Here is a 1,133,828-nt window from a genome sequence, read left to right as displayed (position 1 = left end):
TTTAAAAAAAGAGGAGGGGGGCCGCCTGGGTGGCTCAGTCTGTTGGGTGTCCCATTCTTGGTTTGGGCTCAGGTCATGATCTCACGGTTCCTGAGTTCCAGCCTCCCGTCAGGCTCTGTGCTGACAGCGTAGAGCCTGCTTGGGATTCTCTGTCTCGCTCCCTCTCTGCCCCTCCCCTGCTCTATTTCTCTCTCTCTAAAATAAATGAATAAACTTAAAACAAAAACAGATAGTCCGGGGGTGCCTGGGTGGCTAAGCCGGTTAAGCATCTGAAATTGATTTCAGTTCAGGTCACGATCTCAAGGTTCATGAGTTCAAGCCCTGCGTCAGGCTCTGCACTGAGCACGGAGACTGCTTGGGATTCACTCTCTCTCCCTCTTTCTCTGGCCCTCCCTTGCTTGCGCTCACTCTTTCTCTCTCTCTCTCTCTCTCTCTCTCTCTCTCTCTCTCTCTCTCTCAAAATAAATAAAATAAACATTTAAAAAGTTAAAAAAAAAAAAAAAAGAAAAAGAAAAAAGACCAGATGGTCTAATTCTGGAGCACTGGGCTGGAAGTGGCACTCCTCTGTTTCCCAACTTCTGTCCACACTTCCCAGGAGCGGCTCCAGCCTGTGCGCTCTGAATCTCAGGGCTTCCTGCGTTGTCCCTTCACTCCTCCTTCCCCACTTATTTCTGGAGCTCCTGATCTTTGCCATCTCCCGGCTAGGTACCAGGGGCACAGAGAAGACCCCGGCATGGATTTGCACTCAAGAAGGCAGGATGTTTTTACCCGGAGTCACGTGCTCGAATGCTTCAGGCACAGGCAGGAAAGTTCAATGGACTGAAGCAGGTGGATGAAAGGTAATAGGGAAGGGTGGGGATTATGGCGATTTGGAGAGCTTCCTTTGACTGAAGGGTAAGGTGGGTGTTTGAATGCTGAGCTAGATCTGGATTTCTTATTCTTGCATTTTTTTTCTTTGCCACAGAAACTCCATTCCAAAATGGAAACCCCAGGTAATGCTGGAGGTACATATCCCACCTCCCACACTCCAAACATATACTATGCAAGATATAGGAAGTTTGCTTTTATTTTGAAGATTTTTTAGATTTTTTTAATGTTTATTTTTGAGAAAGCATGAGCAGGGAAGGGGCAGAGAGAGACGGAGACAGAGAATCCAAAGCAGGCTCTGCCCTATCAGCACAAAGCCCAGTGTGGGGCTCGAACTCACGAACTATGAGATCATGACCTGAGCTGATGTCAGACACTCACCCGACTGAGCCACGCAGGCACCCCTAAATATTTTATTTTTAAGTAATCTCTACATCCGACATGGGGCTCAAACTTACAACTCCGTAATCAAGAGCTGCGTCCTCTACTGACTAAGCCAGCCAGGCACCCCTCTTCTTTTTTTTTTTAATTAAAAAAAATTATTTATTAAAAAAATTTAATGTTTATTCATTTTTTAAGAGACAGAGAGAGACAAAGCACAAGCAGGGGAGGGGCAGAGAGAGGGAGACACAGAATCTGAAGCTGGCTCCAGGTTCTGAGCTATCAGCACAGAGCCTAACGTGGGGCTCAAACTCATGAACTACGAAATCATGACCTGAGCTGAAGTTGGCCACTTAACCAACTGAACCACCCAGGCGCCCCTAAAAAAATTTTTTTAGATGTTTATTTTTGAGAAAGACAGAGTGTGAGCTGGGTGGGTCAGAGAGAGAGGGTGAGACACAGAATCCGAAGCAGGCTCCAGGCTCTGAGCTGTCAGCACAGAGCCTGACTTGGGGCTCGAACTAATGAACCATGAGATCATGACCTGAGCCAAAGTCAGATCCTCAAGTGACTGAACCACCAAGGCACGCCTTCTTCTTCTTTTTAAAATAGATATCTGAGCTCAACAGCAACACAACCTTCCTGGTGCTAGAAATAAAGAAGGAAATCAAAGCCACAATGCTGAGAGGTGGCTGAAGTCTAGCACTCCACGGGGACACCGAGATCCCTAGGATTGGGGTTTTCATACCCACATGGGGACAGAGGTCAAGCTGAGGCCCCAGGGACAGCAGAGAAAGGAAACTGAGTGTCTTGCCCAAAACCAGGAGCTGAGAAAGGGCTGGGCACAGAAGACAGAAAAAAAATCCACCCACGGGCCCTGGGATGCAGAATGGAAGCAAGTCACCCAACAGACAGCGGAGGGAAAAAGTCACTGCTGGCCCCCAGGCAGTGGGGCCCAGGAAGCTCAGGAGAAACATGAAGAAGTCAAAGAGACCTTGACATCACCACGGGAAAATTCAACCCATTATACAGATAATGGTAACCACACCATGCCCCCTCCCTAATGCTATTAGACAGTCAGGGAAACTGAGGGTCCCTGGACTTAAGTAAGTTACCTAAGGTCAGTTAGCAGGAAGTATTTAATTTCTCCATGACTCAGGCTTCCCAGGTGTAAACAGAATAATTTTAGCGTCCCTCCCTCAAAGGATTGTTGTAAGGATAAAATGAGATGCTATTTGTAAAGCACTTATTAGCACAATGCATGGCACAGAATAATAGTGTTAACACACAGAAAGTAAGTTGTAAAGGTTCAGAGATAAAGAAGGAAGACGGTCTCGAAATAACAGGGCATTGCGAAGAAAAAAAATGGGTACATTAAGCGAAATTCTGGCAATAAAGTGTGTAAGGACTGAAAACTCTAGTCAGTCTTCTATAGCACATTGAACCTTCTGGATCAGGAGAGGGACTGGGTCTCCAGTCTGGCACGGGGCTCCTCTGTCTCCCTCTCTGTCCCTCCCCCACTTGTGTGCCCGTGTGTGTGCGCACTGGTGCACACGCTCTCTCAAAAATAAATAAACGTTAAAAAAAAATACTTTTAAAGATTAAATAGTTAACTGGTGTTGGAACGTAGGAGATGCTCAGTAAATTTTTTTTTTATGTTTATTTATTTTTGAGAGAGAGAGCGTGCGTGCGATCAGGGGAGGGTCAGAGAGAGAGGGAGACAGGATCTGAAGTAGGCTCCAACTGTCAGCTCAGAGCCCAGTGCGGGGCTCGAACGCAGGAACCATGAGATCGTGACCTGAGCCGAAGTTGACGCTTAACCAACTGAGCCACCCGGGCACCCCAGGAGATGCTCAGTACATGTCAGCGATGACTGCCAACTCCTGGATGGCTTTCTCTTCACTGGGCACCCCCAGCTGCTGAATGAATGGTGGCTAAGCAACTGGATGAAGAGAGTGGCAGGCAAGTGAGGGCAACAGATGCAGGCCAAATCACAGGAGGGAAAAGGCCCCTTCATACCCAGGATGCAGCTCTCCGTCCTCTGCTGGATTCGAGAGGGGAGTACACACATCGTCACCTTCCCTCCCCCTCCCATACAAGGGCATTTACGTCATAGGATTAGAAGAAGTCACTGAATTTATTTGGAGTAAGTAAAGGGAGCCAAAGTTTCATTGGTACACACACACACACACACACACACACACACACACACACACACACGTGCGCTCACACACACAGATATACACATCCGAGTCAACGCTGCTCCAGAAGTCGACACTGTCTGCTTGGGGTCCCAGATTTCAGAATCCAGTATGGATCTCGGGGGCCTAAGGAAGCCCAGGCTACGTAGAAGAAATGGTGACGAGGAGGTTCCAGGAGCCCTTCCCCTGAACCCCAGGCCTCGGGAAACCTTTCCCCTCTCCCTCCCCGAGAACCACATCCACCCCTACTCCTCCCTCACTTTCTCCCCCTTCCTTAGAGGGCATTTCCCAGCTCACCTGGAAGGAATCACCTAGTGTTCCAGGTGCCCATGCGGCCCCCTCCTCCCCATGCTGGTTCTGGCCCATTGGGATTGTCCATGTTCTCATAAGAGTCTGCATCTGATTAGGACCGGGAGGAGTAAGGTACAGGTGGAGACAGAGTAGACTGGGAGGGGGTAAGTCTCAGAGGACAGCAGGGACAGCAGGAGAAGCACCCACCTTCCTCATGATTAGGACCCGGCTGGGCCCGAAGGGAGCGGAGCTGGGGGGCTGCATACAGGATCCCTCTCATATCCTCGTAGGACTGGGACCCTGCGTGGGCAGGAGAGTTGGGAGGCCTAGCGCCATGCTGGGGGCTTGGGGAAGGGAAGTGCGGCCTGACATACAGAGGGAATCTGAGAGGCAGAGGAAGGTGGAAGGCTTGATCCGTGGGTACTAGGAAGGAGTGATTACGGTCAGGTATGGATTAGATTATAATCCATGTCAAGAACCCAACCGGAAGAAGTCAAAGTCAGAGTCACAGTCACGAGGAGGTTGTAGAGACAACTGGGGTCAAAGCTGCCGTTTGCGCTGGGGCTGCAGTGAGGTGGAGGTCAAAATCCAGGCTGGAATCGACTGGGATCAGAGCTGATGTTCACAGTTGGGGATGGGGTAAATACTGGGATCAGGATTGGGGTGGAGGTTAAGGTTAGGAGTCCATCTAAGACCAGGATTAGGCCTGGGGTCGGAGTCAAGGTCAAGGTTGAGTGTGGAGTCAGCGCTGAGGCCAAGTCAACCCCATCTGGGCAAGGCAGGAGGGTCCCTAGCCATTTCTCACCAAGAGAGGTTGCCTCCCTGCTGGGATCCCAGGCAGACCCATGGGGGCTCAGGAAGTCTAGAGAAGGAAGAAGGAAGTTATTCCTGCTGGCCTCCAGGTCACCCCCCCACACACCCACACCCACATCACCCTGACCATCCTCACACATACCTGCTGTCCTGGCGACTGGCTCAGCCAGCTCTTCATCCTCATTCTCATAAGACTCGGCTGCTGCAGGAAAAAAAGAGAACTCCAGAGACCACTCCTGCCCTGTAGGGGCGCCACAGCCCTCTGGGTCCTCCCAAGTCGCTGAGGCCCCGCAAGGACCCCAACTGACCGCTGGAGAAGGAGTCTTCATCCCCGGGGCCCAAGGCGTCGTCCTCAGGGTTCTCATAGCCGCTGCCATCTGGTGGAGAAGGAAGGGGGTCCAGCGAGGGCCCAGAGCCCGCCGCTGAGGAGGTGGGGCAGCCGCGGAGAGCGCAGTCTTACCCTGGGAGAGTTGGTCCTGCCCGAGGTTGGAGTCATTCTCGTAGAACTCGGAGCCCTCCTCACTGTCCGGCTCCTCATAGGCTTCCCCTTCCTCTTCTTCTGGGCCTGGGGTTTGGGGACACAAGTGGGAACCGAGTCACAGCCCCCGCCCCCCCCCCCTCCAGGCCCCAGTCCACTCTTCCTGACACAGACCGCTCCCACACGCTCCACGTGGGGACCCCTGCCCAGCCCCGCAATCACCTGCTGGTGGCGGGCTCCGGGGCCCCGCGGCTCCGACCTCCTGTACGTCGCTGCGCGGGTTTCCGTACGACTGGACGGCGGCCCCCAGGCCTGCAGCCCACCTTAGGGCGCGTCCTGGCGGGAGGAACGTTGTAACGGGGCGGGAGAAAAGAGATGGGGGCGGTCAAGGCTAAGGGTCTGCGAGGCTGGGCAAAGGAGAGGAAGCTGCGGGCTCGGCGGGGCACTGGAGGCTGTGCCAGCTGGGGGCGTGGCCTACGTCTCCCGGGAGGTGCGGCTCTCGGAACTGGACCTCGGGGCCCGCGCCCTGGGGGCGGGGCTATTAGCCCTGGGGTACCGCCACGGCGCTAGGGGCGGGGCTCCAATCTGGGCGGGACCCCGAGCCCGGGGGCGGGCTTTTTCCTGAAGGCGGCGCTCGGAGCTCGGGAAGGCCGGGCCCTCAGGGGATTGGAGTGACCGGGGAAAATGGGTGGGGTTCTAGCTTGGAGTCAGAGAGTGGGCGGTGCCTCCTACCCGTCCCAGAGGTGGGCGTGGGAAGGGAGAGCACGTTCCCGTACTGATTCTGGGACCCGCTTCCCGGGGAAGGCGTCACTTTGAAGAACCTGGCGAAGGAAGAGGAGTTGCACAGTGAGGCCAGGCCCTTGGAAGATAAGATGTAGCCACTTGTGTTTAGCTCCTGTGTTCTGGCACAGCCTATTGAGGGGTTTGGGATCACTCCAAGGAGGTCTTCACAGAGGAGGTAGCTTTGGAGCTGGGCTTTGAAGCTTGGGCAGTATTTCAGCGGTAGAGAAGGGGGAAAGACATGCTGAGCAGAGGAAACAGTAAGTGCAAAGCATAAAGCAAAAGTGCAGGAATGGGAGACTGCGGGTGCGCTCGCATCGTTACCTTCTGGTGGGATCGGTCATTCGCTTTCTTTTCTTCCTGAGGATCAGGGCTGGTGGGAGTTAAGAGGAGTGATCAGAGGAGGCAGGGTGAAGTTTGGCGGGGCACCGGGGAGGCCACTTGGGTCCATGGAGGGGATGGGACTTCAAAATCCAAGGGGCCCGGTAACTTTGGAGGGCGGTTAGAGGAGTTGGGGACAGGACTGGAGGCCTGTGGGGAAGGTATGCGAGGGGAGAAAGATGGTTGGTTGTCAGACTGGCCAGTGTTGGCTGTCCTGAAGAAGATGGGGTGGGTTAGGCAGATGGGCTGGGGGGACATGACTCACCTCTTCGAAGATGAACAAAGCTCACCAGGGAACCCAGGCAGATGATCAGATAAAGTAATGGCACAACGGGGACTTTCCAGCCACCAGCCTCCAGCAGCCAGTGTCTTACTGATAGGGAGAAGCAGGTATGAGATGAGGGCCCCAGGCTGGCATCCTGCCTCCCAGCCTCGGGACCTCAAAGGACCGTAAATCTTGGGAACATGAGCAAGACACAGGTCCTCAAAATCACAAGCTACAAGGAGAGCTCTTCTCCCTCCCTCTGAGGTCACAGACTGTGCCCCAGAGCCTGACATGGGGCCTGGGGCAGTATCTATTGAACAAACCATGACTATAGTTAGACTCTATGTTAGGATTAAGGGGAGCATGTTAAGGACAGTCATTTTCAAAGTGAAGGACAGAGTCAAGTTCACAGGGTCAGAGGTGGGAAGCCACAGTGTGATGGGAGTGAAAGTTGAGGCTGAGTTTGAGAACTGTGGTTGGGGTACCACAGGAGGATTGTATTAAGGGGGACAGAATGGGCAGAGCACTTGTGACCGGGTTGATGGATGGGTGAGGAAAAGGAAAGATACCCAGGTTCCTGGCTTTGGCCTGTGGGCAGGTAGTAGTGCCCTTCACTTACACAGGGACACCCAAAAGACTACACTCCAGGAAGATGTGGGGTTTGGCTTTGTGTCTTTTGAGCCTGCAGTGTCTATGGAACATCGAATGGCAGTTCCAGGAAATGGCTGGGTGTGAGGTGTATGGAGCCCGGAATCGAGTCACTAAGGCACAGTGGCCTAAGGACCCATGGGAGGAGAGGAGGGCAAACAGGAAGAATGGGTAGACCAGGACGAGAGGATGCTGACAGTGTAAGAAGAGGCCTCAGAGCTCCAGCGGTGAGGATTGGGGAGGAAGGAGGACCCTGTCAAAGCTTGTGGGAAGGAGCAACCAGTAGGAGGAGACGACCCAGAAAAGTCGTGACTTGGAAACAAGGGAGGACGGGAGATGGAATCAGTGTTCAGTATGGAAGCTGGGGTTTGGGATCAGTCTGGCACTAGCTCTCAGGTTGGGGCGCCAAGGTCGACTGGCTTCCAGTTCTTCCCAGTAGCCCCACACGGGTGCCCCACAATTGGGAGAAACTCTACCTGACTGGGCAGTGACCTTCAGCTGCATCTCGATGGTCATGTTGCCATGGTAACAATGATAGGTGCCAGCGTCTTGAGCGGTGGCCTGGGGCAGCAACAGAACAGCCCCTCCCCTGAGGGTGTCTAGGACCCACATCTCTCTGACCGGGGCATCCTCCCTCAGGTTTAAGTGCAGCAATGAGATGTTATGCTTCTTGGGGCGCACGAGGGTCCAGGAGATGGGGCCTCTGGCCACGGAGGCAGGGGGCACCTCACAGGGCAGCCAGAATGTGGAGCCAGGGGCCACGGTGAGGTCTGGGGCAGGGAGAGCCAAGGCTAGGAAAGTGTAATCCTTGGGGTCTCCTCCCTGCACACCCTCCGGTTCCCAATCGCCATCCCGCCTCCCTGGCACCCCCGCTTCCTGGCATCTCCCCAGCACCTTACCTTGGTTGAGGCTCTGGTTCAGACTGCCCCTGGGCGAGGCACATTCAGGGTCTGTCTCCCAGATCTCAGGGTGGCCTTTGGCCCACACGTACAGCTGGGAGCTTGTGGGGTAACCAGAAGAGGGCTTGGGGCCCTCTGAGGACCTGTTCCCCAGGCCACAGCCTGGGTCATTTAGGTATGAAGCATTCCAGCGGAACAGCTCCCCTGGGAAAAGACCCAGAACCAGATACAGACACATCCAGGAGAGGAAGAGAGACAGAGAGGGACAAAGACCCAGAGAGAGCCAGAGAGCGAAATGGAATTCAGAGGCAGACAAGAGTGAAAGACATCTGGAACAGCTCAGGGTGGAAGTCACGAAGCCACAGGAGTTTTTAGGAGCCACCTAAAACTAGCTGCGTGCCTGTCCCGCAGACCCTCCGACCCCTCCCTGCAAATCTGTCTTCACTGCCGGACCATCCTCCATCCGTGGGGCCTCCCTCTTCTCATCCACCCCTCCCTGCCCTAGCCCAGACCTCACCGCTGCCCTCCACGCTGACTGTCCAGCCAGACTGCCAGGCCTGCTCAGAAGGGGGCCCCAGCTGGCACACGTAGAAGCCCCCCATCTGGTCAGAGACGTTGAAGATGAGGAGCTGGAGGCCCAGGGGCCCCTTCTGGATGCCCAGGCCTTGTGAACCTGGGTCCAGCTCTGACTGAGCCCCCTGAAACCAGGCCTGCTGCTCAGGGGGACCATCTGAGGGACCTTTGAGGCATGGCAGCTCAGCTTTGCCTCCCTCTGAGGAGAGAGAGAGAGAGAGAGAGAGTGGGGAACTCTTAGCCCCCTTCGTTCCTCACACTGGGTGATAACCCAGCAACCCCACAAGCTGGAAGTGGATGAGCCCAGAGTCCTTCCGACCCCTCTCTGAGTTTTACAGATAATAAAATGAAGGCCCAGAGAGGATAGTTACTTGGTCAAGGGCACCCTGGCAGGCCCAAGTTTCCAGCCCCAACTCCTTCCATCTGTACCCTTTGGACGTACCTTTAGCCTCCACCAGCAGTGTTTTCTGGGGCCTGACTCCCTCAGGGGTCAGGAAGAGGAGGAAGAAGAGGAGAAGAGGAGGTGGCATGGCGGCCAGACTCCCCGGGGCACCCAGCTTGGCCGCGCGGTGGATGCTGGGGGCAGGTGGGGGCCTGGGGGGCACTGAACCATGAGTGTCTGTGGGGGCGGGCAGGCGGGCAGGCAGTTCCCCCCCCCCCCCCGGGGAGGAAGGGGTGGTCACGCCTCCAGTCCCCTTCCCTTGGCACCCCTCCGGACCCACAAAACCTGTCTCTACCCTGACACACTTTTATTTTCATCCCGACACCTCGCACCATGTGAAATGAGCTTATTTGTGTATCCCTTTCTGTTCCTCCCACTAGAGTATAAGCCCTCAAGGCAGAGACTTGGTCCTGCTCACCACTGAATGCGCAGTGCCCTGGGACAGTCTTGGCACATCGCCGGCACCCAATAAATATTTGTTGAATTAAGCGGCTCGTTTTAGGGGCTCCCTCCTTCTCCCCCTCCCTCCTTCAACCTCAGGCTCTAAACCATTTCCCTTCACACGCATACCCCATTCATTCGTTCAGCCAACACGCCTTGGGCCTCCTTCCCACTCTGTACAGCTGGCCCGTCACACGTACTCTGGGATCTGGCAGACTTGACTTTGAATCCTCCCCGTCTCCCACTTGGCTAAGTTCCTTCACTCATCTAAGCCTTAGTTTCTTTCTCCGTAAACTGGGGACAGTGATAGCACGATGAAAATCTTGTTTGTGAAGAGGCAACAGGACAGCATGCGTGCCGCATTTTTCGCCTGGCGCATAGTAGGCCCTCAGTTAGTGAGAGTCAGCATCAGCCAGCGGCCAAGGGCGGGTGCCAGGTTGCTACTGCAGCTCCCGCACAGCGGTCCTGAGAGATGACTGGTGATCAGTGCCCCTTTGCTTCCTGGGGAAGAACAGGGAAGCCCCTGCCTGCTTCGGCTATGGAAGGAACCCATTTAGAAATGGGGAAATTGAGGCCCCCAAAGGGCAGGGTGTTGCCTGAGATCACACAGGGAGTCCTAGAACTCGGGAATCCTAACTCTTAATAAATCTGTTCTTCTGCCCCCACTCCCACCCCGTCTCTCTCCTCCTTTCCTCTTCCTCCAGCTATCTGTCTCTCTGTATACGTGGCTGTGTCTCCACTTTCACTCTGCAGTCACTCAGGGAAAGGGGCCAGGGACCCAGGAGACCTGCTTTCTCAGTTGCCAGTTCCCAGGCTCGTCTCGCTGGGCGGCAGCTTCCTGTTTGCTTCAGGCGAACCCCAGGGGACCCTCCAGCTGGTAGGGCCCCACTTCCCTTTGGTCGGGTTGGGGTGGCCAGGAGGGGGAAGAGTGGGGCATTGGGGAATCGAGAGGGTGAGAAGGCTCCGTGTTCGCTAGCTCCCCACTAGCTCTCCAGCTGCCTCCCCTGCACTTTCCCGCTTAGGACACCATAGGGACGGGCCGGCTCAGTTGGGTAAACATCTGACTCTTGATTTCAGCTCAGGCTGTGATCTCACGGTTCATGGGTTCGAGCCTCGCGTCTGACTCTGCACTGACAGTGCAGAGCCTGCTTTGGGATCCTCTCTCTGCCCCTCCCCTGCGCTCTCTGTCTCCCCAAATAAATAAACATATATAAAAAAAGAACACTGTAGTGGTATTTCCTCTACCTAAAATAAACACTCCACACCAAAATAAACACTCCACACTATGGCCTCCAAAGTCTGAGTGAGGCTGCACCTGCCTCCATTTCCCATCTCACCCCTCTACTACTCTGTCCCTCGCTCCAAACAAAGTCTTTGCACCTGCTGCTTTCCTTCCTGATCGCTCCTCAGCTTTTCACTTCACTGGCTCCTTTTTATCCCTCAGGCCTCAGATCAAATGTTATTTCCTCAAGGAGGCCTTCCCTGACCCTCCAGGTACCTTTGATTTCACACCCCTGTTTTATTTGTTTTCCCAGCGTTTGCCCCAATTCCCAAATACGCTTGTTTATTTGTTAATCTCTCAACTACTTCCTGCCCCAGACTGTTCACTCTTCAACAACAGGAATCTTTACTGGCTTGTTCCCTGGCATCTAGTAGGTGCTCATTAAGTATCTGTTGCATAAAAATGTGAAAATTAATGAAGGGAAACCAGGCCAGAAGGGGGAGCACTCCCGCCATAACGTTCTACCTCAATTGTCGGAAGCGTTGTCAATTACAGACCCAAGGGAAGAACCCTCCACAGGAGAGAATCATCCTCACAGGCCCTAACAGGAAAAGATGTACATTACATCTCCTACAAGAGATCGACCATCCCTGCAACTCAGCCAAAGAGAAACCATTATCATCCTGAATTCTTGCTTTTCTCCAACGAATTTTCATTCAATACAACCCCTCCCAACTTTTTTTTTTTTTTTTAACACTTATTTATTTTTTGAGACAGAGAGCGTGAGCAGGAGAGGGGCAGAGACAGAGAGAGAGTCACAGATTCTGAAGAAGGCTCCAGGCTCGGAGTTGTCGGCACAGGGCCTGACGCGGGGCTCTCGTGAACCGTGAGATCATGACCTGAGCTGGAGTCCGAGTCCGACACTTAACCAACTGAGCCACCCAGGCGCCCAGTTGGGATTCTCCCAACTTCTTCTTCTCCATAAAATAACATCCCTCTCCTGTATTTGCTGGGCTAGCATATAGTTTTTGCTGTCCCTTGCTTATCCTGAATTGCAATTGTCTGCTATTCCCAAGTAAACCGTTTTTTGCTGCTAAGACAAAAACAACAAAAGGAAATTAGGAAGAGTAAAAGAAAACTTTCTCTTCACTTCTCTCTCATGCACTCAGTCACCAGGGCTAGTCCGTTTTCATCCTAAGTATTTCTAGAATCAACTTCCTCCTCTTTGGGGGCTCTTCCCTTCCCAACCAGAACCAATTCAATAGCCTCCTTTGTGAGCTGCCTTCTATCTTTTGCTCTTTACCTACACTCTACACAGAAAGAACTTCCTTGGTATTAGTCATGTGCTCCTCCTGCTCAATACCCTTCAAAGGCTCCCAGGGCCTCAGGATAAAATCCAAGCCTGACAGTTGACTGGAGCCTTATTTATAGTCCCCATTTCATTTCCTTCCCAAGATACTCTGCCACACACAGAGGGAATTTGAGGGAAGTAAACTGCTTGGGATATATAAGCAGGAGTTAACCTGGCCTGATTTTTTTTTTAATACTCTTTTTTTTTTTTTAAGTTTACTCATTTTTGAGAGAGAGAGAGAGAGAGAGAGAGAGAGAGAGAGAGAGAGAAACCCCAACGGGAGCTCAGCACAGAGCCCAATGCAGAGCTCGAACTCATGAACCACGAGATCATGACCTGAGCCGGAAACCAAGAGTCGGACGCTTAACCAACTGAGCCACCTAGGTGCCCCCAGATTTTTTTTTTTTTTAAGTTTGTTTGTCTATTTAGTAATCTCTACATCCAACTTGGGACTCAAACTCATGACCCTGAGATCAAGAGTCTCACACTCCTCCCACTGAGCCAGCCAAGAGCCCCTAACCTGGCCAGATTTGCATTTTCTAAAACTCCCCCTGGCTGCAGGGTGGAGGGGAGATGAGACAGAAGCCAGAGAGATCAGTAAGGAAAGTGTTCATTCATTTGTTTATTCACCAAATGTTTACTATGTGTGTTTTTTGTTTGTTTGTTTGTTTGTTTTCTAAATCAGGTACTGTGCCAGGTGCTGGAGAAATAGCAAGGGACTAGACAAAGTTCCCAACCTCATGGAGCTTTGATTCAAGTTTTGGGGACCTGGAAGGGTAAAGGGGGACAGGTAATAAACAAGTTAATCAATAAACAATTTCAGATGGTAAGAAATCATCTAATGGCAGACAGGTGATAGAGGGACCTACTTGAGACAGGATGGTGAGGGAAGGCCTCACTGAGGAGGTGTCTTCTGAGGTGAGGAACAGCTTGGTGTGTTCAAATAAGATGTTTAGTTTCATTAGAAACTGTCATATTCCTGGGGCACCTGGGTGGCTCAGTTGGTTGAGCGTCCCACTCAATTTCAACTCAGGTCATGATCTCGAGGTTCGTGGGACTGAGCTGAACATCTGGCTCTGCACTGAAGTGTGAAGCCTGGTTGGGATTCTCTCTCTCTCCCTCTCTCTCTCTCTCTCTCTCTCTCTGTCCCTCCCCCACTCTCTCTCAAAGTAAATAAAGAAAGAAAACTGTCACACTTTTTTTTTTAAGTTTGTTTAATCTCTACACCCAACATGGGGCTTGAGCTTGGGACCCCAAGATCAAGAGTCACATGCTCTTCCAACTGAGCCAGTCAGGCACCCCAGAAACCATCACACTCTTTTCCAGAGAGGCTATACCTTTGCATTTCCCATCAGGAATGTAAGAGAACTACAGTTTTTCCGTATATGTACCTGCATTTGGTATTATCACTCTTTTTAAATTTAATAAATTAAGCCATCCTGGGAGGCGTGTAGTGATTATCTCCTTGTGGTTTTAATTTGCATTTCCCTAATGGCTAACGAAGTTGAACGTCTTTTCATGCATGGATTTCCCATCTCTGACCTCAGTGAAATGTCTATTCCTGTCCTTTGCCCATTTTCAAATCGTAATTTGCTAGAAGATTTTAAACAGGGATGACATATCGGTTTTGCAAAGATCACTCTAATTGCTTTGAGAATTAACTGAAGGAGCCAAAAGGCGACACAGGGGAACAGTTAGGAGGCATTGTGGAAGTGCGGGAGATAGGTGGTGGGGCTGAAGAAAAAAGGGAGACCTTCTGGAATATTGTCCTTTGGAGGTAGAGCTTCCAGGACTTGGAGGCTCCTGGAATGTACTCCACAGCGGGAGAAACGGGTTTGGGAGAACGGGAATCAGGATACTGCACTTGTTCGAGCTGCCGGTCACCCGTCACCGTCTAAGGGAAGATGTCAGGTCGCCGGTGGCCAAGTTCATAGATAAAGAGACCTTGATTTAGGCCAGTGGCCCAGGGAGGAGAGGGATTTGCGAGGCACTGGCAGGGGGAAGGGGGATTAGAAGGGGGATTAATGGCTGGGTATCAAGGTGGGGGTGGGGACGTGGAAGGTTCTGACTTCTCCAACGGATAAGGGGACCCCGGCGCCCAGAAAAGTTAAGCTGACCCAGCCCTGCCGCGGAGGTACAGGCAGGGGGTACATTACAATTCGCTGCAACGTAAGCCAGGCATCGGCAGCAGGGGACCAGGGGCCCATCTAGGGGCTGGCTGAGGGACTCGGGAGACACCGCGAGAGCTTCGCCTTCTTTAGGCTGAGGCCGGCGGGCGTCTCCGAGGAGGTGTAACTTGAGCAGAGTTTCCAAGGTCACGCGGAAAAGCCAGAATACCTTTGATGAAAGAACTTCGGGGTTTGAAGGACAAGCGCCCTTCTGGAACATCGCTGCCCAGGAAAGAAGGCGGGGAGGGGCGGGGCCTGGGGCCGCGGCCGGGCTCCGGCTCGGAAATCTTCGGCCCCGGCTCGGCAATCAACCTCCAGCTGCGGCCTGGGCCTGGAGCCCGGGGCCGATCCGGAAACAGCCGAGCGGATCCGGAAACAGCCGAGGGGACCCGGAAGGGGTGAGCGCCGTCACCAGGGAGTGCTGGAACCCGCCGTTTGCGCGGAGGCGATGGCGGCAGCTGCGCCGGCGGTCGCGGGCGAGGATGGCCGGCGACGGCAACAGGGGGCCGGTACGTGAGGGCGCGTCCATGCACGCGAGGGGCGACGGAACCGGAGGCGGGGCCGAGCTCGGAGCCGGGGGACGGGGTGGTGAGGGGAGCCTGGAGAAAGGGGCGGGGCCACGCCGCCGGGAGAGAGAGGGGGCGGGGCCTGCGGCCACCGGAGGAGGGGGCGTGGTCTGGCGGGGCAGTGGCAGGTGAAAGGTGGGTTTCGGGGAGGGGAGGGGCGGGGCCGTTGGAAGGGAGGGGTCTAGCCTGGAAAAAGGGGGGGGGTGGGCGGGGCTCCAAGCAGCACGTGGCACGACGAGGTGAGAAGGAGGCGGAGGAAGAGGCGGGGTCGGGAGCGGGGCGGGGCCAGGCGAAGGTGCGAGGATCGCGGCTGCGGTACTTGGTGGCAGGACTTGCAGATTTCGTAGTCTGGGGTATGGGGAACGTGGGAGTGATGGGAAAAGAAGTTGACCCCTGTCCTCCACAGCGCCGGACCCCCATTCCCAGGAGGGCGCGAAGGTTGAGGCCGAGTCAGAGGAGCTTGGCCGGCTTCGGGCGGAGCTGGCAGGTGCCCTGGCGGAAATGGAGACCATGAAGGCTGTGGCGGAGGTGAGCGAGAGCACGAAGGCGGAGGCTGTGGCTGCAGTGCAGCGGCAGTGCCAAGAGGAGGTGGCTTCTCTGCAGGCCATCCTGAAAGGTGAGGCAGGGACTCTTCCCAGACTCCCTGGCGGCCCCCTAAGAGGGAAATGCATGACAAGAAAGGGGTAGATAAGCTGTGGGTAGGTTAGCACGGCTGCCGAGCACAGGACAGGCCTAAGGGCCCAGAGGAAGGGGTCCCCCTTTCTGATTTGGATAGAGGTCCTGCTTGTGCTAGAAGCAGTTCTGTGACTTCACTAACTTTAGCTCCGAGCCTCTGCCTGTACCCTTGCCTGGTGTCATTTCTTGTCCCTCACGATGACTGATCAACCCTGAGGATGAGCAACTTTTCAGTTCCTGGAACCGGCCTCATGTAAGCCCCTGGGCTTCAGACTCCGCTCTGGGCCCAGTCTCTGTGAGTCTAACCCTCCGGTTTCCTTCCTTCCTCAAGCACCCCTACATTTGCACTGTCTCACACATGTTCAGACTTCCCTCCCTCCCTCCCATTCTCTGTACTTGAGATGCACCAGCTCACCGGGCCCCAGATCTTCCAGCCTCTGTTCTTTTTTTTTTTTTTTTTTAATTTTTGTTTAACATTTATTTATTTATTTATTTATTTATTTTTTTCCCTGTTTTTTAAAGCTTTTTTTTTTCAACGTTTATTTTATTTTTTGGGACAGAGAGAGACAGAGCATGAACGGGGGAGGGACAGAGAGAGAGGGAGACACAGAATCGGAAACAGGCTCCAGGCTCTGAGCCATCAGCCCAGAGCCTGATGCGGGGCTCGAACTCACGGATCGTGAGATCGTGACCTGGCTGAAGTCGGATGCTTAACCACTGCGCCACCCAGGCGCCCCAAACATTTATTTATTTTTGAGAGAGTGAGACAGAGCATGAGTGGGGGAGGGTCAGAGAGAGGGAGACACAGAATCTGAAACAGGCTCCAGGCTCTGAGCTGTCAGCACAGAGCGGCACGCGGGGCTCGAACTCACGGACCGCGAGATCATGACCCGAGCGGGAGTTGGATGCTTACCCGGCTGAGCCACCCAGGTGCACCCTTGCCAACCTCTGTTCTTATTTCCCCCTTGTCCTCTAGTCTGAGTCCAGAGTCTCTGAAATAGTCTCCAGCCCTGTCCCACCCCTCTGCTTCTGTGGCCTCTGCTGGAGTGAAGCTCTTGACAGCTCCCCTGGATGGTGCCCTGGCCTTCTCACAGGTCCGACTCTATAGTCTGGCCTTGACATTGGCTTCCAGAGTAAACTTCCTAAAATTCCCATCTCACCGAGTCATTTCCTTTTCTAACAACCACTGCTGGCTCCAGACTTCTCTGGGGCCGTACTTCCTGCATTTCAGGCGTCCACATAGCACCTGTGTGCCATGGCTGTCTCATACAACCTACTGTCATCTACTTAGTATTCGTTCTTTAGATAGACCGTTTTTGTAAAAACTTGCATACATTTATTTAAGTTTGCTTATTTTTTTGAGAGAGAGAGGGAGCCAGAGCAGGGGAAGGACAGAGAGAAAGAGAGGGAGAGAGAGGATCGCAAGCAGGTTCTACACTGACAGCAACGGGTCGTGAATTCACGAAACATGAGATCATGACCTGAGCTGAAATCAGGAGTCAGATGCTTAACTGATTGAGCCACCCAGGCGCCATGCGTACGTTTATTTTAAAAGAAACTTCCATGATACCTGGATGGGTGCCTGGGTGGCTCAGTTGGTTAAGCGTCCGACTTGAGCTCAGGTCATGATCTCATGCATGGTTCGTGAGTTTGAGCCCCATGTCAGGCTCTCTGCTGACAGCTCAGAGCCTGGAGCCTTTGTGTCCCCCTTTTTTTGTACTCTCTCTCTCTCTCTCTCGAAATGTAAACATCAAAAATTTTTTTAAAGAATAATAAAAGAAACTTCCACGGTACCTGGTTGACTCCGTTGGTAGAACATGTGACTTTTTTTTTTTTTTTTTTTGAAGTTCATTTATTTCTTTTGGGAGAGACAGAGAGCGAGTTGGGGAGGGGCAGAGAGGGAAGGAGACAGAGAATCCCAAGCAGGCTCCGTGCTTTCAGCACAGAGCCCAATGCAGGGCCCGATCTGATTGCAGGAACTGTGAGCTCATGACCTGAGCCCATACCAAGAATCAGACGCTTAACCACTTGAGTCATCCAGGTGCCCTAGAACATGTGACTCTTGGTCTCAGGGTTGTTTGAACCCCACGTTGGGTATAGGATTACTAAAATAAATACGTTTAAAAAAAATAAGTAAGTAAAAAATAAAAGAGGGGTGCCTGGGTGGCTCAGTCAGTTGGTGTCCAACTTTGGCTCAGGTCATAATCTCGTGGTTTGTGAGTTCCAGCCCCGTGTCGGGCTCTGTGCTGACAGCTCAGAGCCTGGAGCCTGCTTCGGATTCTGTGTCTCCCTTTCTCTCTCTGCCCCTCCCCAACTCATGCTCTGTCTCTCTCTCTCTCTCTCTCCCAAATATAAACATTAAAAACAATAAAAAATAAAACTTCCTGTCTGTATAAAAGAAACCAAGGGTGTCCTAAATATGATAATACAGGTTTCCCCCACTATATAAGAGTAGAGCATTCCAATGACAATTTTCTAAGCCAAAATAGCATGTAAAGTGAAGAAACAATTACCATTAATTGACGTGGAAAATTGTTCGAGTGGTCCCAGACCCAAAAAATAGCCCCTCTTAGGCTTTTCTGATCCTGTAGGAGACATTTGGCTAATGAATGCCCAAAATAAATGGAGATAAAAGCACGGATGACCATAGACACAGTTCGAAGCTTTGATGCCCCCAGAGGCTGAGTGTAGTGCCCTGGGAGCTTGCTGGGGCCACTCTTGCTGTTCCGGATATGTGCTGCCTGTGCCACGGATCCCTGTAAAACAAACACTACACGCTGTTTTCACTTTTTGTCTGTTTTATTTGTTTATTTATTTTTTGTAAAAGTGAAAATCTTTGATTTCTCCTGGTAAAAGCAGGTAGTAATGTAGGATTATTGTAAAAACAAAGTGGTATAATGTGAACTTTTGAAAAGTGGGGCACACCTGTAGTTGTCACGGTCACGATCATCATCCTAGTTAACGTTTATTGAGCACTTACTGTGGGCCAGGCTCTGAGTTAAGTACTTTTTTTTTTTTTTTTTAAGTTTATTTTTTTTTGTCGGAGAGGGGCAGAGAGAGAGAATCCCAAGCAGGCTCCGTGCTGTCAGCACAGAGCCCGATGCGGGGCCCGAACTCACAAACCGTGAGATCGTGGCCTGAGCCGAAGTCGGACGCTTAACTGACAGAGCCACCCAGACGCCCCTCACATAAAAGGTTTTTAAAAAGCCTTTTTAGGGGCGCCTGGGTGGCGCAGTCGGTTAAGCGTCCGACTTCAGCCAGGTCACGATCTCGCGGTCCGTGAGTTCGAGCCCCGCGTCAGGCTCCGGGCTGATGGCTCGGAGCCTGGAGCCTGTTTCCGATTCTGTGTCTCCCTCTCTCTCTGCCCCTCCCCCGTTCATGCTATGTCTCTCTCTGTCCCAAAAATAAAATAAAAAACGTTGAAAAAAAAAAAAAAGGCTTTTTAAAAAACGCTTAAAAAAAAAAACAATTAAAAAGTGGCCCCGTTCCACCCACCATCACCTCTACCTCCCACTGACCTGTAGGATAAGTCCGAACCCCTTGGTAGGGCGTGCACGGTCTCAAGAGCCATCCCCTGCCACCCTGGGGCCTTCACCCCAGCTCTTGTGACATGCCCACCGTGCCCCCGATACACCATCTACTTTCCCACCTCTGAGCCTCTGCTTGCACCGGTGCTGTGCTAATGTGTCCTTCTTTCCGCCACCTGCTGGTGTCCTCTCGTGGCCAGGCAGGCGGAGTGAAGAGCTCCGTGCTCTAGGATCCACAAACCCCGGAGTGGTCTTCTTGGGGATGTTCTCCCGCTGCTTTGTCACTATTTCCGCAGCTTCCTTCCCCGTCGGAACGTGGGCTTCTGGCGTCTGGGTTTGTGATCGATTCATTTCTCTAGTTCCAGAGCCCCACGCGGAGTCTGGTCCAGAGTAAGAACATACTACTGTCGTTGGAGGTTGATCGTTATTGGTACATATTAACAGGAGTAGATATCGTCTCTTCAGCATTTGTTATGCACCGGGAGGAGGGCTGAACACCTTCCAGGTGTCATTTCATTTGATAACCCAGCGGGGTAATCGTAGTGCCCCCACTTTGCGGCAGAGGACCCCGGCGCAGAGGCTCATGACCCGGGGCCGTGTGTCCACAGAGCCCACAGTCTCCATCGCTCCGGTGAATTGCCTCGCAGAGAGCGGCAGTGGTAGAGCAGCCCCTCCTCACCCCCAGGGAGGGCCAGCGCGCTGACCCTCCCTCTCCGCTGCCCTTCCTGCCCCTCCAGACTCCATCAGCAGCTATGAAGCCCAGATCACTTCTCTGAAGCAGCAGCAGCAGCAGGACTGTGAGGAGAAGGAGCGGGAGCTGGGGCGCCTGAAGCAGCTGCTGTCCCGGGCTCACCCCCTGGACTCCTTGGAGAAGCAGATGGAAAAGGTTGGGGTGACCTCCCCCGGCCCCGGGATATAGAAAGATGTTGAGGCAGTCAAGGTGACCACGGGGCACAGGGATTGTCGGGCAGATCGTTGGGAGCAGGGCACCCAGTCATAATTCTGGGTGTGGCATGTACTGGCTCCATACTTGGCAAGGTCCTGGCCCTGCCACTTTCTGGAGGGCTGGCCAGGTTTGTTTACTTCCAAAATGAAGGAGATCGTGTAGGCGGAAGGGAGCTGACACTTCAGGACAGCTTTCATACACAAGGCACTGTGATAACTGCGGGCCAGACCCCGTCTTTCCCCTGAAAGAGAGGTCCGTTAGACCCATTTCACAGATGAGTAAGGTGAGGTTTGAAGGAGTTCAGTGGGTCTCCCCAGGTTGTGCGCATAAAAAAAGCAGAGTGGGAATTTCAAAACCTAGGCAGTCTGGTTCTAAAATGTTTGTCTAGGCGGTCTGGTTTTTGTTCTTAATCTCTATGGCGCATCGCCCCCCCCCCCCCCCCCCATTACTACTGGTGTCATTAACAGGGGGTGGGAGCTGATTTGCTGATCTTTCAAAGCAAATTCGCATCGTTCCCTCATTTCATGCACGAGGAAACTGAGGCTCGGGAAGTGTAGTAACCGGCCTGGGTAGAAAGACAAAATCAAAATGGGAGTCCAAGAAAGGAGGCTTGTGACGCACGGCTTGCAGGCAGAGGCTGCTGCTCGTGCTCGAGTGTTGCTGGGGAGCAGTTACACAGGGCGGTGAGGGAGAGGGCTCTGCAGGGTGGAGGCCTGGTGCGGCGAGCAGAAGCACAGGGGGCCTAGAGACGTGGCAGTTCAGCCCCGGCCCGCCTCCTGCGTCCTGCCGTCGTCCACCCAACGCATGGCATCCGCACAGCGTATACTCCCGGGCTTCAGATGGGACCGAAGTGTTTTGTCTGGGCCACGCGGGCCTCCCCGGCCTGTTGCAACTGTTCCCGCAAGGGATTTGGAGGGTTAAGCTGAGCTTGCTTGAGACAGGATTTTGAGTGATTCAAGAGGCAGAAATGGCATGGATTGGAAGAGGATGGGTAACCGGCAGATTTCAGTCTTGGACAGCTGGGTAGGTGACCTAAAGCCCAGAGGAGGAGAAATGTTGTCGTGAGTGGTTCAGATTTGGCTGTACTTGGATAGAGGAGCCTGTGTGACATTCAGGGATGGCCAGAGACCATTGCCTTGGCTGTGCAGGTTCAGCAGGATCCCAAACCTGAAAGCAGACCAAAAAGAAATTGCTAGCAATGCGGGGGTGATGGGACTAAAGGACGTACAAGTTAGGATGAAATTTGAAAACCCAAACCAACAGTGGCTTAAATAAGATAGAAATGTATTTTCCTTACAGTCCACAGGTAGACATTCTAGGACTGATGCCAGGTCAACAAGTCACTAGGAACCCAGATTCCTTTTAGGTTACTGTCTTGCCGTAGGTAGCTTATTGCCTCATGGCCCAAGATGCCTGCTGGAGTGCCAGCCATTATGTCTAACCGCCGAGGAGGAGGGGGAGGAGTAAAGAAAAGCCCACCCTCTCCCTTTAAGGAGTTGCCCTGGAAGTTTGCATTCACATCTCCTTTGCTGGAACTTGGTCGAGTGGCCATGCTTAGTTACAGGGAAGGTGAGAAATGTGGATGGTGTTGTAGGATTTAGGGCACGCGCCCAACTATAAATGCAAGCTTCTGTGATAAAAGAAACAACTGAAAATGGATGTCGGGGAAGGAAAGAATGAGCGAGTGGGTACCAGGAAGATAGTCGCGACTTTGGCTTCTTTACCTGCCGTGTGACCTGGGCAAGTCGCATAAGCTCCCGGAGCCTCTGTGTTTTTATCTTTAAAATGGGGAGGCCCGGCACCCTCTTGGGAGGATTAGAAGGGCTGACGAGCTTGGAGAGAAGGCTCAGAACAGACCCTAGGGGTCCAGTAGTCGGGAGGGGGACGGCTGCTGCCCAACCTCCCTTCCTCCAGGCCCACGAGGACTCGGAGAAGCTTCGGGAGATCGTGCTGCCCATGGAGCAGGAGATTGAGGAGCTGAAGGCGAAACTGCTCAGGGCAGAGGAGCTCATTCAAGAGATCCAGGTGAGGGGGCGGCCGGGGGGTTGCTGCGGGAAGAGGGGGCGCCGCAGGACCCCGGCCCCCCAGCCTCTTCCCTGCCCCTTCCCCTAGAGACGGCCCCGGCCTCCCCCTTCCTTACACGGCTCCACGGAGTTGCTGCCCCTGTCCCGGGACCCATCGCCCCCGCTGGAGCCTCTCGAGGAGCTGAGTGGAGACGGGGGTGCGGCGGCCGAAGCCTTCGCCCACAACTGTGACGATAGCGCTTCCATCTCTTCCTTCTCCCTCGGTGGCGGGGCCGGCAGCACGTCCCTGCCCCGCAGCCGCCAGGGCCTGAGCCCCGAGCAGGAAGAGACCGCCTCTCTGGTGTCCACGGGCACCCTGGTCCCCGAGGGCATCTACCTGCCCCCTCCTGGTTACCAGCTCGTCCCGGACAACCAGTGGGAGCAGCTGCAAATGGAGGTGAGTGGAGGGGGCGGAGCGGCCTGCCCACGCGCTCGCATCCACCTCCCCCTTCCCCGGATGCTCCCCGGGCACCCCCTGTGTCCACCCCTGGAGCTCGAACTGGGGCTCGGGCAACAGAGGCAGGGTGGCCGGTTGAGAGATGCCCGCCCCCCCCCCCCACTCCCCCCCCACCCCCCCACCCCACCGAGATGTAGAAGGCAGGCCCAAGGGGCATGGTGAGGAGGGCAGGCCTCCGCTCGGAGGCTGAGACCGAGGCCGGCATCCGTGGCAGGGCCGGCAGCTGCAGAAGGACCTGGAGAGCATCAGCCGAGAGCGGGACGAGCTGCAGGAGGGTCTGAGACGGAGCAACGAGGACTGCGCCAAGCAGGTGGGCCCCGCTCTGCCGCGGCCCCAGCAGGGCCCCCGGCGGCGGCCTCACCCTCACCTCCTTCCACCCACAGATGCAAGTGCTCCTGGCCCAGGTCCAGAACTCAGAGCAGCTGCTGCGGACCCTGCAGGGGACTGTGAGCCAGGCCCAGGAGCGGGTTCAGCTGCAGATGGTGAGGGCTGGGGGCTGGGCACGAGGGAGAGGAGTGTGACGGGGATTGGCCGAGAGGGGCACGTGGAAAGGTCAAGACACCTGTCCTGCCCCGCCCCCCCCGGCGGCTCAGGCTGTGCCCTGGAGTTGGTGTCGGTCGGGCGCGCGAAGGGTTTCCAGGGCACCGGGCGCTGCGGTCAGAGCAAGGGTTCTGCGTTCGCACGGGGCCCCCCACGCACCAGCTCGGTGATCCTGAGCTGACCCCACAAGCTTGGAGCCTCTGCCTCGGCTCCTTGAAATCGAGATGGTGGGACCTGGCGTGCACAGTCGTGCGGCTTAAAAGCAAGGCTTGCTGCAGAACCGGATACTCCCCGAGCCCAGCCGGGAAACGTACATGATTCTCCCGGGCCAGGTGTAGACAGGAAGGCGCGCTGTGGCCGAGCCGAGAGGACCGCAAAGGGCGCCGCTGCCCCTCGGCTCTGTGACCGGAGCCACATGGGAATGCGGGCTCGGTGCTGCCAGGTTTTCTGATTTGTCAAGAGAAGCCAGAAGCCTGGGTATTTGCGTGCTGTCTCCTGACTTTTAAAGTTGACAACTAATTAAAAAAAATTTTTTTAACGTTTATTTTTGAGAGAGAGAGCGCGCGCGCGCGTGTGCATGCGCAAGTGGGGGAGGGGCAGAGATACAGGGAGACACAGAGTCCGAAGCAGGCTCCAGGCTCCAAGCTGTCAGCACAGAGCTTGACAGGGGGCTCGAACCCATGAGCCGCAAGATCATGACCCGAGCTGAAGTCAGACACTTAGCCAACTGAGCCACCCAGGCGCCCCTAAAGTTGGCACCTAATTGAAGCTTAAAAACAACCAAAAAAAAGTACGGACCAAATAAAACACTCGAGGTGGCCTGCCACTTGTGACCTCCAAGCCACCGAGGCAGGCGTATAAAGGGGATGCCTGGGTGGCTCGGTCGGTTGAGCATCTGACTCCTGATTTCGGCTCTGGTCGTGATCTCACGGTTTGTGAGTTCGAGCCCCACATCGGGCTCTGTGCTGATGGTGCGGAGCCTGCTAGGGATTCTGTCTGCCTGTCTCTCTGTCTCTCTCTGCCCCTTCCCATTCACGCTCTCTCAAAAAAAAAAAAAAATTAAAAGAAGAGTGTATAAGAAGCTTGGGCGCCAAAGGCACTTAATAAAGGGGTGCTTCTTCGTTTCTCAGCAGCGGAGGGTGTCAGGAGGGGGGGTCAGGGTTTGGCCTCACGGGGCTCTGGCGACACCCTGTCCCCCTCATCCCCCTCCTACTGACTATGCATCCCCAGGCAGAGCTGGCCACATCACACAAGTGCCTGAGCCACGAGGTAAAGCGGCTGACTGAGGAAAACCAAGGACTCCGGGCCGAGCAGCCGCTGTCTTCAGCCCCCCGGGGCCTGGAGCAGGATGAGGGTCACGAGGAGTCACTGCCCAGCTTGGTGCCGGTAAGGGGAGTGTGGGTGCTGACAGCCCGGGGGGCCACCCTGCTGGCCCTTATCGTCCACGCATAGCAGAGCATTGGCCTGGGACCATACCCCCTTCCCAGCCTCGGTGTAAAGAGAAGATGAGTTTGCAGAGTGCTCGACGTGAAGGAGGCAGTGATTTGACTGTTGTTGTTGTTGTTGTTGTTTAATTTTTTAATGTTTATTTTTGAGAGAGAGAGACAGAGCGAGAGTGGGGGAGGGCAGAGAGAGAGGGAGACACAGAACCTGAAGCAGGCTCCAGGCTCCGAGCCGTCAGCACGGAGCCCGATGTGGGGCTCAGACTCACGAACTGTGAGATCACGACCTGAGCTGAAGTTGGACGCCCAACCGGCTGAGGCACCCAGGCGCCCCTGGTTTGTTATTTTGAAGTGAGAGCCACAAAACTGAATTCATCGTCATCTTGGTTTATTACCAAGCTGTGTTCGTTGACTGTGTTCGCCAAGTTGTGCGTGGCTCTGTGGACCGAGTTCATTAGGAACCTGAAGGTCACCCGGAACCCTTGCCCACCCTGAGAGCTACGGCCTCTGTCTCCTTCCGTGCGCCCCCGTAAGCCCCTGCGTTCTGTTTCTGCCGTCCTGACCTTTGATTGAACTGAGGGTAATCCTACAACTGGGTGTCCCCATGGGACTGTGGGGGACTCTCATTGTCTCTGAGATCCTGGCGGATCCCCTGTCGTTCTCTTGCTCTCTTTTGGTATCATTTTTGTTGTTCTACATGCGCGTCTGTCCAAATAGCGCAGCGCTAACTTTTGTCTTCCGAGCATTACAAAACGGTGTCCCGCTCTGGGCAATGTTCGGGAACTTTCTTCCCTCAGCGCCGTGCCGGCCGGTCCCTCCAGCCCTGGCGGTGTGGTCGCTGTAACGTGTTCACCGCCGCTGTAACGTGTTCACCGCCGGCTCTGCCCGTCCACCCTCCTTGGGAGCGGCCACGGGGGTCCTTTCCCCTTTTCAGTTCCCTCCCTCCGTTCCTTTGTCCCCTTCCCCGCCCCGCCCCCCATCGGGCTGCTGGCAGGTGACCGGCCTCCCTTGCAGGAGCTGCAGCAGCTGGTGCACCACACGAGGCAGGAGGCGCGGGCCCAGCAGCAGGCCCGGGAGCACGAGGCTGAGCGCCTCCGGATTGAGATCGTGACGCTCCGGGAGGCGCTGGAGGAGGAGACTGCGGCCAGGGCCAGCCTGGAGGGGCAGCTGAGGGTGCAGCGGGAGGAGACAGGTGAGGGCGGAGGAGGGGAGCCGCCCCGGCCTCGCCCCCCGGGGAGGCTGACCTCCCCGCAGGGGAGCACCCGGGCACCAGCTGGGGAGAGAGAGGAGACCACGTAAGAACAAGCCTTGACCTCTCTTTTTTCCTTTCCATGCAGAGGTGATGGAGGGTGAGTATGGGCTGGAGCCTGACCCGGGCTGGGGGGGGGGGGGGGGCGCGGGGGGGGGGCAGGGCAGGGAGGGTGCGGGCCTGACGTCCGGCCCCTGCCTGACTTCCCAGCCTCCCTGTGCAGCCTGAGGACGGAGATGGAGCGGATCCAGCAGGAACAGAGCAAGGTGAGGCTGGACTCCGGGGCCGGACTCTGTGACGGCGGGAGGGGCGGCAGCGTGGAGACCCCCACCGGCCTCTCCCGCCCTTTCTGTCGCCTTTAGGCCGGGTGGCAGGAAGGCCCCGAGGTAGCCACCGGGCTCCGGCCTCACAGAAGAGGTCAGGGTCAGGGACGGTGTGGAAGGGGCACCCCTGGCCAGACATCTTGTTTCCTTGGCCGCACGCCGTCCCATCTGGTGCCAGCCCCGGCTCTGCGTCCTGTCCCCCCCAGGCCCAGCTCACAGACCTCCTCTCAGAACAGAGGGCCAAGGTGCTGCGGCTGCAGGCTGAGCTGGAGACCAGTGAACAGGTGCAGAGGGATTTTGTACGACTGTCCCAGGCCCTGCAGGTACAGTGTGTCCCCTTCCCATCAGGCTGGCATGATCCGGGTGGCTTGTTCTAGATCCTGCGAGGACAGCCTTCCAATTAGGGGAGTTCCCTTCCTCTTCCCGAGGCCGGCGTCCTCCTCTCCTCTGAGTTATTGCTCAAAAGAAATTGAAGGCCGTGTGCGTCTGTCTTTGGACACGTGGAGTCCTTGGCCCAGAGCCTGGCATGCCACGTGTGGCATATTGTGTCAGCCCCACCTGCCCAGCCCGCGCTGCATCAGGCCACTCTGTCAGGACCCATTTCTTCCCCTGGACCCACTTTCACTGTGGGTTGGGAAGATGGGGCGCCTGGGTGTACCGGTCCCGGGCCCTCGTCCCTTGGAGGGCTGGCAGGTGGGGCGGGGGCTGCGTTTCCCCGCCAAGCACCCTTCTCCTGCCTCGCCGGACCCCACAGGTGCGCCTAGAACGGATCCGCCAGGCCGAGAGTCTGGAGCAAGTGCGCAGCATCATGGATGAGGCGCCCCTCAGGGACATCAGGGACATCAAGGACACCTGAGGGGCTAGCACCCACCCACCCCGGGGGAGACTGCCTTTCCCCACTCCTGAACCAAGAGGCCTGGGCTGTGGGGTCTCGGGATAGTGTCTTCATCCTCTCCAAGCCTAGGGTTGAGGTGCCGGGGCCGCCGCTTCCCTGTCTCTCTAGCGCCTCCTCCCAGGGGTGGCTGGCCTCCTGCCCCCAAGGATGACACCCGGGTGGAGTCCCAGCCCCCTCCGGGAACCAAAGGTGCAGGCTTAGCCCTGCGGCCTCCCGGCTGCCATGCTGCCTCCTGGGTCCTGGTCCTCCTGCCGCCGTCTCCTGAGCCAGAGTAATAGCCACATCGCTTCCCCGACGCACAGCCGAGCTGTGAGCGGCAGCTGGGGGCCTCTGGCGCGTGGCCACGGGTCCCTCCACCCGCGCACCCCGGGACGGGCAGCTGCTCTCTGGACCGCATGACACTAAGATGCTCGTCCCCAGGGGCCCAACCCAGGCCCCAAGATGTGCACAGAGGCAAGGCCAGACTTTTCTGTCATTTATTTTCAATAAATAAGCAGCTCAGCTCAGTCCGTCGCCTTGTCCCTGCGAGCCCCGTGGGGTTGGGGAGGGGAGGTTTTCCAAGAGCAGGAGGGAGGGAAGGTGGGTTGTTGAGGGGGTTGGAGAAGTGAAAGGGACCATGGTGTTTATAAACAGAAAAACGTTGGGGGTGGGGGGACGGGGAGGGCAGGTGGGAGTCTGTGCCACAGCTCTGCCTGAAGATGCGTCACTATCAGGGCGGGGAAGAAGGGGCAAAAAGGACTGATTACTTCCTTCTTTCATCTTCTGGATCTGGAAGGAGAAAGGGAAGGATGAGGCAGGGGGTGGGAGAGGAGGGGAAAAGTCCCTCCCGGGCTCTGTGTCCCCCGGCCCCTGGCACACTCACCTGGAGGGTCTCCCCAGCCCCCTGGACTCACCTGTGTCCCAGAGCCCACTCCTCCCCAGCACTGTAGCCCGGGCAGACAGCTCAGCGCCCAGCGCAGCGCAGCGCAGCCCGGCACGCACCGTGCTGCCCGAGGCGGGGTGCCGCCGACCTCACAGCGAGGGCAGCAGCCCGCCCGGCCCCGGAAGCGTGGCAGCGGCAGTGGCAGCAGGGGCTCCAGGTGGAGCAGCGAGCGCAAGTGACCTCAGGCGCCACCGAGGGGGAGAGGGGGACGCGCGGGGGGCACAGCAGCTAGGGGCGAGGGCGAGAGGGGGGCGATACCTGTGACACGGTTCAAAGAGATGGAGGAGGGGGAAACGGGTTATCCTATGGCCAGAGAGGACAGAGAGACGGTTACGGAGGGCGGGGGCGGGCGCGGAGGGCCAAGAGGGCTAAGGGGGCTGCGGGTGCCTGCACAGGTGCAGGGGAGTCGGGGCCCGGGGAAGGGGCCAGAGAGCACCCAGCTGAGAAGGAGGGGGGGGGGGCAGGCGCCTTTGCAGCCCAGAGGGAGGGGCCGTGTGGGGCCAGGGGCGAACAGGGTGCCGAGGCGGGGGGCGTGGCTTACCCTCTAGGTAGTTCCGAGCAATGAACTTGAGGAGCTCATCGAGCAGGATGACTGGAAATGAGATCTTGAGGACCATGAGCCACTGGGTGCAGTCCAGAGCCCGGAGCTTGAAGATCATCTGGAGGGGGCGGGGGAGGGGCAGGCGGGAGTGGTGAGGACCAGCGCTGCCCTCGGGAGGGAGGGGACAGCCCAGAGCCCCGGGAGGAACCACCCAGGCCTGACGCCCTCCTCCGTCAGTGCCCCAGCCTACGAAGGCTCCCTGAGGGGCAGAGCAAGGCCCCTGGCGGAGGAGGCTCACCGGCAGAGGGTCGACATAGAGGATGAGGAAGTGCAGGGACATGGACAGGCAGATGGAGCCCAGCAGCCAGATGTTCACCCAGGGCGGCATCCGCAGAAGGGACTGGTTCTCAGACAGGCTGTGAGGCGGAGGCCGGGTGGAGGCAGAGGGGGGCAGCAGAAGAAAGCAGTGGTGAGTGGAGAGAGGACAGGGAGGACACGGTGGCCTGTGGGAGGTGGCAGGGGTGGGTGGGCAGGCCCCACCTGTTGAGAGCGTTGCACATTTCAATGGTAACCAGCACAGACAAGGCCATGGTCATGGGCTGGGGGGCCTCAAAGACCTCGCAGTCCAGGCCCTCAAAGTCGGGGTTTTCCTCGTTGCACTGCATGAAGTGAGTCTGCAGGGGGAGGATTGAGGAGCTGGGATCCCACAGAAGCCTCCACGCCACCCTCTTGCTCCTCACCCTCCTCCCGCCTCTGTCCTCCCTACCAGCTGGCTGTAAGTGACATGAGGCCCGTCATCTGCATACAGGAACCACCAGGCAGCCGCTCCCACAGTGGCCGCACCCACGTAGCCTGTGATAGAGATGGGAGAGGGGAGGCGTCAGGAGGGCTCCGGGCCATGAACAGCTGGTTGAGGAAGAGGGCCCCTCGGGTTGGCTGCATCAGGGAGCAGGTGTCCCGGAGGGTTGGGAAGGATTGTGGGGTCCCGTCCTGCTCACCCCCGATTGCCATGTAGCGGAAGAAGAGCCAGCCACTGATGAGGGGCTCCTTGGGGCTCCGGGGAGGCCGGTCCATGATGTCCAGGTCTGGTGGGTTGAAGCCCAGGGCTGTGGCCGGGAGCCCATCAGTCACCAAGTTCACCCACAGCAGCTGCACAGGGATCAGGGCCTCAGGCAGTCCTAAGGCGGCGGTCAGGAAGATGCTGCCAGAAGGAGGGGGTCACACGTCCATCCTGCCTCCGGACCTGGGGTCGCCCCCCACCCCCACCCGGCCCTGAGTTCCTCCGCGGTGCCCTCCCTGGCCGCTCACCAGACCACCTCGCCCACGTTGGAGGAGATGAGGTAGCGGATGAACTGCTTCATGTTGTTGTAGATGGCGCGGCCCTCCTCCACCGCAGCCACGATGGTGGAGAAGTTGTCGTCGGCCAGCACCATCTCAGAAGCGGTCTTGGCCACGGCGGTGCCGGATCCCATGGCGATGCCGATCTCGGCCTTCTTCAGGGCAGGGGCATCGTTGACACCATCACCCGTCTGAGGGGAGAAAGTGAAGGTGGGACGCGAAGCCTGGCACACACCCCCTCCTCCGGGGTTGACCCTCCCCTGTGCATCTGGCCAGGGCCCCCGCTTAGTCCCCCGGGGCCCCCAGCTCTCGAGACCATCATCTCAGGGGACTCTGTGCAGACTGCTCCTCGCCCATGCACGTGGGCCCCGCCGCGCAGCCCTGCCGTCCCCTCACCATGGCCGTGATCTCATCGTAGGACTGCAGATACTCCACGATCTTCGACTTATGGGAGGGCTCCACACGGGCGAAGCAGCAGGCGCGACGGCAGGCCTCCCGCTGCTCCGCCAGGGGCAGGTCGTCAAACTCCCGGCCGGTGTAGGCTCGGTCGGCCACCTCCTCGTTCTCCCCAAAGATGCCGATTCGTCGGCAGATGGCAATGGCTGTGCCCTTGTTGTCCCCGGTGATCATGATGACTCGGATTCCGGCATCCCGGCACAGCTGAATAGAGCCCGTGACCTCCTTGCGGGGTGGGTCCAGCATGCCCACCACGCCGACAAATGTCAGGTCCGTCTGGGGAGACAGCAGAGAGCGACGGGGTTGGGGCAGGACTCGGAAAATGAGCCGGGGAGGAAGCTCAGGGGGAAATGGGGAGAAAGCTGACCCTGGGCCCGGTGTGTAAATCCCAGGGGCGCCTCAGAAGCCCAGGGGCAAGAGATCCTCCCTGTTCACACGTGCGCCTGCAGGCCTGACGCCACCAAGCCCGTCGTCGCTGGCAGACCGCGTGCATTTCAGGGCAAGAACTCGAGCTGAGAGGACAGTGGCTTCTGCCCTCAGGAGGGCCACTCACTCAGTCTACAGCTCTGAGCAAATCCACGCTACCTGCCGGGCCAAGGGGTCCCGTCTGGAAAACGAAGGGAGTGGACTTTGGCGCTGTTGAGAGAGCCAGTCCACTGCAAGATAAGGCGCTTGCGCCAGAATTCAGGTCTATGCCCTGCTTCTCGAATCAGGAATACCTCACTCTGGAAACACATCGGCAGAACCGAGAATGCCCGGTGACCGAGTGGCTCTGTTCTGGCTGCAAGCGCCACGCCTCACTTCACACGGGTCCATGATCACAAGCAAAGTAGTACTGGACTAGGGGATTCCTAAGGTTCTTTCAGATTCTAGGTCCTGTCCTGCGATTCTAGGGCCCGTGCGAAGTAGGAGAGGACCGGGGCGGTGCAGGGGTGAGGCGGATGACTCTGGGGTGACGGGAGGCTTCGTCTGCTCACCTCGTACTCCATGAACCTGGCAGAGTCATCCAGGATCATCTCCTCTCGCTTCGGGGGGGTGTCCCGGGTGGCCAGGGCCAGGCAGCGCAGGGTATCCCGGCCGGTGCCCCACTCCTTGATCACGGACAGGATCTTGTCCTTCACCGGCCCTGTAATCGGCACGCGGGTGGTGCCAACTCGCACGTAGTTACAGCGGTCGATGACCCCCTCAGGGGCACCCTAGGAGACCAGAATGGCTCTCAGAGACTACTGTCTTTCTTCCAGGGCACAGTGACAGGGGGCAGGGATAGGAGAGGGCCTCGGGATTCGGAAGAAGAGGAGGACCGAGGCACATTCTGATTTCTGACCTTGACAAACATCTTGTTGCCCACGGCAGCCCGGGATTTGGCCGGGGAGCAATAGACAGACATGGACTTCCGGTCTCGGGAGAACTCCAGGGTAAATTCCTTCTTCATTAGCTGGCGGATCACCTGGGAGAGAGGAGACAGACAGGAAGAGGCCAGACGTGAGGCTGGTGGAATCAGAACGATGATGTTGTGCCTGGAGGGCAGAGTCCCAGACCCCTTAAGACACAGTCAAAAAGGATCCGGAGGTCAGAGCAGCTCCCAGGCTGTCTCAGACTGAAGCTCAGTCTGGTACCTACGGCACAAACGGAGAGAATTCCAAGGCTGCTGGGGCCACCTTCTTACAGCATCCAGTTTAAAGCCCAGCAGAAACAGGAGGGCACAATATGGCACGATCTGGTAGAACTTTCCGTGCTGATGGGAATGTTCTGTAATCTGACCCGTCCAACATGGCACAGTTGAGCACGGTTATTGGGCATGGAAAATGTGGCTAGTGCAGGGGAAGAACTGGGTTTTTACTTTTATTTAATCTTAACCAATTCAAATGGAAATGACTACACGTGGGCTCCTAGAGACGTGTCATCGGACAACGCAGACCCAGTAGCCTGGCACGCTGTCATAAGCACTCCACGAAATCAGTGAGAGCTTTTTTTCACCAGATGCATCATAGACACTTCAGAGTAAACCAGGAATGACAGTAACAATAAATAAGAGAGAAGCTGATGCTTATACTAAAGCAGCAATGAGCATTTCACAAATACAAAAAAACAGGAAAAAAGAATGAGTGAGGGGCGCCTGGGTGGCTCGGTCGGTTAAATGTCTGACTTTGGCTCAGGTTCGATCTCACCGGTCGTGAGTTTGAGCCCCTGCGTCAGGCTCTCTGCTGTCAGTGCAGAGCGCACTTCAGATGCTCTGTCTCCTCTCTCTCTGCCCCTCCCCCGCTTGCGCACACATGCAAAAATAAATAAACATTTTAAAAATATTTCTTTCAAGGGGTGCCTGGGTGGCTCTTTCAGTTGGGCGTCCGACTTCGGCTCAGGTCATGATCTCACAGTCCGTGGGTTCGAGCCCTGCGTCGGGCTCTGGGCTGACAGCTCGGAGCCTGGAGCCTGCTTCAGATTCTGTGTCTCCTTCTCTCTCTGCCCCTCCCCTGCTCATGTTCTCTGTCTCTGTCTCTCTCTCTCTGTCTCTCAAAAATAAACGTTTAAATTAAAAAAAAAATATTTCTCTCAAAAATAATTTTTCTCTCTCAAAAATAAACATTTAAAAAAAAAAAGGAATGAGCGATGCTGAAAACATAACATAGAAGAGGAACTTGATATACACATTAAGTAAATATTAATCCATAGAATGGAGTTTGTTCATCTGGACAAGGGGAAGCACCGCGATGGAGGGCTTGTGCTTTGTGTGCCCAGCTCTGTCCCTTCCACCTAGGGACACGCAGGAGGAAGTGCCATCCAGGGACGCTGCAGTTGGCGGTGGAAAGTCCAGGGGCAGGAGGTTCCACCCAGAGCCAGCCTGGCCCAGGAAAGCTGTGGAGAGGCCATCTGCTTGTGCTGACTGGGGTCCCGGCCTGGGGCACAAGGCCCTGCCGGGCCGGACCGGGGGCCTCTGTGTCCTGAGGTTCCCTGGATCCTGGCCTGTGCGAGCCGGGGGAAGGAGGGCCCCACGGGAGGCAGCGCCCAGACTCACTGAGTTGCAGGCGTTGGCCCGCTCCACTTTTGAGAGGCTCCTCACGTCTGTGCTGAACACATTCATCTTCTCCACCAGGGTGGTGAGCGCCGTCTCTGTTGCCTCACCCACCTTCTCGTAAACACCTTTGGCCTGAGAGGACAGAGGAGGAAGAGCAAGTAGGTGCCCTGCGCTCCCGGCCCCTCGCTCCCACCTCTCGTGCCCGCCGTCCCCCTTCCACCCAGGCCAGGCCAGGACTCGGGACAAGGCAGGCCCTTCCCCTGTGGCCTGCTGAGGAGGCCTGAGTCAGTGGGAAGGGGGTGGAGGGGCTGCCTCAGGCGTGGAGAGGTTACCTCGTTGAAGTCCAAGGAGGAGTCATTGCAGAGGGCACAAATGGTGGCCAACTCCACCAGCCCATCATACTGCCCTGAGCGGACTGGCTTATCATTCTTCAAGCTGGCAGTGGGGCGGGGAGGAAGGAAGGAAAAGAGACAGGGAGAGAAGAACAGGGACTGAGATGCAGAGAGAACGTGGGGAAAGCGGCGAGGGACAGTCAGGGACACGGCGACTGACATGGAGGTCAGGTGGGAGAGAGAACAAGGTTGGGGCAGAGGAGGAGACGAGAAGAAGGACGAAACTAGAGGCAGGGCCCCAGGGAGAGAAGTGGAGGGTGTGTGTCTGGGGGGTGGCGAGAAGCTAAGGGGAGAGCTTTGGGGGGACTTACACCTCTCCTTCTGGAGCGTAAGTGGAACCAGTGATGGAGAACTCGTTCAGGACACAGATGTTTCCGTCCACCTTGTCGATAATAAACATCTACAGGGAGAAGGGCAGGCGCACAGAGGTCTAACTGTCACCATCCCCGAAGGCCAGTGCCCTGTCCCATGCTCACAGACTAATGGGAGACTCCTGGCTGCTTGCCTCCCCTCTCCTGGTACTCCCTTGCCACCATTCTCCGGGTTCAGCGTTAGTGGCCCCAAGATAAGTCATTGGTTTCTGCAGGCCACCACTGGAGGCTCCTTCAGATCAGTTAATAAAAAGCAACCTGCACGGTAAAAGGTGCTTGCGGCCAGATCTTCCAGTTTTGCAGGAAGAGCCAGAAAGTCAGGTTATTTTCCTGTGCCATCTCCAGACTTTCAAATGAGGGCAATCAATTCATTTTTAGGGAACAGGACAGGAGCCCAGTTGCAGAAGCCTGCGGTCTGGCTTTGAAGCCTGGGCTCTGGAAGGTCCCAGAGAGGAGCAAGCCTGCTCTGAGCTATAGCCAGTGGGGAAAGGATGGGGCTAAAGACGAGTTCCGAGATAAAGCGGTTCTGTGGTCAAGTTAAGTTTGCAAAACTCTGGGTTAAAGAAAGCGGAATCCACCCTCTTGACGGTCAGCGTTCTCCAAGGCTTTCAAGTGCCAGCAAGCACGTGGGTGTCCCCAAAGGAGCTAAGGGTACAGCTGTCCTCGCCTGACCGCACGGCCCTCGATTCTCAGAACAATTTATTCTTCCTGGATATGCCAGCCCCCGGAACTCTGCTTAGAGCCAGGGTTCTCTGCCTGGGGTCCATGAATGAGACCCCCAACCCCAACCCTCTGCCAAGAGGTCTGTGAACTTTGATGGCAAAAAAACCCACAAAAAACAAAAAACAAAAAACCTCTCTTATTTTCTGACATTGAGCATTTCCTTCCAATTATGAATGCAGGCAATGGACCACATCAGTATTAGCAACAGCCGTGCCTTTGCCACCAGTGTGATCACAGATACTTTCCTATCACGCTGCATTGCTGCAGAACCCTCACAAAAGCATCTCTGCTCATCGCGGCTTCCTGCTACTCAATGCGTTAGTTCCAAAGCCTGTGTGTGACCAAATCACAAATTTGTTTTTAAAATGTTTTGGTAACTGTATTGCAATCACCGGTTTCCCTGTAACCCGATGCATTTTTTTAAACAGAATCCTATGTATTTTCTTTTCTACATTTCAACTGTTGTCCATACTGCCAAAGAGTCTGAGGTACAGAAAAAAGTAAGAGCCCGGGGAGCCTGGGTGGCTCAATCGATAAAGCGTCAGATTCTTGGTTTCGGCTCAGGTCATGATCTCGTGGTTCGTGAACACTGACAGTGCAGAGACTGCTTGGGATTCTCTTTCTTTCCCTCTATCCCCCCACCACCGCCCCTCCCCTGCTCATGCTCTCTCTCTCTCTTTCTCAAAAGTAAATAAAGAAAAAAGAAAGAAAGGAAAAGAAAAGAAGAGAAAAGAAAAAGAAAAGGTTAAGAGCCCTGGTTTAGGAAATGCTGTTCAAGATTCGTGTGGCCATGGAGGACCATTCTAGCAGGTGGGGTGAGCAGAGGGGTCTCTCTCAGCCTTTTTCGCAGCTGGCCGATCACACTCTACCTGCCCTCTGAGCATTTGTTTCCCCGGCCAGAATGAGAAGCTGCCAGTGAGGAAGGGGTAACCCCATCTTTGAAGGGATCATTTCATCCCAAAGGCAGTCTTCGGAGAGGGAGCTGCCCCCCCTTCCCTGACCTTGCAGACAGACATCTGGTTGGTGGTGAGGGTGCCCGTCTTGTCGGAACAGATGACGGAGGTGCAGCCCAGAGTCTCCACGGAGGGCAGGCTCCTCACGATTGCATTTTTCTTTGCCATCCGCCGGGTGCCCAAGGCCAGGCAGGTGGTGATGACCGCAGGAAGGCCTGTGGGGAGGAAGAGGAAGGAGTGAGGACTCAGTGACAGGGGAGAGAGGGAGACCTTGTGTGGTAGGCTGAATAATAGCTCCCAAGGCAATCAGGTCCCGATCCCTGGAACCTGTAAACGTTACCCTACTTGGAAAAGGGGTCTTTGCAGATTAGATTAGCTGATGGGAGGAGAGAGAGAGCTCACCATACCTTCTGGGATTGCGGCCACAGCCAGGGCCACGGCAATCTTAAAGTAGTAGATGGCACCCCGCAACCAGGAGCCGCCGTGGACGGGATCGTTGAAATGGCCGATGTTGATGAGCCAGACGGCCACACAGATGAGGGAGATGACCTTGGAGAGCTGCTCCCCAAACTCATCCAGCTTCTGCTGCAGAGGCGTTTTGTCCTGTTCCGTGGCAGCCATCTGGTCACGGATCTTTCCAATCTCGGTGCTCACACCAGTAGTGGCCACGATGCCTAAGGCCTTGCCAGCTGCGATGTTGGTACCCTGAGAGGGTGAATGAGAGGCGAGGAATCAGGCGAGAGGCGACCCTCACGCCGCATCCTCCCAACTGCGGGCCTCATCTCTTCTCATGCCGCCATGTCCCTCCCACACCGGGGCCTCTGGCTTGAGCACACGACAGCTGGCCCTGCATGGCTCACCGAGAAAAGCATGTTCTTCTTATCCTGGTTGACAGCTCGGGGGTCAGGAACAGGGTCTGTGTGCTTGATGACAGATACGGACTCGCCTGTGGAGAAGGAGCCAAGGGGTTTTCAGATGACATCATGTCCTTCTCCCATCCTTCCCGCCCCTAACTCCCGCCCTGCTTGGCAGGACAGGGCCTGGTAAGGACCGAGCAGCAGTTCTGGGGGAAGTCTGAACTCTGGAAAAAGTGATGGGAAATCCATCACACTTAGAGTAAAAGTTGACCTGAGTCCCAGCTTAACCACTTACAAGCTGCATAGACTGGGATCTCTTAACCTCTGTTCCTCTGTAAAATGGAGGCAATATATATATAGACTTCGGAACAGGGTCTTGGCGAACATCGAACGAGCTGACGTATGTGTAGGTGCACAGTCAACGACAGAGCACGTTCTTGGGAAGGAGACGTCCCTACCGTGCCTCCCTCACCCCACTGGGCAGGGGCTCAGGGAGCTGCCCCGGGCCGGCCCATCCTTGCCTCTTTGGCCCACAGGGAAAGCTCACTGGCTCTTCACCCTCTCTCTCCCAGTGGAGAAACAGAAGCAGCTGTGGTTTTAACCATCCAGACCCTCCATCGTGTCCTAGAATCTATGGTTCCTCACTTGGGGGCTTTTGAGGGAACGGGAGAGTTCTCTGGGTGTCTGAATGCCCATGAGGAAGGACGGGGTCAATGACCATCTGGAGAGTGGACCATCAGCATAAACATCCCGCCCTCTCCCATGACCCCTTGTTTCAGGCTTTCGACAGTGAACAAAGCTGAGCTACTCTGAGTGGGTCGTGTTGCTGGGTGTTCTCTGTCATCCACCTGGAATTTCCTCCCTGTGTGTCCCCTCAGCTCCCCGCCTCATCAAATCCTCCCCCCCACCCCCCTGCATGAAGCATCCTCCCACCCAGGCCCCCGGACCCGTCAGGATGGACTGGTCAACCCGGAGGGTGGTGGATTTGATGGACAGGATCCGGATATCTGCAGGCACTTTGTCGCCCACTGTGGGAAGAGTAGACAAAAGTGAAGTCAGTTGAGGAAGGACTTTTCTTCCTTCCCAAGAAAAGCCCAATCTTTGTCTGACTACCTTACCTCGTCCTTCAGGTCGCCAGGGCTGGGTGCCCACCCTGGGCTTGTGTCAGGCCCTTGGTGTGGGTTGCTGAAGCCCTAGCAAGCACCCCCCCCCTCAACATTCATTCCAATTGCCCCCTTGTCGCTTTTCTCCCCCTGGGGCTGTGAGCCCGTGAGTGGGCCCTGGGCACTGCCTGGCACATAGCACGTGCTGGATAACGTGCACCGAGTGGCCAAAAGGAAAATTAGGAATGGTCCAGTTGTGTAACGGGACAGCAAAACAGAGAGGGAAACAAGAGGGAGAAAAGTGAGGAGAGAAGGGCAAGAAAAGAACTGAAGAAAACGGTAAATTTGAGGGACGCGCATCCGGGGGAGAGAATGCCATGGAATCATGGGGCAGGGGAACAACAAGAAACGGGAGAAAACATGGAAATTGAGAAAATCAGTGTCAAGCAGGACAAAAGCTGGAGCAAGGGGGAAGGGGGAGAAGGGAAGAAGCAGGAGGAGAGGGAGGAGCCGCAGGGGCAGAGGGTGCAGGTCCAGCAGGGCCTGGCGGAGGCCGCACGACCGCACGCACGTTAGAAACCCGCCAGGCCCTGGTCTGAGCACCTGAGGGAAGGCAGGAAGCCTCGGTGAGTGAGCTGGGGAGATGATGGGAGAGCAGGGGAGGTCTGCAGGAAACAAGGAATAGGGGGTGGGCTGGGGAAAGCCGAGCAAGCGTGGGGGCAGGCCACGGGAGATCCACGGGGGTGGGTCAGTACGGGAAACCACCTTGTGGGTGGGCTGACAAGGCGGGTAACGCCCCCCTGGACTTCAGGGCCTCTGGGGAGGCTAATCACCCCCCAGAGGCTCTGCTAATCCCGCCTGGTCCCACAGAGGGTACTGGGGACAGGGTTCGCGGGGCCGTTTCCCTTTCCCTGTTTCTAGGGTCCCTCCTCCTATGCCGGAGGAAGCTGACGGAGGAGGGAGGAGGTGGCCACGGAGTTGGGCGGGACACCCTGTCACCCAAGCCCCAGCGATATTTATAGATGTTCATGGCGCTGACTCCAAACTGTCACCGTGGCAGGGCGGCCCTGTAATGGCGCAGCGGGGTCTTCAGCCCGCCCTCCCTCCCTCTCCCCAGGTTGCCCATGGTGGCAACTTGGGAGTCTTGTGGAAGGAAGGAGGCCTAGATCCATCCCCCTATGCCAGGGCCCTAGAGATGTGGGAAGGCCTGTGCGGGGCCAATATAAAAACCGCTGAAGGGGGCAGAATCCCAGTAATCTTAGCCACCCGGCCCCCACCCCTCCCTGGTCAGGCATTAAGTGTCCCTCACCGGAGAGGCGGGGCCCCTCCTTGAGCTCCCTCCTCCCAGGTCCCGTGCTCCCTGCTGGGCCCTGAGTTTCCCTTACATGGTTGGGGGCTTGAGCCTTCGGCCCCCCTCCTCCCTTCTACCCTCACTCCTTCCCCTTCAAGAGGCCTCAAGGGCACTGAGAGGTCAAGATTTAAAGCTGACCAAGCTTGGGGGTGGGTGGAAGGAGCGGGAAGCCAGGCTTCGGGAGGGGGGGTGGAGACGGAGCCATTGGCAGGGACTAGGTTCCACCTGTTGCTTGCAAGTGCTGGGTGAGAGGAGGGGGAGCAAGGGGTCCGCCTGGAGCGTCAGGGACAGGACTGGCTGTTCCTGCTGAGACTCTGACGGGGAGGGGTGCTGTGGCCACAGTGCCCTGGGGTGACCTCCTGAGGAGTCTGGGAAGGAGAGGCAAAGGTTCCACCATCCTGGCTACCTCCCGGACACCAGGATCAGGGGCCCCCACCCTCAACATACACATCCTCCCTGTCTTGAACTCAAGGCCTCCCTTCCTGGACCACTCACTCCCATCACTCACCAGCCACCTCCACAATGTCCCCGGGGACAATGTCCCGAGCCTTGATCCTCTGTACTGTCTTGCGGTCAGCCCGGTAGACTTTCCCCATCTCGGGTTCATATTCCTTCAGAGCCTCAATGGCATTCTCTGCATTACGCTCCTGGAGGGACAGGGTGGAGGAGAGGAGGGTCATCAGAGGGAGGAAGGTTGTAGAAGGGGAGGGGACTGGCCGGGGAGGATTAGGGGCAGGGGCCAGAGTCCTCGGAGAAACAGGGACAGGACAGAGGAAGAGCAGGTTATGCAGTCCTGACTTCTGACACAGGGGAGTAAGACACACCTACCACGTGAAGGTAGTAGGTGTGTGGGTCGAGGAAACTGTCACTTATGGCTGAAAACAGGTAAGGATGTTCAGAGGAGAGAAGAAAAGAGAATCAAAGAAAATCTGAAAGCAAGGGGCAGGAAAAGTAGAGGGTGGTAAGAAGGAAAATCAAACTACATTTATTGAGCTGCTACTATATGCCAGGCACGGGGCTGGCTACTTCACACTCATCCTGGTACATTTCACCACAACTCTGAGGGGTAGGATTGTTAACCCCACTTTATGGATGAGGGAACTGAGGCTGAGAGAGGTGAAGGAACTTGCCTGGGTTATCCAGCCGGCAAGTGACAGTGGGAACACCAGTCTCCCCCCGCCCCCCCTTTCCCACACTCCATCCCCTTTCCAAACCTGGCATTAGGAACAGAGAACAAGGCAAGCCCAGAGGAAGTGACGGAGGAGGAGGAGACTGGGAGGGAGGATGGCTTCACGTTTAGTGTCAGGATGTGAGGACTGAGGCGGGGTCACTGCTAACCTGCCAAACCCCCACGATGGCATTGGCGATGAGGATCAAGAGGATGACAAAGGGTTCAACAAAGGCAGTGATGGTCTCTTCACCTTCCTCGAACCAGGCCAGCACCTGGGAGCAGGGGAAGGGAGAATAACAGGTGATATAGCCCCCTGAACACATAAAGAAAGGCAGTGAGGCTGCGAAAGTGTGCAGGAGGCAACAGGGCTGGGCATCACGCGGGTACCGCAGCCCCCCATCAGTCTGAGGTCCTACGCGCTCCAAAGTGCAGACTCACAGGGGCACAGCCACAGCTGTTATGCAGCGGGAATGTGCAGGTGTAGACGTGTACAGCTCAGGGTTTAACTGGGAATGCGTTCGGATTTCCCTGGCCGAGCTGTTGGCCTGGAAACAAAGCTCGGAGGACACCCAGACCGGCGACCCCCCACAACCACATCCATCCCATGGGAGACAAAACTCCACAGGGAAAACCCTGTGGTCCTCGCGGACGCTGCCCCCCCCCCCCGCCCCCCCCTCCCGCCAGCCCTCCCCAACAGCCCAAGGCAGGGAAGCTCCAATTTCATGAGGGAGCAGGAGGGGGGATAGTGTTACGGGGCCTCCTGTACACACCCCACCCCAGCTGTTGCCACTACCGGGCAACAGCTACAGGCAAATGTCAAGGAGCAAATCTGAGAAGGGAGAAGGGAGGCCCTGCCAGCTAGTACTCAGGGGCCTCCAGGGCCTCCATGACGGAGAGCAGGGGACAGGGAGACATCTTGGCCCCCAGTCTTGTCTTCCAGCAGGACTAAGATGTTAAGGAAGAAACTCTAAAACATGGGCTGCTGGAGTGCTCGGTGTCGAGGGGGGCTCCTGGGCCAGACAGGTGTTGGTCCTGCCGCTAGGAGGGGCCCGGCGAGGGCGAGTAAGGTCAGGCCAGCGGGGTGAAGGGGGGAGGGGGGACCCCAGGAGTCCCAGTCTGGACAGCGGCCGGCAGCGAAGCCGGGAGACAGGTAAGGGGTCCGGCTGGGCCTTCTGGCACATCTGGGGGCACCCTCACACCAGCAGCTCTTTCCCGCCTCTGGGAGGGAGTCTTTGCCCTGACCAATCGGCGCCGAGAGGGCGGGGCAGGGGGGCCAGGAGGCACGGGGATTGGTGGAGCGGCTGTGCGCCCCGGGGCATGCCGGGAGCGGCGGTGGCCTGAGCGCAGCCGTGTCTGAGCCCAGAGCCGGGGAGCCCAGCGTTTGAGGGGGGTAACCCGAGCCCTCGAAGCCCTTGAAGCTGCGGGGGTGGCTTAGCTTCAGTGTTTTGGCCGAGAACACCCTTAAAGCTTAAAATAAAACCTGCCTGTGGGGTGTGGGGAGGACCGAGGCGTATGCGCATCAGCACGCCCCCCTCCCCATACCCTCCTCGGCTCTGGTTTGGGGAACAGGATGCCGAGGGCTTGGACCAGAGGGGCCGGAGCCCCCACCCTCCGCCCCCCGCCGCCCCGTGGATGCTCCAGATCCCCGACCCACACCCCGGCCGGCCCCAGATGCCCTCCCACACTTACGAAGGAAATGCAGGCGGCCAGGAGAAGGATCCGCACCAGGAGGTCTTCAAACTGCTCTATCACCAACTCCCACAGGGACTTCCCTGGGAGAAGAGGCAGGGGAGGGGGCCCCCACGGTTAAGGTCTGGTGGATGAATGGCTGGGACTCCGGGTGCAGGCTGGGATCCAGGGGCTGAGAGTGGCCTGATTTCCACAGCCTAAGCAGGAAGGTTCTGGGGGTGATGGGCAAGCCGCTTGGTACTGAGAGAAGGACTGAGGGAGCTCGCCAGGAGTCCAGAAACAGGCTCCCCAAAGTTGTGGTTAGTTGTTCAAGGGCTGGAGGCCTCACAGAGAAAGTACCTGGAAACTCCTGCCCCCAGCCAGCCTTTAACCTTTGGGGAGGGTATTTGCCCCAGGAGTCAGTCGGGAGAAGGTGGGGAGAAGGGGGTGGGGGGTGTGGGGAGGAGTGTCATTAAGAGAGTCCAGAGATTCCAGTAACTTACCTTCCTCAGCAGGGAGCTCTACCCAGGGAAAAAGAAGAAAAGGACACATTCATTTGGGGCTCAGTCTAATGCCCACCCCCCCCCCCCCAGGATTCTGTGGCTAAGGTAAGAGAATCAGGTCACCAAAAGGGCATCTGAGGTTCACCAAGGTCATCCCAGAAAACCTCCCAAAACTCTGAGCCTCAGGGACCCTGTTTTGTCAGTATCATCTTAACCCCTGCAGTCACCAGACCATGGCCAACCTCTTCCCTGAGGTACTCGGGAGGGAGACACTCCAGTGTGTCTAAGTGTGTGAGTGTGCGTCTATGTCTGTGTCATGGGGGAGCAAGAGGGCGTTACCAGCCTTTCATCTAAGAGACACTTACCATTGGGGCCGTATTTCTCTAGGTGCCGCTTCACTTGGTCCGGCGTCAGGCCTGTAGTCTCGCTCACCCCAAAATAGGCCAGACATTCTTCTGTGGTCTTGGAGTGTGCAGCCTCCATTGTGCTCCCTTCCTGGGGGCCAGGGGGCGGTGTGCTCCTTCTGGGGAGTTCTCACGCGTTGGGGGTCTTCCTCAGTGCGTCCAACTGCCTGTTTGTCTGGGTTTCTTGTTTTTTCTCTCCTGCCCCCCCCCAGGATTTTCTTCCCTCCACGAAGCTCTGACCCCCGTCCCACTTGCAGCAGCCGGCCACCCCCCCAGCCCCCAGCTGGTCCTTATGAGGGAGTAGGGGGGGCCAGGCTCCCCCCGCCCAGATCAGGGATTGGCTGGCTAAGACTCCAGCAGGAGGGGTCAGAAGAGAGATATTTCTGCTGACAGAGGGGGAACAGTGGGGCTGCAGCCTGAGATGTCACTCATGAGGGAAGCTAAGGTGGCCCCAGCCCCAGGGAAGGGGGGGCAGGGAAAGACTTCACTTTCTGTCTTCTGCTGACCCCTCCCCCAATTGCCTGGACTTCCTCGGTTGTACGGAACTTCCTGTTCCAAACTCATGCCCCCAGTTCTTCCCCACTTCTACCCTCAGGCCTCCACCCTTCTCTTTCCCCGACCCCCATCCCGTTCCACCCACTCTCAACCTGTTTCTATTGTGACAGTCTCCTTCTTCCTCACCCAGTTTGCAGATACTCCAACCTGCAGGGGACTGGAGAGGGGGACAACATCCTTTTGGGGGCCAGAGGAAATGGTTCTAGAGGGACAAGGGGAAGTAGGGAGGGGAGAGGGTCAAGGGGACAGGGCAGAAGATGGTAACCCTACCCTCGGGAGGGGTTGCTGCAGCCATCAACAAGGGATTTAGTGTCCAAGCCCTGGTGAGCAAAGCCAGGACTGCCTGTCTCTCCCCCAAACTACCCCCCCCCCATTGCTCTAACTCAGCCTCTGGGAATGTAGCCTTCGGGGGCCCCCCCATCCCTGATAGGGAATCCCCCCCCCAAGAAAATGGGATACCCAGACAGCCAGGTAATCCAAGAGGCTACAGAATGTGCTGATGGCAGAGGGAGAGGGATAAATGTTTCAGGCTGGGGGCGGGAGTCACCCCCAGTCATGGAATGAGGGTCACCTCATCCCCCACTGTATTCTTTAATTCAAGGGTCTCACGTGGAAGACCCCAGATGATGTGTGGTCTGCACTCCCCCCGACCCTGAAGTATCTCCTCCAGGGGAGAGAGGGTCAGAGCTGCTCAGGTGCCGGGCACGTCCCACAGGAAGAGGCATGAGGGAGGAAGGGGTGTCAAGGGAAGGGGGCTGGGAAGCTGGATAGGGTAGAGGTCCCGGACGGAAGGAATGGGGAGGGGGCAGCTCGATGGGGACAGGTCTAGGGGAAATAAGGACAGAACAGAGCTGGGGAAACAGAGACAGGGCTGCCCGGGTCAGAGGGAAGTCTGAGGAGCAATGGGGAAAAGGGACAGCAGGGAGCTGGCATGCGGCAGCCAGGTGGGTGGGGGCCCAGGGCTGGGTGCAAAGCCACAAGTTGTTGCTGAGCGGCTGGCCTTGGTGTCAGCTTCCTCGTAGAAGCAGCTGCTCTGAGCCCCCCACCCCCACCCCTGCTCCGGGATGGGGGCGTCTTTTGGTTGCTACCAGGGCAGCTGCTGGAGGAGCAGAGGGTAGCCTGGGCTGTGGGCAGGGGAGGAAAGGAGGGCGGAGAGAGGAGAGAGGTTCAGTGAGAGTAGCAGTGGAAGGTCAGGGAAGGGAAGAAGGAGCCTCAAGTCCTTCCTGCGTCTAGGCCTCCAGCTTCCTAAGATGGACAGTCAGCAGTCCGGGCCACTGAAAGGGTTCTCCAGGCTGCTTCCCTCCCTGGCACTCAAGTTCCTAAGCAGACAATGACAGAGGAGACGGCGAGCAAAGGAAAGGGAATCCTCACTTTGGGGGAGCGGGCTGGCCAGCAGGGGTGGGTGGCACTTAAGGATTTAGCCCCCCATACTTATCCTTCTCTCTGCCTGGACTTGGGGGGGAGGGGAGCCTTCTGGGTGAGTTGAGGACACGGTGCTCCTTCTGTCCCCCTTTTCATGGTTCTAACAAACCCCTCCCTTAAGCTGTGACCTGGGGATGGGGGCTCAGACAGTGGGGTCACATCCACAGGCACCTCCATCTGGCCCAGCACCCACCTTCTTAGGCCAGAATCAGGCTCAGCATCTGCCAAGCCTTTTGGTGCTCTCTGGCTTCTCCCCGCCACCACCTGGAGAAGTGACAGGGGCACAGTCTTAAAGGAGCAGGAATGCCCAAACATGGAGAAGGGGGGGAAGACTGGAGGGATCGCAGCTTCGAGGGAGTTGAGAGCAGGAGGCCGAAGGGAGGAAGGCTTTACAGGACACTGCTGCCAGCCGGGCCCTTTAAGGTGACTCCTACCTCCCCCAACTTCCCAGAGGGAAAGCTGAAGCCAGAGAGGGAGAGCCACACGACAAGAGCTGCAAAAGGCTGGCCATCAGGGAGCCTGGGGGTGCGGACCGGGAAGGCACTGGTTCTCTTGGATCCCTCCCGCTGGGGTCTCCAAGCCCACGGTTGTGGGTGTGCCTCCCCTCCTATGAGGGCTGAAGCTAATGGGAGAGGCCTGGTTCTGAAGGACAGGGACACAGAGCCTGGCCACTCCCTGACCGGTCCCAAACTTCAGCTCAACCATCCTTACAGCAAGGCTAGAGGGAAACAGTCTCTGAGGCTCTTCCAGCCAAGACATGCAGGTCCTGGAGTGCGGGGTGCTCCTTGTCCCCCTCCCCCACCCACTTCAGAAGGCAGGTTCCTGACGCTGGCGGGGGTTTAGGGGGAGGGGGAGCCTCACAGCACCAGTTGCTGCTAGATTAGGAGGGGATCATGTCCTGCTTACCCTGGGGCGCCACAGCCTTCACTCACCACCTCACCTTCCAGAATACAGCACCGAGATGTCCATACCATCCCCTCCTTTGCAAGGTCAAGTCTATCCCCAGTCTCCTGAGGCCAAGGTGTGGGGGAGCCCCAGGGATTAGACAAAACTGGGAGAGCCAGCAGGCTTCCCCCAGCTAGCCCCCAGCCTGGGTGGCCTGTGAGCCCAGCTGTCTCCTGTCCATCTCCCAACAGGACGCAAGGCCCAGAATAGCAAGGTCACAAGCATGGGTAGGGCCTCCTGGAGGTGGGAAACGGTGGCTGAGGGGCGTGAGAACGTAGGCTCCCTGCTTCCCCGGGGAAGGAAGGTGAGAGGCAGCGCTGGGTGGAGGTGGGGAGGGGAGAGGGCGAAGCACGACAGGTGGGATTCTTCGGAACCCGGCCCCTCCTTGTGGACACCCACTACCCGCAGGGCTGGGAAACCCGTGGCTGCAATTCAGCTCAGAGAGCAGAGCCTGGGTTTAATGGGGGCGCTGCAAGGAGTGAAAGGGGTTGCAAACTCCTGCCCACGGGGCTGGGAAGGCCACGTGAGTGAAGTGGGCCAGTAGGGATGGAGCAGATGTGGAAAGAGAGCGGAGGAGCACGTGAGGGTGGATCTTCTGATTTTCTGGAGGAGCCAGTCATCTGAACTTGTAGGTGAAATCCCAATGGAAACACTATCCAGGCCAAGCAAATCATATCAGCAGCTCCAACCCAAACGAAACTTCCCATTTTCCAGGTGAGGATACTGAGGCCTGGAGAGGCTAACACCTGGCCTAGGCCAAACAGCAAAGGAGAGGAAAAGCTAGGAGTGAAAGCCAGTGCTCTCTGTCATCTACCCCCCAGCTTCCCAGCCTGGCCCCGAGAAGGGGAGCAGCCAGCCTGCCCTGGGCCCCTCCGCAGCCAGACTCTGTGGCTGCCACATTCAACCTCTGCCAACACGGCCACTATGCCCCAACCCCGCCCCCACGATCTCCCTCTGCCTGCTTTCTCCCTACGGTGGAAAGCCTTAACTGAAGAACTTAGAGCAAGAAGGGTCCTTGGAGGTTGCCGATCCTGCTGTTCACTGTCCGGTCCCGTTAAGAGAACTTGGCCGCAAACCCCGAGAAGCACTATTGGGCTCTGCACTTACCGCTCAACAAACAGGACCGCCCACGGGGGAGCAATGGGCCGAAAGCACAGGGCTAGAGGGCAACAGGGACTTGACCTGACGCAGCCTTCTGGCCTCTCAGCTCTGGAGCGGGCAACGCCGAGTGGGCTGCTTTCCTGCCCCACCTGCCCCAACCCCCGCTGCAAACAGTGGCCACAGCCATCACGACGGAACTGAGATAAACCCTTTTATTTATTTATGCTTCTCCATTTTGTTTAAAACAACAACAACAACCACCTTAATATAACGGACAGCCCTTCCCCCTCACCCTTCCTCGGGCTGGGGGGGTGGTTAATGGGGAAAAGGCCCCCAGGGGTGGGGCTGACCATAAGAGCCCCTCAGGGAGGTAATGGAGCCCAAATCCCCTGCCCAGGGGATGGGGCGCCTGTAGTGTACGAACCGGGGAGTTAACAGGGCTCTCGAACCTCTTCTTGTACCAACATATATGCCCTTGGCCGTCAAGGGTCAGGAAGCACGTGGGGAGGGGATTCCTACCGCTCCTCTACATCCCTGCCCAGCCCCAATCTCATGAACTAAGGGCTGGGGAGCAAGAAGAGCGGAGAAAGAGCGGGGTAGGGTGTCTCACACGAAGGAGTACTGGTTATTAATGGCTCTGGGATGGCCCCCTTCTTCTCCATCGCCCCCTAGTGGTAACTGCTGCAGCTGCACCATTGGGGTGGCCCCGGGGTCCCCACCAGATCCAGCGCCTCCCGGGGCCTCCGTGCCTGGTGCTACGGCCTCTTCCAATTCAACCACGGGGACCAGCTCAACCACGGGGACCAGCTCTTCCTGGACCCCTCCACTGCCCGCTTTCTCTTTCTCTTGCCTCTCTTTGGCTGCTGCGGCTGCTGCTGCCGCCACTTCTGGCGCCCCCGACGCCTCTTCTGCCCCAGGATGTGGGGGATCTGTCCATGAAGGGGGTTCAGGGGGCTGGGGTGGGTCATGGGAGGTGTTCGGTTCTGGATAGGAATGGTAAGAAGACAGACTGTGGAGGGGAGGCCAGCTCTTGCGGCGGCCTCCCCTGCACTCATCCCCCCAGAAGCCACGTGCTATCTCCCCCACATCCCGTCTCCTGAGCAACCCCCCCGTCCATGGAAGATGGATCATGGGCGGCGGTGAGAGGAGGACCACACTTACACACAGTCACTCGCTCCGAAGGGCATGAGGGTGGAGGAGGCATCGGGGTAGCATCGATCTCCCTCGCACACCCCTGCATGGCTCCCGGCCTGCTCCCGGCCTGGGGGAGGGGGAGGGGCAACGTGGGGACAGATGGGACGTTGGGGTGGGGAAAAGGAGAGATCAGACAGGGACGTCAGACATCGAGGGAGGAGGGGGGGGGGGATCAGACCGAGCATCCCCCAGGAGGGCAGGCCCAAGGTGAGATTGTGACAAAGGGCAAAGACAAGGCTGGAGAGGACCGATCCAAGAGACACACAGATGATGGAACAGAGGGGTCTGATGGAATGGGGATGCACCGGCCCAGCTTCTGCTTCCTCCCGGCTCCAGTGAGGAACCTCTGCCTCCCTACGTCCTCAGTGTCCTGCTTCCCCTCCGAAAGCCCAACACCCAGGAGCCTGCTCTGCCCTACTCTCCCTAACGAAGCCTCTCCTCCTCACAGCCCCCCGCCCCGTCTTGCTGGCACACACACCTCCTCGCTTCTTGGGTGCACGGGCACCTCCTCCCCTGCAGACCTGCTCTGCTCACCCTGCTGTCGCTGGGAGGACACGACATAGCTGACAAGAACAACGTCACTGGAGCCTCCAGACTCCAGAGGGATGGGGTGCACTCGGAAATGCTCGAGCATATCGAAAATGGACTGGAACCACAAGTGCTGGACCCGGCACTGACCCTCCTCGTTCAGCGACAGGCGCAGGTGCTGAGGGCAGGATGAGCAGAGTGAAGCGGGAGCCCCTCTCCCCTGCACGGCCACGTTCCCCCGCTCCACCCGCGGGCTCACTGCGTGCCGCACGGCCTCTTCCTCACTCACCTTGGCCTTGCCCTGGAAGTTGAAAGTGAGGACGTATTCACCCCGTCTCGTCTCACTCTGACGTACCAGGAAGACGCCATGGGAGCCGGTGCCTCCGGCCAGCACTAGCTGGGCGGCCTTGAGTCGAGAGAGCATCCCGTGGAACCAAGGATACCCTGAGAGGGGCTGGTCCCCTTCACCTCCCTCTGACTCCCCCTGGAACAGGAATGATCCTTCAGGAAGGAGAGAGGGAGGGAAACCGGGGTGTCAGGGAAGCCTCCCCCATCCTGGGAGAAGAAAAGCCTAGCTTTCCCCTCACACGTCACCTCCCTCCCCCGGGTCAGATCCTTCAGGATCCCGAGAGGAGAGTCTCCCGAGGGCGGGCAACGGGGCCTGGACGCAGACACACACTCTCACCTCTGGTACCTGTGGCCGTCTCCGGAGTGTCCAGGGGTGGGTAGGGAGCTGAGAGGGGATGGGCTGTGCCCGCTGGGGGTCCCTCTTCGATGGGGATACGGGGGGGCAACTCTGGGGGAAGCAGTTCCATGGAGTCAAAATGGGAGGCGGCGATGGAGGCGGAGCTGGGGGAGATGGACGCCGAGGGGCGGTCTGAGAGGCCCCCATAAGCCCCTGGAAAACAAGGGAGGAGGGCCAGGTTGAGAAGCCGAGAAACTACTCTTTGACAGGACTGGTCGGCCACCAGCCAGCCTGTCCTGCGCGCACCGGCACGGTCGGCCGGCCGGAATGCCGGGTCCTTCTGTCGGCGGTGGCCGCTGCTGTTCTCCCCCTCCGGCTGCCGACTCCTGCCTCAGGCCCTGCTGAGGGACCACAGACGGACGTCCGGGCCTGGAGTCCAACGCACCTCTAGTTTCTCTGAATCGACAGCTGAAATGACAGCGACTGTCGCGGAGGTGGGCGTCGCGAAGAATCCCTCGGATATTTTCGCATCACATAGGGTCCTTTTCCGGCCTTCAGGACCAACTCTCCAACCCTCAGAGACATCAGAGATCCTCCTACCGACCTGCCCAACCTAGGCGACCTGACCTTCACGTTAACTCGTGTCCCTGTGCCCTCCATGCTAGCCTGAGCATCCTGTCCGATTTGCCCAGGGCTCCCCCGCCCCCATTGCAGGGCTGTGCTCTCGCCCTCTGCCTCCTCCTCCAAGCCCTGTTCTTTCCTCTCACCTCCTCTGTGTAGTATCCTGTCTATCCCACCTTCCGCGACTCTCCGCTTCCTCTGAGCTCCCGGGAAGCTCTCTGCCTGTGCTGCTCAGAAACACTAAGCACTAAGTACAGGCTCTCCGTGTTAGCGTCCTGCTTTCCAGAGGGAGCGAGAGCCCGTCAACTCAACTAGACCGGGAGCCCACGGAAGGCAAGAAGCTCGTCTCAGGCATCTCCGGGCTCCCCTATCCTGCCCCAGAGCCTCGCACAAGGTCAGGGAGGTAGCAGGGCATTGCTGAATGTCTGCTGGTGGCAGGCCTGAGCCTACGGCAATGGCGTACGTTGTCAGCGCTCAGAAGACAGGTGTAGTGGTGCAGGAAGCGGACCAGCGTGGCCCCCGTCTTTGTCAGTGACTCTCAGGTGACCTCAGAAAAGCCATTTCCCCTCCCTGGTCTTAGCTGCCTGAGGGGTCTGGAAACGAGGAGACTGGACCTAATGATTCGTAAGGTCCATCCTAGCTCCAACATTCTGTAATCCATTTGTTTCCTCAGTGATCACAGCCAGGCACCATGAACCCTAGACCCAGAACAGAGGAGCAGGAGAGAGAGTATAATGGAGTCTACAAAGGTGAACTGGGCCAGGCAGATGCATGTCTTTGGGCGTGCCTGTGTGTGGGTAGGGCCTGTGCATCTTTAGTCAGGCCAAGAAGGACAGAGTCGAGAGAAGATCTCGTGCCGTTGACGCGTGTACAGAAATGCACAGTAAGAACAAAACAAAGATGTGTACAAAGTGTTCCGGGAGCTCGGAGAAGGGAACCACTATGTCCAGCCAGAGTGGACATCTGCACAAGGCTCACGGAAAAGGAGAAAAGGCCGGACACGGAAGGCTGGACGGGAGTTCGCCTGGGGTTCGTGCGAGGCGGCGATGGCGACGGTTCTAAGTGGCAAACTGCGGTGTGGCACGTACGGGGACAAGGGACGGGCAGTCGGTGGGTGACAAGAGGCGGCTGAGGGGTGGGACTGGGGTGCGCGGTAGAGTCGGGAGGGAGGGCCTGGGCCTGGCACGGTGGGGTTCTGAAGTTCACAGCGCTCTAAGGCTCCGCCCTTACCCTGCGACAGGCGGTCATTGCTCTCGCTGGGTCCCAGCAGCAGATCCTGGCTGGGCAGGCTCTCTGAGTGATTGAGGCAGGGCAGCTCCAGGCTGTCTGTGTTCTCCCTCGTAAGGAATGAGGTCCCAGGGGCCAGGGGGAGGGTCATGGGGCGGGGACTGGTAGCGGGGCAGGGTCTGCAGAGACAGGGAAAATGGTGTTGTGAGGCAACTCACCAGTGACAGCCCCAAGGCTGCTCCCCACCCCCACCGGGTCCCCTCAGTGACAGCAGTCAGGCTCCTCACTCACCCCGGGCTCAGGCATTCTTGGATGTCAGACACCCAGGCCTTCACATGTAGAGCATCAACTGTCTCCAGGATGTACTCGGAAGGGCCTTCCACCTATGGGGACAAGAGGAGGCCCACGGGCCACTTCCAGGTCCGGAGGCCCTTAGCCACCCCTGCTGACAACAAGAACACCCTCCCCCGCTTTCCTCCTCCCGGAGGGGCTACTGCCCCACAGACACACTCTCGAGGCCCTGGGCAACATACTGGCACCTCCTGTCACCAAGTCCCTCGTTTCAGTGTGCTGTCCTAGCTTTCTCCCCAGAAAAAGCGCTCCCCGAGGGGGCAGGAGCCCAGAGCCCCTACCTTAACCACAAACGTGTTCTCCCGGTCAGGCATCTCCAGGGCTGTGGTTGTCCGCACGTCCGTGATGGTAGAGCAGGGAATGCTGAGTAGAGGCCGAGACGCCTAAGTTGGGAAAGAAAGCAAGAGCCAAACTGTGCAGGGACCCCCTTTCACTTCCCTCCAGAGACCCATCTTTCCTCCCAAGCCCTAAGGGAGTCAGACAAAGGACCACAGCACTACTTTTGCGGTCCTGCCCACAGCTGCTACCCCAGAGTCAGGAGCTTTAGAAACCAAAGCGAGCAGGGCTACGTGTGTGGGCTGTCCCACTCCGGTGGCTCGATCGCCCCGCTCCCGGTGGTTCCCCACCCTCCTCGGGGCCTCACCTTGGGCGGTACAAAGAACTCCAGACGGCTTCCTCCTCCTCCTCCTCCTTCACTTCGAAGCAGTAAGCGACACTTCTGCCACTGAGGCTGCCCTCCTCCCCCTGAGGTAGGCCCAGCTGCCCCTCCTCCCCGGCCCACTCCGGCTGGGTCCGGGGCTGCCTCTTCAGCCCCCATGAAACTCAGCAGCTCTTCCCTCTGCACCATCCCTGCTCCATCCTTCAAGGCCCCCCCGCCCCGACTGAGTCTCAGCCTCTCAAATCGGTGAGTCCATCTGTCCCCGGGGGATGTTCCATCACTAACCAGTCCCCTGCCAATGGTCCCAGCCCCGCCAGAGGAGTTGGAGTTGCTGTTTCCACCCAGGACCGGGGGGCCCGATGAGGTCTCGAGGGGCCCAGCTGGGGAGGGTGGGTCAACGGTCCCCCGCCACTGCAGGATGCCACGGACTGAACCGCGGACCGAGCGACCCACGGAGCGGAGAGAGAAGCGTTTCTTTAGCTTCGGCTTCGAGGAGGTCGTAGAAGAGGAAGAGACTGAGGAAGGGAGGGGGCCGGCCAGGTCCTCAGATGATCGAGAAGGGCCCAGCACAGCCAGGGGCCCGCCCACCCTGCAGCTCTCAAGGGACAGGTCGTGTGGCGGGATCTCCACACCGGGACTCAGGGGAGCCAGGATGGGTGGTGAGAGGGAGCCGGAGGCCCGGGCCACCTCAGCTTCAAAATGCTGCAGGAAGAGCTCAGCAAAACGGCGGGAGAAGGCAGCCTCAGCCCCGGGCCCTGCATACTGGGGGTGGGAGGCCAGGTAGAGGCGAAAACGGCGGGCAAAATCCAGGGCGGCAGCCCGGGCGTGGGACTCACAGAACTCCCGCCAACTCGGGGGAGGGGGTGGTGGCAAAGGGGGAGGGGAGGGGGAGGCCCCGTCCTCCGGGGAAGGGGCACCATTCATGATGGTCCCCAGGAGGTGGAGAGGGGGAGCCTGTGGGGAGGGGCAGCAAAGAGGGAAGCGGCCAGAAGACACGGGGTGAGCGACAGCAGCTGCAGAAGGAAGAGAGGCACATACACCGAGTCACTGCTGAGGTGGGACTGGGGGCAGAGCCCCACCCCGAGCGGACTCCCCACTCTGGTCTGGACTCCTCGGAAAGCGGTGGGGAACACACCACACCGCCTCCCTTCCCTTTCCCAGAGCCTCACACCCCACACACCCCATTCAGCTGGCTCCCCGGGGGGAGGGAGGTGCACCTGCCCCGCTGCCTTCCCAACCCACTCCCCCTGGCTCTGGTTCCAGGAGCGACACGCGGCCGCAAAGCACCTGCCTCTAAAAAGGAGTCTTTACCACTCACACCACCTCCCTTCTCCAAAACAGGTCCTTCGAGGTTTATCACATGCTTCCCATGTGTTCTTACCTTTCCCTGCAACAGGCTTTAATAACCTTGATAATAGGTGAGGAAACCGAAGCTCAGAGAAGTCTCAGAACTCCAAGTCTACGGTTTTGCCCACTGCATAGTCCTCGTCCCCAGGGACTGGCTGGACCAGCCTGTCACAGCCCCTCCCTGCCCCAGCTCTCAGGGAGCTAGGTCTGCAGCGCTTAGAGACCCTGCCTCGCGCGTCCTGAGGTCCAGCTCTGGGGAGGCAGTCTGCTCAGTCAAGAGGCGGAATGGATGATGGACTGAAACCAGAACTGTCCTGAAAGCGGACCCCAGGGCCCAGCACCCCAGCACGGTGTGACAGAGGCTTGGAATGGCCACAGCCCCGTTCTTTGTGCCTTCAGCCTGGGGCCCAGAAGCAGCAGCACCAGGCAGCACCAGGCGGGGGGAAGACCGTGGGTTGGGTCAGGGCAAGTCTTTCTTGGCCACAAAGTAAATAAAGCACAACAGGGAGCTGGGGCCCTAGGGTTTCTCACTTCCTCTTCTTTCACTGGGGAGGGTGCCCTAAAGGCTGGTGAGCCTGGTGGTTAAGGCTGTGGGACGTGGAGTTGGACCTGGGATGAAATCCTAGCTTGGCCACCTATTAGCTGCGTGATCTTGAACAGATCCTATGTCCTCTCGGAACTGCGGGCGTGTATCTATAAAACAGAGCTCATGATCCCTAACTCCTAGACTCGCGGGGAGAATCAATGGGAACCTGTCAGGGCTTGGCAGAAAGCAAGCACACCATAAATGCCTGCCCCGTTATTACTATCTTTACGGGTTCCAATTTTTCCAAGAGAGAAATCAGAGAAAGGAAGAGGCTTCCCAAGCTCTTACAACTAGCAAGTGGCAGAGCTGGGCCTGGCATTTAGAACCCATGGCTCTTTGTTAGTGTTCCTCCCCCATATTACGTTGGACGATGACTGGCACCAGGGCTGCGGGGAGGACAGCTCAGGAAAGTCTCCCCAAACCTCAGACTCCAGCTCAGACCCACAACCAGCGACCCCTCCCCTTCCTCCTTGGCCTAGATCCTACACATTCAGATGGCTCCAACCACAGGGACAATTCCAAACCAACGAGAAGCCAGGAGACGCAAGAGTCATGGAGCACAGGGGAACCGAGCCAAGAGGTGCAGACGCAGCAGGGAGAGCGATCTCCAGGCAGTGGCCACCTCGGCTCACACGGGCCCGCCCAACCCTCTGCACCACTGGCAGACCCGGCCCCCTTCAGGCCCGCTGGCCCTGCGGCTCCTGAGCTGGTGACTCAGTTTCTCTTCTGCCAAGCAAGCCTCAGACACATTCCCCCGGTGCACCTGCCTCTGGGCTCAGTTCTGAAATTTCCCGAAGGGCGGGTGGTGGAGGGTGCAGGCTCCGCTCCCGGCTCGGACCCTCTGGGCCCGGTGGTCAGTGCACTCCGACCCGACCCTACTCCCTGGACACCCTCGACCCGCCCATTCCCCGGGGCCGCAGCCGCCTCGGGACCAGCCCCGTCTGCTGCACTCTCCGGGGCCGAGCGCCCCTCCTGCCTCTGCCCCCACCCCCCACGCCCGCCCCCACCCAGGGCTCCTCTCAGGCGCCGGGGCCGGGTCGCGGCGAGGGAAGAGGTACTTGAAGAGGGGGGGTTCCGGTTCCGGTCCCACCTGCATCTCGGTCCCCGCGGTTAGCTCCGGCGGCGGCGGCAGCTCCCGCTCCCTGCCCCTCCCCCCGCACTCCGCGACTAGCTCCCAGGCCGCTTCTGCGCAGGCGCCGGGACCCCTTTTCCCGTCACCGAAGGAAGCGACCATAGAGAAGAGCTGCGAGAGGGAAGGGCGCCTGTACGCTCAGTACGCCACCTTCCTAGTCCGTGCAAACCCATCGAGTGCTGAGAGGGGGGTGACCCTCGGACGGCTGAGGGGCTTCTCCGCTTGCTCCTAAAAGGGACCCCGAAAGCAATCATGGGCAGGGGGTGGATGCCACCAGGCGGCCTCTCGAAGGAAAGTCGGGACAAAGGAAGAGGCGTCAACCATGAGAAGCCACCTTAGGGGATAGAGTCTCGAGGCCCTGGTGCAGGCTAGAGAAGCCACCGGGTACCGGAAACCAGCGAGATGAGGAGGCCCTTTCCAAGGCCCGCCGCAGCCTAGAGCGTCTGGCCCTGCGGCTGCGGGGTTCGCAGACACCGCCCCCGCGGAGCCCGGCGAGGGAAGACGCGGGTGACCTTGGTTGAGGCCCCGAGAAGAGGCGGAGCCTGAACTTACGACCTTGGCTTCCCGGAGGAAAGAGACTGGAGGTCTAGGAGGCTCCATCTGAGACGAGAAGTAAAGATGAAGGGCAGAAATAAAGACATCACTTTGGACGTGCTTGTGGGACGTCGCGGGGGGCAGGTGGACATACAGTGGACATACAGTCTGGAGCGCAGGAGAGACGTAAAGACCAGACACAGAAATGGAGAATCGTTAAGGTATAGAGAGGCGTTGAAATCATAAGCACAATGAGATCAGTCATCTCAGGTCTCTCGCTGGCCCAGCTCCAACTGGCCTAACTAAGCAAGAGGGGAATCTTGGCTGAAGCGATTGAAAAGAGCGGCTCTAGCTTCTTCAGGGACAGTTGAATAAAAGAGCCAAAAGATAGGAGAAACCTGTGGTTCTTCTCTAGGCTCTTCTTTCCCCATGCACTTGGCCTCACTCGCAGGCCGGCCTATCTCAGTGGCAAAATGGCTTTCTTTGGCTCCAAACTTAAGTCCTAATAGCTTAGCAACTCAAGTAGAAGCAGCGTGCTTCTTTTCTGAGATTTGCAATCAAATTTCCAGAACTGACCTTAGCTGATTGCCTTGGATCAAATACTCATCCCGGAACACAAGAGACTGGAGATGGATAAATCCCCTGACTCACACAAGAATGTTTATTCAAGGCTGAGGCTGCCAGATGGAGTTGGAAAAATTCGTTGTAGAAGGCAAGTTCCTGCCTAGCCAGCTGTACTCCCCCAGCTCTGCCTCTGCTCTAACCAAGCTGACATCAGCCCGCAGGTGGTCTTGGCTAAGGTCTCCATTGCTGTCTTTGTCCATGCGTCTTCCCAGTTCGGAGGAAGATGTCAATTCCTCCCTCCTCCCTGAAACCCTTACACACACTTCCTCTGTAGTTTCCAGTGTCTCTGTAGTCTCTGAGGTTTCTCCCCGCCGTTTCTAGGAGAGAGGCACAGTTGAGGAATGCAGAAAGGCAAGGGTCTAGTGATGATGAGTTAGGTTTGGAAATGTGTCTCAGTTGTCCGATAAAACTTTCTGCAACGACAGATGTTCTGTATCGACACCATCCAGTGTGGAAGCCACTAGCCGTGTGTAGCTATTGAGCACTTGAAATGTGGCCGGTGTGATGAGGGAATGGAATTGAAGTTTTAATTAATTACAGTAGCCATATGTAGGTAATGACGACTGTATTAGTGCAGGAGCGGTCAAGGACAACTAGGCGGAGCTGTCCAGCAGAGATAGAGCTACAGTGAGCTGCATAAAGCAGTTTGGTGGCGATCAGAAGTGGGTAGTGGTTGAAGCCACGGACATCAGTGAGAGTGTCCAGGCAATATCGGTAGAGAGAATAGGGCCCCGGACCTAATTCTGGAAAACAAGCCGCACGCACTTAACAGGTAGGCAGCGACACGGGAGTAGAAAGCGCCGAGATGATGTCTTAGGTCACGTTTCCCAGAAGCACACCTTGAGAGGAGGATTTGTGTGCACGTGATTTAGTCAAAAAGTGCTACCAGAAGAAACCAGTAAGAGTGGGAGAAGCGGGAGAGGGCAGGAAAGGAAACCAAGCAAACGTGTGACCTCAGGCAGAGAGTAGTTCAACTTGATCCTGCAGGGGAGCTCTGGATGAAAGTTATGCCTCAGATTTGTCCAGAAACAAGGGACATATACCCACGTTCCTCAGCTTTTGACAAAGGGATACTCCTGGAGACATCAGTTTATCAAGGCGAAGCCCCCAGTGGCCTGAGGGCATTCCTCCAAAAAAGAAAAAAAGCTGGGCATTCTTACTCTCGGAAGAGAAACCACACAACAAAGTTGGGGGGGGGGCAGTTGGGCAGACACATCACAGGCAAACGATTAAAAAGGAATCCATGGTCCTGACATGGTCTCCTACAGAAAACATTGACGACTAATGATGTGTGGCCGTGAACAAACGGTCACGAAAGAATTCTTGAGATGTTTTTGTTTTTTTTTTTTAATTTTTTTAACGTTTATTTATTTTGGGGACAGAGAGAGACAGAGCATGAACGGGGGAGGGGCAGAGAGAGAGGGAGACACAGAATCGGAAGCAGGCTCCAGGCTCTGAGCCATCAGCCCAGAGCCCGACGCGGGGCTTGAACTCACGAACCGCGAGATCGTGACCTGAGCCGAAGTCGGACACTCAACCGACTGCGCCACCCAGGCGCCCCTCTTGAGATGTTTTTGACGCAAAGAGGTGCTTTTATTATAGCACGGGGACAAGACCCATGGGCAGAAAGATCTGCACTTTTGCTGTATGACAGTGGTGTTTATATGCTTAGTGTTCAAGGGGGAGGGCGTGTGCAGGGAGTATTATTAGATCACAAATGTTTTCTTCGAATTTCTACTCGTAAAACCACTTTCGCAAGATTTCCCTGGTGCTTATCATTCGGTTCAATATTAACTATCGGTGAGATGTGCTGACAGTCACGAGACCCTTTAAGACTATAGCAGCCAGCACGTATTTGATCCTTGTCAGAACTCTGCAGGCTTTAGGTTAGTCTTCTAGGCTGAAGGTGAATATTTTTCTGCTTCTATCCCTCGGCAACTTAGCGACTGCTCAGCAACTTCGGTGAGAGTGATTTTAGGGAAGTGGGAGAAGCAGGAGCCAAGTGGTGGTGGATGGAGGAATGAAGGTGAAGGTGAAGAAACAGGAGGAATGAGGAGTGAGGTTTGGGGGACGGTAGAACAGTAGGATCCAGGACCCACGTTAAGCCAAAGTATTCATATAAAAGGGAGAAGCACTTCTTCCCCGGGAACAGAGGATGTGATGCTCAGGATGCCTTTAGCTACCAGTAACAGAGCACCACCGCCCCCCCCCCCCCAACTCAAGGTCTCAGCACGAAAAGAGGAGGAGCTTACTGGTTCACAGAATTGAAAAGTCAGAGGTGGGATGACTTCGGGCATGGCTGAAGCCAGAGGCTCAAATAAACGTCCATTTGAACTTGGTCTCAGTCTCCTAGCTCTGTTTTTCTCTGGACTGTCTTAATCCTTAGGCAGATGGTCCCCTCATGGGTGGCCAGATGGCTACCAGCAGCTCCAAGCGCACTTTCTACTAGCTTAACAATCGTCCTGGGGAAAGATCATAGCTTTCCCAATAGTTCCAGTAAACGCAACAGGGTTGAGCCCCATCGGCTCAGCTTGGGTCACCCAACGACTGTCTGCCGTATAGTGAAGAATTTGGTTTTTGTCCCAGCTTCCCGGCACAGAGCTTTTTTTTTAATTTCTAAAAAATTTGTTTGTTTGTTTGTTTGTTTGTTTATGAGAGAGACAGAGAGAAGGAGAGAGAGAGAGGCAGGGAGAGAAGGAGACAGAATCCCAAGCAGGCTCCACAGAGCCCGACGCGGGGCTTGGACTCCTGAACCACAAGATCATAACCTGAGCCCACATCAAGAGCTCAACCGACTGAGCCACCCAGGCACCCCCTGGCACAGAGTTTTTGCTAATGAGGTAACTGATGGCAAGCCCCTAGATAGCTTCAGGCACTAAGCTGGTCACCAGAAAGACTAACTTTGTGATTAGAGGCTTGGGATTTTTAAAAGTTCGTTTATTTATGTAAATAACCTCTACACCCAACGTGGAGCTCAAATTCACTCCCCCTCCCCCAGACCAAGAGTCACATGCTTTTCTGACTGAGCCAGCCAGGCTCCCAAGAGGTTTGGGATTTTGAGGCAGCTGGACCCCTGCCTTCCCTGGAGATTGAGTTCAGTCACATGGCGAGGACTTCATCAATCACTTCTAAGAAATGAAATGAAAAACTCTGGGCACTGAAACTCAATGGGGCTTCCTGGTTGGTGACCACATTGATGTGCCGGGAGGGTGGCATGCCCTGGTTCCATGGAGGGCACGCAAGCGCTGCCTGTGGACCCTCCCAGACCTCACCTCACTCTACGTGACCTTTTCATCTGGCTGTTGCTAATTTGTATTCTTTACTATAAAACTGTGATCGTAAGTGTCGTGTTTTCCTGCATTCTGTGAGTTGTTCTAGCAAATCATCACACCTGAGGGGGGGGGGGGGTCATGGGAAACTCCCGCATCTGGAGCAGGTTGGTCAGAAGTGAAGACGGATGGGACTCCCCTTGCAGCTGGCGTCTCAAACGGGGACATTCTTGTGGAGGAGGGAGCCCTTACTTAGCTTGTGGGGTATGAATTAACTTTGGGTTAGTTAGTTCAGAGTTAGTGCCAGAACTGAACTTCAGCACACTAGTTCGGGTGGAAACAAAAATACTAACCCTGAACCAACATTTGTGATCACAAGGGTAGATGATGCTGATTGGTAAAGCGCTGGATCACGGACCCGTCGTCTGAAACTGGGATGGGCTGAGCACTTCGGAGTGTGGCTCTTCAAAGGAAAGCTAGGGTCTCTGTCAGAAGGGGAAGTGGTCGGGGCGCCTGGGTGGCGCAGTCGGTTAAGCGTCCGACTTCAGCCAGGTCACGATCTCGCGGTCCGTGAGTTCGAGCCCCGCGTCAGGCTCTGGGCTGATGGCTCGGAGCCTGGAGCCTGTTTCCGATTCTGTGTCTCCCTCTCTCTCTGACCCTCCCCCGTTCATGCTCTGTCTCTCTCTGTCCCAAAAATAAATAAAAAACGTTGAAAAAAAAATTAAGAAGGGGAAGTGGTTGCTTGAGGGATTCTTCTGGAGGTCATCTTGACCCTAGCGCCCCCCTGGCGTCAAGAGATGGGGATTTCTCCTATTTTGCCCTCTTTTCTGGGACGTCAACTTCAGCTTTGGTGCTTTGGTCAGGACCTCCTGCCCCTCCACATCATACTGTGCTCAACCAGGGTATTTTGACAACACAAAGTACTCTCGCTTCGCTTAGGCTCTGCCTCTGAACCCACAGGCACCATTCCCCTCGCTTCCGCCAGTCTTTCTCCTTCTAGTTTCACGCTTCAAGGGGTGGCCTCCTGGAGGAAGCCACGCACAGCCAACCCAGCTAGGCCGCCTCTGAAGCGCCTTCTACTCAGTAGCTTTTGTGTGACATTCACAAAGCATTTGCAACCGGAATGTCTCCAGTGGCATCTGAGTGACAGGGGTGTGATCGGAATTCGGTGTCTGGAAGGAAATCCAGGGCCAGGAGCGGGGTGGGTAGTGACCGGAAGCAGAGAGGAGGCTGGTGCTGACCTGGCGAGGGCAGTACAGTGGGGTCAGAACCAAGGAGAACGTCCAAAGACATCGCTGAGGAGGCACTTCCAGGCTGGCCGGTGGGGAAGACTGAAGAAGGCCCTTGAGCTTCCAAGAGGTCTGTTGAATGGCACTAGGACAAAGTTCTAGGTCCTGGTGCCCCATCTGTCACTGAGTTGCTGGCTACCCTAGTACTTATTTCAGTGACATCAGACCCCACCCTCCCTTTAGAGGTTACAGCTGTAAGAAATCTTAGAGATCATAAAATTTAACTTCATCACTCCATCCCCATTTTATAGATAATAAAGCAAGAGCTTCAAAAGTTGCAGTGGCTCACCTTTATCTTTAGCGTGAACGTGAATTCATAACTTGCTTGCCACTGAAAACATCAGGACCCTTAATAAGCCCAATGCAAATGCTCAACTGAAATAATTCAACACATAATTCCTTCAACCAATGGTTCTTCACCTGCGTGTCAGGCACTCTTCTTGGGGTAAAAAAGGAGCTCTTACTGTCATGACCTGGTGAGATGGAAAACAACATCAACCCCACAAACCAACCAACAGGCAAGCTGAGAAAATAATTTCAGATATTTAGGGGCTATGAAGAAAACCAAACAGGACCACTGATGTAGAGGGGAGCTGGGGGCTACTTTAGATAGAAAAGGTGACAGTTGGGGCGCCTGAGTGGCTCAGTCGGTTAAGCGTCCGACTTCAGCTCAGGTCACGATCTCGCGGTCCGTGAGTTCGAGCCCCACGTCGGGCTCTGGGCTGACGGCTCTGGGCCCGGAGGCTGCTTCCGATTCCGTGTCTCCCTCTCTCTCTGCCCCTCCCCCATTCATGCTTTGTCTCTCTCTGTCTCAAAAATAAATAAACGTTAAAAAAAATTTAAAAAATAAAGAAAAGGTGACAGTTGAGGGGGACCTTAATGGCGGAAGGAATAGCCTGGAGGGGAAAGCTACAGGGAAGGACGCTGCCGGAAGAGGAAACAACCACTGCAAAGAGCCTGAGGTAGAAACAATCATGGGAGGTCTGTGGAACAGAAGAATGGCCAGTGTGGCCAGGAGAGAGGGTGAGGGAAATCACAGGAGACAGGCTCCAAGAGATGGGCCACAGGGAGGAGTTTGGATTATTAATTTTATGACAGCTTTATTGATATATAATCCACCCACCATACAATTTGGCCATTTAAACTACGGGTTGGGATTTTGTTCTAAGTGTTGTAAGGAGTCATGGAGGGGGGGTTAATTTCTGATCCACATTTTATTTATTTAAACTTTATACATTTCAAAGGGAATCTTTATTTTTATTTATTTTTTAAAGTAAACTCTATACCGTGTGGGCCTCGATCTCATGACCGTGAGATGAAATCAAGTCACGTGCTCTACTGACTGAGGCAGCCACGTGCTCCTTCCGATCCACATTTTTATTATCTTTTTTAAATGTTGATTTCTTTTGAGAGGGAGAGAAAGGGTGCGAGCAGGGAAAGTGCGGAGGGAGAGAGAGAATCCGAAGCAGGCTCTGTGCTGTCAGCACAGAGCCTGACCCAGGGCTCGAGCTCACGAACTGGGAGATCGTGGAGCTGAAACCAAGAGTCGGGACGCTTAACCGACTGAGCCACCCGGGCACCCCCCGATCTACATTTTAAAGCCTGGTCTGACTGCTGTGTGGAGGGTGGATTGGCCAGATATCGAGGGGAACGGGAGCCGGGAGGCCCATTGTAGAGGCCAGTGAGCTAACCTAGGTGACAGATGATTCTGGACCGAACCACAGTGTCAACAGTGGAGACAGACAGAAGTGGTCACCTTCAAGGTATGTTTTGGAAAGATGGCCAGCAGGACTGGGTAACGGGTTAGATGTTGGGGCTGAGGGGAAGGAAGAAAAGTGGTGCTGTGCGTATTCAGATGTGTAAGCACACAGCCTGGGGAGAGCGGAGGGTCGTGTTTTGGACACGTTACGTTTGTAGCACCACGTGGTGGCACCCTTGGAAGAAGCCTCATCCATGGTTCAAGTGCAGTCATTCAGAGGCCTACAGTGGCCAGGCAGAGGATACAGAGATCAAGGAAGCCCAGTCCTGGCCCTACTCAGGCCACTCAGTCTCAGAGAGGGGAAACCAAGAATTAGGTCTCAGGGTATTAAATGCTGTGAGACAGTTTATCTGTTAGGATGTATTTGAATGTAGACAACGGACGACTCCGACACAGTCTGACTTAAATAATAAGGACGTTAGTCACCACACCTCAAGGAGTCATCTAAAACCCTCTGCCTTTTGCCCTCTTCTGGATTTTGGCTTCATCACTGACCGGAAATAAGAAGGGCAGAGTAGTGCCAGGCTTCACATCCAGACCCAGCAACACCCAGAGTCAGATGGCGGTCCCTCTCTTCGGTGTCTCAAGAGTGAGGGGCCCTTGGGGCGCCTGGGTGGCTCAGTCGGTTGAGCGCCCAACTTTGGCTCAGGTCATGATCTTATGGTTCACGGTTTCGAGCCCTGCGTCGGGCTCTGTGTGATAGCTCAGAGCCTGGAGCCTGCTTCGGATTCTTGGTCCCCCTCTCTTTCTGCCCCTGCCACACTCATAGTGTCTCTCAAAAATAAAAATAAGCATTAAAAAATAAAAAGAGGGACCCTTCCCTGGAAGCCCCCCCAAAGGAGATTCCTCTTACCAAACACTGGCCCCAAAGAAGTCACCCCCTAAACAACCCCCCCCCCCCCGGCAAGGACAATAGGACCACCAGAAGTAGGCTAGACGTGTCAGGATTTATTCCTGGAACTCGGGGAAGGGCCACCTTCAACAAAATCAGGGCCCTGCCTGGAGGAAGACGGAAAAATGCTGTTAAGCAGGAGCTCCAATGCATAGATTGCTAGGGGGGGGGCCCTGAAGGCCATTTGATTTCAAGGGTGCCTTTTTAGAGTTCAACATTCTGCACAAAGAATGCAGTTTCTCTCTTTAACTATAATCATACAAAAGCCACGTCAGAAAGAGAAAGAACTTTCTCTACGCAAATTCACAGCCTCCTGAAGTCCTGATTGTTTTCCACTTCCTTTGTCGCCGTCCCCGCCGCCCCCTCCTCCCGATGCTGTTTTTCTATGGCAGCCAGCCTTCCACCTTCATTCGGCACCACTCACGAGCACGTTCCCGGGTGGCTGGCTCCCCTCACCTCTGCCAGTCTGAGCCCACTCTATTCCCACTTCAGCCGGTGGCTATACCAGACTCCTGCTCCCATGTCCCCGTACTGGACAGCTGTGTTCACTCTGCTCTTCAGCTCGTTCACGAGCACGGCTGGACACCTGGGGAAATTGCGTGCTCGCGCTCCTGCTCTCCATCAGAGTCGGGCGGCATCTCTCAGACTCCTCTGATACAAGAACACTCACCTATGGCGATCTAGGCTTCTCTGGCCAGACACCTTCAAGTGGGGCTTTGAATCTGCCGGACTTTGGGGGCAGGAGGGTTGGGAAGTCGGACGGGTCACTTTCTTGAGGCAGAGGTGGCTTTGGTGCCATGAGCAGGAGGGGTCGCAGATGAGTCTCAGTCCTGGCGTTTAGAGTTTGGTGGCAGTGGCAGCAATAGCAGCTGCCTTACCAGGTTCCGTAAGTTCCGTAAGGGAGCTGTTGCTCTGGCCTGTCCCACGATTCTGTGAGCTGCCCCCAACCCTTAAACACATCCTCCTTCTGTGCAAACCAGCCAACGTAGACTCTGCTCTCTGTAAATCAAGACTCCTAACTATTGCAGAGGATGCTGCAGTCAACAGCGGGACAAAAAGTTTTCTCCCTCTGGACTCTTCCGAGCGTGGCGTTTCTCAAATTTCAGTCATTCGTGCACCGCATTCGCCCAACTCTGCCACATATTTATGCCACCATATTACTTACCAACACTGGCTTTTAAGTTGACTCATTTCTTAAGCGCAGTATTTGCTACCTTTTTTTCAAACTAACACATGTTCAAATAAACTAAGATAGAAAGGATTCGTTCAAATACCACCCCCCCCCCCCCCAGTCTCATATTCCCATAGTGGCCAATAGTGTCTTAAGAGACGTTCCTAGGAGAGGAGTGAATGAAATACAGGATAAAGACAAAGAAGCTCTTTTAATTACGGCCCCAGGCCTTCCTAAGTGGAGCTGATGGGTTGGAGGGCCAGGACAGATGTCTTAGCAAGTTCTTCATTTTATTTGAAAAGTATATTGGCAGCTAAAGGACAGTACAGTGGTTAAGTGCATACTTTTCTTGGAGTTTAGCGGTATTGGGTTCCTAAATCACCCTGAGGCTCAAGTTTTCTCACCTGTGAAACGGGGGAAAGGATGGCTTCAACCACGAGCGGTAACACTGGGAATGCTGAATGTGAGCCAATATAAAGCATTTGCACAACGCCTGATCCACACAAAGCTCTAGTTGAGTTTCCCAAACTCCTTTGAGCTTGGGAAGCTGTGTGTTATAAATAGAGTTTCCCCGTCTGTGCTCAGAGACCCTCTTGAATCATAATCTTTCAGGGAGGATTTAGGAAATCTATTTGAAACAACACCCATCAACCGAGCCTTAGGATCTGATGAGTTTCGGAAACATCAGTCAGGGTTAAGCAGCTGCTGTTATCATTGCAAGGTGATGAGATGATAGATGTGAAAGCTAAAGGTCAATTGCTAGCCTTGCACTCAACTCAGTCAACAGAAATTCACTGGGCACTCACTGGGTGCCCCGCCCTGTGTCAGGTGCCAGGGATACCGCAGGAACGTGACAGGCTACCCTTACAGGCACCTGAGGCCGGTTCCTCAATCTTGGTATCATTAGTAAAACTGGACGAGTGGGTGGGGCGAAAATCAAGGGAATTAGCTCCGGGCCTGCTGAGGGGCTTCAGGGGTGGACGGCAGAGCTGTCCCCGCCAGCTGTGTGACCCAGGCGGGCAGGGATTTGAGGGTCAAGGACTGTGGGACCTGGAGGCCCCTGGACCCTATTTCCTGCTTCCTGTCCAGCTCATTTTCTCAGAGCCAGATGTCAGAATCTCCCCATGAAGTAGATCCTACTGTTCCCATTTTACAGATAAGAAAACAAAGACTCAGCGGAGAGATGTGTCACACTTGCGCCCCACCTGCGAAAGTCTCCCAGGCCCGCCTCTCTTCGCCTGGCCGCAGGGCCTGGTCCTACCTCCGGCGGTGGGGGCTCAAGGGCCGCCAGATCTCTCGCCAGACCCCCGCAGTGGGTCGGACTCCAGGGGGTTTTGAGCCAGGCCGTTCCCGAGCAGGCCGCGCCGGGGCCGCCTCCGCCTCCCGGAGGCCGGCACCCTCGCTCCAGACCCGGCCTAGCCCTACGGGACTCCCACGACCAGCGCAAACACAGCACGCCCCACCCGGAACTACAACTCCCGTGAGCCTGCGGGGCTCTGGTGCGCGACCGGACGCTCCACGTCGGTCCCCGGCGCCGCCAAAGACACCTGCGTTGCCCCGTCAGTCCGCGAGGTTCGAGGTCCGCGAGCCTTGTGGAAACCGTCTCCCTCCCTCCCCGCCCGCGAAACACCAGCACCTTCCGGGCGTCGCCTTTGGTCCCACGCCCGGAAGTCGTAAAGGTGGCCATAAAAACTGGAGGCTAGAGGGACCGAGGCATGCCTTCCCTGTCTTCACTTCCGCCGGAAGTGACCTCCGGTCTCCCGTGCCCTTTCCTTTCTGCACGCGCGGGCGCCCTGGACCGGGTACTCCGGGCGCGAGTACGAGCACCATGGCGGCCACCACCCTGCTGCGCGCGACGCCCCTCTTGAGCGGTGAGGGGGCGGGGAAGGCGATGGCGGCCCGGGACGCTTGGGGCGTCGTCCGGAGTGGCCGGGCTCGGACCCGCGCTCTGATTCCAAGCTTCTTCCCCGGCAGGTCTCGGCACCGGCCCGACCCCGCTGTTGCAGGGTCTGTTGCGGCCGCTGAAGGCCCCGGCACTGCCCCGCTTGTGCCGCGGCCTGGCCGTGGAGGCCAAGAAGACCTACGTGCGCGACAAGCCCCATGTGAACGTGGGCACCATCGGCCATGTGGACCACGGCAAGACCACACTGACCGCGGCCATCACGAAAAGTAAGCGGGGTTGGTTGGGGACGTCCGGCAACGCCCTCTCTGCTGGCGGGACCCGGAGCCGGGGAGGTGCTGCTGGAGGTGGCGTGGCCCCAGGGGCCAGAACTTGGGCGAGCGGTGGGCGGGAAGATGCAGGAAACACATTTCCCCTGCACACAAAAGTGTTTGCGATGCAGAAGTTGGGGAGCCCGAGTGGCTTCTTTCTAGCCGTGGCCGGTGCTCTGTAAGCAGAGGCTTTTACCCTAGAGAATTCGCAGGGCTGGACCTTGAGGCCCTTTAACGTTTCTTTCTGACCCCAGTTACCTCTGCTCAGGAGCTGAGGGAGGGGGTCAAGGAAGCGTTATTCCCCCAGACCATCCTTTGTGTAGGTGGAGAGATTCAGGGGTGTGGCTTGAGCCTTGCCTCTACTCCTGGAACTTTACCTGAGAGGTTTATTCTCTTCCTTCCCCTTAGTTTTAGCCGAGGGAGGTGGAGCCAAGTTTAAGAAATATGAAGAGATTGATAATGCCCCTGAAGAGCGAGCCCGTGGAATCACAATCAATGCAGCTCACGTGGAGTATAGCACTGCCGCCCGCCACTATGCCCACACCGACTGCCCAGGTCACGCAGATTATGTAAAGGTGAGAGAGTTGCTGGGTGTGGGGCCAGGGGCTGTCTCCTGCCAGGAAAAACGTTGGACTGGTGGGGGAGGTTGGGATATTCAAGGTGTGTGGGTTGAGGTCACGGATACCTGGGCACGGCCACTCCAAGGTGGGTGGTAAGGAGATGGCAGAGAAAGGTGGGCCTCAGTTCCTAACCGCTGTGCTTGGCTAGATGGACGTGGAGCTGAGGAGGTCCTTGAACTAGGCTGTTTCCTCTCGTACCCAGAATATGATCACGGGCACCGCCCCCCTCGACGGCTGCATCCTGGTGGTGGCGGCCAACGACGGCCCTATGCCCCAGACCCGAGAGCATTTATTGCTGGCCAGACAGGTACTCAGAGCCTGGGGAGGGGTGGAGAGAGGAAGAGTGGGGAGTTGGTCCATTCAGGACACCATGTCTCTGTTTCCCGTCCACAGATTGGAGTAGAGCACGTTGTGGTGTTTATAAACAAAGCAGATGCCGTCCAGGACTCGGAGATGGTGGAGCTGGTTGAGCTGGAGATCCGGGAGCTGCTCACTGAGTTTGGCTACAAAGGGGAGGAGACCCCGGTCATCGTAGGCTCTGCCCTCTGTGCCCTTGAGGTGAAGGCGGGCTCAGGCAGGGGCTGCTGGTGGCAAAGGATGGGGCTGGAGGGGCATCCGGAGCTCTGCTGGGAGTCGGGGGAGTGTCTCTTAGTAAGAGAAGCAGAATGAAAATTCGAGTCCTGTCACCTCCCCCACATAGCAACGTGACCCTGAGCTAGGCCTGAAGTCTGTGCAGAAGCTGCTGGATGCTGTGGACACTTACATCCCAGTGCCCACCCGGGACCTAGAGAAGCCTTTCCTGCTGCCTGTAGAGTCCGTTTACTCTATTCCTGGTGAGGACCGTGTGTTCACTTGCACTCTTCTCTGGTGGTAGCCTGGCCCCGGGTCCCTGAGGTCGTGTTCTGTTTCTTCCCAGGCCGGGGCACGGTGGTGACAGGCACACTAGAGCGTGGCATTCTGAAGAAGGGAGACGAGTGTGAGTTCCTGGGACATAGCAAGAACATTCGGACCGTGGTGACAGGTACAGGAAAGATGCCTTGGGACCCCAGGGGCTGGCTCCACGATTTCCCCTTGTAGCTCCTTGGTGTCTTCCCTCCGTCCTTGATCCTCCTCCCTGGTCTCTTCTGCTCCTTCCTAGGCATTGAGATGTTCCACAAGAGCCTGGAGAGAGCAGAGGCAGGCGACAACCTTGGGGCCCTGGTCCGAGGCTTGAAGCGGGAGGACCTGAGGCGTGGCTTGGTCATGGCCAAGCCAGGGACCATCCAACCCCACCAGAAGGTGGAGGCACAGGTGAGGGCTCCAGGGGATGGGGGGCATCACTGAGCCAAACTGTCCTCTGCAAAGAGGCAGGTTTCCAGCCAAGCACAGCTTCACCCTTGCTGCTCTCTCTTCCAGGTTTACATCCTCAGCAAGGAGGAGGGTGGCCGCCACAAGCCTTTTGTGTCTCACTTTATGCCTGTCATGTTCTCTCTGACTTGGGACATGGCCTGTCGTGTCATCTTGCCACCAGGGAAGGTATAGTGCGTATAGGGAACGTGAAAGAGTGGCAGAGACACTCTTCATACCACCTCTACCTCACTCGTGGTGCCAAAGATACGACAACACGGGTGACTTTTCCTTGACTGGTGTAGGTGAAGCTAGTGATAGATGGGTCTGACCCAGTGGGTTTAGGAGAAGTCAGTCTTCATCTAGTATTGCCTGGGTGAACTTAGCCATGCTAGCATTTACCCACAGAAAGATCTCCCAGAAAAGCATTCTCCCTTGAAGAATTATACTGTGCATAACAGCTCAGAGAAGTCTTGTGACTAAGAAACCTGCATGGCTTAGTTTCCTTTCAACATTGGACCTTAGGAACACTGGTCACAAGTCCTTTGGTCTTCAAATATGTTTACCTCTGCTGGTGGCTGGAGTGAAGCTGTCCCCAGAAAGGATCTCCCTGCTGCCATTTCCTGTAACTTTTAACCTTGGTAGGCAGCAGTTGGGGGAAAGGTGCCCCGAGGGCCATGCCTGAACCCTGTCTCTGCCCTGTCCAGGAGCTTGCCATGCCCGGGGAGGACCTGAAGCTCAGCCTAATCTTGCGGCAGCCCATGATCTTAGAAAAAGGCCAACGTTTCACCCTGCGAGATGGCAACCGGACCATTGGCACTGGCCTCGTCACGGAGACGTCGGCCCTGACTGAGGAAGACAAGAACATCAAATGGAGTTGAGTCTGGACTCTGCTTAGGCTCTCTTGAGTTTGAGGCTGCACTGGCCAGCGTTCTCTCCTGCTTCGATGCCCCCTTCCCAGGGCACGGGCTGCTGCCTAGCAGTGCAGCTAGACAGACACTTCTCCTGGTCAGGAGGGGCCCACAGCCTGCCAGGTGAGGTAGGTCAATAAACTGTTCTGTGAATAGGGAGCTTGTGTCTCTCGTGTCCTTGGTCTAAGTTGGAGAGGATGGAGGAGTATAAACGGGGAGCCTGGGACACATGAGCTTGTGTGCTGCCCTTCAGTTCACCTCTGTGGTACCGTTTTGGAAAAGCTTTGCGTTTTCAAGTGGTCCGAACCGCTGGGACATAAGGAGAGGAGGAAAGCTGGTCTAGCAGATTGGGTAGGATCGTCTAGCAAAGTGCCATGGCAGGATACTGCTGGCTGTCCTGGGGGAGACGCAGCATGGGTTCGGCTGAGGTGCCAGACACACGTCCCGTGCCCGGGGAGTAGTTACTAGGCTGTTAATGTCTACCTGCCCTCATCTAAGCGCTAAGATACCAGAGGCTGCAGCTCACCTCCAGGACCAACACCCAGCACCTAAGGAGGTCCCTGAACTAGCCTGTGTGCTTGATAGGTTATCCCCACTATATATTACCAATTCCAAACACAGGACAATCTTCAATTGGAGATTTCATTTTATAACTTTAAGTTTAGAGCATGTACCGAGATTTAAAATTGAGAGGACTTTTTACCAGATAAATGGAGAGTAAAATGCTTGAAAACTTGAAATGACTGACCAGGATGCTGACCCCAAACAAAAAAGGTTAGCTTCCAACAGGGATTAACGGGCACCCCTTTTAGCCTCACTTCCTGACAAATGAGCCTGTTCCGCACTGACCAGCCTTCCAGAGTGGGGAGGTTCTTAGGCCCAACCTAAGAGCTGTTTTGAGAGTCACCATCCAACCTGTGATTTCACAGCACGGAAGTGGGCTCAAGAAAAGGACAGCAACAAAAAGCACTTCACGAGAAAGTCCTGTCCAAAGATAGGGCAGGTTTGCTTTAGTCAGTGAGCAAGGCTGAAAGGTTTCCTGGGATTCCTGGTGGGACGAAGCAAACTTCTTTTCCCTGAGGAGGACCACCCAGCACCCACAGCAATTCCATCTCAGTACTTCGGAGACTGGTCTCCATCTGCACCGGAGACATTCTGAGCTCATCTGGCTTTCTGCTGCTGCCTCTTCCATCAGTGCCCCACCCCCAACCACAGTTGCCATCCCTTAAGAGAGTTCTTCCACTGGGGACCCCCACCCCTGCACATCTGTTTTCTATTTACCTCTATATACCCACATCATGCCCCCCAACTACCAGGTTTCCAACCCTCACACCCTGGATCTGTAGCCTGGTTATGTAATCCTTTTCCTGCCCTGCTCCTCAGCTCACCTTCTCTGGCTTTAGTCCCATCTGAAACACCCTTGCCTACCTGCGAGTACTAGTGCCACCTCCCTGATGCTCTAAGGAGGAAATGATTTTCAATGAAAACGGGTGCCTGGGTGGCTCAGTCAGTTGAGCATTGGGACTCGGGATTTCAGCTCAGACCACGGTCTCATGGTTCAGGAGACTGAACCCCGTGCTGATGGCGTGGAGCCTGAGATTCCCCCCACCGCCACACACCTTCTAACCTTTTAGAAATGTGAACTTAAAAACTATATACAAACTTGAAACCTCAAGACAAGGCCAACATCAACATGAGATAACAGTCCCCAGGCGGCTGGGTCATGTGTGGTAGTGAGAGGCAGAAGGACCAGCACCCACAGACTGTACTGCTATGCTGTCCCCACCCACTGCTGGGAGCCACCTCATGACACCTAAGACTTGACAGCTGCTATCTTACTCTTTTTTCCAGAGGAAACCATAGGCAGGTTAAGTTAGTTTAAAATTTTATTTTTTTTAATTTTTTTTTTTTAATATTTTTATGTAATAAAAAGTAAAAGTCCTTGTCCAACCATCCTTGTAGGGCATCTGTCTGTCTGTCTGTCTCTCACGCCGGTCACTCAAGTTAATGGGGAAGAAAGAAACAGGGGGGCCCAAGTCTGAGGTTATAAATAATAGAAAATAAAAGATCTTCCGTCTCCAGTGGGGGATAGATGAGAGGATGGGAGGGCAAGATGGGGTGGGGATGGGCAGGGGCAGAGCAGGAACCCCCCACCCCCGCTGGACCCTGGCCCTGCCCACTTTGAGCCCCCCCCCTCCTTCAAGGTGCTTGGCAGGAATTCCCCAGCTCCCCCGGGGGTAAAGGGGGGTTTGGGGGGCTGGGACTGGTCCGAGCTGCTGGGGGAAGAGACATAGATCACTCTTCCCTCCACTCATGGAGGTCTCAGGTCGCGGCCAGGACAATCTTCAGTTCCCCGGGGGGTGGAAGGGGAGCTGCTGGGAGGGATGAGATTGAACTGGTTGGAGGGGAAAGAGAAGAGAGCAGGAGCATTAGAACCCAAGCAGCTGTCCCTTCATCCAATGCCGTCCAGTGTGGGGTGTGGGGGGAGTGTGTGGGTAGGAGCGGCCTCCTCAAGGTGTCTCATGGGGCTGTCAGAAGCACAGATCAATCGCTGTTTCCCAGTGAGCCAGAGCCCTTACTCGTGTGCCCAGCTCAGCCCCCCACACCCCAGCCTGGCCCTGTCTGCTGCGCTGACCTTACCTCGGCTAAGTCAGGAGACAGTCGGGGTCACTGAGAGCTGGGGAGGCAGTGGGGAGGGGGGCTGCTGGATCACAACTGAGCGAGGACGGAGGGAAGCAAAGGACAGAGCCAGGAGCAAGCCCCTGGCGGCGGCGACTGTGGCTTCTGCCCACCCTACATACTTCACAGACAGGTGCAGGTCGGCGGGCGCCCTGTGGGACAGCCCTGCCTCCAAGACCCCTCACTCCCCTCCCAGAACCCGTGCATCCTGCCCCACCTGCAGCCCATCAGCTCTTCCATGCCAAATTCCCCCAGCTAACGAGAACTCACGAATCCTGTCATCGGCTCCTCCTGGAAATCCAGGCGCCTGGCCAGGCTGCTCACCTTGGGGGTGTCCGATGTAGGGGTAGGGTGAGGGTGTGGAAGCTGAGAGTGCAGGCACCCCACTCTGGGGCACCGCGCCTTGGGGGGGGCCCCCATGGCTCTGGGGTGGGTGCAGCAGCATCACCTGGGGCGGGTGGGGAGCCCCAGGGTGAGGGGGCGGGGCTGCTGTGATTCCAGTTTGGACATGGGCCTGCAGAAAACAACAACAAAAAATCCCAGCTGGGAGCACCCCAGAAGCTACACACAGGCTCCGAGAAGCCTGGTGTTCAGACCACTGAGGAAAGGGGCAGCAGGATAGCCCCAGGACCCGGGTCCTGATGGCAAAACAGACCCATAGAAAGCAAGTCCCTTGGGCTCTTACCTGGGTAACATGGGCCATGTTGGTGAAGCCGTGGGGCAGCTGCTGGTGGGCATGGATGGCATACACAGCGGCTGGCTGGGGGAAGCTGCTCTGAGGGGACTGGGCAGAAGGTCCCGGTGGCAGAGAAGGCGGCGTGCCTGTCAGGGCCCCTGGGTGGTACAGATTCTGCTGTGGCTGTCCACTGCCCAGGTGTGGGGCCTGCCCCGCCTGGTGCTGTTAGGGGGAGGGGAAGGGTGAGTGCCACCCCACTCCTCGGGTACCAGGCCTACCCCCCACCGACTCCCGACCCTGCCCGAAGGGAATGAGCCCCCGGCTCCATCCCCCTCCTCCAGCCCCAACCACTCGGATCCCCCATGGCAGGCACCTGGACGGGACTGGGGGCCGCATGCTGGGACTGCGGCTGGCTCCCAGTAGGCGTGGTGGCCGGCTGCGGCTGGTGGGCATGGAGCTGCGTAGCATGGTGTGGATAGGACTGGTGAACGGTGGCTACAGCAGGAAAGAGGGAAGGGATCAGCGCCAAGCACACCGGAGAGGGCTAAGGAGCAGTCTTCGGGAAGGGCACAGAACTCACCATACAGGGCTTGGGGGGTGGGCTGCTCTGCAGAAGGGTACTGAGGAGTGGAGGACGACACAATGGCCTGGGGATGGCTCCCCGACGTCAGCATGCGTGGGTTGCTCTGAAGCATGGGGGCGAACACCGGCTGGAAGGACAAGAGAGGAGCGGTGGGCATGTCGCGCTGCCCGATAACCCGTACACGGCACGACTCCGGCTTTGCCGCAACCACCTTGTTTAACGTTCACAAGGGTGCAAGCAAGGAGACGCTGTTTGACCTGTGCTTTAGAGAGTACCAGTGCTTTCCTACGGGTCCTACCGGAGCCAGGACCAAAACCCAAGTGACCCTCAGCTCTGTACTCCCGTCTCCCTCCCGTGCCTCAGTTACCTGCGAGGGGTAGTGGGCCATGGGCTGCATCATGGCAGGCTGGCCCGGGAACTGCTGCGGGGTGTAGGGGATGTAGGAAGAGTACGGTGTGGCAGCCACAAGAGGGGGGCCGGCGGCGGCGGCGGCGGCCTGCATCATCGGAGGGGCTGAGGCTGGCTGGTGTTGGTCTGAGCGCTGCGGGGGCAGGGAGCCTGGGGAAAGGGAGAGAACGCCAAGCTTAAGTTCCATCTGCCAGGAGGCAACGAGGCAGCACCACCCCCCGGCCGTCGGAGCAGCCCTGCCAACTCTGCTCACCTTTTGCTCCCCGGTACTTGCCCTGCTGTCCAGGCACGGAATTGGATACAGGATATGGATACATCTGAGGTGCCTACGAACAAGGATACAAATGAGGCTGAACAGCTTGCTCACAGATGCCCAGAACAGGCCTGACCTGGTCCTCACCAGCCCAGCCAAACCTCTTAGCCTAGACTCACTCGGTCTCTCCTCTTACCTGAACAGCTGGTCCCATGTGGATCTGAGGTATGTAGGAAATGTACTGGGGGCTATAGAGCCCACTCTGGCCTGCTGTGAGCACCGGGATGGAAGGAGTTGAGTGAGTCCGGGGCCCCGGAGAAGTCGGGGTACTGGTGGATTTATTCTGTAGTAAGAGACAACAGAGGATGCGTGCATTTTGGTCTCTGTATGCTCCTCCTGGGCTTATAACAGCAACAGAGCGCTGCACGCCAGATACACTCTACCCTTCATCTCGCTTAAGCCTCACGCTGAACCCCGAGACGAGTATTCTCAAATTACAGGTGAGGAAACAAAAGCCAAAAAGTTAAATGGCTTGTCATTCAAGCCAAAATCAGGGATCTGAATGAAACCTATGTTCAGAACTAGCCCAACACACATACTCCCGGAGCTAAACCCTAAATAAAAACCTGCCACACATATCGTGACCCCTCGCCCCCAACCCTGACACGTTTGCCCTAGAGCAGCCCAACTTTCACGACCTCTCTCCCCATGCTCTCTCCCCCCACTCCCAAGCCTCCCTCAGAGAAACCAGTCCACCTTCGCCCATTCCATCTCACCACAGACAACAGAGGCTTTGTGGGATTAAATTCCTTGGCATTGGGGTTCAGCGTGGACTTCTTCACTTGTCTGTGAGAGAAAAACAGAGTCAATCTTCACAGTTTGCTCATCTCCCCCGACACCTGCCCGGCTCCCCATCCTACTCACTCGGCAACAGGGCCCTCATCCTTGTCGTCTCCCTTGATGAGGCCCACCGGGGGGCTGCCAGTCTGGCTTGGGCAAGGTGGCGGGGGCTGCTCTGGCCCCTCGGTGGCTCCTGCTGGCGGCAGGGGTGCTTTGTCCTCCTTATCCGATACGGACTCCGTCTTGGAGGAGACTGGCGACCCCACTGGCTCTGAAGTCAACAGACCATCAACCTCCTTCTCTTTCCCTTTGGCCTCCTCCTTTAAGATCCGGGGAGGAAAAGGATCCAGGCTGGTCTCAGGGGAGCTACTGGACTGCAGCTGGAAGGAGAAAAGCACACATACAGTGCCCAGACGGCTGGTCCAGACCCCAGGCGTGGCTTCCTTCCTTCCTTCCTCCTTGCTTGGTCTCATCTCTTCTATTCCACCTAGTCCTGTGCCTCTTCTATAAGCTCCCTCACCCTCCCTCCATCCTTACACCCTGGCTTACTCCCATACTCCTCTCACCTTAAACTGGGCCCCAAACTTTCTCAATTCTTCCAGTTGAAAGCGTTTCTGTTCATTCTGAAGGCCAGGGACTATGAAAAACAGTGAAAAAGGAAAAAATACGCGTTTCTTTTTTCAAGGTGGCTACCATGCCAGTAGCCCAAAGGACGAAGAAAACAAGAAAAAAAAAAAGACTTGAGAGTTCTATAGAACAAATTAGGATCACATGACTGACAAGCTACTGTTTCCCAAACCCCAACAAAACTCTTGGTACTAACTGAGGTGCTCTCCTAATTAAAAGGACACTCAGACCTCAGCGGGGGGTGGGGGGTTGGGGTGGAAATCCTCACCTTTCCCAGCTATCCGGGACAGCTCCTGGGATTCCAGAGTTCTCCCAGGTTCCTTGGCTGGAAGTTCTTTTACTGAGCAAGAAGAGACACATGCCTGAAGGTCCTTCTGTCCAGAACCACACTTCACATTGTCCACAAGCCCTCAACCATGTGGCTCTTACCATCTGTGGGGGCCAATGAGATCTTTGGAGAAGCTGGGGAAATGGAGCCTACTCCAGGATCCACAACTGATGATGTCACAGGGATGGAAGCTGAAGAGGTTGGTACTGCTGAGCCAATGGGGGGCTCAGGACAGGAAGCCGAGATTGGGGCAGGGGCAGCCGACTTGGGAGAACGTGGGGGATACATCCGGCCCACTGGAAGAAAAGGGAAAGCTGTACGATGGTTACTGCTGGTCAGTGCACAATGGGCATAGGGAACCTACTAGAAACACCAAATCAAGTTTATCTGTTTTTTTTTTTTTAATTATTTGTAATGTTTGTTTATTTTTGGAGAGACAGAGCCTGAGCAGGGGAGGGGCAGTGAGAGAGTGAGAGAGTGAGAGAGTGAGAGAGTGAGAGAGTGAGAGAGAGAGAGAGAGAGGCAGGCAGAGGCAGGCGCAGAACTGGATCCGGACTCTGAGCTGTCAGCCCAGAGCTGGATGAGGGGCTTGAACTCAAGAGCTAGGAGATCATGACCTGAGGTGATATCAGATGCTTAACCGACTGAGCCACCCAGGCGCCCCCCACCCCTTTTCCTTTAATATGCAAGGTCAAACCTAAATTCCTAGAAGAGCAAGGCAGGTAACCTAATCAGGTAAAACAGATTCCTGGGCACCATAAAAGATTAGAATGTTTTACAGGAGCAGACTCACTTTGCAGAACTTTCTGTATTTCCAAAGAAGTTGAAAATTTTCTATTTCTCCTGTCTTAAAATGCTGACAACTGGGACACCTGGGTGGCTCAGTCAGTTAAGCGGCCAGACTCTTGATTTTGGCTCAGGTCATGATCTCATGGTTTGTGAGACTTGGGCCCCTGAATTTGGCTCCATGCTGACAGCTCAGAGTCTGCTTGGGATATTTCTCTCTCTCTTTTCTCCCCTCCCCTGACCATGCTCTCTCTCATATTAATCATTTTAAAAAATAAGTAAAATGTTAACTTAAAAGTTTGTTACTGTTGTTTAGAGTAAGCTCTATGCCCAATGTGGGGCTTGAACTCACAACCCTGAGATCAAGAGTCACATGCTCCTCTGAGCCAACCAGTCACCCTGACAGCTAATTTAAACAAAAGACATCTGACAACCAAATACAAACCGTGGATTGCTACATTGGTATTTCTACGGGAGGGAAACAAATTTCTTTTCTAAAAAGCATAAACTCAAAACCCCCAAAACATCTATTTCATCTGGGAACGGTCTCCCAACCCAGCTTTCCAACGACTGACATTTACATCCCCCACAAATTTTTATTTCTTCATATAACACTGCTGAAATTTTACCTGCAGGAGGAGGTGGAACAGAAGCTTCTCCAGAGGGCCTACTGCTGGGTGAAGACAGAGTCTTGGCACCACCTCTCAGAGGCCGCTGTGCCTTAGGGGACATGCGGGAAGGGCCTATTTTTTTTTTTTTTTTTTTAAGATGGGGAAAAAAGAGGCAGAGTATCTGCTATTACATTATCACCAACGCATCACCCTTCCAACCCACCTATCCTTTCAATTCTCCTTCCCACTTCCTTCCTATCGGCTTCCCTACCACCGCCCCCTGCTCCCAAAAGCCCGCTTAACTCACCTCCATTGATACCACGTGTCTCAGAACCTGGGCTGGGGCTGCTATTGTCAAGATGGTGAGGGCCACGAGGTGGCAAAGAGCTAAGGCCAGGGCGGCCACCCCGGGAACTACTGCATCGAACTCCTCCCCGGGGACCTTCCCGAACTCGTTGGGGTAGAGGGATATACTTTCCCTCCCTAGGGGAGAGAGTTCAAGCAAGGTCGATTAGTCATAAAGCCCACACATTTTGGAAAAATGAAGTTTTCCCTCCCAAAACACATGTGTACCTGTATACACACACATACCCTGCCTGGCTCCGGCTTTTTGCACTGCCCCACCTGAAAATCTGTTCTAGTTAAATGTTCTGTGGCTATAAGGCTTGTGATCTTATGATGTGCCAATCCCTGACCTGACCAACCTGGCCAAAGCTCCACATTCTACCGTCCTGACCTATGAGAAAAATAGTATCACGTTATAGTTCAAGGTACAGCTTTTACAGGTTACTGGACATCATGTACACTCTGATTTCATTTGCATGAAGGGAAGAATAAGACCTACAAATGGATTAACCTGCAGAGCAAAAAAAGGGAATCAAACTCATTTTTTCCTCCCTAAACCCACAAGCTTTAATCTTTGTTACCTTGAACAAATTACTTATCTACTCTAGGCCTCACTCTTACACCTGAAAATTGGGAAAAACTACGTACTAACCTGTATCTTACACGGCTGTGAAGCTTAGAAAGGAGTGTACAAAGCTCTTGGCCCCAGCCCTAGCCCTAGCCCTAGCCCGTACAGAGCCCCAAACAGACCAGGCTGCCCCCAGCAATCACCTGGATGCCAAGCTGGGGCTCTCCCGCCCTGAACCCTGCCGTTGGACTGCACTGTGCTTCTCTTCCTCAGTGCGCCCATCATCGTTCTCCATTGCGATCCGCAGGCGGTACTGGGGGCTTGATTCAATCTCTCGAGCCAATTGGGCCGCACGCAGCTCCCGCTGACGAAACTCTTCCGAGTTGTCCTTCTCCAAGGGCACCCTAAGAGGACCACCACAGATCACCACCACCCCAGTGCCAGGGGACAAGAGAGAAAAAAGGAAAAACATTTCTATCAGTCCTATCACCAGTTCAGACGTGTGGATGTTTAATCCCTTCAACAACTCAACATATTTAATGGGCATCTACTAGGTCCCAGGCACAGCAACAAGGCCTATCTCTGAACCTGAGGAGTATTTACACGCATATATCAGTATGTTTTAAGTTCTAGAAGAAAAGCATGGATAAACAGACAAAAAAGCAGTTAATTCTACCAACGAGATGACCTGGTATTTTGAGGGGACAATATACAAGACAGATTAGGAGTGGGGAGAGGACATCCTAGATACCCAGAAAAGAATGAACAAATGCCACGACCCTAGGCCTCAAACTGCATCATCTAGGAAGTACCAAGACACTCACGTGTAAGAAGAAAGACTGCTATCATAGGTGGTCTTCACACCATAGTTCTCCTCGTTGAACTTGAACATTTCATTGGGGTCCCATCCGTTGGACTAAGGTGGGAAGGAAGGAGAATGTTTTAAAACCCAACAAGGAAAGCCAACAATGACCTGTCATTCTCCTCCACCAGGCTGAAAAAACAAAGATCTGACCAAACCAGGTGTGGAAAATAGAAACAAAGCTGGCAGGAATATCAACTAGTACTAGCAATTGTAGGACAAACTGCTAACAACTAGTAAAACCAAGGTCTTACAGGACCTAACAAATCCCTTACCAGGTTAATGTCCCAGAAAATTTTAGCGTACGTGCATGGGGACACATGTTCTAAAGTTCAGCAAGGCACTATTTTTTTTTTTTTGAAAGATAGAGAGAGACAAAACCCGAACAGGGGAGGGACGAAGAGAAAAGGGGAGACACAAAATCTGAAGCAGGCTCCAGGCTCTATCAGCACAGAGCCTTATGTGGGGCTTGAATGCATGAACTGTGAGATTATGATCTGAACCGAAGTCAGACGCTTAACTGACTGAGCCACCCAAGTGCCCCTGTAAGGCACTATTTCTAATAACAAAATAACGAGTCAAAACACCAACCAGTGAAGAAAAAAAAAAATACGTTCTGTTGTATATATATCCATGTATACTTATACAAACAGAATAAGACAAAATCACTAAAAGCATTGAGTAGATCATGAAATAACTCAAACATGAAATAATTCAGAAACAACAGAAAGGGAAGAAAATTCTTGTATGGATTAACTATAGCATCATAATGCCTTAACTCATGAGGAATTTTAAATGATTCATAGTAGTGCTTGTTTTTGGAAGGGACATGGGTCCACACGGTCCTCGATCTTGTCTATACTTTGTTAATTAGAAAAAAAAAAAAAAACACCTTCAAGCAAACGTTAATAGTTGTCAATCGCAGATGTTGGGAGAACAGGTATTTTTGTTTTATTTTCTGTACCTTTCCATTTGGAATCGGACTGCCAACAACAGGCAACAGTAAAAGATTTTTCTCCCCTTCCCCAGAAGCAACTCTTGGTTCTACGACATCACAGTCAACAACCCACACTCAGACAGGAGAGTGACCCAGCTCTCGGGTTCTCAGAGAAGGGGACCGTACCATGTCAGACTCGAGGTCATAGTCATCACTGTTGCTGTCACCCCCTTCCCAGCGCTGAAGCACCTTCTCTTTGTGCTCCCCATTCACTTTTGAGTTCATGGCAATGGCTGAATCCGTAAACTTGTCTGTGGGGGCAGAGTTGAAGATCAGGAGTCAAGAGATACTTCATAGCCTTCTTCCAACACCCCCTGCCCCCAATGAGTAGTTCAGGAGCAAAGAAAAGTTTGCGTGTGTCAGAGGTGGGTGAGGGTGGATGCAGCATAACAAGCCACATCTTAACTGTTCAAAAGAAGCAAGGAGTTAAAAGCAAAGCAAGGAAAACGTGAAGAACTACACCACAGGCCGGAATTCATCCCACTGTATCTTAGGTATCGAGATACAGTTTCGAAAAGAAAAATCTGGCCATCCTCCTCCAAAAAAAGACGTTTGTAAAGGGGGAAGAAGCAGAACAAGTCCTTACGTAACTGCTCTATGCCCTCTACTCAAAGAGTGGGTCTGGCATAAAAACTCGACACGATACCTTTAGTAGCATAATTGAAGTCAACATTTCGGAAGTGGACAAGCATGACATCACTTGGCTTAAACACCATGGTATCCACAATGTCTTCCCGACAAGGGCCACCTGCTGGCTCAGATGCTTTCCGGTGTACAGCATCCACGGCTAGTTCAAACTATAAAAATCCCATTTCCCAACAGTAAAGGGTCAATATCAAGAAATGCGATGGTCAAAATAGGACTATTTTTCTCCTACCCTTTCTAACCTTTTTCCAACACCACAGTCACACAAACAGTCTTCTGAACATTAGCCACAGGACTAAGTATTTTAACACTAAAGTACCCAGCCCTCAAATTTTCAATCCACATTTTTTTAGTGCTTCCAGCACTACTCTGGTACAGGCCTAGAAAAATGAGTAGCGCACACCACAAGCCTGTCCAACACCACTCAACTCACATCTTCAGTGAGTCTATTTCATTCTCCTTACACGCCCCTGCAAAAATAAGCTAATTTGAGTCCACTAACCTTTGAGCTCAGAGTCTTGAAGATACCTTCATACGTGGTACCATTCTTCACCTTCACATCACAAGTGGAGCCCTGGAACAGAGGAATAAGAAGAGTGTCTCCAGCAAACTGGCATACTACATCCCTCAACCAACCTAGGGGCTAGGTACCCACTTACCACAACAGCTGTAAGAAAATGCAGCATTCTGGAATTGCTGTAAACACCCTCGAACACCTGTCAGTAACACAGAAGAAATAGACGCTTGACACCTCCCCTTCCTTCTGAATATCCACACTCCCCTCACTTCATTTCGTATTCTGAGCCCAACTATTTGTGCACCTAATCTGTCCCATATGCCCACATGTACCTCTGTACTTTGGGGTGTGTGTGTGAGGAGGCACTCACCGGTGACTGTGGGGGGCCCTTTCCTGTGCTTTGTCCCCTATGAGAGGAAACAAAAAACTAGTTAAAAATGTTTAATCCCTCTTATACGATTTATTTCGAAGAACGTGGTATCCTACAATCACATACCCTGTGAACATGCCTATTTAGACTACAAACCAATTAACAAGATTTTCAAACTCTCACCTTACAGAGGAAGAAAGGCACAGACAGTAAAAGCCAGTAAACACATTTCCTCCAAATGCCACTAAAACAGACCTCAATCAGCAATGGTTGTCAATTCAACACAACCTTCTCACCTCCAAGGGGCCAGGACTACAGGCTTCCCCCCAAAATGCTACATTAATCGTTAACCAATAATCCACCCCAAACATAAAGGTGAAAGCAGATTCAGAACTACCCAGTTTACGCACGTTACCTCTCAAAACAGAAAAGACAATCATTTTCACCAGCCTTACGCCCCAAACTCTGGGAGGAGGGTACTCCTTTTAGGACCCACCCTCCTCTCGACCTCTTTTACTCATTCAATATTACCCACTCTGGGAGGGGTCACTGATCGCCCGGTAACCCTGCTCTTCGCTGGCTGATGTAACCGGCGGTTGAGGAGGGCGAAGAGGGGGCCGTTGGCGGGGCTGGGGGACAGCGCAGCCGCAAAAGCCATCCACCGGGAGGCCTCGCCCGGCCTGCGCCTGCGCATTAAAGCCCACGGGCTTCCAAAATCCCCCCTCCGCGGCCAGAACCCACTGCGCCTGCGTGTACCGCCACTCTCAAGTCCATTAACCCACACGCAGAAGAAGCCGAGTGGGGTGCCCACCACTCATCCACGAACACCAGGCGAACCCCGCCACGCACACTCCCACACCCTGCCCTGTAGGTTACCCGCGGCTCACGAATGCCCGGGTCATAAGACAGAGCATCCGCACGCACGTACGGGAAGAGCGCGCGCGCGCTGGAGGTTCCCTGCCCGCAGTCCTCCCAGTTGTCCCTCCTTCCGTTCCCCCGCCCACCCCGCTCCCCTCCTACTGGCCAGACCGGGAAGGAGGTGGTAGCAACCCGTTCCCAAGTCCCTCCCTCCCCATTGGCCAAACTGTGGGCCGCGCGCCCCCCTCCATTGGCTACGGCCGGGGACCCCTTCCCGCAGCTGACTCCCCATTGGCTGAAGCCGGGGACCGCGAGACCCTTCGTGGTAATGGAGCCGGGGACCCCGATCACCTCTTCACCCCCCCAACTCCTCGTTCTGACGGCGCTGGCGGGATGCGCCCCGCCTGCCCTTAAGGCCCGAGCCCTGACTAGGCTCTGAGAGCTGAGCACGGCCCTTAAATGTCCCGGTGGCCGCCCGGGGACCCCTTCCCTCTGACCTGTTAGGACCTGAGGGGGCCCACCCCCAGCCTCACGGGAATTCCTCACCTTCCCCGGGCGCCCCTCAAAGGTGGCCAGGCTAGGTACCCGCCACGCGCGGTGTCTCGGGTGCCGGCCGCTGGGCCGGAGCCGAGCGGCCGCCGCCGCCCCGCAGCTTAGCCTCCAGCGCCCGGAAACCCACCCCTCCTCACCTGGCGCTGCCGATAGCCGCTGCCCCTGGCCTTTCCTGATGTTGCTGCGGCGGCGGCGGCTGCGGCGCCAAAATGCCCTCGGCTCCCCGGCGGAGCCCGCTCCCGGCGGCTGCTGCAGGCCCCAAGCAGGGAGTAGCGGCTGCGGGAGGCCCTGGGGGAGCCGAGGTGGAGGCCAGGGGCCCCGGGAGGCCGCCGTTGGGAGGGCTGGTGCCCCCGGGAGGCCGGCGGGCCACGGCCTGTTGCGTGGGGGGCGGCTGCTGGGGCTGGGAGGTCTGTTGTGGCGGCTGAGGCTTCAACATGATGGCAGCGTCCGGAAGGGGAATTAGGGGGAAGGGAGGGAGAGAGGAGGCTGGGGCTAGGCCCCCGCCGGAGAGCGCGGGAAGCGAAGGGGATTGGGAAGCTGGGGACCCGCCGTTGGCGGGCGGGGGGAGCCCCGCGGTGTCGGGGGTGGACAGAGACGACCGCGGCTCGAGGAAGCGCCGCGAGGCGGAAGGGGAGGGGGGTCCCGCGGGCCGGAGGAAAGCGAGAGGGCGCGAGCCGGCCTGGCGCGCGTGCGCGTCGCCGGGGAAAGAGGAGGAGCGCGCGGGCGGGAGCTCCCGAAGGGGGAGGGGCGGGCAGGAGGGAACGGCGGCGCGAGAGGTCCGCGCGCGCCGGGGCGGTTGGCTCCGGGCGGGAGAGGAGAGAAAAAGGCGAATCTCGCACCCCTAGCCTTTGGAGTGGGGAAGGAGCAGCGCGGGCGCTCACGCGCGCCAAAGATTTAGAATCCCTAGGTCCCAAACAGCCCTAGGGGTTGATGCCCGCTGTCGCTTCACAATGAGCGTGTGAAGCGCTGGGGGAGGAGCCGAAGTAGCCGAGAGGAAGGAAGAGCCGGCCGCCCCGCCCACGCCGGTGGCGTAGCGTCAGGATGCCTCCGCATTTGTGTGAAATGTCACGACGTAGCGTGCAGTTCTTCCGCCATTTGGGTGCTCGTGGGCGGAGTCTAAGTGCAAAGAAATCCCGGGTATAGACTAGCGACTGCCCCTCTTCGGGGGGTGGTGGTGGGCTTCTTGAGCTATTCTTGACCTTGTCTGCTTTAAATAAAAGACTGATAGACACTCAGCATGTTGTAGATAAATGTATGCTAAATCCTGAAGTATTTTAAACTTAAGTGATTTAAAACCTAAATGGGTTCTCCGTGCCCTAGAATGAACTCTTAAACTGTAGTGACGGAGAGACTGTTTGAAGGTCAAAGTACTTAGGGTCTAATTCAAAATTCTTGATACTCACCTCTGCGATGAAGCCAGGCTTCATCCATTCAAAATCAGTTGGGCATTAGGACATTAGGCTGGATGCACTGGATACAACTGTAATTTGACCGCTTCGTGTCTTCAAGGAGTTTAAGCTAGTTGTAGACCCGGACAATTAGATGAGATCTATCAGGTGAAGCGTATGAGCACAGATAGGAGTTACACTGAATCCAGCGTTGGGTGATGAATTGCTAGGCAAGGGGAATAGGGTGTGATGAGATAAAACGTCAACGTGGCAGGAATATAAAATTAAAGAAGTTTAAAAAAAATGAGACCTGGGACTAGATTTTAAAGAGACTTGGACATTATGCTCAAAGTAGTGGGGAGCCTTTCACAGAAAAGGAAGAGACCAGATTTACATTTTTAGAGGAGTACTCTGCAATGTGGAGAATGGAGTAGAGCAGCGATGAGTCTGGTCTTAATCCCAGTGAGACTTTCAGTATCTCAATCTTCCTTCGCTCCAGGCATTAGCATTGGAAGCCTTCCCAAACCCTCTACCACAAACAGGCACAATATCTAGCTAAAAGTCACCCTTCCTTTTTGGGAAGTATGCTTTCACCCGTGTCTCACTCCAGGCATCGAGTGTGTTAGGCTCCCCTCCTATGTGCTTGCCAGGCAAATTGCTCCACATCATTCTAAGACCTCCTTTAATTCTGTCTTGCTTGTGTCCGCTCCCTAAGAGTTGGGATCCTACTCTTACTGTACCCGCAGTGCCTCGCACAATACAGGTAGTCAATTGAATACTTACGAAAGAAATGGATCCGAGTGGTAGCTTAAAGACTATGTCTCCTGGATGCCGAAATAATACAGATCTGGCGTTTTCCTGGTATTACTGGCACCACTGGGTGCCCTGCCACCTCTCCAGCCTCTTTATGGGCACTTCCGTCTCCTCCACCTGCATCAAATTCTAAGTTTTAGCCTCATGAAACTCCCATTTTCACGACACACCTTGCTCTTTTCCAACGCTTCCTTTACTTGTGCTGTTTCTTCACCTACCGTCTCGTTCGTCAAGCTCAGGTGTCCATTCTTTTGAACAGCCTGTTACCGACTCACTCCTTCAGGCTCTCAGAGTACTGGGATGGTTTTGCTTATACGGACCCCGAGGTTATAAAGGGCAGGGACTATATATTTATTCATTTCCCTATCTTTTATGTCTAGCTCAGTGGCTGGCACACAGTCACTCAAATTATTTGGTAAATGAATGGAACGTTGTCTTACTATATGCAATTTAGAAATTATATCACTGTGATTTGATATGGAATGGTTTCCAGGAAGAAAGCAAAGCTTATAGTCTGTGCTACCTCTTGTTCACAGAAGGGAAAATAAAGAAACAAATGTATCTGCAAATTTTTGCAAAGGAAAGCACAAAAAGTATAACCCCCAAACTAATAAAATCGGTTACCTAATGAGGGTTCCTGGGTTGTTGTTTATGTTCTTGTTGAAGGAAACAACAGAGGGCGCCTGGGTGGCTCAGTCGGTTAAGCTTCCGACGTTGGCTTAAGTCGCTATCTGGTGGTTTGTGAGTTCAAGACCCATGTTGGGCTCCATGCTGATAGCTCAGAGCCCAGAGCCTGGTTCAGATTCCGTGTCTCCCTCTCTCTCTGCCCCTCCACCGCTCACACTCTGTCTCTCTCCCTCAAAAATAAATAAGCATTAAAAATTTTTTTTTAAAGGGGCGCCTGGGTGGCGCAGTCGGTTAAGCGTCCGACTTCAGCCAGGTCACGATCTCGCGGTCCGTGAGTTCGAGCCCCGCGTCGGGCTCTGGGCTGATGGCTCGGAGCCTGGAGCCTGTTTCCGATTCTGTGTCTCCCTCTCTCTCTGCCCCTCCCCCGTTCATGCTCTGTCTCTCTCTGTCCCAAAAATAAATAAAAAACGTTGAAAAAAAATTTTTTTTAATTTTTTTTTTTTTTTAAAGGAAAACAACAGAGCTCTGGAGAGAGGAAGACACTTCTTTGAGTTTACCTTTTCATATAACTTGGACTTTTCAAATCATGTTTAATAGTCAACACTTTGTTTTTTTAAAACTTTTCTTTCTTAAGTTTACGTTGAGAGAGAGAGAGAGAGGCAGAAGAAAGCATGAGCAGAGGACAGGCAGAGAAAGAGAATCCTAAGCAGGCTCCACGCTCAGTATGGAGCCTGACGAGGGGCTCCAGCATGAGTTCATGACCTGAGCCAAAATCAAGAGTTGGATGCTTAACCGGCTGAGCCACCCAGGTGCCCCAATTTTTTTTTTTTTTTTAATATAAGCTCTATGCCCAACGTGGGGCTTGAACTCACAACCCCGAGATCAAAAGTCTCATACTTCATCGACCGAGCCGGCCAGGCACCCCTAATGGTCGACCTCTTCAAAAAGTTAAATCAACAGAGATGGACGGTAGCTAAAATCAGAATATAGACATAAATAAATGATCCCAACTCTATTTTAGATGAGTGAAAGTGACCCACTGAAAGAGGAAAAATTGAACGAATTCAAGTAACTTTCAGGCACTCTCTGCCTACAGAAAAAAGAACTACAAACCTTAAGTTCTTCTTAGGAGGTTTGCTATAGTGGTAGTGGCATAGCAATTCTGAAATTACCTTGGGTATGGGGATTGAACATGCAAGTAAACAGACATTGCTGAGAAGGAGGATTATCATGCGGAAGTAGGGAAAAGCAAATATGGAAGGAAATAAGTGAGCAAAACTTTAGTGGGGCTGGATCAGAACAGGAAATATCAGTATAAGATTTATGGGGAAAAAATAGATGATAGATTGACTGATTTACACATACCTAGTTCCCAGATCTTGGCTTCTAAATATTCCACAGAAAGATCCCAGGTCCCAGGGCCCTTTGAAGCTTCCTTCCTGATTCCAGCTTGGGGAGGAGCAAGGAAGATACCAAGGGAGTTTGGAATATTTTGTTGTGCCAGGAAGTAAGTACTAAAAAAAGTATTAGGGCATTAAAGGGACATAGGAACCATCGTGAAGAGGCCAAACCTGACACAGTTTGAGGATCCACAATATAGAAGTATAGTAATAGGTTATAACCCGTTGAATAAAAGAGGAATCCATACATCCATACTGTTAATAGGTATAAATATACATGCATACACACAAAAAAAGAAACATACAGAAGAAATAGCAAGACTGTATTCTTCAAAACTGTTCCATGGCATGAAAGACAAAGAAAGGTTGAGGAACTGTTCCAGGTTAAAGAAGGCTAAAATGACTACCAATAAATGAACTAGAGGGGCGCCTGGGTGACTCAGTCGGTTGAGTGTCCCACTTCGGCTCAGGTCATGATCTCGTGGTCTGTGAGTTCAAGCCCTGCGTCGGGCTCTGTGCTGCCAGCTCAGAGCCTGGAACCTGCTTTGGATTCTCTGTCTCCCTCTCTCTCTGCCCCTCCCCACTCATGCGCGCGCGCTCTCTCGCTCTCTCTCTCTGTCAAAAATAAATAAACATTAAAAAAAAAAAAGTGAACTAGATCCTGGCCTAGATCCAGGAAGAAAAAAAAAAAACTGCTATAAAAGACATGGAGAAAAATGGACAAATTTGTAATATAGACTGTATAATACATCCAGGATAATTTCCTGAATGTGATAACTATTGTAGATGTGTACAAGTATATTCTTAGTAAATATGCACTTAAGTATTCTACGGGGTAAAGGAATATGATATATCCAACCTGCTTTCAACTGGTTCAAATTATGTGTATGTATTTTCTTTATGTTCACACAGAAAAAATGATGAAGCAACTATGGCACAATGTTAACTAGTGGATCTGGATAAGCTTTATTTTTCTTTTTTGTTTATTTTAAGATTTTATGTTTAAGTAATCTCTACACCCAATGTGAGGCTCAAACTCACAACCCCAAGATCAAGAGTTGCATGTTCTGACTGAGCCAGCCAGGGGCCCCATTCCGGGTAAACTTCATACCGAAGTTCGTTGTAGTAGCCTTTCAACTTCCTTGTAAGTTTGAAATTATGTTCAAAATAAAGAATTTACATATCAATAAATATCATTTTAACACCTAAAGTTAGGGAAAGGAGTGAGTAAACCACGTAATTATATCTACTAAACATCCACAAACTCATTGATGAATTAAGCGAGGAGTTTTTAGTTCTCAGGAATACCCTTAGGCACTACACCAGTGTTCACGGCATTTTATCCGCGTGTATCTGAGAAGTAGCCCCAGTCCGAGGCTCAAATGATACTAGGACTCCATTCGTACAAAACAGTGAGGGCATATTCCTCGCTTAAGACATGTCAGAGAGTGGCTGGGGCAACGAGATGAGATGTTCCTTATGATGAAAATTCGACTCTACCTCCCCAACACACATCCTACAAGGACACTTTTTCCCCATAAGTGCCAAAATGTTTTTCAAGGGGCGCCTGGGTGGCGCAGTCGGTTAAGCGTCCGACTTCAGCCAGGTCACGATCTCGCGGTCCGTGAGTTCGAGCCCCGCGTCGGGCTCTGGGCTGATGGCTCGGAGCCTGGAGCCTGTTTCCGATTCTGTGTCTCCCTCTCTCTCTGTCCCTCCCCCGTTCATGCTCTGTCTCTCTCTGTCCCAAAAATAAATAAACGTTGAAAAAAAAAAAATTTAAGAAAACAAAATGTTTTTCAAGAAGAGGCCGCATCTGGTAGCAGAAACAATACAGGCCTAACAGGCCCAGAAGAGAATTCTAGCTCTGCCTTTGTCTTTTACTAAGTCTACCGACCACAGCAAGTGATTGGACCTCTGAGGCCGCAGTCTCTGTCTAAAAGGAGAGGTCAGGGGCACCTGGGTGGCGCAGTCGGTTGGGCGTCCGACTTCAGCCAGGTCACGATCTCGCGGTCCGTGAGTTCGAGCCCCGCGTCAGGCTCTGGGCTGATGGCTCAGAGCCTGGAGCCTGTTTCCGATTCTGTGTCTCCCTCTCTCTCTGCCCCTCCCCCATTCATGCTATGTCTCTCTCTGTCCCAAAAATAAATAAAAAACGTTGAAAAAAAAAAAAATTTAAAAGGAGAGGTCAGAATAGACGAAGGGTACCAAATTCAAATGCCTACATGAGAAAGCTGGTAATAAAAAAGAGTGAAGCAAGGAGGCACCGTGACAAACTGGACAGCATGCGCTCTCTCTAAAAGGGGTCCCTGAGTGGCTCAGTCAGTTAGGCCTTTGACTTTGGCTCAGTCATGATCTCACGGTTCATGAGTTTGAGCCCTGCACTGGGCTCCCTGCTGATAGCACAGAGCCTGCTTTAGATCTTCTGTCCTCCTCTTTCTGTGCCCCTCCCCAGGTTATTCATGTGCATGTGAGCTCTCTCTCTCTCTCAAAAAGAAACATGTTAAATAAAGAAATAATGAATGAATGAATGAATGAATAAAAGAGATACCTGCTTCTCAGTTCCAATCAACTTCTGCCTGTAGGGTTGTGTTCTAGGATTGCCAGAGATCTTGACATGGAACGTTCTCCAGAATAGATCACATGCTAGGCCACAAAACAAGTCTTAACGAATCAAAAAGATCAAAGTCATACCATGCATATTTTCTGACCACAACACTATGAAACTAGAAGTCAACCACAAGAAAAAAAGGTCTGGAAAGAGCACAAATCCGTGGAGTTTAAATAACATGTTACTAAGCAGTGAATGGGTCAACCAAGAAATCAAAGAATAAATAAAAAAATTACATGGAAACAAATGAAAATGAAAACATAATGGTCCAAAAATCTTTTGGATGTAGCAAAAGTGATTCTAAGAGGGAAGTTTATGGCAATACAGTCCTACTTCAAGAAGCAAGAACAATCTCAAATAAACAACCTAACCTTACACCTAAAGGAGAAGGAGGAGGAGGAGGAGGAGGAAGAGGAGGAGGAGGAGGAGGAGGAGGAAGAAGAAGAAGAAGAAGAAGAAGAAGAAGAAGAAGAAGAAGAAGAAGAAGAAGAAGAAGGAGGAGGATGACAATGACAACAACAACAAAACCCAAAACCAGCAGAAGGAAGAAAATAATAAAGATCAGAGCAGAAATAAATGATATAAAAACAAACAAAAACACCCACAATAGAACAGATCAATGAAGCCAGGAGCTGTTCTTTGACAAGATCAACAAAATTGATAACCCCCTAGCCAGACTTATCAGACAGAGAAAAAGAGAAAGAGAGAGAGGACTCAAACAAACAAAATCACAAATGAAAGAAGAAAAATAACCAACACCACAATTTCTCAGAAATACAATTATAAGAGAATATTATGAAAAATTATATGCCAACACATTGACCAACCTAGAAGAAATAGATGAATTCCTGGAAACATAAATTACCAAAACTGGAGCAGGAATAAATGGAAAATTTGAGCAGACTGATTACCAGCAATGAAGTTGAATCAGTAATCAAAAAACTCCCAACAAACAAAACCCCAGGACTAGATGGCTTCACAGGCTAATCCCACCAACCATTTAAAGAAGACTTAATGCCTATGCTTCACAAACTATTCCAAAAAATAGAAGAGGAAGAAAAACTTCCAAATTCATTCTATGAGGCCAGTATTAGCCTGATACCAAACCCAAATAAAGACACCACGAAAAAAGAGAACTGCAATGTCAATATCTCTGATGAACATGGATGCAAAAATCCTCAAGAAAATACTAGCAAACCAAATCCAACAGCACATTAAAAAAACTATATGCCATGATCAAGTACATTTATTCCCAGGATGCAAGGTGGTTCAGTACTCACAAATCAATCAACATGATACATCACATCAATAAGAGAAAGGATACAAACAATATGATCATTTCAATAAATGCAGAAAAAGCGCTGGACAAAGTACAACATCCATTCATGATAAAAACCCTTAACAAGGTAGGTCTAGAGGGAATGTACCTAACATAATAAAGGCCATATATGAAAAACCCACAGTGAACAGAGTTTTTCTCCTAAGGTCAAGAACAAGACAAGGATGTCCACTCTCACCCTTTTTATTCAGCGTAGTACTTTAGTAGTCTCAGCCATGGCAATCAGACAGCAAAAAGAAATAAAGGACATCCAAACTGAAGTAAAACTTTCACTATTTGCAGATGACATGATACTATATATAGAAAAGGCTCCACCAAAAAACCACTAGAACTGATCAATTCATTCAGTAAAGTCACAGGGAACAAAATACATGTACAGAAATCTGTGGCATTTCTATACACTAATAATGAAGCAGTAGAAGGAGACATTAAGAAAACAATCCCATTTACAATTGCACCAATAATTAAAAAAAAAATAGCAGGAATAAACTTACCCAAAGAGGTGAAAGGCCTGCACTCTGAAAACTATAAAACACTGATGAAAGAATTTGAAGATGACACAGAGAAATGGAAAGATAGCCCATGCTCATGGATTGAAAGAACAAACATTGTTAAAATGTCTATATTACCCAAAGCCATCTACAGATTTAATGAACTCCCTATGAAAACACCAACAGCATTTTTCACAGAACTAGAACAGACAATCCTAACATTTGTATGGAACCGCAAAAGACCCCAAACAGCTCAAGGAATCTTGAACAAGAGAAACAAAACTGGAGGGATCACAATTCCAGACTTTGAGTTATATCACAAATCTGTAGTAATCAAATCTGTATGGTATTGGCACCACAATAGGCACATAGGTCAATGGAACAGAATAGAAAACCCAGAAATAAACCCACAGTTATAAGATCAATTGATATTTGACAAAGCAAGAAGGAATGTCCAGTGGGAAAAAGATAGTTCTTCAACAAATGGTGTTGGGAAAACTGTACAACATGCAGAAGAATGAAACTGGACCGCTTTCACCACACACAAAAATAAACTCAAAATGAATTAAAGATGTAAATGTGAGACCTGGAACTATAAAAATCCTAGAAGAGAGCACAGGCAGTAATTTCTCTGACATTGGCCATAGCAACATTTTTCTAGATGTTTCTTCAGGCAAGGGAAATAAAAGCAAAAATGAACTGTTGGGACTTCCTCAAAATAAAAAGCTTCTTCACAGCAAAGGAAACAATCAACAAAACTATAAGGTGAAAAAGCAAAAACAAAAAACTCCTAACAGGCAATCTACTGAATGGAAGAAGATATTTGCCAATAACATATCCAATAAAGGGTTAGTATGCAAAATATATAAAGAACTGATAGAACTCAACAGCCCCCAAACAAATAACCCAATTAGAAAATGGGCAGGAGACATGAACAGACATTTCTCCAAAGAAAATATCCAGATGGCCAACAGACACATGAAAAGTTGCTCAACATGACTTATCATCAAGGATACGCAAATCAAAACCACAATGACATTATCACCTCACACCTGTCAGAATGGCTAAAATCAAAACCACAAGAAACAACAAATGTTGGTGAGGATGTTGAGAAAAAGGAACCCTCCTGTACTATTGATTGGAATACAAACTGGTACAGCCACTGTGGAAAATATTAAGGAACCTCCTCAAAAAGTTAAACATAGAGCTACTCTATGATCCAGTAATCGCGCTACAAGGTGTTTACGCAGAAAATACGAAACACCAATTCAAAGGAATATGTGCACCCCTACATTTATTGCAGCATTATTTACATCAGCCAAATTATGGAAGCAGGCCAAGTGTCCATTGATAGACGAAGGGATAAAGAAGATGTGGTACACACACACACACACACACACACACACACACACAGGAATATTATTCAGCCATAAAAGAATGAAATCTTGCCATTGCAACAACATGGACACAACTAGAGAGTATAATGCTAAGTGAAATACGACAGAGAAAGATAAATACCATATAGTTTCACTCATATGTGGAATTTAAGAACCAAAACAAATGAATAGAGGGAAAAAGAGAGAGACAGAGACAAACCGAGTAACAGACCCTTAACTATAGAGAACAAACTGATGGTTACCAGAAGGGAGAGGGGTGGCGGGATGGGTGATGGGGATTAAGGAGTGCACTTGTGGTGATGCGCACAGCTTGATGTATGAAACTGTTAAATCACTCTATGGTACACCTGAAACTAACATAACACTGTATGTTAACTGTACTGGAATTAAAATTAAAAAATGAAAAAAAAATACCTCACAAAGATAAAAGAAAAGTATACTCTCAGGAACTTGGAAATAACCACAGGTTGGGACCGTGGATCAGCTGATCCCCTTGTGAGTTGGACTTGAGCTAAGAATCCATCTATTACCTGACCACCTTCAACCCCTACCTTGATTGGTGGGCCATAGCACCATTGGATCCCCCAAGGAATTAGCATCAATTCAGAGCCAGTATCTAGTAATTCTCAAAAGGTCTGGGTATTTTCTTTCCCCTAATACACAGTTACTCCAACAAACCTCCACAGTTCCTTTCTCAAGGAGATTTAATCTCCCTTTTAATCAAGGTGCTCTGAGTCTATGCTGACTTAGGTCTAGAAACTGGGAGAGAGACTGGCTTCCCAATGTAGTGACTCAAGTTAGATTTCTTGGCTACCAGAGCAAGATTTTTTTTTTTCTGTTACACAGATCAAACAACTTTTTAGTAGGCTGCTCATCCTTTGGTTCTTAAGAACATGGTGACCAATCAGCCACTGCCAAAGATTGCTGTGGGCCAAAGTCTTCTGATTACTGGCATGTCCCTGCTGCCCTTTACAGCAGATGTACCCATCATATCTTTGGTGGAAATATACTGTCTATAGCCTCTGCCACTTCAGGTTCCTGTCCTCACCGAAATCAGGGAGCCCACGTGATAAACCCATTGCGTGGTGAATCCTCTATGGAATACCTGGCTTACACAAACACAGAGCAACAACAGAGATTTTTCAGTGATGCAGGCACTTTCCTCACCAGTGTATTTCTCAATGCCTTAGTGAAGGAAATATCTTCTAGGAATTCTCGTGGAATGCGGTTAGGAGGGAGGTATGTTGATTGCACATGATAAGTCTACTCCGATACTCCTATCTCGCGAAGCCTTTGGATTCTTTATTTCACATTATGAAGGGAGCTCGGGCATCCCAACTCCATCACGGTAGGCCAGTGCTGAGTTTAAATTTCAGTCAGCTTACCAAGTAAACTGTTGAGTCGACACATCTCCAGACTCTCTAGTAAGTGCACCCACATCAAAGAATTTGACCCAACCTAGTGCTCTGTTTTCCTCAACTTGGCCTAATATCCTTAGGATCCCCTTCCATACATATGCTCCAGGTGTTTGCTGATATGTCTTGGTCAAGTCTTGTCCTTTTACTGTGTAAGTTATTTCCTCCTAAGCTATAGTGTGCACCTAAATCCTCTGGACTCACTGAAATCTGACCCTTATTTTGGGTCTAATGGCATCAAGAAGGGGTTGTGATGGTTTAAAAAAATTGTTTTTTTAAGTTTAGTTAAAAAAAAAAAACTAAACTTATTTTGAGAGACACAGAGACAGCACAAGATGGGAGAGGGAGAGAGAGAGAGAATCCCAGCAGGCTCCATGCTGCCAGTGCACAGCCTGACGTGGGGCTCGAACCCATGAAACCATGAGATCATGACCTGAGCCGAAGTCGGAGGCCCAACCGACTGAGCCACCCAGGCGCCCCGGGAAATAATCTTTGATAACATTTTTTTTTTACATTTCTATGATTTTTTTAAATTTTATTTTTTAAAATTTACATCCAAATTAGCCTAGAGTGCAACAATGATTTCAGGAGTAGACTCCTTAGTGCCCCTTCCCCATTTAGCCCATCCCCCCCTCCCACACCCCCTCCAGTAACCCTCTGTTTGTTCTCCATATTTAAGAGTCTCTTATGTTTTGCCCCCCTCCCTGTTTTTATGTTATTTTTGCTTCCCTCCCCTTGTGTTCATCTGTTCTGTCTTAAAGTCCTTATATGAGTGAAGTCATATGATATTTGTCTTTCTCTGACTGACTAATTTCGCTCAGCATAATGCCCTCCAGTTCCATCCACGTAGTTGCAAATGATGTGACTGTTTTAAGGAGGATGAACATCTTCTTCCAAGGAATCTGTCCCAGGTGAGGTTATCATGGAGTTTTCAATAATCTCCCCAGATATTGGAAGGCAAGATACTTCTACTGGCAAGCACTCAGAAAACTGTTTTCAGTTTCATCATGGTTCAATAAGACGTTCCTATTCCAGGTTTCAGGATCCCATTTTTTAAATTTTTTTATTTTTACTAAAATTTTTTAAAATGTTTGTTTATTTTTGACAGAGAGACAGAGCATAAGCAGGGGAGGGGAAGAGAGAGGGAGACACGGATCCGAAGCAGGCTCCAGGTTCTGAGCTGTCAGCACAGAGGCCAACGTGGGGCTTGAACCTACGAACCGTGAGATCATGACCTGAGCAGAAGTCAGATGTTTAACCGACTGAGCCACCCAGGTACCCTAGGATCACATTCTTTCACAATCAGTGCCCAGAAGTTCACATAAGAAACTTGTGAGACTGGGAATTTAACTGTTATTGTAATTCATTAACTCACAGAATTCATTTTTTTAAAATTTTTAAATGTTTGTTTATTTATTTATTTTTGAGAGGGAGAGAGGGAGAGAGAGAAAAAAAAAAAAACCGAGCACACAGATGGGGGAGGGGCAGAGAGAGAGACACACAGGCAGAATCCAAAGCAGGCTCCAGGCTCTGAGCTGTCAGCACAGAGCCTGACGCGGGGCTCAAACCCACGAACTGCAAGATCATGACCTGAGCCGAAGTCGGATGCTCAACCAACTGAGCCACCCAGCCACCCCACAGAATTCATTTTTAAAACCAGCTTGATTAAGCCATAAGTAAAATACAACATATTGAACACATACCAAGTGAAAATTTTGATATATTTTGACATATTCATATACCTGTGAGACCATCAGCACAGCAGAAATAGTGAACACATTCATTACTCCAAAAGTTTCCTTGTGACCCTTTGTAATCTCTCCCACCTGCCCCTCTCCACAACCCCCCATCCCCAAGAAACCACTGATCTGCTTTCTGTCACTACAGATTATTTGAGTTTTCTAGAATGGGAGTCGGCAAACATTTTCTGTAAAGGGCCAATGGTAAATATTTTAGATGTGGACAACAGGCAAAAATGAAGATATTATATAGGTACTTGTATAGCAAGAGAGAAAAAAATTTTATTTGTGAGATTAAAAGAATAATAATTGAGTCCAATTTTTGTAATACAAATCTACTAATGAAAAGAAGTTTCTATAACATTTTATTTAATTGATGTTCAGACTTAGTGTTCCCTCTCATCAAAATCTATCACAAACATTTATCTGTTAAATCTGATTTGTAACACAATGTTTAAAAATGTCTTCCACACTGGGGCCCCTGGGTGGCTCTGTTGGTTAAACGTCTGACTCTTGATCTTGGCTCAGGTCTTGATCTCAGGGTTGTGAGTTCAAGCCCTGGACTGGGCCCCATGCTGGACGTGGAGATTAGGTGTTGCCAAATACAGATGTCAATTCATAATTATATGATTTTACCTCATCATATTCATCATTTGAAAAACAATTATAGAATCCTATTAGAGTGTTCATCTGCTATTTGCTGTTTAGCATTTCACCACACTGGAGTTTGATCACTTCCAACTGAAGGTCAAGTGGAATTGCCTCAATCACACAAGTGGGTTTTGAAATATGGAAACTTGCTTTGTACTTGTTTTGGAGTCCTAAAAATGCTGCTGGAATTGTAGTTTGAGTTTGGAAAATAAAGCTACTACAAATGTATGTGGGCATGGAGATCTTTTTTACTTTTTACTTTTTACATCATGTGTATAAAGCAGCTTGACGTTAGTTGTAATTCAAACAATATTATCAAAATTACTTCACAGCAATATAAGTTATGTATATAGGTGCCATTTTGCCTTATAATTTTAGGTCGAATTCATTCAGAAACCTTGTCAAGTCTGCAACAAAAGCTAGTTACTAAGGCCATTCCGTGTTTGACAGTAATGGCTGGGAGTGGGTCTTCTCATTCAGAAACATTTCAATCTAAACCTTGAGTTCAGGGGCGCCTGGGGTGGCTAAGTCAGTTAAGCACCAGATTTCGGCTCAGGTCATGATCTCACAGTTCGTGGGTTTGAACCCTGTGTTGAAGTCTGTGAACTCCAGAACCTGGAGCCTGCTTGAGAGTCTGTGTCTCCCTCTCTCTCTGCCCCTCCCTGACTCGCACTCTGTCTCTCTGTCTCAAAAATAAACATTACAAAAAAGTTTTTTTAAACCCTGAGCTCAAAACACCCCAGTAGAACTTTGGTTCTGCTAAGACATCAAATTGCTATGTGGTAGGGTAAGTCAGAACATTCAGCTTCTATTTCTAACAAAAATTTATAATGGTTAAGTCCACAAGAACAAATGAAATTCATATAATACATTCAAATAATTTCTGCAAAGTATCTACTGATGAATAATATAATTAATAATTACAGGCTTTAGGGGCGCCTGGGTGGCGCAGTCGGTTAAGCGTCCGACTTCAGCCAGGTCACGATCTCGCGGTCCGTGAGTTCGAGCCCCGCGTCAGGCTCTGGGCTGATGGCTCGGAGCCTGGAGCCTGTTTCCAATTCTGTGTGTCTCCCTCTCTCTCTGCCCCTTCCCCGTTCATGCTCTGTCTCTCTCTGTCCCAAAAATAAATAAAAAACGTTGAAAAAAAAAATTTAAAAAAATAATTACAGGCTTTAAACACCCTTCATTATCACAAGGTTTGTAAATTTGTTTGACGAAGACCTTTTCAACTCCACGTGTCTTTTTATCAGCATTGGTGGTAACACATCTTAGCAGGTTCCACTTCAGTTTGTAATGAATTAGCGTTTCCTCAATTTCTTCAAAAACATTTTTGCCTGTTATTCCACCCAGATTATTCATAGAAGCTAATTCTTGAATCAGTTCCAACTCACCACTGATTCCTCAACTAAACAACACCAACTAAGTAGGATTGGTAACATCTACTAAGTCATTAAACGTTTGGAAGAACCACTTGAAATCATTTGTCTTGTTGTTTTTTTTTTTAATTTTTAATGTTTATTTATTTTTGAGAGAGAGAGGCAGAGCCTGAGTGGGGGAGGGGCAGAGAGAGAGGAAGACACAGAATCCAAAGCAGTCTCCAGGCTCTGAGCTGTCGGCACACAGCCCGATGTGGGACTCGAACTCATGGACCTGAGCCGAAGTCAGACACTTAACCGACCAAGCCACCCAGGAGCCCCTGTCTTGTTTTTTAATTGTTATTATGTTGCCTTCGATTTTCTGACTCTTTAAGCAACTTTTCTCACTTAATGGCTAATAGTCTCAAAACAAGTTTATTTTCTCTGGCTATTTTTCTTTGGCTATTTTTGTCATCAAATATGATTTAATGAATAAACTACTTGGAAACTGTGGTTGTAGTCTTTCTTCTGTATTTTTTATTTTTGTGGTGAAATTCTGCTACTTTAAGTTTTCTTTTGTCCCCCCTAACTATTGCTTCTCTGTGAGTTAGGAATATTACGAGTATGATGAGTACCCGATCTGAGAAGTCAATGTGCATTGTTCTTTTGGTTTGTTTTTTTGTTTTTTGTTTTTGTTTTGTTTTTGAGAGAGCGAGTGAGAGAGAGGAAGCACACATTTGCATGTAAGCAGGGGAAGAGCAGAGAGAGGGAATCTGAAGCAGGCTCCAAGCCCAGTGTGGAGCCCAAGGGAACGTGGGGCTCTATCTCATGACCGTCAGATCCTTGACGAAGCTGAAATCGACAGTCAGCCATTTAACCGCCTGAGCCATCCCGGCATCCCAAGGTCAATGTGAATTGTGTTCTGGCACCCCTGCAGAGTCACTAAACCATGAATACAATGCTTTGCCACCTAATTCAGGAATAAAATAATCTATACTTGAGTGCCACCTTTTTTCTTATTTTGACTTGAACTGGTAATTTTTTGAAGAAAAATCACAGTATGGCACTGGAAACCCTTGTCACATTAAACTGTGCCACTGTGACTTGCAGCACCTCTAGGAGCAGCTGGAAGTGACAAGAGTGCCAGAACACTCTAGTCTCTTTCCCAATTATTTAATTAAACTATTGTAGCTCAACAGCAGCAATAGACAATAAATAAACTAATGGGTGTGTGTGTGTGTGTGTGTGTGTGTATTCTTATAAACTTGATAGACCCTGAAATTTGAATTTCATATGATTTTCACATGTCATTCTTATTTTGCTTTTTTCCAACCAGTTAAAACTGCACAAATCATTCTTGGTTCACAACCATACAAAAACAGGCAGGAAGCTAGATTTGGCTTACAGTCCGTAGTTTGCCAACCCCTGATCTAAACACTAATGAATCGGGGCACCTGGGTGGCTCAGTCGGCTGAGCGTCCGACTTCGGCTCAGATCACAATCTCACAGTTCGTGGGTTCGAGCCCCCGTGTCGGGCTCTGCGCTGACAGCTCGGAGCCTGGAGCCTGCTTCCGATTCTGTGTCTCCCTCTCTCTCTGCCCCTCCCCTGCTTGCTCTCTGGCTCTCAAAAAGAAATTAACATTAAGAAAAAATAAGCAGTAACGAATCACAAATGTATATCTCAAGCCATTCCCCCCCCCAAAATTTCATCATGAAAAATTCCAAAAATACAAAATGACCGAAAGGAATTTATAGCGAACATCTGAATACCCACAAACAAGGTTCTATCATTAACATTTTACTATACTTGTGTTAGTATAAGACCCTAGTATAAGATACATACCTAAAATCAGAATGGCTGGGTCACACGGGATGTGTATGTTCACTTTGTAAGAAACTGCCAGACCGTATCTACTCACAGTTCCAGTTGTTCCACATTCTTGTTGATGCTTGATATGATCAGCCTTTAAATTTTAGTTATTCGAGGGGCGCCTGGGTGGCTCACTCGGTTACGTGTCCGACTTCACCTCAAGTCATGATCCTGCTGGTCCCCAGTTTGAGCCCCGCGTCGGGCTCTATGCTGACAGCTCAGAGCCTGGAGCCTGCTTCAGATTCTGTGTGTGTCTCTCTCTCTCTGCCCCTCCCCTGCTTGTGCTCTGTTCTCTCTGTCTCAAAAATAAATAAAACATTAAAAATTTTTTTTAATAAAATAAATTTGGGGTGCCTGGGTGGCTCAGTCAGCTAAGCGTCCAACTTTGGTGTAGGTCATGGTCTCGTGGTCCGTGAGTTCGAGCCCCGCGTTGGGCTCTGTGCTGACAGCTCAGAGCCTGGCGCCCGCTTTGGATTCCGTGTCTCCCTCTCTCTCTGCCCCTCCCCCGCTAGCCTCTGTCTTTCTCTCTTTCATAAAAATAAACATTAAAAAAATTTTTTTTAAGAATGTCTTTTGAAGAGTATACATTTTTTATTTTGATGAAGTCCAATTTATAATTTTTTTCTTTCATGGATTGTCCTTTTGATGTTGAATCTAAGAAGTCTTTGCCTTAATTGAAAGTCACAAGGATTTTTTTCCTGTTTTTTTTTTTTCCTTGGAAGTTTTATAGTTTTAGATTTTACATTAAGGTCTATGATTTTGAGTTAGTTTTTATCTTATTATGTTTAAAATTTTTTTTAACGTTTATTTATTTATTTATTTATTTATTTATTTATTTATTTAATTTTTTTTAAACGTTTTTTATTTATTTTTGGGACAGAGAGAGACAGAGCATGAACGGGGGAGGGGCAGAGAGAGAGAGGGAGACACAGAATCGGAAACAGGCTCCAGGCTCTGAGCTGTCAGCACAGAGCCTGATGTGGGGCTCGAACTCACAGACTGCGAGATCACGACCTGGCTGAAGTCGGACGCTTAACCGACTGCGCCACCCAGGCGCCCCTAACGTTTATTTATTTTTGAGAGAGACAGAGACAGAATGCAAGTGAGTTAGGGGCAGAGAGGGAGGCACAGAATCGGAAGCAGGCTCCAGGCTCTGAGCTGTCAGCACAGAGCCCGACGCGGGGCTCGAACTCACGAGCCGTGAGATCATGACCCCACCCGAAGTCGGATGCTCAACCGACTGAACCACCCAGGTGCCCCTTATCTTTTTTTTTTTTTTTTAATGTTTATTTATTCTTGAGAGAGAAACGGAGTGTGAGCAGGGGAGGGACAGAGATAGATGGAGACACGGAAGCCGAATTGAGGTACTTTTTGTATATGGAATGAGATATGGATCAAAGTATTGGGGGGGGATATGGATAAATAATTAATCTAGCACCACTTGTTGAAAAGATACCCTTTCTCCATTGTATTACTTTAGTGCCTTTGTCAAAAGTCAGTTGTCCATATATGTGCGTGTTTATGTCTGCATTTCCTACGCTGTTTCACTGATCAATTGGTCTGTCTTTACGAGACTACACTGGTTTTGATTACTGTAGCTTTTTTATTACTGGTTTTGAGATTGTTATAGTGGTAGCCCTCTACTTTGTTCTTTTTTCAGAGTTGTTTTGACTATTCTCTAGGTCCTTTGCGTTGCCATATACATTTTAGAAATAGCTTGTTAATTTCTACCCCCCCCCCCCGCCCCCCCCCCGCCCCCCCCCCCCCGCCAAAAAAAGTCTGTTGGGATTTAGTTTGAGATTGCATAGACCAGTTCCAGAAGAATTGTTGTCTTAACAATATTGAGTCTCTCTTTGTCGAGATGGTTTATCTGTCATTTCTCTCAGACATACTTTGTAGTTTTCAGTGTTACACGCCTTTCGCATCTTTTGTTAAGTGTAGCCCTAAGCATTTCATTTTTGGTACTTTTGAAAATGTTTTTTTAAAAATGTCAACAGCTTGTTGCTACAATATAGACGTACAAGACGTACAAGCCACCTGGGTGGCTTGGTTGGTTAAGCATCCGACGTCGGCTCAGGTCACGATCTCATGGTTTGCGAGTTCGAGCCCCACATCAGGCTCTGTGCTGACAGCTCGGAGCCTGGAGCCTGCTTCGGATTCTGTGTCTCCCTCTCTCTGCCCTCCCTCCCTTGCTCACGCTCTCTCTCTCTCTCTCAAAAATAAATAAACATTAAAAATTAAAAAAAAAACAAATACCACAGATTTTTGTACGTTGGTCTTGTAGTCTACAACCTTGCTACACTCACTTATTGGTTCTTGTAGCACTTTATGCAGATTTCATTGGTCTCTATACATAGATGATTGGGTCCTCTATGAAAAAAAGAATTTAATTTCTTTCTGAGAGGGTAACTCTGGTCCTTGCTACTTCATCTTCGTTGGAAGCAGAAATCCTCCAGGCAATTTTTTTTTTTTTAACATTTTTTATTTATTTTTGGGACAGAGAGAGACAGAGCATGAACGGGGGAGGGGCAGAGAGAGAGGGAGACACAGAATCGGAAACAGGCTCCAGGCTCCGAGCCATCGGCCCAGAGCCCGACGCGGGGCTCGAACTCACGGACCGCGAGATCGTGACCTGGCTGAAGTCGACGCTTAACCGACTGCGCCACCCAGGCGCCCCATTTTTTATGGAGTACTATGTTCACTCATTAGAATGAAGGACAAATTATTGTTATTCAGATTTGGGTATTGGCAGGCTTTATTTTATTTTATTTTATTTTATTTTATTTTATTTTATTTTAATTCCAGTATAGTTAACATACAACATTATATTAGTTTCAGGTGCAAAATGTAGTGATTCAGCAGTTCTATATGTTACTCAGTGCTTATCACAGTAAGTGTGCTCTTAAGCCCATTTGCTTATTTCCTTCAAGCCCCAATCCACCTCCACTCTGGTAACCACCAGGTTGTTTTCTATTTTTTTTTTTTTTTTAATTTTTTTTTTCAACGTTTTTTATTTATTTTTGGGACAGAGAGAGACAGAGCATGAATGGGGGAGGGGCAGAGAGAGAGGGAGACACAGAATCGGAAACAGGCTCCAGGCTCCGAGCCGTCAGCCCAGAGCCCGACGCGGGGCTCGAACTCACGGACCGCGAGATCGTGACCTGGCTGAAGTCGGACGCTTAACCGACTGCGCCACCCAGGCGCCCCATTGTTTTCTATTTTTAAGAGTCTGCTTTTTGGTTGTCTCTTTTTTTTCTTCGTTCATTTGTTTTGTTTCTTAAATTCCACATATGAGTGAAATGATATGGTATTTATCTTTCTCTGACTGACTTATTTCACTTAGCATTATACTCTCTAGATCCATCCATGTTGTTACAAAAGATTTCGTTCTTTTTCTTCTTTTTTTTTTTTTTAAGATTTCATTCTTTTTTATGGCTGAGTAATATTCCATAACACACACACACACGCACACACACACACACACACACACACACACAGGGTCTTCTTTATCCATTCATCTATTGATGGACACTTGGCTTGCTTCCATAATTTGGCTATTGTAAATAATGCTGCAATAAACATAGGGGTGCACATATCTTTTCAAATTAGTGTTTTTGTATTCTTTGGGTAAATGGCCAGTAGTGCAATTACTGGATCATAGGGTCATTTCATTTTTTAATTTTTTGAGGAAGGTCCTTAATGTTTTCCACAGTGGTTGCAACAGTTCGTATTCCCAGCCAATAGTGCAGGAGGGTTCCCTTCCCCCCCCCCCCCACATCCTTGACAACATTTGTTGTTTCTTGCGTTTTTCATTTTAGCTAGTCTGACAGGTGTGAAGTGATATCTCATTGTGGTTTTAATTTGCATTTCCCTGATGATGAGTGATGGTGAGCATCTTTTCATGTGTCTGGTGGTCATCAGGATGTCTTTGGAGAAATGTCTGTTCGTGTCTTCTGCCCATTTCTTAACTGGATTATTTGTTTCTGGGGTGTTGAGTTCTACAGTTGTTATATATTTTGGATGTTAATCCCTTATCGGAGATATCACTGCAAATATCTTCTCCTACTCGGTAGGTTGTCTTTTAGTTTTGTTGATTGTTTCCTTTGCTGTGCAGAAGCTTTTTATTTTAATGAAGTCCCAACAGTTTATTTTGCTTTTATTTCCCTTGCCTGAGGAGACACGTTTAAAAAAATGTTGCTATGGCCGATGTCAGACAAATTATTGCCTGTGCTCTCTTCTAGGATTTTTATGGTTTCAGGTCTCACATTTATGTCTTCAATCCATTTTGAGTTTATTTTTCTGCATGCTGTAAGAAAGTGGTCCAGTTTTATTCTTTTGCATGTAGCTGTTCAGTTTTCCCAACACCACTAATTGAAGAGAACATCTCATTGCGCATTCTTGCCTCTTTGGCCATAGATTTATTGATCATGTAATCATGAGTTTATTTCTGGACTCTATCCTGTTTCATTGATCTATGTGTCTATTTTTTGCGCCAGTACCATGCTGTTTTGATTACTACAGCTTTGTAGGGTGTCTCAAAATCTGGGATTGGGAAACCTCCAGATTTGTTCTTTTTCAAGATTGTTTTTGCTATTCGGGGTATTTTGTGGTTCCATACATATTTTAGGATTTGTTCTAGTTCTGTGAAAAATGCTGTTGGCAATGCGTTGCATTAAATCTGTAGATTGATTTGGGTAGTATGGACATTTTAACAATATCTTTTCTTCCAATCACTGAGCAAGGAATATCTTCCCATTTGTTTGTATTATCTTCAATTTGTTTCATCAGTGTTTCAGAGTTTTCAGAATACAGGTATTTCACTTCCTTGTTTATCCCTAGGTATCTTATTATTTTTGGTGCAATTGTGAGTGGGATTGTTTTATTAATCTCTCTTTCTGGTACTTCATCATTAGTGTATAGAGATGTAACAGGTTTCTGTATATTGATTTTGTATCCTGTGTTACTGAGTTCACTGATCAGTTTTAGTAGTTTTTTAGTGGAGATTTTAGTGTTTTTTATATATAGTATTATGTCATCTCTAGGAGACGTTTTACAAAAATGAATTAAGTAAGCCTGTCACACCAAGAGAAAAAACTGACAATGTTTGTTGCCAGTGATAAAATTCTACCTTTTAAATGAAAATATATAATTTTTGAAAACTTATGCCTGTAATCAAGATCCTGACAGCTTCTCAATACATTAAGATTTTTTTCCCAATGAGATTGGTGGTAAAGATAGACCACTGGAATTTCATATAACAGAGTAGGATATATTCATTGATATGATTTCACATTCCACATTTTTAATGAATCTTAAAACAATTCAACTCTGTCAACTTTTGGTGTAGTATCAAAAAAGTATATCCAGGGGCGCCTGGGTGGCGCAGTCGGTTAGGCGTCCGACTTCAGCCAGGTCACGATCTCGCGGTCCGTGGGTTCGAGCCCCGCGTCAGGCTCTGGGCTGATGGCTCGGAGCCTGGAGCCTGTTTCCGATTCTGTGTCTCCCTCTCTCTCTGCCCCTCCCCCGTTCATGCTCTGTCTCTCTCTGTCCCAAAAATAAAAAAAAAAAAAAAAAAAAAAAAAAAAGTATATCCATAATTATCTGAAAAATAGTCTTCCTTTTTCCAGCTATATATTTGCATGAGGTTGGATTTCCTTTGTATATTTCAACCAAAACAATGCATCAAGCCATACTGAATGCAGAAGCAGTTATGAGAAGCCAACTTTCTTCCAGTCAGGTCAGACATGAAAGAGATTTACAAAAATGTAGAACAAGCTTTCCTTCTCTGTAAATTTGGGTTTTTCTTTTGGAAAACATTGTCTTTTCATTTAAGACCACGGTATTTATGTTAACGTAGTTTGTTATTGGCATTTTTAAATGAGAGACTAACATTTAAATCTTCATTTTAATCTCCAGCGGGATGAACATCATGGCTACATGATAAACTACATAACCTGAAGTTTGTTCGGGTTCCTTAATAAGAGTATAAAGGTATCCTTGGAGCACTTGGCTGGCTCAGTCAGTAGAGCATCCAAGTCTTGATTTCAGGGTCATGAGTTCAAGCCCCGTGTTGAGCAATATATATATATATATATATATATATATATATATATATATATATTTGTCCTGACACACACAAAAATTTGAGAACCACTGCTACAAGGAAAGCGTCTGGTGAGCATTAAGTGTTCAATGAGTGGTGTATTCTCTATACATTTGGCAATAAAGCAAAGGAAGGAAATGATGGAAGCTAGAGCTGGCAGCAGAACTGAAAGGATACTTGACAGTTTACAAACTTGACCGCTCATGTTTACAGACCACCGGAGAATGAGAAATTGTAAGTAAAGAAGTTATCTTGCAAACATCTCACCCAGACCGTCTTCTGTCTCCCTCCTTTCCATGTTCTTTATCTTCTGTGACCCCTTCGTTGGCCTTTTCATATCTTCTTTGACCTCTTCTGCCATCTCACTGAACTGCTTTCCACTTTCTCTGAACTTTAACCATAGTATCTGCTGCAGGGATGTCCTATGGCTGGGTGGACCACGTGACAGGTAAAAAGTCAGGCCCTTGATCTTAGGGCTGTAGAATCAGCTTAGAGCGGCTCCAGGTCAAAGGTGCTTTCCAGGTCTGTGTGGGGAATCCAGTGCTGATCACCCTTGGCTGTTCCTTCCTACGCCACAGCCACCAGGCCTGAAGGCCCACTACTGCATAGAAATCTTCCAAGTGTCAGAGAAGAGTGGTATTCTCCCTTGAAGATACCTGGATTGGGAGCAGAGAGATGGTGGGGGTGGTGGGGAGATGGGGGGACAGCCAGAGGAATGTGAAAAAGGAAGATGGATTATTATTACAAACATTCTCATCCATTTGTCTGGAATACCTTTCATCTCAGATGCAGACAACTCAGGAAGAGATAGGGTTATGTGGAAGTTGAGGGCAATGAAGAGAAAGACCTAAAAGCTTACTGCATTCTGAGTATCAATATGGAAGTGTTGCCTTGAAAATAGAACCTGGGAGACGCCTCATTACTACTGTTCTCCTCCTTGTCCAGAAATTAGGCCATGATGTGTAGGCCATATGGGACATGACAGTGTATCTGGAGTAACCAGACCAATGATGTTCCTTCTACTGAAGGGACACGTATGCAGCACAGAGAGGCCCCCAAGGACTCACGAATGTAGCTTTGTAAGCTACAAAGCTGAATGGGAAGCTACAAAGCTGAATGGGAAGGAGGAATAATGAGTCAGGAGAAAGAAGGAAAAAGAGACAGGTTGAAGAGGTGTGAAGAGCGAGAAAGGCTGAAAAATGAAAAGTAGAGAGTAAGAGATAGGGAGAAGAGACAGAATTGTGAAGAAGAGGGAGAAGGAGCCAGCACCAGTTACAATCAGTTCGGTATTCCGATTTCAAACCCTTCAGAGTAAAGAGAATATGCTATGAACAACCGCATGCCAACACGTGGGATAAGCTAGATGACATGGACAAATTCTTAGGAACATACAGTCTACCAAAAATGAAGGAAGAGCAAATCTGAATGGACCTGTAGACAATGAGTTTGAATCAGTAAGCAAAAACCTCCCAGCAAAGAAAAGCCCTTGGCCAGATGGCCTCGGTGGTGAATTCTGCAAAACATTTATAGAAGAACTAACACCAACCCTTCTCAAGCTCACCTACTTGTCCTGGCTAGAAACTAGAGTTTTAATGGAAGGGGTAAAAGGAGATATCCGTGTTTTATCCAGGAGTTTACGGTTAATTTTCTGGGATTTTCTATGTAGACAATCATGTCATCTGCAACCAAGATAGTTTGTTTCCTCCTTACCAATCTGTGCACCTTTCTTGTCTTATCTTTACGGCACTAGCAGTAAGAATGTTGAATACTAGTGGTGAGAAGGGACATCCTTGCCTTATTCCAAGTCTTAAAAAGGAAATCACCTACTTTATCACCATTGAGTATGATGTTAGTTATAGATTTTGTTCTCCTGTATCCCTGATCTGCTGAGAATTTTTTTTAAATCATGCGTAGGTGTTGGATTTTGTGGAATGCTTTTCCTGTAGCTATTGATAGAATCTTGTGATTTCTTCTTTATCTTGTTGATGTGATGGATTACATTAATTAATTTTTGAATGTTGACTCTGGCTTGAATCTCTGGAATAAATCCTCCTTGGTCATTATGTGTAAATTCTTTGTAAACACTGATGGATTCAATGTGCTAATATTTGGATGAGGATATCTGCATCCATGTTCAGGGAGATATTAACCTATAGTTTTCCTTTCTTGTATTGTCTTTATCTGGTTGTGGTATTAGGATCTCCCTAGAGTTTGCATATACAGTTGCAACTAATCTAGGTTCATTTTAAAAAAATGTTTATTTATTTTTGAGAGACAGAAAGAGCGCAAGTGGAGGAGGGGCAGAGAAGAGAGAATCCCAAGCAGGCTCTAAGCTGTCAGCACAGAGCCAGATGAGGGGCTCGAACCCATGAACTGTGGGATCATGACCTGAGCTGAAGTCAGACGCTTAACTGGCTGAGCCATCCAGGCGCCCCATTGGCTCATTTTTAAATATGTTCCTTCATGGACAGTCAAATATCTTACAGTATTCCTCCCTTCCATCCCTTGTAACATTCAATTTCTGTAGCTGTCATCATCCAACACCTGATTGCTATTACCATTTAGAGCAAAAAGTTACTTGTTAGATAAATTAAGAATAAGAAATATAAAGGTTTTATTTTACCTTCATGCATTGTTTCTCTAACACTCTTTTTTTTAAATGTAGATCTGAGTTTCTGACCTATATCATTTCCTTTTCTTTAAAACACTTCTTTTAACCTTTCTTGCAAACAGGTCTACTGGTTACAAAATTGTCTCAGTTTTTGTTTGAGGAAAATCTTTGTTTCCCCCTCATTTTTGAAGGATAATTTTACGGGATATAGAATTGTAGAGGTTTTCTTGTTTCTTTTGGTGCTTTAAATATTTTACTCCCCTCTCTTCTTGCTTACATGTTTGTGAAAAAAAAATGTCTGATGTAATATTTATTCTCGTTCCTCTACATGCAAGGTGTTTTATTTCCTCTGGCTTTCTGCAAGATTTTCTCTTTGTCTTTAGTTTTCTGCAGTTTGAATATGATATGTCTAGGTGTAGAATTTTTTTTTTTTTTTTTTTTTTTTTCAACGTTTTTTATTTTTATTTTTGGGACAGAGAGAGACAGAGCATGAACGGGGGAGGGGCAGAGAGAGAGGGAGACACAGAATCGGAAACAGGCTCCAGGCTCCGAGCCATCGGCCCAGAGCCTGACGCGGGGCTCGAACTCACGGACCGCGAGATCGTGACCTGGCTGAAGTCGGACACTTAACCGACTGCGCCACCCAGGCGCCCCAAGGTGTAGAATTTTTGATACTTATCCTGGTGGTTGTTCTCTGAGCTTCCTGGATCTGTGGTTTGGTGTTTCATTAATTTTGGAAACTTCTCAGCCATTAATCAAATATTTCTTCTGTTCCTTTCTTTCTTCTCCTTCCGGTATTCCCATTATATGTATGTTACACCTTTTGGGATTGTCCCAGAGTTCTTGGATAGCCTATTTCTTTCTTTCTTTTTCCATTATTTTTTATGTTCACATTTGTTTGGGAGACTTCTACTAACATATTGCTAAGCTCACTGATCCTTTCCTCAGTTGTGTCCCGTTTACCAATGAGTCCATCAAAGACATTCTTCATTGCTGTTTAGTATTTTTGCTTTCTAGTATTTTCTCTTGATTCTTCCTTAGAGTTTTAATCTTTCTGCTTATGTTACTGATCTTGAATGTTGTCTACCTTTCCCATTAGAGCTCCTAGCGTATTATAGTTATTTTAAAAACCTGGTCTAGGGGCACCTGGGTGGCTCAGTCAGTTAAGCTTCTGACTTCAGCTCAGGTCATGATCTCACCGTTCATGAGTTCGAGCCCCGCGTCTGGCTCTCTGCTTACAGCTCCGACCCTGGAGCCTGCTTCGGATTCTGTGTCTCCCTCTCTCTCTGCTCCTCCCTCACTTGCACTCTTTCTCTCTTTCTCAAAAATAAATAAACATTAAAAATTTTTAAAAAATAAATAAAATTTATTCAAGAATTTTAAATAATGTTTATTTATTTTGGGGAGAGAGAGAGAGAGAGAGAGAGAGAGAGAGATACAGTGCTCGAGCGGGGGAAGAGCAGAGAGGGAGACACAGAATCCAAAGCAGGCTCCAGGCTCTGAGTTGTCAGCACAGAGCCTGACGTGGGGCTCAAACCCACAAACTGCGAGATCATGACCTGAGCTGAAGTCAGACGGTTAACCCACTGAGCCCCCCAGGCTCCCTGAAACTCCTTCTTTGATAGAGTCTAGCCCATACAGTTCTTTCAACTATAATCCTCTGTTACTGTATGGGAGTCTTCTTGATGTGGTGGCAAGGAATGGGGGGGAGGGGAAAGCAATCTATAATCCTGTGATTTGTAAATATCACAGTATTTTAGTGGATCTGTGCCCCTGGAATGTGATATTTACAAATGCTTCTCAGCTTTTTCCCCTTCTTGAATGAGACAGCATGGCTAGAGAGGGCTGGGGGTGGATGTGCCCCTTCCCCATACAGGTCAGGCTCTGATAAAGTAGCTTCCCTTGAGGACAGATAGAGAACAGAATGCCCTGGAACTAAATAGTTACTTTGTCCCCTCCACGAGGATATTTTTCTCCAATCTTCATTATGAGAAGGTGGTGGGCTCCTGGAGGTAAAAGTCAATAGTGTGAGGGTCCCCTAAGACTGAGTCCCTGGGAGTTTTTAACTCTCCAACTAGCCCCTCTTCATCCTCTACAGGCTCACAGATTGCAGTGTGTTTTCCTACCGGTTCCTGGTTCCAATTCCTTCTGCACCTGGTAAACTGGGATTCTCTGTATTGCCTGTCTTTTCAGTTTTCAGACTGTTGCTTTGCCTTGTGACTTCCATTCTCTGATGCATCTAAAAATGGTTCTTCGTTTTCAGTTTGTTCAACTTTTTTTTTTTTTTTTTTTTTTTTTTTAGAGTGAGAGAGAGCCCAAGTGAGTGACAGGCAGAGAGAGAGAATCCCAAGAGGGAGGGAGGGAGGGAGGGAGGGAGAGAGATAGAGAGAGAGAGAGAGAGAGAGAGAGAAGTGGGGCTCACCCAAAACGGGGCTTGTGTCTTACCCGAAGCTGGACTCGAACTCACGAACCGTGAGATCATGACTTCAGCCGAAGTCAGATGCTTAACGACTGAGCCACCCAGGTGCCCTGTTCAGCTTTTTTTGTTGTTGTTGTTGTGAGATTGAAATGATAATTCCAAGCTTTTTACATGTTGGAGTAGAATATAATCCTTTTTAAGTGCTGCTGGATTCTGTTTGCTAATATTTTTTGAGGATTTTTGCATCTATATCAATAAGGATATTGGTGTGTAGTTTTCTTGTGATTGTCTATGTCTAGTTTTGGTATCAGGGTAATACTGGTCTCAGCATAAGTGAGAAAGTGTACTTCCCTTTTTAAACCATCTTAATCGTTTTTAATCGGTGTGCAGTTGGGGCACCTGGGTGGCTCAGTCGGTTAAGCGTCCGACTTTGGCTCAGGTCATGATCTCACGGTTGGTGGGTTTGAGTCCCGCATCGGGCTCTGTGCTGACAGCTCAGAGCCTGGAGCCTGTTTCAGATTCTGTGTCTCTCTCTCTCCCTGCCCCTCCCCCACTCGCGCTCTGTTTCCCTCTGTTTCAAAAATAAATAAACATTAAGAAAAATTAATCGGTGTGCAACTATCACCACCACCCTCTCTAGAACTCTTTTCATGCTGCAAAACTGAAACTCTGTACCCATTAAGCAATCAGTTCCCATTCTCCCCTTCCCTCCAGTCCCTGGCCACCACCTGTCTCTATGAATTTGAACATTCTAGTACCTAATATAAGTGGAATCATATAGTGTATGTCTTTTTATGACTGCCTTATTTCACTTACTATAATAACCTCAAGGTTCAATTCATGTTGTAGCATCTGTCAGAATTTGCTTCCTTCTTCTGGCTGGATAATATTTCATTGAATATACAATATACATTGCTTATCTACTCATGCACCTCTAGGCACCTGGGTTGTTTACATTTTGCCTAATGTGAATAATGCTGCTATGAACATGGATGTACAAAGATCTCGTTGACAGCCTGCATTTCTGGGGGCATATACCTAGAAATGGAATTGCTAGATCATACAGTAACTATGTCTAATTTTCTAAGGAACTGCCATACTGTTGTCCACAGTGGTGGAACCATGGTACATTCCCACTAGCAATGCCTGAGTGTTCCAATTTCTCCACATCCTTTCCAACACATTATTTTCTGGTTTTGTTTTATTTTTTACTATGTTTAAATGAGTTTTTTCTTTCTTTTTTAAAAAAAGTGTTTATTTATTTATTGAGAGAGAGAGAGAGAGAGAGAGAGAGAGAGAGAGAGAACAGGGGTGGGGGGCAGAGAGAAAGGGAGAGAGAGAATCCCAAGCAGCCTCTGTACTGTCAGTGCAGAACCCAACGCGGGGCTCATTCTCACCAACCGTGAGATCATGGCCTGAGCGAAAACCAAAAGTTGGATGCTCCACCAGACTGAGCCACCCAGGCACCCCGAGGAAATTGTTTTCTTAATTTCTTTTCTGAATTGTTCATTGTTAGTGTCTAGAGACACAACTGATTTTTTTTTAATTAAAAATTTTAAATGTTTATTTATTTTTGAAGGAGAGAGAGGTAGAGTGTGAGCGGGGGTGGGGCAGAGAGAGAGGGAGACACAGAATCCAAAGCAGGCTCCAGGCTCTAAGCTTTCAGGACAGAGCCTGACGTGGGACTTGAACTCACACGCTGTGAGATCATGACCTGAGCCAAAGTCAGACGCTTAACAGACTGAGCCACTCAGGCGCCCTGAGACACAACTGATTTTTGTGTGTTGAGTTTATATCCTCCAACTTTGCTGAATTGGTTTATTATCTGCGTTTATTAGCTTAAACTTGTGTGTGTGTGTGTGTGTGTGTGTGTGTGTGTGTGTGATCTTTAGGGTTTTCCACATATAAGATCATGTCATCTGCAAATACAGATAATTTTACTTCTTCAGTTTAGATACCTTTATTTTTCTTGACTAATTGCTCTGGCTAGAATTTTTTTTTTAATGTTTATTTATTTTTGAGAGAGAAAGAGAAACAGAGCATGAGCTCTGTTCTCAACTGATGCACAGAAAGCATCTGACAAAATTCAACACTCTTTCACGATAAAAATACTTCCGAAACTAGAAATAAAAGGAAACTACTTTAATATAATAAAAGCCATATATGAAAAACCCACAGAGAACAACACAGTCAAGGGTGAAAGATGGAAAGCTTTTCTTCGACAGTCAGGGATAAAGCAAGGATGCCTGCTTATGCCACTTCTAATCAACATGATATTGAAAATTCTAGGGGCGTCTGGGTGGCTCAGTTGGTTGGGTGTCCGACTTTGGCTCAGGTCATGATCTCGCAGTTCAGAGTTTGAGCTCTGCATCAGGTTCCGTGCTGCCAGCTCAGAGCCTGAAGCCTGCTCCAGATTCTGTGTCTCCCTCTCTCTCTGCCCCTCCCCCACTCATGCTCTGTCTCTCTCTCTAAAAAGTAAATATTAAAAAATTTTTTTAAATCTATTTTTAATTTGTGGCATAATGTTGGTCTATTCTGGAGAATGTGCCACGTGCACTTGAGAAGAATGTGTACTCTGTTTTGTGGAGTAGAATGTTCTGTACATATTTGCTAGATGTAGGTGGATTATTGTGTTGTTCAAGTCCTCTGTGTTCTTACGTATCTTTTGTCTGGTTGTTCTACCCATTACTGAGAGTGGAATATTTAAGTATCCAACTCTTGTGGAATTGTCTATTTTCCCCTTCAATTCTGTCAGTTTTTACTTTACATATTTTGATGGCCTATCAGGTGTGTAAATGTTTATACTTATTACATTTTTTCTGTATTAGCCCTTTTATTAATATATAATATCGCTCTTTGTCTCTTGTGTTCTTTTAAAATTTAAAGACTATTTAATCTGGTATTTGTCAAGTTTTCATCCATTATTTCTTCAAATAATCTCTGTGCCTCTTTCCCTGGTCTGCTTACGAGACTCTGACAACACATATGTTGGTCTGCTTGATCATGACTGACCCACAGAACCCTGAAACCCTGTTCACTTCAATCTTTTTTCTTTCTGTCCCTCAGACTGCACAATTTCAAGTGTCCTGTCTTCAAGTTTGATGATTATGTTTCTGTCTGTTCAAATCTATGCTTGAATCCCTCTAGCGAATTTTTCATTTTAGGTATGTAATTTTCAGCTCCAGAATTTCTTTTTAGTTTCATTTTAAACCTATCTTTTTATTGACATTTACATTTTGTTCGTACCTTTTTTTTTTTTTTATTTTAACTTTTCCATGTCTTTGATTCTCTGAGCATCTTTAAGACAGCTGTTTTAAAGTCTTTGTCTAGTAGGTCTTCTATCTGGTCTTTCTCAGGGACAGTTTCTATTGGTTTCTTTTCCCCTATGAATGGGCCATACTTTTGTTACTTTTTTTTAAACGTTTGTTTGTTTGTTTTTTAATGCTTATTTATTTTTGAGAGAGGGTGACAGAGAGACAGAGCGCGAGTGGTGGAGGGGCAGAAAGAGAGAGGAGACACAGAATTCGAAGCAGGCTCCAGGCTCCAAGCTGTCAACTACAAATCAGACTCTTCTTTCCTAGAGTTTGCTATTTTTGCTTTTTGCATCCCATAGGCTGCTCTGTGCTGAAGATTAGACTGAATTGTAAACCTAGGGTCTCTTCAGGTCTTTTCTGAATCTACACCTTTCTCTGGGCATGTGTGATGACTCTCTAATTTCCCTGTATTTATGGTTGGTTTTGGATATCCTAGTCTTTAATGTCTGGCTCCCAAAAGAAGAAGAAGACAAAAATAAAAGGGAAGAAAGGGTACCTTTGCTTTAAAAGGTACCCCTAGAACTCACTTCAGCCAGAGGGAGAGGGACTGGCAACAGTGATTGTGTGTGTGTGTGTGTGTGCGTGTGTGTGTACACGCATCAAAGGCTGCCTGCCTCTGGGTGTGCACCTCTATGATCAGAAGCAGCAATCAGTGACGAGAACACAGATACCCCTTTATCTGAAGGACAGGACTGCCCAACCTGGCTTCTACAAGCTGCATGTGAGTTGTTCCAAGAACATGTGCACCATTGCCTGCAACAGGATTGGGGGTTGGGCAGCTGCTATCAAGGTAGGAGCTGAAATGGATTGAAATTAAATACTACCCAACACATCCCCCTGGAATTGCAAGCCTTCAATAGACTCCAGTTCTAAAATAATCACATCAGACAGACTCTGCCAGTACAATAGCTGTCTAGTGGGAGACGGATTCCTGGTGTTTGCTATTCTGTTGTCTTCCTCCCTCTTTCAATTTTTGAAGAGCATGTGAAGGATTCATGTTAATTCTTTATTTTTTTTTAAATGTTTATTTATTTTTGAGACAGAGAGAGACAGAACATGAGCAGGGAAGGGGCAGAGAGAGAGGGAGACACAGAATCTGAAGCAGGCTCCAGGCTCTGAGCTGTCAGCACAGAGCCCGATTGTAGGGTTCAAACCTGTCAACTGCGAGATCATGACCTGAGCCGAAGTCAGACACCCAACCGACTGGGCCACCCAGGCGCCCCTCATGTTAATTCTTTAAATGTTTGGTAGAATTCATAATGAAGTCATGTGGCCTGGGATTTTCCTTGTGTTAAGTTTTTAAAAATTACTAATTCAATGTCTTTACTTGTTATAGATCTATTCAGATTTTATATTTCTCCTTGACTTAGCTTCAGTAGTTTCTGTTCTAGGAATTTGTTCCTTTCATCCAGGTTACCTAATTTGTTGGTATATAGCTGTTTATAGTAGTCCCTTATAATCTTTTTATTTCTGTTCTTCTGGTAGTGATGTCTCTTCTTTTGTACTTGCTTTATAATTTGAGCCCTCTCTTTTTTTTCTTGGTCAATCCATCTAAAGGTTTGTCAACTTTGTGGATTTTTCAAAGGATCGACGTTCAGTTTCACTCATTTTCTCTATTCTTGGTTTCATTTACTTCTGCTCTTGTCTTTCTTATTTTCTTCCTCTGCTTGCCTTCGGTCTATTTTTCTTTTTTAAATTTTTTTTTTTTCAACATTTTTAATTTATTTTTGGGACAGAGAGAGACAGAGCATGAACGGGGGAGGGGCACAGAGAGAGGGAGACACAGAATCGGAAACAGGCTCCAGGCTCCGAGCCATCAGCCCAGAGCCTGACGCGGGGCTCGAACTCACGGACCGCGAGATCGTGACCTGGCTGAAGTCGGACGCTTAACCGACTGCGCCACCCAGGCGCCCCCGGTCTATTTTTCTAGTTCTTTAAGGTAGAAGTTTAGCTTATAGATGCAAGATCTTTCTTCTCTTTTAAAAATATAGATGTTTACCACTATAAATTTCCCTCTAAAGCCTGAGTAAGATGATTTCCCTAAGTTTTGGCGTGTTGTATTTTTGTTTTCATTACTTTCCAATTTTCTTTGTGATTTTAAATTTGACCCATTGATAGTTTTAGGAGTGTGTTGTTTAATTTCTACATACTTGTGAATTTCTCAAAATTCCTTCTGTTCTTCATCTCTGATCTAATTCCATTATGGTTGGAGAACATACTTTGTGTGATTTCAATCTTCTTAAATTTATTGAGATTTGTTTCATGGCTTACTCTATGTTCTTACATGGAGAATGATCTAAGAGTACTTAAGAAGGTTTATTCTGCTATTGTTGGATGGAGTGTTCTACAAATGCTTAGGTTCAGTTGGTTTATAGTGTTGTTCAAGTCCTCTATCTCCATGTTAATCTTCTGCCTAGTTATCACATACGTTGTTGAAAGTAGGGTACTGAAGTCTTCAACTATTACTGTTGAGCTTCCCGTATCTCTCTTCAGTTCTATTAATTTTTGTTTCATGTATTTGAGGGCTCTAACATTAGGTGCTTGTATGTTTTTTAACTGTTAGGTCTTCCTAATGGATGACCCTCTTATCATTATAAAAACACCCTTGTCTGCAGTAACAATTTTCCTTTTTTTTTTTTTTGAATTTTTAATGTTTATTTGTTCTTGAGAGAGAGAGAGAGAGAGAGAGAGAGACAGAGTGTGAGTGGGGGAGGGGCAGAAAGAGAGGGAGACACAGAATCCGAAGCAGGCTCCAGGCTCTGAACTGTCAATACAGAGCCTGACATGGGGCTCGAACTCATGAACTGTGAGATCATGACCTAAGCCACAGTCGGATGCTTAAACGACTGAGGCACCCAGTCGCCTCGCAATTTTTTTCTTAAAGTGTATTTTGCCTGATGTTAGTACAGTCACTCCAGCTTTGTTCTGCATTGCATATCTTCTTTTACTTTCAACCTGTTTGTGTCTTTGAAGCTAAGTAGATCTCTCAAAACCAGGATACAGTTGGATCATCAGTATGTTTTCATTTTATTATTTATTTGATTTTACTTTTTAATATATTTTGACTTATTTTCTTCCTTCCCTCCTTCCTTTTCTTTCTTTCACACACACACACACACACACACACACACACACACACACACACACATTCATTTACATCCAAGTTAGCATATAGTGCAATAATGACTTCAGCAGTAGATTCCAGTGATTCATCCCCTATGGATAACACCCAGTGCTCATCCCAACAAGTGTCTTCCTTAATGCCCCTTACCCATTTAGCCCATCTCCCCACCCACAGCCCCTCCAGCAACTCACAGTTTGTTCTCTGTAAAAGTCTCTTATGTTTTGTCCCCCTCCTTGTTTTTATATTATTTCTGCTTCCCTTCCCTTATGTTCATCTTTTTTGTATCTTAAAGTCCTCATATGAGTGAAGTCATATGATATTTGTCTTTCTCTGACTGACTAATTTTGCTTAGCATAATACCCTCTAGTTCCATCCATGTAGTTGCAAATGGCAAGATTTCATTCTTTTTGATTGCCGAGTAATACTCCGTTGTATATATATACCACATCTTCTTTATCCATTCATCCATCAATGGACATTTGGGCTCTTTCCATACTTTGGCTACTGTCGATCGTGCTGCTATAAACATGGGGGTGCATGTGCCCCTTCGAAACAGCACACCTGTATCCCGTGGATAAATGCCTAGTAGTGCCATTGCTGGGTCATAGGGTAATTCTAGTTTTAATTTTTTGAGGAACCTCCATACTGTTTCCCAGAGTGGCTGCACCAGCTTGCATTCCCACCAACAATGCAAAAGAGATCCTCTTTCTCCACATCCTTGCCAACATCTGTTGTTGCCTGAGTTGTTATTGTTAGCCATTCTGACAGGTGTGAGGTGGTATCTCATTGTGGTTTTGGTTTGTATTTCCCTGATGATGAGTGATGTTGAGCATTTTTTCATGTGTCTATTAGCCATCTGGATGTCTCTGGAAAAGTGTCTATTCATGTCTTTTGCCCATTTCTTCAATAGATTGTTTCTTGGGTGTTGAGTTTCATAAATTCTTTATAGATTTTGGATACTAACCCTTTATCTGACATGTCATTTGCAAATATCTTCTCCCATTCTGTTGGTTGTCTTTTAGTTTTGCCTATTGTTTCCTTCACTGTGCAGAAGCTTTTTATCTTGATGAGGTCCCAATAGTTCATTTTTGCTTTTGTTTCCCTTGCCTCTGGAGACACTTTGAATGAGAAGATGCTGAAGCCAAAGTCAAAGAGGTTTTTGCCTGCTTCTCCTCTAGGATTTTGGTGGCTCCCTGTCTTACATTTAGGTCTTTCATCCATTTTGAGTTTATTTTTGTGTATGGTGTAAGAAAGTGGTCCAGGTTCATTTTTCTGCATGTCGCTGTTCAGTTTTCCCAGCACCATTTGCTGAAGAGACTGTCTTCATTCCACTGGATATTCTCTCCTGCTTGGTCAAAGATTAGTTGGCCATACATTTGTGGGTCCATTTCTGGGTTCTCTATTCTGTTCCATTGACCTGAGTGTCTGTTTTTTTTTGCCTTCTTTCTTCCTCTTTTTTTCTTTTCTTTTTCTTTTTCTTTCGTAGGCTCCATGCCCAATGTGGGGCTTGAACTAATGGCCCTGAGATCAAGAGTCGCACACTCTACTGGCTGGCCTGGCTAGGCACCCCCACCAGTATGTTTTTAAAGCTTCTCAGGGGATTCTGTTTTTAGAGTGTGGAGAATGTGAGGCTTTGCTGGTGGGGAAGACTGAGAAGGGCTGTGAGGGCAGAATGGATTGGTTAAAGCAGAAGCTGCTGTCATATGGACTTTTGCTGCTTTTAGAAGAGTGGGCCTTGGACTCTGTGAGAGAATACTACCTCCTGGAAAAATAAAGATGGCCTGCAGGATGAAAACAGAAACTAGCTCAAGAATTTTTGAAAGGCAGCAAAATATGCCCTTTTATGCCCTCAAACTTGAGGGGAATTGGCGCCTGCTGGTTGGATCTGAAGGCATCCAGAGTCCCAAAGAGGGGATCATCTGCATTGTCCTGGAAGTCCCTTTCTCACATCTTTTGACTGCAGGTATGTTCTCTAGAGCACAGAGGTGGCCCTGCTTCCTCTGGTCTCTTGAGCATAAAGTCCTTGTTCATATGTGTCCAGAGGGCCCAGATCAGGGACTAACACAGAGACAGTGCACAGTCCATATTTAAATGAATTGCATTCACTGAATTTCTCCCCAGTGCCTTCCTTCCACAAAGACCTACATGAAAGCCTCAATAAATTGTGGCTGAATGCTTAATTGATAGTAACTACATGATGGGAGCAGAATTCACAAACCAAGAGCCCCAGAACCAAACTAGCCAACGAATGTTTTGTTTGTCCTACAAAATTTATTCATCAGCAAAATGCTTTATAAAAATCCAACATATTGCGCTCAGAAGATGTCACAATAAAATCTAGATTTCTGCTTCCCTTGAAAAAACCAGCTCTCGCAACACCAGATCTATGTTGAGGGGCTGACTCCTGAGACAGGGCATACACTCTCCAGTTTGTCACATTCTCCGTCAACACATCAGTTGCCCTTTCTCATTTATCTTGTTCTGTTGCATTACTTCCTCATGAATGGTCCCAGTGGGCACTGAGTTGTGATCCCTAGACCAGGACAAACGAATGTCTCTCCCCTGACTCCACTAAGACACTGATTGGGAAGTGAAACACCAATCCCAAAGGTGGTTACCTCAGGTCTCAAGGAAACAAGGTTTCTTATATGTGACTCAGAGCAGAAATTCCAGTAGCCAGGTCAGAACTCTCCCTAGAAAGATCCAGTGACTCCTCTCTAGAGGTCAACAAAACTCATGTGTGTACCTCTTGCTGATCCACGCCACCTGCTGGCCTGGGGACCTGGAGTACGGGGGCTCAGCAGACCTGGAAGGAGGGGTTCTATCTCTCCCTCAAAGGGAGTGTAGTTCAGATGCCACACACTCCAGAAAACCTTCCTTGGTCAAATGTCTCTCATTACCCAGGCCACACTTTCATAGGTTCATCAAAAACTCAGACCTTGCCATGACATGATAATGAAGTGCAGAGGCCAGTCCTGGGTCTCAGCCCATCTGGCTCCCTCTCTAGGTCCCTGGGGAACCCTGGGCAAGTCACGTGACCTTCTTGAGCCTTGGTTTCCCCTTTAAAAAATGGCTTTTGGGGTGCCTGAGTGGCTCAGTGGGTTGAGCATCTGACTTTGGCTCAGGTCATGATCTCGTGGTTCATGAGTTCAAGCCCCCATTGGGCTCGTTGCTGTCAGCGCAGAGCCTGTTTCAGATCCTCTGTCCCCCTCTCTCTTGGCCCCTGCCCCATTCACTCTCTCTCTCAACAATAAACATTAAAAAAATGGGTTTCGGTGAGGATAAAAAGAGATAATGCTAAAAATTAGATAATATAAGGTGGAAACAGCCCAAATGTTTATCAGTGAATAAATGGATACATGAGTTCTGGAATATTTGTAATAAATGGAATATTATTCAGCCACAAAAAGGAATGCAGTTCTGGCACACGCTATGTGGATGAACCTCCAAAATATGTGAAGCAAAAGAAGCCAGTCACAAAGGGATATGAAGGATCCGGAAGAGATAAATCCATAAAGACAGAATAAGGACAGACTGAAGGGTTGGGGGGGGGGCGGGTAGGAAATATGGTGAGAAACTGCTTAACGGATAAGGGACTTTACTTTGGGGCGATGGCAGCATTTTAAAACTAGATACAGATTCACATTGTGAATATACTAAATGCCACTGAATTCCTTGCTTTAAGTGGCTATTTGATGTTTTTCATCTCAATTTCTTGTAAAGTAAAAAAAAAAAAAAAAAAAAAAGATCAGTTTAATGGAACATTTTGAACACGAAGTTTTTGTTCCTGTATGTTGAAAAGTATTCTCTTCATCTGAGAGATGAGGAAAGTGAGATCTGAGAAGGGCAGGTTGGTTCCCGCCTCTGCGACAAGGTCTTTGCCTTCTCCCCGCTTACTTAGGCTGTGAACCCGTGGCACAGAGCCACCTGGTCACTGTTGGGTTACACTGCACCTCTGGCTGAGACTTTGCACCTGTAGGGGCTCTACAAGCGTTTATGAATGTGAATGGCCGGTTGCAATAGCCGTGTAATTGCCTCCTTCCCATGAGGGCCTCTATCTCAGCACTGGATGCTTCTGAAGGTGTGAAATACCACTGTCCCTGCCGACGCTTCACTATGCCTTAGACTGGACTCACGCAAGGCATGCCATCTCATTTATATTACACAGCGATCCCAATAGATAGGTATGATTCTTGTACAGATGGAGAAGCTGAGGCTTAAGAGGGGAAGTGATTTGGGGTGCCTGGATGGCTCAGTCGGTTGAGTTTCGGCTCAGGTCATGGATCTTACGGTTCATGGGATCAAGCCCCACACTGGGCTCTGCGCTGACAGTACAGAGCCTGCTTGAGATTCTCTCTCTCCCTCTCTCTCTGCCCCTCCCCTGCTCTTTCTCTTTCTCAAAATAAACTTAAAAAAAAAAGAAAAAAAAAGAGGGAAAGTGACTTGCCCAAGGGCAGTAGCTTATAAGGGAAGGAGTTGGAATTTGAACCCCGATGACTTAAGTCCTGTCCCTTGGCTACTATGCCCTCTTACCTACCCAAACAGAGGATGAGTTAGAATTTTAAAAAATAGGGGGGGGGGCACCTGGGTGGCTCAGTTGGTTGAGCGTCTGACCTTGGCTCAGGTCATGATCTCGTGGTTTGTGAGTTTGAGCCCCACATCTGGCTCACTGCTGTCAGTGCAGAGCCCAATTCCGATCCTGTCCCCGTCTCTGCCCCTCCCCCACTCGCTTGTGCTCTCTCAAGAAAAAGTTCATATTATGTCCACGAAGAACAAAACACTAAAGCAATACAAAGTGAACACACACACACACACACACACACACACACACACTCTATATTCTATATATATGGAAAGAGAATTATTCCAATTTGGTAATAAACTAATACACACACCAGAAAAAAGACACCAAAATGTTAACGGTGCTTATAACCTCTGGGTAGTAGAATATGCATGCAAGTTACAAGCGATTTGTCTCCATACTTTCTAGTATTTTCCATGTTTCCTACAATAAGCAAGAGTGACTTGAAGGTCAGGGGAAAAAATGTCTTCCACTCAACTATCACTCAGGATGCATGTATAGGTTAGTGGGGGGGGGGGGGGTCTTCCATACCTGCAGACTGCATGCCCTTCCTAAACACCCTCCATACCTCTGGCAGCCCCAGAGCCTGGACTGAACTCCAGCAGGGGCGTGACATTTGTCCTCCAAACTCTTAGCTTTTAACTGGCCACAGCCTTTCCCCTCTGCCTGACCTAGTCTTTGGAGCAAAGGTTTGGACTTCCTGTTCCAAATATGGTGGCCATTTTTTCTCAGGCTCCAGAATTCGTTTTTGAGGCTAAGATGTGGCAAGGCCAGGCCTAGGAAACTTCATCATGTTTGTTTTCTGGGGGTTGGCAACCCACGTTCAGGAATTGTGGCAGTGTCCAGGAGAGGCATCCAGAACGGGCAACATGAAGAGGGCTTCTTGGGACTGAGTTTCTTTCCTACACTAAAGGGGAGAGGTCACGGAGAGAACACTGGTGGGAGTCAGGGAGGCAAAATACCTCGGGAAAATCACTTTCTCTTGCTGTGTTTTCGTGTCCTCATCTGGCAGATGTGGGAAGACGACCACAACATCCTGAAAGTCCCTTCAATTTCTAACATCATGTTTCTTTTGCATTAGCTGTGTGACCTCAAGCAGTTAAAACTTCCTGATGTTCATGACAACGTAGCATAACATTTCGTACTTAAATGGCTTTTTATAAACCGTGCTATCACAGCTCTTGTTAATTTTTTTTAATATTTATTTCTGAGAGGTTGGGGAGGGGCAGAGAGAAGGAAACAGAATCCTAAGCAGGCTCCACAACGTCAGCGCAAAGTGCAACCTGGGGCTCGAACCCACGAACCGCGAGATCATGACCTGAGCCCAAGTCCAATACTCAACCGACTGAGCCACCCTGGTGCTCTGTTATCATAGTTCTTGTTGAATCTTACAGTGTGCCGGTGATGTTGCCGTGGTACTGAAGAAACCGGAGGTCAGACAGGTTGGGAGAAATCTGCCCCAGATCACACGTGCAGAAGTGGTAGAAGGGGAACCCAAGCCAGGATCTGGCCCTGCCACACCTCTGCCCTTCCCATCCACAGGGTTGTCACAAGTCCAGGAAAGGCAAACAAGGCATGGAGAGTATTACACATGGGTGTCTTCAATGTTTTAAATGTCTTGAGACCCCTGTCCATAGGGGAGCTGTATGTTTCGCTTTGTAAGAGAGTGTCAGACCGCGTTCCAGACTGGCTACGCCATTTTACATTCCTGCCAACAACGTATGAGACTTCCAGTTCCTCCGCATCCTTTCCAGCACTTAGGATATCAATGTGATTTCAGACGTTCTATAGGTGTGTAGTGTGGCATCTTGTGGCTTTAATTTTTCATTTCCCTAAAACTAACGATGCCGAGTCTCCTCCTAATGTGCTTATTGGCAATTAACATAGTATCTTCTTTGGTGAAGTGTCTGTTCAAATCTTTTTTTTTTTTTTTTTTAATTTTTTTTTTTTCAACGTTTTTTATTTTTTTTTATTTTTGGGACAGAGAGAGACAGAGCATGAACGGGGGAGGGGCAGAGAGAGAGAGAGAGACACAGAATCGGAAACAGGCTCCAGGCTCCGAGCCATCAGCCCAGAGCCTGACGCGGGGCTCGAACTCACGGACCGGACCGCGAGATCGTGACCTGGCTGAAGTCGGATGCTTAACCGACTGCGCCACCCAGGCGCCCCTCTGTTCAAATCTTTTACCCATCTTTTTCTTTCTATATAATTTATTTTTAAAAATTTACATCCAAGTTAGTTAGCATCTAGTGCAACAATGATTTCAGGAGCAGATTCCTTAATGCCCCTTCCCCATTTAGCCCATCCCCCCTCCCACACCCCCTCCAGCAATCCCGTTTGTTCTCTGTATTTAAGAGTCTCTTATGTTTTGTCCCTCTGTTTTTATATTACTTTTGCTTCCCTACGCATTTATTTTTAAGTAGGCTTCACGAACAGCGCGGAGTCCAACACAGTGCTTGAACTCACGACCCTGAGATAAAGACCTGAACCAAGATTGCGGCGCCTAGGTGGCTCAGTCAGTTGAGCGTCCGACTTCAGCTTGGGTCATGATCTCACAGCTCGTGGGTTCGAGCCCCGCTATCAGGCTCTGTGCCAACAGCTCAGACCCTGGAGCCTGCTTTGGATTCTGTGTCTCCCTCTCTGCCCCTCCCCTGCCCACGCTCTTCTCCCTCAAAAACAAATAAAGATTAAAAAAAAAAAAAAAAAAAGACCTGAACTGAGATCAAGAGTTGGATGTTTGACTGAGGTACCCAGGCACCCCTCTCTTTTATCCATTTTAAAATTGGGCTGTTTTCTTATACAGTTTTTAAACTTCTCTATATATCCTGGATACAAGTCTTTTTTTAGACACGTGATTTGCAAATGTCTCCCAGTCTGTAGCTTGTCTTCTCATTCTCTCTTAACGGTGACTTTTAAAGAACAGAATCTCAATTTTGATCAGATCCAATTTACTTTTTTCGCTCTTTTATGAATTATGCTTTTGGTATTATATCTAATAAATATTTGCTTAATTAACTCATGGCCACAAAGATTTCCTTCAGGATTCTCTTCTAATAGTTTTATTTTTAAAAATTTTGTTTTTTAAAATATTTATTTTGGGGAGAGCACAAGCGGGGGAGGGGCCGAAAGGAGGGGACAGAGGACCTGAAGTGGGCTCTGTGCTGACAGGCTGACAGCAGCAGGTCTGATGTGGGCTCAAATTCACGAACTGTGAGATCATGACCTGAACTGAAGTTGGCTGCTCAATCAACTGAGCCATCCACGTGCCCCTCTTCCATAGTTTTATAAGTTTTTTTTTTTATAGTTAGGTCTCTGATCAGTTTCTATTTTACTGTGGTATAATACACATAAGATGAAATTTACCATTAAAAAATACTTTTTTTAAAGTTCACAGCAAAATTGTGCAGAAAAAAGGGATATCCCACATATTCCCCTTGCTCCCACTTATGTACGGCCTCCCTCATTATCAATGTCTCCCACCAGAATGGTGTATTTGTTATATCTGATGAACCTACATTGATACATCATCACCCGAGGTCCACAATTTACACTGGGGTTCACTCTAGTTATACATTCTATGGGTTTGGACAAAAACTTAATGGCATATATCCATTATAGTATCATGTAGTAATTTCACTGCCCTAAAAATACCTTTGTGCACCACCTGTGCATCCCTCCTCCCTAATCCTCTGCCCCTTACAGAGACATTGATTTTTTTACTGTCTCCATAGTTTTGCCTTTTACAAAATGTCAAACAGTTGGGATCAAACAACATGCAGCCTTTTCAGACTGGCCTCTTCCACTTAGGAAAATGCATTTAAGTTTCCTCCAGGTCTTTTCTTAATTTTATTTTAGAGAAAGAGGGAGAAAAAGTGGGGGAGAGGGGGAAGAGAGAGACAGACGGGGGGGGGGGGAGGGAGAGAGAGAGAGACAGAGAACCCTAATCAGGCTTCACGCCCAGCGCAGAACCCAACAAGGGGCTTGATCCCACGACTCTGGAGTCATGACCTGAGCCAAAGAAATTAAGAGTCAGACACTCAATGGACTGAGCCACCCAGGGCACCCCTCCTCCATGTCTTTCCATGGCTTGGTGATTTTAGCACTGAATACTACTCCAGGGTCTGGATATACCAGTCTATTTATCCACCCACCTTACAAAGGACATGGTGGTTTCCAAGTTTTGGCAGTTACAAATAAAGTTACTATAAACATCCAAGTGCAAGTTTTTGTGTAGATGTAAATTTCCAACTCTTTCGGGTAAATACCAAGGAGTATGACTGCTGGCTGGCATGGTAAGAGTACGTTTAGTTTTGTGAGAAACCGCCCAAGTGTCTCTCAAAGTGGTTGTACTATTTTGCATTCCCACCATCAATGAGTAAGATTTCCTGTTGGTCTACACCCTTGCCAGCATTTGGTGGTGTCTGTTCCGTGTTTTGGTAATTCAAATCGGTGCATAGTGGTAATTTTTAACCAGTTTTACATACACAACTCAGTGGTATTTAAGTACGCCCACAATGTTGCAGAACCATTACAATCTACTTCCCAAACTTCTTTACCTAAAACTGAAACTGTGTAACCACAAGAAATGACTTTCCATTTCCCTGTGCCCCAGCCTCTGGTAATCTCCATTCCACTTTCCGCCTCTGTGAACTTGCCCATTCTAGATGCCTCATAGAAGTAGAATCATTCAATGTATACGCTCCTTTGTCTGGCTCATTTACCATGTTCTATCCATGTTGTAGAATGTATCAGAACCTTATTCCTTTTTAAGGCGGACCAGTATTGCATTTCATGTATACATCAGTTTGTCTATCCATTTCTCTGCTGATGGACACTTGGGTTGCTTCCATCTTTTGGCTCTTGTGAACAAGGCTGCAATGAACACTGGTGTACAGGTATCAGCTTAAGTCCCTGTTTTCTTTTTATTATTGAAGTGTAGTTGACATACAATGCTATGTTAGTTTCAGATGTATAACACAGCGATTCCACAACTCAACACAGTTATGCTGTGCTCACACGCGTAGCTACATCTGTCACCATACAACACTCTTACGATACCACTGACTACATTCTCCACGTGGTGGTACCTTCTGTCTCTGTGTTTAAGTTCCTGTTTTCAGTTCTTCTGGGTATGTAACAAATGGAACCGATGGGTAACATGCTAATTCTGTTTAGCTTTTGGAGGAACCACCAAGTTATCCACAGCAGCCACACCATTTTACACTCCTACCAGCAAATGTACAAGGATTTCAATCTCCCCACATCCTCATCAACATTTATTTTCTATTTCATAATAGCCATGCTAATGGGTGTTAAGTAGTATCTCATTGTGGTTTCGATGTGCACTACCTTAATGGTTAATGTTTCATGTGCCTGTTGGTCATTTGGGTATCTTTGGGAAAATGTCTTCAAGTTCCTTTGACCATTCTAAAATCAAGTTTTGTTGTTGGGTTTTAGTTCTTCATAAGTTCTAGGTATTAACTCTTTATCAAGCAGAATTTGCAAATATCTTCTCTCACTTTGTGGACTGCCTTTCATCCTGATAGTGTCCGATGATGCATGAACAATCTGTACTCCGTAATTTGGCTGAATGTCTTAGTAGCTCTCGTATGGAGTCTTTGGGTTTTTCTATATACAGGATCATGTCTGTGAATAGAGATTTTATTTCTTTCTGCCTTTCAAGACTGGATGCCTTTTATTTCTTTTTCTTGTCCAACTACTTTGGCTCAAACTTTTAGTACTATGTTGAAAGAGAACTTCCTTGTCTTTTTCCTGATCTTGGGCGGGGGGGTACTTTGTTTTTCATCACTAAGCACGTTAGCCGTCAGGTTTTCACAAATGCCCTTATCAATATCAAGGAAGTTCCTTTTGTTCCTACTTTTCCAGTATTTTATCATGAGAGGGCACCTGGTTTTGTCAAATGCCTTTTCTGCATCAAGTGAGCTGACGAATTTTTCCTTTGTTCTATTAATGTGGTATATTACACGTTTTTTAAAACTTAATGTTTATTTTTGAGAGCGTGCGCGCGCGCGCTCACACGAGTGGGGGAGGGGCAGAAAGCAGGAGACAGAATCCTAAGCAGGCCCAGGCTCTGAGTTGTCAGCACAGAGCCTGATGCGGGGCCTCAAACCCACGAACCGTGAGATCATAACCTGAGCCGAAGTTGTACGCTCAATAGACTGAGCCACCCAGGCCCCTCTACACAGATTTCCTGATGTTGAATCACCCTTCTTGCATTTCTGCAATAAATGCATTTGGTCATGGTGCAGAATCCTTGTAATAAGCTGTTGGATTTCATTTGCTTGTATTTTATTGATGATATATGAAGATCTACCTTTTTGTTCACTGAAAGTTTGTTTCATGCAATAATGTTACAGTAGGTGCTTTACCGGTTCTGTTATCGGTTGGCATCTGTCAATAGCCTTTTCCCTTGAAAACTGGCCATATGATGAATAATTCTAGATTGTATCCAGAACATTTTTTTTTTTTTAATTTTTTTTTCAATGTTTTTTATTTATTTTTGGGACAGAGAGAGACAGAGCATGAACGGGGGAGGGGCAGAGAGAGAGGGAGACACAGAATCGGAAGCAGGCTCCAGGCTCCGAGCCATCGGCCCAGAGCCTGACGCGGGGCTCGAACCCACGGACCGCGAGATCGTGACCTGGCTGAAGTCGGACGCTTAACCGACTGCGCCACCCAGGCGCCCCCAGAACATTTTTTATTATGTTGTGAGACTAGATTCTGTTAAAATCTCATGAATTTTTAGCAGGCAATTTAATCTCAGTCAGAAAGGCAGGGTTCTTTGGAAGTTTTAACTGCTGGTGCCACTACTACAGATGACAGGGGCACCCTTAGGCCAAAACAGGAAGAGAAAAATACAATGGGGGTGCCTGGGTGGCTCAGTCGGTTAAGCATCTTACTTTGGCTCAGGTCATGATCTCGCGATTTTTGAGTTTGAGCCCTGCATCAGGTTCTGTGCTGACAGCTCAGAGCCTGGAGCCTCCTTCGAATTCTGTGTCTCCCTCTCTCTCTGCCTCTCACACTCTCTCTCTCTCTCAAAAATGAATAAACGTTAAAAAAAAAAAAAAGAAAATGAGACCACTGTCCCCTTTTCCTGGTTCCTCTACCTCAGAAGTTTTAGCTACCAGAGCCAAACTGCCACAGCCTTGCAACTTTTATTTGCGCTTGTGGGAAGGCCAGAGGAAGGAAAAAAGAAAAGAAATGGGATTTTGTTATGTTTCCTAGTCACAGGTTGCCTTTTCCTGGTTCTGTGGCCACAGCTAAGATGGGTCCCTTTGGGGTTTTTGTAGCCTGACCTCAGAGGCAAAAGCCACGAAAAAGGGAAAACACCAGGAAATTCACCTCTGTATGCGCTACTTAAGTTTTGACTCCCCTCCCCGATCTGCCTGCTTTTACCTTTTAGAGTCCTTAAGTAACTCTTTTTGTATTTTTTCCCCATTTTTAGTTGTAATCAGTGGGAGATTGGGTCTAGCGGGTTTAGCTCTTGACTAGCATCAGAAGCTGGGAAGCAACTTTGGAGAACTCAGGAGCCTGTGCTTTCACACAATTTCACAAGTCTATACTGCTGTTTTCCATCTAACTTTGCTCAAACTGATGTTGGGGGGGGGGGGGAACAGTGGAGAATGCGTGAATTTCATCTCACTTTTACCACGACAGCGATCTCCAGCTCCATGTGCTTAAGTTCATATACAAAGTTAGTTTGGTGAATCTATTAAACTGGGTTTAATATTCAAAAATGGCTTTTTACTTTATCCAGATTTGAACATGTTTTTGAGATGATTTTTTCAAGTCTAACACAGAAATTTTCTATCCTCTAAATCTGTTCAAACTCCTTGGAAGTTAGTTTTGAAAACTCCTGAATCTGATCTTGTTTTCCTAAAAGACTATTGTTAATGGCGTGATTTGTACAATTAAGTGACCTTGAGAGATCAATTTTGTGAACTTTTGAATCTGAGCTCATTTATACAGTAATTACTGGACTTCAGATATTAATTACTGGTCAAACTCCTGTTGGGAAGTTACTTCAGAGTCTGTTTTCCAAACACTATCTTTTTTCAATTAAATTTATTTAAAGATGGCTGGGAAGATACTTTCAAGATTTTGTGCCTCTGAGGCTTTTTTTTTTTTTTTTTTTTTTTACAAAAACTGCTATATTTCATCTGAAGTGCTCAAATTCATTTAGGTTTCTTTTGAAAATTATTTATAGGGGCGCCTGGGTGGCTCAGTTGGTTGGGCGTCTGACTTCAGTTCAGGTCACGATCTCATGGTCCGTGAGTTCGAGCCCCACATCGGGCTCTGGGCTGATGGCTCAGAGCCTGGAGCTTGCTTCCGATTTTGTGTCTCCCTCTCTCTCTGCCCCTCCCCTGTTCATGCTGTGTCTCTGTCTCAAAAATAAATAAAACGTTAAAAAAAAAAAAAAAAAAAAGAAAGAAAATTATTTATAAATCTTGGAGGCCTGGGTGGCTCAGTTGGCTGAGCATCTGACTTGGGTTCAGGTCATGATCTCATGGTTTGTGGGTTCAAGCCCCACATTGGGCTCTGTGCTGACACCTCAGAGCCTGGAGCCTGCTTCAGATTCTGTGTCTCCATCTCTCTGCCCCTCCCCCACTCACGATCCCATGATCTCTCTCTCTCTCTCTCAAAAATAAACATTGAAAATAAATTTTTTTGGAAATTCTTTGTAAATATGAACTGTTCTGCTTATAAAAAGCTACTGTTTCAGGTATTTTTAAAAAACACTTTGAAAATTTTCTTTTGAGAAAAACTTGTGGATTTGAGTTTTTCACAAAAACTGAAGGGTGTGCTTTGGGAGAGATCATTTCTTTTTCTTCTCTCCAAATGCCAGAGCTGAGGTAAAACAATGCCCAACGTTTTATAGGCCTCAGTCAGTAATGCTCTGTCATACAATTCCAGGGGGCACCAATCACTTGGTATCTAGGGCAGTGATTGGGGCAAACGTAGTCTGTGGATTCTTTTTGTACAACCAGCCAAGGATGGATTTTAAATTCTAAAGAGTTGCTAAAAAGCAGCAAGGCTGTATGTGACAGGTCATATGTGGCTTGCAAAGCTTAAATCATCAAGCCCTGGATAGAAAAGGCTTTGACAACAATGTTTGATGGTTACCACTCATAGACTAGAAGATGAAAGGTACCCCTTGGAACCAAGCATGTAATGAATGGCTCCACCTTTTGCTAAGGAATGCTAAAGCGGCCACATTCAGCACAAGGCAGCATAGCCCAGAGATGCATAGGCTCTTCAGCCTTTCCGTTGCCTCTCCTCCCTGGTTCCACCTCTGGGGCCACTCCTCTCTCTGGCTTCCCCTTCATCTATCACTCCTATCCTGAGAGTTCAGTCTTTAGCCCTACCCTCTATGCTGCGCATTCCAGAAACATAATTAGCACTAAGTACAATGGTTAAAAGCCAGGCTCACGCAATCAGGTTACCTTGTTGTGCATCTGTTTCCCTCACTTCCTAGTTATGGGATCTCACTTAACCTGTTTTGGCCCTCAGTTTCCCCTTCTATAAAATGGAAATGATAACAGAATTATTCTAAAAGGACTAAACGAAATGAGGCATGTAAAACACCAGCACAGAAGCAGTCAATAATGTTGTCTCTGACAAATGTTACCCACGGCCCACACTTCTGATAAGCATTTACAAAGCACTCACTTCCATACCTCTTCTTCTCCTTCTGCAATAGACTAATAATTATCCCCCAGTGTCCACTTTCTTCTTTTAGTAATAGAACCCCTCTCCCCAAGTAAGTAATAGAACCCTCCCAGGTTGGAATGAGCCCACAACCATTCAGCCATAGGGATTTTAGTTTTCCGCACAGGGACAGAGTAAGAGTATGAGACTTAAGTTCTAGCCAAAGGATGAGTGCAATATCCAGGCCCACTACTTCGTCTTCCCCCCTCTGCTGGTTTGAACAAAGATGGGGGGCTGGCGTTGCAATATGACAGTGGGACCCTGGGTCCCTAGATAATCTTGTGGAACACAGCTGCTTAACCCCAAGCCTGGACCACTCACCTACCTCTGTGCATGGGAAGTAAACTACTCTGTTTGAATCACTGTTTTGGAATCCCTTTGTTATAGCAGCTTAGCTCACAGTCTAATTAATATGCAATCCAACCTCTTAATATCCAACTGCTTTATGTTCCAAATGCGTCTCAAACTCAACATTTTAACATCTAACCACATTCAGTCCACTTTACATACCCTGCTGTTTGTATACCCCTGAACACAAAGAATTCCCTAAGTACTTCTTGTTAATGGCCTTTTTAGATCTATTTATTCCCAGCCAGGAGGACCTTTCATTCCTGACCCCTACAACTCCCACTCTCATCTCCTATCCTATGCACGCTTATGCCAACCACACTGTTCCTGTGCTCCTCCCAATTCTTTGCACTTGCTCGTTCTCCTTTCCCTCTAACAGTGCTTCTCAAATGTGGGGGTGGAGCACTAAACAGAATTTTCAGATTTCCTGTGGACCGATACTTTTGAAAACCCAATACAAACAAATTAGAAAAACGATCACCTGTTTAGATGTCACAGAGGTGGCATGTTTCTCAGTGCGGACTCTTAATTACGATCCCTGTCTCATCGCAGACAGGTTAACTGTGGACCCACACTGGTCCCAAGACCATACTTCACATGGGTCTACACTAACTCTCCCTTTTCCCTGCCTGGGGAACCACCACCCAACCCCCACCAAGGTCCAACCATCACGACATCCTATTCGGCACACCCACTGCCTTTCATACCCTGTTAGAACTTATCACATGGGGCACCTGGGTGGCTTCGTTGGTTAAGCCTGACTTCGGCTCAGGTCATGGTCTCGCGGTTCGTGGGTTCAAGCCCCGCGTTGGGCTCTGTGCTGACAGCTCAGAGCCTGGAGCCTGCTTCCGATTCTGTGTCTCCCTCTCTCTGCCCCTCCCGCTCGTGCTCTGTCTCTCTCGCTCTCAAAAATAAACAAACGTTAAAAAAAAAAGCAACTTCTCACACGTTATTACAACTTTCTGTCGAACGTCAAAGAGCAGCAAGCTCTGAAGTCAGCGACATGCACAAGTCACCTCTGCGTCCTGAGCCTCGTGCCTATCATGTGGCGGAAGGCGCAGAAATACAATTAGCAAATGAACATGTCCGACCCACCTCTGTGGCGACATGCAGACAACAGGAACCGTAACAACTCAAAACAGAACTTTAATAAGTCAGAGTGTGGTTGAGGACTTCGGGGTTGAATGGGTGAGGCCACAGGAACAGAGGAAGTGATCAGTAGGCTGTCTGAGACTGCTGCTGGCGGTAGCCACCCCGGCGCATGTAGCCCTCGTTTTTGCGGTAGCCGTCCTTCTGGTCTGCAGGACGGGGGAGGAGGTGAATGACGGTGAAGAGGCAGGAAGGGGGCCAGCACCCTGGGAGAGCAGAGAAACAGAACCACTTACCTCGGAAATAGCCACCGTAGGTCCCCTGCTTGTGGTCAAACACCCGCTCATTATTTTCCACCAGGCTGCCCAGCTTCTCAGCCAGCTGCAGAGCCAGGTTCTGTTGGGCGGTGGGCTCGGTGCGATGCATCACCACGGTCTGCGTCGGCTGGTCCAGGGAGGCCTGATGGGAGGGAGAGAGAGAACGGACACGACACAGGTCTCCAAGCTGACTGGAGATCTCCACTGGAACTCCCCATGACTCCACCTGCCTGCCCATTTATCACCCTGGCCCTTACCATCAACTCCTCGTTAATGATCATCTTGCTGATGATGGAGTGCACGGTGGGCAGGTCCAGTTCAAACATGTCAGACAGGGTCTCCATGCTGTGGAGAAGCAACGCAGGAAGCAGGGAGCAATTAGGAGCTTTGCCTACGAAGCTGGGCCCCCTGTACCTCCTCGGGGCCCATCCTACCTGATGGAGTCATAGACACTGCTGTAGGTGAAGAGGTAGGTCCGCAGTGACTCTTCCTGGATCTTCCTGTGGGGAGAAGGGAGAAAGGGGTAACATCTCCACTGAAGGAGACCGACCAGTCTTGTCTTCCCCACCCACCATGGCCTTCCTTTCCGCTGACCTAACCAGCATGGTTCGGACTTTGTCAGCCTCAGGGAAAAGGTCCCACACTTTGCCATTCATCTTTTCATTGATGATGAAACTGTGGCAGGTCTTCCAGTCGCCCATCTTCATAGCTTTGGAGGCAGCCACCACATGTTCCCTCATTGACTCAGGGGGACCTGAAAGGTTGGGAATGAGGCAGGGCTTAGGGAAGCTTGGCAACATAGCTCCCACCTTGGGCACTATTCAAGGAGGAACACTGGACAAGAGAGCAAACAACCAGACTGGGACTCTCCCAGCTCCCCATTAAATAGCCATGTGATTGCAGAAATCACTTAACATCAGAATACGTTTATTTGGACTAAATCAGTTTATGACACGCATCGCGACTGGTGAGCGCCTTGAAAATGTTGGCAAATTGTTGCGCCTATCCTCATGTACGTCTTCCCAGGGAAAGGTCCCCAGCTTTCATCAGGTTCTTAGCAGGTTTCTTGACCTAAAACAATTTCTAATATCTCAGCTGGAAAAACAGTTACCAAACTTCATTCCTTCTTATACTACCTTCATGATTTTGAACAGATCTGTATATCACGCTGTTCAGCTAATTTTTCCTTAAAGACAAGCCAGGAAGAGAAAACGTGGCTAACAAGAGTCACAGGAATTCCGAGTTGACAGGCAAGTGCAAAAACTCTTAAGACTGGAAATGGATGGCAGGTATAAAGAAACACGAACATGGCAGAACCTGGAACAGGCAGCAAGCTCAAAGGTATAACAGATCAGCCCCAAAGAGAAATGTATGAATAAGGCTAAGAGAACACACTTCTGGTCAGCTTCTACTCTGTGACTTTTAAAAGAGGCAAAGTTAGGGGCGCCTGGGTGGCTCAGTCGGTTAAGCGTCCGACTTCGGCTCAGGTCACGATCTCGCGGTCCCTGAGTTCGACCCCCGAGTCGGGCTCTGGGCTGATGGCCCAGAGCCTGGAGCCTGCTTCCGATTCTGTGTCTCCCTCTCTGTCTGCTCCTCCCCCATTCATGCTCTGTCTCTCTCTGTCTCAAAAATAAATAAACGTTAAAAAAAAAAAAAAAAATTTAAAAGAGGCAAAGTTAGAGGTTCAAAGGAGTATTTCTCTACATAAAACGAACAGTAGTGCAGAACAGAGATAGAAACTGCCTTTTGGTTTTCGACAGTAATAGAGAGGCAGGGACTGTAGTGAACCAGAGAGCCGTAAGTGATGCTGGAAACAGACTTTCACTATAAATTTTCCAATTAAAAGAAAACAAAGTTTCACTACACAAGGCAGACAAAATTTGTAAAAGGGGCACCAGCAGTTAACACAACCAGTAGAGGACAGAACTGAGGGGATGTGGCTGTGGACAGTAAGCTTGGTCCCTCACCAAGTCCTTCAGGCACCAACCCCACCAGAAGGGCACCATTCCTTTCCCAGTGAAATCACATCCCATTCAACCCCTGGACTGATCGATCAGACCTTCAAGTGATCAAAGGAGCCAATGTTAGATTTTCAAATGCCAAAGGTCTAGTTGGGTTGGTAGAAAATAATGTGCACAAAAGGAAAGATGAGAAAAAAAGAAAGATTAGAGAGACACATATCAGCTGTGTTAACCTTGGGTTAACTTGGTTAACCAACCAAGACTTGGGTTAAATCACTTAACCCCCATGCCTCAGGAAACAAGAAGTTAATAATGGTACCCATATCACACGGTTATTACTAACGACAATTAAATGTATTATTTATAAAACAGTATCGTTATTTGGAAAACACTTAAAACAGTGCCAGGCAGAAAAAAGGTACTATGTAAGTTTGTGTTAAATAAAAAGTATCATTGGAGTCAGGTCATGAAGAGTTTAACTTAGTTAAGGAGGCTGGACTTCATTCCATAGACAATGAAGAACTCTGGAAGGTACTGGGGGTGTATAACATCATAAATTTGGTAGGTAGATAATGCTGAGGGGGTGCTTGGGTGGCTCAGATGGTTAAGAGACCAACTCTTGACCTCAGCTCAGGTCTTGATCTGAGGGTCATGAATTCAAGCCCCACACTGGCTCCACGCTGGGCGTGGAGCCTACTTAAAAAAAAAAAAAAAAAAAAAAAAAAAAAGATAATGCTGGGAAACATCGACTGAAGAGAAGAATGACAGGAAGGAAGGAGCTTAATCTGTAAGCTAAGACACCATATCCCACAGCAAGAGACTGCAGAGACTATTGAGTAAAAGGAACACTTCTAGGTTACACGTGGAGAGATCATTCCATCAGACAGAATCATCTCGGGTGAAAGTTATTCCCTTTAGCTTCTCGTAATCCTCTGAATAAAGGGGAAGCGAGGGCCCAATGAGGGGAGTCTGCGGCACCGCAGAGCCCCACACTCACCCAGCAAGGGCTGCCGCTCGCCCACGCGCAGCTGGTGATGGAACTGCTTGCTGATCATGCGCCGGCGAGCATCACTCTCGTGGGCAGCCATGTAAGGGATCTCCAGGAGCATGGCAGACACCAGATACACGCACTCCAGCAGCTCCAGGTTGATGTGCAGGTGGAAGGGCACCTGCCGGCGCCGCTCCACCTTCTCCTGCTCCTGGTTGCGCTCCTGCAGGCTGCGCAGCAGCAGACCCTGGCCCAGAAGCTCCTTGGCCCGGCCGCTTGACTGAATGTCCAGCAGGGCGTTGTGAGCGTCCTTGGTCAGGCCTTGGCGGAAAGCACATATGCCCAGCTGCACCATGGTGCGGTTGTACAGGATCTGGGGACAAAGGGCGATGCACTCAGAAGTGACAACCATGAGGCAAGCTGTTCATCTGCTCCAGAAATCTACACTGAGCGCCCACTGGTGCCGGGCACCGGGCTGCGGGCCGGGACAGGGAGCAAAACACGCGAGTCGCTATCCTTCCACGGAGCTTACATTCTAGGGATAAGGGTATGGAGGACAAAATAACCACAGCATGCAGACAGTGACTCATGCCAAGGAGAAAAATTAAACAGAAGAGAGAGTTAAGAAGGGAGTCTGGGTGGTGGCGGTGGTGGTAGGAACTCACAATTTTTCCATAGGATAACCAGGGAAGGCCTCATTTTGAAGGTAAAGTTTAAATAGAAACCTGATAGAAAAAGTCATGCAGATATGTGGGAGAAGAGTATTCTAGAAAAAAAGGAAAAGTCAATGCAAAGGCTTTATGGAAGAACTGTGCCAGGTGCACTCAAGGAACAAGGAGTGTGATTCAGCCCGAGCCAGTAAAGACGTGAGCATAAATTGGGAGAGGCAAGCACACGGCCCTGGAAGCCACGTTAAGGATGTTGAGATGGGAAACCATGGGAAGGTTCTGAGAAAACAGGTGGTATAATCTGACTTAACGAGGTTAACCCTGGCTGCTGTAGGGAAGGGAAGTAAGAGCAGAAACAGACACCAGGAAGATGACAGTGGCTCAGGCCAGAGGGGAGCGATGGAAGTAATGAGTGGTCAGGTATGGACTCTGAACAGGAACGGCTGGGGAATGAGATGTGGCACATGAGAGAAAAATAAGAATTAACGACTCCGAGGCTTCTGGCCTAGGCAACTGAAAGTATGGACTTGCCACTAATTAAGACGGGAAGATTTCAGGTGGTGCAGATTTTTGGGGGTGGGGGCAGATAAACTCTTTATTATAACAACAGAAGTATACAGGTCAGTATCAGTCATGAACACAGATGCAAAGAGCCTGAAAAAATATTAGCAAACAAAATGCAGCAATAGATGAAAGACATAATATATCATGATCAACGGGGATGTATCTCTGGAATGAAAAGCTGATACAAAAATCTAAAACCATGGTTACTCACCCTATGAACACAATAAAGGAGAAATCATTGCATCATTTCAGCAGATGCAGAAAAAGCTCTGGACAAAATTCAACATCTATTTAGGACAAAAATTCGTGGTCAGCTAGAATCAGAAAAGAACTTCCTCAATCTGAGAAAATGTACCTACAAAAATGCTACTGCTAACATCACACTCAGTGGTAAAATGCCGACTGCTCCCCTAAGGCTGGGGGGCAAGACAAGGTGCCTGCTCTCAGTACTTCTACTCAGCACTAAGTACTGGAAATTTGAGTTACCACAACATGGCAAGAAATAAAAAAGGAAAGTCCTAAAGACTGACATAGTAATAAAACTGTCTACGTGTACATGACGTGAGTGCTTTAGCAGAAAATCTTAAGGATTATCTATTGAATGCTAAACCAAATAAGTGAATTTGGCCCAACAGATGCATTCAAGGCCAAAATACAAAAATGAATCGTTTTTTTATACACAAGTAGTTAATTAGCAATTAGAAACTGAGATAAAAAACAAGTCCATTTACACAGCATTGAAACTCATAACATTCAGGAATAATTTCTTAGGAGATGTGTAATGCATCTACAGTGAAATCCACAGAACACTGCAGAAACAAATAAAACAAAAAGATAAAGTGTTTAGATCCAAAGGTTCAATGTTGTTAAGATGTCAGTCCTCTCAAAATTCATTTACAGATTCCATAAAATTCCAACAGGCATTTTTGTGGAAATTGACAAGAGAATTTGAAGATTTATGTGGAAATGCAAAGGTCACAGAATACTCAAAGCATCTTAAAAAAGAACAAAGTGCTGGGGCGCCTGGGTGGCGCAGTCGGTTAAGCGTCCGACTTCAGCCAGGTCACGATCTCGCGGTCCGTGAGTTCGAGCCCCGCGTCAGGCTCTGGGCCGATGGGCCGATGGCTCGGAGCCTGGAGCCTGTTTCCGATTCTGTGTCTCCCTCTCTCTCTGCCCCTCCCTCGTTCATGCTCTGTCTCTCTCTGTCCCAAAAATAAATAAAAAATGTTGAAAAAAAAAAATTTAAAAAAAAAAAAAAAAAAAGAACAAAGTGGGAAGACTCCTACTACCTGACTTGGGAGACTTACTCTACGGGCAGAGGAATCAAGACAGTGTGGGACTGGCCTAAGGACAGAGATGAATGAAGGAAACAAAACAAAAATATACTAACTTCATACCATATATCAAAATCATAGATCTAAACGTGAAAGCCAAGACTTTTAAGAACTTAAAAAAAAAAAAAAAAGTATCTCCATGAACTGCAAAGATTTCATTAGATAGGATCCCGAAAGTAATAAGCACTAAAAAAACCCTGATAAATTAGACTACACCACAAGACATGGTGTTAAAAATGAACAGGCAGAACACAGACAGGAACAAAATATTTGGAAAACATTTATATGACAAAGGACTGGTATCCAATAATAAAATAATGGAACAATCCAATCTTCAAAATGGAGGACAGGGGAGAGGTGACTAGACATTTCACGAAAGAAGAGACATAAAGAGGGGCACCAGGGTGGCTCAGTCGGTTAAGCGTCCGACTTTGGCTCAGGTCATGATCTCATGGTTTGAATTGACTCCTGCTTCGGGTTCTGTGCTGTCAGAGCAGAGCCTACTTTGGATCCTCTGTCTCCCTCTCTCTCTGTCCCCAACCCCTTCTTGCGTGCGCGCGTGCACACTCTCTCTCAAACATAAACAAAAGTTTTAAAAAAAAAAAAAGAGACAAAGAATCAATAAACGTGAAAAAGTACTCAACTTCAGGTTATGAGGGAGATACAAATCAGTGCCATAATGAGATACTACCACATAACGACCAACGTGGCTTATATTAAGACTGAAAATTGGGGCGCCTGGGTGGCTCAGTCGGTTGAGCGTCCGACTTCGGCTCAGGTCACGATCTCGCGGTTCGTGAGTTCGAGCCCCGCTTCGGGCTCTGGGCTGATGGCTCAGAGCCTGGAGCCTGCTTCCGATTCTGTGTCTCCCTCTCTCTCTGCCCCTCCCCCGTTCATGATCTGTCTCTCTCTGTCCCAAAAATAAATAAACGTTAAAAAAAAAAAAAAAAAATTAAAAAAAAAAAAAAGACTGAAAATGCCAAATATCGACAAGGACTATAACATCCACACATTATGGCAGGAGTGTAAAGTGGCGTCGGCACTTTTGGGTTTCTTATGACTGGACACACACCTAAACTAGCACACAGCAGTTCTACTCTCAACCATTTACCCAGGAGAAAACATACAACCACACAAAGGCTTATAAACGCTCATGACAGCTTCTTTATAACAGCCCCATGCTGGAAACAGACGAGGCATCTACCAAGAAGAAAACACATCAAGAACTTGCGATAAATTCATACACTGGAATAAAAGAGAACAAATGGAAGCGCTGTTTAAAAACGGCCACTGCTCGGGTTCACCATGGATTCACCACGTCAATACTGCTTCACTGTTTCAAATACACACTTACAGATCTGCACCTAGATGACACTGCACTCCTTTGTGAAAATGTCCCCCACTACTGCCACACGCGTAGAGGTCCTAACACATCACCCTGCATCCGGGTCCCGTCTTTCCTTAGTTTAACAACTTGCTACCGTTCTCCTCCTATTAAAATAAGAGCTCTCCTAATGCTCTGAACTAGACACGCAGTAGGGATGAAAAATGTTAGCTGAACCCAAAGCTCCATCCCAGAGGACTCCAGTGGTGTCAGAACAGGAAACAATACGCTAATGTGCAGGGGGATCAGAGAACGCTGGTATCCGGGAAGGACCAAGCGCCCGCTCACGCCTGCACCGGCCAGAGAGGGGACTAACCCGGCCGAGCCATTCTGCCTCCAGACAGGGGCCTGGTCTGGTCTTCCCTTTGCCACCGGGGCCGGAGCGCCTCTTTCCCATCCTACCTGTACTGGCGGGTCCGCGTGCTGAATGTTGTCCTGCAGGTGGCTCATGAGCATGAGATCGCGGGCCTGGTACCAGCGGGAGTGCAGAGCGTGGTGGTAGATGTGGCAGAGGATGGCGCACGTGCGGATACGGTCGGTGCGGTCCTTGGCATAGATGTACTTGCACAGCCTCTCCATCAGCACAGCGGAGTCCTCGCCCTCGTTTTCTGCCTGGTCTTGCTCAGACTGGGGGGAGGGGTGGGATGTCGTGGAAAGAAAAGTACCGTAGAGACAACGGCTCAGGCCTCCGCGATCAAAGGTGAGACGCCGCCAGCCTCCGTCTAGTCCCTCCAAGTCTCCCTCCCTGCTCCACCCCAGAGAATTCCCAGGGAACAGATGTGCCACGAAGTCCTGACAGGCACTTCCCTCCCGCTCTGACTTGGCCGCTGAGACTCACCTTCGAGGAGCCCTCAGGGGGGGTAAGCTGCCGCTGATGGGCCTTGTAGTCAAACTTGTAGTAGGTGTGGAGGATGCGCCTCAGATAGATGCGACAGATCTCCTCAGTGGTGCCCTTCTCCTCCAGGTAGCGCTGCACGCGCTCAATGATGGCACACACCTGCGCCTCATCCTTCAGGTGCTCCACGTACTCTGGAAAGGAGGGCGTCCCTCATCTCAGCCAGGCACCCGCCTCTCCTCATCGCGTGTCCCCGACCAACCCAGTTAGCTCTATGTGGTTTCTGCGCCCATCAGCAAAGTCCCCTCACGGTGCCCTGAAAACACCATCCCCTCCCTGGACACACCGAAGTCGCTTTCCATTCCCGTCGGGTGTGCTCTTCCGACGAACCTCTCCCCATGCCAACGGCCCCTGCTTTCTGTCGCCTTCTCCAGCCATGATCTAGAACTGTCTCATTTATTTACTTACTTACTGAAATGGCTTTCTCCTTTCTCCAGCACCAAAACGTAAGCTCCATGCGCCTGAAAGGCCTCTGGCTGACTCGTTCATCACTACACGCCTGACCCAGGGGACAGGTGGGCACACTCCAATTTCACGGAGTAAGCGTCCTGTATTTCCCCCAACCCAAATGCCTCTGGATCCAAGCTAAGCAAAGTGGACTGAGGCCAGACCTCAAGGATTTTCAAAGTGTAGTCCCCAGACAGCAGCATCACCTGGGAACATGTAAGAAATGCAAAATTTGGAGCCCCTTCCCCAGATCTACTGAATCAGAAGCGATGGGGGTGGGGCCTAGCATCTTCCCAGGTCGTGTGTGTGAATGCTGGGCTAAGTAAGGGCTGGCTCCCCAGACACTCTGCTAATATAATGCTTTCTTTCATTCCCTGCACCTTTCCTCTGACTGATGCCCACGCTTGCCCAGGCTCACCTTGGGAGTGAGGATCAGTATTTTGCATTATTTTGGTAAATTCTTCATCCATTCGTTCCACCAGGGTTAGGATACAGCCACGGACACGCAGTGGCTGAAAAGGAAGGTAGGGGAGGAGCAAATAAATTAGCCCAGATCTCAGTGCCAGACTTCAACCCTCCTGTCTCCACTGAGCCTTCCCAAGGAAAAAACATACACCTCCAATTAGCCTCCAATTTCTCTCTTTACCTGGTCAACATTGTGCAGGTTCTCACTCTCTTCCAGAATGTTCTCTCCAACAAAGATGTTGGGGTTTGCAAACAGGATGTCCATGAGCTCATTGATGCAGTCTAGGCACTTCTGCCACATCTCAGGCTGCAAGAGATCAGATGGCAGTCAGAGGTGTGAAGGTGGAAGAAACGGAGGCCTCCCAAGAACTCCTTCACCAGGAATCCACAGGGCCTTCAACTACCAAGACTGCTTCCACAGCCCTCGAGTTTTAAGACACTAGGCACCCCACACCCCCAACCCACCAGCTCAGTTCTGGGATGGTTCTTCATTGCCCTCACCTTCATGTACGTGGCCAGGTTTGGGTTGTAGTCATAAAGAGAGGCGATGATATTGAACTTGATCTTGACTATGACACCCTCTCCCAGGTTGTTTTCAGATGCAATCTGAACGAGCAGCTGTAGCAGCTCAATCTGGGCTGCACTGGAGGGGAGCACAGGTGGGTGAGGCATCGGAGACAAATCAAAACCCTCCTCCTGTCACGCAATGTGCCCTCTGCCAACAAGCAAGGCAGTGTCATTCCCACTAACCCCCTAGCCTCACCACCCGCGTCCTTGCTTCTCCTTTATAAATTCCAAACAGAAGCAGCAATAACACTAACAATCTGCCATCCTCTTTAGGCACCAAATAACTAGAGAGCATCATTTCCGTTTTACAGATGAGCAAACAATCCCAAAAGGTTAAGTGATTGGTTTAAGATCAAAGAGAGAGTCAATAGCAGAAAATGGACCGGTAAGTTCCACGTATACCATTCCTTCAACTATAGCCACATATAGATCTTCCCAAAACAGCACTATTTCCCCACTAATCTCTACCTGTGTCTTAAAGAAAAAGAGCATTCCCAGTCCAGGCCCGTGAATCTTACCGATCAGTTCCCTTTTTGCCTCGTGCCTGTAGGATCTCATTCAGTTTCTTGATGACAACAGCATGGGTGATCTCAGTTCCCTTGGCAAACATTTTTGGTTTCTCCTAGGCAACACATGTCCCATCATTCTTGCCCTAACTTTTCTCCCAAGCCCTGAGTGGGGCAGGGAGACAGCTGTATGCTCTACCAAACCATTTCCCAATTCATCTTGATACTACTGTCCTCACCTTAACAAGGGGCACACCCCCCCGGACCCTTTCCCACTCTCCGCCGTCATTGTCCTCCTCCTCCTCATCCAGGCGCTTAGATTTCCTATCGTGCTTCTTCTTGGCTTTGTCCTCTCGTTTCTTCTCGGCCGCCTTCTTGTCCTCCTCGGTGGTAGGGGCCCTGCCAGGAGACATGGGACAAGGTGAAAGACCAGTCCCAGTCCACCTCTGAGGCTGCTTCTTCCCATGAACTTCCCCTTTCCCTCCATCCAGCCCTGGGTTCAAGTTACAATCTGTGAGAATGAGCTTGAGTCAACCATAACCATAACCAAAGCAAGGACTATCAAGCTTGTGAACTTGACAGGCTACTTACCAAGGTCTGTCACCATATCACACCCACTAAGAAACTCTTATGGCGGAAACAGTGTGGCCTGGTCTAATGAGGTAGAGGGGCCCACCCAGCCGCGGGAGACACAAAAGCAGCCTGCCATGTTGTCCCATAGCTAACCTCTCAGGTTTTCCAGAAAAACCTATATTGATGTGTTGCTCTATCCAGACTGATCTTTTCACCAGCCAACAACTAATCAGTTTGAACTTAGTGTAAATAAACTGCTGTTCCTAGACTGTCTGCTCCCTGCTTATGACAATTAACCTAAGTTCTGAATTTAAAAAACAATAGCGTAAGACAACAAAATTCTCCCACAAAAGTGAAAAAGATCAGTGGCTACCCCAAAGTGGTCTTAAGCCACTTGGTGTCTGAAACCATCTCCAGGCTTTAATACTTATCTAATGAAATACAAACCCCAAATCAGAGAGAAGTTATCACAAACTTTACATAGATACTAACAAAAAAATCTTTCCAGTTTCAAAAGACAAATTATCAACAGAGAGGGCACACAAGCAGGGGAGAGGAGCAGAAGGAGAGAGAGAATCTTAAGCAGGCTCCACGCCAATACGGGGCTTGATCCTACAACCCTAGGATCGTGACCTGCGCTGAAATTAACAGTCGGATTTTCAACCAACTGAGCCATCCAGGCACCCCATCAACTGCCATTTAGACATCTAAAAATAAATTTTGGGGCACCTGGGTGGCTTAGTCGATTGAGTGTCCAACTTCGGCTCAGATCATGATCTCGAGGTTCGTGAGTTTCATCTCTGTATCAGGCTTGCTGGTGTCAGTGCAGAGCCTGCTAGGGATCCTCTGTCCCCCTCTCTCTGCCCCTCCCCCACTTTCCCTCTCTCAAAAATAAACATTAAAAAAATTAATAAAAAATAAAAATAAATTTCATTTGAATTGTTTAAAAGGTCTGAATATATTTTAGAAATAGTTTATACACTTGCCAGCTGGATTAAACTTTTCCCCTTGCCAAAGGACGTACGCCAGAACTCTTTTAACAACAGCTTGTTCGTTTTCTCTCCATACTACTGCCATACCAATGATAAAAACTCACTTTATAGGTAAAATCCTTTGCAAACATGCAAAGTATGCTCATTAAACTGAAATCTCTTGGTCATATCAACTCTAAAGCTCTGAGAAGATCAAAAAACCTAATGCTATTTAAAAACCAATGCATCGGGGCGCCTGGGTGGCGCAGTCGGTTAAGCGTCCGACTTCAGCCAGGTCACGATCTCGCGGTCCGTGAGTTCGAGCCCCGCGTCAGGCTCTGGGCTGATGGCTCGGAGCCTGGAGCCTGTTTCCGATTCTGTGTGTCCCTCTCTCTCTGCCCCTCCCCCATTCATGCTCTGTCTCTCTCTGTACCAAAAATAAATAAAAAGCGTTGAAAAAAAAAAAAAAATAAAAAAAAAAAAAAATAAAAATAAAAACCAATGCAGCTTAAACTTCAAAAGACCTTCATCTTTCTCACCCTAAAGTTTTACTCCTAACCCTGAGGGTGTTGGGATTTATACTTCAAAAACACAACTCTTACCCTATGAAAAAAAAAATTTCTTTTTTAAGATTTTATTTTTAAGTAATCTCTATACCCAACATGGGGCTCAAACTCACAACCCTGAGGTCAACAGTGGCACACTCCGATTGAGCCAACCAGGCAGCCCTTCTCACCCTACGAAATTCTAACTGAAAGACTAAAACTTGGCTTGACCTCTCTACTATGACAGATAACACTTTGGTATATTCACATGTTGTTAGAAATTACCAGAAAACTAATGCTTATGCTCTCAGTTATACATCCAACAGAGACAAGATGCTGCTGCAAAAGAGCGTCACCAAATACACTTCTACTTAAACACACAGACAAGAGACTAAAGATGTGTTTGTTTTAATGTTTATTATTTTTGAGAGAGAGAGACAGGATCTGAAGCAGACTCTGTCCTGAGAGCAGAAAGCCTGATGCGGGGCTTGAACTCACAAACCACGAGATCATGACCTGAGCCAAAGGTGGACACTTAACTGACTGAGCCACCCAGGTGCCCCAAGACTAAAGATATGTTAATCTTTTTTGCCTTTTTTCTCCGCTGCTAACCTTTTCGACAATTAAGTATTATCTAAATTTCAAAAAAATCTTGATAGCTCACTGTTGGAAGGCCATCAAAAGGATAAGACTGCCAGTTAACCCTTGAGCTGGACACAGGCAACAGGAGGCTCCTTACCCTCTCCCCTGTCCTTGCAACGTACATTCTGCCCACCATTCCCACTTTGGGGGCCGTTTCCAGAATGCAACCTTGTGAGTGATGTGTTAAGACCATCTGGACTGTATACGTGACACTATCACGTTAAGACCTCTATCTATACTTTTATGATTCAGGTAGGCAGGTGCTGTGATAACACTAGTCTTGTAGCCTCCCAAGATAAGTCTTGTATTTCAGTCCCTTTGCTTATTAAACCTGCCACATACCAACCTGGAATCATCTGCCTCTTTCCTTGGTCTTTCCCTGTCCTCCATGTACAGAGACTGGTTTCAGATTTCACCCTCAGAACTCCCAAGGTTGTTGTGAACCAATACATCTAACATGGCAGGTAGTCAATAAATATTTGTGGAATGAATAGAAAAAAAAAGTGTAACTTGGCAATTTATCAGAAGGGATTTAAGACATTAGATTTCATTAGTTTGTACTTAAGAATTCCTACCCCAATTATAAATTCAGAAACATTACTGTATAATCTGTCATTTACCTCTAACGTGGCCCATACAGCAAATTAAATACACATTTTAGCCCCAACCTCATATTAATTTCCTTAGCTAAGAACTGATTAACCCTAAATAAATACCATAATAAAGTCAAGACTATAATAAAAACGTGCAATAACATCTTATTGTACTTGGACAAATACCCTGAAAAATAAATCAATTAAGAGAAAAGTGAGGGCATCTGGTTGGCTCAGTTGGTTAAGCACCCAACTTTGGCTCAGGTCATGATCTCACAGTTCGTGGGTTTGAGTCCCACATCAGGCTCTGTGCTGACAGCTCAGAGCCTGGAGCCTGCTTTGGATTCTGTGTCTCTGTCTGTGATTCTCTCTCTGCCCCTCCCCCACTCGTGCTCTGTCTCTCTCTCAAAAATAATGAAAAAAAAGGAAAGAAAGAAAGAAAGAAAGAAAAGAAAAGAAAAGAAAAGAAAAGAAAAGAAAAGAAAGAAAGAAAGAAAGAAAGAAAGAAAGAAAGAAAGAAAGAAAGAAAGAAAGAAAAAAGCCACTTGTGGGGCGCCTGGGTGATTCAGTCAGTTCAGTGTCCAACTCTTGATTTTAGCTCAGGTCATGATCCCAGGATTGAGCGATCGAGTCCCGTATCCGGCCCCATGCTAAGCATGGAGCCTGCTTGGGATTCATTCTTTCTCTCTCTCTCTCCACCCCCTCCCCGTCTCACGTGCTCTCAGAAAATAAATAATAGAAAAAGAAAAGAAGCCACATGAGGTAAAAAGAAAAAAAAAGAAAAAAGCTATTTGATTTTAAAAGTTCACTATACTGGGGGACACCTGGATGGCTCAGTTGGTTAAGCATCTGACTCTTGGTATCAGCTCACGTCATGACCTTGTGATCGTAAGATCAAGCCCCGCATGGGGCTCCACACTAAGTGTGGAGTCTGCTTGGGATTCTCTCTCTCCACCTGCCCCACTCACACATGAAAGAGTGCACATGCTCTCTTAAAATAAATATTAAAAAGAAAAAGTTCACTAAACTGGGGTGCCTGGGTAGCTCAGTCCATTAAGCGTCATTTTGGCTCAGGTCATGATCTCATGATTCATGGGTTTGAGCCCCACGTCAGGCTTGGTGCTGAAAGTGCAGAGTCTGCTTGAATTCTCTCTCTCTCCGTGCCCCCCCCCCCCCCCGCCCCGGCTCTCTCAAACTTAAAAAAAAATTCAGAGCTGCTTCTTTATAAAACACAGACTCTTGTGTTTCTTATAATATCTTTGATTGTCCTCATATTTTCTGCCCAAAGCCACTACCTAATATCCAGGTGCCTTAATGTTGCTAGACATTAAGAGACGACATCTCATGAAAAAGAGACAAACTCTTGAGATTAAATCCATTCCTTTATATGCTTGTTTTAATCAGAGAAACGAAAGCTGACGGGCAACTGGGTGGCTCAGTCGGTTAAGCGTCCAACTCCTGATTTCGGCTCAGGTGAGATCTCTCAGTTGTGACACAGAGCCCCGAGTGAGCTGGAGCACTGAGCATGAAGCCTGCTCTCCCTTTCTCTCTGTCCCTCCCCCTCTCTCACGCACTCATGCTCTTTCTCTCAAAATAAATAAACTTAAGACACTGAAAAAAAAAAAAAAAAGCTGAGAAATTCTGAGGAAAAGGGTATATAGACTGGCTTACTATGGAGATGGTGAAAAAGGATCCTGCAAACATTATGGAAAAACTATCATGCTTCTAGAAAACCCATTAACAACTAACACTAATGCTGGTTGGGTTAGTTAATGAGAAAATACAGGCAATCACAATTTACTGTCCCATATCATCTGTGGTTTTTGTCTTTCTCCTTGTTCCTTTTTATTATTTAAATCTTTTTCTTTTTCTTGGTTGGAAGTCAATCTTAAAATCTGGTCTTGTGTGGGGTGCCTGGGTGGCCCAGCTGGTTGAGCGTCCGACTTTGGCTTAGGTCACGATCTCAGTTTGTGGGTTTGAGCCCTGCGTCGGGCTCTGTGCTGACAGCTCAGAGCCTGGAGCCTGCTTTGGATTCTGTGTCTCCCTCTCACTCTGCCCCTCCTATGCTTGTGCTCTCTCTCTCTCTCTCAAAAATAAAAATAAACATTAAAAAAGGAAAAAAAAACTTTTTTAATTGGTCTTGTGATACAAGTAAAACAGTGTCTCTGGATTATTCTTTGACATTATGAAGTCAAACTCAATGTCAAAGACCTCTGAGGATTCTATGGTTAACCCGACCTCTGTCAACTGGAATTTTAACTAAATCTAATTTTAGGTGTTTTTTGGGCTAGGTACACAAAATAAAATTTCATGTTTAAAAAAATATGTATCGGGGCGCCTGGGTGGCTCAGTCGGTTAAGCAGCCGACTTCGGCTCAGGTCATGATCTCGTGGTCCGTGAGTTCGAGCCCCGCATAGGGCTCTGTGCTGACAGCTCAGAGCCTGGAGCGTGTTTCAGATTCTGTGTCTCCCTCTCTCTGACCCTCCCCCGTTCATGCTTTGTCTCTCTCTGTCTCAAAAATAAATAAACGTTAAAAAAAAAAAATTAAAAAAATATGTATCAAGGGTAATTTCCAAAAGGATAGGATGTAACTCCCAAGCCAGTAGAGAAACAAACTGAGAAAAAAAAAGACAATCTAGAAATGGGTTAAAAAGTAGGAAAAAAGTGAAAAGTAAAAGAATGAATTTAATCTCAAAATAATTATTCTGAGTGAAAGAAGCCAAATCCCTCCCAATCAAGTAACATACTGTGATTCCATTTATGTAAAAGTCTAGAAAACGCAAACTTTTCTAGGGATAGAAAGCAAATCAGTGGTTGCCAGGGAAAGGGAGGGGGGCTGGTTGCCAGAAAGATGACGGCATGATTGGGGGTTTTGGAATGTTCAGCCCCACCACGACCACTAAGATGGGAAGAAGGACTGGAGAGACTGACATCAATGACTTAATCCATCATGCTAAGGTAATGAAACCTCCCTGGTTGGTGAATGTATCAAGGTATCAGGAACGAGGGGCACCCAGAGGGAACGGGAGCTCTGTGCCTGCTCTCCCATACTCTGCCCTACGCATGTCTTCCAACCGGCTGTTCCTGAGTTGTCCCCTCTAAAATAAATGCGCAATAGCAGGTAAAGTGCTTTCCCAAGTTCTTTGGGCTGTTCTAGCAAATTCTCAACTGAGGAGGGGGTTGTGGAAACTCCGAATTTACAGCTGGTTGGTCAGAAGTCCAGGAGCCAAACTTGGACTTGCCACTGGTGTCCGAGATGGGGGCAGTCTTGTGGGGTCTGCAGTTAACTCCGGGTAGTTTCAGAACCGAACTGCATATTGAACACCACGCTGGTGTCCGGACAGTTGGAGAAAGTGGAAGGTGTGAAGAAAAAAAAACAACCCACACGTATGGTGTCAGAAGTGTTGTGCGTAAACGCATATCAGATACGCATGCTCACTGGACTTGACCGGTCAAGGGGAGCACAGAATAAAAAATGCTTCCCAGACTAGCCTGTGCCTGGTCCTCTATAGTGTCAGGGAACTCACTACCTCCTAAAGCAACACAACCCTAACTTCTGAAAGCAGAGCAAATCCCAAGAACAGCAACAGTTCCTATAGGAAAGCAACACTGTTACCAGTGAGCTCCACACTGGACCCCTGCCAGGTGCACAGGGGCAGCTCTTCACCTTGACCTCAGAGGAAGAAACAGAGCCTATGGAGGTTCAGTGACGTAGCAAAGTTGACAGCTACCACAGGACTAAGGGCTGGAACCAGAATCCAAACCAGACTCCTTCCCCATTCCAAGACGGTCCCGGCCAAGTTCAGGAAGACTTGCTGTGGTCTCTATTTTACACGCTACGACGTTCTCAGGGAGAGGGGTCAGAGCGGCAGTGCCGTGTGCTGGCCCCGGGCTCAGCCACTTCCCTATGTCATCGTTCTTAGCTACCCTTGGAGGCAGGGTCAAGTAACCCTCATTTTAGATGACAGAACCCGGAAAGGTTAAGGAGCTTGTCCAGTATCGCACGCATGGCTGGTTGGGGCCAGAAAGAGATTCACATTCAGTCCACACGCGGGGAGTCATGTCCTGGTTAAAACGTTTGCCTCCGGGGCTTCCAAATCCCATCCTCAATCTCATGAGACACATTAGCTTTGTGCCCTTAGCCACCCAACATACTCGACCCCAAGGTCCCCCCGCTGGCCTGAACAACCCGCAAGGATTCCGTGGAAAAAGCAACAGCCTTCAAGACGACGCCAGGCTTTCCCACCCTCCCCACTGTCGCCTGAAGCACCACTACTTTTCTTACTTCTTAAGGAATCTTGAGGCCAGCACGGTCTGTTTTCCTTCCTCCTCTTCTGAGTCTGAATCAGAAGACGTGGAACCCGTGTCCCAATCTTCATCATCCTCTGAATCTTCCGAGTCCTCATCTTCATCCTTACAGAAACAAGAGAATCGGCAGGAAGAAGATGAGGAGGCCGACTGGCCAACCGGCTCTGCCAGCTAACACACGTTCCAGACTCTCTCAGGAGCAGGACACGAGTGGTGATTTGTGAATCGGCATATTAGGAGCTGGACTGGACCGCTAAGGCCCAGAGCGAAGGGCTGGCTTGCTCCAGGGACACACAGCTCCCCAGGGGCAGAGCTGGGCCCCGAATCTATTCTGTTCTCTCTGTCCCAGGTCGCTCAGCGCTCTAATCCAAGGGGAAGCCTGTTCCCAAACCGGACTCTACTAACCCCACCCCTCCCAGCCCTAGGGTTCTGGGAGTCTTCTCCCCAACAACGCAAGAACGGTCCACAGGAGGCAAATCACCCTTCGCAGTCTCACCCTGGCTCTTACCTCCATTTTTTTGAGGAACTTGCGACCGTCTCCAGAAGGGGCTTCTGGTTTCTTCTTCAGGAAAGCTGCAGCGCTGACTCCATCCTCCTCCTCATCCTCATCCGAAGAGGCTGGTGGCAGAGGAGCGAGGAGAGAGCCAGATGGTCAAGAGCAAAGCTGAAGGCAGCGAAGAAGCCAGGCCGAGGGAAGCCCCAGCTCTGGGCCTCTAACCGCCTGCAGTAAGGGCGTCCCCTCTCACCTTCTGAATCCTCCTCATTCTTCTCAGCATCTTCATCTGCAGACTGTTCGGGGTTCTTGACAAAGGGAAACGAGAGAATAATTCACGAGGCCCGCCAAGCACCACCCCGGCCTACCCCCTCACCCCAGACAGTCGTGACCTGATTCCTTCTCTAGTCACATCTTCCGTTTGCAAACGCTTTTGTCTCACTCGTGGAGTCACCGTCCCCACAGGGCAGAAGGTCTGCCTCCAGCATCCCTACCTGCTTATAATTTGTAATATGGGACTCAAAATCTCGGTTGTATTTTCGGATCTTCTGACGCAGGGTGCTCAGGGCCTTGGCGTTGTTCTTGTTCATCTTCTTTTTCCCTTCCTTATCTTCCCACAGCTGAAGGAAAGAAGAGGGCAGAAAGGGGGAAGAGGGGGCTGTGACTGAGTGGTATCTTCTTAAACTCCAGGCTTCAGCACACCACTATGAGTTTTGCTATGTGTACACCGTCTGTACTACTTACCAACCATATTTGTTATTTTTTTAAAACAGATCCTTTGTGTATTACCACCAAAAGAAGAGAAGCCACAGATAAACAACATAAAAACAAATACGATTAAGATGCTTGGCCGAAAAAGGTCCCTCTCCTCGCTTCATCCCCCCGTTTCATATGTTCTAGGAAGTACCGTCCACATAGCAAACAACCAAGAGGCGACAGGATCCCTGGAAGTGGGTTAGGCGCAGGTCCTAGGACCACGATCCCCTCTGGATCCACCCTTACCCACAGGAATCACACCTCATTAAGATAGTCCTCCAGGTCAGCCAGGATGCGGATGTAGAACCGGGGGACACCTTCCTTGTCCACGATGCTCTTAGCCTTCCCATATGCTTTCCCCAGGAGCTCAAACTCTTCCAGGCACTTGGTAACATCCCGGATCTTCATGGCATTACGGATGGTTCGGATGAGGTTGGTCAGCTCCTCAAACCTAGATTGGGAGCCCAAAATCACACTGGACATGCCCACCGACACCAGAAAAGCCACCACTGCTGCAGAGACTCCCCAGCACCTGGCCTCCCCCTGGCCTCACCTTTTGTCCTTGGCACTTCGGACAACTCTCTTGGTATCTTCTTCATCCTCACTGAGCAACAACGGCCTGTTTGAAACAACAGAGATCACTAACTTCCCTTCCTGGCTCCAGTCTTTTCAAGTGATCTCTAGTGCCCTTCTCGGACGGGACAGAAAAAATGGAAATATTCAAGCCATCATTCCACACTCATCCTTGAGTCTTCCTCTTCAAAACTTCATCATCTATAACCCCGTTATTGAAGCCTGCTTCAAGAATGCCCTTTTGTCACTGTTGCACCTACAAAAATGACCATCCCCATCCTCTCAAAAATAAAGGTGCTTATTCGCAGCGTCAGAAAACTTATTACATGAAGACACAACTAACTAAGCACGCACACACACACACACACACACACAAAAGGTACCACAACTAGAATGAAAGGAAATGGCATTAAGAAGGTGGTATTTGAATTAGATCACAGAAAGCAATGTTTCCCAGAGTGTGAGAGGCCAACGGCAAGGTTAAAGTCCTAATGGCTTTAACATCTCCATTACTAGCGCTTTTCTTTAATAAGACCACAGACAGCATTCAGCTGGCAACACACTTCCATTCTTTTCCTTCCATTTTATTAATCTTTCCAATTATTTTCTATGTTAGAAGTCATATTGGTTTTCCGATTGCGGCAATAATATAAGATTGCATACAGGTAGGTACACATGGGTACGTATGTGTGTTTTCTAACCGCACAGGGATATAAAAATCGTGAAGGTGGGGCGCCTGGGTGGCTCAGTCGGTTGCGCGGCCGACTTCGGCTCAGGTCAGGATCTCGCGGTCCGTGAGTTCGAGCCCCGCGTCGGGCTCTGTGCTGACAGCTCAGAGCCTGGAGCCTGTTTCAGATTCTGCGTCGCCCTCTCACTGACCCTCCCCTGTTCATGCTCTGTCTCTCTCTGTCTCAAAAATAAATAAAACGTTAAAAAAAATAAAAAATAAAAAATAAAAAAATATAAAAATCGTGAAGGTGACACATGTGGGAAGGAAGTTGGAGAAACAACGTTCCACTGATGCAAAGAATTTTAATTCGCAGAGATAGGGAAAGGGTATTTAAGAGATCACCCCCCCCCCCGAAAAAAAAGGAAAATAATAGATGTTTAAACAGATGTTTGTGAACCAGCCCACAACGCCAGGTGGCTGGGCTTCAGAGCCACATCAAGCAGCTCTGAAATACCAAACGAGCATTCTGGATTTCTTTTTGCGAGCAGCGTTTTTTAGCGGTCGGAATAACCACGACTTTTGTTGGAGTCCCATGCCGAGCAGAGGAGAGGTGGCACGGAAGCTGTGGACATATAAGCCAGTTAGGAAGCCGATGCAACAGACCCAGCCAGTGGGAAACCTCTGGCTCTATCCTTTGTACCCGGCGGGTGGTACACAATTCACAGCACCCCGAAGCATGAAGGCTGTCCCGCCAACACTACTGCTCTGGTTCCTCGAACTCTCGAGAACTCGCTCTCGCTCTCGCCCCCACCTCCCCTCCCCACCTCTCCCACATACGCGGCCGCGCGGAGCCTGCCGAACGCCGCACGCCCCGACTGGTCACCCCCGCGCAGTCCCCCCCACTCACTGTTTGCCGTAGTTGCCCCCGACGGGTTTGGTGACGAGCTCCTCCCCTGACAGGGAGGACTCGGACTCGCTGTCCGAACCGGTGGTGAAAAACCGCGACATGGCGACGGGCTGAGAGGCCGAGGCGGGCGCAGCGGGACCTGTGGGGAAAGCCGGAGTCACAGGCCACAAGAAAGGACTGGGGTCCTCACCTCTCGACCCCCACCTCTCACTGTCCCCGCAAGTACCCCGACCCGCGACCCCTCCCCAAAGAACAAGGCCCAAGAAAAACACACCGTCGCAACTCGGGAGTCACACCGCGTAGCCGGCACAGCGGAAACGGAAAGAGAGGGAAGGCGGGACGCTACGGAACTTCCGGGAGACGCTGCTGAACTACACCGGCGACTACAATTCCCAGTGGTCTTCGCGCCACTCAGGGGCGGAGACCGGCCTGACGTCACCTTGGCAGGCAAGGCGGTTCCTCAAGAGTCTCACAGCGTACTGCGCGATGTCGTCACGTTTTGTTACTCAGGTACATCCTCAGCCACCTCCTGCGGAATCAGAATTTGAGGGCCGGGAGTTTACTTTTTTAAAGTGCCCACGTAATACTGATGAGCTACTAGGTTTTGGAGCTAGGCTTAGAGCAAACTTCGAATCAGACTTTGGATTCAAATCCTAGCTCCACCGTTTTGTGTGAATTTAGGCAAATTTCCTGATCTCTCTGTGTTTCATTCTCCCCAAACTGTAAAATGACAATGATAGCACCTACTTCATGGGGTTGCATGAGAGTTAAATGGCTTCGTATATGTGAAGCATTTAGGACAGTGCCTTGTACAAAATAAGCATGTAATAATTAGCTAGTATTCACTCATTATAACACAAATACGTATTTATCAAGCATTTATCATGAGCCAGCAGTGTTCTAGGCACTGGATACAGCAGTGAACAAGACAGAAATGGTCCCTAACTTCCCAAGGAACTCAGTCTAGTGGAGTGGCATAAATTAACAAGTAAACATAATTTCAGATAGTAGTAAGCACCATAAAGATATTAAAGTAGCTGGTTAGGTGGGAAAGTTGTTTTGGATAGGAAGGTCAGGGCCTCTTTGAAGAGGTGATGTTTGAGTTGAGATCCAAATGACAAAAAGAAGGAAGCCACGCAGAAGGTCTTTCAGGGAAAGAGCATTTCTAACTCTTCTTCTAGGAAAGAGAAACAGCAAGTGCAAACGTCCTGAGGCCAGGTTCTGGGAGTAAAGGGAATGCCAGTGTGCTATCAGCAAAGTGATCAGGCATTAATAGTTTAGATGTAGACAATACCAGATCATTCAGGTCCTTCTAGTCCTGTGGATTTAAATCCGGGTGGATTGAAGAAACCATCAGCAGGGGTTTTACCACCACAGGGACTGTCTTACATTTTTAAAGGTAGTTTCATTCATTCAGTATTTGCTGCATGTCTGGGCCCGTGTTTAGCATTGAAAGCACAATGCTCCTCTGAAAAAAGTGGGAATTAGCAGCAGACTGAAGGGAAAGAAGGAGGCCACTTTGGGTAGGGAAAAGAGTATGAAAATCCCAGAAACAGGAAAGCTCGGGGACATTCAGCGACTGGTATACTGGGATTAGAATGTGGCAGGGCCTCTCTGCACATCTTGGCCAGTCATCTCTGTTCTTCCCATCTCCCTCTCTCTGTCTGTCTCTCTCTCTCTCTTCCTCTCTCCTTCCCTCTCTCCCCACAGGTCCATTTGATTCCGACATCAACTTCATCACCTCCCAGAACAGAAAAAGAATGCATTGAAATTGCCAAGGGAGGGGCGCCTGGGTGGCGCAGTCGGTTAAGCGTCCGACTTCAGCCAGGTCACGATCTCGCGGTCGGTGAGTTCGAGCCCCGCGTCAGGCTCTGGGCTGATGGCTCAGAGCCTGGAGCCTGTTTCCGATTCTGTGTCTCCCTCTCTCTCTGCCCCTCCCCCGTTCATGCTCTGTCTCTGTCTGTCCCAAAAATAAATAAAAAACGTTGAAAAAAAAAATTAAAAAAAAAAAAAAAAGAAATTGCCAAGGGAGCCCAAGGTAAAGGGTGAAGGAGGTTGGGTGAGATAAAGATCAATGTCAGTGAGGATGAAGAAATGCAAATTAACACTAAAGGAAACCTACTGATTTTAGCGTGGCTTCCTGTTACTCCCCAGACCCTGATAATTTGCAAAAAAATCATCTCATACTGAATTTTTTTTAAACCAGTCTTTTACTAAGTGATTATGAAAAATTTCAATTTAACAGGAAAGGGTTTTTTTAGTAAACTTTTTTTTTTTTTTCAACTTTTTTTTTTTTTTTTTTTTTTTTTATTTTTGGGACAGAGAGAGACAGAGCATGAGCGGGGGAGGGGCAGAGAGAGAGGGAGACGCAGAATCGGAAACAGGCTCCAGGCTCCGAGCCATCGGCCCAGAGCCCGACGCGGGGCTCGAACTCACGGACCGCGAGATCGTGACCTGGCTGAAGTCGGACGCTTAACCGACTGCGCCACCCAGGCGCCCCAGTAAACTTTTTTTTGAAGTGTAACATAGGTTCAGATGAGTGACAGATACAGCTTGATGAATTTTCGTAGTGAGCAGACTTACAGAGCCAGCACTCACATCAAAACCAGAACATGACCAGAGCCCCCCCACCCCACCTCTAAATTCTGTTCTTCCATTCGCCTCCAGTTACTACCCAGCAGGGTAGTAGATTTTATTAAATTTTATTAATAAAATTTATTTTTTTATTTTTTATTTTTGAATTAAAAAATTTTTTTTTAATGTTTTTGTTTAATTTTGAGACAGAGGAAGACAGAGCATGAGCAGGGGAGGGGCAGAGAGAGAGGGAGACACAGAATCTGAAGCAGGCTCCAGGCTCTGAGCTGTCAGCGCAGAGCCCAACGCAGGGCTCGAACCCACGGACTGCAAGATCATGACCTGAACCGAAGTCGGACGCTTAACCCACTGAGCCACCCAGGCGCCCCAATAAAATTTATTTTATTAATTTATTTTATTGAATTTATTTATTCACCATTTATTTTATTATTTATTATTAATAAATTACTAATATGATCCATTATTTATTAATCATTTATTTTATGAAATTTTATTTTTTATTATAAAATATTTCAAACATAGAGACAAGAATAAAGAGTACTCTAGTGAACATCTATGGACCCACAACCCATCCAGGGTTGTCACAACTTAATATGCCACATTGGATGCAGCTTTTGTTATTTTTTTTTTTAAATAAAAACACACTCAGGAACTCCTAGGTAAATAGAGGTCTTAATGAACAAGATTCACATCCACAAATATCTTTAAGGCGCTTAGTGTGTGTCAAACCCTTTCACATGGACGGTCTTTCTCTTAATAATATGTGTGCATGATTACAGAATGTAATCACGTTAATTAATTCACACAACGTAAATGATACAGGGGCGCCTGGGTGGCTCGGTCGGTTAAGCATCCGACTCTGATCTCAGCCCAGGTCTTGATCTCATGGTTGGTTGTGAGTTCAAGCCCCATGTTGGAGTCGGTGCAGATATATGTGTGTATGGGTATGTATATGGGTTATATCAATAAGGACGTGTAGATAGCGAGGTTTCTGATAGATCTTATCAATATAATCCTTATAATATGCATACACACATATATCTGTATCTTTTTATGTACCAATATTTATACAGAGAGGTATATCAATAGAGAGGTGGAAGCGATATATCCCCTCCTTTTTTCTTACACAAATCATTAGCACATTTTTGTGCTTTTCTGTTTCATTATTCATATATTTTGCAGCTCTTTGTAAAATTTTTTCCATGTTACTGGAGAGTGTGATGCTAAGTGAAATGAGCCATGCAGAGAAAGACAGATACCGTATGTGTTCACTCTTATGTGGATCCTGAGAAACTTAACAGAAACCCATGGGGGAGGGGAAGGAAGAAAAAAAAAAAAAAAAAAAGAGGTTAGAGTGGGAGAGAGCCAAAGCATAAGAGACTGTTAAAAACTGAGAACAAACTGAGGGTTGAGGGGGGGTGGGAGGGAGGGGAGGGGGGGTGATGGGTATTGAGGAGGGCACCTTTTGGGATGAGCACTGGGTGTTGTATGGAAACCAATTTGACAATAAATTTCATATATTAAAAAAATTTAAAAAAAATAAAAATAAATGAATAAAAATTTTTCCGTGTTTATTTATTTTTGAGAGAGAGAGAGAGAGACAGAGGGCGAGTAGGGGAGGGGCAGAGAGAGAGGGAGACACAGAATCTGAAGTAGGCTCCAGGCTCTGAGGTGTCAGCACGGAGCCCGACGCGGGGCTCGAACTCACAGACTGTGAGATCATGACCTGAGCGGAAGTCGGACGCTCAACCGACTGAACCACCCAGGTGCCCCCACAACAACCCTCTAGAGAAGAGGGTGGTGTCGCCTAGGCAGGAGGCCAAGTGACTTGCCCAAGGGCACACGGCTAGCCCGTATTCCAACCCAAATATTCCTTCACGGCCTTCAGAACTGTTGAGAGCTTCTCTGTTTTAGAGCAAGATCCTAACAATTTGTGAGTTAAAAAAACAAACAAACAAACAAACAAACAAAACTTGGCCTTCTCAATAGGATGGGTGGGAATGAGGTCAGCAGAGTAAAGAAAAGCTGAGAATTTCTTCCTTTAAGGGCACAGCGAGGCCTCGTAACTGGAGCCAGGCGTAACATGGGCGTTTTTAACAGGTGAATTTTGTCAATGCCTAGATTTTGATGGGCTCCTTGATGGTGGCAGAACAGGAAGCACACCCTGGCAGAGCTTTGATCAGTCTGGTGCGCACAGTTCATGTGGGTGTCACACACCCCTCGGCACATTGCTTCTCCCTGAAGGCCTGTAATAATGCGACCCGCAAGCCGAAAGGTGTTAGTCATCACTGGCATTTGAACAGCAATTTCAAACGCACAAAGGCATTTGAAACTCGTGACAAACTTGTAGGTAGGCAGGAAAAGCAGTCACTACTAACCTCATTCTACAGATGAGAAAACCAAGACTCTGGAAATGCAGGTGATGGCTCAGCTAGTGACGGATCCTCTAATTCGGAGGCCACAGAAGACTCTTCTGGATACATCGTTTTACTTTGTAATGTTGAGCAAAGCGGGATACATTATTTTCTTTTTAATTTTATTTTTTCAAATTTACATCCAAGTTAGTTAGCATCTAGTGCAGCAATGATTTCAGGAGTAGATTCCTTAATGCCCCCTACCCATTTAGCCCATCCCCCCCATCCCACAACCCCTCCAGGAACCCTCAGTTTGTTCCCCATATTTGTGAGTCTCTTCTGTTTTATCCTCCTCCCTGTTTTTATATGATTTTTGCTTCCCTTCCCTTATGTTCATCTGTTCTGTGTCTTAAAGTCCTCATATGAGTGGAATCATATGGTATTTGTCTTTCTCTGACTAGCTAATTTCACTTAGCATAATACCCTTTAGTTCCATTCCACATAGTTGCAAATGGCAAGATTTCATTCTTTTGGATTGCCGAGAAATACTCCATTGTATATATATATACCACATCTTCTTCATCCATTCATCCATCAACAGACATTTGGGCTCTTTCCATACTTGGGCTATTATTGATAGTGCTGCTATAAACATGGGGGTGCATGTGTCCCTTTGAAACAGCACACCTGTATCCCTTGGATAAATGCCTAGTAGTGCAATTGCTGAGTGGTGGGGTAGTTCTATTTAATTTTTTGAGGAGCCTCCATACTGTTTTCCAGAGTGGCTGCACCACTTTGCATTCCCACCAGCAATGCAAAAGAGATCCTCTGTCTCCGCATCCTCGCCAACATCTGTTGTTGCCTGAGTTGTTAATGTTAGCCATTCTGACAGATGTGAGGTGGTATCTCATTGTGGTTTTGATTTGTGTTCCCCTGATGATGAGTGATGGTGAGCATTTTTTCACGTGTCGGTTGGTCATCTGGATGTCTTCTCTGGAGAAGTGTCTATTCATGTCTTTTGCCCATTTCTTCACCGGATTATTTGTTTTTGGGTGTTGAGTTTGATAAGTTCTTTATAGATTTTGGATACTAACCCTTTTTCTGATACGTCATTTGCAAATATCGTCTCCCATTCTGTCGGTTGCCTTTTAGTTTTGCTGATTGTTCCCTTTGCTGTGCAGAAGCTTTTTATTTTGATGAGGTCCCAGTAGTTCATTTTTGCTTTTGTTTCCTTTGCCTCCGGAGACGTGTTGAGTGAGAAGTTGCTGTGGCCAACGTCAAAGAGGTTTTTGCCTGCTTTCTCCTCGAGGATTTGGATGGCTTCCTGTCTTACATTTAGGTCTTTCATCTGTTTTGAGTTTATTTTTGTGTCTGGTGTAAGAAAGGGGTCCAGGTTCATTCTTCCGCATGTCGCCATCCAGTTTTCCCAGCACCGCTTGCTGAAGAGACTGTCTTTATTCCATTGGATGTTCTTTCCTGCTTTGTCAAGATTAGTTGGCCATACATTTGTGGGTCCATTTCTGGGTTCTCTATACTGTTCCATTGAACTGAGTGTCCGTTCTTGTGCCTGTACCATACTGTCTTGATGATTACAGCTTTGTAATACAGCTTGAAGGCCGGGATTGTGATGCCTCCTGCTTTGGTTTTCTTTTTCAAGATTGCTTTGGCTATTCAGGGTCTTTTCTAGTTCCTTACAAATTTTAGGATTGTTTTTTCTGGATCTGTGAAGAATGCTGGTGATATTTTGATGGCAATTGCATTGAATCTGTAGATTGCTTTGGGTAGTATTGACATTTTAACAATTTTTATTCTTCCTATCCAGGAGCTTGGAACCTTTTTCCATTTTTTTGTGTCTTCTTCAACTTCTTTCTATATCTTTTAGTGTATAGATTTTTCACCTCTTTTGTTAGATTTATTCCTAGGTATTTTATGGTGTTTGGTGCAATTGTAAATGGGATCGATTCCTTGATTTCTCTTTCTGTTGCTTCATTGTTGGTAAAGTGAGATACATTATAATTGTAAGAGGGGAGCAGACTGAGAGGAGACAGGACTGAGCATGGCGGTGGGGGGGGGGGAGGGTTGCCTTAAGACTGCTCTCTGGGACTGAATCCTAGGTACCACGCTCTCTCTCACTCCCTCCAGCCGTGGAGGCCTCAGTTCTGGTGGATCCGGTGCCCCATTTTTAAAACAAATATCTTAAAAAAATTTTTTTTGGTAATGTTTTATTTATTTTTGAGAGAGAGAGATAGACACGGAGCACACATGGGGGAGGGTCAGAAAGAGAGGGAGGGAGACACAGAATCTGAAGCAGGCTCTAGGCTCTGAGCTGTCAGCACAGAACCCTACGTGGGCTTGAATCCACAGACAGTTAAGACCGTGACCTGGGCTGAAGTCAGACACTTAGCCGACTGACCCATCCAGGCGCCCCTTAAAACAATTATCTTGAGACACTTTATGAAATTCATAGACACTATAACCTTCTGACACATACAATTTTTTTTTTTTTACTTTGTGTGTGTTTTATTTTCCCAAATAGCTCCTGAACTCCTTGAAGACAGGAATAATATCTTTTTCAAAAAAATTTTTTTAAATGTTTATTTATTACTGAGAGACAGAGAGACACAGAGCGTGAGCAGGGAAGGGGTAGAGAGAGGGGGAGACACAGAATCGGAAGCAGGCTCCAGGCTCTGAGCTGTCAGCACAGAACCTGACACGGGGCTCGAACTCACAAACCGCGAGATCATGACCTGAGTCGAAGTTGGACGCTTAACTGACTGAGGCACCTGGGCGTCCCTTTTTTTCTTTTTTTTTTTTTTTTAATTGAGACAGAGGGCTCAAGTGAGCAAGGGCGGAGAGAGACTCCCACAAGGGGCAGGGGACAGACAGAAAGACAGAGAGAGAGGGAAGAGTGGCGCACCCAAAGCGGGGCTCACGTTCACCAGAAGCAGGGCTCGTGCTTACCCAATGCGAGACTTGATGTGAGACTCCCTGCGAGACTCAAACTCACAAACGGCGAGATCATGACCCGAGCCAAAGTCAGATACTTAACTGACTGAGCCACCCAGGCACCCAGGGCTATAGTATCTTTAATACATTTTAGTATCTCTTTCAATGCATTTCTTTTTTCTTGTTTCTCATTTTTAAAAATATTTATTTACTTTTGAGAGAGAGAGAGAGAGAGCGTGTGCACAAGTCAGGGAGGGGCAGAGAGAGAGGGAGACACGGAACCCAAAGCAGGCTCTAGGCTCCAAGCTGTCAGCACAGAGCCCGATGCAGGGCCCGAACCCATGAACCATGAGATCATGATCTGAGCCAAAGTCGGATGCTTAGCCCACTGAGTCACCCAGGTGCTCCTCCCTCAATGCATTTCATGTAGTATGTGTTCAATAACGTGTCCTTCTTACGATTACTATTGAAAGGCAAGGCAACATACATACAAGTTGTTAGTTTCACTTCTACCATCATGTTAGTTTTTCCTGTCCTTGAGCCTCATACACATAGAATTATAATGTATGTCCTTTTTTGTGTCTGGCCTCTTTCAGAAGTGAGTGAATCTGTGAGATTCATCCATGTTGTTACATACTGGTCGTTGCTCTCCAATTGTGTAACTAGGCCATAACGTATTAATTCTCCTGTTGGTTTGGGTTGTTCCCACTCTGGGGCTATTACGAGCAAAGCTTTTATCAACATTTTTACACAACTCTTTTTGTGGACATTAATACGTACCTTCTTTGGTGAGATAGCCCATAGCTGAACCATAGAGTAAATGTATATTCAGCTTGAGTAAATACTGCTATACTTGAACTGTATTTATAAAGGAGAAAAAGACAAATAAACTCTATTTGAAATATGTGCTTAAGGGGTACCTGGGTGGCTCAGTTGGCCCAGGTCATGATCTCTCCGTTCGTGGGTTTGAGGCCCGCGTCAGGCTCTGTGCTGACAGCTCAGAGCCTGGAGCCTGCTTCGGATTCTGTGTCCCCCTCTCTCTCATCCATGCTCTGTCTCTCTCTTTCTCAAAATAAATAAACATTTAAAAAAGTTTACATATGTACTTAAGGGGTGCCCGGGTGGTTCGGTCAGTAAAGCGTCCAATCTCTGATTTTGGCTCAGGTCATGATCTCGTGGTTCATGGGTTCAAGCCCCAAAAGAGCTCTGTACTGACAGCTTGGAGCCTGCTTGGGATTCTCTGTCTCCCTGTTTCTCTGTCCCTCCCCCGCTCACACACCCCTTCTCTTTCTCTCTCTCATTCAAAAATAAATAAATAAACATTAAAAGAAAAGGAAAGAAGTACTTAAATATGCAAATGTTAAGGTGTGATTTTCCTAGAAGATATAAGGGAAGAGTCAGAGATTTACATCTACTTGCAATGACATAGTTTGGATTTATGAGAAGACAATTATAATATGAACAAACGTTGAACTTGTTTCTTTATATTTGATAATTTGAAAGAGGTATGTGTATATATACTCAGCCTTTTGACATATATTTAGAATCACAGTGAACGAGGCAGCTACGGTGCAGCCTTATAGGTTTTACTATAAGGGATGCCTTCAGTGAGGGGTATTTTCCAAATATAGTGAGCAGCTCTTGGGAGAGATCCAAAGAAAACAAAACACAGTCTTCCTGCAATGTAAATAATGGTTGAATTCCTGGAAAATTTGGCGCAGATTAACAGCAAGCAAGATATATCTTAAAAAAATTTTTTTAATGTTTATTTATCTTTGACAGAGAGAGACAGAGAGAGACAGAGAGACAGAGAGAGAGCATGAGCGGGGGAGGGACGCTGAGAGAGAGAGAGACACAGAATCGGAAGCAGGCTCCAGGCTCCAAGCTGTCAGCACAGAGCCCAACGCAGGGCTTGAACTCATGGACAGTGAGATCGTGACCTGAGCCGAAGTCAGATGCTCAACTGACTGAGCCACCCAGGCGCCCCATCAAGCAAGATATATCTTGAGTTTACATGTAAAATGAAGTTAGATTTTTGGCATGTATTGTTAGATGTCTAGTAGGGACACTGACAGGCCACTTGGGTATAAGAAAATTATTCTTCATGCAGGACAATATTACACATAGCAGGATGGCTTGGCCCTCACCCTGTAAAGGCCCTGCCTTCACTCACAGTGAGATTCAAAACCCCCACAAACTTCCAAAATGACGATAGGGGGCAGTATCACCCCATTGAGAACCACTGTCCAAGCAAGACCTCTTTTGTCCAATATGGTCAACAATAGCCATCTGTGGTTTGTTATATATTAAATGAAATTAGAAGTCCAGTTTTTCAGTCATACTAGCTACATTTCAAGTGCTTAAAAACACACGTAGCAAAAACTTCCCACAGAGAAAAGCCCAGATCCATATGGTTTCACTGGTTAATTCTGCAACTACTTAAAGAATTAATAGTAGTTCTTCACAAACTCTTCCAAAAAATAGAAAAAAGAATACTTCCCAACTCATTAAATGAGGTCAGCATCACCCTGATACCAAAAACTAGAAAAAAAATGACATAAGAAAATTACAGACTAATATCTCTTATAAATAGAGACACAAAATCCTCAACAAAACACTAGAAAATCTAATATACAAACTGTGACCGAGCGAGATTTATTAGGAATACGAAGTTGTGAGGGGGGTGCCTGGGTGGCTCAGTCAGTTAAACATCTGACTCTTGATTTTGGCTCAGGTCACGATCTCACAATTCTTAGGTTCAAGTCCCTCATCGGGCTCTGCGCTGAAAGTATGGAGCATGCTTGTGACTCTGTCTCTCTCTGCTCCTCCCCTACTCACTCTCTTTCTCTTTCTCAAAATAAATAAATACACATTAAAGAAAAAATGAATCAATGTAATACACCATATCAATAAAAGACAAAAACCACACGATCATCTCAATAGATGTGAAAAAAAGAGCATTTGACAAGATGCAAAACATCTTCATGATAGAAACACTTTGCAAAGTAGGAACAGAAGGGAACTTCCTCAATATGATATATAGGACATCTACAAAAAATCCACAGCTAACATCATACTTAATGATGAAAGATTGAAAGCTTTCCCCCTAAAATCAGGAATAAGACAAGGAAGTCTACTCTTACCACTTCTCTTCCACGTTGTACTAGAGGTTCTAGCCAGGGCAATTAGGCAAAAAATTACATAAAGGACCGATTAGATAGGTTTGCAGACCTCGTATATAGAAAATCCTAAGCGATTCACCAAAAACTGTTGGAAGTAATATTGAGTTCAGCAAGGTTGGAGGGTAAAAGAGCAAAAGACAAAAAGCAATTGTATTTTTATACGTTTGTAGAGGCCAATCCCAAAAGGAAACTAGGAAAACAATTTCACTCACAAAAGCACCGAGAAAGAAGAAAATACTTAGAAATAAATTTAACAAAAGAAGTGCAAAATGTATACTTTGAAATTAGAAAGCATTGTTGAAAGAAAATAAAGTTCTAAGTAAGAGGAAATGCATCCCATGTTCATGGATCCAAAGAGTTAATATTGTTAAGTTGGCAATACTTCCCAAACTGATCAACAGGTTCAGTGCAATCCCTATCAAAATCGCAAGTTGGTTTCTATGCAGAGATTCATAAAACGTTTTTGAAAAAGAAGAACAACGTTAGGGGATTCACACCTCCCTATTTCAAAAACTCTCTACAAAACCACAGTAATCAAGACAGTGTTGTAATAGCATAAGAATAAGCATGTAGATCGATAGAATTGAATTGAGAGTCCAGAAATAAATCCCCAAATTTACAGTCAACTGATTTATAACAACTGATTTTCCAAAACAAATCAATAGGGAATCTTTTTTTTCTTTAAAAACATTTTTTTAAATGTTTACTTATTTTTGAGACAGGGAGAGATAGGGCGTGAGTGGGGGAGGAGCAAAGAGAGAAGGGAGACACAGAATCCGAAGCAGGCTCCAGGCTCTGAGCTGTCAGCACAGAGCCCGACATGGAGCTCGAACCCACAAACTGTGAGATCATGACCTGAACCTAAGTCAGACGCTTAACGGACTGAGCCACCCATGTGCCCTGGGAATCTTTTCAATAAATGGCGTTGGGACACCTGGATATCCACATGCAAAAGGATGAGGTTGGGCCCTGTGTTAGGGGTCCCCAAGACCATCCTCAAGTTCAATGATTCACTGGGAAGACTCATAGGACTCAGCATATAGTCATACTCACGGCTGAAAGAAAACAAGCCAAAAATCAGCAAAGGGAAAAGAAAGACACATGGAATGAAGTCCAGGGCAACCAGATACAAGATTCCAAGAGTCTTGTCCTGGTGAAAACACATATTTAATTCTCCCAACAATGAATTGTGACAACACCTATGAAATGTTGCCAACTAGGGAAATTCCAAACTTCTAGAAGGAAATCGGGTGTTCAGCAGAACCCATAGTGTTTGTACAAGCCTTTTAAGAAGTGTGTGCCCCTGGTAGCAATTAATGATGGGAATCCTCCTGAAACCTAAGTTCTCAAACTCCAACCACAGGCCAACCTTGCAAGCAGCCTTTTTACAAGGTTAGTCATTTGGGCCTGCTACGTTAACTCTTTTCTGGGCATACCCTTACCTCACATGACATGCAAATAAGAACTCAAAATGGACGAAAGACTTAAATGTAAGAGCCAAAACGATACAACTTTTAAAAAGAAATAGGGAGGGGCGCCTGGATGGCTCAGTCAGTTAAGCATCTGACTCTTGATTTGGCTCAGGTCATGATCTCACGGTTTGTGAGTTCAAGCCCCAAGTTGAGCTCCACACTGACAGTGCAGAGCCTGTTTGGGATTCTATCTCTCTCTCTCTCTCTCTCTCTCTCTCTCTCTCCTTCTGACCCTCCCCCCTCCATCTCAAAAATAAATAAACTTAAAAAAACAAACAAACACAGGGATAATTCTTCTTGACTGTAGCTTTGGCAATGCTTTCTTAACTATTTCACCAAAAGTCCAAGCAGCCAAAGGAAAAATAGATAAATTTGGCTTCATCAAAATTCAAAAGTGTTGTGCACCAAAGACATCATCAAAAAGGTAAAAAAAAGGAACACACGGAGGAGGAGAAAACATTTGAAAATCCTGCCTCTGATAAAGAATTTGTATCTAAGATACATAAAGAACTTAAAAAAAATTGTTTTAACGTTTATTTATTTTTTGAGACAGAGAGAGACAGAGCATGAACGGGGGAGGGTCAGGGAGAGGGAGACACAGAATCCGAAACAGGCTCCAGGCTCTGAGGCGTCAGCACAGGGCCCGACGTGGGGCTCGAACTCACGGACAGCGAGATCATGACCCGAGCCGAAGTCGGCCGCTTAACCGACTGAGCCACCCAGGCGCCCCAATACCTAAAGAACTTTTACAACTCAAACATTTTTTTAAATGGGCAAAGGACTTTTTTTCTCCAAAGAACATATACAAATGACCAATAAGTACATTAAAAGACGCTCAAAATCCTTAGCCATCAGGGAAATGCACATCAAAACCTCAGTGAGATACCATTTCACACCCACTAGGAGGCTATAATAAAGAACAAAAAAACAAACAAAACAGGAAAAGAGTAAATATTGGTGAAGATGTGGAGAATCAGAACCCTCACGCGTTACTGGTGGAACGTAAAATGGTATAGTCACTTTGGGTAACAGGCTGGCAGTTCCGTCATGAATTAAACAGAGTTACCAAGCGACCTACAGTGTTGTAGTCCCTGTTACTCAAGAGAAATGAAAACATATGTGTGCTCAAAAACTTGACCCAATGGGGCACCTGGGTGGCTCAGTCGTTTGGGCGTCTGACCTCGGCTCAGGTCATGATCTCGCGGTCTGTGAGTTCGAGCCCCGCGTCGGGCTCTGTGCTGACAGCTCAGAGCCTGGAGCCTGCTTCCGATTCTGTGTCTCCCACTCTCTCTCTCTCTCTTTCAAAAATAAACACACACACACACACACACACACACACAAACTTGACACAAATGCTTAGAGCAGCATTGTTCATAGTAGCAAAAAATTAAAATTAAAAAAAGGAAACGCGCTGGATTTCCATCAATGGACATGTGGATAAACAAAGCATTGTATGTCCACACAATGAAATAATATTATTCGGCCATAAAAAGGAATAAGATACTGATCCATGTTACAACATGGGTGACCCTTAAGAATATTACGCTAAGCGAAAGAAGCCAGTCACCGGGGCCACATGTTATATGATTCCATTCACACAAAATGCCCAGAATAGGGAAATCTATAGAGACAGGAAGTAGACTGGAAGTTTCTTAGGGCTGGTGGGGGTAGGGTGGGGATGGAAGGGTAGGGAGTGACAGCTACAGAGTACAGGATTCCTTTATGGGGTGATAAAGGTGTTCTAGAGTTGACTGTAATACGGGGCATACTTATCTTTGATTATACAGAAAACCGATTACAGTATACGGTTACGTGAAGCAATGTATATCTCAGTAAAGCTGTTAGAAACGTTTAGATAATCCAGATTGGATACGTTTGCACTCACTTAGCAAATGATCAAAAATGATTATACCCAGTGCTGAGGAGGGTGCTGTGAAGCACACACACTTGACAGGTGCACTAAACTGGTGAAACAAAACACCTTTCAGAAAATTATGTGGTTACGTATCAGCCCTCAAAGAACGCGCATCCTTCAAGTTTCACTTTTGAGAATCTACCCCAGAGCAATACTGTTATATACAGAAAAATCTAATGTAAAAGGGTTATGTTTAATAATAATAATAATAACAATAAATGGATACGAGACAAATGGCCAGCATTAATAGAACGATTAAATAAGCTGTAAAGGGCCACAGTGATGGAATACTATGTACCCGTCAAAATGAAACATATTTTTCTATCTAAAAAGTTCCTGGCCTTTCGAAGGACAAACTCATAAATTTGTGGAACCGAAAAGGAGGCTGAGGGAAGTCCTATTAAAAAAAAAAAATGTTTTAAAGGGGCACCTGGATGGCTCAGTGGGTTAAGCGTCTGACTTCACCTCAGGTCATGATCTCATGGTGAGTTCGAGCCCTGCATCAGGCTGTCTGCTGTTGGCACAAAGCCTCCCTTCAGATGCCCTGTTCCCCTCCCTCTGGGCCCCTCCCCTGCTCTCTCTCTCTCTCTCTCAAATAAACTTAAAAAAAAAAAAAAAGTGTGGTCCCAAGAACAACAGCATCAGCATTACCTACACGTAGGATAGAAATGCATATTCTTGGTCCCCACCCCACACTTCCTCAATCAGAGCCCTGGGGGTGGGCCCAGCAATCCGTATTTCAGTAGCCCTTTGGAGCACACTAAAGTGTGAGAACCACTGGCATAACGCAGTGTAACAGGAGAGGCAGGATTCCAACTGTAGCAGGATCAAAGCTAACACGTACTGAGTGCTGACTCTGCCTTCCCACGAGGTCATGTCGTTTCCACAACCATATTACGAGGGGTTGGAACTTCGGTTATTCCCATTGGACAAATCAGTAAACGGAAGTGCAGGATGAAGGTAATTGCCCGAGATCGTGAGTTATCGAATAGTAGAGCTGGGGCCCGCAGACCGGGCTTCTCTGCCTGCAAAGCCCACGCTATTAACCATCATGCTCACGTTTCGCTGAGCGTGGGCCCCAAACATCACAAGTAGTGATGGGATGGTCTCAGAGCGTACTTGGATGTTCACTTTGAACTCCGAGAGTTATGTACCGGTAGGTCTTCCTCGACTGAGGACGGGGTTCTGTTGTGATGAACCCATTAAGTTGAAACTATTTTAATTTGAAAATGCATGTGATACACCCAACCTACTGAACATCATGGCTTAGCCGAGCCTACCTGAAATGTGTTCAGAACACTTAGCCCAGCCTGCAGTGGGGCAAAGTCATCGAACGCAACATCTATTTTACAATAGAGTGTGGAATACCTCATGTGATTGATTGAATACCGTACTGAAAGTGACAAAATGGTTGTACGGGAACACAAGGGTTGTAGGTGAGTCTGTCGTTGACCCCGGCGATCGCGTGGCTGACTGGGAGCTGCGGATCGCCGCCACTGCCCCGCGTCACGAGAGGATAGCACCACGTATCGCCAGCCCGGGAAAAGATCAAAATTCCAAATTCCAGGGGCGCCTGGGTGGCGCAGTCGGTTAAGCGTCCGACTTCAGCCAGGTCACGATCTCGCGGTCCGTGAGTTCGAGCCCCGCGTCAGGCTCTGGGCTGATGGCTCGGAGCCTGGAGCCTGTTTCCGATTCTGTGTCTCCCTCTCTCTCTGCCCCTCCCCCGTTCATGCTCTGTCTCTCTCTGTCCCAAAAATAAATAAAAAAAAAATAAGTAAACATTAAAAAAAAGATATGATTTATGCATTTTAGTGTATAAAAATTATACCTAAAAAAAGGACTGTACAAAAATACTAGATTCTAGCTAATGCACATGCTGGAGCGTTTAATGTTTATTTATTTATTTTGAGTGAGAGAGAGAGAGAGCAGGGGAGGGGCAGAGAAAGAGGGAGAGAGAAGATCCCAAGCAGCCTCCATGCTGTCAGCATGGAGCCCGACATGGGGGCTGATCCCACAAACTGTGAGATTAGACCTGAGCCAAAATCAAGGGTTAGATGCTTAACTGACAGAGCCACCCAGGTGCACCTGCATGCTGATGTGTTTAGAGGGAAGTGTATTGGGGGCGCCTGGCTGGCTCAGTCCGCAAAGAATGCAACTCTCGATCTCAGGGTTGTGGGTTCGAACGCCACGTCGGCTATAGAGATCACTTTAAAATAAAATCTTGGGACGCCTGGATGGCTCAGTTGGTTAAATGTTCGACTCTTGATTTTGGCTCTGGTCATGATCTCCCGGTTCATGAGATTGAACCCTGTGTCAGGCCCTGTGCTGGTGGAGCCTGCTTGGGAGTCTCTCTCTCCCTCTCTCTCTCTGCCCTTCCCCCACTCTTCCTCTCTCTTTCTTAAAATAAATAAACTTTAAAAAATAAAATAAAATCTTAGAAACATAGGAGAAATATATGAAAGTCAGCCTCCTACTTTGAAATATGTCACAAAAATAAGATAGGCTGATTTGCATGGAGTGTTACATATGGGATAAAGTAATTCTAGCAAAAGGTTTACTGTGGAACCATGCTTACATGAATACGAATTCTCTCAACCTCCCTGTAGGCTTGAAAACTTACATGTTGGGGGGAAATGTATATATATATGGCCCCATACAGTGAATGAATGAATGAATGAATAAGGCCTCAAAGATGAAGTAGAAATCTGCTGAAATGCTTTCTTTATGCTCTCCTGCCTACATTCCAAAGTGGGTTTGTATTACTTCTGTAATAAAAGAAACATTTTTTTTCAACCAGAAAAAAATGGCACAGGAATCAATTGACAAAATAGGCATTTATTCCAAGGACATAATGCCGTGAAGAAACCCCCCAAGGCCAGCCTGGGAGTGGGAGAAAACGGCTCCCCCCCAGCTCAAGGGGGAACGGAACCTCGGTGCTTCTCTGCACCCCAGCCGTGCAGGGAAGCCTGGGGCGGAGCTCTGGGAACGAGCTCTGGGCTGTGGGCCCGCGGCCTGACTTGCCCGCCTGTCAGCGCAGGCCCAGATTAGTGTGACCAGTGCTCCAAGAAGCCAGAGTGTCAAGACAGATGACAAAGGAAGTCGTGCAGAGGCAGGGCCAGGAGCCCTGACAGGGAGATGCCCAAGGTGTCGGAGATACAGGCGGCCGCCATGGCAAATTCCCGGTGCTCATCACTCGTCTGGAGAGGGCAGAAAGCAGGGGTGAGGCTTCAGTCCTAGACACCCCTGCCCTGGCCTTCCCCAGCGAGGCTACCCACAACCCTCAGCCAGCTGGTGCTGACCTCCAGCGCAATGTTGTGGAAGGTGTTCACATAGGCAGCACCGCCCAGGAGTCCCTCATACAGAATGATCAGGAAGACGAGGTAGATGCTGGGCAGGAAGCTCAACCACACGTCCACCAGCAGGAAGGCCAGGTTGAAGCACTATGGATGCAGGAGGAGGGGAGGGCTGAGCCTGGGACCGGCGGCGGGCAGGGAGGCTGCGATCCCATCCAGTGGCCCCCGGTTCTGAGAGATGCTGAGAGGGCTGACGGGCCTGGATCACATCCCAGCACCCAGCTGGCCTACCAGACCCTGAGATCCGGGGTAAGCCTGCTCCCTGTCCCGTCCCAGCACCCGAGACCTCGTAGGTCTCTCCCCACTTCACCTTTGGTTCTGTCACGCCTGCTGCCTGGAGCGCTATTCCACCTTCCCCTCACTTGGGATCTCCTAGCCACCACTGTTCATGGCTCAGCTTGGATCAGGACCCCTCCCACCCCAGTGCCCTCCTCCCAAGGGCACGCTCCCCCCCCCCCCCCCCCTCCATTCTACCAGACTGAGGCTACACATGCACCAGCAGTTCTCAACCGGGTGCGATTTTGCCACCCAGGGGACATTGGGCAACATGTAAAGATGTTCTTGGCTGTCACGAGTGGGGACGGAGTAGGCAGAGGCCCAGCCCCCTGCAGGGCACGAACGGCCCCACGACAGAGGATGGTCCAGCCCCAAACGTCAACAGTGCCGAGGTTGAGAAACTCTGGCTAAAGTGTTCTCAGTTCTCTTACGAAGCTTCTCCGACCCCACCCAAGGAGGTAGGTCCCTCCTGTGTGCTCCAGTCCTTCAGAGGATCCCCAGTGCCCCAGGTCTGAGCACACAAGGTTGCCTCCCCAGTGGGTAGGCCACCGTGGCAGCTCACAAGGTTGATGTACATACACCTGGGGGTGTGGTGACCCACATAGACCTTGCCCTCAGAGGTTCTCATTCATGAAGTCTGAGGTAAGCTCAGAGACCTGCATGGAAAAGAACACACCCAGTAGGGGCGCCTGGGTGGCTCCGTCGGTTGAGCGTCCGACTTCAGCTCAGGTCATGATCTCACAGTTCATGGGTTCGAGCCCTACATCGGGCTCTGTGCTGACCGCTCAGAGCCCGGAGCCTGCTTCAGATTCTGTGTCTCCCTCTCTCTCTGCCCCTCCCCTGCTCACTGGCATGTGCACACTCGCTCTCTCTCAAAATAAGTAAATAAATAAACTTAAAAAAAAAAAAAAAAAAAAAAAAAAAGGACAGCTAAAATCGCAAGCCACCCATTTCAGTGGCATCTACTGAGTTCAGAATTGTTGACGCAGTGCTTTGGCACTTTGGGGGTACATAGCCCTGGGTTCGCAGTACTGCTCAGACCAACAGAGAAGCTGGAGGCCATTCACATGGCGTCGTCATAACCCGGAAGTGCAAAATCTTCACTTGCCCTATATCTCGTTATCCGAGGCGTGAGCTCAGCTTATTAAAAAGGACTTTCCTGTACTAACCAAAGATGTATTTTGAGAGTTACCTTCAGGGGCTGTAGACACATGACCTTGAAAATGAGTTACCTCCAGGAGCTGTAGACACATGACCTTGAAACAGCGAAGGCTGGTTATGTGAAGCTACTTGGGTTAGACCGTTGGGAGTGGATGGTGTTTGTGCACTTAACGCTGTAATACTTTTGCTGTGGGAAGTCAAAATTTGCTCGCCAGCCTTGAGGTCAATAGCCTGTTGACTATGACATCACCGATTCTATCACAATGAACCATCCAGAATAAAAGAATGGTACATTTTTCTTTATCCTTAGAAACGTTATTTGAAACCCTGTGTCTCTGCACGAGGCTTGTGGAAATAACCACTAAGTGAGTGCTTCTAATGGGTTAAAACAGAATACAAAATCTCATTTTCTTCTTCTTCTTCTCACCTCTATTTCCTACGACTGCCCTGACAAGTAGGTGTTGGCCACACCCGATTTATAGAGGAGGCACTCTAGGCTCAGGCTGGTGTAGAGACCGGCCCTAAGTCACCCAGCTACAGAGTACACAAGCTGGGATTTGCACCCAGGTTTGCCAGGCTGCTGAGGCCACGCGTTTTACGCAGAGCCGGAGCCCTGCTGGCCTTCTGTCCCCCGGGCCCAGAACCTGAGGGTGAGCAATAAATAATTCCTGCTGAGGGAGGGAAGCCTGGGGTCTGGGAAGCCGGGAGCTACGGTGGGAACAGAGGGAGGGCTGGGCTCGGTACCTGCAGCAGGGCCAGGACCCACGTGAAGCGGATTCGACAGCAGCGGAGAGAAGAGCGGGACACAAAGACGCCGGCCTGGTAGAGCATCTGGTACCTTCGGTGGAGGCAGGGAGTAGGAGGAAGCCCTTCCGGGTGCCGCCCCCAGCCCCCTGCCCGTCCTGCCGCCACACCCTCGCCCTTCTTACCAGCGGTACTGCTGAGCGTGAGTCAGGGACGTGTTCCGGAAGAACAGGAGCTCAAACTGCAGCAGAGAGCAGACAGGGCAGACAGTCAGAGACACGTGGGGCCCCGCCTCCGTTGCTACTCTCCCCCCCCCCCCCCCCCCAGCAGCCCTCACTCACAAGCCCCTGATTGATGAAATACTCCGCAAAGTAGACCAGGACCAAGGGGACGATGTACCACAGCAGGCCCTGGAAGGGTCAGAAGCTGTAAGTGGCAGGCTGGCAGGCGGGCACTGGCCACGGGGGACCCGCCACCATCCATACCTTGAACACGGTCCACCTTTCCTGAAGGGAGAGGTTCGAGCTGGAGTCTGCAGGGGAACAGGGAGAGAAGGGCAGGTGAGGCTGGCACGTTGACTCGGCAGAGGGTGCTGGTGTGCAAGAAACCAAGCACGCTCACGCTCACTGAGCGCGCTTAAATGCCACCGGACTGGGACTGTACAATTCAAAATGGTCAAATTGAGAGGCGCCTGGGGGGGGCTCAGTTGGTGAAGCATCTGACTTCCGGCTCAGGTCATGATCTAATGGCTTGCGAGTTCGAGCCCCGCGTCGGGCTCTGCGCGGACAGCTCGGAGCCTGGAGCCTGCTTCCGATTCTGTGTCTCTTCCTCTCTCTGTCCCTCCCCTGCTCGTGCTCTGTCTCCCTCTCCCCCTCTCAAAAATAAACATAAAAAAATGGTGAAATCGGTAAACTTCACGTTAGCTCTGTTTTACCACTGCTTAGAAAGAAAGAAAGAAAGAAAGAAAGAGAAGGAAAGAAGCCGGTGAGACGTCTTCACAGCTCATGTATACAGCTCAAAGGCTACACACTCCATCCCAGCCAAGCTGGCCCCTCCTTTCCGTTTCTTGAACATCCAAGCTCATTCCCACCACAGGGTTTTAGAATTTGCTGCTCCCTCTGCCTGCAACCTGTTCACCCCGACATCCATAAGGCTGACACCTGGTCATTGAAATTTCAGCCCAAGGACACTGCCTCAAAAAGGCCTTCCGAACCACCTTCTCTACGCAGGACCCTTCTCTGTTTCCCCCCCAGTTCCCAGCAGCAAAACCGCTTTACGTCCGGCCAGCACTTACCAATGCTTGAAAACAACACGTTTCCGATTCAGCTGCTTCTTCACGAATCTCCCCCCTTTCCTATGTCAGTCACCTGGTACCCCCAGCAAGTGCTCAATGAGAGCACTTCTTGAATAGATGAACGCAAATGATTCTTACCGTAACCAGCACATCCATTCCCCCCCCTTCCTGACCGGGTCCACCGTAGACAGCAAAGGCTAAAACCCAGTGAGAGAGACAGTGACGGCTCTGCATCTCTTACCTGACTTCGCCTCGGGGGCCTCGCTGTTTATCAGGGGCTGCCGGGCTGATGTCTCTGCCTCTTCCTCCCCTCCAGGGTCCTGGGGCTCGGGAGATGTGAGCAAAAAGAAATAGCTAGGAGAGGGTGGGATGAAGGTAAGACCAGAGAGGCCGCTCCCTCCCAGGGCACCACCCCCTCCACCCATCATTGCCACAGCCCCCCATCCCGTGCCAGAGATGATCGCTCTAGCTACCGTGTGTTACACATTCATTCAACTTTTCAAATTTCCGTCACTTCTAATATGCCATATCTACACTCCTCCTATATATAATTTTTTTTTTTTTTTGCTTGTTATTTTCCTTTAAATTGATTCCCTTTTTCTACGTGGCCTTGTTCTAAGCATTAATATGTGGATAACAGATTGGATTGGCTAGTTTAAATTTTTTTCCTAATACACTCAAAATTAATCAAGTAAGGGTCCCCCCCACCCCGCCCCCCGCAAATCATCTTGGGATCCACACTGTATCAGAGGCTTCACACACATCACCTCATGAAGACACAAGGAGAACTACCGCCATTTAAGATATGGGGAAACTGGGGCGCATGGATGACTCAGTTGGTTAAGCATCTGACTTGGGCTCACATCATGATCTCACGGCTCGTGAGTTCGAGCCCCGCCTCGGGCTCTGTGCTGACAGCTCGGAGCCTGGAGCCTGCTTCCGATTCTGTGTCTCCCTCTTTCTCTGCCCCTCCCCTCCTTGCGCTCTGTCTCTCTCTCTGTCTCTCTCTCAAAAAACAAGTAAACATTTAAAAAATTTTAAAAAAAATGATACAGGGAAACTGAGGGCCGGAGAGGTGAAACACCTTGCCCCACACTACATCGCTAGCAAGTGGCGGCTCCAGAACTCAAACCAGGCCCATCAGAGTCCAGAATCCACATCCCCTCTTTACAAGGCAGCCAGGATGGGAAGACTGGGAGCAGGGTCTAGTTCTCTCCCCTGACCCATCACCCTCCCAGCCCAGGCAGCCTACCTGGCCAGCAGCAGGGCGGGGATACCCAGCATGGACAGCAGGGTGTGCTGGGGGGAGAGGCCAGCCTGGGTGAGGCCCAGGTAGGACAACGCTCCCAGCAGCCCTGCTCCCCCGGTTCCTGAGGACCACCAGGAGATCACGGCCCTGAGAGGAACACAAGGGTTGAGGAAGGACCAAAGCCAGCACCGGGAGGTCCTCTCCCCGACTCCCTGCTCTGCCTGCTTACCTGGGGTAGAAGGCGGTGAGCGAGAGGAAGGTGACCTCCCCCAGACCTGACGAGATGCTAGCCAAGACCACACCTGGGGGGGGGGGAGTGGGGGACAAGCATGGCAGTGACCACACCCAGCCTCCCTGATATCTCCGGTCCCCTGAGGTGTCTGGCCAGGGCCTCCTCTGCATCAGCTCAGCGGAGCTAAAAACAGATCCCTTGGGCAGGCGGGCTTCAGACTTGGAGTAGAACCAACCCGCTCCCCCCGCACATCCGCTCACAGGGAATGGTACCTCCATCTGCCCAGTTATCAACTCCGGAGCAAGAACTCATCTCTGATGCCTTGGCCGTCATGGAGTCTTGGTGACTGCTCGTCTTGAGCTCCCGGTGTTCCATCCGTTCCCTCCTATCTCCCCACCCCCCAACCCCTCCAAAATGACCCCATCCCCCCTCTCCTGCCTGTGACAGTCCTGGCAGGCTTCTGAGAGTTACACAAACAATCCCTTTTCTCGGGGAAGCTGGGGAGACTACCCCACAATGCTCAGTTTCGGTTCCTCTGGGTTCCCCACCTGACACAAAACCTCACACTCACCACACAGGCTGGTCCCCACTGAATGAGAAAAGGCAACCAGGATGAAGCTTCCCGCAGAACAAATCCCGCTGACGAGCACCCGGGGGCTGAGGGGGAGAGGTATAGCGAGAGAAGAAGAGGGTCAGCTTCCGCCCGCAACTCCCCAGCCCTCCTGGCCTCCCCACTCTCAGATCCCACCTGCCCTTCCTCCCACCACCCCCACCCGGACCTGTAGGGCAACAGATGAAGACCAAGAGGGGCCAGCAATTTGATGACGAGGGTGGGGAGGATGTCGGCCAGGAGCACCGCCTGGAACGGGAGAACACATTGAGACCCCAGATGGTCCCAGGCACAAACCTCCCAACCAAGTGGCCAAGGAAAGACACACACCAGCCGGGTCGACCCACTACAAACACAGGCCCTGAAGTCAGACAGCTCTGGGTTCGAGTCCCAGCTCTGTTGCTCCTTAGCTAGGAGTCAACAAGACATTCACACTCTCCGAGTTTCAGTTTCCTCGTCTGGAAAATGGGGGATGGTTATAGCGCCTAGCTCGAAGCACTGCTGTGTGCATTAAATGAGCCAATGTAGGCCACACACAGAAAAGGCTCAGTAAATGGTCTTGATTATTATAATCACGACAGTTGCAGCTGGGTGCTTGGGGTGGGGGTGCGGGGCAGGAGGAGACCAGATGGGTACTCACAGCCGTGGAGACAGAGTTGCAGTCAAATCGAGATGAACTATTGCGGGTGGTGGGCGCTGGGTCTGGGTCTACCTGATAAAAGAGAAGAGTCTTTTACCCAGGGAGGCAAGAGGAGAGACCAAAAGGGCCCGACTCCATTCCCAGCTCAGCCCTAACTTGAAGGACGGCTTTGGCTCCGTGCTGTACTCTTGGGACCTGGCTTTTTCTATGTGCACAACAGGCAGGGTGAGGTGGCCGTGGAAACCTTAAACTAAGGACCCGAAGGCCAAAGATGGCCCTGTAAATGGGCTCTACTTGGGTAACACATTCAGGAGCTTTCATTTTTAAAGATTTCCGTTTCCAGAAAAGCTGATCTTGGACCGAATTCCCTGTGGGGCCTGTAAGGAGGTGGCTGCTGGCCTTTGGCGTGCATCCCCTCGCTCATCATAGACAAGAGGGTCTCAACGGGAGGTGATTATAGCCCCCAGGGAACATTTGGCGATGTCTGGGGACATTCTTGTCTCAACTGGAGAACTGGGGGGGCGGGGGGGGGGGATGCTACTGGTATCTAATGGGTAGAGGCCAGGGATGTTGCTAAACACCCTACAATGCACAGAAAGCCCCACAACAGAGAATTCTCCAGCCTAAAATGTTCAGTGCTGGGGTTAAAAAAACCCTACCAGGGCCCCACCCAGCCAAAATTTGAGTTTGGACACCTGGCACCAGTTGATTCTTAAAAACCCTTCTCACTCTTGAGGTCTGGGAGATTGGGAACTTTAGTCCTCTTGCCCCAACCCTTGGCTACCCCATTCCCTGAGTTTTTCAAAGAGGCCCCTGCCCTAGGTTGAGTTCTTTATCTTCCCATAATGACTAAATATGGTGGCGGTGATAGAGAGGGTCACTTACACGGCTTTGGTTCCCGGATGCCCTCTGGTGGCTAAGGATGTCATGGGCGGCGCTGAGCATCACCACATAGGAAAAGTTGTTGCAAAGGCCCAGGAGCCTGGAGTGAGCATTATAGACCTTTTGTTTCTTCAGTTTTATTGAGATATAACTGACACAGAAGAACACATCCCAGCCTCCTTCCAGGCTTACAATCTACCCACAGTCCTAGCACCAAATCTCCCCTTCTTGTGGCCTTCAGTCAGCTCCCTTGTTTTTCTCTGTCACTAGCCCCCCCCCCCCCCCCCCCCCCCCCGCCATCTCCATTCAATGTTAGGGCTAGAAATAACAGGCTTTGGGAGGCAGACTTGGGTCCACATCTTATCTCTCCCAGGAAGAGAAGGAAGTCGTCCTTGATGCCTGTCTCCTCCAAGCTTCCACCATGATTCAGTTCCTGGGACTATTCTCATCCACTGATCCACAGTCTCTGACGTGCTGGGACAGTAGAAAGATCCCGGAGCTTGAAGCTCGGAAGGATCACGTTCAGATCCCAAGCCTGCTGCTTCCTACTTGAGTGGCCTTGGTCTCCTCATGGGTAAATGAGGATACAAGTTTCTCTTCTCACTGCCTCACAGGGGGCTGCAGGGATGAAAGCAAGATAATACCAAAGTCCTTTATGACCCATGAAGAATCTTTTTTGCTTAGTCTCATTTCCCAGAGCCACACTCAGTGATGGGAAAGGAACTGGGCCAAGAGCCAGAGAGTTCACGTGCTCCTTCCACAAGCCTACAAAGTGGTACTACTGTTCTCATCTTGCTGCTGTGAAACCGAGGTTCAGAGAGGTTACGAGACTCTTCCAGAGTCACGTGGGAAGTCACTTCCAACCCAGTGTGCCACCCAAGCCCTCCATGGTCAGGTTAGTGCTAGAAGCATTTCCCAGAGCTCAATATTTGAATGATTCCAGGAGGTAGGTGGATGATCTTTTAAAAAGCAGGCATGTGCTTTTTAAAACATGCATTGGGAGCAATACTGGCTTTCCGTCTAGAATAGTGATTTAAAGTTTTCTTTAAAGAAACACATGCATTTACAAATCTAAAGCCTGACTTGCTTGAAGTAAAACACGAAGTAGTCCTACAGGTGAAATGAGGCTCTGGCCAAAATAAGAAGGTGGTAAGTAAATGAATAAAGTCTGGGAACTTTACCCGCAGCCTTGGGCAAACCAACTGGCTCAGTAAATATTTGTGAATTCAGCTCCTTTTTCAGAGCTCAATTTTTTCCTCCTCAGCTCTTTCTTCCTGTTGCTTCCCCTCTTCCCACCGCATTTTTACTTCTGCTGAACTCTTCGGGCCACTCACCAGAAACCCATCGCGTTCTTCCAAAGGGCTCCCTGACGGTCTAACAGACGGGGCCGAGGTTCGGGGGCGGTCTCCTCCCCTGGGAAGGCGAGAAGAAGCGAGCATGACCTCCACCCCACTCGCAGGTGCACGAAGGCCCCACGGGGCTCCTCCCGGGGCCGAGCCAGCGCCCGAGGCCCGAGTCTGGTGGGGACAGAGGCTGTCACTCTCAGGAGGGCGCGTAGAAATACGCACCCTCGGAATCCAAAAGGCGCCGCCGCGAGCCCGCACAGCCTCCCATGGCATCAAGTTCAGATCCCGCGAAGGGTTCAAAGTCAGCGAGAGTCCAGGCTTGGCTCTGACCCGGCGGATGAGGGTCTGCGACAGATGAGAAGGATCAACGCCCCACTGCCGGTCCCGGCTCCGGCTTCTCCGCCGCACTCGCGCCCGGCGACCCACCACGTTACCCCGGGCTCCATCTCGCGCCCTCGCACACCCCACCACGTCCCACCCGTGGGACTCCGCCCCCGCCCCCTTTAAAGCAGGGGGCTCTGCGGTCTGTACCTTTAAGAGCAGCTGCAAGTTCGGCCCCGAGGTACCGCAGGTGGGCGGCTCACGTGACAACACCAGCGGGTCCCTCATCACGTGCTTTTGGAGGTCACCACAACTTCCGGGTCCTCTCTCTGTCTTCGCTTTAGGCCTTCCCAGCCTCGGGGCGGGGGACAGAGAGAGGCCGGGAGAACCCTGGAACCGCTGGTTTAAAACTAGAGCGGGTAGGATCAGCAAAGAAGAGCCACGACATTAGACTAGCGGGGCGCAAGGTCTTGACCGTATCCTGCCAGCACTAGGCATGGCAGCAAGCGGCTTCAGCTCCTCTAGCGACCTTCAATTGCCAGAAATAAATATGGCCACCGGGTTACTCCCTTCTCTGTTTCTGGCTGGGAACAAAGACAGCCAGTTTCGGAGCATCCTTATTTTTATCTGTTGCCCTTAGATTGCTTCGGAACTGAAAATAAAGATAACACTCATCAAAGAGGATTTCTACCTATTGGCAATATCCAAAGCATTAAAGAGATCCCTTTCCCCAAATTATCCTAGAACTGAAGATTATCACAGAAATAGTCCCGCCTCCCCCCTCGCTTTACAGATGAGAAAACAAAAAAGGAAAATTGCTGGTGAAGACGCAAAGTGAGACCTAAACGTGACCTTAGAGACCTTTTTAGCCATAGGAAATAGAGCACCAGAGGCAGGTGTGTTTGGCTGAGCAGGCTGCTGGCAGAATTCCTGCCTGCATCGAGGATACTTAGACCTGACGAGTAATAAGGTCCAAGATTCTGATTCTGTGATCTCATCTAGTCCCTTTAATTGGAAATTTAGAAGATGGGGATTAGGGGAAGAGGTGTAGATCAAAGTCATTTCACATAGTCCCAAATAAGGAGTGATTATTCTCTTACCTTTCTCTAGGTAGTTAAGCAGCATCTGAATTTTCTTCACGGAGTCCTTCCCCTGCTAATCCCTTCTATGGGCTTCCACCAGCTGGTGCCCACCTCTACCAGCTCTTTCTCACCACCAAGTCCTCAGACTGCTGTTTGAAATGTGGCCCCCTTGGGCTGCTTCCCAGGTCACTCAACCAATGAAATATGGTGTCCTACTACGCTTGCGGTGCCCTAGAAACTCAGCAACATGTCATACATGGCCTCTGCCTTCAAGGAACTCACAAGAGGTTGAGAGGTAGACACAAATAACCACAACACGAAGCTTAGCCAAGTTTTGTTTTGCAAGAATGACTACAGATGAGGGAATGGACATTGGAGCCACCAGCCCGGCCCCTTCTTCCCCTTAGGGAAGCATTAATGACCCTGAAATGAGAAGCCAGAGCTCTTACCAACCCCTCTTCACTCCTACTCCTTGTCCCTAGGCAAAACAGGAACCACAAACCCCAGCTTCCTCTCACAGAGTGGCTGTGGCTTGTGGGGGAGACGGAAATGGCTGAGGTGTGAATACAAGACCTGAGTCATTTAAGCTGCAGTTGCCATGGCCCCCTCCCCCCTCCCCAATTCTGAGGTCTCCTGCTCCTACGTTTTTCTTTATGGCCTCCCTTCCCTTGCCCTTCGATTCCAACTATGCACCTGAGTCCCCCCAGGTGATGCACACCCATTTCCCAGCCAGGACTGGAAGCTGCTGTGGGCACCGCAGAGGGTGGGCAGGGCCTGGGGAGGGGATGCGTCAGGCAGACTTAGGGGAAGAGGAAGTGTCCTGGGCCCCGGGGAAGACTGGCTTGTCTCAGTGGGTGGGGACGGTCATTTGTCGGCTTTCTGGACACACAGAGACAGACAGGATGGATTTCCTCCGGCTCCATCTCCCTGGGCTGCATCAGGCCTTGAGGGGGGCATTGGTGAGAGGGGCAAGGAGATGCCAGAGACTTTCGCCCTGCTCCCTGGGGCCCCCCCTTCCCTCCACCCTTTGAGACTCTCCTCAAGACTTGAGATTCCTTTCCCAGGATCAGGTAGCATCCTAGCCTGATTGTTTCTGGATTTCAATACCCCACCTCCACAGATACATCCCTACCCCTAATCTAGCCCTTTCCTTTTCCTTCTGCAGATACAGTTCTCTTTCTCCTCCCAGATCCCAGAACCCCTCTTCTGTATCTGAGTTCTTCTGGGGCAGGGTCCCATCCTAAACAGTCCTAAGAAGGCTGGATCTCCCCTTAATGCCTTTGTCCCCCTGCCCCTTCTCTTCCAGGATTCCCTCAGCACCTTTGTCTCCTACCTTATGGGCGATGAGGTCCCCACTGTAGAGAGGAGGGAGGCAAGGGCAGCTGAGGAACTGGGGGAGGTGGCTGCAGGAAGGCCAGAGGAGACTGAAGAGAAGGGAGCCCAGGAGGCCCTTGAGGGCCTTGGAGGCAGCCAAAGCAAGGAGGGTGGAGGGCTGAGAGAGCCTAGAGAGGCTGGAAGGTACCAGGAGGGAGGTTCAGCTACAAAACAGACCTGGGATTGGGAAGAAGGCAGCTCCCATGGGTCTCAAGCAAACAGGCAGCTCACTGGGGCCTGGGAAGCAGCCAAGACTGCCAGGTGCCAGGAGCCCAGTGCCCACTTAGAGGCCAAAAAGACGTCTGAGGCAGGGTCTAAGGCTGGTCGAGACAACGGCAGCCAAACCCAAGAGAGTCGAGGGCCCAATGAGCAGGAAGTGAACAGAGAGGAGACACGGAGAACCTGGGAACAGGAGGAGGAGGCGGAAGAGATCAGGGAAGGGAAACCAGGGGTGGCCGGAAAGGCGGAGTCAGAATGGACCTGGCAGAGGGAGCCCGAGGGGAAGGTAGCAGGGGACAGCAGGGAGTCATTAGAGCAGGTGTTCAAGGAGGCAGTTGCAGAGGAGATCCAGGCGCCTAGAGCCAAAGAGGCTGGGAAGGAAGGAGAGGTGATGGTGGTCCTAAGGGGTAGCCAAAGCACAAGGGTAGAGAAAACACGGGAGTCAGGGACAGAATCTGAGGCTGGGACAACCTCAGGCAGGGAGGAAGAGGCCAGGACAGCCTCAGGCAGGGAGGAGGCAGAGACAACCTCAGGTGGAGAGGAGGAGGCCAGGACAACCTCAGGCAGGGAGGAGGAGGCCGAGACAACCTCAGGCAGGGAGGAGGAGGCCGGGACAACCTCAGGCAGGGAGGAGGAGGCCGGGACAACCTCAGGCAGGGAGGAGGAGGCCGGGACAACCTCAGGGGGAGAGGAGGAGGCCAGGACAACCTCAGGCAGGGAGGAGGAGGCCGGGACAACCTCAGGCAGGGAGGAGGAGGCCGGGACAACCTCAGGGGGAGAGGAGGAGGCCGGGACAACCTCAGACAGGGAGGAGGAGGAGGCAGAGACAACCTCAGGCAGGGAGGAGGAGGCTGGGACAACCTCAGGTAGGGAGGAGGAGGCCGGGACAACCTCAGGGGGAGAGGAGAAGGCTGGGACAGCTTCAGGCAGGGAGGAAGAGGCTGGGACAATCTCAGGGGGAGAGGAGGAGGCCGGGACAACCTCAGACAGGGAGGAGGAGGAGGCAGAGACAACCTCAGGCAGGGAGGAGGAGGCTGGGACAACCTCAGGTAGGGAGGAGGAGGCCGGGACAACATCAGGGGAAGAGGAGGAGGCCGGGACAACCTCAGACAGGGAGGAGGAGGAGGCAGAGACAACCTCAGGCAGGGAGGAGGAGGCCGGGACAACCTCAGGGGGAGAGGAGGAGGCCGGGACAACCTCAGACAGGGAGGAGGAGGAGGCAGAGACAACCTCAGGCAGGGAGGAGGAGGCTGGGACAACCTCAGGTAGGGAGGAGGAGGCCGGGACAACCTCAGGGGGAGAGGAGGAGGCTGGGACAGCCTCAGGCAGGGAGGAAGAGGCTGGGACAACCTCAGGGGGAGAGGAGGAGGCCGGGACAACCTCAGACAGGGAGGAGGAGGAGGCAGAGACAACCTCAGGCAGGGAGGAGGAGGCTGGGACAACCTCAGGTAGGGAGGAGGAGGCCGGGACAACATCAGGGGGAGAGGGGGAGGCCGGGACAACCTCAGACAGGGAGGAGGAGGAGGCAGAGACAACCTCAAGCAGGGAGGAGGAGGCTGGGACAACCTCAGGGGGAAAGGAGGAGGTTGGGACAGCCTCAGCCAGGGAGGAAGAGGCTGGGACAACCTCAGGGGGAGAGGAGGAGGCCGGGACAACCTCAGACAGGGAGGAGGAGGAGGCAGAGACAACCTCAGGCAGGGAGGAGGAGGCCGGGACAACCTCAGGTAGGGAGGAGGAGGCCAGGACAGCCTCAGGCAGGGAGGAAGAGGCTGGGACAACCTCAGGGGGAGAGGAGGAAGCCGGGACAACCTCAGGCAGGGAGGAGGAGGCCGGGACAACCTCAGGTGGGGAGGAGGAGGCCGGGATAACTTTAGGTAGGGCAGAGGCCGGGACAACCTCAGTTGGGAAGGAAGGTAACCTCTCGGGAGCCAGGGAGCCAGAATATGGGGAAGCAGTCTCTGGAGAAAGGATCTCAGAGGGCACTGGGAGGACTTGGGCAATAGAGGAGGCCACCAGGGAAGACCAGGAGGAGGAGGTGGATGAGAAGAGAAAGGCTGAGATGAGCGTTTCCCCCAAACAGAGCCAGGCTCTAGGAACTGAGGGCGTGGAGGAAGCAGTGAAGGACCAGCCGGCAGGGAGGGAGTCTGCAGGAGGCCAGGGGTCAGAGGGGGAGGGAGAGGGGTTTAAGGTCCAGGCAGATCGGGATGGGGAAGAGGCCGAGGGGAGGCAAGCCTTGGTGAACAGGACTGTTGCCTTTGGTCTGGAGGAGGTGGTGCAGGCAGAGAAGGCCAAAGAGGAGGGAGAGAGTTGCTGGATCGCTGAGGCTGAGTTGCCCAAGAACAAAGTGGCAAACGAGGCTGAAGGCGATGCTGGCTTGGAGGCAACCCCGGAAGCCAGGCTTGAGAAGGAGTGCAGGGGGGAGAAGAGCGAGGGGGAGGCTCAGACAGGTGGAGAAGGGCTGGCGTTGGAGGGCAGTGGCCTTGAGCACGAGGTCACCGAAGGCCAGGACCCTGAGCTGATGGCCGCCCCCCAGACCCCAACAGAGCAGCCTGAGGAAGGACTGGGGGAAGAGGAAGAGCCCCGGGGCATTCCAGCCCTGAACAAAGAGGAGACAGAAAGGAGCCCAGAGGAATACCCCAGAAACCTGGGGTATGGAAAGCCTGGTGCCTCTGGGACTGAAGCCCAGAGGAGGGACTTGGAGGGAGGGGATTCCCACAAAGAAAAAGCAGATGCTGAAGAGGGGGAGGAGGAGGCTGTAGGAAGCCAGGCATCAGAGGAGGCCGAGGAGGCCGAGGAGGCCGAGGGAGGCCAAGAGTCTGCGCTCCCAGATGTCCTGGAGGCAGGTGGGGAGTGGAAGAAAGCTGAGGAAGCAGGGTGTGGAGCAGAGGAGGGAGAGGCCCGCGGAGCACAGAGCCAGGAGCCGGGTGGAAGGTTCAGCGCAGGGGCAGGGGCAGGTCGGGCACTGGGGAAGTCAGATGCCCGAGACACCGAGGATGAGGAGGCAGAGGCCACGGTGCCCTGCAGGGCAGACACGACATCCAGCGGAGTTTGGGGGCTGGAGGAGGCGGCTCTGAGCCTCCAGGACAGTGAGGACACAGGGGTCAGTTCTTCGGCTGCTGAGATAGCGGGGGACAAGGCCGATGGGAGGGCTGCTGCACCTGGGAGAGGGCCCAAAAGAGAGGCTGGGGAAGCTTGGGAATCAGAAGGGAGGCAGGAGGCTGGGGGAGGAAAGGAGCTAGTGGAGGCTGCGTGGGAAAAAACCCAAGGGGGGCCAGAGTTTGGCCTGGAGGGCTCAGCAGACATGGAGATAAATAGCAGAGGGGGCCCAGAAGAGGCTTTTGAGGCCGGAGACGGTGAGCCCAGGGGAGAGTGCGCAGAGGTCAGGGAATCTGCAGCGGCAGAGGGAGGCTGTGGGATGGACGGCTTTACCTGGGGTTCCCAGGTGGCGAGGGCAGAGGGCGCCACGGCCACGGTAGAGGCCGAGGGGCTCCCAGGAGGGCAGACGCCGCCGCGGGAACAGGAGGCTGCGGGATGGCAGTTAAAGGAGCAGGGGCAAGGCGGTGAGGGGCAGCGTGGGGACCTCCACCCTGAGAAAGAGGCACAGAGGCCCCTTGACGTGGAGGGTGTTGAGGTGACTGAAGACCAGAGGGCGGAGGCCGAGGAGATTGTTCCAGAAGGCCCGGAGGACATCCAGGGCCAGGAGGACCAGTCAACATACCAGGAGCCTGGGCCACGTGGAGAGACGGCAGCAAGTACCGGAGGGGATGCTCACGGCAGCTGGAGTGAGGTGAGGGCTCCAGCCAGGGTCTGGGGCTGGACAGAGCAGAATATCGAAGCCAGCCCCTTGGTACTCGGTGCCCCTGTCCCTGCAGGCCCTGCTTCCTGGGTCTCGCCTGGACGTCTCTGTCTCGAGGAGCCGTGTACTCCTGTCTCGAAGCTCCTCCCAGCGTCGCTCCCGGCCCTCTTTCCGACGGACCCCGGCCCCTGAGCGGCAGGAGGAGCCTCCGAGCCCCCCCCCTGAGGAAGAGCCATCAGCCCCCGAGCAGAGACTTCTCCGGCCAGAGGAACCCCCGGAGGCAAGCCCCCCAAGGCCTGAAGGGACCCCACCGCCAGCCAGGAGAAGGCCCCTGGGACACGGGTAAGCAGAGGGCGACGTGGCTGGGCCGGGGTGGGGAGGAGGCCGTGGACACGTGGAGACCAGCTCCCACAGCCCGTCTCCACCTGCAGGTTTGGCCTTGCCCACCCCGGCATGATGCAGGAACTGCAGGCCCGACTGGGCCGGCCCAAACCCCAGTGAGCGCCCCGAGCCCCTGGGAGCCGGGCCCTGAATGAGCATCAGAAGGATCCACCAAATCCTGCTTGGCCTATCTCCCTCCGCCACTTTGGACACACCCTTTTCCACCCTCTGGGCCTTGGTTTCTTGGTGTGTCAAGCTCGGAGCAGACAGAGGCAGACATCCTCGAGAAGCGTGAACTGGAGGAGTCTGACTGCAATGTGGCTGATGCACACCCCGCCCCCCCGACCCCTGGCCCTCTGGGAGCGCGCCCCTCATGGCCCGTCCTGATCACGCCTCCGGCGCATCTCTGCTGTCTGCAGGACCGAGGGGACGGGACAGTTCTCCTCGCGGCCTTCCCTCCCCGACCTCTCCGGTCCCCACCCAGGCCTCCAGAGGGCAGTGCAGTGGGAACCCAAAGCTCGGCGGGGTGGGCGCTAGCCCGGAGGAGAGGGGTCAGGAGGCCCTCTGGACCTCCATCTGCAATCAGAGGTTGATGGGACAGATCAGTGGCCTTGAGCTTTGAAAAACTCACGGCTCTGCAGGTTACTGTGGCAACCACCAGCCCAGCAAGCCAGTCTGGGGGAAGGTGGGCCAGGAGCCCCCGAAATTTAGGAGCAGAGAGGGGTCCAGGGCGGCCAGAGACTACAGACCCCCCCCCCCAGACCCTTTTGTCCTTTGGCATCAGGCACCCCTTCTGGGAAAAGAAGCCGAGGCTGAGAGAGGATGACAGTGCTTTATTCGGCACCCCGCACGGTGGCCTAGCTCGGGGACAACTAGCCGGCTCTGAAACAATAAATAAACCATCACTTTCCTAAACAATAAATAAATATCCAAGAAATAAATATCCGGCAGGGCCTGGAGGGGCCTTAAGTTATTGGGTGGGGGTTGGGGTGGGAGGCCGGTGGAGTCCTGCCCTGTTCGAGGCAGACGAGCTGGAGGCTGTCCCGTTGGCCCGAACTGAATGAAGGGTGAAGGGAAGGGGCTGAGCGGTCACCCCATCAGGGCCGGGAGCCGAACGAGGACCCCGAGGCCGGGGCTGGGTTTCCAGCTTGGGAGAGTAAGAGCAAGTCCCTTACGGCCCGAGCTAAGACGAGCTCTAAGGAGTGCAGCAGCTGGTAGGTATGGAGGAGCTGGGGCCAGGACGGCTGCCCTGACACCCGTGAGAGGCCACTCGGAGCCCCTGGGAGCGGCTCCTTCCTCTCCTTGTCATCTTCCTCCTCGGGGAGGTTGAGTCCCGCAGCCAGCACCTGTGAGGAGAGGCCCACGGGTCAGACAGTGGCCAAGCGGAGACCCCGAGCAAACCCTTGTTCCTTTAGGTGCCCAGTGGCAACAGAATGACATCAGATGCCACGAGGTCATGATTTCCCCGGACAGCCCCTACTCTAGACCTTCCGTTATGTCATCATCTCACGTGTCCTGCCTGATTTTTTGATTCGAGAAAATGGAAGTCACCGAGCCGGATGCCGCGCCCGGGGCGGGCACACGATCCCAGGATTGCCCTGGGCGTGTGGGATGCCCGAAGTTCTCCTCTCGAGGGTCATTTGGGGGTCCGGAGTGGGCAGCAAGGTGGGACAGCCAGTTTTCACGCTGCTTACATTTTATTAAGGATAAAACGCCTGTTTCCCTTGGAGACATTCGGGAGGATCTGGTGACGTTAGGGGCTAAGGGAGAAGGGACCGAGCTTTGCTGTGGGGCCTGCTAATGCCAGCAGCTGTTCCGGGTGCTTCAGAGCTGTTTGGATCAAGACATCAAGAGGAGGCAGAGATTCGGGGTGGGGCAGAGCCAGGGCCTACACACACACACACACACACACACACACACACACTCAGAGGACCTACAGCATCTCCTTCCAAACTTACCCAACCTGCGGGCAGGGAGTGTTTGAAAAAGGGGGCCCGTGAGGCTCAATGTTATGTGTTGGTCTCTGGGAGTTCGGGAGGGGGGTGAACACTCTACCTGGAAGTGGAGATGCTGCTGCAAATCCCGGAGGTCCAACCTCATGGTCCATAGCTCTATCTTCTCTGAGCTCGTCCAGCCCCCCTGGCTTCCCAGGCTTCCCAACAGGGCATGGAAGGGGCGAAGTGTCATGAAGAGGAAGCAGAGTCGTTCTGGGTCCTGCAGGAGGGAAGGGAGGGGGTCAGGAAAGGCTTGCAGGCTGAGGATCAAACCTAAGCCCATCTCCGCTGTCCTATCACTCTCTCTCCACAACCCCACTCTATCCTCTTCCCTACCATCCCCTTTCATGTTCCTTTCCTTTTTTTCTTTTTTAATTTTAACGTTTATTTATTTTTGAGACAGAGAGAGACAGAGCATGAACAGGGGAGGGGCAGAGAGGGAGACGCAGAATCTGAAACAGGCTCCAGGCTCTGCGCGGTCAGCACAGAGCCCGACGCGGGGCTCGAACTCACGGACCGCGAGATCGTGACCTGGCTGAAGTCGGACGCTTAACCGACCGAGCCACCCAGGCACCCCTCCTTTTTTTTTTTAGGTTTATTTTGAGGGGGGGGGGTAGGGAGGGACAGAGAGAGAGAGGGAGAGAGAACCCTAAGCAGACTCTGTGCTAACAGCAGACTGGGGGCTCGATCTCAGGAACCGTGAGGTCGTGACCTGAGCCGAGATTAGGAGTTGGACGCTTAACCGGCTGAGCCACCCAGGCACCCCCCTCCGTTTCACGTCCATGGCTTCACTTGTTTTTATCCTGTCTCCAACCTCCTTCCCACACTAATCCCACGCCATCCCTCCTCCGTATGTGCAGCCTCGTTCTGACACGACTTCTTTATTCCAGCTGGATCTTTATATCCGGTGACGTGCCAAGCCTCATCCGGATCCAATTCCTCCATTCATCCCCAAATCCATTTTCCATTCAATCCCCTGACTTCATCGCCATATACCCGGCCCAGCCTTGCTGCCAGCTCTCCTGCCCCACCCCACGGGCCCCCAACTCACAGAGAGGCTGTGCCAGGCCCGGAAGGTCAGGGAGACATTGGGGAGCTGATCTCCCAGGGGCAGGAGGTCCAGGCTCACTCCTGGCAGGTGAGATTCAGCCTGTGGGGCAAGATCTGTTAGTGGGGGGGCCAGAGGGATTGGGGATTCGCCCGTCCCCAAAGCCAGCTGCATCAGAGAGAGACTCACAAAGCGGTGGGCCTGGGTCCGAACCTCGGAGAACAGCTTCCTGGCGAGGTGCAGGCTGACCTTGAACTCCCTCCGCAGCTCCTGCAGGCTCAGGGGGGGCCTCCCTGGCGGCCTCGGGAATCCCCAAACACCAGCACGAGCCAGGAGGAAGGAGAGCAACAAGAGGCTGAGCCCTGGAGAGAGGGGGGAGATGGTGGGCCAGGTTGGGGGAAAGCTCGAGAAGAACTCAACATGCCCCTTCTGAGCCTGTGCTGTAGGCAAAGCCTGTGTGCCATTTTGCTGACCCCGCAAGGCTACTAATAACATGGAAGCTATCGAGGACACCATATGGCATCTCTGTCTGAACGAAAGGAAGGTACCCCTTCTCCGAGGCGGACACGGCCTTGCACAGAAGGCCCACATTCGCAAGCAGATCTCAGGCTCCATCTCGGCCCCTCACTAACTCCCTTGGCTAAGTGTCTTTTTCGGTGAACCAACCGCTCAACGGTATGTGGCAGCCTGGGGGCTATTATCCGTGCATTTTGCAGATGAGGAAAATGCGAGGCTGACTAGCCCAGGGTGGCGTGGCGAGAGGGGGAGGGGACCAGGACTGGATTCCAGATCTGCCCAAATGCAGATCCTGCGTGCTTCCCCCGCAGGGAACTCAGACGAGGTAGCCACCTCCCCTGGAGTGGGCACTCTGTTCTGCCGAAGATTCCTGGGGCTTAGCCAGGCGGCTCTGATGGCCTGAACTGGAGCCCCAGGGGTGGGCGGGCAGTGCTGGAGACTCTACCTCGGAGAGTCAGAAGGACAGATTGGTCCAGCCACCACCGAGGCCGATGGGTCACTCTGCAGTGTCAGAAGAAGAGGGGGTGCCAGGGGGAGGAAGGGGGCCTGGGATGGGAGGCATAACCTCTGTTTCTCGTCCAGGTCCTTCCCTGGATGAGATGAGTCGCCTCTTATCTCTGTGCCTCAGGTTCCCATCCGTAAAATGGGGTAGTCAGGCCAGCTGGTTTCTGAAAGTATTTCCGGCCTATGTTTCCTGGACAGAAGAGAGAGGGGCCCTAGGGTGGGGGGTCTGGGAAGAGGCCAGGGTTCGGTGGTTTCTCCATCAGGGAGAGGAAATCTAGCAATCACTGGAGTTACACAATTCTCCTCGAAACACAAACCAAAACTAAGCTGTAAGTCTGTCTGTTCCCGCTCACCCTCCTCTCCATGCTTCTCCCTTGTCCATTCTTGATGGGCTCTGCTTCCCGAAATGTCCTGTACGTAAAGGTGAAGGAGAGCTTCTGGGTCCTTCACCGGCCAATGTACTTCTAGAGGCGGTGGGTGGTCCCTGGGACCCCTAGCATCCAGGCTCCCCGGTTTAGGGACCACATCCCAGGGACTTCAGGCAGAGTGGGGTTCTTCTCAGCTCTGTGTTGAGGGAAAGTGAGTACCCCAGGCTCTGGTGGATATTGCCACCCCAAATCGAGCTGGGCCACTTCCTAGGGCTTCCTGTCTGAGCTCTGGGACCCCAGACCCTTCCCTTGGCTTCTCCCTACGCTCTGCACTCAATCCCAGCTCCTTGGCTCTGGCTCTCTACCCGTTCTCCAGCCCTTGGTCCCTACTATGGCCCTACTATCTGCTCTTCCTTCTGTGTCTCTGTGTCCTTGAGTCGCCCACTGTGGATTGGACCTCCTTCCAAGCTACAGACCCTTGACCCAGTTAGGCCGCCGCCGCCTTGCCCCCGCCCCACACTCCAGCCCACTCCTCCTGCCCTTCTTCCTCTCCCAGCCCCGGTTCTCAGCCAAACTGTCCTGTCCCCGCTCAGTCGCTCCAGCCAAACTCCTGATCCTGGCCCTGGTCAAACTGGCTGCCCGCCTCTCCCCATCCGGGCCGGTCAAGGCTTCCCATCCGCTGCCCAGCCCTGATCAAACCATCACCCTCATTCACTCCAGCCTCATTCCTATCCTCCGGTCGACTGTATCCTGTATCCTCAGTCTTGACCCAGTAGCTGTCCCTCGGCCCCCGGCCCCCATCCACACCAGTCAAGCCCTCCCACCCCCTGCCCAGTCTCAGCCAAGCTTGCCACCCCCTCCACCCCCGGCCCTGGCCTCAAACTCACGCCAGCCAAGGTCGCCTGCCATCTGGCCCATGACGGGGCCCAGCCTGTGTGGCCAGCCATCTCCCGGGCAGGGGTCTTATACTGGGGGCTGCGCCGGTTTCACTTTCCGTCCTGCTTGTACTTTCGGCTTTGCGCTCAGTCTTCCCTCCTCACCGCCCCTTGCTGAAATGGGGAAATGTCATTTCCCTTCCCAGAGGGGGCGGGAGGTGCAGCGGGGGGGGGGGGGTGAGGGGGTGGCGGGAAGCTAGGGTTTCGGTCAATCCAAGCTCCGGACCCCCCGCTGAGCTCCTAGGACATGTCCTCCCCTCGCATCCCCGCTCCCGGGTAAGTCACTGCTCTAGGGGCTGGTGATGGGTCCTGGACCCTCAACCCCTCCTGTTCCTCTGCTCCGTCATCATGCTATGCCATCACCAGCTCACTGTCTGGCAAAAGATGGACGGCCAGGTGAGGGGATTGCCCATCGCAGAGGACTTGGGGTTTCGAGTCATCCTACTCTTTTCTGGTTTCCCGGATGGCTGAGTGAGGGAGTGCGAAGGAAGCGGGGAAGTCGCTGGGGGGCGCTGGGAGGAGGGCTTTGTGTGGAGCACTGGGGCCCCAGCCCGGGCAGGGGCAGGGCAGGTGAGAATGGGCCGAGGGCTCTGTCTTTGGCCAGAGTAAGACCTGGGATTAGATCCCAGTCTGTAACCATGATCAGGACTTGGTCTACTAGGGCCGGACTTGGTCTAGAACTTTGTCTAGGGCCAACATCCTAGCTCTGTCTGTGTTTGGGGTCAGAGCCGTCAATGACCCGGAGGCTCTGCTTGGGACCCATCGGGGTTGAGCTTAGACCTCAGTCCAGATTGGGCCCAGAGCTCAGGCTGTGGCCGAGCTTCTGACAGAGCCTGTGACTCAGGTCAGGGCTCAGGCCTGGGCTGGGATAAGAGCCCCCTCGATGACCAGGGTCAGGGCTCACCAGGTTGGGGTTGTGTGAGGTCAGGATGGGGCTCAGCCAGGTCCCAGAATAACCCTGCCCTGTGTGTTTCTGCTCTGTGGACGGCTGTCAGGGCTGGGCTGCCTCAACGACAGGTCTCCCTTCCAGCACGGTTCCACCCTTCACCCCACCCTGGATTTTCCATCTTCAGGGCCACGATGGGGGTTTCTTGGTCTTCCCCGAGGCCCACTTTCCTTTTGGGATCCGTGGGGTTTCCCTGCTGGGTCCCTGCAGTGAGACAGAAACCATGGGGGCTTTCCCTTCCTGTAGTCTGCCTCCTCGGCTCTACACAGGCCCTGCCCCTCGGGGCCGCCTGGAACCAACTGCCAGGGAAGTACCAGTACACTTTGGGGAGCAATCCCAGAGGGCTGCTTGGAGGAGAAGGAAAAGGAAGAGCGGCTGGCACCTGCCTAGCCCAGACGGGTTTCGCTTGCCGCGTCCCCCAGTGGTGACAGCTCATTCTCCCACATCCCACACAGCTGAGGCTCCCCACTGTGGGGGGTCCCAAACATCCTGAGACTGATCGTGAGGACAGGCGCAGGCCCTGGTCGGTCTTCCTCCCATCCCCAAGTCCTGCGGCCACTCTGGAGGCATGCCACCCCACTCACCCTCTGATGCAACCACTCCCCACCCTTTGCCGGTACCCAGAACTGCCATACCTCCTGAACCTCGAACCCCATCACCCACTCTCTCACCACAACCTCCTGATCCTCCCGACCTTCTCTGATGGTTCGTCAAGACCTCCTGTCTCTTGTCGTGTCTCTGCCCTTCTCGATCTGGCTGCAGCTGACTCCCACAGCCTCATTCCTGGCCCCTGCCCTATTTCTGCTCTGGCAACTGGAGCTTCACGCTTGGACGTGATGAACCACCTCAGACTTGCTTGCCTTTGCACACGCTCCTCTCTTTGCCTAGAATGCCCCACTGCCTTCTCTGGAGTTCCCTCTCCTCAACCTTTTCTGAACCTACCCCTTGTCACGGGCTTCCTCCCCTGAATAGCTCATTCCTTCCTGCCATAAATCCTGTCTCCAACAGACGTTTCATTTTTATTTCTCTTGCTTATTCTATCCTCGCTCATACCACTCCAGCCATCCCGGCTCCCTCATTGCCAGGCATGCATGCTCCTGCCTCAGGGCCTTTGCGCTTGCTGTCCCTTCTGCCTGGAAGGTTCTTCTTCCAGATATCTGCAAAGCCCACTCTCTTCTTTCGATCCCCGCTCAAACGTCACCTTCTCAGATGGAGTCCTCACTGACTACCCTATTAAAATATGCAGCCCGGTCCCTGGCACTTTCTCTTTTCTTTGTTCTAGAAAGAAATGGTGCAATTTCCAACTGTAACTGTGGACCTATCCATTTTCCCTTTGAGATGCATCGATTTCTCTCAACTGCTTTGAAACGCTGTTATTTAGGCAGATACACCCCTAGGACTGTGATGCCTTTTTGAAGAGCTGACCCTTTTACCAGAATGCAATGTCTCTCTTTCTCCCTGATAATATTCCCTCTTTTTCCCTGAAGCTTACTTTTTTTTTTTTTTAATTAATTCAACCGGTCCTGCTCTTTTTGATTGGCGTTTACATAGCTTATCTTTTTTTTTTTTTGAACATACTCATTTTTAATCTATTTTTATTTGCAGTGGGTTTCGTTAAAACAAAATTTTAGATTAATATTTTCGTCAGTTTGTGTGGTATTTATCAGTGTCCGCCCGAAGCAAATAAACGTTCTATTGCTGACCGAAGGGATCTGTGTCCTATTCTGAATGTGAGGTCCGTTCTTAGCCCTGTGACCTCAGCGCCTTCATGAGTTCAAGATCATTAGTTTATAGTTTGTCCTACTTTGTTCCTGGTTATAAAGGGCAAGTGGTGCTTTTTCCAGATTTTATACCTTTAAAAAATACACATTATTTGTGTGGCCTTGTTTTTTCTAGCTGGGTATTTTAGTACCATGTTAATTAGATGTGACAGTGAACGTCTTTATTTTTGTCTTCATTTCAGAGAGTAAACTTTATTTATTTATACTCTTTAAAAACTGTTTAATGTTTTTATTTATTTTTCAGAGAGAGAGAGAGAGAGTGACAGAGTATGAGCGGGGGAGGGGTAGAGAGAAAAGGAGACACAAGAATCCGAAGCAGGCTCCAGGCTCTGAGCTGTCAGCACAGAGCACGATGTGGGGCTCAAATTCACAAGCTGCGAGATCATGACCCGAGCTGAAGTCGGATACTTAACCGACTTAGTCACCCAGGCATCCCTACTTATAGCTTTTTAATTTTTATTTTTGAGAGAGAGAGAGAGAGAGAGAGAGAGAGAAGAGTGCGAATAGGGGAGGGGCAGAGAGAGAGGGAGACACAGAATCTGAAGCAGGCTCCAGGCTCCAAGTTGTCAGCAAGGAGTCCAACGTGGGGCTCGAACCCACGAACCGGGAGATCATGACCCAAGCTGATGTTGGACGCTCAACTGACTGAGCCACCCAGGCGCCCCTCAGAGAGTAAACTTCAAATTGTTCATTATTATTTTTTTCTTATTTTTTTATAGATTCCCTTCATTAGATTCCAGAAATCCCATATAATCATAGTTTGAAGACGTTATCTTTAATAACTGTTCACTTTAATTATTTGCCTGTGTCTCTTACATACACTTTCTATCCCTTTCCCTGCATTATATTTCTCCATAACATTTAAAAATATCTAACATTTTTGACCTCGTGGGTGACTCATTCGGTTAAGTGTCCGACACTTCTTTCGGCTCAGGTCACAATCTCACGGCTTCATGGGTTCGAGCCCCACAGCAGGCTCTGCGCTGGCAGTATGGGGCCTGCTTGGGATATTCTCTCTCTCTCTCTCTCTGCCCCTCCCCACTTGTGCTGTCTCTGTCTCTGTCTCTCTCTCAAAAAAGAGAAAACACCCTTAAAAAATATTTAACATTTTCTCTCTCTCTTTTTTGTCTCTATGCACTAGAGCGCGAGCTCCCCAAGGGTGGGAATGTTTGCCAGTTATGTGCACTGATATATCCCCCGTAGCCAACAATAGCAGCTTCTTAGCAAACCAGCAAACAAATCTGTCTTTTATTACAGTGCCTAATGCAGGTTCTACTCACGGCTGGCGCTCTGTAAGTTGCCCTCCTAGAGCGGGAGGTCTGGGACCCACTGCCGAGCCCTGAGCTCTTGCTGTCAGCCTTCCCCGACTCTGCCAAGGCTCCAGACAGGTACTGAAGGATGGAAATGGGGTTTTCTGGGCTGCTGGCCACGGCCCTGGGCTGATGATCTTGGCAGAACCTTGCCAAGAAACCAGAGGGCCGATGAGGAGAGGTGCGGGGTGGTGGCGGGGCATGGGGTGGGGGGGCAGCCTCTGTCTATATCCTTGGAGGATGGGCCTGAGCCTGTCTCTGTCTACCTGGGCCTCAGTTGCCACGAGTGGATCTTGGCTGGTGAGCTGAGGCTTGGGCTGGGAGCAGCAGGAAATCAAAGGGATGTGGTGAAGGCTGAGAACTGCTGGAAAGGAAACCAAGATCCCGGAGATCTATGGACTCCAGTGTGTAGCTGACACTTCTGGTGACCTCAGGTGAGTCACTGGCCAGCTCCGGAAATCAGGTTCCTCATTGAGAAGCAGTAGCAGTTTTCAAATGCTGCCCCTATTATTACGTAGGGAAATTAAAACCTAGATGATTTAAAAGAGAGAGAAAAGAGCCATCTGCCACATTTCTGATCATTTCCCAAGTACCCCGTTAGAGCTCTGACCCCACGGGACACTCCATGGGGTTGCATGGGAATCCTGCGCCCAGGAAGTAGAAGTTAGAAGCTTCAGATGTGACATCAGGATGGAATCAGGGAGGGGAAGTCTCAATTCAGAGTCAACACAGCAGATCAGTGACAGGACGAAGCCTGGAACTCAAGTCCCTTGTTTTCAGCTCGGGCTGGTGAGGGGAATCCCTGGGCCCTCTGATGTCAACTCCGAGACTTGGAACTAACCCCTCGGTTAAATCAAGCTGGGCTTCGCTGGAGGCAGGAAGGCTGGGGGGAGGTGGGGCCAGTCTGGAGCTGGGGCCACACCTTGGAGTCTCCCGAACACAGGTGGTGAGACCCTGAGCCCAGGCACAGCGCCCACCCCTTCCCCCCTGAGCGTGGAGGTGGAACATCCTAGAGCCCCAGCCCCCATCACCTGACTTCTCTCCTGTTGTACACATGCACCCCACACCACACCCAGGGTCAGTCATTCTTTCCGCAGCATGCCCTCGCCACGCCCCTTCCCACCGACCCTGGGGGCTGCCTCTAAATGGGGTGTCTCCTATGCGACTCCCGACCTGGGGCAGGGGAGTCTGGCAAGGGGAAAGGGCTTCTCTCCCTCGATCCCATCTCTTTTTTCCCTGTAAGAGAGAAAAAAGTCCTCAAGGCCATGGCAGACACCTAGGGAGGGCTGAGACAAAGGGGTGGGGGTGGGGGACGCACTAGCGATGAGATATTTATCGCGGGGTGTTCTGTGTAGGTGAAGCAGGAATGCAGGGGCGGGAAGACTGAGCCACGCAGGGTGTGGGGAGAAGGTGGGACACCAGCTCTGTGGAGTGCCAGGAAGGAAGAGTTTGAAACCCAGGAGGCAGGGCTGTCGAGGAAAAATCACCGGCCTGGGGGTAAAAAGTCCCGGTTCAAGTCCCGGCCCTGCTTGCCCTTCCCCCCTCAAGTGTACCCTCTTGAAAGAGAGAGGCCCAAACACTCTTGGCTTCAGTTTCTCCATTTGTAAGATGAGGCTTGCGATCCCAGGCCTGCCCACCTCCCAGCTCAGACATGGAGGTGAACTTGGGAGACATAGGGGGTCACGGGTCAGGGCCCCACTTGGGAGTCAGTCCTACGCTGCTTTCACAGCCCCTATACTTCCTTTGGTCAAGTACGACCTTTGGCGAGGCCTGAAATCCCCTGTTCTTGGCTCATCTACTAGGTGGGGAGGCTACTTATTCGCCGGATGGGACTGCGGTGACGATTACGCACATAAATGGCTGCCACTGAGTAGCTGTGTGATCTTAGGCAAATTACTTAACCTCTCTGTGCCTGCTTTGCCAGCTATAACATGAGGCAAATAATACAAACTCCTAAGACTGTTTAGATGATTCAATGAGCTATTATTTACCAAGAGGTTGGAACAGGGCCTGGCATGTGGTAAAACAACAGGTATAAGGAAAGAAATGTTAGTTGTCATTAATAAATACAAGGCATGGTTGCCCTCCACGGACGAAAAAAGGTGGAAGGAGAGTGGGAAGAAGAGGGTAAGGAACAGAAAAGGCTGCAGTCACATCTTATGAATTAGGGACGGTTGGGGCTGTGAGTGGTGAGGGCACAGGCAGAGGGGACCTAGTGACCCAGAAACATGCGTCAGGGCAGAATTCGGGCCAGAAACAGAAATCGCCGGGAGCCAGCCAATTGGGCCCTGGGCCAGGGTGTGGAGAGCCTCAAATATGAGAGCCAGTGGGTGGGACTCACCTCTGGCGGTGAGTCCCAGTGGTGGGACTGACCTGGAATGGAGACAGACCCTGGGCTGAGCCCCCGGATGGGTCACGCCAGGTGTCTGAGGGAGGGGCGCAGGCCCGAGCACACACCAGGCCTCCGGCGGCCCTAAGCTCAGAGGCTGACACCGGGCCCTACGCCACAGCCAGAGCTCTCACCCCGCAGCCTCTGCGGGGTCTCAGCCACCCGTGGCTGCCGTGTCCCTCACTCGTCTGGCCCACTGCATGTGAAACCCCCAGGTGGCTCCCCCGGAATGGTACACACCCACTGCTTATAGTTTTATGTCTTATCTGATTCATACAAAAGAATATATATAACATATATGCTTCTGCCCACCCGCTTTTCTTGCTGCTGCCTCAGTTTTGCTCCTGGCCTTACGGGTCCCGTGGCTTCTCATTCCACTCAGTGAAAGCAAAACCCTCTGAATGGCTTACAAAGCCCTGGTGATCCTTCCCACTGACCTCCTTTATTCCCTCCCACACCTTCTGGCTGCCCCACAAACACTCCAGGCGCACTCCTACCTCAGGGCCTTTGTACCTGCTATTCCCTCTGTGTAGAACACCTTCCTCAGCTCTTCAAATAACCGGCTCCTTGTACCTCCATCTGGTGTTTCATCTTTTCATGAATGCCTTTTTCCCTCTATGGCTTGAGGACTGTCGCCTCCGGTTCCCACCTACACTAAGACCCCTAAGATCTAGATGTTAGTCTCTTAGCTTTTCAATTTTTCTGCACATTCTGGGCCCTTCCCAAGGCCCCTAAGGTCTTCCCCAGACCTCCTCCAGACCCACCTCCTCAGACATGAGTCCTGCTGCCAATATTGATGTGAACAACTTCCACTCTTTCCATGATTCTGCCCTTGGGTAGGAGAGGGGAAGACAGAATTAGGGATTGAGTACTGAGGTGTGGCAACCATGGTTCCTGCCCCCAGAGGCGGCCACCTAGCTGAGAAGACTGGATACACGTGGGAGACCGGATGCAAAGCAGGGCAGTTTGTAACTTACCGGTCTGCAGCTGTGACTAAACAGGCAGGATGTGAACTTGAACCTGCTGTTGGCTGCCGTGAGGGAAGACCCTGCCTCAGTCTGGAACTGACTTTGGAAAGTAGAGCTGAGAGCCAGAGAGGGAGACAAGGATCTCACAAGTTACTTCGAGCTCCTGGATCCAGCTCTTCCTGAAGCGATTACTTTGAAAAGTTTAGTTTCGTGAGTGAATCTCTAAAAAAAGAAAAAAATTTTTTAATGTTTATTTATTTTTGAGAGAGAGTGTGAGTGGGGGAGGAGGAGGGGCAGAAAGAGAGGAGACACGGAATCCGAAGCAGGCTCCAGGCTCTGAGCTGTCACACAGAGCCTGATGTGGGGCTTGAACCCACGAACCGCGAGATCATGAGCTGAGCCGAAGTTGGACATTTAACCGACTGAGGCACCCAGGCGCCCCTCTTCTTTTCGGCTTAAGCTATTTGGAGCTGTTTCCCCTCCCCTGCTTTGAGCCACCTTCACAATGGATTTCCAATGTCAAAAATCACAGACCAGATTTTTGTTAAATGATAAAGGCAAATACATCGTGTAGTAGAAAGAGCCCTCTGGGGGCGCCTGGGTGGCGCAGTCGGTTAAGCGGCCGACTTCAGCCAGGTCACGATCTCGCGTCTGTGAGTTCGAGCCCCGCGTCGGGCTCTGTGCTGACAGCTCGGAGCCTGGAGCCTGTTTCCAATTCTGTGTCTCCCTCTCTCTCTGCCCCTCCCCCGTTCATGCTCTGTGTCTCTCCGTCCCAAAAATAAATAAAAAAAAAAAACATTGAAAAAATGAAAAAAAAAAAAAAAAAAAAAAAAAAAAAAAAAAAAAGAAAGAGCCCTCTGTTAGAAGCCAGTGGAGAGAGCGTTTCAGATAGAAAGGACAACGTGAAAACAGAGTAGATGCTTGGTCAATATTTACCAAGCGCCAACTCGGTATGTCCAGGCATTATTCTAGATATTTGAGTTCAGCAGTGAATGGGGCCAATGGAACGTTCTGCCTTCACGGAACTTATACTGAATGGAATAAAGTTAAAATTATATTATAATTATAAAATTATACAAATTAAAGTGATATAAAATGTAATCAAATGCTTCTATGTGCCCAGGCACTTTTCAACTACTGGCTCATGGAATCCCTATGCTGGAGGTATTATTATTTATATTCATTATATGAAGAGGAAACTGAGGCCCAGAGGGGTTAAGGCTTTGTGCCCAAGGTTACCCAGCTAGTAAGCGGCAGCTCTGGGACTTGAACCCTGGACCTCTGGTCTTCTTAGCCATTTATACTATACTGCCTAGCAGAGCGGTTAGCATTTTGAACCTTCTCTATACATCAGACATCGCTCTAATGGCTTTACACGCCCAAACTCGTATATTTCTCAAAACAATCCAGTTTACGGATGAGGAAACCAAGGTTGATAACACAACAGTAGCAGGACCGAAATTTGAATCAAAACAGAACAGTTTGAGAGGCCACATCCTTCCCCCCCCCCCTTATGGAAGTCTAATTGACAAATAAAATTATAAGCTAAAGTGTACGAGGTGCTGATCTGATATGTGTAAATACCATGAATGTGTTTCTCCCTTGGCGTTAATGAACAATCCGTCACCTCGTATCCCAACCCCCCCCCTTTTTTTGGTGAGAACATTTAAGTTATAGTCTCTTAGCACATTTCAATTCCACTACAGCCGTGGCAGTTCATGCTCCTGATCACTGGCACCAACGGCCTCTAATTGCGGAGGGCACAGAAAGGAAGAGGGGCCAGAAAACAGAAACCCTGCTCAGGAGCAAAAGATAGCAAGAGGCCTACCCCTGTGGCCTCCTCTCCAAATGGTGCCATGGTTCGAACTTTTTTTTTTTTTTTAAGTTTATTTATTTACTTTTGAGAGAGAGCGCGAGCACAGGTGCAAGTGGGGAAGGGGCAGAGAGAGAGCGTGGGGTGGGGCGGGGAGAGAGAGAGAGAGAGAGAGAATTCCAAGCAGGCTTTGCACGGTCAGTGTGGAACCCGACGCGGGGCTCGAACTCACAAACCATGAGATTGTGGCCTGAGCCAAAGCCGGACGCTTAAGCCACTGAGCCACCTAGGTGCCCCAGGGTTCAATCTTGACAAAGAGATGATCCCTCCTGCATTCACTGAAAGTCCCAGGAGCCCTACTGGCCCGGCCCCCCCACCCTAGGGTCCTCTCCGTGTTCCCTTGCACCGAGGATCTTGCCAGGGTGACTGTGATGAGCAGCCAGAAGAATGCAGGAAACAGTGACACTGAAAGAGGGCAGAAGAGAGGGGCAAATAAGAGAGGGTGGGACCCAGGGAGTCTCCCAGCCACCCTCCACCCCCCCCCCCCCCCCCCGGGCTCCACACATCCCACCAGGAATCTCATGGCCATTCCCCCAAAGTCCAGAACCTCTCACCTGTCCGGGAGTAGGAATATGCACTCCAAGCTTTCTGTAAATACCAGGAAACCCTCAGGAGCAGAGGGGTGGGGGGTGTCTCCCAAGGGAGACAGGGCCCTTGCTGCCAGAGGGGAAGCTGGAGTAGAGGTCAGAGGTCACAGCTATGTCAGGCCCCGCCCCTTCCACCTCCCGGACCCCCATCCTGGCTCACACTCTCCTCTGCAGGTGATAGACCAGCCCTGCTCCCAGGACCCTCTCGCAGAGATTGCTGGTCAGGACCTCGTGCTCTCACCGCTGTCCTTGCTGGTCTGAGCCCCAGAATCCAACTGACCGTCCGGTCCCAGAGGAAGAGAGCAGGGCAGGCCCAGACAACTCCTATAGAAGCAGCAGATATACTGACTCCAACACCGTTCTCATTCAAGGGGGAGCAGACGTCAACACAGCCCTAAAATAGGCCAGACTGCAGCAGGAGGTACAGAGGAGCATGGGGTTCGGGGTGAGGAGAGGGTGGTTCTCGTGAGAAACAGAGGAAGCTTCCTGCAGGTGAGAATCTCTGACCCAGACCTAGCGAATCGTGTTCCTTTTCAGCCTCGGTTTCTGCATCTGCAAAATGGGGGTGAGGACTATATTTGCCCGGTGAGGTTGTGGGGTGCATCACCTCTGTCGGGCGATCAGACGGGGGAAAACTCTGGAAGGCAACACTGATTGTTGGGAATTAGTAGGATTCTGACAGGACGGGGCGGGAGGAGAAACGTCCCCAGTAAAAAGAGCGCTGTGAAGCGAGACTAGTCCTGACATACTCGTCCGAGAATGTTTATTGCGCGCCTTCTTGACCAGCCCTGAAGAAGAACTTAGCCCGAGGGGCGGGTGGTTGGGGTCTGAACACCACATGCAAGAATATGGACTGTGTCAAATGGGCAGTGGGGAAGCATGTTAAGGAGGATGGTGACGGAGAGGGCGTCCCCAGAACACCTTTAGGAGACTCCCCAGGGCAGTGCACCTGCTCCATGGAGGGCCCAAAGCACCAGGCTTAGGGGAGGAGGGGTCAGCGAAAGCAGAAGAGAGGACACTTAGGTCACCCAGCCCAGGCCCTGCCTTCTGCCTCTGGTCACTGAGCCCCTGCCCTTAGTGCCTCGGGCTTCTTGGCTGCCAGCGGTCACCTCCCCTAACCCCAGACAATAAATTAATAAGCAAAATGCATAGTATGTTAGATGGGTACTATGTGCTCTTTTAATAAAGAGGAATTTCAGCACAAATGACTCCCTAACTTCCTTCTGGTCTTCACTTAAAGGCCCTCACGTCTCAGTGAGGCTTTCCGTAACCAAGGCGTGTTTTATTTTTTTTAATGTTTATTTATTTTTGACGGAGAGCGAGAGAGAGACAGAGAGACAGAGCATGAGTGGGGAGGGGCAGAAAGAGAGGAAGACACAGAATCCGAAAGCAGGCTCCGGGCTCTGAGCTGTCAACATAGAGCCTGACCCAGGGCTCAAACTCACGGACCACGAGATCATGGCCTGAGCCGAAGTGGGACGCGCAACTTACTGAGCCACCCAGGTGTCCCCCCGCAACTGAGGCGTTTTAAATTGCACACACCCTTGGGGCGCCTGGGTGGCTCAGTCGGTTGGGCGGCCGACTTCGGCTCAGGTCATGATCTCGCGGTCCGTGAGTTCGAGCCCCGCGTCGGGCTCTGTGCTGACAGCTCAGAGCCTGGAGCCTGTTTCAGATTCTGTGTCTCCCTCTCTCTGACCCTCCCCCATTCATGCTCTGTCTCTCTCTGTCTCAAAAATAAATAAAAGTTAAAAAAAAATTTTAAAAAAAATAAAAATAAAAATAAATAAATAAATTGCACACACCCTGCTGAAATTCTTTTGTTTGTTCACTTTTATTATTTGTCCCCACTGGAATGTGAGCTCCATGAGAAGAGAACTGGTTTACTGTTGTACTCTTAGCTTCTAGAATATTCCCTGTCTCCATAAATATGTGTCGAAGGAATAAATGATTATTTCCTCAAACAGTAAAACACACACACACACACACACACACACTCCAACAAAACTTCTCCAAACCAGTTCTCCAGAAAAGAGAGAACAGGATAAGGCTGCACAGAGCTGGTGTAAGCATTCCGTGAAATGATTACAAATGAACTTCAATTTTATAACTCAAATGTAAGGCAAAAGTTAGAGGGAGGATGTGTTCAGTCAGGAGGACTGAACCCAAGGGGATGGTGCTCATCTTCTGATTCCACAGCATTCACTGCTTTTGTAATCAGAAAAGCAAAGTATAGGGATGCCTGGGTGGCTCAGTCGGTCGAGTGTTGGATTTCGGCTCAGGTCATGGTCTCGCAGTTCGTGGGTTCGAGCCCCGCGTCGGGCTTTGTGCTGACAGCTCAGAGCCTGGAGCCTGCTTCAGATCCTGTGTCTCCCTCTCTCTCTCTGCCCCTCCCCCACTCATGCTCTGTCTCACTCTGTCAAAAATAAATAAACATTAAAAAAATTATAAAAAAGAGAAAAAAAAAGTGTACCTTCTTTTACACAGAAAAGGAAGTGCTTCTAGTTGTCAGAGACCTGGGCGTTGTGTCTGGCCCCTGGGGAAAGGTACCCCTGTGTGGGGCAGACTGCTTGCACAGGGACTCTGGGGATGGGTTGTTCTTCCTTCTTTGCTTTCTCCAGCCTGGCACTCCCTGAAGGCCACAGAGCTCTCTGGAAAGCTTGGACGTGGGAATCAGCACACAGAGTCTACTCCCAGCTCAGCCTGTGACCGCCAGTGAACCCATAACCCAGGCCTTTGCCCTCCCACAGGACTTTGGCATTTGCCAAAGTGTGATAATAATAATTACCATGCGGGGCACCTGGGTGGCTCCGTTGGTTGGGCGTCCAACTCTTGGTTTCGGCTCAGGTCATGATCTCATGTTTGTGAGTTTGAGCCCCGCATCCGGCTCTGTGCAGACAGTGTGGAGCCTGCTTGGGATTCTGTCTCCTTCTCTCTCTGCCCCTCCCCCCCTCACGCTCTCTCTCTCAAAAATAAACAAATAAACCTTAAAAAATATATATATTTAAAAAAATAATAATTGCTGTGGTCGAATAATATTTTTATGCTTTATTATTGAAGTCAAGTTGGTGTAGAACATGTAAGTTTCAGGTGTAACGCGATAATTCGACGTTGGTATGCACTACAGAGTGATCGCCCACCAGTGATCACTGGTTACCATCCATCGCCGTGCAATTTTTGTACACAAACCAAGGTGGAGTTTCCCCACATCTCCTTTGATGCTCATCCCATTCCTGGTAAGTCAGTGAGGGCCGTGTGGCTTTCATTGCTACGGCGAAGGGATGTCAGTACGGTTTCATTTTTAGTTCAACAGCCGTGGGGGACTGAAGGCACAGAGGATCGCAGCGACCCGAATAGCAAGGTGGATGGGGTGGGGGTGGGGCCAACTTTAAGGTACTCCCCAAGTCAGGGAAGAAGGGAAGCCATTGGAAAAGGAAAGGAGGAGAAGTTAGAACTGGCGTGTCCCCACGGAGTCCAGGCCACGCTCGTTTTGAACAGTATGGAGAGATCTGAGGACGGAAGGGACTGTGCCCCTTTTCCAGTGGAGGACAGGCCCCAGATGTATCCCTGCCCCCAGGTGTTGGGAGGTGGCCCGGAGCACACAAAGAGCAGGGCTGTGAGGGTTGATCGTAAACAACAAATGGAAAGGACAAGGGGGCGCCTGGTGGCTCAGTCAGTTAAGCATCTGACTCTTGATTTTAGCTAAGGTCATGATCTCATGGTTCATGAGTTTGAGCCCCTCATGGGGCTCTGTGCTGACAGCGTGGAGCCTGCTTGGGATTATCTCTCTCTGCCTCTGCCCTGCTTGTGCTCGCTCTCTCACAAAATAAATAAATAAACGTTAAGATAAAAAAAGAAAAGAAAGGACAGGAAGGGCAGTGGCAGGGACACTGTGGCAGATGGCAATGTATCAAGGGGATGTTGAGGCCTCGAGCATTCCACGCCCCTTCCCAGCTCTGCTCCTGATCAATCCTGGAGAAAGGAGAGAAAGGAGGGCAAACTGACCCCATCAGACACCTGCTGCCAGCAGAAAAGGAGCAGTGTGTATCAACTTAAACAATAGATTGCATTTCTTGCACGCCGGAACTCTGTTTCCGGGTCACTGTTTTAATCAAGCACTTACATGCTGCTTACTATGCACTTTGCAACACTTCCTTGCTTAATTGCAGCAAGGACCCCGTGTTTAATGTTACTGGAATTCCTGTTTTACACGTGGGGAAACTGAGACTAGAAAGGTCAGGTAAGCGGCCCAAGGTCACACAGAGGATGAGGGAGCAGGGACTTGAACCCAGAGAGTCTGGATCCAGAGCCCATTGTGTCTGCTTCTCTGCCGTTTCCTTAAGGTCTTGTTCTGGGTCAGGTGCCCTGCTAAGTGCTTGAGAGACTCCATTTCCTCCTCAAAACCATTCCGGGGGGTGGGTGTACTTTTCATCTCCTGTCTACAGATGTGGAAATTAAGGTGCAGGATAAACTGGGGCGCTGGGGAGGCTCGGTCGGATGAGCGTCTGACTTCGGCTCAGGTCATGATCTCACGATTTGTGAGTTCGAGCCCCACTTGCAGACGGGATCTGGACTTGGGCCCGGGGGACCCTGAGGCTGTTCCAGTCACTATTGCCGTGTAACAAACCATCCCCAAACGTCAGGCTGTGAAATGACCGTTTGGTCACGCGCTGCGTCCGTGGGTGGGGAATTAGAGATGGCTTGTCTCTGGCGCCCCAATATGTTGTTGGGCCTCATCCGGGAAGACTCAGATGCCAGAGGTGACACGGCGGCTGGGGCTGGAAATCGTCAGCGGGTTCCCTTCGCTCACACGTCTGGAGCCGGAGGATGGCTTTCAGCTGGGACTTCCGCGGGGCTGAAGACCAGAATGACATCAGCACGTGGCCTTTCCATGTCGTGTCTCCACATGTGTCGCTTCGGACTTTCTTGCAGCAGGGTGACTGCGCTCCAAGAACCCCAGAGAGCAAAGTTCCCCCCACGTTCAAAAGGAGCACAGTCCCGTGTCTCCCCTTCGATAGGAGGGTGGCAAGGCCCCACGGTAAGGAGGGCGTGTGGCTTGGGAGCGCTTGCAGTGACGACCCTATTTGTTAAGTGCAGTGTGAGACAAAAGCCCCGTGCACCTGACGCCTTCACGCTTCACTGCACGTTAGACTCACTCTCCCAACTCCCAATGCCCGGCCTCCACCTCGGACCAACGAAATCAGACTCTCTGGGAGGGGAAGCCAGGCAGCCGCGTCTTTAATGCACCTGCGACCGGGTGATTACAAGGCGGCCTTCTCCCATGTATGCAGAGCACCTGGAGGAGTGTCTGGCTCCGAAACAACCCGTGTTTCTCCGAGTGTGAACGCCCGTGACCCTTAGCACACAAGGCCATCCGAGGTGTGCGCAGGTGGACTGAAAGAAGTGATATTGGGTGTCTTTCTACGATCTTCGAGTTATGACAAGTGATTGTGGTTTTCCAGTTTGGGTGGTGATGTAGTCTCCTTTTAAAGTGCGTTTGAGTGGAAAAGGTAAGGAGGTAATTTGAAAAATTCTAGGCAAACAATGGTACAGCCTAAATGCACGTAGGGCAGAAATCAAGAAAGTGCTGTGTGAAAGATGAGGCGGGGAAAAGCCTCAGGCAGACCATCAATGATGGTGGCCATGACTCTTCCTAGTACTGGCATTACCTTTAAGGAGTGCCAGTTAAAGTCAACTTTGGGTGCTTTTGAAATTGGAAAAAATACACAGCCCTGAGAGCTGAGTGGGCAGAAGAGGACTAGGTGTTGGTGAAGCAAACCCCGCAGTGAGTTTCCAGATTCTCGGCAAGGAGCTGGGAATCCTTAGAATTGTGGCAACTTGGTGGGGAAACTTCCGCAAGCTCCCAAGGGGAAATAGAAGTCAGTCATCCCTCTGTCCTCAGGAGGACCCCTAGAAACTAAGGAGACAGACATTACATGCAACTAGGGGACCAAAAAAAGCGGGGGGGGGGCGGTAAAAAGTAGGTGGAACAGCAGAGGGGTGTTCTGGACGGGTAGAGTCAAGAACAGGTTCTTGTCCTGACTGCGTCCCCAGTCTTCGTATGAGTTTTAGCCCCTGCCCCATCAGGCCTTGATTTTCCCTTCCGCGAAGGGCAGAGTGGGGCTCTAACATCCAGGATCCTTTCGGATCCAAACATTCAGTAATTCCAAGAATTATCTGGTTCCCGGAACAGCCACGTAAAGGCCTCCCAGGCAGAGTTTGTGCCAAGGTAGGGCGAGGCCAGGGAGGGCCAATCACAGGCCAGGAGTGAGGGTAACATATGGGGCCTCCTGGCAAAGTGTCAAAGGACCCAGAAGACAGGGAGTGGCCACGTTCACAGCGCTTTGCAGCCTTTGTTTTCTCCTTTGAAGTAGACCTTTTGACAGGAAAAGAAACAGGCTCAAAAGGAGTAGTAATTAACCAGAAATGAACTAACATCTAGGATTCCACATTGTCGTACGTTTTATCCTCAGGCATATAGTAAAAAGGGAAACACCCGGGCTTCAAAAATTAGACGGACCTAAGTTCAAAATCCCAGCTCCTCCAAGTTGTGGCTGTGTGACTTTGGGCGAATTACTTAACTTCTCTTAACCTCGGTTTTCTGGTCTGTAAAATAGGATCAAATAACATTATGCCTATTGGATTAGTGTAAGGGTTAAATGGAACAGCGCCTGTAAAACACCTGTCACAGAGAAGTAGCCCAATTACATGGGGGCTGTTGCCATGATTTTCTAAAGCTGACACACCAGATCTGTGCTGGGCTGAGGCCTTCCTCTGTTCATATTCTTAGGTCCCTAACTAAGAACAATTGCCTCCAAGTTGTGCAGCCTAGGGCTTATATGGAAGGGCAGGAGAAAAAGAAAAATGCTTTGCCCAGGACCAGACCTAGGGCTTTTCTCCCCCGCCCCTTGTGCTGAGTCTGCCGGTGGAAAATGTTTCTTGCCAGTTTTTTCCCCAGTATTCACACCCCCGCCTTCCCCAAGTTTTGGCGAACACGTGGCTAAGCACCTGAATACTCTGTCTCCCAACCTCTCCGGTAGTTGGACGTGGCCATGCGATTAAATTCTGGCCAGATGTAACGTATTCTACTTTTAGGTCATGGTCTTCAAAATGAATTGGTGTGGCTTCCCCCACTCCCTTTCCACGGGTTGAGATGCAGATCTGATTGGTGGCAGACACCGAAGCAGTGAGTGTGGACCCCAAGGTGGAAGCCATGTTTGGAGCGTGGCGGAACAATGAGTTCAAAGTAGCTGGAATCCCTGACGTGGTCAAGTTGTCATTTTAGCCCAAGAGTACTGACTGTTGGAGCTGCTACGTGACAGAGAGAGAACTTTCTATCCCGTTTTGAGACTTCAGTACAGCAGCCCCCGAGTAACCTGGGGCAAGTCCCTTCATGTTCTAAATCTCGGTGTTCTCCGTTTTGCAGACGGCACCATAAAGAACAGTCACTTCAAAAGGTGGTTTTATATGAAAATGACATGATCAGTAAGATTGTTTATTCTGAAAAGGGAGAGGAGCTGGGGAGGGTCTGGGGAGGGGGCTTCTTTCACAGGCAGCATGACAAGGAAACAGGACATTTCTGTGCATTTCCTAAGAGACCACAGAGGCACATTTGCCAAAACCTCTGCGCACCAAAATAAAACAAAAGCAGCCAGGCTGGCCTCTACCCGTCCCTACCAAACCGGGGACGCCCTCTCCCAGACACATATAACCAAAGACAAAAAACGTTCTTGTTGGTTCATGCAGAGGCAGACATATGCAGGCAGGGACAAGAAACAAACAAAACCACACAGAGGGAGGAGGGACAAAATTCCACACACAAGCTGCAACTGTTGAATTTTGTTTATTGTCCTTGCCACCCTTAAGGGGTTCCAGTTTCTTTGGTGTCTTTCCTTCAGGGTGGGGGGTACCTTTTGTGACGCTGCCTCTCCATTCCCTTCGTCTTGCTCCCCACCCCTAGCTTGTCCTTTTTCTGGGGCTTGGTGGCCCCTCAGAGCCTAGTCAGGTAGAGTAAGTCCTGGGGTGGAGTGGGAGGGCAGGCAGGCCTGGATCCCTCCCCCAGGTGCCAATTCTCCGCAGTCCTGTCTCCATCGCTGTGTGGTATCCGTGCTGTAGCCTTATCTGGGGCAAGGAAAGAGAGTGACAGTTCTAATTCTGGGTTCTAACTCTTCCTCTCCCGGTCACTTGCTATGGGTCTCCAGAGAAGGACCCTACCCTCTCTGGGCCTCTGTTACCCTCTCCGTAAACCAAATTTCCCTCCAATTGCAAAGGTTCTGTGTTTCCCCTTTTGCTCTGGCCACCAGGAAACTCAGAGTCCGACGTGTGTCTCATTTTATTCTATGTTGAGACAATCGTTCTTTTTTTTTCTTTTTTAATTTTTTAATGTTTATTTTTGAGAGAGGGAGAGAGACAGAGTGTGAGCAGGGGAGGGGCAGAGAGAGAAGGAGACACAGAACCCGAAGCAGGCTCCAGGTTCTGAGCTGTCAGCATGGAGCCCGACGAGGGGCTTGGACTCGTGAACTGCGAGACTGTGACCTGAGCTGAAGTCAGGCACCCAACTGACTGAGCCACCCAGGCACCCCGAGACGACAGTTCTTGGAACCTTGCTCCCCACCTGACCACACACATTCGAGCATGTCCTTTGGAGGCAGAGGGACTTCTATCCCTGACTCTTTACCTCCAGCTCTGCCTCAAGACCGTGCCCCTCGCTTTTTCCGCTCCGTGTTCTGAAGCTTGGTCACCAGCTTCCTCTCGTGGCCACCGGGGCTGGGGCGGTTGGTGTTGGCGGCAGCTTCTCTCTTGCTGCGACCTTTCCGACCTCCTGCTCCTGGGAACCAGGCAAGAGGCCGAGGTGAGGTGGATAGAGGCCTGATACATCCAAGGAGAGGCAGGGGGTTGGGAGTGCGGGGTGGAAAGAGCATGGGTTGGAGGAAGCAGACTGGAGAGTGGTCACCACATAGCTTTGGGGCACTTGTAACCCCTGTCTCCCCATCTGTGGAATGAGGGGCCCCCATGATCTGTTGTTGCTCCCAAATTCTAGGGGCGTGTGAGGTCCCAGGGCTGAGCAGGACAGCACTAAGGGGAAGAAGGGTTGGAAGGGGTGACTGGAGGGGTCAAGGGAACAGGTTAGAGAAGGGTGGGGGGTGGGGAGGAGTCCAAGGAGGAATCCTAGTCGGGGGTTGGGGGTAGAAGGTAAGGGACCAGGAAGGTGACTGGGCCAGACCTTACCCAGGTAAGAAGGAGCCAGGTTATAGAGGTCATACTCATCCAGGCTGAGGTCTTCGTCCTCCGGACCTGGGGGCTGCTGGGCCGGGCTGGCTGCTTGCGGGAAGGTGGCCATCACACCCGACTTTCCCTTGCTGTCTCCCTGCCGTCTCCCAACGCTTTGTTTGTGTCTGGTTTCCTGACACGTCCCTGTTCACGGGCCCCAACTTATAAGGCCACGTGTCCTCCCCAGGCCCTGTCTGATGCAATCTGGCCCTTTCCCAGAACCCGACCCAGTAAACAGCAATCACGAGAGGGGAAAAGAGTCGGTCCTGTGAGTCCCAGCCCCTTCCCCTCGCCTCCTCCCTCTCACTGGGGCTCGCCCAGCTGGGTATTTTTCCACAGAGGAGATCCCCGCCCCTCAGGGAGGAGGAGGAAAGAGGCAGAGTCTGAGCATAAACAATCCTTGGGATCGTGGCCAGTGGGGATCGGAGGGCCTCACCTGGCCGACTCCTTCCTGTCCGTCTCCTGCCCCCTGCCACACAGCTGACCCCATCCCAATTCTGCCTTAGACGCAGGACCCTGGTGGCAGGTTATGAAGAACACTCCATGAAATAGGTCAGCTGTTCTCACCCCGAACACACCCAACACCCCTTTTTGATAAGAAACATCTGGAAAGCCCCCTTCATATCCCGAGCTGGGAAGGGGGTGGGGTGTGTGTGTGGTGATGGAGTGGGTCCCTAGGTAGTTTCCCTCACCCAACAGGGAGGGTTAAAAGTGCAGATTCTGGAGCCAGCTGCCCTGGGTTCAAACCTCTGGTCCACTACTTCCTGGGTGACTCCAGACAAGTCACTTAACCTCTCTGTGCCTCGGTTTTCTCCTCTGTACAAATGAAGATGATAATAATTGCATTGACTTCACAGGGTTGGTGAGAGAATCGAATGAGACACCTCAGGGAAGGACACTTGCGACAGTGCCTGGCACGCTCCTACGGTCTTAGCTTCCCTATGAGTTATTCGCACAATTTCCAAACAACTCAATGATGCCGTCACGTAATGGGAAGGCGACGTGAAAGGAAACCCACTTATGCTGCAATAATGTCTTTCAAACCATGGAAATGCTGAGGGAGAAGACATTACGGAGTAAACAGGCATTTGGGCCTACTTAATATGAATGAAAGGAAGGGATTCAGATAAGAAATGCGTGAAGATGGAATGTTCCACACTTGCCTGAAGGGATCTGCCCGTGTGGGTTGAGCTGACCCAGAGAGGGCCACACCCGGGGTGGCCCACTCACACTTTCCCTGGGGTTTATGTGCCAAATCCCAGGGCCGGGGCTGAGGACCTTCTCGGGCTTAGCCAGGTGTTTAAATTCTCTGCTCACTTGCCCACCTTACTGTGAGCCCATTCAAACACCGTTCCCTCTCAGTGCTGCCTAAATTTTACCTCCCCCGAAACCCTGTAATAACCCAGTCTCGTTCTGCGTTTAACACGAAGAGGCACTTCTGCTCCCGTTTCTCCCTAGCCTGAGCCAGAATTAACTTTAGTTTTTGTTTTTCAGGTTTGGTTGATATGTGAATTCCTGGGGGCACCTGGGTGGCGCAGTCGGTTGGGCGTCCGACTTCAGCCAGGTCACGATCTCGCGGTCCGTGGGTTCGAGCCCCGCGTCGGGCTCTGGGTTGATGGCTCGGAGCCTGGAGCCTGTTTCCGATTCTGTGTCTCCCTCTCTCTCTGCCCCTCCCCTGTTCATGCTCTGTCTCTCTCTGTCCCAAAAATAAATAAATGTTGAAAAAAAAAATTAAAAAAAAAAAAATGATATGTGAATTCCTGAACATCCAGGAAATGAAAGTGAGGTCACCTGAATCAAACAGAGCTTGGGACAATCACAGACGGACCGAGGGCAGACCGCCCCACAATGTGCCGCTTCAGCATATTGGCTATTTTATTTTATTTTATTTTATTTTTTCAGTGTTTATTGTTGAGAGAGAGAGGGGCGGAGAGGCAGAGAGAAAGGGAGAGAGAGAATCCCAAGCAGGCCCACACGGTCAGTGCAGAGCCCGATGCGGGGCTCGAACCCACGAACGGTGAGCTCGTGACCTGAGCTGAAACCAAGAGTCAAATGCGTAACCAACGGAGCCACCCAGGCACCCCTAGCATATTGGTTATTTTATTTTATTTTATTTATTTATTTTTTTAAATACTTATTTATTTTTGAGACAGAGAGAGACAGAGCATGAACAGGGGAGGGCCAGAGAGAGAGGGAGACACAGAATCTGAAACAGGCTCCAGGCTCTGAGCTGTCAGCAGAGAGCCCGACGCGGGGCTCGAACTCACGGACCGTGAGATCATGACCTGAGCCGAAGTCGGACGCTTAACCGACTGAGCCACCCAAGCGCCCCATATTGGTTATTTTAAATAAAAGTTACTTCAGAGACAACCTGTGGTGAGAAGGGCAGACCCTCCTCAGTCGCCGAGAGCAGGAAATAAATCTCCCAGGTGAAAGTTAAGGAGGTAAAGAGACACCCTGATCACCAGACATAGGAAATTTAGAGCGAAGATGTCCGTGATTTATTTTTTTATTTTTTTTCGTCCGTGATTTTTTTACTCATTTCCTATCCCAGCCCAAAATCTGTTTAGAATTGCTTACAAATTAAAGCTCCCCAAATTAAGTTCTCTTTCTCCTTTCAATTCCTCATGGATTTATTGTCTCTTCGTCGAAAAGGATAAAAACTGCCTGCTTTGGTCATTTTTGTTAGGTCTCAATTTCATGACGGGGGGGCCCCCACACGCGCATAATAAAACTTCGCTTTTTCCTGTTGTTTATCTGTCTCGTGTCCATTCAATTCTTAGTCCAGCTGGAAGCTTCTGAAGGACAGGGGAAGAATTTTTCCTTCCCACGAATACTAACAGACCAGATGATCAGGCGCGGAGGAAAATAACCTTAAACCAAGATGCCACACCCAGGCAAATTAAGGTGGAGACAATGAGGAAATACGCGGTTCCTACAAGGCAGTGGACTTCATCACTGCATGTGATAGAGTACGTTCTAGCCTCACGTCCTCGTAAAGGAGCGTTTTAGCTTCATGAATGTCTAGCAGGACAAACGTCTGCACCCTGTCGTGGTCACTACCAAGAACACCCCCCCACCCTCCAAATTCCCGAGCTGCCCAGGCCCCTGTACGAGCTGCGAGATCCTGGGCTCCCTTCTGACTTTCCATCGGCTCAGCTGCACGGGGAAGATGGTGACAGAACCACTAGGTGCGACAGGCCTTTGTCCTGAGCCGGCACAGTGTAGACCGCTATTTCCTCCGATCTTTGGAGAAGGGAAATTGAAGCTCCGAGAGCAACTTGCTCAAGGTCACACGGCTGGTGAGTGGTGAAGTATTCCTCCCGAGGTCTACCTGACCCCAGTTCCAGCCTGGTTCTAGATCAGCACGGCTGGCCAAACACTGGCGAGCTTTGGGCGGCCGTGCCTAGGGAAGCACCTGTCAGGGATTCCTTCCTTCCGCCCTCCCTGTCCCTCCTCCCTTCCCCTTGAATGATTAGGACTTGCTTTGGACCAGGCTGGGTGCTAAGGATTCCCCATTTTTACCCCATGACCCTCATTTTATTATACTTTCCCCATAGAGATCACTGATGGAAATATCCTTTTTTCTTTGTTTCCTTCTACGTGATATGTCCCCACTCGAATGCAATCCTGGTTTGGTTCAGTTAGTGGCTAAAGGAGTAGGCTCTGCTTGGGTCCAAAGCTTGGTTCTTGCACCTGTTAGTTTTGTGCCCTGAGATAAGTTATTTAGCCTCTCTGTGTCTCAGTTTCCTCATCTGTAAGATGAGATTAACGATGATACCTACCTGGTGGGATTGTTGGAAGGATTAAAAGGCCAATTCATGTCAAGGTGCAGAACAATGCCCAGAACAGAGTACGTGGTCAATACATGTGAGCTGTTATTATTATCATCATTCACGAAGGCAGGAATCACCTCTATCTTGTTGTATCCCTGGTCCCTGGAACACAGTCAGTGCTCAATAAATGATCAGTTGAATCCGCAAAGCTCTTTTAAGACCGGTGGGTTTTTCAGCTTCTTGGTGCTGTGCTCTGGGGGAACTGAGAGCCCCAACCCTAGTCCCACAGAAGACTGTGAAGACAGTGTGACCGTTCTCCGTGGAGCCAGGGAGGAACGTTTCCTGGCCTCGATCCTGCAGGTGCTATTAGAAGAAAGCCCAGATCCCAGGGGAGCGGGGCAGACAGAGGGAGGGTGGCCAAGAGAGAAGGGACTTTTGGGAACCCATGGCATGGACCTGTAGGGCCCAGAAGGTGACTCAGTGGGAAAAGTTGAAGTGTGTTTTCCCATTCTCTAGTCTCCAGGTAAATACGTGTAATCGGCCAAGAGGAAGTTTATTTTCTTTTTATGTATGACTGTACCTTCGTGACATTCCAGGAGATGGCCAGGCATACCTATTACAACCCAGTGTGATCGGCACGTAACCCGGAGTAAACCCCGGGGGCGCTGGGGAGCTCTCAGGAAGGTACCCAACCCAACGGGGGTGAGGAGGGTGGGGGACAGTTGGGAGAGGATCACAGCAGGTTTCCTAGAGGCAGTGAACCCTGAACAAAAATGACCGAGAAAGAGGGGTGCCTGGGTGGCTCGGTCAGTTAAGCATCCAACTCTTGATTTCGGCTCAGGTCATTCATGCTCTCACGGTTCGTGGGATCGAGCCCAGCATCGGGCTCTGCCCTGACACTGTGGACCGTGCTTGGGATTTCCTCTCTCCCTCTCTCTCTCTGCCCCTCCTCCATTCATACTCTCTCTCTCTCTCAAAATTAAAAAAAAAGAAAAAATGAGAAAGACACCAAAACACATCCAACTCCACGAGTTACACTGGCCAAGTCAGGCAAGCGTGGACAGCCCAAAGGATGTGCAGGTGTTTTTGGCTCAAAGGATCTGGAGATTCCCAGGCTGAAGGCAGGTTACGTAATCAAGCTGGGCTGGTGGCATCCCTGGGTACCAAAGAGACGAAGAAACCTGAATGTGGTGAAATAAAATGGGTCTGCCTGACTTTATAGCAGCAGGTCCAGAGACACCCCCCAAACCCGGCAGCTGACTTGCAATTATTCTTGGCTGCGCACTACCATCACCTTGAAGACCAGTGGGTGCGTTCTCTCCATGGGCAGTTTGGCAACGCTGTTCGGAATGTTAAATATGCCGTGATAGTGTAGTTCTGCTTACAGAGTCTCCTGAGGAAATGCTCCTGCGGAAATGGCCTTGTTTATAATAGTGAAAAGCTGGAAACAAGCTAAGCATACAACAGAAGGTGACCGAGCAGCATTCTTTGGTGAAATACTCCATAGCCTTTAAAAACAATAAGCTACGGGGGCGCCTGGGTGGCTCAGGCGGTTGGGCATCCGACTTCGGCTCAGGTCACGACCTCACGGTTTGTGAGTCCGAGCCCCGCGTCGGGCTCTGTGCTGACGGCTGGGAGCCTGGAGCCTGCTTCCGATTCTTTGTCTCCCCCCTCTCTCTGCCCCTCCCCTGCTCATGCTCTGTCTCTCTCTCTCTCTCTCTCAATAATGAATAAACGTTAAAAAAACAACAACAATAAGTTATGTCTCTGGCTCTGATGAGAAAGTCGTCATGAATGAGAAAAACAAGTTGCAGAACATTATGTGTACTATAATCCTAACTTTTACATCACGTTGTTTAATTTTTTATGGATTTACTTATTTATTTTTCCAAATATTTCTTTTTTTATTTAATTTATTTTTTTAAAATTTACGTCCAAGTTAGCATATAGTGTAACAATGATTTCAGGAGTAGATTCCTTAGTGCCCCTTCCCCATTTAGCCCATCCTCCCTCCCACAACCCCTCCAGTAACACTCTGTTCTCCGTATTTAAGAGTCTTTTATGTTTTGTCCCCCTTCTTGTTTTTATATGATTTTTGCTTCCCTTCCCTTGTGTTCATCTGTTCTGTGTCTTAAAGTCTTCATATGAGGGAAGTCATACAATATTTGTCTTTCTCTGACTGACTAATTTCACTTAGCATCATACTCTCCAGTTCCATCCACGTAGTTGCAAATGGCAAGATTTCATTCTTTTTGATTGCCGAGCAATACTCCATTGTATATATAGATACCACATCTTCTTCATCCATTCATCCATCGATGGACATTTGGGCTCTTTCCATACTTTGGCTATTGTTGAGAGTGCTGCTATAAACATCGGGGCGCAGGTGTTTTTATTTATTTTTAAGAGAGAAAGACAGAGAGCCTGAGCGGGGGAGGGGCAGAGAGAGGGAGACAGAATCTGAAGCAGGCTCCAGGCTCTGAGCTGTCAGCACAGAACCTGACATGGGGCTCAAACTCTTGAACCGCAAGATCATGGCCTGAGCTGAAGTTAGACACCTAACCGACTGAGCCACCCAGACGCCCCTTACGTTACAGTTTTTGAAATAATATAAGTAACTGTGTGTAATACATTGTTTTCAGCATAAAATAGGTATCACACTTTTCTCTGGTAAATAAGGAAGATGGATGGTCAGTTAAAACAATCATGAATGAGTCTAGAGTGATAAATTCTATTCCTGGAACACTCCCTAGAAATCAGTGAACCCAACCCCTTTACCAGAGGAGGAAGGAAGGACAAGACAGGCTAGCATTCACCATTCTACAAACGTCTAGGGCACCAATCATACACCAGGCACTTGCTTGGTGCTGGGATATAGAAGTGAACAGAACACGGTACCCGTATCCAAAGGGGCTCATAGGCTGGTGGATGATACTGTCCAATAAGCAGGATGTTACCACCCAGCGTAATAAGTAATGTGACAAAAGCACCTTCAGGCTGCACCATGCACCTAACCCAGGCCTGTGAGCAACTCCCAGAAAAACTCACGTGTGAACTAACCTAGGAAGTCAGAGAGACCAGGTCAGTTTCCCAGGAAGGCCAAAGTGAAGGGAAGCACAGTGCATTTAGTTAGCCAAAGGAACTAGAGCACAAGGGAATTCTAGTCCTGGATTTATTAGACGAGAGTCTCCTGTCTCACAGTTCAGTGCTCTTTTTTATTCTTGTCTTTTTAAAAATTTTTTTAAATTTTTATTTATTTTTGAGACACAGAGGGACAGAGCACGAGCAGGGGAGGGGCAGAGAGAGGGGGAGACACAGAATCTGAAGCAGGCTCCAGGCTCCGAGCTGTCAGCACGGAGCCCGACGCGGGGTTGGAACTCACGGAGTGTGAGATATATGATCTGAGCTGAAGTTGGATGCTCAACCAACTGAGCCACCCAGGTGCCCCTTAAAATGTCTCTTTAGAGGAATAGTACAGACTTCTAGTTACGCCAAAATTTCTATGTGAATTGGGTCATGCCATAGAACTCTTAAATCTGGAAGGGATTTTTTTTTAATGCAACCAAATATTTATTAGTTATTTTTTTTATTTTTTAAATGTTTATTTATTTTTGAGAGAGAGAGAGAGAGAGAGAGAGAGAGAGAGCAAGTGGGGGAGGGGCAGAGAGAGAGAGAGAGAGAGAGAGAGAGAGAGACAGAATCTGAAGCAGGCTCCAGGCTCTGAACTGTCAGCACAGAGCCTGATGCGGGCCTTGAACCCATGAACCATGGGATCATGACCTGAGCTGAAGTCGGACACTCAACCGAGTGGCTCAGTTGAGCCACCCAGGTGCCCCAAATCCGGAAGGGACTTTAAAAGGGATCGCTTTGGTAGGAGGGGCCAATGTCAGCATTCTGACACTAAAGGGGTCGTTGTCTGTAAACTGACCCAAATCACCTACTTTTTATTATCACCGTCAATCTTCAACAATGTCAATAGTACAATACGCCCCCCTGCCACAGCCAACACCTTAGCCCTTCGTATGCCGGGGCACCTAGTATGCACCTACACACACGTAAAAAACAGGACCAAGTGGATTTCAGAACTAGCCGAAGTATCCATATTAGCTATCTATTCATCTCATGTTACCATATGTTCTCCATTCTGTTTCATTTTGTAAACATAGCTTGAGTAGTCAAAATTACAGACATACGAAGAACTCACAACTACGTTTATCTTCGTAAGATGACGATATTTACCTCCAGCGAAGAGCCCTGTCTCTTCAAGTCTCAAATCCATTTCCCACCAAGGCCGTGGCGTCTGATGTCCAGTGCTGTCACTTCTGCGTTCGCGGGCTTACCTGCTCTGCTGGGTACTCTGGCACCTTCTTGGTGGGGTAGACACACAGAGGTCTTTAATGTCCAGCTGGATGTCAAAACACTGGGCGGACAGTATCACCTTGTAATTCCTGGTGAAGGTTTCCTGGATAGGATAGCCATCCTTGACTGTATAAATTCCAATCCAGGTGTCATGTGGTCTAGCTGACTTTCTGTCTGACCGCTCCTGGATGGTAATGTGCTCTGGGGATCCCCTGTAGAAGCCCTGGTCTTTAAAGGTGGCATCCAGCCTGAGGAATGTCAAGAGAATCCTGGGGGTCCATCAGGGAGATCTTTGAGCATTTGCTTGTTGGCTCATTCAATCTGATACATCATTCCATACTTACAGAGGAAAATCTATTCAAATACGATTTTCAAATAGTGAAGATCATAGCCTTGCAGTTTGAGTGGGTGGTGGTAGGGGGTGGGGAATGTCTGTAGAGCCCAGTACTCTTCAGGGGCAGAATCTGGCCCCCCTCCCACCAGCCCTCCTCCCCAGCCCTGCTCTCAGCTGCCCCAGGTTACAGAAGTTCCCGTGCTTTGAGGAGTGGCTTCCCCCCACCCCAGAGAAAGAGAGCCCCAAGCCAATCTTATTTTTGTAAGCAAAATTATTGTAGTTACTGAACAAAGAAAGGGGGAGAGGCTAGGGGATGGGAAGTCATCACACTCTTCGGGAGTGGTCATGCCCTAGACAGGGATCATGGAGAATTTGTACTTTTTCCATTCCAGATTCTAGATCTCTGCAATGTTTGACCTTCTACCGCGTATACCCATTTTTAATTTAATTTAATTTAATTTTACTTTATGTTTTATTTTATTTTTTATTTTATTTTATTTCTTTTTTTAAAATTTATATCCAAGTTAGTTAGCATATAGTGCAATAATGATTTCAGGAGTAGAATCCCCTGATTCATCCCCTACATATAACCCCCAGTGCTCATCCCATCAAGTGTCCTCCTTAATGCTCCTCACCCATTTAGCCCACCTCCCAGCCATAAGAGTCTCTTATGTTTTGCCCCCGCTCCCTGTGTTTATATTATTTTTGCTTCCCTTCCCTTATGTTCATCTGTTTTGTATCTTAAATTCCACATATGAGCGAAGTCATATGATATTTGTCTTTTTCTGACTAATTTTGCTTAGCATAATGCCCTCTAGTTCCATCCATGTTGTTGCAAGATTTCACTGGCAAGATTTCATTCTTTTTGATTGCTGAGTAATACTCCATACAATGTACACCTATTTTAGGAGCGGCAGTGGGGTAGGGGAGGAGATAAAGGCAATTTTTAAGAGTTAATGTATTGTATCCCCTTCCCCCCTTGGGTTCCATACACACTATGCCACCTTCTGGTCATGCTACGGCTTCTTTTGTATGTGTTGGGGAGGAAAAGCAGTAAGTGTAAAGAGTTAGAATTTGCCCCACCTGCCTGCCACGGGAGGTCAGATCCAAAGGAAGAGCCTGTAACCAAACCCAGTGAGAATTCATTCACCTGATGCACAGCAAGCCAGTAAAAACTGACACCGAGCTTTTGCAGTGAAGGAAGATAGGGTATTTATTGGTGTGGTGCCGTCCAGAAGAACGAGGAGCTAATGCTCAAAAGTCCCAAATGCCCCGATGGCTTACAAGTGAGGGTTTTTCAGGGCAGAATTTGGGCCAGGGATCTTCTGAGAAGGTAGATGCTGTTGATTAGAAGTCCATGAGGGCATGTTAACAGTTGTTCCTTAGTTGGTTCTGGTGTTGCTCTGTCCGGTCCCAGGGAGGTCAAAAGTTCGTTCCACCTTTTGAGGGACTTGGAATCTGAAAAATATCTTTGTTCTGTATGTCATAGATTTCGTGAGCGGCATCTGGTGCTTATGTGTTCAGGACAGTGCTGGTTAGCTGCCTGTATGTGCTCGGACTACTTGTAGGTGCATACAAGTAGTTGGGCTGTATTCCTTCACGTTCCTTTGAATAGTAAGCAAGCATTTCTATCTCTTGGGCCTGGATTTGTATGTTGTTCCCTGGTCAGTCCGGCCATGCCTGGGGATCATACGACCTCTAGTTAGTGTGGGATCCAAGCCTTTTCTGTTTTGTTCAAGCAGGTTATGGGTAGGCATGAATAGGGACAAGGTGAGGGATGGGTAGCCGGCTTTCCATAGAAGGTTCCGGAAGCCCCCCATGCACAGAGTCAGTTCTGAGCAGGAAGAAAGCAAAGAGGAGGGAGAGTGTGAGCACCGTCCTCAGCAGTGGAACTCTGTGAAGAAAGGGATTTGTAAAGGGATTGTTAGGAAGTCATGGTAACGTAACTCCCTCCGCATGACCTAAAGAGACCTTCCGTCAAGATCCCTGTGACTTCTCAAGGCTTTTTGGCAAAGATTTCAGATGTGATGCTCTGACGCAAAGGGACTCAAAGACCAGAAGGGCTCAGTTTTCTTTGCCACACTGTGCCTTTCTCACAGGAACGAAGGGTGCTGTCCAGGCAAAGTGAGTGCTCTGGTCAGCACCATATTTCTAAATCAGTGGGTTCTGGTTTGTACATCAGTCCCTTTTGAGCTGCATCGGTGTGAGTCTACCCTGAGAGGTTGCTCACAAAATGGAATTTCTGGTCCTGCAGAGCTGAGGACCAAATTCTCTAGCAGTCACCCCACCAAGACTCCGGCCCCTCGATGGCCCTCCCCAAAGCAGAGATAAGACCTCCATTTTCTCTTTCATCTAACAAATGTTTTTGTTATCTGCCAGGCACAAGGCTGTGTGCTAAAGATACGGTGATGAACATAAACAGGTATGAGCCCCGCCTTCATGGGGCTTATAATCTAAGGAGTGAGAGGTAGGACAGACATAAATCAAATTATGCCACAAACAACTGTACGATTGTGTTATTGTGTTATGGTCACAATTACAGGAGGTCTACTACATGGGGCTCTCGAGGGATCGTGACAGAGGGATTTGGCCCAGTCAGGGAGATCTGAAGTTGAGTAGGAGATTTGGAGGCAAATAGGGCAGGGAAATATGCTCCAGAGGAGGGAGGAGGGACGTGGCAGGTATGAAAGACCTAAAGAAGAGGAGACGCTGAAGGAGAGAGCGAGGTGGAGAGGGTTGGGAGAGAAGGTGATGGGGCGGGAGACCCAGGTGCCAGTTCACGCACACCTTTGTGTTTTGAGAAGAGTGCTCTGGCCAGAATGTGCGAGGGCAGACAACTTAAGGGGCTATTACCAGTCTCATTGGGCAGTTATACTTCCCAGAAAAATCCTCACATTGGCCGCTAGAGGACAGGCATGAGGCTGGTTGTCTGCCGTAGCCAGTAGTTGGAGGCGATTTAAACGTCCATCACCACAGGTCCAGATAACTACAATGTGGATGTCCATTGAGAAAGATTGCACAGTTTTTCTAAGTAACAGGCACATACAACAACAAGGACAAATCTTAAAAGTACAGGGTGGAGTGGAAGAAATAAGAAACTGAGGTTTATAGCACAATACCATTTAAGCAAATTAAAAATACATGCACCCTAAGCAACACGCGTGTTTTGTAAAGACACACACACGCTGGGGAAGGGAGGAGGAGTGGAGAAGAGATAAAGGTCATAAACAGAGAAAACAAGAGAGAGGGTGTACTGAGCCCAATGATTGTAGTCTGTCATAAAGCGAGTAATGAGTAACCCAACCTCCACATCTGGGAATAAACAAATGAAAAGCTCTTGCAGTTGTTGAACGAGGAGTAGAGACCCCTCAGACGAGGGTGCAAGCAGTGAAGACAAGTGTATGGAGTATGTTTTATGAATGAAACATACAAAACATATTAACAGCACCTGGTACATAGTAAGTCCCCAACAATGTGAACTGTTATTATTTATTATTTAACCAATCTACATGGAATTTCTTGGTCAGCACTAGGAAATTTACTGATAGATCCCTTCTATTCCCCTCAGGAGGGGTGACCTTGCCCAAAACAATGTATTCTTTGCTAATAATATCCTTTTTTTCTACTCCCTCTCCACTTCAAAAACTTTTCCTTTTCTTCAGCTCGGTGGGTGGGATGCTGCCCAATTCACGAACCGTTTCAATAAAGCCAATTTGACCTTCTAAGTTACTCAGTTGAATTTCTGTCGTTTGACAGTAGTAGTATAGGAGATTAAAGATAAATTCAAACAAACAAACAAACAAACAAACGTGAGCTCCAAATCTCTTCTGAGGAGCCACTAAGGTCAGTATTTGACATTCAGGAGAAACAGCTCTTGAGACCTCCACAAACGCAAAATTTGTGATATCCTTGCCAGCATTAGCTTCATAAAATGCAGGATATAGGGCTGAGTCTGGATAGATGGTCATGCCATCATCATTGAGACAGAGATCACAAAATCAAACAGAAGCTTGATGGGGGCGGGGGGGCGGAAATGATGCATTAATTTGGGGCTGGAACAGTTTGTGTTGAAGTCTGCGATCCTTCTAAGTGCACACGAAAATATTGAGGGCCTACCATGCGCCTTCATAGGTACTAGGAATGTGCTAGGTACTGGGAACACATAGGTGAACAAAACAGATGATCCTAACCTTATTGGGCTGGCAAGTGTATCAAATAATCAAACGACATAAAATGTACTTTTTTTTTTTTTTTTAATTTTTTTTTCAACGTTTTTTATTTATTTTTGGGACAGAGAGAGACAGAGCATGAACGGGGGAGGGGCAGAGAGAGAGGGAGACACAGAATCGGAAACAGGCTCCAGGCTCCGAGCTGTCAGCACAGAGCCCGACGCGGGGCTCGAACTCACGGACCGCGAGATCGTGACCTGGCTGAAGTCGGCCGCTTAACCGACTGCGCCACCCAGGCGCCCCCATAAAATGTACTTCTAAACTTTGGCAGGGGTTATGTAAGAAGTTATAAGATACTGGTATGTAAACTAATATAGTTAAACATTTACTCACGTCCTTAATAGGTTCCTGAGAAGACTCCCTGAAAGGGCAATTTCTGGGTCTAAGGATCTGTTTGTTTTAATTTATTCAAACTTTTTAAAATAGAATTTATCTTTTGGAGCAACCTGTGGTTTCACACACACAAAATTTTTTTTTTATTATGTTATAGAGGCTTTGGGGAATGAGAGGCTACTGAAAACAGACAAAGGCCTTAGTTTGTTAAAATAAGGTCCAGCGGCTGACTCCGGACTAGGGTAACAAAGTAAAAACTACATTTCCCAAGGAGCAGCGCGGCACGTCACACAGGAAGGACGGCGCATGCGTGAAGGGGTTCGCGCTGCGACTAGCTCATAAAAGGAAAACAGCGTGTGTGGCTCTCGACGTGCCGCGAATCTTCGAACGTAAGCGCGTTATGGTCCTAAGGCTTTGAAAAGCATTCGAGGGACGCGCCCGCTCCTGCCGTCGTAATTTCCAGCGCGACGTGCTTACTCCGTTCGTGGCTTGGCAGGTGGGGCTGGGTCGCGGTCTGGGGCCCCCGGGAAATGGCGGGAGCGGAGGGTTAGGGTCCCCGGTGCGTCCCTACTCCCGGGCCTTGCCGAGGCGGCTCTCGAGGGGCGGTGCGCACGCGTCCTGGGCGGGGAGAGGCGGGGCTGGAGGAGGGAGGGCCGGCGGTGTTTGAGTTTGCGCGTGCGCTCGCCGGAAGCTGGCGCGCGCGGTGCGGGGCGCTGAGGCAGCAGAGGCGGGGTACTCAGCCCAGGTGTGGGAAGACAGCAGCCGAGGATGCGCCCCCCTTAAGGAGATGACTTCATTCGCCCTCCAGAGACTTCCAGTTGCCTCCTCATCTGTCTGCGCCCGTTTACAGCCTAGGGCTTCAGTCTGTAGCTGACATCTCACCTCCAGGTCTCTCGAGAACCCACTCCAGTCTAGGCCCCCACCATTCCACTGAAATAGCACTTTGTCAAAGCCACCAATGATCGCCACGTCGCCAAATTCAGTTTTAACTTCGTTCGCACTCCCGTAGCAATTTTTGATGCAGTTCATCGTTGCCCCTTCTTGAAGCACGTTCTTCATTTGATTTGTGCAATAGCCACGTCTTTAGCCTCAGCTCTCTGGCTTCTCCTCTGCTGATTTCTTGTTCCTCTTCCTTATCTTTAATGATTACACCGCCCCCAGGCCTCATCCTGAATCTCTTCTCCGTGGTCACTTCCTAGGAGCTATCAATTTCAAGTCTTTAAATATAAATACTGTGTGTTGTGCTCGCAAGTTTCTTTTTTTTTTTTTTTTTAACATTTTTTATTTATTTTTGGGACAGAGAGAGACAGAGCATGAATGGGGGAGGGGCAGAGAGAGAGGGAGACACAGAATCGGAAACAGGCTCCAGGCTCCGAGCCATCAGCCCAGAGCCTGACGCGGGGCTCGAACTCACGGACCGCGAGATCGTGACCTGGCTGAAGTCGGATGCTTAACCGACTGCGCCACCCAGGCGCCCCTGTGCTCGCAAATTTCTATCTGCAGCCCAGTGCTCTACCTTGAACTCCAGATTCTTACATTCACCTCTCAAATGATATCTCTTATCAAATCAGCATCTCAAACATGTACAAAACTGACATTTTAAGTTTTACCCTTCTCGTACCTTAACCTGTCTTCCCATTCTTCCAGTTGCTCATGCCAAACACTTGAGTTATTCTTGGTGTATTTTGTCCCCCTCCCCTTTCCTTCTCCAGTATATTATCATGTATTTGCCCTTGAGGCCTTGAAGTTTCACTGTTGGGTGTCTAATAGATATTCTCTTTGGCACTTTGTCCTTTTTGCCTGAGAATTTGTGTTTTCAGTTCTTCGACATCCCTGTCATTGTTTATTCAAATTTATCTGTGTATCTACTCTGTCCTCTATGTCCCTTTTATTAAAAAAAAAAATTTTTTTTAATGTTTATGTATTTATTTTGAGAGAGTGCACATGTGCATGCAAGCCAGGGAGGGACAGAGAGAAAGAATCCCAAGCATGGAGCCCGACAGGATTCAATCCCACGAACCATGAGATCATGACCCGAACCAATATCAAGAGTTGTTCCTTAACCAACTGAGCCTCCCAGGCGCCCCATCTCTATGTCCCTTTTAACTTTCACCTACAAATAAGTATATGGGACTATTTTTTTAATGTCTGTGTTCCTTTCTGGACTGTAAGTTTTGTACAGCAAGGCAGGGAGTCTTTGCCTCATTCACTGCTGTATGTTCCTCATGCCTGGCACAGCAGTATTTAACAAATTATTGAATGAATTAATTTATAGAGGAAAAGTACCTCTTCTCCGTAAGTGGGAGTAGATTGTCTTTCTTAGAGTATGTTTATAGGAACTATTTTTTTTTTTTTTTTCTGGGATTGGAGAGAAGGTATTGACTAACCCAGCGTCAGAATTGGTGCATGCTTCTAAGCTGAAAGACTGTTTTAAGAGATTTCCAGGATTCAGCTCCCATAATCTATTTTGAAGACTTAGTAGGTGCCAGGCCCTGTGCTAGTTGCTGGGAATATAGAGACGAATACGCCTGCTTCTCTGTCTTCTGAGAGTTTGTGGTCTGCAGGAGAGACAAGTTAATGCAAGTGTCTCGTGCGTGTGTGACAGGTGCAAGAACAGAAATTTGTGTACTGTGCTTTGGAAATTTTGATTGCCCTTGGCATCAGGGCACCTGAGCAGGGCCTGGGACAGCCAGATCCCCCTGCCATTCTCTTCTGGCTGCAAGCAGCTTTGTTCTTTTACACGAGGACACAAATAACATCATAAATACTACGTTCTGTGTATGCTGTGGTATGAGAAATGTTGGCAAGTACTGCCGTGAAAGTATTAACTTGGCTGCCATTTGATTTGCACCTGAAAGACAATTTGAGACCCACGGAGAGGTAGGGAAAGGATTAAAGGACCTGAAGCATGAAAGCCTGTGCTTGCTTGGGATGGGGACACTGGAATTGCTTACTGCAGTTGCTGTATGGTATTGCTGTTTGAGAGGGGCTGGCTGTCCAGGATCTGAAGTGGTGCCTTGAAAGTGTTTTGTCGGGGCACCTGGCTGGCTCAGTTGGTGGAGTGTGTGACTCTTGATCTCGGGGTCGTGAGTTCGGGCCCCACGTTGGGTGTAGAGATTGCTTAAATAAACTTTTTAAAAAATCTTAAAAAAAGAAGTGTTTTGTAAACCACAGTGTGTGTTTTATAAATACCTGGCCCAGCCACGAGGCACCCTGTTCTCAGTGGGTAGGTCCATTAGAATTCATAGTTTTAGTGACCCAGCTTTCCGGACCTGGAAACAGGGGCATGTAGTAAGTCAGTCTTTTAAACCTCATTTCTAAATTTGTGTACAAAGAGTCTTACAAATGTTTTAAAAATGAATCTTCTATAGGATCCTATATCATTTGCATTGGAAAAAATACCCAGTATACATCACTTCAGGATTTGTGGTCACTCTATCTGTGGAGGGGAAGCTAGTTTGTTGAACATTATACCAATAGGTTTGGGATGTTGATCATGAGCCTTAAGGCTTAGGTCATAGAGTCAGACAGATCTGGATTTGAATCCCACCTCTTCCACTTATTACTTGTGTGACTTCAGTAAAGTCACTGATTTCTCCAAGACTCCTGTTTCCACAGTGTTAAATGAAGAGCACTTCCTCTGCAGGACCGTTAGAAGAGTTAGATGGAGTCATCTACATAAAAGTGCTTAGCTCATAGTAGGTATTCAGTAAGGAATAGCTGTCAGTGTTTGTCGTAGATTCTAAATCTAAAGTTCTCTCTTGGCCAGCAAGAGAGCAGACGCAGGATTAAAAGCAAGAGATGGCTAATGTCCGCGAAAAGACAAGACCCCGAATAAGGGTCCTTGCTCCGTATTTATTAAGATCAGAAGGCTTACAAACGTGATGGGCATGCACAAAGAGACAATGAATCTGTGAACATTAACTCATGGGCATGAGGGAAAGGGGGTTTTGAAGATACACGGTGTTTGAGGTTTGGGTCAATCCTGGCGCCAGGCAGATGGGCAGATGGTTGTTAATGGCAGACAGGAGGCGCAGTGTCTGTTTATCGTAGCTAGCCTAGGGGATAAGGCAGATAGGGGAAATGACCTCAGGGTTAACAAGGCACCTTTTCTTTTGCTAATCAGCTCTGCTCTGGGCTGCTTCACCCACAGCAACAGAGGTCTATAGCCCTATTTACCTGTTTACTTAACTTGGTCCTTCCCTCCTGTGAAAGCAGCTTTACTGCTAAATTGGGGGGCACTTTTGCCCTGAATACCTAATCTTGCTTACTTCATATACCTTTGTGTTGGGGGCCTTTGCCCCCCTCTCTATTCTGGGGGCCTTTGCCCCCTACCACGTCTATTCTGGGGGCCTTTGCCCCTCTCCTACTCTATTCTGGGGGCCTAATCTTGTCTACTCAAGCTTGGGTAAGAGCATCCTATGGTTTTGTAATTCTTTATGCCTTGTTAACCCACTGGTGCAAGCCCAGGAAATTTCTTTTTTTATTTTTATTTTTTATTTATTTATTTATTTAAAAAAAATTTTTTTTTCAACGTTTTTATTTATTTTTGGGACAGAGAGAGACAGAGCATGAACAGGGGAGGGGCAGAGAGAGAGGGAGACACAGAATCGGAAACAGGCTCCAGGCTCCGAGCCATCAGCCCAGAGCCTGATGCGGGGCTTGAACTCACGGACCGCGAGATCGTGACCTGGCTGAAGTCGGACGCTTAATCGACTGCGCCACCCAGGCGCCCCATGCCCAGGGAATTTCTAAACTTATTTCTCACAATTGTTACCTTTATTTTTATCAGATGCCACTACGAATCACCATCCTATTGGTGACTCTTTCAGTGCAATCTTAATAACAGTTGATTGACAGCTTCTAGTAGACGAAATGGTCTTACTTCATGATCTCTTTTGCTAATGAATAAGCCGAAGTCCTTACAAAGTTTGAAATTGGGAGGGAGAGCATAGATTTTAGAGTTTGCAGTTTTGTAACTACCTGTTATTTCCTGAGTTACCGAGCATAATTTAACCACTCTGAACTTCAGATTCCCCAGCTATAGAGAGGGTGTGCTTAGGCGATTGTTAGGTTTCAATGAGAATGATGTATGTAAGCTTTGGTCTAGAAGCATGGTAGGTACTAGGGGAAAGAAATCCGCATCTCCTTAATTTTTTCAAACCAATTGATGAATGTAGATTGTTGTTGAGCGTGGCTACATTGAGAGTATGGGATCTGAGTGTAGGGTCTTAGATGCCTGCCTTCCCTTTGATTCAGAACAAAGCTCTGTCTTAAGCCCTGTGGGATTGATGTTAGAGTGGTTTAAGTATAGAATGTTTGGATTTGTTGGTATGGGGCCTTGGCTTCTAGACAAGGTGCTAGAGAACAGGTTTAGACTGAGTGGTTAGCGGTTAACGCGTTCTTTGTCCCTATAATTACCTATTAGGCTTCTCAGTTGCAGATAACAAAAAGCTAACCCAAACTAGTCCAAGGAGAAAAGTAGTATCCATTAGACTCTAACTGAAAAGTCCTGGGTATACCAGCCTCAGGCACAGTTATATCCCGAAACCTAAGTTATGTCACCAGGAATTTTTTTTTTTTTCTTTTAATGTCTTTCAGCTCCACTTTTCTCCATGTTGACTTCTGTCTCAGACGGGCAAAAGCCTCCATCAGTTCCAGGCTTCCCTGCTACTCTGTTAACAACCAACTGAAAGAAGGTATCTCTTTTCAGATAGCTTCCAGCAAAAGATCTTTTTTTCCCCTAATTTCTGTCTAATTTTAATTAAAACAATTTTTAAAAATTTTTTCAAACATTTATTTTTTTGAGAGACAGAGCACTAGGGGGGCAGGGGCAGAGAGAGAGAGAGAGAGAGAGAGTCACAGATTCCGAAGCAGGCTCCAGGCTCCAGGCTCCAAGCTGTCAGGACAGAGCCCAACATGGGGCTCGAACCTATGAACCGTGAGATCATGACCTGAGCCGAAGTTGGATGCTTAACCGACTGAGTCACTCAGGCGCGCCCCAGCAAAACCTCTTAAATTGATTTGGGCCAGACTTAGGTCACATTCCTCTTCCTGAGCTAGTCATGGCGGTCAGAAAGAGTGGAATACTCTTGTGGGCCCAGGTCATATACCCATCTTGGAGCCAAGGTGAAGGACATTTTCTCGAAGGAGAAATTGGGAGTACTGTTACCAAAATGGAGAGAAAAGGTGATGGGCATACACTGAGAGGTTGCTTCCAGTAATGATGGAGGAGCTCAGATCAGGCCAACCCTCTCACAGACAATGACTTGTACAAATTAAAACAAAACAAAAACCCACTAACTGGAGTCAGTGGAGCAGGAGTTGACCCCCAGAAGGGAGTGGCACTGATGAGGTGTTCTCAATGTCTTGTTATGTGATACTCATCTTGAAAAGATAGCCACGCAGAGGGAGTTCCAGTTTTTTTTAATGTTTGTTTATTTTTGAGAGAGAGAGAGAGAGACAGACAGAGTGCAAGCAGGGGAGGGGCAGAGGGAGAGGGAGACACAGAATACGAAGCAGGCTCCAGGCTCTGAGCTGTCAGCACAGAGCCTGATGCGGGGCTCGAATTCGTGAACTGCGAGATCATGACCTGAGCTGAAGTCGGATGCTCAACCGACTGAGCCCCCCAGGTGTCCCCCAGATTCTTGATATAAAAGTCATTTTACCTAAATGTCCCACCCACCGATGAATGGAAAAACAAAATCCATACCAGTGGAGTATTATTCAGCCATACAAGGAATGAAATACACATGTGTGGCAGGAATGAACCTTGAAAATATTACGCTAAGTGAAAGAAGCCAGTCCCCAAAGGCCACATAGTGTGTGATTTTGTTTCTATGAAGCATCTAGAACAGCTAGATCTGTAAAGTCAGAAAGAATAAACAGTTGCCAGTGGCTACGGGGAGTGAACTGCTGATGGGTACGGGTTTTTGGGGTGTACAGGCTTTGGGGGTCCTGAAAACGATTCTGAAAGTAGGTCGCGGTGATGGTGGCACAACCTTTTGAATATACTAAAAGGCCGCTGAATTGAACGTGTAAAGGAAGCCATATAAGCACATGGGAAGGTGCTCAGCATCAGTGGTCACCAGAGAAGTCTAAATTAAACCCACGATGGAAAACCACTTCACACTAGCTAGAATGGCTAAATTTTCTTAAATAAAATGAAAACAACAACACTGTATGTCATCGGGCATGTGGAGCAACTAAAGCTTCCATGTGTTGTTGGTGGGAAGCCGGTACACCTTCTCAGGAACAGGGTCTGGTCTGGCGGTTTCCTGTAAAATTAAGTATCCACTTCAGACCTAAGCACTTAAGAGAAATGAACATATGTCCGAAAAAAGACTCACGTGTGACTGCTCGTGGCAGTTTTATTCACAGTGGCCCCGAACTGGGAATCACCCAGGTGCCACCAAAGCGAGGACTGGTTAAAGAAACAGGTTTTTTCGTACAGGAGAATGCTGCTGGGCAGTGGAAAGAAACGGACTCCTGATACACATCCCACCACCGATGAATCTCAAAAACATGTTGAGAGAATCCGGACCCTAAAGATGGTGGATGGCATGATTACATTTCAGTGAAATTCTGGAACAGGTGTAACTAATCGATAGTGAAAAATGTCAGAATGGTGGTTCCCTCTGGGTAGAAATAGAAGGTGTGGCTTTTTTTTTTTTTTTTTTTTTAAGAACATGAGCAGGATAGAGGAACAGAGGGAGAGAGAGAGAATCTTAAGCAGGCTCTGCGCTCAGCATGGGTCTGACCTGGGGCTTGATCGTATGACCCTGGGATCATGACCTGAGCCCACATCAAGAGCGAGATATTCAACAACTGAGCCACCCAGGCGCCGCGGAAGTTGTGGCTTCTAAACCGGTTGGAAGAAGAGAGTGCTAGGAGCCAAAAAGTGTATAGTGTTGGGCCTTGCCTCAGAATTCAGAAGAATGCCTGAAACCTTGCAGGGATTGCCTGGCCTCCCAGGGTTAAGAACAGTGATAGATCAGCTGGGGCCTTTGGACTCTGATAACAGGCAGCTTGGGCTCAAAGCCATGTCCTCCCAGCTGGGAGCTCTGGCCTTTCAGCCAAGTTCCAGTGCCCGGTGCTTGGTTCCCACAGGCTCTGGTGTTGCAGATGTTTTCTGGGGAAGTCCAAGTTCACAACCGACTAGATCCAGTTAGTGGGAGTTTGTTGTAAAATCATAAAATGAGGTGGTTCTCCCAAGCAAGGCGCCACCCAGCAGGCAGAGCTCACACAGGAGAGCACTCCTCCATGGTGTGGTCTCTGTGCGGGCCATCCGCTCAGAGCCGCTCCCCTCAGGCTCGGGATGCATCAGTGTTTTCTTTTGCTTGTGCCTTTGACTGCTTTGCTTGACTTAGCATAGTCCCTGTTTTTTCCTGGCAGTTCCCTGAGCCACATCTGCGGACAGAGAGGGGGAAACTCATGTCCACTAAGAGTGTGTGTTGTCCCAGGCACTGCCTGGACCTTACTTGTGTTGTTAATCCTCCGGTGGGTGCTCTGGTCTTTATGGAGACTCAGGAAGGTTAAGGAGCGCCCACAGGGTGAGTAAAAGGCCTCATGAGAACTTATGTTCCCTGTTCTGTCCCCTTTCCCCTCCTTGGAATGCTCCTAAAATATGCATGGCCGTCCATTTCTCTGATGACTTGTTGGTGGCGTATTTCATTTCTTTTTGTGACTTGATGCGTTTGGGCATGTGGGAATGCTGTTTGCCTCTTCCTGTGTTTACCAGAATAGTTTCTGATAAACAGCTGCCAAGCCCTCCTATGTTCTAGGCTTTGTTTCGGGTGCCAAGGCACAGAGATGACTAACACTCAGTTCTTGTACTTAAGGGGCTAGAAATCCTAGAAGTGGGCTCCTACGCAAATAGAAAACAGTTTTACAAGAGCAAGTGCACTCTGATTGCAGTTATATTGCATGTACAGGGAGTGGCACACAAAATGAAAATCATTTAGGTTGCTGAGGTTTACTTTAATAATTCTTTAATAATTCTTATACTATTTTTTTGTCTGCTAAATTAGGAAAAAATGGAAAGAGAGGTGTGGCCAGAGTGCTCTGGGGCCCAGGGGCGTTCCTCACTGCTGAGTGGTTAAGGAGTGCCCCAAAGAAGAGAGGGCATTTGAGCAGGAAGAACATGCTGGCATTTGTCTGTTAGGTTTGGGGGGAAGGGGCATCCGGGTAGTGGAAAAGCTTGGTGGTCCACTTGCAGAGGTGACTGGTTCCAGAGAAAGCAGTCGTTTGTTGTATAATCGAGAGATGAACTTTTCCCGGGCGGGGCACTACCCAGCGGACAAGGCGACCCTCCGGAATGCTGTTCTCCATCTCAGCACTTCACAGTGTTTCACACTGGATAGAAATGAGGGGAGGTGAAAGCATTTTAAAAACTACCAGTCACCATTCATACGTGAGGGGATCCCGATGATTGGTATAGGGGCTGAGTGTCGGAGGCCAAAGGTCTCCAAAAACGGGGCCCACCCCCCACTGCTGCTTGCTGGTTGCAAGATTAGGCCCTGACTGCTTTGCTCTTTGACCTCCTTCTTCCCCTCCAGACCACGTGGGTCAGCTTTCAAATTTCAGTGTGCTGAAAGTTTCAAGCTCCATCGTGTGTGTGTGTGTGTGTGTGTGTGTGTGTGTGTGTGTGTGTCTGTGTGTCTGTCTCTGCATCTTCCATTTGCAAAAGGTTTTCTGAGATACATGCTTTTTTTTCCTGTGTATGCATAGGATACCTCTGGAGAAATACCCAAGAAACAGTAGGGGTTACTTCTAGGGGTGGGAGATTTCATTGTACTTCTGGAATCATTTGAATTTTTTTTTATTATGTGCATATGTTAAAGGTTTGTTTTTTGTTTTTTTTTCCTTAAGAGGAACAGGCTTTTGTGTCCAGCCACAGTGAGGCACAGCAATGGGTGATATTGTGATAATGTGATGAGAGCCCCAACTAAGACAGTGACAGGTGGGGTGGAAGGGAGGGGCCGGGTTTGGGAGAAATTTCTGAGGCAAAATCCCTAGGAATGGAATGGGGTGGATCAGGGAGATGTGGGGTTGCAGATGGCCAAGAAAGAGGAGTGGATGTCTCTGAGATGTGAGGCCTGGGAGGCTGGCTGGGCAACGATGGGTGCCATCAAACCACATCTGGAAGGCAGAGCAGAGCAGGAAGTGTGAGTTGTGTGAGGGGCGTCTCGGGCCCTCAGCTGGCAGCTCAAAATCTGAGCTGGGAACCTTGGCGAGGGGTCAGGGTTGATGGAGGAATCTGGAAGTTTCAGAATATGGGGCCTTACAGCAGATGAGCTACGCAGGGAGCTTAGAGACTGAGAGGGGGGTCCTGGAGTAGCCGTCCTGTGGGTCGGAGGAGGGGGCAGCAGAAGGACCGCACAGGGTGGTTGGAGAAATAGGAAGGACCGCAGGCCTGGAAACTCAGCCAAGCTTCGAGAAGCAGCATGTGGTCAGGTGTTCAGGGCAGCAGAAAGGTCCAGGAGCTAACAGGAGATCACTGGGGACCGGGCGGGGGGGAGGGGCGGGGGGAGCCATGCTGTGTCGGGCTGAGGTGTGAATGGGAATAGAAAATGAGGACAGTCGTACGTGTGGAGCCCTGTGCTAGGTATCGACGATCTAGTGATCCCCACCCTCAAGAGAGGAGACAAAAACACACAAAGAGAATTTGAATATGATTTGATAGGCACTATGGTAGAGAGATGCACAGGATAATTCGAGGCCACAGACAAAGGTAACAAGTCAGCCTAGTAGACAGGTTTCTGACCGTGGCTGATGAAGGGAGATGGTATATGAGCCAGATCCTAGAGAGTAAGTAGTTAAATTGGGCCGAGGATTAGGGATGTCCTGCTTGCAGGAAGCACATCCCAGATGGAGGGAACAGCATGGGGATAAGAAATGTGACATGGTGTGTGGTCAAAAGCAGGAGTGTGAAGTGTCTGGAGTATGAAGTGTGAGGCAGGCAGGGTAACGAGAGGAGATAGGAATGGGGGGCCAGGGATGGAGGCCTCTTCCGTCGAGTCTGTGTTGTGGGTAAGGACTTGACGTACCCTGGAGGCACGGGTTGAAAGCGTTTGGCAGGGGAACATGGCCACGCTTGTCTTTCAGATGGGTGGTGCCGCAGCCGTGTCGAGGGTGGATTTGATGGAGAGGAAAATGCAGAAGGGTGTGCTGTGTAAGTTACCGGGAGGCCATTGGTGTGGTGGGAAACAGTGACTGAAGGCTAAGAAGGGGGCAGTGAGTCAACAGGAGCGGTGACCGATTCGACAGGGGATTGAGGGAGAAGGTGGTTTGAAAACAGCTGTTTTCAGCACAGGCAGCTGAGTGGCTTCTGGACACGCCGGCAGGGAAGGAGCGAGCTAGCACACAGGAGTTTTAGGGGTGGAGTGGGTGGAGTGGGTAGGGAGGGATGAGTTGGGTTTTGGACATACAGGTTTTTTGGTGTTTTTTTTTTAAGTTTTATTGAGCTATAATTCACCTACCATACAATTCACCTAAAGTGCACGATTCATTGTTGGTTTGTTGTTGTTGTTTCACTGATTTGTACAGCCATCACCAGTATTTTAGAATGGTTCCTGGACAAATTGATTTAAAATCTTTTTGAAATCGTAGAAAATTTCTAGTGTATAGGAGAGACTCATACAAGGAATGTCTGTGTCGGGCATAGGGATTTGGGGTCTTCTGTGGTAGGGCTGTCCAGCTGGCATGAAAATAAGGTTCTGAATCTTGGGGAAGCTGTGGGGGCTGGAGGTAGATTTGGGAGTTGGTGCCATGTGGCTCATCGTTGATAATACGAGGGAAGAAGCCTTTGCTTAACAACAAAGTTTGGGAGAGTTGATGTGGGAAGTTCACAGTGGACCTTACTGCGGGGGCGGGGGGTGGGGAGAGGGTCAGGGCAGGAGAGAGGTGGTGTGTCAAGTAGAATTATTATCAAGTTCTTGCCAAGTCCTTGACACAACTTACCAGTGGTGGTTATTGATGTGAGGGGATTGCTGATGAAAGCAGAGGTGTTTGTTCTTGCCTGAGGAGCTCCCGGTCTGGTTGGGGAAGAAAAGCCAGTTTATAAAGGGAGGTTGGAAAGTCTAGATAGGAAGAGTCCAACAGGGGACACGTTTGGCTTATTTAGGGACAGTCAGGCAAGACCAGTCTTGAGCTGATCCTTGCAAGTGTAAGCTTTGGAGGAAGGGCATGCCCTTCAGCCTCTGTGGAGGGGAGGGGTGGTGGAAGGGACCTCCATGTCGAGTGTTTGTAGATGGGACGGGCTGGAAGGAATGTTCGCAAATGATGAGGGCTGCCGCTGGGTGTATCTCAGGGCCGGATCCCGTCCCTCAACTGCCTGTGTCTTCTTCAGATGCAGCCCTGTTCTTTGGCCCTTGGTCTTGTTCTCAGCATGCTTCTAGAAGCCCCTCAGCCAGCGTACTCCCATTTCCCCACCCGAAGCCCCCCTCCTCCATCCACACTGCCGTCCCCTCAGGCCTCCACCCTCTCTGGTGCCACAGCTCTGGCAGGAGGTAGTTGTGTACATGTGCTTCTCCTGCATGGTGGCTCCTGTCTCTCCCATTGCCCATTTCCTGAGGTCCTCAGTAAAGTCCTGACTGAGACCACTCCCGAGTCCTTTCTTGTAACATCTGGGGGCAGGTGGATGGGGGTGGCGGCCGGGGCGGGGTGGGGTGGGGGGAGACCTGGAAGTGTATACGGCGGCGGCCAGGCTCGAGCCCTGAGGAGCGCCAGCATTTGCAGGACAGGCCGGCGAGAGGCCGGTGCAGGAGAGGAGTGGAGGCTGACCACGCAGGAGGGAGGCCCTGACGCCAGGGGAGGAGGCGGCAGGCACCTGTGTCCAGCGGATGCAGGCAGGGGAAGGATCTGATTCTTTGGCCTGTGCGGTTCCTGGTTCTCCCGAGAGCATCATTGCTGGGCTGGGGACGACAGAAGCTAGACTCAAGTGGGTTGCGAAGTCAAATGGGGGCGAGGACTAGAAGCACAGGCTTGGACCACATCTGAAGTTTTGCCGTGAAGAGACGAGGTGGGGAGCTGGAGGGGAGTGTGGGGTTTGGAAGCTCTTACATATTTTAATTTTTAAGATGGGCTCTCCTAAAGTATGCTCGTGTGCCATACGGCATAGGAAAGGGGCGTCAGCCGGCCCGAGAGGAGATGGGATTCAGAGCACAGATGACGGGTTGCTCTTCACTAAGCGCAGAGGTGACCGGTGCTGCTGCACTTAGCTTGTCCTGTTCATGGTGGGAACAGGGTCTCTGGCTTCTCTTCTGACCAGAGTGGGAACTTGGGACTTCAGCTAGGGGGGCTCAGACCCGGGCCTGAGGGCAGCAGCAAAAACATTGAAGGAGAGAGAAAGGTTGAAATGTCAGACAGACTTGCCGGGAATGACACCGATTTACGGGACAGCATTGTGGGCACGCCTGCCGCCGGTGTTTGTGGTGGCACAGCGTAAAGTCAGATGCACCCGCCCAGTTGTGGGGCTCGCCCCAATTTTACCGTGCACCGGTGTGGGCAGGTCCACGGCAGGTGGCTCCACCCAGGGTTCCTGCTTTACTTAGCGGGAGAGAACAACTCTTTTCCACGCGAATCCATCCTCCTTGGGATCTTTCCACTGAGCTCTCCTTCCGTCCACACCTTCACCTTTGTTGTAGCTCACTGGGGTGGGGGGGGGGGTCTTTCTCCTTCCTCTTTTCTCAGCAGATCAGTTCCTTCATGCTGATCATTCTCAAGTTTGTACGCTTCTAATCTCTCAACTCTCTAAACTTGAGATCCATTATTTCATGCGATTCTAGCTAATGCAGCTGGACTGTTTTTTTTAAGGGACATGTTCTTCCCTGTATTAAAATGTATTATGTAAAGCTGTGGTGGCAAAAAATAGTGTTGCATGTGGGAAAACGTGTCTTGTGTCCCAAGCAATCAGGAAAAATAGATAAATTGGACTGTATAGACATTTAAAAATGTATTTCAAAGACAAAAATAAAGACAACCCAATAAAAATGGGTAAAGGGCAGTTCTCCAGAGCAGACACACAAATGGGTAATAAATAGGTGAAAACACATTCAGCATCATTAGCCATGGGGGAAATGCAAATCAAAACCGCTAGTTAACTTTTCAAGCCCACTAGGAGGGCTGTGATCAGAAAGACAGTTACACGCACTGCTGCAGATGTAGGGATATCGGAACCCTGGTGCTTTGCTGCTGGGAATGTAAAATGGTGCGCCCACTTTGGAAACCGTCTGGCAGCTCCTCAAAAGGTTAAACCTAGAGTTACCATACAACCCAGCAGTTCCACTCCTGGGTATAGACCGAGAAAATGGAAACACGTCCACAGAAAAGCTTGTCCATGAGTGTTCATAGCAGTGTTATTCTCATTAGCCAAAAGTGAACACAACCCAAATGTCTATCAGTTGCTGGATTAATATACAAAGTGTGGTGTATGCAAGCAGAGGAATATTATTCCACAATGAGAATAAATGAAGTGCACAATAGGGAAATCTATAGAGGGGCACCTGGATGGTTCAGTCGGTTGAGTGTCCGACTTCAGCTCAGGTTGTGATTTTGCTGTCCGTGAGTTTAAGCCCCGCGTCAGACTCTGTGCTGACAGCTCAGAGCCTGGAGCCTGTTTCAGATTCTGTGTCTCCCTCTCTCTCTGCCCCTCCCCCACTCATGCTCTGTCTCTCTGTCTCTCTCTCTCTCTCTGTCAAAAATAAATATTTTAAAAAAATTTTAAAAAAATCTATAGAAACAGAAATAGATTAGTGTTTACCTGAGGCTGGTGGCTGGCGTGGGGAGGTATATCTATCTAAAATTAACAACTCAGTGAATTTCAGTATATTCAGAGTTGTGCAGCTGTCACCACAATCAATTTTAGAACGTGGTCATCCCCTGGCTAAAAAGCCCCGTACTCATTGAACAGTCCCTTTCCCCCTAACCACACTCCCGCCCCGCCCCCCCCGCCGCCATTTTCTGTGGATTTACCTAGATGATATTTCATCTAAATGGAATCGTACAGTAGGTAATGCAGTCTGTCGTGTGTGGCTTCTTTTACTTAGCATAAGGTTTTCAAGGTTCACCTGTGTTGTAGTATGTGTCATACTTCGTTCCTTTTATTGTTGAATCATATCTGCCTTTGTGTGAACAATACCACTTTCCTCCATTCATAGGATTTCTCCACATCCTCACCAACACTTGTTATGTCTCTTTTTAATGTGAAATGATACCTCCTTGTGGTTTTGACTTGTATTTTCTTGATGGCTAGTGATATTGAGTATCTTTTCATGTACTTTTTGGCCATTTATATATCTTCTTTGGAGAACTGTCTATTCAAATCTTTTTTAAGTTTATTTATTGGGAGAGAGAGAACAAGTGGGGAGGGGCAGAGAGAGAGGGGGACATAGGGTCCAAAGCAGGCTCCGTGCCAATAGTGGAGAGCCTGATGCGGAGCTCGAACTCATGAACTATGAGATCATGACCTGAGCTGAAGTCAGATGCTTAACTGACTGAGCCACCCAAGTGCCCCAGATCATTTTTGTATATGGTCTGAGGAAGGGGTCAAAATTCATTCTTTTACATATGGATACCTAGTTGTCCCAGTACTGTTTGTCAAAAAGACTATTCTAGTTGTCTTGGCACCCTGGTTGGAAATTAATTGACTGTAGGTATGAGGGTTTATTTCTGGTCTCTCAATTCTGTGTCATTGATCGATAGGTCTATCCTTATGCCCGTACTGCACCGCCTTGATTGCTATAGCTTTGTGTAGTGCATTTTGTAATTGGGAAAACATCTTTATATTTGAGATTGTTTTGTCTATTCTCGATCCCTTGAGTTACCAACTGGATTTTAGGATGAGCTCGTTAATTTCTGCAAAGAAGCCAGCTGGGATTGCATTGAAAATGATGAGGGACAGAAGCAGGAAGATGTTTACCCTTATCCAGGAAGCTGACCTAAAGCCTGCATAGTTTTGATAAAGATCAAATACATGCTGGTTACTACATTCTGTAAGGGTCTCGCGACTGCCTCTATATCTCCAATAGTTAATATCGAACTGAATGACAAAGGAATCTTGCAAAAGTAGTTTTACGAGTAGACATTCAAAGAAATTCGAAGAAATTTTGGTAATCTGATATTCCCAGCATGCCTCCTTCCCTTTGATTACTGAGTATATATAACCACCAGCCTCAAACAGCAAAAGTACAGCACCTTCTGCCCATGGGTCGGGTTCCCATGCTACTTAAATACACTTAGTAAGTTGCACTGTCAGTGGCTCAAGAATTCTTTCTTTACTGTTGGCCTCAACCCCCACATAATTTTTGGTAGCCTGTACGGGGACAGTGATGAAAGAAATTCAGGAGCTTCAGTGCGGCTTGGTAAGTCTTCTTTACCCCCAGTATTTGTTTCTTACTTGTTCTTTTTCGGAGATGTCCTGAATAGTATGACTCTCCAGAATGTGCCTTGCCCAAGTGCTCAGGAGAGAACCTGTGCCTGTGGCTACACTACAGGGAGGGACAAACTTCTGCCCCCCAGCTGGACACTGGTACCTTGGCTGTAACAGCGTTGGTCAGAAATCAAGCTCTCCCTGTTTTACTGGTTTATTTTATTTTATTTTTTTAGTGTTTGTTTATTTTTGGGACCGAGAGAGACAGAGTGTGAGCAGGGGAGGGGCAGAGAGAGAGAGAGAGAGAGAGAGAGAGAGAGACAGAATCCGAAGTAGCCTCAGGCTCTGAACTGTCTGCACACAGCCTGACGCAGGGCTCAAACTCAGGAGCCATGAGATCATGACCTGAGCCGAAGTCAGACACTTAACTGACAGAGCCACCCGGGAGCTCCTATTTTGCTGTTTTTTATAATGTTTGTATTCTTCTTGGGCATGGGATGGCCATACATGTCATTAGGGTGGCTGCCAACCTTAAGACCCCCTAAATAGCCCAGTGTGATCCCTCGATGAGCATAAAATTCAAGATACATCTTCCTGTGTGCTTCCCAAAAGGGACAGGTGGGAGCTGTTCCCATTTGGGGCACTCACCCAACAGGGGACCCCTCCCTTGGGACTGGTTCACGGCTGAAACTCATGAGAAAGTTGCCCGGGTTAGGTAGGAGTTCCACACTGCCGTCTTTTCATGTCTCTCATTTGACCTTCCCCATCGACTGTTTGGTGTTCTTGGTCCTGCTCTCAGGGTAAAGGTACTTCTACCTTAGATATCTTGTGCGTAATTTGATATGAAATGGCTGCCCCTTCTAAACAAAGGCCAGGACCTCCACCCCATCCATTACTACTAGATCCAGAGGCTTACGAAGGGTATCATTATTGGTCACCAAGCCTACCGACTCCCCCAAAATGGAAAGAGGCAGCCTCAACGGTTGCGGCATTTCAGTCCATCTCCCCGCACCTACCGCAGGTTAGGGTGCAATAGGGGAAGCGGAGGGAGGCCCACATCCCTCCTCAAGTAGTACAGGGGTGTCAGAGCAGTCAGGGGAGGGTGCCTCCTGCCGCCCTGAACCCCAGGAAGCTTCAGCAGTGTTCCTGACAGGATGCCATTCAGAAGCCGAGAGAGATTTTGGTCAAGGACTCTTAGTTAATGTAACGATGGATGGGATCAGCTTCTTCAGTCCCAGAGGATTCCCCGTCTCCTAACACAATGGAGTTAATTTGGATTTAAAGAAAAAGTGCCGAACCCTACTCCCCACCCCAAAGAATAAATACTGCCCCCTAGTTAACACTGCCAATAAAAGATAGAAACCCAAGTGCCAGGGCGTGCAACTCACTCTGTCGAGCTTGCCTGCTCTCACATCTCGAGAGTGTCTTTTTCACTTTAATAACCTTTCCCTCCCCACTTCTTTTACTCATCTGCTGTGCTGCATGTCTCTCCTGAGCTCCTTCCTGAGACAAGACCAAGAACCTTCAGCATCCGCTTTGGGTCTGGCTGGGTCAAGGCTCCAGGGATCGGGGTCTCCCCAGTTCACACGGCAACACCTTCGGCAGCCACGAAGGGACAGGGTAACAGCAGGTCGAGTGACCGTCTTCATCGGTGAGCTTCTCACCTTCCTTGTGCTGGACAGTTGCTTAGTCACTCTTTGTTCTGCTCTCTCTTTCTGATCTCCCTGAGGAAAGGCCTCAAAAGGAAACAAAAAATTCCAGTATGCCAGATTATATCTCAGTACAGGGGAGACTTCTCCTGTCTCTCCCAAGGACACCCATGTTGATTGAAAGGAAGGATGGGCAGGGGTTCCCTCTTGGGGGGCAGGCTAGGCCAAAGAGGGCAGCAGGTTGGGGATGCCCACCTGCATCAGGGATGATAGTGTGATGGTTCCAGGGAGATGTCCCAGGGCCCAGACTCTCCAAGGTGGTGCTCTTGGGGTTCAGCAGGGACGCCTCTAGCCCAGGAGACTGTCAACTTTCTTTCCTCTAAATCCTTGATCCCATCCCACCCCTCCTTGAGATACATCTTGAGAAACTACAACCAGTTTGACCCTGGCACCTTGTATGCTTCCTTCCCACGTCGGCTTCTTTGTAACATTGTCGGCCTCAGTATAAACTAAAGGATGGGGAAGTCTGACCAGAAAAATAGACCGAAATCCCATATGGTCAGGCTTTTACGGATCTGTACCCAAACCCTGATCTGTCCGTGCTCTTTTAGGGGGCCTCAGAACACCCACCTCCTCCACTCCTCAGTGCACCATCAGCTCACCTGCCTTAGGCCTTGTTCTTCTGTTAATCCGCCACAAGCCTGTGTTCTGTCCTGTGTGCCCACCCACCTTGTCTCTTTTGTAAACAGGTTGCTGCCAGGATCCTGTACAGCCCCCCCTCTTTTTCCTGAGTTACTCGTCTCCTCTTTGCTGCTGCTTTGGTGTGTCAGATCTGAAATCTGTCTTGAGAGACCTGGATGAATGTTGCCTGATCCTTGTATGTGGAGGCGTCTCCCTCCTTCGTCTCCAGGTTAATGGCTGTGATAAACGGAGCCAATTGTCTGTTACAGGTCTTCCTCAGGATGGGGACTTTAAGGAATATTCCCAAGCAGCTTTTGAAACTCCTTTTGTCTCAAGGGGGTTCCCTGTATTGTCTGGCCAGACTGGACTGCCTTTTTTCACATTTTGTTGGGGGAAAGAAAATGTTCATCTGTTCTCCTGTCTGGTGACCAGGAGTCTCTTTCTTCTGTTTGGGCTTTTATTGCCTCCAGCCTTGCAGGCAGCACCTCGCCTCTTCTGCCTCCTCCTCCCTCTCCTCCTGTTTCAGCACCACCCTCCACCCTAGGCAAGGCTTACCTAACAGGCTCCTGCACCTTCCTCAGTGCCTGTGGCACCAGTGGTTTCTGGTCCTACTCTCAGTGTCACGGAGCGGAGAGCACTCCAAGCTGTTGGGCCACCTCCTTATGAGGTTCAAACTGAAACACCTCCCAGGTCGGCAAGAAGGGGCCTAACGGTTCCCTTGGACTTAAACCACCCCTCAGATTTCCCCACAGGTACCCCAAGCAACATGGACAGTGCAGAGCAGATTGATTGACTTTTAGTGGGCACAGGTGCAACATATTTTAAAAAATTTTTTTTTTTTCAACATTTTTTAATTTATTTTTGGGAGAGACAGAGACAGAGCATGAACGGGGGAGGGGCAGAGAGAGAGGGAGACACAGAATCGGAAACAGGCTCCAGGCTCCGAGCCATCAGCCCAGAGCCTGACGCGGGGCTCGAACTCACGGACCGCGAGATCGTGACCTGGCTGAAGTCGGACGCTTAACCGACTGCGCCACCCAGGCGCCCCACAGGTGCAACATATTTTGATTGAAAGTCAATTTAAGTTTGTTTATTGTTTTTAAGTGTATTTATTTTGAGAGAGAGAGGATCCCAAGCAGGCTCTGTGCTGTCAGCACAGAGCCTGAGGTGGGGCTCGATCTCATGAACTGTCTCATAAAGCTTTCGTGGGTAATGGTTACGAACAAGTAGGTAGGTTGAATAAATGAAAAGGTTTCTAGGTAAAACTTTTAATGGCTTTCAAGATCTTTTGTAACATGAATTTTTTTTATGTTTATTTATTTTTGAGAGAGAGAGTACACATGCAAGCAGGGGAGGGGCAGAGAGAGAGGGAGTCAGAGAATCCAAAGCAGGTTCCAGGCTCTAAGCTGTCAGCCCCAGTGTGGGGCTCAAACTCATAAACCATGAGATCCTGACCTGAGCCAAAGTTGGATGCTTAACCGGTTGAGCCACCCAGGTGCCCCAGTAACCTGAAAGTTTTAAAGTTTTGCTAAGTTAAATGATAAATTGGATTGAATTCATTGGATATCCATAACCTTTCTAAATAAGGTAAAATACCTAAAGCATTGTTTTCTGAACATAGGTTTGTGTTTTTGGCTTCTTATTGTGGAGAAACTGACAGGGTTGCTTTCCTCATCATTTCCATCAGCCTTAATTATGTTTAATAGAATTTTAACTTAGAAACCTTAGTTTCCAGTGAACATGAAGTAGTAACCAATTGTGAACTGTCTGCTACACCAGAATTCTTTAGATTGGCAAATTTATGAATATAGTTCATAATTTCTAAAAACATGTTTTCCCATAGCACAATCTTTCAACAAAGCATGCTTAACAAGAGACTCAACTCTGTATGTAGGAAAGTGGGAAATGTGTTAGGAAGATACAAGAAGTGAGAATACATTTTGTTGAGAGGAAAAACAAAGTAATTTTGTCCTAAAATGAGACTGTTTATTTAGAGAGAGAAGGCTTAGGACAAAGCCTGAGTGAAAAAGAAAGTTGTAGAAGGTTTGTCAAGGCAAATCTTTGAAAAGAACTTTGTATGTAATCATGACTAAGATTGAAATGATCTCTTATTGTCAGCTTGGTTAGTTAAATATGGAGTTTTATAGTGATCTATGATCCTGTTTAGGCATGTACCGTGAAACTTCCCAAGATTCAAACTCTAGATAAAGTCTTTTTGACTGATTAGGCTGGTTTATTTGGTATGGTAAGCTACTTGGGAAGTTGTATCACAGAGATGATGATAAAGGTTATGTTGTTTGGGTAAATGCTGTAACTGTTCTAGAAATTATATGAAATTCCTGTAGTTTTAGTATGTTCTGGTACAAGGTCATCATTTGACATTCTGAGCTTCAACATACCTTTTGGAGGACACGATGAACCACTATGAACAGCCACTAACAGGGTTCTCTCCTATTCCTCTCCACCCCAGGCACCCCGTGTGCAATGGCCCTGGTGTCTGCTGATTCCCGCATTGCAGAACTTCTCACGGAGCTCCATCAGCTGATCAAACAAACCCAGGTAAAAAGCTGTAGCCCTTGGCTCCTGGAGGGCAGCATGTGAGTGGCAGGGGTGGGGGGTGGGGGGTGGGGAGGGTTGTGTTCAGAGAGATTGGACGTGCAGGAGCCCAGGTGATGTGAAGAATGCGTTTTAAGAACGAGAATGTGGGGGTATAACTACCCTTCCTGCTGGATTTTCTACCAGGGGCAGGATTTTGTGATTCTTTCTGTTTAATAACGGCTATATTGAGATCTAGTTCACTGGTTCCAAGTGTCCGATTCCAGTGGTTTTGGTGTATTCACAGAGTTGTGCAACCATCACCACGATCAATTTCAGAACGTTGACATCATCTGACCAAAATGCCCTGTATCCATTATGGCCATTCCTCTTTTCCCTCCACCCTCTTATCTCAGCTGAACACAGATACTCTTACTGGGCAGGATACTCCAGGAGTGCAGGCGGAGGTTCTCTCCCAGGAGCTGGTCAAGGGCCAAAACTTTTTTGGAATATGCAGGATCTGAAAACACAGGCCTGTTGAGTTCAACTTTTCCGGCACAGCCCGCCGTCCCCAGCCCTTGGCCTAGGCTCCCTTAGAGTGAAATGATATTGGAGCATCTACATTTAATACAGCATTTCTACATCAGCTATAGCAGCAGTGTCAACATGAGTATGCCTAACATTTGGAGGAGCCGGTGTGGGGTCGGGATAGACTTCAAGAAACAGCCTGTCCTATTGAGCCATTACATACATTTTCATACTTTTATACTAATTTGGTTACCCATTTCGCCCTTTCATCCACTCCTGTTTGTGCCTTATAATACGTTTGTGTTGAACTGTTCCTTTGGGCACTGGTACCAGAATTATCGTATGACTTCTTTACGTAAGGCAGTTGAGTTTTACTGGTGATACCAGGGTGGTACACTGTTGAACTATGGTCATGGTAGAATTCAGTTTCATTATAGAACAAGTTAGTAAGAATTATGGACTTATTTCTTATGCCTTCCCACCGGAATTGGCCTTGCCCACTTACTAGATCTCGTACTTAACTAGATAATGCCCTGGACAATAAAAGTATACTTTACAATATTTGCTTTATTACGGTTGGCCACGATTCAGTTATTTCTGGGTTCTGGTGACAAAGCCAGTCACCCTGTTGCAGCTCACAGGCTTGAAAAGAGACTGGTTTTCATTGTGTGCCCTTGTACACCGGGGCTCACCTCCTCCCTATGGGAAGGACCTAAGCGATACTCAAAGTAACAGCCCTACCTCTGCCAGCTGTACCTCAGGATGTCTTATTTTGATCTGTTCTTGGATCAAGGTAGTCGTGGTGCATCAATATAAATTATAAAAGCCCTGTACAGGTGCCCTAGAAGGGCCACCACAGGTTTAGAAACGCGTGCTTCCCCTAGGTGTGTCCTTGAAGCTCAGTGGCTAGAATGGAGGGCCATTGCCCCCTGGCTGCCGCAGCCCCCGTCTAGATTAAAATAGCCAAGAGGCCCTGAGGGGCAGGATGGCAAACCTTTCCCAACAACACATGGGTCCGTGAATTATCCAGCACTATCTGTTGGATTGACCTGGCCCAAGACACTAACTCCTCCTCATCTTTCCAGGTGGACACACACTCCTTGTCTTCCTCCTACCAGAGAACTCACCTTAGTCTGTTCGTTTTACTAATCAGTCTTCCTCTGAATGCCACTTCTCCTTAAAAGTGTATTCAATTGTCCCATGAGGTGCACACTAGCACCCGTCTCCCCTAAAACCCTTTCTGTCTGTGGGCCAGTGTACTTTGTCCAGCACGCATTTTGTTGCCATTGTTGTCTACTGGCCTGGGTGCAGTGAGGAGACCTATTTCATACTCCAAAATGCTGGGTCCCCTATACTGGATGTATGGTGGCCACACGTAGATGTATTTTAGCCTGAATGTATCAAATGGCCTCTCCAAACCTTCCTCACCTCAGGGCGAGAAGGTTCCCAGGGGAATTTGGACCCACCATGTGATGCCTGCTGCTTTAATCCTATCAGAAAGCCATTTTTTTTCCACTTAAAAAGATATCTTTTCATTCACAAAAATAAGGGTGGTGTGTGTTTGTGCACGGCATATTGGATGTGCCGCTGCTATACTTTGGTCCATTATAATCAGGGTCCTCTCCAAGCATTTGGTCATCCAGGTTTATAGTTACACAGGGACCCATCTCCTGGGAGCCATGCACTACAGAGTCATGTGGCCCAGAAGGGAGCGGTTCCCGGAAATTCCTTCCCAAATGAAGTCTTTTGTAGTGGGATGTAACCTGAAAAGTAAGGGTCAGGAGATGCCGGTATAAATATTTCTGGGGCTTCTGGCCTGGGATGCGGGGTGCCACAGCAGGATAAAGGGCCGCCCTCATGCCTGTTGACCTCACCCTTGCAGGAAGAGCGTTCACGGAGCGAACACAACTTAGTGAACATCCAGAAGACCCATGAGCGGATGCAGACAGAGAACAAGAGTAAGTAGCTGGGCTCACAAGAGAAAGGGGTATGGGCCGAGACAGGGAACCTGACTGTTACTGGTGTCGGACAGGATTTGGACAGGATTTTTGCATGTACCTACACAACCTGAAATGAACCGCTCCTTAGCCAGAGGGACAGTTTTCCCTTAGGCTGTGTGATATATGGTGACCCAGGAAACAGATAGCAGATGACCTAGCACTAAGGAGCCTTAAAATCCCCCACTTCTAGGGACTGGGACGTCAGTGAAATGAGGCTGCATCCAGGGGAACCCCTTTGGGCACACAAGCATCCCCAGTAGGCTGGTGTTTTCTAGAGAGAGCTTCCCTCCCGTGCACTGCACATGCCCCAGCGGCCCTCATGCTCAGCCTCCTGGGTTGGTACTTTCCAACCCTGAGCAGCTTCGAGAGTTGTTGTCTGTCTTCCTCTGTGCTGACACGTATTTTCTGTCATGCGATGGCAGAGATTAGAAAGTCCTCTCCTGACATGTAATGATGTGGTCTGTACCATATGAAAATGTGAACTCGTCGAACATGGGCATCTGCCTCAGAGAGCACTTCTGACCCAATAAAGCTCGCACCCTGGCCCGTGGCCTCTGTAAGCCTCCGGAAGTCTGATTTGGGTGTACTGGAAGCAGGGCCACATGACCACCAGCTGCCCCTTGCCCACGCCTCTTTCTCTGTTCACTTGGCAGTCTCTCCCTATTACCGGACAAAGCTGCGTGGGCTCTATACAACCGCCAAGGCCGATGCGGAGGCGGAGTGCAAGTGAGTACTGTCCCACCGCCCTGCCCTCATCTCCCCTTCCCCGCCCGTGCGCTGGGCTCCAGAAGCCTACAAAACACAGCCCCAGCCGCCTTTCCTGCCACGGATAAGCAGATTCCCACTCCCCAGGCTGTCCCTGGGGGCCTGCCTTCCCTAGCAGGGGAAGAACCCACTTTTGGACCTCTCTTTCCGATAGCCCTGCTGTTTTGTAGATGGCAGTGAGGTGGGGACCAGACCCCAGCACTGCCATTTACCAGCCGCAGTGACCTTTTGAGCAGGCCCTCCCATCGAGACTCAGTTGCTCCATCATTACAATGGGGATAATAACCATCTACAGAATTGTCAGCATATGAGACGGTTGTATATATAGTGCCTAAAACCAGTGTTTTTCAAACTTCTGATCATTACCTGTGGTAGGAAATACATTCTCTGTTGTGGCTTAATAATAATAATATTAAAGACATAATCATCATGTTAATAATATTAATAAACTCCTTTTGGCCTTACTGTGCCAGGCATTATTCCAAGTACTTTATGTATTTATCTCAATGCTCAGAGCCACCATTTTACAGATGAGGAAACTAAGACACAAGGGGTTCCATAATCTGCTAAAAGACATACAACTAGTAAGTGGGGGAGCCCAACGTTAGACCCAAAGTCCATATTCTTGGATACCATGCTAGAATGGTTTAATGATTGTCTTTTCACATTTATTTTATATGCACATATATCATAGAATTGGAACAAGAAATAGTTTGTACTGTTACTATGTCTGTGTGTGTGTGTGTGTGTGTGTGTGTGTGCGTGCGCGTGTGTGTTTTGTTTTGTTTTGTTTAAGTAATCTCTACACCCACTGTGTGGGGCTCAAACTCATGACCCAGAGATCGAGAGTTGCATGCTGTTACGGCTGAGCCAGCCAGGTATCCTCTGTTCTGTTTTTTTTAAATGCTGGTTGTTACCCAGGAAATTAATTTCACAACTCACTAATGAGTTATGGGCTCCGTTTAAATACTGGCCTGCACATGTGGTGATGGCCAGCACCCTAAACATTTCTAGTGATTCCAGATCTTCCTCTCCTCCCGTCAGGCTCTTCATGAGCACACCCTGCCTTGTGCTCATGGTCCCAGATTTTCGTCGCCTGCTGTCATCTTTGTTTTACAAACCTTTGCTGGCACCTGTGTCTGGTGCTGGCCATCCCCATGTAGAGACACGAGGATAGCGAAGACCCTGCCTTCAAGGGCAAACGGTCCGGAAAGGAGAGGCACCCTAAGAAAAGAGTTACAGGACAGTGTGGTTGATGGGCCAGCAGAGGTGGGCTCACTGTGCCTGCAGGCCCGGGATGGCCGCGGGGAGGAGGAGAGACTTGAAGTAGGGGTCAGCAGGTGGACACGGCAGAGGGGACAGTGTGTGGAGGCTGTGGAAGAGTGCCCGCTGGGCATGCGCACTGGGGGACTGAGAACCAGTCCTGTGTGGCTGGGAAGGGCAAGGCAGCATGTGGAGGGCTTCCAGGAACTGGGTTTTATCCTGGAGGCCACAGGGAGCCAGTAAGGATGTAAAAGGAGAGAAACCTCTGGCTGCTGTGTGGACAGTAGACTGGGTGAGATTCAGAGCCAGTGAGGAGATCAGGCAAGAAGGTGGTGATGGGATTGAGCCAAGACAGTGGCTGTGGGGATGGAGAAGCAAGGTGGGGTTCAAGGGCAGATTCTGAAATAAAATTGGGGGAATCGGGCGCCTGGGTGGCTCAGTCGGTTGGGCGTCCGACTTCAACTCAGGTCATGATCTCACGGTTTCTGGGTTCAAGTCCTGCGTCGGGCTCTGTGCTGACAGCTCACAGCCTGGAGCCTGCTTCGGATTCTGTGTCTCCCTCTCTCTCTGCCCCTCCCCTGCTCATGCTCTGTCTCTCTATGTCTCAAAAATAAATAAAAACATTTTTAAAAAATTTAAAAAAATAAAATTGGAATCATTTGGGACAGGGGAAGGTGAAGATCCCAGGGTTTTTTAGCTTAGAGGCACCAGCTGGGCTCCCTGTGCTGGTCTGGGGAGAACAAAGGGTGGGGCTGACTTAGGCAGGGGGAGGCACAGGCCGGGGGGAGGCACAGAGCGTTCTGACCGCCAGCCGGCCTTCCAGCCCACCCTTCCCCACCGCCTCTTCTCCCTGATGTGCAAGTTTGTCATCTGGCCATAGTCGGGCCCTTTCCCGCTCACCTGCACTGGAGTTGGGCTGGCATGAGTTAGAGGGACACGCACATTAGAGAGTAAAAGGCAAATGGCCCTTCCAAGCTTAACTGCTGGGAAAGTGACTGCTTCAGAAACCAGTCTGGTGTGGGCTCCTCTCTCCCATTGACCCACCGGGAGTTAAACACTTAGAAGCTTATTTCCTAATTTCAGGGCCCAGCCTCTTACAGTTCTGCCACTTTACTTTTCAGACTGTCAAAAGTTCGTACATTTATTCACTAGACTCTGAGTCCTTGTCAGCACCGGGTGCCGTGCTGGGCCCGGGAGCACATGAGGGGGCGAAGTGCCACCCTGCCTGCGGGAGGCTCCGAGTCTGGGAGTCTGGGTGGGGAACACATGTCACGGTGTGTTCCCGCGACACTCTCCTCCACCCATACATCTCCAAGCAGATTAATTAAAGCCCTCAGGAAACTGAAGAGGCGCCAAGAGCCAGCGTCAGGAGTTAGTCCCATGACACGCCGCTAGCTGACTCCTTGACACGCTGCTGCACTTTCCTCCACACGCTCTTATGCTCTTTCCTGCCCCCCCAGCTGGGTTTCATCCTCCTGCTTGCAGAAAATGGAAAAGTGCCTGTGTCTTCATTTAACAATTTCTTTTTTTTTTTTTTTTTTAAAGGGCTTGAGGTTGCACACTGGCTGCAGGGGTCAGAGGGCAACAAGATCAAAGATTTCACTTTCCAGAAACAGGCAGCCATTCCAGGCAGGAGCAAATCATTTTCTAGCCTTAGTGCAAAAGGCCTTCCGCAAGAGTGGGAGGGACGGGGTCCTCAGTGATACTTTGGCCACAGACAGTGGCTTCCAACCACCCCGAGTTCCGGCTGGGGAAGATGGTTTTTGCCCTGGCTCGGCTGGCGCAGGCAGAGGTGTAGGTTAGCTTCCCAAGGGCCTGAACGACTCCCAGGCTAACACGGCAGGTCCCCAGAGGAGAGAATGATTTGTGGTCTGAGGACGGTCCTTCCGCACCAGGTGCGGGGCCCTGGACAGCTGACCGTTGGCTGCGGGCGCTTGCGGCGTAGATGTTGTTCCAGGCTGCAGACCAGAGGTGGCGCTCTAGTCTTGACCTGTTCCATAGGAAGGAGGTCTCGTCCACTTTTTTCCAGGGTTATGGCCGTTTTCCATTGTGTAGTTAGTAAGTCTCTTATGGGAGGTCATCGAGATTATGTAAATATTCCAGGTCAAGCTGTCTCTCAGCTTTGGCATCTGTTTATGGTTCTTGTTCACAACAATTGGGATTCTTTTTCTTAAAGCGCCCCAGGGGATTCTGATGTGGTTGAGACCCACTCCATTAATGTCTCACAGAGTACAGCTTAGGACATACTGCATAGAGCTGTGTTCTTCAGACAGGCCCAGCAGCAGTGGTCAGACTCCCAGGTTCCCTTTGGCCTCCTGGCTTTTACTCCCCTCCTGTCCTGGTGCCTGACTGCCCTGTGTCCCAGTGCTCCCGGCCTGCAGTGGCCCTGGCTGAGCCCTCCCTGTGTCCTGTGCCTGCCGTGCTGAACTGTGATGCTGCAGGCATATCAGGTGACATGTCCACCCCTCCCTGCTTTGGACTGCCCCACTCCATCTGCCTGACAAGCTCCACGAGAGCCTGGGACCCAGCAGGACACAGCTGCGAGGCTGTATCGTGCTGTGTTCTTATTTGTCTCCCTCCTGCTAAATGAAGGCCTTCAGAACTACAGGGGCATTTACTAAAGGTTTACTAGAGGAATAGCTATGGGAGAGGAGAATAAATGACCCAAAATGGAGTCTGTGCTGCTTAGTCCTATTGAAATACTTTTGGGGGAAGAGTCCTCAAGATCTAGGATAAAGAAATCTTCCTCCAGCGAGAATTGTGTTCAGTCTGCTGGATTGCCTGGGCCCCAACCACTCTGGAACCCTGTAAGGTAACTCCAGAGGCTTACTGGGGCTGTGGCCTTTCGGAGACAGATTCCTTCTACCCATACCCCTGCTCTGAGCTGAGAGGACTCCCCACAATCCTCTGGAGTGTCTCCTTTTACACGTCCCAGCGTGGGCAGACCCCGAGCCTTAACTTCCACCCTGCGAATCTCCAGACTGTTCAAAGCAGCCAGACCTGTAGCATGCTTTCTTCAGGCTTTGTCAGATGCAGTTCTCTCTGCTTTGCTTGCCTCTCTGCGAGTCTCTTGGATTCTTTGGCCTGCTTCCTCTCACTACCTTATCGGTTCTTTTATGCTTTTAAAATTAAAAAAACACGGGTGCCTGGCTGGCTCAGTCAGTGGAACACGTGACTCTTGATCTTGGGATTGGAGGTTTGACCCCCGACCCACGTTGGGTGTAGAGATTACTTAAAATTAAAATAAATAAACAAACCAAACCAAAGAAATAGGGGTGCCTGGGTGGCTTAGTCGGTTAAGCGTCCGACTTTGGCTCAGGTCCATGATCTCACAGTTCATGAGTTCGAGCCCTGCGTGGCGCTCTGTGCTGACAGCTCGGAGCCTGGAGCCTGCTTGTGATTCTGTGTCTCCCTGTCTCTCTGCCCCTCCCCCACTCACATTCTGTCTCCTTTCCTCTCCTCCCTCTCTCTCTGTCAAAAATAAACATTAAGAAATAAATAAGCACTTAGGGTTTATAGTTTTTGGCAGTAGGGCTGATCTGAGTTACCCAGCTTGCTGTAAGCAGAGACGGAAGTCTGTGCTTTGTGCTTCATCCTGACGCCTTCTCTCCCTTCTCCCCACCCTCAGTATCCTCCGGAAAGCTCTAGATAAGATAGCAGAAATCAAGTCTCTGTTGGAGGAAAGGCGGATCGGTGAGTCGGAGATGCGTCTTGACCAGGCTGAGTGAGGCTTCTGAGAGCAGCAGCCACGGCTCCCTGCAGCCTCAGCCCTGTGTGCTCGTTCCGTGGACTTCCGATGGGGGGAGCGCAGCTGCACAGCCTGGGTCTGGGAGGGAATGGAGACGCTCTCCTGCTCAGAGGCAGGGGCTCCCCAGCGTCCCTGTGCAGACCTGGAAGGTTTCATCCCCCCACCCGTGCTCGTCTCCCTTCCTCTTGTGCCTGGGCAGGTGCCTCCTTCCCGCTACCTCCACTCGCACTTCTTTCTGTCGTAAACCCTGGCTGCTCTGTGAGGGCCGTCCTAGGATGGAGTTTACACAGGTGCTGGCTTCCAGATCCCTTCAGGCCGCCCCGGCTCTCCCACCTCTCTTACCGTAACGTTCAGTGAGCCCACAGCGGGCAGTCACCTCCCCCGTCAAACGTGTCACGCCGCCAGCGGGGTCCGTGTGAGGTTGACTGGGTGTGTGGTGCCATGCCTGAGGAGGTCAAGGGTCTGACTAAGGAACCTAAAGTTCTTTTACCTTTATGTGGAATAACAGCACATTCTAATAGTAGAAAAGCACACCTAATTGTAACACACAGCTCTGTGAAATTTTCACTGACCGAACATCTGATGTGACCAGCATCTCAGAAGCCCCCCTTTTTGCCCTCTTTCGTCCTTCACACCAAGGGACCCCCCTGACCCGACATCTCACCGGTCCATGAGAGTAGTCCGCAAGTGTTTCTCCGCGGGCATCTGGCGGAAGGGGCCGGGATCCCATCTGGGCCCTTGCTGCTAACTCGGGAGCTGGGGTTCCAGGCCGAACGCCACTGGCAGCTCAGTGCATGGGTGGGCCTGGGGGAGGCGCCCTGTCCCCGGTGCCTCAGGGGCTCGCTTCCTTCCCACAGCGGCCAAGATTGCGGGCCTGTACAATGACTCGGAGCCCCCTCGGAAGACCATGCGCAGGGGGGTGCTGATGACCCTGCTGCAGCAGTCGGCCATGACCCTGCCCCTGTGGATCGGGAAGCCTGGTGACAAGTGAGGGCAGGCCCGGGGTGGAGGGAGCTGATAAGTGGGAGGGGCTGGACCTAACACCTCGTCCCACCCTCAGGCCCCCGCCCCTCTGTGGGGCCATTCCAGCCTCTGGCGACTACGTGGCCAAACCTGGAGACAAGGTGGCCGCCCGGGTAAAGGCTGTGGATGGGGACGAGCAGTGGATCCTGGCCGAGGTGGTCAGCTACAGCCATGCCACCAACAAGTGAGTCACACCCACGCCTCCGTCTGCGCTCCCATTACACCTGCGCGGCTGCCCCTCCCCCACGTGCAGGATGGGAGAAGGGCTTCCCTCCGGGTGCCTGTGGGGACGGGGACGGTGTGTGGAGCAGGCTTCTTGGGCCCCTTCCCTGCTCCGCTCGTGGCTCCCCGACTTGGCACACCTCCCTGCATCCACCGTTTTCCTTTTGTTCGCCAGGTATGAGGTAGATGACATCGACGAAGAAGGCAAAGAGTGAGTGTGCTGGTCAGGGCGGGACCATGGAAGCTGCTGGGAAGGAGCCCCCGCCTGGCCGCGGGTTGACCTAAGCCCCCCTTCCCCCAGGAGACATACCCTGAGCCGGCGGCGCATCATCCCACTGCCCCAGTGGAAGGCCAACCCCGAGACGGACCCTGAAGCCTTATTTCAGAAGGAGCAGCTCGTACTGGCCCTGTATCCCCAGACCACCTGCTTCTACCGTGCCCTGATCCACACGCCCCCACAACGGGTAAGCAGCCCCCACGGGAGAGACCGCACAGGACACGACGACTGGGCTGACCCCATGGGTCATGGGGTCACCGTCCACCTCCCTCCCCTCCTGACCACCTCCTCCAGCCTCTCTGAGCTAGGAGGGTCCCGTGCGTTGCCCTGTCTCCTGCTCACACTGCCCTGCAGCTGCCCTCCGGCCCTGCCCCCTACGGCAGTACCAGCCAACCCCTCTCCCACCTTCAGAGTCCCAGCAGGCCCTGAGTGGAATGTGACCCACGAGTCCCCTAGTCTCACCTCACCTGCGCATTTCGACAGGCAGCCCTGAGATGGGAAGGCCCGTGCCAGGGCCCTTTCTCCGTCCCCGGCTGCGCTCCCTCATGCTGGTCACCCTTCACCTCATGGTGGGGGAAAGGCCCTTCTCCCCTCTTCCTCCAGGATTCCTGCCTGCTGCCCTCTGGGTTTTTCTTGATCCCCTTAACAGAGGGTCCTCAAAAGGCACCAGATCCTCTATGTAGGATCTCCCCATATAGACAGTAAGTCTCCCTCCTGCTTGCTCTTTGTTGCTGAGGAAAGAACTCCGTCCTAGCAGGGATTAGGTTCAAACATCTAGACTTTTTGAGCGAGGTTGGGGACAGGAGAGGCTGGGAGCCCCAGAGGTTCTGCTCATTCTCGGCACAGGGCCTCGTCTGGGGGTCTCTGACCAGCCCCTCCTGTCTGCCCCCTACTGCAGCCCCAGGATGACTATTCAGTCCTGTTTGAAGACACCTCCTATGCGGATGGTTACTCCCCTCCCCTCAATGTGGCCCAGAGGTACGTGGTGGCTTGTAAGGAGCCCAAGAAAAAGTGAAGTGGGCTGGCAGACTCCAAATCTCCTGCCGTCCTCACAGGGGAGTGCAACAGAAGATTTTGTGATCAAATAAATATTGTTCCCCTTTGCCCATGTCTCCTTGGCTTTGCTTTTCCAGGCCCTTCTCCCCCTCCTCCTGACAGGACAAGTTGGGGAATTGGAGGCCGCGGAGGAGATGGCCGCATCTGGTCCCAGCAGGCATTTAGTTTCAGTTGAGGTTTGCTCTTTGAGAGTCAGGGTGTTAACACAAACGGAATTTTATTCTCGACCCCAGGGTCAGGCCGGGTCACAGCAGTGGGGCCGCGGGCGTGCCTCGGGGAGCACCACTCACAGGTGCGTGCGGAAGCGGAGGCTGCAGCCCGCCATCTTCTCCGCATAGTGGGCGTCAAAGCGCTCGTTCTGGGCCACGGTGAAGGTGGTCTTCCAGTCCCCCGCAACGCCTGTGGGCACGAGGAAGAAGGGCAGCATGGCTGTGCGTCCTGGCGGCAGAGACGGCCCCGGGTGGCACGGGCAGCTCTCGCTCTGCTTCCACGCTTGCCTCCCTGCCCGGCCAGCCGCCCGGGCGCTCACCTTTCCTCATGAAGGCCGAAACGCTGTGATCCATGATGTCAGGGGGTATGGTGGTGTAGTTAGCCATGGGGTTCTTCTTCATCTCCTTGAAAGAAGTTTGCTGGGTGATGAGATCCACGGTCTCCTCTGGCAGGGTGCGCCCCACAAACTCCAGGATCCTCTGAATTTCCCTTTTAGGGTTCTGGAGCAGCAGAGGGGCTCTTCAGTAGAGGTTGGGATCGCTCATTGAGCAAACAAAAGGGGGCCTCCCAACCCCTTGGGGGACCTGGCCGCTTCCGCTTCCGGCCCTCCCAGCCCCAGCTCCTTGGGCCTGCCTTCCCTGGAGGCACATTAACTGCCGCCGCCCTGTGACCCTGTAACAAGCTCTGCCTGGGTCCCAACGGGTGAGGGCAGGGACAGTCGTCTCTCAGAACTCTGGCCCCAGGGAGAACAGCAGCAGTAAATGGCCAGTGGATGGCGAGGCGTCGCTCCGGTCTGAGACGAGCCATACAGTGTTGCCCCCCCGGGTGGCACCGCAGCTCCATGTCCCGGGCGGGAAGGCGGGCTGGGGGGGGGTCCCGAGGACTGACGTGGGGGCTGCCATGGGGAAGGTGGCTGAGAGGGCCTCGGCAGGTCCCCGTGGGCTTCTTGGCTCTCTGGAGAGAAGTGGCAGTGGGTGACCTCACCTCTTTCATGTCCTCATAGAAGAGGTAGAGAACAGGGTGGGTATGACTCAGCTCCCACCACTCCCGCACGTGCTGATACCAGGACCCGTAGGACACTGGGGAAAGGGCAGGGGCAGGGACACAGAGCTGGCATTAGTTTTGACTGACCGCTGCTCAGCTCCACCCCACTCCTTCCTCCAGATTGAGCCCCACCTTCTCCGGCCATGAACTTCTCCAGGAAGCTGTCCCAGGTGTCAGGGTCAGGGTGCACCTTGGCCATGCGGTAGAAGTGGTAATAGGAGACAGCCACATCCTTTGCGTTGCGGGCAACATAGACCACCTGGAGGGGCAGACGACCCCCCCCCCCCCCACACACACACCCACGCATCATCACCACACAGTGAGCCAGGCACTGGATGTTCCACCTTTCACAGCATCCCTGCGAGGGAAGTTATCCCTGGTCTGACCAGAGGGGAAACTGGCTTAGAGGCTGACTTGTGTCCCTGGAACCCTATTTGATGCTAGTCTAATCCCCTCAGTGCCGCCATACCCAGATTTGGAACCAGGCGTGCCCCACTGGCACCAGTCCCCTCCTCTGCGGGCCTGGGGAGGCCTGCAGAGAAGACTGCCTTTCACAGCTCTGCACAGAGGAGGCTCACTTTCACCTACTTCTACCACAGGATGGGGCAGACAGCCTCCCCCCTTAAGACGAGCCCTTCCTCTCAGGACCAAAACTGGCATGGCTTCCTCTGCCACTCACCTTGACCTTCTGATCCAGCAGGGTCTGAGGGAGCAGGGCCAGGGGCAAGTGCGTCTTGATGATTCGTGGGGCCGGTGTGTCTTTCAGAACCTCCATACCTGTGCCGTGGGCAGGGAAAGGTCTGCCGAGCTAGAGCCCAGTCCTGCCTCCTCCCTCCGTTCCACGTGGCCCTAGAGCCCTACTGCACACCTGTGGGAATCCCTGGAGCCTTGAACTCAAGGAAGGGTACCCGGATAAAGACGGGGGCCCTGCGACACTTCTCCAGATCGCCACCTTGGTAGATCATGTCCAGGATCTCGCTCACCCAGGTGGTGCCTGGAGAGCAGGGAAAGAGGAGGCGGACAGGGCTGCAGGTGGCCCCCTGCTGGCCCAACGCGGGACTTGTGGCCCAGGAGAGGGGTGGGTGGCCCTCATCACTTACCGGATTTGGGGTAGGTGCTGATAAGCAGGTCATCGGGCTGGGCCTGGAAGTTCTGCAGTGGCCCCAGTGCCTCGGCAAAGTACTTGATGAGAGGGATCCCCTTCACGTACTGCAGTGGCGGGCGTGAGGTGTCCGGGACCAGCTCCATGCCGCTGCGTCAGGGGCCAGAGTGCAGCCTACTTCCCTTAACATCACAACATGCCATCTACTGAAACCTTTGCTTTAAGATAAGGGACTGAAGGCTGGGTGACTTGCCCCCACTCACAAGGCTAGCGAGCGGCGGGGGCTGGGGTCCAAAGCCACACGTAACCTGCAGAGGGTCACAACGCCGGCTGCACCTTCACCTCAAGGGCCTGAAAAATCCCAGAGCTTGGGGCCACACCCCAATCCAGTTAAATCACTCTGGGGGCCCAATCCCAGTTTTTGGGAAGCTCTCCAGATTCCAGTGTGCACTTGAGAAAACTACTCTAGAGGCTGCCTGTCCTAAGTCCCCGCCTGTTTTCTTTTTCATACTACTTCCTGCTTCAGCCCCTGGCCTACTGCACTGGCCTCCTCGCCCTGTCGTCCCCTGGAGCTCCTTGGGCCCCTCACATGTGGAAACATCCCAAAGGCCAGCCTGTGACCCCACTTGTCCAACCACACCCCATCTTGGCTCGGAGATAAACACAGCCAGCTGAGCAACTGAGCTTCCTTTAGGGGCTAAAGTCTGAGATGTAGATGAGCAAAAGAGAGGAGTCACGGAAGGGGGTTTCGGACCGGGTTGCAGTTGGCAGACTGCTTTCCCGAGGGAAAGCACAAGGATGCCATGCTATCAGAGGCAGCAGCAGAGAGAGAGGATCTGGAGAGAGAGGAGCTAGCGACGCCAAGTGAGGGAAGTCTGGCCAGCCCAGCCCACCCCAGCACTCACCACACCTCTCTGGATCTTGGCCTTGTGGTTCCTTTGTGCTGTGGCTTACTGGCTGCAGTTGTGGGGAGTACAGACCTGCTTTCTGAGCTGAAGCGTTTCTAAGTCCAAAGTGGGAGGTCTCTGGAGCCAGCACTGGGATCTGGCCGTCCTCCAGGAAGGAAAGGGTGGAGTTTAGAGTGGGAGGGCCCCCCTGTGCTCCCCTCCTCAGCACCTTAGCCAGAGCCAAGCTTAGACTGACCTGAAAATCCAAGATATGGGTTTAGCATGCAGGAAATAAGAGTGAATCTAGACAACAGAGCCCAATAAGCTTTCATTTTTGTCTTTTGAGGGTTTTTTGAGCTGTAATCCTGGCTCCTGACCTGCCTTCCAAACTCCACCCCTGCAGGGCGGGCCAACCAACAGCTTTTTCTAATGGATCCAGCCAGTTGAGAGGGGGCAGGGTGGAGAGGAAAAATGGGACACTCCCGTGAGCAGGGTCACTCACCTTCCTGGCTGGCTCCAGGCCAGTCTTTGAGATGCCAAAGGTTCAGGCTGGGGGTGGCACACAGGCCCCCAGCAGCCCAGGGATTCTAAAAACTGTTACTCTTGACCTCTGACAGCAAGGCCAGTACAGAGCAATGTGGGTGGGCAGCATGACAGAGTCTGGGGTGGAGCAGAAAAGGGAGGAAGAATGCCGAGTCTAATAACCCTGGGAGTGAGTCCGGCTTCATGATTCCCAAGGGATTTCATGGAGATTCATTCATGGTTGGTAAAAGAACCATGGCCCCCAGAAGGTGCTTTTCTCTCACTGGGTCTGAAGGGGCTCTGCAGACAGAGACAAGAAGGAGTTGGGGCTTAGAGAGCCACGGGGCCCCATGGGGGTAGAGTATCCCCCCGCCCCCCCGCCTCCACCGCACTCTTGGCCTCTGTCCTTCCTATTTGTATTAAAGTCCAGAGTCAAGCTGGGCACTGGATTTGGATGGGCTCTGAGTCAAGAGTGTGTCCCCCAAGCAAAGCACTGTGTGATGTCAGAAGCGTGCTAGGGACAGCTGAGGCACCCGGGCCTCCAGAAAGAGGAGAGGCTCATCCACACAGGCCAGCAGCCTCTCCCTGCCTCTGCTCTTCTCTTCAGGCCCCAGTGACTGGTAGGGCCTCTGCCTCCAGCCCCCAGCAAACACCAGGAAGTTCCGTTAACTCAAGACTCTTTATTGTGCTCAAGTAAAAACCGCCCAGACCCACAGGAGTGGCACAAACAAGCAGTGGGCGGAGGATCAGGTCTCCAGCATGTCTGTCCAGTGTTCCTGTGGAAACAAGAGGACCGGTCAAAGGCAGCCTGGGGGGGTGGGGCGGGGGAGGGGGAGGCTGGGGCCAAAGCCACCTCTCACCTCTTCTAATTCCAAGTTCTCTTCTTCCTCCTCGGTGCCCATCTGGCACAGCCAGATCAGGTCTCCCCACAGCAGTGAGTTCTTACAGCTACCAAGGGGTGCAGTTGGTAGGAGACACAGTCAGGATCACAAGCCTCTTCCAGGCTAGGTCCTGAGTGCCAAGATGAGGACTCGGCTGCCCTGGGCCTGGACTTGGACAACCGACACCATCTTCCCAAAGGTAGGCCAGGCTGGGGCAGGGGTGCTGGACTCACCCAGGGCATTGACCCTCTAGGGGCAGAAGCTGCCCTGGCTCCTTCTCCAGGAACTCCTCTGCAAGGCAGATCACGTGGGCCCTGAGGCAGCAGCCAGGGTGGGGGCAGCACAGGGGGCCCTCTTCATCCTGTCAGAGGTGGTAGGCAGGTAAGAGAGAAAAGCGGGAGGAATGAAGTAGCTAAACACTCAGAATTTCTACGGACCAGATACTGTTCCAGGGGCTTTGCATTAAACAATCCTGTGAGGCACATACTACTGCTATTTGCATTTTATAGGTGAAACTGAAGCACGGAGAGGTTACAGCACTTGCCCACAGAGACCAAGCTAATCAATTTCCTCTCAGCATGAGCAGTGATTATATATTTTTTAAATTTTTTTAACGTTTATTTATTATTGAGAGACAGACACAGAGCATGAGCAGGGGAGGGGCCGACAGATGGAGAGACACAGAATCCGAAGCAGGCTCCAGGCTCCGAGCTGTCAGCACAGAGCCCAACGCCGGGCTGGAACTCACAAACCGCGAGATCATGACCTGAGCTGAAGTCGGACGCCTGACCGACTGAGCCACCCGGCCGCCCCATGGGCAATGATTATATACACAGCACGGCCACTGCAGCCAGGCCTATAGTTCTTCCAGCTAACCGACCTCAGGCAGGTCACTTAATCTCTGAATGCAGGTACTCAATTTACATTTCCCGAGAGCTCTGAAGAAGTCAGGCCCATCCTTTCAGTTAATCTGTTAAATATGTATTGTCTGTTTTCCCGACCCTTTTCTACAGCAGTCAACAAGACCTGGCCTTGTATGGGCGGTGGGAGAAACTGACAAGATGAATAAAACACCTAGCATGTTAAACAATAAGTGTTTAGGTTTAAAAAAAAAAAAAAAAAGGCAAGGAAGTGTACAAGAAAGAATTGCAGTTTTAGATGGAGAGCCGAGGAAGACTTCATGGAGAAGGGGAAGGTGGCACTTTATAAAGACCGAAAGTCTAGGGAAGAGCCTTACAGTCAAAGGGGAAAGGCACAGGCCCTGAGCAGAAGGGTACTGACTCAGGAATGGCAGCAAGTAGGCTCATCCCCATTTGAGAAACGGCAAAAGGTGTCAGTGGGCTGCCCGGTCCCTCAATAAACAGCTGGATCCCAAGTCGTCTGAACCCTGAAGGCCAGGTGGAGCCGCTCACCTGGAAGGAGCGCGCGCACAGGGCGCAGCAGGCCTCGGCATCTTGGTCAGGCTCGGACTCCAGGTCAGCTAAGGGTCCGGCGCGGCGCTTCGGGGCCGCGGCGCGGGGCGGCGGAGGCCCAAAGGTCAGCGGCATGTGCGACGGTGGCGGTGGGCAGAGGTCACACCGGAAGTCGGCGCGCAGCCAGCGCACGGTGAGCGGGAGGCGCACCCAAGGCGGCACGCGCAGCATGTGCGCCAGCACGCGTAGGTGGAAAGCGAAGGCGGCCTCGCTGCGCAGGCGCGGGCCCACGTGAGCCAGGCGGCGTGAGGCTTGCGGGTGCTGCCAGGCCCACTCGAACTGCGGGCGGAGAGTAGGGGCTTCAGGGACGCCCCAGGAAGGGGGCCGGCAGGGGAAGGCCCGAAGCCCCAGCCCATTCTCCCACCGTCCCCGTCTCCTTTCTTACCCGAAGGGCGGCCACGGCGGAAGGGAAGCCGTGCACGATAAGCACCATCGCCCTGGGGAAAAGAACGAGGGCGAGGCCTGTGAGCCCCCCGCCTCACCCCGCGTCAAGCTGAACCCCTGGCCATGATTCACCCCAAGTCCTACCTGAGAGTGAAGTCCTCATGCCAGGCTTCAAGCCTAGTCCACGAGGCCCCGCCCCCTTCGCGAAGGTGCATCCTCTCACACCTGCCAACCTCAGGCCCCGCCTCCATCACAGGCCCCGCCTCCTGCCCTCCCCCTGTCCTCTCCCTTGCAGACTCTCTCTGGTACAACCCCAGCCTTGTTCATCAGCCGCTGTCACCGGACCAACCCTAGATCCTCAGTCCCCTTCTCACTCAATCCCTGCCTCTTAGTCCCACAGCCGAGTTTCACAGGGCTCCGCCTCCCCACCGTGCTCCTCCACCCCTGGTGCCATTGCACCAGGAACTCGCATCCCGGCCCTGCTCTCAGCCACCGCACCGGCTCCGCCCACTGTCACAGACTTGGCCCCGCCCCTCTCGGCAGGCCTCTCCCCCTCAGAGCCCCGCCTCTCCCTGGAAGCCCTGCTCCAGACAGCAATCCACTCCCTCTTACCAGGGCCCGCGCCCGCTGGTCCGCCAGGCCCCTCCTTTCTTGCGGCCCCCGTTGTGCTGCTGGACCCTACGAGTAGGGTTGACGGTGAACCCCACGTAGACGCGACCCCGGTGCCGAGGGTTCAGGCAGTAGAGCAGATAGACGCCGAAGAAGCGCCCGGGCCTCGCCGCGTCCCCCTCAGGGCCCATCGGCACTTGTGCGTTGATTGCTGTGGCCTATGACCTTAGGGAGGACTGAGTTGCCAGGGCCGCAAGATGCTTGTCTCGGAAAAAGCGTTTGGAGGCGATCCCGAGATACCCTAGAGGCCACGGCAATGCAGATTCGCGCACCCTCTCCTGACTGACTGGAGCTAGGGTGTCCAAACCGGCCCACGGGACCCGGGCTGCTGTGCAGGCAGCGGGCACTTACTACCGCCCGATTCGGTCCTTGGGCTGACTCTGATTGGCTGCTTGATGGTAAGCGCGGAAACCTAGGACTGTTGGAAAGCTGGACTTGCGTGAGGGCGGAAGTGCCGGGTTTACAAACGCCTTAGTAAGGGCAGAAGTCGAGACTCTGACGGAAGTGGCGTCGGTACGGGCGGAAGAGGTGTGGCTGCGGTGGGAGCTGGGATTCCGTCACCGCTGGGCTGCCGCCCCTTCTGGGCTGCCGCAATGGAACTCAGCGCCGAGTACCTCCGGGAGAAGCTGCAGCGGGACCTTGAGGCAGAGCACGTGGTGAGTTGAGCGGTCTAGATTCGCCCAACGAGGGGGAAAGGGCCTGAGGGGCGGGTTTCATACTCCCCACACCGTTGTTCCCCATAGGAAGTAGAGGACACGACTCCCAACCGTTGCGCGTCCAGCTTCCGAGTCCTGGTGGTGTCGGCCAAGTTCGAGGGGAAGCCGCTGCTTCAAAGACACCGGTGAGGCCCCGGGAGCCCCTCACTCAGCGCGACCCCAGCGCCGGGACCACAACCCAGGCCACTCCCCTCAACCTAACTCCCTACCCCCACCAGTGCGGCCCCGCACGGTGACCACGACCCCAAGGATGCCGCCTTCGTGGCCCCTGGATTGAGACTTAGGCCCTCTTCCTCTTTGGTCCGCACGTCCTGGGGACACAACCTGGGTGACACCTCCAGTCTCCCTGATCACCCTACATTCTGGAATCGCAACTCAGGCCTCCACCTACCGTTTCCTAACCCCATCTTTCCCCCAGGCTGGTGAACACGTGCCTAGCAGAAGAGCTTCTGCACATCCATGCCTTTGAGCAGAAAACTCTGACCCCAGAGCAGTGGACCCGTGAGCAGCAGAAATAAAGAGACCTAGGCCTGCACAGCCATTAAATTATGAATCAGGGCCAGCTTCTGTGTCAGCGTGTTGTGGGGGGGAGGGTGGGAAGGGTGCTGAGCTTTAATCTAGAGCCTGGTTTCTCCCTGCTCCACCCCACCCCCACTCTCCATTGTCTTACTTTGGACAAGTCTTTCACACATCCACAAGGCCTTAAGTGTTGAATCAGATAAAAACAAACAACAAAAACAAAACTGAGCCTCAATGAACTCACACGCTATCGTTTCTTCCCAACAGAGGCTACTGGTATTGCCTTTTGGCTTCAGCTAACACCCAATTACTTTACAAGGGTTAATATGTCCTAAAATCTACTGCCTCCACTGTAAGTACTCATTGACTAGTGGGCAAGGCATTTATGAAAAAGGAACCAACATTCACAAGAGGGTGAGTTAAGCAGGAGAAGTCAATCAGAAAGTTCCCATGGTACAATGTCTCCTATCTGACTTAAGCAAACAAAAAACCCAGTTAATACAGAATATAGTAACAGGATGTCATGGGCCTGAATAATGCTAAAGTTCTTTTGGAAAAAATAAAACACTTAAGCACATGTAGTCTGAATATTTTCTCCCAGTCTGTCTTGCCTGTTCATTTTCTCAGTGCATCCATTTTTCCTTTGTAATTAGTGCTTGTTTTTTTTTGTTCTGTATCCAAAACATTTGCCTACCTCAAGGTTGTCCACATATGCTCTCATGGTTTCATCTAAAAGATTTATGGTTCTAGCTGTTATATTTCGGTTTATGATCCATCCCAAATTCATGTGTACAGAACGAGGTAGGGGCTAAGGTCCATTTTGTTTCCACTTGAATATCCACTTTACCCAGAACTATTCGTTAAAAAGACGTCCCTTTCGCCCACTGAATTGGCTTGACAATCTAGGTGACGATCAACCAACAGTCCTTGTGTTTGGTCTATTTCTTGGACTCTTTATTCTGTGTCACTGATCTATCTCTATGCCAAAGACTTTGATTGCTGTGGCTTTACTGCAAGTCTTCAAATGAAGCAGTATTAAGCAGTTTAAGTGCTTCAACTCTGCTCTTCGTTTGAAGACTTTTTTGCTATTCAAGACCCTTCACGTTTCCATATACATTTTCGAAACGATCTGTTAATTTCTTCTAAAAAAAAAAAAAAAGATGGCTAGGATTTTGACGGTGATTGCACTGATTCCACGGATCAAGTCAGGGAGAACAGGAATCTCGACACATCAAATGTTCCAATGCATGAACAAAGCGTATCTCCCATTTATTTCAGTCTTCTTGAATTCCTCTCAACAGTGTTTTACGGTTTTCTGTGTAAAGGTGTTTTGCGTCTTTCATTATATTTATTCCTCCCCACTTTAGGTTTTTGGATGCTATTGTCAATGTTTCCAATTTGAATGTTCCTACCCATGTATGTATACGTACAATGTATCTATCTGACAAAGAATTGCTATCCAGAATATATAATAAACTCCAATGAGTCAAAACCAAAAACCATTAACAACAAAAATGGGCAAAAGACTTGAACAGACAGTTCACGAAAGATGTAGGAATGTCCAATAAGCACACCAAAAGATGCCTAAGATCGCTAGTCACCAGGGAAATGCAATTTAAAACCATACTGAGATGCTCTTTCACCCTCACTGACAATACAGGATGTTAACAAGGATGTTGAGCCACTGGAGTTTCAATATATTGCTGGTGGGAAGTGGAAAGCGATAAACGACTTTGGAAATTAGTCTAGCAGTTAAATATATACCCACCCTGTGACTAAGCAATTCTATTCCTAGACATTTATTTGAGAGAAATTGAAGACCTGTATGAGAATGTCCCTTGTAGCCTATTCACAATGACCAACAACTTCGATACAACTCAAATGTCCTATCATTGGAGAACACACGAACAAATCATTGTGTATTCATACATGTATAGGAACAGACTACACTGACAAAGACTCTTTCCTTGACCAAACTCTAGCCAGGTTCCTCGAGCCCTCTTCTCGACTAGGCTTCAACCTTGACTTACTGTATAGAGACTCGAACGAACACTAATGTAGACTTTAACAGCTCAAGGCTCCACCCCTAGGATGATTCCGGTACCCCTTAGTGCCTGCCCGAGAAAACTCAAGGCTGCCAAAAGCATCCATTGTTTCTTCTAGCCAACACTGAAAGATCAGGTCCCTGTCTCCCAGTGAGCAAACCCAGGTGGTTTCACATGAACCAATACCTTTCCTGGCTTTTGTAATTTTTTACTTCTGATTTCATTCACCACCAACTTTCCTCCCTCATTCTCTCTTTAAAATCTCCTCTGTACAGGGGCGCCTGGGTGGCGCAGTCGGTTAAGCGTCCGACTTCAGCCAGGTCACGATCTCGCGGTCCGTGAGTTCGAGCCCCGCGTCAGGCTCTAGGCTGATGGCTCGGAGCCTGGAGCCTGTTTCCAATTCTGTGTCTCCCTCTCTCTCTGCCCCTCCCCCGTTCATGCTCTGTCTCTCTCTGTCCCAAAAATAAATTAAAAAAAAAAAAAAAAAAAAAAAAAACGTTGAAAAAAAAAAAATAAAATCTCCTCTGTACAAACTGAAGTTGAGTTTCATTCACTCTGGACTCTTTTCCTTATTGGAATAGTTAATTACTGATTAAACTCTGTCCTCACCACGTGAACTAGTATCTAGCTTTATCTTTAAAAAAAATTTTTTTTAATGTTTATTTATTTTGAGAGACTGTGTGTGTGCGTGGATGCACACTCAGAGGAGGAGCAGGGGGTGGGGAAGACAGAGACAGAGAGAGAGAGAGAGAGAGAGAGAGAGAGAGAGAGAGAATCCTAAGCAGGCTCTACACTGTCAATGCAGAGCCAGACATGGGGCTCAATCCCACAAACCGTGAGATCATGCCCTGAGCCGGAATCAAGAGACAGATGGTCAAGTGACCAAGCCACCCAGGCGCCCCTGGCATTATCTTTGATAACGCAAACAACATGGGTGAATCTCAAGGAACACAGTTGAGTGAAAGAAAACAAAAGAACACATACTGTATGACTCCATTTCCATGACATTCGAAAACAGGCAGATCTAATCTACCACAGATTTCGAAACCAGAAAATGACTGGTGAGGGTAAGGAGACTAATTAGAAACATATAACAAGGGAAGTTTCTAGAGTTTCAGATATATTTTATATCTTGTTTGGACGGTGGTACACAGATGTACCGTTGACTCTTGAACAACACAGGGGTTGGGGTGTCAACCTCCTGGGCAATCAAAACTTTGAATATAACTTTCGATTCCCCAAAAACTTAACTACAAATTGACTACTGTTGACCAGAAGTCTTAACAGTTGATTAACATGTATTCCGTACGTTAGATTTATTATATATTGTATTCTTTCAATAAAGTAGGCTAAAGAAAATATGGCTCAGTTGGTTAAGGGTCTGACTTTAGCTCAGGGCACGATCTCATAGTTCATGGATTCGAGCCCTGCACCGGGCATTCTGTGGTCAGTGCGGAACCCACTTTGGACCTCTTTCTCCCTGTCTCTGCCTCTCCCTTGCTCGTGCATGCTCTCTCTCTCTCTCTCTCTCTCTCTCTCTCAAAAATCAATAAGCACTAAAAAAAAGAGAAAATATTAAGAAAATCATAAAGAAAATACGTTTAGAGTACTGTACTGCATTTATCGAAGAAGCCACATATAAGTGCAGTTCAAACCCATGTTGTTCAAGAGTCAACCATATACACTTGTTAAGGCTCATCAAACTGAACACTAAAGACCTGAGCATTCTATTTTATAAATCATCACCCTCTCACCCCTGCTCTCCCACCTCCATTTTCTTCCTTCCCCTCTCCCTCTGTCTCTTAAGAATACCTGGGGAAATTCTGAAGAACAAGAAAGATGAGCGATATAGCTGACCCTCCCAGTTGCCCATTCAATATCCACTTACCCCTTCCTCCTTACCCCCATTTTGTTTGAGGTATCAATCTGCCCCGTGAGAAATTCTCCCCTCCCACACTTTCTTGCAGCTAGGGGTGAGGTCACCTGCCCAATTCTGGCCAATGAGAAGTATGTAGAAGTCTACAGGGTGGGACTCCCTGAAAAACTATTGCTTTCACAGACTCCAACACACGCTTTGGTTAGTATCGCTTTCTTTTCTTTCTTCCTGGAGTGCAGCTGCTCAAATGAACTAAGGAGATTGTGCTAGTCCCTGATACGACCCTGTTTTACCCCAAGCTAGAGGAGCTCTTGGCAAGTCACGACTAACACTTCGCAAGTCAAAATGTTTAGGCATCGAAATGAAAAAAGCAATTCCGACTGGAAGTCAAGAATGATCTACGCATTGCTGCGCTAAAGTATACGTAAGAATTTAGTATGGAAGTGATATTTCAAATCAATGGAGGATACAGACCATCAACGGACAGTGTAGGAACAAAAACTGCTAACTTATAACATACAAAATTATAAAGATAGATGAATGCTCTAAGCAATAGAAGCCAAAACCGTAAAAGTGCTAAAAGAAAAGGCAGTGATTGAAAACGGTCTCATAAAACGTTACCCAAAAGCCCCAAGCCATAAAGTTAGACTGTCAGAGTTGGCACCATAAAGATTCAGAATTTCTGCATCATGAAATGTATGGTACAAACTAAACTTAAAGACAAGCAACAGTTTGAGAGAAAATAATGGAACACATACGTAGGCAAAGGACTACTACCATACATATGACAAGTTCTTACAGACCAATAAAAACATAAATGAAACAAAAAACCAAAAACCCAGTTAGGAAAATGATAAGGAGAAAGGCGTCATGTAAAAAAATATCAGAGATAGTGAAGAACTAAAAATGCTCAGTCTTAGGACGCCAGGGTGGCTCGGGCGGTTGAACGTCTGGCTTCGGCTCAGGTCATGATCTCACAGTTTGTGAGTTCGAGCCCCGCGTCAGGCTCTGTGCTAATAGCACAGGGCCTGCTTCGGATCCTCTCTCTCCCTCTCTCTGCCCCTTTCCCATTTGCGCTCTCTCTCTCTCTCTCTCTCTCTCAAAAATAAACATAATTTTTTAAATAAAAATAGTCTTACTAGTGAGTAAAATAAAAAAAGTTTTTTAAATAAAATAAAAATTTTTAAGAGGTATTATCCACCTGCCATGGGGCGCCTGGGTGGCGCAGTCGGTTAAGCGTCCGACTTCAGCCAGGTCACGATCTCGCGGTCCGTGAGTTCGAGCCCCGCGTCAGGCTCTGGGCTGATGGTTCAGAGCCTGGAGCCTGTTTCCGCTTCTGTGCCTCCCTCTCTCTCTGCCCCTCCCCCGTTCATGCTCTGTCTCTCTCTGTCCCAAAAATAAATAAAAAACGTTGAAAAAAAAAATTTAAAAAAAAAATAAAAAAAAAAAAAGAGGTATTATCCACCTGCCAGCTGACAAACAATTTAAGAGACTGAGAATATTCTGTGTTCAGCATCTCTTTTACCATGAGAACAGAAACGGACACAACCTCTTTCGAGGACCACTTTGCAAAGGCTTCTCCCCTGAAATCCATCTCACTGGAAAACTGAAACGCACATGCAAAGATGTTTATCGCAAACCCATTTTAATAGCAAAATCATAGCTACCCAAATAATGAACAGAAGAACAGTCACATAAACTAAAACCACATTGTGGAATACTGTTCAGCCATTAGGACAACAACAAAAAAAGGAGACAAAAAATTATATGTACGGTATATTCAAATTAGACTAATGAGTTGGGGAAGAGTATTCACTTTGGCCCTTTAACAAATTAACCATTAAGGGGCACCTGGCTGGCTCAAAGAGTATGTGATTCTTGATCTCAGGGTTGTGAGTTTGAGCTCCACGTTGGGTGTAGAGACTACCTAAAAAAAAATCTTGGGGGTGGAGGGGGGAATCTGGGTGGCTCAGTCAGTTAGGCATCTGACTCTTGATATCAGCTCAGGTCATGATCTCACATTTTGTGAGATCAAGCTCCACATCAGGCTCTGCACTGACAGAGTGGAGCCTGCTTGGGATTCTTTCTTTCTCTCTCTCTCTCTCTCTCTCTCTCTCTCTCTCTCTGCCACCCTCCTCAACCCCGCGTGCACACACTCGCTCGCTCGCTCGCGTGCGCTCTCTCTCAAAATAAATAAGCATTAAAAAATAACAAAAAATAAATAAATAAAATCTTAGGGGCACATGAGTGGCTCCGTTGGTTAAGCGCTTGGCTCTTGATTTTGGCTCAGGTCACGATCTCATGGTTTGTGGGACCGAGCCCCACACTGGGCTCCACGTAGATGGCATGGAGCCTCTCTCACCCTCTCTCTGCTCCTCCACCTTCCCCCTCAAAAATAACTAAACAAAACATCAATACTAAGAATGTTTAAAAAATTGAAAAAATCTTAAAAACATAATCATTAAAAACAATTAGTATTCTAGATTTGAAACCATTGTTTTTCATAGATGTTTTCCAAAATTTAATTTGTTGCTTTTTTGAAAAAATGAGGAGGGTTGCAGAAAATCCACGATTTACGGGACCTTCGTGATGGGCAAGTTGGGCAGCTAATTTATCCTCGCCAGAATATTCTAATTCTAAAGTGACACATCTTCTCTGAGGATGGAAAGCAGCAGCCCCCACCTTCAAATATTCAGATCAATCTCTCAAGCACTGCTCTCTGGGCACGGCTGCAAAGATGCAATCCGTGTGCTGGAAAGGCCTAAGCCCTTGGGAAAATGCCGCCTCTCCAGGGAGGTGATCCTGTGACCCACCTGCACCTCAAGGGGGACATTTTTGGATTCGGTGGAAATCAGATTGACTTCTGTAATTTTTACAACAGGATTTCAGTCTTACAGCCCCTGGCCTGGCTTCTAAAACAGACAGACCGCTCAAATCCAGTGAAACAGAACAGCAGAATGTGGAGACCTCATCAGGAAGCGCAACCCTGAGCATCGGCATTCAGTTCCCCGTCACTTGGCCGCCTGAGAAATGGGTCTAGCAGGCACGTGGCTAAGGCAGACACGGTCATTCCCCACACCTTTCTTCTCGCGGGGGGAGACAAACGTTCAACACTACGCCTGCCTACGCCGCAGCTGCACTGACCACCGCCAAGGACACGCACAGAGAACACGGAAGGGGCTGGGCCTGGTCTGCAGGTGTCAGGGGCCTCCTGGCGGGAGCCACATCTGACATGAGCCAGAGGGCTTGGCTTCTTCTTTCACTCACTGGCCTCACCCACATCCAATCTGTCAACACATCCCATCACCTCCTCCTTCAAAACGTACCCAGAATCTGGTCGATTCTCAGCCCTTCCAGTGCAACCATCCTGACCCAAGACATCAGCGCCTCTGTCTTGGAATATTCCATCAGCCTGTTAACTGATCTCCCCGCTTCCGTCCTTGCTCCCTACAGGCTGCTCTCAACAGAGAAGCCAGAGTGATCCCATTAAAACCCAAGTCAGGTCACCTCGTTCTTCGGTTCAAAATTCTCCATTGGACACCACCACAAGTCCCTAAGACCCCTTCAGCCCACCTCCTTCTCCCTCAGGCTGGCCTGGTCCTTCCTGGAACAAGTCAGGCCTGCTCCCTCCATGGGGCTTCCTACCCTCCGTGCTCTCTGCCTGGGACACTGTTTCCAGAGACATCCACAGGGCTCCCTCCCTCACCTCCTACAAGCCTGTCCCCACCATTGTCCTTCTCAGGGGGCCATCTCAGGGGAAACTCTAAGCTCTACTCAGAGATACCAGCCTAGAGGGGCATCTAAAGGACAGAAGAAAAAAAAAACAAACAAACAAACCCTCAGGTCCTAAGGAAAAACACCCTGAGAACATAGCAGAAATAACTGACCAAGCAAGGTGGAAAGCAGAGATCATGGTCGAGAGGGGCTGCGCTGCTCACGCATAAGGTGGTGCGGCACCAGGGCGGAAACGCAGGGTGCCGCCGCGGCGATGGTGACAGACATGGATGAGAAGAGGTGATCGCTACAGACGAGGCATTCCAGAAAATGAGTGCCCTGTGCATAGCCTGGGTCCTCCACACGCTCAGTGAAGCCGACTGGGCTGATGGCAAAAAGGTCGAGACAGACAGGAGGACTGTGGGCCAGGCAGCCAAGACGTCCACGAATCAGGTGAATAACCAGGAGAAAACAGTAATGAGGAGGATGAGAGGATGCTCTGCCTGGGGACCATGGATCTCAAGGAAACGGGGGGTTGGGGGGGGGGTCAGAGAACAAGGACACAAATCTTGCACCCCCGATCCTGAAATCTCATACCCCGGGGTATGAGAAAACAGAGGCACCATCTGAGAGGACTTCAAAAAAGGATATCCCTGGGGAAGGACCAGGGTCAAAGCAAAGAGAGGGAAGAGATGGCTAAGGAGAGGCTGAGGAAGGAGACGAGGCTGGCGATTAAGGAGTGGGAATTTCCCAGGACACAGGCAGGGTCTGGGGAGAGGGGGTCAGGGGTAAACAACAGAGGGAACTGCCTTGGGAGGGCAGCACAGGACGGAGAAGACAAGGAGAGGGGAGATGGGTAGTGGCGAGAGTTAGCGATCACAGTAAGTGCTGGAAAAATACCTGCGGAATCCCACGGAATTTTTAAGCATAAGCCCAGAATGTCCGCTCAGAAGAGTTCTCGCTGTAGGACCGCAGGACTGAGAGCACAGGCCCATGCTGATGGTCACGGCACTGACGATGACGACTGGGACAGTGCTGATAATAACCACCAGTCTTCGACACCTGCCGTGTGCCAGGCACTGTGGGGAGCGCGCCACATTTAATCCTGCCGACAGCCGTCTGACACCGTTCACGTCACTACTATCCCCGGGAGGGCTCTGAAAGGAAGGAGGGAACAACCTGCAAGAGAAGTAACAGAACCGCACGAGTCCTGGGAAGCTAACTGGCTCCTGTGTTAAATTAGGGCTTTTATGGCCGTAACCTAAGGCGGGGGGAACCAGCCTGATCCACAGGTATGACCTATTCAGTAACTTCAACCAAACAGTGTTCGGAATGGAGGGAAATCAAAACCAGTAGTAACAATTTATTGAAGGCTTCACGCTGTGCCAGATCCTGTGCTAACTGCCTCGTGTCTGTGATCTCATTGAATCCTTACATCCCGAAGGTGGGTTACCATTGTTATCCCCCCACTTCAAAACTCAGACGACAGACAGCCCACGGTTCATGCAAGGAATCCCTATTTAATAACGTGATCTTTTGACAAGATTGAAGGGTTTAACACATTACGGTGAAGATATCACAGAACTTGAAGGAGAGAGACCTACAACGTGTCTTAAAACACTAACTTACGGATTCTCACAATCTTTTTGCATGTTTTTTTCAGATGAGGGAAAGGCCAGTGCAAAAGAAGCTTCAATGAAATGCGCCCAGATGGCAAACACGCCCAGTCTTTACAGCCCAGGACCTATCCCAGCAGATTCTGATTCCGTGAGTCTAGAGTAGGACGTGAGCATCTGTGGTTTCTTCCTTCCTTCCTTTCTTTTTTTTTTTTTAACATTTATTTATTTTTTGAGAGAAAGAGACACAGCATGAGCAGGAGAGGGGCAGAAAGAGAGAGAGACGCAGCATCAGCAGCAGAGCCCGATCAAAAAACTTGATGCAGAATGGTTTAGTGGCAGAGCTAGGATCAGCTTGACAGAGCCCGGCCCCAAGGTCCATGTTTTAAATCACTATGCTTAGTGTCCAAGAACCTACAAAAAGTGCGAGCCTTAACCCAAAACCTTGGCATTCCCCACCTCCATTCCCTAGTGGCCCCAGCTTCAAGGGCATTCTATCCATTCCTTTAACAGTTCGCACTCCCCTGCTCTGCCCCAACACCCTCCTATATCCCCGTTTTGCATTCAGCCTTGTGATCTCAGCTTCAACATTATTGCCTCAATGACAAACTCGAATGGCATGCCGTATTTCTCAGCACTCAACACAAAACCGTCATTATGTATTTCACAGGGAATTATTTGCTTCCTGTCTTTTCCAAGGAGATGGTGCTGCCCTCAGACGCCACGTCAGTCCTTTCATCATGTGTTCCCCAAAACTGAATACCCACCAACCATTCAAAAAAGAAGGCTTTGGCACAACGGATACGCTCAATAATTTCTGTGGAACGAATGAATAAAGTACACTCGAGCCTCGTGCTTCCAGGTGTGTGATACATGTCTGTGCTCACGATACTGCCCTCACTACACCCCCAAGTATGTAGACCCCTGTGGCATACTTGCTCAGGCCTTGGAGGAGGAGGAGGAGGAGGAGGAGGAGGAGAAAGAGGAGGAGCCGCCGCCGCCGCCGCTGTCGCCGCCGCCGCCGCCGCCGCCTCGGCTGGAAGCGAGGTACCTCCTCCAGGCCGGCCCCCGCGTGGGCGAGGGCGATGTTCTGGCCCGGGAGGGGGAGGAGGAGGTGCAGTCGCCGTCGCTGCCGCCGCCGCCGCCGTCGCCGCCGCCAACGCTGTCTCCGCCGGCAAGCGATGTATCTGCGCCAGGCCGTCCCCCGACCTCCCCGGCCCGAGCCCCGCGGGCTGCTGCTGCCGCCGCCATGAAGAACCGCTTCAACCGCGGCCGCCCGGCGGAGAGGGAGGGGCTCCGGCCCCGGAGCAGCAGCCATCGCCGCCACTGCTGCCGCTTCGGCCCGGAAGCGATGTAGTCCCGCCAAGCTGTCCCCTGAGCTGCACAGCCCGAGACCCGCGAGCCGCAGCTAGCGCGGCCGCTGTGAAGAGGCAGTTAAACCGCAGGAAACAGCTGGTCAACCAGACCGTGGGCAGGTGAGTGAGCCGTGCCGGGCGGGAGCGCGCGGGCCGGAGACCTGGGGTCGGGAATGGGCGCGGGCCGGGGCGGGCGGGCTGCCCCGCGGGGCCCCGCGCTCCGGCCCGGCCGCCCGCCCGCTCCGCGCCGGGTCCCCTGCGGGCCAGGGACGAGGGCTGTGCCACACCGCGGCTTGGCGCCCGGCTCGGGCCGCCGCCCGAGCCCCCCGGGAACAGCGGGCAGGGCCGGCCTCCCGGGACGCCCCCCGCGCGGGTCCCCGCCGCCCATTGTCCCGGTCCCGCTGAGCATCGTCCTCTGGGGTCTGGACCCAAGCTTTCCCGGGGCCTCCCCCCCTCTCCCGGGGCTTTGCCTTGAGCGAAAATTTAGGTAACCGGTGTGCCTGAGGCGGGGTGGGCGCGGTGCTCTGGGGGGCGGCATTCTCAGCCTTTCCGGGTCGCCCGGCCATTGCCGACCGGCCTTCCACCTCCAAGTGCCTGAGGGCAGTCAATAAGTAAGGGGCGATCAGAGCCCATCGGAGCCGCTTAGGGAGACTCAGGACTCCCTTGGAGGGACTTTGGAGGGTGTGCCGTCTCCAAACCGTGGCCCCTGTGGACCGGACTGCTCAAGTTCTTGACCTGTAGACATTTGGAACCGGGAGGAATGAATTGTGGAAAGGCCTTGGGCAAATGGAAAAACAAAAAGAGGAGGGGCTCTCAAAACAGCTTTTCTCACTTTGGATTGGGGAGCAAATCCTTCTCCAGATTTCTCTTGTATCGCTTTAATGCTTGACAGGAAACGATCGACTATGAAATGACAGAAGAGACCGGACTTTGTAGTGGTTTTGAGAGCCTCTGGAGGTTGATCATCGTGTGCTGTGTTAACTGGGGTAAATCTTTCAAGGTCTTTCAGGGCAGTGAGTTGTCCTATCCCCACTGACTGTTTATTCCGAGAAGGGGTATGAAAGTGTGACTTTTTCATCGCTTTTTCTTCTTGTTTTCAACAGTTGAGTAAAAGGGGTCGTTTGGTTTGGCCAAAGCACGTAGGGACACTTTTCTGTGTGTGTCTGAAAATACTTTTACTTCCCCTTGACCTTTCTATATTTGCTTTTTACAGTTTCGTCCCCCCCCCAACTTTTTGCTTAGTTTTGTTCAATTTCGTTGCTACCCCCACCCTGTTATCTTCGTGTGCACTTATCCTGTTTCCAGAGTGGATCCCTGTCCCTACAGCCTAGCAGTGCCTACTTTTCTGTCCTTTGTAGGAAAATGATAGAAATAACGAGTGCCAAGGGGAAGGCAGATGGAATAGTCGTGGGGCCCAAAGCTTCAAGCAGGCATCTGTGAATGAGTTACAAAATCACTCCTTACGAGTTTTGTGTCTCCCCACCATCCCCGCCACCTTGGCGTTCTCAGTAACATGCATTGTGAAATCAGTATTTAGTGACTATCAACACACATCTGTCACATTGTCGTTCTGGCCAGTTTGTACATCTTATGAGGAAAGGGGTGTTTGTTCTTTTTGCACAAAGTTCTGAGACTTTTCAAGCTATCAAGCCACTCAGGGTCTCTTTGGCTCTGGCTTCCTCTGTGGCAGGTTCTCCCTTCACGCTGCCGAATTACAGCCATGTGTGCCTCCTTTCGGTTGCCAGAGGCCACCGAACCTTCTTCCCTGTTAGCCTCTACCTGGAAGTCTCCAAAGCTCCTTTCACCTCACCTGCCCTAGACCCGCCTCCTACTCATTCTTTCGGTGTCCAGGCAAAGGTCACTGCCTCTAAAAGACCTTCTGTGATGCTCCAACGTGGATTGGGAGTCCCTCTCCTGGCCACTTACTTACGTCCGCAGAACACCTGTTTTTCTATAATGCAAGGCCTGTTTACTTGTTAGTATTCTCCATTAGACTGAACGCCTTGAGAGTCCTTGCCGTCTTTCTGTTTCATTGGCCAGCTCTGCTGTGGCTCCTGTCATAGGGTCGATTCTCCAGAAACATTTGTCAATCTAGCACACATCTAGATCGTACCAGATCGCTCCGGTGGTGTGAGCCCAAGAATGGGAAAATGAAAGCTGGATAGAGTAAATGGTGATTCGTGCTAGCAGTGTAATTCTGGCCCTGACCTTTGACTATGTTTGAAAATCTTTATTGCCAGATGCCAGTGGAAGCAGCAGCTGTTACAGAGCTGTTAGGGGTGTGGCAATTTCTGCTCCCAAAGCCAAAACTGTTTCCTGGGGAAGCTTTGGCTTTACTCCTGTTGATTCCCTGGATAAGTTTGTATTTTTTCTATGTCAAGAATTACGAAGGAGTCGGGAGGAAAAATGGAGGCAAGAGAGAGCCTAGAATTGTAATTGTGTGTTATTGGCGTAGGCATCAGGATTGGGATTTGGGGGATATTTGGGTCAAGAGGAAAGCTAGAAAGCAGAGAAGTTACCTCCCCCCCGTCCCCCCGCCCCCCGCCGCAGCCAGGAGTGATATTCTGTGTGTGAGTAGCTCGTCCGTTGTGTCTATTACGGATGCATAGAGTTCTGAGTGGTGTCCTGCGAGGAAGTATTCTCTTCCCGACAATGAGGACCTCGTGAGTCACCCCACAGTGAGGTTCTGTGGGATGGACCTGTGGGAGAATTCGTAATGGCTAGAAGAAGTGAGTTCTCATGATGCAGTTTGTGGACAATGGGTGCATGAGTCTGTTTCGAGGGATGGTTTGTGTATCACAGGCGCAAGGATGATGCAGTGGTCTCTTGAGTGGGGCACCCAAAGAAGAGAATTAGGATGCTTGATTCATCCTTTCAAGAGACCCTTCTTGAGCCCAAATTATGTGCCATTGTGGAAAGTAGAAAAGAATCCAAGTGAATACAAACGCGGCTTCTGCCCTGAAGGGGCTCCACAGACTTGTGGAAGAGATAGGCAAGCAAAAATGCTTATACACCATGAGGTAAGTCCTTATAGAAGGATGGCTGACACACTAAGGGAAACTCTACTCTTACTGGAAGGAGAGAGGTAACACAACACAACAAAACAAACAAACAAAAAAAAAAAAAACAGGAGAAAATATGACCAGAGCCTTTCCCCTCTATCTTTCAACACTTCTTTCAAACTTCTGTTGTATTGAGTCGGTCCCTTTTTTTTTTTTATTAAAAAAATTTTTTTTTCTACATATTTATTTTTGAGAGAAAGGGTAGACAGAACATGAACGGGGTAGAGGCAGAGAGAGAGGGAAACATAGAATCCGAAGCAGGCTCCTGGCTCCGAGCTGTCAGCACAGAGCCTGACGCGGGCCTCAAACCCACGAACCGAGAGATCGTGACCGGAGCCGACGTCTGACACTTGACCCAGTGAGCCACCCAGGTGCCCTGTAGGTAGGTCTCTTTTGATTGTCAGTGAACCCACCTCGAGGGGCGCCTGGGTGGCTCAGTTGGCTGAATATCCTGCTCTTGATTTCAGCTCAGGTCATGATCTCACAGTTCCTGGGATGAAGCCCCGCCCACGTGAAGCTCTGTGCCAGTGGTGCGGAGCCTGCTTGGGATTTTCTCTCTCTGCCCCTTCCCCGCTCTCTGTCTCGATGACGAAAAAAGAAAAAAACACACAAAACCAAACCGACTGGAATTGTTATGAGCCAAGCTGCGAATTTGATTGGCTCCTATGTGAGGAAAAGAGTCCAAAAGCAATATAGTTGCAGCCAGGGCTGGATGCAGGGGTTCCACTCTTTAGGGAAGCTGTGTCACAAGGAGGAATCGCCCCCCACCCCACCCCTCCACCCCCCGGCTTCCAACATCTTCAGTTCAAGTCCCAGAGGGACAAAGAATACCTTTCACTGTGGCCAGAGCCCCAGGATTGACTGTGAAGGTATCTGATGGGGTCAGTGGCCTTTCCCTGGGCATGGAAATGGAGTCAGCCCCACCCCAGCCACAGGGGCCTAGAATGGGAGAGTGCCGAGCCCCCTCCCCCCCGCAAGGTAACCCAGCAGGAGGCAGGAAGTGTGGTCTTTTCTAGTCCTGCTAAAAGGAAAGAAAGAGCTTTTTGGAAATCCGTGACACAGAGAACCCAGTAGCTGCGGATGGCCGTTGGCGTGGAGGGTGTGGAGGAAGGGGTGCACCGAGGTGAGGAACCTGAGCGTTTGGTCGTGAGGTGGATGAGTCCGCGAGGACAGGAATCTGGGGGCCTCATAGCAGACTTGACTACGTGGGTGTGGCTCTGGGAGGGAGTGTCTCTTTGGGTGTGGGTTTCTGCCAAGATGGAAGCTCTCCCTGGAGGCCTGAATGTTCTCCTGGATAGTAGCCTTTAGGTAGGTCAGGGTTGCAAACTCCAAGCCTCAGGGGGCCAGGCTATAGACCAGCTTAGGTCATGATCTCATGGTTCTTGAGTTCGAGCCCTGCGTTGGGCTCTGCACAGACAATGCTAAGCCTGCTTGGGATTCTCTCTCTCTGCATTCCCCCCACTCACGCACTCTCACTCTCAAAATAAATTAATAAACCTAACCCCCCACCAAAAAAAAATTGCATTTACAACGGCATCAAAAAATAAAATGCTAATTACATTTAACTAAAATAGAGATTCAAAACTTGTACGCTAAAAGTATAAAACATTATTGAAAGAAATTAAACAAGATTTAAATAAACAGACTCGTGGATTGGGAGACAATGTTGTTAAGATGGCAGCACTTCTCCAGCTGATCTACAGATTCAGTGAAATCTTTATCAAAACCACAGCTGGCTTCTTTGCAAAACTGACAAGCTGATGCTAAAATTCATATGGGAATTTATGGAACCCAAAATAGCCAAAGCAGATCTTTAAAGAGAAGGACAAAGTTGGAGAACTCACCCTTCCTGACTTAAAAACTTATTAGAAAGCTACAGTAATCGAGATAGTGTGGTATTAGTGTAAGGAAAGCCATATTGATTAATGGATAGAATTGAAAATCTAGAAATGTACCATCGTATTTATAGGCAATTGATTTTCTTTTTTTTTTTTTTTTTTTTTTTTTTTTTTTTTTTAAATTTTTTTTTTTTTCAACGTTTATTTTTTTATTTTTTGGGACAGAGAGAGACAGAGCATGAACGGGGGAGGGACAGAGAGAGAGGGAGACACAGAATCGGAAACAGGCTCCAGGCTCTGAGCCATCAGCCCAGAGCCTGACGCGGGGCTCGAACTCACAGACCGTGAGATCGTGACCTGGCTGAAGTCGGACGCTTAACCGACTGCGCCACCCAGGCGCCCCAGGCAATTGATTTTCAACAAAGGCATCGAGACAACCCAATGGGAGAAAGAACAGTCTTCTCAACAGTGTGGGGACAGCTGGATATTGCATGCAAAAGAATGAAGTTGAACTTCTACCTCACACCCTATGTAAAAATTAACTCAAAATGGATCAAAGACCTAAATGTTAAGTGCTAAAACTATTAAATTCTTAGAAGAAAACATAGATGTCCATCTTTGTGGCCTTGACACCAAAAACACAGCAGAAGGAAAAAAGCAGGTAATTGACATTATCACAATTTAAAAATGTTGTGCTTTGGGGTGCCTGGCTGGCTCAGTCAGTTAAGCATTTCTTGATTTCGGTTCAGGTCATGATCCCACAGTTCGTGAGATCAAGCCCCACGTCAGGCTCTATGCTGACGGCATGGAGCCTGCTTGGGATTCTCTCCCTCTGTCTCTGCTCCTGCCCCCACTCATGCACTCTCTCTCTCTCTCTCTCTCTCTCTCTCTCTCTCTCTCAAAATAAGTAAACATTAAACAATGTTTGTGCTTTAAAGGACATAGTTGAAAAGTGAAAACACAACCCATAGAACGGGAGATAATTTTTGGAAATCATATTTCTGACAAGAAACTTGTCCTAATATAGATACAGAACTCTTACAACTCAAAAACGCAAAAACAAATAACTCAATTTAAGAATGGGCAAAAGGGATGCCTGGGTGGCTCAGTCAGTTAAACGTCCAACTTTGGCTCAGGTCGTGATTTCAGTTTGTGGGCTCAAACCCCACATCTGTCTCTGTGCTAACAGCTCAAAGCCTGGACCCTCCTTTAGCTTCTGTGTCTCTCTCTATCTCTGCCCCTCCCTCCCTCTCTCTCTCTCTCCTCTCTCTCTCTCTCTCTCTCTGACTCTCTCAAAAATAAATAAAAGATTTTTTTAAAAATTTAAAAAGTGGGCAAACAACTCAGTCTAAGAAGATACACCCATGGCCAATAAACATGTGAAAAGATGTCAACATTGTTAGTCATCAGGGAAATGCAAATCCAACCCTCAACAGGATACCACTTTACGCTTACTAGAATGGCTAAAATAAAAAAGACAGATGATAACAAGCATTGGAGAGGATAGGAGAAATAGGAATGTGATACGCTGTTGGTAGAAATGTAAAAGGGTGCAGCCACTTTGGAAAACAGCCTGGAAGTTCCTCAAAAAGTTAAACATCCAGTAATTTCACTCACAAGTATGTACCCCCAAAGAATCAAAAACACGTGCTCAAACAAAAACTTGTACGTGAATATTTGTAGCAGCATTATTCATCATATAAAAAAGGGAAAAAATGCAACGTCCGGTGAATGGATGAAGAGATGTGGTATACTCACATAATGGAATAACTGGGAGTAAAAGAAATGGAGTACCGACGTGTGCTACAACATGGAGGAACTGTGAGAACACGCTGAGTGGAAGAAGCTCATCTTGAAAGACCACCTAATATATGTATCATTCCATTTATATGAAACGTCCAGAATAGGTAAATCCCTGGAAACAGAAAATAGATTAGTGGTTGCCTAGGGCTGTGGGCAGAAGTGGGATGGAGGAGGGCCAGGAGGGGTTGGGGGAGGTTGGGATGAAATAAGGAGTACTCCTAAGAGGATATAGAGTTTCTTGTTGGAGTGATGAAAATATCCTAAAATAGATTGTGGTGATAGTTGCTCAACTCTGCAAATATACTAAAAACTATGTACATTTTAAGTTGGTACATTACATGGTATGTGAGTTATAGTTGCAATAAAGCTGTTGTAAAAATAACAGTGGTGAATCACTGATACCAGTGAAAATTAGAGTTGGCTAAGTAATTGTTAGTGTGGTTGTTGCACCTGTAATCATTGAGAAAAATACGTTTTGGGAAAAAACAGATTCTTTGTGCAACGATTATCAACATTTTGACAACCTTACTTTGTCTCCTAGCATATATTTGAACACCTTTGGTAATCTGGGACCATATAAATTCTTTTACATATTTAGAATACCTATTTAGCATTCTTTTCAGCTGTCCACAGATGAGTAGGAAAAACGCACTCTTCTTGTGACTTTCTCCTTTACTCTCACACAACTACCACACTCACAACACTTCTAACACCAGATGTGTTGTGTTCCCCTCCCGCCCCCTGGTACCAAGCAATTCTCCATGATACTAGCTGGGTATCTTACAATTCAATTCAATTCTGACCCTAACAGGAGTAGCACAGAACCCATAGGTTAAGGGCCCAGTCCCACGAGACTGCCCCCCACTTCAGATGCCATTTACAAGTGGTAGGTCCTCAGATTACCCACAATTTCTGTTGACCTGGTTGCTAGTCAGAGGTTCCCATGACCACCACCACCCCCATTTTGAATTCAGTTACTTGCTAGAACAGCTCATAGGACTAAGAGCAACACTTATTTACATTTACAGAGATCATGTGTGATAGAGCATACAGATGACTATCCAGATGAAGAGATACAAAGGGCAAGTTCTGGGAGGGTTCACCAACCCTGTTCACCAACATGGAAGTTCTCCAAACCCTGTGCTATTGGATTTTTATGGAGACTTCATCACGTTGGCATGAACAACTATTGACTCGTTTTCATCCCTCTTTCCTCTGTGGAGAACGGTCGGGGGGGCGAGGCACAGAGAGAGGTGGTAGGGCTGAAAATCCCAAGCTTCTAATCACAGTCTTTCTAGTAACCAGCCCCCATGCAGGGGCCACCCATTAGCCCATCCAGAGTTCTCATTAGAACAAAAGGCACTGCTATCACCCAGGAAGTTCTGGGGAATTTAGGAACTGTGTCAGGGACTGGGATCAAATATCAAATATTGGAACAAAAGAAGCTCTTAGTGCTCCGATCAGTTAGGAAATCACAAGGCTTTTGGAAGTTTTGTGCAGGAACTGGGGGCAGAGACCAATGAACATATTTTCTATAATTTCATAACAATACTTCTAATGGATTATTACTCACTGAAGGTGGGAATTGTCTTGTTTACATGCTGAATTCTTTTATGACTCAGAAATGTTTTCAGATGCAAGTAACAAGAAACCCAACCACAGTGGTGTATACAAACACGAGGCTACTTTTTTCTTCATATGAGAAATCTGTGAGTAGGCAGCTGCTGACATTGGTTCAGATGCTCAACAATGTCAAGGCAAATGTTTCTGGCCTTCTCTTGGCCTTTCTCAACATTAGCACTCAAGACAGGAAGAAGGAGGAAGAAGACCAGGCAGCACCAACATCAGAAAAACAGAAGCTTAAAAAAGAAAAAAGAAAAAAAAAAAGAAGCTTTCCTAGGAACCTCACCAACTTCCACTTACATCTGGGTCACATGGCCTCCTCTGGCTGGAAAGTGGATGATAAAAGGAGGGTCAGGGATGAGAAGGGGAGGCAGGACATCAACTGACAACATCTGCTAGGATTCCAAAGTCTATGACAAATGTTGGTATATAGTAGGAGGTGTCTCCACAGTCCTTCATAAGTATCTGTTGAATGCATATGATGGAATGTTTATTCACAGATACTCAGTCCTCCTCCCTTGGGAGGTTGAGACATCCATGCTGTGTGGAACCTTGGCATCTAAACTTCCTTCAGCCAATGAAATGAACACAGAAGTGGCTTTAAGAGCCAGGTTCTCTTTCCTTTGCCCCTGTGATCATGGAAGCAGGTGTCAAAGTGGAGCCTGTATCCGCTCCAGTCCTCAAATGGACATGATGAGAAGAACACCCAGCTTACCCATGTTAGTGAAGGCACTGAGAATATTTAGTTGTTATTGCAGCCTAACCTAACCCATCCTGACTGATAACAATGTACGTACCCAGGCAAAGAAATCCACAACCAATCCCCAAATTCAAATTTTACAAACTATATTTCCTGATCACATTAATAGCAAGACTGTGCCTAAATGAAGATAAATGATAGCCACCTGGAAGTGAAACAAAATAAAAAATAGCTCCTCTGTCAAAGTGGAAATCAATACTGAAAAGACAGACTAGACATTTGAGATGATGAGACCACTGTATAAAAATACATACGGGGATGGGACTAAAGTCATTCTTAGTAAAAATTCATGATCTAAAGCTGATACTGCTAACATAAATCTGCTTAAACGTTGGAAGATTGAGAATAATTGGATGAAGAATTCAAAATAAGCTAGAAAATGAACAGCAAAATAAAAAGTGGAAGACATTAATAAAGATAAGAGCCTACATTAATCACAAAGCAAAAAGTCTGTGGAATTGATTAATCGAATCAAGGACCAGAACTCTGGAAGGATAAATCAAGTAGACAAGTCTCTGGGAAATAGGATTCCCCTCAAAGCAGGTAGAAAGAGATAGATACTCAATGTAAGGCATGAGAAACAGACAATATAAATTGGTACCATATTTCTGGTGGTCAGATTGACACAACTGTCAAAATGTAAAATGTGCGTACCTTGAAAATTTGATGGATAGATAAGTGTTAGGTTGAACTGACTGAGGTTCTCAAATGTTGAAGTCTCATGGAAAAATACTACTTTTTTGTAAGAAGGTTGAAACCCCAGACTTGGCGAACAGGGGATAAATGGAACTCCCCTCTCCAAAAGCCTTTGGAGAGGGATGTGTCTCAGTCATTGACCTTGGCCCCATGATTCTATGAATCAGTCCTATACAAAGGACATGGTCCTAGGTAGCCAACTTCCCCTCTTCTCCTTCTGGAAAATTTTCCTGGGTTCTTCTGGGCTCTAACAGCCCAAACCATCCCCAGGCTCCCAGAGCATCCCCAGACTCAAGGGGTGTTCACAATGATGCCTTCTCTACTCACTGAACTGTCTTTATCTGATGCCTCCAGGGAAGCTCCTTGAGTCAACTTGTCCCTTCTCATGCTGTGAAGCGGGGCCTTTTTGAACTCAGGTTCACATCCCCTCCTCCTCCTCCTCCTCCTCCATCATGTTGCCCTAGGCTTAAATCAGCACTTTTGGCTGGAAGGCTGGGGCTCATTCTGAGCTCTGGATCTCCCTCTGCCTTTAGCATCGCCATCTCCCATTGGAACATTCCTTTATGCCCAGAATCCTAGAATGCAAAGTGCAGATACATCCAGGCTTCTGGCCTAGAGTAGACTCTGGCCATTGGGATTCATGGCCAGAAATGAATGCCTATTCATTCATTTATGCATGTTTACATTTATTTATGTACTCTAGTCACTCAAAAAAATATGTATTTGCACACCTAATTAGTGCTGGACATTTTTCTAGGCACTGACGACTCAGCAGTGAAAACAACAGAGGAAAATCCTTGCCCTCCTAGAGCTAATATCCCAGTAAGGTGGATCAGCAGTAACCAAATAAGTAGGTGAACTAAAGTGTATGTCAGTAGTAAAGTCTATGGAGAAAAATAAGACAGAGAGGGAGGCTAGGGAGTATGTAAGGGGTAGAGGCCCCATTGAATGATGACATTTGGATAAAGGCCTGAGGGAGTGAACCCCGCAGGTTTCCAGGACAGTTCTGTTCCAGTAGAGGGGATGGCAAGTGAAAAGCCCTAAAGAGGAAGCATATGAAGAATATCTGAGGTGGGAGGTCCGTAGTGCTGGAGCTGAATAAGCAAAGGGTGAACGCTAAGAGGCGAGGTTAGAGGGAACAGTGGGGTGGAGGCTGTGGTCAGAACCCTGGCTTTCTTCTAAGTGAGCTGGGAGCCACTGGAGGGTCCTCAGATGGAGAGGGACATGAAAGACCTCTTGCTGCTGTGCTGGAAGCAGACTGTAGTGAAGCTGGGATAGACAGACACAGGTCAGTCAAGAGGCTTCTGTAATGATCTGGTGACAGGGGAGGGTGGTGTGCACCCGGGTGATGGCACGGAGGTGACACCATAGGCAGGGAGAAGGGGGTGTGTGAAGAAAGGGAACTGGAGCGGCTCCAACACCAGCCTTTAGCACCCAGAGCCCGCACCCCCTCCAGGAATCCCCACAGGGTGTCATGGTCTCTGGTAACTCCTCTTCACTCGCCTTCTTCCTCTCTGAGGACCTGCGTGTGATCGTGTCCAAAAGCTTGTTGCCCAGAACTCTGTGATTCTCCCTCCCGAGGGCTCTGTTCCTCGCTGTTGGATGAAAAATGAATAGGACGAGAACACCAAGTGAGCATGGGCTCATCTGAATTCTGCCTCAGCCCCCTTGCTCTCTTCAGTGACAGGAAAAACAACACCATGCAGGCTGCTCAGTGAAAAAACAATATTGAATTAGGGCTGAGAGAGTTAGACAAGTAAACAATGAAATGTTCTATTATGATCGGTCTTTAGCCATTTAAGCTTCAGTTCAAGAAGGAATCATGATAAAGGTCTAATAGAAATGAAAATATAAGGAGGGTAGTTTTGGGTTACGTTTCAACCATTGCCTCAGCCTTGCAGCTCCAAAGTCGGTCTGACCGTGGCCGAGAAAGGCTCCCAGCCACAAGGGGACTTACACAGACAGGAAGGAGGTGGAAGGCAGGCATGTCTACCAACTGGCTGGGGTGGAAGCAGGAACCTTTCAGCTAAGAAGGTTTCATCCTGCACAACAGGAGCTTTTTCATTTTATTTTTAATGTCTGAGAAGCAACATGAGAATTCTGCCTGGGAGGCAGGAGCGGCAGCTTACAAGAAGCTTCTGGATGTCTTGTGAGATGCTGGATTGTAGAATAAATACGTCTAATAAAATCCCCCTGGTTACCCAGCTTTGAGGATTTGGAAATACCAGTGGACTGTTTCTTGAAGGAATTGCTTCACTGAAACTGGAAAAATACCTGCTCAGGACACCACAATCACAGCAGAGGACTTTGGAGTAAAGACACTATTCATCACTGAGGTCTGAGTCTTTGCAGCCGAGACACCGGCACATCCTTCCGGGGATAGAGAGAGGCAAGCCGAGGTCACCTCTTCCTTGGATCGTCTCGATGTCTCGTTCCTCTCAAGGAGTTCCCGTCTCTTCTCCAGAATGTCCAGAATCCCAGGGGAGTTCCAGAGTATAGGGTGCTCCAGAGCCCAGGTTGCCCATTCGAGGAGTCCTGCACTGGGCAGAAATGACCAGCCCCTAGGACTGCCATACTTCTCAGTCTTGGCCAAGGACCAACCCACAAAAAGGGTTACCTTGGTTCAAATCTAAGTACCTGGAAGGAGCTGCCGGATGGACGCTGTCAGTTATTCCTATTCTTGCCACGGCAGTTTGCTTCTTTGGAAGGGGAACTCGAGTGCTGTGTCTCTGGGTCTTCCACAAGCCCCCAGATCAAGCAGTCAATGTGAGAGAAGAGGCCAGGGAGGAAGAATTGCTTACCCTGGAGTAGGACCTTGGCCTGCCTCTAAAATGGGCCACACGGTTTAGATTTGGGACACAAGCCTTTCAGTACAAAGTGTGATTTTGCCTACAGTATTCTTTCTCTTGAGCACCCATGGTGACATTTAGCAGATGAATGAGAAGCCAGAGGCCCTGGCTTCTGGCCAAACTCAACGTGGCTACTACACTTGAGGTGAATCAAATTCATCCCCCCCCCCCCCATCGGCAAACTTCTGGTTATAGTTTGGCTTCCCGTGTGGCTTTCTCTACCGTAAAGACGGTGCTGGCCGTTGGGCTTGAATGAACGATTGTATTTCTCATTGTAAATGAATGCTTTGAAATTACACCTTCCATACCGGCCTTTACTTCAGTAAGTCCACCTCAGAAATGGGTCCGATGTCAGGGTCTGGACAATATTTCAGCCCAATAAACTGAGAACTGTATTGTGAACAGAAAAAGCAAATGCCACCCTAGAAGGCTTTTTGGAACTTAATAAGGCCACCTTCCTTAGACATTCCCCTAACTTGTCAAGCTCTTCTTTGGACCTCCTGTATTACAAATGTTTGAGAAGGTTCTTTGGGTGGATGACAGTCAACAAATCCTGTAAAGTGTAAAAGGCCCCATCATTCATCAACATCTGTGTTACCATGAGGTCAGCGCAGTGAGTCCAGGGTACAGGTGGGTACACTGGGGGTAGAGAACAAGAAAACCCTGGAAGGAGCACAGGTTAGCATGAAAATTATTTCTGTGCTGAGGTCCAAGACAGTTGTCATGTGTGGAAAGCCCCATCAGAAACATTGTGACCATGAATTTTTTGCACACGTGCAATAACCAGAAGAGCTGTTGATGATGAAGATTAACCAAAAGAGCATCCTCAAGTGCAGCAAAAGCTATGATTCACCAGATATTTGGGACAACAGACCAAGTTGCAGATAGATTTGTTTTATCTTGGAAAAGGGGAGATGTAAAGAATTTGATAGCATTTCTAAAATTTATTTTTTTTTCATTTCAACATTTTATTTGTTTGTTTGTTTGTTTGTTTGTTTATTTATTTGAGAGACAGATCGTGAGTAGAGGATAGGCAGAGAGAGAGGGAGACACAGAATCCAAAGCAGGCTTCAGGCTCTGGGCTGTCAGCACAGAGCCTGATGTGGGGCTCAAACCCATCAACATTGAGATCATGACCTGAGCCGAAGTCAGACGCTCAGCTGACAGCCACCCATGTGTCCTGATAGCATTTTGTTTTAATGAGGAGCGTTCCTTTGAAAATCCTATTTCTAGCTTCTCTTCGAATCTAGGGCTTGAGCAGCATCTGTCTTCTTTAAATGGGGCCTAGGGCTTCATTCACAGGGGGCCACCCGGCCAGCTGCCCTTGTTGATATCCCCAGTCTGGCTGGTTCCTTCTGCATTTATAACTCTCTGTTTTACAGAGAACAGAGCAGCAGGACTTCCCAGAGGACAGAAGTGGGTGTCTTCCTGTGTCTTCCCCGGGTCCTCACAGCCTAGGATAGATCACAGGTACTGACTTGTGGATGGCCAACCGGGAGCCTCAGGTCAGCGGGGTCCTTACACCCTTAGGGGGAGCAGAGCAGTGCTGGCAGTGCCATGACCCAAGCCAGGGGCCACACAAGGCCACACAGGAGGTGGCACCTTCCTGAGGAGTGGAGTGACCCCACCAGCTTTGCAGAATGTTCCATCATCTTGCTAGGCATGAAGAGGCTGGCCGCTGGTATGTGTGGCTCTGAGGCGGGGGAATGGATGAAGGTGCATGTGGGGTCGGCGTGTGGAGGCCCTTTCCCTCGGTGGTGTCGGGCGAGTGGTGTGCGTGCCGAGGGAGAGGGGCTTTGTATCTGCTGGCATCAGAGCAAGTACCTACATGGCGTCTGTGTGGCTGTGACAGATGAGGAGCCTGTGTCTTGAACAGAGGGCATGAAATGTGTGGACAGCATCTGAATAAATGTGCCTCATTGTTCTCATCACACAGCTCTTTGATCAGCATGTTATTTGTTTAATGGATAGCAGTCCTCCCTCCTCCAGGATAATTCATTCGGGTTCAACATTGAGAACAGAACTCCACCATCCGTCCTCACCTCACAGGGTGTTTGAGACTGATCTCCTGGTCCCGGTTTGCCTGTCTGGTTAGTTGGTTAGCTAGCTAGCTGAGCGGTCATACTTTTAAGTATCCTGAGTGGGTTTCCTGTCTTTTCTGAGCCCCATCTTTGGCTTGTTGTGCGAAGTCACCAAATCCCTGTTCTCTGTGTCAGCTCATTGCTGCAGAATTCTTTCTTCCCTTCTTTCTTCTTTTCGATTTTAATGAGTCTAAGTTATTTCAGAATATATTAGATTATTCTCTCCCTTGTGTTGGATACTGGAGGGGATGCAAGTAAACCGAACATTTATCAGTCCTCTCTTCTCTTAATTGAACGGGGGCTGACTGCTGCGAGGCTTGGTGTTCTGCCCAAAGATGTCCCTGGACATCCACAGCTGGGCTTCTGTCAGCTCTGTAAGCAACAAGGACAGGCCAGGGCGAAGGTGCTTCAGCATTTAGAGCTGGAGCCTCGGCGCGGGAACAAAGCCTGTTTGAGGCACCCCGTTTGAAGCCCTACTGAATCCATGACGGCCGAGTCCTACCTTCACTGGCAACCATCGGCCTCGTCCAGCGATTCACAGGGAGCTCATGCCAGCATTTAGGCAGCTTCCTATTTTGCAAATGATTCGTGATTCACAATGGACAGAAGATTGCTCTTCAGATGACCTGTCAGGGTGAGCCTGATTCGGGGATGGGATCCATAGGAACCTGTCCTCCATGTTCTGAGGGGTAGTAGAGATCTGAGGGGCCACAGTGGTGCAGGGGTGGTCCAGCTCAGGCTTGCTGCCAGCTTATATAATGCCTTTGAGTGGATTTGCAAGATGTGCCCCCTCTGGGTACATGGACACAACCCCATGGCCACACAGCTTGGCAATGGGAGGGCTCCTTCTCGGAGGAAAATGTGTCCCTTTCCCCTGGCACGTTCAGCCCTGAACCAGGGAATGTGCTTTGGTAAGGAAAGCGTAGACTGTATTTAAGGCCCCACTTGACCCCTGGTGCTTTGGGGGTGCTTTAGTGCGGAGCCCTGAAGCAGATGCCCCTCCTTCTCTGGTGGCGACTGGGCGAGCCTTTCCAGTGCTGGTTCTTTCCACCTCGAGAGTGTTAAAGACAAGACAGCATACCCAGAATGGAGTCGCTTATGCTAAGTCCCACTGCGCCAAACTAAGGCTTACCGTGATTACAGTTTTGGCTCTCCCAGGAAGGGAACCTTAAACCCTTGAATAGCCTGATCATCATGAGTCAGGTAATCTGCGTGATAAGCCCCTTCCATCCCCTAAAGGAAAGTAACCTTGCAATAAGCAACCCACCTTTTTTTTGACTTCCTTCTTCCCGCTCCCTCCTGCCTAGAGACCTGAGCTCTTTTTCGGACGCTCAACCGACTGAGCCACCCAGGTGCCCCATAAGGAGCCACTGTTTTCAGTTTGGTGAATACCTCTGCAGTCATTAAAAGACAGTCTTTTCGAACATTAAAACTATTTTTATTGAACTTAAACCAAAACTATAAATATATTGCATTTCGCAGAAGGCCATTTTGTGATAAGGTACACACACATAGTGACTTGGTTTCTTTCAAGTAGTGTCTCCTCTCTGGCTTAAGAATCCTGTATTGCTTTGAAAGGTCTTTTGCCAGGTCAGTCCTCTTCCCAGGTGACAGTATTAATGGTGTGGTACGTGGGTAAAGTGTCAGTCACAGCATTTAGAAGATGATGCCCACACCCATCCGTTTCCGGTCCAGGTGGACCGATTCTAGTGAATATCGAATTCTAGTGAATCGAATTCTAGTGAATTCGATTCTAGTGAATCTTTTCATCTTACAGCTACATGAGATATGCTTCTTTGGCAACAATTCTATCTGGCATTTTGTGATACTCTCTGTTCAGATTACTGTTTTCCCTAGTTCTCCTGGAAGGCAGCTAATACTTGTTCTCTTTCCAAAGCATACCTTGCAACTGCTGCTGAAGGTTTGCCACATTCTGGTTGTAGGAAGCCACAGATGTCCTGCTGGGGCGGTCCTCTGTCTCCAAATCTTTTTGCCGGATAATCTGAGTGAGTTTACCGGTCTCATCTTTGGATGGGTGATCGATCGATCTGTTCAGTTAATCAGATGTTCTTTTCAGTGAGGAGTTTATTCTCCAATTCTTTTTTTTTTTATGTTTTTTTTTTTTAATTTTTAATCTCCAATTCTTGTCCTTTTGTTCCTTTTACTTAATCTTTCAGTTTCAGCTTTAGATGAATCATGCTTTTCACTTCCGTGTTTCTACAGGAAGATGCTGAATCGTTGTTACTTGAAAAACGTCAGAATGTGTTGTAGGAATGTGCTGGGTTTTTGAAGGATCAGGGTTTTCATTTCCTCTATCGTGTCCTGCAAAATCTTAATCTCCTCATCTTTCGCTGAAAGGAGCTGGGCGTGTTTAACGTTCATTTGCTCATGCTGGCGCGTGAGATCATCTGTCTTCCGTTTCTGGTCTTGTAAAGCACGAAGCCATTGCAGCTTACCCTGGCGTTGATCCTCAATGATCTTTTGTTGTTGTTTGATTTCGTCTTCCAGACGAACTCTTTCTGCATTCAGCTCATACACCTCGCATTCCAGTTCCATGATACGGTCTTGCGTTTGCGGGTCGGCCACAGGTACAGTTTGGCCGTCTTCTCGCAGACACTCCAGTTCGTCTTGCAGAAATGCATTCTCTTCTCTCGTGGATGCAAGACGAACGTCTTGCTCCTCCACGGTTTGCTGTAAAATTTCGTTTTCTCTTAAGACTTGGACGTACTTCTCTAATAGCTCCTGGAGCTCTGGCCTTCTTTCAAGTTTTTCGATACAGATTTCTTTGTCTTGAATAAGTCGTGTCAATCGCTTATGCTCCTCCAGAGCAGAGGAGAGCATTTCCTTAGTTTCTCTATGGTCGGCATCCATCTGCTCAACACTCTTTTTGAGTTGTAGTATTTCATCGTCTTTCTCTTGACTGCGTTGAATTAAACACTCCTGCTCTAACTGGGAGGACGACTTAGACAAGTTATACGTGTCGGTCAGTTCTTGAATAGCTTGCTCATACCTGGCTGTTTTCTCCAACAGCTTCTTTTCAGCCCGGCACAATTTTACTATTAACTGTCCTTTTTCTATTTTCAAGGCCCGCGTAATAGACTTTTTTTCCAGAGAATTCTTACGGTTACAGACAGTAGTTTCTTCCAGCCGACGTCTTACGTCTTCAAGCTCCAAAACCAGCTTTCCATTTTCCACCGTGAGGTTGCAAGCAGCTTTCTTTAAATTGCCATTCAGCTCTTCCATTTCTGAAAGGCTTTGCTGCAACTTTCTAACCGTCGTCTCCCTCCCCTTAAGTGAGTCATCTCCAACAGTATTGTCAGAGTCTTGATTAAGAGACGGTGCTGGCTCCTTCTCAGCGCTAGCAGATTCCTCCTCCTCTTGTTTCATGTGTTCCTTGAGTTCAGCGTTCTCCTTCGGGATGTTTAAATTACGTATTTGCGACGGATCTGACCGACGCAAATCATTAACGGCCGATTGACTCTGAGGTGATTCTTCGTTTTGCGCATCTAACTCTTTAGCTGTGTCCGTTTGCTCCTCTTCAAATGGACAAGCTCTCTTTTCGTCACTGAGATCGTGTTCCACTTTGCCGTTGATGCCGTTGCCTTCATTTTGTTGTTCTGATCGCTGGCCTCTCCTCAAAACCCTGGGCCGTGTAGTTTGTTTCTGTCCATCGAACTCCCCCAGCTCTGCTGTTGGGAGTTCCTTCTCGGTCCTACCCTGAGTGGATTTTTGTCCGTCGGCCTCCAAGTCACATCTGAAATGCTCTACTTCTGAATCCAAATTCACACCTCCTGGAGCCGTACCTTCAATCACTTCCTGCTCATGGCTCACTTTCCAAAGTGACAGTTGAAGCGCTTCCCGTCCTTGACCTGATGAGTTTTCTTGTTCTAAAACGTAGACTCGCCCTTCAAGTTTCAGATCGTCTCCAATGAGATTGTCACCCTGGGTTAAGCTACACCGTGGCGTCATCTCCTTTTCCGCATCGGACAGCACTTGCCGCGGTCCAGACGCTTCTTCCACTGCTGTACTCTCGGAAAGAACTCTTTCCTTTTCCGTCACTGTATCACTTGGCCTCAACGCGGAAGGCTGCGATTCACGTTCTTCAGTCCTCTCTTTCTTTTCCTCATTGACCCGGTCCCATTCTCTCCTTAAAGCGTCTCTCTCACTTTCTACCGAAGATAATTGGTTATTGATGTATCTTACGGTGTCCTCAAGTTCTTCAATTTTCCTGGTAGACTCCACTTTTTCAGTCTGTAGCACTTGAATGGTGTTTTGCATATCCTCAATGACAGACTCCTCAGCTGCTCTGAGTCCAGAGTCGTCCTTCTCTAACAGATTTTCCAGTTCTTTGATTCTTTTTTCATAGCCTTTTGCCTTTTGATGGTACCTGCGACGTATTTCTGCCAGTGTCTGTTGATAGACGTTCTGCAGTACTGCCTTTTCAAGTTGATGGTCATCCATTGCCTCATTTCGATTCTGTTCAAGTTCCCTGATGGTAACCTGCAGTTTGTAGATTTCATTTTGCTCGTGGCTATTCGCTCCCGGTGCTGAAGTCTGGGAAAAATGCTTCCAGTGGCTAACTTCAGCCTCCAGTCTTAAAACTTCATTTGACAGTCTGCTTATTTCTTGTTGTGACCAAATGAGGTCAGCGAAGTCCAGGTCATTCCCCGGGGAAGCTGAAGCAAAGTAGTTGATACCGTAACCCAAGGAAGGGGACGCTGTGGTTGATCGAAGGGCTGATTGGAGCTTCAGCAACTGGTTCTTGAGCCCTATCTGTCTCACTTTAAGAAGTTTCATTTCTACCTCTTTCTGTTGTAGCTCGTATCGGTAGCTAAGAGTCTGCCGCTTTATTTGAAGCTCCGAGGCTTCATACTTCTCTTCCAGGTGACTACAAAGACGTTTAAGTCTCTGATTCTCCCATCTTAAGGTTTCCCGACTCCCTTCACTCTCTTTTCGGTCAGAGTCAGGCCCTTCTCCCACCTTTTCGGTTCCCTCCATCCGCACATCTTTGATGACCTCAGAGATGCGGTCAGTGAAGGAAGCCACACCGCCACCCACTTGCTCTAGGGAATGGCCCAGGCCACCAAACGAAAAGGACATCGCCGCGGGTCACAGAACTGACCTGGTCCGCTCGGCAAAAAGCGTCCAGCGCAGTCAGACAGTCCCGCTAAGTGTCTCCAAAGGGAGGGCTGCGGGAGGCTACTGATCAAATCACAATCAGGCGTTTCTAGGCAACGCCACACCTCACACGGGGCTGCTAGGGTCCGCGCGACCCCTGCCCATGACCTCCCACCCCTTACCCTCCCCCCACTGCCCCGCGGCCATCCCTGGCGGTCCCCAGGTGCCTGTGAGCACCTGCGGCGGAAAATGCGACCGGCCCTGGACTTTCCGGGAAGTCCAATCAAAGCGCACAGGGCTCTGCAGCTTGTGGTTTCCAGGTAACAATTTCTTGTAATTGACATGAAATGTACACAGTGACAGCACCCATCCACCCGGGAGCGTAGAAACAGGTCTACACCCGCGCATGGCCACAGTCCTAACGGGGGCATCCGGAAGCTCCCGGGTACCCCAAACCCTCCCGTCTTCCTCTCCCACCATCGCCCCCCCCCCCCCACTACCTCCCCGCCCCGTGCCCGGGTGTGGCTGTTCCCGGCCTCCAGGACCGCGGGGTCACGCCACTGGCGCCTGCTGCCCCCTCCCACCAAGGCGGCGCCTGAACGCGGGGCTCCGCTCGCTGGGCGGGGCAGCCCAGGTTGGGGGGGGCGGCGGGGGACAGGCCGCGCGCCGCGCCCGAGCCTGGCGATCATCTGCCATCCCGGCCCCGCGCGGCCCCAGGCGGGAGGCGCCCCTGGAAGTGACGCGGCGAGGGCGGGGCTCCGGCCCGGGAGCAGCAGCCGCGCAGCCACCGCTCAGCCGCCGCAGTAGCAGCCGCAGGAAACGCCGCCGCCGCGCCGCAGTAACCGCAGCAGCAGCCAGGCGGCGAGGGCGGAGCTCCGGCCGGGGAGCAGCCGCCGCCGCGGCCGCCGCTCAGCCGCCGCAGTAGCAGTCGCAGGAAGCGCCGCCGCCGCCGCCTCAGTAGCCGCAGCAGCAGCCAGGCGGCGAGGGCGGAGCCCCGGCCCGGGAGCAGCCGCCGCCGCCGCCGCCGCTCAGCCGCCGCAGTAGCAGCCGCAGGAAGCGCCGCCGCCGCCGCCTCAGTGGCCGCAGCAGCAGCCAGGCGGCGAGGGCGGAGCTCCGGCCCGGGAGCAGCCGCCGCCGCCGCCGCGGCCGCCGCTCAGCCGCCGCAGTAGCAGCCGCAGGAAGCGCCGCCGCCACGCCGCAGTAACCGCAGCAGCAGCCAGGCGGCGAGGGCGGAGCTCCGGCCGGGTTGCAGCCGCCGCCGCGGCCGCCGCTCAGCCGCCGCAGTAGCAGCCGCAGGAAGCGTCGCCGCCGCCGCCTCAGTAGCCGCAGCAGCAGCCAGGCGGCGAGGGCGGAGCTCCGGCCCGGGAGCAGCCGCCGCCGCCGCCGCAGTAGCAGCCGCAGGAAGCGCCGCCGCCGCCGCCTCAGTAGCCGCAGCAGCAGCCAGGCGGCGAGGGCGGAGCTCCGGCCCGGGAGCAGCCGCCGCCGCCGCCGCCGCTCAGCCGCCGCAGTAGCAGCCGCAGGAAGCGCCGCCGCCGCCGCCTCAGTAGCCGCAGCAGCAGCCAGGCGGCGAGGGCGGAGCTCCGGCCCGGGAGCAGCCGCCGCCGCCGCCGCGGCCGCCGCTCAGCCGCCGCAGTAGCAGCCGCAGGAAGCGCCGCCGCCACGCCGCAGTAACCGCAGCAGCAGCCAGGCGGCGAGGGCGGAGCTCCGGCCGGGTTGCAGCCGCCGCCGCGGCCGCCGCTCAGCCGCCGCAGTAGCAGCCGCAGGAAGCGTCGCCGCCGCCGCCTCAGTAGCCGCAGCAGCAGCCAGGCGGCGAGGGCGGAGCTCCGGCCCGGGAGCAGCCGCCGCCGCCGCCGCAGTAGCAGCCGCAGGAAGCGCCGCCGCCGCCGCCTCAGTAGCCGCAGCAGCAGCCAGGCGGCGAGGGCGGAGCTCCGGCCCGGGAGCAGCCGCCGCCGCCGCCGCCGCTCAGCCGCCGCAGTAGCAGCCGCAGGAAGCGCCGCCGCCGCCGCCTCAGTAGCCGCAGCAGCAGCCAGGCGGCGAGGGCGGAGCTCCGGCCCGGGAGCAGCCGCCGCCGCCGCCGCGGCCGCCGCTCAGCCGCCGCAGTAGCGGCCGCAGGAAGCGCCGCCGCCGCCGCCTCAGTAGCCGCAGCAGCAGCCAGGCGGCGAGGGCGGAGCTCCGGCCCGGGAGCAGCCGCCGCCGCCGCCGCCGCTCAGCCGCCGCAGTAGCAGCCGCAGGAGGCTCAGCCGCCGGAGGCGCAGCCGCCGCTGCCACAGTAGCCGCACCAACAGCAGCCGCAGCGGCAGCAGCAGGTGCAGCGGGCGCAGCCCCCGCCGCCGCAGCAGCCGCAGGGGCAGCCGCAGCAGCAGACGAAGCCGGCGCAGCCGCCGCCGCTGCCAGAGGATCAGCCGCAGCAGGCGCAGCAGCGGCAGCAGCCGCTGCCGGCGGCGCCGCCGCCGCCGCCGCCGCCGCCTCCGCCTCCGCCTCCGCCTCGGCCTCGGCCTGGAAGCGATGTAGCCGCACCAGGCCCGAGCCCCGCGGGCCGCCGCTGCCCTTGAACCACATGAAGCAGCTCGCCAAGCAGACCGTGGGCAGGTGAGTGAGCCGTGCCGGGCCGGCCGAGAGCGCGCGGGCCGGGGACCGGGGGTCGGTGTAGGGGCCCCGCGCTCCGGCCCGGCCACCCTGCCGCCCGCTCTGCGCCGGGTCCGCTGCGGGCCAGGGAGGAGGGCTGGGCCACGCAGCGGCCAGGCACCCAGCTCGGAGCCACCGTCCGAGCGCCCGGGAACAGCGGGGCGGGCCGGCCTCCCGGGACGCCCCCCGCGCGGGTCCCCGCCGCCCATTGCCCCGCCCCGCTGAGCATCGTCCTCTGGGGTCTGGACCCAAGCTTTCCCCAGGCCTCCCCCCCACCCCGCCCCCTGCCCAGGCTCTGAGCTGTCAGCAAAGGGCCTGACGCGGGGCTCGAACTCACGGACCGCGAGACCATGACCCGAGCCAAAGTCGGACGCTTAACCAACGGAGCCACCCAGGCGCCCCTTTTTCAGATTTTAGAAAAGTAAAAATATACATATGCTGTTACTGTATAATCCATGGTGTGCGTCAGCAGCCCTTCGTTGAATATGTTAATATTTCTAGAGTGAAAATATAAAGGTACTTCATGCTAAATGGAACACTTAAAGATTGTAAATGGTTTCATATTAGTTCAGGTCAAGTTTTGTTAGCAAATAAGTTGCCAAAACACCTTGTTTTTTAGATTTCAAAATGATGGATAAGGGCTTATGGAGCTGGTTTACTGAGTAGTAATGCTCCTATTGAGAGAGTCTGAGATGGTTTTTTGTTTTTTGTTTTGTTGTTTTGCCTTTTACTCTACGTAATACCCCCTTACTCCAAAAAGTTAGAAACCACAATGATGTTCTGTAACTAGGGGTCACAGACTCAAGTGCCAGGCAGGTAAAATTAATAAGCGAAGGGAAGGTAGATGTAAGGCAGTAGAGAGAGGCGAGGAATAGCAAAACTAGCTCATTGCACGGGCTTGCTTGCTCTTGGCAAGTCTAGCTACCTGTGGACATGGGGAATGTGGGTGCAGGAACACCCATCTTCCCACTTTTAAGGATACTCCAGAACGCTGATTTTTTTGTGAAGTTTATCGATACTTAAGTATCAGCAGTGAAAAAGGAAAAGAAAAGAAACCGCTGGACGTAGGCCAGAGAAAATATATCTGCAAGCTTTATCTGGCCTTGGGCTGCCTGCTCTGACCTCCGGGTGCGAGACTGATTCTTACTGAACGAAAAGTTGGACCGTGGTGTTTTGGTAGTGAACGCTTTCTTGAGATGGGGATGGGACGTTTGCTTTATCATCGTTCGTTGTGCTTTACGTATATGTCACATAATTTTGCAGTCAGATGCTCTATCCCTGAGCTATACCCCCTAGTATATAATTTTGGAGCGTAAAATATTTCAAAAGAAAAAAACACTGGAGCACTCCCTTATTTTCTAGCCAGTGGGAAGTTTTCGTTCTCTTCTGTGAATTTGAAAGTTTAATGTTTATTTATTTTGGAAAAGGGAATGAGAACCCCAAGTGAAAATAGGGCCCTCTTTTTTAAAAAGTTTGAGTTAAGGGGGGTTAGATTATAATGTCCCTGCCTTTCCAGGGCCACAGTGATCTGAAGTGCCGTTGCATGTGCGCCCCCGTATTTGGACTGGGAGGTGTGCCTCATCTTCTGTCCTCTCAGACCGTATCCCTGGTCCTATCCCCATACCTACCGCCACACGGCTGATGACTTTCAACTTGATGTCTTTTTTTTTTAAGTTTATTTATTTATTTTGAGAGAGAGAGCGAGAGCGAGAGAGAGAGAGACAGAGGGAGCACACACAAGCAGGGAAGGGGCAGAGAGAGAGGAAAAGAGAATCCCAAGCAGGCTCCACGCTGTGAGGGTGGAGCCTGACGCGAGGCTCAAACTCACAAACCGGGAGATCGTGACCTGAGCCGAGATCAAGAGTCTCGGCTTAAGATCAAGATGCTTGATCAAGACTGACCCCCCCTCTGGGTGCTCCTTAATTTTATGTCTCTAGTCCTGGCATCTCTTCATCTCCAGATTGATCTTTGCCTTGAACTTCTCTATTGAAATGTCCTGCTGGAATTCAGCTCATGAACTGCATCCTCAAATTGGCCTTCTTTCCCTGTATTCCTTAGGCCGTGGGTCAGCAACCTCTGGCCTGTAGGCCAAATCCTGCCCACTGCCTGTTTTGTGAAAAAGGGTTATTGGATCACAGCCACGCACTGCAGCAGTACAGTCAAGCAGATCTCACGGTGACCGTATGGCCCACGGAGCCCATGCTATTTACCGCCTGGCCCTTTGCAGGAAGAGTTTGTGGACACCCGCCCTGGCGCACTGAATGCCGGAAACCACATCTCCTCTGTCACCTGCGATCCCCCTCTTTCTCCTCCATCTTCTTTATATCCAGGCTCTCCCTGCCATCTGGCAGCTCTGCCTCTGGACCATCTCTGACTTGGTCTCTGCCTCTCGGTGGCCTTAGTTAGTTCAAGCTTGCGGGGTTTTTTCTTTCTTCTTTTTTTTTTTTTTTAATGAAATGTACTGTCAAATTGGTTTCCATACAACACCCAGTGTTCATCCCAACAGGTGCTCTCCTCAAGGCCCATCACCCGCTTTCCTCTCCCCCCCCCACCCCCCATCAACTCTCAGTTTGTTCTCCGTATTTAAGAGTCTCTTACGGTTTGAACTGTTTTTTGTTTTTTTTTTTTAACCTGGACTCACAATTGTCTTCCAACCGGCTTAGCTAGCTTGAGCTGGATTTTATCCATACGTGGGACGTCTGGGCCTCCACTTTGGTCCGACATGGCCAATCGAAATTTTAATGGTCATAGCTATTCCTCTCTAAATTATTTTCTTCTGATGACATCATGACGTTCGGAGGACATTTTATGTCATCCTAGTATTGCTAAATTGTCTGTGAAACGATAGTGCTGTCATTGAGTTACGGTGCGGCAGATAATTTATACTGGATCGTATGTCACCGTGCGTGATATGATGAATGTCGTGTTTCACCGTTAGGCTGGTAACATTAGATGCTGTCTTGTAAAAAATCTACCTATTTTAATTTTTTCTGTTAAGGTTGAAATGAATGTGTCCCATATTTGTATTTCTTGATGAGTTTTCTGTATGTGTTATTTGGTCATTTAATTGCCAGTTGTCAATTTCGTTTTTTAATCGCCAGTTTCGGTTCAACACCTGTCTGCTGAGAACCTGTCAAATGCTGGGGTGAAAAAGATAACGGATTCCTAGGAATTTGAGTGGGGAGAGAGACCTACAAGCAGATAATTTGAATACAGCCGGTTGTACTTACTCTAGCAGGCCTTAGGAAGTATGAATGCCACATCTTGATTTATTTATACATGACAAGGTAAACAAGTTCACGTTCTTATCCTCAGGTACATTACGTAATGAGTGCAGGGACAGAATCTTGAGGGAACGCATTCACGACTAGGTACAGGTTTGATACAAGATTCAGAAAATAAAGCGGATTCTGTTGAAAATCCGACCGACCCTGTGGTTTATAGAAGAAACTGCTTTTGAATAGGAGGAGCCTCTTTGTAGCCAGTGACACGAAAGCAATATTAAGTTCATCTCAGCTCTCCAGGTTTCAAGACTCGTTTCTGAAGTCTTGCTATTCCCTGTGAATTACAGCTTATTCATTCCTTGCCTAGACTCCTTCCTTTTGATTGGTCCCAGCATGGTTCTCTCTGTCCTTTCTCACAGTTCTTTTTTTTAAGTGTCTTCCTTATCAGAGATACTTCGGCCTGGTTGTCCACTTGATCTCTCCATTCATGTTTCATTAGCAGTTTTTCTATCATTTCTGAATGGGTTCGTTAAATTTCTGCCTCCTAAAGCGTTTATAGTAGAAATGGTAGACTGAGTGACCAGGTACTCAAATGAAAATAAATGTTCAGAACTGCACAGAAATTCTTCCAAGCAGTGACCAGCTCCCTGTCAGTGTGAACATTTAGAAGTCTACCAGCTTGGTACCTGCCACATGGTCGCTGGATACTTTGATGCATAGACAGGACTGGCCACTTGAACCCATGCCCGTCTGTACCTTGGGGAAATACACGAAAGTACTTCTACTTCACTAGGTACGGTGGGTGCAGGATAGATGTAGCGTGGGCGCTGGCATGGGGTCGCTGAGACGTGCCCAGGGGTCCGTGAAGCCTTCTCGGACATGGGACACCTGAATAATCTTGAGAACAGGAAGGTAGGGGTGATGGGTGGTAGAGAATTCCCAGGGAGAAGAAAAATTCTCGGGGGAAACCTAACCTAATCTTGTCCTTTAACTTCATGTTTTGTTTGTTTGCTTTAAATTGGAAAAAGGCAACGCTATCTGATTGCTAGCAGTGGAAAAAGTCTGTCCAGCTCTTATTTTCCAATGAGGTAGTGAACTAACGGCTGTTTGTAGATCCATATGTTCTTAAGTCCAGAGCAATTGTGGTGTTTAAATTCACAAGTCTCTGGATGCATTTCCATCCAATAGATAGAGTAAGTTGGTTCTTAAAAGCTTTGAAGCTCTGAAATCAGGGGACTTAGGTGGCTCATAGTTAAGTAACCAGCTCTTGATTTCGGCTCAGGTCATGATCCCACGGTTCATGGGTTCGAGCCCCATCCCGTGTCAGGCTCTGCGCTGATAGCTTGAAGCCTGCTTAGGATTCATTCTCTCTCTCTCTCTCTCTCTCTCTCTCTCTCTCTCTCTTCTCTCTCTCTCTTCTCTCTTCTCTCAAAATAAATCAACATTAATAAACAAGGTTTAAAACCAGTGTACCCTTATTTTCTTTGCTTAATAATAACTGACAGCCATCTTTCCCCAAAATAGACAATTTTTAATTTTTTCTGCTAAGGTTGAAATGAATGTGCCCCATATGTGTCTGTGAACATCTGTGGAGGCATCATTTCTCACAGTGAAGCTTCTCATGTCCTTAATTTGCATCATGCTTGTTCATCTCCCCTTAGAACCTTTTCACTACTCTCATGGCTTTTACCTTCTTGGACACGCTAGGATGTGTAACGTTCCTCAGACAACCCCAAGATGGCAGGACTAAAACACACGAACACCTGTGGCCGTGGACGTCGACTCTTAGAGACGGGCAGTATCGATCGGCCTTTGTGCTCATCGGTGGAGGACCATTGTTCGAAAAGCTTCCGGGCCAGTTTTGGGGGATCGTGGTTTGAGGACCACTGCAGTAGAATTGGGGGAGCCCATCTGTGCAGAAGGTTGAGGAAGCCAAGCTGGTGATTGAGGAGGTGTCCTGTGGTGGCAGGTGAGCCAGGACTGTGGAGGAAGGGGAAGGGACACGAGTGAAAGTCGAGTCAGGAAGCAGGAAGCGATGGCAGCAGCCTAAGGGAGAGGTGATGGCCCCCAGAGCAGGACAATGGCATGGGACTGACGTGAGAAACTAGTTAGCACCATGGCTTTAGGGGCGAAGAAGGGAGGGGTTGGCGTGATTCGGGTTATGTCTGGATGTTATTTACTGAAGTCGGTGACGCAGTGATTATTCGCTTTTCCATTCGTTTCAGATGCTTCTCTTTTTTGAACCATAGAATTCTCACACCTGCCTCGACTTTCTGTTGACTTTGTTTTCATCGACACGTGGCTTCGGGTGGGTGTGTTTGTGCGCACCGACACCACACTGTGCTAATAATAACTGTGGGTGTGTAATGTGTTCTCAATCTGGCAGAGCTGGGCTCCTTTGGCTTTCCTTTTACAGTTGCTGTCTCCCATTTCTGTGTAGAAGTGAATTTTGGTATCGTTTCTAGTTCCTAGAAAAATGCTATGATTGTGATTGGTCGAGAGCACATTAATCCATATATTTAGTGGGTCCCTGCTATGGGGTGGGTCCTGAGAACCCAAAAATAAGTAAATCCCAGGCATTGATGGCCTGGCATATCTGTGAACTAAACTTTGGGGAGGATTGATGTCCTTTCCCATGAGCCTGGCACATCTCTTTCTACACACAAAGGTTTTCTGTGCTTCCTGAGGGCTTTGTTGTCATTGGAAGAGTGCCTGATTAGTTCAGTTGGCAAACGTGAGTGATGTTAATGTCTGTCTATATCTTTATGTACTAAATAAAGATGTGCTAAATTAGTCACAGCTGATCATTTTTGTTACTTCTTTGGATTTCTACCTATGTATTGTCTATGTTTTTATTTCTCCTTTTCCTTTTCTTTCAGCAATTTCTTTTTCATCCCTCATGTAATTGGTTAGACTCGAAAATAATGTGTAGCTGTATAATTGTTTCTAGCAATATTGTCTAAAGGGCGTGTGATTTCACCCTAATTAGGCGTTCCAGAAATGTGGTAAGGTGAAGTCGTGTTTAAGTGCGAATGTCCTAATCTGAGTGGTTCTCAGTGGAAATCTACAAGCATTTTCCCTCTGCTTTTGGAGCCACACACCTTGTAGTGTGTCTGATGTTTGAGCCTTTGTTCCAAGGCTCAGTCATAAGGTTGGCAGGCGTGTGGCTTAAAGGCAGAATACTGAATCGAGGTAGCCTAACCGTATGGAGAAAACAATCACAGTGCACTTGGACTGAGGAAGGAACTGGAAGAGAAATTTGAAATGGAGCCTATGTGGCAATAGGTTTTTATTTGTTCGTTAGTTTTAATTTTTAAAAGGTTTTTATTTTTGAGAGAGAGAGAGAGAGAGAAAATGTGAGCAGGGGAGGGGCAGAGAGAGAGGGAGACACAGAATCCGAAGCAGGCTCCGGGCTCTGAGCTGTCAGCACAGAGCCCAACACGGGGCTCAAACCTACACATCGCGAGATCGTGACAGGAGCTGACGTCGGATGCTTAATTGACTGAGCCACCCCGGCGCCCCAGCAATATATGTTAACATAACTTCTAAAGAAGTGATCAGCAGGTCACAGGGCAGTGGACTTAACTGCAGCCTTTGACTCTTAGAACAGTCTTTAGGAATAGAAACCTTGCTCCCTGTAGATGTTACAGGGAGGTTCTGACGGCCTCTCCCCCCCCCCCCCCAAAAATCATCCACACACACAAATTGGCAGAGAATTTCGCGGACTCCACAGACCTCTTCAAGCCCGTGGCCAAGAACCCCGGGCTAGCTCCTGGAGAGATGTGTAGTCACGGCTCCCACGCTAGAAACACATCTGTGGAGAAGCGCCGTTTACAGGTGTCTACCTCCCATGTAGGTGGGTGGTGTTCCGCTGTTCTCCAGAACACACACTTGACGTCTGTGAGAGCCTTGCCCAGAAAAGCTGAGATGGGCAGCTATCTCATCTCTCCATGATGAGATCTGGCGATCCCATGAAATTCCTTTCCCTGAATAATCGGCTTCTTCTGATAGTCCGTTCCATAATGTTTTCAAAGCTTTTAGGTGAGGGCTTAAGAAAACGAAGACTCCTGTGGGGCAGCTGGAGTCTAGTAAAGAGTAACTGGACTTGAGTCCGTGTGGTCCCCCAGCTCTCTGTCTGACCTTGGCCGCGCGAGCCTCCCGGCTGCGCTCCCACGCTGGTGAGACGGGGCTCCTGCTACCACCTGGGAACCGGCCCTGGGAGATTTAAGAAGGCGCCATGAGGTAAGGAGGCGTCAGAAGACAGGGAGGAAACAGTACGAAACAACAGGTTAGCACTGGAAAAAGCAGGCGGGTTAGATTTTACCTCACCATTAGGGGCCAAAGTCGATTCCAAACGGATGAAGAGTTTCAAGTGAAAACCCAGAACCACAGAATGGAGGAAAAGATGGAAAGTTCTTCATGCTCTGGCATAAAAGTACAGAGAATGAACAATAAAAGATAACCACGCAAATAAAACCACCATTGTGAACTTAAGCACACAAGAATTAAACTTCTGTCTGCCTATCTCATAATTAAAATTATGGCCAATGACTAGTTGGAAACAGGAGCAGCCACCACGGAGCATTAATATCTTTAATGTATAAAGCTGTGTTATCGATCAGTTGAAAGATCTCGCAGTTCAGATTGTGAGATTGAGCCCTGCATCAGATTCTGTGCACTGATCTCGAGGAGCCTGCTTGGGATTCTCCCTCTCTCTCTGCCCCTCCCCTATTCACACTCTCCCTGGCTCTCTCAAAATAAATAAGTCAACTTAAAAAAAAATCACATCTCCGTAAAAACCAAGTTTCTGTGGCTGATACACTCTTTGAATGGGCACCGTGGCCAGTATTCTGAGTAATTGCTAGACTTTCCCTGGGTAAAAATTCTACTGGCACATTCTCTGGTAAAGATGAACACTCCCAAACAGTTCAGCATAGAAAGGGCTGAGCCTCGGACCAGACACAGTGATGAGAAAGACCGAGTCATTTGGAGCACATATTGGGGGAGGTAGGGACCATGGTGGTTCCCTAAAATTAAGGTGGGGATAGCATAGACCAATGGGGGTATCTTTGTGTGAAGGAGCCACCCCAATTTGTATGTTACATTCCAGACTCATGATTCGTCACGAAAAGTAATCTTCCCAGATAGCCTGTATTTAATATTATTAAAACCTCCATACTACCCAAAGCTGTCTACAGATTCAGTACAGTTCCTATCAAAATTCTAATGGCATTCTTCACAAAAAAAAGAAAAACAATTGTAAAATCCACATGGAACCACAAACGACTGAAACAGCAAAAGCAATCCTGAGCTAGAAGAACAAGGCTGGAGGCGTCACACTTCCCGATTTCAAACTCCTTGATCCTTGAACGACGTGGGTTTGAATTGCATGGGTCCACTTATATGCAGATTTTGTACAGTACTATACTGTAGATGTACTTTCTCTTCCATACAATTTGCTTAGTAACATTTTCTTTCTAGGGGTGCCTGGCTGGCTCAGTCGGTTAAGCGTCCAACTTCGACTCAGGTCATGGTCTCGCAGTTCGTGAGTTCGAACCCTGCATTGGGCTCTGTGCTAACAGCTCAGAGTCTGAAGCCTGGTTTGGATTCTGTCTCCCTCTGTCTGTCCCTCACCTGCACACACACACACACACACACACACACACTCTCTCTCTCTCTCTCTCTCTCTCTCTCTCTCTCTCTCTCTCTCAAAAGTAAACATTAAAAAATTTTAAAAAGTAATTACATTTTCTAACTTTCTTTATTGTAAGAAGACATTAAATAATGCACGTAACATATAATACATGTTAGCCAACTATTTATGTTCTCAGTGATGTTTCTGGTCACCAGTAGCTACTAGTAGTTAAATTTTCAGGGAGTTAAAAGTTACGTGCCAATTTTTCACTGCACAGGGTCAACACCCCTAACTCCTATGTTGGTCAAGGGTCGGCTGTATATTACAAAGCAGTAGTCATCAAAATAGGATGGTATTGGCATAAAAAAGATACATGAATGGAACAGACTAGAAAGCCCAGAAATAAACCTGATTAAGAAGAGATTTTGGATCTCTTTCTAAAATTAATTTTATCAATGTAATATGTGGCTGAGTGTCCATAAAGGCAGGAAACACAGTGTCAACTTATCTTCAAGCTGTATGTTAACATTTTCGCATAATATGTTCCACATAGATTTCAGTCTCCAGATACCTTTCTAGGTAAAGTACCTCTCTCTAAATTGAAAGCAAAGGGTCTGGTCGGTAAAATGAAAACAAGGATAAGAAATACATTGATTTGCTTTGTAATCAAATGACTTGATTACAGGGTGTCAAATGACTCGACTGAGATCGCCGTTTGAACCAGAAGTCCCACTATGGCACCTCGATTGCCATCATTCTGGGTATTACGTACAGCAACAGTGCTGCCCCTTTGGACTGCAGAGGACTCCTCGGAAAGTACCGTGATCTGGCAACTGAGGCTCGAGCAACTCAGGATGTTCCTCTGCCGGTTGACGGCCGCCAGGTCGGCTTTCTGGAAAGGTCTACATAGTTAATGATAATTGGAAAGCATGAGTGGGAAAAAGCTGTGAAAATACTTTGTTTCTTTTTAAAGTAAAGATGAGATGCCTGAAGGAAGGAGTACTCAGTTGTTACTATTTGTGTGTGTAGTATTGAATCACGTTCCTGGACTTGTGACAAACTTGTTTCAGTAAGGCTGTGCAGCTCAGAAATGATCATTTTAGGAACTGAAGGTTCGGCTTCTCTACAGCGGTCTTTTTTTATTTTTTTTTTTTAATTTATTTTAAGTAGGCTCCATGCCCAATGCGGGGCTCAAACTCATGACCCCCAGATCTAGAGTTGCACATTCTACCGACTGAGCCAGCGAGGCGCCTCTAGAGCAGTCTTTTCTGCAAGGGTGGCCTGTGGGTCTCGGCCATGGAATTCTGGGAGGAAAGGGCCTCTTAAAGAAGCAGGATCTTGTTCCAGACCTGCTTTTGAACAGAGGTGAGGCCTGGAAACTGGCATTTTAAATCAGCACACTCCCCACCCTCAGTGATTCTGTACACGCCCAGGTCTGGGAGCCACTGGTCTTGAGGCTTTGTTCTTGTTTGGGGTTGCTATTCTTTGCAGACTTTTGTTTGCTGGTTTTTTTTCTTTGGTTTTGCTCAAGGAGCCCTCTGATGTCAACATCGGTGGAATTTCTACCCATGTTATCATTCATTTCTGCCTGTTTTGTTTATTTTTTATTTTTTTATATTAGAGAGCGAGAGCGTGCATACACACGCGGGGAACGGGGGGAGACAGGGGCCGAGGGAGACGGAGAGAACCCCAAGCAGGCGCCACCCTCCACACGGAGCCCGACGTGGGGTTTGATCCCACGACCCTGGATCATGACCTGAGCTGAAGTCACGAGTTGAACGCTCGACCGACCGAGCCACCCAGCCGTCCGTCCCTAGCTGTTTTGTTTTAAACTCTGGGATAGTCATTATTACATTTCACGAGTTCCTTTGCATTTCTGGATTTCTGACTCTGAGCTTTTCATTTTTTCCCACAGAGCTGAGAAAACAGAAGTCCTCAGTGAAGATCTGTTACAGGTAACAAAATAAAATCTTCTTAAAGTGCTTTGCTTAAAGAGGAAAACAAAACAAAGCCTCATCGGCGAGAACTGAAGCAGATCTGTGTACGTACGTCTGTATGTATGATCTGAGACACGATGAGACTGATCGGCATGGTCCCGAGCAGGAAAGAAAAGCAGTTGGGTTGCACGGTGATAACAAGGGGATCTGGAACTTCGGTGTCATGTTGTGAAGTTCAAATGGGGCTGTCCTGCTTTCAAGTGCCAGGTGTCGGGGTGGGGTGGGGGAGGCGCTGGCTGGCCTGGCCGGTCCACCGGCACTGCAGCCTGGTCACGGCTCCCGGGCAGGCTGCGGGCCTGTCGCTCGCTATGACGGTGTCCTTGATGGGACAGGCCCTGCCGGCAACAGCCTAGAGTTTCCACTTCTTGCCTCTCATGCTATCATCCTCCACTTCTGGGCTGAGTTGGCTCCTGAAGGACTTAGAGTCTCAGTGACGGTGACCAGACCTGTCAGAACCACCCTGAGGCCCTGAGGTGGCCTGTGATCAGCCTGGACTTCTCTGCCCTGCAGGAGGAATATTTTCTGCAGGGGCTTGGCCGGGCCCACTGCACTTCGTCTCTCACAGGCTTCCCTAACTTTGGGGCTGGGGGTTTCTTCCAGAAGGCCTGGGACCCTTTGTACACATCCCTTCACTCGGCCTCAACCCCTTTCCGTCTCCGCCCACCCCAGAGCATGCCGGGAAAGACAGAACCCTTCTGCACTGAGGTTTCTCTTAAGCCTCCTTGCTTGTGTCCTTGCTTTTCACCTGAGCCCCTGAAGACCAGCAATCTGCTCCCGGGTGACTTTCTGTCTCTTCCCACAGAGAGGAGCCGGCATAGCTTAGAAAACTGGTGCCATGCCAGCCCATGTCAGAATATCCTTCTAAATTATGACAGCCACCTGCAGGTAGAAGATTCTAAGAGCCCGTTTTTGTTGTTGTTGTTGTTGTTGTTGTTGTTGTTTTTTAAGGACCAGAAGTTTTTATTACGAGTAGGAGGGTTTGTTTTTTTTAAGAATTATTAGATAATCATATTCTTTTTTTTCCATTTTTCTTTTTAATGTTTATTTTATTTTTGAGAGAGAGAGAGAGAGAGAGAGAGAGAGAGAGAGAGAGAGAGAATGTGAGCAGGGCAGGGGCAGAGAGAGAGGGAGACACAGAATCTGAAGCAGGCTCCAGGCTCTGAGCTGTCAGCACACAGCCCAATATGGGGCTTGAACTCCTGAACCGTGAATTCATGAGCTGAGCCAAAATTGGACACTTAACCGACTGAGCCACCCAGGAGCCCTGACAATCTTATTCTTAGTAATATTTCCTCATTGGCTTTTATCGTATATTTCAGCTTCACTTTCAGACTTTCAGAAATGTTGCTTGGGCTCGATAACCTTTAACTAGACTAGGTTTCACATCAGTGTTCTCTCTCCCACATCCCACGTTAGTAATAAATATGCACAATCTCCTTGAACCCTTGAAGCCCCAAACCTTGCAGGCAGTTTGAGGACTGCAGAATTCCCACAGGAGGCAGGTGGCAACTGTCTGCTCCTGTCCCTTTCGTAGAACATCCACGGGGGCCTCAAGAGTTTGCCAGTTTCAAGGAACTCCTTGTTTCATCATGAAGATGCTTACCCGCCTCCCGCCCCCCCACAATCCCCTCTCTGTCAGCACAGAGCCTGACGCAGGGCTCAAACTCACGGACCGCAAGATGGTGACCTGAGCGGAAGTCAGATGCTTAACTGACAGAGCCACCCAGGCGCCCTCGTTTTTTGTTTTTTGTTTTGTTTTTTTTTTTCTTAAGTAGGCCCCACACCCAATGTGGGGCTTGAACTCACGACCCCTGAGATCAAGAGTCAGTTGCATGCTCTACCGACTGAGCCAGCCAGGTGCCCCCCCCACCCCGCATTTATTTTTTTCAACGTTTTTTTTATTTTTATTTTTTTTTTATTTTTGGGACAGAGAGAGACAGAGCATGAACGGGGGAGGGGCAGAGAGAGAGGGAGACACAGAATCGGAAACAGGCTCCAGGCTCCGAGCTGTCAGCACAGAGCCCGACGCGGGGCTCGAACTCACAGACCGCGAGATCGTGACCTGGCTGAAGTCGGCCGCTTAACCGACTGCGCCACCCAGGCGCCCCCCACCCCGCATTTAAAATGTACACCCTTCCACTCAGCAGTTCTGCCTTTAAGAGTTTACCCTATATGTACAAAGATGTACGTTCCAGAATATTGACTGCAGCCTCACAGCTGCATCACAGCTGTAACCGAGGAGAGCTGGGTTCAAGAGGTTATGGCGCACTCACACAACTGGAGGATATGCAGCTATCTGAAAGAATGCGATGGGTCTGTGTGCACCGACCTGGCACAGTCTCTAAGGCTCACCGTGGAATTCGAAAAGCAAACTGTAGAGTAAATAACGTGCAGAGTACGCTACTATCTACGTCAAGAGCAAGTGGGGGACATACGTGCTTCCACACGCGTAGCTCACTTCTGGAAGAACGGGCAAGGGCACTTGCGTCTTGAGAGAAGGTGGTAGACTCGTGGTGAGGGGAGCAGGATGGAAGGGTTGGTCTTCGTACTCTACACTGCCTTCTTCTGTTTTGTTTTATCATGTGCTTGTATGATTTTTTTCAAAAGAGCATTTAAATATAAGCTTTACAACATATACACAAAGAGGCGCCTGGGTGGCTCGGTCGGTTAAGCGTCCGGCTCTTGATTTTGGCTCAGGTCACGACCTCACGGTTCATGGGTTCAAGGCCCTCACCTCGGACTCTGCACTGACATCATAGACCCGGCTCGGGATTCTCTCTCTCCCTCTCTCGCTGCCCCTTCCCCACTCGCGCTCTGCTCTCTCTCTTAAAATAAAAATAAGTTCAGAGAAAAAATCTGCAAAACACAGGGACTGTGCAGAATTGCCACCGCACAGGGTGCTCTGGGAGTGCGACAGGTGTGACCGCTCGTTTTGACCAAAATAACCTGCTTTGGCACAAACCCTATCTCCGTTAGTGGCTAATGAGTTCCTCTCAAGGTGCTGTGGTTTAGCCTGTATTAGCAGATTAACATGGTTCAAAGTATATCTAGTGAGGGTTGGAGGTTTGAGGTTTGTTTTGTGTTTGTGTTTACATTAAAGACAGTTATGCCTTTAATCAATCAGAATTGTTCGCCGTGAAACTAACTCTCGCCAATCCGCACCTGCTCGCTTCAGCTTGAGGCAGTCTGCTGTACGCTTCCATCACGTCGACGGCTGACGCAGTTTCCCACCCATTCGACAGGAGCCGTTCTTTCTAGAATGTGCAGCGGAGAGAAAAGGCAAGGTACGAGGCACTGTTGCACAACTCCAAGGCACTCTTGGAGCACATGAGAACTTGTCTCAGATGACTCCTTTTTCAAAAGCCCGTCCCAGCCCCCATCTTTCTTCTTTTTCTTTTCCAATTTCCTACACCGAACATGCATTGTTATCATGGGAGAGAAGTCACTAATGTATATTTAAAGAGAAATAAAGCCAGGAACTTCTCCGTGAGCAAGAGTGTTTGAATGCGTTCGAGGCGTAATGTGACATATCCCACCTATTTAATAGGGGCAGGGGTGGGTGGTGTCTCCTCAGCAAAAAAAAAGAGAAAACCAAACAACCTAAAAAACAATAAATAAAAGATATTTAAAGTCTCTATTACAGATTCTAAGAAACGTAAGCGACGTATCAAGTGCAAAGTTTGGACCATGTTTGGATCCTGTTTCAAACACACCACCTATAGAATTTTTTTCTGTTTTTTTTTTTTAAACAACTGGGGAAATCCAAACACGGACTGTGGAGTAGGTGCTATGGAGGAGTTTCGGCTGCTGTGTGAGGTACAATGATGATGTTACCATTATCCCGGGGTGGGGGAAGAAAATGCTTACTGGTAGGAGATTCACATGGAAGTATTTATGGGGGTAATGCTATACTCTCTGGATGTGCCTTAAAATATTCCAGTGACAACACCGACAAAAAATGGGGATAAATAAAACAATATTGAAAGATGTGAGTCACCAAAGTTGGCTGATGGGACATGGGTTTTCGTCCTACTGTTCCCTCTACGTTCATGTTGTTTGCAAATATGCATACTGAAAACTTGGGCTAATAGGGTATGGGAAATGTGAATGTGTTTTTTCCAAACCAAGATGGCGGCCCAGGTCTTGGACTTCTTTAGCGTGACGAACCAGCGGCCCACGTGGAACCCCAGCTGCCTGTTCAGGTGGGCACGCGACAGGGCTTCTCACATTCTCTGATCGGAGAAGGGAGTGTGCCCTTCCCTGGGGGGTTAAGGGTACCAAAGGATGTCCCCGCCCTGCTCTCCGACCTGTGACTCTCACGGCTTGCAGGTCTCCACTCCCGCCAGGTCACACTGTCTCCTCCGCAGGTTTTCGATCACGGTCTGTCCGAACCGGTCGGTCGTCCATGTTCACCTGGGAAGGGAAAGAGGAGGCTGGGCAATGCCAGAAGGGCTTCTCGAATACGCAAAATCAGACAACAGTATTCTGTTTCTGAGCCGTCAAGGCTGATGTTTGCTAATACCCAGTGCAGTCAACGGAGTCGGGGGCGGGCACGGCACGCGGGGCTGACGAGAGCGTCGTCTGCTGCCGCCCCCTGCGGGGCAACCGGGCGGTGTGCGCTCGGCCTGGGAGCCGGTCAGACCACTGAGCGGCTGCTCCACAGGTAGACTCCCACGTGCACGCCAGGTGCAAGAGGGTTTACTCCACAGCATGATGTGTAACGGGACCTATGACGGAAAGGACTCACATGCCCATCCGCTGGGGTTAAAGCAGTTGTGGCATGGTCGTTTAATGAAATATTACATTGCCATGAAAACAGCAAGAGGACATCCAAGTAGATGTAGGTACAGACGTAGACACACATACAGACACAGATACAGATGTGGAATGATTCTCAGATAACAGACTCTCGAAAAGTACAGTACAGAGGGCTGTGCATAACATGCTCCTGTCTGCCCTTAAGAAAAAAAAAAATCTCTAGCTACATTTATATATGCGCAGAATAATTCTGGAATCTGGCAGTGTTGCTTCCCAGGTTGGAGGACTCACTAAGGTCCGGGGTAGAAGAGAGACTTACCTTTCCCTGCATACCCTTTTGTACTATTTGATTTTTTTTTTGAAGTTTTGCATGTGCTGTTACTTATCTAATGAGAAACCATTTAAAACCCCCTTCTTACGATGTTTATTCATTTTTGAGAGAGACAGAGCATGAACGAGGGGAGGGGCAGAGAGAGAGGGAACCCCAGAATCCGAAGCAGGCTCCAGGCTCCGAGCTGTGAGCCCAGAGCTCGACGTGGGGCTCGAGCTCATGAGCCGTGAGATCATGACCTGAGCCAAAACCAGATGCTTAGCTGACTGAGCCACCCATGTGCCCCCCATTTACCACTTCAAAAAAACCATTAACGTATCTATATGCACAAATGTCACAAAACATACATAATACACCGCGCACTATTGTTACTTTGTCCCAAAACGTCAACAGTTTACTATACGAAATGATTCCCAGAGCTCCTGTGACAACGGTGGCAGGCAAGAAGCAGCATCACTCTCTGTCGGTGGACGTGTGAGGCTTACGTGGCATGAATGGTCACACTGGGTGCCTGTGAGCACGTGCTCCGTCGTCTTCCTGCCTGGGTCTGAATCCTGGCCTGAAACTTACCGGCCGTGAGGCCGTGCGGCCGTGGGCAGCAAGCTGTCCAATCCCTCTGTGCTTGGGTCCCCTCACCGGCCACACCCGCCACACCCTGGTTACGTGACAAGTAGGTTAATACAGGTCACACTCACGGAAGGTGCCTGCTATATAGCAAGCAACTTCTACAAGTTCTCTACCCTTATTCTACCAGTACTGAAATTTGCATCACTCAGGGCACCTCGGTCGGTAAGCGACCGACTCTTGATTTTTGGCTCAGGTCATGATCTCACAGTTTGTGGGTTTGAGCCCCGCACTGGGCTCTGTGCTCACAGCATGGAACCTGCTTGGGATTCTGTCTGTCTCTCTACCCCTCCCCTGCTCGCTCGCTCTCTAAAAAATAAACAAATATTTAAAAAACAGGTTTTTTCATCATTCATGTGGTTTTTGTCATTTTAAAATACTGAGTAGGAAATCATGGAAGGCATGTGAGCAGTTAGTACACCTGAGGAGGCTGATGGTTTGCATTTGTTAGGAAATTGCAGAATTCAGTGAAAACGGACACATCCCCAGGCTTGCTCCCAAGTGACTGGGTCCATGGTCAAGATTCACTTCATCCACCATTGCTATATGATGTTGAATAAGAGAACGCACGAATGAAACGAGGCGAACAGAGCAGGGTGAACACCCACAATGTGTGAAAACAAAGCAGAATTCAGGGGCACCTACGTGGCCCAGTCGGTTAAGCGGCCGACTTCGGCTCAGGTCACGATCTCACAGTTCGTGAGTTTGAGCCCCGTGTCGGGGTCTGTGCTGACGGTTCAGAGCCTGGAGCCTGTTTCAGATCCTGTGTCTCCCTCTCTCTCTATCCCTGCCGTGCTCGCGCTCTCTCTCTCTCTCTCTCTCTCTCTCTCAAAAATAAACAAACGCTAAAAAAATAAGATAAATTTAAAAAAGAAAGCAAGCAGAATTCATTTTCCCCAGTCCTGATATCCTGCAAGCAAAGACAGATTCCCAAGACTTACAGAAGCCAGATGAGGCCAGCTACCATTATATCCACTCACCAGGACTGAAGACTGAGTGTGAGGAATGCCCCCAGTTACACAGAGGGAAGGAAGAAAACTCAACCGAGAACCACCTCTACGGGAATGTGGCCTGGGGCATGAAGGGGTGAGAAAGTCAACCAAGGTCTAGCCTTAGATCTGTCCATAATTACGTGACACGGGGCAAAGCGTTTACTGCTGTCATCCGTAATGGAATTTAAAAATAAAATGAGATGAAAAAAATAAAATCAATAAAGTTAAAATGAACTAAGCAATAAAATTAGCCGCCATGTATTCAGTCACGTGCCCCCCGCTACACATCATCTCATGAACTCCCATAATAGCCCAGAGAAGTTCTCCCTTTATAAACAAAGCCCTGGCGGGGGCACCGGGATGGTTCAGTTACTTGAGCGTCCATCCAACCCTTATTTCGGCTCAAGTCACGATCTCACAGTTCGTGGGATCAAGCCCCGCGTCAGGCTCCAGGCTGCCAGCACAGAGCCTGCTTGGGATTCTCTCCACCCACCCCCACCCCCACCCCCACCCCCACCCCCACCCTGCTCCTTCCCTGCTCATGCTCTCTCTCAAAATAAGTAGAGAACTTTAAAAACAAATCAAAATCAAAAACAAGGACCTGGGGCTCAGAAAGATCCAAATAACAGCTAATAACCTGCTCAGCAGCCGGGCAATCCTGAACATGCTCTCGTACAAATTAACTCACTTACTCCTCACTACACCCTATTAACGTCGGGACTGTTATTATTCTCATTTTCCTGATAAAGAGACAGCACGGAGAGGTTATGAAACTTGTCCCGGTCACACAGCTAGGCAATCTACCTCCAGAGCATGGACTCCCAACCACCCTACCATTCTGCCTAAGGGCACCCGGCCAATCATAAGAGCCAGGGCCAGGACTCGGACCCACGCTGAATAATTCCAAAGCTCTAAAACAGAACCCTTCCCACCACATCAGAAGAGAAAAACAGGCAACCAGCGGGCCAAACTCGGGGACGTTACAAATTAGGAATTTTACATTAAAATTCTACACTGTCGCTTCTCCTGGAAAATTGGGGGTTCTCAACTCCAGGCTCCCATGTCCACATGGGAACAACGAGGTGGCACTGAGCAGGGGTGAACTGTGGTTCACCAGAGTCCCCAGCACTCCTGTCTGCCTTACACCTGGCCAACTTCCTCCACTGCATCACCTGCCTGCCTCGGAAGGAATCAGGGTTCGCTACCCTGACACCCATATGTTAGCCAAAATTCCTTCCATCGCGGTCTATGACTCTATAATTAATACAACGGTAAAATGTGAACTTTACAAAGTTTTTGTAAAGGCCAAGAGAGAAGTTCCAAAAACCCTGGCTGCGAGTTTGCAGGAAGTTAAGAAATCAGGAAGGCTGGGAATTGCTAGAATCGATTTAAAACGGCGATGTGTGTGTGGCCAGAGGCGGAAGGAAAAGAGTGAGTGGAAATTTATACTGGGGTTGCTCAGAGAGGGTTAGCCCCCACGCGAACGCATACAGCACGCAAAGGTCTTGAGCTTCCTTTTACCTGTTGGTAGTTTATGAACATAGCTGTCTCAACGCCGTTAGCTGCCCACTTGAGAAGGTTGGCCGACTGCTCCGGAGTCATGTACACCAGCACGCGTTCCGTTATCAGCAGTGCTGGCAATCTTCAGAGAAGAAAAAAGGCACATAAGTATGTATTCATCAAATCGGGACTCTAACGGCAACCACGGATAGTGCTGGCACGGCAGGAAAACCCTGGGGTGCACACCGCAGGAAGAGGAGAAGCCCCGGATAGCACGTCAACTATCAGGGCGGTAAGAGGTGGAGAGCCCCGTCGTGACCCAAAGTTTCAGACCGTAACAACGCGAGCACTGAGCAAGGTTTTGTCTGGCTTGCTACAAATTCTCCCCCGGCATGCCCGCACAGGGTGACAAGGTGGCCCTGCAGACCCCTTGCTCCGAGGCAGTCTCGTTCCCTTCCCCTGGAATCTGGGTTAGGCCTGTAACTCGCTGTGGCCAATACAACAGTAGCAAACACGACGCAAGCGCAAGCTGAAAATCACTTGCACGTTGGCCCTTGCCCTCTTGCTCGGAAGTCTGAACCCGTGTGGCAATGAACCCAAGCTGGCTTGCTATCGGAGGGGAGGCCCTGTGCGTGAGAATGAGGCATCCACATAGGAGGGAACCCCAGGGGATCTCAGCTACAGCAGTGAACCCCAGGGGACCTCAGCTGCAGCTGGCTCCAGTGGAAGAACCACCCAGCTAAGCCCAGTCCAAGTGGTCCACTCACACAATCCTGAGCAACTTGTGAACTGCTCTGAATTGTGAGTTGTTCGAGACCGCTGAGGCTGCAGAGATTTTGGTACACATCAAAAGCTGACTGATAAAATGCAGAAATACTGCTATCCCTTTAACAGAATCTAATTCTTCTTACACAAACTTTTATCATCAAGAATTAAAAACACGGTGGGGCGCCTGGGTGGCGCAGTCGGTTAAGCGTCCGACTTCAGCCAGGTCACGATCTCGCGGTCCGTGAGTTCGAGCCCCGCGTCAGGCTCTGGGCTGATGGCTCGGAGCCTGGAGCCTGTTTCCGATTCTGTGTCTCCCTCTCTCTCTGCCCCTCCCCCGTTTATGCTCTGTCTCTCTCTGTCCCAAAAATAAATAAAAAATGTAAAAAAAAAAAAAAAAAAAAAGAATTTAAAACACGGAACAGTCTTCAACAAATGACACATTAGCATGCGGTCTGAGTTACCAGACCCGAAGTAACGAACAAATTACGAAACAGGAAAAGCACTAAACTCCTACAGAAATCTCTAAACGCTTTACAGTTGGAAGGGAACACAGGCAGCCCTAAATTGTGTGAGCTCTGCTGATTTATTCCTGCTCCTTCTGACTCCTTTACTGGATCCTCCTCCTTCTCTGCCCCTTTACGCTGCTGTTCCTCATGGCTGGTTGCTATTTTTCTCACAAAGCAAGTAGGTTACTTTTGCCTATTTTTATTGGCAGGGAATTTCAAAACAAGTAAATTGTCTGAACTGAAAATACCCAAGCAATTTGCTGAAAAGAACATCGTGTACGTTAGTGTCAGAATGTAACCCATGCAGTTAGACTCAGTGCCTGGACTCATGATCGCTAGAGAGAAAGGCTACCCACAAGTGCTGCTGGCTTTGACCCGACAGTCCCGACTATCCACTGTTACTGTTCATCAGGATTTCCTTTTTTTTTTTTTCTTTTTTTGACAAGGAAATGTTGTATAACTCAAGTGACTTAAAAATATACATCCAGGGGTGCCTGGGTGGCTCAGTCGGTTAAGCATCCAACTTCAGCTCAAGTCATAATCTCACAGTCCATGGCTTCGAGCCCCACATCGGGCTCTGCTCACCGCTCAGAGCCTGGGGCCTGCTTCGGATTCGGTGTCTCCCTTTCTCTCCGCTCCTCCCCGGCTCGTGCTCACACTCTCTCTCAAAAATAAATAAACACTAAAAGAAATTAAAAATATATATCCAGGTGCGCCTGGGTACCTCGGTCAGTTGAGCATCTGACTCTTGATTTCGGCTCAGGTCATGATCCCAGGGTTATGGGATTGAGCCCTGTGTTGCGCTCCATGCTGAGCATGCAGCCTGCTTGGGATCTTATCTCTCTCTCTCGTTTCCTCTACCCCTCTCCCTGACTTGCACAAGCTCTCTTTCTCTCTCTCCAAAATAAAAATGTATGTATGTGTATACAAATACACACACACATATGTATGCATATATCTACAAATGCTCTCTGGACCCAACTGGGTCATGGTACAAAGAATGAGAGAACTAAATCCAGAGGATAGACAATGAAGTCCAAGTTGCAGATGAAGTTGAAAATCAGAAAGAAAAACATTAAAAGGAAGTTTAAAGTAAGCAATTTTTTTTTAACCTAAGTCTAAACCCCCAGATTATATCAATAGGAACGATTAGAAAAAGTGAGTGGAAAAAAAAGTTTCAAAACCTCAATAGGTTGGTAATTAGAGAAAAACAGTTCCAAAAACGTTTTTATTTATTTAAAATTTTTTTTAAATGTTTGTTTATTTTTGAGAGACAGAGCACAAGCCGGGGAGGGGCAGAGAGAAAGGGAGACACAGGATCTGAAGCAGGCTCCAGGCCTCCAGGCTCCAAGCTGTCAGCACAGAGCCTGATGCAGGGCTCGAACCCATGAACCATGAGATCATGAACTGAGCTGAAGTCGGATGCTTAACCGACTGAGCTACCCAGGTGCCCCTCCAAAAACCTTTTTAATGCAAAAGGCACTGACTATTACATATGGTATTACCACATGGGGGGAAGCCAGGTGGAGAAGGCTACGTGGGAATTTCCTGTAAAGGTTTGCAACTTTTTTTTACAAATTTGAATTATTTGGAAGTGAAAAGTTAAACACATTTACAGTGTATTTTTTAGAGGCAGTCTTCGCCAATGTTAAAAACAGGATTAATACTTTTCAGAAGAGAAGTCTAAGCGAAGCAAAAACAGCCCACGGAGGAAAACACAGAGCACAAATGAACCCCAGAGAATTATGAATGTAATTCTAATACTTGTGATAGCTGCTGTTCCTTATCCATTTTGTAGATCTCCAGGAGTGAGGCAAACTTGCCTATCAAGAGCTCCCCTGATTAATTTTTTTTAAGTGTATTTACTTATTTTGAGAGAGACAGAGGGCAAGCAGGGGAGGAGCAGACAGAGAGGGAGGGAGAATCCCAAGCAGGCTGTGTCAGCACAGAGCCCAATGTGGGGCTCAATCTCATGAACCAGGAGATCACGACCTGAGCCGAATTCAGAAGTTGGATGCTTAACCAACTGAGCCACGCAGGCATCCCAAGAGCTCTCCTGATTTGTAAGTGATTATTTCCCTGGCCATGTAGCACATTTGCCCAAATGGTGTGTTTCTACGTTCGCAGCGGGTTGCTGCTGGTTACCACTGCAACTGTAATAATCTACAGATTATAGCTTCTGCGCCAATTTCCGTTCAACTGCTTTCACACGCGTACTTAATATAATCTCCAAGCTCTCCGCGCAAAGCCTGACATGGGGCTCGATCTCCCCAACCGTGAGATCATGACCTGAGCGGAAATCAAGAGTTGGACGCTTAACCAACTGAGCCACCCAGGTGCCCTGCAGTTATAGGTTTCTATACATATAATTACCTTCTCTCAAACTTTATGGTATCAGGCATCAGTATGTTATAAAAGCAACACACGTGATTCTGATGTGAAAACAGGAGAAACATTGCTTCTCAAAGACTTAGAAAACCTCCCTCATAGCAATGAAATGATAAACATCTCAGAATTAAAAACGGAACACGGGTATCATGCTGCACTTTCACCTGACCTTATTTCGTATTCACATGAAATCACAAACGCGTAAGAGGTTAAAACAAGATCTCACTGTGGATTCACGTCACATTTCTCTAGCTTCTCTTCGAGTTCAGGTGAGTCTCGGAGATCTGCTCCGATAATGGCATAGCTCTTTGAATCCAACAGGTGTCCACCTGGAAAGCCAAGAAGAGATTATCATTTCAGCAGAAATTCATCCAGAGGAGATCATTTCAATGGATTTCTTTTCAAAATTCAATTATTTTTTCTCCATTACAGAAATACATGTCCCACTGCAAAAAGGAAAAAAAAAATCAGGAAGGAGGAGGGTGGAATGAACGAAAATCACATCTTCCAACTATTAATGTTTTGGTATAGAACATTCCAGTCTTTCTTCTATACATACAACATAAACCCATACACACAACATAAGCACATTTTCTGTCACACAAATACGTACACACACATCACACAGGAAAAAGAAAGGAGGGCCAATTCTTCTTTTGAAAACTGCTTCTCCTACTTAACAGTAATATCAATGACATCATCGTCTGTAATGATTTCCTAGCATTCCATCAGTGGATAAAACAACTTACTCAGCCAAGCCCTCACGATTAGGCCTGTGGTATCTCCAAACTTTCTCCATCTGAGGCACTGCGATGAGTATCTTTGTTTAGACCTCATGAAGCACCCGTCCAGTTAAGTAGGTCTCTAGGAGTAGAATTAGGAGGTCAAGGGGTAAAATATTTAAGTATTGGTACCGATCGGCTGGCCACTCTCTAAATGTCGTGCCAATTTGTGAGATACTATGTTTAAAAGAAAATAGCTTCTAAAGTATTTACAAATACAATGATAACGTTTGCTTGAAAATACTCCCACAGAGATCGGACAGCATGGTTTCTATAGTGGTTCTCGAGCTTTGGCAGTCATCAGAATCACCTGGCGGGCTTGTTAAAAGAGACTGATGGCTTCAACCCCCCGAGTTTCTGATGTAGCAGATCTTCCAGAAGTAGACATTTTGCCAAATTCTTTCAAAAGCTAGACATCTGTATTTCCAACCAATGCTCCACAGTGGTGATGTCACTAGTCCAGGACTACACTTCTAGAACCACTGGTACAGATGAAATTGGCCACAGTTAAAAGTTCAGTGATGGGTACATGGAGGTTCATTTACTTACTTATTTTGAGAGATGGCGGGGGGGGGAGGGAGAGCGGGGGAAGGGTGGAGAAAGGGGGAGAGAAAGAATCCCAAGCAGGCTCTGTGCTAATAACACAGAGTCCAGTGCAGGGCTCAAACTCATGAACTGTGAGATCCTGACCTGAGCCCAAATCACGACTTGGCCATTTGACTGACTGAGCCACCCAGACGTCCCCCTTGATTCACTCATCCGGACTGACTTTTCATTGTGTGCCCATTTGTATACTTTTAAGTTTCACCTCGTGCATATTTCAGCTTTAAGAAATGATCAATTTCAAGATGCGTATTTTTTCTCAGTTTCACATTTCTGAAATGAGGATGCATCGGTCAATAACGTTTCGGTTTAACTTATCAGCACCTTTTCTTTCCTGGCGGTAAATAGATAGTGTGATTCTTGCAATCACAGCCTCAAAGGTTTAATGAAATAGGGCAATTTTTCAATGAAAATGTGTCAGTGTTATCATCGCCTATCACTTTTCTCAAATTTTCACTCACATTTGTATTTTCATTAATTTTTATTTCAACTGTCCCTCTCCCAGAATGATGGCAAGATCAAAAACTATCAAGGACAGGACTAGAAAATTTGCCCACACAAGACACAAACCCAGAGTTAAAAACCAAGTGAAAGGCTAAGAAAGAAATCTGCCAATCAACAGTTGACGAGGGATTTATATCAAAGAACATTGCTTTATGTTGTAAAGGATTCCTATAAATTGAAAAGGAAATGAAACAATGCAACTGGAAAATATATGAGCAGAGGAAAGTTACAAGAAATCCCACAGGCCAACAGAAGGAAGGAAGGGTACTCCGTTTCACTAGCACGTTCAAAGTTATAAAAAATTTAAAACAAAGTTACAGAAACATCTTTAATTCACAGATTTGGCAGACTGGCAGGAATTTTTTAAAATGGTAGTAGCCAGTGTTAGCGAGGGTGTAGGGAAAGGGAACCCGCATCTACTCTGGTGAAAATACAAATTCGTCGAAAGGGTCTTGAAGCACGGCTTGGCAGTAGCTATTAGAATTCATAAGGTACAATTTTTTGAACTGGCAATTCCTGCGAATATGCACATATAACTAGGCTTTCTACAAAACTGTTTAATAGGAAACCATAAAGAAGGCGGCAATCTAAAGGACCATCAGTAGCGAATACGTTAAGTAAAATGGGATTTCCATGCAGAGGAGTACTACGAAGTCACCAGAAATAACGAGGTAGATCTAATCTGGCAACATGAAGACAGCCGTGATTCCCTAGGATGCACAAAGAACAAGTTTCAAAACAGTACGTGTAAATTATTCGCTTTACTAAAATTATACATATAACTGTATTTATTTATTTATACAAGTATAGATTCACTCTTTCAACAAATACATGTTGGTCTACATCATATATATTTATTTATTCAATATATGCATAGATTCCTTCACCAAAAATTTACTGAACCTTTTGCGGGCCGGGCACGGGATTCTATTTACATGTGTATTTTCTTACGCGTGATATTTACCTGCCTCTAGGTACACTGTCCATCCACAGGAGAAAACACCCTGCACAGTGGTTATCGTGGTGGGGGGAGAGATCACGCAGGGTCTTTACTTTCTACTTCACATGCTTCTACACTGATGGGTCGAAGGCAATGCAAAGTGCTAACTAACCCTTTCATTACAGCTAATCCTTCTGACGCAAATATTAACCAAATATACAGAAAAGTATGACGGCTACGATGTAGAGAAAGCAGATGTGCCAGCCAATGGCAAAGCCTGAGGAGGTTGTACTTAAAATTTGTACGAGGGAAACAAAGGATGGAGGAGATATTAGTTTCTGTGGGAGTCTGTTCACTAGGAGCGTGACGAGGGCACTGTGCTGGTGTAGAGGCCTGTCTAGTTGCCTGACGTTTCCTGTGTTATCTGTGCCCACCATCTAAGGCCATCCTCTCTGAGCATGTTTTCTGACCTGAATTATTAATAAGCCCCTTGAACTTCTCTGTCAGACACACACTGAACACAATGGAACATTCTGGAAGAGTGTTTGTGACCTTAGTTTTAAAGGCTTAGAAGGGAGGAAAGAGTTGTTGGAAACACTCATACTGAAAACTTACGGGGAAAAACTGAGCCCCGGGGCCAAGGACCTAACGTAACAGGTGAAGCGGGTCAGGTACGAGACAACAGTGGTGGGGACGTGCATTCCCTCTCAACGAAGCAGCCATGTAGGAGTCAGGGTCTGAGGCTGCCGGACTGGATTTTTCCAAGGAAAGATTTTCGGGAAAAAGCTCCTATATTTGAAATGTTTGCAACTCACTGAAATGTTTTTCAAAAGATTTCAGATTGGGACCTATGGACATCTAAGAGGGGCCATACAAACAATTGTTTCAAGTTCCTTCACAGTAGATGTGATGCAGAAGTATACACTCTATGACGTCATGTGCACACACGCACAGACTCAGACGCGCACGCTCACACACACACACACACACACACACCATCTTTAAAAAGAAAGGGGAAGAAAAGCAGAGAGGTAGCCCATACTGTATTACTTAGTTGCCAATTTGCAGTGTGTCCTCTGAATGTCATTCTATAATGGGTTGTAATAAGAAAGGCTTGTATCTATGGGAAGATGGGAAAGAGAGAGAAATGAGTCAAGTAGCTTAGTTACTGAAAAAACGCAAACACCCACTACCGAAATGGCCAGTAGGTACCGCTACTGCTCAAAGCAAGGGCGACTCCAGAGGGCCTGCTGCTTAATCACGTCTGACCCTAGGCACACACATGAAAAATTCAGTGGATCAGCTCTCAGAGTAGGTCAGTGAGCGTTACTCTCCGAATCTGACGTCAAGTCACAAACTGATCATGAAACACTCAAGACGTAGAAACCGCCAAAGATAGGCTGGCGATATGTTTCCAAATGTTCCAGTGTTTTCCAAGCTGTCTCTCGTTTCCTGCTTCTGCTCACTCAATTAAAAATTTTAACCATTGTTAATCACAGACAACTAAACAAACCAATTCCTACTCAGACCTGACGTCCAGTAACGTTTAGGTGATGACTCTGCTCTCCTCCAGAATGTGCAAAAAATTAGACATCCGAGAGCCGATTTCAGTATCGCAACCACCATACACACATCTTTCACCCCAGAAACCTCCTCTAGGCTTAAGTGAGAGCCCACCTGCTCTTATTTGACTCGGTGTCCTAACAAGCTAGGTCGTATTCTGTGGCTGCACAGCGTCAGATGCCATAGCGCATCTCAAATGCACGCTACGTGGGGCGCCTGGGTGGTCCGTCGGTTGAGCATCCAACTTTGTTCGGCTCAGGTCATGATCTCGCACACAGCTCGTGAGTTTGAGCCCTGCGTTGAGCTCTGTGCTGACGGCTCAGAGCCTGGAGCTTGCTTCGGATTCTGTGTCTCCCTGTCTCTGTGCCCCTCCCCAGCTTGCACTCTGTCTCCCTCTCTCAAAAATAAATAATTATTTTAAAAAATTATTTTTAGATAAAATGCACCTTCCGTGTAATATAATCTTGTATTTGGAAAAGGGCAAAACTTGTTTCCATAGGATAAGTTAGAAAAAAAAAAACTTAAACTATTTCTAGCTTGTGGGAATTACACATCTTTAAAGGACAAGGTGAAAGTTTTAATGGTTACTAAAAATTTTTTTAAATGTAAGACTTAAGATTTTGTTTAAATGACTAGTTTAAAAAGAAGGGGAAGAAGTATATGTTAAAAACCACTGAGAAAATCTGACCTTGGGCTTGAGGTCAGGGTTTAAATTTCAGCTCTACCCCTTTGTCAACAGGTAACCTTATGGAAATTAGCTTAACTTCTTTGAGCTTTGGTTTCCTCAACTGCTAATAAAAGCATGTCATTCCTGAGTCGGCTCTGAGGACTCAACGAGATCATCTGAGTGAAGCATTTCACATGGTGCTACAAAAGCTCTCAGCAAAGATTCACAAACTCGCCATCTGTAACTGCAGAATTCTTAAAACATGGACTCAGGGTGGCCCCCATACTATCTCATATATAGTAAATGGCCAATTTGGCCTCCCATTATTCATTCAAACGCTATTTACTACACATCTGCTCTGAGCCAGGCCCCTTTCTATGCTCTGGAGATACAGAAGTAGCCGGAGCACACATGAAAATTCAGATTATTGGAGCGCCTGGTTGGCTCAGTCGGTTAAGTGTCCAACTTTGGCTCAGGTCATGATCTCACGGTTCATGAGTTCAAGGCCCACATCAGACTCTGTGCTGACAGCTCGGAGCCTGGGCCCTGCTTTGGACTCTGTCTCTCTCTCTCTCTCTCTCTCTCTGTGCCTCTCCCCCACTCATACTCTGTCTCCCTCTCTCTCTCTCAAAAATAAATAAAACATTAAAACACTTTTTTAAATTTCAGATTAAAATTAAACCACTATAGGTCATTTCTATTACGTGTTCAGAGAAATTACGTTAACGGACAGAAGAGTTGCAAGGGAGGGGACATTTCATTTTGAAGACAGTTTGGAATGGGGATCTTGGGGCCAGAAGGAAGGCGGGAAGGGGGTAAAAGGGAAGAGTCCCCTAAAATGAGGTCTCTGGCGTTCAGACTGGCCGCCTCCTGAACGCTGCCCCTGAATCCTGCCGGGCTCTCTCCTGTGGTCAAAGCCATACTCACTTGATGCTGTGCAGCTTTCTCGTGACTCTCATGGGAAAGTCCACTTCAAAATATTTACTTGGGAGAAGATCTTCATCCTGAGGAAAAACACGCAGTAAGCTCTAGAATTATGTATTCACTCCTACATTTACTGACCACCTTCACGTACCGAGCGAGTACTAGGCCCCGAAGAGCATCAGGGCACTTAAGGGTTTGACATCCAGGAACGATATGGGCAGAGATGTATTTTCCACATTACTGTGGTCTCCACGTGGGGAATGGATGGAGGACGGGCGTCAGGGGTTCACAGCTGTCCAGGGAAGAAGTCACGGGGAGCCTGAACTGGGGGAGCAGTGCCTGGGATGGAGGTGGGGGTATGTGGAGGCGCTGGGGGAGTAGGACCTGATAGGATTTTCCAAAAAGCAGATCGAGATGAATCAGAGAGGGTCAGGACACCAATGCTGACCAGCATTTGAGGGATAAAATGGAATAAAACAGCAAAAATCCCGAAGCATCGCACACAGTGGGGGTGAGTACTGTTTTGTGACACGTTTACTTTTTTCTGTGAGGGGAGGATACAGCGGGTGGTAAAGGGCAGGTGCTCTGGAGCAGGGGACGGGGGTTCGAATCCCAGCTCCACCGCCTGTCTGCCGCGAGGCCCCAAAGTCACTCCATTCCCTGGGCCAAGTTTCCCTCCTCTGCGAAGCAGAGACAGGGACAGCACCTCACGGGGTTGTGAGGAGTAATGAGGAAATGAGTACACACAAGGGACACTCAGAACGGGGCCTGCCTTAGTAAGTGCCACGTGTGTGCCTTTATCATTGACTGTCATGGGGACGGGGCGCCGAGGTGGCTCCGTCGGTTAAGTGTCTGACATTGGCTCAGGTCATGATCTCACGACTCGTGAGTTTGAGCCCCACGTGGGGGCCAGGGCCCGCTTTGGATCTTCTGTCCCCTTCTCTCTCTGCCCTTCCCCCACCGGTTCTCTCTCTCAAGTTAAATAAATAAACTTAAAAACCTTATTGACATGGGTACTTAGAATTAGGTCTTGGCCTGGGGTGTACATTTATCTTTACTGAGGGCTGCAGTAAAAGAGCGTGGCAGACGCGCGCGCGCGCACACACACACACACACACACACGACCCTGCTCCCCCTTCTGCATCCCCGGCCTGGTCTCCCCTTGGCCCCCTGGCCATCCTAGCACATTCTCTGTCACGTCCAATCAATCCCTCAGCCCCGGTGCGTATTCACGAACGCATTCTCTCCTCCTCAGCTCGCCAACTGCACACACTGTAAGGACACCGCTGTCTGGACTCTCAGCGACACCCTGCGTGTTGCCTGCAGCAGCTCCCGATGCCCCTGAGGCTTGGGGAAAGAAACAAGGCGCTCCACAACCTGGTGACTTGCCCGGCGCCTCCCCAAAGCGCTCTTCTAACGCCTCCGTATCCACCTGTACTTACATTCCACAAGTACAGAGCCGCTTCCTTAAAGTGGAAAAAAAGACCAAGAAAAAGACACTTGTTGGTGCCCAGAACCCGGTGGTGGGCCTCACAGGTGTGGGCCGGGATTAAGGAAGAGCTGGGGTGAGGATGACACCCCTCTTTCTGACTTGAGCAACTGCGCAGAACACCATTTACGTGCACAGTAACGAGCGATGGACAGCAGGGACCGAGAGGGAGCCGGCCCCCCACGACAGCATGACGGGCGGGGGGGCAGCAATCACAAGCAAGCATTTTCCAGTAGGAGGTGACCCTAAGGGCAAGTGTCAGAACTGGGAGAGCCAGCTACCCCTCAGCCCTTGGAAAATCTCAGGGGATCTGGTCTGGGGGACAAAGGGGGAGGGAGGAAGGGGGAGACAGGAAGACAGAGACAAAGACAGTCTCCTGACCCATCAGAAGAGACACGCTCACCGATCTCACCCGTTCTCTCTCGGTGCTGCCGCGCTCCCCTGCCCGTGTGTAGGGCAGGGCCGGGTAAAAAGCTGTCCGAAGATATTTGGAGGAAACGTTTAGAGCATACCAGAAGATGACTTTTGCTAGGAAATTCCAGAACACCCTCTAAGGATTTCGCTCACACGATATGAAGTTAAGGACACGCTAAAATTCCAGAAGGCCTGGAGAACAAAAGCAAATGCAGGACAGCATACGATCCTATGGCTCGTCTAGGACTTCTGACTTTCTAAAGAGCTTTCCCACTCATCAGCTACTTGCCCTCTTAAGAATGCCGATTAAGGGGTCACCATGGAGGGAAAGCTTCCAAAAGGCACACCTGGAGCTTTTAAGGAACAGACATCTTCTTTCTTGCCTTTGGGAAAGGGGCAACAAATGGCTGTGGGACATGACGCTTCAACTTTTATTCTGGGATTCCCTGAGCCCTTCCGACACTCCACTCCACTCGCCAGTAGCTCCACGTCACAGGAGGCACGGAAGGCAACCGGGACCGTGCATAGCTACCGCAGGGCAGCCGGGGACAACCGTGAGGAAGAGTATCCCGTAGGCTCAAAGGAGATCCAACGTGGCCGACCGCTGCACAGGCTGCCATATTGAGACTGACCCCCTGCGTCCTTGATCCTCTGGCCGTGTGGAAATAGGATTCAAGAGACACCAAGAAGCTGAGGTCCCTTAAAGGGTTTCACTCACCCTTTATTCTTTGTCTGGGGTTGTACTGGCTTTCCTGCACCCTACTCTCACCCGCTGCTTGAAGGTGGGAGCCTTCAACTGTCCCTTCGACTGGTCTTGGGGCCTGACGTCATACAGAACGAGCTCACACACCAGCGGCAGCAGAAAGCCTGTGACCCACAGCCAAGCCTCTGCTGGTGCAGCCAGGGGACCCTCCCAGGTGGAAGGTGCACCAGACAACAAGACTAGCCGACGAGATCTCCCCTCCTCTTTTACAGAAGCACATAGAGCTCAAAAACAGGGCTCAGCGAACTTGCTGTAAACAGCCAGTACTCTAGCCTTTGCAGGCCAGACGGTCTCTGCTGTGACTTCTCCACTCTGCTGCCGTAGGGCTAAAGCAGCCATAGGGAAGATGGAAGGAACTGGGAGTTGGCTGTGTTGCAGTAAAACTTTATTTACCGACATAGGTGGCAGCCTAAATTTGGCCCGTTCAGCTCCTGCTCCAGAGAGCAAACAAGCATCATTTTTCTAAAAAGAAACTTAGGTTTTTTAAAACCCTTTAGACCGATGTCATTATCAAAACGAAAAAACTCCACCAAATTTTTCAGACCCTGCACTATTCTCCTTCCTCACTGCTGACAGATAACCTTTTCCTCGGAAGGGGCACATGAGCTTCAGTGTACCTTGCTCAGAAATAAAAATCTCAGATTTAGTAATGATTAACCCACCTACACGGCGGGGGGAGAGACCAAACCACGGGACCACGTTGAAAAGGGTGTCAAGCCCAAAGGAGGAGTTTCTCCCGTGGCTTCTGTTCACACTGCACACATTCTGCCACTGCATTCTCTTCCAGTTCCTTCCACCACACCGTGGTCTCTGAGGCCCAGAGGCACCGCCGACCTATAGCAAAGAGCCCCCCACCCCCACCCCCCGAGCAGCCACAGGGCTCTCTGGAGAGAACAAGGAGGGAATCTGGACGTGGACGAACTGCAGTCCGTTGTTTGTTCCATGCTCCAGCGCCACTGGCTGTCCGACCTGGGGACGCCACAAGCTCTCGGAGCCCGCCTTGCCCCGTCTGGGTAACCCGCCCCCCACCTGCAGAGCTCTCATGTTCATTCCTGAGGTCATGGATGTGCACGCCCTTCAGAAACGTTAGCTATCTTATCCTGAATGAAGAATGCAGAGGCAACCGGTTAATACTAAGGCTGTGCTGAGGCCACTGATTTCTCGCCTCAGTGAGAGAGAGGCTGGGGGCACCGATGACCAAAGACCTCATCGGGTGAGCTGATGAGGGACAAAATACACACTCAGGTCGCATTAGGCCCACACACTCTAGTGTATCTTGGTGTACTTCTGCAAGAATCTGGGGAAATGCACGTACCCATGACTGCCACATGACCGACCTGACAGAAGAACCAGAGAGATCTGTACAAACCTACAAAAAAGAAAATGCAGTCAGTGAGATCGTTGTAGAGAAAAGGTTTGGTGCTACAAGTCCAGCCCGGAATCAAAGGCCAGGCCCGTGGTCCTGATTCTGCCACTAACTGGACCCATTTCCTCTTCTGTGAGTGAGTGTAATTATACCTGCTCTTGAACCCTAACGAAGGAGGTGAGGGACCAACTCAGAGAATGGAGGGGCACCTGGATGGCTCAGGCAGTTGGGCTCGCACTCTTGATTTCGGCTTGGGTCACGGTCTCGTGCTCCGTGGGATAGGCCCCGCATCTAAGCCCCACTTAGGATTCTCTCTCTCTCTCTCTCTCTCTCAAAATGAATCACTAAACTTAAAAGGGCTTTGTGTCATGTTACCATCACCCAGCCTTGCAAATCTCCAAGCTATACTGAAGACACCGTCACGACGACAGTAAAGTCTTTTGTTGTCGTCAAAACGGCAAATGCATGGGCCCCTGGTCTCAGCTACTCCACTGGCAGGGCTCTCGCACACACGCAGAGAATGTATACAAGCATTTGGATCAAAAGCCCTGTTTGTGACAGCAGGAGCTAAGAAGCAAGGCACATATCTAGGGCCCTGGTGACATCACGTACGTGGCTGACAGTGGTTGCACAGCAGGTGCAAACGGATGGGGACAGGGACGCGAGACAGGCAGTCACCGCATTCCTTTTGAATATATTTCTAACATTTAAAAAAATGTTTGGGGCGCCTGGGTGGCGCAGTCGGTTGAGCGTCCGACTTCAGCCAGGTCACGATCTCGCGGTCTGTGAGTTCGAGCCCCGCGTCAGGCTCTGGGCTGATGGCTCGGAGCCTGGAGCCTGTTTCCGATTCTGTGTCTCCCTCTCTCTCTGCCCCTCACCCGTTCATGCTCAGTCTCTCTCTGTCCCAAAAATAAATAAAAAACGTTGAAAAAAAAATTAAAAAAAAATGTTTATTTACTTATTTTGCGAGAGAGATGGGGGAAGGGCAGAGAGAGAGGGAGAGTGCGAGAGTGACAGAATCCCAAGCAGCCTCTGTCCCGTCAGCACAGAGCCCAATGCGGGTCTGAACCCACAAACAGAGATCATGACCTGAACCGCAATCAAGGGTCGGGTGCTCAACCGACAGAGTCGCCAAGGCGCCCCTGACATTTCTGAACCCGCTGGGAACCTTCACAAAATTAAACAATTGGGGAAACAAGGGGGCGGTATTTTTTAATTTACCTTTAGTCTCCAGAAGGTGGTATCCATCCCAGCCCCAAGATTTAGAATCTCACAGGGACATTCTGTCTTCCCTAGAAATGCCTTTATAAGCTGACGGACGCCATGGACGTGAGCAAAATATCCTGAGAGAGAGACAGAGACGAGCCATGACTCAGTGATGATGGAAATAAGCCTTGCAAAGTTCACACCAGGAGGACAAAACACAACCCTTCTGCCCTTCTTCAGGGGTAGCGGTTTAGGTTATCCATAGACCTTATGGGAGAAGTAAGGACTTTAAAATTCTCTTCCTTTTTTTTTTTTTAAAGCCATTTGAACCAACATAAGCACAATCTATCTAATGGTTGGATCAACTACCTTAAGGAAAACGCAACACCCCCTAATTCTACATATGAAAGAAAAATATTTTACATCAAAACATGGGATCTAAATGTCCCTCTTAGAAATGTGTCTTTTCGTGGCTAAGTGAGAGCTACTCAGAATTCGGCTGAAACTCAAAATTGGGAGACCCGCTGGAAAGTATTCTGGGGTCAGGAAATGGGGCAGACCAATGTCAAAGCAAAGACAGCCATGTTTCTTAGCGTGCTCCCTTCATCTCCATCCTGTGCGGGGTAGAGCCTGGATGTTTGTAAAACACCACAGGCGGGGTTGGGCGGGGGGCGGTGCACAGGCAAACGGTGCCTAATAAACTGACTTGTTAAGCTCTGGCGTGGGAAGCTGGAACAGAGGAGACAAGAAATAAAAGAGGGTCAAAGGAAGATAAAATTGATCTGGGTTCTAAAGCCCTTCTGCTTACAGTATTACTATTTTAAGAACAAAATTTGAGTGGCATTTATAGACACTCACTGCAATTTGACATAGGGATTTCATGTCTATGGATTCTACTAGTAAATAATTTGAGCTTGTCTTTTTACATGTCTCTTTTGGGTCACCTGGGTGGCCCAGTCGGTTGGGCGTCTGACTTCGGATCAGGTCATGATCTCAGAGTCTGTGAGTTCGAGCCCCCCGTCGGGCTCTGTGCTGACAGCTCAGAGCCTGAAGCCTGTTTCAGATTCTGTCTCCCTCTCTCTCTGACCCTCCCCTGTTCATGCTGTGTCTCTCTCTCTGTCTCAAATATAAATAAACGTTACATGTCTCTTCCATTTTACTTTTTTATTAAATCCTTTTTACCGTGGGTTACAGAGTATCATCTACAATGGACTGGACATTGGAAAAATTTTAAAAATGCTTCCCACACGCTGTTTGGGAAGCACTCTCCTACTGTGGGGCCCTAGTCTAGCGATGCCAACCCAGGGAGAGGAAGAAGGAAGGCCGGAGGGCTGACCTGCTGCCCAGGGCCCCCAGCACCCAGGGCACCATGGTGGGGCCCTGCCTCTGCAGCGTCTGTTAGGAAAGTGTCCTCAAGAGCGCGGGAGGGAGGCTTAAGGCCTCTTAGCCAGGCCTCGTCCAATCTTACTGATGCCTGGTTTCACCCTCAGCTCAAAGTAAGTACCATGTCCTTATTCTCAGGAAGCACCACTTTAAAATTTCTTTGCATTTCTTATTGAAACTACCCATAGGATCCATCTTTAGGGCCAAGATGCCCTGCACCCACAGCAACTATCGTCATTTGGCCAATTTCTCAATCTGGCTGAGACTAAGTCACCCTCCTGTCTCAAATCCTTTCACTGCCTTGATAGAAATGACTTGTACAGCCTGACTTTAACAAGGCCAAAAAAAGTCATTCCTTCCATGAACAGACAGTTCACAGTAAAAGATATATAAATGGCTCTTAAACATATAAAATGATCTTGGGGCACCTGGGTGGCTCAGTTGGCTAAGCAAGTGTCCGACTCCTGATTTCAGCTCAGGTCATGATCTCACGGTTCAAGGGTTTGAGCCCCACATCGGGCTCTGTGCTGACAGCATGGAGCCTGCTTGGGATTCTCTCTCTCATTCTCTCATTCTCTCTCCCTCTCTCCCTCTGCCCCTCCCTGCTTGCAAGCAAGTGAACTCTCTCAAAATAAACATTTAAAAAATATATTAAAAAAATAATCCTAATGATCTTCAACTTCACCCAAAAATAAGAGGAATCTAAAATAAAATTACTGTAAGATACCATTTTTCATGTATCAGATTCACAAAGATGAAAAGTTTCATAATACACTGTGTTGGTGAGGATGTTGGGAAATAAGCACTTTCATATACTACCGGAGAGAAGGAACACTGCAACTCTCATGTTAAGAATGAATCCCTATGTTACACTGCTGGCCTTGAAATGGAGAAGGGGCCATCTTCCATGGAATGTAGGTGGTTTCCAGAAGGTAGACAAGAAAAGGAAATAGACTCTCCCCTATGGTCTCCAAAAGAAACGGCCCTGATGACACTTTGATGTTAGCCTAGTAAGACCCATGTTTGACTTCTGACCTTCAGAACTGTAAGATAATAAATTTGTATTGTTTAAAAAAAAAAACGAATGAATCCCTAAAACCCCAGGCCTCTCAGCTGATGAGGGAATAGTGAGGAGGGAGGGGGTCACTTGCCTCTGTTAATTTCGGGGGCCTTCCTCTCCTTAGACAGTCTTACAAAATGCTGGGTATAAGGGTCATGCGAGTAGCCAATGTTTACTGCAAACCTGGAAGGGATAAAAAGGAGGCAGGTGAGTAGACGTCAGTAGATTCAGGCTCTCAGGAACCAGGTCAAGGAGGAAAACCATCTACTTCACAAGGCCAACACACTCCCATTTAGCACTCCGTTACAAATGTAAACAGACTCAGCCATCCGCCGAGTGCTCACTTCCACTCCTCTCACCCTTCCCACGGCGGCCATGTGTCACCTCTCTTTATTCTGACTGCTAATTCCTTTCCCAGGACCTGGAGAGCATATAACCTCACCTCATACCTCACCCAGAAGACGTGCAACCGTTTATTCACTCGGCAAACTCACTGGCCAGAACTATTCAGACAACCCTACTCAACCAGAAGTTCTGGGTCCACAGGAAAGATCTAGAATTGTTTTGTAAAACTCGATAATGACTTCCTAAGTATTTCCCCCAGCTCTGTCATTTCACGTCCCTTAGGGAGTAAAAGGAAAAACCAGGAACAAATAAACAGAACAGCTACAACCTAGAAAATGCCGTTGTAGCTTACCCTCTCTGGCATGCACTACAACCTGGAAAATGCTACAGTAACCTAACCTCTCCCCAGGCCACACGACAGGGAATCAAAGTTCTAGTGTTCTAAGCCAGGGATCTGAAACCCCAATGACCACTTAAGGTCTTCTGGCAACCATGAGTGGAACCAGCCTTCGGACAAGGACATGTAATGGAAGAAACCTGGATCCTTAAGGCCGAGCCACTGTGGGCCTGCACCCCGCTCTACCTCTCAACAGACATTTTGAGAGTTTCTAAATGTCTTTATCGCTTAAACCAAACGGAGTCAGGCTTCTGTTACCTGCTACACCCTGAAGCATCCTAAGTGATATCCTGAGTATATGAGCTCATTTCCGTGTGATGAACAAGCTGAGGGGGAAGGGATGAGTGACTGTTACCCAGCTAGAGTCTGAGCTCCCAGAGGCAGATATGAGATCTTCTCCTTACGTCCACTGACAAGGCTTACCGCTGCCTTGACTGTGGTCGCTGCTAATCCTGTACAAACCTATCCCCCCCAGTCTCTCTCATGTCCACGTTCACACATCCGCACGCGCGCGCACACACACACACACACACACACACACACACAAGGAAGCACATACTTTTGGCTTCTCGAGGCAGCAAGTCAGCACGGAAATGCACAAAGTACTCATTAAGGGACACGATTTGCTACGGGCCCAGACTGTCCAAGTTTTACAAGGGTGAACAGGCTCAGCTGTCTAAAACGGTGCTTTTCAAACGATGAATCATGACCCATCCGTATAATAAAATCAGTGTAGTAGTTTGCAAGTCTCCATCTGTGAAAATGCAGTCGAATAGAGTGAAATAGACAATATCAGTATGCATTCCACACTGTAAGAGTTAAGATGGTTTTGTGAAGCTTTGGTTGAAGTGGGTGTCTGGGGTAAAATGCAATGAAAGGTCTGTTCTCCGAACACACAAAATAGACTCTTAAACACAGAGAACAAGGTGGTGGTTGCCAGAGGGGGCGGGGGGATGGACAAAATAGGCAAAGAGGGCTTAAGAGGTACAAACTTCCAGTCATATGAGTAACGCACAAAGATGAAAAGTGGAATATAGGGAATCCAGTCAATAATACTGTTAAAACAGTACGGTGACAGATGTGACGACACCTAACGGTGGTGAGTCCTGAGTAATATGTAGATTTGTCAAATCACTATGTTGCACGCCTGAAATTAATGTAACATTGTATGTCAACTATACTTGGATAAGTAAAAGAAGAGAGAAGAGGGTGTTCTCCCTGTTGGCAGATTTGAGGAGCACCGGCCTCAAAGCAATCACCTGGTGCCATCTAGTGGTAAAGGCCGTGTCTGCAGTCCAAGAACCACAGACTAATGATGCGAACATCAAACATGGACGTAAGGGTTGGAGGGGGCCTTGGAACTGACCTGGTCAACCCTGACATCCGATGCCAGAATCCTTCAACAACACCAAGCCACTGCCTGACTACGCACCACAAAGAAGGCAGTCACTCCAATGCCCAGCAGCCCTACCTGCTGAAAAGCTGATCGAGTTGCCCCCCTCCACAAGCTCTGCGTTGGACTTACTACCGCCCTCCTCTGGATGACAAGGAGCAGTTTCCCCTCCTCTCAACCGTATCCTCCGTCAAGTTAATACTATTGATTCCATCAAGCCATCTTTGGTGAGTGTCTGCTAAGTGCCAACCATTGGGGATACAGTAGTGAACCAGCCACAAAGATAAGGAAGGGCTTGTGACAGATGAAGGACAACAGCATGGAGGACGGATGGACCTACGTTAGAGAATGTGAGAGGGAAAGCCTCTCTGAAAAGGGAATGGGCTGAGTTGGGTGCTTACAGAACTGGAGAAAGCTGTGCAAAAGGCGTTCTAGACAGGAGGAAGAGCAGACAGAAATGCTCTGGACAGGAACCGCCTTGGAATGTTCCAGGAACAGAAAGTCGGTAGGGAGGCTGGGGAACAGCGGAGAATCAAGGAGAAACTAGAGAGGCGGGTGGTGGGAGCCAGGGAGAGACCTCTGCAGCCACGTGCAGCGGCCCCAAACCACGGCGAGGTGCACAAACGTAACAGGTGGGGACAGAACACAAACGTATCCGGTCACGAGTCCTTACGACTCCCACTTTCTAATGTTTCCAACATGCGTCTCCCTCTGGTCTCCAGATCTAGAAGACTGCCAGTGGTTTCTGGGAGGAAAAGGATGTCACTGATCTGCCCTTCAGAGTGGCTAACATGAGAAGATTTACAGAGCACTGCTAAGAAGAGTACGGGTCAAAGAACTAGCGAGCACTGCTGATGGGGAGTTCCAAAGGGAGATGGGCAACCTGTTTCAGAGCTTAGAATTCTGTCACCCCTGGGAGCCCAGCTGAACATGGTGGATCCACACAAGGAAACACTAACCGGTCATCTCAGATATGAACTAGAAGGATCAGACATGCCAAGACGTTCGAGACACCGTGAAGGGAAAAATGTTAGGCCAAAAACCGATGTAGCCAATGTGCCCGTGAACACGTGTATGTGCGTATGTGCGTATCTACAGACAAGTACTAGGGAACTGGCGATTTCTGGGGTGTGTGTGTGTGTGTGTGTGTGTTTTAATTTATCTCTATGTTTTAAACTTTTTCTCCATGAACTATATGCCATATTTCATCTAAGACATTATCAATTATAAGACTGAAACAAGAAAGAAGAAACACTGGCAGTTAGTTAATGTTTTTCTTATTGCTTACAATTTTAATTTTGTGCTTGTTGGAAAAAGCCCGTTTGTTTGTTTAATTAGTTTTCAAGTAGGCTCTGTGTGCAACGTGGGCCTGAACTCACAACCACATCCAGAGTTGCATGCTCTGTTGACTGAGCCGCCAGATGCTCCTGCAAAAGCCCTTTTGTGCTTATTTAAACGGATTAAAAGGAAATGGATGAATGCAGTAAGAGGGTTAAGTCTTCCCTTCTGGGGTATCTGTGAGTTTCCACACAATATTGACCTTCGGGCCGCCAAGGGCATTGGCAAGGCTGCATCCCCAAGAGATCACCATCATCCTCTCCAAGATTTCCTTCCACGCTGCCGACCCTCCAGGTGCAGGTCTTGTTACTGAGCCTTTCTTGATCTCATCAGGAGGTATCCATGGATGGTTCTCCAACAGCATCAGGATTTGTGCTCCTTCTGCAAATGGCCCTTAAAAGGCACGTGGACAGAAGCACCCAAGAGCTGACGGTGTAGTCATCCGGCCCTGCCGCAAGCAACAATGACCACATCCACTTGCACAGGTAATGACAACTCTAACACGACTTGGCAGTGACTGCAGGACACATCGAGAATAAATCACAGCTGATGGCAAAGACGTAAGAACGTGTGTCACAGCATGGATCAAATACAGTATTGCCTTCACCACATGAGCAACAGTGAGCTTAGATATCATAAGCAAAGTAAAAGGCAAATATTAAGCGATGAAAAGTACCTGTGACATCACATAGTAACATCCTTAAAACATAAAGAACTTACGAATCAGTAAGGAAAAAAATCCTAATATCCCAGAAGAAAGGCCAAAAATGGGCAGATCACCAAAGAGCCAAGTGATCACTGAATATACAAAATAAAGAAACCAAAAAATGCAAAATGAAAGCAGAAACAGCAAGCAGTAAATCTGCTATCAAATCAGCAACAAAACCGTTTAATAGAACCTGGCTTTGGTGAGGATGAGAAAGAGGGCACCTGAGCCGCCAGAACTGTAAACTGTCACTGCCATGCCACGAGGCACTTCGGCTGCTGGTACTCAAAGCTGAAGAGTAATATTTACGCGATGCCCAAACAATCCCACTTCTAGGATTTTACCCTAAGGAAATAGTCAAGAATGAACACAAAAAGGTTTCGGTAAGAACACTGAACCTGGGGTTACGGTGTCAGGTGAACAAAGCAAGCTACAAAATTCTATGTACAGAATGTTCCCAATTCTGTTAGATGAATGCGTACATTCACGTACACGTCAATATACATACATGTACAGTACACATATCAAGACTTCCCAGAGTAGGCACCAAAAGGTGAACAGTGGTCGCCTCTACGCTGACGCTGTGCACCTAGCGCTGCTGTCTGTCTGTCCCCACCACAGTCCTCTGTTGCCCAAACCCAGAAAATATCCCCTCTCTTTGTGTATCCTGACTTTGTTTAAAACCCAAAGAATCAAAAATCTCTGATTTGGGAAGACCTATTTCGCAGTCTTCGGTCAATCCCTATTGCTTTTGAAATTTTCATGACATTCACATACCACCTGTTCAGTGTAACATTTCTCTAAATCAACTCGCTTTTTTTTAGTACTCGGGTCTGACGTGCTACCTGGGATTTTCTTCTAACACACGCTAGAATAAATACCTAACTATTAAAATTTCAAACAAACATCTGTGTGCCACCTAAAGTCATTTCACATTCCTTCCGTGGGAAACCCTGATCTGGGCCGACCGCCTACTCACTCGAGAGCATTTACTGACTCTGCCCTATAGGCATGAGTACCACCTGCAACAGGAAAGGGGTGACATGCTCACCGCCAGGGATTTCTTCACCTGAAGGAAAGGGCAGGGGCCCTCCGCGCTCTCCCAGCCAGTGAGGATCGAGGCCAGGTTCATTTTACTTCTATCAACACTCCTGAGAGCTGACTACAATGCCAGGCATCATTCCAAATGCTTGACCGATAGGAACGGAACGACTACAACCCTCATAATGACCCCCCGTGGAAGGCACTGCTTTACACACTGAGGTGAAGGTCGGTCCCTCAAGCTGCAGAACCCTGTAGAAAATTTCATTCTAGGGGTGCCTGGGTGGCTCAGTCGGTTAAGTGGCCGACTTCGGCTCAGGTCATGATCTCACGGTCTGTGAGTTCGAGCCCCGCGTCGGGCTCTGTGGTGACAGCTCAGAGCCTGGAGCCTGTTTCAGATTCTGTGCCTCCTTCTCTCTCTGACCCTCCCCTGTTCATGCTCCGTCTCTGTCTCAAAAATAAATAAACATTAAAACAATTAAAAAAAAAAAAAGAAAATTTCATTCTATTGCTTTTCGACCTATTTACCCACCTGGATTTGGATCCCTCCCCCGACACTTCAGTTGCTTAAATGATATCTGTGTCTGTGTGTATACGTGTGTGTTTACGTGGTCGTGTGTGTGTATATATGTACACACACACATATATATGTACATTAAACATATATGTGTAACGTATGCACGCATACACATACATACAACGTACTTAAATGCAATTGCAAAAATCAATCCGATACGCTTAGCATCAATTTTTAAGTTTGAAATTTGAACTACATACTGCATACTAGCCTAAGATACTGCTCTACCTCTTATTGTTAATTTTATTGTTCTTTTTTTTAGTCTCATTTTTTTTTGTTTCTATTTCTTGGTAGTTTTATTCTTGGTTATACATGGAAGGCAGGAAGCAAAGTCTTAAGGGCAACAGACTTTGTACCTAAACAGACTTTCAGTTTGTTTCCTTTCTCGTGAGCTCTGTTGCTTTCTTAAGTAGATCCGCAAGGCCTTAAGTGTTGAATCACCTAAAACAAAACAAAACAAAACTGAGCCTCAATGAACTCACATGCTATCGTTTCTTCCCAACAGAGGCTACTGGTATTGCCTTTTGGCTTCAGCTAACACCCAATTACTTTACAAGGGTTAATATGTCCTAAAATCTACTGCCTCCACTGTAAGTACTCATTGACTAGTGGGCAAGGCATTTATGAAAAAGGAACCAACATTCACAAGAGGGTGAGTTAAGCAGGAGAAGTCAATCAGAAAGTTCCCATGGTACAATGTCTCCTATCTGACTTAAGCAAACAAAAAACCCAGTTAATACAGAATATAGTAACAGGATGTCATGGGCCTGAATAATGCTAAAGTTCTTTTGGAAAAAATAAAACACTTAAGCACATGTAGTCTGAATATTTTCTCCCAGTCTGTCTTGCCTGTTCATTTTCTCAGTGCATCCATTTTTCCTTTGTAATTAGTGCTTTTTTTTTGTTGTTGTTCTGTATCCAAAACATTTGCCTACCTCAAGGTTGTCCACATATGCTCTCATGGTTTCATCTAAAAGATTTATGGTTCTAGCTGTTATATTTCGGTTTATGATCCATCCCAAATTCATGTGTACAGAACGAGGTAGGGGCTAAGGTCCATTTTGTTTCCACTTGAATATCCACTTTACCCAGAACTATTCGTTAAAAAGACGTCCCTTTCGCCCACTGAATTGGCTTGACAATCTAGGTGACGATCAACCAACAGTCCTTGTGTTTGGTCTATTTCTTGGACTCTTTATTCTGTGTCACTGATCTATCTCTATGCCAAAGACTTTGATTGCTGTGGCTTTACTGCAAGTCTTCAAATGAAGCAGTATTAAGCAGTTTAAGTGCTTCAACTCTGCTCTTCGTTTGAAGACTTTTTTGCTATTCTAGACCCTTCACGTTTCCATATACATTTTCGAAACGATCTGTTAATTTCTTCTAAAAAAAAAAAAAGATGGCTAGGATTTTGACGGTGATTGCACTGATTCCACGGATCAAGTCAGGGAGAACAGGAATCTCGACACATCAAATGTTCCAATGCATGAACAAAGCGTATCTCCCATTTATTTCAGTCTTCTTGAATTCCTCTCAACAGTGTTTTACGGTTTTCTGTGTAAAGGTGTTTTGCGTCTTTCATTATATTTATTCCTCCCCACTTTAGGTTTTTGGATGCTATTGTCAATGTTTCCAATTTGAATGTTCCTACCCATGTATGTATACGTACAATGTATCTATCTGACAAAGAATTGCTATCCAGAATATATAATAAACTCCAATGAGTCAAAACCAAAAACCATTAACAACAAAAATGGGCAAAAGACTTGAACAGACAGTTCACGAAAGATGTAGGAATGTCCAATAAGCACACCAAAAGATGCCTAAGATCGCTAGTCACCAGGGAAATGCAATTTAAAACCATACTGAGATGCTCTTTCACCCTCACTGACAATACAGGATGTTAACAAGGATGTTGAGCCACTGGAGTTTCAATATATTGCTGGTGGGAAGTGGAAAGCGATAAACGACTTTGGAAATTAGTCTAGCAGTTAAATATATACCCACCCTGTGACTAAGCAATTCTATTCCTAGACATTTATTTGAGAGAAATTGAAGACCTGTATGAGAATGTCCCTTGTAGCCTATTCACAATGACCAACAACTTCGATACAACTCAAATGTCCTATCATTGGAGAACACACGAACAAATCATTGTGTATTCATACATGTATAGGAACAGACTACACTGACAAAGACTCTTTCCTTGACCAAACTCTAGCCAGGTTCCTCGAGCCCTCTTCTCGACTAGGCTTCAACCTTGACTTACTGTATAGAGACTCGAACGAACACTAATGTAGACTTTAACAGCTCAAGGCTCCACCCCTAGGATGATTCCGGTACCCCTTAGTGCCTGCCCGAGAAAACTCAAGGCTGCCAAAAGCATCCATTGTTTCTTCTAGCCAACACTGAAAGATCAGGTCCCTGTCTCCCAGTGAGCAAACCCAGGTGGTTTCACATGAACCAATACCTTTCCTGGCTTTTGTAATTTTTTACTTCTGATTTCATTCACCACCAACTTTCCTCCCTCATTCTCTCTTTAAAATCTCCTCTGTACAAACTGAAGTTGAGTTTCATTCACTCTGGACTCTTTTCCTTATTGGAATAGTTAATTACTGATTAAACTCTGTCCTCACCACGTGAACTAGTATCTAGCTTTATCTTTAAAAAAAATTTTTTTTAATGTTTATTTATTTTGAGAGACTGTGTGTGTGCGTGGATGCACACTCAGAGGAGGAGCAGGGGGTGGGGAAGACAGAGACAGAGAGAGAGAGAGAGAGAGAGAGAGAGAGAGAGAGAGAGAATCCTAAGCAGGCTCTACACTGTCAATGCAGAGCCAGACATGGGGCTCAATCCCACAAACCGTGAGATCATGCCCTGAGCCGGAATCAAGAGACAGATGGTCAAGTGACCAAGCCACCCAGGCGCCCCTGGCATTATCTTTGATAACGCAAACAACATGGGTGAATCTCAAGGAACACAGTTGAGTGAAAGAAAACAAAAGAACACATACTGTATGACTCCATTTCCATGACATTCGAAAACAGGCAGATCTAATCTACCACAGATTTCGAAACCAGAAAATGACTGGTGAGGGTAAGGAGACTAATTAGAAACATATAACAAGGGAAGTTTCTAGAGTTTCAGATATATTTTATATCTTGTTTGGACGGTGGTACACAGATGTACCGTTGACTCTTGAACAACACAGGGGTTGGGGTGTCAACCTCCTGGGCAATCAAAACTTTGAATATAACTTTCGATTCCCCAAAAACTTAACTACAAATTGACTACTGTTGACCAGAAGTCTTAACAGTTGATTAACATGTATTCCGTACGTTAGATTTATTATATATTGTATTCTTTCAATAAAGTAGGCTAAAGAAAATATGGCTCAGTTGGTTAAGGGTCTGACTTTAGCTCAGGGCACGATCTCATAGTTCATGGATTCGAGCCCTGCACCGGGCATTCTGTGGTCAGTGCGGAACCCACTTTGGACCTCTTTCTCCCTGTCTCTGCCTCTCCCTTGCTCGTGCATGCTCTCTCTCTCTCTCTCTCTCTCTCTCAAAAATCAATAAGCACTAAAAAAAAGAGAAAATATTAAGAAAATCATAAAGAAAATACGTTTAGAGTACTGTACTGCATTTATCGAAGAAGCCACATATAAGTGCAGTTCAAACCCATGTTGTTCAAGAGTCAACCATATACACTTGTTAAGGCTCATCAAACTGAACACTAAAGACCTGAGCATTCTATTTTATAAATCATCACCCTCTCACCCCTGCTCTCCCACCTCCATTTTCTTCCTTCCCCTCTCCCTCTGTCTCTTAAGAATACCTGGGGAAATTCTGAAGAACAAGAAAGATGAGCGATATAGCTGACCCTCCCAGTTGCCCATTCAATATCCACTTACCCCTTCCTCCTTACCCCCATTTTGTTTGAGGTATCAATCTGCCCCGTGAGAAATTCTCCCCTCCCACACTTTCTTGCAGCTAGGGGTGAGGTCACCTGCCCAATTCTGGCCAATGAGAAGTATGTAGAAGTCTACAGGGTGGGACTCCCTGAAAAACTATTGCTTTCACAGACTCCAACACACGCTTTGGTTAGTATCGCTTTCTTTTCTTTCTTCCTGGAGTGCAGCTGCTCAAATGAACTAAGGAGATTGTGCTAGTCCCTGATACGACCCTGTTTTACCCCAAGCTAGAGGAGCTCTTGGCAAGTCACGACTAACACTTCGCAAGTCAAAATGTTTAGGCATCGAAATGAAAAAAGCAATTCCGACTGGAAGTCAAGAATGATCTACGCATTGCTGCGCTAAAGTATACGTAAGAATTTAGTATGGAAGTGATATTTCAAATCAATGGAGGATACAGACCATCAACGGACAGTGTAGGAACAAAAACTGCTAACTTATAACATACAAAATTATAAAGATAGATGAATGCTCTAAGCAATAGAAGCCAAAACCGTAAAAGTGCTAAAAGAAAAGGCAGTGATTGAAAACGGTCTCATAAAACGTTACCCAAAAGCCCCAAGCCATAAAGTTAGACTGTCAGAGTTGGCACCATAAAGATTCAGAATTTCTGCATCATGAAATGTATGGTACAAGCTAAACTTAAAGACAAGCAACAGTTTGAGAGAAAATAATGGAACACATACGTAGGCAAAGGACTACTACCATACATATGACAAGTTCTTACAGACCAATAAAAACATAAATGAAACAAAAAACCAAAAACCCAGTTAGGAAAATGATAAGGAGAAAGGCGTCATGTAAAAAAATATCAGAGATAGTGAAGAACTAAAAATGCTCAGTCTTAGGACGCCAGGGTGGCTCGGGCGGTTGAACGTCTGGCTTCGGCTCAGGTCATGATCTCACAGTTTGTGAGTTCGAGCCCCGCGTCAGGCTCTGTGCTAATAGCACAGGGCCTGCTTCGGATCCTCTCTCTCCCTCTCTCTGCCCATTTCCCATTTGCGCTCTCTCTCTCTCTCTCTCTCTCTCTCTCTCAAAAATAAACATAATTTTTTTAAATAAAAATAGTCTTACTAGTGAGTAAAATAAAAAAGTTTTTTAAATAAAATAAAAATTTTTAAGAGGTATTATCCACCTGCCAGCTGACAAACAATTTAAGAGACTGAGAATATTCTGTGTTCAGCATCTCTTTTACCATGAGAACAGAAACGGACACAACCTCTTTCGAGGACCACTTTGCAAAGGCTTCTCCCCTGAAATCCATCTCACTGGAAAACTGAAACGCACATGCAAAGATGTTTATCGCAACCCCATTTTAATAGCAAAATCATAGCTACCCAAATAATGAACAGAAGAACAGTCACATAAACTAAAACCACATTGTGGAATACTGTTCAGCCATTAGGACAACAACAAAAAAAGGAGACAAAAAATTATATGTACGGTATATTCAAATTAGACTAATGAGTTGGGGAAGAGTATTCACTTTGGCCCTTTAACAAATTAACCATTAAGGGGCACCTGGCTGGCTCAAAGAGTATGTGATTCTTGATCTCAGGGTTGTGAGTTTGAGCTCCACGTTGGGTGTAGAGACTACCTAAAAAAAAAATCTTGGGGGTGGAGGGGGGAATCTGGGTGGCTCAGTCAGTTAGGCATCTGACTCTTGATATCAGCTCAGGTCATGATCTCACATTTTGTGAGATCAAGCTCCACATCAGGCTCTGCACTGACAGAGTGGAGCCTGCTTGGGATTCTTTCTTTCCTTCTCTCTCTCTCTCTCTCTCTCTCTGCCACCCTCCTCAACCCCGCGTGCACACACTCGCTCGCTCGCTCGCGTGCGCTCTCTCTCAAAATAAATAAGCATTAAAAAATAACAAAAAATAAATAAATAAAATCTTAGGGGCACATGAGTGGCTCCGTTGGTTAAGCGCTTGGCTCTTGATTTTGGCTCAGGTCACGATCTCATGGTTTGTGGGACCGAGCCCCACACTGGGCTCCACGTAGATGGCATGGAGCCTCTCTCATCCTCTCTCTGCTCCTCCACCTTCCCCCTCAAAAATAAATAAACAAAACATCAATAATAAGAATGTTTAAAAAATTGAAAAAATCTTAAAAACTTAATCATTAAAAACAATTAGTATTCTAGATTTGAAACCATTGTTTTTCATAGATGTTTTCCAAAATTTAATTTGTTGCTTTTTTGAAAAAATGAGGAGGGTTGCAGAAAATCCACGATTTACGGGACCTTCGTGATGGGCAAGTTGGGCAGCTAATTTATCCTCGCCAGAATATTCTAATTCTAAAGTGACACATCTTCTCTGAGGATGGAAAGCAGCAGCCCCCACCTTCAAATATTCAGATCAATCTCTCAAGCACTGCTCTCTGGGCACGGCTGCAAAGATGCAATCCGTGTGCTGGAAAGGCCTAAGCCCTTGGGAAAATGCCGCCTCTCCAGGGAGGTGATCCTGTGACCCACCTGAACCTCAAGGGGGACATTTTTGGATTCGGTGGAAATCAGATTGACTTCTGTAATTTTTACAACAGGATTTCAGTCTTACAGCCCCTGGCCTGGCTTCTAAAACAGACAGACCACTCAAATCCAGTGAAACAGAACAGCAGAATGTGGAGACCTCATCAGGAAGCGCAACCCTGAGCATCGGCATTCAGTTCCCCGTCACTTGGCCGCCTGAGAAATGGGTCTAGCAGGCACGTGGCTAAGGCAGACACGGTCATTCCCCACACCTTTCTTCTCGCGGGGGGAGACAAACGTTCAACACTACGCCTGCCTACGCCGCAGCTGCACTGACCACCGCCAAGGACACGCACAGAGAACACGGAAGGGGCTGGGCCTGGTCTGCAGGTGTCAGGGGCCTCCTGGCGGGAGCCACATCTGACATGAGCCAGAGGGCTTGGCTTCTTCTTTCACTCACTGGCCTCACCCACATCCAATCTGTCAACACATCCCATCACCTCCTCCTTCAAAACGTACCCAGAATCTGGTCGATTCTCAGCCCTTCCAGTGCAACCATCCTGACCCAAGACATCAGCGCCTCTGTCTTGGAATATTCCATCAGCCTATTAACTGATCTCCCCGCTTCCGTCCTTGCTCCCTACAGGCTGCTCTCAACAGAGAAGCCAGAGTGATCCCATTAAAACCCAAGTCAGGTCACCTCGTTCTTCGGTTCAAAATTCTCCATTGGACACCACCACAAGTCCCTAAGACCCCTTCAGCCCACCTCCTTCTCCCTCAGGCTGGCCTGGTCCTTCCTGGAACAAGTCAGGCCTGCTCCCTCCATGGGGCTTCCTACCCTCTGTGCTCTCTGCCTGGGACACCGTTTCCAGAGACATCCACAGGGCTCCCTCCCTCACCTCCGACAAGCCTGTCCCCACCATTGTCCTTCTCAGGGGGCCATCTCAGGGGAAACTCTAAGCTCTACTCAGAGATACCAGCCTAGAGGGGCATCGAAAGCACAGAAGAAGAAAAAAAAAAAACCCTCAGGTCCTAAGGAAAAACACCCTGAGAACATAGCAGAAATAACTGACCAAGCAAGGTGGAAAGCAGAGATCAGGGTCGAGAGGGGCCGCGCTGCTCACGCATAAGGTGGTGCGGCACCAGGGCGGAAACGCAGGGTGCCGCCGCGGCGATGGTGACAGACATGGATGAGAAGAGGTGATCGCTACAGACGAGGCATTCCAGAAAATGAGTGCCCTGTGCATAGACTGGGTCCTCCACACGCTCAGTGAAGCCGACTGGGCTGATGGCAAAAAGGTCGAGACAGACAGGAGGACTGTGGGCCAGGCAGCCAAGACGTCCACGAATCAGGTGAATAACCAGGAGAAAACAGTAATGAGGAGGATGAGAGGATGCTCTGCCTGGGGACCATGGATCTCAAGGAAACGGGGGGTTGGGGGGGGTCAGAGAACAAGGACACAAATCTTGCACCCCCGATCCTGAAATCTCATACCCCGGGGTATGAGAAAACAGAGGCACCATCTGAGAGGACTTCAAAAAAGGATATCCCTGGGGAAGGACCAGGGTCAAAGCAAAGAGAGGGAAGAGATGGCTAAGGAGAGGCTGAGGAAGGAGACGAGGCTGGCGATTAAGGAGTGGGAATTTCCCAGGACACAGGCAGGGTCTGGGGAGAGGGGGTCAGGGGTAAACAACAGAGGGAACTGCCTTGGGAGGGCAGCACAGGACGGAGAAGACAAGGAGAGGGGAGATGGGTAGTGGCGAGAGTTAGCGATCACAGTAAGTGCTGGAAAAATACCTGCGGAATCCCACGGAATTTTTAAGCATAAGCCCAGAATGTCCGCTCAGAAGAGTTCTCGCTGTAGGACCGCAGGACTGAGAGCACAGGCCCATGCTGATGGTCACGGCACTGACGATGACGACTGGGACAGTGCTGATAATAACCACCAGTCTTCGACACCTGCCGTGTGCCAGGCACTGTGGGGAGCGCGCCACATTTAATCCTGCCGACAGCCGTCTGACACCGTTCACGTCACTACTATCCCCGGGAGGGCTCTGAAAGGAAGGAGGGAACAACCTGCAAGAGAAGTAACAGAACCGCACGAGTCCTGGGAAGCTAACTGGCTCCTGTGTTAAATTAGGGCTTTTATGGCCGTAACCTAAGGCGGGGGGAACCAGCCTGATCCACAGGTATGACCTATTCAGTAACTTCAACCAAACAGTGTTCGGAATGGAGGGAAATCAAAACCAGTAGTAACAATTTATTGAAGGCTTCACGCTGTGCCAGATCCTGTGCTAACTGCCTCGTGTCTGTGATCTCATTGAATCCTTACATCCCGAAGGTGGGTTACCATTGTTATCCCCCCACTTCAAAACTCAGACGACAGACAGCCCACGGTTCATGCAAGGAATCCCTATTTAATAACGTGATCTTTTGACAAGATTGAAGGGTTTAACACATTACGGTGAAGATATCACAGAACTTGAAGGAGAGAGACCTACAACGTGTCTTAAAACACTAACTTACGGATTCTCACAATCTTTTTGCATGTTTTTTTCAGATGAGGGAAAGGCCAGTGCAAAAGAAGCTTCAATGAAATGCGCCCAGATGGCAAACACGCCCAGTCTTTACAGCCCAGGACCTATCCCAGCAGATTCTGATTCCGTGAGTCTAGAGTAGGACGTGAGCATCTGTGGTTTCTTCCTTCCTTCCTTTCTTTTTTTTTTTTTTTTAACATTTATTTATTTTTTGAGAGAAAGAGACACAGCATGAGCAGGAGAGGGGCAGAAAGAGAGAGAGACGCAGCATCAGCAGCAGAGCCCGATCAAAAAACTTGATGCAGAATGGTTTAGTGGCAGAGCTAGGATCAGCTTGACAGAGCCCGGCCCCAAGGTCCATGTTTTAAATCACTATGCTTAGTGTCCAAGAACCTACAAAAAGTGCGAGCCTTAACCCAAAACCTTGGCATTCCCCACCTCCATTCCCTAGTGGCCCCAGCTTCAAGGGCATTCTATCCATTCCTTTAACAGTTCGCACTCCCCTGCTCTGCCCCAACACCCTCCTATATCCCCGTTTTGCATTCAGCCTTGTGATCTCAGCTTCAACATTATTGCCTCAATGACAAACTCGAATGGCATGCCGTATTTCTCAGCACTCAACACAAAACCGTCATTATGTATTTCACAGGGAATTATTTGCTTCCTGTCTTTTCCGAGGAGATGGTGCTGCCCTCAGACGCCACGTCAGTCCTTTCATCATGTGTTCCCAAAAACTGAATACCCACCAACCATTCAAAAAAGAAGGCTTTGGCACAACGGATACGCTCAATAATTTCTGTGGAACGAATGAATAAAGTACACTCGAGCCTCGTGCTTCCAGGTGTGTGATACATGTCTGTGCTCACGATACTGCCCTCACTACACCCCCAAGTATGTAGACCCCTGTGGCATACTTGCTCAGGCCTGGGAGGAGGAGGAGGAGGAGAAGGAGGAGGAGGAGGAGGCGGAGGAGGAGGCGGAGGAGGAGGCGGAGGAGGAGGCGGAGGAGGCGGCGGAGGACGAAGAGGAGGAGCCGCCGCCGCCTCAGCCAGAAGCGACGTACCTCCGCCAGGCCGTCCCCGCGTCTGCGAGGGCGATGTTGTGGCCCGGGAGGGGGAGGAGGAGGAGCCACCGCTGCCGCCGACGCCGACGCCGACGCAGACACCGCCGCCTCAGACGCCGCTCAGCCACCGAAGCAGCCGCCGCCGCACCCGCCGCTCAGCCGCCGCAGCCGCCGCAGTAGCAGCCGCAGCCGGTGCGGCCGCCGCCGCCGCTCAGCCGCCGCAGCTGCCGCAGTAGCAGCCGCAGCCGGCGCAGCAGCCGCAGCCGCCGCAGCCGCCGCAGTAGCAGCCGCAGCCGGCACAGCAGCCGCCGCAGCAGCAGCCGCAGCAGCAGCCGCAGGCGCAGCAGCAAGCCGCCGCCGCCGCCGCTGCCGCTCAGCCGCCGCAGTAGCAGCCGCCGCAGTAGCAGCCGCAGCCGCTCAGCCGCCGCAGCCGCCGCAGTAGCAGCCGCAGCCGGCACAGCCGCCGCCGCAGCAGCAGCCGCAGGCGTAGCAGCAAGCCGCGGCCGCCGCCGCTGCCGCCGCTGCCGCCTCGGCCCGGAAGCGAAGTAGCCGCGCAAGGCCCGAGCCCCGCGGGCCGCCGCTGCCGCTGCCCTTGAACCGCGTGAAGCAGCTCGCCAAGCAGACCGTGGGCAGGTGAGTGAGCCGTGCCGGGCCGGCCGGGAGCGCGCGGGCCGGGGAACGGGGGTCGGGGTCGTGGCTGGGGCCGAGGCGGGCCCGCTGCCCCGCGGGGCCCCGCGCTCAGGCCCGGCCGCCCGCCGGGTCCGCTGCGGGCCAGGGACGAGGGCTGCGCCACGCAGCGGCCTGTCGCCCAGCTCAGGGCCGCCGCCTGAGCCCCCGGGAACGGTGGGGCGGGCCGGCCTCCCGGGACGCCCCCCGCGCGGGTCCCCGCCGCCCATTGTCCCGGCCCCGCTGAGCATCGTCCTCTGGGGTCTGGACCCAAGCTTTCCCCGGGCCTCCCCCCGTCTCCCGGGGCTTTGCCTTAGGCGAAAACTCGGCTAACCGGTGTGCCCGAGGCCGGGCGGGCGCGGTGCTCTGGGGGGCGGCATTCTCAGCCTTTCCGGGTCGCCCGGCCGCTGCCCACCGACCGTCCACCTCCAAGTGCCTGAGGGCAGTCAATAAGTAAGGGGCGATCAGAGCCCATCGGAGCCGCTTAGTGAGACTCAGGACTCCCTTGGAGGCACTTTGGAGGGTGTGCCGTCTCCCAACCGTGGCCCCTGTGGTTGCTCAAGTTCTTGACCTGTAGACATTTGGAACCGGGAGGAAAGAATTGTGGAAAGGCCTTGGGCAAATGGAAAAACAAAAAGAGGAGGGGCTCTCAAAACAGCTTTTCTCACTTTGGATTGGGGAGCAAATCCTTCTCCAGGTTTCTCTGGTATCGCTTTAATGCTTGACAGGAAACGATCGATTATGAAATGACAGAAGAGACCGGACTTTGTAGTGGTTTTGAGAGCCTCTGGAGGTTGATCATCGTGTGCTGTGTTCTCTGGGGTAAATCTTTCAAGGTCTTTCAGGGCAGTGAGCTGTCCTGTCCCCGCTGACTGTTTATTCTGAGAAGGGGTATGAAAGTGTGACTTTTACATCGCTTTTTCTTCGTCTTTGTTTTCAAGAGTTGAGTAAAAGGGGGCGTTTGGTTTGGCCACAGCACGTGGGGACGCTTCTTTTCTGTGTGTGTCTGAAAATACTTTTACTTCCCCTGGAGCTTTCTGTATTTGCCTTTTACACTTTCGTTCCCCCCCCCCCCCCGCCAAGGTTTTGCTTAGTTTTGTTCAATTTCGTTGCTACCCCCACCCTATTATCTCCGTGTGCACTTATCCTGTTTCCAGAGTGGATCCCTGTCCCTAGAGCCTAGCAGTGCCTACGTTTCTGTCATTTGTAGGAAAATGATAGAAATAATGAGTGCCAAGAGGAAGGCAGACGGAATAGTCGTGTGGCCCAAAGCTTCAACCAGGCATCTGTGAATGAGTTACAAGATAACTCCTTAGGAGTTTTCTCCGTCCCCCCCCACCCCCACCCCCTTAGCATTCTCAGTAACATGCATTGTGAAATCAGTATTTAGTGACGCTGAAGAGACATGTGTCACATTGTCGTTCTGGTCAGTTTGTACATCTCATGAGGAAAGGGGTGTTTGCTCTGTTTGCACAAAGTTCTGAGACTTTTCAAGCTATCAAGCCACTCAGGGTCTCTTTGGCTCCGGCTTCCTCTGTGGCAGCTTCTCTCTTCACGCTGCCGAATTACAGCCATGTGTGCCTCCTTTCGGTTGCCAGAGGCCGCCGAACCTTCTTCCCTGTTAGCCTCTACCTGGAAGTCTCCAAAGCTCCATTCACCTCACCTGCCCTAGACCTGCCTCCTACTCATTCTTTCGGTGTCCAGGCAAAGGTCACTGCCTCTAAAAGACCTTCTGTGATGCTCCAACGTGGATTGGGAGTCCCTGTCCTGGCCACTTACGTACGTCCGCATAGCACCTGTTTTTCTATAATGCAAGGCCTGTTTACTTGTTGGTATTCTCCATTAGACTGAACGCCTTGAGAGTCCTTGCCGTCTTTCTGTTTCATTGGCCAGCTCTGCTGTGGCTCCTGTCATAAGGTCGATTCTCCAGAAACATTTGTCAGTCTAGCACACATCTAGATCGTACCAGATCGCTCCGGTGGTGTGAGCCCAAGAATGGGAAAATGAAAGCTGGATAGAGTAAATGGTGATTCGTGCTAGCAGTGTAATTCTGGCCCTGACCTTTGACTCTGTTTGAAAATCTTTCTTGCTAGATGCCAGTGGAAGCAGCAGCTGTTACAGAGCTATTAGGGGTGTGGCCATTTCTGCTCCCAAAGCCAAAACTGTTTCCTGGGGAAGCTTTGGCTTTACTGCTGCTGACTCCCTCGATAAGTTTGTATTTTTTCCACGTCAAGAATGACGAAGGACTAGGGAGGAAAAAGGGAGGTGAGAGAGAGCCTAGAATTGTAATTGTGTGTTATTGGCGTAGGCATCGGGATTGGGATTTGGGGGGTATTGGGGTCCAGAGGAAAGCTAGAAAGCAGAGAAGTTACCTTCCCCCCCCCCCGCCGCAGCCAAGAGTGATATTCTGTGTGTGAGTGGCTCGCCCATTGTGTCTGTTACGGATGCACAGAGTTCTGAATGGTGTCTTGCGAGGAAATATTCTCTTCCGAACAATGAGGACCTCGTGAGTCACCCCACCGTGAGGTTCTGTGGGATGGACATGTGGGAGAATTCGTAATGGGTAGAAGAAGTGAGTTCTCATGATGCAGTTTGTGGACAATGGGTGCATGAGTCTGTTTCGGAAGATGGTTTGTGTATCACAGGCGCGAGGACGATGCAGTGGTCTCTTGAGTGGGGTATCCCAAAGAAGAGAATTACGATGGTTGATTCATGCGTTCAAGAGACCCTTATCGAGCCCAAATTATGTGCCGTTGTGGAAAGTAGAAAAGAATCCAAGTGAATACAAACGCAGCTTCTGCCCTGAAGGGGCTCCACAGACTTGTGGAAGAGGTAGGCAAGCAAAAATGATTATACACCGTGAGGTAAGTCCTCCTTACATAGGGATGGCGAACACACTAAGGGAAACTCTACTCTTACTGGAAGGAGAGAGGTAACACAACACAACAAAACAAAAAAAAAGAAACGGGAGAAAATTTGACCAGAGCCTTTCCCCTCCATCTTTCAACACTCTTTCAAACTTCTGCTGTATTGAGTAGGTCCCCTTTTTTTTTTTTTTTTTTTTTTTTTAATATTTATTTTTGAGAGAAAGGGTAGACAGAACATGAGCGGGGGAGAGGCAGAGAGAGAGGGAAACACAGAATCCGAAGCAGGCTCCAGGCTCCGATATGTCAGCACAGAGCCTGACGCGGGCCTCAAACCCACGAACCGAGAGATCCTGACCTGAGCCGAAGTCAGACACCTAACCCAGTGAGCCACCCAGGTGCCCCGTAGGTCTCTTTTGATTGTCAGTAAACCCACCTCGAGGGGCGCCTGGGTGGCTCAGTTGGCTGAATATCCTGCTCTTGATTTCAGCTCAGGTCATGATCTCACAGTTCCTGGGATGAAGCCCCGCCCACGTCAAGCTCTGTGCCAGTGGTGCGGAGCCTGCTTGGGATTTTCTCTCTCTGCCCCTTCCCCGCTCTCTGTCTCGATGACGAAAAAAGAAAAAAACACACAAAACCAAACCGACTGGAATTGTTATGAGCCAAGCTGCGAATTTGATTGGCTCCTATGTGAGGAAAAGAGTCCAAAAGCAATATAGTTGCAGCCAGGGCTGGATGCAGGGGTTCCACTCTTTAGGTAAGCTGTGTCACAAGGAGGAATCGCCCCCCACCCCACCCCTCCACCCCCCGGCTTCCAACATCTTCAGTTCAAGTCCCAGAGGGGCAAAGAATACCTTTCACTGTGGCCAGAGCCCCAGGATTGACTGTGAAGGTATCTGATGGGGTCAGTGGCCTTTCCCTGGGCATGGAAATGGAGTCAGCCCCACCCCAGCCACAGGGGCCTAGAATGGGAGAGTGCCGAGCCCCCTCCCCCCCGCAAGGTAACCCAGCAGGAGGCAGGAAGTGTGGTCTTTTCTAGTCCTGCTAAAAGGAAAGAAAGAGCTTCTTGGAAATCCGGGACGCAGAGAATCCAGTAGCTGCGGATGGCCGTTGGCGTGGAGGGTGTGGAGGAAGGGGTGCACCGAGGTGAGGAACCTGAGCGTTTGGTCGTGAGGTCGATGAGTCCGGGAGGACAGGAATCTGGGGGCCTCATAGCAGAGTCGAGTACGCGGGTGAGGCTCTGGAAGGGAGTGTCTCTTTGGATGTGGGATTCTGCCGAGATCGAAGCTCTCCCTGGAGGCCTGAATGTTCTCCTAGATAGTAGCCTTTACGTAAGTCAGGGTTGCACACTCCAAGCCTCAGGGGGCCGGGCTACTAAGAATGAATAAATAAAATAAGAGCGACCTAGACCAGGTGAGGGCCGTGGGGGACCCGACGGTGCCTGTCTCACCAAAGGGCCGCGTGAGAATCTGGGCCCGCCGTCGGGCCCGACCTTTGGAGTTGTTGAGAAAGGCCCAACTCCTTCTGGATTTTCATGAAGATTAGGTGGCATTTAATGCCAATTGAAAACAACCACCAGGACCCTGAGCGGGACTAAACAAAATACATCTGTGGCCACAGTTGGTCTGTGGGTCCCCAGCGGGCAGTTGCTTGTGTAAAAGGTTGGGGAGGTGGAGATTCCTGTGGTGACTTTTTTCTCCTTTTCCTCCTGCACCCCACCCTCCGATGACTACCTTCCGAGTTCTTGGGTTTGTCGACGAGCTCGTCCTTTCCTTTACAGAAACGTTTCAGAGATCCGAGAGTAGCAATCATCACTACTTGTCTCCTGGTTTGGTTTACCAAGCGCTGTACCGAACCACCTGGCCTGGTCTCACCTGCTGGCGCTTGTTATCATTTCTGGTTTAGAGAGAAGAAAAATGACCTGCCGTTGTCTGCCCGGCCAGCGAGTGGCCGAGGCAGGACTTGGGGCCAGGGTGTGACTCCGGACCCCGTGTGTTTCCGACTGTAGACACTGGGCCGGCTGCCCGCCAGGGAAGGGTTCGTGTGGATGAAATGTCTTTGGTGCTTGCTGACTTGCTGGGCTAGATGCTTTTGAGTCAAGTCTCTCACTGCCTTCTCCACAGCAACTCCCAGAGGTGATGTGCTTTATTCCTGGTTTCATGATGAGGAAGCGAGGCCTCAGAGAGGTCATCGGGCTAGTTAAGAAGAGCGCTGCCGTTCATCAGAAACCGGGGTTCTGCTTCCAAAGCAGATAGGAGTCCTTCCTTCACGCAGGCAACTCTTTGTTTCAGAGACCCCGTGTTAGAATTCTGTGTGACGACGCTTCCACAAAATCCTGGAAGCTAGGGGTTGGATGTTGCTCTCGTCCGGGGGCTCCTGCCAGGGATGGCCCCCGGGGGGACATTTGGCAATGGCCGGAGACAAACGTTTTTGTGTTTTGTCGTGACTTGGCTCGGGCGTGGGGTGCTCCTGGCATCTGGCGACACAGGCCGGGGATGCTGCTGACCAGCCTACACCGCCCAGGACAGCCTCGCCGCACAGAATTCTCTGGTCCCAAATGTCAAGAGTGGTGAGGTTGGTTGGGAAAGCCTGGTGGAGTCCTTTGAGATTCTGGACACGTGAATCGTGACAACCAAAGGTCCGTGACGTTTGCCTGCAGGGTGAAGGTGCGTTCCGTTTGGTCTGTTTCTTACGTGTGGAAGCATTTCTGACCATCGTTGGCCCGTACTGAACACTCGGGAGTTTTCACGTGGAAACCTGGGCTTCCTGCTGCTTCTCCAATGTTGCAAGACCTAGCGAAGCCTGGCATCGCGCCCTCGCGCAAGGACACGTCGTGGTAGCTGTAGCTGCAGCCGCGTAGGTGCTGTCCCGTCCGGGTGGGGCATCGACCGTCCAGTGTGCCCGGGTCCCTACCTGGCTTGTCCTGCTGTGGTACGTTCCTTGCGGACCCCTCCCTGCTCACGGATCTCTCAAGGACCTTCTCCAGGAGCAGCGGAGTCTCTGCCTCGCGAGGTAGCCCGTTGCGTTAGGGGCAACGCGAGTCAAAGGCATCTCTGCCCGTGAGTCCCAGGGGAGTCCTCCGGTGCCACGACGCCTGCGTCTCTCTACCGCGAGACGGCCCTTTCTGTATTCGGCGTCGCAAACCGCACACCGTGTCCTCGCTCTCTCAGCGGTAACATTCTCCACCCCTCACCTATTCTACACCCTGACTTCCTCCGCCTTTTCCAGGGGAGGTGGCTGTGCTTGGTTCGCTTCGGTCTGGGTGGATCCCGTCCAGCCTCTGCATAGAGCAGAGGAGGAAAGGAATGTGTTCTCCCCGCGACTTCTGAATCCGAGCTTCCGTGGCCTGGTCATCCACTTTACCTCCTGTGAAATCAAACAGGGTTGTTTATAGGTGCGTGAAGAAAGCCCACGGTTCACTGAACCAGAATGAACCCTAAACAGATGTGGTCACGTGTGGCCTTATGGCGTTGGTTTTACACGTGAAGGCAGCATGGTATTCTAAGAGGAAATGATGTCTGTGGTCGTGGTTCCCAGTGTGTCCACGGCAGCCCCCTGCCCCTGAGATTGGACACGGGTGTATGGGATAGGGTCCCAGAGTCAGTACGCACACCACGCAGTCTTGTCGGACTGGCGATGTCTGGCCTTTATCATTCTGTTTCTGTGTCTCAAGTGTAGGCAGATGCCCTCGTAATCAATCCAAGTATAGATCCACGTACAAATATCATTACGCTCCTACCTGCCGTGTGTGTCTATTTGCTTCAACGTGGATGTGAAAAGTACAGCAGGCCCACGGTCCTTTTTCCAAAACCCTAGGGGCCAGATGCGTTTTGGAATTCAGACGTTTTCAGGTTTTATTTCATTTTTTTTTTAATTTCTTTTTTTTTTTCTTTTTCTTTTTTTTTTACGTTTATTGGTTTTTGAGACAGAGAGAGACTGAGCATGAACGGGGGAGGGTCAGAGAGAGGGAGACACACAACCCGAAACAGGCTCCAGGCTCTGAGCCGTCAGCACAGGGCCCGTCGCCGGGCTCGAACTCAAGGACCGCGAGCGAGATCGTGACCCGAGCCGAAGTGGGACGCTCAACCGACCGAGCCAGCCAGGTGCCCCATAAGTAGCCACTGTTTTCAGTTATATTTCTATCCGTAGAAACCCTGCTACCCTTAAAACACCTGGGATCCCAACAAATTTAAAGACGGTAAATATTTTGCTCTTTCTTCTAGATTTGGCTGATAGGTTCTGTTCAGCGCCGGTTTCAATGTCCTCTCAGCCACCTTTCCCTTGACCTTTGAAGGGGACATGTTTTACCTTGTTATGCACAGGGCACCCAAACCCTTCTGCTATCACATGTCATCTTTGCAGGCAGGCAGGATCTTCACTTACCGGGAGCACAGGTATGACCTCGCATGTCTGACATCCTACCGTGAGGACATTTGTCGGACACGTTTGTTGAGGACATACGAGTCTCAAATCTTTGCGTATGTTGGGGGTTCTGGAGGCAACATATTCCTTGTTGATAAATTTTACGTCAGCCCATTTATGCTGTGACTTGTAAATCAGACCACATGGAGTGGGCCTCCACCCAAACAAAGCGGTTGGGGAATACTCTCCTCCCATGTAGACAAATATATGGATATGTCTTCCTTTGGCCACAGCCTCCAAACCCACCAGTGTCTACCCTGGTCAGAAGTAACCACTGTTTTGGGGTGCCTTGGTGGCTCGGTCAAGTGTAAGCGTCTGACTTTGGCTCAGGTTGTGGTCTCGTGCCTTGCGAACTTGTGGCTCGTGACCTCTCAGCTCTTGAGTTCAAGCCCCCCCTCTGTCAGCGCAGAACCTGCTTCAGGTCCTCTTTCTCCCTCTCTCTCATTCACTCTCTCTCTCTCTCTGCCCCTCCCCCATTTTCACTCTCAAACAAGAAAAATAAACATCAAAAAATTGTTGCAAACAAGAGAAGTAGCCAGTTTTTTTTTAATTAAAAAAAAATTTTTTTTAACGTGTATTCATTTTTGCGAGACAGAGACAGAGCATGGGCGGGGAAGGGGCAGAGAGAGAGAGGGAGACACAGGATCTGAAGCAGGCTCCAGGCTTCCAGCTGTCTGCACGGAACCGGACGCGGGGCTCAAACTCACAAACTGCCAGATCATGACCTGAGCCGAAGTTGGACGCTCAACCGACGGAGCCACCCAGGCGCCCCTAAATGTTTTTTTATGTTTATTCATTTTTGAAAGACAGAGAGCACAAGCAGGGGTGGGGCGGAGAGAGAGGGGGACACAGAATCCGAAGCAGGCTCCAAGCTCCGAGCCGGCAGCACAGAGCCCAGCGCGCAGCTACAAGTCAGGAACCGCGAGATCACGAACCGCCGCCCCCTCCCACCGGTGCGCGGCCTAGCCGGGGCCGGGAGTCGGGATCCGCGGTGGCGCCGGGACGCGGGGCTCCGCGAGCTCGGCGGAGCGGGCGGGGAGGGGGGCGGAGGGGTCTCGGGCGGCGGGGAGCCAGGCCGCGCGCCGCGCCCGAGCCAGGCGCTCCTCTACCAGCCCGGCCCCGCGCGGCCCCCCCCCCCCCCCCCCCCGGCGGGCTGAGCCGCTGGAAGTGACGCGCGGTGAGGGCGGGGCTCCGGCCCGGGAGCAGACGCCGCCGCCGCCGCCGCAGACACCGCCGCCTCAGACGCCGCTCAGCCGCCGAAGCAGCCGCCGCCGCCGCACCCGCCGCCGAAACAGCCGCCGCAGCCGCCGCAGTACGACCCGCAGCCGGCGCGGCCGCCGCCGCCGCTCAGCCGCCGCAGCCGCCGCAGTAGCAGCCGCAGCCGGCGCAGTAGCAGCCGCAGCAGGCGCGGCCGCCGCCGCCGCCGCCTCTCAGCCGCCGCAGCCGCCGCAGTAGCAGCCGCAGCCGGCGCAGCAGCCGCAGCAGCCGCAGCCGCCGCAGTAGCAGCCGCAACAGGCGCGGCCGCCGCCGCTCAGCCGCCGCAGCCGCCGCAGTAGCAGCCGCAGCCGGCGCAGCCGCCGCAGCCGCCGCAGTGGCAGCCGCAGCCGGCGTGGCCGCCGCCGCCGCTGCCGCTCAGCCGCCGCAGTAGCAGCCGCCGCAGTAGCAGCCGCAGCCGCTCAGCCGCCGCAGCCGCCGCAGTAGCAGCCGCAGCCGGCACAGCCGCCGCCGCAGCAGCAGCCGCAGGCGTAGCAGCAAGCCGCGGCCGCCGCCGCTGCCGCCGCTGCCGCCTCGGCCCGGAAGCGAAGTAGCCGCGCAAGGCCCGAGCCCCGCGGGCCGCCGCTGCCGCTGCCCTTGAACCGCGTGAAGCAGCTCGCCAAGCAGACCGTGGGCAGGTGAGTGAGCCGTGCCGGGCCGGCCGGGAGCGCGCGGGCCGGGGAACGGGGGTCGGGGTCGTGGCTGGGGCCGAGGCGGGCCCGCTGCCCCGCGGGGCCCCGCGCTCAGGCCCGGCCGCCCGCCGGGTCCGCTGCGGGCCACGGACGAGGGCTGCGCCACGCAGCGGCCTGTCGCCCAGCTCAGGGCCGCCGCCTGAGCCCCCGGGAACGGTGGGGCGGGCCGGCCTCCCGGGACGCCCCACGCGCGGGTCCCCGCCGCCCATTGTCCCGGCCCCGCTGAGCATCGTCCTCTGGGGTCTGGACCCAAGCTTTCCCCGGGCCTCCCCCCGTCTCCCGGGGCTTTGCCTTGGGCGAAAACTCGGCTAACCGGTGTGCCCGAGGCCGGGCGGGCGCGGTGCTCTGGGGGGCGGCATTCTCAGCCTTTCTGGGTCGCCCGGCCGCTGCCCACCGACCGTCCACCTCCAAGTGCCTGAGGGCAGTCAATAAGTAAGGGGCGATCAGAGCCCATCGGAGCCGCTTAGTGAGACTCAGGACTCCCTTGGAGGCACTTTGGAGGGTGTGCCGTCTCCCAACCGTGGCCCCTGTGGTTGCTCAAGTTCTTGACCTGTAGACATTTGGAACCGGGAGGAAAGAATTGTGGAAAGGCCTTGGGCAAATGGAAAAACAAAAAGAGGAGGGGCTCTCAAAACAGCTTTTCTCACTTTGGATTGGGGAGCAAATCCTTCTCCAGGTTTCTCTGGTATCGCTTTAATGCTTGACAGGAAACGATCGATTATGAAATGACAGAAGAGACCGGACTTTGTAGTGGTTTTGAGAGCCTCTGGAGGTTGATCATCGTGTGCTGTGTTCTCTGGGGTAAATCTTTCAAGGTCTTTCAGGGCAGTGAGCTGTCCTGTCCCCGCTGACTGTTTATTCTGAGAAGGGGTATGAAAGTGTGACTTTTACATCGCTTTTTCTTCGTCTTTGTTTTCAAGAGTTGAGTAAAAGGGGGCGTTTGGTTTGGCCACAGCACGTGGGGACGCTTCTTTTCTGTGTGTGTCTGAAAATACTTTTACTTCCCCTGGAGCTTTCTGTATTTGCCTTTTACACTTTCGTTCCCCCCCCCCGCCAAGGTTCTGCTTAGTTTTGTTCAATTTCGTTGCTACCCCCACCCTATTATCTCCGTGTGCACTTATCCTGTTTCCAGAGTGGATCCCTGTCCCTAGAGCCTAGCAGTGCCTACGTTTCTGTCATTTGTAGGAAAATGATAGAAATAATGAGTGCCAAGAGGAAGGCAGACGGAATAGTCGTGTGGCCCAAAGCTTCAACCAGGCATCTGTGAATGAGTTACAAGATAACTCCTTAGGAGTTTTCTCCGCCCCCCCCACCCCCACCCCCTTAGCATTCTCAGTAACATGCATTGTGAAATCAGTATTTAGTGACTCTGAAGAGACATGTGTCACATTGTCGTTCTGGTCAGTTTGTACATCTCATGAGGAAAGGGGTGTTTGCTCTGTTTGCACAAAGTTCTGAGACTTTTCAAGCTATCGAGCCACTCAGGGTCTCTTTGGCTCCGGCTTCCTCTGTGGCAGCTTCTCTCTTCACGCTGCCGAATTACAGCCACGTGTGCCTCCTTTCGGTTGCCAGAGGCCGCCGAACCTTCTTCCCTGTTAGCCTCTACCTGGAAGTCTCCAAAGCTCCATTCACCTTACCTGCCCTAGACCTGCCTCCTACTCATTCTTTCGGTGTCCAGGCAAAGGTCACTGCCTCTAAAAGACCTTCTGTGATGCTCCAACGTGGATTGGGAGTCCCTGTCCTGGCCACTTACGTACGTCCGCATAGCACCTGTTTTTCTATAATGCAAGGCCTGTTTACTTGTTGGTATTCTCCATTAGACTGAACGCCTTGAGAGTCCTTGCCGTCTTTCTGTTTCATTGGCCAGCTCTGCTGTGGCTCCTGTCATAAGGTCGATTCTCCAGAAACATTTGTCAGTCTAGCACACATCTAGATCGTACCAGATCGCTCCGGTGGTGTGAGCCCAAGAATGGGAAAATGAAAGCTGGATAGAGTAAATGGTGATTCGTGCTAGCAGTGTAATTCTGGCCCTGACCTTTGACTCTGTTTGAAAATCTTTCTTGCTAGATGCCAGTGGAAGCAGCAGCTGTTACAGAGCTATTAGGGGTGTGGCCATTTCTGCTCCCAAAGCCAAAACTGTTTCCTGGGGAAGCTTTGGCTTTACTGCTGCTGACTCCCTCGATAAGTTTGTATTTTTTCCATGTCAAGAATGACGAAGGACTAGGGAGGAAAAAGGGAGGTGAGAGAGAGCCTAGAATTGTAATTGTGTGTTATTGGCGTAGGCATCGGGATTGGGATTTGGGGGGTATTGGGGTCCAGAGGAAAGCTAGAAAGCAGAGAAGTTACCTTCCCCCCCCCCCGCCGCAGCCAAGAGTGATATTCTGTGTGTGAGTGGCTCGCCCATTGTGTCTGTTACGGATGCACAGAGTTCTGAATGGTGTCTTGCGAGGAAATATTCTCTTCCGAACAATGAGGACCTCGTGAGTCACCCCACCGTGAGGTTCTGTGGGATGGACATGTGGGAGAATTCGTAATGGGTAGAAGAAGTGAGTTCTCATGATGCAGTTTGTGGACAATGGGTGCATGAGTCTGTTTCGGAAGATGGTTTGTGTATCACAGGCGCGAGGACGATGCAGTGGTCTCTTGAGTGGGGTATCCCAAAGAAGAGAATTACGATGGTTGATTCATGCGTTCAAGAGACCCTTATCGAGCCCAAATTATGTGCCGTTGAGGAAAGTAGAAAAGAATCCAAGTGAATACAAACGCAGCTTCTGCCCTGAAGGGGCTCCACAGACTTGTGGAAGAGGTAGGCAAGCAAAAATGATTATACACCGTGAGGTAAGTCCTCCTTACAGAGGGATGGCGAACACACTAAGGGAAACTCTACTCTTACTGGAAGGAGAGAGGTAACACAACACAACAAAACAAAAAAAAGAAACGGGAGAAAATTTGACCAGAGCCTTTCCCCTCCATCTTTCAACACTCTTTCAAACTTCTGCTGTATTGAGTAGGTCCCCTTTTTTTTTTTTTTTTTTTTTTAAATATTTATTTTTGAGAGAAAGGGTAGACAGAACATGAGCGGGGGAGAGGCAGAGAGAGAGGGAAACACAGAATCCGAAGCAGGCTCCAGGCTCCGATATGTCAACACAGAGCCTGACGCGGGCCTCAAACCCACGAACCGAGAGATCCTGACCTGAGCCGAAGTCAGACACCTAACCCAGTGAGCCACCCAGGTGCCCCGTAGGTCTCTTTTGATTGTCAGTAAACCCACCTCGAGGGGCGCCTGGGTGGCTCAGTTGGCTGAATATCCTGCTCTTGATTTCAGCTCAGGTCATGATCTCACAGTTCCTGGGATGAAGCCCCGCCCACGTCAAGCTCTGTGCCAGTGGTGCGGAGCCTGCTTGGGATTTTCTGTCTCTGCCCCTTCCCCGCTCTCTGTCTCGATGACGAAAAAAGAAAAAAACACACAAAACCAAACCGACTGGAATTGTTATGAGCCAAGCTGCGAATTTGATTGGCTCCTATGTGAGGAAAAGAGTCCAAAAGCAATATAGTTGCAGCCAGGGCTGGATGCAGGGGTTCCACTCTTTAGGTAAGCTGTGTCACAAGGAGGAATCGCCCCCCACCCCACCCCTCCACCCCCCGGCTTCCAACATCTTCAGTTCAAGTCCCAGAGGGACAAAGAATACCTTTCACTGTGGCCAGAGCCCCAGGATTGACTGTGAAGGTATCTGATGGGGTCAGTGGCCTTTCCCTGGGCATGGAAATGGAGTCAGCCCCACCCCAGCCACAGGGGCCTAGAATGGGAGAGTGCCGAGCCCCCTCCCCCCCGCAAGGTAACCCAGCAGGAGGCAGGAAGTGTGGTCTTTTCTAGTCCTGCTAAAAGGAAAGAAAGAGCTTCTTGGAAATCCGGGACGCAGAGAATCCAGTAGCTGCGGATGGCCGTTGGCGTGGAGGGTGTGGAGGAAGGGGTGCACCGAGGTGAGGAACCTGAGCGTTTGGTCGTGAGGTCGATGAGTCCGGGAGGACAGGAATCTGGGGGCCTCATAGCAGAGTCGAGTACGCGGGTGAGGCTCTGGAAGGGAGTGTCTCTTTGGATGTGGGATTCTGCCGAGATCGAAGCTCTCCCTGGAGGCCTGAATGTTCTCCTAGATAGTAGCTTTTACGTAAGTCAGGGTTGCACACTCCAAGCCTCAGGGGGCCGGGCTAATAAGAATAAATAAAATAAGAGCGACCTAGACCAGGTGAGGGCCGTGGGGGACCCGACGGTGCCTGTCTTACCAAAGGGCCGCGTGAGAATCTGGGCCCGCCGTCGGGCCCGACCTTTGGAGTTGTTGAGAAAGGCCCAACTCCTTCTGGATTTTCATGAAGATTAGGTGGCATTTAATGCCAATTGAAAACAACCACCAGGACCCTGAGCGGGACTAAACAAAATACATCTGTGGCCACAGTTGGTCTGTGGGTCCCCAGCGGGCAGTTGCTTGTGTAAAAGGTTGGGGAGGTGGAGATTCCTGTGGTGACTTTTTTCTCCTTTTCCTCCTGCACCCCACCCTCCGATGACTACCTTCCGAGTTCTTGGGTTTGTCGACGAGCTCGTCCTTTCCTTTACAGAAACGTTTCAGAGATCCGAGAGTAGCAATCATCACTACTTGTCTCCTGGTTTGGTTTACCAAGCGCTGTACCGAACCACCTGGCCTGGTCTCACCTGCTGGCGCTTGTTATCATTTCTGGTTTAGAGAGAAGAAAAATGACCTGCCGTTGTCTGCCCGGCCAGCGAGTGGCCGAGGCAGGACTTGGGGCCAGGGTGTGACTCCGGACCCCGTGTGTTTCCGACTGTAGACACTGGGCCGGCTGCCCGCCAGGGAAGGGTTCGTGTGGATGAAATGTCTTTGGTGCTTGCTGACTTGCTGGGCTAGATGCTTTTGAGTCAAGTCTCTCACGGCCTTCTCCACAGCAACTCCCAGAGGTGATGTGCTTTATTCCTGGTTTCATGATGAGGAAGCGAGGCCTCAGAGAGGTCATCGGGCTAGTTAAGAAGAGCGCTGCCGTTCATCAGAAACCGGGGTTCTGCTTCCAAAGCAGATAGGAGTCCTTCCTTCACGCAGGCAACTCTTTGTTTCAGAGACCCCGTGTTAGAATTCTGTGTGACGACGCTTCCACAAAATCCTGGAAGCTAGGGGTTGGATGCTGCTCTCGTCCGGGGGCTCCTGCCAGGGATGGCCCCCGGGGGGACATTTGGCAATGGCCGGAGACAAACGTTTTTGTGTTTTGTCGTGACTTGGCTCGGGCGTGGGGTGCTCCTGGCATCTGGCGACACAGGCCGGGGATGCTGCTGACCAGCCTACACCGCCCAGGACAGCCTCGCCGCACAGAATTCTCTGGTCCCAAATGTCAAGAGTGGTGAGGTTGGTTGGGAAAGCCTGGTGGAGTCCTTTGAGATTCTGGACACGTGAATCGTGACAACCAAAGGTCCGTGACGTTTGCCTGCAGGGTGAAGGTGCGTTCCGTTTGGTCTCTTTCTTACGTGTGGAAGCATTTCTGACCATCGTTGGCCCGTACTGAACACTCGGGGGTTTTCACGTGGAAACCTGGGCTTCCTGCTGCTTCTCCAATGTTGCAAGACCTAGCGAAGCCTGGCATCGCGCCCTCGCGCAAGGACACGTCGTCATAGCTGTAGCTGCAGCCGCGTAGGTGCTGTCCCGTCCGGGTGGGGCATCGACCGTCCAGTGTGCCCGGGTCCCTACCTGGCTTGTCCTGCTGTGGTACGTTCCTTGCGGACCCCTCCCTGCTCACGGATCTCTCAAGGACCTTCTCCAGGAGCAGCGGAGTCTCTGCCTCGCGAGGTAGCCCGTTGCGTTAGGGGCAACGCGAGTCAAAGGCATCTCTGCCCGTGAGTCCCAGGGGAGTCCTCCGGTGCCACGACGCCTGCGTCTCTCTTCCGCGAGACGGCCCTTTCTGTATTCGGCGTCGCAAACCGCACACCGTGTCCTCGCTCTCTCAGCGGTAACATTCTCCACCCCTCACCTATTCTACACCCTGACTTCCTCCGCCTTTTCCAGGGGAGGTGGCTGTGCTTGGTTCGCTTCGGTCTGGGTGGATCCCGTCCAGCCTCTGCATAGAGCAGAGGAGGAAAGGAATGTGTTCTCCCCGCGACTTCTGAATCCGAGCTTCCGTGGCCTGGTCATCCACTTTACCTCCTGTGAAATCAAGCAGGGTTGTTTATAGGTGCGTGAAGAAAGCCCACGGTTCACTGAACCAGAATGAACCCTAAACAGATGTGGTCACGTGTGGCCTTATGGCGTTGGTTTTACACGTGAAGGCAGCATGGTATTCTAAGAGGAAATGATGTCTGTGGTCGTGGTTCCCAGTGTGTCCACGGCAGCCCCCTGCCCCTGAGATTGGACACGGGTGTATGGGATAGGGTCCCAGAGTCAGTACGCACACCACGCAGTCTTGTCGGACTGGCGATGTCTGGCCTTTATCATTCTGTTTCTGTGTCTCAAGTGTAGGCAGATGCCCTCGTAATCAATCCAAGTATAGATCCACGTACAAATATCATTACGCTCCTACCTGCCGTGTGTGTCTATTTGCTTCAACGTGGATGTGAAAAGTACAGCAGGCCCACGGTCCTTTTTCCAAAACCCTAGGGGCCAGATGCGTTTTGGAATTCAGACGTTTTCAGGTTTTATTTCATTTTTTGTTAATTTCTTTTTTTTTTCTTTTTCTTTTTTTTTTACGTTCATTGGTTTTTGAGACAGAGAGAGACTGAGCATGAACGGGGGAGGGTCAGAGAGAGGGAGACACACAACCCGAAACAGGCTCCAGGCTCTGAGCCGTCAGCACAGGGCCCGTCGCCGGGCTCGAACTCAAGGACCGCGAGCGAGATCGTGACCCGAGCCGAAGTGGGACGCTCAACCGACCGAGCCAGCCAGGTGCCCCATAAGTAGCCACTGTTTTCAGTTATATTTCTATCCGTAGAAACCCTGCTACCCTTAAAACACCTGGGATCCCAACAAATTTAAAGACGGTAAATATTTTGCTCTTTCTTCTAGATTTGGCTGATAGGTTCTGTTCAGCGCCGGTTTCAATGTCCTCTCAGCCACCTTTCCCTTGACCTTGAAGGGGACATGTTTTACCTTGTTATGCACAGGGCACCCAAACCCTTCTGCTATCACATGTCATCTTTGCAGGCAGGCAGGGTCTTCACTTACCGGGAGCACAGGTATGACCTCGCATGTCTGACATCCTACCGTGAGGACATTTGTCGGACACGTTTGTTGAGGACATACGAGTCTCAAATCTTTGCGTATGTTGGGGGTTCTGGAGGCAACATATTCCTTGTTGATAAATTTTACGTCAGCCCATTTATGCTGTGACTTGTAAATCAGACCACATGGAGTGGGCCTCCACCCAAACAAAGCGGTTGGGGAATACTCTCCTCCCATGTAGACAAATATATGGATATGTCTTCCTTTGGCCACAGCCTCCAAACCCACCAGTGTCTACCCTGGTCAGAAGTAACCACTGTTTTGGGGTGCCTTGGTGGCTCGGTCAAGTGTAAGCGTCTGACTTTGGCTCAGGTTGTGGTCTCGTGCCTTGCGAACTTGTGGCTCGTGACCTCTCAGCTCTTGAGTTCAAGCCCCCCCTCTGTCAGCGCAGAACCTGCTTCAGGTCCTCTTTCTCCCTCTCTCTCATTCACTCTCTCTCTCTCTCTGCCCCTCCCCCATTTTCACTCTCAAACAAGAAAAATAAACATCAAAAAATTGTTGCAAACAAGAGAAGTAGCCAGTTTTTTTTTAATTAAAAAAAAATTTTTTTTTAACGTGTATTCATTTTTGCGAGACAGAGACAGAGCATGGGCGGGGAAGGGGCAGAGAGAGAGAGGGAGACACAGGATCTGAAGCAGGCTCCAGGCTTCCAGCTGTCTGCACGGAACCGGACGCGGGGCTCAAACTCACAAACTGCCAGATCATGACCTGAGCCGAAGTTGGACGCTCAACCGACGGAGCCACCCAGGCGCCCCTAAATGTTTTTTTATGTTTATTCATTTTTGAAAGACAGAGAGCACAAGCAGGGGTGGGGCGGAGAGAGAGGGGGACACAGAATCCGAAGCAGGCTCCAAGCTCCGAGCCGGCAGCACAGAGCCCAGCGCGCAGCTACAAGTCAGGAACCGCGAGATCACGAACCGCCGCCCCCTCCCACCGGTGCGCGGCCTAGCCGGGGCCGGGAGTCGGGATCCGCGGTGGCGCCGGGACGCGGGGCTCCGCGAGCTCGGCGGAGCGGGCGGGGAGGGGGGCGGAGGGGTCTCGGGCGGCGGGGAGCCAGGCCGCGCGCCGCGCCCGAGCCAGGCGCTCCTCTACCAGCCCGGCCCCGCGCGGCCCCCCCCCCCCCCCCCCCCGGCGGGCTGAGCCGCTGGAAGTGACGCGCGGTGAGGGCGGGGCTCCGGCCCGGGAGCAGACGCCGCCGCCGCCGCCGCAGACACCGCCGCCTCAGACGCCGCTCCGCCGCCGAAGCAGCCGCCGCCGCCGCACCCGCCGCCGAAACAGCCGCCGCAGCCGCCGCAGTACGACCCGCAGCCGGCGCGGCCGCCGCCGCTCAGCCGCCGCAGCCGCCGCAGTAGCAGCCGCAGCCGGCGCAGTAGCAGCCGCAGCAGGCGCGGCCGCCGCCGCCGCCGCCTCTCAGCCGCCGCAGCCGCCGCAGTAGCAGCCGCAGCCGGCGCAGCCGGCGCAGCAGCCGCAGCCGCCGCAGTAGCAGCCGCAACAGGCGCGGCCGCCGCCGCTCAGCCGCCGCAGCCGCCGCAGTAGCAGCCGCAGCCGGCGCAGCCGCCGCAGCCGCCGCAGTGGCAGCCGCAGCCGGCGTGGCCGCCGCCGCCGCTGCCGCTCAGCCGCCGCAGTAGCAGCCGCCGCAGTAGCAGCCGCAGCCGCTCAGCCGCCGCAGCCGCCGCAGTAGCAGCCGCAGCCGGCACAGCCGCCGCCGCAGCAGCAGCCGCAGGCGTAGCAGCAAGCCGCGGCCGCCGCCGCTGCCGCCGCTGCCGCCTCGGCCCGGAAGCGAAGTAGCCGCGCAAGGCCCGAGCCCCGCGGGCCGCCGCTGCCGCTGCCCTTGAACCGCGTGAAGCAGCTCGCCAAGCAGACCGTGGGCAGGTGAGTGAGCCGTGCCGGGCCGGCCGGGAGCGCGCGGGCCGGGGAACGGGGGTCGGGGTCGTGGCTGGGGCCGAGGCGGGCCCGCTGCCCCGCGGGGCCCCGCGCTCAGGCCCGGCCGCCCGCCGGGTCCGCTGCGGGCCAGGGACGAGGGCTGCGCCACGCAGCGGCCTGTCGCCCAGCTCAGGGCCGCCGCCTGAGCCCCCGGGAACGGTGGGGCGGGCCGGCCTCCCGGGACGCCCCCCGCGCGGGTCCCCGCCACCCATTGTCCCGGCCCCGCTGAGCATCGTCCTCTGGGGTCTGGACCCAAGCTTTCCCCGGGCCTCCCCCCGTCTCCCGGGGCTTTGCCTTGGGCGAAAACTCGGCTAACCGGTGTGCCCGAGGCCGGGCGGGCGCGGTGCTCTGGGGGGCGGCATTCTCAGCCTTTCTGGGTCGCCCGGCCGCTGCCCACCGACCGTCCACCTCCAAGTGCCTGAGGGCAGTCAATAAGTAAGGGGCGATCAGAGCCCATCGGAGCCGCTTAGTGAGACTCAGGACTCCCTTGGAGGCACTTTGGAGGGTGTGCCGTCTCCCAACCGTGGCCCCTGTGGTTGCTCAAGTTCTTGACCTGTAGACATTTGGAACCGGGAGGAAAGAATTGTGGAAAGGCCTTGGGCAAATGGAAAAACAAAAAGAGGAGGGGCTCTCAAAACAGCTTTTCTCACTTTGGATTGGGGAGCAAATCCTTCTCCAGGTTTCTCTGGTATCGCTTTAATGCTTGACAGGAAACGATCGATTATGAAATGACAGAAGAGACCGGACTTTGTAGTGGTTTTGAGAGCCTCTGGAGGTTGATCATCGTGTGCTGTGTTCTCTGGGGTAAATCTTTCAAGGTCTTTCAGGGCAGTGAGCTGTCCTGTCCCCGCTGACTGTTTATTCTGAGAAGGGGTATGAAAGTGTGACTTTTACATCGCTTTTTCTTCGTCTTTGTTTTCAACAGTTGAGTAAAAGGGGGCGTTTGGTTTGGCCACAGCACGTGGGGACGCTTCTTTTCTGTGTGTGTCTGAAAATACTTTTACTTCCCCTGGAGCTTTCTGTATTTGCCTTTTACACTTTCGTTCCCCCCCCCCCCCCCCGCCAAGGTTTTGCTTAGTTTTGTTCAATTTCGTTGCTACCCCCACCCTATTATCTCCGTGTGCACTTATCCTGTTTCCAGAGTGGATCCCTGTCCCTAGAGCCTAGCAGTGCCTACGTTTCTGTCATTTGTAGGAAAATGATAGAAATAATGAGTGCCAAGAGGAAGGCAGACGGAATAGTCGTGTGGCCCAAAGCTTCAACCAGGCATCTGTGAATGAGTTACAAGATAACTCCTTAGGAGTTTTCTCCGCCCCCCCCACCCCCACCCCCTTAGCATTCTCAGTAACATGCATTGTGAAATCAGTATTTAGTGACTCTGAAGAGACATGTGTCACATTGTCGTTCTGGTCAGTTTGTACATCTCATGAGGAAAGGGGTGTTTGCTCTGTTTGCACAAAGTTCTGAGACTTTTCAAGCTATCAAGCCACTCAGGGTCTCTTTGGCTCCGGCTTCCTCTGTGGCAGCTTCTCTCTTCACGCTGCCGAATTACAGCCATGTGTGCCTCCTTTCGGTTGCCAGAGGCCGCCGAACCTTCTTCCCTGTTAGCCTCTACCTGGAAGTCTCCAAAGCTCCATTCACCTCACCTGCCCTAGACCTGCCTCCTACTCATTCTTTAGGTGTCCAGGCAAAGGTCACTGCCTCTAAAAGACCTTCTGTGATGCTCCAACGTGGATTGGGAGTCCCTGTCCTGGCCACTTACGTACGTCCGCATAGCACCTGTTTTTCTATAATGCAAGGCCTGTTTACTTGTTGGTATTCTCCATTAGACTGAACGCCTTGAGAGTCCTTGCCGTCTTTCTGTTTCATTGGCCAGCTCTGCTGTGGCTCCTGTCATAAGGTCGATTCTCCAGAAACATTTGTCAGTCTGGCACACATCTAGATCGTACCAGATCGCTCCGGTGGTGTGAGCCCAAGAATGGGAAAATGAAAGCTGGATAGAGTAAATGGTGATTCGTGCTAGCAGTGTAATTCTGGCCCTGACCTTTGACTCTGTTTGAAAATCTTTCTTGCTAGATGCCAGTGGAAGCAGCAGCTGTTACAGAGCTGTTAGGGGTGTGGCCATTTCTGCTCCCAAAGCCAAAACTGTTTCCTGGGGAAGCTTTGGCTTTACTGCTGCTGACTCCCTCGATAAGTTTGTATTTTTTCCACGTCAAGAATGACGAAGGACTAGGGAGGAAAAAGGGAGGTGAGAGAGTGCCTAGGATTGTAATTGTGTGTTATTGGCGTAGGCATCGGGATTGGGATTTGGGGGGTATTGGGGTCCAGAGGAAAGCTAGAAAGCAGAGAAGTTACCTTCCCCCCCCCGCCCCCCCGCCGCAGCCAAGAGTGATATTCTGTGTGTGAGTGGCTCGCCCATTGTGTCTGTTACGGATGCACAGAGTTCTGAATGGTGTCTTGCGAGGAAATATTCTCTTCCGAACAATGAGGACCTCGTGAGTCACCCCACCGTGAGGTTCTGTGGGATGGACATGTGGGAGAATTCGTAATGGGTAGAAGAAGTGAGTTCTCATGATGCAGTTTGTGGACAATGGGTGCATGAGTCTGTTTCGGAAGATGGTTTGTGTATCACAGGCGCGAGGACGATGCAGTGGTCTCTTGAGTGGGGTATCCCAAAGAAGAGAATTACGATGGTTGATTCATGCGTTCAAGAGACCCTTATTGAGCCCAAATTATGTGCCATTGTGGAAAGTAGAAAAGAATCCAAGTGAATACAAACGCAGCTTCTGCCCTGAAGGGGCTCCACAGACTTGTGGAAGAGGTAGGCAAGCAAAAATGATTATACACCGTGAGGTAAGTCCTCCTTACAGAGGGATGGCGAACACACTAAGGGAAACTCTACTCTTACTGGAAGGAGAGAGGTAACACAACACAACAAAACAAAAAAAAGAAACGGGAGAAAATTTGACCAGAGCCTTTCCCCTCCATCTTTCAACACTCTTTCAAACTTCTGCTGTATTGAGTAGGTCCCCTTTTTTTTTTTTTTTTTTTTTTAATATTTATTTTTGAGAGAAAGGGTAGACAGAACATGAGCGGGGGAGAGGCAGAGAGAGAGGGAAACACAGAATCCGAAGCAGGCTCCAGGCTCCGATATGTCAGCACAGAGCCTGACGCGGGCCTCAAACCCACGAACCGAGAGATCCTGACCTGAGCCGAAGTCAGACACCTAACCCAGTGAGCCACCCAGGTGCCCCGTAGGTCTCTTTTGATTGTCAGTAAACCCACCTCGAGGGGCGCCTGGGTGGCTCAGTTGGCTGAATATCCTGCTCTTGATTTCAGCTCAGGTCATGATCTCACAGTTCCTGGGATGAAGCCCCGCCCACGTCAAGCTCTGTGCCAGTGGTGCGGAGCCTGCTTGGGATTTTCTGTCTCTGCCCCTTCCCCGCTCTCTGTCTCGATGACGAAAAAAGAAAAAAACACACAAAACCAAACCGACTGGAATTGTTATGAGCCAAGCTGCGAATTTGATTGGCTCCTATGTGAGGAAAAGAGTCCAAAAGCAATATAGTTGCAGCCAGGGCTGGATGCAGGGGTTCCACTCTTTAGGTAAGCTGTGTCACAAGGAGGAATCGCCCCCCACCCCACCCCTCCACCCCCCGGCTTCCAACATCTTCAGTTCAAGTCCCAGAGGGACAAAGAATACCTTTCACTGTGGCCAGAGCCCCAGGATTGACTGTGAAGGTATCTGATGGGGTCAGTGGCCTTTCCCTGGGCATGGAAATGGAGTCAGCCCCACCCCAGCCACAGGGGCCTAGAATGGGAGAGTGCCGAGCCCCCTCCCCCCCGCAAGGTAACCCAGCAGGAGGCAGGAAGTGTGGTCTTTTCTAGTCCTGCTAAAAGGAAAGAAAGAGCTTCTTGGAAATCCGGGAAGCAGAGAATCCAGTAGCTGCGGATGGCCGTTGGCGTGGAGGGTGTGGAGGAAGGGGTGCACCGAGGTGAGGAACCTGAGCGTTTGGTCGTGAGGTCGATGAGTCCGGGAGGACAGGAATCTGGGGGCCTCATAGCAGAGTCGAGTACGCGGGTGAGGCTCTGGAAGGGAGTGTCTCTTTGGATGTGGGATTCTGCCGAGATCGAAGCTCTCCCTGGAGGCCTGAATGTTCTCCTAGATAGTAGCCTTTAGGTAAGTCAGGGTTGCACACTCCAAGCCTCAGGGGGCCGGGCTAATAAGAATGAATAAAGAAAATAAGAGCGACCTAGACCAGGTGAGGGCCGTGGGGGACCCGACGGTGCCTGTCTCACCAAAGGGCCGCGTGAGAATCTGGGCCCGCCGTCGGGCCCGACCTTTGGAGTTGTTGAGAAAGGCCCAACTCCTTCTGGATTTTCATGAAGATTAGGTGGCATTTAATGCCAATTGAAAACAACCACCAGGACCCTGAGCGGGACTAAACAAAATACATCTGTGGCCACAGTTGGTCTGTGGGTCCCCAGCGGGCAGTTGCTTGTGTAAAAGGTTGGGGAGGTGGAGATTCCTGTGGTGACTTTTTTCTCCTTTTCCTCCTGCACCCCACCCTCCGATGACTACCTTCCGAGTTCTTGGGTTTGTCGACGAGCTCGTCCTTTCCTTTACAGAAACGTTTCAGAGATCCGAGAGTAGCAATCATCACTACTTGTCTCCTGGTTTGGTTTACCAAGCGCTGTACCGAACCACCTGGCCTGGTCTCACCTGCTGGCGCTTGTTATCATTTCTGGTTTAGAGAGAAGAAAAATGACCTGCCGTTGTCTGCCCGGCCAGCGAGTGGCCGAGGCAGGACTTGGGGCCAGGGTGTGACTCCGGACCCCGTGTGTTTCCGACTGTAGACACTGGGCCGGCTGCCCGCCAGGGAAGGGTTCGTGTGGATGAAATGTCTTTGGTGCTTGCTGACTTGCTGGGCTAGATGCTTTTGAGTCAAGTCTCTCACTGCCTTCTCCACAGCAACTCCCAGAGGTGATGTGCTTTATTCCTGGTTTCATGATGAGGAAGCGAGGCCTCAGAGAGGTCATCGGGCTAGTTAAGAAGAGCGCTGCCGTTCATCAGAAACCGGGGTTCTGCTTCCAAAGCAGATAGGAGTCCTTCCTTCACGCAGGCAACTCTTTGTTTCAGAGACCCCGTGTTAGAATTCTGTGTGACGACGCTTCCACAAAATCCTGGAAGCTAGGGGTTGGATGTTGCTCTCGTCCGGGGGCTCCTGCCAGGGATGGCCCCCGGGGGGACATTTGGCAATGGCCGGAGACAAACGTTTTTGTGTTTTGTCGTGACTTGGCTCGGGCGTGGGGTGCTCCTGGCATCTGGCGACACAGGCCGGGGATGCTGCTGACCAGCCTACACCGCCCAGGACAGCCTCGCCGCACAGAATTCTCTGGTCCCAAATGTCAAGAGTGGTGAGGTTGGTTGGGAAAGCCTGGTGGAGTCCTTTGAGATTCTGGACACGTGAATCGTGACAACCAAAGGTCCGTGACGTTTGCCTGCAGGGTGAAGGTGCGTTCCGTTTGGTCTCTTTCTTACGTGTGGAAGCATTTCTGACCATCGTTGGCCCGTACTGAACACTCGGGGGTTTTCACGTGGAAACCTGGGCTTCCTGCTGCTTCTCCAATGTTGCAAGACCTAGCGAAGCCTGGCATCGCGCCCTCGCGCAAGGACACGTCGTCGTAGCTGTAGCTGCAGCCGCGTAGGTGCTGTCCCGTCCGGGTGGGGCATCGACCGTCCAGTGTGCCCGGGTCCCTACCTGGCTTGTCCTGCTGTGGTACGTTCCTTGCGGACCCCTCCCTGCTCACGGATCTCTCAAGGACCTTCTCCAGGAGCAGCGGAGTCTCTGCCTCGCGAGGTAGCCCGTTGCGTTAGGGGCAACGCGAGTCAAAGGCATCTCTGCCCGTGAGTCCCAGGGGAGTCCTCCGGTGCCACGACGCCTGCGTCTCTCTTCCGCGAGACGGCCCTTTCTGTATTCGGCGTCGCAAACCGCACACCGTGTCCTCGCTCTCTCAGCGGTAACATTCTCCACCCCTCACCTATTCTACACCCTGACTTCCTCCGCCTTTTCCAGGGGAGGTGGCTGTGCTTGGTTCGCTTCGGTCTGGGTGGATCCCGTCCAGCCTCTGCATAGAGCAGAGGAGGAAAGGAATGTGTTCTCCCCGCGACTTCTGAATCCGAGCTTCCGTGGCCTGGTCATCCACTTTACCTCCTGTGAAATCAAACAGGGTTGTTTATAGGTGCGTGAAGAAAGCCCACGGTTCACTGAACCAGAATGAACCCTAAACAGATGTGGTCACGTGTGGCCTTATGGCGTTGGTTTTACACGTGAAGGCAGCATGGTATTCTAAGAGGAAATGATGTCTGTGGTCGTGGTTCCCAGTGTGTCCACGGCAGCCCCCTGCCCCTGAGATTGGACACGGGTGTATGGGATAGGGTCCCAGAGTCAGTACGCACACCACGCAGTCTTGTCGGACTGGCGATGTCTGGCCTTTATCATTCTGTTTCTGTGTCTCAAGTGTAGGCAGATGCCCTCGTAATCAATCCAAGTATAGATCCACGTACAAATATCATTACGCTCCTACCTGCCGTGTGTGTCTATTTGCTTCAACGTGGATGTGAAAAGTACAGCAGGCCCACGGTCCTTTTTCCAAAACCCTAGGGGCCAGATGCGTTTTGGAATTCAGACGTTTTCAGGTTTTATTTCATTTTTTTTTAATTTCTTTTTTTTTTCTTTTTCTTTTGTTTTACGTTTATTGGTTTTTGAGACAGAGAGAGACTGAGCATGAACGGGGGAGGGTCAGAGAGAGGGAGACACACAACCCGAAACAGGCTCCAGGCTCTGAGCCGTCAGCACAGGGCCCGTCGCCGGGCTCGAACTCAAGGACCGCGAGCGAGATCGTGACCCGAGCCGAAGTGGGACGCTCAACCGACCGAGCCAGCCAGGTGCCCCATAAGTAGCCACTGTTTTCAGTTATATTTCTATCCGTAGAAACCCTGCTACCCTTAAAACACCTGGGATCCCAACAAATTTAAAGACGGTAAATATTTTGCTCTTTCTTCTAGATTTGGCTGATAGGTTCTGTTCAGCGCCGGTTTCAATGTCCTCTCAGCCACCTTTCCCTTGACCTTGAAGGGGACATGTTTTACCTTGTTATGCACAGGGCACCCAAACCCTTCTGCTATCACATGTCATCTTTGCAGGCAGGCAGGGTCTTCACTTACCGGGAGCACAGGTATGACCTCGCATGTCTGACATCCTACCGTGAGGACATTTGTCGGACACGTTTGTTGAGGACATACGAGTCTCAAATCTTTGCGTATGTTGGGGGTTCTGGAGGCAACATATTCCTTGTTGATAAATTTTACGTCAGCCCATTTATGCTGTGACTTGTAAATCAGACCACATGGAGTGGGCCTCCACCCAAACAAAGCGGTTGGGGAATACTCTCCTCCCATGTAGACAAATATATGTATATGTCTTCCTTTGGCCACAGCCTCCAAACCCACCAGTGTCTACCCTGGTCAGAAGTAACCACTGTTTTGGGGTGCCTTGGTGGCTCGGTCAAGTGTAAGCGTCTGACTTTGGCTCAGGTTGTGGTCTCGTGCCTTGCGAACTTGTGGCTCGTGACCTCTCAGCTCTTGAGTTCAAGCCCCCCCTCTGTCAGCGCAGAACCTGCTTCAGGTCCTCTTTCTCCCTCTCTCTCATTCACTCTCTCTCTCTCTCTGCCCCTCCCCCATTTTCACTCTCAAACAAGAAAAATAAACATCAAAAAATTGTTGCAAACAAGAGAAGTAGCCAGTTTTTTTTTAATTAAAAAAAAATTTTTTTTAACGTGTATTCATTTTTGCGAGACAGAGACAGAGCATGGGCGGGGAAGGGGCAGAGAGAGAGAGGGAGACACAGGATCTGAAGCAGGCTCCAGGCTTCCAGCTGTCTGCACGGAACCGGACGCGGGGCTCAAACTCACAAACTGCCAGATCATGACCTGAGCCGAAGTTGGACGCTCAACCGACGGAGCCACCCAGGCGCCCCTAAATGTTTTTTTATGTTTATTCATTTTTGAAAGACAGAGAGCACAAGCAGGGGTGGGGCGGAGAGAGAGGGGGACACAGAATCCGAAGCAGGCTCCAAGCTCCGAGCCGGCAGCACAGAGCCCAGCGCGCAGCTACAAGTCAGGAACCGCGAGATCACGAACCGCCGCCCCCTCCCACCGGTGCGCGGCCTAGCCGGGGCCGGGAGTCGGGATCCGCGGTGGCGCCGGGACGCGGGGCTCCGCGAGCTCGGCGGAGCGGGCGTGGAGGGGGGCGGAGGGGTCTCGGGCGGCGGGGAGCCAGGCCGCGCGCCGCGCCCGAGCCAGGCGCTCCTCTACCAGCCCGGCCCCGCGCGGCGCCCCACCCCCCCCCGGCGGGCTGAGCCGCTGGAAGTGACGCGCGGTGAGGGCGGGGCTCCGGCCCGGGAGCAGACGCCGCCGCCGCCGCCGCAGACACCGCCGCCTCAGACGCCGCTCAGCCGCCGAAGCAGCCGACGCCGCCGCACCCGCCGCCGAAACAGCCGCCGCAGCCGCCGCAGTACGACCCGCAGCCGGCGCGGCCGCCGCCGCCGCTCAGCCGCCGCAGCCGCCGCAGTAGCAGCCGCAGCCGGCGCAGTAGCAGCCGCAGCAGGCGCGGCCGCCGCCGCCGCCGCCTCTCAGCCGCCGCAGTAGCAGCCGCAGCCGGCGCAGCAGCCGCAGCCGCCGCAGTAGCAGCCGCAACAGGCGCGGCCGCCGCCGCTCAGCCGCCGCAGCCGCCGCAGTAGCAGCCGCAGCCGGCGTGGCCGCCGCCGCCGCTGCCGCTCAGCCGCCGCAGTAGCAGCCGCCGCAGTAGCAGCCGCAGCCGCTCAGCCGCCGCAGCCGCCGCAGTAGCAGCCGCAGCCGGCACAGCCGCCGCCGCAGCAGCAGCCGCAGGCGTAGCAGCAAGCCGCGGCCGCCGCCGCTGCCGCCGCTGCCGCCTCGGCCCGGAAGCGAAGTAGCCGCGTAAGGCCCGAGCCCCGCGGGCCGCCGCTGCCGCTGCCCTTGAACCGCGTGAAGCAGCTCGCCAAGCAGACCGTGGGCAGGTGAGTGAGCCGTGCCGGGCCGGCCGGGAGCACGCGGGCCGGGGAACGGGGGTCGGGGTCGTGGCTGGGGCCGAGGCGGGCCCGCTGCCCCGCGGGGCCCCGCGCTCAGGCCCGGCCACCCGCCGCGTCCGCTGCGGGCCAGGGACGAGGGCTGCGCCACGCAGCGGCCTGTCGCCCAGCTCAGGGCCGCCGCCTGAGCCCCCGGGAACGGTGGGGCGGGCCGGCCTCCCGGGACGCCCCACGCGCGGGTCCCCGCCGCCCATTGTCCCGGCCCCGCTGAGCATCGTCCTCTGGGGTCTGGACCCAAGCTGTCCCCGGGCCTCCCCCCGTCTCCCGGGGCTTTGCCTTGGGCGAAAACTCGGCTAACCGGTGTGCCCGAGGCCGGGCGGGCGCGGTGCTCTGGGGGGCGGCATTCTCAGCCTTTCTGGGTCGCCCGGCCGCTGCCCACCGACCGTCCACCTCCAAGTGCCTGAGGGCAGTCAATAAGTAAGGGGCGATCAGAGCCCATCGGAGCCGCTTAGTGAGACTCAGGACTCCCTTGGAGGCACTTTGGAGGGTGTGCCGTCTCCCAACCGTGGCCCCTGTGGTTGCTCAAGTTCTTGACCTGTAGACATTTGGAACCGGGAGGAAAGAATTGTGGAAAGGCCTTGGGCAAATGGAAAAACAAAAAGAGGAGGGGCTCTCAAAACAGCTTTTCTCACTTTGGATTGGGGAGCAAATCTGTCTCCAGGTTTCTCTGGTATCGCTTTAATGCTTGACAGGAAACGATCGATTATGAAATGACAGAAGAGACCGGACTTTGTAGTGGTTTTGAGAGCCTCTGGAGGTTGATCATCGTGTGCTGTGTTCTCTGGGGTAAATCTTTCAAGGTCTTTCAGGGCAGTGAGCTGTCCTGTCCCCGCTGACTGTTTATTTTGAGAAGGGGTATGAAAGTGTGACTTTTACATCGCTTTTTCTTCGTCTTTGTTTTCAACAGTTGAGTAAAAGGGGGCGTTTGGTTTGGCCACAGCACGTGGGGACGCTTCTTTTCTGTGTGTGTCTGAAAATACTTTTACTTCCCCTGGAGCTTTCTGTATTTGCCTTTTACACTTTCGTTCCCCCCCCCCCCCCGCCAAGGTTTTGCTTAGTTTTGTTCAATTTCGTTGCTACCCCCACCCTATTATCTCCGTGTGCACTTATCCTGTTTCCAGAGTGGATCCCTGTCCCTAGAGCCTAGCAGTGCCTACGTTTCTGTCATTTGTAGGAAAATGATAGAAATAATGAGTGCCAAGAGGAAGGCAGACGGAATAGTCGTGTGGCCCAAAGCTTCAACCAGGCATCTGTGAATGAGTTACAAGATAACTCCTTAGGAGTTTTCTCCGTCCCCCCCCACCCCCACCCCCTTAGCATTCTCAGTAACATGCATTGTGAAATCAGTATTTAGTGACTCTGAAGAGACATGTGTCACATTGTCGTTCTGGTCAGTTTGTACATCTCATGAGGAAAGGGGTGTTTGCTCTGTTTGCACAAAGTTCTGAGACTTTTCAAGCTATCGAGCCACTCAGGGTCTCTTTGGCTCCGGCTTCCTCTGTGGCAGCTTCTCTCTTCACGCTGCCGAATTACAGCCATGTGTGCCTCCTTTCGGTTGCCAGAGGCCGCCGAACCTTCTTCCCTGTTAGCCTCTACCTGGAAGTCTCCAAAGCTCCATTCACCTCACCTGCCCTAGACCTGCCTCCTACTCATTCTTTCGGTGTCCAGGCAAAGGTCACTGCCTCTAAAAGACCTTCTGTGATGCTCCAACGTGGATTGGGAGTCCCTGTCCTGGCCACTTACGTACGTCCGCATAGCACCTGTTTTTCTATAATGCAAGGCCTGTTTACTTGTTGGTATTCTCCATTAGACTGAACGCCTTGAGAGTCCTTGCCGTCTTTCTGTTTCATTGGCCAGCTCTGCTGTGGCTCCTGTCATAAGGTCGATTCTCCAGAAACATTTGTCAGTCTAGCACACATCTAGATCGTACCAGATCGCTCCGGTGGTGTGAGCCCAAGAATGGGAAAATGAAAGCTGGATAGAGTAAATGGTGATTCGTGCTAGCAGTGTAATTCTGGCCCTGACCTTTGACTCTGTTTGAAAATCTTTCTTGCTAAATGCCAGTGGAAGCAGCAGCTGTTACAGAGCTATTAGGGGTGTGGCCATTTCTGCTCCCAAAGCCAAAACTGTTTCCTGGGGAAGCTTTGGCTTTACTGCTGCTGACTCCCTCGATAAGTTTGTATTTTTTCCACGTCAAGAATGACGAAGGACTAGGGAGGAAAAAGGGAGGTGAGAGAGAGCCTAGAATTGTAATTGTGTGTTATTGGCGTAGGCATCGGGATTGGGATTTGGGGGGTATTGGGGTCCAGAGGAAAGCTAGAAAGCAGAGAAGTTACCTTCCCCCCCCCCCCCGCCGCAGCCAAGAGTGATATTCTGTGTGTGAGTGGCTCGCCCATTGTGTCTGTTACGGATGCACAGAGTTCTGAATGGTGTCTTGCGAGGAAATATTCTCTTCCGAACAATGAGGACCTCGTGAGTCACCCCACCGTGAGGTTCTGTGGGATGGACATGTGGGAGAATTCGTAATGGGTAGAAGAAGTGAGTTCTCATGATGCAGTTTGTGGACAATGGGTGCATGAGTCTGTTTCGGAAGATGGTTTGTGTATCACAGGCGCGAGGACGATGCAGTGGTCTCTTGAGTGGGGTATCCCAAAGAAGAGAATTACGATGGTTGATTCATGCGTTCAAGAGACCCTTATCGAGCCCAAATTATGTGCCGTTGTGGAAAGTAGAAAAGAATCCAAGTGAATACAAACGCAGCTTCTGCCCTGAAGGGGCTCCACAGACTTGTGGAAGAGGTAGGCAAGCAAAAATGATTATACACCGTGAGGTAAGTCCTCCTTACAGAGGGATGGCGAACACACTAAGGGAAACTCTACTCTTACTGGAAGGAGAGAGGTAACACAACACAACAAAACAAAAAAAAAGAAACGGGAGAAAATTTGACCAGAGCCTTTCCCCTCCATCTTTCAACACTCTTTCAAACTTCTGCTGTATTGAGTAGGTCCCTTTTTTTTTTTTTTTTTTTTTTTTAATATTTATTTTTGAGAGAAAGGGTAGACAGAACATGAGCGGGGGAGAGGCAGAGAGAGAGGGAAACACAGAATCCGAAGCAGGCTCCAGGCTCCGATATGTCAGCACAGAGCCTGACGCGGGCCTCAAACCCACGAACCGAGAGATCCTGACCTGAGCCGAAGTCAGACACCTAACCCAGTGAGCCACCCAGGTGCCCCGTAGGTCTCTTTTGATTGTCAGTAAACCCACCTCGAGGGGCGCCTGGGTGGCTCAGTTGGCTGAATATCCTGCTCTTGATTTCAGCTCAGGTCATGATCTCACAGTTCCTGGGATGAAGCCCCGCCCACGTCAAGCTCTGTGCCAGTGGTGCGGAGCCTGCTTGGGATTTTCTGTCTCTGCCCCTTCCCCGCTCTCTGTCTCGATGACGAAAAAAGAAAAAAACACACAAAACCAAACCGACTGGAATTGTTATGAGCCAAGCTGCGAATTTGATTGGCTCCTATGTGAGGAAAAGAGTCCAAAAGCAATATAGTTGCAGCCAGGGCTGGATGCAGGGGTCCCACTCTTTAGGCAAGCTGTGTCACAAGGAGGAATCGCCCCCCACCCCACCCCTCCACCCCCCGGCTTCCAACATCTTCAGTTCAAGTCCCAGAGGGACAAAGAATACCTTTCACTGTGGCCAGAGCCCCAGGATTGACTGTGAAGGTATCTGATGGGGTCAGTGGCCTTTCCCTGGGCATGGAAATGGAGTCAGCCCCACCCCAGCCACAGGGGCCTAGAATGGGAGAGTGCCGAGCCCCCTCCCCCCCGCAAGGTAACCCAGCAGGAAGCAGGAAGTGTGGTCTTTTCTAGTCCTGCTAAAAGGAAAGAAAGAGCTTCTTGGAAATCCGGGACGCAGAGAATCCAGTAGCTGCGGATGGCCGTTGGCGTGGAGGGTGTGGAGGAAGGGGTGCACCGAGGTGAGGAACCTGAGCGTTTGGTCGTGAGGTCGATGAGTCCGGGAGGACAGGAATCTGGGGGCCTCATAGCAGAGTCGAGTACGCGGGTGAGGCTCTGGAAGGGAGTGTCTCTTTGGATGTGGGATTCTGCCGAGATCGAAGCTCTCCCTGGAGGCCTGAATGTTCTCCTAGATAGTAGCCTTTACGTAAGTCAGGGTTGCACACTCCAAGCCTCAGGGGGCCGGGCTAATAAGAATGAATAAAGAAAATAAGAGCGACCTAGACCAGGTGAGGGCCGTGGGGGACCCGACGGTGCCTGTCTCACCAAAGGGCCGCGTGAGAATCTGGGCCCGCCGTCGGGCCCGACCTTTGGAGTTGTTGAGAAAGGCCCAACTCCTTCTGGATTTTCATGAAGATTAGGTGGCATTTAATGCCAATTGAAAACAACCACCAGGACCCTGAGCGGGACTAAACAAAATACATCTGTGGCCACAGTTGGTCTGTGGGTCCCCAGCGGGCAGTTGCTTGTGTAAAAGGTTGGGGAGGTGGAGATTCCTGTGGTGACTTTTTTCTCCTTTTCCTCCTGCACCCCACCCTCCGATGACTACCTTCCGAGTTCTTGGGTTTGTCGACGAGCTCGTCCTTTCCTTTACAGAAACGTTTCAGAGATCCGAGAGTAGCAATCATCACTACTTGTCTCCTGGTTTGGTTTACCAAGCGCTGTACCGAACCACCTGGCCTGGTCTCACCTGCTGGCGCTTGTTATCATTTCTGGTTTAGAGAGAAGAAAAATGACCTGCCGTTGTCTGCCCGGCCAGCGAGTGGCCGAGGCAGGACTTGGGGCCAGGGTGTGACTCCGGACCCCGTGTGTTTCCGACTGTAGACACTGGGCCGGCTGCCCGCCAGGGAAGGGTTCGTGTGGATGAAATGTCTTTGGTGCTTGCTGACTTGCTGGGCTAGATGCTTTTGAGTCAAGTCTCTCACGGCCTTCTCCACAGCAACTCCCAGAGGTGATGTGCTTTATTCCTGGTTTCATGATGAGGAAGCGAGGCCTCAGAGAGGTCATCGGGCTAGTTAAGAAGAGCGCTGCCGTTCATCAGAAACCGGGGTTCTGCTTCCAAAGCAGATAGGAGTCCTTCCTTCACGCAGGCAACTCTTTGTTTCAGAGACCCCGTGTTAGAATGCTGTGTGACGACGCTTCCACAAAATCCTGGAAGCTAGGGGTTGGATGTTGCTCTCGTCCGGGGGCTCCTGCCAGGGATGGCCCCCGGGGGGACATTTGGCAATGGCCGGAGACAAACGTTTTTGTGTTTTGTCGTGACTTGGCTCGGGCGTGGGGTGCTCCTGGCATCTGGCGACACAGGCCGGGGATGCTGCTGACCAGCCTACACCGCCCAGGACAGCCTCGCCGCACAGAATTCTCTGGTCCCAAATGTCAAGAGTGGTGAGGTTGGTTGGGAAAGCCTGGTGGAGTCCTGTGAGATTCTGGACACGTGAATCGTGACAACCAAAGGTCCGTGACGTTTGCCTGCAGGGTGAAGGTGCGTTCCGTTTGGTCTCTTTCTTACGTGTGGAAGCATTTCTGACCATCGTTGGCCCGTACTGAACACTCGGGGGTTTTCACGTGGAAACCTGGGCTTCCTGCTGCTTCTCCAATGTTGCAAGACCTAGCGAAGCCTGGCATCGCGCCCTCGCGAAAGGACACGTCGTCGTAGCTGTAGCTGCAGCCGCGTAGGTGCTGTCCCGTCCGGGTGGGGCATCGACCGTCCAGTGTGCCCGGGTCCCTACCTGGCTTGTCCTGCTGTGGTACGTTCCTTGCGGACCCCTCCCTGCTCACGGATCTCTCAAGGACCTTCTCCAGGAGCAGCGGAGTCTCTGCCTCGCGAGGAAGCCCGTTGCGTTAGGGGCAATGCGAGTCAAAGGCATCTCTGCCCGTGAGTCCCAGGGGAGTCCTCCGGTGCCACGACGCCTGCGTCTCTCTACCGCGAGACGGCCCTTTCTGTATTCGGCGTCGCAAACCGCACACCGTGTCCTCGCTCTCTCAGCGGTAACATTCTCCACCCCTCACCTATTCTACACCCTGACTTCCTCCGCCTTTTCCAGGGGAGGTGGCTGTGCTTGGTTCGCTTCGGTCTGGGTGGATCCCGTCCAGCCTCTGCATAGAGCAGAGGAGGAAAGGAATGTGTTCTCCCCGCGACTTCTGAATCCGAGCTTCCGTGGCCTGGTCATCCACTTTACCTCCTGTGAAATCAAGCAGGGTTGTTTATAGGTGCGTGAAGAAAGCCCACGGTTCACTGAACCAGAATGAACCCTAAACAGATGTGGTCACGTGTGGCCTTATGGCGTTGGTTTTACACGTGAAGGCAGCATGGTATTCTAAGAGGAAATGATGTCTGTGGTCGTGGTTCCCAGTGTGTCCACGGCAGCCCCCTGCCCCTGAGATTGGACACGGGTGTATGGGATAGGGTCCCAGAGTCAGTACGCACACCACGCAGTCTTGTCGGACTGGCGATGTCTGGCCTTTATCATTCTGTTTCTGTGTCTCAAGTGTAGGCAGATGCCCTCGTAATCAATCCAAGTATAGATCCACGTACAAATATCATTACGCTCCTACCTGCCGTGTGTGTCTATTTGCTTCAACGTGGATGTGAAAAGTACAGCAGGCCCACGGTCCTTTTTCCAAAACCCTAGGGGCCAGATGCGTTTTGGAATTCAGACGTTTTCAGGTTTTATTTCATTTTTTTTTAATTTCTTTTTTTTTTCTTTTTCTTTTTTTTTTACGTTTATTGGTTATTGAGACAGAGAGAGACTGAGCATGAACGGGGGAGGGTCAGAGAGAGGGAGACACACAACCCGAAACAGGCTCCAGGCTCTGAGCCGTCAGCACAGGGCCCGTCGCCGGGCTCGAACTCAAGGACCGCGAGCGAGATCGTGACCCGAGCCGAAGTGGGACGCTCAACCGACCGAGCCAGCCAGGTGCCCCATAAGTAGCCACTGTTTTCAGTTATATTTCTATCCGTAGAAACCCTGCTACCCTTAAAACACCTGGGATCCCAACAAATTTAAAGACGGTAAATATTTTGCTCTTTCTTCTAGATTTGGCTGATAGGTTCTGTTCAGCGCCGGTTTCAATGTCCTCTCAGCCACCTTTCCCTTGACCTTGAAGGGGACATGTTTTACCTTGTTATGCACAGGGCACCCAAACCCTTCTGCTATCACATGTCATCTTTGCAGGCAGGCAGGGTCTTCACTTACCGGGAGCACAGGTATGACCTCGCATGTCTGACATCCTACCGTGAGGACATTTGTCGGACACGTTTGTTGAGGACATACGAGTCTCAAATCTTTGCGTATGTTGGGGGTTCTGGAGGCAACATATTCCTTGTTGATAAATTTTACGTCAGCCCATTTATGCTGTGACTTGTAAATCAGACCACATGGAGTGGGCCTCCACCCAAACAAAGCGGTTGGGGAATACTCTCCTCCCATGTAGACAAATATATGGATATGTCTTCCTTTGGCCACAGCCTCCAAACCCACCAGTGTCTACCCTGGTCAGAAGTAACCACTGTTTTGGGGTGCCTTGGTGGCTCGGTCAAGTGTAAGCGTCTGACTTTGGCTCAGGTTGTGGTCTCGTGCCTTGCGATCTTGTGGCTCGTGACCTCTCAGCTCTTGAGTTCAAGCCCCCCCTCTGTCAGCGCAGAACCTGCTTCAGGTCCTCTTTCTCCCTCTCTCTCATTCACTCTCTCTCTCTCTCTGCCCCTCCCCCATTTTCACTCTCAAACAAGAAAAATAAACATCAAAAAATTGTTGCAAACAAGAGAAGTAGCCAGTTTTTTTTTAATTAAAAAAAAATTTTTTTTTAACGTGTATTCATTTTTGCGAGACAGAGACAGAGCATGGGCGGGGAAGGGGCAGAGAGAGAGAGGGAGACACAGGATCTGAAGCAGGCTCCAGGCTTCCAGCTGTCTGCACGGAACCGGACGCGGGGCTCAAACTCACAAACTGCCAGATCATGACCTGAGCCGAAGTTGGACGCTCAACCGACGGAGCCACCCAGGCGCCCCTAAATGTTTTTTTATGTTTATTCATTTTTGAAAGACAGAGAGCACAAGCAGGGGTGGGGCGGAGAGAGAGGGGGACACAGAATCCGAAGCAGGCTCCAAGCTCCGAGCCGGCAGCACAGAGCCCAGCGCGCAGCTACAAGTCAGGAACCGCGAGATCACGAACCGCCGCCCCCTCCCACCGGTGCGCGGCCTAGCCGGGGCCGGGAGTCGGGATCCGCGGTGGCGCCGGGACGCGGGGCTCCGCGAGCTCGGCGGAGCGGGCGTGGAGGGGGGCGGAGGGGTCTCGGGCGGCGGGGAGCCAGGCCGCGCGCCGCGCCCGAGCCAGGCGCTCCTCTACCAGCTCGGCCCCGCGCGGGCCCCCCCCCCCCCCCCCCCCGTCGGGCTGAGCCGCTGGAAGTGACGCGCGGTGAGGGCGGGGCTCCGGCCCGGGAGCAGACGCCGCCGCCGCCGCCGCAGACACCGCCGCCTCAGATGCCGCTCAGCCGCCGAGGCAGCCGCCGCCGCCGCACCCGCCGCCGCCGCAGACACCGCCGCCTCAGCTGCCGCTCAGCCGCCGAGGCAGCCGCCGCCGCCGCACCCGCCGCCGAAGCAGCCGCCGCCGCACCCGCCGCTCAGCCGCCGCAGCCGCCGCAGTACCACCCGCAGAAGGCGCGGCCGCCGCCGCCGCTGCCGCTCAACCGCCGCAGCCGCCGCAGTAGCAGCCGCAGCCGGCGTGGCCGCCGCCGCTGCCGTTCAACCGCCGCAGCCGCCGCAGTAGCAGCCGCAGCCGCCGCAGTAGCAGCCGCAGCCGGCACAGCCGCCGCCGCAGCAGCAGTCGCAGGCGCAGCAGCAAGCCGCCGCCGCCGCCGTTGCCGCCGCTGCCGCCACTGCCGCCTCGGCCCGGAAGCGAAGTAGCCGCGCAAGGCCCGAGCCCCGCGGGCCGCCGCTGCCGCTGCCCTTGAACCGCGTGAAGCAGCTCGCCAAGCAGACCGTGGGCAGGTGAGTGAGCCGTGCCGGGCCGGCCGGGAGCGCGCGGGCCGGGGACCAGGGGTCGGGGTCGTGGCTGGGGCCGAGGCGGGTCCGCTGCCCCGCGGGGCCCCGCGCTCAGGCCCGGCCGCCCGCCGGGTCCGCTGCGGGCCAGGGACGAGGGCTGCGCCACGCAGCGGCCTGTCGCCCAGCTCAGGGCCGCCGCCCGAGCCCCCGGGAACGGCGGGGCGGGCCGGCCTCCCGGGACGCCCCCCGCGCGGGTCCCCGCCGCCCATTGTCCCGGCCCCGCTGAGCATCATCCTCTGGGGTCTGGACCCAAGCTTTCCCCGGGCATCCCCACGTCTCCCGGGGCTTTGCCTTGGGCGAAAACTTGGCTAACCGGTGTGCCCGAGGCCGGGTGGGCGCGGTGCTCTGGGGGGCGGCATTCTCAGCCTTTCCGGGTCGCCCGGCCGCTGCCCACCGACCGTCCACCTCCAAGTGCCTGAGGGCAGTCAATAAGTAAGGGGCGATCAGAGCCCATCGGAGCCGCTTAGTGAGACTCAGGACTCCCTTGGAGGCACTTTGGAGGGTGTGCCGTCTCCCAACCGTGGCCCCTGTGGACCGGACTGCTCAAGTTCTTGACCTGTAGACATTTGGAACCGGGAGGAAAGAATTGTGGAAAGGCCTTGGGCAAGTGGAAAAACAAAAAGAGGAGGGGCTCTCAAAACAGCTTTTCTCACTTTGGATTGGGGAGCAAATCCTTCTCCAGGTTTCTCTGGTATCGCTTTAATGCTTGACAGGAAACGATCGATTATGAAATGACAGAAGAGACCGGACTTTGTAGTGGTTTTGAGAGCCTCTGGAGGTTGATCATCGTGTGCTGTGTTCTCTGGGGTAAATCTTTCAAGGTCTTTCAGGGCAGTGAGCTGTCCTGTCCCCGCTGACTGTTTATTCTGAGAAGGGGTATGAAAGTGTGACTTTTACATCGCTTTTTCTTCGTCTTTGTTTTCAACAGTTGAGTAAAAGGGGGCGTTTGGTTTGGCCACAGCACGTGGGGACGCTTCTTTTCTGTGTGTGTCTGAAAATACTTTTACTTCCCCTGGAGCTTTCTGTATTTGCCTTTTACACTTTCGTTCCCCCCCCCCGCCAAGGTTTTGCTTAGTTTTGTTCAATTTCGTTGCTACCCCCACCCTATTATCTCCGTGTGCACTTATCCTATTCCCAGAGTGGATCCCTGTCCCTAGAGCCTAGCAGTGCCTACGTTTCTGTCATTTGTAGGAAAATGATAGAAATAATGAGTGCCAAGAGGAAGGCAGACGGAATAGTCGTGTGGCCCAAAGCTTCAACCAGGCATCTGTGAATGAGTTACAAGATAACTCCTTAGGAGTTTTCTCCGCCCCCCCCACCCCCACCCCCTTAGCATTCTCAGTAACATGCATTGTGAAATCAGTATTTAGTGACTCTGAAGAGACATGTGTCACATTGTCGTTCTGGTCAGTTTGTACATCTCATGAGGAAAGGGGTGTTTGCTCTGTTTGCACAAAGTTCTGAGACTTTTCAAGCTATCGAGCCACTCAGGGTCTCTTTGGCTCCGGCTTCCTCTGTGGCAGCTTCTCTCTTCACGCTGCCGAATTACAGCCATGTGTGCCTCCTTTCGGTTGCCAGAGGCCGCCGAACCTTCTTCCCTGTTAGCCTCTACCTGGAAGTCTCCAAAGCTCCTTTCACCTCACCTGCCCTAGACCTGCCTCCTACTCATTCTTTCGGTGTCCAGGCAAAGGTCACTGCCTCTAAAAGACCTTCTGTGATGCTCCAACGTGGATTGGGAGTCCCTGTCCTGGCCACTTACGTACGTCCGCATAGCACCTGTTTTTCTATAATGCAAGGCCTGTTTACTTGTTGGTATTCTCCATTAGACTGAACGCCTTGAGAGTCCTTGCCGTCTTTCTGTTTCATTGGCCAGCTCTGCTGTGGCTCCTGTCATAAGGTCGATTCTCCAGAAACATTTGTCAGTCTAGCACACATCTAGATCGTACCAGATCGCTCCGGTGGTGTGAGGCCATGAATGGGAAAATGAAAGCTGGATAGAGTAAATGGTGATTCGTGCTAGCAGTGTAATTCTGGCCCTGACCTTTGACTATGTTTGAAAATCTTTATTGCCAGAAGCCAGTGGAGGCAGCAGCTGTTACAGAGCTGTTAGGGGTGTGGCCATTTCTGTTCCCAAAGCCAAAACTGTTTCCTGGGGAAGCTTTGGCTTTACTCCTGTTGATTCCCTGGATAAGTTTGTATTTTTTCTATGTGAAGAATTACGAAGGAGTCGGGAGGAAAAATTGAGGCAAGAGAGAGCCTAGAATTGTAATTGTGTGTTATTGGCGTAGGCATCAGGATTGAGATTTGGGGGATATTTGGGTCAAGAGGAAAGCTAGAAAGCAGAGAAGTTACCTCCCCCCCCGTCCCCCCGCCCCCCTCCGCAGCCAGGAGTGATATTCTGTGTGTGAGTAGCTCGTCCGTTGTGTCTATTACAGATGCATAGAGTTCTGAGTGGTGTCCTGCGAGGAAGTATTCTCTTCCCGACAATGAGGACCTCGTGAGTCACCCCACAGTGAGGTTCTGTGGGATGGACATGTGGGAGAATTCGTAATGGCTAGAAGAAGTGAGTTCTCATGATGCAGTTTGTGGACAATGGGTGCATGAGTCTGTTTCGGGGGATGGTTTGTGTATCACAGGCGCAAGGATGATGCAGTGGTCTCTTGAGTGGGGCACCCAAAGAAGAGAATTAGGATGCTTGATTCATCCGTTCAAGAGACCCTTCTTGAGCCCAAATTATGTGCCATTGTGGAAAGTAGAAAAGAATCCAAGTGAATACAAACGCGGCTTCTGCCCTGAAGGGGCTCCACAGACTTGTGGAAGAGATAGGCAAGCAAAAATGCTTATACACCATGAGGTAAGTCCTTATAGAAGGATGGCTGACACACTAAGGGAAACTCTACTCTTACTGGAAGGAGAGAGGTAACACAACACAACAAAACAAACAAACAAAAAAAAAAAACAGGAGAAAATATGACCAGAGCCTTTCCCCTCTATCTTTCAACACTTCTTTCAAACTTCTGTTGTATTGAGTCGGTCCCTTTTTTTTTTTTATTAAAAAAATTTTTTTTCTACATATTTATTTTTGAGAGAAAGGGTAGACAGAACATGAACGGGGTAGAGGCAGAGAGAGAGGGAAACATAGAATCCGAAGCAGGCTCCTGGCTCCGAGCTGTCAGCACAGAGCCTGACGCGGGCCTCAAACCCACGAACCGAGAGATCGTGACCGGAGCCGAAGTCTGACACTTGACCCAGTGAGCCACCCAGGTGCCCTGTAGGTAGGTCTCTTTTGATTGTCAGTGAACCCAACTCGAGGGGCGCCTGGGTGGCTCACTTGGCTGAGTATCCGTCTCTTGATTTCAGCTCAGGTCATGATCTCACAGTTCCTGGGATCAAGCTCTGTGCCAGTGGTGTGGAGCCTGCTTGGGATCTTCTCTGTCTCTGCCCCTTCCCCGCTCTCTGTCTCAATGATGAAAAACAAAAAAACACACAAAACCAAACCGACTGGAATTGTTATAAGCCAAGCTGCGAATTTGATTGGCTCCTATGTGAGGAAAAGAGTCCAAAAGCAATATAGTTGCAGCCAGGGCTGGATGCAGGGGTTCCACTCTTTAGGTAAGCTGTGTCACAAGGAGGAATCGCCCCCCACCCCACCCCTCCACCCCCCGGCTTCCAACGTCTTCAGTTCAAGTCCCAGAGGGACAAAGAATACCTTTCACTGTGGCCAGAGCCCCAGGATTGACTGTGAAGGTATCTGATGGGGTCAGTGGCCTTTCCCTGGACATGGAAATGGAGTCAGCCCCACCCAAGACACAGGGGCCTAGAATGGGAGAGTGCCGAGCCCCCTCCCCCGCAAGATAACTGGGGTGTTCTTTCCAGCAGGAGGCAGGAAGTGTGGTCTTTTCTAGTCCTGCTAAAAGGAAAGAAAGAGCTTTTTGGAAATCCGTGACACAGAGAACCCAGTAGCTGCGGATGGCCGTTGGCGTGGAGGGTGTGGAGGAAGGGGTGCACCGAGGTGAGGAACCTGAGCGTTTGGTCGTGAGGTGGATGAGTCCGGGAGGACAGGAATCTGGGGGCCTCATAGCAGACTTGACTACGTGGGTGTGGCTCTGGGAGGGAGTGTCTCTTTGGGTGTGGGTTTCTGCCAAGATGGAAGCTCTCCCTGGAGGCCTGAATGTTCTCCTGGATAGTAGCCTTTAGGTAGGTCAGGGTTGCAAACTCCAAGCCTCAGGGGGCCAGGCTATAGACCAGCTTAGGTCATGATCTCATGGTTCTTGAGTTCGAGCCCTGCGTTGGGCTCTGCACAGACAATGCTAAGCCTGCTTGGGATTCTCTCTCTCTGCATTCCCCCCACTCACGCACTCTCACTCTCAAAATAAATTAATAAACCTAACCCCCCACCAAAAAAAAATTGCATTTACAACGGCATCAAAAAATAAAATGCTAATTACATTTAACTAAAATAGAGATTCAAAACTTGTACGCTAAAAGTATAAAACATTATTGAAAGAAATTAAACAAGATTTAAATAAACAGACTCGTGGATTGGGAGACAATGTTGTTAAGATGGCAGCACTTCTCCAGCTGATCTACAGATTCAGTGAAATCTTTATCAAAACCACAGCTGGCTTCTTTGCAAAACTGACAAGCTGATGCTAAAATTCATATGGGAATTTATGGAACCCAAAATAGCCAAAGCAGATCTTTAAAGAGAAGGACAAAGTTGGAGAACTCACCCTTCCTGACTTAAAAACTTATTAGAAAGCTACAGTAATCGAGATAGTGTGGTATTAGTGTAAGGAAAGCCATATTGATTAATGGATAGAATTGAAAATCTAGAAATGTACCATCGTATTTATAGGCAATTGATTTTCAACAAAGGCATCGAGACAACCCAATGGGAGAAAGAACAGTCTTCTCAACAGTGTGGGGACAGCTGGATATTGCATGCAAAAGAATGAAGTTGAACTTCTACCTCACACCCTATGTAAAAATTAACTCAAAATGGATCAAAGACCTAAATGTTAAGTGCTAAAACTATTAAATTCTTAGAAGAAAACATAGATGTCCATCTTTGTGGCCTTGACACCAAAAACACAGCAGAAGGAAAAAAGCAGGTAATTGACATTATCACAATTTAAAAATGTTGTGCTTTGGGGTGCCTGGCTGGCTCAGTCAGTTAAGCATTTCTTGATTTCGGTTCAGGTCATGATCCCACAGTTCGTGAGATCAAGCCCCACGTCAGGCTCTATGCTGACGGCATGGAGCCTGCTTGGGATTCTCTCCCTCTGTCTCTGCTCCTGCCCCCACTCATGCACTCTCTCTCTCTCTCTCTCTCTCTCTCTCTCTCTCTCAAAATAAGTAAACATTAAACAATGTTTGTGCTTTAAAGGACATAGTTGAAAAGTGAAAACACAACCCATAGAACGGGAGATAATTTTTGGAAATCATATTTCTGACAAGAAACTTGTCCTAATATAGATACAGAACTCTTACAACTCAAAAACGCAAAAACAAATAACTCAATTTAAGAATGGGCAAAAGGGATGCCTGGGTGGCTCAGTCAGTTAAACGTCCAACTTTGGCTCAGGTCGTGATTTCAGTTTGTGGGCTCAAACCCCACATCTGTCTCTGTGCTAACAGCTCAAAGCCTGGACCCTCCTTTAGCTTCTGTGTCTCTCTCTATCTCTGCCCCTCCCTCCCTCTCTCTCTCTCTCCTCTCTCTCTCTCTCTCTCTCTCTGACTCTCTCAAAAATAAATAAAAGATTTTTTTAAAAATTTAAAAAGTGGGCAAACAACTCAGTCTAAGAAGATACACCCATGGCCAATAAACATGTGAAAAGATGTCAACATTGTTAGTCATCAGGGAAATGCAAATCCAACCCTCAACAGGATACCACTTTACGCTTACTAGAATGGCTAAAATAAAAAAGACAGATGATAACAAGCATTGGAGAGGATAGGAGAAATAGGAATGTGATACGCTGTTGGTAGAAATGTAAAAGGGTGCAGCCACTTTGGAAAACAGCCTGGAAGTTCCTCAAAAAGTTAAACATCCAGTAATTTCACTCACAAGTATGTACCCCCAAAGAATCAAAAACACGTGCTCAAACAAAAACTTGTACGTGAATATTTGTAGCAGCATTATTCATCATATAAAAAAGGGAAAAAATGCAACGTCCGGTGAATGGATGAAGAGATGTGGTATACTCACATAATGGAATAACTGGGAGTAAAAGAAATGGAGTACCGACGTGTGCTACAACATGGAGGAACTGTGAGAACACGCTGAGTGGAAGAAGCTCATCTTGAAAGACCACCTAATATATGTATCATTCCATTTATATGAAACGTCCAGAATAGGTAAATCCCTGGAAACAGAAAATAGATTAGTGGTTGCCTAGGGCTGTGGGCAGAAGTGGGATGGAGGAGGGCCAGGAGGGGTTGGGGGAGGTTGGGATGAAATAAGGAGTACTCCTAAGAGGATATAGAGTTTCTTGTTGGAGTGATGAAAATATCCTAAAATAGATTGTGGTGATAGTTGCTCAACTCTGCAAATATACTAAAAACTATGTACATTTTAAGTTGGTACATTACATGGTATGTGAGTTATAGTTGCAATAAAGCTGTTGTAAAAATAACAGTGGTGAATCACTGATACCAGTGAAAATTAGAGTTGGCTAAGTAATTGTTAGTGTGGTTGTTGCACCTGTAATCATTGAGAAAAATACGTTTTGGGAAAAAACAGATTCTTTGTGCAACGATTATCAACATTTTGACAACCTTACTTTGTCTCCTAGCATATATTTGAACACCTTTGGTAATCTGGGACCATATAAATTCTTTTACATATTTAGAATACCTATTTAGCATTCTTTTCAGCTGTCCACAGATGAGTAGGAAAAACGCACTCTTCTTGTGACTTTCTCCTTTACTCTCACACAACTACCACACTCACAACACTTCTAACACCAGATGTGTTGTGTTCCCCTCCCGCCCCCTGGTACCAAGCAATTCTCCATGATACTAGCTGGGTATCTTACAATTCAATTCAATTCTGACCCTAACAGGAGTAGCACAGAACCCATAGGTTAAGGGCCCAGTCCCACGAGACTGCCCCCCACTTCAGATGCCATTTACAAGTGGTAGGTCCTCAGATTACCCACAATTTCTGTTGACCTGGTTGCTAGTCAGAGGTTCCCATGACCACCACCACCCCCATTTTGAATTCAGTTACTTGCTAGAACAGCTCATAGGACTAAGAGCAACACTTATTTACATTTACAGAGATCATGTGTGATAGAGCATACAGATGACTATCCAGATGAAGAGATACAAAGGGCAAGTTCTGGGAGGGTTCACCAACCCTGTTCACCAACATGGAAGTTCTCCAAACCCTGTGCTATTGGATTTTTATGGAGACTTCATCACGTTGGCATGAACAACTATTGACTCGTTTTCATCCCTCTTTCCTCTGTGGAGAATGGTCGGGGGGGCGAGGCACAGAGAGAGGTGGTAGGGCTGAAAATCCCAAGCTTCTAATCACAGTCTTTCTAGTAACCAGCCCCCATGCAGGGGCCACCCATTAGCCCATCCAGAGTTCTCATTAGAACAAAAGGCACTGCTATCACCCAGGAAGTTCTGGGGAATTTAGGAACTGTGTCAGGGACTGGGATCAAATATCAAATATTGGAACAAAAGAAGCTCTTAGTGCTCCGATCAGTTAGGAAATCACAAGGCTTTTGGAAGTTTTGTGCAGGAACTGGGGGCAGAGACCAATGAACATATTTTCTATAATTTCATAACAATACTTCTAATGGATTATTACTCACTGAAGGTGGGAATTGTCTTGTTTACATGCTGAATTCTTTTATGACTCAGAAATGTTTTCAGATGCAAGTAACAAGAAACCCAACCACAGTGGTGTATACAAACACGAGGCTACTTTTTTCTTCATATGAGAAATCTGTGAGTAGGCAGCTGCTGACATTGGTTCAGATGCTCAACAATGTCAAGGCAAATGTTTCTGGCCTTCTCTTGGCCTTTCTCAACATTAGCACTCAAGACAGGAAGAAGGAGGAAGAAGACCAGGCAGCACCAACATCAGAAAAACAGAAGCTTAAAAAAGAAAAAAGAAAAAAAAAAGAAGCTTTCCTAGGAACCTCACCAACTTCCACTTACATCTGGGTCACATGGCCTCCTCTGGCTGGAAAGTGGATGATAAAAGGAGGGTCAGGGATGAGAAGGGGAGGCAGGACATCAACTGACAACATCTGCTAGGATTCCAAAGTCTATGACAAATGTTGGTATATAGTAGGAGGTGTCTCCACAGTCCTTCATAAGTATCTGTTGAATGCATATGATGGAATGTTTATTCACAGATACTCAGTCCTCCTCCCTTGGGAGGTTGAGACATCCATGCTGTGTGGAACCTTGGCATCTAAACTTCCTTCAGCCAATGAAACGAACACAGAAGTGGCTTTAAGAGCCAGGTTCTCTTTCCTTTGCCCCTGTGATCATGGAAGCAGGTGTCAAAGTGGAGCCTGTATCCGCTCCAGTCCTTAAATGGACATGATGAGAAGAACACCCAGCTTACCCATGTTAGTGAAGGCACTGAGAATATTTAGTTGTTATTGCAGCCTAACCTAACCCATCCTGACTGATAACAATGTACGTACCCAGGCAAAGAAATCCACAACCAATCCCCAAATTCAAATTTTACAAACTATATTTCCTGATCACATTAATAGCAAGACTGTGCCTAAATGAAGATAAATGATAGCCACCTGGAAGTGAAACAAAATAAAAAATAGCTCCTCTGTCAAAGTGGAAATCAATACTGAAAAGACAGACTAGACATTTGAGATGATGAGACCACTGTATAAAAATACATACGGGGATGGGACTAAAGTCATTCTTAGTAAAAATTCATGATCTAAAGCTGATACTGCTAACATAAATCTGCTTAAACGTTGGAAGATTGAGAATAATTGGATGAAGAATTCAAAATAAGCTAGAAAATGAACAGCAAAATAAAAAGTGGAAGACATTAATAAAGATAAGAGCCTACATTAATCACAAAGCAAAAAGTCTGTGGAATTGATTAATCGAATCAAGGACCAGAACTCTGGAAGGATAAATCAAGTAGACAAGTCTCTGGGAAATAGGATTCCCCTCAAAGCAGGTAGAAAGAGATAGATACTCAATGTAAGGCATGAGAAACAGACAATATAAATTGGTACCATATTTCTGGTGGTCAGATTGACACAACTGTCAAAATGTAAAATGTGCGTACCTTGAAAATTTGATGGATGGATAAGTGTTAGGTTGAACTGACTGAGGTTCTCAAATGTTGAAGTCTCATGGAAAAATACTACTTTTTTGTAAGAAGGTTGAAACCCCAGACTTGGCGAACAGGGGATAAATGGAACTCCCCTCTCCAAAAGCCTTTGGAGAGGGATGTGTCTCAGTCATTGACCTTGGCCCCATGATTCTATGAATCAGTCCTATACAAAGGACATGGTCCTAGGTAGCCAACTTCCCCTCTTCTCCTTCTGGAAAATTTTCCTGGGTTCTTCTGGGCTCTAACAGCCCAAACCATCCCCAGGCTCCCAGAGCATCCCCAGACTCAAGGGGTGTTCACAATGATGCCTTCTCTACTCACTGAACTGTCTTTATCTGATGCCTCCAGGGAAGCTCCTTGAGTCAACTTGTCCCTTCTCATGCTGTGAAGCGGGGCCTTTTTGAACTCAGGTTCACATCCCCTCCTCCTCCTCCTCCTCCTCCATCATGTTGCCCTAGGCTTAAATCAGCACTTTTGGCTGGAAGGCTGGGGCTCATTCTGAGCTCTGGGTCTCCCTCTGCCTTTAGCATCGCCATCTCCCATTGGAACATTCCTTTATGCCCAGAATCCTAGAATGCAAAGTGCAGATACATCCAGGCTTCTGGCCTAGAGTAGACTCTGGCCATTGGGATTCATGGCCAGAAATGAATGCCTATTCATTCATTTATGCATGTTTACATTTATTTATGTACTCTAGTCACTCAAAAAAATATGTATTTGCACACCTAATTAGTGCTGGACATTTTTCTAGGCACTGACGACTCAGCAGTGAAAACAACAGAGGAAAATCCTTGCCCTCCTAGAGCTAATATCCCAGTAAGGTGGATCAGCAGTAACCAAATAAGTAGGTGAACTAAAGTGTATGTCAGTAGTAAAGTCTATGGAGAAAAATAAGACAGAGAGGGAGGCTAGGGAGTATGTAAGGGGTAGAGGCCCCATTGAATGATGACATTTGGATAAAGGCCTGAGGGAGTGAACCCCGCAGGTTTCCAGGACAGTTCTGTTCCAGTAGAGGGGATGGCAAGTGAAAAGCCCTAAAGAGGAAGCATATGAAGAATATCTGAGGTGGGAGGTCCGTAGTGCTGGAGCTGAATAAGCAAAGGGTGAACGCTAAGAGGCGAGGTTAGAGGGAACAGTGGGGTGGAGGCTGTGGTCAGAACCCTGGCTTTCTTCTAAGTGAGCTGGGAGCCACTGGAGGGTCCTCAGATGGAGAGGGACATGAAAGACCTCTTGCTGCTGTGCTGGAAGCAGACTGTAGTGAAGCTGGGATAGACAGACACAGGTCAGTCAAGAGGCTTCTGTAATGATCTGGTGACAGGGGAGGGTGGTGTGCACCCGGGTGATGGCACGGAGGTGACACCATAGGCAGGGAGAAGGGGGTGTGTGAAGAAAGGGAACTGGAGCGGCTCCAACACCAGCCTTTAGCACCCAGAGCCCGCACCCCCTCCAGGAATCCCCACAGGGTGTCATGGTCTCTGGTAACTCCTCTTCACTCGCCTTCTTCCTCTCTGAGGACCTGCGTGTGATCGTGTCCAAAAGCTTGTTGCCCAGAACTCTGTGATTCTCCCTCCCGAGGGCTCTGTTCCTCGCTGTTGGATGAAAAATGAATAGGACGAGAACACCAAGTGAGCATGGGCTCATCTGAATTCTGCCTCAGCCCCCTTGCTCTCTTCAGTGACAGGAAAAACAACACCATGCAGGCTACTCAGTGAAAAAACAATATTGAATTAGGGCTGAGAGAGTTAGACAAGTAAACAATGAAATGTTCTATTATGATCGGTCTTTAGCCATTTAAGCTTCAGTTCAAGAAGGAATCATGATAAAGGTCTAATAGAAATGAAAATATAAGGAGGGTAGTTTTGGGTTACGTTTCAACCATTGCCTCAGCCTTGCAGCTCCAAAGTCGGTCTGACCGTGGCCGAGAAAGGCTCCCAGCCACAAGGGGACTTACACAGACAGGAAGGAGGTGGAAGGCAGGCATGTCTACCAACTGGCTGGGGTGGAAGCAGGAACCTTTCAGCTAAGAAGGTTTCATCCTGCACAACAGGAGCTTTTTCATTTTATTTTTAATGTCTGAGAAGCAACATGAGAATTCTGCCTGGGAGGCAGGAGCGGCAGCTTACAAGAAGCTTCTGGATGTCTTGTGAGATGCTGGATTGTAGAATAAATACGTCTAATAAAATCCCCCTGGTTACCCAGCTTTGAGGATTTGGAAATACCAGTGGACTGTTTCTTGAAGGAATTGCTTCACTGAAACTGGAAAAATACCTGCTCAGGACACCACAATCACAGCAGAGGACTTTGGAGTAAAGACACTATTCATCACTGAGGTCTGAGTCTTTGCAGCCGAGACACCGGCACATCCTTCCGGGGATAGAGAGAGGCAAGCCGAGGTCACCTCTTCCTTGGATCGTCTCGATGTCTCGTTCCTCTCAAGGAGTTCCCGTCTCTTCTCCAGAATGTCCAGAATCCCAGGGGAGTTCCAGAGTATAGGGTGCTCCAGAGCCCAGGTTGCCCATTCGAGGAGTCCTGCACTGGGCAGAAATGACCAGCCCCTAGGACTGCCATACTTCTCAGTCTTGGCCAAGGACCAACCCACAAAAAGGGTTACCTTGGTTCAAATCTAAGTACCTGGAAGGAGCTGCCGGATGGACGCTGTCAGTTATTCCTATTCTTGCCACGGCAGTTTGCTTCTTTGGAAGGGGAACTCGAGTGCTGTGTCTCTGGGTCTTCCACAAGCCCCCAGATCAAGCAGTCAATGTGAGAGAAGAGGCCAGGGAGGAAGAATTGCTTACCCTGGAGTAGGACCTTGGCCTGCCTCTAAAATGGGCCACACGGTTTAGATTTGGGACACAAGCCTTTCAGTACAAAGTGTGATTTTGCCTACAGTATTCTTTCTCTTGAGCACCCATGGTGACATTTAGCAGATGAATGAGAAGCCAGAGGCCCTGGCTTCTGGCCAAACTCAACGTGGCTACTACACTTGAGGTGAATCAAATTCATCCCCCCCCCCCCCCATCGGCAAACTTCTGGTTATAGTTTGGCTTCCCGTGTGGCTTTCTCTACCGTAAAGACGGTGCTGGCCGTTGGGCTTGAATGAACGATTGTATTTCTCATTGTAAATGAATGCTTTGAAATTACACCTTCCATACCGGCCTTTACTTCAGTAAGTCCACCTCAGAAATGGGTCCGATGTCAGGGTCTGGACAATATTTCAGCCCAATAAACTGAGAACTGTATTGTGAACAGAAAAAGCAAATGCCACCCTAGAAGGCTTTTTGGAACTTAATAAGGCCACCTTCCTTAGACATTCCCCTAACTTGTCAAGCTCTTCTTTGGACCTCCTGTATTACAAATGTTTGAGAAGGTTCTTTGGGTGGATGACAGTCAACAAATCCTGTAAAGTGTAAAAGGCCCCATCATTCATCAACATCTGTGTTACCATGAGGTCAGCGCAGTGAGTCCAGGGTACAGGTGGGTACACTGGGGGTAGAGAACAAGAAAACCCTGGAAGGAGCACAGGTTAGCATGAAAATTATTTCTGTGCTGAGGTCCAAGACAGTTGTCATGTGTGGAAAGCCCCATCAGAAACATTGTGACCATGAATTTTTTGCACACGTGCAATAACCAGAAGAGCTGTTGATGATGAAGATTAACCAAAAGAGCATCCTCAAGTGCAGCAAAAGCTATGATTCACCAGATATTTGGGACAACAGACCAAGTTGCAGATAGATTTGTTTTATCTTGGAAAAGGGGAGATGTAAAGAATTTGATAGCATTTCTAAAATTTATTTTTTTTTCATTTCAACATTTTATTTGTTTGTTTGTTTGTTTGTTTATTTATTTGAGAGACAGATCGTGAGTAGAGGATAGGCAGAGAGAGAGGGAGACACAGAATCCAAAGCAGGCTTCAGGCTCTGGGCTGTCAGCACAGAGCCTGATGTGGGGCTCAAACCCATCAACATTGAGATCATGACCTGAGCCGAAGTCAGACGCTCAGCTGACAGCCACCCATGTGTCCTGATAGCATTTTGTTTTAATGAGGAGCGTTCCTTTGAAAATCCTATTTCTAGCTTCTCTTCGAATCTAGGGCTTGAGCAGCATCTGTCTTCTTTAAATGGGGCCTAGGGCTTCATTCACAGGGGGCCACCCGGCCAGCTGCCCTTGTTGATATCCCCAGTCTGGCTGGTTCCTTCTGCATTTATAACTCTCTGTTTTACAGAGAACAGAGCAGCAGGACTTCCCAGAGGACAGAAGTGGGTGTCTTCCTGTGTCTTCCCCGGGTCCTCACAGCCTAGGATAGATCACAGGTACTGACTTGTGGATGGCCAACCGGGAGCCTCAGGTCAGCGGGGTCCTTACACCCTTAGGGGGAGCAGAGCAGTGCTGGCAGTGCCATGACCCAAGCCAGGGGCCACACAAGGCCACACAGGAGGTGGCACCTTCCTGAGGAGTGGAGTGACCCCACCAGCTTTGCAGAATGTTCCATCATCTTGCTAGGCATGAAGAGGCTGGCCGCTGGTATGTGTGGCTCTGAGGCGGGGGAATGGATGAAGGTGCATGTGGGGTCGGCGTGTGGAGGCCCTTTCCCTCGGTGGTGTCGGGCGAGTGGTGTGCGTGCCGAGGGAGAGGGGCTTTGTATCTGCTGGCATCAGAGCAAGTACCTACATGGCGTCTGTGTGGCTGTGACAGATGAGGAGCCTGTGTCTTGAACAGAGGGCATGAAATGTGTGGACAGCATCTGAATAAATGTGCCTCATTGTTCTCATCACACAGCTCTTTAAAATTTTTTTTTTTTTCAACGTTTTTTATTTAGTTTTTGGGACAGAGAGAGACAGAGCATGAACGGGGGAGGGGCAGAGAGAGAGGGAGACACAGAATCGGAAACAGGCTCCAGGCTCCGAGCCATCAGCCCAGAGCCCGACGCGGGGCTCGAACTCACGGACCGCGAGATCGTGACCTGGCTGAAGTCGGACGCTTAACCGACTGCGCCACCCAGGCGCCCCTCTCATCACACAGCTCTTTGATCAGCATGTTATTTGTTTAATGGATAGCAGTCCTCCCTCCTCCAGGATAATTCATTCGGGTTCAACATTGAGAACAGAACTCCACCATCCGTCCTCACCTCACAGGGTGTTTGAGACTGATCTCCTGGTCCCGGTTTGCCTGTCTGGTTAGTTGGTTAGCTAGCTAGCTGAGCGGTCATACTTTTAAGTATCCTGAGTGGGTTTCCTGTCTTTTCTGAGCCCCATCTTTGGCTTGTTGTGCGAAGTCACCAAATCCCTGTTCTCTGTGTCAGCTCATTGCTGCAGAATTCTTTCTTCCCTTCTTTCTTCTTTTCGATTTTAATGAGTCTAAGTTATTTCAGAATATATTAGATTATTCTCTCCCTTGTGTTGGATACTGGAGGGGATGCAAGTAAACCGAACATTTATCAGTCCTCTCTTCTCTTAATTGAACGGGGGCTGACTGCTGCGAGGCTTGGTGTTCTGCCCAAAGATGTCCCTGGACATCCACAGCTGGGCTTCTGTCAGCTCTGTAAGCAACAAGGACAGGCCAGGGCGAAGGTGCTTCAGCATTTAGAGCTGGAGCCTCGGCGCGGGAACAAAGCCTGTTTGAGGCACCCCGTTTGAAGCCCTACTGAATCCATGACGGCCGAGTCCTACCTTCACTGGCAACCATCGGCCTCGTCCAGCGATTCACAGGGAGCTCATGCCAGCATTTAGGCAGCTTCCTATTTTGCAAATGATTCGTGATTCACAATGGACAGAAGATTGCTCTTCAGATGACCTGTCAGGGTGAGCCTGATTCGGGGATGGGATCCATAGGAACCTGTCCTCCATGTTCTGAGGGGTAGTAGAGATCTGAGGGGCCACAGTGGTGCAGGGGTGGTCCAGCTCAGGCTTGCTGCCAGCTTATATAATGCCTTTGAGTGGATTTGCAAGATGTGCCCCCTCTGGGTACATGGACACAACCCCATGGCCACACAGCTTGGCAATGGGAGGGCTCCTTCTCGGAGGAAAATGTGTCCCTTTCCCCTGGCACGTTCAGCCCTGAACCAGGGAATGTGCTTTGGTAAGGAAAGCGTAGACTGTATTTAAGGCCCCACTTGACCCCTGGTGCTTTGGGGGTGCTTTAGTGCGGAGCCCTGAAGCAGATGCCCCTCCTTCTCTGGTGGCGACTGGGCGAGCCTTTCCAGTGCTGGTTCTTTCCACCTCGAGAGTGTTAAAGACAAGACAGCATACCCAGAATGGAGTCGCTTATGCTAAGTCCCACTGCGCCAAACTAAGGCTTACCGTGATTACAGTTTTGGCTCTCCCAGGAAGGGAACCTTAAACCCTTGAATAGCCTGATCATCATGAGTCAGGTAATCTGCGTGATAAGCCCCTTCCATCCCCTAAAGGAAAGTAACCTTGCAATAAGCAACCCACCTTTTTTTTGACTTCCTTCTTCCCGCTCCCTCCTGCCTAGAGACCTGAGCTCTTTTTCGGACGCTCAACCGACTGAGCCACCCAGGTGCCCCATAAGGAGCCACTGTTTTCAGTTTGGTGAATACCTCTGCAGTCATTAAAAGACAGTCTTTTCGAACATTAAAACTATTTTTATTGAACTTAAACCAAAACTATAAATATATTGCATTTCGCAGAAGGCCATTTTGTGATAAGGTACACACACATAGTGACTTGGTTTCTTTCAAGTAGTGTCTCCTCTCTGGCTTAAGAATCCTGTATTGCTTTGAAAGGTCTTTTGCCAGGTCAGTCCTCTTCCCAGGTGACAGTATTAATGGTGTGGTACGTGGGTAAAGCGTCAGTCACAGCATTTAGAAGATGATGCCCACACCCATCCGTTTCCGGTCCAGGTGGACCGATTCTAGTGAATATCGAATTCTAGTGAATCGAATTCTAGTGAATTCGATTCTAGTGAATCTTTTCATCTTACAGCTACATGAGATATGCTTCTTTGGCAACAATTCTATCTGGCATTTTGTGATACTCTCTGTTCAGATTGCTGTTTTCCCTAGTTCTCCTGGAAGGCAGCTAATACTTGTTCTCTTTCCAAAGCATACCTTGCAACTGCTGCTGAAGGTTTGCCACATTCTGGTTGTAGGAAGCCACAGATGTCCTGCTGGGGCGGTCCTCTGTCTCCAAATCTTTTTGCCGGATAATCTGAGTGAGTTTACCGGTCTCATCTTTGGATGGGTGATCGATCGATCTGTTCAGTTAATCAGATGTTCTTTTCAGTGAGGAGTTTATTCTCCAATTCTTTTTTTTTTATGGTTATTTTTTTAAATTTTTAATCTCCAATTCTTGTCCTTTTGTTCCTTTTACTTAATCTTTCAGTTTCAGCTTTAGATGAATCATGCTTTTCACTTCCGTGTTTCTACAGGAAGATGCTGAATCGTTGTTACTTGAAAAACGTCAGAATGTGTTGTAGGAATGTGCTGGGTTTTTGAAGGATCTGGGTTTTCATTTCCTCTATCGTGTCCTGCAAAATCTTAATCTCCTCATCTTTCGCTGAAAGGAGCTGGGCGTGTTTAACGTTCATTTGCTCATGCTGGCGCGTGAGATCATCTGTCTTCCGTTTCTGGTCTTGTAAAGCACGAAGCCATTGCAGCTTACCCTGGCGTTGATCCTCAATGATCTTTTGTTGTTGTTTGATTTCGTCTTCCAGACGAACTCTTTCTGCATTCAGCTCATACACCTCGCATTCCAGTTCCATGATACGGTCTTGCGTTTGCGGGTCGGCCACAGGTACAGTTTGGCCGTCTTCTCGCAGACACTCCAGTTCGTCTTGCAGAAATGCATTCTCTTCTCTCGTGGATGCAAGACGAACGTCTTGCTCCTCCACGGTTTGCTGTAAAATTTCGTTTTCTCTTAAGACTTGGACGTACTTCTCTAATAGCTCCTGGAGCTCTGGCCTTCTTTCAAGTTTTTCGATACAGATTTCTTTGTCTTGAATAAGTCGTGTCAATCGCTTATGCTCCTCCAGAGCAGAGGAGAGCATTTCCTTAGTTTCTCTATGGTCGGCATCCATCTGCTCAACACTCTTTTTGAGTTGTAGTATTTCATCGTCTTTCTCTTGACTGCGTTGAATTAAACACTCCTGCTCTAACTGGGAGGACGACTTAGACAAGTTATACGTGTCGGTCAGTTCTTGAATAGCTTGCTCATACCTGGCTGTTTTCTCCAACAGCTTCTTTTCAGCCCGGCACAATTTTACTATTAACTGTCCTTTTTCTATTTTCAAGGCCCGCGTAATAGACTTTTTTTCCAGAGAATTCTTACGGTTACAGACAGTAGTTTCTTCCAGCCGACGTCTTACGTCTTCAAGCTCCAAAACCAGCTTTCCATTTTCCACCGTGAGGTTGCAAGCAGCTTTCTTTAAATTGCCATTCAGCTCTTCCATTTCTGAAAGGCTTTGCTGCAACTTTCTAACCGTCGTCTCCCTCCCCTTAAGTGAGTCATCTCCAACAGTATTGTCAGAGTCTTGATTAAGAGACGGTGCTGGCTCCTTCTCAGCGCTAGCAGATTCCTCCTCCTCTTGTTTCATGTGTTCCTTGAGTTCAGCGTTCTCCTTCGGGATGTTTAAATTACGTATTTGCGACGGATCTGACCGACGCAAATCATTAACGGCCGATTGACTCTGAGGTGATTCTTCGTTTTGCGCATCTAACTCTTTAGCTGTGTCCGTTTGCTCCTCTTCAAATGGACAAGCTCTCTTTTCGTCACTGAGATCGTGTTCCACTTTGCCGTTGATGCCGTTGCCTTCATTTTGTTGTTCTGATCGCTGGCCTCTCCTCAAAACCCTGGGCCGTGTAGTTTGTTTCTGTCCATCGAACTCCCCCAGCTCTGCTGTTGGGAGTTCCTTCTCGGTCCTACCCTGAGTGGATTTTTGTCCGTCGGCCTCCAAGTCACATCTGAAATGCTCTACTTCTGAATCCAAATTCACACCTCCTGGAGCCGTACCTTCAATCACTTCCTGCTCATGGCTCACTTTCCAAAGTGCCAGTTGAAGCGCTTCCCGTCCTTGACCTGATGAGTTTTCTTGTTCTAAAACGTAGACTCGCCCTTCAAGTTTCAGATCGTCTCCAATGAGATTGTCACCCTGGGTTAAGCTACACCGTGGCGTCATCTCCTTTTCCGCATCGGACAGCACTTGCCGCGGTCCAGACGCTTCTTCCACTGCTGTACTCTCGGAAAGAACTCTTTCCTTTTCCGTCACTGTATCACTTGGCCTCAACGCGGAAGGCTGCGATTCACGTTCTTCAGTCCTCTCTTTCTTTTCCTCATTGACCCGGTCCCATTCTCTCCTTAAAGCGTCTCTCTCACTTTCTACCGAAGATAATTGGTTATTGATGTATCTTACGGTGTCCTCAAGTTCTTCAATTTTCCTGGTAGACTCCACTTTTTCAGTCTGTAGCACTTGAATGGTGTTTTGCATATCCTCAATGACAGACTCCTCAGCTGCTCTGAGTCCAGAGTCGTCCTTCTCTAACAGATTTTCCAGTTCTTTGATTCTTTTTTCATAGCCTTTTGCCTTTTGATGGTACCTGCGACGTATTTCTGCCAGTGTCTGTTGATAGACGTTCTGCAGTACTGCCTTTTCAAGTTGATGGTCATCCATTGCCTCATTTCGATTCTGTTCAAGTTCCCTGATGGTAACCTGCAGTTTGTAGATTTCATTTTGCTCGTGGCTATTCGCTCCCGGTGCTGAAGTCTGGGAAAAATGCTTCCAGTGGCTAACTTCAGCCTCCAGTCTTAAAACTTCATTTGACAGTCTGCTTATTTCTTGTTGTGACCAAATGAGGTCAGCAAAGTCCAGGTCATCCCCCGGGGAAGCTGAAGCAAAGTAGTTGATACCGTAACCCAAGGAAGGGGACGCTGTGGTTGATCGAAGGGCTGATTGGAGCTTCAGCAACTGGTTCTTGAGCCCTATCTGTCTCACTTTAAGAAGTTTCATTTCTACCTCTTTCTGTTGTAGCTCGTATCGGTAGCTAAGAGTCTGCCGCTTTATTTGAAGCTCCGAGGCTTCATACTTCTCTTCCAGGTGACTACAAAGACGTTTAAGTCTCTGATTCTCCCATCTTAAGGTTTCCCGACTCCCTTCACTCTCTTTTCGGTCAGAGTCAGGCCCTTCTCCCACCTTTTCGGTTCCCTCCATCCGCACATCTTTGATGACCTCAGAGATGCGGTCAGTGAAGGAAGCCACACCGCCACCCACTTGCTCTAGGGAATGGCCCAGGCCACCAAACGAAAAGGACATCGCCGCGGGTCACAGAACTGACCTGGTCCGCTCGGCAAAAAGCGTCCAGCGCAGTCAGACAGTCCCGCTAAGTGTCTCCAAAGGGAGGGCTGCGGGAGGCTACTGATCAAATCACAATCAGGCGTTTCTAGGCAACGCCACACCTCACGCGGGGCTGCTAGGGTCCGCGCGACCCCTGCCCATGACCTCCCACCCCTTACCCTCCCCCCACTGCCCCGCGGCCATCCCTGGCGGTCCCCAGGTGCCTGTGAGCACCTGCGGCGGAAAATGCGACCGGCCCTGGACTTTCCGGGAAGTCCAATCAAAGCGCACAGGGCTCTGCAGCTTGTGGTTTCCAGGTAACAATTTCTTGTAATTGACATGAAATGTACACAGTGACAGCACCCATCCACCCGGGAGCGTAGAAACAGGTCTACACCCGCGCATGGCCACAGTCCTAACGGGGGCATCCGGAAGCTCCCGGGTACCCCAAACCCTCCCGTCTTCCTCTCCCACCATCGCCCCCCCCCCCCCACTACCTCCCCGCCCCGTGCCCGGGTGTGGCTGTTCCCGGCCTCCAGGACCGCGGGGTCACGCCACTGGCGCCTGCTGCCCCCTCCCACCAAGGCGGCGCCTGAACGCGGGGCTCCGCTCGCTGGGCGGGGCAGCCCAGGTTGGGGGGGCGGCGGGGGACAGGCCGCGCGCCGCGCCCGAGCCTGGCGATCATCTGCCATCCCGGCCCCGCGCGGCCCCAGGCGGGAGGCGCCCCTGGAAGTGACGCGGCGAGGGCGGGGCTCCGGCCCGGGAGCAGCAGCCGCGCAGCCACCGCTCAGCCGCCGCAGTAGCAGCCGCAGGAAACGCCGCCGCCGCGCCGCAGTAACCGCAGCAGCAGCCAGGCGGCGAGGGCGGAGCTCCGGCCGGGGAGCAGCCGCCACCGCGGCCGCCGCCGCGGCCGCCGCTCAGCCGCCGCAGTAGCAGTCGCAGGAAGCGCCGCCGCCGCCGCCTCAGTAGCTGCAGCGGCAGCCAGGCGGCGAGGGCGGAGCCCCGGCCCGGGAGCAGCCGCCGCCGCCGCCGCCGCTCAGCCGCCGCAGTAGCAGCCGCAGGAAGCGCCGCCGCCGCCGCCGCAGCAGCAGCCAGGCGGCGAGGGCGGAGCTCCGGCCCGGGAGCAGCCGCCGCCGCCGCCGCGGCCGCCGCTCAGCCGCCGCAGTAGCAGCCGCAGGAAGCGCCGCCGCCACGCCGCAGTAACCGCAGCAGCAGCCAGGCGGCGAGGGCGGAGCTCCGGCCGGGTTGCAGCCGCCGCCGCGGCCGCCGCTCAGCTGCCGCAGTAGCAGCCGCAGGAAGCGTCGCCGCCGCCGCCTCAGTAGCCGCAGCAGCAGCCAGGCGGCGAGGGCGGAGCTCCGGCCCGGGAGCAGCCGCCGCCGCCGCCGCGGCCGCCGCTCAGCCGCCGCAGTAGCAGCCGCAGGAAGCGCCGCCGCCGCCGCCTCAGTAGCCGCAGCAGCAGCCAGGCGGCGAGGGCGGAGCTCCGGCCCGGGAGCAGCCGCCGCCGCCGCCGCCGCTCAGCCGCCGCAGTAGCAGCCGCAGGAAGCGCCGCCGCCGCCGCCTCAGTAGCCGCAGCAGCAGCCAGGCGGCGAGGGCGGAGCTCCGGCCCGGGAGCAGCCGCCGCCGCCGCCGCGGCCGCCGCTCAGCCGCCGCAGTAGCAGCCGCAGGAAGCGTCGCCGCCGCCGCCTCAGTAGCCGCAGCAGCAGCCAGGCGGCGAGGGCGGAGCTCCGGCCCGGGAGCAGCCGCCGCCGCCGCCGCGGCCGCCGCTCAGCCGCCGCAGTAGCGGCCGCAGGAAGCGCCGCCGCCGCCGCCTCAGTAGCCGCAGCAGCAGCCAGGCGGCGAGGGCGGAGCTCCGGCCCGGGAGCAGCCGCCGCCGCGGCCGCCGCTCAGCCGCCGCAGTAGCAGCCGCAGGAAGCGCCGCCGCCGCCGCCTCAGTAGCCGCAGCAGCAGCCAGGCGGCGAGGGCGGAGCTCCGGCCCGGGAGCAGCCGCCGCCGCCGCCGCGGCCGCCGCTCAGCCGCCGCAGTAGCAGCCGCAGGAAGCGCCGCCGCCACGCCGCAGTAACCGCAGCAGCAGCCAGGCGGCGAGGGCGGAGCTCCGGCCCGGGAGCAGCCGCCGCCGCCGCCGCCGCCGCCGCGGCCGCCGCTCAGCCGCCGCAGTAGCGGCCGCAGGAAGCGCCGCCGCCGCCGCCTCAGTAGCCGCAGCAGCAGCCAGGCGGCGAGGGCGGAGCTCCGGCCCGGGAGCAGCCGCCGCCGCCGCCGCCGCTCAGCCGCCGCAGTAGCAGCCGCAGGAGGCTCAGCCGCCGGAGGCGCAGCCGCCGCTGCCACAGTAGCCGCCCCAACAGCAGCCGCAGCGGCAGCAGCAGGTGCAGCGGGCGCAGCCCCCGCCGCCGCAGCAGCCGCAGGGGCAGCCGCAGCAGCAGACGAAGCCCGCGCAGCCGGCGCAGCCGCCGCCGCTGCCAGAGGATCAGCCGCAGCAGGCGCAGCAGCGGCAGCAGCCGCTGCCGGCGCCACCGCCGCCGCCGCCGTCGCCGTCGCCGCCGCCGCCTCCTCCTCCTCCTCCGCCTCCGCCTCCGCCTCCGCCTCGGCCTCGGCCTGGAAGCGATGTAGCCGCACCAGGCCCGAGCCCCGCGGGCCGCCGCTGCCGCTGCCCTTGAACCACATGAAGCAGCTCGCCAAGCAGACCGTGGGCAGGTGAGTGAGCCGTGCCGGGCCGGCCGAGAGCGCGCGGGCCGGGGACCGGGGGTCGGTGTAGGGGCCCCGCGCTCCGGCCCGGCCACCCTGCCGCCCGCTCTGCGCCGGGTCCGCTGCGGGCCAGGGAGGAGGGCTGGGCCACGCAGCGGCCAGGCACCCAGCTCGGAGCCACCGTCCGAGCGCCCGGGAACAGCGGGGCGGGCCGGCCTCCCGGGACGCCCCCCGCGCGGGTCCCCGCCGCCCATTGCCCCGCCCCGCTGAGCATCGTCCTCTGGGGTCTGGACCCAAGCTTTCCCCAGGCCTCCCCCCCACCCCGCCCCCTGCCCAGGCTCTGAGCTGTCAGCAAAGGGCCTGACGCGGGGCTCGAACTCACGGACCGCGAGACCATGACCCGAGCCAAAGTCGGACGCTTAACCAACGGAGCCACCCAGGCGCCCCTTTTTCAGATTTTAGAAAAGTAAAAATATACATATGCTGTTACTGTATAATCCATGGTGTGCGTCAGCAGCCCTTCGTTGAATATGTTAATATTTCTAGAGTGAAAATATAAAGGTACTTCATGCTAAATGGAACACTTAAAGATTGTAAATGGTTTCATATTAGTTCAGGTCAAGTTTTGTTAGCAAATAAGTTGCCAAAACACCTTGTTTTTTAGATTTCAAAATGATGGATAAGGGCTTATGGAGCTGGTTTACTGAGTAGTAATGCTCCTATTGAGAGAGTCTGAGATGGTTTTTTGTTTTTTGTTTTGTTGTTTTGCCTTTTACTCTACGTAATGCCCCCTTACTCCAAAAAGTTAGAAACCACAATGATGTTCTGTAACTAGGGGTCACAGACTCAAGTGCCAGGCAGGTAAAATTAATAAGCGAAGGGAAGGTAGATGTAAGGCAGTAGAGAGAGGCGAGGAATAGCAAAACTAGCTCATTGCACGGGCTTGCTTGCTCTTGGCAAGTCTAGCTACCTGTGGACATGGGGAATGTGGGTGCAGGAACACCCATCTTCCCACTTTTAAGGATACTCCAGAACGCTGATTTTTTTGTGAAGTTTATCGATACTTAAGTATCAGCAGTGAAAAAGGAAAAGAAAAGAAACCGCTGGACGTAGGCCAGAGAAAATATATCTGCAAGCTTTATCTGGCCTTGGGCTGCCTGCTCTGACCTCCGGGTGCGAGACTGATTCTTACCGAACGAAAAGTTGGACCGTGGTGTTTTGGTAGTGAACGCTTTCTTGAGATGGGGATGGGACGTTTGCTTTATCATCGTTCGTTGTGCTTTACGTATATGTCACATAATTTTGCAGTCAGATGCTCTATCCCTGAGCTATACCCCCTAGTATATAATTTTGGAGCGTAAAATATTTCAAAAGAAAAAAACACTGGAGCACTCCCTTATTTTCTAGCCAGTGGGAAGTTTTCGTTCTCTTCTGTGAATTTGAAAGTTTAATGTTTATTTATTTTGGAAAAGGGAATGAGAACCCCAAGTGAAAATAGGGCCCTCTTCTTTAAAAAGTTTGAGTTAAGGGGGGTTAGATTATAATGTCCCTGCCTTTCCAGGGCCACAGTGATCTGAAGTGCCGTTGCATGTGCGCCCCCGTATTTGGACTGGGAGGTGTGCCTCATCTTCTGTCCTCTCAGACCGTATCCCTGGTCCTATCCCCATACCTACCGCCACACGGCTGATGACTTTCAACTTGATGTCTTTTTTTTTTAAGTTTATTTATTTATTTTGAGAGAGAGAGCGAGAGCGAGAGAGAGAGAGACAGAGGGAGCACACACAAGCAGGGAAGGGGCAGAGAGAGAGGAAAAGAGAATCCCAAGCAGGCTCCACGCTGTGAGGGTGGAGCCTGACGCGAGGCTCAAACTCACAAACCGGGAGATCGTGACCTGAGCCGAGATCAAGAGTCTCGGCTTAAGATCAAGATGCTTGATCAAGACTGACCCCCCCTCTGGGTGCTCCTTAATTTTATGTCTCTAGTCCTGGCATCTCTTCATCTCCAGATTGATCTTTGCCTTGAACTTCTCTATTGAAATGTCCTGCTGGAATTCAGCTCATGAACTGCATCCTCAAATTGGCCTTCTTTGCCTGTATTCCTTAGGCCGTGGGTCAGCAACCTCTGGCCTGTAGGCCAAATCCTGCCCACTGCCTGTTTTGTGAAAAAGGGTTATTGGATCACAGCCACGCACTGCAGCAGTACAGTCAAGCAGATCTCACGGTGACCGTATGGCCCACGGAGCCCATGCTATTTACCGCCTGGCCCTTTGCAGGAAGAGTCTGTGGACACCCGCCCTGGCGCACTGAATGCCGGAAACCACATCTCCTCTGTCACCTGCGATCCCCCTCTTTCTCCTCCATCTTCTTTATATCCAGGCTCTCCCTGCCATCTGGCAGCTCTGCCTCTGGACCATCTCTGACTTGGTCTCTGCCTCTCGGTGGCCTTAGTTAGTTCAAGCTTGCGGGGTTTTTTCTTTCTTCTTTTTTTTTTTTTTTTAATGAAATGTACTGTCAAATTGGTTTCCATACAACACCCAGTGTTCATCCCAACAGGTGCTCTCCTCAAGGCCCATCACCCGCTTTCCTCTCCCCCCCCCACCCCCCATCAACTCTCAGTTTGTTCTCCGTATTTAAGAGTCTCTTACGGTTTGAACTGTTTTTTGTTTTTTTTTTTTAACCTGGACTCACAATTGTCTTCCAACCGGCTTAGCTAGCTTGAGCTGGATTTTATCCATACGTGGGACGTCTGGGCCTCCACTTTGGTCCGACATGGCCAATCGAAATTTTAATGGTCATAGCTATTCCTCTCTAAATTATTTTCTTCTGATGACATCATGACGTTCGGAGGACATTTTATGTCATCCTAGTATTGCTAAATTGTCTGTGAAACGATAGTGCTGTCATTGAGTTACGGTGCGGCAGATAATTTACACTGGATCGTATGTCACCGTGCGTGATATGATGAATGTCGTGTTTCACCGTTAGGCTGGTAACATTAGATGCTGTCTTGTAAAAAATCTACCTATTTTAATTTTTTCTGTTAAGGTTGAAATGAATGTGTCCCATATTTGTATTTCTTGATGAGTTTTCTGTATGTGTTATTTGGTCATTTAATTGCCAGTTGTCAATTTCGTTTTTTAATCGCCAGTTTCGGTTCAACACCTGTCTGCTGAGAACCTGTCAAATGCTGGGGTGAAAAAGATAACGGATTCCTAGGAATTTGAGTGGGGAGAGAGACCTACAAGCAGATAATTTGAATACAGCCGGTTGTACTTACTCTAGCAGGCCTTAGGAAGTATGAATGCCACATCTTGATTTATTTATACATGACAAGGTAAACAAGTTCACGTTCTTATCCTCAGGTACATTACGTAATGAGTGCAGGGACAGAATCTTGAGGGAACGCATTCACGACTAGGTACAGGTTTGATACAAGATTCAGAAAATAAAGCGGATTCTGTTGAAAATCCGACCGACCCTGTGGTTTATAGAAGAAACTGCTTTTGAATAGGAGGAGCCTCTTTGTAGCCAGTGACACGAAAGCAATATTAAGTTCATCTCAGCTCTCCAGGTTTCAAGACTCGTTTCTGAAGTCTTGCTATTCCCTGTGAATTACAGCTTATTCATTCCTTGCCTAGACTCCTTCCTTTTGATTGGTCCCAGCATGGTTCTCTCTGTCCTTTCTCACAGTTCTTTTTTTTAAGTGTCTTCCTTATCAGAGATACTTCGGCCTGGTTGTCCACTTGATCTCTCCATTCATGTTTCATTAGCAGTTTTTCTATCATTTCTGAATGGGTTCGTTAAATTTCTGCCTCCTAAAGCGTTTATAGTAGAAATGGTAGACTGAGTGACCAGGTACTCAAATGAAAATAAATGTTCAGAACTGCACAGAAATTCTTCCAAGCAGTGACCAGCTCCCTGTCAGTGTGAACATTTAGAAGTCTACCAGCTTGGTACCTGCCACATGGTCGCTGGATACTTTGATGCATAGACAGGACTGGCCACTTGAACCCATGCCCGTCTGTACCTTGGGGAAATACACGAAAGTACTTCTACTTCACTAGGTACGGTGGGTGCAGGATAGATGTAGCGTGGGCGCTGGCATGGGGTCGCTGAGACGTGCCCAGGGGTCCGTGAAGCCTTCTCGGACATGGGACACCTGAATAATCTTGAGAACAGGAAGGTAGGGGTGATGGGTGGTAGAGAATTCCCAGGGAGAAGAAAAATTCTCGGGGGAAACCTAACCTAATCTTGTCCTTTAACTTCATGTTTTGTTTGTTTGCTTTAAATTGGAAAAAGGCAACGCTATCTGATTGCTAGCAGTGGAAAAAGTCTGTCCAGCTCTTATTTTCCAATGAGGTAGTGAACTAACGGCTGTTTGTAGATCCATATGTTCTTAAGTCCAGAGCAATTGTGGTGTTTAAATTCACAAGCCTCTGGATGCATTTCCATCCAATAGATAGAGTAAGTTGGTTCTTAAAAGCTTTGAAGCTCTGAAATCAGGGGACTTAGATGGCTCATAGTTAAGTAACCAGCTCTTGATTTCGGCTCAGGTCATGATCCCACGGTTCATGGGTTCGAGCCCCATCCCGTGTCAGGCTCTGCGCTGATAGCTTGAAGCCTGCTTAGGATTCATTCTCATTCTCTCTCTCTCTCTCTCTCTCTCTCTCTCTCTCTCTCTCTCTCTCTTCTCTCTCTCTCTTCTCTCTTCTCTCAAAATAAATCAACATTAATAAACAAGGTTTAAAACCAGTGTACCCTTATTTTCTTTGCTTAATAATAACTGACAGCCATCTTTCCCCAAAATAGACAATTTTTAATTTTTTCTGCTAAGGTTGAAATGAATGTGCCCCATATGTGTCTGTGAACATCTGTGGAGGCATCATTTCTCACAGTGAAGCTTCTCATGTCCTTAATTTGCATCATGCTTGTTCATCTCCCCTTAGAACCTTTTCACTACTCTCATGGCTTTTACCTTCTTGGACACGCTAGGATGTGTAACGTTCCTCAGACAACCCCAAGATGGCAGGACTAAAACACACGAACACCTGTGGCCGTGGACGTCGACTCTTAGAGACGGGCAGTATCGATCGGCCTTTGTGCTCATCGGTGGAGGACCATTGTTCGAAAAGCTTCCGGGCCAGTTTTGGGGGATCGTGGTTTGAGGACCACTGCAGTAGAATTGGGGGAGCCCATCTGTGCAGAAGGTTGAGGAAGCCAAGCTGGTGATTGAGGAGGTGTCCTGTGGTGGCAGGTGAGCCAGGACTGTGGAGGAAGGGGAAGGGACACGAGTGAAAGTCGAGTCAGGAAGCAGGAAGCGATGGCAGCAGCCTAAGGGAGAGGTGATGGCCCCCAGAGCAGGACAATGGCATGGGACTGACGTGAGAAACTAGTTAGCACCATGGCTTTAGGGGCGAAGAAGGGAGGGGTTGGCGTGATTCGGGTTATGTCTGGATGTTATTTACTGAAGTCGGTGATGCAGTGATTATTCGCTTTTCCATTCGTTTCAGATGCTTCTCTTTTTTGAACCATAGAATTCTCACACCTGCCTCGACTTTCTGTTGACTTTGTTTTCATCGACACGTGGCTTCGGGTGGGTGTGTTTGTGCGCACCGACACCACACTGTGCTAATAATAACTGTGGGTGTGTAATGTGTTCTCAATCTGGCAGAGCTGGGCTCCTTTGGCTTTCCTTTTACAGTTGCTGTCTCCCATTTCTGTGTAGAAGTGAATTTTGGTATCGTTTCTAGTTCCTAGAAAAATGCTATGATTGTGATTGGTCGAGAGCACATTAATCCATATATTTAGTGGGTCCCTGCTATGGGGTGGGTCCTGAGAACCCAAAAATAAGTAAATCCCAGGCATTGATGGCCTGGCATATCTGTAAACTAAACTTTGGGGAGGATTGATGTCCTTTCCCATGAGCCTGGCACATCTCTTTCTACACACAAAGGTTTTCTGTGCTTCCTGAGGGCTTTGTTGTCATTGGAAGAGTGCCTGATTAGTTCAGTTGGCAAACGTGAGTGATGTTAATGTCTGTCTATATCTTTATGTACTAAATAAAGATGTGCTAAATTAGTCACAGCTGATCATTTTTGTTACTTCTTTGGATTTCTACGTATGTATTGTCTATGTTTTTATTTCTCCTTTTCCTTTTCTTTCAGCAATTTCTTTTTCATCCCTCATGTAATTGGTTAGACTCGAAAATAATGTGTAGCTGTATAATTGTTTCTAGCAATATTGTCTAAAGGGCGTGTGATTTCACCCTAATTAGGCGTTCCAGAAATGTGGTAAGGTGAAGTCGTGTTTAAGTGCGAATGTCCTAATCTGAGTGGTTCTCAGTGGAAATCTACAAGCATTTTCCCTCTGCTTTTGGAGCCACACACCTTGTAGTGTGTCTGATGTTTGAGCCTTTGTTCCAAGGCTCAGTCATAAGGATGGCAGGCGTGTGGCTTAAAGGCAGAATACTGAATCGAGGTAGCCTAACCGTATGGAGAAAACAATCACAGTGCACTTGGACTGAGGAAGGAACTGGAAGAGAAATTTGAAATGGAGCCTATGTGGCAATAGGTTTTTATTTGTTCGTTAGTTTTAATTTTTAAAAGGTTTTTATTTTTGAGAGAGAGAGAGAGAGAGAAAATGTGAGCAGGGGAGGGGCAGAGAGAGAGGGAGACACAGAATCCGAAGCAGGCTCCGGGCTCTGAGCTGTCAGCACAGAGCCCAACACGGGGCTCAAACCTACACATCGCGAGATCGTGACAGGAGCTGACGTCGGATGCTTAATTGACTGAGCCACCCCGGCGCCCCAGCAATATATGTTAACATAACTTCTAAAGAAGTGATCAGCAGGTCACAGGGCAGTGGACTTAACTGCAGCCTTTGACTCTTAGAACAGTGTTTAGGAATAGAAACCTTGCTCCCTGTAGATGTTACAGGGAGGTTCTGACGGCCTCTCCCCCCCCCCCCCAAAAATCATCCACACACACAAATTGGCAGAGAATTTCGCGGACTCCACAGACCTCTTCAAGCCCGTGGCCAAGAACCCCGGGCTAGCTCCTGGAGAGATGTGTAGTCACGGCTCCCACGCTAGAAACACATCTGTGGAGAAGCGCCGTTTACAGGTGTCTACCTCCCGTGTAGGTGGGTGGTGTTCCGCTGTTCTCCAGAACACACACTTGACGTCTGTGAGAGCCTTGCCCAGAAAAGCTGAGATGGGCAGCTGTCTCATCTCTCCATGATGAGATCTGGCGATCCCATGAAATTCCTTTCCCTGAATAATCGGCTTCTTCTGATAGTCCGTTCCATAATGTTTTCAAAGCTTTTAGGTGAGGGCTTAAGAAAACGAAGACTCCTGTGGGGCAGCTGGAGTCTAGTAAAGAGTAACTGGACTTGAGTCCGTGTGGTCCCCCAGCTCTCTGTCTGACCTTGGCCGCGCGAGCCTCCCGGCTGCGCTCCCACGCTGGTGAGACGGGCTCCTGCTACCACCTGGGAACCGGCCCTGGGAGATTTAAGAAGGCGCCATGAGGTAAGGAGGCGTCAGAAGACAGGGAGGAAACAGTACGAAACAACAGGTTAGCACTGGAAAAAGCAGGCGGGTTAGATTTTACCTCACCATTAGGGGCCAAAGTCGATTCCAAACGGATGAAGAGTTTCAAGTGAAAACCCAGAACCACAGAATGGAGGAAAAGATGGAAAGTTCTTCATGCTCTGGCATAAAAGTACAGAGAATGAACAATAAAAGATAACCACGCAAATAAAACCACCATTGTGAACTTAAGCACACAAGAATTAAACTTCTGTCTGCCTATCTCATAATTAAAATTATGGCCAATGACTAGTTGGAAACAGGAGCAGCCACCACGGAGCATTAATATCTTTAATGTATAAAGCTGTGTTATCGATCAGTTGAAAGATCTCGCAGTTCAGATTGTGAGATTGAGCCCTGCATCAGATTCTGTGCACTGATCTCGAGGAGCCTGCTTGGGATTCTCCCTCTCTCTCTGCCCCTCCCCTATTCACACTCTCCCTGGCTCTCTCAAAATAAATAAGTAAACTTAAAAAAAAATCACATCTCCGTAAAAACCAAGTTTCTGTGGCTGATACACTCTTTGAATGGGCACCGTGGCCAGTATTCTGAGTAATTGCTAGACTTTCCCTGGGTAAAAATTCTACTGGCACATTCTCTGGTAAAGATGAACACTCCCAAACAGTTCAGCATAGAAAGGGCTGAGCCTCGGACCAGACACAGTGATGAGAAAGACCGAGTCATTTGGAGCACATATTGGGGGAGGTAGGGACCATGGTGGTTCCCTAAAATTAAGGTGGGGATAGCATAGACCAATGGGGGTATCTTTGTGTGAAGGAGCCACCCCAATTTGTATGTTACATTCCAGACTCATGATTCGTCACGAAAAGTAATCTTCCCAGATAGCCTGTATTTAATATTATTAAAACCTCCATACTACCCAAAGCTGTCTACAGATTCAGTACAGTTCCTATCAAAATTCTAATGGCATTCTTCACAAAAAAAAGAAAAACAATTGTAAAATCCACATGGAACCACAAACGACTGAAACAGCAAAAGCAATCCTGAGCTAGAAGAACAAGGCTGGAGGCGTCACACTTCCCGATTTCAAACTCCTTGATCCTTGAACGACGTGGGTTTGAATTGCATGGGTCCACTTATATGCAGATTTTGTACAGTACTATACTGTAGATGTACTTTCTCTTCCATACAATTTGCTTAGTAACATTTTCTTTCTAGGGGTGCCTGGCTGGCTCAGTCGGTTAAGCGTCCAACTTCGACTCAGGTCATGGTCTCGCAGTTCGTGAGTTCGAACCCTGCATTGGGCTCTGTGCTAACAGCTCAGAGTCTGAAGCCTGGTTTGGATTCTGTCTCCCTCTGTCTGTCCCTCACCTGCACACACACACACACACACACACACACACTCTCTCTCTCTCTCTCTCTCTCTCTCTCTCTCTCTCTCTCTCAAAAGTAAATATTAAAAAATTTTAAAAAGTAATTACATTTTCTAACTTTCTTTATTGTAAGAAGACATTAAATAATGCACGTAACATATAATACATGTTAGCCAACTATTTATGTTCTCAGTGATGTTTCTGGTCACCAGTAGCTACTAGTAGTTAAATTTTCAGGGAGTTAAAAGTTACGTGCCAATTTTTCACTGCACAGGGTCAACACCCCTAACTCCTATGTTGGTCAAGGGTCGGCTGTATATTACAAAGCAGTAGTCATCAAAATAGGATGGTATTGGCATAAAAAAGATACATGAATGGAACAGACTAGAAAGCCCAGAAATAAACCTGATTAAGAAGAGATTTTGGATCTCTTTCTAAAATTAATTTTATCAATGTAATATGTGGCTGAGTGTCCATAAAGGCAGGAAACACAGTGTCAACTTATCTTCAAGCTGTATGTTAACATTTTCGCATAATATGTTCCACATAGATTTCAGTCTCCAGATACCTTTCTAGGTAAAGTACCTCTCTCTAAATTGAAAGCAAAGGGTCTGGTCGGTAAAATGAAAACAAGGATAAGAAATACATTGATTTGCTTTGTAATCAAATGACTTGATTACAGGGTGTCAAATGACTCGACTGAGATCGCCGTTTGAACCAGAAGTCCCACTATGGCACCTCGATTGCCATCATTCTGGGTATTACGTACAGCAACAGTGCTGCCCCTTTGGACTGCAGAGGACTCCTCGGAAAGTACCGTGATCTGGCAACTGAGGCTCGAGCAACTCAGGATGTTCCTCTGCCGGTTGACGGCCGCCAGGTCGGCTTTCTGGAAAGGTCTACATAGTTAATGATAATTGGAAAGCATGAGTGGGAAAAAGCTGTGAAAATACTTTGTTTCTTTTTAAAGTAAAGATGAGATGCCTGAAGGAAGGAGTACTCAGTTGTTACTATTTGTGTGTGTAGTATTGAATCACGTTCCTGGACTTGTGACAAACTTGTTTCAGTAAGGCTGTGCAGCTCAGAAATGATCATTTTAGGAACTGAAGGTTCGGCTTCTCTACAGCGGTCTTTTTTTATTTTTTTTTTTTAATTTATTTTAAGTAGGCTCCATGCCCAATGCGGGGCTCAAACTCATGACCCCCAGATCTAGAGTTGCACATTCTACCGACTGAGCCAGCGAGGCGCCTCTAGAGCAGTCTTTTCTGCAAGGGTGGCCTGTGGGTCTCGGCCATGGAATTCTGGGAGGAAAGGGCCTCTTAAAGAAGCAGGATCTTGTTCCAGACCTGCTTTTGAACAGAGGTGAGGCCTGGAAACTGGCATTTTAAATCAGCACACTCCCCACCCTCAGTGATTCTGTACACGCCCAGGTCTGGGAGCCACTGGTCTTGAGGCTTTGTTCTTGTTTGGGGTTGCTATTCTTTGCAGACTTTTGTTTGCTGGTTTTTTTTCTTTGGTTTTGCTCAAGGAGCCCTCTGATGTCAACATCGGTGGAATTTCTACCCATGTTATCATTCATTTCTGCCTGTTTTGTTTATTTTTTATTTTTTTATATTAGAGAGCGAGAGCGTGCATACACACGCGGGGAACGGGGGGAGACAGGGGCCGAGGGAGACGGAGAGAACCCCAAGCAGGCGCCACCCTCCACACGGAGCCCGACGTGGGGTTTGATCCCACGACCCTGGATCATGACCTGAGCTGAAGTCACGAGTTGAACGCTCGACCGACCGAGCCACCCAGCCGTCCGTCCCTAGCTGTTTTGTTTTAAACTCTGGGATAGTCATTATTACATTTCACGAGTTCCTTTGCATTTCTGGATTTCTGACTCTGAGCTTTTCATTTTTTCCCACAGAGCTGAGAAAACAGAAGTCCTCAGTGAAGATCTGTTACAGGTAACAAAATAAAATCTTCTTAAAGTGCTTTGCTTAAAGAGGAAAACAAAACAAAGCCTCATCGGCGAGAACTGAAGCAGATCTGTGTACGTACGTCTGTATGTATGATCTGAGACACGATGAGACTGATCGGCATGGTCCCGAGCAGGAAAGAAAAGCAGTTGGGTTGCACGGTGATAACAAGGGGATCTGGAACTTCGGTGTCATGTTGTGAAGTTCAAATGGGGCTGTCCTGCTTTCAAGTGCCAGGTGTCGGGGTGGGGTGGGGGAGGCGCTGGCTGGCCTGGCCAGTCCACCGGCACTGCAGCCTGGTCACGGCTCCCGGGCAGGCTGCGGGCCTGTCGCTCGCTATGACGGTGTCCTTGATGGGACAGGCCCTGCCGGCAACAGCCTAGAGTTTCCACTTCTTGCCTCTCATGCTATCATCCTCCACTTCTGGGCTGAGTTGGCTCCTGAAGGACTTAGAGTCTCAGTGACGGTGACCAGACCTGTCAGAACCACCCTGAGGCCCTGAGGTGGCCTGTGATCAGCCTGGACTTCTCTGCCCTGCAGGAGGAATATTTTCTGCAGGGGCTTGGCCGGGCCCACTGCACTTCGTCTCTCACAGGCTTCCCTAACTTTGGGGCTGGGGGTTTCTTCCAGAAGGCCTGGGACCCTTTGTACACATCCCTTCACTCGGCCTCAACCCCTTTCCGTCTCCGCCCACCCCAGAGCATGCCGGGAAAGACAGAACCCTTCTGCACTGAGGTTTCTCTTAAGCCTCCTTGCTTGTGTCCTTGCTTTTCACCTGAGCCCCTGAAGACCAGCAATCTGCTCCCGGGTGACTTTCTGTCTCTTCCCACAGAGAGGAGCCGGCATAGCTTAGAAAACTGGTGCCATGCCAGCCCATGTCAGAATATCCTTCTAAATTATGACAGCCACCTGCAGGTAGAAGATTCTAAAAGCCCGTTTTTGTTGTTGTTGTTGTTGTTGTTGTTGTTGTTGTTTTTTAAGGACCAGAAGTTTTTATTACGAGTAGGAGGGTTTGTTTTTTTTAAGAATTATTAGATAATCATATTCTTTTTTTTCCATTTTTCTTTTTAATGTTTATTTTATTTTTAGTATATGTGCTGCCGAAGCGAGCACAATGTTTATTTTATTTTTGAGAGAGAGAGAGAGAGAGAGAGAGAGAGAGAGAATGTGAGCAGGGCAGGGGCAGAGAGAGAGGGAGACACAGAATCTGAAGCAGGCTCCAGGCTCTGAGCTGTCAGCACACAGCCCAATATGGGGCTTGAACTCCTGAACCGTGAATTCATGAGCTGAGCCAAAATTGGACACTTAACCGACTGAGCCACCCAGGAGCCCTGACAATCTTATTCTTAGTAATATTTCCTCATTGGCTTTTATCGTATATTTCAGCTTCACTTTCAGACTTTCAGAAATGTTGCTTGGGCTCGATAACCTTTAACTAGACTAGGTTTCACATCAGTGTTCTCTCTCCCACATCCCACGTTAGTAATAAATATGCACAATCTCCTTGAACCCTTGAAGCCCCAAACCTTGCAGGCAGTTTGAGGACTGCAGAATTCCCACAGGAGGCAGGTGGCAACTGTCTGCTCCTGTCCCTTTCGTAGAACATCCACGGGGGCCTCAAGAGTTTGCCAGTTTCAAGGAACTCCTTGTTTCATCATGAAGATGCTTACCTGCCTCCCGCCCCCCCACAATCCCCTCTCTGTCAGCACAGAGCCTGACGCAGGGCTCAAACTCACGGACCGCAAGATGGTGACCTGAGCGGAAGTCAGATGCTTAACTGACAGAGCCACCCAGGCGCCCTCGTTTTTTGTTTTTTGTTTTGTTTTTTTTTTTCTTAAGTAGGCCCCACACCCAATGTGGGGCTTGAACTCACGACCCCTGAGATCAAGAGTCAGTTGCATGCTCTACCGACTGAGCCAGCCAGGTGCCCCCCCCACCCCACATTTATTTTTTTCAACGTTTTTTTTATTTTTATTTTTTTTTTATTTTTGGGACAGAGAGAGACAGAGCATGAACGGGGGAGGGGCAGAGAGAGAGGGAGACACAGAATCGGAAACAGGCTCCAGGCTCCGAGCTGTCAGCACAGAGCCCGACGCGGGGCTCGAACTCACAGACCGCGAGATCGTGACCTGGCTGAAGTCGGCCGCTTAACCGACTGCGCCACCCAGGCGCCCCCCACCCCGCATTTAAAATGTACACCCTTCCACTCAGCAGTTCTGCCTTTAAGAGTTTACCCTATATGTACAAAGATGTACGTTCCAGAATATTGACTGCAGCCTCACAGCTGCATCACAGCTGTAACCGAGGAGAGCTGGGTTCAAGAGGTTATGGCGCACTCACACAACTGGAGGATATGCAGCTATCTGAAAGAATGCGATGGGTCTGTGTGCACCGACCTGGCACAGTCTCTAAGGCTCACCGTGGAATTCGAAAAGCAAACTGTAGAGTAAATAACGTGCAGAGTACGCTACTATCTACGTCAAGAGCAAGTGGGGGACATACGTGCTTCCACACGCGTAGCTCACTTCTGGAAGAACGGGCAAGGGCACTTGCGTCTTGAGAGAAGGTGGTAGACTCGTGGTGAGGGGAGCAGGATGGAAGGGTTGGTCTTCGTACTCTACACTGCCTTCTTCTGTTTTGTTTTATCATGTGCTTGTATGATTTTTTTCAAAAGAGCATTTAAATATAAGCTTTACAACATATACACAAAGAGGCGCCTGGGTGGCTCGGTCGGTTAAGCGTCCGGCTCTTGATTTTGGCTCAGGTCACGACCTCACGGTTCATGGGTTCAAGGCCCTCACCTCGGACTCTGCACTGACATCATAGACCCGGCTCGGGATTCTCTCTCTCCCTCTCTCGCTGCCCCTTCCCCACTCGCGCTCTGCTCTCTCTCTTAAAATAAAAATAAGTTCAGAGAAAAAATCTGCAAAACACAGGGACTGTGCAGAATTGCCACCGCACAGGGTGCTCTGGGAGTGCGACAGGTGTGACCGCTCGTTTTGACCAAAATAACCTGCTTTGGCACAAACCCTATCTCCGTTAGTGGCTAATGAGTTCCTCTCAAGGTGCTGTGGTTTAGCCTGTATTAGCAGATTAACATGGTTCAAAGTATATCTAGTGAGGGTTGGAGGTTTGAGGTTTGTTTTGTGTTTGTGTTTACATTAAAGACAGTTATGCCTTTAATCAATCAGAATTGTTCGCCGTGAAACTAACTCTCGCCAATCCGCACCTGCTCGCTTCAGCTTGAGGCAGTCTGCTGTACGGTTCCATCACGTCGACGGCTGACGCAGTTTCCCACCCATTCGACAGGAGCCGTTCTTTCTAGAATGTGCAGCGGAGAGAAAAGGCAAGGTACGAGGCACTGTTGCACAACTCCAAGGCACTCTTGGAGCACATGAGAACTTGTCTCAGATGACTCCTTTTTCAAAAGCCCGTCCCAGCCCCCATCTTTCTTCTTTTTCTTTTCCAATTTCCTACACCGAACATGCATTGTTATCATGGGAGAGAAGTCACTAATGTATATTTAAAGAGAAATAAAGCCAGGAACTTCTCCGTGAGCAAGAGTGTTTGAATGCGTTCGAGGCGTAATGTGACATATCCCACCTATTTAATAGGGGCAGGGGTGGGTGGTGTCTCCTCAGCAAAAAAAAAGAGAAAACCAAACAACCTAAAAAACAATAAATAAAAGATATTTAAAGTCTCTATTACAGATTCTAAGAAACGTAAGCGACGTATCAAGTGCAAAGTTTGGACCATGTTTGGATCCTGTTTCAAACACACCACCTATAGAATTTTTTTCTGTTTTTTTTTTTTAAACAACTGGGGAAATCCAAACACGGACTGTGGAGTAGGTGCTATGGAGGAGTTTCGGCTGCTGTGTGAGGTACAATGATGATGTTACCATTATCCCGGGGTGGGGGAAGAAAATGCTTACTGGTAGGAGATTCACATGGAAGTATTTATGGGGGTAATGCTATACTCTCTGGATGTGCCTTAAAATATTCCAGTGACAACACCGACAAAAAATGGGGATAAATAAAACAATATTGAAAGATGTGAGTCACCAAAGTTGGCTGATGGGACATGGGTTTTCGTCCTACTGTTCCCTCTACGTTCATGTTGTTTGCAAATATGCATACTGAAAACTTGGGCTAATAGGGTATGGGAAATGTGAATGTGTTTTTTCCAAACCAAGATGGCGGCCCAGGTCTTGGACTTCTTTAGCGTGACGAACCAGCGGCCCACGTGGAACCCCAGCTGCCTGTTCAGGTGGGCACGCGACAGGGCTTCTCACATTCTCTGATCGGAGAAGGGAGTGTGCCCTTCCCTGGGGGGTTAAGGGTACCAAAGGATGTCCCCGCCCTGCTCTCCGACCTGTGACTCTCACGGCTTGCAGGTCTCCACTCCCGCCAGGTCACACTGTCTCCTCCGCAGGTTTTCGATCACGGTCTGTCCGAACCGGTCGGTCGTCCATGTTCACCTGGGAAGGGAAAGAGGAGGCTGGGCAATGCCAGAAGGGCTTCTCGAATACGCAAAATCAGACAACAGTATTCTGTTTCTGAGCCGTCAAGGCTGATGTTTGCTAATACCCAGTGCAGTCAACGGAGTCGGGGGCGGGCACGGCACGCGGGGCTGACGAGAGCGTCGTCTGCTGCCGCCCCCTGCGGGGCAACCGGGCGGTGTGCGCTCGGCCTGGGAGCCGGTCAGACCACTGAGCGGCTGCTCCACAGGTAGACTCCCACGTGCACGCCAGGTGCAAGAGGGTTTACTCCACAGCATGATGTGTAACGGGACCTATGACGGAAAGGACTCACATGCCCATCCGCTGGGGTTAAAGCAGTTGTGGCATGGTCGTTTAATGAAATATTACATTGCCATGAAAACAGCAAGAGGACATCCAAGTAGATGTAGGTACAGACGTAGACACACATACAGACACAGATACAGATGTGGAATGATTCTCAGATAACAGACTCTCGAAAAGTACAGTACAGAGGGCTGTGCATAACATGCTCCTGTCTGCCCTTAAGAAAAAAAAAAATCTCTAGCTACATTTATATATGCGCAGAATAATTCTGGAATCTGGCAGTGTTGCTTCCCAGGTTGGAGGACTCACTAAGGTCCGGGGTAGAAGAGAGACTTACCTTTCCCTGCATACCCTTTTGTACTATTTGATTTTTTTTTTTGAAGTTTTGCATGTGCTGTTACTTATCTAATGAGAAACCATTTAAAACCCCCTTCTTACGATGTTTATTCATTTTTGAGAGAGACAGAGCATGAACGAGGGGAGGGGCAGAGAGAGAGGGAACCCCAGAATCCGAAGCAGGCTCCAGGCTCCGAGCTGTGAGCCCAGAGCTCGACGTGGGGCTCGAGCTCATGAGCCGTGAGATCATGACCTGAGCCAAAACCAGATGCTTAGCTGACTGAGCCACCCATGTGCCCCCCATTTACCACTTCAAAAAAACCATTAACGTATCTATATGCACAAATGTCACAAAACATACATAATACACCGCGCACTATTGTTACTTTGTCCCAAAACGTCAACAGTTTACTATACGAAATGATTCCCAGAGCTCCTGTGACAACGGTGGCAGGCAAGAAGCAGCATCACTCTCTGTCGGTGGACGTGTGAGGCTTACGTGGCATGAATGGTCACACTGGGTGCCTGTGAGCACGTGCTCCGTCGTCTTCCTGCCTGGGTCTGAATCCTGGCCTGAAACTTACCAGCCGTGAGGCCGTGCGGCCGTGGGCAGCAAGCTGTCCAATCCCTCTGTGCTTGGGTCCCCTCACCGGCCACACCCGCCACACCCTGGTTACTGTGACAAGTAGGTTAATACAGGTCACACTCACGGAAGGTGCCTGCTATATAGCAAGCAACTTCTACAAGTTCGCTACCCTTATTCTACCAGTACTGAAATTTGCATCACTCAGGGCACCTCGGTCGGTAAGCGACCGACTCTTGATTTTTGGCTCAGGTCATGATCTCACAGTTTGTGGGTTTGAGCCCCGCACTGGGCTCTGTGCTCACAGCATGGAACCTGCTTGGGATTCTGTCTGTCTCTCTACCCCTCCCCTGCTCGCTCGCTCTCTAAAAAATAAACAAATATTTAAAAAACAGGTTTTTTCATCATTCATGTGGTTTTTGTCATTTTAAAATACTGAGTAGGAAATCATGGAAGGCATGTGAGCAGTTAGTACACCTGAGGAGGCTGATGGTTTGCATTTGTTAGGAAATTGCAGAATTCAGTGAAAACGGACACATCCCCAGGCTTGCTCCCAAGTGACTGGGTCCATGGTCAAGATTCACTTCATCCACCATTGCTATATGATGTTGAATAAGAGAACGCACGAATGAAACGAGGCGAACAGAGCAGGGTGAACACCCACAATGTGTGAAAACAAAGCAGAATTCAGGGGCACCTACGTGGCCCAGTCGGTTAAGCGGCCGACTTTGGCTCAGGTCACGATCTCACAGTTCGTGAGTTTGAGCCCCGTGTCGGGGTCTGTGCTGACGGTTCAGAGCCTGGAGCCTGTTTCAGATCCTGTGTCTCCCTCTCTCTCTATCCCTGCCGTGCTCGCGCTCTCTCTCTCTCTCTCTCTCTCTCTCTCAAAAATAAACAAACGCTAAAAAAATAAGATAAATTTAAAAAAGAAAGCAAGCAGAATTCATTTTCCCCAGTCCTGATATCCTGCAAGCAAAGACAGATTCCCAAGACTTACAGAAGCCAGATGAGGCCAGCTACCATTATATCCACTCACCAGGACTGAAGACTGAGTGTGAGGAATGCCCCCAGTTACACAGAGGGAAGGAAGAAAACTCAACCGAGAACCACCTCTACGGGAATGTGGCCTGGGGCATGAAGGGGTGAGAAAGTCAACCAAGGTCTAGCCTTAGATCTGTCCATAATTACGTGACACGGGGCAAAGCGTTTACTGCTGTCATCCGTAATGGAATTTAAAAATAAAATGAGATGAAAAAAATAAAATCAATAAAGTTAAAATGAACTAAGCAATAAAATTAGCCGCCATGTATTCAGTCACGTGCCCCCCGCTACACATCATCTCATGAACTCCCATAATAGCCCAGAGAAGTTCTCCCTTTATAAACAAAGCCCTGGCGGGGGCACCGGGATGGTTCAGTTACTTGAGCGTCCATCCAACCCTTATTTCGGCTCAAGTCACGATCTCACAGTTCGTGGGATCAAGCCCCGCGTCAGGCTCCAGGCTGCCAGCACAGTGCCTGCTTGGGATTCTCTCCACCCACCCCCACCCCCACCCCCACCCCCACCCTGCTCCTTCCCTGCTCATGCTCTCTCTCAAAATAAGTAGAGAACTTTAAAAACAAATCAAAATCAAAAACAAGGACCTGGGGCTCAGAAAGATCCAAATAACAGCTAATAACCTGCTCAGCAGCCGGGCAATCCTGAACATGCTCTCGTACAAATTAACTCGCTTACTCCTCACTACACCCTATTAACGTCGGGACTGTTATTATTATTATTGTCATTTTCCTGATAAAGAGACAGCACGGAGAGGTTATGAAACTTGTCCCGGTCACACAGCTAGGCAATCTACCTCCAGAGCATGGACTCCCAACCACCCTACCATTCTGCCTAAGGGCACCCGGCCAATCATAAGAGCCAGGGCCAGGACTCGGACCCACGCTGAATAATTCCAAAGCTCTAAAACAGAACCCTTCCCACCACATCAGAAGAGAAAAACAGGCAACCAGCGGGCCAAACTCGGGGACGTTACAAATTAGGAATTTTACATTAAAATTCTACACTGTCGCTTCTCCTGGAAAATTGGGGGTTCTCAACTCCAGGCTCCCATGTCCACATGGGAACAACGAGGTGGCACTGAGCAGGGGTGAACTGTGGTTCACCAGAGTCCCCAGCACTCCTGTCTGCCTTACACCTGGCCAACTTCCTCCACTGCATCACCTGCCTGCCTCGGAAGGAATCAGGGTTCGCTACCCTGACACCCATATGTTAGCCAAAATTCCTTCCATCGCGGTCTATGACTCTATAATTAATACAACGGTAAAATGTGAACTTTACAAAGTTTTTGTAAAGGCCAAGAGAGAAGTTCCAAAAACCCTGGCTGCGAGTTTGCAGGAAGTTAAGAAATCAGGAACGCTGGGAATTGCTAGAATCGATTTAAAACGGCGATGTGTGTGTGGCCAGAGGCGGAAGGAAAAGAGTGAGTGGAAATTTATACTGGGGTTGCTCAGAGAGGGTTAGCCCCCACGCGAACGCATACAGCACGCAAAGGTCTTGAGCTTCCTTTTACCTGTTGGTAGTTTATGAACATAGCTGTCTCAACGCCGTTAGCTGCCCACTTGAGAAGGTTGGCCGACTGCTCCGGAGTCATGTACACCAGCACGCGTTCCGTTATCAGCAGTGCTGGCAATCTTCAGAGAAGAAAAAAGGCACATAAGTATGTATTCATCAAATCGGGACTCTAACGGCAGTCACGGAGATAGTGCTGGCAGGGCAGGAAAACCCTGGGGTGCACACCGCAGGAAGAGGAGAAGCCCCGGATAGCACGTCAACTATCAGGGCGGTAAGAGGTGGAGAGCCCCGTCGTGACCCAAAGTTTCAGACCGTAACAACGCGAGCACTGAGCAAGGTTTTGTCTGGCTTGCTACAAATTCTCCCCCGGCATGCCCGCACAGGGTGACAAGGTGGCCCTGCAGACCCCTTGCTCCGAGGCAGTCTAGTTCCCTTCCCCTGGAATCTGGGTTAGGCCTGTAACTCGCTGTGGCCAATACAACAGTAGCAAACACGACGCAAGCGCAAGCTGAAAATCACTTGCACGTTGGCCCTTGCCCTCTTGCTCGGAAGTCTGAACCCGTGTGGCAATGAACCCAAGCTGGCTTGCTATCGGAGGGGAGGCCCTGTGCGTGAGAATGAGGCATCCACATAGGAGGGAACCCCAGGGGATCTCAGCTACAGGAGTGAACCCCAGGGGACCTCAGCTGCAGCTGGCTCCAGTGGAAGAACCACCCAGCTAAGCCCAGTCCAAGTGGTCCACTCACACAATCCTGAGCAACTTGTGAACTGCTCTGAATTGTGAGTTGTTCGAGACCGCTGAGGCTGCAGAGATTTTGGTACACATCAAAAGCTGACTGATAAAATGCAGAAATACTGCTATCCCTTTAACAGAATCTAATTCTTCTTACACAAACTTTTATCATCAAGAATTAAAAACACGAACAGTCTTCAACAAATGACACATTAGCATGCGGTCTGAGTTACCAGACCCGAAGTAACGAACAAATTACGAAACAGGAAAAGCAATAAACTCCTACAGAAATCTCTAAACGCTTTACAGTTGGAAGGGAACACAGGCAGCCCCAAATTGTGTGAGCTCTGCTCATTTATTCCTGCTCCTTCTGACTCCTTTACTGGATCCTCCTCCTCCTCTGCCCCTTTACGCTGCTGTTCCTCATGGCTGGTTGCTATTTTTCTCACAAAGCAAGTAGGTTACTTTTGCCTATTTTTATTGGCAGGGAATTTCAAAACAAGTAAATTGTCTGAACTGAAAATACCCAAGCAATTTGCTGAAAAGAACATCGTGTACGTTAGTGTCAGAATGTAACCCATGCAGTTAGACTCAGTGCCTGGACTCATGATCGCTAGAGAGAAAGGCTACCCACAAGTGCTGCTGGCTTTGACCCGACAGTCCCGACTATCCACTGTTACTGTTCATCAGGATTTCCTTTTTTTTCTTTTTTTGACAAGGAAATGTTGTATAACTCAAGTGACTTAAAAATATACATCCAGGGGTGCCTGGGTGGCTCAGTCGGTTAAGCATCCAACTTCAGCTCAAGTCATAATCTCACAGTCCATGGCTTCGAGCCCCACATCGGGCTCTGCTCACCGCTCAGAGCCTGCGGCCTGCTTCGGATTCGGTGTCTCCCTTTCTCTCCGCTCCTCCCCGGCTCGTGCTCACACTCTCTCTCAAAAATAAATAAACACTAAAAGAAATTAAAAATATATATCCAGGTGCGCCTGGGTACCTCGGTCAGTTGAGCATCTGACTCTTGATTTCGGCTCAGGTCATGATTCCAGGGTTATGGGATTGAGCCCTGTGTTGCGCTCCATGCTGAGCATGCAGCCTGCTTGGGATCTTATCTCTCTCTCTCGTTTCCTCTACCCCTCTCCCTGACTTGCACATGCTCTCTTTCTCTCTCTCCAAAATAAAAACGTATGTATGTGTATACAAATACACACACACATATGTATGCATATATCTACAAATGCTCTCTGGACCCAACTGGGTCATGGTACAAAGAATGAGAGAACTAAATCCAGAGGATAGACAATGAAGTCCAAGTTGCAGATGAAGTTGAAAATCAGAAAGAAAAACATTAAAAGGAAGTTTAAAGTAAGCAATTTTTTTTTAACCTAAGTCTAAACCCCCAGATTATATCAATAGGAACGATTAGAAAAAGTGAGTGGAAAAAAAAGTTTCAAAACCTCAATAGGTTGGTAATTAGAGAAAAACAGTTCCAAAAACGTTTTTATTTATTTAAAATTTTTTTTAAATGTTTGTTTATTTTTGAGAGACAGAGCACAAGCCGGGGAGGGGCAGAGAGAAAGGGAGACACAGGATCTGAAGCAGGCTCCAGGCCTCCAGGCTCCAAGCTGTCAGCACAGAGCCTGATGCAGGGCTCGAACCCATGAACCATGAGATCATGAACTGAGCTGAAGTCGGATGCTTAACCGACTGAGCTACCCAGGTGCCCCTCCAAAAACCTTTTTAATGCAAAAGGCACTGACTATTACATACGGTGTTACCACATGGGGGGAAGCCAGGTGGAGAAGGCTACGTGGGAATTTCCTGTAAAGGTTTGCAACTTTTTTTTACAAATTTGAATTATTTGGAAGTGAAAAGTTAAACACGTTTACAGTGTATTTTTAAGAGGCAGTCTTCGCCAATGTTAAAAACAGGATTAATACTTTTCAGAAGAGAAGTCTAAGCGAAGCAAAAACAGCCCACGGAGGAAAACACAGAGCACAAATGAACCCCAGAGAATTATGAATGTAATTCTAATACTTGTGATAGCTGCTGTTCCTTATCCATTTTGTAGATCTCCAGGAGTGAGGCAAACTTGCCTATCAAGAGCTCCCCTGATTAATTTTTTTTAAGTGTATTTACTTATTTTGAGAGAGACAGAGGGCAAGCAGGGGAGGAGCAGACAGAGAGGGAGGGAGAATCCCAAGCAGGCTGTGTCAGCACAGAGCCCAATGTGGGGCTCAATCTCATGAACCAGGAGATCACGACCTGAGCCGAATTCAGAAGTTGGATGCTTAACCAACTGAGCCACGCAGGCATCCCAAGAGCTCTCCTGATTTGTAAGTGATTATTTCCCTGGCCATGTAGCACATTTGCCCAAATGGTGTGTTTCTACGTTCGCAGCGGGTTGCTGCTGGTTACCACTGCAACTGTAATAATCTACAGATTATAGCTTCTGCGCCAATTTCCGTTCAACTGCTTTCACACGCGTACTTAATATAATCTCCAAGCTCTCCGCGCAAAGCCTGACATGGGGCTCGATCTCCCCAACCGTGAGATCATGACCTGAGCGGAAATCAAGAGTTGGACGCTTAACCAACTGAGCCACCCAGGTGCCCTGCAGTTATAGGTTTCTATACATATAATTACCTTCTCTCAAACTTTATGGTATCAGGCATCAGTATGTTATAAAAGCAACACACGTGATTCTGATGTGAAAACAGGAGAAACATTGCTTCTCAAAGACTTAGAAAACCTCCCTCATAGCAATGAAATGATAAACATCTCAGAATTAAAAACGGAACACGGGTATCATGCTGCACTTTCACCTGACCTTATTTCGTATTCACATGAAATCACAAACGCGTAAGAGGTTAAAACAAGATCTCACTGTGGATTCACGTCACATTTCTCTAGCTTCTCTTCGAGTTCAGGTGAGTCTCGGAGATCTGCTCCGATAATGGCATAGCTCTTTGAATCCAACAGGTGTCCACCTGGAAAGCCAAGAAGAGATTATCATTTCAGCAGAAATTCATCCAGAGGAGATCATTTCAATGGATTTCTTTTCAAAATTCAATTATTATTTTTTCTCCATTACAGAAATACATGTCCCACTGCAAAAAGGAAAAAAAAAAAATCAGGAAGGAGGAGGGTGGAATGAACGAAAATCACATCTTCCCACTATTAATGTTTTGGTATAGAACATTCCAGTCTTTCTTCTATACATACAACATAAACCCATACACACAACATAAGCACATTTTCTGTCACACAAATACGTACACACACATCACACAGGAAAAAGAAAGGAGGGCCAATTCTTCTTTTGAAAACTGCTTCTCCTACTTAACAGTAATATCAATGACATCATCGTCTGTAATGATTTCCTAGCATTCCATCAGTGGATAAAACAACTTACTCAGCCAAGCCCTCACGATTAGGCCTGTGGTATCTCCAGATTTTCTCCATCTGAGGCACTGCGATGAGCATCTTTGTTTAGACCTCATGAAGCACCCGTCCAGTTAAGTAGGTCTCTAGGAGTAGAATTAGGAGGTCAAAGGGTAAAATATTTAAGTATTGGTACCGATCGGCTGGCCACTCTCTAAATGTCGTGCCAATTTGTGAGATACTATGTTTAAAAGAAAATAGCTTCTAAAGTATTTACAAATACAATGATAACATTTGCTTGAAAATACTCCCACAGAGATCGGACAGCATGGTTTCTATAGTGGTTCTCGAGCTTTGGCAGTCATCGGAATCACCTGGCGGGCTTGTTAAAAGAGACTGATGGCTTCAACCCCCCGAGTTTCTGATGTAGCAGATCTTCCAGAAGTAGACATTTTGCCAAATTCTTTCAAAAGCTAGACATCTGTATTTCCAACCAATGCTCCACAGTGGTGATGTCACTAGTCCAGGACTACACTTCTAGAACCACTGGTACAGATGAAATTGGCCACAGTTAAAAGTTCAGTGATGGGTACATGGAGGTTCATTTACTTACTTATTTTGAGAGATGGCGGGGGGGGGGGGAGGGAGAGCGGGGGAAGGGTGGAGAAAGGGGGAGAGAAAGAATCCCAAGCAGGCTCTGTGCTAATAACACAGAGTCCAGTGCAGGGCTCAAACTCATGAACTGTGAGATCCTGACCTGAGCCCAAATCACGACTTGGCCATTTGACTGACTGAGCCACCCAGACGTCCCCCTTGATTCACTCATCCGGACTGACTTTTCATTGTGTGCCCATTTGTATACTTTTAAGTTTCACCTCGTGCATATTTCAGCTTTAAGAAATGATCAATTTCAAGATGCGTATTTTTTCTCAGTTTCACATTTCTGAAATGAGGATGCATCGGTCAATAACGTTTCGGTTTAACTTATCAGCACCTTTTCTTTCCTGGCGGTAAATAGATAGTGTGATTCTTGCAATCACAGCCTCAAAGGTTTAATGAAATAGGGCAATTTTTCAATGAAAATGTGTCAGTGTTATCATCGCCTATCACTTTTCTCAAATTTTCACTCACATTTGTATTTTCATTAATTTTTATTTCAACTGTCCCTCTCCCAGAATGATGGCAAGATCAAAAACTATCAAGGACAGGACTAGAAAATTTGCCCACACAAGACACAAACCCAGAGTTAAAAACCAAGTGAAAGGCTAAGAAAGAAATCTGCCAATCAACAGTTGACGAGGGATTTATATCAAAGAACATTGCTTTATGTTGTAAAGGATTCCTATAAATTGAAAAGGAAATGAAACAATGCAACTGGAAAATATATGAGCAGAGGAAAGTTACAAGAAATCCCACAGGCCAACAGAAGGAAGGAAGGGTACTCCGTTTCACTAGCACGTTCAAAGTTATAAAAAATTTAAAACAAAGTTACAGAAAAATCTTTAATTCACAGATTTGGCAGACTGGCAGGAATTTTTTAAAATGGTAGTAGCCAGTGTTAGCGAGGGTGTAGGGAAAGGGAACCCGCATCTACTCTGGTGAAAATACAAATTCGTCGAAAGGGTCTTGAAGCACGGCTTGGCAGTAGCTATTAGAATTCATAAGGTACAATTTTTTGAACTGGCAATTCCTGCGAATATGCACATATAACTAGGCTTTCTACAAAACTGTTTAATAGGAAACCATAAAGAAGGCGGCAATCTAAAGGACCATCAGTAGCGAATACGTTAAGTAAAATGGGATTTCCATGCAGAGGAGTATTACGAAGTCACCAGAAATAACGAGGTAGATCTAATCTGGCAACATGAAGACAGCCGTGATTCCCTAGGATGCACAAAGAACAAGTTTCAAAACAGTACGTGTAAATTATTCGCTTTACTAAAATTATACATATAACTGTATTTATTTATTTCTACAAGTATAGATTCACTCTTTCAACAAATACATGTTGGTCTACATCATATATATTTATTTATTCAATATATGCATAGATTCCTTCACCAAAAATTTACTGAACCTTTTGCAGGCCGGGCACGGGATTCTATTTACATGTGTATTTTCTTTTTTTTTTTTTTAATTTTTTTTGTTTTTTCAACGTTTTTTATTTATTTTTGGGACAGAGAGAGACAGAGCATGAACGGGGAAGGGGCAGAGAGAGAGGGAGACACAGAATCGGAAACAGGCTCCAGGCTCTGAGCCATCAGCCCAGAGCCTGACGCGGGGCTCGAACTCACGGACCGCGAGATCGTGACCTGGCTGAAGTCGGACGCTTAACCGACTGCGCCACCCAGGTGCCCCTACATGTGTATTTTCTTACGCGTGATATTTACCTGCCTCTAGGTACACTGTCCATCCACAGGAGAAAACACCCTGCACAGTGGTTATCGTGGTGGGGGGAGAGATCACGCAGGGTCTTTACTTTCTACTTCACATGCTTCTACACTGATGGGTCGAAGGCAATGCAAAGTGCTAACTAACCCTTTCATTACAGCTAATCCTTCTGACGCAAATATTAACCAAATATACAGAAAAGTATGACGGCTACGATGTAGAGAAAGCAGATGTGCCAGCCAATGGCAAAGCCTGAGGAGGTTGTACTTAAAATTTGTACGAGGGAAACAAAGGATGGAGGAGATATTAGTTTCTGTGGGAGTCTGTTCACTAGGAGCGTGACGAGGGCACTGTGCTGGTGTAGAGGCCTGTCTAGTTGCCTGACGTTTCCTGTGTTATCTGTGCCCACCATCTAAGGCCATCCTCTCTGAGCATGTTTTCTGACCTGAATTATTAATAAGCCCCTTGAACTTCTCTGTCAGACACACACTGAACACAATGGAACATTCTGGAAGAGTGTTTGTGACCTTAGTTTTAAAGGCTTAGAAGGGAGGAAAGAGTTGTTGGAAACACTCATACTGAAAACTTACGGGGAAAAACTGAGCCCCGGGGCCAAGGACCTAACGTAACAGGTGAAGCGGGTCAGGTACGAGACAACAGTGGTGGGGACGTGCATTCCCTCTCAACGAAGCAGCCATGTAGGAGTCAGGGTCTGAGGCTGCCGGAGTGGATTTTTCCAAGGAAAGATTTTCGGGAAAAAGCTCCTATATTTGAAATGTTTGCAACTCACTGAAATGTTTTTCAAAAGATTTCAGATTGGGACCTATGGACATCTAAGAGGGGCCATACAAACAATTGTTTCAAGTTCCTTCACAGTAGATGTGATGCAGAAGTATACACTCTATGACGTCATGTGCACACACGCACAGACTCAGACGCGCACGGTCACACACACACACACACACACACACCATCTTCAAAAAGAAAGGGGAAGAAAAGCAGAGAGGTAGCCCATACTGTATTACTTAGTTGCCAATTTGCAGTGTGTCCTCTGAATGTCATTCTATAATGGGTTGTAATAAGAAAGGCTTGTATCTATGGGAAGATGGGAAAGAGAGAGAAATGAGTCAAGTAGCTTAGTTACTGAAAAAACGCAAACACCCACTACCGAAATGGCCAGTAGGTACCGCTACTGCTCAAAGCAAGGGCGACTCCAGAGGGCCTGCTGCTTAATCACGTCTGACCCTAGGCACACACATGAAAAATTCAGTGGATCAGCTCTCAGAGTAGGTCAGTGAGCGTTACTCTCCGAATCTGACGTCAAGTCACAAACTGATCATGAAACACTCAAGACGTAGAAACCGCCAAAGATAGGCTAGCGATATGTTTCCAAATGTTCCAGTGTTTTCCAAGCTGTCTCTCGTTTCCTGCTTCTGCTCACTCAATTAAAAATTTTAACCATTGTTAATCACAGACAACTAAACAAACCGATTCCTACTCAGACCTGACGTCCAGTAACGTTTAGGTGATGACTCTGCTCTCCTCCAGAATGTGCAAAAAATTAGACATCCGAGAGCCGATTTCAGTATCGCAACCACCATACACACATCTTTCACCCCAGAAACCTCCTCTAGGCTTAAGTGAGAGCCCACCTGCTCTTATTTGACTCGGTGTCCTAACAAGCTAGGTCGTATTCTGTGGCTGCACAGCGTCAGATGCCATAGCGCATCTCAAATGCACGCTACCTGGGGCGCCTGGGTGGTCCGTCGGTTGAGCATCCAACTTCGTTCGGCTCAGGTCATGATCTCGCACACAGCTCGTGAGTTTGAGCCCTGCGTTGAGCTCTGTGCTGACGGCTCAGATCCTGGAGCTTGCTTCGCATTCTGTGTCTCCCTGTCTCTGTGCCCCTCCCCAGCTTGCACTCTGTCTCCCTCTCTCAAAAATAAATAATTATTAAAAAAAATTATTTTTAGATAAAATGCACCTTCCGTGTAATATAATCTTGTATTTGGAAAAGGGCAAAACTTGTTTCCATAGGATAAGTTAGAAAAAAAAAACACTTAAACTATTTCTAGCTTGTGGGAATTACACATCTTTAAAGGACAAGGTGAAAGTTTTAATGGTTACTAAAAATTTTTTTAAATGTAAGACAAGATTTTGTTTAAATGACTAGTTTAAAAAGAAGGGGAAGAAGTATATGTTAAAAACCACTGAGAAAATCTGACCTTGGGCTTGAGGTCAGGGTTTAAATTTCAGCTCTACCCCTTTGTCAACAGGTAACCTTATGGAAATTAGCTTAACTTCTTTGAGCTTTGGTTTCCTCAACTGCTAATAAAAGCATGTCATTCCTGAGTCGGCTCTGAGGACTCAACGAGATCATCTGAGTGAAGCATTTCACATGGTGCTACAAAAGCTCTCAGCAAAGATTCACAAACTCGCCATCTGTAACTGCAGAATTCTTAAAACATGGACTCAGGGTGGCCCCCATACTATCTCATATATAGTAAATGGCCAATTTGGCCTCCCATTATTCATTCAAACGCTATTTACTACACATCTGCTCTGAGCCAGGCCCCTTTCTATGCTCTGGAGATACAGAAGTAGCCGGAGCACACATGAAAATTCAGATTATTGGAGCGCCTGGTTGGCTCAGTCGGTTAAGTGTCCAACTTTGGCTCAGGTCATGATCTCACGGTTCATGAGTTCAAGGCCCACATCAGACTCTGTGCTGACAGCTCGGAGCCTGGGCCCTGCTTTGGACTCTGTCTCTGTCTCTGTCTCTCTCTCTCTCTCTCTCTCTGTGCCTCTCCCCCACTCATACTCTGTCTCCCTCTCTCTCTCTCTCAAAAATAAATAAAACATTAAAACACTTTTTTAAATTTCAGATTAAAATTAAACCACTATAGGTCATTTCTATTACGTGTTCAGAGAAATTACGTTAACGGACAGAAGAGTTGCAAGGGAGGGGACATTTCATTTTGAAGACAGTTTGGAATGGGGATCTTGGGGCCAGAAGGAAGGCGGGAAGGGGGTAAAAGGGAAGAGTCCCCTAAAATGAGGTCTCTGGCGTTCAGACCAGCCGCCTCCTGAACGCTGCCCCTGAATCCTGCCGGGCTCTCTCCTGTGGTCAAAGCCATACTCACTTGATGCTGTGCAGCTTTCTCGTGACTCTCATGGGAAAGTCCACTTCAAAATATTTACTTGGGAGAAGATCTTCATCCTGAGGAAAAACACGCAGTAAGCTCTAGAATTATGTATTCACTCCTACATTTACTGACCACCTTCACGTACCGAGCGAGTACTAGGCCCCGAAGAGCATCAGGGCACTTAAGGGTTTGACATCCAGGAACGATATGGGCAGAGATGTATTTTCCACATTACTGTGGTCTCCACGTGGGGAATGGATGGAGGACGGGCGTCAGGGGTTCACAGCTGTCCAGGGAAGAAGTCACGGGGAGCCTGAACTGGGGGAGCAGTGCCTGGGATGGAGGTGGGGGTATGTGGAGGCGCTGGGGGAGTAGGACCTGACAGGATTTTCCAAAAAGCAGATCGAGATGAATCAGAGAGGGTCAGGACACCAATGCTGACCAGCATTTGAGGGATAAAATGGAATAAAACAGCAAAAATCCCGAAGCATCGCACACAGTGGGGGTGAGTACTGTTTTGTGACACGTTTACTTTTTTCTGTGAGGGGAGGATACAGCGGGTGGTAAAGGGCAGGTGCTCTGGAGCAGGGGACGGGGGTTCGAATGCCAGCTCCACCGCCTGTCTGCCGCGAGGCCCCAAAGTCACTCCACTCCCTGGGCCAAGTTTCCCTCCTCTGCGAAGCAGAGACAGGGACAGCACCTCACGGGGTTGTGAGGAGTAATGAGGAAATGAGTACACACAAGGGACACTCAGAACGGGGCCTGCCTTAGTAAGTGCCACGTGTGTGCCTTTATCATTGACTGTCATGGGGACGGGGCGCCGAGGTGGCTCCGTCGGTTAAGTGTCTGACATTGGCTCAGGTCATGATCTCACGACTCGTGAGTTTGAGCCCCACGTGGGGGCCAGGGCCCGCTTTGGATCTTCTGTCCCCTTCTCTCTCTGCCCTTCCCCCACCGGTTCTCTCTCTCAAGTTAAATAAATAAACTTAAAAACCTTATTGACATGGGTACTTAGAATTAGGTCTTGGCCTGGGGTGTACATTTATCTTTACTGAGGGCTGCAGTAAAAGAGCGTGGCAGACGCGCGCGCGCGCACACACACACACACACACGACCCTGAGCCCCCTTCTGCATCCCTGGCCTGGTCTCCCCTTGGCCCCCTGGCCATCCTAGCACATTCTCTGTCACGTCCAATCAATCCCTCAGCCCCGGTGCGTATTCACGAACGCATTCTCTCCTCCTCAGCTCGCCAACTGCACACACTGTAAGGACACCGCTGTCTGGACTCTCAGCGACACCCTGCGTGTTGCCTGCAGCAGCTCCCGATGCCCCTGAGGCTTGGGGAAAGAAACAAGGCGCTCCACAACCTGGTGACCTGCCCGGCGCCCCCCCAAAGCGCTCTTCTAACGCCTCCGTATCCACCTGTACTTACATTCCACAAGTACAGAGCCGCTTCCTTAAAGTGGAAAAAAAGACCAAGAAAAAGACACTTGTTGGTGCCCAGAACCCGGTGGTGGGCCTCACAGGTGTGGGCCGGGATTAAGGAAGAGCTGGGGTGAGGATGACACCCCTCTTTCTGACTTGAGCAACTGCGCAGAACACCATTTACGTGCACAGTAACGAGCGATGGACAGCAGGGACCGAGAGGGAGCCGGCCCCCCACGACAGCATGACGGGCGGGGGGGCAGCAATCACAAGCAAGCATTTTCCAGTAGGAGGTGACCCTAAGGGCAAGTGTCAGAACTGGGAGAGCCAGCTACCCCTCAGCCCTTGGAAAATCTCAGGGGATCTGGTCTGGGGGACAAAGGGGGAGGGAGGAAGGGGGAGACAGGAAGACAGAGACAAAGACAGTCTCCTGACCCATCAGAAGAGACACGCTCACCGATCTCACCCGTTCTCTCTCGGTGCTGCCGCGCTCCCCTGCCCGTGTGTAGGGCAGGGCCGGGTAAAAAGCTGTCCGAAGATATTTGGAGGAAACGTTTAGAGCATACCAGAAGATGACTTTTGCTAGGAAATTCCAGAACACCCTCTAAGGATTTTGCTCACACGATATGAAGTTAAGGACACGCTAAAATTCCAGAAGGCCTGGGGAACAAAAGCAAATGCAGGACAGCATACGATCCTATGGCTCGTCTAGGACTTCTGACTTTCTAAAGAGCTTTCCCACTCATCAGCTACTTGCCCTCTTAAGAATGCTGATTAAGGGGTCACCATGGAGGGAAAGCTTCCAAAAGGCACACCTGGAGCTTTTAAGGAACAGACATCTTCTTTCTTGCCTTTGGGAAAGGGGCAACAAATGGCTGTGGGACATGACGCTTCAACTTTTATTCTGGGATTCCCTGAGCCCTTCCGACACTCCACTCCACTCGCCAGTAGCTCCACGTCACAGGAGGCACGGAAGGCAACCGGGACCGTGCATAGCTACCGCAGGGCAGCCGGGGACAACCGTGAGGAAGAGTATCCCGTAGGCTCAAAGGAGATCCAACGTGGCCGACCGCTGCACAGGCTGCCATATTGAGACTGACCCCCTGCGTCCTTGATCCTCTGGCCGTGTGGAAATAGGATTCAAGAGACACCAAGAAGCTGAGGTCCCTTAAAGGGTTTCACTCACCCTTTATTCTTTGTCTGGGGTTGTACTGGCTTTCCTGCACCCTACTCTCACCCGCTGCTTGAAGGTGGGAGCCTTCAACTGTCCCTTCGACTGGTCTTGGGGCCTGACGTCATACAGAACGAGCTCACACACCAGCGGCAGCAGAAAGCCTGTGACCCACAGCCAAGCCTCTGCTGGTGCAGCCAGGGGACCCTCCCAGGTGGAAGGTGCACCAGACAACAAGACTAGCCGACGAGACCTCCCCTCCTCTTTTACAGAAGCACATAGAGCTCAAAAACAGGGCTCAGCGAACTTGCTGTAAACAGCCAGTACTCTAGCCTTTGCAGGCCAGACGGTCTCTGCTGTGACTTCTCCACTCCGCTGCCGTAGGGCTAAAGCAGCCATAGGGAAGATGGAAGGAACTGGGAGTTGGCTGTGTTGCAGTAAAACTTTATTTACCAACATAGGTGGCAGCCTAAATTTGGCCCGTTCAGCTCCTGCACCAGAGAGCAAACAAGCATCATTTTTCTAAAAAGAAACTTAGGTTTTTGAAAACCCTTTAGACCGATGTCATTATCAAAACGAAAAAACTCCACCAAATTTCTCAGACCCTGCACTATTCTCCTTCCTCACTGCTGACAGATAACCTTTTCCTCGGAAGGGGCACATGAGCTTCAGTGTACCTTGCTCAGAAATAAAAATCTCAGATTTAGTAATGATTAACCCACCTACACGGCGGGGGGAGAGACCAAACCACGGGACCACGTTGAAAAGGGTGTCAAGCCCAAAGGAGGAGTTTCTCCCGTGGCTTCTGTTCACACTGCACACATTCTGCCACTGCATTCTCTTCCAGTTCCTTCCACCACACCGTGGTCTCTGAGGCCCAGAGGCACCGCCGACCTATAGCAAAGAGCCCCCCACCCCCACCCCCCGAGCAGCCGCAGGGCTCTCTGGAGAGAACAAGGAGGGAATCTGGACGTGGACGAACTGCAGTCCGTTGTTTGTTCCATGCTCCAGCGCCACTGGCTGTCCGACCTGGGGACGCCACAAGCTCTCGGAGCCCGCCTTGCCCCGTCTGGGTAACCCGCCCCCCACCTGCAGAGCTCTCATGTTCATTCCTGAGGTCATGGATGTGCACGCCCTTCAGAAACGTTAGCTATCTTATCCTGAATGAAGAATGCAGAGGCAATCGGTTAATACTAAGGCTGTGCTGAGGCCACTGATTTCTCGCCTCAGTGAGAGAGAGGCTGGGGGCACCGATGACCAAAGACCTCATCGGGTGAGCTGATGAGGGACAAAATACACACTCAGGTCGCATTAGGCCCACACACTCTAGTGTATCTTGGTGTACTTCTGCAAGAATCTGGGGAAATGCACGTACCCATGACTGCCACATGACCGACCTGACAGAAGAACCAGAGAGATCTGTACAAACCTACAAAAAAGAAAATGCAGTCAGTGAGATCGTTGTAGAGAAAAGGTTTGGTGCTACAAGTCCAGCCCGGAATCAAAGGCCAGGCCCGTGGTCCTGATTCTGCCACTAACTGGACCCATTTCCTCTTCTGTGAGTGAGTGTAATTATACCTGCTCTTGAACCCTAACGAAGGAGGTGAGGGACCAACTCAGAGAATGGAGGGGCACCTGGATGGCTCAGGCAGTTGGGCTCGCACTCTTGATTTCGGCTTGGGTCACGGTCTCGTGCTCCGTGGGATAGGCCCCGCATCTAAGCCCCACTTAGGATTCTGTCTCTCTCTCTCTCTCTCTCTCTCTCTCTCTCTCTCTCTCTCTCTCAAAAGGAATCACTAAACTTAAAAGGGCTTTGTGTCATGTTACCATCACCCAGCCTTGCAAATCTCCAAGCTATACTGAAGACACCGTCACGACGACAGTAAAGTCTTTTGTTGTCGTCAAAACGGCAAATGCATGGGCCCCTGGTCTCAGCTACTCCACTGGCAGGGCTCTCGCACACACGCAGAGAATGTATACAAGCATTTGGATCAAAAGCCCTGTTTGTGACAGCAGGAGCTAAGAAGCAAGGCACATATCTAGGGCCCTGGTGACATCACGTACGTGGCTGACAGTGGTTGCACAGCAGGTGCAAACGGATGGGGACAGGGACGCGAGACAGGCAGTCACCGCATTCCTTTTGAATATATTTCTAACATTTAAAAAAATGTTTGGGGCGCCTGGGTGGCGCAGTCGGTTGAGCGTCCGACTTCAGCCAGGTCACGATCTCGCGGTCTGTGAGTTCGAGCCCCGCGTCAGGCTCTGGGCTGATGGCTCGGAGCCTGGAGCCTGTTTCCGATTCTGTGTCTCCCTCTCTCTCTGCCCCTCACCCGTTCATGCTCAGTCTCTCTCTGTCCCAAAAATAAATAAAAAACGTTGAAAAAAAAATTAAAAAAAAATGTTTATTTACTTATTTTGCGAGAGAGATGGGGGAAGGGCAGAGAGAGAGGGAGAGTGCGAGAGTGACAGAATCCCAAGCAGCCTCTGTCCCGTCAGCACAGAGCCCAATGCGGGTCTGAACCCACAAACAGAGATCATGACCTGAACCGCAATCAAGGGTCGGGTGCTCAACCGACAGAGTCGCCAAGGCGCCCCTGACATTTCTGAACCCGCTGGGAACCTTCACAAAATTAAACAATTGGGGAAACAAGGGGGCGGTATTTTTTAATTTACCTTTAGTCTCCAGAAGGTGGTATCCATCCCAGCCCCAAGATTTAGAATCTCACAGGGACATTCTGTCTTCCCTAGAAATGCCTTTATAAGCTGACGGACGCCATGGACGTGAGCAAAATATCCTGAGAGAGAGACAGAGACGAGCCATGACTCAGTGATGATGGAAATAAGCCTTGCAAAGTTCACACCAGGAGGACAAAACACAACCCTTCTGCCCTTCTTCAGGGGTAGCGGTTTAGGTTATCCATAGACCTTATGGGAGAAGTAAGGACTTTAAAATTCTCTTCCTTTTTTTTTTTTTTAAAGCCATTTGAACCAACATAAGCACAATCTATCTAATGGTTGGGTCAACTACCTTAAGGAAAACGCAACACCCCCTAATTCTACATATGAAAGAAAAATATTTTACATCAAAACATGGGATCTAAATGTCCCTCTTAGAAATGTGTCTTTTCGTGGCTAAGTGAGAGCTACTCAGAATTCGGCTGAAACTCAAAATTGGGAGACCCGCTGGAAAGTATTCTGGGGTCAGGAAATGGGGCAGACCAATGTCAAAGCAAAGACAGCCATGTTTCTTAGCGTGCTCCCTTCATCTCCATCCTGTGCGGGGTAGAGCCTGGATGTTTGTAAAACACCACAGGCGGGGTTGGGCGGGGGGCGGTGCACAGGCAAACGGTGCCTAATAAACTGACTTGTTAAGCTCTGGCGTGGGAAGCTGGAACAGAGGAGACAAGAAATAAAAGAGGGTCAAAGGAAGATAAAATTGATCTGGGTTCTAAAGCCCTTCTGCTTACAGTATTACTATTTTAAGAACAAAATTTGAGTGGCATTTATAGACACTCACTGCAATTTGACATAGGGATTTCATGTCTATGGATTCTACTAGTAAATAATTTGAGCTTGTCTTTTTACATGTCTCTTTTGGGTCGCCTGGGTGGCCCAGTCGGTTGGGCGTCTGACTTCGGATCAGGTCATGATCTCAGAGTCTGTGAGTTCGAGCCCCCCGTCGGGCTCTGTGCTGACAGCTCAGAGCCTGAAGCCTGTTTCAGATTCTGTCTCCCTCTCTCTCTGACCCTCCCCTGTTCATGCTGTGTCTCTCTCTCTGTCTCAAATATAAATAAACGTTACATGTCTCTTCCATTTTACTTTTCTAGTAAATCCTTTTTACCGTGGGTTGCAGAGTATCATCCACAATGGACTGGACATTGGAAAAATTTTAAAAATGCTTCCCACACGCTGTTTGGGAAGCACTCTCCTACTGTGGGGCCCTAGTCTAGCGATGCCAACCCAGGGAGAGGAAGAAGGAAGGCCGGAGGGCTGACCTGCTGCCCAGGGCCCCCAGCACCCAGGGCACCATGGTGGGGCCCTGCCTCTGCAGCGTCTGTTAGGAAAGTGTCCTCAAGAGCGCGGGAGGGAGGCTTAAGGCCTCTTAGCCAGGCCTCGTCCAATCTTACTGATGCCTGGTTTCACCCTCAGCTCAAAGTAAGTACCATGTCCTTATTCTCAGGAAGCACCACTTTAAAATTTCTTTGCATTTCTTATTGAAACTACCCATAGGATCCATCTTTAGGGCCAAGATGCCCTGCACCCACAGCAACTATCGTCATTTGGCCAATTTCTCAATCTGGCTGAGACTAAGTCACCCTCCTGTCTCAAATCCTTTCACTGCCTTGATAGAAATGACTTGTACAGCCTGACTTTAACAAGGCCAAAAAAAGTCATTCCTTCCATGAACAGACAGTTCACAGTAAAAGATATATAAATGGCTCTTAAACATATAAAATGATCTTGGGGCACCTGGGTGGCTCAGTTGGCTAAGCAAGTGTCCGACTCCTGATTTCAGCTCAGGTCATGATCTCACGGTTCAAGGGTTTGAGCCCCACATCGGGCTCTGTGCTGACAGCATGGAGCCTGCTTGGGATTCTCTCTCTCATTCTCTCATTCTCTCTCCCTCTCTCCCTCTGCCCCTCCCTGCTTGCAAGCAAGTGAACTCTCTCAAAATAAACATTTAAAAAATATATTAAAAAAATAATCCTAATGATCTTCAACTTCACCCAAAAATAAGAGGAATCTAAAATAAATTACTGTAAGATACCATTTTTCATGGATCAGATTCACAAAGATGAAAAGTTTCATAATACACTGTGTTGGTGAGGATGTTGGGAAATAAGCACTTTCATATACTACCGGAGAGAAGGAACACTGCAACTCTCATGTTAAGAATGAATCCCTATGTTACACTGCTGGCCTTGAAATGGAGAAGGGGCCATCTTCCATGGAATGTAGGTGGTTTCCAGAAGGTAGACAAGAAAAGGAAATAGACTCTCCCCTATGGTCTCCAAAAGAAACGGCCCTGATGACACTTTGATGTTAGCCTAGTAAGACCCATGTTTGACTTCTGACCTTCAGAACTGTAAGATAATAAATTTGTATTGTTTAAAAAAAAAAACGAATGAATCCCTAAAACCCCAGGCCTCTCAGCTGATGAGGGAATAGTGAGGAGGGAGGGGGTCACTTGCCTCTGTTAATTTCGGGGGCCTTCCTCTCCTTAGACAGTCTTACAAAATGCTGGGTATAAGGGTCATGCGAGTAGCCAATGTTTACTGCAAACCTGGAAGGGATAAAAAGGAGGCAGGTGAGTAGACGTCAGTAGATTCAGGCTCTCAGGAACCAGGTCAAGGAGGAAAACCATCTACTTCACAAGGCCAACACACTCCCATTTAGCACTCCGTTACAAATGTAAACAGACTCAGCCATCCGCCGAGTGCTCACTTCCACTCCTCTCACCCTTCCCACGGCGGCCATGTGTCACCTCTCTTTATTCTGACTGCTAATTCCTTTCCCAGGACCTGGAGAGCATATAACCTCACCTCATACCTCACCCAGAAGACGTGCAACCGTTCATTCACTCGGCAAACTCACTGGCCAGAACTATTCAGACAACCCTACTCAACCAGAAGTTCTGGGTCCACAGGAAAGATCTAGAATTGTTTTGTAAAACTCGATAATGACTTCCTAAGTATTTCCCCCAGCTCTGTCATTTCACGTCCCTTAGGGAGTAAAAGGAAAAACCAGGAACAAATAAACAGAACAGCTACAACCTAGAAAATGCCGTTGTAGCTTACCCTCTCTGGCATGCACTACAACCTGGAAAATGCTACAGTAACCTAACCTCTCCCCAGGCCACACGACAGGGAATCAAAGTTCTAGTGTTCTAAGCCAGGGATCTGAAACCCCAATGACCACTTAAGGTCTCCTGGCAACCATGAGTGGAACCAGCCTTCGGACAAGGACATGTAATGGAAGAAACCTGGATCCTTAAGGCCGAGCCACTGTGGGCCTGCACCCCGCTCTACCTCTCAACAGACATTTTGAGAGTTTCTAAATGTCTTTATCGCTTAAACCAAACGGAGTCAGGCTTCTGTTACCTGCTACACCCTGAAGCATCCTAAGTGATATCCTGAGTATATGAGCTCATTTCCGTGTGATGAACAAGCTGAGGGGGAAGGGATGAGTGACTGTTACCCAGCTAGAGTCTGAGCTCCCAGAGGCAGATATGAGATCTCCTTACGTCCACTGACAAGGCTTACCGCTGCCTTGACTGTGGTCGCTGCTAATCCTGTACAAACCTATCCCCCCCAGTCTCTCTCATGTCCACGTTCACACATCCGCACGCGCGCACACACACACACACACACACACACACACACAAGGAAGCACATACTTTTGGCTTCTCGAGGCAGCAAGTCAGCACGGAAATGCACAAAGTACTCATTAAGGGACACGATTTGCTACGGGCCCAGACTGTCCAAGTTTTACAAGGGTGAACAGGCTCAGCTGTCTAAAACGGTGCTTTTCAAACGATGAATCATGACCCATCCGTATAATAAAATCAGTGTAGTAGTTTGCAAGTCTCCACCTGTGAAAATGCAGTCGAATAGAGTGAAATAGACAATATCAGTATGCATTCCACACTGTAAGAGTTAAGATGGTTTTGTGAAGCTTTGGTTGAAGTGGGTGTCTGGGGTAAAATGCAATGAAAGGTCTGTTCTCCGAACACACAAAATAGACTCTTAAACACAGAGAACAAGGTGGTGGTTGCCAGAGGGGGCGGGGGGATGGACAAAATAGGCAAAGAGGGCTTAAGAGGTACAAACTTCCAGTCATATGAGTAACGCACAAAGATGAAAAGTGGAATATAGGGAATCCAGTCAATAATACTGTTAAAACAGTACGGTGACAGATGTGACGACACCTAACGGTGGTGAGTCCTGAGTAATATGTAGATTTGTCAAATCACTATGTTGCACGCCTGAAATTAATGTAACATTGTATGTCAACTATACTTGGATAAGTAAAAGAAGAGAGAAGAGGGTGTTCTCCCTGTTGGCAGATTTGAGGAGCACCGGCCTCAAAGCAATCACCTGGTGCCATCTAGTGGTAAAGGCCGTGTCTGCAGTCCAAGAACCACAGACTAATGATGCGAACATCAAACATGGACGTAAGGGTTGGAGGGGGCCTTGGAACTGACCTGGTCAACCCTGACATCCGATGCCAGAATCCTTCAACAACACCAAGCCACTGCCTGACTACGCACCACAAAGAAGGCAGTCACTCCAATGCCCAGCAGCCCTACCTGCTGAAAAGCTGATCGAGTTGCCCCCCTCCACAAGCTCTGCGTTGGACTTACTACCGCCCTCCTCTGGATGACAAGGAGCAGTTTCCCCTCCTCTCAACCGTATCCTCCGTCAAGTTAATACTATTGATTCCATCAAGCCATCTTTGGTGAGTGTCTGCTAAGTGCCAACCATTGGGGATACAGTAGTGAACCAGCCACAAAGATAAGGAAGGGCTTGTGACAGATGAAGGACAACAGCATGGAGGACGGATGGACCTACGTTAGAGAATGTGAGAGGGAAAGCCTCTCTGAAAAGGGAATGGGCTGAGTTGGGTGCTTACAGAACTGGAGAAAGCTGTGCAAAAGGCGTTCTAGACAGGAGGAAGAGCAGACAGAAATGCTCTGGACAGGAACCGCCTTGGAATGTTCCAGGAACAGAAAGTCGGTAGGGAGGCTGGGGAACAGCGGAGAATCAAGGAGAAACTAGAGAGGCGGGTGGTGGGAGCCAGGGAGAGACCTCTGCAGCCACGTGCAGCGGCCCCAAACCACGGCGAGGTGCACAAACGTAACAGGTGGGGACAGAACACAAACGTATCCGGTCACGAGTCCTTACGACTCCCACTTTCTAATGTTTCCAACATGCGTCTCCCTCTGGTCTCCAGATCTAGAAGACTGCCAGTGGTTTCTGGGAGGAAAAGGATGTCACTGATCTGCCCTTCAGAGTGGCTAACATGAGAAGATTTACAGAGCACTGCTAAGAAGAGTACGGGTCAAAGAACTAGCGAGCACTGCTGATGGGGAGTTCCAAAGGGAGATGGGCAACCTGTTTCAGAGCTTAGAATTCTGTCACCCCTGGGAGCCCAGCTGAACATGGTGGATCCACACAAGGAAACACTAACCGGTCATCTCAGATATGAACTAGAAGGATCAGACATGCCAAGACGTTCGAGACACCGTGAAGGGAAAAATGTTAGGCCAAAAACCGATGTAGCCAATGTGCCCGTGAACACGTGTATGTGCCTATGTGCGTATCTACAGACAAGTACTAGGGAACTGGCGATTTCTGGGGGTGTGTGTGTGTGTGTGTGTGTGTTTTAATTTATCTCTATGTTTTAAACTTTTTCTCCATGAACTATATGCCATATTTCATCTAAGACATTATCAATTATAAGACTGAAACAAGAAAGAAGAAACACTGGCAGTTAGTTAATGTTTTTCTTATTGCTTACAATTTTAATTTTGTGCTTGTTGGAAAAAGCCCGTTTGTTTGTTTAATTAGTTTTCAAGTAGGCTCTGTGTGCAACGTGGGCCTGAACTCACAACCACATCCAGAGTTGCATGCTCTGTTGACTGAGCCGCCAGATGCTCCTGCAAAAGCCCTTTTGTGCTTATTTAAACGGATTAAAAGGAAATGGATGAATGCAGTAAGAGGGTTAAGTCTTCCCTTCTGGGGTATCTGTGAGTTTCCACACAATATTGACCTTCGGGCCGCCAAGGGCATTGGCAAGGCTGCATCCCCAAGAGATCACCATCATCCTCTCCAAGATTTCCTTCCACGCTGCCGACCCTCCAGGTGCAGGTCTTGTTACTGAGCCTTTCTTGATCTCATCAGGAGGTATCCATGGATGGTTCTCCAACAGCATCAGGATTTGTGCTCCTTCTGCAAATGGCCCTTAAAAGGCACGTGGACAGAAGCACCCAAGAGCTGACGGTGTAGTCATCCGGCCCTGCCGCAAGCAACAATGACCACATCCACTTGCACAGGTAATGACAACTCTAACACGACTTGGCAGTGACTGCAGGACACATCGAGAATAAATCACAGCTGATGGCAAAGACGTAAGAACGTGTGTCACAGCATGGATCAAATACAGTATTGCCTTCACCACATGAGCAACAGTGAGCTTAGATATCATAAGCAAAGTAAAAGGCAAATATTAAGCGATGAAAAGTACCTGTGACATCACATAGTAACATCCTGAAAACATAAAGAACTTACGAATCAGTAAGGAAAAAAATCCTAATATCCCAGAAGAAAGGCCAAAAATGGGCAGATCACCAAAGAGCCAAGTGATCACTGAATATACAAAATAAAGAAACCAAAAAATGCAAAATGAAAGCAGAAACAGCAAGCAGTAAATCTGCTATCAAATCAGCAACAAAACCGTTTAATAGAACCTGGCTTTGGTGAGGATGAGAAAGAGGGCACCTGAGCCGCCAGAACTGTAAACTGTCACTGCCATGCCACGAGGCACTTCGGCTGCTGGTACTCAAAGCTGAAGAGTAATATTTACGCGATGCCCAAACAATCCCACTTCTAGGATTTTACCCTAAGGAAATAGTCAAGAATGAACACAAAAAGGTTTCGGTAAGAACACTGAACCTGGGGTTACGGTGTCAGGTGAACAAAGCAAGCTACAAAATTCTATGTACAGAATGTTCCCAATTCTGTTAGATGAATGCGTACATTCACGTACACGTCAATATACATACATGTACAGTACACATATCAAGACTTCCCAGAGTAGGCACCAAAAGGTGAACAGTGGTCGCCTCTACACTGACGCTGTGCACCTAGCGCTGCTGTCTGTCTGTCCCCACCACAGTCCTCTGTTGCCCAAACCCAGAAAATATCCCCTCTCTTTGTGTATCCTGACTTTGTTTAAAACCCAAAGAATCAAAAATCTCTGATTTGGGAAGACCTATTTCGCAGTCTTCGGTCAATCCCTATTGCTTTTGAAATTTTCATGACATTCACATACCACCTGTTCAGTGTAACATTTCTCTAAATCAACTCGCTTTTTTTTAGTACTCGGGTCTGACGTGCTACCTGGGGTTTTCTTCTAACACACGCTAGAATAAATACCTAACTATTAAAATTTCAAACAAACATCTGTGTGCCACCTAAAGTCATTTCACATTCCTTCCGTGGGAAACCCTGATCTGGGCCGACCGCCTACTCACTCGAGAGCATTTACTGACTCTGCCCTATAGGCATGAGTACCACCTGCAACAGGAAAGGGGTGACATGCTCACCGCCAGGGATTTCTTCACCTGAAGGAAAGGGCAGGGGCCCTCCGCGCTCTCCCAGCCAGTGAGGATCGAGGCCAGGTTCATTTTACTTCTATCAACACTCCTGAGAGCTGACTACAATGCCAGGCATCATTCCAAATGCTTGACCGATAGGAACGGAACGACTACAACCCTCATAATGACCCCCCGTGGAAGGCACAGCTTTACACACTGAGGTGAAGGTCGGTCCCTCAAGCTGCAGAACCCTGTAGAAAATTTCATTCTAGGGGTGCCTGGGTGGCTCAGTCGGTTAAGTGGCCGACTTCGGCTCAGGTCATGATCTCACGGTCTGTGAGTTCGAGCCCCGCGTCGGGCTCTGTGCTGACAGCTCAGAGCCTGGAGCCTGTTTCAGATTCTGTGCCTCCTTCTCTCTCTGACCCTCCCCTGTTCATGCTCCGTCTCTGTCTCAAAAATAAATAAACATTAAAACAATTAAAAAAAAAAAAAGAAAATTTCATTCTATTGCTTTTCGACCTATTTACCCACCTGGATTTGGATCCCTCCCCCGACACTTCAGTTGCTTAAATGATATCTGTGTCTGTGTGTATACGTGTGCGTTTACGTGGTCGTGTGTGTGTATATATGTACACGCACACATATATATGTACATTAAACATATATATGTAACGTATGCACGCATACACATACATACAACGTACTTAAATGCAATTGCAAAAATCAATCCGATACCCTTAGCATCAATTTTTAAGTTTGAAATTTGAACTACATACTGCATACTAGCCTAAGATACTGCTCTACCTCTTATTGTTAATTTTATTGTTCTTTTTTTTAGTCTCATTTTTTTTTTTGTTTCTATTTCTTGGTAGTTTTATTCTTGGTTATACATGGAAGGCAGGAAGCAAAGTCTTAAGGGCAACAGACTTTGTACCTAAACAGACTTTCAGTTTGTTTCCTTTCTCGTGAGCTCTGTTGCTTTCTTAAGTAGATCCGCAAGGCCTTAAGTGTTGAATCACCTAAAACAAAACAAAACAAAACTGAGCCTCAATGAACTCACATGCTATCGTTTCTTCCCAACAGAGGCTACTGGTATTGCCTTTTGGCTTCAGCTAACACCCAATTACTTTACAAGGGTTAATATGTCCTAAAATCTACTGCCTCCACTGTAAGTACTCATTGACTAGTGGGCAAGGCATTTATGAAAAAGGAACCAACATTCACAAGAGGGTGAGTTAAGCAGGAGAAGTCAATCAGAAAGTTCCCATGGTACAATGTCTCCTATCTGACTTAAGCAAACAAAAAACCCAGTTAATACAGAATATAGTAACAGGATGTCATGGGCCTGAATAATGCTAAAGTTCTTTTGGAAAAAATAAAACACTTAAGCACATGTAGTCTGAATATTTTCTCCCAGTCTGTCTTGCCTGTTCATTTTCTCAGTGCATCCATTTTTCCTTTGTAATTAGTGCTTTTTTTTTTTTGTTCTGTATCCAAAACATTTGCCTACCTCAAGGTTGTCCACATATGCTCTCATGGTTTCATCTAAAAGATTTATGGTTCTAGCTGTTATATTTCGGTTTATGATCCATCCCAAATTCATGTGTACAGAACGAGGTAGGGGCTAAGGTCCATTTTGTTTCCACTTGAATATCCACTTTACCCAGAACTATTCGTTAAAAAGACGTCCCTTTCGCCCACTGAATTGGCTTGACAATCTAGGTGACGATCAACCAACAGTCCTTGTGTTTGGTCTATTTCTTGGACTCTTTATTCTGTGTCACTGATCTATCTCTATGCCAAAGACTTTGATTGCTGTGGCTTTACTGCAAGTCTTCAAATGAAGCAGTATTAAGCAGTTTAAGTGCTTCAACTCTGCTCTTCGTTTGAAGACTTTTTTGCTATTCAAGACCCTTCACGTTTCCATATACATTTTCGAAACGATCTGTTAATTTCTTCTAAAAAAAAAAAAAGATGGCTAGGATTTTGACGGTGATTGCACTGATTCCACGGATCAAGTCAGGGAGAACAGGAATCTCGACACATCAAATGTTCCAATGCATGAACAAAGCGTATCTCCCATTTATTTCAGTCTTCTTGAATTCCTCTCAACAGTATTTTACGGTTTTCTGTGTAAAGGTGTTTTGCGTCTTTCATTATATTTATTCCTCCCCACTTTAGGTTTTTGGATGCTATTGTCAATGTTTCCAATTTGAATGTTCCTACCCATGTATTTATACGTACAATGTATCTATCTGACAAAGAATTGCTATCCAGAATATATAATAAACTCCAATGAGTCAAAACCAAAAACCATTAACAACAAAAATGGGCAAAAGACTTGAACAGACAGTTCACGAAAGATGTAGGAATGTCCAATAAGCACACCAAAAGATGCCTAAGATCGCTAGTCACCAGGGAAATGCAATTTAAAACCATACTGAGATGCTCTTTCACCCTCACTGACAATACAGGATGTTAACAAGGATGTTGAGCCACTGGAGTTTCAATATATTGCTGGTGGGAAGTGGAAAGCGATAAACGACTTTGGAAATTAGTCTAGCAGTTAAATATATACCCACCCTGTGACTAAGCAATTCTATTCCTAGACATTTATTTGAGAGAAATTGAAGACCTGTATGAGAATGTCCCTTGTAGCCTATTCACAATGACCAACAACTTCGATACAACTCAAATGTCCTATCATTGGAGAACACACGAACAAATCATGGTGTATTCATACATGTATAGGAACAGACTACACTGACAAAGACTCTTTCCTTGACCAAACTCTAGCCAGGTTCCTCGAGCCCTCTTCTCGACTAGGCTTCAACCTTGACTTACTGTATAGAGACTCGAACGAACACTAATGTAGACTTTAACAGCTCAAGGCTCCACCCCTAGGATGATTCCGGTACCCCTTAGTGCCTGCCCGAGAAAACTCAAGGCTGCCAAAAGCATCCATTGTTTCTTCTAGCCAACACTGAAAGATCAGGTCCCTGTCTCCCAGTGAGCAAACCCAGGTGGTTTCACATGAACCAATACCTTTCCTGGCTTTTGTAATTTTTTACTTCTGATTTCATTCACCACCAACTTTCCTCCCTCATTCTCTCTTTAAAATCTCCTCTGTACAAACTGAAGTTGAGTTTCATTCACTCTGGACTCTTTTCCTTATTGGAATAGTTAATTACTGATTAAACTCTGTCCTCACCACGTGAACTAGTATCTAGCTTTATCTTTAAAAAAAATTTTTTTTAATGTTTATTTATTTTGAGAGACTGTGTGTGTGCGTGGATGCACACTCAGAGGAGGAGCAGGGGGTGGGGAAGACAGAGACAGAGAGAGAGAGAGAGAGAGAGAGAGAGAGAATCCTAAGCAGGCTCTACACTGTCAATGCAGAGCCAGACATGGGGCTCAATCCCACAAACCGTGAGATCATGCCCTGAGCCGGAATCAAGAGACAGATGGTCAAGTGACCAAGCCACCCAGGCGCCCCTGGCATTATCTTTGATAACGCAAACAACATGGGTGAATCTCAAGGAACACAGTTGAGTGAAAGAAAACAAAAGAACACATACTGTATGACTCCATTTCCATGACATTCGAAAACAGGCAGATCTAATCTACCACAGATTTCGAAACCAGAAAATGACTGGTGAGGGTAAGGAGACTAATTAGAAACATATAACAAGGGAAGTTTCTAGAGTTTCAGATATATTTTATATCTTGTTTGGACGGTGGTACACAGATGTACCGTTGACTCTTGAACAACACAGGGGTTGGGGTGTCAACCTCCTGGGCAATCAAAACTTTGAATATAACTTTCGATTCCCCAAAAACTGAACTACAAATTGACTACTGTTGACCAGAAGTCTTAACAGTTGATTAACATGTATTCCGTACGTTAGATTTATTATATATTGTATTCTTTCAATAAAGTAGGCTAAAGAAAATATGGCTCAGTTGGTTAAGGGTCTGACTTTAGCTCAGGGCACGATCTCATAGTTCATGGATTCGAGCCCTGCACCGGGCATTCTGTGGTCAGTGCGGAACCCACTTTGGACCTCTTTCTCCCTGTCTCTGCCTCTCCCTTGCTCGTGCATGCTCTCTCTCTCTCTCTCTCTCTCTCTCTCTCTCTCTCAAAAATCAATAAGCACTAAAAAAAAGAGAAAATATTAAGAAAATCATAAAGAAAATACGTTTAGAGTACTGTACTGCATTTATCGAAGAAGCCACATATAAGTGCAGTTCAAACCCATGTTGTTCAAGAGTCAACCATATACACTTGTTAAGGCTCATCAAACTGAACACTAAAGACCTGAGCATTCTATTTTATAAATCATCACCCTCTCACCCCTGCTCTCCCACCTCCATTTTCTTCCTTCCCCTCTCCCTCTGTCTCTTAAGAATACCTGGGGAAATTCTGAAGAACAAGAAAGATGAGCGATATAGCTGACCCTCCCAGTTGCCCATTCAATATCCACTTACCCCTTCCTCCTTACCCCCATTTTGTTTGAGGTATCAATCTGCCCCGTGAGAAATTCTCCCCTCCCACACTTTCTTGCAGCTAGGGGTGAGGTCACCTGCCCAATTCTGGCCAATGAGAAGTATGTAGAAGTCTACAGGGTGGGACTCCCTGAAAAACTATTGCTTTCACAGACTCCAACACACGCTTTGGTTAGTATCGCTTTCTTTTCTTTCTTCCTGGAGTGCAGCTGCTCAAATGAACTAAGGAGATTGTGCTAGTCCCTGATACGACCCTGTTTTACCCCAAGCTAGAGGAGCTCTTGGCAAGTCACGACTAACACTTCGCAAGTCAAAATGTTTAGGCATCGAAATGAAAAAAGCAATTCCGACTGGAAGTCAAGAATGATCTACGCATTGCTGCGCTAAAGTATACGTAAGAATTTAGTATGGAAGTGATATTTCAAATCAATGGAGGATACAGACCATCAACGGACAGTGTAGGAACAAAAACTGCTAACTTATAACATACAAAATTATAAAGATAGATGAATGCTCTAAGCAATAGAAGCCAAAACCGTAAAAGTGCTAAAAGAAAAGGCAGTGATTGAAAACGGTCTCATAAAACGTTACCCAAAAGCCCCAAGCCATAAAGTTAGACTGTCAGAGTTGGCACCATAAAGATTCAGAATTTCTGCATCATGAAATGTATGGTACAAACTAAACTTAAAGACAAGCAACAGTTTGAGAGAAAATAATGGAACACATACGTAGGCAAAGGACTACTACCATACATATGACAAGTTCTTACAGACCAATAAAAACATAAATGAAACAAAAAACCAAAAACCCAGTTAGGAAAATGATAAGGAGAAAGGCGTCATGTAAAAAAATATCAGAGATAGTGAAGAACTAAAAATGCTCAGTCTTAGGACGCCAGGGTGGCTCGGGCGGTTGAACGTCTGGCTTCGGCTCAGGTCATGATCTCACAGTTTGTGAGTTCGAGCCCCGCGTCAGGCTCTGTGCTAATAGCACAGGGCCTGCTTCGGATCCTCTCTCTCCCTCTCTCTGCCCATTTCCCATTTGCGCTCTCTCTCTCTCTCTCTCTCTCTCTCTCTCAAAAATAAACATAATTTTTTTAAATAAAAATAGTCTTACTAGTGAGTAAAATAAAAAAGTTTTTTAAATAAAATAAAAATTTTTAAGAGGTATTATCCACCTGCCAGCTGACAAACAGTTTAAGAGACTGAGAATATTCTGTGTTCAGCATCTCTTTTACCATGAGAACAGAAACGGACACAACCTCTTTCGAGGACCACTTTGCAAAGGCTTCTCCCCTGAAATCCATCTCACTGGAAAACTGAAACGCACATGCAAAGATGTTTATCGCAACCCCATTTTAATAGCAAAATCATAGCTACCCAAATAATGAACAGAAGAACAGTCACATAAACTAAAACCACATTGTGGAATACTGTTCAGCCATTAGGACAACAACAAAAAAAGGAGACAAAAAATTATATGTACGGTATATTCAAATTAGACTAATGAGTTGGGGAAGAGTATTCACTTTGGCCCTTTAACAAATTAACCATTAAGGGGCACCTGGCTGGCTCAAAGAGTATGTGATTCTTGATCTCAGGGTTGTGAGTTTGAGCTCCACGTTGGGTGTAGAGACTACCTAAAAAAAAAATCTTGGGGGTGGAGGGGGGAATCTGGGTGGCTCAGTCAGTTAGGCATCTGACTCTTGATATCAGCTCAGGTCATGATCTCACATTTTGTGAGATCAAGCTCCACATCAGGCTCTGCACTGACAGAGTGGAGCCTGCTTGGGATTCTTTCTTTCCTTCTCTCTCTCTCTCTCTCTCTCTCTGCCACCCTCCTCAACCCCGCGTGCACACACTCGCTCGCTCGCTCGCGTGCGCTCTCTCTCAAAATAAATAAGCATTAAAAAATAACAAAAAATAAATAAATAAAATCTTAGGGGCACATGAGTGGCTCCGTTGGTTAAGCGCTTGGCTCTTGATTTTGGCTCAGGTCACGATCTCATGGTTTGTGGGACCGAGCCCCACACTGGGCTCCACGTAGATGGCATGGAGCCTCTCTCATCCTCTCTCTGCTCCTCCACCTTCCCCCTCAAAAATAAATAAACAAAACATCAATAATAAGAATGTTTAAAAAATTGAAAAAATCTTAAAAACTTAATCATTAAAAACAATTAGTATTCTAGATTTGAAACCATTGTTTTTCATAGATGTTTTCCAAAATTTAATTTGTTGCTTTTTTGAAAAAATGAGGAGGGTTGCAGAAAATCCACGATTTACGGGACCTTCGTGATGGGCAAGTTGGGCAGCTAATTTATCCTCGCCAGAATATTCTAATTCTAAAGTGACACATCTTCTCTGAGGATGGAAAGCAGCAGCCCCCACCTTCAAATATTCAGATCAATCTCTCAAGCACTGCTCTCTGGGCACGGCTGCAAAGATGCAATCCGTGTGCTGGAAAGGCCTAAGCCCTTGGGAAAATGCCGCCTCTCCAGGGAGGTGATCCTGTGACCCACCTGAACCTCAAGGGGGACATTTTTGGATTCGGTGGAAATCAGATTGACTTCTGTAATTTTTACAACAGGATTTCAGTCTTACAGCCCCTGGCCTGGCTTCTAAAACAGACAGACCACTCAAATCCAGTGAAACAGAACAGCAGAATGTGGAGACCTCATCAGGAAGCGCAACCCTGAGCATCGGCATTCAGTTCCCCGTCACTTGGCCGCCTGAGAAATGGGTCTAGCAGGCACGTGGCTAAGGCAGACACGGTCATTCCCCACACCTTTCTTCTCGCGGGGGGAGACAAACGTTCAACACTACGCCTGCCTACGCCGCAGCTGCACTGACCACCGCCAAGGACACGCACAGAGAACACGGAAGGGGCTGGGCCTGGTCTGCAGGTGTCAGGGGCCTCCTGGCGGGAGCCACATCTGACATGAGCCAGAGGGCTTGGCTTCTTCTTTCACTCACTGGCCTCACCCACATCCAATCTGTCAACACATCCCATCACCTCCTCCTTCAAAACGTACCCAGAATCTGGTCGATTCTCAGCCCTTCCAGTGCAACCATCCTGACCCAAGACATCAGCGCCTCTGTCTTGGAATATTCCATCAGCCTATTAACTGATCTCCCCGCTTCCGTCCTTGCTCCCTACAGGCTGCTCTCAACAGAGAAGCCAGAGTGATCCCATTAAAACCCAAGTCAGGTCACCTCGTTCTTCGGTTCAAAATTCTCCATTGGACACCACCACAAGTCCCTAAGACCCCTTCAGCCCACCTCCTTCTCCCTCAGGCTGGCCTGGTCCTTCCTGGAACAAGTCAGGCCTGCTCCCTCCATGGGGCTTCCTACCCTCTGTGCTCTCTGCCTGGGACACCGTTTCCAGAGACATCCACAGGGCTCCCTCCCTCACCTCCGACAAGCCTGTCCCCACCATTGTCCTTCTCAGGGGGCCATCTCAGGGGAAACTCTAAGCTCTACTCAGAGATACCAGCCTAGAGGGGCATCGAAAGCACAGAAGAAGAAAAAAAAAAAACCCTCAGGTCCTAAGGAAAAACACCCTGAGAACATAGCAGAAATAACTGACCAAGCAAGGTGGAAAGCAGAGATCAGGGTCGAGAGGGGCCGCGCTGCTCACGCATAAGGTGGTGCGGCACCAGGGCGGAAACGCAGGGTGCCGCCGCGGCGATGGTGACAGACATGGATGAGAAGAGGTGATCGCTACAGACGAGGCATTCCAGAAAATGAGTGCCCTGTGCATAGACTGGGTCCTCCACACGCTCAGTGAAGCCGACTGGGCTGATGGCAAAAAGGTCGAGACAGACAGGAGGACTGTGGGCCAGGCAGCCAAGACGTCCACGAATCAGGTGAATAACCAGGAGAAAACAGTAATGAGGAGGATGAGAGGATGCTCTGCCTGGGGACCATGGATCTCAAGGAAACGGGGGGTTGGGGGGGGTCAGAGAACAAGGACACAAATCTTGCACCCCCGATCCTGAAATCTCATACCCCGGGGTATGAGAAAACAGAGGCACCATCTGAGAGGACTTCAAAAAAGGATATCCCTGGGGAAGGACCAGGGTCAAAGCAAAGAGAGGGAAGAGATGGCTAAGGAGAGGCTGAGGAAGGAGACGAGGCTGGCGATTAAGGAGTGGGAATTTCCCAGGACACAGGCAGGGTCTGGGGAGAGGGGGTCAGGGGTAAACAACAGAGGGAACTGCCTTGGGAGGGCAGCACAGGACGGAGAAGACAAGGAGAGGGGAGATGGGTAGTGGCGAGAGTTAGCGATCACAGTAAGTGCTGGAAAAATACCTGCGGAATCCCACGGAATTTTTAAGCATAAGCCCAGAATGTCCGCTCAGAAGAGTTCTCGCTGTAGGACCGCAGGACTGAGAGCACAGGCCCATGCTGATGGTCACGGCACTGACGATGACGACTGGGACAGTGCTGATAATAACCACCAGTCTTCGACACCTGCCGTGTGCCAGGCACTGTGGGGAGCGCGCCACATTTAATCCTGCCGACAGCCGTCTGACACCGTTCACGTCACTACTATCCCCGGGAGGGCTCTGAAAGGAAGGAGGGAACAACCTGCAAGAGAAGTAACAGAACCGCACGAGTCCTGGGAAGCTAACTGGCTCCTGTGTTAAATTAGGGCTTTTATGGCCGTAACCTAAGGCGGGGGGAACCAGCCTGATCCACAGGTATGACCTATTCAGTAACTTCAACCAAACAGTGTTCGGAATGGAGGGAAATCAAAACCAGTAGTAACAATTTATTGAAGGCTTCACGCTGTGCCAGATCCTGTGCTAACTGCCTCGTGTCTGTGATCTCATTGAATCCTTACATCCCGAAGGTGGGTTACCATTGTTATCCCCCCACTTCAAAACTCAGACGACAGACAGCCCACGGTTCATGCAAGGAATCCCTATTTAATAACGTGATCTTTTGACAAGATTGAAGGGTTTAACACATTACGGTGAAGATATCACAGAACTTGAAGGAGAGAGGCCTACAACGTGTCTTAAAACACTAACTTACGGATTCTCACAATCTTTTTGCATGTTTTTTTCAGATGAGGGAAAGGCCAGTGCAAAAGAAGCTTCAATGAAATGCGCCCAGATGGCAAACACGCCCAGTCTTTACAGCCCAGGACCTATCCCAGCAGATTCTGATTCCGTGAGTCTAGAGTAGGACGTGAGCATCTGTGGTTTCTTCCTTCCTTCCTTTCTTTTTTTTTTTTTTTAACATTTATTTATTTTTTGAGAGAAAGAGACACAGCATGAGCAGGAGAGGGGCAGAAAGAGAGAGAGACGCAGCATCAGCAGCAGAGCCCGATCAAAAAACTTGATGCAGAATGGTTTAGTGGCAGAGCTAGGATCAGCTTGACAGAGCCCGGCCCCAAGGTCCATGTTTTAAATCACTATGCTTAGTGTCCAAGAACCTACAAAAAGTGCGAGCCTTAACCCAAAACCTTGGCATTCCCCACCTCCATTCCCTAGTGGCCCCAGCTTCAAGGGCATTCTATCCATTCCTTTAACAGTTCGCACTCCCCTGCTCTGCCCCAACACCCTCCTATATCCCCGTTTTGCATTCAGCCTTGTGATCTCAGCTTCAACATTATTGCCTCAATGACAAACTCGAATGGCATGCCGTATTTCTCAGCACTCAACACAAAACCGTCATTATGTATTTCACAGGGAATTATTTGCTTCCTGTCTTTTCCGAGGAGATGGTGCTGCCCTCAGACGCCACGTCAGTCCTTTCATCATGTGTTCCCCAAAACTGAATACCCACCAACCATTCAAAAAAGAAGGCTTTGGCACAACGGATACGCTCAATAATTTCTGTGGAACGAATGAATAAAGTACACTCGAGCCTCGTGCTTCCAGGTGTGTGATACATGTCTGTGCTCACGATACTGCCCTCACTACACTCCCAAGTATGTAGACCCCTGTGGCATACTTGCTCAGGCCTGGGAGGAGGAGGAGGAGGAGAAGGAGGAGGAGGAGGAGGCGGAGGAGGAGGCGGAGGAGGAGGCGGAGGAGGCGGCGGAGGACGAAGAGGAGGAGCCGCCGCCGCCTCAGCCAGAAGCGACGTACCTCCGCCAGGCCGTCCCCGCGTCTGCGAGGGCGATGTTGTGGCCCGGGAGGGGGAGGAGGAGGAGCCACCGCTGCCGCCGACGCCGACGCCGACGCAGACACCGCCGCCTCAGACGCCGCTCAGCCGCCGAAGCAGCCGCCGCCGCACCCGCCGCTCAGCCGCCGCAGCCGCCGCAGTACCACCCGCAGCCGGCGCGGCCGCCGCCGCCGCTCAGCCGCCGCAGCTGCCGCAGTAGCAGCCGCAGCCGGCGCAGCAGCCGCAGCCGCCGCAGCCGCCGCAGTAGCAGCCGCAGCCGGCACAGCAGCCGCCGCAGCAGCAGCCGCAGCAGCAGCCGCAGGCGCAGCAGCAAGCCGCCGCCGCCGCCGCTGCCGCCTCGGCCCAGAAGCGAAGTAGCCGCGCAAGGCCCGAGCCCCGCGGGCCGCCGCTGCCGCTGCCCTTGAACCGCGTGAAGCAGCTCGCCAAGCAGACCGTGGGCAGGTGAGTGAGCCGTGCCGGGCCGGCCGGGAGCACGCGGGCCGGGGACCGGGCGTCGGGGTCGTGGCTGGGGCCGAGGCGGGCCCGCTGCCCCGCGGGGCCCCGCGCTCAGGCCCGGCCGCCCGCCGGGTCCGCTGCGGGCCAGGGACGAGGGCTGCGCCACGCAGCGGCCTGTCGCCCAGCTCAGGGCCGCCGCCCGAGCCCCCGGGAACGGCGGGGCGGGCCGGCCTCCCGGGACGCCCCCCGCGCGGGTCCCCGCCGCCCATTGTCCCGGCCCCGCTGAGCATCGTCCTCTGGGGTCTGGACCCAAGCTTTCCCCGGGCCTCCCCCCGTCTCCCGGGGCTTTGCCTTGGGCGAAAACTCGGCTAACCAGTGTGCCCGAGGCCAGGCGGGCGCGGTGCTCTGGGGGGCGGCATTCTCAGCCTTTCTGGGTCGCCCGGCCGCTGCCCACCGACCGTCCATCTCCAAGTGCCTGAGGGCAGTCAATAAGTAAGGGGCGATCAGAGCCCATCGGAGCCGCTTAGTGAGACTCAGGACTCCCTTGGAGGCACTTTGGGGGGTGTGCCGTCTCCCAACCGTGGCCCCTGTGGTTGCTCAAGTTCTTGACCTGTAGACATTTGGAACCGGGAGGAAAGAATTGTGGAAAGGCCTTGGGCAAGTGGAAAAACAAAAAGAGGAGGGGCTCTCAAAACAGCTTTTCTCACTTTGGATTGGGGAGCAAATCCTTCTCCAGGTTTCTCTGGTATCGCTTTAATGCTTGACAGGAAACGATCGATTATGAAATGACAGAAGAGACCGGACTTTGTAGTGGTTTTGAGAGCCTCTGGAGGTTGATCATCGTGTGCTGTGTTCTCTGGGGTAAATCTTTCAAGGTCTTTCAAGGCAGTGAGCTGTCCTGTCCCCGCTGACTGTTTATTCTGAGAAGGGGTATGAAAGTGTGACTTTTACATCGCTTTTTCTTCGTCTTTGTTTTCAACAGTTGAGTAAAAGGGGGCGTTTGGTTTGGCCACAGCACGTGGGGACGCTTCTTTTCTGTGTGTGTCTGAAAATACTTTTACTTCCCCTGGAGCTTTCTGTATTTGCCTTTTACACTTTCGTTCCCCCCCCCCCCCGCCAAGGTTTTGCTTAGTTTTGTTCAATTTCGTTGCTACCCCCACCCTATTATCTCCGTGTGCACTTATCCTGTTTCCAGAGTGGATCCCTGTCCCTAGAGCCTAGCAGTGCCTACGTTTCTGTCATTTGTAGGAAAATGATAGAAATAATGAGTGCCAAGAGGAAGGCAGACGGAATAGTCGTGTGGCCCAAAGCTTCAACCAGGCATCTGTGAATGAGTTACAAGATAACTCCTTAGGAGTTTTCTCCGTCCCCCCCCACCCCCACCCCCTTAGCATTCTCAGTAACATGCATTGTGAAATCAGTATTTAGTGACGCTGAAGAGACATGTGTCACATTGTCGTTCTGGTCAGTTTGTACATCTCATGAGGAAAGGGGTGTTTGCTCTGTTTGCACAAAGTTCTGAGACTTTTCAAGCTATCGAGCCACTCAGGGTCTCTTTGGCTCCGGCTTCCTCTGTGGCAGCTTCTCTCTTCACGCTGCCGAATTACAGCCATGTGTGCCTCCTTTCGGTTGCCAGAGGCCGCCGAACCTTCTTCCCTGTTAGCCTCTACCTGGAAGTCTCCAAAGCTCCATTCACCTCACCTGCCCTAGACCTGCCTCCTACTCATTCTTTCGGTGTCCAGGCAAAGGTCACTGCCTCTAAAAGACCTTCTGTGATGCTCCAACGTGGATTGGGAGTCCCTGTCCTGGCCACTTACGTACGTCCGCATAGCACCTGTTTTTCTATAATGCAAGGCCTGTTTACTTGTTGGTATTCTCCATTAGACTGAACGCCTTGAGAGTCCTTGCCGTCTTTCTGTTTCATTGGCCAGCTCTGCTGTGGCTCCTGTCATAAGGTCGATTCTCCAGAAACATTTGTCAGTCTAGCACACATCTAGATCGTACCAGATCGCTCCGGTGGTGTGAGCCCAAGAATGGGAAAATGAAAGCTGGATAGAGTAAATGGTGATTCGTGCTAGCAGTGTAATTCTGGCCCTGACCTTTGACTCTGTTTGAAAATCTTTCTTGCTAGATGCCAGTGGAAGCAGCAGCTGTTACAGAGCTGTTAGGGGTGTGGCCATTTCTGCTCCCAAAGCCAAAACTGTTTCCTGGGGAAGCTTTGGCTTTACTGCTGCTGACTCCCTCGATAAGTTTGTATTTTTTCCACGTCAAGAATGACGAAGGACTAGGGAGGAAAAAGGGAGGTGAGAGAGAGCCTAGAATTGTAATTGTGTGTTATTGGCGTAGGCATCGGGATTGGGATTTGGGGGGTATTGGGGTCCAGAGGAAAGCTAGAAAGCAGAGAAGTTACCTTCCCCCCCCCCCCCCGCCGCAGCCAAGAGTGATATTCTGTGTGTGAGTGGCTCGCCCATTGTGTCTGTTACGGATGCACAGAGTTCTGAATGGTGTCTTGCGAGGAAATATTCTCTTCCGAACAATGAGGACCTCGTGAGTCACCCCACCGTGAGGTTCTGTGGGATGGACATGTGGGAGAATTCGTAATGGGTAGAAGAAGTGAGTTCTCATGATGCAGTTTGTGGACAATGGGTGCATGAGTCTGTTTCGGAAGATGGTTTGTGTATCACAGGCGCGAGGACGATGCAGTGGTCTCTTGAGTGGGGTATCCCAAAGAAGAGAATTACGATGGTTGATTCATGCGTTCAAGAGACCCTTATCGAGCCCAAATTATGTGCCGTTGTGGAAAGTAGAAAAGAATCCAAGTGAATACAAACGCAGCTTCTGCCCTGAAGGGGCTCCACAGACTTGTGGAAGAGGTAGGCAAGCAAAAATGATTATACACCGTGAGGTAAGTCCTCCTTACAGAGGGATGGCGAACACACTAAGGGAAACTCTACTCTTACTGGAAGGAGAGAGGTAACACAACACAACAAAACAAAAAAAAAGAAACGGGAGAAAATTTGACCAGAGCCTTTCCCCTCCATCTTTCAACACTCTTTCAAACTTCTGCTGTATTGAGTAGGTCCCTTTTTTTTTTTTTTTTTTTTTTTTAATATTTATTTTTGAGAGAAAGGGTAGACAGAACATGAGCGGGGGAGAGGCAGAGAGAGAGGGAAACACAGAATCCGAAGCAGGCTCCAGGCTCCGATATGTCAGCACAGAGCCTGACGCGGGCCTCAAACCCACGAACCGAGAGATCCTGACCTGAGCCGAAGTCAGACACCTAACCCAGTGAGCCACCCAGGTGCCCCGTAGGTCTCTTTTGATTGTCAGTAAACCCACCTCGAGGGGCGCCTGGGTGGCTCAGTTGGCTGAATATCCTGCTCTTGATTTCAGCTCAGGTCATGATCTCACAGTTCCTGGGATGAAGCCCCGCCCATGTCAAGCTCTGTGCCAGTGGTGCGGAGCCTGCTTGGGATTTTCTGTCTCTGCCCCTTCCCCGCTCTCTGTCTCGATGACGAAAAAAGAAAAAAAGACACAAAACCAAACCGACTGGAATTGTTATGAGCCAAGCTGCGAATTTGATTGGCTCCTATGTGAGGAAAAGAGTCCAAAAGCAATATAGTTGCAGCCAGGGCTGGATGCAGGGGTTCCACTCTTTAGGTAAGCTGTGTCACAAGGAGGAATCGCCCCCCACCCCACCCCTCCACCCCCCGGCTTCCAACATCTTCAGTTCAAGTCCCAGAGGGACAAAGAATACCTTTCACTGTGGCCAGAGCCCCAGGATTGACTGTGAAGGTATCTGATGGGGTCAGTGGCCTTTCCCTGGGCATGGAAATGGAGTCAGCCCCACCCCAGCCACAGGGGCCTAGAATGGGAGAGTGCCGAGCCCCCTCCCCCCCGCAAGGTAACCCAGCAGGAGGCAGGAAGTGTGGTCTTTTCTAGTCCTGCTAAAAGGAAAGAAAGAGCTTCTTGGAAATCCGGGACGCAGAGAATCCAGTAGCTGCGGATGGCCGTTGGCGTGGAGGGTGTGGAGGAAGGGGTGCACCGAGGTGAGGAACCTGAGCGTTTGGTCGTGAGGTCGATGAGTCCGGGAGGACAGGAATCTGGGGGCCTCATAGCAGAGTCGAGTACGCGGGTGAGGCTCTGGAAGGGAGTGTCTCTTTGGATGTGGGATTCTGCCGAGATCGAAGCTCTCCCTGGAGGCCTGAATGTTCTCCTAGATAGTAGCTTTTACGTAAGTCAGGGTTGCACACTCCAAGCCTCAGGGGGCCGGGCTAATAAGAATAAAGAAAATAAGAGCGACCTAGACCAGGTGAGGGCCGTGGGGGACCCGACGGTGCCTGTCTCACCAAAGGGCCGCGTGAGAATCTGGGCCCGCCGTCGGGCCCAACCTTTGGAGTTGTTGAGAAAGGCCCAACTCCTTCTGGATTTTCATGAAGATTAGGTGGCATTTAATGCCAATTGAAAACAACCACCAGGACCCTGAGCGGGACTAAACAAAATACATCTGTGGCCACAGTTGGTCTGTGGGTCCCCAGCGGGCAGTTGCTTGTGTAAAAGGTTGGGGAGGTGGAGATTCCTGTGGTGACTTTTTTCTCCTTTTCCTCCTGCACCCCACCCTCCGATGACTACCTTCCGAGTTCTTGGGTTTGTCGACGAGCTCGTCCTTTCCTTTACAGAAACGTTTCAGAGATCCGAGAGTAGCAATCATCACTACTTGTCTCCTGGTTTGGTTTACCAAGCGCTGTACCGAACCACCTGGCCTGGTCTCACCTGCTGGCGCTTGTTATCATTTCTGGTTTAGAGAGAAGAAAAATGACCTGCCGTTGTCTGCCCGGCCAGCGAGTGGCCGAGGCAGGACTTGGGGCCAGGGTGTGACTCCGGACCCCGTGTGTTTCCGACTGTAGACACTGGGCCGGCTGCCCGCCAGGGAAGGGTTCGTGTGGATGAAATGTCTTTGGTGCTTGCTGACTTGCTGGGCTAGATGCTTTTGAGTCAAGTCTCTCACGGCCTTCTCCACAGCAACTCCCAGAGGTGATGTGCTTTATTCCTGGTTTCATGATGAGGAAGCGAGGCCTCAGAGAGGTCATCGGGCTAGTTAAGAAGAGCGCTGCCGTTCATCAGAAACCGGGGTTCTGCTTCCAAAGCAGATAGGAGTCCTTCCTTCACGCAGGCAACTCTTTGTTTCAGAGACCCCGTGTTAGAATGCTGTGTGACGACGCTTCCACAAAATCCTGGAAGCTAGGGGTTGGATGTTGCTCTCGTCCGGGGGCTCCTGCCAGGGATGGCCCCCGGGGGGACATTTGGCAATGGCCGGAGACAAACGTTTTTGTGTTTTGTCGTGACTTGGCTCGGGCGTGGAGTGCTCCTGGCATCTGGCGACACAGGCCGGGGATGCTGCTGACCAGCCTACACCGCCCAGGACAGCCTCGCCGCACAGAATTCTCTGGTCCCAAATGTCAAGAGTGGTGAGGTTGGTTGGGAAAGCCTGGTGGAGTCCTGTGAGATTCTGGACACGTGAATCGTGACAACCAAAGGTCCGTGACGTTTGCCTGCAGGGTGAAGGTGCGTTCCGTTTGGTCTCTTTCTTACGTGTGGAAGCATTTCTGACCATCGTTGGCCCGTACTGAACACTCGGGGGTTTTCACGTGGAAACCTGGGCTTCCTGCTGCTTCTCCAATGTTGCAAGACCTAGCGAAGCCTGGCATCGCGCCCTCGCGCAAGGACACGTCGTCGTAGCTGTAGCTGCAGCCGCGTAGGTGCTGTCCCGTCCGGGTGGGGCATCGACCGTCCAGTGTGCCCGGGTCCCTACCTGGCTTGTCCTGCTGTGGTACGTTCCTTGCGGACCCCTCCCTGCTCACGGATCTCTCAAGGACCTTCTCCAGGAGCAGCGGAGTCTCTGCCTCGCGAGGTAGCCCGTTGCGTTAGGGGCAACGCGAGTCAAAGGCATCTCTGCCCGTGAGTCCCAGGGGAGTCCTCCGGTGCCACGACGCCTGCGTCTCTCTACCGCGAGACGGCCCTTTCTGTATTCGGCGTCGCAAACCACACACCGTGTCCTCGCTCTCTCAGCGGTAACATTCTCCACCCCTCACCTATTCTACACCCTGACTTCCTCCGCCTTTTCCAGGGGAGGTGGCTGTGCTTGGTTCGCTTCGGTCTGGGTGGATCCCGTCCAGCCTCTGCATAGAGCAGAGGAGGAAAGGAATGTGTTCTCCCCGCGACTTCTGAATCCGAGCTTCCGTGGCCTGGTCATCCACTTTACCTCCTGTGAAATCAAGCAGGGTTGTTTATAGGTGCGTGAAGAAAGCCCACGGTTCACTGAACCAGAATGAACCCTAAACAGATGTGGTCACGTGTGGCCTTATGGCGTTGGTTTTACACGTGAAGGCAGCATGGTATTCTAAGAGGAAATGATGTCTGTGGTCGTGGTTCCCAGTGTGTCCACGGCAGCCCCCTGCCCCTGAGATTGGACACGGGTGTATGGGATAGGGTCCCAGAGTCAGTACGCACACCACGCAGTCTTGTCGGACTGGCGATGTCTGGCCTTTATCATTCTGTTTCTGTGTCTCAAGTGTAGGCAGATGCCCTCGTAATCAATCCAAGTATAGATCCACGTACAAATATCATTACGCTCCTACCTGCCGTGTGTGTCTATTTGCTTCAACGTGGATGTGAAAAGTACAGCAGGCCCACGGTCCTTTTTCCAAAACCCTAGGGGCCAGATGCGTTTTGGAATTCAGACGTTTTCAGGTTTTATTTCATTTTTTTTTAATTTCTTTTTTTTTTCTTTTTCTTTTTTTTTTACGTTTATTGGTTTTTGAGACAGAGAGAGACTGAGCATGAACGGGGGAGGGTCAGAGAGAGGGAGACACACAACCCGAAACAGGCTCCAGGCTCTGAGCCGTCAGCACAGGGCCCGTCGCCGGGCTCGAACTCAAGGACCGCGAGCGAGATCGTGACCCGAGCCGAAGTGGGACGCTCAACCGACCGAGCCAGCCAGGTGCCCCATAAGTAGCCACTGTTTTCAGTTATATTTCTATCCGTAGAAACCCTGCTACCCTTAAAACACCTGGGATCCCAACAAATTTAAAGACGGTAAATATTTTGCTCTTTCTTCTAGATTTGGCTGATAGGTTCTGTTCAGCGCCGGTTTCAATGTCCTCTCAGCCACCTTTCCCTTGACCTTGAAGGGGACATGTTTTACCTTGTTATGCACAGGGCACCCAAACCCTTCTGCTATCACATGTCATCTTTGCAGGCAGGCAGGGTCTTCACTTACCGGGAGCACAGGTATGACCTCGCATGTCTGACATCCTACCGTGAGGACATTTGTCGGACACGTTTGTTGAGGACATACGAGTCTCAAATCTTTGCGTATGTTGGGGGTTCTGGAGGCAACATATTCCTTGTTGATAAATTTTACGTCAGCCCATTTATGCTGTGACTTGTAAATCAGACCACATGGAGTGGGCCTCCACCCAAACAAAGCGGTTGGGGAATACTCTCCTCCCATGTAGACAAATATATGGATATGTCTTCCTTTGGCCACAGCCTCCAAACCCACCAGTGTCTACCTACCCTGGTCAGAAGTAACCACTGTTTTGGGGTGCCTTGGTGGCTCGGTCAAGTGTAAGCGTCTGACTTTGGCTCAGGTTGTGGTCTCGTGCCTTGCGATCTTGTGGCTCGTGACCTCTCAGCTCTTGAGTTCAAGCCCCCCCTCTGTCAGCGCAGAACCTGCTTCAGGTCCTCTTTCTCCCTCTCTCTCATTCACTCTCTCTCTCTCTCTGCCCCTCCCCCATTTTCACTCTCAAACAAGAAAAATAAACATCAAAAAATTGTTGCAAACAAGAGAAGTAGCCAGTTTTTTTTTTAATTAAAAAAAAAATTTTTTTTAACGTGTATTCATTTTTGCGAGACAGAGACAGAGCATGGGCGGGGAAGGGGCAGAGAGAGAGAGGGAGACACAGGATCTGAAGCAGGCTCCAGGCTTCCAGCTGTCTGCACGGAACCGGACGCGGGGCTCAAACTCACAAACTGCCAGATCATGACCTGAGCCGAAGTTGGACGCTCAACCGACGGAGCCACCCAGGCGCCCCTAAATGTTTTTTTATGTTTATTCATTTTTGAAAGACAGAGAGCACAAGCAGGGGTGGGGCGGAGAGAGAGGGGGACACAGAATCCGAGGCAGGCTCCAAGCTCCGAGCCGGCAGCACAGAGCCCAGCGCGCAGCTACAAGTCAGGAACCGGGAGATCACGAACCGCCGCCCCCTCCCACCGGTGCGCGGCCTAGCCGGGGCCGGGAGTCGGGATCCGCGGTGGCGCCGGGACGCGGGGCTCCGCGAGCTCGGCGGAGCGGGCGGGGAGGGGGGCGGAGGGGTCTCGGGCGGCGGGGAGCCAGGCCGCGCGCCGCGCCCGAGCCAGGCGCTCCTCTACCAGCCCGGCCCCGCGCGGCCCCCCCCCCCCCCCCGGCGGGCTGAGCCGCTAGAAGTGACGCGCGGTGAGGGCGGGGCTCCGGCCCGGGAGCAGACGCCGCCGCCGCCGCCGCAGACACCGCCGCCTCAGACGCCGCTCAGCCGCCGAAGCAGCCGCCGCCGCCGCACCCGCCGCCGAAACAGCCGCCGCAGCCGCCGCAGTACGACCCGCAGCCGGCGCGGCCGCCGCCGCCGCTCAGCCGCCGCAGCCGCCGCAGTAGCAGCCGCAGCCGGCGCAGTAGCAGCCGCAGCAGGCGCGGCCGCCGCCGCCGCCGCCTCTCAGCCGCCGCAGCCGCCGCAGTAGCAGCCGCAGCCGGCGCAGCAGCCGCAGCAGCCGCAGCCGCCGCAGTAGCAGCCGCAACAGGCGCGGCCGCCGCCGCTCAGCCGCCGCAGCCGCCGCAGTAGCAGCCGCAGCCGGCGCAGCCGCCGCAGCCGCCGCAGTAGCAGCCGCAGCCGGCGCAGTAGCAGCCGCAGCAGGCGCGGCCGCCGCCGCCGCTCAGCCGCCGCAGCCGCCGCAGTAGCAGCCGCAGCCGGCGCAGCCGCCGCAGCCGCCGCAGTGGCAGCCGCAGCCGGCGTGGCCGCCGCCGCCGCTGCCGCTCAGCCGCCGCAGTAGCAGCCGCCGCAGTAGCAGCCGCAGCCGCTCAGCCGCCGCAGCCGCCGCAGTAGCAGCCGCAGCCGGCACAGCCGCCGCCGCAGCAGCAGCCGCAGGCGTAGCAGCAAGCCGCGGCCGCCGCCGCTGCCGCCGCTGCCGCCTCGGCCCGGAAGCGAAGTAGCCGCGCAAGGCCCGAGCCCCGCGGGCCGCCGCTGCCGCTGCCCTTGAACCGCGTGAAGCAGCTCGCCAAGCAGACCGTGGGCAGGTGAGTGAGCCGTGCCGGGCCTGCCGGGAGCGCGCGGGCCGGGGAACGGGGGTCGGGGTCGTGGCTGGGGCCGAGGCGGGCCCGCTGCACCGCGGGGCCCTGCGCTCAGGCCCGGCCGCCCGTCGGGTCCGCTGCGGGCCAGGGACGAGGGCTGCGCCACGCAGCGGCCTGTCGCCCAGCTCAGGGCCGCCGCCTGAGCCCCCGGGAACGGTGGGGCGGGCCGGCCTCCCGGGACGCCCCCCGCGCGTTTCCCCGCCGCCCATTGTCCCGGCCCCGCTGAGCATCGTCCTCTGGGGTCTGGACCCAAGCTTTCCCCGGGCCTCCCCCCGTCTCCCGGGGCTTTGCCTTGGGCGAAAACTCGGCTAACCGGTGTGCCCGAGGCCGGGCGGGCGCGGTGCTCTGGGGGGCGGCATTCTCAGCCTTTCCGGGTCGCCCGGCCGCTGCCCACCGACCGTCCACCTCCAAGTGCCTGAGGGCAGTCAATAAGTAAGGGGCGATCAGAGCCCATCGGAGCCGCTTAGTGAGACTCAGGACTCCCTTGGAGGCACTTTGGAGGGTGTGCCGTCTCCCAACCGTGGCCCCTGTGGTTGCTCAAGTTCTTGACCTGTAGACATTTGGAACCGGGAGGAAAGAATTGTGGAAAGGCCTTGGGCAAATGGAAAAACAAAAAGAGGAGGGGCTCTCAAAACAGCTTTTCTCACTTTGGATTGGGGAGCAAATCCTTCTCCAGGTTTCTCTGGTATCGCTTTAATGCTTGACAGGAAACGATCGATTATGAAATGACAGAAGAGACCGGACTTTGTAGTGGTTTTGAGAGCCTCTGGAGGTTGATCATCGTGTGCTGTGTTCTCTGGGGTAAATCTTTCAAGGTCTTTCAGGGCAGTGAGCTGTCCTGTCCCCGCTGACTGTTTATTCTGAGAAGGGGTATGAAAGTGTGACTTTTACATCGCTTTTTCTTCGTCTTTGTTTTCAAGAGTTGAGTAAAAGGGGGCGTTTGGTTTGGCCACAGCACGTGGGGACGCTTCTTTTCTGTGTGTGTCTGAAAATACTTTTACTTCCCCTGGAGCTTTCTGTATTTGCCTTTTACACTTTCGTTCCCCCCCCCCGCCAAGGTTTTGCTTAGTTTTGTTCAATTTCGTTGCTACCCCCACCCTATTATCTCCGTGTGCACTTATCCTGTTTCCAGAGTGGATCCCTGTCCCTAGAGCCTAGCAGTGCCTACGTTTCTGTCATTTGTAGGAAAATGATAGAAATAATGAGTGCCAAGAGGAAGGCAGACGGAATAGTCGTGTGGCCCAAAGCTTCAACCAGGCATCTGTGAATGAGTTACAAGATAACTCCTTAGGAGTTTTCTCCGTCCCCAGCCACCCCCACCCCCTTAGCATTCTCAGTAACATGCATTGTGAAATCAGTATTTAGTGACTCTGAAGAGACATGTGTCACATTGTCGTTCTGGTCAGTTTGTACATCTCATGAGGAAAGGGGTGTTTGCTCTGTTTGCACAAAGTTCTGAGACTTTTCAAGCTATCGAGCCACTCAGGGTCTCTTTGGCTCCGGCTTCCTCTGTGGCAGCTTCTCTCTTCACGCTGCCGAATTACAGCCATGTGTGCCTCCTTTCGGTTGCCAGAGGCCGCCGAACCTTCTTCCCTGTTAGCCTCTACCTGGAAGTCTCCAAAGCTCCATTCACCTCACCTGCCCTAGACCTGCCTCCTACTCATTCTTTCGGTGTCCAGGCAAAGGTCACTGCCTCTAAAAGACCTTCTGTGATGCTCCAACGTGGATTGGGAGTCCCTGTCCTGGCCACTTACGTACGTCCGCATAGCACCTGTTTTTCTATAATGCAAGGCCTGTTTACTTGTTGGTATTCTCCATTAGACTGAACGCCTTGAGAGTCCTTGCCGTCTTTCTGTTTCATTGGCCAGCTCTGCTGTGGCTCCTGTCATAAGGTCGATTCTCCAGAAACATTTGTCAGTCTAGCACACATCTAGATCGTACCAGATCGCTCCGGTGGTGTGAGCCCAAGAATGGGAAAATGAAAGCTGGATAGAGTAAATGGTGATTCGTGCTAGCAGTGTAATTCTGGCCCTGACCTTTGACTCTGTTTGAAAATCTTTCTTGCTAGATGCCAGTGGAAGCAGCAGCTGTTACAGAGCTGTTAGGGGTGTGGCCATTTCTGCTCCCAAAGCCAAAACTGTTTCCTGGCGAAGCTTTGGCTTTACTGCTGCTGACTCCCTCGATAAGTTTGTATTTTTTCCACGTCAAGAATGACGAAGGACTAGGGAGGAAAAAGGGAGGTGAGAGAAAGCCTAGGATTGTAATTGTGTGTTATTGGCGTAGGCATCGGGATTGGGATTTGGGGGGTATTGGGGTCCAGAGGAAAGCTAGAAAGCAGAGAAGTTACCTTCCCCCCCCGCCCCCCCGCCGCAGCCAAGAGTGATATTCTGTGTGTGAGTGGCTCGCCCATTGTGTCTGTTACGGATGCACAGAGTTCTGAATGGTGTCTTGCGAGGAAATATTCTCTTCCGAACAATGAGGACCTCGTGAGTCACCCCACCGTGAGGTTCTGTGGGATGGACATGTGGGAGAATTCGTAATGGGTAGAAGAAGTGAGTTCTCATGATGCAGTTTGTGGACAATGGGTGCATGAGTCTGTTTCGGAAGATGGTTTGTGTATCACAGGCGCGAGGACGATGCAGTGGTCTCTTGAGTGGGGTATCCCAAAGAAGAGAATTACGATGGTTGATTCATGCGTTCAAGAGACCCTTATCGAGCCCAAATTATGTGCCGTTGTGGAAAGTAGAAAAGAATCCAAGTGAATACAAACGCAGCTTCTGCCCTGAAGGGGCTCCACAGACTTGTGGAAGAGGTAGGCAAGCAAAAATGATTATACACCGTGAGGTAAGTCCTCCTTACAGAGGGATGGCGAACACACTAAGGGAAACTCTACTCTTACTGGAAGGAGAGAGGTAACACAACACAACAAAACAAAAAAAAGAAACGGGAGAAAATTTGACCAGAGCCTTTCCCCTCCATCTTTCAACACTCTTTCAAACTTCTGCTGTATTGAGTAGGTCCCCTTTTTTTTTTTTTTTTTTTTAATATTTATTTTTGAGAGAAAGGGTAGACAGAACATGAGCGGGGGAGAGGCAGAGAGAGAGGGAAACACAGAATCCGAAGCAGGCTCCAGGCTCCGATATGTCAGCACAGAGCCTGACGCGGGCCTCAAACCCACGAACCGAGAGATCCTGACCTGAGCCGAAGTCAGACACCTAACCCAGTGAGCCACCCAGGTGCCCCGTAGGTCTCTTTTGATTGTCAGTAAACCCACCTCGAGGGGCGCCTGGGTGGCTCAGTTGGCTGAATATCCTGCTCTTGATTTCAGCTCAGGTCATGATCTCACAGTTCCTGGGATGAAGCCCCGCCCACGTCAAGCTCTGTGCCAGTGGTGCGGAGCCTGCTTGGGATTTTCTGTCTCTGCCCCTTCCCCGCTCTCTGTCTCGATGACGAAAAAAGAAAAAAACACACAAAACCAAACCGACTGGAATTGTTATGAGCCAAGCTGCGAATTTGATTGGCTCCTATGTGAGGAAAAGAGTCCAAAAGCAATATAGTTGCAGCCAGGGCTGGATGCAGGGGTTCCACTCTTTAGGTAAGCTGTGTCACAAGGAGGAATCGCCCCCCACCCCACCCCTCCACCCCCCGGCTTCCAACATCTTCAGTTCAAGTCCCAGAGGGACAAAGAATACCTTTCACTGTGGCCAGAGCCCCAGGATTGACTGTGAAGGTATCTGATGGGGTCAGTGGCCTTTCCCTGGGCATGGAAATGGAGTCAGCCCCACCCCAGCCACAGGGGCCTAGAATGGGAGAGTGCCGAGCCCCCTCCCCCCCGCAAGGTAACCCAGCAGGAGGCAGGAAGTGTGGTCTTTTCTAGTCCTGCTAAAAGGAAAGAAAGAGCTTCTTGGAAATCCGGGACGCAGAGAATCCAGTAGCTGCGGATGGCCGTTGGCGTGGAGGGTGTGGAGGAAGGGGTGCACCGAGGTGAGGAACCTGAGCGTTTGGTCGTGAGGTCGATGAGTCCGGGAGGACAGGAATCTGGGGGCCTCATAGCAGAGTCGAGTACGCGGGTGAGGCTCTGGAAGGGAGTGTCTCTTTGGATGTGGGATTCTGCCGAGATCGAAGCTCTCCCTGGAGGCCTGAATGTTCTCCTAGATAGTAGCCTTTACGTAAGTCAGGGTTGCACACTCCAAGCCTCAGGGGGCCGGGCTAATAAGAATGAATAAAGAAAATAAGAGCGACCTAGACCAGGTGAGGGCCGTGGGGGACCCGACGGTGCCTGTCTCACCAAAGGGCCGCGTGAGAATCTGGGCCCGCCGTCGGGCCCGACCTTTGGAGTTGTTGAGAAAGGCCCAACTCCTTCTGGATTTTCATGAAGATTAGGTGGCATTTAATGCCAATTGAAAACAACCACCAGGACCCTGAGCGGGACTAAACAAAATACATCTGTGGCCACAGTTGGTCTGTGGGTCCCCAGCGGGCAGTTGCTTGTGTAAAAGGTTGGGGAGGTGGAGATTCCTGTGGTGACTTTTTTCTCCTTTTCCTCCTGCACCCCACCCTCCGATGACTACCTTCCGAGTTCTTGGGTTTGTCGACGAGCTCGTCCTTTCCTTTACAGAAACGTTTCAGAGATCCGAGAGTAGCAATCATCACTACTTGTCTCCTGGTTTGGTTTACCAAGCGCTGTACCGAACCACCTGGCCTGGTCTCACCTGCTGGCGCTTGTTATCATTTCTGGTTTAGAGAGAAGAAAAATGACCTGCCGTTGTCTGCCCGGCCAGCGAGTGGCCGAGGCAGGACTTGGGGCCAGGGTGTGACTCCGGACCCCGTGTGTTTCCGACTGTAGACACTGGGCCGGCTGCCCGCCAGGGAAGGGTTCGTGTGGATGAAATGTCTTTGGTGCTTGCTGACTTGCTGGGCTAGATGCTTTTGAGTCAAGTCTCTCACGGCCTTCTCCACAGCAACTCCCAGAGGTGATGTGCTTTATTCCTGGTTTCATGATGAGGAAGCGAGGCCTCAGAGAGGTCATCGGGCTAGTTAAGAAGAGCGCTGCCGTTCATCAGAAACCGGGGTTCTGCTTCCAAAGCAGATAGGAGTCCTTCCTTCACGCAGGCAACTCTTTGTTTCAGAGACCCCGTGTTAGAATGCTGTGTGACGACGCTTCCACAGAATCCTGGAAGCTAGGGGTTGGATGTTGCTCTCGTCCGGGGGCTCCTGCCAGGGATGGCCCCCGGGGGGACATTTGGCAATGGCCGGAGACAAACGTTTTTGTGTTTTGTCGTGACTTGGCTCGGGCGTGGGGTGCTCCTGGCATCTGGCGACACAGGCCGGGGATGCTGCTGACCAGCCTACACCGCCCAGGACAGCCTCGCCGCACAGAATTCTCTGGTCCCAAATGTCAAGAGTGGTGAGGTTGGTTGGGAAAGCCTGGTGGAGTCCTTTGAGATTCTGGACACGTGAATCGTGACAACCAAAGGTCCGTGACGTTTGCCTGCAGGGTGAAGGTGCGTTCCGTTTGGTCTCTTTCTTACGTGTGGAAGCATTTCTGACCATCGTTGGCCCGTACTGAACACTCGGGGGTTTTCACGTGGAAACCTGGGCTTCCTGCTGCTTCTCCAATGTTGCAAGACCTAGCGAAGCCTGGCATCGCGCCCTCGCGCAAGGACACGTCGTCGTAGCTGTAGCTGCAGCCGCGTAGGTGCTGTCCCGTCCGGGTGGGGCATCGACCGTCCAGTGTGCCCGGGTCCCTACCTGGCTTGTCCTGCTGTGGTACGTTCCTTGCGGACCCCTCCCTGCTCACGGATCTCTCAAGGACCTTCTCCAGGAGCAGCGGAGTCTCTGCCTCGCGAGGTAGCCCGTTGCGTTAGGGGCAACGCGAGTCAAAGGCATCTCTGCCCGTGAGTCCCAGGGGAGTCCTCCGGTGCCACGACGCCTGCGTCTCTCTACCGCGAGACGGCCCTTTCTGTATTCGGCGTCGCAAACCGCACACCGTGTCCTCGCTCTCTCAGCGGTAACATTCTCCACCCCTCACCTATTCTACACCCTGACTTCCTCCGCCTTTTCCAGGGGAGGTGGCTGTGCTTGGTTCGCTTCGGTCTGGGTGGATCCCGTCCAGCCTCTGCATAGAGCAGAGGAGGAAAGGAATGTGTTCTCCCCGCGACTTCTGAATCCGAGCTTCCGTGGCCTGGTCATCCACTTTACCTCCTGTGAAATCAAGCAGGGTTGTTTATAGGTGCGTGAAGAAAGCCCACGGTTCACTGAACCAGAATGAACCCTAAACAGATGTGGTCACGTGTGGCCTTATGGCGTTGGTTTTACACGTGAAGGCAGCATGGTATTCTAAGAGGAAATGATGTCTGTGGTCGTGGTTCCCAGTGTGTCCACGGCAGCCCCCTGCCCCTGAGATTGGACACGGGTGTATGGGATAGGGTCCCAGAGTCAGTACGCACACCACGCAGTCTTGTCGGACTGGCGATGTCTGGCCTTTATCATTCTGTTTCTGTGTCTCAAGTGTAGGCAGATGCCCTCGTAATCAATCCAAGTATAGATCCACGTACAAATATCATTACGCTCCTACCTGCCGTGTGTGTCTATTTGCTTCAACGTGGATGTGAAAAGTACAGCAGGCCCACGGTCCTTTTTCCAAAACCCTAGGGGCCAGATGCGTTTTGGAATTCAGACGTTTTCAGGTTTTATTTCATTTTTTTTTAATTTCTTTTTTTTTTTCTTTTTCTTTTTTTTTTTTTACGTTTATTGGTTTTTGAGACAGAGAGAGACTGAGCATGAACGGGGGAGGGTCAGAGAGAGGGAGACACACAACCCGAAACAGGCTCCAGGCTCTGAGCCGTCAGCACAGGGCCCGTCGCCGGGCTCGAACTCAAGGACCGCGAGCGAGATCGTGACCCGAGCCGAAGTGGGACGCTCAACCGACCGAGCCAGCCAGGTGCCCCATAAGTAGCCACTGTTTTCAGTTATATTTCTATCCGTAGAAACCCTGCTACCCTTAAAACACCTGGGATCCCAACAAATTTAAAGACGGTAAATATTTTGCTCTTTCTTCTAGATTTGGCTGATAGGTTCTGTTCAGCGCCGGTTTCAATGTCCTCTCAGCCACCTTTCCCTTGACCTTGAAGGGGACATGTTTTACCTTGTTATGCACAGGGCACCCAAACCCTTCTGCTATCACATGTCATCTTTGCAGGCAGGCAGGGTCTTCACTTACCGGGAGCACAGGTATGACCTCGCATGTCTGACATCCTACCGTGAGGACATTTGTCGGACACGTTTGTTGAGGACATACGAGTCTCAAATCTTTGCGTATGTTGGGGGTTCTGGAGGCAACATATTCCTTGTTGATAAATTTTACGTCAGCCCATTTATGCTGTGACTTGTAAATCAGACCACATGGAGTGGGCCTCCACCCAAACAAAGCGGTTGGGGAATACTCTCCTCCCATGTAGACAAATATATGTATACGTCTTCCTTTGGCCACAGCCTCCAAACCCACCAGTGTCTACCCTGGTCAGAAGTAACCACTGTTTTGGGGTGCCTTGGTGGCTCGGTCAAGTGTAAGCGTCTGACTTTGGCTCAGGTTGTGGTCTCGTGCCTTGCGAACTTGTGGCTCGTGACCTCTCAGCTCTTGAGTTCAAGCCCCCCCTCTGTCAGCGCAGAACCTGCTTCAGGTCCTCTTTCTCCCTCTCTCTCATTCACTCTCTCTCTCTCTCTGCCCCTCCCCCATTTTCACTCTCAAACAAGAAAAATAAACATCAAAAAATTGTTGCAAACAAGAGAAGTAGCCAGTTTTTTTTTAATTAAAAAAAAATTTTTTTTTAACGTGTATTCATTTTTGCGAGACAGAGACAGAGCATGGGCGGGGAAGGGGCAGAGAGAGAGAGGGAGACACAGGATCTGAAGCAGGCTCCAGGCTTCCAGCTGTCTGCACGGAACCGGACGCGGGGCTCAAACTCACAAACTGCCAGATCATGACCTGAGCCGAAGTTGGACGCTCAACCGACGGAGCCACCCAGGCGCCCCTAAATGTTTTTTTATGTTTATTCATTTTTGAAAGACAGAGAGCACAAGCAGGGGTGGGGCGGAGAGAGAGGGGGACACAGAATCCGAAGCAGGCTCCAAGCTCCGAGCCGGCAGCACAGAGCCCAGCGCGCAGCTACAAGTCAGGAACCGCGAGATCACGAACCGCCGCCCCCTCCCACCGGTGCGCGGCCTAGCCGGGGCCGGGAGTCGGGATCCGCGGTGGCGCCGGGACGCGGGGCTCCGCGAGCTCGGCGGAGCGGGCGTGGAGGGGGGCGGAGGGGTCTCGGGCGGCGGGGAGCCAGGCCGCGCGCCGCGCCCGAGCCAGGCGCTCCTCTACCAGCCCGGCCCCGCGCGGCCCCCCCCCCACCCCCCGGCGGGCTGAGCCGCTGGAAGTGACGCGCGGTGAGGGCGGGGCTCCGGCCCGGGAGCAGACGCCGCCGCCGCCGCCGCCGCCGCAGACACCGCCGCCTCAGACGCCGCTCAGCCGCCGAAGCAGCCGCCGCCGCCGCACCCGCCGCCGAAACAGCCGCCGCAGCCGCCGCAGTACGACCCGCAGCCGGCGCGGCCGCCGCCGCCGCTCAGCCGCCGCAGCCGCCGCAGTAGCAGCCGCAGCCGGTGCAGTAGCAGCCGCAGCAGGCGCGGCCGCCGCCGCCGCCGCCTCTCAGCCGCCGCAGCCGCCGCAGTAGCAGCCGCAGCAGCCGCAGCCGCCGCAGTAGCAGCCGCAACAGGCGCGGCCGCCGCCGCTCAGCCGCCGCAGCCGCCGCAGTAGCAGCCGCAGCCGGCGCAGCCGCCGCAGCCGCCGCAGTAGCAGCCGCAGCCGGCGTGGCCGCCGCCGCCGCTGCCGCTCAGCCGCCGCAGTAGCAGCCGCCGCAGTAGCAGCCGCAGCCGCTCAGCCGCCGCAGCCGCCGCAGTAGCAGCCGCAGCCGGCACAGCCGCCGCCGCAGCAGCAGCCGCAGGCGTAGCAGCAAGCCGTGGCCGCCGCCGCTGCCGCCGCTGCCGCCTCGGCCCGGAAGCGAAGTAGCCGCGCAAGGCCCGAGCCCCGCGGGCCGCCGCTGCCGCTGCCCTTGAACCGCGTGAAGCAGCTCGCCAAGCAGACCGTGGGCAGGTGAGTGAGCCGTGCCGGGCCGGCCGGGAGCGCGCGGGCCGGGGAACGGGGGTCGGGGTCGTGGCTGGGGCCGAGGCGGGCCCGCTGCCCCGCGGGGCCCCGCGCTCAGGCCCGGCCGCCCGCCGCGTCCGCTGCGGGCCAGGGACGAGAGCTGCGCCACGCAGCGGCCTGTCGCCCAGCTCAGGGCTGCCGCCTGAGCCCCCGGGAACTGTGGGGCGGGCCGGCCTCCCGGGACGCCCCCCGCGCGGGTCCCCGCCGCCCATTGTCCCGGCCCCGCTGAGCATCGTCCTCTGGGGTCTGGACCCAAGCTTTCCCCGGGCCTCCCCCCGTCTCCCGGGGCTTTGCCTTGGGCGAAAACTCGGCTAACCGGTGTGCCCGAAGCCGGGCGGGCGCGGTGCTCTGGGGGGCGGCATTCTCAGCCTTTCCGGGTCGCCCGGCCGCTGCCCACCGACCGTCCACCTCCAAGTGCCTGAGGGCAGTCAATAAGTAAGGGGCGATCAGAGCCCATCGGAGCCGCTTAGTGAGACTCAGGACTCCCTTGGAGGCACTTTGGAGGGTGTGCCGTCTCCCAACCGTGGCCCCTGTGGTTGCTCAAGTTCTTGACCTGTAGACATTTGGAACCGGGAGGAAAGAATTGTGGAAAGGCCTTGGGCAAATGGAAAAACAAAAAGAGGAGGGGCTCTCAAAACAGCTTTTCTCACTTTGGATTGGGGAGCAAATCCTTCTCCAGGTTTCTCTGGTATCGCTTTAATGCTTGACAGGAAACGATCGATTATGAAATGACAGAAGAGACCGGACTTTGTAGTGGTTTTGAGAGCCTCTGGAGGTTGATCATCGTGTGCTGTGTTCTCTGGGGTAAATCTTTCAAGGTCTTTCAGGGCAGTGAGCTGTCCTGTCCCCGCTGACTGTTTATTCTGAGAAGGGGTATGAAAGTGTGACTTTTACATCGCTTTTTCTTCGTCTTTGTTTTCAAGAGTTGAGTAAAAGGGGGCGTTTGGTTTGGCCACAGCACGTGGGGACGCTTCTTTTCTGTGTGTGTCTGAAAATACTTTTACTTCCCCTGGAGCTTTCTGTATTTGCCTTTTACACTTTCGTTCCCCCCCCCCCCCGCCAAGGTTTTGCTTAGTTTTGTTCAATTTCGTTGCTACCCCCACCCTATTATCTCCGTGTGCACTTATCCTGTTTCCAGAGTGGATCCCTGTCCCTAGAGCCTAGCAGTGCCTACGTTTCTGTCATTTGTAGGAAAATGATAGAAATAATGAGTGCCAAGAGGAAGGCAGACGGAATAGTCGTGTGGCCCAAAGCTTCAACCAGGCATCTGTGAATGAGTTACAAGATAACTCCTTAGGAGTTTTCTCCGTCCCCCCCCACCCCCACCCCCTTAGCATTCTCAGTAACATGCATTGTGAAATCAGTATTTAGTGACGCTGAAGAGACATGTGTCACATTGTCGTTCTGGTCAGTTTGTACATCTCATGAGGAAAGGGGTGTTTGCTCTGTTTGCACAAAGTTCTGAGACTTTTCAAGCTATCAAGCCACTCAGGGTCTCTTTGGCTCCGGCTTCCTCTGTGGCAGCTTCTCTCTTCACGCTGCCGAATTACAGCCATGTGTGCCTCCTTTCGGTTGCCAGAGGCCGCCGAACCTTCTTCCCTGTTAGCCTCTACCTGGAAGTCTCCAAAGCTCCATTCACCTCACCTGCCCTAGACCTGCCTCCTACTCATTCTTTCGGTGTCCAGGCAAAGGTCACTGCCTCTAAAAGACCTTCTGTGATGCTCCAACGTGGATTGGGAGTCCCTGTCCTGGCCACTTACGTACGTCCGCATAGCACCTGTTTTTCTATAATGCAAGGCCTGTTTACTTGTTGGTATTCTCCATTAGACTGAACGCCTTGAGAGTCCTTGCCGTCTTTCTGTTTCATTGGCCAGCTCTGCTGTGGCTCCTGTCATAAGGTCGATTCTCCAGAAACATTTGTCAGTCTAGCACACATCTAGATCGTACCAGATCGCTCCGGTGGTGTGAGCCCAAGAATGGGAAAATGAAAGCTGGATAGAGTAAATGGTGATTCGTGCTAGCAGTGTAATTCTGGCCCTGACCTTTGACTCTGTTTGAAAATCTTTCTTGCTAGATGCCAGTGGAAGCAGCAGCTGTTACAGAGCTATTAGGGGTGTGGCCATTTCTGCTCCCAAAGCCAAAACTGTTTCCTGGGGAAGCTTTGGCTTTACTGCTTCTGACTCCCTCGATAAGTTTGTATTTTTTCCACGTCAAGAATGACGAAGGACTAGGGAGGAAAAAGGGAGGTGAGAGAGAGCCTAGGATTGTAATTGTGTGTTATTGGCGTAGGCATCGGGATTGGGATTTGGGGGGTATTGGGGTCCAGAGGAAAGCTAGAAAGCAGAGAAGTTACCTTCCCCCCCCGCCCCCCCGCCGCAGCCAAGAGTGATATTCTGTGTGTGAGTGGCTCGCCCATTGTGTCTGTTACGGATGCACAGAGTTCTGAATGGTGTCTTGCGAGGAAATATTCTCTTCCGAACAATGAGGACCTCGTGAGTCACCCCACCGTGAGGTTCTGTGGGATGGACATGTGGGAGAATTCGTAATGGGTAGAAGAAGTGAGTTCTCATGATGCAGTTTGTGGGCAATGGGTGCATGAGTCTGTTTCGGAAGATGGTTTGTGTATCACAGGCGCGAGGACGATGCAGTGGTCTCTTGAGTGGGGTATCCCAAAGAAGAGAATTACGATGGTTGATTCATGCGTTCAAGAGACCCTTATCGAGCCCAAATTATGTGCCGTTGTGGAAAGTAGAAAAGAATCCAAGTGAATACAAACGCAGCTTCTGCCCTGAAGGGGCTCCACAGACTTGTGGAAGAGGTAGGCAAGCAAAAATGATTATACACCGTGAGGTAAGTCCTCCTTACAGAGGGATGGCGAACACACTAAGGGAAACTCTACTCTTACTGGAAGGAGAGAGGTAACACAACACAACAAAACAAACAAACAAAAAAAAAAAAACAGGAGAAAATATGACCAGAGCCTTTCCCCTCTATCTTTCAACACTTCTTTCAAACTTCTGTTGTATTGAGTCGGTCCCTTTTTTTTTTTTATTAAAAAAATTTTTTTTCTACATATTTATTTTTGAGAGAAAGGGTAGACAGAACATGAACGGGGTAGAGGCAGAGAGAGAGGGAAACATAGAATCCGAAGCAGGCTGCTGGCTCCGAGCTGTCAGCACAGAGCCTGACGCGGGCCTCAAACCCACGAACCGAGAGATCGTGACCGGAGCCGAAGTCTGACACTTGACCCAGTGAGCCACCCAGGTGCCCTGTAGGTAGGTCTCTTTTGATTGTCAGTGAACCCAACTCGAGGGGCGCCTGGGTGGCTCACTTGGCTGAGTATCCGTCTCTTGATTTCAGCTCAGGTCATGATCTCACAGTTCCTGGGATCAAGCTCTGTGCCAGTGGTGTGGAGCCTGCTTGGGATCTTCTCTGTCTCTGCCCCTTCCCCGCTCTCTGTCTCAATGATGAAAAACAAAAAAACACACAAAACCAAACCGACTGGAATTGTTATAAGCCAAGCTGCGAATTTGATTGGCTCCTATGTGAGGAAAAGAGTCCAAAAGCAATATAGTTGCAGCCAGGGCTGGATGCAGGGGTTCCACTCTTTAGGTAAGCTGTGTCACAAGGAGGAATCGCCCCCCACCCCACCCCTCCACCCCCCGGCTTCCAACGTCTTCAGTTCAAGTCCCAGAGGGACAAAGAATACCTTTCACTGTGGCCAGAGCCCCAGGATTGACTGTGAAGGTATCTGATGGGGTCAGTGGCCTTTCCCTGGGCATGGAAATGGAGTCAGCCCCACCCAAGACACAGGGGCCTAGAATGGGAGAGTGCCGAGCCCCCTCCCCCGCAAGATAACTGGGGTGTTCTTTCCAGCAGGAGGCAGGAAGTGTGGTCTTTTCTAGTCCTGCTAAAAGGAAAGAAAGAGCTTTTTGGAAATCCGTGACACAGAGAACCCAGTAGCTGCGGATGGCCGTTGGCGTGGAGGGTGTGGAGGAAGGGGTGCACCGAGGTGAGGAACCTGAGCGTTTGGTCGTGAGGTGGATGAGTCCGCGAGGACAGGAATCTGGGGGCCTCATAGCAGACTTGACTACGTGGGTGTGGCTCTGGGAGGGAGTGTCTCTTTGGGTGTGGGTTTCTGCCAAGATGGAAGCTCTCCCTGGAGGCCTGAATGTTCTCCTGGATAGTAGCCTTTAGGTAGGTCAGGGTTGCAAACTCCAAGCCTCAGGGGGCCAGGCTATAGACCAGCTTAGGTCATGATCTCATGGTTCTTGAGTTCGAGCCCTGCGTTGGGCTCTGCACAGACAATGCTAAGCCTGCTTGGGATTCTCTCTCTCTGCATTCCCCCCACTCACGCACTCTCACTCTCAAAATAAATTAATAAACCTAACCCCCCACCAAAAAAAAATTGCATTTACAACGGCATCAAAAAATAAAATGCTAATTACATTTAACTAAAATGGAGATTCAAAACTTGTACGCTAAAAGTATAAAACATTATTGAAAGAAATTAAACAAGATTTAAATAAACAGACTCGTGGATTGGGAGACAATGTTGTTAAGATGGCAGCACTTCTCCAGCTGATCTACAGATTCAGTGAAATCTTTATCAAAACCACAGCTGGCTTCTTTGCAAAACTGACAAGCTGATGCTAAAATTCATATGGGAATTTATGGAACCCAAAATAGCCAAAGCAGATCTTTAAAGAGAAGGACAAAGTTGGAGAACTCACCCTTCCTGACTTAAAAACTTATTAGAAAGCTACAGTAATCGAGATAGTGTGGTATTAGTGTAAGGAAAGCCATATTGATTAATGGATAGAATTGAAAATCTAGAAATGTACCATCGTATTTATAGGCAATTGATTTTCAACAAAGGCATCGAGACAACCCAATGGGAGAAAGAACAGTCTTCTCAACAGTGTGGGGACAGCTGGATATTGCATGCAAAAGAATGAAGTTGAACTTCTACCTCACACCCTATGTAAAAATTAACTCAAAATGGATCAAAGACCTAAATGTTAAGTGCTAAAACTATTAAATTCTTAGAAGAAAACATAGATGTCCATCTTTGTGGCCTTGACACCAAAAACACAGCAGAAGGAAAAAAGCAGGTAATTGACATTATCACAATTTAAAAATGTTGTGCTTTGGGGTGCCTGGCTGGCTCAGTCAGTTAAGCATTTCTTGATTTCGGTTCAGGTCATGATCCCACAGTTCGTGAGATCAAGCCCCACGTCAGGCTCTATGCTGAAGGCATGGAGCCTGCTTGGGATTCTCTCCCTCTTTCTCTGCTCCTGCCCCCACTCATGCACTCTCTCTCTCTCTCTCTCTCTCTCTCTCTCTCTCTCTCTCAAAATAAGTAAACATTAAACAATGTTTGTGCTTTAAAGGACATAGTTGAAAAGTGAAAAGACAACCCATAGAACGGGAGATAATTTTTGGAAATCATATTTCTGACAAGAAACTTGTCCTAATATAGATACAGAACTCTTACAACTCAAAAACGCAAAAACAAATAACTCAATTTAAGAATGGGCAAAAGGGATGCCTGGGTGGCTCAGTCAGTTAAACGTCCAACTTTGGCTCAGGTCGTGATTTCAGTTTGTGGGCTCAAACCCCACATCTGTCTCTGTGCTAACAGCTCAAAGCCTGGACCCTCCTTTAGCTTCTGTGTCTCTCTCTATCTCTGCCCCTCCCTCCCTCTCTCTCTCTCTCCTCTCTCTCTCTCTCTCTCTCTCTGACTCTCTCAAAAATAAATAAAAGATTTTTTTAAAAATTTAAAAAGTGGGCAAACAACTCAGTCTAAGAAGATACACCCATGGCCAATAAACATGTGAAAAGATGTCAACATTGTTAGTCATCAGGGAAATGCAAATCCAACCCTCAACAGGATACCACTTTACGCTTACTAGAATGGCTAAAATAAAAAAGACAGATGATAACAAGCATTGGAGAGGATAGGAGAAATAGGAATGTGATACGCTGTTGGTAGAAATGTAAAAGGGTGCAGCCACTTTGGAAAACAGCCTGGAAGTTCCTCAAAAAGTTAAACATCCAGTAATTTCACTCACAAGTATGTACCCCCAAAGAATCAAAAACACGTGCTCAAACAAAAACTTGTACGTGAATATTTGTAGCAGCATTATTCATCATATAAAAAAGGGAAAAAATGCAACGTCCGGTGAATGGATGAAGAGATGTGGTATACTCACATAATGGAATAACTGGGAGTAAAAGAAATGGAGTACCGACGTGTGCTACAACATGGAGGAACTGTGAGAACACGCTGAGTGGAAGAAGCTCATCTTGAAAGACCACCTAATATATGTATCATTCCATTTATATGAAACGTCCAGAATAGGTAAATCCCTGGAAACAGAAAATAGATTAGTGGTTGCCTAGGGCTGTGGGCAGAAGTGGGATGGAGGAGGGCCAGGAGGGGTTGGGGGAGGTTGGGATGAAATAAGGAGTACTCCTAAGAGGATATAGAGTTTCTTGTTGGAGTGATGAAAATATCCTAAAATTGATTGTGGTGATAGTTGCTCAACTCTGCAAATATACTAAAAACTATGTACATTTTCAGTTGGTACATTACATGGTATGTGAGTTATAGTTGCAATAAAGCTGTTGTAAAAATAACAGTGGTGAATCACTGATACCAGTGAAAATTAGAGTTGGCTAAGTAATTGTTAGTGTGGTTGTTGCACCTGTAATCATTGAGAAAAATACGTTTTGGGAAAAAACAGATTCTTTGTGCAACGATTATCAACATTTTGACAACCTTACTTTGTCTCCTAGCATATATTTGAACACCTTTGATAATCTGGGACCATATAAATTCTTTTACATATTTAGAATACCTATTTAGCATTCTTTTCAGCTGTCCACAGATGAGTAGGAAAAACGCACTCTTCTTGTGACTTTCTCCTTTACTCTCACACAACTACCACACTCACAACACTTCTAACACCAGATGTGTTGTGTTCCCCTCCCGCCCCCTGGTACCAAGCAATTCTCCATGATACTAGCTGGGTATCTTACAATTCAATTCAATTCTGACCCTAACAGGAGTAGCACAGAACCCATAGGTTAAGGGCCCAGTCCCACGAGACTGCCCCCCACTTCAGATGCCATTTACAAGTGGTAGGTCCTCAGATTACCCACAATTTCTGTTGACCTGGTTGCTAGTCAGAGGTTCCCATGACCACCACCACCCCCATTTTGAATTCAGTTACTTGCTAGAACAGCTCATAGGACTAAGAGCAACACTTATTTACATTTACAGAGATCATGTGTGATAGAGCATACAGATGACTATCCAGATGAAGAGATACAAAGGGCAAGTTCTGGGAGGGTTCACCAACCCTGTTCACCAACATGGAAGTTCTCCAAACCCTGTGCTATTGGATTTTTATGGAGACTTCATCACGTTGGCATGAACAACTATTGACTCGTTTTCATCCCTCTTTCCTCTGTGGAGAACGGTCGGGGGGGCGAGGCACAGAGAGAGGTGGTAGGGCTGAAAATCCCAAGCTTCTAATCACAGTCTTTCTAGTAACCAGCCCCCATCCAGGGGCCACCCATTAGCCCATCCAGAGTTCTCATTAGAACAAAAGGCACTGCTATCACCCAGGAAGTTCTGGGGAATTTAGGAACTGTGTCAGGGACTGGGATCAAATATCAAATATTGGAACAAAAGAAGCTCTTAGTGCTCCGATCAGTTAGGAAATCACAAGGCTTTTGGAAGTTTTGTGCAGGAACTGGGGGCAGAGACCAATGAACATATTTTCTATAATTTCATAACAATACTTCTAATGGATTATTACTCACTGAAGGTGGGAATTGTCTTGTTTACATGCTGAATTCTTTTATGACTCAGAAATGTTTTCAGATGCAAGTAACAAGAAACCCAACCACAGTGGTGTATACAAACACGAGGCTACTTTTTTCTTCATATGAGAAATCTGTGAGTAGGCAGCTGCTGACATTGGTTCAGATGCTCAACAATGTCAAGGCAAATGTTTCTGGCCTTCTCTTGGCCTTTCTCAACATTAGCACTCAAGACAGGAAGAAGGAGGAAGAAGACCAGGCAGCACCAACATCAGAAAAACAGAAGCTTAAAAAAGAAAAAAGAAAAAAAAAAAAGAAGCTTTCCTAGGAACCTCACCAACTTCCACTTACATCTGGGTCACATGGCCTCCTCTGGCTGGAAAGTGGATGATAAAAGGAGGGTCAGGGATGAGAAGGGGAGGCAGGACATCAACTGACAACATCTGCTAGGATTCCAAAGTCTATGACAAATGTTGGTATATAGTAGGAGGTGTCTCCACAGTCCTTCATAAGTATCTGTTGAATGCATATGATGGAATGTTTATTCACAGATACTCAGTCCTCCTCCCTTGGGAGGTTGAGACATCCATGCTGTGTGGAACCTTGGCATCTAAACTTCCTTCAGCCAATGAAATGAACACAGAAGTGGCTTTAAGAGCCAGGTTCTCTTTCCTTTGCCCCTGTGATCATGGAAGCAGGTGTCAAAGTGGAGCCTGTATCCGCTCCAGTCCTTAAATGGACATGATGAGAAGAACACCCAGCTTACCCATGTTAGTGAAGGCACTGAGAATATTTAGTTGTTATTGCAGCCTAACCTAACCCATCCTGACTGATAACAATGTACGTACCCAGGCAAAGAAATCCACAACCAATCCCCAAATTCAAATTTTACAAACTATATTTCCTGATCACATTAATAGCAAGACTGTGCCTAAATGAAGATAAATGATAGCCACCTGGAAGTGAAACAAAATAAAAAATAGCTCCTCTGTCAAAGTGGAAATCAATACTGAAAAGACAGACTAGACATTTAAGATGATGAGACCACTGTATAAAAATACATACGGGGATGGGACTAAAGTCATTCTTAGTAAAAATTCATGATCTAAAGCTGATACTGCTAACATAAATCTGCTTAAACGTTGGAAGATTGAGAATAATTGGATGAAGAATTCAAAATAAGCTAGAAAATGAACAGCAAAATAAAAAGTGGAAGACATTAATAAAGATAAGAGCCTACATTAATCACAAAGCAAAAAGTCTGTGGAATTGATTAATCGAATCAAGGACCAGAACTCTGGAAGGATAAATCAAGTAGACAAGTCTCTGGGAAATAGGATTCCCCTCAAAGCAGGTAGAAAGAGATAGATACTCAATGTAAGGCATGAGAAACAGACAATATAAATTGGTACCATATTTCTGGTGGTCAGATTGACACAACTGTCAAAATGTAAAATGTGCGTACCTTGAAAATTTGATGGATAGATAAGTGTTAGGTTGAACTGACTGAGGTTCTCAAATGTTGAAGTCTCATGGAAAAATACTACTTTTTTGTAAGAAGGTTGAAACCCCAGACTTGGCGAACAGGGGATAAATGGAACTCCCCTCTCCAAAAGCCTTTGGAGAGGGATGTGTCTCAGTCATTGACCTTGGCCCCATGATTCTATGAATCAGTCCTATACAAAGGACATGGTCCTAGGTAGCCAACTTCCCCTCTTCTCCTTCTGGAAAATTTTCCTGGGTTCTTCTGGGCTCTAACAGCCCAAACCATCCCCAGGCTCCCAGAGCATCCCCAGACTCAAGGGGTGTTCACAATGATGCCTTCTCTACTCACTGAACTGTCTTTATCTGATGCCTCCAGGGAAGCTCCTTGAGTCAACTTGTCCCTTCTCATGCTGTGAAGCGGGGCCTTTTTGAACTCAGGTTCACATCCCCTCCTCCTCCTCCTCCTCCTCCATCATGTTGCCCTAGGCTTAAATCAGCACTTTTGGCTGGAAGGCTGGGGCTCATTCTGAGCTCTGGATCTCCCTCTGCCTTTAGCATCGCCATCTCCCATTGGAACATTCCTTTATGCCCAGAATCCTAGAATGCAAAGTGCAGATACATCCAGGCTTCTGGCCTAGAGTAGACTCTGGCCATTGGGATTCATGGCCAGAAATGAATGCCTATTCATTCATTTATGCATGTTTACATTTATTTATGTACTCTAGTCACTCAAAAAAATATGTATTTGCACACCTAATTAGTGCTGGACATTTTTCTAGGCACTGACGACTCAGCAGTGAAAACAACAGAGGAAAATCCTTGCCCTCCTAGAGCTAATATCCCAGTAAGGTGGATCAGCAGTAACCAAATAAGTAGGTGAACTAAAGTGTATGTCAGTAGTAAAGTCTATGGAGAAAAATAAGACAGAGAGGGAGGCTAGGGAGTATGTAAGGGGTAGAGGCCCCATTGAATGATGACATTTGGATAAAGGCCTGAGGGAGTGAACCCCGCAGGTTTCCAGGACAGTTCTGTTCCAGTAGAGGGGATGGCAAGTGAAAAGCCCTAAAGAGGAAGCATATGAAGAATATCTGAGGTGGGAGGTCCGTAGTGCTGGAGCTGAATAAGCAAAGGGTGAACGCTAAGAGGCGAGGTTAGAGGGAACAGTGGGGTGGAGGCTGTGGTCAGAACCCTGGCTTTCTTCTAAGTGAGCTGGGAGCCACTGGAGGGTCCTCAGATGGAGAGGGACATGAAAGACCTCTTGCTGCTGTGCTGGAAGCAGACTGTAGTGAAGCTGGGATAGACAGACACAGGTCAGTCAAGAGGCTTCTGTAATGATCTGGTGACAGGGGAGGGTGGTGTGCACCCGGGTGATGGCACGGAGGTGACACCATAGGCAGGGAGAAGGGGGTGTGTGAAGAAAGGGAACTGGAGCGGCTCCAACACCAGCCTTTAGCACCCAGAGCCCGCACCCCCTCCAGGAATCCCCACAGGGTGTCATGGTCTCTGGTAACTCCTCTTCACTCGCCTTCTTCCTCTCTGAGGACCTGCGTGTGATCGTGTCCAAAAGCTTGTTGCCCAGAACTCTGTGATTCTCCCTCCCGAGGGCTCTGTTCCTCGCTGTTGGATGAAAAATGAATAGGACGAGAACACCAAGTGAGCATGGGCTCATCTGAATTCTGCCTCAGCCCCCTTGCTCTCTTCAGTGACAGGAAAAACAACACCATGCAGGCTGCTCAGTGAAAAAACAATATTGAATTAGGGCTGAGAGAGTTAGACAAGTAAACAATGAAATGTTCTATTATGATCGGTCTTTAGCCATTTAAGCTTCAGTTCAAGAAGGAATCATGATAAAGGTCTAATAGAAATGAAAATATAAGGAGGGTAGTTTTGGGTTACGTTTCAACCATTGCCTCAGCCTTGCAGCTCCAAAGTCGGTCTGACCGTGGCCGAGAAAGGCTCCCAGCCACAAGGGGACTTACACAGACAGGAAGGAGGTGGAAGGCAGGCATGTCTACCAACTGGCTGGGGTGGAAGCAGGAACCTTTCAGCTAAGAAGGTTTCATCCTGCACAACAGGAGCTTTTTCATTTTATTTTTAATGTCTGAGAAGCAACATGAGAATTCTGCCTGGGAGGCAGGAGCGGCAGCTTACAAGAAGCTTCTGGATGTCTTGTGAGATGCTGGATTGTAGAATAAATACGTCTAATAAAATCCCCCTGGTTACCCAGCTTTGAGGATTTGGAAATACCAGTGGACTGTTTCTTGAAGGAATTGCTTCACTGAAACTGGAAAAATACCTGCTCAGGACACCACAATCACAGCAGAGGACTTTGGAGTAAAGACACTATTCATCACTGAGGTCTGAGTCTTTGCAGCCGAGACACCGGCACATCCTTCCGGGGATAGAGAGAGGCAAGCCGAGGTCACCTCTTCCTTGGATCGTCTCGATGTCTCGTTCCTCTCAAGGAGTTCCCGTCTCTTCTCCAGAATGTCCAGAATCCCAGGGGAGTTCCAGAGTATAGGGTGCTCCAGAGCCCAGGTTGCCCATTCGAGGAGTCCTGCACTGGGCAGAAATGACCAGCCCCTAGGACTGCCATACTTCTCAGTCTTGGCCAAGGACCAACCCACAAAAAGGGTTACCTTGGTTCAAATCTAAGTACCTGGAAGGAGCTGCCGGATGGACGCTGTCAGTTATTCCTATTCTTGCCACGGCAGTTTGCTTCTTTGGAAGGGGAACTCGAGTGCTGTGTCTCTGGGTCTTCCACAAGCCCCCAGATCAAGCAGTCAATGTGAGAGAAGAGGCCAGGGAGGAAGAATTGCTTACCCTGGAGTAGGACCTTGGCCTGCCTCTAAAATGGGCCACACGGTTTAGATTTGGGACACAAGCCTTTCAGTACAAAGTGTGATTTTGCCTACAGTATTCTTTCTCTTGAGCACCCATGGTGACATTTAGCAGATGAATGAGAAGCCAGAGGCCCTGGCTTCTGGCCAAACTCAACGTGGCTACTACACTTGAGGTGAATCAAATTCATCCCCCCCCCCCCCATCGGCAAACTTCTGGTTATAGTTTGGCTTCCCGTGTGGCTTTCTCTACCGTAAAGACGGTGCTGGCCGTTGGGCTTGAATGAACGATTGTATTTCTCATTGTAAATGAATGCTTTGAAATTACACCTTCCATACCAGCCTTTACTTCAGTAAGTCCACCTCAGAAATGGGTCCGATGTCAGGGTCTGGACAATATTTCAGCCCAATAAACTGAGAACTGTATTGTGAACAGAAAAAGCAAATGCCACCCTAGAAGGCTTTTTGGAACTTAATAAGGCCACCTTCCTTAGACATTCCCCTAACTTGTCAAGCTCTTCTTTGGACCTCCTGTATTACAAATGTTTGAGAAGGTTCTTTGGGTGGATGACAGTCAACAAATCCTGTAAAGTGTAAAAGGCCCCATCATTCATCAACATCTGTGTTACCATGAGGTCAGCGCAGTGAGTCCAGGGTACAGGTGGGTACACTGGGGGTAGAGAACAAGAAAACCCTGGAAGGAGCACAGGTTAGCATGAAAATTATTTCTGTGCTGAGGTCCAAGACAGTTGTCATGTGTGGAAAGCCCCATCAGAAACATTGTGACCATGAATTTTTTGCACACGTGCAATAACCAGAAGAGCTGTTGATGATGAAGATTAACCAAAAGAGCATCCTCAAGTGCAGCAAAAGCTATGATTCACCAGATATTTGGGACAACAGACCAAGTTGCAGATAGATTTGTTTTATCTTGGAAAAGGGGAGATGTAAAGAATTTGATAGCATTTCTAAAATTTATTTTTTTTTCATTTCAACATTTTATTTGTTTGTTTGTTTGTTTGTTTGTTTGTTTATTTGAGAGACAGATCGTGAGTAGAGGATAGGCAGAGAGAGAGGGAGACACAGAATCCAAAGCAGGCTTCAGGCTCTGGGCTGTCAGCACAGAGCCTGATGTGGGGCTCAAACCCATCAACATTGAGATCATGACCTGAGCCGAAGTCAGACGCTCAGCTGACAGCCACCCATGTGTCCTGATAGCATTTTGTTTTAATGAGGAGCGTTCCTTTGAAAATCCTATTTCTAGCTTCTCTTCGAATCTAGGGCTTGAGCAGCATCTGTCTTCTTTAAATGGGGCCTAGGGCTTCATTCACAGGGGGCCACCCGGCCAGCTGCCCTTGTTGATATCCCCAGTCTGGCTGGTTCCTTCTGCATTTATAACTCTCTGTTTTACAGAGAACAGAGCAGCAGGACTTCCCAGAGGACAGAAGTGGGTGTCTTCCTGTGTCTTCCCCGGGTCCTCACAGCCTAGGATAGATCACAGGTACTGACTTGTGGATGGCCGACCGGGAGCCTCAGGTCAGCGGGGTCCTTACACCCTTAGGGGGAGCAGAGCAGTGCTGGCAGTGCCATGACCCAAGCCAGGGGCCACACAAGGCCACACAGGAGGTGGCACCTTCCTGAGGAGTGGAGTGACCCCACCAGCTTTGCAGAATGTTCCATCATCTTGCTAGGCATGAAGAGGCTGGCCGCTGGTATGTGTGGCTCTGAGGCGGGGGAATGGATGAAGGTGCATGTGGGGTCGGCGTGTGGAGGCCCTTTCCCTCGGTGGTGTCGGGCGAGTGGTGTGCGTGCCGAGGGAGAGGGGCTTTGTATCTGCTGGCATCAGAGCAAGTACCTACATGGCGTCTGTGTGGCTGTGACAGATGAGGAGCCTGTGTCTTGAACAGAGGGCATGAAATGTGTGGACAGCATCTGAATAAATGTGCCTCATTGTTCTCATCACACAGCTCTTTAAAATTTTTTTTTTTTCAACGTTTTTTATTTAGTTTTTGGGACAGAGAGAGACAGAGCATGAACGGGGGAGGGGCAGAGAGAGAGGGAGACACAGAATCGGAAACAGGCTCCAGGCTCCGAGCCATCAGCCCAGAGCCCGACGCGGGGCTCGAACTCACGGACCGCGAGATCGTGACCTGGCTGAAGTCGGACGCTTAACCGACTGCGCCACCCAGGCGCCCCTCTCATCACACAGCTCTTTGATCAGCATGTTATTTGTTTAATGGATAGCAGTCCTCCCTCCTCCAGGATAATTCATTCGGGTTCAACATTGAGAACAGAACTCCACCATCCGTCCTCACCTCACAGGGTGTTTGAGACTGATCTCCTGGTCCCGGTTTGCCTGTCTGGTTAGTTGGTTAGCTAGCTAGCTGAGCGGTCATACTTTTAAGTATCCTGAGTGGGTTTCCTGTCTTTTCTGAGCCCCATCTTTGGCTTGTTGTGCGAAGTCACCAAATCCCTGTTCTCTGTGTCAGCTCATTGCTGCAGAATTCTTTCTTCCCTTCTTTCTTCTTTTCGATTTTAATGAGTCTAAGTTATTTCAGAATATATTAGATTATTCTCTCCCTTGTGTTGGATACTGGAGGGGATGCAAGTAAACCGAACATTTATCAGTCCTCTCTTCTCTTAATTGAACGGGGGCTGACTGCTGCGAGGCTTGGTGTTCTGCCCAAAGATGTCCCTGGACATCCACAGCTGGGCTTCTGTCAGCTCTGTAAGCAACAAGGACAGGCCAGGGCGAAGGTGCTTCAGCATTTAGAGCTGGAGCCTCGGCGCGGGAACAAAGCCTGTTTGAGGCACCCCGTTTGAAGCCCTACTGAATCCATGACGGCCGAGTCCTACCTTCACTGGCAACCATCGGCCTCGTCCAGCGATTCACAGGGAGCTCATGCCAGCATTTAGGCAGCTTCCTATTTTGCAAATGATTCGTGATTCACAATGGACAGAAGATTGCTCTTCAGATGACCTGTCAGGGTGAGCCTGATTCGGGGATGGGATCCATAGGAACCTGTCCTCCATGTTCTGAGGGGTAGTAGAGATCTGAGGGGCCACAGTGGTGCAGGGGTGGTCCAGCTCAGGCTTGCTGCCAGCTTATATAATGCCTTTGAGTGGATTTGCAAGATGTGCCCCCTCTGGGTACATGGACACAACCCCATGGCCACACAGCTTGGCAATGGGAGGGCTCCTTCTCGGAGGAAAATGTGTCCCTTTCCCCTGGCACGTTCAGCCCTGAACCAGGGAATGTGCTTTGGTAAGGAAAGCGTAGACTGTATTTAAGGCCCCACTTGACCCCTGGTGCTTTGGGGGTGCTTTAGTGCGGAGCCCTGAAGCAGATGCCCCTCCTTCTCTGGTGGCGACTGGGCGAGCCTTTCCAGTGCTGGTTCTTTCCACCTCGAGAGTGTTAAAGACAAGACAGCATACCCAGAATGGAGTCGCTTATGCTAAGTCCCACTGCGCCAAACTAAGGCTTACCGTGATTACAGTTTTGGCTCTCCCAGGAAGGGAACCTTAAACCCTTGAATAGCCTGATCATCATGAGTCAGGTAATCTGCGTGATAAGCCCCTTCCATCCCCTAAAGGAAAGTAACCTTGCAATAAGCAACCCACCTTTTTTTTGACTTCCTTCTTCCCGCTCCCTCCTGCCTAGAGACCTGAGCTCTTTTTCGGACGCTCAACCGACTGAGCCACCCAGGTGCCCCATAAGGAGCCACTGTTTTCAGTTTGGTGAATACCTCTGCAGTCATTAAAAGACAGTCTTTTCGAACATTAAAACTATTTTTATTGAACTTAAACCAAAACTATAAATATATTGCATTTCGCAGAAGGCCATTTTGTGATAAGGTACACACACATAGTGACTTGGTTTCTTTCAAGTAGTGTCTCCTCTCTGGCTTAAGAATCCTGTATTGCTTTGAAAGGGCTTTTGCCAGGTCAGTCCTCTTCCCAGGTGACAGTATTAATGGTGTGGTACGTGGGTAAAGCGTCAGTCACAGCATTTAGAAGATGATGCCCACACCCATCCGTTTCCGGTCCAGGTGGACCGATTCTAGTGAATATCGAATTCTAGTGAATCGAATTCTAGTGAATTCGATTCTAGTGAATCTTTTCATCTTACAGCTACATGAGATATGCTTCTTTGGCAACAATTCTATCTGGCATTTTGTGATACTCTCTGTTCAGATTGCTGTTTTCCCTAGTTCTCCTGGAAGGCAGCTAATACTTGTTCTCTTTCCAAAGCATACCTTGCAACTGCTGCTGAAGGTTTGCCACATTCTGGTTGTAGGAAGCCACAGATGTCCTGCTGGGGCGGTCCTCTGTCTCCAAATCTTTTTGCCGGATAATCTGAGTGAGTTTACCGGTCTCATCTTTGGATGGGTGATCGATCGATCTGTTCAGTTAATCAGATGTTCTTTTCAGTGAGGAGTTTATTCTCCAATTCTTTTTTTTTTATGGTTATTTTTTTAAATTTTTAATCTCCAATTCTTGTCCTTTTGTTCCTTTTACTTAATCTTTCAGTTTCAGCTTTAGATGAATCATGCTTTTCACTTCCGTGTTTCTACAGGAAGATGCTGAATCGTTGTTACTTGAAAAACGTCAGAATGTGTTGTAGGAATGTGCTGGGTTTTTGAAGGATCAGGGTTTTCATTTCCTCTATCGTGTCCTGCAAAATCTTAATCTCCTCATCTTTCGCTGAAAGGAGCTGGGCGTGTTTAACGTTCATTTGCTCATGCTGGCGCGTGAGATCATCTGTCTTCCGTTTCTGGTCTTGTAAAGCACGAAGCCATTGCAGCTTACCCTGGCGTTGATCCTCAATGATCTTTTGTTGTTGTTTGATTTCGTCTTCCAGACGAACTCTTTCTGCATTCAGCTCATACACCTCGCATTCCAGTTCCATGATACGGTCTTGCGTTTGCGGGTCGGCCACAGGTACAGTTTGGCCGTCTTCTCGCAGACACTCCAGTTCGTCTTGCAGAAATGCATTCTCTTCTCTCGTGGATGCAAGACGAACATCTTGCTCCTCCACGGTTTGCTGTAAAATTTCGTTTTCTCTTAAGACTTGGACGTACTTCTCTAATAGCTCCTGGAGCTCTGGCCTTCTTTCAAGTTTTTCGATACAGATTTCTTTGTCTTGAATAAGTCGTGTCAATCGCTTATGCTCCTCCAGAGCAGAGGAGAGCATTTCCTTAGTTTCTCTATGGTCGGCATCCATCTGCTCAACACTCTTTTTGAGTTGTAGTATTTCATCGTCTTTCTCTTGACTGCGTTGAATTAAACACTCCTGCTCTAACTGGGAGGACGACTTAGACAAGTTATACGTGTCGGTCAGTTCTTGAATAGCTTGCTCATACCTGGCTGTTTTCTCCAACAGCTTCTTTTCAGCCCGGCACAATTTTACTATTAACTGTCCTTTTTCTATTTTCAAGGCCCGCGTAATAGACTTTTTTTCCAGAGAATTCTTACGGTTACAGACAGTAGTTTCTTCCAGCCGACGTCTTACGTCTTCAAGCTCCAAAACCAGCTTTCCATTTTCCACCGTGAGGTTGCAAGCAGCTTTCTTTAAATTGCCATTCAGCTCTTCCATTTCTGAAAGGCTTTGCTGCAACTTTCTAACCGTCGTCTCCCTCCCCTTAAGTGAGTCATCTCCAACAGTATTGTCAGAGTCTTGATTAAGAGACGGTGCTGGCTCCTTCTCAGCGCTAGCAGATTCCTCCTCCTCTTGTTTCATGTGTTCCTTGAGTTCAGCGTTCTCCTTCGGGATGTTTAAATTACGTATTTGCGACGGATCTGACCGACGCAAATCATTAACGGCCGATTGACTCTGAGGTGATTCTTCGTTTTGCGCATCTAACTCTTTAGCTGTGTCCGTTTGCTCCTCTTCAAATGGACAAGCTCTCTTTTCGTCACTGAGATCGTGTTCCACTTTGCCGTTGATGCCGTTGCCTTCATTTTGTTGTTCTGATCGCTGGCCTCTCCTCAAAACCCTGGGCCGTGTAGTTTGTTTCTGTCCATCGAACTCCCCCAGCTCTGCTGTTGGGAGTTCCTTCTCGGTCCTACCCTGAGTGGATTTTTGTCCGTCGGCCTCCAAGTCACATCTGAAATGCTCTACTTCTGAATCCAAATTCACACCTCCTGGAGCCGTACCTTCAATCACTTCCTGCTCATGGCTCACTTTCCAAAGTGCCAGTTGAAGCGCTTCCCGTCCTTGACCTGATGAGTTTTCTTGTTCTAAAACGTAGACTCGCCCTTCAAGTTTCAGATCGTCTCCAATGAGATTGTCACCCTGGGTTAAGCTACACCGTGGCGTCATCTCCTTTTCCGCATCGGACAGCACTTGCCGCGGTCCAGACGCTTCTTCCACTGCTGTACTCTCGGAAAGAACTCTTTCCTTTTCCGTCACTGTATCACTTGGCCTCAACGCGGAAGGCTGCGATTCACGTTCTTCAGTCCTCTCTTTCTTTTCCTCATTGACCCGGTCCCATTCTCTCCTTAAAGCGTCTCTCTCACTTTCTACCGAAGATAATTGGTTATTGATGTATCTTACGGTGTCCTCAAGTTCTTCAATTTTCCTGGTAGACTCCACTTTTTCAGTCTGTAGCACTTGAATGGTGTTTTGCATATCCTCAATGACAGACTCCTCAGCTGCTCTGAGTCCAGAGTCGTCCTTCTCTAACAGATTTTCCAGTTCTTTGATTCTTTTTTCATAGCCTTTTGCCTTTTGATGGTACCTGCGACGTATTTCTGCCAGTGTCTGTTGATAGACGTTCTGCAGTACTGCCTTTTCAAGTTGATGGTCATCCATTGCCTCATTTCGATTCTGTTCAAGTTCCCTGATGGTAACCTGCAGTTTGTAGATTTCATTTTGCTCGTGGCTATTCGCTCCCGGTGCTGAAGTCTGGGAAAAATGCTTCCAGTGGCTAACTTCAGCCTCCAGTCTTAAAACTTCATTTGACAGTCTGCTTATTTCTTGTTGTGACCAAATGAGGTCAGCGAAGTCCAGGTCATCCCCCGGGGAAGCTGAAGCAAAGTAGTTGATACCGTAACCCAAGGAAGGGGACGCTGTGGTTGATCGAAGGGCTGATTGGAGCTTCAGCAACTGGTTCTTGAGCCCTATCTGTCTCACTTTAAGAAGTTTCATTTCTACCTCTTTCTGTTGTAGCTCGTATCGGTAGCTAAGAGTCTGCCGCTTTATTTGAAGCTCCGAGGCTTCATACTTCTCTTCCAGGTGACTACAAAGACGTTTAAGTCTCTGATTCTCCCATCTTAAGGTTTCCCGACTCCCTTCACTCTCTTTTCGGTCAGAGTCAGGCCCTTCTCCCACCTTTTCGGTTCCCTCCATCCGCACATCTTTGATGACCTCAGAGATGCGGTCAGTGAAGGAAGCCACACCGCCACCCACTTGCTCTAGGGAATGGCCCAGGCCACCAAACGAAAAGGACATCGCCGCGGGTCACAGAACTGACCTGGTCCGCTCGGCAAAAAGCGTCCAGCGCAGTCAGACAGTCCCGCTAAGTGTCTCCAAAGGGAGGGCTGCGGGAGGCTACTGATCAAATCACAATCAGGCGTTTCTAGGCAACGCCACACCTCACGCGGGGCTGCTAGGGTCCGCGCGACCCCTGCCCATGACCTCCCACCCCTTACCCTCCCCCCACTGCCCCGCGGCCATCCCTGGCGGTCCCCAGGTGCCTGTGAGCACCTGCGGCGGAAAATGCGACCGGCCCTGGACTTTCCGGGAAGTCCAATCAAAGCGCACAGGGCTCTGCAGCTTGTGGTTTCCAGGTAACAATTTCTTGTAATTGACATGAAATGTACACAGTGACAGCACCCATCCACCCGGGAGCGTAGAAACAGGTCTACACCCGCGCATGGCCACAGTCCTAACGGGGGCATCCGGAAGCTCCCGGGTACCCCAAACCCTCCCGTCTTCCTCTCCCACCATCGCCCCCCCCCCCACTACCTCCCCGCCCCGTGCCCGGGTGTGGCTGTTCCCGGCCTCCAGGACCGCGGGGTCACGCCACTGGCGCCTGCTGCCCCCTCCCACCAAGGCGGCGCCTGAACGCGGGGCTCCGCTCGCTGGGCGGGGCAGCCCAGGTTGGGGGGGCGGCGGGGGACAGGCCGCGCGCCGCGCCCGAGCCTGGCGATCATCTGCCATCCCGGCCCCGCGCGGCCCCAGGCGGGAGGCGCCCCTGGAAGTGACGCGGCGAGGGCGGGGCTCCGGCCCGGGAGCAGCAGCCGCGCAGCCACCGCTCAGCCGCCGCAGTAGCAGCCGCAGGAAACGCCGCCGCCGCGCCGCAGTAACCGCAGCAGCAGCCAGGCGGCGAGGGCGGAGCTCCGGCCGGGGAGCAGCCGCCACCGCGGCCGCCGCCGCGGCCGCCGCTCAGCCGCCGCAGTAGCAGCCGCAGGAAGCGCCGCCGCCGCCGCCTCAGTAGCCGCAGCAGCAGCCAGGCGGCGAGGGCGGAGCCCCGGCCCGGGAGCAGCCGCCGCCGCCGCCGCCGCTCAGCCGCCGCAGTAGCAGCCGCAGGAAGCGCCGCCGCCGCCGCCGCAGCAGCAGCCAGGCGGCGAGGGCGGAGCTCCGGCCCGGGAGCAGCCGCCGCCGCCGCCGCGGCCGCCGCTCAGCCGCCGCAGTAGCAGCCGCAGGAAGCGCCGCCGCCACGCCGCAGTAACCGCAGCAGCAGCCAGGCGGCGAGGGCGGAGCTCCGGCCGGGTTGCAGCCGCCGCCGCGGCCGCCGCTCAGCCGCCGCAGTAGCAGCCGCAGGAAGCGTCGCCGCCGCCGCCTCAGTAGCCGCAGCAGCAGCCAGGCGGCGAGGGCGGAGCTCCGGCCCGGGAGCAGCCGCCGCCGCCGCCGCGGCCGCCGCTCAGCCGCCGCAGTAGCAGCTGCAGGAAGCGCCGCCGCCGCCGCCTCAGTAGCCGCAGCAGCAGCCAGGCGGCGAGGGCGGAGCTCCGGCCCGGGAGCAGCCGCCGCCGCCGCCGCCGCTCAGCCGCCGCAGTAGCAGCCGCAGGAAGCGCCGCCGCCGCCGCCTCAGTAGCCGCAGCAGCAGCCAGGCGGCGAGGGCGGAGCTCCGGCCCGGGAGCAGCCGCCGCCGCCGCCGCGGCCGCCGCTCAGCCGCCGCAGTAGCAGCCGCAGGAAGCGTCGCCGCCGCCGCCTCAGTAGCCGCAGCAGCAGCCAGGCGGCGAGGGCGGAGCTCCGGCCCGGGAGCAGCCGCCGCCGCCGCCGCGGCCGCCGCTCAGCCGCCGCAGTAGCGGCCGCAGGAAGCGCCGCCGCCGCCGCCTCAGTAGCCGCAGCAGCAGCCAGGCGGCGAGGGCGGAGCTCCGGCCCGGGAGCAGCCGCCGCCGCGGCCGCCGCTCAGCCGCCGCAGTAGCAGCCGCAGGAAGCGCCGCCGCCGCCGCCTCAGTAGCCGCAGCAGCAGCCAGGCGGCGAGGGCGGAGCTCCGGCCCGGGAGCAGCCGCCGCCGCCGCCGCGGCCGCCGCTCAGCCGCCGCAGTAGCAGCCGCAGGAAGCGCCGCCGCCACGCCGCAGTAACCGCAGCAGCAGCCAGGCGGCGAGGGCGGAGCTCCGGCCCGGGAGCAGCCGCCGCCGCCGCCGCCGCCGCGGCCGCCGCTCAGCCGCCGCAGTAGCGGCCGCAGGAAGCGCCGCCGCCGCCGCCTCAGTAGCCGCAGCAGCAGCCAGGCGGCGAGGGCGGAGCTCCGGCCCGGGAGCAGCCGCCGCCGCCGCTCAGCCGCCGCAGTAGCAGCCGCAGGAGGCTCAGCCGCCGGAGGCGCAGCCGCCTCTGCCACAGTAGCCGCCCCAACAGCAGCCGCAGCGGCAGCAGCAGGTGCAGCGGGCGCAGCCCCCGCCGCCGCAGCAGCCGCAGGGGCAGCCGCAGCAGCAGACGAAGCCCGCGCAGCCGGCGCAGCCGCCGCCGCTGCCAGAGGATCAGCCGCAGCAGGCGCAGCAGCGGCAGCAGCCGCTGCCGGCGCCGCCGCCGCCGCCTCCTCCTCCTCCTCCGCCTCCGCCTCCGCCTCCGCCTCGGCCTCGGCCTGGAAGCGATGTAGCCGCACCAGGCCCGAGCCCCGCGGGCCGCCGCTGCCGCTGCCCTTGAACCACATGAAGCAGCTCGCCAAGCAGACCGTGGGCAGGTGAGTGAGCCGTGCCGGGCCGGCCGAGAGCGCGCGGGCCGGGGACCGGGGGTCGGTGTAGGGGCCCCGCGCTCCGGCCCGGCCACCCTGCCGCCCGCTCTGCGCCGGGTCCGCTGCGGGCCAGGGAGGAGGGCTGGGCCACGCAGCGGCCAGGCACCCAGCTCGGAGCCACCGTCCGAGCGCCCGGGAACAGCGGGGCGGGCCGGCCTCCCGGGACGCCCCCCGCGCGGGTCCCCGCCGCCCATTGCCCCGCCCCGCTGAGCATCGTCCTCTGGGGTCTGGACCCAAGCTTTCCCCAGGCCTCCCCCCCACCCCGCCCCCTGCCCAGGCTCTGAGCTGTCAGCAAAGGGCCTGACGCGGGGCTCGAACTCACGGACCGCGAGACCATGACCCGAGCCAAAGTCGGACGCTTAACCAACGGAGCCACCCAGGCGCCCCTTTTTCAGATTTTAGAAAAGTAAAAATATACATATGCTGTTACTGTATAATCCATGGTGTGCGTCAGCAGCCCTTCGTTGAATATGTTAATATTTCTAGAGTGAAAATATAAAGGTACTTCATGCTAAATGGAACACTTAAAGATTGTAAATGGTTTCATATTAGTTCAGGTCAAGTTTTGTTAGCAAATAAGTTGCCAAAACACCTTGTTTTTTAGATTTCAAAATGATGGATAAGGGCTTATGGAGCTGGTTTACTGAGTAGTAATGCTCCTATTGAGAGAGTCTGAGATGGTTTTTTGTTTTTTGTTTTGTTGTTTTGCCTTTTACTCTACGTAATGCCCCCTTACTCCAAAAAGTTAGAAACCACAATGATGTTCTGTAACTAGGGGTCACAGACTCAAGTGCCAGGCAGGTAAAATTAATAAGCGAAGGGAAGGTAGATGTAAGGCAGTAGAGAGAGGCGAGGAATAGCAAAACTAGCTCATTGCACGGGCTTGCTTGCTCTTGGCAAGTCTAGCTACCTGTGGACATGGGGAATGTGGGTGCAGGAACACCCATCTTCCCACTTTTAAGGATACTCCAGAACGCTGATTTTTTTGTGAAGTTTATCGATACTTAAGTATCAGCAGTGAAAAAGGAAAAGAAAAGAAACCGCTGGACGTAGGCCAGAGAAAATATATCTGCAAGCTTTATCTGGCCTTGGGCTGCCTGCTCTGACCTCCGGGTGCGAGACTGATTCTTACCGAACGAAAAGTTGGACCGTGGTGTTTTGGTAGTGAACGCTTTCTTGAGATGGGGATGGGACGTTTGCTTTATCATCGTTCGTTGTGCTTTACGTATATGTCACATAATTTTGCAGTCAGATGCTCTATCCCTGAGCTATACCCCCTAGTATATAATTTTGGAGCGTAAAATATTTCAAAAGAAAAAAACACTGGAGCACTCCCTTATTTTCTAGCCAGTGGGAAGTTTTCGTTCTCTTCTGTGAATTTGAAAGTTTAATGTTTATTTATTTTGGAAAAGGGAATGAGAACCCCAAGTGAAAATAGGGCCCTCTTCTTTAAAAAGTTTGAGTTAAGGGGGGTTAGATTATAATGTCCCTGCCTTTCCAGGGCCACAGTGATCTGAAGTGCCGTTGCATGTGCGCCCCCGTATTTGGACTGGGAGGTGTGCCTCATCTTCTGTCCTCTCAGACCGTATCCCTGGTCCTATCCCCATACCTACCGCCACACGGCTGATGACTTTCAACTTGATGTCTTTTTTTTTTAAGTTTATTTATTTATTTTGAGAGAGAGAGCGAGAGCGAGAGAGAGAGAGACAGAGGGAGCACACACAAGCAGGGAAGGGGCAGAGAGAGAGGAAAAGAGAATCCCAAGCAGGCTCCACGCTGTGAGGGTGGAGCCTGACGCGAGGCTCAAACTCACAAACCGGGAGATCGTGACCTGAGCCGAGATCAAGAGTCTCGGCTTAAGATCAAGATGCTTGATCAAGACTGACCCCCCCTCTGGGTGCTCCTTAATTTTATGTCTCTAGTCCTGGCATCTCTTCATCTCCAGATTGATCTTTGCCTTGAACTTCTCTATTGAAATGTCCTGCTGGAATTCAGCTCATGAACTGCATCCTCAAATTGGCCTTCTTTGCCTGTATTCCTTAGGCCGTGGGTCAGCAACCTCTGGCCTGTAGGCCAAATCCTGCCCACTGCCTGTTTTGTGAAAAAGGGTTATTGGATCACAGCCACGCACTGCAGCAGTACAGTCAAGCAGATCTCACGGTGACCGTATGGCCCACGGAGCCCATGCTATTTACCGCCTGGCCCTTTGCAGGAAGAGTCTGTGGACACCCGCCCTGGCGCACTGAATGCCGGAAACCACATCTCCTCTGTCACCTGCGATCCCCCTCTTTCTCCTCCATCTTCTTTATATCCAGGCTCTCCCTGCCATCTGGCAGCTCTGCCTCTGGACCATCTCTGACTTGGTCTCTGCCTCTCGGTGGCCTTAGTTAGTTCAAGCTTGCGGGGTTTTTTCTTTCTTCTTTTTTTTTTTTTTTTAATGAAATGTACTGTCAAATTGGTTTCCATACAACACCCAGTGTTCATCCCAACAGGTGCTCTCCTCAAGGCCCATCACCCGCTTTCCTCTCCCCCCCCCACCCCCCATCAACTCTCAGTTTGTTCTCCGTATTTAAGAGTCTCTTACGGTTTGAACTGTTTTTTGTTTTTTTTTTTTAACCTGGACTCACAATTGTCTTCCAACCGGCTTAGCTAGCTTGAGCTGGATTTTATCCATACGTGGGACGTCTGGGCCTCCACTTTGGTCCGACATGGCCAATCGAAATTTTAATGGTCATAGCTATTCCTCTCTAAATTATTTTCTTCTGATGACATCATGACGTTCGGAGGACATTTTATGTCATCCTAGTATTGCTAAATTGTCTGTGAAACGATAGTGCTGTCATTGAGTTACGGTGCGGCAGATAATTTACACTGGATCGTATGTCACCGTGCGTGATATGATGAATGTCGTGTTTCACCGTTAGGCTGGTAACATTAGATGCTGTCTTGTAAAAAATCTACCTATTTTAATTTTTTCTGTTAAGGTTGAAATGAATGTGTCCCATATTTGTATTTCTTGATGAGTTTTCTGTATGTGTTATTTGGTCATTTAATTGCCAGTTGTCAATTTCGTTTTTTAATCGCCAGTTTCGGTTCAACACCTGTCTGCTGAGAACCTGTCAAATGCTGGGGTGAAAAAGATAACGGATTCCTAGGAATTTGAGTGGGGAGAGAGACCTACAAGCAGATAATTTGAATACAGCCGGTTGTACTTACTCTAGCAGGCCTTAGGAAGTATGAATGCCACATCTTGATTTATTTATACATGACAAGGTAAACAAGTTCACGTTCTTATCCTCACGTACATTACGTAATGAGTGCAGGGACAGAATCTTGAGGGAACACATTCACGACTAGGTACAGGTTTGATACAAGATTCAGAAAATAAAGCGGATTCTGTTGAAAATCCGACCGACCCTGTGGTTTATAGAAGAAACTGCTTTTGAATAGGAGGAGCCTCTTTGTAGCCAGTGACACGAAAGCAATATTAAGTTCATCTCAGCTCTCCAGGTTTCAAGACTCGTTTCTGAAGTCTTGCTATTCCCTGTGAATTACAGCTTATTCATTCCTTGCCTAGACTCCTTCCTTTTGATTGGTCCCAGCATGGTTCTCTCTGTCCTTTCTCACAGTTCTTTTTTTTAAGTGTCTTCCTTATCAGAGATACTTCGGCCTGGTTGTCCACTTGATCTCTCCATTCATGTTTCATTAGCAGTTTTTCTATCATTTCTGAATGGGTTCGTTAAATTTCTGCCTCCTAAAGCGTTTATAGTAGAAATGGTAGACTGAGTGACCAGGTACTCAAATGAAAATAAATGTTCAGAACTGCACAGAAATTCTTCCAAGCAGTGACCAGCTCCCTGTCAGTGTGAACATTTAGAAGTCTACCAGCTTGGTACCTGCCACATGGTCGCTGGATACTTTGATGCATAGACAGGACTGGCCACTTGAACCCATGCCCGTCTGTACCTTGGGGAAATACACGAAAGTACTTCTACTTCACTAGGTACGGTGGGTGCAGGATAGATGTAGCGTGGGCGCTGGCATGGGGTCGCTGAGACGTGCCCAGGGGTCCGTGAAGCCTTCTCGGACATGGGACACCTGAATAATCTTGAGAACAGGAAGGTAGGGGTGATGGGTGGTAGAGAATTCCCAGGGAGAAGAAAAATTCTCGGGGGAAACCTAACCTAATCTTGTCCTTTAACTTCATGTTTTGTTTGTTTGCTTTAAATTGGAAAAAGGCAACGCTATCTGATTGCTAGCAGTGGAAAAAGTCTGTCCAGCTCTTATTTTCCAATGAGGTAGTGAACTAACGGCTGTTTGTAGATCCATATGTTCTTAAGTCCAGAGCAATTGTGGTGTTTAAATTCACAAGCCTCTGGATGCATTTCCATCCAATAGATAGAGTAAGTTGGTTCTTAAAAGCTTTGAAGCTCTGAAATCAGGGGACTTAGGTGGCTCATAGTTAAGTAACCAGCTCTTGATTTCGGCTCAGGTCATGATCCCACGGTTCATGGGTTCGAGCCCCATCCCGTGTCAGGCTCTGCGCTGATAGCTTGAAGCCTGCTTAGGATTCACTCTCTCTCTCTCTCTCTCTCTCTCTCTCTCTCTCTCTCTCTCTCTTCTCTCTCTCTCTTCTCTCTTCTCTCAAAATAAATCAACATTAATAAACAAGGTTTAAAACCAGTGTACCCTTATTTTCTTTGCTTAATAATAACTGACAGCCATCTTTCCCCAAAATAGACAATTTTTAATTTTTTCTGCTAAGGTTGAAATGAATGTGCCCCATATGTGTCTGTGAACATCTGTGGAGGCATCATTTCTCACAGTGAAGCTTCTCATGTCCTTAATTTGCATCATGCTTGTTCATCTCCCCTTAGAACCTTTTCACTACTCTCATGGCTTTTACCTTCTTGGACACGCTAGGATGTGTAACGTTCCTCAGACAACCCCAAGATGGCAGGACTAAAACACACGAACACCTGTGGCCGTGGACGTCGACTCTTAGAGACGGGCAGTATCGATCGGCCTTTGTGCTCATCGGTGGAGGACCATTGTTCGAAAAGCTTCCGGGCCAGTTTTGGGGGATCGTGGTTTGAGGACCACTGCAGTAGAATTGGGGGAGCCCATCTGTGCAGAAGGTTGAGGAAGCCAAGCTGGTGATTGAGGAGGTGTCCTGTGGTGGCAGGTGAGCCAGGACTGTGGAGGAAGGGGAAGGGACACGAGTGAAAGTCGAGTCAGGAAGCAGGAAGCGATGGCAGCAGCCTAAGGGAGAGGTGATGGCCCCCAGAGCAGGACAATGGCATGGGACTGACGTGAGAAACTAGTTAGCACCATGGCTTTAGGGGCGAAGAAGGGAGGGGTTGGCGTGATTCGGGTTATGTCTGGATGTTATTTACTGAAGTCGGTGACGCAGTGATTATTCGCTTTTCCATTCGTTTCAGATGCTTCTCTTTTTTGAACCATAGAATTCTCACACCTGCCTCGACTTTCTGTTGACTTTGTTTTCATCGACACGTGGCTTCGGGTGGGTGTGTTTGTGCGCACCGACACCACACTGTGCTAATAATAACTGTGGGTGTGTAATGTGTTCTCAATCTGGCAGAGCTGGGCTCCTTTGGCTTTCCTTTTACAGTTGCTGTCTCCCATTTCTGTGTAGAAGTGAATTTTGGTATCGTTTCTAGTTCCTAGAAAAATGCTATGATTGTGATTGGTCGAGAGCACATTAATCCATATATTTAGTGGGTCCCTGCTATGGGGTGGGTCCTGAGAACCCAAAAATAAGTAAATCCCAGGCATTGATGGCCTGGCATATCTGTGAACTAAACTTTGGGGAGGATTGATGTCCTTTCCCATGAGCCTGGCACATCTCTTTCTACACACAAAGGTTTTCTGTGCTTCCTGAGGGCTTTGTTGTCATTGGAAGAGTGCCTGATTAGTTCAGTTGGCAAACGTGAGTGATGTTAATGTCTGTCTATATCTTTATGTACTAAATAAAGATGTGCTAAATTAGTCACAGCTGATCATTTTTGTTACTTCTTTGGATTTCTACCTATGTATTGTCTATGTTTTTATTTCTCCTTTTCCTTTTCTTTCAGCAATTTCTTTTTCATCCCTCATGTAATTGGTTAGACTCGAAAATAATGTGTAGCTGTATAATTGTTTCTAGCAATATTGTCTAAAGGGCGTGTGATTTCACCCTAATTAGGCGTTCCAGAAATGTGGTAAGGTGAAGTCGTGTTTAAGTGCGAATGTCCTAATCTGAGTGGTTCTCAGTGGAAATCTACAAGCATTTTCCCTCTGCTTTTGGAGCCACACACCTTGTAGTGTGTCTGATGTTTGAGCCTTTGTTCCAAGGCTCAGTCATAAGGTTGGCAGGCGTGTGGCTTAAAGGCAGAATACTGAATCGAGGTAGCCTAACCGTATGGAGAAAACAATCACAGTGCACTTGGACTGAGGAAGGAACTGGAAGAGAAATTTGAAATGGAGCCTATGTGGCAATAGGTTTTTATTTGTTCGTTAGTTTTAATTTTTAAAAGGTTTTTATTTTTGAGAGAGAGAGAGAGAGAGAAAATGTGAGCAGGGGAGGGGCAGAGAGAGAGGGAGACACAGAATCCGAAGCAGGCTCCGGGCTCTGAGCTGTCAGCACAGAGCCCAACACGGGGCTCAAACCTACACATCGCGAGATCGTGACAGGAGCTGACGTCGGATGCTTAATTGACTGAGCCACCCCGGCGCCCCAGCAATATATGTTAACATAACTTCTAAAGAAGTGATCAGCAGGTCACAGGGCAGTGGACTTAACTGCAGCCTTTGACTCTTAGAACAGTCTTTAGGAATAGAAACCTTGCTCCCTGTAGATGTTACAGGGAGGTTCTGACGGCCTCTCCCCCCCCCCCCAAAAATCATCCACACACACAAATTGGCAGAGAATTTCGCGGACTCCACAGACCTCTTCAAGCCCGTGGCCAAGAACCCCGGGCTAGCTCCTGGAGAGATGTGTAGTCACGGCTCCCACGCTAGAAACACATCTGTGGAGAAGCGCCGTTTACAGGTGTCTACCTCCCGTGTAGGTGGGTGGTGTTCCGCTGTTCTCCAGAACACACACTTGACGTCTGTGAGAGCCTTGCCCAGAAAAGCTGAGATGGGCAGCTGTCTCATCTCTCCATGATGAGATCTGGCGATCCCATGAAATTCCTTTCCCTGAATAATCGGCTTCTTCTGATAGTCCGTTCCATAATGTTTTCAAAGCTTTTAGGTGAGGGCTTAAGAAAACGAAGACTCCTGTGGGGCAGCTGGAGTCTAGTAAAGAGTAACTGGACTTGAGTCCGTGTGGTCCCCCAGCTCTCTGTCTGACCTTGGCCGCGCGAGCCTCCCGGCTGCGCTCCCACGCTGGTGAGACGGGGCTCCTGCTACCACCTGGGAACCGGCCCTGGGAGATTTAAGAAGGCGCCATGAGGTAAGGAGGCGTCAGAAGACAGGGAGGAAACAGTACGAAACAACAGGTTAGCACTGGAAAAAGCAGGCGGGTTAGATTTTACCTCACCATTAGGGGCCAAAGTCGATTCCAAACGGATGAAGAGTTTCAAGTGAAAACCCAGAACCACAGAATGGAGGAAAAGATGGAAAGTTCTTCATGCTCTGGCATAAAAGTACAGAGAATGAACAATAAAAGATAACCACGCAAATAAAACCACCATTGTGAACTTAAGCACACAAGAATTAAACTTCTGTCTGCCTATCTCATAATTAAAATTATGGCCAATGACTAGTTGGAAACAGGAGCAGCCACCACGGAGCATTAATATCTTTAATGTATAAAGCTGTGTTATCGATCAGTTGAAAGATCTCGCAGTTCAGATTGTGAGATTGAGCCCTGCATCAGATTCTGTGCACTGATCTCGAGGAGCCTGCTTGGGATTCTCCCTCTCTCTCTGCCCCTCCCCTATTCACACTCTCCCTGGCTCTCTCAAAATAAATAAGTAAACTTAAAAAAAAATCACATCTCCGTAAAAACCAAGTTTCTGTGGCTGATACACTCTTTGAATGGGCACCGTGGCCAGTATTCTGAGTAATTGCTAGACTTTCCCTGGGTAAAAATTCTACTGGCACATTCTCTGGTAAAGATGAACACTCCCAAACAGTTCAGCATAGAAAGGGCTGAGCCTCGGACCAGACACAGTGATGAGAAAGACCGAGTCATTTGGAGCACATATTGGGGGAGGTAGGGACCATGGTGGTTCCCTAAAATTAAGGTGGGGATAGCATAGACCAATGGGGGTATCTTTGTGTGAAGGAGCCACCCCAATTTGTATGTTACATTCCAGACTCATGATTCGTCACGAAAAGTAATCTTCCCAGATAGCCTGTATTTAATATTATTAAAACCTCCATACTACCCAAAGCTGTCTACAGATTCAGTACAGTTCCTATCAAAATTCTAATGGCATTCTTCACAAAAAAAAGAAAAACAATTGTAAAATCCACATGGAACCACAAACGACTGAAACAGCAAAAGCAATCCTGAGCTAGAAGAACAAGGCTGGAGGCGTCACACTTCCCGATTTCAAACTCCTTGATCCTTGAACGACGTGGGTTTGAATTGCATGGGTCCACTTATATGCAGATTTTGTACAGTACTATACTGTAGATGTACTTTCTCTTCCATACAATTTGCTTAGTAACATTTTCTTTCTAGGGGTGCCTGGCTGGCTCAGTCGGTTAAGCGTCCAACTTCGACTCAGGTCATGGTCTCGCAGTTCGTGAGTTCGAACCCTGCATTGGGCTCTGTGCTAACAGCTCAGAGTCTGAAGCCTGGTTTGGATTCTGTCTCCCTCTGTCTGTCCCTCACCTGCACACACACACACACACACACACACACACACACTCTCTCTCTCTCTCTCTCTCTCTCTCAAAAGTAAATATTAAAAAATTTTAAAAAGTAATTACATTTTCTAACTTTCTTTATTGTAAGAAGACATTAAATAATGCACGTAACATATAATACATGTTAGCCAACTATTTATGTTCTCAGTGATGTTTCTGGTCACCAGTAGCTACTAGTAGTTAAATTTTCAGGGAGTTAAAAGTTACGTGCCAATTTTTCACTGCACAGGGTCAACACCCCTAACTCCTATGTTGGTCAAGGGTCGGCTGTATATTACAAAGCAGTAGTCATCAAAATAGGATGGTATTGGCATAAAAAAGATACATGAATGGAACAGACTAGAAAGCCCAGAAATAAACCTGATTAAGAAGAGATTTTGGATCTCTTTCTAAAATTAATTTTATCAATGTAATATGTGGCTGAGTGTCCATAAAGGCAGGAAACACAGTGTCAACTTATCTTCAAGCTGTATGTTAACATTTTCGCATAATATGTTCCACATAGATTTCAGTCTCCAGATACCTTTTTAGGTAAAGTACCTCTCTCTAAATTGAAAGCAAAGGGTCTGGTCGGTAAAATGAAAACAAGGATAAGAAATACATTGATTTGCTTTGTAATCAAATGACTTGATTACAGGGTGTCAAATGACTCGACTGAGATCGCCGTTTGAACCAGAAGTCCCACTATGGCACCTCGATTGCCATCATTCTGGGTATTACGTACAGCAACAGTGCTGCCCCTTTGGACTGCAGAGGACTCCTCGGAAAGTACCGTGATCTGGCAACTGAGGCTCGAGCAACTCAGGATGTTCCTCTGCCGGTTGACGGCCGCCAGGTCGGCTTTCTGGAAAGGTCTACATAGTTAATGATAATTGGAAAGCATGAGTGGGAAAAAGCTGTGAAAATACTTTGTTTCTTTTTAAAGTAAAGATGAGATGCCTGAAGGAAGGAGTACTCAGTTGTTACTATTTGTGTGTGTAGTATTGAATCACGTTCCTGGACTTGTGACAAACTTGTTTCAGTAAGGCTTTGCAGCTCAGAAATGATCATTTTAGGAACTGAAGGTTCAGCTTCTCTACAGCGGTCTTTTTTTATTTTATTTTTTTAATTTATTTTAAGTAGGCTCCATGCCCAATGCGGGGCTCAAACTCATGACCCCCAGATCTAGAGTTGCACATTCTACCGACTGAGCCAGCGAGGCGCCTCTAGAGCAGTCTTTTCTGCAAGGGTGGCCTGTGGGTCTCGGCCATGGAATTCTGGGAGGAAAGGGCCTCTTAAAGAAGCAGGATCTTGTTCCAGACCTGCTTTTGAACAGAGGTGAGGCCTGGAAACTGGCATTTTAAATCAGCACACTCCCCACCCTCAGTGATTCTGTACACGCCCAGGTCTGGGAGCCACTGGTCTTGAGGCTTTGTTCTTGTTTGGGGTTGCTATTCTTTGCAGACTTTTGTTTGCTGGTTTTTTTTCTTTGGTTTTGCTCAAGGAGCCCTCTGATGTCAACATCGGTGGAATTTCTCCCCATGTTATCATTCATTTCTGCCTGTTTTGTTTATTTTTTATTTTTTTATTTTAGAGAGCGAGAGCGTGCATACACAAGCGGGGAACGGGGGGAGACAGGGGCCGGGGGAGACGGAGAGAACCCCAAGCAGGCGCCACCCTCCACACGGAGCCCGACGTGGGGTTTGATCCCACGACCCTGGATCATGACCTGAGCTGAAGTCACGAGTTGAACGCTCGACCGACTGAGCCACCCAGCCGTCCGTCCCTAGCTGTTTTGTTTTAAACTCTGGGATAGTCATTATTACATTTCACGAGTTCCTTTGCATTTCTGGATTTCTGACTCTGAGCTTTTCATTTTTTCCCACAGAGCTATGAAAACAGAAGTCCTCAGTGAAGATCTGTTACAGGTAACAAAATAAAATCTTCTTAAAGTGCTTTGCTTAAAGAGGAAAACAAAACAAAGCCTCATCGGCGAGAACTGAAGCAGATCTGTGTACGTACGTCTGTATGTATGATCTGAGACACGATGAGACTGATCGGCATGGTCCCGAGCAGGAAAGAAAAGCAGTTGGGTTGCACGGTGATAACAAGGGGATCTGGAACTTCGGTGTCATGTTGTGAAGTTCAAATGGGGCTGTCCTGCTTTCAAGTGCCAGGTGTCGGGGTGGGGTGGGGGAGGCGCTGGCTGGCCTGGCCGGTCCACCGGCACTGCAGCCTGGTCACGGCTCCCGGGCAGGCTGCGGGCCTGTCGCTCGCTATGACGGTGTCCTTGATGGGACAGGCCCTGCCGGCAACAGCCTAGAGTTTCCACTTCTTGCCTCTCATGCTATCATCCTCCACTTCTGGGCTGAGTTGGCTCCTGAAGGACTTAGAGTCTCAGTGACGGTGACCAGACCTGTCAGAACCACCCTGAGGCCCTGAGGTGGCCTGTGATCAGCCTGGACTTCTCTGCCCTGCAGGAGGAATATTTTCTGCAGGGGCTTGGCCGGGCCCACTGCACTTCGTCTCTCACAGGCTTCCCTAACTTTGGGGCTGGGGGTTTCTTCCAGAAGGCCTGGGACCCTTTGTACACATCCCTTCACTCGGCCTCAACCCCTTTCCGTCTCCGCCCACCCCAGAGCATGCCGGGAAAGACAGAACCCTTCTGCACTGAGGTTTCTCTTAAGCCTCCTTGCTTGTGTCCTTGCTTTTCACCTGAGCCCCTGAAGACCAGCAATCTGCTCCCGGGTGACTTTCTGTCTCTTCCCACAGAGAGGAGCCGGCATAGCTTAGAAAACTGGTGCCATGCCAGCCCATGTCAGAATATCCTTCTAAATTATGACAGCCACCTGCAGGTAGAAGATTCTAAGAGCCCGTTTTTGTTGTTGTTGTTGTTGTTGTTGTTGTTGTTGTTGTTGTTGTTTTTTAAGGACCAGAAGTTTTTATTACGAGTAGGAGGGTTTGTTTTTTTTAAGAATTATTAGATAATCATATTCTTTTTTTTCCATTTTTCTTTTTAATGTTTATTTTATTTTTGAGAGAGAGAGAGAGAGAGAGAGAGAGAGAGAGAGAGAATGTGAGCAGGGCAGGGGCAGAGAGAGAGGGAGACACAGAATCTGAAGCAGGCTCCAGGCTCTGAGCTGTCAGCACACAGCCCAATATGGGGCTTGAACTCCTGAACCGTGAATTCATGAGCTGAGCCAAAATTGGACACTTAACCGACTGAGCCACCCAGGAGCCCTGACAATCTTATTCTTAGTAATATTTCCTCATTGGCTTTTATCGTATATTTCAGCTTCACTTTCAGACTTTCAGAAATGTTGCTTGGGCTCGATAACCTTTAACTAGACTAGGTTTCACATCAGTGTTCTCTCTCCCACATCCCACGTTAGTAATAAATATGCACAATCTCCTTGAACCCTTGAAGCCCCAAACCTTGCAGGCAGTTTGAGGACTGCAGAATTCCCACAGGAGGCAGGTGGCAACTGTCTGCTCCTGTCCCTTTCGTAGAACATCCACGGGGGCCTCAAGAGTTTGCCAGTTTCAAGGAACTCCTTGTTTCATCATGAAGATGCTTACCCGCCTCCCGCCCCCCCACAATCCCCTCTCTGTCAGCACAGAGCCTGACGCAGGGCTCAAACTCACGGACCGCAAGATGGTGACCTGAGCGGAAGTCAGATGCTTAACTGACAGAGCCACCCAGGCGCCCTCGTTTTTTGTTTTTTGTTTTTTTTTTTTTTCTTAAGTAGGCCCCACACCCAATGTGGGGCTTGAACTCACGACCCCTGAGATCAAGAGTCAGTTGCATGCTCTACCGACTGAGCCAGCCAGGTGCCCCCCCCACCCCGCATTTATTTTTTTCAACGTTTTTTTTATTTTTATTTTTTTTTTATTTTTGGGACAGAGAGAGACAGAGCATGAACGGGGGAGGGGCAGAGAGAGAGGGAGACACAGAATCGGAAACAGGCTCCAGGCTCCGAGCTGTCAGCACAGAGCCCGACGCGGGGCTCGAACTCACAGACCGCGAGATCGTGACCTGGCTGAAGTCGGCCGCTTAACCGACTGCGCCACCCAGGCGCCCCCCACCCCGCATTTAAAATGTACACCCTTCCACTCAGCAGTTCTGCCTTTAAGAGTTTACCCTATATGTACAAAGATGTACGTTCCAGAATATTGACTGCAGCCTCACAGCTGCATCACAGCTGTAACCGAGGAGAGCTGGGTTCAAGAGGTTATGGCGCACTCACACAACTGGAGGATATGCAGCTATCTGAAAGAATGCGATGGGTCTGTGTGCATCGACCTGGCACAGTCTCTAAGGCTCACCGTGGAATTCGAAAAGCAAACTGTAGAGTTAATAACGTGCAGAGTACGCTACTATCTACGTCAAGAGCAAGTGGGGGACATACGTGCTTCCACACGCGTAGCTCACTTCTGGAAGAACGGGCAAGGGCACTTGCGTCTTGAGAGAAGGTGGTAGACTCGTGGTGAGGGGAGCAGGATGGAAGGGTTGGTCTTCGTACTCTACACTGCCTTCTTCTGTTTTGTTTTATCATGTGCTTGTATGATTTTTTTCAAAAGAGCATTTAAATATAAGCTTTACAACATATACACAAAGAGGCGCCTGGGTGGCTCGGTCGGTTAAGCGTCCGGCTCTTGATTTTGGCTCAGGTCACGACCTCACGGTTCATGGGTTCAAGGCCCTCACCTCGGACTCTGCACTGACATCATAGACCCGGCTCGGGATTCTCTCTCTCCCTCTCTCGCTGCCCCTTCCCCACTCGCGCTCTGCTCTCTCTCTTAAAATAAAAATAAGTTCAGAGAAAAAATCTGCAAAACACAGGGACTGTGCAGAATTGCCACCGCACAGGGTGCTCTGGGAGTGCGACAGGTGTGACCGCTCGTTTTGACCAAAATAACCTGCTTTGGCACAAACCCTATCTCCGTTAGTGGCTAATGAGTTCCTCTCAAGGTGCTGTGGTTTAGCCTGTATTAGCAGATTAACATGGTTCAAAGTATATCTAGTGAGGGTTGGAGGTTTGAGGTTTGTTTTGTGTTTGTGTTTACATTAAAGACAGTTATGCCTTTAATCAATCAGAATTGTTCGCCGTGAAACTAACTCTCGCCAATCCGCACCTGCTCGCTTCAGCTTGAGGCAGTCTGCTGTACGCTTCCATCACGTCGACGGCTGACGCAGTTTCCCACCCATTCGACAGGAGCCGTTCTTTCTAGAATGTGCAGCGGAGAGAAAAGGCAAGGTACGAGGCACTGTTGCACAACTCCAAGGCACTCTTGGAGCACATGAGAACTTGTCTCAGATGACTCCTTTTTCAAAAGCCCGTCCCAGCCCCCATCTTTCTTCTTTTTCTTTTCCAATTTCCTACACCGAACATGCATTGTTATCATGGGAGAGAAGTCACTAATGTATATTTAAAGAGAAATAAAGCCAGGAACTTCTCCGTGAGCAAGAGTGTTTGAATGCGTTCGAGGCGTAATGTGACATATCCCACCTATTTAATAGGGGCAGGGGTGGGTGGTGTCTCCTCAGCAAAAAAAAAGAGAAAACCAAACAACCTAAAAAACAATAAATAAAAGATATTTAAAGTCTCTATTACAGATTCTAAGAAACGTAAGCGACGTGTCAAGTGCAAAGTTTGGACCATGTTTGGATCCTGTTTCAAACACACCACCTATAGAATTTTTTTCTGTTTTTTTTTTTTAAACAACTGGGGAAATCCAAACACGGACTGTGGAGTAGGTGCTATGGAGGAGTTTCGGCTGCTGTGTGAGGTACAATGATGATGTTACCATTATCCCGGGGTGGGGGAAGAAAATGCTTACTGGTAGGAGATTCACATGGAAGTATTTATGGGGGTAATGCTATACTCTCTGGATGTGCCTTAAAATATTCCAGTGACAACACCGACAAAAAATGGGGATAAATAAAACAATATTGAAAGATGTGAGTCACCAAAGTTGGCTGATGGGACATGGGTTTTCGTCCTACTGTTCCCTCTACGTTCATGTTGTTTGCAAATATGCATACTGAAAACTTGGGCTAATAGGGTATGGGAAATGTGAATGTGTTTTTTCCAAACCAAGATGGCGGCCCAGGTCTTGGACTTCTTTAGCGTGACGAACCAGCGGCCCACGTGGAACCCCAGCTGCCTGTTCAGGTGGGCACGCGACAGGGCTTCTCACATTCTCTGATCGGAGAAGGGAGTGTGCCCTTCCCTGGGGGGTTAAGGGTACCAAAGGATGTCCCCGCCCTGCTCTCCGACCTGTGACTCTCACGGCTTGCAGGTCTCCACTCCCGCCAGGTCACACTGTCTCCTCCGCAGGTTTTCGATCACGGTCTGTCCGAACCGGTCGGTCGTCCATGTTCACCTGGGAAGGGAAAGAGGAGGCTGGGCAATGCCAGAAGGGCTTCTCGAATACGCAAAATCAGACAACAGTATTCTGTTTCTGAGCCGTCAAGGCTGATGTTTGCTAATACCCAGTGCAGTCAACGGAGTCGGGGGCGGGCACGGCACGCGGGGCTGACGAGAGCGTCGTCTGCTGCCGCCCCCTGCGGGGCAACCGGGCGGTGTGCGCTCGGCCTGGGAGCCGGTCAGACCACTGAGCGGCTGCTCCACAGGTAGACTCCCACGTGCACGCCAGGTGCAAGAGGGTTTACTCCGCAGCATGATGTGTAACGGGACCTATGACGGAAAGGACTCACATGCCCATCCGCTGGGGTTAAAGCAGTTGTGGCATGGTCGTTTAATGAAATATTACATTGCCATGAAAACAGCAAGAGGACATCCAAGTAGATGTAGGTACAGACGCAGACACACATACAGACACAGATACAGATGTGGAATGATTCTCAGATAACAGACTCTCGAAAAGTACAGTACAGAGGGCTGTGCATAACATGCTCCTGTCTGCCCTTAAGAAAAAAAAAAAAATCTCTAGCTACATTTATATATGCGCAGAATAATTCTGGAATCTGGCAGTGTTGCTTCCCAGGTTGGAGGACTCACTAAGGTCCGGGGTAGAAGAGAGACTTACCTTTCCCTGCATACCCTTTTGTACTATTTGATTTTTTTTTGAAGTTTTGCATGTGCTGTTACTTATCTAATGAGAAACCATTTAAAACCCCCTTCTTACGATGTTTATTCATTTTTGAGAGAGACAGAGCATGAACGAGGGGAGGGGCAGAGAGAGAGGGAACCCCAGAATCCGAAGCAGGCTCCAGGCTCTGAGCTGTGAGCCCAGAGCTCGACGTGGGGCTCGAGCTCATGAGCCGTGAGATCATGACCTGAGCCAAAACCAGATGCTTAGCTGACTGAGCCACCCATGTGCCCCCCATTTACCACTTCAAAAAAACCATTAACGTATCTATATGCACAAATGTCACAAAACATACATAATACACCGCGCACTATTGTTACTTTGTCCCAAAACGTCAACAGTTTACTATACGAAATGATTCCCAGAGCTCCTGTGACAACGGTGGCAGGCAAGAAGCAGCATCACTCTCTGTCGGTGGACGTGTGAGGCTTACGTGGCATGAATGGTCACACTGGGTGCCTGTGAGCACGTGCTCCGTCGTCTTCCTGCCTGGGTCTGAATCCTGGCCTGAAACTTACCGGCCGTGAGGCCGTGCGGCCGTGGGCAGCAAGCTGTCCAATCCCTCTGTGCTTGGGTCCCCTCACCGGCCACACCCGCCACACCCTGGTTACGTGACAAGTAGGTTAATACAGGTCACACTCACGGAAGGTGCCTGCTATATAGCAAGCAACTTCTACAAGTTCGCTACCCTTATTCTACCAGTACTGAAATTTGCATCACTCAGGGCACCTCGGTCGGTAAGCGACCGACTCTTGATTTTTGGCTCAGGTCATGATCTCACAGTTTGTGGGTTTGAGCCCCGCACTGGGCTCTGTGCTCACAGCATGGAACCTGCTTGGGATTCTGTCTGTCTCTCTACCCCTCCCCTGCTCGCTCGCTCTCTAAAAAATAAACAAATATTTAAAAAACAGGTTTTTTCATCATTCATGTGGTTTTTGTCATTTTAAAATACTGAGTAGGAAATCATGGAAGGCATGTGAGCAGTTAGTACACCTGAGGAGGCTGATGGTTTGCATTTGTTAGGAAATTGCAGAATTCAGTGAAAACGGACACATCCCCAGGCTTGCTCCCAAGTGACTGGGTCCATGGTCAAGATTCACTTCATCCACCATTGCTATATGATGTTGAATAAGAGAACGCACGAATGAAACGAGGCGAACAGAGCAGGGTGAACACCCACAATGTGTGAAAACAAAGCAGAATTCAGGGGCACCTACGTGGCCCAGTCGGTTAAGCGGCCGACTTCGGCTCAGGTCACGATCTCACAGTTCGTGAGTTTGAGCCCCGTGTCGGGGTCTGTGCTGACGGTTCAGAGCCTGGAGCCTGTTTCAGATCCTGTGTCTCCCTCTCTCTCTATCCCTGCCGTGCTCGCGCCCTCTCTCTCTCTCTCTCTCTCTCTCTCTCTCTCTCTCTCAAAAATAAACAAACGCTAAAAAAATAAGATAAATTTAAAAAAGAAAGCAAGCAGAATTCATTTTCCCCAGTCCTGATATCCTGCAAGCAAAGACAGATTCCCAAGACTTACAGAAGCCAGATGAGGCCAGCTACCATTATATCCACTCACCAGGACTGAAGACTGAGTGTGAGGAATGCCCCCAGTTACACAGAGGGAAGGAAGAAAACTCAACCGAGAACCACCTCTACGGGAATGTGGCCTGGGGCATGAAGGGGTGAGAAAGTCAACCAAGGTCTAGCCTTAGATCTGTCCATAATTACGTGACACGGGGCAAAGCGTTTACTGCTGTCATCCGTAATGGAATTTAAAAATAAAATGAGATGAAAAAAATAAAATCAATAAAGTTAAAATGAACTAAGCAATAAAATTAGCCGCCATGTATTCAGTCACGTGCCCCCCGCTACACATCATCTCATGAACTCCCATAATAGCCCAGAGAAGTTCTCCCTTTATAAACAAAGCCCTGGCGGGGGCACCGGGATGGTTCAGTTACTTGAGCGTCCATCCAACCCTTATTTCGGCTCAAGTCACGATCTCACAGTTCGTGGGATCAAGCCCCGCGTCAGGCTCCAGGCTGCCAGCACAGAGCCTGCTTGGGATTCTCTCCACCCACCCCCACCCCCACCCCCACCCCCACCCCCACCCTGCTCCTTCCCTGCTCATGCTCTCTCTCAAAATAAGTAGAGAACTTTAAAAACAAATCAAAATCAAAAACAAGGACCTGGGGCTCAGAAAGATCCAAATAACAGCTAATAACCTGCTCAGCAGCCGGGCAATCCTGAACATGCTCTCGTACAAATTAACTCGCTTACTCCTCACTACACCCTATTAACGTCGGGACTGTTATTATTCTCATTTTCCTGATAAAGAGACAGCACGGAGAGGTTATGAAACTTGTCCCGGTCACACAGCTAGGCAATCTACCTCCAGAGCATGGACTCCCAACCACCCTACCATTCTGCCTAAGGGCACCCGGCCAATCATAAGAGCCAGGGCCAGGACTCGGACCCACGCTGAATAATTCCAAAGCTCTAAAACAGAACCCTTCCCACCACATCAGAAGAGAAAAACAGGCAACCAGCGGGCCAAACTCGGGGACGTTACAAATTAGGAATTTTACATTAAAATTCTACACTGTCGCTTCTCCTGGAAAATTGGGGGTTCTCAACTCCAGGCTCCCATGTCCACATGGGAACAACGAGGTGGCACTGAGCAGGGGTGAACTGTGGTTCACCAGAGTCCCCAGCACTCCTGTCTGCCTTACACCTGGCCAACTTCCTCCACTGCATCACCTGCCTGCCTCGGAAGGAATCAGGGTTCGCTACCCTGACACCCATATGTTAGCCAAAATTCCTTCCATCGCGGTCTATGACTCTATAATTAATACAACGGTAAAATGTGAACTTTACAAAGTTTTTGTAAAGGCCAAGAGAGAAGTTCCAAAAACCCTGGCTGCGAGTTTGCAGGAAGTTAAGAAATCAGGAACGCTGGGAATTGCTAGAATCGATTTAAAACGGCGATGTGTGTGTGGCCAGAGGCGGAAGGAAAAGAGTGAGTGGAAATTTATACTGGGGTTGCTCAGAGAGGGTTAGCCCCCACGCGAACGCATACAGCACGCAAAGGTCTTGAGCTTCCTTTTACCTGTTGGTAGTTTATGAACATAGCTGTCTCAACGCCGTTAGCTGCCCACTTGAGAAGGTTGGCCGACTGCTCCGGAGTCATGTACACCAGCACGCGTTCCGTTATCAGCAGTGCTGGCAATCTTCAGAGAAGAAAAAAGGCACATAAGTATGTATTCATCAAATCGGGACTCTAACGGCAGCCACGGATAGTGCTGGCAGGGCAGGAAAACCCTGGGGTGCACACCGCAGGAAGAGGAGAAGCCCCGGATAGCACGTCAACTATCAGGGCGGTAAGAGGTGGAGAGCCCCGTCGTGACCCAAAGTTTCAGACCGTAACAACGCGAGCACTGAGCAAGGTTTTGTCTGGCTTGCTACAAATTCTCCCCCGGCATGCCCGCACAGGGTGACAAGGTGGCCCTGCAGACCCCTTGCTCCGAGGCAGTCTAGTTCCCTTCCCCTGGAATCTGGGTTAGGCCTGTAACTCGCTGTGGCCAATACAACAGTAGCAAACACGACGCAAGCGCAAGCTGAAAATCACTTGCACGTTGGCCCTTGCCCTCTTGCTCGGAAGTCTGAACCCGTGTGGCAATGAACCCAAGCTGGCTTGCTATCGGAGGGGAGGCCCTGTGCGTGAGAATGAGGCATCCACATAGGAGGGAACCCCAGGGGATCTCAGCTACAGCAGTGAACCCCAGGGGACCTCAGCTGCAGCTGGCTCCAGTGGAAGAACCACCCAGCTAAGCCCAGTCCAAGTGGTCCACTCACACAATCCTGAGCAACTTGTGAACTGCTCAGAATTGTGAGTTGTTCGAGACCGCTGAGGCTGCAGAGATTTTGGTACACATCAAAAGCTGACTGATAAAATGCAGAAATACTGCTATCCCTTTAACAGAATCTAATTCTTCTTACACAAACTTTTATCATCAAGAATTAAAAACACGGTGGGGCGCCTGGGTGGCGCAGTCGGTTAAGCGTCCGACTTCAGCCAGGTCACGATCTCGCGGTCCGTGAGTTCGAGCCCCGCGTCAGGCTCTGGGCTGATGGCTCGGAGCCTGGAGCCTGTTTCCGATTCTGTGTCTCCCTCTCTCTCTGCCCCTCCCCCGTTTATGCTCTGTCTCTCTCTGTCCCAAAAATAAATAAAAAATGTAAAAAAAAAAAAAAAAAAAAGAATTTAAAACACGGAACAGTCTTCAACAAATGACACATTAGCATGCGGTCTGAGTTACCAGACCCGAAGTAACGAACAAATTACGAAACAGGAAAAGCAATAAACTCCTACAGAAATCTCTAAACGCTTTACAGTTGGAAGGGAACACAGGCAGCCCCAAATTGTGTGAGCTCTGCTCATTTATTCCTGCTCCTTCTGACTCCTTTACTGGATCCTCCTCCTCCTCTGCCCCTTTACGCTGCTGTTCCTCATGGCTGGTTGCTATTTTTCTCACAAAGCAAGTAGGTTACTTTTGCCTATTTTTATTGGCAGGGAATTTCAAAACAAGTAAATTGTCTGAACTGAAAATACCCAAGCAATTTGCTGAAAAGAACATCGTGTACGTTAGTGTCAGAATGTAACCCATGCAGTTAGACTCAGTGCCTGGACTCATGATCGCTAGAGAGAAAGGCTACCCACAAGTGCTGCTGGCTTTGACCCGACAGTCCCGACTATCCACTGTTACTGTTCATCAGGATTTCCTTTTTTTTCTTTTTTTGACAAGGAAATGTTGTATAACTCAAGTGACTTAAAAATATACATCCAGGGGTGCCTGGGTGGCTCAGTCGGTTAAGCATCCAACTTCAGCTCAAGTCATAATCTCACAGTCCATGGCTTCGAGCCCCACATCGGGCTCTGCTCACCGCTCAGAGCCTGCGGCCTGCTTCGGATTCGGTGTCTCCCTTTCTCTCTGCTCCTCCCCGGCTCGTGCTCACACTCTCTCTCAAAAATAAATAAACACTAAAAGAAATTAAAAATATATATCCAGGTGCGCCTGGGTACCTCGGTCAGTTGAGCATCTGACTCTTGATTTCGGCTCAGGTCATGATTCCAGGGTTATGGGATTGAGCCCTGTGTTGCGCTCCATGCTGAGCATGCAGCCTGCTTGGGATCTTATCTCTCTCTCTCGTTTCCTCTACCCCTCTCCCTGACTTGCACATGCTCTCTTTCTCTCTCTCCAAAATAAAAACGTATGTATGTGTATACAAATACACACACACATATGTATGCATATATCTACAAATGCTCTCTGGACCCAACTGGGTCATGGTACAAAGAATGAGAGAACTAAATCCAGAGGATAGACAATGAAGTCCAAGTTGCAGATGAAGTTGAAAATCAGAAAGAAAAACATTAAAAGGAAGTTTAAAGTAAGCAATTTTTTTTTTAACCTAAGTCTAAACCCCCAGATTATATCAATAGGAACGATTAGAAAAAGTGAGTGGAAAAAAAAGTTTCAAAACCTCAATAGGTTGGTAATTAGAGAAAAACAGTTCCAAAAACGTTTTTATTTATTTAAAATTTTTTTTAAATGTTTGTTTATTTTTGAGAGACAGAGCACAAGCCGGGGAGGGGCAGAGAGAAAGGGAGACACAGGATCTGAAGCAGGCTCCAGGCCTCCAGGCTCCAAGCTGTCAGCACAGAGCCTGATGCAGGGCTCGAACCCATGAACCATGAGATCATGAACTGAGCTGAAGTCGGATGCTTAACCGACTGAGCTACCCAGGTGCCCCTCCAAAAACCTTTTTAATGCAAAAGGCACTGACTATTACATACGGTGTTACCACATGGGGGGAAGCCAGGTGGAGAAGGCTACGTGGGAATTTCCTGTAAAGGTTTGCAACTTTTTTTTACAAATTTGAATTATTTGGAAGTGAAAAGTTAAACACGTTTACAGTGTATTTTTAAGAGGCAGTCTTCGCCAATGTTAAAAACAGGATTAATACTTTTCAGAAGAGAAGTCTAAGCGAAGCAAAAACAGCCCACGGAGGAAAACACAGAGCACAAATGAACCCCAGAGAATTATGAATGTAATTCTAATACTTGTGATAGCTGCTGTTCCTTATCCATTTTGTAGATCTCCAGGAGTGAGGCAAACTTGCCTATCAAGAGCTCCCCTGATTAATTTTTTTTAAGTGTATTTACTTATTTTGAGAGAGACAGAGGGCAAGCAGGGGAGGAGCAGACAGAGAGGGAGGGAGAATCCCAAGCAGGCTGTGTCAGCACAGAGCCCAATGTGGGGCTCAATCTCATGAACCAGGAGATCACGACCTGAGCCGAAATCAGAAGTTGGATGCTTAACCAACTGAGCCACGCAGGCATCCCAAGAGCTCTCCTGATGTGTAAGTGATTATTTCCCTGGCCATGTAGCACATTTGCCCAAATGGTGTGTTTCTACGTTCGCAGCGGGTTGCTGCTGGTTACCACTGCAACTGTAATAATCTACAGATTATAGCTTCTGCGCCAATTTCCGTTCAACTGCTTTCACACGCGTACTTAATATAATCTCCAAGCTCTCCGCGCAAAGCCTGACATGGGGCTCGATCTCCCCAACCGTGAGATCATGACCTGAGCGGAAATCAAGAGTTGGACGCTTAACCAACTGAGCCACCCAGGTGCCCTGCAGTTATAGGTTTCTATACATATAATTACCTTCTCTCAAACTTTATGGTATCAGGCATCAGTATGTTATAAAAGCAACACACGTGATTCTGATGTGAAAACAGGAGAAACATTGCTTCTCAAAGACTTAGAAAACCTCCCTCATAGCAATGAAATGATAAACATCTCAGAATTAAAAACGGAACACGGGTATCATGCTGCACTTTCTCCTGACCTTATTTCGTATTCACATGAAATCACAAACGCGTAAGAGGTTAAAACAAGATCTCACTGTGGATTCACGTTACATTTCTCTAGCTTCTCTTCGAGTTCAGGTGAGTCTCGGAGATCTGCTCCGATAATGGCATAGCTCTTTGAATCCAACAGGTGTCCACCTGGAAAGCCAAGAAGAGATTATCATTTCAGCAGAAATTCATCCAGAGGAGATCATTTCAATGGATTTCTTTTCAAAATTCAATTATTATTTTTTCTCCATTACAGAAATACATGTCCCACTGCAAAAAGGAAAAAAAAAAAATCAGGAAGGAGGAGGGTGGAATGAACGAAAATCACATCTTCCCACTATTAATGTTTTGGTATAGAACATTCCAGTCTTTCTTCTATACATACAACATAAACCCATACACACAACATAAGCACATTTTCTGTCACACAAATACGTACACACACATCACACAGGAAAAAGAAAGGAGGGCCAATTCTTCTTTTGAAAACTGCTTCTCCTACTTAACAGTAATATCAATGACATCATCGTCTGTAATGATTTCCTAGCATTCCATCAGTGGATAAAACAACTTACTCAGCCAAGCCCTCACGATTAGGCCTGTGGTATCTCCAGATTTTCTCCATCTGAGGCACTGCGATGAGCATCTTTGTTTAGACCTCATGAAGCACCCGTCCAGTTAAGTAGGTCTCTAGGAGTAGAATTAGGAGGTCAAAGGGTAAAATATTTAAGTATTGGTACCGATCGGCTGGCCACTCTCTAAATGTCGTGCCAATTTGTGAGATACTATGTTTAAAAGAAAATAGCTTCTAAAGTATTTACAAATACAATGATAACATTTGCTTGAAAATACTCCCACAGAGATCGGACAGCATGGTTTCTATAGTGGTTCTCGAGCTTTGGCAGTCATCAGAATCACCTGGCGGGCTTGTGAAAAGAGACTGATGGCTTCAACCCCCCGAGTTTCTGATGTAGCAGATCTTCCAGAAGTAGACATTTTGCCAAATTCTTTCAAAAGCTAGACATCTGTATTTCCAACCAATGCTCCACAGTGGTGATGTCACTAGTCCAGGACTACACTTCTAGAACCACTGGTACAGATGAAATTGGCCACAGTTAAAAGTTCAGTGATGGGTACATGGAGGTTCATTTACTTACTTATTTTGAGAGATGGCGGGGGGGGGAGGGAGAGCGGGGGAAGGGTGGAGAAAGGGGGAGAGAAAGAATCCCAAGCAGGCTCTGTGCTAATAACACAGAGTCCAGTGCAGGGCTCAAACTCATGAACTGTGAGATCCTGACCTGAGCCCAAATCACGACTTGGCCATTTGACTGACTGAGCCACCCAGACGTCCCCCTTGATTCACTCATCCGGACTGACTTTTCATTGTGTGCCCATTTGTATACTTTTAAGTTTCACCTCGTGCATATTTCAGCTTTAAGAAATGATCAATTTCAAGATGCGTATTTTTTCTCAGTTTCACATTTCTGAAATGAGGATGCATCGGTCAATAACGTTTCGGTTTAACTTATCAGCACCTTTTCTTTCCTGGCGGTAAATAGATAGTGTGATTCTTGCAATCACAGCCTCAAAGGTTTAATGAAATAGGGCAATTTTTCAATGAAAATGTGTCAGTGTTATCATCGCCTATCACTTTTCTCAAATTTTCACTCACATTTGTATTTTCATTAATTTTTATTTCAACTGTCCCTCTCCCAGAATGATGGCAAGATCAAAAACTATCAAGGACAGGACTAGAAAATTTGCCCACACAAGACACAAACCCAGAGTTAAAAACCAAGTGAAAGGCTAAGAAAGAAATCTGCCAATCAACAGTTGACGAGGGATTTATATCAAAGAACATTGCTTTATGTTGTAAAGGATTCCTATAAATTGAAAAGGAAATGAAACAATGCAACTGGAAAATATATGAGCAGAGGAAAGTTACAAGAAATCCCACAGGCCAACAGAAGGAAGGAAGGGTACTCCGTTTCACTAGCACGTTCAAAGTTATAAAAAATTTAAAACAAAGTTACAGAAACATCTTTAATTCACAGATTTGGCAGACTGGCAGGAATTTTTTAAAATGGTAGTAGCCAGTGTTAGCGAGGGTGTAGGGAAAGGGAACCCGCATCTACTCTGGTGAAAATACAAATTCGTCGAAAGGGTCTTGAAGCACGGCTTGGCAGTAGCTATTAGAATTCATAAGGTACAATTTTTTGAACTGGCAATTCCTGCGAATATGCACATATAACTAGGCTTTCTACAAAACTGTTTAATAGGAAACCATAAAGAAGGCGGCAATCTAAAGGACCATCAGTAGCGAATACGTTAAGTAAAATGGGATTTCCATGCAGAGGAGTATTACGAAGTCACCAGAAATAACGAGGTAGATCTAATCTGGCAACATGAAGACAGCCGTGATTCCCTAGGATGCACAAAGAACAAGTTTCAAAACAGTACGTGTAAATTATTCGCTTTACTAAAATTATACATATAACTGTATTTATTTATTTCTACAAGTATAGATTCACTCTTTCAACAAATACATGTTGGTCTACATCATATATATTTATTTATTCAATATATGCATAGATTCCTTCACCAAAAATTTACTGAACCTTTTGCAGGCCGGGCACGGGATTCTATTTACATGTGTATTTTCTTTTTTTTTTTTTTTAATTTTTTTTGTTTTTTCAACGTTTTTTATTTATTTTTGGGACAGAGAGAGACAGAGCATGAACGGGGAAGGGGCAGAGAGAGAGGGAGACACAGAATCGGAAACAGGCTCCAGGCTCTGAGCCATCAGCCCAGAGCCTGACGCGGGGCTCGAACTCACGGACCGCGAGATCGTGACCTGGCTGAAGTCGGACGCTTAACCGACTGCGCCACCCAGGTGCCCCTACATGTGTATTTTCTTACGCGTGATATTTACCTGCCTCTAGGTACACTGTCCATCCACAGGAGAAAACACCCTGCACAGTGGTTATCGTGGTGGGGGGAGAGATCACGCAGGGTCTTTACTTTCTACTTCACATGCTTCTACACTGATGGGTCGAAGGCAATGCAAAGTGCTAACTAACCCTTTCATTACAGCTAATCCTTCTGACGCAAATATTAACCAAATATACAGAAAAGTATGACGGCTACGATGTAGAGAAAGCAGATGTGCCAGCCAATGGCAAAGCCTGAGGAGGTTGTACTTAAAATTTGTACGAGGGAAACAAAGGATGGAGGAGATATTAGTTTCTGTGGGAGTCTGTTCACTAGGAGCGTGACGAGGGCACTGTGCTGGTGTAGAGGCCTGTCTAGTTGCCTGACGTTTCCTGTGTTATCTGTGCCCACCATCTAAGGCCATCCTCTCTGAGCATGTTTTCTGACCTGAATTATTAATAAGCCCCTTGAACTTCTCTGTCAGACACACACTGAACACAATGGAACATTCTGGAAGAGTGTTTGTGACCTTAGTTTTAAAGGCTTAGAAGGGAGGAAAGAGTTGTTGGAAACACTCATACTGAAAACTTACGGGGAAAAACTGAGCCCCGGGGCCAAGGACCTAACGTAACAGGTGAAGCGGGTCAGGTACGAGACAACAGTGGTGGGGACGTGCATTCCCTCTCAACGAAGCAGCCATGTAGGAGTCAGGGTCTGAGGCTGCCGGAGTGGATTTTTCCAAGGAAAGATTTTCGGGAAAAAGCTCCTATATTTGAAATGTTTGCAACTCACTGAAATGTTTTTCAAAAGATTTCAGATTGGGACCTATGGACATCTAAGAGGGGCCATACAAACAATTGTTTCAAGTTCCTTCACAGTAGATGTGATGCAGAAGTATACACTCTATGACGTCATGTGCACACACGCACAGACTCAGACGCGCACGGTCACACACACACACACACACACACACACACACCATCTTCAAAAAGAAAGGGGAAGAAAAGCAGAGAGGTAGCCCATACTGTATTACTTAGTTGCCAATTTGCAGTGTGTCCTCTGAATGTCATTCTATAATGGGTTGTAATAAGAAAGGCTTGTATCTATGGGAAGATGGGAAAGAGAGAGAAATGAGTCAAGTAGCTTAGTTACTGAAAAAACGCAAACACCCACTACCGAAATGGCCAGTAGGTACCGCTACTGCTCAAAGCAAGGGCGACTCCAGAGGGCCTGCTGCTTAATCACGTCTGACCCTAGGCACACACATGAAAAATTCAGTGGATCAGCTCTCAGAGTAGGTCAGTGAGCGTTACTCTCCGAATCTGACGTCAAGTCACAAACTGATCATGAAACACTCAAGACGTAGAAACCGCCAAAGATAGGCTAGCGATATGTTTCCAAATGTTCCAGTGTTTTCCAAGCTGTCTCTCGTTTCCTGCTTCTGCTCACTCAATTAAAAATTTTAACCATTGTTAATCACAGACAACTAAACAAACCGATTCCTACTCAGACCTGACGTCCAGTAACGTTTAGGTGATGACTCTGCTCTCCTCCAGAATGTGCAAAAAATTAGACATCCGAGAGCCGATTTCAGTATCGCAACCACCATACACACATCTTTCACCCCAGAAACCTCCTCTAGGCTTAAGTGAGAGCCCACCTGCTCTTATTTGACTCGGTGTCCTAACAAGCTAGGTCGTATTCTGTGGCTGCACAGCGTCAGATGCCATAGCGCATCTCAAATGCACGCTACCTGGGGCGCCTGGGTGGTCCGTCGGTTGAGCATCCAACTTCGTTCGGCTCAGGTCATGATCTCGCACACAGCTCGTGAGTTTGAGCCCTGCGTTGAGCTCTGTGCTGACGGCTCAGATCCTGGAGCTTGCTTCGCATTCTGTGTCTCCCTGTCTCTGTGCCCCTCCCCAGCTTGCACTCTGTCTCCCTCTCTCAAAAATAAATAATTATTAAAAAAAATTATTTTTAGATAAAATGCACCTTCCGTGTAATATAATCTTGTATTTGGAAAAGGGCAAAACTTGTTTCCATAGGATAAGTTAGAAAAAAAAAACACTTAAACTATTTCTAGCTTGTGGGAATTACACATCTTTAAAGGACAAGGTGAAAGTTTTAATGGTTACTAAAAATTTTTTTAAATGTAAGACAAGATTTTGTTTAAATGACTAGTTTAAAAAGAAGGGGAAGAAGTATATGTTAAAAACCACTGAGAAAATCTGACCTTGGGCTTGAGGTCAGGGTTTAAATTTCAGCTCTACCCCTTTGTCAACAGGTAACCTTATGGAAATTAGCTTAACTTCTTTGAGCTTTGGTTTCCTCAACTGCTAATAAAAGCATGTCATTCCTGAGTCGGCTCTGAGGACTCAACGAGATCATCTGAGTGAAGCATTTCACATGGTGCTACAAAAGCTCTCAGCAAAGATTCACAAACTCGCCATCTGTAACTGCAGAATTCTTAAAACATGGACTCAGGGTGGCCCCCATACTATCTCATATATAGTAAATGGCCAATTTGGCCTCCCATTATTCATTCAAACGCTATTTACTACACATCTGCTCTGAGCCAGGCCCCTTTCTATGCTCTGGAGATACAGAAGTAGCCGGAGCACACATGAAAATTCAGATTATTGGAGCGCCTGGTTGGCTCAGTCGGTTAAGTGTCCAACTTTGGCTCAGGTCATGATCTCACGGTTCATGAGTTCAAGGCCCACATCAGACTCTGTGCTGACAGCTCGGAGCCTGGGCCCTGCTTTGGACTCTGTCTCTGTCTCTGTCTCTCTCTCTCTCTCTCTCTCTGTGCCTCTCCCCCACTCATACTCTGTCTCCCTCTCTCTCTCTCTCAAAAATAAATAAAACATTAAAACACTTTTTTAAATTTCAGATTAAAATTAAACCACTATAGGTCATTTCTATTACGTGTTCAGAGAAATTACGTTAACGGACAGAAGAGTTGCAAGGGAGGGGACATTTCATTTTGAAGACAGTTTGGAATGGGGATCTTGGGGCCAGAAGGAAGGCGGGAAGGGGGTAAAAGGGAAGAGTCCCCTAAAATGAGGTCTCTGGCGTTCAGACCAGCCGCCTCCTGAACGCTGCCCCTGAATCCTGCCGGGCTCTCTCCTGTGGTCAAAGCCATACTCACTTGATGCTGTGCAGCTTTCTCGTGACTCTCATGGGAAAGTCCACTTCAAAATATTTACTTGGGAGAAGATCTTCATCCTGAGGAAAAACACGCAGTAAGCTCTAGAATTATGTATTCACTCCTACATTTACTGACCACCTTCACGTACCGAGCGAGTACTAGGCCCCGAAGAGCATCAGGGCACTTAAGGGTTTGACATCCAGGAACGATATGGGCAGAGATGTATTTTCCACATTACTGTGGTCTCCACGTGGGGAATGGATGGAGGACGGGCGTCAGGGGTTCACAGCTGTCCAGGGAAGAAGTCACGGGGAGCCTGAACTGGGGGAGCAGTGCCTGGGATGGAGGTGGGGGTATGTGGAGGCGCTGGGGGAGTAGGACCTGACAGGATTTTCCAAAAAGCAGATCGAGATGAATCAGAGAGGGTCAGGACACCAATGCTGACCAGCATTTGAGGGATAAAATGGAATAAAACAGCAAAAATCCCGAAGCATCGCACACAGTGGGGGTGAGTACTGTTTTGTGACACGTTTACTTTTTTCTGTGAGGGGAGGATACAGCGGGTGGTAAAGGGCAGGTGCTCTGGAGCAGGGGACGGGGGTTCGAATGCCAGCTCCACCGCCTGTCTGCCGCGAGGCCCCAAAGTCACTCCACTCCCTGGGCCAAGTTTCCCTCCTCTGCGAAGCAGAGACAGGGACAGCACCTCACGGGGTTGTGAGGAGTAATGAGGAAATGAGTACACACAAGGGACACTCAGAACGGGGCCTGCCTTAGTAAGTGCCACGTGTGTGCCTTTATCATTGACTGTCATGGGGACGGGGCGCCGAGGTGGCTCCGTCGGTTAAGTGTCTGACATTGGCTCAGGTCATGATCTCACGACTCGTGAGTTTGAGCCCCACGTGGGGGCCAGGGCCCGCTTTGGATCTTCTGTCCCCTTCTCTCTCTGCCCTTCCCCCACCGGTTCTCTCTCTCAAGTTAAATAAATAAACTTAAAAACCTTATTGACATGGGTACTTAGAATTAGGTCTTGGCCTGGGGTGTACATTTATCTTTACTGAGGGCTGCAGTAAAAGAGCGTGGCAGACGCGCGCGCGCGCGCGCGCACACACACACACACACACACGACCCTGAGCCCCCTTCTGCATCCCTGGCCTGGTCTCCCCTTGGCCCCCTGGCCATCCTAGCACATTCTCTGTCACGTCCAATCAATCCCTCAGCCCCGGTGCGTATTCACGAACGCATTCTCTCCTCCTCAGCTCGCCAACTGCACACACTGTAAGGACACCGCTGTCTGGACTCTCAGCGACACCCTGCGTGTTGCCTGCAGCAGCTCCCGATGCCCCTGAGGCTTGGGGAAAGAAACAAGGCGCTCCACAACCTGGTGACCTGCCCGGCGCCCCCCCAAAGCGCTCTTCTAACGCCTCCGTATCCACCTGTACTTACATTCCACAAGTACAGAGCCGCTTCCTTAAAGTGGAAAAAAAGACCAAGAAAAAGACACTTGTTGGTGCCCAGAACCCGGTGGTGGGCCTCACAGGTGTGGGCCGGGATTAAGGAAGAGCTGGGGTGAGGATGACACCCCTCTTTCTGACTTGAGCAACTGCGCAGAACACCATTTACGTGCACAGTAACGAGCGATGGACAGCAGGGACCGAGAGGGAGCCGGCCCCCCACGACAGCATGACGGGCGGGGGGGCAGCAATCACAAGCAAGCATTTTCCAGTAGGAGGTGACCCTAAGGGCAAGTGTCAGAACTGGGAGAGCCAGCTACCCCTCAGCCCTTGGAAAATCTCAGGGGATCTGGTCTGGGGGACAAAGGGGGAGGGAGGAAGGGGGAGACAGGAAGACAGAGACAAAGACAGTCTCCTGACCCATCAGAAGAGACACGCTCACCGATCTCACCCGTTCTCTCTCGGTGCTGCCGCGCTCCCCTGCCCGTGTGTAGGGCAGGGCCGGGTAAAAAGCTGTCCGAAGATATTTGGAGGAAACGTTTAGAGCATACCAGAAGATGACTTTTGCTAGGAAATTCCAGAACACCCTCTAAGGATTTTGCTCACACGATATGAAGTTAAGGACACGCTAAAATTCCAGAAGGCCTGGGGAACAAAAGCAAATGCAGGACAGCATACGATCCTATGGCTCGTCTAGGACTTCTGACTTTCTAAAGAGCTTTCCCACTCATCAGCTACTTGCCCTCTTAAGAATGCCGATTAAGGGGTCACCATGGAGGGAAAGCTTCCAAAAGGCACACCTGGAGCTTTTAAGGAACAGACATCTTCTTTCTTGCCTTTGGGAAAGGGGCAACAAATGGCTGTGGGACATGACGCTTCAACTTTTATTCTGGGATTCCCTGAGCCCTTCCGACACTCCACTCCACTCGCCAGTAGCTCCACGTCACAGGAGGCACGGAAGGCAACCGGGACCGTGCATAGCTACCGCAGGGCAGCCGGGGACAACCGTGAGGAAGAGTATCCCGTAGGCTCAAAGGAGATCCAACGTGGCCGACCGCTGCACAGGCTGCCATATTGAGACTGACCCCCTGCGTCCTTGATCCTCTGGCCGTGTGGAAATAGGATTCAAGAGACACCAAGAAGCTGAGGTCCCTTAAAGGGTTTCACTCACCCTTTATTCTTTGTCTGGGGTTGTACTGGCTTTCCTGCACCCTACTCTCACCCGCTGCTTGAAGGTGGGAGCCTTCAACTGTCCCTTCGACTGGTCTTGGGGCCTGACGTCATACAGAACGAGCTCACACACCAGCGGCAGCAGAAAGCCTGTGACCCACAGCCAAGCCTCTGCTGGTGCAGCCAGGGGACCCTCCCAGGTGGAAGGTGCACCAGACAACAAGACTAGCCGACGAGACCTCCCCTCCTCTTTTACAGAAGCACATAGAGCTCAAAAACAGGGCTCAGCGAACTTGCTGTAAACAGCCAGTACTCTAGCCTTTGCAGGCCAGACGGTCTCTGCTGTGACTTCTCCACTCCGCTGCCGTAGGGCTAAAGCAGCCATAGGGAAGATGGAAGGAACTGGGAGTTGGCTGTGTTGCAGTAAAACTTTATTTACCAACATAGGTGGCAGCCTAAATTTGGCCCGTTCAGCTCCTGCACCAGAGAGCAAACAAGCATCATTTTTCTAAAAAGAAACTTAGGTTTTTGAAAACCCTTTAGACCGATGTCATTATCAAAACGAAAAAACTCCACCAAATTTCTCAGACCCTGCACTATTCTCCTTCCTCACTCCTCACAGATAACCTTTTCCTCGGAAGGGGCACATGAGCTTCAGTGTACCTTGCTCAGAAATAAAAATCTCAGATTTAGTAATGATTAACCCACCTACACGGCGGGGGGAGAGACCAAACCACGGGACCACGTTGAAAAGGGTGTCAAGCCCAAAGGAGGAGTTTCTCCCGTGGCTTCTGTTCACACTGCACACATTCTGCCACTGCATTCTCTTCCAGTTCCTTCCACCACACCGTGGTCTCTGAGGCCCAGAGGCACCGCCGACCTATAGCAAAGAGCCCCCCACCCCCACCCCCCGAGCAGCCGCAGGGCTCTCTGGAGAGAACAAGGAGGGAATCTGGACGTGGACGAACTGCAGTCCGTTGTTTGTTCCATGCTCCAGCGCCACTGGCTGTCCGACCTGGGGACGCCACAAGCTCTCGGAGCCCGCCTTGCCCCGTCTGGGTAACCCGCCCCCCACCTGCAGAGCTCTCATGTTCATTCCTGAGGTCATGGATGTGCACGCCCTTCAGAAACGTTAGCTATCTTATCCTGAATGAAGAATGCAGAGGCAACCGGTTAATACTAAGGCTGTGCTGAGGCCACTGATTTCTCGCCTCAGTGAGAGAGAGGCTGGGGGCACCGATGACCAAAGACCTCATCGGGTGAGCTGATGAGGGACAAAATACACACTCAGGTCGCATTAGGCCCACACACTCTAGTGTATCTTGGTGTACTTCTGCAAGAATCTGGGGAAATGCACGTACCCATGACTGCCACATGACCGACCTGACAGAAGAACCAGAGAGATCTGTACAAACCTACAAAAAAGAAAATGCAGTCAGTGAGATCGTTGTAGAGAAAAGGTTTGGTGCTACAAGTCCAGCCCGGAATCAAAGGCCAGGCCCGTGGTCCTGATTCTGCCACTAACTGGACCCATTTCCTCTTCTGTGAGTGAGTGTAATTATACCTGCTCTTGAACCCTAACGAAGGAGGTGAGGGACCAACTCAGAGAATGGAGGGGCACCTGGATGGCTCAGGCAGTTGGGCTCGCACTCTTGATTTCGGCTTGGGTCACGGTCTCGTGCTCCGTGGGATAGGCCCCGCATCTAAGCCCCACTTAGGATTCTGTCTCTCTCTCTCTCTCTCTCTCTCTCTCTCTCTCTCTCTCTCTCTCTCAAAATGAATCACTAAACTTAAAAGGGCTTTGTGTCATGTTACCATCACCCAGCCTTGCAAATCTCCAAGCTATACTGAAGACACCGTCACGACGACAGTAAAGTCTTTTGTTGTCGTCAAAACGGCAAATGCATGGGCCCCTGGTCTCAGCTACTCCACTGGCAGGGCTCTCGCACACACGCAGAGAATGTATACAAGCATTTGGATCAAAAGCCCTGTTTGTGACAGCAGGAGCTAAGAAGCAAGGCACATATCTAGGGCCCTGGTGACATCACGTACGTGGCTGACAGTGGTTGCACAGCAGGTGCAAACGGATGGGGACAGGGACGCGAGACAGGCAGTCACCGCATTCCTTTTGAATATATTTCTAACATTTAAAAAAATGTTTGGGGCGCCTGGGTGGCGCAGTCGGTTGAGCGTCCGACTTCAGCCAGGTCACGATCTCGCGGTCTGTGAGTTCGAGCCCCGCGTCAGGCTCTGGGCTGATGGCTCGGAGCCTGGAGCCTGTTTCCGATTCTGTGTCTCCCTCTCTCTCTGCCCCTCACCCGTTCATGCTCAGTCTCTCTCTGTCCCAAAAATAAATAAAAAACGTTGAAAAAAAAATTAAAAAAAAATGTTTATTTACTTATTTTGCGAGAGAGATGGGGGAAGGGCAGAGAGAGAGGGAGAGTGCGAGAGTGACAGAATCCCAAGCAGCCTCTGTCCCGTCAGCACAGAGCCCAATGCGGGTCTGAACCCACAAACAGAGATCATGACCTGAACCGCAATCAAGGGTCGGGTGCTCAACCGACAGAGTCGCCAAGGCGCCCCTGACATTTCTGAACCCGCTGGGAACCTTCACAAAATTAAACAATTGGGGAAACAAGGGGGCGGTATTTTTTAATTTACCTTTAGTCTCCAGAAGGTGGTATCCATCCCAGCCCCAAGATTTAGAATCTCACAGGGACATTCTGTCTTCCCTAGAAATGCCTTTATAAGCTGACGGACGCCATGGACGTGAGCAAAATATCCTGAGAGAGAGACAGAGACGAGCCATGACTCAGTGATGATGGAAATAAGCCTTGCAAAGTTCACACCAGGAGGACAAAACACAACCCTTCTGCCCTTCTTCAGGGGTAGCGGTTTAGGTTATCCATAGACCTTATGGGAGAAGTAAGGACTTTAAAATTCTCTTCCTTTTTTTTTTTTTTAAAGCCATTTGAACCAACATAAGCACAATCTATCTAATGGTTGGGTCAACTACCTTAAGGAAAACGCAACACCCCCTAATTCTACATATGAAAGAAAAATATTTTACATCAAAACATGGGATCTAAATGTCCCTCTTAGAAATGTGTCTTTTCGTGGCTAAGTGAGAGCTACTCAGAATTCGGCTGAAACTCAAAATTGGGAGACCCGCTGGAAAGTATTCTGGGGTCAGGAAATGGGGCAGACCAATGTCAAAGCAAAGACAGCCATGTTTCTTAGCGTGCTCCCTTCATCTCCATCCTGTGCGGGGTAGAGCCTGGATGTTTGTAAAACACCACAGGCGGGGTTGGGCGGGGGGCGGTGCACAGGCAAACGGTGCCTAATAAACTGACTTGTTAAGCTCTGGCGTGGGAAGCTGGAACAGAGGAGACAAGAAATAAAAGAGGGTCAAAGGAAGATAAAATTGATCTGGGTTCTAAAGCCCTTCTGCTTACAGTATTACTATTTTAAGAACAAAATTTGAGTGGCATTTATAGACACTCACTGCAATTTGACATAGGGATTTCATGTCTATGGATTCTACTAGTAAATAATTTGAGCTTGTCTTTTTACATGTCTCTTTTGGGTCGCCTGGGTGGCCCAGTCGGTTGGGCGTCTGACTTCGGATCAGGTCATGATCTCAGAGTCTGTGAGTTCGAGCCCCCCGTCGGGCTCTGTGCTGACAGCTCAGAGCCTGAAGCCTGTTTCAGATTCTGTCTCCCTCTCTCTCTGACCCTCCCCTGTTCATGCTGTGTCTCTCTCTCTGTCTCAAATATAAATAAACGTTACATGTCTCTTCCATTTTACTTTTCTAGTAAATCCTTTTTACCGTGGGTTGCAGAGTATCATCCACAATGGACTGGACATTGGAAAAATTTTAAAAATGCTTCCCACACGCTGTTTGGGAAGCACTCTCCTACTGTGGGGCCCTAGTCTAGCGATGCCAACCCAGGGAGAGGAAGAAGGAAGGCCGGAGGGCTGACCTGCTGCCCAGGGCCCCCAGCACCCAGGGCACCATGGTGGGGCCCTGCCTCTGCAGCGTCTGTTAGGAAAGTGTCCTCAAGAGCGCGGGAGGGAGGCTTAAGGCCTCTTAGCCAGGCCTCGTCCAATCTTACTGATGCCTGGTTTCACCCTCAGCTCAAAGTAAGTACCATGTCCTTATTCTCAGGAAGCACCACTTTAAAATTTCTTTGCATTTCTTATTGAAACTACCCATAGGATCCATCTTTAGGGCCAAGATGCCCTGCACCCACAGCAACTATCGTCATTTGGCCAATTTCTCAATCTGGCTGAGACTAAGTCACCCTCCTGTCTCAAATCCTTTCACTGCCTTGATAGAAATGACTTGTACAGCCTGACTTTAACAAGGCCAAAAAAAGTCATTCCTTCCATGAACAGACAGTTCACAGTAAAAGATATATAAATGGCTCTTAAACATATAAAATGATCTTGGGGCACCTGGGTGGCTCAGTTGGCTAAGCAAGTGTCCGACTCCTGATTTCAGCTCAGGTCATGATCTCACGGTTCAAGGGTTTGAGCCCCACATCGGGCTCTGTGCTGACAGCATGGAGCCTGCTTGGGATTCTCTCTCTCATTCTCTCATTCTCTCTCCCTCTCTCCCTCTGCCCCTCCCTGCTTGCAAGCAAGTGAACTCTCTCAAAATAAACATTTAAAAAATATATTAAAAAAATAATCCTAATGATCTTCAACTTCACCCAAAAATAAGAGGAATCTAAAATAAAATTACTGTAAGATACCATTTTTCATGGATCAGATTCACAAAGATGAAAAGTTTCATAATACACTGTGTTGGTGAGGATGTTGGGAAATAAGCACTTTCATATACTACCGGAGAGAAGGAACACTGCAACTCTCATGTTAAGAATGAATCCCTATGTTACACTGCTGGCCTTGAAATGGAGAAGGGGCCATCTTCCATGGAATGTAGGTGGTTTCCAGAAGGTAGACAAGAAAAGGAAATAGACTCTCCCCTATGGTCTCCAAAAGAAACGGCCCTGATGACACTTTGATGTTAGCCTAGTAAGACCCATGTTTGACTTCTGACCTTCAGAACTGTAAGATAATAAATTTGTATTGTTTAAAAAAAAAAACGAATGAATCCCTAAAACCCCAGGCCTCTCAGCTGATGAGGGAATAGTGAGGAGGGAGGGGGTCACTTGCCTCTGTTAATTTCGGGGGCCTTCCTCTCCTTAGACAGTCTTACAAAATGCTGGGTATAAGGGTCATGCGAGTAGCCAATGTTTACTGCAAACCTGGAAGGGATAAAAAGGAGGCAGGTGAGTAGACGTCAGTAGATTCAGGCTCTCAGGAACCAGGTCAAGGAGGAAAACCATCTACTTCACAAGGCCAACACACTCCCATTTAGCACTCCGTTACAAATGTAAACAGACTCAGCCATCCGCCGAGTGCTCACTTCCACTCCTCTCACCCTTCCCACGGCGGCCATGTGTCACCTCTCTTTATTCTGACTGCTAATTCCTTTCCCAGGACCTGGAGAGCATATAACCTCACCTCATACCTCACCCAGAAGACGTGCAACCGTTCATTCACTCGGCAAACTCACTGGCCAGAACTATTCAGACAACCCTACTCAACCAGAAGTTCTGGGTCCACAGGAAAGATCTAGAATTGTTTTGTAAAACTCGATAATGACTTCCTAAGTATTTCCCCCAGCTCTGTCATTTCACGTCCCTTAGGGAGTAAAAGGAAAAACCAGGAACAAATAAACAGAACAGCTACAACCTAGAAAATGCCGTTGTAGCTTACCCTCTCTGGCATGCACTACAACCTGGAAAATGCTACAGTAACCTAACCTCTCCCCAGGCCACACGACAGGGAATCAAAGTTCTAGTGTTCTAAGCCAGGGATCTGAAACCCCAATGACCACTTAAGGTCTCCTGGCAACCATGAGTGGAACCAGCCTTCGGACAAGGACATGTAATGGAAGAAACCTGGATCCTTAAGGCCGAGCCACTGTGGGCCTGCACCCCGCTCTACCTCTCAACAGACATTTTGAGAGTTTCTAAATGTCTTTATCGCTTAAACCAAACGGAGTCAGGCTTCTGTTACCTGCTACACCCTGAAGCATCCTAAGTGATATCCTGAGTATATGAGCTCATTTCCGTGTGATGAACAAGCTGAGGGGGAAGGGATGAGTGACTGTTACCCAGCTAGAGTCTGAGCTCCCAGAGGCAGATATGAGATCTCCTTACGTCCACTGACAAGGCTTACCGCTGCCTTGACTGTGGTCGCTGCTAATCCTGTACAAACCTATCCCCCCCAGTCTCTCTCATGTCCACGTTCACACATCCGCACGCGCGCACACACACACACACACACACACACACACACACACACAAGGAAGCACATACTTTTGGCTTCTCGAGGCAGCAAGTCAGCACGGAAATGCACAAAGTACTCATTAAGGGACACGATTTGCTACGGGCCCAGACTGTCCAAGTTTTACAAGGGTGAACAGGCTCAGCTGTCTAAAACGGTGCTTTTCAAACGATGAATCATGACCCATCCGTATAATAAAATCAGTGTAGTAGTTTGCAAGTCTCCACCTGTGAAAATGCAGTCGAATAGAGTGAAATAGACAATATCAGTATGCATTCCACACTGTAAGAGTTAAGATGGTTTTGTGAAGCTTTGGTTGAAGTGGGTGTCTGGGGTAAAATGCAATGAAAGGTCTGTTCTCCGAACACACAAAATAGACTCTTAAACACAGAGAACAAGGTGGTGGTTGCCAGAGGGGGCGGGGGGATGGACAAAATAGGCAAAGAGGGCTTAAGAGGTACAAACTTCCAGTCATATGAGTAACGCACAAAGATGAAAAGTGGAATATAGGGAATCCAGTCAATAATACTGTTAAAACAGTACGGTGACAGATGTGACGACACCTAACGGTGGTGAGTCCTGAGTAATATGTAGATTTGTCAAATCACTATGTTGCACGCCTGAAATTAATGTAACATTGTATGTCAACTATACTTGGATAAGTAAAAGAAGAGAGAAGAGGGTGTTCTCCCTGTTGGCAGATTTGAGGAGCACCGGCCTCAAAGCAATCACCTGGTGCCATCTAGTGGTAAAGGCCGTGTCTGCAGTCCAAGAACCACAGACTAATGATGCGAACATCAAACATGGACGTAAGGGTTGGAGGGGGCCTTGGAACTGACCTGGTCAACCCTGACATCCGATGCCAGAATCCTTCCACAACACCAAGCCACTGCCTGACTACGCACCACAAAGAAGGCAGTCACTCCAATGCCCAGCAGCCCTACCTGCTGAAAAGCTGATCGAGTTGCCCCCCTCCACAAGCTCTGCGTTGGACTTACTACCGCCCTCCTCTGGATGACAAGGAGCAGTTTCCCCTCCTCTCAACCGTATCCTCCGTCAAGTTAATACTATTGATTCCATCAAGCCATCTTTGGTGAGTGTCTGCTAAGTGCCAACCATTGGGGATACAGTAGTGAACCAGCCACAAAGATAAGGAAGGGCTTGTGACAGATGAAGGACAACAGCATGGAGGACGGATGGACCTACGTTAGAGAATGTGAGAGGGAAAGCCTCTCTGAAAAGGGAATGGGCTGAGTTGGGTGCTTACAGAACTGGAGAAAGCTGTGCAAAAGGCGTTCTAGACAGGAGGAAGAGCAGACAGAAATGCTCTGGACAGGAACCGCCTTGGAATGTTCCAGGAACAGAAAGTCGGTAGGGAGGCTGGGGAACAGCGGAGAATCAAGGAGAAACTAGAGAGGCGGGTGGTGGGAGCCAGGGAGAGACCTCTGCAGCCACGTGCAGCGGCCCCAAACCACGGCGAGGTGCACAAACGTAACAGGTGGGGACAGAACACAAACGTATCCGGTCACGAGTCCTTACGACTCCCACTTTCTAATGTTTCCAACATGCGTCTCCCTCTGGTCTCCAGATCTAGAAGACTGCCAGTGGTTTCTGGGAGGAAAAGGATGTCACTGATCTGCCCTTCAGAGTGGCTAACATGAGAAGATTTACAGAGCACTGCTAAGAAGAGTACGGGTCAAAGAACTAGCGAGCACTGCTGATGGGGAGTTCCAAAGGGAGATGGGCAACCTGTTTCAGAGCTTAGAATTCTGTCACCCCTGGGAGCCCAGCTGAACATGGTGGATCCACACAAGGAAACACTAACCGGTCATCTCAGATATGAACTAGAAGGATCAGACATGCCAAGACGTTCGAGACACCGTGAAGGGAAAAATGTTAGGCCAAAAACCGATGTAGCCAATGTGCCCGTGAACACGTGTATGTGCCTATGTGCGTATCTACAGACAAGTACTAGGGAACTGGCGATTTCTGGGGGTGTGTGTGTGTGTGTGTGTGTGTGTGTTTTAATTTATCTCTATGTTTTAAACTTTTTCTCCATGAACTATATGCCATATTTCATCTAAGACATTATCAATTATAAGACTGAAACAAGAAAGAAGAAACACTGGCAGTTAGTTAATGTTTTTCTTATTGCTTACAATTTTAATTTTGTGCTTGTTGGAAAAAGCCCGTTTGTTTGTTTAATTAGTTTTCAAGTAGGCTCTGTGTGCAACGTGGGCCTGAACTCACAACCACATCCAGAGTTGCATGCTCTGTTGACTGAGCCGCCAGATGCTCCTGCAAAAGCCCTTTTGTGCTTATTTAAACGGATTAAAAGGAAATGGATGAATGCAGTAAGAGGGTTAAGTCTTCCCTTCTGGGGTATCTGTGAGTTTCCACACAATATTGACCTTCGGGCCGCCAAGGGCATTGGCAAGGCTGCATCCCCAAGAGATCACCATCATCCTCTCCAAGATTTCCTTCCACGCTGCCGACCCTCCAGGTGCAGGTCTTGTTACTGAGCCTTTCTTGATCTCATCAGGAGGTATCCATGGATGGTTCTCCAACAGCATCAGGATTTGTGCTCCTTCTGCAAATGGCCCTTAAAAGGCACGTGGACAGAAGCACCCAAGAGCTGACGGTGTAGTCATCCGGCCCTGCCGCAAGCAACAATGACCACATCCACTTGCACAGGTAATGACAACTCTAACACGACTTGGCAGTGACTGCAGGACACATCGAGAATAAATCACAGCTGATGGCAAAGACGTAAGAACGTGTGTCACAGCATGGATCAAATACAGTATTGCCTTCACCACATGAGCAACAGTGAGCTTAGATATCATAAGCAAAGTAAAAGGCAAATATTAAGCGATGAAAAGTACCTGTGACATCACATAGTAACATCCTGAAAACATAAAGAACTTACGAATCAGTAAGGAAAAAAATCCTAATATCCCAGAAGAAAGGCCAAAAATGGGCAGATCACCAAAGAGCCAAGTGATCACTGAATATACAAAATAAAGAAACCAAAAAATGCAAAATGAAAGCAGAAACAGCAAGCAGTAAATCTGCTATCAAATCAGCAACAAAACCGTTTAATAGAACCTGGCTTTGGTGAGGATGAGAAAGAGGGCACCTGAGCCGCCAGAACTGTAAACTGTCACTGCCATGCCACGAGGCACTTCGGCTGCTGGTACTCAAAGCTGAAGAGTAATATTTACGCGATGCCCAAACAATCCCACTTCTAGGATTTTACCCTAAGGAAATAGTCAAGAATGAACACAAAAAGGTTTCGGTAAGAACACTGAACCTGGGGTTACGGTGTCAGGTGAACAAAGCAAGCTACAAAATTCTATGTACAGAATGTTCCCAATTCTGTTAGATGAATGCGTACATTCACGTACACGTCAATATACATACATGTACAGTACACATATCAAGACTTCCCAGAGTAGGCACCAAAAGGTGAACAGTGGTCGCCTCTACACTGACGCTGTGCACCTAGCGCTGCTGTCTGTCTGTCCCCACCACAGTCCTCTGTTGCCCAAACCCAGAAAATATCCCCTCTCTTTGTGTATCCTGACTTTGTTTAAAACCCAAAGAATCAAAAATCTCTGATTTGGGAAGACCTATTTCGCAGTCTTCGGTCAATCCCTATTGCTTTTGAAATTTTCATGACATTCACATACCACCTGTTCAGTGTAACATTTCTCTAAATCAACTCGCTTTTTTTTAGTACTCGGGTCTGACGTGCTACCTGGGGTTTTCTTCTAACACACGCTAGAATAAATACCTAACTATTAAAATTTCAAACAAACATCTGTGTGCCACCTAAAGTCATTTCACATTCCTTCCGTGGGAAACCCTGATCTGGGCCGACCGCCTACTCACTCGAGAGCATTTACTGACTCTGCCCTATAGGCATGAGTACCACCTGCAACAGGAAAGGGGTGACATGCTCACCGCCAGGGATTTCTTCACCTGAAGGAAAGGGCAGGGGCCCTCCGCGCTCTCCCAGCCAGTGAGGATCGAGGCCAGGTTCATTTTACTTCTATCAACACTCCTGAGAGCTGACTACAATGCCAGGCATCATTCCAAATGCTTGACCGATAGGAACGGAACGACTACAACCCTCATAATGACCCCCCGTGGAAGGCACAGCTTTACACACTGAGGTGAAGGTCGGTCCCTCAAGCTGCAGAACCCTGTAGAAAATTTCATTCTAGGGGTGCCTGGGTGGCTCAGTCGGTTAAGTGGCCGACTTCGGCTCAGGTCATGATCTCACGGTCTGTGAGTTCGAGCCCCGCGTCGGGCTCTGTGCTGACAGCTCAGAGCCTGGAGCCTGTTTCAGATTCTGTGCCTCCTTCTCTCTCTGACCCTCCCCTGTTCATGCTCCGTCTCTGTCTCAAAAATAAATAAACATTAAAACAATTAAAAAAAAAAAAAAGAAAATTTCATTCTATTGCTTTTCGACCTATTTACCCACCTGGATTTGGATCCCTCCCCCGACACTTCAGTTGCTTAAATGATATCTGTGTCTGTGTGTATACGTGTGCGTTTACGTGGTCGTGTGTGTGTATATATGTACACGCACACATATATATGTACATTAAACATATATATGTAACGTATGCACGCATACACATACATACAACGTACTTAAATGCAATTGCAAAAATCAATCCGATACCCTTAGCATCAATTTTTAAGTTTGAAATTTGAACTACATACTGCATACTAGCCTAAGATACTGCTCTACCTCTTATTGTTAATTTTATTGTTCTTTTTTTTAGTCTCATTTTTTTTTTTTGTTTCTATTTCTTGGTAGTTTTATTCTTGGTTATACATGGAAGGCAGGAAGCAAAGTCTTAAGGGCAACAGACTTTGTACCTAAACAGACTTTCAGTTTGTTTCCTTTCTCGTGAGCTCTGTTGCTTTCTTAAGTAGATCCGCAAGGCCTTAAGTGTTGAATCACCTAAAACAAAACAAAACAAAACTGAGCCTCAATGAACTCACATGCTATCGTTTCTTCCCAACAGAGGCTACTGGTATTGCCTTTTGGCTTCAGCTAACACCCAATTACTTTACAAGGGTTAATATGTCCTAAAATCTACTGCCTCCACTGTAAGTACTCATTGACTAGTGGGCAAGGCATTTATGAAAAAGGAACCAACATTCACAAGAGGGTGAGTTAAGCAGGAGAAGTCAATCAGAAAGTTCCCATGGTACAATGTCTCCTATCTGACTTAAGCAAACAAAAAACCCAGTTAATACAGAATATAGTAACAGGATGTCATGGGCCTGAATAATGCTAAAGTTCTTTTGGAAAAAATAAAACACTTAAGCACATGTAGTCTGAATATTTTCTCCCAGTCTGTCTTGCCTGTTCATTTTCTCAGTGCATCCATTTTTCCTTTGTAATTAGTGCTTTTTTTTTTTTGTTCTGTATCCAAAACATTTGCCTACCTCAAGGTTGTCCACATATGCTCTCATGGTTTCATCTAAAAGATTTATGGTTCTAGCTGTTATATTTCGGTTTATGATCCATCCCAAATTCATGTGTACAGAACGAGGTAGGGGCTAAGGTCCATTTTGTTTCCACTTGAATATCCACTTTACCCAGAACTATTCGTTAAAAAGACGTCCCTTTCGCCCACTGAATTGGCTTGACAATCTAGGTGACGATCAACCAACAGTCCTTGTGTTTGGTCTATTTCTTGGACTCTTTATTCTGTGTCACTGATCTATCTCTATGCCAAAGACTTTGATTGCTGTGGCTTTACTGCAAGTCTTCAAATGAAGCAGTATTAAGCAGTTTAAGTGCTTCAACTCTGCTCTTCGTTTGAAGACTTTTTTGCTATTCAAGACCCTTCACGTTTCCATATACATTTTCGAAACGATCTGTTAATTTCTTCTAAAAAAAAAAAAAAGATGGCTAGGATTTTGACGGTGATTGCACTGATTCCACGGATCAAGTCAGGGAGAACAGGAATCTCGACACATCAAATGTTCCAATGCATGAACAAAGCGTATCTCCCATTTATTTCAGTCTTCTTGAATTCCTCTCAACAGTATTTTACGGTTTTCTGTGTAAAGGTGTTTTGCGTCTTTCATTATATTTATTCCTCCCCACTTTAGGTTTTTGGATGCTATTGTCAATGTTTCCAATTTGAATGTTCCTACCCATGTATTTATACGTACAATGTATCTATCTGACAAAGAATTGCTATCCAGAATATATAATAAACTCCAATGAGTCAAAACCAAAAACCATTAACAACAAAAATGGGCAAAAGACTTGAACAGACAGTTCACGAAAGATGTAGGAATGTCCAATAAGCACACCAAAAGATGCCTAAGATCGCTAGTCACCAGGGAAATGCAATTTAAAACCATACTGAGATGCTCTTTCACCCTCACTGACAATACAGGATGTTAACAAGGATGTTGAGCCACTGGAGTTTCAATATATTGCTGGTGGGAAGTGGAAAGCGATAAACGACTTTGGAAATTAGTCTAGCAGTTAAATATATACCCACCCTGTGACTAAGCAATTCTATTCCTAGACATTTATTTGAGAGAAATTGAAGACCTGTATGAGAATGTCCCTTGTAGCCTATTCACAATGACCAACAACTTCGATACAACTCAAATGTCCTATCATTGGAGAACACACGAACAAATCATGGTGTATTCATACATGTATAGGAACAGACTACACTGACAAAGACTCTTTCCTTGACCAAACTCTAGCCAGGTTCCTCGAGCCCTCTTCTCGACTAGGCTTCAACCTTGACTTACTGTATAGAGACTCGAACGAACACTAATGTAGACTTTAACAGCTCAAGGCTCCACCCCTAGGATGATTCCGGTACCCCTTAGTGCCTGCCCGAGAAAACTCAAGGCTGCCAAAAGCATCCATTGTTTCTTCTAGCCAACACTGAAAGATCAGGTCCCTGTCTCCCAGTGAGCAAACCCAGGTGGTTTCACATGAACCAATACCTTTCCTGGCTTTTGTAATTTTTTACTTCTGATTTCATTCACCACCAACTTTCCTCCCTCATTCTCTCTTTAAAATCTCCTCTGTACAAACTGAAGTTGAGTTTCATTCACTCTGGACTCTTTTCCTTATTGGAATAGTTAATTACTGATTAAACTCTGTCCTCACCACGTGAACTAGTATCTAGCTTTATCTTTAAAAAAAATTTTTTTTAATGTTTATTTATTTTGAGAGACTGTGTGTGTGCGTGGATGCACACTCAGAGGAGGAGCAGGGGGTGGGGAAGACAGAGACAGAGAGAGAGAGAGAGAGAGAGAGAGAGAGAATCCTAAGCAGGCTCTACACTGTCAATGCAGAGCCAGACATGGGGCTCAATCCCACAAACCGTGAGATCATGCCCTGAGCCGGAATCAAGAGACAGATGGTCAAGTGACCAAGCCACCCAGGCGCCCCTGGCATTATCTTTGATAACGCAAACAACATGGGTGAATCTCAAGGAACACAGTTGAGTGAAAGAAAACAAAAGAACACATACTGTATGACTCCATTTCCATGACATTCGAAAACAGGCAGATCTAATCTACCACAGATTTCGAAACCAGAAAATGACTGGTGAGGGTAAGGAGACTAATTAGAAACATATAACAAGGGAAGTTTCTAGAGTTTCAGATATATTTTATATCTTGTTTGGACGGTGGTACACAGATGTACCGTTGACTCTTGAACAACACAGGGGTTGGGGTGTCAACCTCCTGGGCAATCAAAACTTTGAATATAACTTTCGATTCCCCAAAAACTGAACTACAAATTGACTACTGTTGACCAGAAGTCTTAACAGTTGATTAACATGTATTCCGTACGTTAGATTTATTATATATTGTATTCTTTCAATAAAGTAGGCTAAAGAAAATATGGCTCAGTTGGTTAAGGGTCTGACTTTAGCTCAGGGCACGATCTCATAGTTCATGGATTCGAGCCCTGCACCGGGCATTCTGTGGTCAGTGCGGAACCCACTTTGGACCTCTTTCTCCCTGTCTCTGCCTCTCCCTTGCTCGTGCATGCTCTCTCTCTCTCTCTCTCTCTCTCTCTCTCAAAAATCAATAAGCACTAAAAAAAAGAGAAAATATTAAGAAAATCATAAAGAAAATACGTTTAGAGTACTGTACTGCATTTATCGAAGAAGCCACATATAAGTGCAGTTCAAACCCATGTTGTTCAAGAGTCAACCATATACACTTGTTAAGGCTCATCAAACTGAACACTAAAGACCTGAGCATTCTATTTTATAAATCATCACCCTCTCACCCCTGCTCTCCCACCTCCATTTTCTTCCTTCCCCTCTCCCTCTGTCTCTTAAGAATACCTGGGGAAATTCTGAAGAACAAGAAAGATGAGCGATATAGCTGACCCTCCCAGTTGCCCATTCAATATCCACTTACCCCTTCCTCCTTACCCCCATTTTGTTTGAGGTATCAATCTGCCCCGTGAGAAATTCTCCCCTCCCACACTTTCTTGCAGCTAGGGGTGAGGTCACCTGCCCAATTCTGGCCAATGAGAAGTATGTAGAAGTCTACAGGGTGGGACTCCCTGAAAAACTATTGCTTTCACAGACTCCAACACACGCTTTGGTTAGTATCGCTTTCTTTTCTTTCTTCCTGGAGTGCAGCTGCTCAAATGAACTAAGGAGATTGTGCTAGTCCCTGATACGACCCTGTTTTACCCCAAGCTAGAGGAGCTCTTGGCAAGTCACGACTAACACTTCGCAAGTCAAAATGTTTAGGCATCGAAATGAAAAAAGCAATTCCGACTGGAAGTCAAGAATGATCTACGCATTGCTGCGCTAAAGTATACGTAAGAATTTAGTATGGAAGTGATATTTCAAATCAATGGAGGATACAGACCATCAACGGACAGTGTAGGAACAAAAACTGCTAACTTATAACATACAAAATTATAAAGATAGATGAATGCTCTAAGCAATAGAAGCCAAAACCGTAAAAGTGCTAAAAGAAAAGGCAGTGATTGAAAACGGTCTCATAAAACGTTACCCAAAAGCCCCAAGCCATAAAGTTAGACTGTCAGAGTTGGCACCATAAAGATTCAGAATTTCTGCATCATGAAATGTATGGTACAAGCTAAACTTAAAGACAAGCAACAGTTTGAGAGAAAATAATGGAACACATACGTAGGCAAAGGACTACTACCATACATATGACAAGTTCTTACAGACCAATAAAAACATAAATGAAACAAAAAACCAAAAACCCAGTTAGGAAAATGATAAGGAGAAAGGCGTCATGTAAAAAAATATCAGAGATAGTGAAGAACTAAAAATGCTCAGTCTTAGGACGCCAGGGTGGCTCGGGCGGTTGAACGTCTGGCTTCGGCTCAGGTCATGATCTCACAGTTTGTGAGTTCGAGCCCCGCGTCAGGCTCTGTGCTAATAGCACAGGGCCTGCTTCGGATCCTCTCTCTCCCTCTCTCTGCCCATTTCCCATTTGCGCTCTCTCTCTCTCTCTCTCTCTCTCTCTCAAAAATAAACATAATTTTTTTAAATAAAAATAGTCTTACTAGTGAGTAAAATAAAAAAGTTTTTTAAATAAAATAAAAATTTTTAAGAGGTATTATCCACCTGCCAGCTGACAAACAGTTTAAGAGACTGAGAATATTCTGTGTTCAGCATCTCTTTTACCATGAGAACAGAAACGGACACAACCTCTTTCGAGGACCACTTTGCAAAGGCTTCTCCCCTGAAATCCATCTCACTGGAAAACTGAAACGCACATGCAAAGATGTTTATCGCAACCCCATTTTAATAGCAAAATCATAGCTACCCAAATAATGAACAGAAGAACAGTCACATAAACTAAAACCACATTGTGGAATACTGTTCAGCCATTAGGACAACAACAAAAAAAGGAGACAAAAAATTATATGTACGGTATATTCAAATTAGACTAATGAGTTGGGGAAGAGTATTCACTTTGGCCCTTTAACAAATTAACCATTAAGGGGCACCTGGCTGGCTCAAAGAGTATGTGATTCTTGATCTCAGGGTTGTGAGTTTGAGCTCCACGTTGGGTGTAGAGACTATCTAAAAAAAAAATCTTGGGGGTGGAGGGGGGAATCTGGGTGGCTCAGTCAGTTAGGCATCTGACTCTTGATATCAGCTCAGGTCATGATCTCACATTTTGTGAGATCAAGCTCCACATCAGGCTCTGCACTGACAGAGTGGAGCCTGCTTGGGATTCTTTCTTTCCTTCTCTCTCTCTCTCTCTCTCTCTCTGCCACCCTCCTCAACCCCGCGTGCACACACTCGCTCGCTCGCTCGCGTGCGCTCTCTCTCAAAATAAATAAGCATTAAAAAATAACAAAAAATAAATAAATAAAATCTTAGGGGCACATGAGTGGCTCCGTTGGTTAAGCGCTTGGCTCTTGATTTTGGCTCAGGTCACGATCTCATGGTTTGTGGGACCGAGCCCCACACTGGGCTCCACGTAGATGGCATGGAGCCTCTCTCATCCTCTCTCTGCTCCTCCACCTTCCCCCTCAAAAATAAATAAACAAAACATCAATAATAAGAATGTTTAAAAAATTGAAAAAATCTTAAAAACTTAATCATTAAAAACAATTAGTATTCTAGATTTGAAACCATTGTTTTTCATAGATGTTTTCCAAAATTTAATTTGTTGCTTTTTTGAAAAAATGAGGAGGGTTGCAGAAAATCCACGATTTACGGGACCTTCGTGATGGGCAAGTTGGGCAGCTAATTTATCCTCGCCAGAATATTCTAATTCTAAAGTGACACATCTTCTCTGAGGATGGAAAGCAGCAGCCCCCACCTTCAAATATTCAGATCAATCTCTCAAGCACTGCTCTCTGGGCACGGCTGCAAAGATGCAATCCGTGTGCTGGAAAGGCCTAAGCCCTTGGGAAAATGCCGCCTCTCCAGGGAGGTGATCCTGTGACCCACCTGAACCTCAAGGGGGACATTTTTGGATTCGGTGGAAATCAGATTGACTTCTGTAATTTTTACAACAGGATTTCAGTCTTACAGCCCCTGGCCTGGCTTCTAAAACAGACAGACCACTCAAATCCAGTGAAACAGAACAGCAGAATGTGGAGACCTCATCAGGAAGCGCAACCCTGAGCATCGGCATTCAGTTCCCCGTCACTTGGCCGCCTGAGAAATGGGTCTAGCAGGCACGTGGCTAAGGCAGACACGGTCATTCCCCACACCTTTCTTCTCGCGGGGGGAGACAAACGTTCAACACTACGCCTGCCTACGCCGCAGCTGCACTGACCACCGCCAAGGACACGCACAGAGAACACGGAAGGGGCTGGGCCTGGTCTGCAGGTGTCAGGGGCCTCCTGGCGGGAGCCACATCTGACATGAGCCAGAGGGCTTGGCTTCTTCTTTCACTCACTGGCCTCACCCACATCCAATCTGTCAACACATCCCATCACCTCCTCCTTCAAAACGTACCCAGAATCTGGTCGATTCTCAGCCCTTCCAGTGCAACCATCCTGACCCAAGACATCAGCGCCTCTGTCTTGGAATATTCCATCAGCCTATTAACTGATCTCCCCGCTTCCGTCCTTGCTCCCTACAGGCTGCTCTCAACAGAGAAGCCAGAGTGATCCCATTAAAACCCAAGTCAGGTCACCTCGTTCTTCGGTTCAAAATTCTCCATTGGACACCACCACAAGTCCCTAAGACCCCTTCAGCCCACCTCCTTCTCCCTCAGGCTGGCCTGGTCCTTCCTGGAACAAGTCAGGCCTGCTCCCTCCATGGGGCTTCCTACCCTCTGTGCTCTCTGCCTGGGACACCGTTTCCAGAGACATCCACAGGGCTCCCTCCCTCACCTCCTACAAGCCTGTCCCCACCATTGTCCTTCTCAGGGGGCCATCTCAGGGGAAACTCTAAGCTCTACTCAGAGATACCAGCCTAGAGGGGCATCGAAAGCACAGAAGAAGAAAAAAAAAAAACCCTCAGGTCCTAAGGAAAAACACCCTGAGAACATAGCAGAAATAACTGACCAAGCAAGGTGGAAAGCAGAGATCAGGGTCGAGAGGGGCCGCGCTGCTCACGCATAAGGTGGTGCGGCACCAGGGCGGAAACGCAGGGTGCCGCCGCGGCGATGGTGACAGACATGGATGAGAAGAGGTGATCGCTACAGACGAGGCATTCCAGAAAATGAGTGCCCTGTGCATAGACTGGGTCCTCCACACGCTCAGTGAAGCCGACTGGGCTGATGGCAAAAAGGTCGAGACAGACAGGAGGACTGTGGGCCAGGCAGCCAAGACGTCCACGAATCAGGTGAATAACCAGGAGAAAACAGTAATGAGGAGGATGAGAGGATGCTCTGCCTGGGGACCATGGATCTCAAGGAAACGGGGGGTTGGGGGGGGTCAGAGAACAAGGACACAAATCTTGCACCCCCGATCCTGAAATCTCATACCCCGGGGTATGAGAAAACAGAGGCACCATCTGAGAGGACTTCAAAAAAGGATATCCCTGGGGAAGGACCAGGGTCAAAGCAAAGAGAGGGAAGAGATGGCTAAGGAGAGGCTGAGGAAGGAGACGAGGCTGGCGATTAAGGAGTGGGAATTTCCCAGGACACAGGCAGGGTCTGGGGAGAGGGGGTCAGGGGTAAACAACAGAGGGAACTGCCTTGGGAGGGCAGCACAGGACGGAGAAGACAAGGAGAGGGGAGATGGGTAGTGGCGAGAGTTAGCGATCACAGTAAGTGCTGGAAAAATACCTGCGGAATCCCACGGAATTTTTAAGCATAAGCCCAGAATGTCCGCTCAGAAGAGTTCTCGCTGTAGGACCGCAGGACTGAGAGCACAGGCCCATGCTGATGGTCACGGCACTGACGATGACGACTGGGACAGTGCTGATAATAACCACCAGTCTTCGACACCTGCCGTGTGCCAGGCACTGTGGGGAGCGCGCCACATTTAATCCTGCCGACAGCCGTCTGACACCGTTCACGTCACTACTATCCCCGGGAGGGCTCTGAAAGGAAGGAGGGAACAACCTGCAAGAGAAGTAACAGAACCGCACGAGTCCTGGGAAGCTAACTGGCTCCTGTGTTAAATTAGGGCTTTTATGGCCGTAACCTAAGGCGGGGGGAACCAGCCTGATCCACAGGTATGACCTATTCAGTAACTTCAACCAAACAGTGTTCGGAATGGAGGGAAATCAAAACCAGTAGTAACAATTTATTGAAGGCTTCACGCTGTGCCAGATCCTGTGCTAACTGCCTCGTGTCTGTGATCTCATTGAATCCTTACATCCCGAAGGTGGGTTACCATTGTTATCCCCCCACTTCAAAACTCAGACGACAGACAGCCCACGGTTCATGCAAGGAATCCCTATTTAATAACGTGATCTTTTGACAAGATTGAAGGGTTTAACACATTACGGTGAAGATATCACAGAACTTGAAGGAGAGAGGCCTACAACGTGTCTTAAAACACTAACTTACGGATTCTCACAATCTTTTTGCATGTTTTTTTCAGATGAGGGAAAGGCCAGTGCAAAAGAAGCTTCAATGAAATGCGCCCAGATGGCAAACACGCCCAGTCTTTACAGCCCAGGACCTATCCCAGCAGATTCTGATTCCGTGAGTCTAGAGTAGGACGTGAGCATCTGTGGTTTCTTCCTTCCTTCCTTTCTTTTTTTTTTTTTTTTAACATTTATTTATTTTTTGAGAGAAAGAGACACAGCATGAGCAGGAGAGGGGCAGAAAGAGAGAGAGACGCAGCATCAGCAGCAGAGCCCGATCAAAAAACTTGATGCAGAATGGTTTAGTGGCAGAGCTAGGATCAGCTTGACAGAGCCCGGCCCCAAGGTCCATGTTTTAAATCACTATGCTTAGTGTCCAAGAACCTACAAAAAGTGCGAGCCTTAACCCAAAACCTTGGCATTCCCCACCTCCATTCCCTAGTGGCCCCAGCTTCAAGGGCATTCTATCCATTCCTTTAACAGTTCGCACTCCCCTGCTCTGCCCCAACACCCTCCTATATCCCCGTTTTGCATTCAGCCTTGTGATCTCAGCTTCAACATTATTGCCTCAATGACAAACTCGAATGGCATGCCGTATTTCTCAGCACTCAACACAAAACCGTCATTATGTATTTCACAGGGAATTATTTGCTTCCTGTCTTTTCCGAGGAGATGGTGCTGCCCTCAGACGCCACGTCAGTCCTTTCATCATGTGTTCCCCAAAACTGAATACCCACCAACCATTCAAAAAAGAAGGCTTTGGCACAACGGATACGCTCAATAATTTCTGTGGAACGAATGAATAAAGTACACTCGAGCCTCGTGCTTCCAGGTGTGTGATACATGTCTGTGCTCACGATACTGCCCTCACTACACTCCCAAGTATGTAGACCCCTGTGGCATACTTGCTCAGGCCTGGGAGGAGGAGGAGGAGGAGAAGGAGGAGGAGGAGGAGGCGGAGGAGGAGGCGGAGGAGGAGGCGGAGGAGGCGGCGGAGGACGAAGAGGAGGAGCCGCCGCCGCCTCAGCCAGAAGCGACGTACCTCCGCCAGGCCGTCCCCGCGTCTGCGAGGGCGATGTTGTGGCCCGGGAGGGGGAGGAGGAGGAGCCACCGCTGCCGCCGACGCCGACGCCGACGCAGACACCGCCGCCTCAGACGCCGCTCAGCCGCCGAAGCAGCCGCCGCCGCACCCGCCGCTCAGCCGCCGCAGCCGCCGCAGTACCACCCGCAGCCGGCGCGGCCGCCGCCGCCGCTCAGCCGCCGCAGCTGCCGCAGTAGCAGCCGCAGCCGGCGCAGCAGCCGCAGCCGCCGCAGCCGCCGCAGTAGCAGCCGCAGCCGGCACAGCAGCCGCCGCAGCAGCAGCCGCAGCAGCAGCCGCAGGCGCAGCAGCAAGCCGCCGCCGCCGCCGCTGCCGCCTCGGCCCAGAAGCGAAGTAGCCGCGCAAGGCCCGAGCCCCGCGGGCCGCCGCTGCCGCTGCCCTTGAACCGCGTGAAGCAGCTCGCCAAGCAGACCGTGGGCAGGTGAGTGAGCCGTGCCGGGCCGGCCGGGAGCACGCGGGCCGGGGACCGGGCGTCGGGGTCGTGGCTGGGGCCGAGGCGGGCCCGCTGCCCCGCGGGGCCCCGCGCTCAGGCCCGGCCGCCCGCCGGGTCCGCTGCGGGCCAGGGACGAGGGCTGCGCCACGCAGCGGCCTGTCGCCCAGCTCAGGGCCGCCGCCCGAGCCCCCGGGAACGGCGGGGCGGGCCGGCCTCCCGGGACGCCCCCCGCGCGGGTCCCCGCCGCCCATTGTCCCGGCCCCGCTGAGCATCGTCCTCTGGGGTCTGGACCCAAGCTTTCCCCGGGCCTCCCCCCGTCTCCCGGGGCTTTGCCTTGGGCGAAAACTCGGCTAACCAGTGTGCCCGAGGCCGGGCGGGCGCGGTGCTCTGGGGGGCGGCATTCTCAGCCTTTCCGGGTCGCCCGGCCGCTGCCCACCGACCGTCCACCTCCAAGTGCCTGAGGGCAGTCAATAAGTAAGGGGCGATCAGAGCCCATCGGAGCCGCTTAGTGAGACTCAGGACTCCCTTGGAGGCACTTTGGAGGGTGTGCCGTCTCCCAACCGTGGCCCCTGTGGTTGCTCAAGTTCTTGACCTGTAGACATTTGGAACCGGGAGGAAAGAATTGTGGAAAGGCCTTGGGCAAATGGAAAAACAAAAAGAGGAGGGGCTCTCAAAACAGCTTTTCTCACTTTGGATTGGGGAGCAAATCCTTCTCCAGGTTTCTCTGGTATCGCTTTAATGCTTGACAGGAAACGATCGATTATGAAATGACAGAAGAGACCGGACTTTGTAGTGGTTTTGAGAGCCTCTGGAGGTTGATCATCGTGTGCTGTGTTCTCTGGGGTAAATCTTTCAAGGTCTTTCAGGGCAGTGAGCTGTCCTGTCCCCGCTGACTGTTTATTCTGAGAAGGGGTATGAAAGTGTGACTTTTACATCGCTTTTTCTTCGTCTTTGTTTTCAAGAGTTGAGTAAAAGGGGGCGTTTGGTTTGGCCACAGCACGTGGGGACGCTTCTTTTCTGTGTGTGTCTGAAAATACTTTTACTTCCCCTGGAGCTTTCTGTATTTGCCTTTTACACTTTCGTTCCCCCCCGCCCCCCGCCAAGGTTTTGCTTAGTTTTGTTCAATTTCGTTGCTACCCCCACCCTATTATCTCCGTGTGCACTTATCCTGTTTCCAGAGTGGATCCCTGTCCCTAGAGCCTAGCAGTGCCTACGTTTCTGTCATTTGTAGGAAAATGATAGAAATAATGAGTGCCAAGAGGAAGGCAGACGGAATAGTCGTGTGGCCCAAAGCTTCAACCAGGCATCTGTGAATGAGTTACAAGATAACTCCTTAGGAGTTTTCTCCGCCCCGCCCCCCACCCCCACCCCCTTAGCATTCTCAGTAACATGCATTGTGAAATCAGTATTTAGTGACGCTGAAGAGACATGTGTCACATTGTCGTTCTGGTCAGTTTGTACATCTCATGAGGAAAGGGGTGTTTGCTCTGTTTGCACAAAGTTCTGAGACTTTTCAAGCTATCGAGCCACTCAGGGTCTCTTTGGCTCCGGCTTCCTCTGTGGCAGCTTCTCTCTTCACGCTGCCGAATTACAGCCATGTGTGCCTCCTTTCGGTTGCCAGAGGCCGCCGAACCTTCTTCCCTGTTAGCCTCTACCTGGAAGTCTCCAAAGCTCCATTCACCTCACCTGCCCTAGACCTGCCTCCTACTCATTCTTTAGGTGTCCAGGCAAAGGTCACTGCCTCTAAAAGACCTTCTGTGATGCTCCAACGTGGATTGGGAGTCCCTGTCCTGGCCACTTACGTACGTCCGCATAGCACCTGTTTTTCTATAATGCAAGGCCTGTTTACTTGTTGGTATTCTCCATTAGACTGAACGCCTTGAGAGTCCTTGCCGTCTTTCTGTTTCATTGGCCAGCTCTGCTGTGGCTCCTGTCATAAGGTCGATTCTCCAGAAACATTTGTCAGTCTGGCACACATCTAGATCGTACCAGATCGCTCCGGTGGTGTGAGCCCAAGAATGGGAAAATGAAAGCTGGATAGAGTAAATGGTGATTCGTGCTAGCAGTGTAATTCTGGCCCTGACCTTTGACTCTGTTTGAAAATCTTTCTTGCTAGATGCCAGTGGAAGCAGCAGCTGTTACAGAGCTGTTAGGGGTGTGGCCATTTCTGCTCCCAAAGCCAAAACTGTTTCCTGGGGAAGCTTTGGCTTTACTGCTGCTGACTCCCTCGATAAGTTTGTATTTTTTCCACGTCAAGAATGACGAAGGACTAGGGAGGAAAAAGGGAGGTGAGAGAGAGCCTAGGATTGTAATTGTGTGTTATTGGCGTAGGCATCGGGATTGGGATTTGGGGGGTATTGGGGTCCAGAGGAAAGCTAGAAAGCAGAGAAGTTACCTTCCCCCCCCCGCCCCCCCGCCGCAGCCAAGAGTGATATTCTGTGTGTGAGTGGCTCGCCCATTGTGTCTGTTACGGATGCACAGAGTTCTGAATGGTGTCTTGCGAGGAAATATTCTCTTCCGAACAATGAGGACCTCGTGAGTCACCCCACCGTGAGGTTCTGTGGGATGGACATGTGGGAGAATTCGTAATGGGTAGAAGAAGTGAGTTCTCATGATGCAGTTTGTGGACAATGGGTGCATGAGTCTGTTTCGTAAGATGGTTTGTGTATCACAGGCGCGAGGACGATGCAGTGGTCTCTTGAGTGGGGTATCCCAAAGAAGAGAATTACGATGGTTGATTCATGCGTTCAAGAGACCCTTATCGAGCCCAAATTATGTGCCGTTGTGGAAAGTAGAAAAGAATCCAAGTGAATACAAACGCAGCTTCTGCCCTGAAGGGGCTCCACAGACTTGTGGAAGAGGTAGGCAAGCAAAAATGATTATACACCGTGAGGTAAGTCCTCCTTACAGAGGGATGGCGAACACACTAAGGGAAACTCTACTCTTACTGGAAGGAGAGAGGTAACACAACACAACAAAACAAAAAAAAGAAACGGGAGAAAATTTGACCAGAGCCTTTCCCCTCCATCTTTCAACACTCTTTCAAACTTCTGCTGTATTGAGTAGGTCCCCTTTTTTTTTTTTTTTTTTTTAATATTTATTTTTGAGAGAAAGGGTAGACAGAACATGAGCGGGGGAGAGGCAGAGAGAGAGGGAAACACAGAATCCGAAGCAGGCTCCAGGCTCCGATATGTCAGCACAGAGCCTGACGCGGGCCTCAAACCCACGAACCGAGAGATCCTGACCTGAGCCGAAGTCAGACACCTAACCCAGTGAGCCACCCAGGTGCCCCGTAGGTCTCTTTTGATTGTCAGTAAACCCACCTCGAGGGGCGCCTGGGTGGCTCAGTTGGCTGAATATCCTGCTCTTGATTTCAGCTCAGGTCATGATCTCACAGTTCCTGGGATGACGCCCCGCCCACGTCAAGCTCTGTGCCAGTGGTGCGGAGCCTGCTTGGGATTTTCTGTCTCTGCCCCTTCCCCGCTCTCTGTCTCGATGACGAAAAAAGAAAAAAACACACAAAACCAAACCGACTGGAATTGTTATGAGCCAAGCTGCGAATTTGATTGGCTCCTATGTGAGGAAAAGAGTCCAAAAGCAATATAGTTGCAGCCAGGGCTGGATGCAGGGGTTCCACTCTTTAGGTAAGCTGTGTCACAAGGAGGAATCGCCCCCCACCCCACCCCTCCACCCCCCGGCTTCCAACATCTTCAGTTCAAGTCCCAGAGGGACAAAGAATACCTTTCACTGTGGCCAGAGCCCCAGGATTGACTGTGAAGGTATCTGATGGGGTCAGTGGCCTTTCCCTGGGCATGGAAATGGAGTCAGCCCCACCCCAGCCACAGGGGCCTAGAATGGGAGAGTGCCGAGCCCCCTCCCCCCCGCAAGGTAACCCAGCAGGAGGCAGGAAGTGTGGTCTTTTCTAGTCCTGCTAAAAGGAAAGAAAGAGCTTCTTGGAAATCCGGGACGCAGAGAATCCAGTAGCTGCGGATGGCCGTTGGCGTGGAGGGTGTGGAGGAAGGGGTGCACCGAGGTGAGGAACCTGAGCGTTTGGTCGTGAGGTCGATGAGTCCGGGAGGACAGGAATCTGGGGGCCTCATAGCAGAGTCGAGTACGCGGGTGAGGCTCTGGAAGGGAGTGTCTCTTTGGATGTGGGATTCTGCCGAGATCGAAGCTCTCCCTGGAGGCCTGAATGTTCTCCTAGATAGTAGCCTTTACGTAAGTCAGGGTTGCACACTCCAAGCCTCAGGGGGCCGGGCTAATAAGAATGAATAAAGAAAATAAGAGCGACCTAGACCAGGTGAGGGCCGTGGGGGACCCGACGGTGCCTGTCTCACCAAAGGGCCGCGTGAGAATCTGGGCCCGCCGTCGGGCCCGACCTTTGGAGTTGTTGAGAAAGGCCCAACTCCTTCTGGATTTTCATGAAGATTAGGTGGCATTTAATGCCAATTGAAAACAACCACCAGGACCCTGAGCGGGACTAAACAAAATACATCTGTGGCCACAGTTGGTCTGTGGGTCCCCAGCGGGCAGTTGCTTGTGTAAAAGGTTGGGGAGGTGGAGATTCCTGTGGTGACTTTTTTCTCCTTTTCCTCCTGCACCCCACCCTCCGATGACTACCTTCCGAGTTCTTGGGTTTGTCGACGAGCTCGTCCTTTCCTTTACAGAAACGTTTCAGAGATCCGAGAGTAGCAATCATCACTACTTGTCTCCTGGTTTGGTTTACCAAGCGCTGTACCGAACCACCTGGCCTGGTCTCACCTGCTGGCGCTTGTTATCATTTCTGGTTTAGAGAGAAGAAAAATGACCTGCCGTTGTCTGCCCGGCCAGCGAGTGGCCGAGGCAGGACTTGGGGCCAGGGTGTGACTCCGGACCCCGTGTGTTTCCGACTGTAGACACTGGGCCGGCTGCCCGCCAGGGAAGGGTTCGTGTGGATGAAATGTCTTTGGTGCTTGCTGACTTGCTGGGCTAGATGCTTTTGAGTCAAGTCTCTCACGGCCTTCTCCACAGCAACTCCCAGAGGTGATGTGCTTTATTCCTGGTTTCATGATGAGGAAGCGAGGCCTCAGAGAGGTCATCGGGCTAGTTAAGAAGAGCGCTGCCGTTCATCAGAAACCGGGGTTCTGCTTCCAAAGCAGATAGGAGTCCTTCCTTCACGCAGGCAACTCTTTGTTTCAGAGACCCCGTGTTAGAATGCTGTGTGACGACGCTTCCACAAAATCCTGGAAGCTAGGGGTTGGATGTTGCTCTCGTCCGGGGGCTCCTGCCAGGGATGGCCCCCGGGGGGACATTTGGCAATGGCCGGAGACAAACGTTTTTGTGTTTTGTCGTGACTTGGCTCGGGCGTGGGGTGCTCCTGGCATCTGGCGACACAGGCCGGGGATGCTGCTGACCAGCCTACACCGCCCAGGACAGCCTCGCCGCACAGAATTCTCTGGTCCCAAATGTCAAGAGTGGTGAGGTTGGTTGGGAAAGCCTGGTGGAGTCCTTTGAGATTCTGGACACGTGAATCGTGACAACCAAAGGTCCGTGACGTTTGCCTGCAGGGTGAAGGTGCGTTCCGTTTGGTCTGTTTCTTACGTGTGGAAGCATTTCTGACCATCGTTGGCCCGTACTGAACACTCGGGGGTTTTCACGTGGAAACCTGGGCTTCCTGCTGCTTCTCCAATGTTGCAAGACCTAGCGAAGCCTGGCATCGCGCCCTCGCGCAAGGACACGTCGTCGTAGCTGTAGCTGCAGCCGCGTAGGTGCTGTCCCGTCCGGGTGGGGCATCGACCGTCCAGTGTGCCCGGGTCCCTACCTGGCTTGTCCTGCTGTGGTACGTTCCTTGCGGACCCCTCCCTGCTCACGGATCTCTCAAGGACCTTCTCCAGGAGCAGCGGAGTCTCTGCCTCGCGAGGTAGCCCGTTGCGTTAGGGGCAACGCGAGTCAAAGGCATCTCTGCCCGTGAGTCCCAGGGGAGTCCTCCGGTGCCACGACGCCTGCGTCTCTCTACCGCGAGACGGCCCTTTCTGTATTCGGCGTCGCAAACCGCACACCGTGTCCTCGCTCTCTCAGCGGTAACATTCTCCACCCCTCACCTATTCTACACCCTGACTTCCTCCGCCTTTTCCAGGGGAGGTGGCTGTGCTTGGTTCGCTTCGGTCTGGGTGGATCCCGTCCAGCCTCTGCATAGAGCAGAGGAGGAAAGGAATGTGTTCTCCCCGCGACTTCTGAATCCGAGCTTCCGTGGCCTGGTCATCCACTTTACCTCCTGTGAAATCAAGCAGGGTTGTTTATAGGTGCGTGAAGAAAGCCCACGGTTCACTGAACCAGAATGAACCCTAAACAGATGTGGTCACGTGTGGCCTTATGGCGTTGGTTTTACACGTGAAGGCAGCATGGTATTCTAAGAGGAAATGATGTCTGTGGTCGTGGTTCCCAGTGTGTCCACGGCAGCCCCCTGCCCCTGAGATTGGACACGGGTGTATGGGATAGGGTCCCAGAGTCAGTACGCACACCACGCAGTCTTGTCGGACTGGCGATGTCTGGCCTTTATCATTCTGTTTCTGTGTCTCAAGTGTAGGCAGATGCCCTCGTAATCAATCCAAGTATAGATCCACGTACAAATATCATTACGCTCCTACCTGCCGTGTGTGTCTATTTGCTTCAACGTGGATGTGAAAAGTACAGCAGGCCCACGGTCCTTTTTCCAAAACCCTAGGGGCCAGATGCGTTTTGGAATTCAGACGTTTTCAGGTTTTATTTCATTTTTTTTTAATTTCTTTTTTTTTTCTTTTTCTTTTGTTTTACGTTTATTGGTTTTTGAGACAGAGAGAGACTGAGCATGAACGGGGGAGGGTCAGAGAGAGGGAGACACACAACCCGAAACAGGCTCCAGGCTCTGAGCCGTCAGCACAGGGCCCGTCGCCGGGCTCGAACTCAAGGACCGCGAGCGAGATCGTGACCCGAGCCGAAGTGGGACGCTCAACCGACCGAGCCAGCCAGGTGCCCCATAAGTAGCCACTGTTTTCAGTTATATTTCTATCCGTAGAAACCCTGCTACCCTTAAAACACCTGGGATCCCAACAAATTTAAAGACGGTAAATATTTTGCTCTTTCTTCTAGATTTGGCTGATAGGTTCTGTTCAGCGCCGGTTTCAATGTCCTCTCAGCCACCTTTCCCTTGACCTTGAAGGGGACATGTTTTACCTTGTTATGCACAGGGCACCCAAACCCTTCTGCTATCACATGTCATCTTTGCAGGCAGGCAGGATCTTCACTTACCGGGAGCACAGGTATGACCTCGCATGTCTGACATCCTACCGTGAGGACATTTGTCGGACACGTTTGTTGAGGACATACGAGTCTCAAATCTTTGCGTATGTTGGGGGTTCTGGAGGCAACATATTCCTTGTTGATAAATTTTACGTCAGCCCATTTATGCTGTGACTTGTAAATCAGACCACATGGAGTGGGCCTCCACCCAAACAAAGCGGTTGGGGAATACTCTCCTCCCATGTAGACAAATATATGGATATGTCTTCCTTTGGCCACAGCCTCCAAACCCACCAGTGTCTACCTACCCTGGTCAGAAGTAACCACTGTTTTGGGGTGCCTTGGTGGCTCGGTCAAGTGTAAGCGTCTGACTTTGGCTCAGGTTGTGGTCTCGTGCCTTGCGATCTTGTGGCTCGTGACCTCTCAGCTCTTGAGTTCAAGCCCCCCCTCTGTCAGCGCAGAACCTGCTTCAGGTCCTCTTTCTCCCTCTCTCTCATTCACTCTCTCTCTCTCTCTGCCCCTCCCCCATTTTCACTCTCAAACAAGAAAAATAAACATCAAAAAATTGTTGCAAACAAGAGAAGTAGCCAGTTTTTTTTTTAATTAAAAAAAAATTTTTTTTTAACGTGTATTCATTTTTGCGAGACAGAGACAGAGCATGGGCGGGGAAGGGGCAGAGAGAGAGAGGGAGACACAGGATCTGAAGCAGGCTCCAGGCTTCCAGCTGTCTGCACGGAACCGGACGCGGGGCTCAAACTCACAAACTGCCAGATCATGACCTGAGCCGAAGTTGGACGCTCAACCGACGGAGCCACCCAGGCGCCCCTAAATGTTTTTTTATGTTTATTCATTTTTGAAAGACAGAGAGCACAAGCAGGGGTGGGGCGGAGAGAGAGGGGGACACAGAATCCGAAGCAGGCTCCAAGCTCCGAGCCGGCAGCACAGAGCCCAGCGCGCAGCTACAAGTCAGGAACCGGGAGATCACGAACCGCCGCCCCCTCCCACCGGTGCGCGGCCTAGCCGGGGCCGGGAGTCGGGATCCGCGGTGGCGCCGGGACGCGGGGCTCCGCGAGCTCGGCGGAGCGGGCGGGGAGGGGGGCGGAGGGGTCTCGGGCGGCGGGGAGCCAGGCCGCGCGCCGCGCCCGAGCCAGGCGCTCCTCTACCAGCCCGGCCCCGCGCGGCCCCCCCCCCCCCCCCCCCCCCCCCGGCGGGCTGAGCCGCTAGAAGTGACGCGCGGTGAGGGCGGGGCTCCGGCCCGGGAGCAGACGCCGCCGCCGCCGCCGGAGACACCGCCGCCTCAGACGCCGCTCAGCCGCCGAAGCAGCCGCCGCCGCCGCACCCGCCGCCGAAACAGCCGCCGCAGCCGCCGCAGTACGACCCGCAGCCGGCGCGGCCGCCGCCGCCGCTCAGCCGCCGCAGCCGCCGCAGTAGCAGCCGCAGCCGGCGCAGTAGCAGCCGCAGCAGGCGCGGCCGCCGCCGCCGCCGCCTCTCAGCCGCCGCAGCCGCCGCAGTAGCAGCCGCAGCCGGCGCAGCAGCCGCAGCAGCCGCAGCCGCCGCAGTAGCAGCCGCAACAGGCGCGGCCGCCGCCGCTCAGCCGCCGCAGCCGCCGCAGTAGCAGCCGCAGCCGGCGCAGCCGCCGCAGCCGCCGCAGTGGCAGCCGCAGCCGGCGTGGCCGCCGCCGCCGCTGCCGCTCAGCCGCCGCAGTAGCAGCTGCAGCCGCTCAGCCGCCGCAGCCGCCGCAGTAGCAGCCGCAGCCGGCACAGCCGCCGCCGCAGCAGCAGCCGCAGGCGTAGCAGCAAGCCGCGGCCGCCGCCGCTGCCGCCGCTGCCGCCTCGGCCCGGAAGCGAAGTAGCCGCGCAAGGCCCGAGCCCCGCGGGCCGCCGCTGCCGCTGCCCTTGAACCGCGTGAAGCAGCTCGCCAAGGAGACCGTGGGCAGGTGAGTGAGCCGTGCCGGGCCGGCCGGGAGCGCGCGGGCCGGGGAACGGGGGTCGGGGTCGTGGCTGGGGCCGAGGCGGGCCCGCTGCCCCGCGGGGCCCCGCGCTCAGGCCCGGCCGCCCGTCGGGTCCGCTGCGGGCCAGGGACGAGGGCTGCGCCACGCAGCGGCCTGTCGCCCAGCTCAGGGCCGCCGCCTGAGCCCCCGGGAACGGTGGGGCGGGCCGGCCTCCCGGGACGCCCCCCGCGCGGGTCCCCGCCGCCCATTGTCCCGGCCCCGCTGAGCATCGTCCTCTGGGGTCTGGACCCAAGCTTTCCCCGGGCCTCCCCCCGTCTCCCGGGGCTTTGCCTTGGGCGAAAACTCGGCTAACCGGTGTGCCCGAGGCCGGGCGGGCGCGGTGCTCTGGGGGGCGGCATTCTCAGCCTTTCCGGGTCGCCCGGCCGCTGCCCACCGACCGTCCACCTCCAAGTGCCTGAGGGCAGTCAATAAGTAAGGGGCGATCAGAGCCCATCGGAGCCGCTTAGTGAGACTCAGGACTCCCTTGGAGGCACTTTGGAGGGTGTGCCGTCTCCCAACCGTGGCCCCTGTGGTTGCTCAAGTTCTTGACCTGTAGACATTTGGAACCGGGAGGAAAGAATTGTGGAAAGGCCTTGGGCAAATGGAAAAACAAAAAGAGGAGGGGCTCTCAAAACAGCTTTTCTCACTTTGGATTGGGGAGCAAATCCTTCTCCAGGTTTCTCTGGTATCGCTTTAATGCTTGACAGGAAACGATCGATTATGAAATGACAGAAGAGACCGGACTTTGTAGTGGTTTTGAGAGCCTCTGGAGGTTGATCATCGTGTGCTGTGTTCTCTGGGGTAAATCTTTCAAGGTCTTTCAGGGCAGTGAGCTGTCCTGTCCCCGCTGACTGTTTATTCTGAGAAGGGGTATGAAAGTGTGACTTTTACATCGCTTTTTCTTCGTCTTTGTTTTCAAGAGTTGAGTAAAAGGGGGCGTTTGGTTTGGCCACAGCACGTGGGGACGCTTCTTTTCTGTGTGTGTCTGAAAATACTTTTACTTCCCCTGGAGCTTTCTGTATTTGCCTTTTACACTTTCGTTCCCCCCCGCCCCCCGCCAAGGTTTTGCTTAGTTTTGTTCAATTTCGTTGCTACCCCCACCCTATTATCTCCGTGTGCACTTATCCTGTTTCCAGAGTGGATCCCTGTCCCTAGAGCCTAGCAGTGCCTACGTTTCTGTCATTTGTAGGAAAATGATAGAAATAATGAGTGCCAAGAGGAAGGCAGACGGAATAGTCGTGTGGCCCAAAGCTTCAACCAGGCATCTGTGAATGAGTTACAAGATAACTCCTTAGGAGTTTTCTCCGCCCCGCCCCCCACCCCCACCCCCTTAGCATTCTCAGTAACATGCATTGTGAAATCAGTATTTAGTGACTCTGAAGACACATGTGTCACATTGTCGTTCTGGTCAGTTTGTACATCTCATGAGGAAAGGGGTGTTTGCTCTGTTTGCACAAAGTTCTGAGACTTTTCAAGCTATCGAGCCACTCAGGGTCTCTTTGGCTCCGGCTTCCTCTGTGGCAGCTTCTCTCTTCACGCTGCCGAATTACAGCCACGTGTGCCTCCTTTCGGTTGCCAGAGGCCGCCGAACCTTCTTCCCTGTTAGCCTCTACCTGGAAGTCTCCAAAGCTCCATTCACCTCACCTGCCCTAGACCTGCCTCCTACTCATTCTTTAGGTGTCCAGGCAAAGGTCACTGCCTCTAAAAGACCTTCTGTGATGCTCCAACGTGGATTGGGAGTCCCTGTCCTGGCCACTTACGTACGTCCGCATAGCACCTGTTTTTCTATAATGCAAGGCCTGTTTACTTGTTGGTATTCTCCATTAGACTGAACGCCTTGAGAGTCCTTGCCGTCTTTCTGTTTCATTGGCCAGCTCTGCTGTGGCTCCTGTCATAAGGTCGATTCTCCAGAAACATTTGTCAGTCTGGCACACATCTAGATCGTACCAGATCGCTCCGGTGGTGTGAGCCCAAGAATGGGAAAATGAAAGCTGGATAGAGTAAATGGTGATTCGTGCTAGCAGTGTAATTCTGGCCCTGACCTTTGACTCTGTTTGAAAATCTTTCTTGCTAGATGCCAGTGGAAGCAGCAGCTGTTACAGAGCTGTTAGGGGTGTGGCCATTTCTGCTCCCAAAGCCAAAACTGTTTCCTGGGGAAGCTTTGGCTTTACTGCTGCTGACTCCCTCGATAAGTTTGTATTTTTTCCACGTCAAGAATGACGAAGGACTAGGGAGGAAAAAGGGAGGTGAGAGAGAGCCTAGGATTGTAATTGTGTGTTATTGGCGTAGGCATCGGGATTGGGATTTGGGGGGTATTGGGGTCCAGAGGAAAGCTAGAAAGCAGAGAAGTTACCTTCCCCCCCCCGCCCCCCCGCCGCAGCCAAGAGTGATATTCTGTGTGTGAGTGGCTCGCCCATTGTGTCTGTTACGGATGCACAGAGTTCTGAATGGTGTCTTGCGAGGAAATATTCTCTTCCGAACAATGAGGACCTCGTGAGTCACCCCACCGTGAGGTTCTGTGGGATGGACATGTGGGAGAATTCGTAATGGGTAGAAGAAGTGAGTTCTCATGATGCAGTTTGTGGACAATGGGTGCATGAGTCTGTTTCGGAAGATGGTTTGTGTATCACAGGCGCGAGGACGATGCAGTGGTCTCTTGAGTGGGGTATCCCAAAGAAGAGAATTACGATGGTTGATTCATGCGTTCAAGAGACCCTTATCGAGCCCAAATTATGTGCCGTTGTGGAAAGTAGAAAAGAATCCAAGTGAATACAAACGCAGCTTCTGCCCTGAAGGGGCTCCACAGACTTGTGGAAGAGGTAGGCAAGCAAAAATGATTATACACCGTGAGGTAAGTCCTCCTTACAGAGGGATGGCGAACACACTAAGGGAAACTCTACTCTTACTGGAAGGAGAGAGGTAACACAACACAACAAAACAAAAAAAAGAAACGGGAGAAAATTTGACCAGAGCCTTTCCCCTCCATCTTTCAACACTCTTTCAAACTTCTGCTGTATTGAGTAGGTCCCCTTTTTTTTTTTTTTTTTTTTTAATATTTATTTTTGAGAGAAAGGGTAGACAGAACATGAGCGGGGGAGAGGCAGAGAGAGAGGGAAACACAGAATCCGAAGCAGGCTCCAGGCTCCGATATGTCAGCACAGAGCCTGACGCGGGCCTCAAACCCACGAACCGAGAGATCCTGACCTGAGCCGAAGTCAGACACCTAACCCAGTGAGCCACCCAGGTGCCCCGTAGGTCTCTTTTGATTGTCAGTAAACCCACCTCGAGGGGCGCCTGGGTGGCTCAGTTGGCTGAATATCCTGCTCTTGATTTCAGCTCAGGTCATGATCTCACAGTTCCTGGGATGAAGCCCCGCCCACGTCAAGCTCTGTGCCAGTGGTGCGGAGCCTGCTTGGGATTTTCTGTCTCTGCCCCTTCCCCGCTCTCTGTCTCGATGACGAAAAAAGAAAAAAACACACAAAACCAAACCGACTGGAATTGTTATGAGCCAAGCTGCGAATTTGATTGGCTCCTATGTGAGGAAAAGAGTCCAAAAGCAATATAGTTGCAGCCAGGGCTGGATGCAGGGGTTCCACTCTTTAGGTAAGCTGTGTCACAAGGAGGAATCGCCCCCCACCCCACCCCTCCACCCCCCGGCTTCCAACATCTTCAGTTCAAGTCCCAGAGGGACAAAGAATACCTTTCACTGTGGCCAGAGCCCCAGGATTGACTGTGAAGGTATCTGATGGGGTCAGTGGCCTTTCCCTGGGCATGGAAATGGAGTCAGCCCCACCCCAGCCACAGGGGCCTAGAATGGGAGAGTGCCGAGCCCCCTCCCCCCCGCAAGGTAACCCAGCAGGAGGCAGGAAGTGTGGTCTTTTCTAGTCCTGCTAAAAGGAAAGAAAGAGCTTCTTGGAAATCCGGGACGCAGAGAATCCAGTAGCTGCGGATGGCCGTTGGCGTGGAGGGTGTGGAGGAAGGGGTGCACCGAGGTGAGGAACCTGAGCGTTTGGTCGTGAGGTCGATGAGTCCGGGAGGACAGGAATCTGGGGGCCTCATAGCAGAGTCGAGTACGCGGGTGAGGCTCTGGAAGGGAGTGTCTCTTTGGATGTGGGATTCTGCCGAGATCGAAGCTCTCCCTGGAGGCCTGAATGTTCTCCTAGATAGTAGCCTTTACGTAAGTCAGGGTTGCACACTCCAAGCCTCAGGGGGCCGGGCTAATAAGAATGAATAAAGAAAATAAGAGCGACCTAGACCAGGTGAGGGCCGTGGGGGACCCGACGGTGCCTGTCTCACCAAAGGGCCGCGTGAGAATCTGGGCCCGCCGTCGGGCCCGACCTTTGGAGTTGTTGAGAAAGGCCCAACTCCTTCTGGATTTTCATGAAGATTAGGTGGCATTTAATGCCAATTGAAAACAACCACCAGGACCCTGAGCGGGACTAAACAAAATACATCTGTGGCCACAGTTGGTCTGTGGGTCCCCAGCGGGCAGTTGCTTGTGTAAAAGGTTGGGGAGGTGGAGATTCCTGTGGTGACTTTTTTCTCCTTTTCCTCCTGCACCCCACCCTCCGATGACTACCTTCCGAGTTCTTGGGTTTGTCGACGAGCTCGTCCTTTCCTTTACAGAAACGTTTCAGAGATCCGAGAGTAGCAATCATCACTACTTGTCTCCTGGTTTGGTTTACCAAGCGCTGTACCGAACCACCTGGCCTGGTCTCACCTGCTGGCGCTTGTTATCATTTCTGGTTTAGAGAGAAGAAAAATGACCTGCCGTTGTCTGCCCGGCCAGCGAGTGGCCGAGGCAGGACTTGGGGCCAGGGTGTGACTCCGGACCCCGTGTGTTTCCGACTGTAGACACTGGGCCGGCTGCCCGCCAGGGAAGGGTTCGTGTGGATGAAATGTCTTTGGTGCTTGCTGACTTGCTGGGCTAGATGCTTTTGAGTCAAGTCTCTCACGGCCTTCTCCACAGCAACTCCCAGAGGTGATGTGCTTTATTCCTGGTTTCATGATGAGGAAGCGAGGCCTCAGAGAGGTCATCGGGCTAGTTAAGAAGAGCGCTGCCGTTCATCAGAAACCGGGGTTCTGCTTCCAAAGCAGATAGGAGTCCTTCCTTCACGCAGGCAACTCTTTGTTTCAGAGACCCCGTGTTAGAATGCTGTGTGACGACGCTTCCACAAAATCCTGGAAGCTAGGGGTTGGATGTTGCTCTCGTCCGGGGGCTCCTGCCAGGGATGGCCCCCGGGGGGACATTTGGCAATGGCCGGAGACAAACGTTTTTGTGTTTTGTCGTGACTTGGCTCGGGCGTGGGGTGCTCCTGGCATCTGGCGACACAGGCCGGGGATGCTGCTGACCAGCCTACACCGCCCAGGACAGCCTCGCCGCACAGAATTCTCTGGTCCCAAATGTCAAGAGTGGTGAGGTTGGTTGGGAAAGCCTGGTGGAGTCCTTTGAGATTCTGGACACGTGAATCGTGACAACCAAAGGTCCGTGACGTTTGCCTGCAGGGTGAAGGTGCGTTCCGTTTGGTCTGTTTCTTACGTGTGGAAGCATTTCTGACCATCGTTGGCCCGTACTGAACACTCGGGGGTTTTCACGTGGAAACCTGGGCTTCCTGCTGCTTCTCCAATGTTGCAAGACCTAGCGAAGCCTGGCATCGCGCCCTCGCGCAAGGACACGTCGTCGTAGCTGTAGCTGCAGCCGCGTAGGTGCTGTCCCGTCCGGGTGGGGCATCGACCGTCCAGTGTGCCCGGGTCCCTACCTGGCTTGTCCTGCTGTGGTACGTTCCTTGCGGACCCCTCCCTGCTCACGGATCTCTCAAGGACCTTCTCCAGGAGCAGCGGAGTCTCTGCCTCGCGAGGTAGCCCGTTGCGTTAGGGGCAACGCGAGTCAAAGGCATCTCTGCCCGTGAGTCCCAGGGGAGTCCTCCGGTGCCACGACGCCTGCGTCTCTCTACCGCGAGACGGCCCTTTCTGTATTCGGCGTCGCAAACCGCACACCGTGTCCTCGCTCTCTCAGCGGTAACATTCTCCACCCCTCACCTATTCTACACCCTGACTTCCTCCGCCTTTTCCAGGGGAGGTGGCTGTGCTTGGTTCGCTTCGGTCTGGGTGGATCCCGTCCAGCCTCTGCATAGAGCAGAGGAGGAAAGGAATGTGTTCTCCCCGCGACTTCTGAATCCGAGCTTCCGTGGCCTGGTCATCCACTTTACCTCCTGTGAAATCAAGCAGGGTTGTTTATAGGTGCGTGAAGAAAGCCCACGGTTCACTGAACCAGAATGAACCCTAAACAGATGTGGTCACGTGTGGCCTTATGGCGTTGGTTTTACACGTGAAGGCAGCATGGTATTCTAAGAGGAAATGATGTCTGTGGTCGTGGTTCCCAGTGTGTCCACGGCAGCCCCCTGCCCCTGAGATTGGACACGGGTGTATGGGATAGGGTCCCAGAGTCAGTACGCACACCACGCAGTCTTGTCGGACTGGCGATGTCTGGCCTTTATCATTCTGTTTCTGTGTCTCAAGTGTAGGCAGATGCCCTCGTAATCAATCCAAGTATAGATCCACGTACAAATATCATTACGCTCCTACCTGCCGTGTGTGTCTATTTGCTTCAACGTGGATGTGAAAAGTACAGCAGGCCCACGGTCCTTTTTCCAAAACCCTAGGGGCCAGATGCGTTTTGGAATTCAGACGTTTTCAGGTTTTATTTCATTTTTTTTTAATTTCTTTTTTTTTTCTTTTTCTTTTGTTTTACGTTTATTGGTTTTTGAGACAGAGAGAGACTGAGCATGAACGGGGGAGGGTCAGAGAGAGGGAGACACACAACCCGAAACAGGCTCCAGGCTCTGAGCCGTCAGCACAGGGCCCGTCGCCGGGCTCGAACTCAAGGACCGCGAGCGAGATCGTGACCCGAGCCGAAGTGGGACGCTCAACCGACCGAGCCAGCCAGGTGCCCCATAAGTAGCCACTGTTTTCAGTTATATTTCTATCCGTAGAAACCCTGCTACCCTTAAAACACCTGGGATCCCAACAAATTTAAAGACGGTAAATATTTTGCTCTTTCTTCTAGATTTGGCTGATAGGTTCTGTTCAGCGCCGGTTTCAATGTCCTCTCAGCCACCTTTCCCTTGACCTTGAAGGGGACATGTTTTACCTTGTTATGCACAGGGCACCCAAACCCTTCTGCTATCACATGTCATCTTTGCAGGCAGGCAGGATCTTCACTTACCGGGAGCACAGGTATGACCTCGCATGTCTGACATCCTACCGTGAGGACATTTGTCGGACACGTTTGTTGAGGACATACGAGTCTCAAATCTTTGCGTATGTTGGGGGTTCTGGAGGCAACATATTCCTTGTTGATAAATTTTACGTCAGCCCATTTATGCTGTGACTTGTAAATCAGACCACATGGAGTGGGCCTCCACCCAAACAAAGCGGTTGGGGAATACTCTCCTCCCATGTAGACAAATATATGGATATGTCTTCCTTTGGCCACAGCCTCCAAACCCACCAGTGTCTACCTACCCTGGTCAGAAGTAACCACTGTTTTGGGGTGCCTTGGTGGCTCGGTCAAGTGTAAGCGTCTGACTTTGGCTCAGGTTGTGGTCTCGTGCCTTGCGATCTTGTGGCTCGTGACCTCTCAGCTCTTGAGTTCAAGCCCCCCCTCTGTCAGCGCAGAACCTGCTTCAGGTCCTCTTTCTCCCTCTCTCTCATTCACTCTCTCTCTCTCTCTGCCCCTCCCCCATTTTCACTCTCAAACAAGAAAAATAAACATCAAAAAATTGTTGCAAACAAGAGAAGTAGCCAGTTTTTTTTTTAATTAAAAAAAAATTTTTTTTTAACGTGTATTCATTTTTGCGAGACAGAGACAGAGCATGGGCGGGGAAGGGGCAGAGAGAGAGAGGGAGACACAGGATCTGAAGCAGGCTCCAGGCTTCCAGCTGTCTGCACGGAACCGGACGCGGGGCTCAAACTCACAAACTGCCAGATCATGACCTGAGCCGAAGTTGGACGCTCAACCGACGGAGCCACCCAGGCGCCCCTAAATGTTTTTTTATGTTTATTCATTTTTGAAAGACAGAGAGCACAAGCAGGGGTGGGGCGGAGAGAGAGGGGGACACAGAATCCGAAGCAGGCTCCAAGCTCCGAGCCGGCAGCACAGAGCCCAGCGCGCAGCTACAAGTCAGGAACCGGGAGATCACGAACCGCCGCCCCCTCCCACCGGTGCGCGGCCTAGCCGGGGCCGGGAGTCGGGATCCGCGGTGGCGCCGGGACACGGGGCTCCGCGAGCTCGGCGGAGCGGGCGGGGAGGGGGGCGGAGGGGTCTCGGGCGGCGGGGAGCCAGGCCGCGCGCCGCGCCCGAGCCAGGCGCTCCTCTACCAGCCCGGCCCCGCGCGGCCCCCCCCCCCCCCCCCCGGCGGGCTGAGCCGCTAGAAGTGACGCGCGGTGAGGGCGGGGCTCCGGCCCGGGAGCAGACGCCGCCGCCGCCGCCGGAGACACCGCCGCCTCAGACGCCGCTCAGCCGCCGAAGCAGCCGCCGCCGCCGCACCCGCCGCCGAAACAGCCGCCGCAGCCGCCGCAGTACGACCCGCAGCCGGCGCGGCCGCCGCCGCCGCTCAGCCGCCGCAGCCGCCGCAGTAGCAGCCGCAGCCGGCGCAGTAGCAGCCGCAGCAGGCGCGGCCGCCGCCGCCGCCGCCTCTCAGCCGCCGCAGCCGCCGCAGTAGCAGCCGCAGCCGGCGCAGCAGCCGCAGCAGCCGCAGCCGCCGCAGTAGCAGCCGCAACAGGCGCGGCCGCCGCCGCTCAGCCGCCGCAGCCGCCGCAGTAGCAGCCGCAGCCGGCGCAGCCGCCGCAGCCGCCGCAGTGGCAGCCGCAGCCGGCGTGGCCGCCGCCGCCGCTGCCGCTCAGCCGCCGCAGTAGCAGCTGCAGCCGCTCAGCCGCCGCAGCCGCCGCAGTAGCAGCCGCAGCCGGCACAGCCGCCGCCGCAGCAGCAGCCGCAGGCGTAGCAGCAAGCCGCGGCCGCCGCCGCTGCCGCCGCTGCCGCCTCGGCCCGGAAGCGAAGTAGCCGCGCAAGGCCCGAGCCCCGCGGGCCGCCGCTGCCGCTGCCCTTGAACCGCGTGAAGCAGCTCGCCAAGGAGACCGTGGGCAGGTGAGTGAGCCGTGCCGGGCCGGCCGGGAGCGCGCGGGCCGGGGAACGGGGGTCGGGGTCGTGGCTGGGGCCGAGGCGGGCCCGCTGCCCCGCGGGGCCCCGCGCTCAGGCCCGGCCGCCCGTCGGGTCCGCTGCGGGCCAGGGACGAGGGCTGCGCCACGCAGCGGCCTGTCGCCCAGCTCAGGGCCGCCGCCTGAGCCCCCGGGAACGGTGGGGCGGGCCGGCCTCCCGGGACGCCCCCCGCGCGGGTCCCCGCCGCCCATTGTCCCGGCCCCGCTGAGCATCGTCCTCTGGGGTCTGGACCCAAGCTTTCCCCGGGCCTCCCCCCGTCTCCCGGGGCTTTGCCTTGGGCGAAAACTCGGCTAACCGGTGTGCCCGAGGCCGGGCGGGCGCGGTGCTCTGGGGGGCGGCATTCTCAGCCTTTCCGGGTCGCCCGGCCGCTGCCCACCGACCGTCCACCTCCAAGTGCCTGAGGGCAGTCAATAAGTAAGGGGCGATCAGAGCCCATCGGAGCCGCTTAGTGAGACTCAGGACTCCCTTGGAGGCACTTTGGAGGGTGTGCCGTCTCCCAACCGTGGCCCCTGTGGTTGCTCAAGTTCTTGACCTGTAGACATTTGGAACCGGGAGGAAAGAATTGTGGAAAGGCCTTGGGCAAATGGAAAAACAAAAAGAGGAGGGGCTCTCAAAACAGCTTTTCTCACTTTGGATTGGGGAGCAAATCCTTCTCCAGGTTTCTCTGGTATCGCTTTAATGCTTGACAGGAAACGATCGATTATGAAATGACAGAAGAGACCGGACTTTGTAGTGGTTTTGAGAGCCTCTGGAGGTTGATCATCGTGTGCTGTGTTCTCTGGGGTAAATCTTTCAAGGTCTTTCAGGGCAGTGAGCTGTCCTGTCCCCGCTGACTGTTTATTCTGAGAAGGGGTATGAAAGTGTGACTTTTACATCGCTTTTTCTTCGTCTTTGTTTTCAAGAGTTGAGTAAAAGGGGGCGTTTGGTTTGGCCACAGCACGTGGGGACGCTTCTTTTCTGTGTGTGTCTGAAAATACTTTTACTTCCCCTGGAGCTTTCTGTATTTGCCTTTTACACTTTCGTTCCCCCCCGCCCCCCGCCAAGGTTTTGCTTAGTTTTGTTCAATTTCGTTGCTACCCCCACCCTATTATCTCCGTGTGCACTTATCCTGTTTCCAGAGTGGATCCCTGTCCCTAGAGCCTAGCAGTGCCTACGTTTCTGTCATTTGTAGGAAAATGATAGAAATAATGAGTGCCAAGAGGAAGGCAGACGGAATAGTCGTGTGGCCCAAAGCTTCAACCAGGCATCTGTGAATGAGTTACAAGATAACTCCTTAGGAGTTTTCTCCGCCCCCCCCCACCCCCACCCCCTTAGCATTCTCAGTAACATGCATTGTGAAATCAGTATTTAGTGACTCTGAAGACACATGTGTCACATTGTCGTTCTGGTCAGTTTGTACATCTCATGAGGAAAGGGGTGTTTGCTCTGTTTGCACAAAGTTCTGAGACTTTTCAAGCTATCGAGCCACTCAGGGTCTCTTTGGCTCCGGCTTCCTCTGTGGCAGCTTCTCTCTTCACGCTGCCGAATTACAGCCACGTGTGCCTCCTTTCGGTTGCCAGAGGCCGCCGAACCTTCTTCCCTGTTAGCCTCTACCTGGAAGTCTCCAAAGCTCCATTCACCTCACCTGCCCTAGACCTGCCTCCTACTCATTCTTTAGGTGTCCAGGCAAAGGTCACTGCCTCTAAAAGACCTTCTGTGATGCTCCAACGTGGATTGGGAGTCCCTGTCCTGGCCACTTACGTACGTCCGCATAGCACCTGTTTTTCTATAATGCAAGGCCTGTTTACTTGTTGGTATTCTCCATTAGACTGAACGCCTTGAGAGTCCTTGCCGTCTTTCTGTTTCATTGGCCAGCTCTGCTGTGGCTCCTGTCATAAGGTCGATTCTCCAGAAACATTTGTCAGTCTGGCACACATCTAGATCGTACCAGATCGCTCCGGTGGTGTGAGCCCAAGAATGGGAAAATGAAAGCTGGATAGAGTAAATGGTGATTCGTGCTAGCAGTGTAATTCTGGCCCTGACCTTTGACTCTGTTTGAAAATCTTTCTTGCTAGATGCCAGTGGAAGCAGCAGCTGTTACAGAGCTGTTAGGGGTGTGGCCATTTCTGCTCCCAAAGCCAAAACTGTTTCCTGGGGAAGCTTTGGCTTTACTGCTGCTGACTCCCTCGATAAGTTTGTATTTTTTCCACGTCAAGAATGACGAAGGACTAGGGAGGAAAAAGGGAGGTGAGAGAGAGCCTAGGATTGTAATTGTGTGTTATTGGCGTAGGCATCGGGATTGGGATTTGGGGGGTATTGGGGTCCAGAGGAAAGCTAGAAAGCAGAGAAGTTACCTTCCCCCCCCCGCCCCCCCGCCGCAGCCAAGAGTGATATTCTGTGTGTGAGTGGCTCGCCCATTGTGTCTGTTACGGATGCACAGAGTTCTGAATGGTGTCTTGCGAGGAAATATTCTCTTCCGAACAATGAGGACCTCGTGAGTCACCCCACCGTGAGGTTCTGTGGGATGGACATGTGGGAGAATTCGTAATGGGTAGAAGAAGTGAGTTCTCATGATGCAGTTTGTGGACAATGGGTGCATGAGTCTGTTTCGGAAGATGGTTTGTGTATCACAGGCGCGAGGACGATGCAGTGGTCTCTTGAGTGGGGTATCCCAAAGAAGAGAATTACGATGGTTGATTCATGCGTTCAAGAGACCCTTATCGAGCCCAAATTATGTGCCGTTGTGGAAAGTAGAAAAGAATCCAAGTGAATACAAACGCAGCTTCTGCCCTGAAGGGGCTCCACAGACTTGTGGAAGAGGTAGGCAAGCAAAAATGATTATACACCGTGAGGTAAGTCCTCCTTACAGAGGGATGGCGAACACACTAAGGGAAACTCTACTCTTACTGGAAGGAGAGAGGTAACACAACACAACAAAACAAAAAAAAGAAACGGGAGAAAATTTGACCAGAGCCTTTCCCCTCCATCTTTCAACACTCTTTCAAACTTCTGCTGTATTGAGTAGGTCCCCTTTTTTTTTTTTTTTTTTTAATATTTATTTTTGAGAGAAAGGGTAGACAGAACATGAGCGGGGGAGAGGCAGAGAGAGAGGGAAACACAGAATCCGAAGCAGGCTCCAGGCTCCGATATGTCAGCACAGAGCCTGACGCGGGCCTCAAACCCACGAACCGAGAGATCCTGACCTGAGCCGAAGTCAGACACCTAACCCAGTGAGCCACCCAGGTGCCCCGTAGGTCTCTTTTGATTGTCAGTAAACCCACCTCGAGGGGCGCCTGGGTGGCTCAGTTGGCTGAATATCCTGCTCTTGATTTCAGCTCAGGTCATGATCTCACAGTTCCTGGGATGAAGCCCCGCCCACGTCAAGCTCTGTGCCAGTGGTGCGGAGCCTGCTTGGGATTTTCTGTCTCTGCCCCTTCCCCGCTCTCTGTCTCGATGACGAAAAAAGAAAAAAACACACAAAACCAAACCGACTGGAATTGTTATGAGCCAAGCTGCGAATTTGATTGGCTCCTATGTGAGGAAAAGAGTCCAAAAGCAATATAGTTGCAGCCAGGGCTGGATGCAGGGGTTCCACTCTTTAGGTAAGCTGTGTCACAAGGAGGAATCGCCCCCCACCCCACCCCTCCACCCCCCGGCTTCCAACATCTTCAGTTCAAGTCCCAGAGGGACAAAGAATACCTTTCACTGTGGCCAGAGCCCCAGGATTGACTGTGAAGGTATCTGATGGGGTCAGTGGCCTTTCCCTGGGCATGGAAATGGAGTCAGCCCCACCCCAGCCACAGGGGCCTAGAATGGGAGAGTGCCGAGCCCCCTCCCCCCCGCAAGGTAACCCAGCAGGAGGCAGGAAGTGTGGTCTTTTCTAGTCCTGCTAAAAGGAAAGAAAGAGCTTCTTGGAAATCCGGGACGCAGAGAATCCAGTAGCTGCGGATGGCCGTTGGCGTGGAGGGTGTGGAGGAAGGGGTGCACCGAGGTGAGGAACCTGAGCGTTTGGTCGTGAGGTCGATGAGTCCGGGAGGACAGGAATCTGGGGGCCTCATAGCAGAGTCGAGTACGCGGGTGAGGCTCTGGAAGGGAGTGTCTCTTTGGATGTGGGATTCTGCCGAGATCGAAGCTCTCCCTGGAGGCCTGAATGTTCTCCTAGATAGTAGCCTTTACGTAAGTCAGGGTTGCACACTCCAAGCCTCAGGGGGCCGGGCTAATAAGAATGAATAAAGAAAATAAGAGCGACCTAGACCAGGTGAGGGCCGTGGGGGACCCGACGGTGCCTGTCTCACCAAAGGGCCGCGTGAGAATCTGGGCCCGCCGTCGGGCCCGACCTTTGGAGTTGTTGAGAAAGGCCCAACTCCTTCTGGATTTTCATGAAGATTAGGTGGCATTTAATGCCAATTGAAAACAACCACCAGGACCCTGAGCGGGACTAAACAAAATACATCTGTGGCCACAGTTGGTCTGTGGGTCCCCAGCGGGCAGTTGCTTGTGTAAAAGGTTGGGGAGGTGGAGATTCCTGTGGTGACTTTTTTCTCCTTTTCCTCCTGCACCCCACCCTCCGATGACTACCTTCCGAGTTCTTGGGTTTGTCGACGAGCTCGTCCTTTCCTTTACAGAAACGTTTCAGAGATCCGAGAGTAGCAATCATCACTACTTGTCTCCTGGTTTGGTTTACCAAGCGCTGTACCGAACCACCTGGCCTGGTCTCACCTGCTGGCGCTTGTTATCATTTCTGGTTTAGAGAGAAGAAAAATGACCTGCCGTTGTCTGCCCGGCCAGCGAGTGGCCGAGGCAGGACTTGGGGCCAGGGTGTGACTCCGGACCCCGTGTGTTTCCGACTGTAGACACTGGGCCGGCTGCCCGCCAGGGAAGGGTTCGTGTGGATGAAATGTCTTTGGTGCTTGCTGACTTGCTGGGCTAGATGCTTTTGAGTCAAGTCTCTCACGGCCTTCTCCACAGCAACTCCCAGAGGTGATGTGCTTTATTCCTGGTTTCATGATGAGGAAGCGAGGCCTCAGAGAGGTCATCGGGCTAGTTAAGAAGAGCGCTGCCGTTCATCAGAAACCGGGGTTCTGCTTCCAAAGCAGATAGGAGTCCTTCCTTCACGCAGGCAACTCTTTGTTTCAGAGACCCCGTGTTAGAATGCTGTGTGACGACGCTTCCACAAAATCCTGGAAGCTAGGGGTTGGATGTTGCTCTCGTCCGGGGGCTCCTGCCAGGGATGGCCCCCGGGGGGACATTTGGCAATGGCCGGAGACAAACGTTTTTGTGTTTTGTCGTGACTTGGCTCGGGCGTGGGGTGCTCCTGGCATCTGGCGACACAGGCCGGGGATGCTGCTGACCAGCCTACACCGCCCAGGACAGCCTCGCCGCACAGAATTCTCTGGTCCCAAATGTCAAGAGTGGTGAGGTTGGTTGGGAAAGCCTGGTGGAGTCCTTTGAGATTCTGGACACGTGAATCGTGACAACCAAAGGTCCGTGACGTTTGCCTGCAGGGTGAAGGTGCGTTCCGTTTGGTCTGTTTCTTACGTGTGGAAGCATTTCTGACCATCGTTGGCCCGTACTGAACACTCGGGGGTTTTCACGTGGAAACCTGGGCTTCCTGCTGCTTCTCCAATGTTGCAAGACCTAGCGAAGCCTGGCATCGCGCCCTCGCGCAAGGACACGTCGTCGTAGCTGTAGCTGCAGCCGCGTAGGTGCTGTCCCGTCCGGGTGGGGCATCGACCGTCCAGTGTGCCCGGGTCCCTACCTGGCTTGTCCTGCTGTGGTACGTTCCTTGCGGACCCCTCCCTGCTCACGGATCTCTCAAGGACCTTCTCCAGGAGCAGCGGAGTCTCTGCCTCGCGAGGTAGCCCGTTGCGTTAGGGGCAACGCGAGTCAAAGGCATCTCTGCCCGTGAGTCCCAGGGGAGTCCTCCGGTGCCACGACGCCTGCGTCTCTCTACCGCGAGACGGCCCTTTCTGTATTCGGCGTCGCAAACCGCACACCGTGTCCTCGCTCTCTCAGCGGTAACATTCTCCACCCCTCACCTATTCTACACCCTGACTTCCTCCGCCTTTTCCAGGGGAGGTGGCTGTGCTTGGTTCGCTTCGGTCTGGGTGGATCCCGTCCAGCCTCTGCATAGAGCAGAGGAGGAAAGGAATGTGTTCTCCCCGCGACTTCTGAATCCGAGCTTCCGTGGCCTGGTCATCCACTTTACCTCCTGTGAAATCAAGCAGGGTTGTTTATAGGTGCGTGAAGAAAGCCCACGGTTCACTGAACCAGAATGAACCCTAAACAGATGTGGTCACGTGTGGCCTTATGGCGTTGGTTTTACACGTGAAGGCAGCATGGTATTCTAAGAGGAAATGATGTCTGTGGTCGTGGTTCCCAGTGTGTCCACGGCAGCCCCCTGCCCCTGAGATTGGACACGGGTGTATGGGATAGGGTCCCAGAGTCAGTACGCACACCACGCAGTCTTGTCGGACTGGCGATGTCTGGCCTTTATCATTCTGTTTCTGTGTCTCAAGTGTAGGCAGATGCCCTCGTAATCAATCCAAGTATAGATCCACGTACAAATATCATTACGCTCCTACCTGCCGTGTGTGTCTATTTGCTTCAACGTGGATGTGAAAAGTACAGCAGGCCCACGGTCCTTTTTCCAAAACCCTAGGGGCCAGATGCGTTTTGGAATTCAGACGTTTTCAGGTTTTATTTCATTTTTTTTTAATTTCTTTTTTTTTCTTTTTCTTTTGTTTTACGTTTATTGGTTTTTGAGACAGAGAGAGACTGAGCATGAACGGGGGAGGGTCAGAGAGAGGGAGACACACAACCCGAAACAGGCTCCAGGCTCTGAGCCGTCAGCACAGGGCCCGTCGCCGGGCTCGAACTCAAGGACCGCGAGCGAGATCGTGACCCGAGCCGAAGTGGGACGCTCAACCGACCGAGCCAGCCAGGTGCCCCATAAGTAGCCACTGTTTTCAGTTATATTTCTATCCGTAGAAACCCTGCTACCCTTAAAACACCTGGGATCCCAACAAATTTAAAGACGGTAAATATTTTGCTCTTTCTTCTAGATTTGGCTGATAGGTTCTGTTCAGCGCCGGTTTCAATGTCCTCTCAGCCACCTTTCCCTTGACCTTGAAGGGGACATGTTTTACCTTGTTATGCACAGGGCACCCAAACCCTTCTGCTATCACATGTCATCTTTGCAGGCAGGCAGGATCTTCACTTACCGGGAGCACAGGTATGACCTCGCATGTCTGACATCCTACCGTGAGGACATTTGTCGGACACGTTTGTTGAGGACATACGAGTCTCAAATCTTTGCGTATGTTGGGGGTTCTGGAGGCAACATATTCCTTGTTGATAAATTTTACGTCAGCCCATTTATGCTGTGACTTGTAAATCAGACCACATGGAGTGGGCCTCCACCCAAACAAAGCGGTTGGGGAATACTCTCCTCCCATGTAGACAAATATATGGATATGTCTTCCTTTGGCCACAGCCTCCAAACCCACCAGTGTCTACCTACCCTGGTCAGAAGTAACCACTGTTTTGGGGTGCCTTGGTGGCTCGGTCAAGTGTAAGCGTCTGACTTTGGCTCAGGTTGTGGTCTCGTGCCTTGCGATCTTGTGGCTCGTGACCTCTCAGCTCTTGAGTTCAAGCCCCCCCTCTGTCAGCGCAGAACCTGCTTCAGGTCCTCTTTCTCCCTCTCTCTCATTCACTCTCTCTCTCTCTCTGCCCCTCCCCCATTTTCACTCTCAAACAAGAAAAATAAACATCAAAAAATTGTTGCAAACAAGAGAAGTAGCCAGTTTTTTTTTTAATTAAAAAAAAAATTTTTTTTAACGTGTATTCATTTTTGCGAGACAGAGACAGAGCATGGGCGGGGAAGGGGCAGAGAGAGAGAGGGAGACACAGGATCTGAAGCAGGCTCCAGGCTTCCAGCTGTCTGCACGGAACCGGACGCGGGGCTCAAACTCACAAACTGCCAGATCATGACCTGAGCCGAAGTTGGACGCTCAACCGACGGAGCCACCCAGGCGCCCCTAAATGTTTTTTTATGTTTATTCATTTTTGAAAGACAGAGAGCACAAGCAGGGGTGGGGCGGAGAGAGAGGGGGACACAGAATCCGAAGCAGGCTCCAAGCTCCGAGCCGGCAGCACAGAGCCCAGCGCGCAGCTACAAGTCAGGAACCGGGAGATCACGAACCGCCGCCCCCTCCCACCGGTGCGCGGCCTAGCCGGGGCCGGGAGTCGGGATCCGCGGTGGCGCCGGGACGCGGGGCTCCGCGAGCTCGGCGGAGCGGGCGGGGAGGGGGGCGGAGGGGTCTCGGGCGGCGGGGAGCCAGGCCGCGCGCCGCGCCCGAGCCAGGCGCTCCTCTACCAGCCCGGCCCCGCGCGGCCCCCCCCCCCCCCCCCCCGGCGGGCTGAGCCGCTAGAAGTGACGCGCGGTGAGGGCGGGGCTCCGGCCCGGGAGCAGACGCCGCCGCCGCCGCCGGAGACACCGCCGCCTCAGACGCCGCTCAGCCGCCGAAGCAGCCGCCGCCGCCGCACCCGCCGCCGAAACAGCCGCCGCAGCCGCCGCAGTACGACCCGCAGCCGGCGCGGCCGCCGCCGCCGCTCAGCCGCCGCAGCCGCCGCAGTAGCAGCCGCAGCCGGCGCAGTAGCAGCCGCAGCAGGCGCGGCCGCCGCCGCCGCCGCCTCTCAGCCGCCGCAGCCGCCGCAGTAGCAGCCGCAGCCGGCGCAGCAGCCGCAGCAGCCGCAGCCGCCGCAGTAGCAGCCGCAACAGGCGCGGCCGCCGCCGCTCAGCCGCCGCAGCCGCCGCAGTAGCAGCCGCAGCCGGCGCAGCCGCCGCAGCCGCCGCAGTGGCAGCCGCAGCCGGCGTGGCCGCCGCCGCCGCTGCCGCTCAGCCGCCGCAGTAGCAGCTGCAGCCGCTCAGCCGCCGCAGCCGCCGCAGTAGCAGCCGCAGCCGGCACAGCCGCCGCCGCAGCAGCAGCCGCAGGCGTAGCAGCAAGCCGCGGCCGCCGCCGCTGCCGCCGCTGCCGCCTCGGCCCGGAAGCGAAGTAGCCGCGCAAGGCCCGAGCCCCGCGGGCCGCCGCTGCCGCTGCCCTTGAACCGCGTGAAGCAGCTCGCCAAGCAGACCGTGGGCAGGTGAGTGAGCCGTGCCGGGCCGGCCGGGAGCGCGCGGGCCGGGGAACGGGGGTCGGGGTCGTGGCTGGGGCCGAGGCGGGCCCGCTGCCCCGCGGGGCCCCGCGCTCAGGCCCGGCCGCCCGTCGGGTCCGCTGCGGGCCAGGGACGAGGGCTGCGCCACGCAGCGGCCTGTCGCCCAGCTCAGGGCCGCCGCCTGAGCCCCCGGGAACGGTGGGGCGGGCCGGCCTCCCGGGACGCCCCCCGCGCGGGTCCCCGCCGCCCATTGTCCCGGCCCCGCTGAGCATCGTCCTCTGGGGTCTGGACCCAAGCTTTCCCCGGGCCTCCCCCCGTCTCCCGGGGCTTTGCCTTCGGCGAAAACTCGGCTAACCGGTGTGCCCGAGGCCGGGCGGGCGCGGTGCTCTGGGGGGCGGCATTCTCAGCCTTTCCGGGTCGCCCGGCCGCTGCCCACCGACCGTCCACCTCCAAGTGCCTGAGGGCAGTCAATAAGTAAGGGGCGATCAGAGCCCATCGGAGCCGCTTAGTGAGACTCAGGACTCCCTTGGAGGCACTTTGGAGGGTGTGCCGTCTCCCAACCGTGGCCCCTGTGGTTGCTCAAGTTCTTGACCTGTAGACATTTGGAACCGGGAGGAAAGAATTGTGGAAAGGCCTTGGGCAAATGGAAAAACAAAAAGAGGAGGGGCTCTCAAAACAGCTTTTCTCACTTTGGATTGGGGAGCAAATCCTTCTCCAGGTTTCTCTGGTATCGCTTTAATGCTTGACAGGAAACGATCGATTATGAAATGACAGAAGAGACCGGACTTTGTAGTGGTTTTGAGAGCCTCTGGAGGTTGATCATCGTGTGCTGTGTTCTCTGGGGTAAATCTTTCAAGGTCTTTCAGGGCAGTGAGCTGTCCTGTCCCCGCTGACTGTTTATTCTGAGAAGGGGTATGAAAGTGTGACTTTTACATCGCTTTTTCTTCGTCTTTGTTTTCAAGAGTTGAGTAAAAGGGGGCGTTTGGTTTGGCCACAGCACGTGGGGACGCTTCTTTTCTGTGTGTGTCTGAAAATACTTTTACTTCCCCTGGAGCTTTCTGTATTTGCCTTTTACACTTTCGTTCCCCCCCGCCCCCCGCCAAGGTTTTGCTTAGTTTTGTTCAATTTCGTTGCTACCCCCACCCTATTATCTCCGTGTGCACTTATCCTGTTTCCAGAGTGGATCCCTGTCCCTAGAGCCTAGCAGTGCCTACGTTTCTGTCATTTGTAGGAAAATGATAGAAATAATGAGTGCCAAGAGGAAGGCAGACGGAATAGTCGTGTGGCCCAAAGCTTCAACCAGGCATCTGTGAATGAGTTACAAGATAACTCCTTAGGAGTTTTCTCCGCCCCGCCCCCCACCCCCACCCCCTTAGCATTCTCAGTAACATGCATTGTGAAATCAGTATTTAGTGACTCTGAAGACACATGTGTCACATTGTCGTTCTGGTCAGTTTGTACATCTCATGAGGAAAGGGGTGTTTGCTCTGTTTGCACAAAGTTCTGAGACTTTTCAAGCTATCGAGCCACTCAGGGTCTCTTTGGCTCCGGCTTCCTCTGTGGCAGCTTCTCTCTTCACGCTGCCGAATTACAGCCACGTGTGCCTCCTTTCGGTTGCCAGAGGCCGCCGAACCTTCTTCCCTGTTAGCCTCTACCTGGAAGTCTCCAAAGCTCCATTCACCTCACCTGCCCTAGACCTGCCTCCTACTCATTCTTTAGGTGTCCAGGCAAAGGTCACTGCCTCTAAAAGACCTTCTGTGATGCTCCAACGTGGATTGGGAGTCCCTGTCCTGGCCACTTACGTACGTCCGCATAGCACCTGTTTTTCTATAATGCAAGGCCTGTTTACTTGTTGGTATTCTCCATTAGACTGAACGCCTTGAGAGTCCTTGCCGTCTTTCTGTTTCATTGGCCAGCTCTGCTGTGGCTCCTGTCATAAGGTCGATTCTCCAGAAACATTTGTCAGTCTGGCACACATCTAGATCGTACCAGATCGCTCCGGTGGTGTGAGCCCAAGAATGGGAAAATGAAAGCTGGATAGAGTAAATGGTGATTCGTGCTAGCAGTGTAATTCTGGCCCTGACCTTTGACTCTGTTTGAAAATCTTTCTTGCTAGATGCCAGTGGAAGCAGCAGCTGTTACAGAGCTGTTAGGGGTGTGGCCATTTCTGCTCCCAAAGCCAAAACTGTTTCCTGGGGAAGCTTTGGCTTTACTGCTGCTGACTCCCTCGATAAGTTTGTATTTTTTCCACGTCAAGAATGACGAAGGACTAGGGAGGAAAAAGGGAGGTGAGAGAGAGCCTAGGATTGTAATTGTGTGTTATTGGCGTAGGCATCGGGATTGGGATTTGGGGGGTATTGGGGTCCAGAGGAAAGCTAGAAAGCAGAGAAGTTACCTTCCCCCCCCCGCCCCCCCGCCGCAGCCAAGAGTGATATTCTGTGTGTGAGTGGCTCGCCCATTGTGTCTGTTACGGATGCACAGAGTTCTGAATGGTGTCTTGCGAGGAAATATTCTCTTCCGAACAATGAGGACCTCGTGAGTCACCCCACCGTGAGGTTCTGTGGGATGGACATGTGGGAGAATTCGTAATGGGTAGAAGAAGTGAGTTCTCATGATGCAGTTTGTGGACAATGGGTGCATGAGTCTGTTTCGGAAGATGGTTTGTGTATCACAGGCGCGAGGACGATGCAGTGGTCTCTTGAGTGGGGTATCCCAAAGAAGAGAATTACGATGGTTGATTCATGCGTTCAAGAGACCCTTATCGAGCCCAAATTATGTGCCGTTGTGGAAAGTAGAAAAGAATCCAAGTGAATACAAACGCAGCTTCTGCCCTGAAGGGGCTCCACAGACTTGTGGAAGAGGTAGGCAAGCAAAAATGATTATACACCGTGAGGTAAGTCCTCCTTACAGAGGGATGGCGAACACACTAAGGGAAACTCTACTCTTACTGGAAGGAGAGAGGTAACACAACACAACAAAACAAAAAAAAGAAACGGGAGAAAATTTGACCAGAGCCTTTCCCCTCCATCTTTCAACACTCTTTCAAACTTCTGCTGTATTGAGTAGGTCCCCTTTTTTTTTTTTTTTTTTTAATATTTATTTTTGAGAGAAAGGGTAGACAGAACATGAGCGGGGGAGAGGCAGAGAGAGAGGGAAACACAGAATCCGAAGCAGGCTCCAGGCTCCGATATGTCAGCACAGAGCCTGACGCGGGCCTCAAACCCACGAACCGAGAGATCCTGACCTGAGCCGAAGTCAGACACCTAACCCAGTGAGCCACCCAGGTGCCCCGTAGGTCTCTTTTGATTGTCAGTAAACCCACCTCGAGGGGCGCCTGGGTGGCTCAGTTGGCTGAATATCCTGCTCTTGATTTCAGCTCAGGTCATGATCTCACAGTTCCTGGGATGAAGCCCCGCCCACGTCAAGCTCTGTGCCAGTGGTGCGGAGCCTGCTTGGGATTTTCTGTCTCTGCCCCTTCCCCGCTCTCTGTCTCGATGACGAAAAAAGAAAAAAACACACAAAACCAAACCGACTGGAATTGTTATGAGCCAAGCTGCGAATTTGATTGGCTCCTATGTGAGGAAAAGAGTCCAAAAGCAATATAGTTGCAGCCAGGGCTGGATGCAGGGGTTCCACTCTTTAGGTAAGCTGTGTCACAAGGAGGAATCGCCCCCCACCCCACCCCTCCACCCCCCGGCTTCCAACATCTTCAGTTCAAGTCCCAGAGGGACAAAGAATACCTTTCACTGTGGCCAGAGCCCCAGGATTGACTGTGAAGGTATCTGATGGGGTCAGTGGCCTTTCCCTGGGCATGGAAATGGAGTCAGCCCCACCCCAGCCACAGGGGCCTAGAATGGGAGAGTGCCGAGCCCCCTCCCCCCCGCAAGGTAACCCAGCAGGAGGCAGGAAGTGTGGTCTTTTCTAGTCCTGCTAAAAGGAAAGAAAGAGCTTCTTGGAAATCCGGGACGCAGAGAATCCAGTAGCTGCGGATGGCCGTTGGCGTGGAGGGTGTGGAGGAAGGGGTGCACCGAGGTGAGGAACCTGAGCGTTTGGTCGTGAGGTCGATGAGTCCGGGAGGACAGGAATCTGGGGGCCTCATAGCAGAGTCGAGTACGCGGGTGAGGCTCTGGAAGGGAGTGTCTCTTTGGATGTGGGATTCTGCCGAGATCGAAGCTCTCCCTGGAGGCCTGAATGTTCTCCTAGATAGTAGCCTTTACGTAAGTCAGGGTTGCACACTCCAAGCCTCAGGGGGCCGGGCTAATAAGAATGAATAAAGAAAATAAGAGCGACCTAGACCAGGTGAGGGCCGTGGGGGACCCGACGGTGCCTGTCTCACCAAAGGGCCGCGTGAGAATCTGGGCCCGCCGTCGGGCCCGACCTTTGGAGTTGTTGAGAAAGGCCCAACTCCTTCTGGATTTTCATGAAGATTAGGTGGCATTTAATGCCAATTGAAAACAACCACCAGGACCCTGAGCGGGACTAAACAAAATACATCTGTGGCCACAGTTGGTCTGTGGGTCCCCAGCGGGCAGTTGCTTGTGTAAAAGGTTGGGGAGGTGGAGATTCCTGTGGTGACTTTTTTCTCCTTTTCCTCCTGCACCCCACCCTCCGATGACTACCTTCCGAGTTCTTGGGTTTGTCGACGAGCTCGTCCTTTCCTTTACAGAAACGTTTCAGAGATCCGAGAGTAGCAATCATCACTACTTGTCTCCTGGTTTGGTTTACCAAGCGCTGTACCGAACCACCTGGCCTGGTCTCACCTGCTGGCGCTTGTTATCATTTCTGGTTTAGAGAGAAGAAAAATGACCTGCCGTTGTCTGCCCGGCCAGCGAGTGGCCGAGGCAGGACTTGGGGCCAGGGTGTGACTCCGGACCCCGTGTGTTTCCGACTGTAGACACTGGGCCGGCTGCCCGCCAGGGAAGGGTTCGTGTGGATGAAATGTCTTTGGTGCTTGCTGACTTGCTGGGCTAGATGCTTTTGAGTCAAGTCTCTCACGGCCTTCTCCACAGCAACTCCCAGAGGTGATGTGCTTTATTCCTGGTTTCATGATGAGGAAGCGAGGCCTCAGAGAGGTCATCGGGCTAGTTAAGAAGAGCGCTGCCGTTCATCAGAAACCGGGGTTCTGCTTCCAAAGCAGATAGGAGTCCTTCCTTCACGCAGGCAACTCTTTGTTTCAGAGACCCCGTGTTAGAATGCTGTGTGACGACGCTTCCACAAAATCCTGGAAGCTAGGGGTTGGATGTTGCTCTCGTCCGGGGGCTCCTGCCAGGGATGGCCCCCGGGGGGACATTTGGCAATGGCCGGAGACAAACGTTTCTGTGTTTTGTCGTGACTTGGCTCGGGCGTGGGGTGCTCCTGGCATCTGGCGACACAGGCCGGGGATGCTGCTGACCAGCCTACACCGCCCAGGACAGCCTCGCCGCACAGAATTCTCTGGTCCCAAATGTCAAGAGTGGTGAGGTTGGTTGGGAAAGCCTGGTGGAGTCCTTTGAGATTCTGGACACGTGAATCGTGACAACCAAAGGTCCGTGACGTTTGCCTGCAGGGTGAAGGTGCGTTCCGTTTGGTCTCTTTCTTACGTGTGGAAGCATTTCTGACCATCGTTGGCCCGTACTGAACACTCGGGGGTTTTCACGTGGAAACCTGGGCTTCCTGCTGCTTCTCCAATGTTGCAAGACCTAGCGAAGCCTGGCATCGCGCCCTCGCGCAAGGACACGTCGTCGTAGCTGTAGCTGCAGCCGCGTAGGTGCTGTCCCGTCCGGGTGGGGCATCGACCGTCCAGTGTGCCCGGGTCCCTACCTGGCTTGTCCTGCTGTGGTACGTTCCTTGCGGACCCCTCCCTGCTCACGGATCTCTCAAGGACCTTCTCCAGGAGCAGCGGAGTCTCTGCCTCGCGAGGTAGCCCGTTGCGTTAGGGGCAACGCGAGTCAAAGGCATCTCTGCCCGTGAGTCCCAGGGGAGTCCTCCGGTGCCACGACGCCTGCGTCTCTCTACCGCGAGACGGCCCTTTCTGTATTCGGCGTCGCAAACCGCACACCGTGTCCTCGCTCTCTCAGCGGTAACATTCTCCACCCCTCACCTATTCTACACCCTGACTTCCTCCGCCTTTTCCAGGGGAGGTGGCTGTGCTTGGTTCGCTTCGGTCTGGGTGGATCCCGTCCAGCCTCTGCATAGAGCAGAGGAGGAAAGGAATGTGTTCTCCCCGCGACTTCTGAATCCGAGCTTCCGTGGCCTGGTCATCCACTTTACCTCCTGTGAAATCAAGCAGGGTTGTTTATAGGTGCGTGAAGAAAGCCCACGGTTCACTGAACCAGAATGAACCCTAAACAGATGTGGTCACGTGTGGCCTTATGGCGTTGGTTTTACACGTGAAGGCAGCATGGTATTCTAAGAGGAAATGATGTCTGTGGTCGTGGTTCCCAGTGTGTCCACGGCAGCCCCCTGCCCCTGAGATTGGACACGGGTGTATGGGATAGGGTCCCAGAGTCAGTACGCACACCACGCAGTCTTGTCGGACTGGCGATGTCTGGCCTTTATCATTCTGTTTCTGTGTCTCAAGTGTAGGCAGATGCCCTCGTAATCAATCCAAGTATAGATCCACGTACAAATATCATTACGCTCCTACCTGCCGTGTGTGTCTATTTGCTTCAACGTGGATGTGAAAAGTACAGCAGGCCCACGGTCCTTTTTCCAAAACCCTAGGGGCCAGATGCGTTTTGGAATTCAGACGTTTTCAGGTTTTATTTCATTTTTTTTTAATTTCTTTTTTTTTTCTTTTTCTTTTGTTTTACGTTTATTGGTTTTTGAGACAGAGAGAGACTGAGCATGAACGGGGGAGGGTCAGAGAGAGGGAGACACACAACCCGAAACAGGCTCCAGGCTCTGAGCCGTCAGCACAGGGCCCGTCGCCGGGCTCGAACTCAAGGACCGCGAGCGAGATCGTGACCCGAGCCGAAGTGGGACGCTCAACCGACCGAGCCAGCCAGGTGCCCCATAAGTAGCCACTGTTTTCAGTTATATTTCTATCCGTAGAAACCCTGCTACCCTTAAAACACCTGGGATCCCAACAAATTTAAAGACGGTAAATATTTTGCTCTTTCTTCTAGATTTGGCTGATAGGTTCTGTTCAGCGCCGGTTTCAATGTCCTCTCAGCCACCTTTCCCTTGACCTTGAAGGGGACATGTTTTACCTTGTTATGCACAGGGCACCCAAACCCTTCTGCTATCACATGTCATCTTTGCAGGCAGGCAGGATCTTCACTTACCGGGAGCACAGGTATGACCTCGCATGTCTGACATCCTACCGTGAGGACATTTGTCGGACACGTTTGTTGAGGACATACGAGTCTCAAATCTTTGCGTATGTTGGGGGTTCTGGAGGCAACATATTCCTTGTTGATAAATTTTACGTCAGCCCATTTATGCTGTGACTTGTAAATCAGACCACATGGAGTGGGCCTCCACCCAAACAAAGCGGTTGGGGAATACTCTCCTCCCATGTAGACAAATATATGGATATGTCTTCCTTTGGCCACAGCCTCCAAACCCACCAGTGTCTACCTACCCTGGTCAGAAGTAACCACTGTTTTGGGGTGCCTTGGTGGCTCGGTCAAGTGTAAGCGTCTGACTTTGGCTCAGGTTGTGGTCTCGTGCCTTGCGATCTTGTGGCTCGTGACCTCTCAGCTCTTGAGTTCAAGCCCCCCCTCTGTCAGCGCAGAACCTGCTTCAGGTCCTCTTTCTCCCTCTCTCTCATTCACTCTCTCTCTCTCTCTGCCCCTCCCCCATTTTCACTCTCAAACAAGAAAAATAAACATCAAAAAATTGTTGCAAACAAGAGAAGTAGCCAGTTTTTTTTTTAATTAAAAAAAAATTTTTTTTTAACGTGTATTCATTTTTGCGAGACAGAGACAGAGCATGGGCGGGGAAGGGGCAGAGAGAGAGAGGGAGACACAGGATCTGAAGCAGGCTCCAGGCTTCCAGCTGTCTGCACGGAACCGGACGCGGGGCTCAAACTCACAAACTGCCAGATCATGACCTGAGCCGAAGTTGGACGCTCAACCGACGGAGCCACCCAGGCGCCCCTAAATGTTTTTTTATGTTTATTCATTTTTGAAAGACAGAGAGCACAAGCAGGGGTGGGGCGGAGAGAGAGGGGGACACAGAATCCGAAGCAGGCTCCAAGCTCCGAGCCGGCAGCACAGAGCCCAGCGCGCAGCTACAAGTCAGGAACCGGGAGATCACGAACCGCCGCCCCCTCCCACCGGTGCGCGGCCTAGCCGGGGCCGGGAGTCGGGATCCGCGGTGGCGCCGGGACACGGGGCTCCGCGAGCTCGGCGGAGCGGGCGGGGAGGGGGGCGGAGGGGTCTCGGGCGGCGGGGAGCCAGGCCGCGCGCCGCGCCCGAGCCAGGCGCTCCTCTACCAGCCCGGCCCCGCGCGGCCCCCCCCCCCCCCCCCCCCGGCGGGCTGAGCCGCTAGAAGTGACGCGCGGTGAGGGCGGGGCTCCGGCCCGGGAGCAGACGCCGCCGCCGCCGCCGGAGACACCGCCGCCTCAGACGCCGCTCAGCCGCCGAAGCAGCCGCCGCCGCCGCACCCGCCGCCGAAACAGCCGCCGCAGCCGCCGCAGTACGACCCGCAGCCGGCGCGGCCGCCGCCGCCGCTCAGCCGCCGCAGCCGCCGCAGTAGCAGCCGCAGCCGGCGCAGTAGCAGCCGCAGCAGGCGCGGCCGCCGCCGCCGCCGCCTCTCAGCCGCCGCAGCCGCCGCAGTAGCAGCCGCAGCCGGCGCAGCAGCCGCAGCAGCCGCAGCCGCCGCAGTAGCAGCCGCAACAGGCGCGGCCGCCGCCGCTCAGCCGCCGCAGCCGCCGCAGTAGCAGCCGCAGCCGGCGCAGCCGCCGCAGCCGCCGCAGTGGCAGCCGCAGCCGGCGTGGCCGCCGCCGCCGCTGCCGCTCAGCCGCCGCAGTAGCAGCTGCAGCCGCTCAGCCGCCGCAGCCGCCGCAGTAGCAGCCGCAGCCGGCACAGCCGCCGCCGCAGCAGCAGCCGCAGGCGTAGCAGCAAGCCGCGGCCGCCGCCGCTGCCGCCGCTGCCGCCTCGGCCCGGAAGCGAAGTAGCCGCGCAAGGCCCGAGCCCCGCGGGCCGCCGCTGCCGCTGCCCTTGAACCGCGTGAAGCAGCTCGCCAAGCAGACCGTGGGCAGGTGAGTGAGCCGTGCCGGGCCGGCCGGGAGCGCGCGGGCCGGGGAACGGGGGTCGGGGTCGTGGCTGGGGCCGAGGCGGGCCCGCTGCCCCGCGGGGCCCCGCGCTCAGGCCCGGCCGCCCGTCGGGTCCGCTGCGGGCCAGGGACGAGGGCTGCGCCACGCAGCGGCCTGTCGCCCAGCTCAGGGCCGCCGCCTGAGCCCCCGGGAACGGTGGGGCGGGCCGGCCTCCCGGGACGCCCCCCGCGCGGGTCCCCGCCGCCCATTGTCCCGGCCCCGCTGAGCATCGTCCTCTGGGGTCTGGACCCAAGCTTTCCCCGGGCCTCCCCCCGTCTCCCGGGGCTTTGCCTTGGGCGAAAACTCGGCTAACCGGTGTGCCCGAGGCCGGGCGGGCGCGGTGCTCTGGGGGGCGGCATTCTCAGCCTTTCCGGGTCGCCCGGCCGCTGCCCACCGACCGTCCACCTCCAAGTGCCTGAGGGCAGTCAATAAGTAAGGGGCGATCAGAGCCCATCGGAGCCGCTTAGTGAGACTCAGGACTCCCTTGGAGGCACTTTGGAGGGTGTGCCGTCTCCCAACCGTGGCCCCTGTGGTTGCTCAAGTTCTTGACCTGTAGACATTTGGAACCGGGAGGAAAGAATTGTGGAAAGGCCTTGGGCAAATGGAAAAACAAAAAGAGGAGGGGCTCTCAAAACAGCTTTTCTCACTTTGGATTGGGGAGCAAATCCTTCTCCAGGTTTCTCTGGTATCGCTTTAATGCTTGACAGGAAACGATCGATTATGAAATGACAGAAGAGACCGGACTTTGTAGTGGTTTTGAGAGCCTCTGGAGGTTGATCATCGTGTGCTGTGTTCTCTGGGGTAAATCTTTCAAGGTCTTTCAGGGCAGTGAGCTGTCCTGTCCCCGCTGACTGTTTATTCTGAGAAGGGGTATGAAAGTGTGACTTTTACATCGCTTTTTCTTCGTCTTTGTTTTCAAGAGTTGAGTAAAAGGGGGCGTTTGGTTTGGCCACAGCACGTGGGGACGCTTCTTTTCTGTGTGTGTCTGAAAATACTTTTACTTCCCCTGGAGCTTTCTGTATTTGCCTTTTACACTTTCGTTCCCCCCCGCCCCCCGCCAAGGTTTTGCTTAGTTTTGTTCAATTTCGTTGCTACCCCCACCCTATTATCTCCGTGTGCACTTATCCTGTTTCCAGAGTGGATCCCTGTCCCTAGAGCCTAGCAGTGCCTACGTTTCTGTCATTTGTAGGAAAATGATAGAAATAATGAGTGCCAAGAGGAAGGCAGACGGAATAGTCGTGTGGCCCAAAGCTTCAACCAGGCATCTGTGAATGAGTTACAAGATAACTCCTTAGGAGTTTTCTCCGCCCCGCCCCCCACCCCCACCCCCTTAGCATTCTCAGTAACATGCATTGTGAAATCAGTATTTAGTGACTCTGAAGACACATGTGTCACATTGTCGTTCTGGTCAGTTTGTACATCTCATGAGGAAAGGGGTGTTTGCTCTGTTTGCACAAAGTTCTGAGACTTTTCAAGCTATCAAGCCACTCAGGGTCTCTTTGGCTCCGGCTTCCTCTGTGGCAGCTTCTCTCTTCACGCTGCCGAATTACAGCCACGTGTGCCTCCTTTCGGTTGCCAGAGGCCGCCGAACCTTCTTCCCTGTTAGCCTCTACCTGGAAGTCTCCAAAGCTCCATTCACCTCACCTGCCCTAGACCTGCCTCCTACTCATTCTTTAGGTGTCCAGGCAAAGGTCACTGCCTCTAAAAGACCTTCTGTGATGCTCCAACGTGGATTGGGAGTCCCTGTCCTGGCCACTTACGTACGTCCGCATAGCACCTGTTTTTCTATAATGCAAGGCCTGTTTACTTGTTGGTATTCTCCATTAGACTGAACGCCTTGAGAGTCCTTGCCGTCTTTCTGTTTCATTGGCCAGCTCTGCTGTGGCTCCTGTCATAAGGTCGATTCTCCAGAAACATTTGTCAGTCTGGCACACATCTAGATCGTACCAGATCGCTCCGGTGGTGTGAGCCCAAGAATGGGAAAATGAAAGCTGGATAGAGTAAATGGTGATTCGTGCTAGCAGTGTAATTCTGGCCCTGACCTTTGACTCTGTTTGAAAATCTTTCTTGCTAGATGCCAGTGGAAGCAGCAGCTGTTACAGAGCTATTAGGGGTGTGGCCATTTCTGCTCCCAAAGCCAAAACTGTTTCCTGGGGAAGCTTTGGCTTTACTGCTGCTGACTCCCTCGATAAGTTTGTATTTTTTCCACGTCAAGAATGACGAAGGACTAGGGAGGAAAAAGGGAGGTGAGAGAGAGCCTAGAATTGTAATTGTGTGTTATTGGCGTAGGCATCGGGATTGGGATTTGGGGGGTATTGGGGTCCAGAGGAAAGCTAGAAAGCAGAGAAGTTACCTTCCCCCCCCCCCCCGCAGCCAAGAGTGATATTCTGTGTGTGAGTGGCTCGCCCATTGTGTCTGTTACGGATGCACAGAGTTCTGAATGGTGTCTTGCGAGGAAATATTCTCTTCCGAACAATGAGGACCTCGTGAGTCACCCCACCGTGAGGTTCTGTGGGATGGACATGTGGGAGAATTCGTAATGGGTAGAAGAAGTGAGTTCTCATGATGCAGTTTGTGGACAATGGGTGCATGAGTCTGTTTCGGAAGATGGTTTGTGTATCACAGGCGCGAGGACGATGCAGTGGTCTCTTGAGTGGGGTATCCCAAAGAAGAGAATTACGATGGTTGATTCATGCGTTCAAGAGACCCTTATCGAGCCCAAATTATGTGCCGTTGTGGAAAGTAGAAAAGAATCCAAGTGAATACAAACGCAGCTTCTGCCCTGAAGGGGCTCCACAGACTTGTGGAAGAGGTAGGCAAGCAAAAATGATTATACACCGTGAGGTAAGTCCTCCTTAGAGGGATGGCGAACACACTAAGGGAAACTCTACTCTTACTGGAAGGAGAGAGGTAACACAACACAACAAAACAAAAAAAAAGAAACGGGAGAAAATTTGACCAGAGCCTTTCCCCTCCATCTTTCAACACTCTTTCAAACTTCTGCTGTATTGAGTAGGTCCCCTTTTTTTTTTTTTTTTTTTTAATATTTATTTTTGAGAGAAAGGGTAGACAGAACATGAGCGGGGGAGAGGCAGAGAGAGAGGGAAACACAGAATCCGAAGCAGGCTCCAGGCTCCGATATGTCAGCACAGAGCCTGACGCGGGCCTCAAACCCACGAACCGAGAGATCCTGACCTGAGCCGAAGTCAGACACCTAACCCAGTGAGCCACCCAGGTGCCCCGTAGGTCTCTTTTGATTGTCAGTAAACCCACCTCGAGGGGCGCCTGGGTGGCTCAGTTGGCTGAATATCCTGCTCTTGATTTCAGCTCAGGTCATGATCTCACAGTTCCTGGGATGAAGCCCCGCCCACGTCAAGCTCTGTGCCAGTGGTGCGGAGCCTGCTTGGGATTTTCTGTCTCTGCCCCTTCCCCGCTCTCTGTCTCGATGACGAAAAAAGAAAAAAACACACAAAACCAAACCGACTGGAATTGTTATGAGCCAAGCTGCGAATTTGATTGGCTCCTATGTGAGGAAAAGAGTCCAAAAGCAATATAGTTGCAGCCAGGGCTGGATGCAGGGGTTCCACTCTTTAGGTAAGCTGTGTCACAAGGAGGAATCGCCCCCCACCCCACCCCTCCACCCCCCGGCTTCCAACATCTTCAGTTCAAGTCCCAGAGGGGCAAAGAATACCTTTCACTGTGGCCAGAGCCCCAGGATTGACTGTGAAGGTATCTGATGGGGTCAGTGGCCTTTCCCTGGGCATGGAAATGGAGTCAGCCCCACCCCAGCCACAGGGGCCTAGAATGGGAGAGTGCCGAGCCCCCTCCCCCCTCCCCCCCGCAAGGTAACCCAGCAGGAGGCAGGAAGTGTGGTCTTTTCTAGTCCTGCTAAAAGGAAAGAAAGAGCTTCTTGGAAATCCGGGACGCAGAGAATCCAGTAGCTGCGGATGGCCGTTGGCGTGGAGGGTGTGGAGGAAGGGGTGCACCGAGGTGAGGAACCTGAGCGTTTGGTCGTGAGGTCGATGAGTCCGGGAGGACAGGAATCTGGGGGCCTCATAGCAGAGTCGAGTACGCGGGTGAGGCTCTGGAAGGGAGTGTCTCTTTGGATGTGGGATTCTGCCGAGATCGAAGCTCTCCCTGGAGGCCTGAATGTTCTCCTAGATAGTAGCCTTTACGTAAGTCAGGGTTGCACACTCCAAGCCTCAGGGGGCCGGGCTAATAAGAATGAATAAAGAAAATAAGAGCGACCTAGACCAGGTGAGGGCCGTGGGGGACCCGACGGTGCCTGTCTCACCAAAGGGCCGCGTGAGAATCTGGGCCCGCCGTCGGGCCCGACCTTTGGAGTTGTTGAGAAAGGCCCAACTCCTTCTGGATTTTCATGAAGATTAGGTGGCATTTAATGCCAATTGAAAACAACCACCAGGACCCTGAGCGGGACTAAACAAAATACATCTGTGGCCACAGTTGGTCTGTGGGTCCCCAGCGGGCAGTTGCTTGTGTAAAAGGTTGGGGAGGTGGAGATTCCTGTGGTGACTTTTTTCTCCTTTTCCTCCTGCACCCCACCCTCCGATGACTACCTTCCGAGTTCTTGGGTTTGTCGACGAGCTCGTCCTTTCCTTTACAGAAACGTTTCAGAGATCCGAGAGTAGCAATCATCACTACTTGTCTCCTGGTTTGGTTTACCAAGCGCTGTACCGAACCACCTGGCCTGGTCTCACCTGCTGGCGCTTGTTATCATTTCTGGTTTAGAGAGAAGAAAAATGACCTGCCGTTGTCTGCCCGGCCAGCGAGTGGCCGAGGCAGGACTTGGGGCCAGGGTGTGACTCCGGACCCCGTGTGTTTCCGACTGTAGACACTGGGCCGGCTGCCCGCCAGGGAAGGGTTCGTGTGGATGAAATGTCTTTGGTGCTTGCTGACTTGCTGGGCTAGATGCTTTTGAGTCAAGTCTCTCACGGCCTTCTCCACAGCAACTCCCAGAGGTGATGTGCTTTATTCCTGGTTTCATGATGAGGAAGCGAGGCCTCAGAGAGGTCATCGGGCTAGTTAAGAAGAGCGCTGCCGTTCATCAGAAACCGGGGTTCTGCTTCCAAAGCAGATAGGAGTCCTTCCTTCACGCAGGCAACTCTTTGTTTCAGAGACCCCGTGTTAGAATTCTGTGTGACGACGCTTCCACAAAATCCTGGAAGCTAGGGGTTGGATGTTGCTCTCGTCCGGGGGCTCCTGCCAGGGATGGCCCCCGGGGGGACATTTGGCAATGGCCGGAGACAAACGTTTTTGTGTTTTGTCGTGACTTGGCTCGGGCGTGGGGTGTTCCTGGCATCTGGCGACACAGGCCGGGGATGCTGCTGACCAGCCTACACCGCCCAGGACAGCCTCGCCGCACAGAATTCTCTGGTCCCAAATGTCAAGAGTGGTGAGGTTGGTTGGGAAAGCCTGGTGGAGTCCTGTGAGATTCTGGACACGTGAATCGTGACAACCAAAGGTCCGTGAGTCACGTTTGCCTGCAGGGTGAAGGTGCGTTCCGTTTGGTCTCTTTCTTACGTGTGGAAGCATTTCTGACCATCGTTGGCCCGTACTGAACACTCGGGGGTTTTCACGTGGAAACCTGGGCTTCCTGCTGCTTCTCCAATGTTGCAAGACCTAGCGAAGCCTGGCATCGCGCCCTCGCGCAAGGACACGTCGTCGTAGCTGTAGCTGCAGCCGCGTAGGTGCTGTCCCGTCCGGGTGGGGCATCGACCGTCCAGTGTGCCCGGGTCCCTACCTGGCTTGTCCTGCTGTGGTACGTTCCTTGCGGACCCCTCCCTGCTCACGGATCTCTCAAGGACCTTCTCCAGGAGCAGCGGAGTCTCTGCCTCGCGAGGTAGCCCGTTGCGTTAGGGGCAACGCGAGTCAAAGGCATCTCTGCCCGTGAGTCCCAGGGGAGTCCTCCGGTGCCACGACGCCTGCGTCTCTCTTCCGCGAGACGGCCCTTTCTGTATTCGGCGTCGCAAACCGCACACCGTGTCCTCGCTCTCTCAGCGGTAACATTCTCCACCCCTCACCTCTTCTACACCCTGACTTCCTCCGCCTTTTCCAGGGGAGGTGGCTGTGCTTGGTTCGCTTCGGTCTGGGTGGATCCCGTCCAGCCTCTGCATAGAGCAGAGGAGGAAAGGAATGTGTTCTCCCCGCGACTTCTGAATCCGAGCTTCCGTGGCCTGGTCATCCACTTTACCTCCTGTGAAATCAAGCAGGGTTGTTTATAGGTGCGTGAAGAAAGCCCACGGTTCACTGAACCAGAATGAACCCTAAACAGATGTGGTCACGTGTGGCCTTATGGCGTTGGTTTTACACGTGAAGGCAGCATGGTATTCTAAGAGGAAATGATGGCTGTGGTCGTGGTTCCCAGTGTGTCCACGGCAGCCCCCTGCCCCTGAGATTGGACACGGGTGTATGGGATAGGGTCCCAGAGTCAGTACGCACACCACGCAGTCTTGTCGGACTGGCGATGTCTGGCCTTTATCATTCTGTTTCTGTGTCTCAAGTGTAGGCAGATGCCCTCGTAATCAATCCAAGTATAGATCCACGTACAAATATCATTACGCTCCTACCTGCCGTGTGTGTCTATTTGCTTCAACGTGGATGTGAAAAGTACAGCAGGCCCACGGTCCTTTTTCCAAAACCCTAGGGGCCAGATGCGTTTTGGAATTCAGACGTTTTCAGGTTTTATTTCATTTTTTTTTAATTTCTTTTTTTTTTCTTTTTCTTTTTTTTTTACGTTTATTGGTTTTTGAGACAGAGAGAGACTGAGCATGAACGGGGGAGGGTCAGAGAGAGGGAGACACACAACCCGAAACAGGCTCCAGGCTCTGAGCCGTCAGCACAGGGCCCGTCGCCGGGCTCGAACTCAAGGACCGCGAGCGAGATCGTGACCCGAGCCGAAGTGGGACGCTCAACCGACCGAGCCAGCCAGGTGCCCCATAAGTAGCCACTGTTTTCAGTTATATTTCTATCCGTAGAAACCCTGCTACCCTTAAAACACCTGGGATCCCAACAAATTTAAAGACGGTAAATATTTTGCTCTTTCTTCTAGATTTGGCTGATAGGTTCTGTTCAGCGCCGGTTTCAATGTCCTCTCAGCCACCTTTCCCTTGACCTTGAAGGGGACATGTTTTACCTTGTTATGCACAGGGCACCCAAACCCTTCTGCTATCACATGTCATCTTTGCAGGCAGGCAGGGTCTTCACTTACCGGGAGCACAGGTATGACCTCGCATGTCTGACATCCTACCGTGAGGACATTTGTCGGACACGTTTGTTGAGGACATACGAGTCTCAAATCTTTGCGTATGTTGGGGGTTCTGGAGGCAACATATTCCTTGTTGATAAATTTTACGTCAGCCCATTTATGCTGTGACTTGTAAATCAGACCACATGGAGTGGGCCTCCACCCAAACAAAGCGGTTGGGGAATACTCTCCTCCCATGTAGACAAATATATGTATACGTCTTCCTTTGGCCACAGCCTCCAAACCCACCAGTGTCTACCCTGGTCAGAAGTAACCACTGTTTTGGGGTGCCTTGGTGGCTCGGTCAAGTGTAAGCGTCTGACTTTGGCTCAGGTTGTGGTCTCGTGCCTTGCGAACTTGTGGCTCGTGACCTCTCAGCTCTTGAGTTCAAGCCCCCCCTCTGTCAGCGCAGAACCTGCTTCAGGTCCTCTTTCTCCCTCTCTCTCATTCACTCTCTCTCTCTCTCTGCCCCTCCCCCATTTTCACTCTCAAACAAGAAAAATAAACATCAAAAAATTGTTGCAAACAAGAGAAGTAGCCAGTTTTTTTTTAATTAAAAAAAAATTTTTTTTTAACGTGTATTCATTTTTGCGAGACAGAGACAGAGCATGGGCGGGGAAGGGGCAGAGAGAGAGAGGGAGACACAGGATCTGAAGCAGGCTCCAGGCTTCCAGCTGTCTGCACGGAACCGGACGCGGGGCTCAAACTCACAAACTGCCAGATCATGACCTGAGCCGAAGTTGGACGCTCAACCGACGGAGCCACCCAGGCGCCCCTAAATGTTTTTTTATGTTTATTCATTTTTGAAAGACAGAGAGCACAAGCAGGGGTGGGGCGGAGAGAGAGGGGGACACAGAATCCGAAGCAGGCTCCAAGCTCCGAGCCGGCAGCACAGAGCCCAGCGCGCAGCTACAAGTCAGGAACCGCGAGATCACGAACCGCCGCCCCCTCCCACCGGTGCGCGGCCTAGCCGGGGCCGGGAGTCGGGATCCGAGGTGGCGCCGGGACGCGGGGCTCCGCGAGCTCGGCGGAGCGGGCGGGGAGGGGGGCGGAGGGGTCTCGGGCGGCGGGGAGCCAGGCCGTGCGCCGCGCCCGAGCCAGGCGCTCCTCTACCAGCCCGGCCCCGCGCGGCCCCCCCCCCCCCCCCGGCGGGCTGAGCCGCTGGAAGTGACGCGCGGTGAGGGCGGGGCTCCGGCCCGGGAGCAGACGCCGCCGCCGCCGCCGCAGACACCGCCGCCTCAGACGCCGCTCAGCCGCCGAAGCAGCCGCCGCCGCCGCACCCGGCGCCGAAACAGCCGCCGCAGCCGCCGCAGTACGACCCGCAGCCGGCGCGGCCGCCGCCGCCGCTCAGCCGCCGCAGCCGCCGCAGTAGCAGCCGCAGCCGGCGCAGTAGCAGCCGCAGCAGGCGCGGCCGCCGCCGCCGCCGCCTCTCAGCCGCCGCAGCCGCCGCAGTAGCAGCCGCAGCCGGCGCAGCAGCCGCAGCCGCCGCAGTAGCAGCCGCAACAGGCGCGGCCGCCGCCGCCGCCGCCTCTCAGCCGCCGCAGCCGCCGCAGTAGCAGCCGCAGCCGGCGCAGCAGCCGCAGCCGGCGCAGTAGCAGCCGCAGCAGGCGCGGCCGCCGCCGCCGCCGCCTCTCAGCCGCCGCAGCCGCCGCAGTAGCAGCCGCAGCCGGCGCAGCAGTCGCAGCAGCCGCAGCCGCCGCAGCCGCCGCAGTAGCAGCCGCAGCCGGCGCAGCCGCCGCAGCCGCCGCAGTGGCAGCCGCAGCCGGCGTGGCCGCCGCCGCCGCTGCCGCTCAGCCGCCGCAGTAGCAGCCGCCGCAGTAGCAGCCGCAGCCGCTCAGCAGCCGCAGCCGCCGCAGTAGCAGCCGCAGCCGGCACAGCCGCCGCCGCAGCAGCAGCCGCAGGCGTAGCAGCAAGCCGCGGCCGCCGCCGCTGCCGCCGCTGCCGCCTCGGCCCGGAAGCGAAGTAGCCGCGCAAGGCCCGAGCCCCGCGGGCCGCCGCTGCCGCTGCCCTTGAACCGCGTGAAGCAGCTCGCCAAGCAGACCGTGGGCAGGTGAGTGAGCCGTGCCGGGCCGGCCGGGAGCGCGCGGGCCGGGGACCGGGGGTCGGGGTCGTGGCTGGGGCCGAGGCGGGCCCGCTGCCCCGCGGGGCCCCGCGCTCAGGCCCGGCCGCCCGCCGGGTCCGCTGCGGGCCAGGGACGAGGGCTGCGCCACGCAGCGGCCTGTCGCCCAGCTCAGGGCCGCCGCCTGAGCCCCCGGGTACAGCGGGGCGGGCCGGCCTCCCGGGACGCCCCACGCGCGGGTCCCCGCCGCCCATTGTCCCGGCCCCGCTGAGCATCGTCCTCTGGGGTCTGGACCCAAGCTTTCCCCGGGCCTCCCCCCGTCTCCCGGGGCTTTGCCTTGGGCGAAAACTCGGCTAACCGGTGTGCCCGAGGCCGGGCGGGCGCGGTGCTCTGGGGGGCGGCATTCTCAGCCTTTCCGGGTCGCCCGGCCGCTGCCCACCGACCGTCCACCTCCAAGTGCCTGAGGGCAGTCAATAAGTAAGGGGCGATCAGAGCCCATCGGAGCCGCTTAGTGAGACTCAGGACTCCCTTGGAGGCACTTTGGAGGGTGTGCCGTCTCCCAACCGTGGCCCCTGTGGTTGCTCAAGTTCTTGACCTGTAGACATTTGGAACCGGGAGGAAAGAATTGTGGAAAGGCCTTGGGCAAATGGAAAAACAAAAAGAGGAGGGGCTCTCAAAACAGCTTTTCTCACTTTGGATTGGGGAGCAAATCCTTCTCCAGGTTTCTCTGGTATCGCTTTAATGCTTGACAGGAAACGATCGATTATGAAATGACAGAAGAGACCGGACTTTGTAGTGGTTTTGAGAGCCTCTGGAGGTTGATCATCGTGTGCTATGTTCTCTGGGGTAAATCTTTCAAGGTCTTTCAGGGCAGTGAGCTGTCCTGTCCCCGCTGACTGTTTATTCTGAGAAGGGGTATGAAAGTGTGACTTTTACATCGCTTTTTCTTCGTCTTTGTTTTCAACAGTTGAGTAAAAGGGGGCGTTTGGTTTGGCCACAGCACGTGGGGACGCTTCTTTTCTGTGTGTGTCTGAAAATACTTTTACTTCCCCTGGAGCTTTCTGTATTTGCCTTTTACACTTTCGTTCCCCCCCCCCCCGCCAAGGTTTTGCTTAGTTTTGTTCAATTTCGTTGCTACCCCCACCCTATTATCTCCGTGTGCACTTATCCTGTTTCCAGAGTGGATCCCTGTCCCTAGAGCCTAGCAGTGCCTACGTTTCTGTCATTTGTAGGAAAATGATAGAAATAATGAGTGCCAAGAGGAAGGCAGACGGAATAGTCGTGTGGCCCAAAGCTTCAACCAGGCATCTGTGAATGAGTTACAAGATAACTCCTTAGGAGTTTTCTCCGCCCCCCCCCACCCCCACCCCCTTAGCATTCTCAGTAACATGCATTGTGAAATCAGTATTTAGTGACTCTGAAGAGACATGTGTCACATTGTCGTTCTGGTCAGTTTGTACATCTCATGAGGAAAGGGGTGTTTGCTCTGTTTGCACAAAGTTCTGAGACTTTTCAAGCTATCGAGCCACTCAGGGTCTCTTTGGCTCCGGCTTCCTCTGTGGCAGCTTCTCTCTTCACGCTGCCGAATTACAGCCATGTGTGCCTCCTTTCGGTTGCCAGAGGCCGCCGAACCTTCTTCCCTGTTAGCCTCTACCTGGAAGTCTCCAAAGCTCCATTCACCTCACCTGCCCTAGACCTGCCTCCTACTCATTCTTTCGGTGTCCAGGCAAAGGTCACTGCCTCTAAAAGACCTTCTGTGATGCTCCAACGTGGATTGGGAGTCCCTGTCCTGGCCACTTACGTACGTCCGCATAGCACCTGTTTTTCTATAATGCAAGGCCTGTTTACTTGTTGGTATTCTCCATTAGACTGAACGCCTTGAGAGTCCTTGCCGTCTTTCTGTTTCATTGGCCAGCTCTGCTGTGGCTCCTGTCATAGGGTCGATTCTCCAGAAACATTTGTCAGTCTGGCACACATCTAGATCGTACCAGATCGCTCCGGTGGTGTGAGGCCAAGAATGGGAAAATGAAAGCTGGATAGAGTAAATGGTGATTCGTGCTAGCAGTGTAATTCTGGCCCTGACCTTTGACTATGTTTGAAAATCTTTATTGCCAGAAGCCAGTGGAGGCAGCAGCTGTTACAGAGCTGTTAGGGGTGTGGCCATTTCTGTTCCCAAAGCCAAAACTGTTTCCTGGGGAAGCTTTGGCTTTACTCCTGTTGATTCCCTGGATAAGTTTGTATTTTTTCTATGTGAAGAATTACGAAGGAGTCGGGAGGAAAAATTGAGGCAAGAGAGAGCCTAGAATTGTAATTGTGTGTTATTGGCGTAGGCATCAGGATTGAGATTTGGGGGATATTTGGGTCAAGAGGAAAGCTAGAAAGCAGAGAAGTTACCTCCCCCCCGTCCCCCCGCCCCCCTCCGCAGCCAGGAGTGATATTCTGTGTGTGAGTAGCTCGTCCGTTGTGTCTATTACAGATGCATAGAGTTCTGAGTGGTGTCCTGCGAGGAAGTATTCTCTTCCCGACAATGAGGACCTCGTGAGTCACCCCACAGTGAGGTTCTGTGGGATGGACATGTGGGAGAATTCGTAATGGCTAGAAGAAGTGAGTTCTCATGATGCAGTTTGTGGACAATGGGTGAATGAGTCTGTTTCGGGGGATGGTTTGTGTATCACAGGCGCAAGGATGATGCAGTGGTCTCTTGAGTGGGGCACCCAAAGAAGAGAATTAGGATGCTTGATTCATCCGTTCAAGAGACCCTTCTTGAGCCCAAATTATGTGCCATTGTGGAAAGTAGAAAAGAATCCAAGTGAATACAAACGCGGCTTCTGCCCTGAAGGGGCTCCACAGACTTGTGGAAGAGATAGGCAAGCAAAAATGCTTATACACCATGAGGTAAGTCCTTATAGAAGGATGGCTGACACACTAAGGGAAACTCTACTCTTACTGGAAGGAGAGAGGTAACACAACACAACAAAACAAACAAACAAACAAAAAAACAGGAGAAAATATGACCAGAGCCTTTCCCCTCTATCTTTCAACACTTCTTTCAAACTTCCGTTGTATTGAGTCGGTCCCTTTTTTTTTTTTATTAAAAAAATTTTTTTTCTACATATTTATTTTTGAGAGAAAGGGTAGACAGAACATGAACGGGGTAGAGGCAGAGAGAGAGGGAAACATAGAATCCGAAGCAGGCTCCTGGCTCCGAGCTGTCAGCACAGAGCCTGACGCGGGCCTCAAACCCACGAACCGAGAGATCGTGACCGGAGCCGAAGTCTGACACTTGACCCAGTGAGCCACCCAGGTGCCCTGTAGGTAGGTCTCTTTTGATTGTCAGTGAACCCAACTCGAGGGGCGCCTGGGTGGCTCACTTGGCTGAGTATCCGTCTCTTGATTTCAGCTCAGGTCATGATCTCACAGTTCCTGGGATCAAGCTCTGTGCCAGTGGTGTGGAGCCTGCTTGGGATCTTCTCTGTCTCTGCCCCTTCCCCGCTCTCTGTCTCAATGAGGAAAAACAAAAAAACACACAAAACCAAACCGACTGGAATTGTTATGAGCCAAGCTGCGAATTTGATTGGCTCCTATGTGAGGAAAAGAGTCCAAAAGCAATATAGTTGCAGCCAGGGCTGGATGCAGGGGTTCCACTCTTTAGGTAAGCTGTGTCACAAGGAGGAATCGCCCCCCACCCCACCCCTCCACCCCCCGGCTTCCAACGTCTTCAGTTCAAGTCCCAGAGGGACAAAGAATACCTTTCACTGTGGCCAGAGCCCCAGGATTGACTGTGAAGGTATCTGATGGGGTCAGTGGCCTTTGCCTGGACATGGAAATGGAGTCAGCCCCACCCAAGACACAGGGGCCTAGAATGGGAGAGTGCCGAGCCCCCTCCCCCGCAAGATAACTGGGGTGTTCTTTCCAGCAGGAGGCAGGAAGTGTGGTCTTTTCTAGTCCTGCTAAAAGGAAAGAAAGAGCTTTTTGGAAATCCGTGACACAGAGAACCCAGTAGCTGCGGATGGCCGTTGGCGTGGAGGGTGTGGAGGAAGGGGTGCACCGAGGTGAGGAACCTGAGCGTTTGGTCGTGAGGTGGATGAGTCCGGGAGGACAGGAATCTGGGGGCCTCATAGCAGACTTGACTACGTGGGTGTGGCTCTGGGAGGGAGTGTCTCTTTGGGTGTGGGTTTCTGCCAAGATGGAAGCTCTCCCTGGAGGCCTGAATGTTCTCCTGGATAGTAGCCTTTAGGTAGGTCAGGGTTGCAAACTCCAAGCCTCAGGGGGCCAGGCTATAGACCAGCTTAGGTCATGATCTCATGGTTCTTGAGTTCGAGCCCTGCGTTGGGCTCTGCACAGACAATGCTAAGCCTGCTTGGGATTCTCTCTCTCTGCATTCCCCCCACTCACGCACTCTCACTCTCAAAATAAAGTAATAAACCTAACCCCCCACCAAAAAAAAATTGCATTTACAACGGCATCAAAAAATAAAATGCTAATTACATTTAACTAAAATAGAGATTCAAAACTTGTACGCTAAAAGTATAAAACATTATTGAAAGAAATTAAACAAGATTTAAATAAACAGACTCGTGGATTGGGAGACAATGTTGTTAAGATGGCAGCACTTCTCCAGCTGATCTACAGATTCAGTGAAATCTTTATCAAAACCACAGCTGGCTTCTTTGCAAAACTGACAAGCTGATGCTAAAATTCATATGGGAATTTATGGAACCCAAAATAGCCAAAGCAGATCTTTAAAGAGAAGGACAAAGTTGGAGAACTCACCCTTCCTGACTTAAAAACTTATTAGAAAGCTACAGTAATCGAGATAGTGTGGTATTAGTGTAAGGAAAGCCATATTGATTAATGGATAGAATTGAAAATCTAGAAATGTACCATCGTATTTATAGGCAATTGATTTTCAACAAAGGCATCGAGACAACCCAATGGGAGAAAGAACAGTCTTCTCAACAGTGTGGGGACAGCTGGATATTGCATGCAAAAGAATGAAGTTGAACTTCTACCTCACACCCTATGTAAAAATTAACTCAAAATGGATCAAAGACCTAAATGTTAAGTGCTAAAACTATTAAATTCTTAGAAGAAAACATAGATGTCCATCTTTGTGGCCTTGACACCAAAAACACAGCAGAAGGAAAAAAGCAGGTAATTGACATTATCACAATTTAAAAATGTTGTGCTTTGGGGTGCCTGGCTGGCTCAGTCAGTTAAGCATTTCTTGATTTCGGTTCAGGTCATGATCCCACAGTTCGTGAGATCAAGCCCCACGTCAGGCTCTATGCTGACGGCATGGAGCCTGCTTGGGATTCTCTCCCTCTGTCTCTGCTCCTGCCCCCACTCATGCACTCTCTCTCTCTCTCTCTCTCTCTCTCTCTCTCTCTCTCAAAATAAGTAAACATTAAACAATGTTTGTGCTTTAAAGGACATAGTTGAAAAGTGAAAACACAACCCATAGAACGGGAGATAATTTTTGGAAATCATATTTCTGACAAGAAACTTATCCTAATATAGATACAGAACTCTTACAACTCAAAAACGCAAAAACAAATAACTCAATTTAAGAATGGGCAAAAGGGATGCCTGGGTGGCTCAGTCAGTTAAACGTCCAACTTTGGCTCAGGTCGTGATTTCAGTTTGTGGGCTCAAACCCCACATCTGTCTCTGTGCTAACAGCTCAAAGCCTGGACCCTCCTTTAGCTTCTGTGTCTCTCTCTATCTCTGCCCCTCCCTCCCTCTCTCTCTCTCTCCTCTCTCTCTCTCTCTCTCTCTGACTCTCTCAAAAATAAATAAAAGATTTTTTTAAAAATTTAAAAAGTGGGCAAACAACTCAGTCTAAGAAGATACACCCATGGCCGATAAACATGTGAAAAGATGTCAACATTGTTAGTCATCAGGGAAATGCAAATCCAACCCTCAACAGGATACCACTTTACGCTTACTAGAATGGCTAAAATAAAAAAGACAGATGATAACAAGCATTGGAGAGGATAGGAGAAATAGGAATGTGATACGCTGTTGGTAGAAATGTAAAAGGGTGCAGCCACTTTGGAAAACAGCCTGGAAGTTCCTCAAAAAGTTAAACATCCAGTAATTTCACTCACAAGTATGTACCCCCAAAGAATCAAAAACACGTGCTCAAACAAAAACTTGTACGTGAATATTTGTAGCAGCATTATTCATCATATAAAAAAGGGAAAAAATGCAACGTCCGGTGAATGGATGAAGAGATGTGGTATACTCACATAATGGAATAACTGGGAGTAAAAGAAATGGAGTACCGACGTGTGCTACAACATGGAGGAACTGTGAGAACACGCTGAGTGGAAGAAGCTCATCTTGAAAGACCACCTAATGTATGTATCATTCCATTTATATGAAACGTCCAGAATAGGTAAATCCCTGGAAACAGAAAATAGATTAGTGGTTGCCTAGGGCTGTGGGCAGAAGTGGGATGGAGGAGGGCCAGGAGGGGTTGGGGGAGGTTGGGATGAAATAAGGAGTACTCCTAAGAGGATATAGAGTTTCTTGTTGGAGTGATGAAAATATCCTAAAATAGATTGTGGTGATAGTTGCTCAACTCTGCAAATATACTAAAAACTATGTACATTTTAAGTTGGTACATTACATGGTATGTGAGTTATAGTTGCAATAAAGCTGTTGTAAAAATAACAGTGGTGAATCACTGATACCAGTGAAAATTAGAGTTGGCTAAGTAATTGTTAGTGTGGTTGTTGCACCTGTAATCATTGAGAAAAATACGTTTTGGGAAAAAACAGATTCTTTGTGCAACGATTATCAACATTTTGACAACCTTACTTTGTCTCCTAGCATATATTTGAACACCTTTGGTAATCTGGGACCATATAAATTCTTTTACATATTTAGAATACCTATTTAGCATTCTTTTCAGCTGTCCACAGATGAGTAGGAAAAACGCACTCTTCTTGTGACTTTCTCCTTTACTCTCACACAACTACCACACTCACAACACTTCTAACACCAGATGTGTTGTGTTCCCCTCCCGCCCCCTGGTACCAAGCAATTCTCCATGATACTAGCTGGGTATCTTACAATTCAATTCAATTCTGACCCTAACAGGAGTAGCACAGAACCCATAGGTTAAGGGCCCAGTCCCACGAGACTGCCCCCCACTTCAGATGCCATTTACAAGTGGTAGGTCCTCAGATTACCCACAATTTCTGTTGACCTGGTTGCTAGTCAGAGGTTCCCATGACCACCACCACCCCCATTTTGAATTCAGTTACTTGCTAGAACAGCTCATAGGACTAAGAGCAACACTTATTTACATTTACAGAGATCATGTGTGATAGAGCATACAGATGACTATCCAGATGAAGAGATACAAAGGGCAAGTTCTGGGAGGGTTCACCAACCCTGTTCACCAACATGGAAGTTCTCCAAACCCTGTGCTATTGGATTTTTATGGAGACTTCATCACGTTGGCATGAACAACTATTGACTCGTTTTCATCCCTCTTTCCTCTGTGGAGAACGGTCGGGGGGGCGAGGCACAGAGAGAGGTGGTAGGGCTGAAAATCCCAAGCTTCTAATCACAGTCTTTCTAGTAACCAGCCCCCATCCAGGGGCCACCCATTAGCCCATCCAGAGTTCTCATTAGAACAAAAGGCACTGCTATCACCCAGGAAGTTCTGGGGAATTTAGGAACTGTGTCAGGGACTGGGATCAAATATCAAATATTGGAACAAAAGAAGCTCTTAGTGCTCCGATCAGTTAGGAAATCACAAGGCTTTTGGAAGTTTTGTGCAGGAACTGGGGGCAGAGACCAATGAACATATTTTCTATAATTTCATAACAATACTTCTAATGGATTATTACTCACTGAAGGTGGGAATTGTCTTGTTTACATGCTGAATTCTTTTATGACTCAGAAATGTTTTCAGATGCAAGTAACAAGAAACCCAACCACAGTGGTGTATACAAACACGAGGCTACTTTTTTCTTCATATGAGAAATCTGTGAGTAGGCAGCTGCTGACATTGGTTCAGATGCTCAACAATGTCAAGGCAAATGTTTCTGGCCTTCTCTTGGCCTTTCTCAACATTAGCACTCAAGACAGGAAGAAGGAGGAAGAAGACCAGGCAGCACCAACATCAGAAAAACAGAAGCTTAAAAAAGAAAAAAGAAAAAAAAAAGAAGCTTTCCTAGGAACCTCACCAACTTCCACTTACATCTGGGTCACATGGCCTCCTCTGGCTGGAAAGTGGATGATAAAAGGAGGGTCAGGGATGAGAAGGGGAGGCAGGACATCAACTGACAACATCTGCTAGGATTCCAAAGTCTATGACAAATGTTGGTATATAGTAGGAGGTGTCTCCACAGTCCTTCATAAGTATCTGTTGAATGCATATGATGGAATGTTTATTCACAGATACTCAGTCCTCCTCCCTTGGGAGGTTGAGACATCCATGCTGTGTGGAACCTTGGCATCTAAACTTCCTTCAGCCAATGAAATGAACACAGAAGTGGCTTTAAGAGCCAGGTTCTCTTTCCTTTGCCCCTGTGATCATGGAAGCAGGTGTCAAAGTGGAGCCTGTATCCGCTCCAGTCCTTAAATGGACATGATGAGAAGAACACCCAGCTTACCCATGTTAGTGAAGGCACTGAGAATATTTAGTTGTTATTGCAGCCTAACCTAACCCATCCTGACTGATAACAATGTACGTACCCAGGCAAAGAAATCCACAACCAATCCCCAAATTCAAATTTTACAAACTATATTTCCTGATCACATTAATAGCAAGACTGTGCCTAAATGAAGATAAATGATAGCCACCTGGAAGTGAAACAAAATAAAAAATAGCTCCTCTGTCAAAGTGGAAATCAATACTGAAAAGACAGACTAGACATTTAAGATGATGAGACCACTGTATAAAAATACATACGGGGATGGGACTAAAGTCATTCTTAGTAAAAATTCATGATCTAAAGCTGATACTGCTAACATAAATCTGCTTAAACGTTGGAAGATTGAGAATAATTGGATGAAGAATTCAAAATAAGCTAGAAAATGAACAGCAAAATAAAAAGTGGAAGACATTAATAAAGATAAGAGCCTACATTAATCACAAAGCAAAAAGTCTGTGGAATTGATTAATCGAATCAAGGACCAGAACTCTGGAAGGATAAATCAAGTAGACAAGTCTCTGGGAAATAGGATTCCCCTCAAAGCAGGTAGAAAGAGATAGATACTCAATGTAAGGCATGAGAAACAGACAATATAAATTGGTACCATATTTCTGGTGGTCAGATTGACACAACTGTCAAAATGTAAAATGTGCGTACCTTGAAAATTTGATGGATAGATAAGTGTTAGGTTGAACTGACTGAGGTTCTCAAATGTTGAAGTCTCATGGAAAAATACTACTTTTTTGTAAGAAGGTTGAAACCCCAGACTTGGCGAACAGGGGATAAATGGAACTCCCCTCTCCAAAAGCCTTTGGAGAGGGATGTGTCTCAGTCATTGACCTTGGCCCCATGATTCTATGAATCAGTCCTATACAAAGGACATGGTCCTAGGTAGCCAACTTCCCCTCTTCTCCTTCTGGAAAATTTTCCTGGGTTCTTCTGGGCTCTAACAGCCCAAACCATCCCCAGGCTCCCAGAGCATCCCCAGACTCAAGGGGTGTTCACAATGATGCCTTCTCTACTCACTGAACTGTCTTTATCTGATGCCTCCAGGGAAGCTCCTTGAGTCAACTTGTCCCTTCTCATGCTGTGAAGCGGGGCCTTTTTGAACTCAGGTTCACATCCCCTCCTCCTCCTCCTCCTCCTCCTCCTCCATCATGTTGCCCTAGGCTTAAATCAGCACTTTTGGCTGGAAGGCTGGGGCTCATTCTGAGCTCTGGATCTCCCTCTGCCTTTAGCATCGCCATCTCCCATTGGAACATTCCTTTATGCCCAGAATCCTAGAATGCAAAGTGCAGATACATCCAGGCTTCTGGCCTAGAGTAGACTCTGGCCATTGGGATTCATGGCCAGAAATGAATGCCTATTCATTCATTTATGCATGTTTACATTTATTTATGTACTCTAGTCACTCAAAAAAATATGTATTTGCACACCTAATTAGTGCTGGACATTTTTCTAGGCACTGACGACTCAGCAGTGAAAACAACAGAGGAAAATCCTTGCCCTCCTAGAGCTAATATCCCAGTAAGGTGGATCAGCAGTAACCAAATAAGTAGGTGAACTAAAGTGTATGTCAGTAGTAAAGTCTATGGAGAAAAATAAGACAGAGAGGGAGGCTAGGGAGTATGTAAGGGGTAGAGGCCCCATTGAATGATGACATTTGGATAAAGGCCTGAGGGAGTGAACCCCGCAGGTTTCCAGGACAGTTCTGTTCCAGTAGAGGGGATGGCAAGTGAAAAGCCCTAAAGAGGAAGCATATGAAGAATATCTGAGGTGGGAGGTCCGTAGTGCTGGAGCTGAATAAGCAAAGGGTGAACGCTAAGAGGCGAGGTTCGAGGGAACAGTGGGGTGGAGGCTGTGGTCAGAACCCTGGCTTTCTTCTAAGTGAGCTGGGAGCCACTGGAGGGTCCTCAGATGGAGAGGGACATGAAAGACCTCTTGCTGCTGTGCTGGAAGCAGACTGTAGTGAAGCTGGGATAGACAGACACAGGTCAGTCAAGAGGCTTCTGTAATGATCTGGTGACAGGGGAGGGTGGTGTGCACCCGGGTGATGGCACGGAGGTGACACCATAGGCAGGGAGAAGGGGGTGTGTGAAGAAAGGGAACTGGAGCGGCTCCAACACCAGCCTTTAGCACCCAGAGCCCGCACCCCCTCCAGGAATCCCCACAGGGTGTCATGGTCTCTGGTAACTCCTCTTCACTCGCCTTCTTCCTCTCTGAGGACCTGCGTGTGATCGTGTCCAAAAGCTTGTTGCCCAGAACTCTGTGATTCTCCCTCCCGAGGGCTCTGTTCCTCGCTGTTGGATGAAAAATGAATAGGACGAGAACACCAAGTGAGCATGGGCTCATCTGAATTCTGCCTCAGCCCCCTTGCTCTCTTCAGTGACAGGAAAAACAACACCATGCAGGCTGCTCAGTGAAAAAACAATATTGAATTAGGGCTGAGAGAGTTAGACAAGTAAACAATGAAATGTTCTATTATGATCGGTCTTTAGCCATTTAAGCTTCAGTTCAAGAAGGAATCATGATAAAGGTCTAATAGAAATGAAAATATAAGGAGGGTAGTTTTGGGTTACGTTTCAACCATTGCCTCAGCCTTGCAGCTCCAAAGTCGGTCTGACCGTGGCCGAGAAAGGCTCCCAGCCACAAGGGGACTTACACAGACAGGAAGGAGGTGGAAGGCAGGCATGTCTACCAACTGGCTGGGGTGGAAGCAGGAACCTTTCAGCTAAGAAGGTTTCATCCTGCACAACAGGAGCTTTTTCATTTTATTTTTAATGTCTGAGAAGCAACATGAGAATTCTGCCTGGGAGGCAGGAGCGGCAGCTTACAAGAAGCTTCTGGATGTCTTGTGAGATGCTGGATTGTAGAATAAATACGTCTAATAAAATCCCCCTGGTTACCCAGCTTTGAGGATTTGGAAATACCAGTGGACTGTTTCTTGAAGGAATTGCTTCACTGAAACTGGAAAAATACCTGCTCAGGACACCACAATCACAGCAGAGGACTTTGGAGTAAAGACACTATTCATCACTGAGGTCTGAGTCTTTGCAGCCGAGACACCGGCACATCCTTCCGGGGATAGAGAGAGGCAAGCCGAGGTCACCTCTTCCTTGGATCGTCTCGATGTCTCGTTCCTCTCAAGGAGTTCCCGTCTCTTCTCCAGAATGTCCAGAATCCCAGGGGAGTTCCAGAGTATAGGGTGCTCCAGAGCCCAGGTTGCCCATTCGAGGAGTCCTGCACTGGGCAGAAATGACCAGCCCCTAGGACTGCCATACTTCTCAGTCTTGGCCAAGGACCAACCCACAAAAAGGGTTACCTTGGTTCAAATCTAAGTACCTGGAAGGAGCTGCCGGATGGACGCTGTCAGTTATTCCTATTCTTGCCACGGCAGTTTGCTTCTTTGGAAGGGGAACTCGAGTGCTGTGTCTCTGGGTCTTCCACAAGCCCCCAGATCAAGCAGTCAATGTGAGAGAAGAGGCCAGGGAGGAAGAATTGCTTACCCTGGAGTAGGACCTTGGCCTGCCTCTAAAATGGGCCACACGGTTTAGATTTGGGACACAAGCCTTTCAGTACAAAGTGTGATTTTGCCTACAGTATTCTTTCTCTTGAGCACCCATGGTGACATTTAGCAGATGAATGAGAAGCCAGAGGCCCTGGCTTCTGGCCAAACTCAACGTGGCTACTACACTTGAGGTGAATCAAATTCATCCCCCCCCCCCCATCGGCAAACTTCTGGTTATAGTTTGGCTTCCCGTGTGGCTTTCTCTACCGTAAAGACGGTGCTGGCCGTTGGGCTTGAATGAACGATTGTATTTCTCATTGTAAATGAATGCTTTGAAATTACACCTTCCATACCGGCCTTTACTTCAGTAAGTCCACCTCAGAAATGGGTCCGATGTCAGGGTCTGGACAATATTTCAGCCCAATAAACTGAGAACTGTATTGTGAACAGAAAAAGCAAATGCCACCCTAGAAGGCTTTTTGGAACTTAATAAGGCCACCTTCCTTAGACATTCCCCTAACTTGTCAAGCTCTTCTTTGGACCTCCTGTATTACAAATGTTTGAGAAGGTTCTTTGGGTGGATGACAGTCAACAAATCCTGTAAAGTGTAAAAGGCCCCATCATTCATCAACATCTGTGTTACCATGAGGTCAGCGCAGTGAGTCCAGGGTACAGGTGGGTACACTGGGGGTAGAGAACAAGAAAACCCTGGAAGGAGCACAGGTTAGCATGAAAATTATTTCTGTGCTGAGGTCCAAGACAGTTGTCATGTGTGGAAAGCCCCATCAGAAACATTGTGACCATGAATTTTTTGCACACGTGCAATAACCAGAAGAGCTGTTGATGATGAAGATTAACCAAAAGAGCATCCTCAAGTGCAGCAAAAGCTATGATTCACCAGATATTTGGGACAACAGACCAAGTTGCAGATAGATTTGTTTTATCTTGGAAAAGGGGAGATGTAAAGAATTTGATAGCATTTCTAAAATTTATTTTTTTTTCATTTCAACATTTTATTTGTTTGTTTGTTTGTTTGTTTATTTGAGAGACAGATCGTGAGTAGAGGATAGGCAGAGAGAGAGGGAGACACAGAATCCAAAGCAGGCTTCAGGCTCTGGGCTGTCAGCACAGAGCCTGATGTGGGGCTCAAACCCATCAACATTGAGATCATGACCTGAGCCGAAGTCAGACGCTCAGCTGACAGCCACCCATGTGTCCTGATAGCATTTTGTTTTAATGAGGAGCGTTCCTTTGAAAATCCTATTTCTAGCTTCTCTTCGAATCTAGGGCTTGAGCAGCATCTGTCTTCTTTAAATGGGGCCTAGGGCTTCATTCACAGGGGGCCACCCGGCCAGCTGCCCTTGTTGATATCCCCAGTCTGGCTGGTTCCTTCTGCATTTATAACTCTCTGTTTTACAGAGAACAGAGCAGCAGGACTTCCCAGAGGACAGAAGTGGGTGTCTTCCTGTGTCTTCCCCGGGTCCTCACAGCCTAGGATAGATCACAGGTACTGACTTGTGGATGGCCAACCGGGAGCCTCAGGTCAGCGGGGTCCTTACACCCTTAGGGGGAGCAGAGCAGTGCTGGCAGTGCCATGACCCAAGCCAGGGGCCACACAAGGCCACACAGGAGGTGGCACCTTCCTGAGGAGTGGAGTGACCCCACCAGCTTTGCAGAATGTTCCATCATCTTGCTAGGCATGAAGAGGCTGGCCGCTGGTATGTGTGGCTCTGAGGCGGGGGAATGGATGAAGGTGCATGTGGGGTCGGCGTGTGGAGGCCCTTTCCCTCGGTGGTGTCGGGCGAGTGGTGTGCGTGCCGAGGGAGAGGGGCTTTGTATCTGCTGGCATCAGAGCAAGTACCTACATGGCGTCTGTGTGGCTGTGACAGATGAGGAGCCTGTGTCTTGAACAGAGGGCATGAAATGTGTGGACAGCATCTGAATAAATGTGCCTCATTGTTCTCATCACACAGCTCTTTAAAATTTTTTTTTTTTCAACGTTTTTTATTTAGTTTTTGGGACAGAGAGAGACAGAGCATGAACGGGGGAGGGGCAGAGAGAGAGGGAGACACAGAATCGGAAACAGGCTCCAGGCTCCGAGCCATCAGCCCAGAGCCCGACGCGGGGCTCGAACTCACGGACCGCGAGATCGTGACCTGGCTGAAGTCGGACGCTTAACCGACTGCGCCACCCAGGCGCCCCTCTCATCACACAGCTCTTTGATCAGCATGTTATTTGTTTAATGGATAGCAGTCCTCCCTCCTCCAGGATAATTCATTCGGGTTCAACATTGAGAACAGAACTCCACCATCCGTCCTCACCTCACAGGGTGTTTGAGACTGATCTCCTGGTCCCGGTTTGCCTGTCTGGTTAGTTGGTTAGCTAGCTAGCTGAGCGGTCATACTTTTAAGTATCCTGAGTGGGTTTCCTGTCTTTTCTGAGCCCCATCTTTGGCTTGTTGTGCGAAGTCACCAAATCCCTGTTCTCTGTGTCAGCTCATTGCTGCAGAATTCTTTCTTCCCTTCTTTCTTCTTTTCGATTTTAATGAGTCTAAGTTATTTCAGAATATATTAGATTATTCTCTCCCTTGTGTTGGATACTGGAGGGGATGCAAGTAAACCGAACATTTATCAGTCCTCTCTTCTCTTAATTGAACGGGGGCTGACTGCTGCGAGGCTTGGTGTTCTGCCCAAAGATGTCCCTGGACATCCACAGCTGGGCTTCTGTCAGCTCTGTAAGCAACAAGGACAGGCCAGGGCGAAGGTGCTTCAGCATTTAGAGCTGGAGCCTCGGCGCGGGAACAAAGCCTGTTTGAGGCACCCCGTTTGAAGCCCTACTGAATCCATGACGGCCGAGTCCTACCTTCACTGGCAACCATCGGCCTCGTCCAGCGATTCACAGGGAGCTCATGCCAGCATTTAGGCAGCTTCCTATTTTGCAAATGATTCGTGATTCACAATGGACAGAAGATTGCTCTTCAGATGACCTGTCAGGGTGAGCCTGATTCGGGGATGGGATCCATAGGAACCTGTCCTCCATGTTCTGAGGGGTAGTAGAGATCTGAGGGGCCACAGTGGTGCAGGGGTGGTCCAGCTCAGGCTTGCTGCCAGCTTATATAATGCCTTTGAGTGGATTTGCAAGATGTGCCCCCTCTGGGTACATGGACACAACCCCATGGCCACACAGCTTGGCAATGGGAGGGCTCCTTCTCGGAGGAAAATGTGTCCCTTTCCCCTGGCACGTTCAGCCCTGAACCAGGGAATGTGCTTTGGTAAGGAAAGCGTAGACTGTATTTAAGGCCCCACTTGACCCCTGGTGCTTTGGGGGTGCTTTAGTGCGGAGCCCTGAAGCAGATGCCCCTCCTTCTCTGGTGGCGACTGGGCGAGCCTTTCCAGTGCTGGTTCTTTCCACCTCGAGAGTGTTAAAGACAAGACAGCATACCCAGAATGGAGTCGCTTATGCTAAGTCCCACTGCGCCAAACTAAGGCTTACCGTGATTACAGTTTTGGCTCTCCCAGGAAGGGAACCTTAAACCCTTGAATAGCCTGATCATCATGAGTCAGGTAATCTGCGTGATAAGCCCCTTCCATCCCCTAAAGGAAAGTAACCTTGCAATAAGCAACCCACCTTTTTTTTGACTTCCTTCTTCCCGCTCCCTCCTGCCTAGAGACCTGAGCTCTTTTTCGGACGCTCAACCGACTGAGCCACCCAGGTGCCCCATAAGGAGCCACTGTTTTCAGTTTGGTGAATACCTCTGCAGTCATTAAAAGACAGTCTTTTCGAACATTAAAACTATTTTTATTGAACTTAAACCAAAACTATAAATATATTGCATTTCGCAGAAGGCCATTTTGTGATAAGGTACACACACATAGTGACTTGGTTTCTTTCAAGTAGTGTCTCCTCTCTGGCTTAAGAATCCTGTATTGCTTTGAAAGGTCTTTTGCCAGGTCAGTCCTCTTCCCAGGTGACAGTATTAATGGTGTGGTACGTGGGTAAAGCGTCAGTCACAGCATTTAGAAGATGATGCCCACACCCATCCGTTTCCGGTCCAGGTGGACCGATTCTAGTGAATATCGAATTCTAGTGAATCGAATTCTAGTGAATTCGATTCTAGTGAATCTTTTCATCTTACAGCTACATGAGATATGCTTCTTTGGCAACAATTCTATCTGGCATTTTGTGATACTCTCTGTTCAGATTGCTGTTTTCCCTAGTTCTCCTGGAAGGCAGCTAATACTTGTTCTCTTTCCAAAGCATACCTTGCAACTGCTGCTGAAGGTTTGCCACATTCTGGTTGTAGGAAGCCACAGATGTCCTGCTGGGGCGGTCCTCTGTCTCCAAATCTTTTTGCCGGATAATCTGAGTGAGTTTACCGGTCTCATCTTTGGATGGGTGATCGATCGATCTGTTCAGTTAATCAGATGTTCTTTTCAGTGAGGAGTTTATTCTCCAATTCTTTTTTTTTTTATGGTTATTTTTTTAAATTTTTAATCTCCAATTCTTGTCCTTTTGTTCCTTTTACTTAATCTTTCAGTTTCAGCTTTAGATGAATCATGCTTTTCACTTCCGTGTTTCTACAGGAAGATGCTGAATCGTTGTTACTTGAAAAACGTCAGAATGTGTTGTAGGAATGTGCTGGGTTTTTGAAGGATCAGGGTTTTCATTTCCTCTATCGTGTCCTGCAAAATCTTAATCTCCTCATCTTTCGCTGAAAGGAGCTGGGCGTGTTTAACGTTCATTTGCTCATGCTGGCGCGTGAGATCATCTGTCTTCCGTTTCTGGTCTTGTAAAGCACGAAGCCATTGCAGCTTACCCTGGCGTTGATCCTCAATGATCTTTTGTTGTTGTTTGATTTCGTCTTCCAGACGAACTCTTTCTGCATTCAGCTCATACACCTCGCATTCCAGTTCCATGATACGGTCTTGCGTTTGCGGGTCGGCCACAGGTACAGTTTGGCCGTCTTCTCGCAGACACTCCAGTTCGTCTTGCAGAAATGCATTCTCTTCTCTCGTGGATGCAAGACGAACGTCTTGCTCCTCCACGGTTTGCTGTAAAATTTCGTTTTCTCTTAAGACTTGGACGTACTTCTCTAATAGCTCCTGGAGCTCTGGCCTTCTTTCAAGTTTTTCGATACAGATTTCTTTGTCTTGAATAAGTCGTGTCAATCGCTTATGCTCCTCCAGAGCAGAGGAGAGCATTTCCTTAGTTTCTCTATGGTCGGCATCCATCTGCTCAACACTCTTTTTGAGTTGTAGTATTTCATCGTCTTTCTCTTGACTGCGTTGAATTAAACACTCCTGCTCTAACTGGGAGGACGACTTAGACAAGTTATACGTGTCGGTCAGTTCTTGAATAGCTTGCTCATACCTGGCTGTTTTCTCCAACAGCTTCTTTTCAGCCCGGCACAATTTTACTATTAACTGTCCTTTTTCTATTTTCAAGGCCCGCGTAATAGACTTTTTTTCCAGAGAATTCTTACGGTTACAGACAGTAGTTTCTTCCAGCCGACGTCTTACGTCTTCAAGCTCCAAAACCAGCTTTCCATTTTCCACCGTGAGGTTGCAAGCAGCTTTCTTTAAATTGCCATTCAGCTCTTCCATTTCTGAAAGGCTTTGCTGCAACTTTCTAACCGTCGTCTCCCTCCCCTTAAGTGAGTCATCTCCAACAGTATTGTCAGAGTCTTGATTAAGAGACGGTGCTGGCTCCTTCTCAGCGCTAGCAGATTCCTCCTCCTCTTGTTTCATGTGTTCCTTGAGTTCAGCGTTCTCCTTCGGGATGTTTAAATTACGTATTTGCGACGGATCTGACCGACGCAAATCATTAACGGCCGATTGACTCTGAGGTGATTCTTCGTTTTGCGCATCTAACTCTTTAGCTGTGTCCGTTTGCTCCTCTTCAAATGGACAAGCTCTCTTTTCGTCACTGAGATCGTGTTCCACTTTGCCGTTGATGCCGTTGCCTTCATTTTGTTGTTCTGATCGCTGGCCTCTCCTCAAAACCCTGGGCCGTGTAGTTTGTTTCTGTCCATCGAACTCCCCCAGCTCTGCTGTTGGGAGTTCCTTCTCGGTCCTACCCTGAGTGGATTTTTGTCCGTCGGCCTCCAAGTCACATCTGAAATGCTCTACTTCTGAATCCAAATTCACACCTCCTGGAGCCGTACCTTCAATCACTTCCTGCTCATGGCTCACTTTCCAAAGTGCCAGTTGAAGCGCTTCCCGTCCTTGACCTGATGAGTTTTCTTGTTCTAAAACGTAGACTCGCCCTTCAAGTTTCAGATCGTCTCCAATGAGATTGTCACCCTGGGTTAAGCTACACCGTGGCGTCATCTCCTTTTCCGCATCGGACAGCACTTGCCGCGGTCCAGACGCTTCTTCCACTGCTGTACTCTCGGAAAGAACTCTTTCCTTTTCCGTCACTGTATCACTTGGCCTCAACGCGGAAGGCTGCGATTCACGTTCTTCAGTCCTCTCTTTCTTTTCCTCATTGACCCGGTCCCATTCTCTCCTTAAAGCGTCTCTCTCACTTTCTACCGAAGATAATTGGTTATTGATGTATCTTACGGTGTCCTCAAGTTCTTCAATTTTCCTGGTAGACTCCACTTTTTCAGTCTGTAGCACTTGAATGGTGTTTTGCATATCCTCAATGACAGACTCCTCAGCTGCTCTGAGTCCAGAGTCGTCCTTCTCTAACAGATTTTCCAGTTCTTTGATTCTTTTTTCATAGCCTTTTGCCTTTTGATGGTACCTGCGACGTATTTCTGCCAGTGTCTGTTGATAGACGTTCTGCAGTACTGCCTTTTCAAGTTGATGGTCATCCATTGCCTCATTTCGATTCTGTTCAAGTTCCCTGATGGTAACCTGCAGTTTGTAGATTTCATTTTGCTCGTGGCTATTCGCTCCCGGTGCTGAAGTCTGGGAAAAATGCTTCCAGTGGCTAACTTCAGCCTCCAGTCTTAAAACTTCATTTGACAGTCTGCTTATTTCTTGTTGTGACCAAATGAGGTCAGCAAAGTCCAGGTCATCCCCCGGGGAAGCTGAAGCAAAGTAGTTGATACCGTAACCCAAGGAAGGGGACGCTGTGGTTGATCGAAGGGCTGATTGGAGCTTCAGCAACTGGTTCTTGAGCCCTATCTGTCTCACTTTAAGAAGTTTCATTTCTACCTCTTTCTGTTGTAGCTCGTATCGGTAGCTAAGAGTCTGCCGCTTTATTTGAAGCTCCGAGGCTTCATACTTCTCTTCCAGGTGACTACAAAGACGTTTAAGTCTCTGATTCTCCCATCTTAAGGTTTCCCGACTCCCTTCACTCTCTTTTCGGTCAGAGTCAGGCCCTTCTCCCACCTTTTCGGTTCCCTCCATCCGCACATCTTTGATGACCTCAGAGATGCGGTCAGTGAAGGAAGCCACACCGCCACCCACTTGCTCTAGGGAATGGCCCAGGCCACCAAACGAAAAGGACATCGCCGCGGGTCACAGAACTGACCTGGTCCGCTCGGCAAAAAGCGTCCAGCGCAGTCAGACAGTCCCGCTAAGTGTCTCCAAAGGGAGGGCTGCGGGAGGCTACTGATCAAATCACAATCAGGCGTTTCTAGGCAACGCCACACCTCACGCGGGGCTGCTAGGGTCCGCGCGACCCCTGCCCATGACCTCCCACCCCTTACCCTCCCCCCACTGCCCCGCGGCCATCCCTGGCGGTCCCCAGGTGCCTGTGAGCACCTGCGGCGGAAAATGCGACCGGCCCTGGACTTTCCGGGAAGTCCAATCAAAGCGCACAGGGCTCTGCAGCTTGTGGTTTCCAGGTAACAATTTCTTGTAATTGACATGAAATGTACACAGTGACAGCACCCATCCACCCGGGAGCGTAGAAACAGGTCTACACCCGCGCATGGCCACAGTCCTAACGGGGGCATCCGGAAGCTCCCGGGTACCCCAAACCCTCCCGTCTTCCTCTCCCACCATCGCCCCCCCCCCCCCACTACCTCCCCGCCCCGTGCCCGGGTGTGGCTGTTCCCGGCCTCCAGGACCGCGGGGTCACGCCACTGGCGCCTGCTGCCCCCTCCCACCAAGGCGGCGCCTGAACGCGGGGCTCCGCTCGCTGGGCGGGGCAGCCCAGGTTGGGGGGGCGGCGGGGGACAGGCCGCGCGCCGCGCCCGAGCCTGGCGATCATCTGCCATCCCGGCCCCGCGCGGCCCCAGGCGGGAGGCGCCCCTGGAAGTGACGCGGCGAGGGCGGGGCTCCGGCCCGGGAGCAGCAGCCGCGCAGCCACCGCTCAGCCGCCGCAGTAGCAGCCGCAGGAAACGCCGCCGCCGCGCCGCAGTAACCGCAGCAGCAGCCAGGCGGCGAGGGCGGAGCTCCGGCCGGGGAGCAGCCGCCACCGCGGCCGCCGCCGCGGCCGCCGCTCAGCCGCCGCAGTAGCAGTCGCAGGAAGCGCCGCCGCCGCCGCCTCAGTAGCTGCAGCGGCAGCCAGGCGGCGAGGGCGGAGCCCCGGCCCGGGAGCAGCCGCCGCCGCCGCCGCCGCTCAGCCGCCGCAGTAGCAGCCGCAGGAAGCGCCGCCGCCGCCGCCGCAGCAGCAGCCAGGCGGCGAGGGCGGAGCTCCGGCCGGGTTGCAGCCGCCGCCGCGGCCGCCGCTCAGCCGCCGCAGTAGCAGCCGCAGGAAGCGTCGCCGCCGCCGCCTCAGTAGCCGCAGCAGCAGCCAGGCGGCGAGGGCGGAGCTCCGGCCCGGGAGCAGCCGCCGCCGCCGCCGCCGCTCAGCCGCCGCAGTAGCAGCCGCAGGAAGCGCCGCCGCCGCCGCCTCAGTAGCCGCAGCAGCAGCCAGGCGGCGAGGGCGGAGCTCCGGCCCGGGAGCAGCCGCCGCCGCCGCCGCGGCCGCCGCTCAGCCGCCGCAGTAGCAGCCGCAGGAAGCGTCGCCGCCGCCGCCTCAGTAGCCGCAGCAGCAGCCAGGCGGCGAGGGCGGAGCTCCGGCCGGGAGCAGCCGCCGCCGCCGCCGCGGCCGCCGCTCCGCCGCCGCAGTAGCGGCCGCAGGAAGCGCCGCCGCCGCCGCCTCAGTAGCCGCAACAGCAGCCAGGCGGCGAGGGCGGAGCTCCGGCCCGGGAGCAGCCGCCGCCGCCGCCGCCGCTCAGCCGCCGCAGTAGCAGCCGCAGGAAGCGCCGCCGCCGCCGCCTCAGTAGCCGCAGCAGCAGCCAGGCGGCGAGGGCGGAGCTCCGGCCCGGGAGCAGCCGCCGCCGCCGCCGCGGCCGCCGCTCAGCCGCCGCAGTAGCAGCCGCAGGAAGCGCCGCCGCCGCCGCCTCAGTAGCCGCAGCAGCAGCCAGGCGGCGAGGGCGGAGCTCCGGCCCGGGAGCAGCCGCCGCCGCCGCCGCGGCCGCCGCTCAGCCGCCGCAGTAGCAGCCGCAGGAAGCGCCGCCGCCACGCCGCAGTAACCGCAGCAGCAGCCAGGCGGCGAGGGCGGAGCTCCGGCCGGGGAGCAGCCGCCGCCGCGGCCGCCGCTCAGCCGCCGCAGTAGCAGTCGCAGGAAGCGCCGCCGCCGCCGCCTCAGTAGCCGCAGCAGCAGCCAGGCGGCGAGGGCGGAGCTCCGGCCCGGGAGCAGCCGCCGCCGCCGCCGCCGCTCAGCCGCCGCAGTAGCAGCCGCAGGAAGCGCCGCCGCCGCCGCCTCAGTAGCCGCAGCAGCAGCCAGGCGGCGAGGGCGGAGCTCCGGCCCGGGAGCAGCCGCCGCCGCCGCCGCGGCCGCCGCTCAGCCGCCGCAGTAGCAGCCGCAGGAAGCGCCGCCGCCACGCCGCAGTAACCGCAGCAGCAGCCAGGCGGCGAGGGCGGAGCTCCGGCCCGGGAGCAGCCGCCGCCGCCGCCGCCGCTCAGCCGCCGCAGTAGCGGCCGCAGGAAGCGCCGCCGCCGCCGCCTCAGTAGCCGCAGCAGCAGCCAGGCGGCGAGGGCGGAGCTCCGGCCCGGGAGCAGCCGCCGCCGCGACCGCCGCTCAGCCGCCGCAGTAGCAGCCGCAGGAGGCTCAGCCGCCGGAGGCGCAGCCGCCGCTGCCACAGTAGCCGCACCAACAGCAGCCGCAGCGGCAGCAGCAGGTGCAGCGGGCGCAGCCCCCGCCGCCGCAGCAGCCGCAGGGGCAGCCGCAGCAGCAGACGAAGCCCGCGCAGCCGGCGCAGCCGCCGCCGCTGCCAGAGGATCAGCCGCAGCAGGCGCAGCAGCGGCAGCAGCCGCTGCCGGCGCCACCGCCGCCGCCGCCGTCGCCGTCGCCGCCGCCGCCGCCTCCTCCTCCTCCTCCGCCTCCGCCTCCGCCTCCGCCTCGGCCTCGGCCTGGAAGCGATGTAGCCGCACCAGGCCCGAGCCCCGCGGGCCGCCGCTGCCGCTGCCCTTGAACCACATGAAGCAGCTCGCCAAGCAGACCGTGGGCAGGTGAGTGAGCCGTGCCGGGCCGGCCGAGAGCGCGCGGGCCGGGGACCGGGGGTCGGTGTAGGGGCCCCGCGCTCCGGCCCGGCCACCCTGCCGCCCGCTCTGCGCCGGGTCCGCTGCGGGCCAGGGAGGAGGGCTGGGCCACGCAGCGGCCAGGCACCCAGCTCGGAGCCACCGTCCGAGCGCCCGGGAACAGCGGGGCGGGCCGGCCTCCCGGGACGCCCCCCGCGCGGGTCCCCGCCGCCCATTGCCCCGCCCCGCTGAGCATCGTCCTCTGGGGTCTGGACCCAAGCTTTCCCCAGGCCTCCCCCCCACCCCGCCCCCTGCCCAGGCTCTGAGCTGTCAGCAAAGGGCCTGACGCGGGGCTCGAACTCACGGACCGCGAGACCATGACCCGAGCCAAAGTCGGACGCTTAACCAACGGAGCCACCCAGGCGCCCCTTTTTCAGATTTTAGAAAAGTAAAAATATACATATGCTGTTACTGTATAATCCATGGTGTGCGTCAGCAGCCCTTCGTTGAATATGTTAATATTTCTAGAGTGAAAATATAAAGGTACTTCATGCTAAATGGAACACTTAAAGATTGTAAATGGTTTCATATTAGTTCAGGTCAAGTTTTGTTAGCAAATAAGTTGCCAAAACACCTTGTTTTTTAGATTTCAAAATGATGGATAAGGGCTTATGGAGCTGGTTTACTGAGTAGTAATGCTCCTATTGAGAGAGTCTGAGATGGTTTTTTGTTTTTTGTTTTGTTGTTTTGCCTTTTACTCTACGTAATGCCCCCTTACTCCAAAAAGTTAGAAACCACAATGATGTTCTGTAACTAGGGGTCACAGACTCAAGTGCCAGGCAGGTAAAATTAATAAGCGAAGGGAAGGTAGATGTAAGGCAGTAGAGAGAGGCGAGGAATAGCAAAACTAGCTCATTGCACGGGCTTGCTTGCTCTTGGCAAGTCTAGCTACCTGTGGACATGGGGAATGTGGGTGCAGGAACACCCATCTTCCCACTTTTAAGGATACTCCAGAACGCTGATTTTTTTGTGAAGTTTATCGATACTTAAGTATCAGCAGTGAAAAAGGAAAAGAAAAGAAACCGCTGGACGTAGGCCAGAGAAAATATATCTGCAAGCTTTATCTGGCCTTGGGCTGCCTGCTCTGACCTCCGGGTGCGAGACTGATTCTTACCGAACGAAAAGTTGGACCGTGGTGTTTTGGTAGTGAACGCTTTCTTGAGATGGGGATGGGACGTTTGCTTTATCATCGTTCGTTGTGCTTTACGTATATGTCACATAATTTTGCAGTCAGATGCTCTATCCCTGAGCTATACCCCCTAGTATATAATTTTGGAGCGTAAAATATTTCAAAAGAAAAAAACACTGGAGCACTCCCTTATTTTCTAGCCAGTGGGAAGTTTTCGTTCTCTTCTGTGAATTTGAAAGTTTAATGTTTATTTATTTTGGAAAAGGGAATGAGAACCCCAAGTGAAAATAGGGCCCTCTTTTTTAAAAAGTTTGAGTTAAGGGGGGTTAGATTATAATGTCCCTGCCTTTCCAGGGCCACAGTGATCTGAAGTGCCGTTGCATGTGCGCCCCCGTATTTGGACTGGGAGGTGTGCCTCATCTTCTGTCCTCTCAGACCGTATCCCTGGTCCTATCCCCATACCTACCGCCACACGGCTGATGACTTTCAACTTGATGTCTTTTTTTTTTAAGTTTATTTATTTATTTTGAGAGAGAGAGCGAGAGCGAGAGAGAGAGAGACAGAGGGAGCACACACAAGCAGGGAAGGGGCAGAGAGAGAGGAAAAGAGAATCCCAAGCAGGCTCCACGCTGTGAGGGTGGAGCCTGACGCGAGGCTCAAACTCACAAACCGGGAGATCGTGACCTGAGCCGAGATCAAGAGTCTCGGCTTAAGATCAAGATGCTTGATCAAGACTGACCCCCCCTCTGGGTGCTCCTTAATTTTATGTCTCTAGTCCTGGCATCTCTTCATCTCCAGATTGATCTTTGCCTTGAACTTCTCTATTGAAATGTCCTGCTGGAATTCAGCTCATGAACTGCATCCTCAAATTGGCCTTCTTTCCCTGTATTCCTTAGGCCGTGGGTCAGCAACCTCTGGCCTGTAGGCCAAATCCTGCCCACTGCCTGTTTTGTGAAAAAGGGTTATTGGATCACAGCCACGCACTGCAGCAGTACAGTCAAGCAGATCTCACGGTGACCGTATGGCCCACGGAGCCCATGCTATTTACCGCCTGGCCCTTTGCAGGAAGAGTGTGTGGACACCCGCCCTGGCGCACTGAATGCCGGAAACCACATCTCCTCTGTCACCTGCGATCCCCCTCTTTCTCCTCCATCTTCTTTATATCCAGGCTCTCCCTGCCATCTGGCAGCTCTGCCTCTGGACCATCTCTGACTTGGTCTCTGCCTCTCGGTGGCCTTAGTTAGTTCAAGCTTGCGGGGTTTTTTCTTTCTTCTTTTTTTTTTTTTTTAATGAAATGTACTGTCAAATTGGTTTCCATACAACACCCAGTGTTCATCCCAACAGGTGCTCTCCTCAAGGCCCATCACCCGCTTTCCTCTCCCCCCCCCACCCCCCATCAACTCTCAGTTTGTTCTCCGTATTTAAGAGTCTCTTACGGTTTGAACTGTTTTTTGTTTTTTTTTTTTAACCTGGACTCACAATTGTCTTCCAACCGGCTTAGCTAGCTTGAGCTGGATTTTATCCATACGTGGGACGTCTGGGCCTCCACTTTGGTCCGACATGGCCAATCGAAATTTTAATGGTCATAGCTATTCCTCTCTAAATTATTTTCTTCTGATGACATCATGACGTTCGGAGGACATTTTATGTCGTCCTAGTATTGCTAAATTGTCTGTGAAACGATAGTGCTGTCATTGAGTTACGGTGCGGCAGATAATTTACACTGGATCGTATGTCACCGTGCGTGATATGATGAATGTCGTGTTTCACCGTTAGGCTGGTAACATTAGATGCTGTCTTGTAAAAAATCTACCTATTTTAATTTTTTCTGTTAAGGTTGAAATGAATGTGTCCCATATTTGTATTTCTTGATGAGTTTTCTGTATGTGTTATTTGGTCATTTAATTGCCAGTTGTCAATTTCGTTTTTTAATCGCCAGTTTCGGTTCAACACCTGTCTGCTGAGAACCTGTCAAATGCTGGGGTGAAAAAGATAACGGATTCCTAGGAATTTGAGTGGGGAGAGAGACCTACAAGCAGATAATTTGAATACAGCCGGTTGTACTTACTCTAGCAGGCCTTAGGAAGTATGAATGCCACATCTTGATTTATTTATACATGACAAGGTAAACAAGTTCACGTTCTTATCCTCACGTACATTACGTAATGAGTGCAGGGACAGAATCTTGAGGGAACGCATTCACGACTAGGTACAGGTTTGATACAAGATTCAGAAAATAAAGCGGATTCTGTTGAAAATCCGACCGACCCTGTGGTTTATAGAAGAAACTGCTTTTGAATAGGAGGAGCCTCTTTGTAGCCAGTGACACGAAAGCAATATTAAGTTCATCTCAGCTCTCCAGGTTTCAAGACTCGTTTCTGAAGTCTTGCTATTCCCTGTGAATTACAGCTTATTCATTCCTTGCCTAGACTCCTTCCTTTTGATTGGTCCCAGCATGGTTCTCTCTGTCCTTTCTCACAGTTCTTTTTTTTAAGTGTCTTCCTTATCAGAGATACTTCGGCCTGGTTGTCCACTTGATCTCTCCATTCATGTTTCATTAGCAGTTTTTCTATCATTTCTGAATGGGTTCGTTAAATTTCTGCCTCCTAAAGCGTTTATAGTAGAAATGGTAGACTGAGTGACCAGGTACTCAAATGAAAATAAATGTTCAGAACTGCACAGAAATTCTTCCAAGCAGTGACCAGCTCCCTGTCAGTGTGAACATTTAGAAGTCTACCAGCTTGGTACCTGCCACATGGTCGCTGGATACTTTGATGCATAGACAGGACTGGCCACTTGAACCCATGCCCGTCTGTACCTTGGGGAAATACACGAAAGTACTTCTACTTCACTAGGTACGGTGGGTGCAGGATAGATGTAGCGTGGGTGCTGGCATGGGGTCGCTGAGACGTGCCCAGGGGTCCGTGAAGCCTTCTCGGACATGGGACACCTGAATAATCTTGAGAACAGGAAGGTAGGGGTGATGGGTGGTAGAGAATTCCCAGGGAGAAGAAAAATTCTCGGGGGAAACCTAACCTAATCTTGTCCTTTAACTTCATGTTTTGTTTGTTTGCTTTAAATTGGAAAAAGGCAACGCTATCTGATTGCTAGCAGTGGAAAAAGTCTGTCCAGCTCTTATTTTCCAATGAGGTAGTGAACTAACGGCTGTTTGTAGATCCATATGTTCTTAAGTCCAGAGCAATTGTGGTGTTTAAATTCACAAGCCTCTGGATGCATTTCCATCCAATAGATAGAGTAAGTTGGTTCTTAAAAGCTTTGAAGCTCTGAAATCAGGGGACTTAGGTGGCTCATAGTTAAGTAACCAGCTCTTGATTTCGGCTCAGGTCATGATCCCACGGTTCATGGGTTCGAGCCCCATCCCGTGTCAGGCTCTGCGCTGATAGCTTGAAGCCTGCTTAGGATTCATTCTCTCTCTCTCTCTCTCTCTCTCTCTCTCTCTCTCTTCTCTCTCTCTCTTCTCTCTTCTCTCAAAATAAATCAACATTAATAAACAAGGTTTAAAACCAGTGTACCCTTATTTTCTTTGCTTAATAATAACTGACAGCCATCTTTCCCCAAAATAGACAATTTTTAATTTTTTCTGCTAAGGTTGAAATGAATGTGCCCCATATGTGTCTGTGAACATCTGTGGAGGCATCATTTCTCACAGTGAAGCTTCTCATGTCCTTAATTTGCATCATGCTTGTTCATCTCCCCTTAGAACCTTTTCACTACTCTCATGGCTTTTAACTTCTTGGACACGCTAGGATGTGTAACGTTCCTCAGACAACCCCAAGATGGCAGGACTAAAACACACGAACACCTGTGGCCGTGGACGTCGACTCTTAGAGACGGGCAGTATCGATCGGCCTTTGTGCTCATCGGTGGAGGACCATTGTTCGAAAAGCTTCCGGGCCAGTTTTGGGGGATCGTGGTTTGAGGACCACTGCAGTAGAATTGGGGGAGCCCATCTGTGCAGAAGGTTGAGGAAGCCAAGCTGGTGATTGAGGAGGTGTCCTGTGGTGGCAGGTGAGCCAGGACTGTGGAGGAAGGGGAAGGGACACGAGTGAAAGTCGAGTCAGGAAGCAGGAAGCGATGGCAGCAGCCTAAGGGAGAGGTGATGGCCCCCAGAGCAGGACAATGGCATGGGACTGACGTGAGAAACTAGTTAGCACCATGGCTTTAGGGGCGAAGAAGGGAGGGGTTGGCGTGATTCGGGTTATGTCTGGATGTTACTTACTGAAGTCGGTGACGCAGTGATTATTCGCTTTTCCATTCGTTTCAGATGCTTCTCTTTTTTGAACCATAGAATTCTCACACCTGCCTCGACTTTCTGTTGACTTTGTTTTCATCGACACGTGGCTTCGGGTGGGTGTGTTTGTGCGCACCGACACCACACTGTGCTAATAATAACTGTGGGTGTGTAATGTGTTCTCAATCTGGCAGAGCTGGGCTCCTTTGGCTTTCCTTTTACAGTTGCTGTCTCCCATTTCTGTGTAGAAGTGAATTTTGGTATCGTTTCTAGTTCCTAGAAAAATGCTATGATTGTGATTGGTCGAGAGCACATTAATCCATATATTTAGTGGGTCCCTGCTATGGGGTGGGTCCTGAGAACCCAAAAATAAGTAAATCCCAGGCATTGATGGCCTGGCATATCTGTGAACTAAACTTTGGGGAGGATTGATGTCCTTTCCCATGAGCCTGGCACATCTCTTTCTACACACAAAGGTTTTCTGTGCTTCCTGAGGGCTTTGTTGTCATTGGAAGAGTGCCTGATTAGTTCAGTTGGCAAACGTGAGTGATGTTAATGTCTGTCTATATCTTTATGTACTAAATAAAGATGTGCTAAATTAGTCACAGCTGATCATTTTTGTTACTTCTTTGGATTTCTACCTATGTATTGTCTATGTTTTTATTTCTCCTTTTCCTTTTCTTTCAGCAATTTCTTTTTCATCCCTCATGTAATTGGTTAGACTCGAAAATAATGTGTAGCTGTATAATTGTTTCTAGCAATATTGTCTAAAGGGCGTGTGATTTCACCCTAATTAGGCGTTCCAGAAATGTGGTAAGGTGAAGTCGTGTTTAAGTGCGAATGTCCTAATCTGAGTGGTTCTCAGTGGAAATCTACAAGCATTTTCCCTCTGCTTTTGGAGCCACACACCTTGTAGTGTGTCTGATGTTTGAGCCTTTGTTCCAAGGCTCAGTCATAAGGTTGGCAGGCGTGTGGCTTAAAGGCAGAATACTGAATCGAGGTAGCCTAACCGTATGGAGAAAACAATCACAGTGCACTTGGACTGAGGAAGGAACTGGAAGAGAAATTTGAAATGGAGCCTATGTGGCAATAGGTTTTTATTTGTTCGTTAGTTTTAATTTTTAAAAGGTTTTTATTTTTGAGAGAGAGAGAGAGAGAGAAAATGTGAGCAGGGGAGGGGCAGAGAGAGAGGGAGACACAGAATCCGAAGCAGGCTCCGGGCTCTGAGCTGTCAGCACAGAGCCCAACACGGGGCTCAAACCTACACATCGCGAGATCGTGACAGGAGCTGACGTCGGATGCTTAATTGACTGAGCCACCCCGGCGCCCCAGCAATATATGTTAACATAACTTCTAAAGAAGTGATCAGCAGGTCACAGGGCAGTGGACTTAACTGCAGCCTTTGACTCTTAGAACAGTCTTTAGGAATAGAAACCTTGCTCCCTGTAGATGTTACAGGGAGGTTCTGACGGCCTCTCCCCCCCCCCCCCCAAAAATCATCCACACACACAAATTGGCAGAGAATTTCGCGGACTCCACAGACCTCTTCAAGCCCGTGGCCAAGAACCCCGGGCTAGCTCCTGGAGAGATGTGTAGTCACGGCTCCCACGCTAGAAACACATCTGTGGAGAAGCGCCGTTTACAGGTGTCTACCTCCCGTGTAGGTGGGTGGTGTTCCGCTGTTCTCCAGAACACACACTTGACGTCTGTGAGAGCCTTGCCCAGAAAAGCTGAGATGGGCAGCTGTCTCATCTCTCCATGATGAGATCTGGCGATCCCATGAAATTCCTTTCCCTGAATAATCGGCTTCTTCTGATAGTCCGTTCCATAATGTTTTCAAAGCTTTTAGGTGAGGGCTTAAGAAAACGAAGACTCCTGTGGGGCAGCTGGAGTCTAGTAAAGAGTAACTGGACTTGAGTCCGTGTGGTCCCCCAGCTCTCTGTCTGACCTTGGCCGCGCGAGCCTCCCGGCTGCGCTCCCACGCTGGTGAGACGGGGCTCCTGCTACCACCTGGGAACCGGCCCTGGGAGATTTAAGAAGGCGCCATGAGGTAAGGAGGCGTCAGAAGACAGGGAGGAAACAGTACGAAACAACAGGTTAGCACTGGAAAAAGCAGGCGGGTTAGATTTTACCTCACCATTAGGGGCCAAAGTCGATTCCAAACGGATGAAGAGTTTCAAGTGAAAACCCAGAACCACAGAATGGAGGAAAAGATGGAAAGTTCTTCATGCTCTGGCATAAAAGTACAGAGAATGAACAATAAAAGATAACCACGCAAATAAAACCACCATTGTGAACTTAAGCACACAAGAATTAAACTTCTGTCTGCCTATCTCATAATTAAAATTATGGCCAATGACTAGTTGGAAACAGGAGCAGCCACCACGGAGCATTAATATCTTTAATGTATAAAGCTGTGTCATCGATCAGTTGAAAGATCTCGCAGTTCAGATTGTGAGATTGAGCCCTGCATCAGATTCTGTGCACTGATCTCGAGGAGCCTGCTTGGGATTCTCCCTCTCTCTCTGCCCCTCCCCTATTCACACTCTCCCTGGCTCTCTCAAAATAAATAAGTAAACTTAAAAAAAAATCACATCTCCGTAAAAACCAAGTTTCTGTGGCTGATACACTCTTTGAATGGGCACCGTGGCCAGTATTCTGAGTAATTGCTAGACTTTCCCTGGGTAAAAATTCTACTGGCACATTCTCTGGTAAAGATGAACACTCCCAAACAGTTCAGCATAGAAAGGGCTGAGCCTCGGACCAGACACAGTGATGAGAAAGACCGAGTCATTTGGAGCACATATTGGGGGAGGTAGGGACCATGGTGGTTCCCTAAAATTAAGGTGGGGATAGCATAGACCAATGGGGGTATCTTTGTGTGAAGGAGCCACCCCAATTTGTATGTTACATTCCAGACTCATGATTCGTCACGAAAAGTAATCTTCCCAGATAGCCTGTATTTAATATTATTAAAACCTCCATACTACCCAAAGCTGTCTACAGATTCAGTACAGTTCCTATCAAAATTCTAATGGCATTCTTCACAAAAAAAAGAAAAACAATTGTAAAATCCACATGGAACCACAAACGACTGAAACAGCAAAAGCAATCCTGAGCTAGAAGAACAAGGCTGGAGGCGTCACACTTCCCGATTTCAAACTCCTTGATCCTTGAACAACGTGGGTTTGAATTGCATGGGTCCACTTATATGCAGATTTTGTACAGTACTATACTGTAGATGTACTTTCTCTTCCATACAATTTGCTTAGTAACATTTTCTTTCTAGGGGTGCCTGGCTGGCTCAGTCGGTTAAGCGTCCAACTTCGACTCAGGTCATGGTCTCGCAGTTCGTGAGTTCGAACCCTGCATTGGGCTCTGTGCTAACAGCTCAGAGTCTGAAGCCTGGTTTGGATTCTGTCTCCCTCTGTCTGTCCCTCACCTGCACACACACACACACACACACACACACACACACACTCTCTCTCTCTCTCTCTCTCTCTCAAAAGTAAATATTAAAAAATTTTAAAAAGTAATTACATTTTCTAACTTTCTTTATTGTAAGAAGACATTAAATAATGCACGTAACATATAATACATGTTAGCCAACTATTTATGTTCTCAGTGATGTTTCTGGTCACCAGTAGCTACTAGTAGTTAAATTTTCAGGGAGTTAAAAGTTACGTGCCAATTTTTCACTGCACAGGGTCAACACCCCTAACTCCTATGTTGGTCAAGGGTCGGCTGTATATTACAAAGCAGTAGTCATCAAAATAGGATGGTATTGGCATAAAAAAGATACATGAATGGAACAGACTAGAAAGCCCAGAAATAAACCTGATTAAGAAGAGATTTTGGATCTCTTTCTAAAATTAATTTTATCAATGTAATATGTGGCTGAGTGTCCATAAAGGCAGGAAACACAGTGTCAACTTATCTTCAAGCTGTATGTTAACATTTTCGCATAATATGTTCCACATAGATTTCAGTCTCCAGATACCTTTCTAGGTAAAGTACCTCTCTCTAAATTGAAAGCAAAGGGTCTGGTCGGTAAAATGAAAACAAGGATAAGAAATACATTGATTTGCTTTGTAATCAAATGACTTGATTACAGGGTGTCAAATGACTCGACTGAAATCGCCGTTTGAACCAGAAGTCCCACTATGGCACCTCGATTGCCATCATTCTGGGTATTACGTACAGCAACAGTGCTGCCCCTTTGGACTGCAGAGGACTCCTCGGAAAGTACCGTGATCTGGCAACTGAGGCTCGAGCAACTCAGGATGTTCCTCTGCCGGTTGACGGCCGCCAGGTCGGCTTTCTGGAAAGGTCTACATAGTTAATGATAATTGGAAAGCATGAGTGGGAAAAAGCTGTGAAAATACTTTGTTTCTTTTTAAAGTAAAGATGAGATGCCTGAAGGAAGGAGTACTCAGTTGTTACTATTTGTGTGTGTAGTATTGAATCACGTTCCTGGACTTGTGACAAACTTGTTTCAGTAAGGCTGTGCAGCTCAGAAATGATCATTTTAGGAACTGAAGGTTCGGCTTCTCTACAGCGGTCTTTTTTTATTTTATTTTTTTAATTTATTTTAAGTAGGCTCCATGCCCAATGCGGGGCTCAAACTCATGACCCCCAGATCTAGAGTTGCACATTCTACCGACTGAGCCAGCGAGGCGCCTCTAGAGCAGTCTTTTCTGCAAGGGTGGCCTGTGGGTCTCGGCCATGGAATTCTGGGAGGAAAGGGCCTCTTAAAGAAGCAGGATCTTGTTCCAGACCTGCTTTTGAACAGAGGTGAGGCCTGGAAACTGGCATTTTAAATCAGCACACTCCCCACCCTCAGTGATTCTGTACACGCCCAGGTCTGGGAGCCACTGGTCTTGAGGCTTTGTTCTTGTTTGGGGTTGCTATTCTTTGCAGACTTTTGTTTGCTGGTTTTTTTTCTTTGGTTTTGCTCAAGGAGCCCTCTGATGTCAACATCGGTGGAATTTCTACCCATGTTATCATTCATTTCTGCCTGTTTTGTTTATTTTTTATTTTTTTATATTAGAGAGCGAGAGCGTGCATACACACGCGGGGAACGGGGGGAGACAGGGGCCGAGGGAGACGGAGAGAACCCCAAGCAGGCGCCACCCTCCACACGGAGCCCGACGTGGGGTTTGATCCCACGACCCTGGATCATGACCTGAGCTGAAGTCACGAGTTGAACGCTCGACCGACCGAGCCACCCAGCCGTCCGTCCCTAGCTGTTTTGTTTTAAACTCTGGGATAGTCATTATTACATTTCACGAGTTCCTTTGCATTTCTGGATTTCTGACTCTGAGCTTTTCATTTTTTCCCACAGAGCTGAGAAAACAGAAGTCCTCAGTGAAGATCTGTTACAGGTAACAAAATAAAATCTTCTTAAAGTGCTTTGCTTAAAGAGGAAAACAAAACAAAGCCTCATCGGCGAGAACTGAAGCAGATCTGTGTACGTACGTCTGTATGTATGATCTGAGACACGATGAGACTGATCGGCATGGTCCCGAGCAGGAAAGAAAAGCAGTTGGGTTGCACGGTGATAACAAGGGGATCTGGAACTTCGGTGTCATGTTGTGAAGTTCAAATGGGGCTGTCCTGCTTTCAAGTGCCAGGTGTCGGGGTGGGGTGGGGGAGGCGCTGGCTGGCCTGGCCGGTCCACCGGCACTGCAGCCTGGTCACGGCTCCCGGGCAGGCTGCGGGCCTGTCGCTCGCTATGACGGTGTCCTTGATGGGACAGGCCCTGCCGGCAACAGCCTAGAGTTTCCACTTCTTGCCTCTCATGCTATCATCCTCCACTTCTGGGCTGAGTTGGCTCCTGAAGGACTTAGAGTCTCAGTGACGGTGACCAGACCTGTCAGAACCACCCTGAGGCCCTGAGGTGGCCTGTGATCAGCCTGGACTTCTCTGCCCTGCAGGAGGAATATTTTCTGCAGGGGCTTGGCCGGGCCCACTGCACTTCGTCTCTCACAGGCTTCCCTAACTTTGGGGCTGGGGGTTTCTTCCAGAAGGCCTGGGACCCTTTGTACACATCCCTTCACTCGGCCTCAACCCCTTTCCGTCTCCGCCCACCCCAGAGCATGCCGGGAAAGACAGAACCCTTCTGCACTGAGGTTTCTCTTAAGCCTCCTTGCTTGTGTCCTTGCTTTTCACCTGAGCCCCTGAAGACCAGCAATCTGCTCCCGGGTGACTTTCTGTCTCTTCCCACAGAGAGGAGCCGGCATAGCTTAGAAAACTGGTGCCATGCCAGCCCATGTCAGAATATCCTTCTAAATTATGACAGCCACCTGCAGGTAGAAGATTCTAAGAGCCCGTTTTTGTTGTTGTTGTTGTTGTTGTTGTTGTTGTTGTTGTTGTTTTTTAAGGACCAGAAGTTTTTATTACGAGTAGGAGGGTTTGTTTTTTTTAAGAATAATTAGATAATCATATTCTTTTTTTTCCATTTTTCTTTTTAATGTTTATTTTATTTTTGAGAGAGAGAGAGAGAGAGAGAGAGAGAGAGAGAGAGAGAGAATGTGAGCAGGGCAGGGGCAGAGAGAGAGGGAGACACAGAATCTGAAGCAGGCTCCAGGCTCTGAGCTGTCAGCACACAGCCCAATATGGGGCTTGAACTCCTGAACCGTGAATTCATGAGCTGAGCCAAAATTGGACACTTAACCGACTGAGCCACCCAGGAGCCCTGACAATCTTATTCTTAGTAATATTTCCTCATTGGCTTTTATCGTATATTTCAGCTTCACTTTCAGACTTTCAGAAATGTTGCTTGGGCTCGATAACCTTTAACTAGACTAGGTTTCACATCAGTGTTCTCTCTCCCACATCCCACGTTAGTAATAAATATGCACAATCTCCTTGAACCCTTGAAGCCCCAAACCTTGCAGGCAGTTTGAGGACTGCAGAATTCCCACAGGAGGCAGGTGGCAACTGTCTGCTCCTGTCCCTTTCGTAGAACATCCACGGGGGCCTCAAGAGTTTGCCAGTTTCAAGGAACTCCTTGTTTCATCATGAAGATGCTTACCCGCCTCCCGCCCCCCCACAATCCCCTCTCTGTCAGCACAGAGCCTGACGCAGGGCTCAAACTCACGGACCGCAAGATGGTGACCTGAGCGGAAGTCAGATGCTTAACTGACAGAGCCACCCAGGCGCCCTCGTTTTTTGTTTTTTGTTTTGTTTTTTTTTTTCTTAAGTAGGCCCCACACCCAATGTGGGGCTTGAACTCACGACCCCTGAGATCAAGAGTCAGTTGCATGCTCTACCGACTGAGCCAGCCAGGTGCCCCCCCCACCCCACATTTATTTTTTTCAACGTTTTTTTTATTTTTATTTTTTTTTTATTTTTGGGACAGAGAGAGACAGAGCATGAACGGGGGAGGGGCAGAGAGAGAGGGAGACACAGAATCGGAAACAGGCTCCAGGCTCCGAGCTGTCAGCACAGAGCCCGACGCGGGGCTCGAACTCACAGACCGCGAGATCGTGACCTGGCTGAAGTCGGCCGCTTAACCGACTGCGCCACCCAGGCGCCCCCCACCCCGCATTTAAAATGTACACCCTTCCACTCAGCAGTTCTGCCTTTAAGAGTTTACCCTATATGTACAAAGATGTACGTTCCAGAATATTGACTGCAGCCTCACAGCTGCATCACAGCTGTAACCGAGGAGAGCTGGGTTCAAGAGGTTATGGCGCACTCACACAACTGGAGGATATGCAGCTATCTGAAAGAATGCGATGGGTCTGTGTGCACCGACCTGGCACAGTCTCTAAGGCTCACCGTGGAATTCGAAAAGCAAACTGTAGAGTAAATAACGTGCAGAGTACGCTACTATCTACGTCAAGAGCAAGTGGGGGACATACGTGCTTCCACACGCGTAGCTCACTTCTGGAAGAACAGGCAAGGGCACTTGCGTCTTGAGAGAAGGTGGTAGACTCGTGGTGAGGGGAGCAGGATGGAAGGGTTGGTCTTCGTACTCTACACTGCCTTCTTCTGTTTTGTTTTATCATGTGCTTGTATGATTTTTTTCAAAAGAGCATTTAAATATAAGCTTTACAACATATACACAAAGAGGCGCCTGGGTGGCTCGGTCGGTTAAGCGTCCGGCTCTTGATTTTGGCTCAGGTCACGACCTCACGGTTCATGGGTTCAAGGCCCTCACCTCGGACTCTGCACTGACATCATAGACCCGGCTCGGGATTCTCTCTCTCCCTCTCTCGCTGCCCCTTCCCCACTCGCGCTCTGCTCTCTCTCTTAAAATAAAAATAAGTTCAGAGAAAAAATCTGCAAAACACAGGGACTGTGCAGAATTGCCACCGCACAGGGTGCTCTGGGAGTGCGACAGGTGTGACCGCTCGTTTTGACCAAAATAACCTGCTTTGGCACAAACCCTATCTCCGTTAGTGGCTAATGAGTTCCTCTCAAGGTGCTGTGGTTTAGCCTGTATTAGCAGATTAACATGGTTCAAAGTATATCTAGTGAGGGTTGGAGGTTTGAGGTTTGTTTTGTGTTTGTGTTTACATTAAAGACAGTTATGCCTTTAATCAATCAGAATTGTTCGCCGTGAAACTAACTCTCGCCAATCCGCACCTGCTCGCTTCAGCTTGAGGCAGTCTGCTGTACGCTTCCATCACGTCGACGGCTGACGCAGTTTCCCACCCATTCGACAGGAGCCGTTCTTTCTAGAATGTGCAGCGGAGAGAAAAGGCAAGGTACGAGGCACTGTTGCACAACTCCAAGGCACTCTTGGAGCACATGAGAACTTGTCTCAGATGACTCCTTTTTCAAAAGCCCGTCCCAGCCCCCATCTTTCTTCTTTTTCTTTTCCAATTTCCTACACCGAACATGCATTGTTATCATGGGAGAGAAGTCACTAATGTATATTTAAAGAGAAATAAAGCCAGGAACTTCTCCGTGAGCAAGAGTGTTTGAATGCGTTCGAGGCGTAATGTGACATATCCCACCTATTTAATAGGGGCAGGGGTGGGTGGTGTCTCCTCAGCAAAAAAAAAGAGAAAACCAAACAACCTAAAAAACAATAAATAAAAGATATTTAAAGTCTCTATTACAGATTCTAAGAAACGTAAGCGACGTATCAAGTGCAAAGTTTGGACCATGTTTGGATCCTGTTTCAAACACACCACCTATAGAATTTTTTTCTGTTTTTTTTTTTAAACAACTGGGGAAATCCAAACACGGACTGTGGAGTAGGTGCTATGGAGGAGTTTCGGCTGCTGTGTGAGGTACAATGATGATGTTACCATTATCCCGGGGTGGGGGAAGAAAATGCTTACTGGTAGGAGATTCACATGGAAGTATTTATGGGGGTAATGCTATACTCTCTGGATGTGCCTTAAAATATTCCAGTGACAACACCGACAAAAAATGGGGATAAATAAAACAATATTGAAAGATGTGAGTCACCAAAGTTGGCTGATGGGACATGGGTTTTCGTCCTACTGTTCCCTCTACGTTCATGTTGTTTGCAAATATGCATACTGAAAACTTGGGCTAATAGGGTATGGGAAATGTGAATGTGTTTTTTCCAAACCAAGATGGCGGCCCAGGTCTTGGACTTCTTTAGCGTGACGAACCAGCGGCCCACGTGGAACCCCAGCTGCCTGTTCAGGTGGGCACGCGACAGGGCTTCTCACATTCTCTGATCAGAGAAGGGAGTGTGCCCTTCCCTGGGGGGTTAAGGGTACCAAAGGATGTCCCCGCCCTGCTCTCCGACCTGTGACTCTCACGGCTTGCAGGTCTCCACTCCCGCCAGGTCACACTGTCTCCTCCGCAGGTTTTCGATCACGGTCTGTCCGAACCGGTCGGTCGTCCATGTTCACCTGGGAAGGGAAAGAGGAGGCTGGGCAATGCCAGAAGGGCTTCTCGAATACGCAAAATCAGACAACAGTATTCTGTTTCTGAGCCGTCAAGGCTGATGTTTGCTAATACCCAGTGCAGTCAACGGAGTCGGGGGCGGGCACGGCACGCGGGGCTGACGAGAGCGTCGTCTGCTGCCGCCCCCTGCGGGGCAACCGGGCGGTGTGCGCTCGGCCTGGGAGCCGGTCAGACCACTGAGCGGCTGCTCCACAGGTAGACTCCCACGTGCACGCCAGGTGCAAGAGGGTTTACTCCACAGCATGATGTGTAACGGGACCTATGACGGAAAGGACTCACATGCCCATCCGCTGGGGTTAAAGCAGTTGTGGCATGGTCGTTTAATGAAATATTACATTGCCATGAAAACAGCAAGAGGACATCCAAGTAGATGTAGGTACAGACGTAGACACACATACAGACACAGATACAGATGTGGAATGATTCTCAGATAACAGACTCTCGAAAAGTACAGTACAGAGGGCTGTGCATAACATGCTCCTGTCTGCCCTTAAGAAAAAAAAAAATCTCTAGCTACATTTATATATGCGCAGAATAATTCTGGAATCTGGCAGTGTTGCTTCCCAGGTTGGAGGACTCACTAAGGTCCGGGGTAGAAGAGAGACTTACCTTTCCCTGCATACCCTTTTGTACTATTTGATTTTTTTTTTGAAGTTTTGCATGTGCTGTTACTTATCTAATGAGAAACCATTTAAAACCCCCTTCTTACGATGTTTATTCATTTTTGAGAGAGACAGAGCATGAACGAGGGGAGGGGCAGAGAGAGAGGGAACCCCAGAATCCGAAGCAGGCTCCAGGCTCCGAGCTGTGAGCCCAGAGCTCGACGTGGGGCTCGAGCTCATGAGCCGTGAGATCATGACCTGAGCCAAAACCAGATGCTTAGCTGACTGAGCCACCCATGTGCCCCCCATTTACCACTTCAAAAAAACCATTAACGTATCTATATGCACAAATGTCACAAAACATACATAATACACCGCGCACTATTGTTACTTTGTCCCAAAACGTCAACAGTTTACTATACGAAATGATTCCCAGAGCTCCTGTGACAACGGTGGCAGGCAAGAAGCAGCATCACTCTCTGTCGGTGGACGTGTGAGGCTTACGTGGCATGAATGGTCACACTGGGTGCCTGTGAGCACGTGCTCCGTCGTCTTCCTGCCTGGGTCTGAATCCTGGCCTGAAACTTACCAGCCGTGAGGCCGTGCGGCCGTGGGCAGCAAGCTGTCCAATCCCTCTGTGCTTGGGTCCCCTCACCGGCCACACCCGCCACACCCTGGTTACTGTGACAAGTAGGTTAATACAGGTCACACTCACGGAAGGTGCCTGCTATATAGCAAGCAACTTCTACAAGTTTGCTACCCTTATTCTACCAGTACTGAAATTTGCATCACTCAGGGCACCTCGGTCGGTAAGCGACCGACTCTTGATTTTTGGCTCAGGTCATGATCTCACAGTTTGTGGGTTTGAGCCCCGCACTGGGCTCTGTGCTCACAGCATGGAACCTGCTTGGGATTCTGTCTGTCTCTCTACCCCTCCCCTGCTCGCTCGCTCTCTAAAAAATAAACAAATATTTAAAAAACAGGTTTTTTCATCATTCATGTGGTTTTTGTCATTTTAAAATACTGAGTAGGAAATCATGGAAGGCATGTGAGCAGTTAGTACACCTGAGGAGGCTGATGGTTTGCATTTGTTAGGAAATTGCAGAATTCAGTGAAAACGGACACATCCCCAGGCTTGCTCCCAAGTGACTGGGTCCATGGTCAAGATTCACTTCATCCACCATTGCTATATGATGTTGAATAAGAGAACGCACGAATGAAACGAGGCGAACAGAGCAGGGTGAACACCCACAATGTGTGAAAACAAAGCAGAATTCAGGGGCACCTACGTGGCCCAGTCGGTTAAGCGGCCGACTTCGGCTCAGGTCACGATCTCACAGTTCGTGAGTTTGAGCCCCGTGTCGGGGTCTGTGCTGACGGTTCAGAGCCTGGAGCCTGTTTCAGATCCTGTGTCTCCCTCTCTCTCTATCCCTGCCGTGCTCGCTCTCTCTCTCTCTCTCTCTCTCTCTCTCTCTCAAAAATAAACGCTAAAAAAATAAGATAAATTTAAAAAAGAAAGCAAGCAGAATTCATTTTCCCCAGTCCTGATATCCTGCAAGCAAAGACAGATTCCCAAGACTTACAGAAGCCAGATGAGGCCAGCTACCATTATATCCACTCACCAGGACTGAAGACTGAGTGTGAGGAATGCCCCCAGTTACACAGAGGGAAGGAAGAAAACTCAACCGAGAACCACCTCTACGGGAATGTGGCCTGGGGCATGAAGGGGTGAGAAAGTCAACCAAGGTCTAGCCTTAGATCTGTCCATAATTACGTGACACGGGGCAAAGCGTTTACTGCTGTCATCCGTAATGGAATTTAAAAATAAAATGAGATGAAAAAAATAAAATCAATAAAGTTAAAATGAACTAAGCAATAAAATTAGCCGCCATGTATTCAGTCACGTGCCCCCCGCTACACATCATCTCATGAACTCCCATAATAGCCCAGAGAAGTTCTCCCTTTATAAACAAAGCCCTGGCGGGGGCACCGGGATGGTTCAGTTACTTGAGCGTCCATCCAACCCTTATTTCGGCTCAAGTCACGATCTCACAGTTCGTGGGATCAAGCCCCGCGTCAGGCTCCAGGCTGCCAGCACAGTGCCTGCTTGGGATTCTCTCCACCCACCCCCACCCCCACCCCCACCCCCACCCTGCTCCTTCCCTGCTCATGCTCTCTCTCAAAATAAGTAGAGAACTTTAAAAACAAATCAAAAACAAGGACCTGGGGCTCAGAAAGATCCAAATAACAGCTAATAACCTGCTCAGCAGCCGGGCAATCCTGAACATGCTCTCGTACAAATTAACTCGCTTACTCCTCACTACACCCTATTAACGTCGGGACTGTTATTATTATTATTGTCATTTTCCTGATAAAGAGACAGCACGGAGAGGTTATGAAACTTGTCCCGGTCACACAGCTAGGCAATCTACCTCCAGAGCATGGACTCCCAACCACCCTACCATTCTGCCTAAGGGCACCCGGCCAATCATAAGAGCCAGGGCCAGGACTCGGACCCACGCTGAATAATTCCAAAGCTCTAAAACAGAACCCTTCCCACCACATCAGAAGAGAAAAACAGGCAACCAGCGGGCCAAACTCGGGGACGTTACAAATTAGGAATTTTACATTAAAATTCTACACTGTCGCTTCTCCTGGAAAATTGGGGGTTCTCAACTCCAGGCTCCCATGTCCACATGGGAACAACGAGGTGGCACTGAGCAGGGGTGAACTGTGGTTCACCAGAGTCCCCAGCACTCCTGTCTGCCTTACACCTGGCCAACTTCCTCCACTGCATCACCTGCCTGCCTCGGAAGGAATCAGGGTTCGCTACCCTGACACCCATATGTTAGCCAAAATTCCTTCCATCGCGGTCTATGACTCTATAATTAATACAACGGTAAAATGTGAACTTTACAAAGTTTTTGTAAAGGCCAAGAGAGAAGTTCCAAAAACCCTGGCTGCGAGTTTGCAGGAAGTTAAGAAATCAGGAACGCTGGGAATTGCTAGAATCGATTTAAAACGGCGATGTGTGTGTGGCCAGAGGCGGAAGGAAAAGAGTGAGTGGAAATTTATACTGGGGTTGCTCAGAGAGGGTTAGCCCCCACGCGAACGCATACAGCACGCAAAGGTCTTGAGCTTCCTTTTACCTGTTGGTAGTTTATGAACATAGCTGTCTCAACGCCGTTAGCTGCCCACTTGAGAAGGTTGGCCGACTGCTCCGGAGTCATGTACACCAGCACGCGTTCCGTTATCAGCAGTGCTGGCAATCTTCAGAGAAGAAAAAAGGCACATAAGTATGTATTCATCAAATCGGGACTCTAACGGCAGCCACGGATAGTGCTGGCAGGGCAGGAAAACCCTGGGGTGCACACCGCAGGAAGAGGAGAAGCCCCGGATAGCACGTCAACTATCAGGGCGGTAAGAGGTGGAGAGCCCCGTCGTGACCCAAAGTTTCAGACCGTAACAACGCGAGCACTGAGCAAGGTTTTGTCTGGCTTGCTACAAATTCTCCCCCGGCATGCCCGCACAGGGTGACAAGGTGGCCCTGCAGACCCCTTGCTCCGAGGCAGTCTCGTTCCCTTCCCCTGGAATCTGGGTTAGGCCTGTAACTCGCTGTGGCCAATACAACAGTAGCAAACACGACGCAAGCGCAAGCTGAAAATCACTTGCACGTTGGCCCTTGCCCTCTTGCTCGGAAGTCTGAACCCGTGTGGCAATGAACCCAAGCTGGCTTGCTATCGGAGGGGAGGCCCTGTGCGTGAGAATGAGGCATCCACATAGGAGGGAACCCCAGGGGATCTCAGCTACAGGAGTGAACCCCAGGGGACCTCAGCTGCAGCTGGCTCCAGTGGAAGAACCACCCAGCTAAGCCCAGTCCAAGTGGTCCACTCACACAATCCTGAGCAACTTGTGAACTGCTCTGAATTGTGAGTTGTTCGAGACCGCTGAGGCTGCAGAGATTTTGGTACACATCAAAAGCTGACTGATAAAATGCAGAAATACTGCTATCCCTTTAACAGAATCTAATTCTTCTTACACAAACTTTTATCATCAAGAATTAAAAACACGAACAGTCTTCAACAAATGACACATTAGCATGCGGTCTGAGTTACCAGACCCGAAGTAACGAACAAATTACGAAACAGGAAAAGCAATAAACTCCTACAGAAATCTCTAAACGCTTTACAGTTGGAAGGGAACACAGGCAGCCCCAAATTGTGTGAGCTCTGCTCATTTATTCCTGCTCCTTCTGACTCCTTTACTGGATCCTCCTCCTCCTCTGCCCCTTTACGCTGCTGTTCCTCATGGCTGGTTGCTATTTTTCTCACAAAGCAAGTAGGTTACTTTTGCCTATTTTTATTGGCAGGGAATTTCAAAACAAGTAAATTGTCTGAACTGAAAATACCCAAGCAATTTGCTGAAAAGAACATCGTGTACGTTAGTGTCAGAATGTAACCCATGCAGTTAGACTCAGTGCCTGGACTCATGATCGCTAGAGAGAAAGGCTACCCACAAGTGCTGCTGGCTTTGACCCGACAGTCCCGACTATCCACTGTTACTGTTCATCAGGATTTCCTTTTTTTTCTTTTTTTGACAAGGAAATGTTGTATAACTCAAGTGACTTAAAAATATACATCCAGGGGTGCCTGGGTGGCTCAGTCGGTTAAGCATCCAACTTCAGCTCAAGTCATAATCTCACAGTCCATGGCTTCGAGCCCCACATCGGGCTCTGCTCACCGCTCAGAGCCTGCGGCCTGCTTCGGATTCGGTGTCTCCCTTTCTCTCTGCTCCTCCCCGGCTCGTGCTCACACTCTCTCTCAAAAATAAATAAACACTAAAAGAAATTAAAAATATATATCCAGGTGCGCCTGGGTACCTCGGTCAGTTGAGCATCTGACCCTTGATTTCGGCTCAGGTCATGATTCCAGGGTTATGGGATTGAGCCCTGTGTTGCGCTCCATGCTGAGCATGCAGCCTGCTTGGGATCTTATCTCTCTCTCTCGTTTCCTCTACCCCTCTCCCTGACTTGCACATGCTCTCTTTCTCTCTCTCCAAAATAAAAACGTATGTATGTGTATACAAATACACACACACATATGTATGCATATATCTACAAATGCTCTCTGGACCCAACTGGGTCATGGTACAAAGAATGAGAGAACTAAATCCAGAGGATAGACAATGAAGTCCAAGTTGCAGATGAAGTTGAAAATCAGAAAGAAAAACATTAAAAGGAAGTTTAAAGTAAGCAATTTTTTTTTTAACCTAAGTCTAAACCCCCAGATTATATCAATAGGAACGATTAGAAAAAGTGGAAAAAAAAGTTTCAAAACCTCAATAGGTTGGTAATTAGAGAAAAACAGTTCCAAAAACGTTTTTATTTATTTAAAATTTTTTTTAAATGTTTGTTTATTTTTGAGAGACAGAGCACAAGCCGGGGAGGGGCAGAGAGAAAGGGAGACACAGGATCTGAAGCAGGCTCCAGGCCTCCAGGCTCCAAGCTGTCAGCACAGAGCCTGATGCAGGGCTCGAACCCATGAACCATGAGATCATGAACTGAGCTGAAGTCGGATGCTTAACCGACTGAGCTACCCAGGTGCCCCTCCAAAAACCTTTTTAATGCAAAAGGCACTGACTATTACATACGGTGTTACCACATGGGGGGAAGCCAGGTGGAGAAGGCTACGTGGGAATTTCCTGTAAAGGTTTGCAACTTTTTTTTACAAATTTGAATTATTTGGAAGTGAAAAGTTAAACACGTTTACAGTGTATTTTTAAGAGGCAGTCTTCGCCAATGTTAAAAACAGGATTAATACTTTTCAGAAGAGAAGTCTAAGCGAAGCAAAAACAGCCCACGGAGGAAAACACAGAGCACAAATGAACCCCAGAGAATTATGAATGTAATTCTAATACTTGTGATAGCTGCTGTTCCTTATCCATTTTGTAGATCTCCAGGAGTGAGGCAAACTTGCCTATCAAGAGCTCCCCTGATTAATTTTTTTTAAGTGTATTTACTTATTTTGAGAGAGACAGAGGGCAAGCAGGGGAGGAGCAGACAGAGAGGGAGGGAGAATCCCAAGCAGGCTGTGTCAGCACAGAGCCCAATGTGGGGCTCAATCTCATGAACCAGGAGATCACGACCTGAGCCGAAATCAGAAGTTGGATGCTTAGCCAACTGAGCCACGCAGGCATCCCAAGAGCTCTCCTGATGTGTAAGTGATTATTTCCCTGGCCATGTAGCACATTTGCCCAAATGGTGTGTTTCTACGTTCGCAGCGGGTTGCTGCTAGTTACCACTGCAACTGTAATAATCTACAGATTATAGCTTCTGCGCCAATTTCCGTTCAACTGCTTTCACACGCGTACTTAATATAATCTCCAAGCTCTCCGCGCAAAGCCTGACATGGGGCTCAATCTCCCCAACCGTGAGATCATGACCTGAGCGGAAATCAAGAGTTGGACGCTTAACCAACTGAGCCACCCAGGTGCCCTGCAGTTATAGGTTTCTATACATATAATTACCTTCTCTCAAACTTTATGGTATCAGGCATCAGTATGTTATAAAAGCAACACACGTGATTCTGATGTGAAAACAGGAGAAACATTGCTTCTCAAAGACTTAGAAAACCTCCCTCATAGCAATGAAATGATAAACATCTCAGAATTAAAAACGGAACACGGGTATCATGCTGCACTTTCACCTGACCTTATTTCATATTCACATGAAATCACAAACGCGTAAGAGGTTAAAACAAGATCTCACTGTGGATTCACGTCACATTTCTCTAGCTTCTCTTCGAGTTCAGGTGAGTCTCGGAGATCTGCTCCGATAATGGCATAGCTCTTTGAATCCAACAGGTGTCCACCTGGAAAGCCAAGAAGAGATTATCATTTCAACAGAAATTCATCCAGAGGAGATCATTTCAATGGATTTCTTTTCAAAATTCAATTATTATTTTTTCTCCATTACAGAAATACATGTCCCACTGCAAAAAGGAAAAAAAAAAAATCAGGAAGGAGGAGGGTGGAATGAACGAAAATCACATCTTCCCACTATTAATGTTTTGGTATAGAACATTCCAGTCTTTCTTCTATACATACAACATAAACCCATACACACAACATAAGCACATTTTCTGTCACACAAATACGTACACACACATCACACAGGAAAAAGAAAGGAGGGCCAATTCTTCTTTTGAAAACTGCTTCTCCTACTTAACAGTAATATCAATGACATCATCGTCTGTAATGATTTCCTAGCATTCCATCAGTGGATAAAACAACTTACTCAGCCAAGCCCTCACGATTAGGCCTGTGGTATCTCCAGATTTTCTCCATCTGAGGCACTGCGATGAGCATCTTTGTTTAGACCTCATGAAGCACCCGTCCAGTTAAGTAGGTCTCTAGGAGTAGAATTAGGAGGTCAAAGGGTAAAATATTTAAGTATTGGTACCGATCGGCTGGCCACTCTCTAAATGTCGTGCCAATTTGTGAGATACTATGTTTAAAAGAAAATAGCTTCTAAAGTATTTACAAATACAATGATAACGTTTGCTTGAAAATACTCCCACAGAGATCGGACAGCATGGTTTCTATAGTGGTTCTCGAGCTTTGGCAGTCATCGGAATCACCTGGCGGGCTTGTTAAAAGAGACTGATGGCTTCAACCCCCCGAGTTTCTGATGTAGCAGATCTTCCAGAAGTAGACATTTTGTCAAATTCTTTCAAAAGCTAGACATCTGTATTTCCAACCAATGCTCCACAGTGGTGATGTCACTAGTCCAGGACTACACTTCTAGAACCACTGGTACAGATGAAATTGGCCACAGTTAAAAGTTCAGTGATGGGTACATGGAGGTTCATTTACTTACTTATTTTGAGAGATGGCGGGGGGGGGGGGAGGGAGAGCGGGGGAAGGGTGGAGAAAGGGGGAGAGAAAGAATCCCAAGCAGGCTCTGTGCTAATAACACAGAGTCCAGTGCAGGGCTCAAACTCATGAACTGTGAGATCCTGACCTGAGCCCAAATCACGACTTGGCCATTTGACTGACTGAGCCACCCAGACGTCCCCCTTGATTCACTCATCCGGACTGACTTTTCATTGTGTGCCCATTTGTATACTTTTAAGTTTCACCTCGTGCATATTTCAGCTTTAAGAAATGATCAATTTCAAGATGCGTATTTTTTCTCAGTTTCACATTTCTGAAATGAGGATGCATCGGTCAATAACGTTTCGGTTTAACTTATCAGCACCTTTTCTTTCCTGGCGGTAAATAGATAGTGTGATTCTTGCAATCACAGCCTCAAAGGTTTAATGAAATAGGGCAATTTTTCAATGAAAATGTGTCAGTGTTATCATCGCCTATCACTTTTCTCAAATTTTCACTCACATTTGTATTTTCATTAATTTTTATTTCAACTGTCCCTCTCCCAGAATGATGGCAAGATCAAAAACTATCAAGGACAGGACTAGAAAATTTGCCCACACAAGACACAAACCCAGAGTTAAAAACCAAGTGAAAGGCTAAGAAAGAAATCTGCCAATCAACAGTTGACGAGGGATTTATATCAAAGAACATTGCTTTATGTTGTAAAGGATTCCTATAAATTGAAAAGGAAATGAAACAATGCAACTGGAAAATATATGAGCAGAGGAAAGTTACAAGAAATCCCACAGGCCAACAGAAGGAAGGAAGGGTACTCCGTTTCACTAGCACGTTCAAAGTTATAAAAAATTTAAAACAAAGTTACAGAAACATCTTTAATTCACAGATTTGGCAGACTGGCAGGAATTTTTTAAAATGGTAGTAGCCAGTGTTAGCGAGGGTGTAGGGAAAGGGAACCCGCATCTACTCTGGTGAAAATACAAATTCGTCGAAAGGGTCTTGAAGCACGGCTTGGCAGTAGCTATTAGAATTCATAAGGTACAATTTTTTGAACTGGCAATTCCTGCGAATATGCACATATAACTAGGCTTTCTACAAAACTGTTTAATAGGAAACCATAAAGAAGGCGGCAATCTAAAGGACCATCAGTAGCGAATACGTTAAGTAAAATGGGATTTCCATGCAGAGGAGTACTACGAAGTCACCAGAAATAACGAGGTAGATCTAATCTGGCAACATGAAGACAGCCGTGATTCCCTAGGATGCACAAAGAACAAGTTTCAAAACAGTACGTGTAAATTATTCGCTTTGCTAAAATTATACATATAACTGTATTTATTTATTTCTACAAGTATAGATTCACTCTTTCAACAAATACATGTTGGTCTACATCATATATATTTATTTATTCAATATATGCATAGATTCCTTCACCAAAAATTTACTGAACCTTTTGCGGGCCGGGCACGGGATTCTATTTACATGTGTATTTTCTTACGCGTGATATTTACCTGCCTCTAGGTACACTGTCCATCCACAGGAGAAAACACCCTGCACAGTGGTTATCGTGGTGGGGGGAGAGATCACGCAGGGTCTTTACTTTCTACTTCACATGCTTCTACACTGATGGGTCGAAGGCAATGCAAAGTGCTAACTAACCCTTTCATTACAGCTAATCCTTCTGACGCAAATATTAACCAAATATACAGAAAAGTATGACGGCTACGATGTAGAGAAAGCAGATGTGCCAGCCAATGGCAAAGCCTGAGGAGGTTGTACTTAAAATTTGTACGAGGGAAACAAAGGATGGAGGAGATATTAGTTTCTGTGGGAGTCTGTTCACTAGGAGCGTGACGAGGGCACTGTGCTGGTGTAGAGGCCTGTCTAGTTGCCTGACGTTTCCTGTGTTATCTGTGCCCACCATCTAAGGCCATCCTCTCTGAGCATGTTTTCTGACCTGAATTATTAATAAGCCCCTTGAACTTCTCTGTCAGACACACACTGAACACAATGGAACATTCTGGAAGAGTGTTTGTGACCTTAGTTTTAAAGGCTTAGAAGGGAGGAAAGAGTTGTTGGAAACACTCATACTGAAAACTTACGGGGAAAAACTGAGCCCCGGGGCCAAGGACCTAACGTAACAGGTGAAGCGGGTCAGGTACGAGACAACAGTGGTGGGGACGTGCATTCCCTCAACGAAGCAGCCATGTAGGAGTCAGGGTCTGAGGCTGCCGGACTGGATTTTTCCAAGGAAAGATTTTCGGGAAAAAGCTCCTATATTTGAAATGTTTGCAACTCACTGAAATGTTTTTCAAAAGATTTCAGATTGGGACCTATGGACATCTAAGAGGGGCCATACAAACAATTGTTTCAAGTTCCTTCACAGTAGATGTGATGCAGAAGTATACACTCTATGACGTCATGTGCACACACGCACAGACTCAGACGCGCACGCTCACACACACACACACACACACACACACACACACACCATCTTTAAAAAGAAAGGGGAAGAAAAGCAGAGAGGTAGCCCATACTGTATTACTTAGTTGCCAATTTGCAGTGTGTCCTCTGAATGTCATTCTATAATGGGTTGTAATAAGAAAGGCTTGTATCTATGGGAAGATGGGAAAGAGAGAGAAATGAGTCAAGTAGCTTAGTTACTGAAAAAACGCAAACACCCACTACCGAAATGGCCAGTAGGTACCGCTACTGCTCAAAGCAAGGGCGACTCCAGAGGGCCTGCTGCTTAATCACGTCTGACCCTAGGCACACACATGAAAAATTCAGTGGATCAGCTCTCAGAGTAGGTCAGTGAGCGTTACTCTCCGAATCTGACGTCAAGTCACAAACTGATCATGAAACACTCAAGACGTAGAAACCGCCAAAGATAGGCTGGCGATATGTTTCCAAATGTTCCAGTGTTTTCCAAGCTGTCTCTCGTTTCCTGCTTCTGCTCGCTCAATTAAAAATTTTAACCATTGTTAATCACAGACAACTAAACAAACCGATTCCTACTCAGACCTGACGTCCAGTAACGTTTAGGTGATGACTCTGCTCTCCTCCAGAATGTGCAAAAAATTAGACATCCGAGAGCCGATTTCAGTATCGCAACCACCATACACACATCTTTCACCCCAGAAACCTCCTCTAGGCTTAAGTGAGAGCCCACCTGCTCTTATTTGACTCGGTGTCCTAACAAGCTAGGTCGTATTCTGTGGCTGCACAGCGTCAGATGCCATAGCGCATCTCAAATGCACGCTACGTGGGGCGCCTGGGTGGTCCGTCGGTTGAGCATCCAACTTTGTTCGGCTCAGGTCATGATCTCGCACACAGCTCGTGAGTTTGAGCCCTGCGTTGAGCTCTGTGCTGACGGCTCAGAGCCTGGAGCTTGCTTCGGATTCTGTGTCTCCCTGTCTCTGTGCCCCTCCCCAGCTTGCACTCTGTCTCCCTCTCTCAAAAATAAATAATTATTTTAAAAAATTATTTTTAGATAAAATGCACCTTCCGTGTAATATAATCTTGTATTTGGAAAAGGGCAAAACTTGTTTCCATAGGATAAGTTAGAAAAAAAAAAACTTAAACTATTTCTAGCTTGTGGGAATTACACATCTTTAAAGGACAAGGTGAAAGTTTTAATGGTTACTAAAAATTTTTTTAAATGTAAGACAAGATTTTGTTTAAATGACTAGTTTAAAAAGAAGGGGAAGAAGTATATGTTAAAAACCACTGAGAAAATCTGACCTTGGGCTTGAGGTCAGGGTTTAAATTTCAGCTCTACCCCTTTGTCAACAGGTAACCTTATGGAAATTAGCTTAACTTCTTTGAGCTTTGGTTTCCTCAACTGCTAATAAAAGCATGTCATTCCTGAGTCGGCTCTGAGGACTCAACGAGATCATCTGAGTGAAGCATTTCACATGGTGCTACAAAAGCTCTCAGCAAAGATTCACAAACTCGCCATCTGTAACTGCAGAATTCTTAAAACATGGACTCAGGGTTGCCCCCATACTATCTCATATATAGTAAATGGCCAATTTGGCCTCCCATTATTCATTCAAACGCTATTTACTACACATCTGCTCTGAGCCAGGCCCCTTTCTATGCTCTGGAGATACAGAAGTAGCCGGAGCACACATGAAAATTCAGATTATTGGAGCGCCTGGTTGGCTCAGTCGGTTAAGTGTCCAACTTTGGCTCAGGTCATGATCTCACGGTTCATGAGTTCAAGGCCCACATCAGACTCTGTGCTGACAGCTCGGAGCCTGGGCCCTGCTTTGGACTCTGTCTCTCTCTCTCTCTCTCTCTCTCTCTGTGCCTCTCCCCCACTCATACTCTGTCTCCCTCTCTCTCTCTCAAAAATAAATAAAACATTAAAACACTTTTTTAAATTTCAGATTAAAATTAAACCACTATAGGTCATTTCTATTACGTGTTCAGAGAAATTACGTTAACGGACAGAAGAGTTGCAAGGGAGGGGACATTTCATTTTGAAGACAGTTTGGAATGGGGATCTTGGGGCCAGAAGGAAGGCGGGAAGAGGGTAAAAGGGAAGAGTCCCCTAAAATGAGGTCTCTGGCGTTCAGACCGGCCGCCTCCTGAACGCTGCCCCTGAATCCTGCCGGGCTCTCTCCTGTGGTCAAAGCCATACTCACTTGATGCTGTGCAGCTTTCTCGTGACTCTCATGGGAAAGTCCACTTCAAAATATTTACTTGGGAGAAGATCTTCATCCTGAGGAAAAACACGCAGTAAGCTCTAGAATTATGTATTCACTCCTACATTTACTGACCACCTTCACGTACCGAGCGAGTACTAGGCCCCGAAGAGCATCAGGGCACTTAAGGGTTTGACATCCAGGAACGATATGGGCAGAGATGTATTTTCCAGATTACTGTGGTCTCCACGTGGGGAATGGATGGAGGACGGGCGTCAGGGGTTCACAGCTGTCCAGGGAAGAAGTCACGGGGAGCCTGAACTGGGGGAGCAGTGCCTGGGATGGAGGTGGGGGTATGTGGAGGCGCTGGGGGAGTAGGACCTGATAGGATTTTCCAAAAAGCAGATCGAGATGAATCAGAGAGGGTCAGGACACCAATGCTGACCAGCATTTGAGGGATAAAATGGAATAAAACAGCAAAAATCCCGAAGCATCGCACACAGTGGGGGTGAGTACTGTTTTGTGACACGTTTACTTTTTTCTGTGAGGGGAGGATACAGCGGGTGGTAAAGGGCAGGTGCTCTGGAGCAGGGGACGGGGGTTCGAATCCCAGCTCCACCGCCTGTCTGCCGCGAGGCCCCAAAGTCACTCCATTCCCTGGGCCAAGTTTCCCTCCTCTGCGAAGCAGAGACAGGGACAGCACCTCACGGGGTTGTGAGGAGTAATGAGGAAATGAGTACACACAAGGGACACTCAGAACGGGGCCTGCCTTAGTAAGTGCCACGTGTGTGCCTTTATCATTGACTGTCATGGGGACGGGGCGCCGAGGTGGCTCCGTCGGTTAAGTGTCTGACATTGGCTCAGGTCATGATCTCACGACTCGTGAGTTTGAGCCCCACGTGGGGGCCAGGGCCCGCTTTGGATCTTCTGTCCCCTTCTCTCTCTGCCCTTCCCCCACCGGTTCTCTCTCTCAAGTTAAATAAATAAACTTAAAAACCTTATTGACATGGGTACTTAGAATTAGGTCTTGGCCTGGGGTGTACATTTATCTTTACTGAGGGCTGCAGTAAAAGAGCGTGGCAGACGCGCGCGCGCGCGCGCACACACACACACACACACACACGACCCTGCTCCCCCTTCTGCATCCCCGGCCTGGTCTCCCCTTGGCCCCCTGGCCATCCTAGCACATTCTCTGTCACGTCCAATCAATCCCTCAGCCCCGGTGCGTATTCACGAACGCATTCTCTCCTCCTCAGCTCGCCAACTGCACACACTGTAAGGACACCGCTGTCTGGACTCTCAGCGACACCCTGCGTGTTGCCTGCAGCAGCTCCCGATGCCCCTGAGGCTTGGGGAAAGAAACAAGGCGCTCCACAACCTGGTGACTTGCCCGGCGCCTCCCCAAAGCGCTCTTCTAACGCCTCCGTATCCACCTGTACTTACATTCCACAAGTACAGAGCCGCTTCCTTAAAGTGGAAAAAAAGACCAAGAAAAAGACACTTGTTGGTGCCCAGAACCCGGTGGTGGGCCTCACAGGTGTGGGCCGGGATTAAGGAAGAGCTGGGGTGAGGATGACACCCCTCTTTCTGACTTGAGCAACTGCGCAGAACACCATTTACGTGCACAGTAACGAGCGATGGACAGCAGGGACCGAGAGGGAGCCGGCCCCCCACGACAGCATGACGGGCGGGGGGCAGCAATCACAAGCAAGCATTTTCCAGTAGGAGGTGACCCTAAGGGCAAGTGTCAGAACTGGGAGAGCCAGCTACCCCTCAGCCCTTGGAAAATCTCAGGGGATCTGGTCTGGGGGACAAAGGGGGAGGGAGGAAGGGGGAGACAGGAAGACAGAGACAAAGACAGTCTCCTGACCCATCAGAAGAGACACGCTCACCGATCTCACCCGTTCTCTCTCGGTGCTGCCGCGCTCCCCTGCCCGTGTGTAGGGCAGGGCCGGGTAAAAAGCTGTCCGAAGATATTTGGAGGAAACGTTTAGAGCATACCAGAAGATGACTTTTGCTAGGAAATTCCAGAACACCCTCTAAGGATTTCGCTCACACGATATGAAGTTAAGGACACGCTAAAATTCCAGAAGGCCTGGAGAACAAAAGCAAATGCAGGACAGCATACGATCCTATGGCTCGTCTAGGACTTCTGACTTTCTAAAGAGCTTTCCCACTCATCAGCTACTTGCCCTCTTAAGAATGCCGATTAAGGGGTCACCATGGAGGGAAAGCTTCCAAAAGGCACACCTGGAGCTTTTAAGGAACAGACATCTTCTTTCTTGCCTTTGGGAAAGGGGCAACAAATGGCTGTGGGACATGACGCTTCAACTTTTATTCTGGGATTCCCTGAGCCCTTCCGACACTCCACTCCACTCGCCAGTAGCTCCACGTCACAGGAGGCACGGAAGGCAACCGGGACCGTGCATAGCTACCGCAGGGCAGCCGGGGACAACCGTGAGGAAGAGTATCCCGTAGGCTCAAAGGAGATCCAACGTGGCCGACCGCTGCACAGGCTGCCATATTGAGACTGACCCCCTGCGTCCTTGATCCTCTGGCCGTGTGGAAATAGGATTCAAGAGACACCAAGAAGCTGAGGTCCCTTAAAGGGTTTCACTCACCCTTTATTCTTTGTCTGGGGTTGTACTGGCTTTCCTGCACCCTACTCTCACCCGCTGCTTGAAGGTGGGAGCCTTCAACTGTCCCTTCGACTGGTCTTGGGGCCTGACGTCATACAGAACGAGCTCACACACCAGCGGCAGCAGAAAGCCTGTGACCCACAGCCAAGCCTCTGCTGGTGCAGCCAGGGGACCCTCCCAGGTGGAAGGTGCACCAGACAACAAGACTAGCCGACGAGATCTCCCCTCCTCTTTTACAGAAGCACATAGAGCTCAAAAACAGGGCTCAGCGAACTTGCTGTAAACAGCCAGTACTCTAGCCTTTGCAGGCCAGACGGTCTCTGCTGTGACTTCTCCACTCTGCTGCCGTAGGGCTAAAGCAGCCATAGGGAAGATGGAAGGAACTGGGAGTTGGCTGTGTTGCAGTAAAACTTTATTTACCGACATAGGTGGCAGCCTAAATTTGGCCCGTTCAGCTCCTGCTCCAGAGAGCAAACAAGCATCATTTTTCTAAAAAGAAACTTAGGTTTTTTAAAACCCTTTAGACCGATGTCATTATCAAAACGAAAAAACTCCACCAAATTTTTCAGACCCTGCACTATTCTCCTTCCTCACTGCTGACAGATAACCTTTTCCTCGGAAGGGGCACATGAGCTTCAGTGTACCTTGCTCAGAAATAAAAATCTCAGATTTAGTAATGATTAACCCACCTACACGGCGGGGGGAGAGACCAAACCACGGGACCACGTTGAAAAGGGTGTCAAGCCCAAAGGAGGAGTTTCTCCCGTGGCTTCTGTTCACACTGCACACATTCTGCCACTGCATTCTCTTCCAGTTCCTTCCACCACACCGTGGTCTCTGAGGCCCAGAGGCACCGCCGACCTATAGCAAAGAGCCCCCCACCCCCACCCCCCGAGCAGCCACAGGGCTCTCTGGAGAGAACAAGGAGGGAATCTGGACGTGGACGAACTGCAGTCCGTTGTTTGTTCCATGCTCCAGCGCCACTGGCTGTCCGACCTGGGGACGCCACAAGCTCTCGGAGCCCGCCTTGCCCCGTCTGGGTAACCCGCCCCCCACCTGCAGAGCTCTCATGTTCATTCCTGAGGTCATGGATGTGCACGCCCTTCAGAAACGTTAGCTATCTTATCCTGAATGAAGAATGCAGAGGCAACCGGTTAATACTAAGGCTGTGCTGAGGCCACTGATTTCTCGCCTCAGTGAGAGAGAGGCTGGGGGCACCGATGACCAAAGACCTCATCGGGTGAGCTGATGAGGGACAAAATACACACTCAGGTCGCATTAGGCCCACACACTCTAGTGTATCTTGGTGTACTTCTGCAAGAATCTGGGGAAATGCACGTACCCATGACTGCCACATGACCGACCTGACAGAAGAACCAGAGAGATCTGTACAAACCTACAAAAAAGAAAATGCAGTCAGTGAGATCGTTGTAGAGAAAAGGTTTGGTGCTACAAGTCCAGCCCGGAATCAAAGGCCAGGCCCGTGGTCCTGATTCTGCCACTAACTGGACCCATTTCCTCTTCTGTGAGTGAGTGTAATTATACCTGCTCTTGAACCCTAACGAAGGAGGTGAGGGACCAACTCAGAGAATGGAGGGGCACCTGGATGGCTCAGGCAGTTGGGCTCGCACTCTTGATTTCGGCTTGGGTCACGGTCTCGTGCTCCGTGGGATAGGCCCCGCATCTAAGCCCCACTTAGGATTCTGTCTCTCTCTCTCTCTCTCTCTCTCTCTCTCTCTCTCTCAAAATGAATCACTAAACTTAAAAGGGCTTTGTGTCATGTTACCATCACCCAGCCTTGCAAATCTCCAAGCTATACTGAAGACACCGTCACGACGACAGTAAAGTCTTTTGTTGTCGTCAAAACGGCAAATGCATGGGCCCCTGGTCTCAGCTACTCCACTGGCAGGGCTCTCGCACACACGCAGAGAATGTATACAAGCATTTGGATCAAAAGCCCTGTTTGTGACAGCAGGAGCTAAGAAGCAAGGCACATATCTAGGGCCCTGGTGACATCACGTACGTGGCTGACAGTGGTTGCACAGCAGGTGCAAACGGATGGGGACAGGGACGCGAGACAGGCAGTCACCGCATTCCTTTTGAATATATTTCTAACATTTAAAAAAATGTTTATTTACTTATTTTGCGAGAGAGATGGGGGAAGGGCAGAGAGAGAGGGAGAGTGCGAGAGTGACAGAATCCCAAGCAGCCTCTGTCCCGTCAGCACAGAGCCCAATGCGGGTCTGAACCCACAAACAGAGATCATGACCTGAACCGCAATCAAGGGTCGGGTGCTCAACCGACAGAGTCGCCAAGGCGCCCCTGACATTTCTGAACCCGCTGGGAACCTTCACAAAATTAAACAATTGGGGAAACAAGGGGGCGGTATTTTTTAATTTACCTTTAGTCTCCAGAAGGTGGTATCCATCCCAGCCCCAAGATTTAGAATCTCACAGGGACATTCTGTCTTCCCTAGAAATGCCTTTATAAGCTGACGGACGCCATGGACGCGAGCAAAATATCCTGAGAGAGAGACAGAGACGAGCCATGACTCAGTGATGATGGAAATAAGCCTTGCAAAGTTCACACCAGGAGGACAAAACACAACCCTTCTGCCCTTCTTCAGGGGTAGCGGTTTAGGTTATCCATAGACCTTATGGGAGAAGTAAGGACTTTAAAATTCTCTTCCTTTTTTTTTTTTTTAAAGCCATTTGAACCAACATAAGCACAATCTATCTAATGGTTGGATCAACTACCTTAAGGAAAACGCAACACCCCCTAATTCTACATATGAAAGAAAAATATTTTACATCAAAACATGGGATCTAAATGTCCCTCTTAGAAATGTGTCTTTTCGTGGCTAAGTGAGAGCTACTCAGAATTCGGCTGAAACTCAAAATTGGGAGACCCGCTGGAAAGTATTCTGGGGTCAGGAAATGGGGCAGACCAATGTCAAAGCAAAGACAGCCATGTTTCTTAGCGTGCTCCCTTCATCTCCATCCTGTGCGGGGTAGAGCCTGGATGTTTGTAAAACACCACAGGCGGGGTTGGGCGGGGGGCGGTGCACAGGCAAACGGTGCCTAATAAACTGACTTGTTAAGCTCTGGCGTGGGAAGCTGGAACAGAGGAGACAAGAAATAAAAGAGGGTCAAAGGAAGATAAAATTGATCTGGGTTCTAAAGCCCTTCTGCTTACAGTATTACTATTTTAAGAACAAAATTTGAGTGGCATTTATAGACACTCACTGCAATTTGACATAGGGATTTCATGTCTATGGATTCTACTAGTAAATAATTTGAGCTTGTCTTTTTACATGTCTCTTTTGGGTCACCTGGGTGGCCCAGTCGGTTGGGCGTCTGACTTCGGATCAGGTCATGATCTCAGAGTCTGTGAGTTCGAGCCCCCCGTCGGGCTCTGTGCTGACAGCTCAGAGCCTGAAGCCTGTTTCAGATTCTGTCTCCCTCTCTCTCTGACCCTCCCCTGTTCATGCTGTGTCTCTCTCTCTGTCTCAAATATAAATAAACGTTACATGTCTCTTCCATTTTACTTTTTTATTAAATCCTTTTTACCGTGGGTTACAGAGTATCATCTACAATGGACTGGACATTGGAAAAATTTTAAAAATGCTTCCCACACGCTGTTTGGGAAGCACTCTCCTACTGTGGGGCCCTAGTCTAGCGATGCCAACCCAGGGAGAGGAAGAAGGAAGGCCGGAGGGCTGACCTGCTGCCCAGGGCCCCCAGCACCCAGGGCACCATGGTGGGGCCCTGCCTCTGCAGCGTCTGTTAGGAAAGTGTCCTCAAGAGCGCGGGAGGGAGGCTTAAGGCCTCTTAGCCAGGCCTCGTCCAATCTTACTGATGCCTGGTTTCACCCTCAGCTCAAAGTAAGTACCATGTCCTTATTCTCAGGAAGCACCACTTTAAAATTTCTTTGCATTTCTTATTGAAACTACCCATAGGATCCATCTTTAGGGCCAAGATGCCCTGCACCCACAGCAACTATCGTCATTTGGCCAATTTCTCAATCTGGCTGAGACTAAGTCACCCTCCTGTCTCAAATCCTTTCACTGCCTTGATAGAAATGACTTGTACAGCCTGACTTTAACAAGGCCAAAAAAAGTCATTCCTTCCATGAACAGACAGTTCACAGTAAAAGATATATAAATGGCTCTTAAACATATAAAATGATCTTGGGGCACCTGGGTGGCTCAGTTGGCTAAGCAAGTGTCCGACTCCTGATTTCAGCTCAGGTCATGATCTCACGGTTCAAGGGTTTGAGCCCCACATCGGGCTCTGTGCTGACAGCATGGAGCCTGCTTGGGATTCTCTCTCTCATTCTCTCATTCTCTCTCCCTCTCTCCCTCTGCCCCTCCCTGCTTGCAAGCAAGTGAACTCTCTCAAAATAAACATTTAAAAAATATATTAAAAAAATAATCCTAATGATCTTCAACTTCACCCAAAAATAAGAGGAATCTAAAATAAAATTACTGTAAGATACCATTTTTCATGGATCAGATTCACAAAGATGAAAAGTTTCATAATACACTGTGTTGGTGAGGATGTTGGGAAATAAGCACTTTCATATACTACCGGAGAGAAGGAACACTGCAACTCTCATGTTAAGAATGAATCCCTATGTTACACTGCTGGCCTTGAAATGGAGAAGGGGCCATCTTCCATGGAATGTAGGTGGTTTCCAGAAGGTAGACAAGAAAAGGAAATAGACTCTCCCCTATGGTCTCCAAAAGAAACGGCCCTGATGACACTTTGATGTTAGCCTAGTAAGACCCATGTTTGACTTCTGACCTTCAGAACTGTAAGATAATAAATTTGTATTGTTTAAAAAAAAAAACGAATGAATCCCTAAAACCCCAGGCCTCTCAGCTGATGAGGGAATAGTGAGGAGGGAGGGGGTCACTTGCCTCTGTTAATTTCGGGGGCCTTCCTCTCCTTAGACAGTCTTACAAAATGCTGGGTATAAGGGTCATGCGAGTAGCCAATGTTTACTGCAAACCTGGAAGGGATAAAAAGGAGGCAGGTGAGTAGACGTCAGTAGATTCAGGCTCTCAGGAACCAGGTCAAGGAGGAAAACCATCTACTTCACAAGGCCAACACACTCCCATTTAGCACTCCGTTACAAATGTAAACAGACTCAGCCATCCGCCGAGTGCTCACTTCCACTCCTCTCACCCTTCCCACGGCGGCCATGTGTCACCTCTCTTTATTCTGACTGCTAATTCCTTTCCCAGGACCTGGAGAGCATATAACCTCACCTCATACCTCACCCAGAAGACGTGCAACCGTTTATTCACTCGGCAAACTCACTGGCCAGAACTATTCAGACAACCCTACTCAACCAGAAGTTCTGGGTCCACAGGAAAGATCTAGAATTGTTTTGTAAAACTCGATAATGACTTCCTAAGTATTTCCCCCAGCTCTGTCATTTCACGTCCCTTAGGGAGTAAAAGGAAAAACCAGGAACAAATAAACAGAACAGCTACAACCTAGAAAATGCCGTTGTAGCTTACCCTCTCTGGCATGCACTACAACCTGGAAAATGCTACAGTAACCTAACCTCTCCCCAGGCCACACGACAGGGAATCAAAGTTCTAGTGTTCTAAGCCAGGGATCTGAAACCCCAATGACCACTTAAGGTCTTCTGGCAACCATGAGTGGAACCAGCCTTCGGACAAGGACATGTAATGGAAGAAACCTGGATCCTTAAGGCCGAGCCACTGTGGGCCTGCACCCCGCTCTACCTCTCAACAGACATTTTGAGAGTTTCTAAATGTCTTTATCGCTTAAACCAAACGGAGTCAGGCTTCTGTTACCTGCTACACCCTGAAGCATCCTAAGTGATATCCTGAGTATATGAGCTCATTTCCGTGTGATGAACAAGCTGAGGGGGAAGGGATGAGTGACTGTTACCCAGCTAGAGTCTGAGCTCCCAGAGGCAGATATGAGATCTTCTCCTTACGTCCACTGACAAGGCTTACCGCTGCCTTGACTGTGGTCGCTGCTAATCCTGTACAAACCTATCCCCCCCAGTCTCTCTCATGTCCACGTTCACACATCCGCACGCGCGCGCACACACACACACACACACACACACACACACAAGGAAGCACATACTTTTGGCTTCTCGAGGCAGCAAGTCAGCACGGAAATGCACAAAGTACTCATTAAGGGACACGATTTGCTACGGGCCCAGACTGTCCAAGTTTTACAAGGGTGAACAGGCTCAGCTGTCTAAAACGGTGCTTTTCAAACGATGAATCATGACCCATCCATATAATAAAATCAGTGTAGTAGTTTGCAAGTCTCCATCTGTGAAAATGCAGTCGAATAGAGTGAAATAGACAATATCAGTATGCATTCCACACTGTAAGAGTTAAGATGGTTTTGTGAAGCTTTGGTTGAAGTGGGTGTCTGGGGTAAAATGCAATGAAAGGTCTGTTCTCCGAACACACAAAATAGACTCTTAAACACAGAGAACAAGGTGGTGGTTGCCAGAGGGGGCGGGGGGATGGACAAAATAGGCAAAGAGGGCTTAAGAGGTACAAACTTCCAGTCATATGAGTAACGCACAAAGATGAAAAGTGGAATATAGGGAATCCAGTCAATAATACTGTTAAAACAGTACGGTGACAGATGTGACGACACCTAACGGTGGTGAGTCCTGAGTAATATGTAGATTTGTCAAATCACTATGTTGCACGCCTGAAATTAATGTAACATTGTATGTCAACTATACTTGGATAAGTAAAAGAAGAGAGAAGAGGGTGTTCTCCCTGTTGGCAGATTTGAGGAGCACCGGCCTCAAAGCAATCACCTGGTGCCATCTAGTGGTAAAGGCCGTGTCTGCAGTCCAAGAACCACAGACTAATGATGCGAACATCAAACATGGACGTAAGGGTTGGAGGGGGCCTTGGAACTGACCTGGTCAACCCTGACATCCGATGCCAGAATCCTTCCACAACACCAAGCCACTGCCTGACTACGCACCACAAAGAAGGCAGTCACTCCAATGCCCAGCAGCCCTACCTGCTGAAAAGCTGATCGAGTTGCCCCCCTCCACAAGCTCTGCGTTGGACTTACTACCGCCCTCCTCTGGATGACAAGGAGCAGTTTCCCCTCCTCTCAACCGTATCCTCCGTCAAGTTAATACTATTGATTCCATCAAGCCATCTTTGGTGAGTGTCTGCTAAGTGCCAACCATTGGGGATACAGTAGTGAACCAGCCACAAAGATAAGGAAGGGCTTGTGACAGATGAAGGACAACAGCATGGAGGACGGATGGACCTACGTTAGAGAATGTGAGAGGGAAAGCCCCTCTGAAAAGGGAATGGGCTGAGTTGGGTGCTTACAGAACTGGAGAAAGCTGTGCAAAAGGCGTTCTAGACAGGAGGAAGAGCAGACAGAAATGCTCTGGACAGGAACCGCCTTGGAATGTTCCAGGAACAGAAAGTCGGTAGGGAGGCTGGGGAACAGCGGAGAATCAAGGAGAAACTAGAGAGGCGGGTGGTGGGAGCCAGGGAGAGACCTCTGCAGCCACGTGCAGCGGCCCCAAACCACGGCGAGGTGCACAAACGTAACAGGTGGGGGCAGAACACAAACGTATCCGGTCACGAGTCCTTACGACTCCCACTTTCTAATGTTTCCAACATGCGTCTCCTTCTGGTCTCCAGATCTAGAAGACTGCCAGTGGTTTCTGGGAGGAAAAGGATGTCACTGATCTGCCCTTCAGAGTGGCTAACATGAGAAGATTTACAGAGCACTGCTAAGAAGAGTACGGGTCAAAGAACTAGCGAGCACTGCTGATGGGGAGTTCCAAAGGGAGATGGGCAACCTGTTTCAGAGCTTAGAATTCTGTCACCCCTGGGAGCCCAGCTGAACATGGTGGATCCACACAAGGAAACACTAACCGGTCATCTCAGATATGAACTAGAAGGATCAGACATGCCAAGACGTTCGAGACACCGTGAAGGGAAAAATGTTAGGCCAAAAACCGATGTAGCCAATGTGCCCGTGAACACGTGTATGTGCGTATGTGCGTATCTACAGACAAGTACTAGGGAACTGGCGATTTCTGGGGTGTGTGTGTGTGTGTGTGTTTTAATTTATCTCTATGTTTTAAACTTTTTCTCCATGAACTATATGCCATATTTCATCTAAGACATTATCAATTATAAGACTGAAACAAGAAAGAAGAAACACTGGCAGTTAGTTAATGTTTTTCTTATTGCTTACAATTTTAATTTTGTGCTTGTTGGAAAAAGCCCGTTTGTTTGTTTAATTAGTTTTCAAGTAGGCTCTGTGTGCAACGTGGGCCTGAACTCACAACCACATCCAGAGTTGCATGCTCTGTTGACTGAGCCGCCAGATGCTCCTGCAAAAGCCCTTTTGTGCTTATTTAAACGGATTAAAAGGAAATGGATGAATGCAGTAAGAGGGTTAAGTCTTCCCTTCTGGGGTATCTGTGAGTTTCCACACAATATTGACCTTCGGGCCGCCAAGGGCATTGGCAAGGCTGCATCCCCAAGAGATCACCATCATCCTCTCCAAGATTTCCTTCCACGCTGCCGACCCTCCAGGTGCAGGTCTTGTTACTGAGCCTTTCTTGATCTCATCAGGAGGTATCCATGGATGGTTCTCCAACAGCATCAGGATTTGTGCTCCTTCTGCAAATGGCCCTTAAAAGGCACGTGGACAGAAGCACCCAAGAGCTGACGGTGTAGTCATCCGGCCCTGCCGCAAGCAACAATGACCACATCCACTTGCACAGGTAATGACAACTCTAACACGACTTGGCAGTGACTGCAGGACACATCGAGAATAAATCACAGCTGATGGCAAAGACGTAAGAACGTGTGTCACAGCATGGATCAAATACAGTATTGCCTTCACCACATGAGCAACAGTGAGCTTAGATATCATAAGCAAAGTAAAAGGCAAATATTAAGCGATGAAAAGTACCTGTGACATCACATAGTAACATCCTGAAAACATAAAGAACTTACGAATCAGTAAGGAAAAAAATCCTAATATCCCAGAAGAAAGGCCAAAAATGGGCAGATCACCAAAGAGCCAAGTGATCACTGAATATACAAAATAAAGAAACCAAAAAATGCAAAATGAAAGCAGAAACAGCAAGCAGTAAATCTGCTATCAAATCAGCAACAAAACCGTTTAATAGAACCTGGCTTTGGTGAGGATGAGAAAGAGGGCACCTGAGCCGCCAGAACTGTAAACTGTCACTGCCATGCCACGAGGCACTTCGGCTGCTGGTACTCAAAGCTGAAGAGTAATATTTACGCGATGCCCAAACAATCCCACTTCTAGGATTTTACCCTAAGGAAATAGTCAAGAATGAACACAAAAAGGTTTCGGTAAGAACACTGAACCTGGGGTTACGGTGTCAGGTGAACAAAGCAAGCTACAAAATTCTATGTACAGAATGTTCCCAATTCTGTTAGATGAATGCGTACATTCACGTACACGTCAATATACATACATGTACAGTACACATATCAAGACTTCCCAGAGTAGGCACCAAAAGGTGAACAGTGGTCGCCTCTACGCTGACGCTGTGCACCTAGCGCTGCTGTCTGTCTGTCCCCACCACAGTCCTCTGTTGCCCAAACCCAGAAAATATCCCCTCTCTTTGTGTATCCTGACTTTGTTTAAAACCCAAAGAATCAAAAATCTCTGATTTGGGAAGACCTATTTCGCAGTCTTCGGTCAATCCCTATTGCTTTTGAAATTTTCATGACATTCACATACCACCTGTTCAGTGTAACATTTCTCTAAATCAACTCGCTTTTTTTTAGTACTCGGGTCTGACGTGCTACCTGGGGTTTTCTTCTAACACACGCTAGAATAAATACCTAACTATTAAAATTTCAAACAAACATCTGTGTGCCACCTAAAGTCATTTCACATTCCTTCCGTGGGAAACCCTGATCTGGGCCGACCGCCTACTCACTCGAGAGCATTTACTGACTCTGCCCTATAGGCATGAGTACCACCTGCAACAGGAAAGGGGTGACATGCTCACCGCCAGTGATTTCTTCACCTGAAGGAAAGGGCAGGGGCCCTCCGCGCTCTCCCAGCCAGTGAGGATCGAGGCCAGGTTCATTTTACTTCTATCAACACTCCTGAGAGCTGACTACAATGCCAGGCATCATTCCAAATGCTTGACCGATAGGAACGGAACGACTACAACCCTCATAATGACCCCCCGTGGAAGGCACTGCTTTACACACTGAGGTGAAGGTCGGTCCCTCAAGCTGCAGAACCCTGTAGAAAATTTCATTCTAGGGGTGCCTGGGTGGCTCAGTCGGTTAAGTGGCCGACTTCGGCTCAGGTCATGATCTCACAGTCTGTGAGTTCGAGCCCCGCGTCGGGCTCTGTGGTGACAGCTCAGAGCCTGGAGCCTGTTTCAGATTCTGTGCCTCCTTCTCTCTCTGACCCTCCCCTGTTCATGCTCCGTCTCTGTCTCAAAAATAAATAAACATTAAAACAATTAAAAAAAAAAAAGAAAATTTCATTCTATTGCTTTTCGACCTATTTACCCACCTGGATTTGGATCCCTCCCCCGACACTTCAGTTGCTTAAATGATATCTGTGTCTGTGTGTATACGTGTGTGTTTACGTGGTCGTGTGTGTGTATATATGTACACGCACACATATATATGTACATTAAACATATATGTGTAACGTATGCACGCATACACATACATACAACGTACTTAAATGCAATTGCAAAAATCAATCCGATACGCTTAGCATCAATTTTTAAGTTTGAAATTTGAACTACATACTGCATACTAGCCTAAGATACTGCTCTACCTCTTATTGTTAATTTTATTGTTCTTTTTTTTAGTCTCATTTTTTTTTTGTTTCTATTTCTTGGTAGTTTTATTCTTGGTTATACATGGAAGGCAGGAAGCAAAGTCTTAAGGGCAACAGACTTTGTACCTAAACAGACTTTCAGTTTGTTTCCTTTCTCGTGAGCTCTGTTGCTTTCTTAAGTAGATCCGCAAGGCCTTAAGTGTTGAATCACCTAAAACAAAACAAAACAAAACTGAGCCTCAATGAACTCACATGCTATCGTTTCTTCCCAACAGAGGCTACTGGTATTGCCTTTTGGCTTCAGCTAACACCCAATTACTTTACAAGGGTTAATATGTCCTAAAATCTACTGCCTCCACTGTAAGTACTCATTGACTAGTGGGCAAGGCATTTATGAAAAAGGAACCAACATTCACAAGAGGGTGAGTTAAGCAGGAGAAGTCAATCAGAAAGTTCCCATGGTACAATGTCTCCTATCTGACTTAAGCAAACAAAAAACCCAGTTAATACAGAATATAGTAACAGGATGTCATGGGCCTGAATAATGCTAAAGTTCTTTTGGAAAAAATAAAACACTTAAGCACATGTAGTCTGAATATTTTCTCCCAGTCTGTCTTGCCTGTTCATTTTCTCAGTGCATCCATTTTTCCTTTGTAATTAGTGCTTTTTTTTTGTTGTTGTTCTGTATCCAAAACATTTGCCTACCTCAAGGTTGTCCACATATGCTCTCATGGTTTCATCTAAAAGATTTATGGTTCTAGCTGTTATATTTCGGTTTATGATCCATCCCAAATTCATGTGTACAGAACGAGGTAGGGGCTAAGGTCCATTTTGTTTCCACTTGAATATCCACTTTACCCAGAACTATTCGTTAAAAAGACGTCCCTTTCGCCCACTGAATTGGCTTGACAATCTAGGTGACGATCAACCAACAGTCCTTGTGTTTGGTCTATTTCTTGGACTCTTTATTCTGTGTCACTGATCTATCTCTATGCCAAAGACTTTGATTGCTGTGGCTTTACTGCAAGTCTTCAAATGAAGCAGTATTAAGCAGTTTAAGTGCTTCAACTCTGCTCTTCGTTTGAAGACTTTTTTGCTATTCTAGACCCTTCACGTTTCCATATACATTTTCGAAACGATCTGTTAATTTCTTCTAAAAAAAAAAAAAAAGATGGCTAGGATTTTGACGGTGATTGCACTGATTCCACGGATCAAGTCAGGGAGAACAGGAATCTCGACACATCAAATGTTCCAATGCATGAACAAAGCGTATCTCCCATTTATTTCAGTCTTCTTGAATTCCTCTCAACAGTGTTTTACGGTTTTCTGTGTAAAGGTGTTTTGCGTCTTTCATTATATTTATTCCTCCCCACTTTAGGTTTTTGGATGCTATTGTCAATGTTTCCAATTTGAATGTTCCTACCCATGTATGTATACGTACAATGTATCTATCTGACAAAGAATTGCTATCCTGAATATATAATAAACTCCAATGAGTCAAAACCAAAAACCATTAACAACAAAAATGGGCAAAAGACTTGAACAGACAGTTCACGAAAGATGTAGGAATGTCCAATAAGCACACCAAAAGATGCCTAAGATCGCTAGTCACCAGGGAAATGCAATTTAAAACCATACTGAGATGCTCTTTCACCCTCACTGACAATACAGGATGTTAACAAGGATGTTGAGCCACTGGAGTTTCAATATATTGCTGGTGGGAAGTGGAAAGCGATAAACGACTTTGGAAATTAGTCTAGCAGTTAAATATATACCCACCCTGTGACTAAGCAATTCTATTCCTAGACATTTATTTGAGAGAAATTGAAGACCTGTATGAGAATGTCCCTTGTAGCCTATTCACAATGACCAACAACTTCGATACAACTCAAATGTCCTATCATTGGAGAACACACGAACAAATCATGGTGTATTCATACATGTATAGGAACAGACTACACTGACAAAGACTCTTTCCTTGACCAAACTCTAGCCAGGTTCCTCGAGCCCTCTTCTCGACTAGGCTTCAACCTTGACTTACTGTATAGAGACTCGAACGAACACTAATGTAGACTTTAACAGCTCAAGGCTCCACCCCTAGGATGATTCCGGTACCCCTTAGTGCCTGCCCGAGAAAACTCAAGGCTGCCAAAAGCATCCATTGTTTCTTCTAGCCAACACTGAAAGATCAGGTCCCTGTCTCCCAGTGAGCAAACCCAGGTGGTTTCACATGAACCAATACCTTTCCTGGCTTTTGTAATTTTTTACTTCTGATTTCATTCACCACCAACTTTCCTCCCTCATTCTCTCTTTAAAATCTCCTCTGTACAAACTGAAGTTGAGTTTCATTCACTCTGGACTCTTTTCCTTATTGGAATAGTTAATTACTGATTAAACTCTGTCCTCACCACGTGAACTAGTATCTAGCTTTATCTTTAAAAAAAAATTTTTTTAATGTTTATTTATTTTGAGAGACTGTGTGTGTGCGTGGATGCACACTCAGAGGAGCAGCAGGGGGTGGGGAAGACAGAGACAGAGAGAGAGAGAGAGAGAGAGAGAGAGAGAGAGAGAGAGAGAATCCTAAGCAGGCTCTACACTGTCAATGCAGAGCCAGACATGGGGCTCAATCCCACAAACCGTGAGATCATGCCCTGAGCCGGAATCAAGAGACAGATGGTCAAGTGACCAAGCCACCCAGGCGCCCCTGGCATTATCTTTGATAACGCAAAGAACATGGGTGAATCTCAAGGAACACAGTTGAGTGAAAGAAAACAAAAGAACACATACTGTATGACTCCATTTCCATGACATTCGAAAACAGGCAGATCTAATCTACCACAGATTTCGAAACCAGAAAATGACTGGTGAGGGTAAGGAGACTAATTAGAAACATATAACAAGGGAAGTTTCTAGAGTTTCAGATATATTTTATATCTTGTTTGGACGGTGGTACACAGATGTACCGTTGACTCTTGAACAACACAGGGGTTGGGGTGTCAACCTCCTGGGCAATCAAAACTTTGAATATAACTTTCGATTCCCCAAAAACTGAACTACAAATTGACTACTGTTGACCAGAAGTCTTAACAGTTGATTAACATGTATTCCGTACGTTAGATTTATTATATATTGTATTCTTTCAATAAAGTAGGCTAAAGAAAATATGAAGAGGGGCACCTGAGTGGCTCAGTTGGTTAAGGGTCTGACTTTAGCTCAGGGCACGATCTCATAGTTCATGGATTCGAGCCCTGCACCGGGCATTCTGTGGTCAGTGCGGAACCCACTTTGGACCTCTTTCTCCCTGTCTCTGCCTCTCCCTTGCTCGTGCATGCTCTCTCTCTCTCTCTCTCTCAAAAATAAATAAGCACTAAAAAAAAGAGAAAATATTAAGAAAATCATAAAGAAAATACGTTTAGAGTACTGTACTGCATTTATCGAAGGAGCCACATATAAGTGCAGTTCAAACCCATGTTGTTCAAGAGTCAACCATATACACATGTTAAGGCTCGTCAAACTGAACACTAAAGACCTGAGCATTCTATTTTATAAATCATCACCCTCTCACCCCTGCTCTCCCACCTCCATTTTCTTCCTTCCCCTCTCCCTCTGTCTCTTAAGAATACCTGGGGAAATTCTGAAGAACAAGAAAGATGAGCGATATAGCTGACCCTCCGATGGGGGATATTCCCCATTCAATATCCACTTACCCCTTCCTCCTTACCCCCATTTTGTTTGAGGTATCAATCTGCCCCGTGAGAAATTCTCCCCTCCCACACTTTCTTGCAGCTAGGGGTGAGGTCACCTGCCCAATTCTGGCCAATGAGAAGTATGTAGAAGTCTACAGGGTGGGACTCCCTGAAAAACTATTGCTTTCACAGACTCAAACACATGCTTTGGTTAGTATCGCTTTCTTTTCTTTCTTCCTGGAGTGCAGCTGCTCAAATGAACTAAGGAGATTGTGCTAGTCCCTGATACGACCCTGTTTTACCCCAAGCTAGAGGAGCTCTTGGCAAGTCACGACTAACACTTCGCAAGTCAAAATGTTTAGGCATCGAAATGAAAAAAGCAATTCCGACTGGAAGTCAAGAATGATCTACGCATTGCTGCGCTAAAGTATACGTAAGAATTTAGTATGGAAGTGATATTTCAAATCAATGGAGGATACAGACCATCAACGGACAGTGTAGGAACAAAAACTGCTAACTTATGACATACAAAATTATAAAGATAGATGAATGCTCTAAGCAATAGAAGCCAAAACCGTAAAAGTGCTAAAAGAAAAGGCAGTGATTGAAAACGGTCTCATAAAACCTTACCCAAAAGCCCCAAGCCATAAAGTTAGACTGTCAGAGTTGGCACCATAAAGATTCAGAATTTCTGCATCATGAAATGTATGGTACAAGCTAAACTTAAAGACAAGCAACAGTTTGAGAGAAAATAATGGAACACATACGTAGGCAAAGGACTACTACCATACATATGACAAGTTCTTACAGACCAATAAAAACATAAATGAAACAAAAAACCAAAAACCCAGTTAGGAAAATGATAAGGAGAAAGGCGTCATGTAAAAAAATATCAGAGATAGTGAAGAACTAAAAATGCTCAGTCTTAGGACGCCAGGGTGGCTCGGGCGGTTGAACGTCTGGCTTCGGCTCAGGTCATGATCTCACAGTTTGTGAGTTCGAGCCCCGCGTCAGGCTCTGTGCTAATAGCACAGGGCCTGCTTCGGATCCTCTCTCTCCCTCTCTCTGCCCCTTTCCCATTTGCGCTCTCTCTCTCTCTCTCTCTCTCTCTCTCTCTCAAAAATAAACATAATTTTTTAAAATAAAAATAGTCTTACTAGTGAGTAAAATAAAAAAGTTTTTTAAATAAAATAAAAATTTTTAAGAGGTATTATCCACCTGCCAGCTGACAAACAATTTAAGAGACTGAGAATATTCTGTGTTCAGCATCTCTTTTACCATGAGAACAGAAACGGACACAACCTCTTTCGAGGACCACTTTGCAAAGGCTTCTCCCCTGAAATCCATCTCACTGGAAAACTGAAACGCACATGCAAAGATGTTTATCGCAACCCCATTTTAATAGCAAAATCATAGCTACCCAAATAATGAACAGAAGAACAGTCACATAAACTAAAACCACATTGTGGAATACTGTTCAGCCATTAGGACAACAACAAAAAAAGGAGACAAAAAATTATATGTACGGTATATTCAAATTAGACTAATGAGTTGGGGAAGAGTATTCACTTTGGCCCTTTAACAAATTAACCATTAAGGGGCACCTGGCTGGCTCAAAGAGTATGTGATTCTTGATCTCAGGGTTGTGAGTTTGAGCTCCACGTTGGGTGTAGAGACTACCTAAAAAAAAATCTTGGGGGTGGAGGGGGGAATCTGGGTGGCTCAGTCAGTTAGGCATCTGACTCTTGATATCAGCTCAGGTCATGATCTCACATTTTGTGAGATCAAGCTCCACATCAGGCTCTGCACTGACAGAGTGGAGCCTGCTTGGGATTCTTTCTTTCCCTCTCTCTCTCTCTCTCTCTCTCTCTGCCACCCTCCTCAACCCCGCGTGCACACACTCGCTCGCTCGCTCGCGTGCGCTCTCTCTCAAAATAAATAAGCATTAAAAAATAACAAAAAATAAATAAATAAAATCTTAGGGGCACATGAGTGGCTCCGTTGGTTAAGCGCTTGGCTCTTGATTTTGGCTCAGGTCACGATCTCATGGTTTGTGGGACCGAGCCCCACACTGGGCTCCACGTAGATGGCATGGAGCCTCTCTCATCCTCTCTCTGCTCCTCCACCTTCCCCCTCAAAAATAAATAAACAAAACATCAATAATAAGAATGTTTAAAAAATTGAAAAAATCTTAAAAACTTAATCATTAAAAACAATTAGTATTCTAGATTTGAAACCATTGTTTTTCATAGATGGTTTCCAAAATTTAATTTGTTGCTTTTTTGAAAAAATGAGGAGGGTTGCAGAAAATCCACGATTTACGGGACCTTCGTGATGGGCAAGTTGGGCAGCTAATTTATCCTCGCCAGAATATTCTAATTCTAAAGTGACACATCTTCTCTGAGGATGGAAAGCAGCAGCCCCCACCTTCAAATATTCAGATCAATCTCTCAAGCACTGCTCTCTGGGCACGGCTGCAAAGATGCAATCCGTGTGCTGGAAAGGCCTAAGCCCTTGGGAAAATGCCGCCTCTCCAGGGAGGTGATCCTGTGACCCACCTGCACCTCAAGGGGGACATTTTTGGATTCGGTGGAAATCAGATTGACTTCTGTAATTTCTACAACAGGATTTCAGTCTTACAGCCCCTGGCCTGGCTTCTAAAACAGACAGACCGCTCAAATCCAGTGAAACAGAACAGCAGAATGTGGAGACCTCATCAGGAAGCGCAACCCTGAGCATCGGCATTCAGTTCCCCGTCACTTGGCCGCCTGAGAAACGGGTCTAGCAGGCACGTGGCTAAGGCAGACACGGTCATTCCCCACACCTTTCTTCTCGCGGGGGGAGACAAACGTTCAACACTACGCCTGCCTACGCCACAGCTGCACTGACCACCGCCAAGGACACGCACAGAGAACACGGAAGGGGCTGGGCCTGGTCTGCAGGTGTCAGGGGCCTCCTGGCGGGAGCCACATCTGACATGAGCCAGAGGGCTTGGCTTCTTCTTTCACTCACTGGCCTCACCCACATCCAATCTGTCAACACATCCCATCACCTCCTCCTTCAAAACATACCCAGAATCTGGTCGATTCTCAGCCCTTCCAGTGCAACCATCCTGACCCACGACATCAGCGCCTCTGTCTTGGAATATTCCATCAGCCTGTTAACTGATCTCCCCGCTTCCGTCCTTGCTCCCTACAGGCTGCTCTCAACAGAGAAGCCAGAGTGATCCCATTAAAACCCAAGTCATGTCACCTCGTTCTTCGGTTCAAAATTCTCCATTGGACACCACCACAAGTCCCTAAGACCCCTTCAGTCCACCTCCTTCTCCCTCAGGCTGGCCTGGTCCTTCCTGGAACAAGTCAGGCCTGCTCCCTCCATGGGGCTTCCTACCCTCTGTGCTCTCTGCCTGGGACACCGTTTCCAGAGACATCCACAGGGCTCCCTCCCTCACCTCCTACAAGCCTGTCCCCACCATTGTCCTTCTCAGGGGGCCATCTCAGGGGAAACTCTAAGCTCTACTCAGAGATACCAGCCTAGAGGGGCATCTAAAGGACAGAAGAAAAAAAAAACCCTCAGGTCCTAAGGAAAAACACCCTGAGAACATAGCAGAAATAACTGACCAAGCAAGGTGGAAAGCAGAGATCAGGGTCGAGAGGGGCCGCGCTGCTCACGCATAAGGTGGTGCGGCACCAGGGCGGAAACGCAGGGTGCCGCCGCGGCGATGGTGACAGACATGGATGAGAAGAGGTGATCGCTACAGACGAGGCATTCCAGAAAATGAGTGCCCTGTGCATAGACTGGGTCCTCCACACGCTCAGTGAAGCCGACTGGGCTGATGGCAAAAAGGTCGAGACAGACAGGAGGACTGTGGGCCAGGCAGCCAAGACGTCCACGAATCAGGTGAATAACCAGGAGAAAACAGTAATGAGGAGGATGAGAGGATGCTCTGCCTGGGGACCATGGATCTCAAGGAAACGGGGGGTTGGGGGGGGTCAGAGAACAAGGACACAAATCTTGCACCCCCGATCCTGAAATCTCATACCCCGGGGTATGAGAAAACAGAGGCACCATCTGAGAGGACTTCAAAAAAGGATATCCCTGGGGAAGGACCAGGGTCAAAGCAAAGAGAGGGAAGAGATGGCTAAGGAGAGGCTGAGGAAGGAGACGAGGCTGGCGATTAAGGAGTGGGAATTTCCCAGGACACAGGCAGGGTCTGGGGAGAGGGGGTCAGGGGTAAACAACAGAGGGAACTGCCTTGGGAGGGCAGCACAGGACGGAGAAGACAAGGAGAGGGGAGATGGGTAGTGGCGAGAGTTAGCGATCACAGTAAGTGCTGGAAAAATACCTGCGGAATCCCACGGAATTTTTAAGCATAAGCCCAGAATGTCCGCTCAGAAGAGTTCTCGCTGTAGGACCGCAGGACTGAGAGCACAGGCCCATGCTGATGGTCACGGCACTGACGATGACGACTGGGACAGTGCTGATAATAACCACCAGTCTTCGACACCTGCCGTGTGCCAGGCACTGTGGGGAGCGCGCCACATTTAATCCTGCCGACAGCCGTCTGACACCGTTCACGTCACTACTATCCCCGGGAGGGCTCTGAAAGGAAGGAGGGAACAACCTGCAAGAGAAGTAACAGAACCGCACGAGTCCTGGGAAGCTAACTGGCTCCTGTGTTAAATTAGGGCTTTTATGGCCGTAACCTAAGGCGGGGGGAACCAGCCTGATCCACAGGTATGACCTATTCAGTAACTTCAACCAAACAGTGTTCGGAATGGAGGGAAATCAAAACCAGTAGTAACAATTCATTGAAGGCTTCACGCTGTGCCAGATCCTGTGCTAACTGCCTCGTGTCTGTGATCTCATTGAATCCTTACATCCCGAAGGTGGGTTACCATTGTTATCCCCCCACTTCAAAACTCAGACGACAGACAGCCCACGGTTCATGCAAGGAATCCCTATTTAATAACGTGATCTTTTGACAAGATTGAAGGGTTTAACACATTACGGTGAAGATATCACAGAACTTGAAGGAGAGAGACCTACAACGTGTCTTAAAACACTAACTTACGGATTCTCACAATCTTTTTGCATGTTTTTTTCAGATGAGGGAAAGGCCAGTGCAAAAGAAGCTTCAATGAAATGCGCCCAGATGGCAAACACGCCCAGTCTTTACAGCCCAGGACCTATCCCAGCAGATTCTGATTCCGTGAGTCTAGAGTAGGACGTGAGCATCTGTGGTTTCTTCCTTCCTTCCTTTCTTTTTTTTTTTTTTTTAACATTTATTTATTTTTTGAGAGAAAGAGACACAGCATGAGCAGGAGAGGGGCAGAAAGAGAGAGAGACGCAGCATCAGCAGCAGAGCCCGATCAAAAAACTTGATGCAGAATGGTTTAGTGGCAGAGCTAGGATCAGCTTGACAGAGCCCGGCCCCAAGGTCCATGTTTTAAATCACTATGCTTAGTGTCCAAGAACCTACAAAAAGTGCGAGCCTTAACCCAAAACCTTGGCATTCCCCACCTCCATTCCCTAGTGGCCCCAGCTTCAAGGGCATTCTATCCATTCCTTTAACAGTTCGCACTCCCCTGCTCTGCCCCAACACCCTCCTATATCCCCGTTTTGCATTCAGCCTTGTGATCTCAGCTTCAACATTATTGCCTCAATGACAAACTCGAATGGCATGCCGTATTTCTCAGCACTCAACACAAAACCGTCATTATGTATTTCACAGGGAATTATTTGCTTCCTGTCTTTTCCGAGGAGATGGTGCTGCCCTCAGACGCCACGTCAGTCCTTTCATCATGTGTTCCCAAAAACTGAATACCCACCAACCATTCAAAAAAGAAGGCTTTGGCACAACGGATACGCTCAATAATTTCTGTGGAACGAATGAATAAAGTACACTCGAGCCTCGTGCTTCCAGGTGTGTGATACATGTCTGTGCTCACGATACTGCCCTCACTACACCCCCAAGTATGTAGACCCCTGTGGCATACTTGCTCAGGCCTGGGAGGAGGAGGAGGAGGAGAAGGAGGAGGAGGAGGAGGCGGAGGAGGAGGCGGAGGAGGAGGCGGAGGAGGAGGCGGAGGAGGCGGCGGAGGACGAAGAGGAGGAGCCGCCGCCGCCTCAGCCAGAAGCGACGTACCTCCGCCAGGCCGTCCCCGCGTCTGCGAGGGCGATGTTGTGGCCCGGGAGGGGGAGGAGGAGGAGCCACCGCTGCCGCCGACGCCGACGCCGACGCAGACACCGCCGCCTCAGACGCCGCTCAGCCGCCGAAGCAGCCGCCGCCGCACCCGCCGCTCAGCCGCCGCAGCCGCCGCAGTACCACCCGCAGCCGGCGCGGCCGCCGCCGCCGCTCAGCCGCCGCAGCTGCCGCAGTAGCAGCCGCAGCCGGCGCAGCAGCCGCAGCCGCCGCAGCCGCCGCAGTAGCAGCCGCAGCCGGCACAGCAGCCGCCGCAGCAGCAGCCGCAGCAGCAGCCGCAGGCGCAGCAGCAAGCCGCCGCCGCCGCCGCTGCCGCCTCGGCCCGGAAGCGAAGTAGCCGCGCAAGGCCCGAGCCCCGCGGGCCGCCGCTGCCGCTGCCCTTGAACCGCGTGAAGCAGCTCGCCAAGCAGACCGTGGGCAGGTGAGTGAGCCGTGCCGGGCCGGCCGGGAGCGCGCGGGCCGGGGAACGGGGGTCGGGGTCGTGGCTGGGGCCGAGGCGGGCCCGCTGCCCCGCGGGGCCCCGCGCTCAGGCCCGGCCGCCCGCCGGGTCCGCTGCGGGCCAGGGACGAGGGCTGCGCCACGCAGCGGCCTGTCGCCCAGCTCAGGGCCGCCGCCTGAGCCCCCGGGAACGGTGGGGCGGGCCGGCCTCCCGGGACGCCCCCCGCGCGGGTCCCCGCCGCCCATTGTCCCGGCCCCGCTGAGCATCGTCCTCTGGGGTCTGGACCCAAGCTTTCCCCGGGCCTCCCCCCGTCTCCCGGGGCTTTGCCTTGGGCGAAAACTCGGCTAACCGGTGTGCCCGAGGCCGGGCGGGCGCGGTGCTCTGGGGGGCGGCATTCTCAGCCTTTCCGGGTCGCCCGGCCGCTGCCCACCGACCGTCCACCTCCAAGTGCCTGAGGGCAGTCAATAAGTAAGGGGCGATCAGAGCCCATCGGAGCCGCTTAGTGAGACTCAGGACTCCCTTGGAGGCACTTTGGAGGGTGTGCCGTCTCCCAACCGTGGCCCCTGTGGTTGCTCAAGTTCTTGACCTGTAGACATTTGGAACCGGGAGGAAAGAATTGTGGAAAGGCCTTGGGCAAATGGAAAAACAAAAAGAGGAGGGGCTCTCAAAACAGCTTTTCTCACTTTGGATTGGGGAGCAAATCCTTCTCCAGGTTTCTCTGGTATCGCTTTAATGCTTGACAGGAAACGATCGATTATGAAATGACAGAAGAGACCGGACTTTGTAGTGGTTTTGAGAGCCTCTGGAGGTTGATCATCGTGTGCTGTGTTCTCTGGGGTAAATCTTTCAAGGTCTTTCAGGGCAGTGAGCTGTCCTGTCCCCGCTGACTGTTTATTCTGAGAAGGGGTATGAAAGTGTGACTTTTACATCGCTTTTTCTTCGTCTTTGTTTTCAAGAGTTGAGTAAAAGGGGGCGTTTGGTTTGGCCACAGCACGTGGGGACGCTTCTTTTCTGTGTGTGTCTGAAAATACTTTTACTTCCCCTGGAGCTTTCTGTATTTGCCTTTTACACTTTCGTTCCCCCCCCCCCCGCCAAGGTTTTGCTTAGTTTTGTTCAATTTCGTTGCTACCCCCACCCTATTATCTCCGTGTGCACTTATCCTGTTTCCAGAGTGGATCCCTGTCCCTAGAGCCTAGCAGTGCCTACGTTTCTGTCATTTGTAGGAAAATGATAGAAATAATGAGTGCCAAGAGGAAGGCAGACGGAATAGTCGTGTGGCCCAAAGCTTCAACCAGGCATCTGTGAATGAGTTACAAGATAACTCCTTAGGAGTTTTCTCCGCCCCCCCCACCCCCACCCCCTTAGCATTCTCAGTAACATGCATTGTGAAATCAGTATTTAGTGACTCTGAAGAGACATGTGTCACATTGTCGTTCTGGTCAGTTTGTACATCTCATGAGGAAAGGGGTGTTTGCTCTGTTTGCACAAAGTTCTGAGACTTTTCAAGCTATCGAGCCACTCAGGGTCTCTTTGGCTCCGGCTTCCTCTGTGGCAGCTTCTCTCTTCACGCTGCCGAATTACAGCCACGTGTGCCTCCTTTCGGTTGCCAGAGGCCGCCGAACCTTCTTCCCTGTTAGCCTCTACCTGGAAGTCTCCAAAGCTCCATTCACCTCACCTGCCCTAGACCTGCCTCCTACTCATTCTTTCGGTGTCCAGGCAAAGGTCACTGCCTCTAAAAGACCTTCTGTGATGCTCCAACGTGGATTGGGAGTCCCTGTCCTGGCCACTTACGTACGTCCGCATAGCACCTGTTTTTCTATAATGCAAGGCCTGTTTACTTGTTGGTATTCTCCATTAGACTGAACGCCTTGAGAGTCCTTGCCGTCTTTCTGTTTCATTGGCCAGCTCTGCTGTGGCTCCTGTCATAAGGTCGATTCTCCAGAAACATTTGTCAGTCTGGCACACATCTAGATCGTACCAGATCGCTCCGGTGGTGTGAGCCCAAGAATGGGAAAATGAAAGCTGGATAGAGTAAATGGTGATTCGTGCTAGCAGTGTAATTCTGGCCCTGACCTTTGACTCTGTTTGAAAATCTTTCTTGCTAGATGCCAGTGGAAGCAGCAGCTGTTACAGAGCTGTTAGGGGTGTGGCCATTTCTGCTCCCAAAGCCAAAACTGTTTCCTGGGGAAGCTTTGGCTTTACTGCTGCTGACTCCCTCGATAAGTTTGTATTTTTTCCACGTCAAGAATGACTAAGGACTAGGGAGGAAAAAGGGAGGTGAGAGAGAGCCTAGGATTGGAATTGTGTGTTATTGGCGTAGGCATCGGGATTGGGATTTGGGGGGTATTGGGGTCCAGAGGAAAGCTAGAAAGCAGAGAAGTTACCTTCCCCCCCCCCCCCCCGCCGCAGCCAAGAGTGATATTCTGTGTGTGAGTGGCTCGCCCATTGTGTCTGTTACGGATGCACAGAGTTCTGAATGGTGTCTTGCGAGGAAATATTCTCTTCCGAACAATGAGGACCTCGTGAGTCACCCCACCGTGAGGTTCTGTGGGATGGACATGTGGGAGAATTCGTAATGGGTAGAAGAAGTGAGTTCTCATGATGCAGTTTGTGGACAATGGGTGCATGAGTCTGTTTCGGAAGATGGTTTGTGTATCACAGGCGCGAGGACGATGCAGTGGTCTCTTGAGTGGGGTATCCCAAAGAAGAGAATTACGATGGTTGATTCATGCGTTCAAGAGACCCTTATCGAGCCCAAATTATGTGCCGTTGTGGAAAGTAGAAAAGAATCCAAGTGAATACAAACGCAGCTTCTGCCCTGAAGGGGCTCCACAGACTTGTGGAAGAGGTAGGCAAGCAAAAATGATTATACACCGTGAGGTAAGTCCTCCTTACAGAGGGATGGCGAACACACTAAGGGAAACTCTACTCTTACTGGAAGGAGAGAGGTAACACAACACAACAAAACAAAAAAAAAGAAACGGGAGAAAATTTGACCAGAGCCTTTCCCCTCCATCTTTCAACACTCTTTCAAACTTCTGCTGTATTGAGTAGGTCCCCTTTTTTTTTTTTTTTTTTTTAATATTTATTTTTGAGAGAAAGGGTAGACAGAACATGAGCGGGGGAGAGGCAGAGAGAGAGGGAAACACAGAATCCGAAGCAGGCTCCAGGCTCCGATATGTCAGCACAGAGCCTGACGCGGGCCTCAAACCCACGAACCGAGAGATCCTGACCTGAGCCGAAGTCAGACACCTAACCCAGTGAGCCACCCAGGTGCCCCGTAGGTCTCTTTTGATTGTCAGTAAACCCACCTCGAGGGGCGCCTGGGTGGCTCAGTTGGCTGAATATCCTGCTCTTGATTTCAGCTCAGGTCATGATCTCACAGTTCCTGGGATGAAGCCCCGCCCACGTCAAGCTCTGTGCCAGTGGTGCGGAGCCTGCTTGGGATTTTCTCTCTCTGCCCCTTCCCCGCTCTCTGTCTCGATGACGAAAAAAGAAAAAAACACACAAAACCAAACCGACTGGAATTGTTATGAGCCAAGCTGCGAATTTGATTGGCTCCTATGTGAGGAAAAGAGTCCAAAAGCAATATAGTTGCAGCCAGGGCTGGATGCAGGGGTTCCACTCTTTAGGTAAGCTGTGTCACAAGGAGGAATCGCCCCCCACCCCACCCCTCCACCCCCCGGCTTCCAACATCTTCAGTTCAAGTCCCAGAGGGACAAAGAATACCTTTCACTGTGGCCAGAGCCCCAGGATTGACTGTGAAGGTATCTGATGGGGTCAGTGGCCTTTCCCTGGGCATGGAAATGGAGTCAGCCCCACCCCAGCCACAGGGGCCTAGAATGGGAGAGTGCCGAGCCCCCTCCCCCCCGCAAGGTAACCCAGCAGGAGGCAGGAAGTGTGGTCTTTTCTAGTCCTGCTAAAAGGAAAGAAAGAGCTTCTTGGAAATCCGGGACGCAGAGAATCCAGTAGCTGCGGACGGCCGTTGGCGTGGAGGGTGTGGAGGAAGGGGTGCACCGAGGTGAGGAACCTGAGCGTTTGGTCGTGAGGTCGATGAGTCCGGGAGGACAGGAATCTGGGGGCCTCATAGCAGAGTCGAGTACGCGGGTGAGGCTCTGGAAGGGAGTGTCTCTTTGGATGTGGGATTCTGCCGAGATCGAAGCTCTCCCTGGAGGCCTGAATGTTCTCCTAGATAGTAGCCTTTACGTAAGTCAGGGTTGCACACTCCAAGCCTCAGGGGGCCGGGCTAATAAGAATGAATAAAGAAAATAAGAGCGACCTAGACCAGGTGAGGGCCGTGGGGGACCCGACGGTGCCTGTCTCACCAAAGGGCCGCGTGAGAATCTGGGCCCGCCGTCGGGCCCGACCTTTGGAGTTGTTGAGAAAGGCCCAACTCCTTCTGGATTTTCATGAAGATTAGGTGGCATTTAATGCCAATTGAAAACAACCACCAGGACCCTGAGCGGGACTAAACAAAATACATCTGTGGCCACAGTTGGTCTGTGGGTCCCCAGCGGGCAGTTGCTTGTGTAAAAGGTTGGGGAGGTGGAGATTCCTGTGGTGACTTTTTTCTCCTTTTCCTCCTGCACCCCACCCTCCGATGACTACCTTCCGAGTTCTTGGGTTTGTCGACGAGCTCGTCCTTTCCTTTACAGAAACGTTTCAGAGATCCGAGAGTAGCAATCATCACTACTTGTCTCCTGGTTTGGTTTACCAAGCGCTGTACCGAACCACCTGGCCTGGTCTCACCTGCTGGCGCTTGTTATCATTTCTGGTTTAGAGAGAAGAAAAATGACCTGCCGTTGTCTGCCCGGCCAGCGAGTGGCCGAGGCAGGACTTGGGGCCAGGGTGTGACTCCGGACCCCGTGTGTTTCCGACTGTAGACACTGGGCCGGCTGCCCGCCAGGGAAGGGTTCGTGTGGATGAAATGTCTTTGGTGCTTGCTGACTTGCTGGGCTAGATGCTTTTGAGTCAAGTCTCTCACTGCCTTCTCCACAGCAACTCCCAGAGGTGATGTGCTTTATTCCTGGTTTCATGATGAGGAAGCGAGGCCTCAGAGAGGTCATCGGGCTAGTTAAGAAGAGCGCTGCCGTTCATCAGAAACCGGGGTTCTGCTTCCAAAGCAGATAGGAGTCCTTCCTTCACGCAGGCAACTCTTTGTTTCAGAGACCCCGTGTTAGAATGCTGTGTGACGACGCTTCCACAAAATCCTGGAAGCTAGGGGTTGGATGTTGCTCTCGTCCGGGGGCTCCTGCCAGGGATGGCCCCCGGGGGGACATTTGGCAATGGCCGGAGACAAACGTTTTTGTGTTTTGTCGTGACTTGGCTCGGGCGTGGGGTGCTCCTGGCATCTGGCGACACAGGCCGGGGATGCTGCTGACCAGCCTACACCGCCCAGGACAGCCTCGCCGCACAGAATTCTCTGGTCCCAAATGTCAAGAGTGGTGAGGTTGGTTGGGAAAGCCTGGTGGAGTCCTTTGAGATTCTGGACACGCGAATCGTGACAACCAAAGGTCCGTGACGTTTGCCTGCAGGGTGAAGGTGCGTTCCGTTTGGTCTGTTTCTTACGTGTGGAAGCATTTCTGACCATCGTTGGCCCGTACTGAACACTCGGGAGTTTTCACGTGGAAACCTGGGCTTCCTGCTGCTTCTCCAATGTTGCAAGACCTAGCGAAGCCTGGCATCGCGCCCTCGCGCAAGGACACGTCGTCGTAGCTGTAGCTGCAGCCGCGTAGGTGCTGTCCCGTCCGGGTGGGGCATCGACCGTCCAGTGTGCCCGGGTCCCTACCTGGCTTGTCCTGCTGTGGTACGTTCCTTGCGGACCCCTCCCTGCTCACGGATCTCTCAAGGACCTTCTCCAGGAGCAGCGGAGTCTCTGCCTCGCGAGGTAGCCCGTTGCGTTAGGGGCAACGCGAGTCAAAGGCATCTCTGCCCGTGAGTCCCAGGGGAGTCCTCCGGTGCCACGACGCCTGCGTCTCTCTACCGCGAGACGGCCCTTTCTGTATTCGGCGTCGCAAACCGCACACCGTGTCCTCGCTCTCTCAGCGGTAACATTCTCCACCCCTCACCTATTCTACACCCTGACTTCCTCCGCCTTTTCCAGGGGAGGTGGCTGTGCTTGGTTCGCTTCGGTCTGGGTGGATCCCGTCCAGCCTCTGCATAGAGCAGAGGAGGAAAGGAATGTGTTCTCCCCGCGACTTCTGAATCCGAGCTTCCGTGGCCTGGTCATCCACTTTACCTCCTGTGAAATCAAGCAGGGTTGTTTATAGGTGCGTGAAGAAAGCCCACGGTTCACTGAACCAGAATGAACCCTAAACAGATGTGGTCACGTGTGGCCTTATGGCGTTGGTTTTACACGTGAAGGCAGCATGGTATTCTAAGAGGAAATGATGTCTGTGGTCGTGGTTCCCAGTGTGTCCACGGCAGCCCCCTGCCCCTGAGATTGGACACGGGTGTATGGGATAGGGTCCCAGAGTCAGTACGCACACCACGCAGTCTTGTCGGACTGGCGATGTCTGGCCTTTATCATTCTGTTTCTGTGTCTCAAGTGTAGGCAGATGCCCTCGTAATCAATCCAAGTATAGATCCACGTACAAATATCATTACGCTCCTACCTGCCGTGTGTGTCTATTTGCTTCAACGTGGATGTGAAAAGTACAGCAGGCCCACGGTCCTTTTTCCAAAACCCTAGGGGCCAGATGCGTTTTGGAATTCAGACGTTTTCAGGTTTTATTTCATTTTTTTTTAATTTCTTTTTTTTTTCTTTTTCTTTTGTTTTACGTTTATTGGTTTTTGAGACAGAGAGAGACTGAGCATGAACGGGGGAGGGTCAGAGAGAGGGAGACACACAACCCGAAACAGGCTCCAGGCTCTGAGCCGTCAGCACAGGGCCCGTCGCCGGGCTCGAACTCAAGGACCGCGAGCGAGATCGTGACCCGAGCCGAAGTGGGACGCTCAACCGACCGAGCCAGCCAGGTGCCCCATAAGTAGCCACTGTTTTCAGTTATATTTCTATCCGTAGAAACCCTGCTACCCTTAAAACACCTGGGATCCCAACAAATTTAAAGACGGTAAATATTTTGCTCTTTCTTCTAGATTTGGCTGATAGGTTCTGTTCAGCGCCGGTTTCAATGTCCTCTCAGCCACCTTTCCCTTGACCTTGAAGGGGACATGTTTTACCTTGTTATGCACAGGGCACCCAAACCCTTCTGCTATCACATGTCATCTTTGCAGGCAGGCAGGATCTTCACTTACCGGGAGCACAGGTATGACCTCGCATGTCTGACATCCTACCGTGAGGACATTTGTCGGACACGTTTGTTGAGGACATACGAGTCTCAAATCTTTGCGTATGTTGGGGGTTCTGGAGGCAACATATTCCTTGTTGATAAATTTTACGTCAGCCCATTTATGCTGTGACTTGTAAATCAGACCACATGGAGTGGGCCTCCACCCAAACAAAGCGGTTGGGGAATACTCTCCTCCCATGTAGACAAATATATGTATATGTCTTCCTTTGGCCACAGCCTCCAAACCCACCAGTGTCTACCCTGGTCAGAAGTAACCACTGTTTTGGGGTGCCTTGGTGGCTCGGTCAAGTGTAAGCGTCTGACTTTGGCTCAGGTTGTGGTCTCGTGCCTTGCGAACTTGTGGCTCGTGACCTCTCAGCTCTTGAGTTCAAGCCCCCCCTCTGTCAGCGCAGAACCTGCTTCAGGTCCTCTTTCTCCCTCTCTCTCATTCACTCTCTCTCTCTCTCTGCCCCTCCCCCATTTTCACTCTCAAACAAGAAAAATAAACATCAAAAAATTGTTGCAAACAAGAGAAGTAGCCAGTTTTTTTTTAATTAAAAAAAAATTTTTTTAACGTGTATTCATTTTTGCGAGACAGAGACAGAGCATGGGCGGGGAAGGGGCAGAGAGAGAGAGGGAGACACAGGATCTGAAGCAGGCTCCAGGCTTCCAGCTGTCTGCACGGAACCGGACGCGGGGCTCAAACTCACAAACTGCCAGATCATGACCTGAGCCGAAGTTGGACGCTCAACCGACGGAGCCACCCAGGCGCCCCTAAATGTTTTTTTATGTTTATTCATTTTTGAAAGACAGAGAGCACAAGCAGGGGTGGGGCGGAGAGAGAGGGGGACACAGAATCCGAAGCAGGCTCCAAGCTCCGAGCCGGCAGCACAGAGCCCAGCGCGCAGCTACAAGTCAGGAACCGCGAGATCACGAACCGCCGCCCCCTCCCACCGGTGCGCGGCCTAGCCGGGGCCGGGAGTCGGGATCCGCGGTGGCGCCGGGACGCGGGGCTCCGCGAGCTCGGCGGAGCGGGCGTGGAGGGGGGCGGAGGGGTCTCGGGGGGCGGGGAGCCAGGCCGCGCGCCGCGCCCGAGCCAGGCGCTCCTCTACCAGCCCGGCCCCGCGCGGCCCCCCCCCCCCCCCCCCCGGCGGGCTGAGCCGCTGGAAGTGACGCGCGGTGAGGGCGGGGCTCCGGCCCGGGAGCAGACGCCGCCGCCGCCGCCGCAGACACCGCCGCCTCAGACGCCGCTCAGCCGCCGAAGCAGCCGCCGCCGCCGCACCCGCCGCCGAAACAGCCGCCGCAGCCGCCGCAGTACGACCCGCAGCCGGCGCGGCCGCCGCCGCCTCTCAGCCGCCGCAGCCGCCGCAGTAGCAGCCGCAGCCGGCGCAGCAGCCGCAGCAGGCGCGGCCGCCGCAGTAGCAGCCGCAACAGGCGCGGCCGCCGCCGCTCAGCCGCCGCAGCCGCCGCAGTAGCAGCCGCCGCAGTGGCAGCCGCAGCCGGCGTGGCCGCCGCCGCCGCTGCCGCTCAGCCGCCGCAGTAGCAGCCGCCGCAGTAGCAGCCGCCGCAGTAGCAGCCGCAGCCGCTCAGCCGCCGCAGCCGCCGCAGTAGCAGCCGCAGCCGGCACAGCCGCCGCCGCAGCAGCAGCCGCAGGCGTAGCAGCAAGCCGCGGCCGCCGCCGCTGCCGCCGCTGCCGCCTCGGCCCGGAAGCGAAGTAGCCGCGCAAGGCCCGAGCCCCGCGGGCCGCCGCTGCCGCTGCCCTTGAACCGCGTGAAGCAGCTCGCCAAGCAGACCGTGGGCAGGTGAGTGAGCCGTGCCGGGCCGGCCGGGAGCGCGCGGGCCGGGGAACGGGGGTCGGGGTCGTGGCTGGGGCCGAGGCGGGCCCGCTGCCCCGCGGGGCCCCGCGCTCAGGCCCGGCCGCCCGCCGGGTCCGCTGCGGGCCAGGGACGAGGGCTGCGCCACGCAGCGGCCTGTCGCCCAGCTCAGGGCCGCCGCCTGAGCCCCCGGGAACGGTGGGGCGGGCCGGCCTCCCGGGACGCCCCCCGCGCGGGTCCCCGCCGCCAATTGTCCCGGCCCCGCTGAGCATCGTCCTCTGGGGTCTGGACCCAAGCTTTCCCCGGGCCTCCCCCCGTCTCCCGGGGCTTTGCCTTGGGCGAAAACTCGGCTAACCGGTGTGCCCGAGGCCGGGCGGGCGCGGTGCTCTGGGGGGCGGCATTCTCAGCCTTTCCGGGTCGCCCGGCCGCTGCCCACCGACCGTCCACCTCCAAGTGCCTGAGGGCAGTCAATAAGTAAGGGGCGATCAGAGCCCATCGGAGCCGCTTAGTGAGACTCAGGACTCCCTTGGAGGCACTTTGGAGGGTGTGCCGTCTCCCAACCGTGGCCCCTGTGGTTGCTCAAGTTCTTGACCTGTAGACATTTGGAACCGGGAGGAAAGAATTGTGGAAAGGCCTTGGGCAAATGGAAAAACAAAAAGAGGAGGGGCTCTCAAAACAGCTTTTCTCACTTTGGATTGGGGAGCAAATCCTTCTCCAGGTTTCTCTGGTATCGCTTTAATGCTTGACAGGAAACGATCGATTATGAAATGACAGAAGAGACCGGACTTTGTAGTGGTTTTGAGAGCCTCTGGAGGTTGATCATCGTGTGCTGTGTTCTCTGGGGTAAATCTTTCAAGGTCTTTCAGGGCAGTGAGCTGTCCTGTCCCCGCTGACTGTTTATTCTGAGAAGGGGTATGAAAGTGTGACTTTTACATCGCTTTTTCTTCGTCTTTGTTTTCAAGAGTTGAGTAAAAGGGGGCGTTTGGTTTGGCCACAGCACGTGGGGACGCTTCTTTTCTGTGTGTGTCTGAAAATACTTTTACTTCCCCTGGAGCTTTCTGTATTTGCCTTTTACACTTTCGTTCCCCCCCCCCCCGCCAAGGTTTTGCTTAGTTTTGTTCAATTTCGTTGCTACCCCCACCCTATTATCTCCGTGTGCACTTATCCTGTTTCCAGAGTGGATCCCTGTCCCTAGAGCCTAGCAGTGCCTACGTTTCTGTCATTTGTAGGAAAATGATAGAAATAATGAGTGCCAAGAGGAAGGCAGACGGAATAGTCGTGTGGCCCAAAGCTTCAACCAGGCATCTGTGAATGAGTTACAAGATAACTCCTTAGGAGTTTTCTCCGCCCCCCCCACCCCCACCCCCTTAGCATTCTCAGTAACATGCATTGTGAAATCAGTATTTAGTGACTCTGAAGAGACATGTGTCACATTGTCGTTCTGGTCAGTTTGTACATCTCATGAGGAAAGGGGTGTTTGCTCTGTTTGCACAAAGTTCTGAGACTTTTCAAGCTATCGAGCCACTCAGGGTCTCTTTGGCTCCGGCTTCCTCTGTGGCAGCTTCTCTCTTCACGCTGCCGAATTACAGCCATGTGTGCCTCCTTTCGGTTGCCAGAGGCCGCCGAACCTTCTTCCCTGTTAGCCTCTACCTGGAAGTCTCCAAAGCTCCATTCACCTCACCTGCCCTAGACCTGCCTCCTACTCATTCTTTCGGTGTCCAGGCAAAGGTCACTGCCTCTAAAAGACCTTCTGTGATGCTCCAACGTGGATTGGGAGTCCCTGTCCTGGCCACTTACGTACGTCCGCATAGCACCTGTTTTTCTATAATGCAAGGCCTGTTTACTTGTTGGTATTCTCCATTAGACTGAACGCCTTGAGAGTCCTTGCCGTCTTTCTGTTTCATTGGCCAGCTCTGCTGTGGCTCCTGTCATAAGGTCGATTCTCCAGAAACATTTGTCAGTCTGGCACACATCTAGATCGTACCAGATCGCTCCGGTGGTGTGAGCCCAAGAATGGGAAAATGAAAGCTGGATAGAGTAAATGGTGATTCGTGCTAGCAGTGTAATTCTGGCCCTGACCTTTGACTCTGTTTGAAAATCTTTCTTGCTAGATGCCAGTGGAAGCAGCAGCTGTTACAGAGCTATTAGGGGTGTGGCCATTTCTGCTCCCAAAGCCAAAACTGTTTCCTGGGGAAGCTTTGGCTTTACTGCTGCTGACTCCCTCGATAAGTTTGTATTTTTTCCACGTCAAGAATGACGAAGGACTAGGGAGGAAAAAGGGAGGTGAGAGAGAGCCTAGAATTGTAATTGTGTGTTATTGGCGTAGGCATCGGGATTGGGATTTGGGGGGTATTGGGGTCCAGAGGAAAGCTAGAAAGCAGAGAAGTTACCTTCCCCCCCCCCCGCCGCAGCCAAGAGTGATATTCTGTGTGTGAGTGGCTCGCCCATTGTGTCTGTTACGGATGCACAGAGTTCTGAATGGTGTCTTGCGAGGAAATATTCTCTTCCGAACAATGAGGACCTCGTGAGTCACCCCACCGTGAGGTTCTGTGGGATGGACATGTGGGAGAATTCGTAATGGGTAGAAGAAGTGAGTTCTCATGATGCAGTTTGTGGACAATGGGTGCATGAGTCTGTTTCGGAAGATGGTTTGTGTATCACAGGCGCGAGGACGATGCAGTGGTCTCTTGAGTGGGGTATCCCAAAGAAGAGAATTACGATGGTTGATTCATGCGTTCAAGAGACCCTTATCGAGCCCAAATTATGTGCCGTTGTGGAAAGTAGAAAAGAATCCAAGTGAATACAAACGCAGCTTCTGCCCTGAAGGGGCTCCACAGACTTGTGGAAGAGGTAGGCAAGCAAAAATGATTATACACCGTGAGGTAAGTCCTCCTTACAGAGGGATGGCGAACACACTAAGGGAAACTCTACTCTTACTGGAAGGAGAGAGGTAACACAACACAACAAAACAAAAAAAAAGAAACGGGAGAAAATTTGACCAGAGCCTTTCCCCTCCATCTTTCAACACTCTTTCAAACTTCTGCTGTATTGAGTAGGTCCCCTTTTTTTTTTTTTTTTTTTTTTTTTAATATTTATTTTTGAGAGAAAGGGTAGACAGAACATGAGCGGGGGAGAGGCAGAGAGAGAGGGAAACACAGAATCCGAAGCAGGCTCCAGGCTCCGATATGTCAGCACAGAGCCTGACGCGGGCCTCAAACCCACGAACCGAGAGATCCTGACCTGAGCCGAAGTCAGACACCTAACCCAGTGAGCCACCCAGGTGCCCCGTAGGTCTCTTTTGATTGTCAGTAAACCCACCTCGAGGGGCGCCTGGGTGGCTCAGTTGGCTGAATATCCTGCTCTTGATTTCAGCTCAGGTCATGATCTCACAGTTCCTGGGATGAAGCCCCGCCCACGTCAAGCTCTGTGCCAGTGGTGCGGAGCCTGCTTGGGATTTTCTCTCTCTGCCCCTTCCCCGCTCTCTGTCTCGATGACGAAAAAAGAAAAAAACACACAAAACCAAACCGACTGGAATTGTTATGAGCCAAGCTGCGAATTTGATTGGCTCCTATGTGAGGAAAAGAGTCCAAAAGCAATATAGTTGCAGCCAGGGCTGGATGCAGGGGTTCCACTCTTTAGGTAAGCTGTGTCACAAGGAGGAATCGCCCCCCACCCCACCCCTCCACCCCCCGGCTTCCAACATCTTCAGTTCAAGTCCCAGAGGGACAAAGAATACCTTTCACTGTGGCCAGAGCCCCAGGATTGACTGTGAAGGTATCTGATGGGGTCAGTGGCCTTTCCCTGGGCATGGAAATGGAGTCAGCCCCACCCCAGCCACAGGGGCCTAGAATGGGAGAGTGCCGAGCCCCCTCCCCCCCGCAAGGTAACCCAGCAGGAGGCAGGAAGTGTGGTCTTTTCTAGTCCTGCTAAAAGGAAAGAAAGAGCTTCTTGGAAATCCGGGACGCAGAGAATCCAGTAGCTGCGGACGGCCGTTGGCGTGGAGGGTGTGGAGGAAGGGGTGCACCGAGGTGAGGAACCTGAGCGTTTGGTCGTGAGGTCGATGAGTCCGGGAGGACAGGAATCTGGGGGCCTCATAGCAGAGTCGAGTACGCGGGTGAGGCTCTGGAAGGGAGTGTCTCTTTGGATGTGGGATTCTGCCGAGATCGAAGCTCTCCCTGGAGGCCTGAATGTTCTCCTAGATAGTAGCCTTTACGTAAGTCAGGGTTGCACACTCCAAGCCTCAGGGGGCCGGGCTAATAAGAATGAATAAAGAAAATAAGAGCGACCTAGACCAGGTGAGGGCCGTGGGGGACCCGACGGTGCCTGTCTCACCAAAGGGCCGCGTGAGAATCTGGGCCCGCCGTCGGGCCCGACCTTTGGAGTTGTTGAGAAAGGCCCAACTCCTTCTGGATTTTCATGAAGATTAGGTGGCATTTAATGCCAATTGAAAACAACCACCAGGACCCTGAGCGGGACTAAACAAAATACATCTGTGGCCACAGTTGGTCTGTGGGTCCCCAGCGGGCAGTTGCTTGTGTAAAAGGTTGGGGAGGTGGAGATTCCTGTGGTGACTTTTTTCTCCTTTTCCTCCTGCACCCCACCCTCCGATGACTACCTTCCGAGTTCTTGGGTTTGTCGACGAGCTCGTCCTTTCCTTTACAGAAACGTTTCAGAGATCCGAGAGTAGCAATCATCACTACTTGTCTCCTGGTTTGGTTTACCAAGCGCTGTACCGAACCACCTGGCCTGGTCTCACCTGCTGGCGCTTGTTATCATTTCTGGTTTAGAGAGAAGAAAAATGACCTGCCGTTGTCTGCCCGGCCAGCGAGTGGCCGAGGCAGGACTTGGGGCCAGGGTGTGACTCCGGACCCCGTGTGTTTCCGACTGTAGACACTGGGCCGGCTGCCCGCCAGGGAAGGGTTCGTGTGGATGAAATGTCTTTGGTGCTTGCTGACTTGCTGGGCTAGATGCTTTTGAGTCAAGTCTCTCACTGCCTTCTCCACAGCAACTCCCAGAGGTGATGTGCTTTATTCCTGGTTTCATGATGAGGAAGCGAGGCCTCAGAGAGGTCATCGGGCTAGTTAAGAAGAGCGCTGCCGTTCATCAGAAACCGGGGTTCTGCTTCCAAAGCAGATAGGAGTCCTTCCTTCACGCAGGCAACTCTTTGTTTCAGAGACCCCGTGTTAGAATGCTGTGTGACGACGCTTCCACAAAATCCTGGAAGCTAGGGGTTGGATGTTGCTCTCGTCCGGGGGCTCCTGCCAGGGATGGCCCCCGGGGGGACATTTGGCAATGGCCGGAGACAAACGTTTTTGTGTTTTGTCGTGACTTGGCTCGGGCGTGGGGTGCTCCTGGCATCTGGCGACACAGGCCGGGGATGCTGCTGACCAGCCTACACCGCCCAGGACAGCCTCGCCGCACAGAATTCTCTGGTCCCAAATGTCAAGAGTGGTGAGGTTGGTTGGGAAAGCCTGGTGGAGTCCTTTGAGATTCTGGACACGCGAATCGTGACAACCAAAGGTCCGTGACGTTTGCCTGCAGGGTGAAGGTGCGTTCCGTTTGGTCTGTTTCTTACGTGTGGAAGCATTTCTGACCATCGTTGGCCCGTACTGAACACTCGGGAGTTTTCACGTGGAAACCTGGGCTTCCTGCTGCTTCTCCAATGTTGCAAGACCTAGCGAAGCCTGGCATCGCGCCCTCGCGCAAGGACACGTCGTCGTAGCTGTAGCTGCAGCCGCGTAGGTGCTGTCCCGTCCGGGTGGGGCATCGACCGTCCAGTGTGCCCGGGTCCCTACCTGGCTTGTCCTGCTGTGGTACGTTCCTTGCGGACCCCTCCCTGCTCACGGATCTCTCAAGGACCTTCTCCAGGAGCAGCGGAGTCTCTGCCTCGCGAGGTAGCCCGTTGCGTTAGGGGCAACGCGAGTCAAAGGCATCTCTGCCCGTGAGTCCCAGGGGAGTCCTCCGGTGCCACGACGCCTGCGTCTCTCTACCGCGAGACGGCCCTTTCTGTATTCGGCGTCGCAAACCGCACACCGTGTCCTCGCTCTCTCAGCGGTAACATTCTCCACCCCTCACCTATTCTACACCCTGACTTCCTCCGCCTTTTCCAGGGGAGGTGGCTGTGCTTGGTTCGCTTCGGTCTGGGTGGATCCCGTCCAGCCTCTGCATAGAGCAGAGGAGGAAAGGAATGTGTTCTCCCCGCGACTTCTGAATCCGAGCTTCCGTGGCCTGGTCATCCACTTTACCTCCTGTGAAATCAAGCAGGGTTGTTTATAGGTGCGTGAAGAAAGCCCACGGTTCACTGAACCAGAATGAACCCTAAACAGATGTGGTCACGTGTGGCCTTATGGCGTTGGTTTTACACGTGAAGGCAGCATGGTATTCTAAGAGGAAATGATGTCTGTGGTCGTGGTTCCCAGTGTGTCCACGGCAGCCCCCTGCCCCTGAGATTGGACACGGGTGTATGGGATAGGGTCCCAGAGTCAGTACGCACACCACGCAGTCTTGTCGGACTGGCGATGTCTGGCCTTTATCATTCTGTTTCTGTGTCTCAAGTGTAGGCAGATGCCCTCGTAATCAATCCAAGTATAGATCCACGTACAAATATCATTACGCTCCTACCTGCCGTGTGTGTCTATTTGCTTCAACGTGGATGTGAAAAGTACAGCAGGCCCACGGTCCTTTTTCCAAAACCCTAGGGGCCAGATGCGTTTTGGAATTCAGACGTTTTCAGGTTTTATTTCATTTTTTTTTAATTTCTTTTTTTTTTCTTTTTCTTTTGTTTTACGTTTATTGGTTTTTGAGACAGAGAGAGACTGAGCATGAACGGGGGAGGGTCAGAGAGAGGGAGACACACAACCCGAAACAGGCTCCAGGCTCTGAGCCGTCAGCACAGGGCCCGTCGCCGGGCTCGAACTCAAGGACCGCGAGCGAGATCGTGACCCGAGCCGAAGTGGGACGCTCAACCGACCGAGCCAGCCAGGTGCCCCATAAGTAGCCACTGTTTTCAGTTATATTTCTATCCGTAGAAACCCTGCTACCCTTAAAACACCTGGGATCCCAACAAATTTAAAGACGGTAAATATTTTGCTCTTTCTTCTAGATTTGGCTGATAGGTTCTGTTCAGCGCCGGTTTCAATGTCCTCTCAGCCACCTTTCCCTTGACCTTGAAGGGGACATGTTTTACCTTGTTATGCACAGGGCACCCAAACCCTTCTGCTATCACATGTCATCTTTGCAGGCAGGCAGGATCTTCACTTACCGGGAGCACAGGTATGACCTCGCATGTCTGACATCCTACCGTGAGGACATTTGTCGGACACGTTTGTTGAGGACATACGAGTCTCAAATCTTTGCGTATGTTGGGGGTTCTGGAGGCAACATATTCCTTGTTGATAAATTTTACGTCAGCCCATTTATGCTGTGACTTGTAAATCAGACCACATGGAGTGGGCCTCCACCCAAACAAAGCGGTTGGGGAATACTCTCCTCCCATGTAGACAAATATATGTATATGTCTTCCTTTGGCCACAGCCTCCAAACCCACCAGTGTCTACCCTGGTCAGAAGTAACCACTGTTTTGGGGTGCCTTGGTGGCTCGGTCAAGTGTAAGCGTCTGACTTTGGCTCAGGTTGTGGTCTCGTGCCTTGCGAACTTGTGGCTCGTGACCTCTCAGCTCTTGAGTTCAAGCCCCCCCTCTGTCAGCGCAGAACCTGCTTCAGGTCCTCTTTCTCCCTCTCTCTCATTCACTCTCTCTCTCTCTCTCTGCCCCTCCCCCATTTTCACTCTCAAACAAGAAAAATAAACATCAAAAAATTGTTGCAAACAAGAGAAGTAGCCAGTTTTTTTTTAATTAAAAAAAAAATTTTTTTAACGTGTATTCATTTTTGCGAGACAGAGACAGAGCATGGGCGGGGAAGGGGCAGAGAGAGAGAGGGAGACACAGGATCTGAAGCAGGCTCCAGGCTTCCAGCTGTCTGCACGGAACCGGACGCGGGGCTCAAACTCACAAACTGCCAGATCATGACCTGAGCCGAAGTTGGACGCTCAACCGACGGAGCCACCCAGGCGCCCCTAAATGTTTTTTTATGTTTATTCATTTTTGAAAGACAGAGAGCACAAGCAGGGGTGGGGCGGAGAGAGAGGGGGACACAGAATCCGAAGCAGGCTCCAAGCTCCGAGCCGGCAGCACAGAGCCCAGCGCGCAGCTACAAGTCAGGAACCGCGAGATCACGAACCGCCGCCCCCTCCCACCGGTGCGCGGCCTAGCCGGGGCCGGGAGTCGGGATCCGCGGTGGCGCCGGGACGCGGGGCTCCGCGAGCTCGGCGGAGCGGGCGTGGAGGGGGGCGGAGGGGTCTCGGGGGGCGGGGAGCCAGGCCGCGCGCCGCGCCCGAGCCAGGCGCTCCTCTACCAGCCCGGCCCCGCGCGGCCCCCCCCCCCCCCCCCCCCCGGCGGGCTGAGCCGCTGGAAGTGACGCGCGGTGAGGGCGGGGCTCCGGCCCGGGAGCAGACGCCGCCGCCGCCGCCGCAGACACCGCCGCCTCAGACGCCGCTCAGCCGCCGAAGCAGCCGCCGCCGCCGCACCCGCCGCCGAAACAGCCGCCGCAGCCGCCGCAGTACGACCCGCAGCCGGCGCGGCCGCCGCCGCCTCTCAGCCGCCGCAGCCGCCGCAGTAGCAGCCGCAGCCGGCGCAGCAGCCGCAGCAGGCGCGGCCGCCGCAGTAGCAGCCGCAACAGGCGCGGCCGCCGCCGCTCAGCCGCCGCAGCCGCCGCAGTAGCAGCCGCCGCAGTGGCAGCCGCAGCCGGCGTGGCCGCCGCCGCCGCTGCCGCTCAGCCGCCGCAGTAGCAGCCGCCGCAGTAGCAGCCGCAGCCGCTCAGCCGCCGCAGCCGCCGCAGTAGCAGCCGCAGCCGGCACAGCCGCCGCCGCAGCAGCAGCCGCAGGCGTAGCAGCAAGCCGCGGCCGCCGCCGCTGCCGCCGCTGCCGCCTCGGCCCGGAAGCGAAGTAGCCGCGCAAGGCCCGAGCCCCGCGGGCCGCCGCTGCCGCTGCCCTTGAACCGCGTGAAGCAGCTCGCCAAGCAGACCGTGGGCAGGTGAGTGAGCCGTGCCGGGCCGGCCGGGAGCGCGCGGGCCGGGGAACGGGGGTCGGGGTCGTGGCTGGGGCCGAGGCGGGCCCGCTGCCCCGCGGGGCCCCGCGCTCAGGCCCGGCCGCCCGCCGGGTCCGCTGCGGGCCAGGGACGAGGGCTGCGCCACGCAGCGGCCTGTCGCCCAGCTCAGGGCCGCCGCCTGAGCCCCCGGGAACGGTGGGGCGGGCCGGCCTCCCGGGACGCCCCCCGCGCGGGTCCCCGCCGCCCATTGTCCCGGCCCCGCTGAGCATCGTCCTCTGGGGTCTGGACCCAAGCTTTCCCCGGGCCTCCCCCCGTCTCCCGGGGCTTTGCCTTGGGCGAAAACTCGGCTAACCGGTGTGCCCGAGGCCGGGCGGGCGCGGTGCTCTGGGGGGCGGCATTCTCAGCCTTTCCGGGTCGCCCGGCCGCTGCCCACCGACCGTCCACCTCCAAGTGCCTGAGGGCAGTCAATAAGTAAGGGGCGATCAGAGCCCATCGGAGCCGCTTAGTGAGACTCAGGACTCCCTTGGAGGCACTTTGGAGGGTGTGCCGTCTCCCAACCGTGGCCCCTGTGGTTGCTCAAGTTCTTGACCTGTAGACATTTGGAACCGGGAGGAAAGAATTGTGGAAAGGCCTTGGGCAAATGGAAAAACAAAAAGAGGAGGGGCTCTCAAAACAGCTTTTCTCACTTTGGATTGGGGAGCAAATCCTTCTCCAGGTTTCTCTGGTATCGCTTTAATGCTTGACAGGAAACGATCGATTATGAAATGACAGAAGAGACCGGACTTTGTAGTGGTTTTGAGAGCCTCTGGAGGTTGATCATCGTGTGCTGTGTTCTCTGGGGTAAATCTTTCAAGGTCTTTCAGGGCAGTGAGCTGTCCTGTCCCCGCTGACTGTTTATTCTGAGAAGGGGTATGAAAGTGTGACTTTTACATCGCTTTTTCTTCGTCTTTGTTTTCAAGAGTTGAGTAAAAGGGGGCGTTTGGTTTGGCCACAGCACGTGGGGACGCTTCTTTTCTGTGTGTGTCTGAAAATACTTTTACTTCCCCTGGAGCTTTCTGTATTTGCCTTTTACACTTTCGTTCCCCCCCCCCCCGCCAAGGTTTTGCTTAGTTTTGTTCAATTTCGTTGCTACCCCCACCCTATTATCTCCGTGTGCACTTATCCTGTTTCCAGAGTGGATCCCTGTCCCTAGAGCCTAGCAGTGCCTACGTTTCTGTCATTTGTAGGAAAATGATAGAAATAATGAGTGCCAAGAGGAAGGCAGACGGAATAGTCGTGTGGCCCAAAGCTTCAACCAGGCATCTGTGAATGAGTTACAAGATAACTCCTTAGGAGTTTTCTCCGCCCCCCCCACCCCCACCCCCTTAGCATTCTCAGTAACATGCATTGTGAAATCAGTATTTAGTGACTCTGAAGAGACATGTGTCACATTGTCGTTCTGGTCAGTTTGTACATCTCATGAGGAAAGGGGTGTTTGCTCTGTTTGCACAAAGTTCTGAGACTTTTCAAGCTATCGAGCCACTCAGGGTCTCTTTGGCTCCGGCTTCCTCTGTGGCAGCTTCTCTCTTCACGCTGCCGAATTACAGCCATGTGTGCCTCCTTTCGGTTGCCAGAGGCCGCCGAACCTTCTTCCCTGTTAGCCTCTACCTGGAAGTCTCCAAAGCTCCATTCACCTCACCTGCCCTAGACCTGCCTCCTACTCATTCTTTCGGTGTCCAGGCAAAGGTCACTGCCTCTAAAAGACCTTCTGTGATGCTCCAACGTGGATTGGGAGTCCCTGTCCTGGCCACTTACGTACGTCCGCATAGCACCTGTTTTTCTATAATGCAAGGCCTGTTTACTTGTTGGTATTCTCCATTAGACTGAACGCCTTGAGAGTCCTTGCCGTCTTTCTGTTTCATTGGCCAGCTCTGCTGTGGCTCCTGTCATAAGGTCGATTCTCCAGAAACATTTGTCAGTCTGGCACACATCTAGATCGTACCAGATCGCTCCGGTGGTGTGAGCCCAAGAATGGGAAAATGAAAGCTGGATAGAGTAAATGGTGATTCGTGCTAGCAGTGTAATTCTGGCCCTGACCTTTGACTCTGTTTGAAAATCTTTCTTGCTAGATGCCAGTGGAAGCAGCAGCTGTTACAGAGCTATTAGGGGTGTGGCCATTTCTGCTCCCAAAGCCAAAACTGTTTCCTGGGGAAGCTTTGGCTTTACTGCTGCTGACTCCCTCGATAAGTTTGTATTTTTTCCACGTCAAGAATGACGAAGGACTAGGGAGGAAAAAGGGAGGTGAGAGAGAGCCTAGAATTGTAATTGTGTGTTATTGGCGTAGGCATCGGGATTGGGATTTGGGGGGTATTGGGGTCCAGAGGAAAGCTAGAAAGCAGAGAAGTTACCTTCCCCCCCCCCCCGCCGCAGCCAAGAGTGATATTCTGTGTGTGAGTGGCTCGCCCATTGTGTCTGTTACGGATGCACAGAGTTCTGAATGGTGTCTTGCGAGGAAATATTCTCTTCCGAACAATGAGGACCTCGTGAGTCACCCCACCGTGAGGTTCTGTGGGATGGACATGTGGGAGAATTCGTAATGGGTAGAAGAAGTGAGTTCTCATGATGCAGTTTGTGGACAATGGGTGCATGAGTCTGTTTCGGAAGATGGTTTGTGTATCACAGGCGCGAGGACGATGCAGTGGTCTCTTGAGTGGGGTATCCCAAAGAAGAGAATTACGATGGTTGATTCATGCGTTCAAGAGACCCTTATCGAGCCCAAATTATGTGCCGTTGTGGAAAGTAGAAAAGAATCCAAGTGAATACAAACGCAGCTTCTGCCCTGAAGGGGCTCCACAGACTTGTGGAAGAGGTAGGCAAGCAAAAATGATTATACACCGTGAGGTAAGTCCTCCTTACAGAGGGATGGCGAACACACTAAGGGAAACTCTACTCTTACTGGAAGGAGAGAGGTAACACAACACAACAAAACAAAAAAAAAGAAACGGGAGAAAATTTGACCAGAGCCTTTCCCCTCCATCTTTCAACACTCTTTCAAACTTCTGCTGTATTGAGTAGGTCCCCTTTTTTTTTTTTTTTTTTTTTTTTTAATATTTATTTTTGAGAGAAAGGGTAGACAGAACATGAGCGGGGGAGAGGCAGAGAGAGAGGGAAACACAGAATCCGAAGCAGGCTCCAGGCTCCGATATGTCAGCACAGAGCCTGACGCGGGCCTCAAACCCACGAACCGAGAGATCCTGACCTGAGCCGAAGTCAGACACCTAACCCAGTGAGCCACCCAGGTGCCCCGTAGGTCTCTTTTGATTGTCAGTAAACCCACCTCGAGGGGCGCCTGGGTGGCTCAGTTGGCTGAATATCCTGCTCTTGATTTCAGCTCAGGTCATGATCTCACAGTTCCTGGGATGAAGCCCCGCCCACGTCAAGCTCTGTGCCAGTGGTGCGGAGCCTGCTTGGGATTTTCTGTCTCTGCCCCTTCCCCGCTCTCTGTCTCGATGACGAAAAAAGAAAAAAACACACGAAACCAAACCGACTGGAATTGTTATGAGCCAAGCTGCGAATTTGATTGGCTCCTATGTGAGGAAAAGAGTCCAAAAGCAATATAGTTGCAGCCAGGGCTGGATGCAGGGGTTCCACTCTTTAGGTAAGCTGTGTCACAAGGAGGAATCGCCCCCCACCCCACCCCTCCACCCCCCGGCTTCCAACATCTTCAGTTCAAGTCCCAGAGGGACAAAGAATACCTTTCACTGTGGCCAGAGCCCCAGGATTGACTGTGAAGGTATCTGATGGGGTCAGTGGCCTTTCCCTGGGCATGGAAATGGAGTCAGCCCCACCCCAGCCACAGGGGCCTAGAATGGGAGAGTGCCGAGCCCCCTCCCCCCCGCAAGGTAACCCAGCAGGAGGCAGGAAGTGTGGTCTTTTCTAGTCCTGCTAAAAGGAAAGAAAGAGCTTCTTGGAAATCCGGGACGCAGAGAATCCAGTAGCTGCGGACGGCCGTTGGCGTGGAGGGTGTGGAGGAAGGGGTGCACCGAGGTGAGGAACCTGAGCGTTTGGTCGTGAGGTCGATGAGTCCGGGAGGACAGGAATCTGGGGGCCTCATAGCAGAGTCGAGTACGCGGGTGAGGCTCTGGAAGGGAGTGTCTCTTTGGATGTGGGATTCTGCCGAGATCGAAGCTCTCCCTGGAGGCCTGAATGTTCTCCTAGATAGTAGCCTTTACGTAAGTCAGGGTTGCACACTCCAAGCCTCAGGGGGCCGGGCTAATAAGAATGAATAAAGAAAATAAGAGCGACCTAGACCAGGTGAGGGCCGTGGGGGACCCGACGGTGCCTGTCTCACCAAAGGGCCGCGTGAGAATCTGGGCCCGCCGTCGGGCCCGACCTTTGGAGTTGTTGAGAAAGGCCCAACTCCTTCTGGATTTTCATGAAGATTAGGTGGCATTTAATGCCAATTGAAAACAACCACCAGGACCCTGAGCGGGACTAAACAAAATACATCTGTGGCCACAGTTGGTCTGTGGGTCCCCAGCGGGCAGTTGCTTGTGTAAAAGGTTGGGGAGGTGGAGATTCCTGTGGTGACTTTTTTCTCCTTTTCCTCCTGCACCCCACCCTCCGATGACTACCTTCCGAGTTCTTGGGTTTGTCGACGAGCTCGTCCTTTCCTTTACAGAAACGTTTCAGAGATCCGAGAGTAGCAATCATCACTACTTGTCTCCTGGTTTGGTTTACCAAGCGCTGTACCGAACCACCTGGCCTGGTCTCACCTGCTGGCGCTTGTTATCATTTCTGGTTTAGAGAGAAGAAAAATGACCTGCCGTTGTCTGCCCGGCCAGCGAGTGGCCGAGGCAGGACTTGGGGCCAGGGTGTGACTCCGGACCCCGTGTGTTTCCGACTGTAGACACTGGGCCGGCTGCCCGCCAGGGAAGGGTTCGTGTGGATGAAATGTCTTTGGTGCTTGCTGACTTGCTGGGCTAGATGCTTTTGAGTCAAGTCTCTCACTGCCTTCTCCACAGCAACTCCCAGAGGTGATGTGCTTTATTCCTGGTTTCATGATGAGGAAGCGAGGCCTCAGAGAGGTCATCGGGCTAGTTAAGAAGAGCGCTGCCGTTCATCAGAAACCGGGGTTCTGCTTCCAAAGCAGATAGGAGTCCTTCCTTCACGCAGGCAACTCTTTGTTTCAGAGACCCCGTGTTAGAATGCTGTGTGACGACGCTTCCACAAAATCCTGGAAGCTAGGGGTTGGATGTTGCTCTCGTCCGGGGGCTCCTGCCAGGGATGGCCCCCGGGGGGACATTTGGCAATGGCCGGAGACAAACGTTTTTGTGTTTTGTCGTGACTTGGCTCGGGCGTGGGGTGCTCCTGGCATCTGGCGACACAGGCCGGGGATGCTGCTGACCAGCCTACACCGCCCAGGACAGCCTCGCCGCACAGAATTCTCTGGTCCCAAATGTCAAGAGTGGTGAGGTTGGTTGGGAAAGCCTGGTGGAGTCCTTTGAGATTCTGGACACGCGAATCGTGACAACCAAAGGTCCGTGACGTTTGCCTGCAGGGTGAAGGTGCGTTCCGTTTGGTCTGTTTCTTACGTGTGGAAGCATTTCTGACCATCGTTGGCCCGTACTGAACACTCGGGAGTTTTCACGTGGAAACCTGGGCTTCCTGCTGCTTCTCCAATGTTGCAAGACCTAGCGAAGCCTGGCATCGCGCCCTCGCGCAAGGACACGTCGTCGTAGCTGTAGCTGCAGCCGCGTAGGTGCTGTCCCGTCCGGGTGGGGCATCGACCGTCCAGTGTGCCCGGGTCCCTACCTGGCTTGTCCTGCTGTGGTACGTTCCTTGCGGACCCCTCCCTGCTCACGGATCTCTCAAGGACCTTCTCCAGGAGCAGCGGAGTCTCTGCCTCGCGAGGTAGCCCGTTGCGTTAGGGGCAACGCGAGTCAAAGGCATCTCTGCCCGTGAGTCCCAGGGGAGTCCTCCGGTGCCACGACGCCTGCGTCTCTCTACCGCGAGACGGCCCTTTCTGTATTCGGCGTCGCAAACCGCACACCGTGTCCTCGCTCTCTCAGCGGTAACATTCTCCACCCCTCACCTATTCTACACCCTGACTTCCTCCGCCTTTTCCAGGGGAGGTGGCTGTGCTTGGTTCGCTTCGGTCTGGGTGGATCCCGTCCAGCCTCTGCATAGAGCAGAGGAGGAAAGGAATGTGTTCTCCCCGCGACTTCTGAATCCGAGCTTCCGTGGCCTGGTCATCCACTTTACCTCCTGTGCAATCAAGCAGGGTTGTTTATAGGTGCGTGAAGAAAGCCCACGGTTCACTGAACCAGAATGAACCCTAAACAGATGTGGTCACGTGTGGCCTTATGGCGTTGGTTTTACACGTGAAGGCAGCATGGTATTCTAAGAGGAAATGATGTCTGTGGTCGTGGTTCCCAGTGTGTCCACGGCAGCCCCCTGCCCCTGAGATTGGACACGGGTGTATGGGATAGGGTCCCAGAGTCAGTACGCACACCACGCAGTCTTGTCGGACTGGCGATGTCTGGCCTTTATCATTCTGTTTCTGTGTCTCAAGTGTAGGCAGATGCCCTCGTAATCAATCCAAGTATAGATCCACGTACAAATATCATTACGCTCCTACCTGCCGTGTGTGTCTATTTGCTTCAACGTGGATGTGAAAAGTACAGCAGGCCCACGGTCCTTTTTCCAAAACCCTAGGGGCCAGATGCGTTTTGGAATTCAGACGTTTTCAGGTTTTATTTCATTTTTTTTTAATTTCTTTTTTTTTTCTTTTTCTTTTGTTTTACGTTTATTGGTTTTTGAGACAGAGAGAGACTGAGCATGAACGGGGGAGGGTCAGAGAGAGGGAGACACACAACCCGAAACAGGCTCCAGGCTCTGAGCCGTCAGCACAGGGCCCGTCGCCGGGCTCGAACTCAAGGACCGCGAGCGAGATCGTGACCCGAGCCGAAGTGGGACGCTCAACCGACCGAGCCAGCCAGGTGCCCCATAAGTAGCCACTGTTTTCAGTTATATTTCTATCCGTAGAAACCCTGCTACCCTTAAAACACCTGGGATCCCAACAAATTTAAAGACGGTAAATATTTTGCTCTTTCTTCTAGATTTGGCTGATAGGTTCTGTTCAGCGCCGGTTTCAATGTCCTCTCAGCCACCTTTCCCTTGACCTTGAAGGGGACATGTTTTACCTTGTTATGCACAGGGCACCCAAACCCTTCTGCTATCACATGTCATCTTTGCAGGCAGGCAGGATCTTCACTTACCGGGAGCACAGGTATGACCTCGCATGTCTGACATCCTACCGTGAGGACATTTGTCGGACACGTTTGTTGAGGACATACGAGTCTCAAATCTTTGCGTATGTTGGGGGTTCTGGAGGCAACATATTCCTTGTTGATAAATTTTACGTCAGCCCATTTATGCTGTGACTTGTAAATCAGACCACATGGAGTGGGCCTCCACCCAAACAAAGCGGTTGGGGAATACTCTCCTCCCATGTAGACAAATATATGTATATGTCTTCCTTTGGCCACAGCCTCCAAACCCACCAGTGTCTACCCTGGTCAGAAGTAACCACTGTTTTGGGGTGCCTTGGTGGCTCGGTCAAGTGTAAGCGTCTGACTTTGGCTCAGGTTGTGGTCTCGTGCCTTGCGAACTTGTGGCTCGTGACCTCTCAGCTCTTGAGTTCAAGCCCCCCCTCTGTCAGCGCAGAACCTGCTTCAGGTCCTCTTTCTCCCTCTCTCTCATTCACTCTCTCTCTCTCTCTGCCCCTCCCCCATTTTCACTCTCAAACAAGAAAAATAAACATCAAAAAATTGTTGCAAACAAGAGAAGTAGCCAGTTTTTTTTTAATTAAAAAAAATTTTTTTTAACGTGTATTCATTTTTGCGAGACAGAGACAGAGCATGGGCGGGGAAGGGGCAGAGAGAGAGAGGGAGACACAGGATCTGAAGCAGGCTCCAGGCTTCCAGCTGTCTGCACGGAACCGGACGCGGGGCTCAAACTCACAAACTGCCAGATCATGACCTGAGCCGAAGTTGGACGCTCAACCGACGGAGCCACCCAGGCGCCCCTAAATGTTTTTTTATGTTTATTCATTTTTGAAAGACAGAGAGCACAAGCAGGGGTGGGGCGGAGAGAGAGGGGGACACAGAATCCGAAGCAGGCTCCAAGCTCCGAGCCGGCAGCACAGAGCCCAGCGCGCAGCTACAAGTCAGGAACCGCGAGATCACGAACCGCCGCCCCCTCCCACCGGTGCGCGGCCTAGCCGGGGCCGGGAGTCGGGATCCGCGGTGGCGCCGGGACGCGGGGCTCCGCGAGCTCGGCGGAGCGGGCGGGGAGGGGGGCGGAGGGGTCTCGGGCGGCGGGGAGCCAGGCCGCGCGCCGCGCCCGAGCCAGGCGCTCCTCTACCAGCCCGGCCCCGCGCGGCCCCCCCCCCCCCCCCCCCCCCGGCGGGCTGAGCCGCTGGAAGTGACGCGCGGTGAGGGCGGGGCTCCGGCCCGGGAGCAGACGCCGCCGCCGCCGCCGCAGACACCGCCGCCTCAGACGCCGCTCAGCCGCCGAAGCAGCCGCCGCCGCCGCACCCGCCGCCGAAACAGCCGCCGCAGCCGCCGCAGTACGACCCGCAGCCGGCGCGGCCGCCGCCGCCTCTCAGCCGCCGCAGCCGCCGCAGTAGCAGCCGCAGCCGGCGCAGCAGCCGCAGCAGGCGCGGCCGCCGCAGTAGCAGCCGCAACAGGCGCGGCCGCCGCCGCTCAGCCGCCGCAGCCGCCGCAGTAGCAGCCGCCGCAGTGGCAGCCGCAGCCGGCGTGGCCGCCGCCGCCGCTGCCGCTCAGCCGCCGCAGTAGCAGCCGCCGCAGTAGCAGCCGCAGCCGCTCAGCCGCCGCAGCCGCCGCAGTAGCAGCCGCAGCCGGCACAGCCGCCGCCGCAGCAGCAGCCGCAGGCGTAGCAGCAAGCCGCGGCCGCCGCCGCTGCCGCCGCTGCCGCCTCGGCCCGGAAGCGAAGTAGCCGCGCAAGGCCCGAGCCCCGCGGGCCGCCGCTGCCGCTGCCCTTGAACCGCGTGAAGCAGCTCGCCAAGCAGACCGTGGGCAGGTGAGTGAGCCGTGCCGGGCCGGCCGGGAGCGCGCGGGCCGGGGAACGGGGGTCGGGGTCGTGGCTGGGGCCGAGGCGGGCCCGCTGCCCCGCGGGGCCCCGCGCTCAGGCCCGGCCGCCCGCCGGGTCCGCTGCGGGCCAGGGACGAGGGCTGCGCCACGCAGCGGCCTGTCGCCCAGCTCAGGGCCGCCGCCTGAGCCCCCGGGAACGGTGGGGCGGGCCGGCCTCCCGGGACGCCCCCCGCGCGGGTCCCCGCCGCCCATTGTCCCGGCCCCGCTGAGCATCGTCCTCTGGGGTCTGGACCCAAGCTTTCCCCGGGCCTCCCCCCGTCTCCCGGGGCTTTGCCTTGGGCGAAAACTCGGCTAACCGGTGTGCCCGAGGCCGGGCGGGCGCGGTGCTCTGGGGGGCGGCATTCTCAGCCTTTCCGGGTCGCCCGGCCGCTGCCCACCGACCGTCCACCTCCAAGTGCCTGAGGGCAGTCAATAAGTAAGGGGCGATCAGAGCCCATCGGAGCCGCTTAGTGAGACTCAGGACTCCCTTGGAGGCACTTTGGAGGGTGTGCCGTCTCCCAACCGTGGCCCCTGTGGTTGCTCAAGTTCTTGACCTGTAGACATTTGGAACCGGGAGGAAAGAATTGTGGAAAGGCCTTGGGCAAATGGAAAAACAAAAAGAGGAGGGGCTCTCAAAACAGCTTTTCTCACTTTGGATTGGGGAGCAAATCCTTCTCCAGGTTTCTCTGGTATCGCTTTAATGCTTGACAGGAAACGATCGATTATGAAATGACAGAAGAGACCGGACTTTGTAGTGGTTTTGAGAGCCTCTGGAGGTTGATCATCGTGTGCTGTGTTCTCTGGGGTAAATCTTTCAAGGTCTTTCAGGGCAGTGAGCTGTCCTGTCCCCGCTGACTGTTTATTCTGAGAAGGGGTATGAAAGTGTGACTTTTACATCGCTTTTTCTTCGTCTTTGTTTTCAAGAGTTGAGTAAAAGGGGGCGTTTGGTTTGGCCACAGCACGTGGGGACGCTTCTTTTCTGTGTGTGTCTGAAAATACTTTTACTTCCCCTGGAGCTTTCTGTATTTGCCTTTTACACTTTCGTTCCCCCCCCCCCCCGCCAAGGTTTTGCTTAGTTTTGTTCAATTTCGTTGCTACCCCCACCCTATTATCTCCGTGTGCACTTATCCTGTTTCCAGAGTGGATCCCTGTCCCTAGAGCCTAGCAGTGCCTACGTTTCTGTCATTTGTAGGAAAATGATAGAAATAATGAGTGCCAAGAGGAAGGCAGACGGAATAGTCGTGTGGCCCAAAGCTTCAACCAGGCATCTGTGAATGAGTTACAAGATAACTCCTTAGGAGTTTTCTCCGCCCCCCCCACCCCCACCCCCTTAGCATTCTCAGTAACATGCATTGTGAAATCAGTATTTAGTGACTCTGAAGAGACATGTGTCACATTGTCGTTCTGGTCAGTTTGTACATCTCATGAGGAAAGGGGTGTTTGCTCTGTTTGCACAAAGTTCTGAGACTTTTCAAGCTATCGAGCCACTCAGGGTCTCTTTGGCTCCGGCTTCCTCTGTGGCAGCTTCTCTCTTCACGCTGCCGAATTACAGCCATGTGTGCCTCCTTTCGGTTGCCAGAGGCCGCCGAACCTTCTTCCCTGTTAGCCTCTACCTGGAAGTCTCCAAAGCTCCATTCACCTCACCTGCCCTAGACCTGCCTCCTACTCATTCTTTCGGTGTCCAGGCAAAGGTCACTGCCTCTAAAAGACCTTCTGTGATGCTCCAACGTGGATTGGGAGTCCCTGTCCTGGCCACTTACGTACGTCCGCATAGCACCTGTTTTTCTATAATGCAAGGCCTGTTTACTTGTTGGTATTCTCCATTAGACTGAACGCCTTGAGAGTCCTTGCCGTCTTTCTGTTTCATTGGCCAGCTCTGCTGTGGCTCCTGTCATAAGGTCGATTCTCCAGAAACATTTGTCAGTCTGGCACACATCTAGATCGTACCAGATCGCTCCGGTGGTGTGAGCCCAAGAATGGGAAAATGAAAGCTGGATAGAGTAAATGGTGATTCGTGCTAGCAGTGTAATTCTGGCCCTGACCTTTGACTCTGTTTGAAAATCTTTCTTGCTAGATGCCAGTGGAAGCAGCAGCTGTTACAGAGCTATTAGGGGTGTGGCCATTTCTGCTCCCAAAGCCAAAACTGTTTCCTGGGGAAGCTTTGGCTTTACTGCTGCTGACTCCCTCGATAAGTTTGTATTTTTTCCACGTCAAGAATGACGAAGGACTAGGGAGGAAAAAGGGAGGTGAGAGAGAGCCTAGAATTGTAATTGTGTGTTATTGGCGTAGGCATCGGGATTGGGATTTGGGGGGTATTGGGGTCCAGAGGAAAGCTAGAAAGCAGAGAAGTTACCTTCCCCCCCCCCCCCGCCGCAGCCAAGAGTGATATTCTGTGTGTGAGTGGCTCGCCCATTGTGTCTGTTACGGATGCACAGAGTTCTGAATGGTGTCTTGCGAGGAAATATTCTCTTCCGAACAATGAGGACCTCGTGAGTCACCCCACCGTGAGGTTCTGTGGGATGGACATGTGGGAGAATTCGTAATGGGTAGAAGAAGTGAGTTCTCATGATGCAGTTTGTGGACAATGGGTGCATGAGTCTGTTTCGTAAGATGGTTTGTGTATCACAGGCGCGAGGACGATGCAGTGGTCTCTTGAGTGGGGTATCCCAAAGAAGAGAATTACGATGGTTGATTCATGCGTTCAAGAGACCCTTATCGAGCCCAAATTATGTGCCGTTGTGGAAAGTAGAAAAGAATCCAAGTGAATACAAACGCAGCTTCTGCCCTGAAGGGGCTCCACAGACTTGTGGAAGAGGTAGGCAAGCAAAAATGATTATACACCGTGAGGTAAGTCCTCCTTACAGAGGGATGGCGAACACACTAAGGGAAACTCTACTCTTACTGGAAGGAGAGAGGTAACACAACACAACAAAACAAAAAAAAAGAAACGGGAGAAAATTTGACCAGAGCCTTTCCCCTCCATCTTTCAACACTCTTTCAAACTTCTGCTGTATTGAGTAGGTCCCCTTTTTTTTTTTTTTTTTTTTTTTTTTAATATTTATTTTTGAGAGAAAGGGTAGACAGAACATGAGCGGGGGAGAGGCAGAGAGAGAGGGAAACACAGAATCCGAAGCAGGCTCCAGGCTCCGATATGTCAGCACAGAGCCTGACGCGGGCCTCAAACCCACGAACCGAGAGATCCTGACCTGAGCCGAAGTCAGACACCTAACCCAGTGAGCCACCCAGGTGCCCCGTAGGTCTCTTTTGATTGTCAGTAAACCCACCTCGAGGGGCGCCTGGGTGGCTCAGTTGGCTGAATATCCTGCTCTTGATTTCAGCTCAGGTCATGATCTCACAGTTCCTGGGATGAAGCCCCGCCCACGTCAAGCTCTGTGCCAGTGGTGCGGAGCCTGCTTGGGATTTTCTGTCTCTGCCCCTTCCCCGCTCTCTGTCTCGATGACGAAAAAAGAAAAAAACACACAAAACCAAACCGACTGGAATTGTTATGAGCCAAGCTGCGAATTTGATTGGCTCCTATGTGAGGAAAAGAGTCCAAAAGCAATATAGTTGCAGCCAGGGCTGGATGCAGGGGTTCCACTCTTTAGGTAAGCTGTGTCACAAGGAGGAATCGCCCCCCACCCCACCCCTCCACCCCCCGGCTTCCAACATCTTCAGTTCAAGTCCCAGAGGGACAAAGAATACCTTTCACTGTGGCCAGAGCCCCAGGATTGACTGTGAAGGTATCTGATGGGGTCAGTGGCCTTTCCCTGGGCATGGAAATGGAGTCAGCCCCACCCCAGCCACAGGGGCCTAGAATGGGAGAGTGCCGAGCCCCCTCCCCCCCGCAAGGTAACCCAGCAGGAGGCAGGAAGTGTGGTCTTTTCTAGTCCTGCTAAAAGGAAAGAAAGAGCTTCTTGGAAATCCGGGACGCAGAGAATCCAGTAGCTGCGGACGGCCGTTGGCGTGGAGGGTGTGGAGGAAGGGGTGCACCGAGGTGAGGAACCTGAGCGTTTGGTCGTGAGGTCGATGAGTCCGGGAGGACAGGAATCTGGGGGCCTCATAGCAGAGTCGAGTACGCGGGTGAGGCTCTGGAAGGGAGTGTCTCTTTGGATGTGGGATTCTGCCGAGATCGAAGCTCTCCCTGGAGGCCTGAATGTTCTCCTAGATAGTAGCCTTTACGTAAGTCAGGGTTGCACACTCCAAGCCTCAGGGGGCCAGGCTAATAAGAATGAATAAAGAAAATAAGAGCGACCTAGACCAGGTGAGGGCCGTGGGGGACCCGACGGTGCCTGTCTCACCAAAGGGCCGCGTGAGAATCTGGGCCCGCCGTCGGGCCCGACCTTTGGAGTTGTTGAGAAAGGCCCAACTCCTTCTGGATTTTCATGAAGATTAGGTGGCATTTAATGCCAATTGAAAACAACCACCAGGACCCTGAGCGGGACTAAACAAAATACATCTGTGGCCACAGTTGGTCTGTGGGTCCCCAGCGGGCAGTTGCTTGTGTAAAAGGTTGGGGAGGTGGAGATTCCTGTGGTGACTTTTTTCTCCTTTTCCTCCTGCACCCCACCCTCCGATGACTACCTTCCGAGTTCTTGGGTTTGTCGACGAGCTCGTCCTTTCCTTTACAGAAACGTTTCAGAGATCCGAGAGTAGCAATCATCACTACTTGTCTCCTGGTTTGGTTTACCAAGCGCTGTACCGAACCACCTGGCCTGGTCTCACCTGCTGGCGCTTGTTATCATTTCTGGTTTAGAGAGAAGAAAAATGACCTGCCGTTGTCTGCCCGGCCAGCGAGTGGCCGAGGCAGGACTTGGGGCCAGGGTGTGACTCCGGACCCCGTGTGTTTCCGACTGTAGACACTGGGCCGGCTGCCCGCCAGGGAAGGGTTCGTGTGGATGAAATGTCTTTGGTGCTTGCTGACTTGCTGGGCTAGATGCTTTTGAGTCAAGTCTCTCACTGCCTTCTCCACAGCAACTCCCAGAGGTGATGTGCTTTATTCCTGGTTTCATGATGAGGAAGCGAGGCCTCAGAGAGGTCATCGGGCTAGTTAAGAAGAGCGCTGCCGTTCATCAGAAACCGGGGTTCTGCTTCCAAAGCAGATAGGAGTCCTTCCTTCACGCAGGCAACTCTTTGTTTCAGAGACCCCGTGTTAGAATGCTGTGTGACGACGCTTCCACAAAATCCTGGAAGCTAGGGGTTGGATGTTGCTCTCGTCCGGGGGCTCCTGCCAGGGATGGCCCCCGGGGGGACATTTGGCAATGGCCGGAGACAAACGTTTTTGTGTTTTGTCGTGACTTGGCTCGGGCGTGGGGTGCTCCTGGCATCTGGCGACACAGGCCGGGGATGCTGCTGACCAGCCTACACCGCCCAGGACAGCCTCGCCGCACAGAATTCTCTGGTCCCAAATGTCAAGAGTGGTGAGGTTGGTTGGGAAAGCCTGGTGGAGTCCTTTGAGATTCTGGACACGCGAATCGTGACAACCAAAGGTCCGTGACGTTTGCCTGCAGGGTGAAGGTGCGTTCCGTTTGGTCTGTTTCTTACGTGTGGAAGCATTTCTGACCATCGTTGGCCCGTACTGAACACTCGGGAGTTTTCACGTGGAAACCTGGGCTTCCTGCTGCTTCTCCAATGTTGCAAGACCTAGCGAAGCCTGGCATCGCGCCCTCGCGCAAGGACACGTCGTCGTAGCTGTAGCTGCAGCCGCGTAGGTGCTGTCCCGTCCGGGTGGGGCATCGACCGTCCAGTGTGCCCGGGTCCCTACCTGGCTTGTCCTGCTGTGGTACGTTCCTTGCGGACCCCTCCCTGCTCACGGATCTCTCAAGGACCTTCTCCAGGAGCAGCGGAGTCTCTGCCTCGCGAGGTAGCCCGTTGCGTTAGGGGCAACGCGAGTCAAAGGCATCTCTGCCCGTGAGTCCCAGGGGAGTCCTCCGGTGCCACGACGCCTGCGTCTCTCTACCGCGAGACGGCCCTTTCTGTATTCGGCGTCGCAAACCGCACACCGTGTCCTCGCTCTCTCAGCGGTAACATTCTCCACCCCTCACCTATTCTACACCCTGACTTCCTCCGCCTTTTCCAGGGGAGGTGGCTGTGCTTGGTTCGCTTCGGTCTGGGTGGATCCCGTCCAGCCTCTGCATAGAGCAGAGGAGGAAAGGAATGTGTTCTCCCCGCGACTTCTGAATCCGAGCTTCCGTGGCCTGGTCATCCACTTTACCTCCTGTGAAATCAAGCAGGGTTGTTTATAGGTGCGTGAAGAAAGCCCACGGTTCACTGAACCAGAATGAACCCTAAACAGATGTGGTCACGTGTGGCCTTATGGCGTTGGTTTTACACGTGAAGGCAGCATGGTATTCTAAGAGGAAATGATGTCTGTGGTCGTGGTTCCCAGTGTGTCCACGGCAGCCCCCTGCCCCTGAGATTGGACACGGGTGTATGGGATAGGGTCCCAGAGTCAGTACGCACACCACGCAGTCTTGTCGGACTGGCGATGTCTGGCCTTTATCATTCTGTTTCTGTGTCTCAAGTGTAGGCAGATGCCCTCGTAATCAATCCAAGTATAGATCCACGTACAAATATCATTACGCTCCTACCTGCCGTGTGTGTCTATTTGCTTCAACGTGGATGTGAAAAGTACAGCAGGCCCACGGTCCTTTTTCCAAAACCCTAGGGGCCAGATGCGTTTTGGAATTCAGACGTTTTCAGGTTTTATTTCATTTTTTTTTAATTTCTTTTTTTTTTCTTTTTCTTTTGTTTTACGTTTATTGGTTTTTGAGACAGAGAGAGACTGAGCATGAACGGGGGAGGGTCAGAGAGAGGGAGACACACAACCCGAAACAGGCTCCAGGCTCTGAGCCGTCAGCACAGGGCCCGTCGCCGGGCTCGAACTCAAGGACCGCGAGCGAGATCGTGACCCGAGCCGAAGTGGGACGCTCAACCGACCGAGCCAGCCAGGTGCCCCATAAGTAGCCACTGTTTTCAGTTATATTTCTATCCGTAGAAACCCTGCTACCCTTAAAACACCTGGGATCCCAACAAATTTAAAGACGGTAAATATTTTGCTCTTTCTTCTAGATTTGGCTGATAGGTTCTGTTCAGCGCCGGTTTCAATGTCCTCTCAGCCACCTTTCCCTTGACCTTGAAGGGGACATGTTTTACCTTGTTATGCACAGGGCACCCAAACCCTTCTGCTATCACATGTCATCTTTGCAGGCAGGCAGGATCTTCACTTACCGGGAGCACAGGTATGACCTCGCATGTCTGACATCCTACCGTGAGGACATTTGTCGGACACGTTTGTTGAGGACATACGAGTCTCAAATCTTTGCGTATGTTGGGGGTTCTGGAGGCAACATATTCCTTGTTGATAAATTTTACGTCAGCCCATTTATGCTGTGACTTGTAAATCAGACCACATGGAGTGGGCCTCCACCCAAACAAAGCGGTTGGGGAATACTCTCCTCCCATGTAGACAAATATATGTATATGTCTTCCTTTGGCCACAGCCTCCAAACCCACCAGTGTCTACCCTGGTCAGAAGTAACCACTGTTTTGGGGTGCCTTGGTGGCTCGGTCAAGTGTAAGCGTCTGACTTTGGCTCAGGTTGTGGTCTCGTGCCTTGCGAACTTGTGGCTCGTGACCTCTCAGCTCTTGAGTTCAAGCCCCCCCTCTGTCAGCGCAGAACCTGCTTCAGGTCCTCTTTCTCCCTCTCTCTCATTCACTCTCTCTCTCTCTCTGCCCCTCCCCCATTTTCACTCTCAAACAAGAAAAATAAACATCAAAAAATTGTTGCAAACAAGAGAAGTAGCCAGTTTTTTTTTAATTAAAAAAAAATTTTTTTTAACGTGTATTCATTTTTGCGAGACAGAGACAGAGCATGGGCGGGGAAGGGGCAGAGAGAGAGAGGGAGACACAGGATCTGAAGCAGGCTCCAGGCTTCCAGCTGTCTGCACGGAACCGGACGCGGGGCTCAAACTCACAAACTGCCAGATCATGACCTGAGCCGAAGTTGGACGCTCAACCGACGGAGCCACCCAGGCGCCCCTAAATGTTTTTTTATGTTTATTCATTTTTGAAAGACAGAGAGCACAAGCAGGGGTGGGGCGGAGAGAGAGGGGGACACAGAATCCGAAGCAGGCTCCAAGCTCCGAGCCGGCAGCACAGAGCCCAGCGCGCAGCTACAAGTCAGGAACCGCGAGATCACGAACCGCCGCCCCCTCCCACCGGTGCGCGGCCTAGCCGGGGCCGGGAGTCGGGATCCGCGGTGGCGCCGGGACGCGGGGCTCCGCGAGCTCGGCGGAGCGGGCGTGGAGGGGGGCGGAGGGGTCTCGGGCGGCGGGGAGCCAGGCCGCGCGCCGCGCCCGAGCCAGGCGCTCCTCTACCAGCCCGGCCCCGCGCGGCCCCCCCCCCCCCCCCCCCCCCCGGCGGGCTGAGCCGCTGGAAGTGACGCGCGGTGAGGGCGGGGCTCCGGCCCGGGAGCAGACGCCGCCGCCGCCGCCGCAGACACCGCCGCCTCAGACGCCGCTCAGCCGCCGAAGCAGCCGCCGCCGCCGCACCCGCCGCCGAAACAGCCGCCGCAGCCGCCGCAGTACGACCCGCAGCCGGCGCGGCCGCCGCCGCCTCTCAGCCGCCGCAGCCGCCGCAGTAGCAGCCGCAGCCGGCGCAGCAGCCGCAGCAGGCGCGGCCGCCGCAGTAGCAGCCGCAACAGGCGCGGCCGCCGCCGCTCAGCCGCCGCAGCCGCCGCAGTAGCAGCCGCCGCAGTGGCAGCCGCAGCCGGCGTGGCCGCCGCCGCCGCTGCCGCTCAGCCGCCGCAGTAGCAGCCGCCGCAGTAGCAGCCGCAGCCGCTCAGCCGCCGCAGCCGCCGCAGTAGCAGCCGCAGCCGGCACAGCCGCCGCCGCAGCAGCAGCCGCAGGCGTAGCAGCAAGCCGCGGCCGCCGCCGCTGCCGCCGCTGCCGCCTCGGCCCGGAAGCGAAGTAGCCGCGCAAGGCCCGAGCCCCGCGGGCCGCCGCTGCCGCTGCCCTTGAACCGCGTGAAGCAGCTCGCCAAGCAGACCGTGGGCAGGTGAGTGAGCCGTGCCGGGCCGGCCGGGAGCGCGCGGGCCGGGGAACGGGGGTCGGGGTCGTGGCTGGGGCCGAGGCGGGCCCGCTGCCCCGCGGGGCCCCGCGCTCAGGCCCGGCCGCCCGCCGGGTCCGCTGCGGGCCAGGGACGAGGGCTGCGCCACGCAGCGGCCTGTCGCCCAGCTCAGGGCCGCCGCCTGAGCCCCCGGGAACGGTGGGGCGGGCCGGCCTCCCGGGACGCCCCCCGCGCGGGTCCCCGCCGCCCATTGTCCCGGCCCCGCTGAGCATCGTCCTCTGGGGTCTGGACCCAAGCTTTCCCCGGGCCTCCCCCCGTCTCCCGGGGCTTTGCCTTGGGCGAAAACTCGGCTAACCGGTGTGCCCGAGGCCGGGCGGGCGCGGTGCTCTGGGGGGCGGCATTCTCAGCCTTTCCGGGTCGCCCGGCCGCTGCCCACCGACCGTCCACCTCCAAGTGCCTGAGGGCAGTCAATAAGTAAGGGGCGATCAGAGCCCATCGGAGCCGCTTAGTGAGACTCAGGACTCCCTTGGAGGCACTTTGGAGGGTGTGCCGTCTCCCAACCGTGGCCCCTGTGGTTGCTCAAGTTCTTGACCTGTAGACATTTGGAACCGGGAGGAAAGAATTGTGGAAAGGCCTTGGGCAAATGGAAAAACAAAAAGAGGAGGGGCTCTCAAAACAGCTTTTCTCACTTTGGATTGGGGAGCAAATCCTTCTCCAGGTTTCTCTGGTATCGCTTTAATGCTTGACAGGAAACGATCGATTATGAAATGACAGAAGAGACCGGACTTTGTAGTGGTTTTGAGAGCCTCTGGAGGTTGATCATCGTGTGCTGTGTTCTCTGGGGTAAATCTTTCAAGGTCTTTCAGGGCAGTGAGCTGTCCTGTCCCCGCTGACTGTTTATTCTGAGAAGGGGTATGAAAGTGTGACTTTTACATCGCTTTTTCTTCGTCTTTGTTTTCAAGAGTTGAGTAAAAGGGGGCGTTTGGTTTGGCCACAGCACGTGGGGACGCTTCTTTTCTGTGTGTGTCTGAAAATACTTTTACTTCCCCTGGAGCTTTCTGTATTTGCCTTTTACACTTTCGTTCCCCCCCCCCCCGCCAAGGTTTTGCTTAGTTTTGTTCAATTTCGTTGCTACCCCCACCCTATTATCTCCGTGTGCACTTATCCTGTTTCCAGAGTGGATCCCTGTCCCTAGAGCCTAGCAGTGCCTACGTTTCTGTCATTTGTAGGAAAATGATAGAAATAATGAGTGCCAAGAGGAAGGCAGACGGAATAGTCGTGTGGCCCAAAGCTTCAACCAGGCATCTGTGAATGAGTTACAAGATAACTCCTTAGGAGTTTTCTCCGCCCCCCCCACCCCCACCCCCTTAGCATTCTCAGTAACATGCATTGTGAAATCAGTATTTAGTGACTCTGAAGAGACATGTGTCACATTGTCGTTCTGGTCAGTTTGTACATCTCATGAGGAAAGGGGTGTTTGCTCTGTTTGCACAAAGTTCTGAGACTTTTCAAGCTATCGAGCCACTCAGGGTCTCTTTGGCTCCGGCTTCCTCTGTGGCAGCTTCTCTCTTCACGCTGCCGAATTACAGCCATGTGTGCCTCCTTTCGGTTGCCAGAGGCCGCCGAACCTTCTTCCCTGTTAGCCTCTACCTGGAAGTCTCCAAAGCTCCATTCACCTCACCTGCCCTAGACCTGCCTCCTACTCATTCTTTCGGTGTCCAGGCAAAGGTCACTGCCTCTAAAAGACCTTCTGTGATGCTCCAACGTGGATTGGGAGTCCCTGTCCTGGCCACTTACGTACGTCCGCATAGCACCTGTTTTTCTATAATGCAAGGCCTGTTTACTTGTTGGTATTCTCCATTAGACTGAACGCCTTGAGAGTCCTTGCCGTCTTTCTGTTTCATTGGCCAGCTCTGCTGTGGCTCCTGTCATAAGGTCGATTCTCCAGAAACATTTGTCAGTCTGGCACACATCTAGATCGTACCAGATCGCTCCGGTGGTGTGAGCCCAAGAATGGGAAAATGAAAGCTGGATAGAGTAAATGGTGATTCGTGCTAGCAGTGTAATTCTGGCCCTGACCTTTGACTCTGTTTGAAAATCTTTCTTGCTAGATGCCAGTGGAAGCAGCAGCTGTTACAGAGCTATTAGGGGTGTGGCCATTTCTGCTCCCAAAGCCAAAACTGTTTCCTGGGGAAGCTTTGGCTTTACTGCTGCTGACTCCCTCGATAAGTTTGTATTTTTTCCACGTCAAGAATGACGAAGGACTAGGGAGGAAAAAGGGAGGTGAGAGAGAGCCTAGAATTGTAATTGTGTGTTATTGGCGTAGGCATCGGGATTGGGATTTGGGGGGTATTGGGGTCCAGAGGAAAGCTAGAAAGCAGAGAAGTTACCTTCCCCCCCCCCCCGCCGCAGCCAAGAGTGATATTCTGTGTGTGAGTGGCTCGCCCATTGTGTCTGTTACGGATGCACAGAGTTCTGAATGGTGTCTTGCGAGGAAATATTCTCTTCCGAACAATGAGGACCTCGTGAGTCACCCCACCGTGAGGTTCTGTGGGATGGACATGTGGGAGAATTCGTAATGGGTAGAAGAAGTGAGTTCTCATGATGCAGTTTGTGGACAATGGGTGCATGAGTCTGTTTCGTAAGATGGTTTGTGTATCACAGGCGCGAGGACGATGCAGTGGTCTCTTGAGTGGGGTATCCCAAAGAAGAGAATTACGATGGTTGATTCATGCGTTCAAGAGACCCTTATCGAGCCCAAATTATGTGCCGTTGTGGAAAGTAGAAAAGAATCCAAGTGAATACAAACGCAGCTTCTGCCCTGAAGGGGCTCCACAGACTTGTGGAAGAGGTAGGCAAGCAAAAATGATTATACACCGTGAGGTAAGTCCTCCTTACAGAGGGATGGCGAACACACTAAGGGAAACTCTACTCTTACTGGAAGGAGAGAGGTAACACAACACAACAAAACAAAAAAAAAGAAACGGGAGAAAATTTGACCAGAGCCTTTCCCCTCCATCTTTCAACACTCTTTCAAACTTCTGCTGTATTGAGTAGGTCCCCTTTTTTTTTTTTTTTTTTTTTTTTTTTAATATTTATTTTTGAGAGAAAGGGTAGACAGAACATGAGCGGGGGAGAGGCAGAGAGAGAGGGAAACACAGAATCCGAAGCAGGCTCCAGGCTCCGATATGTCAGCACAGAGCCTGACGCGGGCCTCAAACCCACGAACCGAGAGATCCTGACCTGAGCCGAAGTCAGACACCTAACCCAGTGAGCCACCCAGGTGCCCCGTAGGTCTCTTTTGATTGTCAGTAAACCCACCTCGAGGGGCGCCTGGGTGGCTCAGTTGGCTGAATATCCTGCTCTTGATTTCAGCTCAGGTCATGATCTCACAGTTCCTGGGATGAAGCCCCGCCCACGTCAAGCTCTGTGCCAGTGGTGCGGAGCCTGCTTGGGATTTTCTGTCTCTGCCCCTTCCCCGCTCTCTGTCTCGATGACGAAAAAAGAAAAAAACACACAAAACCAAACCGACTGGAATTGTTATGAGCCAAGCTGCGAATTTGATTGGCTCCTATGTGAGGAAAAGAGTCCAAAAGCAATATAGTTGCAGCCAGGGCTGGATGCAGGGGTTCCACTCTTTAGGTAAGCTGTGTCACAAGGAGGAATCGCCCCCCACCCCACCCCTCCACCCCCCGGCTTCCAACATCTTCAGTTCAAGTCCCAGAGGGACAAAGAATACCTTTCACTGTGGCCAGAGCCCCAGGATTGACTGTGAAGGTATCTGATGGGGTCAGTGGCCTTTCCCTGGGCATGGAAATGGAGTCAGCCCCACCCCAGCCACAGGGGCCTAGAATGGGAGAGTGCCGAGCCCCCTCCCCCCCGCAAGGTAACCCAGCAGGAGGCAGGAAGTGTGGTCTTTTCTAGTCCTGCTAAAAGGAAAGAAAGAGCTTCTTGGAAATCCGGGACGCAGAGAATCCAGTAGCTGCGGACGGCCGTTGGCGTGGAGGGTGTGGAGGAAGGGGTGCACCGAGGTGAGGAACCTGAGCGTTTGGTCGTGAGGTCGATGAGTCCGGGAGGACAGGAATCTGGGGGCCTCATAGCAGAGTCGAGTACGCGGGTGAGGCTCTGGAAGGGAGTGTCTCTTTGGATGTGGGATTCTGCCGAGATCGAAGCTCTCCCTGGAGGCCTGAATGTTCTCCTAGATAGTAGCCTTTACGTAAGTCAGGGTTGCACACTCCAAGCCTCAGGGGGCCGGGCTAATAAGAATGAATAAAGAAAATAAGAGCGACCTAGACCAGGTGAGGGCCGTGGGGGACCCGACGGTGCCTGTCTCACCAAAGGGCCGCGTGAGAATCTGGGCCCGCCGTCGGGCCCGACCTTTGGAGTTGTTGAGAAAGGCCCAACTCCTTCTGGATTTTCATGAAGATTAGGTGGCATTTAATGCCAATTGAAAACAACCACCAGGACCCTGAGCGGGACTAAACAAAATACATCTGTGGCCACAGTTGGTCTGTGGGTCCCCAGCGGGCAGTTGCTTGTGTAAAAGGTTGGGGAGGTGGAGATTCCTGTGGTGACTTTTTTCTCCTTTTCCTCCTGCACCCCACCCTCCGATGACTACCTTCCGAGTTCTTGGGTTTGTCGACGAGCTCGTCCTTTCCTTTACAGAAACGTTTCAGAGATCCGAGAGTAGCAATCATCACTACTTGTCTCCTGGTTTGGTTTACCAAGCGCTGTACCGAACCACCTGGCCTGGTCTCACCTGCTGGCGCTTGTTATCATTTCTGGTTTAGAGAGAAGAAAAATGACCTGCCGTTGTCTGCCCGGCCAGCGAGTGGCCGAGGCAGGACTTGGGGCCAGGGTGTGACTCCGGACCCCGTGTGTTTCCGACTGTAGACACTGGGCCGGCTGCCCGCCAGGGAAGGGTTCGTGTGGATGAAATGTCTTTGGTGCTTGCTGACTTGCTGGGCTAGATGCTTTTGAGTCAAGTCTCTCACTGCCTTCTCCACAGCAACTCCCAGAGGTGATGTGCTTTATTCCTGGTTTCATGATGAGGAAGCGAGGCCTCAGAGAGGTCATCGGGCTAGTTAAGAAGAGCGCTGCCGTTCATCAGAAACCGGGGTTCTGCTTCCAAAGCAGATAGGAGTCCTTCCTTCACGCAGGCAACTCTTTGTTTCAGAGACCCCGTGTTAGAATGCTGTGTGACGACGCTTCCACAAAATCCTGGAAGCTAGGGGTTGGATGTTGCTCTCGTCCGGGGGCTCCTGCCAGGGATGGCCCCCGGGGGGACATTTGGCAATGGCCGGAGACAAACGTTTTTGTGTTTTGTCGTGACTTGGCTCGGGCGTGGGGTGCTCCTGGCATCTGGCGACACAGGCCGGGGATGCTGCTGACCAGCCTACACCGCCCAGGACAGCCTCGCCGCACAGAATTCTCTGGTCCCAAATGTCAAGAGTGGTGAGGTTGGTTGGGAAAGCCTGGTGGAGTCCTTTGAGATTCTGGACACGCGAATCGTGACAACCAAAGGTCCGTGACGTTTGCCTGCAGGGTGAAGGTGCGTTCCGTTTGGTCTGTTTCTTACGTGTGGAAGCATTTCTGACCATCGTTGGCCCGTACTGAACACTCGGGAGTTTTCACGTGGAAACCTGGGCTTCCTGCTGCTTCTCCAATGTTGCAAGACCTAGCGAAGCCTGGCATCGCGCCCTCGCGCAAGGACACGTCGTCGTAGCTGTAGCTGCAGCCGCGTAGGTGCTGTCCCGTCCGGGTGGGGCATCGACCGTCCAGTGTGCCCGGGTCCCTACCTGGCTTGTCCTGCTGTGGTACGTTCCTTGCGGACCCCTCCCTGCTCACGGATCTCTCAAGGACCTTCTCCAGGAGCAGCGGAGTCTCTGCCTCGCGAGGTAGCCCGTTGCGTTAGGGGCAACGCGAGTCAAAGGCATCTCTGCCCGTGAGTCCCAGGGGAGTCCTCCGGTGCCACGACGCCTGCGTCTCTCTACCGCGAGACGGCCCTTTCTGTATTCGGCGTCGCAAACCGCACACCGTGTCCTCGCTCTCTCAGCGGTAACATTCTCCACCCCTCACCTATTCTACACCCTGACTTCCTCCGCCTTTTCCAGGGGAGGTGGCTGTGCTTGGTTCGCTTCGGTCTGGGTGGATCCCGTCCAGCCTCTGCATAGAGCAGAGGAGGAAAGGAATGTGTTCTCCCCGCGACTTCTGAATCCGAGCTTCCGTGGCCTGGTCATCCACTTTACCTCCTGTGAAATCAAGCAGGGTTGTTTATAGGTGCGTGAAGAAAGCCCACGGTTCACTGAACCAGAATGAACCCTAAACAGATGTGGTCACGTGTGGCCTTATGGCGTTGGTTTTACACGTGAAGGCAGCATGGTATTCTAAGAGGAAATGATGTCTGTGGTCGTGGTTCCCAGTGTGTCCACGGCAGCCCCCTGCCCCTGAGATTGGACACGGGTGTATGGGATAGGGTCCCAGAGTCAGTACGCACACCACGCAGTCTTGTCGGACTGGCGATGTCTGGCCTTTATCATTCTGTTTCTGTGTCTCAAGTGTAGGCAGATGCCCTCGTAATCAATCCAAGTATAGATCCACGTACAAATATCATTACGCTCCTACCTGCCGTGTGTGTCTATTTGCTTCAACGTGGATGTGAAAAGTACAGCAGGCCCACGGTCCTTTTTCCAAAACCCTAGGGGCCAGATGCGTTTTGGAATTCAGACGTTTTCAGGTTTTATTTCATTTTTTTTTAATTTCTTTTTTTTTTCTTTTTCTTTTGTTTTACGTTTATTGGTTTTTGAGACAGAGAGAGACTGAGCATGAACGGGGGAGGGTCAGAGAGAGGGAGACACACAACCCGAAACAGGCTCCAGGCTCTGAGCCGTCAGCACAGGGCCCGTCGCCGGGCTCGAACTCAAGGACCGCGAGCGAGATCGTGACCCGAGCCGAAGTGGGACGCTCAACCGACCGAGCCAGCCAGGTGCCCCATAAGTAGCCACTGTTTTCAGTTATATTTCTATCCGTAGAAACCCTGCTACCCTTAAAACACCTGGGATCCCAACAAATTTAAAGACGGTAAATATTTTGCTCTTTCTTCTAGATTTGGCTGATAGGTTCTGTTCAGCGCCGGTTTCAATGTCCTCTCAGCCACCTTTCCCTTGACCTTGAAGGGGACATGTTTTACCTTGTTATGCACAGGGCACCCAAACCCTTCTGCTATCACATGTCATCTTTGCAGGCAGGCAGGATCTTCACTTACCGGGAGCACAGGTATGACCTCGCATGTCTGACATCCTACCGTGAGGACATTTGTCGGACACGTTTGTTGAGGACATACGAGTCTCAAATCTTTGCGTATGTTGGGGGTTCTGGAGGCAACATATTCCTTGTTGATAAATTTTACGTCAGCCCATTTATGCTGTGACTTGTAAATCAGACCACATGGAGTGGGCCTCCACCCAAACAAAGCGGTTGGGGAATACTCTCCTCCCATGTAGACAAATATATGTATATGTCTTCCTTTGGCCACAGCCTCCAAACCCACCAGTGTCTACCCTGGTCAGAAGTAACCACTGTTTTGGGGTGCCTTGGTGGCTCGGTCAAGTGTAAGCGTCTGACTTTGGCTCAGGTTGTGGTCTCGTGCCTTGCGAACTTGTGGCTCGTGACCTCTCAGCTCTTGAGTTCAAGCCCCCCCTCTGTCAGCGCAGAACCTGCTTCAGGTCCTCTTTCTCCCTCTCTCTCATTCACTCTCTCTCTCTCTCTGCCCCTCCCCCATTTTCACTCTCAAACAAGAAAAATAAACATCAAAAAATTGTTGCAAACAAGAGAAGTAGCCAGTTTTTTTTTAATTAAAAAAAAATTTTTTTTAACGTGTATTCATTTTTGCGAGACAGAGACAGAGCATGGGCGGGGAAGGGGCAGAGAGAGAGAGGGAGACACAGGATCTGAAGCAGGCTCCAGGCTTCCAGCTGTCTGCACGGAACCGGACGCGGGGCTCAAACTCACAAACTGCCAGATCATGACCTGAGCCGAAGTTGGACGCTCAACCGACGGAGCCACCCAGGCGCCCCTAAATGTTTTTTTATGTTTATTCATTTTTGAAAGACAGAGAGCACAAGCAGGGGTGGGGCGGAGAGAGAGGGGGACACAGAATCCGAAGCAGGCTCCAAGCTCCGAGCCGGCAGCACAGAGCCCAGCGCGCAGCTACAAGTCAGGAACCGCGAGATCACGAACCGCCGCCCCCTCCCACCGGTGCGCGGCCTAGCCGGGGCCGGGAGTCGGGATCCGCGGTGGCGCCGGGACGCGGGGCTCCGCGAGCTCGGCGGAGCGGGCGTGGAGGGGGGCGGAGGGGTCTCGGGCGGCGGGGAGCCAGGCCGCGCGCCGCGCCCGAGCCAGGCGCTCCTCTACCAGCCCGGCCCCGCGCGGCCCCCCCCCCCCCACCCCCCCCCCCCCGGCGGGCTGAGCCGCTGGAAGTGACGCGCGGTGAGGGCGGGGCTCCGGCCCGGGAGCAGACGCCGCCGCCGCCGCCGCAGACACCGCCGCCTCAGACGCCGCTCAGCCGCCGAAGCAGCCGCCGCCGCCGCACCCGCCGCCGAAACAGCCGCCGCAGCCGCCGCAGTACGACCCGCAGCCGGCGCGGCCGCCGCCGCCTCTCAGCCGCCGCAGCCGCCGCAGTAGCAGCCGCAGCCGGCGCAGCAGCCGCAGCAGGCGCGGCCGCCGCAGTAGCAGCCGCAACAGGCGCGGCCGCCGCCGCTCAGCCGCCGCAGCCGCCGCAGTAGCAGCCGCCGCAGTGGCAGCCGCAGCCGGCGTGGCCGCCGCCGCCGCTGCCGCTCAGCCGCCGCAGTAGCAGCCGCCGCAGTAGCAGCCGCAGCCGCTCAGCCGCCGCAGCCGCCGCAGTAGCAGCCGCAGCCGGCACAGCCGCCGCCGCAGCAGCAGCCGCAGGCGTAGCAGCAAGCCGCGGCCGCCGCCGCTGCCGCCGCTGCCGCCTCGGCCCGGAAGCGAAGTAGCCGCGCAAGGCCCGAGCCCCGCGGGCCGCCGCTGCCGCTGCCCTTGAACCGCGTGAAGCAGCTCGCCAAGCAGACCGTGGGCAGGTGAGTGAGCCGTGCCGGGCCGGCCGGGAGCGCGCGGGCCGGGGAACGGGGGTCGGGGTCGTGGCTGGGGCCGAGGCGGGCCCGCTGCCCCGCGGGGCCCCGCGCTCAGGCCCGGCCGCCCGCCGGGTCCGCTGCGGGCCAGGGACGAGGGCTGCGCCACGCAGCGGCCTGTCGCCCAGCTCAGGGCCGCCGCCTGAGCCCCCGGGAACGGTGGGGCGGGCCGGCCTCCCGGGACGCCCCCCGCGCGGGTCCCCGCCGCCCATTGTCCCGGCCCCGCTGAGCATCGTCCTCTGGGGTCTGGACCCAAGCTTTCCCCGGGCCTCCCCCCGTCTCCCGGGGCTTTGCCTTGGGCGAAAACTCGGCTAACCGGTGTGCCCGAGGCCGGGCGGGCGCGGTGCTCTGGGGGGCGGCATTCTCAGCCTTTCCGGGTCGCCCGGCCGCTGCCCACCGACCGTCCACCTCCAAGTGCCTGAGGGCAGTCAATAAGTAAGGGGCGATCAGAGCCCATCGGAGCCGCTTAGTGAGACTCAGGACTCCCTTGGAGGCACTTTGGAGGGTGTGCCGTCTCCCAACCGTGGCCCCTGTGGTTGCTCAAGTTCTTGACCTGTAGACATTTGGAACCGGGAGGAAAGAATTGTGGAAAGGCCTTGGGCAAGTGGAAAAACAAAAAGAGGAGGGGCTCTCAAAACAGCTTTTCTCACTTTGGATTGGGGAGCAAATCCTTCTCCAGGTTTCTCTGGTATCGCTTTAATGCTTGACAGGAAACGATCGATTATGAAATGACAGAAGAGACCGGACTTTGTAGTGGTTTGAGAGCCTCTGGAGGTTGATCATCGTGTGCTGTGTTCTCTGGGGTAAATCTTTCAAGGTCTTTCAGGGCAGTGAGCTGTCCTGTCCCCGCTGACTGTTTATTCTGAGAAGGGGTATGAAAGTGTGACTTTTACATCGCTTTTTCTTCGTCTTTGTTTTCAAGAGTTGAGTAAAAGGGGGCGTTTGGTTTGGCCACAGCACGTGGGGACGCTTCTTTTCTGTGTGTGTCTGAAAATACTTTTACTTCCCCTGGAGCTTTCTGTATTTGCCTTTTACACTTTCGTTCCCCCCCCCCCGCCAAGGTTTTGCTTAGTTTTGTTCAATTTCCTTGCTACCCCCACCCTATTATCTCCGTGTGCACTTATCCTATTCCCAGAGTGGATCCCTGTCCCTAGAGCCTAGCAGTGCCTACGTTTCTGTCATTTGTAGGAAAATGATAGAAATAATGAGTGCCAAGAGGAAGGCAGACGGAATAGTCGTGTGGCCCAAAGCTTCAACCAGGCATCTGTGAATGAGTTACAAGATAACTCCTTAGGAGTTTTCTCCGCCCCCCCCACCCCCACCCCCTTAGCATTCTCAGTAACATGCATTGTGAAATCAGTATTTAGTGACTCTGAAGAGACATGTGTCACATTGTCGTTCTGGTCAGTTTGTCCATCTCATGAGGAAAGGGGTGTTTGCTCTGTTTGCACAAAGTTCTGAGACTTTTCAAGCTATCAAGCCACTCAGGGTCTCTTTGGCTCCGGCTTCCTCTGTGGCAGCTTCTCTCTTCACGCTGCCGAATTACAGCCATGTGTGCCTCCTTTCGGTTGCCAGAGGCCGCCGAACGTTCTTCCCTGTTAGCCTCTACCTGGAAGTCTCCAAAGCTCCATTCACCTCACCTGCCCTAGACCTGCCTCCTACTCATTCTTTCGGTGTCCAGGCAAAGGTCACTGCCTCTAAAAGACCTTCTGTGATGCTCCAACGTGGATTGGGAGTCCCTCACCTGGCCACTTACGTACGTCCGCATAACACCTGTTTTTCTATAATGCAAGGCCTGTTTACTTGTTTGTATTCTCCATTAGACTGAACGCCTTGAGAGTCCTTGCCGTCTTTCTGTTTCATTGGCCAGCTCTGCTGTGGCTCCTGTCATAAGGTCGATTCTCCAGAAACATTTGTCAGTCTAGCACACATCTAGATCGTACCAGATCGCTCCGGTGGTGTGAGGGCAAGAATGGGAAAATGAAAGCTGGATAGAGTAAATGGTGATTCGTGCTAGCAGTGTAATTCTGGCCCTGAGCTTTGACTATGTTTGAAAATCTTTATTGCCAGAAGCCAGTGGAGGCAGCAGCTGTTACAGAGCTGTTAGGGGTGTGGCCATTTCTGCTCCCAAAGCCAAAACTGTTTCCTGGGGAAGCTTTGGCTTTACTCCTGTTGATTCCCTGGATAAGTTTGTATTTTTTCTATGTGAAGAATTACGAAGGAGTCGGGAGGAAAAATTGAGGCAAGAGAGAGCCTAGAATTGTAATTGTGTGTTATTGGCGTAAGCATCAGGATTGAGATTTGGGGGATATTTGGGTCAAGAGGAAAGCTAGAAAGCAGAGAAGTTACCTCCCCCTCGTCCCCCCGGCCCCCTCCGCAGCCAGGAGTGATATTCTGTGTGTGAGTAGCTCGTCCGTTGTGTCTATTACATTTGCATAGAGTTTTGAATGGTGTCCTGCGAGGAAGTATTCTCTTCCCGACAATGAGGACCTCGTGAGTCACCCCACAGTGAGGTTCTGTGGGATGGACATGTGGGAGAATTCGTAATGGCTAGAAGAAGTGAGTTCTCATGATGCAGTTTGTGGACAATGGGTGCATGAGTCTGTTTCGGGGGATGGTTTGTGTATCACAGGCGCAAGGATGATGCAGTGGTCTCTTGAGTGGGGCACCCAAAGAAGAGAATTAGGATGCTTGATTCATCCGTTCAAGAGACCCTTCTTGAGCCCAAATTATGTGCCATTGTGGAAAGTAGAAAAGAATCCAAGTGAATACAAACGCGGCTTCTGCCCTGAAGGTCTCCACAGACTTGTGGAAGAGATAGGCAAGCAAAAATGCTTATACACCATGAGGTAAGTCCTTATAGAAGGATGGCTGACACACTAAGGGAAACTCTACTCTTACTGGAAGGAGAGAGGTAACACAACACAACAAAACAAACAAACAAAAAAAAAAAACAGGAGAAAATATGACCAGAGCCTTTCCCCTCTATCTTTCAACACTTCTTTCAAACATCTGTTGTATTGAGTCGGTCCCTTTTTTTTTTTTATTAAAAAATTTTTTTTTCTACATATTTATTTTTGAGAGAAAGGGTAGACAGAACATGAACGGGGTAGAGGCAGAGAGAGAGGGAAACACAGAATCCGAAGCAGGCTCCTCGCTCCGAGCTGTCAGCACAGAGCCTGACGCGGGCCTCAAACCCACGAACCGAGAGATCGTGACCGGAGCCGAAGTCTGACACTTGACCCAGTGAGCCACCCAGGTGCCCTGTAGGTAGGTCTCTTTTGATTTTCAGTGAACCCAACTCGAGGGGCGCCTGGGTGGCTCACTTGGCTGAGTATCCGGCTCTTGATTTCAGCTCAGGTCATGATCTCACAGTTCCTGGGATCAAGCTCTGTGCCAGTGGTGTGGAGCCTGCTTGGGATCTTCTCTGTCTCTGCCCCTTCCCCGCTCTCTGTCTCAATGATGAAAAAAGAAAAAAACACACAAAACCAAACCGACTGGAATTGTTATGAGCCAAGCTGCGAATTTGATTGGCTCCTATGTGAGGAAAAGAGTCCAAAAGCAATATAGTTGCAGCCAGGGCTGGATCCAGGGGTTCCACTCTTTAGGTAAGCTGTGTCACAAGGAGGAATCGCCCCCCACCCCACCCCTCCACCCCCCCGGCTTCCAACATCTTCAGTTCAAGTCCCAGAGGGACAAAGAATACCTTTCACTGTGGCCAGAGCCCCAGGATTGACTGTGAAGGTATCTGATGGGGTCAGTGGCCTTTCCCTGGGCATGGAAATGGAGTCAGCCCCACCCCAGCCACAGGGGCCTAGAATGGGAGAGTGCCGAGCCCCCTCCCCCCCGCAAGGTAACCCAGCAGGAGGCAGGAAGTGTGGTCTTTTCTAGTCCTGCTAAAAGGAAAGAAAGAGCTTCTTGGAAATCCGGGACGCAGAGAATCCAGTAGCTGCGGATGGCCGTTGGCGTGGAGGGTGTGGAGGAAGGGGTGCACCGAGGTGAGGAACCTGAGCGTTTGGTCGTGAGGTCGATGAGTCCGGGAGGACAGGAATCTGGGGGCCTCATAGCAGAGTCGAGTACGCGGGTGAGGCTCTGGAAGGGAGTGTCTCTTTGGATGTGGGATTCTGCCGAGATCGAAGCTCTCCCTGGAGGCCTGAATGTTCTCCTAGATAGTAGCTTTTACGTAAGTCAGGGTTGCACACTCCAAGCCTCAGGGGGCCGGGCTAATAAGAATAAAGAAAATAAGAGCGACCTAGACCAGGTGAGGGCCGTGGGGGACCCGACGGTGCCTGTCTCACCAAAGGGCCGCGTGAGAATCTGGGCCCGCCGTCGGGCCCGACCTATGGAGTTGTTGAGAAAGGCCCAACTCCTTCTGGATTTTCATGAAGATTAGGTGGCATTTAATGCCAATTGAAAACAACCACCAGGACCCTGAGCGGGACTAAACAAAATACATCTGTGGCCACAGTTGGTCTGTGGGTCCCCAGCGGGCAGTTGCTTGTGTAAAAGGTTGGGGAGGTGGAGATTCCTGTGGTGACTTTTTTCTCCTTTTCCTCCTGCACCCCACCCTCCGATGACTACCTTCCGAGTTCTTGGGTTTGTCGACGAGCTCGTCCTTTCCTTTACAGAAACGTTTCAGAGATCCGAGAGTAGCAATCATCACTACTTGTCTCCTGGTTTGGTTTACCAAGCGCTGTACCGAACCACCTGGCCTGGTCTCACCTGCTGGCGCTTGTTATCGTTTCTGGTTTAGAGAGAAGAAAAATGACCTGCCGTTGTCTGCCCGGCCAGCGAGTGGCCGAGGCAGGACTTGGGGCCAGGGTGTGACTCCGGACCCCGTGTGTTTCCGACTGTAGACACTGGGCCGGCTGCCCACCAGGGAAGGGTTCGTGTGGATGAAATGTCTTTGGTGCTTGCTGACTTGCTGGGCTAGATGCTTTTGAGTCAAGTCTCTCACGGCCTTCTCCACAGCAACTCCCAGAGGTGATGTGCTTTATTCCTGGTTTCATGATGAGGAAGCGAGGCCTCAGAGAGGTCATCGGGCTAGTTAAGAAGAGCGCTGCCGTTCATCAGAAACCGGGGTTCTGCTTCCAAAGCAGATAGGAGTCCTTCCTTCACGCAGGCAACTCTTTGTTTCAGAGACCCCGTGTTAGAATGCTGTGTGACGACGCTTCCACAAAATCCTGGAAGCTAGGGGTTGGATGTTGCTCTCGTCCGGGGGCTCCTGCCAGGGATGGCCCCCGGGGGGACATTTGGCAATGGCCGGAGACAAACGTTTTTGTGTTTTGTCGTGACTTGGCTCGGGCGTGGGGTGCTCCTGGCATCTGGCGACACAGGCCGGGGATGCTGCTGACCAGCCTACACCGCCCAGGACAGCCTCGCCGCACAGAATTCTCTGGTCCCAAATGTCAAGAGTGGTGAGGTTGGTTGGGAAAGCCTGGTGGAGTCCTTTGAGATTCTGGACACGTGAATCGTGACAACCAAAGGTCCGTGACGTTTGCCTGCAGGGTGAAGGTGCGTTCCGTTTGGTCTGTTTCTTACGTGTGGAAGCATTTCTGACCATCGTTGGCCCGTACTGAACACTCGGGGGTTTTCACGTGGAAACCTGGGCTTCCTGCTGCTTCTCCAATGTTGCAAGACCTAGCGAAGCCTGGCATCGCGCCCTCGCGCAAGGACACGTCGTCGTAGCTGTAGCTGCAGCCGCGTAGGTGCTGTCCCGTCCGGGTGGGGCATCGACCGTCCAGTGTGCCCGGGTCCCTACCTGGCTTGTCCTGCTGTGGTACGTTCCTTGCGGACCCCTCCCTGCTCACGGATCTCTCAAGGACCTTCTCCAGGAGCAGCGGAGTCTCTGCCTCGCGAGGTAGCCCGTTGCGTTAGGGGCAACGCGAGTCAAAGGCATCTCTGCCCGTGAGTCCCAGGGGAGTCCTCCGGTGCCACGACGCCTGCGTCTCTCTTCCGCGAGACGGCCCTTTCTGTATTCGGCGTCGCAAACCGCACACCGTGTCCTCGCTCTCTCAGCGGTAACATTCTCCACCCCTCACCTATTCTACACCCTGACTTCCTCCGCCTTTTCCAGGGGAGGTGGCTGTGCTTGGTTCGCTTCGGTCTGGGTGGATCCCGTCCAGCCTCTGCATAGAGCAGAGGAGGAAAGGAATGTGTTCTCCCCGCGACTTCTGAATCCGAGCTTCCGTGGCCTGGTCATCCACTTTACCTCCTGTGAAATCAAACAGGGTTGTTTATAGGTGCGTGAAGAAAGCCCACGGTTCACTGAACCAGAATGAACCCTAAACAGATGTGGTCACGTGTGGCATTATGGCGTTGGTTTTACACGTGAAGGCAGCATGGTATTCTAAGAGGAAATGATGTCTGTGGTCGTGGTTCCCAGTGTGTCCACGGCAGCCCCCTGCCCCTGAGATTGGACACGGGTGTATGGGATAGGGTCCCAGAGTCAGTACGCACACCACGCAGTCTTGTCGGACTGGCGATGTCTGGCCTTTATCAATTCTGTTTCTGTGTCTCAAATGTAGGCAGATGCCCTCGTAATCAATCCAAGTATAGATCCACGTACAAATATCATTACGCTCCTACCTGCCGTGTGTGTCTATTTGCTTAAACGTGGATGTGAAAAGTACAGCAGGCCCACGGTCCTTTTTCCAAAACCCTAGGGGCCAGATGCGTTTTGGAATTCAGACGTTTTCAGGTTTTATTTCATTTTTTTTTAATTTCTTTTTTTTTTCTTTTTCTTTTTTTTTACGTTTATTGGTTTTTGAGACAGAGAGAGACTGAGCATGAACGGGGGAGGGTCAGAGAGAGGGGGAGACACACAACCCGAAACAGGCTCCAGGCTCTGAGCCGTCAGCACAGGGCCCGTCGCCGGGCTCGAACTCAAGGACCGCGAGCGAGATCGTGACCCGAGCCGAAGTGGGACGCTCAGCCGACCGAGCCAGCCAGGTGCCCCATAAGTAGCCACTGTTTTCAGTTATATTTCTATCCGTAGAAACCCTGCTACCCTTAAAACACCTGGGATCCCAACAAATTTAAAGACGGTAAATATTTTGCTCTTTCTTCTAGATTTGGCTGATAGGTTCTGTTCAGCGCCGGTTTCAATGTCCTCTCAGCCACCTTTCCCTTGACCTTGAAGGGGACATGTTTTACCTTGTTATGCACAGGGCACCCAAACCCTTCTGCTATCACATGTCATCTTTGCAGGCAGGCAGGATCTTCACTTACCGGGAGCACAGGTATGACCTCGCATGTCTGACATCCTACCGTGAGGACATTTGTCGGACACGTTTGTTGAGGACATACGAGTCTCAAATCTTTGCGTATGTTGGGGGTTCTGGAGGCAACATATTCCTTGTTGATAAATTTTACGTCAGCCCATTTATGCTGTGACTTGTAAATCAGACCACATGGAGTGGGCCTCCACCCAAACAAAGCGGTTGGGGAATACTCTCCTCCCATGTAGACAAATATATGTATATGTCTTCCTTTGGCCACAGCCTCCAAACCCACCAGTGTCTACCCTGGTCAGAAGTAACCACTGTTTTGGGGTGCCTTGGTGGCTCGGTCAAGTGTAAGCGTCTGACTTTGGCTCAGGTTGTGGTCTCGTGCCTTGCGATCTTGTGGCTCGTGACCTCTCAGCTCTTGAGTTCAAGCCCCCCCTCTGTCAGCGCAGAACCTGCTTCAGGTCCTCTTTCTCCCTCTCTCTCATTCACTCTCTCTCTCTCTCTGCCCCTCCCCCATTTTCACTCTCAAACAAGAAAAATAAACATCAAAAAATTGTTGCAAACAAGAGAAGTAGCCAGTTTTTTTTTAATTAAAAAAAAATTTTTTTTTAACGTGTATTCATTTTTGCGAGACAGAGACAGAGCATGGGCGGGGAAGGGGCAGAGAGAGAGAGGGAGACACAGGATCTGAAGCAGGCTCCAGGCTTCCAGCTGTCTGCACGGAACCGGACGCGGGGCTCAAACTCACAAACTGCCAGATCATGACCTGAGCCGAAGTTGGACGCTCAACCGACGGAGCCACCCAGGCGCCCCTAAATGTTTTTTTATGTTTATTCATTTTTGAAAGACAGAGAGCACAAGCAGGGGTGGGGCGGAGAGAGAGGGGGACACAGAATCCGAAGCAGGCTCCAAGCTCCGAGCCGGCAGCACAGAGCCCAGCGCGCAGCTACAAGTCAGGAACCACGAGATCACGAACCGTCGCCCCCTCCCACCGGTGCGCGGCCTAGCCGGGGCCGGGAGTCGGGATCCGCGGTGGCGCCGGGACGCGGGGCTCCGCGAGCTCGGCGGAGCGGGCGGGGAGGGGGGCGGAGGGGTCTCGGGCGGCGGGGAGCCAGGCCGCGCGCCGCGCCCTAGCCAGGCGCTCCTCTACCAGCCCGGCCCCGCGCGGCCCCCCCCCCCCCCCCCCCCCCCCGGCGGGCTGAGCCGCCGGAAGTGACGCGCGGTGAGGGCGGGGCTCCGGCCCGGGAGCAGACGCCGCCGCCGCCGCCGCAGACACCGCCGCCTCAGACGCCGCTCAGCCGCCGAAGCAGCCGCCGCCGCCGCACCCGCCGCCGAAACAGCCGCCGCAGCCGCCGCAGTACGACCCGCAGCCGGCGCGGCCGCCGCCGCCGCTCAGCCGCCGCAGCCGGCGCAGTAGCAGCCGCAGCAGGCGCCGCCGCCGCCGCCGCCGCCTCTCAGCCGCCGCAGCCGCCGCAGTAGCAGCCGCAGCCGGCGCAGCAGCCGCAGCCGCCGCAGTAGTAGCCGCAACAGGCGCGGCCGCCGCCGCTCAGCCGCCGCAGCCGCCGCAGTAGCAGCCGCAGCCGGCGCAGCCGACGCAGCCGCTGCAGTAGCAGCCGCAGCCGGCGTGGCCGCCGCCGCCGCTGCCGCTCAGCCGCCGCGGTAGCAGCCGCCGCAGTAGCAGCCGCAGCCGCTCAGCCGCCGCAGCCGCCGCAGTAGCAGCCGCAGCCGGCACAGCCGCCGCCGCAGCAGCAGCCGCAGGCGTAGCAGCAAGCCGCGGCCGCCGCCGCCGCCGTTAAACCGCCGCAGTAGCAGCCGCAGCCGCCGCAGTAGCAGCCGCAGCCGGCGTGGCCGTCGCCGCCGCCGCTGCCGCTCAGGCGCCGCAGCCGCCGCAGCAGCAGTCGCAGCCGGCGCAGCCGCCGCAGCCGCCGCAGTAGCAGCCGCAGCCGGCGCAGCAGCCGCCGCAGCAGCAGCCGCAGGCGCAGCAACAAGCCGCCGCCGCCGCCGCCGCCGCCGCTGCCGCCTCGACCCGGAAGCGAAGTAGCCGCGCAAGGCCCGATCCCCGCGGGCCGCCGCTGCCGCTGCCCTTGAACCGCGTGAAGCAGCTCGCCAAGCCGACCGTGGGCAGGTGAGTGAGCCGTGCCGGGCCGGCCGTGAGCGCGCGGGCCGGGGACCGGGGGTCGGGGTCGTGGCTGGGGCCGAGGCGGGCCCGCTGCCCCGCGGGGCCCCGCGCTCAGGCCCGGCCGCCCGCCGGGTCTGCTGCGGGCCAGGGACGAGGGCTGCGCCACGCAGCGGCCTGTCGCCCAGCTCAGGGCCGCCGCCCGAGCCCCCGGGAACAGCGGGGCGGGCCGGCCTCCCGGGACGCCCCCCGCGCGGGTCCCCGCCGCCCATTGTCCCGGCCCCGCTGAGCATCGTCCTCTGGGGTCTGGACCCAAGCTTTCCCCGGGCCTCCCCCCGTCTCCCGGGGCTTTGCCTTGGGCGAAAACTCGGCTAACCGGTGTGCCCGAGGCCGGGCGGGCGCGGTGCTCTGGGGGGCGGCATTCTCAGCCTTTCCGGGTCGCCCGGCCGCTGCCCACCGACCGTCCACCTCCAAGTGCCTGAGGGCAGTCAATAAGTAAGGGGCGATCAGAGCCCATCGGAGCCGCTTAGTGAGACTCAGGACTCCCTTGGAGGCACTTTGGAGGGTGTGCCGTCTCCCAACCGTGGCCCCTGTGGACCGGACTGCTCAAGTTCTTGACCTGTAGACATTTGGAACCGGGAGGAAAGAATTGTGGAAAGGCCTTGGGCAAGTGGAAAAACAAAAAGAGGAGGGGCTCTCAAAACAGCTTTTCTCACTTTGGATTGGGGAGCAAATCCTTCTCCAGGTTTCTCTGGTATCGCTTTAATGCTTGACAGGAAACGATCGATTATGAAATGACAGAAGAGACCGGACTTTGTAGTGGTTTTGAGAGCCTCTGGAGGTTGATCATCGTGTGCTGTGTTCTCTGGGGTAAATCTTTCAAGGTCTTTCAGGGCAGTGAGCTGTCCTGTCCCCGCTGACTGTTTATTCTGAGAAGGGGTATGAAAGTGTGACTTTTACATCGCTTTTTCTTCGTCTTTGTTTTCAACAGTTGAGTAAAAGGGGGCGTTTGGTTTGGCCACAGCACGTGGGGACGCTTCTTTTCTGTGTGTGTCTGAAAATACTTTTACTTCCCCTGGAGCTTTCTGTATTTGCCTTTTACACTTTCGTTCCCCCCCCCAAGGTTTTGCTTAGTTTTGTTCAATTTCGTTGCTACCCCCACCCTATTATCTCCGTGTGCACTTATCCTGTTTCCAGAGTGGATCCCTGTCCCTAGAGCCTAGCAGTGCCTACGTTTCTGTCATTTGTAGGACAATGATAGAAATAATGAGTGCCAAGAGAAAGGCAGACGGAATAGTCGTGTGGCCCAAAGCTTCAACCAGGCATCTGTGAATGAGTTACAAGATAACTCCTTAGGAGTTTTCTCCGCCCCCCCCACCCCCACCCCCTTAGCATTCTCAGTAACATGCATTGTGAAATCAGTATTTAGTGACGCTGAAGAGACATGTGTCACATTGTCGTTCTGGTCAGTTTGTACATCTCATGAGGAAAGGGGTGTTTGCTCTGTTTGCACAAAGTTCTGAGACTTTTCAAGCTATCAAGCCACTCAGGGTCTCTTTAGCTCCGGCTTCCTCTGTGGCAGCTTCTCTCTTCACGCTGCCGAATTACAGCCATGTGTGCCTCCTTTCGGTTGCCAGAGGCCGCCGAACCTTCTTCCCTGTTAGCCTCTACCTGGAAGTCTCCAAAGCTCCTTTCACCCCACCTGCCCTAGACCTGCCTCCTACTCATTCTTTCGGTGTCCAGGCAAAGGTCACTGCCTCTAAAAGACCTTCTGTGATGCTCCAACGTGGATTGGGAGTCCCTCTCCTGGCCACTTACGTACGTCCGCATAACACCTGTTTTTCTATAATGCAAGGCCTGTTTACTTGTTGGTGTTCTCCATTAGACTGAACGCCTTGAGAGTCCTTGCCGTCTTTCTGTTTCATTGGCCAGCTCTGCTGTGGCTCCTGTCATAAGGTCGATTCTCCAGAAACATTTGTCAGTCTTGCACACATCTAGATCGTACCAGATTGCTCCGGTGGTGTGAGCCCAAGAATGGGAAAATGAAAGCTGGATAGAGTAAATGGTGATTCGTGCTAGCAGTGTAATTCTGGCCCTGACCTTTGACTATGTTTGAAAATCTTTATTGCCAGAAGCCAGTGGAAGCAGCAGCTGTTACAGAGCTGTTAGGGGTGTGGCCATTTCTGCTCCCAAAGCCAAAACTGTTTCCTGGGGAAGCTTTGGCTTTACTCCTGTTGATTCCCTGGATAAGTTTGTATTTTTTCTATGTCAAGAATTACGAAGGAGTCGGGAGGAAAAATGGAGGCAAGAGAGAGCCTAGAATTGTAATTGTGTGTTATTGGCGTAGGCATCAGGATTGAGATTTGGGGGATATTTGGGTCAAGAGGAAAGCTAGAAAGCAGAGAAGTTACCTCCCCCCCGTCCCCCCGCCCCCCGCCGCAGCCAGGAGTGATATTCTGTGTGTGAGTAGCTCGTCCGTTGTGTCTATTACGGATGCATAGAGTTCTGAGTGGTGTCCTGCGAGGAAGTATTCTCTTCCCGACAATGAGGACCTCGTGAGTCACCCCACAGTGAGGTTCTGTGGGATGGACCTGTGGGAGAATTCGTAATGGCTAGAAGAAGTGAGTTCTCATGATGCAGTTTGTGGACAATGGGTGCATGAGTCTGTTTCGAGGGATGGTTTGTGTATCACAGGCGCAAGGATGATGCAGTGGTCTCGAGTGGGGCACCCAAAGAAGAGAATTAGGATGCTTGATTCATCCTTTCAAGAGACCCTTCTTGAGCCCAAATTATGTGCCATTGTGGAAAGTAGAAAAGAATCCAAGTGAATACAAACGCGGCTTCTGCCCTGAAGGGGCTCCACAGACTTGTGGAAGAGATAGGCAAGCAAAAATGCTTATACACCATGAGGTAAGTCCTTATAGAAGGATGGCTGACACACTAAGGGAAACTCTACTCTTACTGGAAGGAGAGAGGTAACACAACACAACAAAACAAACAAACAAAAAAAAAAAAAACAGGAGAAAATATGACCAGAGCCTTTCCCCTCTATCTTTCAACACTTCTTTCAAACTTCTGTTGTATTGAGTCGGTCCCTTTTTTTTTTTTATTAAAAAAATTTTTGTTTCTACATATTTATTTTTGAGAGAAAGGGTAGACAGAACATGAACGGGGTAGAGGCAGAGAGAGAGGGAAACATAGAATCCGAAGCAGGCTTCTGGCTCCGAGCTGTCAGCACAGAGCCTGACGCGGGCCTCAAACCCACGAACCGAGAGATCGTGACCGGAGCCGACGTCTGACACTTGACCCAGTGAGCCACCCAGGTGCCCTGTAGGTAGGTCTCTTTTGATTGTCAGTGAACCCAACTCGAGGGGCGCCTGGGTGGCTCACTTGGCTGAGTATCCGGCTCTTGATTTCAGCTCAGGTCATGATCTCACAGTTCCTGGGATCAAGCTCTGTGCCAGTGGTGTGGAGCCTGCTTGGGATCTTCTCTGTCTCTGCCCCTTCCCCGCTCTCTGTCTCAATGATGAAAAAAGAAAAAAACACACAAAACCAAACCGACTGGAATTGTTATAAGCCAAGCTGCGAATTTGATTGGCTCCTATGTGAGGAAAAGAGTCCAAAAGCAATATAGTTGCAGCCAGGGCTGGATGCAGGGGTTCCACTCTTTAGGTAAGCTGTGTCACAAGGAGGAATCGCCCCCCACCCCACCCCTCCACCCCCCGGCTTCCAACGTCTTCAGTTCAAGTCCCAGAGGGACAAAGAATACCTTTCACTGTGGCCAGAGCCCCAGGATTGACTGTGAAGGTATCTGATGGGGTCAGTGGCCTTTGCCTGGACATGGAAATGGAGTCAGCCCCACCCAAGACACAGGGGCCTAGAATGGGAGAGTGCTGAGCCCCCTCCCCCGCAAGATAACCGGGGTGTTCTTTCCAGCAGGAGGCAGGAAGTGTGGTCTTTTCTAGTCCTGCTAAAAGGAAAGAAAGAGCTTTTTGGAAATCCGTGACACAGAGAACCCAGTAGCTGCGGATGGCCGTTGGCGTGGAGGGTGTGGAGGAAGGGGTGCACCGAGGTGAGGAACCTGAGCGTTTGGTCGTGAGGTGGATGAGTCCGCGAGGACAGGAATCTGGGGGCCTCATAGCAGACTTGACTACGTGGGTGTGGCTCTGGGAGGGAGTGTCTCTTTGGGTGTGGGTTTCTGCCAAGATGGAAGCTCTCCCTGGAGGCCTGAATGTTCTCCTGGATAGTAGCCTTTAGGTAGGTCAGGGTTGCAAACTCCAAGCCTCAGGGGGCCAGGCTATAGACCAGCTTAGGTCATGATCTCATGGTTCTTGAGTTCGAGCCCTGCGTTGGGCTCTGCACAGACAATGCTAAGCCTGCTTGGGATTCTCTCTCTCTGCATTCCCCCCACTCACGCACTCTCACTCTCAAAATAAATTAATAAACCTAACCCCCCACCAAAAAAAAATTGCATTTACAACGGCATCAAAAAATAAAATGCTAATTACATTTAACTAAAATAGAGATTCAAAACTTGTACGCTAAAAGTATAAAACATTATTGAAAGAAATTAAACAAGATTTAAATAAACAGACTCGTGGATTGGGAGACAATGTTGTTAAGATGGCAGCACTTCTCCAGCTGATCTACAGATTCAGTGAAATCTTTATCAAAACCACAGCTGGCTTCTTTGCAAAACTGACAAGCTGATGCTAAAATTCATATGGGAATTTATGGAACCCAAAATAGCCAAAGCAGATCTTTAAAGAGAAGGACAAAGTTGGAGAACTCACCCTTCCTGACTTAAAAACTTATTAGAAAGCTACAGTAATCGAGATAGTGTGGTATTAGTGTAAGGAAAGCCATATTGATTAATGGATAGAATTGAAAATCTAGAAATGTACCATCGTATTTATAGGCAATTGATTTTCAACAAAGGCATCGAGACAACCCAATGGGAGAAAGAACAGTCTTCTCAACAGTGTGGGGACAGCTGGATATTGCATGCAAAAGAATGAAGTTGAACTTCTACCTCACACCCTATGTAAAAATTAACTCAAAATGGATCAAAGACCTAAATGTTAAGTGCTAAAACTATTAAATTCTTAGAAGAAAACATAGATGTCCATCTTTGTGGCCTTGACACCAAAAACACAGCAGAAGGAAAAAAGCAGGTAATTGACATTATCACAATTTAAAAATGTTGTGCTTTGGGGTGCCTGGCTGGCTCAGTCAGTTAAGCATTTCTTGATTTCGGTTCAGGTCATGATCCCACAGTTCGTGAGATCAAGCCCCACGTCAGGCTCTATGCTGAAGGCATGGAGCCTGCTTGGGATTCTCTCCCTCTTTCTCTGCTCCTGCCCCCACTCATGCACTCTCTCTCTCTCTCTCTCTCTCTCTCTCAAAATAAGTAAACATTAAACAATGTTTGTGCTTTAAAGGACATAGTTGAAAAGTGAAAAGACAACCCATAGAACGGGAGATAATTTTTGGAAATCATATTTCTGACAAGAAACTTGTCCTAATATAGATACAGAACTCTTACAACTCAAAAACGCAAAAACAAATAACTCAATTTAAGAATGGGCAAAAGGGATGCCTGGGTGGCTCAGTCAGTTAAACGTCCAACTTTGGCTCAGGTCGTGATTTCAGTTTGTGGGCTCAAACCCCACATCTGTCTCTGTGCTAACAGCTCAAAGCCTGGACCCTCCTTTAGCTTCTGTGTCTCTCTCTATCTCTGCCCCTCCCTCCCTCTCTCTCTCTCTCCTCTCTCTCTCTCTCTCTCTCTCTCTCTCTGACTCTCTCAAAAATAAATAAAAGATTTTTTTAAAAATTTAAAAAGTGGGCAAACAACTCAGTCTAAGAAGATACACCCATGGCCAATAAACATGTGAAAAGATGTCAACATTGTTAGTCATCAGGGAAATGCAAATCCAACCCTCAACAGGATACCACTTTACGCTTACTAGAATGGCTAAAATAAAAAAGACAGATGATAACAAGCATTGGAGAGGATAGGAGAAATAGGAATGTGATACGTTGTTGGTAGAAATGTAAAAGGGTGCAGCCACTTTGGAAAACAGCCTGGAAGTTCCTCAAAAAGTTAAACATCCAGTAATTTCACTCACAAGTATGTACCCCCAAAGAATCAAAAACACGTGCTCAAACAAAAACTTGTACGTGAATATTTGTAGCAGCATTATTCATCATATAAAAAAGGGAAAAAATGCAACGTCCGGTGAATGGATGAAGAGATGTGGTATACTCACATAATGGAATAACTGGGAGTAAAAGAAATGGAGTACCGACGTGTGCTACAACATGGAGGAACTGTGAGAACACGCTGAGTGGAAGAAGCTCATCTTGAAAGACCACCTAATGTATGTATCATTCCATTTATATGAAACGTCCAGAATAGGTAAATCCCTGGAAACAGAAAATAGATTAGTGGTTGCCTAGGGCTGTGGGCAGAAGTGGGATGGAGGAGGGCCAGGAGGGGTTGGGGGAGGTTGGGATGAAATAAGGAGTACTCCTAAGAGGATATAGAGTTTCTTGTTGGAGTGATGAAAATATCCTAAAATTGATTGTGGTGATAGTTGCTCAACTCTGCAAATATACTAAAAACTATGTACATTTTAAGTTGGTACATTACATGGTATGTGAGTTATAGTTGCAATAAAGCTGTTGTAAAAATAACAGTGGTGAATCACTGATACCAGTGAAAATTAGAGTTGGCTAAGTAATTGTTAGTGTGGTTGTTGCACCTGTAATCATTGAGAAAAATACGTTTTGGGAAAAAACAGATTCTTTGTGCAACGATTATCAACATTTTGACAACCTTACTTTGTCTCCTAGCATATATTTGAACACCTTTGATAATCTGGGACCATATAAATTCTTTTACATATTTAGAATACCTATTTAGCATTCTTTTCAGCTGTCCACAGATGAGTAGGAAAAACGCACTCTTCTTGTGACTTTCTCCTTTACTCTCACACAACTACCACACTCACAACACTTCTAACACCAGATGTGTTGTGTTCCCCTCCCGCCCCCTGGTACCAAGCAATTCTCCATGATACTAGCTGGGTATCTTACAATTCAATTCAATTCTGACCCTAACAGGAGTAGCACAGAACCCATAGGTTAAGGGCCCAGTCCCACGAGACTGCCCCCCACTTCAGATGCCATTTACAAGTGGTAGGTCCTCAGATTACCCACAATTTCTGTTGACCTGGTTGCTAGTCAGAGGTTCCCATGACCACCACCACCCCCATTTTGAATTCAGTTACTTGCTAGAACAGCTCATAGGACTAAGAGCAACACTTATTTACATTTACAGAGATCATGTGTGATAGAGCATACAGATGACTATCCAGATGAAGAGATACAAAGGGCAAGTTCTGGGAGGGTTCACCAACCCTGTTCACCAACATGGAAGTTCTCCAAACCCTGTGCTATTGGATTTTTATGGAGACTTCATCACGTTGGCATGAACAACTATTGACTCGTTTTCATCCCTCTTTCCTCTGTGGAGAACGGTCGGGGGGGCGAGGCACAGAGAGAGGTGGTAGGGCTGAAAATCCCAAGCTTCTAATCACAGTCTTTCTAGTAACCAGCCCCCATCCAGGGGCCACCCATTAGCCCATCCAGAGTTCTCATTAGAACAAAAGGCACTGCTATCACCCAGGAAGTTCTGGGGAATTTAGGAACTGTGTCAGGGACTGGGATCAAATATCAAATATTGGAACAAAAGAAGCTCTTAGTGCTCCGATCAGTTAGGAAATCACAAGGCTTTTGGAAGTTTTGTGCAGGAACTGGGGGCAGAGACCAATGAACATATTTTCTATAATTTCATAACAATACTTCTAATGGATTATTACTCACTGAAGGTGGGAATTGTCTTGTTTACATGCTGAATTCTTTTATGACTCAGAAATGTTTTCAGATGCAAGTAACAAGAAACCCAACCACAGTGGTGTATACAAACACGAGGCTACTTTTTTCTTCATATGAGAAATCTGTGAGTAGGCAGCTGCTGACATTGGTTCAGATGCTCAACAATGTCAAGGCAAATGTTTCTGGCCTTCTCTTGGCCTTTCTCAACATTAGCACTCAAGACAGGAAGAAGGAGGAAGAAGACCAGGCAGCACCAACATCAGAAAAACAGAAGCTTAAAAAAGAAAAAAGAAAAAAAAAAAAGAAGCTTTCCTAGGAACCTCACCAACTTCCACTTACATCTGGGTCACATGGCCTCCTCTGGCTGGAAAGTGGATGATAAAAGGAGGGTCAGGGATGAGAAGGGGAGGCAGGACATCAACTGACAACATCTGCTAGGATTCCAAAGTCTATGACAAATGTTGGTATATAGTAGGAGGTGTCTCCACAGTCCTTCATAAGTATCTGTTGAATGCATATGATGGAATGTTTATTCACAGATACTCAGTCCTCCTCCCTTGGGAGGTTGAGACATCCATGCTGTGTGGAACCTTGGCATCTAAACTTCCTTCAGCCAATGAAATGAACACAGAAGTGGCTTTAAGAGCCAGGTTCTCTTTCCTTTGCCCCTGTGATCATGGAAGCAGGTGTCAAAGTGGAGCCTGTATCCGCTCCAGTCCTTAAATGGACATGATGAGAAGAACACCCAGCTTACCCATGTTAGTGAAGGCACTGAGAATATTTAGTTGTTATTGCAGCCTAACCTAACCCATCCTGACTGATAACAATGTACGTACCCAGGCAAAGAAATCCACAACCAATCCCCAAATTCAAATTTTACAAACTATATTTCCTGATCACATTAATAGCAAGACTGTGCCTAAATGAAGATAAATGATAGCCACCTGGAAGTGAAACAAAATAAAAAATAGCTCCTCTGTCAAAGTGGAAATCAATACTGAAAAGACAGACTAGACATTTAAGATGATGAGACCACTGTATAAAAATACATACGGGGATGGGACTAAAGTCATTCTTAGTAAAAATTCATGATCTAAAGCTGATACTGCTAACATAAATCTGCTTAAACGTTGGAAGATTGAGAATAATTGGATGAAGAATTCAAAATAAGCTAGAAATGAACAGCAAAATAAAAAGTGGAAGACATTAATAAAGATAAGAGCCTACATTAATCACAAAGCAAAAAGTCTGTGGAATTGATTAATCGAATCAAGGACCAGAACTCTGGAAGGATAAATCAAGTAGACAAGTCTCTGGGAAATAGGATTCCCCTCAAAGCAGGTAGAAAGAGATAGATACTCAATGTAAGGCATGAGAAACAGACAATATAAATTGGTACCATATTTCTGGTGGTCAGATTGACACAACTGTCAAAATGTAAAATGTGCGTACCTTGAAAATTTGATGGATAGATAAGTGTTAGGTTGAACTGACTGAGGTTCTCAAATGTTGAAGTCTCATGGAAAAATACTACTTTTTTGTAAGAAGGTTGAAACCCCAGACTTGGCGAACAGGGGATAAATGGAACTCCCCTCTCCAAAAGCCTTTGGAGAGGGATGTGTCTCAGTCATTGACCTTGGCCCCATGATTCTATGAATCAGTCCTATACAAAGGACATGGTCCTAGGTAGCCAACTTCCCCTCTTCTCCTTCTGGAAAATTTTCCTGGGTTCTTCTGGGCTCTAACAGCCCAAACCATCCCCAGGCTCCCAGAGCATCCCCAGACTCAAGGGGTGTTCACAATGATGCCTTCTCTACTCACTGAACTGTCTTTATCTGATGCCTCCAGGGAAGCTCCTTGAGTCAACTTGTCCCTTCTCATGCTGTGAAGCGGGGCCTTTTTGAACTCAGGTTCACATCCCCTCCTCCTCCTCCTCCTCCTCCATCATGTTGCCCTAGGCTTAAATCAGCACTTTTGGCTGGAAGGCTGGGGCTCATTCTGAGCTCTGGATCTCCCTCTGCCTTTAGCATCGCCATCTCCCATTGGAACATTCCTTTATGCCCAGAATCCTAGAATGCAAAGTGCAGATACATCCAGGCTTCTGGCCTAGAGTAGACTCTGGCCATTGGGATTCATGGCCAGAAATGAATGCCTATTCATTCATTTATGCATGTTTACATTTATTTATGTACTCTAGTCACTCAAAAAAATATGTATTTGCACACCTAATTAGTGCTGGACATTTTTCTAGGCACTGACGACTCAGCAGTGAAAACAACAGAGGAAAATCCTTGCCCTCCTAGAGCTAATATCCCAGTAAGGTGGATCAGCAGTAACCAAATAAGTAGGTGAACTAAAGTGTATGTCAGTAGTAAAGTCTATGGAGAAAAATAAGACAGAGAGGGAGGCTAGGGAGTATGTAAGGGGTAGAGGCCCCATTGAATGATGACATTTGGATAAAGGCCTGAGGGAGTGAACCCCGCAGGTTTCCAGGACAGTTCTGTTCCAGTAGAGGGGATGGCAAGTGAAAAGCCCTAAAGAGGAAGCATATGAAGAATATCTGAGGTGGGAGGTCCGTAGTGCTGGAGCTGAATAAGCAAAGGGTGAACGCTAAGAGGCGAGGTTAGAGGGAACAGTGGGGTGGAGGCTGTGGTCAGAACCCTGGCTTTCTTCTAAGTGAGCTGGGAGCCACTGGAGGGTCCTCAGATGGAGAGGGACATGAAAGACCTCTTGCTGCTGTGCTGGAAGCAGACTGTAGTGAAGCTGGGATAGACAGACACAGGTCAGTCAAGAGGCTTCTGTAATGATCTGGTGACAGGGGAGGGTGGTGTGCACCCGGGTGATGGCACGGAGGTGACACCATAGGCAGGGAGAAGGGGGTGTGTGAAGAAAGGGAACTGGAGCGGCTCCAACACCAGCCTTTAGCACCCAGAGCCCGCACCCCCTCCAGGAATCCCCACAGGGTGTCATGGTCTCTGGTAACTCCTCTTCACTCGCCTTCTTCCTCTCTGAGGACCTGCGTGTGATCGTGTCCAAAAGCTTGTTGCCCAGAACTCTGTGATTCTCCCTCCCGAGGGCTCTGTTCCTCGCTGTTGGATGAAAAATGAATAGGACGAGAACACCAAGTGAGCATGGGCTCATCTGAATTCTGCCTCAGCCCCCTTGCTCTCTTCAGTGACAGGAAAAACAACACCATGCAGGCTGCTCAGTGAAAAAACAATATTGAATTAGGGCTGAGAGAGTTAGACAAGTAAACAATGAAATGTTCTATTATGATCGGTCTTTAGCCATTTAAGCTTCAGTTCAAGAAGGAATCATGATAAAGGTCTAATAGAAATGAAAATATAAGGAGGGTAGTTTTGGGTTACGTTTCAACCATTGCCTCAGCCTTGCAGCTCCAAAGTCGGTCTGACCGTGGCCGAGAAAGGCTCCCAGCCACAAGGGGACTTACACAGACAGGAAGGAGGTGGAAGGCAGGCATGTCTACCAACTGGCTGGGGTGGAAGCAGGAACCTTTCAGCTAAGAAGGTTTCATCCTGCACAACAGGAGCTTTTTCATTTTATTTTTAATGTCTGAGAAGCAACATGAGAATTCTGCCTGGGAGGCAGGAGCGGCAGCTTACAAGAAGCTTCTGGATGTCTTGTGAGATGCTGGATTGTAGAATAAATACGTCTAATAAAATCCCCCTGGTTACCCAGCTTTGAGGATTTGGAAATACCAGTGGACTGTTTCTTGAAGGAATTGCTTCACTGAAACTGGAAAAATACCTGCTCAGGACACCACAATCACAGCAGAGGACTTTGGAGTAAAGACACTATTCATCACTGAGGTCTGAGTCTTTGCAGCCGAGACACCGGCACATCCTTCCGGGGATAGAGAGAGGCAAGCCGAGGTCACCTCTTCCTTGGATCGTCTCGATGTCTCGTTCCTCTCAAGGAGTTCCCGTCTCTTCTCCAGAATGTCCAGAATCCCAGGGGAGTTCCAGAGTATAGGGTGCTCCAGAGCCCAGGTTGCCCATTCGAGGAGTCCTGCACTGGGCAGAAATGACCAGCCCCTAGGACTGCCATACTTCTCAGTCTTGGCCAAGGACCAACCCACAAAAAGGGTTACCTTGGTTCAAATCTAAGTACCTGGAAGGAGCTGCCGGATGGACGCTGTCAGTTATTCCTATTCTTGCCACGGCAGTTTGCTTCTTTGGAAGGGGAACTCGAGTGCTGTGTCTCTGGGTCTTCCACAAGCCCCCAGATCAAGCAGTCAATGTGAGAGAAGAGGCCAGGGAGGAAGAATTGCTTACCCTGGAGTAGGACCTTGGCCTGCCTCTAAAATGGGCCACACGGTTTAGATTTGGGACACAAGCCTTTCAGTACAAAGTGTGATTTTGCCTACAGTATTCTTTCTCTTGAGCACCCATGGTGACATTTAGCAGATGAATGAGAAGCCAGAGGCCCTGGCTTCTGGCCAAACTCAACGTGGCTACTACACTTGAGGTGAATCAAATTCATCCCCCCCCCCCCATCGGCAAACTTCTGGTTATAGTTTGGCTTCCCGTGTGGCTTTCTCTACCGTAAAGACGGTGCTGGCCGTTGGGCTTGAATGAACGATTGTATTTCTCATTGTAAATGAATGCTTTGAAATTACACCTTCCATACCGGCCTTTACTTCAGTAAGTCCACCTCAGAAATGGGTCCGATGTCAGGGTCTGGACAATATTTCAGCCCAATAAACTGAGAACTGTATTGTGAACAGAAAAAGCAAATGCCACCCTAGAAGGCTTTTTGGAACTTAATAAGGCCACCTTCCTTAGACATTCCCCTAACTTGTCAAGCTCTTCTTTGGACCTCCTGTATTACAAATGTTTGAGAAGGTTCTTTGGGTGGATGACAGTCAACAAATCCTGTAAAGTGTAAAAGGCCCCATCATTCATCAACATCTGTGTTACCATGAGGTCAGCGCAGTGAGTCCAGGGTACAGGTGGGTACACTGGGGGTAGAGAACAAGAAAACCCTGGAAGGAGCACAGGTTAGCATGAAAATTATTTCTGTGCTGAGGTCCAAGACAGTTGTCATGTGTGGAAAGCCCCATCAGAAACATTGTGACCATGAATTTTTTGCACACGTGCAATAACCAGAAGAGCTGTTGATGATGAAGATTAACCAAAAGAGCATCCTCAAGTGCAGCAAAAGCTATGATTCACCAGATATTTGGGACAACAGACCAAGTTGCAGATAGATTTGTTTTATCTTGGAAAAGGGGAGATGTAAAGAATTTGATAGCATTTCTAAAATTTATTTTTTTTTCATTTCAACATTTTATTTGTTTGTTTGTTTGTTTGTTTATTTATTTATTTGAGAGACAGATCGTGAGTAGAGGATAGGCAGAGAGAGAGGGAGACACAGAATCCAAAGCAGGCTTCAGGCTCTGGGCTGTCAGCACAGAGCCTGATGTGGGGCTCAAACCCATCAACATTGAGATCATGACCTGAGCCGAAGTCAGACGCTCAGCTGACAGCCACCCATGTGTCCTGATAGCATTTTGTTTTAATGAGGAGCGTTCCTTTGAAAATCCTATTTCTAGCTTCTCTTCGAATCTAGGGCTTGAGCAGCATCTGTCTTCTTTAAATGGGGCCTAGGGCTTCATTCACAGGGGGCCACCCGGCCAGCTGCCCTTGTTGATATCCCCAGTCTGGCTGGTTCCTTCTGCATTTATAACTCTCTGTTTTACAGAGAACAGAGCAGCAGGACTTCCCAGAGGACAGAAGTGGGTGTCTTCCTGTGTCTTCCCCGGGTCCTCACAGCCTAGGATAGATCACAGGTACTGACTTGTGGATGGCCAACCGGGAGCCTCAGGTCAGCGGGGTCCTTACACCCTTAGGGGGAGCAGAGCAGTGCTGGCAGTGCCATGACCCAAGCCAGGGGCCACACAAGGCCACACAGGAGGTGGCACCTTCCTGAGGAGTGGAGTGACCCCACCAGCTTTGCAGAATGTTCCATCATCTTGCTAGGCATGAAGAGGCTGGCCGCTGGTATGTGTGGCTCTGAGGCGGGGGAATGGATGAAGGTGCATGTGGGGTCGGCGTGTGGAGGCCCTTTCCCTCGGTGGTGTCGGGCGAGTGGTGTGCGTGCCGAGGGAGAGGGGCTTTGTATCTGCTGGCATCAGAGCAAGTACCTACATGGCGTCTGTGTGGCTGTGACAGATGAGGAGCCTGTGTCTTGAACAGAGGGCATGAAATGTGTGGACAGCATCTGAATAAATGTGCCTCATTGTTCTCATCACACAGCTCTTTAAAATTTTTTTTTTTTCAACGTTTTTTATTTAGTTTTTGGGACAGAGAGAGACAGAGCATGAACGGGGGAGGGGCAGAGAGAGAGGGAGACACAGAATCGGAAACAGGCTCCAGGCTCCGAGCCATCAGCCCAGAGCCCGACGCGGGGCTCGAACTCACGGACCGCGAGATCGTGACCTGGCTGAAGTCGGACGCTTAACCGACTGCGCCACCCAGGCGCCCCTCTCATCACACAGCTCTTTGATCAGCATGTTATTTGTTTAATGGATAGCAGTCCTCCCTCCTCCAGGATAATTCATTCGGGTTCAACATTGAGAACAGAACTCCACCATCCGTCCTCACCTCACAGGGTGTTTGAGACTGATCTCCTGGTCCCGGTTTGCCTGTCTGGTTAGTTGGTTAGCTAGCTAGCTGAGCGGTCATACTTTTAAGTATCCTGAGTGGGTTTCCTGTCTTTTCTGAGCCCCATCTTTGGCTTGTTGTGCGAAGTCACCAAATCCCTGTTCTCTGTGTCAGCTCATTGCTGCAGAATTCTTTCTTCCCTTCTTTCTTCTTTTCGATTTTAATGAGTCTAAGTTATTTCAGAATATATTAGATTATTCTCTCCCTTGTGTTGGATACTGGAGGGGATGCAAGTAAACCGAACATTTATCAGTCCTCTCTTCTCTTAATTGAACGGGGGCTGACTGCTGCGAGGCTTGGTGTTCTGCCCAAAGATGTCCCTGGACATCCACAGCTGGGCTTCTGTCAGCTCTGTAAGCAACAAGGACAGGCCAGGGCGAAGGTGCTTCAGCATTTAGAGCTGGAGCCTCGGCGCGGGAACAAAGCCTGTTTGAGGCACCCCGTTTGAAGCCCTACTGAATCCATGACGGCCGAGTCCTACCTTCACTGGCAACCATCGGCCTCGTCCAGCGATTCACAGGGAGCTCATGCCAGCATTTAGGCAGCTTCCTATTTTGCAAATGATTCGTGATTCACAATGGACAGAAGATTGCTCTTCAGATGACCTGTCAGGGTGAGCCTGATTCGGGGATGGGATCCATAGGAACCTGTCCTCCATGTTCTGAGGGGTAGTAGAGATCTGAGGGGCCACAGTGGTGCAGGGGTGGTCCAGCTCAGGCTTGCTGCCAGCTTATATAATGCCTTTGAGTGGATTTGCAAGATGTGCCCCCTCTGGGTACATGGACACAACCCCATGGCCACACAGCTTGGCAATGGGAGGGCTCCTTCTCGGAGGAAAATGTGTCCCTTTCCCCTGGCACGTTCAGCCCTGAACCAGGGAATGTGCTTTGGTAAGGAAAGCGTAGACTGTATTTAAGGCCCCACTTGACCCCTGGTGCTTTGGGGGTGCTTTAGTGCGGAGCCCTGAAGCAGATGCCCCTCCTTCTCTGGTGGCGACTGGGCGAGCCTTTCCAGTGCTGGTTCTTTCCACCTCGAGAGTGTTAAAGACAAGACAGCATACCCAGAATGGAGTCGCTTATGCTAAGTCCCACTGCGCCAAACTAAGGCTTACCGTGATTACAGTTTTGGCTCTCCCAGGAAGGGAACCTTAAACCCTTGAATAGCCTGATCATCATGAGTCAGGTAATCTGCGTGATAAGCCCCTTCCATCCCCTAAAGGAAAGTAACCTTGCAATAAGCAACCCACCTTTTTTTTGACTTCCTTCTTCCCGCTCCCTCCTGCCTAGAGACCTGAGCTCTTTTTCGGACGCTCAACCGACTGAGCCACCCAGGTGCCCCATAAGGAGCCACTGTTTTCAGTTTGGTGAATACCTCTGCAGTCATTAAAAGACAGTCTTTTCGAACATTAAAACTATTTTTATTGAACTTAAACCAAAACTATAAATATATTGCATTTCGCAGAAGGCCATTTTGTGATAAGGTACACACACATAGTGACTTGGTTTCTTTCAAGTAGTGTCTCCTCTCTGGCTTAAGAATCCTGTATTGCTTTGAAAGGTCTTTTGCCAGGTCAGTCCTCTTGCCAGGTGACAGTATTAATGGTGTGGTACGTGGGTAAAGCGTCAGTCACAGCATTTAGAAGATGATGCCCACACCCATCCGTTTCCGGTCCAGGTGGACCGATTCTAGTGAATATCGAATTCTAGTGAATCGAATTCTAGTGAATTCGATTCTAGTGAATCTTTTCATCTTACAGCTACATGAGATATGCTTCTTTGGCAACAATTCTATCTGGCATTTTGTGATACTCTCTGTTCAGATTGCTGTTTTCCCTAGTTCTCCTGGAAGGCAGCTAATACTTGTTCTCTTTCCAAAGCATACCTTGCAACTGCTGCTGAAGGTTTGCCACATTCTGGTTGTAGGAAGCCACAGATGTCCTGCTGGGGCGGTCCTCTGTCTCCAAATCTTTTTGCCGGATAATCTGAGTGAGTTTACCGGTCTCATCTTTGGATGGGTGATCGATCGATCTGTTCAGTTAATCAGATGTTCTTTTCAGTGAGGAGTTTATTCTCCAATTCTTTTTTTTTTATGGTTATTTTTTTAAATTTTTAATCTCCAATTCTTGTCCTTTTGTTCCTTTTACTTAATCTTTCAGTTTCAGCTTTAGATGAATCATGCTTTTCACTTCCGTGTTTCTACAGGAAGATGCTGAATCGTTGTTACTTGAAAAACGTCAGAATGTGTTGTAGGAATGTGCTGGGTTTTTGAAGGATCAGGGTTTTCATTTCCTCTATCGTGTCCTGCAAAATCTTAATCTCCTCATCTTTCGCTGAAAGGAGCTGGGCGTGTTTAACGTTCATTTGCTCATGCTGGCGCGTGAGATCATCTGTCTTCCGTTTCTGGTCTTGTAAAGCACGAAGCCATTGCAGCTTACCCTGGCGTTGATCCTCAATGATCTTTTGTTGTTGTTTGATTTCGTCTTCCAGACGAACTCTTTCTGCATTCAGCTCATACACCTCGCATTCCAGTTCCATGATACGGTCTTGCGTTTGCGGGTCGGCCACAGGTACAGTTTGGCCGTCTTCTCGCAGACACTCCAGTTCGTCTTGCAGAAATGCATTCTCTTCTCTCGTGGATGCAAGACGAACATCTTGCTCCTCCACGGTTTGCTGTAAAATTTCGTTTTCTCTTAAGACTTGGACGTACTTCTCTAATAGCTCCTGGAGCTCTGGCCTTCTTTCAAGTTTTTCGATACAGATTTCTTTGTCTTGAATAAGTCGTGTCAATCGCTTATGCTCCTCCAGAGCAGAGGAGAGCATTTCCTTAGTTTCTCTATGGTCGGCATCCATCTGCTCAACACTCTTTTTGAGTTGTAGTATTTCATCGTCTTTCTCTTGACTGCGTTGAATTAAACACTCCTGCTCTAACTGGGAGGACGACTTAGACAAGTTATACGTGTCGGTCAGTTCTTGAATAGCTTGCTCATACCTGGCTGTTTTCTCCAACAGCTTCTTTTCAGCCCGGCACAATTTTACTATTAACTGTCCTTTTTCTATTTTCAAGGCCCGCGTAATAGACTTTTTTTCCAGAGAATTCTTACGGTTACAGACAGTAGTTTCTTCCAGCCGACGTCTTACGTCTTCAAGCTCCAAAACCAGCTTTCCATTTTCCACCGTGAGGTTGCAAGCAGCTTTCTTTAAATTGCCATTCAGCTCTTCCATTTCTGAAAGGCTTTGCTGCAACTTTCTAACCGTCGTCTCCCTCCCCTTAAGTGAGTCATCTCCAACAGTATTGTCAGAGTCTTGATTAAGAGACGGTGCTGGCTCCTTCTCAGCGCTAGCAGATTCCTCCTCCTCTTGTTTCATGTGTTCCTTGAGTTCAGCGTTCTCCTTCGGGATGTTTAAATTACGTATTTGCGACGGATCTGACCGACGCAAATCATTAACGGCCGATTGACTCTGAGGTGATTCTTCGTTTTGCGCATCTAACTCTTTAGCTGTGTCCGTTTGCTCCTCTTCAAATGGACAAGCTCTCTTTTCGTCACTGAGATCGTGTTCCACTTTGCCGTTGATGCCGTTGCCTTCATTTTGTTGTTCTGATCGCTGGCCTCTCCTCAAAACCCTGGGCCGTGTAGTTTGTTTCTGTCCATCGAACTCCCCCAGCTCTGCTGTTGGGAGTTCCTTCTCGGTCCTACCCTGAGTGGATTTTTGTCCGTCGGCCTCCAAGTCACATCTGAAATGCTCTACTTCTGAATCCAAATTCACACCTCCTGGAGCCGTACCTTCAATCACTTCCTGCTCATGGCTCACTTTCCAAAGTGCCAGTTGAAGCGCTTCCCGTCCTTGACCTGATGAGTTTTCTTGTTCTAAAACGTAGACTCGCCCTTCAAGTTTCAGATCGTCTCCAATGAGATTGTCACCCTGGGTTAAGCTACACCGTGGCGTCATCTCCTTTTCCGCATCGGACAGCACTTGCCGCGGTCCAGACGCTTCTTCCACTGCTGTACTCTCGGAAAGAACTCTTTCCTTTTCCGTCACTGTATCACTTGGCCTCAACGCGGAAGGCTGCGATTCACGTTCTTCAGTCCTCTCTTTCTTTTCCTCATTGACCCGGTCCCATTCTCTCCTTAAAGCGTCTCTCTCACTTTCTACCGAAGATAATTGGTTATTGATGTATCTTACGGTGTCCTCAAGTTCTTCAATTTTCCTGGTAGACTCCACTTTTTCAGTCTGTAGCACTTGAATGGTGTTTTGCATATCCTCAATGACAGACTCCTCAGCTGCTCTGAGTCCAGAGTCGTCCTTCTCTAACAGATTTTCCAGTTCTTTGATTCTTTTTTCATAGCCTTTTGCCTTTTGATGGTACCTGCGACGTATTTCTGCCAGTGTCTGTTGATAGACGTTCTGCAGTACTGCCTTTTCAAGTTGATGGTCATCCATTGCCTCATTTCGATTCTGTTCAAGTTCCCTGATGGTAACCTGCAGTTTGTAGATTTCATTTTGCTCGTGGCTATTCGCTCCCGGTGCTGAAGTCTGGGAAAAATGCTTCCAGTGGCTAACTTCAGCCTCCAGTCTTAAAACTTCATTTGACAGTCTGCTTATTTCTTGTTGTGACCAAATGAGGTCAGCGAAGTCCAGGTCATCCCCCGGGGAAGCTGAAGCAAAGTAGTTGATACCGTAACCCAAGGAAGGGGACGCTGTGGTTGATCGAAGGGCTGATTGGAGCTTCAGCAACTGGTTCTTGAGCCCTATCTGTCTCACTTTAAGAAGTTTCATTTCTACCTCTTTCTGTTGTAGCTCGTATCGGTAGCTAAGAGTCTGCCGCTTTATTTGAAGCTCCGAGGCTTCATACTTCTCTTCCAGGTGACTACAAAGACGTTTAAGTCTCTGATTCTCCCATCTTAAGGTTTCCCGACTCCCTTCACTCTCTTTTCGGTCAGAGTCAGGCCCTTCTCCCACCTTTTCGGTTCCCTCCATCCGCACATCTTTGATGACCTCAGAGATGCGGTCAGTGAAGGAAGCCACACCGCCACCCACTTGCTCTAGGGAATGGCCCAGGCCACCAAACGAAAAGGACATCGCCGCGGGTCACAGAACTGACCTGGTCCGCTCGGCAAAAAGCGTCCAGCGCAGTCAGACAGTCCCGCTAAGTGTCTCCAAAGGGAGGGCTGCGGGAGGCTACTGATCAAATCACAATCAGGCGTTTCTAGGCAACGCCACACCTCACGCGGGGCTGCTAGGGTCCGCGCGACCCCTGCCCATGACCTCCCACCCCTTACCCTCCCCCCACTGCCCCGCGGCCATCCCTGGCGGTCCCCAGGTGCCTGTGAGCACCTGCGGCGGAAAATGCGACCGGCCCTGGACTTTCCGGGAAGTCCAATCAAAGCGCACAGGGCTCTGCAGCTTGTGGTTTCCAGGTAACAATTTCTTGTAATTGACATGAAATGTACACAGTGACAGCACCCATCCACCCGGGAGCGTAGAAACAGGTCTACACCCGCGCATGGCCACAGTCCTAACGGGGGCATCCGGAAGCTCCCGGGTACCCCAAACCCTCCCGTCTTCCTCTCCCACCATCGCCCCCCCCCCACTACCTCCCCGCCCCGTGCCCGGGTGTGGCTGTTCCCGGCCTCCAGGACCGCGGGGTCACGCCACTGGCGCCTGCTGCCCCCTCCCACCAAGGCGGCGCCTGAACGCGGGGCTCCGTTCGCTGGGCGGGGCAGCCCAGGTTGGGGGGGCGGCGGGGGACAGGCCGCGCGCCGCGCCCGAGCCTGGCGATCATCTGCCATCCCGGCCCCGCGCGGCCCCAGGCGGGAGGCGCCCCTGGAAGTGACGCGGCGAGGGCGGGGCTCCGGCCCGGGAGCAGCAGCCGCGCAGCCACCGCTCAGCCGCCGCAGTAGCAGCCGCAGGAAACGCCGCCGCCGCGCCGCAGTAACCGCAGCAGCAGCCAGGCGGCGAGGGCGGAGCTCCGGCCGGGGAGCAGCCGCCACCGCGGCCGCCGCCGCGGCCGCCGCTCAGCCGCCGCAGTAGCAGTCGCAGGAAGCGCCGCCGCCGCCGCCTCAGTAGCCGCAGCAGCAGCCAGGCGGCGAGGGCGGAGCCCCGGCCCGGGAGCAGCCGCCGCCGCCGCCGCCGCTCAGCCGCCGCAGTAGCAGCCGCAGGAAGCGCCGCCGCCGCCGCCGCAGCAGCAGCCAGGCGGCGAGGGCGGAGCTCCGGCCCGGGAGCAGCCGCCGCCGCCGCCGCGGCCGCCGCTCAGCCGCCGCAGTAGCAGCCGCAGGAAGCGCCGCCGCCACGCCGCAGTAACCGCAGCAGCAGCCAGGCGGCGAGGGCGGAGCTCCGGCCGGGTTGCAGCCGCCGCCGCGGCCGCCGCTCAGCCGCCGCAGTAGCAGCCGCAGGAAGCGTCGCCGCCGCCGCCTCAGTAGCCGCAGCAGCAGCCAGGCGGCGAGGGCGGAGCTCCGGCCCGGGAGCAGCCGCCGCCGCCGCCGCGGCCGCCGCTCAGCCGCCGCAGTAGCAGCTGCAGGAAGCGCCGCCGCCGCCGCCTCAGTAGCCGCAGCAGCAGCCAGGCGGCGAGGGCGGAGCTCCGGCCCGGGAGCAGCCGCCGCCGCCGCCGCGGCCGCCGCTCAGCCGCCGCAGTAGCGGCCGCAGGAAGCGCCGCCGCCGCCGCCTCAGTAGCCGCAGCAGCAGCCAGGCGGCGAGGGCGGAGCTCCGGCCCGGGAGCAGCCGCCGCCGCCGCCGCCGCTCAGCCGCCGCAGTAGCAGCCGCAGGAAGCGCCGCCGCCGCCGCCTCAGTAGCCGCAGCAGCAGCCAGGCGGCGAGGGCGGAGCTCCGGCCCGGGAGCAGCCGCCGCCGCCGCCGCGGCCGCCGCTCAGCCGCCGCAGTAGCAGCCGCAGGAAGCGCCGCCGCCACGCCGCAGTAACCGCAGCAGCAGCCAGGCGGCGAGGGCGGAGCTCCGGCCCGGGAGCAGCCGCCGCCGCCGCCGCCGCCGCGGCCGCCGCTCAGCCGCCGCAGTAGCGGCCGCAGGAAGCGCCGCCGCCGCCGCCTCAGTAGCCGCAGCAGCAGCCAGGCGGCGAGGGCGGAGCTCCGGCCCGGGAGCAGCCGCCGCCGCCGCTCAGCCGCCGCAGTAGCAGCCGCAGGAGGCTCAGCCGCCGGAGGCGCAGCCGCCGCTGCCACAGTAGCCGCCCCAACAGCAGCCGCAGCGGCAGCAGCAGGTGCAGCGGGCGCAGCCCCCGCCGCCGCAGCAGCCGCAGGGGCAGCCGCAGCAGCAGACGAAGCCCGCGCAGCCGGCGCAGCCGCCGCCGCTGCCAGAGGATCAGCCGCAGCAGGCGCAGCAGCGGCAGCAGCCGCTGCCGGCGCCGCCGCCGCCGCCTCCTCCTCCTCCTCCGCCTCCGCCTCCGCCTCCGCCTCGGCCTCGGCCTGGAAGCGATGTAGCCGCACCAGGCCCGAGCCCCGCGGGCCGCCGCTGCCGCTGCCCTTGAACCACATGAAGCAGCTCGCCAAGCAGACCGTGGGCAGGTGAGTGAGCCGTGCCGGGCCGGCCGAGAGCGCGCGGGCCGGGGACCGGGGGTCGGTGTAGGGGCCCCGCGCTCCGGCCCGGCCACCCTGCCGCCCGCTCTGCGCCGGGTCCGCTGCGGGCCAGGGAGGAGGGCTGGGCCACGCAGCGGCCAGGCACCCAGCTCGGAGCCACCGTCCGAGCGCCCGGGAACAGCGGGGCGGGCCGGCCTCCCGGGACGCCCCCCGCGCGGGTCCCCGCCGCCCATTGCCCCGCCCCGCTGAGCATCGTCCTCTGGGGTCTGGACCCAAGCTTTCCCCAGGCCTCCCCCCCACCCCGCCCCCTGCCCAGGCTCTGAGCTGTCAGCAAAGGGCCTGACGCGGGGCTCGAACTCACGGACCGCGAGACCATGACCCGAGCCAAAGTCGGACGCTTAACCAACGGAGCCACCCAGGCGCCCCTTTTTCAGATTTTAGAAAAGTAAAAATATACATATGCTGTTACTGTATAATCCATGGTGTGCGTCAGCAGCCCTTCGTTGAATATGTTAATATTTCTAGAGTGAAAATATAAAGGTACTTCATGCTAAATGGAACACTTAAAGATTGTAAATGGTTTCATATTAGTTCAGGTCAAGTTTTGTTAGCAAATAAGTTGCCAAAACACCTTGTTTTTTAGATTTCAAAATGATGGATAAGGGCTTATGGAGCTGGTTTACTGAGTAGTAATGCTCCTATTGAGAGAGTCTGAGATGGTTTTTTGTTTTTTGTTTTGTTGTTTTGCCTTTTACTCTACGTAATGCCCCCTTACTCCAAAAAGTTAGAAACCACAATGATGTTCTGTAACTAGGGGTCACAGACTCAAGTGCCAGGCAGGTAAAATTAATAAGCGAAGGGAAGGTAGATGTAAGGCAGTAGAGAGAGGCGAGGAATAGCAAAACTAGCTCATTGCACGGGCTTGCTTGCTCTTGGCAAGTCTAGCTACCTGTGGACATGGGGAATGTGGGTGCAGGAACACCCATCTTCCCACTTTTAAGGATACTCCAGAACGCTGATTTTTTTGTGAAGTTTATCGATACTTAAGTATCAGCAGTGAAAAAGGAAAAGAAAAGAAACCGCTGGACGTAGGCCAGAGAAAATATATCTGCAAGCTTTATCTGGCCTTGGGCTGCCTGCTCTGACCTCCGGGTGCGAGACTGATTCTTACCGAACGAAAAGTTGGACCGTGGTGTTTTGGTAGTGAACGCTTTCTTGAGATGGGGATGGGACGTTTGCTTTATCATCGTTCGTTGTGCTTTACGTATATGTCACATAATTTTGCAGTCAGATGCTCTATCCCTGAGCTATACCCCCTAGTATATAATTTTGGAGCGTAAAATATTTCAAAAGAAAAAAACACTGGAGCACTCCCTTATTTTCTAGCCAGTGGGAAGTTTTCGTTCTCTTCTGTGAATTTGAAAGTTTAATGTTTATTTATTTTGGAAAAGGGAATGAGAACCCCAAGTGAAAATAGGGCCCTCTTCTTTAAAAAGTTTGAGTTAAGGGGGGTTAGATTATAATGTCCCTGCCTTTCCAGGGCCACAGTGATCTGAAGTGCCGTTGCATGTGCGCCCCCGTATTTGGACTGGGAGGTGTGCCTCATCTTCTGTCCTCTCAGACCGTATCCCTGGTCCTATCCCCATACCTACCGCCACACGGCTGATGACTTTCAACTTGATGTCTTTTTTTTTTAAGTTTATTTATTTATTTTGAGAGAGAGAGCGAGAGCGAGAGAGAGAGAGACAGAGGGAGCACACACAAGCAGGGAAGGGGCAGAGAGAGAGGAAAAGAGAATCCCAAGCAGGCTCCACGCTGTGAGGGTGGAGCCTGACGCGAGGCTCAAACTCACAAACCGGGAGATCGTGACCTGAGCCGAGATCAAGAGTCTCGGCTTAAGATCAAGATGCTTGATCAAGACTGACCCCCCCTCTGGGTGCTCCTTAATTTTATGTCTCTAGTCCTGGCATCTCTTCATCTCCAGATTGATCTTTGCCTTGAACTTCTCTATTGAAATGTCCTGCTGGAATTCAGCTCATGAACTGCATCCTCAAATTGGCCTTCTTTGCCTGTATTCCTTAGGCCGTGGGTCAGCAACCTCTGGCCTGTAGGCCAAATCCTGCCCACTGCCTGTTTTGTGAAAAAGGGTTATTGGATCACAGCCACGCACTGCAGCAGTACAGTCAAGCAGATCTCACGGTGACCGTATGGCCCACGGAGCCCATGCTATTTACCGCCTGGCCCTTTGCAGGAAGAGTCTGTGGACACCCGCCCTGGCGCACTGAATGCCGGAAACCACATCTCCTCTGTCACCTGCGATCCCCCTCTTTCTCCTCCATCTTCTTTATATCCAGGCTCTCCCTGCCATCTGGCAGCTCTGCCTCTGGACCATCTCTGACTTGGTCTCTGCCTCTCGGTGGCCTTAGTTAGTTCAAGCTTGCGGGGTTTTTTCTTTCTTCTTTTTTTTTTTTTTAATGAAATGTACTGTCAAATTGGTTTCCATACAACACCCAGTGTTCATCCCAACAGGTGCTCTCCTCAAGGCCCATCACCCGCTTTCCTCTCCCCCCCCCACCCCCCATCAACTCTCAGTTTGTTCTCCGTATTTAAGAGTCTCTTACGGTTTGAACTGTTTTTTGTTTTTTTTTTTTAACCTGGACTCACAATTGTCTTCCAACCGGCTTAGCTAGCTTGAGCTGGATTTTATCCATACGTGGGACGTCTGGGCCTCCACTTTGGTCCGACATGGCCAATCGAAATTTTAATGGTCATAGCTATTCCTCTCTAAATTATTTTCTTCTGATGACATCATGACGTTCGGAGGACATTTTATGTCGTCCTAGTATTGCTAAATTGTCTGTGAAACGATAGTGCTGTCATTGAGTTACGGTGCGGCAGATAATTTACACTGGATCGTATGTCACCGTGCGTGATATGATGAATGTCGTGTTTCACCGTTAGGCTGGTAACATTAGATGCTGTCTTGTAAAAAATCTACCTATTTTAATTTTTTCTGTTAAGGTTGAAATGAATGTGTCCCATATTTGTATTTCTTGATGAGTTTTCTGTATGTGTTATTTGGTCATTTAATTGCCAGTTGTCAATTTCGTTTTTTAATCGCCAGTTTCGGTTCAACACCTGTCTGCTGAGAACCTGTCAAATGCTGGGGTGAAAAAGATAACGGATTCCTAGGAATTTGAGTGGGGAGAGAGACCTACAAGCAGATAATTTGAATACAGCCGGTTGTACTTACTCTAGCAGGCCTTAGGAAGTATGAATGCCACATCTTGATTTATTTATACATGACAAGGTAAACAAGTTCACGTTCTTATCCTCACGTACATTACGTAATGAGTGCAGGGACAGAATCTTGAGGGAACGCATTCACGACTAGGTACAGGTTTGATACAAGATTCAGAAAATAAAGCGGATTCTGTTGAAAATCCGACCGACCCTGTGGTTTATAGAAGAAACTGCTTTTGAATAGGAGGAGCCTCTTTGTAGCCAGTGACACGAAAGCAATATTAAGTTCATCTCAGCTCTCCAGGTTTCAAGACTCGTTTCTGAAGTCTTGCTATTCCCTGTGAATTACAGCTTATTCATTCCTTGCCTAGACTCCTTCCTTTTGATTGGTCCCAGCATGGTTCTCTCTGTCCTTTCTCACAGTTCTTTTTTTTAAGTGTCTTCCTTATCAGAGATACTTCGGCCTGGTTGTCCACTTGATCTCTCCATTCATGTTTCATTAGCAGTTTTTCTATCATTTCTGAATGGGTTCGTTAAATTTCTGCCTCCTAAAGCGTTTATAGTAGAAATGGTAGACTGAGTGACCAGGTACTCAAATGAAAATAAATGTTCAGAACTGCACAGAAATTCTTCCAAGCAGTGACCAGCTCCCTGTCAGTGTGAACATTTAGAAGTCTACCAGCTTGGTACCTGCCACATGGTCGCTGGATACTTTGATGCATAGACAGGACTGGCCACTTGAACCCATGCCCGTCTGTACCTTGGGGAAATACACGAAAGTACTTCTACTTCACTAGGTACGGTGGGTGCAGGATAGATGTAGCGTGGGCGCTGGCATGGGGTCGCTGAGACGTGCCCAGGGGTCCGTGAAGCCTTCTCGGACATGGGACACCTGAATAATCTTGAGAACAGGAAGGTAGGGGTGATGGGTGGTAGAGAATTCCCAGGGAGAAGAAAAATTCTCGGGGGAAACCTAACCTAATCTTGTCCTTTAACTTCATGTTTTGTTTGTTTGCTTTAAATTGGAAAAAGGCAACGCTATCTGATTGCTAGCAGTGGAAAAAGTCTGTCCAGCTCTTATTTTCCAATGAGGTAGTGAACTAACGGCTGTTTGTAGATCCATATGTTCTTAAGTCCAGAGCAATTGTGGTGTTTAAATTCACAAGCCTCTGGATGCATTTCCATCCAATAGATAGAGTAAGTTGGTTCTTAAAAGCTTTGAAGCTCTGAAATCAGGGGACTTAGGTGGCTCATAGTTAAGTAACCAGCTCTTGATTTCGGCTCAGGTCATGATCCCACGGTTCATGGGTTCGAGCCCCATCCCGTGTCAGGCTCTGCGCTGATAGCTTGAAGCCTGCTTAGGATTCATTCTCTCTCTCTCTCTCTCTCTCTCTCTCTCTCTCTCTCTCTCTTCTCTCTCTCTCTTCTCTCTTCTCTCAAAATAAATCAACATTAATAAACAAGGTTTAAAACCAGTGTACCCTTATTTTCTTTGCTTAATAATAACTGACAGCCATCTTTCCCCAAAATAGACAATTTTTAATTTTTTCTGCTAAGGTTGAAATGAATGTGCCCCATATGTGTCTGTGAACATCTGTGGAGGCATCATTTCTCACAGTGAAGCTTCTCATGTCCTTAATTTGCATCATGCTTGTTCATCTCCCCTTAGAACCTTTTCACTACTCTCATGGCTTTTACCTTCTTGGACACGCTAGGATGTGTAACGTTCCTCAGACAACCCCAAGATGGCAGGACTAAAACACACGAACACCTGTGGCCGTGGACGTCGACTCTTAGAGACGGGCAGTATCGATCGGCCTTTGTGCTCATCGGTGGAGGACCATTGTTCGAAAAGCTTCCGGGCCAGTTTTGGGGGATCGTGGTTTGAGGACCACTGCAGTAGAATTGGGGGAGCCCATCTGTGCAGAAGGTTGAGGAAGCCAAGCTGGTGATTGAGGAGGTGTCCTGTGGTGGCAGGTGAGCCAGGACTGTGGAGGAAGGGGAAGGGACACGAGTGAAAGTCGAGTCAGGAAGCAGGAAGCGATGGCAGCAGCCTAAGGGAGAGGTGATGGCCCCCAGAGCAGGACAATGGCATGGGACTGACGTGAGAAACTAGTTAGCACCATGGCTTTAGGGGCGAAGAAGGGAGGGGTTGGCGTGATTCGGGTTATGTCTGGATGTTATTTACTGAAGTCGGTGACGCAGTGATTATTCGCTTTTCCATTCGTTTCAGATGCTTCTCTTTTTTGAACCATAGAATTCTCACACCTGCCTCGACTTTCTGTTGACTTTGTTTTCATCGACACGTGGCTTCGGGTGGGTGTGTTTGTGCGCACCGACACCACACTGTGCTAATAATAACTGTGGGTGTGTAATGTGTTCTCAATCTGGCAGAGCTGGGCTCCTTTGGCTTTCCTTTTACAGTTGCTGTCTCCCATTTCTGTGTAGAAGTGAATTTTGGTATCGTTTCTAGTTCCTAGAAAAATGCTATGATTGTGATTGGTCGAGAGCACATTAATCCATATATTTAGTGGGTCCCTGCTATGGGGTGGGTCCTGAGAACCCAAAAATAAGTAAATCCCAGGCATTGATGGCCTGGCATATCTGTGAACTAAACTTTGGGGAGGATTGATGTCCTTTCCCATGAGCCTGGCACATCTCTTTCTACACACAAAGGTTTTCTGTGCTTCCTGAGGGCTTTGTTGTCATTGGAAGAGTGCCTGATTAGTTCAGTTGGCAAACGTGAGTGATGTTAATGTCTGTCTATATCTTTATGTACTAAATAAAGATGTGCTAAATTAGTCACAGCTGATCATTTTTGTTACTTCTTTGGATTTCTACCTATGTATTGTCTATGTTTTTATTTCTCCTTTTCCTTTTCTTTCAGCAATTTCTTTTTCATCCCTCATGTAATTGGTTAGACTCGAAAATAATGTGTAGCTGTATAATTGTTTCTAGCAATATTGTCTAAAGGGCGTGTGATTTCACCCTAATTAGGCGTTCCAGAAATGTGGTAAGGTGAAGTCGTGTTTAAGTGCGAATGTCCTAATCTGAGTGGTTCTCAGTGGAAATCTACAAGCATTTTCCCTCTGCTTTTGGAGCCACACACCTTGTAGTGTGTCTGATGTTTGAGCCTTTGTTCCAAGGCTCAGTCATAAGGTTGGCAGGCGTGTGGCTTAAAGGCAGAATACTGAATCGAGGTAGCCTAACCGTATGGAGAAAACAATCACAGTGCACTTGGACTGAGGAAGGAACTGGAAGAGAAATTTGAAATGGAGCCTATGTGGCAATAGGTTTTTATTTGTTCGTTAGTTTTAATTTTTAAAAGGTTTTTATTTTTGAGAGAGAGAGAGAGAGAGAAAATGTGAGCAGGGGAGGGGCAGAGAGAGAGGGAGACACAGAATCCGAAGCAGGCTCCGGGCTCTGAGCTGTCAGCACAGAGCCCAGCACGGGGCTCAAACCTACACATCGCGAGATCGTGACAGGAGCTGACGTCGGATGCTTAATTGACTGAGCCACCCCGGCGCCCCAGCAATATATGTTAACATAACTTCTAAAGAAGTGATCAGCAGGTCACAGGGCAGTGGACTTAATTGCAGCCTTTGACTCTTAGAACAGTCTTTAGGAATAGAAACCTTGCTCCCTGTAGATGTTACAGGGAGGTTCTGACGGCCTCCCCCCCCCCCCCCCAAAAATCATCCACACACACAAATTGGCAGAGAATTTCGCGGACTCCACAGACCTCTTCAAGCCCGTGGCCAAGAACCCCGGGCTAGCTCCTGGAGAGATGTGTAGTCACGGCTCCCACGCTAGAAACACATCTGTGGAGAAGCGCCGTTTACAGGTGTCTACCTCCCGTGTAGGTGGGTGGTGTTCCGCTGTTCTCCAGAACACACACTTGACGTCTGTGAGAGCCTTGCCCAGAAAAGCTGAGATGGGCAGCTGTCTCATCTCTCCATGATGAGATCTGGCGATCCCATGAAATTCCTTTCCCTGAATAATCGGCTTCTTCTGATAGTCCGTTCCATAATGTTTTCAAAGCTTTTAGGTGAGGGCTTAAGAAAACGAAGACTCCTGTGGGGCAGCTGGAGTCTAGTAAAGAGTAACTGGACTTGAGTCCGTGTGGTCCCCCAGCTCTCTGTCTGACCTTGGCCGCGCGAGCCTCCCGGCTGCGCTCCCACGCTGGTGAGACGGGGCTCCTGCTACCACCTGGGAACCGGCCCTGGGAGATTTAAGAAGGCGCCATGAGGTAAGGAGGCGTCAGAAGACAGGGAGGAAACAGTACGAAACAACAGGTTAGCACTGGAAAAAGCAGGCGGGTTAGATTTTACCTCACCATTAGGGGCCAAAGTCGATTCCAAACGGATGAAGAGTTTCAAGTGAAAACCCAGAACCACAGAATGGAGGAAAAGATGGAAAGTTCTTCATGCTCTGGCATAAAAGTACAGAGAATGAACAATAAAAGATAACCACGCAAATAAAACCACCATTGTGAACTTAAGCACACAAGAATTAAACTTCTGTCTGCCTATCTCATAATTAAAATTATGGCCAATGACTAGTTGGAAACAGGAGCAGCCACCACGGAGCATTAATATCTTTAATGTATAAAGCTGTGTTATCGATCAGTTGAAAGATCTCGCAGTTCAGATTGTGAGATTGAGCCCTGCATCAGATTCTGTGCACTGATCTCGAGGAGCCTGCTTGGGATTCTCCCTCTCTCTCTGCCCCTCCCCTATTCACACTCTCCCTGGCTCTCTCAAAATAAATAAGTAAACTTAAAAAAAAATCACATCTCCGTAAAAACCAAGTTTCTGTGGCTGATACACTCTTTGAATGGGCACCGTGGCCAGTATTCTGAGTAATTGCTAGACTTTCCCTGGGTAAAAATTCTACTGGCACATTCTCTGGTAAAGATGAACACTCCCAAACAGTTCAGCATAGAAAGGGCTGAGCCTCGGACCAGACACAGTGATGAGAAAGACCGAGTCATTTGGAGCACATATTGGGGGAGGTAGGGACCATGGTGGTTCCCTAAAATTAAGGTGGGGATAGCATAGACCAATGGGGGTATCTTTGTGTGAAGGAGCCACCCCAATTTGTATGTTACATTCCAGACTCATGATTCGTCACGAAAAGTAATCTTCCCAGATAGCCTGTATTTAATATTATTAAAACCTCCATACTACCCAAAGCTGTCTACAGATTCAGTACAGTTCCTATCAAAATTCTAATGGCATTCTTCACAAAAAAAAGAAAAAAAATTGTAAAATCCACATGGAACCACAAACGACTGAAACAGCAAAAGCAATCCTGAGCTAGAAGAACAAGGCTGGAGGCGTCACACTTCCCGATTTCAAACTCCTTGATCCTTGAACAACGTGGGTTTGAATTGCATGGGTCCACTTATATGCAGATTTTGTACAGTACTATACTGTAGATGTACTTTCTCTTCCATACAATTTGCTTAGTAACATTTTCTTTCTAGGGGTGCCTGGCTGGCTCAGTCGGTTAAGCGTCCAACTTCGACTCAGGTCATGGTCTCGCAGTTCGTGAGTTCGAACCCTGCATTGGGCTCTGTGCTAACAGCTCAGAGTCTGAAGCCTGGTTTGGATTCTGTCTCCCTCTGTCTGTCCCTCACCTGCACACACACACACACACACACACACACACACACTCTCTCTCTCTCTCTCTCTCTCTCTCTCTCTCTCTCTCAAAAGTAAATATTAAAAAATTTTAAAAAGTAATTACATTTTCTAACTTTCTTTATTGTAAGAAGACATTAAATAATGCACGTAACATATAATACATGTTAGCCAACTATTTATGTTCTCAGTGATGTTTCTGGTCACCAGTAGCTACTAGTAGTTAAATTTTCAGGGAGTTAAAAGTTACGTGCCAATTTTTCACTGCACAGGGTCAACACCCCTAACTCCTATGTTGGTCAAGGGTCGGCTGTATATTACAAAGCAGTAGTCATCAAAATAGGATGGTATTGGCATAAAAAAGATACATGAATGGAACAGACTAGAAAGCCCAGAAATAAACCTGATTAAGAAGAGATTTTGGATCTCTTTCTAAAATTAATTTTATCAATGTAATATGTGGCTGAGTGTCCATAAAGGCAGGAAACACAGTGTCAACTTATCTTCAAGCTGTATGTTAACATTTTCGCATAATATGTTCCACATAGATTTCAGTCTCCAGATACCTTTCTAGGTAAAGTACCTCTCTCTAAATTGAAAGCAAAGGGTCTGGTCGGTAAAATGAAAACAAGGATAAGAAATACATTGATTTGCTTTGTAATCAAATGACTTGATTACAGGGTGTCAAATGACTCGACTGAGATCGCCGTTTGAACCAGAAGTCCCACTATGGCACCTCGATTGCCATCATTCTGGGTATTACGTACAGCAACAGTGCTGCCCCTTTGGACTGCAGAGGACTCCTCGGAAAGTACCGTGATCTGGCAACTGAGGCTCGAGCAACTCAGGATGTTCCTCTGCCGGTTGACGGCCGCCAGGTCGGCTTTCTGGAAAGGTCTACATAGTTAATGATAATTGGAAAGCATGAGTGGGAAAAAGCTGTGAAAATACTTTGTTTCTTTTTAAAGTAAAGATGAGATGCCTGAAGGAAGGAGTACTCAGTTGTTACTATTTGTGTGTGTAGTATTGAATCACGTTCCTGGACTTGTGACAAACTTGTTTCAGTAAGGCTGTGCAGCTCAGAAATGATCATTTTAGGAACTGAAGGTTCGGCTTCTCTACAGCGGTCTTTTTTTATTTTTTTTTTTAATTTATTTTAAGTAGGCTCCATGCCCAATGCGGGGCTCAAACTCATGACCCCCAGATCTAGAGTTGCACATTCTACCGACTGAGCCAGCGAGGCGCCTCTAGAGCAGTCTTTTCTGCAAGGGTGGCCTGTGGGTCTCGGCCATGGAATTCTGGGAGGAAAGGGCCTCTTAAAGAAGCAGGATCTTGTTCCAGACCTGCTTTTGAACAGAGGTGAGGCCTGGAAACTGGCATTTTAAATCAGCACACTCCCCACCCTCAGTGATTCTGTACACGCCCAGGTCTGGGAGCCACTGGTCTTGAGGCTTTGTTCTTGTTTGGGGTTGCTATTCTTTGCAGACTTTTGTTTGCTGGTTTTTTTTCTTTGGTTTTGCTCAAGGAGCCCTCTGATGTCAACATCGGTGGAATTTCTACCCATGTTATCATTCATTTCTGCCTGTTTTGTTTATTTTTTATTTTTTTATATTAGAGAGCGAGAGCGTGCATACACACGCGGGGAACGGGGGGAGACAGGGGCCGAGGGAGACGGAGAGAACCCCAAGCAGGCGCCACCCTCCACACGGAGCCCGACGTGGGGTTTGATCCCACGACCCTGGATCATGACCTGAGCTGAAGTCACGAGTTGAACGCTCGACCGACCGAGCCACCCAGCCGTCCGTCCCTAGCTGTTTTGTTTTAAACTCTGGGATAGTCATTATTACATTTCACGAGTTCCTTTGCATTTCTGGATTTCTGACTCTGAGCTTTTCATTTTTTCCCACAGAGCTGAGAAAACAGAAGTCCTCAGTGAAGATCTGTTACAGGTAACAAAATAAAATCTTCTTAAAGTGCTTTGCTTAAAGAGGAAAACAAAACAAAGCCTCATCGGCGAGAACTGAAGCAGATCTGTGTACGTACGTCTGTATGTATGATCTGAGACACGATGAGACTGATCGGCATGGTCCCGAGCAGGAAAGAAAAGCAGTTGGGTTGCACGGTGATAACAAGGGGATCTGGAACTTCGGTGTCATGTTGTGAAGTTCAAATGGGGCTGTCCTGCTTTCAAGTGCCAGGTGTCGGGGTGGGGTGGGGGAGGCGCTGGCTGGCCTGGCCGGTCCACCGGCACTGCAGCCTGGTCACGGCTCCCGGGCAGGCTGCGGGCCTGTCGCTCGCTATGACGGTGTCCTTGATGGGACAGGCCCTGCCGGCAACAGCCTAGAGTTTCCACTTCTTGCCTCTCATGCTATCATCCTCCACTTCTGGGCTGAGTTGGCTCCTGAAGGACTTAGAGTCTCAGTGACGGTGACCAGACCTGTCAGAACCACCCTGAGGCCCTGAGGTGGCCTGTGATCAGCCTGGACTTCTCTGCCCTGCAGGAGGAATATTTTCTGCAGGGGCTTGGCCGGGCCCACTGCACTTCGTCTCTCACAGGCTTCCCTAACATTGGGGCTGGGGGTTTCTTCCAGAAGGCCTGGGACCCTTTGTACACATCCCTTCACTCGGCCTCAACCCCTTTCCGTCTCCGCCCACCCCAGAGCATGCCGGGAAAGACAGAACCCTTCTGCACTGAGGTTTCTCTTAAGCCTCCTTGCTTGTGTCCTTGCTTTTCACCTGAGCCCCTGAAGACCAGCAATCTGCTCCCGGGTGACTTTCTGTCTCTTCCCACAGAGAGGAGCCGGCATAGCTTAGAAAACTGGTGCCATGGCAGCCCATGTCAGAATATCCTTCTAAATTATGACAGCCACCTGCAGGTAGAAGATTCTAAGAGCCCGTTTTTGTTGTTGTTGTTGTTGTTGTTGTTGTTGTTGTTGTTTTTTAAGGACCAGAAGTTTTTATTACGAGTAGGAGGGTTTGTTTTTTTTAAGAATTATTAGATAATCATATTCTTTTTTTTCCATTTTTCTTTTTAATGTTTATTTTATTTTTGAGAGAGAGAGAGAGAGAGAGAGAGAGAGAGAGAGAGAGAGAGAATGTGAGCAGGGCAGGGGCAGAGAGAGAGGGAGACACAGAATCTGAAGCAGGCTCCAGGCTCTGAGCTGTCAGCACACAGCCCAATATGGGGCTTGAACTCCTGAACCGTGAATTCATGAGCTGAGCCAAAATTGGACACTTAACCGACTGAGCCACCCAGGAGCCCTGACAATCTTATTCTTAGTAATATTTCCTCATTGGCTTTTATCGTATATTTCAGCTTCACTTTCAGACTTTCAGAAATGTTGCTTGGGCTCGATAACCTTTAACTAGACTAGGTTTCACATCAGTGTTCTCTCTCCCACATCCCACGTTAGTAATAAATATGCACAATCTCCTTGAACCCTTGAAGCCCCAAACCTTGCAGGCAGTTTGAGGACTGCAGAATTCCCACAGGAGGCAGGTGGCAACTGTCTGCTCCTGTCCCTTTCGTAGAACATCCACGGGGGCCTCAAGAGTTTGCCAGTTTCAAGGAACTCCTTGTTTCATCATGAAGATGCTTACCCGCCTCCCGCCCCCCCACAATCCCCTCTCTGTCAGCACAGAGCCTGACGCAGGGCTCAAACTCACGGACCGCAAGATGGTGACCTGAGCGGAAGTCAGATGCTTAACTGACAGAGCCACCCAGGCGCCCTCGTTTTTTGTTTTTTGTTTTGTTTTTTTTTTTCTTAAGTAGGCCCCACACCCAATGTGGGGCTTGAACTCACGACCCCTGAGATCAAGAGTCAGTTGCATGCTCTACCGACTGAGCCAGCCAGGTGCCCCCCCCACCCCACATTTATTTTTTTCAACGTTTTTTTTTATTTTTATTTTTTTTTTATTTTTGGGACAGAGAGAGACAGAGCATGAACGGGGGAGGGGCAGAGAGAGAGGGAGACACAGAATCGGAAACAGGCTCCAGGCTCCGAGCTGTCAGCACAGAGCCCGACGCGGGGCTCGAACTCACAGACCGCGAGATCGTGACCTGGCTGAAGTCGGCCGCTTAACCGACTGCGCCACCCAGGCGCCCCCCACCCCGCATTTAAAATGTACACCCTTCCACTCAGCAGTTCTGCCTTTAAGAGTTTACCCTATATGTACAAAGATGTACGTTCCAGAATATTGACTGCAGCCTCACAGCTGCATCACAGCTGTAACCGAGGAGAGCTGGGTTCAAGAGGTTATGGCGCACTCACACAACTGGAGGATATGCAGCTATCTGAAAGAATGCGATGGGTCTGTGTGCACCGACCTGGCACAGTCTCTAAGGCTCACCGTGGAATTCGAAAAGCAAACTGTAGAGTTAATAACGTGCAGAGTACGCTACTATCTACGTCAAGAGCAAGTGGGGGACATACGTGCTTCCACACGCGTAGCTCACTTCTGGAAGAACGGGCAAGGGCACTTGCGTCTTGAGAGAAGGTGGTAGACTCGTGGTGAGGGGAGCAGGATGGAAGGGTTGGTCTTCGTACTCTACACTGCCTTCTTCTGTTTTGTTTTATCATGTGCTTGTATGATTTTTTTCAAAAGAGCATTTAAATATAAGCTTTACAACATATACACAAAGAGGCGCCTGGGTGGCTCGGTCGGTTAAGCGTCCGGCTCTTGATTTTGGCTCAGGTCACGACCTCACGGTTCATGGGTTCAAGGCCCTCACCTCGGACTCTGCACTGACATCATAGACCCGGCTCGGGATTCTCTCTCTCCCTCTCTCGCTGCCCCTTCCCCACTCGCGCTCTGCTCTCTCTCTTAAAATAAAAATAAGTTCAGAGAAAAAATCTGCAAAACACAGGGACTGTGCAGAATTGCCACCGCACAGGGTGCTCTGGGAGTGCGACAGGTGTGACCGCTCGTTTTGACCAAAATAACCTGCTTTGGCACAAACCCTATCTCCGTTAGTGGCTAATGAGTTCCTCTCAAGGTGCTGTGGTTTAGCCTGTATTAGCAGATTAACATGGTTCAAAGTATATCTAGTGAGGGTTGGAGGTTTGAGGTTTGTTTTGTGTTTGTGTTTACATTAAAGACAGTTATGCCTTTAATCAATCAGAATTGTTCGCCGTGCAACTAACTCTCGCCAATCCGCACCTGCTCGCTTCAGCTTGAGGCAGTCTGCTGTACGCTTCCATCACGTCGACGGCTGACGCAGTTTCCCACCCATTCGACAGGAGCCGTTCTTTCTAGAATGTGCAGCGGAGAGAAAAGGCAAGGTACGAGGCACTGTTGCACAACTCCAAGGCACTCTTGGAGCACATGAGAACTTGTCTCAGATGACTCCTTTTTCAAAAGCCCGTCCCAGCCCCCATCTTTCTTCTTTTTCTTTTCCAATTTCCTACACCGAACATGCATTGTTATCATGGGAGAGAAGTCACTAATGTATATTTAAAGAGAAATAAAGCCAGGAACTTCTCCGTGAGCAAGAGTGTTTGAATGCGTTCGAGGCGTAATGTGACATATCCCACCTATTTAATAGGGGCAGGGGTGGGTGGTGTCTCCTCAGCAAAAAAAAAGAGAAAACCAAACAACCTAAAAAACAATAAATAAAAGATATTTAAAGTCTCTATTACAGATTCTAAGAAACGTAAGCGACGTGTCAAGTGCAAAGTTTGGACCATGTTTGGATCCTGTTTCAAACACACCACCTATAGAATTTTTTTCTGTTTTTTTTTTTTAAACAACTGGGGAAATCCAAACACGGACTGTGGAGTAGGTGCTATGGAGGAGTTTCGGCTGCTGTGTGAGGTACAATGATGATGTTACCATTATCCCGGGGTGGGGGAAGAAAATGCTTACTGGTAGGAGATTCACATGGAAGTATTTATGGGGGTAATGCTATACTCTCTGGATGTGCCTTAAAATATTCCAGTGACAACACCGACAAAAAATGGGGATAAATAAAACAATATTGAAAGATGTGAGTCACCAAAGTTGGCTGATGGGACATGGGTTTTCGTCCTACTGTTCCCTCTACGTTCATGTTGTTTGCAAATATGCATACTGAAAACTTGGGCTAATAGGGTATGGGAAATGTGAATGTGTTTTTTCCAAACCAAGATGGCGGCCCAGGTCTTGGACTTCTTTAGCGTGACGAACCAGCGGCCCACGTGGAACCCCAGCTGCCTGTTCAGGTGGGCACGCGACAGGGCTTCTCACATTCTCTGATCGGAGAAGGGAGTGTGCCCTTCCCTGGGGGGTTAAGGGTACCAAAGGATGTCCCCGCCCTGCTCTCCGACCTGTGACTCTCACGGCTTGCAGGTCTCCACTCCCGCCAGGTCACACTGTCTCCTCCGCAGGTTTTCGATCACGGTCTGTCCGAACCGGTCGGTCGTCCATGTTCACCTGGGAAGGGAAAGAGGAGGCTGGGCAATGCCAGAAGGGCTTCTCGAATACGCAAAATCAGACAACAGTATTCTGTTTCTGAGCCGTCAAGGCTGATGTTTGCTAATACCCAGTGCAGTCAACGGAGTCGGGGGCGGGCACGGCACGCGGGGCTGACGAGAGCGTCGTCTGCTGCCGCCCCCTGCGGGGCAACCGGGCGGTGTGCGCTCGGCCTGGGAGCCGGTCAGACCACTGAGCGGCTGCTCCACAGGTAGACTCCCACGTGCACGCCAGGTGCAAGAGGGTTTACTCCGCAGCATGATGTGTAACGGGACCTATGACGGAAAGGACTCACATGCCCATCCGCTGGGGTTAAAGCAGTTGTGGCATGGTCGTTTAATGAAATATTACATTGCCATGAAAACAGCAAGAGGACATCCAAGTAGATGTAGGTACAGACGCAGACACACATACAGACACAGATACAGATGTGGAATGATTCTCAGATAACAGACTCTCGAAAAGTACAGTACAGAGGGCTGTGCATAACATGCTCCTGTCTGCCCTTAAGAAAAAAAAAAAATCTCTAGCTACATTTATATATGCGCAGAATAATTCTGGAATCTGGCAGTGTTGCTTCCCAGGTTGGAGGACTCACTAAGGTCCGGGGTAGAAGAGAGACTTACCTTTCCCTGCATACCCTTTTGTACTATTTGATTTTTTTTTGAAGTTTTGCATGTGCTGTTACTTATCTAATGAGAAACCATTTAAAACCCCCTTCTTACGATGTTTATTCATTTTTGAGAGAGACAGAGCATGAACGAGGGGAGGGGCAGAGAGAGAGGGAACCCCAGAATCCGAAGCAGGCTCCAGGCTCCGAGCTGTGAGCCCAGAGCTCGACGTGGGGCTCGAGCTCATGAGCCGTGAGATCATGACCTGAGCCAAAACCAGATGCTTAGCTGACTGAGCCACCCATGTGCCCCCCATTTACCACTTCAAAAAAACCATTAACGTATCTATATGCACAAATGTCACAAAACATACATAATACACCGCGCACTATTGTTACTTTGTCCCAAAACGTCAACAGTTTACTATACGAAATGATTCCCAGAGCTCCTGTGACAACGGTGGCAGGCAAGAAGCAGCATCACTCTCTGTCGGTGGACGTGTGAGGCTTACGTGGCATGAATGGTCACACTGGGTGCCTGTGAGCACGTGCTCCGTCGTCTTCCTGCCTGGGTCTGAATCCTGGCCTGAAACTTACCGGCCGTGAGGCCGTGCGGCCGTGGGCAGCAAGCTGTCCAATCCCTCTGTGCTTGGGTCCCCTCACCGGCCACACCCGCCACACCCTGGTTACGTGACAAGTAGGTTAATACAGGTCACACTCACGGAAGGTGCCTGCTATATAGCAAGCAACTTCTACAAGTTCTCTACCCTTATTCTACCAGTACTGAAATTTGCATCACTCAGGGCACCTCGGTCGGTAAGCGACCGACTCTTGATTTTTGGCTCAGGTCATGATCTCACAGTTTGTGGGTTTGAGCCCCGCACTGGGCTCTGTGCTCACAGCATGGAACCTGCTTGGGATTCTGTCTGTCTCTCTACCCCTCCCCTGCTCGCTCGCTCTCTAAAAAATAAACAAATATTTAAAAAACAGGTTTTTTCATCATTCATGTGGTTTTTGTCATTTTAAAATACTGAGTAGGAAATCATGGAAGGCATGTGAGCAGTTAGTACACCTGAGGAGGCTGATGGTTTGCATTTGTTAGGAAATTGCAGAATTCAGTGAAAACGGACACATCCCCAGGCTTGCTCCCAAGTGACTGGGTCCATGGTCAAGATTCACTTCATCCACCATTGCTATATGATGTTGAATAAGAGAACGCACGAATGAAACGAGGCGAACAGAGCAGGGTGAACGCCCACAATGTGTGAAAACAAAGCAGAATTCAGGGGCACCTACGTGGCCCAGTCGGTTAAGCGGCCGACTTCGGCTCAGGTCACGATCTCACAGTTCGTGAGTTTGAGCCCCGTGTCGGGGTCTGTGCTGACGGTTCAGAGCCTGGAGCCTGTTTCAGATCCTGTGTCTCCCTCTCTCTCTATCCCTGCCGTGCTCGCGCCCTCTCTCTCTCTCTCTCTCTCTCTCTCTCAAAAATAAACAAACGCTAAAAAAATAAGATAAATTTAAAAAAGAAAGCAAGCAGAATTCATTTTCCCCAGTCCTGATATCCTGCAAGCAAAGACAGATTCCCAAGACTTACAGAAGCCAGATGAGGCCAGCTACCATTATATCCACTCACCAGGACTGAAGACTGAGTGTGAGGAATGCCCCCAGTTACACAGAGGGAAGGAAGAAAACTCAACCGAGAACCACCTCTACGGGAATGTGGCCTGGGGCATGAAGGGGTGAGAAAGTCAACCAAGGTCTAGCCTTAGATCTGTCCATAATTACGTGACACGGGGCAAAGCGTTTACTGCTGTCATCCGTAATGGAATTTAAAAATAAAATGAGATGAAAAAAATAAAATCAATAAAGTTAAAATGAACTAAGCAATAAAATTAGCCGCCATGTATTCAGTCACGTGCCCCCCGCTACACATCATCTCATGAACTCCCATAATAGCCCAGAGAAGTTCTCCCTTTATAAACAAAGCCCTGGCGGGGGCACCGGGATGGTTCAGTTACTTGAGCGTCCATCCAACCCTTATTTCGGCTCAAGTCACGATCTCACAGTTTGTGGGATCAAGCCCCGCGTCAGGCTCCAGGCTGCTAGCACAGAGCCTGCTTGGGATTCTCTCCACCCACCCCCACCCCCACCCCCACCCCCACCCTGCTCCTTCCCTGCTCATGCTCTCTCTCAAAATAAGTAGAGAACTTTAAAAACAAATCAAAATCAAAAACAAGGACCTGGGGCTCAGAAAGATCCAAATAACAGCTAATAACCTGCTCAGCAGCCGGGCAATCCTGAACATGCTCTCGTACAAATTAACTCGCTTACTCCTCACTACACCCTATTAACGTCGGGACTGTTATTATTGTCATTTTCCTGATAAAGAGACAGCACGGAGAGGTTATGAAACTTGTCCCGGTCACACAGCTAGGCAATCTACCTCCAGAGCATGGACTCCCAACCACCCTACCATTCTGCCTAAGGGCACCCGGCCAATCATAAGAGCCAGGGCCAGGACTCGGACCCACGCTGAATAATTCCAAAGCTCTAAAACAGAACCCTTCCCACCACATCAGAAGAGAAAAACAGGCAACCAGCGGGCCAAACTCGGGGACGTTACAAATTAGGAATTTTACATTAAAATTCTACACTGTCGCTTCTCCTGGAAAATTGGGGGTTCTCAACTCCAGGCTCCCATGTCCACATGGGAACAACGAGGTGGCACTGAGCAGGGGTGAACTGTGGTTCACCAGAGTCCCCAGCACTCCTGTCTGCCTTACACCTGGCCAACTTCCTCCACTGCATCACCTGCCTGCCTCGGAAGGAATCAGGGTTCGCTACCCTGACACCCATATGTTAGCCAAAATTCCTTCCATCGCGGTCTATGACTCTATAATTAATACAACGGTAAAATGTGAACTTTACAAAGTTTTTGTAAAGGCCAAGAGAGAAGTTCCAAAAACCCTGGCTGCGAGTTTGCAGGAAGTTAAGAAATCAGGAACGCTGGGAATTGCTAGAATCGATTTAAAACGGCGATGTGTGTGTGGCCAGAGGCGGAAGGAAAAGAGTGAGTGGAAATTTATACTGGGGTTGCTCAGAGAGGGTTAGCCCCCACGCGAACGCATACAGCACGCAAAGGTCTTGAGCTTCCTTTTACCTGTTGGTAGTTTATGAACATAGCTGTCTCAACGCCGTTAGCTGCCCACTTGAGAAGGTTGGCCGACTGCTCCGGAGTCATGTACACCAGCACGCGTTCCGTTATCAGCAGTGCTGGCAATCTTCAGAGAAGAAAAAAGGCACATAAGTATGTATTCATCAAATCGGGACTCTAACGGCAGCCACGGATAGTGCTGGCAGGGCAGGAAAACCCTGGGGTGCACACCTCAGGAAGAGGAGAAGCCCCGGATAGCACGTCAACTATCAGGGCGGTAAGAGGTGGAGAGCCCCGTCGTGACCCAAAGTTTCAGACCGTAACAACGCGAGCACTGAGCAAGGTTTTGTCTGGCTTGCTACAAATTCTCCCCCGGCATGCCCGCACAGGGTGACAAGGTGGCCCTGCAGACCCCTTGCTCCGAGGCAGTCTAGTTCCCTTCCCCTGGAATCTGGGTTAGGCCTGTAACTCGCTGTGGCCAATACAACAGTAGCAAACACGACGCAAGCGGAAGCTGAAAATCACTTGCACGTTGGCCCTTGCCCTCTTGCTCGGAAGTCTGAACCCGTGTGGCAATGAACCCAAGCTGGCTTGCTATCGGAGGGGAGGCCCTGTGCGTGAGAATGAGGCATCCACATAGGAGGGAACCCCAGGGGATCTCAGCTACAGCAGTGAACCCCAGGGGACCTCAGCTGCAGCTGGCTCCAGTGGAAGAACCACCCAGCTAAGCCCAGTCCAAATGGTTCACTCACACAATCCTGAGCAACTTGTGAACTGCTCTGAATTGTGAGTTGTTCGAGACCGCTGAGGCTGCAGAGATTTTGGTACACATCAAAAGCTGACTGATAAAATGCAGAAATACTGCTATCCCTTTAACAGAATCTAATTCTTCTTACACAAACTTTTATCATCAAGAATTAAAAACACGAACAGTCTTCAACAAATGACACATTAGCATGCGGTCTGAGTTACCAGACCCGAAGTAACGAACAAATTACGAAACAGGAAAAGCAATAAACTCCTACAGAAATCTCTAAACGCTTTACAGTTGGAAGGGAACACAGGCAGCCCCAAATTGTGTGAGCTCTGCTCATTTATTCCTGCTCCTTCTGACTCCTTTACTGGATCCTCCTCCTCCTCTGCCCCTTTACGCTGCTGTTCCTCATGGCTGGTTGCTATTTTTCTCACAAAGCAAGTAGGTTACTTTTGCCTATTTTTATTGGCAGGGAATTTCAAAACAAGTAAATTGTCTGAACTGAAAATACCCAAGCAATTTGCTGAAAAGAACATCGTGTACGTTAGTGTCAGAATGTAACCCATGCAGTTAGACTCAGTGCCTGGACTCATGATCGCTAGAGAGAAAGGCTACCCACAAGTGCTGCTGGCTTTGACCCGACAGTCCCGACTATCCACTGTTACTGTTCATCAGGATTTCCTTTTTTTTCTTTTTTTGACAAGGAAATGTTGTATAACTCAAGTGACTTAAAAATATACATCCAGGGGTGCCTGGGTGGCTCAGTCGGTTAAGCATCCAACTTCAGCTCAAGTCATAATCTCACAGTCCATGGCTTCGAGCCCCACATCGGGCTCTGCTCACCGCTCAGAGCCTGCGGCCTGCTTCGGATTCGGTGTCTCCCTTTCTCTCTGCTCCTCCCCGGCTCGTGCTCACACTCTCTCTCAAAAATAAATAAACACTAAAAGAAATTAAAAATATATATCCAGGTGCGCCTGGGTACCTCGGTCAGTTGAGCATCTGACTCTTGATTTCGGCTCAGGTCATGATTCCAGGGTTATGGGATTGAGCCCTGTGTTGCGCTCCATGCTGAGCATGCAGCCTGCTTGGGATCTTATCTCTCTCTCTCGTTTCCTCTACCCCTCTCCCTGACTTGCACATGCTCTCTTTCTCTCTCTCCAAAATAAAAACGTATGTATGTGTATACAAATACACACACACATATGTATGCATATATCTACAAATGCTCTCTGGACCCAACTGGGTCATGGTACAAAGAATGAGAGAACTAAATCCAGAGGATAGACAATGAAGTCCAAGTTGCAGATGAAGTTGAAAATCAGAAAGAAAAACATTAAAAGGAAGTTTAAAGTAAGCAATTTTTTTTTTAACCTAAGTCTAAACCCCCAGATTATATCAATAGGAACGATTAGAAAAAGTGAGTGGAAAAAAAAGTTTCAAAACCTCAATAGGTTGGTAATTAGAGAAAAACAGTTCCAAAAACGTTTTTATTTATTTAAAATTTTTTTTAAATGTTTGTTTATTTTTGAGAGACAGAGCACAAGCCGGGGAGGGGCAGAGAGAAAGGGAGACACAGGATCTGAAGCAGGCTCCAGGCCTCCAGGCTCCAAGCTGTCAGCACAGAGCCTGATGCAGGGCTCGAACCCATGAACCATGAGATCATGAACTGAGCTGAAGTCGGATGCTTAACCGACTGAGCTACCCAGGTGCCCCTCCAAAAACCTTTTTAATGCAAAAGGCACTGACTATTACATACGGTGTTACCACATGGGGGGAAGCCAGGTGGAGAAGGCTACGTGGGAATTTCCTGTAAAGGTTTGCAACTTTTTTTTACAAATTTGAATTATTTGGAAGTGAAAAGTTAAACACGTTTACAGTGTATTTTTAAGAGGCAGTCTTCGCCAATGTTAAAAACAGGATTAATACTTTTCAGAAGAGAAGTCTAAGCGAAGCAAAAACAGCCCACGGAGGAAAACACAGAGCACAAATGAACCCCAGAGAATTATGAATGTAATTCTAATACTTGTGATAGCTGCTGTTCCTTATCCATTTTGTAGATCTCCAGGAGTGAGGCAAACTTGCCTATCAAGAGCTCCCCTGATTAATTTTTTTTAAGTGTATTTACTTATTTTGAGAGAGACAGAGGGCAAGCAGGGGAGGAGCAGACAGAGAGGGAGGGAGAATCCCAAGCAGGCTGTGTCAGCACAGAGCCCAATGTGGGGCTCAATCTCATGAACCAGGAGATCACGACCTGAGCCGAAATCAGAAGTTGGATGCTTAACCAACTGAGCCACGCAGGCATCCCAAGAGCTCTCCTGATGTGTAAGTGATTATTTCCCTGGCCATGTAGCACATTTGCCCAAATGGTGTGTTTCTACGTTCGCAGCGGGTTGCTGCTGGTTACCACTGCAACTGTAATAATCTACAGATTATAGCTTCTGCGCCAATTTCCGTTCAACTGCTTTCACACGCGTACTTAATATAATCTCCAAGCTCTCCGCGCAAAGCCTGACATGGGGCTCGATCTCCCCAACCGTGAGATCATGACCTGAGCGGAAATCAAGAGTTGGACGCTTAACCAACTGAGCCACCCAGGTGCCCTGCAGTTATAGGTTTCTATACATATAATTACCTTCTCTCAAACTTTATGGTATCAGGCATCAGTATGTTATAAAAGCAACACACGTGATTCTGATGTGAAAACAGGAGAAACATTGCTTCTCAAAGACTTAGAAAACCTCCCTCATAGCAATGAAATGATAAACATCTCAGAATTAAAAACGGAACACGGGTATCATGCTGCACTTTCACCTGACCTTATTTCGTATTCACATGAAATCACAAACGCGTAAGAGGTTAAAACAAGATCTCACTGTGGATTCACGTTACATTTCTCTAGCTTCTCTTCGAGTTCAGGTGAGTCTCGGAGATCTGCTCCGATAATGGCATAGCTCTTTGAATCCAACAGGTGTCCACCTGGAAAGCCAAGAAGAGATTATCATTTCAGCAGAAATTCATCCAGAGGAGATCATTTCAATGGATTTCTTTTCAAAATTCAATTATTTTTTCTCCATTACAGAAATACATGTCCCACTGCAAAAAGGAAAAAAAAAAATCAGGAAGGAGGAGGGTGGAATGAACGAAAATCACATCTTCCAACTATTAATGTTTTGGTATAGAACATTCCAGTCTTTCTTCTATACATACAACATAAACCCATACACACAACATAAGCACATTTTCTGTCACACAAATACGTACACACACATCACACAGGAAAAAGAAAGGAGGGCCAATTCTTCTTTTGAAAACTGCTTCTCCTACTTAACAGTAATATCAATGACATCATCGTCTGTAATGATTTCCTAGCATTCCATCAGTGGATAAAACAACTTACTCAGCCAAGCCCTCACGATTAGGCCTGTGGTATCTCCAGATTTTCTCCATCTGAGGCACTGCGATGAGCATCTTTGTTTAGACCTCATGAAGCACCCGTCCAGTTAAGTAGGTCTCTAGGAGTAGAATTAGGAGGTCAAAGGGTAAAATATTTAAGTATTGGTACCGATCGGCTGGCCACTCTCTAAATGTCGTGCCAATTTGTGAGATACTATGTTTAAAAGAAAATAGCTTCTAAAGTATTTACAAATACAATGATAACATTTGCTTGAAAATACTCCCAGAGAGATCGGACAGCATGGTTTCTATAGTGGTTCTCGAGCTTTGGCAGTCATCGGAATCACCTGGCGGGCTTGTGAAAAGAGACTGATGGCTTCAACCCCCCGAGTTTCTGATGTAGCAGATCTTCCAGAAGTAGACATTTTGCCAAATTCTTTCAAAAGCTAGACATCTGTATTTCCAACCAATGCTCCACAGTGGTGATGTCACTAGTCCAGGACTACACTTCTAGAACCACTGGTACAGACGAAATTGGCCACAGTTAAAAGTTCAGTGATGGGTACATGGAGGTTCATTTACTTACTTATTTTGAGAGATGGCGGGGGGGGGGGGGAAGGGAGAGCGGGGGAAGGGTGGAGAAAGGGGGAGAGAAAGAATCCCAAGCAGGCTCTGTGCTAATAACACAGAGTCCAGTGCAGGGCTCAAACTCATGAACTGTGAGATCCTGACCTGAGCCCAAATCACGACTTGGCCATTTGACTGACTGAGCCACCCAGACGTCCCCCTTGATTCACTCATCCGGACTGACTTTTCATTGTGTGCCCATTTGTATACTTTTAAGTTTCACCTCGTGCATATTTCAGCTTTAAGAAATGATCAATTTCAAGATGCGTATTTTTTCTCAGTTTCACATTTCTGAAATGAGGGTGCATCGGTCAATAACGTTTCGGTTTAACTTATCAGCACCTTTTCTTTCCTGGCGGTAAATAGATAGTGTGATTCTTGCAATCACAGCCTCAAAGGTTTAATGAAATAGGGCAATTTTTCAATGAAAATGTGTCAGTGTTATCATCGCCTATCACTTTTCTCAAATTTTCACTCACATTTGTATTTTCATTAATTTTTATTTCAACTGTCCCTCTCCCAGAATGATGGCAAGATCAAAAACTATCAAGGACAGGACTAGAAAATTTGCCCACACAAGACACAAACCCAGAGTTAAAAACCAAGTGAAAGGCTAAGAAAGAAATCTGCCAATCAACAGTTGACGAGGGATTTATATCAAAGAACATTGCTTTATGTTGTAAAGGATTCCTATAAATTGAAAAGGAAATGAAACGATGCAACTGGAAAATATATGAGCAGAGGAAAGTTACAAGAAATCCCACAGGCCAACAGAAGGAAGGAAGGGTACTCCGTTTCACTAGCACGTTCAAAGTTATAAAAAATTTAAAACAAAGTTACAGAAACATCTTTAATTCACAGATTTGGCAGACTGGCAGGAATTTTTTAAAATGGTAGTAGCCAGTGTTAGCGAGGGTGTAGGGAAAGGGAACCCGCATCTACTCTGGTGAAAATACAAATTCGTCGAAAGGGTCTTGAAGCACGGCTTGGCAGTAGCTATTAGAATTCATAAGGTACAATTTTTTGAACTGGCAATTCCTGCGAATATGCACATATAACTAGGCTTTCTACAAAACTGTTTAATAGGAAACCATAAAGAAGGCGGCAATCTAAAGGACCATCAGTAGCGAATACGTTAAGTAAAATGGGATTTCCATGCAGAGGAGTACTACGAAGTCACCAGAAATAACGAGGTAGATCTAATCTGGCAACATGAAGACAGCCGTGATTCCCTAGGATGCACAAAGAACAAGTTTCAAAACAGTACGTGTAAATTATTCGCTTTACTAAAATTATACATATAACTGTATTTATTTATTTCTACAAGTATAGATTCACTCTTTCAACAAATACATGTTGGTCTACATCATATATATTTATTTATTCAATATATGCATAGATTCCTTCACCAAAAATTTACTGAACCTTTTGCGGGCCGGGCACGGGATTCTATTTACATGTGTATTTTCTTACGCGTGATATTTACCTGCCTCTAGGTACACTGTCCATCCACAGGAGAAAACACCCTGCACAGTGGTTATCGTGGTGGGGGGAGAGATCACGCAGGGTCTTTACTTTCTACTTCACGTGCTTCTACACTGATGGGTCGAAGGCAATGCAAAGTGCTAACTAACCCTTTCATTACAGCTAATCCTTCTGACGCAAATATTAACCAAATATACAGAAAAGTATGACGGCTACGATGTAGAGAAAGCAGATGTGCCAGCCAATGGCAAAGCCTGAGGAGGTTGTACTTAAAATTTGTACGAGGGAAACAAAGGATGGAGGAGATATTAGTTTCTGTGGGAGTCTGTTCACTAGGAGCGTGACGAGGGCACTGTGCTGGTGTAGAGGCCTGTCTAGTTGCCTGACGTTTCCTGTGTTATCTGTGCCCACCATCTAAGGCCATCCTCTCTGAGCATGTTTTCTGACCTGAATTATTAATAAGCCCCTTGAACTTCTCTGTCAGACACACACTGAACACAATGGAACATTCTGGAAGAGTGTTTGTGACCTTAGTTTTAAAGGCTTAGAAGGGAGGAAAGAGTTGTTGGAAACACTCATACTGAAAACTTACGGGGAAAAACTGAGCCCCGGGGCCAAGGACCTAACGTAACAGGTGAAGCGGGTCAGGTACGAGACAACAGTGGTGGGGACGTGCATTCCCTCTCAACGAAGCAGCCATGTAGGAGTCAGGGTCTGAGGCTGCCGGACTGGATTTTTCCAAGGAAAGATTTTCGGGAAAAAGCTCCTATATTTGAAATGTTTGCAACTCACTGAAATGTTTTTCAAAAGATTTCAGATTGGGACCTATGGACATCTAAGAGGGGCCATACAAACAATTGTTTCAAGTTCCTTCACAGTAGATGTGATGCAGAAGTATACACTCTATGACGTCATGTGCACACACGCACAGACTCAGACGCGCACGCTCACACACACACACACACACACACACCATCTTTAAAAAGAAAGGGGAAGAAAAGCAGAGAGGTAGCCCATACTGTATTACTTAGTTGCCAATTTGCAGTGTGTCCTCTGAATGTCATTCTATAATGGGTTGTAATAAGAAAGGCTTGTATCTATGGGAAGATGGGAAAGAGAGAGAAATGAGTCAAGTAGCTTAGTTACTGAAAAAACGCAAACACCCACTACCGAAATGGCCAGTAGGTACCGCTACTGCTCAAAGCAAGGGCGACTCCAGAGGGCCTGCTGCTTAATCACGTCTGACCCTAGGCACACACATGAAAAATTCAGTGGATCAGCTCTCAGAGTAGGTCAGTGAGCGTTACTCTCCGAATCTGACGTCAAGTCACAAACTGATCATGAAACACTCAAGACGTAGAAACCGCCAAAGATAGGCTAGCGATATGTTTCCAAATGTTCCAGTGTTTTCCAAGCTGTCTCTCGTTTCCTGCTTCTGCTCACTCAATTAAAAATTTTAACCATTGTTAATCACAGACAACTAAACAAACCGATTCCTACTCAGACCTGACGTCCAGTAACGTTTAGGTGATGACTCTGCTCTCCTCCAGAATGTGCAAAAAATTAGACATCCGAGAGCCGATTTCAGTATCGCAACCACCATACACACATCTTTCACCCCAGAAACCTCCTCTAGGCTTAAGTGAGAGCCCACCTGCTCTTATTTGACTCGGTGTCCTAACAAGCTAGGTCGTATTCTGTGGCTGCACAGCGTCAGATGCCATAGCGCATCTCAAATGCACGCTACCTGGGGCGCCTGGGTGGTCCGTCGGTTGAGCATCCAACTTCGTTCGGCTCAGGTCATGATCTCGCACACAGCTCGTGAGTTTGAGCCCTGCGTTGAGCTCTGTGCTGACGGCTCAGATCCTGGAGCTTGCTTCGCATTCTGTGTCTCCCTGTCTCTGTGCCCCTCCCCAGCTTGCACTCTGTCTCCCTCTCTCAAAAATAAATAATTATTAAAAAAAATTATTTTTAGATAAAATGCACCTTCCGTGTAATATAATCTTGTATTTGGAAAAGGGCAAAACTTGTTTCCATAGGATAAGTTAGAAAAAAAAAAAACTTAAACTATTTCTAGCTTGTGGGAATTACACATCTTTAAAGGACAAGGTGAAAGTTTTAATGGTTACTAAAAATTTTTTTAAATGTAAGACAAGATTTTGTTTAAATGACTAGTTTAAAAAGAAGGGGAAGAAGTATATGTTAAAAACCACTGAGAAAATCTGACCTTGGGCTTGAGGTCAGGGTTTAAATTTCAGCTCTACCCCTTTGTCAACAGGTAACCTTATGGAAATTAGCTTAACTTCTTTGAGCTTTGGTTTCCTCAACTGCTAATAAAAGCATGTCATTCCTGAGTCGGCTCTGAGGACTCAACGAGATCATCTGAGTGAAGCATTTCACATGGTGCTACAAAAGCTCTCAGCAAAGATTCACAAACTCGCCATCTGTAACTGCAGAATTCTTAAAACATGGACTCAGGGTGGCCCCCATACTATCTCATATATAGTAAATGGCCAATTTGGCCTCCCATTATTCATTCAAACGCTATTTACTACACATCTGCTCTGAGCCAGGCCCCTTTCTATGCTCTGGAGATACAGAAGTAGCCGGAGCACACATGAAAATTCAGATTATTGGAGCGCCTGGTTGGCTCAGTCGGTTAAGTGTCCAACTTTGGCTCAGGTCATGATCTCACGGTTCATGAGTTCAAGGCCCACATCAGACTCTGTGCTGACAGCTCGGAGCCTGGGCCCTGCTTTGGACTCTGTCTCTCTCTCTCTCTCTCTCTCTGTGCCTCTCCCCCACTCATACTCTGTCTCCCTCTCTGTCTCTCAAAAATAAATAAAACATTAAAACACTTTTTTAAATTTCAGATTAAAATTAAACCACTATAGGTCATTGCTATTACGTGTTCAGAGAAATTACGTTAACGGACAGAAGAGTTGCAAGGGAGGGGACATTTCATTTTGAAGACAGTTTGGAATGGGGATCTTGGGGCCAGAAGGAAGGCGGGAAGGGGGTAAAAGGGAAGAGTCCCCTAAAATGAGGTCTCTGGCGTTCAGACCGGCCGCCTCCTGAACGCTGCCCCTGAATCCTGCCGGGCTCTCTCCTGTGGTCAAAGCCATACTCACTTGATGCTGTGCAGCTTTCTCGTGACTCTCATGGGAAAGTCCACTTCAAAATATTTACTTGGGAGAAGATCTTCATCCTGAGGAAAAACACGCAGTAAGCTCTAGAATTATGTATTCACTCCTACATTTACTGACCACCTTCACGTACCGAGCGAGTACTAGGCCCCGAAGAGCATCAGGGCACTTAAGGGTTTGACATCCAGGAACGATATGGGCAGAGATGTATTTTCCACATTACTGTGGTCTCCACGTGGGGAATGGATGGAGGACGGGCGTCAGGGGTTCACAGCTGTCCAGGGAAGAAGTCACGGGGAGCCTGAACTGGGGGAGCAGTGCCTGGGATGGAGGTGGGGGTATGTGGAGGCGCTGGGGGAGTAGGACCTGACAGGATTTTCCAAAAAGCAGATCGAGATGAATCAGAGAGGGTCAGGACACCAATGCTGACCAGCATTTGAGGGATAAAATGGAATAAAACAGCAAAAATCCCGAAGCATCGCACACAGTGGGGGTGAGTACTGTTTTGTGACACGTTTACTTTTTTCTGTGAGGGGAGGATACAGCGGGTGGTAAAGGGCAGGTGCTCTGGAGCAGGGGACGGGGGTTCGAATGCCAGCTCCACCGCCTGTCTGCCGCGAGGCCCCAAAGTCACTCCACTCCCTGGGCCAAGTTTCCCTCCTCTGCGAAGCAGAGACAGGGACAGCACCTCACGGGGTTGTGAGGAGTAATGAGGAAATGAGTACACACAAGGGACACTCAGAACGGGGCCTGCCTTAGTAAGTGCCACGTGTGTGCCTTTATCATTGACTGTCATGGGGACGGGGCGCCGAGGTGGCTCCGTCGGTTAAGTGTCTGACATTGGCTCAGGTCATGATCTCACAGCTCGTGAGTTTGATCCCCACGTGGGGGCCAGGGCCCGCTTTGGATCTTCTGTCCCCTTCTCTCTCTGCCCTTCCCCCACTGGTTCTCTCTCTCAAGTTAAATAAATAAACTTAAAAACCTTATTGACATGGGTACTTAGAATTAGGTCTTGGCCTGGGGTGTACATTTATCTTTACTGAGGGCTGCAGTAAAAGAGCGTGGCAGACGCGCGCGCGCGCGCGCACACACACACACACACACACACGACCCTGAGCCCCCTTCTGCATCCCTGGCCTGGTCTCCCCTTGGCCCCCTGGCCATCCTAGCACATTCTCTGTCACGTCCAATCAATCCCTCAGCCCCGGTGCGTATTCACGAACGCATTCTCTCCTCCTCAGCTCGCCAACTGCACACACTGTAAGGACACCGCTGTCTGGACTCTCAGCGACACCCTGCGTGTTGCCTGCAGCAGCTCCCGATGCCCCTGAGGCTTGGGGAAAGAAACAAGGCGCTCCACAACCTGGTGACCTGCCCGGCGCCCCCCCAAAGCGCTCTTCTAACGCCTCCGTATCCACCTGTACTTACATTCCACAAGTACAGAGCCGCTTCCTTAAAGTGGAAAAAAAGACCAAGAAAAAGACACTTGTTGGTGCCCAGAACCCGGTGGTGGGCCTCACAGGTGTGGGCCGGGATTAAGGAAGAGCTGGGGTGAGGATGACACCCCTCTTTCTGACTTGAGCAACTGCGCAGAACACCATTTACGTGCACAGTAACGAGCGATGGACAGCAGGGACCGAGAGGGAGCCGGCCCCCCACGACAGCATGACGGGCGGGGGGCAGCAATCACAAGCAAGCATTTTCCAGTAGGAGGTGACCCTAAGGGCAAGTGTCAGAACTGGGAGAGCCAGCTACCCCTCAGCCCTTGGAAAATCTCAGGGGATCTGGTCTGGGGGACAAAGGGGGAGGGAGGAAGGGGGAGACAGGAAGACAGAGACAAAGACAGTCTCCTGACCCATCAGAAGAGACACGCTCACCGATCTCACCCGTTCTCTCTCGGTGCTGCCGCGCTCCCCTGCCCGTGTGTAGGGCAGGGCCGGGTAAAAAGCTGTCCGAAGATATTTGGAGGAAACGTTTAGAGCATACCAGAAGATGACTTTTGCTAGGAAATTCCAGAACACCCTCTAAGGATTTTGCTCACACGATATGAAGTTAAGGACACGCTAAAATTCCAGAAGGCCTGGGGAACAAAAGCAAATGCAGGACAGCATACGATCCTATGGCTCGTCTAGGACTTCTGACTTTCTAAAGAGCTTTCCCACTCATCAGCTACTTGCCCTCTTAAGAATGCCGATTAAGGGGTCACCATGGAGGGAAAGCTTCCAAAAGGCACACCTGGAGCTTTTAAGGAACAGACATCTTCTTTCTTGCCTTTGGGAAAGGGGCAACAAATGGCTGTGGGACATGACGCTTCAACTTTTATTCTGGGATTCCCTGAGCCCTTCCGACACTCCACTCCACTCGCCAGTAGCTCCACGTCACAGGAGGCACGGAAGGCAACCGGGACCGTGCATAGCTACCGCAGGGCAGCCGGGGACAACCGTGAGGAAGAGTATCCCATAGGCTCAAAGGAGATCCAACGTGGCCGACCGCTGCACAGGCTGCCATATTGAGACTGACCCCCTGCGTCCTTGATCCTCTGGCCGTGTGGAAATAGGATTCAAGAGACACCAAGAAGCTGAGGTCCCTTAAAGGGTTTCACTCACCCTTTATTCTTTGTCTGGGGTTGTACTGGCTTTCCTGCACCCTACTCTCACCCGCTGCTTGAAGGTGGGAGCCTTCAACTGTCCCTTCGACTGGTCTTGGGGCCTGACGTCATACAGAACGAGCTCACACACCAGCGGCAGCAGAAAGCCTGTGACCCACAGCCAAGCCTCTGCTGGTGCAGCCAGGGGACCCTCCCAGGTGGAAGGTGCCCCAGACAACAAGACTAGCCGACGAGACCTCCCCTCCTCTTTTACAGAAGCACATAGAGCTCAAAAACAGGGCTCAGCGAACTTGCTGTAAACAGCCAGTACTCTAGCCTTTGCAGGCCAGACGGTCTCTGCTGTGACTTCTCCACTCCGCTGCCGTAGGGCTAAAGCAGCCATAGGGAAGATGGAAGGAACTGGGAGTTGGCTGTGTTGCAGTAAAACTTTATTTACCAACATAGGTGGCAGCCTAAATTTGGCCCGTTCAGCTCCTGCACCAGAGAGCAAACAAGCATCATTTTTCTAAAAAGAAACTTAGGTTTTTGAAAACCCTTTAGACCGATGTCATTATCAAAACGAAAAAACTCCACCAAATTTCTCAGACCCTGCACTATTCTCCTTCCTCACTGCTGACAGATAACCTTTTCCTCGGAAGGGGCACATGAGCTTCAGTGTACCTTGCTCAGAAATAAAAATCTCAGATTTAGTAATGATTAACCCACCTACACGGCGGGGGGAGAGACCAAACCACGGGACCACGTTGAAAAGGGTGTCAAGCCCAAAGGAGGAGTTTCTCCCGTGGCTTCTGTTCACACTGCACACATTCTGCCACTGCATTCTCTTCCAGTTCCTTCCACCACACCGTGGTCTCTGAGGCCCAGAGGCACCGCCGACCTATAGCAAAGAGCCCCCCACCCCCACCCCCCGAGCAGCCGCAGGGCTCTCTGGAGAGAACAAGGAGGGAATCTGGACGTGGACGAACTGCAGTCCGTTGTTTGTTCCATGCTCCAGCGCCACTGGCTGTCCGACCTGGGGACGCCACAAGCTCTCGGAGCCCGCCTTGCCCCGTCTGGGTAACCCGCCCCCCACCTGCAGAGCTCTCATGTTCATTCCTGAGGTCATGGATGTGCACGCCCTTCAGAAACGTTAGCTATCTTATCCTGAATGAAGAATGCAGAGGCAACCGGTTAATACTAAGGCTGTGCTGAGGCCACTGATTTCTCGCCTCAGTGAGAGAGAGGCTGGGGGCACCGATGACCAAAGACCTCATCGGGTGAGCTGATGAGGGACAAAATACACACTCAGGTCGCATTAGGCCCACACACTCTAGTGTATCTTGGTGTACTTCTGCAAGAATCTGGGGAAATGCACGTACCCATGACTGCCACATGACCGACCTGACAGAAGAACCAGAGAGATCTGTACAAACCTACAAAAAAGAAAATGCAGTCAGTGAGATCGTTGTAGAGAAAAGGTTTGGTGCTACAAGTCCAGCCCGGAATCAAAGGCCAGGCCCGTGGTCCTGATTCTGCCACTAACTGGACCCATTTCCTCTTCTGTGAGTGAGTGTAATTATACCTGCTCTTGAACCCTAACGAAGGAGGTGAGGGACCAACTCAGAGAATGGAGGGGCACCTGGATGGCTCAGGCAGTTGGGCTCGCACTCTTGATTTCGGCTTGGGTCACGGTCTCGTGCTCCGTGGGATAGGCCCCGCATCTAAGCCCCACTTAGGATTCTGTCTCTCTCTCTCTCTCTCTCTCTCTCTCTCTCTCTCTCTCTCTCTCTCAAAATGAATCACTAAACTTAAAAGGGCTTTGTGTCATGTTACCATCACCCAGCCTTGCAAATCTCCAAGCTATACTGAAGACACCGTCACGACGACAGTAAAGTCTTTTGTTGTCGTCAAAACGGCAAATGCATGGGCCCCTGGTCTCAGCTACTCCACTGGCAGGGCTCTCGCACACACGCAGAGAATGTATACAAGCATTTGGATCAAAAGCCCTGTTTGTGACAGCAGGAGCTAAGAAGCAAGGCACATATCTAGGGCCCTGGTGACATCACGTACGTGGCTGACAGTGGTTGCACAGCAGGTGCAAACGGATGGGGACAGGGACGCGAGACAGGCAGTCACCGCATTCCTTTTGAATATATTTCTAACATTTAAAAAATGTTTATTTACTTATTTTGCGAGAGAGATGGGGGAAGGGCAGAGAGAGAGGGAGAGTGAGAGAGTGACAGAATCCCAAGCAGCCTCTGTCCCGTCAGCACAGAGCCCAATGCGGGTCTGAACCCACAAACAGAGATCATGACCTGAACCGCAATCAAGGGTCGGGTGCTCAACCGACAGAGTCGCCAAGGCGCCCCTGACATTTCTGAACCCGCTGGGAACCTTCACAAAATTAAACAATTGGGGAAACAAGGGGGCGGTATTTTTTAATTTACCTTTAGTCTCCAGAAGGTGGTATCCATCCCAGCCCCAAGATTTAGAATCTCACAGGGACATTCTGTCTTCCCTAGAAATGCCTTTATAAGCTGACGGACGCCATGGACGCGAGCAAAATATCCTGAGAGAGAGACAGAGACGAGCCATGACTCAGTGATGATGGAAATAAGCCTTGCAAAGTTCACACCAGGAGGAAAAAACACAACCCTTCTGCCCTTCTTCAGGGGTAGCGGTTTAGGTTATCCATAGACCTTATGGGAGAAGTAAGGACTTTAAAATTCTCTTCCTTTTTTTTTTTTTTAAAGCCATTTGAACCAACATAAGCACAATCTATCTAATGGTTGGGTCAACTACATTAAGGAAAACGCAACACCCCCTAATTCTACATATGAAAGAAAAATATTTTACATCAAAACATGGGATCTAAATGTCCCTCTTAGAAATGTGTCTTTTCGTGGCTAAGTGAGAGCTACTCAGAATTCGGCTGAAACTCAAAATTGGGAGACCCGCTGGAAAGTATTCTGGGGTCAGGAAATGGGGCAGACCAATGTCAAAGCAAAGACAGCCATGTTTCTTAGCGTGCTCCCTTCATCTCCATCCTGTGCGGGGTAGAGCCTGGATGTTTGTAAAACACCACAGGCGGGGTTGGGCGGGGGGCGGTGCACAGGCAAACGGTGCCTAATAAACTGACTTGTTAAGCTCTGGCGTGGGAAGCTGGAACAGAGGAGACAAGAAATAAAAGAGGGTCAAAGGAAGATAAAATTGATCTGGGTTCTAAAGCCCTTCTGCTTACAGTATTACTATTTTAAGAACAAAATTTGAGTGGCATTTATAGACACTCACTGCAATTTGACATAGGGATTTCATGTCTATGGATTCTACTAGTAAATAATTTGAGCTTGTCTTTTTACATGTCTCTTTTGGGTCGCCTGGGTGGCCCAGTCGGTTGGGCGTCTGACTTCGGATCAGGTCATGATCTCAGAGTCTGTGAGTTCGAGCCCCCCGTCGGGCTCTGTGCTGACAGCTCAGAGCCTGAAGCCTGTTTCAGATTCTGTCTCCCTCTCTCTCTGACCCTCCCCTGTTCATGCTGTGTCTCTCTCTCTGTCTCAAATATAAATAAACGTTACATGTCTCTTCCATTTTACTTTTCTAGTAAATCCTTTTTACCGTGGGTTGCAGAGTATCATCCACAATGGACTGGACATTGGAAAAATTTTAAAAATGCTTCCCACACGCTGTTTGGGAAGCACTCTCCTACTGTGGGGCCCTAGTCTAGCGATGCCAACCCAGGGAGAGGAAGAAGGAAGGCCGGAGGGCTGACCTGCTGCCCAGGGCCCCCAGCACCCAGGGCACCATGGTGGGGCCCTGCCTCTGCAGCGTCTGTTAGGAAAGTGTCCTCAAGAGCGCGGGAGGGAGGCTTAAGGCCTCTTAGCCAGGCCTCGTCCAATCTTACTGATGCCTGGTTTCACCCTCAGCTCAAAGTAAGTACCATGTCCTTATTCTCAGGAAGCACCACTTTAAAATTTCTTTGCATTTCTTATTGAAACTACCCATAGGATCCATCTTTAGGGCCAAGATGCCCTGCACCCACAGCAACTATCGTCATTTGGCCAATTTCTCAATCTGGCTGAGACTAAGTCACCCTCCTGTCTCAAATCCTTTCACTGCCTTGATAGAAATGACTTGTGCAGCCTGACTTTAACAAGGCCAAAAAAAGTCATTCCTTCCATGAACAGACAGTTCACAGTAAAAGATATATAAATGGCTCTTAAACATATAAAATGATCTTGGGGCACCTGGGTGGCTCAGTTGGCTAAGCAAGTGTCCGACTCCTGATTTCAGCTCAGGTCATGATCTCACGGTTCAAGGGTTTGAGCCCCACATCGGGCTCTGTGCTGACAGCATGGAGCCTGCTTGGGATTCTCTCTCTCATTCTCTCATTCTCTCTCCCTCTCTCCCTCTGCCCCTCCCTGCTTGCAAGCAAGTGAACTCTCTCAAAATAAACATTTAAAAAATATATTAAAAAAATAATCCTAATGATCTTCAACTTCACCCAAAAATAAGAGGAATCTAAAATAAAATTACTGTAAGATACCATTTTTCATGGATCAGATTCACAAAGATGAAAAGTTTCATAATACACTGTGTTGGTGAGGATGTTGGGAAATAAGCACTTTCATATACTACCGGAGAGAAGGAACACTGCAACTCTCATGTTAAGAATGAATCCCTATGTTACACTGCTGGCCTTGAAATGGAGAAGGGGCCATCTTCCATGGAATGTAGGTGGTTTCCAGAAGGTAGACAAGAAAAGGAAATAGACTCTCCCCTATGGTCTCCAAAAGAAACGGCCCTGATGACACTTTGATGTTAGCCTAGTAAGACCCATGTTTGACTTCTGACCTTCAGAACTGTAAGATAATAAATTTGTATTGTTTAAAAAAAAAAACGAATGAATCCCTAAAACCCCAGGCCTCTCAGCTGATGAGGGAATAGTGAGGAGGGAGGGGGTCACTTGCCTCTGTTAATTTCGGGGGCCTTCCTCTCCTTAGACAGTCTTACAAAATGCTGGGTATAAGGGTCATGCGAGTAGCCAATGTTTACTGCAAACCTGGAAGGGATAAAAAGGAGGCAGGTGAGTAGACGTCAGTAGATTCAGGCTCTCAGGAACCAGGTCAAGGAGGAAAACCATCTACTTCACAAGGCCAACACACTCCCATTTAGCACTCCGTTACAAATGTAAACAGACTCAGCCATCCGCCGAGTGCTCACTTCCACTCCTCTCACCCTTCCCACGGCGGCCATGTGTCACCTCTCTTTATTCTGACTGCTAATTCCTTTCCCAGGACCTGGAGAGCATATAACCTCACCTCATACCTCACCCAGAAGACGTGCAACCGTTCATTCACTCGGCAAACTCACTGGCCAGAACTATTCAGACAACCCTACTCAACCAGAAGTTCTGGGTCCACAGGAAAGATCTAGAATTGTTTTGTAAAACTCGATAATGACTTCCTAAGTATTTCCCCCAGCTCTGTCATTTCACGTCCCTTAGGGAGTAAAAGGAAAAACCAGGAACAAATAAACAGAACAGCTACAACCTAGAAAATGCCGTTGTAGCTTACCCTCTCTGGCATGCACTACAACCTGGAAAATGCTACAGTAACCTAACCTCTCCCCAGGCCACACGACAGGGAATCAAAGTTCTAGTGTTCTAAGCCAGGGATCTGAAACCCCAATGACCACTTAAGGTCTCCTGGCAACCATGAGTGGAACCAGCCTTCGGACAAGGACATGTAATGGAAGAAACCTGGATCCTTAAGGCCGAGCCACTGTGGGCCTGCACCCCGCTCTACCTCTCAACAGACATTTTGAGAGTTTCTAAATGTCTTTATCGCTTAAACCAAACGGAGTCAGGCTTCTGTTACCTGCTACACCCTGAAGCATCCTAAGTGATATCCTGAGTATATGAGCTCATTTCCGTGTGATGAACAAGCTGAGGGGGAAGGGATGAGTGACTGTTACCCAGCTAGAGTCTGAGCTCCCAGAGGCAGATATGAGATCTCCTTACGTCCACTGACAAGGCTTACCGCTGCCTTGACTGTGGTCGCTGCTAATCCTGTACAAACCTATCCCCCCCAGTCTCTCTCATGTCCACGTTCACACATCCGCACGCGCGCGCACACACACACACACACACACACACACACACACACACAAGGAAGCACATACTTTTGGCTTCTCGAGGCAGCAAGTCAGCACGGAAATGCACAAAGTACTCATTAAGGGACACGATTTGCTACGGGCCCAGACTGTCCAAGTTTTACAAGGGTGAACAGGCTCAGCTGTCTAAAACGGTGCTTTTCAAACGATGAATCATGACCCATCCGTATAATAAAATCAGTGTAGTAGTTTGCAAGTCTCCACCTGTGAAAATGCAGTCGAATAGAGTGAAATAGACAATATCAGTATGCATTCCACACTGTAAGAGTTAAGATGGTTTTGTGAAGCTTTGGTTGAAGTGGGTGTCTGGGGTAAAATGCAATGAAAGGTCTGTTCTCCGAACACACAAAATAGACTCTTAAACACAGAGAACAAGGTGGTGGTTGCCAGAGGGGGCGGGGGGATGGACAAAATAGGCAAAGAGGGCTTAAGAGGTACAAACTTCCAGTCATATGAGTAACGCACAAAGATGAAAAGTGGAATATAGGGAATCCAGTCAATAATACTGTTAAAACAGTACGGTGACAGATGTGACGACACCTAACGGTGGTGAGTCCTGAGTAATATGTAGATTTGTCAAATCACTATGTTGCACGCCTGAAATTAATGTAACATTGTATGTCAACTATACTTGGATAAGTAAAAGAAGAGAGAAGAGGGTGTTCTCCCTGTTGGCAGATTTGAGGAGCACCGGCCTCAAAGCAATCACCTGGTGCCATCTAGTGGTAAAGGCCGTGTCTGCAGTCCAAGAACCACAGACTAATGATGCGAACATCAAACATGGACGTAAGGGTTGGAGGGGGCCTTGGAACTGACCTGGTCAACCCTGACATCCGATGCCAGAATCCTTCCACAACACCAAGCCACTGCCTGACTACGCACCACAAAGAAGGCAGTCACTCCAATGCCCAGCAGCCCTACCTGCTGAAAAGCTGATCGAGTTGCCCCCCTCCACAAGCTCTGCGTTGGACTTACTACCGCCCTCCTCTGGATGACAAGGAGCAGTTTCCCCTCCTCTCAACCGTATCCTCCGTCAAGTTAATACTATTGATTCCATCAAGCCATCTTTGGTGAGTGTCTGCTAAGTGCCAACCATTGGGGATACAGTAGTGAACCAGCCACAAAGATAAGGAAGGGCTTGTGACAGATGAAGGACAACAGCATGGAGGACGGATGGACCTACGTTAGAGAATGTGAGAGGGAAAGCCTCTCTGAAAAGGGAATGGGCTGAGTTGGGTGCTTACAGAACTGGAGAAAGCTGTGCAAAAGGCGTTCTAGACAGGAGGAAGAGCAGACAGAAATGCTCTGGACAGGAACCGCCTTGGAATGTTCCAGGAACAGAAAGTCGGTAGGGAGGCTGGGGAACAGCGGAGAATCAAGGAGAAACTAGAGAGGCGGGTGGTGGGAGCCAGGGAGAGACCTCTGCAGCCACGTGCAGCGGCCCCAAACCACGGCGAGGTGCACAAACGTAACAGGTGGGGACAGAACACAAACGTATCCGGTCACGAGTCCTTACGACTCCCACTTTCTAATGTTTCCAACATGCGTCTCCCTCTGGTCTCCAGATCTAGAAGACTGCCAGTGGTTTCTGGGAGGAAAAGGATGTCACTGATCTGCCCTTCAGAGTGGCTAACATGAGAAGATTTACAGAGCACTGCTAAGAAGAGTACGGGTCAAAGAACTAGCGAGCACTGCTGATGGGGAGTTCCAAAGGGAGATGGGCAACCTGTTTCAGGGCTTAGAATTCTGTCACCCCTGGGAGCCCAGCTGAACATGGTGGATCCACACAAGGAAACACTAACCGGTCATCTCAGATATGAACTAGAAGGATCAGACATGCCAAGACGTTCGAGACACCGTGAAGGGAAAAATGTTAGGCCAAAAACCGATGTAGCCAATGTGCCCGTGAACACGTGTATGTGCGTATGTGCGTATCTACAGACAAGTACTAGGGAACTGGCGATTTCTGGGGTGTGTGTGTGTGTGTGTGTGTGTTTTAATTTATCTCTATGTTTTAAACTTTTTCTCCATGAACTATATGCCATATTTCATCTAAGACATTATCAATTATAAGACTGAAACAAGAAAGAAGAAACACTGGCAGTTAGTTAATGTTTTTCTTATTGCTTACAATTTTAATTTTGTGCTTGTTGGAAAAAGCCCGTTTGTTTGTTTAATTAGTTTTCAAGTAGGCTCTGTGTGCAACGTGGGCCTGAACTCACAACCACATCCAGAGTTGCATGCTCTGTTGACTGAGCCGCCAGATGCTCCTGCAAAAGCCCTTTTGTGCTTATTTAAACGGATTAAAAGGAAATGGATGAATGCAGTAAGAGGGTTAAGTCTTCCCTTCTGGGGTATCTGTGAGTTTCCACACAATATTGACCTTCGGGCCGCCAAGGGCATTGGCAAGGCTGCATCCCCAAGAGATCACCATCATCCTCTCCAAGATTTCCTTCCACGCTGCCGACCCTCCAGGTGCAGGTCTTGTTACTGAGCCTTTCTTGATCTCATCAGGAGGTATCCATGGATGGTTCTCCAACAGCATCAGGATTTGTGCTCCTTCTGCAAATGGCCCTTAAAAGGCACGTGGACAGAAGGACCCAAGAGCTGACGGTGTAGTCATCCGGCCCTGCCGCAAGCAACAATGACCACATCCACTTGCACAGGTAATGACAACTCTAACACGACTTGGCAGTGACTGCAGGACACATCGAGAATAAATCACAGCTGATGGCAAAGACGTAAGAACGTGTGTCACAACATGGATCAAATACAGTATTGCCTTCACCACATGAGCAACAGTGAGCTTAGATATCATAAGCAAAGTAAAAGGCAAATATTAAGCGATGAAAAGTACCTGTGACATCACATAGTAACATCCTGAAAACATAAAGAACTTACGAATCAGTAAGGAAAAAAATCCTAATATCCCAGAAGAAAGGCCAAAAATGGGCAGATCACCAAAGAGCCAAGTGATCACTGAATATACAAAATAAAGAAACCAAAAAATGCAAAATGAAAGCAGAAACAGCAAGCAGTAAATCTGCTATCAAATCAGCAACAAAACCGTTTAATAGAACCTGGCTTTGGTGAGGATGAGAAAGAGGGCACCTGAGCCGCCAGAACTGTAAACTGTCACTGCCATGCCACGAGGCACTTCGGCTGCTGGTACTCAAAGCTGAAGAGTAATATTTACGCGATGCCCAAACAATCCCACTTCTAGGATTTTACCCTAAGGAAATAGTCAAGAATGAACACAAAAAGGTTTCGGTAAGAACACTGAACCTGGGGTTACGGTGTCAGGTGAACAAAGCAAGCTACAAAATTCTATGTACAGAATGTTCCCAATTCTGTTAGATGAATGCGTACATTCACATACACGTCAATATACATACATGTACAGTACACATATCAAGACTTCCCAGAGTAGGCACCAAAAGGTGAACAGTGGTCGCCTCTACACTGACGCTGTGCACCTAGCGCTGCTGTCTGTCTGTCCCCACCACAGTCCTCTGTTGCCCAAACCCAGAAAATATCCCCTCTCTTTGTGTATCCTGACTTTGTTTAAAACCCAAAGAATCAAAAATCTCTGATTTGGGAAGACCTATTTCGCAGTCTTCGGTCAATCCCTATTGCTTTTGAAATTTTCATGACATTCACATACCACCTGTTCAGTGTAACATTTCTCTAAATCAACTCGCTTTTTTTTAGTACTCGGGTCTGACGTGCTACCTGGGGTTTTCTTCTAACACACGCTAGAATAAATACCTAACTATTAAAATTTCAAACAAACATCTGTGTGCCACCTAAAGTCATTTCACATTCCTTCCGTGGGAAACCCTGATCTGGGCCGACCGCCTACTCACTCGAGAGCATTTACTGACTCTGCCCTATAGGCATGAGTACCACCTGCAACAGGAAAGGGGTGACATGCTCACCGCCAGGGATTTCTTCACCTGAAGGAAAGGGCAGGGGCCCTCCGCGCTCTCCCAGCCAGTGAGGATCGAGGCCAGGTTCATTTTACTTCTATCAACACTCCTGAGAGCTGACTACAATGCCAGGCATCATTCCAAATGCTTGACCGATAGGAACGGAACGACTACAACCCTCATAATGACCCCCCGTGGAAGGCACTGCTTTACACACTGAGGTGAAGGTCGGTCCCTCAAGCTGCAGAACCCTGTAGAAAATTTCATTCTAGGGGTGCCTGGGTGGCTCAGTCGGTTAAGTGGCCGACTTCGGCTCAGGTCATGATCTCACGGTCTGTGAGTTCGAGCCCCGCGTCGGGCTCTGTGCTGACAGCTCAGAGCCTGGAGCCTGTTTCAGATTCTGTGCCTCCTTCTCTCTCTGACCCTCCCCTGTTCATGCTCCGTCTCTGTCTCAAAAATAAATAAACATTAAAACAATTAAAAAAAAAAAAAGAAAATTTCATTCTATTGCTTTTCGACCTATTTACCCACCTGGATTTGGATCCCTCCCCCGACACTTCAGTTGCTTAAATGATATCTGTGTCTGTGTGTATACGTGTGCGTTTACGTGGTCGTGTGTGTGTATATATGTACACGCACACATATATATGTACATTAAACATATATATGTAACGTATGCACGCATACACATACATACAACGTACTTAAATGCAATTGCAAAAATCAATCCGATACCCTTAGCATCAATTTTTAAGTTTGAAATTTGAACTACATACTGCATACTAGCCTAAGATACTGCTCTACCTCTTATTGTTAATTTTATTGTTCTTTTTTTTAGTCTCATTTTTTTTTTGTTTCTATTTCTTGGTAGTTTTATTCTTGGTTATACATGGAAGGCAGGAAGCAAAGTCTTAAGGGCAACAGACTTTGTACCTAAACAGACTTTCAGTTTGTTTCCTTTCTCGTGAGCTCTGTTGCTTTCTTAAGTAGATCCGCAAGGCCTTAAGTGTTGAATCACCTAAAACAAAACAAAACAAAACTGAGCCTCAATGAACTCACATGCTATCGTTTCTTCCCAACAGAGGCTACTGGTATTGCCTTTTGGCTTCAGCTAACACCCAATTACTTTACAAGGGTTAATATGTCCTAAAATCTACTGCCTCCACTGTAAGTACTCATTGACTAGTGGGCAAGGCATTTATGAAAAAGGAACCAACATTCACAAGAGGGTGAGTTAAGCAGGAGAAGTCAATCAGAAAGTTCCCATGGTACAATGTCTCCTATCTGACTTAAGCAAACAAAAAACCCAGTTAATACAGAATATAGTAACAGGATGTCATGGGCCTGAATAATGCTAAAGTTCTTTTGGAAAAAATAAAACACTTAAGCACATGTAGTCTGAATATTTTCTCCCAGTCTGTCTTGCCTGTTCATTTTCTCAGTGCATCCATTTTTCCTTTGTAATTAGTGCTTTTTTTTTTTTGTTCTGTATCCAAAACATTTGCCTACCTCAAGGTTGTCCACATATGCTCTCATGGTTTCATCTAAAAGATTTATGGTTCTAGCTGTTATATTTCGGTTTATGATCCATCCCAAATTCATGTGTACAGAACGAGGTAGGGGCTAAGGTCCATTTTGTTTCCACTTGAATATCCACTTTACCCAGAACTATTCGTTAAAAAGACGTCCCTTTCGCCCACTGAATTGGCTTGACAATCTAGGTGACGATCAACCAACAGTCCTTGTGTTTGGTCTATTTCTTGGACTCTTTATTCTGTGTCACTGATCTATCTCTATGCCAAAGACTTTGATTGCTGTGGCTTTACTGCAAGTCTTCAAATGAAGCAGTATTAAGCAGTTTAAGTGCTTCAACTCTGCTCTTCGTTTGAAGACTTTTTTGCTATTCAAGACCCTTCACGTTTCCATATACATTTTCGAAACGATCTGTTAATTTCTTCTAAAAAAAAAAAAAAGATGGCTAGGATTTTGACGGTGATTGATTGCACTGATTCCACGGATCAAGTCAGGGAGAACAGGAATCTCGACACATCAAATCTTCCAATGCATGAACAAAGCGTATCTCCCATTTATTTCAGTCTTCTTGAATTCCTCTCAACAGTGTTTTACGGTTTTCTGTGTAAAGGTGTTTTGCGTCTTTCATTATATTTATTCCTCCCCACTTTAGGTTTTTGGATGCTATTGTCAATGTTTCCAATTTGAATGTTCCTACCCATGTATTTATACGTACAATGTATCTATCTGACAAAGAATTGCTATCCAGAATATATAATAAACTCCAATGAGTCAAAACCAAAAACCATTAACAACAAAAATGGGCAAAAGACTTGAACAGACAGTTCACGAAAGATGTAGGAATGTCCAATAAGCACACCAAAAGATGCCTAAGATCGCTAGTCACCAGGGAAATGCAATTTAAAACCATACTGAGATGCTCTTTCACCCTCACTGACAATACAGGATGTTAACAAGGATGTTGAGCAACTGGAGTTTCAATATATTGCTGGTGGGAAGTGGAAAGCGATAAACGACTTTGGAAATTAGTCTAGCAGTTAAATATATACCCACCCTGTGACTAAGCAATTCTATTCCTAGACATTTATTTGAGAGAAATTGAAGACCTGTATGAGAATGTCCCTTGTAGCCTATTCACAATGACCAACAACTTCGATACAACTCAAATGTCCTATCATTGGAGAACACACGAACAAATCATGGTGTATTCATACATGTATAGGAACAGACTACACTGACAAAGACTCTTTCCTTGACCAAACTCTAGCCAGGTTCCTCGAGCCCTCTTCTCGACTAGGCTTCAACCTTGACTTACTGTATAGAGACTCGAACGAACACTAATGTAGACTTTAACAGCTCAAGGCTCCACCCCTAGGATGATTCCGGTACCCCTTAGTGCCTGCCCGAGAAAACTCAAGGCTGCCAAAAGCATCCATTGTTTCTTCTAGCCAACACTGAAAGATCAGGTCCCTGTCTCCCAGTGAGCAAACCCAGGTGGTTTCACATGAACCAATACCTTTCCTGGCTTTTGTAATTTTTTACTTCTGATTTCATTCACCACCAACTTTCCTCCCTCATTCTCTCTTTAAAATCTCCTCTGTACAAACTGAAGTTGAGTTTCATTCACTCTGGACTCTTTTCCTTATTGGAATAGTTAATTACTGATTAAACTCTGTCCTCACCACGTGAACTAGTATCTAGCTTTATCTTTAAAAAAAATTTTTTTTAATGTTTATTTATTTTGAGAGACTGTGTGTGTGCGTGGATGCACACTCAGAGGAGCAGCAGGGGGTGGGGAAGACAGAGACAGAGAGAGAGAGAGAGAGAGAGAGAGAGAGAGAGAATCCTAAGCAGGCTCTACACTGTCAATGCAGAGCCAGACATGGGGCTCAATCCCACAAACCGTGAGATCATGCCCTGAGCCGGAATCAAGAGACAGATGGTCAAGTGACCAAGCCACCCAGGCGCCCCTGGCATTATCTTTGATAACGCAAAGAACATGGGTGAATCTCAAGGAACACAGTTGAGTGAAAGAAAACAAAAGAACACATACTGTATGACTCCATTTCCATGACATTCGAAAACAGGCAGATCTAATCTACCACAGATTTCGAAACCAGAAAATGACTGGTGAGGGTAAGGAGACTAATTAGAAACATATAACAAGGGAAGTTTCTAGAGTTTCAGATATATTTTATATCTTGTTTGGACGGTGGTACACAGATGTACCGTTGACTCTTGAACAACACAGGGGTTGGGGTGTCAACCTCCTGGGCAATCAAAACTTTGAATATAACTTTCGATTCCCCAAAAACTTAACTACAAATTGACTACTGTTGACCAGAAGTCTTAACAGTTGATTAACATGTATTCCGTACGTTAGATTTATTATATATTGTATTCTTTCAATAAAGTAGGCTAAAGAAAATATGAAGAGGGGCACCTGAGTGGCTCAGTTGGTTAAGGGTCTGACTTTAGCTCAGGGCACGATCTCATAGTTCATGGATTCGAGCCCTGCACCGGGCATTCTGTGGTCAGTGCGGAACCCACTTTGGACCTCTTTCTCCCTGTCTCTGCCTCTCCCTTGCTCGTGCATGCTCTCTCTCTCTCTCTCTCTCTCAAAAATAAATAAGCACTAAAAAAAAGAGAAAATATTAAGAAAATCATAAAGAAAATACGTTTAGAGTACTGTACTGCATTTATCGAAGGAGCCACATATAAGTGCAGTTCAAACCCATGTTGTTCAAGAGTCAACCATATACACATGTTAAGGCTCGTCAAACTGAACACTAAAGACCTGAGCATTCTATTTTATAAATCATCACCCTCTCACCCCTGCTCTCCCACCTCCATTTTCTTCCTTCCCCTCTCCCTCTGTCTCTTAAGAATACCTGGGGAAATTCTGAAGAACAAGAAAGATGAGCGATATAGCTGACCCTCCGATGGGGGATATTCCCCATTCAATATCCACTTACCCCTTCCTCCTTACCCCCATTTTGTTTGAGGTATCAATCTGCCCCGTGAGAAATTCTCCCCTCCCACACTTTCTTGCAGCTAGGGGTGAGGTCACCTGCCCAATTCTGGCCAATGAGAAGTATGTAGAAGTCTACAGGGTGGGACTCCCTGAAAAACTATTGCTTTCACAGACTCAAACACATGCTTTGGTTAGTATCGCTTTCTTTTCTTTCTTCCTGGAGTGCAGCTGCTCAAATGAACTAAGGAGATTGTGCTAGTCCCTGATACGACCCTGTTTTACCCCAAGCTAGAGGAGCTCTTGGCAAGTCACGACTAACACTTCGCAAGTCAAAATGTTTAGGCATCGAAATGAAAAAAGCAATTCCGACTGGAAGTCAAGAATGATCTACGCATTGCTGCGCTAAAGTATACGTAAGAATTTAGTATGGAAGTGATATTTCAAATCAATGGAGGATACAGACCATCAACGGACAGTGTAGGAACAAAAACTGCTAACTTATGACATACAAAATTATAAAGATAGATGAATGCTCTAAGCAATAGAAGCCAAAACCGTAAAAGTGCTAAAAGAAAAGGCAGTGATTGAAAACGGTCTCATAAAACGTTACCCAAAAGCCCCAAGCCATAAAGTTAGACTGTCAGAGTTGGCACCATAAAGATTCAGAATTTCTGCATCATGAAATGTATGGTACAAGCTAAACTTAAAGACAAGCAACAGTTTGAGAGAAAATAATGGAACACATACGTAGGCAAAGGACTACTACCATACATATGACAAGTTCTTACAGACCAATAAAAACATAAATGAAACAAAAAACCAAAAACCCAGTTAGGAAAATGATAAGGAGAAAGGCGTCATGTAAAAAAATATCAGAGATAGTGAAGAACTAAAAATGCTCAGTCTTAGGACGCCAGGGTGGCTCGGGCGGTTGAACGTCTGGCTTCGGCTCAGGTCATGATCTCACAGTTTGTGAGTTCGAGCCCCGCGTCAGGCTCTGTGCTAATAGCACAGGGCCTGCTTCGGATCCTCTCTCTCCCTCTCTCTGCCCCTTTCCCATTTGCTCTCTCTCTCTCTCTCTCTCTCTCTCTCTCTCTCTCTCAAAAATAAACATAATTTTTTAAAATAAAAATAGTCTTACTAGTGAGTAAAATAAAAAAGTTTTTTAAATAAAATAAAAATTTTTAAGAGGTATTATCCACCTGCCAGCTGACAAACAATTTAAGAGACTGAGAATATTCTGTGTTCAGCATCTCTTTTACCATGAGAACAGAAACGGACACAACCTCTTTCGAGGACCACTTTGCAAAGGCTTCTCCCCTGAAATCCATCTCACTGGAAAACTGAAACGCACATGCAAAGATGTTTATCGCAACCCCATTTTAATAGCAAAATCATAGCTACCCAAATAATGAACAGAAGAACAGTCACATAAACTAAAACCACATTGTGGAATACTGTTCAGCCATTAGGACAACAACAAAAAAAGGAGACAAAAAATTATATGTACGGTATATTCAAATTAGACTAATGAGTTGGGGAAGAGTATTCACTTTGGCCCTTTAACAAATTAACCATTAAGGGGCACCTGGCTGGCTCAAAGAGTATGTGATTCTTGATCTCAGGGTTGTGAGTTTGAGCTCCACGTTGGGTGTAGAGACTACCTAAAAAAAAATCTTGGGGGTGGAGGGGGGAATCTGGGTGGCTCAGTCAGTTAGGCATCTGACTCTTGATATCAGCTCAGGTCATGATCTCACATTTTGTGAGATCAAGCTCCACATCAGGCTCTGCACTGACAGAGTGGAGCCTGCTTGGGATTCTTTCTTTCCCTCTCTCTCTCTCTCTCTCTCTCTGCCACCCTCCTCAACCCCGCGTGCACACACTCGCTCGCTCGCTCGCGTGCGCTCTCTCTCAAAATAAATAAGCATTAAAAAATAACAAAAAATAAATAAATAAAATCTTAGGGGCACATGAGTGGCTCCGTTGGTTAAGCGCTTGGCTCTTGATTTTGGCTCAGGTCACGATCTCATGGTTTGTGGGACCGAGCCCCACACTGGGCTCCACGTAGATGGCATGGAGCCTCTCTCATCCTCTCTCTGCTCCTCCACCTTCCCCCTCAAAAATAAATAAACAAAACATCAATAATAAGAATGTTTAAAAAATTGAAAAAATCTTAAAAACTTAATCATTAAAAACAATTAGTATTCTAGATTTGAAACCATTGTTTTTCATAGATGGTTTCCAAAATTTAATTTGTTGCTTTTTTGAAAAAATGAGGAGGGTTGCAGAAAATCCACGATTTACGGGACCTTCGTGATGGGCAAGTTGGGCAGCTAATTTATCCTCGCCAGAATATTCTAATTCTAAAGTGACACATCTTCTCTGAGGATGGAAAGCAGCAGCCCCCACCTTCAAATATTCAGATCAATCTCTCAAGCACTGCTCTCTGGGCACGGCTGCAAAGATGCAATCCGTGTGCTGGAAAGGCCTAAGCCCTTGGGAAAATGCCGCCTCTCCAGGGAGGTGATCCTGTGACCCACCTGCACCTCAAGGGGGACATTTTTGGATTCGGTGGAAATCAGATTGACTTCTGTAATTTCTACAACAGGATTTCAGTCTTACAGCCCCTGGCCTGGCTTCTAAAACAGACAGACCGCTCAAATCCAGTGAAACAGAACAGCAGAATGTGGAGACCTCATCAGGAAGCGCAACCCTGAGCATCGGCATTCAGTTCCCCGTCACTTGGCCGCCTGAGAAATGGGTCTAGCAGGCACGTGGCTAAGGCAGACACGGTCATTCCCCACACCTTTCTTCTCGCGGGGGGAGACAAACGTTCAACACTACGCCTGCCTACGCCACAGCTGCACTGACCACCGCCAAGGACACGCACAGAGAACACGGAAGGGGCTGGGCCTGGTCTGCAGGTGTCAGGGGCCTCCTGGCGGGAGCCACATCTGACATGAGCCAGAGGGCTTGGCTTCTTCTTTCACTCACTGGCCTCACCCACATCCAATCTGTCAACACATCCCATCACCTCCTCCTTCAAAACGTACCCAGAATCTGGTCGATTCTCAGCCCTTCCAGTGCAACCATCCTGACCCACGACATCAGCGCCTCTGTCTTGGAATATTCCATCAGCCTGTTAACTGATCTCCCCGCTTCCGTCCTTGCTCCCTACAGGCTGCTCTCAACAGAGAAGCCAGAGTGATCCCATTAAAACCCAAGTCATGTCACCTCGTTCTTCGGTTCAAAATTCTCCATTGGACACCACCACAAGTCCCTAAGACCCCTTCAGTCCACCTCCTTCTCCCTCAGGCTGGCCTGGTCCTTCCTGGAACAAGTCAGGCCTGCTCCCTCCATGGGGCTTCCTACCCTCTGTGCTCTCTGCCTGGGACACCGTTTCCAGAGACATCCACAGGGCTCCCTCCCTCACCTCCTACAAGCCTGTCCCCACCATTGTCCTTCTCAGGGGGCCATCTCAGGGGAAACTCTAAGCTCTACTCAGAGATACCAGCCTAGAGGGGCATCTAAAGGACAGAAGAAAAAAAAAACCCTCAGGTCCTAAGGAAAAACACCCTGAGAACATAGCAGAAATAACTGACCAAGCAAGGTGGAAAGCAGAGATCAGGGTCGAGAGGGGCCGCGCTGCTCACGCATAAGGTGGTGCGGCACCAGGGCGGAAACGCAGGGTGCCGCCGCGGCGATGGTGACAGACATGGATGAGAAGAGGTGATCCTACAGACGAGGCATTCCAGAAAATGAGTGCCCTGTGCATAGACTGGGTCCTCCACACGCTCAGTGAAGCCGACTGGGCTGATGGCAAAAAGGTCGAGACAGACAGGAGGACTGTGGGCCAGGCAGCCAAGACGTCCACGAATCAGGTGAATAACCAGGAGAAAACAGTAATGAGGAGGATGAGAGGATGCTCTGCCTGGGGACCATGGATCTCAAGGAAACGGGGGGTTGGGGGGGGTCAGAGAACAAGGACACAAATCTTGCACCCCCGATCCTGAAATCTCATACCCCGGGGTATGAGAAAACAGAGGCACCATCTGAGAGGACTTCAAAAAAGGATATCCCTGGGGAAGGACCAGGGTCAAAGCAAAGAGAGGGAAGAGATGGCTAAGGAGAGGCTGAGGAAGGAGACGAGGCTGGCGATTAAGGAGTGGGAATTTCCCAGGACACAGGCAGGGTCTGGGGAGAGGGGGTCAGGGGTAAACAACAGAGGGAACTGCCTTGGGAGGGCAGCACAGGACGGAGAAGACAAGGAGAGGGGAGATGGGTAGTGGCGAGAGTTAGCGATCACAGTAAGTGCTGGAAAAATACCTGCGGAATCCCACGGAATTTTTAAGCATAAGCCCAGAATGTCCGCTCAGAAGAGTTCTCGCTGTAGGACCGCAGGACTGAGAGCACAGGCCCATGCTGATGGTCACGGCACTGACGATGACGACTGGGACAGTGCTGATAATAACCACCAGTCTTCGACACCTGCCGTGTGCCAGGCACTGTGGGGAGCGCGCCACATTTAATCCTGCCGACAGCCGTCTGACACCGTTCACGTCACTACTATCCCCGGGAGGGCTCTGAAAGGAAGGAGGGAACAACCTGCAAGAGAAGTAACAGAACCGCACGAGTCCTGGGAAGCTAACTGGCTCCTGTGTTAAATTAGGGCTTTTATGGCCGTAACCTAAGGCGGGGGGAACCAGCCTGATCCACAGGTATGACCTATTCAGTAACTTCAACCAAACAGTGTTCGGAATGGAGGGAAATCAAAACCAGTAGTAACAATTTATTGAAGGCTTCACGCTGTGCCAGATCCTGTGCTAACTGCCTCGTGTCTGTGATCTCATTGAATCCTTACATCCCGAAGGTGGGTTACCATTGTTATCCCCCCACTTCAAAACTCAGACGACAGACAGCCCACGGTTCATGCAAGGAATCCCTATTTAATAACGTGATCTTTTGACAAGATTGAAGGGTTTAACACATTACGGTGAAGATATCACAGAACTTGAAGGAGAGAGACCTACAACGTGTCTTAAAACACTAACTTACGGATTCTCACAATCTTTTTGCATGTTTTTTTCAGATGAGGGAAAGGCCAGTGCAAAAGAAGCTTCAATGAAATGCGCCCAGATGGCAAACACGCCCAGTCTTTACAGCCCAGGACCTATCCCAGCAGATTCTGATTCCGTGAGTCTAGAGTAGGACGTGAGCATCTGTGGTTTCTTCCTTCCTTCCTTTCTTTTTTTTTTTTTTTTTTAACATTTATTTATTTTTTGAGAGAAAGAGACACAGCATGAGCAGGAGAGGGGCAGAAAGAGAGAGAGACGCAGCATCAGCAGCAGAGCCCGATCAAAAAACTTGATGCAGAATGGTTTAGTGGCAGAGCTAGGATCAGCTTGACAGAGCCCGGCCCCAAGGTCCATGTTTTAAATCACTATGCTTAGTGTGCAAGAACCTACAAAAAGTGCGAGCCTTAACCCAAAACCTTGGCATTCCCCACCTCCATTCCCTAGTGGCCCCAGCTTCAAGGGCATTCTATCCATTCCTTTAACAGTTCGCACTCCCCTGCTCTGCCCCAACACCCTCCTATATCCCCGTTTTGCATTCAGCCTTGTGATCTCAGCTTCAACATTATTGCCTCAATGACAAACTCGAATGGCATGCCGTATTTCTCAGCACTCAACACAAAACCGTCATTATGTATTTCACAGGGAATTATTTGCTTCCTGTCTTTTCCGAGGAGATGGTGCTGCCCTCAGACGCCACGTCAGTCCTTTCATCATGTGTTCCCCAAAACTGAATACCCACCAACCATTCAAAAAAGAAGGCTTTGGCACAACGGATACGCTCAATAATTTCTGTGGAACGAATGAATAAAGTACACTCGAGCCTCGTGCTTCTAGGTGTGTGATACATGTCTGTGCTCACGATACTGCCCTCACTACACTCCCAAGTATGTAGACCCCTGTGGCATACTTGCTCAGGCCTGGGAGGAGGAGGAGGAGGAGAAGGAGGAGGAGGAGGAGGCGGAGGAGGAGGCGGAGGAGGCGGCGGAGGAAGAAGAGGAGGAGACACCGCCGCCTCAGCCAGAAGCGACATACCTCCGCCAGGCCGTCCCCGCGTCGGCGAGGGCGATGTTGTGGCCCGGGAGGGGGAGGAGGAGGAGCCACCGCTGCCGCCGACGCCGACGCAGACACCGCCGCCTCAGACGCTGCTCAGCCGCCGAAGCAGCCGCCGCCGCACCCGCCGCTCAGCCGCCGGAGCCGCCGCAGTACCACCCGCAGCCGGCGCGGCCGCCGCCGCCGCTCAGCCGCCGCAGCCGCCGCAGTAGCAGCCGCAGCCGCTCAGCCGCCGCAGCCGCCGCAGTAGCAGCCGCAGCCGACGCAGCAGCCGCAGCCGCCGCAGTAGCAGCCGCAGCCGGCACAGCCGCCGCCGCAGCAGCAGCCGCAGGCGCAGCAGCAAGCCGCCGCCGCCGCCGCTGCCGCCGCTGCCGCCTCCGCCCGGAAGCGAAGTAGCCGCGCAAGGCCCGAGCCCCGCGGGCCGCCGCTGCCGCTGCCCTTAAACCGCGTGAAGCAGCTCGCCAAGCAGACCGTGGGCAGGTGAGTGAGCCGTGCCGGGCCGGCCGGGAGCGCGCGGGCCGGGGACCGGGGGTCGGGGTCGTGGCTGGGGCCAAGGCGGGCCCGCTGCCCCGCGGGGCCCCGCGCTCAGGCCCGGCCGCCCGCCGGGTCCGCTGCGGGCCAGGGACGAGGGCTGCGCCACGCAGCGGCCTGTCGCCCAGCTCAGGGCCGCCGCCTGAGCCCCCGGGTACAGCGGGGCGGGCCGGCCTCCCGGGACGCCCCACGCGCGGGTCCCCGCTGCCCATTGTCCCGGCCCCGCTGAGCATCGTCCTCTGGGGTCTGGACCCAAGCTTTCCCCGGGCCTCCCCCCGTCTCCCGGGGCTTTGCCTTGGGCGAAAACTCGGCTAACCGGTGTGCCCGAGGCCGGGCGGGCGCGGTGCTCTGGGGGGCGGCATTCTCAGCCTTTCTGGGTCGCCCGGCCGCTGCCCACCGACCGTCCACCTCCAAGTGCCTGAGGGCAGTCAATAAGTAAGGGGCGATCAGAGCCCATCGGAGCCGCTTAGTGAGACTCAGGACTCCCTTGGAGGCACTTTGGAGGGTGTGCCGTCTCCCAACTGTGGCCCCTGTGGTTGCTCAAGTTCTTGACCTGTAGACATTTGGAACCGGGAGGAAAGAATTGTGGAAAGGCTTTGGGCAAGTGGAAAAACAAAAAGAGGAGGGGCTCTCAAAACAGCTTTTCTCACTTTGGATTGGGGAGCAAATCCTTCTCCAGGTTTCTCTGGTATCGCTTTAATGCTTGACAGGAAACGATCGATTATGAAATGACAGAAGAGACCGGACTTTGTAGTGGTTTTGAGAGCCTCTGGAGGTTGATCATCGTGTGCTGTGTTCTCTGGGGTAAATCTTTCAAGGTCTTTCAGGGCAGTGAGCTGTCCTGTCCCCGCTGACTGTTTATTCTGAGAAGGGGTATGAAAGTGTGACTTTTACATCGCTTTTTCTTCGTCTTTGTTTTCAACAGTTGAGTAAAAGGGGGCGTTTGGTTTGGCCACAGCACGTGGGGACGCTTCTTTTCTGTGTGTGTCTGAAAATACTTTTACTTCCCCTGGAGCTTTCTGTATTTGCCTTTTACACTTTCGTTCCCCCCCACCCCCCCGCCAAGGTGTTGCTTAGTTTTGTTCAATTTCGTTGCTACCCCCACCCTATTATCTCCGTGTGCACTTATCCTGTTTCCAGAGTGGATCCCTGTCCCTAGAGCCTAGCAGTGCCTACGTTTCTGTCATTTGTAGGAAAATGATAGAAATAATGAGTGCCAAGAGGAAGGCAGACGGAATAGTCGTGTGGCCCAAAGCTTCAACCAGGCATCTGTGAATGAGTTACAAGATAACTCCTTAGGAGTTTTCTCCGCCCCCCCCCACCCCCACCCCCTTAGCATTCTCAGTAACATGCATTGTGAAATCAGTATTTAGTGACGCTGAAGAGACATGTGTCACATTGTCGTTCTGGTCAGTTTGTACATCTCATGAGGAAAGGGGTGTTTGCTCTGTTTGCACAAAGTTCTGAGACTTTTCAAGCTATCGAGCCACTCAGGGTCTCTTTGGCTCCGGCTTCCTCTGTGGCAGCTTCTCTCTTCACGCTGCCGAATTACAGCCATGTGTGCCTCCTTTCGGTTGCCAGAGGCCGCCGAACCTTCTTCCCTGTTAGCCTCTACCTGGAAGTCTCCAAAGCTCCATTCACCTCACCTGCCCTAGACCTGCCTCCTACTCATTCTTTCGGTGTCCAGGCAAAGGTCACTGCCTCTAAAAGACCTTCTGTGATGCTCCAACGTGGATTGGGAGTCCCTGTCCTGGCCACTTACGTACGTCCGCATAGCACCTGTTTTTCTATAATGCAAGGCCTGTTTACTTGTTGGTATTCTCCATTAGACTGAACGCCTTGAGAGTCCTTGCCGTCTTTCTGTTTCATTGGCCAGCTCTGCTGTGGCTCCTGTCATAAGGTCGATTCTCCAGAAACATTTGTCAGTCTGGCACACATCTAGATCGTACCAGATCGCTCCGGTGGTGTGAGCCCAAGAATGGGAAAATGAAAGCTGGATAGAGTAAATGGTGATTCGTGCTAGCAGTGTAATTCTGGCCCTGACCTTTGACTCTGTTTGAAAATCTTTCTTGCTAGATGCCAGTGGAAGCAGCAGCTGTTACAGAGCTATTAGGGGTGTAGCCATTTCTGCTCCCAAAGCCAAAACTGTTTCCTGGGGAAGCTTTGGCTTTACTGCTGCTGACTCCCTCGATAAGTTTGTATTTTTTCCACGTCAAGAATGACGAAGGACTAGGGAGGAAAAAGGGAGGTGAGAGAGAGCCTAGAATTGTAATTGTGTGTTATTGGCGTAGGCATCGGGATTGGGATTTGGGGGGTATTGGGGTCCAGAGGAAAGCTAGAAAGCAGAGAAGTTACCTTCCCCCCCCCCCCCCCGCCGCAGCCAAGAGTGATATTCTGTGTGTGAGTGGCTCGCCCATTGTGTCTGTTACGGATGCACAGAGTTCTGAATGGTGTCTTGCGAGGAAATATTCTCTTCCGAACAATGAGGACCTCGTGAGTCACCCCACCGTGAGGTTCTGTGGGATGGACATGTGGGAGAATTCGTAATGGGTAGAAGAAGTGAGTTCTCATGATGCAGTTTGTGGACAATGGGTGCATGAGTCTGTTTCGGAAGATGGTTTGTGTATCACAGGCGCGAGGACGATGCAGTGGTCTCTTGAGTGGGGTATCCCAAAGAAGAGAATTACGATGGTTGATTCATGCGTTCAAGAGACCCTTATCGAGCCCAAATTATGTGCCGTTGTGGAAAGTAGAAAAGAATCCAAGTGAATACAAACGCAGCTTCTGCCCTGAAGGGGCTCCACAGACTTGTGGAAGAGGTAGGCAAGCAAAAATGATTATACACCGTGAGGTAAGTCCTCCTTACAGAGGGATGGCGAACACACTAAGGGAAACTCTACTCTTACTGGAAGGAGAGAGGTAACACAACACAACAAAACAAAAAAAAGAAACGGGAGAAAATTTGACCAGAGCCTTTCCCCTCCATCTTTCAACACTCTTTCAAACTTCTGCTGTATTGAGTAGGTCCCCTTTTTTTTTTTTTTTTTTTTTTTTTTAATATTTATTTTTGAGAGAAAGGGTAGACAGAACATGAGCGGGGGAGAGGCAGAGAGAGAGGGAAACACAGAATCCGAAGCAGGCTCCAGGCTCCGATATGTCAGCACAGAGCCTGACGCGGGCCTCAAACCCACGAACCGAGAGATCCTGACCTGAGCCGAAGTCAGACACCTAACCCAGTGAGCCACCCAGGTGCCCCGTAGGTCTCTTTTGATTGTCAGTAAACCCACCTCGAGGGGCGCCTGGGTGGCTCAGTTGGCTGAATATCCTGCTCTTGATTTCAGCTCAGGTCATGATCTCACAGTTCCTGGGATGAAGCCCCGCCCACGTCAAGCTCTGTGCCAGTGGTGCGGAGCCTGCTTGGGATTTTCTGTCTCTGCCCCTTCCCCGCTCTCTGTCTCGACGACGAAAAAAGAAAAAAACACACAAAACCAAACCGACTGGAATTGTTATGAGCCAAGCTGCGAATTTGATTGGCTCCTATGTGAGGAAAAGAGTCCAAAAGCAATATAGTTGCAGCCAGGGCTGGATGCAGGGGTTCCACTCTTTAGGTAAGCTGTGTCACAAGGAGGAATCGCCCCCCACCCCACCCCTCCACCCCCCGGCTTCCAACATCTTCAGTTCAAGTCCCAGAGGGACAAAGAATACCTTTCACTGTGGCCAGAGCCCCAGGATTGACTGTGAAGGTATCTGATGGGGTCAGTGGCCTTTCCCTGGGCATGGAAATGGAGTCAGCCCCACCCCAGCCACAGGGGCCTAGAATGGGAGAGTGCCGAGACCCCTCCCCCCCCCCCCCCCCCCCCCCCCCCGCAAGGTAACCCAGCAGGAGGCAGGAAGTGTGGTCTTTTCTAGTCCTGCTAAAAGGAAAGAAAGAGCTTCTTGGAAATCCTGGAAGCAGAGAATCCAGTAGCTGCGGATGGCCGTTGGCGTGGAGGGTGTGGAGGAAGGGGTGCACCGAGGTGAGGAACCTGAGCGTTTGGTCGTGAGGTCGATGAGTCCGGGAGGACAGGAATCTGGGGGCCTCATAGCAGAGTCGAGTACGCGGGTGAGGCTCTGGAAGGGAGTGTCTCTTTGGATGTGGGATTCTGCCGAGATCGAAGCTCTCCCTGGAGGCCTGAATGTTCTCCTAGATAGTAGCCTTTAGGTAAGTCAGGGTTGCACACTCCAAGCCTCAGGGGGCCGGGCTAATAAGAATGAATAAAGAAAATAAGAGCGACCTAGACCAGGTGAGGGCCGTGGGGGACCCGACGGTGCCTGTCTCACCAAAGGGCCGCGTGAGAATCTGGGCCCGCCGTCGGGCCCGACCTTTGGAGTTGTTGAGAAAGGCCCAACTCCTTCTGGATTTTCATGAAGATTAGGTGGCATTTAATGCCAATTGAAAACAACCACCAGGACCCTGAGCGGGACTAAACAAAATACATCTGTGGCCACAGTTGGTCTGTGGGTCCCCAGCGGGCAGTTGCTTGTGTAAAAGGTTGGGGAGGTGGAGATTCCTGTGGTGACTTTTTTCTCCTTTTCCTCCTGCACCCCACCCTCCGATGACTACCTTCCGAGTTCTTGGGTTTGTCGACGAGCTCGTCCTTTCCTTTACAGAAACGTTTCAGAGATCCGAGAGTAGCAATCATCACTACTTGTCTCCTGGTTTGGTTTACCAAGCGCTGTACCGAACCACCTGGCCTGGTCTCACCTGCTGGCGCTTGTTATCATTTCTGGTTTAGAGAGAAGAAAAATGACCTGCCGTTGTCTGCCCGGCCAGCGAGTGGCCGAGGCAGGACTTGGGGCCAGGGTGTGACTCCGGACCCCGTGTGTTTCCGACTGTAGACACTGGGCCGGCTGCCCGCCAGGGAAGGGTTCGTGTGGATGAAATGTCTTTGGTGCTTGCTGACTTGCTGGGCTAGATGCTTTTGAGTCAAGTCTCTCACGGCCTTCTCCACAGCAACTCCCAGAGGTGATGTGCTTTATTCCTGGTTTCATGATGAGGAAGCGAGGCCTCAGAGAGGTCATCGGGCTAGTTAAGAAGAGCGCTGCCGTTCATCAGAAACCGGGGTTCTGCTTCCAAAGCAGATAGGAGTCCTTCCTTCACGCAGGCAACTCTTTGTTTCAGAGACCCCGTGTTAGAATGCTGTGTGACGACGCTTCCACAAAATCCTGGAAGCTAGGGGTTGGATGTTGCTCTCGTCCGGGGGCTCCTGCCAGGGATGGCCCCCGGGGGGACATTTGGCAATGGCCGGAGACAAACGTTTTTGTGTTTTGTCGTGACTTGGCTCGGGCGTGGGGTGCTCCTGGCATCTGGCGACACAGGCCGGGGATGCTGCTGACCAGCCTACACCGCCCAGGACAGCCTCGCCGCACAGAATTCTCTGGTCCCAAATGTCAAGAGTGGTGAGGTTGGTTGGGAAAGCCTGGTGGAGTCCTTTGAGATTCTGGACACGTGAATCGTGACAACCAAAGGTCCGTGACGTTTGCCTGCAGGGTGAAGGTGCGTTCCATTTGGTCTCTTTCTTACGTGTGGAAGCATTTCTGACCATCGTTGGCCCGTACTGAACACTCGGGGGTTTTCACGTGGAAACCTGGGCTTCCTGCTGCTTCTCCAATGTTGCAAGACCTAGCGAAGCCTGGCATCGCGCCCTCGCGCAAGGACACGTCGTCGTAGCTGTAGCTGCAGCCGCGTAGGTGCTGTCCCGTCCGGGTGGGGCATCGACCGTCCAGTGTGCCCGGGTTCCTACCTGGCTTGTCCTGCTGTGGTACGTTCCTTGCGGACCCCTCCCTGCTCACGGATCTCTCAAGGACCTTCTCCAGGAGCAGCGGAGTCTCTGCCTCGCGAGGTAGCCCGTTGCGTTAGGGGCAACGCGAGTCAAAGGCATCTCTGCCCGTGAGTCCCAGGGGAGTCCTCCGGTGCCACGACGCCTGCGTCTCTCTTCCGCGAGACGGCCCTTTCTGTATTCGGCGTCGCAAACCGCACACCGTGTCCTCGCTCTCTCAGCGGTAACATTCTCCACCCCTCACCTATTCTACACCCTGACTTCCTCCGCCTTTTCCAGGGGAGGTGGCTGTGCTTGGTTCGCTTCGGTCTGGGTGGATCCCGTCCAGCCTCTGCATAGAGCAGAGGAGGAAAGGAATGTGTTCTCCCCGCGACTTCTGAATCCGAGCTTCCGTGGCCTGGTCATCCACTTTACCTCCTGTGAAATCAAACAGGGTTGTTTATAGGTGCGTGAAGAAAGCCCACGGTTCACTGAACCAGAATGAACCCTAAACAGATGTGGTCACGTGTGGCCTTATGGCGTTGGTTTTACACGTGAAGGCAGCATGGTATTCTAAGAGGAAATGATGTCTGTGGTCGTGGTTCCCAGTGTGTCCACGGCAGCCCCCTGCCCCTGAGATTGGACACGGGTGTATGGGATAGGGTCCCAGAGTCAGTACGCACACCACGCAGTCTTGTCGGACTGGCGATGTCTGGCCTTTATCATTCTGTTTCTGTGTCTCAAGTGTAGGCAGATGCCCTCGTAATCAATCCAAGTATAGATCCACGTACAAATATCATTACGCTCCTACCTGCCGTGTGTGTCTATTTGCTTCAACGTGGATGTGAAAAGTACAGCAGGCCCACGGTCCTTTTTCCAAAACCCTAGGGGCCAGATGCGTTTTGGAATTCAGACGTTTTCAGGTTTTATTTCATTTTTTTTTTAATTTCTTTTTTTTTTCTTTTTCTTTTTTTTTTACGTTTATTGGTTTTTGAGACAGAGAGAGACTGAGCATGAACGGGGGAGGGTCAGAGAGAGGGAGACACACAACCCGAAACAGGCTCCAGGCTCTGAGCCGTCAGCACAGGGCCCGTCGCCGGGCTCGAACTCAAGGACCGCGAGCGAGATCGTGACCCGAGCCGAAGTGGGACGCTCAACCGACCGAGCCAGCCAGGTGCCCCATAAGTAGCCACTGTTTTCAGTTATATTTCTATCCGTAGAAACCCTGCTACCCTTAAAACACCTGGGATCCCAACAAATTTAAAGACGGTAAATATTTTGCTCTTTCTTCTAGATTTGGCTGATAGGTTCTGTTCAGCGCCGGTTTCAATGTCCTCTCAGCCACCTTTCCCTTGACCTTGAAGGGGACATGTTTTACCTTGTTATGCACAGGGCACCCAAACCCTTCTGCTATCACATGTCATCTTTGCAGGCAGGCAGGGTCTTCACTTACCGGGAGCACAGGTATGACCTCGCATGTCTGACATCCTACCGTGAGGACATTTGTCGGACACGTTTGTTGAGGACATACGAGTCTCAAATCTTTGCGTATGTTGGGGGTTCTGGAGGCAACATATTCCTTGTTGATAAATTTTACGTCAGCCCATTTATGCTGTGACTTGTAAATCAGACCACATGGAGTGGGCCTCCACCCAAACAAAGCGGTTGGGGAATACTCTCCTCCCATGTAGACAAATATATGTATATGTCTTCCTTTGGCCACAGCCTCCAAACCCACCAGTGTCTACCCTGGTCAGAAGTAACCACTGTTTTGGGGTGCCTTGGTGGCTCGGTCAAGTGTAAGCGTCTGACTTTGGCTCAGGTTGTGGTCTCGTGCCTTGCGAACTTGTGGCTCGTGACCTCTCAGCTCTTGAGTTCAAGCCCCCCCTCTGTCAGCGCAGAACCTGCTTCAGGTCCTCTTTCTCCCTCTCTCTCATTCACTCTCTCTCTCTCTCTGCCCCTCCCCCATTTTCACTCTCAAACAAGAAAAATAAACATCAAAAAATTGTTGCAAACAAGAGAAGTAGCCAGTTTTTTTTTAATTAAAAAAAAATTTTTTTTAACGTGTATTCATTTTTGCGAGACAGAGACAGAGCATGGGCGGGGAAGGGGCAGAGAGAGAGAGGGAGACACAGGATCTGAAGCAGGCTCCAGGCTTCCAGCTGTCTGCACGGAACCGGACGCGGGGCTCAAACTCACAAACTGCCAGATCATGACCTGAGCCGAAGTTGGACGCTCAACCGACGGAGCCACCCAGGCGCCCCTAAATGTTTTTTTATGTTTATTCATTTTTGAAAGACAGAGAGCACAAGCAGGGGTGGGGCGGAGAGAGAGGGGGACACAGAATCCGAAGCAGGCTCCAAGCTCCGAGCCGGCAGCACAGAGCCCAGCGCGCAGCTACAAGTCAGGAACCGCGAGATCACGAACCGCCGCCCCCTCCCACCGGTGCGCGGCCTAGCCGGGGCCGGGAGTCGGGATCCGCGGTGGCGCCGGGACGCGGGGCTCCGCGAGCTCGGCGGAGCGGGCGTGGAGGGGGGCGGAGGGGTCTCGGGCGGCGGGGAGCCAGGCCGCGCGCCGCGCCCGAGCCAGGCGCTCCTCTACCAGCCCGGCCCCGCGCGGCCCCCCCCCCCCACCCCCCGGCGGGCTGAGCCGCTGGAAGGGACGCGCGGTGAGGGCGGGGCTCCGGCCCGGGAGCAGACGCCGCCGCCGCCGCCGCAGACACCGCCGCCTCAGACGCCGCTCAGCCGCCGAAGCAGCCGCCGCGGCCGCACCCGCCGCCGAAACAGCCGCCGCAGCCGCCGCAGTACGACCCGCAGCCGGCGCGGCCGCCGCCGCCGCTCAGCCGCCGCAGCCGCCGCAGTAGCAGCCGCAGCCGGCGCAGTAGCAGCCGCAGCAGGCGCGGCCGCCGCCGCCGGCGCCTCTCAGCCGCCGCAGCCGCCGCAGTAGCAGCCGCAGCCGGCGCAGCAGCCGCAGCCGCCGCAGTAGCAGCCGCAGCCGGCGTGGCCGCCGCCGCCGCTGCCGCTCAGTCGCCGCAGCCGCCGCAGTAGCAGCCGCAGCCGGCGCAGTAGCAGCCGCAGCAGGCGCGGCCGCCGCCGCCGCCGCCGCTCAGCCGCCGCAGCCGCCGCAGTAGCAGCCGCAGCCGGCGCAGCCGCCGCAGCAGCCGCAGTAGCAGCCGCAGCCGGCGTGGCCGCCGCCGCCGCTGCCGCTCAGCCGCCGCAGTAGCAGCCGCAGCCGGCGCAGTAGCAGCCGCAGCAGGCGCGGCCGCCGCCGCCGCCGCCTCTCAGCCGCCGCAGCCGCCGCAGTAGCAGCCGCAGCCGGCGCAGCAGCCGCAGCAGCCGCAGCCGCCGCAGTAGCAGCCGCAACAGGCGCGGCCGCCGCCGCTCAGCCGCCGCAGCCGCCGCAGTAGCAGCCGCAGCCGGCGCAGCCGCCGCAGCCGCCGCAGTGGCAGCCGCAGCCGGCGTGGCCGCCGCCGCCGCTGCCGCTCAGCCGCCGCAGTAGCAGCCGCCGCAGTAGCAGCCGCAGCCGCTCAGCCGCCGCAGCCGCCGCAGTAGCAGCCGCAGCCGGCACAGCCGCCGCCGCAGCAGCAGCCGCAGGCGTAGCAGCAAGCCGCGGCCGCCGCCGCTGCCGCCGCTGCCGCCTCGGCCCGGAAGCGAAGTAGCCGCGCAAGGCCCGAGCCCCGCGGGCCGCCGCTGCCGCTGCCCTTGAACCGCGTGAAGCAGCTCGCCAAGCAGACCGTGGGCAGGTGAGTGAGCCGTGCCGGGCCTGCCGGGAGCGCGCGGGCCGGGGAACGGGGGTCGGGGTCGTGGCTGGGGCCGAGGCGGGCCCGCTGCCCCGCGGGGCCCCGCGCTCAGTCCCGGCCGCCCGCCGGGTCCGCTGCGGGCCAGGGACGAGGGCTGCGCCACGCAGCGGCCTGTCGCCCAGCTCAGGGCCGCCGCCTGAGCCCCCGGGAACGGTGGGGCGGGCCGGCCTCCCGGGACGCCCCACGCGCGGGTCCCCGCCGCCCATTGTCCCGGCCCCGCTGAGCATCGTCCTCTGGGGTCTGGACCCAAGCTTTCCCCGGGCCTCCCCCCGTCTCCCGGGGCTTTGCCTTGGGCGAAAACTCGGCTAACCGGTGTGCCCGAGGCCGGGCGGGCGCGGTGCTCTGGGGGGCGTCATTCTCAGCCTTTCTGGGTCGCCCGGCCGCTGCCCACCGACCGTCCACCTCCAAGTGCCTGAGGGCAGTCAATAAGTAAGGGGCGATCAGAGCCCATCGGAGCCGCTTAGTGAGACTCAGGACTCCCTTGGAGGCACTTTGGAGGGTGTGCCGTCTCCCAACCGTGGCCCCTGTGGTTGCTCAAGTTCTTGACCTGTAGACATTTGGAACCGGGAGGAAAGAATTGTGGAAAGGCCTTGGGCAAATGGAAAAACAAAAAGAGGAGGGGCTCTCAAAACAGCTTTTCTCACTTTGGATTGGGGAGCAAATCCTTCTCCAGGTTTCTCTGGTATCGCTTTAATGCTTGACAGGAAACGATCGATTATGAAATGACAGAAGAGACCGGACTTTGTAGTGGTTTTGAGAGCCTCTGGAGGTTGATCATCGTGTGCTGTGTTCTCTGGGGTAAATCTTTCAAGGTCTTTCAGGGCAGTGAGCTGTCCTGTCCCCGCTGACTGTTTATTCTGAGAAGGGGTATGAAAGTGTGACTTTTACATCGCTTTTTCTTCGTCTTTGTTTTCAACAGTTGAGTAAAAGGGGGCGTTTGGTTTGGCCACAGCACGTGGGGACGCTTCTTTTCTGTGTGTGTCTGAAAATACTTTTACTTCCCCTGGAGCTTTCTGTATTTGCCTTTTACACTTTCGTTCCCCCCCCCACCCGCCAAGGTTTTGCTTAGTTTTGTTCAATTTCGTTGCTACCCCCACCCTATTATCTCCGTGTGCACTTATCCTGTTTCCAGAGTGGATCCCTGTCCCTAGAGCCTAGCAGTGCCTACGTTTCTGTCATTTGTAGGAAAATGATAGAAATAATGAGTGCCAAGAGGAAGGCAGACGGAATAGTCGTGTGGCCCAAAGCTTCAACCAGGCATCTGTGAATGAGTTACAAGATAACTCCTTAGGAGTTTTCTCCGCCCCCCCACCCCCACCCCCTTAGCATTCTCAGTAACATGCATTGTGAAATCAGTATTTAGTGACGCTGAAGAGACATGTGTCACATTGTCGTTCTGGTCAGTTTGTACATCTCATGAGGAAAGGGGTGTTTGCTCTGTTTGCACAAAGTTCTGAGACTTTTCAAGCTATCAAGCCACTCAGGGTCTCTTTGGCTCCGGCTTCCTCTGTGGCAGGTTCTTCCTTCACGCTGCCGAATTACAGCCATGTGTGCCTCCTTTCGGTTGCCAGAGGCCGCCGAACCTTCTTCCCTGTTAGTCTCTACCTGGAAGTCTCCAAAGCTCCATTCACCTCACCTGCCCTAGACCTGCCTCCTACTCATTCTTTCGGTGTCCAGGCAAAGGTCACTGCCTCTAAAAGACCTTCTGTGATGCTCCAACGTGGATTGGGAGTCCCTGTCCTGGCCACTTACGTACGTCCGCATAGCACCTGTTTTTCTATAATGCAAGGCCTGTTTACTTGTTGGTATTCTCCATTAGACTGAACGCCTTGAGAGTCCTTGCCGTCTTTCTGTTTCATTGGCCAGCTCTGCTGTGGCTCCTGTCATAGGGTCGATTCTCCAGAAACATTTGTCAGTCTAGCACACATCTAGATCGTACCAGATCGCTCCGGTGGTGTGAGGCCAAGAATGGGAAAATGAAAGCTGGATAGAGTAAATGGTGATTCGTGCTAGCAGTGTAATTCTGGCCCTGACCTTTGACTCTGTTTGAAAATCTTTATTGCCAGAAGCCAGTGGAGGCAGCAGCTGTTACAGAGCTGTTAGGGGTGTGGCCATTTCTGTTCCCAAAGCCAAAACTGTTTCCTGGGGAAGCTTTGGCTTTACTCCTGTTGATTCCCTGGATAAGTTTGTATTTTTTCTATGTGAAGAATTACGAAGGAGTCGGGAGGAAAAATTGAGGCAAGAGAGAGCCTAGAATTGTAATTGTGTGTTATTGGCGTAGGCATCAGGATTGAGATTTGGGGGATATTTGGGTCAAGAGGAAAGCTAGAAAGCAGAGAAGTTACCTCCCCCCCGTCCCCCCGCCCCCCTCCGCAGCCAGGAGTGATATTCTGTGTGTGAGTAGCTCGTCCGTTGTGTCTATTACAGATGCATAGAGTTCTGAGTGGTGTCCTGCGAGGAAGTATTCTCTTCCCGACAATGAGGACCTCGTGAGTCACCCCACAGTGAGGTTCTGTGGGATGGACATGTGGGAGAATTCGTAATGGCTAGAAGAAGTGAGTTCTCATGATGCAGTTTGTGGACAATGGGTGCATGAGTCTGTTTCGGGGGATGGTTTGTGTATCACAGGCGCAAGGATGATGCAGTGGTCTCTTGAGTGGGGCACCCAAAGAAGAGAATTAGGATGCTTGATTCATCCGTTCAAGAGACCCTTCTTGAGCCCAAATTATGTGCCATTGTGGAAAGTAGAAAAGAATCCAAGTGAATACAAACGCGGCTTCTGCCCTGAAGGGGCTCCACAGACTTGTGGAAGAGATAGGCAAGCAAAAATGCTTATACACCATGAGGTAAGTCCTTATAGAAGGATGGCTGACACACTAAGGGAAACTCTACTCTTACTGGAAGGAGAGAGGTAACACAACACAACAAAACAAACAAACAAAAAAAAAAAACAGGAGAAAATATGACCAGAGCCTTTCCCCTCTATCTTTCAACACTTCTTTCAACCTTCTGTTGTATTGAGTCGGTCCCTTTTTTTTTTTTATCAAAAAAATTTTTTTTCTACATATTTATTTTTGAGAGAAAGGGTAGACAGAACATGAACGGGGTAGAGGCAGAGAGAGAGGGAAACATAGAATCCGAAGCAGGCTCCTGGCTCCGAGCTGTCAGCACAGAGCCTGACGCGGGCCTCAAACCCACGAACCGAGAGATCGTGACCGGAGCCGAAGTCTGACACTTGACCCAGTGAGCCACCCAGGTGCCCTGTAGGTAGGTCTCTTTTGATTGTCAGTGAACCCAACTCGAGGGGCGCCTGGGTGGCTCACTTGGCTGAGTATCCGTCTCTTGATTTCAGCTCAGGTCATGATCTCACAGTTCCTGGGATCAAGCTCTGTGCCAGTGGTGTGGAGCCTGCTTGGGATCTTCTCTGTCTCTGCCCCTTCCCCGCTCTCTGTCTCAATGATGAAAAACAAAAAAACACACAAAACCAAACCGACTGGAATTGTTATGAGCCAAGCTGCGAATTTGATTGGCTCCTATGTGAGGAAAAGAGTCCAAAAGCAATATAGTTGCAGCCAGGGCTGGATGCAGGGGTTCCACTCTTTAGGTAAGCTGTGTCACAAGGAGGAATCGCCCCCCACCCCACCCCTCCACCCCCCGGCTTCCAACGTCTTCAGTTCAAGTCCCAGAGGGACAAAGAATACCTTTCACTGTGGCCAGAGCCCCAGGATTGACTGTGAAGGTATCTGATGGGGTCAGTGGCCTTTGCCTGGACATGGAAATGGAGTCAGCCCCACCCAAGACACAGGGGCCTAGAATGGGAGAGTGCCGAGCCCCCTCCCCCGCAAGATAACTGGGGTGTTCTTTCCAGCAGGAGGCAGGAAGTGTGGTCTTTTCTAGTCCTGCTAAAAGGAAAGAAAGAGCTTTTTGGAAATCCGTGACACAGAGAACCCAGTAGCTGCGGATGGCCGTTGGCGTGGAGGGTGTGGAGGAAGGGGTGCACCGAGGTGAGGAACCTGAGCGTTTGGTCGTGAGGTGGATGAGTCCGCGAGGACAGGAATCTGGGGGCCTCATAGCAGACTTGACTACGTGGGTGTGGCTCTGGGAGGGAGTGTCTCTTTGGGTGTGGGTTTCTGCCAAGATGGAAGCTCTCCCTGGAGGCCTGAATGTTCTCCTGGATAGTAGCCTTTAGGTAGGTCAGGGTTGCAAACTCCAAGCCTCAGGGGGCCAGGCTATAGACCAGCTTAGGTCATGATCTCATGGTTCTTGAGTTCGAGCCCTGCGTTGGGCTCTGCACAGACAATGCTAAGCCTGCTTGGGATTCTCTCTCTCTGCATTCCCCCCACTCACGCACTCTCACTCTCAAAATAAATTAATAAACCTAACCCCCCACCAAAAAAAAATTGCATTTACAACGGCATCAAAAAATAAAATGCTAATTACATTTAACTAAAATAGAGATTCAAAACTTGTACGCTAAAAGTATAAAACATTATTGAAAGAAATTAAACAAGATTTAAATAAACAGACTCGTGGATTGGGAGACAATGTTGTTAAGATGGCAGCACTTCTCCAGCTGATCTACAGATTCAGTGAAATCTTTATCAAAACCACAGCTGGCTTCTTTGCAAAACTGACAAGCTGATGCTAAAATTCATATGGGAATTTATGGAACCCAAAATAGCCAAAGCAGATCTTTAAAGAGAAGGACAAAGTTGGAGAACTCACCCTTCCTGACTTAAAAACTTATTAGAAAGCTACAGTAATCGAGATAGTGTGGTATTAGTGTAAGGAAAGCCATATTGATTAATGGATAGAATTGAAAATCTAGAAATGTACCATCGTATTTATAGGCAATTGATTTTCAACAAAGGCATCGAGACAACCCAATGGGAGAAAGAACAGTCTTCTCAACAGTGTGGGGACAGCTGGATATTGCATGCAAAAGAATGAAGTTGAACTTCTACCTCACACCCTATGTGAAAATTAACTCAAAATGGATCAAAGACCTAAATGTTAAGTGCTAAAACTATTAAATTCTTAGAAGAAAACATAGATGTCCATCTTTGTGGCCTTGACACCAAAAACACAGCAGAAGGAAAAAAGCAGGTAATTGACATTATCACAATTTAAAAATGTTGTGCTTTGGGGTGCCTGGCTGGCTCAGTCAGTTAAGCGTTTCTTGATTTCGGTTCAGGTCATGATCCCACAGTTCGTGAGATCAAGCCCCACGTCAGGCTCTATGCTGACGGCATGGAGCCTGCTTGGGATTCTCTCCCTCTGTCTCTGCTCCTGCCCCCACTCATGCACTCTCTCTCTCTCTCTCTCTCTCTCTCTCAAAATAAGTAAACATTAAACAATGTTTGTGCTTTAAAGGACATAGTTGAAAAGTGAAAAGACAACCCATAGAACGGGAGATAATTTTTGGAAATCATATTTCTGACAAGAAACTTGTCCTAATATAGATACAGAACTCTTACAACTCAAAAACGCAAAAACAAATAACTCAATTTAAGAATGGGCAAAAGGGATGCCTGGGTGGCTCAGTCAGTTAAACGTCCAACTTTGGCTCAGGTCGTGATTTCAGTTTGTGGGCTCAAACCCCACATCTGTCTCTGTGCTAACAGCTCAAAGCCTGGACCCTCCTTTAGCTTCTGTGTCTCTCTCTATCTCTGCCCCTCCCTCCCTCTCTCTCTCTCTCCTCTCTCTCTCTCTCTCTCTCTGACTCTCTCAAAAATAAATAAAAGATTTTTTTAAAAATTTAAAAAGTGGGCAAACAACTCAGTCTAAGAAGATACACCCATGGCCGATAAACATGTGAAAAGATGTCAACATTGTTAGTCATCAGGGAAATGCAAATCCAACCCTCAACAGGATACCACTTTACGCTTACTAGAATGGCTAAAATAAAAAAGACAGATGATAACAAGCATTGGAGAGGATAGGAGAAATAGGAATGTGATACGCTGTTGGTAGAAATGTAAAAGGGTGCAGCCACTTTGGAAAACAGCCTGGAAGTTCCTCAAAAAGTTAAACATCCAGTAATTTCACTCACAAGTATGTACCCCCAAAGAATCAAAAACACGTGCTCAAACAAAAACTTGTACGTGAATATTTGTAGCAGCATTATTCATCATATAAAAAAGGGAAAAAATGCAACGTCCGGTGAATGGATGAAGAGATGTGGTATACTCACATAATGGAATAACTGGGAGTAAAAGAAATGGAGTACCGACGTGTGCTACAACATGGAGGAACTGTGAGAACACGCTGAGTGGAAGAAGCTCATCTTGAAAGACCACCTAATGTATGTATCATTCCATTTATATGAAACGTCCAGAATAGGTAAATCCCTGGAAACAGAAAATAGATTAGTGGTTGCCTAGGGCTGTGGGCAGAAGTGGGATGGAGGAGGGCCAGGAGGGGTTGGGGGAGGTTGGGATGAAATAAGGAGTACTCCTAAGAGGATATAGAGTTTCTTGTTGGAGTGATGAAAATATCCTAAAATAGATTGTGGTGATAGTTGCTCAACTCTGCAAATATACTAAAAACTATGTACATTTTAAGTTGGTACATTACATGGTATGTGAGTTATAGTTGCAATAAAGCTGTTGTAAAAATAACAGTGGTGAATCACTGATACCAGTGAAAATTAGAGTTGGCTAAGTAATTGTTAGTGTGGTTGTTGCACCTGTAATCATTGAGAAAAATACGTTTTGGGAAAAAACAGATTCTTTGTGCAACGATTATCAACATTTTGACAACCTTACTTTGTCTCCTAGCATATATTTGAACACCTTTGGTAATCTGGGACCATATAAATTCTTTTACATATTTAGAATACCTATTTAGCATTCTTTTCAGCTGTCCACAGATGAGTAGGAAAAACGCACTCTTCTTGTGACTTTCTCCTTTACTCTCACACAACTACCACACTCACAACACTTCTAACACCAGATGTGTTGTGTTCCCCTCCCGCCCCCTGGTACCAAGCAATTCTCCATGATACTAGCTGGGTATCTTACAATTCAATTCAATTCTGACCCTAACAGGAGTAGCACAGAACCCATAGGTTAAGGGCCCAGTCCCACGAGACTGCCCCCCACTTCAGATGCCATTTACAAGTGGTAGGTCCTCAGATTACCCACAATTTCTGTTGACCTGGTTGCTAGTCAGAGGTTCCCATGACCACCACCACCCCCATTTTGAATTCAGTTACTTGCTAGAACAGCTCATAGGACTAAGAGCAACACTTATTTACATTTACAGAGATCATGTGTGATAGAGCATACAGATGACTATCCAGATGAAGAGATACAAAGGGCAAGTTCTGGGAGGGTTCACCAACCCTGTTCACCAACATGGAAGTTCTCCAAACCCTGTGCTATTGGATTTTTATGGAGACTTCATCACGTTGGCATGAACAACTATTGACTCGTTTTCATCCCTCTTTCCTCTGTGGAGAACGGTCGGGGGGGCGAGGCACAGAGAGAGGTGGTAGGGCTGAAAATCCCAAGCTTCTAATCACAGTCTTTCTAGTAACCAGCCCCCATCCAGGGGCCACCCATTAGCCCATCCAGAGTTCTCATTAGAACAAAAGGCACTGCTATCACCCAGGAAGTTCTGGGGAATTTAGGAACTGTGTCAGGGACTGGGATCAAATATCAAATATTGGAACAAAAGAAGCTCTTAGTGCTCCGATCAGTTAGGAAATCACAAGGCTTTTGGAAGTTTTGTGCAGGAACTGGGGGCAGAGACCAATGAACATATTTTCTATAATTTCATAACAATACTTCTAATGGATTATTACTCACTGAAGGTGGGAATTGTCTTGTTTACATGCTGAATTCTTTTATGACTCAGAAATGTTTTCAGATGCAAGTAACAAGAAACCCAACCACAGTGGTGTATACAAACACGAGGCTACTTTTTTCTTCATATGAGAAATCTGTGAGTAGGCAGCTGCTGACATTGGTTCAGATGCTCAACAATGTCAAGGCAAATGTTTCTGGCCTTCTCTTGGCCTTTCTCAACATTAGCACTCAAGACAGGAAGAAGGAGGAAGAAGACCAGGCAGCACCAACATCAGAAAAACAGAAGCTTAAAAAAGAAAAAAGAAAAAAAAAAGAAGCTTTCCTAGGAACCTCACCAACTTCCACTTACATCTGGGTCACATGGCCTCCTCTGGCTGGAAAGTGGATGATAAAAGGAGGGTCAGGGATGAGAAGGGGAGGCAGGACATCAACTGACAACATCTGCTAGGATTCCAAAGTCTATGACAAATGTTGGTATATAGTAGGAGGTGTCTCCACAGTCCTTCATAAGTATCTGTTGAATGCATATGATGGAATGTTTATTCACAGATACTCAGTCCTCCTCCCTTGGGAGGTTGAGACATCCATGCTGTGTGGAACCTTGGCATCTAAACTTCCTTCAGCCAATGAAATGAACACAGAAGTGGCTTTAAGAGCCAGGTTCTCTTTCCTTTGCCCCTGTGATCATGGAAGCAGGTGTCAAAGTGGAGCCTGTATCCGCTCCAGTCCTTAAATGGACATGATGAGAAGAACACCCAGCTTACCCATGTTAGTGAAGGCACTGAGAATATTTAGTTGTTATTGCAGCCTAACCTAACCCATCCTGACTGATAACAATGTACGTACCCAGGCAAAGAAATCCACAACCAATCCCCAAATTCAAATTTTACAAACTATATTTCCTGATCACATTAATAGCAAGACTGTGCCTAAATGAAGATAAATGATAGCCACCTGGAAGTGAAACAAAATAAAAAATAGCTCCTCTGTCAAAGTGGAAATCAATACTGAAAAGACAGACTAGACATTTAAGATGATGAGACCACTGTATAAAAATACATACGGGGATGGGACTAAAGTCATTCTTAGTAAAAATTCATGATCTAAAGCTGATACTGCTAACATAAATCTGCTTAAACGTTGGAAGATTGAGAATAATTGGATGAAGAATTCAAAATAAGCTAGAAAATGAACAGCAAAATAAAAAGTGGAAGACATTAATAAAGATAAGAGCCTACATTAATCACAAAGCAAAAAGTCTGTGGAATTGATTAATCGAATCAAGGACCAGAACTCTGGAAGGATAAATCAAGTAGACAAGTCTCTGGGAAATAGGATTCCCCTCAAAGCAGGTAGAAAGAGATAGATACTCAATGTAAGGCATGAGAAACAGACAATATAAATTGGTACCATATTTCTGGTGGTCAGATTGACACAACTGTCAAAATGTAAAATGTGCGTACCTTGAAAATTTGATGGATAGATAAGTGTTACGTTGAACTGACTGAGGTTCTCAAATGTTGAAGTCTCATGGAAAAATACTACTTTTTTGTAAGAAGGTTGAAACCCCAGACTTGGCGAACAGGGGATAAATGGAACTCCCCTCTCCAAAAGCCTTTGGAGAGGGATGTGTCTCAGTCATTGACCTTGGCCCCATGATTCTATGAATCAGTCCTATACAAAGGACATGGTCCTAGGTAGCCAACTTCCCCTCTTCTCCTTCTGGAAAATTTTCCTGGGTTCTTCTGGGCTCTAACAGCCCAAACCATCCCCAGGCTCCCAGAGCATCCCCAGACTCAAGGGGTGTTCACAATGATGCCTTCTCTACTCACTGAACTGTCTTTATCTGATGCCTCCAGGGAAGCTCCTTGAGTCAACTTGTCCCTTCTCATGCTGTGAAGCGGGGCCTTTTTGAACTCAGGTTCACATCCCCTCCTCCTCCTCCTCCTCCTCCTCCTCCATCATGTTGCCCTAGGCTTAAATCAGCACTTTTGGCTGGAAGGCTGGGGCTCATTCTGAGCTCTGGATCTCCCTCTGCCTTTAGCATCGCCATCTCCCATTGGAACATTCCTTTATGCCCAGAATCCTAGAATGCAAAGTGCAGATACATCCAGGCTTCTGGCCTAGAGTAGACTCTGGCCATTGGGATTCATGGCCAGAAATGAATGCCTATTCATTCATTTATGCATGTTTACATTTATTTATGTACTCTAGTCACTCAAAAAAATATGTATTTGCACACCTAATTAGTGCTGGACATTTTTCTAGGCACTGACGACTCAGCAGTGAAAACAACAGAGGAAAATCCTTGCCCTCCTAGAGCTAATATCCCAGTAAGGTGGATCAGCAGTAACCAAATAAGTAGGTGAACTAAAGTGTATGTCAGTAGTAAAGTCTATGGAGAAAAATAAGACAGAGAGGGAGGCTAGGGAGTATGTAAGGGGTAGAGGCCCCATTGAATGATGACATTTGGATAAAGGCCTGAGGGAGTGAACCCCGCAGGTTTCCAGGACAGTTCTGTTCCAGTAGAGGGGATGGCAAGTGAAAAGCCCTAAAGAGGAAGCATATGAAGAATATCTGAGGTGGGAGGTCCGTAGTGCTGGAGCTGAATAAGCAAAGGGTGAACGCTAAGAGGCGAGGTTAGAGGGAACAGTGGGGTGGAGGCTGTGGTCAGAACCCTGGCTTTCTTCTAAGTGAGCTGGGAGCCACTGGAGGGTCCTCAGATGGAGAGGGACATGAAAGACCTCTTGCTGCTGTGCTGGAAGCAGACTGTAGTGAAGCTGGGATAGACAGACACAGGTCAGTCAAGAGGCTTCTGTAATGATCTGGTGACAGGGGAGGGTGGTGTGCACCCGGGTGATGGCACGGAGGTGACACCATAGGCAGGGAGAAGGGGGTGTGTGAAGAAAGGGAACTGGAGCGGCTCCAACACCAGCCTTTAGCACCCAGAGCCCGCACCCCCTCCAGGAATCCCCACAGGGTGTCATGGTCTCTGGTAACTCCTCTTCACTCGCCTTCTTCCTCTCTGAGGACCTGCGTGTGATCGTGTCCAAAAGCTTGTTGCCCAGAACTCTGTGATTCTCCCTCCCGAGGGCTCTGTTCCTCGCTGTTGGATGAAAAATGAATAGGACGAGAACACCAAGTGAGCATGGGCTCATCTGAATTCTGCCTCAGCCCCCTTGCTCTCTTCAGTGACAGGAAAAACAACACCATGCAGGCTGCTCAGTGAAAAAACAATATTGAATTAGGGCTGAGAGAGTTAGACAAGTAAACAATGAAATGTTCTATTATGATCGGTCTTTAGCCATTTAAGCTTCAGTTCAAGAAGGAATCATGATAAAGGTCTAATAGAAATGAAAATATAAGGAGGGTAGTTTTGGGTTACGTTTCAACCATTGCCTCAGCCTTGCAGCTCCAAAGTCGGTCTGACCGTGGCCGAGAAAGGCTCCCAGCCACAAGGGGACTTACACAGACAGGAAGGAGGTGGAAGGCAGGCATGTCTACCAACTGGCTGGGGTGGAAGCAGGAACCTTTCAGCTAAGAAGGTTTCATCCTGCACAACAGGAGCTTTTTCATTTTATTTTTAATGTCTGAGAAGCAACATGAGAATTCTGCCTGGGAGGCAGGAGCGGCAGCTTACAAGAAGCTTCTGGATGTCTTGTGAGATGCTGGATTGTAGAATAAATACGTCTAATAAAATCCCCCTGGTTACCCAGCTTTGAGGATTTGGAAATACCAGTGGACTGTTTCTTGAAGGAATTGCTTCACTGAAACTGGAAAAATACCTGCTCAGGACACCACAATCACAGCAGAGGACTTTGGAGTAAAGACACTATTCATCACTGAGGTCTGAGTCTTTGCAGCCGAGACACCGGCACATCCTTCCGGGGATAGAGAGAGGCAAGCCGAGGTCACCTCTTCCTTGGATCGTCTCGATGTCTCGTTCCTCTCAAGGAGTTCCCGTCTCTTCTCCAGAATGTCCAGAATCCCAGGGGAGTTCCAGAGTATAGGGTGCTCCAGAGCCCAGGTTGCCCATTCGAGGAGTCCTGCACTGGGCAGAAATGACCAGCCCCTAGGACTGCCATACTTCTCAGTCTTGGCCAAGGACCAACCCACAAAAAGGGTTACCTTGGTTCAAATCTAAGTACCTGGAAGGAGCTGCCGGATGGACGCTGTCAGTTATTCCTATTCTTGCCACGGCAGTTTGCTTCTTTGGAAGGGGAACTCGAGTGCTGTGTCTCTGGGTCTTCCACAAGCCCCCAGATCAAGCAGTCAATGTGAGAGAAGAGGCCAGGGAGGAAGAATTGCTTACCCTGGAGTAGGACCTTGGCCTGCCTCTAAAATGGGCCACACGGTTTAGATTTGGGACACAAGCCTTTCAGTACAAAGTGTGATTTTGCCTACAGTATTCTTTCTCTTGAGCACCCATGGTGACATTTAGCAGATGAATGAGAAGCCAGAGGCCCTGGCTTCTGGCCAAACTCAACGTGGCTACTACACTTGAGGTGAATCAAATTCATCCCCCCCCCCCCCCATCGGCAAACTTCTGGTTATAGTTTGGCTTCCCGTGTGGCTTTCTCTACCGTAAAGACGGTGCTGGCCGTTGGGCTTGAATGAACGATTGTATTTCTCATTGTAAATGAATGCTTTGAAATTACACCTTCCATACCGGCCTTTACTTCAGTAAGTCCACCTCAGAAATGGGTCCGATGTCAGGGTCTGGACAATATTTCAGCCCAATAAACTGAGAACTGTATTGTGAACAGAAAAAGCAAATGCCACCCTAGAAGGCTTTTTGGAACTTAATAAGGCCACCTTCCTTAGACATTCCCCTAACTTGTCAAGCTCTTCTTTGGACCTCCTGTATTACAAATGTTTGAGAAGGTTCTTTGGGTGGATGACAGTCAACAAATCCTGTAAAGTGTAAAAGGCCCCATCATTCATCAACATCTGTGTTACCATGAGGTCAGCGCAGTGAGTCCAGGGTACAGGTGGGTACACTGGGGGTAGAGAACAAGAAAACCCTGGAAGGAGCACAGGTTAGCATGAAAATTATTTCTGTGCTGAGGTCCAAGACAGTTGTCATGTGTGGAAAGCCCCATCAGAAACATTGTGACCATGAATTTTTTGCACACGTGCAATAACCAGAAGAGCTGTTGATGATGCAGATTAACCAAAAGAGCATCCTCAAGTGCAGCAAAAGCTATGATTCACCAGATATTTGGGACAACAGACCAAGTTGCAGATAGATTTGTTTTATCTTGGAAAAGGGGAGATGTAAAGAATTTGATAGCATTTCTAAAATTTATTTTTTTTTCATTTCAACATTTTATTTGTTTGTTTGTTTGTTTGTTTGTTTATTTATTTGAGAGACAGATCGTGAGTAGAGGATAGGCAGAGAGAGAGGGAGACACAGAATCCAAAGCAGGCTTCAGGCTCTGGGCTGTCAGCACAGAGCCTGATGTGGGGCTCAAACCCATCAACATTGAGATCATGACCTGAGCCGAAGTCAGACGCTCAGCTGACAGCCACCCATGTGTCCTGATAGCATTTTGTTTTAATGAGGAGCGTTCCTTTGAAAATCCTATTTCTAGCTTCTCTTCGAATCTAGGGCTTGAGCAGCATCTGTCTTCTTTAAATGGGGCCTAGGGCTTCATTCACAGGGGGCCACCCGGCCAGCTGCCCTTGTTGATATCCCCAGTCTGGCTGGTTCCTTCTGCATTTATAACTCTCTGTTTTACAGAGAACAGAGCAGCAGGACTTCCCAGAGGACAGAAGTGGGTGTCTTCCTGTGTCTTCCCCGGGTCCTCACAGCCTAGGATAGATCACAGGTACTGACTTGTGGATGGCCAACCGGGAGCCTCAGGTCAGCGGGGTCCTTACACCCTTAGGGGGAGCAGAGCAGTGCTGGCAGTGCCATGACCCAAGCCAGGGGCCACACAAGGCCACACAGGAGGTGGCACCTTCCTGAGGAGTGGAGTGACCCCACCAGCTTTGCAGAATGTTCCATCATCTTGCTAGGCATGAAGAGGCTGGCCGCTGGTATGTGTGGCTCTGAGGCGGGGGAATGGATGAAGGTGCATGTGGGGTCGGCGTGTGGAGGCCCTTTCCCTCAGTGGTGTCGGGCGAGTGGTGTGCGTGCCGAGGGAGAGGGGCTTTGTATCTGCTGGCATCAGAGCAAGTACCTACATGGCGTCTGTGTGGCTGTGACAGATGAGGAGCCTGTGTCTTGAACAGAGGGCATGAAATGTGTGGACAGCATCTGAATAAATGTGCCTCATTGTTCTCATCACACAGCTCTTTAAAATTTTTTTTTTTTCAACGTTTTTTATTTAGTTTTTGGGACAGAGAGAGACAGAGCATGAACGGGGGAGGGGCAGAGAGAGAGGGAGACACAGAATCGGAAACAGGCTCCAGGCTCCGAGCCATCAGCCCAGAGCCCGACGCGGGGCTCGAACTCACGGACCGCGAGATCGTGACCTGGCTGAAGTCGGACGCTTAACCGACTGCGCCACCCAGGCGCCCCTCTCATCACACAGCTCTTTGATCAGCATGTTATTTGTTTAATGGATAGCAGTCCTCCCTCCTCCAGGATAATTCATTCGGGTTCAACATTGAGAACAGAACTCCACCATCCGTCCTCACCTCACAGGGTGTTTGAGACTGATCTCCTGGTCCCGGTTTGCCTGTCTGGTTAGTTGGTTAGCTAGCTAGCTGAGCGGTCATACTTTTAAGTATCCTGAGTGGGTTTCCTGTCTTTTCTGAGCCCCATCTTTGGCTTGTTGTGCGAAGTCACCAAATCCCTGTTCTCTGTGTCAGCTCATTGCTGCAGAATTCTTTCTTCCCTTCTTTCTTCTTTTCGATTTTAATGAGTCTAAGTTATTTCAGAATATATTAGATTATTCTCTCCCTTGTGTTGGATACTGGAGGGGATGCAAGTAAACCGAACATTTATCAGTCCTCTCTTCTCTTAATTGAACGGGGGCTGACTGCTGCGAGGCTTGGTGTTCTGCCCAAAGATGTCCCTGGACATCCACAGCTGGGCTTCTGTCAGCTCTGTAAGCAACAAGGACAGGCCAGGGCGAAGGTGCTTCAGCATTTAGAGCTGGAGCCTCGGCGCGGGAACAAAGCCTGTTTGAGGCACCCCGTTTGAAGCCCTACTGAATCCATGACGGCCGAGTCCTACCTTCACTGGCAACCATCGGCCTCGTCCAGCGATTCACAGGGAGCTCATGCCAGCATTTAGGCAGCTTCCTATTTTGCAAATGATTCGTGATTCACAATGGACAGAAGATTGCTCTTCAGATGACCTGTCAGGGTGAGCCTGATTCGGGGATGGGATCCATAGGAACCTGTCCTCCATGTTCTGAGGGGTAGTAGAGATCTGAGGGGCCACAGTGGTGCAGGGGTGGTCCAGCTCAGGCTTGCTGCCAGCTTATATAATGCCTTTGAGTGGATTTGCAAGATGTGCCCCCTCTGGGTACATGGACACAACCCCATGGCCACACAGCTTGGCAATGGGAGGGCTCCTTCTCGGAGGAAAATGTGTCCCTTTCCCCTGGCACGTTCAGCCCTGAACCAGGGAATGTGCTTTGGTAAGGAAAGCGTAGACTGTATTTAAGGCCCCACTTGACCCCTGGTGCTTTGGGGGTGCTTTAGTGCGGAGCCCTGAAGCAGATGCCCCTCCTTCTCTGGTGGCGACTGGGCGAGCCTTTCCAGTGCTGGTTCTTTCCACCTCGAGAGTGTTAAAGACAAGACAGCATACCCAGAATGGAGTCGCTTATGCTAAGTCCCACTGCGCCAAACTAAGGCTTACCGTGATTACAGTTTTGGCTCTCCCAGGAAGGGAACCTTAAACCCTTGAATAGCCTGATCATCATGAGTCAGGTAATCTGCGTGATAAGCCCCTTCCATCCCCTAAAGGAAAGTAACCTTGCAATAAGCAACCCACCTTTTTTTTGACTTCCTTCTTCCCGCTCCCTCCTGCCTAGAGACCTGAGCTCTTTTTCGGACGCTCAACCGACTGAGCCACCCAGGTGCCCCATAAGGAGCCACTGTTTTCAGTTTGGTGAATACCTCTGCAGTCATTAAAAGACAGTCTTTTCGAACATTAAAACTATTTTTATTGAACTTAAACCAAAACTATAAATATATTGCATTTCGCAGAAGGCCATTTTGTGATAAGGTACACACACATAGTGACTTGGTTTCTTTCAAGTAGTGTCTCCTCTCTGGCTTAAGAATCCTGTATTGCTTTGAAAGGTCTTTTGCCAGGTCAGTCCTCTTCCCAGGTGACAGTATTAATGGTGTGGTACGTGGGTAAAGCGTCAGTCACAGCATTTAGAAGATGATGCCCACACCCATCCGTTTCCGGTCCAGGTGGACCGATTCTAGTGAATATCGAATTCTAGTGAATCGAATTCTAGTGAATTCGATTCTAGTGAATCTTTTCATCTTACAGCTACATGAGATATGCTTCTTTGGCAACAATTCTATCTGGCATTTTGTGATACTCTCTGTTCAGATTGCTGTTTTCCCTAGTTCTCCTGGAAGGCAGCTAATACTTGTTCTCTTTCCAAAGCATACCTTGCAACTGCTGCTGAAGGTTTGCCACATTCTGGTTGTAGGAAGCCACAGATGTCCTGCTGGGGCGGTCCTCTGTCTCCAAATCTTTTTGCCGGATAATCTGAGTGAGTTTACCGGTCTCATCTTTGGATGGGTGATCGATCGATCTGTTCAGTTAATCAGATGTTCTTTTCAGTGAGGAGTTTATTCTCCAATTCTTTTTTTTTTTATGGTTATTTTTTTAAATTTTTAATCTCCAATTCTTGTCCTTTTGTTCCTTTTACTTAATCTTTCAGTTTCAGCTTTAGATGAATCATGCTTTTCACTTCCGTGTTTCTACAGGAAGATGCTGAATCGTTGTTACTTGAAAAACGTCAGAATGTGTTGTAGGAATGTGCTGGGTTTTTGAAGGATCAGGGTTTTCATTTCCTCTATCGTGTCCTGCAAAATCTTAATCTCCTCATCTTTCGCTGAAAGGAGCTGGGCGTGTTTAACGTTCATTTGCTCATGCTGGCGCGTGAGATCATCTGTCTTCCGTTTCTGGTCTTGTAAAGCACGAAGCCATTGCAGCTTACCCTGGCGTTGATCCTCAATGATCTTTTGTTGTTGTTTGATTTCGTCTTCCAGACGAACTCTTTCTGCATTCAGCTCATACACCTCGCATTCCAGTTCCATGATACGGTCTTGCGTTTGCGGGTCGGCCACAGGTACAGTTTGGCCGTCTTCTCGCAGACACTCCAGTTCGTCTTGCAGAAATGCATTCTCTTCTCTCGTGGATGCAAGACGAACGTCTTGCTCCTCCACGGTTTGCTGTAAAATTTCGTTTTCTCTTAAGACTTGGACGTACTTCTCTAATAGCTCCTGGAGCTCTGGCCTTCTTTCAAGTTTTTCGATACAGATTTCTTTGTCTTGAATAAGTCGTGTCAATCGCTTATGCTCCTCCAGAGCAGAGGAGAGCATTTCCTTAGTTTCTCTATGGTCGGCATCCATCTGCTCAACACTCTTTTTGAGTTGTAGTATTTCATCGTCTTTCTCTTGACTGCGTTGAATTAAACACTCCTGCTCTAACTGGGAGGACGACTTAGACAAGTTATACGTGTCGGTCAGTTCTTGAATAGCTTGCTCATACCTGGCTGTTTTCTCCAACAGCTTCTTTTCAGCCCGGCACAATTTTACTATTAACTGTCCTTTTTCTATTTTCAAGGCCCGCGTAATAGACTTTTTTTCCAGAGAATTCTTACGGTTACAGACAGTAGTTTCTTCCAGCCGACGTCTTACGTCTTCAAGCTCCAAAACCAGCTTTCCATTTTCCACCGTGAGGTTGCAAGCAGCTTTCTTTAAATTGCCATTCAGCTCTTCCATTTCTGAAAGGCTTTGCTGCAACTTTCTAACCGTCGTCTCCCTCCCCTTAAGTGAGTCATCTCCAACAGTATTGTCAGAGTCTTGATTAAGAGACGGTGCTGGCTCCTTCTCAGCGCTAGCAGATTCCTCCTCCTCTTGTTTCATGTGTTCCTTGAGTTCAGCGTTCTCCTTCGGGATGTTTAAATTACGTATTTGCGACGGATCTGACCGACGCAAATCATTAACGGCCGATTGACTCTGAGGTGATTCTTCGTTTTGCGCATCTAACTCTTTAGCTGTGTCCGTTTGCTCCTCTTCAAATGGACAAGCTCTCTTTTCGTCACTGAGATCGTGTTCCACTTTGCCGTTGATGCCGTTGCCTTCATTTTGTTGTTCTGATCGCTGGCCTCTCCTCAAAACCCTGGGCCGTGTAGTTTGTTTCTGTCCATCGAACTCCCCCAGCTCTGCTGTTGGGAGTTCCTTCTCGGTCCTACCCTGAGTGGATTTTTGTCCGTCGGCCTCCAAGTCACATCTGAAATGCTCTACTTCTGAATCCAAATTCACACCTCCTGGAGCCGTACCTTCAATCACTTCCTGCTCATGGCTCACTTTCCAAAGTGCCAGTTGAAGCGCTTCCCGTCCTTGACCTGATGAGTTTTCTTGTTCTAAAACGTAGACTCGCCCTTCAAGTTTCAGATCGTCTCCAATGAGATTGTCACCCTGGGTTAAGCTACACCGTGGCGTCATCTCCTTTTCCGCATCGGACAGCACTTGCCGCGGTCCAGACGCTTCTTCCACTGCTGTACTCTCGGAAAGAACTCTTTCCTTTTCCGTCACTGTATCACTTGGCCTCAACGCGGAAGGCTGCGATTCACGTTCTTCAGTCCTCTCTTTCTTTTCCTCATTGACCCGGTCCCATTCTCTCCTTAAAGCGTCTCTCTCACTTTCTACCGAAGATAATTGGTTATTGATGTATCTTACGGTGTCCTCAAGTTCTTCAATTTTCCTGGTAGACTCCACTTTTTCAGTCTGTAGCACTTGAATGGTGTTTTGCATATCCTCAATGACAGACTCCTCAGCTGCTCTGAGTCCAGAGTCGTCCTTCTCTAACAGATTTTCCAGTTCTTTGATTCTTTTTTCATAGCCTTTTGCCTTTTGATGGTACCTGCGACGTATTTCTGCCAGTGTCTGTTGATAGACGTTCTGCAGTACTGCCTTTTCAAGTTGATGGTCATCCATTGCCTCATTTCGATTCTGTTCAAGTTCCCTGATGGTAACCTGCAGTTTGTAGATTTCATTTTGCTCGTGGCTATTCGCTCCCGGTGCTGAAGTCTGGGAAAAATGCTTCCAGTGGCTAACTTCAGCCTCCAGTCTTAAAACTTCATTTGACAGTCTGCTTATTTCTTGTTGTGACCAAATGAGGTCAGCAAAGTCCAGGTCATCCCCCGGGGAAGCTGAAGCAAAGTAGTTGATACCGTAACCCAAGGAAGGGGACGCTGTGGTTGATCGAAGGGCTGATTGGAGCTTCAGCAACTGGTTCTTGAGCCCTATCTGTCTCACTTTAAGAAGTTTCATTTCTACCTCTTTCTGTTGTAGCTCGTATCGGTAGCTAAGAGTCTGCCGCTTTATTTGAAGCTCCGAGGCTTCATACTTCTCTTCCAGGTGACTACAAAGACGTTTAAGTCTCTGATTCTCCCATCTTAAGGTTTCCCGACTCCCTTCACTCTCTTTTCGGTCAGAGTCAGGCCCTTCTCCCACCTTTTCGGTTCCCTCCATCCGCACATCTTTGATGACCTCAGAGATGCGGTCAGTGAAGGAAGCCACACCGCCACCCACTTGCTCTAGGGAATGGCCCAGGCCACCAAACGAAAAGGACATCGCCGCGGGTCACAGAACTGACCTGGTCCGCTCGGCAAAAAGCGTCCAGCGCAGTCAGACAGTCCCGCTAAGTGTCTCCAAAGGGAGGGCTGCGGGAGGCTACTGATCAAATCACAATCAGGCGTTTCTAGGCAACGCCACACCTCACGCGGGGCTGCTAGGGTCCGCGCGACCCCTGCCCATGACCTCCCACCCCTTACCCTCCCCCCACTGCCCCGCGGCCATCCCTGGCGGTCCCCAGGTGCCTGTGAGCACCTGCGGCGGAAAATGCGACCGGCCCTGGACTTTCCGGGAAGTCCAATCAAAGCGCACAGGGCTCTGCAGCTTGTGGTTTCCAGGTAACAATTTCTTGTAATTGACATGAAATGTACACAGTGACAGCACCCATCCACCCGGGAGCGTAGAAACAGGTCTACACCCGCGCATGGCCACAGTCCTAACGGGGGCATCCGGAAGCTCCCGGGTACCCCAAACCCTCCCGTCTTCCTCTCCCACCATCGCCCCCCCCCCCCACTACCTCCCCGCCCCGTGCCCGGGTGTGGCTGTTCCCGGCCTCCAGGACCGCGGGGTCACGCCACTGGCGCCTGCTGCCCCCTCCCACCAAGGCGGCGCCTGAACGCGGGGCTCCGCTCGCTGGGCGGGGCAGCCCAGGTTGGGGGGGCGGCGGGGGACAGGCCGCGCGCCGCGCCCGAGCCTGGCGATCATCTGCCATCCCGGCCCCGCGCGGCCCCAGGCGGGAGGCGCCCCTGGAAGTGACGCGGCGAGGGCGGGGCTCCGGCACGGGAGCAGCAGCCGCGCAGCCACCGCTCAGCCGCCGCAGTAGCAGCCGCAGGAAACGCCGCCGCCGCGCCGCAGTAACCGCAGCAGCAGCCAGGCGGCGAGGGCGGAGCTCCGGCCGGGGAGCAGCCGCCACCGCGGCCGCCGCCGCGGCCGCCGCTCAGCCGCCGCAGTAGCAGTCGCAGGAAGCGCCGCCGCCGCCGCCTCAGTAGCCGCAGCAGCAGCCAGGCGGCGAGGGCGGAGCCCCGGCCCGGGAGCAGCCGCCGCCGCCGCCGCCGCTCAGCCGCCGCAGTAGCAGCCGCAGGAAGCGCCGCCGCCGCCGCCGCAGCAGCAGCCAGGCGGCGAGGGCGGAGCTCCGGCCCGGGAGCAGCCGCCGCCGCCGCCGCGGCCGCCGCTCAGCCGCCGCAGTAGCAGCCGCAGGAAGCGCCGCCGCCACGCCGCAGTAACCGCAGCAGCAGCCAGGCGGCGAGGGCGGAGCTCCGGCCGGGTTGCAGCCGCCGCCGCGGCCGCCGCTCAGCCGCCGCAGTAGCAGCCGCAGGAAGCGTCGCCGCCGCCGCCTCAGTAGCCGCAGCAGCAGCCAGGCGGCGAGGGCGGAGCTCCGGCCCGGGAGCAGCCGCCGCCGCCGCCGCGGCCGCCGCTCAGCCGCCGCAGTAGCAGCCGCAGGAAGCGCCGCCGCCGCCGCCTCAGTAGCCGCAGCAGCAGCCAGGCGGCGAGGGCGGAGCTCCGGCCCGGGAGCAGCCGCCGCCGCCGCCGCCGCTCAGCCGCCGCAGTAGCAGCCGCAGGAAGCGCCGCCGCCGCCGCCTCAGTAGCCGCAGCAGCAGCCAGGCGGCGAGGGCGGAGCTCCGGCCCGGGAGCAGCCGCCGCCGCCGCCGCGGCCGCCGCTCAGCCGCCGCAGTAGCAGCCGCAGGAAGCGTCGCCGCCGCCGCCTCAGTAGCCGCAGCAGCAGCCAGGCGGCGAGGGCGGAGCTCCGGCCGGGAGCAGCCGCCGCCGCCGCCGCGGCCGCCGCTCAGCCGCCGCAGTAGCGGCCGCAGGAAGCGCCGCCGCCGCCGCCTCAGTAGCCGCAGCAGCAGCCAGGCGGCGAGGGCGGAGCTCCGGCCCGGGAGCAGCCGCCGCCGCCGCCGCCGCTCAGCCGCCGCAGTAGCAGCCGCAGGAAGCGCCGCCGCCGCCGCCTCAGTAGCCGCAGCAGCAGCCAGGCGGCGAGGGCGGAGCTCCGGCCCGGGAGCAGCCGCCGCCGCCGCCGCGGCCGCCGCTCAGCCGCCGCAGTAGCAGCCGCAGGAAGCGCCGCCGCCACGCCGCAGTAACCGCAGCAGCAGCCAGGCGGCGAGGTCGGAGCTCCGGCCCGGGAGCCGCCGCCGCCGCCGCCGCCGCTCAGCCGCCGCAGTAGCGGCCGCAGGAAGCGCCGCCGCCGCCGCCTCAGTAGCCGCAGCAGCAGCCAGGCGGCGAGGGCGGAGCTCCGGCCCGGGAGCAGCCGCCGCCGCGACCGCCGCTCAGCCGCCGCAGTAGCAGCCGCAGGAGGCTCAGCCGCCGGAGGCGCAGCCGCCGCTGCCACAGTAGCCGCACCAACAGCAGCCGCAGCGGCAGCAGCAGGTGCAGCGGGCGCAGCCCCCGCCGCCGCAGCAGCCGCAGGGGCAGCCGCAGCAGCAGACGAAGCCCGCGCAGCCGGCGCAGCCGCCGCCGCTGCCAGAGGATCAGCCGCAGCAGGCGCAGCAGCGGCAGCAGCCGCTGCCGGCGCCACCGCCGCCGCCGCCGTCGCCGTCGCCGCCGCCGCCGCCTCCTCCTCCTCCTCCGCCTCCGCCTCCGCCTCCGCCTCGGCCTCGGCCTGGAAGCGATGTAGCCGCACCAGGCCCGAGCCCCGCGGGCCGCCGCTGCCGCTGCCCTTGAACCACATGAAGCAGCTCGCCAAGCAGACCGTGGGCAGGTGAGTGAGCCGTGCCGGGCCGGCCGAGAGCGCGCGGGCCGGGGACCGGGGGTCGGTGTAGGGGCCCCGCGCTCCGGCCCGGCCACCCTGCCGCCCGCTCTGCGCCGGGTCCGCTGCGGGCCAGGGAGGAGGGCTGGGCCACGCAGCGGCCAGGCACCCAGCTCGGAGCCACCGTCCGAGCGCCCGGGAACAGCGGGGCGGGCCGGCCTCCCGGGACGCCCCCCGCGCGGGTCCCCGCCGCCCATTGCCCCGCCCCGCTGAGCATCGTCCTCTGGGGTCTGGACCCAAGCTTTCCCCAGGCCTCCCCCCCACCCCGCCCCCTGCCCAGGCTCTGAGCTGTCAGCAAAGGGCCTGACGCGGGGCTCGAACTCACGGACCGCGAGACCATGACCCGAGCCAAAGTCGGACGCTTAACCAACGGAGCCACCCAGGCGCCCCTTTTTCAGATTTTAGAAAAGTAAAAATATACATATGCTGTTACTGTATAATCCATGGTGTGCGTCAGCAGCCCTTCGTTGAATATGTTAATATTTCTAGAGTGAAAATATAAAGGTACTTCATGCTAAATGGAACACTTAAAGATTGTAAATGGTTTCATATTAGTTCAGGTCAAGTTTTGTTAGCAAATAAGTTGCCAAAACACCTTGTTTTTTAGATTTCAAAATGATGGATAAGGGCTTATGGAGCTGGTTTACTGAGTAGTAATGCTCCTATTGAGAGAGTCTGAGATGGTTTTTTGTTTTTTGTTTTGTTGTTTTGCCTTTTACTCTACGTAATGCCCCCTTACTCCAAAAAGTTAGAAACCACAATGATGTTCTGTAACTAGGGGTCACAGACTCAAGTGCCAGGCAGGTAAAATTAATAAGCGAAGGGAAGGTAGATGTAAGGCAGTAGAGAGAGGCGAGGAATAGCAAAACTAGCTCATTGCACGGGCTTGCTTGCTCTTGGCAAGTCTAGCTACCTGTGGACATGGGGAATGTGGGTGCAGGAACACCCATCTTCCCACTTTTAAGGATACTCCAGAACGCTGATTTTTTTGTGAAGTTTATCGATACTTAAGTATCAGCAGTGAAAAAGGAAAAGAAAAGAAACCGCTGGACGTAGGCCAGAGAAAATATATCTGCAAGCTTTATCTGGCCTTGGGCTGCCTGCTCTGACCTCCGGGTGCGAGACTGATTCTTACCGAACGAAAAGTTGGACCGTGGTGTTTTGGTAGTGAACGCTTTCTTGAGATGGGGATGGGACGTTTGCTTTATCATCGTTCGTTGTGCTTTACGTATATGTCACATAATTTTGCAGTCAGATGCTCTATCCCTGAGCTATACCCCCTAGTATATAATTTTGGAGCGTAAAATATTTCAAAAGAAAAAAACACTGGAGCACTCCCTTATTTTCTAGCCAGTGGGAAGTTTTCGTTCTCTTCTGTGAATTTGAAAGTTTAATGTTTATTTATTTTGGAAAAGGGAATGAGAACCCCAAGTGAAAATAGGGCCCTCTTTTTTAAAAAGTTTGAGTTAAGGGGGGTTAGATTATAATGTCCCTGCCTTTCCAGGGCCACAGTGATCTGAAGTGCCGTTGCATGTGCGCCCCCGTATTTGGACTGGGAGGTGTGCCTCATCTTCTGTCCTCTCAGACCGTATCCCTGGTCCTATCCCCATACCTACCGCCACACGGCTGATGACTTTCAACTTGATGTCTTTTTTTTTTAAGTTTATTTATTTATTTTGAGAGAGAGAGCGAGAGCGAGAGAGAGAGAGACAGAGGGAGCACACACAAGCAGGGAAGGGGCAGAGAGAGAGGAAAAGAGAATCCCAAGCAGGCTCCACGCTGTGAGGGTGGAGCCTGACGCGAGGCTCAAACTCACAAACCGGGAGATCGTGACCTGAGCCGAGATCAAGAGTCTCGGCTTAAGATCAAGATGCTTGATCAAGACTGACCCCCCCTCTGGGTGCTCCTTAATTTTATGTCTCTAGTCCTGGCATCTCTTCATCTCCAGATTGATCTTTGCCTTGAACTTCTCTATTGAAATGTCCTGCTGGAATTCAGCTCATGAACTGCATCCTCAAATTGGCCTTCTTTCCCTGTATTCCTTAGGCCGTGGGTCAGCAACCTCTGGCCTGTAGGCCAAATCCTGCCCACTGCCTGTTTTGTGAAAAAGGGTTATTGGATCACAGCCACGCACTGCAGCAGTACAGTCAAGCAGATCTCACGGTGACCGTATGGCCCACGGAGCCCATGCTATTTACCGCCTGGCCCTTTGCAGGAAGAGTGTGTGGACACCCGCCCTGGCGCACTGAATGCCGGAAACCACATCTCCTCTGTCACCTGCGATCCCCCTCTTTCTCCTCCATCTTCTTTATATCCAGGCTCTCCCTGCCATCTGGCAGCTCTGCCTCTGGACCATCTCTGACTTGGTCTCTGCCTCTCGGTGGCCTTAGTTAGTTCAAGCTTGCGGGGTTTTTTCTTTCTTCTTTTTTTTTTTTTTTAATGAAATGTACTGTCAAATTGGTTTCCATACAACACCCAGTGTTCATCCCAACAGGTGCTCTCCTCAAGGCCCATCACCCGCTTTCCTCTCCCCCCCCCACCCCCCATCAACTCTCAGTTTGTTCTCCGTATTTAAGAGTCTCTTACGGTTTGAACTGTTTTTTGTTTTTTTTTTTTAACCTGGACTCACAATTGTCTTCCAACCGGCTTAGCTAGCTTGAGCTGGATTTTATCCATACGTGGGACGTCTGGGCCTCCACTTTGGTCCGACATGGCCAATCGAAATTTTAATGGTCATAGCTATTCCTCTCTAAATTATTTTCTTCTGATGACATCATGACGTTCGGAGGACATTTTATGTCGTCCTAGTATTGCTAAATTGTCTGTGAAACGATAGTGCTGTCATTGAGTTACGGTGCGGCAGATAATTTACACTGGATCGTATGTCACCGTGCGTGATATGATGAATGTCGTGTTTCACCGTTAGGCTGGTAACATTAGATGCTGTCTTGTAAAAAATCTACCTATTTTAATTTTTTCTGTTAAGGTTGAAATGAATGTGTCCCATATTTGTATTTCTTGATGAGTTTTCTGTATGTGTTATTTGGTCATTTAATTGCCAGTTGTCAATTTCGTTTTTTAATCGCCAGTTTCGGTTCAACACCTGTCTGCTGAGAACCTGTCAAATGCTGGGGTGAAAAAGATAACGGATTCCTAGGAATTTGAGTGGGGAGAGAGACCTACAAGCAGATAATTTGAATACAGCCGGTTGTACTTACTCTAGCAGGCCTTAGGAAGTATGAATGCCACATCTTGATTTATTTATACATGACAAGGTAAACAAGTTCACGTTCTTATCCTCAGGTACATTACGTAATGAGTGCAGGGACAGAATCTTGAGGGAACGCATTCACGACTAGGTACAGGTTTGATACAAGATTCAGAAAATAAAGCGGATTCTGTTGAAAATCCGACCGACCCTGTGGTTTATAGAAGAAACTGCTTTTGAATAGGAGGAGCCTCTTTGTAGCCAGTGACACGAAAGCAATATTAAGTTCATCTCAGCTCTCCAGGTTTCAAGACTCGTTTCTGAAGTCTTGCTATTCCCTGTGAATTACAGCTTATTCATTCCTTGCCTAGACTCCTTCCTTTTGATTGGTCCCAGCATGGTTCTCTCTGTCCTTTCTCACAGTTCTTTTTTTTAAGTGTCTTCCTTATCAGAGATACTTCGGCCTGGTTGTCCACTTGATCTCTCCATTCATGTTTCATTAGCAGTTTTTCTATCATTTCTGAATGGGTTCGTTAAATTTCTGCCTCCTAAAGCGTTTATAGTAGAAATGGTAGACTGAGTGACCAGGTACTCAAATGAAAATAAATGTTCAGAACTGCACAGAAATTCTTCCAAGCAGTGACCAGCTCCCTGTCAGTGTGAACATTTAGAAGTCTACCAGCTTGGTACCTGCCACATGGTCGCTGGATACTTTGATGCATAGACAGGACTGGCCACTTGAACCCATGCCCGTCTGTACCTTGGGGAAATACACGAAAGTACTTCTACTTCACTAGGTACGGTGGGTGCAGGATAGATGTAGCATGGGTGCTGGCATGGGGTCGCTGAGACGTGCCCAGGGGTCCGTGAAGCCTTCTCGGACATGGGACACCTGAATAATCTTGAGAACAGGAAGGTAGGGGTGATGGGTGGTAGAGAATTCCCAGGGAGAAGAAAAATTCTCGGGGGAAACCTAACCTAATCTTGTCCTTTAACTTCATGTTTTGTTTGTTTGCTTTAAATTGGAAAAAGGCAACGCTATCTGATTGCTAGCAGTGGAAAAAGTCTGTCCAGCTCTTATTTTCCAATGAGGTAGTGAACTAACGGCTGTTTGTAGATCCATATGTTCTTAAGTCCAGAGCAATTGTGGTGTTTAAATTCACAAGCCTCTGGATGCATTTCCATCCAATAGATAGAGTAAGTTGGTTCTTAAAAGCTTTGAAGCTCTGAAATCAGGGGACTTAGGTGGCTCATAGTTAAGTAACCAGCTCTTGATTTCGGCTCAGGTCATGATCCCACGGTTCATGGGTTCGAGCCCCATCCCGTGTCAGGCTCTGCGCTGATAGCTTGAAGCCTGCTTAGGATTCATTCTCTCTCTCTCTCTCTCTCTCTCTCTCTCTCTCTCTTCTCTCTCTCTCTTCTCTCTTCTCTCAAAATAAATCAACATTAATAAACAAGGTTTAAAACCAGTGTACCCTTATTTTCTTTGCTTAATAATAACTGACAGCCATCTTTCCCCAAAATAGACAATTTTTAATTTTTTCTGCTAAGGTTGAAATGAATGTGCCCCATATGTGTCTGTGAACATCTGTGGAGGCATCATTTCTCACAGTGAAGCTTCTCATGTCCTTAATTTGCATCATGCTTGTTCATCTCCCCTTAGAACCTTTTCACTACTCTCATGGCTTTTACCTTCTTGGACACGCTAGGATGTGTAACGTTCCTCAGACAACCCCAAGATGGCAGGACTAAAACACACGAACACCTGTGGCCGTGGACGTCGACTCTTAGAGACGGGCAGTATCGATCGGCCTTTGTGCTCATCGGTGGAGGACCATTGTTCGAAAAGCTTCCGGGCCAGTTTTGGGGGATCGTGGTTTGAGGACCACTGCAGTAGAATTGGGGGAGCCCATCTGTGCAGAAGGTTGAGGAAGCCAAGCTGGTGATTGAGGAGGTGTCCTGTGGTGGCAGGTGAGCCAGGACTGTGGAGGAAGGGGAAGGGACACGAGTGAAAGTCGAGTCAGGAAGCAGGAAGCGATGGCAGCAGCCTAAGGGAGAGGTGATGGCCCCCAGAGCAGGACAATGGCATGGGACTGACGTGAGAAACTAGTTAGCACCATGGCTTTAGGGGCGAAGAAGGGAGGGGTTGGCGTGATTCGGGTTATGTCTGGATGTTACTTACTGAAGTCGGTGACGCAGTGATTATTCGCTTTTCCATTCGTTTCAGATGCTTCTCTTTTTTGAACCATAGAATTCTCACACCTGCCTCGACTTTCTGTTGACTTTGTTTTCATCGACACGTGGCTTCGGGTGGGTGTGTTTGTGCGCACCGACACCACACTGTGCTAATAATAACTGTGGGTGTGTAATGTGTTCTCAATCTGGCAGAGCTGGGCTCCTTTGGCTTTCCTTTTACAGTTGCTGTCTCCCATTTCTGTGTAGAAGTGAATTTTGGTATCGTTTCTAGTTCCTAGAAAAATGCTATGATTGTGATTGGTCGAGAGCACATTAATCCATATATTTAGTGGGTCCCTGCTATGGGGTGGGTCCTGAGAACCCAAAAATAAGTAAATCCCAGGCATTGATGGCCTGGCATATCTGTGAACTAAACTTTGGGGAGGATTGATGTCCTTTCCCATGAGCCTGGCACATCTCTTTCTACACACAAAGGTTTTCTGTGCTTCCTGAGGGCTTTGTTGTCATTGGAAGAGTGCCTGATTAGTTCAGTTGGCAAACGTGAGTGATGTTAATGTCTGTCTATATCTTTATGTACTAAATAAAGATGTGCTAAATTAGTCACAGCTGATCATTTTTGTTACTTCTTTGGATTTCTACCTATGTATTGTCTATGTTTTTATTTCTCCTTTTCCTTTTCTTTCAGCAATTTCTTTTTCATCCCTCATGTAATTGGTTAGACTCGAAAATAATGTGTAGCTGTATAATTGTTTCTAGCAATATTGTCTAAAGGGCGTGTGATTTCACCCTAATTAGGCGTTCCAGAAATGTGGTAAGGTGAAGTCGTGTTTAAGTGCGAATGTCCTAATCTGAGTGGTTCTCAGTGGAAATCTACAAGCATTTTCCCTCTGCTTTTGGAGCCACACACCTTGTAGTGTGTCTGATGTTTGAGCCTTTGTTCCAAGGCTCAGTCATAAGGTTGGCAGGCGTGTGGCTTAAAGGCAGAATACTGAATCGAGGTAGCCTAACCGTATGGAGAAAACAATCACAGTGCACTTGGACTGAGGAAGGAACTGGAAGAGAAATTTGAAATGGAGCCTATGTGGCAATAGGTTTTTATTTGTTCGTTAGTTTTAATTTTTAAAAGGTTTTTATTTTTGAGAGAGAGAGAGAGAGAGAAAATGTGAGCAGGGGAGGGGCAGAGAGAGAGGGAGACACAGAATCCGAAGCAGGCTCCGGGCTCTGAGCTGTCAGCACAGAGCCCAACACGGGGCTCAAACCTACACATCGCGAGATCGTGACAGGAGCTGACGTCGGATGCTTAATTGACTGAGCCACCCCGGCGCCCCAGCAATATATGTTAACATAACTTCTAAAGAAGTGATCAGCAGGTCACAGGGCAGTGGACTTAACTGCAGCCTTTGACTCTTAGAACAGTCTTTAGGAATAGAAACCTTGCTCCCTGTAGATGTTACAGGGAGGTTCTGACGGCCTCTCCCCCCCCCCCCCCAAAAATCATCCACACACACAAATTGGCAGAGAATTTCGCGGACTCCACAGACCTCTTCAAGCCCGTGGCCAAGAACCCCGGGCTAGCTCCTGGAGAGATGTGTAGTCACGGCTCCCACGCTAGAAACACATCTGTGGAGAAGCGCCGTTTACAGGTGTCTACCTCCCGTGTAGGTGGGTGGTGTTCCGCTGTTCTCCAGAACACACACTTGACGTCTGTGAGAGCCTTGCCCAGAAAAGCTGAGATGGGCAGCTGTCTCATCTCTCCATGATGAGATCTGGCGATCCCATGAAATTCCTTTCCCTGAATAATCGGCTTCTTCTGATAGTCCGTTCCATAATGTTTTCAAAGCTTTTAGGTGAGGGCTTAAGAAAACGAAGACTCCTGTGGGGCAGCTGGAGTCTAGTAAAGAGTAACTGGACTTGAGTCCGTGTGGTCCCCCAGCTCTCTGTCTGACCTTGGCCGCGCGAGCCTCCCGGCTGCGCTCCCACGCTGGTGAGACGGGGCTCCTGCTACCACCTGGGAACCGGCCCTGGGAGATTTAAGAAGGCGCCATGAGGTAAGGAGGCGTCAGAAGACAGGGAGGAAACAGTACGAAACAACAGGTTAGCACTGGAAAAAGCAGGCGGGTTAGATTTTACCTCACCATTAGGGGCCAAAGTCGATTCCAAACGGATGAAGAGTTTCAAGTGAAAACCCAGAACCACAGAATGGAGGAAAAGATGGAAAGTTCTTCATGCTCTGGCATAAAAGTACAGAGAATGAACAATAAAAGATAACCACGCAAATAAAACCACCATTGTGAACTTAAGCACACAAGAATTAAACTTCTGTCTGCCTATCTCATAATTAAAATTATGGCCAATGACTAGTTGGAAACAGGAGCAGCCACCACGGAGCATTAATATCTTTAATGTATAAAGCTGTGTCATCGATCAGTTGAAAGATCTCGCAGTTCAGATTGTGAGATTGAGCCCTGCATCAGATTCTGTGCACTGATCTCGAGGAGCCTGCTTGGGATTCTCCCTCTCTCTCTGCCCCTCCCCTATTCACACTCTCCCTGGCTCTCTCAAAATAAATAAGTAAACTTAAAAAAAAATCACATCTCCGTAAAAACCAAGTTTCTGTGGCTGATACACTCTTTGAATGGGCACCGTGGCCAGTATTCTGAGTAATTGCTAGACTTTCCCTGGGTAAAAATTCTACTGGCACATTCTCTGGTAAAGATGAACACTCCCAAACAGTTCAGCATAGAAAGGGCTGAGCCTCGGACCAGACACAGTGATGAGAAAGACCGAGTCATTTGGAGCACATATTGGGGGAGGTAGGGACCATGGTGGTTCCCTAAAATTAAGGTGGGGATAGCATAGACCAATGGGGGTATCTTTGTGTGAAGGAGCCACCCCAATTTGTATGTTACATTCCAGACTCATGATTCGTCACGAAAAGTAATCTTCCCAGATAGCCTGTATTTAATATTATTAAAACCTCCATACTACCCAAAGCTGTCTACAGATTCAGTACAGTTCCTATCAAAATTCTAATGGCATTCTTCACAAAAAAAAGAAAAACAATTGTAAAATCCACATGGAACCACAAACGACTGAAACAGCAAAAGCAATCCTGAGCTAGAAGAACAAGGCTGGAGGCGTCACACTTCCCGATTTCAAACTCCTTGATCCTTGAACAACGTGGGTTTGAATTGCATGGGTCCACTTATATGCAGATTTTGTACAGTACTATACTGTAGATGTACTTTCTCTTCCATACAATTTGCTTAGTAACATTTTCTTTCTAGGGGTGCCTGGCTGGCTCAGTCGGTTAAGCGTCCAACTTCGACTCAGGTCATGGTCTCGCAGTTCGTGAGTTCGAACCCTGCATTGGGCTCTGTGCTAACAGCTCAGAGTCTGAAGCCTGGTTTGGATTCTGTCTCCCTCTGTCTGTCCCTCACCTGCACACACACACACACACACACACACACACACACTCTCTCTCTCTCTCTCTCTCTCTCTCTCTCTCAAAAGTAAATATTAAAAAATTTTAAAAAGTAATTACATTTTCTAACTTTCTTTATTGTAAGAAGACATTAAATAATGCACGTAACATATAATACATGTTAGCCAACTATTTATGTTCTCAGTGATGTTTCTGGTCACCAGTAGCTACTAGTAGTTAAATTTTCAGGGAGTTAAAAGTTACGTGCCAATTTTTCACTGCACAGGGTCAACACCCCTAACTCCTATGTTGGTCAAGGGTCGGCTGTATATTACAAAGCAGTAGTCATCAAAATAGGATGGTATTGGCATAAAAAAGATACATGAATGGAACAGACTAGAAAGCCCAGAAATAAACCTGATTAAGAAGAGATTTTGGATCTCTTTCTAAAATTAATTTTATCAATGTAATATGTGGCTGAGTGTCCATAAAGGCAGGAAACACAGTGTCAACTTATCTTCAAGCTGTATGTTAACATTTTCGCATAATATGTTCCACATAGATTTCAGTCTCCAGATACCTTTCTAGGTAAAGTACCTCTCTCTAAATTGAAAGCAAAGGGTCTGGTCGGTAAAATGAAAACAAGGATAAGAAATACATTGATTTGCTTTGTAATCAAATGACTTGATTACAGGGTGTCAAATGACTCGACTGAGATCGCCGTTTGAACCAGAAGTCCCACTATGGCACCTCGATTGCCATCATTCTGGGTATTACGTACAGCAACAGTGCTGCCCCTTTGGACTGCAGAGGACTCCTCGGAAAGTACCGTGATCTGGCAACTGAGGCTCGAGCAACTCAGGATGTTCCTCTGCCGGTTGACGGCCGCCAGGTCGGCTTTCTGGAAAGGTCTACATAGTTAATGATAATTGGAAAGCATGAGTGGGAAAAAGCTGTGAAAATACTTTGTTTCTTTTTAAAGTAAAGATGAGATGCCTGAAGGAAGGAGTACTCAGTTGTTACTATTTGTGTGTGTAGTATTGAATCACGTTCCTGGACTTGTGACAAACTTGTTTCAGTAAGGCTGTGCAGCTCAGAAATGATCATTTTAGGAACTGAAGGTTCGGCTTCTCTACAGCGGTCTTTTTTTATTTTATTTTTTTAATTTATTTTAAGTAGGCTCCATGCCCAATGCGGGGCTCAAACTCATGACCCCCAGATCTAGAGTTGCACATTCTACCGACTGAGCCAGCGAGGCGCCTCTAGAGCAGTCTTTTCTGCAAGGGTGGCCTGTGGGTCTCGGCCATGGAATTCTGGGAGGAAAGGGCCTCTTAAAGAAGCAGGATCTTGTTCCAGACCTGCTTTTGAACAGAGGTGAGGCCTGGAAACTGGCATTTTAAATCAGCACACTCCCCACCCTCAGTGATTCTGTACACGCCCAGGTCTGGGAGCCACTGGTCTTGAGGCTTTGTTCTTGTTTGGGGTTGCTATTCTTTGCAGACTTTTGTTTGCTGGTTTTTTTTCTTTGGTTTTGCTCAAGGAGCCCTCTGATGTCAACATCGGTGGAATTTCTACCCATGTTATCATTCATTTCTGCCTGTTTTGTTTATTTTTTATTTTTTTATATTAGAGAGCGAGAGCGTGCATACACACGCGGGGAACGGGGGGAGACAGGGGCCGAGGGAGACGGAGAGAACCCCAAGCAGGCGCCACCCTCCACACGGAGCCCGACGTGGGGTTTGATCCCACGACCCTGGATCATGACCTGAGCTGAAGTCACGAGTTGAACGCTCGACCGACCGAGCCACCCAGCCGTCCGTCCCTAGCTGTTTTGTTTTAAACTCTGGGATAGTCATTATTACATTTCACGAGTTCCTTTGCATTTCTGGATTTCTGACTCTGAGCTTTTCATTTTTTCCCACAGAGCTGAGAAAACAGAAGTCCTCAGTGAAGATCTGTTACAGGTAACAAAATAAAATCTTCTTAAAGTGCTTTGCTTAAAGAGGAAAACAAAACAAAGCCTCATCGGCGAGAACTGAAGCAGATCTGTGTACGTACGTCTGTATGTATGATCTGAGACACGATGAGACTGATCGGCATGGTCCCGAGCAGGAAAGAAAAGCAGTTGGGTTGCACGGTGATAACAAGGGGATCTGGAACTTCGGTGTCATGTTGTGAAGTTCAAATGGGGCTGTCCTGCTTTCAAGTGCCAGGTGTCGGGGTGGGGTGGGGGAGGCGCTGGCTGGCCTGGCCGGTCCACCGGCACTGCAGCCTGGTCACGGCTCCCGGGCAGGCTGCGGGCCTGTCGCTCGCTATGACGGTGTCCTTGATGGGACAGGCCCTGCCGGCAACAGCCTAGAGTTTCCACTTCTTGCCTCTCATGCTATCATCCTCCACTTCTGGGCTGAGTTGGCTCCTGAAGGACTTAGAGTCTCAGTGACGGTGACCAGACCTGTCAGAACCACCCTGAGGCCCTGAGGTGGCCTGTGATCAGCCTGGACTTCTCTGCCCTGCAGGAGGAATATTTTCTGCAGGGGCTTGGCCGGGCCCACTGCACTTCGTCTCTCACAGGCTTCCCTAACATTGGGGCTGGGGGTTTCTTCCAGAAGGCCTGGGACCCTTTGTACACATCCCTTCACTCGGCCTCAACCCCTTTCCGTCTCCGCCCACCCCAGAGCATGCCGGGAAAGACAGAACCCTTCTGCACTGAGGTTTCTCTTAAGCCTCCTTGCTTGTGTCCTTGCTTTTCACCTGAGCCCCTGAAGACCAGCAATCTGCTCCCGGGTGACTTTCTGTCTCTTCCCACAGAGAGGAGCCGGCATAGCTTAGAAAACTGGTGCCATGCCAGCCCATGTCAGAATATCCTTCTAAATTATGACAGCCACCTGCAGGTAGAAGATTCTAAGAGCCCGTTTTTGTTGTTGTTGTTGTTGTTGTTGTTGTTGTTGTTGTTTTTTAAGGACCAGAAGTTTTTATTACGAGTAGGAGGGTTTGTTTTTTTTAAGAATTATTAGATAATCATATTCTTTTTTTTCCATTTTTCTTTTTAATGTTTATTTTATTTTTGAGAGAGAGAGAGAGAGAGAGAGAGAGAGAGAGAGAGAGAGAGAATGTGAGCAGGGCAGGGGCAGAGAGAGAGGGAGACACAGAATCTGAAGCAGGCTCCAGGCTCTGAGCTGTCAGCACACAGCCCAATATGGGGCTTGAACTCCTGAACCGTGAATTCATGAGCTGAGCCAAAATTGGACACTTAACCGACTGAGCCACCCAGGAGCCCTGACAATCTTATTCTTAGTAATATTTCCTCATTGGCTTTTATCGTATATTTCAGCTTCACTTTCAGACTTTCAGAAATGTTGCTTGGGCTCGATAACCTTTAACTAGACTAGGTTTCACATCAGTGTTCTCTCTCCCACATCCCACGTTAGTAATAAATATGCACAATCTCCTTGAACCCTTGAAGCCCCAAACCTTGCAGGCAGTTTGAGGACTGCAGAATTCCCACAGGAGGCAGGTGGCAACTGTCTGCTCCTGTCCCTTTCGTAGAACATCCACGGGGGCCTCAAGAGTTTGCCAGTTTCAAGGAACTCCTTGTTTCATCATGAAGATGCTTACCCGCCTCCCGCCCCCCCACAATCCCCTCTCTGTCAGCACAGAGCCTGACGCAGGGCTCAAACTCACGGACCGCAAGATGGTGACCTGAGCGGAAGTCAGATGCTTAACTGACAGAGCCACCCAGGCGCCCTCGTTTTTTGTTTTTTGTTTTGTTTTTTTTTTTCTTAAGTAGGCCCCACACCCAATGTGGGGCTTGAACTCACGACCCCTGAGATCAAGAGTCAGTTGCATGCTCTACCGACTGAGCCAGCCAGGTGCCCCCCCCACCCCACATTTATTTTTTTCAACGTTTTTTTTATTTTTATTTTTTTTTTTATTTTTGGGACAGAGAGAGACAGAGCATGAACGGGGGAGGGGCAGAGAGAGAGGGAGACACAGAATCGGAAACAGGCTCCAGGCTCCGAGCTGTCAGCACAGAGCCCGACGCGGGGCTCGAACTCACAGACCGCGAGATCGTGACCTGGCTGAAGTCGGCCGCTTAACCGACTGCGCCACCCAGGCGCCCCCCACCCCGCATTTAAAATGTACACCCTTCCACTCAGCAGTTCTGCCTTTAAGAGTTTACCCTATATGTACAAAGATGTACGTTCCAGAATATTGACTGCAGCCTCACAGCTGCATCACAGCTGTAACCGAGGAGAGCTGGGTTCAAGAGGTTATGGCGCACTCACACAACTGGAGGATATGCAGCTATCTGAAAGAATGCGATGGGTCTGTGTGCACCGACCTGGCACAGTCTCTAAGGCTCACCGTGGAATTCGAAAAGCAAACTGTAGAGTTAATAACGTGCAGAGTACGCTACTATCTACGTCAAGAGCAAGTGGGGGACATACGTGCTTCCACACGCGTAGCTCACTTCTGGAAGAACGGGCAAGGGCACTTGCGTCTTGAGAGAAGGTGGTAGACTCGTGGTGAGGGGAGCAGGATGGAAGGGTTGGTCTTCGTACTCTACACTGCCTTCTTCTGTTTTGTTTTATCATGTGCTTGTATGATTTTTTTCAAAAGAGCATTTAAATATAAGCTTTACAACATATACACAAAGAGGCGCCTGGGTGGCTCGGTCGGTTAAGCGTCCGGCTCTTGATTTTGGCTCAGGTCACGACCTCACGGTTCATGGGTTCAAGGCCCTCACCTCGGACTCTGCACTGACATCATAGACCCGGCTCGGGATTCTCTCTCTCCCTCTCTCGCTGCCCCTTCCCCACTCGCGCTCTGCTCTCTCTCTTAAAATAAAAATAAGTTCAGAGAAAAAATCTGCAAAACACAGGGACTGTGCAGAATTGCCACCGCACAGGGTGCTCTGGGAGTGCGACAGGTGTGACCGCTCGTTTTGACCAAAATAACCTGCTTTGGCACAAACCCTATCTCCGTTAGTGGCTAATGAGTTCCTCTCAAGGTGCTGTGGTTTAGCCTGTATTAGCAGATTAACATGGTTCAAAGTATATCTAGTGAGGGTTGGAGGTTTGAGGTTTGTTTTGTGTTTGTGTTTACATTAAAGACAGTTATGCCTTTAATCAATCAGAATTGTTCGCCGTGAAACTAACTCTCGCCAATCCGCACCTGCTCGCTTCAGCTTGAGGCAGTCTGCTGTACGCTTCCATCACGTCGACGGCTGACGCAGTTTCCCACCCATTCGACAGGAGCCGTTCTTTCTAGAATGTGCAGCGGAGAGAAAAGGCAAGGTACGAGGCACTGTTGCACAACTCCAAGGCACTCTTGGAGCACATGAGAACTTGTCTCAGATGACTCCTTTTTCAAAAGCCCGTCCCAGCCCCCATCTTTCTTCTTTTTCTTTTCCAATTTCCTACACCGAACATGCATTGTTATCATGGGAGAGAAGTCACTAATGTATATTTAAAGAGAAATAAAGCCAGGAACTTCTCCGTGAGCAAGAGTGTTTGAATGCGTTCGAGGCGTAATGTGACATATCCCACCTATTTAATAGGGGCAGGGGTGGGTGGTGTCTCCTCAGCAAAAAAAAAGAGAAAACCAAACAACCTAAAAAACAATAAATAAAAGATATTTAAAGTCTCTATTACAGATTCTAAGAAACGTAAGCGACGTGTCAAGTGCAAAGTTTGGACCATGTTTGGATCCTGTTTCAAACACACCACCTATAGAATTTTTTTCTGTTTTTTTTTTTTAAACAACTGGGGAAATCCAAACACGGACTGTGGAGTAGGTGCTATGGAGGAGTTTCGGCTGCTGTGTGAGGTACAATGATGATGTTACCATTATCCCGGGGTGGGGGAAGAAAATGCTTACTGGTAGGAGATTCACATGGAAGTATTTATGGGGGTAATGCTATACTCTCTGGATGTGCCTTAAAATATTCCAGTGACAACACCGACAAAAAATGGGGATAAATAAAACAATATTGAAAGATGTGAGTCACCAAAGTTGGCTGATGGGACATGGGTTTTCGTCCTACTGTTCCCTCTACGTTCATGTTGTTTGCAAATATGCATACTGAAAACTTGGGCTAATAGGGTATGGGAAATGTGAATGTGTTTTTTCCAAACCAAGATGGCGGCCCAGGTCTTGGACTTCTTTAGCGTGACGAACCAGCGGCCCACGTGGAACCCCAGCTGCCTGTTCAGGTGGGCACGCGACAGGGCTTCTCACATTCTCTGATCGGAGAAGGGAGTGTGCCCTTCCCTGGGGGGTTAAGGGTACCAAAGGATGTCCCCGCCCTGCTCTCCGACCTGTGACTCTCACGGCTTGCAGGTCTCCACTCCCGCCAGGTCACACTGTCTCCTCCGCAGGTTTTCGATCACGGTCTGTCCGAACCGGTCGGTCGTCCATGTTCACCTGGGAAGGGAAAGAGGAGGCTGGGCAATGCCAGAAGGGCTTCTCGAATACGCAAAATCAGACAACAGTATTCTGTTTCTGAGCCGTCAAGGCTGATGTTTGCTAATACCCAGTGCAGTCAACGGAGTCGGGGGCGGGCACGGCACGCGGGGCTGACGAGAGCGTCGTCTGCTGCCGCCCCCTGCGGGGCAACCGGGCGGTGTGCGCTCGGCCTGGGAGCCGGTCAGACCACTGAGCGGCTGCTCCACAGGTAGACTCCCACGTGCACGCCAGGTGCAAGAGGGTTTACTCCGCAGCATGATGTGTAACGGGACCTATGACGGAAAGGACTCACATGCCCATCCGCTGGGGTTAAAGCAGTTGTGGCATGGTCGTTTAATGAAATATTACATTGCCATGAAAACAGCAAGAGGACATCCAAGTAGATGTAGGTACAGACGCAGACACACATACAGACACAGATACAGATGTGGAATGATTCTCAGATAACAGACTCTCGAAAAGTACAGTACAGAGGGCTGTGCATAACATGCTCCTGTCTGCCCTTAAGAAAAAAAAAAAATCTCTAGCTACATTTATATATGCGCAGAATAATTCTGGAATCTGGCAGTGTTGCTTCCCAGGTTGGAGGACTCACTAAGGTCCGGGGTAGAAGAGAGACTTACCTTTCCCTGCATACCCTTTTGTACTATTTGATTTTTTTTTGAAGTTTTGCATGTGCTGTTACTTATCTAATGAGAAACCATTTAAAACCCCCTTCTTACGATGTTTATTCATTTTTGAGAGAGACAGAGCATGAACGAGGGGAGGGGCAGAGAGAGAGGGAACCCCAGAATCCGAAGCAGGCTCCAGGCTCCGAGCTGTGAGCCCAGAGCTCGACGTGGGGCTCGAGCTCATGAGCCGTGAGATCATGACCTGAGCCAAAACCAGATGCTTAGCTGACTGAGCCACCCATGTGCCCCCCATTTACCACTTCAAAAAAACCATTAACGTATCTATATGCACAAATGTCACAAAACATACATAATACACCGCGCACTATTGTTACTTTGTCCCAAAACGTCAACAGTTTACTATACGAAATGATTCCCAGAGCTCCTGTGACAACGGTGGCAGGCAAGAAGCAGCATCACTCTCTGTCGGTGGACGTGTGAGGCTTACGTGGCATGAATGGTCACACTGGGTGCCTGTGAGCACGTGCTCCGTCGTCTTCCTGCCTGGGTCTGAATCCTGGCCTGAAACTTACCGGCCGTGAGGCCGTGCGGCCGTGGGCAGCAAGCTGTCCAATCCCTCTGTGCTTGGGTCCCCTCACCGGCCACACCCGCCACACCCTGGTTACGTGACAAGTAGGTTAATACAGGTCACACTCACGGAAGGTGCCTGCTATATAGCAAGCAACTTCTACAAGTTCTCTACCCTTATTCTACCAGTACTGAAATTTGCATCACTCAGGGCACCTCGGTCGGTAAGCGACCGACTCTTGATTTTTGGCTCAGGTCATGATCTCACAGTTTGTGGGTTTGAGCCCCGCACTGGGCTCTGTGCTCACAGCATGGAACCTGCTTGGGATTCTGTCTGTCTCTCTACCCCTCCCCTGCTCGCTCGCTCTCTAAAAAATAAACAAATATTTAAAAAACAGGTTTTTTCATCATTCATGTGGTTTTTGTCATTTTAAAATACTGAGTAGGAAATCATGGAAGGCATGTGAGCAGTTAGTACACCTGAGGAGGCTGATGGTTTGCATTTGTTAGGAAATTGCAGAATTCAGTGAAAACGGACACATCCCCAGGCTTGCTCCCAAGTGACTGGGTCCATGGTCAAGATTCACTTCATCCACCATTGCTATATGATGTTGAATAAGAGAACGCACGAATGAAACGAGGCGAACAGAGCAGGGTGAACGCCCACAATGTGTGAAAACAAAGCAGAATTCAGGGGCACCTACGTGGCCCAGTCGGTTAAGCGGCCGACTTCGGCTCAGGTCACGATCTCACAGTTCGTGAGTTTGAGCCCCGTGTCGGGGTCTGTGCTGACGGTTCAGAGCCTGGAGCCTGTTTCAGATCCTGTGTCTCCCTCTCTCTCTATCCCTGCCGTGCTCGCGCCCTCTCTCTCTCTCTCTCTCTCTCTCTCTCAAAAATAAACAAACGCTAAAAAAATAAGATAAATTTAAAAAAGAAAGCAAGCAGAATTCATTTTCCCCAGTCCTGATATCCTGCAAGCAAAGACAGATTCCCAAGACTTACAGAAGCCAGATGAGGCCAGCTACCATTATATCCACTCACCAGGACTGAAGACTGAGTGTGAGGAATGCCCCCAGTTACACAGAGGGAAGGAAGAAAACTCAACCGAGAACCACCTCTACGGGAATGTGGCCTGGGGCATGAAGGGGTGAGAAAGTCAACCAAGGTCTAGCCTTAGATCTGTCCATAATTACGTGACACGGGGCAAAGCGTTTACTGCTGTCATCCGTAATGGAATTTAAAAATAAAATGAGATGAAAAAAATAAAATCAATAAAGTTAAAATGAACTAAGCAATAAAATTAGCCGCCATGTATTCAGTCACGTGCCCCCCGCTACACATCATCTCATGAACTCCCATAATAGCCCAGAGAAGTTCTCCCTTTATAAACAAAGCCCTGGCGGGGGCACCGGGATGGTTCAGTTACTTGAGCGTCCATCCAACCCTTATTTCGGCTCAAGTCACGATCTCACAGTTTGTGGGATCAAGCCCCGCGTCAGGCTCCAGGCTGCTAGCACAGAGCCTGCTTGGGATTCTCTCCACCCACCCCCACCCCCACCCCCACCCCCACCCTGCTCCTTCCCTGCTCATGCTCTCTCTCAAAATAAGTAGAGAACTTTAAAAACAAATCAAAATCAAAAACAAGGACCTGGGGCTCAGAAAGATCCAAATAACAGCTAATAACCTGCTCAGCAGCCGGGCAATCCTGAACATGCTCTCGTACAAATTAACTCGCTTACTCCTCACTACACCCTATTAACGTCGGGACTGTTATTATTCTCATTTTCCTGATAAAGAGACAGCACGGAGAGGTTATGAAACTTGTCCCGGTCACACAGCTAGGCAATCTACCTCCAGAGCATGGACTCCCAACCACCCTACCATTCTGCCTAAGGGCACCCGGCCAATCATAAGAGCCAGGGCCAGGACTCGGACCCACGCTGAATAATTCCAAAGCTCTAAAACAGAACCCTTCCCACCACATCAGAAGAGAAAAACAGCCAACCAGCGGGCCAAACTCGGGGACGTTACAAATTAGGAATTTTACATTAAAATTCTACACTGTCGCTTCTCCTGGAAAATTGGGGGTTCTCAACTCCAGGCTCCCATGTCCACATGGGAACAACGAGGTGGCACTGAGCAGGGGTGAACTGTGGTTCACCAGAGTCCCCAGCACTCCTGTCTGCCTTACACCTGGCCAACTTCCTCCACTGCATCACCTGCCTGCCTCGGAAGGAATCAGGGTTCGCTACCCTGACACCCATATGTTAGCCAAAATTCCTTCCATCGCGGTCTATGACTCTATAATTAATACAACGGTAAAATGTGAACTTTACAAAGTTTTTGTAAAGGCCAAGAGAGAAGTTCCAAAAACCCTGGCTGCGAGTTTGCAGGAAGTTAAGAAATCAGGAAGGCTGGGAATTGCTAGAATCGATTTAAAACGGCGATGTGTGTGTGGCCAGAGGCGGAAGGAAAAGAGTGAGTGGAAATTTATACTGGGGTTGCTCAGAGAGGGTTAGCCCCCACGCGAACGCATACAGCACGCAAAGGTCTTGAGCTTCCTTTTACCTGTTGGTAGTTTATGAACATAGCTGTCTCAACGCCGTTAGCTGCCCACTTGAGAAGGTTGGCCGACTGCTCCGGAGTCATGTACACCAGCACGCGTTCCGTTATCAGCAGTGCTGGCAATCTTCAGAGAAGAAAAAAGGCACATAAGTATGTATTCATCAAATCGGGACTCTAACGGCAGCCACGGATAGTGCTGGCAGGGCAGGAAAACCCTGGGGTGCACACCGCAGGAAGAGGAGAAGCCCCGGATAGCACGTCAACTATCAGGGCGGTAAGAGGTGGAGAGCCCCGTCGTGACCCAAAGTTTCAGACCGTAACAACGCGAGCACTGAGCAAGGTTTTGTCTGGCTTGCTACAAATTCTCCCCCGGCATGCCCGCACAGGGTGACAAGGTGGCCCTGCAGACCCCTTGCTCCGAGGCAGTCTAGTTCCCTTCCCCTGGAATCTGGGTTAGGCCTGTAACTCGCTGTGGCCAATACAACAGTAGCAAACACGACGCAAGCGCAAGCTGAAAATCACTTGCACGTTGGCCCTTGCCCTCTTGCTCGGAAGTCTGAACCCGTGTGGCAATGAACCCAAGCTGGCTTGCTATCGGAGGGGAGGCCCTGTGCGTGAGAATGAGGCATCCACATAGGAGGGAACCCCAGGGGATCTCAGCTACAGCAGTGAACCCCAGGGGACCTCAGCTGCAGCTGGCTCCAGTGGAAGAACCACCCAGCTAAGCCCAGTCCAAATGGTTCACTCACACAATCCTGAGCAACTTGTGAACTGCTCAGAATTGTGAGTTGTTCGAGACCGCTGAGGCTGCAGAGATTTTGGTACACATCAAAAGCTGACTGATAAAATGCAGAAATACTGCTATCCCTTTAACAGAATCTAATTCTTCTTACACAAACTTTTATCATCAAGAATTAAAAACACGGTGGGGCGCCTGGGTGGCGCAGTCGGTTAAGCGTCCGACTTCAGCCAGGTCACGATCTCGCGGTCCGTGAGTTCGAGCCCCGCGTCAGGCTCTGGGCTGATGGCTCGGAGCCTGGAGCCTGTTTCCGATTCTGTGTCTCCCTCTCTCTCTGCCCCTCCCCCGTTTATGCTCTGTCTCTCTCTGTCCCAAAAATAAATAAAAAATGTAAAAAAAAAAAAAAAAAAAGAATTTAAAACACGGAACAGTCTTCAACAAATGACACATTAGCATGCGGTCTGAGTTACCAGACCCGAAGTAACGAACAAATTACGAAACAGGAAAAGCACTAAACTCCTACAGAAATCTCTAAACGCTTTACAGTTGGAAGGGAACACAGGCAGCCCTAAATTGTGTGAGCTCTGCTGATTTATTCCTGCTCCTTCTGACTCCTTTACTGGATCCTCCTCCTTCTCTGCCCCTTTACGCTGCTGTTCCTCATGGCTGGTTGCTATTTTTCTCACAAAGCAAGTAGGTTACTTTTGCCTATTTTTATTGGCAGGGAATTTCAAAACAAGTAAATTGTCTGAACTGAAAATACCCAAGCAATTTGCTGAAAAGAACATCGTGTACGTTAGTGTCAGAATGTAACCCATGCAGTTAGACTCAGTGCCTGGACTCATGATCGCTAGAGAGAAAGGCTACCCACAAGTGCTGCTGGCTTTGACCCGACAGTCCCGACTATCCACTGTTACTGTTCATCAGGATTTCCTTTTTTTTTTTTTTCTTTTTTTGACAAGGAAATGTTGTATAACTCAAGTGACTTAAAAATATACATCCAGGGGTGCCTGGGTGGCTCAGTCGGTTAAGCATCCAACTTCAGCTCAAGTCATAATCTCACAGTCCATGGCTTCGAGCCCCACATCGGGCTCTGCTCACCGCTCAGAGCCTGGGGCCTGCTTCGGATTCGGTGTCTCCCTTTCTCTCTGTTCCTCCCCGGCTCGTGCTCACACTCTCTCTCAAAAATAAATAAACACTAAAAGAAATTAAAAATATATATCCAGGTGCGCCTGGGTACCTCGGTCAGTTGAGCATCTGACTCTTGATTTCGGCTCAGGTCATGATCCCAGGGTTATGGGATTGAGCCCTGTGTTGCGCTCCATGCTGAGCATGCAGCCTGCTTGGGATCTTATCTCTCTCTCTCGTTTCCTCTACCCCTCTCCCTGACTTGCACAAGCTCTCTTTCTCTCTCTCCAAAATAAAAATGTATGTATGTGTATACAAATACACACACACATATGTATGCATATATCTACAAATGCTCTCTGGACCCAACTGGGTCATGGTACAAAGAATGAGAGAACTAAATCCAGAGGATAGACAATGAAGTCCAAGTTGCAGATGAAGTTGAAAATCAGAAAGAAAAACATTAAAAGGAAGTTTAAAGTAAGCAATTTTTTTTTAACCTAAGTCTAAACCCCCAGATTATATCAATAGGAACGATTAGAAAAAGTGAGTGGAGGGGCGCCTGGGTGGCGCAGTCGGTTAAGCGTCCGACTTCAGCCAGGTCACGATCTCACGGTCCGTGAGTTCGAGCCCCGCGTCAGGCTCTGGGCTGATGGCTCGGAGCCTGGAGCCTGTTTCTGATTCTGTGTCTCCCTCTCTCTCTGCCCCTCCCCCGTTCATGCTCTGTCTCTCTCTGTCCCAAAAATAAATTTAAAAAAAAAAAAAAAAAAAAAAAAAGTGAGTGGAAAAAAAAGTTTCAAAACCTCAATAGGTTGGTAATTAGAGAAAAACAGTTCCAAAAACGTTTTTATTTATTTAAAATTTTTTTTAAATGTTTGTTTATTTTTGAGAGACAGAGCACAAGCCGGGGAGGGGCAGAGAGAAAGGGAGACACAGGATCTGAAGCAGGCTCCAGGCCTCCAGGCTCCAAGCTGTCAGCACAGAGCCTGATGCAGGGCTCGAACCCATGAACCATGAGATCATGAACTGAGCTGAAGTCGGATGCTTAACCGACTGAGCTACCCAGGTGCCCCTCCAAAAACCTTTTTAATGCAAAAGGCACTGACTATTACATATGGTATTACCACATGGGGGGAAGCCAGGTGGAGAAGGCTACGTGGGAATTTCCTGTAAAGGTTTGCAACTTTTTTTTACAAATTTGAATTATTTGGAAGTGAAAAGTTAAACACGTTTACAGTGTATTTTTAAGAGGCAGTCTTCGCCAATGTTAAAAACAGGATTAATACTTTTCAGAAGAGAAGTCTAAGCGAAGCAAAACAGCCCACGGAGGAAAACACAGAGCACAAATGAACCCCAGAGAATTATGAATGTAATTCTAATACTTGTGATAGCTGCTGTTCCTTATCCATTTTGTAGATCTCCAGGAGTGAGGCAAACTTACCTATCAAGAGCTCCCCTGATTAATTTTTTTTAAGTGTATTTACTTATTTTGAGAGAGACAGAGGGCAAGCAGGGGAGGAGCAGACAGAGAGGGAGGGAGAATCCCAAGCAGGCTGTGTCAGCACAGAGCCCAATGTGGGGCTCAATCTCATGAACCAGGAGATCACGACCTGAGCCGAATTCAGAAGTTGGATGCTTAACCAACTGAGCCACGCAGGCATCCCAAGAGCTCTCCTGATTTGTAAGTGATCATTTCCCTGGCCATGTAGCACATTTGCCCAAATGGTGTGTTTCTACGTTCGCAGCGGGTTGCTGCTGGTTACCACTGCAACTGTAATAATCTACAGATTATAGCTTCTGCGCCAATTTCCGTTCAACTGCTTTCACACGCGTACTTAATATAATCTCCAAGCTCTCCGCGCAAAGCCTGACATGGGGCTCGATCTCCCCAACCGTGAGATCATGACCTGAGCGGAAATCAAGAGTTGGACGCTTAACCAACTGAGCCACCCAGGTGCCCTGCAGTTATAGGTTTCTATACATATAATTACCTTCTCTCAAACTTTATGGTATCAGGCATCAGTATGTTATAAAAGCAACACACGTGATTCTGATGTGAAAACAGGAGAAACATTGCTTCTCAAAGACTTAGAAAACCTCCCTCATAGCAATGAAATGATAAACATCTCAGAATTAAAAACGGAACACGGGTATCATGCTGCACTTTCACCTGACCTTATTTCGTATTCACATGAAATCACAAACGCGTAAGAGGTTAAAACAAGATCTCACTGTGGATTCACGTTACATTTCTCTAGCTTCTCTTCGAGTTCAGGTGAGTCTCGGAGATCTGCTCCGATAATGGCATAGCTCTTTGAATCCAACAGGTGTCCACCTGGAAAGCCAAGAAGAGATTATCATTTCAGCAGAAATTCATCCAGAGGAGATCATTTCAATGGATTTCTTTTCAAAATTCAATTATTTTTTCTCCATTACAGAAATACATGTCCCACTGCAAAAAGGAAAAAAAAAATCAGGAAGGAGGAGGGTGGAATGAACGAAAATCACATCTTCCAACTATTAATGTTTTGGTATAGAACATTCCAGTCTTTCTTCTATACATACAACATAAACCCATACACACAACATAAGCACATTTTCTGTCACACAAATACGTACACACACATCACACAGGAAAAAGAAAGGAGGGCCAATTCTTCTTTTGAAAACTGCTTCTCCTACTTAACAGTAATATCAATGACATCATCGTCTGTAATGATTTCCTAGCATTCCATCAGTGGATAAAACAACTTACTCAGCCAAGCCCTCACGATTAGGCCTGTGGTATCTCCAAACTTTCTCCATCTGAGGCACTGCGATGAGCATCTTTGTTTAGACCTCATGAAGCACCCGTCCAGTTAAGTAGGTCTCTAGGAGTAGAATTAGGAGGTCAAGGGGTAAAATATTTAAGTATTGGTACCGATCGGCTGGCCACTCTCTAAATGTCGTGCCAATTTGTGAGATACTATGTTTAAAAGAAAATAGCTTCTAAAGTATTTACAAATACAATGATAACGTTTGCTTGAAAATACTCCCACAGAGATCGGACAGCATGGTTTCTATAGTGGTTCTCGAGCTTTGGCAGTCATCGGAATCACCTGGCGGGCTTGTTAAAAGAGACTGATGGCTTCAACCCCCCGAGTTTCTGATGTAGCAGATCTTCCAGAAGTAGACATTTTGTCAAATTCTTTCAAAAGCTAGACATCTGTATTTCCAACCAATGCTCCACAGTGGTGATGTCACTAGTCCAGGACTACACTTCTAGAACCACTGGTACAGACGAAATTGGCCACAGTTAAAAGTTCAGTGATGGGTACATGGAGGTTCATTTACTTACTTATTTTGAGAGATGGCGGGGGGGGGAGGGAGAGCGGGGGAAGGGTGGAGAAAGGGGGAGAGAAAGAATCCCAAGCAGGCTCTGTGCTAATAACACAGAGTCCAGTGCAGGGCTCAAACTCATGAACTGTGAGATCCTGACCTGAGCCCAAATCACGACTTGGCCATTTGACTGACTGAGCCACCCAGACGTCCCCCTTGATTCACTCATCCGGACTGACTTTTCATTGTGTGCCCATTTGTATACTTTTAAGTTTCACCTCGTGCATATTTCAGCTTTAAGAAATGATCAATTTCAAGATGCGTATTTTTTCTCAGTTTCACATTTCTGAAATGAGGATGCATCGGTCAATAACGTTTCGGTTTAACTTATCAGCACCTTTTCTTTCCTGGCGGTAAATAGATAGTGTGATTCTTGCAATCACAGCCTCAAAGGTTTAATGAAATAGGGCAATTTTTCAATGAAAATGTGTCAGTGTTATCATCGCCTATCACTTTTCTCAAATTTTCACTCACATTTGTATTTTCATTAATTTTTATTTCAACTGTCCCTCTCCCAGAATGATGGCAAGATCAAAAACTATCAAGGACAGGACTAGAAAATTTGCCCACACAAGACACAAACCCAGAGTTAAAAACCAAGTGAAAGGCTAAGAAAGAAATCTGCCAATCAACAGTTGACGAGGGATTTATATCAAAGAACATTGCTTTATGTTGTAAAGGATTCCTATAAATTGAAAAGGAAATGAAACAATGCAACTGGAAAATATATGAGCAGAGGAAAGTTACAAGAAATCCCACAGGCCAACAGAAGGAAGGAAGGGTACTCCGTTTCACTAGCACGTTCAAAGTTATAAAAAATTTAAAACAAAGTTACAGAAAAATCTTTAATTCACAGATTTGGCAGACTGGCAGGAATTTTTTAAAATGGTAGTAGCCAGTGTTAGCGAGGGTGTAGGGAAAGGGAACCCGCATCTACTCTGGTGAAAATACAAATTCGTCGAAAGGGTCTTGAAGCACGGCTTGGCAGTAGCTATTAGAATTCATAAGGTACAATTTTTTGAACTGGCAATTCCTGCGAATATGCACATATAACTAGGCTTTCTACAAAACTGTTTAATAGGAAACCATAAAGAAGGCGGCAATCTAAAGGACCATCAGTAGCGAATACGTTAAGTAAAATGGGATTTCCATGCAGAGGAGTACTACGAAGTCACCAGAAATAACGAGGTAGATCTAATCTGGCAACATGAAGACAGCCGTGATTCCCTAGGATGCACAAAGAACAAGTTTCAAAACAGTACGTGTAAATTATTCGCTTTGCTAAAATTATACATATAACTGTATTTATTTATTTCTACAAGTATAGATTCACTCTTTCAACAAATACATGTTGGTCTACATCATATATATTTATTTATTCAATATATGCATAGATTCCTTCACCAAAAATTTACTGAACCTTTTGCGGGCCGGGCACGGGATTCTATTTACATGTGTATTTTCTTACGCGTGACATTTACCTGCCTCTAGGTACACTGTCCATCCACAGGAGAAAACACCCTGCACAGTGGTTATCGTGGTGGGGGGAGAGATTACGCAGGGTCTTTACTTTCTACTTCACATGCTTCTACACTGATGGGTCGAAGGCAATGCAAAGTGCTAACTAACCCTTTCATTACAGCTAATCCTTCTGACGCAAATATTAACCAAATATACAGAAAAGTATGACGGCTACGATGTAGAGAAAGGAGATGTGCCAGCCAATGGCAAAGCCTGAGGAGGTTGTACTTAAAATTTGTACAAGGGAAACAAAGGATGGAGGAGATATTAGTTTCTGTGGGAGTCTGTTCACTAGGAGCGTGACGAGGGCACTGTGCTGGTGTAGAGGCCTGTCTAGTTGCCTGACGTTTCCTGTGTTATCTGTGCCCACCATCTAAGGCCATCCTCTCTGAGCATGTTTTCTGACCTGAATTATTAATAAGCCCCTTGAACTTCTCTGTCAGACACACACTGAACACAATGGAACATTCTGGAAGAGTGTTTGTGACCTTAGTTTTAAAGGCTTAGAAGGGAGGAAAGAGTTGTTGGAAACACTCATACTGAAAACTTATGGGGAAAAACTGAGCCCCGGGGCCAAGGACCTAACGTAACAGGTGAAGCGGGTCAGGTACGAGACAACAGTGGTGGGGACGTGCATTCCCTCTCAACGAAGCAGCCATGTAGGAGTCAGGGTCTGAGGCTGCCGGAGTGGATTTTTCCAAGGAAAGATTTTCGGGAAAAAGCTCCTATATTTGAAATGTTTGCAACTCACTGAAATGTTTTTCAAAAGATTTCAGATTGGGACCTTTGGACATCTAAGAGGGGCCATACAAACAATTGTTTCAAGTTCCTTCACAGTAGATGTGATGCAGAAGTATACACTCTATGACGTCATGTGCACACACGCACAGACTCAGACGCGCACGCTCACACACACACACACACACACACACCATCTTTAAAAAGAAAGGGGAAGAAAAGCAGAGAGGTAGCCCATACTGTATTACTTAGTTGCCAATTTGCAGTGTGTCCTCTGAATGTCATTCTATAATGGGTTGTAATAAGAAAGGCTTGTATCTATGGGAAGATGGGAAAGAGAGAGAAATGAGTCAAGTAGCTTAGTTACTGAAAAAACGCAAACACCCACTACCGAAATGGCCAGTAGGTACCGCTACTGCTCAAAGCAAGGGCGACTCCAGAGGGCCTGCTGCTTAATCACGTCTGACCCTAGGCACACACATGAAAAATTCAGTGGATCAGCTCTCAGAGTAGGTCAGTGAGCGTTACTCTCCGAATCTGACGTCAAGTCACAAACTGATCATGAAACACTCAAGACGTAGAAACCACCAAAGATAGGCTAGCGATATGTTTCCAAATGTTCCAGTGTTTTCCAAGCTGTCTCTCGTTTCCTGCTTCTGCTCACTCAATTAAAAATTTTAACCATTGTTAATCACAGACAACTAAACAAACCGATTCCTACTCAGACCTGACGTCCAGTAACATTTAGGTGATGACTCTGCTCTCCTCCAGAATGTGCAAAATATTAGACATCCGAGAGCTGATTTCAGTATCGCAACCACCATACACACATCTTTCACCCCAGAAACCTCCTCTAGGCTTAAGTGAGAGCCCACCTGCTCTTATTTGACTCGGTGTCCTAACAAGCTAGGTCGTATTCTGTGGCTGCACAGCGTCAGATGCCATAGCGCATCTCAAATGCACGCTACGTGGGGCGCCTGGGTGGTCCGTCGGTTGAGCATCCAACTTCGTTCGGCTCAGGTCATGATCTCGCACACAGCTCGTGAGTTTGAGCCCTGCGTTGAGCTCTGTGCTGACGGCTCAGAGCCTGGAGCTTGCTTCGCATTCTGTGTCTCCCTGTCTCTGTGCCCCTCCCCAGCTTGCACTCTGTCTCCCTCTCTCAAAAATAAATAATTATTAAAAAAAATTATTTTTAGATAAAATGCACCTTCCGTGTAATATAATCTTGTATTTGGAAAAGGGCAAAACTTGTTTCCATAGGATAAGTTAGAAAAAAAAAAAACTTAAACTATTTCTAGCTTGTGGGAATTACACATCTTTAAAGGACAAGGTGAAAGTTTTAATGGTTACTAAAAATTTTTTTAAATGTAAGACAAGATTTTGTTTAAATGACTAGTTTAAAAAGAAGGGGAAGAAGTATATGTTAAAAACCACTGAGAAAATCTGACCTTGGGCTTGAGGTCAGGGTTTAAATTTCAGCTCTACCCCTTTGTCAACAGGTAACCTTATGGAAATTAGCTTAACTTCTTTGAGCTTTGGTTTCCTCAACTGCTAATAAAAGCATGTCATTCCTGAGTCGGCTCTGAGGACTCAACGAGATCATCTGAGTGAAGCATTTCACATGGTGCTACAAAAGCTCTCAGCAAAGATTCACAAACTCGCCATCTGTAACTGCAGAATTCTTAAAACATGGACTCAGGGTGGCCCCCATACTATCTCATATATAGTAAATGGCCAATTTGGCCTCCCATTATTCATTCAAACGCTATTTACTACACATCTGCTCTGAGCCAGGCCCCTTTCTATGCTCTGGAGATACAGAAGTAGCCGGAGCACACATGAAAATTCAGATTATTGGAGCGCCTGGTTGGCTCAGTCGGTTAAGTGTCCAACTTTGGCTCAGGTCATGATCTCACGGTTCATGAGTTCAAGGCCCACATCAGACTCTGTGCTGACAGCTCGGAGCCTGGGCCCTGCTTTGGACTCTGTCTCTCTCTCTCTCTCTCTCTCTCTCTGTGCCTCTCCCCCACTCATACTCTGTCTCCCTCTCTCTCTCTCTCAAAAATAAATAAAACATTAAAACACTTTTTTAAATTTCAGATTAAAATTAAACCACTATAGGTCATTTCTATTACGTGTTCAGAGAAATTACGTTAACGGACAGAAGAGTTGCAAGGGAGGGGACATTTCATTTTGAAGACAGTTTGGAATGGGGATCTTGGGGCCAGAAGGAAGGCGGGAAGAGGGTAAAAGGGAAGAGTCCCCTAAAATGAGGTCTCTGGCGTTCAGACCGGCCGCCTCCTGAACGCTGCCCCTGAATCCTGCCGGGCTCTCTCCTGTGGTCAAAGCCATACTCACTTGATGCTGTGCAGCTTTCTCGTGACTCTCATGGGAAAGTCCACTTCAAAATATTTACTTGGGAGAAGATCTTCATCCTGAGGAAAAACACGCAGTAAGCTCTAGAATTATGTATTCACTCCTACATTTACTGACCACCTTCACGTACCGAGCGAGTACTAGGCCCCGAAGAGCATCAGGGCACTTAAGGGTTTGACATCCAGGAACGATATGGGCAGAGATGTATTTTCCACATTACTGTGGTCTCCACGTGGGGAATGGATGGAGGACGGGCGTCAGGGGTTCACAGCTGTCCAGGGAAGAAGTCACGGGGAGCCTGAACTGGGGGAGCAGTGCCTGGGATGGAGGTGGGGGTATGTGGAGGCGCTGGGGGAGTAGGACCTGATAGGATTTTCCAAAAAGCAGATCGAGATGAATCAGAGAGGGTCAGGACACCAATGCTGACCAGCATTTGAGGGATAAAATGGAATAAAACAGCAAAAATCCCGAAGCATCGCACACAGTGGGGGTGAGTACTGTTTTGTGACACGTTTACTTTTTTCTGTGAGGGGAGGATACAGCGGGTGGTAAAGGGCAGGTGCTCTGGAGCAGGGGACGGGGGTTCGAATCCCAGCTCCACCGCCTGTCTGCCGCGAGGCCCCAAAGTCACTCCATTCCCTGGGCCAAGTTTCCCTCCTCTGCGAAGCAGAGACAGGGACAGCACCTCACGGGGTTGTGAGGAGTAATGAGGAAATGAGTACACACAAGGGACACTCAGAACGGGGCCTGCCTTAGTAAGTGCCACGTGTGTGCCTTTATCATTGACTGTCATGGGGACGGGGCGCCGAGGTGGCTCCGTCGGTTAAGTGTCTGACATTGGGTCAGGTCATGATCTCACGACTCGTGAGTTTGAGCCCCACGTGGGGGCCAGGGCCCGCTTTGGATCTTCTGTCCCCTTCTCTCTCTGCCCTTCCCCCACCGGTTCTCTCTCTCAAGTTAAATAAATAAACTTAAAAACCTTATTGACATGGGTACTTAGAATTAGGTCTTGGCCTGGGGTGTACATTTATCTTTACTGAGGGCTGCAGTAAAAGAGCGTGGCAGACGCGCGCGCGCGCGCGCGCACACACACACACACACACACGACCCTGCTCCCCCTTCTGCATCCCCGGCCTGGTCTCCCCTTGGCCCCCTGGCCATCCTAGCACATTCTCTGTCACGTCCAATCAATCCCTCAGCCCCGGTGCGTATTCACGAACGCATTCTCTCCTCCTCAGCTCGCCAACTGCACACACTGTAAGGACACCGCTGTCTGGACTCTCAGCGACACCCTGCGTGTTGCCTGCAGCAGCTCCCGATGCCCCTGAGGCTTGGGGAAAGAAACAAGGCGCTCCACAACCTGGTGACTTGCCCGGCGCCTCCCCAAAGCGCTCTTCTAACGCCTCCGTATCCACCTGTACTTACATTCCACAAGTACAGAGCCGCTTCCTTAAAGTGGAAAAAAAGACCAAGAAAAAGACACTTGTTGGTGCCCAGAACCCGGTGGTGGGCCTCACAGGTGTGGGCCGGGATTAAGGAAGAGCTGGGGTGAGGATGACACCCCTCTTTCTGACTTGAGCAACTGCGCAGAACACCATTTACGTGCACAGTAACGAGCGATGGACAGCAGGGACCGAGAGGGAGCCGGCCCCCCACGACAGCATGACGGGCGGGGGGCAGCAATCACAAGCAAGCATTTTCCAGTAGGAGGTGACCCTAAGGGCAAGTGTCAGAACTGGGAGAGCCAGCTACCCCTCAGCCCTTGGAAAATCTCAGGGGATCTGGTCTGGGGGACAAAGGGGGAGGGAGGAAGGGGGAGACAGGAAGACAGAGACAAAGACAGTCTCCTGACCCATCAGAAGAGACACGCTCACCGATCTCACCCGTTCTCTCTCGGTGCTGCCGCGCTCCCCTGCCCGTGTGTAGGGCAGGGCCGGGTAAAAAGCTGTCCGAAGATATTTGGAGGAAACGTTTAGAGCATACCAGAAGATGACTTTTGCTAGGAAATTCCAGAACACCCTCTAAGGATTTTGCTCACACGATATGAAGTTAAGGACACGCTAAAATTCCAGAAGGCCTGGGGAACAAAAGCAAATGCAGGACAGCATACGATCCTATGGCTCGTCTAGGACTTCTGACTTTCTAAAGAGCTTTCCCACTCATCAGCTACTTGCCCTCTTAAGAATGCCGATTAAGGGGTCACCATGGAGGGAAAGCTTCCAAAAGGCACACCTGGAGCTTTTAAGGAACAGACATCTTCTTTCTTGCCTTTGGGAAAGGGGCAACAAATGGCTGTGGGACATGACGCTTCAACTTTTATTCTGGGATTCCCTGAGCCCTTCCGACACTCCACTCCACTCGCCAGTAGCTCCACATCACAGGAGGCACGGAAGGCAACCGGGACCGTGCATAGCTACCGCACGGCAGCCGGGGACAACCGTGAGGAAGAGTATCCCGTAGGCTCAAAGGAGATCCAACGTGGCCGACCGCTGCACAGGCTGCCATATTGAGACTGACCCCCTGCGTCCTTGATCCTCTGGCCGTGTGGAAATAGGATTCAAGAGACACCAAGAAGCTGAGGTCCCTTAAAGGGTTTCACTCACCCTTTATTCTTTGTCTGGGGTTGTACTGGCTTTCCTGCACCCTACTCTCACCCGCTGCTTGAAGGTGGGAGCCTTCAACTGTCCCTTCGACTGGTCTTGGGGCCTGACGTCATACAGAACGAGCTCACACACCAGCGGCAGCAGAAAGCCTGTGACCCACAGCCAAGCCTCTGCTGGTGCAGCCAGGGGACCCTCCCAGGTGGAAGGTGCACCAGACAACAAGACTAGCCGACGAGATCTCCCCTCCTCTTTTACAGAAGCACATAGAGCTCAAAAACAGGGCTCAGCGAACTTGCTGTAAACAGCCAGTACTCTAGCCTTTGCAGGCCAGACGGTCTCTGCTGTGACTTCTCCACTCTGCTGCCGTAGGGCTAAAGCAGCCATAGGGAAGATGGAAGGAACTGGGAGTTGGCTGTGTTGCAGTAAAACTTTATTTACCGACATAGGTGGCAGCCTAAATTTGGCCCGTTCAGCTCCTGCTCCAGAGAGCAAACAAGCATCATTTTTCTAAAAAGAAACTTAGGTTTTTTAAAACCCTTTAGACCGATGTCATTATCAAAACGAAAAAACTCCACCAAATTTTTCAGACCCTGCACTATTCTCCTTCCTCACTGCTGACAGATAACCTTTTCCTCGGAAGGGGCACATGAGCTTCAGTGTACCTTGCTCAGAAATAAAAATCTCAGATTTAGTAATGATTAACCCACCTACACGGCGGGGGGAGAGACCAAACCACGGGACCACGTTGAAAAGGGTGTCAAGCCCAAAGGAGGAGTTTCTCCCGTGGCTTCTGTTCACACTGCACACATTCTGCCACTGCATTCTCTTCCAGTTCCTTCCACCACACCGTGGTCTCTGAGGCCCAGAGGCACCGCCGACCTATAGCAAAGAGCCCCCCACCCCCACCCCCCGAGCAGCCACAGGGCTCTCTGGAGAGAACAAGGAGGGAATCTGGACGTGGACGAACTGCAGTCCGTTGTTTGTTCCATGCTCCAGCGCCACTGGCTGTCCGACCTGGGGACGCCACAAGCTCTCGGAGCCCGCCTTGCCCCGTCTGGGTAACCCGCCCCCCACCTGCAGAGCTCTCATGTTCATTCCTGAGGTCATGGATGTGCACGCCCTTCAGAAACGTTAGCTATCTTATCCTGAATGAAGAATGCAGAGGCAACCGGTTAATACTAAGGCTGTGCTGAGGCCACTGATTTCTCGCCTCAGTGAGAGAGAGGCTGGGGGCACCGATGACCAAAGACCTCATCGGGTGAGCTGATGAGGGACAAAATACACACTCAGGTCGCATTAGGCCCACACACTCTAGTGTATCTTGGTGTACTTCTGCAAGAATCTGGGGAAATGCACGTACCCATGACTGCCACATGACCGACCTGACAGAAGAACCAGAGAGATCTGTACAAACCTACAAAAAAGAAAATGCAGTCAGTGAGATCGTTGTAGAGAAAAGGTTTGGTGCTACAAGTCCAGCCCGGAATCAAAGGCCAGGCCCGTGGTCCTGATTCTGCCACTAACTGGACCCATTTCCTCTTCTGTGAGTGAGTGTAATTATACCTGCTCTTGAACCCTAACGAAGGAGGTGAGGGACCAACTCAGAGAATGGAGGGGCACCTGGATGGCTCAGGCAGTTGGGCTCGCACTCTTGATTTCGGCTTGGGTCACGGTCTCGTGCTCCGTGGGATAGGCCCCGCATCTAAGCCCCACTTAGGATTCTGTCTCTCTCTCTCTCTCTCTCTCTCTCTCTCTCTCTCTCAAAATGAATCACTAAACTTAAAAGGGCTTTGTGTCATGTTACCATCACCCAGCCTTGCAAATCTCCAAGCTATACTGAAGACACCGTCACGACGACAGTAAAGTCTTTTGTTGTCGTCAAAACGGCAAATGCATGGGCCCCTGGTCTCAGCTACTCCACTGGCAGGGCTCTCGCACACACGCAGAGAATGTATACAAGCATTTGGATCAAAAGCCCTGTTTGTGACAGCAGGAGCTAAGAAGCAAGGCACATATCTAGGGCCCTGGTGACATCACGTACGTGGCTGACAGTGGTTGCACAGCAGGTGCAAACGGATGGGGACAGGGACGCGAGACAGGCAGTCACCGCATTCCTTTTGAATATATTTCTAACATTTAAAAAAATGTTTATTTACTTATTTTGCGAGAGAGATGGGGGAAGGGCAGAGAGAGAGGGAGAGTGCGAGAGTGACAGAATCCCAAGCAGCCTCTGTCCCGTCAGCACAGAGCCCAATGCGGGTCTGAACCCACAAACAGAGATCATGACCTGAACCGCAATCAAGGGTCGGGTGCTCAACCGACAGAGTCGCCAAGGCGCCCCTGACATTTCTGAACCCGCTGGGAACCTTCACAAAATTAAACAATTGGGGAAACAAGGGGGCGGTATTTTTTAATTTACCTTTAGTCTCCAGAAGGTGGTATCCATCCCAGCCCCAAGATTTAGAATCTCACAGGGACATTCTGTCTTCCCTAGAAATGCCTTTATAAGCTGACGGACGCCATGGACGTGAGCAAAATATCCTGAGAGAGAGACAGAGACGAGCCATGACTCAGTGATGATGGAAATAAGCCTTGCAAAGTTCACACCAGGAGGACAAAACACAACCCTTCTGCCCTTCTTCAGGGGTAGCGGTTTAGGTTATCCATAGACCTTATGGGAGAAGTAAGGACTTTAAAATTCTCTTCCTTTTTTTTTTTTTTAAAGCCATTTGAACCAACATAAGCACAATCTATCTAATGGTTGGATCAACTACCTTAAGGAAAACGCAACACCCCCTAATTCTACATATGAAAGAAAAATATTTTACATCAAAACATGGGATCTAAATGTCCCTCTTAGAAATGTGTCTTTTCGTGGCTAAGTGAGAGCTACTCAGAATTCGGCTGAAACTCAAAATTGGGAGACCCGCTGGAAAGTATTCTGGGGTCAGGAAATGGGGCAGACCAATGTCAAAGCAAAGACAGCCATGTTTCTTAGCGTGCTCCCTTCATCTCCATCCTGTGCGGGGTAGAGCCTGGATGTTTGTAAAACACCACAGGCGGGGTTGGGCGGGGGGCGGTGCACAGGCAAACGGTGCCTAATAAACTGACTTGTTAAGCTCTGGCGTGGGAAGCTGGAACAGAGGAGACAAGAAATAAAAGAGGGTCAAAGGAAGATAAAATTGATCTGGGTTCTAAAGCCCTTCTGCTTACAGTATTACTATTTTAAGAACAAAATTTGAGTGGCATTTATAGACACTCACTGCAATTTGACATAGGGATTTCATGTCTATGGATTCTACTAGTAAATAATTTGAGCTTGTCTTTTTACATGTCTCTTTTGGGTCGCCTGGGTGGCCCAGTCGGTTGGGCGTCTGACTTCGGATCAGGTCATGATCTCAGAGTCTGTGAGTTCGAGCCCCCCGTCGGGCTCTGTGCTGACAGCTCAGAGCCTGAAGCCTGTTTCAGATTCTGTCTCCCTCTCTCTCTGACCCTCCCCTGTTCATGCTGTGTCTCTCTCTCTGTCTCAAATATAAATAAACGTTACATGTCTCTTCCATTTTACTTTTTTATTAAATCCTTTTTACCGTGGGTTACAGAGTATCATCTACAATGGACTGGACATTGGAAAAATTTTAAAAATGCTTCCCACACGCTGTTTGGGAAGCACTCTCCTACTGTGGGGCCCTAGTCTAGCGATGCCAACCCAGGGAGAGGAAGAAGGAAGGCCGGAGGGCTGACCTGCTGCCCAGGGCCCCCAGCACCCAGGGCACCATGGTGGGGCCCTGCCTCTGCAGCGTCTGTTAGGAAAGTGTCCTCAAGAGCGCGGGAGGGAGGCTTAAGGCCTCTTAGCCAGGCCTCGTCCAATCTTACTGATGCCTGGTTTCACCCTCAGCTCAAAGTAAGTACCATGTCCTTATTCTCAGGAAGCACCACTTTAAAATTTCTTTGCATTTCTTATTGAAACTACCCATAGGATCCATCTTTAGGGCCAAGATGCCCTGCACCCACAGCAACTATCGTCATTTGGCCAATTTCTCAATCTGGCTGAGACTAAGTCACCCTCCTGTCTCAAATCCTTTCACTGCCTTGATAGAAATGACTTGTACAGCCTGACTTTAACAAGGCCAAAAAAAGTCATTCCTTCCATGAACAGACAGTTCACAGTAAAAGATATATAAATGGCTCTTAAACATATAAAATGATCTTGGGGCACCTGGGTGGCTCAGTTGGCTAAGCAAGTGTCCGACTCCTGATTTCAGCTCAGGTCATGATCTCACGGTTCAAGGGTTTGAGCCCCACATCGGGCTCTGTGCTGACAGCATGGAGCCTGCTTGGGATTCTCTCTCTCATTCTCTCATTCTCTCTCCCTCTCTCCCTCTGCCCCTCCCTGCTTGCAAGCAAGTGAACTCTCTCAAAATAAACATTTAAAAAATATATTAAAAAAATAATCCTAATGATCTTCAACTTCACCCAAAAATAAGAGGAATCTAAAATAAAATTACTGTAAGATACCATTTTTCATGGATCAGATTCACAAAGATGAAAAGTTTCATAATACACTGTGTTGGTGAGGATGTTGGGAAATAAGCACTTTCATATACTACCGGAGAGAAGGAACACTGCAACTCTCATGTTAAGAATGAATCCCTATGTTACACTGCTGGCCTTGAAATGGAGAAGGGGCCATCTTCCATGGAATGTAGGTGGTTTCCAGAAGGTAGACAAGAAAAGGAAATAGACTCTCCCCTATGGTCTCCAAAAGAAACGGCCCTGATGACACTTTGATGTTAGCCTAGTAAGACCCATGTTTGACTTCTGACCTTCAGAACTGTAAGATAATAAATTTGTATTGTTTAAAAAAAAAAACGAATGAATCCCTAAAACCCCAGGCCTCTCAGCTGATGAGGGAATAGTGAGGAGGGAGGGGGTCACTTGCCTCTGTTAATTTCGGGGGCCTTCCTCTCCTTAGACAGTCTTACAAAATGCTGGGTATAAGGGTCATGCGAGTAGCCAATGTTTACTGCAAACCTGGAAGGGATAAAAAGGAGGCAGGTGAGTAGACGTCAGTAGATTCAGGCTCTCAGGAACCAGGTCAAGGAGGAAAACCATCTACTTCACAAGGCCAACACACTCCCATTTAGCACTCCGTTACAAATGTAAACAGACTCAGCCATCCGCCGAGTGCTCACTTCCACTCCTCTCACCCTTCCCACGACGGCCATGTGTCACCTCTCTTTATTCTGACTGCTAATTCCTTTCCCAGGACCTGGAGAGCATATAACCTCACCTCATACCTCACCCAGAAGACGTGCAACCGTTCATTCACTCGGCAAACTCACTGGCCAGAACTATTCAGACAACCCTACTCAACCAGAAGTTCTGGGTCCACAGGAAAGATCTAGAATTGTTTTGTAAAACTCGATAATGACTTCCTAAGTATTTCCCCCAGCTCTGTCATTTCACGTCCCTTAGGGAGTAAAAGGAAAAACCAGGAACAAATAAACAGAACAGCTACAACCTAGAAAATGCCGTTGTAGCTTACCCTCTCTGGCATGCACTACAACCTGGAAAATGCTACAGTAACCTAACCTCTCCCCAGGCCACACGACAGGGAATCAAAGTTCTAGTGTTCTAAGCCAGGGATCTGAAACCCCAATGACCACTTAAGGTCTCCTGGCAACCATGAGTGGAACCAGCCTTCGGACAAGGACATGTAATGGAAGAAACCTGGATCCTTAAGGCCGAGCCACTGTGGGCCTGCACCCCGCTCTACCTCTCAACAGACATTTTGAGAGTTTCTAAATGTCTTTATCGCTTAAACCAAACGGAGTCAGGCTTCTGTTACCTGCTACACCCTGAAGCATCCTAAGTGATATCCTGAGTATATGAGCTCATTTCCGTGTGATGAACAAGCTGAGGGGGAAGGGATGAGTGACTGTTACCCAGCTAGAGTCTGAGCTCCCAGAGGCAGATATGAGATCTCCTTATGTCCACTGACAAGGCTTACCGCTGCCTTGACTGTGGTCGCTGCTAATCCTGTACAAACCTATCCCCCCCAGTCTCTCTCATGTCCACGTTCACACATCCGCACGCGCGCGCACACACACACACACACACACACACAAGGAAGCACATACTTTTGGCTTCTCGAGGCAGCAAGTCAGCACGGAAATGCACAAAGTACTCATTAAGGGACACGATTTGCTACGGGCCCAGACTGTCCAAGTTTTACAAGGGTGAACAGGCTCAGCTGTCTAAAACGGTGCTTTTCAAACGATGAATCATGACCCATCCGTATAATAAAATCAGTGTAGTAGTTTGCAAGTCTCCATCTGTGAAAATGCAGTCGAATAGAGTGAAATAGACAATATCAGTATGCATTCCACACTGTAAGAGTTAAGATGGTTTTGTGAAGCTTTGGTTGAAGTGGGTGTCTGGGGTAAAATGCAATGAAAGGTCTGTTCTCCGAACACACAAAATAGACTCTTAAACACAGAGAACAAGGTGGTGGTTGCCAGAGGGGGCGGGGGGATGGACAAAATAGGCAAAGAGGGCTTAAGAGGTACAAACTTCCAGTCATATGAGTAACGCACAAAGATGAAAAGTGGAATATAGGGAATCCAGTCAATAATACTGTTAAAACAGTACGGTGACAGATGTGACGACACCTAACGGTGGTGAGTCCTGAGTAATATGTAGATTTGTCAAATCACTATGTTGCACGCCTGAAATTAATGTAACATTGTATGTCAACTATACTTGGATAAGTAAAAGAAGAGAGAAGAGGGTGTTCTCCCTGTTGGCAGATTTGAGGAGCACCGGCCTCAAAGCAATCACCTGGTGCCATCTAGTGGTAAAGGCCGTGTCTGCAGTCCAAGAACCACAGACTAATGATGCGAACATCAAACATGGACGTAAGGGTTGGAGGGGGCCTTGGAACTGACCTGGTCAACCCTGACATCCGATGCCAGAATCCTTCCACAACACCAAGCCACTGCCTGACTACGCACCACAAAGAAGGCAGTCACTCCAATGCCCAGCAGCCCTACCTGCTGAAAAGCTGATCGAGTTGCCCCCCTCCACAAGCTCTGCGTTGGACTTACTACCGCCCTCCTCTGGATGACAAGGAGCAGTTTCCCCTCCTCTCAACCGTATCCTCCGTCAAGTTAATACTATTGATTCCATCAAGCCATCTTTGGTGAGTGTCTGCTAAGTGCCAACCATTGGGGATACAGTAGTGAACCAGCCACAAAGATAAGGAAGGGCTTGTGACAGATGAAGGACAACAGCATGGAGGACGGATGGACCTACGTTAGAGAATGTGAGAGGGAAAGCCTCTCTGAAAAGGGAATGGGCTGAGTTGGGTGCTTACAGAACTGGAGAAAGCTGTGCAAAAGGCGTTCTAGACAGGAGGAAGAGCAGACAGAAATGCTCTGGACAGGAACCGCCTTGGAATGTTCCAGGAACAGAAAGTCGGTAGGGAGGCTGGGGAACAGCGGAGAATCAAGGAGAAACTAGAGAGGCGGGTGGTGGGAGCCAGGGAGAGACCTCTGCAGCCACGTGCAGCGGCCCCAAACCACGGCGAGGTGCACAAACGTAACAGGTGGGGACAGAACACAAACGTATCCGGTCACGAGTCCTTACGACTCCCACTTTCTAATGTTTCCAACATGCGTCTCCCTCTGGTCTCCAGATCTAGAAGACTGCCAGTGGTTTCTGGGAGGAAAAGGATGTCACTGATCTGCCCTTCAGAGTGGCTAACATGAGAAGATTTACAGAGCACTGCTAAGAAGAGTACGGGTCAAAGAACTAGCGAGCACTGCTGATGGGGAGTTCCAAAGGGAGATGGGCAACCTGTTTCAGAGCTTAGAATTCTGTCACCCCTGGGAGCCCAGCTGAACATGGTGGATCCACACAAGGAAACACTAACCGGTCATCTCAGATATGAACTAGAAGGATCAGACATGCCAAGACGTTCGAGACACCGTGAAGGGAAAAATGTTAGGCCAAAAACCGATGTAGCCAATGTGCCCGTGAACACGTGTATGTGCCTATGTGCGTATCTACAGACAAGTACTAGGGAACTGGCGATTTCTGGGGTGTGTGTGTGTGTGTGTGTTTTAATTTATCTCTATGTTTTAAACTTTTTCTCCATGAACTATATGCCATATTTCATCTAAGACATTATCAATTATAAGACTGAAACAAGAAAGAAGAAACACTGGCAGTTAATGTTTTTCTTATTGCTTACAATTTTAATTTTGTGCTTGTTGGAAAAAGCCCGTTTGTTTGTTTAATTAGTTTTCAAGTAGGCTCTGTGTGCAACGTGGGCCTGAACTCACAACCACATCCAGAGTTGCATGCTCTGTTGACTGAGCCGCCAGATGCTCCTGCAAAAGCCCTTTTGTGCTTATTTAAACGGATTAAAAGGAAATGGATGAATGCAGTAAGAGGGTTAAGTCTTCCCTTCTGGGGTATCTGTGAGTTTCCACACAATATTGACCTTCGGGCCGCCAAGGGCATTGGCAAGGCTGCATCCCCAAGAGATCACCATCATCCTCTCCAAGATTTTCTTCCACGCTGCCGACCCTCCAGGTGCAGGTCTTGTTACTGAGCCTTTCTTGATCTCATCAGGAGGTATCCATGGATGGTTCTCCAACAGCATCAGGATTTGTGCTCCTTCTGCAAATGGCCCTTAAAAGGCACGTGGACAGAAGGACCCAAGAGCTGACGGTGTAGTCATCCGGCCCTGCCGCAAGCAACAATGACCACATCCACTTGCACAGGTAATGACAACTCTAACACGACTTGGCAGTGACTGCAGGACACATCGAGAATAAATCACAGCTGATGGCAAAGACGTAAGAACGTGTGTCACAGCATGGATCAAATACAGTATTGCCTTCACCACATGAGCAACAGTGAGCTTAGATATCATAAGCAAAGTAAAAGGCAAATATTAAGCGATGAAAAGTACCTGTGACATCACATAGTAACATCCTGAAAACATAAAGAACTTACGAATCAGTAAGGAAAAAAATCCTAATATCCCAGAAGAAAGGCCAAAAATGGGCAGATCACCAAAGAGCCAAGTGATCACTGAATATACAAAATAAAGAAACCAAAAAATGCAAAATGAAAGCAGAAACAGCAAGCAGTAAATCTGCTATCAAATCAGCAACAAAACCGTTTAATAGAACCTGGCTTTGGTGAGGATGAGAAAGAGGGCACCTGAGCCGCCAGAACTGTAAACTGTCACTGCCATGCCACGAGGCACTTCGGCTGCTGGTACTCAAAGCTGAAGAGTAATATTTACGCGATGCCCAAACAATCCCACTTCTAGGATTTTACCCTAAGGAAATAGTCAAGAATGAACACAAAAAGGTTTCGGTAAGAACACTGAACCTGGGGTTACGGTGTCAGGTGAACAAAGCAAGCTACAAAATTCTATGTACAGAATGTTCCCAATTCTGTTAGATGAATGCGTACATTCACGTACACGTGAATATACATACATGTACAGTACACATATCAAGACTTCCCAGAGTAGGCACCAAAAGGTGAACAGTGGTCGCCTCTACACTGACGCTGTGCACCTAGCGCTGCTGTCTGTCTGTCCCCACCACAGTCCTCTGTTGCCCAAACCCAGAAAATATCCCCTCTCTTTGTGTATCCTGACTTTGTTTAAAACCCAAAGAATCAAAAATCTCTGATTTGGGAAGACCTATTTCGCAGTCTTCGGTCAATCCCTATTGCTTTTGAAATTTTCATGACATTCACATACCACCTGTTCAGTGTAACATTTCTCTAAATCAACTCGCTTTTTTTTAGTACTCGTGTCTGACGTGCTACCTGGGGTTTTCTTCTAACACACGCTAGAATAAATACCTAACTATTAAAATTTCAAACAAACATCTGTGTGCCACCTAAAGTCATTTCACATTCCTTCCGTGGGAAACCCTGATCTGGGCCGACCGCCTACTCACTCGAGAGCATTTACTGACTCTGCCCTATAGGCATGAGTACCACCTGCAACAGGAAAGGGGTGACATGCTCACCGCCAGGGATTTCTTCACCTGAAGGAAAGGGCAGGGGCCCTCCGCGCTCTCCCAGCCAGTGAGGATCGAGGCCAGGTTCATTTTACTTCTATCAACACTCCTGAGAGCTGACTACAATGCCAGGCATCATTCCAAATGCTTGACCGATAGGAACGGAACGACTACAACCCTCATAATGACCCCCCGTGGAAGGCACTGCTTTACACACTGAGGTGAAGGTCGGTCCCTCAAGCTGCAGAACCCTGTAGAAAATTTCATTCTAGGGGTGCCTGGGTGGCTCAGTCGGTTAAGTGGCCGACTTCGGCTCAGGTCATGATCTCACGGTCTGTGAGTTCGAGCCCCGCGTCGGGCTCTGTGCTGACAGCTCAGAGCCTGGAGCCTGTTTCAGATTCTGTGCCTCCTTCTCTCTCTGACCCTCCCCTGTTCATGCTCCGTCTCTGTCTCAAAAATAAATAAACATTAAAACAATTAAAAAAAAAAAAAGAAAATTTCATTCTATTGCTTTTCGACCTATTTACCCACCTGGATTTGGATCCCTCCCCCGACACTTCAGTTGCTTAAATGATATCTGTGTCTGTGTGTATACGTGTGTGTTTACGTGGTCGTGTGTGTGTATATATGTACACGCACACATATATATGTACATTAAACATATATATGTAACGTATGCACGCATACACATACATACAACGTACTTAAATGCAATTGCAAAAATCAATCCGATACCCTTAGCATCAATTTTTAAGTTTGAAATTTGAACTACATACTGCATACTAGCCTAAGATACTGCTCTACCTCTTATTGTTAATTTTATTGTTCTTTTTTTTAGTCTCATTTTTTTTTTGTTTCTATTTCTTGGTAGTTTTATTCTTGGTTATACATGGAAGGCAGGAAGCAAAGTCTTAAGGGCAACAGACTTTGTACCTAAACAGACTTTCAGTTTGTTTCCTTTCTCGTGAGCTCTGTTGCTTTCTTAAGTAGATCCGCAAGGCCTTAAGTGTTGAATCACCTAAAACAAAACAAAACAAAACTGAGCCTCAATGAACTCACATGCTATCGTTTCTTCCCAACAGAGGCTACTGGTATTGCCTTTTGGCTTCAGCTAACACCCAATTACTTTACAAGGGTTAATATGTCCTAAAATCTACTGCCTCCACTGTAAGTACTCATTGACTAGTGGGCAAGGCATTTATGAAAAAGGAACCAACATTCACAAGAGGGTGAGTTAAGCAGGAGAAGTCAATCAGAAAGTTCCCATGGTACAATGTCTCCTATCTGACTTAAGCAAACAAAAAACCCAGTTAATACAGAATATAGTAACAGGATGTCATGGGCCTGAATAATGCTAAAGTTCTTTTGGAAAAAATAAAACACTTAAGCACATGTAGTCTGAATATTTTCTCCCAGTCTGTCTTGCCTGTTCATTTTCTCAGTGCATCCATTTTTCCTTTGTAATTAGTGCTTTTTTTTTTTTGTTCTGTATCCAAAACATTTGCCTACCTCAAGGTTGTCCACATATGCTCTCATGGTTTCATCTAAAAGATTTATGGTTCTAGCTGTTATATTTCGGTTTATGATCCATCCCAAATTCATGTGTACAGAACGAGGTAGGGGCTAAGGTCCATTTTGTTTCCACTTGAATATCCACTTTACCCAGAACTATTCGTTAAAAAGACGTCCCTTTCGCCCACTGAATTGGCTTGACAATCTAGGTGACGATCAACCAACAGTCCTTGTGTTTGGTCTATTTCTTGGACTCTTTATTCTGTGTCACTGATCTATCTCTATGCCAAAGACTTTGATTGCTGTGGCTTTACTGCAAGTCTTCAAATGAAGCAGTATTAAGCAGTTTAAGTGCTTCAACTCTGCTCTTCGTTTGAAGACTTTTTTGCTATTCAAGACCCTTCACGTTTCCATATACATTTTCGAAACGATCTGTTAATTTCTTCTAAAAAAAAAAAAAGATGGCTAGGATTTTGACGGTGATTGATTGCACTGATTCCACGGATCAAGTCAGGGAGAACAGGAATCTCGACACATCAAATCTTCCAATGCATGAACAAAGCGTATCTCCCATTTATTTCAGTCTTCTTGAATTCCTCTCAACAGTGTTTTACGGTTTTCTGTGTAAAGGTGTTTTGCGTCTTTCATTATATTTATTCCTCCCCACTTTAGGTTTTTGGATGCTATTGTCAATGTTTCCAATTTGAATGTTCCTACCCATGTATTTATACGTACAATGTATCTATCTGACAAAGAATTGCTATCCAGAATATATAATAAACTCCAATGAGTCAAAACCAAAAACCATTAACAACAAAAATGGGCAAAAGACTTGAACAGACAGTTCACGAAAGATGTAGGAATGTCCAATAAGCACACCAAAAGATGCCTAAGATCGCTAGTCACCAGGGAAATGCAATTTAAAACCATACTGAGATGCTCTTTCACCCTCACTGACAATACAGGATGTTAACAAGGATGTTGAGCAACTGGAGTTTCAATATATTGCTGGTGGGAAGTGGAAAGCGATAAACGACTTTGGAAATTAGTCTAGCAGTTAAATATATACCCACCCTGTGACTAAGCAATTCTATTCCTAGACATTTATTTGAGAGAAATTGAAGACCTGTATGAGAATGTCCCTTGTAGCCTATTCACAATGACCAACAACTTCGATACAACTCAAATGTCCTATCATTGGAGAACACACGAACAAATCATGGTGTATTCATACATGTATAGGAACAGACTACACTGACAAAGACTCTTTCCTTGACCAAACTCTAGCCAGGTTCCTCGAGCCCTCTTCTCGACTAGGCTTCAACCTTGACTTACTGTATAGAGACTCGAACGAACACTAATGTAGACTTTAACAGCTCAAGGCTCCACCCCTAGGATGATTCCGGTACCCCTTAGTGCCTGCCCAAGAAAACTCAAGGCTGCCAAAAGTATCCATTGTTTCTTCTAGCCAACACTGAAAGATCAGGTCCCTGTCTCCCAGTGAGCAAACCCAGGTGGTTTCACATGAACCAATACCTTTCCTGGCTTTTGTAATTTTTTACTTCTGATTTCATTCACCACCAACTTTCCTCCCTCATTCTCTCTTTAAAATCTCCTCTGTACAAACTGAAGTTGAGTTTCATTCACTCTGGACTCTTTTCCTTATTGGAATAGTTAATTACTGATTAAACTCTGTCCTCACCACGTGAACTAGTATCTAGCTTTATCTTTAAAAAAAATTTTTTTTAATGTTTATTTATTTTGAGAGACTGTGTGTGTGCGTGGATGCACACTCAGAGGAGCAGCAGGGGGTGGGGAAGACAGAGACAGAGAGAGAGAGAGAGAGAGAGAGAGAGAGAGAGAGAGAGAGAGAGAATCCTAAGCAGGCTCTACACTGTCAATGCAGAGCCAGACATGGGGCTCAATCCCACAAACCGTGAGATCATGCCCTGAGCCGGAATCAAGAGACAGATGGTCAAGTGACCAAGCCACCCAGGCGCCCCTGGCATTATCTTTGATAACGCAAAGAACATGGGTGAATCTCAAGGAACACAGTTGAGTGAAAGAAAACAAAAGAACACATACTGTATGACTCCATTTCCATGACATTCGAAAACAGGCAGATCTAATCTACCACAGATTTCGAAACCAGAAAATGACTGGTGAGGGTAAGGAGACTAATTAGAAACATATAACAAGGGAAGTTTCTAGAGTTTCAGATATATTTTATATCTTGTTTGGACGGTGGTACACAGATGTACCGTTGACTCTTGAACAACACAGGGGTTGGGGTGTCAACCTCCTGGGCAATCAAAACTTTGAATATAACTTTCGATTCCCCAAAAACTGAACTACAAATTGACTACTGTTGACCAGAAGTCTTAACAGTTGATTAACATGTATTCCGTACGTTAGATTTATTATATATTGTATTCTTTCAATAAAGTAGGCTAAAGAAAATATGAAGAGGGGCACCTGAGTGGCTCAGTTGGTTAAGGGTCTGACTTTAGCTCAGGGCACGATCTCATAGTTCATGGATTCGAGCCCTGCACCGGGCATTCTGTGGTCAGTGCGGAACCCACTTTGGACCTCTTTCTCCCTGTCTCTGCCTCTCCCTTGCTCGTGCATGCTCTCTCTCTCTCTCTCTCTCAAAAATAAATAAGCACTAAAAAAAAGAGAAAATATTAAGAAAATCATAAAGAAAATACGTTTAGAGTACTGTACTGCATTTATCGAAGGAGCCACATATAAGTGCAGTTCAAACCCATGTTGTTCAAGAGTCAACCATATACACATGTTAAGGCTCGTCAAACTGAACACTAAAGACCTGAGCATTCTATTTTATAAATCATCACCCTCTCACCCCTGCTCTCCCACCTCCATTTTCTTCCTTCCCCTCTCCCTCTGTCTCTTAAGAATACCTGGGGAAATTCTGAAGAACAAGAAAGATGAGCGATATAGCTGACCCTCCGATGGGGGATATTCCCCATTCAATATCCACTTACCCCTTCCTCCTTACCCCCATTTTGTTTGAGGTATCAATCTGCCCCGTGAGAAATTCTCCCCTCCCACACTTTCTTGCAGCTAGGGGTGAGGTCACCTGCCCAATTCTGGCCAATGAGAAGTATGTAGAAGTCTACAGGGTGGGACTCCCTGAAAAACTATTGCTTTCACAGACTCAAACACATGCTTTGGTTAGTATCGCTTTCTTTTCTTTCTTCCTGGAGTGCAGCTGCTCAAATGAACTAAGGAGATTGTGCTAGTCCCTGATACGACCCTGTTTTACCCCAAGCTAGAGGAGCTCTTGGCAAGTCACGACTAACACTTCGCAAGTCAAAATGTTTAGGCATCGAAATGAAAAAAGCAATTCCGACTGGAAGTCAAGAATGATCTACGCATTGCTGCGCTAAAGTATACGTAAGAATTTAGTATGGAAGTGATATTTCAAATCAATGGAGGATACAGACCATCAACGGACAGTGTAGGAACAAAAACTGCTAACTTATGACATACAAAATTATAAAGATAGATGAATGCTCTAAGCAATAGAAGCCAAAACCGTAAAAGTGCTAAAAGAAAAGGCAGTGATTGAAAACGGTCTCATAAAACGTTACCCAAAAGCCCCAAGCCATAAAGTTAGACTGTCAGAGTTGGCACCATAAAGATTCAGAATTTCTGCATCATGAAATGTATGGTACAAGCTAAACTTAAAGACAAGCAACAGTTTGAGAGAAAATAATGGAACACATACGTAGGCAAAGGACTACTACCATACATATGACAAGTTCTTACAGACCAATAAAAACATAAATGAAACAAAAAACCAAAAACCCAGTTAGGAAAATGATAAGGAGAAAGGCGTCATGTAAAAAAATATCAGAGATAGTGAAGAACTAAAAATGCTCAGTCTTAGGACGCCAGGGTGGCTCGGGCGGTTGAACGTCTGGCTTCGGCTCAGGTCATGATCTCACAGTTTGTGAGTTCGAGCCCCGCGTCAGGCTCTGTGCTAATAGCACAGGGCCTGCTTCGGATCCTCTCTCTCCCTCTCTCTGCCCCTTTCCCATTTGCGCTCTCTCTCTCTCTCTCTCTCTCTCTCTCTCAAAAATAAACATAATTTTTTAAAATAAAAATAGTCTTACTAGTGAGTAAAATAAAAAAGTTTTTTAAATAAAATAAAAATTTTTAAGAGGTATTATCCACCTGCCAGCTGACAAACAATTTAAGAGACTGAGAATATTCTGTGTTCAGCATCTCTTTTACCATGAGAACAGAAACGGACACAACCTCTTTCGAGGACCACTTTGCAAAGGCTTCTCCCCTGAAATCCATCTCACTGGAAAACTGAAACGCACATGCAAAGATGTTTATCGCAACCCCATTTTAATAGCAAAATCATAGCTACCCAAATAATGAACAGAAGAACAGTCACATAAACTAAAACCACATTGTGGAATACTGTTCAGCCATTAGGACAACAACAAAAAAAGGAGACAAAAAATTATATGTACGGTATATTCAAATTAGACTAATGAGTTGGGGAAGAGTATTCACTTTGGCCCTTTAACAAATTAACCATTAAGGGGCACCTGGCTGGCTCAAAGAGTATGTGATTCTTGATCTCAGGGTTGTGAGTTTGAGCTCCACGTTGGGTGTAGAGACTACCTAAAAAAAAATCTTGGGGGTGGAGGGGGGAATCTGGGTGGCTCAGTCAGTTAGGCATCTGACTCTTGATATCAGCTCAGGTCATGATCTCACATTTTGTGAGATCAAGCTCCACATCAGGCTCTGCACTGACAGAGTGGAGCCTGCTTGGGATTCTTTCTTTCCCTCTCTCTCTCTCTCTCTCTCTCTGCCACCCTCCTCAACCCCGCGTGCACACACTCGCTCGCTCGCTCGCGTGCGCTCTCTCTCAAAATAAATAAGCATTAAAAAATAACAAAAAATAAATAAATAAAATCTTGGGGGCACATGAGTGGCTCCGTTGGTTAAGCGCTTGGCTCTTGATTTTGGCTCAGGTCACGATCTCATGGTTTGTGGGACCGAGCCCCACACTGGGCTCCACGTAGATGGCATGGAGCCTCTCTCATCCTCTCTCTGCTCCTCCACCTTCCCCCTCAAAAATAAATAAACAAAACATCAATAATAAGAATGTTTAAAAAATTGAAAAAATCTTAAAAACTTAATCATTAAAAACAATTAGTATTCTAGATTTGAAACCATTGTTTTTCATAGATGGTTTCCAAAATTTAATTTGTTGCTTTTTTGAAAAAATGAGGAGGGTTGCAGAAAATCCACGATTTACGGGACCTTCGTGATGGGCAAGTTGGGCAGCTAATTTATCCTCGCCAGAATATTCTAATTCTAAAGTGACACATCTTCTCTGAGGATGGAAAGCAGCAGCCCCCACCTTCAAATATTCAGATCAATCTCTCAAGCACTGCTCTCTGGGCACGGCTGCAAAGATGCAATCCGTGTGCTGGAAAGGCCTAAGCCCTTGGGAAAATGCCGCCTCTCCAGGGAGGTGATCCTGTGACCCACCTGCACCTCAAGGGGACATTTTTGGATTCGGTGGAAATCAGATTGACTTCTGTAATTTCTACAACAGGATTTCAGTCTTACAGCCCCTGGCCTGGCTTCTAAAACAGACAGACCGCTCAAATCCAGTGAAACAGAACAGCAGAATGTGGAGACCTCATCAGGAAGCGCAACCCTGAGCATCGGCATTCAGTTCCCCGTCACTTGGCCGCCTGAGAAATGGGTCTAGCAGGCACGTGGCTAAGGCAGACACGGTCATTCCCCACACCTTTCTTCTCGCGGGGGGAGACAAACGTTCAACACTACGCCTGCCTACGCCACAGCTGCACTGACCACCGCCAAGGACACGCACAGAGAACACGGAAGGGGCTGGGCCTGGTCTGCAGGTGTCAGGGGCCTCCTGGCGGGAGCCACATCTGACATGAGCCAGAGGGCTTGGCTTCTTCTTTCACTCACTGGCCTCACCCACATCCAATCTGTCAACACATCCCATCACCTCCTCCTTCAAAACGTACCCAGAATCTGGTCGATTCTCAGCCCTTCCAGTGCAACCATCCTGACCCACGACATCAGCGCCTCTGTCTTGGAATATTCCATCAGCCTGTTAACTGATCTCCCCGCTTCCGTCCTTGCTCCCTACAGGCTGCTCTCAACAGAGAAGCCAGAGTGATCCCATTAAAACCCAAGTCATGTCACCTCGTTCTTCGGTTCAAAATTCTCCATTGGACACCACCACAAGTCCCTAAGACCCCTTCAGTCCACCTCCTTCTCCCTCAGGCTGGCCTGGTCCTTCCTGGAACAAGTCAGGCCTGCTCCCTCCATGGGGCTTCCTACCCTCTGTGCTCTCTGCCTGGGACACCGTTTCCAGAGACATCCACAGGGCTCCCTCCCTCACCTCCTACAAGCCTGTCCCCACCATTGTCCTTCTCAGGGGGCCATCTCAGGGGAAACTCTAAGCTCTACTCAGAGATACCAGCCTAGAGGGGCATCTAAAGGACAGAAGAAAAAAAAAACCCTCAGGTCCTAAGGAAAAACACCCTGAGAACATAGCAGAAATAACTGACCAAGCAAGGTGGAAAGCAGAGATCAGGGTCGAGAGGGGCCGCGCTGCTCACGCATAAGGTGGTGCGGCACCAGGGCGGAAACGCAGGGTGCCGCCGCGGCGATGGTGACAGACATGGATGAGAAGAGGTGATCCTACAGACGAGGCATTCCAGAAAATGAGTGCCCTGTGCATAGACTGGGTCCTCCACACGCTCAGTGAAGCCGACTGGGCTGATGGCAAAAAGGTCGAGACAGACAGGAGGACTGTGGGCCAGGCAGCCAAGACGTCCACGAATCAGGTGAATAACCAGGAGAAAACAGTAATGAGGAGGATGAGAGGATGCTCTGCCTGGGGACCATGGATCTCAAGGAAACGGGGGGTTGGGGGGGGTCAGAGAACAAGGACACAAATCTTGCACCCCCGATCCTGAAATCTCATACCCCGGGGTATGAGAAAACAGAGGCACCATCTGAGAGGACTTCAAAAAAGGATATCCCTGGGGAAGGACCAGGGTCAAAGCAAAGAGAGGGAAGAGATGGCTAAGGAGAGGCTGAGGAAGGAGACGAGGCTGGCGATTAAGGAGTGGGAATTTCCCAGGACACAGGCAGGGTCTGGGGAGAGGGGGTCAGGGGTAAACAACAGAGGGAACTGCCTTGGGAGGGCAGCACAGGACGGAGAAGACAAGGAGAGGGGAGATGGGTAGTGGCGAGAGTTAGCGATCACAGTAAGTGCTGGAAAAATACCTGCGGAATCCCACGGAATTTTTAAGCATAAGCCCAGAATGTCCGCTCAGAAGAGTTCTCGCTGTAGGACCGCAGGACTGAGAGCACAGGCCCATGCTGATGGTCACGGCACTGACGATGACGACTGGGACAGTGCTGATAATAACCACCAGTCTTCGACACCTGCCGTGTGCCAGGCACTGTGGGGAGCGCGCCACATTTAATCCTGCCGACAGCCGTCTGACACCGTTCACGTCACTACTATCCCCGGGAGGGCTCTGAAAGGAAGGAGGGAACAACCTGCAAGAGAAGTAACAGAACCGCACGAGTCCTGGGAAGCTAACTGGCTCCTGTGTTAAATTAGGGCTTTTATGGCCGTAACCTAAGGCGGGGGGAACCAGCCTGATCCACAGGTATGACCTATTCAGTAACTTCAACCAAACAGTGTTCGGAATGGAGGGAAATCAAAACCAGTAGTAACAATTTATTGAAGGCTTCACGCTGTGCCAGATCCTGTGCTAACTGCCTCGTGTCTGTGATCTCATTGAATCCTTACATCCCGAAGGTGGGTTACCATTGTTATCCCCCCACTTCAAAACTCAGACGACAGACAGCCCACGGTTCATGCAAGGAATCCCTATTTAATAACGTGATCTTTTGACAAGATTGAAGGGTTTAACACATTACGGTGAAGATATCACAGAACTTGAAGGAGAGAGACCTACAACGTGTCTTAAAACACTAACTTACGGATTCTCACAATCTTTTTGCATGTTTTTTTCAGATGAGGGAAAGGCCAGTGCAAAAGAAGCTTCAATGAAATGCGCCCAGATGGCAAACACGCCCAGTCTTTACAGCCCAGGACCTATCCCAGCAGATTCTGATTCCGTGAGTCTAGAGTAGGACGTGAGCATCTGTGGTTTCTTCCTTCCTTCCTTTCTTTTTTTTTTTTTTTTTAACATTTATTTATTTTTTGAGAGAAAGAGACACAGCATGAGCAGGAGAGGGGCAGAAAGAGAGAGAGACGCAGCATCAGCAGCAGAGCCCGATCAAAAAACGTGATGCAGAATGGTTTAGTGGCAGAGCTAGGATCAGCTTGACAGAGCCCGGCCCCAAGGTCCATGTTTTAAATCACTATGCTTAGTGTCCAAGAACCTACAAAAAGTGCGAGCCTTAACCCAAAACCTTGGCATTCCCCACCTCCATTCCCTAGTGGCCCCAGCTTCAAGGGCATTCTATCCATTCCTTTAACAGTTCGCACTCCCCTGCTCTGCCCCAACACCCTCCTATATCCCCGTTTTGCATTCAGCCTTGTGATCTCAGCTTCAACATTATTGCCTCAATGACAAACTCGAATGGCATGCCGTATTTCTCAGCACTCAACACAAAACCGTCATTATGTATTTCACAGGGAATTATTTGCTTCCTGTCTTTTCCGAGGAGATGGTGCTGCCCTCAGACGCCACGTCAGTCCTTTCATCATGTGTTCCCCAAAACTGAATACCCACCAACCATTCAAAAAAGAAGGCTTTGGCACAACGGATACGCTCAATAATTTCTGTGGAACGAATGAATAAAGTACACTCGAGCCTCGTGCTTCTAGGTGTGTGATACATGTCTGTGCTCACGATACTGCCCTCACTACACCCCCAAGTATGTAGACCCCTGTGGCATACTTGCTCAGGACTGGGAGGAGGAGGAGGAGGAGAAGGAGGAGGAGGAGGAGGCGGAGGAGGAGGCGGAGTAGGCGGCGGAGGAAGAAGAGGAGGAGACACCGCCGCCTCAGCCAGAAGCGACGTACCTCCGCCAGGCCGTCCCCGTGTCGGCGAGGGCGATGTTGTGGCCCGGGAGGGGGAGGAGGAGGAGCCACCGCTGCCGCCGACGCCGACGCCGACGCAGACACCGCCGCCTCAGACGCCGCTCAGCCGCCGAAGCAGCCGCCGCCGCACCCGCCGCTCAGCCGCCGGAGCCGCCGCAGTACCACCCGCAGCCGGCGCGGCCGCCACCGCCGCTCAGCCGCCGCAGCCGCCGCAGTAGCAGCCGCAGCCGCTCAGCCGCCGCAGCCGCCGCAGTAGCAGCCGCAGCCGACGCAGCAGCCGCAGCCGCCGCAGTAGCAGCCGCAGCCGGCACAGCCGCCGCCGCAGCAGCAGCCGCAGGCGCAGCAGCAAGCCGCCGCCGCCGCCGCTGCCGCCGCTGCCGCCTCCGCCCGGAAGCGAAGTAGCCGCGCAAGGCCCGAGCCCCGCGGGCCGCCGCTGCCGCTGCCCTTGAACCGCGTGAAGCAGCTCGCCAAGCAGACCGTGGGCAGGTGAGTGAGCCGTGCCGGGCCGGCCGGGAGCGCGCGGGCCGGGGACCGGGGGTCGGGGTCGTGGCTGGGGCCGAGGCGGGCCCGCTGCCCCGCGGGGCCCCGCGCTCAGGCCCGGCCGCCCGCCGGGTCCGCTGCGGGCCAGGGACGAGGGCTGCGCCACGCAGCGGCCTGTCGCCCAGCTCAGGGCCGCCGCCTGAGCCCCCGGGTACAGCGGGGCGGGCCGGCCTCCCGGGACGCCCCACGCGCGGGTCCCCGCCGCCCATTGTCCCGGCCCCGCTGAGCATCGTCCTCTGGGGTCTGGACCCAAGCTTTCCCCGGGCCTCCCCCCGTCTCCCGGGGCTTTGCCTTGGGCGAAAACTCGGCTAACCGGTGTGCCCGAGGCCGGGCGGGCGCGGTGCTCTGGGGGGCGGCATTCTCAGCCTTTCCGGGTCGCCCGGCCGCTGCCCACCGACCGTCCACCTCCAAGTGCCTGAGGGCAGTCAATAAGTAAGGGGCGATCAGAGCCCATCGGAGCCGCTTAGTGAGACTCAGGACTCCCTTGGAGGCACTTTGGAGGGTGTGCCGTCTCCCAACCGTGGCCCCTGTGGTTGCTCAAGTTCTTGACCTGTAGACATTTGGAACCGGGAGGAAAGAATTGTGGAAAGGCCTTGGGCAAATGGAAAAACAAAAAGAGGAGGGGCTCTCAAAACAGCTTTTCTCACTTTGGATTGGGGAGCAAATCCTTCTCCAGGTTTCTCTGGTATCGCTTTAATGCTTGACAGGAAACGATCGATTATGAAATGACAGAAGAGACCGGACTTTGTAGTGGTTTTGAGAGCCTCTGGAGGTTGATCATCGTGTGCTGTGTTCTCTGGGGTAAATCTTTCAAGGTCTTTCAGGGCAGTGAGCTGTCCTGTCCCCGCTGACTGTTTATTCTGAGAAGGGGTATGAAAGTGTGACTTTTACATCGCTTTTTCTTCGTCTTTGTTTTCAAGAGTTGAGTAAAAGGGGGCGTTTGGTTTGGCCACAGCACGTGGGGACGCTTCTTTTCTGTGTGTGTCTGAAAATACTTTTACTTCCCCTGGAGCTTTCTGTATTTGCCTTTTACACTTTCGTTCCCCCCCCCGCCAAGGTTTTGCTTAGTTTTGTTCAATTTCGTTGCTACCCCCACCCTATTATCTCCGTGTGCACTTATCCTGTTTCCAGAGTGGATCCCTGTCCCTAGAGCCTAGCAGTGCCTACGTTTCTGTCATTTGTAGGAAAATGATAGAAATAATGAGTGCCAAGAGGAAGGCAGACGGAATAGTCGTGTGGCCCAAAGCTTCAACCAGGCATCTGTGAATGAGTTACAAGATAACTCCTTAGGAGTTTTCTCCGCCCCCCCCACCCCCACCCCCTTAGCATTCTCAGTAACATGCATTGTGAAATCAGTATTTAGTGACTCTGAAGAGACATGTGTCACATTGTCGTTCTGGTCAGTTTGTACATCTCATGAGGAAAGGGGTGTTTGCTCTGTTTGCACAAAGTTCTGAGACTTTTCAAGCTATCGAGCCACTCAGGGTCTCTTTGGCTCCGGCTTCCTCTGTGGCAGCTTCTCTCTTCACGCTGCCGAATTACAGCCATGTGTGCCTCCTTTCGGTTGCCAGAGGCCGCCGAACCTTCTTCCCTGTTAGCCTCTACCTGGAAGTCTCCAAAGCTCCATTCACCTCACCTGCCCTAGACCTGCCTCCTACTCATTCTTTCGGTGTCCAGGCAAAGGTCACTGCCTCTAAAAGACCTTCTGTGATGCTCCAACGTGGATTGGGAGTCCCTGTCCTGGCCACTTACGTACGTCCGCATAGCACCTGTTTTTCTATAATGCAAGGCCTGTTTACTTGTTGGTATTCTCCATTAGACTGAACGCCTTGAGAGTCCTTGCCGTCTTTCTGTTTCATTGGCCAGCTCTGCTGTGGCTCCTGTCATAAGGTCGATTCTCCAGAAACATTTGTCAGTCTAGCACACATCTAGATCGTACCAGATCGCTCCGGTGGTGTGAGCCCAAGAATGGGAAAATGAAAGCTGGATAGAGTAAATGGTGATTCGTGCTAGCAGTGTAATTCTGGCCCTGACCTTTGACTCTGTTTGAAAATCTTTCTTGCTAGATGCCAGTGGAAGCAGCAGCTGTTACAGAGCTGTTAGGGGTGTGGCCATTTCTGCTCCCAAAGCCAAAACTGTTTCCTGGGGTAGCTTTGGCTTTACTGCTGCTGACTCCCTCGATAAGTTTGTATTTTTTCCACGTCAAGAATGACGAAGGACTAGGGAGGAAAAAGGGAGGTGAGAGAGAGCCTAGGATTGTAATTGTGTGTTATTGGCGTAGGCATCGGGATTGGGATTTGGGGGGTATTGGGGTCCAGAGGAAAGCTAGAAAGCAGAGAAGTTACCTTCCCCCCCGTCCCCCCGCCGCAGCCAAGAGTGATATTCTGTGTGTGAGTGGCTCGCCCATTGTGTCTGTTACGGATGCACAGAGTTCTGAATGGTGTCTTGCGAGGAAATATTCTCTTCCGAACAATGAGGACCTCGTGAGTCACCCCACCGTGAGGTTCTGTGGGATGGACATGTGGGAGAATTCGTAATGGGTAGAAGAAGTGAGTTCTCATGATGCAGTTTGTGGACAATGGGTGCATGAGTCTGTTTCGGAAGATGGTTTGTGTATCACAGGCGCGAGGACGATGCAGTGGTCTCTTGAGTGGGGTATCCCAAAGAAGAGAATTACGATGGTTGATTCATGCGTTCAAGAGACCCTTATCGAGCCCAAATTATGTGCCGTTGAGGAAAGTAGAAAAGAATCCAAGTGAATACAAACGCAGCTTCTGCCCTGAAGGGGCTCCACAGACTTGTGGAAGAGGTAGGCAAGCAAAAATGATTATACACCGTGAGGTAAGTCCTCCTTACAGAGGGATGGCGAACACACTAAGGGAAACTCTACTCTTACTGGAAGGAGAGAGGTAACACAACACAACAAAACAAAAAAAAAGAAACGGGAGAAAATTTGACCAGAGCCTTTCCCCTCCATCTTTCAACACTCTTTCAAACTTCTGCTGTATTGAGTAGGTCCCCTCTTTTTTTTTTTTTTTTTTTTATTATTTATTTTTGAGAGAAAGGGTAGACAGAACATGAGCGGGGGAGAGGCAGAGAGAGAGGGAAACACAGAATCCGAAGCAGGCTCCAGGCTCCGATATGTCAGCACAGAGCCTGACGCGGGCCTCAAACCCACGAACCGAGAGATCCTGACCTGAGCCGAAGTCAGACACCTAACCCAGTGAGCCACCCAGGTGCCCCGTAGGTCTCTTTTGATTGTCAGTAAACCCACCTCGAGGGGCGCCTGGGTGGCTCAGTTGGCTGAATATCCTGCTCTTGATTTCAGCTCAGGTCATGATCTCACAGTTCCTGGGATGAAGCCCCGCCCACGTCAAGCTCTGTGCCAGTGGTGCGGAGCCTGCTTGGGATTTTCTGTCTCTGCCCCTTCCCCGCTCTCTGTCTCGATGACGAAAAAAGAAAAAAACACACAAAACCAAACCGACTGGAATTGTTATGAGCCAAGCTGCGAATTTGATTGGCTCCTATGTGAGGAAAAGAGTCCAAAAGCAATATAGTTGCAGCCAGGGCTGGATGCAGGGGTTCCACTCTTTAGGTAAGCTGTGTCACAAGGAGGAATCGCCCCCCACCCCACCCCTCCACCCCCCGGCTTCCAACATCTTCAGTTCAAGTCCCAGAGGGACAAAGAATACCTTTCACTGTGGCCAGAGCCCCAGGATTGACTGTGAAGGTATCTGATGGGGTCAGTGGCCTTTCCCTGGGCATGGAAATGGAGTCAGCCCCACCCCAGCCACAGGGGCCTAGAATGGGAGAGTGCCGAGCCCCCTCCCCCCCGCAAGGTAACCCAGCAGGAGGCAGGAAGTGTGGTCTTTTCTAGTCCTGCTAAAAGGAAAGAAAGAGCTTCTTGGAAATCCGGGACGCAGAGAATCCAGTAGCTGCGGATGGCCGTTGGCGTGGAGGGTGTGGAGGAAGGGGTGCACCGAGGTGAGGAACCTGAGCGTTTGGTCGTGAGGTCGATGAGTCCGGGAGGACAGGAATCTGGGGGCCTCATAGCAGAGTCGAGTACGCGGGTGAGGCTCTGGAAGGGAGTGTCTCTTTGGATGTGGGATTCTGCCGAGATCGAAGCTCTCCCTGGAGGCCTGAATGTTCTCCTAGATAGTAGCCTTTACGTAAGTCAGGGTTGCACACTCCAAGCCTCAGGGGGCCGGGCTAATAAGAATGAATAAATAAAATAAGAGCGACCTAGACCAGGTGAGGGCCGTGGGGGACCCGACGGTGCCTGTCTCACCAAAGGGCCGCGTGAGAATCTGGGCCCGCCGTCGGGCCCGACCTTTGGAGTTGTTGAGAAAGGCCCAACTCCTTCTGGATTTTCATGAAGATTAGGTGGCATTTAATGCCAATTGAAAACAACCACCAGGACCCTGAGCGGGACTAAACAAAATACATCTGTGGCCACAGTTGGTCTGTGGGTCCCCAGCGGGCAGTTGCTTGTGTAAAAGGTTGGGGAGGTGGAGATTCCTGTGGTGACTTTTTTCTCCTTTTCCTCCTGCACCCCACCCTCCGATGACTACCTTCCGAGTTCTTGGGTTTGTCGACGAGCTCGTCCTTTCCTTTACAGAAACGTTTCAGAGATCCGAGAGTAGCAATCATCACTACTTGTCTCCTGGTTTGGTTTACCAAGCGCTGTACCGAACCACCTGGCCTGGTCTCACCTGCTGGCGCTTGTTATCATTTCTGGTTTAGAGAGAAGAAAAATGACCTGCCGTTGTCTGCCCGGCCAGCGAGTGGCCGAGGCAGGACTTGGGGCCAGGGTGTGACTCCGGACCCCGTGTGTTTCCGACTGTAGACACTGGGCCGGCTGCCCGCCAGGGAAGGGTTCGTGTGGATGAAATGTCTTTGGTGCTTGCTGACTTGCTGGGCTAGATGCTTTTGAGTCAAGTCTCTCACGGCCTTCTCCACAGCAACTCCCAGAGGTGATGTGCTTTATTCCTGGTTTCATGATGAGGAAGCGAGGCCTCAGAGAGGTCATCGGGCTAGTTAAGAAGAGCGCTGCCGTTCATCAGAAACCGGGGTTCTGCTTCCAAAGCAGATAGGAGTCCTTCCTTCACGCAGGCAACTCTTTGTTTCAGAGACCCCGTGTTAGAATTCTGTGTGACGACGCTTCCACAAAATCCTGGAAGCTAGGGGTTGGATGTTGCTCTCGTCCGGGGGCTCCTGCCAGGGATGGCCCCCGGGGGGACATTTGGCAATGGCCGGAGACAAACGTTTTTGTGTTTTGTCGTGACTTGGCTCGGGCGTGGGGTGCTCCTGGCATCTGGCGACACAGGCCGGGGATGCTGCTGACCAGCCTACACCGCCCAGGACAGCCTCGCCGCACAGAATTCTCTGGTCCCAAATGTCAAGAGTGGTGAGGTTGGTTGGGAAAGCCTGGTGGAGTCCTGTGAGATTCTGGACACGTGAATCGTGACAACCAAAGGTCCGTGACGTTTGCCTGCAGGGTGAAGGTGCGTTCCGTTTGGTCTCTTTCTTACGTGTGGAAGCATTTCTGACCATCGTTGGCCCGTACTGAACACTCGGGGGTTTTCACGTGGAAACCTGGGCTTCCTGCTGCTTCTCCAATGTTGCAAGACCTAGCGAAGCCTGGCATCGCGCCCTCGCGAAAGGACACGTCGTCGTAGCTGTAGCTGCAGCCGCGTAGGTGCTGTCCCGTCCGGGTGGGGCATCGACCGTCCAGTGTGCCCGGGTCCCTACCTGGCTTGTCCTGCTGTGGTACGTTCCTTGCGGACCCCTCCCTGCTCACGGATCTCTCAAGGACCTTCTCCAGGAGCAGCGGAGTCTCTGCCTCGCGAGGTAGCCCGTTGCGTTAGGGGCAACGCGAGTCAAAGGCATCTCTGCCCGTGAGTCCCAGGGGAGTCCTCCGGTGCCACGACGCCTGCGTCTCTCTTCCGCGAGACGGCCCTTTCTGTATTCGGCGTCGCAAACCGCACACCGTGTCCTCGCTCTCTCAGCGGTAACATTCTCCACCCCTCACCTATTCTACACCCTGACTTCCTCCGCCTTTTCCAGGGGAGGTGGCTGTGCTTGGTTCGCTTCGGTCTGGGTGGATCCCGTCCAGCCTCTGCATAGAGCAGAGGAGGAAAGGAATGTGTTCTCCCCGCGACTTCTGAATCCGAGCTTCCGTGGCCTGGTCATCCACTTTACCTCCTGTGAAATCAAGCAGGGTTGTTTATAGGTGCGTGAAGAAAGCCCACGGTTCACTGAACCAGAATGAACCCTAAACAGATGTGGTCACGTGTGGCCTTATGGCGTTGGTTTTACACGTGAAGGCAGCATGGTATTCTAAGAGGAAATGATGTCTGTGGTCGTGGTTCCCAGTGTGTCCACGGCAGCCCCCTGCCCCTGAGATTGGACACGGGTGTATGGGATAGGGTCCCAGAGTCAGTACGCACACCACGCAGTCTTGTCGGACTGGCGATGTCTGGCCTTTATCATTCTGTTTCTGTGTCTCAAGTGTAGGCAGATGCCCTCGTAATCAATCCAAGTATAGATCCACGTACAAATATCATTACGCTCCTACCTGCCGTGTGTGTCTATTTGCTTAAACGTGGATGTGAAAAGTACAGCAGGCCCACGGTCCTTTTTCCAAAACCCTAGGGGCCAGATGCGTTTTGGAATTCAGACGTTTTCAGGTTTTATTTCATTTTTTTTTAATTTCTTTTTTTTTTCTTTTTCTTTTTTTTTTACGTTTATTGGTTTTTGAGACAGAGAGAGACTGAGCATGAACGGGGGAGGGTCAGAGAGAGGGAGACACACAACCCGAAACAGGCTCCAGGCTCTGAGCCGTCAGCACAGGGCCCGTCGCCGGGCTCGAACTCAAGGACCGCGAGCGAGATCGTGACCCGAGCCGAAGTGGGACGCTCAACCGACCGAGCCAGCCAGGTGCCCCATAAGTAGCCACTGTTTTCAGTTATATTTCTATCCGTAGAAACCCTGCTACCCTTAAAACACCTGGGATCCCAACAAATTTAAAGACGGTAAATATTTTGCTCTTTCTTCTAGATTTGGCTGATAGGTTCTGTTCAGCGCCGGTTTCAATGTCCTCTCAGCCACCTTTCCCTTGACCTTGAAGGGGACATGTTTTACCTTGTTATGCACAGGGCACCCAAACCCTTCTGCTATCACATGTCATCTTTGCAGGCAGGCAGGGTCTTCACTTACCGGGAGCACAGGTATGACCTCGCATGTCTGACATCCTACCGTGAGGACATTTGTCGGACACGTTTGTTGAGGACATACGAGTCTCAAATCTTTGCGTATGTTGGGGGTTCTGGAGGCAACATATTCCTTGTTGATAAATTTTACGTCAGCCCATTTATGCTGTGACTTGTAAATCAGACCACATGGAGTGGGCCTCCACCCAAACAAAGCGGTTGGGGAATACTCTCCTCCCATGTAGACAAATATATGTATATGTCTTCCTTTGGCCACAGCCTCCAAACCCACCAGTGTCTACCCTGGTCAGAAGTAACCACTGTTTTGGGGTGCCTTGGTGGCTCGGTCAAGTGTAAGCGTCTGACTTTGGCTCAGGTTGTGGTCTCGTGCCTTGCGAACTTGTGGCTCGTGACCTCTCAGCTCTTGAGTTCAAGCCCCCCCTCTGTCAGCGCAGAACCTGCTTCAGGTCCTCTTTCTCCCTCTCTCTCATTCACTCTCTCTCTCTCTCTGCCCCTCCCCCATTTTCACTCTCAAACAAGAAAAATAAACATCAAAAAATTGTTGCAAACAAGAGAAGTAGCCAGTTTTTTTTTAATTAAAAAAAATTTTTTTTTAACGTGTATTCATTTTTGCGAGACAGAGACAGAGCATGGGCGGGGAAGGGGCAGAGAGAGAGAGGGAGACACAGGATCTGAAGCAGGCTCCAGGCTTCCAGCTGTCTGCACGGAACCGGACGCGGGGCTCAAACTCACAAACTGCCAGATCATGACCTGAGCCGAAGTTGGACGCTCAACCGACGGAGCCACCCAGGCGCCCCTAAATGTTTTTTTATGTTTATTCATTTTTGAAAGACAGAGAGCACAAGCAGGGGTGGGGCGGAGAGAGAGGGGGACACAGAATCCGAAGCAGGCTCCAAGCTCCGAGCCGGCAGCACAGAGCCCAGCGCGCAGCTACAAGTCAGGAACCGCGAGATCACGAACCGCCGCCCCCTCCCACCGGTGCGCGGCCTAGCCGGGGCCGGGAGTCGGGATCCGCGGTGGCGCCGGGACGCGGGGCTCCGCGAGCTCGGCGGAGCGGGCGGGGAGGGGGGCGGAGGGGTCTCGGGCGGCGGGGAGCCAGGCCGCGCGCCGCGCCGCGCCCGAGCCAGGCGCTCCTCTACCAGCCCGGCCCCGCGCGGCCCCCCCCCCCCCCCCGGCGGGCTGAGCCGCTGGAAGTGACGCGCGGTGAGGGCGGGGCTCCGGCCCGGGAGCAGACGCCGCCGCCGCCGCCGCAGACACCGCCGCCTCAGACGCCGCTCAGCCGCCGAAGCAGCCGCCGCCGCCGCACCCGCCGCCGAAACAGCCGCCGCAGCCGCCGCAGTACGACCCGCAGCCGGCGCGGCCGCCGCCGCCGCTCAGCCGCCGCAGCCGCCGCAGTAGCAGCCGCAGCCGGCGCAGTAGCAGCCGCAGCAGGCGCGGCCGCCGCCGCCGCCGCCTCTCAGCCGCCGCAGCCGCCGCAGTAGCAGCCGCAGCCGGCGCAGCAGCCGCAGCAGCCGCAGCCGCCGCAGTAGCAGCCGCAACAGGCGCGGCCGCCGCCGCTCAGCCGCCGCAGCCGCCGCAGTAGCAGCCGCAGCCGGCGCAGCCGCCGCAGCCGCCGCAGTGGCAGCCGCAGCCGGCGTGGCCGCCGCCGCCGCTGCCGCTCAGCCGCCGCAGTAGCAGCCGCCGCAGTAGCAGCCGCAGCCGCTCAGCCGCCGCAGCCGCCGCAGTAGCAGCCGCAGCCGGCACAGCCGCCGCCGCAGCAGCAGCCGCAGGCGTAGCAGCAAGCCGCGGCCGCCGCCGCTGCCGCCGCTGCCGCCTCGGCCCGGAAGCGAAGTAGCCGCGCAAGGCCCGAGCCCCGCGGGCCGCCGCTGCCGCTGCCCTTGAACCGCGTGAAGCAGCTCGCCAAGCAGACCGTGGGCAGGTGAGTGAGCCGTGCCGGGCCTGCCGGGAGCGCGCGGGCCGGGGAACGGGGGTCGGGGTCGTGGCTGGGGCCGAGGCGGGCCCGCTGCCCCGCGGGGCCCCGCGCTCAGGCCCGGCCGCCCGCCGGGTCCGCTGCGGGCCAGGGACGAGGGCTGCGCCACGCAGCGGCCTGTCGCCCAGCTCAGGGCCGCCGCCTGAGCCCCCGGGAACGGTGGGGCGGGCCGGCCTCCCGGGACGCCCCCCGCGCGGGTCCCCGCCGCCCATTGTCCCGGCCCCGCTGAGCATCGTCCTCTGGGGTCTGGACCCAAGCTTTCCCCGGGCCTCCCCCCGTCTCCCGGGGCTTTGCCTTGGGCGAAAACTCGGCTAACCGGTGTGCCCGAGGCCGGGCGGGCGCGGTGCTCTGGGGGGCGGCATTCTCAGCCTTTCCGGGTCGCCCGGCCGCTGCCCACCGACCGTCCACCTCCAAGTGCCTGAGGGCAGTCAATAAGTAAGGGGCGATCAGAGCCCATCGGAGCCGCTTAGTGAGACTCAGGACTCCCTTGGAGGCACTTTGGAGGGTGTGCCGTCTCCCAACCGTGGCCCCTGTGGTTGCTCAAGTTCTTGACCTGTAGACATTTGGAACCGGGAGGAAAGAATTGTGGAAAGGCCTTGGGCAAATGGAAAAACAAAAAGAGGAGGGGCTCTCAAAACAGCTTTTCTCACTTTGGATTGGGGAGCAAATCCTTCTCCAGGTTTCTCTGGTATCGCTTTAATGCTTGACAGGAAACGATCGATTATGAAATGACAGAAGAGACCGGACTTTGTAGTGGTTTTGAGAGCCTCTGGAGGTTGATCATCGTGTGCTGTGTTCTCTGGGGTAAATCTTTCAAGGTCTTTCAGGGCAGTGAGCTGTCCTGTCCCCGCTGACTGTTTATTCTGAGAAGGGGTATGAAAGTGTGACTTTTACATCGCTTTTTCTTCGTCTTTGTTTTCAAGAGTTGAGTAAAAGGGGGCGTTTGGTTTGGCCACAGCACGTGGGGACGCTTCTTTTCTGTGTGTGTCTGAAAATACTTTTACTTCCCCTGGAGCTTTCTGTATTTGCCTTTTACACTTTCGTTCCCCCCCCCCCCCCGCCAAGGTTCTGCTTAGTTTTGTTCAATTTCGTTGCTACCCCCACCCTATTATCTCCGTGTGCACTTATCCTGTTTCCAGAGTGGATCCCTGTCCCTAGAGCCTAGCAGTGCCTACGTTTCTGTCATTTGTAGGAAAATGATAGAAATAATGAGTGCCAAGAGGAAGGCAGACGGAATAGTCGTGTGGCCCAAAGCTTCAACCAGGCATCTGTGAATGAGTTACAAGATAACTCCTTAGGAGTTTTCTCCGTCCCCCCCCACCCCCACCCCCTTAGCATTCTCAGTAACATGCATTGTGAAATCAGTATTTAGTGACGCTGAAGAGACATGTGTCACATTGTCGTTCTGGTCAGTTTGTACATCTCATGAGGAAAGGGGTGTTTGCTCTGTTTGCACAAAGTTCTGAGACTTTTCAAGCTATCAAGCCACTCAGGGTCTCTTTGGCTCCGGCTTCCTCTGTGGCAGCTTCTCTCTTCACGCTGCCGAATTACAGCCATGTGTGCCTCCTTTCGGTTGCCAGAGGCCGCCGAACCTTCTTCCCTGTTAGCCTCTACCTGGAAGTCTCCAAAGCTCCATTCACCTCACCTGCCCTAGACCTGCCTCCTACTCATTCTTTCGGTGTCCAGGCAAAGGTCACTGCCTCTAAAAGACCTTCTGTGATGCTCCAACGTGGATTGGGAGTCCCTGTCCTGGCCACTTACGTACGTCCGCATAGCACCTGTTTTTCTATAATGCAAGGCCTGTTTACTTGTTGGTATTCTCCATTAGACTGAACGCCTTGAGAGTCCTTGCCGTCTTTCTGTTTCATTGGCCAGCTCTGCTGTGGCTCCTGTCATAAGGTCGATTCTCCAGAAACATTTGTCAGTCTAGCACACATCTAGATCGTACCAGATCGCTCCGGTGGTGTGAGCCCAAGAATGGGAAAATGAAAGCTGGATAGAGTAAATGGTGATTCGTGCTAGCAGTGTAATTCTGGCCCTGACCTTTGACTCTGTTTGAAAATCTTTCTTGCTAGATGCCAGTGGAAGCAGCAGCTGTTACAGAGCTATTAGGGGTGTGGCCATTTCTGCTCCCAAAGCCAAAACTGTTTCCTGGGGAAGCTTTGGCTTTACTGCTGCTGACTCCCTCGATAAGTTTGTATTTTTTCCACGTCAAGAATGACGAAGGACTAGGGAGGAAAAAGGGAGGTGAGAGAGAGCCTAGAATTGTAATTGTGTGTTATTGGCGTAGGCATCGGGATTGGGATTTGGGGGGTATTGGGGTCCAGAGGAAAGCTAGAAAGCAGAGAAGTTACCTTCCCCCCGCCCCCCGCCGCAGCCAAGAGTGATATTCTGTGTGTGAGTGGCTCGCCCATTGTGTCTGTTACGGATGCACAGAGTTCTGAATGGTGTCTTGCGAGGAAATATTCTCTTCCGAACAATGAGGACCTCGTGAGTCACCCCACCGTGAGGTTCTGTGGGATGGACATGTGGGAGAATTCGTAATGGGTAGAAGAAGTGAGTTCTCATGATGCAGTTTGTGGACAATGGGTGCATGAGTCTGTTTCGGAAGATGGTTTGTGTATCACAGGCGCGAGGACGATGCAGTGGTCTCTTGAGTGGGGTATCCCAAAGAAGAGAATTACGATGGTTGATTCATGCGTTCAAGAGACCCTTATCGAGCCCAAATTATGTGCCGTTGAGGAAAGTAGAAAAGAACCCAAGTGAATACAAACGCAGCTTCTGCCCTGAAGGGGCTCCACAGACTTGTGGAAGAGGTAGGCAAGCAAAAATGATTACACACCGTGAGGTAAGTCCTCCTTACAGAGGGATGGCGAACACACTAAGGGAAACTCTACTCTTACTGGAAGGAGAGAGGTAACACAACACAACAAAACAAAAAAAAGAAACGGGAGAAAATTTGACCAGAGCCTTTCCCCTCCATCTTTCAACACTCTTTCAAACTTCTGCTGTATTGAGTAGGTCCCCTTTTTTTTTTTTTTTTTTTTTTTAATATTTATTTTTGAGAGAAAGGGTAGACAGAACATGAGCGGGGGAGAGGCAGAGAGAGAGGGAAACACAGAATCCGAAGCAGGCTCCAGGCTCCGATATGTCAGCACAGAGCCTGACGCGGGCCTCAAACCCACGAACCGAGAGATCCTGACCTGAGCCGAAGTCAGACACCTAACCCAGTGAGCCACCCAGGTGCCCCGTAGGTCTCTTTTGATTGTCAGTAAACCCACCTCGAGGGGCGCCTGGGTGGCTCAGTTGGCTGAATATCCTGCTCTTGATTTCAGCTCAGGTCATGATCTCACAGTTCCTGGGATGAAGCCCCGCCCACGTCAAGCTCTGTGCCAGTGGTGCGGAGCCTGCTTGGGATTTTCTGTCTCTGCCCCTTCCCCGCTCTCTGTCTCGATGACGAAAAAAGAAAAAAACACACAAAACCAAACCGACTGGAATTGTTATGAGCCAAGCTGCGAATTTGATTGGCTCCTATGTGAGGAAAAGAGTCCAAAAGCAATATAGTTGCAGCCAGGGCTGGATGCAGGGGTTCCACTCTTTAGGTAAGCTGTGTCACAAGGAGGAATCGCCCCCCACCCCACCCCTCCACCCCCCGGCTTCCAACATCTTCAGTTCAAGTCCCAGAGGGACAAAGAATACCTTTCACTGTGGCCAGAGCCCCAGGATTGACTGTGAAGGTATCTGATGGGGTCAGTGGCCTTTCCCTGGGCATGGAAATGGAGTCAGCCCCACCCCAGCCACAGGGGCCTAGAATGGGAGAGTGCCGAGCCCCCTCCCCCCCGCAAGGTAACCCAGCAGGAGGCAGGAAGTGTGGTCTTTTCTAGTCCTGCTAAAAGGAAAGAAAGAGCTTCTTGGAAATCCGGGACGCAGAGAATCCAGTAGCTGCGGATGGCCGTTGGCGTGGAGGGTGTGGAGGAAGGGGTGCACCGAGGTGAGGAACCTGAGCGTTTGGTCGTGAGGTCGATGAGTCCGGGAGGACAGGAATCTGGGGGCCTCATAGCAGAGTCGAGTACGCGGGTGAGGCTCTGGAAGGGAGTGTCTCTTTGGATGTGGGATTCTGCCGAGATCGAAGCTCTCCCTGGAGGCCTGAATGTTCTCCTAGATAGTAGCCTTTACGTAAGTCAGGGTTGCACACTCCAAGCCTCAGGGGGCCGGGCTAATAAGAATGAATAAAGAAAATAAGAGCGACCTAGACCAGGTGAGGGCCGTGGGGGACCCGACGGTGCCTGTCTCACCAAAGGGCCGCGTGAGAATCTGGGCCCGCCGTCGGGCCCGACCTTTGGAGTTGTTGAGAAAGGCCCAACTCCTTCTGGATTTTCATGAAGATTAGGTGGCATTTAATGCCAATTGAAAACAACCACCAGGACCCTGAGCGGGACTAAACAAAATACATCTGTGGCCACAGTTGGTCTGTGGGTCCCCAGCGGGCAGTTGCTTGTGTAAAAGGTTGGGGAGGTGGAGATTCCTGTGGTGACTTTTTTCTCCTTTTCCTCCTGCACCCCACCCTCCGATGACTACCTTCCGAGTTCTTGGGTTTGTCGACGAGCTCGTCCTTTCCTTTACAGAAACGTTTCAGAGATCCGAGAGTAGCAATCATCACTACTTGTCTCCTGGTTTGGTTTACCAAGCGCTGTACCGAACCACCTGGCCTGGTCTCACCTGCTGGCGCTTGTTATCATTTCTGGTTTAGAGAGAAGAAAAATGACCTGCCGTTGTCTGCCCGGCCAGCGAGTGGCCGAGGCAGGACTTGGGGCCAGGGTGTGACTCCGGACCCCGTGTGTTTCCGACTGTAGACACTGGGCCGGCTGCCCGCCAGGGAAGGGTTCGTGTGGATGAAATGTCTTTGGTGCTTGCTGACTTGCTGGGCTAGATGCTTTTGAGTCAAGTCTCTCACGGCCTTCTCCACAGCAACTCCCAGAGGTGATGTGCTTTATTCCTGGTTTCATGATGAGGAAGCGAGGCCTCAGAGAGGTCATCGGGCTAGTTAAGAAGAGCGCTGCCGTTCATCAGAAACCGGGGTTCTGCTTCCAAAGCAGATAGGAGTCCTTCCTTCACGCAGGCAACTCTTTGTTTCAGAGACCCCGTGTTAGAATGCTGTGTGACGACGCTTCCACAAAATCCTGGAAGCTAGGGGTTGGATGTTGCTCTCGTCCGGGGGCTCCTGCCAGGGATGGCCCCCGGGGGGACATTTGGCAATGGCCGGAGACAAACGTTTTTGTGTTTTGTCGTGACTTGGCTCGGGCGTGGGGTGCTCCTGGCATCTGGCGACACAGGCCGGGGATGCTGCTGACCAGCCTACACCGCCCAGGACAGCCTCGCCGCACAGAATTCTCTGGTCCCAAATGTCAAGAGTGGTGAGGTTGGTTGGGAAAGCCTGGTGGAGTCCTTTGAGATTCTGGACACGTGAATCGTGACAACCAAAGGTCCGTGAGTCACGTTTGCCTGCAGGGTGAAGGTGCGTTCCGTTTGGTCTCTTTCTTACGTGTGGAAGCATTTCTGACCATCGTTGGCCCGTACTGAACACTCGGGGGTTTTCACGTGGAAACCTGGGCTTCCTGCTGCTTCTCCAATGTTGCAAGACCTAGCGAAGCCTGGCATCGCGCCCTCGCGCAAGGACACGTCGTCGTAGCTGTAGCTGCAGCCGCGTAGGTGCTGTCCCGTCCGGGTGGGGCATCGACCGTCCAGTGTGCCCGGGTCCCTACCTGGCTTGTCCTGCTGTGGTACGTTCCTTGCGGACCCCTCCCTGCTCACGGATCTCTCAAGGACCTTCTCCAGGAGCAGCGGAGTCTCTGCCTCGCGAGGTAGCCCGTTGCGTTAGGGGCAACGCGAGTCAAAGGCATCTCTGCCCGTGAGTCCCAGGGGAGTCCTCCGGTGCCACGACGCCTGCGTCTCTCTTCCGCGAGACGGCCCTTTCTGTATTCGGCGTCGCAAACCGCACACCGTGTCCTCGCTCTCTCAGCGGTAACATTCTCCACCCCTCACCTATTCTACACCCTGACTTCCTCCGCCTTTTCCAGGGGAGGTGGCTGTGCTTGGTTCGCTTCGGTCTGGGTGGATCCCGTCCAGCCTCTGCATAGAGCAGAGGAGGAAAGGAATGTGTTCTCCCCGCGACTTCTGAATCCGAGCTTCCGTGGCCTGGTCATCCACTTTACCTCCTGTGAAATCAAGCAGGGTTGTTTATAGGTGCGTGAAGAAAGCCCACGGTTCACTGAACCAGAATGAACCCTAAACAGATGTGGTCACGTGTGGCCTTATGGCGTTGGTTTTACACGTGAAGGCAGCATGGTATTCTAAGAGGAAATGATGTCTGTGGTCGTGGTTCCCAGTGTGTCCACGGCAGCCCCCTGCCCCTGAGATTGGACACGGGTGTATGGGATAGGGTCCCAGAGTCAGTACGCACACCACGCAGTCTTGTCGGACTGGCGATGTCTGGCCTTTATCATTCTGTTTCTGTGTCTCAAGTGTAGGCAGATGCCCTCGTAATCAATCCAAGTATAGATCCACGTACAAATATCATTACGCTCCTACCTGCCGTGTGTGTCTATTTGCTTAAACGTGGATGTGAAAAGTACAGCAGGCCCACGGTCCTTTTTCCAAAACCCTAGGGGCCAGATGCGTTTTGGAATTCAGACGTTTTCAGGTTTTATTTCATTTTTTTTTTAATTTCTTTTTTTTTTCTTTTTCTTTTTTTTTTACGTTTATTGGTTTTTGAGACAGAGAGAGACTGAGCATGAACGGGGGAGGGTCAGAGAGAGGGAGACACACAACCCGAAACAGGCTCCAGGCTCTGAGCCGTCAGCACAGGGCCCGTCGCCGGGCTCGAACTCAAGGACCGCGAGCGAGATCGTGACCCGAGCCGAAGTGGGACGCTCAACCGACCGAGCCAGCCAGGTGCCCCATAAGTAGCCACTGTTTTCAGTTATATTTCTATCCGTAGAAACCCTGCTACCCTTAAAACACCTGGGATCCCAACAAATTTAAAGACGGTAAATATTTTGCTCTTTCTTCTAGATTTGGCTGATAGGTTCTGTTCAGCGCCGGTTTCAATGTCCTCTCAGCCACCTTTCCCTTGACCTTGAAGGGGACATGTTTTACCTTGTTATGCACAGGGCACCCAAACCCTTCTGCTATCACATGTCATCTTTGCAGGCAGGCAGGGTCTTCACTTACCGGGAGCACAGGTATGACCTCGCATGTCTGACATCCTACCGTGAGGACATTTGTCGGACACGTTTGTTGAGGACATACGAGTCTCAAATCTTTGCGTATGTTGGGGGTTCTGGAGGCAACATATTCCTTGTTGATAAATTTTACGTCAGCCCATTTATGCTGTGACTTGTAAATCAGACCACATGGAGTGGGCCTCCACCCAAACAAAGCGGTTGGGGAATACTCTCCTCCCATGTAGACAAATATATGTATATGTCTTCCTTTGGCCACAGCCTCCAAACCCACCAGTGTCTACCCTGGTCAGAAGTAACCACTGTTTTGGGGTGCCTTGGTGGCTCGGTCAAGTGTAAGCGTCTGACTTTGGCTCAGGTTGTGGTCTCGTGCCTTGCGAACTTGTGGCTCGTGACCTCTCAGCTCTTGAGTTCAAGCCCCCCCTCTGTCAGCGCAGAACCTGCTTCAGGTCCTCTTTCTCCCTCTCTCTCATTCACTCTCTCTCTCTCTCTGCCCCTCCCCCATTTTCACTCTCAAACAAGAAAAATAAACATCAAAAAATTGTTGCAAACAAGAGAAGTAGCCAGTTTTTTTTTAATTAAAAAAAAATTTTTTTTTAACGTGTATTCATTTTTGCGAGACAGAGACAGAGCATGGGCGGGGAAGGGGCAGAGAGAGAGAGGGAGACACAGGATCTGAAGCAGGCTCCAGGCTTCCAGCTGTCTGCACGGAACCGGACGCGGGGCTCAAACTCACAAACTGCCAGATCATGACCTGAGCCGAAGTTGGACGCTCAACCGACGGAGCCACCCAGGCGCCCCTAAATGTTTTTTTATGTTTATTCATTTTTGAAAGACAGAGAGCACAAGCAGGGGTGGGGCGGAGAGAGAGGGGGACACAGAATCCGAAGCAGGCTCCAAGCTCCGAGCCGGCAGCACAGAGCCCAGCGCGCAGCTACAAGTCAGGAACCGCGAGATCACGAACCGCCGCCCCCTCCCACCGGTGCGCGGCCTAGCCGGGGCCGGGAGTCGGGATCCGCGGTGGCGCCGGGACGCGGGGCTCCGCGAGCTCGGCGGAGCGGGCGGGGAGGGGGGCGGAGGGGTCTCGGGCGGCGGGGAGCCAGGCCGCGCGCCGCGCCGCGCCCGAGCCAGGCGCTCCTCTACCAGCCCGGCCCCGCGCGGCCCCCCCCCCCCCCCCGGCGGGCTGAGCCGCTGGAAGTGACGCGCGGTGAGGGCGGGGCTCCGGCCCGGGAGCAGACGCCGCCGCCGCCGCCGCAGACACCGCCGCCTCAGACGCCGCTCAGCCGCCGAAGCAGCCGCCGCCGCCGCACCCGCCGCCGAAACAGCCGCCGCAGCCGCCGCAGTACGACCCGCAGCCGGCGCGGCCGCCGCCGCCGCTCAGCCGCCGCAGCCGCCGCAGTAGCAGCCGCAGCCGGCGCAGTAGCAGCCGCAGCAGGCGCGGCCGCCGCCGCCGCCGCCTCTCAGCCGCCGCAGCCGCCGCAGTAGCAGCCGCAGCCGGCGCAGCAGCCGCAGCAGCCGCAGCCGCCGCAGTAGCAGCCGCAACAGGCGCGGCCGCCGCCGCTCAGCCGCCGCAGCCGCCGCAGTAGCAGCCGCAGCCGGCGCAGCCGCCGCAGCCGCCGCAGTGGCAGCCGCAGCCGGCGTGGCCGCCGCCGCCGCTGCCGCTCAGCCGCCGCAGTAGCAGCCGCCGCAGTAGCAGCCGCAGCCGCTCAGCCGCCGCAGCCGCCGCAGTAGCAGCCGCAGCCGGCACAGCCGCCGCCGCAGCAGCAGCCGCAGGCGTAGCAGCAAGCCGCGGCCGCCGCCGCTGCCGCCGCTGCCGCCTCGGCCCGGAAGCGAAGTAGCCGCGCAAGGCCCGAGCCCCGCGGGCCGCCGCTGCCGCTGCCCTTGAACCGCGTGAAGCAGCTCGCCAAGCAGACCGTGGGCAGGTGAGTGAGCCGTGCCGGGCCTGCCGGGAGCGCGCGGGCCGGGGAACGGGGGTCGGGGTCGTGGCTGGGGCCGAGGCGGGCCCGCTGCCCCGCGGGGCCCCGCGCTCAGGCCCGGCCGCCCGCCGGGTCCGCTGCGGGCCAGGGACGAGGGCTGCGCCACGCAGCGGCCTGTCGCCCAGCTCAGGGCCGCCGCCTGAGCCCCCGGGAACGGTGGGGCGGGCCGGCCTCCCGGGACGCCCCCCGCGCGGGTCCCCGCCGCCCATTGTCCCGGCCCCGCTGAGCATCGTCCTCTGGGGTCTGGACCCAAGCTTTCCCCGGGCCTCCCCCCGTCTCCCGGGGCTTTGCCTTGGGCGAAAACTCGGCTAACCGGTGTGCCCGAGGCCGGGCGGGCGCGGTGCTCTGGGGGGCGGCATTCTCAGCCTTTCCGGGTCGCCCGGCCGCTGCCCACCGACCGTCCACCTCCAAGTGCCTGAGGGCAGTCAATAAGTAAGGGGCGATCAGAGCCCATCGGAGCCGCTTAGTGAGACTCAGGACTCCCTTGGAGGCACTTTGGAGGGTGTGCCGTCTCCCAACCGTGGCCCCTGTGGTTGCTCAAGTTCTTGACCTGTAGACATTTGGAACCGGGAGGAAAGAATTGTGGAAAGGCCTTGGGCAAATGGAAAAACAAAAAGAGGAGGGGCTCTCAAAACAGCTTTTCTCACTTTGGATTGGGGAGCAAATCCTTCTCCAGGTTTCTCTGGTATCGCTTTAATGCTTGACAGGAAACGATCGATTATGAAATGACAGAAGAGACCGGACTTTGTAGTGGTTTTGAGAGCCTCTGGAGGTTGATCATCGTGTGCTGTGTTCTCTGGGGTAAATCTTTCAAGGTCTTTCAGGGCAGTGAGCTGTCCTGTCCCCGCTGACTGTTTATTCTGAGAAGGGGTATGAAAGTGTGACTTTTACATCGCTTTTTCTTCGTCTTTGTTTTCAAGAGTTGAGTAAAAGGGGGCGTTTGGTTTGGCCACAGCACGTGGGGACGCTTCTTTTCTGTGTGTGTCTGAAAATACTTTTACTTCCCCTGGAGCTTTCTGTATTTGCCTTTTACACTTTCGTTCCCCCCCCCCCCCCCGCGCCAAGGTTCTGCTTAGTTTTGTTCAATTTCGTTGCTACCCCCACCCTATTATCTCCGTGTGCACTTATCCTGTTTCCAGAGTGGATCCCTGTCCCTAGAGCCTAGCAGTGCCTACGTTTCTGTCATTTGTAGGAAAATGATAGAAATAATGAGTGCCAAGAGGAAGGCAGACGGAATAGTCGTGTGGCCCAAAGCTTCAACCAGGCATCTGTGAATGAGTTACAAGATAACTCCTTAGGAGTTTTCTCCGTCCCCCCCCACCCCCACCCCCTTAGCATTCTCAGTAACATGCATTGTGAAATCAGTATTTAGTGACGCTGAAGAGACATGTGTCACATTGTCGTTCTGGTCAGTTTGTACATCTCATGAGGAAAGGGGTGTTTGCTCTGTTTGCACAAAGTTCTGAGACTTTTCAAGCTATCGAGCCACTCAGGGTCTCTTTGGCTCCGGCTTCCTCTGTGGCAGCTTCTCTCTTCACGCTGCCGAATTACAGCCATGTGTGCCTCCTTTCGGTTGCCAGAGGCCGCCGAACCTTCTTCCCTGTTAGCCTCTACCTGGAAGTCTCCAAAGCTCCATTCACCTCACCTGCCCTAGACCTGCCTCCTACTCATTCTTTCGGTGTCCAGGCAAAGGTCACTGCCTCTAAAAGACCTTCTGTGATGCTCCAACGTGGATTGGGAGTCCCTGTCCTGGCCACTTACGTACGTCCGCATAGCACCTGTTTTTCTATAATGCAAGGCCTGTTTACTTGTTGGTATTCTCCATTAGACTGAACGCCTTGAGAGTCCTTGCCGTCTTTCTGTTTCATTGGCCAGCTCTGCTGTGGCTCCTGTCATAAGGTCGATTCTCCAGAAACATTTGTCAGTCTAGCACACATCTAGATCGTACCAGATCGCTCCGGTGGTGTGAGCCCAAGAATGGGAAAATGAAAGCTGGATAGAGTAAATGGTGATTCGTGCTAGCAGTGTAATTCTGGCCCTGACCTTTGACTCTGTTTGAAAATCTTTCTTGCTAGATGCCAGTGGAAGCAGCAGCTGTTACAGAGCTATTAGGGGTGTGGCCATTTCTGCTCCCAAAGCCAAAACTGTTTCCTGGGGAAGCTTTGGCTTTACTGCTGCTGACTCCCTCGATAAGTTTGTATTTTTTCCACGTCAAGAATGACGAAGGACTAGGGAGGAAAAAGGGAGGTGAGAGAGAGCCTAGAATTGTAATTGTGTGTTATTGGCGTAGGCATCGGGATTGGGATTTGGGGGGTATTGGGGTCCAGAGGAAAGCTAGAAAGCAGAGAAGTTACCTTCCCCCCGCCCCCCGCCGCAGCCAAGAGTGATATTCTGTGTGTGAGTGGCTCGCCCATTGTGTCTGTTACGGATGCACAGAGTTCTGAATGGTGTCTTGCGAGGAAATATTCTCTTCCGAACAATGAGGACCTCGTGAGTCACCCCACCGTGAGGTTCTGTGGGATGGACATGTGGGAGAATTCGTAATGGGTAGAAGAAGTGAGTTCTCATGATGCAGTTTGTGGACAATGGGTGCATGAGTCTGTTTCGGAAGATGGTTTGTGTATCACAGGCGCGAGGACGATGCAGTGGTCTCTTGAGTGGGGTATCCCAAAGAAGAGAATTACGATGGTTGATTCATGCGTTCAAGAGACCCTTATCGAGCCCAAATTATGTGCCGTTGAGGAAAGTAGAAAAGAACCCAAGTGAATACAAACGCAGCTTCTGCCCTGAAGGGGCTCCACAGACTTGTGGAAGAGGTAGGCAAGCAAAAATGATTACACACCGTGAGGTAAGTCCTCCTTACAGAGGGATGGCGAACACACTAAGGGAAACTCTACTCTTACTGGAAGGAGAGAGGTAACACAACACAACAAAACAAAAAAAAGAAACGGGAGAAAATTTGACCAGAGCCTTTCCCCTCCATCTTTCAACACTCTTTCAAACTTCTGCTGTATTGAGTAGGTCCCCTTTTTTTTTTTTTTTTTTTTTTTTAATATTTATTTTTGAGAGAAAGGGTAGACAGAACATGAGCGGGGGAGAGGCAGAGAGAGAGGGAAACACAGAATCCGAAGCAGGCTCCAGGCTCCGATATGTCAACACAGAGCCTGACGCGGGCCTCAAACCCACGAACCGAGAGATCCTGACCTGAGCCGAAGTCAGACACCTAACCCAGTGAGCCACCCAGGTGCCCCGTAGGTCTCTTTTGATTGTCAGTAAACCCACCTCGAGGGGCGCCTGGGTGGCTCAGTTGGCTGAATATCCTGCTCTTGATTTCAGCTCAGGTCATGATCTCACAGTTCCTGGGATGAAGCCCCGCCCACGTCAAGCTCTGTGCCAGTGGTGCGGAGCCTGCTTGGGATTTTCTGTCTCTGCCCCTTCCCCGCTCTCTGTCTCGATGACGAAAAAAGAAAAAAACACACAAAACCAAACCGACTGGAATTGTTATGAGCCAAGCTGCGAATTTGATTGGCTCCTATGTGAGGAAAAGAGTCCAAAAGCAATATAGTTGCAGCCAGGGCTGGATGCAGGGGTTCCACTCTTTAGGTAAGCTGTGTCACAAGGAGGAATCGCCCCCCACCCCACCCCTCCACCCCCCGGCTTCCAACATCTTCAGTTCAAGTCCCAGAGGGACAAAGAATACCTTTCACTGTGGCCAGAGCCCCAGGATTGACTGTGAAGGTATCTGATGGGGTCAGTGGCCTTTCCCTGGGCATGGAAATGGAGTCAGCCCCACCCCAGCCACAGGGGCCTAGAATGGGAGAGTGCCGAGCCCCCTCCCCCCCGCAAGGTAACCCAGCAGGAGGCAGGAAGTGTGGTCTTTTCTAGTCCTGCTAAAAGGAAAGAAAGAGCTTCTTGGAAATCCGGGACGCAGAGAATCCAGTAGCTGCGGATGGCCGTTGGCGTGGAGGGTGTGGAGGAAGGGGTGCACCGAGGTGAGGAACCTGAGCGTTTGGTCGTGAGGTCGATGAGTCCGGGAGGACAGGAATCTGGGGGCCTCATAGCAGAGTCGAGTACGCGGGTGAGGCTCTGGAAGGGAGTGTCTCTTTGGATGTGGGATTCTGCCGAGATCGAAGCTCTCCCTGGAGGCCTGAATGTTCTCCTAGATAGTAGCCTTTACGTAAGTCAGGGTTGCACACTCCAAGCCTCAGGGGGCCGGGCTAATAAGAATGAATAAAGAAAATAAGAGCGACCTAGACCAGGTGAGGGCCGTGGGGGACCCGACGGTGCCTGTCTCACCAAAGGGCCGCGTGAGAATCTGGGCCCGCCGTCGGGCCCGACCTTTGGAGTTGTTGAGAAAGGCCCAACTCCTTCTGGATTTTCATGAAGATTAGGTGGCATTTAATGCCAATTGAAAACAACCACCAGGACCCTGAGCGGGACTAAACAAAATACATCTGTGGCCACAGTTGGTCTGTGGGTCCCCAGCGGGCAGTTGCTTGTGTAAAAGGTTGGGGAGGTGGAGATTCCTGTGGTGACTTTTTTCTCCTTTTCCTCCTGCACCCCACCCTCCGATGACTACCTTCCGAGTTCTTGGGTTTGTCGACGAGCTCGTCCTTTCCTTTACAGAAACGTTTCAGAGATCCGAGAGTAGCAATCATCACTACTTGTCTCCTGGTTTGGTTTACCAAGCGCTGTACCGAACCACCTGGCCTGGTCTCACCTGCTGGCGCTTGTTATCATTTCTGGTTTAGAGAGAAGAAAAATGACCTGCCGTTGTCTGCCCGGCCAGCGAGTGGCCGAGGCAGGACTTGGGGCCAGGGTGTGACTCCGGACCCCGTGTGTTTCCGACTGTAGACACTGGGCCGGCTGCCCGCCAGGGAAGGGTTCGTGTGGATGAAATGTCTTTGGTGCTTGCTGACTTGCTGGGCTAGATGCTTTTGAGTCAAGTCTCTCACGGCCTTCTCCACAGCAACTCCCAGAGGTGATGTGCTTTATTCCTGGTTTCATGATGAGGAAGCGAGGCCTCAGAGAGGTCATCGGGCTAGTTAAGAAGAGCGCTGCCGTTCATCAGAAACCGGGGTTCTGCTTCCAAAGCAGATAGGAGTCCTTCCTTCACGCAGGCAACTCTTTGTTTCAGAGACCCCGTGTTAGAATTCTGTGTGACGACGCTTCCACAAAATCCTGGAAGCTAGGGGTTGGATGTTGCTCTCGTCCGGGGGCTCCTGCCAGGGATGGCCCCCGGGGGGACATTTGGCAATGGCCGGAGACAAACGTTTTTGTGTTTTGTCGTGACTTGGCTCGGGCGTGGGGTGCTCCTGGCATCTGGCGACACAGGCCGGGGATGCTGCTGACCAGCCTACACCGCCCAGGACAGCCTCGCCGCACAGAATTCTCTGGTCCCAAATGTCAAGAGTGGTGAGGTTGGTTGGGAAAGCCTGGTGGAGTCCTTTGAGATTCTGGACACGTGAATCGTGACAACCAAAGGTCCGTGAGTCACGTTTGCCTGCAGGGTGAAGGTGCGTTCCGTTTGGTCTCTTTCTTACGTGTGGAAGCATTTCTGACCATCGTTGGCCCGTACTGAACACTCGGGGGTTTTCACGTGGAAACCTGGGCTTCCTGCTGCTTCTCCAATGTTGCAAGACCTAGCGAAGCCTGGCATCGCGCCCTCGCGCAAGGACACGTCGTCGTAGCTGTAGCTGCAGCCGCGTAGGTGCTGTCCCGTCCGGGTGGGGCATCGACCGTCCAGTGTGCCCGGGTCCCTACCTGGCTTGTCCTGCTGTGGTACGTTCCTTGCGGACCCCTCCCTGCTCACGGATCTCTCAAGGACCTTCTCCAGGAGCAGCGGAGTCTCTGCCTCGCGAGGTAGCCCGTTGCGTTAGGGGCAACGCGAGTCAAAGGCATCTCTGCCCGTGAGTCCCAGGGGAGTCCTCCGGTGCCACGACGCCTGCGTCTCTCTTCCGCGAGACGGCCCTTTCTGTATTCGGCGTCGCAAACCGCACACCGTGTCCTCGCTCTCTCAGCGGTAACATTCTCCACCCCTCACCTATTCTACACCCTGACTTCCTCCGCCTTTTCCAGGGGAGGTGGCTGTGCTTGGTTCGCTTCGGTCTGGGTGGATCCCGTCCAGCCTCTGCATAGAGCAGAGGAGGAAAGGAATGTGTTCTCCCCGCGACTTCTGAATCCGAGCTTCCGTGGCCTGGTCATCCACTTTACCTCCTGTGAAATCAAGCAGGGTTGTTTATAGGTGCGTGAAGAAAGCCCACGGTTCACTGAACCAGAATGAACCCTAAACAGATGTGGTCACGTGTGGCCTTATGGCGTTGGTTTTACACGTGAAGGCAGCATGGTATTCTAAGAGGAAATGATGTCTGTGGTCGTGGTTCCCAGTGTGTCCACGGCAGCCCCCTGCCCCTGAGATTGGACACGGGTGTATGGGATAGGGTCCCAGAGTCAGTACGCACACCACGCAGTCTTGTCGGACTGGCGATGTCTGGCCTTTATCATTCTGTTTCTGTGTCTCAAGTGTAGGCAGATGCCCTCGTAATCAATCCAAGTATAGATCCACGTACAAATATCATTACGCTCCTACCTGCCGTGTGTGTCTATTTGCTTAAACGTGGATGTGAAAAGTACAGCAGGCCCACGGTCCTTTTTCCAAAACCCTAGGGGCCAGATGCGTTTTGGAATTCAGACGTTTTCAGGTTTTATTTCATTTTTTTTTAATTTCTTTTTTTTTTCTTTTTCTTTTTTTTTTACGTTTATTGGTTTTTGAGACAGAGAGAGACTGAGCATGAACGGGGGAGGGTCAGAGAGAGGGAGACACACAACCCGAAACAGGCTCCAGGCTCTGAGCCGTCAGCACAGGGCCCGTCGCCGGGCTCGAACTCAAGGACCGCGAGCGAGATCGTGACCCGAGCCGAAGTGGGACGCTCAACCGACCGAGCCAGCCAGGTGCCCCATAAGTAGCCACTGTTTTCAGTTATATTTCTATCCGTAGAAACCCTGCTACCCTTAAAACACCTGGGATCCCAACAAATTTAAAGACGGTAAATATTTTGCTCTTTCTTCTAGATTTGGCTGATAGGTTCTGTTCAGCGCCGGTTTCAATGTCCTCTCAGCCACCTTTCCCTTGACCTTGAAGGGGACATGTTTTACCTTGTTATGCACAGGGCACCCAAACCCTTCTGCTATCACATGTCATCTTTGCAGGCAGGCAGGGTCTTCACTTACCGGGAGCACAGGTATGACCTCGCATGTCTGACATCCTACCGTGAGGACATTTGTCGGACACGTTTGTTGAGGACATACGAGTCTCAAATCTTTGCGTATGTTGGGGGTTCTGGAGGCAACATATTCCTTGTTGATAAATTTAACGTCAGCCCATTTATGCTGTGACTTGTAAATCAGACCACATGGAGTGGGCCTCCACCCAAACAAAGCGGTTGGGGAATACTCTCCTCCCATGTAGACAAATATATGTATATGTCTTCCTTTGGCCACAGCCTCCAAACCCACCAGTGTCTACCCTGGTCAGAAGTAACCACTGTTTTGGGGTGCCTTGGTGGCTCGGTCAAGTGTAAGCGTCTGACTTTGGCTCAGGTTGTGGTCTCGTGCCTTGCGAACTTGTGGCTCGTGACCTCTCAGCTCTTGAGTTCAAGCCCCCCCTCTGTCAGCGCAGAACCTGCTTCAGGTCCTCTTTCTCCCTCTCTCTCATTCACTCTCTCTCTCTCTCTGCCCCTCCCCCATTTTCACTCTCAAACAAGAAAAATAAACATCAAAAAATTGTTGCAAACAAGAGAAGTAGCCAGTTTTTTTTAATTAAAAAAAAATTTTTTTTTAACGTGTATTCATTTTTGCGAGACAGAGACAGAGCATGGGCGGGGAAGGGGCAGAGAGAGAGAGGGAGACACAGGATCTGAAGCAGGCTCCAGGCTTCCAGCTGTCTGCACGGAACCGGACGCGGGGCTCAAACTCACAAACTGCCAGATCATGACCTGAGCCGAAGTTGGACGCTCAACCGACGGAGCCACCCAGGCGCCCCTAAATGTTTTTTTATGTTTATTCATTTTTGAAAGACAGAGAGCACAAGCAGGGGTGGGGCGGAGAGAGAGGGGGACACAGAATCCGAAGCAGGCTCCAAGCTCCGAGCCGGCAGCACAGAGCCCAGCGCGCAGCTACAAGTCAGGAACCGCGAGATCACGAACCGCCGCCCCCTCCCACCGGTGCGCGGCCTAGCCGGGGCCGGGAGTCGGGATCCGCGGTGGCGCCGGGACGCGGGGCTCCGCGAGCTCGGCGGGGCGGAGGGGTCTCGGGCGGCGGGGAGCCAGGCCGCGCGCCGCGCCGCGCCCGAGCCAGGCGCTCCTCTACCAGCCCGGCCCCGCGCGGCCCCCCCCCCCCCCCCCCCCCCGGCGGGCTGAGCCGCTGGAAGTGACGCGCGGTGAGGGCGGGGCTCCGGCCCGGGAGCAGACGCCGCCGCCGCCGCCGCAGACACCGCCGCCTCAGACGCCGCTCAGCCGCCGAAGCAGCCGCCGCCGCCGCACCCGCCGCCGAAACAGCCGCCGCAGCCGCCGCAGTACGACCCGCAGCCGGCGCGGCCGCCGCCGCCGCTCAGCCGCCGCAGCCGCCGCAGTAGCAGCCGCAGCCGGCGCAGTAGCAGCCGCAGCAGGCGCGGCCGCCGCCGCCGCCGCCTCTCAGCCGCCGCAGCCGCCGCAGTAGCAGCCGCAGCCGGCGCAGCAGCCGCAGCAGCCGCAGCCGCCGCAGTAGCAGCCGCAACAGGCGCGGCCGCCGCCGCCGCCGCCTCTCAGCCGCCGCAGCCGCCGCAGTAGCAGCCGCAGCCGGCGCAGCAGCCGCAGCCGGCGCAGTAGCAGCCGCAGCAGGCGCGGCCGCCGCCGCCGCCGCCTCTCAGCCGCCGCAGCCGCCGCAGTAGCAGCCGCAGCCGGCGCAGCAGCCGCAGCAGCCGCAGCCGCCGCAGCCGCCGCAGTAGCAGCCGCAGCCGGCGCAGCCGCCGCAGCCGCCGCAGTGGCAGCCGCAGCCGGCGTGGCCGCCGCCGCCGCTGCCGCTCAGCCGCCGCAGTAGCAGCCGCCGCAGTAGCAGCCGCAGCCGCTCAGCCGCCGCAGCCGCCGCAGTAGCAGCCGCAGCCGGCACAGCCGCCGCCGCAGCAGCAGCCGCAGGCGTAGCAGCAAGCCGCGGCCGCCGCCGCTGCCGCCGCTGCCGCCTCGGCCCGGAAGCGAAGTAGCCGCGCAAGGCCCGAGCCCCGCGGGCCGCCGCTGCCGCTGCCCTTGAACCGCGTGAAGCAGCTCGCCAAGCAGACCGTGGGCAGGTGAGTGAGCCGTGCCGGGCCGGCCGGGAGCGCGCGGGCCGTGGACCGGGGGTCGGGGTCGTGGCTGGGGCCGAGGCGGGCCCGCTGCCCCGCGGGGCCCCGCGCTCAGGCCCGGCCGCCCGCCGGGTCCGCTGCGGGCCAGGGACGAGGGCTGCGCCACGCAGCGGCCTGTCGCCCAGCTCAGGGCCGCCGCCTGAGCCCCCGGGTACAGCGGGGCGGGCCGGCCTCCCGGGACGCCCCCCGCGCGGGTCCCCGCCGCCCATTGTCCCGGCCCCGCTGAGCATCGTCCTCTGGGGTCTGGACCCAAGCTTTCTCCGGGCCTCCCCCCGTCTCCCGGGGCTTTGCCTTGGGCGAAAACTCGGCTAACCGGTGTGCCCGAGGCCGGGCGGGCGCGGTGCTCTGGGGGGCGGCATTCTCAGCCTTTCCGGGTCGCCCGGCCGCTGCCCACCGACCGTCCACCTCCAAGTGCGTGAGGGCAGTCAATAAGTAAGGGGCGATCAGAGCCCATCGGAGCCGCTTAGTGAGACTCAGGACTCCCTTGGAGGCACTTTGGAGGGTGTGCCGTCTCCCAACCGTGGCCCCTGTGGTTGCTCAAGTTCTTGACCTGTAGACATTTGGAACCGGGAGGAAAGAATTGTGGAAAGGCCTTGGGCAAATGGAAAAACAAAAAGAGGAGGGGCTCTCAAAACAGCTTTTCTCACTTTGGATTGGGGAGCAAATCCTTCTCCAGGTTTCTCTGGTATCGCTTTAATGCTTGACAGGAAACGATCGATTATGAAATGACAGAAGAGACCGGACTTTGTAGTGGTTTTGAGAGCCTCTGGAGGTTGATCATCGTGTGCTATGTTCTCTGGGGTAAATCTTTCAAGGTCTTTCAGGGCAGTGAGCTGTCCTGTCCCCGCTGACTGTTTATTCTGAGAAGGGGTATGAAAGTGTGACTTTTACATCGCTTTTTCTTCGTCTTTGTTTTCAAGAGTTGAGTAAAAGGGGGCGTTTGGTTTGGCCACAGCACGTGGGGACGCTTCTTTTCCGTGTGTGTCTGAAAATACTTTTACTTCCCCTGGAGCTTTCTGTATTTGCCTTTTACACTTTCGTTCCCCCCCCCCCGCCAAGGTTTTGCTTAGTTTTGTTCAATTTCGTTGCTACCCCCACCCTATTATCTCCGTGTGCACTTATCCTGTTTCCAGAGTGGATCCCTGTCCCTAGAGCCTAGCAGTGCCTACGTTTCTGTCATTTGTAGGAAAATGATAGAAATAATGAGTGCCAAGAGGAAGGCAGACGGAATAGTCGTGTGGCCCAAAGCTTCAACCAGGCATCTGTGAATGAGTTACAAGATAACTCCTTAGGAGTTTTCTCCGCCCCCCCCCACCCCCACCCCCTTAGCATTCTCAGTAACATGCATTGTGAAATCAGTATTTAGTGACTCTGAAGAGACATGTGTCACATTGTCGTTCTGGTCAGTTTGTACATCTCATGAGGAAAGGGGTGTTTGCTCTGTTTGCACAAAGTTCTGAGACTTTTCAAGCTATCGAGCCACTCAGGGTCTCTTTGGCTCCGGCTTCCTCTGTGGCAGCTTCTCTCTTCACGCTGCCGAATTACAGCCATGTGTGCCTCCTTTCGGTTGCCAGAGGCCGCCGAACCTTCTTCCCTGTTAGCCTCTACCTGGAAGTCTCCAAAGCTCCATTCACCTCACCTGCCCTAGACCTGCCTCCTACTCATTCTTTCGGTGTCCAGGCAAAGGTCACTGCCTCTAAAAGACCTTCTGTGATGCTCCAACGTGGATTGGGAGTCCCTGTCCTGGCCACTTACGTACGTCCGCATAGCACCTGTTTTTCTATAATGCAAGGCCTGTTTACTTGTTGGTATTCTCCATTAGACTGAACGCCTTGAGAGTCCTTGCCGTCTTTCTGTTTCATTGGCCAGCTCTGCTGTGGCTCCTGTCATAAGGTCGATTCTCCAGAAACATTTGTCAGTCTAGCACACATCTAGATCGTACCAGATCGCTCCGGTGGTGTGAGCCCAAGAATGGGAAAATGAAAGCTGGATAGAGTAAATGGTGATTCGTGCTAGCAGTGTAATTCTGGCCCTGACCTTTGACTCTGTTTGAAAATCTTTCTTGCTAGATGCCAGTGGAAGCAGCAGCTGTTACAGAGCTGTTAGGGGTGTGGCCATTTCTGCTCCCAAAGCCAAAACTGTTTCCTGGGGTAGCTTTGGCTTTACTGCTGCTGACTCCCTCGATAAGTTTGTATTTTTTCCACGTCAAGAATGACGAAGGACTAGGGAGGAAAAAGGGAGGTGAGAGAGAGCCTAGGATTGTAATTGTGTGTTATTGGCGTAGGCATCGGGATTGGGATTTGGGGGGTATTGGGGTCCAGAGGAAAGCTAGAAAGCAGAGAAGTTACCTTCCCCCCCCGCCCCCCCGCCGCAGCCAAGAGTGATATTCTGTGTGTGAGTGGCTCGCCCATTGTGTCTGTTACGGATGCACAGAGTTCTGAATGGTGTCTTGCGAGGAAATATTCTCTTCCGAACAATGAGGACCTCGTGAGTCACCCCACCGTGAGGTTCTGTGGGATGGACATGTGGGAGAATTCGTAATGGGTAGAAGAAGTGAGTTCTCATGATGCAGTTTGTGGACAATGGGTGCATGAGTCTGTTTCGGAAGATGGTTTGTGTATCACAGGCGCGAGGACGATGCAGTGGTCTCTTGAGTGGGGTATCCCAAAGAAGAGAATTACGATGGTTGATTCATGCGTTCAAGAGACCCTTATCGAGCCCAAATTATGTGCCGTTGTGGAAAGTAGAAAAGAATCCAAGTGAATACAAACGCAGCTTCTGCCCTGAAGGGGCTCCACAGACTTGTGGAAGAGGTAGGCAAGCAAAAATGATTATACACCGTGAGGTAAGTCCTCCTTACAGAGGGATGGCGAACACACTAAGGGGAACTCTACTCTTACTGGAAGGAGAGAGGTAACACAACACAACAAAACAAAAAAAAGAAACGGGAGAAAATTTGACCAGAGCCTTTCCCCTCCATCTTTCAACACTCTTTCAAACTTCTGCTGTATTGAGTAGGTCCCCTTTTTTTTTTTTTTTTTAATATTTATTTTTGAGAGAAAGGGTAGACAGAACATGAGCGGGGGAGAGGCAGAGAGAGAGGGAAACACAGAATCCGAAGCAGGCTCCAGGCTCCGATATGTCAACACAGAGCCTGACGCGGGCCTCAAACCCACGAACCGAGAGATCGTGACCTGAGCCGAAGTCAGACACCTAACCCAGTGAGCCACCCAGGTGCCCCGTAGGTCTCTTTTGATTGTCAGTAAACCCACCTCGAGGGGCGCCTGGGTGGCTCAGTTGGCTGAATATCCTGCTCTTGATTTCAGCTCAGGTCATGATCTCACAGTTCCTGGGATGAAGCCCCGCCCATGTCAAGCTCTGTGCCAGTGGTGCGGAGCCTGCTTGGGATTTTCTGTCTCTGCCCCTTCCCCGCTCTCTGTCTCGATGACGAAAAAAGAAAAAAACACACAAAACCAAACCGACTGGAATTGTTATGAGCCAAGCTGCGAATTTGATTGGCTCCTATGTGAGGAAAAGAGTCCAAAAGCAATATAGTTGCAGCCAGGGCTGGATGCAGGGGTTCCACTCTTTAGGTAAGCTGTGTCACAAGGAGGAATCGCCCCCCACCCCACCCCTCCACCCCCCGGCTTCCAACATCTTCAGTTCAAGTCCCAGAGGGACAAAGAATACCTTTCACTGTGGCCAGAGCCCCAGGATTGACTGTGAAGGTATCTGATGGGGTCAGTGGCCTTTCCCTGGGCATGGAAATGGAGTCAGCCCCACCCCAGCCACAGGGGCCTAGAATGGGAGAGTGCCGAGCCCCCTCCCCCCCGCAAGGTAACCCAGCAGGAGGCAGGAAGTGTGGTCTTTTCTAGTCCTGCTAAAAGGAAAGAAAGAGCTTCTTGGAAATCCGGGACGCAGAGAATCCAGTAGCTGCGGATGGCCGTTGGCGTGGAGGGTGTGGAGGAAGGGGTGCACCGAGGTGAGGAACCTGAGCGTTTGGTCGTGAGGTCGATGAGTCCGGGAGGACAGGAATCTGGGGGCCTCATAGCAGAGTCGAGTACGCGGGTGAGGCTCTGGAAGGGAGTGTCTCTTTGGATGTGGGATTCTGCCGAGATCGAAGCTCTCCCTGGAGGCCTGAATGTTCTCCTAGATAGTAGCTTTTACGTAAGTCAGGGTTGCACACTCCAAGCCTCAGGGGGCCGGGCTAATAAGAATAAATAAAATAAGAGCGACCTAGACCAGGTGAGGGCCGTGGGGGACCCGACGGTGCCTGTCTCACCAAAGGGCCGCGTGAGAATCTGGGCCCGCCGTCGGGCCCGACCTTTGGAGTTGTTGAGAAAGGCCCAACTCCTTCTGGATTTTCATGAAGATTAGGTGGCATTTAATGCCAATTGAAAACAACCACCAGGACCCTGAGCGGGACTAAACAAAATACATCTGTGGCCACAGTTGGTCTGTGGGTCCCCAGCGGGCAGTTGCTTGTGTAAAAGGTTGGGGAGGTGGAGATTCCTGTGGTGACTTTTTTCTCCTTTTCCTCCTGCACCCCACCCTCCGATGACTACCTTCCGAGTTCTTGGGTTTGTCGACGAGCTCGTCCTTTCCTTTACAGAAACGTTTCAGAGATCCGAGAGTAGCAATCATCACTACTTGTCTCCTGGTTTGGTTTACCAAGCGCTGTACCGAACCACCTGGCCTGGTCTCACCTGCTGGCGCTTGTTATCATTTCTGGTTTAGAGAGAAGAAAAATGACCTGCCGTTGTCTGCCCGGCCAGCGAGTGGCCGAGGCAGGACTTGGGGCCAGGGTGTGACTCCGGACCCCGTGTGTTTCCGACTGTAGACACTGGGCCGGCTGCCCGCCAGGGAAGGGTTCGTGTGGATGAAATGTCTTTGGTGCTTGCTGACTTGCTGGGCTAGATGCTTTTGAGTCAAGTCTCTCACGGCCTTCTCCACAGCAACTCCCAGAGGTGATGTGCTTTATTCCTGGTTTCATGATGAGGAAGCGAGGCCTCAGAGAGGTCATCGGGCTAGTTAAGAAGAGCGCTGCCGTTCATCAGAAACCGGGGTTCTGCTTCCAAAGCAGATAGGAGTCCTTCCTTCACGCAGGCAACTCTTTGTTTCAGAGACCCCGTGTTAGAATTCTGTGTGACGACGCTTCCACAAAATCCTGGAAGCTAGGGGTTGGATGTTGCTCTCGTCCGGGGGCTCCTGCCAGGGATGGCCCCCGGGGGGGACATTTGGCAATGGCCGGAGACAAACGTTTTTGTGTTTTGTCGTGACTTGGCTCGGGCGTGGGGTGCTCCTGGCATCTGGCGACACAGGCCGGGGATGCTGCTGACCAGCCTACACCGCCCAGGACAGCCTCGCCGCACAGAATTCTCTGGTCCCAAATGTCAAGAGTGGTGAGGTTGGTTGGGAAAGCCTGGTGGAGTCCTTTGAGATTCTGGACACGTGAATCGTGACAACCAAAGGTCCGTGACGTTTGCCTGCAGGGTGAAGGTGCGTTCCGTTTGGTCTCTTTCTTACGTGTGGAAGCATTTCTGACCATCGTTGGCCCGTACTGAACACTCGGGGGTTTTCACGTGGAAACCTGGGCTTCCTGCTGCTTCTCCAATGTTGCAAGACCTAGCGAAGCCTGGCATCGCGCCCTCGCGCAAGGACACGTCGTCGTAGCTGTAGCTGCAGCCGCGTAGGTGCTGTCCCGTCCGGGTGGGGCATCGACCGTCCAGTGTGCCCGGGTCCCTACCTGGCTTGTCCTGCTGTGGTACGTTCCTTGCGGACCCCTCCCTGCTCACGGATCTCTCAAGGACCTTCTCCAGGAGCAGCGGAGTCTCTGCCTCGCGAGGTAGCCCGTTGCGTTAGGGGCAACGCGAGTCAAAGGCATCTCTGCCCGTGAGTCCCAGGGGAGTCCTCCGGTGCCACGACGCCTGCGTCTCTCTTCCGCGAGACGGCCCTTTCTGTATTCGGCGTCGCAAACCGCACACCGTGTCCTCGCTCTCTCAGCGGTAACATTCTCCACCCCTCACCTATTCTACACCCTGACTTCCTCCGCCTTTTCCAGGGGAGGTGGCTGTGCTTGGTTCGCTTCGGTCTGGGTGGATCCCGTCCAGCCTCTGCATAGAGCAGAGGAGGAAAGGAATGTGTTCTCCCCGCGACTTCTGAATCCGAGCTTCCGTGGCCTGGTCATCCACTTTACCTCCTGTGAAATCAAACAGGGTTGTTTATAGGTGCGTGAAGAAAGCCCACGGTTCACTGAACCAGAATGAACCCTAAACAGATGTGGTCCCGTGTGGCCTTATGGCGTTGGTTTTACACGTGAAGGCAGCATGGTATTCTAAGAGGAAATGATGTCTGTGGTCGTGGTTCCCAGTGTGTCCACGGCAGCCCCCTGCCCCTGAGATTGGACACGGGTGTATGGGATAGGGTCCCAGAGTCAGTACGCACACCACGCAGTCTTGTCGGACTGGCGATGTCTGGCCTTTATCATTCTGTTTCTGTGTCTCAAGTGTAGGCAGATGCCCTCGTAATCAATCCAAGTATAGATCCACGTACAAATATCATTACGCTCCTACCTGCCGTGTGTGTCTATTTGCTTCAACGTGGATGTGAAAAGTACAGCAGGCCCACGGTCCTTTTTCCAAAACCCTAGGGGCCAGATGCGTTTTGGAATTCAGACGTTTTCAGGTTTTATTTCATTTTTTTTTTAATTTCTTTTTTTTTTCTTTTTCTTTTTTTTTTACGTTTATTGGTTTTTGAGACAGAGAGAGACTGAGCATGAACGGGGGAGGGTCAGAGAGAGGGAGACACACAACCCGAAACAGGCTCCAGGCTCTGAGCCGTCAGCACAGGGCCCGTCGCCGGGCTCGAACTCAAGGACCGCGAGCGAGATCGTGACCCGAGCCGAAGTGGGACGCTCAACCGACCGAGCCAGCCAGGTGCCCCATAAGTAGCCACTGTTTTCAGTTATATTTCTATCCGTAGAAACCCTGCTACCCTTAAAACACCTGGGATCCCAACAAATTTAAAGACGGTAAATATTTTGCTCTTTCTTCTAGATTTGGCTGATAGGTTCTGTTCAGCGCCGGTTTCAATGTCCTCTCAGCCACCTTTCCCTTGACCTTGAAGGGGACATGTTTTACCTTGTTATGCACAGGGCACCCAAACCCTTCTGCTATCACATGTCATCTTTGCAGGCAGGCAGGGTCTTCACTTACCGGGAGCACAGGTATGACCTCGCATGTCTGACATCCTACCGTGAGGACATTTGTCGGACACGTTTGTTGAGGACATACGAGTCTCAAATCTTTGCGTATGTTGGGGGTTCTGGAGGCAACATATTCCTTGTTGATAAATTTTACGTCAGCCCATTTATGCTGTGACTTGTAAATCAGACCACATGGAGTGGGCCTCCACCCAAACAAAGCGGTTGGGGAATACTCTCCTCCCATGTAGACAAATATATGTATATGTCTTCCTTTGGCCACAGCCTCCAAACCCACCAGTGTCTACCCTGGTCAGAAGTAACCACTGTTTTGGGGTGCCTTGGTGGCTCGGTCAAGTGTAAGCGTCTGACTTTGGCTCAGGTTGTGGTCTCGTGCCTTGCGATCTTGTGGCTCGTGACCTCTCAGCTCTTGAGTTCAAGCCCCCCCTCTGTCAGCGCAGAACCTGCTTCAGGTCCTCTTTCTCCCTCTCTCTCATTCACTCTCTCTCTCTCTCTGCCCCTCCCCCATTTTCACTCTCAAACAAGAAAAATAAACATCAAAAAATTGTTGCAAACAAGAGAAGTAGCCAGTTTTTTTTTAATTAAAAAAAAATTTTTTTTTAACGTGTATTCATTTTTGCGAGACAGAGACAGAGCATGGGCGGGGAAGGGGCAGAGAGAGAGAGGGAGACACAGGATCTGAAGCAGGCTCCAGGCTTCCAGCTGTCTGCACGGAACCGGACGCGGGGCTCAAACTCACAAACTGCCAGATCATGACCTGAGCCGAAGTTGGACGCTCAACCGACGGAGCCACCCAGGCGCCCCTAAATGTTTTTTTATGTTTATTCATTTTTGAAAGACAGAGAGCACAAGCAGGGGTGGGGCGGAGAGAGAGGGGGACACAGAATCCGAAGCAGGCTCCAAGCTCCGAGCCGGCAGCACAGAGCCCAGCGCGCAGCTACAAGTCAGGAACCGCGAGATCACGAACCGCCGCCCCCTCCCACCGGTGCGCGGCCTAGCCGGGGCCGGGAGTCGGGATCCGCGGTGGCGCCGGGACGCGGGGCTCCGCGAGCTCGGCGGAGCGGGCGGGGAGGGGGGCAGAGGGGTCTCGGGCGGCGGGGAGCCAGGCCGCGCGCCGCGCCGCGCCCGAGCCAGGCGCTCCTCTACCAGCCCGGCCCCGCGCGGCCCCCCCCCCCCCCCCGGCGGGCTGAGCCGCTGGAAGTGACGCGCGGTGAGGGCGGGGCTCCGGCCCAGGAGCAGACGCCGCCGCCGCCGCCGCAGACACCGCCGCCTCAGACGCCGCTCAGCCGCCGAAGCAGCCGCCGCCGCCGCACCCGCCGCCGAAACAGCCGCCGCAGCCGCCGCAGTACGACCCGCAGCCGGCGCGGCCGCCGCCGCCGCTCAGCCGCCGCAGCCGCCGCAGTAGCAGCCGCAGCCGGCGCAGTAGCAGCCGCAGCAGGCGCGGCCGCCGCCGCCGCCGCTTCTCAGCCGCCGCAGCCGCCGCAGTAGCAGCCGCAGCCGGCGCAGCAGCCGCAGCAGCCGCAGCCGCCGCAGTAGCAGCCGCAACAGGCGCGGCCGCCGCCGCTCAGCCGCCGCAGCCGCCGCAGTAGCAGCCGCAGCCGGCGCAGCCGCCGCAGCCGCCGCAGTGGCAGCCGCAGCCGGCGTGGCCGCCGCCGCCGCTGCCGCTCAGCCGCCGCAGTAGCAGCCGCCGCAGTAGCAGCCGCAGCCGCTCAGCCGCCGCAGCCGCCGCAGTAGCAGCCGCAGCCGGCACAGCCGCCGCCGCAGCAGCAGCCGCAGGCGTAGCAGCAAGCCGCGGCCGCCGCCGCTGCCGCCGCTGCCGCCTCGGCCCGGAAGCGAAGTAGCCGCGCAAGGCCCGAGCCCCGCGGGCCGCCGCTGCCGCTGCCCTTGAACCGCGTGAAGCAGCTCGCCAAGCAGACCGTGGGCAGGTGAGTGAGCCGTGCCGGGCCTGCCGGGAGCGCGCGGGCCGGGGAACGGGGGTCGGGGTCGTGGCTGGGGCCGAGGCGGGCCCGCTGCCCCGCGGGGCCCCGCGCTCAGGCCCGGCCGCCCGCCGGGTCCGCTGCGGGCCAGGGACGAGGGCTGCGCCACGCAGCGGCCTGTCGCCCAGCTCAGGGCCGCCGCCTGAGCCCCCGGGAACGGTGGGGCGGGCCGGCCTCCCGGGACGCCCCCCGCGCGGGTCCCCGCCGCCCATTGTCCCGGCCCCGCTGAGCATCGTCCTCTGGGGTCTGGACCCAAGCTTTCCCCGGGCCTCCCCCCGTCTCCCGGGGCTTTGCCTTGGGCGAAAACTCGGCTAACCGGTGTGCCCGAGGCCGGGCGGGCGCGGTGCTCTGGGGGGCGGCATTCTCAGCCTTTCCGGGTCGCCCGGCCGCTGCCCACCGACCGTCCACCTCCAAGTGCCTGAGGGCAGTCAATAAGTAAGGGGCGATCAGAGCCCATCGGAGCCGCTTAGTGAGACTCAGGACTCCCTTGGAGGCACTTTGGAGGGTGTGCCGTCTCCCAACCGTGGCCCCTGTGGTTGCTCAAGTTCTTGACCTGTAGACATTTGGAACCGGGAGGAAAGAATTGTGGAAAGGCCTTGGGCAAATGGAAAAACAAAAAGAGGAGGGGCTCTCAAAACAGCTTTTCTCACTTTGGATTGGGGAGCAAATCCTTCTCCAGGTTTCTCTGGTATCGCTTTAATGCTTGACAGGAAACGATCGATTATGAAATGACAGAAGAGACCGGACTTTGTAGTGGTTTTGAGAGCCTCTGGAGGTTGATCATCGTGTGCTGTGTTCTCTGGGGTAAATCTTTCAAGGTCTTTCAGGGCAGTGAGCTGTCCTGTCCCCGCTGACTGTTTATTCTGAGAAGGGGTATGAAAGTGTGACTTTTACATCGCTTTTTCTTCGTCTTTGTTTTCAAGAGTTGAGTAAAAGGGGGCGTTTGGTTTGGCCACAGCACGTGGGGACGCTTCTTTTCTGTGTGTGTCTGAAAATACTTTTACTTCCCCTGGAGCTTTCTGTATTTGCCTTTTACACTTTCGTTCCCCCCCCCCCGCCAAGGTTCTGCTTAGTTTTGTTCAATTTCGTTGCTACCCCCACCCTATTATCTCCGTGTGCACTTATCCTGTTTCCAGAGTGGATCCCTGTCCCTAGAGCCTAGCAGTGCCTACGTTTCTGTCATTTGTAGGAAAATGATAGAAATAATGAGTGCCAAGAGGAAGGCAGACGGAATAGTCGTGTGGCCCAAAGCTTCAACCAGGCATCTGTGAATGAGTTACAAGATAACTCCTTAGGAGTTTTCTCCGTCCCCCCCCACCCCCACCCCCTTAGCATTCTCAGTAACATGCATTGTGAAATCAGTATTTAGTGACGCTGAAGAGACATGTGTCACATTGTCGTTCTGGTCAGTTTGTACATCTCATGAGGAAAGGGGTGTTTGCTCTGTTTGCACAAAGTTCTGAGACTTTTCAAGCTATCGAGCCACTCAGGGTCTCTTTGGCTCCGGCTTCCTCTGTGGCAGCTTCTCTCTTCACGCTGCCGAATTACAGCCATGTGTGCCTCCTTTCGGTTGCCAGAGGCCGCCGAACCTTCTTCCCTGTTAGCCTCTACCTGGAAGTCTCCAAAGCTCCATTCACCTCACCTGCCCTAGACCTGCCTCCTACTCATTCTTTCGGTGTCCAGGCAAAGGTCACTGCCTCTAAAAGACCTTCTGTGATGCTCCAACGTGGATTGGGAGTCCCTGTCCTGGCCACTTACGTACGTCCGCATAGCACCTGTTTTTCTATAATGCAAGGCCTGTTTACTTGTTGGTATTCTCCATTAGACTGAACGCCTTGAGAGTCCTTGCCGTCTTTCTGTTTCATTGGCCAGCTCTGCTGTGGCTCCTGTCATAAGGTCGATTCTCCAGAAACATTTGTCAGTCTAGCACACATCTAGATCGTACCAGATCGCTCCGGTGGTGTGAGCCCAAGAATGGGAAAATGAAAGCTGGATAGAGTAAATGGTGATTCGTGCTAGCAGTGTAATTCTGGCCCTGACCTTTGACTCTGTTTGAAAATCTTTCTTGCTAGATGCCAGTGGAAGCAGCAGCTGTTACAGAGCTATTAGGGGTGTGGCCATTTCTGCTCCCAAAGCCAAAACTGTTTCCTGGGGAAGCTTTGGCTTTACTGCTGCTGACTCCCTCGATAAGTTTGTATTTTTTCCACGTCAAGAATGACGAAGGACTAGGGAGGAAAAAGGGAGGTGAGAGAGAGCCTAGAATTGTAATTGTGTGTTATTGGCGTAGGCATCGGGATTGGGATTTGGGGGGTATTGGGGTCCAGAGGAAAGCTAGAAAGCAGAGAAGTTACCTTCCCCCCGCCCCCCGCCGCAGCCAAGAGTGATATTCTGTGTGTGAGTGGCTCGCCCATTGTGTCTGTTACGGATGCACAGAGTTCTGAATGGTGTCTTGCGAGGAAATATTCTCTTCCGAACAATGAGGACCTCGTGAGTCACCCCACCGTGAGGTTCTGTGGGATGGACATGTGGGAGAATTCGTAATGGGTAGAAGAAGTGAGTTCTCATGATGCAGTTTGTGGACAATGGGTGCATGAGTCTGTTTCGGAAGATGGTTTGTGTATCACAGGCGCGAGGACGATGCAGTGGTCTCTTGAGTGGGGTATCCCAAAGAAGAGAATTACGATGGTTGATTCATGCGTTCAAGAGACCCTTATCGAGCCCAAATTATGTGCCGTTGAGGAAAGTAGAAAAGAACCCAAGTGAATACAAACGCAGCTTCTGCCCTGAAGGGGCTCCACAGACTTGTGGAAGAGGTAGGCAAGCAAAAATGATTACACACCGTGAGGTAAGTCCTCCTTACAGAGGGATGGCGAACACACTAAGGGAAACTCTACTCTTACTGGAAGGAGAGAGGTAACACAACACAACAAAACAAAAAAAAGAAACGGGAGAAAATTTGACCAGAGCATTTCCCCTCCATCTTTCAACACTCTTTCAAACTTCTGCTGTATTGAGTAGGTCCCCTTTTTTTTTTTTTTTTTTTTTTTTAATATTTATTTTTGAGAGAAAGGGTAGACAGAACATGAGCGGGGGAGAGGCAGAGAGAGAGGGAAACACAGAATCCGAAGCAGGCTCCAGGCTCCGATATGTCAGCACAGAGCCTGACGCGGGCCTCAAACCCACGAACCGAGAGATCCTGACCTGAGCCGAAGTCAGACACCTAACCCAGTGAGCCACCCAGGTGCCCCGTAGGTCTCTTTTGATTGTCAGTAAACCCACCTCGAGGGGCGCCTGGGTGGCTCAGTTGGCTGAATATCCTGCTCTTGATTTCAGCTCAGGTCATGATCTCACAGTTCCTGGGATGAAGCCCCGCCCACGTCAAGCTCTGTGCCAGTGGTGCGGAGCCTGCTTGGGATTTTCTGTCTCTGCCCCTTCCCCGCTCTCTGTCTCGATGACGAAAAAAGAAAAAAACACACAAAACCAAACCGACTGGAATTGTTATGAGCCAAGCTGCGAATTTGATTGGCTCCTATGTGAGGAAAAGAGTCCAAAAGCAATATAGTTGCAGCCAGGGCTGGATGCAGGGGTTCCACTCTTTAGGTAAGCTGTGTCACAAGGAGGAATCGCCCCCCACCCCACCCCTCCACCCCCCGGCTTCCAACATCTTCAGTTCAAGTCCCAGAGGGACAAAGAATACCTTTCACTGTGGCCAGAGCCCCAGGATTGACTGTGAAGGTATCTGATGGGGTCAGTGGCCTTTCCCTGGGCATGGAAATGGAGTCAGCCCCACCCCAGCCACAGGGGCCTAGAATGGGAGAGTGCCGAGCCCCCTCCCCCCCGCAAGGTAACCCAGCAGGAGGCAGGAAGTGTGGTCTTTTCTAGTCCTGCTAAAAGGAAAGAAAGAGCTTCTTGGAAATCCGGGACGCAGAGAATCCAGTAGCTGCGGATGGCCGTTGGCGTGGAGGGTGTGGAGGAAGGGGTGCACCGAGGTGAGGAACCTGAGCGTTTGGTCGTGAGGTCGATGAGTCCGGGAGGACAGGAATCTGGGGGCCTCATAGCAGAGTCGAGTACGCGGGTGAGGCTCTGGAAGGGAGTGTCTCTTTGGATGTGGGATTCTGCCGAGATCGAAGCTCTCCCTGGAGGCCTGAATGTTCTCCTAGATAGTAGCCTTTACGTAAGTCAGGGTTGCACACTCCAAGCCTCAGGGGGCCGGGCTAATAAGAATGAATAAAGAAAATAAGAGCGACCTAGACCAGGTGAGGGCCGTGGGGGACCCGACGGTGCCTGTCTCACCAAAGGGCCGCGTGAGAATCTGGGCCCGCCGTCGGGCCCGACCTTTGGAGTTGTTGAGAAAGGCCCAACTCCTTCTGGATTTTCATGAAGATTAGGTGGCATTTAATGCCAATTGAAAACAACCACCAGGACCCTGAGCGGGACTAAACAAAATACATCTGTGGCCACAGTTGGTCTGTGGGTCCCCAGCGGGCAGTTGCTTGTGTAAAAGGTTGGGGAGGTGGAGATTCCTGTGGTGACTTTTTTCTCCTTTTCCTCCTGCACCCCACCCTCCGATGACTACCTTCCGAGTTCTTGGGTTTGTCGACGAGCTCGTCCTTTCCTTTACAGAAACGTTTCAGAGATCCGAGAGTAGCAATCATCACTACTTGTCTCCTGGTTTGGTTTACCAAGCGCTGTACCGAACCACCTGGCCTGGTCTCACCTGCTGGCGCTTGTTATCATTTCTGGTTTAGAGAGAAGAAAAATGACCTGCCGTTGTCTGCCCGGCCAGCGAGTGGCCGAGGCAGGACTTGGGGCCAGGGTGTGACTCCGGACCCCGTGTGTTTCCGACTGTAGACACTGGGCCGGCTGCCCGCCAGGGAAGGGTTCGTGTGGATGAAATGTCTTTGGTGCTTGCTGACTTGCTGGGCTAGATGCTTTTGAGTCAAGTCTCTCACGGCCTTCTCCACAGCAACTCCCAGAGGTGATGTGCTTTATTCCTGGTTTCATGATGAGGAAGCGAGGCCTCAGAGAGGTCATCGGGCTAGTTAAGAAGAGCGCTGCCGTTCATCAGAAACCGGGGTTCTGCTTCCAAAGCAGATAGGAGTCCTTCCTTCACGCAGGCAACTCTTTGTTTCAGAGACCCCGTGTTAGAATGCTGTGTGACGACGCTTCCACAAAATCCTGGAAGCTAGGGGTTGGATGTTGCTCTCGTCCGGGGGCTCCTGCCAGGGATGGCCCCCGGGGGGACATTTGGCAATGGCCGGAGACAAACGTTTTTGTGTTTTGTCGTGACTTGGCTCGGGCGTGGGGTGCTCCTGGCATCTGGCGACACAGGCCGGGGATGCTGCTGACCAGCCTACACCGCCCAGGACAGCCTCGCCGCACAGAATTCTCTGGTCCCAAATGTCAAGAGTGGTGAGGTTGGTTGGGAAAGCCTGGTGGAGTCCTTTGAGATTCTGGACACGTGAATCGTGACAACCAAAGGTCCGTGAGTCACGTTTGCCTGCAGGGTGAAGGTGCGTTCCGTTTGGTCTCTTTCTTACGTGTGGAAGCATTTCTGACCATCGTTGGCCCGTACTGAACACTCGGGGGTTTTCACGTGGAAACCTGGGCTTCCTGCTGCTTCTCCAATGTTGCAAGACCTAGCGAAGCCTGGCATCGCGCCCTCGCGCAAGGACACGTCGTCGTAGCTGTAGCTGCAGCCGCGTAGGTGCTGTCCCGTCCGGGTGGGGCATCGACCGTCCAGTGTGCCCGGGTCCCTACCTGGCTTGTCCTGCTGTGGTACGTTCCTTGCGGACCCCTCCCTGCTCACGGATCTCTCAAGGACCTTCTCCAGGAGCAGCGGAGTCTCTGCCTCGCGAGGTAGCCCGTTGCGTTAGGGGCAACGCGAGTCAAAGGCATCTCTGCCCGTGAGTCCCAGGGGAGTCCTCCGGTGCCACGACGCCTGCGTCTCTCTTCCGCGAGACGGCCCTTTCTGTATTCGGCGTCGCAAACCGCACACCGTGTCCTCGCTCTCTCAGCGGTAACATTCTCCACCCCTCACCTATTCTACACCCTGACTTCCTCCGCCTTTTCCAGGGGAGGTGGCTGTGCTTGGTTCGCTTCGGTCTGGGTGGATCCCGTCCAGCCTCTGCATAGAGCAGAGGAGGAAAGGAATGTGTTCTCCCCGCGACTTCTGAATCCGAGCTTCCGTGGCCTGGTCATCCACTTTACCTCCTGTGAAATCAAGCAGGGTTGTTTATAGGTGCGTGAAGAAAGCCCACGGTTCACTGAACCAGAATGAACCCTAAACAGATGTGGTCCCGTGTGGCCTTATGGCGTTGGTTTTACACGTGAAGGCAGCATGGTATTCTAAGAGGAAATGATGTCTGTGGTCGTGGTTCCCAGTGTGTCCACGGCAGCCCCCTGCCCCTGAGATTGGACACGGGTGTATGGGATAGGGTCCCAGAGTCAGTACGCACACCACGCAGTCTTGTCGGACTGGCGATGTCTGGCCTTTATCATTCTGTTTCTGTGTCTCAAGTGTAGGCAGATGCCCTCGTAATCAATCCAAGTATAGATCCACGTACAAATATCATTACGCTCCTACCTGCCGTGTGTGTCTATTTGCTTAAACGTGGATGTGAAAAGTACAGCAGGCCCACGGTCCTTTTTCCAAAACCCTAGGGGCCAGATGCGTTTTGGAATTCAGACGTTTTCAGGTTTTATTTCATTTTTTTTTAATTTCTTTTTTTTTTCTTTTTCTTTTTTTTTTACGTTTATTGGTTTTTGAGACAGAGAGAGACTGAGCATGAACGGGGGAGGGTCAGAGAGAGGGAGACACACAACCCGAAACAGGCTCCAGGCTCTGAGCCGTCAGCACAGGGCCCGTCGCCGGGCTCGAACTCAAGGACCGCGAGCGAGATCGTGACCCGAGCCGAAGTGGGACGCTCAACCGACCGAGCCAGCCAGGTGCCCCATAAGTAGCCACTGTTTTCAGTTATATTTCTATCCGTAGAAACCCTGCTACCCTTAAAACACCTGGGATCCCAACAAATTTAAAGACGGTAAATATTTTGCTCTTTCTTCTAGATTTGGCTGATAGGTTCTGTTCAGCGCCGGTTTCAATGTCCTCTCAGCCACCTTTCCCTTGACCTTGAAGGGGACATGTTTTACCTTGTTATGCACAGGGCACCCAAACCCTTCTGCTATCACATGTCATCTTTGCAGGCAGGCAGGGTCTTCACTTACCGGGAGCACAGGTATGACCTCGCATGTCTGACATCCTACCGTGAGGACATTTGTCGGACACGTTTGTTGAGGACATACGAGTCTCAAATCTTTGCGTATGTTGGGGGTTCTGGAGGCAACATATTCCTTGTTGATAAATTTTACGTCAGCCCATTTATGCTGTGACTTGTAAATCAGACCACATGGAGTGGGCCTCCACCCAAACAAAGCGGTTGGGGAATACTCTCCTCCCATGTAGACAAATATATGTATATGTCTTCCTTTGGCCACAGCCTCCAAACCCACCAGTGTCTACCCTGGTCAGAAGTAACCACTGTTTTGGGGTGCCTTGGTGGCTCGGTCAAGTGTAAGCGTCTGACTTTGGCTCAGGTTGTGGTCTCGTGCCTTGCGAACTTGTGGCTCGTGACCTCTCAGCTCTTGAGTTCAAGCCCCCCCTCTGTCAGCGCAGAACCTGCTTCAGGTCCTCTTTCTCCCTCTCTCTCATTCACTCTCTCTCTCTCTCTGCCCCTCCCCCATTTTCACTCTCAAACAAGAAAAATAAACATCAAAAAATTGTTGCAAACAAGAGAAGTAGCCAGTTTTTTTTTAATTAAAAAAAAATTTTTTTTTAACGTGTATTCATTTTTGCGAGACAGAGACAGAGCATGGGCGGGGAAGGGGCAGAGAGAGAGAGGGAGACACAGGATCTGAAGCAGGCTCCAGGCTTCCAGCTGTCTGCACGGAACCGGACGCGGGGCTCAAACTCACAAACTGCCAGATCATGACCTGAGCCGAAGTTGGACGCTCAACCGACGGAGCCACCCAGGCGCCCCTAAATGTTTTTTTATGTTTATTCATTTTTGAAAGACAGAGAGCACAAGCAGGGGTGGGGCGGAGAGAGAGGGGGACACAGAATCCGAAGCAGGCTCCAAGCTCCGAGCCGGCAGCACAGAGCCCAGCGCGCAGCTACAAGTCAGGAACCGCGAGATCACGAACCGCCGCCCCCTCCCACCGGTGCGCGGCCTAGCCGGGGCCGGGAGTCGGGATCCGCGGTGGCGCCGGGACGCGGGGCTCCGCGAGCTCGGCGGAGCGGGCGGGGAGGGGGGCGGAGGGGTCTCGGGCGGCGGGGAGCCAGGCCGCGCGCCGCGCCGCGCCCGAGCCAGGCGCTCCTCTACCAGCCCGGCCCCGCGCGGCCCCCCCCCCCTCCCCCGGCGGGCTGAGCCGCTGGAAGTGACGCGCGGTGAGGGCGGGGCTCCGGCCCGGGAGCAGACGCCGCCGCCGCCGCCGCAGACACCGCCGCCTCAGACGCCGCTCAGCCGCCGAAGCAGCCGCCGCCGCCGCACCCGCCGCCGAAACAGCCGCCGCAGCCGCCGCAGTACGACCCGCAGCCGGCGCGGCCGCCGCCGCCGCTCAGCCGCCGCAGCCGCCGCAGTAGCAGCCGCAGCCGGCGCAGTAGCAGCCGCAGCAGGCGCGGCCGCCGCCGCCGCCGCCTCTCAGCCGCCGCAGCCGCCGCAGTAGCAGCCGCAGCCGGCGCAGCAGCCGCAGCCGCCGCAGTAGCAGCCGCAACAGGCGCGGCCGCCGCCGCCGCCGCCTCTCAGCCGCCGCAGCCGCCGCAGTAGCAGCCGCAGCCGGCGCAGCAGCCGCAGCCGGCGCAGTAGCAGCCGCAGCAGGCGCGGCCGCCGCCGCCGCCGCCTCTCAGCCGCCGCAGCCGCCGCAGTAGCAGCCGCAGCCGGCGCAGCAGCCGCAGCAGCCGCAGCCGCCGCAGCCGCCGCAGTAGCAGCCGCAGCCGGCGCAGCCGCCGCAGCCGCCGCAGTGGCAGCCGCAGCCGGCGTGGCCGCCGCCGCCGCTGCCGCTCAGCCGCCGCAGTAGCAGCCGCCGCAGTAGCAGCCGCAGCCGCTCAGCCGCCGCAGCCGCCGCAGTAGCAGCCGCAGCCGGCACAGCCGCCGCCGCAGCAGCAGCCGCAGGCGTAGCAGCAAGCCGCGGCCGCCGCCGCTGCCGCCGCTGCCGCCTCGGCCCGGAAGCGAAGTAGCCGCGCAAGGCCCGAGCCCCGCGGGCCGCCGCTGCCGCTGCCCTTGAACCGCGTGAAGCAGCTCGCCAAGCAGACCGTGGGCAGGTGAGTGAGCCGTGCCGGGCCGGCCGGGAGCGCGCGGGCCGTGGACCGGGGGTCGGGGTCGTGGCTGGGGCCGAGGCGGGCCCGCTGCCCCGCGGGGCCCCGCGCTCAGGCCCGGCCGCCCGCCGGGTCCGCTGCGGGCCAGGGACGAGGGCTGCGCCACGCAGCGGCCTGTCGCCCAGCTCAGGGCCGCCGCCTGAGCCCCCGGGTACAGCGGGGCGGGCCGGCCTCCCGGGACGCCCCCCGCGCGGGTCCCCGCCGCCCATTGTCCCGGCCCCGCTGAGCATCGTCCTCTGGGGTCTGGACCCAAGCTTTCTCCGGGCCTCCCCCCGTCTCCCGGGGCTTTGCCTTGGGCGAAAACTCGGCTAACCGGTGTGCCCGAGGCCGGGCGGGCGCGGTGCTCTGGGGGGCGGCATTCTCAGCCTTTCCGGGTCGCCCGGCCGCTGCCCACCGACCGTCCACCTCCAAGTGCCTGAGGGCAGTCAATAAGTAAGGGGCGATCAGAGCCCATCGGAGCCGCTTAGTGAGACTCAGGACTCCCTTGGAGGCACTTTGGAGGGTGTGCCGTCTCCCAACCGTGGCCCCTGTGGTTGCTCAAGTTCTTGACCTGTAGACATTTGGAACCGGGAGGAAAGAATTGTGGAAAGGCCTTGGGCAAATGGAAAAACAAAAAGAGGAGGGGCTCTCAAAACAGCTTTTCTCACTTTGGATTGGGGAGCAAATCCTTCTCCAGGTTTCTCTGGTATCGCTTTAATGCTTGACAGGAAACGATCGATTATGAAATGACAGAAGAGACCGGACTTTGTAGTGGTTTTGAGAGCCTCTGGAGGTTGATCATCGTGTGCTGTGTTCTCTGGGGTAAATCTTTCAAGGTCTTTCAGGGCAGTGAGCTGTCCTGTCCCCGCTGACTGTTTATTCTGAGAAGGGGTATGAAAGTGTGACTTTTACATCGCTTTTTCTTCGTCTTTGTTTTCAAGAGTTGAGTAAAAGGGGGCGTTTGGTTTGGCCACAGCACGTGGGGACGCTTCTTTTCCGTGTGTGTCTGAAAATACTTTTACTTCCCCTGGAGCTTTCTGTATTTGCCTTTTACACTTTCGTTCCCCCCCCCCCGCCAAGGTTTTGCTTAGTTTTGTTCAATTTCGTTGCTACCCCCACCCTATTATCTCCGTGTGCACTTATCCTGTTTCCAGAGTGGATCCCTGTCCCTAGAGCCTAGCAGTGCCTACGTTTCTGTCATTTGTAGGAAAATGATAGAAATAATGAGTGCCAAGAGGAAGGCAGACGGAATAGTCGTGTGGCCCAAAGCTTCAACCAGGCATCTGTGAATGAGTTACAAGATAACTCCTTAGGAGTTTTCTCCGCCCCCCCCCACCCCCACCCCCTTAGCATTCTCAGTAACATGCATTGTGAAATCAGTATTTAGTGACTCTGAAGAGACATGTGTCACATTGTCGTTCTGGTCAGTTTGTACATCTCATGAGGAAAGGGGTGTTTGCTCTGTTTGCACAAAGTTCTGAGACTTTTCAAGCTATCGAGCCACTCAGGGTCTCTTTGGCTCCGGCTTCCTCTGTGGCAGCTTCTCTCTTCACGCTGCCGAATTACAGCCATGTGTGCCTCCTTTCGGTTGCCAGAGGCCGCCGAACCTTCTTCCCTGTTAGCCTCTACCTGGAAGTCTCCAAAGCTCCATTCACCTCACCTGCCCTAGACCTGCCTCCTACTCATTCTTTCGGTGTCCAGGCAAAGGTCACTGCCTCTAAAAGACCTTCTGTGATGCTCCAACGTGGATTGGGAGTCCCTGTCCTGGCCACTTACGTACGTCCGCATAGCACCTGTTTTTCTATAATGCAAGGCCTGTTTACTTGTTGGTATTCTCCATTAGACTGAACGCCTTGAGAGTCCTTGCCGTCTTTCTGTTTCATTGGCCAGCTCTGCTGTGGCTCCTGTCATAAGGTCGATTCTCCAGAAACATTTGTCAGTCTAGCACACATCTAGATCGTACCAGATCGCTCCGGTGGTGTGAGCCCAAGAATGGGAAAATGAAAGCTGGATAGAGTAAATGGTGATTCGTGCTAGCAGTGTAATTCTGGCCCTGACCTTTGACTCTGTTTGAAAATCTTTCTTGCTAGATGCCAGTGGAAGCAGCAGCTGTTACAGAGCTGTTAGGGGTGTGGCCATTTCTGCTCCCAAAGCCAAAACTGTTTCCTGGGGTAGCTTTGGCTTTACTGCTGCTGACTCCCTCGATAAGTTTGTATTTTTTCCACGTCAAGAATGACGAAGGACTAGGGAGGAAAAAGGGAGGTGAGAGAGAGCCTAGGATTGTAATTGTGTGTTATTGGCGTAGGCATCGGGATTGGGATTTGGGGGGTATTGGGGTCCAGAGGAAAGCTAGAAAGCAGAGAAGTTACCTTCCCCCCCCGCCCCCCCGCCGCAGCCAAGAGTGATATTCTGTGTGTGAGTGGCTCGCCCATTGTGTCTGTTACGGATGCACAGAGTTCTGAATGGTGTCTTGCGAGGAAATATTCTCTTCCGAACAATGAGGACCTCGTGAGTCACCCCACCGTGAGGTTCTGTGGGATGGACATGTGGGAGAATTCGTAATGGGTAGAAGAAGTGAGTTCTCATGATGCAGTTTGTGGACAATGGGTGCATGAGTCTGTTTCGGAAGATGGTTTGTGTATCACAGGCGCGAGGACGATGCAGTGGTCTCTTGAGTGGGGTATCCCAAAGAAGAGAATTACGATGGTTGATTCATGCGTTCAAGAGACCCTTATCGAGCCCAAATTATGTGCCGTTGTGGAAAGTAGAAAAGAATCCAAGTGAATACAAACGCAGCTTCTGCCCTGAAGGGGCTCCACAGACTTGTGGAAGAGGTAGGCAAGCAAAAATGATTATGCACCGTGAGGTAAGTCCTCCTTACAGAGGGATGGCGAACACACTAAGGGAAACTCTACTCTTACTGGAAGGAGAGAGGTAACACAACACAACAAAACAAAAAAAAGAAACGGGAGAAAATTTGACCAGAGCCTTTCCCCTCCATCTTTCAACACTCTTTCAAACTTCTGCTGTATTGAGTAGGTCCCCTTTTTTTTTTTTTTTTTTAATATTTATTTTTGAGAGAAAGGGTAGACAGAACATGAGCGGGGGAGAGGCAGAGAGAGAGGGAAACACAGAATCCGAAGCAGGCTCCAGGCTCCGATATGTCAACACAGAGCCTGACGCGGGCCTCAAACCCACGAACCGAGAGATCGTGACCTGAGCCGAAGTCAGACACCTAACCCAGTGAGCCACCCAGGTGCCCCGTAGGTCTCTTTTGATTGTCAGTAAACCCACCTCGAGGGGCGCCTGGGTGGCTCAGTTGGCTGAATATCCTGCTCTTGATTTCAGCTCAGGTCATGATCTCACAGTTCCTGGGATGAAGCCCCGCCCATGTCAAGCTCTGTGCCAGTGGTGCGGAGCCTGCTTGGGATTTTCTGTCTCTGCCCCTTCCCCGCTCTCTGTCTCGATGACGAAAAAAGAAAAAAACACACAAAACCAAACCGACTGGAATTGTTATGAGCCAAGCTGCGAATTTGATTGGCTCCTATGTGAGGAAAAGAGTCCAAAAGCAATATAGTTGCAGCCAGGGCTGGATGCAGGGGTTCCACTCTTTAGGTAAGCTGTGTCACAAGGAGGAATCGCCCCCCACCCCACCCCTCCACCCCCCGGCTTCCAACATCTTCAGTTCAAGTCCCAGAGGGACAAAGAATACCTTTCACTGTGGCCAGAGCCCCAGGATTGACTGTGAAGGTATCTGATGGGGTCAGTGGCCTTTCCCTGGGCATGGAAATGGAGTCAGCCCCACCCCAGCCACAGGGGCCTAGAATGGGAGAGTGCCGAGCCCCCTCCCCCCCGCAAGGTAACCCAGCAGGAGGCAGGAAGTGTGGTCTTTTCTAGTCCTGCTAAAAGGAAAGAAAGAGCTTCTTGGAAATCCGGGACGCAGAGAATCCAGTAGCTGCGGATGGCCGTTGGCGTGGAGGGTGTGGAGGAAGGGGTGCACCGAGGTGAGGAACCTGAGCGTTTGGTCGTGAGGTCGATGAGTCCGGGAGGACAGGAATCTGGGGGCCTCATAGCAGAGTCGAGTACGCGGGTGAGGCTCTGGAAGGGAGTGTCTCTTTGGATGTGGGATTCTGCCGAGATCGAAGCTCTCCCTGGAGGCCTGAATGTTCTCCTAGATAGTAGCCTTTACGTAAGTCAGGGTTGCACACTCCAAGCCTCAGGGGGCCGGGCTAATAAGAATGAATAAAGAAAATAAGAGCGACCTAGACCAGGTGAGGGCCGTGGGGGACCCGACGGTGCCTGTCTCACCAAAGGGCCGCGTGAGAATCTGGGCCCGCCGTCGGGCCCGACCTTTGGAGTTGTTGAGAAAGGCCCAACTCCTTCTGGATTTTCATGAAGATTAGGTGGCATTTAATGCCAATTGAAAACAACCACCAGGACCCTGAGCGGGACTAAACAAAATACATCTGTGGCCACAGTTGGTCTGTGGGTCCCCAGCGGGCAGTTGCTTGTGTAAAAGGTTGGGGAGGTGGAGATTCCTGTGGTGACTTTTTTCTCCTTTTCCTCCTGCACCCCACCCTCCGATGACTACCTTCCGAGTTCTTGGGTTTGTCGACGAGCTCGTCCTTTCCTTTACAGAAACGTTTCAGAGATCCGAGAGTAGCAATCATCACTACTTGTCTCCTGGTTTGGTTTACCAAGCGCTGTACCGAACCACCTGGCCTGGTCTCACCTGCTGGCGCTTGTTATCATTTCTGGTTTAGAGAGAAGAAAAATGACCTGCCGTTGTCTGCCCGGCCAGCGAGTGGCCGAGGCAGGACTTGGGGCCAGGGTGTGACTCCGGACCCCGTGTGTTTCCGACTGTAGACACTGGGCCGGCTGCCCGCCAGGGAAGGGTTCGTGTGGATGAAATGTCTTTGGTGCTTGCTGACTTGCTGGGCTAGATGCTTTTGAGTCAAGTCTCTCACGGCCTTCTCCACAGCAACTCCCAGAGGTGATGTGCTTTATTCCTGGTTTCATGATGAGGAAGCGAGGCCTCAGAGAGGTCATCGGGCTAGTTAAGAAGAGCGCTGCCGTTCATCAGAAACCGGGGTTCTGCTTCCAAAGCAGATAGGAGTCCTTCCTTCACGCAGGCAACTCTTTGTTTCAGAGACCCCGTGTTAGAATGCTGTGTGACGACGCTTCCACAAAATCCTGGAAGCTAGGGGTTGGATGTTGCTCTCGTCCGGGGGCTCCTGCCAGGGATGGCCCCCGGGGGGACATTTGGCAATGGCCGGAGACAAACGTTTTTGTGTTTTGTCGTGACTTGGCTCGGGCGTGGGGTGCTCCTGGCATCTGGCGACACAGGCCGGGGATGCTGCTGACCAGCCTACACCGCCCAGGACAGCCTCGCCGCACAGAATTCTCTGGTCCCAAATGTCAAGAGTGGTGAGGTTGGTTGGGAAAGCCTGGTGGAGTCCTTTGAGATTCTGGACACGTGAATCGTGACAACCAAAGGTCCGTGAGTCACGTTTGCCTGCAGGGTGAAGGTGCGTTCCGTTTGGTCTCTTTCTTACGTGTGGAAGCATTTCTGACCATCGTTGGCCCGTACTGAACACTCGGGGGTTTTCACGTGGAAACCTGGGCTTCCTGCTGCTTCTCCAATGTTGCAAGACCTAGCGAAGCCTGGCATCGCGCCCTCGCGCAAGGACACGTCGTCGTAGCTGTAGCTGCAGCCGCGTAGGTGCTGTCCCGTCCGGGTGGGGCATCGACCGTCCAGTGTGCCCGGGTCCCTACCTGGCTTGTCCTGCTGTGGTACGTTCCTTGCGGACCCCTCCCTGCTCACGGATCTCTCAAGGACCTTCTCCAGGAGCAGCGGAGTCTCTGCCTCGCGAGGTAGCCCGTTGCGTTAGGGGCAACGCGAGTCAAAGGCATCTCTGCCCGTGAGTCCCAGGGGAGTCCTCCGGTGCCACGACGCCTGCGTCTCTCTTCCGCGAGACGGCCCTTTCTGTATTCGGCGTCGCAAACCGCACACCGTGTCCTCGCTCTCTCAGCGGTAACATTCTCCACCCCTCACCTATTCTACACCCTGACTTCCTCCGCCTTTTCCAGGGGAGGTGGCTGTGCTTGGTTCGCTTCGGTCTGGGTGGATCCCGTCCAGCCTCTGCATAGAGCAGAGGAGGAAAGGAATGTGTTCTCCCCGCGACTTCTGAATCCGAGCTTCCGTGGCCTGGTCATCCACTTTACCTCCTGTGAAATCAAGCAGGGTTGTTTATAGGTGCGTGAAGAAAGCCCACGGTTCACTGAACCAGAATGAACCCTAAACAGATGTGGTCCCGTGTGGCCTTATGGCGTTGGTTTTACACGTGAAGGCAGCATGGTATTCTAAGAGGAAATGATGTCTGTGGTCGTGGTTCCCAGTGTGTCCACGGCAGCCCCCTGCCCCTGAGATTGGACACGGGTGTATGGGATAGGGTCCCAGAGTCAGTACGCACACCACGCAGTCTTGTCGGACTGGCGATGTCTGGCCTTTATCATTCTGTTTCTGTGTCTCAAGTGTAGGCAGATGCCCTCGTAATCAATCCAAGTATAGATCCACGTACAAATATCATTACGCTCCTACCTGCCGTGTGTGTCTATTTGCTTCAACGTGGATGTGAAAAGTACAGCAGGCCCACGGTCCTTTTTCCAAAACCCTAGGGGCCAGATGCGTTTTGGAATTCAGACGTTTTCAGGTTTTATTTCATTTTTTTTTAATTTCTTTTTTTTTTCTTTTTCTTTTTTTTTTACGTTTATTGGTTTTTGAGACAGAGAGAGACTGAGCATGAACGGGGGAGGGTCAGAGAGAGGGAGACACACAACCCGAAACAGGCTCCAGGCTCTGAGCCGTCAGCACAGGGCCCGTTGCCGGGCTCGAACTCAAGGACCGCGAGCGAGATCGTGACCCGAGCCGAAGTGGGACGCTCAACCGACCGAGCCAGCCAGGTGCCCCATAAGTAGCCACTGTTTTCAGTTATATTTCTATCCGTAGAAACCCTGCTACCCTTAAAACACCTGGGATCCCAACAAATTTAAAGACGGTAAATATTTTGCTCTTTCTTCTAGATTTGGCTGATAGGTTCTGTTCAGCGCCGGTTTCAATGTCCTCTCAGCCACCTTTCCCTTGACCTTGAAGGGGACATGTTTTACCTTGTTATGCACAGGGCACCCAAACCCTTCTGCTATCACATGTCATCTTTGCAGGCAGGCAGGGTCTTCACTTACCGGGAGCACAGGTATGACCTCGCATGTCTGACATCCTACCGTGAGGACATTTGTCGGACACGTTTGTTGAGGACATACGAGTCTCAAATCTTTGCGTATGTTGGGGGTTCTGGAGGCAACATATTCCTTGTTGATAAATTTTACGTCAGCCCATTTATGCTGTGACTTGTAAATCAGACCACATGGAGTGGGCCTCCACCCAAACAAAGCGGTTGGGGAATACTCTCCTCCCATGTAGACAAATATATGTATATGTCTTCCTTTGGCCACAGCCTCCAAACCCACCAGTGTCTACCCTGGTCAGAAGTAACCACTGTTTTGGGGTGCCTTGGTGGCTCGGTCAAGTGTAAGCGTCTGACTTTGGCTCAGGTTGTGGTCTCGTGCCTTGCGAACTTGTGGCTCGTGACCTCTCAGCTCTTGAGTTCAAGCCCCCCCTCTGTCAGCGCAGAACCTGCTTCAGGTCCTCTTTCTCCCTCTCTCTCATTCACTCTCTCTCTCTCTCTGCCCCTCCCCCATTTTCACTCTCAAACAAGAAAAATAAACATCAAAAAATTGTTGCAAACAAGAGAAGTAGCCAGTTTTTTTTTAATTAAAAAAAAATTTTTTTTTAACGTGTATTCATTTTTGCGAGACAGAGACAGAGCATGGGCGGGGAAGGGGCAGAGAGAGAGAGGGAGACACAGGATCTGAAGCAGGCTCCAGGCTTCCAGCTGTCTGCACGGAACCGGACGCGGGGCTCAAACTCACAAACTGCCAGATCATGACCTGAGCCGAAGTTGGACGCTCAACCGACGGAGCCACCCAGGCGCCCCTAAATGTTTTTTTATGTTTATTCATTTTTGAAAGACAGAGAGCACAAGCAGGGGTGGGGCGGAGAGAGAGGGGGACACAGAATCCGAAGCAGGCTCCAAGCTCCGAGCCGGCAGCACAGAGCCCAGCGCGCAGCTACAAGTCAGGAACCGCGAGATCACGAACCGCCGCCCCCTCCCACCGGTGCGCGGCCTAGCCGGGGCCGGGAGTCGGGATCCGCGGTGGCGCCGGGACGCGGGGCTCCGCGAGCTCCGCGGAGCGGGCGGGGAGGGGGGCGGAGGGGTCTCGGGCGGCGGGGAGCCAGGCCGCGCGCCGCGCCGCGCCCGAGCCAGGCGCTCCTCTACCAGCCCGGCCCCGCGCGGCCCCCCCCCCCCCCCCCCGGCGGGCTGAGCCGCTGGAAGTGACGCGCGGTGAGGGCGGGGCTCCGGCCCGGGAGCAGACGCCGCCGCCGCCGCCGCAGACACCGCCGCCTCAGACGCCGCTCAGCCGCCGAAGCAGCCGCCGCCGCCGCACCCGGCGCCGAAACAGCCGCCGCAGCCGCCGCAGTACGACCCGCAGCCGGCGCGGCCGCCGCCGCCGCTCAGCCGCCGCAGCCGCCGCAGTAGCAGCCGCAGCCGGCGCAGTAGCAGCCGCAGCAGGCGCGGCCGCCGCCGCCGCCGCCTCTCAGCCGCCGCAGCCGCCGCAGTAGCAGCCGCAGCCGGCGCAGCAGCCGCAGCCGCCGCAGTAGCAGCCGCAACAGGCGCGGCCGCCGCCGCCGCCGCCTCTCAGCCGCCGCAGCCGCCGCAGTAGCAGCCGCAGCCGGCGCAGCAGCCGCAGCCGGCGCAGTAGCAGCCGCAGCAGGCGCGGCCGCCGCCGCCGCCGCCTCTCAGCCGCCGCAGCCGCCGCAGTAGCAGCCGCAGCCGGCGCAGCAGCCGCAGCAGCCGCAGCCGCCGCAGCCGCCGCAGTAGCAGCCGCAGCCGCCGCAGCCGCCGCAGCCGCCGCAGTGGCAGCCGCAGCCGGCGTGGCCGCCGCCGCCGCTGCCGCTCAGCCGCCGCAGTAGCAGCCGCCGCAGTAGCAGCCGCAGCCGCTCAGCCGCCGCAGCCGCCGCAGTAGCAGCCGCAGCCGGCACAGCCGCCGCCGCAGCAGCAGCCGCAGGCGTAGCAGCAAGCCGCGGCCGCCGCCGCTGCCGCCGCTGCCGCCTCGGCCCGGAAGCGAAGTAGCCGCGCAAGGCCCGAGCCCCGCGGGCCGCCGCTGCCGCTGCCCTTGAACCGCGTGAAGCAGCTCGCCAAGCAGACCGTGGGCAGGTGAGTGAGCCGTGCCGGGCCGGCCGGGAGCGCGCGGGCCGTGGACCGGGGGTCGGGGTCGTGGCTGGGGCCGAGGCGGGCCCGCTGCCCCGCGGGGCCCCGCGCTCAGGCCCGGCCGCCCGCCGGGTCCGCTGCGGGCCAGGGACGAGGGCTGCGCCACGCAGCGGCCTGTCGCCCAGCTCAGGGCCGCCGCCTGAGCCCCCGGGTACAGCGGGGCGGGCCGGCCTCCCGGGACGCCCCCCGCGCGGGTCCCCGCCGCCCATTGTCCCGGCCCCGCTGAGCATCGTCCTCTGGGGTCTGGACCCAAGCTTTCTCCGGGCCTCCCCCCGTCTCCCGGGGCTTTGCCTTGGGCGAAAACTCGGCTAACCGGTGTGCCCGAGGCCGGGCGGGCGCGGTGCTCTGGGGGGCGGCATTCTCAGCCTTTCCGGGTCGCCCGGCCGCTGCCCACCGACCGTCCACCTCCAAGTGCGTGAGGGCAGTCAATAAGTAAGGGGCGATCAGAGCCCATCGGAGCCGCTTAGTGAGACTCAGGACTCCCTTGGAGGCACTTTGGAGGGTGTGCCGTCTCCCAACCGTGGCCCCTGTGGTTGCTCAAGTTCTTGACCTGTAGACATTTGGAACCGGGAGGAAAGAATTGTGGAAAGGCCTTGGGCAAATGGAAAAACAAAAAGAGGAGGGGCTCTCAAAACAGCTTTTCTCACTTTGGATTGGGGAGCAAATCCTTCTCCAGGTTTCTCTGGTATCGCTTTAATGCTTGACAGGAAACGATCGATTATGAAATGACAGAAGAGACCGGACTTTGTAGTGGTTTTGAGAGCCTCTGGAGGTTGATCATCGTGTGCTATGTTCTCTGGGGTAAATCTTTCAAGGTCTTTCAGGGCAGTGAGCTGTCCTGTCCCCGCTGACTGTTTATTCTGAGAAGGGGTATGAAAGTGTGACTTTTACATCGCTTTTTCTTCGTCTTTGTTTTCAAGAGTTGAGTAAAAGGGGGCGTTTGGTTTGGCCACAGCACGTGGGGACGCTTCTTTTCCGTGTGTGTCTGAAAATACTTTTACTTCCCCTGGAGCTTTCTGTATTTGCCTTTTACACTTTCGTTCCCCCCCCCCGCCAAGGTTTTGCTTAGTTTTGTTCAATTTCGTTGCTACCCCCACCCTATTATCTCCGTGTGCACTTATCCTGTTTCCAGAGTGGATCCCTGTCCCTAGAGCCTAGCAGTGCCTACGTTTCTGTCATTTGTAGGAAAATGATAGAAATAATGAGTGCCAAGAGGAAGGCAGACGGAATAGTCGTGTGGCCCAAAGCTTCAACCAGGCATCTGTGAATGAGTTACAAGATAACTCCTTAGGAGTTTTCTCCGCCCCCCCCCACCCCCACCCCCTTAGCATTCTCAGTAACATGCATTGTGAAATCAGTATTTAGTGACTCTGAAGAGACATGTGTCACATTGTCGTTCTGGTCAGTTTGTACATCTCATGAGGAAAGGGGTGTTTGCTCTGTTTGCACAAAGTTCTGAGACTTTTCAAGCTATCGAGCCACTCAGGGTCTCTTTGGCTCCGGCTTCCTCTGTGGCAGCTTCTCTCTTCACGCTGCCGAATTACAGCCATGTGTGCCTCCTTTCGGTTGCCAGAGGCCGCCGAACCTTCTTCCCTGTTAGCCTCTACCTGGAAGTCTCCAAAGCTCCATTCACCTCACCTGCCCTAGACCTGCCTCCTACTCATTCTTTCGGTGTCCAGGCAAAGGTCACTGCCTCTAAAAGACCTTCTGTGATGCTCCAACGTGGATTGGGAGTCCCTGTCCTGGCCACTTACGTACGTCCGCATAGCACCTGTTTTTCTATAATGCAAGGCCTGTTTACTTGTTGGTATTCTCCATTAGACTGAACGCCTTGAGAGTCCTTGCCGTCTTTCTGTTTCATTGGCCAGCTCTGCTGTGGCTCCTGTCATAAGGTCGATTCTCCAGAAACATTTGTCAGTCTAGCACACATCTAGATCGTACCAGATCGCTCCGGTGGTGTGAGCCCAAGAATGGGAAAATGAAAGCTGGATAGAGTAAATGGTGATTCGTGCTAGCAGTGTAATTCTGGCCCTGACCTTTGACTCTGTTTGAAAATCTTTCTTGCTAGATGCCAGTGGAAGCAGCAGCTGTTACAGAGCTGTTAGGGGTGTGGCCATTTCTGCTCCCAAAGCCAAAACTGTTTCCTGGGGTAGCTTTGGCTTTACTGCTGCTGACTCCCTCGATAAGTTTGTATTTTTTCCACGTCAAGAATGACGAAGGACTAGGGAGGAAAAAGGGAGGTGAGAGAGAGCCTAGGATTGTAATTGTGTGTTATTGGCGTAGGCATCGGGATTGGGATTTGGGGGGTATTGGGGTCCAGAGGAAAGCTAGAAAGCAGAGAAGTTACCTTCCCCCCCCGCCCCCCCGCCGCAGCCAAGAGTGATATTCTGTGTGTGAGTGGCTCGCCCATTGTGTCTGTTACGGATGCACAGAGTTCTGAATGGTGTCTTGCGAGGAAATATTCTCTTCCGAACAATGAGGACCTCGTGAGTCACCCCACCGTGAGGTTCTGTGGGATGGACATGTGGGAGAATTCGTAATGGGTAGAAGAAGTGAGTTCTCATGATGCAGTTTGTGGACAATGGGTGCATGAGTCTGTTTCGGAAGATGGTTTGTGTATCACAGGCGCGAGGACGATGCAGTGGTCTCTTGAGTGGGGTATCCCAAAGAAGAGAATTACGATGGTTGATTCATGCGTTCAAGAGACCCTTATCGAGCCCAAATTATGTGCCGTTGTGGAAAGTAGAAAAGAATCCAAGTGAATACAAACGCAGCTTCTGCCCTGAAGGGGCTCCACAGACTTGTGGAAGAGGTAGGCAAGCAAAAATGATTATACACCGTGAGGTAAGTCCTCCTTACAGAGGGATGGCGAACACACTAAGGGAAACTCTACTCTTACTGGAAGGAGAGAGGTAACACAACACAACAAAACAAAAAAAAGAAACGGGAGAAAATTTGACCAGAGCCTTTCCCCTCCATCTTTCAACACTCTTTCAAACTTCTGCTGTATTGAGTAGGTCCCCTTTTTTTTTTTTTTTTTTAATATTTATTTTTGAGAGAAAGGGTAGACAGAACATGAGCGGGGGAGAGGCAGAGAGAGAGGGAAACACAGAATCCGAAGCAGGCTCCAGGCTCCGATATGTCAACACAGAGCCTGACGCGGGCCTCAAACCCACGAACCGAGAGATCGTGACCTGAGCCGAAGTCAGACACCTAACCCAGTGAGCCACCCAGGTGCCCCGTAGGTCTCTTTTGATTGTCAGTAAACCCACCTCGAGGGGCGCCTGGGTGGCTCAGTTGGCTGAATATCCTGCTCTTGATTTCAGCTCAGGTCATGATCTCACAGTTCCTGGGATGAAGCCCCGCCCATGTCAAGCTCTGTGCCAGTGGTGCGGAGCCTGCTTGGGATTTTCTGTCTCTGCCCCTTCCCCGCTCTCTGTCTCGATGACGAAAAAAGAAAAAAACACACAAAACCAAACCGACTGGAATTGTTATGAGCCAAGCTGCGAATTTGATTGGCTCCTATGTGAGGAAAAGAGTCCAAAAGCAATATAGTTGCAGCCAGGGCTGGATGCAGGGGTTCCACTCTTTAGGTAAGCTGTGTCACAAGGAGGAATCGCCCCCCACCCCACCCCTCCACCCCCCGGCTTCCAACATCTTCAGTTCAAGTCCCAGAGGGACAAAGAATACCTTTCACTGTGGCCAGAGCCCCAGGATTGACTGTGAAGGTATCTGATGGGGTCAGTGGCCTTTCCCTGGGCATGGAAATGGAGTCAGCCCCACCCCAGCCACAGGGGCCTAGAATGGGAGAGTGCCGAGCCCCCTCCCCCCCGCAAGGTAACCCAGCAGGAGGCAGGAAGTGTGGTCTTTTCTAGTCCTGCTAAAAGGAAAGAAAGAGCTTCTTGGAAATCCGGGACGCAGAGAATCCAGTAGCTGCGGATGGCCGTTGGCGTGGAGGGTGTGGAGGAAGGGGTGCACCGAGGTGAGGAACCTGAGCGTTTGGTCGTGAGGTCGATGAGTCCGGGAGGACAGGAATCTGGGGGCCTCATAGCAGAGTCGAGTACGCGGGTGAGGCTCTGGAAGGGAGTGTCTCTTTGGATGTGGGATTCTGCCGAGATCGAAGCTCTCCCTGGAGGCCTGAATGTTCTCCTAGATAGTAGCCTTTACGTAAGTCAGGGTTGCACACTCCAAGCCTCAGGGGGCCGGGCTAATAAGAATGAATAAAGAAAATAAGAGCGACCTAGACCAGGTGAGGGCCGTGGGGGACCCGACGGTGCCTGTCTCACCAAAGGGCCGCGTGAGAATCTGGGCCCGCCGTCGGGCCCGACCTTTGGAGTTGTTGAGAAAGGCCCAACTCCTTCTGGATTTTCATGAAGATTAGGTGGCATTTAATGCCAATTGAAAACAACCACCAGGACCCTGAGCGGGACTAAACAAAATACATCTGTGGCCACAGTTGGTCTGTGGGTCCCCAGCGGGCAGTTGCTTGTGTAAAAGGTTGGGGAGGTGGAGATTCCTGTGGTGACTTTTTTCTCCTTTTCCTCCTGCACCCCACCCTCCGATGACTACCTTCCGAGTTCTTGGGTTTGTCGACGAGCTCGTCCTTTCCTTTACAGAAACGTTTCAGAGATCCGAGAGTAGCAATCATCACTACTTGTCTCCTGGTTTGGTTTACCAAGCGCTGTACCGAACCACCTGGCCTGGTCTCACCTGCTGGCGCTTGTTATCATTTCTGGTTTAGAGAGAAGAAAAATGACCTGCCGTTGTCTGCCCGGCCAGCGAGTGGCCGAGGCAGGACTTGGGGCCAGGGTGTGACTCCGGACCCCGTGTGTTTCCGACTGTAGACACTGGGCCGGCTGCCCGCCAGGGAAGGGTTCGTGTGGATGAAATGTCTTTGGTGCTTGCTGACTTGCTGGGCTAGATGCTTTTGAGTCAAGTCTCTCACGGCCTTCTCCACAGCAACTCCCAGAGGTGATGTGCTTTATTCCTGGTTTCATGATGAGGAAGCGAGGCCTCAGAGAGGTCATCGGGCTAGTTAAGAAGAGCGCTGCCGTTCATCAGAAACCGGGGTTCTGCTTCCAAAGCAGATAGGAGTCCTTCCTTCACGCAGGCAACTCTTTGTTTCAGAGACCCCGTGTTAGAATTCTGTGTGACGACGCTTCCACAAAATCCTGGAAGCTAGGGGTTGGATGTTGCTCTCGTCCGGGGGCTCCTGCCAGGGATGGCCCCCGGGGGGGACATTTGGCAATGGCCGGAGACAAACGTTTTTGTGTTTTGTCGTGACTTGGCTCGGGCGTGGGGTGCTCCTGGCATCTGGCGACACAGGCCGGGGATGCTGCTGACCAGCCTACACCGCCCAGGACAGCCTCGCCGCACAGAATTCTCTGGTCCCAAATGTCAAGAGTGGTGAGGTTGGTTGGGAAAGCCTGGTGGAGTCCTTTGAGATTCTGGACACGTGAATCGTGACAACCAAAGGTCCGTGACGTTTGCCTGCAGGGTGAAGGTGCGTTCCGTTTGGTCTCTTTCTTACGTGTGGAAGCATTTCTGACCATCGTTGGCCCGTACTGAACACTCGGGGGTTTTCACGTGGAAACCTGGGCTTCCTGCTGCTTCTCCAATGTTGCAAGACCTAGCGAAGCCTGGCATCGCGCCCTCGCGCAAGGACACGTCGTCGTAGCTGTAGCTGCAGCCGCGTAGGTGCTGTCCCGTCCGGGTGGGGCATCGACCGTCCAGTGTGCCCGGGTCCCTACCTGGCTTGTCCTGCTGTGGTACGTTCCTTGCGGACCCCTCCCTGCTCACGGATCTCTCAAGGACCTTCTCCAGGAGCAGCGGAGTCTCTGCCTCGCGAGGTAGCCCGTTGCGTTAGGGGCAACGCGAGTCAAAGGCATCTCTGCCCGTGAGTCCCAGGGGAGTCCTCCGGTGCCACGACGCCTGCGTCTCTCTTCCGCGAGACGGCCCTTTCTGTATTCGGCGTCGCAAACCGCACACCGTGTCCTCGCTCTCTCAGCGGTAACATTCTCCACCCCTCACCTATTCTACACCCTGACTTCCTCCGCCTTTTCCAGGGGAGGTGGCTGTGCTTGGTTCGCTTCGGTCTGGGTGGATCCCGTCCAGCCTCTGCATAGAGCAGAGGAGGAAAGGAATGTGTTCTCCCCGCGACTTCTGAATCCGAGCTTCCGTGGCCTGGTCATCCACTTTACCTCCTGTGAAATCAAACAGGGTTGTTTATAGGTGCGTGAAGAAAGCCCACGGTTCACTGAACCAGAATGAACCCTAAACAGATGTGGTCCCGTGTGGCCTTATGGCGTTGGTTTTACACGTGAAGGCAGCATGGTATTCTAAGAGGAAATGATGTCTGTGGTCGTGGTTCCCAGTGTGTCCACGGCAGCCCCCTGCCCCTGAGATTGGACACGGGTGTATGGGATAGGGTCCCAGAGTCAGTACGCACACCACGCAGTCTTGTCGGACTGGCGATGTCTGGCCTTTATCATTCTGTTTCTGTGTCTCAAGTGTAGGCAGATGCCCTCGTAATCAATCCAAGTATAGATCCACGTACAAATATCATTACGCTCCTACCTGCCGTGTGTGTCTATTTGCTTCAACGTGGATGTGAAAAGTACAGCAGGCCCACGGTCCTTTTTCCAAAACCCTAGGGGCCAGATGCGTTTTGGAATTCAGACGTTTTCAGGTTTTATTTCATTTTTTTTTTAATTTCTTTTTTTTTCTTTTTCTTTTTTTTTTACGTTTATTGGTTTTTGAGACAGAGAGAGACTGAGCATGAACGGGGGAGGGTCAGAGAGAGGGAGACACACAACCCGAAACAGGCTCCAGGCTCTGAGCCGTCAGCACAGGGCCCGTCGCCGGGCTCGAACTCAAGGACCGCGAGCGAGATCGTGACCCGAGCCGAAGTGGGACGCTCAACCGACCGAGCCAGCCAGGTGCCCCATAAGTAGCCACTGTTTTCAGTTATATTTCTATCCGTAGAAACCCTGCTACCCTTAAAACACCTGGGATCCCAACAAATTTAAAGACGGTAAATATTTTGCTCTTTCTTCTAGATTTGGCTGATAGGTTCTGTTCAGCACCGGTTTCAATGTCCTCTCAGCCACCTTTCCCTTGACCTTGAAGGGGACATGTTTTACCTTGTTATGCACAGGGCACCCAAACCCTTCTGCTATCACATGTCATCTTTGCAGGCAGGCAGGGTCTTCACTTACCGGGAGCACAGGTATGACCTCGCATGTCTGACATCCTACCGTGAGGACATTTGTCGGACACGTTTGTTGAGGACATACGAGTCTCAAATCTTTGCGTATGTTGGGGGTTCTGGAGGCAACATATTCCTTGTTGATAAATTTTACGTCAGCCCATTTATGCTGTGACTTGTAAATCAGACCACATGGAGTGGGCCTCCACCCAAACAAAGCGGTTGGGGAATACTCTCCTCCCATGTAGACAAATATATGTATATGTCTTCCTTTGGCCACAGCCTCCAAACCCACCAGTGTCTACCCTGGTCAGAAGTAACCACTGTTTTGGGGTGCCTTGGTGGCTCGGTCAAGTGTAAGCGTCTGACTTTGGCTCAGGTTGTGGTCTCGTGCCTTGCGATCTTGTGGCTCGTGACCTCTCAGCTCTTGAGTTCAAGCCCCCCCTCTGTCAGCGCAGAACCTGCTTCAGGTCCTCTTTCTCCCTCTCTCTCATTCACTCTCTCTCTCTCTCTGCCCCTCCCCCATTTTCACTCTCAAACAAGAAAAATAAACATCAAAAAATTGTTGCAAACAAGAGAAGTAGCCAGTTTTTTTTTAATTAAAAAAAAAATTTTTTTTAACGTGTATTCATTTTTGCGAGACAGAGACAGAGCATGGGCGGGGAAGGGGCAGAGAGAGAGAGGGAGACACAGGATCTGAAGCAGGCTCCAGGCTTCCAGCTGTCTGCACGGAACCGGACGCGGGGCTCAAACTCACAAACTGCCAGATCATGACCTGAGCCGAAGTTGGACGCTCAACCGACGGAGCCACCCAGGCGCCCCTAAATGTTTTTTTATGTTTATTCATTTTTGAAAGACAGAGAGCACAAGCAGGGGTGGGGCGGAGAGAGAGGGGGACACAGAATCCGAAGCAGGCTCCAAGCTCCGAGCCGGCAGCACAGAGCCCAGCGCGCAGCTACAAGTCAGGAACCGCGAGATCACGAACCGCCGCCCCCTCCCACCGGTGCGCGGCCTAGCCGGGGCCGGGAGTCGGGATCCGCGGTGGCGCCGGGACGCGGGGCTCCGCGAGCTCGGCGGAGCGGGCGTGGAGGGGGGCGGAGGGGTCTCGGGCGGCGGGGAGCCAGGCCACGCGCCGCGCCCGAGCCAGGCGCTCCTCTACCAGCCCGGCCCCGCGCGGCCCCCCCCCCCCCACCCCCCGGCGGGCTGAGCCGCTGGAAGGGACGCGCGGTGAGGGCGGGGCTCCGGCCCGGGAGCAGACGCCGCCGCCGCAGACACCGCCGCCTCAGACGCCGCTCAGCCGCCGAAGCAGCCGCCGCCGCCGCACCCGCCGCCGAAACAGCCGCCGCAGCCGCCGCAGTACGACCCGCAGCCGGCGCGGCCGCCGCCGCCGCTCAGCCGCCGCAGCCGCCGCAGTAGCAGCCGCAGCCGGCGCAGTAGCAGCCGCAGCAGGCGCGGCCGCCGCCGCCGCCGCCTCTCAGCCGCCGCAGCCGCCGCAGTAGCAGCCGCAGCCGGCGCAGCAGCCGCAGCAGCCGCAGCCGCCGCAGTAGCAGCCGCAACAGGCGCGGCCGCCGCCGCTCAGCCGCCGCAGCCGCCGCAGTAGCAGCCGCAGCCGGCGCAGCCGCCGCAGCCGCCCCAGTAGCAGCCGCAGCCGGCGTGGCCGCCGCCGCCGCTGCCGCTCAGCCGCCGCAGTAGCAGCCGCCGCAGTAGCAGCCGCAGCCGCTCAGCCGCCGCAGCCGCCGCAGTAGCAGCCGCAGCCGGCACAGCCGCCGCCGCAGCAGCAGCCGCAGGCGTAGCAGCAAGCCGCGGCCGCCGCCGCTGCCGCCTCGGCCCGGAAGCGAAGTAGCCGCGCAAGGCCCGAGCCCCGCGGGCCGCCGCTGCCGCTGCCCTTGAACCGCGTGAAGCAGCTCGCCAAGCAGACCGTGGGCAGGTGAGTGAGCCGTGCCGGGCCTGCCGGGAGCGCGCGGGCCGGGGAACGGGGGTCGGGGTCGTGGCTGGGGCCGAGGCGGGCCCGCTGCCCCGCTGGGCCCCGCGCTCAGGCCCGGCCGCCCGTCGGGTCCGCTGCGGGCCAGGGACGAGGGCTGCGCCACGCAGCGGCCTGTCGCCCAGCTCAGGGCCGCCGCCTGAGCCCCCGGGAACGGTGGGGCGGGCCGGCCTCCCGGGACGCCCCCCGCGCGGGTCCCCGCCGCCCATTGTCCCGGCCCCGCTGAGCATCGTCCTCTGGGGTCTGGACCCAAGCTTTCCCCGGGCCTCCCCCCGTCTCCCGGGGCTTTGCCTTGGGCGAAAACTCGGCTAACCGGTGTGCCCGAGGCCGGGCGGGCGCGGTGCTCTGGGGGGCGGCATTCTCAGCCTTTCTGGGTCGCCCGGCCGCTGCCCACCGACCGTCCACCTCCAAGTGCCTGAGGGCAGTCAATAAGTAAGGGGCGATCAGAGCCCATCGGAGCCGCTTAGTGAGACTCAGGACTCCCTTGGAGGCACTTTGGAGGGTGTGCCGTCTCCCAACCGTGGCCCCTGTGGTTGCTCAAGTTCTTGACCTGTAGACATTTGGAACCGGGAGGAAAGAATTGTGGAAAGGCCTTGGGCAAATGGAAAAACAAAAAGAGGAGGGGCTCTCAAAACAGCTTTTCTCACTTTGGATTGGGGAGCAAATCCTTCTCCAGGTTTCTCTGGTATCGCTTTAATGCTTGACAGGAAATGATCGATTATGAAATGACAGAAGAGACCGGACTTTGTAGTGGTTTTGAGAGCCTCTGGAGGTTGATCATCGTGTGCTGTGTTCTCTGGGGTAAATCTTTCAAGGTCTTTCAGGGCAGTGAGCTGTCCTGTCCCCGCTGACTGTTTATTCTGAGAAGGGGTATGAAAGTGTGACTTTTACATCGCTTTTTCTTCGTCTTTGTTTTCAACAGTTGAGTAAAAGGGGGCGTTTGGTTTGGCCACAGCACGTGGGGACGCTTCTTTTCTGTGTGTGTCTGAAAATACTTTTACTTCCCCTGGAGCTTTCTGTATTTGCCTTTTACACTTTCGTTCCCCCCCCCCGCCAAGGTTTTGCTTAGTTTTGTTCAATTTCGTTGCTACCCCCACCCTATTATCTCCGTGTGCACTTATCCTGTTTCCAGAGTGGATCCCTGTCCCTAGAGCCTAGCAGTGCCTACGTTTCTGTCATTTGTAGGAAAATGATAGAAATAATGAGTGCCAAGAGGAAGGCAGACGGAATAGTCGTGTGGCCCAAAGCTTCAACCAGGCATCTGTGAATGAGTTACAAGATAACTCCTTAGGAGTTTTCTCCGCCCCCCCCCACCCCCACCCCTTTAGCATTCTCAGTAACATGCATTGTGAAATCAGTATTTAGTGACTCTGAAGAGACATGTGTCACATTGTCGTTCTGGTCAGTTTGTACATCTCATGAGGAAAGGGGTGTTTGCTCTGTTTGCACAAAGTTCTGAGACTTTTCAAGCTATCAAGCCACTCAGGGTCTCTTTGGCTCCGGCTTCCTCTGTGGCAGCTTCTCTCTTCACGCTGCCGAATTACAGCCATGTGTGCCTCCTTTCGGTTGCCAGAGGCCGCCGAACCTTCTTCCCTGTTAGCCTCTACCTGGAAGTCTCCAAAGCTCCATTCACCTCACCTGCCCTAGACCTGCCTCCTACTCATTCTTTCGGTGTCCAGGCAAAGGTCACTGCCTCTAAAAGACCTTCTGTGATGCTCCAACGTGGATTGGGAGTCCCTGTCCTGGCCACTTACGTACGTCCGCATAGCACCTGTTTTTCTATAATGCAAGGCCTGTTTACTTGTTGGTATTCTCCATTAGACTGAACGCCTTGAGAGTCCTTGCCGTCTTTCTGTTTCATTGGCCAGCTCTGCTGTGGCTCCTGTCATAAGGTCGATTCTCCAGAAACATTTGTCAGTCTAGCACACATCTAGATCGTACCAGATCGCTCCGGTGGTGTGAGCCCAAGAATGGGAAAATGAAAGCTGGATAGAGTAAATGGTGATTCGTGCTAGCAGTGTAATTCTGGCCCTGACCTTTGACTCTGTTTGAAAATCTTTCTTGCTAGATGCCAGTGGAAGCAGCAGCTGTTACAGAGCTGTTAGGGGTGTGGCCATTTCTGCTCCCAAAGCCAAAACTGTTTCCTGGGGAAGCTTTGGCTTTACTGCTGCTGACTCCCTCGATAAGTTTGTATTTTTTCCACGTCAAGAATGACGAAGGACTAGGGAGGAAAAAGGGAGGTGAGAGAGAGCCTAGGATTGTAATTGTGTGTTATTGGCGTAGGCATCGGGATTGGGATTTGGGGGGTATTGGGGTCCAGAGGAAAGCTAGAAAGCAGAGAAGTTACCTTCCCCCCCCGCCCCCCCGCCGCAGCCAAGAGTGATATTCTGTGTGTGAGTGGCTCGCCCATTGTGTCTGTTACGGATGCACAGAGTTCTGAATGGTGTCTTGCGAGGAAATATTCTCTTCCGAACAATGAGGACCTCGTGAGTCACCCCACCGTGAGGTTCTGTGGGATGGACATGTGGGAGAATTCGTAATGGGTAGAAGAAGTGAGTTCTCATGATGCAGTTTGTGGACAACGGGTGCATGAGTCTGTTTCGGAAGATGGTTTGTGTATCACAGGCGCGAGGACGATGCAGTGGTCTCTTGAGTGGGGTATCCCAAAGAAGAGAATTACGATGGTTGATTCATGCGTTCAAGAGACCCTTATCGAGCCCAAATTACGTGCCGTTGTGGAAAGTAGAAAAGAATCCAAGTGAATACAAACGCAGCTTCTGCCCTGAAGGGGCTCCACAGACTTGTGGAAGAGGTAGGCAAGCAAAAATGATTATACACCGTGAGGTAAGTCCTCCTTACAGAGGGATGGCGAACACACTAAGGGAAACTCTACTCTTACTGGAAGGAGAGAGGTAACACAACACAACAAAACAAAAAAAAGAAACGGGAGAAAATTTGACCAGAGCCTTTCCCCTCCATCTTTCAACACTCTTTCAAACTTCTGCTGTATTGAGTAGGTCCCCTTTTTTTTTTTTTTTTTTTAATATTTATTTTTGAGAGAAAGGGTAGACAGAACATGAGCGGGGGAGAGGCAGAGAGAGAGGGAAACACAGAATCCGAAGCAGGCTCCAGGCTCCGATATGTCAACACAGAGCCTGACGCGGGCCTCAAACCCACGAACCGAGAGATCCTGACCTGAGCCGAAGTCAGACACCTAACCCAGTGAGCCACCCAGGTGCCCCGTAGGTCTCTTTTGATTGTCAGTAAACCCACCTCGAGGGGCGCCTGGGTGGCTCAGTTGGCTGAATATCCTGCTCTTGATTTCAGCTCAGGTCATGATCTCACAGTTCCTGGGATGAAGCCCCGCCCACGTCAAGCTCTGTGCCAGTGGTGCGGAGCCTGCTTGGGATTTTCTCTCTCTGCCCCTTCCCCGCACTCTGTCTCGATGACGAAAAAAGAAAAAAACACACAAAACCAAACCGACTGGAATTGTTATGAGCCAAGCTGCGAATTTGATTGGCTCCTATGTGAGGAAAAGAGTCCAAAAGCAATATAGTTGCAGCCAGGGCTGGATGCAGGGGTTCCACTCTTTAGGTAAGCTGTGTCACAAGGAGGAATCGCCCCCCACCCCACCCCTCCACCCCCCGGCTTCCAACATCTTCAGTTCAAGTCCCAGAGGGACAAAGAATACCTTTCACTGTGGCCAGAGCCCCAGGATTGACTGTGAAGGTATCTGATGGGGTCAGTGGCCTTTCCCTGGGCATGGAAATGGAGTCAGCCCCACCCCAGCCACAGGGGCCTAGAATGGGAGAGTGCCGAGCCCCCTCCCCCCTCCCCCCCCCCCCCCCCCCCCCCCGCAAGGTAACCCAGCAGGAGGCAGGAAGTGTGGTCTTTTCTAGTCCTGCTAAAAGGAAAGAAAGAGCTTCTTGGAAATCCGGGACGCAGAGAATCCAGTAGCTGCGGATGGCCGTTGGCGTGGAGGGTGTGGAGGAAGGGGTGCACCGAGGTGAGGAACCTGAGCGTTTGGTCGTGAGGTCGATGAGTCCGGGAGGACAGGAATCTGGGGGCCTCATAGCAGAGTCGAGTACGCGGGTGAGGCTCTGGAAGGGAGTGTCTCTTTGGATGTGGGATTCTGCCGAGATCGAAGCTCTCCCTGGAGGCCTGAATGTTCTCCTAGATAGTAGCCTTTACGTAAGTCAGGGTTGCACACTCCAAGCCTCAGGGGGCCGGGCTAATAAGAATGAATAAAGAAAATAAGAGCGACCTAGACCAGGTGAGGGCCGTGGGGGACCCGACGGTGCCTGTCTCACCAAAGGGCCGCGTGAGAATCTGGGCCCGCCGTCGGGCCCGACCTTTGGAGTTGTTGAGAAAGGCCCAACTCCTTCTGGATTTTCATGAAGATTAGGTGGCATTTAATGCCAATTGAAAACAACCACCAGGACCCTGAGCGGGACTAAACAAAATACATCTGTGGCCACAGTTGGTCTGTGGGTCCCCAGCGGGCAGTTGCTTGTGTAAAAGGTTGGGGAGGTGGAGATTCCTGTGGTGACTTTTTTCTCCTTTTCCTCCTGCACCCCACCCTCCGATGACTACCTTCCGAGTTCTTGGGTTTGTCGACGAGCTCGTCCTTTCCTTTACAGAAACGTTTCAGAGATCCGAGAGTAGCAATCATCACTACTTGTCTCCTGGTTTGGTTTACCAAGCGCTGTACCGAACCACCTGGCCTGGTCTCACCTGCTGGCGCTTGTTATCATTTCTGGTTTAGAGAGAAGAAAAATGACCTGCCGTTGTCTGCCCGGCCAGCGAGTGGCCGAGGCAGGACTTGGGGCCAGGGTGTGACTCCGGACCCCGTGTGTTTCCGACTGTAGACACTGGGCCGGCTGCCCGCCAGGGAAGGGTTCGTGTGGATGAAATGTCTTTGGTGCTTGCTGACTTGCTGGGCTAGATGCTTTTGAGTCAAGTCTCTCACGGCCTTCTCCACAGCAACTCCCAGAGGTGATGTGCTTTATTCCTGGTTTCATGATGAGGAAGCGAGGCCTCAGAGAGGTCATCGGGCTAGTTAAGAAGAGCGCTGCCGTTCATCAGAAACCGGGGTTCTGCTTCCAAAGCAGATAGGAGTCCTTCCTTCACGCAGGCAACTCTTTGTTTCAGAGACCCCGTGTTAGAATGCTGTGTGACGACGCTTCCACAAAATCCTGGAAGCTAGGGGTTGGATGTTGCTCTCGTCTGGGGGCTCCTGCCAGGGATGGCCCCCGGGGGGACATTTGGCAATGGCCGGAGACAAACGTTTTTGTGTTTTGTCGTGACTTGGCTCGGGCGTGGGGTGCTCCTGGCATCTGGCGACACAGGCCGGGGATGCTGCTGACCAGCCTACACCGCCCAGGACAGCCTCGCCGCACAGAATTCTCTGGTCCCAAATGTCAAGAGTGGTGAGGTTGGTTGGGAAAGCCTGGTGGAGTCCTTTGAGATTCTGGACACGTGAATCGTGACAACCAAAGGTCCGTGACGTTTGCCTGCAGGGTGAAGGTGCGTTCCGTTTGGTCTCTTTCTTACGTGTGGAAGCATTTCTGACCATCGTTGGCCCGTACTGAACACTCGGGGGTTTTCACGTGGAAACCTGGGCTTCCTGCTGCTTCTCCAATGTTGCAAGACCTAGCGAAGCCTGGCATCGCGCCCTCGCGCAAGGACACGTCGTCGTAGCTGTAGCTGCAGCCGCGTAGGTGCTGTCCCGTCCGGGTGGGGCATCGACCGTCCAGTGTGCCCGGGTCCCTACCTGGCTTGTCCTGCTGTGGTACGTTCCTTGCGGACCCCTCCCTGCTCACGGATCTCTCAAGGACCTTCTCCAGGAGCAGCGGAGTCTCTGCCTCGCGAGGTAGCCCGTTGCGTTAGGGGCAACGCGAGTCAAAGGCATCTCTGCCCGTGAGTCCCAGGGGAGTCCTCCGGTGCCACGACGCCTGCGTCTCTCTTCCGCGAGACGGCCCTTTCTGTATTCGGCGTCGCAAACCGCACACCGTGTCCTCGCTCTCTCAGCGGTAACATTCTCCACCCCTCACCTATTCTACACCCTGACTTCCTCCGCCTTTTCCAGGGGAGGTGGCTGTGCTTGGTTCGCTTCGGTCTGGGTGGATCCCGTCCAGCCTCTGCATAGAGCAGAGGAGGAAAGGAATGTGTTCTCCCCGCGACTTCTGAATCCGAGCTTCCGTGGCCTGGTCATCCACTTTACCTCCTGTGAAATCAAGCAGGGTTGTTTATAGGTGCGTGAAGAAAGCCCACGGTTCACTGAACCAGAATGAACCCTAAACAGATGTGGTCACGTGTGGCCTTATGGCGTTGGTTTTACACGTGAAGGCAGCATGGTATTCTAAGAGGAAATGATGTCTGTGGTCGTGGTTCCCAGTGTGTCCACGGCAGCCCCCTGCCCCTGAGATTGGACACGGGTGTATGGGATAGGGTCCCAGAGTCAGTACGCACACCACGCAGTCTTGTCGGACTGGCGATGTCTGGCCTTTATCATTCTGTTTCTGTGTCTCAAGTGTAGGCAGATGCCCTCGTAATCAATCCAAGTATAGATCCACGTACAAATATCATTACGCTCCTACCTGCCGTGTGTGTCTATTTGCTTCAACGTGGATGTGAAAAGTACAGCAGGCCCACGGTCCTTTTTCCAAAACCCTAGGGGCCAGATGCGTTTTGGAATTCAGACGTTTTCAGGTTTTATTTCATTTTTTGTTAATTTCTTTTTTTTTTTCTTTTTCTTTTGTTTTACGTTTATTGGTTTTTGAGACAGAGAGAGACTGAGCATGAACGGGGGAGGGTCAGAGAGAGGGAGACACACAACCCGAAACAGGCTCCAGGCTCTGAGCCGTCAGCACAGGGCCCGTCGCCGGGCTCGAACTCAAGGACCGCGAGCGAGATCGTGACCCGAGCCGAAGTGGGACGCTCAACCGACCGAGCCAGCCAGGTGCCCCATAAGTAGCCACTGTTTTCAGTTATATTTCTATCCGTAGAAACCCTTCTACCCTTAAAACACCTGGGATCCCAACAAATTTAAAGACGGTAAATATTTTGCTCTTTCTTCTAGATTTGGCTGATAGGTTCTGTTCAGCGCCGGTTTCAATGTCCTCTCAGCCACCTTTCCCTTGACCTTGAAGGGGACATGTTTTACCTTGTTATGCACAGGGCACCCAAACCCTTCTGCTATCACATGTCATCTTTGCAGGCAGGCAGGGTCTTCACTTACCGGGAGCACAGGTATGACCTCGCATGTCTGACATCCTACCGTGAGGACATTTGTCGGACACGTTTGTTGAGGACATACGAGTCTCAAATCTTTGCGTATGTTGGGGGTTCTGGAGGCAACATATTCCTTGTTGATAAATTTTACGTCAGCCCATTTATGCTGTGACTTGTAAATCAGACCACATGGAGTGGGCCTCCACCCAAACAAAGCGGTTGGGGAATACTCTCCTCCCATGTAGACAAATATATGGATATGTCTTCCTTTGGCCACAGCCTCCAAACCCACCAGTGTTTACCTACCCTGGTCAGAAGTAACCACTGTTTTGGGGTGCCTTGGTGTCTCGGTCAAGTGTAAGCGTCTGACTTTGGCTCAGGTTGTGGTCTCGTGCCTTGCGATCTTGTGGCTCGTGACCTCTCAGCTCTTGAGTTCAAGCCCCCCCTCTGTCAGCGCAGAACCTGCTTCAGGTCCTCTTTCTCCCTCTCTCTCATTCACTCTCTCTCTCTCTCTGCCCCTCCCCCATTTTCACTCTCAAACAAGAAAAATAAACATCAAAAAATTGTTGCAAACAAGAGAAGTAGCCAGGTTTTTTTTAATTAAAAAAAAATTTTTTTTTAACGTGTATTCATTTTTGCGAGACAGAGACAGAGCATGGGCGGGGAAGGGGCAGAGAGAGAGAGGGAGACACAGGATCTGAAGCAGGCTCCAGGCTTCCAGCTGTCTGCACGGAACCGGACGCGGGGCTCAAACTCACAAACTGCCAGATCATGACCTGAGCCGAAGTTGGACGCTCAACCGATGGAGCCACCCAGGCGCCCCTAAATGTTTTTTTATGTTTATTCATTTTTGAAAGACAGAGAGCACAAGCAGGGGTGGGGCGGAGAGAGAGGGGGACACAGAATCCGAAGCAGGCTCCAAGCTCCGAGCCGGCAGCACAGAGCCCAGCGCGCAGCTACAAGTCAGGAACCGCGAGATCACGAACCGCCGCCCCCTCCCACCGGTGCGCGGCCTAGCCGGGACCGGGAGTCGGGATCCGCGGTGGCGCCGGGACGCGGGGCTCCGCGAGCTCGGCGGAGCGGGCGGGGAGGGGGGCGGAGGGGTCTCGGGCGGCGGGGAGCCAGGCCGCGCGCCGCGCCCGAGCCAGACGCTCCTCTACCAGCCCGGCCCCGCGCGGCCCCCCCCCCCCCCCCGGCGGGCTGAGCCGCTGGAAGTGACGCGCGGTGAGGGCGGGGCTCCGGCCCGGGAGCAGACGCCGCCGCCGCCGCCGCAGACACCGCCGCCTCAGACGCCGCTCAGCCGCCGAAGCAGGCGCCGCCGCCGCACCCGCCGCCGAAACAGCCGCCGCAGCCGCCGCAGTACGACCCGCAGCCGGCGCGGCCGCCGCCGCCGCTCAGCCGCCGCAGCGGCCGCAGTAGCAGCAGCAGCCGGCGCAGTAGCAGCCGCAGCAGGCGCGGCCGCCGCCGCCGCCGCCTCTCAGCCGCCGCAGCCGCCGCAGTAGCAGCCGCAGCCGGCGCAGCAGCCGCAGCAGCCGCAGCCGCCGCAGTAGCAGCCGCAACAGGCGCGGCCGCCGCCGCTCAGCCGCCGCAGCCGCCGCAGTAGCAGCCGCAGCCGGCGCAGCCGCCGCAGCCGCCGCAGTGGCAGCCGCAGCCGGCGTGGCCGCCGCCGCCGCTGCCGCTCAGCCGCCGCAGTAGCAGCCGCCGCAGTAGCAGCCGCAGCCGCTCAGCCGCCGCAGCCGCCGCAGTAGCAGCCGCAGCCGGCACAGCCGCCGCCGCAGCAGCAGCCGCAGGCGTAGCAGCAAGCCGCGGCCGCCGCCGCTGCCGCCGCTGCCGCCTCGGCCCGGAAGCGAAGTAGCCGCGCAAGGCCCGAGCCCCGCGGGCCGCCGCTGCCGCTGCCCTTGAACCGCGTGAAGCAGCTCGCCAAGCAGACCGTGGGCAGGTGAGTGAGCCGTGCCGGGCCTGCCGGGAGCGCGCGGGCCGGGGAACGGGGGTCGGGGTCGTGGCTGGGGCCGAGGCGGGCCCGCTGCCCCGCGGGGCCCCGCGCTCAGGCCCGGCCGCCCGCCGGGTCCGCTGCGGGCCAGGGACGAGGGCTGCGCCACGCAGCGGCCTGTCGCCCAGCTCAGGGCCGCCGCCTGAGCCCCCGGGAACGGTGGGGCGGGCCGGCCTCCCGGGACGCCCCACGCGCGGGTCCCCGCCGCCCATTGTCCCGGCCCCGCTGAGCATCGTCCTCTGGGGTCTGGACCCAAGCTTTCCCCGGGCCTCCCCCCGTCTCCCGGGGCTTTGCCTTGGGCGAAAACTCGGCTAACCGGTGTGCCCGAGGCCGGGCGGGCGCGGTGCTCTGGGGGGCGGCATTCTCAGCCTTTCCGGGTCGCCCGGCCGCTGCCCACCGACCGTCCACCTCCAAGTGCCTGAGGGCAGTCAATAAGTAAGGGGCGATCAGAGCCCATCGGAGCCGCTTAGTGAGACTCAGGACTCCCTTGGAGGCACTTTGGAGGGTGTGCCGTCTCCCAACCGTGGCCCCTGTGGTTGCTCAAGTTCTTGACCTGTAGACATTTGGAACCGGGAGGAAAGAATTGTGGAAAGGCCTTGGGCAAATGGAAAAACAAAAAGAGGAGGGGCTCTCAAAACAGCTTTTCTCACTTTGGATTGGGGAGCAAATCCTTCTCCAGGTTTCTCTGGTATCGCTTTAATGCTTGACAGGAAACGATCGATTATGAAATGACAGAAGAGACCGGACTTTGTAGTGGTTTTGAGAGCCTCTGGAGGTTGATCATCGTGTGCTGTGTTCTCTGGGGTAAATCTTTCAAGGTCTTTCAGGGCAGTGAGCTGTCCTGTCCCCGCTGACTGTTTATTCTGAGAAGGGGTATGAAAGTGTGACTTTTACATCGCTTTTTCTTCGTCTTTGTTTTCAAGAGTTGAGTAAAAGGGGGCGTTTGGTTTGGCCACAGCACGTGGGGACGCTTCTTTTCTGTGTGTGTCTGAAAATACTTTTACTTCCCCTGGAGCTTTCTGTATTTGCCTTTTACACTTTCGTTCCCCCCCCCCCCGCCAAGGTTCTGCTTAGTTTTGTTCAATTTCGTTGCTACCCCCACCCTATTATCTCCGTGTGCACTTATCCTGTTTCCAGAGTGGATCCCTGTCCCTAGAGCCTAGCAGTGCCTACGTTTCTGTCATTTGTAGGAAAATGATAGAAATAATGAGTGCCAAGAGGAAGGCAGACGGAATAGTCGTGTGGCCCAAAGCTTCAACCAGGCATCTGTGAATGAGTTACAAGATAACTCCTTAGGAGTTTTCTCCGTCCCCCCCCACCCCCACCCCCTTAGCATTCTCAGTAACATGCATTGTGAAATCAGTATTTAGTGACGCTGAAGAGACATGTGTCACATTGTCGTTCTGGTCAGTTTGTACATCTCATGAGGAAAGGGGTGTTTGCTCTGTTTGCACAAAGTTCTGAGACTTTTCAAGCTATCGAGCCACTCAGGGTCTCTTTGGCTCCGGCTTCCTCTGTGGCAGCTTCTCTCTTCACGCTGCCGAATTACAGCCATGTGTGCCTCCTTTCGGTTGCCAGAGGCCGCCGAACCTTCTTCCCTGTTAGCCTCTACCTGGAAGTCTCCAAAGCTCCATTCACCTCACCTGCCCTAGACCTGCCTCCTACTCATTCTTTCGGTGTCCAGGCAAAGGTCACTGCCTCTAAAAGACCTTCTGTGATGCTCCAACGTGGATTGGGAGTCCCTGTCCTGGCCACTTACGTACGTCCGCATAGCACCTGTTTTTCTATAATGCAAGGCCTGTTTACTTGTTGGTATTCTCCATTAGACTGAACGCCTTGAGAGTCCTTGCCGTCTTTCTGTTTCATTGGCCAGCTCTGCTGTGGCTCCTGTCATAAGTTCGATTCTCCAGAAACATTTGTCAGTCTAGCACACATCTAGATCGTACCAGATCGCTCCGGTGGTGTGAGCCCAAGAATGGGAAAATGAAAGCTGGATAGAGTAAATGGTGATTCGTGCTAGCAGTGTAATTCTGGCCCTGACCTTTGACTCTGTTTGAAAATCTTTCTTGCTAGATGCCAGTGGAAGCAGCAGCTGTTACAGAGCTATTAGGGGTGTGGCCATTTCTGCTCCCAAAGCCAAAACTGTTTCCTGGGGAAGCTTTGGCTTTACTGCTGCTGACTCCCTCGATAAGTTTGTATTTTTTCCACGTCAAGAATGACGAAGGACTAGGGAGGAAAAAGGGAGGTGAGAGAGAGCCTAGAATTGTAATTGTGTGTTATTGGCGTAGGCATCGGGATTGGGATTTGGGGGGTATTGGGGTCCAGAGGAAAGCTAGAAAGCAGAGAAGTTACCTTCCCCCCCCCCCGCCGCAGCCAAGAGTGATATTCTGTGTGTGAGTGGCTCGCCCATTGTGTCTGTTACGGATGCACAGAGTTCTGAATGGTGTCTTGCGAGGAAATATTCTCTTCCGAACAATGAGGACCTCGTGAGTCACCCCACCGTGAGGTTCTGTGGGATGGACATGTGGGAGAATTCGTAATGGGTAGAAGAAGTGAGTTCTCATGATGCAGTTTGTGGACAATGGGTGCATGAGTCTGTTTCGGAAGATGGTTTGTGTATCACAGGCGCGAGGACGATGCAGTGGTCTCTTGAGTGGGGTATCCCAAAGAAGAGAATTACGATGGTTGATTCATGCGTTCAAGAGACCCTTATCCAGCCCAAATTATGTGCCGTTGAGGAAAGTAGAAAAGAATCCAAGTGAATACAAACGCAGCTTCTGCCCTGAAGGGGCTCCACAGACTTGTGGAAGAGGTAGGCAAGCAAAAATGATTATACACCGTGAGGTAAGTCCTCCTTACAGAGGGATGGCGAACACACTAAGGGAAACTCTACTCTTACTGGAAGGAGAGAGGTAACACAACACAACAAAACAAAAAAAAGAAACGGGAGAAAATTTGACCAGAGCCTTTCCCCTCCATCTTTCAACACTCTTTCAAACTTCTGCTGTATTGAGTAGGTCCCCTTTTTTTTTTTTTTTTTTTTAATATTTATTTTTGAGAGAAAGGGTAGACAGAACATGAGCGGGGGAGAGGCAGAGAGAGAGGGAAACACAGAATCCGAAGCAGGCTCCAGGCTCCGATATGTCAACACAGAGCCTGACGCGGGCTTCAAACCCACGAACCGAGAGATCCTGACCTGAGCCGAAGTCAGACACCTAACCCAGTGAGCCACCCAGGTGCCCCGTAGGTCTCTTTTGATTGTCAGTAAACCCACCTCGAGGGGCGCCTGGGTGGCTCAGTTGGCTGAATATCCTGCTCTTGATTTCAGCTCAGGTCATGATCTCACAGTTCCTGGGATGAAGCCCCGCCCACGTCAAGCTCTGTGCCAGTGGTGCGGAGCCTGCTTGGGATCTTCTCTGTCTCTGCCCCTTCCCCGCTCTCTGTCTCAATGATGAAAAACAAAAAAACACACAAAACCAAACCGACTGGAATTGTTATGAGCCAAGCTGCGAATTTGATTGGCTCCTATGTGAGGAAAAGAGTCCAAAAGCAATATAGTTGCAGCCAGGGCTGGATGCAGGCTTTCCACTCTTTAGGTAAGCTGTGTCACAAGGAGGAATCGCCCCCCACCCCACCCCTCCACCCCCCGGCTTCCAACGTCTTCAGTTCAAGTCCCAGAGGGACATAGAATACCTTTCACTGTGGCCAGAGCCCCAGGATTGACTGTGAAGGTATCTGATGGGGTCAGTGGCCTTTGCCTGGACATGGAAATGGAGTCAGCCCCACCCAAGACACAGGGGCCTAGAATGGGAGAGTGCCGAGCCCCCTCCCCCGCAAGATAACTGGGGTGTTCTTTCCAGCAGGAGGCAGGAAGTGTGGTCTTTTCTAGTCCTGCTAAAAGGAAAGAAAGAGCTTTTTGGAAATCCGTGACACAGAGAACCCAGTAGCTGCGGATGGCCGTTGGCGTGGAGGGTGTGGAGGAAGGGGTGCACCGAGGTGAGGAACCTGAGCGTTTGGTCGTGAGGTGGATGAGTCCGCGAGGACAGGAATCTGGGGGCCTCATAGCAGACTTGACTACGTGGGTGTGGCTCTGGGAGGGAGTGTCTCTTTGGGTGTGGGTTTCTGCCAAGATGGAAGCTCTCCCTGGAGGCCTGAATGTTCTCCTGGATAGTAGCCTTTAGGTAGGTCAGGGTTGCAAACTCCAAGCCTCAGGGGGCCAGGCTATAGACCAGCTTAGGTCATGATCTCATGGTTCTTGAGTTCGAGCCCTGCGTTGGGCTCTGCACAGACAATGCTAAGCCTGCTTGGGATTCTCTCTCTCTGCATTCCCCCCACTCACGCACTCTCACTCTCAAAATAAATTAATAAACCTAACCCCCCACCAAAAAAAAATTGCATTTACAACGGCATCAAAAAATAAAATGCTAATTACATTTAACTAAAATAGAGATTCAAAACTTGTACGCTAAAAGTATAAAACATTATTGAAAGAAATTAAACAAGATTTAAATAAACAGACTCGTGGATTGGGAGACAATGTTGTTAAGATGGCAGCACTTCTCCAGCTGATCTACAGATTCAGTGAAATCTTTATCAAAACCACAGCTGGCTTCTTTGCAAAACTGACAAGCTGATGCTAAAATTCATATGGGAATTTATGGAACCCAAAATAGCCAAAGCAGATCTTTAAAGAGAAGGACAAAGTTGGAGAACTCACCCTTCCTGACTTAAAAACTTATTAGAAAGCTACAGTAATCGAGATAGTGTGGTATTAGTGTAAGGAAAGCCATATTGATTAATGGATAGAATTGAAAATCTAGAAATGTACCATCGTATTTATAGGCAATTGATTTTCAACAAAGGCATCGAGACAACCCAATGGGAGAAAGAACAGTCTTCTCAACAGTGTGGGGACAGCTGGATATTGCATGCAAAAGAATGAAGTTGAACTTCTACCTCACACCCTATGTAAAAATTAACTCAAAATGGATCAAAGACCTAAATGTTAAGTGCTAAAACTATTAAATTCTTAGAAGAAAACATAGATGTCCATCTTTGTGGCCTTGACACCAAAAACACAGCAGAAGGAAAAAAGCAGGTAATTGACATTATCACAATTTAAAAATGTTGTGCTTTGGGGTGCCTGGCTGGCTCAGTCAGTTAAGCATTTCTTGATTTCGGTTCAGGTCATGATCCCACAGTTCGTGAGATCAAGCCCCACGTCAGGCTCTATGCTGACGGCATGGAGCCTGCTTGGGATTCTCTCCCTCTGTCTCTGCTCCTGCCCCCACTCATGCACACTCTCTCTCTCTCTCTCTCTCTCTCTCTCTCTCTCTCTCTCTCAAAATAAGTAAACATTAAACAATGTTTGTGCTTTAAAGGACATAGTTGAAAAGTGAAAACACAACCCATAGAACGGGAGATAATTTTTGGAAATCATATTTCTGACAAGAAACTTGTCCTAATATAGATACAGAACTCTTACAACTCAAAAACGCAAAAACAAATAACTCAATTTAAGAATGGGCAAAAGGGATGCCTGGGTGGCTCAGTCAGTTAAACGTCCAACTTTGGCTCAGGTCGTGATTTCAGTTTGTGGGCTCAAACCCCACATCTGTCTCTGTGCTAACAGCTCAAAGCCTGGACCCTCCTTTAGCTTCTGTGTCTCTCTCTATCTCTGCCCCTCCCTCCCTCTCTCTCTCTCTCCTCTCTCTCTCTCTCTCTCTCTCTCTCTGACTCTCTCAAAAATAAATAAAAGATTTTTTTAAAAATTTAAAAAGTGGGCAAACAACTCAGTCTAAGAAGATACACCCATGGCCAATAAACATGTGAAAAGATGTCAACATTGTTAGTCATCAGGGAAATGCAAATCCAACCCTCAACAGGATACCACTTTACGCTTACTAGAATGGCTAAAATAAAAAAGACAGATGATAACAAGCATTGGAGAGGATAGGAGAAATAGGAATGTGATACGCTGTTGGTAGAAATGTAAAAGGGTGCAGCCACTTTGGAAAACAGCCTGGAAGTTCCTCAAAAAGTTAAACATCCAGTAATTTCACTCACAAGTATGTACCCCCAAAGAATCAAAAACACGTGCTCAAACAAAAACTTGTACGTGAATATTTGTAGCAGCATTATTCATCATATAAAAAAGGGAAAAAATGCAACGTCCGGTGAATGGATGAAGAGATGTGGTATACTCACATAATGGAATAACTGGGAGTAAAAGAAATGGAGTACCGACGTGTGCTACAACATGGAGGAACTGTGAGAACACGCTGAGTGGAAGAAGCTCATCTTGAAAGACCACCTAATATATGTATCATTCCATTTATATGAAACGTCCAGAATAGGTAAATCCCTGGAAACAGAAAATAGATTAGTGGTTGCCTAGGGCTGTGGGCAGAAGTGGGATGGAGGAGGGCCAGGAGGGGTTGGGGGAGGTTGGGATGAAATAAGGAGTACTCCTAAGAGGATATAGAGTTTCTTGTTGGAGTGATGAAAATATCCTAAAATAGATTGTGGTGATAGTTGCTCAACTCTGCAAATATACTAAAAACTATGTACATTTTAAGTTGGTACATTACATGGTATGTGAGTTATAGTTGCAATAAAGCTGTTGTAAAAATAACAGTGGTGAATCACTGATACCAGTGAAAATTAGAGTTGGCTAAGTAATTGTTAGTGTGGTTGTTGCACCTGTAATCATTGAGAAAAATACGTTTTGGGAAAAAACAGATTCTTTGTGCAACGATTATCAACATTTTGACAACCTTACTTTGTCTCCTAGCATATATTTGAACACCTTTGGTAATCTGGGACCATATAAATTCTTTTACATATTTAGAATACCTATTTAGCATTCTTTTCAGCTGTCCACAGATGAGTAGGAAAAACGCACTCTTCTTGTGACTTTCTCCTTTACTCTCACACAACTACCACACTCACAACACTTCTAACACCAGATGTGTTGTGTTCCCCTCCCGCCCCCTGGTACCAAGCAATTCTCCATGATACTAGCTGGGTATCTTACAATTCAATTCAATTCTGACCCTAACAGGAGTAGCACAGAACCCATAGGTTAAGGGCCCAGTCCCACGAGACTGCCCCCCACTTCAGATGCCATTTACAAGTGGTAGGTCCTCAGATTACCCACAATTTCTGTTGACCTGGTTGCTAGTCAGAGGTTCCCATGACCACCACCACCCCCATTTTGAATTCAGTTACTTGCTAGAACAGCTCATAGGACTAAGAGCAACACTTATTTACATTTACAGAGATCATGTGTGATAGAGCATACAGATGACTATCCAGATGAAGAGATACAAAGGGCAAGTTCTGGGAGGGTTCACCAACCCTGTTCACCAACATGGAAGTTCTCCAAACCCTGTGCTATTGGATTTTTATGGAGACTTCATCACGTTGGCATGAACAACTATTGACTCGTTTTCATCCCTCTTTCCTCTGTGGAGAACGGTCGGGGGGGCGAGGCACAGAGAGAGGTGGTAGGGCTGAAAATCCCAAGCTTCTAATCACAGTCTTTCTAGTAACCAGCCCCCATCCAGGGGCCACCCATTAGCCCATCCAGAGTTCTCATTAGAACAAAAGGCACTGCTATCACCCAGGAAGTTCTGGGGAATTTAGGAACTGTGTCAGGGACTGGGATCAAATATCAAATATTGGAACAAAAGAAGCTCTTAGTGCTCCGATCAGTTAGGAAATCACAAGGCTTTTGGAAGTTTTGTGCAGGAACTGGGGGCAGAGACCAATGAACATATTTTCTATAATTTCATAACAATACTTCTAATGGATTATTACTCACTGAAGGTGGGAATTGTCTTGTTTACATGCTGAATTCTTTTATGACTCAGAAATGTTTTCAGATGCAAGTAACAAGAAACCCAACCACAGTGGTGTATACAAACACGAGGCTACTTTTTTCTTCATATGAGAAATCTGTGAGTAGGCAGCTGCTGACATTGGTTCAGATGCTCAACAATGTCAAGGCAAATGTTTCTGGCCTTCTCTTGGCCTTTCTCAACATTAGCACTCAAGACAGGAAGAAGGAGGAAGAAGACCAGGCAGCACCAACATCAGAAAAACAGAAGCTTAAAAAAGAAAAAAGAAAAAAAAAAGAAGCTTTCCTAGGAACCTCACCAACTTCCACTTACATCTGGGTCACATGGCCTCCTCTGGCTGGAAAGTGGATGATAAAAGGAGGGTCAGGGATGAGAAGGGGAGGCAGGACATCAACTGACAACATCTGCTAGGATTCCAAAGTCTATGACAAATGTTGGTATATAGTAGGAGGTGTCTCCACAGTCCTTCATAAGTATCTGTTGAATGCATATGATGGAATGTTTATTCACAGATACTCAGTCCTCCTCCCTTGGGAGGTTGAGACATCCATGCTGTGTGGAACCTTGGCATCTAAACTTCCTTCAGCCAATGAAATGAACACAGAAGTGGCTTTAAGAGCCAGGTTCTCTTTCCTTTGCCCCTGTGATCATGGAAGCAGGTGTCAAAGTGGAGCCTGTATCCGCTCCAGTCCTTAAATGGACATGATGAGAAGAACACCCAGCTTACCCATGTTAGTGAAGGCACTGAGAATATTTAGTTGTTATTGCAGCCTAACCTAACCCATCCTGACTGATAACAATGTACGTACCCAGGCAAAGAAATCCACAACCAATCCCCAAATTCAAATTTTACAAACTATATTTCCTGATCACATTAATAGCAAGACTGTGCCTAAATGAAGATAAATGATAGCCACCTGGAAGTGAAACAAAATAAAAAATAGCTCCTCTGTCAAAGTGGAAATCAATACTGAAAAGACAGACTAGACATTTAAGATGATGAGACCACTGTATAAAAATACATACGGGGATGGGACTAAAGTCATTCTTAGTAAAAATTCATGATCTAAAGCTGATACTGCTAACATAAATCTGCTTAAACGTTGGAAGATTGAGAATAATTGGATGAAGAATTCAAAATAAGCTAGAAAATGAACAGCAAAATAAAAAGTGGAAGACATTAATAAAGATAAGAGCCTACATTAATCACAAAGCAAAAAGTCTGTGGAATTGATTAATCGAATCAAGGACCAGAACTCTGGAAGGATAAATCAAGTAGACAAGTCTCTGGGAAATAGGATTCCCCTCAAAGCAGGTAGAAAGAGATAGATACTCAATGTAAGGCATGAGAAACAGACAATATAGATTGGTACCATATTTCTGGTGGTCAGATTGACACAACTGTCAAAATGTAAAATGTGCGTACCTTGAAAATTTGATGGATAGATAAGTGTTAGGTTGAACTGACTGAGGTTCTCAAATGTTGAAGTCTCATGGAAAAATACTACTTTTTTGTAAGAAGGTTGAAACCCCAGACTTGGCGAACAGGGGATAAATGGAACTCCCCTCTCCAAAAGCCTTTGGAGAGGGATGTGTCTCAGTCATTGACCTTGGCCCCATGATTCTATGAATCAGTCCTATACAAAGGACATGGTCCTAGGTAGCCAACTTCCCCTCTTCTCCTTCTGGAAAATTTTCCTGGGTTCTTCTGGGCTCTAACAGCCCAAACCATCCCCAGGCTCCCAGAGCATCCCCAGACTCAAGGGGTGTTCACAATGATGCCTTCTCTACTCACTGAACTGTCTTTATCTGATGCCTCCAGGGAAGCTCCTTGAGTCAACTTGTCCCTTCTCATGCTGTGAAGCGGGGCCTTTTTGAACTCAGGTTCACATCCCCTCCTCCTCCTCCTCCTCCTCCATCATGTTGCCCTAGGCTTAAATCAGCACTTTTGGCTGGAAGGCTGGGGCTCATTCTGAGCTCTGGATCTCCCTCTGCCTTTAGCATCGCCATCTCCCATTGGAACATTCCTTTATGCCCAGAATCCTAGAATGCAAAGTGCAGATACATCCAGGCTTCTGGCCTAGAGTAGACTCTGGCCATTGGGATTCATGGCCAGAAATGAATGCCTATTCATTCATTTATGCATGTTTACATTTATTTATGTACTCTAGTCACTCAAAAAAATATGTATTTGCACACCTAATTAGTGCTGGACATTTTTCTAGGCACTGACGACTCAGCAGTGAAAACAACAGAGGAAAATCCTTGCCCTCCTAGAGCTAATATCCCAGTAAGGTGGATCAGCAGTAACCAAATAAGTAGGTGAACTAAAGTGTATGTCAGTAGTAAAGTCTATGGAGAAAAATAAGACAGAGAGGGAGGCTAGGGAGTATGTAAGGGGTAGAGGCCCCATTGAATGATGACATTTGGATAAAGGCCTGAGGGAGTGAACCCCGCAGGTTTCCAGGACAGTTCTGTTCCAGTAGAGGGGATGGCAAGTGAAAAGCCCTAAAGAGGAAGCATATGAAGAATATCTGAGGTGGGAGGTCCGTAGTGCTGGAGCTGAATAAGCAAAGGGTGAACGCTAAGAGGCGAGGTTAGAGGGAACAGTGGGGTGGAGGCTGTGGTCAGAACCCTGGCTTTCTTCTAAGTGAGCTGGGAGCCACTGGAGGGTCCTCAGATGGAGAGGGACATGAAAGACCTCTTGCTGCTGTGCTGGAAGCAGACTGTAGTGAAGCTGGGATAGACAGACACAGGTCAGTCAAGAGGCTTCTGTAATGATCTGGTGACAGGGGAGGGTGGTGTGCACCCGGGTGATGGCACGGAGGTGACACCATAGGCAGGGAGAAGGGGGTGTGTGAAGAAAGGGAACTGGAGCGGCTCCAACACCAGCCTTTAGGACCCAGAGCCCGCACCCCCTCCAGGAATCCCCACAGGGTGTCATGGTCTCTGGTAACTCCTCTTCACTCGCCTTCTTCCTCTCTGAGGACCTGCGTGTGATCGTGTCCAAAAGCTTGTTGCCCAGAACTCTGTGATTCTCCCTCCCGAGGGCTCTGTTCCTCGCTGTTGGATGAAAAATGAATAGGACGAGAACACCAAGTGAGCATGGGCTCATCTGAATTCTGCCTCAGCCCCCTTGCTCTCTTCAGTGACAGGAAAAACAACACCATGCAGGCTACTCAGTGAAAAAACAATATTGAATTAGGGCTGAGAGAGTTAGACAAGTAAACAATGAAATGTTCTATTATGATCGGTCTTTAGCCATTTAAGCTTCAGTTCAAGAAGGAATCATGATAAAGGTCTAATAGAAATGAAAATATAAGGAGGGTAGTTTTGGGTTACGTTTCAACCATTGCCTCAGCCTTGCAGCTCCAAAGTCGGTCTGACCGTGGCCGAGAAAGGCTCCCAGCCACAAGGGGACTTACACAGACAGGAAGGAGGTGGAAGGCAGGCATGTCTACCAACTGGCTGGGGTGGAAGCAGGAACCTTTCAGCTAAGAAGGTTTCATCCTGCACAACAGGAGCTTTTTCATTTTATTTTTAATGTCTGAGAAGCAACATGAGAATTCTGCCTGGGAGGCAGGAGCGGCAGCTTACAAGAAGCTTCTGGATGTCTTGTGAGATGCTGGATTGTAGAATAAATACGTCTAATAAAATCCCCCTGGTTACCCAGCTTTGAGGATTTGGAAATACCAGTGGACTGTTTCTTGAAGGAATTGCTTCACTGAAACTGGAAAAATACCTGCTCAGGACACCACAATCACAGCAGAGGACTTTGGAGTAAAGACACTATTCATCACTGAGGTCTGAGTCTTTGCAGCCGAGACACCGGCACATCCTTCCGGGGATAGAGAGAGGCAAGCCGAGGTCACCTCTTCCTTGGATCGTCTCGATGTCTCGTTCCTCTCAAGGAGTTCCCGTCTCTTCTCCAGAATGTCCAGAATCCCAGGGGAGTTCCAGAGTATAGGGTGCTCCAGAGCCCAGGTTGCCCATTCGAGGAGTCCTGCACTGGGCAGAAATGACCAGCCCCTAGGACTGCCATACTTCTCAGTCTTGGCCAAGGACCAACCCACAAAAAGGGTTACCTTGGTTCAAATCTAAGTACCTGGAAGGAGCTGCCGGATGGACGCTGTCAGTTATTCCTATTCTTGCCACGGCAGTTTGCTTCTTTGGAAGGGGAACTCGAGTGCTGTGTCTCTGGGTCTTCCACAAGCCCCCAGATCAAGCAGTCAATGTGAGAGAAGAGGCCAGGGAGGAAGAATTGCTTACCCTGGAGTAGGACCTTGGCCTGCCTCTAAAATGGGCCACACGGTTTAGATTTGGGACACAAGCCTTTCAGTACAAAGTGTGATTTTGCCTACAGTATTCTTTCTCTTGAGCACCCATGGTGACATTTAGCAGATGAATGAGAAGCCAGAGGCCCTGGCTTCTGGCCAAACTCAACGTGGCTACTACACTTGAGGTGAATCAAATTCATCCCCCCCCCCCCCATCGGCAAACTTCTGGTTATAGTTTGGCTTCCCGTGTGGCTTTCTCTACCGTAAAGACGGTGCTGGCCGTTGGGCTTGAATGAACGATTGTATTTCTCATTGTAAATGAATGCTTTGAAATTACACCTTCCATACCGGCCTTTACTTCAGTAAGTCCACCTCAGAAATGGGTCCGATGTCAGGGTCTGGACAATATTTCAGCCCAATAAACTGAGAACTGTATTGTGAACAGAAAAAGCAAATGCCACCCTAGAAGGCTTTGTGGAACTTAATAAGGCCACCTTCCTTAGACATTCCCCTAACTTGTCAAGCTCTTCTTTGGACCTCCTGTATTACAAATGTTTGAGAAGGTTCTTTGGGTGGATGACAGTCAACAAATCCTGTAAAGTGTAAAAGGCCCCATCATTCATCAACATCTGTGTTACCATGAGGTCAGCGCAGTGAGTCCAGGGTACAGGTGGGTACACTGGGGGTAGAGAACAAGAAAACCCTGGAAGGAGCACAGGTTAGCATGAAAATTATTTCTGTGCTGAGGTCCAAGACAGTTGTCATGTGTGGAAAGCCCCATCAGAAACATTGTGACCATGAATTTTTTGCACACGTGCAATAACCAGAAGAGCTGTTGATGATGAAGATTAACCAAAAGAGCATCCTCAAGTGCAGCAAAAGCTATGATTCACCAGATATTTGGGACAACAGACCAAGTTGCAGATAGATTTGTTTTATCTTGGAAAAGGGGAGATGTAAAGAATTTGATAGCATTTCTAAAATTTATTTTTTTTTCATTTCAACATTTTATTTGTTTGTTTGTTTGTTTGTTTATTTATTTATTTGAGAGACAGATCGTGAGTAGAGGATAGGCAGAGAGAGAGGGAGACACAGAATCCAAAGCAGGCTTCAGGCTCTGGGCTGTCAGCACAGAGCCTGATGTGGGGCTCAAACCCATCAACATTGAGATCATGACCTGAGCCGAAGTCAGACGCTCAGCTGACAGCCACCCATGTGTCCTGATAGCATTTTGTTTTAATGAGGAGCGTTCCTTTGAAGATCCTATTTCTAGCTTCTCTTCGAATCTAGGGCTTGAGCAGCATCTGTCTTCTTTAAATGGGGCCTAGGGCTTCATTCACAGGGGGCCACCCGGCCAGCTGCCCTTGTTGATATCCCCAGTCTGGCTGGTTCCTTCTGCACTTATAACTCTCTGTTTTACAGAGAACAGAGCAGCAGGACTTCCCAGAGGACAGAAGTGGGTGTCTTCCTGTGTCTTCCCCGGGTCCTCACAGCCTAGGATAGATCACAGGTACTGACTTGTGGATGGCCAACCGGGAGCCTCAGGTCAGCGGGGTCCTTACACCCTTAGGGGGAGCAGAGCAGTGCTGGCAGTGCCATGACCCAAGCCAGGGGCCACACAAGGCCACACAGGAGGTGGCACCTTCCTGAGGAGTGGAGTGACCCCACCAGCTTTGCAGAATGTTCCATCATCTTGCTAGGCATGAAGAGGCTGGCCGCTGGTATGTGTGGCTCTGAGGCGGGGGAATGGATGAAGGTGCATGTGGGGTCGGCGTGTGGAGGCCCTTTCCCTCGGTGGTGTCGGGCGAGTGGTGTGCGTGCCGAGGGAGAGGGGCTTTGTATCTGCTGGCATCAGAGCAAGTACCTACATGGCGTCTGTGTGGCTGTGACAGATGAGGAGCCTGTGTCTTGAACAGAGGGCATGAAATGTGTGGACAGCATCTGAATAAATGTGCCTCATTGTTCTCATCACACAGCTCTTTGATCAGCATGTTATTTGTTTAATGGATAGCAGTCCTCCCTCCTCCAGGATAATTCATTCGGGTTCAACATTGAGAACAGAACTCCACCATCCGTCCTCACCTCACAGGGTGTTTGAGACTGATCTCCTGGTCCCGGTTTGCCTGTCTGGTTAGTTGGTTAGCTAGCTAGCTGAGCGGTCATACTTTTAAGTATCCTGAGTGGGTTTCCTGTCTTTTCTGAGCCCCATCTTTGGCTTGTTGTGCGAAGTCACCAAATCCCTGTTCTCTGTGTCAGCTCATTGCTGCAGAATTCTTTCTTCCCTTCTTTCTTCTTTTCGATTTTAATGAGTCTAAGTTATTTCAGAATATATTAGATTATTCTCTCCCTTGTGTTGGATACTGGAGGGGATGCAAGTAAACCGAACATTTATCAGTCCTCTCTTCTCTTAATTGAACGGGGGCTGACTGCTGCGAGGCTTGGTGTTCTGCCCAAAGATGTCCCTGGACATCCACAGCTGGGCTTCTGTCAGCTCTGTAAGCAACAAGGACAGGCCAGGGCGAAGGTGCTTCAGCATTTAGAGCTGGAGCCTCGGCACGGGAACAAAGCCTGTTTGAGGCACCCCGTTTGAAGCCCTACTGAATCCATGACGGCCGAGTCCTACCTTCACTGGCAACCATCGGCCTCGTCCAGCGATTCACAGGGAGCTCATGCCAGCATTTAGGCAGCTTCCTATTTTGCAAATGATTCGTGATTCACAATGGACAGAAGATTGCTCTTCAGATGACCTGTCAGGGTGAGCCTGATTCGGGGATGGGATCCATAGGAACCTGTCCTCCATGTTCTGAGGGGTAGTAGAGATCTGAGGGGCCACAGTGGTGCAGGGGTGGTCCAGCTCAGGCTTGCTGCCAGCTTATATAATGCCTTTGAGTGGATTTGCAAGATGTGCCCCCTCTGGGTACATGGACACAACCCCATGGCCACACAGCTTGGCAATGGGAGGGCTCCTTCTCGGAGGAAAATGTGTCCCTTTCCCCTGGCACGTTCAGCCCTGAACCAGGGAATGTGCTTTGGTAAGGAAAGCGTAGACTGTATTTAAGGCCCCACTTGACCCCTGGTGCTTTGGGGGTGCTTTAGTGCGGAGCCCTGAAGCAGATGCCCCTCCTTCTCTGGTGGCGACTGGGCGAGCCTTTCCAGTGCTGGTTCTTTCCACCTCGAGAGTGTTAAAGACAAGACAGCATACCCAGAATGGAGTCGCTTATGCTAAGTCCCACTGCGCCAAACTAAGGCTTACCGTGATTACAGTTTTGGCTCTCCCAGGAAGGGAACCTTAAACCCTTGAATAGCCTGATCATCATGAGTCAGGTAATCTGCGTGATAAGCCCCTTCCATCCCCTAAAGGAAAGTAACCTTGCAATAAGCAACCCACCTTTTTTTTGACTTCCTTCTTCCCGCTCCCTCCTGCCTAGAGACCTGAGCTCTTTTTCGGACGCTCAACCGACTGAGCCACCCAGGTGCCCCATAAGGAGCCACTGTTTTCAGTTTGGTGAATACCTCTGCAGTCATTAAAAGACAGTCTTTTCGAACATTAAAACTATTTTTATTGAACTTAAACCAAAACTATAAATATATTGCATTTCGCAGAAGGCCATTTTGTGATAAGGTACACACACATAGTGACTTGGTTTCTTTCAAGTAGTGTCTCCTCTCTGGCTTAAGAATCCTGTATTGCTTTGAAAGGTCTTTTGCCAGGTCAGTCCTCTTCCCAGGTGACAGTATTAATGGTGTGGTACGTGGGTAAAGCGTCAGTCACAGCATTTAGAAGATGATGCCCACACCCATCCGTTTCCGGTCCAGGTGGACCGATTCTAGTGAATATCGAATTCTAGTGAATCGAATTCTAGTGAATTCGATTCTAGTGAATCTTTTCATCTTACAGCTACATGAGATATGCTTCTTTAGCAACAATTCTATCTGGCATTTTGTGATACTCTCTGTTCAGATTGCTGTTTTCCCTAGTTCTCCTGGAAGGCAGCTAATACTTGTTCTCTTTCCAAAGCATACCTTGCAACTGCTGCTGAAGGTTTGCCACATTCTGGTTGTAGGAAGCCACAGATGTCCTGCTGGGGCGGTCCTCTGTCTCCAAATCTTTTTGCCGGATAATCTGAGTGAGTTTACCGGTCTCATCTTTGGATGGGTGATCGATCGATCTGTTCAGTTAATCAGATGTTCTTTTCAGTGAGGAGTTTATTCTCCAATTCTTTTTTTTTTATGGTTTTTTTTTTTAATTTTTAATCTCCAATTCTTGTCCTTTTGTTCCTTTTACTTAATCTTTCAGTTTCAGCTTTAGATGAATCATGCTTTTCACTTCCGTGTTTCTACAGGAAGATGCTGAATCGTTGTTACTTGAAAAACGTCAGAATGTGTTGTAGGAATGTGCTGGGTTTTTGAAGGATCTGGGTTTTCATTTCCTCTATCGTGTCCTGCAAAATCTTAATCTCCTCATCTTTCGCTGAAAGGAGCTGGGCGTGTTTAACGTTCATTTGCTCATGCTGGCGCGTGAGATCATCTGTCTTCCGTTTCTGGTCTTGTAAAGCACGAAGCCATTGCAGCTTACCCTGGCGTTGATCCTCAATGATCTTTTGTTGTTGTTTGATTTCGTCTTCCAGACGAACTCTTTCTGCATTCAGCTCATACACCTCGCATTCCAGTTCCATGATACGGTCTTGCGTTTGCGGGTCGGCCACAGGTACAGTTTGGCCGTCTTCTCGCAGACACTCCAGTTCGTCTTGCAGAAATGCATTCTCTTCTCTCGTGGATGCAAGACGAACGTCTTGCTCCTCCACGGTTTGCTGTAAAATTTCGTTTTCTCTTAAGACTTGGACGTACTTCTCTAATAGCTCCTGGAGCTCTGGCCTTCTTTCAAGTTTTTCGATACAGATTTCTTTGTCTTGAATAAGTCGTGTCAATCGCTTATGCTCCTCCAGAGCAGAGGAGAGCATTTCCTTAGTTTCTCTATGGTCGGCATCCATCTGCTCAACACTCTTTTTGAGTTGTAGTATTTCATCGTCTTTCTCTTGACTGCGTTGAATTAAACACTCCTGCTCTAACTGGGAGGACGACTTAGACAAGTTATACGTGTCGGTCAGTTCTTGAATAGCTTGCTCATACCTGGCTGTTTTCTCCAACAGCTTCTTTTCAGCCCGGCACAATTTTACTATTAACTGTCCTTTTTCTATTTTCAAGGCCCGTGTAATAGACTTTTTTTCCAGAGAATTCTTACGGTTACAGACAGTAGTTTCTTCCAGCCGACGTCTTACGTCTTCAAGCTCCAAAACCAGCTTTCCATTTTCCACCGTGAGGTTGCAAGCAGCTTTCTTTAAATTGCCATTCAGCTCTTCCATTTCTGAAAGGCTTTGCTGCAACTTTCTAACCGTCGTCTCCCTCCCCTTAAGTGAGTCATCTCCAACAGTATTGTCAGAGTCTTGATTAAGAGACGGTGCTGGCTCCTTCTCAGCGCTAGCAGATTCCTCCTCCTCTTGTTTCATGTGTTCCTTGAGTTCAGCGTTCTCCTTCGGGATGTTTAAATTACGTATTTGCGACGGATCTGACCGACGCAAATCATTAACGGCCGATTGACTCTGAGGTGATTCTTCGTTTTGCGCATCTAACTCTTTAGCTGTGTCCGTTTGCTCCTCTTCAAATGGACAAGCTCTCTTTTCGTCACTGAGATCGTGTTCCACTTTGCCGTTGATGCCGTTGCCTTCATTTTGTTGTTCTGATCGCTGGCCTCTCCTCAAAACCCTGGGCCGTGTAGTTTGTTTCTGTCCATCGAACTCCCCCAGCTCTGCTGTTGGGAGTTCCTTCTCGGTCCTACCCTGAGTGGATTTTTGTCCGTCGGCCTCCAAGTCACATCTGAAATGCTCTACTTCTGAATCCAAATTCACACCTCCTGGAGCCGTACCTTCAATCACTTCCTGCTCATGGCTCACTTTCCAAAGTGCCAGTTGAAGCGCTTCCCGTCCTTGACCTGATGAGTTTTCTTGTTCTAAAACGTAGACTCGCCCTTCAAGTTTCAGATCGTCTCCAATGAGATTGTCACCCTGGGTTAAGCTACACCGTGGCGTCATCTCCTTTTCCGCATCGGACAGCACTTGCCGCGGTCCAGACGCTTCTTCCACTGCTGTACTCTCGGAAAGAACTCTTTCCTTTTCCGTCACTGTATCACTTGGCCTCAACGCGGAAGGCTGCGATTCACGTTCTTCAGTCCTCTCTTTCTTTTCCTCATTGACCCGGTCCCATTCTCTCCTTAAAGCGTCTCTCTCACTTTCTACCGAAGATAATTGGTTATTGATGTATCTTACGGTGTCCTCAAGTTCTTCAATTTTCCTGGTAGACTCCACTTTTTCAGTCTGTAGCACTTGAATGGTGTTTTGCATATCCTCAATGACAGACTCCTCAGCTGCTCTGAGTCCAGAGTCGTCCTTCTCTAACAGATTTTCCAGTTCTTTGATTCTTTTTTCATAGCCTTTTGCCTTTTGATGGTACCTGCGACGTATTTCTGCCAGTGTCTGTTGATAGACGTTCTGCAGTACTGCCTTTTCAAGTTGATGGTCATCCATTGCCTCATTTCGATTCTGTTCAAGTTCCCTGATGGTAACCTGCAGTTTGTAGATTTCATTTTGCTCGTGGCTATTCGCTCCCGGTGCTGAAGTCTGGGAAAAATGCTTCCAGTGGCTAACTTCAGCCTCCAGTCTTAAAACTTCATTTGACAGTCTGCTTATTTCTTGTTGTGACCAAATGAGGTCAGCAAAGTCCAGGTCATCCCCCGGGGAAGCTGAAGCAAAGTAGTTGATACCGTAACCCAAGGAAGGGGACGCTGTGGTTGATCGAAGGGCTGATTGGAGCTTCAGCAACTGGTTCTTGAGCCCTATCTGTCTCACTTTAAGAAGTTTCATTTCTACCTCTTTCTGTTGTAGCTCGTATCGGTAGCTAAGAGTCTGCCGCTTTATTTGAAGCTCCGAGGCTTCATACTTCTCTTCCAGGTGACTACAAAGACGTTTAAGTCTCTGATTCTCCCATCTTAAGGTTTCCCGACTCCCTTCACTCTCTTTTCGGTCAGAGTCAGGCCCTTCTCCCACCTTTTCGGTTCCCTCCATCCGCACATCTTTGATGACCTCAGAGATGCGGTCAGTGAAGGAAGCCACACCGCCACCCACTTGCTCTAGGGAATGGCCCAGGCCACCAAACGAAAAGGACATCGCCGCGGGTCACAGAACTGACCTGGTCCGCTCGGCAAAAAGCGTCCAGCGCAGTCAGACAGTCCCGCTAAGTGTCTCCAAAGGGAGGGCTGCGGGAGGCTACTGATCAAATCACAATCAGGCGTTTCTAGGCAACGCCACACCTCACGCGGGGCTGCTAGGGTCCGCGCGACCCCTGCCCATGACCTCCCACCCCTTACCCTCCCCCCACTGCCCCGCGGCCATCCCTGGCGGTCCCCAGGTGCCTGTGAGCACCTGCGGCGGAAAATGCGACCGGCCCTGGACTTTCCGGGAAGTCCAATCAAAGCGCACAGGGCTCTGCAGCTTGTGGGTTCCAGGTAACAATTTCTTGTAATTGACATGAAATGTACACAGTGACAGCACCCATCCACCCGGGAGCGTAGAAACAGGTCTACACCCGCGCATGGCCACAGTCCTAACGGGGGCATCCGGAAGCTCCCGGGTACCCCAAACCCTCCCGTCTTCCTCTCCCACCATCGCCCCCCCCCCCACTACCTCCCCGCCCCGTGCCCGGGTGTGGCTGTTCCCGGCCTCCAGGACCGCGGGGTCACGCCACTGGCGCCTGCTGCCCCCTCCCACCAAGGCGGCGCCTGAACGCGGGGCTCCGCTCGCTGGGCGGGGCAGCCCAGGTTGGGGGGGCGGCGGGGGACAGGCCACGCGCCGCGCCCGAGCCTGGCGATCATCTGCCATCCCGGCCCCGCGCGGCCCCAGGCGGGAGGCGCCCCTGGAAGTGACGCGGCGAGGGCGGGGCTCCGGCCCGGGAGCAGCAGCCGCGCAGCCACCGCTCAGCCGCCGCAGTAGCAGCCGCAGGAAACGCCGCCGCCGCGCCGCAGTAACCGCAGCAGCAGCCAGGCGGCGAGGGCGGAGCTCCGGCCGGGGAGCAGCCGCCACCGCGGCCGCCGCCGCGGCCGCCGCTCAGCCGCCGCAGTAGCAGTCGCAGGAAGCGCCGCCGCCGCCGCCTCAGTAGCCGCAGCAGCAGCCAGGCGGCGAGGGCGGAGCCCCGGCCCGGGAGCAGCCGCCGCCGCCGCCGCCGCTCAGCCGCCGCAGTAGCAGCCGCAGGAAGCGCCGCCGCCGCCGCCTCAGTAGCCGGAGCAGCAGCCAGGCGGCGAGGGCAGAGCCCCGGCCCGGGAGCAGCCGCCGCCGCGGCCGCCGCTCAGCCGCCGCAGTAGCAGCCGCAGGAAGCGCCGCCGCCGCCGCCTCAGTAGCCGCAGCAGCAGCCAGGCGGCGAGGGCGGAGCCCCGGCCCGGGAGCAGCCGCCGCCGCCGCCGCCGCTCAGCCGCCGCAGTAGCAGCCGCAGGAAGCGCCGCCGCCGCCGCCTCAGTAGCCGGAGCAGCAGCCAGGCGGCGAGGGCGGAGCTCCGGCCCGGGAGCAGCAGCCGCCGCCGCCGCCGCCGCCGCCGCTCAGCCGCCGCAGTAGCAGCCGCAGGAAGCGCCGCCGCCACGCCGCAGTAACCGCAGCAGCAGCCAGGCGGCGAGGGCGGAGCTCCGGCCGGGTTGCAGCCGCCGCCGCGGCCGCCGCTCAGCCGCCGCAGTAGCAGCCGCAGGAAGCGACGCAGCCGCCTCAGTAGCCGCAGCAGCAGCCAGGCGGCGAGGGCGGAGCTCCGGCCCGGGAGCAGCCGCCGCCGCCGCCGCCGCTCAGCCGCCGCAGTAGCAGCCGCAGGAAGCGCCGCCGCCGCCGCCTCAGTAGCCGCAGCAGCAGCCAGGCGGCGAGGGCGGAGCTCCGGCCCGGGAGCAGCCGCCGCCGCCGCCGCGGCCGCCGCTCAGCCGCCGCAGTAGCAGCCGCAGGAAGCGCCGCCGCCACGCCGCAGTAACCGCAGCAGCAGCCAGGCGGCGAGGGCGGAGCTCCGGCCCGGGAGCAGCCGCCGCCGCCGCCGTCGCCGCGGCCGCCGCTCAGCCGCCGCAGTAGCGGCCGCAGGAAGCGCCGCCGCCGCCGCCTCAGTAGCCGCAGCAGCAGCCAGGCGGCGAGGGCGGAGCTCCGGCCCGGGAGCAGCCGCCGCCGCCGCCGCCGCTCAGCCGCCGCAGTAGCAGCCGCAGGAGGCTCAGCCGCCGGAGGCGCAGCCGCCGCTGCCACAGTAGCCGCACCAACAGCAGCCGCAGCGGCAGCAGCAGGTGCAGCGGGCGCAGCCCCCGCCGCCGCAGCAGCCGCAGGGGCAGCCGCAGCAGCAGACGAAGCCCGCGCAGCCGGCGCAGCCGCCGCCGCTGCCAGAGGATCAGCCGCAGCAGGCGCAGCAGCGGCAGCAGCCGCTGCCGGCGCCACCGCCGCCGCCGCCGTCGCCGTCGCCGCCGCCGCCGCCTCCTCCTCCTCCTCCGCCTCCGCCTCCGCCTCCGCCTCGGCCTCGGCCTGGAAGCGATGTAGCCGCACCAGGCCCGAGCCCCGCGGGCCGCCGCTGCTGCTGCCCTTGAACCACATGAAGCAGCTCGCCAAGCAGACCGTGGGCAGGTGAGTGAGCCGTGCCGGGCCGGCCGAGAGCGCGCGGGCCGGGGACCGGGGGTCGGTGTAGGGGCCCCGCGCTCCGGCCCGGCCACCCTGCCGCCCGCTCTGCGCCGGGTCCGCTGCGGGCCAGGGAGGAGGGCTGGGCCACGCAGCGGCCAGGCACCCAGCTCGGAGCCACCGTCCGAGCGCCCGGGAACAGCGGGGCGGGCCGGCCTCCCGGGACGCCCCACGCGCGGGTCCCCGCCGCCCATTGTCCCGGCCCCGCTGAGCATCGTCCTCTGGGGTCTGGACCCAAGCTTTCCCCGGGCCTCCCCCCGTCTCCCGGGGCTTTGCCTTGGGCGAAAACTCGGCTAACCGGTGTGCCCGAGGTCGGGCGGGCGCGGTGCTCTGGGGGGCGGCATTCTCAGCCTTTCCGGGTCGCCCGGCCGCTGCCCACCGACCGTCCACCTCCAAGTGCCTGAGGGCAGTCAATAAGTAAGGGGCGATCAGAGCCCATCGGAGCCGCTTAGTGAGACTCAGGACTCCCTTGGAGGCACTTTGGAGGGTGTGCCGTCTCCCAACCGTGGCCCCTGTGGTTGCTCAAGTTCTTGACCTGTAGACATTTGGAACCGGGAGGAAAGAATTGTGGAAAGGCCTTGGGCAAATGGAAAAACAAAAAGAGGAGGGGCTCTCAAAACAGCTTTTCTCACTTTGGATTGGGGAGCAAATCCTTCTCCAGGTTTCTCTGGTATCGCTTTAATGCTTGACAGGAAACGATCGATTATGAAATGACAGAAGAGACCGGACTTTGTAGTGGTTTTGAGAGCCTCTGGAGGTTGATCATCGTGTGCTGTGTTCTCTGGGGTAAATCTTTCAAGGTCTTTCAGGGCAGTGAGCTGTCCTGTCCCCGCTGACTGTTTATTCTGAGAAGGGGTATGAAAGTGTGACTTTTACATCGCTTTTTCTTCGTCTTTGTTTTCAACAGTTGAGTAAAAGGGGGCGTTTGGTTTGGCCACAGCACGTGGGGACGCTTCTTTTCTGTGTGTGTCTGAAAATACTTTTACTTCCCCTGGAGCTTTCTGTATTTGCCTTTTACACTTTCGTTCCCCCCCCCCCGCCAAGGTTTTGCTTAGTTTTGTTCAATTTCCTTGCTACCCCCACCCTATTATCTCCGTGTGCACTTATCCTGTTTCCAGAGTGGATCCCTGTCCCTAGAGCCTAGCAGTGCCTACGTTTCTGTCATTTGTAGGAAAATGATAGAAATAATGAGTGCCAAGAGGAAGGCAGACGGAATAGTCGTGTGGCCCAAAGCTTCAACCAGGCATCTGTGAATGAGTTACAAGATAACTCCTTAGGAGTTTTCTCCGCCCCCCCCCACCCCCACCCCCTTAGCATTCTCAGTAACATGCATTGTGAAATCAGTATTTAGTGACGCTGAAGAGACATGTGTCACATTGTCGTTCTGGTCAGTTTGTACATCTCATGAGGAAAGGGGTGTTTGCTCTGTTTGCACAAAGTTCTGAGACTTTTCAAGCTATCGAGCCACTCAGGGTCTCTTTGGCTCCGGCTTCCTCTGTGGCAGCTTCTCTCTTCACGCTGCCGAATTACAGCCATGTGTGCCTCCTTTCGGTTGCCAGAGGCCGCCGAACCTTCTTCCCTGTTAGCCTCTACCTGGAAGTCTCCAAAGCTCCATTCACCTCACCTGCCCTAGACCTGCCTCCTACTCATTCTTTCGGTGTCCAGGCAAAGGTCACTGCCTCTAAAAGACCTTCTGTGATGCTCCAACGTGGATTGGGAGTCCCTGTCCTGGCCACTTACGTACGTCCGCATAGCACCTGTTTTTCTATAATGCAAGGCCTGTTTACTTGTTGGTATTCTCCATTAGACTGAACGCCTTGAGAGTCCTTGCCGTCTTTCTGTTTCATTGGCCAGCTCTGCTGTGGCTCCTGTCATAAGGTCGATTCTCCAGAAACATTTGTCAGTCTAGCACACATCTAGATCGTACCAGATCGCTCCGGTGGTGTGAGCCCAAGAATGGGAAAATGAAAGCTGGATAGAGTAAATGGTGATTCGTGCTAGCAGTGTAATTCTGGCCCTGACCTTTGACTCTGTTTGAAAATCTTTCTTGCTAGATGCCAGTGGAAGCAGCAGCTGTTACAGAGCTATTAGGGGTGTGGCCATTTCTGCTCCCAAAGCCAAAACTGTTTCCTGGGGAAGCTTTGGCTTTACTGCTGCTGACTCCCTCGATAAGTTTGTATTTTTTCCACGTCAAGAATGACGAAGGACTAGGGAGGAAAAAGGGAGGTGAGAGAGAGCCTAGAATTGTAATTGTGTGTTATTGGCGTAGGCATCGGGATTGGGATTTGGGGGGTATTGGGGTCCAGAGGAAAGCTAGAAAGCAGAGAAGTTACCTTCCCCCCCCCCCGCCGCAGCCAAGAGTGATATTCTGTGTGTGAGTGGCTCGCCCATTGTGTCTGTTACGGATGCACAGAGTTCTGAATGGTGTCTTGCGAGGAAATATTCTCTTCCGAACAATGAGGACCTCGTGAGTCACCCCACCGTGAGGTTCTGTGGGATGGACATGTGGGAGAATTCGTAATGGGTAGAAGAAGTGAGTTCTCATGATGCAGTTTGTGGACAATGGGTGCATGAGTCTGTTTCGGAAGATGGTTTGTGTATCACAGGCGCGAGGACGATGCAGTGGTCTCTTGAGTGGGGTATCCCAAAGAAGAGAATTACGATGGTTGATTCATGCGTTCAAGAGACCCTTACCGAGCCCAAATTATGTGCCGTTGAGGAAAGTAGAAAAGAATCCAAGTGAATACAAACGCAGCTTCTGCCCTGAAGGGGCTCCACAGACTTGTGGAAGAGGTAGGCAAGCAAAAATGATTATACACCGTGAGGTAAGTCCTCCTTACAGAGGGATGGCGAACACACTAAGGGAAACTCTACTCTTACTGGAAGGAGAGAGGTAACACAACACAACAAAACAAAAAAAAGAAACGGGAGAAAATTTGACCAGAGCCTTTCCCCTCCATCTCTCAACACTCTTTCAAACTTCTGCTGTATTGAGTAGGTCCCCTTTTTTTTTTTTTTTTTTTTTAATATTTATTTTTGAGAGAAAGGGTAGACAGAACATGAGCGGGGGAGAGGCAGAGAGAGAGGGAAACACAGAATCCGAAGCAGGCTCCAGGCTCCGATATGTCAGCACAGAGCCTGACGCGGGCCTCAAACCCACGAACCGAGAGATCCTGACCTGAGCCGAAGTCAGACACCTAACCCAGTGAGCCACCCAGGTGCCCCGTAGGTCTCTTTTGATTGTCAGTAAACCCACCTCGAGGGGCGCCTGGGTGGCTCAGTTGGCTGAATATCCTGCTCTTGATTTCAGCTCAGGTCATGATCTCACAGTTCCTGGGATGAAGCCCCGCCCACGTCAAGCTCTGTGCCAGTGGTGCGGAGCCTGCTTGGGATTTTCTGTCTCTGCCCCTTCCCCGCTCTCTGTCTCGATGACGAAAAAAGAAAAAAACACACAAAACCAAACCGACTGGAATTGTTATGAGCCAAGCTGCGAATTTGATTGGCTCCTATGTGAGGAAAAGAGTCCAAAAGCAATATAGTTGCAGCCAGGGCTGGATGCAGGGGTTCCACTCTTTAGGTAAGCTGTGTCACAAGGAGGAATCGCCCCCCACCCCACCCCTCCACCCCCCGGCTTCCAACATCTTCAGTTCAAGTCCCAGAGGGACAAAGAATACCTTTCACTGTGGCCAGAGCCCCAGGATTGACTGTGAAGGTATCTGATGGGGTCAGTGGCCTTTCCCTGGGCATGGAAATGGAGTCAGCCCCACCCCAGCCACAGGGGCCTAGAATGGGAGAGTGCCGAGCCCCCTCCCCCCCGCAAGGTAACCCAGCAGGAGGCAGGAAGTGTGGTCTTTTCTAGTCCTGCTAAAAGGAAAGAAAGAGCTTCTTGGAAATCCGGGACGCAGAGAATCCAGTAGCTGCGGATGGCCGTTGGCGTGGAGGGTGTGGAGGAAGGGGTGCACCGAGGTGAGGAACCTGAGCGTTTGGTCGTGAGGTCGATGAGTCCGGGAGGACAGGAATCTGGGGGCCTCATAGCAGAGTCGAGTACGCGGGTGAGGCTCTGGAAGGGAGTGTCTCTTTGGATGTGGGATTCTGCCGAGATCGAAGCTCTCCCTGGAGGCCTGAATGTTCTCCTAGATAGTAGCTTTTACGTAAGTCAGGGTTGCACACTCCAAGCCTCAGGGGGCCGGGCTAATAAGAATAAATAAAATAAGAGCGACCTAGACCAGGTGAGGGCCGTGGGGGACCCGACGGTGCCTGTCTCACCAAAGGGCCGCGTGAGAATCTGGGCCCGCCGTCGGGCCCGACCTTTGGAGTTGTTGAGAAAGGCCCAACTCCTTCTGGATTTTCATGAAGATTAGGTGGCATTTAATGCCAATTGAAAACAACCACCAGGACCCTGAGCGGGACTAAACAAAATACATCTGTGGCCACAGTTGGTCTGTGGGTCCCCAGCGGGCAGTTGCTTGTGTAAAAGGTTGGGGAGGTGGAGATTCCTGTGGTGACTTTTTTCTCCTTTTCCTCCTGCACCCCACCCTCCGATGACTACCTTCCGAGTTCTTGGGTTTGTCGACGAGCTCGTCCTTTCCTTTACAGAAACGTTTCAGAGATCCGAGAGTAGCAATCATCACTACTTGTCTCCTGGTTTGGTTTACCAAGCGCTGTACCGAACCACCTGGCCTGGTCTCACCTGCTGGCGCTTGTTATCATTTCTGGTTTAGAGAGAAGAAAAATGACCTGCCGTTGTCTGCCCGGCCAGCGAGTGGCCGAGGCAGGACTTGGGGCCAGGGTGTGACTCCGGACCCCGTGTGTTTCCGACTGTAGACACTGGGCCGGCTGCCCGCCAGGGAAGGGTTCGTGTGGATGAAATGTCTTTGGTGCTTGCTGACTTGCTGGGCTAGATGCTTTTGAGTCAAGTCTCTCACGGCCTTCTCCACAGCAACTCCCAGAGGTGATGTGCTTTATTCCTGGTTTCATGATGAGGAAGCGAGGCCTCAGAGAGGTCATCGGGCTAGTTAAGAAGAGCGCTGCCGTTCATCAGAAACCGGGGTTCTGCTTCCAAAGCAGATAGGAGTCCTTCCTTCACGCAGGCAACTCTTTGTTTCAGAGACCCCGTGTTAGAATTCTGTGTGACGACGCTTCCACAAAATCCTGGAAGCTAGGGGTTGGATGCTGCTCTCGTCCGGGGGCTCCTGCCAGGGATGGCCCCCGGGGGGACATTTGGCAATGGCCGGAGACAAACGTTTTTGTGTTTTGTCGTGACTTGGCTCGGGCGTGGGGTGCTCCTGGCATCTGGCGACACAGGCCGGGGATGCTGCTGACCAGCCTACACCGCCCAGGACAGCCTCGCCGCACAGAATTCTCTGGTCCCAAATGTCAAGAGTGGTGAGGTTGGTTGGGAAAGCCTGGTGGAGTCCTTTGAGATTCTGGACACGTGAATCGTGACAACCAAAGGTCCGTGACGTTTGCCTGCAGGGTGAAGGTGCGTTCCGTTTGGTCTCTTTCTTACGTGTGGAAGCATTTCTGACCATCGTTGGCCCGTACTGAACACTCGGGGGTTTTCACGTGGAAACCTGGGCTTCCTGCTGCTTCTCCAATGTTGCAAGACCTAGCGAAGCCTGGCATCGCGCCCTCGCGCAAGGACACGTCGTCGTAGCTGTAGCTGCAGCCGCGTAGGTGCTGTCCCGTCCGGGTGGGGCATCGACCGTCCAGTGTGCCCGGGTCCCTACCTGGCTTGTCCTGCTGTGGTACGTTCCTTGCGGACCCCTCCCTGCTCACGGATCTCTCAAGGACCTTCTCCAGGAGCAGCGGAGTCTCTGCCTCGCGAGGTAGCCCGTTGCGTTAGGGGCAACGCGAGTCAAAGGCATCTCTGCCCGTGAGTCCCAGGGGAGTCCTCCGGTGCCACGACGCCTGCGTCTCTCTACCGCGAGACGGCCCTTTCTGTATTCGGCGTCGCAAACCGCACACCGTGTCCTCGCTCTCTCAGCGGTAACATTCTCCACCCCTCACCTATTCTACACCCTGACTTCCTCCGCCTTTTCCAGGGGAGGTGGCTGTGCTTGGTTCGCTTCGGTCTGGGTGGATCCCGTCCAGCCTCTGCATAGAGCAGAGGAGGAAAGGAATGTGTTCTCCCCGCGACTTCTGAATCCGAGCTTCCGTGGCCTGGTCATCCACTTTACCTCCTGTGAAATCAAGCAGGGTTGTTTATAGGTGCGTGAAGAAAGCCCACGGTTCACTGAACCAGAATGAACCCTAAACAGATGTGGTCCCGTGTGGCCTTATGGCGTTGGTTTTACACGTGAAGGCAGCATGGTATTCTAAGAGGAAATGATGTCTGTGGTCGTGGTTCCCAGTGTGTCCACGGCAGCCCCCTGCCCCTGAGATTGGACACGGGTGTATGGGATAGGGTCCCAGAGTCAGTACGCACACCACGCAGTCTTGTCGGACTGGCGATGTCTGGCCTTTATCATTCTGTTTCTGTGTCTCAAGTGTAGGCAGATGCCCTCGTAATCAATCCAAGTATAGATCCACGTACAAATATCATTACGCTCCTACCTGCCGTGTGTGTCTATTTGCTTCAACGTGGATGTGAAAAGTACAGCAGGCCCACGGTCCTTTTTCCAAAACCCTAGGGGCCAGATGCGTTTTGGAATTCAGACGTTTTCAGGTTTTATTTCATTTTTTTTTAATTTCTTTTTTTTTTTCTTTTTCTTTTTTTTTTACGTTTATTGGTTTTTGAGACAGAGAGAGACTGAGCATGAACGGGGGAGGGTCAGAGAGAGGGAGACACACAACCCGAAACAGGCTCCAGGCTCTGAGCCGTCAGCACAGGGCCCGTCGCCGGGCTCGAACTCAAGGACCGCGAGCGAGATCGTGACCCGAGCCGAAGTGGGACGCTCAACCGACCGAGCCAGCCAGGTGCCCCATAAGTAGCCACTGTTTTCAGTTATATTTCTATCCGTAGAAACCCTGCTACCCTTAAAACACCTGGGATCCCAACAAATTTAAAGACGGTAAATATTTTGCTCTTTCTTCTAGATTTGGCTGATAGGTTCTGTTCAGCGCCGGTTTCAATGTCCTCTCAGCCACCTTTCCCTTGACCTTGAAGGGGACATGTTTTACCTTGTTATGCACAGGGCACCCAAACCCTTCTGCTATCACATGTCATCTTTGCAGGCAGGCAGGGTCTTCACTTACCGGGAGCACAGGTATGACCTCGCATGTCTGACATCCTACCGTGAGGACATTTGTCGGACACGTTTGTTGAGGACATACGAGTCTCAAATCTTTGCGTATGTTGGGGGTTCTGGAGGCAACATATTCCTTGTTGATAAATTTTACGTCAGCCCATTTATGCTGTGACTTGTAAATCAGACCACATGGAGTGGGCCTCCACCCAAACAAAGCGGTTGGGGAATACTCTCCTCCCATGTAGACAAATATATGTATATGTCTTCCTTTGGCCACAGCCTCCAAACCCACCAGTGTCTACCCTGGTCAGAAGTAACCACTGTTTTGGGGTGCCTTGGTGGCTCGGTCAAGTGTAAGCGTCTGACTTTGGCTCAGGTTGTGGTCTCGTGCCTTGCGAACTTGTGGCTCGTGACCTCTCAGCTCTTGAGTTCAAGCCCCCCCTCTGTCAGCGCAGAACCTGCTTCAGGTCCTCTTTCTCCCTCTCTCTCATTCACTCTCTCTCTCTCTCTGCCCCTCCCCCATTTTCACTCTCAAACAAGAAAAATAAACATCAAAAAATTGTTGCAAACAAGAGAAGTAGCCAGGTTTTTTTTAATTAAAAAAAAATTTTTTTTTAACGTGTATTCATTTTTGCGAGACAGAGACAGAGCATGGGCGGGGAAGGGGCAGAGAGAGAGAGGGAGACACAGGATCTGAAGCAGGCTCCAGGCTTCCAGCTGTCTGCACGGAACCGGACGCGGGGCTCAAACTCACAAACTGCCAGATCATGACCTGAGCCGAAGTTGGACGCTCAACCGACGGAGCCACCCAGGCGCCCCTAAATGTTTTTTTATGTTTATTCATTTTTGAAAGACAGAGAGCACAAGCAGGGGTGGGGCGGAGAGAGAGGGGGACACAGAATCCGAAGCAGGCTCCAAGCTCCGAGCCGGCAGCACAGAGCCCAGCGCGCAGCTACAAGTCAGGAACCGCGAGATCACGAACCGCCGCCCCCTCCCACCGGTGCGCGGCCTAGCCGGGGCCGGGAGTCGGGATCCGCGGTGGCGCCGGGACGCGGGGCTCCGCGAGCTCGGCGGAGCGGGCGTGGAGGGGGGCGGAGGGGTCTCGGGCGGCGGGGAGCCAGGCCGCGCGCCGCGCCCGAGCCAGGCGCTCCTCTACCTGCCCGGCCCCGCGCGGCCCCCCCCCCCCCCCCCCCCCCACCCCCCCCGTCGGGCTGAGCCGCTGGAAGTGACGCGCGGTGAGGGCGGGGCTCCGGCCCGGGAGCAGACGCCGCCGCCGCCGCCGCAGACACCGCCGCCTCAGACGCCACTCAGCCGCCGAGGCAGCCGCCGCCGCCGCACCCGCCGCCGAAGCAGCCGCCGCCGCACCCGCCGCTCAGCCGCCGCAGCCGCCGCAGTACCACCCGCAGAAGGCGCGGCCGCCGCCGCCGCTGCCGCTCAACCGCCGCAGCCGCCGCAGTAGCAGCCGCAGCCGGCGTGGCCGCCGCCGCTGCCGTTCAACCGCCGCAGCCGCCGCAGTAGCAGCCGCAGCCGCCGCAGTAGCAGCCGCAGCCGGCACAGCCGCCGCCGCAGCAGCAGTCGCAGGCGCAGCAGCAAGCCGCCGCCGCCGCCGTTGCCGCCGCTGCCGCCACTGCCGCCTCGGCCCGGAAGCGAAGTAGCCGCGCAAGGCCCGAGCCCCGCGGGCCGCCGCTGCCGCTGCCCTTGAACCGCGTGAAGCAGCTCGCCAAGCAGACCGTGGGCAGGTGAGTGAGCCGTGCCGGGCCGGCCGGGAGCGCGCGGGCCGGGGACCGGGGGTCGGGGTCGTGGCTGGGGCCGAGGCGGGTCCGCTGCCCCGCGGGGCCCCGCGCTCAGGCCCGGCCGCCCGCCGGGTCCGCTGCGGGCCAGGGACGAGGGCTGCGCCACGCAGCGGCCTGTCGCCCAGCTCAGGGCCGCCGCCCGAGCCCCCGGGAACGGCGGGGCGGGCCGGCCTCCCGGGACGCCCCCCGCGCAGGTCCCCGCCGCCCATTGTCCCGGCCCCGCTGAGCATCATCCTCTGGGGTCTGGACCCAAGCTTTCCCCGGGCCTCCCCACGTCTCCCGGGGCTTTGCCTTGGGCGAAAACTCGGCTAACCGGTGTGCCCGAGGCCGGGTGGGCGCGGTGCTCTGGGGGGCGGCATTCTCAGCCTTTCCGGGTCGCCCGGCCGCTGCCCACCGACCGTCCACCTCCAAGTGCCTGAGGGCAGTCAATAAGTAAGGGGCGATCAGAGCCCATCGGAGCCGCTTAGTGAGACTCAGGACTCCCTTGGAGGCACTTTGGAGGGTGTGCCGTCTCCCAACCGTGGCCCCTGTGGACCGGACTGCTTAAGTTCTTGACCTGTAGACATTTGGAACCGGGAGGAAAGAATTGTGGAAAGGCCTTGGGCAAGTGGAAAAACAAAAAGAGGAGGGGCTCTCAAAACAGCTTTTCTCACTTTGGATTGGGGAGCAAATCCTTCTCCAGGTTTCTCTGGTATCGCTTTAATGCTTGACAGGAAACGATCGATTATGAAATGACAGAAGAGACCGGACTTTGTAGTAGTTTTGAGAGCCTCTGGAGGTTGATCATCGTGTGCTGTGTTCTCTGGGGTAAATCTTTCAAGGTCTTTCAGGGCAGTGAGCTGTCCTGTCCCCGCTGACTGTTTATTCTGAGAAGGGGTATGAAAGTGTGACTTTTACATCGCTTTTTCTTCGTCTTTGTTTTCAACAGTTGAGTAAAAGGGGGCGTTTGGTTTGGCCACAGCACGTGGGGACGCTTCTTTTCTGTGTGTGTCTGAAAATACTTTTACTTCCCCTGGAGCTTTCTGTATTTGCCTTTTACACTTTCGTTCCCCCCCCCCCGCCAAGGTTTTGCTTAGTTTTGTTCAATTTCGTTGCTACCCCCACCCTATTATCTCCGTGTGCACTTATCCTATTCCCAGAGTGGATCCCTGTCCCTAGAGCCTAGCAGTGCCTACTTTTCTGTCATTTGTAGGAAAATGATAGAAATAATGTGTGCCAAGAGGAAGGCAGACGGAATAGTCGTGTGGGCCAAAGCTTCAACCAGGCATCTGTGAATGAGTTACAAGATAACTCCTTAGGAGTTTTCTCCGCCCCCCCCCACCCCCACCCCCTTAGCATTCTCAGTAACATGCATTGTGAAATCAGTATTTAGTGACTCTGAAGAGACATGTGTCACATTGTCGTTCTGGTCAGTTTGTACATCTCATGAGGAAAGGGGTGTTTGCTCTGTTTGCACAAAGTTCTGAGACTTTTCAAGCTATCGAGCCACTCAGGGTCTCTTTGGCTCCGGCTTCCTCTGTGGCAGCTTCTCTCTTCACGCTGCCGAATTACAGCCACGTGTGCCTCCTTTCGGTTGCCAGAGGCCGCCGAACCTTCTTCCCTGTTAGCCTCTACCTGGAAGTCTCCAAAGCTCCATTCACCTCACCTGCCCTAGACCTGCCTCCTACTCATTCTTTCGGTGTCCAGGCAAAGGTCACTGCCTCTAAAAGACCTTCTGTGATGCTCCAACGTGGATTGGGAGTCCCTGTCCTGGCCACTTACGTACGTCCGCATAGCACCTGTTTTTCTATAATGCAAGGCCTGTTTACTTGTTGGTATTCTCCATTAGACTGAACGCCTTGAGAGTCCTTGCCGTCTTTCTGTTTCATTGGCCAGCTCTGCTGTGGCTCCTGTCATAAGGTCGATTCTCCAGAAACATTTGTCAGTCTAGCACACATCTAGATCGTACCAGATCGCTCCGGTGGTGTGAGGCCAAGAATGGGAAAATGAAAGCTGGATAGAGTAAATGGTGATTCGTGCTAGCAGTGTAATTCTGGCCCTGACCTTTGACTATGTTTGAAAATCTTTATTGCCAGAAGCCAGTGGAGGCAGCAGCTGTTACAGAGCTGTTAGGGGTGTGGCCATTTCTGTTCCCAAAGCCAAAACTGTTTCCTGGGGAAGCTTTGGCTTTACTCCTGTTGATTCCCTGGATAAGTTTGTATTTTTTCTATGTGAAGAATTACGAAGGAGTCGGGAGGAAAAATTGAGGCAAGAGAGAGCCTAGAATTGTAATTGTGTGTTATTGGCGTAGGCATCAGGATTGAGATTTGGGGGATATTTGGGTCAAGAGGAAAGCTAGAAAGCAGAGAAGTTACCTCCCCCCCGTCCCCCCGCCCCCCTCCGCAGCCAGGAGTGATATTCTGTGTGTGAGTAGCTCGTCCGTTGTGTCTATTACAGATGCATAGAGTTCTGAGTGGTGTCCTGCGAGGAAGTATTCTCTTCCCGACAATGAGGACCTCGTGAGTCACCCCACAGTGAGGTTCTGTGGGATGGACATGTGGGAGAATTCGTAATGGCTAGAAGAAGTGAGTTCTCATGATGCAGTTTGTGGACAATGGGTGCATGAGTCTGTTTCGGGGGATGGTTTGTGTATCACAGGCGCAAGGATGATGCAGTGGTCTCTTGAGTGGGGCACCCAAAGAAGAGAATTCGGATGCTTGATTCATCCGTTCAAGAGACCCTTCTTGAGCCCAAATTATGTGCCATTGTGGAAAGTAGAAAAGAATCCAAGTGAATACAAACGCGGCTTCTGCCCTGAAGGGGCTCCACAGACTTGTGGAAGAGATAGGCAAGCAAAAATGCTTATACACCATGAGGTAAGTCCTTATAGAAGGATGGCTGACACACTAAGGGAAACTCTACTCTTACTGGAAGGAGAGAGGTAACACAACACAACAAAACAAACAAACAAAAAAAAAAACAGGAGAAAATATGACCAGAGCCTTTCCCCTCTATCTTTCAACACTTCTTTCAAACTTCTGTTGTATTGAGTCGGTCCCTTTTTTTTTTTTATTAAAAAAATTTTTTTTCTACATATTTATTTTTGAGAGAAAGGGTAGACAGAACATGAACGGGGTAGAGGCAGAGAGAGAGGGAAACATAGAATCTGAAGCAGGCTCCTGGCTCCGAGCTGTCAGCACAGAGCCTGACGCGGGCCTCAAACCCACGAACCGAGAGATCGTGACCGGAGCCGAAGTCTGACACTTGACCCAGTGAGCCACCCAGGTGCCCTGTAGGTAGGTCTCTTTTGATTGTCAGTGAACCCAACTCGAGGGGCGCCTGGGTGGCTCACTTGGCTGAGTATCCGTCTCTTGATTTCAGCTCAGGTCATGATCTCACAGTTCCTGGGATCAAGCTCTGTGCCAGTGGTGTGGAGCCTGCTTGGGATCTTCTCTGTCTCTGCCCCTTCCCCGCTCTCTGTCTCAATGATGAAAAACAAAAAAACACACAAAACCAAACCGACTGGAATTGTTATAAGCCAAGCTGCGAATTTGATTGGCTCCTATGTGAGGAAAAGAGTCCAAAAGCAATATAGTTGCAGCCAGGGCTGGATGCAGGGGTTCCACTCTTTAGGTAAGCTGTGTCACAAGGAGGAATCGCCCCCCACCCCACCCCTCCACCCCCCGGCTTCCAACGTCTTCAGTTCAAGTCCCAGAGGGACAAAGAATACCTTTCACTGTGGCCAGAGCCCCAGGATTGACTGTGAAGGTATCTGATGGGGTCAGTGGCCTTTGCCTGGACATGGAAATGGAGTCAGCCCCACCCAAGACACAGGGGCCTAGAATGGGAGAGTGCCGAGCCCCCTCCCCCGCAAGATAACTGGGGTGTTCTTTCCAGCAGGAGGCAGGAAGTGTGGTCTTTTCTAGTCCTGCTCAAAGGAAAGAAAGAGCTTTTTGGAAATCCGTGACACAGAGAACCCAGTAGCTGCGGATGGCCGTTGGCGTGGAGGGTGTGGAGGAAGGGGTGCACCGAGGTGAGGAACCTGAGCGTTTGGTCGTGAGGTGGATGAGTCCGGGAGGACAGGAATCTGGGGGCCTCATAGCAGACTTGACTACGTGGGTGTGGCTCTGGGAGGGAGTGTCTCTTTGGGTGTGGGTTTCTGCCAAGATGGAAGCTCTCCCTGGAGGCCTGAATGTTCTCCTGCATAGTAGCCTTTAGGTAGGTCAGGGTTGCAAACTCCAAGCCTCAGGGGGCCAGGCTATAGACCAGCTTAGGTCATGATCTCATGGTTCTTGAGTTCGAGCCCTGCGTTGGGCTCTGCACAGACAATGCTAAGCCTGCTTGGGATTCTCTCTCTCTGCATTCCCCCCACTCACGCACTCTCACTCTCAAAATAAATTAATAAACCTAACCCCCCACCAAAAAAAAATTGCATTTACAACGGCATCAAAAAATAAAATGCTAATTACATTTAACTAAAATAGAGATTCAAAACTTGTACGCTAAAAGTATAAAACATTATTGAAAGAAATTAAACAAGATTTAAATAAACAGACTCGTGGATTGGGAGACAATGTTGTTAAGATGGCAGCACTTCTCCAGCTGATCTACAGATTCAGTGAAATCTTTATCAAAACCACAGCTGGCTTCTTTGCAAAACTGACAAGCTGATGCTAAAATTCATATGGGAATTTATGGAACCCAAAATAGCCAAAGCAGATCTTTAAAGAGAAGGACAAAGTTGGAGAACTCACCCTTCCTGACTTAAAAACTTATTAGAAAGCTACAGTAATCGAGATAGTGTGGTATTAGTGTAAGGAAAGCCATATTGATTAATGGATAGAATTGAAAATCTAGAAATGTACCATCGTATTTATAGGCAATTGATTTTCAACAAAGGCATCGAGACAACCCAATGGGAGAAAGAACAGTCTTCTCAACAGTGTGGGGACAGCTGGATATTGCATGCAAAAGAATGAAGTTGAACTTCTACCTCACACCCTATGTAAAAATTAACTCAAAATGGATCAAAGACCTAAATGTTAAGTGCTAAAACTATTAAATTCTTAGAAGAAAACATAGATGTCCATCTTTGTGGCCTTGACACCAAAAACACAGCAGAAGGAAAAAAGCAGGTAATTGACATTATCACAATTTAAAAATGTTGTGCTTTGGGGTGCCTGGCTGGCTCAGTCAGTTAAGCATTTCTTGATTTCGGTTCAGGTCATGATCCCACAGTTCGTGAGATCAAGCCCCACGTCAGGCTCTATGCTGAAGGCATGGAGCCTGCTTGGGATTCTCTCCCTCTGTCTCTGCTCCTGCCCCCACTCATGCACTCTCTCTCTCTCTCTCTCTCTCTCTCTCTCTCTCTCTCTCTCTCTCAAAATAAGTAAACATTAAACAATGTTTGTGCTTTAAAGGACATAGTTGAAAAGTGAAAACACAACCCATAGAACGGGAGATAATTTTTGGAAATCATATTTCTGACAAGAAACTTGTCCTAATATAGATACAGAACTCTTACAACTCAAAAACGCAAAAACAAATAACTCAATTTAAGAATGGGCAAAAGGGATGCCTGGGTGGCTCAGTCAGTTAAACGTCCAACTTTGGCTCAGGTCGTGATTTCAGTTTGTGGGCTCAAACCCCACATCTGTCTCTGTGCTAACAGCTCAAAGCCTGGACCCTCCTTTAGCTTCTGTGTCTCTCTCTATCTCTGCCCCTCCCTCCCTCTCTCTCTCTCTCCTCTCTCTCTCTCTCTCTCTCTCTGACTCTCTCAAAAATAAATAAAAGATTTTTTTAAAAATTTAAAAAGTGGGCAAACAACTCAGTCTAAGAAGATACACCCATGGCCAATAAACATGTGAAAAGATGTCAACATTGTTAGTCATCAGGGAAATGCAAATCCAACCCTCAACAGGATACCACTTTACGCTTACTAGAATGGCTAAAATAAAAAAGACAGATGATAACAAGCATTGGAGAGGATAGGAGAAATAGGAATGTGATACGCTGTTGGTAGAAATGTAAAAGGGTGCAGCCACTTTGGAAAACAGCCTGGAAGTTCCTCAAAAAGTTAAACATCCAGTAATTTCACTCACAAGTATGTACCCCCAAAGAATCAAAAACACGTGCTCAAACAAAAACTTGTACGTGAATATTTGTAGCAGCATTATTCATCATATAAAAAAGGGAAAAAATGCAACGTCCGGTGAATGGATGAAGAGATGTGGTATACTCACATAATGGAATAACTGGGAGTAAAAGAAATGGAGTACCGACGTGTGCTACAACATGGAGGAACTGTGAGAACACGCTGAGTGGAAGAAGCTCATCTTGAAAGACCACCTAATGTATGTATCATTCCATTTATATGAAACGTCCAGAATAGGTAAATCCCTGGAAACAGAAAATAGATTAGTGGTTGCCTAGGGCTGTGGGCAGAAGTGGGATGGAGGAGGGCCAGGAGGGGTTGGGGGAGGTTGGGATGAAATAAGGAGTACTCCTAAGAGGATATAGAGTTTCTTGTTGGAGCGATGAAAATATCCTAAAATAGATTGTGGTGATAGTTGCTCAACTCTGCAAATATACTAAAAACTATGTACATTTTAAGTTGGTACATTACATGGTATGTGAGTTATAGTTGCAATAAAGCTGTTGTAAAAATAACAGTGGTGAATCACTGATACCAGTGAAAATTAGAGTTGGCTAAGTAATTGTTAGTGTGGTTGTTGCACCTGTAATCATTGAGAAAAATACGTTTTGGGAAAAAACAGATTCTTTGTGCAACGATTATCAACATTTTGACAACCTTACTTTGTCTCCTAGCATATATTTGAACACCTTTGATAATCTGGGACCATATAAATTCTTTTACATATTTAGAATACCTATTTAGCATTCTTTTCAGCTGTCCACAGATGAGTAGGAAAAACGCACTCTTCTTGTGACTTTCTCCTTTACTCTCACACAACTACCACACTCACAACACTTCTAACACCAGATGTGTTGTGTTCCCCTCCCGCCCCCTGGTACCAAGCAATTCTCCATGATACTAGCTGGGTATCTTACAATTCAATTCAATTCTGACCCTAACAGGAGTAGCACAGAACCCATAGGTTAAGGGCCCAGTCCCACGAGACTGCCCCCCACTTCAGATGCCATTTACAAGTGGTAGGTCCTCAGATTACCCACAATTTCTGTTGACCTGGTTGCTAGTCAGAGGTTCCCATGACCACCACCACCCCCATTTTGAATTCAGTTACTTGCTAGAACAGCTCATAGGACTAAGAGCAACACTTATTTACATTTACAGAGATCATGTGTGATAGAGCATACAGATGACTATCCAGATGAAGAGATACAAAGGGCAAGTTCTGGGAGGGTTCACCAACCCTGTTCACCAACATGGAAGTTCTCCAAACCCTGTGCTATTGGATTTTTATGGAGACTTCATCACGTTGGCATGAACAACTATTGACTCGTTTTCATCCCTCTTTCCTCTGTGGAGAACGGTCGGGGGGGCGAGGCACAGAGAGAGGTGGTAGGGCTGAAAATCCCAAGCTTCTAATCACAGTCTTTCTAGTAACCAGCCCCCATCCAGGGGCCACCCATTAGCCCATCCAGAGTTCTCATTAGAACAAAAGGCACTGCTATCACCCAGGAAGTTCTGGGGAATTTAGGAACTGTGTCAGGGACTGGGATCAAATATCAAATATTGGAACAAAAGAAGCTCTTAGTGCTCCGATCAGTTAGGAAATCACAAGGCTTTTGGAAGTTTTGTGCAGGAACTGGGGGCAGAGACCAATGAACATATTTTCTATAATTTCATAACAATACTTCTAATGGATTATTACTCACTGAAGGTGGGAATTGTCTTGTTTACATGCTGAATTCTTTTATGACTCAGAAATGTTTTCAGATGCAAGTAACAAGAAACCCAACCACAGTGGTGTATACAAACACGAGGCTACTTTTTTCTTCATATGAGAAATCTGTGAGTAGGCAGCTGCTGACATTGGTTCAGATGCTCAACAATGTCAAGGCAAATGTTTCTGGCCTTCTCTTGGCCTTTCTCAACATTAGCACTCAAGACAGGAAGAAGGAGGAAGAAGACCAGGCAGCACCAACATCAGAAAAACAGAAGCTTAAAAAAGAAAAAAGAAAAAAAAAAGAAGCTTTCCTAGGAACCTCACCAACTTCCACTTACATCTGGGTCACATGGCCTCCTCTGGCTGGAAAGTGGATGATAAAAGGAGGGTCAGGGATGAGAAGGGGAGGCAGGACATCAACTGACAACATCTGCTAGGATTCCAAAGTCTATGACAAATGTTGGTATATAGTAGGAGGTGTCTCCACAGTCCTTCATAAGTATCTGTTGAATGCATATGATGGAATGTTTATTCACAGATACTCAGTCCTCCTCCCTTGGGAGGTTGAGACATCCATGCTGTGTGGAACCTTGGCATCTAAACTTCCTTCAGCCAATGAAATGAACACAGAAGTGGCTTTAAGAGCCAGGTTCTCTTTCCTTTGCCCCTGTGATCATGGAAGCAGGTGTCAAAGTGGAGCCTGTATCCGCTCCAGTCCTTAAATGGACATGATGAGAAGAACACCCAGCTTACCCATGTTAGTGAAGGCACTGAGAATATTTAGTTGTTATTGCAGCCTAACCTAACCCATCCTGACTGATAACAATGTACGTACCCAGGCAAAGAAATCCACAACCAATCCCCAAATTCAAATTTTACAAACTATATTTCCTGATCACATTAATAGCAAGACTGTGCCTAAATGAAGATAAATGATAGCCACCTGGAAGTGAAACAAAATAAAAAATAGCTCCTCTGTCAAAGTGGAAATCAATACTGAAAAGACAGACTAGACATTTAAGATGATGAGACCACTGTATAAAAATACATACGGGGATGGGACTAAAGTCATTCTTAGTAAAAATTCATGATCTAAAGCTGATACTGCTAACATAAATCTGCTTAAACGTTGGAAGATTGAGAATAATTGGATGAAGAATTCAAAATAAGCTAGAAAATGAACAGCAAAATAAAAAGTGGAAGACATTAATAAAGATAAGAGCCTACATTAATCACAAAGCAAAAAGTCTGTGGAATTGATTAATCGAATCAAGGACCAGAACTCTGGAAGGATAAATCAAGTAGACAAGTCTCTGGGAAATAGGATTCCCCTCAAAGCAGGTAGAAAGAGATAGATACTCAATGTAAGGCATGAGAAACAGACAATATAAATTGGTACCATATTTCTGGTGGTCAGATTGACACAACTGTCAAAATGTAAAATGTGCGTACCTTGAAAATTTGATGGATAGATAAGTGTTAGGTTGAACTGACTGAGGTTCTCAAATGTTGAAGTCTCATGGAAAAATACTACTTTTTTGTAAGAAGGTTGAAACCCCAGACTTGGCGAACAGGGGATAAATGGAACTCCCCTCTCCAAAAGCCTTTGGAGAGGGATGTGTCTCAGTCATTGACCTTGGCCCCATGATTCTATGAATCAGTCCTATACAAAGGACATGGTCCTAGGTAGCCAACTTCCCCTCTTCTCCTTCTGGAAAATTTTCCTGGGTTCTTCTGGGCTCTAACAGCCCAAACCATCCCCAGGCTCCCAGAGCATCCCCAGACTCAAGGGGTGTTCACAATGATGCCTTCTCTACTCACTGAACTGTCTTTATCTGATGCCTCCAGGGAAGCTCCTTGAGTCAACTTGTCCCTTCTCATGCTGTGAAGCGGGGCCTTTTTGAACTCAGGTTCACATCCCCTCCTCCTCCTCCTCCTCCTCCATCATGTTGCCCTAGGCTTAAATCAGCACTTTTGGCTGGAAGGCTGGGGCTCATTCTGAGCTCTGGATCTCCCTCTGCCTTTAGCATCGCCATCTCCCATTGGAACATTCCTTTATGCCCAGAATCCTAGAATGCAAAGTGCAGATACATCCAGGCTTCTGGCCTAGAGTAGACTCTGGCCATTGGGATTCATGGCCAGAAATGAATGCCTATTCATTCATTTATGCATGTTTACATTTATTTATGTACTCTAGTCACTCAAAAAAATATGTATTTGCACACCTAATTAGTGCTGGACATTTTTCTAGGCACTGACGACTCAGCAGTGAAAACAACAGAGGAAAATCCTTGCCCTCCTAGAGCTAATATCCCAGTAAGGTGGATCAGCAGTAACCAAATAAGTAGGTGAACTAAAGTGTATGTCAGTAGTAAAGTCTATGGAGAAAAATAAGACAGAGAGGGAGGCTAGGGAGTATGTAAGGGGTAGAGGCCCCATTGAATGATGACATTTGGATAAAGGCCTGAGGGAGTGAACCCCGCAGGTTTCCAGGACAGTTCTGTTCCAGTAGAGGGGATGGCAAGTGAAAAGCCCTAAAGAGGAAGCATATGAAGAATATCTGAGGTGGGAGGTCCGTAGTGCTGGAGCTGAATAAGCAAAGGGTGAACGCTAAGAGGCGAGGTTAGAGGGAACAGTGGGGTGGAGGCTGTGGTCAGAACCCTGGCTTTCTTCTAAGTGAGCTGGGAGCCACTGGAGGGTCCTCAGATGGAGAGGGACATGAAAGACCTCTTGCTGCTGTGCTGGAAGCAGACTGTAGTGAAGCTGGGATAGACAGACACAGGTCAGTCAAGAGGCTTCTGTAATGATCTGGTGACAGGGGAGGGTGGTGTGCACCCGGGTGATGGCACGGAGGTGACACCATAGGCAGGGAGAAGGGGGTGTGTGAAGAAAGGGAACTGGAGCGGCTCCAACACCAGCCTTTAGCACCCAGAGCCCGCACCCCCTCCAGGAATCCCCACAGGGTGTCATGGTCTCTGGTAACTCCTCTTCACTCGCCTTCTTCCTCTCTGAGGACCTGCGTGTGATCGTGTCCAAAAGCTTGTTGCCCAGAACTCTGTGATTCTCCCTCCCGAGGGCTCTGTTCCTCGCTGTTGGATGAAAAATGAATAGGACGAGAACACCAAGTGAGCATGGGCTCATCTGAATTCTGCCTCAGCCCCCTTGCTCTCTTCAGTGACAGGAAAAACAACACCATGCAGGCTGCTCAGTGAAAAAACAATATTGAATTAGGGCTGAGAGAGTTAGACAAGTAAACAATGAAATGTTCTATTATGATCGGTCTTTAGCCATTTAAGCTTCAGTTCAAGAAGGAATCATGATAAAGGTCTAATAGAAATGAAAATATAAGGAGGGTAGTTTTGGGTTACGTTTCAACCATTGCCTCAGCCTTGCAGCTCCAAAGTCGGTCTGACCGTGGCCGAGAAAGGCTCCCAGCCACAAGGGGACTTACACAGACAGGAAGGAGGTGGAAGGCAGGCATGTCTACCAACTGGCTGGGGTGGAAGCAGGAACCTTTCAGCTAAGAAGGTTTCATCCTGCACAACAGGAGCTTTTTCATTTTATTTTTAATGTCTGAGAAGCAACATGAGAATTCTGCCTGGGAGGCAGGAGCGGCAGCTTACAAGAAGCTTCTGGATGTCTTGTGAGATGCTGGATTGTAGAATAAATACGTCTAATAAAATCCCCCTGGTTACCCAGCTTTGAGGATTTGGAAATACCAGTGGACTGTTTCTTGAAGGAATTGCTTCACTGAAACTGGAAAAATACCTGCTCAGGACACCACAATCACAGCAGAGGACTTTGGAGTAAAGACACTATTCATCACTGAGGTCTGAGTCTTTGCAGCCGAGACACCGGCACATCCTTCCGGGGATAGAGAGAGGCAAGCCGAGGTCACCTCTTCCTTGGATCGTCTCGATGTCTCGTTCCTCTCAAGGAGTTCCCGTCTCTTCTCCAGAATGTCCAGAATCCCAGGGGAGTTCCAGAGTATAGGGTGCTCCAGAGCCCAGGTTGCCCATTCGAGGAGTCCTGCACTGGGCAGAAATGACCAGCCCCTAGGACTGCCATACTTCTCAGTCTTGGCCAAGGACCAACCCACAAAAAGGGTTACCTTGGTTCAAATCTAAGTACCTGGAAGGAGCTGCCGGATGGACGCTGTCAGTTATTCCTATTCTTGCCACGGCAGTTTGCTTCTTTGGAAGGGGAACTCGAGTGCTGTGTCTCTGGGTCTTCCACAAGCCCCCAGATCAAGCAGTCAATGTGAGAGAAGAGGCCAGGGAGGAAGAATTGCTTACCCTGGAGTAGGACCTTGGCCTGCCTCTAAAATGGGCCACACGGTTTAGATTTGGGACACAAGCCTTTCAGTACAAAGTGTGATTTTGCCTACAGTATTCTTTCTCTTGAGCACCCATGGTGACATTTAGCAGATGAATGAGAAGCCAGAGGCCCTGGCTTCTGGCCAAACTCAACGTGGCTACTACACTTGAGGTGAATCAAATTCATCCCCCCCCCCCCCCATCGGCAAACTTCTGGTTATAGTTTGGCTTCCCGTGTGGCTTTCTCTACCGTAAAGACGGTGCTGGCCGTTGGGCTTGAATGAACGATTGTATTTCTCATTGTAAATGAATGCTTTGAAATTACACCTTCCATACCGGCCTTTACTTCAGTAAGTCCACCTCAGAAATGGGTCCGATGTCAGGGTCTGGACAATATTTCAGCCCAATAAACTGAGAACTGTATTGTGAACAGAAAAAGCAAATGCCACCCTAGAAGGCTTTTTGGAACTTAATAAGGCCACCTTCCTTAGACATTCCCCTAACTTGTCAAGCTCTTCTTTGGACCTCCTGTATTACAAATGTTTGAGAAGGTTCTTTGGGTGGATGACAGTCAACAAATCCTGTAAAGTGTAAAAGGCCCCATCATTCATCAACATCTGTGTTACCATGAGGTCAGCGCAGTGAGTCCAGGGTACAGGTGGGTACACTGGGGGTAGAGAACAAGAAAACCCTGGAAGGAGCACAGGTTAGCATGAAAATTATTTCTGTGCTGAGGTCCAAGACAGTTGTCATGTGTGGAAAGCCCCATCAGAAACATTGTGACCATGAATTTTTTGCACACGTGCAATAACCAGAAGAGCTGTTGATGATGAAGATTAACCAAAAGAGCATCCTCAAGTGCAGCAAAAGCTATGATTCACCAGATATTTGGGACAACAGACCAAGTTGCAGATAGATTTGTTTTATCTTGGAAAAGGGGAGATGTAAAGAATTTGATAGCATTTCTAAAATTTATTTTTTTTTCATTTCAACATTTTATTTGTTTGTTTGTTTGTTTATTTATTTGAGAGACAGATCGTGAGTAGAGGATAGGCAGAGAGAGAGGGAGACACAGAATCCAAAGCAGGCTTCAGGCTCTGGGCTGTCAGCACAGAGCCTGATGTGGGGCTCAAACCCATCAACATTGAGATCATGACCTGAGCCGAAGTCAGACGCTCAGCTGACAGCCACCCATGTGTCCTGATAGCATTTTGTTTTAATGAGGAGCGTTCCTTTGAAAATCCTATTTCTAGCTTCTCTTCGAATCTAGGGCTTGAGCAGCATCTGTCTTCTTTAAATGGGGCCTAGGGCTTCATTCACAGGGGGCCACCCGGCCAGCTGCCCTTGTTGATATCCCCAGTCTGGCTGGTTCCTTCTGCATTTATAACTCTCTGTTTTACAGAGAACAGAGCAGCAGGACTTCCCAGAGGACAGAAGTGGGTGTCTTCCTGTGTCTTCCCCGGGTCCTCACAGCCTAGGATAGATCACAGGTACTGACTTGTGGATGGCCAACCGGGAGCCTCAGGTCAGCGGGGTCCTTACACCCTTAGGGGGAGCAGAGCAGTGCTGGCAGTGCCATGACCCAAGCCAGGGGCCACACAAGGCCACACAGGAGGTGGCACCTTCCTGAGGAGTGGAGTGACCCCACCAGCTTTGCAGAATGTTCCATCATCTTGCTAGGCATGAAGAGGCTGGCCGCTGGTATGTGTGGCTCTGAGGCGGGGGAATGGATGAAGGTGCATGTGGGGTCGGCGTGTGGAGGCCCTTTCCCTCGGTGGTGTCGGGCGAGTGGTGTGCGTGCCGAGGGAGAGGGGCTTTGTATCTGCTGGCATCAGAGCAAGTACCTACATGGCATCTGTGTGGCTGTGACAGATGAGGAGCCTGTGTCTTGAACAGAGGGCATGAAATGTGTGGACAGCATCTGAATAAATGTGCCTCATTGTTCTCATCACACAGCTCTTTAAAATTTTTTTTTTTCAACGTTTTTTATTTAGTTTTTGGGACAGAGAGAGACAGAGCATGAACGGGGGAGGGGCAGAGAGAGAGGGAGACACAGAATCGGAAACAGGCTCCAGGCTCCGAGCCATCAGCCCAGAGCCCGACGCGGGGCTCGAACTCACGGACCGCGAGATCGTGACCTGGCTGAAGTCGGACGCTTAACCGACTGCGCCACCCAGGCGCCCCTCTCATCACACAGCTCTTTGATCAGCATGTTATTTGTTTAATGGATAGCAGTCCTCCCTCCTCCAGGATAATTCATTCGGGTTCAACATTGAGAACAGAACTCCACCATCCGTCCTCACCTCACAGGGTGTTTGAGACTGATCTCCTGGTCCCGGTTTGCCTGTCTGGTTAGTTGGTTAGCTAGCTAGCTGAGCGGTCATACTTTTAAGTATCCTGAGTGGGTTTCCTGTCTTTTCTGAGCCCCATCTTTGGCTTGTTGTGCGAAGTCACCAAATCCCTGTTCTCTGTGTCAGCTCATTGCTGCAGAATTCTTTCTTCCCTTCTTTCTTCTTTTCGATTTTAATGAGTCTAAGTTATTTCAGAATATATTAGATTATTCTCTCCCTTGTGTTGGATACTGGAGGGGATGCAAGTAAACCGAACATTTATCAGTCCTCTCTTCTCTTAATTGAACGGGGGCTGACTGCTGCGAGGCTTGGTGTTCTGCCCAAAGATGTCCCTGGACATCCACAGCTGGGCTTCTGTCAGCTCTGTAAGCAACAAGGACAGGCCAGGGCGAAGGTGCTTCAGCATTTAGAGCTGGAGCCTCGGCGCGGGAACAAAGCCTGTTTGAGGCACCCCGTTTGAAGCCCTACTGAATCCATGACGGCCGAGTCCTACCTTCACTGGCAACCATCGGCCTCGTCCAGCGATTCACAGGGAGCTCATGCCAGCATTTAGGCAGCTTCCTATTTTGCAAATGATTCGTGATTCACAATGGACAGAAGATTGCTCTTCAGATGACCTGTCAGGGTGAGCCTGATTCGGGGATGGGATCCATAGGAACCTGTCCTCCATGTTCTGAGGGGTAGTAGAGATCTGAGGGGCCACAGTGGTGCAGGGGTGGTCCAGCTCAGGCTTGCTGCCAGCTTATATAATGCCTTTGAGTGGATTTGCAAGATGTGCCCCCTCTGGGTACATGGACACAACCCCATGGCCACACAGCTTGGCAATGGGAGGGCTCCTTCTCGGAGGAAAATGTGTCCCTTTCCCCTGGCACGTTCAGCCCTGAACCAGGGAATGTGCTTTGGTAAGGAAAGCGTAGACTGTATTTAAGGCCCCACTTGACCCCTGGTGCTTTGGGGGTGCTTTAGTGCGGAGCCCTGAAGCAGATGCCCCTCCTTCTCTGGTGGCGACTGGGCGAGCCTTTCCAGTGCTGGTTCTTTCCACCTCGAGAGTGTTAAAGACAAGACAGCATACCCAGAATGGAGTCGCTTATGCTAAGTCCCACTGCGCCAAACTAAGGCTTACCGTGATTACAGTTTTGGCTCTCCCAGGAAGGGAACCTTAAACCCTTGAATAGCCTGATCATCATGAGTCAGGTAATCTGCGTGATAAGCCCCTTCCATCCCCTAAAGGAAAGTAACCTTGCAATAAGCAACCCACCTTTTTTTTGACTTCCTTCTTCCCGCTCCCTCCTGCCTAGAGACCTGAGCTCTTTTTCGGACGCTCAACCGACTGAGCCACCCAGGTGCCCCATAAGGAGCCACTGTTTTCAGTTTGGTGAATACCTCTGCAGTCATTAAAAGACAGTCTTTTCGAACATTAAAACTATTTTTATTGAACTTAAACCAAAACTATAAATATATTGCATTTCGCAGAAGGCCATTTTGTGATAAGGTACACACACATAGTGACTTGGTTTCTTTCAAGTAGTGTCTCCTCTCTGGCTTAAGAATCCTGTATTGCTTTGAAAGGTCTTTTGCCAGGTCAGTCCTCTTCCCAGGTGACAGTATTAATGGTGTGGTACGTGGGTAAAGCGTCAGTCACAGCATTTAGAAGATGATGCCCACACCCATCCGTTTCCGGTCCAGGTGGACCGATTCTAGTGAATATCGAATTCTAGTGAATCGAATTCTAGTGAATTCGATTCTAGTGAATCTTTTCATCTTACAGCTACATGAGATATGCTTCTTTGGCAACAATTCTATCTGGCATTTTGTGATACTCTCTGTTCAGATTGCTGTTTTCCCTAGTTCTCCTGGAAGGCAGCTAATACTTGTTCTCTTTCCAAAGCATACCTTGCAACTGCTGCTGAAGGTTTGCCACATTCTGGTTGTAGGAAGCCACAGATGTCCTGCTGGGGCGGTCCTCTGTCTCCAAATCTTTTTGCCGGATAATCTGAGTGAGTTTACCGGTCTCATCTTTGGATGGGTGATCGATCGATCTGTTCAGTTAATCAGATGTTCTTTTCAGTGAGGAGTTTATTCTCCAATTCTTTTTTTTTTATGGTTATTTTTTTAAATTTTTAATCTCCAATTCTTGTCCTTTTGTTCCTTTTACTTAATCTTTCAGTTTCAGCTTTAGATGAATCATGCTTTTCACTTCCGTGTTTCTACAGGAAGATGCTGAATCGTTGTTACTTGAAAAACGTCAGAATGTGTTGTAGGAATGTGCTGGGTTTTTGAAAGATCTGGGTTTTCATTTCCTCTATCGTGTCCTGCAAAATCTTAATCTCCTCATCTTTCGCTGAAAGGAGCTGGGCGTGTTTAACGTTCATTTGCTCATGCTGGCGCGTGAGATCATCTGTCTTCCGTTTCTGGTCTTGTAAAGCACGAAGCCATTGCAGCTTACCCTGGCGTTGATCCTCAATGATCTTTTGTTGTTGTTTGATTTCGTCTTCCAGACGAACTCTTTCTGCATTCAGCTCATACACCTCGCATTCCAGTTCCATGATACGGTCTTGCGTTTGCGGGTCGGCCACAGGTACAGTTTGGCCGTCTTCTCGCAGACACTCCAGTTCGTCTTGCAGAAATGCATTCTCTTCTCTCGTGGATGCAAGACGAACGTCTTGCTCCTCCACGGTTTGCTGTAAAATTTCGTTTTCTCTTAAGACTTGGACGTACTTCTCTAATAGCTCCTGGAGCTCTGGCCTTCTTTCAAGTTTTTCGATACAGATTTCTTTGTCTTGAATAAGTCGTGTCAATCGCTTATGCTCCTCCAGAGCAGAGGAGAGCATTTCCTTAGTTTCTCTATGGTCGGCATCCATCTGCTCAACACTCTTTTTGAGTTGTAGTATTTCATCGTCTTTCTCTTGACTGCGTTGAATTAAACACTCCTGCTCTAACTGGGAGGACGACTTAGACAAGTTATACGTGTCGGTCAGTTCTTGAATAGCTTGCTCATACCTGGCTGTTTTCTCCAACAGCTTCTTTTCAGCCCGGCACAATTTTACTATTAACTGTCCTTTTTCTATTTTCAAGGCCCGCGTAATAGACTTTTTTTCCAGAGAATTCTTACGGTTACAGACAGTAGTTTCTTCCAGCCGACGTCTTACGTCTTCAAGCTCCAAAACCAGCTTTCCATTTTCCACCGTGAGGTTGCAAGCAGCTTTCTTTAAATTGCCATTCAGCTCTTCCATTTCTGAAAGGCTTTGCTGCAACTTTCTAACCGTCGTCTCCCTCCCCTTAAGTGAGTCATCTCCAACAGTATTGTCAGAGTCTTGATTAAGAGACGGTGCTGGCTCCTTCTCAGCGCTAGCAGATTCCTCCTCCTCTTGTTTCATGTGTTCCTTGAGTTCAGCGTTCTCCTTCGGGATGTTTAAATTACGTATTTGCGACGGATCTGACCGACGCAAATCATTAACGGCCGATTGACTCTGAGGTGATTCTTCGTTTTGCGCATCTAACTCTTTAGCTGTGTCCGTTTGCTCCTCTTCAAATGGACAAGCTCTCTTTTCGTCACTGAGATCGTGTTCCACTTTGCCGTTGATGCCGTTGCCTTCATTTTGTTGTTCTGATCGCTGGCCTCTCCTCAAAACCCTGGGCCGTGTAGTTTGTTTCTGTCCATCGAACTCCCCCAGCTCTGCTGTTGGGAGTTCCTTCTCGGTCCTACCCTGAGTGGATTTTTGTCCGTCGGCCTCCAAGTCACATCTGAAATGCTCTACTTCTGAATCCAAATTCACACCTCCTGGAGCCGTACCTTCAATCACTTCCTGCTCATGGCTCACTTTCCAAAGTGCCAGTTGAAGCGCTTCCCGTCCTTGACCTGATGAGTTTTCTTGTTCTAAAACGTAGACTCGCCCTTCAAGTTTCAGATCGTCTCCAATGAGATTGTCACCCTGGGTTAAGCTACACCGTGGCGTCATCTCCTTTTCCGCATCGGACAGCACTTGCCGCGGTCCAGACGCTTCTTCCACTGCTGTACTCTCGGAAAGAACTCTTTCCTTTTCCGTCACTGTATCACTTGGCCTCAACGCGGAAGGCTGCGATTCACGTTCTTCAGTCCTCTCTTTCTTTTCCTCATTGACCCGGTCCCATTCTCTCCTTAAAGCGTCTCTCTCACTTTCTACCGAAGATAATTGGTTATTGATGTATCTTACGGTGTCCTCAAGTTCTTCAATTTTCCTGGTAGACTCCACTTTTTCAGTCTGTAGCACTTGAATGGTGTTTTGCATATCCTCAATGACAGACTCCTCAGCTGCTCTGAGTCCAGAGTCGTCCTTCTCTAACAGATTTTCCAGTTCTTTGATTCTTTTTTCATAGCCTTTTGCCTTTTGATGGTACCTGCGACGTATTTCTGCCAGTGTCTGTTGATAGACGTTCTGCAGTACTGCCTTTTCAAGTTGATGGTCATCCATTGCCTCATTTCGATTCTGTTCAAGTTCCCTGATGGTAACCTGCAGTTTGTAGATTTCATTTTGCTCGTGGCTATTCGCTCCCGGTGCTGAAGTCTGGGAAAAATGCTTCCAGTGGCTAACTTCAGCCTCCAGTCTTAAAACTTCATTTGACAGTCTGCTTATTTCTTGTTGTGACCAAATGAGGTCAGCAAAGTCCAGGTCATCCCCCGGGGAAGCTGAAGCAAAGTAGTTGATACCGTAACCCAAGGAAGGGGACGCTGTGGTTGATCGAAGGGCTGATTGGAGCTTCAGCAACTGGTTCTTGAGCCCTATCTGTCTCACTTTAAGAAGTTTCATTTCTACCTCTTTCTGTTGTAGCTCGTATCGGTAGCTAAGAGTCTGCCGCTTTATTTGAAGCTCCGAGGCTTCATACTTCTCTTCCAGGTGACTACAAAGACGTTTAAGTCTCTGATTCTCCCATCTTAAGGTTTCCCGACTCCCTTCACTCTCTTTTCGGTCAGAGTCAGGCCCTTCTCCCACCTTTTCGGTTCCCTCCATCCGCACATCTTTGATGACCTCAGAGATGCGGTCAGTGAAGGAAGCCACACCGCCACCCACTTGCTCTAGGGAATGGCCCAGGCCACCAAACGAAAAGGACATCGCCGCGGGTCACAGAACTGACCTGGTCCGCTCGGCAAAAAGCGTCCAGCGCAGTCAGACAGTCCCGCTAAGTGTCTCCAAAGGGAGGGCTGCGGGAGGCTACTGATCAAATCACAATCAGGCGTTTCTAGGCAACGCCACACCTCACGCGGGGCTGCTAGGGTCCGCGCGACCCCTGCCCATGACCTCCCACCCCTTACCCTCCCCCCACTGCCCCGCGGCCATCCCTGGCGGTCCCCAGGTGCCTGTGAGCACCTGCGGCGGAAAATGCGACCGGCCCTGGACTTTCCGGGAAGTCCAATCAAAGCGCACAGGGCTCTGCAGCTTGTGGTTTCCAGGTAACAATTTCTTGTAATTGACATGAAATGTACACAGTGACAGCACCCATCCACCCGGGAGCGTAGAAACAGGTCTACACCCGCGCATGGCCACAGTCCTAACGGGGGCATCCGGAAGCTCCCGGGTACCCCAAACCCTCCCGTCTTCCTCTCCCACCATCGCCCCCCCCCCCCACTACCTCCCCGCCCCGTGCCCGGGTGTGGCTGTTCCCGGCCTCCAGGACCGCGGGGTCACGCCACTGGCGCCTGCTGCCCCCTCCCACCAAGGCGGCGCCTGAACGCGGGGCTCCGCTCGCTGGGCGGGGCAGCCCAGGTTGGGGGGGCGGCGGGGGACAGGCCGCGCGCCGCGCCCGAGCCTGGCGATCATCTGCCATCCCGGCCCCGCGCGGCCCCAGGCGGGAGGCGCCCCTGGAAGTGACGCGGCGAGGGCGGGGCTCCGGCCCGGGAGCAGCAGCCGCGCAGCCACCGCTCAGCCGCCGCAGTAGCAGCCGCAGGAAACGCCGCCGCCGCGCCGCAGTAACCGCAGCAGCAGCCAGGCGGCGAGGGCGGAGCTCCGGCCGGGGAGCAGCCGCCACCGCGGCCGCCGCCGCGGCCGCCGCTCAGCCGCCGCAGTAGCAGTCGCAGGAAGCGCCGCCGCCGCCGCCTCAGTAGCCGCAGCGGCAGCCAGGCGGCGAGGGCGGAGCCCCGGCCCGGGAGCAGCCGCCGCCGCCGCCGCCGCTCAGCCGCCGCAGTAGCAGCCGCAGGAAGCGCCGCCGCCGCCGCCGCAGCAGCAGCCAGGCGGCGAGGGCGGAGCTCCGGCCCGGGAGCAGCCGCCGCCGCCGCCGCGGCCGCCGCTCAGCCGCCGCAGTAGCAGCCGCAGGAAGCGCCGCCGCCACGCCGCAGTAACCGCAGCAGCAGCCAGGCGGCGAGGGCGGAGCTCCGGCCGGGTTGCAGCCGCCGCCGCGGCCGCCGCTCAGCCGCCGCAGTAGCAGCCGCAGGAAGCGCCGCCGCCGCCGCCTCAGTAGCCGCAGCAGCAGCCAGGCGGCGAGGGCGGAGCTCCGGCCCGGGAGCAGCCGCCGCCGCCGCCGCGGCCGCCGCTCAGCCGCCGCAGTAGCAGCCGCAGGAAGCGTCGCCGCCGCCGCCTCAGTAGCCGCAGCAGCAGCCAGGCGGCGAGGGCGGAGCTCCGGCCCGGGAGCAGCCGCCGCCGCCGCCGCCGCTCAGCCGCCGCAGTAGCAGCCGCAGGAAGCGCCACCGCCACGCCGCAGTAACCGCAGCAGCAGCCATGCGGCGAGGGCGGAGCTCCGGCCCGGGAGCAGCCGCCGCCGCCGCGGCCGCCGCTCAGCCGCCGCAGTAGCGGCCGCAGGAAGCGCCGCCGCCGCCGCCTCAGTAGCCGCAGCAGCAGCCAGGCGGCGAGGGCGGAGCTCCGGCCCGGGAGCAGCCGCCGCCGCGGCCGCCGCTCAGCCGCCGCAGTAGCAGCCGCAGGAGGCTCAGCCGCCGGAGGCGCAGCCGCCGCTGCCACAGTAGCCGCACCAACAGCAGCCGCAGCGGCAGCAGCAGGTGCAGCGGGCGCAGCCCCCGCCGCCGCAGCAGCCGCAGGGGCAGCCGCAGCAGCAGACGAAGCCCGCGCAGCCGGCGCAGCCGCCGCCGCTGCCAGAGGATCAGCCGCAGCAGGCGCAGCAGCGGCAGCAGCCGCTGCCGGCGCCACCGCCGCCGCCGCCGCCGCCGCCGCCTCCTCCTCCGACTCCGCCTCCGCCTCCGCCTCGGCCTGGAAGCGATGTAGCCGCACCAGGCCCGAGCCCCGCGGGCCGCCGCTGCCCTTGAACCACATGAAGCAGCTCGCCAAGCAGACCGTGGGCAGGTGAGTGAGCCGTGCCGGGCCGGCCGAGAGCGCGCGGGCCGGGGACCGGGGGTCGGTGTAGGGGCCCCGCGCTCCGGCCCGGCCACCCTGCCGCCCGCTCTGCGCCGGGTCCGCTGCGGGCCAGGGAGGAGGGCTGGGCCACGCAGCGGCCAGGCACCCAGCTCGGAGCCACCGTCCGAGCGCCCGGGAACAGCGGGGCGGGCCGGCCTCCCGGGACACCCCCCGCGCGGGTCCCCGCCGCCCATTGCCCCGCCCCGCTGAGCATCGTCCTCTGGGGTCTGGACCCAAGCTTTCCCCAGGCCTCCCCCCCACCCCGCCCCCTGCCCAGGCTCTGAGCTGTCAGCAAAGGGCCTGACGCGGGGCTCGAACTCACGGACCGCGAGACCATGACCCGAGCCAAAGTCGGACGCTTAACCAACGGAGCCACCCAGGCGCCCCTTTTTCAGATTTTAGAAAAGTAAAAATATACATATGCTGTTACTGTATAATCCATGGTGTGCGTCAGCAGCCCTTCGTTGAATATGTTAATATTTCTAGAGTGAAAATATAAAGGTACTTCATGCTAAATGGAACACTTAAAGATTGTAAATGGTTTCATATTAGTTCAGGTCAAGTTTTGTTAGCAAATAAGTTGCCAAAACACCTTGTTTTTTAGATTTCAAAATGATGGATAAGGGCTTATGGAGCTGGTTTACTGAGTAGTAATGCTCCTATTGAGAGAGTCTGAGATGGTTTTTTGTTTTTTGTTTTGTTGTTTTGCCTTTTACTCTACGTAATGCCCCCTTACTCCAAAAAGTTAGAAACCACAATGATGTTCTGTAACTAGGGGTCACAGACTCAAGTGCCAGGCAGGTAAAATTAATAAGCGAAGGGAAGGTAGATGTAAGGCAGTAGAGAGAGGCGAGGAATAGCAAAACTAGCTCATTGCACGGGCTTGCTTGCTCTTGGCAAGTCTAGCTACCTGTGGACATGGGGAATGTGGGTGCAGGAACACCCATCTTCCCACTTTTAAGGATACTCCAGAACGCTGATTTTTTTGTGAAGTTTATCGATACTTAAGTATCAGCAGTGAAAAAGGAAAAGAAAAGAAACCGCTGGACGTAGGCCAGAGAAAATATATCTGCAAGCTTTATCTGGCCTTGGGCTGCCTGCTCTGACCTCCGGGTGCGAGACTGATTCTTACCGAACGAAAAGTTGGACCGTGGTGTTTTGGTAGTGAACGCTTTCTTGAGATGGGGATGGGACGTTTGCTTTATCATCGTTCGTTGTGCTTTACGTATATGTCACATAATTTTGCAGTCAGATGCTCTATCCCTGAGCTATACCCCCTAGTATATAATTTTGGAGCGTAAAATATTTCAAAAGAAAAAAACACTGGAGCACTCCCTTATTTTCTAGCCAGTGGGAAGTTTTCGTTCTCTTCTGTGAATTTGAAAGGTTAATGTTTATTTATTTTGGAAAAGGGAATGAGAACCCCAAGTGAAAATAGGGCCCTCTTTTTTAAAAAGTTTGAGTTAAGGGGGGTTAGATTATAATGTCCCTGCCTTTCCAGGGCCACAGTGATCTGAAGTGCCGTTGCATGTGCGCCCCCGTATTTGGACTGGGAGGTGTGCCTCATCTTCTGTCCTCTCAGACCGTATCCCTGGTCCTATCCCCATACCTACCGCCACACGGCTGATGACTTTCAACTTGATGTCTTTTTTTTTTAAGTTTATTTATTTATTTTGAGAGAGAGAGCGAGAGCGAGAGAGAGAGAGACAGAGGGAGCACACACAAGCAGGGAAGGGGCAGAGAGAGAGGAAAAGAGAATCCCAAGCAGGCTCCACGCTGTGAGGGTGGAGCCTGACGCGAGGCTCAAACTCACAAACCGGGAGATCGTGACCTGAGCCGAGATCAAGAGTCTCGGCTTAAGATCAAGATGCTTGATCAAGACTGACCCCCCCTCTGGGTGCTCCTTAATTTTATGTCTCTAGTCCTGGCATCTCTTCATCTCCAGATTGATCTTTGCCTTGAACTTCTCTATTGAAATGTCCTGCTGGAATTCAGCTCATGAACTGCATCCTCAAATTGGCCTTCTTTCCCTGTATTCCTTAGGCCGTGGGTCAGCAACCTCTGGCCTGTAGGCCAAATCCTGCCCACTGCCTGTTTTGTGAAAAAGGGTTATTGGATCACAGCCACGCACTGCAGCAGTACAGTCAAGCAGATCTCACGGTGACCGTATGGCCCACGGAGCCCATGCTATTTACCGCCTGGCCCTTTGCAGGAAGAGTTTGTGGACACCCGCCCTGGCGCACTGAATGCCGGAAACCACATCTCCTCTGTCACCTGCGATCCCCCTCTTTCTCCTCCATCTTCTTTATATCCAGGCTCTCCCTGCCATCTGGCAGCTCTGCCTCTGGACCATCTCTGACTTGGTCTCTGCCTCTCGGTGGCCTTAGTTAGTTCAAGCTTGCGGGGTTTTTTCTTTCTTCTTTTTTTTTTTTTTAATGAAATGTACTGTCAAATTGGTTTCCATACAACACCCAGTGTTCATCCCAACAGGTGCTCTCCTCAAGGCCCATCACCCGCTTTCCTCTCCCCCCCCCCACCCCCCATCAACTCTCAGTTTGTTCTCCGTATTTAAGAGTCTCTTACGGTTTGAACTGTTTTTTGTTTTTTTTTTTTAACCTGGACTCACAATTGTCTTCCAACCGGCTTAGCTAGCTTGAGCTGGATTTTATCCATACGTGGGACGTCTGGGCCTCCACTTTGGTCCGACATGGCCAATCGAAATTTTAATGGTCATAGCTATTCCTCTCTAAATTATTTTCTTCTGATGACATCATGACGTTCGGAGGACATTTTATGTCGTCCTAGTATTGCTAAATCGTCTGTGAAACGATAGTGCTGTCATTGAGTTACGGTGCGGCAGATAATTTACACTGGATCGTATGTCACCGTGCGTGATATGATGAATGTCGTGTTTCACCGTTAGGCTGGTAACATTAGATGCTGTCTTGTAAAAAATCTACCTATTTTAATTTTTTCTGTTAAGGTTGAAATGAATGTGTCCCATATTTGTATTTCTTGATGAGTTTTCTGTATGTGTTATTTGGTCATTTAATTGCCAGTTGTCAATTTCGTTTTTTAATCGCCAGTTTCGGTTCAACACCTGTCTGCTGAGAACCTGTCAAATGCTGGGGTGAAAAAGATAACGGATTCCTAGGAATTTGAGTGGGGAGAGAGACCTACAAGCAGATAATTTGAATACAGCCGGTTGTACTTACTCTAGCAGGCCTTAGGAAGTATGAATGCCACATCTTGATTTATTTATACATGACAAGGTAAACAAGTTCACGTTCTTATCCTCACGTACATTACGTAATGAGTGCAGGGACAGAATCTTGAGGGAACACATTCACGACTAGGTACAGGTTTGATACAAGATTCAGAAAATAAAGCGGATTCTGTTGAAAATCCGACCGACCCTGTGGTTTATAGAAGAAACTGCTTTTGAATAGGAGGAGCCTCTTTGTAGCCAGTGACACGAAAGCAATATTAAGTTCATCTCAGCTCTCCAGGTTTCAAGACTCGTTTCTGAAGTCTTGCTATTCCCTGTGAATTACAGCTTATTCATTCCTTGCCTAGACTCCTTCCTTTTGATTGGTCCCAGCATGGTTCTCTCTGTCCTTTCTCACAGTTCTTTTTTTTAAGTGTCTTCCTTATCAGAGATACTTCGGCCTGGTTGTCCACTTGATCTCTCCATTCATGTTTCATTAGCAGTTTTTCTATCATTTCTGAATGGGTTCGTTAAATTTCTGCCTCCTAAAGCGTTTATAGTAGAAATGGTAGACTGAGTGACCAGGTACTCAAATGAAAATAAATGTTCAGAACTGCACAGAAATTCTTCCAAGCAGTGACCAGCTCCCTGTCAGTGTGAACATTTAGAAGTCTACCAGCTTGGTACCTGCCACATGGTCGCTGGATACTTTGATGCATAGACAGGACTGGCCACTTGAACCCATGCCCGTCTCTACCTTGGGGAAATACACGAAAGTACTTCTACTTCACTAGGTACGGTGGGTGCAGGATAGATGTAGCGTGGGCGCTGGCATGGGGTCGCTGAGACGTGCCCAGGGGTCCGTGAAGCCTTCTCGGACATGGGACACCTGAATAATCTTGAGAACAGGAAGGTAGGGGTGATGGGTGGTAGAGAATTCCCAGGGAGAAGAAAAATTCTCGGGGGAAACCTAACCTAATCTTGTCCTTTAACTTCATGTTTTGTTTGTTTGCTTTAAATTGGAAAAAGGCAACGCTATCTGATTGCTAGCAGTGGAAAAAGTCTGTCCAGCTCTTATTTTCCAATGAGGTAGTGAACTAACGGCTGTTTGTAGATCCATATGTTCTTAAGTCCAGAGCAATTGTGGTGTTTAAATTCACAAGCCTCTGGATGCATTTCCATCCAATAGATAAAGTTGGTTCTTAAAAGCTTTGAAGCTCTGAAATCAGGGGACTTAGATGGCTCATAGTTAAGTAACCAGCTCTTGATTTCGGCTCAGGTCATGATCCCACGGTTCATGGGTTCGAGCCCCATCCCGTGTCAGGCTCTGTGCTGATAGCTTGAAGCCTGCTTAGGATTCATTCTCTCTCTCTCTCTCTCTCTCTCTCTCTCTCTCTCTCTCTCTCTCTCTCTCTTCTCTCTTCTCTCTCTCTCTTCTCTCTCTCTCTTCTCTCTTCTCTCAAAATAAATCAACATTAATAAACAAGGTTTAAAACCAGTGTACCCTTATTTTCTTTGCTTAATAATAACTGACAGCCATCTTTCCCCAAAATAGACAATTTTTAATTTTTTCTGCTAAGGTTGAAATGAATGTGCCCCATATGTGTCTGTGAACATCTGTGGAGGCATCATTTCTCACAGTGAAGCTTCTCATGTCCTTAATTTGCATCATGCTTGTTCATCTCCCCTTAGAACCTTTTCACTACTCTCATGGCTTTTACCTTCTTGGACACGCTAGGATGTGTAACGTTCCTCAGACAACCCCAAGATGGCAGGACTAAAACACACGAACACCTGTGGCCGTGGACGTCGACTCTTAGAGACGGGCAGTATCGATCGGCCTTTGTGCTCATCGGTGGAGGACCATTGTTCGAAAAGCTTCCGGGCCAGTTTTGGGGGATCGTGGTTTGAGGACCACTGCAGTAGAATTGGGGGAGCCCATCTGTGCAGAAGGTTGAGGAAGCCAAGCTGGTGATTGAGGAGGTGTCCTGTGGTGGCAGGTGAGCCAGGACTGTGGAGGAAGGGGAAGGGACACGAGTGAAAGTCGAGTCAGGAAGCAGGAAGCGATGGCAGCAGCCTAAGGGAGAGGTGATGGCCCCCAGAGCAGGACAATGGCATGGGACTGACGTGAGAAACTAGTTAGCACCATGGCTTTAGGGGCGAAGAAGGGAGGGGTTGGCGTGATTCGGGTTATGTCTGGATGTTATTTACTGAAGTCGGTGACGCAGTGATTATTCGCTTTTCCATTCGTTTCAGATGCTTCTCTTTTTTGAACCATAGAATTCTCACACCTGCCTCGACTTTCTGTTGACTTTGTTTTCATCGACACGTGGCTTCGGGTGGGTGTGTTTGTGCGCACCGACACCACACTGTGCTAATAATAACTGTGGGTGTGTAATGTGTTCTCAATCTGGCAGAGCTGGGCTCCTTTGGCTTTCCTTTTACAGTTGCTGTCTCCCATTTCTGTGTAGAAGTGAATTTTGGTATCGTTTCTAGTTCCTAGAAAAATGCTATGATTGTGATTGGTCGAGAGCACATTAATCCATATATTTAGTGGGTCCCTGCTATGGGGTGGGTCCTGAGAACCCAAAAATAAGTAAATCCCAGGCATTGATGGCCTGGCATATCTGTGAACTAAACTTTGGGGAGGATTGATGTCCTTTCCCATGAGCCTGGCACATCTCTTTCTACACACAAAGGTTTTCTGTGCTTCCTGAGGGCTTTGTTGTCATTGGAAGAGTGCCTGATTAGTTCAGTTGGCAAACGTGAGTGATGTTAATGTCTGTCTATATCTTTATGTACTAAATAAAGATGTGCTAAATTAGTCACAGCTGATCATTTTTGTTACTTCTTTGGATTTCTACCTATGTATTGTCTATGTTTTTATTTCTCCTTTTCCTTTTCTTTCAGCAATTTCTTTTTCATCCCTCATGTAATTGGTTAGACTCGAAAATAATGTGTAGCTGTATAATTGTTTCTAGCAATATTGTCTAAAGGGCGTGTGATTTCACCCTAATTAGGCGTTCCAGAAATGTGGTAAGGTGAAGTCGTGTTTAAGTGCGAATGTCCTAATCTGAGTGGTTCTCAGTGGAAATCTACAAGCATTTTCCCTCTGCTTTTGGAGCCACACACCTTGTAGTGTGTCTGATGTTTGAGCCTTTGTTCCAAGGCTCAGTCATAAGGTTGGCAGGCGTGTGGCTTAAAGGCAGAATACTGAATCGAGGTAGCCTAACCGTATGGAGAAAACAATCACAGTGCACTTGGACTGAGGAAGGAACTGGAAGAGAAATTTGAAATGGAGCCTATGTGGCAATAGGTTTTTATTTGTTCGTTAGTTTTAATTTTTAAAAGGTTTTTATTTTTGAGAGAGAGAGAGAGAGAGAAAATGTGAGCAGGGGAGGGGCAGAGAGAGAGGGAGACACAGAATCCGAAGCAGGCTCCGGGCTCTGAGCTGTCAGCACAGAGCCCAACACGGGGCTCAAACCTACACATCGCGAGATCGTGACAGGAGCTGACGTCGGATGCTTAATTGACTGAGCCACCCCGGCGCCCCAGCAATATATGTTAACATAACTTCTAAAGAAGTGATCAGCAGGTCACAGGGCAGTGGACTTAACTGCAGCCTTTGACTCTTAGAACAGTCTTTAGGAATAGAAACCTTGCTCCCTGTAGATGTTACAGGGAGGTTCTGACGGCCTCTCCCCCCCCCCCCCCCAAAAATCATCCACACACACAAATTGGCAGAGAATTTCGCGGACTCCACAGACCTCTTCAAGCCCGTGGCCAAGAACCCCGGGCTAGCTCCTGGAGAGATGTGTAGTCACGGCTCCCACGCTAGAAACACATCTGTGGAGAAGCGCCGTTTACAGGTGTCTACCTCCCGTGTAGGTGGGTGGTGTTCCGCTGTTCTCCAGAACACACACTTGACGTCTGTGAGAGCCTTGCCCAGAAAAGCTGAGATGGGCAGCTGTCTCATCTCTCCATGATGAGATCTGGCGATCCCATGAAATTCCTTTCCCTGAATAATCGGCTTCTTCTGATAGTCCGTTCCATAATGTTTTCAAAGCTTTTAGGTGAGGGCTTAAGAAAACGAAGACTCCTGTGGGGCAGCTGGAGTCTAGTAAAGAGTAACTGGACTTGAGTCCGTGTGGTCCCCCAGCTCTCTGTCTGACCTTGGCCGCGCGAGCCTCCCGGCTGCGCTCCCACGCTGGTGAGACGGGGCTCCTGCTACCACCTGGGAACCGGCCCTGGGAGATTTAAGAAGGCGCCATGAGGTAAGGAGGCGTCAGAAGACAGGGAGGAAACAGTACGAAACAACAGGTTAGCACTGGAAAAAGCAGGCGGGTTAGATTTTACCTCACCATTAGGGGCCAAAGTCGATTCCAAACGGATGAAGAGTTTCAAGTGAAAACCCAGAACCACAGAATGGAGGAAAAGATGGAAAGTTCTTCATGCTCTGGCATAAAAGTACAGAGAATGAACAATAAAAGATAACCACGCAAATAAAACCACCATTGTGAACTTAAGCACACAAGAATTAAACTTCTGTCTGCCTATCTCATAATTAAAATTATGGCCAATGACTAGTTGGAAACAGGAGCAGCCACCACGGAGCATTAATATCTTTAATGTATAAAGCTGTGTTATCGATCAGTTGAAAGATCTCGCAGTTCAGATTGTGAGATTGAGCCCTGCATCAGATTCTGTGCACTGATCTCGAGGAGCCTGCTTGGGATTCTCCCTCTCTCTCTGCCCCTCCCCTATTCACACTCTCCCTGGCTCTCTCAAAATAAATAAGTCAACTTAAAAAAAAATCACATCTCCGTAAAAACCAAGTTTCTGTGGCTGATACACTCTTTGAATGGGCACCGTGGCCAGTATTCTGAGTAATTGCTAGACTTTCCCTGGGTAAAAATTCTACTGGCACATTCTCTGGTAAAGATGAACACTCCCAAACAGTTCAGCATAGAAAGGGCTGAGCCTCGGACCAGACACAGTGATGAGAAAGACCGAGTCATTTGGAGCACATATTGGGGGAGGTAGGGACCATGGTGGTTCCCTAAAATTAAGGTGGGGATAGCATAGACCAATGGGGGTATCTTTGTGTGAAGGAGCCACCCCAATTTGTATGTTACATTCCAGACTCATGATTCGTCACGAAAAGTAATCTTCCCAGATAGCCTGTATTTAATATTATTAAAACCTCCATACTACCCAAAGCTGTCTACAGATTCAGTACAGTTCCTATCAAAATTCTAATGGCATTCTTCACAAAAAAAAGAAAAACAATTGTAAAATCCACATGGAACCACAAACGACTGAAACAGCAAAAGCAATCCTGAGCTAGAAGAACAAGGCTGGAGGCGTCACACTTCCCGATTTCAAACTCCTTGATCCTTGAACAACGTGGGTTTGAATTGCATGGGTCCACTTATATGCAGATTTTGTACAGTACTATACTGTAGATGTACTTTCTCTTCCATACAATTTGCTTAGTAACATTTTCTTTCTAGGGGTGCCTGGCTGGCTCAGTCGGTTAAGCGTCCAACTTCGACTCAGGTCATGGTCTCGCAGTTCGTGAGTTCGAACCCTGCATTGGGCTCTGTGCTAACAGCTCAGAGTCTGAAGCCTGGTTTGGATTCTGTCTCCCTCTGTCTGTCCCTCACCTGCACACACACACACACACACACACACACACTCTCTCTCTCTCTCTCTCTCTCAAAAGTAAATATTAAAAAATTTTAAAAAGTAATTACATTTTCTAACTTTCTTTATTGTAAGAAGACATTAAATAATGCACGTAACATATAATACATGTTAGCCAACTATTTATGTTCTCAGTGATGTTTCTGGTCACCAGTAGCTACTAGTAGTTAAATTTTCAGGGAGTTAAAAGTTACGTGCCAATTTTTCACTGCACAGGGTCAACACCCCTAACTCCTATGTTGGTCAAGGGTCGGCTGTATATTACAAAGCAGTAGTCATCAAAATAGGATGGTATTGGCATAAAAAAGATACATGAATGGAACAGACTAGAAAGCCCAGAAATAAACCTGATTAAGAAGAGATTTTGGATCTCTTTCTAAAATTAATTTTATCAATGTAATATGTGGCTGAGTGTCCATAAAGGCAGGAAACACAGTGTCAACTTATCTTCAAGCTGTATGTTAACATTTTCGCATAATATGTTCCACATAGATTTCAGTCTCCAGATACCTTTCTAGGTAAAGTACCTCTCTCTAAATTGAAAGCAAAGGGTCTGGTCGGTAAAATGAAAACAAGGATAAGAAATACATTGATTTGCTTTGTAATCAAATGACTTGATTACAGGGTGTCAAATGACTCGACTGAGATCGCCGTTTGAACCAGAAGTCCCACTATGGCACCTCGATTGCCATCATTCTGGGTATTACGTACAGCAACAGTGCTGCCCCTTTGGACTGCAGAGGACTCCTCGGAAAGTACCGTGATCTGGCAACTGAGGCTCGAGCAACTCAGGATGTTCCTCTGCCGGTTGACGGCCGCCAGGTCGGCTTTCTGGAAAGGTCTACATAGTTAATGATAATTGGAAAGCATGAGTGGGAAAAAGCTGTGAAAATACTTTGTTTCTTTTTAAAGTAAAGATGAGATGCCTGAAGGAAGGAGTACTCAGTTGTTACTATTTGTGTGTGTAGTATTGAATCACGTTCCTGGACTTGTGACAAACTTGTTTCAGTAAGGCTGTGCAGCTCAGAAATGATCATTTTAGGAACTGAAGGTTCGGCTTCTCTACAGCGGTCTTTTTTTATTTTATTTTTTTAATTTATTTTAAGTAGGCTCCATGCCCAATGCGGGGCTCAAACTCATGACCCCCAGATCTAGAGTTGCACATTCTACCGACTGAGCCAGCGAGGCGCCTCTAGAGCAGTCTTTTCTGCAAGGGTGGCCTGTGGGTCTCGGCCATGGAATTCTGGGAGGAAAGGGCCTCTTAAAGAAGCAGGATCTTGTTCCAGACCTGCTTTTGAACAGAGGTGAGGCCTGGAAACTGGCATTTTAAATCAGCACACTCCCCACCCTCAGTGATTCTGTACACGCCCAGGTCTGGGAGCCACTGGTCTTGAGGCTTTGTTCTTGTTTGGGGTTGCTATTCTTTGCAGACTTTTGTTTGCTGGTTTTTTTTCTTTGGTTTTGCTCAAGGAGCCCTCTGATGTCAACATCGGTGGAATTTCTACCCATGTTATCATTCATTTCTGCCTGTTTTGTTTATTTTTTATTTTTTTATATTAGAGAGCGAGAGCGTGCATACACACGCGGGGAACGGGGGGAGACAGGGGCCGAGGGAGACGGAGAGAACCCCAAGCAGGCGCCACCCTCCACACGGAGCCCGACGTGGGGTTTGATCCCACGACCCTGGATCATGACCTGAGCTGAAGTCACGAGTTGAACGCTCGACCGACCGAGCCACCCAGCCGTCCGTCCCTAGCTGTTTTGTTTTAAACTCTGGGATAGTCATTATTACATTTCACGAGTTCCTTTGCATTTCTGGATTTCTGACTCTGAGCTTTTCATTTTTTCCCACAGAGCTGAGAAAACAGAAGTCCTCAGTGAAGATCTGTTACAGGTAACAAAATAAAATCTTCTTAAAGTGCTTTGCTTAAAGAGGAAAACAAAACAAAGCCTCATCGGCGAGAACTGAAGCAGATCTGTGTACGTACGTCTGTATGTATGATCTGAGACACGATGAGACTGATCGGCATGGTCCCGAGCAGGAAAGAAAAGCAGTTGGGTTGCACGGTGATAACAAGGGGATCTGGAACTTCGGTGTCATGTTGTGAAGTTCAAATGGGGCTGTCCTGCTTTCAAGTGCCAGGTGTCGGGGTGGGGTGGGGGAGGCGCTGGCTGGCCTGGCCGGTCCACCGGCACTGCAGCCTGGTCACGGCTCCCGGGCAGGCTGCGGGCCTGTCGCTCGCTATGACGGTGTCCTTGATGGGACAGGCCCTGCCGGCAACAGCCTAGAGTTTCCACTTCTTGCCTCTCATGCTATCATCCTCCACTTCTGGGCTGAGTTGGCTCCTGAAGGACTTAGAGTCTCAGTGACGGTGACCAGACCTGTCAGAACCACCCTGAGGCCCTGAGGTGGCCTGTGATCAGCCTGGACTTCTCTGCCCTGCAGGAGGAATATTTTCTGCAGGGGCTTGGCCGGGCCCACTGCACTTCGTCTCTCACAGGCTTCCCTAACTTTGGGGCTGGGGGTTTCTTCCAGAAGGCCTGGGACCCTTTGTACACATCCCTTCACTCGGCCTCAACCCCTTTCCGTCTCCGCCCACCCCAGAGCATGCCGGGAAAGACAGAACCCTTCTGCACTGAGGTTTCTCTTAAGCCTCCTTGCTTGTGTCCTTGCTTTTCACCTGAGCCCCTGAAGACCAGCAATCTGCTCCCGGGTGACTTTCTGTCTCTTCCCACAGAGAGGAGCCGGCATAGCTTAGAAAACTGGTGCCATGCCAGCCCATGTCAGAATATCCTTCTAAATTATGACAGCCACCTGCAGGTAGAAGATTCTAAGAGCCCGTTTTTGTTGTTGTTGTTGTTGTTGTTGTTGTTTTTTAAGGACCAGAAGTTTTTATTACGAGTAGGAGGGTTTGTTTTTTTTAAGAATTATTAGATAATCATATTCTTTTTTTTCCATTTTTCTTTTTAATGTTTATTTTATTTTTGAGAGAGAGAGAGAGAGAGAGAGAGAGAGAGAGAGAATGTGAGCAGGGCAGGGGCAGAGAGAGAGGGAGACACAGAATCTGAAGCAGGCTCCAGGCTCTGAGCTGTCAGCACACAGCCCAATATGGGGCTTGAACTCCTGAACCGTGAATTCATGAGCTGAGCCAAAATTGGACACTTAACCGACTGAGCCACCCAGGAGCCCTGACAATCTTATTCTTAGTAATATTTCCTCATTGGCTTTTATCGTATATTTCAGCTTCACTTTCAGACTTTCAGAAATGTTGCTTGGGCTCGATAACCTTTAACTAGACTAGGTTTCACATCAGTGTTCTCTCTCCCACATCCCACGTTAGTAATAAATATGCACAATCTCCTTGAACCCTTGAAGCCCCAAACCTTGCAGGCAGTTTGAGGACTGCAGAATTCCCACAGGAGGCAGGTGGCAACTGTCTGCTCCTGTCCCTTTCGTAGAACATCCACGGGGGCCTCAAGAGTTTGCCAGTTTCAAGGAACTCCTTGTTTCATCATGAAGATGCTTACCCGCCTCCCGCCCCCCCACAATCCCCTCTCTGTCAGCACAGAGCCTGACGCAGGGCTCAAACTCACGGAACGCAAGATGGTGACCTGAGCGGAAGTCAGATGCTTAACTGACAGAGCCACCCAGGCGCCCTCGTTTTTTGTTTTTTGTTTTGTTTTTTTTTTTCTTAAGTAGGCCCCACACCCAATGTGGGGCTTGAACTCACGACCCCTGAGATCAAGAGTCAGTTGCATGCTCTACCGACTGAGCCAGCCAGGTGCCCCCCCCACCCCACATTTATTTTTTTCAACGTTTTTTTTATTTTTATTTTTTTTTTATTTTTGGGACAGAGAGAGACAGAGCATGAACGGGGGAGGGGCAGAGAGAGAGGGAGACACAGAATCGGAAACAGGCTCCAGGCTCCGAGCTGTCAGCACAGAGCCCGACGCGGGGCTCGAACTCACAGACCGCGAGATCGTGACCTGGCTGAAGTCGGCCGCTTAACCGACTGCGCCACCCAGGCGCCCCCCACCCCGCATTTAAAATGTACACCCTTCCACTCAGCAGTTCTGCCTTTAAGAGTTTACCCTATATGTACAAAGATGTACGTTCCAGAATATTGACTGCAGCCTCACAGCTGCATCACAGCTGTAACCAAGGAGAGCTGGGTTCAAGAGGTTATGGCGCACTCACACAACTGGAGGATATGCAGCTATCTGAAAGAATGCGATGGGTCTGTGTGCACCGACCTGGCACAGTCTCTAAGGCTCACCGTGGAATTCGAAAAGCAAACTGTAGAGTAAATAACGTGCAGAGTACGCTACTATCTACGTCAAGAGCAAGTGGGGGACATACGTGCTTCCACACGCGTAGCTCACTTCTGGAAGAACGGGCAAGGGCACTTGCGTCTTGAGAGAAGGTGGTAGACTCGTGGTGAGGGGAGCAGGATGGAAGGGTTGGTCTTCGTACTCTACACTGCCTTCTTCTGTTTTGTTTTATCATGTGCTTGTATGATTTTTTTCAAAAGAGCATTTAAATATAAGCTTTACAACATATACACAAAGAGGCGCCTGGGTGGCTCGGTCGGTTAAGCGTCCGGCTCTTGATTTTGGCTCAGGTCACGACCTCACGGTTCATGGGTTCAAGGCCCTCACCTCGGACTCTGCACTGACATCATAGACCCGGCTCGGGATTCTCTCTCTCCCTCTCTCGCTGCCCCTTCCCCACTCGCGCTCTGCTCTCTCTCTTAAAATAAAAATAAGTTCAGAGAAAAAATCTGCAAAACACAGGGACTGTGCAGAATTGCCACCGCACAGGGTGCTCTGGGAGTGCGACAGGTGTGACCGCTCGTTTTGACCAAAATAACCTGCTTTGGCACAAACCCTATCTCCGTTAGTGGCTAATGAGTTCCTCTCAAGGTGCTGTGGTTTAGCCTGTATTAGCAGATTAACATGGTTCAAAGTATATCTAGTGAGGGTTGGAGGTTTGAGGTTTGTTTTGTGTTTGTGTTTACATTAAAGACAGTTATGCCTTTAATCAATCAGAATTGTTCGCCGTGAAACTAACTCTCGCCAATCCGCACCTGCTCGCTTCAGCTTGAGGCAGTCTGCTGTACGCTTCCATCACGTCGACGGCTGACGCAGTTTCCCACCCATTCGACAGGAGCCGTTCTTTCTAGAATGTGCAGCGGAGAGAAAAGGCAAGGTACGAGGCACTGTTGCACAACTCCAAGGCACTCTTGGAGCACATGAGAACTTGTCTCAGATGACTCCTTTTTCAAAAGCCCGTCCCAGCCCCCATCTTTCTTCTTTTTCTTTTCCAATTTCCTACACCGAACATGCATTGTTATCATGGGAGAGAAGTCACTAATGTATATTTAAAGAGAAATAAAGCCAGGAACTTCTCCGTGAGCAAGAGTGTTTGAATGCGTTCGAGGCGTAATGTGACATATCCCACCTATTTAATAGGGGCAGGGGTGGGTGGTGTCTCCTCAGCAAAAAAAAAGAGAAAACCAAACAACCTAAAAAACAATAAATAAAAGATATTTAAAGTCTCTATTACAGATTCTAAGAAACGTAAGCGACGTGTCAAGTGCAAAGTTTGGACCATGTTTGGATCCTGTTTCAAACACACCACCTATAGAATTTTTTTCTGTTTTTTTTTTAAACAACTGGGGAAATCCAAACACGGACTGTGGAGTAGGTGCTATGGAGGAGTTTCGGCTGCTGTGTGAGGTACAATGATGATGTTACCATTATCCCGGGGTGGGGGAAGAAAATGCTTACTGGTAGGAGATTCACATGGAAGTATTTATGGGGGTAATGCTATACTCTCTGGATGTGCCTTAAAATATTCCAGTGACAACACCGACAAAAAATGGGGATAAATAAAACAATATTGAAAGATGTGAGTCACCAAAGTTGGCTGATGGGACATGGGTTTTCGTCCTACTGTTCCCTCTACGTTCATGTTGTTTGCAAATATGCATACTGAAAACTTGGGCTAATAGGGTATGGGAAATGTGAATGTGTTTTTTCCAAACCAAGATGGCGGCCCAGGTCTTGGACTTCTTTAGCGTGACGAACCAGCGGCCCACGTGGAACCCCAGCTGCCTGTTCAGGTGGGCACGCGACAGGGCTTCTCACATTCTCTGATCGGAGAAGGGAGTGTGCCCTTCCCTGGGGGGTTAAGGGTACCAAAGGATGTCCCCGCCCTGCTCTCCGACCTGTGACTCTCACGGCTTGCAGGTCTCCACTCCCGCCAGGTCACACTGTCTCCTCCGCAGGTTTTCGATCACGGTCTGTCCGAACCGGTCGGTCGTCCATGTTCACCTGGGAAGGGAAAGAGGAGGCTGGGCAATGCCAGAAGGGCTTCTCGAATACGCAAAATCAGACAACAGTATTCTGTTTCTGAGCCGTCAAGGCTGATGTTTGCTAATACCCAGTGCAGTCAACGGAGTCGGGGGCGGGCACGGCACGCGGGGCTGACGAGAGCGTCGTCTGCTGCCGCCCCCTGCGGGGCAACCGGGCGGTGTGCGCTCGGCCTGGGAGCCGGTCAGACCACTGAGCGGCTGCTCCACAGGTAGACTCCCACGTGCACGCCAGGTGCAAGAGGGTTTACTCCACAGCATGATGTGTAACGGGACCTATGACGGAAAGGACTCACATGCCCATCCGCTGGGGTTAAAGCAGTTGTGGCATGGTCGTTTAATGAAATATTACATTGCCATGAAAACAGCAAGAGGACATCCAAGTAGATGTAGGTACAGACGTAGACACACATACAGACACAGATACAGATGTGGAATGATTCTCAGATAACAGACTCTCGAAAAGTACAGTACAGAGGGCTGTGCATAACATGCTCCTGTCTGCCCTTAAGAAAAAAAAAAATCTCTAGCTACATTTATATATGCGCAGAATAATTCTGGAATCTGGCAGTGTTGCTTCCCAGGTTGGAGGACTCACTAAGGTCCGGGGTAGAAGAGAGACTTACCTTTCCCTGCATACCCTTTTGTACTATTTGATTTTTTTTTTGAAGTTTTGCATGTGCTGTTACTTATCTAATGAGAAACCATTTAAAACCCCCTTCTTACGATGTTTATTCATTTTTGAGAGAGACAGAGCATGAACGAGGGGAGGGGCAGAGAGAGAGGGAACCCCAGAATCCGAAGCAGGCTCCAGGCTCCGAGCTGTGAGCCCAGAGCTCGACGTGGGGCTCGAGCTCATGAGCCGTGAGATCATGACCTGAGCCAAAACCAGATGCTTAGCTGACTGAGCCACCCATGTGCCCCCCATTTACCACTTCAAAAAAACCATTAACGTATCTATATGCACAAATGTCACAAAACATACATAATACACCGCGCACTATTGTTACTTTGTCCCAAAACGTCAACAGTTTACTATACGAAATGATTCCCAGAGCTCCTGTGACAACGGTGGCAGGCAAGAAGCAGCATCACTCTCTGTCGGTGGACGTGTGAGGCTTACGTGGCATGAATGGTCACACTGGGTGCCTGTGAGCACGTGCTCCGTCGTCTTCCTGCCTGGGTCTGAATCCTGGCCTGAAACTTACCAGCCGTGAGGCCGTGCGGCCGTGGGCAGCAAGCTGTCCAATCCCTCTGTGCTTGGGTCCCCTCACCGGCCACACCCGCCACACCCTGGTTACTGTGACAAGTAGGTTAATACAGGTCACACTCACGGAAGGTGCCTGCTATATAGCAAGCAACTTCTACAAGTTTGCTACCCTTATTCTACCAGTACTGAAATTTGCATCACTCAGGGCACCTCGGTCGGTAAGCGACCGACTCTTGATTTTTGGCTCAGGTCATGATCTCACAGTTTGTGGGTTTGAGCCCCGCACTGGGCTCTGTGCTCACAGCATGGAACCTGCTTGGGATTCTGTCTGTCTCTCTACCCCTCCCCTGCTCGCTCGCTCTCTAAAAAATAAACAAATATTTAAAAAACAGGTTTTTTCATCATTCATGTGGTTTTTGTCATTTTAAAATACTGAGTAGGAAATCATGGAAGGCATGTGAGCAGTTAGTACACCTGAGGAGGCTGATGGTTTGCATTTGTTAGGAAATTGCAGAATTCAGTGAAAACGGACACATCCCCAGGCTTGCTCCCAAGTGACTGGGTCCATGGTCAAGATTCACTTCATCCACCATTGCTATATGATGTTGAATAAGAGAACGCACGAATGAAACGAGGCGAACAGAGCAGGGTGAACACCCACAATGTGTGAAAACAAAGCAGAATTCAGGGGCACCTACGTGGCCCAGTCGGTTAAGCGGCCGACTTCGGCTCAGGTCACGATCTCACAGTTCGTGAGTTTGAGCCCCGTGTCGGGGTCTGTGCTGACGGTTCAGAGCCTGGAGCCTGTTTCAGATCCTGTGTCTCCCTCTCTCTCTATCCCTGCCGTGCTCGCGCTCTCTCTCTCTCTCTCTCTCTCTCTCAAAAATAAACAAACGCTAAAAAAATAAGATAAATTTAAAAAAGAAAGCAAGCAGAATTCATTTTCCCCAGTCCTGATATCCTGCAAGCAAAGACAGATTCCCAAGACTTACAGAAGCCAGATGAGGCCAGCTACCATTATATCCACTCACCAGGACTGAAGACTGAGTGTGAGGAATGCCCCCAGTTACACAGAGGGAAGGAAGAAAACTCAACCGAGAACCACCTCTACGGGAATGTGGCCTGGGGCATGAAGGGGTGAGAAAGTCAACCAAGGTCTAGCCTTAGATCTGTCCATAATTACGTGACACGGGGCAAAGCGTTTACTGCTGTCATCCGTAATGGAATTTAAAAATAAAATGAGATGAAAAAAATAAAATCAATAAAGTTAAAATGAACTAAGCAATAAAATTAGCCGCCATGTATTCAGTCACGTGCCCCCCGCTACACATCATCTCATGAACTCCCATAATAGCCCAGAGAAGTTCTCCCTTTATAAACAAAGCCCTGGCGGGGGCACCGGGATGGTTCAGTTACTTGAGCGTCCATCCAACCCTTATTTCGGCTCAAGTCACGATCTCACAGTTCGTGGGATCAAGCCCCGCGTCAGGCTCCAGGCTGCCAGCACAGTGCCTGCTTGGGATTCTCTCCACCCACCCCCACCCCCACCCCCACCCCCACCCTGCTCCTTCCCTGCTCATGCTCTCTCTCAAAATAAGTAGAGAACTTTAAAAACAAATCAAAAACAAGGACCTGGGGCTCAGAAAGATCCAAATAACAGCTAATAACCTGCTCAGCAGCCGGGCAATCCTGAACATGCTCTCGTACAAATTAACTCGCTTACTCCTCACTACACCCTATTAACGTCGGGACTGTTATTATTATTATTGTCATTTTCCTGATAAAGAGACAGCACGGAGAGGTTATGAAACTTGTCCCGGTCACACAGCTAGGCAATCTACCTCCAGAGCATGGACTCCCAACCACCCTACCATTCTGCCTAAGGGCACCCGGCCAATCATAAGAGCCAGGGCCAGGACTCGGACCCACGCTGAATAATTCCAAAGCTCTAAAACAGAACCCTTCCCACCACATCAGAAGAGAAAAACAGGCAACCAGCGGGCCAAACTCGGGGACGTTACAAATTAGGAATTTTACATTAAAATTCTACACTGTCGCTTCTCCTGGAAAATTGGGGGTTCTCAACTCCAGGCTCCCATGTCCACATGGGAACAACGAGGTGGCACTGAGCAGGGGTGAACTGTGGTTCACCAGAGTCCCCAGCACTCCTGTCTGCCTTACACCTGGCCAACTTCCTCCACTGCATCACCTGCCTGCCTCGGAAGGAATCAGGGTTCGCTACCCTGACACCCATATGTTAGCCAAAATTCCTTCCATCGCGGTCTATGACTCTATAATTAATACAACGGTAAAATGTGAACTTTACAAAGTTTTTGTAAAGGCCAAGAGAGAAGTTCCAAAAACCCTGGCTGCGAGTTTGCAGGAAGTTAAGAAATCAGGAACGCTGGGAATTGCTAGAATCGATTTAAAACGGCGATGTGTGTGTGGCCAGAGGCGGAAGGAAAAGAGTGAGTGGAAATTTATACTGGGGTTGCTCAGAGAGGGTTAGCCCCCACGCGAACGCATACAGCACGCAAAGGTCTTGAGCTTCCTTTTACCTGTTGGTAGTTTATGAACATAGCTGTCTCAACGCCGTTAGCTGCCCACTTGAGAAGGTTGGCCGACTGCTCCGGAGTCATGTACACCAGCACGCGTTCCGTTATCAGCAGTGCTGGCAATCTTCAGAGAAGAAAAAAGGCACATAAGTATGTATTCATCAAATCGGGACTCTAACGGCAGTCACGGAGATAGTGCTGGCAGGGCAGGAAAACCCTGGGGTGCACACCGCAGGAAGAGGAGAAGCCCCGGATAGCACGTCAACTATCAGGGCGGTAAGAGGTGGAGAGCCCCGTCGTGACCCAAAGTTTCAGACCGTAACAACGCGAGCACTGAGCAAGGTTTTGTCTGGCTTGCTACAAATTCTCCCCCGGCATGCCCGCACAGGGTGACAAGGTGGCCCTGCAGACCCCTTGCTCCGAGGCAGTCTCGTTCCCTTCCCCTGGAATCTGGGTTAGGCCTGTAACTCGCTGTGGCCAATACAACAGTAGCAAACACGACGCAAGCGGAAGCTGAAAATCACTTGCACGTTGGCCCTTGCCCTCTTGCTCGGAAGTCTGAACCCGTGTGGCAATGAACCCAAGCTGGCTTGCTATCGGAGGGGAGGCCCTGTGCGTGAGAATGAGGCATCCACATAGGAGGGAACCCCAGGGGATCTCAGCTACAGCAGTGAACCCCAGGGGACCTCAGCTGCAGCTGGCTCCAGTGGAAGAACCACCCAGCTAAGCCCAGTCCAAGTGGTCCACTCACACAATCCTGAGCAACTTGTGAACTGCTCTGAATTGTGAGTTGTTCGAGACCGCTGAGGCTGCAGAGATTTTGGTACACATCAAAAGCTGACTGATAAAATGCAGAAATACTGCTATCCCTTTAACAGAATCTAATTCTTCTTACACAAACTTTTATCATCAAGAATTAAAAACACGAACAGTCTTCAACAAATGACACATTAGCATGCGGTCTGAGTTACCAGACCCGAAGTAACGAACAAATTACGAAACAGGAAAAGCAATAAACTCCTACAGAAATCTCTAAACGCTTTACAGTTGGAAGGGAACACAGGCAGCCCTAAATTGTGTGAGCTCTGCTCATTTATTCCTGCTCCTTCTGACTCCTTTACTGGATCCTCCTCCTCCTCTGCCCCTTTACGCTGCTGTTCCTCATGGCTGGTTGCTATTTTTCTCACAAAGCAAGTAGGTTACTTTTGCCTATTTTTATTGGCAGGGAATTTCAAAACAAGTAAATTGTCTGAACTGAAAATACCCAAGCAATTTGCTGAAAAGAACATCGTGTACGTTAGTGTCAGAATGTAACCCATGCAGTTAGACTCAGTGCCTGGACTCATGATCGCTAGAGAGAAAGGCTACCCACAAGTGCTGCTGGCTTTGACCCGACAGTCCCGACTATCCACTGTTACTGTTCATCAGGATTTCCTTTTTTTTCTTTTTTTGACAAGGAAATGTTGTATAACTCAAGTGACTTAAAAATATACATCCAGGGGTGCCTGGGTGGCTCAGTCGGTTAAGCATCCAACTTCAGCTCAAGTCATAATCTCACAGTCCATGGCTTCGAGCCCCACATCGGGCTCTGCTCACCGCTCAGAGCCTGCGGCCTGCTTCGGATTCGGTGTCTCCCTTTCTCTCTGCTCCTCCCCGGCTCGTGCTCACACTCTCTCTCAAAAATAAATAAACACTAAAAGAAATTAAAAATATATATCCAGGTGCGCCTGGGTACCTCGGTCAGTTGAGCATCTGACTCTTGATTTCGGCTCAGGTCATGATTCCAGGGTTATGGGATTGAGCCCTGTGTTGCGCTCCATGCTGAGCATGCAGCCTGCTTGGGATCTTATCTCTCTCTCTCGTTTCCTCTACCCCTCTCCCTGACTTGCACATGCTCTCTTTCTCTCTCTCCAAAATAAAAACGTATGTATGTGTATACAAATACACACACACATATGTATGCATATATCTACAAATGCTCTCTGGACCCAACTGGGTCATGGTACAAAGAATGAGAGAACTAAATCCAGAGGATAGACAATGAAGTCCAAGTTGCAGATGAAGTTGAAAATCAGAAAGAAAAACATTAAAAGGAAGTTTAAAGTAAGCAATTTTTTTTTTAACCTAAGTCTAAACCCCCAGATTATATCAATAGGAACGATTAGAAAAAGTGAGTGGAAAAAAAAGTTTCAAAACCTCAATAGGTTGGTAATTAGAGAAAAACAGTTCCAAAAACGTTTTTATTTATTTAAAATTTTTTTTAAATGTTTGTTTATTTTTGAGAGACAGAGCACAAGCCGGGGAGGGGCAGAGAGAAAGGGAGACACAGGATCTGAAGCAGGCTCCAGGCCTCCAGGCTCCAAGCTGTCAGCACAGAGCCTGATGCAGGGCTCGAACCCATGAACCATGAGATCATGAACTGAGCTGAAGTCGGATGCTTAACCGACTGAGCTACCCAGGTGCCCCTCCAAAAACCTTTTTAATGCAAAAGGCACTGACTATTACATATGGTATTACCACATGGGGGGAAGCCAGGTGGAGAAGGCTACGTGGGAATTTCCTGTAAAGGTTTGCAACTTTTTTTTACAAATTTGAATTATTTGGAAGTGAAAAGTTAAACACGTTTACAGTGTATTTTTAAGAGGCAGTCTTCGCCAATGTTAAAAACAGGATTAATACTTTTCAGAAGAGAAGTCTAAGCGAAGCAAAACAGCCCACGGAGGAAAACACAGAGCACAAATGAACCCCAGAGAATTATGAATGTAATTCTAATACTTGTGATAGCTGCTGTTCCTTATCCATTTTGTAGATCTCCAGGAGTGAGGCAAACTTGCCTATCAAGAGCTCCCCTGATTAATTTTTTTTAAGTGTATTTACTTATTTTGAGAGAGACAGAGGGCAAGCAGGGGAGGAGAAGACAGAGAGGGAGGGAGAATCCCAAGCAGGCTGTGTCAGCACAGAGCCCAATGTGGGGCTCAATCTCATGAACCAGGAGATCACGACCTGAGCCGAATTCAGAAGTTGGATGCTTAACCAACTGAGCCACGCAGGCATCCCAAGAGCTCTCCTGATTTGTAAGTGATCATTTCCCTGGCCATGTAGCACATTTGCCCAAATGGTGTGTTTCTACGTTCGCAGCGGGTTGCTGCTGGTTACCACTGCAACTGTAATAATCTACAGATTATAGCTTCTGCGCCAATTTCCGTTCAACTGCTTTCACACGCGTACTTAATATAATCTCCAAGCTCTCCGCGCAAAGCCTGACATGGGGCTCGATCTCCCCAACCGTGAGATCATGACCTGAGCGGAAATCAAGAGTTGGACGCTTAACCAACTGAGCCACCCAGGTGCCCTGCAGTTATAGGTTTCTATACATATAATTACCTTCTCTCAAACTTTATGGTATCAGGCATCAGTATGTTATAAAAGCAACACACGTGATTCTGATGTGAAAACAGGAGAAACATTGCTTCTCAAAGACTTAGAAAACCTCCCTCATAGCAATGAAATGATAAACATCTCAGAATTAAAAACGGAACACGGGTATCATGCTGCACTTTCACCTGACCTTATTTCGTATTCACATGAAATCACAAACGCGTAAGAGGTTAAAACAAGATCTCACTGTGGATTCACGTTACATTTCTCTAGCTTCTCTTCGAGTTCAGGTGAGTCTCGGAGATCTGCTCCGATAATGGCATAGCTCTTTGAATCCAACAGGTGTCCACCTGGAAAGCCAAGAAGAGATTATCATTTCAGCAGAAATTCATCCAGAGGAGATCATTTCAATGGATTTCTTTTCAAAATTCAATTATTTTTTCTCCATTACAGAAATACATGTCCCACTGCAAAAAGGAAAAAAAAAATCAGGAAGGAGGAGGGTGGAATGAACGAAAATCACATCTTCCAACTATTAATGTTTTGGTATAGAACATTCCAGTCTTTCTTCTATACATACAACATAAACCCATACACACAACATAAGCACATTTTCTGTCACACAAATACGTACACACACATCACACAGGAAAAAGAAAGGAGGGCCAATTCTTCTTTTGAAAACTGCTTCTCCTACTTAACAGTAATATCAATGACATCATCGTCTGTAATGATTTCCTAGCATTCCATCAGTGGATAAAACAACTTACTCAGCCAAGCCCTCACGATTAGGCCTGTGGTATCTCCAAACTTTCTCCATCTGAGGCACTGCGATGAGTATCTTTGTTTAGACCTCATGAAGCACCCGTCCAGTTAAGTAGGTCTCTAGGAGTAGAATTAGGAGGTCAAGGGGTAAAATATTTAAGTATTGGTACCGATCGGCTGGCCACTCTCTAAATGTCGTGCCAATTTGTGAGATACTATGTTTAAAAGAAAATAGCTTCTAAAGTATTTACAAATACAATGATAACGTTTGCTTGAAAATACTCCCACAGAGATCGGACAGCATGGTTTCTATAGTGGTTCTCGAGCTTTGGCAGTCATCAGAATCACCTGGCGGGCTTGTTAAAAGAGACTGATGGCTTCAACCCCCCGAGTTTCTGATGTAGCAGATCTTCCAGAAGTAGACATTTTGTCAAATTCTTTCAAAAGCTAGACATCTGTATTTCCAACCAATGCTCCACAGTGGTGATGTCACTAGTCCAGGACTACACTTCTAGAACCACTGGTACAGACGAAATTGGCCACAGTTAAAAGTTCAGTGATGGGTACATGGAGGTTCATTTACTTACTTATTTTGAGAGATGGCGGGGGGGGGAGGGAGAGCGGGGGAAGGGTGGAGAAAGGGGGAGAGAAAGAATCCCAAGCAGGCTCTGTGCTAATAACACAGAGTCCAGTGCAGGGCTCAAACTCATGAACTGTGAGATCCTGACCTGAGCCCAAATCACGACTTGGCCATTTGACTGACTGAGCCACCCAGACGTCCCCCTTGATTCACTCATCCGGACTGACTTTTCATTGTGTGCCCATTTGTATACTTTTAAGTTTCACCTCGTGCATATTTCAGCTTTAAGAAATGATCAATTTCAAGATGCGTATTTTTTCTCAGTTTCACATTTCTGAAATGAGGATGCATCGGTCAATAACGTTTCGGTTTAACTTATCAGCACCTTTTCTTTCCTGGCGGTAAATAGATAGTGTGATTCTTGCAATCACAGCCTCAAAGGTTTAATGAAATAGGGCAATTTTTCAATGAAAATGTGTCAGTGTTATCATCGCCTATCACTTTTCTCAAATTTTCACTCACATTTGTATTTTCATTAATTTTTATTTCAACTGTCCCTCTCCCAGAATGATGGCAAGATCAAAAACTATCAAGGACAGGACTAGAAAATTTGCCCACACAAGACACAAACCCAGAGTTAAAAACCAAGTGAAAGGCTAAGAAAGAAATCTGCCAATCAACAGTTGACGAGGGATTTATATCAAAGAACATTGCTTTATGTTGTAAAGGATTCCTATAAATTGAAAAGGAAATGAAACAATGCAACTGGAAAATATATGAGCAGAGGAAAGTTACAAGAAATCCCACAGGCCAACAGAAGGAAGGAAGGGTACTCCGTTTCACTAGCACGTTCAAAGTTATAAAAAATTTAAAACAAAGTTACAGAAACATCTTTAATTCACAGATTTGGCAGACTGGCAGGAATTTTTTAAAATGGTAGTAGCCAGTGTTAGCGAGGGTGTAGGGAAAGGGAACCCGCATCTACTCTGGTGAAAATACAAATTCGTCGAAAGGGTCTTGAAGCACGGCTTGGCAGTAGCTATTAGAATTCATAAGGTACAATTTTTTGAACTGGCAATTCCTGCGAATATGCACATATAACTAGGCTTTCTACAAAACTGTTTAATAGGAAACCATAAAGAAGGCGGCAATCTAAAGGACCATCAGTAGCGAATACGTTAAGTAAAATGGGATTTCCATGCAGAGGAGTACTACGAAGTCACCAGAAATAACGAGGTAGATCTAATCTGGCAACATGAAGACAGCCGTGATTCCCTAGGATGCACAAAGAACAAGTTTCAAAACAGTACGTGTAAATTATTCGCTTTGCTAAAATTATACATATAACTGTATTTATTTATTTCTACAAGTATAGATTCACTCTTTCAACAAATACATGTTGGTCTACATCATATATATTTATTTATTCAATATATGCATAGATTCCTTCACCAAAAATTTACTGAACCTTTTGCGGGCCGGGCACGGGATTCTATTTACATGTGTATTTTCTTACGCGTGACATTTACCTGCCTCTAGGTACACTGTCCATCCACAGGAGAAAACACCCTGCACAGTGGTTATCGTGGTGGGGGGAGAGATCACGCAGGGTCTTTACTTTCTACTTCACATGCTTCTACACTGATGGGTCGAAGGCAATGCAAAGTGCTAACTAACCCTTTCATTACAGCTAATCCTTCTGACGCAAATATTAACCAAATATACAGAAAAGTATGACGGCTACGATGTAGAGAAAGGAGATGTGCCAGCCAATGGCAAAGCCTGAGGAGGTTGTACTTAAAATTTGTACAAGGGAAACAAAGGATGGAGGAGATATTAGTTTCTGTGGGAGTCTGTTCACTAGGAGCGTGACGAGGGCACTGTGCTGGTGTAGAGGCCTGTCTAGTTGCCTGACGTTTCCTGTGTTATCTGTGCCCACCATCTAAGGCCATCCTCTCTGAGCATGTTTTCTGACCTGAATTATTAATAAGCCCCTTGAACTTCTCTGTCAGACACACACTGAACACAATGGAACATTCTGGAAGAGTGTTTGTGACCTTAGTTTTAAAGGCTTAGAAGGGAGGAAAGAGTTGTTGGAAACACTCATACTGAAAACTTACGGGGAAAAACTGAGCCCCGGGGCCAAGGACCTAACGTAACAGGTGAAGCGGGTCAGGTACGAGACAACAGTGGTGGGGACGTGCATTCCCTCTCAACGAAGCAGCCATGTAGGAGTCAGGGTCTGAGGCTGCCGGAGTGGATTTTTCCAAGGAAAGATTTTCGGGAAAAAGCTCCTATATTTGAAATGTTTGCAACTCACTGAAATGTTTTTCAAAAGATTTCAGATTGGGACCTTTGGACATCTAAGAGGGGCCATACAAACAATTGTTTCAAGTTCCTTCACAGTAGATGTGATGCAGAAGTATACACTCTATGACGTCATGTGCACACACGCACAGACTCAGACGCGCACGCTCACACACACACACACACACACACACCATCTTTAAAAAGAAAGGGGAAGAAAAGCAGAGAGGTAGCCCATACTGTATTACTTAGTTGCCAATTTGCAGTGTGTCCTCTGAATGTCATTCTATAATGGGTTGTAATAAGAAAGGCTTGTATCTATGGGAAGATGGGAAAGAGAGAGAAATGAGTCAAGTAGCTTAGTTACTGAAAAAACGCAAACACCCACTACCGAAATGGCCAGTAGGTACCGCTACTGCTCAAAGCAAGGGCGACTCCAGAGGGCCTGCTGCTTAATCACGTCTGACCCTAGGCACACACATGAAAAATTCAGTGGATCAGCTCTCAGAGTAGGTCAGTGAGCGTTACTCTCCGAATCTGACGTCAAGTCACAAACTGATCATGAAACACTCAAGACGTAGAAACCACCAAAGATAGGCTAGCGATATGTTTCCAAATGTTCCAGTGTTTTCCAAGCTGTCTCTCGTTTCCTGCTTCTGCTCACTCAATTAAAAATTTTAACCATTGTTAATCACAGACAACTAAACAAACCGATTCCTACTCAGACCTGACGTCCAGTAACATTTAGGTGATGACTCTGCTCTCCTCCAGAATGTGCAAAATATTAGACATCCGAGAGCTGATTTCAGTATCGCAACCACCATACACACATCTTTCACCCCAGAAACCTCCTCTAGGCTTAAGTGAGAGCCCACCTGCTCTTATTTGACTCGGTGTCCTAACAAGCTAGGTCGTATTCTGTGGCTGCACAGCGTCAGATGCCATAGCGCATCTCAAATGCACGCTACGTGGGGCGCCTGGGTGGTCCGTCGGTTGAGCATCCAACTTCGTTCGGCTCAGGTCATGATCTCGCACACAGCTCGTGAGTTTGAGCCCTGCGTTGAGCTCTGTGCTGACGGCTCAGAGCCTGGAGCTTGCTTCGGATTCTGTGTCTCCCTGTCTCTGTGCCCCTCCCCAGCTTGCACTCTGTCTCCCTCTCTCAAAAATAAATAATTATTTTAAAAAATTATTTTTAGATAAAATGCACCTTCCGTGTAATATAATCTTGTATTTGGAAAAGGGCAAAACTTGTTTCCATAGGATAAGTTAGAAAAAAAAAAAACTTAAACTATTTCTAGCTTGTGGGAATTACACATCTTTAAAGGACAAGGTGAAAGTTTTAATGGTTACTAAAAATTTTTTTAAATGTAAGACAAGATTTTGTTTAAATGACTAGTTTAAAAAGAAGGGGAAGAAGTATATGTTAAAAACCACTGAGAAAATCTGACCTTGGGCTTGAGGTCAGGGTTTAAATTTCAGCTCTACCCCTTTGTCAACAGGTAACCTTATGGAAATTAGCTTAACTTCTTTGAGCTTTGGTTTCCTCAACTGCTAATAAAAGCATGTCATTCCTGAGTCGGCTCTGAGGACTCAACGAGATCATCTGAGTGAAGCATTTCACATGGTGCTACAAAAGCTCTCAGCAAAGATTCACAAACTCGCCATCTGTAACTGCAGAATTCTTAAAACATGGACTCAGGGTGGCCCCCATACTATCTCATATATAGTAAATGGCCAATTTGGCCTCCCATTATTCATTCAAACGCTATTTACTACACATCTGCTCTGAGCCAGGCCCCTTTCTATGCTCTGGAGATACAGAAGTAGCCGGAGCACACATGAAAATTCAGATTATTGGAGCGCCTGGTTGGCTCAGTCGGTTAAGTGTCCAACTTTGGCTCAGGTCATGATCTCACGGTTCATGAGTTCAAGGCCCACATCAGACTCTGTGCTGACAGCTCGGAGCCTGGGCCCTGCTTTGGACTCTGTCTCTCTCTCTCTCTCTCTCTCTCTCTGTGCCTCTCCCCCACTCATACTCTGTCTCCCTCTCTCTCTCTCAAAAATAAATAAAACATTAAAACACTTTTTTAAATTTCAGATTAAAATTAAACCACTATAGGTCATTTCTATTACGTGTTCAGAGAAATTACGTTAACGGACAGAAGAGTTGCAAGGGAGGGGACATTTCATTTTGAAGACAGTTTGGAATGGGGATCTTGGGGCCAGAAGGAAGGCGGGAAGAGGGTAAAAGGGAAGAGTCCCCTAAAATGAGGTCTCTGGCGTTCAGACCGGCCGCCTCCTGAACGCTGCCCCTGAATCCTGCCGGGCTCTCTCCTGTGGTCAAAGCCATACTCACTTGATGCTGTGCAGCTTTCTCGTGACTCTCATGGGAAAGTCCACTTCAAAATATTTACTTGGGAGAAGATCTTCATCCTGAGGAAAAACACGCAGTAAGCTCTAGAATTATGTATTCACTCCTACATTTACTGACCACCTTCACGTACCGAGCGAGTACTAGGCCCCGAAGAGCATCAGGGCACTTAAGGGTTTGACATCCAGGAACGATATGGGCAGAGATGTATTTTCCACATTACTGTGGTCTCCACGTGGGGAATGGATGGAGGACGGGCGTCAGGGGTTCACAGCTGTCCAGGGAAGAAGTCACGGGGAGCCTGAACTGGGGGAGCAGTGCCTGGGATGGAGGTGGGGGTATGTGGAGGCGCTGGGGGAGTAGGACCTGATAGGATTTTCCAAAAAGCAGATCGAGATGAATCAGAGAGGGTCAGGACACCAATGCTGACCAGCATTTGAGGGATAAAATGGAATAAAACAGCAAAAATCCCGAAGCATCGCACACAGTGGGGGTGAGTACTGTTTTGTGACACGTTTACTTTTTTCTGTGAGGGGAGGATACAGCGGGTGGTAAAGGGCAGGTGCTCTGGAGCAGGGGACGGGGGTTCGAATCCCAGCTCCACCGCCTGTCTGCCGCGAGGCCCCAAAGTCACTCCATTCCCTGGGCCAAGTTTCCCTCCTCTGCGAAGCAGAGACAGGGACAGCACCTCACGGGGTTGTGAGGAGTAATGAGGAAATGAGTACACACAAGGGACACTCAGAACGGGGCCTGCCTTAGTAAGTGCCACGTGTGTGCCTTTATCATTGACTGTCATGGGGACGGGGCGCCGAGGTGGCTCCGTCGGTTAAGTGTCTGACATTGGGTCAGGTCATGATCTCACGACTCGTGAGTTTGAGCCCCACGTGGGGGCCAGGGCCCGCTTTGGATCTTCTGTCCCCTTCTCTCTCTGCCCTTCCCCCACCGGTTCTCTCTCTCAAGTTAAATAAATAAACTTAAAAACCTTATTGACATGGGTACTTAGAATTAGGTCTTGGCCTGGGGTGTACATTTATCTTTACTGAGGGCTGCAGTAAAAGAGCGTGGCAGACGCGCGCGCGCGCGCGCACACACACACACACACACACACGACCCTGCTCCCCCTTCTGCATCCCCGGCCTGGTCTCCCCTTGGCCCCCTGGCCATCCTAGCACATTCTCTGTCACGTCCAATCAATCCCTCAGCCCCGGTGCGTATTCACGAACGCATTCTCTCCTCCTCAGCTCGCCAACTGCACACACTGTAAGGACACCGCTGTCTGGACTCTCAGCGACACCCTGCGTGTTGCCTGCAGCAGCTCCCGATGCCCCTGAGGCTTGGGGAAAGAAACAAGGCGCTCCACAACCTGGTGACTTGCCCGGCGCCTCCCCAAAGCGCTCTTCTAACGCCTCCGTATCCACCTGTACTTACATTCCACAAGTACAGAGCCGCTTCCTTAAAGTGGAAAAAAAGACCAAGAAAAAGACACTTGTTGGTGCCCAGAACCCGGTGGTGGGCCTCACAGGTGTGGGCCGGGATTAAGGAAGAGCTGGGGTGAGGATGACACCCCTCTTTCTGACTTGAGCAACTGCGCAGAACACCATTTACGTGCACAGTAACGAGCGATGGACAGCAGGGACCGAGAGGGAGCCGGCCCCCCACGACAGCATGACGGGCGGGGGGCAGCAATCACAAGCAAGCATTTTCCAGTAGGAGGTGACCCTAAGGGCAAGTGTCAGAACTGGGAGAGCCAGCTACCCCTCAGCCCTTGGAAAATCTCAGGGGATCTGGTCTGGGGGACAAAGGGGGAGGGAGGAAGGGGGAGACAGGAAGACAGAGACAAAGACAGTCTCCTGACCCATCAGAAGAGACACGCTCACCGATCTCACCCGTTCTCTCTCGGTGCTGCCGCGCTCCCCTGCCCGTGTGTAGGGCAGGGCCGGGTAAAAAGCTGTCCGAAGATATTTGGAGGAAACGTTTAGAGCATACCAGAAGATGACTTTTGCTAGGAAATTCCAGAACACCCTCTAAGGATTTTGCTCACACGATATGAAGTTAAGGACACGCTAAAATTCCAGAAGGCCTGGGGAACAAAAGCAAATGCAGGACAGCATACGATCCTATGGCTCGTCTAGGACTTCTGACTTTCTAAAGAGCTTTCCCACTCATCAGCTACTTGCCCTCTTAAGAATGCCGATTAAGGGGTCACCATGGAGGGAAAGCTTCCAAAAGGCACACCTGGAGCTTTTAAGGAACAGACATCTTCTTTCTTGCCTTTGGGAAAGGGGCAACAAATGGCTGTGGGACATGACGCTTCAACTTTTATTCTGGGATTCCCTGAGCCCTTCCGACACTCCACTCCACTCGCCAGTAGCTCCACATCACGGGAGGCACGGAAGGCAACCGGGACCGTGCATAGCTACCGCAGGGCAGCCGGGGACAACCGTGAGGAAGAGTATCCCGTAGGCTCAAAGGAGATCCAACGTGGCCGACCGCTGCACAGGCTGCCATATTGAGACTGACCCCCTGCGTCCTTGATCCTCTGGCCGTGTGGAAATAGGATTCAAGAGACACCAAGAAGCTGAGGTCCCTTAAAGGGTTTCACTCACCCTTTATTCTTTGTCTGGGGTTGTACTGGCTTTCCTGCACCCTACTCTCACCCGCTGCTTGAAGGTGGGAGCCTTCAACTGTCCCTTCGACTGGTCTTGGGGCCTGACGTCATACAGAACGAGCTCACACACCAGCGGCAGCAGAAAGCCTGTGACCCACAGCCAAGCCTCTGCTGGTGCAGCCAGGGGACCCTCCCAGGTGGAAGGTGCACCAGACAACAAGACTAGCCGACGAGATCTCCCCTCCTCTTTTACAGAAGCACATAGAGCTCAAAAACAGGGCTCAGCGAACTTGCTGTAAACAGCCAGTACTCTAGCCTTTGCAGGCCAGACGGTCTCTGCTGTGACTTCTCCACTCTGCTGCCGTAGGGCTAAAGCAGCCATAGGGAAGATGGAAGGAACTGGGAGTTGGCTGTGTTGCAGTAAAACTTTATTTACCGACATAGGTGGCAGCCTAAATTTGGCCCGTTCAGCTCCTGCTCCAGAGAGCAAACAAGCATCATTTTTCTAAAAAGAAACTTAGGTTTTTTAAAACCCTTTAGACCGATGTCATTATCAAAACGAAAAAACTCCACCAAATTTTTCAGACCCTGCACTATTCTCCTTCCTCACTGCTGACAGATAACCTTTTCCTCGGAAGGGGCACATGAGCTTCAGTGTACCTTGCTCAGAAATAAAAATCTCAGATTTAGTAATGATTAACCCACCTACACGGCGGGGGGAGAGACCAAACCACGGGACCACGTTGAAAAGGGTGTCAAGCCCAAAGGAGGAGTTTCTCCCGTGGCTTCTGTTCACACTGCACACATTCTGCCACTGCATTCTCTTCCAGTTCCTTCCACCACACCGTGGTCTCTGAGGCCCAGAGGCACCGCCGACCTATAGCAAAGAGCCCCCCACCCCCACCCCCCGAGCAGCCACAGGGCTCTCTGGAGAGAACAAGGAGGGAATCTGGACGTGGACGAACTGCAGTCCGTTGTTTGTTCCATGCTCCAGCGCCACTGGCTGTCCGACCTGGGGACGCCACAAGCTCTCGGAGCCCGCCTTGCCCCGTCTGGGTAACCCGCCCCCCACCTGCAGAGCTCTCATGTTCATTCCTGAGGTCATGGATGTGCACGCCCTTCAGAAACGTTAGCTATCTTATCCTGAATGAAGAATGCAGAGGCAACCGGTTAATACTAAGGCTGTGCTGAGGCCACTGATTTCTCGCCTCAGTGAGAGAGAGGCTGGGGGCACCGATGACCAAAGACCTCATCGGGTGAGCTGATGAGGGACAAAATACACACTCAGGTCGCATTAGGCCCACACACTCTAGTGTATCTTGGTGTACTTCTGCAAGAATCTGGGGAAATGCACGTACCCATGACTGCCACATGACCGACCTGACAGAAGAACCAGAGAGATCTGTACAAACCTACAAAAAAGAAAATGCAGTCAGTGAGATCGTTGTAGAGAAAAGGTTTGGTGCTACAAGTCCAGCCCGGAATCAAAGGCCAGGCCCGTGGTCCTGATTCTGCCACTAACTGGACCCATTTCCTCTTCTGTGAGTGAGTGTAATTATACCTGCTCTTGAACCCTAACGAAGGAGGTGAGGGACCAACTCAGAGAATGGAGGGGCACCTGGATGGCTCAGGCAGTTGGGCTCGCACTCTTGATTTCGGCTTGGGTCACGGTCTCGTGCTCCGTGGGATAGGCCCCGCATCTAAGCCCCACTTAGGATTCTGTCTCTCTCTCTCTCTCTCTCTCTCTCTCTCTCTCTCTCTCTCTCAAAATGAATCACTAAACTTAAAAGGGCTTTGTGTCATGTTACCATCACCCAGCCTTGCAAATCTCCAAGCTATACTGAAGACACCGTCACGACGACAGTAAAGTCTTTTGTTGTCGTCAAAACGGCAAATGCATGGGCCCCTGGTCTCAGCTACTCCACTGGCAGGGCTCTCGCACACACGCAGAGAATGTATACAAGCATTTGGATCAAAAGCCCTGTTTGTGACAGCAGGAGCTAAGAAGCAAGGCACATATCTAGGGCCCTGGTGACATCACGTACGTGGCTGACAGTGGTTGCACAGCAGGTGCAAACGGATGGGGACAGGGACGCGAGACAGGCAGTCACCGCATTCCTTTTGAATATATTTCTAACATTTAAAAAAATGTTTATTTACTTATTTTGCGAGAGAGATGGGGGAAGGGCAGAGAGAGAGGGAGAGTGCGAGAGTGACAGAATCCCAAGCAGCCTCTGTCCCGTCAGCACAGAGCCCAATGCGGGTCTGAACCCACAAACAGAGATCATGACCTGAACCGCAATCAAGGGTCGGGTGCTCAACCGACAGAGTCGCCAAGGCGCCCCTGACATTTCTGAACCCGCTGGGAACCTTCACAAAATTAAACAATTGGGGAAACAAGGGGGCGGTATTTTTTAATTTACCTTTAGTCTCCAGAAGGTGGTATCCATCCCAGCCCCAAGATTTAGAATCTCACAGGGACATTCTGTCTTCCCTAGAAATGCCTTTATAAGCTGACGGACGCCATGGACGTGAGCAAAATATCCTGAGAGAGAGACAGAGACGAGCCATGACTCAGTGATGATGGAAATAAGCCTTGCAAAGTTCACACCAGGAGGACAAAACACAACCCTTCTGCCCTTCTTCAGGGGTAGCGGTTTAGGTTATCCATAGACCTTATGGGAGAAGTAAGGACTTTAAAATTCTCTTCCTTTTTTTTTTTTTTAAAGCCATTTGAACCAACATAAGCACAATCTATCTAATGGTTGGATCAACTACCTTAAGGAAAACGCAACACCCCCTAATTCTACATATGAAAGAAAAATATTTTACATCAAAACATGGGATCTAAATGTCCCTCTTAGAAATGTGTCTTTTCGTGGCTAAGTGAGAGCTACTCAGAATTCGGCTGAAACTCAAAATTGGGAGACCCGCTGGAAAGTATTCTGGGGTCAGGAAATGGGGCAGACCAATGTCAAAGCAAAGACAGCCATGTTTCTTAGCGTGCTCCCTTCATCTCCATCCTGTGCGGGGTAGAGCCTGGATGTTTGTAAAACACCACAGGCGGGGTTGGGCGGGGGGCGGTGCACAGGCAAACGGTGCCTAATAAACTGACTTGTTAAGCTCTGGCGTGGGAAGCTGGAACAGAGGAGACAAGAAATAAAAGAGGGTCAAAGGAAGATAAAATTGATCTGGGTTCTAAAGCCCTTCTGCTTACAGTATTACTATTTTAAGAACAAAATTTGAGTGGCATTTATAGACACTCACTGCAATTTGACATAGGGATTTCATGTCTATGGATTCTACTAGTAAATAATTTGAGCTTGTCTTTTTACATGTCTCTTTTGGGTCGCCTGGGTGGCCCAGTCGGTTGGGCGTCTGACTTCGGATCAGGTCATGATCTCAGAGTCTGTGAGTTCGAGCCCCCCGTCGGGCTCTGTGCTGACAGCTCAGAGCCTGAAGCCTGTTTCAGATTCTGTCTCCCTCTCTCTCTGACCCTCCCCTGTTCATGCTGTGTCTCTCTCTCTGTCTCAAATATAAATAAATGTTACATGTCTCTTCCATTTTACTTTTTTATTAAATCCTTTTTACCGTGGGTTACAGAGTATCATCTACAATGGACTGGACATTGGAAAAATTTTAAAAATGCTTCCCACACGCTGTTTGGGAAGCACTCTCCTACTGTGGGGCCCTAGTCTAGCGATGCCAACCCAGGGAGAGGAAGAAGGAAGGCCGGAGGGCTGACCTGCTGCCCAGGGCCCCCAGCACCCAGGGCACCATGGTGGGGCCCTGCCTCTGCAGCGTCTGTTAGGAAAGTGTCCTCAAGAGCGCGGGAGGGAGGCTTAAGGCCTCTTAGCCAGGCCTCGTCCAATCTTACTGATGCCTGGTTTCACCCTCAGCTCAAAGTAAGTACCATGTCCTTATTCTCAGGAAGCACCACTTTAAAATTTCTTTGCATTTCTTATTGAAACTACCCATAGGATCCATCTTTAGGGCCAAGATGCCCTGCACCCACAGCAACTATCGTCATTTGGCCAATTTCTCAATCTGGCTGAGACTAAGTCACCCTCCTGTCTCAAATCCTTTCACTGCCTTGATAGAAATGACTTGTACAGCCTGACTTTAACAAGGCCAAAAAAAGTCATTCCTTCCATGAACAGACAGTTCACAGTAAAAGATATATAAATGGCTCTTAAACATATAAAATGATCTTGGGGCACCTGGGTGGCTCAGTTGGCTAAGCAAGTGTCCGACTCCTGATTTCAGCTCAGGTCATGATCTCACGGTTCAAGGGTTTGAGCCCCACATCGGGCTCTGTGCTGACAGCATGGAGCCTGCTTGGGATTCTCTCTCTCATTCTCTCATTCTCTCTCCCTCTCTCCCTCTGCCCCTCCCTGCTTGCAAGCAAGTGAACTCTCTCAAAATAAACATTTAAAAAATATATTAAAAAAATAATCCTAATGATCTTCAACTTCACCCAAAAATAAGAGGAATCTAAAATAAAATTACTGTAAGATACCATTTTTCATGGATCAGATTCACAAAGATGAAAAGTTTCATAATACACTGTGTTGGTGAGGATGTTGGGAAATAAGCACTTTCATATACTACCGGAGAGAAGGAACACTGCAACTCTCATGTTAAGAATGAATCCCTATGTTACACTGCTGGCCTTGAAATGGAGAAGGGGCCATCTTCCATGGAATGTAGGTGGTTTCCAGAAGGTAGACAAGAAAAGGAAATAGACTCTCCCCTATGGTCTCCAAAAGAAACGGCCCTGATGACACTTTGATGTTAGCCTAGTAAGACCCATGTTTGACTTCTGACCTTCAGAACTGTAAGATAATAAATTTGTATTGTTTAAAAAAAAAAAACGAATGAATCCCTAAAACCCCAGGCCTCTCAGCTGATGAGGGAATAGTGAGGAGGGAGGGGGTCACTTGCCTCTGTTAATTTCGGGGGCCTTCCTCTCCTTAGACAGTCTTACAAAATGCTGGGTATAAGGGTCATGCGAGTAGCCAATGTTTACTGCAAACCTGGAAGGGATAAAAAGGAGGCAGGTGAGTAGACGTCAGTAGATACAGGCTCTCAGGAACCAGGTCAAGGAGGAAAACCATCTACTTCACAAGGCCAACACACTCCCATTTAGCACTCCGTTACAAATGTAAACAGACTCAGCCATCCGCCGAGTGCTCACTTCCACTCCTCTCACCCTTCCCACGGCGGCCATGTGTCACCTCTCTTTATTCTGACTGCTAATTCCTTTCCCAGGACCTGGAGAGCATATAACCTCACCTCATACCTCACCCAGAAGACGTGCAACCGTTCATTCACTCGGCAAACTCACTGGCCAGAACTATTCAGACAACCCTACTCAACCAGAAGTTCTGGGTCCACAGGAAAGATCTAGAATTGTTTTGTAAAACTCGATAATGACTTCCTAAGTATTTCCCCCAGCTCTGTCATTTCACGTCCCTTAGGGAGTAAAAGGAAAAACCAGGAACAAATAAACAGAACAGCTACAACCTAGAAAATGCCGTTGTAGCTTACCCTCTCTGGCATGCACTACAACCTGGAAAATGCTACAGTAACCTAACCTCTCCCCAGGCCACACGACAGGGAATCAAAGTTCTAGTGTTCTAAGCCAGGGATCTGAAACCCCAATGACCACTTAAGGTCTCCTGGCAACCATGAGTGGAACCAGCCTTCGGACAAGGACATGTAATGGAAGAAACCTGGATCCTTAAGGCCGAGCCACTGTGGGCCTGCACCCCGCTCTACCTCTCAACAGACATTTTGAGAGTTTCTAAATGTCTTTATCGCTTAAACCAAACGGAGTCAGGCTTCTGTTACCTGCTACACCCTGAAGCATCCTAAGTGATATCCTGAGTATATGAGCTCATTTCCATGTGATGAACAAGCTGAGGGGGAAGGGATGAGTGACTGTTACCCAGCTAGAGTCTGAGCTCCCAGAGGCAGATATGAGATCTCCTTACGTCCACTGACAAGGCTTACCGCTGCCTTGACTGTGGTCGCTGCTAATCCTGTACAAACCTATCCCCCCCAGTCTCTCTCATGTCCACGTTCACACATCCGCACGCGCGCACACACACACACACACACACACACACAAGGAAGCACATACTTTTGGCTTCTCGAGGCAGCAAGTCAGCACGGAAATGCACAAAGTACTCATTAAGGGACACGATTTGCTACGGGCCCAGACTGTCCAAGTTTTACAAGGGTGAACAGGCTCAGCTGTCTAAAACGGTGCTTTTCAAACGATGAATCATGACCCATCCGTATAATAAAATCAGTGTAGTAGTTTGCAAGTCTCCATCTGTGAAAATGCAGTCGAATAGAGTGAAATAGACAATATCAGTATGCATTCCACACTGTAAGAGTTAAGATGGTTTTGTGAAGCTTTGGTTGAAGTGGGTGTCTGGGGTAAAATGCAATGAAAGGTCTGTTCTCCGAACACACAAAATAGACTCTTAAACACAGAGAACAAGGTGGTGGTTGCCAGAGGGGGCGGGGGGATGGACAAAATAGGCAAAGAGGGCTTAAGAGGTACAAACTTCCAGTCATATGAGTAACGCACAAAGATGAAAAGTGGAATATAGGGAATCCAGTCAATAATACTGTTAAAACAGTACGGTGACAGATGTGACGACACCTAACGGTGGTGAGTCCTGAGTAATATGTAGATTTGTCAAATCACTATGTTGCACGCCTGAAATTAATGTAACATTGTATGTCAACTATACTTGGATAAGTAAAAGAAGAGAGAAGAGGGTGTTCTCCCTGTTGGCAGATTTGAGGAGCACCGGCCTCAAAGCAATCACCTGGTGCCATCTAGTGGTAAAGGCCGTGTCTGCAGTCCAAGAACCACAGACTAATGATGCGAACATCAAACATGGACGTAAGGGTTGGAGGGGGCCTTGGAACTGACCTGGTCAACCCTGACATCCGATGCCAGAATCCTTCCACAACACCAAGCCACTGCCTGACTACGCACCACAAAGAAGGCAGTCACTCCAATGCCCAGCAGCCCTACCTGCTGAAAAGCTGATCGAGTTGCCCCCCTCCACAAGCTCTGCGTTGGACTTACTACCGCCCTCCTCTGGATGACAAGGAGCAGTTTCCCCTCCTCTCAACCGTATCCTCCGTCAAGTTAATACTATTGATTCCATCAAGCCATCTTTGGTGAGTGTCTGCTAAGTGCCAACCATTGGGGATACAGTAGTGAACCAGCCACAAAGATAAGGAAGGGCTTGTGACAGATGAAGGACAACAGCATGGAGGACGGATGGACCTACGTTAGAGAATGTGAGAGGGAAAGCCTCTCTGAAAAGGGAATGGGCTGAGTTGGGTGCTTACAGAACTGGAGAAAGCTGTGCAAAAGGCGTTCTAGACAGGAGGAAGAGCAGACAGAAATGCTCTGGACAGGAACCGCCTTGGAATGTTCCAGGAACAGAAAGTCGGTAGGGAGGCTGGGGAACAGCGGAGAATCAAGGAGAAACTAGAGAGGCGGGTGGTGGGAGCCAGGGAGAGACCTCTGCAGCCACGTGCAGCGGCCCCAAACCACGGCGAGGTGCACAAACGTAACAGGTGGGGACAGAACACAAACGTATCCGGTCACGAGTCCTTACGACTCCCACTTTCTAATGTTTCCAACATGCGTCTCCCTCTGGTCTCCAGATCTAGAAGACTGCCAGTGGTTTCTGGGAGGAAAAGGATGTCACTGATCTGCCCTTCAGAGTGGCTAACATGAGAAGATTTACAGAGCACTGCTAAGAAGAGTACGGGTCAAAGAACTAGCGAGCACTGCTGATGGGGAGTTCCAAAGGGAGATGGGCAACCTGTTTCAGAGCTTAGAATTCTGTCACCCCTGGGAGCCCAGCTGAACATGGTGGATCCACACAAGGAAACACTAACCGGTCATCTCAGATATGAACTAGAAGGATCAGACATGCCAAGACGTTCGAGACACCGTGAAGGGAAAAATGTTAGGCCAAAAACCGATGTAGCCAATGTGCCCGTGAACACGTGTATGTGCCTATGTGCGTATCTACAGACAAGTACTAGGGAACTGGCGATTTCTGGGGTGTGTGTGTGTGTGTGTGTTTTAATTTATCTCTATGTTTTAAACTTTTTCTCCATGAACTATATGCCATATTTCATCTAAGACATTATCAATTATAAGACTGAAACAAGAAAGAAGAAACACTGGCAGTTAATGTTTTTCTTATTGCTTACAATTTTAATTTTGTGCTTGTTGGAAAAAGCCCGTTTGTTTGTTTAATTAGTTTTCAAGTAGGCTCTGTGTGCAACGTGGGCCTGAACTCACAACCACATCCAGAGTTGCATGCTCTGTTGACTGAGCCGCCAGATGCTCCTGCAAAAGCCCTTTTGTGCTTATTTAAACGGATTAAAAGGAAATGGATGAATGCAGTAAGAGGGTTAAGTCTTCCCTTCTGGGGTATCTGTGAGTTTCCACACAATATTGACCTTCGGGCCGCCAAGGGCATTGGCAAGGCTGCATCCCCAAGAGATCACCATCATCCTCTCCAAGATTTTCTTCCACGCTGCCGACCCTCCAGGTGCAGGTCTTGTTACTGAGCCTTTCTTGATCTCATCAGGAGGTATCCATGGATGGTTCTCCAACAGCATCAGGATTTGTGCTCCTTCTGCAAATGGCCCTTAAAAGGCACGTGGACAGAAGGACCCAAGAGCTGACGGTGTAGTCATCCGGCCCTGCCGCAAGCAACAATGACCACATCCACTTGCACAGGTAATGACAACTCTAACACGACTTGGCAGTGACTGCAGGACACATCGAGAATAAATCACAGCTGATGGCAAAGACGTAAGAACGTGTGTCACAGCATGGATCAAATACAGTATTGCCTTCACCACATGAGCAACAGTGAGCTTAGATATCATAAGCAAAGTAAAAGGCAAATATTAAGCGATGAAAAGTACCTGTGACATCACATAGTAACATCCTGAAAACATAAAGAACTTACGAATCAGTAAGGAAAAAAATCCTAATATCCCAGAAGAAAGGCCAAAAATGGGCAGATCACCAAAGAGCCAAGTGATCACTGAATATACAAAATAAAGAAACCAAAAAATGCAAAATGAAAGCAGAAACAGCAAGCAGTAAATCTGCTATCAAATCAGCAACAAAACCGTTTAATAGAACCTGGCTTTGGTGAGGATGAGAAAGAGGGCACCTGAGCCGCCAGAACTGTAAACTGTCACTGCCATGCCACGAGGCACTTCGGCTGCTGGTACTCAAAGCTGAAGAGTAATATTTACGCGATGCCCAAACAATCCCACTTCTAGGATTTTACCCTAAGGAAATAGTCAAGAATGAACACAAAAAGGTTTCGGTAAGAACACTGAACCTGGGGTTACGGTGTCAGGTGAACAAAGCAAGCTACAAAATTCTATGTACAGAATGTTCCCAATTCTGTTAGATGAATGCGTACATTCACGTACACGTGAATATACATACATGTACAGTACACATATCAAGACTTCCCAGAGTAGGCACCAAAAGGTGAACAGTGGTCGCCTCTACACTGACGCTGTGCACCTAGCGCTGCTGTCTGTCTGTCCCCACCACAGTCCTCTGTTGCCCAAACCCAGAAAATATCCCCTCTCTTTGTGTATCCTGACTTTGTTTAAAACCCAAAGAATCAAAAATCTCTGATTTGGGAAGACCTATTTCGCAGTCTTCGGTCAATCCCTATTGCTTTTGAAATTTTCATGACATTCACATACCACCTGTTCAGTGTAACATTTCTCTAAATCAACTCGCTTTTTTTTAGTACTCGGGTCTGACGTGCTACCTGGGGTTTTCTTCTAACACACGCTAGAATAAATACCTAACTATTAAAATTTCAAACAAACATCTGTGTGCCACCTAAAGTCATTTCACATTCCTTCCGTGGGAAACCCTGATCTGGGCCGACCGCCTACTCACTCGAGAGCATTTACTGACTCTGCCCTATAGGCATGAGTACCACCTGCAACAGGAAAGGGGTGACATGCTCACCGCCAGGGATTTCTTCACCTGAAGGAAAGGGCAGGGGCCCTCCGCGCTCTCCCAGCCAGTGAGGATCGAGGCCAGGTTCATTTTACTTCTATCAACACTCCTGAGAGCTGACTACAATGCCAGGCATCATTCCAAATGCTTGACCGATAGGAACGGAACGACTACAACCCTCATAATGACCCCCCGTGGAAGGCACTGCTTTACACACTGAGGTGAAGGTCGGTCCCTCAAGCTGCAGAACCCTGTAGAAAATTTCATTCTAGGGGTGCCTGGGTGGCTCAGTCGGTTAAGTGGCCGACTTCGGCTCAGGTCATGATCTCACGGTCTGTGAGTTCGAGCCCCGCGTCGGGCTCTGTGCTGACAGCTCAGAGCCTGGAGCCTGTTTCAGATTCTGTGCCTCCTTCTCTCTCTGACCCTCCCCTGTTCATGCTCCGTCTCTGTCTCAAAAATAAATAAACATTAAAACAATTAAAAAAAAAAAAGAAAATTTCATTCTATTGCTTTTCGACCTATTTACCCACCTGGATTTGGATCCCTCCCCCGACACTTCAGTTGCTTAAATGATATCTGTGTCTGTGTGTATACGTGTGTGTTTACGTGGTCGTGTGTGTGTATATATGTACACACACACATATATATGTACATTAAACATATATATGTAACGTATGCACGCATACACATACATACAACGTACTTAAATGCAATTGCAAAAATCAATCCGATACCCTTAGCATCAATTTTTAAGTTTGAAATTTGAACTACATACTGCATACTAGCCTAAGATACTGCTCTACCTCTTATTGTTAATTTTATTGTTCTTTTTTTTAGTCTCATTTTTTTTTTGTTTCTATTTCTTGGTAGTTTTATTCTTGGTTATACATGGAAGGCAGGAAGCAAAGTCTTAAGGGCAACAGACTTTGTACCTAAACAGACTTTCAGTTTGTTTCCTTTCTCGTGAGCTCTGTTGCTTTCTTAAGTAGATCCGCAAGGCCTTAAGTGTTGAATCACCTAAAACAAAACAAAACAAAACTGAGCCTCAATGAACTCACATGCTATCGTTTCTTCCCAACAGAGGCTACTGGTATTGCCTTTTGGCTTCAGCTAACACCCAATTACTTTACAAGGGTTAATATGTCCTAAAATCTACTGCCTCCACTGTAAGTACTCATTGACTAGTGGGCAAGGCATTTATGAAAAAGGAACCAACATTCACAAGAGGGTGAGTTAAGCAGGAGAAGTCAATCAGAAAGTTCCCATGGTACAATGTCTCCTATCTGACTTAAGCAAACAAAAAACCCAGTTAATACAGAATATAGTAACAGGATGTCATGGGCCTGAATAATGCTAAAGTTCTTTTGGAAAAAATAAAACACTTAAGCACATGTAGTCTGAATATTTTCTCCCAGTCTGTCTTGCCTGTTCATTTTCTCAGTGCATCCATTTTTCCTTTGTAATTAGTGCTTTTTTTTTTTTGTTCTGTATCCAAAACATTTGCCTACCTCAAGGTTGTCCACATATGCTCTCATGGTTTCATCTAAAAGATTTATGGTTCTAGCTGTTATATTTCGGTTTATGATCCATCCCAAATTCATGTGTACAGAACGAGGTAGGGGCTAAGGTCCATTTTGTTTCCACTTGAATATCCACTTTACCCAGAACTATTCGTTAAAAAGACGTCCCTTTCGCCCACTGAATTGGCTTGACAATCTAGGTGACGATCAACCAACAGTCCTTGTGTTTGGTCTATTTCTTGGACTCTTTATTCTGTGTCACTGATCTATCTCTATGCCAAAGACTTTGATTGCTGTGGCTTTACTGCAAGTCTTCAAATGAAGCAGTATTAAGCAGTTTAAGTGCTTCAACTCTGCTCTTCGTTTGAAGACTTTTTTGCTATTCAAGACCCTTCACGTTTCCATATACATTTTCGAAACGATCTGTTAATTTCTTCTAAAAAAAAAAAAAGATGGCTAGGATTTTGACGGTGATTGATTGCACTGATTCCACGGATCAAGTCAGGGAGAACAGGAATCTCGACACATCAAATCTTCCAATGCATGAACAAAGCGTATCTCCCATTTATTTCAGTCTTCTTGAATTCCTCTCAACAGTGTTTTACGGTTTTCTGTGTAAAGGTGTTTTGCGTCTTTCATTATATTTATTCCTCCCCACTTTAGGTTTTTGGATGCTATTGTCAATGTTTCCAATTTGAATGTTCCTACCCATGTATTTATACGTACAATGTATCTATCTGACAAAGAATTGCTATCCAGAATATATAATAAACTCCAATGAGTCAAAACCAAAAACCATTAACAACAAAAATGGGCAAAAGACTTGAACAGACAGTTCACGAAAGATGTAGGAATGTCCAATAAGCACACCAAAAGATGCCTAAGATCGCTAGTCACCAGGGAAATGCAATTTAAAACCATACTGAGATGCTCTTTCACCCTCACTGACAATACAGGATGTTAACAAGGATGTTGAGCAACTGGAGTTTCAATATATTGCTGGTGGGAAGTGGAAAGCGATAAACGACTTTGGAAATTAGTCTAGCAGTTAAATATATACCCACCCTGTGACTAAGCAATTCTATTCCTAGACATTTATTTGAGAGAAATTGAAGACCTGTATGAGAATGTCCCTTGTAGCCTATTCACAATGACCAACAACTTCGATACAACTCAAATGTCCTATCATTGGAGAACACACGAACAAATCATGGTGTATTCATACATGTATAGGAACAGACTACACTGACAAAGACTCTTTCCTTGACCAAACTCTAGCCAGGTTCCTCGAGCCCTCTTCTCGACTAGGCTTCAACCTTGACTTACTGTATAGAGACTCGAACGAACACTAATGTAGACTTTAACAGCTCAAGGCTCCACCCCTAGGATGATTCCGGTACCCCTTAGTGCCTGCCCGAGAAAACTCAAGGCTGCCAAAAGTATCCATTGTTTCTTCTAGCCAACACTGAAAGATCAGGTCCCTGTCTCCCAGTGAGCAAACCCAGGTGGTTTCACATGAACCAATACCTTTCCTGGCTTTTGTAATTTTTTACTTCTGATTTCATTCACCACCAACTTTCCTCCCTCATTCTCTCTTTAAAATCTCCTCTGTACAAACTGAAGTTGAGTTTCATTCACTCTGGACTCTTTTCCTTATTGGAATAGTTAATTACTGATTAAACTCTGTCCTCACCACGTGAACTAGTATCTAGCTTTATCTTTAAAAAAAATTTTTTTTAATGTTTATTTATTTTGAGAGACTGTGTGTGTGCGTGGATGCACACTCAGAGGAGCAGCAGGGGGTGGGGAAGACAGAGACAGAGAGAGAGAGAGAGAGAGAGAGAGAGAGAGAGAGAGAATCCTAAGCAGGCTCTACACTGTCAATGCAGAGCCAGACATGGGGCTCAATCCCACAAACCGTGAGATCATGCCCTGAGCCGGAATCAAGAGACAGATGGTCAAGTGACCAAGCCACCCAGGCGCCCCTGGCATTATCTTTGATAACGCAAAGAACATGGGTGAATCTCAAGGAACACAGTTGAGTGAAAGAAAACAAAAGAACACATACTGTATGACTCCATTTCCATGACATTCGAAAACAGGCAGATCTAATCTACCACAGATTTCGAAACCAGAAAATGACTGGTGAGGGTAAGGAGACTAATTAGAAACATATAACAAGGGAAGTTTCTAGAGTTTCAGATATATTTTATATCTTGTTTGGACGGTGGTACACAGATGTACCGTTGACTCTTGAACAACACAGGGGTTGGGGTGTCAACCTCCTGGGCAATCAAAACTTTGAATATAACTTTCGATTCCCCAAAAACTTAACTACAAATTGACTACTGTTGACCAGAAGTCTTAACAGTTGATTAACATGTATTCCGTACGTTAGATTTATTATATATTGTATTCTTTCAATAAAGTAGGCTAAAGAAAATATGAAGAGGGGCACCTGAGTGGCTCAGTTGGTTAAGGGTCTGACTTTAGCTCAGGGCACGATCTCATAGTTCATGGATTCGAGCCCTGCACCGGGCATTCTGTGGTCAGTGCGGAACCCACTTTGGACCTCTTTCTCCCTGTCTCTGCCTCTCCCTTGCTCGTGCATGCTCTCTCTCTCTCTCTCTCTCTCAAAAATAAATAAGCACTAAAAAAAAGAGAAAATATTAAGAAAATCATAAAGAAAATACGTTTAGAGTACTGTACTGCATTTATCGAAGGAGCCACATATAAGTGCAGTTCAAACCCATGTTGTTCAAGAGTCAACCATATACACATGTTAAGGCTCGTCAAACTGAACACTAAAGACCTGAGCATTCTATTTTATAAATCATCACCCTCTCACCCCTGCTCTCCCACCTCCATTTTCTTCCTTCCCCTCTCCCTCTGTCTCTTAAGAATACCTGGGGAAATTCTGAAGAACAAGAAAGATGAGCGATATAGCTGACCCTCCGATGGGGGATATTCCCCATTCAATATCCACTTACCCCTTCCTCCTTACCCCCATTTTGTTTGAGGTATCAATCTGCCCCGTGAGAAATTCTCCCCTCCCACACTTTCTTGCAGCTAGGGGTGAGGTCACCTGCCCAATTCTGGCCAATGAGAAGTATGTAGAAGTCTACAGGGTGGGACTCCCTGAAAAACTATTGCTTTCACAGACTCAAACACATGCTTTGGTTAGTATCGCTTTCTTTTCTTTCTTCCTGGAGTGCAGCTGCTCAAATGAACTAAGGAGATTGTGCTAGTCCCTGATACGACCCTGTTTTACCCCAAGCTAGAGGAGCTCTTGGCAAGTCACGACTAACACTTCGCAAGTCAAAATGTTTAGGCATCGAAATGAAAAAAGCAATTCCGACTGGAAGTCAAGAATGATCTACGCATTGCTGCGCTAAAGTATACGTAAGAATTTAGTATGGAAGTGATATTTCAAATCAATGGAGGATACAGACCATCAACGGACAGTGTAGGAACAAAAACTGCTAACTTATGACATACAAAATTATAAAGATAGATGAATGCTCTAAGCAATAGAAGCCAAAACCGTAAAAGTGCTAAAAGAAAAGGCAGTGATTGAAAACGGTCTCATAAAACGTTACCCAAAAGCCCCAAGCCATAAAGTTAGACTGTCAGAGTTGGCACCATAAAGATTCAGAATTTCTGCATCATGAAATGTATGGTACAAGCTAAACTTAAAGACAAGCAACAGTTTGAGAGAAAATAATGGAACACATACGTAGGCAAAGGACTACTACCATACATATGACAAGTTCTTACAGACCAATAAAAACATAAATGAAACAAAAAACCAAAAACCCAGTTAGGAAAATGATAAGGAGAAAGGCGTCATGTAAAAAAATATCAGAGATAGTGAAGAACTAAAAATGCTCAGTCTTAGGACGCCAGGGTGGCTCGGGCGGTTGAACGTCTGGCTTCGGCTCAGGTCATGATCTCACAGTTTGTGAGTTCGAGCCCCGCGTCAGGCTCTGTGCTAATAGCACAGGGCCTGCTTCGGATCCTCTCTCTCCCTCTCTCTGCCCCTTTCCCATTTGCTCTCTCTCTCTCTCTCTCTCTCTCTCTCTCTCTCAAAAATAAACATAATTTTTTAAAATAAAAATAGTCTTACTAGTGAGTAAAATAAAAAAGTTTTTTAAATAAAATAAAAATTTTTAAGAGGTATTATCCACCTGCCAGCTGACAAACAATTTAAGAGACTGAGAATATTCTGTGTTCAGCATCTCTTTTACCATGAGAACAGAAACGGACACAACCTCTTTCGAGGACCACTTTGCAAAGGCTTCTCCCCTGAAATCCATCTCACTGGAAAACTGAAACGCACATGCAAAGATGTTTATCGCAACCCCATTTTAATAGCAAAATCATAGCTACCCAAATAATGAACAGAAGAACAGTCACATAAACTAAAACCACATTGTGGAATACTGTTCAGCCATTAGGACAACAACAAAAAAAGGAGACAAAAAATTATATGTACGGTATATTCAAATTAGACTAATGAGTTGGGGAAGAGTATTCACTTTGGCCCTTTAACAAATTAACCATTAAGGGGCACCTGGCTGGCTCAAAGAGTATGTGATTCTTGATCTCAGGGTTGTGAGTTTGAGCTCCACGTTGGGTGTAGAGACTACCTAAAAAAAAATCTTGGGGGTGGAGGGGGGAATCTGGGTGGCTCAGTCAGTTAGGCATCTGACTCTTGATATCAGCTCAGGTCATGATCTCACATTTTGTGAGATCAAGCTCCACATCAGGCTCTGCACTGACAGAGTGGAGCCTGCTTGGGATTCTTTCTTTCCCTCTCTCTCTCTCTCTCTCTCTCTGCCACCCTCCTCAACCCCGCGTGCACACACTCGCTCGCTCGCTCGCGTGCGCTCTCTCTCAAAATAAATAAGCATTAAAAAATAACAAAAAATAAATAAATAAAATCTTAGGGGCACATGAGTGGCTCCGTTGGTTAAGCGCTTGGCTCTTGATTTTGGCTCAGGTCACGATCTCATGGTTTGTGGGACCGAGCCCCACACTGGGCTCCACGTAGATGGCATGGAGCCTCTCTCATCCTCTCTCTGCTCCTCCACCTTCCCCCTCAAAAATAAATAAACAAAACATCAATAATAAGAATGTTTAAAAAATTGAAAAAATCTTAAAAACTTAATCATTAAAAACAATTAGTATTCTAGATTTGAAACCATTGTTTTTCATAGATGGTTTCCAAAATTTAATTTGTTGCTTTTTTGAAAAAATGAGGAGGGTTGCAGAAAATCCACGATTTACGGGACCTTCGTGATGGGCAAGTTGGGCAGCTAATTTATCCTCGCCAGAATATTCTAATTCTAAAGTGACACATCTTCTCTGAGGATGGAAAGCAGCAGCCCCCACCTTCAAATATTCAGATCAATCTCTCAAGCACTGCTCTCTGGGCACGGCTGCAAAGATGCAATCCGTGTGCTGGAAAGGCCTAAGCCCTTGGGAAAATGCCGCCTCTCCAGGGAGGTGATCCTGTGACCCACCTGCACCTCAAGGGGACATTTTTGGATTCGGTGGAAATCAGATTGACTTCTGTAATTTCTACAACAGGATTTCAGTCTTACAGCCCCTGGCCTGGCTTCTAAAACAGACAGACCGCTCAAATCCAGTGAAACAGAACAGCAGAATGTGGAGACCTCATCAGGAAGCGCAACCCTGAGCATCGGCATTCAGTTCCCCGTCACTTGGCCGCCTGAGAAATGGGTCTAGCAGGCACGTGGCTAAGGCAGACACGGTCATTCCCCACACCTTTCTTCTCGCGGGGGGAGACAAACGTTCAACACTACGCCTGCCTACGCCACAGCTGCACTGACCACCGCCAAGGACACGCACAGAGAACACGGAAGGGGCTGGGCCTGGTCTGCAGGTGTCAGGGGCCTCCTGGCGGGAGCCACATCTGACATGAGCCAGAGGGCTTGGCTTCTTCTTTCACTCACTGGCCTCACCCACATCCAATCTGTCAACACATCCCATCACCTCCTCCTTCAAAACGTACCCAGAATCTGGTCGATTCTCAGCCCTTCCAGTGCAACCATCCTGACCCACGACATCAGCGCCTCTGTCTTGGAATATTCCATCAGCCTGTTAACTGATCTCCCCGCTTCCGTCCTTGCTCCCTACAGGCTGCTCTCAACAGAGAAGCCAGAGTGATCCCATTAAAACCCAAGTCATGTCACCTCGTTCTTCGGTTCAAAATTCTCCATTGGACACCACCACAAGTCCCTAAGACCCCTTCAGTCCACCTCCTTCTCCCTCAGGCTGGCCTGGTCCTTCCTGGAACAAGTCAGGCCTGCTCCCTCCATGGGGCTTCCTACCCTCTGTGCTCTCTGCCTGGGACACCGTTTCCAGAGACATCCACAGGGCTCCCTCCCTCACCTCCTACAAGCCTGTCCCCACCATTGTCCTTCTCAGGGGGCCATCTCAGGGGAAACTCTAAGCTCTACTCAGAGATACCAGCCTAGAGGGGCATCTAAAGGACAGAAGAAAAAAAAAACCCTCAGGTCCTAAGGAAAAACACCCTGAGAACATAGCAGAAATAACTGACCAAGCAAGGTGGAAAGCAGAGATCAGGGTCGAGAGGGGCCGCGCTGCTCACGCATAAGGTGGTGCGGCACCAGGGCGGAAACGCAGGGTGCCGCCGCGGCGATGGTGACAGACATGGATGAGAAGAGGTGATCCTACAGACGAGGCATTCCAGAAAATGAGTGCCCTGTGCATAGACTGGGTCCTCCACACGCTCAGTGAAGCCGACTGGGCTGATGGCAAAAAGGTCGAGACAGACAGGAGGACTGTGGGCCAGGCACCCAAGACGTCCACGAATCAGGTGAATAACCAGGAGAAAACAGTAATGAGGAGGATGAGAGGATGCTCTGCCTGGGGACCATGGATCTCAAGGAAACGGGGGGTTGGGGGGGGTCAGAGAACAAGGACACAAATCTTGCACCCCCGATCCTGAAATCTCATACCCCGGGGTATGAGAAAACAGAGGCACCATCTGAGAGGACTTCAAAAAAGGATATCCCTGGGGAAGGACCAGGGTCAAAGCAAAGAGAGGGAAGAGATGGCTAAGGAGAGGCTGAGGAAGGAGACGAGGCTGGCGATTAAGGAGTGGGAATTTCCCAGGACACAGGCAGGGTCTGGGGAGAGGGGGTCAGGGGTAAACAACAGAGGGAACTGCCTTGGGAGGGCAGCACAGGACGGAGAAGACAAGGAGAGGGGAGATGGGTAGTGGCGAGAGTTAGCGATCACAGTAAGTGCTGGAAAAATACCTGCGGAATCCCACGGAATTTTTAAGCATAAGCCCAGAATGTCCGCTCAGAAGAGTTCTCGCTGTAGGACCGCAGGACTGAGAGCACAGGCCCATGCTGATGGTCACGGCACTGACGATGACGACTGGGACAGTGCTGATAATAACCACCAGTCTTCGACACCTGCCGTGTGCCAGGCACTGTGGGGAGCGCGCCACATTTAATCCTGCCGACAGCCGTCTGACACCGTTCACGTCACTACTATCCCCGGGAGGGCTCTGAAAGGAAGGAGGGAACAACCTGCAAGAGAAGTAACAGAACCGCACGAGTCCTGGGAAGCTAACTGGCTCCTGTGTTAAATTAGGGCTTTTATGGCCGTAACCTAAGGCGGGGGGAACCAGCCTGATCCACAGGTATGACCTATTCAGTAACTTCAACCAAACAGTGTTCGGAATGGAGGGAAATCAAAACCAGTAGTAACAATTTATTGAAGGCTTCACGCTGTGCCAGATCCTGTGCTAACTGCCTCGTGTCTGTGATCTCATTGAATCCTTACATCCCGAAGGTGGGTTACCATTGTTATCCCCCCACTTCAAAACTCAGACGACAGACAGCCCACGGTTCATGCAAGGAATCCCTATTTAATAACGTGATCTTTTGACAAGATTGAAGGGTTTAACACATTACGGTGAAGATATCACAGAACTTGAAGGAGAGAGACCTACAACGTGTCTTAAAACACTAACTTACGGATTCTCACAATCTTTTTGCATGTTTTTTTCAGATGAGGGAAAGGCCAGTGCAAAAGAAGCTTCAATGAAATGCGCCCAGATGGCAAACACGCCCAGTCTTTACAGCCCAGGACCTATCCCAGCAGATTCTGATTCCGTGAGTCTAGAGTAGGACGTGAGCATCTGTGGTTTCTTCCTTCCTTCCTTTCTTTTTTTTTTTTTTTTTTAACATTTATTTATTTTTTGAGAGAAAGAGACACAGCATGAGCAGGAGAGGGGCAGAAAGAGAGAGAGACGCAGCATCAGCAGCAGAGCCCGATCAAAAAACGTGATGCAGAATGGTTTAGTGGCAGAGCTAGGATCAGCTTGACAGAGCCCGGCCCCAAGGTCCATGTTTTAAATCACTATGCTTAGTGTCCAAGAACCTACAAAAAGTGCGAGCCTTAACCCAAAACCTTGGCATTCCCCACCTCCATTCCCTAGTGGCCCCAGCTTCAAGGGCATTCTATCCATTCCTTTAACAGTTCGCACTCCCCTGCTCTGCCCCAACACCCTCCTATATCCCCGTTTTGCATTCAGCCTTGTGATCTCAGCTTCAACATTATTGCCTCAATGACAAACTCGAATGGCATGCCGTATTTCTCAGCACTCAACACAAAACCGTCATTATGTATTTCACAGGGAATTATTTGCTTCCTGTCTTTTCCGAGGAGATGGTGCTGCCCTCAGACGCCACGTCAGTCCTTTCATCATGTGTTCCCCAAAACTGAATACCCACCAACCATTCAAAAAAGAAGGCTTTGGCACAACGGATACGCTCAATAATTTCTGTGGAACGAATGAATAAAGTACACTCGAGCCTCGTGCTTCTAGGTGTGTGATACATGTCTGTGCTCACGATACTGCCCTCACTACACCCCCAAGTATGTAGACCCCTGTGGCATACTTGCTCAGGACTGGGAGGAGGAGGAGGAGGAGAAGGAGGAGGAGGAGGAGGCGGAGGAGGAGGCGGAGTAGGCGGCGGAGGAAGAAGAGGAGGAGACACCGCCGCCTCAGCCAGAAGCGACGTACCTCCGCCAGGCCGTCCCCGCGTCGGCGAGGGCGATGTTGTGGCCCGGGAGGGGGAGGAGGAGGAGCCACCGCTGCCGCCGACGCCGACGCCGACGCAGACACCGCCGCCTCAGACGCCGCTCAGCCGCCGAAGCAGCCGCCGCCGCACCCGCCGCTCAGCCGCCGGAGCCGCCGCAGTACCACCCGCAGCCGGCGCGGCCGCCGCCGCCGCTCAGCCGCCGCAGCCGCCGCAGTAGCAGCCGCAGCCGCTCAGCCGCCGCAGCCGCCGCAGTAGCAGCCGCAGCCGACGCAGCAGCCGCAGCCGCCGCAGTAGCAGCCGCAGCCGGCACAGCCGCCGCCGCAGCAGCAGCCGCAGGCGCAGCAGCAAGCCGCCGCCGCCGCCGCTGCCGCCGCTGCCGCCTCCGCCCGGAAGCGAAGTAGCCGCGCAAGGCCCGAGCCCCGCGGGCCGCCGCTGCCGCTGCCCTTGAACCGCGTGAAGCAGCTCGCCAAGCAGACCGTGGGCAGGTGAGTGAGCCGTGCCGGGCCGGCCGGGAGCGCGCGGGCCGGGGAACGGGGGTCGGGGTCGTGGCTGGGGCCGAGGCGGGCCCGCTGCCCCGCGGGGCCCCGCGCTCAGGCCCGGCCGCCCGCCGGGTCCGCTGCGGGCCAGGGACGAGGGCTGCGCCACGCAGCGGCCTGTCGCCCAGCTCAGGGCCGCCGCCTGAGCCCCCGGGTACAGCGGGGCGGGCCGGCCTCCCGGGACGCCCCCCGCGCGGGTCCCCGCCGCCCATTGTCCCGGCCCCGCTGAGCATCGTCCTCTGGGGTCTGGACCCAAGCTTTCCCCGGGCCTCCCCCCGTCTCCCGGGGCTTTGCCTTGGGCGAAAACTCGGCTAACCGGTGTGCCCGAGGCCGGGCGGGCGCGGTGCTCTGGGGGGCGGCATTCTCAGCCTTTCCGGGTCGCCCGGCCGCTGCCCACCGACCGTCCACCTCCAAGTGCCTGAGGGCAGTCAATAAGTAAGGGGCGATCAGAGCCCATCGGAGCCGCTTAGTGAGACTCAGGACTCCCTTGGAGGCACTTTGGAGGGTGTGCCGTCTCCCAACCGTGGCCCCTGTGGTTGCTCAAGTTCTTGACCTGTAGACATTTGGAACCGGGAGGAAAGAATTGTGGAAAGGCCTTGGGCAAGTGGAAAAACAAAAAGAGGAGGGGCTCTCAAAACAGCTTTTCTCACTTTGGATTGGGGAGCAAATCCTTCTCCAGGTTTCTCTGGTATCGCTTTAATGCTTGACAGGAAACGATCGATTATGAAATGACAGAAGAGACCGGACTTTGTAGTGGTTTTGAGAGCCTCTGGAGGTTGATCATCGTGTGCTGTGTTCTCTGGGGTAAATCTTTCAAGGTCTTTCAGGGCAGTGAGCTGTCCTGTCCCCGCTGACTGTTTATTCTGAGAAGGGGTATGAAAGTGTGACTTTTACATCGCTTTTTCTTCGTCTTTGTTTTCAAGAGTTGAGTAAAAGGGGGCGTTTGGTTTGGCCACAGCACGTGGGGACGCTTCTTTTCTGTGTGTGTCTGAAAATACTTTTACTTCCCCTGGAGCTTTCTGTATTTGCCTTTTACACTTTCGTTCCCCCCCCCGCCAAGGTTTTGCTTAGTTTTGTTCAATTTCGTTGCTACCCCCACCCTATTATCTCCGTGTGCACTTATCCTGTTTCCAGAGTGGATCCCTGTCCCTAGAGCCTAGCAGTGCCTACGTTTCTGTCATTTGTAGGAAAATGATAGAAATAATGAGTGCCAAGAGGAAGGCAGACGGAATAGTCGTGTGGCCCAAAGCTTCAACCAGGCATCTGTGAATGAGTTACAAGATAACTCCTTAGGAGTTTTCTCCGCCGCCCCCCACCCCCACCCCCTTAGCATTCTCAGTAACATGCATTGTGAAATCAGTATTTAGTGACTCTGAAGAGACATGTGTCACATTGTCGTTCTGGTCAGTTTGTACATCTCATGAGGAAAGGGGTGTTTGCTCTGTTTGCACAAAGTTCTGAGACTTTTCAAGCTATCGAGCCACTCAGGGTCTCTTTGGCTCCGGCTTCCTCTGTGGCAGCTTCTCTCTTCACGCTGCCGAATTACAGCCATGTGTGCCTCCTTTCGGTTGCCAGAGGCCGCCGAACCTTCTTCCCTGTTAGCCTCTACCTGGAAGTCTCCAAAGCTCCATTCACCTCACCTGCCCTAGACCTGCCTCCTACTCATTCTTTAGGTGTCCAGGCAAAGGTCACTGCCTCTAAAAGACCTTCTGTGATGCTCCAACGTGGATTGGGAGTCCCTGTCCTGGCCACTTACGTACGTCCGCATAGCACCTGTTTTTCTATAATGCAAGGCCTGTTTACTTGTTGGTATTCTCCATTAGACTGAACGCCTTGAGAGTCCTTGCCGTCTTTCTGTTTCATTGGCCAGCTCTGCTGTGGCTCCTGTCATAAGGTCGATTCTCCAGAAACATTTGTCAGTCTAGCACACATCTAGATCGTACCAGATCGCTCCGGTGGTGTGAGCCCAAGAATGGGAAAATGAAAGCTGGATAGAGTAAATGGTGATTCGTGCTAGCAGTGTAATTCTGGCCCTGACCTTTGACTCTGTTTGAAAATCTTTCTTGCTAGATGCCAGTGGAAGCAGCAGCTGTTACAGAGCTGTTAGGGGTGTGGCCATTTCTGCTCCCAAAGCCAAAACTGTTTCCTGGGGTAGCTTTGGCTTTACTGCTGCTGACTCCCTCGATAAGTTTGTATTTTTTCCACGTCAAGAATGACGAAGGACTAGGGAGGAAAAAGGGAGGTGAGAGAGAGCCTAGGATTGTAATTGTGTGTTATTGGCGTAGGCATCGGGATTGGGATTTGGGGGGTATTGGGGTCCAGAGGAAAGCTAGAAAGCAGAGAAGTTACCTTCCCCCCCCGCCCCCCCGCCGCAGCCAAGAGTGATATTCTGTGTGTGAGTGGCTCGCCCATTGTGTCTGTTACGGATGCACAGAGTTCTGAATGGTGTCTTGCGAGGAAATATTCTCTTCCGAACAATGAGGACCTCGTGAGTCACCCCACCGTGAGGTTCTGTGGGATGGACATGTGGGAGAATTCGTAATGGGTAGAAGAAGTGAGTTCTCATGATGCAGTTTGTGGACAATGGGTGCATGAGTCTGTTTCGGAAGATGGTTTGTGTATCACAGGCGCGAGGACGATGCAGTGGTCTCTTGAGTGGGGTATCCCAAAGAAGAGAATTACGATGGTTGATTCATGCGTTCAAGAGACCCTTATCGAGCCCAAATTATGTGCCGATGTGGAAAGTAGAAAAGAATCCAAGTGAATACAAACGCAGCTTCTGCCCTGAATGGGCTCCACAGACTTGTGGAAGAGGTAGGCAAGCAAAAATGATTATACACCGTGAGGTAAGTCCTCCTTACAGAGGGATGGCGAACACACTAAGGGAAACTCTACTCTTACTGGAAGGAGAGAGGTAACACAACACAACAAAACAAAAAAAAAGAAACGGGAGAAAATTTGACCAGAGCCTTTCCCCTCCATCTTTCAACACTCTTTCAAACTTCTGCTGTATTGAGTAGGTCCCCTTTTTTTTTTTTTTTTTTTTTTTAATATTTATTTTTGAGAGAAAGGGTAGACAGAACATGAGCGGGGGAGAGGCAGAGAGAGAGGGAAACACAGAATCCGAAGCAGGCTCCAGGCTCCGATATGTCAGCACAGAGCCTGACGCGGGCCTCAAACCCACGAACCGAGAGATCCTGACCTGAGCCGAAGTCAGACACCTAACCCAGTGAGCCACCCAGGTGCCCCGTAGGTCTCTTTTGATTGTCAGTAAACCCACCTCGAGGGGCGCCTGGGTGGCTCAGTTGGCTGAATATCCTGCTCTTGATTTCAGCTCAGGTCATGATCTCACAGTTCCTGGGATGAAGCCCCGCCCACGTCAAGCTCTGTGCCAGTGGTGCGGAGCCTGCTTGGGATTTTCTGTCTCTGCCCCTTCCCCGCTCTCTGTCTCGATGACGAAAAAAGAAAAAAACACACAAAACCAAACCGACTGGAATTGTTATGAGCCAAGCTGCGAATTTGATTGGCTCCTATGTGAGGAAAAGAGTCCAAAAGCAATATAGTTGCAGCCAGGGCTGGATGCAGGGGTTCCACTCTTTAGGTAAGCTGTGTCACAAGGAGGAATCGCCCCCCACCCCACCCCTCCACCCCCCGGCTTCCAACATCTTCAGTTCAAGTCCCAGAGGGACAAAGAATACCTTTCACTGTGGCCAGAGCCCCAGGATTGACTGTGAAGGTATCTGATGGGGTCAGTGGCCTTTCCCTGGGCATGGAAATGGAGTCAGCCCCACCCCAGCCACAGGGGCCTAGAATGGGAGAGTGCCGAGCCCCCTCCCCCCCGCAAGGTAACCCAGCAGGAGGCAGGAAGTGTGGTCTTTTCTAGTCCTGCTAAAAGGAAAGAAAGAGCTTCTTGGAAATCCGGGACGCGGAGAATCCAGTAGCTGCGGATGGCCGTTGGCGTGGAGGGTGTGGAGGAAGGGGTGCACCGAGGTGAGGAACCTGAGCGTTTGGTCGTGAGGTCGATGAGTCCGGGAGGACAGGAATCTGGGGGCCTCATAGCAGAGTCGAGTACGCGGGTGAGGCTCTGGAAGGGAGTGTCTCTTTGGATGTGGGATTCTGCCGAGATCGAAGCTCTCCCTGGAGGCCTGAATGTTCTCCTAGATAGTAGCCTTTACGTAAGTCAGGGTTGCACACTCCAAGCCTCAGGGGGCCGGGCTAATAAGAATGAATAAAGAAAATAAGAGCGACCTAGACCAGGTGAGGGCCGTGGGGGACCCGACGGTGCCTGTCTCACCAAAGGGCCGCGTGAGAATCTGGGCCCGCCGTCGGGCCCGACCTTTGGAGTTGTTGAGAAAGGCCCAACTCCTTCTGGATTTTCATGAAGATTAGGTGGCATTTAATGCCAATTGAAAACAACCACCAGGACCCTGAGCGGGACTAAACAAAATACATCTGTGGCCACAGTTGGTCTGTGGGTCCCCAGCGGGCAGTTGCTTGTGTAAAAGGTTGGGGAGGTGGAGATTCCTGTGGTGACTTTTTTCTCCTTTTCCTCCTGCACCCCACCCTCCGATGACTACCTTCCGAGTTCTTGGGTTTGTCGACGAGCTCGTCCTTTCCTTTACAGAAACGTTTCAGAGATCCGAGAGTAGCAATCATCACTACTTGTCTCCTGGTTTGGTTTACCAAGCGCTGTACCGAACCACCTGGCCTGGTCTCACCTGCTGGTGCTTGTTATCATTTCTGGTTTAGAGAGAAGAAAAATGACCTGCCGTTGTCTGCCCGGCCAGCGAGTGGCCGAGGCAGGACTTGGGGCCAGGGTGTGACTCCGGACCCCGTGTGTTTCCGACTGTAGACACTGGGCCGGCTGCCCGCCAGGGAAGGGTTCGTGTGGATGAAATGTCTTTGGTGCTTGCTGACTTGCTGGGCTAGATGCTTTTGAGTCAAGTCTCTCACGGCCTTCTCCACAGCAACTCCCAGAGGTGATGTGCTTTATTCCTGGTTTCATGATGAGGAAGCGAGGCCTCAGAGAGGTCATCGGGCTAGTTAAGAAGAGCGCTGCCGTTCATCAGAAACCGGGGTTCTGCTTCCAAAGCAGATAGGAGTCCTTCCTTCACGCAGGCAACTCTTTGTTTCAGAGACCCCGTGTTAGAATGCTGTGTGACGACGCTTCCACAAAATCCTGGAAGCTAGGGGTTGGATGTTGCTCTCGTCCGGGGGCTCCTGCCAGGGATGGCCCCCGGGGGGACATTTGGCAATGGCCGGAGACAAACGTTTTTGTGTTTTGTCGTGACTTGGCTCGGGCGTGGGGTGCTCCTGGCATCTGGCGACACAGGCCGGGGATGCTGCTGACCAGCCTACACCGCCCAGGACAGCCTCGCCGCACAGAATTCTCTGGTCCCAAATGTCAAGAGTGGTGAGGTTGGTTGGGAAAGCCTGGTGGAGTCCTTTGAGATTCTGGACACGTGAATCGTGACAACCAAAGGTCCGTGACGTTTGCCTGCAGGGTGAAGGTGCGTTCCGTTTGGTCTGTTTCTTACGTGTGGAAGCATTTCTGACCATCGTTGGCCCGTACTGAACACTCGGGAGTTTTCACGTGGAAACCTGGGCTTCCTGCTGCTTCTCCAATGTTGCAAGACCTAGCGAAGCCTGGCATCGCGCCCTCGCGCAAGGACACGTCGTCGTAGCTGTAGCTGCAGCCGCGTAGGTGCTGTCCCGTCCGGGTGGGGCATCGACCGTCCAGTGTGCCCGGGTCCCTACCTGGCTTGTCCTGCTGTGGTACGTTCCTTGCGGACCCCTCCCTGCTCACGGATCTCTCAAGGACCTTCTCCAGGAGCAGCGGAGTCTCTGCCTCGCGAGGTAGCCCGTTGCGTTAGGGGCAACGCGAGTCAAAGGCATCTCTGCCCGTGAGTCCCAGGGGAGTCCTCCGGTGCCACGACGCCTGCGTCTCTCTACCGCGAGACGGCCCTTTCTGTATTCGGCGTCGCAAACCGCACACCGTGTCCTCGCTCTCTCAGCGGTAACATTCTCCACCCCTCACCTATTCTACACCCTGACTTCCTCCGCCTTTTCCAGGGGAGGTGGCTGTGCTTGGTTCGCTTCGGTCTGGGTGGATCCCGTCCAGCCTCTGCATAGAGCAGAGGAGGAAAGGAATGTGTTCTCCCCGCGACTTCTGAATCCGAGCTTCCGTGGCCTGGTCATCCACTTTACCTCCTGTGAAATCAAGCAGGGTTGTTTATAGGTGCGTGAAGAAAGCCCACGGTTCACTGAACCAGAATGAACCCTAAACAGATGTGGTCACGTGTGGCCTTATGGCGTTGGTTTTACACGTGAAGGCAGCATGGTATTCTAAGAGGAAATGATGTCTGTGGTCGTGGTTCCCAGTGTGTCCACGGCAGCCCCCTGCCCCTGAGATTGGACACGGGTGTATGGGATAGGGTCCCAGAGTCAGTACGCACACCACGCAGTCTTGTCGGACTGGCGATGTCTGGCCTTTATCATTCTGTTTCTGTGTCTCAAGTGTAGGCAGATGCCCTCGTAATCAATCCAAGTATAGATCCACGTACAAATATCATTACGCTCCTACCTGCCGTGTGTGTCTATTTGCTTCAACGTGGATGTGAAAAGTACAGCAGGCCCACGGTCCTTTTTCCAAAACCCTAGGGGCCAGATGCGTTTTGGAATTCAGACGTTTTCAGGTTTTATTTCATTTTTTTTTAATTTCTTTTTTTTTTCTTTTTCTTTTGTTTTACGTTTATTGGTTTTTGAGACAGAGAGAGACTGAGCATGAACGGGGGAGGGTCAGAGAGAGGGAGACACACAACCCGAAACAGGCTCCAGGCTCTGAGCCGTCAGCACAGGGCCCGTCGCCGGGCTCGAACTCAAGGACCGCGAGCGAGATCGTGACCCGAGCCGAAGTGGGACGCTCAACCGACCGAGCCAGCCAGGTGCCCCATAAGTAGCCACTGTTTTCAGTTATATTTCTATCCGTAGAAACCCTGCTACCCTTAAAACACCTGGGATCCCAACAAATTTAAAGACGGTAAATATTTTGCTCTTTCTTCTAGATTTGGCTGATAGGTTCTGTTCAGCGCCGGTTTCAATGTCCTCTCAGCCACCTTTCCCTTGACCTTGAAGGGGACATGTTTTACCTTGTTATGCACAGGGCACCCAAACCCTTCTGCTATCACATGTCATCTTTGCAGGCAGGCAGGATCTTCACTTACCGGGAGCACAGGTATGACCTCGCATGTCTGACATCCTACCGTGAGGACATTTGTCGGACACGTTTGTTGAGGACATACGAGTCTCAAATCTTTGCGTATGTTGGGGGTTCTGGAGGCAACATATTCCTTGTTGATAAATTTTACGTCAGCCCATTTATGCTGTGACTTGTAAATCAGACCACATGGAGTGGGCCTCCACCCAAACAAAGCGGTTGGGGAATACTCTCCTCCCATGTAGACAAATATATGTATATGTCTTCCTTTGGCCACAGCCTCCAAACCCACCAGTGTTTACCTACCCTGGTCAGAAGTAACCACTGTTTTGGGGTGCCTTGGTGGCTCGGTCAAGTGTAAGCGTCTGACTTTGGCTCAGGTTGTGGTCTCGTGCCTTGCGAACTTGTGGCTCGTGACCTCTCAGCTCTTGAGTTCAAGCCCCCCCTCTGTCAGCGCAGAACCTGCTTCAGGTCCTCTTTCTCCCTCTCTCTCATTCACTCTCTCTCTCTCTCTGCCCCTCCCCCATTTTCACTCTCAAACAAGAAAAATAAACATCAAAAAATTGTTGCAAACAAGAGAAGTAGCCAGTTTTTTTTTAATTAAAAAAAAATTTTTTTTTAACGTGTATTCATTTTTGCGAGACAGAGACAGAGCATGGGCGGGGAAGGGGCAGAGAGAGAGAGGGAGACACAGGATCTGAAGCAGGCTCCAGGCTTCCAGCTGTCTGCACGGAACCGGACGCGGGGCTCAAACTCACAAACTGCCAGATCATGACCTGAGCCGAAGTTGGACGCTCAACCGACGGAGCCACCCAGGCGCCCCTAAATGTTTTTTTATGTTTATTCATTTTTGAAAGACAGAGAGCACAAGCAGGGGTGGGGCGGAGAGAGAGGGGGACACAGAATCCGAAGCAGGCTCCAAGCTCCGGCAGCACAGAGCCCAGCGCGCAGCTACAAGTCAGGAACCGCGAGATCACGAACCACCGCCCCCTCCCACCGGTGCGCGGCCTAGCCGGGGCCGGGAGTCGGGATCCGCGGTGGCGCCGGGACGCGGGGCTCCGCGAGCTCGGCGCAGCGGGCGGGGAGGGGGGCGGAGGGGTCTCGGGCGGCGGGGAGCCAGGCCGCGCGCCGCGCCCGAGCCAGGCGCTCCTCTACCAGCACGGCCCCGCGCGGCCCCCCCCCCCCCCCCCCCCGGCGGGCTGAGCCGCTGGAAGTGACGCGCGGTGAGGGCGGGGCTCCGGCCCGGGAGCAGACGCCGCCGCCGCCGCCGCCGCAGACACCGCCGCCTCAGACGCCGCTCAGCCGCCGAAGCAGCCGCCGCCGCCGCACCCGCCGCCGAAACAGCCGCCGCAGCCGCCGCAGTACGACCCGCAGCCGGCGCGGCCGCCGCCGCCGCTCAGCCGCCGCAGCCGCCGCAGTAGCAGCCGCAGCCGGCGCAGTAGCAGCCGCAGCAGGCGCGGCCGCCGCCGCCGCTCAGCCGCCGCAGCCGCTGCAGTAGCAGCCGCAGCCGGCGCAGCCGCCGCAGCCGCCGCAGTGGCAGCCGCAGCCGGCGTGGCCGCCGCCGCCGCTGCCGCTCAGCCGCCGCAGTAGCAGCCGCCGCAGTAGCAGCCGCAGCCGCTCAGCCGCCGCAGCCGCCGCAGTAGCAGCCGCAGCCGGCACAGCCGCCGCCGCAGCAGCAGCCGCAGGCGTAGCAGCAAGCCGCGGCCGCCGCCGCTGCCGCCGCTGCCGCCTCGGCCCGGAAGCGAAGTAGCCGCGCAAGGCCCGAGCCCCGCGGGCCGCCGCTGCCGCTGCCCTTGAACCGCGTGAAGCAGCTCGCCAAGCAGACCGTGGGCAGGTGAGTGAGCCGTGCCGGGCCGGCCGGGAGCGCGCGGGCCGGGGAACGGGGGTCGGGGTCGTGGCTGGGGCCGAGGCGGGCCCGCTGCCCCGCGGGGCCCTGCGCTCAGGCCCGGCCGCCCGTCGGGTCCGCTGCGGGCCAGGGACGAGGGCTGCGCCACGCAGCGGCCTGTCGCCCAGCTCAGGGCCGCCGCCTGAGCCCCCGGGAACGGTGGGGCGGGCCGGCCTCCCGGGACGCCCCCCGCGCGGGTCCCCGCCGCCCATTGTCCCGGCCCCGCTGAGCATCGTCCTCTGGGGTCTGGACCCAAGCTTTCCCCGGGCCTCCCCCCGTCTCCCGGGGCTTTGCCTTGGGCGAAAACTCGGCTAACCGGTGTGCCCGAGGCCGGGCGGGCGCGGTGCTCTGGGGGGCGGCATTCTCAGCCTTTCCGGGTCGCCCGGCCGCTGCCCACCGACCGTCCACCTCCAAGTGCCTGAGGGCAGTCAATAAGTAAGGGGCGATCAGAGCCCATCGGAGCCGCTTAGTGAGACTCAGGACTCCCTTGGAGGCACTTTGGAGGGTGTGCCGTCTCCCAACCGTGGCCCCTGTGGTTGCTCAAGTTCTTGACCTGTAGACATTTGGAACCGGGAGGAAAGAATTGTGGAAAGGCCTTGGGCAAATGGAAAAACAAAAAGAGGAGGGGCTCTCAAAACAGCTTTTCTCACTTTGGATTGGGGAGCAAATCCTTCTCCAGGTTTCTCTGGTATCGCTTTAATGCTTGACAGGAAACGATCGATTATGAAATGACAGAAGAGACCGGACTTTGTAGTGGTTTTGAGAGCCTCTGGAGGTTGATCATCGTGTGCTGTGTTCTCTGGGGTAAATCTTTCAAGGTCTTTCAGGGCAGTGAGCTGTCCTGTCCCCGCTGACTGTTTATTCTGAGAAGGGGTATGAAAGTGTGACTTTTACATCGCTTTTTCTTCGTCTTTGTTTTCAAGAGTTGAGTAAAAGGGGGCGTTTGGTTTGGCCACAGCACGTGGGGACGCTTCTTTTCTGTGTGTGTCTGAAAATACTTTTACTTCCCCTGGAGCTTTCTGTATTTGCCTTTTACACTTTCGTCCCCCCCCCCCGCCAAGGTTTTGCTTAGTTTTGTTCAATTTCGTTGCTACCCCCACCCTATTATCTCCGTGTGCACTTATCCTGTTTCCAGAGTGGATCCCTGTCCCTAGAGCCTAGCAGTGCCTACGTTTCTGTCATTTGTAGGAAAATGATAGAAATAATGAGTGCCAAGAGGAAGGCAGACGGAATAGTCGTGTGGCCCAAAGCTTCAACCAGGCATCTGTGAATGAGTTACAAGATAACTCCTTAGGAGTTTTCTCCGCCCCCCCCCCACCCCCACCCCCTTAGCATTCTCAGTAACATGCATTGTGAAATCAGTATTTAGTGACTCTGAAGAGACATGTGTCACATTGTCGTTCTGGTCAGTTTGTACATCTCATGAGGAAAGGGGTGTTTGCTCTGTTTGCACAAAGTTCTGAGACTTTTCAAGCTATCGAGCCACTCAGGGTCTCTTTGGCTCCGGCTTCCTCTGTGGCAGCTTCTCTCTTCACGCTGCCGAATTACAGCCATGTGTGCCTCCTTTCGGTTGCCAGAGGCCGCCGAACCTTCTTCCCTGTTAGCCTCTACCTGGAAGTCTCCAAAGCTCCATTCACCTCACCTGCCCTAGACCTGCCTCCTACTCATTCTTTAGGTGTCCAGGCAAAGGTCACTGCCTCTAAAAGACCTTCTGTGATGCTCCAACGTGGATTGGGAGTCCCTGTCCTGGCCACTTACGTACGTCCGCATAGCACCTGTTTTTCTATAATGCAAGGCCTGTTTACTTGTTGGTATTCTCCATTAGACTGAACGCCTTGAGAGTCCTTGCCGTCTTTCTGTTTCATTGGCCAGCTCTGCTGTGGCTCCTGTCATAAGGTCGATTCTCCAGAAACATTTGTCAGTCTAGCACACATCTAGATCGTACCAGATCGCTCCGGTGGTGTGAGCCCAAGAATGGGAAAATGAAAGCTGGATAGAGTAAATGGTGATTCGTGCTAGCAGTGTAATTCTGGCCCTGACCTTTGACTCTGTTTGAAAATCTTTCTTGCTAGATGCCAGTGGAAGCAGCAGCTGTTACAGAGCTGTTAGGGGTGTGGCCATTTCTGCTCCCACAGCCAAAACTGTTTCCTGGGGAAGCTTTGGCTTTACTGCTGCTGACTCCCTCGATAAGTTTGTATTTTTTCCACGTCAAGAATGACGAAGGACTAGGGAGGAAAAAGGGAGGTGAGAGAGAGCCTAGGATTGTAATTGTGTGTTATTGGCGTAGGCATCGGGATTGGGATTTGGGGGGTATTGGGGTCCAGAGGAAAGCTAGAAAGCAGAGAAGTTACCTTCCCCCCCCGCCCCCCCGCCGCAGCCAAGAGTGATATTCTGTGTGTGAGTGGCTCGCCCATTGTGTCTGTTACGGATGCACAGAGTTCTGAATGGTGTCTTGCGAGGAAATATTCTCTTCCGAACAATGAGGACCTCGTGAGTCACCCCACCGTGAGGTTCTGTGGGATGGACATGTGGGAGAATTCGTAATGGGTAGAAGAAGTGAGTTCTCATGATGCAGTTTGTGGACAATGGGTGCATGAGTCTGTTTCGGAAGATGGTTTGTGTATCACAGGCGCGAGGACGATGCAGTGGTCTCTTGAGTGGGGTATCCCAAAGAAGAGAATTACGATGGTTGATTCATGCGTTCAAGAGACCCTTATCGAGCCCAAATTATGTGCCGTTGTGGAAAGTAGAAAAGAATCCAAGTGAATACAAACGCAGCTTCTGCCCTGAAGGGGCTCCACAGACTTGTGGAAGAGGTAGGCAAGCAAAAATGATTATACACCGTGAGGTAAGTCCTCCTTACAGAGGGATGGCGAACACACTAAGGGAAACTCTACTCTTACTGGAAGGAGAGAGGTAACACAACACAACAAAACAAAAAAAAAGAAACGGGAGAAAATTTGACCAGAGCCTTTCCCCTCCATCTTTCAACACTCTTTCAAACTTCTGCTGTATTGAGTAGGTCCCTTTTTTTTTTTTTTTTTTTTTTTTTTAATATTTATTTTTGAGAGAAAGGGTAGACAGAACATGAGCGGGGGAGAGGCAGAGAGAGAGGGAAACACAGAATCCGAAGCAGGCTCCAGGCTCCGATATGTCAGCACAGAGCCTGACGCGGGCCTCAAACCCACGAACCGAGAGATCCTGACCTGAGCCGAAGTCAGACACCTAACCCAGTGAGCCACCCAGGTGCCCCGTAGGTCTCTTTTGATTGTCAGTAAACCCACCTCGAGGGGCGCCTGGGTGGCTCAGTTGGCTGAATATCCTGCTCTTGATTTCAGCTCAGGTCATGATCTCACAGTTCCTGGGATGAAGCCCCGCCCACGTCAAGCTCTGTGCCAGTGGTGCGGAGCCTGCTTGGGATTTTCTGTCTCTGCCCCTTCCCCGCTCTCTGTCTCGATGACGAAAAAAGAAAAAAACACACAAAACCAAACCGACTGGAATTGTTATGAGCCAAGCTGCGAATTTGATTGGCTCCTATGTGAGGAAAAGAGTCCAAAAGCAATATAGTTGCAGCCAGGGCTGGATGCAGGGGTTCCACTCTTTAGGTAAGCTGTGTCACAAGGAGGAATCGCCCCCCACCCCACCCCTCCACCCCCCGGCTTCCAACATCTTCAGTTCAAGTCCCAGAGGGACAAAGAATACCTTTCACTGTGGCCAGAGCCCCAGGATTGACTGTGAAGGTATCTGATGGGGTCAGTGGCCTTTCCCTGGGCATGGAAATGGAGTCAGCCCCACCCCAGCCACAGGGGCCTAGAATGGGAGAGTGCCGAGCCCCCTCCCCCCCGCAAGGTAACCCAGCAGGAGGCAGGAAGTGTGGTCTTTTCTAGTCCTGCTAAAAGGAAAGAAAGAGCTTCTTGGAAATCCGGGACGCAGAGAATCCAGTAGCTGCGGATGGCCGTTGGCGTGGAGGGTGTGGAGGAAGGGGTGCACCGAGGTGAGGAACCTGAGCGTTTGGTCGTGAGGTCGATGAGTCCGGGAGGACAGGAATCTGGGGGCCTCATAGCAGAGTCGAGTACGCGGGTGAGGCTCTGGAAGGGAGTGTCTCTTTGGATGTGGGATTCTGCCGAGATCGAAGCTCTCCCTGGAGGCCTGAATGTTCTCCTAGATAGTAGCCTTTACGTAAGTCAGGGTTGCACACTCCAAGCCTCAGGGGGCCGGGCTAATAAGAATGAATAAAGAAAATAAGAGCGACCTAGACCAGGTGAGGGCCGTGGGGGACCCGACGGTGCCTGTCTCACCAAAGGGCCGCGTGAGAATCTGGGCCCGCCGTCGGGCCCGACCTTTGGAGTTGTTGAGAAAGGCCCAACTCCTTCTGGATTTTCATGAAGATTAGGTGGCATTTAATGCCAATTGAAAACAACCACCAGGACCCTGAGCGGGACTAAACAAAATACATCTGTGGCCACAGTTGGTCTGTGGGTCCCCAGCGGGCAGTTGCTTGTGTAAAAGGTTGGGGAGGTGGAGATTCCTGTGGTGACTTTTTTCTCCTTTTCCTCCTGCACCCCACCCTCCGATGACTACCTTCCGAGTTCTTGGGTTTGTCGACGAGCTCGTCCTTTCCTTTACAGAAACGTTTCAGAGATCCGAGAGTAGCAATCATCACTACTTGTCTCCTGGTTTGGTTTACCAAGCGCTGTACCGAACCACCTGGCCTGGTCTCACCTGCTGGCGCTTGTTATCATTTCTGGTTTAGAGAGAAGAAAAATGACCTGCCGTTGTCTGCCCGGCCAGCGAGTGGCCGAGGCAGGACTTGGGGCCAGGGTGTGACTCCGGACCCCGTGTGTTTCCGACTGTAGACACTGGGCCGGCTGCCCGCCAGGGAAGGGTTCGTGTGGATGAAATGTCTCTGGTGCTTGCTGACTTGCTGGGCTAGATGCTTTTGAGTCAAGTCTCTCACGGCCTTCTCCACAGCAACTCCCAGAGGTGATGTGCTTTATTCCTGGTTTCATGATGAGGAAGCGAGGCCTCAGAGAGGTCATCGGGCTAGTTAAGAAGAGCGCTGCCGTTCATCAGAAACCGGGGTTCTGCTTCCAAAGCAGATAGGAGTCCTTCCTTCACGCAGGCAACTCTTTGTTTCAGAGACCCCGTGTTAGAATGCTGTGTGACGACGCTTCCACAAAATCCTGGAAGCTAGGGGTTGGATGTTGCTCTCGTCCGGGGGCTCCTGCCAGGGATGGCCCCCGGGGGGACATTTGGCAATGGCCGGAGACAAACGTTTTTGTGTTTTGTCGTGACTTGGCTCGGGCGTGGGGTGCTCCTGGCATCTGGCGACACAGGCCGGGGATGCTGCTGACCAGCCTACACCGCCCAGGACAGCCTCGCCGCACAGAATTCTCTGGTCCCAAATGTCAAGAGTGGTGAGGTTGGTTGGGAAAGCCTGGTGGAGTCCTTTGAGATTCTGGACACGTGAATCGTGACAACCAAAGGTCCGTGACGTTTGCCTGCAGGGTGAAGGTGCGTTCCGTTTGGTCTGTTTCTTACGTGTGGAAGCATTTCTGACCATCGTTGGCCCGTACTGAACACTCGGGAGTTTTCACGTGGAAACCTGGGCTTCCTGCTGCTTCTCCAATGTTGCAAGACCTAGCGAAGCCTGGCATCGCGCCCTCGCGCAAGGACACGTCGTCGTAGCTGTAGCTGCAGCCGCGTAGGTGCTGTCCCGTCCGGGTGGGGCATCGACCGTCCAGTGTGCCCGGGTCCCTACCTGGCTTGTCCTGCTGTGGTACGTTCCTTGCGGACCCCTCCCTGCTCACGGATCTCTCAAGGACCTTCTCCAGGAGCAGCGGAGTCTCTGCCTCGCGAGGTAGCCCGTTGCGTTAGGGGCAACGCGAGTCAAAGGCATCTCTGCCCGTGAGTCCCAGGGGAGTCCTCCGGTGCCACGACGCCTGCGTCTCTCTTCCGCGAGACGGCCCTTTCTGTATTCGGCGTCGCAAACCGCACACCGTGTCCTCGCTCTCTCAGCGGTAACATTCTCCACCCCTCACCTATTCTACACCCTGACTTCCTCCGCCTTTTCCAGGGGAGGTGGCTGTGCTTGGTTCGCTTCGGTCTGGGTGGATCCCGTCCAGCCTCTGCATAGAGCAGAGGAGGAAAGGAATGTGTTCTCCCCGCGACTTCTGAATCCGAGCTTCCGTGGCCTGGTCATCCACTTTACCTCCTGTGAAATCAAGCAGGGTTGTTTATAGGTGCGTGAAGAAAGCCCACGGTTCACTGAACCAGAATGAACCCTAAACAGATGTGGTCACGTGTGGCCTTATGGCGTTGGTTTTACACGTGAAGGCAGCATGGTATTCTAAGAGGAAATGATGTCTGTGGTCGTGGTTCCCAGTGTGTCCACGGCAGCCCCCTGCCCCTGAGATTGGACACGGGTGTATGGGATAGGGTCCCAGAGTCAGTACGCACACCACGCAGTCTTGTCGGACTGGCGATGTCTGGCCTTTATCATTCTGTTTCTGTGTCTCAAGTGTAGGCAGATGCCCTCGTAATCAATCCAAGTATAGATCCACGTACAAATATCATTACGCTCCTACCTGCCGTGTGTGTCTATTTGCTTCAACGTGGATGTGAAAAGTACAGCAGGCCCACGGTCCTTTTTCCAAAACCCTAGGGGCCAGATGCGTTTTGGAATTCAGACGTTTTCAGGTTTTATTTCATTTTTTTTTAATTTCTTTTTTTTTTCTTTTTCTTTTGTTTTACGTTTATTGGTTTTTGAGACAGAGAGAGACTGAGCATGAACGGGGGAGGGTCAGAGAGAGGGAGACACACAACCCGAAACAGGCTCCAGGCTCTGAGCCGTCAGCACAGGGCCCGTCGCCGGGCTCGAACTCAAGGACCGCGAGCGAGATCGTGACCCGAGCCGAAGTGGGACGCTCAACCGACCGAGCCAGCCAGGTGCCCCATAAGTAGCCACTGTTTTCAGTTATATTTCTATCCGTAGAAACCCTGCTACCCTTAAAACACCTGGGATCCCAACAAATTTAAAGACGGTAAATATTTTGCTCTTTCTTCTAGATTTGGCTGATAGGTTCTGTTCAGCGCCGGTTTCAATGTCCTCTCAGCCACCTTTCCCTTGACCTTGAAGGGGACATGTTTTACCTTGTTATGCACAGGGCACCCAAACCCTTCTGCTATCACATGTCATCTTTGCAGGCAGGCAGGATCTTCACTTACCGGGAGCACAGGTATGACCTCGCATGTCTGACATCCTACCGTGAGGACATTTGTCGGACACGTTTGTTGAGGACATACGAGTCTCAAATCTTTGCGTATGTTGGGGGTTCTGGAGGCAACATATTCCTTGTTGATAAATTTTACGTCAGCCCATTTATGCTGTGACTTGTAAATCAGACCACATGGAGTGGGCCTCCACCCAAACAAAGCGGTTGGGGAATACTCTCCTCCCATGTAGACAAATATATGTATATGTCTTCCTTTGGCCACAGCCTCCAAACCCACCAGTGTCTACCCTGGTCAGAAGTAACCACTGTTTTGGGGTGCCTTGGTGGCTCGGTCAAGTGTAAGCGTCTGACTTTGGCTCAGGTTGTGGTCTCGTGCCTTGCGAACTTGTGGCTCGTGACCTCTCAGCTCTTGAGTTCAAGCCCCCCCTCTGTCAGCGCAGAACCTGCTTCAGGTCCTCTTTCTCCCTCTCTCTCATTCACTCTCTCTCTCTCTCTGCCCCTCCCCCATTTTCACTCTCAAACAAGAAAAATAAACATCAAAAAATTGTTGCAAACAAGAGAAGTAGCCAGTTTTTTTTTAATTAAAAAAAAAATTTTTTTTAACGTGTATTCATTTTTGCGAGACAGAGACAGAGCATGGGCGGGGAAGGGGCAGAGAGAGAGAGGGAGACACAGGATCTGAAGCAGGCTCCAGGCTTCCAGCTGTCTGCACGGAACCGGACGCGGGGCTCAAACTCACAAACTGCCAGATCATGACCTGAGCCGAAGTTGGACGCTCAACCGACGGAGCCACCCAGGCGCCCCTAAATGTTTTTTTATGTTTATTCATTTTTGAAAGACAGAGAGCACAAGCAGGGGTGGGGCGGAGAGAGAGGGGGACACAGAATCCGAAGCAGGCTCCAAGCTCCGAGCCGGCAGCACAGAGCCCAGCGCGCAGCTACAAGTCAGGAACCGCGAGATCACGAACCGCCGCCCCCTCCCACCGGTGCGCGGCCTAGCCGGGGCCGGGAGTCGGGATCCGCGGTGGCGCCGGGACGCGGGGCTCCGCGAGCTCGGCGGAGCGGGCGGGGAGGGGGGCGGAGGGGTCTCGGGCGGCGGGGAGCCAGGCCGCGCGCCGCGCCCGAGCCAGGCGCTCCTCTACCAGCACGGCCCCGCGCGGCCCCCCCCCCCCCCCCCCGGCGGGCTGAGCCGCTGGAAGTGACGCGCGGTGAGGGCGGGGCTCCGGCCCGGGAGCAGACGCCGCCGCCGCCGCTGCAGACACCGCCGCCTCAGACGCCGCTCAGCCGCCGAAGCAGCCGCCGCCGCCGCACCCGCCGCCGAAACAGCCGCCGCAGCCGCCGCAGTACGACCCGCAGCCGGCGCGGCCGCCGCCGCCGCTCAGCCGCCGCAGCCGCCGCAGTAGCAGCCGCAGCCGGCGCAGTAGCAGCCGCAGAAGGCGCGGCCGCCGCCGCCGCTCAGCCGCCGCAGCCGCCGCAGTAGCAGCCGCAGCCGGCGCAGCCGCCGCAGCCGCCGCAGTGGCAGCCGCAGCCGGCGTGGCCGCCGCCGCCGCTGCCGCTCAGCCGCCGCAGTAGCAGCCGCCGCAGTAGCAGCCGCAGCCGCTCAGCCGCCGCAGCCGCCGCAGTAGCAGCCGCAGCCGGCACAGCCGCCGCCGCAGCAGCAGCCGCAGGCGTAGCAGCAAGCCGCGGCCGCCGCCGCTGCCGCCGCTGCCGCCTCGGCCCGGAAGCGAAGTAGCCGCGCAAGGCCCGAGCCCCGCGGGCCGCCGCTGCCGCTGCCCTTGAACCGCGTGAAGCAGCTCGCCAAGCAGACCGTGGGCAGGTGAGTGAGCCGTGCCGGGCCGGCCGGGAGCGCGCGGGCCGGGGAACGGGGGTCGGGGTCGTGGCTGGGGCCGAGGCGGGCCCGCTGTCCCGCGGGGCCCTGCGCTCAGGCCCGGCCGCCCGTCGGGTCCGCTGCGGGCCAGGGACGAGGGCTGCGCCACGCAGCGGCCTGTCGCCCAGCTCAGGGCCGCCGCCTGAGCCCCCGGGAACGGTGGGGCGGGCCGGCCTCCCGGGACGCCCCCCGCGCGGGTCCCCGCCGCCCATTGTCCCGGCCCCGCTGAGCATCGTCCTCTGGGGTCTGGACCCAAGCTTTCCCCGGGCCTCCCCCCGTCTCCCGGGGCTTTGCCTTGGGCGAAAACTCGGCTAACCGGTGTGCCCGAGGCCGGGCGGGCGCGGTGCTCTGGGGGGCGGCATTCTCAGCCTTTCTGGGTCGCCCGGCCGCTGCCCACCGACCGTCCACCTCCAAGTGCCTGAGGGCAGTCAATAAGTAAGGGGCGATCAGAGCCCATCGGAGCCGCTTAGTGAGACTCAGGACTCCCTTGGAGGCACTTTGGAGGGTGTGCCGTCTCCCAACCGTGGCCCCTGTGGTTGCTCAAGTTCTTGACCTGTAGACATTTGGAACCGGGAGGAAAGAATTGTGGAAAGGCCTTGGGCAAATGGAAAAACAAAAAGAGGAGGGGCTCTCAAAACAGCTTTTCTCACTTTGGATTGGGGAGCAAATCCTTCTCCAGGTTTCTCTGGTATCGCTTTAATGCTTGACAGGAAACGATCGATTATGAAATGACAGAAGAGACCGGACTTTGTAGTGGTTTTGAGAGCCTCTGGAGGTTGATCATCGTGTGCTGTGTTCTCTGGGGTAAATCTTTCAAGGTCTTTCAGGGCAGTGAGCTGTCCTGTCCCCGCTGACTGTTTATTCTGAGAAGGGGTATGAAAGTGTGACTTTTACATCGCTTTTTCTTCGTCTTTGTTTTCAAGAGTTGAGTAAAAGGGGGCGTTTGGTTTGGCCACAGCACGTGGGGACGCTTCTTTTCTGTGTGTGTCTGAAAATACTTTTACTTCCCCTGGAGCTTTCTGTATTTGCCTTTTACACTTTCGTTCCCCCCCCCCGCCAAGGTTTTGCTTAGTTTTGTTCAATTTCGTTGCTACCCCCACCCTATTATCTCCGTGTGCACTTATCCTGTTTCCAGAGTGGATCCCTGTCCCTAGAGCCTAGCAGTGCCTACGTTTCTGTCATTTGTAGGAAAATGATAGAAATAATGAGTGCCAAGAGGAAGGCAGACGGAATAGTCGTGTGGCCCAAAGCTTCAACCAGGCATCTGTGAATGAGTTACAAGATAACTCCTTAGGAGTTTTCTCCGCCCCCCCCACCCCCACCCCCTTAGCATTCTCAGTAACATGCATTGTGAAATCAGTATTTAGTGACGCTGAAGAGACATGTGTCACATTGTCGTTCTGGTCAGTTTGTACATCTCATGAGGAAAGGGGTGTTTGCTCTGTTTGCACAAAGTTCTGAGACTTTTCAAGCTATCGAGCCACTCAGGGTCTCTTTGGCTCCGGCTTCCTCTGTGGCAGCTTCTCTCTTCACGCTGCCGAATTACAGCCATGTGTGCCTCCTTTCGGTTGCCAGAGGCCGCCGAACCTTCTTCCCTGTTAGCCTCTACCTGGAAGTCTCCAAAGCTCCATTCACCTCACCTGCCCTAGACCTGCCTCCTACTCATTCTTTAGGTGTCCAGGCAAAGGTCACTGCCTCTAAAAGACCTTCTGTGATGCTCCAACGTGGATTGGGAGTCCCTGTCCTGGCCACTTACGTACGTCCGCATAGCACCTGTTTTTCTATAATGCAAGGCCTGTTTACTTGTTGGTATTCTCCATTAGACTGAACGCCTTGAGAGTCCTTGCCGTCTTTCTGTTTCATTGGCCAGCTCTGCTGTGGCTCCTGTCATAAGGTCGATTCTCCAGAAACATTTGTCAGTCTAGCACACATCTAGATCGTACCAGATCGCTCCGGTGGTGTGAGCCCAAGAATGGGAAAATGAAAGCTGGATAGAGTAAATGGTGATTCGTGCTAGCAGTGTAATTCTGGCCCTGACCTTTGACTCTGTTTGAAAATCTTTCTTGCTAGATGCCAGTGGAAGCAGCAGCTGTTACAGAGCTGTTAGGGGTGTGGCCATTTCTGCTCCCACAGCCAAAACTGTTTCCTGGGGAAGCTTTGGCTTTACTGCTGCTGACTCCCTCGATAAGTTTGTATTTTTTCCACGTCAAGAATGACGAAGGACTAGGGAGGAAAAAGGGAGGTGAGAGAGAGCCTAGGATTGTAATTGTGTGTTATTGGCGTAGGCATCGGGATTGGGATTTGGGGGGTATTGGGGTCCAGAGGAAAGCTAGAAAGCAGAGAAGTTACCTTCCCCCCCCGCCCCCCCGCCGCAGCCAAGAGTGATATTCTGTGTGTGAGTGGCTCGCCCATTGTGTCTGTTACGGATGCACAGAGTTCTGAATGGTGTCTTGCGAGGAAATATTCTCTTCCGAACAATGAGGACCTCGTGAGTCACCCCACCGTGAGGTTCTGTGGGATGGACATGTGGGAGAATTCGTAATGGGTAGAAGAAGTGAGTTCTCATGATGCAGTTTGTGGACAATGGGTGCATGAGTCTGTTTCGGAAGATGGTTTGTGTATCACAGGCGCGAGGACGATGCAGTGGTCTCTTGAGTGGGGTATCCCAAAGAAGAGAATTACGATGGTTGATTCATGCGTTCAAGAGACCCTTATCGAGCCCAAATTATGTGCCGTTGTGGAAAGTAGAAAAGAATCCAAGTGAATACAAACGCAGCTTCTGCCCTGAAGGGGCTCCACAGACTTGTGGAAGAGGTAGGCAAGCAAAAATGATTATACACCGTGAGGTAAGTCCTCCTTACAGAGGGATGGCGAACACACTAAGGGAAACTCTACTCTTACTGGAAGGAGAGAGGTAACACAACACAACAAAACAAAAAAAAAGAAACGGGAGAAAATTTGACCAGAGCCTTTCCCCTCCATCTTTCAACACTCTTTCAAACTTCTGCTGTATTGACTAGGTCCCTTTTTTTTTTTTTTTTTTTTTTTAATATTTATTTTTGAGAGAAAGGGTAGACAGAACATGAGCGGGGGAGAGGCAGAGAGAGAGGGAAACACAGAATCCGAAGCAGGCTCCAGGCTCCGATATGTCAGCACAGAGCCTGACGCGGGCCTCAAACCCACGAACCGAGAGATCCTGACCTGAGCCGAAGTCAGACACCTAACCCAGTGAGCCACCCAGGTGCCCCGTAGGTCTCTTTTGATTGTCAGTAAACCCACCTCGAGGGGCGCCTGGGTGGCTCAGTTGGCTGAATATCCTGCTCTTGATTTCAGCTCAGGTCATGATCTCACAGTTCCTGGGATGAAGCCCCGCCCACGTCAAGCTCTGTGCCAGTGGTGCGGAGCCTGCTTGGGATTTTCTGTCTCTGCCCCTTCCCCGCTCTCTGTCTCGATGACGAAAAAAGAAAAAAACACACAAAACCAAACCGACTGGAATTGTTATGAGCCAAGCTGCGAATTTGATTGGCTCCTATGTGAGGAAAAGAGTCCAAAAGCAATATAGTTGCAGCCAGGGCTGGATGCAGGGGTTCCACTCTTTAGGTAAGCTGTGTCACAAGGAGGAATCGCCCCCCACCCCACCCCTCCACCCCCCGGCTTCCAACATCTTCAGTTCAAGTCCCAGAGGGACAAAGAATACCTTTCACTGTGGCCAGAGCCCCAGGATTGACTGTGAAGGTATCTGATGGGGTCAGTGGCCTTTCCCTGGGCATGGAAATGGAGTCAGCCCCACCCCAGCCACAGGGGCCTAGAATGGGAGAGTGCCGAGCCCCCTCCCCCCCGCAAGGTAACCCAGCAGGAGGCAGGAAGTGTGGTCTTTTCTAGTCCTGCTAAAAGGAAAGAAAGAGCTTCTTGGAAATCCGGGACGCAGAGAATCCAGTAGCTGCGGATGGCCGTTGGCGTGGAGGGTGTGGAGGAAGGGGTGCACCGAGGTGAGGAACCTGAGCGTTTGGTCGTGAGGTCGATGAGTCCGGGAGGACAGGAATCTGGGGGCCTCATAGCAGAGTCGAGTACGCGGGTGAGGCTCTGGAAGGGAGTGTCTCTTTGGATGTGGGATTCTGCCGAGATCGAAGCTCTCCCTGGAGGCCTGAATGTTCTCCTAGATAGTAGCCTTTACGTAAGTCAGGGTTGCACACTCCAAGCCTCAGGGGGCCGGGCTAATAAGAATGAATAAAGAAAATAAGAGCGACCTAGACCAGGTGAGGGCCGTGGGGGACCCGACGGTGCCTGTCTCACCAAAGGGCCGCGTGAGAATCTGGGCCCGCCGTCGGGCCCGACCTTTGGAGTTGTTGAGAAAGGCCCAACTCCTTCTGGATTTTCATGAAGATTAGGTGGCATTTAATGCCAATTGAAAACAACCACCAGGACCCTGAGCGGGACTAAACAAAATACATCTGTGGCCACAGTTGGTCTGTGGGTCCCCAGCGGGCAGTTGCTTGTGTAAAAGGTTGGGGAGGTGGAGATTCCTGTGGTGACTTTTTTCTCCTTTTCCTCCTGCACCCCACCCTCCGATGACTACCTTCCGAGTTCTTGGGTTTGTCGACGAGCTCGTCCTTTCCTTTACAGAAACGTTTCAGAGATCCGAGAGTAGCAATCATCACTACTTGTCTCCTGGTTTGGTTTACCAAGCGCTGTACCGAACCACCTGGCCTGGTCTCACCTGCTGGCGCTTGTTATCATTTCTGGTTTAGAGAGAAGAAAAATGACCTGCCGTTGTCTGCCCGGCCAGCGAGTGGCCGAGGCAGGACTTGGGGCCAGGGTGTGACTCCGGACCCCGTGTGTTTCCGACTGTAGACACTGGGCCGGCTGCCCGCCAGGGAAGGGTTCGTGTGGATGAAATGTCTTTGGTGCTTGCTGACTTGCTGGGCTAGATGCTTTTGAGTCAAGTCTCTCACGGCCTTCTCCACAGCAACTCCCAGAGGTGATGTGCTTTATTCCTGGTTTCATGATGAGGAAGCGAGGCCTCAGAGAGGTCATCGGGCTAGTTAAGAAGAGCGCTGCCGTTCATCAGAAACCGGGGTTCTGCTTCCAAAGCAGATAGGAGTCCTTCCTTCACGCAGGCAACTCTTTGTTTCAGAGACCCCGTGTTAGAATGCTGTGTGACGACGCTTCCACAAAATCCTGGAAGCTAGGGGTTGGATGTTGCTCTCGTCCGGGGGCTCCTGCCAGGGATGGCCCCCGGGGGGACATTTGGCAATGGCCGGAGACAAACGTTTTTGTGTTTTGTCGTGACTTGGCTCGGGCGTGGGGTGCTCCTGGCATCTGGCGACACAGGCCGGGGATGCTGCTGACCAGCCTACACCGCCCAGGACAGCCTCGCCGCACAGAATTCTCTGGTCCCAAATGTCAAGAGTGGTGAGGTTGGTTGGGAAAGCCTGGTGGAGTCCTTTGAGATTCTGGACACGTGAATCGTGACAACCAAAGGTCCGTGACGTTTGCCTGCAGGGTGAAGGTGCGTTCCGTTTGGTCTGTTTCTTACGTGTGGAAGCATTTCTGACCATCGTTGGCCCGTACTGAACACTCGGGAGTTTTCACGTGGAAACCTGGGCTTCCTGCTGCTTCTCCAATGTTGCAAGACCTAGCGAAGCCTGGCATCGCGCCCTCGCGCAAGGACACGTCGTCGTAGCTGTAGCTGCAGCCGCGTAGGTGCTGTCCCGTCCGGGTGGGGCATCGACCGTCCAGTGTGCCCGGGTCCCTACCTGGCTTGTCCTGCTGTGGTACGTTCCTTGCGGACCCCTCCCTGCTCACGGATCTCTCAAGGACCTTCTCCAGGAGCAGCGGAGTCTCTGCCTCGCGAGGTAGCCCGTTGCGTTAGGGGCAACGCGAGTCAAAGGCATCTCTGCCCGTGAGTCCCAGGGGAGTCCTCCGGTGCCACGACGCCTGCGTCTCTCTTCCGCGAGACGGCCCTTTCTGTATTCGGCGTCGCAAACCGCACACCGTGTCCTCGCTCTCTCAGCGGTAACATTCTCCACCCCTCACCTATTCTACACCCTGACTTCCTCCGCCTTTTCCAGGGGAGGTGGCTGTGCTTGGTTCGCTTCGGTCTGGGTGGATCCCGTCCAGCCTCTGCATAGAGCAGAGGAGGAAAGGAATGTGTTCTCCCCGCGACTTCTGAATCCGAGCTTCCGTGGCCTGGTCATCCACTTTACCTCCTGTGAAATCAAGCAGGGTTGTTTATAGGTGCGTGAAGAAAGCCCACGGTTCACTGAACCAGAATGAACCCTAAACAGATGTGGTCACGTGTGGCCTTATGGCGTTGGTTTTACACGTGAAGGCAGCATGGTATTCTAAGAGGAAATGATGTCTGTGGTCGTGGTTCCCAGTGTGTCCACGGCAGCCCCCTGCCCCTGAGATTGGACACGGGTGTATGGGATAGGGTCCCAGAGTCAGTACGCACACCACGCAGTCTTGTCGGACTGGCGATGTCTGGCCTTTATCATTCTGTTTCTGTGTCTCAAGTGTAGGCAGATGCCCTCGTAATCAATCCAAGTATAGATCCACGTACAAATATCATTACGCTCCTACCTGCCGTGTGTGTCTATTTGCTTCAACGTGGATGTGAAAAGTACAGCAGGCCCACGGTCCTTTTTCCAAAACCCTAGGGGCCAGATGCGTTTTGGAATTCAGACGTTTTCAGGTTTTATTTCATTTTTTTTTAATTTCTTTTTTTTTTCTTTTTCTTTTTTTTTTACGTTTATTGGTTTTTGAGACAGAGAGAGACTGAGCATGAACGGGGGAGGGTCAGAGAGAGGGAGACACACAACCCGAAACAGGCTCCAGGCTCTGAGCCGTCAGCACAGGGCCCGTCGCCGGGCTCGAACTCAAGGACCGCGAGCGAGATCGTGACCCGAGCCGAAGTGGGACGCTCAACCGACCGAGCCAGCCAGGTGCCCCATAAGTAGCCACTGTTTTCAGTTATATTTCTATCCGTAGAAACCCTGCTACCCTTAAAACACCTGGGATCCCAACAAATTTAAAGACGGTAAATATTTTGCTCTTTCTTCTAGATTTGGCTGATAGGTTCTGTTCAGCGCCGGTTTCAATGTCCTCTCAGCCACCTTTCCCTTGACCTTGAAGGGGACATGTTTTACCTTGTTATGCACAGGGCACCCAAACCCTTCTGCTATCACATGTCATCTTTGCAGGCAGGCAGGATCTTCACTTACCGGGAGCACAGGTATGACCTCGCATGTCTGACATCCTACCGTGAGGACATTTGTCGGACACGTTTGTTGAGGACATACGAGTCTCAAATCTTTGCGTATGTTGGGGGTTCTGGAGGCAACATATTCCTTGTTGATAAATTTTACGTCAGCCCATTTATGCTGTGACTTGTAAATCAGACCACATGGAGTGGGCCTCCACCCAAACAAAGCGGTTGGGGAATACTCTCCTCCCATGTAGACAAATATATGGATACGTCTTCCTTTGGCCACAGCCTCCAAACCCACCAGTGTCTACCCTGGTCAGAAGTAACCACTGTTTTGGGGTGCCTTGGTGGCTCGGTCAAGTGTAAGCGTCTGACTTTGGCTCAGGTTGTGGTCTCGTGCCTTGCGAACTTGTGGCTCGTGACCTCTCAGCTCTTGAGTTCAAGCCCCCCCTCTGTCAGCGCAGAACCTGCTTCAGGTCCTCTTTCTCCCTCTCTCTCATTCACTCTCTCTCTCTCTCTGCCCCTCCCCCATTTTCACTCTCAAACAAGAAAAATAAACATCAAAAAATTGTTGCAAACAAGAGAAGTAGCCAGTTTTTTTTTAATTAAAAAAAAATTTTTTTTTAACGTGTATTCATTTTTGCGAGACAGAGACAGAGCATGGGCGGGGAAGGGGCAGAGAGAGAGAGGGAGACACAGGATCTGAAGCAGGCTCCAGGCTTCCAGCTGTCTGCACGGAACCGGACGCGGGGCTCAAACTCACAAACTGCCAGATCATGACCTGAGCCGAAGTTGGACGCTCAACCGACGGAGCCACCCAGGCGCCCCTAAATGTTTTTTTATGTTTATTCATTTTTGAAAGACAGAGAGCACAAGCAGGGGTGGGGCGGAGAGAGAGGGGGACACAGAATCCGAAGCAGGCTCCCAGCTCCGAGCCGGCAGCACAGAGCCCAGCGCGCAGCTACAAGTCAGGAACCGCGAGATCACGAACCGCCGCCCCCTCCCACCGGTGCGCGGCCTAGCCGGGGCCGGGAGTCGGGATCCGCGGTGGCGCCGGGACGCGGGGCTCCGCGAGCTCGGCGGAGCGGGCGGGGAGGGGGGCGGAGGGGTCTCGGGCGGCGGGGAGCCAGGCCGCGCGCCGCGCCCGAGCCAGGCGCTCCTCTACCAGCACGGCCCCGCGCGGCCCACCCCCCCCCCCCCCCGGCGGGCTGAGCCGCTGGAAGTGACGCGCGGTGAGGGCGGGACTCCGGCCCGGGAGCAGACGCCGCCGCCGCCGCCGCAGACACCGCCGCCTCAGACGCCGCTCAGCCGCCGAAGCAGCCGCCGCCGCCGCACCCGCCGCCGAAACAGCCGCCGCAGCCGCCGCAGTACGACCCGCAGCCGGCGCGGCCGCCGCCGCCGCTCAGCCGCCGCAGCCGCCGCAGTAGCAGCCGCAGCCGGCGCAGTAGCAGCCGCAGCAGGCGCGGCCGCCGCCGCCGCTCAGCCGCCGCAGCCGCCGCAGTAGCAGCCGCAGCCGGCGCAGCCGCCGCAGCCGCCGCAGTGGCAGCCGCAGCCGGCGTGGCCGCCGCCGCCGCTGCCGCTCAGCCGCCGCAGTAGCAGCCGCCGCAGTAGCAGCCGCAGCCGCTCAGCCGCCGCAGCCGCCGCAGTAGCAGCCGCAGCCGGCACAGCCGCCGCCGCAGCAGCAGCCGCAGGCGTAGCAGCAAGCCGCGGCCGCCGCCGCTGCCGCCGCTGCCGCCTCGGCCCGGAAGCGAAGTAGCCGCGCAAGGCCCGAGCCCCGCGGGCCGCCGCTGCCGCTGCCCTTGAACCGCGTGAAGCAGCTCGCCAAGCAGACCGTGGGCAGGTGAGTGAGCCGTGCCGGGCCGGCCGGGAGCGCGCGGGCCGGGGAACGGGGGTCGGGGTCGTGGCTGGGGCCGAGGCGGGCCCGCTGCCCCGCGGGGCCCTGCGCTCAGGCCCGGCCGCCCGTCGGGTCCGCTGCGGGCCAGGGACGAGGGCTGCGCCACGCAGCGGCCTGTCGCCCAGCTCGGGGCCGCCGCCTGAGCCCCCGGGAACGGTGGGGCGGGCCGGCCTCCCGGGACGCCCCCCGCGCGGGTCCCCGCCGCCCATTGTCCCGGCCCCGCTGAGCATCGTCCTCTGGGGTCTGGACCCAAGCTTTCCCCGGGCCTCCCCCCGTCTCCCGGGGCTTTGCCTTGGGCGAAAACTCGGCTAACCGGTGTGCCCGAGGCCGGGCGGGCGCGGTGCTCTGGGGGGCGGCATTCTCAGCCTTTCCGGGTCGCCCGGCCGCTGCCCACCGACCGTCCACCTCCAAGTGCCTGAGGGCAGTCAATAAGTAAGGGGCGATCAGAGCCCATCGGAGCCGCTTAGTGAGACTCAGGACTCCCTTGGAGGCACTTTGGAGGGTGTGCCGTCTCCCAACCGTGGCCCCTGTGGTTGCTCAAGTTCTTGACCTGTAGACATTTGGAACCGGGAGGAAAGAATTGTGGAAAGGCCTTGGGCAAATGGAAAAACAAAAAGAGGAGGGGCTCTCAAAACAGCTTTTCTCACTTTGGATTGGGGAGCAAATCCTTCTCCAGGTTTCTCTGGTATCGCTTTAATGCTTGACAGGAAACGATCGATTATGAAATGACAGAAGAGACCGGACTTTGTAGTGGTTTTGAGAGCCTCTGGAGGTTGATCATCGTGTGCTGTGTTCTCTGGGGTAAATCTTTCAAGGTCTTTCAGGGCAGTGAGCTGTCCTGTCCCCGCTGACTGTTTATTCTGAGAAGGGGTATGAAAGTGTGACTTTTACATCGCTTTTTCTTCGTCTTTGTTTTCAAGAGTTGAGTAAAAGGGGGCGTTTGGTTTGGCCACAGCACGTGGGGACGCTTCTTTTCTGTGTGTGTCTGAAAATACTTTTACTTCCCCTGGAGCTTTCTGTATTTGCCTTTTACACTTTCGTCCCCCCCCCCCCCCCCCGCCAAGGTTTTGCTTAGTTTTGTTCAATTTCGTTGCTACCCCCACCCTATTATCTCCGTGTGCACTTATCCTGTTTCCAGAGTGGATCCCTGTCCCTAGAGCCTAGCAGTGCCTACGTTTCTGTCATTTGTAGGAAAATGATAGAAATAATGAGTGCCAAGAGGAAGGCAGACGGAATAGTCGTGTGGCCCAAAGCTTCAACCAGGCATCTGTGAATGAGTTACAAGATAACTCCTTAGGAGTTTTCTCCGCCCCCCCCCACCCCCACCCCCTTAGCATTCTCAGTAACATGCATTGTGAAATCAGTATTTAGTGACTCTGAAGAGACATGTGTCACATTGTCGTTCTGGTCAGTTTGTACATCTCATGAGGAAAGGGGTGTTTGCTCTGTTTGCACAAAGTTCTGAGACTTTTCAAGCTATCGAGCCACTCAGGGTCTCTTTGGCTCCGGCTTCCTCTGTGGCAGCTTCTCTCTTCACGCTGCCGAATTACAGCCATGTGTGCCTCCTTTCGGTTGCCAGAGGCCGCCGAACCTTCTTCCCTGTTAGCCTCTACCTGGAAGTCTCCAAAGCTCCATTCACCTCACCTGCCCTAGACCTGCCTCCTACTCATTCTTTAGGTGTCCAGGCAAAGGTCACTGCCTCTAAAAGACCTTCTGTGATGCTCCAACGTGGATTGGGAGTCCCTGTCCTGGCCACTTACGTACGTCCGCATAGCACCTGTTTTTCTATAATGCAAGGCCTGTTTACTTGTTGGTATTCTCCATTAGACTGAACGCCTTGAGAGTCCTTGCCGTCTTTCTGTTTCATTGGCCAGCTCTGCTGTGGCTCCTGTCATAAGGTCGATTCTCCAGAAACATTTGTCAGTCTAGCACACATCTAGATCGTACCAGATCGCTCCGGTGGTGTGAGCCCAAGAATGGGAAAATGAAAGCTGGATAGAGTAAATGGTGATTCGTGCTAGCAGTGTAATTCTGGCCCTGACCTTTGACTCTGTTTGAAAATCTTTCTTGCTAGATGCCAGTGGAAGCAGCAGCTGTTACAGAGCTGTTAGGGGTGTGGCCATTTCTGCTCCCACAGCCAAAACTGTTTCCTGGGGAAGCTTTGGCTTTACTGCTGCTGACTCCCTCGATAAGTTTGTATTTTTTCCACGTCAAGAATGACGAAGGACTAGGGAGGAAAAAGGGAGGTGAGAGAGAGCCTAGGATTGTAATTGTGTGTTATTGGCGTAGGCATCGGGATTGGGATTTGGGGGGTATTGGGGTCCAGAGGAAAGCTAGAAAGCAGAGAAGTTACCTTCCCCCCCCGCCCCCCCGCCGCAGCCAAGAGTGATATTCTGTGTGTGAGTGGCTCGCCCATTGTGTCTGTTACGGATGCACAGAGTTCTGAATGGTGTCTTGCGAGGAAATATTCTCTTCCGAACAATGAGGACCTCGTGAGTCACCCCACCGTGAGGTTCTGTGGGATGGACATGTGGGAGAATTCGTAATGGGTAGAAGAAGTGAGTTCTCATGATGCAGTTTGTGGACAATGGGTGCATGAGTCTGTTTCGGAAGATGGTTTGTGTATCACAGGCGCGAGGACGATGCAGTGGTCTCTTGAGTGGGGTATCCCAAAGAAGAGAATTACGATGGTTGATTCATGCGTTCAAGAGACCCTTATCGAGCCCAAATTATGTGCCGTTGTGGAAAGTAGAAAAGAATCCAAGTGAATACAAACGCAGCTTCTGCCCTGAAGGGGCTCCACAGACTTGTGGAAGAGGTAGGCAAGCAAAAATGATTATACACCGTGAGGTAAGTCCTCCTTACAGAGGGATGGCGAACACACTAAGGGAAACTCTACTCTTACTGGAAGGAGAGAGGTAACACAACACAACAAAACAAAAAAAAAGAAACGGGAGAAAATTTGACCAGAGCCTTTCCCCTCCATCTTTCAACACTCTTTCAAACTTCTGCTGTATTGAGTAGGTCCCCTTTTTTTTTTTTTTTTTTTTTTTTTAATATTTATTTTTGAGAGAAAGGGTAGACAGAACATGAGCGGGGGAGAGGCAGAGAGAGAGGGAAACACAGAATCCGAAGCAGGCTCCAGGCTCCGATATGTCAGCACAGAGCCTGACGCGGGCCTCAAACCCACGAACCGAGAGATCCTGACCTGAGCCGAAGTCAGACACCTAACCCAGTGAGCCACCCAGGTGCCCCGTAGGTCTCTTTTGATTGTCAGTAAACCCACCTCGAGGGGCGCCTGGGTGGCTCAGTTGGCTGAATATCCTGCTCTTGATTTCAGCTCAGGTCATGATCTCACAGTTCCTGGGATGAAGCCCCGCCCACGTCAAGCTCTGTGCCAGTGGTGCGGAGCCTGCTTGGGATTTTCTGTCTCTGCCCCTTCCCCGCTCTCTGTCTCGATGACGAAAAAAGAAAAAAACACACAAAACCAAACCGACTGGAATTGTTATGAGCCAAGCTGCGAATTTGATTGGCTCCTATGTGAGGAAAAGAGTCCAAAAGCAATATAGTTGCAGCCAGGGCTGGATGCAGGGGTTCCACTCTTTAGGTAAGCTGTGTCACAAGGAGGAATCGCCCCCCACCCCACCCCTCCACCCCCCGGCTTCCAACATCTTCAGTTCAAGTCCCAGAGGGACAAAGAATACCTTTCACTGTGGCCAGAGCCCCAGGATTGACTGTGAAGGTATCTGATGGGGTCAGTGGCCTTTCCCTGGGCATGGAAATGGAGTCAGCCCCACCCCAGCCACAGGGGCCTAGAATGGGAGAGTGCCGAGCCCCCTCCCCCCCGCAAGGTAACCCAGCAGGAGGCAGGAAGTGTGGTCTTTTCTAGTCCTGCTAAAAGGAAAGAAAGAGCTTCTTGGAAATCCGGGACGCAGAGAATCCAGTAGCTGCGGATGGCCGTTGGTGTGGAGGGTGTGGAGGAAGGGGTGCACCGAGGTGAGGAACCTGAGCGTTTGGTCGTGAGGTCGATGAGTCCGGGAGGACAGGAATCTGGGGGCCTCATAGCAGAGTCGAGTACGCGGGTGAGGCTCTGGAAGGGAGTGTCTCTTTGGATGTGGGATTCTGCCGAGATCGAAGCTCTCCCTGGAGGCCTGAATGTTCTCCTAGATAGTAGCCTTTACGTAAGTCAGGGTTGCACACTCCAAGCCTCAGGGGGCCGGGCTAATAAGAATGAATAAAGAAAATAAGAGCGACCTAGACCAGGTGAGGGCCGTGGGGGACCCGACGGTGCCTGTCTCACCAAAGGGCCGCGTGAGAATCTGGGCCCGCCGTCGGGCCCGACCTTTGGAGTTGTTGAGAAAGGCCCAACTCCTTCTGGATTTTCATGAAGATTAGGTGGCATTTAATGCCAATTGAAAACAACCACCAGGACCCTGAGCGGGACTAAACAAAATACATCTGTGGCCACAGTTGGTCTGTGGGTCCCCAGCGGGCAGTTGCTTGTGTAAAAGGTTGGGGAGGTGGAGATTCCTGTGGTGACTTTTTTCTCCTTTTCCTCCTGCACCCCACCCTCCGATGACTACCTTCCGAGTTCTTGGGTTTGTCGACGAGCTCGTCCTTTCCTTTACAGAAACGTTTCAGAGATCCGAGAGTAGCAATCATCACTACTTGTCTCCTGGTTTGGTTTACCAAGCGCTGTACCGAACCACCTGGCCTGGTCTCACCTGCTGGCGCTTGTTATCATTTCTGGTTTAGAGAGAAGAAAAATGACCTGCCGTTGTCTGCCCGGCCAGCGAGTGGCCGAGGCAGGACTTGGGGCCAGGGTGTGACTCCGGACCCCGTGTGTTTCCGACTGTAGACACTGGGCCGGCTGCCCGCCAGGGAAGGGTTCGTGTGGATGAAATGTCTTTGGTGCTTGCTGACTTGCTGGGCTAGATGCTTTTGAGTCAAGTCTCTCACGGCCTTCTCCACAGCAACTCCCAGAGGTGATGTGCTTTATTCCTGGTTTCATGATGAGGAAGCGAGGCCTCAGAGAGGTCATCGGGCTAGTTAAGAAGAGCGCTGCCGTTCATCAGAAACCGGGGTTCTGCTTCCAAAGCAGATAGGAGTCCTTCCTTCACGCAGGCAACTCTTTGTTTCAGAGACCCCGTGTTAGAATGCTGTGTGACGACGCTTCCACAAAATCCTGGAAGCTAGGGGTTGGATGTTGCTCTCGTCCGGGGGCTCCTGCCAGGGATGGCCCCCGGGGGGACATTTGGCAATGGCCGGAGACAAACGTTTTTGTGTTTTGTCGTGACTTGGCTCGGGCGTGGGGTGCTCCTGGCATCTGGCGACACAGGCCGGGGATGCTGCTGACCAGCCTACACCGCCCAGGACAGCCTCGCCGCACAGAATTCTCTGGTCCCAAATGTCAAGAGTGGTGAGGTTGGTTGGGAAAGCCTGGTGGAGTCCTGTGAGATTCTGGACACGTGAATCGTGACAACCAAAGGTCCGTGACGTTTGCCTGCAGGGTGAAGGTGCGTTCCGTTTGGTCTGTTTCTTACGTGTGGAAGCATTTCTGACCATCGTTGGCCCGTACTGAACACTCGGGGGTTTTCACGTGGAAACCTGGGCTTCCTGCTGCTTCTCCAATGTTGCAAGACCTAGCGAAGCCTGGCATCGCGCCCTCGCGCAAGGACACGTCGTCGTAGCTGTAGCTGCAGCCGCGTAGGTGCTGTCCCGTCCGGGTGGGGCATCGACCGTCCAGTGTGCCCGGGTCCCTACCTGGCTTGTCCTGCTGTGGTACGTTCCTTGCGGACCCCTCCCTGCTCACGGATCTCTCAAGGACCTTCTCCAGGAGCAGCGGAGTCTCTGCCTCGCGAGGTAGCCCGTTGCGTTAGGGGCAACGCGAGTCAAAGGCATCTCTGCCCGTGAGTCCCAGGGGAGTCCTCCGGTGCCACGACGCCTGCGTCTCTCTACCGCGAGACGGCCCTTTCTGTATTCGGCGTCGCAAACCGCACACCGTGTCCTCGCTCTCTCAGCGGTAACATTCTCCACCCCTCACCTATTCTACACCCTGACTTCCTCCGCCTTTTCCAGGGGAGGTGGCTGTGCTTGGTTCGCTTCGGTCTGGGTGGATCCCGTCCAGCCTCTGCATAGAGCAGAGGAGGAAAGGAATGTGTTCTCCCCGCGACTTCTGAATCCGAGCTTCCGTGGCCTGGTCATCCACTTTACCTCCTGTGAAATCAAGCAGGGTTGTTTATAGGTGCGTGAAGAAAGCCCACGGTTCACTGAACCAGAATGAACCCTAAACAGATGTGGTCACGTGTGGCCTTATGGCGTTGGTTTTACACGTGAAGGCAGCATGGTATTCTAAGAGGAAATGATGTCTGTGGTCGTGGTTCCCAGTGTGTCCACGGCAGCCCCCTGCCCCTGAGATTGGACACGGGTGTATGGGATAGGGTCCCAGAGTCAGTACGCACACCACGCAGTCTTGTCGGACTGGCGATGTCTGGCCTTTATCATTCTGTTTCTGTGTCTCAAGTGTAGGCAGATGCCCTCGTAATCAATCCAAGTATAGATCCACGTACAAATATCATTACGCTCCTACCTGCCGTGTGTGTCTATTTGCTTCAACGTGGATGTGAAAAGTACGGCAGGCCCACGGTCCTTTTTCCAAAACCCTAGGGGCCAGATGCGTTTTGGAATTCAGACGTTTTCAGGTTTTATTTCATTTTTTTTTAATTTCTTTTTTTTTTTCTTTTTCTTTTGTTTTACGTTTATTGGTTTTTGAGACAGAGAGAGACTGAGCATGAACGGGGGAGGGTCAGAGAGAGGGAGACACACAACCCGAAACAGGCTCCAGGCTCTGAGCCGTCAGCACAGGGCCCGTCGCCGGGCTCGAACTCAAGGACCGCGAGCGAGATCGTGACCCGAGCCGAAGTGGGACGCTCAACCGACCGAGCCAGCCAGGTGCCCCATAAGTAGCCACTGTTTTCAGTTATATTTCTATCCGTAGAAACCCTGCTACCCTTAAAACACCTGGGATCCCAACAAATTTAAAGACGGTAAATATTTTGCTCTTTCTTCTAGATTTGGCTGATAGGTTCTGTTCAGCGCCGGTTTCAATGTCCTCTCAGCCACCTTTCCCTTGACCTTGAAGGGGACATGTTTTACCTTGTTATGCACAGGGCACCCAAACCCTTCTGCTATCACATGTCATCTTTGCAGGCAGGCAGGGTCTTCACTTACCGGGAGCACAGGTATGACCTCGCATGTCTGACATCCTACCGTGAGGACATTTGTCGGACACGTTTGTTGAGGACATACGAGTCTCAAATCTTTGCGTATGTTGGGGGTTCTGGAGGCAACATATTCCTTGTTGATAAATTTTACGTCAGCCCATTTATGCTGTGACTTGTAAATCAGACCACATGGAGTGGGCCTCCACCCAAACAAAGCGGTTGGGGAATACTCTCCTCCCATGTAGACAAATATATGTATACGTCTTCCTTTGGCCACAGCCTCCAAACCCACCAGTGTCTACCCTGGTCAGAAGTAACCACTGTTTTGGGGTGCCTTGGTGGCTCGGTCAAGTGTAAGCGTCTGACTTTGGCTCAGGTTGTGGTCTCGTGCCTTGCGAACTTGTGGCTTGTGACCTCTCAGCTCTTGAGTTCAAGCCCCCCCTCTGTCAGCGCAGAACCTGCTTCAGGTCCTCTTTCTCCCTCTCTCTCATTCACACTCTCTCTCTCTCTGCCCCTCCCCCATTTTCACTCTCAAACAAGAAAAATAAACATCAAAAAATTGTTGCAAACAAGAGAAGTAGCCAGTTTTTTTTTAATTAAAAAAAAATTTTTTTTTAACGTGTATTCATTTTTGCGAGACAGAGACAGAGCATGGGCGGGGAAGGGGCAGAGAGAGAGAGGGAGACACAGGATCTGAAGCAGGCTCCAGGCTTCCAGCTGTCTGCACGGAACCGGACGCGGGGCTCAAACTCACAAACTGCCAGATCATGACCTGAGCCGAAGTTGGACGCTCAACCGACGGAGCCACCCAGGCGCCCCTAAATGTTTTTTTATGTTTATTCATTTTTGAAAGACAGAGAGCACAAGCAGGGGTGGGGCGGAGAGAGAGGGGGACACAGAATCCGAAGCAGGCTCCAAGCTCCGAGCCGGCAGCACAGAGCCCAGCGCGCAGCTACAAGTCAGGAACCGCGAGATCACGAACCGCCGCCCCCTCCCACCGGTGCGCGGCCTAGCCGGGGCCGGGAGTCGGGATCCGCGGTGGCGCCGGGACGCGGGGCTCCGCGAGCTCGGCGGAGCGGGCGGGGAGGGGGGCGGAGGGGTCTCGGGCGGCGGGGAGCCAGGCCGCGCGCCGCGCCCGAGCCAGGCGCTCCTCTACCAGCACGGCCCCGCGCGGCCCCCCCCCCCCCCCCCCCCGGCGGGCTGAGCCGCTGGAAGTGACGCGCGGTGAGGGCGGGGCTCCGGCCCGGGAGCAGACGCCGCCGCCGCCGCCGCAGACACCGCCGCCTCAGACGCCGCTCAGCCGCCGAAGCAGCCGCCGCCGCCGCACCCGCCGCCGAAACAGCCGCCGCAGCCGCCGCAGTACGACCCGCAGCCGGCGCGGCCGCCGCCGCCGCTCAGCCGCCGCAGCCGCCGCAGTAGCAGCCGCAGCCGGCGCAGTAGCAGCCGCAGCAGGCGCGGCCGCCGCCGCCGCTCAGCCGCCGCAGCCGCCGCAGTAGCAGCCGCAGCCGGCGCAGCCGCCGCAGCCGCCGCAGTGGCAGCCGCAGCCGGCGTGGCCGCCGCCGCCGCTGCCGCTCAGCCGCCGCAGTAGCAGCCGCCGCAGTAGCAGCCGCCGCCGCTCAGCCGCCGCAGCCGCCGCAGTAGCAGCCGCAGCCGGCACAGCCGCCGCCGCAGCAGCAGCCGCAGGCGTAGCAGCAAGCCGCGGCCGCCGCCGCTGCAGCCGCTGCCGCCTCGGCCCGGAAGCGAAGTAGCCGCGCAAGGCCCGAGCCCCGCGGGCCGCCGCTGCCGCTGCCCTTGAACCGCGTGAAGCAGCTCGCCAAGCAGACCGTGGGCAGGTGAGTGAGCCGTGCCGGGCCGGCCGGGAGCGCGCGGGCCGGGGAACGGGGGTCGGGGTCGTGGCTGGGGCCGAGGCGGGCCCGCTGCCCCGCGGGGCCCTGCGCTCAGGCCCGGCCGCCCGTCGGGTCCGCTGCGGGCCAGGGACGAGGGCTGCGCCACGCAGCGGCCTGTCGCCCAGCTCAGGGCCGCCGCCTGAGCCCCCGGGAACGGTGGGGCGGGCCGGCCTCCCGGGACGCCCCCCGCGCGGGTCCCCGCCGCCCATTGTCCCGGCCCCGCTGAGCATCGTCCTCTGGGGTCTGGACCCAAGCTTTCCCCGGGCCTCCCCCCGTCTCCCGGGGCTTTGCCTTGGGCGAAAACTCGGCTAACCGGTGTGCCCGAGGCCGGGCGGGCGCGGTGCTCTGGGGGGCGGCATTCTCAGCCTTTCCGGGTCGCCCGGCCGCTGCCCACCGACCGTCCACCTCCAAGTGCCTGAGGGCAGTCAATAAGTAAGGGGCGATCAGAGCCCATCGGAGCCGCTTAGTGAGACTCAGGACTCCCTTGGAGGCACTTTGGAGGGTGTGCCGTCTCCCAACCGTGGCCCCTGTGGTTGCTCAAGTTCTTGACCTGTAGACATTTGGAACCGGGAGGAAAGAATTGTGGAAAGGCCTTGGGCAAATGGAAAAACAAAAAGAGGAGGGGCTCTCAAAACAGCTTTTCTCACTTTGGATTGGGGAGCAAATCCTTCTCCAGGTTTCTCTGGTATCGCTTTAATGCTTGACAGGAAACGATCGATTATGAAATGACAGAAGAGACCGGACTTTGTAGTGGTTTTGAGAGCCTCTGGAGGTTGATCATCGTGTGCTGTGTTCTCTGGGGTAAATCTTTCAAGGTCTTTCAGGGCAGTGAGCTGTCCTGTCCCCGCTGACTGTTTATTCTGAGAAGGGGTATGAAAGTGTGACTTTTACATCGCTTTTTCTTCGTCTTTGTTTTCAACAGTTGAGTAAAAGGGGGCGTTTGGTTTGGCCACAGCACGTGGGGACGCTTCTTTTCTGTGTGTGTCTGAAAATACTTTTACTTCCCCTGGAGCTTTCTGTATTTGCCTTTTACACTTTCGTCCCCCCCCCCCCCGCCAAGGTTTTGCTTAGTTTTGTTCAATTTCGTTGCTACCCCCACCCTATTATCTCCGTGTGCACTTATCCTGTTTCCAGAGTGGATCCCTGTCCCTAGAGCCTAGCAGTGCCTACGTTTCTGTCATTTGTAGGAAAATGATAGAAATAATGAGTGCCAAGAGGAAGGCAGACGGAATAGTCGTGTGGCCCAAAGCTTCAACCAGGCATCTGTGAATGAGTTACAAGATAACTCCTTAGGAGTTTTCTCCGCCCCCCCCCACCCCCACCCCCTTAGCATTCTCAGTAACATGCATTGTGAAATCAGTATTTAGTGACTCTGAAGAGACATGTGTCACATTGTCGTTCTGGTCAGTTTGTACATCTCATGAGGAAAGGGGTGTTTGCTCTGTTTGCACAAAGTTCTGAGACTTTTCAAGCTATCGAGCCACTCAGGGTCTCTTTGGCTCCGGCTTCCTCTGTGGCAGCTTCTCTCTTCACGCTGCCGAATTACAGCCATGTGTGCCTCCTTTCGGTTGCCAGAGGCCGCCGAACCTTCTTCCCTGTTAGCCTCTACCTGGAAGTCTCCAAAGCTCCATTCACCTCACCTGCCCTAGACCTGCCTCCTACTCGTTCTTTAGGTGTCCAGGCAAAGGTCACTGCCTCTAAAAGACCTTCTGTGATGCTCCAACGTGGATTGGGAGTCCCTGTCCTGGCCACTTACGTACGTCCGCATAGCACCTGTTTTTCTATAATGCAAGGCCTGTTTACTTGTTGGTATTCTCCATTAGACTGAACGCCTTGAGAGTCCTTGCCGTCTTTCTGTTTCATTGGCCAGCTCTGCTGTGGCTCCTGTCATAAGGTCGATTCTCCAGAAACATTTGTCAGTCTAGCACACATCTAGATCGTACCAGATCGCTCCGGTGGTGTGAGCCCAAGAATGGGAAAATGAAAGCTGGATAGAGTAAATGGTGATTCGTGCTAGCAGTGTAATTCTGGCCCTGACCTTTGACTCTGTTTGAAAATCTTTCTTGCTAGATGCCAGTGGAAGCAGCAGCTGTTACAGAGCTGTTAGGGGTGTGGCCATTTCTGCTCCCACAGCCAAAACTGTTTCCTGGGGAAGCTTTGGCTTTACTGCTGCTGACTCCCTCGATAAGTTTGTATTTTTTCCACGTCAAGAATGACGAAGGACTAGGGAGGAAAAAGGGAGGTGAGAGAGAGCCTAGGATTGTAATTGTGTGTTATTGGCGTAGGCATCGGGATTGGGATTTGGGGGGTATTGGGGTCCAGAGGAAAGCTAGAAAGCAGAGAAGTTACCTTCCCCCCCCGCCCCCCCGCCGCAGCCAAGAGTGATATTCTGTGTGTGAGTGGCTCGCCCATTGTGTCTGTTACGGATGCACAGAGTTCTGAATGGTGTCTTGCGAGGAAATATTCTCTTCCGAACAATGAGGACCTCGTGAGTCACCCCACCGTGAGGTTCTGTGGGATGGACATGTGGGAGAATTCGTAATGGGTAGAAGAAGTGAGTTCTCATGATGCAGTTTGTGGACAATGGGTGCATGAGTCTGTTTCGGAAGATGGTTTGTGTATCACAGGTGCGAGGACGATGCAGTGGTCTCTTGAGTGGGGTATCCCAAAGAAGAGAATTACGATGGTTGATTCATGCGTTCAAGAGACCCTTATCGAGCCCAAATTATGTGCCGTTGTGGAAAGTAGAAAAGAATCCAAGTGAATACAAACGCAGCTTCTGCCCTGAAGGGGCTCCACAGACTTGTGGAAGAGGTAGGCAAGCAAAAATGATTATACACCGTGAGGTAAGTCCTCCTTACAGAGGGATGGCGAACACACTAAGGGAAACTCTACTCTTACTGGAAGGAGAGAGGTAACACAACACAACAAAACAAAAAAAAAGAAACGGGAGAAAATTTGACCAGAGCCTTTCCCCTCCATCTTTCAACACTCTTTCAAACTTCTGCTGTATTGAGTAGGTCCCCTTTTTTTTTTTTTTTTTTTTTAATATTTATTTTTGAGAGAAAGGGTAGACAGAACATGAGCGGGGGAGAGGCAGAGAGAGAGGGAAACACAGAATCCGAAGCAGGCTCCAGGCTCCGATATGTCAGCACAGAGCCTGACGCGGGCCTCAAACCCACGAACCGAGAGATCCTGACCTGAGCCGAAGTCAGACACCTAACCCAGTGAGCCACCCAGGTGCCCCGTAGGTCTCTTTTGATTGTCAGTAAACCCACCTCGAGGGGCGCCTGGGTGGCTCAGTTGGCTGAATATCCTGCTCTTGATTTCAGCTCAGGTCATGATCTCACAGTTCCTGGGATGAAGCCCCGCCCACGTCAAGCTCTGTGCCAGTGGTGCGGAGCCTGCTTGGGATTTTCTGTCTCTGCCCCTTCCCCGCTCTCTGTCTCGATGACGAAAAAAGAAAAAAACACACAAAACCAAACCGACTGGAATTGTTATGAGCCAAGCTGCGAATTTGATTGGCTCCTATGTGAGGAAAAGAGTCCAAAAGCAATATAGTTGCAGCCAGGGCTGGATGCAGGGGTTCCACTCTTTAGGTAAGCTGTGTCACAAGGAGGAATCGCCCCCCACCCCACCCCTCCACCCCCCGGCTTCCAACATCTTCAGTTCAAGTCCCAGAGGGACAAAGAATACCTTTCACTGTGGCCAGAGCCCCAGGATTGACTGTGAAGGTATCTGATGGGGTCAGTGGCCTTTCCCTGGGCATGGAAATGGAGTCAGCCCCACCCCAGCCACAGGGGCCTAGAATGGGAGAGTGCCGAGCCCCCTCCCCCCCGCAAGGTAACCCAGCAGGAGGCAGGAAGTGTGGTCTTTTCTAGTCCTGCTAAAAGGAAAGAAAGAGCTTCTTGGAAATCCGGGACGCAGAGAATCCAGTAGCTGCGGATGGCCGTTGGCGTGGAGGGTGTGGAGGAAGGGGTGCACCGAGGTGAGGAACCTGAGCGTTTGGTCGTGAGGTCGATGAGTCCGGGAGGACAGGAATCTGGGGGCCTCATAGCAGAGTCGAGTACGCGGGTGAGGCTCTGGAAGGGAGTGTCTCTTTGGATGTGGGATTCTGCCGAGATCGAAGCTCTCCCTGGAGGCCTGAATGTTCTCCTAGATAGTAGCCTTTACGTAAGTCAGGGTTGCACACTCCAAGCCTCAGGGGGCCGGGCTAATAAGAATGAATAAAGAAAATAAGAGCGACCTAGACCAGGTGAGGGCCGTGGGGGACCCGACGGTGCCTGTCTCACCAAAGGGCCGCGTGAGAATCTGGGCCCGCCGTCGGGCCCGACCTTTGGAGTTGTTGAGAAAGGCCCAACTCCTTCTGGATTTTCATGAAGATTAGGTGGCATTTAATGCCAATTGAAAACAACCACCAGGACCCTGAGCGGGACTAAACAAAATACATCTGTGGCCACAGTTGGTCTGTGGGTCCCCAGCGGGCAGTTGCTTGTGTAAAAGGTTGGGGAGGTGGAGATTCCTGTGGTGACTTTTTTCTCCTTTTCCTCCTGCACCCCACCCTCCGATGACTACCTTCCGAGTTCTTGGGTTTGTCGACGAGCTCGTCCTTTCCTTTACAGAAACGTTTCAGAGATCCGAGAGTAGCAATCATCACTACTTGTCTCCTGGTTTGGTTTACCAAGCGCTGTACCGAACCACCTGGCCTGGTCTCACCTGCTGGCGCTTGTTATCATTTCTGGTTTAGAGAGAAGAAAAATGACCTGCCGTTGTCTGCCCGGCCAGCGAGTGGCCGAGGCAGGACTTGGGGCCAGGGTGTGACTCCGGACCCCGTGTGTTTCCGACTGTAGACACTGGGCCGGCTGCCCGCCAGGGAAGGGTTCGTGTGGATGAAATGTCTTTGGTGCTTGCTGACTTGCTGGGCTAGATGCTTTTGAGTCAAGTCTCTCACGGCCTTCTCCACAGCAACTCCCAGAGGTGATGTGCTTTATTCCTGGTTTCATGATGAGGAAGCGAGGCCTCAGAGAGGTCATCGGGCTAGTTAAGAAGAGCGCTGCCGTTCATCAGAAACCGGGGTTCTGCTTCCAAAGCAGATAGGAGTCCTTCCTTCACGCAGGCAACTCTTTGTTTCAGAGACCCCGTGTTAGAATGCTGTGTGACGACGCTTCCACAAAATCCTGGAAGCTAGGGGTTGGATGTTGCTCTCGTCCGGGGGCTCCTGCCAGGGATGGCCCCCGGGGGGACATTTGGCAATGGCCGGAGACAAACGTTTTTGTGTTTTGTCGTGACTTGGCTCGGGCGTGGGGTGCTCCTGGCATCTGGCGACACAGGCCGGGGATGCTGCTGACCAGCCTACACCGCCCAGGACAGCCTCGCCGCACAGAATTCTCTGGTCCCAAATGTCAAGAGTGGTGAGGTTGGTTGGGAAAGCCTGGTGGAGTCCTGTGAGATTCTGGACACGTGAATCGTGACAACCAAAGGTCCGTGACGTTTGCCTGCAGGGTGAAGGTGCGTTCCGTTTGGTCTGTTTCTTACGTGTGGAAGCATTTCTGACCATCGTTGGCCCGTACTGAACACTCGGGGGTTTTCACGTGGAAACCTGGGCTTCCTGCTGCTTCTCCAATGTTGCAAGACCTAGCGAAGCCTGGCATCGCGCCCTCGCGCAAGGACACGTCGTCGTAGCTGTAGCTGCAGCCGCGTAGGTGCTGTCCCGTCCGGGTGGGGCATCGACCGTCCAGTGTGCCCGGGTCCCTACCTGGCTTGTCCTGCTGTGGTACGTTCCTTGCGGACCCCTCCCTGCTCACGGATCTCTCAAGGACCTTCTCCAGGAGCAGCGGAGTCTCTGCCTCGCGAGGTAGCCCGTTGCGTTAGGGGCAACGCGAGTCAAAGGCATCTCTGCCCGTGAGTCCCAGGGGAGTCCTCCGGTGCCACGACGCCTGCGTCTCTCTACCGCGAGACGGCCCTTTCTGTATTCGGCGTCGCAAACCGCACACCGTGTCCTCGCTCTCTCAGCGGTAACATTCTCCACCCCTCACCTATTCTACACCCTGACTTCCTCCGCCTTTTCCAGGGGAGGTGGCTGTGCTTGGTTCGCTTCGGTCTGGGTGGATCCCGTCCAGCCTCTGCATAGAGCAGAGGAGGAAAGGAATGTGTTCTCCCCGCGACTTCTGAATCCGAGCTTCCGTGGCCTGGTCATCCACTTTACCTCCTGTGAAATCAAGCAGGGTTGTTTATAGGTGCGTGAAGAAAGCCCACGGTTCACTGAACCAGAATGAACCCTAAACAGATGTGGTCACGTGTGGCCTTATGGCGTTGGTTTTACACGTGAAGGCAGCATGGTATTCTAAGAGGAAATGATGTCTGTGGTCGTGGTTCCCAGTGTGTCCACGGCAGCCCCCTGCCCCTGAGATTGGACACGGGTGTATGGGATAGGGTCCCAGAGTCAGTACGCACACCACGCAGTCTTGTCGGACTGGCGATGTCTGGCCTTTATCATTCTGTTTCTGTGTCTCAAGTGTAGGCAGATGCCCTCGTAATCAATCCAAGTATAGATCCACGTACAAATATCATTACGCTCCTACCTGCCGTGTGTGTCTATTTGCTTCAACGTGGATGTGAAAAGTACGGCAGGCCCACGGTCCTTTTTCCAAAACCCTAGGGGCCAGATGCGTTTTGGAATTCAGACGTTTTCAGGTTTTATTTCATTTTTTTTTAATTTCTTTTTTTTTTTCTTTTTCTTTTGTTTTACGTTTATTGGTTTTTGAGACAGAGAGAGACTGAGCATGAACGGGGGAGGGTCAGAGAGAGGGAGACACACAACCCGAAACAGGCTCCAGGCTCTGAGCCGTCAGCACAGGGCCCGTCGCCGGGCTCGAACTCAAGGACCGCGAGCGAGATCGTGACCCGAGCCGAAGTGGGACGCTCAACCGACCGAGCCAGCCAGGTGCCCCATAAGTAGCCACTGTTTTCAGTTATATTTCTATCCGTAGAAACCCTGCTACCCTTAAAACACCTGGGATCCCAACAAATTTAAAGACGGTAAATATTTTGCTCTTTCTTCTAGATTTGGCTGATAGGTTCTGTTCAGCGCCGGTTTCAATGTCCTCTCAGCCACCTTTCCCTTGACCTTGAAGGGGACATGTTTTACCTTGTTATGCACAGGGCACCCAAACCCTTCTGCTATCACATGTCATCTTTGCAGGCAGGCAGGGTCTTCACTTACCGGGAGCACAGGTATGACCTCGCATGTCTGACATCCTACCGTGAGGACATTTGTCGGACACGTTTGTTGAGGACATACGAGTCTCAAATCTTTGCGTATGTTGGGGGTTCTGGAGGCAACATATTCCTTGTTGATAAATTTTACGTCAGCCCATTTATGCTGTGACTTGTAAATCAGACCACATGGAGTGGGCCTCCACCCAAACAAAGCGGTTGGGGAATACTCTCCTCCCATGTAGACAAATATATGTATACGTCTTCCTTTGGCCACAGCCTCCAAACCCACCAGTGTCTACCCTGGTCAGAAGTAACCACTGTTTTGGGGTGCCTTGGTGGCTCGGTCAAGTGTAAGCGTCTGACTTTGGCTCAGGTTGTGGTCTCGTGCCTTGCGAACTTGTGGCTCGTGACCTCTCAGCTCTTGAGTTCAAGCCCCCCCTCTGTCAGCGCAGAACCTGCTTCAGGTCCTCTTTCTCCCTCTCTCTCATTCACACTCTCTCTCTCTCTGCCCCTCCCCCATTTTCACTCTCAAACAAGAAAAATAAACATCAAAAAATTGTTGCAAACAAGAGAAGTAGCCAGTTTTTTTTTAATTAAAAAAAAACTTTTTTTTAACGTGTATTCATTTTTGCGAGACAGAGACAGAGCATGGGCGGGGAAGGGGCAGAGAGAGAGAGGGAGACACAGGATCTGAAGCAGGCTCCAGGCTTCCAGCTGTCTGCACGGAACCGGACGCGGGGCTCAAACTCACAAACTGCCAGATCATGACCTGAGCCGAAGTTGGACGCTCAACCGACGGAGCCACCCAGGCGCCCCTAAATGTTTTTTTATGTTTATTCATTTTTGAAAGACAGCACAAGCAGGGGTGGGGCGGAGAGAGAGGGGGACACAGAATCCGAAGCAGGCTCCAAGCTCCGAGCCGGCAGCACAGAGCCCAGCGCGCAGCTACAAGTCAGGAACCGCGAGATCACGAACCGCCGCCCCCTCCCACCGGTGCGCGGCCTAGCCGGGGCCGGGAGTCGGGATCCGCGGTGGCGCCGGGACGCGGGGCTCCGCGAGCTCGGCGGAGCGGGCGTGGAGGGGGGCGGAGGGGTCTCGGGCGGCGGGGAGCCAGGCCGCGCACCTCGCCCGAGCCAGGCGCTCCTCTACCAGCCCGGCCCCGCGCGGCCCCCCCCCCCCCCCCCGGCGGGCTGAGCCGCTGGAAGTGACGCGCGGTGAGGGCGGGGCTCCGGCCCGGGAGCAGACGCCGCCGCCGCCGCCGCAGACACCGCCGCCTCAGACGCCGCTCAGTCGCCGAAGTAGCCGCCGCCGCCGCACCCGCCGCCGAAACAGCCGCCGCAGCCGCCGCAGTACGACCCGCAGCCGGCGCGGCCGCCGCCGCCGCTCAGCCGCTGCAGCCGCCGCAGTAGCAGCCGCAGCCGGCGCAGTAGCAGCCGCAGCAGGCGCGGCCGCCGCCGCCGCCGCCGCCTCTCAGCCGCCGCAGCCGCCGCAGTAGCAGCCGCAGCCGGCGCAGCAGCCGCAGCAGCCACAGCCGCCGCAGTAGCAGCCGCAACAGGCGCGGCCGCCGCCGCTCAGCCGCCGCAGCCGCCGCAGTAGCAGCCGCAGCCGGCGCAGCTGCCGCAGCCGCCGCAGTGGCAGCCGCAGCCGGCGTGGCCGCCGCAGCCGCCGCTGTCGCTCAGCCGCCGCAGTAGCAGCCGCCGCATTAGCAGCCGCAGCCGCTCAGCCGCCGCAGCCGCCGCAGTAGCAGCCGGCACAGCCGCCGCCGCAGCAGCAGCCGCAGGCGTAGCAGCAAGCCGCGGCCGCCGCCGCTGCCGCCGCTGCCGCCTCGGCCCGGAAGCGAAGTAGCCGCGCAAGGCCCGAGCCCCGCGTGCCGCCGCTGCCGCTGCCCTTGAACCGCGTGAAGCAGCTCGCCAAGCAGACCGTGGGCAGGTGAGTGAGCCGTGCCGGGCCGGCCGGGAGCGCGCGGGCCGGGGAACGGGGGTCGGGGTCGTGGCTGGGGCCGAGGCGGGCCCGCTGCCCCGCGGGGCCCCGCGCTCAGGCCCGGCCGCCCGCCGGGTCCGCTGCGGGCCAGGGACGAGGGCTGCGCCACGCAGCGGCCTGTCGCCCAGCTCAGGGCCGCCGCCTGAGCCCCCGGGAACGGTGGGGCGGGCCGGCCTCCCGGGACGCCCCCCGCGCGGGTCCCCGCCACCCATTGTCCCGGCCCCGCTGAGCATCGTCCTCTGGGGTCTGGACCCAAGCTTTCCCCGGGCCTCCCCCCGTCTCCCGGGGCTTTGCCTTGGGCGAAAACTCGGCTAACCGGTGTGCCCAAGGCCGGGCGGGCGCGGTGCTCTGGGGGGCGGCATTCTCAGCCTTTCTGGGTCGCCCGGCCGCTGCCCACCGACCGTCCACCTCCAAGTGCCTGAGGGCAGTCAATAAGTAAGGGGCGATCAGAGCCCATCGGAGCCGCTTAGTGAGACTCAGGACTCCCTTGGAGGCACTTTGGAGGGTGTGCCGTCTCCCAACCGTGGCCCCTGTGGTTGCTCAAGTTCTTGACCTGTAGACATTTGGAACCGGGAGGAAAGAATTGTGGAAAGGCCTTGGGCAAATGGAAAAACAAAAAGAGGAGGGGCTCTCAAAACAGCTTTTCTCACTTTGGATTGGGGAGCAAATCCTTCTCCAGGTTTCTCTGGTATCGCTTTAATGCTTGACAGGAAACGATCGATTATGAAATGACAGAAGAGACCGGACTTTGTAGTGGTTTTGAGAGCCTCTGGAGGTTGATCATCGTGTGCTGTGTTCTCTGGGGTAAATCTTTCAAGGTCTTTCAGGGCAGTGAGCTGTCCTGTCCCCGCTGACTGTTTATTCTGAGAAGGGGTATGAAAGTGTGACTTTTACATCGCTTTTTCTTCGTCTTTGTTTTCAACAGTTGAGTAAAAGGGGGCGTTTGGTTTGGCCACAGCACGTGGGGACGCTTCTTTTCTGTGTGTGTCTGAAAATACTTTTACTTCCCCTGGAGCTTTCTGTATTTGCCTTTTACACTTTCGTTCCCCCCCCCCCCCGCCAAGGTTTTGCTTAGTTTTGTTCAATTTCGTTGCTACCCCCACCCTATTATCTCCGTGTGCACTTATCCTGTTTCCAGAGTGGATCCCTGTCCCTAGAGCCTAGCAGTGCCTACGTTTCTGTCATTTGTAGGAAAATGATAGAAATAATGAGTGCCAAGAGGAAGGCAGACGGAATAGTCGTGTGGCCCAAAGCTTCAACCAGGCATCTGTGAATGAGTTACAAGATAACTCCTTAGGAGTTTTCTCCGTCCCCCCCCACCCCCACCCCCTTAGCATTCTCAGTAACATGCATTGTGAAATCAGTATTTAGTGACTCTGAAGAGACATGTGTCACATTGTCGTTCTGGTCAGTTTGTACATCTCATGAGGAAAGGGGTGTTTGCTCTGTTTGCACAAAGTTCTGAGACTTTTCAAGCTATCGAGCCACTCAGGGTCTCTTTGGCTCCGGCTTCCTCTGTGGCAGCTTCTCTCTTCACGCTGCCGAATTACAGCCATGTGTGCCTCCTTTCGGTTGCCAGAGGCCGCCGAACCTTCTTCCCTGTTAGCCTCTACCTGGAAGTCTCCAAAGCTCCATTCACCTCAACTGCCCTAGACCTGCCTCCTACTCATTCTTTAGGTGTCCAGGCAAAGGTCATTGCCTCCAAAAGACCTTCTGTGATGCTCCAACGTGGATTGGGAGTCCCTGTCCTGGCCACTTACGTACGTCCGCATAGCACCTGTTTTTCTATAATGCAAGGCCTGTTTACTTGTTTGTATTCTCCATTAGACTGAACGCCTTGAGAGTCCTTGCCGTCTTTCTGTTTCATTGGCCAGCTCTGCTGTGGCTCCTGTCATAGGGTCGATTCTCCAGAAACATTTGTCAGTCTAGCACACATCTAGATCGTACCAGATCACTCCGGTGGTGTGAGGCCAAGAATGGGAAAATGAAAGCTGGATAGAGTAAATGGTGATTCGTGCTAGCAGTGTAATTCTGGCCCTGACCTTTGACTATGTTTGAAAATCTTTATTGCCAGAAGCCAGTGGAGGCAGCAGCTGTTACAGAGCTGTTAGGGGTGTGGCCATTTCTGCTCCCAAAGCCAAAACTGTTTCCTGGGGAAGCTTTGGCTTTACTCCTGTTGATTCCCTGGATAAGTTTGTATTTTTTCTATGTGAAGAATTACGAAGGAGTCGGGAGGAAAAATTGAGGCAAGAGAGAGCCTAGAATTGTAATTGTGTGTTATTGGCGTAGGCATCAGGATTGAGATTTGGGGGATATTTGCGTCAAGAGGAAAGCTAGAAAGCAGAGAAGTTACCTCCCCCTCGTCCCCCCGCCCCCCTCCGCAGCCAGGAGTGGTATTCTGTGTGTGAGTAGCTCGTCCGTTGTGTCTATTACATTTGCATAGAGTTCTGAGTGGTGTCCTGCGAGGAAGTATTCTCTTCCCGACAATGAGGACCTCGTGAGTCACCCCACAGTGAGGTTCTGTGGGATGGACATGTGGGAGAATTCGTAATGGGTAGAAGAAGTGAGTTCTCATGATGCAGTTTGTGGACAATGGGTGCATGAGTCTGTTTCGGGGGATGGTTTGTGTATCACAGGCGCAAGGATGATGCAGTGGTCTCTTGAGTGGGGCACCCAAAGAAGAGAATTAGGATGCTTGATTCATCCGTTGAAGAGACCCTTCTTGAGCCCAAATTATGTGCCATTGTGGAAAGTAGAAAAGAATCCAAGTGAATACAAACGCGGCTTCTGCCCTGAAGGGGCTCCACAGACTTGTGGAAGAGATAGGCAAGCAAAAATGCTTATACACCATGAGGTAAGTCCTTATAGAAGGATGGCTGACACACTAAGGGAAACTCTACTCTTACTGGAAGGAGAGAGGTAACACAACACAACAAAACAAACAAACAAAAAAAAAAAACAGGAGAAAATATGACCAGAGCCTTTCCCCTCTATCTTTCAACACTTCTTTCAAACTTCTGTTGTATTGAGTCGGTCCCTTTTTTTTTTTTATTAAAAAATTTTTTGTTCTACATATTTATTTTTGAGAGAAAGGGTAGACAGAACATGAACGGGGTAGAGGCAGAGAGAGAGGGAAACACAGAATCCGAAGCAGGCTCCTGGCTCCGAGGTGTCAGCACAGAGCCTGACGCAGGCCTCAAACCCACGAACCGAGAGATCGTGACCGGAGCCGAAGTCTGACACTTGACCCAGTGAGCCACCCAGGTGCCCTGTAGGTAGGTCTCTTTTGATTGTCAGTGAACCCAACTCGAGGGGCGCCTGGGTGGCTCACTTGGCTGAGTATCCGGCTCTTGATTTCAGCTCAGGTCATGATCTCACAGTTCCTGGGATCAAGCTCTGTGCCAGTGGTGTGGAGCCTGCTTGGGATCTTCTCTGTCTCTGCCCCTTCCCCGCTCTCTGTCTCAATGATGAAAAAAGAAAAAAACACACAAAACCAAACCGACTGGAATTGTTATGAGCCAAGCTGCGAATTTGATTGGCTCCTATGTGAGGAAAAGAGTCCAAAAGCAATATAGTTGCAGCCAGGGCAGGATGCAGGGGTTCCACTCTTTAGGTAAGCTGTGTCTACAAGGAGGAATCGCCCCCCCACCCCACCCCTCCACCCCCCGGCTTCCAACGTCTTCAGTTCAAGTCCCAGAGGGACAAAGAATACCTTTCACTGTGGCCAGAGCCCCAGGATTGACTGTGAAGGTATCTGATGGGGTCAGTGGCCTTTGCCTGGAGATGGAAATGGAGTCAGCCCCACCCAAGACACAGGGGCCTAGAATGGGAGAGTGCTGAGCCCCCTCCCCCGCAAGATAACCGGGGTGTTCTTTCCAGCAGGAGGCAGGAAGTGTGGTCTTTTCTAGTCCTGCTAAAAGGAAAGAAAGAGCTTTTTGGAAATCCGGGACGCAGAGAATCCAGTAGCTGCGGATGGCCGTTGGCGTGGAGGTTGTGGAGGAAGGGGTGCACCGAGGTGAGGAACCTGAGCGTTTGGTCGTGAGGTGGATGAGTCCGCGAGGACATGAATCTGGGGGCCTCATAGCAGACTTGACTACGTGGGTGTGGCTCTGGGAGGGAGTGTCTCTTTGGGTGTGGGTTTCTGCCAAGATGGAAGCTCTCCCTGGAGGCCTGAATGTTCTCCTGGATAGTAGCCTTTAGGTAGGTCAGGGTTGCAAACTCCAAGCCTCAGGGGGCCAGGCTATAGACCAGCTTAGGTCATGATCTCATGGTTCTTGAGTTCGAGCCCTGCGTTGGGCTCTGCACAGACAATGCTAAGCCTGCTTGGGATTCTCTCTCTCTGCATTCCCCCCACTCACGCACTCTCACTCTCAAAATAAATTAATAAACCTAACCCCACACCAAAAAAAAATTGCATTTACAACGGCATCAAAAAATAAAATGCTAATTACATTTAACTAAAATAGAGATTCAAAACTTGTACGCTAAAAGTATAAAACATTATTGAAAGAAATTAAACAAGATTTAAATAAACAGACTCGTGGATTGGGAGACAATGTTGTTAAGATGGCAGCACTTCTCCAGCTGATCTACAGATTCAGTGAAATCTTTATCAAAACCACAGCTGGCTTCTTTGCAAAACTGACAAGCTGATGCTAAAATTCATATGGGAATTTATGGAACCCAAAATAGCCAAAGCAGATCTTTAAAGAGAAGGACAAAGTTGGAGAACTCACCCTTCCTGACTTAAAAACTTATTAGAAAGCTACAGTAATCGAGATAGTGTGGTATTAGTGTAAGGAAAGCCATATTGATTAATGGATAGAATTGAAAATCTAGAAATGTACCATCGTATTTATAGGCAATTGATTTTCAACAAAGGCATCGAGACAACCCAATGGGAGAAAGAACAGTCTTCTCAACAGTGTGGGGACAGCTGGATATTGCATGCAAAAGAATGAAGTTGAACTTCTACCTCACACCCTATGTAAAAATTAACTCAAAATGGATCAAAGACCTAAATGTTAAGTGCTAAAACTATTAAATTCTTAGAAGAAAACATAGATGTCCATCTTTGTGGCCTTGACACCAAAAACACAGCAGAAGGAAAAAAGCAGGTAATTGACATTATCACAATTTAAAAATGTTGTGCTTTGGGGTGCCTGGCTGGCTCAGTCAGTTAAGCATTTCTTGATTTCGGTTCAGGTCATGATCCCACAGTTCGTGAGATCAAGCCCCACGTCAGGCTCTATGCTGAAGGCATGGAGCCTGCTTGGGATTCTCTCCCTCTGTCTCTGCTCCTGCCCCCACTCATGCACTCTCTCTCTCTCTCTCTCTCTCTCTCAAAATAAGTAAACATTAAACAATGTTTGTGCTTTAAAGGACATAGTTGAAAAGTGAAAAGACAACCCATAGAACGGGAGATAATTTTTGGAAATCATATTTCTGACAAGAAACTTGTCCTAATATAGATACAGAACTCTTACAACTCAAAAACGCAAAAACAAATAACTCAATTTAAGAATGGGCAAAAGGGATGCCTGGGTGGCTCAGTCAGTTAAACGTCCAACTTTGGCTCAGGTCGTGATTTCAGTTTGTGGGCTCAAACCCCACATCTGTCTCTGTGCTAACAGCTCAAAGCCTGGACCCTCCTTTAGCTTCTGTGTCTCTCTCTATCTCTGCCCCTCCCTCCCTCTCTCTCTCTCTCCTCTCTCTCTCTCTCTCTCTCTCTCTCTCTGACTCTCTCAAAAATAAATAAAAGATTTTTTTAAAAATTTAAAAAGTGGGCAAACAACTCAGTCTAAGAAGATACACCCATGGCCAATAAACATGTGAAAAGATGTCAACATTGTTAGTCATCAGGGAAATGCAAATCCAACCCTCAACAGGATACCACTTTACGCTTACTAGAATGGCTAAAATAAAAAAGACAGATGATAACAAGCATTGGAGAGGATAGGAGAAATAGGAATGTGATACGTTGTTGGTAGAAATGTAAAAGGGTGCAGCCACTTTGGAAAACAGCCTGGAAGTTCCTCAAAAAGTTAAACATCCAGTAATTTCACTCACAAGTATGTACCCCCAAAGAATCAAAAACACGTGCTCAAACAAAAACTTGTACGTGAATATTTGTAGCAGCATTATTCATCATATAAAAAAGGGAAAAAATGCAACGTCCGGTGAATGGATGAAGAGATGTGGTATACTCACATAATGGAATAACTGGGAGTAAAAGAAATGGAGTACCGACGTGTGCTACAACATGGAGGAACTGTGAGAACACGCTGAGTGGAAGAAGCTCATCTTGAAAGACCACCTAATGTATGTATCATTCCATTTATATGAAACGTCCAGAATAGGTAAATCCCTGGAAACAGAAAATAGATTAGTGGTTGCCTAGGGCTGTGGGCAGAAGTGGGATGGAGGAGGGCCAGGAGGGGTTGGGGGAGGTTGGGATGAAATAAGGAGTACTCCTAAGAGGATATAGAGTTTCTTGTTGGAGCGATGAAAATATCCTAAAATAGATTGTGGTGATAGTTGCTCAACTCTGCAAATATACTAAAAACTATGTACATTTTAAGTTGGTACATTACATGGTATGTGAGTTATAGTTGCAATAAAGCTGTTGTAAAAATAACAGTGGTGAATCACTGATACCAGTGAAAATTAGAGTTGGCTAAGTAATTGTTAGTGTGGTTGTTGCACCTGTAATCATTGAGAAAAATACGTTTTGGGAAAAAACAGATTCTTTGTGCAACGATTATCAACATTTTGACAACCTTACTTTGTCTCCTAGCATATATTTGAACACCTTTGGTAATCTGGGACCATATAAATTCTTTTACATATTTAGAATACCTATTTAGCATTCTTTTCAGCTGTCCACAGATGAGTAGGAAAAACGCACTCTTCTTGTGACTTTCTCCTTTACTCTCACACAACTACCACACTCACAACACTTCTAACACCAGATGTGTTGTGTTCCCCTCCCGCCCCCTGGTACCAAGCAATTCTCCATGATACTAGCTGGGTATCTTACAATTCAATTCAATTCTGACCCTAACAGGAGTAGCACAGAACCCATAGGTTAAGGGCCCAGTCCCACGAGACTGCCCCCCACTTCAGATGCCATTTACAAGTGGTAGGTCCTCAGATTACCCACAATTTCTGTTGACCTGGTTGCTAGTCAGAGGTTCCCATGACCACCACCACCCCCATTTTGAATTCAGTTACTTGCTAGAACAGCTCATAGGACTAAGAGCAACACTTATTTACATTTACAGAGATCATGTGTGATAGAGCATACAGATGACTATCCAGATGAAGAGATACAAAGGGCAAGTTCTGGGAGGGTTCACCAACCCTGTTCACCAACATGGAAGTTCTCCAAACCCTGTGCTATTGGATTTTTATGGAGACTTCATCACGTTGGCATGAACAACTATTGACTCGTTTTCATCCCTCTTTCCTCTGTGGAGAACGGTCGGGGGGGCGAGGCACAGAGAGAGGTGGTAGGGCTGAAAATCCCAAGCTTCTAATCACAGTCTTTCTAGTAACCAGCCCCCATCCAGGGGCCACCCATTAGCCCATCCAGAGTTCTCATTAGAACAAAAGGCACTGCTATCACCCAGGAAGTTCTGGGGAATTTAGGAACTGTGTCAGGGACTGGGATCAAATATCAAATATTGGAACAAAAGAAGCTCTTAGTGCTCCGATCAGTTAGGAAATCACAAGGCTTTTGGAAGTTTTGTGCAGGAACTGGGGGCAGAGACCAATGAACATATTTTCTATAATTTCATAACAATACTTCTAATGGATTATTACTCACTGAAGGTGGGAATTGTCTTGTTTACATGCTGAATTCTTTTATGACTCAGAAATGTTTTCAGATGCAAGTAACAAGAAACCCAACCACAGTGGTGTATACAAACACGAGGCTACTTTTTTCTTCATATGAGAAATCTGTGAGTAGGCAGCTGCTGACATTGGTTCAGATGCTCAACAATGTCAAGGCAAATGTTTCTGGCCTTCTCTTGGCCTTTCTCAACATTAGCACTCAAGACAGGAAGAAGGAGGAAGAAGACCAGGCAGCACCAACATCAGAAAAACAGAAGCTTAAAAAAGAAAAAAGAAAAAAAAAAGAAGCTTTCCTAGGAACCTCACCAACTTCCACTTACATCTGGGTCACATGGCCTCCTCTGGCTGGAAAGTGGATGATAAAAGGAGGGTCAGGGATGAGAAGGGGAGGCAGGACATCAACTGACAACATCTGCTAGGATTCCAAAGTCTATGACAAATGTTGGTATATAGTAGGAGGTGTCTCCACAGTCCTTCATAAGTATCTGTTGAATGCATATGATGGAATGTTTATTCACAGATACTCAGTCCTCCTCCCTTGGGAGGTTGAGACATCCATGCTGTGTGGAACCTTGGCATCTAAACTTCCTTCAGCCAATGAAATGAACACAGAAGTGGCTTTAAGAGCCAGGTTCTCTTTCCTTTGCCCCTGTGATCATGGAAGCAGGTGTCAAAGTGGAGCCTGTATCCGCTCCAGTCCTTAAATGGACATGATGAGAAGAACACCCAGCTTACCCATGTTAGTGAAGGCACTGAGAATATTTAGTTGTTATTGCAGCCTAACCTAACCCATCCTGACTGATAACAATGTACGTACCCAGGCAAAGAAATCCACAACCAATCCCCAAATTCAAATTTTACAAACTATATTTCCTGATCACATTAATAGCAAGACTGTGCCTAAATGAAGATAAATGATAGCCACCTGGAAGTGAAACAAAATAAAAAATAGCTCCTCTGTCAAAGTGGAAATCAATACTGAAAAGACAGACTAGACATTTAAGATGATGAGACCACTGTATAAAAATACATACGGGGATGGGACTAAAGTCATTCTTAGTAAAAATTCATGATCTAAAGCTGATACTGCTAACATAAATCTGCTTAAACGTTGGAAGATTGAGAATAATTGGATGAAGAATTCAAAATAAGCTAGAAAATGAACAGCAAAATAAAAAGTGGAAGACATTAATAAAGATAAGAGCCTACATTAATCACAAAGCAAAAAGTCTGTGGAATTGATTAATCGAATCAAGGACCAGAACTCTGGAAGGATAAATCAAGTAGACAAGTCTCTGGGAAATAGGATTCCCCTCAAAGCAGGTAGAAAGAGATAGATACTCAATGTAAGGCATGAGAAACAGACAATATAAATTGGTACCATATTTCTGGTGGTCAGATTGACACAACTGTCAAAATGTAAAATGTGCGTACCTTGAAAATTTGATGGATAGATAAGTGTTAGGTTGAACTGACTGAGGTTCTCAAATGTTGAAGTCTCATGGAAAAATACTACTTTTTTGTAAGAAGGTTGAAACCCCAGACTTGGCGAACAGGGGATAAATGGAACTCCCCTCTCCAAAAGCCTTTGGAGAGGGATGTGTCTCAGTCATTGACCTTGGCCCCATGATTCTATGAATCAGTCCTATACAAAGGACATGGTCCTAGGTAGCCAACTTCCCCTCTTCTCCTTCTGGAAAATTTTCCTGGGTTCTTCTGGGCTCTAACAGCCCAAACCATCCCCAGGCTCCCAGAGCATCCCCAGACTCAAGGGGTGTTCACAATGATGCCTTCTCTACTCACTGAACTGTCTTTATCTGATGCCTCCAGGGAAGCTCCTTGAGTCAACTTGTCCCTTCTCATGCTGTGAAGCGGGGCCTTTTTGAACTCAGGTTCACATCCCCTCCTCCTCCTCCTCCTCCTCCTCCTCCATCATGTTGCCCTAGGCTTAAATCAGCACTTTTGGCTGGAAGGCTGGGGCTCATTCTGAGCTCTGGATCTCCCTCTGCCTTTAGCATCGCCATCTCCCATTGGAACATTCCTTTATGCCCAGAATCCTAGAATGCAAAGTGCAGATACATCCAGGCTTCTGGCCTAGAGTAGACTCTGGCCATTGGGATTCATGGCCAGAAATGAATGCCTATTCATTCATTTATGCATGTTTACATTTATTTATGTACTCTAGTCACTCAAAAAAATATGTATTTGCACACCTAATTAGTGCTGGACATTTTTCTAGGCACTGACGACTCAGCAGTGAAAACAACAGAGGAAAATCCTTGCCCTCCTAGAGCTAATATCCCAGTAAGGTGGATCAGCAGTAACCAAATAAGTAGGTGAACTAAAGTGTATGTCAGTAGTAAAGTCTATGGAGAAAAATAAGACAGAGAGGGAGGCTAGGGAGTATGTAAGGGGTAGAGGCCCCATTGAATGATGACATTTGGATAAAGGCCTGAGGGAGTGAACCCCGCAGGTTTCCAGGACAGTTCTGTTCCAGTAGAGGGGATGGCAAGTGAAAAGCCCTAAAGAGGAAGCATATGAAGAATATCTGAGGTGGGAGGTCCGTAGTGCTGGAGCTGAATAAGCAAAGGGTGAACGCTAAGAGGCGAGGTTAGAGGGAACAGTGGGGTGGAGGCTGTGGTCAGAACCCTGGCTTTCTTCTAAGTGAGCTGGGAGCCACTGGAGGGTCCTCAGATGGAGAGGGACATGAAAGACCTCTTGCTGCTGTGCTGGAAGCAGACTGTAGTGAAGCTGGGATAGACAGACACAGGTCAGTCAAGAGGCTTCTGTAATGATCTGGTGACAGGGGAGGGTGGTGTGCACCCGGGTGATGGCACGGAGGTGACACCATAGGCAGGGAGAAGGGGGTGTGTGAAGAAAGGGAACTGGAGCGGCTCCAACACCAGCCTTTAGCACCCAGAGCCCGCACCCCCTCCAGGAATCCCCACAGGGTGTCATGGTCTCTGGTAACTCCTCTTCACTCGCCTTCTTCCTCTCTGAGGACCTGCGTGTGATCGTGTCCAAAAGCTTGTTGCCCAGAACTCTGTGATTCTCCCTCCCGAGGGCTCTGTTCCTCGCTGTTGGATGAAAAATGAATAGGACGAGAACACCAAGTGAGCATGGGCTCATCTGAATTCTGCCTCAGCCCCCTTGCTCTCTTCAGTGACAGGAAAAACAACACCATGCAGGCTGCTCAGTGAAAAAACAATATTGAATTAGGGCTGAGAGAGTTAGACAAGTAAACAATGAAATGTTCTATTATGATCGGTCTTTAGCCATTTAAGCTTCAGTTCAAGAAGGAATCATGATAAAGGTCTAATAGAAATGAAAATATAAGGAGGGTAGTTTTGGGTTACGTTTCAACCATTGCCTCAGCCTTGCAGCTCCAAAGTCGGTCTGACCGTGGCCGAGAAAGGCTCCCAGCCACAAGGGGACTTACACAGACAGGAAGGAGGTGGAAGGCAGGCATGTCTACCAACTGGCTGGGGTGGAAGCAGGAACCTTTCAGCTAAGAAGGTTTCATCCTGCACAACAGGAGCTTTTTCATTTTATTTTTAATGTCTGAGAAGCAACATGAGAATTCTGCCTGGGAGGCAGGAGCGGCAGCTTACAAGAAGCTTCTGGATGTCTTGTGAGATGCTGGATTGTAGAATAAATACGTCTAATAAAATCCCCCTGGTTACCCAGCTTTGAGGATTTGGAAATACCAGTGGACTGTTTCTTGAAGGAATTGCTTCACTGAAACTGGAAAAATACCTGCTCAGGACACCACAATCACAGCAGAGGACTTTGGAGTAAAGACACTATTCATCACTGAGGTCTGAGTCTTTGCAGCCGAGACACCGGCACATCCTTCCGGGGATAGAGAGAGGCAAGCCGAGGTCACCTCTTCCTTGGATCGTCTCGATGTCTCGTTCCTCTCAAGGAGTTCCCGTCTCTTCTCCAGAATGTCCAGAATCCCAGGGGAGTTCCAGAGTATAGGGTGCTCCAGAGCCCAGGTTGCCCATTCGAGGAGTCCTGCACTGGGCAGAAATGACCAGCCCCTAGGACTGCCATACTTCTCAGTCTTGGCCAAGGACCAACCCACAAAAAGGGTTACCTTGGTTCAAATCTAAGTACCTGGAAGGAGCTGCCGGATGGACGCTGTCAGTTATTCCTATTCTTGCCACGGCAGTTTGCTTCTTTGGAAGGGGAACTCGAGTGCTGTGTCTCTGGGTCTTCCACAAGCCCCCAGATCAAGCAGTCAATGTGAGAGAAGAGGCCAGGGAGGAAGAATTGCTTACCCTGGAGTAGGACCTTGGCCTGCCTCTAAAATGGGCCACACGGTTTAGATTTGGGACACAAGCCTTTCAGTACAAAGTGTGATTTTGCCTACAGTATTCTTTCTCTTGAGCACCCATGGTGACATTTAGCAGATGAATGAGAAGCCAGAGGCCCTGGCTTCTGGCCAAACTCAACGTGGCTACTACACTTGAGGTGAATCAAATTCATCCCCCCCCCCCATCGGCAAACTTCTGGTTATAGTTTGGCTTCCCGTGTGGCTTTCTCTACCGTAAAGACGGTGCTGGCCGTTGGGCTTGAATGAACGATTGTATTTCTCATTGTAAATGAATGCTTTGAAATTACACCTTCCATACCGGCCTTTACTTCAGTAAGTCCACCTCAGAAATGGGTCCGATGTCAGGGTCTGGACAATATTTCAGCCCAATAAACTGAGAACTGTATTGTGAACAGAAAAAGCAAATGCCACCCTAGAAGGCTTTTTGGAACTTAATAAGGCCACCTTCCTTAGACATTCCCCTAACTTGTCAAGCTCTTCTTTGGACCTCCTGTATTACAAATGTTTGAGAAGGTTCTTTGGGTGGATGACAGTCAACAAATCCTGTAAAGTGTAAAAGGCCCCATCATTCATCAACATCTGTGTTACCATGAGGTCAGCGCAGTGAGTCCAGGGTACAGGTGGGTACACTGGGGGTAGAGAACAAGAAAACCCTGGAAGGAGCACAGGTTAGCATGAAAATTATTTCTGTGCTGAGGTCCAAGACAGTTGTCATGTGTGGAAAGCCCCATCAGAAACATTGTGACCATGAATTTTTTGCACACGTGCAATAACCAGAAGAGCTGTTGATGATGAAGATTAACCAAAAGAGCATCCTCAAGTGCAGCAAAAGCTATGATTCACCAGATATTTGGGACAACAGACCAAGTTGCAGATAGATTTGTTTTATCTTGGAAAAGGGGAGATGTAAAGAATTTGATAGCATTTCTAAAATTTATTTTTTTTTCATTTCAACATTTTATTTGTTTGTTTGTTTGTTTGTTTATTTATTTATTTGAGAGACAGATCGTGAGTAGAGGATAGGCAGAGAGAGAGGGAGACACAGAATCCAAAGCAGGCTTCAGGCTCTGGGCTGTCAGCACAGAGCCTGATGTGGGGCTCAAACCCATCAACATTGAGATCATGACCTGAGCCGAAGTCAGACGCTCAGCTGACAGCCACCCATGTGTCCTGATAGCATTTTGTTTTAATGAGGAGCGTTCCTTTGAAAATCCTATTTCTAGCTTCTCTTCGAATCTAGGGCTTGAGCAGCATCTGTCTTCTTTAAATGGGGCCTAGGGCTTCATTCACAGGGGGCCACCCGGCCAGCTGCCCTTGTTGATATCCCCAGTCTGGCTGGTTCCTTCTGCATTTATAACTCTCTGTTTTACAGAGAACAGAGCAGCAGGACTTCCCAGAGGACAGAAGTGGGTGTCTTCCTGTGTCTTCCCCGGGTCCTCACAGCCTAGGATAGATCACAGGTACTGACTTGTGGATGGCCAACCGGGAGCCTCAGGTCAGCGGGGTCCTTACACCCTTAGGGGGAGCAGAGCAGTGCTGGCAGTGCCATGACCCAAGCCAGGGGCCACACAAGGCCACACAGGAGGTGGCACCTTCCTGAGGAGTGGAGTGACCCCACCAGCTTTGCAGAATGTTCCATCATCTTGCTAGGCATGAAGAGGCTGGCCGCTGGTATGTGTGGCTCTGAGGCGGGGGAATGGATGAAGGTGCATGTGGGGTCGGCGTGTGGAGGCCCTTTCCCTCGGTGGTGTCGGGCGAGCGGTGTGCGTGCCGAGGGAGAGGGGCTTTGTATCTGCTGGCATCAGAGCAAGTACCTACATGGCGTCTGTGTGGCTGTGACAGATGAGGAGCCTGTGTCTTGAACAGAGGGCATGAAATGTGTGGACAGCATCTGAATAAATGTGCCTCATTGTTCTCATCACACAGCTCTTTGATCAGCATGTTATTTGTTTAATGGATAGCAGTCCTCCCTCCTCCAGGATAATTCATTCGGGTTGAACATTGAGAACAGAACTCCACCATCCGTCCTCACCTCACAGGGTGTTTGAGACTGATCTCCTGGTCCCGGTTTGCCTGTCTGGTTAGTTGGTTAGCTAGCTAGCTGAGCGGTCATACTTTTAAGTATCCTGAGTGGGTTTCCTGTCTTTTCTGAGCCCCATCTTTGGCTTGTTGTGCGAAGTCACCAAATCCCTGTTCTCTGTGTCAGCTCATTGCTGCAGAATTCTTTCTTCCCTTCTTTCTTCTTTTCGATTTTAATGAGTCTAAGTTATTTCAGAATATATTAGATTATTCTCTCCCTTGTGTTGGATACTGGAGGGGATGCAAGTAAACCGAACATTTATCAGTCCTCTCTTCTCTTAATTGAACGGGGGCTGACTGCTGCGAGGCTTGGTGTTCTGCCCAAAGATGTCCCTGGACATCCACAGCTGGGCTTCTGTCAGCTCTGTAAGCAACAAGGACAGGCCAGGGCGAAGGTGCTTCAGCATTTAGAGCTGGAGCCTCGGCGCGGGAACAAAGCCTGTTTGAGGCACCCCGTTTGAAGCCCTACTGAATCCATGACGGCCGAGTCCTACCTTCACTGGCAACCATCGGCCTCGTCCAGCGATTCACAGGGAGCTCATGCCAGCATTTAGGCAGCTTCCTATTTTGCAAATGATTCGTGATTCACAATGGACAGAAGATTGCTCTTCAGATGACCTGTCAGGGTGAGCCTGATTCGGGGATGGGATCCATAGGAACCTGTCCTCCATGTTCTGAGGGGTAGTAGAGATCTGAGGGGCCACAGTGGTGCAGGGGTGGTCCAGCTCAGGCTTGCTGCCAGCTTATATAATGCCTTTGAGTGGATTTGCAAGATGTGCCCCCTCTGGGTACATGGACACAACCCCATGGCCACACAGCTTGGCAATGGGAGGGCTCCTTCTCGGAGGAAAATGTGTCCCTTTCCCCTGGCACGTTCAGCCCTGAACCAGGGAATGTGCTTTGGTAAGGAAAGCGTAGACTGTATTTAAGGCCCCACTTGACCCCTGGTGCTTTGGGGGTGCTTTAGTGCGGAGCCCTGAAGCAGATGCCCCTCCTTCTCTGGTGGCGACTGGGCGAGCCTTTCCAGTGCTGGTTCTTTCCACCTCGAGAGTGTTAAAGACAAGACAGCATACCCAGAATGGAGTCGCTTATGCTAAGTCCCACTGCGCCAAACTAAGGCTTACCGTGATTACAGTTTTGGCTCTCCCAGGAAGGGAACCTTAAACCCTTGAATAGCCTGATCATCATGAGTCAGGTAATCTGCGTGATAAGCCCCTTCCATCCCCTAAAGGAAAGTAACCTTGCAATAAGCAACCCACCTTTTTTTTGACTTCCTTCTTCCCGCTCCCTCCTGCCTAGAGACCTGAGCTCTTTTTCGGACGCTCAACCGACTGAGCCACCCAGGTGCCCCATAAGGAGCCACTGTTTTCAGTTTGGTGAATACCTCTGCAGTCATTAAAAGACAGTCTTTTCGAACATTAAAACTATTTTTATTGAACTTAAACCAAAACTATAAATATATTGCATTTCGCAGAAGGCCATTTTGTGATAAGGTACACACACATAGTGACTTGGTTTCTTTCAAGTAGTGTCTCCTCTCTGGCTTAAGAATCCTGTATTGCTTTGAAAGGTCTTTTGCCAGGTCAGTCCTCTTCCCAGGTGACAGTATTAATGGTGTGGTACGTGGGTAAAGCGTCAGTCACAGCATTTAGAAGATGATGCCCACACCCATCCGTTTCCGGTCCAGGTGGACCGATTCTAGTGAATATCGAATTCTAGTGAATCGAATTCTAGTGAATTCGATTCTAGTGAATCTTTTCATCTTACAGCTACATGAGATATGCTTCTTTGGCAACAATTCTATCTGGCATTTTGTGATACTCTCTGTTCAGATTGCTGTTTTCCCTAGTTCTCCTGGAAGGCAGCTAATACTTGTTCTCTTTCCAAAGCATACCTTGCAACTGCTGCTGAAGGTTTGCCACATTCTGGTTGTAGGAAGCCACAGATGTCCTGCTGGGGCGGTCCTC

General features: G+C 50.7%; 16 protein-coding genes, 4 long non-coding RNA genes and 2 pseudogenes across 75 annotated transcripts; 9 read left to right on the top strand and 13 right to left on the bottom strand.

The window, feature by feature from the left end:
• Window positions 1–1,445: 1,445 nt before the first annotated feature.
• CD19 (CD19 molecule) lies at window positions 1,446–9,210 on the bottom strand. 9 transcript variants are annotated; one of them, XM_058711319.1, is made up of 15 exons: window positions 9,020–9,191; window positions 8,522–8,776; window positions 8,005–8,208; window positions 7,582–7,875; window positions 6,458–6,565; window positions 6,136–6,184; window positions 5,764–5,852; window positions 5,254–5,367; window positions 5,014–5,118; window positions 4,862–4,930; window positions 4,696–4,755; window positions 4,546–4,602; window positions 3,948–4,040; window positions 3,747–3,848; window positions 1,446–3,292 (listed from the first exon to the last, which is right to left on the bottom strand). In XM_058711319.1, the coding sequence occupies exons 1-14, from the start codon at window positions 9,105–9,107 to the stop codon at window positions 3,757–3,759; spliced, it is 1,677 nt and encodes a 558-aa protein (XP_058567302.1). In that variant the 5' UTR covers window positions 9,108–9,191; the 3' UTR covers window positions 1,446–3,292; window positions 3,747–3,756. The 9 variants fall into 9 exon arrangements, with proteins under 9 accessions (XP_058567302.1, XP_058567303.1, XP_058567301.1 ...); XM_058711320.1 differs by lacking the exon at window positions 1,446–3,292 and adding an exon at window positions 3,367–3,590 and having other exon boundaries at window positions 4,696–4,752; window positions 9,020–9,193; XM_058711318.1 differs by lacking the exon at window positions 1,446–3,292 and adding an exon at window positions 3,367–3,575.
• Window positions 9,211–9,307: 97 nt separating this feature from the next.
• Window positions 9,308–13,226, top strand: LOC131501334 (uncharacterized). Its single transcript, XR_009256753.1, has 2 exons — window positions 9,308–10,337; window positions 12,719–13,226. It is a non-coding gene; the product is annotated as an uncharacterized LOC131501334 (long non-coding RNA).
• An 874-nt stretch (window positions 13,227–14,100) lies between these two features.
• On the top strand, window positions 14,101–27,390 carry RABEP2 (rabaptin, RAB GTPase binding effector protein 2). Its single transcript, XM_058711325.1, has 13 exons — window positions 14,101–14,710; window positions 15,174–15,383; window positions 19,707–19,855; window positions 21,830–21,940; window positions 22,028–22,375; window positions 22,650–22,745; window positions 22,819–22,917; window positions 24,206–24,361; window positions 25,432–25,609; window positions 25,755–25,766; window positions 25,877–25,932; window positions 26,196–26,312; window positions 26,744–27,390. The coding sequence occupies exons 1-13, from the start codon at window positions 14,650–14,652 to the stop codon at window positions 26,843–26,845; spliced, it is 1,695 nt and encodes a 564-aa protein (XP_058567308.1). The 5' UTR covers window positions 14,101–14,649; the 3' UTR covers window positions 26,846–27,390.
• Window positions 27,345–42,925, bottom strand: ATP2A1 (ATPase sarcoplasmic/endoplasmic reticulum Ca2+ transporting 1). 2 transcript variants are annotated; one of them, XM_058711309.1, is made up of 23 exons: window positions 42,612–42,924; window positions 42,247–42,264; window positions 41,765–41,847; window positions 40,243–40,347; window positions 39,413–39,551; window positions 37,398–37,478; window positions 36,454–36,539; window positions 36,001–36,298; window positions 35,642–35,808; window positions 33,858–33,946; window positions 33,487–33,589; window positions 33,155–33,286; window positions 31,466–31,588; window positions 31,119–31,337; window positions 30,082–30,417; window positions 29,656–29,876; window positions 29,346–29,548; window positions 29,114–29,199; window positions 28,888–29,021; window positions 28,646–28,763; window positions 28,348–28,465; window positions 28,065–28,109; window positions 27,345–27,652 (listed from the first exon to the last, which is right to left on the bottom strand). In XM_058711309.1, exons 1-22 carry the CDS (start codon window positions 42,727–42,729, stop codon window positions 28,105–28,107), a joined length of 2,982 nt encoding a protein of 993 aa, XP_058567292.1. In that variant the 5' UTR covers window positions 42,730–42,924; the 3' UTR covers window positions 27,345–27,652; window positions 28,065–28,104. The 2 variants fall into 2 exon arrangements, with proteins under 2 accessions (XP_058567292.1, XP_058567291.1); XM_058711308.1 differs by lacking the exon at window positions 28,065–28,109 and having other exon boundaries at window positions 42,612–42,925.
• Window positions 41,413–46,894, top strand: LOC131501335 (uncharacterized). Its single transcript, XR_009256754.1, has 2 exons — window positions 41,413–42,351; window positions 46,287–46,894. It is a non-coding gene; the product is annotated as an uncharacterized LOC131501335 (long non-coding RNA).
• SH2B1 (SH2B adaptor protein 1) lies at window positions 46,872–55,095 on the bottom strand. Of its 5 annotated transcripts, none has more exons than XM_058711310.1 (9): window positions 54,961–55,095; window positions 51,923–52,950; window positions 51,561–51,662; window positions 51,220–51,311; window positions 50,932–51,107; window positions 49,081–49,293; window positions 48,685–48,896; window positions 48,402–48,573; window positions 46,872–47,656 (listed from the first exon to the last, which is right to left on the bottom strand). In XM_058711310.1, the coding sequence occupies exons 2-9, from the start codon at window positions 52,859–52,861 to the stop codon at window positions 47,280–47,282; spliced, it is 2,283 nt and encodes a 760-aa protein (XP_058567293.1). In that variant the 5' UTR covers window positions 52,862–52,950; window positions 54,961–55,095; the 3' UTR covers window positions 46,872–47,279. The 5 variants fall into 5 exon arrangements, with proteins under 5 accessions (XP_058567293.1, XP_058567294.1, XP_058567295.1 ...); XM_058711311.1 differs by lacking the exon at window positions 54,961–55,095 and adding an exon at window positions 53,319–54,887; XM_058711314.1 differs by lacking the exon at window positions 54,961–55,095 and adding an exon at window positions 47,835–47,934 and having other exon boundaries at window positions 47,503–47,656; window positions 51,923–54,884.
• A 10,628-nt stretch (window positions 55,096–65,723) lies between these two features.
• Window positions 65,724–69,767, top strand: TUFM (Tu translation elongation factor, mitochondrial). Its single transcript, XM_058711912.1, has 10 exons — window positions 65,724–66,411; window positions 66,515–66,709; window positions 67,160–67,326; window positions 67,574–67,678; window positions 67,765–67,929; window positions 68,072–68,204; window positions 68,288–68,392; window positions 68,510–68,661; window positions 68,767–68,886; window positions 69,405–69,767. Exons 1-10 carry the CDS (start codon window positions 65,724–65,726, stop codon window positions 69,576–69,578), a joined length of 2,004 nt encoding a protein of 667 aa, XP_058567895.1. The 3' UTR covers window positions 69,579–69,767.
• A 1,709-nt stretch (window positions 69,768–71,476) lies between these two features.
• ATXN2L (ataxin 2 like) lies at window positions 71,477–84,060 on the bottom strand. 24 transcript variants are annotated; one of them, XM_058711989.1, is made up of 24 exons: window positions 83,251–84,057; window positions 81,704–81,740; window positions 81,476–81,532; window positions 81,319–81,390; window positions 80,818–80,968; window positions 80,298–80,422; window positions 79,137–79,228; window positions 78,516–78,716; window positions 77,707–77,882; window positions 77,418–77,531; window positions 76,104–76,316; window positions 75,943–76,014; window positions 75,614–75,684; window positions 75,132–75,427; window positions 74,984–75,053; window positions 74,404–74,550; window positions 74,208–74,280; window positions 73,914–74,104; window positions 73,544–73,673; window positions 73,337–73,458; window positions 72,973–73,185; window positions 72,558–72,801; window positions 72,249–72,408; window positions 71,477–72,003 (listed from the first exon to the last, which is right to left on the bottom strand). In XM_058711989.1, the coding sequence occupies exons 1-23, from the start codon at window positions 83,547–83,549 to the stop codon at window positions 72,254–72,256; spliced, it is 3,321 nt and encodes a 1,106-aa protein (XP_058567972.1). In that variant the 5' UTR covers window positions 83,550–84,057; the 3' UTR covers window positions 71,477–72,003; window positions 72,249–72,253. The 24 variants fall into 24 exon arrangements, with proteins under 24 accessions (XP_058567972.1, XP_058567973.1, XP_058567983.1 ...); XM_058711990.1 differs by having other exon boundaries at window positions 71,477–71,980; XM_058712000.1 differs by having other exon boundaries at window positions 72,249–72,285; window positions 83,251–84,056.
• A 49,503-nt stretch (window positions 84,061–133,563) lies between these two features.
• On the bottom strand, window positions 133,564–154,996 carry LOC131500613 (eukaryotic translation initiation factor 3 subunit C). The gene is made up of 21 exons (XM_058709857.1): window positions 154,924–154,996; window positions 154,650–154,788; window positions 153,053–153,118; window positions 152,761–152,950; window positions 152,238–152,363; window positions 151,997–152,051; window positions 151,759–151,868; window positions 151,228–151,355; window positions 143,858–144,017; window positions 143,631–143,734; window positions 143,047–143,188; window positions 142,727–142,852; window positions 142,499–142,592; window positions 141,577–141,767; window positions 141,141–141,365; window positions 136,798–137,161; window positions 134,434–134,593; window positions 134,274–134,339; window positions 134,097–134,184; window positions 133,819–133,981; window positions 133,564–133,731 (listed from the first exon to the last, which is right to left on the bottom strand). The coding sequence occupies exons 2-21, from the start codon at window positions 154,748–154,750 to the stop codon at window positions 133,649–133,651; spliced, it is 2,742 nt and encodes a 913-aa protein (XP_058565840.1). The 5' UTR covers window positions 154,751–154,788; window positions 154,924–154,996; the 3' UTR covers window positions 133,564–133,648.
• A 16,932-nt stretch (window positions 154,997–171,928) lies between these two features.
• CLN3 (CLN3 lysosomal/endosomal transmembrane protein, battenin) lies at window positions 171,929–182,886 on the bottom strand. Its single transcript, XM_058712137.1, has 17 exons — window positions 182,322–182,886; window positions 181,432–181,631; window positions 181,123–181,245; window positions 180,889–180,967; window positions 179,558–179,654; window positions 178,673–178,744; window positions 178,202–178,281; window positions 177,994–178,079; window positions 177,420–177,492; window positions 177,194–177,337; window positions 176,183–176,295; window positions 175,133–175,179; window positions 174,989–175,057; window positions 174,833–174,888; window positions 174,648–174,741; window positions 172,413–172,553; window positions 171,929–172,310 (listed from the first exon to the last, which is right to left on the bottom strand). Exons 3-17 carry the CDS (start codon window positions 181,166–181,168, stop codon window positions 172,191–172,193), a joined length of 1,317 nt encoding a protein of 438 aa, XP_058568120.1. The 5' UTR covers window positions 181,169–181,245; window positions 181,432–181,631; window positions 182,322–182,886; the 3' UTR covers window positions 171,929–172,190.
• On the bottom strand, window positions 173,677–174,641 carry LOC131501715 (uncharacterized). Its single transcript, XR_009256862.1, has 2 exons — window positions 173,999–174,641; window positions 173,677–173,958 (listed from the first exon to the last, which is right to left on the bottom strand). It is a non-coding gene; the product is annotated as an uncharacterized LOC131501715 (long non-coding RNA).
• Window positions 182,887–183,140: 254 nt separating the features above from the next.
• Window positions 183,141–189,014, top strand: APOBR (apolipoprotein B receptor). Of its 10 annotated transcripts, XM_058712136.1 has the most exons (6): window positions 183,174–183,262; window positions 183,610–184,762; window positions 184,916–184,945; window positions 184,976–187,683; window positions 187,769–188,034; window positions 188,124–189,014. In XM_058712136.1, exons 1-6 carry the CDS (start codon window positions 183,206–183,208, stop codon window positions 188,191–188,193), a joined length of 4,284 nt encoding a protein of 1,427 aa, XP_058568119.1. In that variant the 5' UTR covers window positions 183,174–183,205; the 3' UTR covers window positions 188,194–189,014. The 10 variants fall into 10 exon arrangements, with proteins under 10 accessions (XP_058568108.1, XP_058568109.1, XP_058568113.1 ...); XM_058712130.1 differs by having other exon boundaries at window positions 183,171–183,262; window positions 183,610–185,161; window positions 185,192–187,683; XM_058712129.1 differs by having other exon boundaries at window positions 183,172–183,262; window positions 184,793–187,683.
• Window positions 188,887–193,538, bottom strand: IL27 (interleukin 27). Of its 2 annotated transcripts, XM_058712139.1 has the most exons (5): window positions 193,391–193,538; window positions 191,305–191,477; window positions 191,119–191,217; window positions 190,129–190,287; window positions 188,887–189,419 (listed from the first exon to the last, which is right to left on the bottom strand). In XM_058712139.1, the coding sequence occupies exons 1-5, from the start codon at window positions 193,419–193,421 to the stop codon at window positions 189,171–189,173; spliced, it is 711 nt and encodes a 236-aa protein (XP_058568122.1). In that variant the 5' UTR covers window positions 193,422–193,538; the 3' UTR covers window positions 188,887–189,170. The 2 variants fall into 2 exon arrangements, with proteins under 2 accessions (XP_058568122.1, XP_058568121.1); XM_058712138.1 differs by lacking the exon at window positions 193,391–193,538 and having other exon boundaries at window positions 191,305–193,005.
• A 79-nt stretch (window positions 193,539–193,617) lies between these two features.
• LOC131501045 (uncharacterized) lies at window positions 193,618–204,825 on the top strand. Of its 2 annotated transcripts, XR_009256599.1 has the most exons (4): window positions 193,618–193,714; window positions 197,423–197,553; window positions 197,753–197,909; window positions 203,467–204,825. It is a non-coding gene; the product is annotated as an uncharacterized LOC131501045 (long non-coding RNA). The 2 variants fall into 2 exon arrangements; XR_009256598.1 differs by lacking the exon at window positions 203,467–204,825 and having other exon boundaries at window positions 197,753–198,795.
• Window positions 204,826–211,113: 6,288 nt separating this feature from the next.
• On the bottom strand, window positions 211,114–212,798 carry NUPR1 (nuclear protein 1, transcriptional regulator). The gene is made up of 3 exons (XM_058710525.1): window positions 212,518–212,798; window positions 211,967–212,116; window positions 211,114–211,410 (listed from the first exon to the last, which is right to left on the bottom strand). The coding sequence occupies exons 1-2, from the start codon at window positions 212,627–212,629 to the stop codon at window positions 211,980–211,982; spliced, it is 249 nt and encodes an 82-aa protein (XP_058566508.1). The 5' UTR covers window positions 212,630–212,798; the 3' UTR covers window positions 211,114–211,410; window positions 211,967–211,979.
• A 12,989-nt stretch (window positions 212,799–225,787) lies between these two features.
• SGF29 (SAGA complex associated factor 29) lies at window positions 225,788–257,754 on the top strand. Of its 3 annotated transcripts, XM_058712091.1 has the most exons (12): window positions 225,788–226,086; window positions 231,192–231,289; window positions 236,697–236,763; window positions 246,760–246,848; window positions 249,235–249,310; window positions 250,006–250,078; window positions 255,009–255,073; window positions 255,986–256,115; window positions 256,189–256,335; window positions 256,549–256,584; window positions 256,675–256,837; window positions 257,549–257,754. In XM_058712091.1, exons 3-12 carry the CDS (start codon window positions 236,697–236,699, stop codon window positions 257,663–257,665), a joined length of 963 nt encoding a protein of 320 aa, XP_058568074.1. In that variant the 5' UTR covers window positions 225,788–226,086; window positions 231,192–231,289; the 3' UTR covers window positions 257,666–257,754. The 3 variants fall into 3 exon arrangements, with proteins under 3 accessions (XP_058568074.1, XP_058568076.1, XP_058568075.1); XM_058712093.1 differs by lacking the exon at window positions 236,697–236,763 and having other exon boundaries at window positions 225,790–226,086; XM_058712092.1 differs by lacking the exons at window positions 231,192–231,289; window positions 236,697–236,763 and having other exon boundaries at window positions 225,790–226,086.
• A 152-nt stretch (window positions 257,755–257,906) lies between these two features.
• LOC131501696 (sulfotransferase 1A1) lies at window positions 257,907–261,086 on the bottom strand. 4 transcript variants are annotated; one of them, XM_058712096.1, is made up of 8 exons: window positions 260,973–261,086; window positions 260,061–260,236; window positions 259,829–259,954; window positions 259,640–259,737; window positions 259,093–259,219; window positions 258,901–258,995; window positions 258,236–258,416; window positions 257,907–258,105 (listed from the first exon to the last, which is right to left on the bottom strand). In XM_058712096.1, exons 2-8 carry the CDS (start codon window positions 260,206–260,208, stop codon window positions 257,993–257,995), a joined length of 888 nt encoding a protein of 295 aa, XP_058568079.1. In that variant the 5' UTR covers window positions 260,209–260,236; window positions 260,973–261,086; the 3' UTR covers window positions 257,907–257,992. The 4 variants fall into 4 exon arrangements, with proteins under 4 accessions (XP_058568079.1, XP_058568077.1, XP_058568078.1 ...); XM_058712094.1 differs by having other exon boundaries at window positions 260,061–260,244; window positions 260,973–261,085; XM_058712095.1 differs by having other exon boundaries at window positions 260,968–261,080.
• A 562-nt stretch (window positions 261,087–261,648) lies between these two features.
• On the bottom strand, window positions 261,649–265,013 carry LOC131501697 (structure-specific endonuclease subunit SLX1-like). Of its 4 annotated transcripts, XM_058712099.1 has the most exons (7): window positions 264,821–265,013; window positions 264,210–264,261; window positions 263,765–264,103; window positions 262,586–262,713; window positions 262,332–262,419; window positions 262,186–262,247; window positions 261,649–261,771 (listed from the first exon to the last, which is right to left on the bottom strand). In XM_058712099.1, exons 1-6 carry the CDS (start codon window positions 265,006–265,008, stop codon window positions 262,218–262,220), a joined length of 825 nt encoding a protein of 274 aa, XP_058568082.1. In that variant the 5' UTR covers window positions 265,009–265,013; the 3' UTR covers window positions 261,649–261,771; window positions 262,186–262,217. The 4 variants fall into 4 exon arrangements, with proteins under 4 accessions (XP_058568082.1, XP_058568081.1, XP_058568083.1 ...); XM_058712098.1 differs by lacking the exon at window positions 261,649–261,771 and having other exon boundaries at window positions 262,132–262,247; XM_058712100.1 differs by lacking the exons at window positions 261,649–261,771; window positions 264,821–265,013 and adding an exon at window positions 264,353–264,461 and having other exon boundaries at window positions 262,132–262,247.
• Window positions 265,014–265,400: 387 nt separating this feature from the next.
• On the top strand, window positions 265,401–266,336 carry BOLA2 (bolA family member 2). The gene is made up of 3 exons (XM_058712102.1): window positions 265,401–265,533; window positions 265,621–265,718; window positions 266,012–266,336. Exons 1-3 carry the CDS (start codon window positions 265,471–265,473, stop codon window positions 266,109–266,111), a joined length of 261 nt encoding a protein of 86 aa, XP_058568085.1. The 5' UTR covers window positions 265,401–265,470; the 3' UTR covers window positions 266,112–266,336.
• Window positions 266,337–274,021: 7,685 nt separating this feature from the next.
• LOC131501612 (caskin-1-like) lies at window positions 274,022–813,756 on the top strand. The gene is made up of 4 exons (XM_058711911.1): window positions 274,022–274,047; window positions 274,119–274,221; window positions 276,277–276,838; window positions 813,691–813,756. The coding sequence occupies exons 1-3, from the start codon at window positions 274,022–274,024 to the stop codon at window positions 276,718–276,720; spliced, it is 573 nt and encodes a 190-aa protein (XP_058567894.1). The 3' UTR covers window positions 276,721–276,838; window positions 813,691–813,756.
• Window positions 813,757–853,973: 40,217 nt separating this feature from the next.
• On the bottom strand, window positions 853,974–876,934 carry LOC131501611 (leucine carboxyl methyltransferase 1-like; annotated as a pseudogene).
• Window positions 876,935–1,033,566: 156,632 nt separating this feature from the next.
• Window positions 1,033,567–1,056,053, bottom strand: LOC131501610 (leucine carboxyl methyltransferase 1-like; annotated as a pseudogene).
• Window positions 1,056,054–1,133,828: the final 77,775 nt, after the last annotated feature.

Source organism: Neofelis nebulosa, chromosome 18 (assembly GCF_028018385.1).
Source record: "Neofelis nebulosa isolate mNeoNeb1 chromosome 18, mNeoNeb1.pri, whole genome shotgun sequence".
Classification (NCBI taxonomy): domain Eukaryota; kingdom Metazoa; phylum Chordata; class Mammalia; order Carnivora; family Felidae; genus Neofelis; species Neofelis nebulosa.
Note: the sequence above shows the minus strand (reverse complement) of the source record. Positions and strands in the feature narration are given on the sequence as shown.

Bases quoted from the DNA above. Each gene is read 5' to 3' on its own strand.
- CD19 (XM_058711315.1), bottom strand. From the start codon at position 9,107: ATGCCACCTCCTCTTCTCCTCTTCTTCCTCCTCTTCCTGACCCCTGAG. The intron at 5,853-6,135 runs GTAACGATGCGA...TTCCTTCGCCAG, and splicing joins ATGACCGATCCCACCAGAAG to GTTCTTCAAAGTGACGCCTT. The intron at 5,119-5,253 runs GTGATTGCGGGG...CCCAAACCCCAG, and splicing joins CCGGAGCCCGCCACCAGCAG to GCCCAGAAGAAGAGGAAGGG.
- RABEP2 (XM_058711325.1), top strand. From the start codon at position 14,650: ATGGCGGCAGCTGCGCCGGCGGTCGCGGGCGAGGATGGCCGGCGACGG. The intron at 15,384-19,706 runs GTGAGGCAGGGA...CTGCCCCTCCAG, and splicing joins TCTGCAGGCCATCCTGAAAG to ACTCCATCAGCAGCTATGAA. The intron at 22,918-24,205 runs GTGAGGGCTGGG...ATGCATCCCCAG, and splicing joins AGCGGGTTCAGCTGCAGATG to GCAGAGCTGGCCACATCACA.
- ATP2A1 (XM_058711308.1), bottom strand. From the start codon at position 42,729: ATGGAGGCTGCACACTCCAAGACCACAGAAGAATGTCTGGCCTATTTT. The intron at 29,549-29,655 runs GTGAGCGGCCAG...TCCTTCTGGCAG, and splicing joins AACGTGGGCGAGGTGGTCTG to CATCTTCCTGACCGCCGCCT. The intron at 27,653-28,347 runs GTAAGCCACGCC...TTCTCCTTCCAG, and splicing joins TGCTCGGAACTACCTAGAGG to ATCCAGAAGATGAAAGAAGG.
- SH2B1 (XM_058711310.1), bottom strand. From the start codon at position 52,861: ATGAATGGTGCCCCTTCCCCGGAGGACGGGGCCTCCCCCTCCCCTCCC. The intron at 51,312-51,560 runs GTAGGGGCTCTG...TTGTCCCCATAG, and splicing joins AGAACACGTTTGTGGTTAAG to GTGGAAGGCCCTTCCGAGTA. The intron at 49,294-50,931 runs GTAAGGGCGGAG...CTTGTTTTCCAG, and splicing joins CAATGACCGCCTGTCGCAGG to GGGCTTATGGGGGCCTCTCA.
- TUFM (XM_058711912.1), top strand. From the start codon at position 65,724: ATGTGTCACACTTGCGCCCCACCTGCGAAAGTCTCCCAGGCCCGCCTC. The intron at 67,679-67,764 runs GTACTCAGAGCC...TCCCGTCCACAG, and splicing joins ATTTATTGCTGGCCAGACAG to ATTGGAGTAGAGCACGTTGT. The intron at 68,887-69,404 runs GTATAGTGCGTA...TGCCCTGTCCAG, and splicing joins TCATCTTGCCACCAGGGAAG to GAGCTTGCCATGCCCGGGGA.
- ATXN2L (XM_058711988.1), bottom strand. From the start codon at position 83,549: ATGTTGAAGCCTCAGCCGCCACAACAGACCTCCCAGCCCCAGCAGCCG. The intron at 76,015-76,103 runs GTAAGAGCCACA...CTTCTTGCTCAG, and splicing joins CTCATTGGCCCCCACAGATG to TAAAAGAACTTCCAGCCAAG. The intron at 75,428-75,613 runs GTGAGAGGAGTA...TTCTCCTTCCAG, and splicing joins AGTTTGGGGCCCAGTTTAAG to CTGCAGTCCAGTAGCTCCCC.
- LOC131500613 (XM_058709857.1), bottom strand. From the start codon at position 154,750: ATGTCGCGGTTTTTCACCACCGGTTCGGACAGCGAGTCCGAGTCCTCC. The intron at 141,768-142,498 runs GTGAGCCTGGGC...CCTCCTTTCCAG, and splicing joins TACTGATCCTCACTCCCAAG to AGTACGTGGAGCACCTGAAG. The intron at 141,366-141,576 runs GTGAGTCTCAGC...CCCTCCCCCCAG, and splicing joins CCCCTGAGGGCTCCTCGAAG to TCTGAGCAAGACCAGGCAGA.
- CLN3 (XM_058712137.1), bottom strand. From the start codon at position 181,168: ATGGGAGGCTGTGCGGGCTCGCGGCGGCGCCTTTTGGATTCCGAGG. The intron at 180,968-181,122 runs GTGCGTATTTCT...TCGCCTTCCCAG, and splicing joins GCGCCTTTTGGATTCCGAGG to GGGAGGAGACCGCCCCCGAA. The intron at 175,180-176,182 runs GTAAGAGATGCA...GTTCCCCTGCAG, and splicing joins GGCCCCCGAGGCGAAGTCAG to ACTCCAGCTCGAACCTCTCC.
- APOBR (XM_058712125.1), top strand. From the start codon at position 183,206: ATGGATTTCCTCCGGCTCCATCTCCCTGGGCTGCATCAGGCCTTGAGG. The intron at 183,263-183,609 runs GTGAGAGGGGCA...CTTCTCTTCCAG, and splicing joins AGGCCTTGAGGGGGGCATTG to GATTCCCTCAGCACCTTTGT. The intron at 188,035-188,123 runs GTAAGCAGAGGG...CTCCACCTGCAG, and splicing joins AGAAGGCCCCTGGGACACGG to GTTTGGCCTTGCCCACCCCG.
- IL27 (XM_058712138.1), bottom strand. From the start codon at position 191,730: ATGGAGCCTGAGATCTGCTTGCGAATGTGGGCCTTCTGTGCAAGGCCG. The intron at 191,218-191,304 runs GTGAGTCTCTCT...CTTGCCCCACAG, and splicing joins GGACCCAGGCCCACCGCTTT to GCTGAATCTCACCTGCCAGG. The intron at 190,288-191,118 runs GTGAGTTGGGGG...TCCCTCCTGCAG, and splicing joins GGGCCTGGCACAGCCTCTCT to GACCCAGAACGACTCTGCTT.
- NUPR1 (XM_058710525.1), bottom strand. From the start codon at position 212,629: ATGGCCACCTTCCCGCAAGCAGCCAGCCCGGCCCAGCAGCCCCCAGGT. The intron at 212,117-212,517 runs GTAAGGTCTGGC...CCTGGTTCCCAG, and splicing joins CCTGGCTCCTTCTTACCTGG to GAGCAGGAGGTCGGAAAGGT.
- SGF29 (XM_058712091.1), top strand. From the start codon at position 236,697: ATGGGTGGTGCCGCAGCCGTGTCGAGGGTGGATTTGATGGAGAGGAAA. The intron at 256,585-256,674 runs GTGAGTGTGCTG...CCCTTCCCCCAG, and splicing joins ATCGACGAAGAAGGCAAAGA to GAGACATACCCTGAGCCGGC. The intron at 256,838-257,548 runs GTAAGCAGCCCC...CCCCTACTGCAG, and splicing joins TCCACACGCCCCCACAACGG to CCCCAGGATGACTATTCAGT.
- LOC131501696 (XM_058712096.1), bottom strand. From the start codon at position 260,208: ATGGAGCTGGTCCCGGACACCTCACGCCCGCCACTGCAGTACGTGAAG. The intron at 259,955-260,060 runs GTAAGTGATGAG...CCTGCTCTCCAG, and splicing joins CAGCACCTACCCCAAATCCG to GCACCACCTGGGTGAGCGAG. The intron at 259,738-259,828 runs GTGTGCAGTAGG...CCCACGGCACAG, and splicing joins GGCTCCAGGGATTCCCACAG to GTATGGAGGTTCTGAAAGAC.
- LOC131501697 (XM_058712099.1), bottom strand. From the start codon at position 265,008: ATGGGCCCTGAGGGGGACGCGGCGAGGCCCGGGCGCTTCTTCGGCGTC. The intron at 262,714-263,764 runs GTGAGCGGCTCC...CACCTCTGACAG, and splicing joins TGTGCGCGCGCTCCTTCCAG to GATGAAGAGGGCCCCCTGTG. The intron at 262,420-262,585 runs GTGAGTCCAGCA...ACCCCTTGGTAG, and splicing joins CTAGAGGGTCAATGCCCTGG to CTGTAAGAACTCACTGCTGT.
- BOLA2 (XM_058712102.1), top strand. From the start codon at position 265,471: ATGGAACTCAGCGCCGAGTACCTCCGGGAGAAGCTGCAGCGGGACCTT. The intron at 265,534-265,620 runs GTGAGTTGAGCG...TGTTCCCCATAG, and splicing joins ACCTTGAGGCAGAGCACGTG to GAAGTAGAGGACACGACTCC. The intron at 265,719-266,011 runs GTGAGGCCCCGG...TCTTTCCCCCAG, and splicing joins CCGCTGCTTCAAAGACACCG to GCTGGTGAACACGTGCCTAG.
- LOC131501612 (XM_058711911.1), top strand. From the start codon at position 274,022: ATGGTGACAGACATGGATGAGAAGAG. The intron at 274,048-274,118 runs GTGATCGCTACA...CCACACGCTCAG, and splicing joins ACAGACATGGATGAGAAGAG to TGAAGCCGACTGGGCTGATG. The intron at 274,222-276,276 runs GTAATGAGGAGG...TACACCCCCAAG, and splicing joins TGAATAACCAGGAGAAAACA to TATGTAGACCCCTGTGGCAT.